The sequence below is a fragment of the Tenrec ecaudatus genome, chromosome 6 (genome assembly GCF_050624435.1).
Source record: "Tenrec ecaudatus isolate mTenEca1 chromosome 6, mTenEca1.hap1, whole genome shotgun sequence".
Taxonomy (NCBI): Eukaryota; Metazoa; Chordata; class Mammalia; order Afrosoricida; family Tenrecidae; genus Tenrec; species Tenrec ecaudatus.
Window position 1 is genome coordinate 63930185 of NC_134535.1, and position 1153433 is coordinate 65083617.

At 44.9% G+C, this 1153433-nt stretch overlaps 5 protein-coding genes, 1 non-coding gene and 4 pseudogenes across 13 annotated transcripts; 5 read left to right on the forward strand and 5 right to left on the reverse strand.

The window, feature by feature from the left end:
• Window positions 1-269209: 269209 nt before the first annotated feature.
• GRIP1 (glutamate receptor interacting protein 1) lies at window positions 269210-747116 on the forward strand. Of its 5 annotated transcripts, XM_075552787.1 has the most exons (25): window positions 269210-269413; window positions 526882-526962; window positions 565624-565759; window positions 567951-568096; window positions 577463-577546; window positions 582997-583072; window positions 586463-586608; window positions 621062-621209; window positions 622964-623133; window positions 627356-627514; window positions 628100-628255; window positions 639784-639970; window positions 640954-641099; window positions 652203-652283; window positions 675190-675259; window positions 677184-677329; window positions 690503-690647; window positions 692778-692920; window positions 693011-693208; window positions 720829-720985; window positions 723845-723956; window positions 724073-724117; window positions 728636-728869; window positions 746018-746164; window positions 746746-747116. In XM_075552787.1, exons 1-25 carry the CDS (start codon window positions 269281-269283, stop codon window positions 746962-746964), a joined length of 3465 nt encoding a protein of 1154 aa, XP_075408902.1. In that variant the 5' UTR covers window positions 269210-269280; the 3' UTR covers window positions 746965-747116. The 5 variants fall into 5 exon arrangements, with proteins under 5 accessions (XP_075408902.1, XP_075408903.1, XP_075408904.1 ...); XM_075552788.1 differs by lacking the exon at window positions 627356-627514; XM_075552789.1 differs by lacking the exon at window positions 627356-627514 and having other exon boundaries at window positions 628103-628255.
• On the reverse strand, window positions 540317-540924 carry LOC142450843 (activated RNA polymerase II transcriptional coactivator p15 pseudogene; annotated as a pseudogene).
• LOC142450553 (ribosomal RNA small subunit methyltransferase NEP1 pseudogene) lies at window positions 586758-590126 on the forward strand (annotated as a pseudogene).
• Window positions 747117-758839: 11723 nt separating the features above from the next.
• On the reverse strand, window positions 758840-791000 carry HELB (DNA helicase B). Its single transcript, XM_075551324.1, has 13 exons — window positions 790752-791000; window positions 788216-788623; window positions 782821-782990; window positions 781221-782093; window positions 779575-779752; window positions 777737-777878; window positions 774989-775143; window positions 772226-772307; window positions 771796-771855; window positions 768233-768446; window positions 766958-767101; window positions 765092-765553; window positions 758840-761568 (listed from the first exon to the last, which is right to left on the reverse strand). Exons 1-12 carry the CDS (start codon window positions 790936-790938, stop codon window positions 765185-765187), a joined length of 2982 nt encoding a protein of 993 aa, XP_075407439.1. The 5' UTR covers window positions 790939-791000; the 3' UTR covers window positions 758840-761568; window positions 765092-765184.
• Window positions 791001-839627: 48627 nt separating this feature from the next.
• Window positions 839628-900868, reverse strand: IRAK3 (interleukin 1 receptor associated kinase 3). Of its 4 annotated transcripts, XR_012784897.1 has the most exons (13): window positions 900415-900758; window positions 883259-883441; window positions 878568-878632; window positions 877882-877936; window positions 876537-876688; window positions 869992-870056; window positions 863272-863386; window positions 860819-860937; window positions 846717-846915; window positions 846394-846456; window positions 846142-846306; window positions 841969-843636; window positions 839629-839992 (listed from the first exon to the last, which is right to left on the reverse strand). XR_012784897.1 is itself a non-coding variant. In XM_075551327.1 (12 exons), the coding sequence occupies exons 1-12, from the start codon at window positions 900560-900562 to the stop codon at window positions 843172-843174; spliced, it is 1794 nt and encodes a 597-aa protein (XP_075407442.1). In that variant the 5' UTR covers window positions 900563-900774; the 3' UTR covers window positions 839628-843171. The 4 variants fall into 4 exon arrangements, 3 of the variants coding, with proteins under 3 accessions (XP_075407442.1, XP_075407441.1, XP_075407440.1); XM_075551327.1 differs by having other exon boundaries at window positions 839628-843636; window positions 900415-900774; XM_075551326.1 differs by lacking the exons at window positions 883259-883441; window positions 900415-900758 and adding an exon at window positions 900849-900868 and having other exon boundaries at window positions 839628-843636.
• Window positions 900869-914654: 13786 nt separating this feature from the next.
• TMBIM4 (transmembrane BAX inhibitor motif containing 4) lies at window positions 914655-935494 on the forward strand. The gene is made up of 7 exons (XM_075551329.1): window positions 914655-914824; window positions 925148-925256; window positions 928314-928419; window positions 929997-930030; window positions 932022-932139; window positions 933778-933823; window positions 934847-935494. Exons 1-7 carry the CDS (start codon window positions 914728-914730, stop codon window positions 935051-935053), a joined length of 717 nt encoding a protein of 238 aa, XP_075407444.1. The 5' UTR covers window positions 914655-914727; the 3' UTR covers window positions 935054-935494.
• A 7152-nt stretch (window positions 935495-942646) lies between these two features.
• Window positions 942647-949604, forward strand: LLPH (LLP homolog, long-term synaptic facilitation factor). The gene is made up of 3 exons (XM_075551330.1): window positions 942647-942775; window positions 944687-944904; window positions 948956-949604. The coding sequence occupies exons 2-3, from the start codon at window positions 944694-944696 to the stop codon at window positions 949132-949134; spliced, it is 390 nt and encodes a 129-aa protein (XP_075407445.1). The 5' UTR covers window positions 942647-942775; window positions 944687-944693; the 3' UTR covers window positions 949135-949604.
• A 115037-nt stretch (window positions 949605-1064641) lies between these two features.
• LOC142451941 (U1 spliceosomal RNA) lies at window positions 1064642-1064784 on the forward strand (annotated as a pseudogene).
• Window positions 1064785-1080721: 15937 nt separating this feature from the next.
• Window positions 1080722-1081707, reverse strand: LOC142451423 (adenylate kinase isoenzyme 6-like; annotated as a pseudogene).
• Window positions 1081708-1107819: 26112 nt separating this feature from the next.
• On the reverse strand, window positions 1107820-1107983 carry LOC142451913 (U1 spliceosomal RNA). Its single transcript, XR_012785018.1, has one exon. It is a non-coding gene; the product is annotated as a U1 spliceosomal RNA (small nuclear RNA).
• Window positions 1107984-1153433: the final 45450 nt, after the last annotated feature.

The following is a 1153433-nucleotide window of genomic DNA, read 5'->3' on the forward strand; positions in this document are numbered from 1 at the left end:
GAGATATTTCCTTATTACAGGTCTCCTTCTCTCTATAGACATATAAACTTTACTTGTTTTGCTCCTCTAGAGAGCCCAGCCTCAAACATCTCTCAACCACAGAGAACATTCGTGCTGCAGACAATAGGATTTTTTTTTCTCTTTGATTCTATCATTATAATAAAATCATTCCCTCATTTCTGATGTTACTTTCCTGAGCTTGACCTCCCTGATTGCTCCCTCCTAAGTGAGAAAGTACTATATTTTGAGAAGTTAATACATGTCATTTGCTGTGCTACTTGCTGGAGATATGAATACTAATAAGCCAGGCCTGCCTTTAAAAAATGAACTACAGTGTAAAACAAACATATCTATATATGCCAATTATTAATTTTATTTCCCTTTCAAGACTAGTGTTTTTAAAAGCAGGGCTTCAGTCTCTTTCCATTCCATACAGTAAAGGATCTCTTTGGGGTAGAAAAGGAATTTCTGAGCATTTTACAAAGAAAAAATAGTTGCTTAATATTTTCATATCACTCTGTGAGGCACTCTGTCACAGACACAATTAAAACGCATACAATAAACTAGAAAGAACATTTACCAAATAAAAAACAAAAATTTAATTTCATGAGAAATGGAGCACATAGTAGCTTTCTTAATCAGTTGAATGAATGAATAAATGAATCCAGAGCAACAACAAAAAAAGAAAATAATTCCAGTATAAAAGGAAAAAGTTGTGAAAATTGTTACAGGGCAAGTCACACAAAAAACAAAAACAAACAGAAAACAGCGTACAAATCACAATCTATGAAAAAAGCAAAGAAATGCAAATTACGATCAAATGACCCTTCCACACATCATTTGCTAATTTGGCAGACATGACTCAATTATTATCACCATGTTAATTGCTGTAAAAATGAAATGATTTTGTCTAATTTAAGAAAAATCCCATCTAAAATTGATGTTGCTGTTCTCATGTTATCGGTGAGGCTTTAAGAAACGAAGCCTTGCACTTAAGACTTCAGGGACAGCATTTGAGCTCACACCACGCTGCTTCCAAAGCGCATGCACTTTTCTGCCGTGGTGTTCTTTAAGGATTAAGAATGTCACCAAACGTAGTTTATGACACCAGAAGCTGCTTAGGAAATAGACGTAAGCAAAAAGCCAGATATTTTAATACATAATGCATGTATAATCCCAAGTACATTCTTTTTAAAACGGTATATGCAAGACAAAATCTGGAAAAATATGTGCTAAACTGTTAGCAGTGATTATCCATGACTTTTGAGAGTTAGATGGACTTTCATCTCTTATTAGTCTGTACTTTAAATTCTTTCCAAGCAGCAATATTTTTAAAGTCTCATCAATGTGTGGGTGTCTGCATGTGAACATGACAGAATTATTTTGAAGTTACTATGAAAGAATAGCCAGGCACAACCTGTTTTGCTTTTTGGAAAAGCAGTCTTCTACGGGAATAGACCAGCATTGGTTCCTGGCGCAGGGATCTAGCGTGAAGGAGACGTTAGTAAATGGCGTGACTGGTCAGCTCAGAGAAGAGGAAATGCAGATGTCGAATCTATATTTGGAGAACTAGTCAATGATGCTAGTAAGTAAAGCTTTTCAAATGAAAACCCTCAGAAGTAGTTTTTACCTCTGAGATGAGGACAGCTTTTTGGAAAGACATTGCTCAGTGCTTTCAAAAAGAGGTGCTGAAATAAGCACTCCAAAGTGACTGCTTTGGAGAAAGCAATTTGATGATTGGTATCAGAAGACTTAAAATTGCTTATTCACATCTTGACCAGTAATTCAGTTTATGAGACTCAATGCCTAGTAAATAATCCTGAAAAGGCTTTCTGATAAAAATAGGGAAAAATTGAAAGCACTTAAATGTGCTGCATTCGTGGGGGAGAAATGATGGCAAATCATCCAAGGACGAGTTTGTTCAACGCTCTTCACCACATCGGCTGCTCCTGTGCCGGGCAGCGCTTTGAGCGATGAGGGTGCAGCAGTGAGCCAGACGGACGAAATTTTTGCCCAAATGATTTTTTAGAAGATTTGCATAATAGCATAATATAGGAAATATGTGTTTTCAAATATGAAGCATGAAAATAGAATATGATTGTGTATACATTGACTGGCACAGTGTGAAAATAAACAGCAAAAAGCCTGAAGGGAAGCACATGAAATATCGACGGTTCTTACCTTGCGTTACGTCGTGGAAGAGAACGATTTCATCTTCTATATGGCCCAACTGTTCTACAATGCGAATGTCCTTTTTTAGTTAGAAAAATAAACATAAAATTTAATTGCCATTATTTATTGCACATTTGCAGTTTTCACTTTAAATCAGAAAATAAGAGCTTCTATCCAAGCAATGATGAGAATTTAATAGTTCTAATTAAAATGAACAGAATTTGGGATTTTATTGAGCTCTTAAAACATCTTTGGTTTTACTTATATGTTTAAAGCCTTTAAGATGCCACTTTCATTAGAAAACTCCTATAGTAAATGGTAATTGTATATTGAACAGATAAAAACTTACATTCAACAGATCAAAAAGTCCAACACAATGTCAATTTGATTAGGTAAATGCAAATTTAACAGCATAGTAATTCTTTAGAACTCCTATTTTACATGCCATAAGGAGTGTTGTAATATAATTACAATTCTGAAAATGGCTATTTAGATAATGTTTTCCTCCTGCTCTCTTCTGTCCTTGAAGTAAGGCAAGGGAATTGAATTTCACATTGGAGAATTATTTCCTCTAGTGAAGGGTTCCACTACTGTGATTCTAAGTCAACTTTAATTATGTTCTGTAGGTTTGTGTAAATTCATTTGATGTAATTGAGTTGTATTTTGAAATGCTTTAGATAGGGTCCTTCAAGCTTAGGAATTATTTTTAGATATTCTATTTGAAAAGTGATTTGAGCTAACAATAAAGATATTTAAAATTAAATGAAAAATTGTGCAAGGTTTCTGTGACAGCTTACACTTTTAAATTTATGGCAGGAAAAGCTATAGTGGGGTTACATCAAGAGTTTATCTTACGTTTATTTTGTGTAAAGGTACATGAGACTTAAAGTGATGTCTTAGAATGACTGACAGCAGCATGAAATTTGGACATGGCAGAGTCACTAACCCCCGGCATCTAGTGCATTCTGACTCATGGGGGTACAGCTGCCCCTGGGAGCTTCTGAGACTGCTCGTCCTGAGGGGCAGACACCTCAACACTCTCACAGAGTGGCTGGTGGGCTTGAGCCTGGGATCTTGAAACTAGTCACCTAACACTTAACCTCTTAGGCCGCCAGGCTTCCTTACTAGAATCATCAGTAAGTAAAAACACCCAATTAAAGAAGTGAGGAAATGTTAAGAATCCTTTGTATATAAGAACATCCCCCCTCCACCCACAAAAAACAAAACCAAAAAACTGTCATCGAGTTGCTGCTGATCATAGTGCATCTATAGGACAGTGTGTTAGTCCGGGTTGACTAGACAAACAAATTCACAGACACTGATATGTGTGTATGAGAGAACTTTATATCAAAGAGCAATAGTACATTAAGGAAACATCCCAGCTCAGTCAAGGTTAAGTCCATAAATCCGATATTAGCCTATATGTCCGTTACCAGTCTATAAATTCTTCTTCAGACTCACACAATGGCACCAAATGCAGGAAAAAAGATCACAGGCCAGTGGGTGGAAAGTCTTGTGGATCCAGTGGCAGTCAAAGCATCTCAGCGTTGTCGTGGGTCTCCACGTGGCTCTTCTAGCTCCAAGGCTTGGGCTGCCATCAGCATAGATCCATGTGGCTTGTCAACAGGAATGTCACACAGAGAGAATATGTGTGTGGGTCTGGCCTCCAGTGAGCTACTTATCTCTGTCACATTTCCAAATGAGGCCATCAAGCTGCAACCTAATTGACAGGCTAGCCTCCACCCCTTCCTAAATTGGCAGTAGATTATGTAACTGCCATAGGCAGGGTAGAAATGCTCCTGTGAGTTTCTGAGACTAACTCTTCTCAGGAGTAGAAAGCCCCGTTTATGGCGAGGAGCGGCTGGTGGTTTTGAATTGCTGACTTTTCAGCTTGCAGCCCAACACTTGATCCCTGTATCACAAGGACTCCACTGTTGGGCAAGAATCCCTATGAATTAGTGGTTGGGTGCCAGCAAATCAATTCCAAATCATAGCCATTCTACGTAACTAACTGTACATTAGCACTGCCAAGTAGAGTTTCTAGGCCATAATATTTGTTAAAACAAACTTTTTATTGTCAACTGGGAGAAGTTAAAATATTTTTATTGGCAAACAATTCACCTATCATACAATTCAATAGTTCAGTCATATTCAAAAGAGTTAAGCAATCATCACCACAATCAATTTTAATTGTTTTCTTTTTTCTTGTACTCATTGTTGTTAGTCTTCCATTTCCCCCAGTGTCCCCTGCCATGTCCCTACGCAATTGTTAATCCAGTTACTGACTCTATAGCTTTAAGTATCCTGGATTTCATACACAGATAAACACACGAAACAAAATTAAGAGACCACCCCCCAAAAAATGACTAAATAAAAGAGAGAGAAACTTGAATAGAAAAGAAAGCATAAAATATTAAAAACTGGATCAAATTAAAATGTGTCAAAAGTGAGATCAAACGATAAGGCATTGCATTGTGACCTAACTACGTTAGCCTTCATCAACTCTGCAGTGCTCTGTCTGAGAGCAAGGCTATCATATCTCTGAAGTTTGGGAAGAGCCTTAATCCTCAGGGGAACCCTGCAAGTGGATTTTGGGCTTCAATTGTCATCCATCGCAAACTGGGTGTTTAGAACATTAGTTCTGATACCATTCCCTCCTCTGGATTTGTTTTTTGTTATTTATAAACCTTGGATCACACAAGCTAGTGTTATTCTTTTCTGGGGACTTAGTTGACACCTCACTTAGATGGTTGCTTCTCTTAAGCCTTTAAGACCCAGATGTTACTCTTCCTGATAGGCAGACAGTATCTGCTTCTTCACCACTCTTTGCGGTAGTGCTCATGACTGCAGTGTTCTCTCCGTGATGGCGAGTATCAAGTAGGCCAAGTTAGAAGAACTGATTGTTCTTAGATTAGGGCTAAAATTAATGTGAACCCACAGTCTATTCATACACCTGTTATTTACATGTATCCCTGGTTCATTTTAGAGACGGCATTATCATTTTGTTGGAGAACATTATAAATTCCATTTGAACCCACTAGCCAGTCTCCGGAAGAACATTATAAATTATCCCTATGGGGCACAAGGCAATATTATTGATAGTATCAGTAGTCTAGCCAATGATATAGAAATTAGAACACTATTGAGAAAAGGAACTTATACATGTATGGCCCAGCTTTTTTTTTTAACCACCACAATATGTGAATCATTGACTTGTACAGATTAACACCTTATGTGACGAGACACGAGTTACACAAACAGTGAGGGCGGGGGATAGGGTAGAACTTTCAGTTACACTCATTCCAGAGGCAGCACCATGCCTCGCAGAGTAACACATGCTTTCAAAAGCAAAGGAACATGAAAATAGGAGTAGTGGTAGAAAATGGTCGTCCCAGGCCACCGTACAGTGAGAACCCTCACAGGAAGGGGTCTGAACCCAAATCGAACGGCCACCAATTCCATAACCTTGGGACAGTGACCGTCTGCTGCACATAGTAGGGCATTTCTGCCTTAACTCCAAGGGAGTATTTCAGTTCCTTAAATCTACTCTAAGTGGGTTCAAGGTCAAATCCAGCTTGCTTAGAACAAGGGATCAGCAAACTTTTGAAATCTGATCCTAAATAACAATTTAAAAATTATTCAAGAAGCCATGAATATATTTTTACAAATTAAGTCACCATTATCTGAATAGTAGCCTTTCAATTTTTCCTTTTTCATTTCATTTCAGAGCCACATATGTATACTGAAAGAGCTGCACATGGCAGTTTGCAGACTGACTTAGAGGGGTTTCTAAAGAAGGTGCTTCTGTTGTGGTCTGTGAGGTTTGTTGTGTACCTTGAAAGGACAGAGTCTCAAGTCCCAGTTGTCTATAGCCTGTGACCTGGGGTCACCAAAGTCTAGATAGAAACTGGGTCAATAGTGCCCAATTATGAACACATATTTCATCTTCCGCTCTCTGGGAGCCTGTGTAAGTAATAAAAGCATTTCTGACAAAGGCAGGGTGCCCCACCCAGTTTACCCACCAACAGTGTCATGTCTGGGCTACAAAGCAGATTTCAAAGTATCTTCTCCCATTGAGCAGCCAATAGCTTTGAACCACTGACCCTGTGGTTTAGCAGCCTAACACTTAACCCACTGTACCACCCGGGCTTCTTGAATAAAGCAATGTAGCCAAACTGCAGTGTAGGCAGGATGCTCAGTTAGCATCTAAGCTAGGTGAATCACACCACTAAACCAAAAATCCAAAGCCCACTGCCAGGAAGTCCACTTTGACTGACAGCCACCCCATAATGACCTTGTAGGATAGTGTAGAACTGCTCCGTAAGGCTTTTGAGACCATAACCCTTTAGGAAGCAGACAGCTTCAACTTTCCCTCCTGGGAACAGCTGGTGAGTGTGAACCACTGCCCTTGAGATTTCACAGCTGAACGCTTAAAACCACTGTACCAGGGCTTCCTGAATGAGGTGTTGTCACCTCACTGTTTCACAAGACAAGGTTAGGGAGCCCCAGACACGTTCCTAGTGTCCCTTGGTTGGAGAGCTAGGAATGGAGTCCTTGTCTCTGTGACCTGTTGGATTATGGTTTTATCTGTTTAATATACAATTATCCTTGACTATAGAAGTGTCCTAATGTAAGTAGCATCAGGCAAGCTTTAAACATAACAGTGAAAGCCCAGTCTGCCCTACACCTCTTGTAGAAGCACTTTAAAAATTATAAAGAAAATTGTTTTCTTAAGGTGTCTACCACTGTGAATTGAAACTTGAAACTAATTCCTTAGCATGCTCAGCATCCTATAGATCCCTTGCTGGCTTATGGAGACCTACGCAGATTTTCACTCCTTGTGTCTGGTTTGCTGTCACCAGGCTCAAGCAGTGTGTGGTGACACTTCCCAACACCCCTCGCTCCCCACAAAGGAATTAAAATAAAAAATCTGACCCTCACAAGAGAGCTGTATCCTGTAACAGACCCACTACAGAGTTGGAAGAAGCAGCTAGAAAGACCCCTTTCTCTAGTAATACTTGGATACCATTTCCCATTCACTAATTGGGGCTCTAAACAGTAGGGGATCAATCATTTCCTCCTTCTTTATCTGCCTCTGCCTCTGTCCTCGCTCATTGCCCTGTGCAGACATAGAATCACCAGTGTTCTTCGTCCTATTTGATTTAAAGGAGGGAAATAAACCAGGGAAGCAAAATGCACCAGTCTCTCCTATGAGGCACCCCTTGATGATTTTATCTAAACAGTATGATTCTGAATCCCTTTGCTCTGTGCTAGGTTTTATTTCTCTCTCTGAGTAGAGCCCAGTCTCTCTTTCTGGATTAGTGCATTGCAGAGACAATTTAAACATGTGCACTTAGGACTGGGATTTCCTTATGTAATGCTTTGATTCCCCCACACCCCCTTTGCTGGAGAATAGTATATTAAATGACTCTGGGTTAGAATCGGTTTAAATTCTAAGACAGAAACATGATGACAGTCACTGGAGGAGAATGAGACGGAGGTGGTGTCAGCTGGAGCAGAGCAGAACGAGGTAAAGAGCAATGGAGATCCATAGCACACCCTGGGAATCAACAGGACTTTTACAGTAATTGTGATGATGGCAACACTTGTACTGCATGTTCCCAGTAGCTCTTTATTTTAATGGGTTTCAAGGAAAATGCACAGCCATTAAAAAGTCTGAATTAATTAAAACATTTTTTTTGGTTTCCATACAAAGTAGAAGTGAGCCAGAAGATGATCTGAGAGCCGTCTCCTGATCCCCCTCCCCCACTCCTCTGGAAATCATACTAGATCAATAAGTGATCGATGCAAAGTGCTCAGTTTCTGATTTGCTGATTTAGGATCCACAAATCCCGGTTCTCACAAGGTGGGTACACTTCGCGTATGAAATCTAGGGGGACAGTTTTCAGATGAAATCCAGTAGGAGATTGCGACTTGGTTTCCTTCTGCAGGGGCATTTAGCTGGCAGTCCCTCATGGCCTGCAGGACACCCCCACCCATTCCCCGAGGAGCAGAGCGATGGGACTAGCTCCTTGGAGGAATTGGAAGTGTCATTACCTTTTCCATATGCATTAGTGTGCTTTTTCTAGTTCTGGGGAAATTGTATGTTGAGAATAGATAGGCAAATCTCTAAAGAATAAAACTCGAGGCTCTGTTATAAAAAGTTATTTTGGGGTCAGTATTACTCATGGCATGAGTGGGCCCTATGTAAGTTTTTTCACTTCCTTAGCTGAGAAATGTCTTTGAATTCCTTGTCCCCCCTCTCCCAATAGCTCCTTTATCTATTCCCTCTTTGAAATTCCACAAAAGAGCTTCTCCTTTTATTTTTCCCCTTTTAACTTCAGGTTCTGAATCTCTTACCCAAATGCAAACATGGCAGGCATAGCTCAGAGATAATATGTTCGGCCGTACAGTAACATGTTAGTGAATTGATAGACTCTTCCAGACTGTGGGGTTTTGTTTTGCCTTAATAGTACCGAGTAGGGAAAGCACTTGGTTCTGGGTTCTGGGGGTAGAATAGGAATGAAGAAGGGGATGCCTCACCGTCAGTGGTTGGGAAAACGAAAAACTGGGGGACTGGGATGCCAGCTGTCACCTGCTTCCCTCTATTGCTCTGAGCCAACTCCGTTTTCTTGGTCTTTGCAGAAAAGGAAAAAAAAGAAAGTCAAATTTATGATTCTAAAGTTCTATTTTTATTTCTGAGGGAGTCTCATACCCTTTACTTCTGATTGATTAAGAGCTTGAAATCCCACTCCTGCCCCCCAGGAGAAAGAAGATACTGGGACACTGAGTAATTCTAGTGTCTGTGGGAACAGATTTTCAAACAATTCCCAGGCTTTCATAGTAGAGTTTAGAACTTCTCCTGAGTTCAAACATTCCACTTCTCAGTGGGCTCCAGAGGAAAACTCTATGCAATGAAAATGGATGCCAATTCGTGGCCATTAAGAGTCTGAAAACAAAGGAAGAGTTTGTGCTATATGAGGGGCTACCCCTCCCAAAAACCTGGAATCCCCCCCCAAGCTATGTATTTAAATTTTTTGACAAAACAACCTTATCACCTTCAAAGTCCCCTCCTTTACACGTAATACATTTGTCAAACTTGCAATTCCATTCTTGGAAACATTTCTCAAACTCGTCTGTTTGGATGGCTGATAGCACCTCCCTTGTTTTTATCTTCACCTCTTCCAAGTCATCAAATCACTGACCTTTCATGTCCCTCTGCATTCTTGGAAACAAAAAGAACTCGCATGGAGTGAGGTCAGGTGAGTAAGGTACACGGGGCAAGAGAGGCAGGCTGTTTTTTGCCTAAAACTGGCGCCCTGAGATGGCTTCATGAGCAGGTGCATAGTTGTGGTGGCAAAACCAGGCCCCCATCTGCCACAAAGCAGGCTGTTTTGGTCGCACACTGTTGTGCATGCTTTCCAGAACTTCTAAATAGAAAGCTTGATTAACAATCTGATCTAGTGGCACGAACTCCAAATGCACTACAAGTCAACATTTTCACCCTTTGGGGAAGTTAAATTCGCCATCACAAAAAACGAAGTTCAAGTGAAACTTCTTTTCAAAAAATTCTGTGACCAGAGAGAACCTTCCCAGGCAACCTCACTGGGCGCACTGACTCAGAGTGAGTTGTTGATTGCTCACCTAGGAAGGTAAATACCAACAACAAAATCTCTGCTCTGCCCAGTGCAATGCTGGAATTTTGGGGTATGCCCTTGTATCTGGTTCTCCAATGGCAATATAACAGCATGGGTTCCCCAAAGGACTAATGCTCTGCAGCCATCACGGTCACTTGCTGAGCCAGCTGTGGCCTCTGTCAGCCGAGTAGTCCACACCTACTAACCCTCATCTATCCACAGTCAGGAGGCCTTATAAACCTGGCCAAGGTTATTTTTGTTCAGTGTTAATCTCTGTTAATCCCGTAGATTAACAGATCCAAATATTACTCATGAAACTAGGATATAGAACATTATACATGTGAACTGTGTTATGTCAATTAACTATATGTTTTCCCCGGAGACTATTACCATCAATTCTTGATTATATGCTACCCCCTGAAACAGTTTAGCACTGACCATTTGGTTTTGGCATAGTGACTTTGTGTCTTCTGCCTTTAAATGCTTCATGCACCATTCAGTATTTTGACCATAGAATCTTTCAGCATTGCAACTGGAGGCTCTAATTTTTCCTTCACTTCCTTCAACTTGGAAATATTAAGCATGTTCTTCCTTTTTGGTTTTCTAATACCAGTTCTTTGCAAATTTAATTATAATACTTTTTTTGTTGTTGCCATTTTGAGTTGCCCTCCGAAATCTGTTTAGGTCTTTTACTGAATCATTTCTTCCATTCATTTTAGCTACTTTCTGTATATGAGCAGGGTTCTGAGTCTCTTTTGACTTTCATTTTGGCCTTTTTTTCTTTCTTCCAAGTTTTTTAATGACCTAGATCTGATCTCTAGTCATTAGTGCTCAAGACTTCTTAATTATTCTTGATACGGACTCTAAATTAAGTGGGATAGACTCATGCTTATACTTTGGTTCTTGCGGATGTGTTTTCACTTTCTTCAGCTTCAGCATGGACTTACATTTGAGCAGTTGATGGTCTGCTCTTCAGTTGGCCCCTGGGCTTGTTCTGACTGAGGATATTGCGCATCTTCATCATTCATACAGGTGTAGTTGATTTTGTTCCAGGGCATCCCATCTGGCGAGGCTCACATGCGTAGCCATTGTTTATGTTGTTGAAAGATATTAGGTCTAATGAACAGGTCATTAGTCTTGCAATTGCCTGCATCATTTCTATCACTAGGACCATATTTTCCAACTACTGTGTTTCAACTTTTGAATTCCAGTTATCAGTAGTTATCAATTCAGGTTGATTGCATGTTTGATCAGTTTCAGACTGCAGCAGTTGTTATGGACATTTGAATAGCAGTCCTGGTACTCTTTTTAGGTGTGTGGAGATTATACTTTCCTGCCAGTGGTATCATCTGTACCACTGATCAAGTATGGTTCTTCAGAATAGATCTTGACATTTTCTTCTTTGACAGTGAATGGAACATTGTGCCTCTTCAATTGGACACAGTAGACCATACAGTTGTCTGACTCAAAATGGTCAATGTAAGTCCATCAGTACACTAATATGAGTCCATCAGTACACTAATATCTAGGATATCAGTCTTCAAGTGTTTTTTTATTTTATATTTGACATCTTCCAATCTCCCCAGATAAAAACTTTGTATGTTTCATATTCTTATGATTAATGGATGTTCCTATTTGTTCTCATTTTGAGTTATGTCACATCAGCAAATGAAGGTCCCCAAAGCCTTGCTCCCCCCACATCATTAAGGCGGACTATCCTTTGAAGGAGCTGCTCTTCCTCAGTCATATTTTGAGCACCTTCCTCAGTCGTATTTTGAGCACTTTTCAACCTAAGCGTCACCTCTTGCAGAACTATATCATACAGTATTTCATTATTACTTGTAAGGTTTTCTGTGGGCTATTTTTATTTTACAGCAGTAAATTGCTAGGTCCTTCTTTCTAGTCTGTCTTAGTCTGAAGCTCTGCTGAAACCTGTGCGTCATGGGTGGCCTTGCTGATATTTGAAATACTAATATCATAGTATTAGTATTCGTCAAGAAACTGGTGCGGGAACCATGTCTGACCACTTCCCAAGTATGATTCTGGTGAGACAGAGATCAGACATGACTCCAGTCTCCAACTTCCTGTACCTTTTTCTGACTCCAACCATCCCTCTCAGCACTCTACTGCACTGCTGGGTTGAGAGCCCCTTGCAATGGCTGCATAGCACTCGCAGATAATACCCACAATCATGGGGCTTTGTTAGAGAAGTTAGCAGGTAACCACAAATCTGAATCAGAAACCATTAAAGATACAATCTTTTGTCCCCAGAGGTGCTTTTTCTCAGCCAGACTCGGAGGCATGTCTCTCTCTTGCCTTCCATTTCCTTCTGATTCTTAACCACGGGGTCCCTTGGCCTCTACCTTTGCTCAGATAATTGTTTCAGAACTCCCTTAGTGTTGACCGATGCCCAAAGGATATGACCCTCTGCAAGCTAAGCTCTTGTCTGCAAGTTATCAGTTTGACTTTGCCTGTGGGCTGGAGATCCCACCAGTCCACCTCATTGTACCAGCCTCTGGTGCCTCTGCTGCGTCTTCTACTTGCTCAGTTGGTGACTTTTCTTTCTCGATGGTCTTGGGATTCTCTTCCTGCTTCGGAGAAGAGTCACTTTTATACCCAACGGAATGCCAAAGCTGACCAATCCCCAAGTTAGGGCCCTCTGCACCACGCTTGCACCCAGTCACGGGGTGGAAATTAGGACTTTGCATGGAGAGCCGTACCAGGCAATTCCATTTCACCACACATAGCTTCCAGAGTCACAGCAGCATGAGTGCTGGTGTCGTACGATAGACGGGTAGGTGAGTGGTTGGAAGCCAGGAATAAGCAATCCTAAACTGTGGTGCAACGAGATGAACGCTATTTGTCCCGTGTCTTGATTCTTCTCTGCGACTCACATAAAATGTCTATTCTGCTTGCATCCTGGTTGTTCCTCGAGACTCTGACCTTTAGAGTCTGACCCTGTGCTCCAGTGACTCTCAGTTCCCCTTGCTCTGGTTCACTTTTGCCTTCACTGTTCTTAGTCCTAGCCCACTGCCTGCCCTTCAGAACGGTCCCTTCTGGCTGTGTTTCTAGCTTATTACCATCCTAATTGTTCTCACCAGTAAATTGCCATAGATCTTGTCATCCCAACCAGTCTGTGGGTAGGTGTCCACTTGCAGCTTGACCTCTCACAGAGTGGTTTCTTTTGATTAAAGCAGCAAATATGTTCAAAGCCATCCAGCAGGCAGGACCCTGAAAATTGAGGACATGTGTGCTACGGGACATGAAGAAGTACAGAAATCAAATGTCTGGCACAGAAATAAAAGATATTTATAGCCTATGAGTTGAAATAGGATGAAATTACAGGGCTTGCGATGTTCTTTGACCTTCTGCTTAGAAAAACATGAAAAGAGATTATGGAAAATTCCACACTTGAAAGACAGGAAGATTGTTATTTATTGTCCTTCATAGAGAAGAGATTTCATTTTATGATGGTTTCATATGCAAACCCCAGGTTTTAAAAGCATATGTCTACATATTGGATTCAGTAAGCAGTAAATAAATAATCAGATTAATAGTACGATAACTTTTGCTGGAGGGAAAAGTATATATCTTTAAAGAGCTTACAGTTGAACAAATATATAGCAGTAAAGCATACATAATAATTAATTAATTTAGTAATAGGCAAAGCTACCTTTGCTGTGCCCTTTTCCCTCAAAATTTCTTCCAGAAAAGAGAAAAGCCACCTAAAGCTAGTAAGTTTGTTTTGACTAACAGATGTAAGTCCAGGTTGATAGTTTGATATCAAGTCATACTTGTCCTAAGTGCATTACTTTGATGCCTAGTCTGCCTAGTTTTACTCCCTTTCTGAATCGAAGGAAGTCTGAGGAAACGATACTTCCCCAGTGTGTTCTTTATGATCGACATTAGCGCAGCCTAATGGAGTGAGTAGTGATATTCGAGTGGTGATCACTTATGATGATGACCATCCTGGGTTGAGCACATTCTGTGCTGCACTCTTTCCTACCGTGATCTGACTGCCAATCTAGTAGCTTGATTCCACATCTGAGGAAACATTGGAGGTTGAAGAAGATATCTTGGGGTTCTTCACAGTGATAGAACCAGTGAAATATATGTGCACGCACACACACGAAAAGGGGCTTCACAAAGTATGTGGAAATTCATTATCTTTATTATGTTTTTAAAATCATTTTGTTGGGGACTCGAACTCTTATCACAATCCATCCATCCATCCATCCATCCATCCATCCATCCATCCATCCATCCATCCATCCATCCATCCATTGTGTCAAGCACATTTGCTTTCCACTTGAGCCTTTGTTGTCAGCTCTTCATTTTTTCCCCTCCTATTTTATCTAACATTTTTGAAGTCTTCTCTATGATCCCAAAATCAGTAGGTCAGGTGATAAGAAGAGTGCAGAAGTGAGAGAGAGAGAGAGAGACTACCTTCCAGTCGATTCTGACTCAGTGTAAAACTGCCTCTGTAAGTTTCCAAAGACTAAAGATTTATGAGAGTAGAATGCCTCATCCTTTCTCTCATGGAGTGGCTGCTGGTTTTCAACTGCTGGCCCTTCAAGTAGCAGCTGAACTCATAGCCCGCTCTGCCACCTATGACTCCCATGGAAGTACATTCTATTCTGTTCTACTATATTATGATCTATTGTAGGACAGCCACTAACATAGTGCTTGGCCAAAGTGATGGAAAGCATAATTTAGTCTAAAGATTCACAGCTAAAATTAACCATCATCCATGATGAGTCATTCAAGGTCACACAGCTAAGCAAGGACTTAAGTCTTTAAACAAGAGAAAAACTGTTGGGGATCACTCTACGGGATGTCAACATTGAGTTTGGATGACATCTCTGTAAGTATAATTTTGACTTGTTTCCACCTTCATCATCACAGCAGACAATTATGAGGGTTTCACCCTCCTCCCCAAATGGAATTTCTTTCCAAAGCTGTGTATTTAATTTCTTCTTTTCACAAAACAACCTTGTCACCTTTAAAGTACCCATCCATTACACTTAGCACATTTGTCAAATCTGTGATTCCATTCTTGGAAACGTTTTTCAAACTCACTTTTTTGGATGCCTGACAGCACCTTCCTCGTTCTTTTTTTCTGCATCTTTTCTAAGTCGTCAAATTGTTGTCCTTTCATGTCCCTTTGCACTCATAGAAACAATAAAAAGGCGCACAGAGTGAGGTCAGGTGTGTGGGACAAGAGAGGCATGGTTGTATTTTTTGCCATAAAATGCCTGTACACTGAGATGGTTGCGAGAGCAGGTGCATTGTCGTGGTGGCAAAACCAGTCCCCTGTCTGCCACAAGTTAATGCTTTTTTTGGTCACACACTGTTATGTAATCTTCTCAGAACCTCTAAATAGAAAGCTAAACAGTCTGGCCTCGTGGAACGGACTCCAAATGCACTCCCCCATCACAGCAGCTGAGGTTGGGTTTTTTGGGGGGTACCCCTCGTATGTCTTTGTGGAAGGAACCCTAGGACAAGGCTCAGACTGGTCTGAGATGTTATGAGTAAACGAAGAAGGGTTGAAAGGTACAGTGTGGGCCTTAGGCTGAGCTAGGTGCTTCTAGTGATGGAGAAGGCAGGAGCATTTCTGTTTGCTGGAGCAGGGTCAACCCTCGTGCTTTCTGCGCTCACCCATGGCACTGTGTACCTCACCCGGGGCGCTGGAGGGCACGGTGCATGTGGTGTGGTCTACATGCGCGGAGACTGCTCTGAAACTACCTGAATCCAGCTAATCATCCGAGAACATGTGGAAAGGCCAACAGAAGCGAATGAGATGCCATAAATTCATGGCTTGTCACCGAGGCCTTGAATCACCCGAAGTCCTGAAGATTGGATACCTGAGCGGCGCTGTAAACTCTAAGTGGGAGGGAGGTGACGCTGCGCAGTGAGCTGACAGCTCGAGAGAGGTAGGAAATAATAGCTGGCTGACGAAACTGGTTGGGAAAAGCGTTTAGAAAGCTCACATGAGCCTACAATGTCCTGCACTGAGGGACCATCTCACACAAACCCCAACGCCCTCACACACCAGACCGTTTGCCACAATGCGGTACTTTTCATGTGTCGGGAATCACCATGAGTTCAGATTGGGCTTTGGGCTCTCTGGTTAAAAAGACCCAGAACTAGTGGTCTCACTTTGGGCTGCTTGATAATTTCAGCGTTAACGGTGGGAGACCATCGGAGGCTGTGCGGGAGCAAGGCCGGGCCGGGACCCCGGTGGCGCAGGAGTTATGCTCTGGGCTCCCATCTGCCTGGTAGCTGCTCCTCGGGAGAAAGACTGGGCTTTCTACTCCTTACAGAGTGAAAAGTCTCAGAACCCACAGGGGTCACTATGAGTCAGCATCGACTCAATGACAGCGAATTGGGATTTTTTTGGGAGTTTAAAGAGTTCCAGTCTCCAAACCCCACAGGGGCAGCTCCACCTTGTCCTGTGAGGTTGCTATGACTCTGTGGCAGTGAGTTGGTTGGTTGTTGGCTAGAACTATGCAGTGCATTCTAGAAAGGGCCTTGGAAAAGTCGATGTTTTAGAGCTCAGAGGAACAAGCCTTCGTTTAACACTAGGAGACATTTGTTTTTCTTCAGAATGTTTCATGCTTCGGAGGGTTCTGGGTAGCTGTCTTTCTGGAACAGTAAAGATAGTAAGGAAGCCCCTTTGGAGTCCTTGTTCTGCTCCAGTTACGGTGCCCTTCTGGGAAATGGAGCTGCTGGCCGCACTTGACTTTCTGACTACCCCCACGTTGGGTTGGTTCATAGAGGGTTTGAGAGCCCTCCGACATTGGGGTCCCTGCCAGTGTTCCAACGGAAATTTCCATGACTGTGCAGCCAGCAGGACTGCCTTTCTCCTGTCTGGAAAAAAAATTTATTTTATACACTCTTTATGGAAGTATCGCTATGTAGAATTCATTTATTTGTGTGTGTGCGTGTGCATGAGCATGTGTCCATGACTGATAGGTAGGTGGCATTTTAAAAAAAGGCCCAAGACCTGTTTCCTTTCATTTAGACATGTTTCTTATATGTCTGGGAATAAGCACCGTATTTAAGCTGTAACTGAATTTAAATGGTATATACCTGCCACAACACATTCCACCTCACTCCCCGATACAAATCCCTTCAAACTTCATAGTTTCATTAAGATTATTTATAACTTTCAAGGTTTCAGGGCCTCGTTTTTAATTGTAAACTTATTTTAGGAATAAGTGATGTAGGTGGCTTGTGGCAAGTTCTTGTTCATATTTACAGGGACTGGGATTGAGCTTGGTCACATTGCTCTGGCATGTGCTAAAGCCCTGCCGAGCACTGCAGAGCATGTGTGTGGTATTGATGGGTAGCCAGGACAGAGCCAAGCTATGTTAAGGTATTGACTGATCATTTAAAAAAAAAAATTTCAATACTGAACTGGACAAGATAAAATATGTACTTGTGGCAATTGACCTAATTCTAAAAGGGGGGGTACCCTTTTGATTAGTCAGAATAAGTCTTTCCTAAGATGCCTGTGTGCTATCATGTGGAGGTTTACTATTCTAACTTTAAAGAAGCCCCAACAGGTACAAGAGTTATGTGTTGAGCTGCTAACTACATAGTCAGTAGTTCAAGCCCAGCAGCCACTACAAGAGAGAAAGATGAGGCTTTTTGCTCCCATGGAGAATTAGTTTTGGAAACCCAAAGGATTAATTTCTACTCTGCCCAGTCGGGTTGTTATGAGTTGAAATCGGCTCATATGGCAGTGGGTGCATGGGTAGGATTCACACCAGACCTTTCACAATCATATTTGGGGGTGAAATTTGAAATGATTTAAATGACAAAGCACATTGAGTTAAGCTTATACTATTGCTTACATCATTGTTTTTCACAATGGGCTCCAAGGATGTCAGTCCATATTACACAAAACAAAAATTCCAGTGAAAAGACACCTACTGGTCTACTAAGTTTCAAAAAATATTGCAGGGTAGGGGTTGGTTCGCTAGTAAAGTTTTAAGTGGATTGTTTTAATTGTGAAATTTTTTAATTCCAAGGCACAGGAACCAATTGGAAGTAGATTAAAAGAGAGAACAAATTTATTGTGAGGATCTGACGATGTCTAATGGGACATCAAGGAGGAAATGGAGCCAGATCAGAAGAATGTCCCAGAAAACTTGAATGATCCTCTCCCTTTGCCCTTATTTCTGCAGTGCATCTCCTCCCTCGCTCCCCACTGTTCATTGTGAGCACTCCGCAGTGATTCTCCTGGGAGTCCTGCGGTTTTTAATAGTGATGTCATTGTTAGCCTTTCATTAGCTGGGCTCTGCACCGGGTAGTAGGACAAGAAGTAAGGCTACAAGAGTGCCAGTGTGGGTTGCATTGATGAGTTTATGTTTGTCAAAATTGTAAGTATTTTAGGTTAACTAGTGCCTGTCAACTTCCATATACTTCGGATAGTACATAATTTACAATGACTTTATTTTTACCACGTCCCTCCTCTCTCTGATAAGAAGATTATTTAAAGAAAAGGGTTTCAGATATCATGGGAAAATTCTATAATCTTTTCATTTCATTTGTCCACAAACTTCTTGGACCCACTTCATATTTAGCAATCTAGATCAAGCATGCTGTAGTCTAGGTTCCTGTCTCATTGATAGACTGAAATATAATATGAAATACAAACTTTAAAATGAACAATTTTCTAGGAAGCAAAGAGTTCAATAGCTCTTCTGGTCATTATTCACTCACTGTCATTTAGTTGACTCCGGTCCCTACCATTATGACCGCGTCCAAGTACCCCTATGTCTTTCTGTGACGGCAGCTCTCTACTGCAGTAGAAAGCCACATCTTTTTCCCTCGGAGTAGCTGGTGGCTTCAACTCTCTGACCTCACGGTTAGCAACACTACATGTAACCACTACGCCATCAGGGCTCCTTCTTGCAACAATGCGTCATAATAAATACAATCATATTTGACGATCTGGGATCTATAGTAAGTATATATAAAGAGGTAATAAAAATCAAGCTGAGCTGTTCTTGCTTGAAATGTACCTCTTCACCTCTGCTTTCATTTTATTATAAGGATCATCATAGTTTCTCTCCATCAAAATTCTGTAAAGTTCCATTTATTCAGAACCTAAGAGTTTGAATAATCATATTTTCTTTCTGCAGCAACATACACAGAGAATCGATGTTCACAATAATGCCCTCAACATGAGAGCATTTTATTTTTATTCACAGAACATTGGCACACTGTGTAACTATGTGTTTATACCTGCAGACTATAGTTTCTTACGAATGACTGTAATGTTTACTTAGTGTATTTATATATTTCCTTCCCTATCTTTATGGAATTTGCTAGAAGTAGAGGGCCAAGAGGTAGTGGGGAGAAAACTTGGAAAACTTGTCTAGAAGCCAGGACTTCTCGACTTGAAGTGCGAAGTAGAAGGCGTTTTGGAATCCCTCGGTTGGCAGTGTGATCATTTGGAGGTGCAAAAGGAAAGGGGCAATTTGGAAGCCAGCAATTTATGAAAAGTCCAAAAGCGAAGCTACCGTAGGGAGTCCTGTGAATTACAAGCGTGCTGACATGTCTGTTCACTATTATTCTGATTCTATCCATCTAGGAGGAGGTGAAGTGCCCAAACATCAGAACCATGTGAGGGAGGCCCAGGACCAAGCAGGGCTTCATTCTGTTGTACTTAGGGTTGCTATGAGTTGGACCAACTCAAAGGAGCCCATCAAGAGCAAGACGATGCGTAGAACAGAAAATAACACAGATACCTAGAAAAAAGACAACAATCTCTCAAAGCTGGTTCCAAAAGAAGGAGGAGGAGGGGGAGGGGGGAAGGGGGAGAGGAAGGGGAAGGAGAAGGAAAAGGAGAAGAAACCAACCTCACTACCATCGAGTCAATTCCAACTCATAGCAACCCTATAGAACAGGATAGAACTTCAGTTTCTGAGACTGTAAATCTTTACTGGAGTAAAAAGCCTCATCTTTCTTCAGAGAAGCGGTTGGTAGTTTTGAACTGCTAACATGGAAGTTAGCAGCCCAGGAATAACCCACTCACTATGCCATCAAGATTAAAGTTTTTAATCTTGAGCCCACAGTAATTAAATATTAGCCATTGGACACATCACTTGGCTAAGCTAAACCTCAGGATCCAGTGACAGAAGGATGGGAGTGGACTTCTTGTCCACCAGCTTTAAATTTTGAGTGGTTCCTGTGAAAATTTTAGGGACCGTTGGTGGCATAGTGAGTGATGCATTGTGTTGTTAACCACAAGGTCGGCAGTTTGAATCCACCTCTCTTCAGGGGAGAAAGATGGAGCTTTCTATTCCTTTAAAAAGCTAGTCTCGGAAACCCACAGGGGCAGTTCTACCTTGTCGTATGGCAATGAACTTGGTTTGAGTTTGCAGAAGTTTTTGATAAAGAGAAGCCATAATTGTATCACCTCTTCTAACTGTATATTGTTATTTGTCTTTAGTTATTTATTCAGCAAATATTTCTGAGACCCTCTGATGTAGACCATAGCTCACCCATCAGCTTGCCATACTGTGGTGGCATGCAGAAATGCAGGAATCTGGGCCACCAGTGTTTGAGGTCCTCGCATGCTCACTCGCGGTAGACAGGTAGCAGCACAGCTTCCTGACTAAGGCTGGGCCATTTACTTTGAAAATTTCTATATGAAAACTTGATGGATCTCAGCAGAGCAGTGATGGACTTTGGGGGACAATCCTGGAAAAGCATAAAGAAAAAACGTCCTTTGTCATGCAGTAGGTTCTGACTCTGAAGGACCCTGCGAAAGAGGAAGAACTGCCCCTACGTATGGTCTGCCAGACTGTACCCTTCAGAGAAGCAGACTGCCACACCTGTTTTCCAGTCAGCAGCTAGTGGTTTTGAACTACCAACCAAGTTCGGTCTAAGTTCATAACTGGGACACATCATTACCTTAGCAAAGTAAACTCTCTGCCATTGAGTCTGTTCTCAGAGCCACATTGCAGGACAGTACAGAACTCTGTCTAGGGCAGAAAGCCTCATTTTTCTCCCACGCTGCAGCTGGTGGTTTTAAACTGCTGACCTTGCCATTAGCAGTTATCCCAAGGCATAACCTGCTATGCTCCTTGGACACATCACTAGGAGAGATCAATTCCTTTAGGAGTTCACATAGATGGTAGTGTAGTGGGCCGGTGAGGCCAGGGATGACCTTCAGGGAGATGGACAGGCACACGAGCTATAACAGTGGACATGCTGGTCAACATGAGTTTGATACAGGAACAGGCTCTATTCCTTTCTGTGGAAGTGAGGTGGCCATGAGAGAGACCCCACTCAATGGTAACTACCTCTGTAGTGTGTGGAGGGGCTGGCTAGTCTTCTACTGGTACAGATATGACATTGCACATGCCTCTTATATCCTTATATCCTATTGTTTAGAAATATATGGAACCTATGAGGATGATAAAATTCTGTGAAGAAAATGGGGACGAGGTAGGGAATAATAATGGAGGAAGAGCAATTTGCGATAGTCAGGGATGTTCACATGTATCATAAAGTGACCCTTGAGAAGAGCTTGTTTTGAAGTGAGAGCCCGGCTGCTCATGTTCCCAGGAAGAGATTGATCAGGCAGAGGAGGGACCAAGTGCAAAGTCTGCTAAGTGAAAGCCTGCTGGGAAGGTGGAGAATAAATATCCTGAGTTACTCAACTCAGGACAGTGAAAATAGCCATTGGTCTTGGCTTTAGCTGTGTTCACGTTTTGACAGTCGGGGAAAGAGGAGAAGTTGGTGGAGAAGCCTGATGCTCTCTTTGAGGAGACCTGAGCTTCTACATGGTCCCTGGCTGATATGAAGGTTAACACACTTGGCTGCCAACCAAAATGGCTAGAAGTTCGAGTCCACACGCAGGCACTGGGAAGACAAATCTGGGTACCTGCCTGGGAAAGGTCACAGCTTGGAAATCCTGTGGAGCAGAGTTCTACCCAGACACACAGGGGTTAAGCGATTTCTTTCAGGACAGCATCAAAGATCTAGAATGCCTGCTGGTGGTATCTTAAAGCCTCTCGGAGTATGTTCATAACAGCATCACAGTGTCTGCTTGCTCACAAGCTAATCTGATAGACCAACCAGATCCCCTCGCTGTCTCATTCTGTGCCCTGCTGCCATCTCTTTTCCCTAATACCCTACCTTGTGTTGTTGCTGTTGGAAGGTGCCGTCAACTCGGCTCTGACCCAGAGCACCCCTCTGCACAACAGAACCAAACACTGCCCAGTCCTGCTCCATCCCCACCACGGTTCCCATGCCGGCACCCACTGGGTCAGTGCACCTCATTGAGGGCCTTCCTCTTTTTTGCTGCCCCTCCATGTTACCAAGCACGATTGATGCCTTCTCCAGGGACTGGTCTCTCCTGACAATGTGTCCAAAGTATTCAAGACAAAGTCTTGCCATCCTTGCCCCCAAGGAGCACTCTGGCCTTCCTCCTCCTAGTACAGAGCTGTTGTGCTTTCAGCAGCCCAGGCTACTTTCAATATTCTTCTCCAGCACCACAATTCAAATGCACCGATTCTTCTAGGGTCTTCCTTAGTCAGTGTCCAACTATCACATGCGTGTGAGGCAATGGAGAACACTATGGCTTGGGTCAGGCACACCTTAGTCTCATAGTAATATCCTTGCCCTTCAATACTCTGAAGAGGTCTTATGCAGCAGATTCACCTAATGCAATGCATTGTTTGGTCTCTGGACTGCTGCCTTCATGTGCATTGATTGTGAATCCATGTAACACAAAATTGTTGACAAATTCACTCTTTCTTCCATTTACCATGATGTTACCTGTTGGTCCAGTTGTGAGGATTTGGGCTTTCTTTACACTGAGTTGTCATCCATACTGAAGGCTGCCATCCTTGATCTTCATCAGCAATGCTCCAACTCCTTCTCACCTTCAGCAAGCCAGGCTGTGCCATCTGCATACCACAGGTTGTTAGTAAGCCGTCCTCCACTCCTGTCACTTGGCACCAGTGAATTTCCACAGCAATTTCCCTCATTTCCTCTGCTGCTTGCTTTCTGTCTGTCTTCTTTAGAAGTTAGTTTCCAGTTTTCAAATTGAATACAATTTATTCACTCTTTTGTTTGATGATATATTTGGTCGCCCCTTGGCAGCCTCACGTCATTGCTAACCTCTCCACTCCACAGGATCACATTTTCCAGCAAACACACCACTTATTTAAATGCCTAATCATTGGCAGAAGTGCAGCTGTGTTCATCATTGTCAGTTCTGATTTGTATGATGTTCTCATCCAAACATACCTCAGGGTGCATTTGCACATCTAATTACAACATTAAAACTAATAATAGCCCGATAAAATACTACTCAGACAAATGTCTAAGCAAACAGCTGGCTGTTTCATTGTGTCCTGAAGGACAGGCAGATTCAGACTTTGTTCCCTAACTCGAGGTTCTGAATTCCAAACTGAAAACCACCCTGACAGAGGAGGTTTAGCTGGGCAGGAAGTATCTAATTCAAAGGGAGTCCTTAGATAAAAGAGCCTCCATGAAACCAGACCTTTATGGGACTGTGTGGAAGCGTGGTTTCCTTTCATTCCACTCAGAGGGAGACTGGGAATAAACTCAAATAGAACCCAAAGACAATGGAATGCTGGGACAAGGTATTATTAATGTGCCAACTTCTACACAGACCCAGAAAGTTCATGATCTAAAACTTATGTGGGAAGAAGACCCAGGACTGACTTAACAACGCCTGTCAGATACTTGGAAGAGTCGCATTGTTATCACATAGAAAACAATGGTAAGCTCTGGTTGACCTGGGTGATTGAGTTTAGGCCTTTATTGAGAGGAAATTTGGTAGTCATAGATTTATCTTACTGACAGCATAAGTCTTCCTAGGATCCATAACAGTGCAGATGGTCTAGTTAGGAAATAGAACTTCATTCTCCCCCCTTAGCAGGGCCTGGATGGTGAAGGGTTTGACTTGGTTGGGTCCCATGGTGGGATTCTGTCCAGAGATCATGCTGGGACCCTAACTTGGTTAGGACTTTCCTCCATGAGGACTGGTTCCTTTCAACTGGTTTCCTTCCACCTGGGTGACTTGGCTCTTGAAGCAGAGACCAAAGTTGTAGATCTCTTGGGAAACTTTTGGAATAGCAAAAATTGTCTCCTTTTCTCCAGGAAGGGTTTACAGTCTTTTATTTAGAGCCTTTAAAGAACGATTCAAAATTTCATCATCCTCGATTGATTAGACATAATAGCATTGAAGGCAAAAGGGATTCAAATAAGTCTCCAAATTGCTTCTCGCCTTCTGATGCTTTGAGGTTCCACAGACATGTAAAGTTACAGGAGCATGACACTTGGCTTTTCCCCATGTATTCATTCCTTTAAGAGGATCATTTGCCAGCGGACAAAGAACTGAAGGAACTACTTAAATGACATTTTACCGCTTGGAAGGTACTCGGGAGAAGGTGTGGAACCAGGGCTCAGAAAACATAGGTAGAACCTTGTTCTTGGCTTCTGCTGAGCTCCCCTTGACTAATGGCTATCCACGGGCAACAGACCACACCCTACATGGCCCACACTATCTGCATGATCCAGGGGCTTGCATCAGCTGCTCATTGGCAGTGAGGCTCTGAGCCTTTGTTAACTTCCCAAAGGTATGGGTAAACCCATACCAAACCCCCTACCGCCGAATTGATTCCCACTCATGGTGACCCTGCACAGGTCTTCCGAGGCTGTAAATATGAACAGGAGTAGATCACCTCGTCATTCTCCAAGGAGTGGCTGTTGGCTTTGAACTGCTGACCTTCAGTTAGCAGTCCAGGGCTTCTCCGGCAGCTCCACCAGGACTCTGCTGGTAGCTGTCATCAAGTTGATGCTTGATAAACTTCACAGTAGAACTACGCTCTATAGGGGTTTCCTGGCCCTGACCTTTTGGAGGAAGATCATCCACCAGACCTAGGCACGCCTGTGTGGGTTTGAACCTTCAACCTCTGGAGTAGTAGCTGAGACTCAACTTTTTGTATCACTCAGGAATTTACAATGATTACCTTGAAATTTCAGGCTCGTCTCTAGTCATCTCTGGACCCTAGTTTCTTTATTTGTGAACTGAAGAGGTTAGAATGAGAAGATTGGAAGACATCTCCTCTCCTTTGACAATGTTAGGTTCTGGAGGTGCTGAGTGTGACCCATAGTTGACGAACGTGTACACATCCAGTCTGTGTCAGCCGTAGACATGTTTGTATCTTATTCTTGAGCTGGGGACTTTGGTTCTGGAAGGCAGGTGAAAAAAACCTAACAGTTCTATATGATACAATGAGCGAAGCTAGTAAAGTACAAGAATTTTATTATAGCCATTTCTCCATTTTCTGTACATCCCCACCTCCCCGCACACAAACACCTTTCCTATCCCAGGCCCCCTGTCACTCATATCCTTTGAAACTTTCGGAGGTTTCTGTCTGATCTTAAACTTTGTTAGATTTAATTATCTCGGCCAGCAAATCAATTCTGACTCATAGCCACCCCATAGGACAAGGTAGAACGGCCACTGTGGGTTTCTCAGACTGTATCTCTTTACAGAAATAGAAAGCCTCGTCTTTCTGTCACAAAGCAGATGGTGGTTTTGAACTACTGATCTTGAGACTAGCAGCCCAAAGCATAGCCAGAATGACACTAAAATTAACAAAACAAAACAACCAAACTCATGGTTACTCAGTCAATGCCAACTCATAGTGACCCTGCCACCAAGTATATTCTGACTCTTAGCAACCCTATCGGACAGGGTTGAACTGTCCCCATGAGTCCCCAAGACTGTCATTCTTTTAGGAGCAGACAGCACTGTCTTTCTCCCAAGGAGCAACTGGTGGGCTCAAATTCCTCACCTCGCAGTTAGCAGCCCAATGGTAACCACTGCCACCAGGACTCCTCGTATTTTACTATAGTATGACTAATTTAGGAGGCAAGAAAAATCAAAATTCCTTTATTCTGCAGGCAGAAGTAAGATTTAGTTCTGGGCAAACCTTCTAGGTTTGAGGTGTTCCGGTACAGAAGCCACTAGCAACATGCAGCTATTAAATAATTGAGATGTGATATGAGCTGTCATGAAAATATTTTAGATGTGTCAGGTTCAATAAGATGTATGGTTGGTACTAATAAAAGCAGCTTCTATGTGCATTTAGAACCAGGGCCCCTGGGATATTTTAAATTAAACATGGGGGTTGCGTGTGTCCGTTTTGTTATATTTCTGCTGCATATGCTGAGTGCGGATAGCGGCCCTCAGCCTGAGGCAGTTTTGTCTCTCTGGGTACTGATGGCAATGCCATTGGTGTGTGTGTCACAATTGGGAAGTTGACTGGGTAGAGGCCAGAGGTGACGATGAACTTCGAAGCAGGCCCAGCACATCTCCCCACTACGAAGGATCATCTCGTCTGGACTTTCTGTGCTGCTCCGGCTAAGAGCAATCTGTTGTGGAGAATTCAGAAACGGAGCAGCCGGGAATAAAAAGATTGGGAAGTGCTTTTAGGCTGATTTCATTGTGAACGTTAGAATGGATACATATTTAATAGCATCAGACAAGGACTACTGCTGTAAATAATCAACACCCCCCCTCCTTCCAACATTGCTGTTGAGGCAATTCCGACTCCGAGCCACCCTATGAGACAGTCAATCCACATGCAAGCACATGGCCATTCTTTCCTCCCGAGGAACGGCTTGGTTAGAAGCTGAACATGTAACTGCTGTGCCACCAGGACTACTTTTACTGTAGGGATGTGTTGGACTGCTACCTGCGAGGTCAGCAGTTCAAATCCATCCTGGAGAAAGATAGGGCTTTCTACTTCCTTGGAGAATTACAGTCTCAGAAACCCAGACAGCATTGATGAGCTTGGTTGTGGTTTGGAGATGTATGAGTGTGGAGATTGGAGGCGAGTAGAGTGCTAGTCCTTTCAATAAATATTTATTGATTGCCTATAAATGCTTTTTGGCACAAGATAAAACTAAATAAATATACACATGCATATAAACCTGTGCACGCACATATGTATGTCCGTATACCTATACATGTATGCATACCGATACATATTCTGCAGCCCTCAATAAGCCTTCTGGGCGTCAGGGGCTGGCATGAGCAGTGTGCTATATATTTCAAGGCAACAAGTCACGTCAGCAGAGAGATGTGGGAGAAACAAAGCAACACAAATCTATGGCTTTCGAAGGAAAAGTATCTACATTTGATTGGGGAAGTCAGGGTAAGTTTAATGGAGAAAAATGCATTGAAATGTACTCCGAAAGTCAGGCGGCCTAGTAACCTGAAAGACATACACGCAGAAGGAGCAGCAGGATCAAAGGCTTGTAGGCTGGGAAGTGTGCCGTGTGTTTCACAGTCACATGGATACAGGCCCCTGTGGGAAGCAGTCGGCAATGAGGTTAACGCATAGAAATCCCAAACAAAATAAGGCAAAAAAGTAGACATGCAGACAACAGCAAGGCTGAGGTGGCTTATAACGGTGGCCCCACATGGCGACGTTAAAAAGAAAAGTCGGGGTGGTGGTGGTGGTGGTGTGTGTGTGTGAGGGACACACAGGAGCAAAAGGTTTAGCACCAGGTAACTGGATGGATGGATGTGGACAAAGGAGAGGAAGGAAGAAAAGATAACCGGGATTTAAGTTTAGGCGTCTGTCTGTGGATGTTAATAGGGGTAAGAAGAGTCAGGAGGGTGTCTTGGTTGGTTTGGCAAGAGTAGCCAGATGGTAAGCTCAGTGTTACCTTTGGGTTCAGGAAAATAGAACTCACGTAAAGCATTACTTGAAAGAATGGCAGGTGGAGATTTATAGCAATTAGGCTTCCGTATTCTGGATTTTTACTTATGTGTCTATTTCTTCCCCCTTCCCTCCACCAACCTTTTACAGTCTAACAGTTGGTACCCTAATTTGGGGATTGTTTCTAATTCCAAATGCCTCTATTCAGCTTGCACTAAGAATGTTTCTGCTAAAGGAAATACATTAATTAACCAACAACAACCCCTCAATATAGATCACCTGCTCAGAGTCAGAAGAGAAGTCATTTGATAATGATTTGATTTGATCTGTTATATCCAGAAGATCTAGTGAAAAGGGAAGCTGACCTGCCATGATAGTAGGAAGGGTGTAGGGGAAATAGTCGGATGCGGTTTAGGAGTCACTGAGGGAAAATAATACTTTTAATGTTCAGTTCTAAGTTGGAAATTTTGAAATTAGTTTTTATCTGACAATTAAAACATATTTAAATGTATAGGTACATACATATTTTCGGGGGTGGGGTCAGTAGATCTTTCTTACATGTGTCTTATTGCACATAGAAGGGACTGTTTTAAAATTGAGACCAGGTGGGTGATATAGTAAAATTCGTAAGTAAAGATAAGTAAAGCTGATATCCCCGTGTGTGCTGTTAATGACTGCTTCTCCCTCTCCTAGCGACCCTCCATGAGTTGGAATCAACTAGATGGCGTGGTCTTTGCTTTCTTTTTCTCTCATTACAGCATTAATCGATGTCCCAGAAAAGTTTCTGTTAAGGATCTACTTAGGATTTTCATGCTTTATTATTTTTATGGGAAGTAAGTAAAAGTATCTAAACCATTCACATTTGAAAAACTTGAATTTTTAAAAATTTTATTTCTATCACTAGTAGTATAGATAGTCAGAGTTTCCATCACCGTGACTTGGCACATGTCAGGCCCTGCTTTCCAGAACTATAATTTTAAAAGTAAATGAAAGCATGACCTGAAGCAATCTTATGTGGTTGCTAGAATTTGGCTCGATTGATCCAAATATATGGACTTCTGAATTTAGCAAAGGCTTATAATTTGGCCTTGATAAAATATTATGTGAACCTATTAACATTTAAGTCCAAAGGCTTATGTTTGTAATAGGAGACTGCCTCCGCACCCCATTGTCAAGTTCCCAGGGAGGTAAGTCTGCAAGGTTATCGTGGGTGCTACAATAAACAACAGTGATAAACATGGCAGAAAGTCTGTAGCCAATGTTCTCTACAAATACTCCTGCCTAATTAATCTTAATATTGATTTGTGAAGTACGAGAACTGGAAACTGGAAAAAGTATATTTATTGCGTGGGTTATAAATAGTTACCAGAGGGATTACTTAGTACTCATTGCTGTCTGCTTGTGGGATATATTACTTCTTACTCATTTACATTAAAAATGCTTTATGGAGGAAAAATAGGAGTGTTCTCCGTGTTTAATCTTTCTATTTATTTTATCTAATAAAAGATTATTTGTAAATGTCTATCCATCTGCTGGCAACATACCACATTCAAGCTGTTGATTGGATTGTAGGTAATGTGTCCTTTTTCAGAAATTTTCACAAAAATTTATATTTATATAAATGCTGAAAATTGCCAGTATAATTACAGGGATCCATTCAATTCAACATATGCGTGTGAGACACAACTAAAAAGGCATCTATTTAAATACAGTTTTTAAAATGCTGGGGTCCCATTTTAAAAACACAACCTTTGAAACCTCTCAGCTTGGTGTCTGGTGTGAGCACAGACCCCAATCCTCCCCAAATGCTGACCAAAATGGTTTGTTGGATACAGAAATAGGGGAGCAGCACTTTTAGCAAGAGAAACCAATTGGCGGTCCACCTAGCAGAAAGCGAGGGGTGTTTTAGTGGATAGCATGGACTGCCTAAAGGACAGACAAGTCTGTCTGGAAAGAAGGACAACCAGAATGCTCCTGAGAGGCATGGATGGCAAACGTTGCCTCTCATACTTTGCTCACGTTGTCAGGAGAGCCCGGTCCCTCGAGGAGGACATCAAGCTTGGTAAACAGGGGGGCGGGGGGAGTGAAAAAGAGGAAGGCCCTTGCCCGGGTGGATTGCCACAGTGGTTGTGGTGATGGGATCAAGACCAGGAACCATTGTGATGGTGCAGGACCGGGCAGTGTTTCTTCCTGTTGTGCATGGGGGTGGAACTGACCCGGTGGCTCCAGCAACAGTGGGTCCTCTTAGAAGACTTCTCAGAGCCCCTTGCAGGGAGCTTCCATATGGCGTGAGAGACACAGAGTTTGGGGCTGAAGGCAGGTTGAGAGACAGCTGATAAACGTGGCAGATGAGCACCTGAAGACGAAGTTGCCTCCTCCTGGTTCTGCTCACACCCATCTCACCCTCGTCCAATGTCTTCTCATTAGACTTCAGTGATCTCTTCACGTGGCTCAGTCAGTCCAGTCATGCTTCTGTTGGCACTGTTCTTAGGATCAGGGTAGACATGTGGAACTCAGCCCGTGTCCCCAGTCACCACACTTGCCTTTTCCACTGCAGCCACACTGGCCTCAGGTACATCACTGACGCCGTGTCTTTGCACCAGCCCTGGACTAGTCCCACAGGCTGAATGCTTTTCTTGGCCTTTAACCTAGTCAATTCCTAACCGTCTTTCATGTCTTGGGCCTCACATGAGTTCCCCAGGGATCATCAGTGATCTGTGCTCACACAGTGCCTTAGCTTCTTCGTTTGCATGGTGAGGGCAAGGCAGTGCCTGGCTTTGCACACCACTGCACCTTCAGCACTTAGCTCAGCACTGGAATGTGCCTACCGCACAGCATTTGTTTATGAAACGAAGGAATGCATGGATTGGCGGATGGAAGTATTTGGATTTCTGCAGGTACTGGGCATTGCAAGCTCTGCTCACGTGGACAGTTGCATGAAGCCAAAAACCAGGTATGTGGACAGGGAAGGACATCCTACACGTGTCTCTTGGTGTGGCTGCCACCACTGGCAGAGGTTCTGGAAAATGGAGACTTTATCAAGGAATAGTATCCAGCTTGGAGGTCTAGGTCTAGACCTGTTTCCCAAGGAATCCTGTTTCCCAAGGAATAGTATCCAGCTTGGAGGTCACTCTTTTTTTCTTTACTCTCCCTCTAAACCATGGTCTTCTCTCTCCCTCGGGAGCCCTGGGCATAATAGTTGAGCTGCTAACCACGAGTTCAGCAGTTCGAGACCACCAACCCTCCTTGGGAGGAAGGCGAGACTTTCTACTCCCATAGAGAGTCCGGAAAACCCACTGGGACCATTCTGTCCTCTACTACGGGGTTGCTATGAGGCAGCATTGGCAGCGAGTTTGGTCTGGTTTGGTCTGGTCCTTACCCTTCGTGCGCTTCCTCGTTTTCCCTTTAACAAGGATGTGGCTCTCACATCGGATGAGAATTCACTCACAGATTCTGCCCAAAGTTGATCAGCTTCCATTAGAAGGTTGATGATGTTACTGGGAAAGATAGCTCTTTTTCAAACAAAAAAGTGAGAGAGCGAGCGAGCGAGAGAGAAATTAATTGAGAAAAGGCTCGGGTTCTACTGGAAGATTCTGTTCGTCAAAAGAAAGCGACCCCCTTTCCTGTCAGCTCGGAGCAATTGCTTCCTCAGCAGAAGATTGACGGGAGCATTGGGACGGGTTTAGAAGCAGTGTTTTGCGCTGTCAACCACGCTTGAGGGGAGAGTGCATTTGTTGAAGGACAGCACAGAAGCAGGTCACCAGGAACAGGAAGCAAAGGAAGGAGGAGGGCGCAGAGCTGAGAAATGCCCAAGCCTGTTTCTGGGGAAGGCAGGCAGGCACAGCATTTGGTGATGGCTTCCTGGGGGCCAGCCTTTGTCTGGCGAGCTTTCACTGAGCCAGCTCATGGAACACCCCCCACGAAGGCCACAGGAGTGTTACCATTCAATCTCTTTAGAAAGCCTTGTGGAGGCGGGAATGGAAAATGGACTAAGGCGAAGTATAAAAAGGAGGAAGCAGAACCCAGTTTGAGAGGCCAAGTTCCAAGTGCAGAGGAAGAGTAAGGAGGTGAAAACAATGTCAGGACGGTGGGAAAATGTGTCTTTGAGCAGTGAGATTAGCGATGGTTTTTATTGTCTTTATACTTTTCATTATTTTTTAGAAAGAAGTGTTTTTAAGGGCCCCGTCCTTTTAGCAAGGAGCAGGGCAGACAGCATCTAAGGCAGTGGTTCTCCACCTTCCATACAGTTCCTCATGTGGTGGTGACCCCCCCACCCCAAACCATAACAATTTTGTTGCTACTTCATCACTGTCATTTTGCTACTGTTATGAATCGGCCGACCCCTGTGAAAGGGTTGTTTGGTTCCTCAAAGGGGTCACGACCCACAGGTTGAGAACCGCTGGTCTGAGGTTTACACAAACAATCACGAGTGATTCAATGAAAATGCAATTGCCCTGGAGGTGCAGTGCCCAGGAAATGAGGCAGGACTGGAGCCTAGGGTAGGACAGACACCCCTTATTGGGGAAGACACAGCAGAGGGGCGCCTGCTGCTGGAGAAGCAGGGGGCCTGGGTGCTTCTGCCCTTCCAAGGGAAACACGCAAAGAAAAAGAGCACCGTGCTTTGTGATTGCGCATAGAGAGTGTGGAGCACAGTGCTGAGAAAGCACGCTTACACTCAGTCATTACAGTGTGTTAATAATTTATACTTGTACGTTTTATAAATACATTTAAGAAGAGAAAAGGCTTTGTTGCATGGATCATATGTCTTTTCATTTATCCACATTTGAACCAGCCATTCTGATTCGCCATCACCATTGTGACCTGACTTTCTACTCGTATTAACAGTTATAGTTTCTGAAACCCATCAAAGGTCCCTATGAGTCAGGCTCCGCTCCATGGCAGTGAGCGTTGTGACTGGAGAGACCCCCTGGTGGCAGGCTTAGAAATTGCAAGTCAAGATCCTGGGGAGAAGAACAAATCCATCAGGTTTTACTGTAAAGAAATTGAGCGCCCGTGGTGTAGTTGTTAACACGATGGGATTATGAATCTGCGGGTCTTTGATTCTCATGGTTGACATTTCAAAACCACCAGCAGCTCCGTGGGAGAAAGCTTGGACCTTCTACTCCCATAAACAGTTTAACAGTCTGGAAACCCACAGAGGATCAACTATGAGTCAGTCAACATGGCAGTGAGCTGAGGAAGGTAATGAACACTTAGAAGTGCCAGGACTGATTCAGTAATGTATGCTTATTTATTCTACCTTATTTATTAGAAGTAGAGGGCAAATGGAAAGCTTGGCTAAGAAATAATAAATGCAAATGGTTATCGAATTGAAAATTCCTTTTTTTCGGATTCTCCTAAAGCATTACAGTTTTCTTTTTCTCTTCCACATCCTGCTGCTTATTGTTATGAAAGAGACATTGTTGCTTCTAATGGTGCCAACAGTTATTGTGGTTGGCTGCTCATGTTGAGTTTGGTGGTTTAGGTCCACCTAGAGGTACCTCAGAGAAAAGGCCTGGTGATCCCCTTCCCCCAAAAATCAGCCATTGAAAATTACATGGAGCCCGCTCTGACACACGTGGGGCCGCACCCAGTCTGAGTCGGCTCAGTGGCACCTGCATTTGTTTCTTTGTTTTATAGTGAAGATGGGATCGTTCCGAAATGGCGTAGGTTCCAAACCGTTTTGTAGAGAAGATCCCTTAAGCACAGTAAAAAAAAAAAGGAAGAATGGAGTGAGAAAAACACCATGCTTTCTTCAGATTAAAAATTTTTCAAATATCACTGGAGCCACTGGCTATGATAACAAACATACTATTGGAAAGGCCCTTTGGCTAGCATACATGCATAACCATCGCTTTCTTTCTTTAATGGAACCAGAAAATCACATCACTATAACAGAGTAGTTTTTGTACTTTTGGAGCTTTTTGATCTTTTACAAAATGATCAGTTTCACAGAGATCATAAAGGAGGGGTCAGGGTCATGATACTTTTTCTTTCTACATTTCATAAATTAGATTTTTCACTTAGGACACAAATTAAATAAAATGCTAATGTGCCTTTTAAAACTTAATGGACATTTTATTACAGAGGCAGCCCCCGACTGTGAAATAAACTCATTGCTAACAAGTCCCTTACAACTCCCAGCGAGCCTATAGGACAGCGTGAAGGTTGCCGTGTGGTTTCCATGACTGCAACCCTTCCTGGGAGTACAGCGTCTTTCTCCTGCAGAGTGGCTGGTGGTTTGAGCTGCTGACAGTTCAGCTACAGCCCAGCCCTTCACCACGACGCCATCCAGGCTCCTCAGCTACCCAGTAGACCCTGTGAATGGTGCCTCCACCTGGTTATGTCCCTCCCTCCTTTCATTGTTCTGCTTTCCAGCATTGTCTTATTGCTTACATAATTGTTTTGATTGTCCTTTCCACCCCCACCATCGACACCGCCACCATGAACCACCTTTTCACGGGGCTCGCCTGAGTCATAACAGTAGCAAAATGACAGTTATGAAATAGCAACGAACATAATTTTATGGTTGCAGGGGGTCACCACCACATGAGGAGCTGTATGAAAGGGTCACAGCATCAGGAGGTTGAGAACCACTGCTCTAGAGTCTTAGAAGTTGTAGAAGAGGAGGCAATGAGCCATGGGAGGAAGTGTGTTATTACTGATAACCTGTAGCTGTTTGTTAGCAAAGACCGGAATCGCTCCTAAGAGGCTTTAAGGCTGCAACCCAACCCAACCCAACCCAACTCGCTGTCATTGAGTGGATGCTGACTGATAGCGACCCTATCGGACAGGGTAGAACTGCCCCTGTGGGTTTCCCAGGCTGGAACTGCTTATGGGAGTAAACGGGAGAGAGTTGAGAAGTAGCTTGGCATGTTGGTTTACAACCCAGGTGGTGATGGTGAAAAGGGAAGTGAGTGAGCTCACTTCTAACATGCTCAGTAAACGAAGGAAGGAAGGAAGGAAGGAAGGAAGGAAGGAAGGAAGGAAGGAAGGAAGGAAGGAAGGAAGGAAGGAAGAAGAAGAGGGAAGCAAAGGAAGGTAGCCTATGGGGAGGGAGCCATGGTCGGCGACTTTCTGCTCCTCAGGCCTCTCAGCCCTGCCCCTGGTGTGTGAGAGCTGCAGGCACTGGGATCCGTCACCACCGCAGCTACCAGCGAGGGAGGGATGCTGGGAGAGGAATCTCCAGATTCCCCTTCCTCGGACGACCGACACCCAACTGAACCATGGCTTCAGTGCCATCCCAGCCCCAGCGCCCGCAGACGCTGTTTGAGTCGGTACTGGTGCATGCCTCTGGTGACTCAAAGCGTTTAGGTTGGCCAAGGCAACTCTGCGGGGAAACTTGGAAGACGAATGCTGCCCCGATGTCAGCATTTACCATCGAGGCAGAGTGGCACTGGTACCAAGATCCACCCCTATTTCGAAGTGCCTATCTGCAAACATTGTCGCAGGTCTTCTCAACAGCTGAATGGATCGTTGACTGCTGGTACATCCATTCAGCAAACCATCTCCTGCAATAAAAAATAAAGTCATTTAGCTGTATGCTAAAATATGGGTGACTCAGAAAAAAAAGGGTAACACAAGATAATTATGAAGTGTAAAAGAAACTAGACTTACCCTATCCCCTCCCTAGAGTGCTTGGTGTATGATCTCATTTCTGTAAAATTCTAGGAAACGCAGATGGAAGTGCATTAGTGAGCGCAAGAACAGGGTGGAAAGGGAATGCGGGAGATGGGGCAGGAGGCGAGGGGCACTGAGAGGAAGCAGTGAGATTGTCACATTAGTGTGTCCATTATCTCACTTGTGGTGGTGACTCCTTGGGTGCCTGCAGCTGCCAAAAGAGCCCTGGCCGCCCAGTAGGTAAGCACCAGCTGCTAACCAAAAGGTCGGCTGTTTGAGCCCACTCCTAACGGGAGGAGTGACAGCTTCCGTTAGGGTCACAGCCTTGGAACCCTCCGAGGATCTGCACCATTCAGGGACCTTCTGTTTAAGTGTAAACTTATTTTGGTTGATTGGTTTAAAATGTGCCTTTTCCCCCTAAGTGCTTGTTCCTAGGTTAACATTTTCTGAGATTAAGGTAGCGCTTCTTTTAATGTCGGTGAGATTGAACTGTTTTTAGACTGTAAATGCTATGCACGCACTTAAGATGACACAAATATGGAAGAACCGAAATGTCACGGGAGACATTTTGAAAGCACAAATAATGTCCGACACCCAAACCTTCTCTGCACCGCACTGTAGAAAGCGGAGCCGAACGCTGCGCTTGGTGATGATGGCAGAGACTGGGTCTTCTTCACTTTGCGTATTAAATATGTCTTCGGTGCCTGTCGTTATTCTAACACAAAAGTGGGATGGAAGAGCTGACCTCTAGGGAACATACATTTTAGCTGTGCTGGTGAGTGTTAAGGTGCACAGACAGCTAAGTAACAAATAACGTGCAGTGGTTACGTGTTGGGCTGCGATCCACATGGTCAGCAGTTCCGAGAAAGACTGGGCTTTCTAGTCTCGGAAACCCACGGGGAGTCGCTTTGCATCAGCATTGACTCACTGGCAGTGAGTCTGGTTTGAAGTGCGCTCCGGCGGCATGGTGGGCTGCTAGGCCAGCAGTTTGAACTCGGCTGTCACTCCTCAGGAGAAAGAGGAGGCTGTCTGCTTCCGTAAATATTTACAGTCTTAGAAATTCAAAGGAGCCACTCTGTTCTGCTCTTTCCAGTGGCTGTGAGTTTGCTTAACTGAGATCCAGAGTCCAACAGTTGATATTGGTTTTCTATAGACCTTACCTTTCTTAGGTATCGATTGAGAGATCCACATTTCTTCTGCAGCAAACAAAGGCCCTTTCAGTATTTAAAAAACTTACAAAACCCTTTCACACCTCTATATTTTATTAGGAACCCCTTGGTGGTTTTATTTAAGAGTGGCATTGAAAGGTCGTGTTGTTGAGTCTGACTCAGTGAGCCTGTGTGCGACAGACGAGCCACTGCCCCGTCCTGCACATGCTCACGTGTGCTCTTACGCCGGAGTCACTGTTGCAGCCGCTGTATGAATCCATTAAGAAGCTCTTCCTCGTTCCGCTGCTGCTCTACGTTAGCAGCCGTGATGCTCTGCAGGGACTGCTCTTTCCTGATAAGATGCCCAAAGTTCCTGGGACAGAGTCTCGCCATCTTGCTTCTAAGAAGCACTCTTGTATTTCTTCTAGGACGAATTTGTTTTTTCGGGCAGCCGGTGTTACTTTCAACGAATGAGCACGGGCACGTTTAATTCTACATTTATTCTCTCTTTTAGCCTATTTGCTTAAGGCCTGCTTTGAAACGTGCTCCTGCGGTCTCAGTGCGAGTCGCCCTGACTTGAACGGATGACAGTTGCATGCAATGACGGCAGCATTTATTGCCCCCGGCACTGACCTCGGTGGTAGACTGGCTGGGGAGCTTTCCCCTAGAATCTCAGATTCATCTGAAGCTTGGACACGGAAGGTACTTTTTGGAGAAGTAACTAACTTCTCCACCTCCCTCACTTTGAGTGCCTTTCCCATGATCACTTTTGGGGACTCATGCCGTCAACATATTTTCCTTCCTGATTCCCCCCGATGATTGCAGCTAAGGACCGGTCTAGGGACCGAGCTGGGAGCCGGCCCCTGTGCGCCGGCTGCTCCCAGACCAGCGAACTGAGGTCCATGGCTTGTGTTTGCCTCCTCATCAGTCCGGGTCTCCGGAGGTAACAACTGTGCCGGCTCGAATTTGGCAATGGCTGAGAAGGTCCGGGAACTGCCCGCCTCGCTGTGAATAGGCATGTGTGTATGTACACCAGCGGTGAACAGAATTGTGAAGTGGGAAATTTGCCATTTGCGCTGGGAGTGCTTGCTTAAAATAGTCATTCCTCGGTCCCGATATAAGGCTGCTTTTCCGTTTCTCAGAATTTTAATCTTCCACTCTTATTAACACTGGTTCTCAGGGGAAAAGAAAACTGTTATTAGCCCCGCTTCATGTAAAGTACAAAGGGTCTCCCGTGGTCCATGCATCCCAGTGCAAGTCTACATCTTGGCTGTCTGAACCTTCTGGGCAGTGCTGCGGAAGCAAGGGCCTGGCAGTCTCCTGTAAGGATGGCAATCAACAAAACAGAACACCAGCAACACAAAACCCTTCGAAGCAGTCCTGCTGTGTAAGCCATAGGGGCTTGCCTTGCGACTGTGGTGGGTGCAGGACACTTCTTTGTCTTTAAGTAGAGTGGGGGCTTTGGGGAATGAGCAGGGAGGAGGAGGCTTAGGGGGAGGGGCCACTTGCTCAGTAGGTCAGGTGTTTTCAGTCACATACTTCTTTCCTTAGAAGCTGGGTATAGAAATTTGCTTTAAAAATTGGAGCCCACAGGATGAGACAGGCAGGGGGCCATCAGAGGCCCACTAATCACCCCGCCTCCTTCCCAGAGGCAACCCCCCACCTGCGCTCATTGTGGACCTAATCTTAGGGGTCCTCAGACCACAGTTTGAAAACAAACTATGTTTCTCATATGCTGATATCTGGAAAGAGCAAGAAATAACATATAAAATTCTTGGACCGGGTAGAATAGATTGCTCAGAGTCCAGGGAAACCAAGCAGCCTGAAATCCAATGGAAAAACGGCACCTCCACGGGAGCAATTGAACTGTGGCCAATGCTTACATGCTGTAGACTTGGAAGGAAGGCAGGTCTTCCACGCAGACTCTCCCCGACTGAGTCGATTCTGACTAGACCAAGCAGGCAAGAGTAGTTGAGCTAAAATTAATAATGCATTGCTAATGTCTGAGCATGGACTAGCATGGAAGTGTGGAACTCACAAGAGTCCACAGACTCAAGGAGAATGTGCCAAGACGGCCCTGTAAGCATTACGAGGCGCTCACATGAAAGACTGGTTACCTGAGGCCGTCTCCCTTGATGATGGCACTGGCCTGGAGAAGCTGCCCTGGGCCTGGACTGGTAGGGGCTCCTGTCGGCGACGTAGTGGGAGAATGGCTGTAAACCCCAATGCTGACACAGAAGGATGCAGTGTCTGGTGCTGGGCCGGCACGACAGAGAACATCCTTGTCTCCTCCGACCACACTGCAGACAAGCTCCGGTTCTCAGTGTTCTATTCTTTCAGTGTTTCGAGCATCTGTTGCCGTCTAACAAACCGAATCAGAAGTTAATCACTGAAAACAAAAGCGACTTCTGTCCACTCTTAATTATTCAGCCTAGGCAGAGCTCCTTGGGCATGCTTTGGCTCTACTGATGTCTGATGGGCTGAAATGGCCAGGATGGTTCTTTCCTTCGTGCAGCGGAAACCTCAGCAGTGATGCCTGGCCCTTTGCAGGATGGGGTAGATACGCTTGCCCTGCTTCTGCCTGGCCGAGAAGGTTGCTCTTTGCAAGAACAAAAGCGGATGCTCCCAGGTCTCTGCAACACTAGACTCACACTGGCACTATGTTACCTGTAGTGTGTTGTCAAGATCAGCACTTAACTTACTGGTCAAGGAAAGTCACTGATGTAAGAGAAAGAGACTCCCTCTCTTGAGTGATGGGGCAGTCAGCATGTGTTGGAGGGAAAGGTTTGATGGTGCTGGCGACAATACAGAAAGTACCACGGATGGTCAACAGAACAAACAAACCTATCTTGGAAGTACGGAGAGAATGATCCTTAGAGGAAAGGATGTCAGGACCTTAGATACCTGGTCAGGAGAGACTAGAAGGATGTCATGCTTAGTAAAGTCGAGGGCAGTGGAAGAGAGGAAGGCTCTGGACAAGATGGATTGCCACAGTGGCTGCAGCATTGGCTTCAAGCATAAGCACAATTTTAAGTTTGGTGCAGACCTGGACAGTGATTAATTTTGTTGTGCATAGGGTCGCTATGAGTTGGGACACACTTGACTAGACTTAATAACAACAACAACAACAACAACAGCAGCAACAACTTTGTAGATTATCTACCATAGTTAATTAGCGATGGTCCCCCCCCTTTTGTCTTCTACTTTCTTGATCCCTTCTGCTTATGAGTATTCTTTCCCAGAATCTCCACCCACTGAATCGCACCCAACCTTTAAAGCCCCAACCTAGAGGTTACTATCTTCATGTAAAGGCCACTAGCAGGACAGTGGGTGCAAACTGGGATCAGCCCTGGGAAACTGGAACTTATGATGATTTTATTCATGAGCTTTCCCCTGACATTTCCATTTATAACATCTTTCCCTTCTGCTGAATTTGTCAATATCTCAACTAGGGCACCATGCATTATTCCTTGTATTTTGGGTATGAAATACCTGCTAAAGCTCTCATAAATCTTCAATTCTTAGGAGGTAGACTCGCCTTCTTACTTATCTGAATTTTCAAAGCATCTGTCACAGTTCTGTGTATATGGTAGGTTCTCCATTGTGAATAGGAGAGAAGGTAGGACAGAAAAATGCCCACACTAGTGCTTTTGCCCATGAGATACATCCTATAGAGATCAATTACCCTCCAGCAGTTCGAAAGTTTAATAATCCTACCTCCTATATTAACCTTTCGGATCCTCATCAAATGATTCCATATGTAGATATCTAAAGTTCTTCATCTGAAAAGGGTGGGGTGTTGTACCTGTGCTGCTCATTTTGTTGGGACATGGTAAAACCAAAGGGAATAATGTATACAGAAGAACTAGAAGTATTGTGTGAAACAGCGCCTTTGCACAAAGAAAACAATGCTACTATTAGAAATTGTTTGTTTCCCTCCAAAGGACATGGGTTGAGTAGACCAGGTGACTTCTTACTCCATTGTTAAGCTCTCCTTTCCAGTGGAGTTCAGACTTTAAAATTCTTTTTCCCAATTGTTTTAATTCTAGTTAAGCAGGAACAAGGAGTAATAAAATGGAAGTCTTCTCCCAGGCATTTCGCCGACTGCTGAGATGAAAGGAAACCACTGTGTGTGTGTGCCTGTGTATGTGTGTAAGCCTGTTTCCATGTCTGTAAAATGAAATACCTGTTCTGTCTAAGAGGATATAGGATGGTCAAGTGAAATGTATATATTACTGAAGTAAATAAAAAGATTTAGTGGACTGAATGATGCTTCCCTCTCCCCGACCCCCTAAAAAAGAGGTCCACATTCTAACACCAGGAGCTGTGAATGTTACCTTATTTAGAGAACTAGTGTGTTCAGATGTAATTAAGTTAAGAATCTTGAAATGAGGTGATTATCCTGGATTATCTGGATATAGCTCTGATCCCACTGACAACTGCCTTTCTAAGAGGAAGGCAAGCGGTGATTTGAGACCCATGGAAGAAGAGCAGGATTCGTGATCACAAAGGCAGATGGACGGTGGAGGGATTCGAGCACAAGCTCACCGGTGCCAGCTTCCATCAACTGTCGAAAGAGGCAACAAATTGCATCTCCTCTGGAGGGACTTTACATCTGTTGGCATCTTTACTTTGAGCACCTGGCCTTGCCTTGGCTGTGTTCTCTTGAAAAGCAAAACCAGAGAAGCATCTATGTATAAATCAATCCTATGAAGAGAGAAGCATTTCAAGAAAATGGCCCACACAGTGGGGAGGCTGTTAACTCTGAAATCTGTGGGTCAGGAGTCACACTGGAGGCTTCTCTTGTCTCAGGTGCTTCCAGGGGCTGGCGAACCCAACATTGACAGTCACAGGCAGACTACTGACTCACAGGGCTGTGGGAGCTGGCGAATCCAAGAATATGCAGGTCATTCCGCAAGCTGCTGGCTCATGCCCCAAGAAGGATAGGGAGAGGGAGCGAGAGTCCTTTGCTTAATCAGGAATATGTACCAGATACAAGCCATACCCCCAAGGAAACGCCCCTTACAACAGATCACAAAACGGAGGCTGATTGTGAGTCAGAGTGAGAATCATGCCCTAGCCAGGTTGACATATCACATTGGCTGTCACAGGCCATCAGAATTGTAGAACACGTTTCTGTTACTAAAGTTATCCTGTTTGTGGTCATTTGCTGTAGCAAACCAATACAAAACTCCAAATCAAACAAAAACATTCAGTCCCATGGCTGTCAAGTCGATTTCAACACATAGATATTAGCGATTATTTCAGAAGACTGTCAAGTCGATTTCAACACATAGATATTAGCGATTATTTCAGAAGACTGTCAAGTCAATTTCAGCACATAGATATTAGCGATTATTTCAGAAGACTGGTTTTTTACAGAACACTCGTAGCAACTGTAACTCATGGTGGGTAGCACATTCCTCTGCGTGTTTATTCTGACACAGCTTTGTGGGTGCCTCTTCTGTGGGTGGACAATTGTTGTTTCTGAGGCCCAACAGCCCTCTCAAGTTTTCTACCAACTCTTCTGCCGTCTTAGTTCTGTAGCATAGTGGGTTGAGAGTTGGACTGCTATCAGTAAGGTCAGCTGTTCATGTCTCCCAGCCACTTGTTGGAGACAGATGAGGCTTTCTGCTACCTTCAAGATTTACAGCCTCAGAAACCTAAAGGGGCAGTACTCCTGTATCCTATAGGGTCACCGTGAGTCAGCATTGACACTGATGGCAGTAGCTTTTGGGTATTCGATAGTCTGATGTTCAGAGAATTCACTGTAACAATGTATCATGTGCCCTCTTTCCTCTCCAATGGGAAGGGGAGTTGCCCTCTGGCCTTCTTAAGGTAGAGGAAGCCATGAGCTGGATTGTTGATACGCAGTATCCACCTGAGGCTGTTTCCTTCCTTGCACGGCTCTGGGTACTCGAGGCTCCAGTCAAGCCAAGCTCTCCCCCTTCGTTTCCCCCCCCATCTCAATTGCAGGCTCCCAGCGAGGAATTTCTGTCAAGAAGTCTTTTCAGAGGCCGCGCTGCAGTGAGGAGTCAGGCTGTCTGCGGTGAGCAGGGTTTATTTTAGGACATCTCCCCAGCTTTCTGTTCTCTTCTACTCGGAGCCGAGGGAAGCCCCTCGTGGGGCAGTGAAGTATGTTTGAGCACATGTTTATATTCCAGCTAGAAAGGGGCCTTTAAACTTGCAGAGAAGTTACCGAACAAAGGGTGCAGTTTCTCCAGTCCCTTGTAAAGCCACTGCGGTTGACCTGACCTTGGGGATAATGCACAGCTTCAAGTGCAGCACAATATCCGCCTACACATTTCGTGATCTGCGCAGTGCTGTCCTTGGGCGTCATTACCGAAGGGCTTCCGTGCATGCTGCCCTCACCTGCCTCTCTCCCAGGTGATGGGACCTCGGCCTTCCCAGAGCCAGAGGAGCCAAGAAAAGCTGTCCTGTTACTTCTCTCCCAGACAGTCATTCTGTGTTTCTTGGCTTTTGTTGACTTAGTCACTAGGAGAGGTGAGGTTTTGTTCTGTCACTTTATTTACTTATGTACTTTACATTCGACAATTTGTAACCATTCTGGAACAGGGTCTCTTTTAGAATATCTTAAACACTTTGCATCTGTATAAGCTGTGTTAGTCTGGGTTGACTAGAGAAATAAATTCTTAGACACTCATAGTGTATAAGAAAAAGCTGTGTATACAAGAGCAGTTGAATATTGAGAAAACATCCCAGCCCAGTCCAGATCAAGTCCATAAGTCCAATATTAGCCCATATGTCTGATAGCAATCTATAAATTCCTCTTCAGATCCACAAATCACACGCAATGATGTTGAATGCAAGAATCAAGGCCAGTGGCTGGAAGGTCTTGTGGATCCAGTGGTGGTGTGAGCATCTCAGCGCTGGGGTGGATCTCCACGTGGCTCCTCTGGCTGCAGAGCTCTTGTGTAGCTCCATGTGTCTTGTCAATGGAAAGGACTCCAAGGGAGTGAGTCTTGTCAGTAGAGAGTATCCAAGGGAGTTAGCATGTGTCCTACATCCAGCGCGTTATTTATATCTTTAGCGCCTCCAAATGAGGTCATCAAGCTGCGACCTGATGGTCAGGCGAACTCCACTCCTTCACTCTAACACTCTCAAATTGACAACAGATTATGTAACTATCACATAAACCAAAGACAATCAATGCAGTATGATATTTTTGTTTGTTTGATTTTTGAAGAGCCCTGGTTTGGTGGTTACATATCGGGCTGCTATTTGCAAGGTCGGTATTTCGAAACCACCAGCTGCTCTTTGGGACAAAGATGAGGCTTTCTACTCTCATAAAAGAGTTAGTTTCACAACCACACAGGGGCAATTCTATCCTGTCATGTAGGGTCGCTATGAGTTGGCATCAAATGGATGGCAGGGAATTTGATTTTGGTTTGTTTTTATTTTTAGCTACTAATGACTGACAGCAGCTTTTCTTGATCTGACGTTAGTAGAATAGTTAAATGCTGCATATTTATAAGTAACTTTCAGAGAAACGATTCTCTGCGATCAAATAAATTGGGAGAATTAGTAGGTAAATTAAGTAATTTTCGTTTCTCAGGATTACTTAAAGCTTTACCATATGGGTATTCACTTGAAATGTGTATTTCAGGCCTCCACAGGCGGCTATAGAATAGAACTGTTCTCAAATATAGTCAACCAAAGAGCACCCCACTCCCTCCCCCGTTGTTATAGCAATTATAGCTCCTAAAGATCTTGAGAACTTTGGGGGGGACGTGATGCTTTAGTGTGGTAATCTTTAGTATATGCATGGACTATTGAGTTTCTCTGTGTTCTTTTTAAAATATGCATTCTGTGTATTCTTTTTTTATATTTTAACAGGGCCCCATGTTCACTATTATTGCTTTGACTTCTTCCAACTGCTTGATAACAAGTCGGCTTGCCTTACATGAGTTATAGTTTGGAGGCCCATACAATTTACCATCCAAACCAGAATAAATTTGGGGAGTGAAAGGGAATTCTGTTAATAGTTACTGTGGGGCTGTAGCTGTAAGCTCTGATTTTCTCAGGAATCCAGAATTGTTAGGGGTTAACATAAACTCCCAAGCTAGCCAGTCTGCATTGCTTCAAACTCACGGCAGCCCCGCGACATGTTGTACTAGAATTGCACTTCGTAGGCTTTTCAAAGTCTGGTTTTTCAGAAGTAGATGATCAAGCCTTTCCTTCAAGATGCCTTTGGGTGGACTGGAACCTTCAACCATTTGGTTAGCAGTGAGCATGGGAACTACATTGCCCAGAGACTAGCTACTTAAGCAATGGTGCTATCAATTGGCTCATGTGACTGAAAAACCCAGAAGCTGAGTTGGCAGGATTTGATCAGTGATATGGCTCTCTTTATGCCTCTGTGTGTCAGGCTAGTGCCTGGGCATCATGGTTTCAGTAGCTCTCCAATATCCTCATAGTTTACATGGTAACCATCCCTTTTGCATTGTTTCTCATCAGGAAAGAGAACCCGTGGTCCCATACTTCTTTGAAGAAATCTTGAGTTTTTTGCTAATAGGACAAACTTCTGAGACAATTCCTAAGGCTAAATGCTTACCGATGTACATCTGATACAGCATTTGTGCAGAAGGGAGGAGGGGTCACTCAGCTGTCACCATGGTTATCAGGACACTGCACGAGGTCTTGTTCAAATAGCAGAATGGTCTCAAATGGAGAGAGAGCCATGTTGGGTAACTCGGGATCCCTCTTCCTTCTTTGGAGTTTTTGTGTGGTACAAATGGTTTAATGCTTACTTAGTGACCGAAAGGTTGGCTGTTTGGATCCAGACAGATGTGCCTTGGAAGAAATGCCCGGCAGACTGGTTCCAGGAAGATGACATTCAAGGACACCCTATAGGATGCAGTTCTACTCAGATAAAGTTAGAGATGCCACAAGTCTGCTTTGACTTGGTGACTATTGTTTGTTTGTTTTTTTCTGATTTGGCTTTTCAGATCTAAGAGACAAGGAAACTTAGTACCCACGTTATTTAGAATGCCCTGTAAAATAACCATGAGTGCCCAAGAAGGCCGCTGCATTATACAAACATGAATACTAGATTTGTCACCGCTATTTTGGCTCTTGAGAGGCTTTATAACATTCTTCCTAATTCTCACTTGTGTTCCAGGTGGATGTGCCGCCAGCTAACTGAGTACTAGACAGATGAAGCAATTAAGAAGGACATGGCCAATAAAGTACTGAGAAGATGTTAAGGAATACATCTTCTAATCAGATTATTCTCTGTCTTTTATTTAGATGATTTTTAAAAAGTTTTCATGGTGAACTGAGTAGTTTACAGATAACATCATCAATTTTACTTTCAGTAATTCATTTACATTTTGTTTCATTTCATTCATTATCATTCTGTGAATGAACTGTCACATATCCTACTTCCTCCTTATGGTTTCTTAAATAGATTTATTGCCTTGTAATTCACATATCATACAATCTAAGAGTTCAGTCACATTAAGAAGAGCTGTGAAATCCCCACCACAATCAATAAGATCATTCTTATACATTTTATTACTTAACATAGGTTCATCCTTTAAGATTTTGAACATAATCAGAAGCATTTATAATTCTATTTCATTGAGTTAAAAGCCAGATAAATTTTTTACTTTCTTCTAAAGAAAACACTATGATTTTATATACACCTCACATATGAAAACGCATCGTCTAAAACTCAAACTCAGCTCACGGTCATTACATTCACGGGTACTTGCCGTGGCCCCAAAGGACAGAGCAGAACTTCCCTCTTGAGACTCAGAGACTTGAAACCGTTACGGGCGCAGACAGCCTCTTTCCCCTCCGGAATGACTGGTGGGTCTGAACAACCGACCCCAGTTAGCAGTTCAGTGCACAGCACCCTTCACCACCATGACTCCTTAATAACAACTCTACTGTGTCTTTTAAAAAGCCAGGAAAATCAGTGTTCACTGTGTGCAGCACTTGATGTTTTCTTCCCCCAACAATTGCTATCCAAATTATGTGACTTAGTAATTTGCATTATTGCCTAATACCTAGCTACCTGTTTTTTCATTTATGAAGTGTGGATTGAAAATAATAGGCTTTCTCACAAAGGTGAGACTGTTTCTCATAGGCATAGATTATTTTCTATACACAAAACCTGTTGTGTTTATGCCCTCAACTCTCCATACAGTTTGTTGTCCTGGGCCTCGGCGCCGGCTGTCATGTCACTGTGCTGCCAGAAGCTATGCCACCATCATTTCAAATGCCAGCAGCAGGATCACCTATGGCGAACAGGCTTCAGCAAGCCATATAGACTGGAGGAAAGACTGGGAAAACACGGAAGAAACTGGCCAGTGCAACCCTTATGGATAACAATGGAAACTTGTCTAATCTAGAGTGAAAAATTGAACCTTTCAAGTTGGAAGGCATTCAAAATAAGACTGGGAAGAGCTACCTTTTCAAAGTAGAGCTGACTTTGATGATGTGCACTTTCAAGACCTTCATGTGTTGGAGTCATATGACTCAACACCAGAAACAGCTGCAAACATCCATGAAAAACTTGAGCGTGGAATATATGAAGTATGGATCAAAGAAAATTGGAAGTTGTCAAAATGAAATGAAATACTTGAAGATTAATATCCTAGGTATTAGTTAGCTGAGGTGGACTAGCATTGACCATAATGAATTGGAAAATCATATTGTTTGTCATGTGGAGAATGAGAAATTTAAGAGGAATGGTGATGCATTAATTGTCCAAAAGAATGTTTCAAATTTGGCCCTGAAGTACAATGCTGTCCATGATAAGATAATATCCATATGCCTATATGGTCAGTTAATAGAGATACTATTCAAAATTCTCTATCAACTGCTAATGCAAAAGACGAAGAAATTCAAGATTTTAAACAACATTTGCAGTCCAAAATTGGCCAAACATTCCACTAATATGCATTTACAAATACTAGTTACTGGAATGTGAAAGTTGGCAGCAAAGACGGTTTGGCAGTTGGAAACTGTGGCCTTGGTACTAGAAACAACCTTGGAGAGTGCATGATAGAATTTTGCAAGACTTACGACTTACTAGAAATTCTTTCTTCAATAGCATAACTGATGACTAAACACACACAGTCCCCAGGCCTGACTGTATAGAATTCAAAGAATGAAACTGACTATATCTGTGAAGGAAATGATAGCAAGGCTCAATATCATCCATTAGAACAAGACCACGCACTGAAGGCAGAATAGACCAGGCATTGACCATAGGCAAATTCAAGTAGCAGCTGAAGAAAATGAAGAGAAGCCCAGGAGCACAACCTTAGAGATCTCCCACCTGGATTTAGAGATGCCCGTGACACCTATGACTGACGCTCAGGTGAATTAGGTGATGGGACCCAGGACATCCTACATGAAGAAAGCAAAATGTCATTAAAAAAAAAGACATGTAAGAAAGAAAAGAGCAACATGGGTGCCAGAAGAAACTTTGAACTCTCCTCTTGAATGGGGAGTAACTAAAGCAGCAGGAAGAAACAATGACGTAAAAGAGCTGAATAGACGACTTCAGGCAGTGGCTTGCGAGGACAAAGTGAACTATGATAATGAAAAGTGCAAAGACCTAGAGTTCAAAAACCCAAAGAACATTCTCAAGCTTAAAGAACTGAAGAAAAGCTTCGAGTTCAATATCAAAATATTCTATGGCTAATGTTGAACAATGCTGGAAGTATCAAAAGAATATAAGAAAAATACACAGAGTCACTCTACCAAAAAGAATGGTCAACGTTAAGCCATTTCAGTTGGTTGCATATGGTTAAGAACTAATGGTATTGAAGGAAGCAGCTCCAGCTGCACCTAAGGCATTGGTGAAAAGCAGGGGTCCAGGGATTGATGGAAAAGCAACTGAGATGCTTCACCAAATGCAGGCAACACTGAAAGCACTCACTCATGTATATGAAGAATTTTGAAGACCCCTAGCTAGCTATCTGGCCAACTGACTAGAAGAGATCTAATTCATGCCTATTACATAAAAGTGCAGAAATTATCTAACACTAGACACACTAGGGTGCAGAAATCATCTAACAATATCATTAGTGTAATTTGCAATTACATTGTTGCTGAAGGTAACAGTTGCAGCAGTACATTGACGGAAGACTTCAAAAGTTCAAGCTACGTTTAAAAGAGGATGTGGAATGAGGGATAGCGTTGCTGATGTCAGATTGAACTTGGCCGAAAGCAGAGAATGCCAGAAGGATGCTTGCTTGTGTTTTATTGACTGTTCAACTCTGTGGATAATTCCAGGTTAAGTATGACTTTGGGAAAAATGTGAATTCCGGACCACTTCATTGTGCTCGCATGGAATATGTATATGGCTAAGAGGCAGTCATTTGAACAGAACAAAGGACACCGAGCCGTCTGAAAACAGAAAAATTGTGCATCAGCGTTGTATCCTTTCACCACACTTACTTAATCTGTGTGCTGAGCAAATAGTCTGAGGAGCTGGACTATATGGAGAATGTGGCACTGGATTGGGGAAAACTCATTTACCAATAGTATGCTAATTACACAACATCATGTGCTGAAAATGAAGAGGACTTAAAGCATTTAATGATCAAAGGCTGTAGCTCTCAGTATGGATTACACGTCAACATTAAGAAAGCAAAAGTCTACACAGCCAGCTCAATAAGAAAAATCATGATGAACAGTGAAAAAATTTGAAGTTCTCAAGGATGTAATTTTACTTGGATCTTCAGATGACACACATGGGAAAACGGGAGTCAAAAAAATAAAGGACATACTGGTTTGGACAAATCTTTTGTAAAGATTTCTTCACATTGTTCAAAATTAAAGATGTCACTTTGAAAACCAAGGTGTGCCCAACTGAAGCCAAGTAAAGGCCGGATAATGAATCAGGAAGACTAAACAATATTGGATGTGTTTGGATTATGGTGGTTTTGTAGAATGTTAAATATATCATTGACTACCAGAGGAGGGAACAAATCTCGCTTGGAAGAAGTACAACCAAAATGCTTCTTAGCTACATGTGGAGAGACATGATCTCTGGTCCTCCAGACACGCTATCAGGAGATACATCACAAACCCTAGAGAAGGCCATATCCTTGGAAAGGATCAATACAAAAGCTGCACCCCCCAATGAGGTGGCCTGACAGTGACCGCAGCAAAGGACTCAAACATAGCGACGGTATTTGAGTGCTTAATCATTTCACTGCACACACTCCCTCTCCCAAACACACAAAACAAAATAAAGTTTTATTAGAACACAGCCATGCCCGTTCTTTTCTGAGGATGGGTCAATACCCGGCAGTCTTTTGTTGTGTTGTAGATATGATCTCGACGAGGCACAACAGATCCAACAATACCTAACAATGACAACAATATTTATTCATCATTTGAAAAAAAGAAAATGATGCCGCAAATGACTACTTTGACGCATACTGTCAGTAGATTTGGGGTTCTAGGCGTGATGTAGGAAAAGGGACGATGTGGCTAAGAAAGGCTATTGAGTGTGTGCTAACAGAATAAGCAGTTTTATCTAGTTTCCCAGTTTCCTTTCCATAGCATTTGTGAGTCCCAACTGACTCATTTAACAAATGAGGATAATGGCATTTACACATGAAGGGTTGTTCCAGGTATTAAATAAGTAATGGTATATCAAGCTATGTCATAACAAATACTGATTTTAATTGGCCATTCTAAATTATGGCTTCCCACACCAGTTGCTTTTGAATTCTGACTCTTGGTGGCTCCATGTGTTTGGGGGTTTGGGGCCACTAGTGGCATAGTTGTAATGACTCGGGTGGCTATAACCGCCAGGTCAGTAGTTTGAAACTTTGAGCGGCTCTGCGAGAGAAAGATGAGGCTTTCTACTCCCATAGAGTTACAGTCTTGGGAACCCACAGGGCAGTGCCACCCTGTCCGTAGGCTTGCTTTGAGTTGGCATTGACTTGATGGCCATGTGTTTGGCTTGAGCTGATATTTTTTTGAAGTACGTTGCTTCCTTTGTCTGTCAATGCAATTTGGGGTCCATCGATTGGAACCACTTACCTTTCAGTTAGTTGCTGAGTGCTTAGGCATTTCACTACACCCCTGCTCCCAGACAAGCAAACAAACACACTGCCGTCCAATCCCCACTCAAAGCTATCTGTCTAATTTCGGAGCCTGTTTTTTTTGTTTTGTTTTTTTACGGAAGCAGACAGTTTCCTCTTTCTCCCATGGAGCCAATCTTGGATTTTCAGCCCTCTGCCTGCCCCGCACCACTACCAGGATTGAGAGCTTCCAGATGCTTTCAGAGGTTAAATTGGAAAGCCTCCTGGAGGTCTTGTACTTCAACTCCTATCATTGCAAAGATTCTTCCAGGAGCAAGGATAAAAATGATTATTTGGGCTCTTATTAAATAGTCCAGTGGACTTGCTTTTAGTCAGCTCTAAATCCTGTTAACAATATGCATTTTGTTCACAGTTTCCAAAATGCTTGCATCTGCATTGTCTCAGTTAACATTCAGAGTGATTCTGCAGGGTCGGAATAAGTTCTAGAGCTTTTATTTGCATTGAGCCCGGTTTCGCCGCCTGGTCACCGGCTCTGATGAATCATGAGAGCTCTATTGAACGAGCCTTACTGTGACTGCTTCCCAGATCGCATCCACTCAACAAGCGCTTCTCGTGCAATTACTACCTGTCAACATTTTGTGGAGGCCACAGAGTCAAATAGAATTGTCTCCAAAGTTATAATCCATTACAGGGGTTGGAAAATTATGGTCTTGTGTTCAAATCCAGCCCACCTTTATTTACAAGTACTTTGTAAATAAAGTTTTATTGAAACACAGCCATGTCCATTCTTTATGCATTATATAGAACTACTTTTGTGCTACAAGAGCAGAGTTGCAGGGCCTTCTAAACATCTTACTATTTTCCTAAGAGATATGGAAAGTTACTGAGGCATTTTATATCCTAGACCTGTGATTCTCTGCTACAACCCTTTAATACAGTTCCTCATGTTGTGATTACCCTCCAACCATAAAATTATTTTTGTTGCAATTTCATAACTGTCATTTTGTTACTGTTATGAATTGGGTGATCCCTGTGAAAGGGTCATTTGACCCCAAAGGGGTCATGACCCACAGGTTGAGAACCACTGTCCTACACTATTTATGATCCAATCCTTTACAGAAAAAAAAATTCTGATCCCTGATATGGTGGATTAGGTAGATACTTAATACTTGAATACACCGATACATATGGCATTTCACCGTTTTGTAACACAGAGCGCTACGCGAAGAAGCTTACTGAGATTGGGCTTTTCTGTGTCTCCATGAGTGTTTCAGCCTGAACACGATGGAGAAGCAGAGCCAATGGAATGTGTATGTACATGTGCGTGATGGGGCAGAGAGGGAGAACGAGAGCGAGACACAATTGTCGGGGTTGGAAAAGCCCAAATCTATACTCCTGATGGCATATTGAAAAACTTCTGCTGGCTCACAGGTGTTTGGGGGTAGGTGGGACTGGTGAATCTACAGTTTGTAGGTTAAGCTGCAGGCCAGAGACTTCTGCAGGCTTACGTCCCAGAAACTGTAGGTTGGATGCTAGGAGAGTATCAGATTGATCGCGAGCTGTGCCAGAACATCCACTTACATATTTGAGGAGGCCACACCCGAGAAAACGTCCTTCAACTCATTGGCGATCACATCATGACAGTGCCATGATACTGCACGACGGAAGAGAAACCAGTTCCTCTCCAGAGCAACTTCATTTTGTTTGGATCATTGAAGGAACATATGAATGGTAGATGGAATTTGGAAGTCATCAACAGCTATTGTTCTTTGAAACTATCACATGGGGTGCACTTGTCTTGGGAGGTAACCACAGCAAGGAGAGGGTTAAGTCTTATGTCCTGAGGACTCCACTGTTGAAGTGGTTGTAGATGAACTACCAGAGGAGTCTGAGATGGGGCAGCCAGGGGCACGGGAGCATTGGCATGTCTGTATTAATTGGAGAGATTGTTTCAAGCAGAGTGCTGGTTTAATGTGACTAGTGCTGCCACTCATACCAGCTTAAAGTTGAGTCGACCGCTGGATTAGAAACATGAAGTACACCGGCAACCTTGGCAAGAGCGGGATCAGTTGCGTAGTGAGGGAGAAGCCAGAGAGGGTTAGTTGAAATATTAGTAGGAAATGAAAACAAAGAGATATATTTTCCCAAGATGTTGCCTATGAGAGATAGAAGAGCAAAGGCAGTAGCTAGCATGGGGTATCCACGGAGAAGATGTTCTATCTATCTATCTATCTATCTATCTATCTATCTATCTATCTATCTATCTATCTATCTAATCTATCTATGATGGGCAAACCAAGATGGAAAGGAAAGCATAGAGTAGGAGAAGTGATGAGACATGTGAGCAAGCATCCCCATTCAATTTGTGCTGATGATAGTGACTTTGTTCTGAACTAATACCTGGTTTTGTGGTGTTTCTGCAGGACAGCTCAAAGACTTGAGTTTATGAGTTATAAGAAGGCATGTGGAGAAGCTAGACAGCAGGGATGAGTTGGAAGGACAAGAAAAAACAAGTGATGGTGGCCAAAAGTTATTGTAATGAAGGATACTGTATTCTAAGTTGGATAGGGAGAATTTTTTTAAAAAAGAAGAAAAAGAGGGACTTCATGGTTAGTGATAATGGCATCAATTACCCACCCCACCCCAACCCAAACACACACATTTTAAAATAGTGCTTGTGCTGGCAAGCCATGGACCAAGAATGAGGTGTTTGGATGGATGATTTCATTTTGGTGATGTCAAGACAATCCATGACAATGGATTGGAAACTGTAGGGAGATGGCTCTTGAAGGCGAGGTCAAAGAATCAAGATCATAGGAAGCTCAGCCACACCCAAGGACAGTGAGAGGCATTGTGAGGGAAAAACTCCCGAGTCTTTACATCGTCAGTGAAGAAGGGGGGTTGGTTGCAAGAAAAGGGTGGGAGAAGTAATATTCATCTTAGGGGAAGTGTGCAGACTAGGGAGAACCTAGACACCCAACACTGGCCCTAAAGTATTCAAGGTGTGAGACAGGATATAGGTACAATGGATTTGAATCTTCTAAATAACCAGATTTCAGCAAGGATAGGAGATAAAGGCAAGGGGAGGAAGCTACTGCTTGGAGGAGATGCTGAGGGTATGGGGAGTTCACTGGTCTCTGCAGTTTCAGAGGTTACAGTCAGTGGCACAGAGAGTAGGAGAATCGTTTGTTGTGGAGCAAGCTACTGTTGAAGTAGCTTGGGGGAGATAGTTGGTGCGGCGATAGATGATGGTTTGTCCCAGTGAGCTGTATCTGCTTATGCCCATTCTTCTGTATTCCAATTTCCATAAATTTGGACTGAGCCAGTAAGTAACTTTAACCAGTAGACTGGTAATAGTGAGGTAGTGCCACTTCTTGGACTAAGCTTTTACATTATTATCGGGCAACTCCTAGGGACTCTATAGGACAGAGTGGAATTGCTCCACGGGGTTTCCTAGGCCTCCCTATCCAGGGGAGCATATTGCTAAGTCATTTCTTTAATAGAGTGGCTGGTGGGTTTGTACCGCCAACTTGTTGGATAGCAATTGGTTGGTTAACTTAACCATTATGCTACCAGGGCCTATAGGTGTCATTCCAGAGTCTGGCTTTGCTGCTGGAGAGACTGTATGAAGAGACCAGGGGGAAGAGAGAGAGAGAGAGAGAGAGAGAGAGAGAGAGAGAGAGAGAGAGAGAGAGAGAGAGAGAGAGAGAGAGAGAGAGCCCGATCCCTGGCAATCTGCTCACTGAAGATAGCCACTGAATATAGATTGATTTCTAACAAGGCCAAAGGAAGCATCCAGCTGTGTTCAATACAGACCGCACAATCATAAGCTAAATGTATAAATAAATAAAAGTAGTAGCTCTTATCCTCTAAATTGTAGGGTGATGTGTTGGCAGCAATTGATACTGAAGCAATAGGGTTGTGGAGAGGCCTGCTTCAGGAAGTAATCGAGGAAGGTGGAGGACACGAGACATCCTGCGGGATTTGGTCTTGATGGTGCCATGGAGGAGTGTGGGCCTTCAGATGTAAGTAGCAGAGTCCAGTTGTGGACTGAATGGAGGGCTCAGAGGTAGTAGTTTGGGGCCCTGCGTTTCAGCTTTATTAACAAACTGCTAGCCACGAGGAGAAGGTGAACCCTCAGAGTTTTTCCCTCTAACTCATCATCTTGATTTTCTTCAGCCAGTCCTCTGTCAGATCAGATTTCAACACCCTGTAACATTTCTGTCATGCCCTCTAGGTACATTCCAGCTTGTCAATGGCCTTTTTTGTGGCACCTAGAACTGTTAGTAAGTCAAATCTATGCTCCTGAGGTTGAGTCCTTGAACTTAGAAATGGATATTCTATATGTTTGGTCCATTCTTCTATTAAACTGCCCCATTTCTTGAATCTTGATATTTTTTAAACCATGTATGCTACTTAATGTCATAGCTGTGCATTATATATAAATTGATAAGCACATATTCCCTCTTTGTAAATAGTTTTTTGGATATAAAATCCCCATAGTATGCACTTCCATTGTTAAGCCGCTTTTAAAGAGTTCTACATATGCCATCACGCTCTCTCCTCCCCCATTCATTACATTTATTGTTTGCTCTCCAATCCCCTCCGCCCTCCCCACCCTGATACCCAGTGCATCAGTTACTATCTCTATGCATCCATAGTGCACACTGGTTTCCTGCCATCTGAGTTCATGGGAAACGTTTTGGAAAAGGGAGAAGAGAGAGGCAGATTCCCATAACATCCGGATAGAAGCCTATGACAAACCATTAACGACGGTCTGTTCCACAGGCAGACCCTGGCCTTGTACTGGCTGCTAATATTGAGCTTCTCCATTGCCTCCTCTCACAGATGTAGTCAGGTTGCCTCCTGCATATTTTATCTGGCAAAGTGCACCTGTAGCGTAGTCATGTATGCATGTGAAAGTTGGACAAGAAATAAGGAAGACTGAAGAAGAATGCATACATTTGAATTACAATATTGGCAAAGAATACGGAAAGTGCTGTGGGCCACCAGAACAACAGACTTGCCTTCAAAGTCCATCCACGGAGCTCCTTGGGAGCGTAGATGGTGAGGTTTCAGCTCATGTACGTTGGACGTGTTATCGGGAGAGACGAGTGCCTGGAAAGGCCATCGTGTGTGGCAAAGTGGAGGGGCAGCAAGGAAGAGGAAGACCTGGACAAGATGGACTGGCACAGTGGCTGCAGCAGGGGGCTCCAAGGTGACAGCAATTGCGAGGTTGGTGCAGGCTCGGGCAGTGTTTCATTCTGTTGTACGCAGGCTTGCTGAGCTGGCACCTGCTTGTACAATAGCCACTGCACCGCCTAGAAATTCACCTTAACCCCGATGACATTACTCCCATTAGTAATGTGGAGGTGGAGATGTTATTTGAAAGTCAAAAGACTAGCAGCTAACCTCAGGATATCATCTTTTCTTAAAAATAGTTTTATTGGCATATACTTCGCATATCATACAATTTAATCATTGAATCATATTAAGAAGATTCTTGCAATCATCACACAAACAATTTCAGTACATTTAGTTTCCCATTTCCTCCCTGCCATATCCTTAGGCAATTATTAATGCACTTACTGTCTCCGTAGATACATCTTTTATGGATTTCATAGAGAGCAATTCATATATATCACACAGAGGAAGCAAACAAGCAAACAAAGCCCAACAACAGTGACAAGACAAAACGTAGAAAAACATCCATCAAAAAGAAAGCAGCCAATATTAAAAGCTGAAACAACTTTAGGATGGATCCAAAGGGAGATCAAAGGATGAGACGCTTCGTTTGAACCTCACAACATCTGCCCGAGCTGGCTCACAGTGCTCCCTGTCTCGTAGCACGGCCAGTCACGTCCCTGGACCGTGCTCAGAGGGGCTCACTGGAGGCTTAGTCCATGTGGGGACCCTGACGATGGAGGTTAACTGAGGATCTCTTGGCAATTCTGCTTCAGATGCTGAGCCCTGCCTGAGCTTTGTTCCACCATGACTGTTTTATTGGGCTGGGATCAAGGAACAACCAAAAGTCATTTTTTAAAAAAAATTTAAAACAATACCAGTCAGTCACTCTCAACTATAGATCTGTTGTTTTCTAGGTGCACTTTGAAAATGTGGCGCCTTCTCAGTAGCTTTCACACAGGTTTTAACGTCTGACTTGGATGTGGACCAACAGGTTGTAATCTGTTTTAATAAGAAGTTTAGGAGCAATAAAAGGATTTCCAACATTTATTGATCTCTCTGTGGTCAATCTTTAGCGACCAACTGTAATTCAGCATGGATCATAAGCCGTCAATGCTTCTTTAACACCTGTGTCATATAAAACCACGTTGAAAATCGTAGTGCTCTTGGTAGATTAAATTCAAATGCTAAATAATATAAAACAAGACCATCTTCAAGCTGTCTTGCCATTTAAAATCAACAAATAACTCAATACAGCTTTCAGAGGAGCTATATGCATTGCCCTCCTGTCAAAGTAAGTGGAAAAATCAGCACTTTCTTTCATGTCTGCTAGTGAGCCAGGTGATTCCCGTGACTAACTACTGGCTAACAGAAAACTGAATGGCTTCTCTGCCAGGGCCTTCAATAGTTAGATGTATAATATTAAATAAATCACGTCTTAACTTGATTCACACAGGAAGCAATGTGTAGCTAGTCAGGATTTAAGTAGCCAGCTGGCAGTGCCTGCTCTTAAAATATTTGAGACCGCAGTCATTAATGTCCTACTTTTTAGTACTAAACACCCTCACGACTCCTTTTCATAGACTATTGAAATAAATGGAAAGTTAATTCTTAAAACACATTTTATCTTCGTTTACAAATTTTAAAATATCTCATCTTGTGGTAAGGTAAACTGACTTTTTCCTTGGAGAAAGGTCAGGCTGTTTAATTAAACATTTTTTTAAATTGGGAATTGGGTAAAGGTTTACAGAGCAGATCAATTGTCCATTCAATAATTCATACCTATTTTGCTTCATGTGCTTGATTGCAATCCCCACAATGTACCATCACTTACTCCACTCTTTAGGTTTTGTAATATGTGACATGAGTAGGAGCCTTGGCCGGTGTAGTGGTTACAAATTAAGATGCAACTTCAGTGTCAGCAGTTCGTAACCTCCAGCTGCTACGCAGGAGAAAGACAGGGTTTTCTACTACTCCCATAAAGAGGCTCAGCCTGGGAACCCCAATTCTCTCTTGCCCTCTAGGGTCTCTATGAGCTGGCATCAACTCAAGGGTAGTGAGTTTGTCATGTGACATGAACATATTTGCTAGGGAAGCATATGGGTCATAAGGTTTTATATATAAACTACCTTGCAGTTTGAAAGTCATCTTCTAGAATATTATTCATTTCAAAATTAACATCCCGTGTAGTGGAGGTGTTTCTCAGAATCCCCAGTTTTACAGTTGGGGAAACTGAGAGTTAGGGCGAACTGTTCAGGAACTTCATCAAGGTCACCCAGGTAGTAAGTGGTAGAGATGGAATTCTCACCCCACTCTCTCTACCCCCAGAGTCTGATCTCATAACCACTGCGCTAAACTGTTTGATCAGCTCGAATTGATGTGTCATCTATTGAGCATTATCATACGTTTAGTTTTGAGACTAGGCAGACGATACACGATTGTGCATCGAGTGGCCCTCTGTTAAAATGAATTCCTAACCTTATTGTTGGTTGCCTTTCAAGTAAATATTTATAAGCAATATGGTGCATCGACTTCAGACCTTCTTCTCCAAATGCAGTACGTTTCCGCTGAATAGTTAGCTTTTCTGAGGATGCAGATTTTCGATCTTGTGTGTGTAAAGCTGAATTTGTGCCCCAATCCTCTCCTGGGCCCAGCTACGCATGCAAAGAGGCAGTGAATGTTGTCAGCATTTAGACTGGCAGTAACTTTTCAAGGGATGGAAGGATTTGACGTATTCTGTCATTTGTCAGAAAGAAAAGTTTAAATACATGCATATTATCCGATGTCATAGAAGCTTTTATTATGATTGATTCCTTCTGAAACAGTACACCATGCAGATCTTTTATTCATGAGTTGTTATTTCTGCAAAAACTCTGTGGGTTCCCATTTCATTTTCCTCAGCTGAATATGCCATGATTTGAGTTTTTGTTAAATTTATCCTTATATAGGCAATATTATTTCTGAGATATTGATGCACGTTTAGGGCTAGAACACAGCTGCTTGTAAAACTTAATGAGTATTGTCTGCAGTTCAGTCCCTGTGAGTTTGAATAGCTCAGTGTTTCCCAAAGTGGGTGAAACCACCCCTTGGGGCTCCTGGAACGATCCCGGGGGGTGGCTGCAAACGCAGATACTTACACTTTATCTTGGATTATGGACCACAGTACAGAAGTTTTTACTTGCCAGCGGTCACTGAGTATTTTTTATTTTCTGGAAGGGGGGAGTAGGCCAAATAAATTTGGGAACCTGTGGGTAGTTATTTAAGGCATCGATGGTGGCGGGAAAATGTATCTTGAATTAATGGAAAGTCTGCTGTCACCCATGATTCTACTTTCCTGTGGTGGCAGGGGTCTTGATGAGGATGGCATTGGAAAGAGTTGACATACAACTAGCAAGAGAAGCAAGGAGCGCAATGGCTAGGGGGCAAACTCGTCTCTCAGCTAAGGAGTCCCAGGGACGCTGTCGGGTTAGGCTGCTAACTGCAAGATCAGAGGTTCAAACCCAGCAGCCACGCTGCGGGAGAAAGAGACGACCCGCTGTTTCCGTACAGATTCACAGCCGTGGAAACGGCACACGGGCGGCTAGGAGTTGGAAACGACTCAGTGGCTGTGTTTCTTGGCACCCATCTAATACATTTGTAAGCATCGTCTATTGATGAAAGCACGTACATGTGGAAATATGGACACCAGTATCATAGCTCCCCATCTTTTGCGTTCGGGGCAGAACAAGGGAATACGCCTCTGCCCATGTCGAAAATGCAGTGGATTAATATAAATGGTGGAAGTGGGTGATTGGTTGGAGTTAACAGGCATGCATATTTTGAATATTGCTTTTCCGAATTAATGCTGATTAGGTTTTCTTCTCCCATATGGACCATGTTTCCCCGAAGGTTGGGAGGACGTCCCATTGTGTTCTTTGTGTCTTTGTGCATGTGTCTGTGTGTGTCACCAGGAAGAAAATCGTAAGGGTCTGGTTCCCGATTTAGCATCTTCTGCTTTCTGCTATCCTCTCTTTTACTGCTAGTCTTGGGCGCTAACCCTCATTTTCACTTGCTGGACAGTTTCCATACAGACAGTCCCTAACTTAACACTTTTCTGAGGTTTTGAAGAAATCATCTAAATTAAGTGCTTATAGTAGGCATTTAATGAACGATGGATAATACATACTATCATTATAGTGATTTTTCTAGAAATTTCCTGACTGTCTACATTTCAAGACTCTTCATAGTACAAGTCCCTGTGGTGCTTTGGACTACGCATTGGACTGCCAACTACAAGGTTCTTTGGGTCAAACTGACCAGTCCCTCCTTGGGAGACAGGCAAGTCTGTTTGGTCCCAGAAATGTTTTCGGTCTCACAAACCCTAAAGATCAGTTCTGCTCTGACTTATATTGGGTCACTATGAGTTGGAATAGAGTCAATGAAAATGGGTTTGATACACACACACACACACACATATGTAAAATAAAAAAGTTGGGTACTTTCATATTTCCTGTCCACAGTAATGAAAATAAATTTATATTTTATTTACCTTCCTTTCAAGTGGGTACATCAAGGACAATCGATGACCTTTAAAAATGTTCTTATACTTTCTCTTTGAAAACATTCCCCACAGTATCTCTTCCATTGCCAGCATATGGAATTTCTCCTTTCTGATATGTACGTATTTCCAAAGTTTGTGCAGGATTTGGTCCTGTCTTAGATACAACCTGGTCAAATTTGTAATAGAAATACTCTCTCAGCTTTCTCAAAAATGGATTCCCTCTGTGCTCCTTAATACACTTATCCCTTCCCACTGGGCTTCATATTAGTTGCAGTTTTTTGTTTGGGTCAGGGAGCTCCCCATTTAAAATGCATTTTCTCAGGGGACGTCCCAGGAAGGATGTCTGTCGCCCCTCTTTTCCTTCCATTCCCATCCGACCACATCGCCATGGCTGGGTCTCCTATGTGTGGAGGGCCCTCTACGCTGGGCTGTCCTCAAGGTCGAGGAGGTTTAATGTTGTCTGTTGCAAAATTTTCTAAATTTAGTCCACCTGCTTTTCAGTACAGGTTGGTTTTCCAAATTAAGAATTTTGAATCCTTCAGCTCCTCAGCATTAATGGTGACTGGTACAATTGGGACCTGCTTGGTAATAATGTACGATCCACAGTGGGTGATGTAGCTGAACGACAGTAAAGTAGCTGGCTGGTGCTTGTCAACCGTTTGAGATATGTGCTACTACCTTCAACTTCCAACTCACAGTGACCCCCCCAGGACACAGTAGAACTTTCTTTGTGGGTTTCCAAGCCTGCAAACCAGGAGCAGAAAGCCTCGGGACTTCTCTTATCACACTATCAGTAGTGTGGAATTGCCTAGTGAGAGAGGAAGGCAGTTAGACTAGTACTCATCTAAAAACCAAAGCAAACGACTGCATGATCAACATATTTATTTCTTCCTTAGCAATACAGAGCTTGATGCTAAGAATCAAAACTGTTCAAGGAAATTGGTATACTGGGATTGGGTATAAAATAATCAACAATCACAATAATCAACAATCGATGAATGGACCCCCTCTCAGGAGGACAGACAGCAGAAAAGTGGGTAAAAGGAGACAGTGGTCAGTGTAAGATATAAAAATAACAAAAACAATTTATAAATTATCAAGGGGACATGGGAGAGGGAGGAAAAAGAAAATAAAGAGCTGATACCAAGGGCTCAAGTAGAAGGAAAATATTGTGAAAACGATGATGACAACATATGTACAGATGTGTTTGACACAATGGATATATGTATGGCTTGTGATAAGAGCTGTAAGAGCCCCAACTTAAAAAAAAGTTACTTGGATTACAAACGAAAGATTTACCATGTATGGCTCAGAATCTTTATTTTAAAGAAGTAAAGCCAAACCTATTGGAAAAAAAAAGAGAAAGAGAATGGGTAAGAAGGAAAAGAGAAAAGGTAATATATAAATTGTTAAAAGCTTTTGTTCACATTTAGATAGTTGCTTTTCTTCAGATTGTGTGCTTGGGATGTCATGACTTTTCTCTAGTGGGGAGAGAAGCAGGCAGATGCTGGTTCTCCCAAACACCACTTCCACACAATACATACAGTGCATGGAAGGGCCTGAAAAAGCAGTCAGTGTGTTGACCAGTGGGTGAAGCATGAGTGGTGACTGACGCCCTTCTCCCTAAACAGCCTTCCTTTGTGGCAAGACACCAGCTGTACTTGAAGTAGTGCCCATGGGGACACAGGGCTCTCTATTTAGAGGGGTCTTGAAGTTAATTGTTAAAGAAAGGCCACCCACTGCCATCTTTCGGATTCTGACTCATGGGCACCCTATAGAAAGAAAAGAATAAACAGGAAGGAAAAGAGGAAAGCCAGGCTTCTGGACAGGTTTTCAAGAAAGGGGAGTTCTGAAGGCAAAGAGAGCATGACTATCTAAACGTGACTATCTGTCTGTCTTCTATCTACAAGGGGGTGTGGCGGGAGGTGGGGGGAATAGTGCATTTGGAGTTCATTCCACCAGGTCAGACTGTTATTCAAGCTTTCCATTTAGAGATTCTGAAAGGATTGCATACGAGGGTGTGGCAAAAAGGCCTGATTTGTGGCAGATGGGGGACTGGTTTTGCCACCACGACAATGCACCTGTTCGTGCAGCCATCTCAGTGTGCCAGTTTTTTGGCAACAAAACCAGCATGCCTCTCTTGCCCCACACACCTTACTCACCTGACTTCACTCCTTGCAATGTCTTTTTGTTTCCAAGAATGGAGAGGGACATGAAAGGACAGCAATTTGATGACATAGAAGAGGTGAAGAAAAAAACGAGGGAGATGCGGACAGCCATCCTGGAATCACATGTTTGACAAATGTGTTAAGGGTAATGGACAGTATATTGAAGGTGATAGGTTGTTTTGTAAAAAAAAAATTTAAATACATAACTGAAAAAAAATAGGTGTTTGGGGGGTACCCCCTCATAGATATGCATCTTGTATGTCCTGAATCACTCTTCAATGACACATATATATGACTGTTAGAATAAGAAATAACTGCCTGCTTCTTTAAACTGACAAGATCATTGGAATGTGCCCTGCAGCATGAATGGCCTAATGGAAAGGCCAGTCTCCTCTCCTCCTTAGCAGTTTGGCTCACAGAGGCTCTGTGATGTTACAAAGTGAGGAGATTTGCTGAATAAAGGTGAGCTAAATGCACTGCTGCAGGAAGCTGATGTTCCAGTCTGTTCTACTGATGCCCAGGATTTACCAGTTATTCTGTTGATATCATTTGTGGCAGCACCTCATTTACATTCTCTGTAATATTTAGGTCAGTGAATTGTAATATGAAGACTTGCTGACTTATATGCTGTGCTTCAGGTTGTCTTCCATTCCTGACAGATTGTGCGGTTTACGAATACTACATTTCTAGTAGGGAAAAATAGTTCTGCTGTAATTCTTTCGGAACAAGGAGCAGCATTGTGTTGCATCTGTCAGGGCTGTAAATAAAAACTCAAGTACTGCATTTGTTCCAATTGAGTTTGAGCCTAATGCTGTCCGTTTGATGTGCGTGAAGTACTTCCAGGATTCTAAATTGCACACTGCTCGCTTGATTTATACTATTTTCCTCCGGATATTTCCTTCCTTATTGCCTATATAAAAAGTGATCATTTATCTCTTGCGTTGAATGTTGCTTGAGTTTCCATCTGGGTGAACATACTCTTTTGTCCAGATGGGGACAGTGCACACATGACGAGTGTGCGTAGTGGAGAGGGTGACATGCTGCAGCCACTCCTGAATGCTACCCATGGAACGAGGAACCCGGCTGGTCGGTTTGTCCTCAGTGGATGTGGGGAAAGCTGAAGATCTTTCTCTGGGAGTAACAGACTTCAAGGCAGCTAGAGGTTCAACAAGCTAATAGGGAGACAAAGGGATTTGGGAGTCTTGAGAGAACACCTCTCATCCAAGGAAGCAGCTGCTTGGAGCGCCAGGCTCTCCTTACCAAGTCGGAATGCAGGTCCATCGAGGAATGCCGGGTCTTCTTGTTCAGGAACTGGGTCTTCTTTGTTCAGGAACCGGGTGGAGGACTGGTTTCAAACTGGGCTGCTAAGGGTGGTGTCAGCAGTTTGCAACCACAGGGACAGATGGGGCTTCCTGCTTCTGTAAGGTCCAGTCTTGGCAACTCTCCAGGGCAGCACTACTCTGTCCTGCAAGGCCCTTGAGGTGGCATCCACCTGATGGCAGTGAGTTGAGTTCTTCTTTGTCAGGAAAAGATACTCTGCCAGGTATTATCCTGGTTATTCAGTCACAGCATGAATCACAATCATAAGAACAAAAATTACACCGAGGATTAGCCTCTGGGGCCACATAGAGCGTATGGGGTGGAGGGGTTAGGAGCTTGGGATTGAATGTACTTTTCAATGCTTCCCAATGCTGGACTCTTCATGGACAATATTTACCGCCTCCCATCTGCTGCGGCTCTTTCTTCCTCAGAGATTGCAGATGGAGCCGGTTCCGGTTTCTCTCTCCCCTCTTGATGGGCGAGAATTTAGAAAGCTCACAGGCCTTGGTGTAATTTAGGTTGAGAAACACTGGTGGAGAGCTGACTCTTTTCAGGAAAATTGCTGAGCTAGAGCAAAATCTGAAGAGATAATCAGAACTCATTTCAAAAACCTGGGCTAGGAACCAGCCAGGAAAAACAAGGGATGGGTAGATTGAATTAACCAGGAAGCTTTAAAACAAAAAAGCGCAGGTTCAGGCAGGTTGACACCAGTGCTACATGAAGATGGTTCTGGAAATATGGGAAGTTTGGTTCCCACCCCCCACGCCCCGCCACTCAGTGCAGGGTACTCACTTTGTTTAAATAATGGGCCTCAGTTTAATTTGCATTTCAGAGAATCAGTGAATAATGTTTTCTTAAGGATGTCCCAAGCGGTATTAAAACAAACAAAAAATACCTCACTGCCATTGAGTCGGTGCCAACTCATGGCTATCTGGAAGGTCAGCAGTTCAAAACCAGCAGTCATTCTGTGGGAGGAAGATGAGGCTTTCTAATCCTCCAAACATTTACAGTCTTGGAAATTCACCGGGGCCCGTTCTGCCTTGCTCTGTAGGATGCCGTTCATCCGTGTCCCACATAGGAAGGTCTTCAATCAGCTTTTGGAAAAATGGTATTAAGAGAGAAAGGAATTTTCCTCTACCTTTTGAAACACCTCCGATCCCTGTATTGCACGACATACTTAAACAACAAATAATGTTTTCATATATCTAAAATTTACATTTAAACTGGGACCTAGTGTCCCCTAAATTTGGTGACCCTGCAGCAGGGACCTGGGGCAAAATCTAGATTCTAGACCCAAATTTCCAAAATTTGCAAGCCAAAGACAAACCAGAGTTTCATCAAGTTCTTTCTGAGTGTAAAGAATGATTGACTGGTGTTTTAATGTCCTCGTTAATTTTAAACTGTGGAATTTTAAAAAGATGCCCTCTATTGGAATCGCTACAAGTAAGAAGGCAGACCAGTTTAAATCCATGCAAAGAGAGCATGGAAGTTTATAGAAGAATCCAGTTGAGATGTTTGCCCATAACTGAAAACTCTCTTGAGCAAATGACATTTTAAAGATTCTGTGGAATCAAATGGATTCTGTTGGTTCAATAGCTTTTTCAAACACAGTAATGAGGAAGTGATTCACTATTAATAATAGTTAATGTCTCACTCTTGTTGACTGTCTAGAAAAGAAAATTTTGGAGAAATATAGCTAATTTCTATAATTCTGAGTACCACAGGAACATAAAATTCTTTTTATCTGGGAATTTTAAAAAACATGACTGTCCTACATAGCTAAATATAACTCAATATAAAAAATATGCATATAACTAACTCATTTTCTGACATTTCCTTTGTACGACAGTAGTGAAACTTTTACCATCAGATCGTTTTTCAAGTTAACAATATATGCCTGGATGTAATTCATGCTGAGGGAGAGAGGGATGCTGGCTTTGAGGTTTAAGGTTACACAGCAAGTTGCTGGGCCAGGGTTCTTAGTGGTTTGGCAGTTCTATAGTACGATACGTTGGCAGTTATGTATTAATGCAGTTACCCTCCATGTTGCAATCTGATGTGGTCCTCTTCCATTTTAGGTTAACACCAGTTTTCACATAGCAATCTGGCCTTGGGAGGTTAACCTGATAATAAGTAAGGATTGGGTATATATGGAATTATTCTAGGTCCCTAGTGGATTGCCTTGATTATTTATAAAACCCTGGGTCTTGAGGACAAAACAAGATGTACTACACAGCATCACCATCTTTAAGACATCGGAACCTGGTTCAAGGTCACAGAATAAAAGTGGGAAAAGACAAAGATAAGTAGGCAGACAGATGTTTATTGTCATGTGAGAGGTTGTCTAGTGAATTATATCCAAGGTTTTGAAATTAAGAAAAAGAAATGTTTGAGCTCTTGAATCTGGAATAACCCGCATAGGAAGGAGGAAGACAAATGAGGAGTTTGGTAGGAAAACGATGTGGGGAAGTAATGGGTGCAGGAGGGCATAGGACCCGATGTGGACCAAGCCTTGCTGTGAGGACAAACACAGACTATGCCTGTAAGTTAAAAAATTGCGAGTAGATTAGTCTATTACATACAAAAGGAGCTAAGAAAGATGATAGAAAAATGGCATTAGAAAGTAATGGAAACTCCCCCGAACTATTTGAAGTACCCTTGAATAATGATATCTCGTTTTTCTTTAGCATTTTTGGTTGTTGCTGTTCTTCTCTATGAAACCTCTTCCATATTTTTCTTCTGTAGCGTCATCTTCTTACTCTTGGGTGTGCATTAATTATTTAGATAGCTCTGCTCTACACTGGTCCTTTATTAGTGGTCATTGCCCCTTAGTGCCACTTGCTGCCCTCTAGTTGGGTTCAATGTTAACTTTCGATTTTTGCTTTCTTGAGTTATAATGTTGCTTTGTTTCTTGGTAGCTCAGTTGAGATCTTCACTCCATTAACAAACAAAAAGTGCATGTGAGTACCTATTATTGGAGGCAGCAAAATATAATGGTTGGAAGCATGGGCGATGGGGAAAGACTGCAGGTGTTTGAACCTGACACTACCATTTACTTGCTGTGCGACTTTTGGGAAGTGTTAGAATTTCCCTGGGCCTTGGTTTTCTGGGCAATCAGAAAATGGATTTCCTGGGAAAACTGGGCGGTCCAGGCAATTACTAGTAGTAGCACCTCAAAGCTCAGTGGAAGAGGGAAGATGAGAGGGTTAATTTTATTTTCTCTGAAAAATGAGGTGAAGTCTTAGGTTGAGAAGAATGCATGCATGCACGCGTGCGTGTGTACGTATGTGCGTGGGTGCATACATACGTGCGTGCGTATCTGTGTGAAAGCATGTCCTAGGGCATCCGTTGTGAAGGTATGAGGAGGGCGAAAATGTGTGAAGTGACCTTATCAGTATATGTAGTGAAATTTCCAGGCAATTTTTAGTGTTCATTTGAGATTTGGGGTCATGAATTTAAAATGTAACTAGTCAGCATGGTTGCATGCATAACCAAGCATTTTTATGAGGATTTTACAGAACTGAAAAAAAAATTTTCTAATTGACCAAGGATTCCGGAGGGAGGGAGGGTGGGGAAGGTAGGGGAAAACAGAATTGCTGATACCAAGGGTTCAAGTAGAAAGAAAATATTTTGAAAATGAGGATGGCAACATATGACAAGTGTGCTAGATACAATTGATGTATGGAATGTTAGAAGAGCTGTAAGAGCCCCCAATAAAATGATTAATAAAAAAGTACATTTTCTCTAACCTTTAAAAAATACTTGCAACTTTTCCTCTGCAATTATTTGGTCAAGAAATTTTATTCAAAATTCGATGGTCTCACCTTGTCCAATGGAGCTTTCTATGATGATAAAAATGCTCTGTATCTGGCCTGCCCAGCAGAGTATCCTGTAGCCACATGTGATGATTGAATACTTGAAATGTGGAACTAAAATTTTAATTTTATTGGCTTTCCATTCACTTAAATTTGGCTACCATTTTGGACAACACAGCTCTACACATTATTTTAGTACTTTTATTGCAGAAAAAGAAATCCAAACTCATTCTGTCTTGCTTTTAGAAATTTAAAATTTTATAAGTTATATAACTTAAATATATTTTTTCTGAAATTTGCTGAGCACATGGCAATTGACAATCCTTTCTAGTTTTTGAAGTGTTCTTTAATATATCTTTTGGGAGTTGTCTGATATAATTGGTAAAAACATACATTTAGAAACCATTTCCCAACTCCCAGATTATAAATTTTAGACTCAAAGAACACATGAGAAGTATTCTTTTCAAGGTTTTTAAAGGTTTTCTGAATAATTGGTATTGACTTTTCTTCAACTGCTTGGTGGCATTTACCAAGTGAAGCTACTTGGGCCCGGGCTTCCCTTTGCCAGAAGTTTTAAATTGCTAATGCAATCTCTTGTTATAAAGCCTTGGCGACATTATTGGGTAAACATTGGACACTGAGGTTGGAGGTTCAGGTTCACCTGAGAATAATGAGGCTGTTTGCGCCTGTAAAGATTTACAAAGCCTCAGAAACACTACAGACGCTAGATGACAGAGAGAGCGTTGCTCTGAAGTGGAAACATTCCTTGTGGTTTGGTACTTGCTATCGGTCCAGTCAGGGTTTCTTGATCTTGAATCATGTTTTGTAGTTGGAGCTTTGTAGGAATCTGTCCATTTCATCTACAGTGTCTACTATTTCCTGAGATCTAGTGCTTTGATTTTGTTGTTGCCACATCTAAGATATATTTTATTTTGCACGCAATTTTAACATTCCTGCTCCCTAGGGTCTGCAGCTGTCAGCATCATGGGGGTGAATTCAGTTCCCGACCTGCAGGATGAATAGGACCATAGTTTGGGGGGATTCTAGACTCTGTCAGACTAGTAAGTCTGGTCTTTTTTGTGACACTGAGTTTTGGCCCCTGTTTTCTTCCATTTTATGTCGAGCTTCCTCTTGGCATCTTTCAGAGTTGTTAGCAGTGATAGCCAGGTGCCATCCAGTTCTTCTGGTCTTGGATTTCAAAGCACATGTCTCATCTGAAACTTTAATTGCATAGATTTACAAAGCTATGTAAGAAAAGTATATTGATAATTAAAGGACCCCTAATAAACCAAATCCTAGTTTGTATTTCCTTCCTGAATTGATGAGTATCCAGACATGCTGAAATTATATTAAAAAATTAAAACCAAATAAGTTATATTGAAAACATTGAACCAAAAACATTCCCAAAATTATTGTTCTGGAGGTGTAGGTGTTCAAACGCCACTGGTGTGTGTGGTTGCCAGAAGCAGACTGTTTATTCATCGGGCTACTACATTGTCTCTGAATCTACCAAATGGACAGCGTCTTTAAGACATAGAGGATACACTTGCAGCATCGGAAGACAATCCCAGGCTTTGATTCACACGGACCCTGCTTTAAGTCTCTGCAGCTGTCTCTGGCTTGTCCACTACAGGGGAGCTCAGCATTCGTCGGCTCGACCTCGAGTGTAGATGTGATTTTAGATTTGACTACGAACACCGTGTGCCTATGAAGGGAAGATGCTGACAATATCCTTTGGCATTTGAAGATCGTTAAAAGTTCCTGAGAACTAACAGGCGATTTCTGTTGGTGAAGTCATATTTTGAGTGGTATTTCTAAGTGTCCCCTTGTGTGGACTCATTTACTCTTTGACGAAACTGCTGAGATGGAGTCCATGAGCTCCCATTAGTGCTGTTAATCTGGGATCCAAATTGAGACAGGCTCCGGCTGAATGCACCCCAGAGACTCCAGGAATCGTTCTGTTTGATAAATACCAGGGTTCTCATGGATATAGTTAATATTGATTAAAATAGACTTCCTATCTCTGAGTATATTTTTGGGTAGATTAAAATTTTCTTTGGCATTACATTTACATCACTGACTGACTTTACTTCAACAGTGCTATTAATAAGGCACTTTAATTTCACCGTGCGGATTTGTGGGCATGTTTCCCACTGTTCAAAAATGCCAGTGACCTGCCTTCATGTTTCTATTTGCTGCTGCACTGGGGTACTTGTCTTATCTGGAGGAACAAATAAAGCATTTTTGATAAATAACTTCCTGTTTTACCTGGAATCTTGAAGTTTACTTTTTAAAATTTAATCGTTTTATTAGGGACTCATACAACTCTTATCACAATCCATACATACTTCAATTGTGTAAAGTACATTTGTACATTCATTGCCCTCATCATCCTCAAAACATTTGCTCTCCACTTAAGCCCCTGGCATCAGCTCCTTATTTCCCCTGCCCTCGCCGCTCCCCCTCCCTCATGAACCCCTGATAATTTATAAATTATTATTTTGTCATATCTTGCTCTGTCCTACATCTCCTTTCACCCATTTTTCTGTTGTCCATCCCCCAGGGAGGAGGTCATATGTAGATCCTTGTAAATGGTTCCCACTTTCCAACCTACCCTCCCTCCACCCTCCCAGTATTGCCACTCACAGCACTGGTCCTGAAGGGATCATCCGCCCTGGCTTCCCTGTGTTCCAGTTCCTGTCTGTACCAGTGTACATCCTCTAGTCTAGCCAGACTTGCAAGGTAGAATTGGGATCATGAGAGTGGGAGGGGGGGTGAGGGGAGGGAAGGGAGGAAGCATTTATGAACTAGGGGAAAGTTATATTTTTCATCCTTGCTACATTGCACCCTAACTGGCTCGTCTCCTCCCTGAGACTCTTTTGTAAGGGGATATCCAGTGATCTACAATAGGCTTTGGGTCTCCACTCCACACTCCCCCACTCATTCACTATGATAAGATATTTTGTTCTGATGATGCTTGATACCTGATCCCTTCGTGATTGCACTGGCTGGTGTGCTTCTTCCATGTGGGCTTTGTTGCTTCTGAGCTAGATGGCCACTTGTTTACCTTCCAGCCTTTAAGACCACAGATGCTATATCTTTTGATAGCTGGGCACCATCACTTTTCTTCGCCACATTTGCTTATGCACCCGCTTTGTCTTCAGCAATCATATCATGGGGTGAGCACACAATGATATGATTTTTTGTTCTTTGATGCCTGATAACTGATCCCTTCGGCATCTCATGATCACACAGGCTGGTGTGCTCCTTTCTTGTGGGCTTTGTTGCTTCTGAGCTAGATGGCTGCTTGTTTACTTTCAAGCCTTTAAGACCCCAGATGCTATATCTTTTGATAGCCGGGCACCATCAGCTTTCTTCACCACATTTGCTTATTCACCCGCTTTGTCTTCAGAGGAAGTTTACTTTCTTGACACTATTTTTATTTTATTTTTTATTTTTAAGCTTGATGTTGATTTCCCCACATTCAGCTTCATTCTCCACATTCAAAATCATTTCATTTTTCTACTCACTGTGACAATGCCTTGTTTTTCCTTGCTGGGAAATGAAATCACATCTCTAGTGATTACTACTTTATTTTCTTTATCGTTGATTATTCATTTGTAAGTTTTGCCTGATAAAGAATCCCTCCTACCAAACTTGTCATATATTTTGCTTAGCTACATATGTTTGAACATCAGAAAAACAAGATATAATGGCTTAAAATTCCAGTTTATAAAAATTATTAAGTAGCCTTGTGCTCATTTTCTGAGTCGTTGTGAGCTCTACTACAGAATGGCAGTAACAGCGCTCTCCTCTCCAGAGTGTTGGGGACCTTCCATGAGCTCTTGGTTCTAAAGGTCCTAGTCAAGTGCCTGCTACACAGGATACTCAACCCTTTTTCTTCCTTCCCCTCCACTCTCTCTTCTCTCACAACAGAGGAGCCCCTCATGGTGATAGGCTAATATTATCTACCTATTTTTCAAACAGAGTTCCATGCTGTAACACCCCCAAACGAACAAAAAAAAAAAACAAACAACAAACACAAAACACCTCACAACCACTGAGTTGATGTCTACTCAATGAGCCTATAGCACCGAGTAGAACTGCCCTGGTGGGTTTCTGAGACTGTAACTCTCTATGGGGATAGAAAGTTATGTCTTTCTTCTGCAGAGCAGCTGGTGGTTTCACACTTGACCTTGCAGTTAGGAGCCCAGCTTGAAACCACTATACCACCAAGCTCCAGGCGCTGGTACCTAGTAGGTGTTAAATATATTATTCTTTTATAAGCTTAACAACTTTTCACCAGATATTGAGAACAAATTACCACCTCCCTAGGATTTTGAGTTTTCAGAATTTGAGGCAATATTTCTCTACTCCTTGTTCTTAGCCTTACCTTTTAATGGAATAATGTTAGATATAGTGCTAGTCTGGCATAAGATAACAATTTTAAAGCTAGCAGTTACACTTTCATTGACTTTAATTTGTGAAGTCTTACCAAACAACATCTAATTGTATTTCTGCACATTTATCAGTATCGTTGGAAGTTTCTAAGTTCTTTGAAATTGTTTACCCCCCACACCCCAACCTGCGTTCCATATTGCAACAATTGATGGAGTCAATGGTGTTTGTTTCTCCAGCTGCAACTAAAACCCTTCAAGGGTGTTGGTGCTGGCATCGAGATCATGTGGGGCCAGGGACTATTTCCCACCATCAAACTAATAGCTTCCATTATTTTTCTTCCTTGTGTTATGACAGTGTACATCGTTGTTCCAGAACCAATTTAAAACGGAATTTTTAGAAGGACCACATTTTAATCTGACCATTTTGGTACAAGGAGGAAAGCAAAATGTTTTCTAGGAGTGAGATAAAGGTTTTTCTGTCTAGTGACGATGAGCAATATCTTATTAGATGTATTCACGTGAGGAACTGCAGATAATTTTGCCACTGGGCCATTTGTATCGCACACAAGCAGATGGAACATATTCACAACCTTGACGGCGAACAGACGCCCCTTTAATTGCTTGGGAAGAAGATTGCTATGGCCGTGGTTCCCTTACAAAGACATACTGCTCTTGACTGTACCAGCTACCACATATGATACTTCCAAACTAGGCGGCAACAACAACAATTCTATCCATTCGGAGAAAAGTTTCTCTTTCCACTGTGGAGCACCCAATGGTTGGCCGTGAATTGTATTCTGCTATAAGGCAAATTGGGAGAAAAGGAGACTGTCTCTGTCTATAAATATACATCTATTTAAAAATACACGTTTTAAAATATACAGAGCCTTGCAAACTCAAAGGGGGTGTTCAAATTGTCCTGCAGGATCTCTCTGAGTCAATGGCAGTGAGGGTTTCTTCTTGATAAGGCAATTATCAACACTAATGTTATTCAGAGTTATAACCAGCAGGAGAGCCTGCGGTGAGTAAATATGAATTTTAATTCTGAATTTGTGGCAAGCTTACGTACAAGAGTTAAAACTTAGAGCATAAGCTTAAGGATATTAGAAGTTTCTTTGGGAATTGCCACTGGCCCCTGAGAAGAGCCATCTTCGCGGTGTCAGGAGTCTGCGACTCGTGGTACAGTCTTGCACAGCCTCTGTCTGGTATTCCGTTCTATGGCTCCATCAGTGCCTTTCTTGGACGGCTGCGGGGAATGTAGACTATAAAGCACTGCCTATGGTAAGTGCTGTCAGCAAGTGGTAGTTATTATGACATTGAGTTTACAAAAATGTTTTGAGATGAAGTTTTTGATCACCACTAGTCACCATTCTAGTTCACAGTTAGCGTCCCACATGCTAGCCAATCTCAAGACCTCAGCATCTTCCATTGTGGAGTAACGAACTCAGTTCTTTCTTATTAAGAGTTCATCAGTAAGCACTTAGCATCTTACCTGCTGTCTCCGGCGTAACTAGATACATGGACAGACCATATAAGCGAAACAGAATTTAAAACAAGAGCCTAGCATTCCCAAACTGAATCCAAACTCAAGCAGGTATTCAAAAATGCAAGTTCGGGAACATGAGAGGCGTGGCCCAATCCCGTTGGTGCGTGAGTGTCTAGTAAACATTTGCTTATGTATTGACCCAAGAAATCATGGTGCCATTAGATTACAAGAAAGAATTAAATGGCACCATTATTTTACCCCATCACCAAGATTATTGTTTGGAGTTCTTTCTTAATTAGTTATTGATTTGGAGAATTTGTGACTTGAAGAAACTGTTAAATTTATCTGTTCCCAACCTTCAGATTTATAACTGAGCGAACAGAGGCCCTGGGGGGTAAGTACCTTAACAGCAGCTACTTAGTGGCCGAGGAAGGTAGAGTTACCGAGGGCGCACAGGGAGAGGAAAAGCCCGCCGCCTGCTCTTGAGCATGTGCACATGGCGTGCTATTGACGGGGCATTCTTGAAGCACTCGTGGTCTCTGAGAAATCGAGAACTGGAGGGGACATTTTTGGAAACAGTGATACTTAAAGCAAAGGGAAAACCTCCTCTATTAATTTTCCCAGAGTGAATGGGAAATGTGTGAGCATCACTGTTTGGTGACCACTCTGTGGCCTTAGGACCCTGTTCAGACGCCATCTCCCCCCTTCCCCTCACTGTCATGAAGTTCTTTCTGACTCATAGCGACCCTGTAGGGCAGGGTAGAACTGCCCCTGTGAGATCGGAGTCTGTAACGGTTGATGTGAGCAGGAAGCCTCATTTCAGCTGAACGGGCCATTGGAAAGAGCATGCTTGCTTCAGGACGTGCATCTTTCTGTAAAGCGAGACACTTGCATGCGACTGCACTGCGTGGCCTCTTGTGGTGATGTGGGTCGATTTTCTCTCTGGCAGATGTATCTTCTTGCGTACTGCTGAGTCCAGTCCAATGCCCAGCGACCCTGCCTGACAGAATAGACCTGCCCTAAAGGGTCTCTCAGGCTTTGACCTTCACGGGAGCAGATTGGTAGGACTTTCGGAGTGGCTGGTGGGCATGAACCGCTGACCTTTTGGTGAATAGCTGGGTGCTTAACCACTGCACCACCAGAGCTGCTCCATGTACTTAAAAATTCAAAGCCTAACATGGTGCTATCAAGTCAATTTTTTAACTCAAAAGGATAGAGGTTTTAGCCCCAAAGGAAATCTTTACAGCAGCAGATTGACACATTCCTCCCCCCCCTCCCCCCCTTTCCCCCTCCCACCCCTTGTTTGATGAGATCAAACGCCGATCCTTGGTGGAGCAGTCAAACAATCACCGTGCCTCCAGGCTTGCTGTCAAGGGTAAAGCATGCATTCCCATTTCTCATGGTATGATAGCTCTAGGATTATTAACGTCTCTCCTAATCACTCATTCAGAGAGTCGTTGCCTATCTCCTACCTGCTGCCCTTTGTTCTGGTTCCTAGAGTGTACACACAGCAAGCAGCCTATGTCTTCGCGGAGGGTGGGTACCTGATGACATCATCGTGAGGGAGGCGGTCACGCACCCCCCCCCCCGCGCCCCCCAATCCTGCTTTCTAGGTCTTCATGCTTAACCCTTCCCTAGAATCCGCTAGGTCAGTTCTATTCCAACGTATGATTTCACCATTTGGGGATCTAGGCTCTCCTACATGCTGAAGGGCTCAGATCCAAAAGTCATGCTGAACATTTTCTTTGCTTAGAAGTAAGTTGTGTGATGTGGAGTTGATGGTACTCAGAGGGACTCCATATGAAGAAGTGGAACTGCCCTCAGAGGGCTGCCGGAGCTGTAATCTGCATAGCAACTCATTGCCAGGTGTTTTCTGCTGGCAGTTGCTGGGAGTTTTGAACGTTCACATCCATGTGTTTAATCATGGATTAATAATTCTTTTTAAATAGGTCAAGGTCCTAAATAGGTGAAGCATTCTTTTTTCTGTCTCTTAGGAATTTCACTTCAGAATTCCAAATGATCTTAGCTAAGCTTTTTTGCTAATACACACGTAGTCCTTACATGGATTGTGGATATGTGTTCAGAGGGAATACAGAAATGAAGAATTGTGATTGAGCTAAGTAATCTGGAAGGTTCAGGTTAGTTAGGGGAAGAGGAAGGAACCATGGTGGCATTCATTGTCCAATAGCACTAGACTGCTATTCACAAGGTTGGCGGTTCAAACTCACCAGATGCTCTGCAGGGGAAAGAAGAGTCTTGTTGCTGCAGTTCTAGTCTCAGCTCTCCCCTACCCTGTTAGGTCCCTGGGAGTGGGAATCGCCTTGCTGGCCATGAGGTGAGTCAGGTTCCTGTCGGGATGGATCATCTCATAAGCCCTTCCGAAGGTCGCTGTGAGTTACAATCGATTTCATGGCAATGGGCTATTAATTTTTTGTTGTTGGTTTAGGGGAAAGTAGACAGGCGATTCCAGGCTGCAGAACAGGACGAGGTGAAAACGATGCAGAAAAAAAGTCAGCTGCACTTGTACTCAGAGTGAAATCAATAACAGTTGCTGGCCATTGACTGAAGGCACGTGAATCAAGGTGACGGAGTTGGTGTCTCGAGTCTTCAGTGCCTCCACATCTGCAGATGACAGGCCAACTTGGAAAAGGGAGCCAAGAGTTTGACTTACCCTGTGTGTTGTTTGCTTTCAAGGGCAGAATAAACAACTCAGAGGTAAAAGACACGGTTGAAAGTGACATTTTTGTCTTTGAAAGCATGAGTGGCCGTGCTCATGTTTGCACTTGAAAATAGAAAAACAATCCAATCTTTAATGAAAGCAGTCCGTACTTCTCTCAATTCCCACTGGAAGGTGATTTAATCTCATACTTGGTCTCCAGGAAGGTGAAGTTGGATCAGACACAATTAAGGTAAAAATGGAAATGTCTGTGAACTCTATAATAATAGAAAGAAGTTTGAAATGGTAGAAATGATATGTTTTTAAAATGACACAGGGGGCGTTGTTTATCCCAGTGGTTTAATTCCTGATTAACCCATTGCATTTGCTCACTGTATGCAACTTTTGAAAAGCCACAATTGCCTTATCATCAGATGGCTACCGTAAGCTGCTAGGGCCTTGATAAAACTTCCAGTGGATTCATTTCTTTGGATTGGAGCCGCCTTTGCCACCAAATCATAAGCGTGCCATGTGTCTCCACTTGGCACGCTGGGGGCACTTTCCCTTGGAATCCGGCCACCATGCTAGGCGAAGCCCGGCAGCAATATGGAGCTGCCACACGTAGGTCCGCTGGCTGACATCCCGAGCCGAGGTCCCGTCTGACAGTCTGCATCAACCAGCAGACAGATGAGTGAGGGAGCTTCGGGCGGTGGCAGCCTCCAGCCTTGGAGTCACTCCCCACCCCGACCGTTGAGCCTCCCCATAGGCACTGTGTGGCCAATAGATGATTCTGGATCGGGTTGCAGATTTTCAAGTTAAATAAAATGACTGTAGTGTGCAGTGTTAGGCCTCTAGACTTGGGATCATCTGAGATCATTTGTTTCATAGCAGTAGATGCTGTGGACATACATACCTCTAGCACAGACAGAAAACGACCCTTTGAATAATGTTTTGTCTGCTATTCTAATTTGCCTGCAGTGGGGCCAGAGCCGTCCGATAGAGTGTGCACGAGTCACTCCAGCAGCAGCAGTGTCTGCTCAGGGCTCAGCACCGTGGTTGCAAGTGTGAGTCTACACAGTTCTGCATCTGCTGTTTGTGGGCAGGTTCGTTTCTTCACCCGGTAAATGAAAGTGGGTTCATCCATAAGCAGTGCTTAGAAAGGCGTTTCCCAAAGTGGGCAATGTCACTGGGATGATTCGTGGGCATCTGCAAAAGCAGAGACCTACATGTCATCCTGGATTATGGACTATAATACCGAAGTTTAATTGCCAGGGATGGGGGGGGGGCACTAAATACTCTTTCTTTCTGAAAAAGTGGCAGTAGGACAAATAAGCGACTTAGAACAATACCTGACCCCCAGTCAGCACTCAATGAACGTGCGGTATTGTTAGCTGTTAGCATCATGACAACCAAGGTGCTTTCTGAAGACAATACAGGATTCATTGAGAGCCATGGAACCCGCCATTGGTTATACTCCCCTTGAAGCTTTCTACGTATTCCTACACGCGAGATGATACAATTCACAGACCATTCAGCCTCTTTTGATATTTATCCCAGGTTTCCCCTTGGTAAGGAATTCTGGTACTCCCTGTGGGAACCGAAAAAGACTCCTGTCCATGCTGACTCCTCCAGGTGTATTTGTAAACACTAGTATGATCTCTGGTACCTTTTGTGGTAGGCCCATTCTAACTCCATCTTCACTTAGGCTCCTGAGGCTCAGTTTTAAAGTACCAGCTAGGAGCTCGGTTATCGGTGGATTTCTAAGTGTGGCACTAACTGCTTGCGATGACCACATAATGCTGTAGCTCCCACCCGGACATCTCCATCCGTGCGTTCTTTGCAGTAATCAATGCCTCCTGTGCGTTGCAGAGATAGGAGGCGGGTTTTAAATCGCTCTTGGTGGGAAGAGGTGCTTCCTGCCTGGAGTCTGATTTGAAAATAGATTCCCCATTGTGCAAAAAACACACGATACTTCCTGGGCAACAACACCATTAAGTACATCCTAGATAACAGCAGCCAAGGGCAATATTGTTTAATCACCACATGCCGGTACTCTGTCAGCTCCAGAGATAATGCTGGCTGATGAAGCACAGATACCGAGTTGCCTCTGCTACCTTTTGGGTTTATGCTTATGATCTTTTTTAGAAATGATTTTGAAAAAATCAAGTCCTTCAAGTCCTGAAAAGAGGGGGGCTTCAAAATGATTGTGAAAAAATCCAATTGGCTTCTAATTACATTTTTCTACAAACTTTGTAAATTCCCCTCATAAAGTATAGAGAGCTTTAAATTTTTTATTGATTTTATTGTTCAGTGAAATGAAGTCAAACTTAATTGTTTTTCAATTATTCGCTATTACCTACAGATTATTTATTTTTGCTTAAAATAATGCTCAGTAATTTTTTACGGATTTGGAAAAGACCTAAATTATTTCAATAGGTTCACTTTTACTAGCAATCTGTTCCTTAAATAAGGTGTTTTTACAAATAATGTTTGTGGCCTTAAGATGGAAGCAGTGCCTTCAGTTTCCATTGCATTTTAGGAGATACAGAAGACTTCAACGTGCCAGGCCGAGTGGTGCTGCAGGGTGCTATGGGCCCCCTGCGTGACAGAGGAAGCGGAAACTCAGAGTTCAAGGACATGGCTGAAGTTGGAAAAGGAGTAAATCAGTTAGAACTACACATGGCTTTGAATAGGTGGACCCACAGAAGCGTCTCTCTGTCTTCAGAACAAGGTGTTAAGAGGACAGCAGTATAGTGCTGAGATAGTGTCTCCAGGGTGCATGCTGTTGGGGGAGTGTTTAGACTCAGGGTGTCGGATGATAAGTCCAACTCCAGACTTCCCGTTGACAGTCCTGGGAGGCAGAAGAGAAAGGAGAAGCATCCCTTGCTCACGGCAGCTGAGTTTGTCCTTTTTAAATCAAAAGATTCTAGTTTTTCCAGTGACTTTTAGCTTCCACTTAAATTTCACTGGCTCAAAGTGAGGCCTTCGAATCCTACACACTTTAAAGGAATTTTGTTAGTTTCTGGTTTTGTGCAACCAGTTAGCCTGTCTTGGCGGCTGAAAACCGCAGACATTTAGTATCTCACATTCGCTGTGTCCCTCCCACGAGGCTGCTAGGTCGGGGCTGTGGTCGCACTGGAAATTTGACAGGGGTGTGGGGGGGGAGTTTCTTTCCAAGCTCATTTACATGGTGTTGATAACATTCAGTCCCATGAAAGAGAGAGAGAGAGAGAGAGAGAGAGAGAGAGAGAGAGAGAGAGAGAGAGAGAGAGAGAGAGAGAGAGAGAGAGAGAGAAAGGTAGCATGGATGAGGGCTGCGGGTCCTTACTTGGCTGTTGGTCAGTGTGCCTCAGTACCTTGCCACAAAGACTTCTCTGCAGGTGGCTCACACGCTGGCAGCTGGGTTTCCTCAGAGTGAGAGAGAACAAGGGAGGGAAATCCAAAATGGAAGCCACAGGCTTTTTGCCACCTGATCTCAGGAGTGACATCATAGCACTTCCGTTCTGTTCCATGCATTGAAGTGCCAGTGGGTTCAGCCGACATCCAAGGGAAGGAGACTAGAGAGTGCATGCAGGCCGGAGGGGTGGAGGCCTCACCATAGGGATGAGTGATTGTGGTTGCTACATCGCCCACCTCTGACAAAGGCAAGGAGAGGAGAATAGATATTGGGGAAGCAACTAGCAGTCTCTTCCACCATGAGGGAAGAAAAGTACAGGGTTTGGAGTTCAAAGGAATTCATTTGAACCCTACCTTGGCCACTTATTAAATGAATTAGTTAACATCTTTGACCTTCTGTTTCCTCCACACTCACGTGATGATTGTCCAATTTAAACGATATACTATAGACTACATGATCGGCTTAGAAATGGGAGCGTCCTAAGTTTGAAGTAACCGGGTGGTGGCTGCTAATAGTGGTCATCGAAGCGCTTGCAGCACATGATGATCCCACGTGTGCAGAGTAGACCTGCACTCCCCACGGTTCTCAAGGCCATGGTTACTGCAGCGGGACACCGTGCAGCATAGTCGGAACTAAATCCAGCTTCCCAAAGCTAGCAACAGTAACTTCCCCAGACGGAGCACGGTGCAATCAGACATGGGGACTCCGAGACTGAGTGTTAGGAAACTGAGATGTAGATATTTTATTTTCTTACTTGGAAGTTTTTAAAAGAAGCCTTCGTATAATAGTGGGTTTTCTGTTGGGCTGCAAACTACCAGGTTGGCAGTTCAAAACCACCACCTGCTCCAAGGGAGAAAAATGAGGCTTTCTACATCTGTAAAACATTTCAATCTCAGAAATCAACAGATAGATTTTGAGTACTTGCTTTATGTGAGGCACCAAGGAAGATGCAGAAGAGAAACATGAGGCAGCTTTGACACCACAGAATTTATTACGCAAAATGGGAGTAACACCGACAGAGTTATAATAAAATGCAGTTTCTGACAAACATCACTATCCGTAGTAAAGGATTTGGATGGGAGAGAACCGTCACTGACAGCCTGCAGATCAGGAAAATGACGCCAGGGCTGGAGCTGCTCCTGATTCGAGATGAAGCCTGTAACGCGCTGGAAAGAGAGCGGCTGACATTACTGCCTGCTTTGCTTTAAGTACTTGGGTGACACATATGGGAACCTCATTTACTATGCAATTCAGGTAGATTCGAAGGTCCTAGCAAACACATGTTTGAGTGCTGTGCCCTGGGAAAAGGAAGGTGCAGCACCTTTGCCCAGAGGAGCCGCTCGGCTGTATGTGGGTGGGCCCGTACACTGCCTCGGAGTGAATTTGGCCAAGGTCCGCCTAGGAGCCAGGGAAAATAGAAAGGAGGAAGAGTGTAATCAGGATCAGCTGAGTCGTCAGGACTTCATCTAGGGTGCGCCCGTAACAGGGGGTGCTGCTACTGAACCTTTGCTGCGACCAAGAACTTGGCTCTGCAGTCTCACAGTCTGGGTTGCCCAACTTTGGTTCTGCCACTGTCTGATTATGTGACCCAGAGCAAGTTAGTTTCTGCTTTTGCCTTGGTTTCATCACCAATAAAATAAAAGCGAATAGTTAATATATTTTTATAGAATGGATTGTTGTGGGAATTTAGTAACACCTATAAACGCTTAAGACCAGGGCTGGCTCGAGGTCAGCACTCACTGCGTGGGAGCAGTTGTTCTTGTGTGGCATGTTACGGTCTTCCTAAGTGCCGAACACACACTCGAATGTAAGTACTCATACAGATGTTGATCCAGGTACAAATATAACTAAAAGTTCTCTTTCAAAGGTGCATTGAATAACTGCTTCCAAAATTTCATCTTGTCACAGGGAACTGAGAATTGAACAAATTCAGTGAATGATATTAGATTTTTTTTTTGCTTGTTAACCTGACCGGGCGGTTTGAAGTCCTGTGAAAGACAGCGTAGGACAGATGCTTCACTGGCACTGATCTTAATACACTCTCAGAATTGAGGTCTGGAGGCCCCGGAGGGCCGGGGTCATGAAGATGGACGCTGTTGAGCAGCGGCTGACATGAGCCATTGTAACATAAACTAGGTTATTAACAAGTCACCTTCAGTCTTAGGGCCGTTCCCTGTATCAAAAATAGTTCTGGAAGTGTCTAATGGTGAGGGTCTTCTCTTTTGTTAGTTGATTTTTAACAGAAAAGAAATGTGTGGCTTGGGGAGTGTTGTGGGAATTGTCATGTGGGATCATTGGGATCAAAATGTCGGGGCTTTCTTGCTGTAGAGGGAGAGCGATGTATTTTGTGCTTAATTCCTTGGGACGAGTCACACATGGGATCTCAGCGGGTTTGGTAAATCACGTCTCCGAGGGGAGAAACCCAGATGGAGTTAAGTCCTGACCTGGCACAGAGAGTTGAGGTGTGCCGCCGAAGACATAACGTGGCTGGCTTCTGCGGGCTTGAGCTGTGGTCGTGTCACGGTCTACCACTTTGCCGTTTGTCCCTGTGGCTGCTGAAAGCTGCAGATAAGAATCCCAAAGGCTTAGCTGTCTGTAATCTATGAATGAGCTTGGTTAGAAGTCAGATCAAGTAAAAGAAAATGAAAATGTCATTGCACAAGAGAAAAATGACCAATGCGGTGGAAATGCTGTGCTTTGAAAACAGTCCTCTTAAAAAGTTTTTCAAATGTGGTATGTTTACGTAGAGTGCAAGTTTGCCATTTCAACATTTCACACTGGCAAGCGTTAGTGAAGTTAACCACCTACTCTGTTCTGTGTAGCCATCCATTGCTGTTTTCCAGTTCCAAGTCTCTGTAGTTGAACTTCCCACCTACTGTCGTCAACTCAATTCCAACTCATCGTGACCCAGCAGGACAGAGGAGATGGCTCCTTAGGGTTTCCAAGGCTGTCCAACTTTATCGGAACTGACAGTCTCATCTTTCTGCCTTGGAGTGTTTGCATGATTGGAACTTCTAACGTTGAGGTTAGCAACCCAGTGCTCACCTCTCTTTCCACTTCCCTTCCATCACTGGTAACAACTAACGTACTTTATTCTCTATATACCTTTGCATCTTCTAGATTTTTCACAGTGGGATCATTAATATTTGCTCTTTTGTGACTGGCTGTTCTTCAGGCTCATCCATGCTGGAGCAGGCTTTTATTTCTCATATTTGTTTGGGGGTTGGTTTGTTTTTTGTTTTTGTCTTAGCCTTTGAGCCTCTTGCTTATCCTTTTTGACTTTAATCTTGTGACATTCCATTACTGTTTGAGGGGGTGGGGGGAAGTAACTGGTGGGGGACGGAGAGAGAGGAAAGAAAGGAACGCTGAAATGTGTTGCACGGGGTCCTAACACCCCAACAGCCCCCCAGGAAAGAAAAATGTAGTAGCATTTCCCTTTGGGTAAAAATATGCCCGGTTTGAGGCAGATGAGAGCTGCCACACAGCAAACTTACCCCCCAAAAAGGGGAGAGGGGAGAGAGTGGTCATGCCAAACCATACAGTCAAAGATAGGTTAGTAAGTGTTACACGACCCTGGTAGTGGGTTATATGTTGGGCTGCTAACCATAAGTTCAGCAGTTCGAAATTACCAGCCACTCTTCCAAAGAAAGACAAGACTTTCTACCCTTGTAAAGAGTTACAGTCGTTGTAAGCCAAGGGGTAGTTCTATTCTGCCCTAAATGTGTCAGACTCAACGTAACGGCTGTGGGTTTGGACTTTTAGTTTAATTTAACCCACAAATCAAACCACATACCAGCTTCTTTCCGCAGAAGTGCTTTTAAAATCTAAGTTCAAAAGTGTTAGATCACAGTGTTTTTAAAAATTATTTTTATTGTAGTAAATATCTATTTCCTGTCCTACTGTGTATAAATAGGCACATTATCCTTTCCAAGGATCATTCTAAAAACTGCCAGAGTTGAATCTGTTTTTAACCCTTATTGAGATAGTTTTTAGCTTTATATTCAAGGTCTAAAATGTTAAAAAAATATTAAGAGAACAGCCCCAATTCTGGGCTATGTACTATAGTGATGGAAAAAAAGGCATTTTAATTGATATATTATAAAACATGGGTGTTGCTTTCAAAGTTCTTGTCCATGGTGATATTATTCATAATCGACTCATTGAAAACAGCTCAATTGTCTATCAACATAAGAACGGGTAAATGTAGATCCATCTAGGGACTGTAAAAGTACAGCTTTAGAATGGATTACTGCTACACATCATGCATTTCCATGAATGATAGAAGCATGATATTAAATACGTACATTATATGATCCCTCTTTATATAAAGTTCAAAAATGTCAAAACGAATCTATGACATTATAAGTCATCGCAGTCATAATGACAGGGGGATCTGTCCTGGAGGGGCTTGGAGAGGGCTTTGCCAAATGCTGATAGGGCTCTGGTTCTTAACCCGGGGCTGATGGCTTGAATGTGCTCCCTTTGATACAAAGACTACTGAGGTGCAATGATTAAGTGCTTAGCTGATAACTGAAAGGTTAACTAACCTAGTGGCTGGGCAGGAAATAGACTTGATATGTTCCTGTTAAGGTTACAGCCTTGAAAACGCGATGGGGCAGTTCTAGTCAGTCACATGGGGGTGCTATGATTTGGAATCAATCAACTCCACGGGGCCTAAGTATAAAAATACTTTGAGAAATGTTACCAACTGTATATTGAGTCTTTTGTCTACTTTTCTGTTAGTTTGTTAGAGGTTTTTTTTTAAATTGAATGTTATAGAATTGAATGGACACTGAGAAATGACCTTAAGATGACTTTATTCTAAAGAACTTCAAATTTTATAAGCTTGCTGATACATTTCAGTTTGACTTTTGTTTAGTCATTATAGATTTGGAAATACTAAATTTAATCATGATAGATTTGGGAATATATATAAATAATGTATACATAACATCTCTATTTATGACTATTCTCCTATATTAGTATATGTCATTATTCCCCTATATTAACATGCTCACATACTCCACCATCCATAATTGCACCCTGATTGGAGACTCTTGCTCTGAGAGTGCAAGGAACATTGCCGGTCATTGCAATCAGCAACCTGTTTCAGTTTCTGTACTTTCAATCATACAGGTGTGTTCAGATGCCTCAGTGGGGGGATCAGAATTAGCTAAAACCGATAGTCCACTCAGAACATTCAGTTTCTTCATCAAAATGCTCATTGGGTGCAATTTCATAAACTTGAAAGAATGCATATATGTGAGTTTTGCAATCTGAGGATTGGATAAAAAAGCTAGACTAAGTTTGGAGGAGGCGCCGAGGAGGGCCCCAGACAGGATGGACTGACACAGTGACTGCAGCAATGGGCTCAAGCACAAGAACAATTTTGTTCTGTTGTACATAGATAGGGTCTCTCTCGGTTGAACTGACTCGATGGCACCTAACAGCAACCTAGAGGTGTGTGAGGAGACGGGGTGATCAGAGGAAGTGATCGTATTAAAAGACACAAATCTTTAGGTGTTTGTTGAAATTCAAAGCCGTGCGCTGTTTTATTGGCCAGCCATGTGATTTCCAGTGAGCCATTTGTGCTCCGGTGGTGCTGCTGCAAGGAACGTCGGCAGAAGTGGCAAGGATAGTGTAACAGTTTAGGTTGTATTGGCAATGGTTAGTTTTATGAGTTTAATAAAACACTTTTTTTTTTGCGGATGAGGGACGTGATATATGATAACGTCACATCAAAGTCTTCTGTCCTTCCCACCAAGGCCTTGTTCACTAGGTGGGGAAAAAAGACATGTAGAGGCAAAATGTTTAAGTGAAAATATGTGAATGGCAAGATAAATGGTATTTGGCATTTATGGAGCACTTATTTGTATGCCAACCAGGTGATAAAGGCCAACTTTATAATCTAAAGATAGCAAAGGCCCGGATCCAGCGGTGTTCAAAGAAAGATGTACAAATATCTAGTATATGTGTGAATCCATATTCAGGATCACTAGTGTGCAAAGTGTCTCAGGAAAAACAAATGACCATGTTTCATCCGTCTGACTGGCCAAAGTGAGAAAGCATGATTGTACCTAATATTGATGAAGTGTTACAGGAGACCAAGAGTGCCAATTGGGGTAATCTTTCCAGAGTAAAATCAAACATGTTATATCAATATTTAGAATGCGCATGCTCTCTGCCCAGCGGATGGAGAGTCTGTGGAGCTTGAAGCTTATGCAATGTAGTGAGGTGACTTTAAAAAAAATTCAATGTATGAATATATAATTTAATATGAAAGTGAGCACTTCTTTTGAATGGGAACTGAACCCCTAGCAGATTTTTATAAAACTGTTAAGTACATCACAAAGATCCAGTACTAAAGGACTGACCTGATTCGGTGTGACTCAGGTGCTTGCCTGTTACTAACGGTGCTCTTGGCCTCCCTGGCCCTTCATCACACACCTATACCTGAATGCAGACTACTAAACACCAGCGCACAATTGGTCTGTCCCCAACACTTTCTGCCTCCCCACGGGAATCTAAGTGCCATTAGGGCAGGACCACATTGTCTTTCTCTACTGCCAGTGCCATCATGCAGGCCTCCACCTCGCCACTCCTGGATCGATGGACTCAGCCGACTCTCATACGCCCCCAAGTGGACTACGCTGCATTTAATATGTTTACGCTAAATGTAAATGCTTACTTTACATGAAATGGGAATTAATATTTTTTCACCTGAGGTAAATAATGAAATTGCTCCTGGCACTTCCCTATGACACTTTCCTTCTTTGCATTTGCTTTCGGATTACTGTTTGGTGACCTTTATGGGTACAAGTGGCTTTGCGCTATTTTCTGCAAAGGGACAGGAACGAAAATCAATCCCTTCCTTAACACAAGAGAAGTGTAGTTTTGTTAGTAATTAGATGCATAAAACTTGGGTGCACAATATGCAAGCATTTTGTGTGCTCAGTACTGTTCGTCTGCAGAAAGGACACCACGCTTGGTAAAGCTGGAGGCTGAGCAAAACCAAGGAACCCTGCTGAAGGGTACAGCCATGCTGGCTGCCACCGAGGGCTCCGACACCGGGCTGGCTGGCTGTGGGATGGCACAGAGTCAGGCATCGTGTTCTCTGATACGTTTGGTTGCCACGAGTTGGCACCAACTCCAAGGCAGCTCACAACAGGACCACGTTAGGTGTGTGTCTGACATGGACAGGGATCCTGGACATTTCCGTTCTGTGTGACTTCCATTTAAAAGGGGAGAAAAATATATGATACATTCATAATTGCACATGCTGCATTATTGACTATATTCACGCAGGAGAGCGCATCCAATTATCCTCCGCACTGATGAGAACAGAGTCCTTTGATTACAGTTTTAGACACCTGGTGATGGGAAGACGTTTCTGCAGACTGTCTCCTAGCTCTCTACATTTCAGACCTCATTTCTCCTCCACTCCCTACAAATTTGCTAGCGTGGCAAGAGGTACTTTTTCACTTGGTGTCACAGCCCCCATGGGTTGAGCTGGAATGTTGAAAAGGAAAAACACTCCCGCTTATTTCTACCCTGGCACAGCTGGCCATAACTGACCCTGGAAATGACCTCGAAGCCTTTATATAAAAGCCATCTGACCAAGACAAAATATAAATCCCTGCTCGGTTTGCCTGGCTGGATTCCAGAGATGCCCAGGGCTCCTCTAGTGCTGCTGCACACAAGGGAAGCCTGACAGCGGGCGTTGGAGCGGAATACAATAGCAGTCATCCTGGGTGCTGTGGAACGTCTCATTTTCACGCACTGTACAAAAGCACATGGCCCTGTGGGTGGAGCTTGAGGGCCCCTTCCATGAGAGACCCGGAGACTGAGCTTCATTTGCCACATCCTGCCCATGCTTCTCTCTATGGTCGGCAATTCCAATTCTGAGAATTTCTCCTTAGGAAGGTGTGTGATAATAATACTAGCAATATTTTTGTATGTGTGCTTACTGCATGCCAGACATGGTAAGACGTCATTAAAAATAATGAATGTTTGGATAATTTTCATAATCAAAAAGTTCCCGAGAACTATACCAATATTTGATTTAGACTAGATCAAATTTAGAATCACTTTTACTTTGCTTTTGCAGTTCAGCATTTATATGGGTATGTGTAGGATCCTGTAAGCACTTGACCGCTCACTGCTCGTTGGGAGAAAGAGGAGTTGTCTGTTCTCTTAGATTTACAAGGCCTTGCCAACCCAACATGGGTGGTAGCCGTCAGAATTGCCTGGATGGTAGTGGGCTTTGAGTTGGGTCCGGTGTATGAACCTGCATTCACTAATTAAAAAAAAAAATCAATACTAGGTAGTATTTGCAGCTGTTCAAAGCCTTGTCTTTATGGAGCTTATATATTAGTTGAGAGAGATACTAAATAAGTCAACAAATGAAATGAGTAAGTAAAATCTCATATATGTTAGTCTTAAATACTAAAAACAAAAAACAAAACTCACTCTTCAATACTGACTCACGGAGACCTTATAGGACAGAGTAGAACGTTCCCTGTGAGTTTCTGAGACCGTAACTCTTTATGGAAGTAGAAAGCCGCAAGGAGGTTATAAATGGGAATTGGATTTTTAAATAGTTCACAGAGAAGGTGCTCTTTGAAGATCTGAAGAAATAAGGGAGTTTTGTGGACCATAGTAGGGGTTTTGGCCTTTTCTTTGAGAGGCACGGGAAGTGTCTGGAATGTCTTGATGAGTGCCATGATTTGACTTAGAAGTGCCTTCTGCCTGCTGGAACCCTGGTGGTATATTAGTTCAACAAGGGACTGCAAATGGAAAGGTCCTTGGTTCAAACCCTGCAGCTGAGCGCTGGGAGAAAGAAGTGCCAGTCTGCTTCCGTAAAGATTTACAGCCAGGAAGCTACCCTATAGGGTCACGGTGATTCAGAATCAGCAGAGAGCAATGTGTTTGGCTTGAGAAGAGAGAGGGTCATGAATAGAATAAAGGTGAAGAGAGATGCTGGCGATCTGCTGGGAGGGGGTGGGGCTGGCGACCAGAGAGGCAGTGTTGTAGATGGCAAGAAGAGACCAGAAGCTAAGTTTAGTCTTTAGTAGACAGACAGCAGAGTGAGCAGAGCTGTTAGGAGCCAGCCCTGGTGTCATCCTGCCACCCAGGAAGGGGCTGGTGATTTAGAGGTGATTTAGTGGTTTTTTTTCTTCAGACTAAGAAAAGCAAAGATAAAGGTTCTGGAGTTTGTGCTCAATGACCTCATTGGCAGGAGATGGACAGACCCAAATCTGTTGTGCTATTTCTAGTCAATAGTTGTTAGAAGTAACCTTGAACTATGGGATAACGGATTTCAGCATGGGGTAATTTTTTTTAGAATGTTTGCATTACATTCATGCAGTTCCTTGTTTCATATTGGAGAAAGATTGAGATAGAGAGGGAGGAAAGGACGGAGATATGAACAGACGAGAGAGAGTTCGTGCAGACCCAGGAATCTAGGAATGCTCTAGCTTTGGATGCAAAGATTGCTCTGTGTCATTTTAACGCCTGGCTTAAGTTGGTGTGGTTAAATAAAGTGAAGCCACAACTTCAAGAAGCTGATAGACTTTACTCGTCATGCACCCTTGGAAAAGGTAAAATGTTGTCCACAAAATTGTTTTAGTGTTATGCTATACTTGGTCTTTTACTGAAGTATGATATTGGAGCAAATTACATTTAAGGTAAAAGATTTATCTATCATGGAGTTTTTTAAAAAAAAAAAAACACTGGCAAAGCTGTGATGCTTTGATTTAGGCCAATAGAGGTCAGATTTTTTTGATAGACCACAGGTCTTTTGAGTTACTTGAGAATTCAGAATTTAAAATAAAATTTCTTCAAACATGCCATTCCAGATAGAGGCAGCAGGATCTGAACCAAGCACATTACAAATGGCTTAACACACTGAAAGAAAGGTCTTGTCACTGTATTTTCCTTTTTCATGCTTTCATTTGTCTGGTCAGTCAGGAAAAGAGATTTAAAAAAATAAATAAATGAAAAGGAAGAAAGAAAGAAAAAAGAGAAAATTACTCAAGACCCAGAATAAACCTACATGATGCACGTGTTTGGTCTTGATTAATGCTTTATTATTACAACACTTTCAAATGCAGTTCTACTGAAAATAATGTAGTTTCACATGACACATGCAGAATTATGACAGTGACATGTTACTATGTTTGTAGAGAAGAATGATGGGCCACATTTTCAAAAGAAGTTGCAGGACCTTTTGGGTGAAAATGGGTAGGTGGCCCTGAGCGAGGAACAGCACTGGAGCCAGGGGTCCTGAGGTCTGCTTTCATTTCAGCCTGTCATTTGTTACATGCCATTTCAGAGCCAGCTTGAATACCCGCCTTGTGTTTCATTTTCTTTTATCCCCCCACTTCCCACCCCTACTCCCTTTGGGAGGTCAGAGATTCTTTTGGGAATCTGAAGCCCTTCCCTCAGACATGCGCATACATACACAAAAGATTTATGTAGATGATCTGGGGCTTGTGGTGTTTGGGAGCCATCTGGGGATCTCAGTGGAGGGTGAGTGACTGAGAATGTGACAGTGCAAACATAGGGATTAAAGTATGCTGTGTGAACAATGGTTAGAGCGGCTCAGTGTGGTTAGCTAGGGAAAGAAAGCTTTGGGAAATGGAGGGGCAGGTCAATAAGGTTCATCTTTGGAGAGCTGCGATGTGGAAAGAGTAAGTTTATTCTGGTGGCTCTAGGGTTATATTACGCACATGCAACTATTTAAATTGAAATTAAGTAAAATGTAAAATCACAGCCCCTTGTGTCACTGGCCACATTTCAATTGCTCAGTTATAGTCATGTTCCGCTAGTGGCTGCTGAATTGGACAAATAGAGACTATTCCATCATCTTACAAAGTTCTTTTGGATGGCATCACTCTAGAGGTTTCAACTTTGGATGAACTGGGTTACAGAGAGGCAGATTCTAGCTCATGATGAACAAACAAACAAAAAGCCTAGCAGTTCTAGCTTTCCAGCATCTGCTCTGTTCTATTGAGTTGGCTGCCCTGGAAGGACTGGAGAAGACACCTAGATCCTGCCAATTTGAAATGATATCGAAGAGGTTTTTCCATTGAATCTCCAGATTTAAGGGGAAAGAAAATGCAGAGCTCACTTTTTTTAAAAAATGGAAGATGAGGTACACAATGCAGGGCCAAGTGATTTTGCTCAAGTGCTCACTCGGGTAAGAGGGGAGGCCCGGTGTCCTCAGGAATCCTAGTGCGACGACTTTTCTCTTCCTGCTCCTCTCTACTGCTATTTAACACCAAGGCCCGCCGGTTTCTGTTGCACTTAGTTCCCAATTCTAGCATTAGCCATTTTCTACTGTCCTTTCCCATGACTCCAAAACCCAAGTGACACTGCAGCCAAGTGCAATGGGCTCTATGGAGCCCCTTACCCTCATTTCTGCCTCCAGGACTTTGTCACTGAAGTGGCCTTTATCAAAGTGGTTTTTCTTCACAACCTTTGTTGACCTAGCTCTTTAACTCTGTTCAAGTCTCACTGTATTCAAGTCTACCCCATTCCTTCTCTGAGCTGAGCTACCTGTTACCGTGCACTCACACAAATGTACTCTCTGGTTCTTACAGTCTACTTGTTTTTCAGATGAGTTTCTTAAAGATTTAGATGATGTTTTGTGTACCTGTTTGTATATATGTGTGTGTGTGTGTGTGTGTGTGTGTGTGTGTGTGTGTGTGTGTGTTTTCCCGTCTCCACCACTGGACTATAACTCCAATTAGGGAAGTAGCCATAACTGTCCTTATCACACTGCCTAGCATCATCAAATGAAAACGAAACCAGCCATTGAATTGATCTAATTCACAGCAACTTTGTGTTTGCAAAATGAACTGCACTGCATAAGATGTTCAAGGCTGTGAACTTTTAGGAGCAAATCACTAGACATTTCTGGGTGGGTTTGAACTGCCAATATTTCAATTCATAGTTGAGTGTTTAACCATTAGCACTATAACAAAACCCAGGACCAAATCCATTTCTATGAAGTTAATTCCTAGTTTATCGTAGCCCTAGAGGGCAGAGTATTCTTCCATAGGTTTGCCAAAGCTGTAATCATGGACAAAGACTGCCATATAGCTCTCTCACAGAGTGGAGTAGATGGTGGATTTGAACCACTCACCTTCTGGTTGGCATCGAGTTGCCTGCCCACTGTGCCACCAGGGTTTCTCTAGCATTATCTCATTGTCATAGAATCAACTCCGACTCATGGTGACACCGTAGGACAGGGTAAAACTGCCCCCTAACACTGTGGGGGTTAGATGCTACAATGCTTTAGCATATATCTAAACGCTTTATAGAAGTAGAAAGCCTTCTCTTTCTCCCTTGGAGCATCTGGTGGTTTTGCATTGCTGACGTTGAGGTTAGCAGTCCAACAAGTAAGCTCATACCAACAGGGGTCCTTTGTTCGGCATCAGACTAGGTGCCTTAAGAGTATTTACTGAAACAGTGAAATCTTATCTCCCAATGTACCCGGTACTATGCTATGCTTGCAGTGAATCCTCACTAAGTACATTTTTAAGGAAACATTTCTGATCTCTATGAAAATAAATGATTTTTAAATGAGAATATGAGAAAAACAATGCGAGCAGTGCTTATATTTTAAGAGCTTGGAAATTGTCACTCCTATTCTCATAACAAGACACAACTGAATAGATTGGAAATTAATATTTCTTGGATTTTTCAACAGCTTCATCAAAAACCAACACCTTGAAATCTAGAGATAAAGGTGAATCCATATTCACAGGTAAGGTTTGTTTCGCTGTATCAGAAGCAACTGAATTCATAAAATTGTAGACATATTTAAATAATAATTTTATGAATTATTATATAAAGACATTACATGAAAGACAAACTATAGACCAATGTCTCTCACAACAGAGATGCATATCTGAAAAAAATACTAGCAAATTGAATCCAATCGGGATAAAAATAATTATATATCATGATCAAATAGAATCTATTGCAAATATGCAAAGTTGGTGCAATATTAAAAAAGTAAAAATATGTGATCCATTTCCTCACAACTAAAAAAGCGGAAAAGAAGTATGTCACTTTATGAAGAAAGGCATTTGATATTATCATTCATGGTAAAATTTGACAGCAATCCTTTATAATAAAATTCCCCATAGCCTCAAGAAAGAGGAAAACTTTCTCAGTTAATAAATAATGTTTATGAAAAATATAACAGGTATCTTCATGTTTCATGGTAAAACACAGGATGCTTTCCCCTTAAAATCAGGTACAAATGAAGATTTCCTGTCCTATCACTCCTGTTCAGTAGTATATTGGGACTCTTAGCTAGTAAAATAAGATAAGAAAATTAAAGATTTACAGATTGAGAAATAAGAATTAGAACTTCCCTTGTTCACAGATGACATGATTGTCTAGATGGGAAATTCCCAAGAACCACCGAATGAATGTATGAATGAATGAATACATAAAATAAATCCTCAAACCAACCAACAAGTATAACAAGGTTAATAGATGTAAATTAACATAAGTTAATGTACAAAACCTAACTGTTTTCCAATATGTCAGCAATGAACAATTACAATTTGAAAATTTAAAAATCATACCACTTAAAATAGCACTACAAAATTAAGTTCTTAGGTATAAAGAAAGCAAAATATGTATAGGGTTTTTTGTGTATAGGGTTTATATGTAGAAATATGACACAACTCTGATGAAAGAAAATGAAGATGTAAAAACCACTGGAGGATATTTCATGTTCATGGAGTAATAGACTCAATATTGCTAAGATAGCCATTGTTTCCAAATTGAAATACCAATCATAATTTAGCAAGCTATGATATAGGGTCAGTTTGAGTTGGAATCAACTTGATGGCAGTAAGTTATTTTTTTAATGTAGATATCGAGGCGTTGCCTCTGAAGTTCATATGGAAAGGTGAAAGATGTAAAACAGCTAATGGCATACTGAAGAAGAGGAACAAGGTTGGGGAATTCATACTGCCTAAGAAGAGAAAGACCCTCGACAGTTGACCCAGTGCCTGCAATAATGAGCTAACGCGTAAGAATAATAGTGAGGATAAGGCAGGACCGTGCAGTGCTTTGTTGCACATAGGGGTCTCTAGGAGTCAGAACTGGCTCTTCAGCATCTAACAACAGTAACAACAAATTTACTAGTTAACTACAATCTATAGTAATCAAGACTCTGGGATGCTAATGAAAGGATACACAGGCATACACACATGTATATACACCTTCCCTCTTGTGCATGGAAGAGATTAGAGAGCCCAAATATAGACTCATTCCAATGTAGCTAAGTTAACTTAGAGGAACAAAGGAGCAAAGGCAATTTAATGGAGATAATTTGTTCATCGAATCGTGCTTGAACAATATGATGGCCATACACATAGACCATACACATTTTACAAATATTATCTTAAATTGGATCGTAGAGCTAAATGTAAAATGTGAACCTCTAAAGCTTCCAGAAGAAAACATAGGAAGAAAATTAGGTGACCTTGGGTTTGGCAATGAACTTTTAGATAGAACCAAAGCATGAAACATGAAAAAACATTGATTAATTAGACTTTGTTAAAATTAAAAACACTGCTTAGGGAATGAAAAGATAAGTCACAGGCTGAGAGATAATAGTTTGCAAAACACTTATCTGATAAAGGATATGTATCCAACATATACAAAGAACTCTTCAAAACCCAGTGATAGAAAAGCAAGCCACCAATTCAGTGGGCAAAAGATCTGAACAGATACCCGATCAAAGAAGATAAATGAATAAGTTATAGATTTTCATCATCATTTATCACTAAGGAATTGAGAAGTAAAATGATTGTGGCAAGCCACTATGTGCCTACCTGATATCTAAAATCCAGAAAATTGACAGCATCAGTTGCTGGGGAGGACAACGAGCAAGAGGACACTCATCCATTGCTGGTGGGGAGGCAGAATGGGTTATTGGAATAACTTTGGCAGTTTGTTAATGAGCTAAACATAACATGACTGTGTTGTCGTTTGGTGTTAGCTGCCATGAGAGGGTTTGACCCATGGCAATTCTACCCACAACAGAATGAAGTACTACCTGGTCCTGCACCATCCTCACAACTGTCCTGTGCTTGAGCCCATTGTTGCAGCCACTGTGTCAAGCCATCTTATTTAGGGCCCTGATCCTTTACACAGCTACGCTACTGTACACTCTAGCAATTGTGCTCCTCCGAATTTATGGACTCAACTGGTTTGAAAATGTGTGCCGTCACAGAGACCTTGAATGTGTATAACAACTTTTTTCAACATTGCCCCAACTGGAAGTAACCCAGATGTGATCAGTAGGTGGGTTAACAAACATTGGTACATCCATTCAAAATTTAGGGATCAATTAGGAAGAAGAGACCATCTATCTTGCAGAATTCAAAATACTTTATTAGATTCTCTGCCCCCAAGAAGCTGAAGCACAGCTCTGTGTTCAGAGCCGTGTACATGACTTTGTTCTTAACAGTAGACTATGGAAAGGGGACCAAGCCAAGCCAAGCCCACTGCCCTCCAGTGGTTTTGACTCGTGCCAGCCTTATACAGCGTTTCCGAGGCTGCAAATCATACGGGAGCAGGCAGGGTTGTCTTTCTCCCATGGAGTGGCTTGTGGGCTTGAACCACTGACCTTGCAGTTAGCAGGTCACTGTCTATTCAACAGGGATACAAGGGAAGGGGGAAGAAGAATGATTTTATTATAGAAAAACTTGAAAAGTGTACCAGTACCAGACAATGAAGATTAACATGCACAGTGATCAATTGTGTTGATATTATGGAATGTTGCTGTGATATGATGAATGGCCCTGGGACTCTGTGGTCTTTCTCCCCCGAATGCATAACCCCCTCTCAATCAACCAACCAACCAACCAACCAACCAACCAACCAACCAACCAACCAACCAACCATCCAACCAAAATTCACTGCCTTCGCATAGATGCTGTCTCACAGCGACCCTACAGGACAGAGTAGAATTGCCCCTGTGAGTTCCCCAGACTGTATCTCTTTATGGATTAAGCCCCATCTTTCTCTCACAAATTTGCTTATTGTTTTGAATTACATGATTTGCAGGTAGCAGCCCAAAGCATAATTACTATGCCACCAGGACTTTTTTTTTTATTATATTACTTTATTAGGTACAATTAAAACAAGGACAATGGGATATAAAGTTGAAGGGGAACCTGTGGGACAGATTGCAAAGATAAAACACTGATGTGTGCAGTTTAAGAAAAAGAGAAATATTTGATAATTTTCCCATTTCTAAAGCAATAATCATTAAGCGGTCAGGAAACAAGATTTGGTACATGGTGTTTCTTCCATTGATCAAACATTTGAATGGATTCTAACCCATGGCCAAAATACCAGAGGTACAATGCTGCAACCTTAAGAAATTGCTGCCCTTACGCACCTTAAATATATATATATATATATATCTTAAATAATTTAATTGGGGCTCATACAATTCTTATCACAACCCATATATCCATCCATTGTGTCAAGCACATTTGTACAAATGTGGCCATAATCATGCTCAAAACATTTGCCTACTTTTGAGCCCTTAATATCAACTCCTCATTTCCCCTCTCTCTCCCCACACCCCCTTCCTCATGAATCCTTCAGAAGTCATAAATTATTATTTTGTCATATCTTACACTGTCCAATGACTCCCCTTGCCTACTTCTCTGTTGTCCATGCCCCAGGGAAGAAGTTATATGTAGATTCTTGTAATAGGTTCCCCCTTTCCACTCCAAATTCCCTCCACCTCGAGGCATTGCCACTCTCACCATTGGTCCTGAAGGGGTCATCTGTCCTGAATTCCCTGTGTTTCCAGTTGCTATTTGTACCAATGTGCATCCTCTGGTCTAGCCATTATTTGTAAGGTAGAATTGGGATCATGATAGCGGGGTGGGGTGGGGAGGAGGAAGCATTTAAGAACTAGAGGAAAGTTATATGTTTCATAGTAGCTACCCTGCACCCTGACTGGCTCATCTCCTCCCCACAACCCTTTAGTAAGGGGCTGTCCAGTTGCCTACTGATGGGCTTTGAGTCTCCACTCTGCATTCACCCTCATTTACAATGATATGATTTTTTGTTCTTTGCTGCCCTATACCTGATCACTTCAACAGCTCATGGTCACACAGGCTGGTGTGCTTCTTCCCTGTGGGCTTTGTTGCTTCTGAGCTAGATGGCTGCTAGTTTATCTTCAAGCCTTTAAGACCCCAGGTGCTATATCTTTTTAGAGCTGGGCACCATCAGTTTTCTTCACCACATTTGCTTATGCACACATTTATCTTCAGAGATCATATCGGGAAGGTGGGCACCCACTGATAATATTTTTTGTTCTTTGATGTCTGATATCTGGTCCCTTCTATACCTCGTGGTCACACAGGCTGGTGTGCTTCTTCCATGTGGGCTTTGATGCTTCTGAGCTAGATGGCTGCTTGTTTATCTACAAGCCTTTAAGACCCCAGATGCTATATCTTTTGATAGCCAGGCACCATTAGCTTTCTTCATAACATTTGCTTATGCACACATTCGTCTTCAGTGATCATGTCAGGAAAGTGTGCATCATGGAATGCCAATTTAATAGAACAACATGTTCTTGCATTAAGTACTTGAGTGGAGGTCCAATGTCTATCTGTCGCCTTAATACTAAACCTATAAATATATGCATGTAGATGAATTTCCTCACCATCCTATATAAATATATTTACATATGTACATGCCTGTATTTAGACCTCTGTAAATGCCCTTTGTCACCTAGTTCTTTCCTCTATTTTCTTTTACTTTCCCTTTGTCCCACTATCATGCCCAGCCTTCATTTTAGTTTCAATAATTTCTTTTGGTCACATTGCCCTTGCTGAATTCCTACCAGACCTCTTGCACCCTCCTTGCCACTAATTTCAGATAACTTGTTGCTCCCCTGTCCCTAGGTTGGTAAACACCACCTCCTTACCCCCACTTCTCCCTCTCCCATGTCCCCCCAGAACCATTGGACCCATTGTTTTCTCCTCCAGACTGTTCATCCAGCCAATCTTATCTAGATAGACCTGTGGAGATAATAATATGCACCAAAACGCAAGGCATCTCAAGATCGGCGACGATGAATGAAAACACAGCGATGACAACAGAAAAGAAAACCAATGACCCATAAAAGAATAAATTAATTAAAAGAAAAAATTTTAAAAAGAAAGAAAAACCTATAAATAGATCTATAAATAGATCAAGTTCTGATTTTTGAACTCTAGGCGTGTCCTCCAATCAAGTCCATTGGGTGCCACGCTCTGGCTCGAGTCTGTTCTTTGCACTCCCTCAGGAGCTCCCTGCTCTGCTCCACGGTTGCTCTGCCGCAGCCCTTTAGTGTTTTGCCTCGGTGTCGCGTGGTCAGTCCGGGCCAGTCCCGCCATGGAATCTCCAGTGTTGTCCCCCATAGGGACTTAGGCCAGCGAGGGACAGCGTGTCTCATAGTGGGATCAGCCATATGGTCCACTGTGTGCATTGCCTTTTCAGAGCAGGGATAGTGGCCTCCAGGCCACCTCCAGGACTTGTGAATGCCAGTCTAGCAAACAGTTAAAGCACTAGGCTGCTAATCCAAAGGTTGGCGTTCAAATCCACCCAGAAATAACTTGGAAGAAAGATTTGGTGATCTACTTCTGAAAAAGCAGCCTTAAGAGACGGTACGGGGGGGGGGGGAAGGGAGGGGGGAACCTCTGCTGATTTGAGCTTTTGTAGTACACACTTTTTCCAGGAGGCAAGAATCTACCCGCTTGTTTTCAGCTAGTGCCCCCCGTGGTGTCTTCTGGGAAGGTGCTCTCTGGTCACAGTGATTTTTTTTGTAAAACATTTTCACTCAAACTTTGTTTTTTATGATGACCGATTTAAGAGAACAGCGTGTGGCTATGAAATTTTGTTTCCTGCTCTGGAAAAACGCTACAGAGTCTATTGTGATGTTGGACACAGCTTACGAGGACAGTGATATGGGAGAGACTCAAGTGTAGGAGTGGTTTTCCCATTTCAAACATTGGGAAGTTGATGACAAAACTCATTCTAGACGTCTGTCACTTTCCAGATCAGATGAAAATGTCGACGAAATTTGCGTACTTGTGCTCAGAGACCAAAGATGGATCATTGAAGACAAGTTATCTGGACTACCGGAGCTCAGTTCAGCGGATTTTAGCAGATATTTTAGGAATGAGAAGGGTCATTGTGAAACTTATGCCTCCGGTCTGACTGACTAGAAAAATAGAGCTTCAAGTGAAACATGCCATGCTTTAGAAGAACAGCTCTAAAGAGACCCAGACTTCTTTTCCAAGGTCATTACTGGTGACGAGACATGGTGCTATTCTAACAACCCTGAAAGCAAACATCATTCAAGCCAGTGAAAGATGCCGATGGTACCTTGTCCCCTAAAAGCTTGTTTAGTGAAATCAAAGATCAAGGCGATGCTCATTTGCTTTTTTGATATGAAGGGGATAGTGCATTTGGAGTTTATTCCCCAGGTCAGACTGTTAATCAAGCTTTCTATTTATAGGTTTTGAAAAGATTGCTTAATAGTATGTGACAAAAAAAAGCCTGATTTGTGGCAGGACTGGTTTTGCCACCATGATAATACACCTGCTCATGCATCCATTTCAGTGTGCCAGTTTTGGGCAACAACAAAAAAAAACACACCACGCCTCTATTGCTCCACGCACCTTACTCACCTGATCTCACTTAGTGTGACTTATTTTTGTTTCTATGAATGAAGAGGGGCATGAAAGGACAGCAATTTGACAACGTAGAAGATGTGAAGAAAAAATGAGGTCAGCCATCCAAACATGATTTTGAAAATGGTTCCCACGAATGGAATCACAGATTTGACAAATGTATTAAGTGTAATTTGGAGAGCACTTTGAAAGTGATAAAGTTGTTTTATTAAACAAATTTAAATACACAGGCTTTGAAAAAAATCCAGTTTTGGGGGGGTACCCCCTCATAAAAAGTCCCATGAAGCATAGTTCTGTCTTGACACACTTGGGGTACATATGAGCTTTAGTCAGCTTGACAGCAAAATCCACCCCCACACACACACTCATGTTTGTTACTCATTAAGAAAATGTCAGACCAAAACTAACTGAGGACATAGTACAAAATCTGACTAGTAAGTACTCTTCAACACTGACAGCTCATCAGAAACAAGAGGATTGCAAGAAAACGCTTTAACCAAGGGGATTCTGCCCTGTCCTTCACGGGACTTTGGAACAACAGCAAATAATATAAGGCTAAAAAAATTCTCTGAATAAAGGATGACTTTAGTTAATAATACTGTATCAATATTAGTTAAGTAATTGCCCACCACAAGAGCAGCAGTTCAAGTACACCAGCTACTCTGCGAGAGGACGATGTAGCTATCTGCTTCTGTGAACAGTCACAGCTGCGCAGACCCTAGATGGGGTGCCCACGAGGTGGAATCACCTTGAAGGCATTGAGTTTGGTTGATATTGGTTAATTTGTTGTAGCCAAAGTATGATGCTATTTAAGATAACAGCCTTCAACATGAAGAAGACTCAAATCCTTGCAACTGGACAAGTAGGTAACATGATCAATGAACAAAAGATTTAAGTTGTGAAGAATTTTATCTTGCTTGAAACTATACTCACTCGTGGAACCAGTAGTCAAAAGATTAAAAGCCAGTTGCATTGGGCAAATTGTCAGGGGAAGCCAGCCCCTAACACATTATTACGGGTCCGGTAGGCGCAATTGTACAGCGATAATAAGTAAAGATCATAGTAAAGTTATAGAGAGTATGAGAGATAGAAATATTGAAATAAATGGGAGTCAGTCACAATTCATGGTAGCATGCTCACCTCTGCCCCACTCTTTGGTCCACGTGGAGGGAGAGAGAGAGTCCTTCTTTAATGTTAGCCCAGGCTTTTTATATTCTCTAGGGACGTGTAAGTCCCCTAATCACAGGTGAGTACCTACATCACAGGGAGGGGTTGTACCATAGGTAATACAATAATGAGAAGGGGTGGTCTAGGGACATACATGCAATAGGAAGGGGAGGAATTGGGAGTATACATTTGATAAGATGGGCGTATAACTTAACTTTGGATGTCACAGTCAGTTTGGCCTGTTCCCTGACTCAGTTGATAGAGATCATTATTGGTAGGGTGAGAATGCTTGGTCGCAGGCCTCAAGGAGGAATAGTTTATTGTCCCCAGTAGCAGGGAGTGAGGCCTGCCATATAGTCTGTCTGACTAACTGCCCTAGAGGCCTACCCTGTAGTCTGGTGACTAACTACCCTGGGGAGGATGTCTGTAAGCATTTGACCTCTCCCCACAGCAAATTTTCTGCACAAGACCTCTTTAGAATATTCAAAAGCCAGGATATTATTTTGAGGACTACGGTTCTCCACACCCAAGCCATGGTGTTTTAATGCGCTTCATACGCATGTGAAAGTTGATCATTGAACAAGCGAGATAAAACAAGCATAGCTGCATTTGAATTGGGAGACTGGAGAAGACGATTGAAAGTGCCATAGACTCCAAAAGGACAAACAAATCTGTCTTGGAAAAAGAATAGCCCAAGTGCTCCTTAGAGGCAAGGATGGCGAGACTTCGGCTAATATACTTTGGACATGTGGTCAGGAGAAACCAGTCCCTGGAAAAGGACATCATGCTTGGGAAAGTGGAGGGCAGGGAAAACGAGGACGACCTTCTCTGGATGGACTGACACCGTGGCTGCAGCAGTGGGCTCAGGCCAGGGAACAATTGTGAGGCCAGGCCACACAGTGCTTTGTTTTGCTGTGCCTAGGGTCGTGTTAGGTCAGACTCAGCTCGATGGCCCCTAACAACAACAACATCAGAGGGTCATAGTGCAGGAAAGTGAGTGCAGACCATGTGGGAATTCTCTCTGCGAACTTCTCAATATTTCTTTATAATGTAAATTATATTTAAAATAATCAATGTAAATATTCCAACTTAAATAAGCCTCTATAATCAATGTAAGTATACTTACTTAAAAGAAGCCACCGCGGTGCGAGGATTAAGCACTTCTGGGGCTGTTAAGGCATAAGTGACCAGGGGCCCTGGTGATGGTGTGGTTAAGAGTCAGGCTGGGATCTGCATGGTCAGCAGTTCAAAACCACCAGCTGTTCTGAGGGGCTCTCTGCTCCAGCAGTGACAGTCCAGAAACTCACAGGGGTAGATCTGCCCTGTCCGACGGGGTCCCTGTAAAAGGGCACCGACTGAATGGCACTGAATTGATTTGGGTTCTTTGTGGGGTTTTTTACAGGTCAATAGTTTGAATGTATCCACTACTCTACAGCAGAAAGAACTTAGGGATCTGTCTCCTGTAGAGATTGCAGCTTTGGAGCCCTAATGGGCCATGTCTGCTTTGTCCTCTGACTTGGAATTGACAACATACCTATACAAAGATATCCATTTGTGGGACTTGTGCTCGAGGCCTTACAGTGCAGCTTCAAGCATTTTTACTTGACAGGAAAATTTTGAGTATTTGTGATATTCAGTTGCCCTCTGGAATATGCCCCCCCCTACCCCCACCCCTCTGGGCAAATAGTGTGTTCCATAGCTTTTCCAGCCTGCATGTTGTTCATTGCCATCTTACCACATGTCATTTAAGGACAAACTATGTTTAATCTCAAATGAGAGGGAAAAAAAGATCCATTTCTTTCATCTCTCCCTCGTTTCTCTCATCATGGTATGAAGTGTAGGGACAGAGACGAGCGTCACTTCGAAAGCAGCATGTCAGGCAGAAATGGCACTTTGCATTTTGCAACGGTGTCTTCCACTCTCAGGGGAGTTCTTTTATTCAAAAGTCTCTGCGGTGCGTTCATGCATTGAGAGGAAGGGCCGCGCTGCTTTCTCATCCTGACAGTGCAGAGTGTTGCCATGACAGCTGTTGAGAGAGTGGAGATGCTGTAAAGGGTAACTGTAACGAACAGAGAAAATAGCCGAGCTCCTTGGATCTCACTGATGATACTGCAATCTCATGCATGGGTTCCCAAAACGCACCTTAAACGGCATTATTTTTATTTTATGCATAATTCTGTGCACACACACACACAGATTTATTTTCCAATGGCCTAAGAATCTGTAAAAAAAATTGAATGCCAACTAAACCACTAGACTCTTGTTTCTCTGTCTTTATAGGCAGAAGATCTTCCATGCTGAGCCCTTGAAAAATTATCTTGTAAAGTCTGATTAGAAAGAAAAAACCCAATTTTTGTCTAAAGGGCATTGCTACTCAAAACCCGAGAATATGTTAGAATAGGTTAGGGAGTAATCAGAGAATGCAGGAGGCCTCCCCTGTTTTGTTCCAGTAAGAAAAATTTTTTTCTTTGTTTTAAGGCTATGACTAAATATTTACTGATTAAAGGATATGGTACTTAGCATTTGTTTTAACATAATCTGGGCATAGGGGGAGTGACTCGGGGTCTAGTCAGAAGAACATTGGCCCTTAGGTGACTGTAGGATGCTTGGCACCTGGTCAGTGAGTGGCATGCCCGAGCAATGATGTGGTGAGTGGCATAATGTGGTTCTTAGATGCCTGTTGAGTCGGCTTTGACTCTTAGGGATTGAACAACAGAATGGGAAACTTCCTGATCCTGGACCACCCTCACAATCGTTATGTGTGAGCCCGTTGTTCCAGCTACTGTGTCAGTCCATCTGGTCCAGGGTCTTCAGAATTTTTACTGACCTTCTGCTTCAACAAGTATGGTGTCCCTCTCCAGGGACTGGTCTCTCCTGACAACATATCTAAATGACGTGAGACGAAGTCTTGCTGTTCTCCATCCTAAGTGGTAAAGTAGGGGAATTTAAGTTGCTTTGCAGAACTGAATGGATCCGGTAGACTTGTGGAACGCAATGGAAGTCAGCCTGATTCAAAGGCCAGGGGGAATGAATTGTACGAGGGTAAGTAGAGGGACAGTTTAGCAGAGGCCTGGATATGAGAACATGATATGTTTGGGACATTAAAGTTGTTCCATAGATAAAATCTAAAGTATGTGTGAATGAGGCTGAAGTAAGACTTGACTTCAGAGACGTAAACTTTCGATCACTGTTTTGTTATAAGTATTCTGTTTTTACATTAAGTTAAGCTCCTTAATGATGTTGGGGGGATGTCTATTTTATTCACCGCAATGTTCATTAGGTACTCAACAAAATGAGTGAACACATTTCCCCCCCCTTTGGGAAAATCACTCTGGCAGTACTATGGAAAATCATTGGGATATGACTCCATGCAAAGACACCAGCAAAGAGGATGTTGTAATAGTCTGAATAAGGTTGATGATGGAGGTGTAGATGGAAGTATTAGGCTGATGAGAATTACATAAGAGATAGAATGAAGATAAGTTGTAATAGGGGATATAAGGTTTGACATGAAGAGGGGAGCAAGTCATTTGTCAGATTTTTGGCTTGGGCACAGGAAGATAGAGTTATTTCCTATGACAACAAACTTGAGAGTTTGGGATTCTAAGTTTTGCTTTGGTCTTGTGTAGCTTCAGGTAACAAGGTGATTGAGTGAAAATGCTTACCTCCGGGGTTGTAAAGGACAACTGTCTGTCCCTGTCAGGAGGAGCTCTAGTCTAGGGACTGATGATTCAGAGGTGAAATGAAAGGTATGCAAATGAAGGTCCTTGTCCCAGAGGAGGATATGCCAGGGAAGGACTATTGAGAAGGCAATGGATGCAAGAAGTCAGAGAGATGTGTTCTGTGGGTTCCTTCTAGGTATGCTCCTCATTGTTTTGTAGATGTTAAAGAAGAATTCATAGTTCAAAGCCTAGCCCTGAAGCTGTAACCTTGGATAGGTTTATGATCTACTTCTTGTTTTTATTTATCTTTAAAATGGACTCAATAATAAATAATAAGACCCACCTCCAGCAAAGGTTTGATGGGAAAATTAAAAGAACCTTTAGCACATTATACATGTCCAATAATTGTTAGCTCTTATTATTATTTTTAATTATGTTATTAGGTTTTCCATGTTTGCAACATAGATGTTTATTGGCTTCCCAGATCAATCATACTTTTTTTTAATGTGAATTGTTGAGTGTACTGTAGCACTTTCTTTTTTGCATGTTTGTGAACGTATGTATAATTATTCACATTATACCTACTGATAATTTTAAAAATTGTAACAATATATACAAATTAAAATGATACAAAATGATATAGAACATAAAGCAACATGTAACAAAATAAGTAATCCAAAGAATATATAACTTAAAGCAATAGTTAATAAAAGACAAATTCCAGAATAAAATGAAGTGCTCTTGGTAAAACCGTATGCATTATCGTTTTAGGCAATTACGGTTTTCTCCTTTTTGTTCTCTTTATATTGGCGCCTCAGATGTCTAAAAGACCTCAACCCCGACACATGTATTGACCCATCACAGTATTGCTTTGCAGTGTTTCGCTCTATCTTTTAGTTGATGGTCTTGCTAGTCTGGCTTCCTGGTGGATGCCCACTGCTCCCCAGCTGTCTTCTGCTGGGAGCCGGTTCTCACTCTCCACTCTCAAGCCCTTTTTACACCAGTAAATGGCACTGTTTAGCTCTGAGAGAAGCATGCTAGAAAGATCCATGCTTGACTTCACTGTGAAATATTCCCCCGTGATTATCTTTTCCGAATCAGAAAAGTCCTTTCAACCTGCCCCACTTTTCCTGTCTTAATTCCACTTCCCTTTGAAGTTCAATGTGGAAGTTTCTTTGCAAAATAACCTATTTACCATAATACCCCAATCCTGTTAGCTGGTTTCCATACATTTCAAAATCTCTCTCTGAACGAGTTCATTATTTATTACTAGAGGAAATAGACTGCTTTCTCTCTAAACGTTAAAACTGCTCGCTAGTTTGGGCTACACTTGCATCGCCAGAACAGAGCCAAGGCAAACATAAAGATGTTTGAATGCCCCAAAGAGAGGAATAAAAATATGGCTGTAAATATATATGCCAGCTGGGTGAGGCGACTCAGGAGTAGGCTCATAGGTAGAACTGCTCCGTGTCTGGTGGCCTTTGTGCCTGCAGACGTCGCTCGTTACACTACTAGGCTGCTTTGCAAACCATTTCCAACCGGTGATACCGCTTAAGATGACATCCCCTTGGAAGACATGAGTGAAAACAAATACCCTTTAACAAATATATCAATCGTTTGTTCATCATTTATGGATCACTTGTTCAATTGTTATTGTGTGGATGCCAGGCAGTAAGTAGTCCCGTAGCATTCAGTTATGAGTGGAGGAGACCTGGTACTTGCTGTTATGGAGATTGACTTTAGCGGAGGACATGGGCATTAACAAATAATTGTGTACACATTCAATAAAGATTTGATGAATCAGTACGCTTTTGTAAGAAGTGGGGTAGAATGAAGGGTGTTCACAAGAAAGAAGAAGGTGGGGGTTTTCCCTAGTCCCAGCTGAACTTCTTACAGCTCATGGGGTTTTGTAGAACTTGGGCTGCCCTCACTGTCAGGAGATGTTCCAGGTACAGCAGGCTTTGGCAATGACTTCCTTAAACTTTCTATTTCTGTGGGAAGATGCCTGCAACATTTCCAGTAACAAATCCTATGTGATCATTTGGAAGGCTTCCTATTTGCAAGCTGGCCTTGTCTTCCCGTGGAAAGTCATTTATCCCTTCTCCTTCCCAAGTCACTAGTCTTCCCTACTCTTTCACCCATCTGCAGTGGCACTCAGCCCCTTCCCCTCTATGGAAAGCACCTGAGAAATACACACAGAGGACTGAGACCGAGTTCAGAGATTAATGTGAAGTGATGCGACGCTGTTTCTAATGCAACGCTTATTTTGCGGTCTGTTGAATAATAACAGATTTGAAAGTTCTTCTGGGGAGGAAATGTCATATATAAAGTTCTGTGTGGGTCAGATTCCAGTCCCATCAATACAACACCTTGGTTTGCAGTAACACCATTTGCGACTGTTTGTTGTCCCCGTTGTGGTCCTCTTTCATAGACTGTATTCCTCTGTTGCTTCTGACGCCAGCCCCTCCTGCCATTCCTCCCGATTGTATGGGGGCTCCTCTTCAGAGGGCACTCTTTGTTCCCATCGGGGTCCTCAGGTGGAGTTACTAAAACAATCATCTTACAACACTCTCTGCTAGAATTTCTTAATCTCGCTATCCTTCATATTCTGGACGCATAATCTTGGCCTGTCCTCGGCATTGGAGGAGTTTTAGTATCATTCCTGGCTTCTCTTCATTAGACACCCTCAATTGTGACAATTCCCACGTTTTCCTTCAGGGGGAAACCGTTCTCGCACCCCAGGGGTGGGGACCACTGAACTGGAGCCACCCATCCAAATCTGTGGCTCCCCTGATACTGCACATGCTAACCTTGCTCACTGTGGACCCTTTTCCTGGTGCGTATTTCTGAGCTGCAGTGACAGCATGCCTTCTGGGAGTTTTCGGACAGATCACCCACCTGAAAGTCAAAAGGGGTCATCTTTTTACCACATTTCACCTCTTTTTCAGAGTAAGGTCTTATCATCCACCATCTAACCCACATTCTATTTCTGGTGACTCACTAACTGCATTGATGTTGAATTTAAACTGCCCCAGACCCACTGGCTTTCTCCATTTTCTCCGCCCCTGCACTGAAAGGCAAGTTGCCACTTGACTTTTTTTTTTTTTTTTTTTACTATTTTTTACCTATGGATGAGCCCAAGCCCTGGACTTCAGAAACTCATACGCCATTCTCTGTCGCCATCAGAAGGCCTTGTAAAACTATGAATTTGAACAGTTGACTTCCATGCACTTCTGTCTCCTTTTAGACTAAGGATCCAGAGTTCTAACAAGACAAGGAAGCCTGTGTGATCTGGTTCCTACCTTCCTTTCTTCTGCTTCCTGAGCATGCTGTCTTTCCGTCTCTGTGCCCCTGAAAACAACTGGAATATTCTAGTCAGCTCGTCCCACCTGCCTAACTAATTCCTCACAAAATGGACGTGTATTTTTTTTATCTCTTCCTAAGAAATTTCACGAATGCTACTATAATATATATGGTCTTCTCAGTTTCATTTCTATATGTGTCTGTGTAGGCAGGTTCCTTATAGTCTGCATATTAAATATGTCAGACAACAGGAATATATATATATATCCTTTTCTAAAACTGAAGATGTAGTAAATTATGGAAATAGCATCAAAAGTATCTATTGAACTGATATGTATACATATGTTTGCAATGGTGTTTTAATTGTATTTACTATTTATCATTTTTAGTATATGTTTTCCCTTTATATAGAATGTATCAAGAGGTTCAAAAAAATAGCTGGGCACGAAAATATACTACATCAAAAGATTCAGAAGGAGATAATTTGTGGCTACTGAGCCAGAAATGTGCATGAGTCATAAATTAAACCTGACAAACCTGTCATAAAATATAAATTTTAATAGAAGCATAATCTGTGCGTTCATGACTGTGTCAGAATCAATAATACATCATCAGCTCTTTTTTAGATTGGCTACAAAATGCAAACGTGTGAAAGTAAACATATTTAGGTTGATGAGGAAAAATGTAAAATATAAATATGGCTGGCCTAAGCCGAAATCTAGAAACGTATTTAAATTATGAGCATGTACAATTATTGTTGAAAATAAAAGCCATAAGCCATATTAGAAGATAAATGACAAACTGGAGAAAGATGGTTGATATATATATATAATTGATACAGAGTTAATTTAAAATGCATATATATACTCTTTCTTCTATGCCAAGTGTTTAAAAAGTATCGCAGTAGGAAAAGTAAGCAAAATACTTTAAAAGATATTTCTAAAGTCGGAGGTTCAATAGGAAGAGAAATGGTTGGACCATTTCTTAGTCTCCCTAGGGGTCAATTACAACTACAAAGAAGGCTTTTTTAAAAGCAAGAAGTGATAAAAACAACAACAGTAACAGTATCTGAGACTATAGGACATGGACACTAATGGGATGCTGAAATACCTTTAATAATATCCACCAAAGTCCTAAACTCCCAATGTTTAAGGATTTAGTTTATGTCATTGTTTAAAGTATTAGTATGCACAGACACAGTATGGATAGCCATCAGTAGATGACACAGTGGAATATTATACAATTCTAAAAAAATAATTTTTAGATGAATTTTAGTTTTTCCACCTGGCAAAAATAAAGTGGTGAATTGTTAGATGAAGGTGATCTACGTTTAGCTCCTAACTTGGTTCTTGCCCCCTTGTCCAAGGAAAGAAGGGGTCAGAGCTCCTTTGAGAAATGACTGATTACAGGACCGGGGAAGGAGATACTAAGATGCAACGGGAGTATATTATAGTGCCAGACAGAAGGAAGTGCCCCCAAATAAAAACCAGCACAAACCAACAGCAAAACCAAAACAGCAACCAAACCCGCAACTATGGTATTTCAGAGACACAGTAGCCAACCGAAAGAATTCCAAGTGACCAAAGCTGACCAAACAATCTGGACAACTCAGTAAATAAAGTTGCATTGCGTTATAATCCACATGATGAAATAAAAACATCAATGAGCCCATTCTAATATAAATAAATGATTGAGTGCATAAGTAATTAGAGACAAGGAACAAATCTTCCTTGCAGGGAGGATCTTAATATGTTATGTAAATACTCTGTCCTCAAGGAGGTAAAGGATAATTTACCACTCCTTCGAGTGGGGAGTACAGAGTGACTTCTTTCAAAGTATGCTGTAAGAAGCAAGAGAAAAAAGATTAATCCCCGGATGATGGAGAAGGCTGAACACCAGTACCTGTGCCAGGCTTTTCAGAGTCAACATCAACAGTGACATGTTATGTTGATAGCTGGTGCTCTGGACATGATGTGATGGAAATGGCACTTTTCCTCTGTGGTCTTCCCCTCCGAAGCACACAACCCCAGTCTAATCATGAGAAAACATCGAAGAAATCCCAGTGGAAGCACATTCTACAAAATACCTGAGTAGCGTGTCTCCCAACTGTCAGGGCCCTTAAACAAGGGAAATCCAAGAAGCTGTCACAGACAAGCGGACTCTATGGAAACCATTTGCAATGTGTCATCCTCCATGGAATCCAGTGACAGAAAAGCTTGGGTGAAAATTAAAGAAGCTTGAATAAATTTATAGATTGTAGTAAATATCAATGTATTTCTTCATAGATTATAAGGAACACAGATTAGAGATGGAAAATGTGATCATCAGGACCACTGGCCCTGAGATATGGGAATTCTGTACTACCTTCTCGGATGTTTTGTAAATTTCTGTGCTTGAATGGGGCCTTCTTGACCATCCTATTTATAATTGTAGCATGTTTCTCACTTTTTCTCTACCACCTGGACTGTCGACCTCCTCATTTTCTCCCCTACCACTTATCACCTTCTAATAAGTTATATCATTTAAACATTTATATGGTGCATTTTCAAATGCCTATTTTCCCTTGCTAGACTGCACATCCCCCCCCCAACCCCGTTTTTTCGTACCATCCCAGAGTTCAAATCACATCAAGCAATATTGTACAATTGCTACCGCAACTGGTTTCAAAACATTTTCTTCCTTTTCAAACTCCTTGGTATCAGGGATTTTTGTTTTTTTGAATGTGGTCCAAGTGCTAAAATTAGCGCACACATAATAAACATTTTTCTCAATAGATGGTTGGTGTTATTGTCTTTTATAAATAGGTTTCTGTGTTCAAGGATTTTAGGGATTCTGCATGCTTGATTTGATTTATAAAACTGTTTCATATTAGAATGTGCTGATGGTCTGCAGTCCTGTGGGAGTTACATAATTTCATGTCAACTTGATAAATAGAGTGAAAGGGTGGCGTTTAGCCTGAGGGTTCTGGGAACTTCCTCTCTCTCTGCTTCTCCTTTGTATTGGAGAGATGGAGGAGTTATGTAGAGACAGAGCTGAGATGCTACCATCACCACTAGATCCACAAGACTTTGCATCTGCTGGCCTGGGATCTTCCTGCATTTTGCATCATTGCATGTGCTGAAGAGAGAGTTATGGACTAGTATCGGACTTATGGGCTAATGTCAAGTTTATGGACTTGATCTGGACTGGGCTGGGATGTTTTCTTAATAAGCAATTACTCTCTCTCTCTCTCTCTCTCTCTCTCTCTCTATATATATATATATATATATATATATCAGTGTCTCTGAGTTTGTTTCTCTAGTCAACCCAAATCCAAAAGATGATACAAATCCAAAAGATGATACATTTTAGAGCTACTTTGGTTGAGGCAGATGAAACCAAACCCTCTTGGCTGCCCCTGACATCCACTCTTCTCCTGGGAGTCTGTGTCTAAGTGCTGGGATTCTCGGAGGGATTTCACCGCCAAAAGGAATATGTAGCTAAAAAAGCTTAAGCCTGAGTACCTTATACTATTAAAAATAGACAAACCAAATCTGCTGCTATTCAAAGCCTATTCGTAGCAACCTTATGGGGCAGAGTGTTACTGTCCCTTTTGAGTTTTCAGGACTTTGAATCTTTGTGGGAGCAGATAACCTCATCTTGCTCCCAGGGAGAAACTGGTGTGCTGAACCACTGATCTTGACCTCGCAGCCCAGTGTATAACTCACCATTCCACCCTTAAGTTATAGCAATCTGATTTTTCACTGTACAATTATTATTGAATTCTGTCCATTTTTATTGGTAAGAGAGAATCACCATTGAGAACTAGGAATTTGTTCATGACAGAAGGAGCCAAGTAGAAATGTTGTTTTAGTTATCAAGTGTACAGAGATATCACAAGTGACATTTACTTTCTCATAGTTCAGGAAGCCAGACGTCTGAATTCACAGTACTGGCCGGGCAGAGCCTTCTCTCTCCTTCCGCTCTGGTAAAGACTCTTTTCTCCTTTCCATATCTGTGGGCTTGGTGCTCCTAGGGCATCCCCAGATGCCTTGCCATCAGTCTTCTCCTACGTCTAGGATGGTCTCAATACAAGGCCCTCGTGTCCAGAGGAGGGACCCTGATCTCAGCTCTTCCTTTCTGGTGGTAGTCATGGCCCTCCTCTGCTCCCCACTCCCTTTCCTTTTATCTCTTTAAGAGGAATGTGTGACTCAAGTGGGTTGCAACTTGAGTAAGGGAGATGGGTGGTACCTGAGTCACACCATCAGGTAAGACTTCTATTCAAGATACCTTAATCTTGCCACATTATCATGTAGAGGTTAGAATTCGCAATAAATAGCACAAAATGGAGGATTATTATATTAGATCACACTACATGACACTGGGAATCTGGACCCAGCCTAGTGAACACTTATTTGGGGAGAACATAAATCAGGCCAATGCAGTGGTTAAGAAGAATGAATTAGGACCGCAGTTCTCAACCTGTAGGTCATGACCCCTTTGGGGGGGTCAAACAACCCTTTCACAGGGGCCGCCTAAGACCATCAGAAAACACATATTTCCAATGGTCTTAGGAACCGATATACTGCTCCTCTATCCATCTCTGCCCACATGCAGATACACCCACATATAAGTACCTGGTGTGAAGACAATTACCCGTGCTACGCCATGCTTCAAGACAAAATTTCATTGTTTTGTAATTAGAAATAAATATTTCACAATATATAATTACATATTGTTTTTGTGATTAATAGCTATGCTTTAATTGTGCTCAATTTGTAACAATGAAAGTACATCCTGCATATCAGATATTTACATTATGATACATAACAGTAGCAAAATTAAAGTTATGAAATAGGAATGAAATAATTTTATGGTTGGGGGGGTCACCACAACATGAGGAACATTAGAAGTGTTGAGAACCGCTGAATTGGGAGAAGGGAAGCGGTGGGGAGAGGGGCTTCAGATGGGTCAGGCAGATGCACAGAGAACAGTTAATGAAGGAGAGGCTATAACCGCTTGAGGAGAAAGCCCTCAGAGCCATAAATGTGAACTTTTTTGGGGGGGTGATCAGAGGAGAGTCCTAAGAGAGAAGTGTTATGATTAGGGACAAAAGATGGTTTTTGGAAATAGTTTGAATATATTTGAATATCTGTGTATATTTCTTTCTCTGGCCTGTCACTTACTAGTTGATACAGCTTGGGGTACCCAGTAAATATGATTTATCTTTCTCTACTTTTATCTCTCTCTCTCATTCATTTACTCTTTTATAGTACTGCCCCCTTGATCTCCCATGCCTGGGAGTGGAGGTGTCCTCAAAGGAAACTACCGATACTGTGGAACAAGAAAGCATTAACAAAATCATAGCCATGCTTTGTCATGATGTCATTGTTGTTTGATGCCATCAAGTCCGCTTCAACCCACAGTGACCCTATGCACAACACTGCATGGCGTTGTTCCCCTGCCTGAGCCTTTGGTGTAGCCACTGCGCCCTATCACAGATGGTCCTCTTTGTTCCCACCCCTCCACTTTACCAAAAGTGATGTCCTTCTCCAGTGACTAGCATCTCCTGACTGTGCCCACCGTCATGTCATCCTTGCCTCTAAGGAACCCTCTGGCCTCAATTCTTCCAACACAGATGGCTTTGTCCTTTAGCAGTCCATGGTACTGTCGACATTCTTCTCCAGCACCACCGGTCAAATGCTTCTCTTCTTCTATGGTCTTATTCAATTCCAACTCTCACATGCATATGATGCAGTGGAGGATACCATGGCAGAGTTACCTACTGCAATGCATCTTTTGACTTGTTATTTTGGCCACTGCTTCCATGTGCATTGCTTTGGTGACAGCATTTCTTAAAGCTTCTCCCGCTGTTTTGCTCATTAGAAGTCACGTTTATTTTTTTTTAATGTTTCAGGCCAACCATTGTATTATAATTAATGCTGGGAAAAATGTCTCTAGCCTTGCCAGGCTGCTTGTCTTATAATGGGAGTAGTGACGTTCCTGTGTACTTGGAAAGCTGATGTGAGGATCAAGTGGGATTATTCTGCTGGCGCGTTTCCTGTGCACCAGGCAGCATGATGGCAGCTAGCATCCTGTCATCATTCACACTCCCCTCCTCCCAGCCGCAAGGTAAAGTCGGATACCTTGGTGACAGTCTCAGGGTTTCTCCCTTCTAACTTTGGTATGGTCACAGTTCTCTTCTCACGAGGATCATGCCTGCCCCACCCACACCTGTTGTTTAGTGCTGAACAGAAACATGGTAGGCAATCAACAGATATCTACAACATGAATCAGTAAACACATGATTATTTTAAGTTTTAGAAAGTGTCACATGCATTCTCGGTTTGTTGCTGGCTGAATGGTTTCCTTAGAAATGTATAATTTCTATGCTTTGAAAATGAACTTCAGGGTAACATTCCTCCTTCTGACTTGGGTTTCAGCTATGCACAGTCAGCTGTAGGAATTTACATTTCTATGTGTGGCGGAGTCAAGCTCTACAGAACATTTATAAAAGACCTCCTGTAACTCTAATCACGAACTTGAATAACTGCAAGTATGCGCCATAAAAATAAACTAAAAACAGCATATGTTTACTCATCAGAATCATGTTCCTTTCAGGATTCTAGGGTCTTATATGCAATTCCTACAATCATTCATCCAGCAGAAAATAGAGAATGCTTTTAATGAGTGTCAAATCAGATTGAATTGTGGTCATGAGGAATGTTGAACATATTGAGTCATAGAAATTTGAACTCTATTGAGATGAAACTATGCTTTCTATCAAAATGAAAAAGTAAATGTTTATCTGACATTCATATATCATTTAAAATTATTTTATCATAATTAAGGGCAAGACAATGGGATTAATCATGGAAAAGAGCGAACAAATTCTGGTACTGTTTATGCTTTTGTTATAAGATTACTATTGATATTTGTAATAGTTCTCAATAGTTGACTATTTATAGGGTTCTCTTGAGAGACTGAGCCTCTGTATATGTATATGTGTGCATCTGTATATGTGTGTGTCTGTGCACATGTGTATATACACATATACGCATAAGCATAAATATTTGCTTCAGCGGATTGGAGAATATGATTGTGGGGCCTGGCAAGTCCACAATCTTCAGGTCAGATGGCAGACTAGAGACTTCTGCGAGTTTATTTCTCATGATCTGCATGCTGGGAGACCAGACAGTGAGTAGTGGAGAGAAACAGCAGAGCCATTGAGTCCTGTCAAAAGGACCATATATCCGGAGGTAGACCTCACCTTACGGAATGCTCCTTACAGCCGATTCATGGCTTACATTGCATTGTATTAGATTGGTTATAATGTGGAAAGTAATTACATTGTTTTGGATTATATTACCGAACAGCGACTTGTGCACTTTCAGCTAAGCCCCTGGCAACCAGAGCCTAAGCAAGAGGACGCGTAACATCAACCGTCCCAGACACTATTACGTGTGTGAGTTTCATTTGAAATATCAGTTTGAGACTTTTGAAACTTAGAGAAATTTAGTGCTGTAGAAATGTATATTATCTCCTTCCTGATCCCTATGATCTTCAAACCCTCATTCTCATAAGATTCAAAGGAGACTTTTCAGTCTTCGTGTTGTTTGATCTTTGTAGAATTCTACCCGCTGGCCACGTCCTCCTTGACATTCCGCCTGCCTTTGGCCTTCACCCCTTTCTCTGCTCCACTCAGCTCTCCTCTCCTGTGGTTTCTCGAGGCTCAGTCTCCACTTCCTCTCCATGAGCCTCTCCTTCCTTCCTTCCTCCCCCCACCCCCGCCACCCCATTCTTTTTGCTTCTCTTCTCTCTTGATAATCTGCCCCAAACAATCTCACTTAGACCTTGCTGCTGCTGTTGTTAGGGGCAAGTTCATCCCAAATCATCATTTACCTTTCACAGGCCATTGATTTCAGAATTAGTATTTCTGGCCCAGATCTCTCCAGGAAGCCTATCCAGACACCTCCTGTCAGCTTCAGGCACCTCCACCACTTACTTCATAAGCCTCTGCCAGGTCACTGCTGTCATTCGGGTGTTCTTCGTCATCTTATGTGCTCACTCGTCTTCATCAGTGCACCTAGCTACCCTCATCTAGGCTAAGTCAGTAGAATCTTCCAAATGGCCACAGTAGGGCTTGCTAAGGTAGACTACAGTAGTCTCTACGTTGGCTTTCCCGCATCTAGCCTTAGTCCTCATTGCTCTACAGTAGACTCTGCAACAAGTGGTCTTTTGAAAACAGAAATTTGACCATTCATTGTCCCCCTTCTTGCTGCCAGAATCTTTAACAATCTTTAACCCTGCATGGGCTGGCTCCTGTGGAGTCCTCCGGCCTCCTCCCCTTATGAGCTTTCCCTCATGGTCTCTTTTACAACCTCATTGTCAGGCCTTCAGTTTCTGCACTGTACCCTCCCCTCTCCTGCCACAGGACCTTTGCACTCGCTCCTTATCACATCCCTCAATCCTTTACCCACAGGATGTAGGTGGTCATTCTTAAGATTTTAATTTAAATAGGTTTCTCCAAGGAAGTGTTGTTAATATTAACAGTTATAATAGTATAATACTAATAATAGTAATTAGTAAAAATACAATATTAGTAATTAATAAATTGCCACAGATAAGCAACCATACCATGTGAGTTCTCAGAACTAATTGTACCCACATCTCATTCAACTTCTGAACCTCGTTTCTCAGAGAAAGCTGTCTGAAAATGACTCCACTGTGGCTTTTCAGCTTGCCTTTGACATAAATATTCATTCTACAATCTATTGACTGCTCCAGACTCCTTTAATTTTTGTCTCTAGCATCCTGGAGGACAAGGTAGACATGAATGAGATTTGGTTACAAGCCATACATCCAAAAGTTCAGAAAGGTTTTGGTGTTGGTTCGATGATTGTATAATTTTATGTTTCTTTCTCCCAAACCAAAAGGAGAATGTGTGGAATTGGTTCCTTAGTTTTTGTTTTAATTTTACTTTTTCTTTTGCCTTTTTCCTCAAGAATTCCTTTCTAGGAACTAGGTGCACCTATCATAATACACATGTGTTTTTCTTATGTAATAAACATGTTAAAGTTATTGTTTTTCGGCGTTCTCAAGTTGGTTCTGATTCGTAGCAACTTTATTTAGGGCGAAGGTCACGCTTGCCCGTGTGGGGTCCTCACAGTTGTTGCTCTGTCTGACCCCATTGGTGCGGCCGCTGGGTCAGTCCATGCCCTGCAGCGTCTTCATCATTTGGGTGACCCCTGCAGTCGACAAGGACTTTCTATCTCGTAGAGAGTTCCAGGCTTGGAAACAAGCACAGGCTGTTCTACCAGTCCCGTAGGGGTGCTATGAGTTGGCATCGATTGGATGATGGGGAATTTGGTTTCTTGGTCTACTTTACCAAGCAAAATGTTCTTCTCCATAGACGGTTCTTTGCTGATAACATCTCCAAAGCAGATGAGAAGTTTTGCTGACTTTGTTTCTAAGGAGCATTCTGGCTGTACTTATTGTCATACAGATCTGCTTGTTTTTCTTGCATTCTATCCAGTATGAGGTTTTAATATTATTTTCTTAAAGAGCTAATGTTCATATGCAAAATATGTTCCTCAAAATGCAAGACATTGCTTTTTGATCAGTGTGAACTGATAGCACATTGGTTTGATGAAAATCTTGAATATAAAGCTAAATCGGCAGGAAGGATCTGCTGGTCCTCCTAATGTCCTCTCACGTTTGGACCAGCTATGTGCATGCAGAGTCCTTGTGTGCTGTCAACAGTTATCACACTTGGTTGCTTGTCAACAGGGTGGAGGTTCTAGTCCACCCACAGGAACCTCAGAAGAAAGGCCTGACATTGTCCTTGAAAAACCAGCCATTGAAAACCCAATGGAAGCCAGTTCTATTCCGACCCCTATGGGGTCGCCATGAGTCAGCACCATTTTGATGGCAACTGATCCTGGCTATGTGCTTTCAGTTTATATGATTAGCTGCAATATGCCTTTAGTAATTTACAGCAGAGAATGCATATTGTTGACTTGACAATAGAAACCAAAGTCGAAGTAAAATGAAATTCTTAGATCCCAGCATTCTATGGTAGGAAGGTAGGAGTTCGGTTTTGATGCAAATTGGAGAAAAGGTAAGATGCCTTCATGTCTCTTCTTTGCTCTTCTCGCCATCTCTATTAACGACCCTTTCACAGGGGTCACCCGATTCATAACAGGAGCAAAATGACAGTGGGGGTGGGGTCACCACAACACGAGGAACTGTATTCCAGGGTCACAGCATTAGGAAGGTGGAGAACCACTGGCATAGCGTCAGGCAAAGTGGTTATTCCATTTCATTGTGTTCCAGACACCACGTAGTCGCACATCTGTCTCTTCTCCTGGACAATGGCCCCCTTCCGGGCAGATCTCGCCACTTACTCCTCGTTGATATCCTTTTCACAGCTCTGTCTTTAATACACATTGCCTGGCCAGTAACAGCCCGGCATTGACTAGTAATGCCCCAGGTCAAAGGTTCCAAAAATAACTATGCCTTTGCTCAGTTGCTAAGGGAAGTGGGGAGAACTGAAGGCAGAGCACATAGATAGCTAACCAGCCAAACGCCTGAGAAATCGACGGAGAAACTAATATTGTAGGAAGACTGCAAAGGTCACCCAGAAGGACATGCAATGACAACTGGCATCATTAACATGTCTACTATATAAGAAGCGTCTCTTTTAGAAATTATCATTTAATGTAGATGTTGACTTGTGGCTCCAGCCCTTTCGACCCTGGCTTGCAGGCACACTACCTGCTTTTCAGTTTTCCTCTTTCTCTGCTGTCACGTCCATCATCCATCGTGGTGCGATCTGAGGTGCTGAGCAGGGGAGCCCACTTTATGGAGGATTTGATGGCCAGTTGTTTGCAAACAGTGAGGTTCTGGGTCCTCGGAGATGGTTGTGAGCACAACAAGATTTAGGGCAGAGACGGCATGAGCAAGTGAGGGCAGGGCTAACTCGCCCTCTGAAACTGTCATTTCATCAGAGAATGTTGCATCCAGGGCTGGGCACTCTGACCGGCTGTGTGCGTTCTCCTTGGTTATTTATTAGGCAGAAATACCCTGTGTCTGGAGAAATCGCACTGGATGAGGAGATCCTAACAGTGCAGCTACAGTGAGGTCCTAGATGCCTTGCAGTGGTGCTAAGAAGGAGCCATTGGACCAGAGGGACAGGCCTTTCGATGCTAGAAGTGACTCATTTGTCATCTGCTCAGAAGAGGAGGAGAATTACCATCACCTCGGAGAGCCAAAGGCAGGACTTGGCGTGCACCCCATTGACTGTCTTTATCTCCTTCAAACTAACACTCTATCCTTTATCCTCCCCTCCCCTCCCCAGAGCCTTCTGGACTAATCCACATAATCACAGTGATTAAGGGGAAACCAGGGGGGTGGAAAATAAGCCTTGTCTTCTAAAGTGGTTCACATGTACCATGTAAGGCCTGTGCATATCCTTATGGCTACTGAGATGACAGGGGTCTGGGAGGGATGATTAATATTCAGACCACACCAGCCCTTGCTCAGTGGATCTTGCAGGAAATAGAAGTCGAATCTGTGGGAGCAAAATGATTCATCACCATATGTGGGCTGAAAGGGGACAGGCGAAAGTATATGCTACCCACACCTTCAGCTGAGCCTTTAGGTTAATGAAAATACTTGTTTCCCTTGCTGCCCAGCAGGGGTGGAGGGGTTGAGAACTCCAGATAAAGCTGCTGTTCTTAAAGGAACAGTGTTTTGACTTGCATATTTCTGGGCCTACTGACGCAGAATCTCTGGGATGGGTGGGCCCATCAATCTGAATGTCAGCAGGACATTCAGCTCATTCCTGAGCTAGCTCAAGTGGCTTAGCGGGTTATGTGTTGGGCTGCAAACCAAGTGGTTGAGAGTTGGAAACCCCCAGTCCCCTCCTCCTGAGTAAGAGGTTTTCTACTTCCTTGAAGAGTTGTTGTTAAGTGCCATGGAGTTGGTTCTGACTCCTAGACCTGATGCCCAACAGAACAGAACCCTACCCAGCCTCCAACCTTCCTCACAATTGTTCCCATGCGTGAGCCGACACGGCCTTGGAAACGCACAGTGGCATTTGTCTCTTGCCCTGTGGGGTCAGAATGGACCCAGTGGCAGTGAGTTATTGAAGTAGATATGTAAGCATACATGTAGACCTGTCCGATGCTCCTCAGACACAGTCAGTGGGGTCTTGCTGGTTGCTGTCCTGGTGCACAGGTGCAGGAGCACCAAACTACGATTGATGAGGAAGGAAGTCTTGCCGATCTACTCCAATCTACTCCATAAATCAGCCACTGACAACAAACACAAAAAACTATGGATCCCAACAGCCCAATCTGGAGTTGCTCACGTGGTTGGTGGTATGGTGAGGCAGCATCTTTTCTGGGATAGCCATGCCCTAGGACCTGGCGAGCTGCTAACTGCAAGGGAGAACGATGAGGCTGGGTGCTCCCATAAAGATGCAAAGGTCCCACAGACTCCAAGGGGCAGCTCTACTCTGTCCTGCAGGGCCGCTCCACGGCACAAACGACTCCGAGGCAGTGAGTTTGCTCTTGGAGGGGCTGTTAATGGCAGCCAGCAGCAATACCCGTGGCATTTGTCAGAAGCCACGGTACCACATTGAGGCCAATTCTTAGGTAGAAGTGAAGTCTAGCTCTTGGGCACCGCTTTAACTATTTATTGTGTGGGACAAATGCCATGGTGGACAGTATAACTGCTCCTAAAACCTGAAAGGAAACCTGTTCATCCCTGGCATGAGAGGGTTCACACTCTGCAAAGCTGTGCCTGGAATTGGGTTCATGTAGGGAGTCTAGAAGAGAGCGGAATAGCTCTAAATAGTAGAGATGATGAAATTATTCTTGAGATTCCTGGGGGAAAAGAGGTGGAGAGAAGAGCCAGAAAATAGTGAGGGGCCTCTGTAGAATGGCCCCAGGAGAGTTCTGGGAGCGAAGGAAACAGAAATGTCTTAAGAAAAGGCGGAGTTGTTGGCTTGGCAGCGCAGTGCAGTGCAGTGAAGCATCCCCTCCGACTCACCATTCTGACTTAAAGATGCTCTCTGAGTAGGAGATGGGAATGTGTGTGGACCAGGAAGAAGGGGGAGATGGGAGGAAAAGGCACAGAGGTTCATGTTTGCTGTATGTGCCGAGGTCAAGGTCAAAGAATAGCTGCAGGGTGGTGAGCCGTGAATGGAAAGTCAGCAGAGCCAGCTTTTCATTCTAGCAGCGTTTTCATTCAGATTACGTGGGTGGAGGAGAACCTTTTAAAAACGGCGACTCTGGGAACATAGTAGACAGACAGCTATGTGTCCTGTGCCATTGACTTGACTGTCCCACGGGGTTGTCTAGTCTTCCATCTGCAGGGAGGCCGATCCCTCAGAGCAGCTGGAGCATCCCAACCACCAAGCTTTCGGTTAGCAGCCAGGCTGCTTCCTTAACCATTACCCCATCATTACTTTTTAGTTTGACCTGCTTAATACAGAGATAAAGGGAATTTAAAGACCAAGAATATATTTAAAGACCAAGAATATATTCAGTCAACTACTTTTACCTTTTTTAGTCCAATTTTAGTCGCATTACATTTTAGGGGCCATTTGACGGTTCTTTTACATTTAAAGCAATATATAACTGACAAAATCCTTTTTTTTTCTAATATGGAATTACATGAGCAGAATGAACTGAGTGTACTTACTGATTCCTTTGTGAAAATGAATCAGGGGCTATGCTGCTGACTTTCATCTCTTTCTATTCCTAATCGAAACCTTCCACAGAAAAAGTGAGCCTAGGTTAAGGTCTAAGTATTTGTAATGCTGAAATTTTAAAGACAATCTCTTTAATACGAATAGACATTTAAAGAGATGAAGTTGGTTTAGCTCTCTGTTATGTTTTTACATGAACCTTGATTCTGCAGGCCTCTCAGGACCAGCTCATCAGAAGGCTCTTCCTTGAAAAAGCCAGCCTTGTTTTTAACCCCAAGCTCACTATTTGTTCCGGGAATTCCTTATTTGTGCCTACCTCTGGCCCTTTGCACATGCCGAGCCACCTGATGTGGCTGCCCTACTAAGTGGACTCAGCCCCGTTCCCCCACCTGTATAGCTTCTCCTTGCCCTTCAGCTACAGCATCAGCCAGAGAAAGCCAGCATTAGTTCATTTCAGCTTGGAAACTAGAAGGAATGGCCAGAAGATTGAAGTGTAAACAAACAATTCTCCCTAATTTTTCATGTTTCAATTCCACGCATAACGACAGTAGAGCGGCCCCTGCGGTTTTCTGAGACTGTGCACCGCTCCATCTTTCGAACTGCTGCCCAACGTGTACCCGCAACACCACCAAGGCTCCTGTAACACACCTCGATCTGTTTACACCCCGTTGAACCCCTCAGTGCAATTCAAGTGACAACTCAGAACTGGGGTGTCTGCACGCCGCTTTGATCAGTTATATCCATGGCGGCGGAAGTGGAGCAGAGAGAGTGGGAAGGGCAAAGAGTTGCCTGTGTAGCAGTGTGCATTCCTTTAGGGCACCTTAGTTTCCTAAGAGATTATAGGAAATGAAAATTAAAAGTGGGCAATTATAATGGGAAAGAATAAATATGAGCAAGGGCTCTCAGACGTTGTTGCTTGATTAAGTATGCCCACTGCCGTGCTTCCTGGTAAAAACAATGAGTGGAAGGAATGCTTAACTTCAAAGTAGAGAAAGCTTGAAGGGACCGGATCTTTTATGGAAGGGGCTTCACTTTAGGTTGTAGAGCTCAGGAGTGAAGGGTAAAAATCACTGGGGAGAAGACTTAGAGTCACTGTAAAGAGGACATTTCAGAAAAGACAGCAGTGACCTTATAAAAGGGGCAGACATTGGAATTGTTGAACAGCGACTAAATAACCACGCGTCACAAATTTTATTGATAGGGTTCCAATATGGCTTAGCAGATTAAACGGAGCAGCCCCCATGGCCACTTCTAACACTAAGATTTGCCTACTGGCAAATGAACGGGCGCCTTGGGGTCTAGTCCACGCTTTCCGCCTGGGGAGTGGGGTCTTGGGTGAGTTACCCCCTCTCAGGCTCTCCAGCCACAAAGTTGGAATAGAAATACCTGCATACCTTGAATGGATTAAAGCAACAACAAAAACTGAAACTCATTGCCACCCAGAGGAAGCTGACTCACACTGGACCTCTAGGACAGGAGAGAACTGCCCCTGTAGGTTTTGGAGAACTCGTCACTGGTGTAGAAAACCCCTTTCTCCCTTTGAGGGGCTGCTGGTGGTTTTGAACTGCCGACCTTGCAGTTAGCAGCCCAAGGCGTAACCACCATGCCACTAAAGGGCCTTGAGAAGCACGGTTTCATTGCTCATGTACTGTCTACGTGTGCTTACTTTTACTGCTGACTCATTATTTCGTCGCTGAAGACTTTCCTCAGCACTTTATTTTAATAAAGTGTTTCATTATTTCTTTCAGATTTTTTTGCATGTAGAAAATATACAAATTTTTAAAAAGACAATGATATGAAAAATGAACAATTTTGCCAAATTAAGTTTATGTATGTGGTCACTCAGTGCCACAGATGAGCTCATGCAGATTATTTTCTGCCTTACATTGACACTCTCAGGGCTAGTATACGGTGTTGGTTGAACTTTTCGATTGTAGGAATTTTGTAGTGACGTTTATGAGCCTTTATTTGTATGATAAGGACAGCATTCCCATCAGAACTTTCAAAAAGTTTTAGAATTTTTGTTGAAACAGAGTCAATAGTTTGTGCTGATCCTGAGAGTTTTTCGGCTTTCCAAGGACTATTCTATTAGCTTGGATTAATTTTGCCAGAATATCTACAAGCAGTTACTTTTTAATAGAAATTAAAGAAACTTTCATTCTGAAACTCACACTCTTCCATTTTAATACGTAGCGCACGGTTCACTACCTTTGCGGATGCGCAGTGCCTTCAGGGGAGCAACAATAAGAAGCAGTCTGCTGTACCGATTGATTTAGTTTTATCCTTCTTTGGGGTTGGGGGACTTGGCAAGGTTGTGAAGGGCAGTGTGGCTTGGAAGGAAGGCAGGGGGCTGGAGAACCAGCTCGGAGAACTCACTGAGTCATGGAGGCTGTGTATTAGCCCACTCCCCTCTAAGGACATTGACATTCTGAGAAGTTGGTTTCACGAGGCCAAGATTCCAAACTGAATAAGTCCAAGACGTGGGGTTTGGATTTTTTTTTTTTGAGTGTCCAATGGCCCACTCTGGTTCCAACCAGGATGCTTCCTAGAGATGATTAGTTCTTACACACACACACACACACACACACACACACACACACACACACACACTGGCGTTTATTAATTTTTATCTACAGAAGCATTTTTGCTATTTCATAGGATGCTTTTAGAAACTCTTCCAAATTATGTTATACTTAAAAAAGGAAATCAGGAAAGTGAAAGAAATGCTAAAAATCTTTTTTTCTTGTAAACACCTGACATCGTAAGATAGAAAAAGCAGGTAGCAGTTACAGCCACATTTTGTTTTATGTAAAGAGCTGCTGAAATGATATTATTGAATAGAGCTGATATTTTGAAAGTTTTAGAATGAGGGATAGTAGAATTTGGATGAGTTCTAGAGGATTACATTAAGAAATTATGTCGTTTTCTTTTATATGTACAAAGCCCTGTGGTTTCTGGAGGCGGGGGCTGAGGGGGGGGGATACCATTTCATTCCAAATACAAACGTTAATGTTTTAATCCTATTCTGTAGCTAGATTAAAGTGTGCTGAAGGAATCATTTCCACAAACAGCGTCTCACTTGGAATAACAACTCACAGAAGCCCAGCTCTACATGTCTGACTCCCTGCTCACACCTCCAGTCCCCACTTTTGCTTAGTTATTGTATTTGTTTGGATAGTTATCAAAATCTGTCCAATTTTATGTACTTACACGTATTTTTCCCACTGGTCTGAGGACACTTGGAAGGTAAGAACTTATCAATTGTAGTTCCCTAGAGTTTAAGGTACTCAGCCCTCCGTAAATGCTCATTGACTGTGGTAGTTGGACGATTTTGTGTCAAGTAGACACTCAGTCAAACCCGTCAATCAAGTGATAGCTTGAAGATAACCTCCTTGGGGATGTGTGGCCTTTGGTATGAGAAGGAGGGACTCTGGAACTGCCTTTCTGTCTCTCTGCCACTTTGCCTTTCTGCCTTCTGGAGCTCTTACCTTGAGGGGTGGCCCGTGTGGGCTGCCTGCCCTGGAGAGCTGTGGTGCCGTGCCACATTTCACGGACCTTGGATCCATGTGACCCTGTGCTCACTGGCCTGTGGTCTTCCTGCTTCACCTTTGTCTGTCACTGAGCTGCTGCTCTGTGAGTATAAAGGGGGACTTTCGGACTAGTATTGGACTTACGGACTTGAGTTGGACTGGGCTGGGGCACTTTTGCAATTACTTCTTGTATTAAAGCTTTTTCAATTCCATGTATGAGTGTCACTGGATTTGTTTCTAGAAAACCCGGCCTAACACATTGATTGATGTGCTATGCTTGGATTATTTGTCCCCCACACGTCCACCCAAATCCCCCCCCTCCCAAGAGAAGTTGATCTTGATTATAGGAACTACTGATGAGCTAGTCGTGAGCTGCAGGGTCTCTTCTCAGCTACCAGCCCCAACTGTACCTTTGTCAAACAGCCACTGCCCTCCTCCTCCCTGATGTTGACTATCTGTACTCCCGGGGAGCGAGTGCGGTTTGCCAAATGTGCCAGATGGAGGCCATGGCTTCCTATGTGTCTTGAGACATTTTGGGACACATCAGCTCCGCAGGATTTTTCATACAGGCCATGGACACTTCTATGTCAGTGCTCTCCAATAGGATATGAATGGCAGCCCACATAAGTCATGTAAAATTCTCTATTAGCACTATTTAAGAACGGTAGAAGCAGGTGAAATTAAGTTTAACCATGGTATTACACCGCGCAATTCGCATGCACTCATTGAGGTGATTTGCATTTTCCATTCTCATTGAGTCTTTGAAGACTGGGGTGCGTTTTTTGCGTTTACATACAGGTGACTCGAGACCAGCCGCATGTCAAGTGCTCAGTGGCCTGAGGTGACCTAATGGCGGCTGAATTGGAAAGCCACTAGGCGATATTGCTTCCCTGCCATTATGCACGTTGTCATAGTCTTTCTCTTAGAGCACCCGTTTTTCATAATTTTCACTGTGACCACTAAGATAATTTTTCTCACTTTTTATGAGATATTTAAGCATCCACTATATTACACAAAAATTTCCCCTACTTATTTTTCTTTTACCATCTCTGAAAGCTTTGATTTATATTCTTAGTCTCTCTTGATGTCCTATCAAATATTTACTTAACCAGTCACCATCATTGTCATTCAAAACATCAAACTTTATTCAAAAATACCAAACTCACTGCCATCAACAAATTCCAGTTTATGACGACCTTATGGGCTAGAGTGGAATTGCCCCTGTGAGTTGAGACTGTCACTCTTTGCGGGAGTACAAATCCTTGTCTTTCTCTTGTAGAGCAGCTGGTGGTTTTGAACTGCTGACCTGTGGTTAGCAGCCCAACATGTAATCACTAACCAGCAGGGCTCCTTATCACTCTCCAAAATCTCTTCAATTCCTTAATGTCTTTCACTGAACGCAGTGCTTCATAAGTATGCAGGGGGAAGATCATGCATGACAAGCAGTCACTGGTTTCTCCTCAGAAGGGAGGCTGACTGAGAGCCGTTGTAAAGTTGGGAAGTGGCATCAGCCAACCTGTCCAGGCCCTGTGCTTCCTAGTGAGAAAACTGCCCTCAGGATGGTGGCGTGGCTCACACAAGTTCCCAGTGCTCTAAAGCGGCAGGGTTGAGCATGCCACACCCCTGCCTTCAAGCTTTACTTGCTTAGCCATACTGAATAAGCATCATGCTTGTGCATTTCCATGAAGAACAGAAGTTCAAACACGTTGTCACTGTGAGTTTTGCCACAAGCTAGCCTACCCAGAAGTCGCTCTGCAGCCAAAAGTCAAGTTCCAATCCACTCGTCCTTTGTTTGAAGGTGGCTGCTGAGACAATCAATGCACAAAACCGGAGAGGGTGCTTAGCTTGTGCCTTTTCCAGCCAGGCCGCTTCTGGAGGACATGGCCCCGGAGATGGATGAAGTTGATGTCACCAACTCCTTGGCTCATGGGCTTTGGCAGTCCCTCCTCGTTACCTCACAGGTGAACAGAGAGCTTAGCTAATGAAGTTCTCTCGGGCGTCTCCTGGGCAGCGGGCAAACCTCACAACAGGTATTTAGTCAGTTGCTTATTCTGTCTGCTCCATCATCTTCCATGATCCCTGTAGGGTTCTTCAAGTTTAAACAAGCACGGGCTTAGGTTTGCTAGCTAGTTAAAATGAAAAGCGAAATAAGCAGACAGCTTGTGTTGAAAGCGAAGAGCAACATTGGACAGAGTGGGTGTAGGAAATCACAATTTCCCTAAGTTTTGTCACTTGTTATCTTTACCGTTACAAATGTGTTGGAGTGTGTGTTTCAATCCATTCAAGGGTTCCTTTAGCAAACATATTTTTTTAGGATCCACCATATGTAGGGCCCTGCCTGAGAAGCCACTAGACAAACAGGCCTGGGATTTGACCCCCATGTCAGATAATGCAGCCAGATGACTGAAGCCCAGTGTGATAAATGCAGTTGGTAGAGCGGTTTTGTACGTCTTGCGAAAGCACCGAGGAGTAGAGGACATGGAGCAGGACACATGTTTGCAGCAGGGCACATCTAGACGAAGTGTTACAGCTCTACCAGGCTTGGAAAAGACGGTGGGCAGTGAGGCTTCTGGGCGGGGTGTGAGGTCTGCGGGACGTGAGAAGTGCCCTGTTGTGCTTGGAGAGATACAAACAGTCCTGGGGAATATGAGTTGTAGGGAATGACTGGGAAAGATAAGAAGATACCCCACTATATGACATGCTGACAGGTTACAAGTCCAAACCCAACCTACTGCGGTGGCTCCATTCTGAGTAATGCTGACCCTGTAGCACCGTGTAGAACCAGGGGTTTCTAAGACTGCCATACTTACAGATAGGAGCAAGGCTGGCAGTTCAAACCCACCAGAGGCTCTGCCAGAGAAGGAAGAGGTTGCCTGCTCTTCCTGAAGTAAAAGATGAGATCACACGAGGCTCACAAAGATTGCACCCTCGAAAACCCTAGACAGGCGCCCTCTGAGTAGACACGGACTCACTCGATGGCTATGGGTTTAGTTTTTGAGAGTTAATCTTTACAGGAGTTCAAACTCAAACTCACTGCCCTTTGATTTGAATCCAATAAGACAGAGTAGAATTGCCTTTGTGTGTTTCCCAGACTGTAACTCTTTGTCGGAGTAGAAAGCCTTATTTTTCTCTGATAGAGCTGCTGGTGGTTTTGAACTGCTGAATTTGTGGTTAGCAGCCCAATGCGTAACCCACTGTGCCACCACCACCAAGTGCCACATCTTCCCCCCCTGAAGCACCTGGTGGGAGAGCAGCCAGGCATCTTAACCACTGTGCCACCAGGGCAACAAAGCAGGCTTAGAGATATTTCAAAAGATGAGTTCAAGGTTAGCAAAGCAAGTGCCATCCAAACCGAGGTGCTTGCAATGAGATGTGCATCCTGAGAGGATGCTTTGTAGTGCACTCTGGGAGAATGAGTAATGGTGCTGGGAGGATGGCAGGGCAAGGCTTGGAGGGGGGGAATTGGCTCTATTAAAAATAGCTCATGCGAAGGTGGAGAACTGCTGGAGCAACCTGAACCCACCACCTAGTCTGTGAATCTGCTAAGGTTTCTTTCTGGCTATGGCTTGATACTGTGCACCGTAGAATCTACTTAGGGACTTGATTGGAGCCCTACACTATTCAGTTAGTTTCAAGTTTCTGAAGGGGCCAAATGCACTTCCTTTTAGGTTCCCAGGTTGGCAAGAATAAAGAACATATATTGCAGGTGTAGTGTTTCTAAGTATGAATAAACATCTACATATCCTATGAATAGAGATCCAGTTCAGTGGTAGGCATTATGCATTTAGCATGATAAGGTGTGTCAAAATCATGGGCAGCTGAATTTCACCCTAAGACTACAGTTATGTTTGGAGCGAATTTCAGCAGTCGTTCCCACATAATGTAAGAGGGGATGTATTTTTAGTTCCATTACGCACAAGTGATCTCATCTTTTATTGTAAGCTTCTCTGGAGAATTAATGTGTTGATGATCCCAAGTCTCTGAGCAGCTCCTCTGGGAAGAGGCACATACTTAGTCATGCCGTTATTGGCATAAGGCTTGGAAAAGCGGTGCCAGCACAGTCTGGGTTGTCCGTAGTCAAGAAGTAAACGAGGGTCCATCTACGTTGAGCTCTTACATTCAGTGATGGGCATGGAGGTGAACTCCCCGTGAAGCAGCTAGACGAAAAAATTAGACACAAAGCTCACAGATGGGATGCAGAGTCACGATTGTGACTGTCAGTGGATGCTGTCACCTGCAGGAATGGTACTGCCCCTGCTGGGTATGCTGCCTTTAAGCCAAACCGATAGTCTGCGGGTTTTCCTTTCCCTCGGCACTCAGCCCCTCCGGAACAATGCTGTCAGCACTGTCTCCTTGTATCTGCAGTTCGGCTCCTTCTGCTCCCCGGACTAAGAGGCTCCCTGCAGTATCTGGGCCTGATCTTTTGTCTGCTTAAGTCTCCGAGCATCACATGGGGGTCTTCATAAACACTTGAGCGAATCCCTTTTTGAAAGTTCGAGTCTAGTTGTAACCTTTGGTGGATGGTCCGGGTGTTTCTTTTCCAGGCAGGAATTCATTCTTATAGTGCTAGCACTTTCCACTCGTCACCTTTCCCAAATGACTAATGAAGTGAAGGCAATTAGGCCCTAATAGATGGGCTAACGAGTGGGATGCATGTCTGCTGACTTGCACTTCTGTTCTTCCTGCACCAATGGCGTGCATCCTCTGGCTGTGGCTCACGCAGTGCTGCGTTATAGCTCACAGCTGGGAGATGTGGCCCCTCAGCTCCTGGCTCCCCTACTTTGACAAAAGGTGTCTGTGACCAGAAACCCTCCTTATCGTATTCCTGTGGGATTACAGCCGATTCCTCCTAGATCTCAGTAGGTAAGATTTGAAGAAATTATTACGTGCATTTTCAGCACACAGAGTATTGCATCTATTTCGCCCCCACGATTCCAAAGAAATTCATTCATTCTTCGATGGCGGGAATGTAAAATGGCACAGCCACTTTGGACCGCAGGCTATGAAGCTAAACACAAGCTTACCAGCAAGTTGGTTTTTTGCTGTTGCCCCAAACGAGCTGAAAAGGAATGTGCTCATACAAACCTGCGCCGCATGCTTATAGCAACTTCTTTCATGATTGCCCCAAACTGGAAGCAACCACGATGGCCATCAGCAGGCAAAAGGATAAGCAAACGATGGTCCATTTAAACCAGGGAGTGGGATTCAGCATTAAAAAGAAATAAGCTGCCAAGTTGTGAAGATATGTGGTAGGGACTTTAAGTATGTCTTAAGGGAAAGTGGCTGATTTGAAGAGACACTACATACCGCCCGAGTCTAACTATGTGATGTTCTAGAAAAGGCAGCCAAAGGCTCAGCTGTTGTCAGGGGTTTCTGGCAAGTGGAAAGAGCTGAGGAGGTGAAGCGTGCAGACGGTACAGCCTGGTCTTCCTGTGTCCACAAGAGCAGACACACAATGTGAGCCGTTTGTCTGGTCCCACAGGAGGGCCGCCCGGCGGGAACCCTAAAGGACCCTCTCAACATTAGCTCATCAGATGTAACAGATACATCACACGGCTGCAAAATTGTTAACAGTAGGAGCCTCGGTGTGCAAGGGGGGAAAGGAGAACAAGGGACGCTGTTCTCTTTGCATGGTCTTGCTGCAAACTTAAAACGGAAACGAGTCAAATCTGTTTTAAAAGAGCAATTGATTTTTTTCCCTGTTATAATTCTTATACTTAAAAAAGGGAGGCTGTGTAGGCACTGTATCACACAAGTTCACTGTTTTACTTAATTGTGGAAACCTTCAGAATTTGGCAACCAAAAAATCCATAAATTCTCTTGAGATATTGAGGGGAAAAACAGGTCCAGACAGTCTACGGTGATTTAGATATTTCAGGGAGACAGCGTTTGGAAATCGTGTGAGCAAAACCAACTGGTCTTGAGGAACAATTTTCTCCCCGGTGTTTGATCACATATTCCCAGGATTCTCATTTCTGGTGTCGGCTTTTTCCTCTCTCCAGTCCAGTTACACCTCCTGTCACATAGACAAGGAAGCACACCATTTACTCAGTCGTATGTTCGAAACCCGAAATGCCTTTCCACACTCACACAGGGAAACAGTGACCATTATTTCTGCTTAGGGATTTAACTAGTGCCGCCAGAATTTGATCTCTCTCTTATTCATAGATGGAAACCTGATAGCCAGGAGCCCCGTGCGGTAGTGGTTATGCATTGGGCCGCAAACGGCGATGTCAGCAGTTTGAAACCACTAACCGTTCCACAGGAGAAAGATGGATCTTTCTATTCCAGTCAAGACTTACAGTCTTGGAACCCACAGGGGCAGTTCTAGCCTGCCATGAAGGTCGCTGTGAATGGGCATCAGCCGGATGGCAGTGAGTTGGAGCTGGCTAGTTATCCTCTGGCTATTTCTCCTCTGGACTTGACTGGCTGGCTTCCTCGGCCAGCATCTCCAGAGGTCTGTTTCTTGGTCATTGTGTTCATTGCTTGATCGTCTGCCAAAGTGATATTGTCTGTTAGCCTTCTTCTGGAACCCTGGAGGACTCTGCAGCTGCCTAAGCAGGTGGAGTTCTTCTTCCTTAAAGAAAGGGTTGCCAGTGGTGCTCACAACTTGGTGGAATTTCAACCCTCCTGCCCCCGCAGGTCATCTCTGTGCCACTCCCTGGCTGCCACTGAATCTCCCATGGCTTCTTCTTTCCTCTCTCTGATCATAACCACATTTATGATTTCACTCATTCATACCTTGGCTATTTTCTTTTCTTCTCTGTGAAGTGGCCCTGCTTCTTCTGTTTCTTCGAGTCTCTGTGTCTATTTGAAGGCAGCACATCCCAGACAACAGCAGGGCAGAGCATAGTGTAGAAGGACCAGGGCTGGGAGAGGACACCAGCATCTTAGGCAATAGTTTACCCTGTGCACACTGGTGGTTGTGGGTTAGCCTATCCTTCCAAAGAGCTGGGAGAAGATCTCACCTAAGTTCATGAAAGAGATTCCCAATGCTCTTTGACTAGACTCTGGGAACCAGGCTAGGGTTCTTACAGGACCCTTCCCCCAGCTTTACATCTGAGAGGAGACATGCTCCCTAGGAGACAGTGAGTGCTGCCAGGAACGCGCTGAGTCATCTGATTCTTTGGTCAGCACACAAGCCTGGCTAGAACTCTCCCCTCTCTAGGATGAAAACAAAGGGAAGTTTAAATTGGGGATCCATGAAATAAGAGTATGTGTTAAGTGAGAGAGAGAATCATCGAGCTGAAAAATTAGAGGAAAAAAAAAAGAACTTTTGAATATAATTTCTTGCAGGCCATAGCATCACTCTTAAGGAGACAGAATCCCCTTGCATGGAGGAGCCTACATAGGGAAGAAGCAGCAACAGAAGGCCGGCATGGCCGACACAAGAGATGGCAAAGGAAAACCAAGCACAACAATCCAATGGAGACTTCAAATTCACCGTAGAGTTTTTAAGGAAAAGAATCGTCCTGATGGAATATCCCATCAATTACAAATATGATAACCTTAAAAACGTCATCTGGAACACAGAGAAAAGGGGTGTTGAGATGAGCAAGTGGCCAGTGTGGAGGAGAGCCATCAAATGCATAACTTGCGCTAAGACCAGGGAATAGAATGTGAATATGGCAAGTTGCCTGTTGTCACCAGCATCACAAGGTAGGTCAGAGATCTGGACAAAGCTCCTCGATTTGGACATGGAATGGGTAATACTTGAATAGGCCAATATAAAGGAGGAAGGCATTCTGGGAAAAGGACACCTTTGACAAAGGTAGAGACAGAGTGGGTAGGATATTCAGTTGATTACAAAAATATATATCAAGCATCTTTTTTGTGTCAACCCACACCCCAATTTGGTCCTGTTTGGGTCTGAACAATGAAGAAAACACGAGACACTGCTATGTGGAGTCTATCTTCAAGAGGGACGAAGTTAGGTAATCTAAAACTAACGAGCTCACTCACTCACTCACTCACGCACTCACGCACGCTCGCACTCACTCACTCACGCACTCACGCACTCACGCACTCACGCACGCTCGCACTCACTCACTCACTCATTCACTCACTCACTCACTCATTCACTCACTAAGGTACTGTCATACTGCAATGTGCACCGTGAAGAACCAAGGCAGATGGGTATGTTGCAGAGTGTCTGGGGAAAGGGAGAATCTCTTTAACTGGGTCTTTAGGGAAGGCCTTTTGTGTGAAGAGTTGACAGTGGGGTTACGATGTGAATGTTGGGATGAAGCTAGAATGTGAAGAGTCTGATGTATCCCCTAGGCGGAAGGAAGAGCAAGCGCGGAAACACTGAGGTTGTGTTCCGGAATTGAACCATTGTCCATGCATTTGACTACTGCAGCTGTACTTCTAATTTTAAAAAGTCTTTTGAAAGAAACACTTAGTATCAGCACTAGGAGTTAGTGAGCTTGTTTTATACTCCTATCTGCCAGCAGCTCTCTTTAGAAAGTTGACCAAGTTAGTCAACCTCTATTGACCTTGGTGTTCTGGTCTGTGACGTGAGGGTAATGGTCTATAGCTGTACTCTTGAACTTGGGTAAATATTCCATCTTCCCCGGATGATACACAGTGGTGGGCCAGTGGGGTCAACCCAGAGTCAGGAAATGGACTCTGTGCAACTTGTTAGGTTGTTAATTGTACCAAAGGGATTGGGAAAGATTACATGTATATACTACACTACACTAGAATATAAAATTCCTTTTCATTTTAATATATAAAAGTCAAGTGTCAATAATATTTCATGTTTTTGGCAAGCCACTTCAGGCACATTTCCCATACTCATGAAAATGCTTCCCCCATGAATTACACTGGGAAAGTTAAAAGCATTAATCCAGATACTTGCTAAGGTTTTTTTCCTAGTTGTTATTATATGATCCATGATTCTTTTAAAGCTTCATCATTTTGGGGACTTTCTTGTTGTCCTCTTTTTTTTAACCTATGGATGGTGGTATTATCCAATAGAGATTTACCTTTTAATGGGAGCTTCAATTCAATTCAAAGAAAAGAATTCTAAAACCATAGTACTTCTAGGTTTTCTGAAAGATTTTAAACATCAAGTTTAGACAGGGAGCATAAATCACATATAATTTGTGATCGATGTTTTAATTTCACAACAATAATCACAAATGTCTCACTCACTCTTTATTTGACCTTAAACAAGTCAATTGCAATATGATCACAAGATACTTGGTGTCATCCTCAGCGAACTTTTCTAGGACTGATTCTCCAACTAGCAGTTCATGTCCCCAGTCTAATTGGCAAACAGAGCCATGTGCTTAATTGGCTAGATGGATAATACTCTCAAGTTCAGAATAGGCTGATCTGGTCTCTGACTTAGCTTTGGGGTAGTATTTCCTCCCCACCCCGTCAACCCAGACAGAAGGGTTGCATTGGAAGTGGAGATTCATCAATTACATTGGGGAAGGGTTAAGGGAATCGATTCTAGGTAGGCAGCCCCCTGGGAGGATACTAGTCTATAGAAAATTGTAAAGAGGCTTCAGTGGTGAGCCTGCATTTACTCTTGGCTAGGTTTGAACCACCAACTTTGTGGTTAGCCACTCTGTACATAACTCTCCACACCATCATAGTATCTGATGGTTTCTGAAAGAATAATGAAGAGACTGGTACAACAGAACCTCAGTGATCGGCCTGAACAGGTGGCTGGTGCTGTCAACCAAGACATCCAAGGGAGTACATGAAGTCCTCTCCCAGAAGGCGCGAGCAACATGGGAAGACTTTGATATTAGAAAAGCCCGAGACTTTCAGATGATGCACTGATTTTCTGCTGCACAAACATATTCCGCGCAGCACCCAACACATAGTACGTACACAGTCAATAAATCATTGATGAGTACCTGAGTGAATTAGATTTGGGGGAATATTATGATTAGTTTAAATAGTTTATATCCCATTGTGCCTGTGTGCGCTTATTTATTTATTTTCTTTGGTGTGATTTGTGATAATACTAGTGTTCTATTATTTTATTGGAGGGCTATATTTCTAATGGAATAAATATAACCCAAATGGTGCGTTGCTTCCGTTTTCAGGGCCAAATGGAAATCTGCTTGTTTGGAGAATTTATTGTTGCTAGCTGTCCTCTAGCTCTTGCTGACTGAAGGCTACCCTGTGTATGTCAGAGTAGAACTGGCAGATGGACATAGGTTTTGCCCCTAACAGAATAGCCTTCTAATGCCTGAAAGGAAATAACCTACCAAGCATAAATGTAAAGAGAAGCTTAAATTACATAAACCAACAACTGGGTAATAGCGTAGTTGGAACGGACTTGAGAGATCATCTAATCCAACTTTCCCATTTGTTGATGGGAGAGCATGAGACTAGAGAAGCAGGCTGGTGGCCTGCTAGTTCAATGCTAGTAAATAGGAGAAGCCATAACTTGAACTCAAGTCTTGTAGCCTAACACAAGTTCTCAGTGCATGTGAGGAAATAAAGGATAGGTAGCAGCGGGCACGTTTTAAAGTTTGATTTTAGGTACCAGCTAGCTTCGAACCATGGGGGGTCTTACACCTCTTGAATAGGCCATCATTTCCTTAATGGGCCATTTGGAATAAAGAAAAAATTAAAGTAAAAGTCTCCTTAGGTGGCAGAGAACATTATTGCATATAAAAGACTGAAGTTGTTGTCAGAGAAACTGGTAACAGGGACTGAAACACTGAATTTTAAACAAAAACTCCTTGGTGACTTCTTCTGAAATACAAAGTAGGGTAATGACTTTGAGGAAGGCAGTGTTTCTTTGCTAATGCTGCTTTAGTTACCTATGCTGAGAAAAACCCATTATTCATCCCTTTGAAGATGTCACATTGTTATTCCTATCTTAAAACTCTCTCATAAAGTTAAAACATGATTGCAGCAGTACACCAACAGGGAGGTGCTAGAAATTCAAGCTGGATTCAGAAAGGGACATAGGATAAATGATATCATTGCTAATGGCAGATGGATCTTAACTTAAAGCAAAGAATACCAAAAGGGTTCTTATTTGTCTTTTATGAACTATACAAAGGCATTCTGTTGTATTGATCAGAACAAATTTCAGATAGTATTTTGAAGAATGGGGATTCCACTGTTCTCAATTGTACTCATGCAGAAACTGTACATAGACCAAGAGACAGTCATTCCAACAAAACCAGGGGAAACTGGTTTAACATCAGGCACCGTGGGCATCAGGACTCCATCATTTCACCAGACTTACTAAAATGTAAAATTAATAAACAATTGGGAAAGCTGGATTATATGAAAAGAGTGAGGCATCAAGACTGGGGGAAGACTCATTAACAACCCGTATGACATAACTTCGCTTGCTGACAGCGAAGAGGATCAGAAGCACTCACCGAGGAAGATTAAAAACTACAGCTCTCAGTATGAATTACATTTCAACATCAGGAAGCCAGTTCGCATCACTGGACCAAGGAGCAGCAGCATGATGAATGGGGGGAAAGCTTGTAGTTGTCAAGGATTTTATTTTACTTGAATCCACAGTCAGCACTCATGGAAGTAAGCCAAAAAAGAAAAAGTTAAAAGAACTCATTGCCCTTGAGTTGATGCAACTCATAGAAACCATATAGGACAGGGTAGAACTGGTGGTTTTGAACTGCTGACCTTGTGATTAGCAGCCCAAACTGTAACCACTATACTACCAGGACTCCTTACCTATGAAATAGCAGCGAAGAAGTCAAATAATGCATTGCATTGTGCAAATCTGCTCTCTTGAACATGTTAGAAAGCAAAGATGTCACCTTGAAGATTAAAGTACGTCTGGCCTAAGTCGTGATATTTTTGTTTGCCGTATATGCACACAAAAGCTGTGTAATGTGTAAGGAAGCCCACAGAAGAATTGATTGATATATTTGAAATAGAGTGGTGGCAAGGAAGACAATGGCCTGCCAGAAGAATGAATAAATCTGTTAACCCCAGAATCTCCCTCAGAGATGGGGATCTGGAGACGTTGTCTCACGCACTTTGAGCACATTAGCAGAGGGAAGCAGTCCCTGGCCTTCTTGGCCAGTGAAAAAGAGAAGACCAATAACACTATGACTGACAAGGTACCTCAATAATGGGCTTCGACACAGTAAACAAAGACTCACGGTGGTGAAGGGCAGTGTGTTAGTGCGGGTAGACGAGAGAAACAAATCCGTAGAAACTCATATGTGTTAAAGAGAGAGTTTTATATAAAGGATAATTATACATTTAGAAAGCATCCCAACCCAGTCCAGTCCAAACCTGTAAGTCCACTATTAGCCAATATGTCTGATACCAATCTAGAAAGTCTCTTCAGACTCATGAAACACATGCAATGATGCTGAACACAGGACGATCACAGGCCAGTGGGTAGAAACTCTTTGGATCCAGTGGCGTTGTAAGCATCTCCATGTAGCTTCTCCAGTTCCCAGGGAACAGGTGCTATCGACGTAGTGCCATGTGTCTTGTCAGCAGAGCGTCTTCCAGGGAGTGAGCCAAGAGAGAATTTGTGCAGGAATATCCAGGAGTTCCCAGAATTCTCATGAGAAGGTCATGCCCACTCAGAGACCTCGTTGGCTATTATCTGATTGACAGACTAGACCCCACCCCTTCACTCTTAATCCTCTCAAATCCCAAATTGACACCAGATTATGTAACTACCACAGGCAGTGTTTCTCTCTGTCATAGGGTGCTATGAGTAGGAAACAACCTAACAAAACCTAACAAAAATAATAAGTTAGTTGAATTATCACTGTTTGAGAACTTATAGTGCCACTTCTCATTCTTTAGAGAATTTTAAAATAGTTTGATTATAGATGGTTTTCAAGATATTCTGTAGATTTAGAAGGCCTAAAAATATCAAACCAATGAAAATTGAATGTAGTTCCATTCATTCTTCTACCTCTTGGAAGAGATATACTACATTATAATCTTCATAAGCCTTATACGCATGAGAGTTTGATTTTACATCCTTTGTATTTTTCAGCATCCTTATTGTGTTCTAGTTAGTCTTCCTGAAAGAATTCACAAATTTACTTTATCCCCATTTCATTGATACGCCCACATACTGTTAGTTTGTGGGCATGTATGTGTGTTTGAGTACCTTGATTTAGCTATACTTTTTAAATCCCAAATTTTTACCTGCACATGGCACAGTGATTTAAATATATTTTTGAAGAATTGTTTGCTTAGATGTTTTTCCCATGAATTTTCTCAAGTATGCGATATTGTGCTAGTCTCACTATTTATTTTTAATTATATGCCAGTAAGAATATGATTTGTTTATATTTTGAATAAAAAACATCTTACTGTACTAATTTTTGTGGCTTCTCCTAAGAGCTAGGAATCATTTTTATGGTTGTACTACTCGTGTTCTCTCAATTCATTACCCCTGTTATAGGATTAATGTTAAATTAGCCAAGTTCATTTCCATCCCACATTTTCAAGAATTATGCTATTATAAATTGGTCAGTTACCTATTGAAGACAAAAGGAAGTTCAGCAATATGATTGTCTCTCTCAGATGATGGTGTGACTACCTAAATTATGCAAACATTGCTATAATTCTCTACTTGCAATATGGCTCAGTCATATAGACTTTCTTTTTTTTCCTTTTAAGTGACTTTCTTAATGTTTTAAATGGAGCTTCCAACTGTGTGCTCATCTCTTTGTGTTATTGTAACTGTTACAGATCCAGTGCAGATATAATTATATGATGAATTAAGATATAATGTGATCTAAAATAATGTTAATTCATATACTCAATTCTAAACATTGTGCTAAAGTGTGCTAAAGACTGATCCCATTTAATCCTTTCAAGAGTCCCATTTTATAGCTGAAAATTTAGATAAGGGAGAGATTTTCCTATATTTCTCAACACGTGACAGAGATGGGATTCCAACCGGGTTCTTCTAAGTCCAGAGTCCACGTGAGTGAAAATCCAGCTGGATTTGGGGTTTGTTGTAGAGAACTGTGGCGACCTTTATTTGCTGATTCTTATTTTTGCTTTCCTAAGTGGGAGATGAGGTTTGCAGCTGGGAATTGAGTGGGGCGAGAAAGGGAATGGAGGAGGATTGTGGTGGGCCGAGGAGATTTGTAAGACACTTGCTGAGGAAGAGGGGGGAAGGTGATGAAAGAGTGTGAGCAAATGTGCCATGCATTTCCAAGGCATCAGTGATCCGTGGACAAATAACTGGAGTGTTGTATAAATAAGATATATTTTAAAAGCTCAAACAATTCAGAAGCTACTTGTAACCATTGGCATTAGGTTCAGCTATTTGCTAGCAAGCAGTAGGGACCCAAGATACAACGAATTTAAGATGGAGGCTCACTTTGTTTTTCCTCATGTAAAAGAAGTCTGAGATAGGTAATCAAAGCCTTGTACCTTATCGATACAGTCACCAGAGCCTCTTCTATCCTCTACTACTCTCTTCATAGGGCAAACTTTCCATCTCAGGATCACGACAGTCACAAGATAACTGCTGAAGTCTCAGCCATCACGTTCATAGTCCAGATACACAGGGGAGAGGAGGGTGTGTTAGCCCAGCTTGCAGAGAAACAAATCCAGAGACACTCATCTGTGTATAAGAGACCTGTAAAAGAGCACTTGTATATTAAGAAAACATCCCAGTCTAGATCAAGTCCATAAGTCTGATGTTAGCTCATATGTCCTATACTAATCTATAAATTCCTCTTCAGACGCACAGAACACATGCAATGATGCTGAATGCAGGAAGATCATAGGCCAATGGGTGGAATGTCTTGTGGGTCCAGTGGTGGTGGAAGCATCGCAGCACTGGTGTGGGTCTCCATGTGGCTCCTCCAGCTCCCGGGCTCTGGCTCCATCATTGTGTCTCCGTGTGTCTATGAATTGGTTTCTCTAGTCAACCTCGACTAACAGAGGGGAAAGGAGAGGCCCACTGAGTCATCTCCCTCCGAAGTATTTTCCCCAAAACTCCAGTCATGGATGTCTATTCATGTCACTTTAGCCACTCCTAAATGCAAGAGACTTGGGAATTGGAGTTCTTAAATTTTGTTTTTCACCCTTTTTGGTATGAAATGAGTGAAGGTTTATGGAGCAGATCAGTTTTCCATTCAACAATGTGTACACATTTAGTTTCCTGTTATGGACTGTAATCCTCACAATGTAGCATCACTTAGCCCCCTCCCTTCTGGTGCTGCCCGTTTCCAGTCCTCCTTCTTCCCTAGCCCTTTAGAACGTTTCCCCAGGGGAAACGCTCCCCCTTGGATCTCCACTGATAGGTTATTTTAAGGTGAGAGTAGGTCCTAAGTGTGCTCAATCTCCTTATAGACCTGTCTGTTGGCTGGCTGAAAATTGATCATTAAGGGTGAGTCCATCTCCAGATCTGGAGTGACGGAGGACCATCGACTCCACGAGAAGGTCTGCCAGTGAGTTTGGTCTTTTGCACGAGCTTTGGGTTTGTACCACACTTGGGTACCACTCTGTCCAGGCACTTCTCATGTGACTCCTTTCCAGATAGCTGGTAGTGGTAGCGGGGTCCCGTTGAATTCTTCTGGCCTCAGCATCCTGGAGGCTGACCTTCATAGTCTGTTAAGCCAGTGGACGAATTGCTTCCAGGTGCCTTCCATTTTCTCCACTCTTCTCTAATATATTTTTGTTTTGTTTCTTAACTTGGCACATTGCAGCTTATAGCCACTGCTCTAGGGGCTTGTTATTAAAGACAAATTAAATTCGATGTTTGGTTAGTAACTGGCGGTATCTGCAGCACATTTCTAGCATCAGTTTTATGATGGACACCCAATATTGAGAAATATTAGATTAAAAGTGAACACATATAATATACATTTTGAAAATGTTTTCATAAGTTTAGAGTATAAATAATCACCTTATAAATAATTTTTTACTTTACTTTGGCAGGAGAACATGAAGTGCTGGTTATATAGAAGAAAACCAGACAAATGATGCTTCCTCTTTGCCCCCACCCCTATCCAGGGGGAAGCCTTGCAGCACATATATGGGTTTTGGAGATGTTGATGTGTTTTAGAGGCAGGGAAACTCATATATATTAGTGTGTGTGTGTTTGTATGCTAACTGCTGATTGTTTTGTGTATTTATTAATTGGTTTTCTTCATTCTTTCCCGCAGAGAATTTCACAGTTGTTGATTCTTCTTTTTTTTTTTTTTTGATTCTTCTTATAGACAGTTGTTTTCTAAATTAAATAGAAACCAGCTACATTCCTAAAAAAAGATAAGGTAAACTACATGCATTAGAAACACACCATTTGTTGAATATTAATAATCGTTGGTGTAGTTGTTCTTGGATGCAGTGGTCCCTTCTTCTAGCACTTCCTTTTCTGAAGGCAGGAGCTCAGGGAAATCAGCAGGAGTTTCTCTAGGTATTTGATAGTGACAAAGGGAAGGAATTCAAGGTCACTGCAAACCATCATCATGTAAAGGAGCAGAGCAAAAACAATCCCTTTAGCTGAAGGAACTGCGCCCTGGTGGTGGTGGTGTGCTGCTAACTGAAAAGCCAGCAGTTCGAAACCACTTGCCTCTCCAAAGGAGAAAGATGGGCCTTTCTACTCCTGTTAAGATTTACAGTTTCAGAAACCGATGGGGCAGTTCTACCCTGTCATATTGGGTCACTATGAGGTCAGCATTGACTCAATGGCATTGAGTTTGGGTTTTGGTTTTAGCTGAATGAAACTGAGCCAGCAAATGAGATTTCAGGGCCTCCAGCTCTGGATCCCAGTTTTCCTGGATGGCTTTAAGAAGGTTCACATGGAACCATTATTCCTGAGTTATGGATTGGGTCCTGGTTCTGTGCTGGTTGATGTGACTCAGAGTTATGTTCTGAACCAAATGCTTCATGAGTGGCTTGGTGCTGTCAGTGGCATGAGCCACCCTGCAAACCTCTACAACGTGTAGGTTCAAACCCAGGGTCTGCAGCACTGGGAGACTTGAGGGAACAGGGTCTTGTGTGTGGATAGGTAGGTTTACCTGAGGCTTAGAAATAAAGACCAAGAATTGTTCGGGAGTCTGGCTGGGAGGCAGTCTAGACCCCAGGACATGAGCGAAGCAGGGAGTTTTTATTTTTTCCCTACTACATGTATTGATGTGGCAGAACTGAGGAGCCAAGAGCAGTCACCTTCCCCAGTGTTTTGTGCAGAATCTTGCACCGGACCTCGTGGGTTTATGGAAAGCCATGTTCTTGAAGACTTATTCTGTCTCCCTGGACGATATGCTAGGTCAAAGGCTATCACAGCATTTTCTTGGCTTTCATAAATAGTTGTCTGGACTGAAGGGCTTCTGCGTTCATCTCTTATTCCTCTCTGGGTGTGAAGCGATGTTTCCTGACTGGCAACAAGGGCTCACACATTACCTGCCTTTCATGGTAGCACTGGGGCATCTCATTTCCCAGTGGTGTGACTTTAATTTCCCGTCATCTGGGTGGCTGCCTTCAGAGGCTTGGTTGTGGTCCTTAAAGAAAGGAGTGACAGCAAGCACCCTGGTCTCAAGTTACAATTTTGCTAGAAGGTAATGGGAGGAGACCTTTGATGTCTTCCTTCAAGATGGGCCACGCTATTGTATTTCCTTTCTTTGATGGTGGGAGAGGGGTATTAAGGAGATGTAGACTGTTACATTTAACCAAGTAGGAATCTCAGTGGGACATTGGATGTGGTTTTTACTAAGGAATAAGGTGTGAAAAACCACTGATATGATAACCACGCCCTGAGGTTATGTTCCAGGAATAAAGAGAGGGGAAAAAGTGGGATAGGAAGCTCTCTCTTGAGGTTGTAAGATTTTAAGAAAACCTTTTCGCGTCTCAGCTTGAGTAAGACTCTGTAGTCATTGTTGTTAGATATGATTGAGTTGGCTCATCATGGGTTCAAAAACTAACACTGCTCAATCCCGTGTTATCTGCATGATCACTAGTGTGATAATTTAGGCTTTGCGTTCACAGGGCAATGCCAACATTCTCAGTGGATTGGCAGTGAAGGTTTTGGAATTCCCGTAATGAGATCTAACACAATGTAATCATATTTATGATGAGATCTGCTGTGAGCAGTGAGTCCATTGAAAGGAAGTTTCCTTAGGCAAGCAGGTGTGGCCTCCTTCTGACACAGGTGGAGGCCATGGAAAAACTGGCTTGCTTGGTGCTGGGTCTGGTCCTGCATCTGTCTTCCCCGTGACCTCCATTTCTTTGGAGTTGAGCTATATTGCTTAGCTGTCTTGGGAATGAGCAGCAGCCTGCCATCTTACCTGCCAGTGCTGGATACTTTCTCTTGCACAGCCAGAGGCCTGCTGTCTGACCTGCCATTCTTGGTTCATCAACCCTGTAGCTCCACGAGTCAAGAGAAGCTGCCAGTCTGACAGCTGACATATATGAACTTCACTGGTTTTGCTCTCCCAGATAATCCAGCCTCTGACCGCTGGTCTGTTCAAGCTGGTCTGTGCAGTTGGAGTGCCTTCCAGCCCAGGGGACCTGTCTCCCAGCGCTTTGTTGTGATTGATAGGGTTATCATGGGATAGTTTTCTGAAATAGATTGTCAGGCATTTGTTTTTCATCTGTCTGAGTCTGTAAACCCTAATGAAGCCTGTCTATCTTGGGTGACCCTGCTGATATTTGAAATACCAGTGACATAGCTTCCAGCAGCAAAGCAACAGGCAAGCCACCACAGAATGGCAAGCTGAAAGACAGGTGGTGAATCTATGTACTCGTACCAGGAGCCAAGCAATGCGTGAAGCACATTCCTGTTTTGTCTGGAATGATAAATGTAGTGAGTAGGACTGATGAGTAATTGGCAGGTGATTTTTAACCAGATATCAAAAGGCCTTCTTAGTTCTTGGCTTTCTTCCCTAAGTTTCTGTGTCTTACTTCTCACGCGAGCCAGCTGCCCTTGGTAACTCTGAGTGAGATTCACCGGAAAATGCTGCGAGCCCCTTTGAAATGTTTGCCCACGCCTGGCATGCGTGCCTGCTCATTGCAGCGATGAGTTTTTCTAGCGACATTCAGCTGTTGGAGGGAGGCAGGGACAAGGCACATCGTGAGGTATATTTAGGTGCCCTGGTTGCTCTGTGGGTAAAGCTTTGGCTTGACAACTGCATAGTCCATGGTTCAAACCCACCAGCTGCTCCGAGGGAGAAAGATGAGACAGTGTATTCAGACAAAGAGGGACCGTCTCAGAAGCCCTTTATAGGGTCGCTGTGACTCAGAACCAACTCAGCAGCTGTGGGTTTGATGCTATTGGTCAGAAGCTCTGGTGGTGGAGCAAGGGCTAAAGTGTTTGACACAGAGCTAAGTGGTGGACGGTTTGAAGTCGTTAGCTGTTCTGTAGAGAAAGATGGCATGGTCTGCCCCTGCAATGACGATCGTGTAGGAAACCGCAGAGGGCAGTTCTGCTCTGTGCTGTAGGCTGCCAGGGGGGTCACATGAACTTGAGGGCAGCACTGACGTGCTGCTGGAGTACTGTATTTAAACATAGGGCCAGGGAGGAGTGCAAAGGGGTGAAGACACTGCTCAGCCAGGAAACAAAGCTGGGGAAGCCGGAAAGCGAGGAGAGGAGGGGGAAGGAGCTGACTGCAGAGACTCTGGCGTCATGCAGGGGAAGAGAACTTGACAGTGCTGGGCAACCGAGAGTTAAAGTTTAATACGAGTCTGGCAACTTTTGGTCATCTTTTTTTTCTTGCCTCCTTCGCCTCATGAGCTTTATGACTCAGATTGACTCAAGTGACAAAAATAAATGCATCAACAAATAAGCCACTCTTTCCATGTCATCTCTATTGGATCAGTGTTATTGATGGTTGTCTGCTCTTTTAATGTCCCTGTCAACCTGCAATTGTTCTATTCCTCTGTGAATTCATGTATTATATTCATGGTGCAAAGAAATATTCCCACCAAGAAATACGATAACTGTACCTGAGTCAAAAATATTGTAAATGTTTTTATGTAGAAGACTTGAATTTTTAAAAAACCTGTCACATTCTTTTCTGGACACATTTCCAGCCCCATCATTTATTAAGATGCATACACTACCCTGCATTATTGAAGAGGTTAGTCAACATTTTACAGTGTGACACATTTTTCTATCTGACCTCACTTCCATGTCCCTCTCATTGAAATAGAAAATTGAGGTAATTATCTAAGGGGGGGGGGAAATCACCCCCCAAAAAAATTCTTGCTTTCTTCCGTAGTGTCATTGGGGCCTTTCATATGTCATTAGGAAGCAGACAACAATCTATTGTGTAAGCTAAAAGAGGTGGGAATGACGTAATGATAAGTACAAATACATTTCTGAGTGGCCTATAAAAGAAAAGGGGGTTGTGGTGAAATAACTTGCCATTTTTCTCCAGTACTGCCCGTAACAGAAGGTGTATGGATTATTAATGAATCCCTTTGCTCTTTACATAAAAATGTAGGAAGGACAGTTCATCAGGTTCTACACTGTTCTGACTCTCCAAGGGATAGAATGGCCTTTGCTCTGTCTCGTTCTCACCAAATCAGCTTCCTTTGCTAACTTAGCTTCCCAGTACATGCCCCATTCCCAGGCGCTAGGAAGGATCGGACACTGGCAGTTGGACCAAACTAAAGCTTCCTTATTAATAAATGATGATCAGGAGTTCAGTTGGCTTCTTTTCCCATCGGTTGAATAAATCTGTTCTATTATACCTGTTTCAGTCTGAAAAAATTTTTTTTAACTTTTTTTTTCTAAATAGCAAAACTCGGAATCTGGTTTATGGTGATTCACGGAGGTGCAGCTCCCCATGAGGCTGTCTGTCTCTCAAATGTCCACCTAGCTTCATCTGTCTCTGAATCACTCGTGTGGGATGTGTATAACTAGTTGATTATTGTTTATACGTAGGCATTTTAAGGTGAGCCAAAGGCCTGCACAGTAAGATTCTGTGACATTTTGTGAGGGTCAGTGAAAACATACTGTCAGATCAACCTTTAATAAACAAAACCCTCAAAATAAGAAACTATGGCATTGCCTCCCACTCGCTCTGGATGCTTCTGAAGGCAGGGTTGCCATCACGCTCACCCCTCCCTGAGGAATTCTGGGCTCCCTGAAGGACACTCCAGCAGGATGGCAGCTGGGGTATCCTCCAGGGACCCATATTGAGTTCCTTTGAAATGTTCTTTCCATTTGGGGAACAATTTCAGAGGGGAGCAAGGACAGGATTGAGGGGTCGATGGGGTTTGATTTCTCCGGGAATTTTTCATCGGCAGCACTGGCTACTCTTGAAGAAAGAGCAGGTGCATCGCTGTGATGGGAAACCGTCTTCAGGCCAGCGTTCCTGGCTGTTCTCTCCAACGTCGTTTTCCATTTTTAAAAAATGTCTTCATTATAATCCCCCATGATTGTCACATCAGAATCCTGCCTGAGCCCAAACTCTCATTATAACCTACTGAGTTGACCTCTCAGCCTTGCATTTAATTGGCCCAGCAGATTGCCTAGAAAGCCACTGTTTTGTTTGACCTTTTTACCCCCCTGAGAGCCCTAAGACAAGTCTGTTACCAGAGAATACGCATCACCCGCTGAAGGCAGCTCCGGGCTCCACAGGTCCTGTTTGGGAGAAACCCATGCATGTGGGAACGGGAACCCAGCAGCGATGCTGTTTGACTTATGCTTATTTTATCCACTCCGTCTTAGTTTTCATGGACATCCAAGATATTCTTCAGTTTGGGCGGAAGTTATCAAATGAAGGCATACTGAAATTGAGGCTAAACTTTTTACCCCCACTGGATTATTGGTGGGAAGAGGATAAATACCTTCTAAATATGAGAAAGGATAATGTTTCTTCTTCTGAAAAAAAATTAACTTATTCCTGCTGGTAAGAGTTTTCTGAATAACTAGTTAAGTACTCTTGAAGATATTTTAATGGTCTAAGGTTCTGAAATTTGGGAGAATCAGAGAAAAGTCTAGAAAAAAAGGAGGTGCACTTGGGAATACTATTGTTTGGACTAAGTAATTTTGGTTCACAGAGATGATGGAATGTAATTATTTTGAAAATTATAAGCACCAGAGGAAACATTATATAAAATTACTTAATTTATCCATTTCGATGTTTTTTCTGGATATCCGATTTGAAAAGAATGATGCTTAGAAAACAGAGGAAATTGAAATAATGCTTTAAAAGTGACTTAGAGCACATTTTTAAATGTTTGGTGATTGAAATTAATGCACTAAATTTTCCCTCTGGCGTGTTTTAGGTGTTGGAGAAATAATGATTAAAATAAAGCACTATACTTGGAATGTGATAAAAGGAAATCATGGGGTTTTCTTCTGTTTATCAATTAATGTCATCCTTTAATTACAATATCATTAAACTAAGTAGTTATTAGCCCTAATTTATGCTTGATATGTATTGTGGCATAGTTGGACCATAAATGCTTAAGCTTAGATACATTTTGGTAAGACTTTATCTCCCTGGTTGATCTTAGATCAAGGAAAAGTTCTTATTTGGAAGTAATATTTGCAAGTAATATTTGCAACTCATTTTTATGCAGGATGGATCTTTTAAGTACCTCATATATACTCGAGTATAAGCCGACCTGAATATCTGCCGAGGCACCTAATTTTACCACAAAAACTGCATTAAACGTGTACTGTAAAATTCAGCTTCTACGCTGCTATATACAGTAAAGATTTATGAAAATGTAGAGTTTACTGGTCATAAACAGGAATGGGTGGTGTTTAGTTCTGTTGTATACAGGCTTGCTATGAATCACAACCACCTGACTACACCGAACAAGAAGATGCAATTTTAAGATCATAGTAACCAAAAACCAAATCAAAGCCCTTACTGTTAAGTTGACTGCATAATTCAGAGTGACCCTATAGGGCAGAAAAAGATACTCTCCAAAAGTACCAGCCATTCTGTGGGAGAAAGATGAGGCTTTCTGCTTCCATCAAGGTTTATAAGCTTGGAAAGCCCATGAGTCGTTCTTCTCTGTCCTGTAGCGTCAATAGTCCTAGAACCCTGGGGACTTAGTGGATATGAAATGGGTTGCTAACTGCAATGTCAGCAGTTCAAACCCACCATTAGGCTGTCTGATCCTTTAGAGATTCACAACCTTGTAAATACTTTGTAGGGTCTCCATGAGTCACAATTGACTCAATGGCAGTCAGTCCCTAAAAGAAACATTTGGAATGTGAAATTTTGAAGTCATGCTATGAGCATTTTGCTTTAAAAAATGCTTTTAATACTTTTTAGTTATTACATGAAAGGCACAGTGCTCCAGCAGCTTTTGAGGGGGGTTTCTGGAAGGTGAAGTGCAGATGAGGCTGTTGTCAGTACAAAATCAGGACAGCCAAGAAGAACGGAGCTCCAGGGGCCTAAGCCTGGTTGCCTATAAATATGTGCCTGCTCCAGGAAGCGTGCCGGGAGGTTTTTCTCTCTCTGATTCTCAAGATAGGAACTGCAGTCCCTCGGGGCTCTTGCTGTGAATTTGAACTCTAGTCTGAGAGGGCAGATGGTTGGATACTACCTTGTTATGTGTAGAGGTCATGGCTTAAACTAGCATCTAGGACTCATCTTTTAAGTGAGAGAGAGAGAGAAAAAAAACAGGTTTCTGTTTTCGGGATGTTCCCATACATTCACTTTACTTATTTTGCTAGGTTTAAACAGTGACCCAGGAGTGTGGCACAAAGGGGGTTGGCTAGCATTAAGGAAAACTAATGTACTTACCTCTTTAGAGGTTAGGATGGTAAGACTTCACCTCACGTACTTTGGACATGTCAGGAGAGACCAGTTCTTAGAAAAGAATATTGTGGTTAGTAAATTAGATGGCTAACAAAAACAGGATAGACCCTCAACAAGATGGACGGACACAGTGGCTGCAACCGTGGGCTCAAACATAGGGACAATTGTGAGGATGGCACAGGACCGGGCACTGTTTCATTCTCTTGCGCGCATGGTCACGATGAGGCAGAACCGGCTCAGCGGCACCTAACAGCAATGCACTAACCAAGCCTGGAAGAAGTTTCATTTCCCTTCTTCGAATTGGTGTTGCCCGAGCCAGTTGTCCTAAACTTAGCCAGCAAGGAAAGGTTATTTGTAAGAGGAGAACTTCAAAAAATTCATGGAGAAATGGAAGTCAAAGACCATAGAATTTTCCCCCCAGCAACTTATTCAATTGTGTGATCACCCAAGGAAAGGGTTTTACTGTTACCATTGACCCGAGTAGTTCAGCAGGTCCCCAAGCCAAAGCTTCCCCGGACACAGAATTTCTGAAACAGTGGCCACGTCTTTTAGATCAATGTTGTCTGTGAGCCAAATAAAACCAATGACTCAACATCTGGGATCTTGGATGCACAACGTGTAGTCTGGAGAATTTAAAATCCGAGGAGAGTAGGACCTGGGAGGCCTGAGGAGAGTGAGTCAGTGTAAGCGTTCAGGATGAATCCTGGTAAACAATCACATCGTTCTAGGGATATGACTGGGGCTACTCAAATCAGGTTCTGTGGCCAATGCCGGCCAGGGAGCTGCATGGTCTGACTCAGGATACATAACACTGGGCTGGAATCGGAGCGTTGGAGTTTAGAGACTTACATGGCAATTTGGTGCCAGATTTTTATGTCGGCTGCTCCAATAATTAAAAATATGAGTTCATACTTTGTATGTGTTAATTAAAAAATTATCTTTTCTGGCAATTCACTTTGTTTGTGTTAGTGAAAACTTCCATCAAAATGGGTTGAAAGTGAAAGTAAACAAAACAAACCAATAAAACCTGCTTCTTCAACACATATCATTGGAAGAAGTGGTGCTCTAGCATGTGGGCTGAAACTCAGCATCTTTTGGTGAGGCGCATTAAGCGAAGATGGAGCAAATATTTCCTAATCGCTTTCACGCAAGGGTTTGTTACACCTGCCCTCCCCTCCTTCTGCGTATAGACGGGATTTCAGGAGTCATTTTCTTTGTGAGAACTTACCAGGTAACTTCTAGCACAACTACTTCATCCTCGGTTTCTCACGAAGAACTCCTGTGAGAAATGGTACGACCCCTTGCTCTCACTTTCCTCCGATCTTGATTGTCCATACGTGCTAAACAACCCAGGGCTTAAAGCATGCTTTACTCTTGTCTAGTCCCTGGTGCCTAGTCCATTCTGTGACCTCCACGCCCAGCCATTAGAGGTGTTTGCTTAGTGAGATCAGCGTGAATCAATCCTGAGGAGGTCAGGCTTGAGGTCTTTCCTGGTCTTCACCCCGCCCTAGTGTGCCCCACTCAGAAGTCTTTCTCGTTAATGGAGAAGCTCCATCTTTGGGAGACTGGTGTAGTCTCTGGACCCTGTCTGCTGATGATCGCTGATGGCAGTATCCATTCTGTCACGCTGGATGCTCACCCTCTTCTCCGCCAGCTCAGAACACTATCTCTGTGTGGGATTCCCCTGCTAATGTGAGCTGGCTCCTTTCTGGACATCCCCTCCCCCCGCCCCCTTGCCCATCTCCAGATGGCTTCGGCTGGGAAACCCACACTTTCCCACTACCCAGAACGGTTTCCCTGGAATGCACAGGCAATTCCCCAGGACTAGTTTGAGGGTGTGAGTCAATAAAGAGGCATTTGCCAGGAAGAAAACGAGGACAGTTTTCTTCACTCAGTGAATTCTGTGGGATGTTTATTCCTTTCAGTGTTTAAAACCCTTCCCTCGGATGGCGTAGGATGGGTATCTCAGAAGCAAGACTGTTCTACGAAGGCACCTGTTAGGCTTCCTGCTATTGTCTTACCTGCGTTTTAGGGAATGTATTCGTGCATGATTAGATAAATTGGTCGAGCCAGAAGTCTATCCAGAAGGGTGATAACATTTGTTTCTTTCCCCCCTTCAGTCCAGTTTTCCTTTTCATTTTGCCTCTGTGAAATGTCTTCATCTTTGTGTCAGGCGTCAGGCTGACAATCTTTTAAACGTCCTGTTCTCTGTAAACTGCCAGACCACCAGCAGGAAAAAGCTGAACTGAGAAGGTCTCTCTCACGGGCCAGTAGTTAGCATAGGCAGCTCTTTGCCCCCGTGTCATGATACACCAGCATATCTTGATCAGCTCCATGCTTTAATGAGTTTACCAACCAGTACACTCGAAGGTTTTTTAAATATAATTTGAAGGGGATGCGCATTTATACTAGGCAAGTCTCATTGGGCTCCTTGGAGGCGAGCTTGTGGAGACCTTGCCTTACAACCTTTGGACAGGTTGTCAGGAGAGACCAGTCCCTGCAGAAGAACACCATGCTTGGTACAGTGGAGGGGCTGTGAAACAGGGGAAGGCCCTGCAGGAGATGGTTTGATGCAGTGGCTGCAGCAATGGGATCAAGCACAGGAACAATGGTGAGGCTGGCTCACGACCAGGGAGGGCAGTGTTTGGTTATTTTGTGCAAAGGGTCACAATGGGCCGGAGCCTACTCAATGACACCTAAGCAACAGCAACAACAAAGCATGATTCTCATTGCTTTCTGATCCACTTTCATGTAAGGCGGAGTAGGAGGTAGAACTGAAACTAAAGTACAAAGAGGTAGACTTGAAGTGAACGCACAAAGTAAGGCCCCGCTTACGCACTGCTGATGTGCTAGTAAAAGTTTTGGCAATCGCAAATTATATTAATAAGTATATCATAATTATAATTAGCCAAATAAAGCAGAAAATGTGATGAGCCAGTAAGATTTGTAATAACATGGTTATGTTAATTATAACTTAAAAATCTATAAGCTCTGTGTACTATAATTTGAAACAATAAAATAATATTTTCTTTTGCTTGTTCTTCAATAATGCATACCTCTTGGCTTCACTTATTTTACCTATGGAGTACCATTTGGGAAAAGGGACTCAAGCTAAGGAATCCATTTCAAATAACTGGAGCTTTATTTATTCATTTTGTTCCACATAAAAGGCCAACATCTTGAGGTCCTTTAACTTACAGTTTTGCCATCCATCTGGTGATGCAGCGCTTTAAAAACACCATGCCAAAGCATATGACACTCTTTGTTAACCTCATCACAATGATTTTTGTAGATATTAAAAATAGGATGAGTTTTAGGGTCTATTAAAGGAAAGTACCATTTGTTAAACGTGTGGTAGAAAACGGAAGGTTAAAAATTTCGCCTCTAGAGACAATGACCTGGATGAATCAAAGAGGCAAAGACCTGATCAAGAATCTCTATCAGCTTTATTTAAAAAAACAAAAAAGGCCGTGAGCCATGGAGGATTTCTCTTATCTGTAATAGTGGGGCCCCGTTTATTGATCATTTGCCTGCTCCCTTCTTTGAGATGGATATCTTGAATCAAATTAAAAACAATTACCATTCCAGAATCAGCCTTCTGCACTGTGAGAAAAGTATTTAAACCTTAGAGATAAAAAAAATATCGCTTTATTTCTAATGATAACCTTCCGCTATCTATAGGTTTACCAAATGTAATATTCTTTTATGCCTCTTGAGAACAAAGGGTGTGTTATTCTGGGTACTTTAGAGAAACAAATCCACAGAAACTCATGCATAAGAGAGAGTTTTATATAAAGATTAAGTGTGCATCAAGAGAACATCCCAACCCAGTGCTGCCCAAGTCCACAAGTCCAACTTTAACCCATATGTTCAACACCAATCCACAAAGCCCTCCTCTATCTCACAAAACAGAGGCAATGATGCTGACTGCAGGAGGAAAGCTGAGTCAGTGAATGTGTAAGCATTTCAGTGCTGGCAGGGGTCTCCACACAGCTACTCCTGCACCCAGGGCTGCACTGGGGTAGGTCCATGTTTGGCTTCTCCTTGGGGATGTCTTGAAGGAAGTGAGCCTTGCAAGCTGAAGCAGAGAACTGCTAAGGCAGCTGCACCCTGGTGCGACCATCAGAAAACCAGAGACCCGAGAACGAGAAAGGCGAGGCTCACCAAGCCATTTACCTCTCAATTAACCCTACATGTGTTTATCAGCCAGGTTGGCACAATAAACTAGCTCAAGGGGCCTTGCTACACATAAACCAAGTATCACCGTGAGTGTGTGCTTGACTCAGATTTGTGTCTCCAGGACCTAGCATAGTGCAGGCCACAGGGTAGGATCTCAATCAAGGTTTGTTTCATTGAATCCAATGAAAAACAGACATTAGGCCAGTCGGTTCAATGCCTAGGTTGAATTATGGGCTGAAAATGAGCAAAGCTAGGGGCTCCAAAGAAATCACTCACGCAAGTGAAATTCTCTTTGACAACCAGAGGACTCCTTTCGCCAGCATGAGTGCAGGCTCTGGAACCTGGCTGCCTTGGCTCAAGGTTTCATGCAGCCATTACATAGGCAATTGAGGTGCCCCTTTCTTCTTCATCTGCACATTTGATGAGCTATTGTAAGGAATAGTAGATTCATGCCTGTCAAGCTCTCGAGAGAGAGCTTGACTCATGGGGAACACGTTATGAAGGTTGGCCTTGACTACCATCCTAGAACATAGCTCCTAAGTTGGTAGACTTTGGAACACTTTTAGGACACAAAAACCGAAATTCACTGCCATTGAATGCATTCTGACTCACGGTGACCCTATAAAACAGGGTAGAACTGCCCCTATGAGTTTCTGAGACTATTACCTTTTCTGGAAGTAGAAAATCCTGTCTTTCTCTCACGGACGGGTTGCTGGGTTTGAACTGCCGACCTTGTGGTTAACCCAATCTATAACCATTACAGGGCTTCTCTAGTGGTGAAGTGGGTTAAGCACTGGGCTGCTAACCCAAAGGTTGGCAGTTTGAACATACTAGCTACTTCAAGGGTGAAAGAATGGGCTTTCTGCTTCTGCAGAGAATTACAGACTGGGACACCTTTTGTAGTTCTGTGAACCAGTAGCTACGAGTCAGAAGCAGCTCCATGGCAGTAGATTGAGTTTGAGTTGACAATACCTGTATACTTGAAAGTTAATCTTTCTATGCATAACCATCTTAATCATCTCAAGGAGATTATACTCAAGCCCGCCTGAGGAGTTTCAGTTGTTGGGTAATAAAGCTTACATTTCTTAGATTATTTCCTCTCTGGACAGACTCCAAGTGTGGTCTACAGTGCTTCCTAAAGTAACTCTTCCGCTCCCAAATCACAAACGCATTGATTTTCCAAGTTGTCCATGAAGACTCCCTGAAAACTTTTCCCCCTCAATAACATGCATCCCTTTCATTTTCAATCACATATCTTATATGGAGAACAAGCTGGATTTAAACACAAATATACTGCTCACTACTGTTTGCTTGCTTGTTTTTTTTTTTTTTTTTTCATTTCCTACCTTTGTGTTGACAATGGGCCACATCATGCCATCCCAATCTGGAGAGGTACTTGAGCCCATGGAGTCGAATAATAGAGAACCTGAGCTCCCATCCCATTCTGCCTCTACCTCAGTTGCCTGTGCTTTCAACAAGACCTTAGTGACAGTATACTTGTGTGTGTTAGGAGTCACTGCATTGTTTCAACCCTAACCATATGCAAAGCAAACAACCCTAACCGTATGCAAAACAAACAACCCTAACCATATGAAAAACAAACAACCCTAACCATGTGCAAAACAAACAACCCTAACCATATGAAAAACAAACAACCCTAACCATATGAAAAACAAACAAAATACTGCCTGACCCTGCGCCACCAAGCTTGTTTTGTTTGAGCCCTCTGTTACAGCCAGTGCATCTGTTGGGGGGGGAAGGGTCTTCTTCACTGACTGACTAAGCATGGCGTCCTTTTCCAGGGACAGCTAATAAAACGATCACACAGCGTTGTTGTAAGGGTGCAGTGACTTCCCACAAGTGGACTGTGTAGAGCACATGGGATCATTACTGAGCTGAGGTTGGTGATTGTGGATGTTATATAATCCTTCGTCAGTTTGAGGATAAAGAGTGTAGGCGTGGCGTCTAGCCTGTCAATCAGATCATAGCCAATGAGGCCTGTCTGTGGGCATGGCCTTCTCCTGAGAATTCTAGGAAATCCTGTATTTCTTCCTTAGAGGCGGGAGACACTTCTCTCGCCCTGCTCCCTTCCTGCGATACATCCCTGAGGAGAAGCCACATGGACCTACCCTGATCAAGCCCTGGAAGCTGGAGAAGCCACATGGAGACCCCTGCCAGTTCTCAGATGCTTACAACACCACCGGATCCAATGACTTTTTACCCAGTGGCCTGTGATTGTCCTGCATTCGGCGTCATTGCTTGTGTTTCATGAGTCTGAAGAGGACTTTATAGATTGGTATCGGGCATATGGGTTAATATCAGACTTATGGGCTTGGACTGGCCTGGGTGGGATGCTTTCTTAATGTACAATTACCCTTTAGCTAAAACTCTCTCATATACACATATGAATCTCCCTGGATTTGTTTCCCTTGTCTACCAGACTAACACAGTGATGAATCCTCCAAAGCTGCATGCAAGTCATGTTTTGATGACAAGACTATGACTCAGATTTCAATACAACATGATCGAAGACAGTGCAATGTCTAAAAGTTAATTCAGCTTCATTTATTTTGGCATTATAATTTTTATAATTTTACTTAAATGAACTCTTGACATAATGGAATAAAAACACATTCTTCTTTAGGCGGAAGGCATTGAATTTCCGTCTTCAGCTCTAAGATCGAGGAAGGCAGTGATTGTGCTGTCACATTCTCATTTTAAGGAGCAGCTAAATGTAGGCTATGCCAAAGTCAATGTTATCGAGCTCATAATTCTCCCAGCAGAGGTATGCCATGTCTTCTTGGTTCATTCTGTTTTCTGAGGACATGCCTTAGTTAATTTAGCATGAGTGATCCTTGAGTTCAAAACAAAACAAAAATAAAAACCAGACCCACTACTATGGAGTCAGTGCTGACCCATAGCAACCCCTTGTGGGTTTCTGAGACTGTAACTATTACAAGAGTCGAAAGCCCTGTCCCTGCCCTCAAAGCTGTGGGTGGTTTTGAACTTCCACCCACGTGGATCGCAGCAGCCCAGGGAGGACCCACTACACACCCAGGGTTCCCTGTAGTGCAGCTGTAAACTAGCCAGGTTACCAGCAGCACAGCTCTGGGGTTTATGGGTTTTCTTCTGAGATAGTGATCCACCATCATCGTACCACCATTGGGGGCTGCCACCAGGTGGAATTGATTCTAACTCATGGCAACCCCAGGGTGTCAGAGTAAATCTGTGTTCCAAAGGGGGTTCAGTGGCTGCTTTTTGGCCAGTGGATCATCAGTCCTTTCTCACAACTTGCCTCTGAGTGGACTAAACCTAGGGACTTTGGGTTACAGACTTGCATGTTAACATTTGCACAGTAAAGACTCCAAGGTGCTGATAGCAATTTCTGCCTTCAATCATCTTTGGTGGTAATTCACCAACCGTGTACCAGGGAACATCAGTTTTACAAGCTGCTTCCCCACACAGGGACATTTCTTGTCAAAGAAGCTTACTGCTCATTCTTTGCCTGCTTTTGGAGTTCTCCACTGTAGGTCATAGACAGAAACTCTGAGAAGTCTGAGTTTGAAGGTTCTAGAGAAACATAGCATGATGCTAGTGTTATGAAGTTTAAACTGAATACTTTTTCAGGCAGTTGGATCCAAGGCTGTGTCTGGAGGCCAATTTTGCGGTTGCTGACTTGTGTGGAGGTGAGGTGGCACTTAAGGAAGAATGATAGGTGGTTTTCCAGATTCTAGAATCCAATGACAATTTTCTACTTACATGCAAGATATTTGCCTTATAGCCTTTATTCTTAGGGTTTAATCTTGAAGTAACGTAAATCTATGTGGAATTTTGTAGCCCTCTTCTTAATGTCCAGTAGCAATTGCAGTCGAAGAAAAGAAATAAAAGGAAATATAACTTTTCAATGTTCTAAAATGTTAAGTCCCATGCATGAAAGAGTGATCACCAGAGAGCTACAGTCCTGGCTGCTTCAATGCAATCGGTTGCATCCAAGTGACCCATGGGCACCCGTGTGCATCTGAGTGGATGGTGCACCATAGGGGTTCATTGACTGCTTTCTCAGAAGTGGATCACCCGGCCTCTGAGTAGGATACTCAACTACCAACCTTCTAGTCACCAACTGAGCCACCGAGTGTTTTTACCATGCAGGGACGCTACAGAAATACACTCATGAACTGATGCCGTGCCCTAAAACTGTATCGAAGAGCTCTAGGGTATGTAGTATTATTGGTATTGATTTTCAGTCTACTGTTGCATACTGTTGTTAAAAGCATGGTATTGTTAAATGTTCCTTTAAAAATTCCCTTGATTAGGATCTCGATAAATTCTGTTTGGAATTTAGTAACAAACATGTTCATTCTTCCTGAAGCACAGGAATGTTTTATCTTAGCAGATTAATTAAATATACTGATCCTTTTATGTTTTCTTTTTGCCTAGGCTGTGATACACATCATAGTAACATCCACACTTTTTGTTTCTGTAGTTGCTTTAAATGGCCTTTATGTTAATTCAAAATCCTTAGAAGCAGAATACTTGAAGTTTATATTTAAAGTAAAACATTCTATTTATGCAAAGCCTATGTTCAGGAAATTTATTTTAACTGGTAAGTTTTCTCATAGAAATAAAGTTAAATAGGCGTTAGATTTTACACTGGCTTTCAAATGTTCTTTCCACACTATGTAGCTAAATTCTCCTGTTTAGAGAGAGCAATATAAAAATATCGAAATGCTTCATAAAATTAGTGTTCTGTCTTCCCCAGTGCTCTCTGCTTTTCCGCCAGTTTTGCTTATTCATTGCATTTGTCACTAAGAACTCACCGTCCTCATGATGATGGAGTTTATTAGGGACGTTAACAGGTTACGAATGAGAGAGAAATGCGCGGGACACAGTAGGGTAGTCAGGACAAGTTCTTCTCTGCCAGGCCACAGGCAGGCTTCCCTCTAGCCCTCAGCCTCTTGGTTTGGCTCTGTCCTGCTCAGGCAATGTTACAAAGCCCTCATAGGGCTGCCAATAAATACCCAAAGGACATGCCACTCTACTGTAAACCTCAACCTGAAGGGACTCAGCTGTAGCTCTGGGGGTCAGCAAACCCACCTCCCTCAGTTAAATGTCCACAGGCATTCCCCTCCACAATCCAGCCACCTGCCCCAAAGCACTCTGCTATGTGGGCTGGGAAGTCCACCACTCTGTTTCATGCTCTGGCTCTTGGTTCTGCTACTGCTGCTCGTCTGGTGTCAAAGCTATCTCCTCCATCGAGGAGAGTCAATGCACAAGGATCTTGGGGTCCAAAAGATGTGCTCCCTTCTTGACTCTTCTCCTTTGCTGGTAGTGAAATCCCTTCCTGTATCGCAGATGGCTGATTTCATGCCCAGCAGGATGGTAATCTTAGTTAGCCCAGTTTGCAATCATTCACAGCTGAATCATAAAACCAAAGACCATTTCCCCCCACAGTCTTGCCCAGATGCATCAAGAAAATGAAGGGCGTTTGATGAAAAGAACAAAGTCTAGGGCTACAAGAGTCATATTAAATAGCACACCGCACGGTAAATAGGTATGCAACCATATTTTGGAAGGGTATTTAAGCACAATCATTTTCTAACAGGTTCCAGTTACTGAAAAGAAACTAAAAATGGATACAGGAATGTAATGGACAGCCAATATTTTCCATGGAATTAGGAAACACAGATATTGCTTTATTTTTAACAAATCAGTCATCCTTGATTATTTGACTTAGTGTGTACTAACATTTAAAACAATTGTTTGGGAAATGTTAATGGGAACAGTATGTACAAGCGTGTTTAATACTATTGAATGATGGATTACTATAAGATTTGTAAGAGCTCCCCGATAAAATGATTAATTTAAAAAATTAAGTATATATTTAATTAGTGACAACCAGAAAAATAGACTTCACAGGCAATATACCCCAGAAAATCCTGCAAGGACTGGCAGAAACTGAGAAATACGCCGTGGTTCTCCACAATTCACACAGTGCAGAAAGATGCACTGCTAATGAGAGACAGCGCATTGAACATATCGTGCATTGCAGTGTCACTCATCAATTTTTTATGTGTGTTTGTTTCAGGTTTTTTGGCTCCCCTCTAGAGATCATTGTTATTTTCCTTTGTTTGGAATGTTTATTGTGAAGGAAAATGAGGTTTCTAGGTCCTTGGTGCACATTTCCGTTACCTGTCGTCCTGTTTCACTCTGTAGGTGGATGGACAGCAGCGTCGTGCGTGGCTAGTACTAGAATTCTCCCAGATAAAGCCAACCACCTGCAGAGAAAGCCATTTCTTCACGGCTCCTTTCCTCCTGAGTGGTTTCTTCTTTTCAGCCTCGTTGACACGAGGACGCGATATAATTGGCATAAATCAAGGCTGTACAGCCTGCAGAGTGGGAACTCAACAGAAGGGGAAGACTGACCCCCCAACTCGCAGAACACCGTCTTGTGGAAGAGGGTACTGAACTTGGTCTCTGTAATGACAGAGACTAAACGAGAGCCAGTGGGCCGACGCTGCAAGAAGATAGATTCTGGCCCTAAAGAGAATATTTTTAATAATCAGAAGTGTTAAAAATAGAACTGTGCACCTTGTTGACTTTCCTACCACCGGAAATGTGTAAACAGGGCCAATTTCCAGATGTCAAAGCATCTGTTTTATGGATGCCTATCCACCGTCACATGCCGGAGAACACGGTCAGGGAGCACGGTCAGGAAGACCTGTTGGAGGGCAGCAGCCACAGCTTCCTTGTTTCCATATCGCCAGCCACTACACAATTCTTGGTACATAGTAAACGCTCCATAATGTGTGTTGAATGATGGGTTGCCTGGGATTGGGATAATGCTTTGCTATTTTAATCTGCAGAGCATACCCTTAGAAAGGAAGCCTGGCACGGAGGCCCAGCATGTAAACAGGAAAAACAAACAAACACCTGACTTCTCTGGGTAAGAGGCGTTCAAGGGCCTGGAGACCTATGTATTTCGTACCTGAGAAACGTCTGAAACCCTTCTACGGGTACAGTTGTGTCTCAGTGGCTTCCAAATTGGGCTGCTAATTGCAAGGTCAGCAGTTTGAACCCAGCTGCTGCTCTGAGGCAGAAAGATGAGGCTTTCTGCTGCTGTCTGAGTTACAGTTTTGAAAACAAACAAACAAACACATGTTCTACAGGGACAGTGTGAGTTGGAAGCAACTCAGTGGCAGGGAGTCTGCTTTCTTGTTCATACAAAGTTGATCAGGGATGACTCTCTGGGTTCACTTTTAAAATTTCTACTTCATTACCTTTACTCAACACTAACTCACTGCCATTGAGTCCTTGCCAACTCAGTGACCCTCCAGGACAGTGGAGAACTGCTCCTGGGAGTCTCCACGACGGTAATTTTCCCTGGGAGTCGAAAGCCCCATGGAACAGCTGGTGGTTTTGAACTGTGGACCTTGCAGGTCACCGTCCAACTTGTAACCACTTTGCCACCAGGACTCCTATTCATGACTCTTAAATGTCTTTATTTCAGTTTGTGTGTATGTATGTTTCAGACGTACTCGGTCTTGTCCTCAAAATGTGTTTTTATGTTAGGGACCCTGTGCTGCCTGGGTGAGCCTGGGCTTGTCCACCTCACCCAGAAGCCCTGTGGGCATAGCGGGTGTCGTGTTGGCCAGCTAACCACAGACTGGCAGTTTGAAACCACCAAGTGCTCTGTGGGAGAAAGATGAGGCTTTCTACTCCCGTAAAGAGTTCCAGTTTTGGAAACCCCATGAGACTGTTCTATCCTGCCCTACAGAGTTGCAATGAGTCAGAATTGGCTAGATGACAATGAGTTTGCTTGTTTGTTACGCTGAAAAGGCAACAGGACTGACACATATCTTCGTTCTTGCTTAAACATTTTTGCGACATTTTGCCTGTGACTTCAATACATAGTGGCTGTTAATATCATGAGTGTCTCAGCTCCGGGCCATGACTGCAGGTGAGCTGAGAACTTTGTAAGCCAATGGTTGCATCTGAAACATGAAATGACATGTGATGGAGCCAGGAGGAGTGAGGAGCACCAGCTCTGAAGAAGCAAATAGGTTCCTAAATGGTCCTCAGGCGTGCTTCATCCTCCACCCGGAGACAGCAAAAGGGAGGCAAGAGCAGCAAGCACCAGGGATGAACAATGTCATTCAGTGGCCGAAAGGACAGGGGGCAGGACACTGTCAGAGGCAAGTAGTGATGGGACAGGTGGGTCCCTGCACTGTTGCTTCCAAGAATGTGTTAAGTCAAGTGTTGGTATGTCTGGGATTTCCTGCACCGCCACTGCCCTGGTCATCTCCTAACAGTGCTCTTCAATTATTGAAGACGCTGGAGTGGCTATTAAAAGAACACTGGTTAAATTCACTGATGAGAAGAAGGAGAGTACTTGTGATTACAGCTTGTTTGGAGCAGGTGGGAAATTCATGTTGTGAGGGATGGTAGAGACCTTTTGCCTGCTATCAGTCTGTGGGACATTTCGCCTCCCTTTTCGGAGGGTTTCATCGGTGGTGGAGGCAATTTCCAGCTATTTTATTGTGTTCAGCCAGCTGCCTGGGAACAGTCTTTGGGCAATACCAGAAGAGAGCTAGTTTGACTCCAAAATAAGGAGATGACAAAAGGGGGTCACAGAAAAAGAAACGGAGTCAAAGATGTTGGAGGAGAAGAACCTTACCTTCGTCCCACGCACCTTCTGCCCACCTCGATTTTAGCCGCTCCACGGTCATTATTTGGTTGGCCAGGAATGTACTTGGAAGATCAGAAAATCTTAGTGAACTAGTGCGTGAAAAAGCACAAGGGGGAGAGTATGGAGATTGAACTGAGGACTGTCTCAAGGTTGGACAAGATAAGAGGTTGTAAATTAACCATGTGGGCCAAAGATGAAATATCCTATTGAAAGGGTCTCTAAACAGATTGCAGATTGAAAGTGGTTTTGCATCTGCAGCTGTTTTAGAAATACTTATCAGTCCTGCACAGATGAATAGCCTGTTGGTCTTGCCAGGGCTTCAGCACTCACCTCAAACTGCCTGCTTCTCAGCAGGTGGCTTTGTCTCAGAAGTCACCCGGGACATTGGAGGGGTCGGGTGATCGGTATTGAAGGAGCCCTTTGAGCTGGAAGAGAGGGAAGTAACTGGGAGCTCATGTACCAACACACTCAAAGGTCAAAATAAAGCTCTAAGTGTGTAACAAGGATCCTTGGATAAGATTATATTTTCAGAAGAACAGAAACATAAAGTTGGTTAGTAAGACAAAAATGTGTAAATAAATTAATAAATGGTATGAATTCCCCCCCCCCAAAAAAAAACCCATAAATATTGGAATGCAAAAGCATTGGTGAATCTTCTAAAATGAACGAAAGGGCTGTTTGGTCCTAGGTACAGTGCGATCCAGTCCGCACTTCTGTGCAGGAGTGGTCTCTGTGTCTGACACCCATGGTGGCACTGGTGTCCCTGGGATCATTTTAAATCCTGGGGTTGTTTTCAGGGCCAGTGTTCAAGAGAATCAGTCTCCAAGGCAGTTCTCACTGACCTGTAAGAGACGTGTTTGTTTTCAAGACTGAGAATCCCTGCAGTGTGCAAGCCTCTCTGAGCAAAAGGCCTCACCCCGCCCTCTCCTTTCCCCTCACAAATAGCCCCTCCCCCTTGCCTTACCTGCCGTCTTTCTGCTAGAGAAACGCTCTGAAAAGAAGTCCCCCTAAGGAGCCATGTTTCTTCTCATTGCGTTTGCTCTTTAACTTGGCTTTGCCGCAGCATCAAGTCTGTTACTGTTCTGAAACTCTTTCAATGAAGGTGGCCCGCAGCAGATGACCAATGGGCCACATGACAGGACTCATTTTCCGTGCTCCTCCCACATCTCTCTCTACGTCCAGGGATGCCTGGGTTTTGATAACAAATGTCATCAGAATCTATATTTTCAGCCACAAACCAAGATATTTGAAAGCCATAAACACTGCAATTATGTCTCCTGTGTGATGTGTTTAAAAAAAATAAAGGTGTTGTTGTTGTGGTTGTTAGGTGCCATCCTGTCGATTCTGACTCAAAGGGAGCCTCTGCACAACAGAGGAAACACGGCCCTGCCCCGCGCCTTCTCTACAACTGTCCTATCAGTGCGACCCTGTGTCCACCCATTGTCGGTGGTCTTTCTCTTTCACTGTCGCTTCTCGAAGGACTGCTCTCTGCTGGCATGCCCTAAGTCCGAGAGGTGAAGTCTCACCGTCCTCGCCTCTGAGGAGCATTCTTGCTGCATTCCCTCCCAGACAGAGCTGTTGCTTGGGCAGACCCTGGTACTGTCATCATTCTTCACTAGCTCCGTAATTCAAGTTCATCGATTCTTCTTCACGCTCCCTTGTTCAGAGGCCAACTTTCACCTGCATAAGAGGCAGTCACCAAGAAAATACCATGGCTTGTGTTAGGTGAATCTTAATCCTCAAAGTTACATCTCACTTTCCACATGTTAAAGGGTCTTGTACATGCAGATTTACCCAATTCAATATGTCATTTGATCTCTTAACTGCTGCTTTCTTGAGCACTGATTGTAGATCCACGCGAGACAAAATCCTTGACAACTTCAGCTTTTTCTCCATTTATCATGATGCTACTGATTGGTTCACATTATGGTTTCCATTATGTTGAGTGTAACCCATAAAATAATACTGAGCCATTAAACGGACTCCAAGGAAGTTTAACAAAGTTCTTGCAATTTCCACAACGTTGTTATATTTTTTTGTCAGAGGGTGAGGGCTATCTCTGTTTCAGAATGTTTTTTCTTACTTTTGGTCCTCTGGTGTTGTCAGCCTCATGGTATTTGTCATCGTATTGAGGAGTAAGTACCGCTCCACTTCCAGGTAGCCGTACATGCTTTGGGGATGCTCCTCCCCCGTTGGCCTAATCTTGTCCCTTTTCATTCTCTAGCTCCCCTCCTTCCAGAGAGCTCAGAAAATCTTCTTGACATGCGTTTGGCAGAGAACTCTCAGGGGGATTTGCTTTTCTATCCATATTTCCTTACTTCTTATTTTGAATTTACATTTTATATTTAATATGTAACTGGGAATGCTTCTCTTTTTCCCATAGCACCTTTTCCTCACTCTGTCTGTCCCCCTGACGTATTTCAGTGCCAAAGCATTTCAGTTCCTTGACGATGGATGCTGTGTATTCCTGACTTTCAGCTCAGCCGATACTGGTCTCTCTGCCTGGACCACGCACGCTCCCTTCTCCACCTGACAACCATTAATCATCACTCAGATCTCAAGTGCTGCCATTTCATCAAGAGCTACTCCTCTGGCATTCCAGAAACCAGACCAGGTGGGTAGCCAGTCAGTTTAGACTCCTCGCGACTTTTTACAAGCTATCTGAGCCTAACGCCTTCACTAGAGCACAAAGCCTCATCTTTCTCCCGTGGAGAGGCTGAGGGGTGTGAAAAGCTGACCTTGTGGTTAGTAGCCCAGTGCGTAGCTCTACTTGCCCAGAGCCCCTCCTTCTGGCCGAAATTTGCTGAGCGAGTCTCTTGACCTCCTTGCCTCCTCTTTCTAGCTGTCAACACTTTTGTGGTGACTTATTTGCCAATTTTATAATACACATGGGAGCAGAGACCACCCCAATATTGATCAAATCAGTATGCCCAGTGCCCAACAGGCCTCCCATTACTATAAGTAAGTGTTGAATCGCACAGGTAAGGTATAAATAATTGATCAGTAAAATCCCACTGTACTTTTCAAGTGCTAGTTCTAATGTCAACTTGCTGTGACCATCTGACACCAGGGCCAAAAAAAAAATCTGCCTTCCAGAAGTTTCACACTCTATTCTGATGGCTTAAAGGTCAATTTGCAAAAGCATCAAGCTATCAAAGACAAGAAGAAGGGAAGGATTTGTCACCGACTGGAGGAGACATGAGAGACATGGTGACTGAAGACATGATGATCTTTAGGAGCGGGTCCTTGAGCAGAAGGACAATCGTGGGGTGGGGGAACTGATGAAATGCAAATGACGTGTGCATTTTAGTTAGTCACTTCATACCAGGGTAATATTTTTAGTTTGATAACTGTACATGTGTTGTGAAGACCCTGGAGTGAGGGTGGGGGCTGGACAAAAGGAATACGGGAACCAGTTTACAATACGGGAACCAGTTTACAATTTTAGATGTTTTTCTCAAAGTCCATAGATATTTTAAAATAAAGAATTAAAAATAAAAGGCAACAAGGCGTTTTCCATAAAAGGGAGTGTGTTGTCTAGAACTTTAGATCCCTAGCACTGGATGGTGCTGAGCCTAGTATGTGCTCAATAAACCCCCCAGACTGGTGTGTCTTTGCTTGCTCCTCCCACTTTGGCTATTGGCAGCCCATGTTTTCTCCCTTTCCTTCCTGCCTTACCTAGCAACGGCTGGGATCCTTCAGGGAAGATTCGGTCCCACGGTGCATTTGCTTGAGAGGCCAGCATCCTGGTTTGGGTGGCAATGGCATCGTGTTACATATAACTTGTGTACTGGTAATTTGCTTTCATCAAGACCGAGGGTAACAAAGAAAAGGCGCATGAGAGAAAAATAAATAGGAAGGGGGAAGGTTTGCCTCTTTCTGTCTTAATGTCTTGATTTCAGATTGTACCTCTGCCACTTCACTGAATTTTAAACTAATATTTGCATGATAAGACGTCCTAGTCCCTATTTTTTTCATTTGAAAAATGATTATGATATACTTTATTGTTTCTTTTATATACAGTGAAAGCTGACCACCTTCCTTTGTATTAATAATCTTTCATCTCAAGTCTTGTACAAATTCTAAAACCTGATAGAGAATATAAAAGCGTCTCTTCTATCTTCATCCATTATGGCAGGAATGCAGAACACCAAAGAGAATTTGTAGAGTTTGAAGGACAAGTGGCAAACTATGGAAACCTTTGTACAAACTTCCCGGAATGTTCGAAAGAGCATTCTAAACTTAGTCGGTCACTCTAGAATGAGGCTAGAACAGCACGTGTAATTAATAAGCATTATAATAAGACCTTCTAATCAGTGAAATTTCTAAGAAAAGCTCTCTAAAGGTTGCAACCTTTGTAGAAATGTACAGCCAGGTGCAGTGATTTTCTTCTTGCTCATAAAACCTTTGCCTCGCAATTTCCGTCCTACTTTCAATTTACATCCTGTTGAACTCATACGCTGTTTCATTCGACACACAACTGAAGTGTCGCTTGCTCTCATAACCTGTGTGCTGCTGGCAGCCGAGGAAGGCTGTCTCAGTAAATGAAAGTCTCTCTGGTCTGTTTCTCAGTATCCTCCTGAGGGCTTTCTGCTGTGCAAAGCTGCCTGCTTGTGTATTTCTGTGGCATCCATCATCCTGGTATCTAGGCATTCACACCTCACAAACACAAACATCCACACATGGAGAGTATAGAGGGCCGGGGGCGGGGGGGGCTGAGGGGCGGGGGTTACAGGAGCTTCCTACAGCGAACTTTCCCCATGTTGCCACAAGGCAACTTGCCTCACTGTTCTCAGCACAAAATATGGGTCTCTGACGGGCAATTCCAACTAGAATCCCAACAATAGAAACCGATCATCTCCAGTTTTCCTATATCGAAAGCATCTCCCAGCTCAGATGGTACCTCCTTAGTCATGTCTGTAGGACACCATACGTCTGTATTGAGTTGGCTTAGGTAGAAACGCCACAGCATTGCTAGAGATTCTTTTGTAACGTTGAAGGTTGTTTTCCTGAAGCAGCTTATCTTCTGAACTCCTTTGTGGTTCCATTCCAAAGATGCATTCAAAGCCATCTTCCATTGTAACAGATTTCTGTATTTAAGGACTGGTGGCTTCCACACCCAGAGAACGGAATTTCTAATTACATCTATTTTTAGGCACAGTTTTACATATAAATTTCCAGCATTTCATACAGGCTCTTAGCGCTTGTTGTCCGAATTCGAGATTGAACAAACAGCCATCCCATTCTCAGAAGAGGACTAAAAGTTAGCTGATTTCCCGTCCACGTTTCAGAGCCTTGCCCTTGTCATGAGCATACTGTCATGACTTTCCTCTTTCTCTTCACTTGAATAATTAAAGAGCTACCTGAGCATGCACTGCCGCACCCAGCTAAGCGACTGCTCCTCACCTTAAGGTGGCATCACTGACAAAACCTAAGTGGTGGCCAGTAGGCACCACCACCATTCAATGCCTTCCAGTGTTCGCTCAATCGCTGATGTGCAAACAGCGGGTTACAGAAAGGTTGAAGATGTCTGTACTGAGATTACACCACAGTGCCCTCTAAACTGTATATTATGAAGAAAAATGTTTTCCCTCCTTGCTGTTCATTTCTGGAGAAACATTAATTAACCATGGTCTTATTTTGTTTTTGTCTTTTGGATGCCGGGTGGCTAAGTTGATCTGTTTGTCATCTGCAGGTCATTTGCTGATGGAACCCTGGTAGCACAGTGGTATCTGAGTTGGGTTGGTAACTCCAAGATCAGTGGTTCTAACTCACCTGCTGCTCTATGGGAGAAATATGAGGCACTCCCTTCCCGTAAAGAGGTGTTGTTGTCAGGTGATGTCCAGTGGTTTCCAACTAACAATGAGCCTGTGAAACAACAGAACAAAGCTCTCCCCAGTCCTGTACCATCATCACAATTGTTATGTTTGAGCCTGTTGTTGCCGCCACTGTGTCGGCGTACCTCCTTCTTCTTCATCACCGCACCCCACCCCTACTTTACCAAGCATGAGGTCCCTGTCCAGGGATTGTTTCTCCTGCTAACATGTCCAGAGTACATTAGGCAAATTCTCACCAGCCTAGGCTTGCTTTCTTTCAGGCAGCCCACGGGATTTTCACTATCCTTCACCTGCAGCATCATTCACATGCACCGATTCTTCCCTGCTCTTCCTTATTCAATGTGCAACTTTTACACCTAGATGAGTTGACTGAAAATGCAATTGCTTAGGCCAGGTGCACCGTAGTCTACAAAGGGGCATCTTTGCTCCTCTATACTCTAAAGCGGTTTTGTGCTGCTGGTTTATCCAGTGCAACATGTCCTTTGAAAGCTTGACTGCTGCTTCCATGAACATTGGCTGTGGATCGAAGCAAGATGAAATCCTTGACAACGTCAACCTTGTCTCCATTTTCCGTGATGTTGGTCTGGTGATTGTGTGGATGTTGGTCTTCCTTACATTGAGTTGTCATCCATCCCGAAGGCTGCAATGCTTCAAGTCCTCGTCACTCTCAAGCAATATTGTGCCATCTGCATATTGCTAATGCAACCTTCTGCTAATCCTGGCGCCCCATTCTTTTTCGTCCAGTCCGACCTCTCAGATGATTTGCTCAGCATCAGACTCAAACTCACAGCCATCAAGCCAACCCCGACTGATAGTAACCTTACAGATCGAACAAGCAGCTCACAACTCTGATACGTACCTTTCTTGATTCTAACCCAAGCAGTACTCCTTACTCTGTTAGCACCACTGCTGCATGGTCGATGTACAGATTCTTCTGAAGGCTGTCCATAGTTTGTTAGCATCCACACAGTCGTGTGTTTTTGCTAAAGATTGATCACCTTGGGAACAATTCTGCTCTGCCGAAAGGTCTCTGTGAGTAGACATGGACTCGGTGACAGTGGCGGCTTAGCCTTTATCTTCTTGAAGAGTAAGCAGCTTGAATGCTTCCTTATGGAAGAATAACTAGTGTTCTGAAGTGTCAACAGGTGCAGCAGCAACGCTGCATGATGACTGTGTCCAGAGGCTGCATCACTGAAGCAGAGAAGAACCCAGCTTCCACCCCTGCTCTCCCTCCCTCACCACATAGCAGTAATCCATTCTCGCTGTCCTTGAGCTGCGCAAAGGCAGGCAGCCTTGGTCTTACCTAATTGTCATTGATCCCTCATTCTTTATTGCCTACTACCCATTCTCTCCCTTCGTATCATTTGGGATAGGAGGTCTATAGATGGGTTGAAGCCTTTCCGCCTGTGTAAATTACAGTTCAATAAATAGACTCTGCTGAGAAAATTGAGCATATCCTCACACCTTCCTTTGATTACTTTGCATCCACGGGTGCCCTCCCCAGCTCCCCTCCAAGGGGGAACCAGGAACCATGAAGAACTTGCAAACTTGACACCCAGACTTTCATTTAGCTCGTTTGGTTTTTTTTTTTTTTTCAGAGAAAGTTGAAAAACCAATATCAAGGATCTTTGTCTTTTGCGCACATTTCCAAATTGGAGTAAACAGTGGGCACGCTCTGTTCTGCTCTGCTGCGTCTTAACCTTGAAAGCTTTCTTAATAAGCCATCCCTTCCTGGTTATAGAAAGCAGTTAATGGGAAAAAGCACTCCTGAGGTTCTTAACTTAAAAAATACACACTGCAGTGCATTTTCACTGTGCCATAAAGTACTATGATGAATAATTAAAACAGAACAAGAATTGTCACAATGAATGATAACCAGAGCTTGCCATGCAGCGCCCTTAATTTTGTTCTTATATGCTTTTTCGTGTGTTGATATGCATAGCCTACTACTCAGCACAGGAGTTCCCAGCCATTAAATGTGAATTAACAAGATTGTATTTTAATGGTTGTTTTCGTCGTATTTCAGAATTTGGTCAGTTATTTAACTCTATGCCCTTCTTTTACATGTGCTATAAAAAAAAGAAGCAGAAGAAGAACTTGATGATGATTTGCACGAAAAAGTAAATGTGTGAAGGTAACCAGAGCTCCATGGTTTGGGGGGAAATTGCAATTAATTTTTCACGTAGACATGAAGCTTTCCCTAGTGTTTGATTCTGAGCAGTGAAGAAATGAGCAATCCAGACAGAACGTGTATCTACTAATAAATAATTCAAAAGCAGTAAAAATAATATACGTTTGAGGGGCTTTATATTTCATTTTGATATATAAGCTCTTAACAACAACAATATTATAGTGTCTGTAACTAAATATATTAAATGATTTCTAAATGAATTCTCCCAGAAGATTGTCACTATTTCTAAATTAGGTCACTGGTGCTGAAAACCCGAGCTCATTTGTACTATCTTTCTCCCCACATCCCTTTTCCAGTTCTCCAAAATGGCCTTTCAGGGCATCGACTCAAGTCTAGAAATGGAACTGGCAGCTTTCACGAGTTGTCTCATGACCTTGGGGCAAAGGAGTGGAGCACAGGATGCTGGGAGTGTCACGGGTGACTTGAGTTTTCCAAGTGTGGTGATAGCCACACATTCTCTGCACCTTCTCAGTGTCTGCATTGGACTGCTAACCTCAAGATGAGCAGTTTGAATCCACCAGCCACTCCACAGGAGGAAGATGAGGCTTTCTGTTGCCACTGAGATCCATAGGGACAATTCTACCCAGTCTTATAGGCTCATCATTCACTGAAATGCACTTGATGGTATTGGGTTTGCGTTTTGTTTTCTTCCCTGGCCTCCTGCAAAACCCTCTCTCGGGTTGACGCTTTCTTGCCATTCTCTCCCTAATGCAATGCTGTGAAGGAGCAGAAGCTTTTAACTGTGGCTAGGCAGCTGGCTGGATGGAGCTCTGGTGGTGTAGTGGTTACAAGTTGGCTGCTAACTGCAAGGTCAGCTTTTCGAAACCAGCAGCTGCTCTGAGGACGAAAGATGGGGCTTCCTAACTCTTGTAAAATGTTATGGTTTGGGAAAGCAAACGGGCAGTTCTACTCTGTCCTATTGAGTTGATGGCAGTGAGAGAGATGCTACTGCCTGACCCAAACTGTGAGAGTGCCGGACAACGATCCAAAAGGTTGGTGAAAGGAACACACCCAGATGTGCCTTGGAAGAATCTTATGTCTGGCAATCTGCTTCTGAAAGGTTACAGAGCACAGACCTACTCTGGACCCCTCTGGAGACAAACTAAGAGTAACAACAACATGCTCTTATTGCTACCACCTGACCGTCATACTGTGGTCACTTCATCATTGCTGTGAGGATGGACGATGTGCCTCTCACCGGTGTTTCAGACACTAGCAGATCCACCAGGGGAGGCGGGTTTCAGCACTACTTCCAACCCAACACAGTAAAGGCCCAGATAATCGACATCAGAAAGTCGCCAACGAGAACCTTATGGATGACAACAGAGCATTGTGCAATGCTCTTCCCAGAGCCAAGTCATCAGGAGGAATCACTTCCTAGAGGAGGACATCCTAGTTGAGCTAACAAGGTCCTGGGAGAGCCCTGGTGAGATGGACTGGCACAACAGCATCAACAGTGGACGTGAGCACACTGGCGATTAGGAAGATGGGCAATGTTTCCTTCTGTGGAACATAAGGTCACCGTGAGTCAGTCCACTCACTCCATGGCAGCTAGCAACTCCGCTCTCATGGGCGTCCTCATGTGATCAAATATATATATGAATTTGATCAAATTGTGCTAGACATAGGAACCTAAATTCAAGACAGTGGGTTGTTAGGAATGGGAGACAGGGAACAATTCTAACATTTCTTGAATACCTGCAGAAGGCCTGGCGTTTGATGGGTGCCATCTCTGCGAATCATCGCATTATCGTGGTAACGCACCGGGTTATTTGATCTGGAAATGAAAATGTTCATTGCTGGCCCGGTGAATCACAGATCCTGGATTCCCAAGCATATGTTCCTGGCTCAGAGCCCACGTGCTTCAGAAGAATTAGCTGAGGAATGAGCACTCCGTCATGTCATCGTCATTCACTGCGCCATCGGTGCTCCCCAAGTGGCAGTGTGACTGTGAGGACAGTCAGTGGGCCTTTGGTTCGTTATTGTCATGGTAAGGTAGCACTGAAATAATATCAAACCTTCTTCCTCCCCTCAGGGCCCACAGGCTCTTGCCTGAGACCAGGTTTTCCTCAGGGGGCTTTTTGCATGGCGCTCGTTCTTAGATGAGGAGTACTACTTCCTGGTTGTAAAGATCTATCCGTCTTTATTAAGGTTAGCAAAAACCATTTCCAGTGAGAGCTCTGGGTTCAAGTGCCATAAACGTGCACCATGTTATTGTCACAGGACTCTTTGATAAATATGTCAAAAGAAAAAATACTTCCCAGCAAGCAATCAGAACTGAATTTTCCTTTCAGAGATCACATGTAGCCTAGGACTCAGGGAGCAGATGATCCAGGCTGAGGGAAGTCACCAGCTTCTCAGCAAACTCGTTGGCCCTGGGCCCAATTCTGTGTCCACTTTTTGCTTTTTGTCGATTGTTGAAAATAGCTGAGCTTTATATTTTTCTCTTCCCTCATCAAGGGAAATTGCAGATGTTTACTGGCTTCATTCTTTTCTTTTGTTCAATGAACTCCCCCTCTTGAGGGTGTGTTTTGTATTCAAACCAAAGCCCTGTTATTTCAGTTTGAATAGCTCCCTCATTTTGCAGTAGGATTCAGTTATTGTACTTACAGACTAAGAGTTTCTTTCATTTAAAAGTTAAGAATAATCTAAGAGAGGTGAGTGATAAGTCTCCATGTGACTGATTTAAAAACTGCAGTCCATTTTCCCTTGTGCTGGAGAAATGTGGTCTTGGTAGAAATATGCTCCCTATTTTGAGAAACATGCAGGACTTAGGGTCAAGACCAAATGCATTATGTCTTAGCTTGCAGGGCAGAACTGTGAATTACCTACTCAATATCCATTCTCCCTGTACTCTGAGAAACGCCATTTCCCCCAGCTCACAATATCCTGGGGGCTGAGACCTTCCCACTCAGCAGTCCAGTCCCTCCATCAGTCAGCTCCCTCCCAGGCACCAAAGCACTGGGCCTGCTTGTGGAGAGCCAGTGCAGGGTAGATGGTTGGTCATAAACACTCTCCATGGGGCTCAAGCTAGACTAGCAGAGAGGGTCATAAAATGAAGTCTGTGGTGATAATGAATTGCAAGTTGAGAGTAAAGATCCTAACAAGATAAAGCTTTTATTAAAAGTGTGAATGCTTCTTTAGCTTTTTGTGTGTCTCCCCTATCAAGTAGCTGAGAGTGGTCCTTTCAGCTTTATTTGCCATAGGCTCTTCTTTATAAGAAAGTAAAACAAAACAAACTCCCTGCCATCCAGTCAGAGCTGACTCATAGCAACCCTATAGGACAGGGTAGAACAGACCGGTGGGTTTCTAAGCTGCTACCTCTTTATGGAAATTGAAAGTACTGTCTTTCTTTGGCAGAGCGGCTGCTAACTTTTCAGTTAGCACCTCAATGCACTACCATTGTAGTATAAATGCATTTTGAGGGCCACATCAAAGATTGGAATGGGATCCTGACAATGCAATAATCAGTACCCCCCCCCGCCCCCCAAACAAAGCAAAACCCAAACTCCCTGCCATTGAGTAGATTCCTTCTCATGGTGGACCTTATAGGACAGAGTAGAACTGCCCCATGAGGCCCAGGGCGGTAGCATTTTACGGGATGAGCGAGCCTCATCTTTGTCCCGAAGAGCTACTGAGCTGGCGGTTAGTAGCCCAGCGTGTAATCTACGCCACGGCCACAGGTGCCACAAGCATCAGTAAGTTGTGACGTCATGTTTTTAACCAAAGGTTAAAGGAATTGGATGCATTTGGCCAGGAGTAGAAGCAATTGAAGAACTCTTAAAGAGCTGTTATTGAGGAAGACACTGGCCAGTGTTCTCTGACCCCAGAGAGGGCATAACTAATCCAAAGAGAGAGATTTAGACGAAGTAGTAGGAAGCAGTTCTTGGAATTGAGGATCACTGGGGGAGAATGGCACAAGCTAGGTACCGAATAGCTACAGATGTTAGTGCACTGCGCACGGCATGGGCTCCGCATTCAGACGAAATGGGTCTAGGATCGAAGCTCTTTCTTTAGTGAACACGGTTTGGGAGACCTAAGTCAGAGAGACAGTCTAGGGGGTGTCGATGATGGAGATGGTATAACTAAGCACTGTCTTCTCCTTAATTTCTGAATTATTGTTTGTTGGAGGTTTTATAGCACACAGGTGAGGTAGTATGTCCTTGCCATTGGGGATTGTTTCCCTAAACTTTTGCTTTTATAAAAAAGGGCATTTTAGCATTTTGCAGCTAGGGATTATCATTACTTAGTTTTACCAAAATACAACAGCAAAGAACATAATGTGTGTTTGTGTGCGCTTATGCACCATGAATAAAGTAATGTGACAAAGGTCTTTCGATAACAAAGCCAAGAAAAATTAGGTATTATTTTGGAGGCAGTGAGAAATTACTTGTCTAAAAATTCTACATCAATTCAGTGTTAATTCCCCGGGATCTGTTCACCTTACAAAATTCCATGCTACTTTTCCAGCTGCTTGCAAACTTATATCACTAGAAACTCCATGATTTGTCTGCTCCTGTCTGTCACTCAGTATTGGCTCCTATTCATTCATTTGTTCATTCATTCATTTGTTCATTCATTCATATGTATGTCTTGGAGGCAAGCCTACTGCAGCTGCTGCTCACCTTCCTTGGTTACTGTCTCAGTGTTTTTATGAATGGGGCAGAAATGAGCTTTCATCAGCTGTGGTTGTTAGGTGTCATCGAGTTATTTCCGACACAGCGACGCAGTGCTCACCAGAAGGAAACACTGCCCATCGTGCCTGGTGGCATTTAAGCACATGCACCTGTTCCACTCAGGTCAGCTTTCTGTATCACCAGATGCCAGGATCCACTTACCTGCTCCCAAGCTTATGTGAGTTCATTTGCTCATATGTAGTGAACAAGTTCACTGTCTTTCCCCGCATCAGCGGCTCCACTCCTAGGTCCGGGTGGTGTCGGTCTCCCTGCCAAACCACGCTGTCTCCCTACAGAACCCAAATTTCTTTTTGATTTCACAAACGCTAGCAGCGATGGAACAGCCAGGAAGCAAGGAAAGCACAGGCTTGTCTGTACTTATTATCTGTGGTGATCTGCTGTACATGTTTTGTTTTTTTTAAAACACATGTACAATGGTCTACTGCGGATTAGTAAGTGAGCACAAGTAAGCCAGCCTGGGGTTTCCTGATTTGGTGGGTAAGCCCACCCTAGGCAGAGGCTGAGAGAAAAGAGGCAGAAACTCTAGAGACTGTTCTGTCTTGGTTCTCACCCCCACGGGAGAGTCTGTGAATCTCCCACGTTTTCTTTCAAAGTGGGAGGATTTGGTACTAAACCTTTGGACAGAGCTCATAAATTAAGTTCATGGAGTTGTTTCCTTAAATAAAAAGCACACAAGTGCCAACTGTGTGCCAGGACTTCAACCACCTGCCATCGAGTCAATTCCAAGTCACAGTGACCCAGTGGGACAGAGTGGAATGGCCCTGTGGATTTCGGAAGTTGTAAGCTGTCTAGTAGCTGAAGCCTCAACTTTCTCCAGTGGAGTAGCTTGTGGTCTCAAATTGCTGACCTTGTGGGTTAATGGTCAAGCACAGAATCCCGATTTCTATGCATTGATTCGTGGGACGGTCTCATGGTGGCTGCAAATGTAACACTACTTAATTTTGCCCACATTTTATGAACCAGGAAATAGAAGCTCAGGGAATATAACTTACATGCCGAGCCGACATTTGGACAAGTGAGGCAGCCTGAACCCGGCTGTCTCTCAGTTGGAGCAGCTTCTTGGTGTCCTTGAACAAGGACTTTAGAAGAGAATCCGGAAAACGCCTTGACACATTCAAACTGCTTGTTCCTTTATTGTGGGAATGTTTTTGAAACTCTGGAAGTAGAAAACTGCCGGGCTATTCCCTTAAGTTTGCTTCGTGACACTGAACTTGGAATGCAGGATTTTTGTGGCTGGTTAGCCTGGAACTCTCTTGGATATAAAAACAGATACCTCACCCATCCTTCCGTCTTCCAAGGTTGTCCTTTGTAGAGTCTGTTAACCCCTTTCTTCCCATCACCATCAACCCCATCCATCTGTACTAGTCACAGGCAGCTGTCACAGGTAGACGTCAGGTAACAGCCCAGACTTTGTCTTTGTTTGGACATGTACAGCATTGACCTGATCCCTCCATTTCACGTACGGCGGGGAGTCCAGGCCCCCAGTGAGTGGGCAGTATTGGTGCAAATGACTGACTCCTGGATGGCCAATAGGAAGGTTGGTGTGTGAACTCCACCGGAGGCACTTTATGGAAAAAACCACCATCTGCTTCTGGGAGGTCACAGCTGGGAATATCTCCAGGAGCGAATTCTACCCTGGCATATGGGATCGGGATCGCCATGCGTCAGAATCACTCATGGCAGCTCGTTTTATTTTTAACTGTCTCACAATACCTCCTGGATTGGAGTTTCCCTTCCCCTGATATTGTTGGCCATTGGCTTCCCTCTACTTCATGTGGACCATTCCTGGCTCCCTCTGCACACTCCTGGAACCCTGCCTCATCTGGATTACTCCCCAGGTTACACCCCCGAGGCATTTTTAGGTATCGTAGACTCTATGGGACATTCGGGGCTAGAGGGGGTAAAAGTTAGCAGTTGTATCCTCATGACACGCGGATGACCTAAAAGTGAGTTTAAACCTTTCTGCTTTTAAATGAAGGTGCCACTGTTTACCCATTGGGCTGCTAACTGAGAGGTCAGCGGTGTGAGCCCCCCAGAGTGTGCCGCTCTAAGAAGTACGGCCTTGGGAACCTGTGGTGCAGTTCTCCTCCGCCCTGCAGGGTCTCCGTGGGTTGAGATCTCTTGATGGTAGTGTTTGGGCTGGGGCTCTTAGATGTCCTTCACTACTCCCTCACAGAGCATTTCCTCACCTTTATGATAGGTGCAGCCTCACTCAGTTCTCTCTGCACATCAGCTTCGAGTTCCCTCTTCATGTTCAATTGTCTGGCTCACAGCCCTCTATCTGGCTTCATGCCTGTCTTTCCATTCATCAATATCAAAATGGCCATTGATTCTGTATCAGCGAAACGGGACTGGCAAAAGCCTTCTTTCTCTCACCTTCCTCCCATCCCCTCTCTCAAAAGTGGAAAGGATCAGAGGAGGAAGCATGTTTTGGGGGGGTTTGCTCAGTGAGGAGGATTTGCCTTGCCCCTTGGATGGTAGAAGCAGCCATAATCAGCTTGGGCTTCAAATGTATCTGCTCGTTAGGCTAACGTGGGCATATTAACATAATGAAAGCACATGATAGACATTCGAGAGCACTCCGTAATGTCTCTACCCTGACTTCCTCCTGGGAAGTGAGCATTAATGTGGAAGTAAACCAGTAGCACACTGACATGAACCACAGGAGGTAGTGTGGGATTGGGGGTGCCTTTGCCTTTGGGGGACAGATCCTTGAATAAGGCAATGATTGATCATCAGATGTCATTCTTAGTTATAATTGCACTCAGTAGAGCATTGCATTGAGCCTGGGACACGTGCGGACCGAGCGGAAAAAAGGAGAGAGAATGCATTCAGAGCAAGCGAGACGGTGCTACCAGGACATCTGAGCAGTTCCCAAGACGTGCTTCCAAGTCCCTGGACCAGCCCTTGGTTTTCCTTATTAGGAGCACCTGGGGGACTCGAGGTGGAGTGCAGAGGACAACGCCAGACCCAGCGGGGCCACATCAGAAAGCCTGCCTTGTCCAGGCAGAGTGGCAGCCAGTGATTGAGTTGATAGTAAGACCCCAGGGAAGGGTACAAGATCTCACACCCCCAAGGTAGAGCAATGGTCTTAGAGGAGGCTGGCTTACTGGCCAGGGTATCCAGGCAGATTATGGGATGGAGCACTGGAAGCAATTGTGATGATGTATAGACAACTCTTTAAAAGTCGCTTAACTATGGAAGTGGATAGTATGTGAATTTTTTTATCAGTAAAACTATATAAAGAAAGGTGTTGCTATGGCCACCTTTAGGGAGAGAAGCTGTAGCTGCTATAGAAACGACAACCGTACTCGCTGCCATTGAGTCGATACCGACTCATAGTGACCCTGTAGGGAAAGGTAACACTGCCTCAATGCCTTCCTAAGACTGTAACAATTTATTAGAGTGGAAAGTCTCTTCTTTCTACCAGCTGCTGGAGAAAACCGCATCTGGATCTTTCTTACCCACAGAACAAAGTTCGCCATCTGTGGAGAGAAGGGCAATAGTCTTGTTGTGTTTGCACATTGATGAAAACTCACAGGGGCTCAGAATGATGCTGGAGAAGGGACAGGAGCAGTAAGCTGACCTCACCCAAGACCTATGATATGAAGTCTCCCTAAGATTGAGGCTGAACCACCACACGGATGGCCACTCTTCCACATGCCTCTCCTCTGCACCAGGCTAATAAGTTCCAAATAACAAGTGACAGCATTGCTGGAAGAGGTACAGGGGAGGGGCGGAGTCTTAGAAGGAGGCCGACCTTGAGGGTCAATGCGAAGGGGAGAGCTACAGCTAAGTAGGAAGACGACATTGCTCAAATAGCTCTCTGCTTGTCCCAATCTACAATGAAAATAAAAGCCACGACCACTGCCATTGAGTCAATTCCAACTCATAGTGACTATATGGATTTCTGAGGTTGTAAACCTAGACGGGAGCAGAAAGCCTCATCTTTTTCCTTTGGAGTGGCTGTTGGTTTTGAACTGCATAATCCACTACGCCACCAGGGCTTCTAAACCTCCACACTGAACATAAAGTTGATCTTCTTGGTGATGCACCAGAACAGGTCTATCGGCTCCTATAAAGATTCACAACTGGAAACCCTATGTAGGGTAGATATACGGGGAATCCACTTGATGGATGTAAGTTTATTAGGTACAGTGAATTTGTCGGAGCCTGAACTATCCAGGACTGCCTTGTTTTTCTGGGTTTTGAAATTTTCCTGCCTTTGACAGGGTGAAGCTTAATCTTGCCCTCTATTCATGGGAAGTGGGTAAGTATTCCTTCTCTGACAGGCTTCTACCTGACCCAGAGACGGGCTTTCACAGAATGTATTGTACAGAGTTCCCAATAAAGTTAAATAGACACAAATGACCCTGCATTTCTACCGTGGGGTACTTATTCTAGAAAAAATGAGTACCTTGATTGACACCCAAGCCTTTACACAGATATTCATAGAAGCCTTCTATGTTATAGCCCCAAACTGGAAGCAATTCAAATGTCCTTCAATGGATGAGCAGAAAACCAAACTGTGACACATCCATCCAATAGAGCCCACCTAGAAGGGACCACTGAATGCCCATAGCGATTTGGATGAACCTCCCAGACATTATTCTTGCTGGCAAAAGCCAATACCACACAGTATTGTGCTGCATGATTTCATGTATCTAACGGACTCACAGTGACCAGGCTGTAGAGCCAGAGCAAATTATCAAGGACTGAGGTTGGGAGGGTGTGACGACAGGAGCAGAACTAGGGCATTTCTTGGTGGTAATAGTATTGTTCTGATTGTGAGGGTGGCTAACTAAGCTTTACCTGCAGTGAACTGCCATACACCTGCTCTGTGAAAATGAAGGTGAGAAGAGTGCCTACAGGAAGGGGATGGAGTCCCAACAAAGATAGCAGTTTAGTTCTGGTGAGCTGCTCTGGACGTGGCTGGTGATTCCCGGCAATATCACACTCAGCAGGACAAAGAGATGGTCGTGTGTCCTCCATGGTCGTGTTTCCTCCTTGGTCGTGTGTCTTCCATGGTCATGTGTCCTCCATAGTCGTGTGTCCTCCACTGTGTTTGGCTGCAGGTCAGCTTTTGTGACCCAGAGGCTTTGTTTCCCCACGAGGGCTGATTTTCGAAAACAGACCACCAGGACTTTTCCGCTACTCCGGCTTAGTCTGGAAGTGCCACGGAAACCTGTTTAGCATCATCTCAAATTAAAAAATGAAACCAATACCCGTAATCACAGCCATCGAGTCGAATCCACTCATAGAAACCCTGTGGGACCGAGCAGAAAGCCTCATCTTTCTCCAGGGGAGCGGCTGGTGGTTTCAAACTGGTCACCTTGCAGTTAGCAATCCGGTGGGTAACCTGCTCACCACCTGGGCTCCTGTGGTTCGCAAAGCCTCCCTGGCCAGACAGTGATCGCTGTGTAGGGCGGGCATTGTGTGGGAATTGGACGCTGCTCTCCCCACCAGAATGCTATCACGGAACTGTGTTTTGCGAATGTCCATCTCCTTGTTTGACACTGCACTGTGGCGATGCGAATATGAGATGCTACCACTGCTTTCCTGTGAGTCTGAAATCGTTGGAAAGAGAGAAGTCTGGAGGCCAGTTAAGGAGGCTCCTGCAGTAATTCAGGTGGGACGTGATGGTGCCTGGGGCCAGCGTGGGAGTGACTTCCCCGGCTTGTCATCCCTCTTTCCTGTGCTGATCCTGGTGCAGTTGGCTGCCATTTGAGCATGGGGCGAGTGTGGTCGCCAGTGCCCTGGGGAATCCACACCTTCCGGCTCCTCTGTTGCCAGTTGCTTGGCCTCCTCGCCGGTCCTTGGATGCCACTGTTGGCGCTGTGTTTCCTCGGTCCATCTGTTAGCAGAGCTGCCCCAACTGGCCGGTGGGGTGTGACCTGCACCTTGGAGGTGGATCCCACGTGCTTTGTTCTTCCCCCTTTCTCAGCAAAGATGGAAGAATCTTTCAGGAAGCTTCCAGTGCCTTTCCCCCATTCATGGAGAAGAGCCCACCTCAGGCAGGCTTGCAAATGCACATCTTCCTGTATGGTTCCAATTCTACGCTATTTTTCCTCACCCTCTCCCAGGAGTCAGGCTGGCCCCACGGTCAGTAGGGGGATACGGGAGGCTCATTCCTTACCCAAGGCCATCCCCTGAGATGTACCTGAGGGGCTATAGAAAGTTTGTGTGGAGAGTTTCCGCCGTCGTTTAATTCTGTCTTCCCATAAACTTGTTGAATCATCCTCATGGCGTGTGCAGCTGTCCCGGTTCTAGTTCCGACAGCTAGGTAACCCTCAGGCATCGGTTCACACTTGCTTACTGGCCCACGCCTAGGCACTGCAGACCCATCTGGTGGGAGAGAAATCCCCTGGCCCGGATTCTTGACTGTGACCAGGCCCTGCAACAGCCGGGCCTCCCTGAGGCATAAGCTGATAGCTGGGCCTCCTGGAGGCATAATCTGATGGCATGGGGCCCTGGGTTACCATGAACATGTTTCCAGGCAGCCCTAGGTCTTTGGCATACAGACTTTCCTTTAAATCCTCCAGCCATTCTAGAGTGTCAGAGCACAACTGCAGTCAGCCGCTTTGCATGCTCATGGGGAGCCAGGCATACACTTTGATGCATCATTGGAATTATCACAGAAAAATTGTTTGGGACTCCTGCCAGTAGCTTTTCCTAACAGACAACAAATTCTTGGAGAAAGATACACATTTTAGCTTACTTCACTCAGTGCTTGGAGATCCTTCCAATTTCACCCCCTCAAAACAAATTATTAGTTTAATAACAATCATAAAGTCATAGAATGCCTATTCTGAAACTGCCACATAATTGTTAGAGCAGCACCTTATTTATTTCTTCTCCCCCAGTCCAGGTGTTCTCTGAGATGCTATTTAAGTCTCTAGAAACACATCAGCCCGTCCTAGAGCAGCCGCTGGGGATGCTGCAGAGGGGCGGGAGGGGGGGTAAGGTTCTGGCCACAGATGCAGTCCTCACTCTGTAGCACACCTGTGTCTCTGCCAACACTCCCTGTCCTTGTGGTCCAAGGTATTTTTACTTGGATAGTTTCCTTTTTTGATTTAAAGACGGCTGATCCATTAATATGTATAATAGGCTCATTTGTATTCCAGTTACAATCACCTGGATTATTTGCATGTATTAAATAGTTCTGTCTGCCTGTTTCTCTAATTTTATATTCCCTGGGGCTCACTCTCAGAGCCCAGGAAAGTGCGGCATGACAGGGGCCTCGTTTCTGAATGCAGAGTCATCTCGCTGTGTCACTCAGATGCAGGAGGAGCTTCTTCATCAGCACTAAACATAGTTGTTACCTTGATTTGTATTTATCTTCATGTTAACATCAGTGTTTTTATTTTCTTTTATCGGTTGTCTTTTTCGACCAGAATTAGGTATGTTTAAATTTAGCTCTACCTAAAAGTTTTCATTGGAAGCAGTTGTATCGTCCACATAATAGGACCTAGACTTTATGTTAGATTTCCATAGAGAAAGAGAAGCATGTGGAATGTGGGTCCTGGAATGAGGAACAGGGAGGGAGGGATGGGGATCAGTGTTCCTATTTTTCTGTAGCCCTCTCGATCTCTTTTTCCATCCATTGGAAATATCTGAGCATTATTATTCTGAATTCTTTATCTGGCAATACCGAGTCTTCTTCTTCAGAGAATTCCTTTGAATTTGGGCATTGACTTCTTTTGTGTCGTTTCATCCTTGTTTTATTCATGGGAACTGGAGTTTTCTGCTCTCTCTGACATTCTAATGGAGCTACTGGGAGTAGAGGGGGCGGGTCCTGTGGGGCTCCTTGATCCTGTTCAGTGGTGAGGGGTAAGATGACAGGAACTGGCAAACAAAAAGAGGAAGAAAAGAGAACGAAGAAAGGGGAAAGCCAACAAGAGAAAAGGTTACTAGAGTGAATAAACTATATTTTAAAAGGCTCTGGAAATTAATCAACTTCCTAAAAGTGTATTAAAATAATAAGGGGGTGCAATGGGTGGGGCCAAAGTACTGGTGCTTGTGGGTGGGTCTGAACCACCAAACTCTGGTTAACAGACAAGTTTCAGCCATGTGTGCAGCCCCAACCCCAAGAAAACCACACCCACTGCCCTGGAGACTCTAGGAAAGAATAACATTGCCCCAGGGAGTTCCCAAGGTTGTCAGTCTGCATGGGAGCAGCCGACACAACTTTCTCCAGTAGTGGGGTGGACGTGGCCGCCTGGTGGGTGCAAATCATAGCAGCCCAGTGCTGACCACTGCCCATCAAGGCTGCTTTTGTGATACCCACGCATCCTTTTCTAGCCTTAAAGCCAAACCTACTGCCTTCAAGGCTGCTTCCAGCTCTGTGGGAACAGAGAGCCTCGACCTTCTCTCAGGAAGCAGCTGGTGGATTTGAACCATGGATTTTAGAATGAACAGCACAGTGCTCACCCGACGGTATCCCCAGGGCATCTTGCTAATCTTATTTCCTTGGTAATTCCCCTTTGTGACTGTAAAGAACAAGCTCTTTATTCAAACATCATCTTAGAAGCACTCAGGCCTCAAATTCTCAGATCAAAATGTGGCTTTACTTGTTTAAATGTGGCTTGTGAAGTCTGATGTTAGGGATTGTGTTGTTCAGGGGAAAACATCGCATCACAGACTCACAGGATTTCAGTCCCTCTTAGTACTGAAGGAGTCGTGGTGGTGCTGTGGGTTAAGTGCTAGGCTGAGCACTGAGAGGTTGTCCATCTGAACCCGCCAGCTGGTCTAAGGGCGGCGGCGGAGGCTTCCTGCTCCTGGGAGGACCTACTGGGTCGGAATGGCTGTTTCAGGCTCAATTGGAGTCAGGCTCAATTTGACTCCATTTGGAAATTAACCCAAGCAGGATAGTAGAATTAGTTGCTGATTGAGAGTTCAGAAGGAAGTTCGAAGCCACACTACAGGACAAAGATGTGGCAGTCAGTTTCCATAGAAATTCCCTGCTTTGGGAACCTTCATGGCCACCGGGAATCTACCCCATGGCAGTGGTTTCAGCCAAGCGGGCACTTGGCATCTGTAGCTCCATAAGCCTTCACCTGGCCCGCCTGTGCGTCCCGTTAGCCTGCATCGCCTTGTAAAAAAAATGCCAGTTTGTAAATCAGAATCAGTAGTTGAATCGGAATCATTGAGAAGTGCTTACTAAACGCTCCAGACCCCAAATGATTCAGATGCACACAGAGAACTGCGAATTGCTGATTTGGGCCTGCCCTTATCTAAATTAAATTTACTTTTAATTAAAGCCTCTCTCTCTCTCTCTCTCTCTCTCTCTCTCTCTCTCTCTCTCTCTCTCTCGTAGAGGGACATCTCAAAATAAATACCTTCACACCCTCTATAGATAGAGGGTCTCCTTGGCTGAGCAGACGCGCTGGAACATGAAAGCTGCCTCTATTTCTCCCAGAAAAGTCAGCTCTCAGGTGTATGGAGGAAAGCTAAAATATGATCCGAGTCCTTTCCTCAGGGTGAATTCCTCCAGGTATTTTGTATCTCCGCTTAACAACACATGAAATATGATCATCCAAACACACTACCAAAATAGATTAAAATGTCACAATTAGTTAAAAGATGTCCAGATAGCAGATGTGGCCTCTAGGGCGAAATTCTGAAGACCTAGTGGGAGTTAGCTGTAGTTTATTATTCTACTACTAGAAATGATCATGCTACCCTGGTTGGCTCTTGCCATCCCAGGCTGTATTCTAAGCAGATTAAGGCAAGATTTCACCCAACCCTCAACATCACCCAGGAGGTAGGCATCGTGTCATCCCCCTTTGCCATGTGAAGAAACTGAGGCATGATAAGAAATTCTGCATGTGTGAATGTTAAGCAGATGTTATCATTGGTAATGATGATTTGAACTCTAAGTCATCTCTCTAAAAATATGTTGCACCTCACCAGTCTATCATTTCCAAACACTGCAAGAATTTGAAATGCCAGCCTTTATTAAATATGTTCCATTCCTACGGCAAAGCCAGGAGGCAAAGTCTTCAAAGTAGCTGAATCTCCCGTGTCGGCACAGCCAACAAAGCCAGAGGAACAAAGGCTGAGATCAACTGGCTCCTATGCCCCAGTGTTCATTGCTTTGCTTTTTCAATCCCCTGGTTTTCAAGATTTAAAGTTCACGGACTCTCGAATGAGTGATACTGGAAGGTAGTGTGTGCAATGGGAAGATCACAGAGGTGTCAGACTTGGCCTTGTAGGCCCAGCTCTCATCAAGGTGCATGATCTTGCAGGAATTGTGCCCCACCCCCACCCCAACCTGCTAAGACCACGTGTGTGCTTCAGGATAGGGGAAGCAGTAGTGGCGATGTTGCTGTTGTGAGGTGCCATCGGTCGGTTCTGACTCGTAGTGACCCTACCTGCATAACACAGAATGAAACACTGCCGGCCCCGTCCTGCATGGTCCTCACCATTATTCTGCTGTTGGAGACCATTGTTGCAGCCACGGTGCCGATCCATCCTGTCCAGGTCTTCCTCTTTTGTGATGCGCCACTTCTTGACCAAGCATGATGTCCTTCTCCAGGGACTGGTCTCTCCTGACAGCAGCAACAATAGCATCTGCCCTTATCTTCTTTGCAGCAGTGCTGTCATGATCAAATGAGATGTTTGTTGAGGAGTCTTTCTAGCTATTCCGTGATACACAGCTACCAGCCTTGTCGCCATCACGTCATTCTGGCCTGTGGTGGCCCCTAGTGTCACAGAGTAGCACTGCTTCCTGGGGCTTTGTGGGCTGTAAGCGTCATGGAAGCAGATCGCCAGGTCTTTCTTTGGCGCTGCCACTAGTTGGGCTCGTGTCACGGACTTTTAGGCCCATAGACAAGAGCATTCTGTTTTCACCACCCTCCAGGGGCCTGTGAAAATCTGTCTGATGACTGTTTACTTTTTAATGTGGTTGCTATTCGTACCTAAGGGAGCCCTGGCATGCCACCGTTGGATTACTAACCACTCAAGGTCAGTGGTTCAAACCCACCGGCCACTCCTGGGGAGAACGATGACACGGTCTTCTCTGGGTGTACAGGATGGACAGCCTCAGCAGCCCGATAGCCAGGATGGCTGTGAGCACAATTGGCTAGATGGCCGTGCGACTAGTAGCTTACTGGTTTTGCTTCGAATTACCATGAACTGATGGTGACCCCACAAATCGATCCAGGATGCAGTGCCAGGCCGCGGGAGGCAGGCGTCCATGTGACATGCTCAGGAGCCTGCACTTGGGAATCATCTTGGGACTAAGTTTGGGGATACAAAAGAGTTTGGGGCAGAAAATCTTCGATTTGCTTTCCAAGAAGGGCACTCTGGCTCCAGGAGGAGAAGAGATGGAGGAAGGGCGTAATTGTACCAGTGGGGGGTTAGAAAAAGAAAACACGAACATTTATCAATCCAAATGCACAGTTGTTCACTTTTAAAACCAGTCATTTTATTCTCTTCATTGTGAGGATTTTTACCTTAATGCCACTATTATTTGAGGAGAATCATCTTTTCTTCCCCAAATTCTCCTCAATTAAGGCCCAGGTATCCAGTTTACGCATTCACAGAGAATTGAGCCTAACTGCTTGAGTTTGAGCTGGACTCAAATATTTACAATATACCACCTTGTGCTTATGTAAGTTAAATATGTGCGTATGAAGTTGCAAACGAATTTTGACCCATGGACAGAAAAAGACCCTGTTCCTCAGGTGGGTTTGCTTGTGAACCAGAAAGCTCCATCTTCAGGGACTGTGGGCTCCGCGTTAATGGCAGACATACTGTAGTCCCTGGATTCTATCTCCGGGTCTTTATTCCTCTCCTTTTCAGGGGCTGCCGCACTAGGGGTGATCTTGCTTCCAGTGGCAAGAAAAGTTGGACTTTGGGGATTTGCGCAGACGTAGGCTCGATCCCGAGTTTGCCACATGCGTGTTGTGTGAGCCTGTGCAAGTTGATCACCTCTGTGGATGCTCCATGATATAGTTTTCTAGAGAGTTATATGTAGCATTACACAAGGCAGCGGGCGCACAAGTCCTCGGGTCATTGTAACCACACCTCCGCTCTCTCCCAACACGCAGGGCTTTGTGTTCAGTTATTTCGGTAACTCCTAACTTGACAGAGGAGGGCTTTGGTTAAGGAGAGGGCATGAAGACCCTTTGCTTCTGGTCACTCTATCTTCTTAGGGATGGTGGGGTTGGGGGTGGGCTTACTGCAGACCATACTAGGGCTATAATCTCACTGGGCAAGAGACACCAAGCATTTAGAAGAAAGATTTTACTCAGCTCTTCATATTTGTTTTTGGTATTTAAAGGATATTTTGGGGAACTGAGGAGAAATCTCTTTATAATCAGTTCTCACAAGGTACGACCAGGGGTTTTGTGAAAAAGGATTTTAAATCAGAGCTATTTTAAACTCAAAAACGAAGAGGTGCCTTCTTTATTCTGGTTTAGCCCCTTTTACTTTCAGCTTCAAAGAGCAGAAAAATCTGAAACAACAAGAATCGGCAGGAATGGTACCTATATTAGATGACATCTCAAAATATGATGCTTTGAGCTACACAATCACATTTTAATTTTGTTCTTGTATTTTCTATTTTATTTCTTTCTCGGCGTGTGCCTTAGATAGCTAAGAGCAACGGCATGCATAGACACATGCAGACCTATGTTCATTGCAGCTTTATTCACAATAGTAAAAAGATGGAAACAGCATAGGTGCCCATTTGGCCATGCCTATCCTGCTCATTGGATGAGCGCATTCCCAAAATGTGGTTTATACCGACAGTGGAAAGCTAGTCAGCCATAAAGAATAAAGGTGACACTGTAAAACAACACGAATGACTCTGGATGGCATTATGCTAATGAAATATAATACCAATAAAATGCATGTGTTTTAAACTATTCTAAAAGGAGCTCTGGTGGCATAGTGGGTAGGCATTGGGATGCGATCCACAAAGTCAGCAGTTTGAAACTACCAGTTGCTCCTAGGGAGAAAGATGAGGCTTTCTAGTTCTGTAAAGAGTGTAGTCTTGGAAACCTACAGGGGCAATTCTACCCTGTCCCATGGGGTGGCCACGAATCAGGATAGACTCAATGGCCCTAGGTTTGGCATTTTGGAAGCTGTTTGCAGCATGCCAGTAGTGCCCTGCTACTAGAGTTCGTTTTGGCTGAGGCTGAAGGGAGAGCTTGACATCTCCGAATTATTGACTTTACAGAGACTGTGGGAAAGTGTTTATGACATGGACACTCGGGTTAAATGTCTGTGCTCTTAGAATGTCCTCCTCCCCACTCGCCACTGCCCCTTTCCAGGAAAGAAGCCGTGTCTGTGCACGCCCCAAATCACAGGAAAGGAAACGGAGGAAAAGGTGGGTGAGAAAATGGAGCAAGTAGATAGTCATATGAAAAGTGTGATGAGGAGGTCCCGGGAGAAGGTGAAATAATAGAAACTAAGGTTAAGTGTGTCTGACGGAGTGACTGCCCAGTGGATGAATGAACGAAAGGGCGCACACTGAGCGCCTGCTATGTGTCCGGAGCTCCATTAGGACTCAACACCTCTATTATCTCACTTAAACCTGACAGCGACTCTACTCTTTGTTGGAGAAGAGGCAAGCTGGTCATTTCGCTCTAGCTGAGTTCCGTGCCTTTTCTTTCCAATGGTCCGTGGCCACACATCGTGCTTTCAAGCTCCTGTTCTTTTTGCTAGACCCAGGAGGAGGCAACTCTTCAAGGGTTACCAAGCTGCCCGGTTGTGCACAGCTTTGTGCCTTAGCCGTTCCCATTCTTTGTAGCAAGGCCCGTGGGTCTCCTGTCTGCAGTCCTTGGATTCTTTCAACAAGACCTGCCAAGGCTGTAAAAGTCAACGGTGTGGATAATGGATGGGACAGGAAAGGCAGTTTGAAAAGCTCTCCATTCTTAGCCAATCCTAGAAAGGAGCAAGTGTGCCTAATGGGTTAACTAGAGCTCCGAAGCACTGAAAGTTGCAATTATATATGCATGTAAGTTTTAGCACCGAGATTTATTCATTTGCATTTAGATCATTAGAGCCAATTAACAGCTTCAGCTTCTCGAGCTACGCTTGGAGCCTTTACCCCTGACTCTCCTTGTGAGTCCCAGGTCTCATCTTCCCGCGCTGAGGCCTACAACTGAACGCACGTTTCGGTGTTCAGGAAAAACAGGGAAGTTCTGCATTGCACTTCCCTCCCACGCCCCCCAAGCGTCTCCTTCCTCTCTCTTTATCTATAGTTCATCAAGCCCAGGGACTTGGTCTTTAAAGACACTCAGACAGCTCTTTTGTAATCGCATCGACCAGAATTAATAAACCAAAGAAGAAAAGGTGAAAATTCCTTTTAATCCACCTCTTCCTGCTTAACCGAGACACCAGTTGTTTGCAAGGAAAGGCAAAGAGCAGAAGAGGATCCAGAAATCATCCTGGAAACACAATTTCAACCGTTGCCCTTTGCCAAGAACTAGCAAGGTTTGCCCGTTCGGTGTACCGCTTTCTTGGAAGAGGGACGTGTAGAAAACACATATTAAAGGAACCTTGAGACATGAACAAAAGTGTGTTTGCTTTTGAAGAGGTTGCACCTTGGATGCATAGAAAGTGATTCTGTATGTTCTCCAATGCTGCCTTGGCGTTTTCTTTCCCTAATTTTGCTATTCCAATTATAAATCATTTGAGTTGGAAACAATGTAGTCTAGGTTTCATATATTCATTGACCCTTCCTGAGTAATTTAAAAATTAGTCATAAAAGCTCGTATGTCTGTCTGGATATGTCCATCCCCAGGGTAGCCCAGGCTCCGGTCTGCTCCCATTCCAAATGGTTGGACATGGGTTGAGATCTCCCAACTGTGATGTTGACCATGTCAACACTGATTGATGAATTCATGGTCAAGATTTTTCACTTCCACTCCATCCTCAGTTGTATCCTGGTGTGTTTATTTTTGATCCCCCAATCATTTCTTCTCAGTTTAATGAAGGTGGCTATTTCTGACCACCTCTGTCCTGAAACTCATCCTCCCCCGCTTCTCTCTCTCAGATGATCTTGCCTCCCACAGCACTGCACAGCATGAGCTTCTCACTCAGGAGAGTCATCTGCTTCATGTTTGTACGCTAAGCTTGCTCATAATTAATCCATCTTGAGGAGCTTGTCCCTCCCCTTTTCCTGAGCATGACTGAGTACTCCACTCCTGCCCTTTGGGAGCCTGCCCATTTACCTATCTAGCATCACCTTCTGCAACTACACAGACTCCCTTTTTCTGCCTTCTCCTACCCTAAATGCACACATTAGCTACTTGCATTTCTTGAATGGAGCTTGATGTCAATGTCTTTGCTTACATTGAACAAATATCTCAACCTACTTTGAGCAGACATCTCAAGAAACATCTTTATAATTGGATTAACTTTTCATCCTACCGTTGACATAGACCCCATACATATCTTATTTGTAACCCTGATAACACTGTTACTCACTTGCCCACAAGCCCTGGAAGTCACAATCTATCTGGGTCCTCTCCTCCTATGTCTCTATGGATCGCACAGAGCCTAGCACAAAACAACCACCAAACCAAATGCGTTTGCTCTCTGATGGAGCCCGACCCAAGCAACCCTAAGTATGTCAGAGTACAACTATGCCCCGTATGGGTTCCAAGGGCTGGTTTTGTAGATGCAGGATACCAGTTCATTCTTCCAATACACTCTTGGGGGGTGGATCCAAACCTCAAACCTTTTGATTGGCAGTTGGGGATGTTAACCATTTGTATTATGCAAGAAGTCTGCCTGGCCTATACTTTGAGACATGCATATGTGCTGAAAACCAACCAAATGCATGCATATGTGTTAACAACCAACCAACCAACAACAACAACAACCAAAAGCTTGAATTCAATAGCTGGCTGCCATTCATTCCACTCAATCTTGAAAATGCCACCATCTTTCTTTCTCATCTCCCGATCACTGCTTCTTTCCTTCCAGCTCAAGTTTCCAATGACTGAATTTTGGCGAGCTTTTTAGTTCAGTTGTTCTAAGTACAGTCCCTGGAGCCGAGCTACCTTGGTGTGTAGCCTGAGGGTGACATTTGCTAGTTGTGTGGGCTTTAACAATCACTCAGTCCTCTGCTTTAGTTTTCATTTATGCCCTCCTCCCTCTACCTGCTCCCACCTCTGTGGATTGTTGTGTGAATTAATTGCTTGATTCACAGGTAGCATACAGTGCCTGAACCATTGTTGTTGTTAACTGCTGTTGAGGCCAAACCCTGATGTTGGAGACCTTGAGCACAAGATGCTGTTTGGCCTTGCGCCATCCCTACCAGGACAATTGTGCCCCTATTTCATCACACACTTCCTAGCGTTTCTGATATTCCCCCAATTGGAGTGTGAAAGGCAGGAGATGAGAAAGATAGCAAGAGTTAAGAAACTTTTTCAAGCTTCAGAAAGGAATCTTGCCCAGCCAAGGTTTAGTTAGCACTCAAGGTTTATTTACTTAGGCGTACTTCTCTTATACCTTGTTTCATAAACTAACAAAGCCTGCTGCTGTCAAGTCCATTCCAATTCCTAGTCACCCTCTGAGGCAGAGTAGAACTGCCCCGATGGTTTCCCCAGCTGCCACCTATACAGAAGCAGCGTGCTCATCTTTCTGTCCGGGACAGCTGGTGGGCCAAACAGCAGATCTTTCCACCAGCAGGACCCTCTCACGTGCTTCTCATCTTCCTGAATGGGAGCGAGCTCCATGAAGGAATGCAGAAGGCAGTCGCTGTTTCCATCCTTCGTTACACAAGCCCTGGTGGAGCTGTGGTTATGCACACCGTAAGACTGTTCACCGTAAGGTCAGTGATTGGAAACCACCAGCCACTCCTTTCTGCTGGAGGAAGATGAGGCTTTCTACTCCCATAAGGCGTTACGGCCTCAGAAGCCCACAGGGGCAGTTCTGCCCTCTGTCCCGTAGAGACACTGTGAGTCAGAGTGGACTCAATGGCAGTGAGTTGGGAGTTTGGGTCTTTTCCACTGAGCACATTCTTGGGCCCATCTGTTGAGTGAGAGCGTAACATATCATTGTTAACCAATTGAATCTAAATGAATGAAGGCTCTTCAGAAAGTCATCGTGCTCTTCTTACAGGCCACCAAGCAGATTCGAATTTATAGCAGCCGTATGTACAGCAGAATGAAGCACTGCTCGGTTCTGCTTTATCCTCATAAATGAAGTCTCTCCATCCGGACTTCTAAGGGGTGTTCTGGTTATCTTTCTTCCACGTTAGATTAGTTCCTTCATCTGACAGATCATGGTATAGATAATATCCTTTGTCTACAGCATAATTCAAGTCACGAATCGTCTTTGGCTTTTCCTCATGCATTCATGCAGCTTTCCCCTGCGCAGGACATGACTGAAAATGCCGTGACTTAGGTCAGATAGACTTCGTGCTCAAAGGGACATGTTTGCTTTTGGCATGCTAGCTCAATGCAGCATGTCATTGGACTTCCTGGCGGCTGCTTTCCCAGGTGATGATTATGGATTCAAGTAAAATGAAAGCTTTCACAACCTCAGCCTTTCCCCCATCTATCATGATGCTGTCTATTGATTCAGTTGTGAGGGTTTGGGTTTTCTTTACATTGACTTGCAATCCATACCGAAGGCTGTAGTCCTTGCAAGTCCTCTTGCTTTTCAGCAAGCAAGGTTGTGTTATGTGCATATTACATATTGATCATGAGTCGTCCTCAAATCCTGGTGCCATATTCTTCTTCATCTAAGCCAGATTCGTGGCTTCTTTGCTCAGTTTGTAAATAGAATAAATGTGGTGAAAGGATACAAGCCTGATGCTCACCTTTCCTGATGTTGAACCATGTGTCACAGTCAGATGTTATGTCAACGAGGCACGCCTTCTAGAGGCAAAATTCAACTTCTCAATCAAGTGGTAGCTCAATGACACCTTTTGGGGGGTGTGGCCATCTTATAAGAAGCCTTTCTTTCTCTGTCCACCTGGAACTCTGCCTGCCACTAGGGATGGACCAATGTGGGACACTTGCTCCTGAGAGCTATTGGTGCCTGCCATGTTTCCACCGCCCTTAGATCCACACGAGTCTGCACCCACTGGCCTGTGATCTTCCTGCATCACCAACTTCCCAGTCCCGCTTTCTGCAGCTACATCAGTCTGAAGAGGGATTTGTGGCTTGAATTGAACTTTTTTGTGTGTTTTTTGTCCCTCACTGTTTATCTCTCACTGGATTTGTGTGTGTTTGTCTCTCACTGGATTTATTACCCTTGACAACCTGGCCTAGCACACCTTGCAATCTCTCCTTATTCATATTCCTTTTGTAAAGAGTGTTCAATTCATGTTTAATATTTATGTATTAAGTGACCATTTAAAGTGGCAAAGCACCAAGGAACACTTAATCAGGTCTTTAATATTTAAGCTGATATTTTGATAGAACTCTTTATCTTCATAATGTTGACCTAGAGAGCAGACTAATCGATAGACATTAATTCCACATCATTTCTTTCTGTTAATATCCTTTTTTCCCGGTTTTTGCTTCTTCTTTGACCCAATTTCTGATCTTGCTATTTTTGCATTTAAAATTAATCTACAAACATTGTCTCAAATGACTTTCTGCGAGGAATGTTTTGCATGTGGGTGAAAAGGAGAGAACAAGGATGTGGAAGGAGATGTGGAATGCCAACGCGTGCGTCACAGACCAGGACACATGTGTAAATGAGGGCTTTTCCAAATGGATAATTGCATGTTCTCTGAGCAATAATGTTAAGTAAGTTAGTGGTGTGTAATTTACTATTTTGCTAGAGTCACTTTTGTAGGGAAAAACAACTGTTTATGGCTTTATTTACTAGGCTAGGAAAGACGATTAAAACTCAGTGAGATCTTAGCTGTCACCTAGTCTAAAACGCCTTCTTCATCATATTGTAATTGGTCTTTTCCTTTTGGAAACAATATCAAGGAGGATCGCCCTTAGTGGCAAAAGCAAATTCCACTTGGCTGGAATTAACACCAGGGCCCTGGTGGTACTGTCAGGGAAGCCTTGCACTGCTTACCGCATGGCGAGAAAGAAGAGGCTCCTGCTACTGTACAGATTCACAGCCTCAGAAAACCTGTATCGGGTCGCTATGAGTTGTAATTGACAAGATGGCAGTGGGTATAATTCATATTCATGGATTTAACAAAATCAATGTAATATCCCAACTGACACATAAAGGAAAACTAAGAAGACCATAATTGATAATAAAATTAAATACATATATGAAAGTTTCACATTAAAGCAATGTTCCTGTCTTCATTAACCCACTCTGTTGAGTTGACTTAGACTTAGAGTGACGTCGCAGGACAAGGAATAACTACTCCACAGTTCTACCATTCTAACACGGCGCAGCTTTAGGATAGCAGACAGCCACGTGTTCCTCCTGTGGGGCAGCTAGGGAGTTTGAACTGCAGACCTTCTGCTTAGGAGCCAATGTTTAACCTGCTGCACCACCGAAATTCCCGATCAGAGGGGAGTTCAAAAATATTTGGAGCAATTTCATTATCTTTTATTTCCATTTTCTACAAGCCCTTTGAGGCTCCTATATAATTATATTAACACTTAAGTACATGTCAGTGAGAATACATAGTTGGTTTTTGACCTGGCCACTTTGAAGGATGGACTGACTGAGTAGTAAGATGCTTGTGCCTGTGTGTAGAATTACCACATAGAGGCAGGTACAAGTGCAGTCACATACAGGCAGGCTATAGTGGCGACTCAAATGCCATTAATTACTGTATGCCCTTATATGGTTTTTCTAGATGGTAAATGATCATTGAAAAAAATCCAAAATAAATCAAGTTCACTCAACACATATTGAGAGACACACACGCGCACACATGCCCATACGCACGTGCATGTGCACTCAAGCATGCACAAGCGGTAGCTGCACTGCTGCATTCCTGCGGGGGGGGGGATCAGCGTCTATTAAAATAGCATGAAGCGAGACATGTCTTTGGTTCATCTGCAAACAGGAGTCAATGTATATATTTCAATAATTATATAAAAGGGTTTTCTAATACCTATGTTTCTGTTGAGGACCCCTGGTGGCATAGTTTGAAAGGTCAGCAGTTCGAAACCACTAGCTGTTCCTTGGGAGAAAGAAGAGGTTTTCTATTCCCATCAGGAGTTATGGTCTTGGAAACCCACGAGGGCATTTCTACCCTGTTTTATAGGGTCGCCATGAGTTGGAATCAATTCCATGGTAGTGAGTTGTGTGTGAGAGAGAGAGGGGTGGGGGGAGAAAGAGAGAGAGAGAGAGATGGAATATTTGGGGACTGATGTAGGTCACGGAGCAGTTCTTCTTGGGTGACATCATCATTTCATTCATCGTGACCTCTCTAACCGATCCTCGCTCACCACCTGCTCTGCATAGAAGTTCACAGTCGGAATACGGTTCTCACAGCTGGTGCCACCCGTTTGCTAATCTTTGCCCTAATCCTACTGCCGCCTTGAAGAATCTGAGAACTAGGAAGTTTCAGTTGCATCACTAAGTTAAAGTTCGTGAGGCTCGAAAGCTGACTGTCAGGTTCTGTATCCACAGCTGCCACGTCCATTAGACCTATTGTCAGAAATATCTGGATAGATGATCATTGTGAGGACATAGGGATGCAGACTGCTGCCTGGGGGCTGAACCTGGCTCCTTTACTTTTGTTAGGTGCCCTACAGTGGGCTCAGGCTCAGTGATGTATGGGCACTGCCTGGTCCAGTGCTGCCCTTACAGTTGTTGCCACATTTGAGTCCATTGTTGCGGCCACTGTGCCAATCCCTTCTCTCAAGGCCCCCCTTTTGTGTGCTGACATTTTCTTCAGCAAGGGTGCCATCTTTCTCCAGGGATTGGGCCCTCCTGGTGAAAAGTATAGATCAAAAATCCGTGTTAGTTATTTAAATTGCTTAGCGGCAGTTTTGGTAACAGTTAGGCACCATCGTGGGAAATGGAGACAAGATGGATGTTTTCAAGGATTGGGCCCTGTTTGGAGCTACAGTGTTTGTGGAAGCAGCAGGCAAGAGATCAAAGGACCCACTGCCTTGAGTAAATCCGCTGCAGAAGACCTCTTTTAAAGCGCTGAATGCAAGGATTTTACTTTGAGGAGACTAAGGTGTGCCTGACCCAAACTGTGGTATTTCCAGTCACTTTATATGCATGTGAAAGTGGGACTCTAAATAAGGAAGATCGAAGAAAACTTGATGCATTTAAACTATGGTGTTGGCAAAGAATATCGAAAGTCTCACGGACTACCGAAAGAACAAATGGACCTGTCGTAGAAGTGCAGCCAGAATGCTCCTCAGAGACAAGGAGGGTGAGACTGTCTCATGTACTTTGGACATGTTATTAGGAGAGACCAGTCCCTGGAGAGGACGTCAGACTTGCTCAAGTTGAGGGGTGGGCAATGAGGATGCCCTCCAGAAGATGGGTTGACACCGTGGCTGCGACAGTGGGCTTAAGTGTAAGAATGGTGAGGGGGCTCAGGATTGGATAAGGTTTCATTCTGCTGTGTGGTTCCACGAGGGGTGCCACGCATTGGAACCAACGCGAGGGCACCTCACAATGACAACCGCACCCTCCGTTTCTTCACCAGTTAACCGCAGCATTGAACTCACGGACTTATTTCAAGGCTTGCATTGGGAAATTTTTGTCAAATGCTTGGGATACACACTCAATATTTATTAACAGATGATGGTATAAAATATTAGATAAAATGAAAAGTTATTTAGCTTCCCATCTCCCGTTTCAGCAGCTAGACAGCCTAACTGTCCTCCAGTCTGATTCTCATGATCACCATTAAAGGGTTTTCTGTTTATGTTAAATGCTCATGCTTTCCTTTTCAGCTACGAGTAAGTTTGAAAATGCCTACCCATTGAGATCTTTTTTTCACTGATGCTCTTGAGATTTAGATCTCTGACTGTAATGAACCTGCACTAATGAAATTCTTTTTACATTGATAGAAAAAAAGCAACCACAACAGCCTGTTGCTGGCAGTTGATTCCAACTCATAGGACAGAATGGAACTGCCCCGCCGTGTTCCCAAGGCTGTAAAGTCCCCTGAAGCAGGCCTCACCATCGGTCTCCCATGAAACAATGGGTGCATTTCAGCCACTTACTACCCGATTAGCCGCTGAGCACTTAAGCGCTGTGCCACCAGGCTCTTCCTGGTAGAGAAAAATATCTTAATTGTGTTGCACGGCTATCTTTCAATAATATTCCCCTTCGCTTTTTCAGAAGCTACATTCCCAGCACTTGGGGGAATACAGCTGCAATGACGTCTTTAGCACACAGTTCGGTATTAATCTCTCAGCAGTTTTCTCGGCTAACTGCATTTTTATGCTTGGCAGGATTGGGATAGTCTAGAAAAATTGGTTTTCTCGTCTTCTTACTTTTCCCGTTTAATTTGTAACCAGTTAAAACACCCTAATACGATGGATGACTGATCTTAGTCAAACTGCAAAGTTAAGAGCTAATTTGCCGACTTTGGTTAAGCAGTGAAGTTTTCCACTACCTCCCAACAGCCTTGAAGACAACCTCCTTAGCGCCACGTAGATGCAAGCAAAATTCTGGATGTGCGGGGAATTTACTTACCGACTAAGTGGCAATGATGTCGGGGTTTTATGTTTATGGGAAATACGTAACGTTTGTAAATCAGCTTATGGAAGGCGTGGCCCTGGCAACCACAGAGTAGCGGCGTGGAAGTGGGATTTTGCAGCTACATCCTGGTCACTTCTGGGCGGTGGAAAGTCAGGTGTCTTCACTTATTGGGACACCTGAGTGTCGGAGAGCTAATTGATCAAATCAGTCAAGTCTCCATTTCTGCGAACCCCAGCTCAAATGTGTATTTTGATTGGGTGAGCTGATCCTTTTGGATGGTGGTAGTGTAGGATGTGAGCATCTTCTTTCCTAAAGAAGCTGAGGGCCCCGTTTGCAATAATCTAGATGCTCTGCCACTAGGAACAGCTGTTGTTGCATCGATTCCCACCTGTGGCCACCCACTGGCTGCCGTGTACAACTGCCCCATCTTGTTTTCATGACCATGACCTTTCAGTAGCAGATTGCCAGGCTTTTCTTTCAAGGTGCTTCTGGGCGAGTTTGAACTGCCAAGCTTTCTGCTATTAGCCATGAGATGAAATGCCTGTGCAACTCAAGGGCAGTATGGATACTGCCAACTTTTATTCTTAGAATGAGAGTGTTCACGTTCATGAGATGCTGAATGGACATGACAAGATGACTGACTGGTGGGCAGATGATTTTATGTCAACTGGACTCTCCTGGTGAGGGTATCAATCAGGTCACAGCCTAGTGGTCCTTCCTTGTAGGTGTGGCCTTCTCATAAGGAGGGCCCTTCCTGCCTACTGAGACTCTGCACTGACCCTGAGAGCTGCTGGAGCCCTGACATGTTTCCACTGACCTTGGAGACACAGGACCCTGCACCCACTGATGCATTCTGCATCATTGCATGTGGCTGCATAAGTCAGAAGAGGGACTTGTAGGCTGGTACCGGACTTATGGATGCGTTCTTGGTATATAATGACTTCTTGCTACAAAGCTCTTTCTTACACATATATGAGTGTCACTGGATTTGTTTCTCTAGTCAATTTGGCTTAACATGGTGACCAAACGTCTCAGCTTGCTTCATCATCCTCTCGTTGATTCAATCACTCGTTGCATCATTTGAAGAATGTTTGGAGACTGATTGTGGTAGCGATTGTACAATTCTACTTGACTTGATTCAAATATGCAACTGTATGATACATGTATTAAATCCCAACTAACAAAAACAAAGGCTCCTTACCACCTGTTCTGTATGAAAGATGCTCCAGTGGCATAATGCTTAAGTGTTCAACTGCTAACTAAAAGGTTGCCTGTTTGAACCAACCAAGTGGGCTCAGCAGGTAAGAGACTCAGTGATCGGCTTCTGTAAGGATGACAGCCAAGTAGACCCTAGGGGAGCAATTCTGCTCTAGCACATGAGCTTGCTCGCAGTCTGCATCGGCTCAGCAGCACCTTGTTAAAACAACATTCCTAATAGACATCGTTTCCACAGTGATGCATTTTATTTCCAATTCTAACGAGTTTGACTTTTGTTAAATCTATGCAGGGTATATAGAATACTATAAAATTTGAATATAATAACCATCCCATGGGACAGAAGCTTAGAAATTACCCCACGTTTAGAAATCTAAAATCCTGATAGCAAAACAACAGCATTGTGGTACATGAACTATATATTCGTGAGACCATGTAAGATTTTTGTCAACAGCCATCCATTGAACACCATTGTATTGATGAACTAGGGTGACCTTACGGGGCAAATGCAGATTCCTTAAAAAATATTGCTGAATATATGTTTGGCAGATTCTTTTAGAAATATTGCCATATATGTATGAATGATATATATGTAAAGAATGGATGCCTATGGAGTAATAGCTCTCCGGTGTTACCTTTGCAATCAGAGAGTCAAAGCCTTTAAATTTACCAAGAGAATAACTGATGAGCCCGTATCTTGAAACATCGTCTCCCCCTCCCCCCCCAGATCACATACTGATGAGGAGAAATGTCCTTCAGGAATCTTAAGAGAGTCTTGTAGCAGAACCTATTTTTCCACCTAGAAGGGAGTCGGCAGTGATTTCAGTGCATCTTTTGGCAGTGCTAAAATGTAGAGAAATATAATTGAATTTTTCAATGGAAAACTGAGCTGCAATGATCTGCTTGGTGAGTATGATATAAATTATCATGCCATTATCAAAACCATCTTCCATCTATAAAACCAGAGGCAATACATGAGCATCATAAAAAGGCTTTTTATCATCACAAAGGTTTTACATTCGTGACAGGGCTCTGAAAGCAAATACAAGATTGTTCAAGCAATCGTGAACTATTTTGCCGAGGACACAGCACTAGGGATTTATGATGTACTTGGGGAAAACAGAAACTATATATTAATTTTGGTTATTACTGAGCAATCTTGGTATTCGGAACTCTGAGAAGACACCAAATTCTTCTGGATGGGTATTCCATAGTTCAGTTATATGCTGATGAAAGTGAAATGGAAAACCACACTGAGAAAGTCAGCATGTCCTTTGGCATCTCTACGGGGGGTTGAGGGTTATGATAGCAGCCAGCCTAAAATAAGAAACCTGAGAGTCCATTTGAAGCCAGCCTGACTTCTGATTATGACTCCTGGACATTGTCTAAATCTGTTTGCCAGCATCACAGTGGCATATTTTATTTTTCAAAAATAGAAGCGCCAATACCTGTCATTCAGCGTGCTCCTCTACAGTGTGACTTTGTGTTTCTCTAACAGAATATGGAGTTCAATTTCCCTTCTCTTGAATTTGGGTAGGCTTGTGAAAGCTTTGGTCATGAGAGGTTGGTGGAGTTGACCATTGAGGCTTACAAATTGGATAATAAAAGGCAGCGCATCTGTCTCCTTAGTCACTGGTCTACTTACCCCATTGACGTTTAGCAGCCAAACTAGAAGTTGCAAACCAAAGAGACTGAGGAAGCCAAGGCACAAAGAAATGCCTCATGTCAGGCATCCAGTAGCACTCTTAGTCCCCAGCAACCTCAGGCAGGCACCCCAGAGGCAGGTAAGAAAGAGGAATGAGATTATCATTACCTGCAACCATGAGTCACCTTTCCATTCTATTGATGGACTCCCCAGACATTTTAGGACAGGTCAGGTTTCGTCACTGCTCCCACCATGTCTACGAGCATAATACAATGGTCATTGTTTAAAGCCACTCAGTGTTGAGGTGGTTGCTTTTGTCACATGCTATTAGGGTGTTGTTGAGTTGGTTACTACCTCACATCAAACAATCTGTGTTGCCCAGTCCTGTGCGTTTTTCATAGTAATTTCTGCCTGGGCCCATTGTTGCAGCCACTAGATCGATCCATGTGGTTGATAGCTTTCCTCTTTTTTTACTGTCTCCTCTATCAAGAATGGTAACGTTCTCCAAGGGATTGATCCTTCTTGATACCATTTTCTCCAGTGTCTATTTTTCAACCTTGATCTGCTTCCTGAGGTGAAAACCAGTTCGCAAATTTCCATTCTGTTTAGTAATCCTTCTATGCTCGCAAGCGCCTCCCATCCAGTCCAGTTTGACTCAGAGAGCCCGTATGGGGCAGAGTGTCACCAACTCCTTAGGCTTGTGGCAAGTGCTATGGGGAACACGTATAGATCGAGTTTAAGTGTACAGAAACAATCCCAAAGCCACGCATCAGAATGACAGTGCTGGCTTGGTGCGGCAGCTGCTGCTGCTGCTGCTCCCTGTGACTGCATTGATGACTCCTGAGAGCTGGCTGCCAGCACCGGGTCTGCTGCTGGTCCTCAAACCGCAGATTCTGGAACCTGGGACAAACCTCAACCAAAAAGTCCATGCCTTAGCTGGAAGTTCGAGTCTTCTGGGTTCTATTTTGGTGAAACCAGATCTACCAAACTACAAATTTCACAAAGCTGGGGTGTTTGAATGGTGCTATGTAGCTCCAAATCAGGATGAAAGCATAAGACAAGGTGTAGTAAAAGAAGTCTGGCTGGGTTGACTCAGTGGGTTTGATTACTTTGGTGAAGCCAAGGAGAGAAACTGGAGACGGCTGATGAGGATTCGGGTCTGTCTCCAGGCTAGCATGCTCAATTTTGATCCTACTTATACAGACCATGCGAAGTGTTGTTGCTGCAGCACAGCGTTGCCTGGCTTTATTGTAATGCTAACCCTCTCTCAGCAAAGTTTGGTGAACTGTGGAGATTACAGTGGAGGGGTATTTTCAGTTTTAACGCTATGGTCTTTACCCTTAAAGCCTGGTGCCGGTGGCTCCCCTCGTCCTATCTTTTCCCTTAGTGTAGAATGATCTTAGACAAATCATTGTAACAATACTGATACCTAACACTTACTTAGTGAGTGCAGACTGTTTCCACACACTCTCTTATGCATTTTAGAAGCACTGGTTTTTTACGTCCTCATAAGAGCCCTGAGATAGGTAATAATATCATTCTTATTTTGCAGATTAAGAAACGGAGACATGGAGTGTACAGACAGTTAAACAGTGGGATTGCTGGCAGGTAGCCTGGCTATAGCTCTCTTTTCTTACACACAGATAGAGGTTTGACTCGTGACTCTCTTGGTCTTTGAGCTTTGCCCTCATGTCTGAGTGAGTATGAGGAATATTTCATTCTTTTGTATAAACTCATGTAACTGGGTGCTACAAATGGTTGGTCTGCTTGGCTGCTGACTGAAAGAGTGGATGCAGGGCGGAGTCTGCCCCGAGTTGCAGGTCAGTCTACTGAGAGTTGCCTTGGCGAAGGCCTGGCTATCTGCCTCTGAAGAATGAGCCCATTGGAAACCCTGTGAGGTGCAGTTCCACTCCGACAGGGGTCTCCCTGAGGCCAATGGGCTTGACATCAGCTGGGTTTATGTATGCACTAGAGACGAAAGGAGGAAGTGTCCAAAGATATTTATCATAGGTTATCATATGATGGTCCTGTTTGCAGAAGAAGCAGGCCAGAAAACAGCAGTACTGCCTCCCACCAGTCCTCACTGTGGCTCGGATGCATACGCAAGGGGTCTGGGACATCTGACCCACTGCACGTCCACTGGAAGCGTTTCAATATTTCACCTTGTTTTATCTCCTGTCAGTGCTGAGAGATTGGCCATTAATACCTTCCTTTTACAGGTGGAAAAATTAATCTCAAAATGGTTATCAAAGACTGTCATGCCCAAGGTCACAGACTGTAAACTGGTAGAAACCAGGCATTGAATGTCAATACCATGCGCGATGCTCTAACGTTAAGATTCTCAGTGAGATGCAGCAGTTGAACACAGCGAGAGAGAGCCATAAGGCAGCAGTGGCAGAGACCAAATTGGTATGTCATCTTTGGAAATGGAGTGGCTCTTTATGAAATGGCAACATACAAAGGCCAGCACTGTAAATTCCAGCACTTAGAAGCAGTTTGCGTCCTATTGGTCATGCACAGGTTGCAAGTAATCCTGTCGGAGCAGGGACTCAATTTCCATCTTAAACATAACCAAAAAGCATTTTTTATAACCATGCCCACACTCAAGTTTGCCTAACGTCACAGGAATAATTTCTGCATTTAGACTAGGCGTCCCTGGTGAAACCCAGAACCAATCGAAGTGTCACTTTGGAATAGAGGTGTGGTTCTAAATTCTGTGCTGTCAGACAACGCCGGCATCCTCTCTGTTTCACCAAGAGAATGTGCAGACACGTGGAACAGTGCCAGTCCCTTCGAGTGGTCCGCGTTAAAACACAGGGTGGGAAAATGCCCCCCCCCATTCTTTCCACAACTGCCGCCCGCCCCCTCACCCCAGGACTTTGCTAGATAGTTCTTCTGTATTTATTTGTCAACCGTGATCTACTTCCTGAAGTGAAATCAAATTCACAAATTTTCATTCTGTTTAGCAACGCTTCTAGGCTTGTAAGTGCCTGCCATCCAGTTGAATCTGACTCATAGCGCCCCTCCAGGATAGAATATCACTCCCGAGGTTTCTGAGACAGTGAGTCTCTACAAGAGCAGACAGCCTCTTCTTTCTCCTGCAGAGTGGCTCAGGAGTTTGAACTGCCACCCTAGTGGTTAGTACCGCAGCATTTACCCATGATAGTAACTAGGCAGTTCACAGCACAGTGCTTAATTCATGGTTCTACCAGGTTTCCTTCAACTGTGTGAGCAGCCCCGTAATTTGGTAAACATCTGCCTCTTATCGGCACCATCTGTCTCTTTCATGGGATTTTGATTTCTGCCATGCTTATCAGGCCTCCTGATGGTTCCCAAGCCGTCGTTCTCCATCAGCAGGGATTGGCCACTGTCTGGAGACTTGTCTGTTTTGCACATCTGGGAAGACGCTACTGGCATCTAGTGGGGAGTACAGGTTGATACAAAACACCCTGCAGTCAGCAGTATGGCACCCACCCCACCCCGCCCCCAACAAAGCGTGAGTCACCTTGCCCCCAGAGGATTGAGCCCTGAGGCTGCAGCTGTATCTCTCTGGATCGTTCTGACCTGTCTGTCTGTCTTTGGGGACAGTTACAGAGCCTGGGTTTGGTGGGAAGGGGAAATAGTGTCCTTTGCTTTATCAAGCCTTGCCTGAGGGTGTTTGGGAGCCTGTGGCCCTTCATTATATGTAGGGAATGCATGAGCGCAGTGCCTTCAATGGCTCCCTAAGTTGTTGTTATTCATGGCTTGGAATTTAGCATGTGCTTTACTTTGCATATTCATCATTAGTTTGCATTTTCTTCTGCAGATCACATCTGTTCTTTCCATTCCACTCAACCCTTTGCCATTGCCAGGCTGTCAATTCCCATCTGCAGTCGGGCATAGTGGTTATGCGTTGGGCTGCTAGCAACAAGGTCAGCAGTTTGAAACCACCAGCCACTCCACGGGAGAAAGACAGAGCTTTTTGTTCACCCACAGGGGCAGTTCTATCTGGTCCTAGAGCAGGGGGGTCAAACGGGTGGCCTACAAGCAATTTTTTGTGGCCCGTGATGCTCTGAAATAAAATGAAAATAGAAAAAATTGTTATGAAGAAAATAGCATTTAGGGGAAATTGAAACAATATCATACACACAATTCCCTCGTAACCCTTTAACTACTGAAGACGAGAAGACCCGTGCCCAGTGCCTTTCCTGGGGCGCTGACTCAGTTCTGGTGATGTTTGGAAGCGTTATGTCTGCCACTCTCAGTGCCACGTAATGTGAACAGATCCCAATAGCGTAAAGGTTAAAAAGAGCACTCCGGGTTGTGCTGTTATGAATCATACCTCACGGCAGCGCGAGTTAACATTTTTAGAGGGAAGCCATCACGATTGTGCGTCACGTTTGTCAGCTGTCCAACATTTTGTCTTTTTTATTAGTTATTTTGTTATATTTTCCAGTCACAACATAAGCGGTAAGTGAAAACTAGTAGGAGGAAAGTGCTGGCAAGTGTTGGGTAAAAAAAGAATAACGTTAGTTTTATACATGCAGTAAATAAAATAAATGTTTAAATAAAAGCAATCACACAGTGTTTTAATTATCCGCTCCATGTTCCTGAATCCTCACTTGAAAATATAAATTTAGCAAAATTTGTAAATGTAGTGTGGCCCACGTGACTCTTGCCTGCTGCACCAATGGCCCACGTTTTAGTTGAGTTTGACACCCGTGTCCTAGAGGGTCACCACGAGTCAGAAGTGACTTGATGACAGTGAGTGAGGGAGCTGCAGTCTGGAGGACATCTGACCTTTGTCAGCCAGGTAGGGTCTATTTTCAAGGTTGTCAAGTTCAGCTGTGACAGAGACCACTCGCTTAACTCTTTTCCCTGGAGAGAAATTACACATTTATCTTTTCTTCTTGCTTCTCGTTTTTGAGCCAGATTTTTGGTTCAAAGGATTGACAAATCGTTTCCCCAATCACTATGAAATTCAGGTGGAAGTGGAATATTGTCACAGGTCTTAAAAATAGATATGTCCATAAGTTTCTCTTGGCCAAATGAATTTCATCCTTTTAAAAGATGTTTGTGAGTGAGTGAGGCAGCATTTTCCCAAATAGAAACCACAGCTGCTTCCCCAGCTGCTTGCTGTGCTTACTTCTGTGGTCTAGCATTGATTCATCCCAGAAAAATGGAGACCTTTTAAAGTATAGGTCAGTGTGTCAGGCTCTGAGGGAATTCAAGTTGTCTAAGAACTACTACTACTCTGCTTGGTCCAGAGACCAAGTGACACATTACATTGGGTAAGTCTGCTGTGAAAGACCTCTTTAAGGTGTTGAAGAGCAAAGATGTTACTTGAAGCCTAGGTTTTGCCTGACCCATGCCATGATATTTTCAGTAGGCGCATATGTGTGTGAAATTTGGACATTGAATAAAGCGGAGTGAAGAGGAATCGTTGCACTTGAATTGTGAATATTGGAGGTACTGTGGACTGCCAAAAAAACAAAAACAGATCGGTCTTGGATGAAGTGAAAGGAGGAAGACACTCGACAAGATGGATTGACGCAATAGCTTCAGAAATGTGCTCCAGCATCGGAGGAGTTGTGAGTGTGGTGCAGGGCCCCGCAATGCTTGGTTCCGGTGTACATTGGGTACCTATGGATCGGAACTGACTCGATGGCACCTAACAATAACAACAATTCCTCTACTCACAGTCATCATGTCGATGCCGACTCATGGACCCGATCGGACAGGCTAGAGCTGCCCGGGTGGGTTTCTGAGACTGTACCTCTTTGTGAGTAGAAAGCCTCATCTTTCTCACTTGGAGTGGCTGATAGTTTCGAACTGCTGACCTACCAATATTTCTGCAAGTCAAGATTACAGGCTTAGAGCTCCCCTGGGTTCATTGCACTGTGTAACTTGGGGTCCCACTGAGTTTAAATGAACTCAGTGCAGGATTAGTTTGGGGGAAACAAGTGAACGTCTAGTTAGGGGTTGAAGATATGTACATAAATAACTGCAATATGCTCAAGAAATCGATGTACGCAAAGAGGGGCACTATTCAACGGGACAGCACCTCACAACAAGCGCGTTTCAGTGTGTGTCTGGGCAGCCAGCGTATTGTAGAGTCCACCAGCCAGCCAGCGCTGGAAGTTCAGGAAACTGCGCCCCTGGTGTTCCTGCGCTGAGGCGCTGGAAGTTCAGGAGACTGTGCGCCCCTGGTGTTCCTGCGCTCAGGTGCTGGAAGTTCAGGAAACTGCGCCCCTGGTGTTCCTGCGCTGAGGCGCTGGAAGTTCAGGAAACTGCGCCCCTGGTGTTCCTGCGCTGAGGCGCTGGAAGTTCAGGAGACTGTGCGCCCCTGGTGTTCCTGCCCTCAGGTGCTGGAAGTTCAGGAAACTGCGCCCCTGGTGTTCCTGCGCTCAGGTGCTGGAAGTTCAGGAGACTGTGCGCCCCTGGTGTTCCTGCGCTCAGTTGCTGGAAGTTCAGGAAACTGCGCCCCTGGTGTTCCTGCGCTGAGGCGCTGGAAGTTCAGGAAACTGCGCCCCTGGTGTTCCTGCGCTGAGGCGCTGGAAGTTCAGGAGACTGTGCGCCCCTGGTGTTCCTGCCCTCAGGTGCTGGAAGTTCAGGAAACTGCGCCCCTGGTGTTCCTGCGCTCAGGTGCTGGAAGTTCAGGAGACTGTGCGCCCCTGGTGTTCCTGCGCTCAGGTGCTGGAAGTTCAGGAAACTGCGCCCCTGGTGTTCCTGCGCTGAGGCACACCGAGGCTGGCTGCGCAGACGCTTCACGTACACGTGATATCTGTAATTGACAAGGGGGTGTTTCGGCCAATGCTCTCACTGTTTCATCCTTACGTTCCTTGAGGCCTTAAAGTGGCGCACCCACTTCTGGTGAACCCGGAACACCCAGGATGTTTTACGTGATCTGCCCTCTTTGCCTCACAAGATGATCGTAGCGTTCAAATTTTCCTAATAGCTCTCGTGGTGAGGATTCAATAATGTTTTGCTTCATTTCTGTTTTCATTCATTTCACTCTCTATTTGGGGCAGGGGTGGGGGCCCGCACATGTCTGCCCTCAGTCCCTTCTATCCCAACTACATTTTGTAAACGTTTCTCTTCTTGTGATGGTCTAGTGCCGCGGTTCTCAACCTGTGGGTCACGACCCCTTTGGGGGGGGTCAATCGACCCTTTCATAGTGGTCACCCGATTTATAACAGTAACAAAATGACAGTTATGAAGTAGCAATGAACATAGTTTTATGGTTGTGGGGTCACCGCAGCATGAGGAACTGTATGAAAGGGTTGCGGCGTGAGGAAGGTGGAGAACCACTGGCCTAGTGGAAACACTGTAGGCTTTGGAGGCAAACTTCCTCGATTTGTTCCCTGCTGTGACTTTATGTCTTTTTGGTGAGTTTTCTAACTTCACGGAACTGTGGTTGTCACATCTGTACAGACAGGATAATAGCGTCCACATTTCATACTTTTGAGAGGGTTGGATGAGATGATATATTAAATGCCTGCAAAAAGATGCCACTGAGAGCGTGTGGCTCATCGATCCCTTGCTCTTTTTCAGATGATGTCTCTGTAAAGAATCATCTCCCGCTTTCTTCTCCTCTGCCGCAGTGAAGATTTCTATTGATGGGTGGGCGGTAGGTGGATGTATAGATGAATGGATGCACGGATGGCTGGAGTAATAAAGGGAATATATTGCTGACCTTTTAAAACTGCATATGTACACGACGGCATCCCCGTTGCCGCTAGAAACCACCGTGTTTCTGTGTCTGCAGAAAGGGGACAGCAAAGATCGGCTTCTGTATTGGAGCATCTTATAGGCCTTCTACTCTGCGCAGTACTTTCCTCTTTTGGAAAGGTAGTTTGTATAATATAGTTAACAGTTTTGTTGGCACTTCTTCCACATGCCATACAATTCAGTAGTTCAGTTGCCTCGAGAAGAGTTGTACAATCATTACCACAGTCAATTTTAGGACATTCTATTCTTCCTTGTTCTCATTGTTATTAGTGCAATTCTTTCAAAAGTGTGGCAAAAACGTACACAAAACGTTCTCCAACTCAGCAACGTCTGCATGTGTAACTCAGTGCCACTGATCATTTGCCAGGTGTACAGCCATTACTGACGTCCTTTTCCAGATGATGCCCCACCGTGACGTAAACCCAGCGCTCCTCAAGCCAACACTCTTCGCCCTTCACTCATGGTGGTCATCAGACAACTTTGTTGTCTTTCTTTCTTAGCAATTTTCTTGATATAAAATTCCTATATCCTACACTAACTTTCCTAGCTGTGTATGCATCATCACAGTCAGTTCCAGTGCTCCCATATTAATTGTTTGCTCCCCAATTCCCTTCCGCCCACACCCCCATCCCCGATGAGCCAGCGCTTCAGTTGTTGTCTCTGTGCCCCCCGCCCCAACTCCTGTGCTTCATGAACTGGAAGACCCAACAGAAACAATGAACACAAGCGGAGACAGAAAGAAGGCAATAATAAATGAAAGATCAAAATTCAAAGGAGTAAGAAGAAAAGACCACCAACAATATTAAAAAGCAAGAGGAGAAATTTATGTCATGGAACAAGTGAGAGCTATTTAAGCCTAGAGCAAATTCAGGCTGAGTCAAGCGGTCGGTCAACTAGCAGGTATCATATTTTACCATGGCTTGATCCATCGTGGTACAATCATCTCTTCTTGATAGTCAAACTGTCCAGGTCCCTCTCGTGTGGCCAGAGGGAATTTGCCAGAGGATTAACCTGGCTAGGTACTCTGCAGATGGATTTGTGCTTCCTCGGTCTTCCGTGGCCTTCTACAAATTGGATAGTCACAATTTAAGCTCGGATACTTTTCCCTTCACCATATTTGGATGTTCTTATCGTCATCTTTGGATCACACAGGCTGGCGTGCTTCTTTGATGTGGACTTAATTGGCATTTCACTTAGATTGCTGCTTGCTTGAATACAAGCCTTTAAGACCCCGTGCACGGTTCCACTTGGTAGCTGGGCACCATCTGCCTTCTTCACCACACTTCTGCTGTATCACCCTTGTCTTCAATCATCTCTTCCTTGAAGGCAGGTGTTGAGCCGGGCATTGTTATAAGAACTAGCTGTTCTTGGATCGGGGCTTGAATTAAGCGGGAGCCCAGAATCCATCTGCTTGTCCGTGGGTTGTGACTGACTCTGTTTACTTTGGTGCTCACGGTATGACAAAACCAAAAAGAACGACAACAACAATGGAAAAAAGGGCACCACAAAAGCAAAAGAGAAAAGCATCGTCGATCATCCCCTGAGATATAAGGCAATTGCAGTGATAACATCAAGAATCGATGCAGGGGCGCGGCATGCCAGGTCCTGGTGCTGTGACGGGCTTGAGTGACCTTAGTCCACCTGTCAGCGGCCCTCCACAAGTGGCTTCTTCCTTCAGATTGATTGCTTAATTGAGTGAGCTCTGTTTACACTGAGCGTGGAGCCTGGTGGCAGGGTAAACTTTACTGTATTATTTTTTACAAGGGTAGATCCTTTCTTATCAGATTAATACTTCTCAGATTAATACAAGGGGAGCCTTGAGATAGTAAATATATTGTGGTTCTGGGTCCATAAAGGAGTCATACTTTAGGGGAAAAAAGTAACCCTCAGTGACTAAGACTCATGTACCGAGATTTACAACTCAGTGGATTGTGATGTAGTCGTAAACCACAAACTCTCAAGGATTTATAGCCAACTCTTTCTATTAATAAAAAGAAATGTTAATGTCAGCATAAACTTTTTCATATGAGATTTTGGAGCAATAATCCTCGTCATGCATCTTTGAACTGAAATGTGAAATGTGAAAGTTTCAACCTATTGCAGAGTTTTTCTTTATAACTCCCTAATCCAGATGTTTAATTATACTCTTACTCATTTAACATAGCAGCTCATTGCTTCTCGTTTGAAAATCAACGGTAGGTGTGGGACATCTGCAAACAATACTGTTTCTTGGTCACTGAATTTTTAAGAGAGCATTTAAAGTCCTCGCCTCTACAGATCAAATTGTATTATAGAGCATTTCATTAGACAACGGTCTGTAACAAATTCCAGCCACCAGAACATGTATTTCAAGATATATGCCATAAAAGAAGAGATTACAATGGGAAAAAAAACATTTTTAAAACCAGCAATAAATTTCTTAATTTGATGTCCTGGATGTGGACTCTCTCCAGCATTGGATAAATAGATCTTTCAAAAATAGTTTTATGTAAGTCAGATCATTTCATTAATGAATACTTATAATAGATTTCATCTAGTGCTCAATTAAAGACTGTTTATCAAATGTCAGGCTTGCATAATAAGGACAAAGACTTTTTAAAAGAGTCTAGGAGTTTACAGACTCATAAAATGGACATTATCATCAAAAATCATAATACAGCATAGAAAAACACCCCGAATAGGATTGCTTTTGGCTGGCTTGGAGGAGAAAGCAAGGGATCAGGTCAGCATGTGTGACTGGGAAGTGTGGAGAGGGCACTTCTGGCTCGAGAGACTCCCTGTCCGTGGTGGCTGTGGCTGTGGCTGTGTGGAACTGAGCGGGACACACACCGACTCTGGACAGGCGTTCAATCCAAGCCCAGTCATGGTACATTTCCATCATCGTATGATTCAAAGTCCTCTGGTTCACCAGACCCAGCCGTTTCTCTTCAGGGTGTGTCTCCCATATAGTGCTAATCAAGACCCATGGGGCCATGGGGAAGTCGATGCAGGGACTTTTAGGCAGCAGAGGCATCTTTATTCTGTTTCTTAAAATTAGTGATTGATGCGACCAGGGCACTCAGACACACCACTGGCTCTTTTCCAAAGAGTTTCTGGAGCCTTGTCCCCACCAACTCCTCACAGTGTCTCCTGCTCCAAGGTCCTGTGTGCCGCCCCCCCCCCCCCATACCCACCAGTGTTCACCAAGCCTCCTAGCCGTCAACAACCTGGAAATCACTCGGCGTGGCTGAGAGATGAACGCAGAGACTGCATGAGACCGACAAGACAACACTGCTTTAGTTGAGCAAGCAAAGAGCCAGCCCACTGGGACTGCGCGTGTCAAAGCAATCTCCCGTGAAATGGGACTTGCAGTCTAAGGTGTGTCTGCTAGGAGGAAAATTGAGGCGCTTACGACTATGTAACAGATTTGAGGGCATGGCCATCCAATGCACCAAGGCGGGGTTATGACTCTTAGCAGGAAATGGCTCCTTGGACCTCCTGCTGTCGAATGGCTTCTGGGTTGCTCTGCTCAGGTCTTTCTGGTGACTCTGGTTTCTGGACCAAAGTACTTCCATTCCTGTTGACCCCAGTAGTGTCAGTGCACCGTCAGTGGGCCAGGTCTGTCTTACCGTTACTCCCTGGCTGTAATATTTCACCGAGAGGAAGGGACTCCAAAGAGATGAGTTATCACGAAGGAAAGTACAGGTTAATTTTGGACTAATATTCTATCTCCAGACTCCGACATTCTGTGACATCTGCGAGTCTAAGGGTGGGCTCCCTGGACAAGCTGTGGGATTGACAGAGCGACCCAGGGCTGCGCAGGTGAGGTGTGTGTGTGTGTTTACTCCTTGAACACACCAGGATATGCTTCTCACGGCATTTGCACTCCCTCCTCTCTCCCCCATGCCCACCACAGGACCACCTCTTTCTTGCCCATCTCTCCTCAGCTGAGCTCCCAGCCCTCTGGCAACAATCCCCCATGGTACCTTCCCAGCAGGTCACGACCTGTTGGTTTCACTCCGAGGAGATTGCTTCTCTCCTTGCTTAGAGGAGCAGCGATGCCATTTCCGCCTTTCATTGGGGCTTAGTGTGCAGATCGTTTGCATCATTAATGTGCTCCAGAAAGCTGTTTAAATTAATTATGGGATTGCATTCCAGAGGAGGAAGTGCTTTCGGTGTCCTCAGACAGAGCTGGAGCCCCAGGGTCTTTTTAAATCCCACTAGGACTTTGTGACCTGAGGTCGTCCACTTGCTGTTCCTCTAAAGGCTCCTATACGGTGCTTTATTGATCCATATTTTATTCATATGCTCCACTTTGGAATCTTAGGAAGCCCTTTGAGATCCGTTGCAGAAAATTGCTTCAGAGGACCTTGTTACTATATATTACTATATATTTATATATATATTGTAAGGGTCAGAAATATATATATATCTGACATCTCAAAGTGGGTATTTCATAGGGCTAATCATAATTTTTGACATGTAGCCTATGCTCACATATCAATGTTGTGTTTTTTTTTAAGTTAGAGTACCTCAGACCAAAGCAATTGGATGGAATGCTAGTTCTTGTCAGAAATGGCTTGGTTGTCCTCAGATTGATGTACTGCCACACTGATGCTGGGACTAAGGATCTAGGATGGGCTGGAGCCACTGTTTCAGCCAAATGTAGAGACCCGGTTGATCCGAGAAACTCCAAGTTTATTTCTTCAGGTGGGAACCAGAAGGAAACAGTAGGGCATGCCTCCTCCAAATGACTTCAGACATTCAGTGAAAATCAAGTTATGCACCTGACAGTATGACACAAAACACGTTTCACAATGATCTCTGGAAATAATTAGCAGGTTTTTGAATGATCAAAGACACCAAAGAATGTGATAAAAATGGCAGGTTTCACAGCAAGTGATTGATAGCTACATTTCTCTGGAAATTTTCATACCACCTCCCCCTAAGGCAGTGGTTCTCAACCTGTGGGTCATGACCCCTTTGGGGATCAAACGACCCTTTCACAGGGGTCACCCAACTCATAACAGGAACAAAATCACAGTTATAAAGTAGCAACGAAAATAATGTTATGGTTGGGGGTCACCACAGCATGAGGGACTGTAGTAAAGGGTCGTGACCTGAGGAAGGTAGAGAACAACTGCTCTAAGGTTTCATGCTCCATCGTTTCTCTAAATGGTCTTGCCTTGCCTTTTTCTGAGTTACAACATCCCAACTGATTAAGTTTAACAGGAATTTTTACTGCAAGGGAGGGGCCAGTTACATTCGAGGTTTTTAACAAACTAAATCTTAAATTATATTGTATTTCTAGTATTTTTATTAACAGCAGGCCAACTCTTACACACACACACACACACACACACACACACACACTCCCCTCTCATGCCCATGGCGTAATGGCTATACATTGAGCTGCTAACTACAAGGTCTGCAGCTCAAAATCACCAGCTGCTACTCGGGAGGAAGATGAGGTGTTTGAAGGCTGTGGATGACGGTGGAAGCCCAAGATCCATTAGTGAGATCTACACGGGAACTCCGTCCCTGATGATTTCCTCTGGCCGTAGCGGAGGGGTAGGGATATCCTGGCCAGCAAGCAGAGAGCGTTGGAGAGATGGCTGTAGGAGATCAAAATGATAAACCTGATGTGAACGGTTAAGAGTTTTCACATGATTCCCCCTTCGGATCCATGTTGGTCTCCATCTGGTTTTCAACATTTTCTCTGTGTGTGCTTTCCTATCGGGGGTTATCTCTGATCTATTTTGTCATGGGGGGCGGGTAATAGCCCTCTGGAATTTTTGTTATGTGTTTTCTGTTTCTTGGTATATGAAACCCAGGATTGATAAACCTATCGAGATAGCAAGTAGAGTAAGGGTTTCTAGGGGGTGGGAGTCCGGGGGGCGGGGGAGGGATCAGGGGTCAAGGGGAGTTGTAAATAAGGAGTTCAAGAAGGGAGAAATGCTTGGAACTGATTGTGGTCTACGCTTTACAGCGCTGGGTGATGCGCATGAACAGTGGAACGGTGTCTTATCTGTACTGGTCCCAACAAAATGGTTGGAAAAGAAAAGGTGTGAGAGCCTCTGGGGTCCCTGAGTCAGCATGGACTCAGTGCAGTGACAGTTGCAGCGATAATGGAAAGTTGTGCTTGCACGTTGCCAGTAAGAAGTGCTGGCGGAAGGCTTTCGTCTTTCCCTCGCTGCTGGCTTGCTGTTAGTGTGGGGGCATTATGCCCAAGGAGGGGCACCCAGAGGAGCCTGTGTCCACAAGGGAGCTGCACCGAAATGGCGTGGTTTCCACTAGGCCCAGCCCTTCCTTGTTTGTAAAAATTGCATGCTCCTGACTGCAGGCGGGAATCTTGTGCTTTTTTTCCATGTTGCACATCACCACCTGGCCAGCAGATGGCACTGTGTGGTAACTGGATGGCTGTGCTTCCCGTGGAATGGGCTGTGTGCACTTCTGGTATATATATTTATAAATACTTATTCTAATAACACTCTAGTGGAGGGGGTGGCACTTTTGAGAAAAAATACAGTGTATAAAACTTCAGTGATTTATACATTTGTATCATGTTCTGGCATATTATTATATAGTACTGCTTTCCAGAAGTATAGTAAAACTGCATAGTCCCTTAAAGAGCGTTTTATTTGTTGGCATTGAAATTCACATAATAGCTTGTCCTACCAGAGTGCAGCTATATCAGCAAATGCATCCCAGCACTGGTATTAGGCCGGGGTCCCTGCCCTCTGTGTCTATGGGGAGGAGGGAGCATGGCTTGGTGACGTGTAAGAGACAGCCTCAGAGAACCCACTGATAGCTCAGCTTAGCCAGCCCACAGAATATTGTCACAGCCCAAAGGGATGTAGCACCTTGCTACCTGTATTACAGCTTAAATTCAGAGCACCCCAGTTTTAAAGGGCTATGAATGACTGTGAAAGCCCAAGATCCTCTTGGAGAGCCCCAATAGATTAAGCCTCCATTGAATTCTTCTGAGAATTAACCAAGGATGTGGATCTTCTTGTCCTGGGAAGTGCCTTGGAAAGTGGATTACCTGCCCCTCTCTGTCGTCAGCCAGGTCCTCTTAGGGGCTTTCACTGGTGTGTCCTTCCTGGCGGTCACTGCACAGGAGACAGTACAGAAGGTCAAATAGTCCTGATTCTTGTCCAATCAGTCTTGCCCTGACTGCCTTGGTCAGAAGGCCTAGGACCAATCTTGAAGCCCTTCTAGCAAACAGTGTATGTGTCCCAATCATGGTCCCATTCCTGCTTCTGTAGCCCACCTGTAACTGTGATGCGCCGATCTGCCACCATCCTGAATCTGTGACAGCTCCCTCTGCCCCGTGCCTTATTGATCTAACTTCAGATGCCATTTGACCCCATAGGAATGGCCTCCCTTGTCCGGTTGTGTCTGCCTGTTTTTGTTGGTTGTCTTTATCCCTATTAAAACTTAATAAATGATCTCCTTAAATTATATTTTATATTAGGGTGACATTTATACTCCAAATGGAGCTCTGGTGGTGTAGGGGTTAGCTATCAGGCCATGATCCACGTGGTTGGCAGTTCAAAACCACCAGCAAGCAGCTCTTCGGAAGAAAGACTGGGCTTTCTACTCCTGGAAACCCACAAGGCGTCGCTGTGAGTCAGCACTGACTGGGTGACAGTGAGTGTGTACTCTGAAACATTCTCAAAGGAGTCGCTGGGCTGCAAGTGGCCATGACCCATCACTGCTGAAAGGCTGGGCGTTGGAGCCCACTCAGAGGCACCTTGGAGGTAAGGCCTGCGTGACCATCGGCTTCTGAAAATCAGCCACAACAAACCTTTTCAAGGACAACCCGACCCTGACACACACGGTTGCCATCGACTTGAGGCCTGGGATGCCCAGCCTACTTGGGGAGCTTGTTAGAAACGAAAGATCCATTTGAGAGGACTGCTCAAAGAGGGCGTGTTTGGTCGGAATTGTGCTAAGGTTCACACTCAATCTTTAGAACGACTCTTCAGAGGTAGAAGTGGCTGTCCTCGAAAAGGAAACAAAGTCATCGGTGACACAGCCAGCAACGAGGGGAGTTCAAGGTGAAATGCAGCCCAGGAAGACTCCCATGCCCAAACTTTTAAAATCAGCTTCCCCCTGGAGCAGGGGTGGGGGACTCATCCGTGGCCACTGCCATCCACACTTCACCGAAGAGAAGCAACTCCAGCCATCGCAGCCTCTAAAAATCAAACTTAACAGTCCCCTGGTGGTGAAATGATTGGGCGTTGGGCTGCTGCCCACAAGGTCAGAGAAAGACAAGTCTCTGGGCTCCAGTCAAGAGGCACAGCCTCAGAAGCCCATGCGAGCAGTTCTACTCTGTTCTACAGGGTCACAGTCAGCCATCACCTTCGGGTGAGTTAATGAAATGTTTGATTAAATGCAGCAGGCTAATTTTTAAGTTGATAATTTTGTATGACCCGAGGATGAGGTTATAAATATATAAATGGCCCGTGACAGGAAAGAAAAAAGGTTCCCCACTGAGTAGTGATGAGGTCAACTGCTCCTTGGGAGAAAGATTGGGCTTTCTAAGCCTGTAAACCCACAGGGGCAGTTTGCCCTGTCCTGTAAAGTCACCATGAGTCGGAATTGACTCGGTGGCAGTGTGTTGGATTTTTGGTTTACCCTTGTCATAGAAGATGATGGAGGCAGCCTGGTAGCCCAGTGGTTAAGGACTCACTGCTAGTGCAGGGCTGGTTGTTTGAACCCACAGGACAGCCTCCCTGGAGCAAAATGTCTACGGACGTGCAAAGCCTCATGGGGTCTCTCCTCTCTGCCACCTGGCACCTAACAGTAGCAGAGAGAGGTGATACCTTTCTCTGGGATAAGTCCCAGGAACAGAGAGCCTCACATTAAAGTGGAAAATGTGAAAGGATTGTCAGCTAAGCATGTCCGGGTGGTTTTCCAAATGAGGGTGGGAAAGACACTTCCAAAAGTGTTCTCTGCCTGTTCCAGTCCATGCTCCCTGTCTCCCAAAGAAAGGAAAGGCTCCTCAATAACGAGTGGACAGGGCTAATTTGTTGTCCATAGATGGTAATCTACAAAAGGGACAAAGCTCCCAGAAAATGTTCAACTGACTGATGGATGTCTTCTAAAGTAATTTTGAGGTGAGTAGCGTCGTGTCGATTCATATCCAGTTGAATTTCTCATGCACGCACAGCGCAGAGTCAGGAAACTTATGGAAACGCATGGTGGCATCGTCACGCAGGAGCGGGACATGCGCCATGTGCATTTTTCAAATTTGCGGAGCTTTGTTTTTGTCAAGAACCCAAGGAACACTTTGAGAATGAAAATGAATGGAAATCAACCACGAGTCCTTATTTAATTGAATGGAACCCTCATTCCTTACTGGGCTGAATAACTTGATAGAGCCCAGATTTAGAAAGCAAACAAGGATGGAAATTGTGGAGAGAGAGGGTTACCCTGGAAAAGATGATCAAAGTGAAGTAGGAAAGTGTACCCTTCGCTCCAGTCAAGCTGCGCTACCAAGAGCCCCGGGCATGTGCCGTGATGTTTGTCATCTGCCTGCTCTGCGTTAGCAGTGCCTCTCCTCCGAGTGTCAATCGCGTCGTTTTGGTCCAGTGACTGCGTGTGCTTGCCATGTTCTTTTGCTGCTTCCTGCATCATTCAGTCTTCGGCCATCGAATTTTTCAATATTGCAACTAAGGCTTGCATAGATGATTCTATGAAGAAGAGTCTGGCATCGTGAGTGGAGGAAGGGTTATTGACAATTAGTGATATGCAGATGGCACAATCTTGCTTGTTGCAAGCGAGGAAGTCTTGAAAATCCTTGCTGATGAAGATCAAAGATTGCAGGCCTCTGCACTGATGACAACTCGCTGCCAAGAAGACACAAATCCTCACAACCAGACCAAGGGATAGCATGATCAATGGAGAAAAGGTTGAAGATGTCAAGATTTTGTCTCACTTGGATTTACTTGGATCTACCGTCAATGCTCATGGAAGTAGCAGTCAGGGGAACAAACGATAGATTGTGTTATTGGTCAAATCTGCTGCACAAGACCTCTTTAGAGTGATGAAAAGCCAGGATGTTACTCTGAGAACTAAGGTGAGCCTTACTCAAGCCATAATCTTGTCTTTTTAATTTAATAGTTTTATTAGCATATAATGCACAAATCACATAATTCAGTAGTTCTAGCATCTTAGGAAGAGCTGTGCAGTCAATTTCAGGACCTTTCCTTCCTTCCTGTGCTCATTGGTATTATTAGCGCCCCATCTCCCCCAGCCTCCCTGCCAGACCCTTAAGGGACCCGTTAATCCGCTGACTGTCTCTATTGGTTACCTACCCTGGATTCCATACACAGAAAACTTTTTAAAATCAAAAGTCCTGATAAGAGTAACAAAGTGAAATAGAGAAAAACCTCAATCAAAAAGCAAGAGGGAAATATTTAAAATTAAGAAAACCCCATCATACTTTAAATCACCTCATATGCATGTGAAAGCTGGACAAGAAATAAGGAAGACAGAAGATTTGGTGCATTTGGATCATGGTGCTGGAATATTGAAAGTACCATGGGCTACCAACGGAACAAACAGTACAGCCAGAGTGCTTCTGGAGAAGCAGGGATGGCGAGACCTCATGTTGCACATGTTGGATATGTTCTCAGGAGACACCAGTCCCTGGAGAAAGACATCATGCTCGGTAGAGAGGCAGCAAAGGAGGAAGTCCCTCAAGGAGATGGGTTGACAAAGCGGCTGCACCACGGGCTTAAGCATAGAACTTCCGTGAGGATGGCGCAGGGCCGGGCAGTGTTTCCTTCTGTTGGGCATGCGTTCGCTGTGGGCCTGGAACTGACTCGATGCCACTGAGCAGCAGACGCGTCAACTTGGATGTGCCTCCCACCCTCAGTGCACTTCATGAGCTTTCCCTGATCTTTCAGGGTCCACATCAATTTTCTTCTCCTCTCTGAAGGCACCTGATAACTCTCCCTCTGTGTCTAATTCTATTCTTGTTCTCAAGAGCCTTGGCGGTACAATACTAGAGCTCTTTCCCACTAATCAGGGTGGTAGTTCGAATCCTCCAACTTTCCAAAGGGAAAAATATGTGACCCGTCCATAAAGATTTATAACTAGGGAGCCCGATGAGGCAGTTCTCTGCCGTACAGTGTTGCCGCGACTTAGAATCGACTCGAAGACCGTGGGTTCTGTTTTTCTTTGGTTTTACTCTTGTTCTTGACTTACTGTCTTAAAATCCTATGATGATATGCCTTCTCCCAACCCAAATGAGCTCCTGGAATTTAATAACTGTGATAGTTCTGTTTATTGTGCCAACTAGGCCATAGAAACATGTGCGTGAGCAGAGTTTAATCAGGCTGCAACTTGATTGGAAGGCAATGAGATAAATGGCTTTCCAAGGCCCGCCCCCTTCTCTCTTCTTCCCACTGATAGGACCAGCATGCTACTGCTTGAGCTAGTTCTTTGCCTCAATCGTGTGCTGTGTGTGTGGTCCAAGCCAACCCGTGGATCCTGTCACTAAAGTTTGAGGCTCCTTCGTGGCCTACTTCGCCACTGATGGTGCATATATCGCTTAGGGATGAGGCTCAGGGATCTTGTGGCCTTGCGTTCCTTGAGTTCGAGATCCCATCAGGGCTGCTTCGCCAAGCTCCTGTGCTGCTGGCTGTTGCTGACCCACCCTGCTGTCTGCTGCCTTCAAGTAGACTATGCCTGTCTTGCCCGAGGAAAGACTCTGCTGTCTGCTTCCTTGACCTTAGACCCACAGCCCATGTGAGTTGAAGGACTTTCAGTGTATTAACTGTTCCATGAAAGTGAGTTGAACTGAACCCTCTGTACTGCTGTGTGGACTATATGCCTTCTCACTGTATAATCCTACCTATCTCTATATCTACATGTATCATCTATCTATCTATCTATCTATCTATCCATCATCTATCTATCTATCATCATAAGAGCCCTGGTTTCGTTTCTCCAGAGAACTGCCTAACACAATTACCACATAATATTATTTACTTATATAAAAACCAAACTCACTGCCATAGAGTTGATGGTGACTCATAGCAACCCTACAGGACAGGGTAGAACTGACACCTTTCAGTTTCTGAGACTGTAACTCTGTGGAGTAGAAAGCCCATCTTTCTCCTGTGGAGCAGCTGGTGGTTTCAAACTGCCAACCTTCCCATTGTATTTGTGAACCTCACACTTGAAGCAGCCATTACACATTTCTTGTTGCTGACACACAAGCGCCACCTGACTTGCTATCGCAGCTTAATGAAGCCACGGGCTTATATTACCTATGATTGTCCCGTTGATTCTCACTTGTGGCAACCCCATGTGTACCAGGGTAGTCCTGAGCTACATAGGGATGCTTTTTGAAGTAAGTCAGCAGGCCCTTTCTTCAGATTTGAACTTCGAGTCTTTTGGGTAGCAGCTAAGAACGCTAACAGCTTCCTTACACCACCCAGATATCCCTAGACATATGGTTTGTTGTTATTAGTGGCTCTTGAATGGATTCTGATGTGTGTGACCCCGTGTATGTCAGATTACAGCTGTGCGTTACAGATATTTTCGTGACTGTGACCCTCTGTAGGGTCTTTGAAGCTATACACCTCTATGGGAGCCTCGTGTTTCTCTTGCAAAGCAGCTGCTGGTCTTGAACCACTGACTATGTGTTTAGCAGTCTAATCCTCACCTCGCATGCCACCAGAGTTCCACTCAAACCGTAACCCCACAAAAGCAGGTGGGAAAGAAAGACTCCTTCAGAAAGCGGGGATGCTGACGAAGAGGGGCGCTGAAACTTGGACAGGTGAGTTACTTCAACCATGAGCATGGGGCACAAAGTCCGTAGTGGACATGGCTTGGGGTTCCTCTACATCATGTGCCTTATTGAAGTTGTCGTCGGGGGCCGTGGCATGGGCTCCAGTCGATGGCAACACTGCGTACATCCGAAGGAAACACTGCGCAGCCCCGCCATCTCACCGTGGTCATGTCTGAACCCCGACTGCAGGCACTGTGTCCAGATGGCTCAGGAGGGACTTGCTCTTTGTTTGCTGACCCTCTGCTTTCCCAGGCATGGAGCCTCTCCTAATAACCTGCCCAGTGTCAGTCAGGTGATGTCTCTCCATCCTCACTTCTGAAGAGCATTCTGCTGCCCTTCTTCTCAGAAAGATTTGTTAGTTCTTCCGGCAGTCCATGGTGCCTCCAACATTATTCACCAACCCCCTCATGCAGATGCTTCCTTCCACCTCTGGCCTTCCTTATTCACTGTCTAGCAGCTGAGCCAGCGGAAATGCTGCGGCTGGGCTCGGGCATCCTTTAGTCTTCCCAGTGACATCTTGGCACTGTAACACTTTCCAATCTTTTGCAGCAGATTTTCCCAACACCATACGTCCTTTGCGTCCTTGACCGCTGCTTCCATTGGCGTTGATGCATCCGACTGAAATGAAACCCTTGGCCACTCCCATGTCTTCTTCGTTTATCATGATGTCGTCCATTGATTCCGTTGTGAGAATTTTTTGTTTTCTTTATAAAAAGATAGAACCTGAGACACACCTCATATGATTTTAAGCCACTCCATGTACCCTGGCTGTATTTGAACTCCTGCCTCTTGGTCTATGTGCTGGTTCCCTAGGAACACACTGAAGTGACCTGCAATCCCCATCTTAGCAGTGTTGTTTATAGGCTGAGTCACATGGTCGAATGCATCATCAATAAATCATATGCAAACATCTTGCCAGCATTTTCTGCTTTCGGCGAAGATCCCGTCGACATCACAATAATACCCCTGATGCCACGTCCTCTTCTGAATCCAGATTGAATGTCTACAGCTCCCTGTCTATGCACTGCTGCAACTTTTCACGTGATCTTCAGCCTTATTGTGGGGTGTGAATAATAAATGTTTCCATCTTTGACCCCAATTTGTAAATTTTCCTCTTGCATGAACACTATGACTTCTTTATTAGTTTATAAGAGCATCCATTCATTGGTCATAAAAATCTGGTTGCACATATCCCTGTTTATAATCCTTGTGTGGTGTGAATGAGTGTGTGAGAGTGTATGTGTGACTTTGTGTGTGGGGGGGCGTGTGCGCACGTGCATAACCTGTCAAAGCAACTAGAAAAAATTGGGATTATCAGGTAGCATTTTCATTCGAGTGTTACACTTTTCAACTATGCAATCTTGCTAAATCATTAACTTCTCATTTGCCCCATTTTTCAGCTGCAGAGGAGAAATAATGAATATCTAGGTTTGTTGTGGCGGGAGAAAGATGAGACTTTCTACTCCCATGAAGAGTTACAGTTTGGGAAACCCACAGGAACAGTTCTATCCTGCCCGACAGGGTCACTGGGAGTTGGTGTCGACTCAGGGCCAAGGAGTTTGGTGTGGTTCAGGTGTGTGGTGAGGATTGAATGCGATCATGTCATTGTCTGGTGAATAATAGCTGTTTAATACATACATGTTAGTTCCCTCCCAGTTCTCCTCCACACAGCTCCTCGAGTCACTGATATAAAATACTCATCTGAGCGCCTCTGTGATAAATCTCTGTGTGTTCTTGGTGCTTCCAGGATGACACCACGAAAGCTCTCAGTGGGTCAGGGTCATGCCAGAGCTGCAGGCCTGTCTCATTTCTAACCCCACTTCCCATCACCCGCCCCCCCCCACCTTTGTGCCAAGCTCCCTAAACTGCAGTTCTTCGCTGACCTTTGTTCCTTGGCTCCCCCCTCAGGAGGCCTTCCTGCCTCCCCTTGCTCACCTCAGGACAATGTGGGTTCCCCCCTCTGAGCTCTGTGTCTCGTACTTTCTCCTCTTAATAAACTGTTTTCCTGTCTCCCCACTCCCAGGATGGTACCTTCAGGGTGCAAACTGTACCTTAATGATATTTATATCCTTCAGTGTACGGTATCTGCCACAAAGCAACTGCTCAATAAATCTTGGCTGAGAGATTTTATTTTTTTCCTTTGTATCTGTCAACTCAAGGAAAGTGAAAACATTCATCTTTTTATTATTATTATTAATCCAAAGAGCATTGGCTGTATTTCAGTAATTTTGTAAATCAGAAATATAACCTCCTATTTTCAGAACATGCTTAAGGTGGGGGGAAAGAGATGTTGGTGTGTGTGTTAAAAGGTAAAAATCAACAACAAACACCACCCTTATTTATGAAGTTCCAATTGGATTCTTGCAGTGTTAAGGGTGATTGAACTTCAGAAACTCCAGTCTTTCAGCTATGGTTTGTTCCTGGGAAGTCAGTAAGAGTTCTGTCATTGGAATGCATGCCAATATTGTTGGCACCAGCATAGATGGACGATAGGCCGAGGGTCACTGGATTAGGCTGGGTCGTCTAGAGGAAATAAATCCAGTGTCACTCACATATGTACCAGGAAGAACTTTCTACCAAGAGGTAATTTTTATATCAAGAAGAAATCCCAGCCCAGTCTAACTCAAGACTAGAACTCCAATGCAAGCCTGGGCCCGCCCAGGCTCCCATACCTGCAGGCTGATGATGCGGAGAGGCGCAGCTGGGAACTTGAAGAACACAGGCCAGTGGGTGCAGAGTCTGGTGAATCCTAGGTGGGTCAAAAACAGGGCAGGGTGCCCAAAGGCCTCAGGGGGTCACCCTGGAGGCAAACAGAGTCCCGGGAATCAGGAAGGCAAGGGGGCAGAGAGAGAGAAAGAGAGATGGGGAGTCAACTCCCAAAGAGGTGCCATCCAGCTGCGACCCACAGGATGATTGGGTTCCCTCCCACCCACCCCGCCCCCCAGTACCCTTGCATAACCCCATCCCAGTCACGAAGAGTCGGCAACACCTAACAACCACAGCACCACACTTGATTTGGATTTTCACTTGGCTGTGATGTACGCATGTGCAGATGGCACAGCAGATGCTTCAGGATCGTGTCTCTCCGTGGACGGCGGATGTGACGTTAGAACTGCTGGGGCGCTCAGATTTGTTGGGACTGAGCTGACATTTAGAATGACAGAAACCTCGTGTGGAACTGCAGCTTGAATTCTTATTGAACTGCAGAGGTCTTCTATGCCCCCCTCCGGTACCGGGAACATTTGAGTATGTAGGGGGGCGTGGTGGAAGGGTCGGATAAATTCCAAACTGAAGTTCAGTCCAACACTTGGCGCTGCCAACTACTCCGCAGCAGGTCTAGGAATGCAGCCAAACATCCACTGCGTCACTGGCGCCTGACAGGTAATGATGGAGAGGTAAGCGGGGAGAGGAGCTTTCCCACGCGAGAAAGCGCTGAGAGTATTTATAGACAGACGTAAGCATCTTCCAAGTCCATGAGCTTCACAGCCCCGAGACTCTGAGACTCCTTTTCCTAACGGTCTCCGAGAACTCTCTCACGGTTCCCTGACGGTCTCCTCAAACGCACACCAGCTCACTGCCCTCGAATGCCCTCCACCCGCCAGGCCGTGCAGGACAGGGTGGAACTGCCCTGAGGGTTGCGGAGACTAACTCGTCACAGCAGTAGAAGGTCTAGTCTTTCTCCCGAGGAAGTGCTGCTGGCTGCTACCTTGCGGTCAGCAGAGCAACAGGCGACCACCATGTCACCAGGTACCCCAGCCACACCGGGTCCACGCGATAGGAACTCTAAGCGACCACCACTGCTGGTTGTCTGTCCTCTTTGTAAGGAGAACCTGTGCAAGAAGAGTTGCCCAGTCAGGTGAAGATGTGTTCTCTCCGCTTGGCCTTGGCCTCTGCTCCTTGCAGTGAACGGAGGGTGGTCTGTGGTAGGGTGTGAGTATTCTCTAAAGGCATGCCTGGTGGTAATGCAATATTTAATACCGAAACTGTTGCCGTTGCTGGGACTCCAGGCCATGAATTACAAATGGAACCATTTTACATCCTTTGGCATTAGAAATACTGCATGGGAATTGGAGCAGGTTTCCCATTAATAATGTAAGAAGCGTTGCAAAATTATTTTAGTTGATATCTCTCTTTAATTGGGTATTTGGAAAATACATTTTATCTGTCAGAATGTGCATCTCAAAACTGGTATAAATTTGTGCTGATTTGAAAACTAGTCGAATGCATTTTGCAATGGATACTCTCTCTATGCCTCCATCTGTACATGTGATATGTCTGTTTCTATAGCTACATATATAGTTGACCCTCGGACCATGAGCAGGGCGGTGGTGATTAAGGACGTAGATCTCCATGCAGTAGGAAACCTGAGGATGCTTTACAGTGGAACCTTGAGCAACATGGATTTGATCTGCCTGGGCCAACTTACACCCGTATTTCTCCCCCTCTGTTGTTATTGGGGTGTGGGGCTAGTGTTGAGAGTACCCATTAAAGTGCTCTTTGGGGTCCACTGTCCCCGTGTGAGCCAGGACTCCAGTTCCTGTAGAGGAGCCACTCACCCCAACATGGCCATGTGTGCCACGGGGTTGCTGTGAGCATCCACTGGAAGGCACAGGGTTGGGTTTGTTTTATTTTATTTGGGTTTAATTTTATATTCTGCGTATCTGTGTATGTATACATGAAAGACCTGTGGGTAAAATGGATTTTTAAAATGGAGGACATTTTCCACAGACCCTATGAAGCCCCTTCTTATTTGTCTCTTTGGGGTGATTAAAAAATAAGCAACCTAAGGTCAGGGAACCTAAGACAGCTGTGCCTGTCACCTCCTTCTCAATGACATTTCGTTGTACTTGACCTCACAGTTTAGCTAAACTAAACTTAAACTCAAATTGAAGATGCTAAATCTATTTATGAAGACTTTAAACATCCCTAAAGTTCAATCAGATGTTTTTCCTCTGTAGGAAAAGGAGTCCTGGTGGTATAGTGAGTTACACATTGATTTACTAACCATAGGGTTGGCGGTTCAAACACACCAGCTGCTCTGTGGAAGAAAGATGTGACCAGCTCACATAACGATTTATAGGCTTAGAAACTCACAGGCTAGTCTACTCTGCCCAACTGGGTTGCTCTGAGTTGGAATCGACTCACTGGCAATGAGGATTTAAAAATTTTTTTGGCTTTGCATTTTGGCAGGCTGTGATTATAATTCCTGGTGATGTGATGAGGTAAATGGACGGGTGCTAATTATGCCAAGATTTGAATTGTAAATTGAGTGGATTGTCATGACATGTTGCCTTTTGATAAAGTTTTAAAATTATATCTCTGTAAAGATAGTCAACCTAAAAAGGGCAGACCTTTTGGGATTAAAGAAAGAATGATCCATCTATTAATATGATAAATATTTTCTGTGTCTAATGTAAAGAAGAAAAATCATTTGAAAAGATAAAAATTCAGGGAGCCAAGAACTGGGGTTCCAGGCTCCTGCTCTGCCGTATACTAGCAAAAACTTGGGTACGTTACTCAGCTTCCATGGTTGGCTTGTTGCTTCCAACTCGGCTCTAAATTCATGGTGGTGTAGAGAGTTATGATAACTGGAAGATCAGCAGTTCAGAGCCACCACGCCACTCCACGAGAATAAAAAGAAAGACTTTCTATTCCTGTAAAGAGTTAAAGTCTCAGGAACCCAGATAGGCAGTTCTGCTCTGCCCTATAGAGTGTATATGAGTCATAATTGGCTCGATGGCAGTGAGTGGGTGAGTCCATGCACAAGATAATAAAAGGCTGCCTGTCTTATGCCATTTCTTTGATTTGTTGTGAATTCATAGGGATGAAATTGACTGTTGGGGCGGGGGCAGTACATTGCCTTTGTTCCTAGTCCTGCTGAGGCCAATTTAGTATCATAACTACCCAGAAGCCTCTGCTGATGAACAGGTGAGGTGCACTGACCTGCATCTCCTACATAGACGGCTTTCCCTCAATCACCCACCCACGCCCGTACAGAGAGCAAGAATCCCCCAGTGAGCTAGAACGGTAGACTTGTGCAACTTTCAAGCTGAAAGGGAACTTAAACTGCCTACTTTATATATGGGGAAATGGGGTCCAGTGTGCTGAGAGATTCTGCCCAAGATCACTGAGCTCTCATTCGTGGTCGTGCCCGCATTGCCACTGCATGGCCTTCGAGAATGGCCCAGCTGGTACGATCTGCAGCTGCAATGCCTGTGTGATGAAGAGCCGGGTCGTTCTGTGCAATATAAAAGGCTGTGGAAGCATCCAGGGTGATTATAATAAAGCCGTCTATTTTGGCTTTTGGCTGCTGAGATCTTGCATGCAGAGCGACTCTCGCAGGAAACACCGTCCCGCCCATCACTTCCTCTGTGACAGAAGACTCAGCAGCCTGCCACTGTTCTTTGCGTTCGGTGTGTGGGCTCTTGCTCCCGCTTCCAGATGTGCTGTGAAGGAGATAATGGCCTCATGAAGGCCTGTCATGCTTTCCGATGGTGATGTCTCAAAACCGCAAAACCCTCATTGCATACTAATATTGTGCACCCCTGTGTCTCTGCGCGCGCGCGCGCGCGCGCGCACACACACACACACACACACACACACACACACACACACACACACACACACACACACACACACCTGGCCTCCCTTTTCAGTTTGTCCTTCTGTCTCCATAAAACTGGAGCTAATTCAAATGGAGGAGAACGAACCTTTGTGCGGCACCTCACTACTTGTCAAGTGTTCACCTCAACTCGCTTTTTAGAGTGAGGTCAGAATGAAAAAAAAAAACAATAAAAATTCCAGGCATCACCCTAAATACTCCACTTGCATGATTAATTGTGAAGTAAACTAAGGTTCAGAAAAGTTAAATAAATTAGGTGAGAGGGATTTAAAAAAAACCAAAGTCCCAAATGGGGAGACAATCCCAGAAGAGAGGCTGTAGTCCCTTTCCTTGTGAATCATAGGTATTCCTTCTGGTGTACCCAGTTTGTCGTTAGCTCATCTCTCCCTTTCCCTGTGTTCTGTCTTCGACCTCTCTGTTGACTTGTGTGTGTCCTGGCTCCCTTAGAACCAGACTGAAAAGAGACTTAAATCTGACCTGCTCCACGTTCTCGTTTCTTAGGTGAGGAGACTGTTGCAGAGAGAGATCAAGAAATTAGGCTGGAATCATCCAGGTAGAGAATGACCGAGCCGGATATTGAACTTGGAATGCTGGGCTCTTGTCATTTCCCAAGTCAAGGACATCTGCCTGTCTCTAGTCTTTGAAAGTAAAGGCGATGGGGAAGAGGTTGAAGTTGATTCGTTTAGGTCTAGTTATTCTGGGTTTGGTCTCTCAGGATCGAGGTGGAAAAAAACCAACTTCATTTTCATTTGCTTCAGCACGATGTGTAGGCCTCAGATGTGTGGTCCTAAGAGTGTGTGGGTAAGGAGTAGGGTAAATAAGAGGGTTTGGGGGTCTACCAGAACTGGTGACAGCATTATAACAAGAAAGACATGGAGTGTTGGCTTATGGAAGAAGGCCTTCACACAAATGGGAGAGTAGCTCTTTGCAGAGGACTCCATGCCGGTGGGAGTCAGTGTGTCGGCTTCATGGAGAAGGTGAGCAGCCACACCAGCTGAGCTGTCCAGGTGGTATTAGAAAGTCCACAGAGGAGAGGAGGGCGCCGCTCCTTCCCAGCTCTGGGGCAGTGCAGCCTGTCCACGTAGAAGGCTCATCTTGGAGAGATGAGATGCCCTCATGAGGCCACTCAAGGGCCTGGGGGCCAGGACATGATGTAGAGCAGAGCGCTTTGAGAAGATGAATGTGATGCCCACATGTTGAGTGGACTGGGGCTGGGGAAACGGAACATGCAGGAGCCGAGGAGTATTGAGGACCCTGGAGTGAAGGTGCCAGGGGGCAGGAGGGCGGGGAGAGTGTGGAAATGGAAATGCCAGCTTCAAAGGGACCCATCAAGTACCACCCCTTGATGCCTAGGAATGCAGGCTGCTTCCTCTGTGGGACACGACAGTCCATGAGGAGCCAGATGAAGCTAGACCACTATGTCTCCACTCTCCATCTGCTTTCTTTCTATTTAATGTATCATTTTACACCCGAGTGACAAGGCAACATTGGAATACGTTTTCAAGAGTACCTGGAAAAGGGGAGGTGTTCATATGGAAAAATCAGTTTCATTTTTCATTTCAAGGTCAGATAATATCTTTAAATGGAGTTCCCCCCTACTAATTCCTCAAGACCAGTCTCAATGTCACTACTTTCAGTCACTTCCTATCCATGTTCCCGTTGAACATTGAATAAGGAAGCCCAAAGAAGAATCAGTGTCGTTGAGTTATGGTACTGGAGAAGGGAATGTTGAAAGGATGATGGGCTTCCAAAAGCACAAACAAATCTGTCTTGGAAGAAGTACAGTCAGAATGCTCCTTAGAGACAAGGATGATGAGACTTGGTCTCGCATACTTTGGACATTTCAGGAAAGACTAGTCTCTGGAGAAGGACATCGTGCTTTGGAAGTAGCAGAGCAGAGGAAGGCCCTTGACCGGATGGCCTGACGCCGTGGCTGCGTGCTGGGCTCAAACATGACAACTGTGGAGATGGCTCAGGACTGGTCGGGGTCGCTCGGTGGCACATAAGGTCGATGGGAGCTGGAGCCAACATAATGGCGCCTAAACACAACAGCTTCCGGAAAGCCTTCCTTGCCCTTGGGCTTGGGCTCTTTTGCGTCCAGATGTTTTCCCAGCACCTCACCATAGCCTCATCCATGCCGCGTTACAATTGTCCGATAGCCACTCCATTGACGGGGAACTTCCCAAAGGCAGGGCTGTTTTTGTCCCCTTTCTGGTTTCACTCCCAGGATGTTGTGTCATGTCCGCCCTCGAGAAAGTGGTTAGGAGGATCTTGATCAATACTGAATGATTGATTGGGTAACTGAAAGAATAGATTCAGGTTGAGGAGAGAGAGAAAGGAGAAGGAAAAAGAAAAGAAGGAAGGAGGGAGAATTAGGAGTACAGGAAAGGGAGGAAGGAAAAGGAGAAGCAGAGAAAAAGAAGTGATTTAAGATTTAGGAATAAAAGCACTAAGCTTGGCCTATTACAAAGGGATGTAGTGTTTCAAACTGGACCATGGGTATTTCCCCAAAGCCCATTAAAATTGCTTTAATATGGCGTTGACAGTTTGGCCTTTGAAAGTCATATATGATACAAGTCATATTGTTTATGCTTACTTCTACCTCATAATAACATAAATCAAAATCTCTAAGTTAATGAAGGGGATTATGACAAATCCTATAGGCAAATAAACTCACTTGCTACGTCTTGAGTAAATGCTTTATCTAAAATGATGATAATGCAGCAGCCAAAGAAGAAAGGAAAACACATACTCATATCCTATTTCCGGAATTTAATTGCTTGGGGGAAAATCTAGTCTCGAAGTGAGCTTCGAATGTGCCACGTTGTGTCGGGAGGATGTTTGTCAGCCTGACTGGAGTGCCGCACAGTCGGCAGCGCTATGCCCTCCTCTTTATGCTCCAAGAGCTTCAGCCGTCTTACCTGAAAGGGCTCGTCGTAATGATGGAGAGAAGTGGTATGTGCATAACAGCCTCTGATTAGTCGAACGTACCGGTGTTGTTAGGGGTCTCCCAGTCAGTTCCGATCTGGAGCCATCTTTTGCACAGCAGACAGACACACTGCCAGATCCTGTCCCATCCTCACTTTTTTGCCCAAACTTGAGTCCGTTATTGTGGCCATAATATCAGTCCACCCCCTTGAGGGCCTTCCTCTCTTTTGCTGCCCCTCTACTTTGGCAAACATGATGTCCTCCCCAGGGCTACTCTCTCCTGGCAACACGTTCAAAATATATAAGATGAAGTCTGACCACCCTTGCCTCTGGTCTTCTTCCAAGATAGACCAGTTTGTCCTTTTCCCAGTCCATGGTACTTTCAACCTTCTTCTGCAGCATCCCAATTCAAATGCATCTATTCTTCTTTGGGGTTCTTTATTCAAATGTCCAACTTCCACATGCATGTGAGGCCATGGAAAATACCATGGCTTGGGTCAGATGCACATTAGTCCTCAAAGTAATACCCTTGCTTTTCAACACCCTAAAGGAGTCTTGTGCAGCAGATTTACCTAATGGAACTAGTCTTTATTCTCATCACTGCTGCTCCGTGAGCACTGACTGTGATCCAAGCGAGACAAACTCCTTGACAACGTCAACCTTGGCTCCACTTACCACGGTGTTACCTCTTGGCCCAGTTGTGAGGATTTGGGTTTTCTTTACATTGAGTTGTAATCCACACTGAAGGCTGCAACTCCTGATCTTTATCAGCAAGTGCTTCAAGTCCTCCTCACTATCATTAAGCAAGATTGCGTCATCTGCATACCACAGATTTTTATAAGCTTTCTTCTAATCCCAATGCCACATCCTTCTTCATAGAAACTAGCTGCTCTGACGATTTGCTCAACATGCAGATTGAACAAGTGTGGTGAGAGGATACAGCCCTGGCGCACACCTTTCCTGATTTTACACCACACGGTAGTCCTCTTGTTCTGTTCACATACTTACCTCTTCATCATTGTATCAGTTCCACATAAGCACAATGAAGTGTTTTGGAATTCTCACTCTTTGCAAGATTATCTTTGTTTGTTATGGCTCCATGCCGTCAAGCAATCGCCTTTGCATAGTCAATGAATCACGAGTAAACAACTTTCTGGTATTCTCTTCTGTGAGCTGAGATCCCCCTGACCTCAGGAATGATATCCCTGTTCCACAGCCTCTTCTGAATCTGGCCTGATCCTCTGGCAGCTCCCTGTCAATATAGTGCTGCAATCACTGTCGGGTGATTTTCAGCAAAATTTTACTTGCATGTGATATCATTGATAGTATTCTATTATCCGAGCATTCTGTTGCATCACCTTTTTTGGGAATGTTTACAAATATGGATCTTTTCCAGGCAATTGACCAAGTAGCTGTCTCCCAAATTTCCAGGCATAGATGAGTAAGTGCTTCCAATGCCTCATCAGTCTGTTGAAACATTTCCATCGTTCATTTGTCAATTCCTGGAGCCTTGTTTTTGGCTAATGCTTTCCAGAGTTAAATGCTATTACTTAATTTGCCAAATAAAATTAAATTACCCTCTGCCATCAAGTCACATTCTACTCATAGGAACTCTATAGGACAGAGAAGAATTGCTCCTTAGGATTGTTGAGAATGTAAATCTTTCCATGAGAAGAGAATGTCATCTTTTTCTGAAGAGCAGCTGCTGAATTTGAACCCATGACCTTGCAGTTAGCCTTCCAGGGATTACCCCACTATGCCACAAGGACACCTCAAAATTATGTAAGTAGGAGTGACTTAAGCGGTTCATCAGAGTCCTTGCAATTGACATCTTTTCAGTGTAAAGGGAGCAAATGACAAGTTATATATTTATGTAGGCAACACCTAAACTAACTATCATAAAGCAGAGTTCTAATTTAGCTATCACATCAGAACATTGAATTTAGAAAGTTAACACTGAACAAAAGGAGCTGGCCTGGTCTCCATCTATTCCAGCTCGAGAAAAAAGCACTAAGATGCCCAGCTTGCACCTATAATACCCTTACTCCTAGAAAGGATGCCTACAAGGTTTGTAAAACTAATCATAGAACTGATAGTTATGCATGATAAATGTAGTCAATATCACTAACTTACTCACCTGAGAAATGTTGAACTGGTAAACATGTTATATATTGTCATGTGTATAATAAAACATTATTACTTTGTCATATATAACTCAAACACCACTAACATTTTTTGTGTCCCCACTTCTAGCAACCCTATGTCAGGTTCCTGAGGCTGCACGTCTTTATAGAAACAGGTTGCCCCGTCTTTCTCTCTTAGAGTGGATGGCTGCTGTGCTAGAGATCTAACACTTACCCAGCCCCTCCATTAGCACTCCTTCGGCATAGAGATCAAAACCAGACTCACTGCGCTCAAGTGAATGCTGACGCAGACCCCGTAGGCCAGGGCAGAACTGCGCCTCTGAGTGGGCAAGCCTGTCACTCTTTGCAGGGGTGGGAAGCCTGCTCTTTCTCCCGTGAAGCAGCTGGTGGTTTCAAACTGCTGACGTTGCGACTTGCAGCCCAACTCTTCATCACTAGGCCACGGGGCTCCCACTTGTCATTCATAGGGGCATGCAACTTAGTAAAAGATTTTAAGCATTATCTTTGGTTATAAATTTTATCTAATATCTAGTTCTATGACTTTTACTATTAAGCATCACTGCAATTATCATTAAGATTTTAAATATCCTGCCACTATCCATTTGTTCATGTGTTTAACCACCAATCATCTACAATGTATCAGACACTAGGAAAAGGCGTTATTTTTTACATGAATAATGTAACTTCCCTGTTGGAACATTTGGTCTAATGAGAGTGGCAGGCTTTAATCAAAGCTTTATAGACTTAATGCATTTAAGGTCACGCACTAGCAAGTATGACAGAGGAGTGTGTCACGGATTGAATTCTATGCCCCACCCTGCTCCCAAATGTGGGCCAACTTGGTGAGGCCATGATTCGCAGTATTAAGCAATCATCCCCCAATTTGTGATCTGATATAATTTTATTTTTAGTTGTAAAGTCTAACCTCTGTGATCTTAATGAACCAGGAGTAACAGCAATTGTGTTCCTGTGGCAGGATTAGGTTGTATGTTGAGTCAGTCTCTCTCGAGCTATAAGAGATTAAAGGGCCCAGAGATCAGAGGGACTTCATTGCCACCCAAACTGGAGTGTGTCCTTTGAATCCAGGGTCCCTATATTGAACTGAGAAGTTTTGAGATCCAGGGGAAAGTCCAAGAGCCTTCTAGGGAACAACAGTCCCACAGGTGTGGAAAGGAGACCGAGACCTTCCTGCAGAGCAGACAAAGAGCAAGCCTTCCCTCAGAGTAGGCTCCCTGGATTTACACGGTTGGAGAATACACTTCTGTTTGTTAAAACCAACCACTTGGAATTTCTGTTGCAGCAGCACTAAATATCTAAGACAGCGCTCTGCAAGGTGCTCTCAGAAGTCACCTTGGGAGGACAGAGAGCGCTCTCCTGAGAAAATGCTGGCTGTGCTGCTGGGTAAAGAAGAGTCTAAGTTAACTAGGTGAATCAGGCAGGGGAGAGGGCGGAGAGCCGATGGGACGAACCTGTGGCTGGAGGGAGCCCAGGACTTGCATTGAGCAGCCACAGGTCAGCGTGTGTACACGCGATGTGTGGTTAGAGGGACCGTGATGCAATTGTGGCTGCGGCAGGAAGAAGCCAGGCCTTTGAGGAATTTGTGGACCACATTAGAGAATTTGGATTTTAGCCTAAGAAAATCGGAACGCTCTCTCTGAAGAAGGTAAAGACAGTGCACAGCATCGGGGAATTAGCCCACTGTGACCAAGGTAAGGGGAGACCCTGAGAGGTGGACAGGAATAAAGGACAACGGTGGCCCAGTGCGTAGCATAGACTGCCACCCTAAGATGCCCCTGGAGCTCACCTTGCAGACACATCCTAGATTGGCCTGTGACATAAACAAAACACCTAGAAGAAATCGCTCTTTCAAACAACCAATTGTGGGAGACCACATGCTCCCTGTTTCGCCAGGAGCAAAGCTGGAAAGGCAGGGAGGAGGGGGAACTGATGGAGGGAACTAGGGCGGGGGGGCGGTGGAGGTGTTGGGAATGCTGGCACGTGGCAGGGTTGCCGACAATGTCACAGAGCCATTTGTATAGGACTTGTTGAGCGGAAGCTAACTTGCTGCGCTAACTTCAACCCAAAACGCAATAACATGTTTGAAAACAAAGCAAGGACCCCTGAGGAATGTCCGTCAGGGTGGAAACAGGATGAGATGAGAGGCGGGGGGGGGGGGGGACACAGTGACCCATAGGAGGCCCAGAGGAAGCTATGGAAGTCAACAGCAAGATAATTCCCTGGTAGACTGATATTACTTACCATATACACTTGAATATAAGCCGACCCGAGTATAAGCCGAGGTACCTAATTATTACCTGGGAAACCAGAAAAACTGATTGACTCGAGTATAAGCCTAGGGTGGGAAATGCAGGATGTGAATTAACACAGAGACCAGAGGGGAGAGACGGAGCGCAGCCACAGACACATCCTTACCAGTTCAGCTGCCGGAGTAAGTGAATCACTGCGGGTGCTTCTGCGAATTGGAGGCGACCACGTCATAGGACGCCTCTGACTGGTTAGATGTGAGTCAACAAACATTCAAAGCCCTGCAGTGTCAGCGGGGCTTTGAATGAACAGCGGAGGAACGGCAATCACCCGCGAGATATTACACCTGGCTGGGGTACCACTGACCCGTGTATAAGCTGAGCCCCAGTTTTTCAGCACATTTTTTGTGCTGAAAAACTCACCTTATATATGAGTATATACAGTAGGTATTGCAGAAGATGGCTACCTTTCTGGCTTAGAGCAGCCCAGAACACCAGAAGACACTTGGACTTATGGGATAATCCTCCCTATAAAGGGCATGCTGAGAGTGGGGTGACTTTGAGATATTCAGGTGGACACGACAAGGAGACCATTGGAATTGGTGAAATGAATTAACATAAGAAAAGGACATCAAGTAAGAGTTCTCGAAAGATGTTGCTTGTCTTCAGTGTTGTTGAGTTACTTTGGGCTCATAGTGACGCTTGTCCCTTATACAACAGGCCCAACACTGCCTGGCCCGGTTCCATCCTCCTAGTCACTGCTGGAGTCAAGCCTGTTGTTGAGACTACTGTGCCAGTTCACCTTGGAAGGTCTTCCTCTGTTTTGCTGCTCCTCTGCTTTGCCAAGCGTGTTTGGTGTCCTTTCCCAGGGACTAGTCCCTCTTAATAACATATCCAAAGTAAGGGATACTACGTCTTGCCATCTTGTCTTCTATGGAATATTCCAAAAGCTATTCATGATCAGGACTTCCCGCAGTGAGGAAGACATGAACATTGCTGGGTTAGAGGCTAGAACCTTCCAGGCAGAAGAAGTTGTTTGGACAAAGGTTCAGATGCAAAACTGTGTATCACATAAATGGACAATTGTGATTAGTCACGCTTACCTAAAGGCAGCAGCTTAGGTGGGAGAGCAGCAGGCGGAAAGGCGTAGAGTACCCACATGCCAAATTATACTGCCCGGGAAGATCTGGTTGGAAAGCGAGTTTATTAAGGGTGAGCGGTCCTCTGGGCACTTCATTAAGAGAATTAAGAGTCTGCCCTGTTCAGACTTTCTCTTTCTTAGAATAGATGTTCCTGCAGGGTCAAAATTCTCCTTTGCCTGCTGATTATTCTCAGCTCGTGTAGAACCCTAATGTCTGAGAATCAAAAGAAGATTAATCAAACATTATTATGTTAATTTCACTTAAGTCAACTATCAAAGAGGTGTTAGAATCTCCTGTGTCCAACACCAAGGGACCCAGCCCCAGTCCTTCGGAAATGACAGTTTCTTTGGGGGAGACAGAACTTACACAATGATTTTAAAAAGAGTGAAGTGGAAGGGCAACACGAATTCCAATAAGAATGCTCCCTGAAATGCTGTCTACATCTATCCCTGAATACATCCAGTGTTAATTCAGGAATTGCTTCCTGCATCTCAGGCGCCGGTTTAGGGGTCCCCAGTCTGTTTGGGTGGTGTTTTCCCTGCACGATGAACCCGGAGCCATGGAGTAGAGGCCACTCACACTGAGCCTAGGACAGAGCAGCACTGTCCCAGAAGGTCCCCAGGCTTGACATCTCCTCAGAAGCAGGCAGCCACAACTTTGTCCTCTGGAAACGCTGGCGGAGTCAACCCACCGACTTTTGGATTAGCAGATGGGTACTTAACCCCCAGGGCACTGGGTCTCCTCCCTTTCCCTAAGGGAACCGCCTCTATCAGAGCCGGTGAACTTGCTCTCCACGTTAGGAGTTGTGTCGGTGAAATCGTGCAGCTCTGATGGTGGCTAGTGAAAGCAATTGGAAGACAGTTATTTTGAGGAGCCCAAGGACGTTATACTGTATGAAAAATCAGGCACTCACGAAAGGACAAATGCACGGGACCACTAAGAAAAGTCAAGACTGGGTGTTCACGGCATTCGTTGCTGGTCACCAAGACTAGGAGGAGGCAGGAGGGAAACCGCTGCCTGGAGGGCAGACACTTACTAACTTGGGTGAAGGGGACGAGAACCATGTACAGCCCGCAGCCCCTGTCGGGTCGCTGTGAGTCCGAGTGGATTTGCTGGCACGCAATAACAAGGAAAACCGCCACACAACGGTTATAGAACATGGCCCTTGGCATCATTGTTAAGTAAATTCTGTCTTTGGAACGTGTGTGTTTAGTTATCCTGCCTATCTTGCCTTTATAATTGTGATTTGCAGAATTGGGACACAGGAACTTGTGTGTGGCATGTGTGATGGGAACTTCTTTGCCCCCAGAGGACTTCTGCTGAAGCAGGAAGGCTCCTTTGGGCTGTTGGCCTGACTTTCTAGTCTCTCTGGCCTGATGACTTGATATGTCAGCTGATGTAGCCACCCTGCGGGGCTGGTTTCATGACATCGTGATTGAGAATGGAAGCCTGAGCCCAAATTACCAAGGTACGAGACTGTAGGAAGCTGTAGGTCTGCAGAAGGCCACAAAGGGAAGCAGGATGGTCCGCCTCCCTCTGCAGTCTGCTGAGGAATGTAACCAAGGATGTAAAAGACCCTTGCCCTGCCCTGCTGTGTTCCCTGTTGTTGGTTTTGAGCAACTCTTTTAAAGTTCATTCACGTGTTGTGGGATATAAAAAAGGCTTCTCCACCCTGTCTCCCCCAAATATATGTCAGACCTAGGACACTGCCTGCAACACATGGTAAATGATTGTAGCACACTTGGAAGCAAACTGGGTAGAAGTTATCTCCCTGAAGGGATCAGCCATCCAGAGCAATCAGACTACTGTCTGCTCCACCAGTGGTGGGGCTCACACCCTACCGATAAGGATAGTGATTGTTTCCCTGCTCAGACTAAGTCAAGGCAGCAGCTCAAGGGCAACCAAGGTTAGGCTGCCATCATGAATCTAGGATCCGCCCATCTTGTCACATGTGTACCCCTAATCCCTCCTTTTCCTACTGCATGTACACCCCATTGCGGTATTGCCGATGGTAGTACCGCTTCCTGTGATGTATGTGGGTACCAGTAATCAGGGGGCTTACACGGCCCCAAGGATCTATAAGCCTTGGTTAGAAATAAATCCCCCTCCCTCCCTCTCTCTCTCTCCTCTCTCACCTTCTCCTATTCTCTGCGTGGACCTGGCTGCTGAGATCATGACCGTCCAAGGGGTGAGCGTGCTACTATGAAATGTGTCACACGTCTTTATTTTACTCTCTCTCCTATCTCTCTTATTCTCTATGACTTTAATCTTTATATATTATCACCATACAATTGTTCCTGCGGACCCGTGATGTTGTCAGGGGCTGGTTTACCCTGACAACGTGTTAGACAGAAGTATGTGTTTAACTGGACTTGGCCTCTGCGTGCATAGGAGGTTGCTCCCAGCCTCCTCTTGGGCTTAAGGTCATGTTTTAGTATACAAGCACGTTGCTCTTGTTTGATGATGGCACATCCTAACAACTGTGAGGACGGCACAGGACCAGATTGTGTTTCCTCCGTCTTTCTGCAGGGCTGCTCTGACTGAATCCCCAGGATGCCACCTACCAGCATGCTCTTTAGGCAAAGGACATTAGCTGCCTGCTATTTCTTTAAACCCCAGAGAGCAGAAAGACAGGCGAGGACGGAGGAGGGGAGGATGGAGCAAACAAGGGCAGCTTCCCCTGGGCTAGTAATCACCCCATCTCACTTTTCAGCTCCCTTTTGCCTACTTCTGCCCCTGCCCCCTGAGGATTTCCCTGAAATCCTACCACAGATTTTGCAACTGGAACTACAAAACATTTGAGTTTCAAATAAAGATGTATTTTTACAGTGAAACTACTAGATAGGCCATGCAGTGTTCAGAACAAACCTCTTAAAATACTATTAGCTTTTGTAAAGGAGTGCTGGCAGCGCTGTGGGTTAAGCATTGGGCTGCTAATAGGTTGGAGGTTTGAATGGAGCAGCTTCTTGCTTTGTAGGAGAAAGGAGTCGATCTGTTTACCATAAAGATTTACAGCTTCAGAAACTGCAGGGGGCATCTCTTCCCTGTCCCCACAGTGTCCCTCCAAGTCAGAATTGACTGGATAGCAGTGGGCTTATTTGAAAGTCAAATTTAATTAGGCATCCTGCGTTGTATCAAGCAACTCAATTAGAGTTTAAAATGTAAGTTATCACCTTATGTCATATATATCTATATATACACATAACACATTACACACCTGCACCCACCTCCACACACTATCCCAAACTCACTGCCATCAAGTCATTTCTGAGTGACATAGTGGTTACTTATTGGGCTGCTACATATATATCCTGGTGGTGTATTGATTACTTCTTGGACAATCCCCACGGTCAGCAGTTTGAAACACCCTGCAGGTCTGTGGGAGAAAGACAGAGTTTTCTATTCCCATAAAGTTACAATTGCAGAAACCCAGAAGGGGTCACTATGAGTCAGCATTGACTAGATGGCAGTGAGTTCACACACACATACACACACACACACACTGTGATCCATCCATCCAAATTAAAAAGCAGTATCTGAATCAGCAGCTAGTCCATAAAGAGAAGGCAGCATGTTGTGCGTTCTGTAGGCCAGTTGGCCACAGAAGGACCAGAGGGTGGCATAACTCCTACCCTTTCCTGCCATCCAGGCCCCCAGATGGCCAGCTAGAGGGTTTGGGGACTCCGGGTAGGTGTTCATTTGGTTTCATTTTCTGGAAGTAGTGAAAACTCTTAGGGACTTTAGGGTTAATGCTAAGCCCTGATGTTGTAAAACGAATTCACTTTTCAAGGTGAATAATAACATCACTGGCAAGAAAAATGTCAACCAATCAGCTAGGAAAAATTTTCCATATGCCTCATTAAGAGTGCAGCCTTTCCTGCCATTGTCTAATGATCTTGTTCCTTCCCTGATCTTGTCTAGGACAAATAGTCGTTTAAAGCTCCTCTCCCATTGTTTTCCAATCATTTCTCTTGCGGATTCACCATTGAAATGCTGTGTTCCTAATTTCACTCAGGATTAACCAGCCAAGATGCACAGTTTGACATTGTCCCTGAGTAAGAGCAATTACCATTGCTTTCTACATAAAACAAGGATGACTGAAACCCTCTCCTTTTAGCTTTAGCTGGCATTCACTATCAGGAGTTTATGGTTACTTTATCTTTTAAATTCCCAAGTAGTAGATCACTTTTGAAAACTAAAAATCATTTATGCACTAGATGAATGGCTTGATGGACTTATGGGCTTGACGGGGAGCATTTGCATATGTAAACTAAAAAGCAGCAAGGGAAGACCAAAACCTAGAAATGTTGTTAGGTGCTGTTGATTTGATTCCAACACATAGCACCCTTGTCTGTGGGTTTATCAGAACAAACCCTGCCTGGCCCTGCACCATCTTCATAATATTTGAGCCTATTGTTGCAGCCACTGTGCCAACACCAGTGTTTAAATTAGAAATTCCACTATCTAAATGAAAACAATTTATCTGCATTTTTTGTTGTGGGTTAAATTGTATTATGTTTGTAGTTTTACGGATTGTCTAAGTGGGCTTCAAGGCGTTCGTACAAAAAATGGAGTCAAAGGAGAATAGAATTTTTCCCCTAAACATTTTGAAGCCCCCTTGTGTATGTGAGCTATGGTATGTAACTAGCCCTAGGGGACATATTATCACCCACTAACATTTTCAGCCTCTCAAGCCTCTATCTCAGATGTTGTATGTGGTAGGCGGGGAAGGGCCTTTGGACTGAGTGAATCTGAGGAACAGATTTTATCCCACCAGTTACACCACCAAAGTCTACCTGAGGTCTATGTATCCAGCATAGTCCCATCAAAATCCATATTACCTCCAAAATTGTTTCCTGTGATTCCAATATATGCCTTTCATGACTGAAAACACATGGTGTCAACAAAAATTCAAAGCAGAAAATGATGTGGTCAGGAAAGGGTTACTATCCTATGAAAGATAATTGTTAATAAATAAGGAGATAAGAGGAGAAGATTCATTTATGTGTCAGTGAATGACCGGGTACCTTGCACAGAGCAAGGTGCAAAGCTAAAATGGAGCTATCTCCAGGTGGCACCCCAGTCTCACCCCTCCCCCTGCAAATCTGACCTGGTAGGAGTGCTGCTCTCCCAGGTAAGCTGTCACTACCACCTACGCAGCTTCGGCAATCAACTGTGCCATGAATTACTATTTTCTCCTTGGCCTTCGCAGCCCATGCTTACCCTTTGGGGATGTTTCTACTCGTTGTTTCTTGGGGTGCACAGCAGCTGTAACTCAGACTTCACTGAAGTCACTGGATAGTTTAGGCATCTTTTACACGATCGTGAGTCTTCGTATAATCTCACACCTTGGTGCACAGACCAGGACATGAGTGAGTGTGTGTGTGAACATGTGTGTTTAAAGTAAATTCACAAATATCACACATGGCCCTTCGGAAATTTTCCATCCTGTAGCATTATGTCTCTTGCAGTTTGGCCTCATAAGCAGGTGACGCAGGACTGAGTGACCGGTGCCTGCCTGCTTTTATTACCTTTCCACTGTGGTATCCGCTGATCCATTAGAGACTCCAGATTCACTTATTTGGCCATCTTGCCTACTAGATTATTCCACATGGCCACCACTTACCGGCGTCCACAGGGAGGATTTCTTTCCTTCAGGACTGCAAGCACTTTCATTTTGATTCATGTTTCCTTTTGTATTTTTCCCTCAAATATGAGGCTGTTGGGAATTAGATCCAAATTAGTCTCATTGTCTTTCATAGCAAGAGGCATATTACGGGAATGCTCATGTCTGCTGGGGCCAGCGCTTCCTATCATGTTTCTATTGGTGCTTGACGGGAACTTCGCGGGTCTGAGGTAGCGTGGGCGTCGAAGCGTTTGTGAGCGAGGCAGCCCACCCTGTCTGCTTCCTCTCCAACTTGCCCTTTAAGTGTCTTACCCAGAGCCGCTGAAAATGGGCTTTTACTCACCGGAGGCTGCCCTGATCTATGACTCCCTTATTTTACCCCGACGGTTCTGTCGCCCCATTCTTTGTCATCCTTTTCCTATTCAAAGGCCTCTCTCTCCTGATCACTCCCACTTTCGGAACCCGGAAAGAATGACAGGCGCCCGTGCCTGTGATTATGGGGCGCAAACCCGAGGGGAGCATGTTGCTGCGCTTCCCTCTCCTGCTAGGTTATTGGATCCCAAACATTTCTGATCAGATCCCGGGGCTGTGTCATGTCTAAGCTGATTTTTCCCCCCCCGAGCAGGAGTGAGCGGGCCCAGTCCCTGCTCCAAGCATGATTGTGCTCCCATGGTGGTCTTGTGTCTCCCGGGCTGGCTCTGGACACACAAAGTCTCATGTGTGTGATCGGGGTGTTCTAACCTCACCGCTGTGTTAACGCTCACACGGATGACCCACTAACAGTTTAAATTGTTAAATGGTAAGTGCTGTGAGTTCCAACTCATAGTTCCAACTCTGTGCACTGCAGAACACAACGCTGGATGTCATGACTCACAGCCGCAGTCAGTGAAAATGCTCTAAGTGAATGTGAACAAAAGAACAAAAACATATTCTGTCTTTCTCTTGGAGAGAGAAAAGCAATGCAGGATGAGGCTGAGGGGCGGGTGGGGGTGGAATGGGAACCCACACAAATGGAAGTGACAAGTTCTGGTGATTCAGTGCACAATGGAAATGACGTCAAACTGGGTTGTCAGACAGCAATTATCATTTAGATTGAAAGCTTGCATCCCTTCCCCATCACCCCGGAGGAGGAGTTTTGAAGGGAAGATAAGCAACGGGAGCATGCTCTTTTTTTCTTTCTTTGAAAATCAGCACACTCCTTTGATCGCTGAGTGTATCCCCGTGCACGCCAGACGTCCTCCTCTTCAAACAAGCTAGGCATCACTCATCCTTTGGGTGGGGCACCTGGAGCCCGCCTGCAAATGAGGCCTATTAATGGCATTACTCATTTCAAGTCTGCAAATGTTAGCACAGAAGAAGGGGGGGACGAGGGGGGGGGGCGCACATGCTGTGGCTGGCCATTAATCCATGTTATTAATGGAGGCACTTTGGTTGTTTTTTGTTTTTTTAAGTACTAGTTTCTCATCCTTCCAATGAAAGGTTTCCTCATTAACTCATTGTTTACAAGTTTTAAAGGTATCTGTGTTTAAAAATAGAGGTTCCTGGATGGGGGTGGGGGGTGGGGCAGGGATAGTACTTGCAATGTTTTAAAGTTTTGTGAAATCAATTCAGGGAGATGGTTGCCGGGGGGAGGGAGGGTGGTCTCCTCGCATTTCTACTCAAAGAGGGGTGGTCCATTTTAAAAGCTAGATTAGAAGTGTACACTGATATAATTGACACTGTGTCACTGTCTGAAAAGTTCCATGGACCAGTTGCAGGTGTATATAAAAGGGCTGTGACGAGTCTGGGAGTCAAAGAAAGTACGGGGTGAGACGAGGTAGGCATCTTCAGAAAAGAGGAGAGGTTAGATTGTGGAGGATGTGGGCCTGGACACTTCTCTGTGCATTAAGAAATGGTGAGGTTTTTGAGCTGTTGTTTTCTATAGTGAACACTTGCTCAGCAGTGGTGGTGTCGTGGTTACAAGTTGGGCGCTAACCACGAGCTTAGTCCGCAGTTTGAAGTCACCAGCCATTCCAGAGGAGAACGAGAAAGCATTCTACTCCCATAAAGAGTTCATTTGGAAGGCCACAGGGGCAGTTCTGCCCTATCTGATAGGATCGCTCTTAGTCGAGTTGACTAGATGGCAGTGAGTTTATACCTAGATAGGCACAGAGGCTCTGAAACACACTGGGATGGTAAAACAATAACGTCAAATTAGGCATTTGCTTAGAGCCACTGAGTCAGCTCTGACTCACTCCGCATAACAGAAGACAATATTGTCTAGCCCTGCCCTGTCTTCATAAGCTCTGGTCTTCAGGAGCGCATTGTTGCTTCCACGGGGCATTGATCCATAAGGCTCTCATTGACTAAACTGGGATTAGAAGCTTGGTCTAGAACCTCTGTTGAAATCCATTCATCATGGGTGACCCTGCTAGTATTTGAAATATGAGGGGGCTACACACACACACACACACACACACACACACAAACAAGAATCCCTTCCCTATGTATTAAAATATTTTTACAAGAACACTTACCATCTTCAACCTGCAATTCCTTGCTTGGAAACATTTTTCAAACTCATCCGTTTGGGTGGCTGACAGCACCTCCCTCGTTTGTTTTTTTTTTCTTCACCTCTTCAATGTTATCAAACTACTGTCCCTTCATGCCCCTCTTCATTCTTGGAAACAAAAAGACGTTGCATGGAGTGAGGTCAGGCGAGGAAGGTGCATGAGGCAAGCTAAGCATGCTGTTTTTTACCAAAAACTGGCACACTGAGATGGCAGTGTGAGCAGGTGAATTGTTGGGATGGCAAAGCCAGTCCCCATCTGCCACAAATGAGTCCTTTTATGTAATCCACTATTACACAATCTTTTTAGAACTTCTAGAGAGCTTGATTAACAGTCTGACCTGATGGAACTAACTCCAAACGCACTAAGAGTCAACATTTTCCTCCGTTGGGGAAGTTGACGGGTGCTCAGTATGAGGTTGATTATCAGTGGACATTTCACCTTCTCTGGGTCTGAGCTGGGTCTGGTGCTGGGGCGGGGAAGTGTGAGTCTACAGGTGACGACTGGACTAAGGAGAAGGGTAAAGCCCCTTAGGGAAGCGGGTAAGGGGAGAGAAGTTGGAAGGATTTGGGGTCCAGTGATCGAAGAGAGGGGCCCCTAGAGAAAGGGAGACCACTGAGGCACCCTTTGGTTTTCTAGACAACCAACCAATTAGTAGCCGTGGAGTAACTTCTAAAAAACGGCGGCCCTGTAGTGTCAGGTAAGACCTGCGCTCATTGGGTTTTCCAGCTATCCAGGACAGCCCTTCAAGTAGCCCTCGGGTTGATGGAGACTCCGGTGACCTGATACACAGACTGTAGAATGATCTATCTGCTTGCTTCTTGGCGTGCTCAAGGCTGGCTGCTCAGCGCTAAAATATGTGACCTGCCCTCAAGTGAAGTCATGGGCCTCTGGATCCCTCCCTCCGCGAGGTAGTGGTTGGGCTTCAGTGTGTCCTCCTTGGCGTCCGCGGAAGAATGCGGACAAGGCGGCGCTGCTTCGGAAGGATGGGAAAGCGGCGTTACGTGGAAGCCAGAGAAGAGGGAGGGGCAGGAACTGAACTCACTGGAAGGCACGTACCTCAAAGCACACCCCGTTGTGCAGGGCTTGGAAGGAACTCTGGAAGTCAGAGTGCCGATGGACATGCTGTAGGAATATTTGTCGGAGACCTGCACGTTAGCACTGTCTCCCCCGGAAGCACCTGTTACAAGCGCTTCTCAGTTTCCAGTGCTCTTTCCTTGAAGGTACCACATTTGACTTGACTGGCGCAGCACGCCTATGAAATAAAGGGCAGTTGTCATCTGCCGTGGTCTCCTGTAAGGGCTGCCTTTATGAGACACCGCAGGTGGGAGGCTTTGGGGAAGAAGATTTGTGTTCTTACAGGTGAAACTCGCGGCCCGGTGTGCCTGACTCTGGGTCAATGCAAGTTTGACATGGAATCAGTTACTACAGGAAGCTTTAAAGCCCCTTCTCTGGAAGTGTAGCTACTGCAGTGAATCATCTCAGAAGGGACCAAGCTACAGCTGCAAGATGAACCTGGATGACCCTTTGATATTTTCTACGCCTGAAACTAATTCAGTAGGAGTGTACAGGTCACTGAGCTAATGTCCGAAGTCACTTGTCACAGTTCACAGCTTGTCCTGTTCTTTTGCAGACTCAAATTCCTCCAGACATGACTCGGGGTATAAATAACCCCCCCGCACCCCCCCCCCCCCAAGCACCACTGCAGTCCAGTCCGGTGTGCCCGTGTAGGGTTTCCAACACGGCAAATCTTGAGGAGAGCAGACAACTTCATCTTTCTGCAGTGGATTTGAACCACAGACCTTGAGGTGGATTTGAACCGCAGACCTTGAGGTTACTTACCCCATGTTGCCACCAGGGCTCTTTTGGATGAAATAAAGAGTAGGGCAAAAGAAAGCTCCACTCCAAACTTACTCAAATAAGCATGGGTCAAACCAGGAGCTGTATGCTTTTTCCACAGGCTGTGCTAAATGCTACACAGATGTTAGTTCCTTTACTTTTCACCGTGACCTGGCGGGCTGTGATCCACATGGTCTGCAGTTCGAAACCACCCGAGCAATGACTCGGTGGCAGTGAGTTTGGTTTGGTTCGGTGACCTGTGTGCTAGGTGCTTTTTGTGGATTGAATTGGGCCCCCTAGATATGTGGTGTAAACCCTTGTCATTCTGGCGATGGTTTTAGCCCATTTGGGAATGGGTTTCTTGAGCTTGCTCATGAAGCAGTGTTAGTCTAGGCCTGCAATTGGCAAGTTTCTGCCCTCACGCCATATGATGCTCTTTCAGTAGGCGCATGTGCCTCTGACGTAAAACTTTTAAAATGCTTTAAGGAAATTATTCGGGTAATGGCAATTTCATTTGCTTGTTAAAAATATATGTATGGTTCTCCTACAGTTTCCAATTGTGTGAGTGTCAAGATCGGCTCTATTGTCTCACAAGTTTGCTGACCCCTGGTCTAGGGCATAGGTTTCCAAATGTATGTGCCCTACCTTCCCCTTTTCAGAGGAAAAAAAATTACTCAGCCCCCTGTGCAGTTAAGAACGTTTGCACCGTAGCCCACAAACCAGGATACAGTGTAGGTATCTGCTTTGCAGCCCTGTTGGGGGATGGGGAGGGGAGGATCTCCCACTTTGGGAAACATTGGTCTGGTGTAGGTCTCTTATGACATGTGAAAGAGCAGATTAAGCAAATGAGTAAACACAAACAGAAGAGAGATGGCCTCACAGAAACCTAGGAATAGAAGCTGAAAAGAGACTCCCCAGAGTGGGTAGAGAGAGCATACAGATAGATACCTTCATCAAGTTTCCCAAGGTAGGCAGTAATGCCCCCAGGGCAAGCTGGAACTGAACTATCCAGATCCAGGGAAGCTTCAGAAGGAGATACAGTACCCCACCCACCCCTAAATCACAGGCTTTAGTACAAAGGATTTTAATTTGGTTGAATTGCTTTGTTTGTTTGTTTTCTGAAAAGGACAAATTAATCTGGCAACCTGGTGCCCTGCAGCCATCATTCTGACTTGAATTCGAGCCTCTGCTCCTCACCTGTGAGAAAATGAACTTCTGCTTGTGAAAGCCATCCAGCACCAGAATGTAACTCTGCCCGTGCTGAGATCATCCGGGTGTTTTACCAGACCAAAAAGGCTGCAGGAGGCAGATCTGGCTTGTATCACTTGCTCTTCCCAAGTGCAACACATGCCCCCTGGGTCTGTAATCTAGCAAACACATCTATTCCTAAGGGAGACTGACCTGGCTTCAGACATCAGCATTGTCATTTTCCAACTCCGTGGCCTCAGGAAAGTTATTTAACCTGTCCAAGTCTCCAGTCTGAACCTGCTAAACGGGGTGACTTACCTGCTCGGAGCGCTGTTTGTAATGGTGTCCATGCAGCTGAGGCTCATTAGCTATTATCCTTTGGAGATTTGTCCCGGGAACCTGAATGGGCCAGCGTGTGACATTTGGATAGGAGCCTGATTACTCCTTCTGTCAAAATGAGGGTGACAGGGTCAACTCATCCTGTTCTCGTGTCATTCTTCAGAGAAGTTGCAACGTAAGGTGTCTCAACGTCCTTGAAAGCATCAATAACATTAACATACCGCTAATGTGAATTAAGCAGCATGAAAGACTCAGCATTCCTGGAAAAACAGCGCCAAGTGTCACCTTGTAGCAGCCACTGTGCACACCTGAGCCCATAGGGTCACCATCCACGTGCTTGGTGGGCGGAGATCCAGGATTGCTTTGGAACCTTAGTGCCAGACTTTGCCCGAGGCCTCTGGAGGGGCTACTGGGGATGGAAAGGGGAAGGTGGAAGACAGGTAGGAAGGCAGAATAGGCCCACCACCTCTTTTACCCCAACACCTTCCCTTCAGAGCAACATTGTGTTGATTTCTTTTATTCAAGGAGGAGTCCATGTTGGATGTTGCTTGACACCCCACCCCTCAAGTTTGAAAAGCACTGCTTTATAGATTATGCTGACTGTTGTTGGTTTACAGCTTGAGCGCATCACACGGTGAAGCCCTCGCCTGCTGATCCAAAGGTTGCCAGTTCAACACCTGCCTTCTTCTCAGAGGTGGTTGGGAAGAAAGACTTGGCAATCCATCTCCCCAGAATGAAACGTCGGGAATGACACACAGGGGTGCAATGAGTTGGAACCCCACTGAACGGCAGGTGGCATAGAACTCTGATGTTGCAGTTATCCCTCCAATGCATAACCCTGTACCCCACCCCACAGGTCTCTATGTCTTCGGCGCAGCCATTGTTTCCACCTCCAACAGGGTGAGGTGGGTGGAAGCACCATCTGAAATCACGAAGGTCCACAGTCAGCGGCTCAAATCGCCACCCCCTTTGTTGAATGCTTCGTGGAAAAGTGCCTGTATAAGATAAGACAGTGTGAGAGCAACCCCAGCCTCTGTCAACTGGTGACACCCCCAGTCAGCAAATGAAACTTAAGCTACTTGGGAAACAAGTGACATTTCAGAACAGGAGACAAAGGCATACAAAGGGGCTGGGTGCCACGAGTCGTGTCAAGACAGAAGGATCCAGTCACGGAATGCACAGTCAGTCTCAGAAGCTGCTTCCTCTGAGGAAGAAGGTGGAGTTAAGTTTTGAAGAGAAGATGTTAATGTCTCACTGCTATTGAGTAGATAGCGACTCATAGCAAGCCAATAGGACTGGGGGGAACTGCCTGTGTTTTTCCCTGCGACTGTAATGCTTTCCAGGAGTAGAAAGCCCGGCCTCTCTCCCCTCAGTGCTAATGTACTGCTGTGAAGAGGTGAGCGGCAGCCTCAGCCGATCTCCTCCAGCTTTGGTGAGCAGAAGGGAAATCCCGTCTCCACACCATCCCTAGACCAGGTACGACAAGGCAGAAGTCAGACATTCCTCCCTCTGGGTCCTTGACCTTATTCGGACACCATCTGTTCCTAGCATGCTGCTGCTCTGTTGGGTTCCCCCATCCATTGCAATGGCCGTGCTCTGCTCGGGATTATGGGATTTTGGCGGGGGGAGTTAACAGTTTACCAGAAGCCAGGATCACAAAACACGAAGGATACAGTGTTGGGTCCACAGCAGCACGTCTCTGCAGCCAGCAGCTAAGCCCTCTTTGGTCCTCAGCTCTCGGCCACGCAGTTCCCTGGTCTCTGTCTGCATGAGCCAGGAAGCCTGCCTGCCCTCTGCGTCACTGCCACCTGCTCTCTGGGCCACCGCAGGCAGGGATCTCAAACTTGTCCCACCCGTGGCTCCTTTGCTTTGATGGCCTCTGGAATTCTCTCTGTCCTCGCTTATGAAAGGGTGCTCTGATAGCAGAGGAAGAGCAACCAAAATTGACCATTCCCCTCTGTTAGTGTCTCCCACACCCCAGTGGTGTAGTGGGTCCCAGGCCGATGGTCGGTCTGTGAATGTCAGCAATTCCTAACACCAGCTGCTCCATGGGGGGTGGGGGTGGGGTGGGAGATGGGAATCAGACTTTCTACTCCCTTAGGAAGTCATCATCCTGGGAACCCGCCAGAGCAGTTCTTCTCTGTCCTACACAGTTGCTATGAACTGGAATTGACTTGATGGTAGTGATTTTGTTTAGTTTATTTGACCCAATAGTTTATTTACAGAGGCATGGGGAGAAACGCTGTGGTAAGAAATTCCACTTCATCCCAAATACCGCTTGCGAAAGAGTGACACAACTTACCGCTTACACGAACCTGAAAGCGGCTCGGGGTAAATCCTACTGGACTCTAGTTTCACTAAGCTAAAATGTAATAATACTTATGAATGTGAAATGAAAACATCAAATCTATGGAGATGTGAGGTGCTGGCTATTAATGATGCCTGTAATCTTCAAATCATTTTAGCTAAGTCCTGCATAGCATTTAGTTAGATAATGAATGGATGGGGAGGCCTTGCATTTTGAAGGGTAAATCCATTGTCAGGAATTCCAAGTATCACACCTGCCTATTAGTTCTTCTTAGTATGCCCTTTGGAAATCTCTTTAACCTGAAACTATCCGCATATATGATCCATAATTGTGATCATGTCATCTATAATTCACAAGGCCCATTTTGAATATATTAAAGCCTGTAGAAAAAAAAATGGTGTAATGTGAAAAATGAAACTACTAGGGAATAACTTCCTTCTCCACCAAGCTGGGAAATTATGTCAGATGTGAGCTAACTCTAGATTGACTTTGGACACTGATAGAATATTAGGTGCTGCCGAGTAGACTCGTTCTGACTCCTCACAGCCCCATATGACCAAGTTGAACTTCCTGTAGCATTTTTTAGACTGCCATGTTGATGAGAGCAGATCCCTGGTTCTTTCTCTGTAGAGCCACCATGTGGGTTTGAACTGTCAACCTTTGGTTTAGTAGCTGAGTGCTGACCCCCTGTGGCTCCACTGTGCTCTGTTGACTTGGGGACAGATTCTAGCAATTGGACAGTGATGACTGTGCTCCCTGGTTTCCAATGAAACACTCACCATTGATGCCACGCCTTGTGGAGTACTGAGAAAGCCAGAAGTTGACATACCTTGTCTGAGCCAGGCCAAACGAGCAAGATCTAGTCTTATAAAGAGCAACATTGGTAAGTTTAAACCGTAAGAAATGCATATCTAGCCTTCACATCGATTTCACAATAATACATCAAGGGTCGGTGCTCAATTTGAGGAAACAAAGGAAGAGTGGAGCATGTTTAAAGGTTTGTGAAATTAATACTGTCAGCCTCCTCTTCCACTGAAGAGGAATCTACTGATAAGTATGAAAGCAGATGCGTGTGGCAAGCAGATCTCGAAGGGAGTGCGGCCGACAGACTTATGGTGACAACATAGAATGCTCTGCAGCGTTTTCAAGGCTGTGCTTTGAAAGCATATGGCCAGACAGGTCTTTCTGGCACCCTTGGATATGGGTAGGTCAGTAGTGCCATGCTTAACCATTGGTGTTGCCTGAGAACTCCTATGCATCATTACGTGAACATAATACATAAAATTGTTGGTTCTACCTTGCTGGCATCTTGCTCTCTTTTCTGGTGGCGTCGAGGAGGTGAGCAATCAACTTCCTGTAGACTGAAAGTTAGGCTGCCTCTTCAGACTAGAGGCCCTACAGGGTCAGCAAGCTCTTGGGGATGAATTGGTTTGACATTCTGAAGGGCGCTTCCCCAGGTAAGTTGCAGATGAGAACTCAGTCTGGTTGAGATCTTGGGCACAGGACTCAGATAAGCCTCACCAAGACTCCTGACCCATAGAAACCATGAGACACTAAATGAGTGTTGGTTAAGCTGCTGTGTTTGCATAATATAGCTATGTAACAACAGCTACCAGCATAGTGAGGTTGAATCTTTTGATAAATAAACTTTAATACCTAGAAAAGCCTACTCCAGAGATTAAAAAGCCCAGGCCATATGCATTAAAGAAGCTGCTAATACACTTGAAAATGCATTTAGGATGTACAATGGTCTTTTAAATGTTTGTAGGAAATGGAATTAAAAGATTAAAAAATACATATAGAGAGACTTTGTTTCTCAACATAAATTTCATTAAGGTAAGGTCAAGACACTTTTATAAATGGTGATACCAGCTATTAAGTGCATCCCCAAAGAACTGCAGGTCATGGAAATTTAACCCTGGAAATATAGGATTTTTTGTTTTGTTTAGAGTTAACTGAAGAAATGTAAAGATTTTGTTTAAGATGAGGAAACTAAGTCAGAAGGAGCCGAATCAGGATTGTAAGATGGACACCTAATAATTTCTCACTAAAATTCACAAAATTGCTTTTGTTTGCTGCGAGCCATGCACAGAAGCATTGTTGTGATGGAGAACTCCCTGAAGAAGATTTCCCAGGAATTTTTTTGGTAAAGCGCTGACAAGTGTCTCACGACACTCTTATAATAAGCAGATGTTATCGTTCTTGGTGCTCTTGAAAATCAACCATCAAAATTTCTTGAGCATAAAAAAATAACAACAACAACAATCCCTATTGCCAATACCTTTGCGCTTGGCCAGCCCTCTTCTACTGTGGGCAACCGATAGCTCTTGATAGCCATTGTTCTGATTATATTTGTCTTCATCTCTTGTTATAATTCTCTGAAGAAATGCTTCAAGATCTTGATTCTACTTGTTTAAAGTTTTCATTAAAAGTTCTCTCTTGCTTGTAGCTGATCTAGATGCAACAGTTTGGCTGTCTTCAAGCAAAAAGTTTGCTCTCGACTTTAGTTTTTCAGTCAGAATTGTGTAAGATTACCCAATTGGGATGTCTATGATTGTAGTTATTGTTTCTGCTGTTAATCCTCTTCAATTCTCATGCCTTATGCAGTCCTTGGGGCTGGACATTCTCCACCCTGCTGTTAGTGTTTCTGAGACTGGGCATTTTTATGGAAACAGAGAGCCTTGTTTCTCTCCGGTGGAGCAGCTGGTTGGCTTGAACCTCCAACTTTGCAGGTTGTAGCACAATGGGCTGATCATGTCCCTGTTAGGTCTTTAGTTCTTCATCAGAATTTTTCTTTCAAAGATAGAGGAAATTTAGAGACTTTTTTGGTATGCAGCTTCATTTTCTGGGGTGGGGGGAGTGAGAGACTTCCAAAGGAAGCCACCAATATAGTCTTACAAGCATAATAGCTGACTTTATTGAGTGCGGATTACTTATTAAGGACTGTTAACTCATTTATTCTTCATAAACAGTGATATAGGTATAGTTATCATACTCACTTTACTGATGTGAAAATTGTAGCAGCCTCGGGCAAAATAGTTGGCAGAGTTGGACAGCAAACAAACTGATTCCAAAACCGAACATCTTCCTATTTACTAATCTCTCAAAACTAGAATCGAGTCAAATCTGTGTAAAATTAACTTCCCTCGGAAGAAAGATGACACATGCCTTCTGTATTAGATAATGTGATGATATATATTATAAGCATATGTATATTATAAAATTATATGTTTAACAACTTTTAATGCCTTATGTTCATAGTCATACAAGACATTAGGTAATAATGAAAATGTCATCAAAATTCCTGCTAAATGAATCAGAAAGCAAAATTATGATAACATGAAAGAATTCACTAATGAACTGATCACTATGAAAATGGTTTCTATGAAAACATCTCTATTTTATTAATTCTGCGGTCTGTCTGTTTTTCAGAACACCTCTCTTCTTTGCTGATAGATGTCATAAATACCATATGCTGTTACTGATTACTCTTCTTGACAACAAATAATATAAATTGAAAATCTTATGAAAGATTCATAGTTTTATGAGATTCATAAAGATATCTGGACGCTGCTCAAATCTGATGATAGAATTGGACTAGTGAAATGTTGAAGATGAAAAATAGATGAGAATAATGATCATAGAGAACCTATATTATAGATGCTTCAAAAGAGATTGATTTTGTGTATTAAGGGATTAAGAGTAGCCTTTGGGGAAATTGGAAGAAGGATGATTGATGCTTTCTCCTTCTAGAGTGACCGTCTTAAAAACTTACAGGGCACTTCCACTCTTTGCTATGGGGTAACTGTGAGTAGGAATTGACTCCATACCAGTGAGCTGGGTTTTTTGGTTTGGGTTTTTTTTTTTTGGGGGGGGTGTTAATAAAACCCTTGAAAACTTTTACACAAATAACCTTTTAGACTGGCCTATGAAAATCCAGTAGGAAGTAAAGGATATTAAAGTCTGTTATCCTCAAAAATTACCACTTGTTTCCAAATTTGTACCCCTTCTGGAAAAGATAAGAGTGAGTACTAGATTCTCTCTTTCACTCATTTTGTTATTGTTGTGAGCTTTTATGATATTTTGTTTTGTATTTTTGTATGTTTATTGGTATATGAAATCCAGAATGGGTGAATTTACAGACATGGTAACTGGATTAAAGGTTCCTTGGGGGTATGGCAAGGGAGATTTGGAGGAAACTGGGAGTGCATAACAAAAAAATATATAAGATGTTCTAAAATTGATTGTGGTAATGGTTGTACAGTACTTCTTGATATGATTGAACTTTGGAATTGTATGATATTTGGATTTTGACCCAATAAAACTGTTTATAACATTAAAAAAATTCTGTTGACCCACATAATTTGACTCTGACACCATAAGGTGACCAGAAATTGACATTGAGTTGCTGGGAACTGGTTTCAGCATTACTCTTTATAACACATCCCCAAAGGGCAGAGCGGAGGGCACTGAGACTGCCTTTCTTCTCCATTCCTTGTGTGTGTGTGTGTGTGTGTGTGTGTGTGCTTCAAACACCTTGTCCTGTATCTCTTAGTGTTAAGGAAGGATGGCAAACACTGGTCCCCACCCCGGCAGGAAAAAAAAATCCCACCATCAGACCCATAGTCCCTCTGCAGTACCTGCAGGATGGAGCTCGTTGTTAATGCTATTGGCATTTGAAAACTTGTCAGGTGAGGACACAGAATGAAGCATTGGCCTCTGACAGCTGGAGCCCCTTCTCTGTACTCTCCTGGAAAGAACAGAGCTCATCAGTGGAGCTAAAACTGTGGTGACAGTTGGGAATCATAGGATGACGGCTTTCAGAGTGAGAGGCTGCCACTGGGGCCTGGTTCCTAAGCTGCACAATTGATAAGACTTTCAGTCCATGTGGGACAGTGAAGAGGGCCCAGAGGTGGGTGTTTGCAGAAATGGGGAGAAGGAAGGCTGTGCTTTCCCACCCTTTCCCGGAGCTCTGCGCCCTGTGAGCTCTCGAAGCTAGGAGTGCCAGGGTTTGTGTACAGGGAAAGGTTTCCCTAGGGTTCCACGTGGTGTCCTCTGAGGAAAGTCTTGATTTGCCAGTAGTGCTCCCATTAAATACCCGAGCCGTATTCGGTCAGAGCACAGCAATGGCATCGTCTTTAGTAGAGATGCAGGTGCTAAGTTAGGGGCTGACGTGTGTGCTAAATCGTGGTGAAGAAGAAAGATGCATCTTAATGAGCATATAATTTTCTTAATAAACTTTAGCAAGAGAAACTTTAAATGCTCATTGATCATTTTTGCCATGAAAATGCTAATGTGCCAAGCACTTGACTAGACATTATTGGGTAATTAACCAACCAGGAATCCAGAGCGCCCTATCGTCAAGGAATTCTCATTTCCCACAACAAATACAAAGGCAGCAACTTGAGAGCCATTATCGCTACATACCAAATAATGCAGAACTCTTAACACACATACCCAAATTAAAAAATAAAAAATTCTTTGCGACATTTTTAGTTTCTTAGGAAATTGTAATATTCAAGATGTTTACATGTCTGAGAATATATTTTAAATGTTCATGAAAAATTCCATTAACTTTAAAATCTGGTTTTCCAGAGACTTTTTTATATGCCCTATATAATAAAATAATGATAAAATATTGGCTCTGCAAAAGGCATGATCTTGTTCAGTTCCCTCATTTTAAAGATGAGAAAATGAGAGGTTAAATAATTTGCCAGAGGCCAATACAGCTTGTTAGTCTCTGTGCTGGAACTGGTAAACAGGTCTATTTTTAGTAAGAGACTTATTTCTTCATCAATGACTTGGCCTTTGTAATTGGAATGGCATCCTGGCCCTTGGGACTTTTCACAGGTCTTCTGAGAAAGTGTATAATGTACTGAGCCATAAAAACATGATCAGTGAAAAAAAGAACGCACCATGATCGAGCCAGGGTTACTGCTTCTAGGCGGTTGGTCATATGGAGTCTGACTCGGTTTCTTCAAGTCACTCACCGGCAGCCGGTGTCATTTCTTCCTGCATCGTAGTTCGGTTGCTTGGTGCATTCTGAATAGCACTTAGTTGCAAAACAGGAAGAGGCACATCTGTTTGGACATTGGGCACACAAAGACAAGGGACAAGTGGCACCATCGCCAGTCCAGGGTTGGAGATAGTCACCGTCACTTCCTGGGACAAATATGGTTAGCAAGACAGCTACCGAGCTCAGCCCTCTCAGACCACAATGTGGTTGCTTCAGGACTCGTTCTTGTTGGTGGTGACGTATGCATCGCAGAGGTACGCTTATCCTGATGGCCGTCCGAGTCTTGGATTCAGTTCTCTCCTCATGAGAAGTCTCTTTCCCGAGACTGAAACAGGACAGAGTGGCCAATAGTTCAGTTCCCTCGACAAGTCGGGAGGGTGAGGGGATGTAGAGATTGTTTTAAGTGTAATTGGCTCAATTTCTCAAGAGAGACGAGTTAGTAATAATAGAAATGATAAATCATATCTTTGGATAAATGATTGGCAGGGATAAAGCTATCTTTCTGTAAGCCCATGTTTGTTTGACCTTTTCTCAATCTAAGTTAGAAAATTACACGTAGAATTGTTAAACGTGTATATATTATTTCCTTTCCAGAGACCAGGCATGAGAGAAGAATCATAAGTATGGGGATCAGGGTTTTTCTGAATTAAGTACTCATGGTATTTACAGTGAAATAACGGTATTGACTTTAATTCTCCTGTAACATGAACAATTTTTCAGAAGACTCGTCTCATGATAACTAATAAACGCAGTGGCAGTGAAAAGTCTTCTTGCTAACTTTTGCAGTTCTCTAGGAAGCTCATAATGTTACCATAAGGCTAGGATAGGATGAGGTTGAACTTGGGATGGTAGATATTTTAAATGTTTACTCTGATAGTTTAGCATCTCAATCTGAGAAACGGCCTTGCGCTGACAGCACGCAGTGGTTTGAATGGGACAATGTGCATTATTTAAGAACTTCCATTCCTATCGGTTTGGAAGGCCCCGTCTCCATTCCTGGTACATAATAGGCTTCGTGGTGTGTGGGCTGTTTAATTCATGAGTCTTCATATTAATTACTGTGTGAATAAAGTAATTTAAGAGTAATACTCTTAAACCTGTTGCTGTCTTGTAAATGCTGACTCCGAGTGACCCTGCGCACCAGGGAAGAACTGCCCATAGCACCCCCAGTGGTTACACTTTGAGCTGCTCACCTTACGATAAGAGTTCACAGCCACCAGCTGCTCCAATGTACGTACCATGGGAGAAAGAGGAGGCTTTCTGCTTCTGTAAAGAGTTACAGTCTTGGAAACCCACAGGGGCAGTTCGACCCTGTCGTGTAGTCTCTGAGTCAGATTTAACTTGATGGCAGTGACGGATTCAAGTTTTACAAAAGTAGATTGTCACATTGAGCAGCCAGTGGGGTGTAAACTGCCGTTTGGTGACAGCCACGTGCTTAGCTACTGCGTCACCGGGGCTAGTTAGTTATAGAAAACTTTTGAAAATTTGATCAGTTAACATTTAAAGATATGGGCTGTTTTGTGTTATAATTCAGCGTAATTAGGTACCATCTTCTGGGAGACATGGCTTTAGCTGATTTCAGCCTATGTGCACTTTCTTCACCCAAATTCAATGGTCCAAGGATCATCATATCTTTGGATAAATGATTTGTGTAGCCCTGGTTCTAGAGTCGCCAAAAAACTAAAGCTCTGACATACACACAGTTTGGACAGGACCTGCAAACAACTGGAACGGGCTGGTGGAGGCATAACAGGAGGCAAAGCACTGTCTCTACCAGTCCTTTTGGAAACAGTTCTGTAGGAAAAATGAAAACTTAAAAAAAATCTTCCAAATGCATACAAGACAGTTAACTAAGGTGGTAGCATTTCTACTTCGCAAGTCATTCAAGCTTGGCTTCTGGAATCATTCAAGCTGTACATTGCGCCAAGGTCTGCGGCTCATGTTCTGTTAGAACTTGGAGCAGGTGCTGGAAGTCTGGGCCCTGTGTCGAATCTGGGTCCCCCAAGTGTGTTCTGTACAGCAGTGTTTCTCAAAGTGCCGTCCACCAAGCCCTTGGAGTGGGTCCATATGATTGTCCAGTAACCAATACTGAGTGGACCCTCTGGAGCCTTCGCACTAGGAGATCGGTCCAAAGCACACCAGTCGCTGCGTTCTTTGCCACCACGGGGTTGCAATTATTTAAAAAAAAAAAAGCCGGAGCTGGTGTTCTTGAAGTGTGTCTTTCATGATGTAATCTAGTTTCCCAAAAGGAGAAGCCCCCTCCCAGCACTCGTGCTATGGCTGTCTGGAGAAACAGCACAGGCCAGTTTGAGTTGAGAACTGGTCTACCCTCCTTTTCACAGGTACTCATCATAAACTATTATTTACGTTGATGTGTTAGGGGTTTAATTTCACTCTTAAATAAAATCACCAAATAAGTATTTTAACCTCTCAGTTTTGATTTTTAATATCAATTTTAATATTGATAGGCATAAAATACGAAGGCCTAGTTTTCCCTTGAACTGGCAGATCATTAAGGAGACAAGAAGTCTGTATATAAAGCACAGCTCTCAGACAATTTGGGTCCCTGCTGGTAGAGTGGTTAGACGTTGGGCTCGGAGCCGCGTGATTGGCAGGTCAGCATCACATAGGCAGGTCCGTGGAAGAAACACTGGGCTTTTAACTCCAGAAACCCACGGGGGGTCATATGAGTGAGCATTGCCCAGATGGCAGTGAGGGAGAGATCACCTAGCTGATGTGTATCTTCTGTGAGTTAAGCAGCCATTGCTGTCAAAAATTACTTGAAAAGGGCATCACGCAAAGGATGCTTGGTCACTCGTATCCATAGCTGGGCTCTGAGTAAGGAATTCCATTTTGGTAAAGTTGCAGCACCACTGCTGAGCGTGTGAATTCACTAGGGCGGTACTGCTTATAAAAAGCCAGTTACTCAGTGATACACTTGAGAAAAATAAGTCAGTACAGATGTGGACATCTGACTGTGCATTGCCTGAAGGATTCGCTGCAACTCATAACTGATGTCAGCATCTTGGGCTAGACAGGACCAAGTTCCCCCCAGGGTACATAACCTGTATCATAACTTCACGGGAAACTTCTTTAATGCCTCCTTTTCCCTCCGAATGTCTGATGGCCCCAAGATACTTTCTCCGATGTAAACTTAGCATCGACATGATTTTTTAAAAATTATTTTATTGGGGCTCATACAACTCTTTTTGTTTTTTTTTGGTTTTTTTTAACAATTTATTAGGGGCTCATACAACTCTTATCACAGTTCATATATATACATACATCAATTGTATAAAGCACATTTGTACATTCTTTGCCCTAATCATTTTTTTTCTCCTCTTTTCTTTTTTTACATTTTATTAGGGACTCATACAACTCTTATCACAATCCATACATATACATACATCAATTGTAAAAAGCACATCCATACATTCCCTGCCCCAATCATTCTCAAAGCATTTGCTCTCACTTAAGCCCTTGCATCAGGTCCTCTTTTTTTTTTCCCCTCCCTCCCCTTTCCCCCCTCCCTCATGTGCCCTTGGTAATTTATACATCGTTATTTTGTCGTATCTTGCCCTATCCGGAGTCTCCCTTCCCCCCCTTCTCTGCTGTCCCTCTCCCAGGGAAGAGGTCACATGTGGATCCTAGTAATCAGTTCCCCCTTTCCAACCCACTCACCCTCCACTCTCCCAGCATCACCCCTCACACCCTTGGTCCTGAAGGTATCATCCACCCTGGATTCCCTGTGCCTCCAGCCCTCATATGTACCAGTGTACAGCCTCTGCCCTATCCAGCCCTGCAAGGTAGAATTCGGATCATGGTAGTTGGGGAGAGGAAGCATCTAGGATCTGGGGGAAAGCTGTGTTCTTCATAGGTAGCATCGACATGATTTTCAAAGTGTTAACGTTCTTAGCATAGTATCTAAGTGAAAACGGATACTGTGCCACAGTTTTAAAAACCAAATGAAAAGTGAGCGGGAGGTTCTCAGGCTCTCGCATACTAACGTTAGATGCTGGCGTGCACATTTTAAAGGGCATCGTGAGGTTGCCCCCCTGCCCCTCCACATGTGTGGCATGGCGCATCTTCATTGTACTTACTTGATAGTGGATGCGTGAACGGTGGTGGACATAGTGGTAGAATTACAAAACTGAGCCATTTTAAACATCATTTTATTGGGGGCTCTTCAACATTCCATACTCCAAGTGTAAATGGAAAAAGATGATCATCACCTCACACTCAGTCCTCATGCATGTTTCTCAAACTGCTCCGTGAGTCAATCGTTGCTTCAACAAGGGCAAAATCGTTCAAGAAATTGGCCATAAAGCACTGAAAATGAAATAAAGTTTCTAAAGAAATTTCAATGTAGAAAAATACTCATATTTTCAGATACTTTACCTTCCCCCTAAATTATTCCTAATTGATTCTCTGATGTGATTCAAGTCCAATCACTAATTACTTGTGTTGTTTATTAAGTAATGTTTAACCATCTGCTTAAACATTAAAAACAATAGCCTAGGTTTGCTGATCTGAAAATTGATGAATACACAAAGCCAATTCACCGGTGTGTGAACTATTTCAAGGCTGACCCTCTATTGGCGACAAGATTTTGAGTTAAAAAGACAGAGGCGATGAGTGTTTAGGGTTTGCTTATTGAGCGTGAAATTAAATTTAACTGTGGCACGTGTGTATTTGTCCGTTTATTGTGGTTGTTGAGACTGGCTGCAGAAGGAAATGCCAGGCAGGCATCCTGAGATTTCAAATATATCAGGTTTTGAAGAACCCCAATAGCTGAGATAATTCTTTCACTTCCCATAGTTTTTCTGGGGCTTCTTCACCATGCAGAAGTAATACTAGAGCCAATCAATAAGTAAGTGTAGAATGAGGGTAAGTGAATAAAAATAAACTTAAAAATCATCTCCAAATTTAAAATGCAAAGTGTACCACCTGAGTACTATACCAAAAAACTCACTGCCACTGAGTTGATGCTGACTCAGAGCGACCCTATCGGGCAGGGTAGAATTTCTGCCCTGTGACTTTCTGAGAGTATAATTGTTTACAGGAGTAGAAAGCCCTGTCTTTCTCTCAAGGAGCGGCTGGTGATTTCTAACTCAGACCTTGCCAATTGCAGCCCATCATGTAGCCACCAGGGCTCCTTACCTGATACTATAGGGGTTTCAAAAAGATGCCAAGACCAGAATTTATATTTCCCCCAAAATGTATCTTATAAGGAAAACATTTAGACCAGAGTTTCTCTTCCAGCTACAAGATGCGATTATTTTATGCTGCTAGATGCTTTCAAGTGGTAAAAAATAAAACAAACGAAAACAATAGTGCTTATTATGACATCGTTTTAGATAATTGTGAGACTTCCTAGGCTGCCCTGCAGACTGCATGATGGAGCGGCTAATGACGTTTGCTGTTCTGTTTCCCAGAGATAATGTCTCTCTCTGTCTCTCTGATCCTTCTGGGCTACCTGAGAGTAAGTAAAATCTATTTTTAAATGGCGTGCACGGATTTATTTACATTTGCTTCTTGGCAGGTCGGTATGTGTTACCAGTGTCAAAGGGTTGGGGGATTTTAATGGATGTAGTTGGTCTGATAGAAACATTCGGCTTGGTGTTTAAATTCTTCTCCTGTGGTCTCACTCCGTTCCCAGGTTGTGATGAGGAATTTACGTTTCTCTCCTTCCCTGCCTCTGACGGCTGTGGCGGACGATGCAGGTGTCCCACTTCCTGGACGGTTTCTCCTCAAGCCGTTTCTTCCGTGCCGGATGCCAGCTACTGCTTTCCGGAACACCTGTTTGCTTCAATACCAGACATTTAAACAGTGTGGGCTAGCCTGAAAACTCCGTATCTCTCTGTGCATCCCTAGCTTTTCCCTGGCACTGTCAGCCCTCCTCGTGGGACTCGTGGCCGCCTCCTCCGTTTGTCCGTCACTCGCTCGGTGCTGTGCACTCAGACCTGACCGCAGTGGGCGTGGGACAGGGGACGGAGGGAGAAAACTCCAAGCAGAACCAAGCTGTCTTTCTGCTTGATAAAAGTGTTTGTCACAAATGTAGTGATGAGTTTAAAATGATTAGCTAAAACCAGGCTTCTGAGATGTCCATGGCTTTAAGGATTTATTCATGGACTCCATAAAAAAAAGACTTTTAGTGCTAGCTACTTAATCCATGCAGGCCCTGACCAATCTTTGGAACTGGTCCTAATTCATATTTTTACTGGTGCTTTTATTTGTTTGGCGTATTTTTAGGAAACCAGCTTCAATGGACACGATAGAGGGTAACTGGGGTGTAACCGTGCCCAAGAACAACAAGGAGAACAGGTGCTCCTCTGCTACCGCCTGTACTGTGTGAGCGACACACCTGTATTCGACAGCTTTGTGCCGTGTGGCCGCCTGCAGCAAGGCTGTCCATGCTGCGGAGAGAGCGCGGGGCAGTAAGTGCAGGTCCTGGGCTACCTGAGGAGGGAAACACAGCAAGCATACCATCCACCACCGTCCTTCTGGACAGTCAGGATGGGCAGGGGAGTGTGGGAAGCGATTTTAGGATCATGTGAGAGCAGGGAAGGACTCATCCTGATGAGACAAAATTCAAATTGAGATCTAAATAACACAAAACAATCGATCTGAGGGTGATGGGTAGACCAGAGCACTGAGCGTGACAAGGTTTCAGGAAAGATGGCCAGTGTGGGGTGTAATGGGAGAAGCTAAAGAGGTGGGCGAGGACCCCCTTGTGGAGTTTTGCTCTTCTGCACTGTAAGCTCACAGGAGTCCTAAGGAGGGATGGTCTGACTGACGCCAATATGACCATGCTGGTTGTTGTTTGGGAAATGGGGCAAGCAGGGCAACCGGGTGCCTGCGCCGGTGAGTAGATAGTAGTCCAGGGCATGAAGGGCGCTGGCTGGCTTCGCTGGAGGCCCAGGAACACAGGGAAAAGGATGGGTCTAGGATTTCATGCGGAGGAATAGCTGACAGAGTTGGGATAAAGTGTAGCAGATAAACAGAGGGATCGTGGATGGCGCTGGTTTGGCATTTGCATAACCAAGTAGAATGCTGCTTATTGAGATCCGGAGGATGGTGGGGGCTGGGCCTAGAGTTGTTCACGTGTTATCTTGTAGATGCCCTTTGCATGTCTTCGTAGGAGCTAGGATCTGGGTATGTGACTCTGGAAGCATAGTATGTCGGTGAGGGTATAGATGTTTATGTATTCAATTATATATCATCAAACATAAATTGGAATAAAATACTTTTAGAGATTGAATTGTGTACATCCCAACCCCCAAACCTATGGATCGAATCCCACTTGGGCACAGGGTTCTCTCGGTTATATTAACAAGACCAGGACAGGGGCCTCCTTTTGAGAGAAGGGGAAGGGGACACCCTACCCCACTGCTTTATTTAGCCTGAGAAATCCTCAGTAGCAGTTAATGTCACACACCTCCCCAAAGAGGAGAGTTTCAGTAATCACATTAGGGATGAGTTAATGAAATGCTTGGCTAAAAGCAGCAGACTAATTTTTGAGATGATAAATTGCATGGCCCAAGAATGATGTTGTCACTATCCAAAGGGCCTTTGTCAGAAAAATAGGTTCCCCACCTCTGCTCTAGAGCCTGACTCGCTCGCTCGCTCTCTCGCTCTCTCTCTCTCTCTCTCTCTCTCTCTCTCACACACACACACACACACACACACACACACACACACATCTCATCTTTCTGTCCCCAGGCCTGCTTTGTCAGAAAATAGGTTCCCCACCTCTGCCTCTCTCTCTCTCTCTCTCTCTCTCTCTCTCTCTCTCTCTCTCTCTCTCTCTCTCTCACACACACACACACACACACACACACACATCTCATCTCTCTGTCCCCTGACCTGTTAACCCCGTGGGACAGACACAGCTGAGCTCCGCTATGAGATAGCTCTTCCACACCCAGTCAGCGAGCCAGGACAGATCTCCTCGTCTTTGCAGCCACCATTCAATCAATTCTTCATCCATCCATTTAGGCCCTCTTCATCCATCGTTCATGGACTCATCAGCCATTGATTGTATCGCACGTGTTCTCAGCCGACTGAAGCCGTGGAATCACTACATGCAAGCAGTGGTCTCAAACATTTTAACTAAAGGATTTTTTTAAAATACATCTCCCTCGTGTGTTTTTAACCTGACATCTAAATGCTTTCACATTTATATCTCTACAAAGCATACCATTTATGCCATATTATACACTTACAATATTTCTATGATAATGCATTTGAATGGTATAATTGTTACGGTATTTAAATGAAGTTCAGACAGAGTGGAACACTTTGTTAAGATGATCTATCTTTAAAATACCTTTAAAGCTGAGTAATTCTTGAGGGGCACCATAGTGTGAAGATGAAGTATAAATTTGAAAATTTAACTGTCTAGATTGTCATTAGGGGCTAGACACACATATGTGCACATATTTAATTATGTATGCACAGGTTATGTAACCAATGGGGATCGCTTTGAAATAGTAAATGCATCGGCCTGAGCTGTGAGCTGCGAGCAAGCTCCTGAACTGCTCTGTGCCTCATTTTCTCCTCTCCAAAGGAGGGTAAATGAGAGGACCGACTCCTAGCTTGGCGGGGAGTATTAAATGAACAGATGAGACTCCTAGAGATTGGCACACAGCGAGAAATATTGACATGTATATTTCCATAGCCCTCCTTCTTCTTTGTCATTGGTTAATGGATAGTAATTTACTGAGAACTCTGAAGTCTATGTCGGTGAAATGTTTATAATTTTCTCTGAAACAAATCAAAGATAATACACAGAAAAGTGAAAGTTTGCAACTCATTTTACAATGAATTATAATTAATTACTTAGTCGTAATATCTTCTGCACATTTATTAAGTTAACATTTAGGCCCTGGTGGTGAGGTTTGGCTGTAGGTGTACAAACAAAGGTAGGATCTTAGCAAAGGAGAAAGATCTGATACTCTTTTTCGCAGTCTTGTTAAACTACATGATTTGCATACAATTTAAAAGAAACTAAGTTTCTAAACACATGCTTCAATTAAAAAATAAATGCTTCACACCAAATAACCATACAAATAAATATTCCTATAAGTGAAACAACCATCATAACTGTTTTAACCAAAAGCTAACATTATTACATCTAGAAGATTTAGGAACTTTCCACAGTTTGAATGTGCAGTGAGCACAGAAGTTTCTATTCTAGTGCCATGCATCTGGTCCTTGTCTGATGCATGGTCTAGTGTCATGCATCTAGTGCCATGCATCATTCCTTGCACCTTGCATGGAACGGCTCCTGATGATCTCTTAAATTCAGAACTGTTCATGAGACATGAATGTGAGAATCTAAATACATCCAGTGTAGTCATGGCCTTCCATTTACTTATTGAAACATTATTAAAGTATATTTAAGGACATATAATACTAGGATAATATGTTTAAATTGTGTTATGGAATACATGACCTATGAATTTCAATTATACTAGTAAGAGAAGTGTGTCACGATCACATATTATGTTGAAATGATATCTGGTCCGACAAGGTCAATGGTAAAGGTCAAGGTTGTCAGGGGTCCTGGGTACTTTTCCTCCTACTGGGCCATCTCAGTATTTGGGGTGTCACCCCTTCAAACATGGGAAGGATGTAGCAATTCTTGGTCCGTGCAGAGGCTGTAACATCTAAAAAGGAACAGATGGATTTAGTGTCTCAGAGATTTCACTCATAGCTTGTATGTTTCGCACTGCTTCTCAGAAAACATGGGTCCTCTAAATATATGACACTATTGACCCAGTGATCTCAGAAAGGTAGAAAGTTGAAGATTTCATCTCAATATTCGGTTCATTGGCTTCTTTTAAAATGAAAATTCATAAGAGCATAGAAACCACACATGCTTTATAAGCTGTTGCCTACTTCTCAGGAAGAAAATTGCCCCCTATCATTTTTTCTTTGGGAATACTTAATAGCATGCATTTGTCAGTCTTAGTTAAAGCACATTCTCTCCAATAATCCACTTTCTAGCCTCACTTGAGCACACTTTTCTAAGAAATGAAATTTTAAAATATACTCACCATTTAAACTAAAACCAATTTTAAAAACACTCATTCTTTACATGACGCTATAAAGAGAGTTGAAATTTCATCTAATTGTGCTTTGAGACTGCCTTGCTACCTCAACCATGATTCACAAGCATACGTGTTTGCAGGGGCCAGGTGGTAACTCCGAAGTGAATGGGACCCCGGGGAGTGGACCGTGGCCAAGTGGAAGCACATGTTTATTCATGGGCGACAGTCACCACTCAGTGCTAATGGACAAAAGCTGCTTTAGCATTAGGCTCAGGGTTACCAGATCCTTTCATGTTTTAAGAAAAATCAGATGTCTGGTTTTCTTGGAAACCTTATTTTGAGAGGTTGGCTCGGTTTAAAGACAAACAAAACACTTCGTGAACCAAGCCAAACACCTGGTGGGAGAGATCGGAACTCTGAACTGTCCACTGCAACTTGTAAGCTATCTCGTGGATGTAGAGGTTGTTGAGCACAATGGTTATCAAACAGCACTTACTCGGGCTGTGCTATGGGATGAAATGGCAAGTCCCTCGCTGCAGAAAGAACTACACCAATGTGCCAGTTATTGTGATCTCTCACATCTGTTACATAATAGCATGTCTTTTTAAAAAATCATTTTATTGGTGGCTCTGACAGCTCTTATCACAATCCAGCCATCCATCCATGGTGTCAAGCACACTTGTACATATGCTGCCATCATCTTTCTCAAAACATTTCCTTTGTACTTGAGCCCCTGGATCAGCTCATTTCTCCCTCCCCCACCCTCTCTCCCCCACGAACCCTTGATAAGCCATAAGTTATTATTTTTTTCTTTTCTTACACTGACCGTCTTAAAGTCTTTAGAGACTTTAAGTTGGTTGTCCATTGCTAATGGTTGATCACTCTGTTGTAGTTAGGTGCCATCGAGTCAGCTCTGACCCACAGAGACCCGATGCACCGCAGAATAAAACACCACCTGGTCCTGCGTCATCCTCACAATTGTCCGCATGCCTGAGCCCATCCATGTAGTCACTGTCAATCCACCGGAATCACATAGGACAAAAGAGAATGTCAACACTATGCATCCAGGAAATTGACCAAAGAGCCCTTCCACGACCATCCCACCTCTCCTCGGACAGAGCCTCAGGTGTCTTGCTTTCTCACTTTGGACTGTGACACATGCACCCCCTCCCGCACCCCCCCCCCCACCTCTCGTGCATTGCCATGTGCCTTCATCCTCTGTGACCCAAGTAGTGAAGGAAAAAAAATAACCCGCTGCGGCCGAATCATTTCTGGCCACTGGTGACCTTAGCTGTTAGTGGATCTGCTCCAGTGGGGTTTCCTGCCTTGGGCTTTAGGGGATAAGAACTCCCCTACTAACTGAAAAGTTGATGCGGGCTCCACAGGAGGAAGATACGGCAAGCTGCTTCTGGAAAGATCGGCAGTTAATTATGACTCTCAGCGGCCCTGTGCACAACAGAGCAAAGCATTGCCTGGTCCTGTGCCATCCAACAATCATGCGTGTGTGTATGTGCCGTGCTGCAGCCACGGTGGCACTCTGTTTTGTTGAGTGTCTCCCTCTTTTTAGTGCTGATGCTCAACTTTACCAGTCATGATGTCCTTCTACAGGGACTGGCCTACCTGATAGTGTGCCCCAAGTTTGGTAAATAAAGTCTTGCATTCTTTGCTTCTAGGGAGCACTCTGGCTGACTTCTTCCAAGATAGATGTCCACAGTATATTCAATATCCTCACCATACTCAAAGGCATTTATTACACCACAGTCTGCCCATGTGGTAGTTCTATCCTGTATTACAGGGTCACCAAGACTTAGAATCTGCTCATGGGCAATGGGCTTATTTTTAATCCTGATGGAAGTGGACTGCCAGGTATTTCTTCCAAGTCAACACTGCCAACCTTTGGATAATTAGCCCAGAGCCCGCGATCTGCAGCACTCAGGAACCTCCGACTCATGTTGACCCCTTCTAAAGAGCAGTTTCCTATTTCTGCTTTTCCAGTGACTACGATTGTTTGAGCAGAGCTGTTTCGCCATCCACAACCCCCCCCCCCCCACATAGACAGCTGAATTGCAAACTCTTCCCCAGCATCTCCGAGCCTTTCACATAGAAACCCGTCATCAGAAGCAGATACTAGCATGACACTTACTCCAAATAAAAACTCTTAAAAAACAATTTTTAGAAAGACTCTTAAGTACAATTTCTGTTTATTTCTGAAAACCGTTTGAGGTGTAGATATTTTTACCTTGCCTGCATTGGATTTTGTGCTCAAATAGTAACTTACGACTGCATTGGAAAATCTCAATATTTTTAAAATGAAAACAAACTAACAAAAACAGCAGTAGTAAATGCTTGTAGAATGTTTCAGATTGTTCCATGCCATGGAGAGATTTTCGCTTTACGTGTAAAACCACCATTTTTTGGCCAGTCATCTTAGATTAAACTGGGTTCTCACAATTGCAAAATGTAAATAATGTGGACTTCATTAATTTAGGAGCTGCAGTAATTCAGGCTAAGTTAGGTAAAATTTGTTCCCTGCACCATCATTGGGAACAAGTAATTAATAAATCAAATCCATAAGCCAGCCTGTTTAAAGTGAAAATTGCCATCTACTTTTGAACCCCACTTCCTTGGCAAAGGTATGTAACAAATCATGAGTTACAGATCACAAATAATAGGCAGGTGTGATAATCTCTGAATTCATATGGGAAAGAAATCTGCCTTGATTCTCTTGGTGATCTTGCACAAGCCATAAAACACTGTCAAACGTTCCTCCCTCATCCATGTAGGGATCAAGATATTCAACGGAGAGGGTTGCTGAATGCATGGAATGGAAACTTCTATCCTCTTCTCATTTAGTCTTGACCTAGCCTACACATCTTGAAGTCCTCGTTTGCTCTTTTTAATTGTACTCGTTTGTTTTGGTGGAAAGAATCAGAGACCCTATGAACAACTGATGGAAAATAATCCCCCTGGAAACATGTATAGATTCTATTCGTCATCATCATTAAGTTTGGGGCTGCCCTTTGTCAGCTTGCTCCTAAGACTTGTCAAGAGAGAAGCCTCTAAGAAGGGGTGAAATTCACGGAACCACTGGAGGTAAATGCATTTCCAAGCGGAAATGCCCTTGGTGGGTGACTTTGTGCCTCTAAACAAGTTTCTCCTTTTTCAACTGTCCATAATTACTCGCTGAAAATAGAGAGCCCTTTCCATCTGGAAGAGAGACAAATGGCCAGGGAGTGCATGTAAAATGGAGCCAGTTCCTTCTGGGAGCTTAATATTACATGGAGATTGAACAACTTGAATACAGTAAGAAGCATTAAAATAATTAAATTTCTCAGCACATCGAGCCACACAGTATCATTCGTGTAGCAGGTAATAAGCTTAACGGGCTTCATTAATTATACTGTAAACAAATCCAATCATTCTTCTTGTTACAAAGTCCCATCATTGACAAAGACTGGGAAGAAAGAAGCTAGCAACTCCCGGCTGGAGCTGTGATGAACACCGGCCTGTGCAGAGGGTAGAGTTCCTCTTCAGTGTGGTCTGCACTGTTTCTGACTATAGGACTGGGAAAGACAGAAGGACTAGTGATTGCCGAGAAGGTGAGGGAGGAACTGAGTGTGGGCATGGATGTATTTCCCACCTCCTTTCTCTCCTTCTTGCCCTCATTCCATTGACACTCATAAGAATTTCATTCATAGTTTTTTGTTTTCTTTTCGAAGTTTATCGAGACAGACTTTATATTTGGATTCTGTGTAAGGAGAGTTGGATGATTAGTATTTCTCTTCCCTGGAACCACACTTTTTTTTTTTAACCTTGCTGATGACGACATGCGGTGAGCAAGCCTATGAGAAGCCTCTCCGTGAAGTGCATTTTAATATTGAGCTCAAAGGGCCATGGGAATACGTTCATGCCCACTGGGTAAACGTGTCGTTTGAAAGCAGCTGCTGAGCCCTCTCCCTGCTGCTCCAATTAACACGGAGCGCACACCCCTGTCAGCGGGAGGGCAGAGCGTGCGGATGCGACCACTTTGCCACCGATTCACGTGATGTCCAAGAGCCCCTGAACAGCTAGCTCAGGCTGCCTGGTGTCAAAACAGAAAAGGAAGAAAGGCATTCCAAGAAGTCTCCCAAGGTGCTGGGACAGGGCGTGGGGGAGCTGGGTGGGCAGAGTTCCACCGGTCCATAGCTTTGGTTCAGTCCATTGACAAACAGGAGTCCCGCCCCTCGCCTCCCCTGCACCCGCCCCTGAGGATGGAGACGCTGCATAGTGACATTCTAGTACGGGCACTCTTCTTGCCTTAGCGGAATCTCTCTAACTTTGTTCGGTTTTGTTGCGAAGCGCAAGCTTGGCTATTGATTCTGTTTGTTCCCCCCTGCGGCGCCCCACCCCGCCCTCCGTCTTTTCACGATTCCCTTTCCCCTCTTGTGATGTGGCCGTTTGACAGTTCGCGGCGCTAAGTGAGAACCCTTAACCGTGGTGGTTGCCCCTCCCGTGGCTCGCATCGCTATTTCCATGGCAGCGCCTCGGCCGACGGCGGGGTAGCGCGCACCCCAGTCCCGGTCCGAGCTGGCCGCTCATGCCCCGCCACCCGCGGGAGCCGCGGGGCTGTTGCTCTGCCCCGGCGCCAGCTGAGCCTGACTGCGCTGGAGGCAGAGATGGACCGCTTCCTGGGGTTTGTCAAGCAGATACGAAGATCTCGGAGGAGAAAGGGGAAAAAGTACCGGCCAGAAGAGGATTACCACGAGGGCTATGAGGATGTCTATTACTATGCTTCAGAGCATCTTCGAAGTAAGCGTTTTCCCCCACCCCTCCTGTTCCTTCGTGCGTGCTGGGGCTAACAATCAGCCTCTTGTGGAGTGTTCCCCTGACATGCAAACTGTTTCGCAGATGGTGTTCTGGGTGAGCAGTCTGTAAGTACCCGAGTGCTACATTTTGCTTGGTTTGTTGCAAGAAGAGTCATCAGATAGTGTTTGGGGCACCATTAAAGCGGAGGCACGCGGCTGGTGTTTTAGGTGCAATTTATTGATTAGGTGATCATTTAATGAGCCACTCAGACAAGTACTCTCTTGCAAGTCAATGCAATAGCTAGGAGGTTAGAGTATACTCTCTCCTAGCTGTTTGTGAAATAATTGTTTGTTTCTTTTAGAATAGGGCAGGCTAGCTCATTTGGAAGCAATACCTGCTCAAGTTGATGCTGATGGCGAATGCTCAGGATACAGACTTCTAGCCCGTTATCTGTGATTAATCTCTACAAGGTCCTGTTTGTATACGGAAGTTCAAGTGTTTTTCCCCGGTGTATGCTCATAACTTTGATACTGGATTAAAGGAACCCATTCTTCCTGGTAGCAGCAGTACTTTAGAATCAAATTATACATGTGTATGGAGACATTTGAAAATTTGCTTATAAGTAGCACAGACCTAGAATTCATCTTGTACCTGTCAGTGCTTTCTGTTCCTGGTGAGGTTTATATTCGTCTCACTACATTTAAAGTGCTCAGACCTGCCTAAGGGCGCAGAGAGAGAGAGAGCAGGGATCTCTGAATTTATGATGTGCCCTCAGTAGGAGGGACCCGAGAGTTACATATGATCGCTGTCAAAAAGCAAACACAAAAGCACAATGGATATGCCTTGTTTCCTTGATTAAGGATCTTTATAAACTTATAGTTTGATTCTTTTTCTTGGCCCTTTCATGTCTAAATATGAATGCGTGGCATTTACAGTCAGTGTGCTCTAATAATCACAAATAAATAATTTAGATCCATTTGCTATGGTCTTGAAGTCCATGAGAATTATTTCTAGATGCCAGAAATTCTGTTGTGATTGATGGAAGTTGAAGGTAGAAAATCCATGGGGTGACATTAATACAAGAATGAAAAATTGCAATTCCTTGACATTGCTTGAATAATATGAATAATATCCTTTCCTTAGTAAATGCTACATTTTAAATATGCTTCCCTTTTATAATGCTTTTTTACAAGAATAACATGTTCTAATATAGTGACAGCCTAGGCTTCCTAAATTTAGTTTCCATAATATATCCAAGATTTAAAGTAAGATTTGTGTCATATCAGACATTACTGCCAGTCTGCATGCATAATTCTGAAAACCGGAAGATTTTATATCTATGAGATGTATCTATATAGGCGTAGCAACTTTTAATTAGATTGGTGTTCATGCTATAAATGGCTACAGACAACATGAGTCAAATTCACACTTTCTCGACATTTTATTGATAGATCTTGGAACAGATAAAATCAAACGGTACCTCTCAAATGCCTGTTTTAGACCAGTGTGGCTAAGATGAAGAACAACAGAGATACTTTAGAAGTTTGCACAGTGCGCCTATTAGAGGAAATACTTTGGGGGTTTTAAAGCAATTTCCCCATACTAGGGTGAGGATAATTATATAGGAGGGGTAACAGTCTTTCTAAACCAAGTGCAGGAACTCAAGGAGAATCATGCTTTAACATACCTGATTGGTCAAGGTCATGCTAAGGAGATGTTAAATTTCCAAAGCCACATGCTTTAGACACAAGGCTGCCCCGATTTGCACCTTCGTAGTCAGAAAGCGCCCGTTTTGTAATATATTACTTCATACACTTGGATGCACACTGAGAACCCAGCTTCAAACTGATTATCCTGAACGGAATGTGCCGCAGTGGATTCAGACACTTGGGATTTGATGCTTCATCAAATGTCAAAATTGAGGTTTTTAGAGGAGACGTGTCATAGAGCAGGACATCTTTTGGCTTCATTGCAGGACTTTTCTGAATTGGGAAAAGGTGGCGTCCCACACTGTGGAGCTATAGATGTATTAATGTAGGACCCTGATCTTTAAAATCGATTCTCTCAAATGTGTCATTTGGTTGAGTGCAATTACATCTAATGCATATCTATTTTAATTAGCCATTACCATAAATTGAAAGTGTGGAGGAAATCACTCTTTTTATGCCCTGCAAGCTTCCCTAGATGGCTCTGAAAACTACCTGAAGGCTTAAAAGTGGTGGCATTTTCATCTCAGTTGCTTCTTAGCTAATAGTGCCAAAGATATTATAAAACCAACAGGAGTCTTTCTTTCTTTATAGTGCGTATTTTGTTCCTTCAGATAAACTTAACCGCCTTGTCAATTTATCTATGGTCTCAGAGAACCACAAGGTCTTTAACCCATTGCAGTCAACTGAGTCATTGCGACTCCACAGGACAGAATGGAATGGCCCATAAAGCTTTGAAAGCTGTCAATCTTTATGGAAGTCGTCTGCCACATTTTTCTTCCACGGCGCAGCTGGTGGGTTGACAGTCTGACCTTTTGGTTTGCAGCCAAGCACTTGCTCATTGTACCACCCGGGCTCCACAAGGAAATTGCTTGTTAGGTCCTGCCAAGTTGGCGCCAACTCACAGTGACTTTATGTGCAACAGAGCAAAGCTCTACCTAAGTCCATGCAATAGTTGCCGTGTTTGCGTGCATTGTTGAAGCCATGGTATCATTCCGTCTGATAGCGACTCATCATCTTCTTTTGCTGACCATTTCCTGTCAATTGTGACGTCCTTCTCCAGGGACTGGTCCCTCCTGATGACGTGGCCAAAGTGCATGAGATGAACTCTGACCATCTTTGCTTCTGAGGAGCATGCTGGCTGCCCTTGTTCCAGGACAGACTTGTTCATTCTTCGATTAGAAGATATTACATTAGATATTCTTCTCCAATATCAGAATTCACAGGAGCACATTTTCTCCCCGACTCCTTATTTCTTGTCCAATGTCCCCATGCATAAGAACCAAACTCCAAATTCCCTGCTATCAAGGCAATGCCAACTCATTGCAACCCTATAAGACAGGATAGAACTGCCCACGGGCTGGGTCAGGTACACCTGAGTCCTCAGAGGGACATCTTTGCACTGTAACACCCAGAAGAGGACTTTTGCAGCAGATTGGTCTAATGCAATATGTCATGCGGTCTCTTGATTTCTTCCTCCATGGTTGTTAGATTGTGGAACCATGTCAAAATAAAATCAACGGCAACTTCAGTATTTTTCCATTTCTCATGATGTTGTTGATTGGTTCAGTACTGAGAGCTTTTGTTTCATTTACAACAAAGTGTAAACATATGGAAGGAGAAAGACTTGGCCCTTTGTCTGTGAGTGCGTCAGGTCTTCTTCACTTGGGGCAAGCGGGAATGGGCCATCTGCATATTACAGATTATTACTGACTCCTCCTCCAATCCTGACGCTGTGCCGTTCCTCACATCGTCTAGCATCTTGGAATATTTGCTCAGCATACAGATTGATGAAATCTGGTGAAAAAATCGAACCCTGGAACACTTTCCCTGATTTTAGACTTCCGGCACACCTTTCCTGAGGTACACCCTTGCTTCTTCTGTTTGAATGACTGCTTCTTGGTCTGTATAGAAGTTACGTCTGAGGAACAAACTGTGTTCTGAAATTCCTCTTCTTCATGTTTTCTTATGCTATTCATAGTTGACTGCCTTTTCATAGTCAATAACACACAAGTAAGTATCTTTGTGGTGTTCCCTGCGTTCAGCCAAGAGCCGCCTGCTGTCGGCAAGCACATTCCCTAACCCATATCCTCTCATTCATCTGGGCTGGCTTTTTGGCAGTTCCCTGTTGATGTACTGCTATGCCAATTTTTAAGTTATCTTCAGCTAGACCTTACTGGAGTTTGATATTAATGATACTCTATATTTCACACTGTTGAATCACCAGTCTTTGGAATGGCACAAATATGGATCTCTTCGAATATGCTGGCCACCTAGCTGTCTTCCATATTTCTTGGCCTGCATTTTACACACACAGTAATGGCAAATTGAGCTCGAACGGCTACCTTCCACCCCAGAAAACTCCCCAATAAGCCTGTCTGCCCTTTAGCATATTCTAAATATACTTTGACCCAAATAATGTGTCTTCTACGTCTTGATTTAGAATTTCAGCAACCTTTCTTACATCTTAGATACAACACTTCTTATACTCTCACAGATTCAGGCTTAAAACCCAAATTACAATGTACTTAGGGTAAGCTGCCAGTCGTGTTGGTTCTTTAATGGTTACAAGTTGGGCTGCTAACTGCAAAGTCAGTGGTTCGAAACTACTAGCCATTCCAAGGGAGAATGATAAGGCTTTCTACTTAATAGAGACTTAGAGTCTTAATGTCCTGTAGAGTCACTATGAGTCAGCATGGACTTGATGGCAGTAAGATTGAGTGTTTTTGAGGGTCAGATGCTATGAAAGAGATTTCATGTGAAAAATTGATGATTTTTCTGTAGCTCCACTAACACTGAGTTTTTATAATACTTGGCGATGATGATGACAGTGGCAGGCTGATTAGAAATCATCCCTGACTTTGGATTGAAATGTTGGATACCAGTCAGTGTGCGTGGGGATGAATTATCTTTGATTTCTTAAACAATTGCTTTTCATCTTTTACCTATCATTTTATAAATAGAGTCAGACTTGGAATAAATGAGACAGGAGCCTGGGGCAAATCAACAAACTTTGCTGGGTCTTGGTTTCTTAAAATGTAACACCAAGTGACTTAATTTGTAAAGATTTTTCTAGGGTTAGTGTTATGGGATCCTAAACTTCACTCAAAAACAATTCAGATAAAGGTATTGACCGAAGGGTTTTCACTGGAATTTAAACTAAAAAGAATTCGCCTGAACATCTTGAGAAAAGTGCGGTAGTTCTGGCAGGAATTACCAGTTGGGAGACTGTTGTTCCGTAGCATATACCTATTGTTGCATACTAAAAGGTTCGGCGAATCTTGATAAGCTTATGAAATTCTGAACATGTGGGAATACCCTTTTATTTAATCTCTTTCTCTCTTTTTAAGAAGCACCACTTATGCTTTGAAATTCTCACAAAGATGAATCATCTGGTATTTTTCCTTAAGAAAAGCTTGAAAGCTTGTGTTCATTATAAAACTGATTCATGAATGTAACAAAAAGCCAGAATAGGAGCCTCAAAATCTCTTTGATTATGCCCATGTTTTTGTTCCTTTCTGGCTAAACCCAGGGTGGTAGCAATGCCTCGCGAAGGCTGCTCTTCACATGGTCTTTCAATCAATGTGACATCCAAAACCAAATCCTCTGTCTCCATTGTTTATATGTGCGTATGACTAGCTCCTGAACAGCAGTCAACTTATAAAATACATCAGGAATGCGTTGCTTACCGGCCCCCTCTTAGCACGGTTACCGTGCCTGTCAGCCACGACAGAAAGGCTGCCCTGCCCGTGTGCGTGCAGGGAAGGTGAGGAATGGCTTGGGCAGAGAGGACTTGAGTCAGCTGCGCGTCACTTTCGTGCCTGGCCCTGGCACCTGTTGGACATGTTACAGCATTGGCAGGCGCTCTGCTCCACTTTGCCCTTTCCTCGCCAAACAGCGGAAAAGCCAGTGTGGAAGCTGCTCAGGGCAGTCGTTAGTGACCATTAAACCTGCCTGCAGAGCTCATTTGAGGAGCACTTGAGAAACTCGGGGGTATTAATATGACTTAGGGTCTAGACTATTTAAAAGCACATTTGCATTTACAAATTATTTTATTTGTATTCTGGCGTTGTTGCTGTTATTATTTGGCAGTCATTGTGGGTTACCGTAGGTACTCGTGTATAAGCCAAGTTTTATTTTTAACCATTTTACTGGGGGCTCATACAACTCTTTATCACAATCCATAGTTTGTTTATCATATCGATTGTATAAAGCACATTTGTATATTCGTTGCCCTCATCATTCTCAAAACATTTGCTCTCCACTTAAGCCCTTGACATCAGCTCCTCATTTTTCTCTCTCCCATAAGCCGAGTTTCTCAGCACATTGTTTATGATAAAATTAGGTGCCTCGGCTGATATTCGGATCAGCTTATACTCGAGCATATACAGTATGTGTGTATGTGTTAAAGTATCACTAACATTTCACTAAGCCGTGTACATGCACTCAAAACCCCTAGCTGGGCAAACTCACCTCTGAAAGCATTGCAAACGCTCAAGCTGTATTTTAAGGGGGTGTTTCACACACATTCTGTTATTTGTTTGAGATCTACTTATTTCATTGAGAAACGAAACGCAATAGCATCATTGTTCTTTTAGGGGAGAGAACTGGTTTTTGGTGGTGTGTGCTGGTAGTGTGAGCGTGCCTATGACGGTGTGGGTCACAGTGGAAGTCGTCGGTTTCTGCTTGCGGTCCCTAGATGTGTCTTTGCCCGTCCATGAAGCCACCCCTCTACTTCAGTTAGGAGCCTGTCTCGAGAGTGTGCTGAAAGGATGAGTGGGCACTTTGGTTGGCACTTTGGGAAGAGGACTGGCCCTGGTTTCTCCCCTGAGCCTGGGGCAGGGTCAAGGGAGGAAGGGGAGGGGAGCTCATGGCAGAGGCGCTCCTTACATTGGCAGCGCTTCCCCTCACACAGCATTTCTTTCTCTCACGAAAGCAGTGATCATCAACCTGACAGCGGAATGTCTTGGATGTGAACTCCTGCATGATTCAAACCTTAGTTGTACTTGCTTGGACTCAAGAAATCCCAGATAAATTAGAGGAAACATTGATTGCGCAGAAATGGGACAAACGTGCCTGCATTGTGGTCGCACTGCCTATTTTTCTTTCCTAAGAATTGCTTTCCGTCTATAGCACATATGGGGGAGGGGACAGGGTAGCACATCATTTGGGTAACATGCTCCAATTGTCCAGGGTTATTTTGTGTCACCGACTTGATCTCGTGCTACATTTTTTCTCACATGGAGAAATTTAAAGGAATATTAGAGTTGAAAGGGACCTTATAATTGACATTGTGCACCCTGTGTATTTTTAGATGACTGAATGAAGACATCGAGCAACTTCTGGACTTAGGGACTTAGCCTAGCCCCACTAATCATGGAGAAACTGACAGTGGAGGGCAGACCTCATGATAGAGTGCAGTCTGCATCCTTTTATTTCCCATTCACCACTCATTTGAGGACGACTCTTCTGTTGTTGTTAGGTGTGCTGAGACTGTCTGACGCACAGCAGCACTGTGTGCAGCAGAACGCAACACTACCTGTTGCTATGCTCCCTCACAGCTGTTAAGTCAGAGCCCATGTGAGGCCGCTGTGCCCGCCCATCGTGTCGAGAGCCTTCGTCTTTTCTCTGTTCCTCTGCTTTTCCGAGTGCCATGTCTTTCTCCAGGAACTGGTCTCTCCTGACCACATGTCCAATATATGTGAGGCAAAATCTCAGCATCCTTGTCACTAAGGAGCACTCTGGCTGGACTTCCTCCAAGACAGTTGGCACAACCTGGCTTGCTGAAAGTGAGGAGGACTTGAAGCACTTGCTGATGAAGATCGAGGACTGCAGCCGTCAGGGTGGATGACAACTCATTATAAAAAAGACCAAAACCCTCACAACTGGACCAACAGGTAACATCAAGATACAAGGAGAAAAGATGGACGTTGTCAAGGATTTTGCCTTGTTTAGATCCACTATCAATGCTCAGAGGAGAAGCAGTCAAGAGATCAGAAAGCATGTTGCATTGGGTAAATGTGCTACACAAGACCTCTTGGAGTGTTGAACAACAAGGTTACTTTGAGGCCCAAGATGCATCGGACCCAAGCCGTGGTGTTTTCAGTTGCCTCCTGTGCATCTGAAAGTTGGACATGGGATAAGGAAAGAATACTCAAGAAAAATTGACGTTCTTGAATCACGGTGCTGGCAAAGGACACTGAAATCGCTATGATGCCTCTGATATGTAAAGTCCACGGGGTGTGTGTGTGTGTGTACTCGTATGGTGTCCATCTACATATGACTTGTAACTGTTCATTTCCTTTGTAGGTAGCTGAGTTAGTCTGGGTAGATTAGAAAAACAAAATTCATAGACACTCTTTTTATATGAGAGAGTTTTACATAAAGGGTAAGTGTACATTAATAAATAATCCCAACCCCCCGATTTAAAAAAAAAAATAAAGCATCCCAACCCAGTCCAAGCCCATAGATCTGACACTGATCTACAAAGTCCTCCTCAAACTCACAAAACACACGCCATGACTCCGAATGCAGGACAATCACAGGCCAGTGGGTAGAAAGTCTTTGAATCCAGTGGCAGTGTAAGCATCTCAGCACTGACAGGGGTCTCCACTCGGCTTCTTCAGCACCCAGGGCAGCCTCAGCGTAGATACATGTGGCTTCTCCTCAGGGATGTCTCGCAGGAAGTGAGCCTTGCCAGCTGAGGCAGAGAACTAGCTAAAGCAGCCGCACCCTGGTCTGACCATCAGAGAGCAAGAGACCAAACGAGCGAGGCTCACTGAACCATTTATCTCTTCGCCCTTCAATTAAACTGCCCTTCAATTAATCCCACATGTATTCATTGGCCAGGTTGGCATAATAAACCTTAACTATCACAGTAGCTTTATTCTTTTAAACAATAAGTCATCATAAAATAAACTCTAGAACAAAAACTAACTCCTAAGATTGCCTATGCAAGTCAGGTTAACTTGTTATATCATATTTATAGATGTTGTTAATGACAGTGATTGTCAGCGACTCAGAAGACCAGTCCTTTCTGCATGGATTCCCATGTTCTCTGTGGTTTACAGGTGCAGCCACTTTTGTTGAAGGATGTCTCTTCGGGGCATAGTTTGAGAGTTAGGAGAAACCTTGGGGATCATTTAGCAAAGTGTGCTGCCCAATATGGAGCACTGGTTACTCACCTCGTGCTTGGCAGTTCACTTCCACCAGCCACTCCACAAAAGATAGATGGGGCTGTCTGCCCGCTCTTGTAACCAGTACTGCAAACCCAACGAGGCAGTTAGGTCACCTGTAAGATGACCCTGTAAGGGCACCGTGAGCTGGAATAAAGTGGATGGCAGTGAGGTTAAGGTGAGGTTGGGGCGTTTTTGGCTGTCCAACATCGGAAACCTTTCCTCCTCGTCTCTGACATATGAGCACCTAGCTTTTGCTTAAATTCTTCCAGTGTAAACACATTCACTTTTAAGCAAAGCTGGTCACTAAATAAACCTTGGCATCTCTCAGATAAGAGTTTAAATGATAACTTAAGTATTTTGCATAATCCACCCAATAAAATATATGCTCAAAACCAATATGTCAGCCCAATACCGAGGATGGAATTTGAAGTGCCTGAGATTCCGTGCCTCCTCTCTCCTGGCATCAGTCTCAACGTGGTGAAGCATATGGCATGTGGAGGTGAGTAATCCCGTCAATGTTATTTTTGTTTTAACTATTCCAACCAAGAAGAGCTGGGCCCATATCCGTGTGGTAGTTTTTATTTTGATTTCTTTCTCCCTTTTGATTGAATTAAAAATAGATTTTTGCCATGCTTTCTGCTTGCTGGAGGCAGCAGCCATCTCTGTCTGCCGTGCATCTTGCTTGTTGTTGTTGTTGTTGTGCCTAGGGAGAGAAACTCTGATATTAAGACACCCATTTGCGTTCCAATTTTCCACCATATGGATCCAAACAGACGCAAGTACAACATCCCCTGCCCTTCAGGATGATTTCATCTGGGAATGGAGATGTAAACCAGGCTACATAAATCAGATTACCCCTTTAGGAGTTTTTAAATCCAAACTAACACCCTCTACCTTCTGGGGAAGACGAGTCTGGAGTGAGCCAGAATCAGAGCAAGATTCAAAAGAGGTGGAGATGAGCTGTGGAGAGCTCGCTCGCAGTGTACGGTCCCCAGTTCCAGTCCTTTGGGTCTCTAGGGTGGCCCGAGTTCACACCTACTTAGTGAAAAGGACCAGAGTCAGGGTGGAAACTAAAATCTACTAGTGGCTAGTTTGATAGACTTGGAAAGGTTTTGATTTGGAAATAAGATTCATCAGCTAGTGACAAGAAGTAAAGATGAAATGTAAATTAGATTGCTTCAGTTACAGTTTCTGGCCTCCAGAACCATACTGTTGTTAATAGGACTCAATAATTTTGTGATTCTGGATAAATCACTTGGGTTGCCATGTTTTAATCTTAAAATTAGGACACTGTATTCAGTGTCATCTAAAGTCTTTCCATCTCAGTACAAACTTCCAAAGACCCAGGAAGTCTTGTCAATACAGCTTTGTCTCTGAGGACAGAACACACCCTAAGTACCAGAAGGGAGTGATCAATAGGGGAATTTGAGTAGAGGGATCATTTTACTTACCAGTAAAATTAACAGTGTTTCCCTTAGTGCACTTAACATTCTGTTCCCCCTCTGTTGTCTTCAGAGTTAAATCTCATTTTAAAATCGGCTATATAACTTCCCCATCCACAACTCACCAGAGTTCTTCTCCCTCTAATACCTTACAGCTGCGTGAAACTAGGTTTGCATGGATCCAGGACAACTGTTCCTTTATGGAATCTAGCCTGAAACCAGAGGGTTTAGAATGCCAAAGGATGCGTGCACGAATACACACACACACACACACACTGCACATATGTAACATACGTAAATATTTGTGAAATCGGAAACGATACCCTTTCTCTCCTCTCAGGCAATGGCTGCTCTGGCAGAAGCAGTTGTATCATGTTGGCTAAGAGTGTGACCCGGGGTAAGACTACTAGACTTTGAATCTTGGCTCTCTCCTTTGTAGAGGCTGTGACCTTGTCAAATGAACAAAGGAACTTCAGTTTCTTCATCTATGAAATGTTGAACTATGGTAAATAATCATCTACCAGGGTTACTGCGAATTCAGTGGCATGACTTAGTAACTGACACGTAGCCCACTCTAGACCTTGATATTAAGTCGATGCCAACTCATTATAGTAACCCTATAATGCAGATAGAACGGCTGCCGAGGATCGCCAGGGCTATAAATCATTACAGGAGCTTGAAGATTCAATTTTTCTCCCAAGGAGCTGCTGTTGGATTTGAACCGCAGACCTCGAAGGTAGCAGCCCAATGCAGAACCCATTGCACCACCAGGGCTCCATGTCTGACACACAGTGAACACTTAATACATGTTAGTAAAGGAAACCCTCATTTATCAAAGTCTTTAGTAAAGCATGTTGGAGGGTCGTGAATGGGAGGCAAAGGAGTTTCAAACTATTGCATGAGCCATAGTAAGGCCTTTGTAGTAAGACGTGTACCCAGAAAACTGTGTACCATGAGAACATAACATTCATAGTAGTGTATAAAAAGGGATTCGAGGAAGAAACTTAAATAAAATGGTAGATAGGGCAGTAGTGAAAAGTCTTGGGCAATTGACAGAAAGAAGGTAATCAACTTGCTGAGTCAGGGTTACCAATGAGAAACCCCAAGAGACGTGTTAGGAGGGAGCTTCAAATGTGGAAGGTGCCGTTCTAGAGAGCGGACAGGGCTGAGATGTTTGAGTCCATGTGGGTGGATTTTATGGATGGAATCTGGGAGTAGGTGGACTTGGAAAGGAAGTATCTTTTGATTCATGTTTTTTTATGCTGACTAATCTTGGGGCCAAACCAGGAGAACTGATTAAGCATAGTCCTCATAATGACACAGACCACCAACAAAGACTCTGTACTGTGAATATTTTAATAAGGGAATTTGCAATGCATGCACAGATGGATTATCCATTGTATTCATTTCTCACAATGATGCGGTAGAAGATTACATGTAAGTTGACTGTGCAAAGGGAAGATGCCATTCAAGAAGAGGTTGGGATTCAGAAGTGGGATGTGTATGAGTGTTGACCACTCCGTGGTGGCCCCCTAGAGACAAAGCTGTTTTTCTGAGTGAGTTTAAGAAACAGATACTGATACCAACTCAAACTTGGTTGAACCTCAAAAACAATATGCTAAGTGGGGGGGGGGGAGGCTAGACACAGAACGTCATGTATTGACTGCTCATGGACAAAAGGTTGTGTGTGTTGAACTACAATGAAGTCTTTGACCACTTCAGCATTGTCTTCGTTTAGCATGATGCTTCTTACCAGTCCAGTTTTGAGGATTTTAGCGTTCCTGTTGCTGAAGCATAATCCATACGGCCTTGGTTAGGGATCTCCAATTTCAGCATTATACCGTTCCCCATTGTATCCTCATTGTTCACTAGGAGCTGAACGTTTTTCTGAAACATTGAGCCTTTCTTCTTCTTGTTAGGTGCCACCGAGTTGGTTCCGACCCATAGCTACCGTGTATGACAGCATGAAACACTGGAAACTTCGAAGAAACTGAATGTCAGCAAATAGTCTATCATACATAGGACTTTAGTTAAGTTTCAGTTAATTTTAAGATCTAAGCTCTAGAAACTGTTTGAATGGACCCCAGAACATTATGCGATTATGACTAAATAAATTATTCAAAATTAGTCATAATCTCATAATTTCAAATAATAAGTGCTGATGGCTGTCAGAGAGACTTCATTTATGTTAGCTGTCCCACCTTTTCCATTCAGTCAGCAAATACTTGATGGTGCCTACAACCTGGGGGCGTCCTGTATGCTGGAAAGGACAGTCCAAGAAGATAGCAGAGGCTGCCGACTAGGCCTTATTGGAAGCTGCATTCTAGCAAAGAAACAGAAAATTAAAACTAGTTGCCTGTGCGCGATGAGGACAGTCAGATCACAGTTATGAGGCAGAGTGTCACAGATGGTGAGGGGGCGAGCCTTTTTCAGAATGTGATCGTTGGTTGAGGACAGGAAGCTTGACCTACCCTCACTGACGGGACTGAGCTGCTGTGGAAAGATCTGGCTAGAGGCTGACTTAGAGAAATGATGTTTCCATTGACATCTTCTGAAGGAGTTGTTTTCTTAATGTTTATTTGTTACAGCAGTTGTCCAGAATTCAGGATGTGTTTCCTGCCATCACCCCCAACTGCCGTGGAGTCGATTGTGAGGACCCACTGGGATGCTATCTGACAGAATAGACTGCCGTGGCTTTCTCGTGTGTTTGAACCGTCTACCTCTTGGTTAACTGTTCACAGCTAAACCCGCTGTGCCCCCAGGGCTCCTTAGTAACATGCTAAGAGTAGGTGGGGGAAAGGGATGCACATCAATAGCCAGGTCGCCGCCTCAGAAAGATCTTGGCAGTATTTCACTCACAGACAAGAAGGCAAGCTGCGGTCCCAGTGGGGAAGGCCTTCACTTCACTGAGAAGGAGGAGAGGTCTGCAGTTGCCCTTCTCGTATGCAGAGCTGTGTTTCATTAGCCTGATTTTGCCAAGTTCAGGGTTGCCTCAAGCAGGTGGGGGTGGCATGTTAGGCAAGTGAGAAGATGGCTTGCGATGGTTTTAGATCAGTGGCTGTATCTTAATCGTCGTTGGCCTTGGATTTGAAGCGTATAATTCTTAAACTAAAAGAACACTTACCATGTAATCTAAGGATGCTAAAGGGAACGATTGCTTTATAGTTGGCTGCTTGCTTTTGGTAAACCAAAATCTATCACATTTTCTCCTGTGCTTTGAATTTAGCCATATTGAAAACCCAGCCCCGTTAGCCGTGGACTTGATCCCAATTGCTAGCAACCCTATAAGACAGAGAAGAATTTCCGCCTGGGTTCCCAAGGCGGTGCATCTCTAAAGGAAGCAAACTGTCACCTCGTTCATCTGTACAACAAGTGGTGGGCTGGCGCTACAGAGTGCTTTAGCCTCCGCAACACCAGGGATCCTTCACCACACTCTAGTGAAACTTAAGGGCCTGTGCCAAAAACTGTTTCCAGAAATCAGTATCCGCCTCCTCTGCGAACTATGGAGAGTTAGAGACTTTTCAAGCACGGTTCTGTTTTTATTTTTTTCCTAGCTATGCATAATCACTGGGACAATGGTTATCCAGCGGTACACTTCGCCCTTCATTTAGGAAACTCCAGCTCAGTTCTCAGCCTCAGAAGCAGCCACCCCGATCTGTTGGTGGAGACTCACATGCTGCTGGGGGTTGGAGAATAGATTCCAGGAGCGCTTTCAGTTTAAGGTGGGCTAGGAAGAAAGGCCTGGTGATCTATAGCTAGAATCTACCGCAGAAAGCTCTAGGGATCCCAGCAGTTCCACCTGCAACCGGTTGTGGGCCGGAAGGGGGCAGACCTGACATTTCAATGGGGCAGGAGTTGACTCTGCCGAGGAAGCTGAGGATAGCCGCCGAGACGTCCCGGGGCTTTATGTTCCTTCTTGGCATTCCACGTTGTTTAAGGAATATGATTCTGAGGATTTGTCTTTCATATTTAGAAATATAACTAGGGTGAGCAAAAAACAAACAAAAAAAAAACCAAACAAAAAAACTTACCAGTTGTCCGAACAGCATCCATCCCCATTTCAGGAGACCTGCCTAAGCCACAAACTCATTTTGGTCCAGAGGCGATGAGTGGTTTGTGAAGGCAGCTGCTTCTGGTTACTGCGGAGCTGGCCTGACCATTTCATGTGGCCCCTGTGCTGGCACCGGCATGTGACGCATGAATTTGCAGGTGCAGAAAATAACGTTGGACTTGTGATGCCCCATTTTTGAGATGAAACATGTCAAACGTAACTGCTATCGAATGTCAAGCCAACAGCAGCCTCCACGCCAATTCTAAAAATTGGATGTAGGTTAGCGCAGGGCTGAAGTGGGGAATTTTACAGACCATGCCCAGTGGTGATTAACACTTGTTTTTGTGACCCGTGTTGCACAGGTGGACAAATTAACTTCTGCCAGTGCCGCGGAGATCTGAATATGAATATAAACTTTGACAATACTTTGGTTAGTACATTCCTAGCCCTGCCTAGACCCATGAAGGCTGTCTCTCAGGGAGCAGCTTTCAGAAACGGAGGTGAAAAACATAGGCGGTCAAGAGTCAGAAATTCCAACTCTTCGGATTTCCAGTGGCCTTTTGTTGTTGAAGGGCGCTTGGGGAATTCCCAGCACCTGAGAACCGTTGCTTATAGCTGTTTCACCTACCAGGTCCACATATCCGTGATTCACCTGGGCAAGCACCCTTTGCCTGCCTGCTTAAAAGCCCCAAGGAATGTGTGTCGTGGTGTGTTTAGGGTTATTTGGAAAGGAGCTGGAGTGTTAAGAAGAACCTTTAAAATCTTCCAGTCTAGCCTTTGAGATATATATATATATATGTATGTATGTAATGATTATTATCCTTAACAACATAGTAATTTGTTCTGTAATTACTTTTTCAAGGCCTAAAGGGAGAAAGTGTTCAACCTAAAATTACATAGGCAGCTAAGAAAAGAACTGCACATGGGATATTTTTAATGCTTCCCCCAAGCCCTTCTCATTGCACCAAACTGCCTCCCTGAGTAGTCTCCTCACCCCATCACCCGCTCTAGAGTTAGAGATGGGGCTCTTGGGGCTTTCTAGTCCCGTAAAAAGTTCCCAGCTCAGAATCCCACAAGGGCAGTTCTCCTCTGCCCTAAAGGGTCACTAAGAGGTGGCATCGACTCCATGGCAGTAAGTTTGATTTGGTCTGGTGTTGACAAAAAGGCTCTTTGGTGGCATCATGGATTGCACATTGGTCTGCTAACTATAAGGTCAGCAGTTCGGATCCACCGACTGCTCTGTAGGCACGAGAGGCAGTGGTGCATATGGATTATGATGGTGACGGACGTTGACTAGGCCATGAACTGACAGAAGAGCAAATCAATCTCTCTTGGAAGTACAGCTAGAATGCTTCTTAGAAGATGGGGTGGCAAGACTTCGTTTCGCATATTAGGCATGTTATGAGGAGGACGTAGTTTCTGAAAAAGGACATCTGCATGGTCAAGGAGAGGTCAATGAAAGAGAAGGTAACCCTCAAGGAGATGGACCGCCACAGTGGCTGCAACCATGGGCGCAAGCATAGCAATGAATGGGAGGAGGGCACAGGACTGGGCAGGGTCTTGTTTAGGGTCATTGTGAGTTGGGAAGGACCCAGTGGCACTTAACAATGACAACATAGCATTTTCATGTGTACAATTTAATAATTACATGAATCATGTTGTCTATCACCAATATGCATGGTCAAATTTTCTGTTAGCCTAGGCAGAAATTCAGTGCTCCCTAAACAATAATTCCCCTTTCTTCCCCTCTCCCACATCTTATAGCTACTAATAAACTTTGGTTTCTAAAAGCTTCCTTTTCTGGATATTCCATAAGGAACCTTGATGGCCCAGCTGGTAAGCGCTTAGCTGCTAACCGGGAGCTTAGCAATTTGAACTAACCCCGTGGCTGCATGGGAGCAAGACCTGGTCATCTGTTCATAGAGATTAAAAACCCTACTGTCAAGTTCATTCCAACTCTTAGTGGCCCCTATGGGGTTTCTGAGGCTTTTTGTAAATCTCTCCAGGAGCAGACAGGCTCTTCTTTCTCCTGCAGAGGGGTTGTTGGTTTTGAAGCACTGATCTTGAGGTTAGCAGCCCAGAGATTTAAAAATCCACACACCAAACTCACTGCCATCTGGTCAAGTCCTACTACTAATGACCCTATAAGGAACAGCAGAACTGCCTCTGTGGTTTTCCTAGACTGAAGAACGTTCCCAGAGAAGAAAGCCTCATCTTTCTCCCGAGGAGCAGCTAGTGTATTTGAATCACTGACCCCGTGGTCGGTAGCCCAACCTCCACCAGAGGCTCCTCCACCAGAAATTACAGACAAGAAAATAATATGAAGCAGTTATGCTCTATCACAGGGGTGGCTATGAGTCAGAAATTGACGTGCCAGCACCAGCACCACCAGCAGATTTTTCTCTTTTTTTCATATTTTAAAATCATTTTATTGGGGGCTCATACAACTCTTATCACTATCCATCCATCTATCGTGTCAAGCATATTTGTACATTTGTTGCCATCGTTATTCTCAAACATTTTCTTTCTACTTGAGCCCTTGGTATCAGCTCCTCATTTTTTCCCTTCCCTCACGAACCTTTGATAATTTATAAATTATTATTTTTCATATCTTACACTGTCTGATGTTTCCCTGCACCCACTTTTCTGTTGTCCGTCCCCCTGGGAGAGGGTTGTATGTAGATCATTGTGATCAGGTTCCCCCTTTCTTCCCCACCTTCCCCTCACTGTCTTCAGGACCAATAATGAGAGTAGCAATACTAGAGTTTTCTTATAGGTGAGCGCATACAATGTTTGTATTTGTAATGATATCCTTAATTTCACTCCGCATTATGCTTACAGGTCTCTTCCATGTTGTAGCTCCATGTATTTTTCACTGTATGCCCGAATGTGTGAGCATTGTATGTACAAAAGTTTTGATGGACACGTTGTCCCCACCTTTTGGCTATTGTGAACAGTGACGCACATGTGTTTGTTTGCATCACATTGATACCAAGTCTCTTGAGCGTATGCCCAGGATTTGGGGAGTAGAATCGCTGGGTTATGTGATAGGAAAATGCAATTCTTAACCACAAAGGTTTAGAGAATCCAGATGATAAAAAACTAGAAGCAGAAAGGAAACATTTATATTTCATCATAGTTTAAAGACCTGCTTCTCTCTTTCAACACACGGAGTTGAAAACCACTGTATAGCAGGCCCTGGGACAGGGTTCTCCAGGTGCCAGCTGTGGGACGCTGGGAAAGTGACAGGTTCTTGATGCTTGGTCCCCTGGGACTAGTACATGCTGCGTCCTCTGCTGAGCACTTTACTTGCATTGCCTCACAAATTTCTTGTAGCAACTCTATAGCACTAGTGTCGCCATCTTGCATTTCCCAGATAGCGTTGTGGCCAAATGAGCTCAGTTAACCACCTCACTTATCTGACCTGCTAGCTGTCACCAGCAGGTATTCAGTAATCACTGTAGTAGGCACCAACTGCTTCACCTCGTCCAGCTGTGAAGCTCATGTGCACGTCTTCCCCACGTTTCCACCCAAGGATCCCTTATTGATGAGAATGTCAACCCCTTGGCAGGTAGAGTCACCTTGGATCTAATCCCAGGACTCGGAGGTAGAAACAGCAACCCAAGCCGGTGCTTTTATGACTTACCTGTTTCGTAAGGAGAGGCGGTTTCTTCCTGGCTGTGTTCAGTTATTCAGACCCCATTGTGCTTTGAACAAGACAGTCACCCTTGCGTTCTAGTGTAGCTTTTTGATTGTGTTTTCACAGAATCTAAAGTCAAGACCCGGTGTGCATAACTCATGGGAGTTTGAGAGTAGACGAGGACTGATTGTCAGGAGAGAAAGCATGGCAAATGTGGAAATAGACTAAGCCAGGTGCAGAACGCCTCAGCAACACAGAGATGAGAGAGCAGGAGGGCGGCAGGGACACAGCTGTGCCACCCTGGCCCAGGCAAATGTCTGCTGATGAAGACATGCCGGGCCCAGTGTGCAAACTGTGTAAAAGGTGAAATCGCACAAGGATGATGCATCTGTAAGAACACAGATGAGCATGAATCTGTCATAAAGGCAGAATTTCCTTATGGTTCTACATAAATTCTAGAAGTCATGCGAACTGAAAATTCATCTAGAGGCCAATTTATATTCTCCATTATTAAATCACACAGGAATTGTGTAAACCCCTCTGCCGCCAATAACATAAATATTCATACATCAATTCGGTGGATAGGAACCATTTCTCAAGCAGAGTGAAATAAAGTACATGTGTATAAGAACGGGAATTCTGACTCTTCCTAACAGTGTTAAAAAAAACTCTCAGTGTCCGGTTATATCATTTATATTATGCCATTTGAATCTGGCTCTCCAGCTTAGAGTTTTACAGTTTTTTCAGACATGTAGTTCTCTATTCTTCTCATTTAAAAGGATTTTATTTGATGCTTTTATCTTTTTTCTACTTACAGTTGTAAGATTCCCAAATAATCAGCAATTACAATGTTGATTAACTTAATAAGGCATTTCTTAACTTGAGATGTTAATTGTAAGCCTGGGAATTATCTGATATTACTTGGAATTATTTAACATTAACAGCAAAGTGCTTATTTTTAAACTTTGTAGAGAAGAGTTAGAGTAAAGCATATCATTTTTTAGAACATGGAATTGTGTTTTCCTTTGTTTGTTTGTGGCTTTGTTAATTTTATCCGGGCCTCTGTTTTTCAAATATCTTTCCTTCTTAGAGGTAAAACCCCATTTTCGACCTCCTTCGCCATCACGCTCTCTAGACCTGGATGTTAAGCCTTTTAGTCCCTACCTGTTCTTTCCAGCAGCTAGAATGCCTTTGTCTTATTCTCGTGGTAGACAGACATCCAGTTCCCTGCTAACCCACCAGGCCCCTTACGTGACTTCAGCCTCTTGAGCCTGTTGATGCTTGACTTCAGCTCCACCAAACCTTCTGAAGCCTTCCCTCTTGCTCTTGGGACCCTGCCGTTCCTGGAAGCTGGAGGAGGTATGGCTGGCTTCATTACACATGTGTGAGTCCTGGCCCCCCTCGGCCGGGCTTCCCGCAATAGTCATCAATCTCTAGTCATTCTCCCTCTCCCTGAGCACTTGCTCTCAAGTTTACCTCTGTCCTGAATTTCTAAGCTGCCCTTCTCCCTTCTCTAAGCACACACTCACCTGAGCACCCAGGCGATTCCTCCGACTCCTCTTTTCCCACCCCCAAATTTCCTTACAAACTAGTCTCTCGGAGCATATGTCGCCTGTGCTTTCCAATCCCAAAGCACCAAGACCGCGCTGCATGGATGCTGTGCTGCTTGGACTGTGCTTTGTGGCTCTCTGGTCCATCCCCACCGTGCCGCTGAAAAGCCTCCAGCAAAGCACGCACCAAAGGATGTGGTTCTGAACGTATTGGCCTTTTAAACAATCCTTACCTTGGTTGACTTTTCTGTAGCATTTCACAGGTGATCGTGTGCGTCTTTAATTCATTCCTCGATTGGGTGCTGTGGCCCATTTTCTAACTTGATTCTTTTCCCTTCTCTGATCACCTTCTCTGTCTCCCCTCCCTGTAACCCTTGAGTTCTTCAGAGCTCAGTCTTTGCCCCATTTGCAGTCCCATTCTATTTTTAACCCCGGGCAATCTCTCTCACACCCTCTTCTTTGTGGATGTCACCCATGGGCTGGGGCTCTGTGTCCATCCTCCATCTAAATACTCCTTCACTCCTATCTGAATATGTGCTACAGTGAGCTCAATATTTTATATCTCTCCTTGAACATAGTGTGTCTTTACCTTCCTTTGTGTAGTTGATGGGATTGCCCTCTGTAAACTTATCCAAAGCAGGAAGTTCAAAGTCATTGCTCACCCCTACATTCTCCGGGTTTTTCCTGTCATGCTTTATCTACTTCATCTGCTGTATATTTCATCTTTGCGCTCCCTCTGCTCCTAGCCTAGACACGGTTAGCGCTTAATAAATGTTTCATTTAATTTTATTTCACACCAAACTGTAGACAACTGGAATAGTGGATTCCAAGGGACATATCTCTCTTCAACATTGATGTATGTATTAATATTTGGGCCTCCTGGATTGGATACTTGGCAGTTTATGATACCTCCAGGCTAGAATTTTTCTGCGGTGAAGTATTCTATAGTGTCATAGTATTTCAATTCGTGATTTTGACCTTGTTCGTTAAAAGCAAAGTAGGCAACTTGACTCTCAACGATCTATGTAACTAGAAATATTAGCTTGGAGTCTAGAATTCAATAATCATTGATTACTCAGTCCAATGCAGTATTGTTGATATCTTTCCCCTAAGATGAGATCAATTATTCTTGCCTGGGCACTTTTATTAATGGACCTGCTATCTAGACTAGAACAATGAAGGATGGTGGCATCTTGAAAATACGAAAAATAATGTATGTTTTTCACTAACCTCAAAATACTGATCTAATGATTCATGTGGTGCATCAGCGGAAGCTTAGAGGGGAAGTGCCCCAGAAGTACTGAGAACATTCCAATCATCCTAGAGGGCAGTTCTAAAGACGGCTTGCGTTTAACCCCAAAGAAAACTGGGTCTATTTTAGGGGACAACATGGCCTTTTATTAATTGAACCAATTGCTACAATTTCCTTTTTCTTTGTTACTTTTCACTCCTTTTTTTTTTTCTGTTCCTAATTACTATAGCTGTCTTTTCCCAGAGAGAGCAGACTCAGGTGAAAGTATGAGGTGTTTCCATGCAAGGGAAAGGTAATTCAGCCGGCCTGGTGTGGAGAGAAGTGATCAAGACAGGACAGGGTCGAAGTTCAAATAAATAGAAGAAACATTTTCTCTCACACGTGAGCAGTCAATTCATTATGAATCATTCTGATTTCTAAAGCAAAATCTGTATGTTATAACTTTGGTAATGGGCATCACAAGAATGTATTGTAGGATTTTACAATACTTTTATACACATTTTTGTGGGCCTAATAAGTTGACAAATTAGCTGTGGCTAGTGTGATTTCCCACAGACGTCTTTCTGTTCCTGAATGAACTCAGAGAGCTTTCAAAGAAGCTCCCCTGCCCTGTCCACCCCCATGTGTGTGGATCGGAGCGGGTGCTCAGTGTATATTTTTAGACTAGATTAGTCTGGCCCTGAAGAGGATTTCTGCTAGGTGTTCCTGTCTCTCAACTAAATTTGTTGCACAAATACATTATTTTACTCACATATGTTCTTGCTTGAAATTATTGGAACTGTATTTTAAAGTTTTCATTGCTGTTGAACAATCATACTTTTTATTTTATTTTATTTAGTGTCATTTAAAATCATTTTATTGGGGGCTCTTACAGATATTATAACAATCCATAGATCTATAATATCGAGCAAATTTGAACATATGTTGCCAACGTCATTTTCAAAATATTATCTTTCTACTTGAGCCCTTAGTATCAGCTTCTCTTTTTTTCCTTCCCTCTGACACCCTCCCACCCTGGTGAACCCTTGTTGAATTATATATATATATATATATTTATATTTCATGCCTTACACCATCCGCTGTATCTCTTCACCCATGTCTCCCTCGGCAGGGGTGCGGGGTGGGGTGGGGATTACACGTCCATCATTGCTATTGGTCACCACCTACTTCCCCCTACCTTCATGGCATTGCTATTCCCATGTCATGCTTTTGACAAATTCTTCCAACCTGTTCTCATTACTCTATCCAAAAGCCACTTTCACATTTTTCAGGCACTTGTTACAAGGCCAACCAACTTAGCTGGGTTCAGTCTCCCAAGGCTGCAGTCGGAGTTTAGGCAGGCTCTGCGCGTCAAGGCTAGAGTGAGGGCCCATTGACTGGGCACTTCAGTTCTTTGCTATGTAGGCCTCTCGATTGTGTTGCTCAGACTTGGCAGCTGGCCTTCTCAGAGCAAATGAGCCAGGACAGCTCCAGAAAGAACTCACAAGGGGGAAGTCAGAGTCTCTTTGTAACGTGATCCCAGAAGGCAGTCCCTCTCACTTTTGCTTTGTTTGGCCCACACGCTCACTGCCTGGACTCATAAGGAGGGAAGAATTGTCCCCAGTGGGTTTCGGAATAACCATTATGCCACCAGGACCCCTACTCCAGGGGAGAGGAGTACACAAGAGTTTCAAGCTGAGGGCCCAGAATCTTTGGGGTCAACAGTAGAGGCTGCCAACCACATTCATCATCTGAATCCCTAATGTTCAACTACCACCATCAAGTTGATGCCAACTCAAAGCGGCCCCATACGACAGAATAGAACTGCTCTTTAGAATTTTTGCAACTTTCGATCTTTATGGGGACAAACAGTTTCATCTTTCTCCTGTGACTGGTAGGCTTGAATCTCAGACGTTGTGATAGCAATCCAACCACGTAACCCACTGTGACACTGGGGATCCTGATGCTCAACCAGGGGCAGTCAAGCTGATCCCAAGGGCTCAAGTAGAAAGAAAACACTTTGAAAACGATGATGGAAACATAAGGACAAGTGTGCTTGACACAGTGGGTGGATGGATGGACTGTGATAAGAGTTGTATGAGCCCCCAATATTATTTTTTTTTAAATGAGAAGAAAATTCCAACAGTCCAAACTACACCTCATTCAGATGCATTAAAATTATAGTTATAGAAATTCAACTCACACGGTCATGAATCCACTGGACAAACAAGTCGTGGGGTTGCCCAGTTGTTAGTCTCAGGGGATTGCTTCTCTCCCTTTTTCTTCAACACTCAGTTCTACTCCAGCTAATCCTAAATGGAATCTTCTGTATTTCTTTGTTATTATTATTTGGGAATTAATACATATAACCTATCATTCAATGGTTATTCACATCCAGCAGACTTGTACATTTGCTCCCACAAGCAATTTCCAAACATTTCTTTTGTACATAGATTCCTTGACCCATCTCTCCTTCACCCACCCCCAACACCCTGTACCCATCTCTCCCCAAGACCCTTATTGTCCTTGGTAAGCCCATCTCTGTGGCAGGGGAAAGAAATGCACCAGAGATCAGTTTGAGTCACTTAGTCACTGAAGCCTGGAGGAGAGTGAGAGGGGCAGCATCTAAAGCGCATGCACTGAGAGTGGGAGAAGTTGAACTATGGAATGATATATGTATTAACTCCCAATTACTAAACAAAGAAGGGGAAGGGAATTGAGAGCCAAAGGTAGTTCACTGCTCTTTGAGTATGTCCTACAGACACAAAACGTTTCTCTTTTTTTCCCCATGAAACCTTTCAGCACCAATGCCTCTCATCCTTAGGACCGAACCCATTTTTATCCCGGCTGTTTAACATGAAAACAAAACCTCACTTAAGGAGTTCACATACAGGTGTGTGTGCGTGTGTGCGCATGGGCGAGCACCTCCAGAGTAATTGGTCTCAGTTGGGACTTCCCAGAGGTCAAATACTAGGCATCTGAGGTCACTGGTGTGTAAAATTAAACTTAATACACTGCAGTCACAGTTTTGTAGGACATTGTTGGTTGTTGTTTTGTTTGCCTCTCCTCCTTCCCCCCAAGCCCCTGCATTCTCCAGTATCTAAAAGACAGGACCTGTAGGTGTCAGGAGAGAGAAGGAGACGCGGAAATAGAATCATTGGCCTGCCCTTGTGAATAAATTGTATGAGATTGATAGCAAAAACCAAAGGGCCATGTGTGAGACCCATGGGAGTCAGTGAGTTCCTGGGGGAGGGCCTGCTCAGAGAAGCCTCCACCTTGGCAATACTTTTGGTGGAGAGACTGTGCCATCAGCACCCATCCTGGAGTGCTTGTCACTAGACATGTGAACTGCTCCTCGGTTGGATGGTCATGGATATTAGCTTGCCTCCTGAAATGATCCGGAGTCTCTCATTGCGCTCAACTTGCCCAAGAAAGTACGGAAAATTGGAAGTTTGCATCTGCCTAGGCATAACTCGGAAAACAGGACTGATGATGTACTTCCCAAAGCACCAACCACAGGAAACCCTAAAGAACACAGTTCTTTGCTGATAGAGATTGAATAAGGGTCAAAGGCATGCATGCATCGGGATCAGCTTAATGGCAACTGTTAAGAGGCTATAAGGTGTGTTAAAAGAGAGACCATCTAAGGGGCCAGCCCCAATCCCAACACATAGACAATGCCCCCTCTCCCCAGAATAACTCACTTCAGAGGATGGCCCTGAAGGTACAGCTCAAGGAGAGGGACATGTCTGATCAGAGCACACACAAACAAATGAAGGGAGAGGAAGAGAGAGTGGAGCACATCCTGATCCATTAAGCCCTGAGGATGATATCCCTGCTCAGAGAAGACAATGCACAGAGAAGATCATCGGGGTGGCCCCACAACCAGACACAACATCCCACACTGACCCATAGTGCTATGGGGATAACACTGGAGTCACAGTGTGGGAATTGTGCCCCATCTGACCCCACCACACTAAGGGCATCCAACAGAACAGCAAGGGGAGCAGAGCAACAAAGTCCCCAGGGAATACCAAAAATAGACTGTGGGGCCTGGGCATGGCATCTCATCAGACCTGACTAGAAAACACTCCTAAAGGTCAACAAACCAACCTTGAATTATTTATAGGCTTTTCCCCTTTTTTTGCCCTTAGTTTTGTTGTTGTTGTTTTGTTTTCTTTTGTTGCTTTGTTTTGCTCTATCTTGTTTTTGTGCATATTATTATCTCTGCATGTCTATCTAGATAAGATAGGTGGGATAAGCAATCTGGAGGAGAAAACAATGGCGTCTGCCCACGATTGGGGGTGGGGATGCAGGGGAAAGGAAGGTAGTGGGTGTGAAACCCAGGGACAAGGGAACAACAAGTGACCCAAAATTGATGGCAAGGAGGGTGTAGTAGGCCTGGTAGGGCTTGATCAAGGCCAATGTAACCAAGAGGAATTACTAAAACCCAGATGAAGGCTGAACATGATAGTGGGAAAAGAGGAAACTGAAAGGAAATAGAGGAAAGAACTAGGAGGCAAAGGACATTTATAGAGGTTTAAATACAGGTATGTACATATATATGTAAATATATTTATATATGGGGAAATAGATCTATGTACATATATTTATAAGTTTAGTATTAAGATAGCAGATGGACATTGGGCCTCCACTCAAGTACTCCCTCAATGCAAGAACACTTTTTTCTATTAACCTGGCACTCCATGATGCTCATTTTGCGGACAAGACAAAGCTGGCACATAAGTAAATGTGGTGAAGAAAGCTGAGGGTGCCCAGCTATCAAAAGATATAGCATCTGGGGTCTTAAAGGCTTGAAGTTAAGCAAGCGCCCATCTAGTTGAGAAGCAACAAAACCCACATGGAAGAAGCACACCAGCCTGTGTGATCACAAATTGTTGATAGGATTAGGTATCAGGCATCAAAGACCCAGAACGAAAAAGCATATCATTGGGAATAAGGGAGAGTGTGGATTGGAGACCCAAAGCCTATCTGTAAAGAATTGGACATTCCTTCACAGAAGGGTGGCTGGGAGGAGATGAGCCAGTCAGGGTGCAGTATAGCACGGATGAAACATGCAACATTCCTCTAGTTCTTTAATGCTTCCTCCCCACCAACTATCATGACCCCAATTCTACCTTACAAATATGGCTAGACCAGAGCATGGACATGGGTACAGATAAGAGCTGGAAACACAGGTAATCCAGGACAGATAACCCCTCGACCAATATTGAGAGTAGCGATTCCAGGAGAGTAAGGGGAAAGTAAGGGAAGAAAGGCGGAACCAATCACAATGATCTACCTATAACCCCCTCCTAGGGGGATGGACAGCAGAAAAGTGGGTGAAGGGAGACATCAGTCAGTGTAAGACATGAAAAAATGATAATAATTTATAAATTATCAAGAGTTCATGAGGGAGAGAGGGTGGGGAAGAGAGGGGGAAATATGAGGAGCTGATACCAAGGGCTCAAGTAGAAAGAAAATATTTTGAGAATGATGGTGGCAACAAATGTGTTTAACACAATGGATATGTGTATGGGTTGTGGTAAGAGTTGTATGAGCCCCCAATAAAATGATGTATGTGTATATATGTGTATATGTATATATGTATGTGTATATATATATTATATTAAATGAAGGGGGAAGTGCAGAGTGGAGACCCAAGGCCCAAGTGTCGGCCAATGGAGATCCCCTCATAGAGGGGCTTAGGAGAGGAGATGGGTTAATTAGGGTGTGAGGTAGTATCGATGAAGAACACAGCTTTCCCCCAGATCCTGGATGCTTCCTCCCCCCAACTACCATGATCCGAATTCTACCTTGCAGGGCTGGATAGGACAGAGGCTGTACACTGGTACATATGAGGGTTGGAGATACAGGGAATCCAGGGTGGATGATACCTTCAGGACCAAGGGCGTGAGGGACGATGCTGGGAGAGTGGAGGGTGAGTGGGTTGGAAAGGGGGAACTGATTACAAGGAGCCACATGTGACCTCTTCCCTGGGAGAGGGACAGCAGAGAAGGGGGGAAGGGAGACCCCGAATAGGGCAAGATATGATGAAATATCGAGGTATAAATTACCAAGGGCATATGAGGGAGGGGGGAAAAGGGAGGGAGGGGGGGAAAAAAAGAGGACCTGATGCAAGGGGCTTAAGTGGAGAGCAAATGCCTTGAGAATGATTGGGGCAGGGAATGTATGGATGTGCTTTATACAATTGATGTATGTATATGTATGGATTGTGGTAAGAGTTGTTGGAGTCCCTAATAAAATGTAAAAGAAGAAAAGAGAAAAAAATGATTAGGGCAAAGACTGTACAGATGTGCTTTATACAATTGATGTATGTATATGTATGAACTGTGAAAAGAATTGTATCAGCCCCAATAAATTGTTAAAAAAAAATGAAAAATTTCTATAACTTAAAAAAAAAAATGATGGGAAAGAGAGAGAGAGAGAGAGAGAGAGAGAGAGAGAGAGAGAGACCGAACATGAAAGTAGGGATAATCCTGCCCCCGCTGCCTGGTCAGACCTCACTGGCAGCGTTCTGCTTGCTCCAGGGAAGAGTGGGCAGCGGAAGCATTGCCAACGCAGCCCGAGTCGGGGCAAAGCAGTCACATGTGGACTGGTGTAAGAGCAGAAGGTGTTCGACCCACTGAAGAGGAAGCTCCCCAGAAAAACGTCAGAGGGCAGTTTGGACATACAGCAGTGCTACCATTTGTAGCTCAAGAATTTGTCGTGTGGCCTAAAAACACAGGCCAACCGCTGATCCAAACATTGGCTTCTGGGAGGTGGGAAGGTTCTGTAATGATAACTTACGATTGACCTCATCAAGAAGTGTGTGGTGCCGGGTCATTAAATTTCACTGTATCAATTAAGCCAAAACAATTTACAGAGATGTTTGAATGGAAGAAATGTTCTAAAATCGATGGTGGTGATGGTTGCACACTCTTTATTGTATTTAAACCATTGAATTGTATCGCATGTGAATTATATGTCCATAAAACAGTTAAAAACTTGAATTATTGGTGGGTCACGCCTATGATACTTGAAAATTATATTTTTCTCAATCATATATGAAGTGTTCTCAGTGCTAGTCATGTTTACATCAAATGTGTGCCTGCTTCATAAATAATGCAAAGGAAGATGTTTACCTAGGACCAGCTGGATCATCCCAAATGTCAAATTTAACAGAGTAGAAATTAATTTGCCATACTATCATTTAATCAGAAGCGCGAAATTCTCCTTGTAACTAAACAGATAGTTTTTAGATTTACGCTTTATCCCAACCTGTGTGATCATATTAAGAGCAGAGCTTGAGTCAGGGCAGCCCCAGGTGGACACTGTGGGAGACGGGCTCTCTCTCTAGTGTGGTCTGCCACGCCCTCGCTGAGTGAGTTCAGACCAAGAAGATACCTTTCTTACTTCAGTTTTCTTGTCTGCAGAACTAAGGGACTGGCGGAAGTCAGTGGCTTTTTGTGACTATTACCATTAAAAAATATATATTGGGATAAGATACTTAACACGCAAACAATTGCCTTTGAAACATTTTATAGTGCACGATTCAGTGACATTAATTACGTTCACCGTGCCATGCTGCTAATCTCAGCTCTCCTTCTGGAAGACTTCTCCTCACAGAGACACAAATGCCGGCATCCGTAAGCAATAGTGCATCATGCTCCTCTCTCCCTAGCCCAGGATCGCCACCTGTGACCATGCTTTCTAACCAACATGCAAAACAAAAAATGCATTTTCAGACCAGTGAGTGTATTTGAGGAAAGATCTTTTTTCTTCTCATCCCCCTGGGGGCAGTGACACATCTGTTCTGAGATTGCATGTTAGCAGTTGGAGAAGGAACATGCGCATCAAGAGCCGGGCATGGCAGAGAGTGGACAGACTGTCATGCGCTTACTCCAGCCAGTTGGTGGCAGCTGCCATGCCGGTAGCCATCCTGAGCGTGGATGTCGGAATAAGATGAACCTGGCTTTGAGGATTTAATCTCTGGGTTGCAGTGTCCTCACCTCTAAAAGGGGCTAGGCTCTAGCTCATTTGGGCTATCGTGAGGTTGTGAAGCAAGGTCATGTGTGTAAGCAACTAGTAGAGGACCTTATTCATAGTAAGTGCTCAGAGTTAGTATAGGCCCGTGCCCCTAAGCTTCTGCTACTTCTGTGCAGCAGGATGTTCTGTGACTTGGCTGTTGCTGGAAGACTGTGTCCGAGTCTGGTCCTGCTGCGGCGTTAAGGATTTCGAGCGAGTTTGTGTCTTGCGGTGATCCTCAAGGCGATTCACTTTTGTGTCTGGTCCTCAGTCCCCATCATCAGCGGTTTCGTCGCTCTCGCGTTTCCATGGCCCTTGTAGCGTTTACTGGAGCTGTTGCTTTAGCAGCTTGGAGAATGTTTTCTGGTTTTGAGGGCCGTCATGCATGTCAAGTGCGACATGCCTAACTCAGGAGCCTGAGCGTTCTCTGCTTTCCTACCTTCCTGTGGTTTATTTCATAATCTTCATGTCCCTTCCAAATCTATACTTCTCCCTGGCCCTGGCTGCTGGCTTTACTTCATTTGGGAACCACGAGGTACTTCATAGTAATGTTTTCAAAAGGAAACTCGGCAGAGAAGTAACGGTACAACTCTCAAGAGACCCTGGATAGGATGCTGCGCACTCCGCATCAAGGCGGACACTGTTAAATAGTAAACGTTTTCCAAAAAAAGTATCGTACAGAGTATACATAAGTGGTTACAAACTGAGTGCTAACATCACGGTCAGTAGTTTGAAACCACCAGGCTGCTCTGCCGGAGAAAGACGGGGCTTTCTACTCCCATAAGGAGTCCCAGCCTTAGAAACTCCCACCGCAGTTCTACCCTGTCCTGTAGGGTCATTATGAGTTGGCATCAACTCAATGGCAGTCAGCTTGATTTTGAGTTCATATACATAAACCAGCGACCTAGGCGTTTGTAATGACCAGGATATGTCTAGGTTATGTACTACACCATCATACGCCTGCCAACACAATGGCTTTAGTGCATAAGAGACATAGGATACATGTGTTGTGTGTAAGAAGCTGTTGCATTTGCTATGTCTGTTCTCCCATCGGAGTTTCTGAACACTGTTATAACCTTACGGGACCTTGGACGTATATGCATTTGAACGGGGCACGAGAGGATGGTATGCAGCGCATGACTGTGAGGAAGACTGTGAGATCAGAGGATCCATGCTTGATGGAGAAGCAAGCTCTGGTCAGTGCGTGCTATCTGTCACAGCCTTCGTCTTTGCAGTACACAGGCATGCCTTGGAGCCCTGGCGGGCGCGGTCCCTGAGTAAAGCAGCACGGCCTAGTCAGGGTCAGGTGAGTGAGAGGACACAGAGGCCATATCTGATCCCCTCGAGCTTGCTTATAGCCACGAGGCAGGGGTCAGCTCTTCCTCTACCTTCTACCCCTCTTACTTATTCGGACACCCATGGTTCCTCCCACTAGCCTCTGTTTCTATGCTGGGCTTGATAATTCATTGCGATGGCCTCGTAGAACTCACAGACAGAACTTACAATTATGGAGGTTTGTTTAGGGAAGTTAGAAGGTTACCGCATGTCACGATCTGTAAGCAGTGAGGAGACAGTCACTGGTCCACAGCAGCACCGCTCCTCGGTCAGTAGCCAGGTCTGTCTGCAGTCTATTAAATATCCTCAGCCTTTCAGCACACTGCTTCCCTGTTCCATCGCATAGTCCCCTTGTCTCAGCCTCTGATCTTGGCCTGGTTCCCCTGGTCTCTGAGCCACAGCCTGTGGCACCTCTGGTCTTGGCCTCCACCACTTCAGACAGATCTCAAATGCGCTCTGCTTCCGAGGGTCGTGGGCCTTCTCTCTGCGCTTCCACCGTGGCCTCATACACAGAGGAGGGCCTTTGCTGGAGGTGTGCTTTTTGTCTTCAGCAGACCAAACACCAAGGAAACCGAGGATGCTGACTGGGTTCACATGCTCTACTAAGCAGATGCTTAATCACACCCTAATCCCGTCCATGAACAGAGCAGAGAACTCTCTCCAAGATGGGATTATAACCTTGGACATGGAGGCCAGAATTTATAACACATTACATAAGGCAGCCGTTCTCAACCTGTGGGTCGCAACCCCTTTGGGGGTTGAACGACCCTTTCACGGGGGTAGCCCGATTCATAACAGTAGCAAAACTACAGTGATGAAGTAGCAACGTAAACGATTTTATGGTTGAGGGGCCACCACAACATGAGGAACTGTATGAAAGGGTCGTGGCATTGGGAAGGCTGAGAATCGCGGACATAAGGGATCATGGCTAGAAGGGCCATGTTCATTGACAAATCTCAGTACCGGACAACCACGATTAAGCAGATATCATGACTAAACAAGTCTGACAAGTGTTTCGTTTTCCCTGCACATATAAAAGTTGTGTTTTCGCCATAGTGTGGGCTATTAAATGTGCAACAGCATTATAGAAAAGCCTTACATCTTACGTTTTATAGAAAATCTTACGTTTGGTGACGATTGCCAAAATGTGACACGGAGACGCAAAGTGAGCTCATGCCATTGGAAAACAATGGTGCCAGTCACCGTGCTAGATAACCGGTTACCACACACGTCAGTTTTTAAAAAGGCAACGCCTGCCAAGTACAATCGGGCAAAGCGCAGTAAAACAAGGGATGCACACGTTCGATGAAATGGTCCTTTAAGCCATGTATTTGGCATCTTTGGGGTGTAGTCAAATGAAACAGTTTTTTATACTCTTATTTTTCATGTGATATTGTTGCTAAATAACAAGTTAAAGATGAAATTAGAGGGAGCGTTGACTTCCCTTCTATCTCCCTAACCCTGCTGGCATATAATAAATTTAAACTCATTGTCACCTGAGATGCAAGTGGTTTACTCTCGAGCGGCGCAGCCAATGGACTCACCCCAAGTTAGAGCAAGACAGAGAACTGTTTACTGGAAGCTGTACAGGGCGAGCAGATGGACAGCAAACCACGCTGCCTTTGGCTGTCCTGTTTGAAATCAGAATACGTGGGATTACCTTTCCTTTTGGGATTTATATGTATAGATGTTCTCCAGGAGCTCGGGTTTCGGGGCAACCGCAGGAAACAACTGTAGCCTGGGAGCCAGCGCACTGGACAAGGCGCTGCCATCGAGTCCATGCCGACTCGTAGCCACCCTACGGGACAGGGTGGAACTGCCCCTGTGAGTTCCTGAGACTGAGGCTGCTGATGGGAGTAGAAAGCCCGCTGCACCCCAGTGGTTCACAGCCCGAGGCACAGCCTCCGCCTACCTGAGCCGCCAGGGGTCCTACACAAGGCAATGCAGTTCTTTAAATCTCAGGCCAGCCTCAGAATGTCTTTGATCGTTAACAGAGAGCAGGGCCTAGCTTGTAATCACCAGCAATGAGGTCAATAAGAGAAGGCTCTCTGTGTGAATCTGGCCCCTCTCGGTGACATCGGTATCCAACCTGTTCATCTTTGAGCAACTGAGAAAAATTCCAGAGAGACGGCCTTTGGTAAAGTGCCTGAGCCTAACTGCATTTAGCAAGGGGGATTTTCCTAACTACATTAGGGAAAATAACTTAGGTTCCCTCATGACAGTTATCCAGAAGAGAAATGTCAATTTTACTCTATTGGTCACTCCACCTCGATAAACCTGCAGCATAAACGAATGGAAATCTGCTTTGTAATGCCTAATGGATGAGCCTGCATTTCTTAAATCTCCCAGTCTAACGAGGGAGTAGAAAGAGAGAAGAAATCAAATCCTAAAGTGCGCTATCTTTTGTCACATCAAATACATCTTCTTTAACGACGCTGTTTTATTTTTGCATTGAACTCCAAATAGTATGTTTCAGCACTTTAAGGTATGCATACTTCCTCAGATTCTTGGCGGACTTTATCTTAAATATCCGTGGATGCTTAAGAAGAGAACTGAGAAACTATAAAATTGATGTGTTGGCCATGAATCTTTAACACTGCCCGTTGTATATGGTGACGGATGTTGCCAAGGAAATAAAGATGTGTCATGAAAGAGCTATCATTTGCAAGCTCATCTCCCTGGGTGTTGAATAACTCCTAGACCGCTGAGCACAGCCACTTGCCTCACAGGCACCTGCCAGGAGCAGAGTGCTGGGCCACCTGAAGGTAGCCTTCTGTTTGAATAAGTGAGAGCGACAGCGAAACACACCACTGGGCTCGTGTTTGTTTTTCCCCATGGCGTGGCCAGGATCTAGAGGCAGCCCATCTCTTCACTTCTTTACCTTTCTCTCAGTAGCTCCCGTAATGTGCCAAGAAGCAGCGTGGTACCCTTTGGTTACGATATCATATTCTGGAGAGAGAACCAGACCAGATCCCTAGCAGTTCTGTTTATCTGATTTATAACCTTGCCACGGTGTTTCGGCTTTTCTAAGGGAGAACTGTTTTATCAGTTGTGTTTTGGGGAGATTAAATTCCGTCTTATAGGAATATTCTCGTCACATGGTGTGGCGTAAGTGTTAAAGAGTTGCTATTATTATTAATAGCAACATACTATTTGTGAGACAAGGGCCCGAACTTCGTGTTCCTGCTCTAACAGTCTGTGCGTGACCTTGGGCAAGTCAGCTCAGTCTCTGCAACTTATTTCTTTCACAGCAAAGTGAAGTAAATGGGTTATGAATGGATTTTACTTCCAACTCTAAGGCACGCATTGTCCTGGTGGGGGACAGCATCCGCCCACTCAAATGACAGCAGAAAGCCTTCGCCAGTCCTAAGTGGGCATTCATTAGATCAGTCTTGATGTGAGAGAATGACTTTTTTTTTTTTAACCCATCTCTAATTGACTTGAAGGTAGTAGGTAACTTCCCTGGGAATTTCATTTCCTCCAGTTCGCAGGAATGGTGTTAAGGCACCAGCCAACACGTGTTACTCTGTGAACACTAACTGTTCTTAATGACTCTCTTTAAGAGAGCTCTCTGTTAATGGACTTGGAAATTCTGTTCCCATCCAGATGCTTAACACTCTTGTATCACACATGAACACATCCAGTTTTTAGTGAAGTCACCATTCGAGTGCTCAGTTGTCAACAAGAAGGTTGGTAGTTTGAACCCACCCGTTGGGCCCACAGGGAAGGACCTGGTCATCAGCGTGCATTAAAGTTACAGAACAGAGGATCCTGTGGGACAGGTTCACAGTGTCATGTGGTCCCTGTGAGTCAGAGCATCCTCAAAGGCTGCAACAATAACAATGGTCATATTGAAAAGGGGACACATTAAAAATGAACGGTGTGCTGAATCTCTGTGAAGTATTATCACCTTAAACTGAAACCGCTGTCAACCAGGGCCCATTGCAGTTACAAACTCTCATCCTGACCTCTAACATCACAGATTACTTCTGCAGTCTTTTCAACTTCATGTAGATGAAATAATATAATCCGTAGTCCTTTTTAGTAGATATATGCATACTTGCAAGTGAAATTGCTGGGGAATAATATATACACACCCGAGGGGTCTACTTTTATAGAAACTTTCAAGCAGTTTTCAAAAATGATTGTACCAATTTAGGACCCCGCTCCCAGGCAGGAAATGAGGGAGCCCTGAGGGCCCTAGTGGTTCGGAGGTGGGCTGCAAAGTGCAAGGTCAGTTGTTCGGAACCACCGGCCCCTCCTCAGGAGAATGATGGGCTTCCTACACTCCTAAGCAGTTACGGTCTCAGAAACCCACAGGGGCAGTTCTCCTCTGTCCAGTGGGGTGACCGTGAGTCAGCATTGACTCAATGGCGGTATTTTTAACCAGGAAATGAGACACTCGTTGTGATGATCTATTGTAAACCCAGGCTTCACGAAGTAAACTCCTTTAGCTTGTGCAGACGTTCGCTAACACTTGTACGCTCCATCTGAGGCACACTCCGATTTGCCCTGGACTGTCTCTGAATATGCCAACTGGCAACTGCTGTCCTTGCATAATCACCTTTCCTACTCCTTTCACGTTCCCCATTGAAGGAGGTGAGAGTGCTCTAACGCTGCACTGGGGGAAGGTTGCTCAACCGTGAGAATATACTAAAATAACTATGGGGCATCAGGACCATGAAGGGCAACTGGCAGAACATAATTCACAAAGACGATGCTCTACGTCCTTAGTGGGTAAGCCGCTGTCTCAACTGCAACTCCTGGTCTCTCCCCATCCAGAGGAAAGAAAAGTGATGAAACCCGAGACTCGTGGGGGCAATTAGTCCAGTGTATGAAGAAACCACGCACACCCCAATCCAATCTCCACGACCTTGAGATCAGAAGAACTAGATGGTGCCCAATACCAACCACTCCAGAAAAGATCCCATTAGAAAGGCCTGGATAGAGGAGGAGAAAAAATGTGGGCTAGATGTCCAAATCATACAAGGGACCAGGCTTACTGGTCAGAGAGAGATTTGTGGGACCTGACCCATATCCTCCAGGTCCGGAGCTGAAGGTCATCTGCTTGTGAGGGTCAGTAGCCATTTAAGATCTAGAGGACTGGGTTTACTGAAGGACAAAGGTCGGAGGGTCAGGAGAGGAGCGGGAAGCACAGGAATAACGTGGAGGGGGTTGCAAGCATGAGGTGAAAGAGTGTGCATGAATTATGGAATGCAAACCTCCGGTCTTCTCTGTAAAACATTGCTTAATTCACAGTAAAAAGTGAAACAGCAGCAAGCTGTGAGATACCGTATCACCTGCTTTGTGTCAGCTCTGTCTAAGGCAGTGGTTCTCAACCTTCCTCACGCCGCGGCCCTTCAACGCAGTTCCTCGTGGGTGGTGACCTCCCAACTATAACATTATGTTCGTTGCTACTTCATCACTGTCATTTTGCTACTATTATGAATCGGGTGAGCCCTGCGAAAGGGTCATTTGACTCCCAAAGGGGTCGCGACCCACAGGTTGAGAACTGCTGGTCTGTGGGGTTATTTTGGTTCTGTTTTGTTCTTTAATACGACTGTCTAGTTGCTTAAAGAGCCCTGATGGTGCACAGGATCTGCGGTTCAAACCAACCATTGGCTTCTCAGGGGGAAAATGAGGCTTTGTGTTCCTGTAAAGATTTACAGCTTCGGAAGCCCACAGGGGCAGCTCTACTCTGCCGATTCGGGTCAAGTTCAGTTGGGATCACTCCATGGCAGTGAGTAATACGGTTGCTCTGTTTTGATGGGGCTTTTGGAAGTGATCCAAAATCATGTTGCCACCGACTTCTGTGTTTCCAGAATCCTCCCAAATCATGCCACTGCCCTCATAAAACGTGCCGGTGGCATCTCCTTAAATCCAGAATAAACCCAGCGTCTTCTATAGTCCACATAGCACTTCAGGAGACTCTGCTTCCCACTCCTCCCCCCGGCTCCCATTATGCCACCCCTGCCTCCATGTATGGAGACCATGCGGAGCTCTGTTCCTTGACCCCTTTCAATTTACCTTAGGGTCTTTGCTGTAGCCCGAGACGTGCTTCTTGAATACAGTCACGTGGCTGCTTATTTCCTCTTCAGGCAAAAAGCATTTTAAATCTTATCCCCTTAGATCTAACCTTTTAATCAATAAAACCAAGCAGCCAAACCCCCTGCCGTGGAGTTGATTCTAACTGGTAGTAAGTTTCTGAGAGGCCGTAGCTCTTTACTGGAACAGACGGCCTCGTCTGCCTGTTTGGACAGACAGCCATGCAGCCACCACCAGGGTCCCTTCTCTCAGTCTCGTCTTACATCACTCTCCCACCTTGTTTCATTGCCACCGCAGCTCAGAACACTGCATGAGGCTTGGTCATTGGTCGGTCGTTGAACCTCCCGGAGAGTACGTGTCTGGCTGGTTAAGCCCAGTTCCCTCAGTGCTTTGCGCCCAGGCGATGCTCAGAGAGTGTTAGTAGTCTGAATGGAGCAAGGAATGCATTAAGAGTGAGGACTCCAAGCGGTAGGCGCCCCGGTAGTCGAGTGGATTATGTGTTGCTGTTAATCCAAGGCAAGCATGTCGAACGTCTCCGAAACCCACGGGGACAGTTCGACTCTGCCCCGAAGAATCACTGTGAGTTGGAATCGACTTGATGGCAGTGGGGTTTTTAAATCTAAGTTCTCTGGTGTTGCGCTCTCGTTGTGATCTCTAAGCTACTTTCTCAGTGTACTGAAAAGCCTTGTCAACTCCAGGCTTCTCTGAAGCACAGCCTCCTGACATCTGTGAGGAATTTCCCCAGGAGTCCTTCTTATGTCCGACAAACTCACAAATGGTGCAACAGAAAATGTACCCCATAAAACGCAGTAAAGTGGAGCTGAAAAGCCTAAGCGACCTCTTAATGTTTCTTGGAATACAGTTCTAAAATCCTTTCTAAAGCCATTAAAATAAATACCGCCACGATAATAAATGCTGCACCACATTACCCAGGCGTTTGTGTTTTCAGGAGGGGCTTTTCTGTCCCCCTGGGTGCCTTGTGGTTTGACAGATCGACAAGCAAGTCCAGCTTAATTTGAAAACCTGCCCTGTTGACCTCGCATGAGAAGAACACTGTCCTTGGGCGACTTAAAGCATTTACTCTTTCTCCTTGAAAATATATGTTAGCCCAGGCCTTTCGTTCGAGTGGAGCATTTCATCTTCACTGAACCAGAGCTCTAGTTTCTCCCTCTCCTGCAAATCTCTTTATTTTGAGAGAAGTTCCTAGAGCCAAGGGAGGGTCAGCTGGCAAGGCTTGCTCTCTGCCTTGTCTCTCTTTAGATGGCTCTCTTTCCCTCCCTTGCTGGAGGCCGGGGAAGGTCGGGCTCTGCCCTCCCATGTTGGCCAGCTGTTGCATGTGGACCGGGTGGCCACAAGGTCCATCGCTTCCCAAGTCCCTTTCGCTTCCTGGTCGCCATTGCAGTTGTGTCTGCGGAGTGGTTGTGTGCGCACTGGGCACCCTGGTGCGATCTGCTGTAGAAACATGATGCTGTGCTCTTTCAGGCCCCTCCAGCCGATACGTTTTCTTTCCTTTCCTCCCCACGTCCACCCACTGCCGTCAAGTAAATCGATTCTGACACAGGGTAATCCTGTAGGGCAGAGTGAACTGCCCCGTAGGGTTTCCCAAGCCTTACATCTTTATGGCAGCCGACTGTCATACCTTTCTCCCAGGGAGTGGCTGGTGGAAGTGAACCAGGGACCCTTTATCCACTATGCTACCAGGACTCGGTGTCCCCTTCCCACGGGTAAGAAGACCTGTGTAAGCATACAGAAAAACTATACTGCCCCACGTTTGAGGACTAACGTGTGCCTTCCCCAAGCCACGGTATTTTCAGTTGCCTCGTATGCGTGTGAAAGTTGGCACGGATAAAGAAGACGGCAGGTGCATGTGCACTGTGGTGCTGGAGAAGAATGTTGAAAATACCATGGGCTTCCAAAAGGGCAAATTGGTCTGTCTTGCAAGTAGATGTCCAGAGTGCTCCTGCGAGGTAAGGAGGGTGAGACTTGGTCTGACATCCTTTGGACATGTCGTCAGGAGAGATCAGTCCCTGGAGAAGGACATGATGTTTTGGTCAAGTGGAGGGCAGTGAGACAGAGGCAGCGCCTCAACGGGATGGATCGACACGATGGCCGCAGCAGCGGCCCCATGCACAGGGGCAGCTTGAGGAGGGTGCAGGGCTGGGCAGTGTTTCGTTTTGTTGTGCAGACGGTCACTATGGGTCAGAGCCAATTTGATAGCACCTAACAAGAACAGCAATACTGCTTTGTGGGATGCTCGGGACTTTATGATAGCTCTCTGAATCATCTCTTCTCCCCGCTCCAAAAAAACAAATCAAGCGCTCTACCATTTTTGCGATCTATCTTTGTGTCCCAAGCACCCTGTGTACATATATTTCTCTCACTCCACTGTCATTCTTCAGGAGATGTCAAGCCCCATTTTACTGGCAAAGGAAGCTCAGAGAAGTTAAGTCTCACCAAGACAAACTCGCCCACCTTCACTGCCCTCAAGTCCATTCGGACTCAGCAATTCTGCAGGAGGGAGGAGAATGGCCCCTTTGGCTTCGGGAAACTGTTCCTCTTGACGAGAATAGACAGCCTCAGCTGGCACCCCAACTGTCAGCACTGCGGGTAGCAGCTCAAGGTGTGACCCCCTTTTTAAAAGTTCAGGGCTGTGTACCGTCAAGGTCTTTTCACCCTGCTTGGTTACAATATGTATAATCTTTCTGTGCATTAAAAGTGTGTGTGTCACGTATGCAAACTGCACAAATAATATAGCCTCTCATTGGCTTATCATAAAAAAGGTCAAAGGAAATAAATAAAACCTGTCATAGGAATGATATATACAAGTTTCTGCTAGACCAGTATAACCCAAATGGTAGCATCTCAGCATACAATCAAGATAAAAAATCTCAATGAGCAATTGTTTAGTTTTTGGGGGTACCAATATTTTTGGAATTTGCTGTGTACATCTGATAGATGATTTGCACAAAGCACTTTGATAATAGTCCCACCGGGAGGAGCACTGGTGGTGCAGTGGTTACAAGTTGGGCTGTGATTGACATGGTGGGCAGTTCAAAACCACCAGGAGCTCCATGGGAGAAAGACTGGACTTTCTACTCCACTAAACAGTTACACTTAGAACCCCACAGGGGGTCCCTATGGGTTTTGACTCGAGCATTGGCTCAATGGCAGTGAACTGGGTTTGGTGTACTTGTCCCGCATGGCCCGTGCTGTTGTAAGGGGCTGGCAAGTGGATGTCAACTATTGGAAGCCCCGTGTGACCGAGGCTGACTGCCCCACAGTGTGTTACATAGGTTGTAATCTTTATGGAAGTCGATCAGCAGGCCTTTCTCCCGTGGAGCCATTGAGTGGACTCAAACTGCCGACCTTTCTGTCAGCAGCAGTCAGCAGCCAAACCCTTAAGAAACCCATAACCTCAGCACGACCAGCGCTCCTTCATGCATGGCTTCAGACTCCTATACTGAATTGCACCGAGGGAGAAGGATGGAGAGGGACAAGCACAGAGAGGAGGGGGTGGTGGACACTAAGACAAGGTACAGAAGAGGGAAAGGTTTCACGTGGGAGTCCAACACAGCCCACTTCCCATCCCCCCTTCTTCAGTCTTTCTCCGCGAAGGCCAATGCAGCACCCCACGTGCTTTCTGGAGTAGCCCCGGAGTCGGTGTGTTCTTTTCTTTCTCGATATAGCGGCCCAGCACACCCACTTTGTATCCTAGGGCACTGCCCCAAACACACACTCACTCAGCCTTCTATCTGGGAGCCCTGATAGCATAGTGGCTGTGCACTGGGCTGCTCACTGCAAGGTCGGTAGTTTGAAACCAGCGGCCGCTCTGAGGAAGAAAGATGGTGCTTTTTACTCCGGCAAAGATTTAGTCTTGGAAACCCATACGGGCTGTTCTACCCTGTCCTATAGGCTCACTATGCGTCGACTCGGTGGCAGTGAGTTTTAGCCATCTATCTTGGAGGTCATTCCATGTGTGTGCGTATGTGCATTTATCTGTGTTTGTGTGTTCAGTTAAAAAACTTGTACTGATTACCTACTTGATAGGAGTCCTGGTGGTAAAAATGGTTCAGTGCTCAGCTGAAATCCCCCAGCTGCTCCTGTGAGAAAGATGCGCACCTGTGTCAGTCACGCTTGACAGCTGTGGAAACCCTGTAACTCATTTCCCTGCCCAATAGGGTCGCTGTGCTTGAGAATCAACTGGACACCAGTGAGTGTGGTTGGGGTTTTGCCTGTTCTGTGCCACCATCCACTTGGTGGGCACTTGAGCTAGGTCAGTGAACCAAACAAGTACAAATCCTGACCTGATAAATCTTAAATATTTTAGAGAGATGAGCTTAGGTACCGTATATACTCTAGTATAAGCCAACCCAAGGCACCTAATTTTACCACAAAAACTGTATTAAAAATGTGCTGGAAAACTCGGCTTATACACAAGAATATACAGTAATAAGCATGTAAGTAAGTTGAGTTTGTTAAAAACAAGTCAGAACACTATCGTTGCTAGTGAGGCACTCATGAGGACTGTGTTCCAGTGTAGGACTACTCCACAGGGTACGGAAAGCTGTGACCTTCTAAAAAATAATATGAAAAAGATTGCCAGCAATAAGTTTTCCATTTAAATATGCTAGACATCATTAAGTAGTGGAGATACGTGCAAAGACCTGAAGGGCTGAGGAGGCCCTCCCCAGGAGTCTGCAGAGGGAATTGGGGGATTAGGGGATTGGTGGCAGCCAGAAATGAGGAGGTTCCTGATGTATCTGAGGAGCAAGAGAGGGCCAGAGTGCTGGGGTGAAATGAGACGTGGGAGGTGATGCCAGCGCCGGGTCGCTGGGCTACTGCAGTGCCTGGGACATTCCCGTCGACCAAAAGGAGGGCCTACCCCTTGTATTCTACTGCTTGCAAGCACCGTGCAGTCTCCTTGAGCAGGACCCCAAGGTTGCCTCTCACGCGGTTTGACGGTAACCCCCCATCCGGGTGTACTCTGGTCTCTCCCTGCCTTTGAACCCCTGGGAAACCTCAAGCGTTGGCTGCATTCCTGGTGATGAAAGAGCTAGATAGAGGAGTGTTTATTTTTAGTTTTCCAAGATGATGTTAAATCCCTTCTAAAATAGTTGTACAAATGTATCCTCTACCCAGTGTATGAGAGTGCTTGTTGGGTCTGGGGGGGGCGGTGTTTCTTTCTCTTTTTTTTCACCGCTGCTAGTGCAAGTCATCAGCAGTTGCATGTTAGCCGATCTGCTAAGTCAACGTGCTCTCTTCTTGACAGTGCTGAGTGCTGGCCCCCTGCTCGGGGCCATGGAATAATGCCCCCCCACCCTGTCCTCCCTCTCCTTCTCCTCCGTGCTCCCCGACCACTTGGCACTTGGAGCAGGTCTCTGTGTTGTCGCTGGGTGTGCCCTTGGCTCTCATTTGTTATTAGGGGTCACTCAAAAGCAGGGCTCACCTGGTGCTTTCATGCTATCCCCCAGTTTCTGGGCCTCCCCTTCGTGCTGAAGGAGCTGCTACTCTACTTCTGCTGGACAACAAAGGAATGACTTCATTTTTGTGAATGATGCAGTAAAACTTACCTGTCTAGTCATCTGCAGGCGGTGCCAGTGTTAACCGTCAGTGAAAAGCTCTCTCTGATGGATGGAATCGCATGGTTTTTGACTGCTAACCGAGAACAATGACATGTCCTGTCTGTTGTGTTCAGGCTGGAAATAGTTCATTTGTTACCTTCTTTCTAATCCCTAAAGTCAGAATTTTTTTAAACACACAAAACCCTGAGGCAGACTGAATCGAATACCTGCATCGGTCATAGTAAATACAGTCAAGCTAACTTCCGGTCATTTTATCTGCTTCTATCTGCTTTGTCATCTTGAAACTGAGCTGCAGTTTCTGGTCTGTCCTTGGGCGTGTAGCTGCTGAGGTGAGGCCAACGACTCGACTACCACTTAGCTTGGAGAAGCTTGCAAATGGATGTGGACGGAGGTGCGGGTCAGCTTCAGGAGGGTGAGAGCATTTCCTGGGCTGGGTTTCCCAGTACCGATGTCCCGAGAGAAAGCAGCACACGTTCTGTTGTGGGCAGAGTGTCCTATAGCGCCCTCCCTGGTGCAGAGAAGCCTATGAAGGTTCTGAGAAGCCCCCACTGTAAAGAAGACTCTTGAACCTGGAGTGCCTCACATGGATTTGAGCACAGTGGGCCATTTCCACCACCACGGGTCCCTTATCAATATGCTGCAGGATGCCAATTTTCTATGGAATTCAGATGTAAATAGTCTGCAAGAAGTGCTTTATCTGTTTTGCATTTTATACCCGTAGGGGTAATTATATACATTTTAAAATATTTCATTCACAGATGCATGTAATTCATGATGTACATACTCTTCGTTACGCACACACACTGACATTTGCTGCCGTGCATCCACCAGCTAAAGGGGGGCTATTCAGAGACGGGCTTATGCGTCGCTGGTTGACCACGCCGGTGGGCCAGCGATGGATCGCACCCTTTCCAGTACTGATCTGTGTAGAGCCTGTTGACCAATGAAGGAGCCCTGAGGACGTGCCGGGCTGCTACCTTTAAGCCCAGCAGCTGGACAGATGTGCGTTTCTACCCCCACAAAGAGTTACAGTCTTGAAACCTCACAAAGGGCAGTTCTACTCTGTCCCTAAAAGTCTGCACCGCCTCAATGGCAGTATGTGTGGCCTGGGTTTGGTTTGGTTTGTGATAGACCAATTAGAAAGGTTAAAGCTAGTTGGAGAGTTTAGAAACAAGCCTAAACCTGAAATTTCATCGATAAACAAAATAATGATGGAGGAAAAACAAACCCAGCTGACTGACTTCCCGGCTATAGTCTCAGGGGACATGTAGGTCAGTTGGCACAGTTCTTACAGAGAATGTTCTACATCCTAGTTTGTGCGAAGTACCTGGTGTCATCTTGCGGCCATCGGACATACAGCCAGGACTGCAGGTCAGTTCAGGGTGGTTCAAGATGCCACTCAGGACAGCTGAGTGTCTTGCGCTTCAGAGTTTGGCCCTGTGAGAGGTCGACAGGGGTGCCCAGGTTCGGGAGATGTCCCATAGCACTGCTTTGAGTATGGTACAGCATGGTTGACCATCATCTTTGGTCGGGGACCGCTGTCTGTTCTCAGTTTAGGTGGAAATCGATTCTCAGGGGACCCGGGGTCTACCCTTCTTTCTATCAGCCACAACTGGCTCATTTCAAACCTGTCTGAAGCCAGGATACAACTGTTGGTCTCTTTCAGGCTGGAGCACAAGAGAGTCCAAGGAACCAAAGACTTCGGAAGTAATTGGTCTACAGGACAAGTGCTTCATACAAACCACAGCATCCTCTCACTGCTGAGACCAGAAGAACTAGGTGGTGACTGGTTGCCACTAACTACCCCTCTGACCAGGGACACAATAGATGTCCCGGTTAGAATGGAAAAACAGTATAGAGCAACGCTCAGTTCAATGTACAACAACAACAATCACACAAAAACAGTCTTACTAAACTGATGGAGACTGGATGAACCCGCAAGGCTTACTGATCTCAGACGTCCTTTTCACCCAGCAAGGAAAGCACGCTCTGAAGTTCAAACACTATCACCACTGGGGCTTGAGCTCCTTAGAATAATCAACTCTGAGAGAATTAAGAGCTAACAGTTGCCCAGAAGCAAGGCCAGAAATCACGAAGGGGCCCAGAAACTGGAGGGATGCGCAGTAAGACTGCTGAAACATTACGGGGGTAGCACCCACGGGACAAACTGGGTATCCATCATTCAAAGGAAATGAATTTTCTGTGTAAACCTTTACCTCCGACCCAATAAGATGTTCAAATAGCTCAGCTATCATTCATCTCCCTTAACGATAGAACGTTTTCAGAGACCTGGGACATTGGCAGAGAAACGCTTTTAAAACCTCTCTCTGTGTTGTCAGTTGCTCGTTGTCGATCATGGAGATTTATTTAACAGAGACTGTTCTCTTTCATCTGAGCAAGGGAGAAAAAAATTCACTTAAGGAACCTTCTCCCTTTGGTGTGATAGGTTTCCCTTCTCCTTCTCATTCCATTCTTCAAACCCCACCAATGGTGATCCCTGAGACACAGCCACTACCCTGGCCTCTGGGGACTCAGGGCAGAGTCGATGCGCCACGCTCCCTCGTCGGAAACAGGACTGAGTGTGGGCCCCTTATAGCCTTGGGAGGGCTGGGAAATCAATACGGCAATTTACCTCCCTCTTTCCCAATCATCCTGGAGAGCCAGCAGCCACCTCCTAGGACATGAGCGGGTGGCGTGGGGAAGAGACACGGCTCTCTGCACCTCCTCTCACAGCGCCCCTTTAGTGAATGATCTGTGTTCCCAAGTTGATTTGTAAATTGGCTCTTTGAGAACCCTGGAGAGTTTTGTTTTATTTTTTCCTGCTGAAAAAAAAATGCTGTTGTTAGTCTTTATGATTCCGAGCTAGCCCTGAAAGACCAATCAACCTTGTCACGGAATTAGACGTGTGGAAACTGTTGCCATGGCAAATGTTTTCTTGAGTTTATTTTGTCCCCTTAAACTCACAACAACAACAGAATCCTACGGACCCATGGTGCACCTGAAGCACGGGCCATGTACGTGGGGAGGCCCAGTGGTCCCGTTGATGGGAAATAGCTGTGTGCTCTCTTCTGCTGGAGTCCCATTTTTAGCTTCTTGATCTCCCCGTGTGACTCTCCCCTCGCTGGTGGTGAGCACGAGACCCCCCTCCCAAGATTATTTCTACGTCAAATACACCACGGTGGAATGTTTTCACAAGACCTGTGCAGTTAACATGCGATATACTAATGGCAATCCGCCCCGCTTCCATGTCATTCTCGTGTCTGCCGCACGTCCAGTCTGACTCTAGCTGGCTCTCCAGGACAGAGTAGGGTTTCTGAGGTTGTACATCGTTATAGGTACGCACAGCCTTCTCTTTCTCCCACCGAGCAGCTGGTGGGTTTGAACCATTGACCTTGCGGAGAGCAGTCAGAGGCTTAGGGTACCGCGCCACCACGGATGTTTTCATGCAAATCAAGTGCTTTATTAATCTTCATGTAGTCATGAGTCCACACCCGAGCTTTCACTCAATTGCGTCGCTTTCCAGTCAGGTTCATGTCTTTTCGCCTCTGTACAAGCTGTGTGGGCGGAGAGGTGGAGCAGGCCAGCACCCATGTTTCCAGAGCACCCTCACAGGAGAACGCGGTCCCCTCGGAGCCCTTTCCAGCCGTGGCAGGTGGGCTTCGCCGCAAGGACCGTAACGGCCTCCATCTCTGCCGACGGCCATCGGAGACCAGCAAGGTTGGGGTGGCCCTAGTCACGCATCAAGCGAAAGGGACATCCGAACCCTATTCTTTATGCGTTTTCCTTTTGCCTGACAATCTGTCACTGCATTTGTCTGCACATCCCCGCTTGCCCGTTTTCTGAAAAGGGATACATGGCGTTGGCGCCTTCTCCTACCACCATCAGGGTTATCACGGCTGCATGGATAACCAGCGGAGTGCGGGGACCCCCTCCCCGTCCTTTGCTTCTTCTTCTGCCTTCCAGGGGAAGCCCTGCAGCCCTAGAGAGTCCATTGAAAGTAACTGGAGGTGCTAGAAGCCGCCTCCTCCTTGGCAGTGTCTTCTCCTTAGCCCTGACGCTCCCTCTCCCTGGTAGGGAAAAATGACAGCAAAACGCAGCTCAGCACTTCCGATTCCTTTTGGATTTTCATAACACTGCAATTAATCATCTAGCCATCCTCCCTCCCCCTTCCTGCCCAACCAAATAAACAAATGCCCACACCCGTGGGTGATCCTTACCTTTGCCATGGTCAAGACTGGAGCTAATAGAGCCGCCCGCCGTGCCCGAAGGTGCTGCCGTCCTGATGAGAAACGAGGGCCTCAGTCAGGATCAGAATAGTCCGCCTGCGATCACCCATTTGGTCTTGAGCCTCCTCCTACCACTAACGGAATTCCAGGAACTCTTTCTTGTCTCTCTTCCACTTCCTAGCTGGTTTTGAAAGTCCTTTGCTTGGACTAGGAAATTCATGTTCCTCCCTGCCATATTGGGGTGGGGTTCTCATCTCGCGTAGCTTCCTGCATCTCTTCCCAATGCTAGTGCTCTCAGGCATGGCTGCCAGCCTGCTGCTCATGCTCGTTCGGGTCCCAGCATGTTTAGAGGCAGCTCACATGGGAAAAGTCCCCCCCCCCCCGTGCTGTACTCTGTCTCATGGGCCTGGGAGACTAACGGGCTTAAAAGAGACCATGCTCCTTCCAGCCCCGCTCCCCAGAGTGCTGACAGACCTTTAACAGGTGGGATAAGCCACAGATCAGACCCCTCCAACCTGATCCCTTCCTAGGTTTTCTAGAGTGAGCTTTAGGCTTTTCTCTGGGGACAGATGAGCCCCCACTGGCGTTTCACCCTTCCGGTGTGCCCAGCTGTGGCTGAAGCTTGGCGCCAGTGCGATGCATGCTCTCAACTCGGGTCTCCATGGATAGACTGTCCTGTGTTGTTTTCAGCAATTATCCAAAGGATCCAGCTTAGTTTGAAGTTTTGCTACCGGCCGCCCCCCCTCACTCCCTCCGCCACCGGCCGATGCTCTTTGGCAGCCACCTGTAGTATTCTTTCTTGACTAGCTGTCTGTTCTTCCACCTTTTGTAATTTTTCATGTAAGACTCACCTCACTGAGCAGGTCCCTGCTCCCTTGCTCTCTATGGGGAAGCCAGGCGCTTGCACAGTTGGGGCGCCAGCGTTTGATGGGATAGGTCTGCATCCTGACTCGGTCACCCTGGAGAGCATGGCCACCGACAAGTCACTCCACTCTGCCATGCCAACAGAGCTGCCCACCCCTGGCACTAAGGCTGACTATTGCATCTACCGCATGGGCTGACAGGAGTGCGGGAGACAGCCTGGTCGGCCATCTGCCTAGCATTGGATGGCCGCCAGCAAGTCCACGGTACTTTTTGGCTATTTGGTCATTATTATATATCAATGCATTTTATTATATTTTATTTTATTATAATGTATCAGTGGCCATGCATTCCATTTTCTGGCTCATTTAAAAGTGCCAAATCGAAACTTACTGCCATGGAGTCGATGCCCACACCTCATGACCCTGTAGGACAGGGTAGAACTGCCCCTGTGGGTTTCTGAGACTGTAGCGGCTTCATAGGAGTGGAAAACCCCGCCTTCCATTATTCTAATTAGCGAAGAAAGTGTCTAAAGGGCCTTTAAGAAACAACAACAAAAACTCCTTGTGAAATACAAGCCTGTAACCCCGTGTGGGTTACAGGGTAGAGCTTCTCCATTGGCGTTCTGATTATAACCTTTCTAGAAGATATTTGCATTCCTTCCTTCCATGCGGTCCTGGTATGGGCTTCACCTGCCAGCCTTCAGATTAATAATTGAATGCAAATGGTTTATGCCACTCAAGAAGCTTTTATTGCCCACTGACTCCTTCAAAAGCCAGGTGGTTGTTAACCCTCTAAAGCACAGATTGGAGTGTGTCTTAGGGGACTCGTCCTGGGACCTGTTCTTCAAGGTCTTTCTGGCTGCCGGGACCGTCTAAGAGGAGGTTGCAGTCAAAGCTCATTAGACCCAAATGAAGCCTAGATTTCATTCAACTTTCGCATGGCTCAGTAGCATAGATCACGACAATGCATACCTTGCTTTATGACCCACTCAGTGATTTGATTTTAGTTTCATTATTGCTCAATAGAAAAAAATTAAAATTAAACAAATAGTTTTTTTTGGGGAAAGAAGTAGTTCCTTGAATATATATATACATATATGCATTTATATACTAATATCTATATTTGAGACTTGCTGGTGTATCTTGTTACTATATTACCTCTGAGTTCCAGGTTAGAAAGCTATAATAACGAGACTAGAATATCATCATTAAAAATGAATTTCCTTTCAATAAGCTCTTTCTGAATCAGGACTGTGGAAGGTGAAATGGCCTGTGGAGTTGCGTCTCTGGCTTGTCTCTGCATGATGATGAACCACTACAAGAGGCCACGTGCTGAGGCTTCGCTGCGGGCTGGACTAGGAGAGCCAGGGGTTGCAGATAGGGTGAAATGGAGAGCACGCCTCGTTTCATTTACACAGATGAAGAGGGGGGATCTTTACAACATCGTGGATTTAAAGCAGGTCCTAGAACCACCCAGTCCACCCATGTAAGCTCTGTTGCCCTTGTCTCCCCAAGCCCCAACTTCCCTCTGGCAATTTCCTGGCCTTCTCCCAATGCCGGCTTCACCTTCCCCAAGTGCCGACGCAGTGAGTCAGCCTCAGGACTGCACCCCGGTCCTGCTATCTACCCTGCTGTTTCCATTAACTGTTCACCCCAATCATATGCAGGGCCTGACTGCTGCTGCTGCTTTTTGTCTTTCTTGGCAGTAGTAACTTTCACAGAATCATCTTGGGCCTGATCCAGCTATAAAAATACACTGCGTGGACTTCTGGTGATGAACTTCATAGTGAATCATACCCTCCAAGAACACGCACTCACATTTCACATGCCCTGAGCAATAACTGGCCTGAATTTGAAGGGGGACAGGCCTGAAAGACTGGCTGTCCCGTGTTCATGTTGCTTGTTTGTTTGTTTGTTCGTTTATTCTGTCCTTCACTCAGCACTTGTGCAGCGAGTGTCTGCTATGTCGTAAAACAACAGCTCAGCTCTTATATCCTCTCAACATGTGCGAGGGAGGAGACGCTGGCTGGGCTTGGCAGCCCCGAGCTCATTCCCTGAATTAGGTGCTTATTGCCCATTTTATAGGTGAGGAAGTGGCTGAAAAATTGCTCCAAAGCCGCCCACCTGTGAGTGGCATATCTGGGATACAGTGCCATCTTTGAGTGACATAAGCATGGCCGTTTTAAAAGGAGACACACATGGAATATTCTATTACCCAGTCTTGCACTCTCCATTAATTAACCCAAGCATGCCAGCAAAGCTGCATGGCAAAGGAAGCATCCTCCTCCCCCAGTATCCTCTGTTGTTTTTCTGGGAGAGTTCAGGAGGGGGACACAGAGATGGCAGGTGTAGAAAATCACCATGTGTTACAGTGAACTCACCACAAAGGGAGCGTTCTCTTCCTCCTACAGTGAGAGGGCTGCAGCAGTGAGGGATCCTGCAGGTGCCTCTGCTCTGTGATGGAGTCTTCTACTCGGACACTGCGCTCTGATGAGGCCCCACGTGGCCTCGGCTCTGGCCCCGGAGAGGACTGCATGGGAAAGTTAGATGATGCCAAGGAGAGAATGGATGCATTCCCACTGTGGTATGGGTGAAGAATAGCGAATCTTCTTTGGGTAAAGAATGCACAATGGGTGTTTGAGGAAACACAGCTTCTTCTAAATGAGGAGGGCAAGACTTTGACTTGTTTACTCTGGAGGCTTCCAAGTGGGGAGACCAGTTGCTAGCAAAAGTACCGCCTGAAAGTTGAGGGCCAGTGCCAAGGAAGGGAATCCTTAAATGGACAGATAGACAACAACCAGACCGATGGACTCCGATGGACCAGCAGTCAGGACAAGACCAGGGCAGCAGGGCACTCTGTCACACCTAAAGGCTCCGTGAGTTGCCGCTGACTCGGTGGTCATGACTCATGAATAAACAAAATTATTTCAGAAGCAAACAAAAACACAGAGATGGTTTTCAAATTTTGTGAGCTGTATCACCGTAGAGCCTTGGTGGCGCAGTGGTTATGTGTTGGGCTAAAATCTGCATGGTCAGCAGTTCAAAACCATCAGCAGCTCCGCAGGAGACAGACTGGGCTTTCTACTCTCATAGACAGTTACAGACTTGAAAACCCAAAGGGGCTCATTGCCTCGATGGCCGCCAGTTTGGTTTGGCTTCATCGCTGTGGTGGTGCTGAGGTAGTCAAATGAAATGGATGGATGGGGAGACTGTTATAATAGATACAGTGAGGTTAAAATGTAACCTCTCATTGAACCCATTTAAAAGTTGCATCGGTTATTTTTTAAAATGAAGGGAAAATCCCCCCCTCCTCCCCACCCCTAACCCCCTGCCCCCGGCTCAGACCAGAGGCCAGGGCTGTGACCAGCCTCTCGATCATGCTGAGGGCATGGAAAGTAGATTATGACAGATGTCAAGTTGACCTAATTTTTAATATTTTCTGCTTTCTTTTTAATTGAGGGTTTTCTCTACTTTATTTTGTTATTGTTGTTAGGTTTTTGTTTGTTTGTTCTTTACTTTTGCATGTTTATCTGTATATGAAATCCAGGCTGGGTGTCTCTGTGGAGACAGTACCTGGTTTAAAGGTTTCTGGGAGGTGTGGCAGGAGGAATTGCGGGTAACGGAAAGCTAGTCAGGAGTACAAGGAAGAAGAAGATGTTCTAAAATTGATGGTGGAAATGATGGTACAACTGTTCTTGAGATGCTTGCATGGGGAAGCTATTGTGGATTATGTTCCAGTAAAATGTAGGGTTTCTAATGTCAAATATGGGACCCGATGAACAGTAATTCCAATCTAGTATATTTAGAGTAAAATCCCAGACCTGCATTTCGAATGGCACACCAGAACCCTGGGAGGGCAGAGTGTCACAGAAAGCAGAAGCCACCTAAGACGGTGCTTCTCAAAGTGCGGGCCCGGCAGCATTGCGGTCACCTGGGAACTTGTTAGCTAGAATAATTGAGACTTACTCATCAAAAACTCAGGAGGTGGAGCCCAGCCATCCGAGTTTTAGTATGCCCTCCAGGAGAGTCTATGCGCACTGAAGAGCCAGGTGCTTAGGGTGGTGGGAAGGAAGCGCTGTTACCCAAAGCCACACCACTGGCTCCCACCTTGGCTGTGTGCATGTTGGAATCACCAGGAGGCTTAGAAACTGGGTCACATCCTCAGAGGTTATGGCCGAGTCAGTCTGGAGTGTAGGTGGTGTGGGCTTTGGGATTTTTTTAACGGTCTTCCAGTGTCTCCAATGTGCAGCAGGGTGTGCGAAGCACTGGCCTGTGGAGCTGTGATGTGAGAAAAGTCTTCAATGCAGGATTTTATCCCCAGCCTCCAATAATGAAATGCCACTGGGTCAAGGAAAGGATAAGTGTCGTTTTGTATAAACACCGCCTCTCTGACACACTTGGTTTTCATCACACACCCTCGCAACTGGAAGCGGAACGTGAAAGGGTAGATAAGTTCCTTTTCTGCCGTCGGGAAACCCAGAAGGAGGCTGGAGCGAGAATGCACTGTCCCTGCCTCACTGCTGGGTCTGCTGGCCAGTCCGCGGAGCCGCGCGCTGCACATCATTAGCTTGCTCGCTTCCCTCGGGGCGCCGTCCCTGTGTTGACAGTTCTCATCTTCATTACCATGGAAGCAATCGGCAAGGTTGCAAGCCCCAACTCACAAGCTGCCTTTGTAGACAAATCCTTTCGTAATTGGCCATGAAAGAAAAAAAGTCATTTGGGCAACTGGACACCTGCTACATTGATGTTACCTCAAATATTCCTTTTAGTGGAGCTCATCGGAAAGTGCCACTAGTTCATCAGTAGCATCTGCTGGTGGGAGATGCCCTTCCCAGACTGCTCCGTGTTCTTCCAAACTCGGGCAGCCCAGGTGACCGTGCAGCCCCACCTCCACCGTCAGTGAAATATAGAGCAGCCAGAGCGTTTCACCGGTGTCGCCGGATCTATAACTCTGTGACTCCATCACTTCTCAACGTGCTTTCTCAAGGGCGCAGGCGTGATCACTCGTTGCCGAGGGGAATTGATTCTACCTTTTATAAGCCCGCAGAAGACGCACATTTCACAGGACTGGGGGTGATTCTTAGCCCTCCCTTCTGATACTCGGTCTGTTGTTCCTTTAACAGGACACCCAAACATAAATGCATTGCTGTGCCTCCGGATCGTTCAGGGGGGGCGGGGGGGGGCAAGGTCATCACCACGTTAGGAGACCTGGCCTCCCTGTGGCACCAAGGTGGGTGTGTTAGACCCAAGGTGGTGAGGACCCAGGAGAGGTGCACTGTACCCTGCTGTCACAAGGGGCTTACGTGTGAATTATTTGCTTGCTGTATGCTTCAGCGATTATGTAATTTATCTCTCTCTCTCTCTCTCTCTCTCTCTCTCTCTCTCTCTCTCTCTCTCTCTCTCTTATGTTGAAGTTTTTCAGCCAACTTTGAGACGTCACGCTTTGTAGTCCTGTCAAAGCTCAGTTATACTGATTCAAGCTGTTTTTTACACAGGGAGACAGACCCTTGCTGGGAGGCAACATGGTGGTATGCAGCCTTCGTCTCCAGTTTCTGCTGTCGGATGTAGTGAACCCGAGACCTTTCCCTTGAAATGACTCTTAAAACCTCAGCATAGAGGTTTCAATCGTGAAAAGGGGTGGTTTCTGTCCCCGAGTCCTTTGAGAACGGCTTCGGAGAACGCCCTCCGTCCGCCGTCATGCACCTCCCTCCTCCTGATTCCTCATCAGACTCTGATCCTGAGTGCTTGGGGAGATGTCTTGTTACAGTAAAGTACTTGGGTTATAAGGTCTAAAGGCACATGGGAAGTTGAAGAGGCAGTTTTGTGGCAGGGAGGGTGTTTAAAACTGGAATGTTTTCAAGTCATCTCATCAAAAAAATCATGTACATGAAAAAAATCTACGCCATAGCTTTCTGTGACAGGAAGCTGATCAGAGTGATAGGCGCATTTAACTAGATTAAGTAGGCACGTTACAGCCCATTCTTTAACCCTTTCTTTGCTTTGTGAAAATGGGTACTGGGCAACACCAGATGTTTTACACAGGGTTATATATCTGCACAAGTGCCTCGGGCAGTCGCTTACTCGATTGTCCATCACTTCAGACGCTTATTGAATCCATTTCCCCCATTTCCCGATGAAGGAACTGAGGCAAAGATGCGTCTGATCTGCCCCGGAGCCCGTGATTGATCAGCAAGGCTTTTGGTGGGCGTTTCTCTTTTCTCCTCAAGAAGGAAGAGTTCTAGGCTCCCTCCTCGGTGATGATTTGCTAAAGTCACTCTTTGCGATGTAATTTGATTGAAAACAGTCATTCCTTTTGATTCGAGGAATGTGCTTTGAACTGGTGTGCTGTCCCTCTGCTCAATTTTTTTTTTCTTTTTTTAACCTTTTTATTGGGGCTCATAAGGCTCTTATACATCAATTGAGCAAAGCACCCTTATACATTCGTTGCACTCGTCATTCTCATAATTCACCTTCCACTTGGGTTCCTGGAATCAGCTCGATTTCCCTTTTTTTCCCCCCATCCCCCTCCCTCCCCGATCCCACCCCTGGTCCCTTGATAGTTTATAAATAATTATTATATCTTATCTTTACACTCCCCGGCATCTCCCCTCACCCGCCTCCCCCTTGCCAATCTCCCAGAGAGGAGGTTACACATAGATCTCCGAGATCGGTTCTCCCTTTCTACATGCCCTTCCCTCCTGGTGTCGCCACTCCCACCGCTGGTGTTGAAGGGTTCGTCTGTCCTAGATTCCCTGTGCCTCCAGATCCCCATTGCACCGCTGTACATCCTCTGGTATAACCAGGTCCGCAAGGCAAGGTAGGGTTGGGGTCATGATGATTGAGAGGGGAGGAAGCGTTCAGGAACTAGAGGAAGGTTTTGAGTTTCATTGTTGCTACACTGAACCCTGAGTGGCCCATCTCCTCCTCACTACCCCTCTGGAAGGGGTGTCCAGCTGTCTACAGGTGGGCATTGGGTCCCCATCACGCACTCCCCCTCTTTCACGGTGATGTGATTCTCACCACCACCCCACCTTTGATGTTGGAGACCTGGTCTCCTCTGTCCTTCATGGTTACCTATGTTGGTGTGCTGCTTCCGTGTGGGCTCGGTTGCTTCTGGGCTAGATGGCCGCTTGTTTGCTTTCAAGCCTTTAAGTCCCCAGACGCTATACCCCTCTGCTCAATTATTATAAAACTTGGTTCCTATTACTAGATGAACTTCAAGCATTGTTTTGATTGAAACAGTGGTTGTGTCTCCGTCCAACTGGAGGCCAGTCATAAAAGATTCCTACTCTCTCTCTATCTTCACTGCCTTTCCCCCTGCCATCCCCCCTGCCTGTAGAACAGAATGGAACTGCCCCCATGGTATGGTTGTTGTTCTGCTCATGGTCATGGGTTAGTACAATGACAGGACTCAGATTAAAATCAGCAGTCAAAAAAGGCACACGGGGCAGTTCCCAGGAGAGACCAGAAGCAAGCTTCCAGTCGCCCTCTCCCAGTGGAGTTGTGGGCAGAGCTGGACTCTCCCAACAGTGGTGTGTGGCACGGAGTATCACCCACCAGGGAAGGTCAGCCACACTTCAGTGTCCAGGGTTCTCAGGAGACCATTCACCATGTCTTCAGTCCCTCCAGAGGTCAACTTTCTGCACAGCCAAGACCAAGGCTGGACATGGGTAAGGATGCACACTCCTACATCCTTGTCTCCTGGTTTGGGTGGTGAGTTCGAAGTTAGCAACTGCTTGCTTAGCCCTTGTACCACCAAGTTCCCTGACCGAAGCAAACACACACTGAATTGACTTTCAGCCTTCAGTATCTGAGATGCTAGGGTTTTTTTTGCTTTGTTGTTAATCATTAGCAATGCAGTCACCTGATGCACTACTCAATAGCTCTACCACTCATTTAGTTAATGGTATCTCATTTACCTGGAAGTTATTTCAGATGTTACTTAAATGCTTTAAGACTAAAACATTGATGTATTGAGTTTTGGCCTCCTGCAACTTCAATAAAATCAAACCCAACCTACTTTTAATGTGGCGTCGACACAAATGGAAAAAGGGAAATGTGACTGACTCCCACACTCATCAGTTCAAAACCACCAGCCGCTCCACCGGAGGAGACGGGGCTTTCTGCTCCCATAAAGCGTTGCAGCCAGAGACCCACAGGGGGCAGTTCTCCTCTGAGTCAGAATTGACTCGATGTCAGCGAACTTCAAGTCTGGATGAACAGAGGCATAATCATTAATTATATTTTCCTAAGGTGTATCTTGAGGTGACAGTGGGCTGACAATAGCTATAAATTATTAGTAAGATAAAGGAATTCAAGCTCCTTTCATCTTTAATATTCAGCTCGGATTGACACTCTTGTATTGGTCAGCTCTTGGCCTCTGGCTCTTTCCCTTTTATTTTCACTCTGTGCCCATTTTTTCTCTGTGGCCAGAAACACAAATAGAACCCCTTTTCCAAAGGATTATTTATTTATGGCCAGTCTTGCTTTGGACAGCCAAATGGCCCCTCTGCGCGGTCCAGATCACACTTGGCTCTCTTGTCCCAGCTGCACAGACCTCTTGGCACAAGGACTGGTATGGGGAGGCGTGATGCCCCATTGCCTCCGTGGCAGGCTGCAGTTGCCTTGTTAGGCAATGGAAGTGCTTGCTGTGCCACTTTATAATTTGTGTCACTTGAATCAAAGTGGGAAGACTTTCAGAGAATTTCCAGGGAAAAATACAAAACAAACTCTTTGAAACTGTGAGCGCATAATGCATGCTTAGCAGATGGCATTGTCATTGGTGATTTGTAGATAATTATTATTCCGTTTTAGGTGGCACTTAAGTTCTTTGTCCAGGATGAGAAGATTCGTTTGTATACATCATCATTATCCCCCCTGACATGTGCTTTGGTGACATTAATCTGTGTTTTATTTCCTGCAGCAGTAATGAAGGGCTTGTCTTCCGTGGCTTTATTATGTTGTCAGGCTTTTTTCAGTAATCGTCCTCACAGTACAAAAGGAATATCTCATGTGGGAGAAACTGCAAAATAGCTGACATTTAGCAGTCAGACTGGCAGGCCTCTCGTTTTCTTCCACTTCATTCTTTTTCCTTGTCAAGCTGGGCCCTGGGGAATGAGCATTGACTTTGGCCAAGCTGGTAGATGTTTGTCATCTCATGACACAAAACAATTCTGGCGTCGAGCTCCTTTTTTGTCCTTTTTTTTTTAAGGCGACGTCGCTTGTGCATGAGTTGAAGGAGCTGGGATTCGAGCCTCTAGGTGCTAGTTGGTTTGAGAGAAGTTTGGGGACAAGAAAGATGGCAGGGGTTGCTGGTCCAGAGAAAAATGACCGGTTGCTGAGTTGCCTTCAGTGGGCTTTGCAAGTGAGGGGCCCACTTCCAAATCTGACGGCAGAAGCACAAAGGAAAACAAAACGTGTTAGGTCCGGCTCAGAGGGCAGTGGCAGGGATTGTCTTAGCAGTGGGCACCAAATGATCCCATTTTAACGCAACAATTTAAACAAACAAAAAGTCTCTTGTACCAGTTTTATATGCATTTCTCATTAACAGGACAAATTACAGGAGCATGGCTCGTGTAAATAGAATATTCTAGAAGATGCCAATCAGTCACTGCTCTCTGTTCTTTCAGCTCAACAGCCCCTGGTAAGCGCTTCATAAACTAAACACACAGGCTCAGGGAGTGATGGAGTGGCATCGACTGGTGTTGTTTATTAATGTGCTAGATGCTTTAATAAAGCTGATCCCCAGGGCAGAATCCATCTGTTTTGCCACTGCACCGTGGCTGTGCCCTCACCAAGGCATTTCCAGTTGTTCCTTTGCACGTCCGTCTCCTTCCAATACGTGTGAGCTCCCGGATGGCAGGGACCTGCCTCCCTTACTTCTGATGCCCCGGTTGGTGCTTGTGGGGTCTGAGAAGCTGGATGCAGCGGGTATTGCCTCCGTTGTCTGGCGTGGAGGTGCAGGTTTGGAGTTGCACAGCGCAGACTGAAAACAGGAAAGTGAGACTAGCAAAGGAAGCCCGAGGACATTCTTCAGGCTTTCAGCCCCCTCCCCTGTCACTGCCAGCTCCTCGGACCACGACTTTGGCATCCGCCTGCTCTAACCAGCGGGGAGGAACCCGTTGGCACAGTTGTGCAGCCGGAGCTTCCTCCAGGCTAGTTGAATTGCCTGTGGTCTAGAATCTCCCTCTTGACTAATATACCTTGACTTTAAATCTTGAGTAAAGCCCATCCGAAACTAAGCAAGTGGAAGTCACCAGAAAGTTTTTACAAGTTTTACAAACCGTTCAGAAAAGGTGACTGATATGGAAAAAGACAGAAACATGAAGACCCAAATTTTAACATCATCTTAGTCCGTTCCCTAAGCGTCCTACCCTAAGTGCTGTACAAACATCAACTCTTCTGTTTCTCTTACCCATTCCATACACAAGGTAACAAAATGGCCCTTCTTAACAGGTGAGGAACCTGGGCCACAAAGAAACAAAGTAACTTGGCCAAGGTCACATAGCCAGTCTGCAGTAGAGGCAGGACTTATCCCCAGGCGTCTGGACATTTCTCAACTACCCTATCCTGCTGTGCGCTCTCATTTAGTTGCTTAATGAAACACAAAGACTTGAAAGAAACATCTAGCCCTACATTTTTTTCCCCAAACTCGAAGTCTTGAAGATTGTCCTCTCGAAGCTTCTATTTCCATGAAAAATATGTTTGATGCACCCTGTTGTGTGCTAGACTCTAACGGGGTGAATATGGCTGTTCCTGTCCTCGGGTAACTTTTGATTGAGGGGGTGGTACAAGTCCTGCAGGCAACTCCTCAAAGAGACCTGGCATGCTGCTTCCTCTGGCCCCCCCTTTGTGAACCGACGGAGCAGCGTCTCGTCTCGGTGGCAACTGCAGAAATATCAACTCTCCCCACTTCTGGCTGATCAGTGTACTCCGTAAAGTGCTCCTGAGGGGGATGGCTAAGGAGACTGCGTCTCATGGGCTTGGGACAGTTTGTCTGGAGGGACCAGGCCTTGGAGAAGGACACCACACTTGTTAAAGAGAGGGGCCGTGAAAGAGAAGAAGGCCCCCAATGATGTGGGTGGACACAGTGGCTTCAACAGTGGACGGCGCAGGACCAGGCTTGTGCTGCTCTGTTGTACACTGGGTCGGCACCTAACAACTACACCCCCCACCCCACCTCATCACCACCCTTCCCATTATTATTGGGGCGCTCATTGCTCTTGATCTTTTGTTGCTTCTGTGATTGGGTGGAAGTTTAGAGAACACGGTGGTTTTCCACTCGACAATTCAGAAGCATTTTGTTTGGTGATCTCGATGCCAATCCCCACCACGAACAGCCAGCACTCTTCCCACGTCCTCGCTGGTCCCTGCCTGCCTGCTGAGCTGCACCCTGGCACATGCTGCCCTTTTGATCTCCTGGGGTGGGTTGGTCTCCTAGCTGGTTTCATTCTGGCGGGAAAACCTCTACTAGGTAAAGCACCATGCACCTAACCAAAAACAGTGCAATTATGCAGGGAAACTTTAGTCAATACTGCAAGTTTCTAGATGAGTTCCAATATGCAAGGCAAGGAGCTCTTTTCGTGAGTTGATCCCCAGTTAGGTGCCCCACAAGGATTTTCTAGAGACTGGGCCTGAGGCAAACATGGAAGAGTTAATACTTTATTTGAGACCTGTAAATCCAGGTCAATGCAGCGACGACATTGGACAGGAGGCACCCGAGGAGGGGAAGCATTGTGATGTGATGTGATCTGCTGGTTACTCACTGGTTCACGAGAGCAAGGAGGGGCAGGGCTGGAGGCGTGGCAGCTGCATCCACGTGGCATGTGGACCTTTCCCGTGAGGCTGCAGGAAGAACCACATCAGAGAATGTTGTAGGGAGAGGTGAAGGAGTTTTGCCTGAGTTGGCCCTCAGGGAGTTAACTCCCTGGAAACCCAGGCAGCATCGGGCCTCGTCAGCTGTCACCTCCCCCATTTCTAAGTGGCAGGGGGTTGTTGGTAGGTGCGGTCGGTTTTGCCATCCTCGGGATTGTTCTTATGAGCCATTGTTGCAGCTGCGGTGTCCGTGCAGCTCGCTGAGGGCCTTCCTCTCTTTCGCTGCCCCTCTGCTTTATCAAGCTTGATGTCCTTCTCCAGGGCCTGGACTCTCCTGACGACATGTCCAAAGTACAAGAGACGTGAAGTAGAGGCCATCCTGGCCTCTAAGGGACATTCTGGCTGTTCTTCTTCCAAGTCAGATGTGTTTGTTCTTTGGGGCAGTCTGGTACTTTCCATCTTCTTCGCCAACTCCAGAATTAAGATGCACTGATTCTTCTTTGCGCTTCCTTAGTCCATGTCCAGCTTTCACCTGCACAGGGCGTGACTCAAAATACTGTGACTTGGGGTCAAGCGCACCTTAGTGTTCAAAGTAACCACCTTGCTTTTCAATGCTTTCACGAGGTCTTATGCAACAGAGTTACCCCATGCCATGCGCCCTGTGAGCCCCTGACTGCTGCTTCCACGAGCACTGATGTGGATTCGAGCAAGGCGACATCCGTGCCAACTTGCGCCTTTTCTCCGTTTATCCTGATGATGCTGCTCTTGGTCCAGCTGTGAGGAGTTTGTTCGTCTCTCCATGGAGTTACAGACGTGGCAGCAGAACCCAGAAGCCCCAGGCCCAGCTGCCAAGCAGCAGCCACAAGGAAAGGTTCACAGTGAACAGCCCCAGAGCCTGGAACCCTGGTGGTGGAAATGTAGCCACCTGCGGGGGAGGGAGCAAGGCCTGGTTGCATGAGGCGGGGGCTTGGCACTGCTTCCCTTGTTTGTGCTAAGGAAATCATCGCCAGGACACTCTTCTTGTTTCTTCTTTCCATGGGAGACAACATAAATCTGTTGCTGTTTGTGAGCTTCCTCCTAGAAACTGCTATGCCATTACTGGCCCTGCTGGTACTGTAAAGCGTGACGCCACGGTCTTTGCCCTCCTTGCCTTGGGAAAGGAAAGCGTTTATCACATAAGGCATTGAGAGAGAGCAGTTGCGAGATATTTCATAGTTCTAAAACAACGAAAGGCTGAAGCTTCTCACAGGTTTTTAAGTGCTCTAACTACTTGCATTACCAAGCCTCCCAGTAGCAGGCGTGCACTTCCTGCCCGGAGCTTTTTAACAGGCAAATCACCTCTGAAGACCCTTGCTTTCCTTGTGTTGTCTTTCTCTCTTTCTTCTTTCTTCCTTTTCTTGAGCACTTTCTAAAATCATCACTGTGTTTGGACTGGAGTCCTGATGGCTCCGTAGTGAAAGCACTTGGCTCCCAATAAAAGGTTGGTAGTTCAAACTCACCAGCCACTCCTGGGGAGAGAGAGGTGTAGGCGTCTGCTTCTGTAATGATGAAAGCCTTAAAACCCTATGGGGCGGCTCTGCCCAGCCCTATAGAGTGACTGTGCCCAGCCCTATAGAGTGAGTGTGCCCAGCCCTATAGAGTGAGTGTGCCCAGCCCTATAGAGTGAGTGTGCCCAGCCCTATAGAGTGAGTGTGCCCAGCCCTATAGAGTGACTGTGCCCAGCCTATAGAGTGACTGTGCCTAGCCCTATAGAGTGACTGCCCAGCCCTATAGACTGACTGTGCCCAGCCTATAGAGTGACTGTGCCCAGCCCTATAGAGTGACTGTGCCCAGCCCTATAGACTGACTGTGCCCAACCCTATAGAGTGACTGTGCCCAGCTCTATAGAGTGACTCTGCCCAGCCCTATAGAGTGACTGTGCCCAGCCCTATAGAGTGAGTGTGCCCAGCCCTATAGAGTGAGTGTGCCCAGCCCTATAGAGTGAGTGTGCCCAGCCCTATAGAGTGACTGTGCCCAGCCTATAGAGTGACTGTGCCTAGCCCTATAGAGTGACTGCCCAGCCCTATAGACTGACTGTGCCCAGCCTATAGAGTGACTGTGCCCAGCCCTATAGAGTGACTGTGCCCAGCCCTATAGACTGACTGTGCCCAACCCTATAGAGTGACTGTGCCCAGCTCTATAGAGTGACTCTGCCCAGCCCTATAGAGTGACTGTGCCCAGCCCTATAGAGTGACTCTGCTCAGCCCTATAGAGTGACTGTGCCCAGCCCTATAGAGTGACTGTGCCCAGCCCTATAGAGTGACTCTGCTCAGCCCTATAGAGTGACTGTGCCCAGCCCTATAGAGTGACTGTGCCCAGCCCTATATAGTGACTCTGCCCAGCCCTATAGAGAGACTGTGCATCCGATTCCTCTCCGTGTTAATGTGTTTGGTTTTCTGGTGGGATGGGGTGGGGAGGGTTAGGGTTAGGTTTGAAACACTAGAACAGTTCCTATACCCTAAAGTGGGGAAAAATTGAATGTAGTAGCATTTTGGAAAACGTGAAAGCAGTTCTCATTTGGTAAATAGGAAAATTATTCTCATTTTCCTCTAAATAAATGGTGGCATCTTTTTTTTTTTGCATGTTGGGAAATGGATTTTTGATGATGGCTCTCGGCCCAAGCTCATGCAACAGCTGACTAGTTCAAAGAGTGTCCATCGGAATGAGGCTAGTCTACTTGGAGAAGGGGCTTCCCCAAATACTAGCATGCACAAATACCATTAAGGGCAACTAGGTTTTCCACCCTCCACTGCTGCCTCTCCTCCACTTCCCTCTTCCCCTACATGAAGAAGGGACCTTCCTCTTGCTGATCTTGGTTCAATAATCAAGAAAATGCAATGTTAGCCTGAGGTCCCCTGGCTTCGTGATATAAGCCCTGAACATTAAAAGACAGTGGCTTCCAAAGAATTGTGTTTCTCAGATCTACGAGACCCTACCTTGAATGGACAGTGTGCTAACAACCACCTGCCTTTGCGCTGAACCCTGAAACTCGTAGCAGCATCACCAAGATACACGGTCTCTTTCTTGAGTTAAGGCCAGGACTTCATCCAATCTTAGTCTCTGTGTGTGCATGTGAGTGTGCCCATGGGAGCCCTCGGGAAGCCACGCGGTGCGGTGACATTTGGGGAAGGAGGAGGGTGTGGTTAACTCACAGACTCCTCAGAAACATAAGCATCTTCTTGATGCAATTTTTGATATCACAGACTGAAAGTGGAACCCCTGCATATTTTCTGGATTGTGTGAACATTTCATGTAAGGATCCGTTTCAATTCCGTTCCAAACAATTATCCTGGAATGGTACCAGAGGTATCCATCCCCCAGTCTGCTCTACTTTGTCAACAAGAAAAATGAAACCACTCTGAACATCACAGCGGCTCCTAAGTGTGTACCAGCAGCCTGTCGCTTACGAGACTACGTGGAGAGGGTTTATTTTGATGAGTTTCATTGTGACGTGTCATCAAGGGGAAGGAAAAATGCTCTAGTTTACCCACGAGAGTGCTATTATTTAAACATGGCATCCAAGTGTAAGTGGATGCATCACTGAGTCTAACAGGAGTTATTTCTTACCCACCATTAAAAAAAAAAGTGTTTTCATGCATTCTCAATAAAATTCATATATAACCTCACTCATAAATCAATACAACATTCTTAAGTAACATCATTAACTCAATAGTCTTCAATAAACACTTACTGAGCATCTACTGGAGGTTAAAGGTTAAGGATTCATAGCTTAATAAAATAACGTATCTACCTTCAGAGAACTCACAAGCTAGTTTGTGGTTTAGACAGAAATAAATAATAACGAAAACATAATAATTTCTCTGGGAACACAATGGAGAGGGCGATTAATTCTGCCTGAGCGTGGAAAAGACTTTGTGAAAGAGGAAACTTTGATCGGTGACTAAGATAAACAGGTGTCTTCATTGAAGTGCCAAAGCAAGCTGCTATGACACATAACTTCCCAAGTCTCGGTGACTTAAGACACCTTGGGGAGTTTCTGCTCAGACTTATCCCAAGGAAAGCACCAAGCTTAGACAGCAGCATGATAGGAGATTCTGCTCCATAGAGTGGTTCAAGAACCCAGGATACTTTGTACTTACTGGGTAACCATCTTCTAGATGCTTGGAATAAGTAGTCTACAGATGGAAGGAATGATGGGCCAGCACAATCAATGGCCTCCATCAATTAAAAATAATAATTGGGGGGGCTCATACCACTGTTATCACAATCCATACATACATCAGTTGTGTAAAGCACATCTGTACGTCTGTTGCCCTCATCATTCTCAAGATATTTGCTCTCCACTTAAGTCCTTGGCATCAGCTCCTCATTCTATCCTCCTCCCTCCCCGCTCCCCCTTCCTTCATGGACCCTTGATAATTTATAAATTATTATTTTGTCATATAAAATATGCCTGACATCTCCCTTCACCCACTTTTCTGTTGTCCATCCCCCAGGGAAGAGGTTATATGTAGATCCTTATAATTGGTTCCCCCTTTCCTCCCCACCCTCGCTTTTATTTACACTGGGTTTTTTTTGGGGGGGGGGACTCAAAAACATGGCCTCATGTAGTCCAAAGGAAACTGGGAAATATATTTAGAAGAAGACAACATAAATAGTAACAAATACAAATCTGCTTACTACAAAGAGCTCTCCCTGGCTGAGCCATGCTCAATGCTTGGCTGCCAGCCAAAAGGGAGGCAGGTCCAACCTACCCACTGGCTCTGTGGAAAAAGACCTCCAGATCTGCTGCCCTAAGGATGAAAACCAAGACAACCCTCTGGGGCAGCTCTGCCTTGTCGCATGGGATCCCAATCCATGGGACTGGACACGAGGACACCCAACAATCTCACTTCACCTGGAAATGTTTAGATTGGGAAATGGGAGAGGGTAGTATGTACTGGATATAAACGGAAAGGAAGAACATGAGAAATGTATGCTTTGGGAAACAGGGAGTATTACAGTTAGGCTAGAGTACACAGCATCCCGGGCAGATAAAAGTTCATGAGAACCATTGCTAGAGAGGTAATTCTGGGTTGGCTTACAGAGCATACTAAACACCTTAATCGTGAAATTTTTTCATTTTGTTAGAGTTGTTTTAACATTATTGTTTTAGCACTATAAACACGTTGCATTAGTCTAGGTACTTTAGAGGAACAAATCTACAGAAACTCATATGCATAAGAGAGTTTTATATAAATGGTAAGTGCATATCAGTGCATATCAAGAAAACATCCCAACCCAGTGTTGCCTAAACCCACAAGTCCAAAATTAACCCACATGTCCAACACCAATCCACAAAATCCTCCTCCATCTCACAAAACGCACACTATGATACCAACTGCAGGAGGAAAGCCAAATCCATGAATGTGTAAACATCTCAGCACTGGCAGGGGTCTCCACATGGCTGCTCCAGCACCCAGGGCTTCATCACGGTAGGTCCATGTAGTTTTTCCTCAGGGATGTCTTGCAGGAAGTGAGCCTTGCTAGCTGAAGCAGGGAACTGACTAAGGCAGCTGCACCCTAGTCCGACCATCACAAAGCAAGAGACCCAAGAACCAGAAAGGTGAGGCTCACCGAGCCATTTATCCCTCCACCCTTCAATTAACCCTACATGTATTTATCAGCCAGGTTGGCACAATAAACTAACTACCTCAAATGTTTATTGGCTGATTTGCTGAGCTAAAGTTTATTTTTAAAATAAATTATGATACTCATTGCTTTACCTCTAAGCCATTATGTTTTTGACAGTGCGTTTTCTTTCAAATATCAGCTTTAGTTTTTCAACAAGAATTTAATTTATTTGAAGGTAAAGACCAAACTTACACTTCATACATATTTCCCACAGCTTCCTTTAATAGGTGCAAGTGCACTCAGTGTGTAATCAATTAGCTGATAATTTCATAGTCGTTTCCTGATCACACCGGCTGTGCTGTATGACCAAACCATATATGGTAATTGTTTTGAATTGGATGAAATAATGAATTTTAAAAATCCACTGCCATTGAGTTGACCAACTCATCGTGACCATGGACTTCAAACCTTTCTAGTATCAGTCTCGTCATCTTTCCTGAGAGCCCTTGGTGGGTTCTGACCGACCTTGAAGTGAGCAGCTCAATGCACAACCCACTACACCCTCAGAGGAAAGACACAATCCTTGTTAACTATGTCATCAAGATAAAAAATAACATGCCTGGCTGTCCTTGGAAAATCATTATGATAGTTTTTGAAGTCCTCTATCCAGAGAGAGAGAGAGACAGAAAACGGTATTCAGTCTTATATCTGAATGAGCTTGGTTAAGTTTACTATAAAATTGGTTATTTTCCATTCCCGAACTAGTAAACATTTAAAATATACATGTGGATTTCGTGCCCCCTGGTCCTGGACCTCTGGTCTCATAGAGATGAATGTGTTGACCAGAAGAAGGCCAACCGTTTCTCCATTGGAGAAAGATGGAGCTTTCTGCTCCTGTAAAGGTTTACAGTCTCCGAAAGGTTTACAGCCCTGTCCCATTGGGTCTCTGCAAGCCGAAATTAACTCGCTGTTAGTGAGTTTTTTGAGTTTGCTAATGGGTTAATGGAACACTCAGAGAACTATGTAAGTGTGTGATAGGGATACCTGATACTCCAACCAGTTCATGCTGTTCATTCTACACCTAGACCAATAGCCGTGGCCTCCTCCGTGTGTTACATGGAGGCGTATAATCATAATACCCGGCTGTGCTGGACTTGGTCATGTTTACAATATGCATACATGTTTCCTTCATGCAAGAAGCAATTTCATTCGTTGTGGAATTATAAAGAGACGTTTCCCCAGCTTTGCCTCCCGCAAAGACATGAGGAACATTAGAGGCTGTTTGCCAGCATGTGGAGGTCAGACGCTTGGAGACATTCTCCCTGAAGGCAGTCAGTTGCCAGACCACTGTCTGGCCCCACCACAAGTAGGGCCCGCTCCTGCTGTTAAGGACAATGGGTTACTTCTCCCTAAAGGCTTGCGGCCATCAGTCTGGTCCCTGTTGGTGGGGTTTATATCCTACTGATAAGAGTTTCTATGGAGATCCAGAGAACAGGTCAAAACTGCTCAGGGACATCCAAAGTTAGGCTGCCATCCTGAATCTAGGATCCACCCATGTCACATGTGTACTCATTCCCTCCTCTTGCTAGTGTGTGTATATCCCTAGATTGTCCCCCTCTCGTTGCTGTATCACCTATAGTGCAACCCCTTCCTGTGATGTATGTCTTTACCTGTAATTAGGGGGCTTGCCTGCCCCCTAAAGATATATAAGCCTGGGTGAGCAATAAAGATCCCCATTGGCTTCTCCTTTCCGAACCTGTAATTAGGGGCCTTGCCTGCCTCCTAAAGATATATAAACCTGGGTGAGCATTAAAGATCCCCATTGGCCTCTCCTCTCCGGTCCTCTCTCCCCTGTTCCCTTTCCCCTTGTCCTCCATCCTCTCCCCCTCTCTCCTGCCCTCTGGCCTCCCATCTCCACGTGGACCACCAACCGGGGCTGAGGTGAGCATGCTACCATGAAATGTGTCTGACTACATTATTTCAATCTCTCCTCTCTCATGCTCTCTATGACTTGATTATAATCTTTATATATCTCAACCATACAATGGCACCTATCAAACCCTCGATTAGTTGTGGGGGGTTGGCCATTCCCCTACAATTAATGATTTGCTCAAAATTTGAGAGCCTGCCAGTAAGAATGCTAATTTTACGGTCTCACCCTCGTTGATCTCTTGCATTTGTGACACAGATGCCTTGTGGATAGTTACTCATGACTGCTCTGTGTTTACCTTTTATTTGGAATTGCAACAGGGTTATTAAAGTCACTTTGGAAGCCACTTCCCACCATTAGATCACAATTTAAACATTAAACTGGTGACACACGTTGTCAGCACTTTCACATTAGATGTGAAACTTTAAAAGCAAATGCGCCGAATGTGGTGCAAAATATCAAGCTATTTATTTTAACTTAACAAACTGTGAAATGCTTCCCATTGAGGTGAATGAAACCATTGAGGTTATATTCTTATTTAACTCAACACTGGCTCAAGGGAGCAGCTGCCCCAGAGCCAGTCTGTGGGAGGTTGAAGTGAACGCCAGCGGAGGAGGCGCGACCAAGCTCGTGCGCTGTGGTCCTCACACAGTGGGGAGAGGGGACAGCTCGGAGGAGGTGGGTTGTTATTAGAGCTCAAGTCCACTTAAAGGAAGTCCTCAGCAGTTCTCAGCGGGGTTCCCTCTGGCCTTGGATTCAGGAAGACACAATCCCAAAGAACCTTTTGCCGTGCATTGCTGCAGCGGGTGGATGAGGCCGGGGATAGACCTGGGAACAGAAGGCAGAAGGCAGGAAGACTGAGTCAGTTTCCAGTCACCTTGGCCGCTTGTGTACATCCATCGGCTGGTTCCGTTTCTCTAATGTTTGACTCTTCTGGTCTGCTCTTCCTCGACATTTAGCCTAGGACTGTTGATGATAAACCAGGCATTACCACACCTGCTGCTGTTGAGTCAAATCCAAGCCTAGCAATCCTGTCGGCCGGGTAGGAGCCCTGTGGGCATAGTGCTTGCTCGTCGGACTGCTAACCGCAAGGTCAGAAGATTGAAGCTACCATCCGCTCTGCCGGGGAATAAGACCAGGCTTTCTTTTCCGTAAGGGGTGACTGTCTTGGAAACCCAGGGGCAGTTCTGCCCTGTCCTACAGGGTTGCTGTGAGTCGGAACCAACTCAGTGGCCGTGAGTTTGAGGTGATGGTCTGCCTAGCAGTTGGTGGGTGTTAAACCGCCAGACTGGATTAGCCAGTGAGCCCTTAACCACTGCACCGCCAGGGCTACTTAGTCACGTGATTGCAAAACCCAAATCCAGTCCACGGGTATGCCGGAGGGCAGAGGGCTGTCGGGAACAACTTGGGCCCAGTCCGACCTTAACATCTAAGGAGAGTGACTCTGGAGGCTTTGGCAAACATCATTTATAATTTTCCTCAATTTCTCACATAGACACATTTTTCCTTTACTTTATCTTTTTTTTAAAATCATCATTATCCAAAGCAGACTAATATATTAACTCTCTGAAGATTAAAACGAATAAAATTATCACAGTCTTGTAATATTTCAGCCCTTATTGGGCTAAATCAATCTTCCTTTTACTTTAGGAGATGAAATGAGCACTCTTTGCCTGTGTTGTTTTAATGAGTAAGGCATTTATTTCTAATTCTCTTTGATCTCTGCTGTGCCCTAAGTTAATCCCCATCCCGCTAGCCTTTTGCTTATTCTAGGAAACTGCTTCTGTTAGCATCTATCCCTGGAGATTGGGCTGAGAGATGTGCTCTCTCTCCTGGCTGTGGGTGTTGGGATATTGTAAAATTTGGCTTTCCAGGCTGGTTTCACAGTGTTTTTTAGAAGCAGGTATGTGTCTTTAGGTGTGTACCGGCGGTCTGGCACTGATCCCAGGAGCTGACCAGGGTTGCCTGTTCACCAAGTCAGCTGGGACAATGTAGAGGAGGCAGGGCTGCCTCCTTCTCCCAATAGCTGAGCTATATACCAAGCCCAGCTTCCAACCGGGCCAGTGACTTCTCTCCCTTACTGGGTGGACTGCGGCATCTGGGTGCCTGGTTTACACAGGCTGTTCATGGAAACAGCTGGCGCCCCACACTAAACCCGCCTGGCAACAGACTCTGAGAAGGCAGCTTGCCCAGGAGGCCCGAGGAGGAGGAAAAGAGGAGGAGGAGAGGAGGAGGAGGAGGAGAGGAGGAGGAGGAGAGAAAGAGGAGGAGGAGGAAGAGGAAGAGGAGGAGGAGGAGGCAAGGTGCTCCACAACCCGGTCACAGGCTGGGGCCAGCGGCACTGCGCCCCAGCAGGCTTCTCTGTGGGCTGAGGGGTTCATGGACGTCGGGGAGGGAGGGGGTCTCTATGAATTTTCTTAATAAAATCTACTCTTACCCCAACCCTGGTGCCTGCCAGGTGAAAGTCACTTGAGAGACCATTGCGAGAGGAAGGAATGTAAGGTAAAGCAGTGAAACCTGTGCGTGCTGGAGCCTGCAGAAAGCAGGAACCCGTCGGAGAAGGAGAACACAAGTGTTTGACATTAAGCCACAGGGCTGCCTCCCGTCAAAGGCGGGAAACTCACAAGGCCCAGCGAAACGAGTTCGGACACCCTAGGTCCACGGCAGAGTCTCTGCACCCTAACAGATCCATGGTCCTGGAGTCGCTCCGGCCTCACAGCAGTGCCAGGTATGCAGGGAAGATGTGCTCCCAAGACTTCTGAAGGCTGCAACCTTCCAGAAGCGGATTGCCAGGCCATTCTTCTGAGGTGCCCCTGAGTGAGTTCAAAGCTCTGTGCAGTGTGCGTAGGAATTTGTTCATGGATTTTTTTTAAAACTAGAGTCCGGCCCTCCATCGGATCTGAGGGACAGTGAACTGGTCCCCTGTGTAAAAAGTTTGAGGACCCCTGCTATAGAGCAGTGTAGAACTGCCTCTGGATTTCCAGGACAGTAACTCTTAATGTCTTTCTCCCACGGAGCAGCTGGTGGTTTCAGAACTGCTGACCTTGTGGTTAGCAGCCCAGCAGATAACCACTACACCACCAGGGCTCCTTTCAAACGATAGGTGTTGTGAAAGTCATTTTGTAGAGTAAAAGACCAAGGCTCAGAAAGGCTAAATAATTTTACCAAGTCAGATTTGTGGATTGCCTTCCTTTTGTATGTAAGCTTTTGTTCAAAACTGAACAAAGATTCACACACGAATAGGCTTTCTTGTTTGGTTGCTATCCTACCCAATGTGCTGTTCGTTATTGTCCTGAAATAAAAATCTCTTTTTAAGTTATTTTATTTTTCTCTTGACCATCACCTACGTACCTGTTTAGTCACTTAGCAAGAAAGCAAAGGAAAAGGCCAGTTTTACTTCATTTTATCAGAGATCATGTAAATTCTAGATCCCTGGCTGGAACATAAGGGGTCCTGATGGTGTAGTAGGTTATGTGTTTGCCCGCTAACTGGAAGGTCAGCAGTTCTAATCCACTGGTCTCCCCTGGAAAAAGAAGAGGCTGTCTAGCCCATGAAGATTTGCAATCTACAAAGCCCTAGGGAGCAGTTCTCCTTTGCCCTCTAGGGTGAGTACAAATTGGAGCTGACTCGATGACTGGGGGGTTGGTTTGGGGGTTTGGTCAAGATTGCTTGATTTTAGAAAGTTCTACTGAAAAATATTTTTTCCTGTAAACAGTTGCCTCTTGGATTATGTGGGCAGTAATGTCCTAGTTATTATTCAAACCAGAAAAAAAATCCTCCTTCCCCTTATCCCCATTTATCAATTTTAAGTAGAATGCTTAACCAAACTCTTTAGGTGTAACTTTTATTTAGTTCTCTGTGGAAGTTTAAGGTTTATTTTTCAGCAGAGTAGGAGTATATAATTTGTCCATTTCCCTTGCCGTTCACTTCTTTTCAGCATCCAACTAAATAAGGTCTATCCATTTTCCCAACTCTCAATCTAATTTTCTCTTCCATCTAGTCCTGCTCTCTTTTACTTATCATGATATGTAATTTAATCTTAGCTCTTCTGGTTAGACTGTCATCACCATCATTTCCATAACTCAGATGGATATGGCTTTAATGCAGTGGCACACTCTTGGGCCCATAAGTGGATTCTGGTCATTTATTGTTGTGCTAGCAGTGGTCTGCAGTAGGCCGGGACAATAGAGAGCTGGAAGCTTTTCCAGCTCAAAAATAACTTTTTTCCCCTGTAAACTACAAATTAGAAATCCATTTGGAGAAACAAGTTATCTTAAAATGTCAGTGCTTGTGGGATGTTAATCCAATCAGCCTTTCACACCTTAGTGCATGAAATATTACTTTTAATCAGATAATCATATTCATTTCCTCCGAGTGCCTAATTAAGTTTAGTCCCGGGGATGTGGGTATTTGTGTAGACAGGTAAAGTCGTGCTGTAAAGGTCACCTTCCATGCCTCCTTTGTCGCCTGCCCCAGAGATCCCTCTTTAAATGTCCCTGGCTCATCAACAGCACCTCTCCAACCCTTGTGTGCATGAGAGTCACAGGGGGAGCCGTAATGAACTCCAACCCAAGATTCTGCCTTTTTGACAAGCTCCGTGTGGCGTTGATATTGCTGGGAGAACCATACTTGAGTAGCACAGCTGTAAAATACCCGATGTCTGGGAAGAAGTTATGGAGACAAAAACCTTTAAAACTATACGTCTAATAATGTATAAATTATCAAGGGCTCATGAGGGAGTGGGAAAGGAGGGGGGAAATGAGGAGCCGATACCAAGGGCTCAAGCAGAATGTTTTGAGAATGATGATAACAAATGTACAAATGTGCTTGACACAATGGATGGATGGATTGTGATAAGAGTTGTATGAGCCCCCAATAAAATGATTAAAAAAGGAAACATACCAAATATATAAATAAAACCATTTCTCCATTTTCCTTCAGTGCCTCTTCCAGGGATTTCTTTCCCTTTTCATGAATTTGCCTTCCCAGTAAGTGCAGGGATTTTTAATTTTCTTTTTGTAAATACATATTTGAGGCACCAATTCGGTATTTTTCAGCATGTCATTTCATGGCCCTAATTGCATTAATCATGTGGAGCAACCATGCGAGCAGCGTGATCTCTTTCCTTTCTGCTCCTCTGTCTTCCGTGCCAGAGCTGGACTGCCAAGCAAACCCTGCTGCTGCCAGAGACCTGAGAACTCGAAAAGCGAGGCTGACCGAGCCATTTATCTCTCCGCCCTTCAATTAACCCCACATGTGTTTATTGGCCAGGTTGGCACAATAAGCTAACATCTCTGTCATCATACTGCATCTCGCTCACGTGTAAGTTTTACTTGCTCTGTGAGGTTAGGGAGTGCCGGTGGCACAACGGGGTAAGTGTTGCACTGCTAACCTCAAGGTCCGTGGTTCAAACCCACCAGTTGCTCCAGGAGAGAGTTATGGAAGAGGCTGTCTGCTTCCAGAAAGAGTCATAGCCCCAGAAACCCAGCAGAGCAGTTCTACCCAGCCCTGGAGGTTTGTGACACATCGGGAGCGCCTCAATGGCAGTGGGTTTGGCTTTCGTTTTCCATGGAAGTGGTCACTACTCTGCTCTGTAAAGTGCTTGGCATTAATTCCACTTTACCATGGAGCCATGTAGTCTCTTGTGATTTTTTTAAAATATGATTGACTTAGCACCTGAAAGCGACCTGCTTAACAACGACTGCTCCATCACGTTCATCTTTAGTATCTGGACCAAGGGGACAGAGTAAATCTGGAATGAATGACTGTGTTTACTGTGTTTACTGATCAGCTTGTTCTCTTTATTATTGACTTCGAATGATTTACGTTCGAAATATAAAAATACCTCCTTTTGGATGACCTGCTTTATCATATGCCCGGCATAACTTAAGGCTCCCCTGCTTTGATTCATCTGCCTTCGTGGCCAAACCAAGGAGGCCGCTCACCTCTCCCTGTGAATTAGCTTAATCCTTTGTCTGTTTCCGGCTAGGTTTTCCTGCCTCTTCCTGAATGCTGATTCTGTAAAGCAGTGATCCTTCTTCCTGACTAGTTTATAGATGTTGTAGTCAGGTTTCCTGTAGAGGTAATTTGGCAGCTTTGCCACCTGGGAGCCATAGACGCCTTTGATGGTTTTCGCTATCTGTGGACCTCATGTGACGAAGCGCTTCTTTCAGTTACAGCTGTCAGGCGATGCATGAAATGTTTTGTCCCTGGCATTCACATGGCCCCTGCAAGGCTTCCTACCTTTTACAAGACCAGAGTGACTTTGTTAACACCGGAAGTCTAATTAATTAATTTCTCGCTGGTGATATATAGCATAGCCTTATAATCTTACGCGTTTGGTAAATGTCAGCAGTACTCATGGCACTGTTTATGATATAATTGGGTAGGATCCCTGTGTATGAAATAAAATGATGATGAATGAGTTGCTCAGTAGATGCGGCTAAGTAACCTTCAGGAAGTATCAGAGGCGGAGTGGTACTGGGTTTTATATGCAGAAGGAAGTGCTGGGAGGGAGACACCAAGGAGCTGACATACTAAGGGGGAACGGATGTGTAGAGTGGGGAGCCAGGCCTCGAGGGGGACCTGGGCACGAAGGTTTAGCCTGAAACTCCAAGTCTGCAGTCGGGTTCACAATCTAGAGCGGTTGACTGCTTTATAACTGTACACTCATTCCGACACGTCCTGAGGTCAGAATTCACGGAAGATGCACACCTGGGAAGGCAGACCAGGCAGTTCAGTGTAGGTGACCGAGAGCAAGAGGAACCAGACACTCAGCAAGAATAAGCGCGATGGGGCCCTCTGTTTCTGATCCCTCAGGACACCACTCCTCCGGAGGGGGGAGGCTCAGGGCCTCCAAGAAGGCAGTGAGGGCAGAGGAGGGAAGGGAAAAGAAGGGTGTTCTTTCTGGACATTGGCTTTCCCCCCAGGGCTATCGGGTCATCTTGACCCACACCAAACTCACAGCACTGAGTTGATTTTGTGGCATAATAGGAAGAGAACACGAGATTTTTAGTTGTTATTAGTTTCTGTTGAGTCTATTCTGGCTCCTGACAACCTCTTGTGTGTGACAGGGTAGACCTGCTCCACTGGGTTTCACCAGGCCTACCTCCCAATGTGCTCCTGGGAGGATCCAAACCGACAGCCTTTCGGCTCATGCCCAACACCACCCAGAGACCCCTGTCCAACTGTATAGTGAAAAACAAAACAAAAAACTCACTGCTGTCGAATCCACTGTGATTAATGGGGACCATATAAAGCAAAGTCATCTGCCCCCTGGGTTTCGGGGACTGTCGCTCTTACGAGAGCTGCACCCATCCTCTTTCTCCTGTGGAGAAGCTCGTCCCTTCCAAAGTCGGCCCTTGCGATTAGCCGCACAACACATAGCCATTAGACCATGACCTTACCAGGGTCCCTCTACAGCAGTGGTTCTCACCCTGTGGGTCGCGGCCCCTTTGGGGGGCTGAACAACCCTTTCACAGGGGTCGCCCAATTCATAACAGTAGCAAAATGACTGTGATGAAGTAGCAATGAAAATAATTTTATGGTTGGGGGGTCGCGGCATTAGGAAGGTTGAGAACCACTGGGTCATTTGTGGTAGGGTCATTTGTGGTGAGGTGGTGAGGGGTGGAGGCTGGGGGGAGAGTAGAGTTACTGACAATGAGAATTTGCCCTCTTCCACTTAAACATGGAGGAAAGGCCCTCTGAAAGTGTCTGTCTTCCCCTCGCTGTGCCTCCCCGGATGGTAAGCCAAGGATGACTGGGACTAGGAAATTTATATTCACATTGTGGCAGCATTAACTGGCTTTGCCGCATGTCAGTAACGTTTACTCTCTCCTCCTCCTTTGTAGTCACATGCTTTGGGAGGCTTGCACAGCTTCTTCCAAACGCCAGGCAGGGTCCCCTGGAGTTCTGTTAAAGGTCAAGTGCCTGGTGTAAAGTACAAAGGCGGTAAAGCTCATAGACATCATTGGCTCAGGTTGCCTCATGGAGAACCAAAAGACTGCCTTATACCGGCTTATCGAGTGACTTCTCTGACCCGGACCCGGACCCGGACCCGGACCCTGACCGAGGGACCTAGCAAGGTTAGTCATATCTTCGTTTCTGAGAGGCTTTCTTCTCCTGACCCCTCCGCTGTATGGAAGTTGAATAGCATTCCACTGGCCACCTGACAGCTCAGGTAACAGCAGGACTCCTCCTGCCACCGGGGCTGAGTCTTTCCACTTTGGGGAATTTGCTGCTGGTTCCGTGGTTCTTAATATTGTCCCTATTCCAACATTTTTGAGACAGAAATATGCCTATTATTGACCTACAGCTCTGGCTTTTGCTCAATTATATTTCCAGCAAATGGTGGGTACCTGTTGGGCTGCTAAATGCAAGGTCAGCAGTTCAAAACCACCTGTTACTCTGAGGGAGAGAGACTGAGCTTTCTACTTCCTTGAGTTAGTCCGGTTGACTAGGGAAACAAATTCATAGACACTCATACGTGTATAAGAAAGAGCGTTATATACAAGAGCAATTGAATGTTGAGTAAACATCCCAGCCCAGTCCAGATCAAGTCCATAAGTCCGATATTAGCCTATGTGTCCAGTAGCAGTCTATAAAGTCTCTTCAGACTCACAATACATGCAATGATGCCGAATGCAGGAAGATCACAGGCCAGTGGGTGGAAAATCTTGTGTATCCATTGGTGGTGGAAGCATCTCAGCACTGGCAGGGGTCTCCACATGGCTCCTTTAGCTCCAGGCCTCTAATGTACATAGCTCCATGTGTCTTGTCAGCAAGCATGTCTTGCAGGGCGTGCACATGTGCCCCACCTTCAATGAGCTATTGATCTCCAAATTTGGTCATTAAGCTGCGACCTTATTTGCAGGCTAACCTCCACCCGTTCACTCTTAAGTGTCAAATTGACAGGAGATTTTGCAACTCCCACATCCTGTAAAGACTTCTCAGTCTCAGAAACTCACAAGGGCAGTTCTACTCTGTCCTAGGGTCACTGTGATTCAATAGGAGTGAGTTGCGGTTTTGCTACCTGCTGCATGCTATGTAAGATGCTCAGCCTGACCATGGATGTGATGTGAATAAAGCACAGCCCCAGGGCCCTAGCTGCAGAGCAGAGCTGTTTAATTTCTCTTTCTCATCTTTGCCATCATTCTACCGATGGACCTTTGAGACCTCCGGATTTGCTTTGAGAAAAACTCCGATTGTTGTTGTCAGTGCATACTAATTGAGTTCTACTCCATGGGGTTTCCAATGGCTGAGTTTTGGGAAATGGATTGCCAGGATTTTCTTCTGAAGCACTGCTAGGTGGATTGAAACTCCAGCCTTCCGGTTATCAGGCCAGGGCTGTGACCAGGTGTACAGTACCTGTACCTGCTAGGGGTCTTAACCGTGTTGAGTTAACAATGCTCTCTGCTACTCATGATGTAGGTAATACATTTGACTAACATGCTGTTTTTGTTGCCTGGTCGTGTTTCATTTACCCTTTTCTTCACTCTGCTTGAAGTCTTAGGTTATCACCTGGGGAGAAAGAAGAGGTTTCTGTGCACATTATCATTTCCTGCTTCCAGGTGTATCTCTCCCTTGGAGCAACTGTACAAAACAACTCTTTTGCTGTGTTGTTGTTGTCAATATCCCGTGTTAAATGGCCACACACTCAACTCACTGCTATTGCGTCTACCCTGACTCATACTAGCTCTCTTCCACGGGACTGAGGAGCTCCTATGGTTTTCTGAGACGGTGACTCTTTATGGGAGTAGAAAGCCTCTTCCTTCTCCCAAGGAGTGGCTGCTGCTTTCAAACTGCTGACCTTATGGTTAGCAAGCCAAGTACGTAATCCGTTACACCACAAGGGCTTGCTAGAAATGACCACAGATCCATCTTATCCAGAGCATGCGTCCATTTGTCTCCTTTACAATTCACTTGCCTTTTCAGTCTGATGTTGGAAATGCCATGTTTCCCTTCCTCTTGACATCATCAGTCTCTCCCTGTAGTAATGTCCTCAGTGTCCAGAGGGCCAGGGGTTGCTTAGGAGGCCCTACTGGTTAGGATAGTGCTGTCGGGTAAGCTCATACCCTTTCTCTGACGTTGACGACAGTCGAACATTTCTTTCCACTCTCAGTGTTTTACTTCAGCACTTTTCTCGTTCTGTCACTCTGGCGCTTGCTCTCTCTCTCTCTCCCTCCAAGTTTTTTCCTTAAAAAAATTAACTATTCATTCCTTTCTATCACCTATTTCAACTTCTTTGAAAGAAAAGACAGCTTGAGGAGACTTCCTGTAAAAATCCAAAGAGTGCGGGACAGTGAATGTCAGAAAGGAAGATCAGTCCTCGCAGACAGGAAGTTCTCGACGGGATTTTAAGCAGTCAGCCTCTGGAAAATGGCAGGCCTGATGTGTCAAAGAGAGGATGAAAACAAACAAGACCAGAGCAGGCAATAACCTATGCGCTGTGTAAGGCAGAGGATAAAAGGCACAGTGGCGGGTAATTTTACACTCTGGCATTCAGGTGATCTGTTGACAGCAAATATTTCCTCTAGTATGAGATGGGTGAAGAATCGGTGGTGGGGGAAGGGAACAGTGCAGGGGAGATTGTCCGGAAGGAGTAGAGTAGGAAGAGGGCCGGAGAAGTGCTCTTTCCTGAAGTCATGGTATTCTAGAGACCTGAAGATTATTCACATGTGTGTCGTCCAAGCCTGCACTGTCCAATCTGGACACACTGCCTACAACCTGGATTACACCCTCGACATAAAGAAAACCAGAATCCCCCTGGCTGGGCCAGTAAGCAGCATCATGGGAACTGGAGAAAAGCTTGCAGCTGTCACGGATATCACTGTTGTGGGATCCGCAGGCACTGTCCCTGACGGTGGCCATCCGCAGTCAGGATATCGGGTACACGTGACACTGTTCAGATCTGCTGCAAAGGATCGCGCTCATGTGTTCAAAGGCAAAGCAGACACTTGGAAGAGTACGGTGTACTTGATTCAGGCCATGGTATTCCCAATTGCCTCATAGGCGTGCACAAACAGGACAATGAAGAAAGAGCAACTGGTGCATCTGAATGATGATGTAGGTGACGAGTGGGTCGTGGATCAACAGAAAACCAACAACTCTGCGCCTGAAGAACTATAGCCAGATGTTCCTCGAAAGCAAGGCTGGTGAGACTGGGTGTCACACGGCCCGGACATCTACCAGGAGGGATCGGTCCCAGGAGAAAGACACCGTGCCTGGCAGAGGCGCCACCAAGTGGACTGGCACAGAGGCTGTAACAATGGACGCAAACGTGCTAACGATTGTGAGGACAGCGGGACTGGGCCGTGTTCTGTTCTGTTGTTAAAATGGGCCAATATGAGTCTATCTGTTTGGGTGGCACCTCACGACAACAACCACATATGGGTACAACGTTCATGATATTTGGCTTGTCCCGGAAGAGATAGGATTGTAAGGGCAACATACAAGATTCCAAGTCATGATGTTAACAAAAGAGAGAATACTATCTGTCGAACTGATAGATAGAATACTATGTTAGCAAAAGAGAAACTATGTATCGCGTGAATTTTTATGTCGGCTCTAGGCTGAAACAATGGGTTCCCACAGGAGCAGCACTGAGGCTGGGGAGGCACCCAGGGGCGTGTCGCTCTGTTGTGGACAGGGTTGCCATGAGTTGGAAGCAACTCAATGACCCCGCATAACTGCAACCTATCCTGAAATGGTAGCGTTTGGGCTCTCTTGGGGAAATATCACATTTTGACTTAATATGGCTAAAGAAGACTTAATATTACATATGTCGCTCATATTTCAATTACATGGTGCTAGTTGACTCCCCCACCGCATTAGCTCCTCCTTAGCTCTGTGACATTTTAACATCCAACAGTTAAATTTCTTGCATGATGGATTTCACTTTTTCCTGTGAGCTTGTCTCATATGTGTGTGGATCTGTGTTAGGTAGCGTCTTATTGTCGTTATCTGTTTTAGAGACTATTTTCAACATAGGACATGGGGATGAGCAAAGAGAGTGAACAGCATAGTTGAGAACTATTTTTATAGACAAGCCCTGGAGATAGTCCTTTGAAATAAAAGATTTTACACTACTTCTTAAATGAAAACTCCTGTCAAATTGTCGTTATTGATGGATATACTCCCCCAACCACCACCAAAAAAAAGGTACCTCGAGGAATCAATTGATGTACCATACAAGTGCCTGTTGCCATTGAGTAGATTCCAACTCCTGGTGCCCCATGCGTGTCAGAGTAGAGCTGTGTGCGCCAGGGCGTTCCGTGGCTTATTTTCAGGAGATAGCCAGCCCTTTCTTCAGAGTGCTGCTAGACGGACTCAAACTGCCAACCTTTGGGTTAGCAACTGAATGCTTAATGGTGAATGTTATCCAGAGACTCGAGATCAGAACAATCCAACCTATCAGCAGGAATAGATGTGGCATACTCTTTGGGAAAGAGAACTAAGAACAATCAATAGGGAGGTAGGAGGCAGTTCCGCGCCATTCTTGATCACCCAATAAGCTTCTTGTAGACTAGTCACCGTGTATGTGACACTGACATTTAATTTTGCCTACCTTGAAGACGAGTGTCCGTATCCTCGTCCGTCCCCTGTGTCTCTGGCTACTCTGAGGGGAGGAAAAACAATGTGAACGTTTTCATCCCGGTTGAGAATGAGAACAGGGACAATGTCTGCCGGCTGGTCCACGTGACTGGTTTCTCACACCCTGGTGCCCTAGTTCTGAGGTCATAGGTCAGGGCCTTCATCCATCGCTCCACGCCAAATGCTTGTCAGAAGGCAGGAGCGTAACCAGCAACTGTCGGTGGCTGGGAGGAGAAAGCAGGATAGCTGCCTACCGCCCTGGGCACGGTGGCTGAGCCGTGAGTGCTCAGTAAATATTAACCAGCCTTGCAGCCAGCGCTCTGACTCTGATAAACACAGGCTTCATTTAGCTCCCCGTATTGGGGGGGCCCCATTTCCTTCTAATGGGATGAATCAACAGACGGCTAAGTGGTTTTTTTCCAACATCCTTAATGAGTTAAAAGCACTCTTGGCATTAGACATCAAAATTGCACCCTTCTAAGCCCCGGGCCAGGATCCAGAACTGATCATTGGCCCCGGTTCAGATTCTGGGGGAGAAGCTGGAGTGACTGCAGCAATAACGCCCCTTTGTTGAAGTCAAGAGCCCTCTGCCAACGCTGGCACCAAACTTTGTATCACACTTAGGCCTCAGAGGCACTGATAGGGCTGAGGGTGACCCAGTTTGACTCAGGTGGCCGGAACCAGGAGGAAGACATGGTTTGACATTGGATCATTCCATTATGGGGTGAAGGTGCGAATGCAGCGGCCAGGCAGAACACAAAATCGGGGTGTGGCAACACATTCATTCATTAACGTATGTGACATCGTAACAAAAACGCCTGGTCACCGCTGAGCCCACTTGGCTCCGGCAGTATTTGAGGATTCACTTGGCTCATAGTGGGGACACCTGGAAGGAGGACTTGGAATAAGATGGCAGGATTCAGGGTGGTGGAGGAGAGCTTGTGAAAGTGCAAGTGCAGGGCTAGGCTTGCTGGACCCACTGCCGGGATAGAGGCTCAGGAAGGGTCTGTTTAGTAGAATTTCTCTATGAGGAAAATGGGAGCCTGAAAACCAGGGAGTTCTGTGAAGTTTAAATTAAATAATCCTCCTAGAATACCTAGCTTATCTATGAATACTTAGTAAATATTATTAGCATTACCTGCATAATTTCTAATCAGAGTTTTACTATGGGCAGGAGTTACTGTAAGCATTTGCTTCTTTCATTTCCATAAAATCTGGCCTGGTAGCCTGTATTGTGACCAAACTAATTGTCCCCACAGTATTTGTAGGTACTGGGATTGCACTGACTCCAAACCCAAACAACTGCCATTGAGTCAATGCCGACTCATCGTGACCCCGTGGAACACAATAAAACGGCCCCTGTGGATGTCCGTGGCCATCACTCTTTACAGGAAAGAAAGGCGTGAAGCAGGAGGGTTTGTAGGAGGAATGGAGCGCCAGCGTGGACAAGGAGGCTTCCATCCAGACAACATTTTTGCAATGGGCGATTACACATGTTCTGTTCTCACTCATGCTCCCTCCTTCTCACGGCTAGGAGGCTAATGTAAACAAACTCCGTCATCCCTCACCTACACTCCAGCATGTGCTCCTGCTCAGTCTTCCCAGGCCGACTCTTGCTTCTTCCACCTGTCCACTCCATGGCATCAGACTGCTCATTCTCAAAACACACCACTGACCCGCCCTCTCCTTATGACTGAAAACCCTCCAAATGTCCTCACTTTGCTCTTGGAAGTATAAATTCAATCTCTAAAGTTCCTGAATGTTTTCACTCAATCTCGCGATCCCCCTCACCCCCACCCTCCACCCAGCTGTCTGCCACTCCTCTCCCTCTCAGCTCATCCCTACACTTCTCTCCCCCCTCAAACACACTTCCTGCTTCCTCTCTGCCTTGGGAGCGTCCAACAATGAAATGATGGATGGACTCTCTAGCCCATTCTCTTCTTCCCTGGGGAAGCGTACTGGAGTTCTTTGACTTGGCCCCTGCTCTTTTTAAATGTTCTCTGTGCACTCCGTCCTTCTCCTTTGTTTTATCACAGCCGTGTTAAGTAAATCACCTATTTCATGTCTGTCTGCTCAGTTCGAATGTAGGCATCGTGAGGGCGTGAACTCTGTCTGCCTTGTTCCTTACGGCAGCTTCAGCGCCTCACGTGGCACCTGGCTCATGGCAGGGGGTGGTTAAATATTTGTGGGGATAAAATGAACAAAAGAACAGAACTGAGACATAAAACCAAGGCTGGGGGTGGGGGGTGGGGGGGAGATGCAGCAACATTGTTAGCTTTATAAAAAATAACTTCACAGTGATGGATGTGGGGCTGGAGGGAGAGGAAGGAAGAAGTTATAATAGGCTAGAGAGATGAGGCACAGTGAGATGATTTCCTGAGGTGAGCGTGTGTGAGGGACAGACAGAGAGTGCCCGGGATCACCAGAGGTGAGCTAGAGGACAATTTGCCTAGAAAGGACAAAGGCAGCAGCCACACTGAAGTGCTGCTGAAGCAAGCAAAAACCTGGTGCAGCCAAGGGTAACGACTTACTAATGACCTTGGACGAAAGCCAAGGAGACTGACCCTGGTTTAAGTCCTTGCCAAGCCCTCCCCCCACCACCCACCACCGGGATGCTCATGAGAGCCTGTCCCTCTCGTCTAAAATTTGCTGTTTTGCCGCTGCCACTGGAACGCCCCTGTGGGTAGCTGTCAGTGGGAGCAGCCTGGGAGGTGAGGATGGCCCTCCTTTAACGTGAGGAAGAGGGCGGGGTGGTGCGAGCCTTGGAAAGCACTGAATGGGACTGAAGGCCCGAAGCTTTCTGGTACAGAAAATGTCTGTGTGGATCTTGTGGGATTTAAATAAATCTCTGTGGTTCCACCTTTTCTACCAAGCATCGCCCTCCTTCTTGTATCTCTTTTTATATCCTCCTCTTCCTCCCACCCGAAACTACCCCCACCCAACCCCGAGATTTTCGTCCCAGACAAGTAGCAACTCGGTACACGTTGATGTTCTCGCCCTTGCCCTGCCCCCAGGGACCTCCCCGCGTGTGCTCAGCTGTGGAGGAGCCTAAGGGCCCTGTTTGCGATCTGATGAGCGGGGAGAGGAGGGCAGAGCCTCTGGTTAATGGTGAATCGAGGAAGCAGAGCCCCGTGGAATGGACTCTTCTTCGTGCTGACATTGATAAGAAAGAGATTATGGAAAGATTTCTCTTTCAATGGCAGCTTTTGTATCTGCAAGACTGATGGCCTCTCTTCCGGGAGCTCTCCTGATTTGGCCTATTTTCACAGGCAACTGCTTGTTAGTCTCTTTCCCCTGATGCCTTCCTCCCTCGCTCCCACACCTCCACCCCCTTTTACCTTTATTTTTCAGGTTTTCTCTTCTCTTGTCTCCCGGATCCCCCCTTTTCTCCTCCTGCTGCCACTTAAACTTTTTATCTTCCTACCAAGTTTGATCAGATTTTCCCTTTTGTCATAAAGGAGTCTTAGAACGACTCCAGGCCATATGGAGCGAGTCAGAAATTGATGTCAGGACTGTGGGCTCGTTACCCTGCCAGCTCCGCCGACACAGGCACCACTGGGCGACTAGGGTTTTGTATGATTGACTTCGAAGCCTCTTTTATTGGCTTTGTTCCTGTAACTACTCTTTGCCCCAAAGTGCTTTTTCCTTTCTACACACTTTTCTGTAATGCCTAGGAAATGTCTAACTACTATTGCTAGACTGAAAGCACGTATTCTTGCATCTTCCCTGGTGAGGTAGTGCTGGTGCCCTGGATGGTCTGCCCTTTGAAGCCACCAGGCAATCTGTGGGGGAAATCCTGGGCTTCTGTTGGAGTAAAGAGTTAGAGCCTCAGAAACTCACTAGGGCAGCTCTGCCCTGTCCAGGGTTTCAATGAGTTGGCATCGGCTTGATAGTGAGTTCCGTTTTAGTTGCTTATACTTGATGGTGCAGTGGTTCACCTGGTGAGTTATTAACCACAAGGTCAGCAGTTCTAAACCACCAGCTGCTCCTTGGGAGAAAGATATCTCTCTAAAGAGTTTTAGTCTCAGAAACACAGGGAGGCAGTTCTACCCTGTCCTATAGGGTCACTATGGGACAGAATCGACTCGATGGCAATGAGTTTGGAATTGGAGCTTATCCATCTTTCATAAAATCCTGGAAATCTATCATCTCAGGGTCCTTCAAAGAGTGTGTGGGAAAATCCCATTTTCCTTTTATTGTTTTTTCCATGAACCTTTTGAAATCCCTCATAATACAGTCTGCTGTGGAATACATTCACGATGATCCCAAGGCAGGGCATTCCTTCCAACAGCAGTGGATTGTGAGGAGCCTGGCTTCAGTCCTCTGATGGCCCAGCAGTGCTGCCAGGGAAGGTCTTTGAACATTTCTTTGCCTTTGTCTCCTCATACGTGAAATAAGATAGGGCCAGTGAGTTAACATGAGTGACTACATGTAAGAACGTTCTCACAAAAGGCCTGCTATGCAATGGCTACTCCATGAATGTTAGTGATTATATTAATTATGCTCATTATAGGAAAGTAGGCTTTCTACTCTCACGAAGAGTTACAGTCTTGGAAACTCCAGGGGCAGTTCCACCCTCTCCTATAGGGGCGCAGTGGGTCAGCATCCACTCAATGGCTGTGAATTTGGGGGCTTTTGTGTGTTCCATCTTTCAGATCTTAACCAGTCTCGTGGTGAGTTTGCACTGTGCCTCACGCTTCAACTCTTTCTAGCGACAGTGATACTAACAAGTCCCTGAAGACGGCCTTGTCAGCTGCTTTTAGAGAGAACCTCACTGTGCACCTTCATCAAACATAGACTTCAGCTCCCATTCTCTACTGAAAGCTCCGCCCGTCTGACTAAATCGGCCCCTCACTTAGATCTCAGGCCCATTTGGTCCCCCAGACAGAAACCATCCCCTCCTGGATCTATGTGCCAAGGAAACAGAGACTTCCGTCACGTGACTCCCATGTGCCTCTTGCAAAGTTCAGATAGGTGATGTCCCTGGTCCGGCACTGCCATAGGAGCTGGGTTCCTCATCCTGCAGCATGACAGGCAGTGGCGATCCCTCCGAGAGCCCAGGCTGGAGTTTCAGACAGCCAGAGGCAGAGCAATCTGGAGGCCTGAGCACGTTGAAGTCCGAGGATTTCAAAGGAGCATGCTACAGGTTCACTTCCAATTGGTCGGCCGCCAGAGAAGGCATGTAGGCTGGATCGCCGAATGCCAGCCCGCAGCCCCATGTTTCATTCCCAAATGCACTTTTATTATTCTCTGGAAATCAGGTTGGAAAAAAAGTAATTGCTGACACAACCTTAATGGTGGCACTTTAAGTTTGCCGCTGTAATTAAGAGAGGAGTGGTATTATGCTAGGCCTGCGAGCGCCTCGCATATGTAGCATTTAGATGGCAGGATTTACAAAGCAAGCAACTTTGATTCCTGCTGCTTCTGCTGTGTGGGCTACCCACGTCCTTTGTGCCTCTTACTTGTGGTTCATGTCGAAAGCAACCTCTCTCCTGGCATAAAGCAATAAGCATCTGTGTTTGGAATAATGTCCTGTGGCTTTCAGCACACTTACCTCGGGAACGTCACAGAGGGAGCCGTGATTTCTCCTTTAGATTTCCCCTGGCATAAACCATCTCTGTGTTGGGCAAGGGGGTGAACATCCTGCAGGTTATGTTGGCTACATTTGAAGAAGACTCCTGTTTCTGTGGACTGGCATAGCCAGCGTGTCCCTTCAGCCTGATATGCCAATCACCGGTTGTTGAGGGATCCATCCTGTCCCACTGCAGGTGAGCCCCTGCATGTCACGGTGAGTCTCTGGTGCAGGGCTTTCAACAGCTGATTTCTCATAAGCAGACTGCCAGGCCTTTCTTCCAGGGCACCTTTGCATGAATGCCAAACTCTAACCTTTTAGGTTAACAGCCAACCCTGTTAACCATTTGCACTACCCAGCGACTCCTTCACCTGATGTATTGATTAGCAATTGTGCACAAAAGACCGTGACATAAATATTTAGTCTCCCCCTGTCACCCCTCCATTCTGATACTGAGGATTTTAGAAGCTGAGGTAGACTTGATTACGTAGCATCGTAGGCTTTACTATGAGGGTCATACCATAGCCCCTGATGGAACCTGGGAGCCCAGTCTATGGGCTCCTTCCACGTTTTCTGCTTGGGGCCTCGGCTGCCAGGTTTGAGCCCAGGAGGAAGTTCAGGGAAGGAGAAGGGTAGAGGGAAGGGTTGCATCCGAGCTGTGAGCCTCCCTTTGAAGAGAATTTCCTCCAGTCTCATCCCACACCATCTGCTCCCTTCTTATTTACCTAAATGGAATGACACAGGAAAGGTGGCCATCCATGACATGCCTTGCCATCTCTTGTTGGAAAGTCACTGCTTTCTGTTGAAGAAGGAGTAGAGAAAGAATACTGATTCAATGCCTGTCACTCATTTCCATCACTGATGATGTCAAAATAAGTAAATAAAAGCAACCGATTCCTCTCTCTCCACCGTGCTGTTTTAGATACACATTGTGATTCATGCAGTTCTTAGAGCCCTGGTTGCATAGTGGGTCACGCTTGGGGCTGCTAGCCTCGAGGTCAGCAGTTCAAACCATCAGCAAGGGAAAGATGAGGCCTTCTACTCCCATAAAGGCTTACAGTCTTGGAAACCCATGGCGGGGCGGGGGGAGGGGCACAGTTCTGCTCTGTCCTAAAGGGTCACAGGAGTTGTTTTATCCTGTCCTATAGGGTTGGTATGAGTCAAAATGGACTTGATGGCCAGGAGTTACTTTTATTTTAAGCGGTTTTCTTATCTATCACAGTATGTGGTATAAAATAGGAATTCTTCCAATATTTGTCCATGTAGGTGAATATTTAGTTATTAGTTACAAAGTAGCTGTTTCTAATCATATTTACCTATGATTCTAATGAGCTAATAGGCACATGACCATTTTGTAAGTGACCTTGTAGTTGTTAGCCGACATCACATGGGCCTGGTTTGTGATGACCGAGGTGTACTCGAAGGAATCGTTCTCGGCTCTGCACCATGTGCATGAATCAGAGCACACTTCCGTCTTGGTGCTAGTCCGTCTCTTAGAGGCGCTCCCGCATGTGTGCTGGTCCTCTGCTTTACAAAATCTCTTCTACTTCTTAAGTAGCTGATTTTTCTTGATGAAAGTTAGCCAGTTTAATTGGATCATGTACTTCCTGAACTCTGAACTCAAAACACTTCTTCATCCCACTAACTCACAATGGCTAAGAACAATTCTATGACATGAATAACTTAAGATACCTTGTAGGTCCACTGGCTTAAAGATAGTCCAGAAAGTTTCTCATCTGTGATATTTTTAATGATAATTGACTAAATGCCTCTTTTCTCTTGATAGTGCTTTTCTATCTTGTTTTAATCTATAGTCTGTCCTTTTCTTGTTTGATAAACAGAGAAGATATTGAAGTTTCCAAGGATTTCGCCTTACTTGGACCTGTAATGGAAGCAGCAAATAATCAAATGACCCATTGCATTGGCAATAATAAATAACTAATAAAATGTGCTGTAAAAGACTTCTTTATTTGAAGTGTTAAAATGAGGAACTGTGACTTTGAAGGATTAAGGTGCTCTGGATACAAGCCATGATGTTTTTAATCACTTTATATGCATGTGAAAGCTGGATAATGAATAAGGAACACCAAAGAAGAATGGATGCATTTGATTTATGGTGTTGGTGAAGAATATTGATTATACCGAGGACTAACAGATAAACAAATAAATCTGTAATGGATGAAGTAAAGCCAGAATGCTCCTTAAAAGCAAGGAATAGCAAGACTTCATCTCATGTACTTTGGGCCTGTGATCAAGAGAAACCAGTCCTTAGAGAAAGACATCATGCTTGGTGTATTAGACAGTGTTCTCCAGAGAGATAAAACCAGATAATTATATATATATATTTATAAAGATAGATATCCAACACAAGAACTGAACAGTTAAATTATAAACAGATACATATATAATACAAGTAATGAACAGTTGAGTTATAAACAGATTGATATATACTACAAGAAACGAACAGTTAAATTATAAAGCAGTACAAATGGCACAGTGCAAGGACTCACTCCCGTGAGAGAGTTGTGAGACACTAGCAGTCCTTCAAGTCTTGAGGCCGCCAGGTAGTCCTCTTTAGAGAGAGAGAGCTAGGCTATCCCAGCACAGGCAGCAAACAGCAAGGCAGGTCATTCGTGTGGTCTTAAAGGGACCTCAACGTACAGTGACACAGTCTACAGGCTAGGCGTCCCGCAGGTAGTGTACCCTTTAAATTGAGGCACAGAACAAGCAAAGCAGCTACACACTGGTCTGATGCTTAAAGAGCGAGAGACAAGAAAGGCGAGGCTCACCGAGCCACTTTCTCTCTCCTGCCTCCAATTAATCCCACTTGCGTTTATCGGCCAGGCTGGCGCAGTAAACTCTCTCACTGGTAATGTCAAGGGGTCCGTGGGATAAAAAGGAGAAGCCCCTCCGTTCGATGAATTGACCCAATGGGTGGAAGCGTCACAATCATGAGGTTGGTAAAGGGCTGTCACGTTTGGTTCTATTCTACAAAAGGTCCCTGGGAGTCCGAGCTGGGTGGGAGGCACCTAACTTCAGCAGCAGTCTCTGGAGAAGGCCATCGTGCCTGGGTAAAGTTGAAGGCCATCAAAACAGAGGAAGCCCTCACTCAATGAGAGAATGACATGGGTTGACCCAGCGGATGGATGGGCCCAAACATCCATCGTGTTGAGTGTGCAGGCAGGGCAGGACCAGGCAGCATTTCCTTCTACTATACTTAGAGCTGGAATTGAATTGATGGCTCCCAACCACAACAGACCTCCCTTTCTTGCTTAACAGTGAGATACTACTCCATAACATTGCTCCCGCAGTCTCCCTAAAATAAAGTAACTTTTTAAAAGCAGACATTAGGGGTTTGTTATGACTCCAAAGCTAGAATTGTGGGCTTCCTACCTCCCTTTATTATTCAATCAAGTAGGACTAAATAACTGTAATTTGTGTGTGTGTGTGTGTGTGTGTGTGCGTGTGTGTGTGTGAGAATAAGGTGGGGCTTTACATTTCAGACCATTAATTTTGAATTCAACAGTGCAAACCCCCAGGGGTTTACCCCTCCTCCATGCCTCGATTGCTCTTTTCCCTCCGTGGATTACCATCCTCCGCTTCACCCGTTAGTACCCGTCACATTAATAACAATGCCCGCCAGACTTAGTCTGTGTCTTTTCTTTCCCAGAGTACTGAATATATTTTACTTTGACAAAATGCCATTCAATGATATATTTGCAACCCAAAGATGCAGATAAGTGACAACTACTTTGCATATTTGAAATAAGCCCGTTTCTTTCCATGTCAGCTCAGTGGCTATGTTCTGGCTTCTCTCCCCTGTGCCCTGAGCATGGGAAACGCTGCCTGGGACACAAGTCTCTTCTTTGTAGAAAACCCTTCTGGGATGTGGCTCTGGGCCTGGTTTCCTATTGTTGTTCTTACCGTTGTTACAGACAGAACATTTCCAGCTAACAGATTGACCTGTAGGTAGTCTACTTCTGGGCAATGCTTGTGCAGTTTTGATGCATAGTTTTAACTTGTTACCCCGGGAGCTCACTGTTGACCTTTGAGTTGGTTACCAAAACTGTGACGATGGTGTTAAGCGCCGAATAGTGCATTTTCCAACATCTTTCCAGTTTCGAGTTTCAGTAAGCTGTAATCATTGTAAAGGCCAGATATTAAGGCATTTGCAATTATAGACATTTATGAAATTGTGGTCTTCTGAAACCTCTAATAGCCATTAGTGATCGACGACAATTTTGGGGTGTGTGTATGTGTGTGTGTTTGACTAAAAAGTCAAAGTAGTACAATTGTACATAATGTTGGGAAATGTTTGTGATTTTAAATTGTTATTGTAAAATGAAATCCATTAGTGTGGTTCAGAGGTATTGAAAGTACATTACAAGTGGAACTAACAGTAAGCATAATTCCACATTTCTCTGTCATTCCACAACTATTGAGGGGCTAATATAGATGACTCACTCTTCTGAGCCCTGCTTTTGTGATGAAGTGGTGCCAGGATTTTCTGAATATTCATAAAAGATGATACGATATAACAAAGAGGTACAAGAAAAAGGGAGGGAAATGTAATTTCCTAGTTAGCTTCAAAAGAATTTCTACCATTTTCATAAGATACGTGGGGCGATAAAGCAGTGATTAAGCTTGAATGTTAGTATCAGAGAGGTGTATATTTGTATTCTGGCCTGATCTTCGAAAAGGGGAGTGGGGTGGGGACGCACATCTGACCTCCTCCGGCTGTACAACAGAGAAGGAGAATCCGATGCCACACCAGCCCAGTGCCGATTGCCACAGGGCAGAGAGAGGCCAGGCATCCCTCCACCCTCCACCCTTCTGTGCCCTTGTCTGGCAGCCACTGTTTCTCCGATAGCATTCTGCTTCTCTGCTGGGCTTGAGAATACATGACAGCAGGTACTCAGAATCCACAGACGTATCGTGGTCATGGGGCTTTATTGGGGAAGTTAACCTGTTTCGCTCAGCCGCATCAGGAACCATTAAGGAGATGGACTTTAGTCCATCGCAGCACCTCTTCTCAGCCAGCAAGTGCTTGTCTCGCTGGCCCTCAGCTTCTCAGCCACACAGTGCCCTGGCTTCTGCTTGGTTCTGCCTCGCTGCCGCATAGTCTCCCCAGCGTGGCTTCTCCCCTCTGTCTCGGTGTGACTCCTCCACTGTCTGCACCACTTCAGACAGGGATCTCTCCATGTGCTCGACTGGTGGCTCCTCCTCCTTGGGCGTCACAGGACTCTCTCTCCCTGCGTCTGAGACGGTTCCTGGTGTACTCAGAGCAGTGGCAAACCCGCCAGACCCTGAGTTCCAGCCATCTGTGCTTTATTTGCACAGCTCCATCCAAGGCACCGTACAGACAAGGATGGGAAGGCTTTGTCACACGCGCTTTGGCCGTGTTATCAGGAAAGACCAGTCCCTGGAAAAGGCCGTCATGCTCGCTTGGTAGAGGGACAAAGAAAGGAAGAGGAAGGCCCTTTTCAGGATGGATTGACCCAGGGGCTGCAGCAATGGGCTCCGACGTAGGGACAATTGTGAGGACGACACAGGAGCAGGTGGTCTCTCGTTCTATGGTACATAGGGTCGCTATGAGTTGGATCCGACTTGACAGCACCTGCAACCACCACCCAGTCATTTGGGGAGAGTTATAAAGAAATGTCTGGAATCACCATGGCTGAGTAAGGCCACTTCACCACCAGCTTCCTCTGTTGAGTAGCATGTGACCACGGGCAAATTCCTGACTTCTCTCGTGTTTCTGTTCATGAATTGGAGGAGACTCTTCTCCCATTTACAGGTCTACTTTAGAACAAGGGATGAAATAAAATGTCTAGTGCATATCTGACCACAGCAGTGCTGACCCACAGTGAGGATTAGATGCTCACTTTTTATATTAATCCTTTGAGGACAGCTAAGCCATATATTTTTGGTTGGGGAAACGGCTTGTAGTACAGAGAAATAGAATACAGTTTTCAAAGGATTGTATACCTGGAAAATAATGTCAACACAGATGATCTTGATCCGTATTAACTAAAAACCTTTGGGCTAACATTAAATATCAGACAGCAAAAGATAATATGCCTCTTTCCATCACTTTTAGACCATCCCATTTGCAATTTCTGGCAATTATTGTTAGCCTATTTTGTCTGCAGAAAGGTTTCTCAATCCAATTAATCTAGAAACCGTGTTTTATCTCATGCCTAAGATGTTCTGGGTAATGATTACTAGACTTTTAATTTTAATTAGCACCAATTAAAACAAAAGGGAATAGGTGGAAATGACAAAGGGGGAGGAGAGAAAAAAAATCGGTAGGTATCACCTTAGTTTTATGTCTGATGGAGTCCATGGATTCTGTTGTCAGTGTGTTAGATCTCAAAATGAGATGCAATCAGTTTATTTCTGTACATTTCTTGCTTTCCATAGCGATTTAAGGTATATAGTCAAAGGAGCGTTTGCTCCTTGCCAAAATATTTATACCTTCAGCAATAAGAATTGTAACAGAGGCTGCGGGTCCTCCATATGCATTCTTCCATTCTTTGGTAATAATAGAATCCTCAGTTGTTGTGTTTTAAATGGAGGACACTGATTTTAAGCAATCTGTGAGTCTAAGTTCCGTCTCATGACATCAACTGAAGCTGACCTGCCACATTTGGGAAGGACCCCTACAGAGAATGGGCGTGACCTTTCCAAAACTGCTGCTCCTCTCTTCTGCTCCAAGGACGATGGATGCAGTAGCGAGAGTTTAGGAAGGCTTCTTAGACCTGACGGGAGCACACGCTGTGCTGAAAACTGGGGAGCAGCAAGGTGGAGGGACCCTGGGTCTGTGGTGCTATGATGAGTCCTATTACTGCCCCATTCACACCGTTTAAGCCTCTGATACTTAGGACCCTTTTTTACCCACAGCCAAAAATAATCCTAACACATACGAATAACATATTTTTTGGATTGCAGAACATATACTACATTCAAATCGGGATTCTCTCCCCCACCCCCTCCTTTCATTTCCTTCTTCTGTTGATCGCTGCAGATCTTTTGTTTTTGCCATGTGTCCCTTGTGATTTTTCTCTTTGGAATGCCTAGTCTCTTCTATAAAACTATCTCTAATTATTAACTTTCTTCAGTGAATTTGCAGACCTAAGTGTAGATTTAGCATTATCAACAGCAGCAACGGTAAAACATCAAGATCCCCTTTCCCTGTGTTTTAGACAGACTAAAACCATGTTCTCTTTATGTGGAATGTGTTCCAGCCACCAGAGTGTGGCCAGCACTTCCTCAGATTCCTTATGCATGTAATTTTTCGCTCCTTCAATTTACTTATAGAGCCTCATAAGATCATCCTTAATTTTCATAGTATTTCTATTATATATTTCTACCTTTTTGCAGAAGAAGAAAATTTGTACATATTGTTTTGGAAAGAAAACATTCTGCTCTCTCTCTCTCTCTCTCTCTCTCTCTCTCTCTCTCTCTCTCTCTCTCTTTCTCTCTCGTTCTCTCTCTATATATATATTTCTCTTCTTTCCCATTTGCCTTTGCTTCATTAAAGGATTCTAACAGACAGCCCAAGGGCTCAGTGCTTTTAAATGTCTCACCCTGTTGGCAGGCTGGGCAACTTTACTTCTGGTTCAGGTTGGGCTTAGGTTTACCTCACTTGTCTGTCTCACGAGAACTGGAAGTTTCAGGTTCTAGTTCTTCTCCTGTTAGATGGTTGAAGACCAAAGAGACTGGGCAGAAACACATGATCTCTCTTAAAGCTGCTCCTGAAAACTGCCCTCCAGTCACTTGTGGTTGAGGTCGCCGGCCCAGTCTGAGTCAGGGATGGATGCCCATGAAGTCCATTGGGAGGCAGTGCAAGGTTACATGTAAAGGATGTGTTGTTCCATTACTGAGAGCTAGAGGGTTTGCAGCAGTACTCCACTTTGCCATACCACGGTACGTGAGTGCAGGTTGTCTTTTGACATTTGACATATACACACACATGCCCACACACGTATATATGCCCATACATGCAAACAAGCATCTAATTCTGATGTCATGATGCAGATGGAATAAACTCTAGAAAGGAGTAAATGTACTTTTGGAGGCTTGAGACTTTGGTGAGAGAATCCCTGATTTATACCATCTTTTTTCTTAAAGGAAGATTTTGGAATTTATAATCTTACAATATAAATGGGTTGGTGAGATAGTTAAGGTCTATTGTGCCAACCAGGCTGATAAACACATGTGGGGTTAATTGAAGGGTGGGGCGATAAATGGCTCTGTGAGTCTCACCTTTCTAGTTCTCAGGTCTTTTGCTTTCTGATGGTCGGACCAGGGTGCAGCCACCTTAGCCAGTTAATTCCCTGCTTCAGCTGGCCAGGCTCCCTTCCTGTAAGACATCCCCAAGGAGAAGCCACACAGACTTACTTTGATGCCAGAGCAGCTGTGTGGAGACCCCTGCCAGCGCTGAGATGCTTACACGCTCACTGATTCAGCTTTCCTCCTGCAGTCGGCATCATTGCGTGTGTTGTGAGATGTAGGAGGACTTTGCAGATTAGTCTCGGACACATGCACTCATGTTGGACTTATGGGCTTGGACAGCGTGGGTTTGGATGCTTTCTTTCTTTTTTAATCATTTTATTAGGGGCTCATACAACTCTTATCACAATCCATACAGACATCAATTGTGTAAAGCACATTTGTACATTCATTGCCCTCATCATTCTTAAAACATCCACTTCCACCCAAGCCCCTGGCATCAGCTCCTCAATTTTTCCCCTCTCCCCACCCCCTTCCTTCATGAGTCCTTGATAATTTACAAATTATTATTTTGTCATATCATGCACTGTCTGACGTCTCCCGTCACCCACTTTTCTGTTGTCCATCCCCCAGGGAGGATGTTATATATAGATCCTTGTAATTGGTTCCCCCTTTCTACACCACCTTCCCTCCACCCCCCACCCCCACCCCCAGTATTACCATTCACACCACTGGTCCTTAAGGGATCATTCACCTTGAATTCCCTGTGTTTCCAGTTCCTATCTGTACTGGTGTACATCCTCTGGTCTAGCCAGATTTGTTAGATATAATTGGGATCATGATGGGGCGGTGGGGAGCATTTAGGAACTAGAGGAAAGTTGTATGTTTCATCATTGCTACATTGCACCCTGACTGGCTCATTTCTTCCTCGAGACCCTTCTGTAAGGGGATGTCCAGTGGCCTACAAATGGGCTTTGGGTCTCCACTCCACACTTTCCCCTCATTCACAATGTTATGATCTTTTGTTCTGATGATGCCTGATAGCTGATACCTATGACACCACATGATCGCACCGGCTGGTGTGCTTCTTCCATGTGGGCTTTGTTACTTCTGACCTAGATGGCTGCTTGTTTACCTTCAAGGTTTTAATACCCCAGATGCTATACCTTTTGACAGCTGGGCACCATCAGCTTTCTTCGCCACATTTGCTTATGCATTCATTTGCCTTCAGTGATTGTATCAGGGAGTTAAGCACACAATGATATGATTTTTTTTCTTTGATGCCTGATAATTGACCCCTTCGGCACTTCATAATCACACAGGCTGGTGTGCTTCTTCATTGTGGGATTTGTTGCTTCTGAGCTAGATGGCTGCTTGTTTACCTTCAAGCCTTCAAGACCCCAGGTGCTCTATCTTTTGATAGCCAGGCACCATCAGCTTTCTTCCCCACATTTGCTTATTCACCCACTTTGTCTTCAGTGTTTGTGTCGGGAAGGTGAGCATCGTAAAGTGCCAATTTAATAGAACTAAGTATTCTTGCATTGAGGGAGTACTTGAGTGGAGGCCCAATGTCCATCTGCTACCTTAATACTAAATCTATAGATATATGCATATAGATCTATTTCCCCATCCTCATATATAAATACATTTGCATACATACATGCCTTTATTTAGACCTCTATAAATGCCCTTTGCCTCCTAGCTCTTCCTCTATTCCTTTGACTTTCCTCTTGTCCCACTATCATGTTCAGCCTTCATTTGGGTTTCAGTAATTCCTCTTGGTTACATTACCCTTGATCTTACCCTACCAGACCTCCTACACCCTCCTCACCACCATTTGGATCACCATTTGGATCACTTGTTGTTCCCTTGTCCCTGGGTATGTTAATACCACTACCCTTTCCCCACCTCCCCCTCTCCCATGTCCCCCCGTAACTGTCAGTTCCGTTGTTTTCTCCTCCAGATTGTTCATCCAGCCTGTCTTATTTAGACAGACCTGCAGAGATAATAACATTCATAAAACCAAGCAACAAAATATAACAAAACAACAACAACAAACCAGTGACAAAACACAACACAACAAGAAAGAAAAGCTTGTTGTTAGTTCAAGGAGTTTTTGATTTCCAGTCCAGTCTGTTGGAGCACCAAGCCCTGCCCCAAAAGTCCACTTTCAGCGTTCCCTGGGGACCTCACTGCTCTGTTCCCTTGTTGTTCTGTTGCACCCCCTTAGCGTTTTGCCTATCAGTGTGATGGGATCAAATCAGGCTCAATTCCCACACTGTGTCTCTGGTGTTGTCCCCTTTAGGGTTGTGGGTCTGTGAGGGACGTCGTGTCTCATAGTGGGGCCGGCCATGTGGTCTTCTCTATGGATTGGCTGCTCTGAGCGGGAACATGGTCCTCAAGGCCTGGTGGGCCAGGATGTGCTCCACTCTCTCCTCGTCCCCCTTCATCTGTTCCCCTGTGCTCCAATCAGATATGTCCCTCTCCCAGAGCTACAGATTCAGTGCCATCCTTTGAAATGAATTCTTCTTGGGGGAGGGGCAAGTGTCCACGTAGTTGGGGTAGGGGCCAGCCCCTCAGGCCTCTCCACTGGTTCCCTACTTCATGCCGGCATATGGCATTCATGTCTTGGAGCACGGGGTTGAAGTCTGGTCCCTCTTTCCCTGTGGCAATATAAACAATGCCCTCCCTTTGGGTGGGTTAGTGCCCTGTGCCCCCGCTATTGGATGCTTACTTACTGTGCACTTACCCTTTATATAAAACTGTCTCTTATATATGAGTTTCTGTGGATTTGTTTCCCTGGTTTACCTAGACTAGCTCAGTTGGTCAGTTAACCAAACTGCACACGGTGTGTGATGTGCACAACGAATGCTCAGTGTCAAGGTTCTCAGCCTGTGGATCCTGAAGGACACAGCGGGTCTCTTAAGGAAATTTGCTTTTGCTTCTGAGAGCTGATGTCACTTTATTTTAGGGTCCAGCTGCTCTGATGTAATGGACAAAATTAAGATCGTGGCTAACTTTACTGCCTCAAATTCTTCCAGCTCAGTGGTGCTTTGAGAACTAAAAATAGTCTGCTCAACAGAGTGTAGTTTCTATAAATGATTGCAATATACTTGGAGACCTCGGTGGGCATAAAATATTATAGCTCCGAGACAGGCTGTTTCCCGAGTGGTTACAGGTCAGACCAATTATACATCGGTGCTCCAGCTTTTAAAAATTTATTACTCGTGCTGACAGATCACAGTTTGAGAAACGGGGCCACTAATCGGGACGATGGAGTTTTATGCTAGTGAACTGAGGGGTGTTCGCTAATGTGGCAGATTATGGTTGGTCAGTTTCTAACCATTTCGGCATCATTCCTTGTGAGAAGGGCATTTGCAGCTTACAAGATAGCCCTTTGCTCCTGCATATTTTCTGGTTTTCTTTGCAGGTGCGCAGGGCCGTTTCTTGGATCTTGTCAATGGGCTGTGAGTAGATACTATTTGTAATGTCACCAACCATCTCTAACCCTAATGCCTTTAGAAGCAGGTACACCGCCCTCCAGCTTGCTCTTTCTCCTGCTGCCTTGACCTGAACGTCGCATGTGGCGATGGTGCTGCCACACGTTTGGTGCAAGGAGGGCCATGGAATGCCCATGAGGAGTCCAGCCACCTGGAATCTCACTCAGCCTCCTCTAGAAGTGGCAGGCGAGTAGCACATCGGTCTTGTGGGCGTGAGGCCTTAGCCGTTTCTGAGGGCTGCGTTTGTGGCACGCTCTGGCTCGCCCAACCCGAGCGGCAGTCACATTTCGGAACGTTCCAGGCTGCGTGTGTAAACTTTTATATTTGTAAGTTATATTGCTGGTCTCAGAGCGGTTGCCATCTTCCTTTCATCTCTACAATCTTTCAAGTGTGAGTGTGTAGGGCTGTCATGTCTGTTTCCCACATAAAGCAGCACAAAGTCGACCTTTCTTACCAGTCCGTATAACGGCAACATCACCCACTTCATGGGGGTTTGCATAAGGTTATGCAAACCACTCATTTGGGTTGTAACTGCTTAATAATTATTCGGTTGTAGAAATTTATTAGACTCGCTGTTTTAGAAAAGTGTAAACAGTGGGACAAAATAAGCCGGTTGGTTGTATGTTAAACATTATGTTACTTTATTTTTGTCATGGAAAATATTCAGCATTGTTATCTATTTCAGGGTGAGGTTTGCCCCTTTATACACACACACTCCCTCCTCCACCCACCCCCCGACACACACACACACAGCAGCTGAGAGATGCAGAGACGGTAGGGGCTGGGAATCAAGAGACCAGGTCATGGTTTTGAAAATACCACAAATTCACTGTGTGATCTTGGGACACTGCTTTACTTTTATGGAATTTTACGTTTTGTCTCTTGGAAAGAAGGGGTTGGGCAGATTGCTGTTTTCCAACCTGTGTGTCACAGCTCAGTGTCCCCAAACACCAAGCCCCTAGCTGTCAAGTCCATCCCAACCCATTGCCGCCCTAGAGGGCAGGGAAGGCTAAGAGCAAACAGGAGGAGATGGCCATGTCTCTCTCCCATAGAAAACGGGTGGGTTTGATCTGCCGACCTTGAGGCTAGCAGGTGCCCCTGATGGTTAATCACAGCAGCACCAGGGTTCCTTCACTCAACATTGTCGTTAGGGGCCATTGTGTCCCTTCCAGCTCATGGAGACCCTGTGTGCAAAAGAACGAAATGCTGCCTGATCCTGCTCCCTCCTCAGCCTGTGCTGCTTGGAGCCCTCTGTGGCGGCAGCCACAGTGTCAAGGCGACTCACAAGGGAGGGATCTGGTCAGAAGATCTCCACCACTGGTTTTAAACATAAAATGAGTACAGAATAAATCGTCAGTGTTTTTTATATCTTAAGACTAAGTGTTATTGCATGAAACTTTGGGATCTGGTGTGTGTGTGTGTGTGTGTGTGTGTGTGTGTGTGTGTGAAGGTGGATGTGTGTGTGTGAAGGTGGATGTGTGTGTGTGAAGGTGAATGTGTGTGTAAAGGTGAACGTGTGTGAAGGTGAACGTGTGTGTGAGGTGAATGTGTGTGTGAAGGTGAATGTGTGTGTGAGGTGAATGTGTGTGTGAAGGTAAATGTGTGTGTGAAGGTGAATGTGTGTGTGAGGTGAATGTGTGTGTGTGAAGGTGAATGTGTGTGTGAGGTGAATGTGTGTGTGAGGTGAATGTGTGTGTGTGAAGGTGAATGTGTGTGTGAAGGTGAATGTGTGTGTGAAGGTGAATGGGTGTGTAAAGGTGAACGTGTGTGTGTAAAGGTGAACATGTGTGTGTGTGTGTGTGGTGTTTCAGTATCAAATGCCATTTCTGATGTCAGCTGTGAGAGGCACATGATCCCTTGCGTCCTGTCTAGCTGTGGTAGATACTCAGGGTCTGTGCATTTCCCCAACACACACACACACACACACACACACACACACACACACACACCACAGAACCACACAGTTGAAAGATTTTCAAAAGTGACAATATAGAGAGAATGACGAGTGCAATGAATGTATAAAGGTGCTCATCTCAATTGATATATGTACAGATTGTGATAAGAGCCTATGAGCCCCAATAAAAAGATTTTTTAAGTGACAATACAGGAAATGAAAAGAATAGCAATTTGTGGTACAGGTGCGCACACACATACATGTATATAACAGGGGACTTCAAAAAGGTCACAGAAGTGGAATTGAGAGCTGATGGAACTTTTCTACAACCCTTTGAAGCCTCTATATTCTTGTTTGTGCCTGTCTGTGTGGGGGGTCACAAACACACAGGGCTGTGAAAATGTCCACGAACATTTTTCATATGACTATATATGTACACAAACATTTCCAAGGGACTCTGATCTATGCATCTTATCTACCTATATATATCTATGATATATGCATCTGAACAAACTCTGCCATTGACTTGATTCCGATCCATAGTAACCGTATAAGATGGGATAGAATTCTCCTGTGTGTTTCTAAGAGGACACGTCTTTAGGGGAGTAGAAGACCTCATCTTTCTCCCACGGAGCAGCCGGTGGTTTCAAACTGCTGACTTGGTAGCTAGCAGTCCAAGGCATAACCTACTGCACCACCGAGGCTCCAGAAAACACACACACACACACACACACACGCGCACACACATATATACATTTGGATGTGTTTATATATGTATACAAAAATGTGTGTCTATACACATACATTCGAGTGTGTATAGAATACAAACACATACATGTGCATATATATTACATAGAGAGAATGAATATGTGTATTTTATGGTCTCAAATATGTATACATATATGTAAATGCAATATATTGCATGGTTAATATCATGATCGGTCCTCATGTTTTTAATTTTATTTGTTTTTATGTAATATTCATGTATTATTTTTACAATCTGTTTTGAAAAGGGTCTTTGTTTCCAAGAGGATGCAGCCCTGCTGTGGGTTAATACTTCCCTTTGGGTGTGCATGTGGAGAGGAAAGCTTCAGGCAGCAGACTGGCTCCGTGTGGCTCCATGTGGCTCCGTGTGGTGCTGTGTGGCTCCGTGTGGCGCTGTGTGGCTCCGCGTGGCTCCATGTGGCTCCGTGTGGCATGGGGAAGCTGAGCTGCTGCTCAGGAAGGGGCGTGCACAGGGGCAGTTCACCTTGAGGGTCTGCTGCTCTGACAAGTGTCTCCCTGCTTCTGCAGGCAGTGTTCTCTGAGCTCCCTGCGGTTTGTGTTGTTTGTTTTGCTTTCCTGTGGGAAGAGAAATGTGGTGGACCCTGGGGGCAGTAGTTGCGTTTAAACTGCCCGTTGCAAATGGGCTTATGAATGTGAGGCATTGCTGCAGGAAGGAGCGCCAAATGGCCACCAAACTCCGGCTGTCGCGTAACCTGCTGTTAGCTGTGCCTCTGGAGTTGGTTTTGGACAAGAATTCCCCGACTGAGGGAGAAGTGAGCCAGTTTTAAAGCAAACAGAGCGGAAGGACTTGCCAACTTGTCCCCAGAAGATTCTGTGCTCACATGACAGGCGGGAAGGACCTAAGGGGCTTGGGCGCAGCCAATGCCCTGTGCCTCATTCACCCAGTGCACAGAATCATGCGCAGTGTGGCGGCAGGGTGGTTCAGTGGTGGAATCCTCACCTTCTTGAGGGAGGCCCAGGAAGACCATGCCTGGCCTCCACCCTTTGGGCAGTGGAGGACAGTGCAGGGCAACGATGCTGAACAGGTTTCAGACTCAGGTTGAATAGGAAGAATGGCCTGCGCATTTATTTCAGAAAAGCAGCCATTGAAAACCAATGGTCTGATCCACAGCCAATCCTGAGCCTGGCCCATGACCAGGAAGCATTTTGTTCCATTGTGGTGGGTTGGGTACAAATTGGAGGGATGAGGGGGCGGGAATTTGAGGGCAACTGTTGGTGACAAGGGTTTGGGAGACCTTCCTTAGGGTAGCTGGAGCCCTGGCATCTTAGTGGGTCACCTGTTCGGCTGCTCACCACCTGATCAGTGGTTCAAGTCCACTAGCTGCTGCTCCAGAGAAAGAGAAGGCTTCTTAGAAAGCCACAGGGGCGGTTCTGTCCTGCGCCATACGGTACAATGAGTCTGGGTGGCCCGGTGGCAGTGAGTTCAGTGTGGTTTGGGTTTTATGAGGTGGCTGTGAGATAGAATCAGACCAATGCAAATGAATATCAAGGGGTGTGCCTCAGGGCCCCTGAACCTTTCAGCCCAGGTCTAAGCTGCCGGTATCAGTGCCCCCCGCCCCCATCTGCTTCTCTTACCTAGAGATACCACAGAAAGGCAATTTGCTATGTGCAGAAAAATGAGAACATCCCCCCCCCGTTCAGATGTGTCAGGAACTTCTCACGATTGGAGAGCTGGAACCAGCTTTCCACAAAGCTATTTCCAACCTGGCATTGCTACATACAAACCATCTTCCCTCACTACTCAAGCATGAATCCCCAAGTTCCCTAAATGCAGTTGTATACTAATTCCAGCTCCAAAAGTACTCTCGGGAACGGGGGAAATGTTGGGGTGTGATGGCCTGAGGCCACCATGCTGTCCTGCCTGACATTTCCATAAAGCACCATTTCTGGGTTTGCTTTTGCTGTCTAACCCCCTCCTCCTTTCCCCTGTGCCTTTTTCTATTTAATCTACAATAGACTGGACTGAGGAAAGAAATGTCGGTGAGCCAAACCATTGTGCTTAATTGAGCCTTGGTGGTGAGCTCAGGAAGGTGTAGGGCTGCTAGCTGCAAGGTCAGAAGTTCTAAACCACCAGGCACTCAGTACAAAAAAACAAGAGCGCTCCAGTCCTGTGAACAGTTACGGTCTCAGGAACGCACGGGGCAGTGTTTCCCTGCCAGGGAGGGTCGCGGGAAGTCAGAATTGACGCCATGGCAATGAGTTGGGTCCGGGTTTGGTATTTGCACAAAGACTTCAAATTGTATCATGGCACTTGAATTCTTGATACGGGAGCTATATCCCCAAATTTCAAATCCTGAGTCTCTGCTGCATTCGCCTAGGATGAAGCATCGACCATTGCTCGACAAGTAAACACTCAAAGTCAAGTTGATTCCGGCTCAAGTTGGCCCCATGGGACAGAGTAGAACCACCCCCCCCCCCCAGGTTTTCTCGGCCCTCGTCTGTACAGAAGGAGATCACCGGGTCTTCCCTCTATGGAACCCCGGGGTGAGTTCAAGGCATCCGCTTTCAGTTCAAAGTCAGGCGCTTAGTCCTTGTCCCACCAGAGCCCCTGATCGCCTTGGTAGGCGTCCTGAGACTGTCAGCGAGGAGGTGCATCGTTGTAATGGAGAAAGGTGCCACCGTGCAATGCTCTTGGATGTCATCGATGATGTGCTTAACACGTCTTCATAGGAAGCCCGCATAATTGTCTTGGGTTCTCAAGAAAAACTTATCAAAACCACGCCTTGGGTATCCCAAAAGAATCAGTCACCCCCAACCTTCTGAGCTGGCCTCTGGGCCTTGAATCCAGTGGGCTCAGCAGATTCACCCAGAAGCCAATTTTGACTGGGCCTTCTTTTTTGAAGTCTCTGTAAAGAGACTAAGACAAGCCCATGCCTGGGACTGAGTCTGCAGCCATCCACCCATCGCGGAGACATGTTTAATCGGTTTTGCTAGCAATGAACCTGTGCAAGGAGCCCTAGCAGCAATGTGTTTAGACTTCTCCTGACATGAGAAAACCGCACGAGAGGGTAATTAAAACAATGTCACCCTTCTGTTCATATCCGACTTATTTCACACCTAGGTCAAGATTGAAATTCTACTCCTAACTTGCTGTCTGTTATTTGACAAGATGGCTGATATCCCTGGGCTGTGTCCTCAGGAGCCAGCAAACTGAGTCAGAATAACGGGCAAGAATCCTTTCTCGCTCCACATTCCGCTCAGCTGTGAACTGTTCCTACAGAGACGGCTGGGTCTCCGGCTTCTCTCATTCCACCTCACTCTCTCACTGCCCGGGCGTTGTCAGCGGATTCATTTTTGCCTAAATAAGACCAAGTCCTCTTGGCACAGTGTCCGGTGTAGCTCAGTCTGTAAGACTCTCCGTTATTCAACTTTGGTGTGGGTTTTTTTTCCTTTTCATTTTTTAAGTAGTGCATTCTTCATATGCCTTAGGACCCAACGGTAAATTGGAAAAAGTTGGATTCTGAAACATGTCGAGCCCTCCCTTGAAACAATCCGGTTGGGTCGGGTTGGGCTGTGGCGAGCATCTCAGGGATTGGCAGTGAGTTCTGGTGAGTCAGTCAGTGCAGACTAAAAGTTAGTTCTTGCAGATGTGTCCTCCCAGCTTGACGCCATGGAGGGGCTGCAGCAAGCTTCAAAGGTTAACATCTGGAGTCCTTTTGAATACATTTTAGAACAGTGGTTCTCAACCTTCCTAATGCCGTGACCCTTTAATACAGGTCCTCATGTTGTGGTGACCCCCCAGCCATAAAATCATTTTTGTTGCTACTTCAACACTGTCATTTTGCTACTGTTATGAATCCGGCGACCCCTGTGAAAAGGTCATTCGACCCCCAAAGGGGTCACGACCCACAGGTTGAGGACCGCTGTTTTAGAAGAAAGAGACAGAGCCCTCATGGCTGGCGCTGCAGGGTAAGTCTTGGACTGCTGATCGCCAAGTCAGGGCTTCAAAGCCACAAGGTGGACACTCCTCAGGAAGACACTGGGGACTGTCTGCTCCGGAAAGATGCACAACTTCAGAAACCTGCATCCGGCTGCCGGGAGTCAGAATGGAATCAACAGTGCTGGGTGTGGTGGGTGTGGTAGAAGAGAGAGGCCTCACCTCCTAATAAGATTCCTTCTCTCTTTGAGTAGACCTACTTGCTGGGTGGTTCCTTTTGACCATATCTAGCCAGCTCCCTGGATATAACATTTCTTCCTGTTCTTTTTAAACCTGCTAGAGCAACACAGAATGATAGCCATCCTGCTTCAAACATTGAGTGTGGAATAAGTATTTTGATTCATTTTTTATTAACTTTAGGAGCCGTGGTGTTATGGTTGTTACACATTGGGCTGCTAATCACAAGATCACCAGTTCAAATCCACCAGCCACTCGGAGGGCAGAAGACTGTGAAGAGTCATAATCTCAGAAACTCACAGGGGCAGTTCTACCCGAGCAGTCGGCACTGGCTCAAAGGCAGTGAACTTGGCTTTGGTTAATCCAAGAGTAAAAGGAGGCCTGGCGGTGCTGTGGGACCACCATTGGGCTGCTAACCATAAGGCTGGCTGTTCCCCCAAAGACAGGGTGTCTCAGAAACCCTAGATCGGGTGGCTATGAGTTCAAGTCAGCATGCTGGCAGTGGGACCATCCAAGAGGGTATGTGTTAACTGAGACACACAAACGTGAAACAGACTCCCTCCAAAGCCCCCAATAGGGTTTAAAATCAAGATACAATCCAGTCTAATTTGATTTTGTTTGTCAACAAGTAGTACATGGGACTTAAGTGCACCATCATTTATGATAAAGGCCAACACAATGGCTAATCAATGCATCGTCATTACAAGTAAATGCTCTGCTTGCACAGGCAGCCACCGAGTCCATTAAAAGAGGACCTGCCAAAAACAAAACACGCCATTGTTTTCCCAGAGCGCTCACATTAATCACTCTGACGACACCTCGCTTGGATTTGCAAAATGACAGCCCATGACAAACCTGATTATCATTTTCAACGACTGAGTTTTCTGGCCCCGCGCTTGCTGTCGTGTCTGTGTGCGGCCTTCCCGGAGCTGGGCTTTCCATCTGCTGAGCTGGATCAAGAAGTGCTTTCCCGGGCTAGCTAGCAACCTCTGCTTATTTCACAGTGGGCAAAAGATGACAAGCCACCATGAATGAATAAAACTGTGTGCTGGCTGAGAAGCTCTGCTTCTTAACGTTGTTTGGAGGAGACGGGGTTCTGCAAAGTTGCCACGGAGACTTTGGCTTGTGCATACTGCCCTCTGTCTACAAAATTCCAGAAAAACTAATTTCTCCGCCTTCCATGTTGTAGTCATCGGCGGAGGCTGCGGTGAAACACGTGTGCTGGAGCAGGCTGGGTGTCTCTCTGACTCACCGGGACCCCGTTCATCTAAGGGGAAATGGTAGCTGGAAAGATGGTGCCAGACTAAGGCTTTTGGAACTTGGGACATACTATGTCAGAGAAGCCAAGTCTGACGTGGCCCTCAAGTTCGCAGACCAGTTTCCTGCTGGGATGTGTGCTTGGTTGGGAGAAGGCTGGCGAAGGGGCGGGGGTTCATCCGGCCTCGTAGGGCCCCTCTAGGCAGCGGGGCTGACTGTAGGTGTCCAAGGCATCAGTCCCTTGTGGCAGACCGACCACACGCTTTCCTGAAGAGTCGCTGGGGGCTCAGAAGCTGACCTTGAGGTCAGCAGGCCAGTGCTTAACCCACCGGACCGCCTGGCTTCTTCGAAGCAGGCACCATTCTAGTATCAAGGCTGAGTCAGAATCCCGAGTTTCCTATTTTGGAAGATGGGGTCCATGGGGTTTAGGAGCGCACCAGAGGCAGGAAAGGGTAGCTCGAGCCCCCTTTGAAGAAGTGAAGTGTAAAGCTCACACTTCCCACCTCCCACTCCCATTACTGCACGTGTCTTACACTAGCGGCCCTCGCTGGGGGCCCCACTCCGACCAAGCCCCCGCCTGCCCTCACGGTTCACAGACTGCGTGTGACGCCTCATGAGGGCTGGGGGAGGCGTGTCTAAACACGCAAGCTGTCATCCAGTCGGCCTGGGACCCACAGCCCCTGTTCTCAACACAGACCTCTATTTTGAGAGTCACCTTTCTATAAGACATAATGGAGTTCCTGGGCAATACCAGCACTTTGTGAGCTGGGCTGCCAACCAAATGTTAGCAGGGTGAGGACCACCTACAGGCACTTCAGAAGAAAGAGCTGGAATTCTGCTTCCCCCAAATCAGGGGGCCACCGTGAGTCAGAATTAGCTCACCACAACTGGCGTCCTCATCGGATTCACACTGCTGACTCACCATTGACCTGATGCACACCAGAAGGAAATGCTGCCCAGCCCTGTGGTCTTGTATGGACAACAGAGGTTCTCCACTGAGCTTATCATCCTCATTCCTGGGGAAGCTCCAACGTGGGCATTTCTAAGCCCTGCTCCTTGGTCCTCTGAGCACCATGTCTGGGGGCGAGGTGGATAAGGGTTGTGCACATCCCACGGAGAGTCTGATGAATGGCAGGTCAGGGGACCAGTCATTAAAATACCTGAATCCCTTTCCTCCTTAACAGGAATCCCATTCCTTCCAATCAGTTAAACTGGGCTTAGGGGAAACACATAGACAAATGAACTGCATCTACACTTAATTGGGAAGAATAATAATATTCTACCTTCATTTGATTGTTATGCTATCAAAATCATTTCACTCTGTCACCTTTCAGCCACACAGAGGACAAGAGATGACTGTGACCCAGATTATTGTAGATAAGGAAACGGAACTCGGGGAAAAAAGGGGGAAAGTTTTTTTATAAGGGCATAATACAACATCTAAGTAACATATTTCTTAGCATAGTGTGAGTATAAATACATACATCTCAAAAGCATCGCCAGCTGGGAGACTCACAGATGACTGAATGCCGTTTCCATGCCTGATGAGGGATGCTTCATCTGGTAGAAGGGGTTGGCCGAGCCTGGTGGGATGGGTTCCTTTGAGGGAAAAGCCCCTGGAATTATGCCCAGTAGGCAGCGTTTCTTTCCTTCTTAGACTTCTAGGTCATAAGCATCTTTGAAGCTCCCACTTCTGGGCCAGTGAGACTGAAGAGAGGGGAATAGACAAGAGCAGGTGAGATCAGGCAGGTGGTCACAGCCCCTATACCTTGATTACGCTGCTTTCATCTCAGCCTGCATCCTGTTGATTGCATGTGTAATTTTTTCCCATGTTGAGATGGCATATCTCTTAATGGGGTCGGCTGTAGGTGTCTGCAACATAGCCAACCACCCATGCATTGAACCCACATTTCCAGAATGTCTTCCTTATGTGGGCGCCCACTTGACACTGGGCCACAGAGCTGAAAAGAAGTGCCCCCGCCCATGAGCTAGAAGGGAGACAGACACGCCCTCCGAGGACAATTCGATGGTGGCTGGGGCAGAATTACGTTTAAGTCTTATCGATGCAATGAGGGGTGAGTCAGAAAGGTGAGGCGAGGTTTCTAAGAACGAGGAACAGCATGAGCCCAGACTATGGAGGAGCAAGACCACGGGAAAAACTCCAGCATGTACAAGGCACACAGTGAGCCAGTGTCTGAGGGGCCAGAGCCCAATACAAGCTGAGCAGTATCCGCTGCACCCTGCTGAAGTGCTTAGACTCCAAGTGCTTGGAAATAGAAGTCACTGAAGACTTTTCAGCGGGGACCTTAGAAGGATCCTTAACCAAAGCTAAGGAGAGACAGAAAGGTAGATTCGCAGGCCTGAAAAAGAGCAACAGACATAAGCATCAACAGAAATTGTGTGATGTATTTAAGGAGCTCTGGTGGAATTGTTGGTTAAGTGTGGGACTATTAGCTACAATGTCGGTGGTTCAAATCCACCAGCCGCTCCTTAGGAGAAAGATGAAGCGATCTACCATCAGAAAGATGTATAGCCTTGTCCACCCTATACAGCATCATTGTGAATTGAATAATCTTGAGGGCATCGGGTTTGGGCTTTTATGATATATTTAATTTAGATAGATATTGACACAAAGTTTTATAATAACAGAAGAGAAAATAGATTTAGATAGAAGCTCTGGCAGTCACATGGACAGTTAGGGCAGTTCATATGATTTACTGATTTCATGCATCTTGTAGATTTCCATGAATTCATAGTCTCTTATGCTCATGGTATTGCAAAGCTATTTCTAATTTTTCGTTCTACTGTGATGGGAATGGGAAGGAATTTATTGTCCATCTTTTACAACCAGGATATACTACAACCTTGCTTTGAATTGGGATATGCATATTCTATTTTTTTTATCCACATTCTGTTTAAATCGGACCAAGTTGAACTCCTAGTTGAAATTAGAATGTGAAATATTGAGAATTTTCCACATTTATTCAGAATACTCCGTTCAACCTTAAATTTTATGACTGAGACATCCTATGAGAAAATTTTAAATAAGGACAAAAGTGTATGCTTGGTCAGTGTGGGGCCCGCGAGTGTGGTGTATGCTTGGTCAGAATAATCCTGCAGTGTGGGGCCCGCGAGTCTGATTGGCGAGGCGATGGATTTCAATGAGTGTTAGTCTTTCCCAGCTCTGACTAGGGACATTCTTAACTCTTTCTATCAGTAGTAAATGCTCCCTGAGCACCGCATACAAAATTTGTGCTAGGTTCCCAGACACAGAAGAGAATGGACTACTTCTGATGACAGGCACCGAGAAATATGGTAAATGTGTCATGGATAGAAGTAGATACAAGCAAAGAAAGGTAGAAAGAGAAACAAGAATTGGTTCTTTGGGGAGGTGGGTGTCCAGAGAAAGTGTCGAGAAGCGATGACTTCCGAGCAGAACTGACAGGAAAAAAGTAGGACGAGTGGAGACATTTCAGACAGACAGATGGAGCGAGTGTGAGGGAGAGGTGCCCGAGACCAGGTGGCTGACTTCTGGTTCCACTGCTCTGGGGAAGAATCTGAGAATCTAAGCAAGCACCCCAAGTGACCCTTGGGCGCACTATGGTCTGGATGAGCGGAGCCATTCTTAAATATTTGCATATTCTATTGAGAGAAGAGATTGTGTTAGTCATCACTGTGTTCTCAATACCTAGCAGGCTACCTGGCACATGATAAAAAAACAAAAACAAGAAATCCAAACACTGTCATGGAGTTGATGCTGACTCCTAGTGACCCCATCGAACAGGATGGAGCTGCCCCTGTGAGTTTCCCAGACTATAACTCTTTTTTATTACTCTATGAGTCCTTCTGTTTTCCTTCATTTTATTCTTTAAATTTTATTTTAAATTTATTGTTAATTGGCAGTTAATACAGATATCTTTCCATAGTTCAATCACTCGTTACAGAGTAGAAAACCCTGTCTTTCTCCATCAGAGCAGCTGGTGGTTTTGAACTACTGACCTTGCAGTTTGCAGTCCACTGCATAATAACTGTGTCACCAGAGTAGGTTAAACAAGAGATATATAGCAGTGTACTAACAGCAAGGTTTAGAACAAATACTTTTTTTCTACAATAGGAGACTTAAAAAAACACTTTCCAGTAACATGAAAAGTAAACCTTGTTACAGAACAGCTAATTTCAGGTGTTGTTTCTAAAATTGGCTTTTTTGGTTGTTGTTTTTTAAAGATCATTTTATTGGAGGCTCTTACAGCTCTTATACAATCCATACATCAGTTGTATCAAGCATATTTGTACATATGTTGCACCATTATTTTCTAAACAGTTACATTCTATTTGAGCCCTTGGTGTCAGCTCCTGTTTTTGGTAGGACTTTATTTTCTAGATGATGCACCACTTGGGACATTTTTTGGCGGAGGGGGAGGAGCCTAAATCACTTGGGTTATTGTTGTTGGGCTGTTTGTACCAAATAAGGATTCGGATTCACTTTCCCACGCAGGAAGTGTGATTTGGAATGTTTCGTAGGGCCTGGCAAATGGCTGCTGGGCCATTGTGCAACACGCAGCCATCACTGCTCACGTTTTATCCCTGATGGCAGGCAGCCTCAAACACTTCTGGGTTCCAGAAGGACATGATTGGCAGGTGGCTTTTTAGGTTTTGCAAACCTTTACATGGATACTCCGGGATTTATAATACATATAAATTTGCCACGTTTAGATCCGTGTGAACTGTAACTTAATTACTCTATTAAGGGAAATCCCAATGCTGATTATAAATATGGGCTATACCTATCCTATTTTAGGTTTTTTAATATCTAAGAGCACAGTGAATTTTGTTTTATTGATATATTTTAAGGCTTGGGAAAATTTTAATTTTCTTGATGTCAAAACCTTTTGTTGATCTATGGTGTGTTAAAATTTACTGTGCTCAGAAAACGTTCTTGATGATTTAATTGTGGCCTTAAATCCTTCAAACATCCCTAAATATTTTTATGTATAAACATTTACCAAATCATATTTCTTGGAGCTATGTTTCAGACTGAGATACATAAATTTTCAGGTTTGTTTTTCTTTTTAAAATGGGAGCTTTTAGGAATCCTCTTCATTAAGAGGCTGCTGTTCTTATTATTTTACATTTTTAAGCAAATATTTTGAAAATGCTTTCACCTAAAGCTGGACGAGTTATCCATCTGAGCTCGAAGTCACTAGCAAAAGCTATTTCTACACCAGTCTAGTAAATTATGTCACTGAAATTGAGGAATGAAGGAAAATATGCCCTCTATAAAGTCACAACAGATTGCCTGAAGATGCATCTAATGTATCTAAGCCAAACACACCATATTGTCTAGTATTTTCAGGAAACCCATGCAGTGAATTATTCTCATACACCATGCTGAAGTTGTAAAGGCAGGAGCCTGCGGAAGATTCTCCTACAAGCCCGCATCAGAGATACTTAGGCACATTCATGTGCCGTATTTCTTGCCCTTCAGAGGCCAAGTCTGAATTGCAATCTGTGGTTTCCTTTCGAGAGAATTGCATGAATATTTTAAATGTAATTTTGTGTACCGTGTTATGGAGAGTGCATTACTCATGCTAAGATTCTCTTCCCCCATTGGCCGTGCCAAGCACATGACAAGAGGAGCAGGTGAAATTCCTTCTTCATGTTCAGGGTCATTAACTCCTGAGCTAGAGGAACAGTAAACTCCCTGAGTACAGGCTTCCGTTTACTCTGCCTTTTGTTTATAGCAGTGAGAAAGTTACATTTTAACAAACAGATGTGATTTCAGCTCAAGAATGAGACGTGGCTGGGAAAGACGGAAGGAGCCCTGCGGCTCTCCCCACGGCTTCCCAGGAAAAGGACACCATAGCTGAGCTCCTGCCTGGGACTGGCTTAGACTGCGAAGTTCCAATCATTTCTTCAGGAGACTTGTTATCCTAACACTTTCCATAACGAGTTTAAAATCTCCTGAAGAGCAAGGGGCATCTTGCTATTTTCCCACCAGTTTCTCCTCTGGAGACATAATTCTATGCCCGCCTCTTGAGAGGCAGGGTGTAATTCCCCGCTCCTTAAGCGTGGGTCCTCTGTGTTGTTTTTAGGCTCTGTTGAGTCAGATCCAACCCATAGCGACCCTATGTACGCACCTAGGGACCTTCTGTCGTACATAAGGAAACACTGTCCGGCCCTGCCAGCGCCAGCCTCTCACTATTTCTTATGCTCAAGCCCATGGTTGCAGCCACTGTGTCCATCCATCTTGAAATAGTAACTTCCAAAGAGGAGGGTAGGGAAAAGAGGAAAGAGTAACTTTATAACAGACACAGTGAGCACTCCCTCCGCCCGGCGTCATAGTTCAGTCACATCAGCAGTGATAACTCACACTGAGAGCCATCAGTTCGATTCCAACCCATAGCAAGTCCACAGGACTGGGAGGAACTGTAGATCTAAAACTATTGTAAGGTGAAAAAGTTGATACAACACTTTTCTCTTGAGAGGCTGGTGTACCTGACACATCTTCAGTATCACCAAAATATGCCTTGAGGAGTCACACATAGTTGCTTACTGGGGTTTACTCACATCTATTAAGAGATACGTCCAATTCTAGTTGCTCAGAATTAATATTCAGCATAGAATTATCAGGCAGAGGGCTAGGAGTTCCCTGGTGAGAGCACTGGTTGACTTACTAAGAGGTGGGCACTTTGGCCCCATCAGCTGCTCTGCGTGAGAAGAACTGCCGCTGCTTCTGTAAGATTACAGCCTGGGGAATGGCGTGCGGGAAGCTCTGCTCTGTGCCACCAAGTGGCTGTGAGGCTGAACCAGCCTCAATGGTGGTGGCGATAATACGATCAGCATCACCCACAGGAAGTGATGTCGTTTCTGAGTCCTGGGCACTACTTACATTTCCTGGCCAAGAAGTGGCAATCTTAGGGCTCAGCTCTACTTGCGGTAGGGTTTCAGGTAAGAGGCTGTCTGTTGCACATGAAGAATTGGGCTGTGAAGACATTCTTTTTTGCTCAAATGTGAAGTATTGTACAGCGAGTCAGAGACACCTATACCTAATCTCCACTTACCTATCACTTCAAGCAAGAGGCATTTTCCAAGTGTCTCCACTGGATGATGGCATTCCCCGGCTTCAAGGAGGTCACTCCAGTGGAGGGGACAAGATGAGCCATTCTTTGCTGATGGCAGTGTGGTTAAAAGGGCAGGGAAGCCCTGGAGGGCAGTTATCGCGTGTCCCTTAGGATGGCTATGAATCAGAATTGCCTTGTGAGCGGTGGGTCTCAGTTTGGGGTTTGGTTGAAGATAGGCCAGGTAACCATAAGGACCTGTCCCTGCCCTGAGGAGAGGCCATCCCTGACCACAGTATTCCCACTTCTCGTTTCTTGTCAGCTCAACCATTCATTCAATAGGTATGTATTGAGTGATGACTATTTAACAGCAGTCCCTAGAAGATGCAAGCTGTTAAGCCCATGGACTGCTATCCAAAAGGCTGGAGGTTTGAGTCCGCCCAGAGGATCCTCAGAAGAAATGGGCAATAGCCATCGACGCTGACAAACCAACATTGACTCCCTGCGGAGCCCAGTTCTACTCTGACACACGGGGGGGCGGTGGGGGGGCTAGCATGACTCGGAACTGACTGGGTTCTAGTCACATGGGATGTACCTGCAAACAATCGCGATCAGTACCTCTGCCCTCGTGAAGCTCACCATCCGTGACTATTAGAAAGCGCCCGCTACCCTGAACCGAAATCTGAATCCCCTCCACCAACCAAACTCACTGCCACGGAGTCAATGCTGAGTCACAGTGACCCTGTGGGACAGATAAAGCTGCTTGTGTGGATTTCTGATACTTTAAAATCTTCACAGCACAAGATAGCCTCATCTTTCTCCTGTGGAGCAGCTGGAAGGTTCGAACCACTGACCTTGTCATTAGCAGTTAAGAGATAACCCAGTAAGCCAACAGGGCTCCTTCTGAATCTCCATAGCACATCAGAATGTTTTAAATTTTTTTTCACATAAATGCCTTTATGCAACACGTCCTCTTACTTCCACAAACAACCTGATTCCAATCAAGTTCCTTCCCCGTCCTGCTTTTGGTGGCAGTGTAATGTCATCAGCAAAGTGCTGCCTTCACAGGTAGAAGGCCTGGGTCCAAGTCAGGGTTTGTCCGGCAATGCCTGTGATCTTTGTGTTGGCCTTGAGCAACCCTGGTCCTCAGGCTGTCTTTCGTTTGTCTTCCCTTTGTAACCTTACGCGCTTGTTGTAAAGATCAGATAAGAGACAGTTGGTCTAAAATGATCAGCAAGGACACGGCAAATAGCTTTCGGTTAATAGCCGCTCACTATACACTAAGCAATCCCCCTTGAATCAGGCTCCTGTTAAATCAAGTCTCCCTCCTCCTACTCTTGGGCTGTTGAAGTTTTGGACCTTAACACATCAGGACATTTCTCCTCTTCGCTTCCATTTTATTGAATGTGCCAAGTCCCTCATCAGAAAGTGCCAGAACAGCTATGCTTGGGGAGTTTCCTGGAAATGCACCCAGAATGCTCCGTAGAAGCCAGGAGGGCAAGACTGCCCTGCTGATGTGGGCCACCTCATCGGACAGTCCAGTGGCTACCAACGGCGTCATGTTTGGAAAGTAGAGGGCTAGCAAAAATGAATGATAACTCGCAGTGAGATGCATTCACACTGTAGCCACAAGAACGGTTGCAGATACACCAACCATCAGGAAGGGGTCACAGGACGGGGCACATTCGATCTGCTGTACATCTGAGCCAGCCACGAGAACAAGAGATGGCAGATGTAGCCCCTCACCTGCTGGAAGACCCGTGTGAATACGTAACTGCCTTGCGGAGGCAGCGGGGGCAAGGCTGGCATGACTCCCTGTAATCAAACAAACTATGGTCATTCTTCTTCAGCAAATGGCTGGGTCCTCCACCGTGTAGGGTAGAAACAGAAAAGTTGCTTGTCAGCCTACGTCTGATTTTGTTACCAAAGGGGTGAGAAACAATGCTGAGTTTCCCACTCGTTTTCACCTGGGGAACTATAGATAGGGACTGTTAACTTGTCTCTTGGGTAAGTTCACCTCAAATCCACCTCCACTGCATTAATGCTCTCTCCCCCTCTGACTCATCAGCCCCTCTCCATAGGGTACTCTGTCACTTGTCATTCAAGTCACCGGTTACAAAGACACTGCGCAGAAACTTGCATTTTCTAATACTTTGTTTACCAGATCCTGGGAGGTCCCCCCCATACATATTTGTTAAAGTTGTCTTTGTGTACGATTTCTAAATATTTAGATTCTGAACCCCAAACCAAACTCATTGCCATCGAGTGGATTCTGACGCGTAGCGACCCTCTAGGACAGGGTGGAACTGCCCCTGTAATTTTCCGAGACTGTTACTCTTTACAGGATTAGAAAGCCTCACTCTTCTTCCTTGGAAAAGCTGGTGATATTTGAACTTCGGACCTCACAGTTGGCAGCCCAACTAAAGCCCATTGCTCCACCAAGGCTGCACTGTTCTAAATGCTCCGTTTCGATGATTTCCCTTTCTGCGCTCAGGACAAATGCCCTAGGGGCTTTGGGGTATAGCTCTTACTTTGTTCTAACTCATAGACGTATGGTACTTTTTTCTTTTTATCTTAACCTTTCTGAGGCTGTGACCTTCATAGAGTCTCAGATTCTGCCACCTCTAGGGATTGTATTCATCTGCTTGATTTTGCAAATTATCTCATATTCTAATCTTTACCGACAATGTTTCGACACACAGAGAAAATATCACCTGTAGCCAGTAGAGGGGGTCAATTACAGCTACATGTAGTTTGGGCCAACTAGTCAAAGGTAAGAGTAGGAACTATGCACTAACTTGTTGATTTGAAATGCAAAAACATATCAATCTAGGCGTAACCCAACTTGGTGACTTCTCAGTGTGGGCTGAAGCCCAGGGGTGCCGCTACATTGACAAGGTTGGCTTGCTTTGCCTCGCTGCCCAGTTGGGGAAGTGTGCGTGGCAGTCTTGGGAACGCTGACAGATTCTGGAAGGGCCGGGACACCGCTCTGATTCTACGCAGTGCAGAAACCAAACCTAAACCACGGTCAAGGCGATTCTGCCTCACGGCAACCCTATCAGACAGAGTAGACTGACAATCTTCAGGGGAGTAGAGGGCCTGACCTTAGTGCTTGGGGGTTGGAGCAGCCATTTTCCAGTGACCCAGCAAGGCTGCTGAATCCACTGCACAGACGGAAACAAAACGGGCTTTTCAGTTAGCAGCCTACCACTGAATCGCCGCTGAACCGCCACGGCTCCTTACTAAATGGCAAACTGCCTGCCCGAGAGCTCTGGTGACACAAGGTCAGGGGGTCAAACCCACCAGCTGCTCTGTAAGAGAAAGGAGAGGCTGCTGCTCCTATAAAGATTAAAAAACCAAGCAGCAAGCCCACTACCATGGAATCCATTCTGACTCATAGTGACCCCATAGGGCAGGGTAGAACTGCCCACGTGGGGTCCTGAGACGGTCCCTCTTGACAGGAGGAGAAAACCTCATCTTTCTCCTGGGGGGTGGCTGTGGTTTCAAACTGCTGACCTTGTGTCCAACCGTACTGCCAGGGCTCCTCAGAATCCCTAAGGAGTGTGTCTACTTAATGGCGGGATTCAAATAATTTAGCAACCGGTTCACTGCCCTAGTGGCTGATTTAAGTATAGGAAAGCCACATAGCAAAAGGTAGCTTATTATTTCATACATTAACACTTAAATAAGAGCAATCAAAGAGGCACACAAAACTAGATTATCTTTTAAGGAAGTTTTAAAATATTAGATCACGCCTGACAAAAACCAATAATACTGTTATTTAAGCTACCTCTGTATCGCCTCTTGATTGTTGTCCTCACTTGCAATATTCTACGCTTTTATCTGAGAATTGTCAGCTGTGTGGTTTATCTTTTCTTTTCACTGTAGGAGTAGGGTCCTATAACTTTAGAGGTAGGCCAATTAGACAGTAGTCACTGTGGGGGGGATATGAGAAACAAGTAACTTCTCTGAGCATACTATGTTCATCTTTGGGAAAAAAAAAAACCGTTCCGCATCTGCTGAGCGTACAACTGTTCTGATAATATTTTTAGCTCTTTGAACGCTTCCAGGAATTGCCTTTAGCATTCACTCATAATATCTCGTGGGAATTTGAGGAGTTGCAGCTAAAAGGAATGGCTGCATGACACCTGGTTATTTGGCACTTTTTCTCTTTCCATTGTAGGTTTGTTTACTGAAGTACAAAAGTATAACAAGAGTTATGAAATGGACAGGTACATATTACAGCCATAGTTCTAATTTTTCACACCTATGGACAGACTAATTAGAATACTCTGTGGCACAGATGAATGTCCAAAATAGAGTGAGGAATATAAATTTGTGATTTTCACATGGGGCGACTCCCTAGCTGCCCATCTTAGAGAGAACCTGGACTTCAAATGCCATGTTAACAACTGGTTCACCAAGCTCAACAAAATATTAAGTACTGTTGCTACCAAACCTGTGCAAACTGGCTGAATCCCACCACTGGTTCCACATAGGCTCTCTGTGAGCCGAAAGCAATGGCTCAAGCGGCTTTGGGTGAGCCGTCTGCTCACTAGCTCTCTCTCCACATCTCCAGTGTGATGGTACCACCCAAAGCAGAGACGGCTCTTCTGCTTGCCATCACTAGACAGTGAGCCCTGGTGACGCTGTGGATTGTGGCTTGGGCCGCTCACCGCAAGGTGGGCAGATTGAACCATCAGCCTCTCCCCGGGAGAAAGACAGGACCTTTGCTCTCAGGAAGATTTGCAGTTTCCGCAACTCAGAGGGGCAGTTCTATGCTGTGAGTCAGAATTGTGAGTTTGGTTCCTCTGAAGTGTTCACGTCGGCAGTGAGCGTTGAGTTTTGAATGCTCATGTGTTGCTTGCCTTGAAAGGAACAAGGAAACTGACTTGTGTTCAGTGGAAGAGTCACTCCCAACTGAGAGACTTGATTGTAATCCTGTGGTCCAGTTTTCAGAATGATGTATGTGGTCACTGAGTGGAATCACTAGATTAGCATCGATCTACACCTGCGCATGAACTAAGAAACACTACAATAAACAAACAACTAAATAAGTAAATAACTAAAAGAAGCACTACAAATTAAAATTTCCTAATAAAAGTTTAAAATAAAGTAATAGAGCCTAACTCTGGGGTTGTAAAGATTTCACACTGTCTTAAATTTACAGCCTTCATAAGATACTCTTGTCTGTTGTGCTACCTGAAACACTTAAGTCAATACAAGTTTAGATAGAGGTGAGATTTCTCTTTCTTGCTTGATTTTGTTATTACTTAACTCTGAATTTGCTCATATTCGATTCTGCAGGGCACTGTACTTAATTCTGTTTTTTAAGTGCTCTTGTGAAAAATCATCACAAAGGACATCATTGAGGTCTTTCTTTGTGTGGACATGTGCTGTGAGTGAGCTTCAGAAAGCTCGTGGTGAATGGGATGAAAAAGGCAGGGAGATTTCCCATGAACTTTTTATAGCCACCCCATGCATCACAGGGGCATTCCATTATTGCTGAAGCTTTGAAAATTTGTAGATCAATTTGCTTTCAATGGTCAAAAGATAGAAACAGAGGATTATGAAAATAAGCCCCGTGAGACCATTAAATGAATCATTAGAGCAGGGAGGCCCATTTCTGCTTTTCTGCTTCTCTTTCTTATTTTAATTGTGAATAACCTCTCCCCGACAAGACGGACCGTGCACCTCACCTTCAGTGTGCTGATGCACAGTAGCAACTGCATTGTGAGGCCTTAGACTAGCTTGTCTGGTAAGATTAGCACAGGATGCTACTTTAAGAACACTTCACAGTGTACCGAGTGGTGTAAGAGTTAATGTACTCAGGTGTTTAACTGAAAAGTCAGAAGTTCAAGTCTGCCCAGAGGGGCCTTGGAAGAAAGACCCAAAATGAACCATTGAAAACTTAGAGAGCACAGTTCTACTCTGGCACAGCATTGCGGTGGTCATCCTTCAGAGTCTGTCAATGGTGCGTGTGTGTGTGTGTGTGTGTGTGTGTGTGTGTGTGTGTGTTTCAGATGTAACGTGTTCAAACTGAAGGAGGATTGTTTCAACAAAAGCCCAGTGGGGGTTGAATCGTATTACATTGCAAGAGCCCTGAAGACTGGTTGAAGTCTAGAAAGGTTCACCAGGTTCCAACTTGTAAAGGAAGAATTAAGGAGGCAGAGAGCAGTGCAAGGGGGCTTTCTACTCCGCAAAGAATTAGCCTCGGGAGCCCACAGGACAGTTGTACTCTGCCCTAGAGGGTTGCTGTCAGTCAGAATCCACTTGAGAGCCGTTGGTTTCATAAAAGCCGGCCTGTTGACCGTTTCCTGGGTGGGACATTTATTTGTCTGTCACTTGACTCTTAACGGAAAAGTTGGAAGTTGAAACCCACTCAGCCATCCCTCAGAAGGAGGTACTTCCACCTCCATGATAGGATCGCTGAAGACAAATGGGTGCATAAGCAAATGTGGTGAAGAAAGCTGATGGTGCCCGGCTATCAAAAGAGATAGTGTCTGGGGTCTTAAAGGCTTGAAGGTGAACAAGCGACCATCTAGCTCAGAAACAAAAAAGCCCACATGGAAGAAGCACACCAGCCAGTGCGATCACAAGGTGCCAAAGGGACCAGGTATAAGGCATCATGCAAATATATATATATATATATGTGTGTGTGTGTGTGTATATATATATTATAGACACACCATATTGAATGAAGGGGGAAGTGCAGAGTGAAGACCCAAGGCCCAAGTGTCGGCCACTGGAGATCCCCTCATAGAGGGGTTTAGGAGAGGAGATGGGTCAGTCAGGGTGCGAGGTAGTACCAATGAAGAACACAGCTTTTCCCCAGATCCTGGATGCTTCCTCCCCCCAACTACCATGATCCGAATTCTACCTTGCAGGACTGGATAGGGCAGAGGTTGTACACTGGTGCATCTGTGGGCTGGAAGCACAGGGAATCCAGGGTAGATGATACCTTCAGGACCAAGGGTGTGAGGGGCGATGCTGGGAGAGTGGAGGGTGAGTGGGTTGGAAAAAGGGAACTGATTACAAGGATCCACATGTGACCTCCTCCCTTGGAGATGGACGGCAGAGAAGGGGGGGGCGGGGAGGGAGACTCGGGAATAGGGCAAGATATGACAAAATAACAATGTATAAATTACCAAGGGCACATGAGGGAGAGGGGAGCGGGGAGGGAGGGGAAACAAAAGAGGACCTGATGCAAAGAGCTTAAGTGGAGAGCAAATGCTTTGAGAATGATTGGGGCAGGGAATGTGCGGATGTGCTTTATACAATTGATGTATGTATATGTATGGATTGTGATAAGAGTTGTATGAGCCCCTAATAAAATATTAAAGAAAGAAAGAAAAGCAAGGCAAAAAAAAAAAAAAAAGAAGGAGGTGCTTCTGAAAGATCACCCCTGTAGTCCCCAAGGATGCCGCTCTGCTCCACACGCTTGGGGTTGCCATGACCCTTAAGGAACTCAGTGGCAACTGGTTTGGTGATTTGGTTTTCAATCTTTTGTTTAAAGAAGTGCTAAGAGAGGGCCACCATTCATCACCAGTGTCTAGCTCAGGTCTCCCCTGCCCCCCTTTATTCTTTCAGTCAGTGGTTGCCTCAGCCGCCGAGTCACAGGCCTGTCACTCTGATTCAGAGAAGAGAGATTCGGGTGGACTCTCCTTAATCAGACTTTAGAGTGGAAGCACGTTTTAATCTCCGCTGCTTATTTATCCGCTGCTTTAGCCTGTCAGTCAGCAGGAGTAATAAATCATCCCGTAGGCCTCACAGTCTCACAGCCAATTGCAGGCAGTTCTCAGAGCCGTGACTCCAGTGTAGTCACTGTGCATGAACACACACACATACACACACACACACACACACACACACACCGGGGTGGGGGATGGCTCCCAGCACACACAGGCCAGGGAGGAGGAGAGTGAGGAGCTGTGCTTGGAGAACCAGTTTGCCTTTTTAGACATGATCTTTGTTTTCATGCTCCCCTATTAAGAAAATTAAAAAGAAATTGTTTGCAAGTTTGAATTCTATGGAGTGAGTCTGTCTCAGGGATTTATGTTGCAGCTCTGTGATTATTCAGGGTGCTGGCGAGCCCCCCAATCTGTAGGAGTTTTGATGGCAGTGTTTTCCTGGAACCGTTTGTCTATTTCCCTGGGATCTTATTGATCTATGGTTTTGATTCTGTGTTCTTTCAATGAATAATATTAATATCAATCCTTTACACACTTGTGTCTAGGTCTTTGTCTTTACCTTCTACTTTCGTTTTTAACATTAAGATGCTTTACATGGAAACACGGTTGCTATCTCCCTCTGTGATGTCTTTCGTGGCTTTGATGCTTTGGAAGTTCTTATCCGCTCACAAGCCAAGAGTTTGCCTAAAGGGTTTTCTAGATATCTTATGGTCTCTGTTTACTGCTATGCTCATTAACCTGGACTTTTTGAGTTTTGTGATGTATGTTAGTGGACTTTGGGGAGGAATTAGTCAAATTTACCATCTTTCTTTCCTACGAATATGCTCTTTCATTGTGATCTGCTGCATTCTTCTTTTTGCCCAACATGTGCCTCATGTCTATCCAGCCTCTTGATTTGGCGTGGATGTCCCGTCTCATATCGCTGTCCCATGGCTTTAATGACCAGTGACTTGTAATATGCTATCATGTCTAATTGCTGTATCACGCAACACCTTGCTCTTAAAGTTGATGTTCTTTGTTGCACCTGTATGTAGTGTTGCGGTCAGTCCTTTTCTAGTTTTTTTCCCTGTCCTATGACTGACTTGACCCATTGCATGAAATCTGGGTGCCCTGCTGGGCTTTCCCCTCTTCTCTCCTCTCATTAACTCAGTCGCTGGTCCCGTTTATCGGTTTTCCACCCCCACCCCCGCCCCTGCCCTTGCTAACCTCCTGGATTATTGACACAGCCTCCACGCAGAGGGTCCACCCCTGCCTTCTCCTGTCCATCCTGCACATGGGCACCGAAGTTGTCTAAGGAACAAAAGTACACTCACATCACTTTCCTGGACAGTGACCCCCTGCAGTTCTTCACATCAGATTTAGTCAGTCAGAGAGACTACCCATCCCTGGGCTGCCTGTAGAAACCAAGATCCAGACTCACTGCCGGTGAGTCTCCACCTGCTCAAAGTGAGCCCATTGGACAGGGTGGAACTGCCCTGGCATTTTCTCAGAGTACAGCTGTTTCTAGGATTAGGAAGCGCCTGCCACAGAGCAGCTGGTGGTTCTGAACTGCTGACCTCAGGGGTAGCAGCCCAGCACTTCACCACTACGCCACTAGCTGGAGAGGAGTGGAGGGACTCTGTTTTCCGATGCACTCTGCGTGGGGGCAAGTTTATCTACATCCTTGGTTAATGATCAGAAAGAATTCTATGGAGATTTAACCTCTGTGGGTTGTGGAGTATGGGAGGGTCTGCTGCTCAAAGACAACACGAAGACAGAATCCTCAGACCAGGAACTGGCGGGATCAGGGTAACAAGGCTGAGGGCGCAAGCACCCATCTCTGCTCAGTAGCCCTTCACCCGCCCCGTCGTGTTTCTTTGAAAGGGATAGACGTTAACAAGAATGGTCAGAAATCATTTTTCACCGGGTTCCGGTGCATTTTTTGCTTCCTTGAATTCTCAGGATGACTCTTCATTGTCCACAGAAGAGACCCTGACCCTTTCCTAACCCTCCCCTTGTTAAAGAGAAGGATTGATTAACTTGTAGAGAAAGAAACTTCCTTTTCCCACCGCCCTCTCTGGTTGAGCGTTGCGCGGAAGCTATTAAGGCTCCATGCGCTGTGTCTTTTCTGACTTTGCGACAGTGGCTTTGAATTGAGGTTGGCTTTCTTCTACTGTCTCCTATGGCCGCTTTGCTGTCACTCGTCTCCTGGTCCTTGGATAGGTACCTTCTCTGAGGCGTCATTTTCCTTGTGCTTGTGAAATGCACAGAGCAAGCCTCACACCCTCACACGGGACCCCTGCTGAGAGCTGTGCTGTCATGAAAAGGATCCGATGGGGTTACCCTGAAAGCAGAACGCTGGGCATTCACATGGAGACTGGCACCGGTCAGGAGAACAAAGGCGCGGAGTCAGCCTAAGAGATCCTGGTTGAAGAGAGGGAGGTGGCTTCAGGAGCGGTTTTTTTTTTTTTTTTGCAATGAAGAAAGCACCATTGTGTCACAGTGGGGTGGGGGAGGGGGCTTGGGGGGAGGAAACGCATTTGGTCTTTCCCTGGGTGTTTCTTTGAGATTCATTCCCATGAAGAGGAAATGAAATGAGCCTGAATGTCTTCTTTCATGGAATCTCTTGAGTACAAGACAGCCAGCATTTCGCAGGTAGCCGAACTGAGACTACGTGAGGTGCTGGCAAGTCCATGTCCACTAATCGCAGCGGAGCTGACTGGGAGGGCTTGCTCGGCAGTCATCTCGCCCCGGCATCAGCTGGCCAGATGTGGCTCCTGCAGAACAGTTAGTGGGTCAAGTTGCCCACGTTTTGCTTGGCAGCTCAGCACTCACCCCAGGGTGCCCCTTAGGGCACATACACGGAGTGGGCGCTGCGCCCTGGAATAAACGGGTCGAAGTGGCGGAAATAATACGATGGTTGGTGTGACACGTTAGAAATCTTTGCCTCACGTGTCCCTCATTTACCCCCGAGTTTTTCCAAAATGCACTGAGAATTTGTGTGGGATGATCAGCTCGATGCTATGTGACCATGTTGTGGGTTAGACATTTGAATGACTGCGTTCACTGTAGCATCAAAAACCTAAAAGCCAAACTCGCCCACTGTGGAGTTGATTCCGACTCACAATGACCCTGTAGGGCAGGGTAGAAGTCTGCCAGTGAGTTCCGAGACTGTGACTTTTCATGGGAATAGACTTTCTCCCTCGGAGCGGCTGGCTGCTCTGCAGCCCAATGGGAAACCACCACGCCAATGGGCCCCTTACTGTCTCACATCAGCATCTATGAAAATGCCACTGTTTCCTGTATGTTATTGAGAAGCTGTGGTGTTCAAGGGTAAGCACTAGTTGAGTGAATATTTTTCCCATATATCCGCCCACCTATCTTACCACTGGAGTTCACTGGGACACTTAAAATTTGTCAGAATCCATCATATTTAATGAAACTTGAAGACACTCCATAATTCAGCACACATTCTATTGTTAAGAAAGAAAGAAAGAAAGAAAGAAAAGGAAAGCTACACTGTATTTTCAAGCCAAGAACAATTTGATAATGAAAGATGAAGGGTTTGCTTGCAGTGGGCCATTTCAACACGTGTGAAATTAATTCAAGGAAGTTTAATTAATCAGCAGGGATGTACTGAACACCTACTGTGTGTCTACCACTGAGGAGAGTGGGTGAGAGGTAGTGCCTGTAAAGAATTGGGCTATTTGAGGGACAAGGCTAATGTTTGTGAAGCGGTGTGAGTGGCTGTGTACAGCCTCTGGGCTCCTTAGCCACGGATGACACACGGAGTCCAGAGATGAGAGAGGCGGAGGCTGAGCCGGGAGAGCTTCCTACAGGGGCATGAGAGGTTGTACTCAGCCTGCAGGGGGTATGAGAGGTTGTATTCAGCAGCTGACCCTTTCAAAGGTGGACCCTTTAAAGCCACCCAGCTACTCTGTGGGAGAAAGGCTGGGCATCTACTAGGAAATGCGATAGGGCAGCTCTCCACTGTCACACGGGCCTGTGAGCCCCAAACAACTCCAGGGCACCTACAAACAACAAAATATGTACCTTATGTACTCGAGTATAAGCTGACCCAAATATCAGCCAGGGCACCTAATTTTAGCACCAAAACTGCATTAAAAATGTGCTGGGAAACTCAGTTTATACACAAGTATACGGTATATCCTACACAGGAGGCTTAGCTCCTTAAAAGTAAGGACTGTTGATTATCTTTGTAAACCAGCACCCAGTACTCCTGGTATGATGTGACACACAGTCAATGAATGTTTGCTGAATTCATCCAGCGCAAAGGGTCCTGCGCTGTGTCTATGGGAAGCCTGGAGAAGAAAGTGGATGATGATGTTGGTGATGATGATGATGACAATAACACAGCATACAATGAATGAGCCTGATACAGGGCCAAGAGCTTCATTGTATTGTTACAAAGCTTCTCCATAACTCTCCAGGGTGGGAATGGTGGTAATATGCTGTCAAGTCACTTCTGACTCATCACGACCCGTTATGTACAGCAGAAGGAAGCACGGATTGGTCCTGCACCAGCCTCACAGTCGTTGGTTGCTATGCGTGAGCCCGTTGCTATGTTACAGCCCCTGTGACAGTCCATCCCGTTGAGGGTCTTCACCTTTGCCGCTGACCCTCTATTTCTTCTGGAGACTGGTCCCTCTTGATGACATGTCTAAAGCCCATGAGACAAAGTCTCGACATTCTCACTTCTAAGGAGCATGCTGGCTGTACTTCTTCCACACCGATATGTTCATTCTTTTGGCAAGCACCAGTATGTTTAATATTCCTCACCAACACTGTAACTCGAGGGCACCAATTAATTTCTCGTTGATGTTTCTTAATCGTAATCCAGTTTCATTTTCATGTTCAGAAGGTGGTTGAGGGCGCCACGCCAATGGCAGGCATCCCCTAGTCTTCAAAGTGATGTTTCTGCCCTGAAACACTTTAGACCAGTGGTTCCCAACCTTCCTAATGCCACCACCCTCCAATACAGTTCTTCGTGTTGTGGTGACCCCCCAACCCTAAAATTATTTTCATTGCTACTTCAGAACTGTCATTTTGCTACTGTTAGGAATTGGGCGACCCCTGTGAAAGGTCGTTCGACCCCCAAAGGTTGAGAATGGCTGCTTTAAATAGACCTTTTGCAGCAAAGATGGACAGGGTGGGCTACAGCAAAGAAGGACAGGGTGGGCTACAGCAAAGATGGACAGGGTGGGCTACAGCAAAGACCTACAGGGTGGTCTGGGATTAACAGGGTTTCAATATAGGAAGTTTTACTCCAGAAAAGATCAAAGAACTAAATAATAGGGTTTACTGTCATGGAAAAAGCCCCTATGGTGCAGTCAGTAAGCTCCTGGTTGCTAATGGAAAGGCCAGTGATCTGAAATCCACCAGCTGCTCCATAGGAAAAAGAGAAAGGAGTCTTTCTGTAAAGATTGCAGCCTTGGGAAGCCACGCGCAGGGCGGTTGTCCCCTGTCTTGTGAGAAGAGGGTTGGTAGGAGTTGGGATCTGTTCACTGGCACAGAATTTTTACCGGGACATCAGTAAAGGACCTGTGTGGTGGGTCCAGATGAGACACAGCATGACAACCCTGGAGGGACAGGGAAGGAGGAACACCCCCTACAGCCAACAAGGGTGAGGGGCTGAGCAAGGTGATGATTCTCTTCACTGATCAGACGAGGAAATAAGGACTGAGAAGTTCAATGAGTTCTCCCTGTACATAACTGGGTCTTGATGGTTGGCACTGCTAGGGATATCAAGGTTTTAAAAGCTGAAAGCAAAAGCCAAGAAAACCAGGTGTCCAGAGTTTCTGCCTAAGCGGCCAGATGCCCAGGGCTCGGCTGAGGGCCACGAGTGGTTGACATGTAACCGCGATCTAGTGGATGAGGCACTTGCCACGATGGTGGGACCTCCAACACAACTTCCTCTGTGTGCCGTTGAAAATTCGGTATTGGTACAGTGCAGTTTGTGTTATCCCATTGATATTTTTAAAACACATTAGACATCCTTTTAGGAAATGATGCGACAGCAAATCAGAAGTCCTTTTGAAATCAAGGGCAATGTCTTGCGATCTTTTCATCACTGTGGACAGTGCAGAGACTGAGCAGACGTGAGTGACCATTCTCACCAGCCTGCCTATCTGATCGCGCCAGGCCCAGCCGCAGCTCTCTTATTCAAGCTACTAATATCTGGCCGTTTCAAATAGTATAGAAACCACTGCTTTTCATTTTCTTTTTTCCATTTAAGGTTGTTTTTTTTTTGGGGGGGGTTGTTTTTAGTAAGAACTGTGATGGCATTTATTAAGCAATCGATAAATAAAGTAGCTATTCTTTTTTCGTATACGTCGCATATCGTACAATGTAACCGTCCAGTCATTTTAAGAAGAGTTGTGCAATCGTCACCACAGTCAAGTTCAGAGCATCTTCTTCTCACACTCATTGATGTTAGTCGTCCCCCCACCCACCCTCCCCTGCCGTGCCCCTAAGCAATCATCAATCTGTCTCTCTGGGTTTTTCCGTCCTGCATTCCATACACAGAAAATCATACAAAGCACAAAAAAGAATCTCCATTTAATTTTGTACATTAAAGTTGTTTTCTTTTTAATCCTTAGACCCTAGCTGTAGGGTCCCGATCGATAGGAAAGGGATCAATAAGCTTTGATTTTAGTCCACTCTCCTTATCTAGAGGCTGTTGGTTTGCATTTGCTGATTACAGACAGCAACAGGCTTTCCATGACGGTAACACGTGGGAAGTGGCTGGCCAGCCCTTTCTTCTGCCATTCTTTTCTGGTCTCAAACCTGCCATCCTGGTTAGCCGCCCAGCATGCTAACTAATCATTTGCATCACCCAGGACCTGAAAACAGCAACAGCAACACGCAAGTCCATTGCTCTTCATCCTTCTATGCCTTCGCTTTCCAGGAATGTAGTTCCAGGTCAGGGCTGTTAGTGGGCACCCAGAGAGGTGGCTGCTCTTGGCCCGGTGCACGCCTGGGCACACCGCCCGGCTCTCCACCGCGCACCCCGCACTTAGGTCCTGGGCTTCTGATTGCCCCTTGATGAGCCTGTGTGAGACCACAGCTGCCGACCAGGTGGGTTTGTGTTGTTGCCACTTTCCCTGCTGCCACACAGCTCATTCCCCGTTCTAGTGGAAGATGCTTGAGATACTGTTGAAAACGGTTTGTTTGAAGGTGTGACAGCTGTGTTTTCACAAGAAGCTTAGCATAAGGTCCCACAGCAGCCGGTGAAGGTACTTACCGATGTGACATGCGGTTCATGGACTGATCGCTACCTGTTTAAAGCGCTCCTGCGGATGTAAATGACATCGCACAATGGCCATCCATTAATGGATCATTCCTTTCCAGCCTATCAGCTTCTGCACCCTGCGTCCCCCAGCGGTTCCCCGACACGGGGATAATCGTGCATATTTCTGCTCCTCCAGCACCTTGTTACCAAGTGCTCCCAACACCGGTTTTTGGCCCAGCAGCAGCACTTAGTCGTGATTTGAGAGAGAATGACCTCCCACAGGCTTTTCAGATTTATGCTCATAGGCCAATCCCATTAGCGGGGGACGTGGACACGCGCCAAGACGGGAGCCGCGCCAGCAGCCGACCAGGCCGCACGCAGACTCTCCTTCTCCTCCTCCTCCTCCTCCTCCTCCCCCTCTGACTGCTCAGCCCATTTCCAGAACAGGTGCTCCCTGCCTACCCTTGCTGAGAGCAGAGGGGAGACCTCACCCCCGGGTCAGAATGTGTGTACACAGATGTCTTAGAAGACAAGCTTGGAGCGCATGCTGAGTCAGCAATTGGGGAGTGCTTTGAGCAAAGTGACTTCTCTGGAAGAACAAGGCTCCATCTCACATGTGCCCTGGCCCCCACTCCACCCAGAGGCATCACGGCCTCTTCTAGGGACCCAAGGGGATTGTCCAAGCCATGCTTGGCGGAGTGATTTACTCACTGGGCTAACCACCAGGTTAGCAGCTCAAAACCACCAGCTGCGACTTGGGGAAAAGATGAGGCTTTCGACTCCTGTCAAGAGTCACAGTCTCGGAACCCAGAGGCAGTGCTACCCTGTCCTGTAGGGTCACTGTCAGTCAAACATGACTCGATGGCAGTCGTGGGGTTGCGTTTGTTGGTGTAAGGGGCTTGTAATGCTTACTTCTCCTCTACAAAAATCTGACATCGTTACTGTGCCAGGATCCTAACACTCCCTCTGCCCTGGAAAGGATTAGATGATTCAGAAAGAAGCAGGGAGATTAAAACCATAGCAGTAACAGCACCCAGGAAGAGTAAGATTTTGGGGCAGCAGGGTGGGGGAGGGAGCGTGGTCTCTGTTAACCTCGCTCACTCTCACCACAGACCTGGTCATTGTGATGTGAGGGGAAGACCCATCACCTACTCCTAGGACACAGCATCTTCTCAGTCATAGGCCTGCCTTACAATTGTGTACCTAGAAAACTAGGGCGATGGTGGAAGGGTGTGGTAGACATTAGGCACGTAAATATTAATGGTAGTTAATGTCACTGCCATTTATCATGCCTTTCCCGTATGCCAAGCACTATCGAAATCCTTTATATATAACTTGCTATGAAAAACACTTACACTTCTTTGTCACTGGGCCTCCTCTATTGTTATCTTTATTTACAGCAGGAATCAGGCTGAAAACCGCTCAGCTCTGGGGCATCCCTCTAAGAGGTGCTCTCCCTCTGAGACGCGGTGAATGGATCTAGTTCTTCCCAGCAGAGGGCAGCAAACGGTTTGGAAAAAGGAATGTCTTTTTCTAAGGCTCCCGGGGGCTTGCCAGTGGCCTTGGCAGTGACAAAAGGAAGGCAAGGAGACTTGGTGCTGAAGTTGGGCCGAGCTTAGGAAGTGAAACTGGTGAGGCTCGGTTACTGATTAGATTTAATAAAGTAGGTTAGAGCGTGACGTCAGGAAGCAGCACTGGCAGTGGTCTGTATCTTTCTTCTCGATGACAAATCGCACCCTTATGATATTTTAATTGCACGTCTGCGCACCTGGGAGTAGTTGTTGTTGCTAGGTGCCATCGAGTCAGTTCCAGCCGCAGTGACACTGCCCGGTCCTGTGCCATCCTCACGTTGTCCTTGGAGCCCATGGCTGCAGCCACTGGGTCCATCTGTCTTGTATAGGGTCTTGCAGTCTGAATGAATGGTGCTTCAAAAATGAAAAGGGGAAAAAAAAAGCTCTGTTCCTATACGGTTGCTACAAGTTGGAATCAACTCAATAGCAATGAGTTTTGGGGTTTTGATCAGAGTTGCCCTCTTGCTATGGGGACCCAGATTCACATCTAAAAGCCAGCTAACCTCTCTGGCTTCAGAAAAATCCACACAGCTGGATAACTAGTAGCTCCCGTCTTGTCCTCACTCCCACCCCAAATAATGACTGCACTTTCCTCGCTTTATAAACGACCAATTTGATTTGAATTATGGTGATACCCAGGGACCGCCAAAAGCTGTCATGGAAGAAGTACAGCCAGGGTGCTCCTCAGAGGCAAGGACGTGGAGACCGTCTCACGGACTTTGGACATGTTGCCCGGAGAGACCCGTCTCTGGAGAAAGACGCCATGCTTGGTCAAGAAGAAGGGCAGTGAAAAAGAGGAGGGCCGTTGATGAAGTGGCTTTAACACAGGGATGGAGCATAGGAGCAATTGTGAGGAAGGCGCAGGACGGAGCAGCGTTTCGTTCTGTGGTGCATAAGGTCATATGGGTCGGAACCAATTGGCCGGCACCTAACAATGAAAATAAACACAGGTTCACTATGAATCAGAATTGACTCCAGGGCTGTGAGATTTTTGAGGACCAATGGTAAATTTAAGATCAATATAAAACATTAGCTTTTCTAATCACAGTGTTTTATTTTCTGCATCCACATAACATTTTCTTTCAATTTTCAAGGTTTATTTTTGACAGTTTTTTTGGGGGGGTATTTAATTAATTTTTTTCAAGTTAACATTTAGTTTATTAAAATTAAATCACTTTATTAGGGCTCTTACAGCTCTTATCACAATCCATCCATCCATCTGTTGTATCAAGCACATTTGTACATATGTTACCATAAACATTTTCAAAACATTTTCTTTGTACTTGAGCTCATCCCCCCCCCCAATTCCCCCCTCCCTCATGAATCCTTGATAATTTATAAAATTTTTTTTCAAGTCTTACACCAACTGCTGTCTCCCTTCACCCACTTTTCTGTTTGTCGCCCTGGGAGGGGGTTATATGTCGATCATTGTTATTAGCCCCACCTTCCCCTTCCCCTTCTGGTATCGCTGCTCTAATTATTGGTCCTGAGAGGTTTATCTGTCCTAGATTCGCTGTGTTTTGAACTCTTATCTGTACTAGTGTACATACTCTGATCTAGCTGGAATTGTAAGGTAAAATTGGGATCATGATAGTTATGGGGAGGAAGCATTAGCGAACTAGAGGAAAGTTGTATGTTTCGTCAGTGCTTTACTGCACCCTGACTGGCTTGTAGCTTCCTTGTGACTCTTCTGTGATTTGACAAATTTTTTAATTAATAAATCTTTTTATTGGGACTCATACCATGCTTATCACAATCCATACATCGATGTATGCATCAATTGAGCAAAGCACCCTTATATATTCTTTGCCCTCGTCATTCTCAAAATTCACCTTCCACTTGGGTCCCTTTTCCCCCCTCCCCCTCCCTCCCTGCTCCCCCCTTCCCCCTGGTCCCTTAATAGTTTATAAATAATTATATCTTATCTTACACTACCCGGTTTCTCCCCTCACCCACCTTCCCATTGCCCATCTCCCAGAGAGGAGGTTACACGTAGATCTCGAAGATCGGTTCTCCCTTTCTACACCCCATTCCCTCCTGGTGTCGCCACTCCTACCGCGGGTGTTGAAGGGTTCGTCCATCCTAGATTCCTTGTGTTTCCAGATCCCTACTGCACCGCTGTACATCCTCTGGTCTAACCAGGTCCGCAAGGTAGAATTGGGGTCATGATAATTGGGAGGGGAGGAAGCGTTCAGGAACTAGAGGAAGGTTTTGAGTTGCATTGTTGCTACACTGAACCCTGAGTGACTCATCTCCTCCCCACTACCCCCCTGGAAGGGGTGTCCAGCTGTCTACAGATTGGCTTTGGGTCCCCATCACACACTCCCCCTCATTCACGGTGATGTGATTCCCACTACCACCCCGCCTTTGTTGTTTGAGACCTGGTCTCCTCTGCCCTTCACGATCACCCATGTTGGTGTGCTGCTTCCGTGTGGGCTTTGTTGCTTCTGGGCTAGATGGCCGCTTGTTTGCTTTCAAGCCTTTAAGTCCCCAGACGCTATATCTCTCAGTAGCCGGGCACCATCAGCCTTCTTCACCGCACTTGCTTATGCACACATTCGTCTTCAGCAATTATGTGAGGAAGGTGATCACACAATGATTGTTTTTTTTCCTTGGTGTCTGCTACATGGTCCATTCAACACCTTGTATTCGCTTAGGCCGTGTGCTTCTTCTCTGTGGGCTTTGTTGCTTCTGAGCTAGATGGCCGCTTGTTTGCCTTCAAGCCTTTAAGACTCCAGACGCTAAATCTTTTTGATAGCCGGGCACCATCAGCTTTCTTCACCACGTTTGCTTACACACACATCTATCTTCAGTGATCATGTCGGGAAGGTGGGTATCATGCAATGACCGTTTAGCAGGACGAGGTGCTATTGTATTGGGGGAGTATGCATGAGGAGGCCCATTGTCCATCTGCTACCCTACTACTGAACCTATAAATATATGCACATAGATCTATTGCCCCCATAATCATAAATATATTTACATATGTACATGCCTGTATTTAGGCTTCTCTGTATGCTCTTTGCCTCCTACTCCTTTCCTCTATTTCCTTTCACTTTCCTCCCGTCCCACTACTATGTTCACCCTTCATTCTGGTTTCAGTAATTCCTCTCAGTTACCTTGTCCTTGGCACTCCCTGCCAGTCCTCCCCCCCCCCTCCCTCCTCTGGTTTTGAACCACTCGCTGTTCCCTTGTCCCTGTGTTGGGCGACACCTCCCACGCTCTCATGACCCTCCAGGACCGTTGATCCCGCTATTTTCTTCTCTTATTATTTGTCCCGCCTATTTTGTCTAGGTGGACCTGCTGATATAGTAATATGTTCATACAAATGCAGATGACTTTGAAAGTGCCTAAGTGGCACATATGAACATGGCTTTGACAGCAGCAACACCGACACGCTGATAATCAGGAAAGCCACTAACATATAAAATTTACAGGGTTAAAAAAAAGACAAAACAAAAAGATAGCAAAAATTAAAAGAAAAATTGCTAGTAGTTCAAGGTCAGTTTGTTGGCCTTTAGGAGTGTTTTCCAGATGAAACTTGTGTGGTGCCACGTCCTGGCCCCAAAGTCCATCCTTTATACCCCCTCTGGATCCCTTTGATCTGCTTCCTCCGCTGCTCCATTGCACGCCCCCAGTGTTTGCCTCAGTGTGGTGGGGTCAGCTCAGTCGCACATCCCCCACTGTCTCATGTGCTGTCCCGTGTAGGGCCATGGGTCGGTGCAGGATGTCGCATCTCGTTGTGTGGCCAGCTGTATGGTCCTCTCTGTACGATGGGCCCTTCGAGCTGGGCTATCGTCCTGTGGGCTTGGTGGGCCCAGGTGTACTCCACTCCGTCCTTTCTCCTTCTTTTGTTTCAGCTTCCTTCTGGATGTGGTGTGGTGGGTCAGTTCCATAACTTAAGACTTTTTACAACATCATCTTCCCCTTCCACCAATATGAGATACAATTTAAATCTAAATAATGAGAGGAGCAATGTGATTTGCTTGTCTGTCTGGAGGTTTTCCAAAGCAGAGTGGGCTTGGAAGGGGTTCAAAGTCCCCCTGAACTTATCCATCACATGCAGTGAGCTTGTGACTTGTTTGCATTTTAAGGAGAAATGTCCCCTACTGTTCATCCGGGACCTTAAAATCTTGTCACACAAGGAAGCCTAGAATAGATCATGTGGGACAAAGGTGAGTTCCTGCAAGGGTCTGGCAGATAAGAGCACATGAAGTACATGCTGCAGCTTCAGAATTGGGCTGCTAACCACAAGGCTGGAAGTTCAAACCCACTAGCTGTCCCTTGGGAGAAAGATGAAGCTTTCTACTCCCTTAAAGATTTATAGTCTCATAATCCCAAGGGGAAGTTCTAATCTATCCTACAAGATTGTTATGAGTGGGGATTGACTCAATGGCAAGTTTTCTTTTGTTTTGCTTTAATTTTTATGAAGTAAACCTGATGGGAACAGGGATATATATCCCAAATATCCAAAAAGAGCCATTTCTCAGCCCAACCAAAGAGTTACTTTGCAGGAATCTAGGCCCAATGCGGTCAGGCCTCTTGGCTGTTCAAGAGAAGCCGCAAATACATGGCAAGCTCCAGGGATTTTTAAATATGCACAACTAATTTGAAATATATCAACATAGCTCAGGTGAAACAAACATATCTGTGGGTCATTTGTAACCCTTGAGGTTGTGGTTTGACCACACTGAGTTAGGACATTAACCTGTGATTGATAAATTGAACACCTGGCTCTCTTAGGATAGGGTGACGTGTCCCTTAGAACAACAACAACTATGATTAATCTTAAAAACTATATCCATCCTCATAACATTTCACACTCACAGGCCTCTGGTATACTAGCTGTGTCCAGTACTTGTGTTCAGCAGTGTCCAGTACTTGTGTCTAGCAGTGTCTAGTACTTGTGTCTAACAGTGTCTAGTACTTGTGTCTAGCAGTGTCTAGTACTTGTGTCTAGCAGTGTCTAGTACTTGTGTCTAACAGTGTCTAGTACTTGTGTCTAGCAGTGTCTAGTACTTGTGTCTAACAGTATCTAGTACTTGTGTCTAACAGTGTCTAGTACTTGTGTCTAACAGTGTCTAGTACTTGTGTTCAGCAGTGTCTAATACTTGTGTCTAGCAGTGTCTAGTACTTGTGTCTAACAGTGTCTAGTACTTGTGTCTAGCAGTGTCTAATACTTGTGTCTAACAGTGTCTAGTACTTGTGTCTAGCAGTGTCTAGTACTTGTGTCTAGCAGTGTCTAGTACTTGTGTCTAACAGTGTCTAGTACTTGTGTCTAGCAGTGTCTAGTACTTGTGTCTAACAGTGTCTAGTACTTGTGTCTAGCAGTGTCTAGTACTTGTGTCTAACAGTGTCTAGTACTTGTGTCTAGCAGTGTCTAGTACTTGTGTCTAACAGTGTCTAGTACTTGTGTCTAACAGTGTCTAGTACTTGTGTCTAGCAGTGTCTAATGCTTGTGTCTAACAGTGTCTAGTGCTTGTGTCTAGCAGTGTCTAGTGCTTGTGTCTAACAGTGTCTAGTACTTGTGTCTAGCAGTGTCTAGTACTTGTGTCTAGCAGTGTCTAGTACTTGTGTCTAGCAGTGTCTAGTACTTGTGTCTAGCAGTGTCTAGTACTTGTGTCTAGCAGTGTCTAGTACTTGTGTCTAACAGTGTCTAGTACTTGTGTCTAGCAGTGTCTAGTACTTGTGTCTAGCAGTGTCTAGTACTTGTATACTAGCAGTGTCTAGTGCCTAATACTTCTCCTAGAATAGATGGTATATCTTCCCCAGCAACCTGATTAAAGGGGTTCCTGTTAGTTTTCTTTCTCCATATCCCTGGTATGTTACTCTGAGTTTTCAAACAGTTATCAGTTACTGTATGTCAAGGAGCCCTGGTGGCGTTATGGGTATGCATTGGATTGCTACGCTGGTTCAAAACTACCAGTCTTGAAAGAGAGAAAGACAGGGTTTCATACTCCGGTACAGAGTTAGCCTTGGAAATGCACCAGGGCGTCCTGCCCTATTCTATAGGGTCACTATGAGTGGACATTAGATGCGTGGCAGGAGATTGGACTTTTACTACTAGTCTGGAGCGAAGTGCAGTTAGGGACTTCTAGGTACAAGACTAACACATTGAATTCTCCCAACAAACCTGTGAGTTGCTGGGGACACTGAGGCACGGGACAATCTAGCAAGGTGACTAGAGTCAAACCCAGCCAGTCAGGCTCCAGAGCCCGCACCCTCATCACTGTGGAGTGCTGATGCTCCAGGGGTGCTCGAAGCACTGGGCCGTCCTCACCCCAGACAAGCCTGTGGGCATGGCAGCAGGGCACATGCGTCACTGGCCCCGGTCTTCTGAAGCCCACCTCATCTTCATGCACCGCCAGATACTGAATAAATGTGTGTGTCTGTTTAATCTCCTCTGAAATGAGCAGATCATAAATCCTTTGCCAGAGGAGGTTTCCAAATAATGGTGATGGATGGCCTTGTCTTCCGTCTTCCAACAAATTTGGCCTTATAATCACCATAGTCAAGAGAGGGTGATAATCTAATAAGGTGGCCTGCAGTGTCAGGAAGAAATAGCTTGATTCTGCTCTCAGATTCCTGTTTCTTCTCAATGCCATCAAACTAGTGAGGTGTTCTAAAGGTTTTCACAAAGGAAACGCCCGAATGAATGAGCAATGAGCATCATCATGACCGAGAATTGCCCTGAGCTCTGGATATGAGGACAGAAGGTAGGGTTGTGACAAGGCAGCCCTCAGGGATTTCCAGTTCTGTTAACTAGTGCCAATGCCGAAATCCACGCCCTGCCAGGAGATGGATCACTGAGAACAGAGGGAGGCAGGGAAGGGTGGGCTGTGATTTACAGTGTTAGCATATGCCTTGGATGATGTCAACTAGGTCTCTAATCTCCTATTTAGCGGAAGGGGATGGGGGGAGGCGAGTCTGTTTAATTGTTTTTTCCAGCTTTGCATCTCCATCAGCTCCCTGGCTTTGTGACCCTCCAGGAAGCAGTGGGTCCTAGTGGTTGGTGCGCTCCATTAGCACATGTCTCTGCAAAGTGGCTCAGCCCTCTGCCTCCCTGCTCATCTCCCTCCCAGTGAAGCTCATCTCCCTCCCAGACAAGCTCAGAGGGTAGGTGCATGGTGCTGCGGACTAGGTCTTTCTTTCTTTAGTAAATCATCTTATTGGCGGCTCTCACACCTCTTATAACAATCCATATACCAATTGTATCAAGCATGTTTGTACATATGTTGCCATCATCATTGCCAAAACATTTTCTTTCTATTAAGCCCTTGGTTTCAGCTCTTCTTTTTCCCCTCCCTCACCCACCCTCTCACCCTCTTAAACCCTTGATAATTTATAAAATAGTTTTTATTTTTAAATTTTACACCATCTGCTGTCTCCCTTCACCCACATTTCTTTGTTTGTCCCCCTCCCCCCCAGGAGGGGGCGGTGTATGTCAATCATTGCAATCAGTTTCTCCCCTTTCTTTCTTCCAACTTTGCCCCTACCCTCGTGGTACCGCTACTCTCATTATTGGGGGGTTATCTGTCCTGGATTCCGTGTGTTTAGAGCTTTTATCTACATCAGTGCGCATGCTCCAGTCCAGCCAGATTTGTAAAGTAGAACTGGGGTCATGATAGTGGGGGGAGGAAGCACTAAAGAACTAGAGGAACGTTGTGTGTTGTGTTGTGTTGGTGCTGTGCTGTATCTTAGCTGACTCATCCTTACTTTGGTTTCAGACACTACTCTAGATCTGCAATTCAGCTGCCGTTGTAATTCAGCCACTCGTTTAATGAGACTCTGGACCTGGTTCTCAGCAATGTCAGCTCTTTTACTAGAGGAGAGAAGGCTCTCCTTTGTAGCACAGATGGAAGTTTTCAAATCTGTTAGTCTGCACGTGAGGCGTGCTTTTGAGGCTCTGAGATCATCCCTCTCCTTAATAACACTTTCCATTGTACGAAGGACCATCCAACCAGCTTCCCTATACTTGTCATTATCACAAAACTCCTGGAAAATATCAAATATACGATTGCCTAGAGCATCTCCTTTATCCAGCACGTCATCTACTTTAGGTGCTACTTTAGGTATTATCTTTGCTATTTCACACCATGGATTAGTACGGGTAGCAGACGTATCCACGTCAAGACTAAATAGGTTGGAAAGCCAATTTAAGAAATCCATATTTATAGTTTATTTCTCTAGAAGCACTCCTGGTACCAAAATGTATTGGACAGGGTTCTCTAGAGAGTCAAACCAGATTGCTAGTAACTATATATAAATATATTTATAAAGATAGATATATAATTCAAGAAGTAAACCGTTAAATAATATACAGATAGATAATACAAGAAATTAACAGTTAAGTTATAAAGCAGTGAGACACTAGCAGTCCTTCAAGTTTTTGAGAGCTGCCAGTTACTAGTCCCCTTCTGTAGAGAGAGTGGGCTATATATACCCAGGCAGCAAACTGCAGGGCAGGTCCCCAACTGTCATCAACTGTCAGTCCCCAGCTCCAGAGATGAATATTCCAATTGTGTGGGCTTAAAGGGACCTCAACTTACAGCGACACAGTCCACCTGCTAGGCATCCCACAGGTAGTGTACCCCTTTAAACTGAGGCACAGAACAAGCAAGGCGAGGCTCACCGAGCCATTTATCCCTCTGCCCTTCAGTTAATCCTACTTGTGTTTATCAGCCAGGCTGGCACAATAAACTATAGCAGAGGGGATGTCCAATTGTCTGCAGATCAGCTTTAGGTCTCCCCTCAGACCCCCCTCATTCGCATCAAATGGTTATTTGTTTTGAGTCTTCTGATGCCTGATACCTGATCCTGTTGACACCTGGTGACCACACAGGTTGGTGATCTTCTTCTATGTGGCCTTTGTTGCTTTCCTACGAGATGGCCATTTGTTTAACTTCAAGCCTTTAAGACCCCAGACGCTATATCTTGTAATAGCCAGGTACCATCAACTTTCTTTTTACCACATTATCTTATGCACCCATTTGTCTTCAGCAATCCTGTTGGAAAGATGAACATCACGGAATGCCAGGTTATTAGAACAAAGTATTCTTGCATTGAGGGAGGACTTGAGTAGAGGTCCAATGTCCGTCTGCTACCTTAATACTTAACCTATAAATATATGTGCATAGACCTATATCCCTATCATTCTATATGAATGTATTTACATGTGTACATGCCTGTGCTTATACCTCTCTCCATTTCCTATGAGGCATAAATAGTACCCTCCCATGGTGGATTAGTGCCCTGTTCCCCGAAATGCCTTCATCTTTCCCACCCACCCTTTTTTTGTGTGTCCTCCCAACCTATCTTTCCCTTCTTTATGCTGGTATGCTGTATGCATCATTGAGCTCTGTCCCCTGCCTGTGCTGAGGGCTAGTTCTAATGTCAGTCCTGGAAATAAAACATTGCGCAAAGGAAAAATAGCTCTAGAGTGGTGTGTGTGTGTGTGTGTGTGTGTGTGTGTGTGTGTAATGATCGTAAAGAGAACTTTAATAGACCATGGAAAATCACAACCAAAATTTTGGCAGAATGAGTGGGCAAAGGCATGCTGGGAACTTTGTAAACTCCCAGGATTGATACTACAGCTAACCATTAAGAACCACTCAGAAATCTATACAGAGAACTAAATGAATGGATGTAGCTGCCTTTGAAAAACTATACCCAACACATTGCCATCCAGTTGGTTCCGACCCATAGTGACGCTCTGTAAGGTTGTGGAAGCTGCCAGTCTTTAGAGGAACAGACATCTCCTCTCTCTCCCTGGAGGAAGTTTGAACCACCCACCTTGCAGTTCTTCGCTCAATGCCTAATCCACAGAGCCACCAGAGCTCCTGCCTTTTGAAAGAGAAGTGTTTTTTTAAATATCCTTTAAACACCTGAAAATAAACTTTTTCTTTTGTTTTCATTCTTTTTTGTTTGTTTTTAATTGTTTTATTAGGGACTCATACAACTCTTATCACAATCCTTACATACATCAATTGTGTGAAGCACATTTGTACATTCATTGCCCTCATCATTCTCAAAACATTTGCTCTCCACTTAAGCCCTTGGCATCAGCTCCTCGTTTTTCCCCTCCCTCTGCCCCCTCTCTCATGAGCCCTTGATAATTTATAAATTATTATTTTGTCATATCTTGCCCTGTCTGACATCTCCCTTCACCCACTTTTCTGTTGTCCGTCTCCCAGGGAGGAGGTCACATGTAGATCCTTGTAATTGGTTCCCCCTTTCCAACCCACTCTACCTCTTCCCTCCCAGTATTGCCACTCACACCCCTGGTCCTGAAGGGATCATCTGCCCTGGATTCCCTATGTTTCTAGTTCCTATCTGTATATTATTTTATGATGTATTTTCAAATATGATGTATCTTTGGTAACATTTCATGCAGCAAAGCAGGTGCTCATACACCGGGGTCTGCCCGCTGCGTTCAGTGGCACTGGCCCCATCCTGCACCTTGTGTCAACAGCCTCATCACTGCCATCTGCGTGCACCCCTTCCAGGAGCCTGGCCCCAAGTTCTCATCATTGCTTTAGAGTAAAAATGGTTTGCTGTCTGGTCTCGCTAAGATGGTTGTTTTAAAGAAGCACATCACTTATACATGATATTTTGATTTTAGTAGTCAATCTGTATAGAGGTAAAAGATGACAGCGGGTTTTGGTTTGACATTTAAAAACGGGATTGAAAGCCTGGTACCTGAAAGAGAAAAAAATAATAATAACATCATTAAAATTGTATGGGATTTATAACAGGAGTGAGTACTCCTAGCAGTTGCTTTGGAGTCGAATGTGGACATTACAAAGTTAGGGTAGGTGAGGTAGAGTGAGATTATAGCTGGTCTTAGACAGTGAGCTCCCTGTAAGCTGATAAGGACAATGACAACAATGATGCTGATGGTGGAAAAGATGACAGCAGTTGGGTTCTCTTGAGAAGCAAAATCAGTGAAGCTTGTATGTGTTTGTGTAGAGAAAGAGATTTACATCAGGAAGTAGCTTACACCGTTGTAAAAGTAGCAAGTCCAGTCTGTTTCAAGTCAGATATAATCTAGAGACTGCTCCGGGCTCATGTACCTGCAGGGCTGCTGAACAGAATGCAGGAAAACCAAGCAGAGGGCCCACAGGCTGGTGGACCCAGAGCTGAAGGTGTCAGACATCCGCTGAATGAATCCAAGGTCCCAGTCTGCTGGTGGCTTCTGGGATCAGCAGGTGACACAACAGGAGATTGATGAACTGGGTGCAAGATCAAGACCCCGTAGAAGGCGAAGGAGCAAGAGGGAGCTTGGTTCTGCTAAGGGTCTCTCTTACATACAAGGCCTCACCTCTGAGGAGGTGCTGTCAGTTGATAGGTTGGGCTTCACCCAGATACGTTCAGGTGGTGACATAAAATGTCACCATCACAGGGATTGGAACCAATGGATTTGAAGGATTCTTTGCATTCTAGTAGAATTCCTTCTGCTTGACTTTGAATCCCCCATCCCACCCACCCCACTTCACCTTAGCCTATGTTGTTGCTGTCTAATCAATTCTGACTCCTGGTGACCCCACGTGTGCAGAATAGAACTTGTGAAATAGGGTTCCACGACTCACTGTGACCTTTTAGAAGCTGACTGGCAGGCTTTACCCCTAGGGCAGTGGTTCTCAACCTGTGGGTCATGACCCCTTTGGAAGTATAATGACCCTTTCACAAGGGTCACCAGATTCATAACAATAGCAAAATTATTTATGAAGTAGCAACAAAAATCATTTTCTGGTTGGGGGTCACCACAACATGAGGAACTGTATGAAAGGGTTGCGGCCTGAGGAAAGTTGGGAACCACTGCTCTAGGGCATCTCTGGTTGTGTTTGCACCACCAACCTTGGCCTTGTAGCTCAGCTAGAGCAATTGTACCTCCCTGGGAGCCTCTCGCCCCTCCCTCTGCATCTGCTCCCGACACTGAATATTCAGGTGAGCCAACACAGACATGGTGATAAGCAGGGATGGGCTTTCAGGGCCACCTCTGCCAATAAACCCTCCCAGAATTACGGTGGGGAGCTGGAAGCAAGCCTCTTGCCAGGCTTCAGGCCTCAGGTGAGTCACCTGACCAGTTCCCAGACAGCCTGATGAGGCCTGCACTCCCATTTCCTATCCTTTGCTGCCCTCTAGTAGCCACTTTCCCCACTGCATGGCCAGAACACAAAGCACTGCTTGCAGAAAGAAACACAGGGGGCACCCACAGCCTGGTGTGAGGACCCAGTCTGCTATGTCTCTCTATCCCGACTCCGTGTTCTCTTTCTGCCCTTCTTCCGCTCCAAAGAGCCCTTCCCCCACACCATCCACCCCTGCTTTGATATTCTTAGAGAGCGGTTTTTTCCCTTGGAAGAGAATCAACAAAACACCTTGACTTTGATGCCTTTTCTTTCTTTCTTTCTTCCTCAGTCTGTGATCAGTGATTGAAAATTGCTTGCAAAACACCCCATGACTTGAATGTTATTTTGATGGAGATAAAAGTGAAGAATAATAAGAACTCTGAAAAATAAAACAGTAAGAGAAAGGACCGTTCTGGGTGAAGGGGTGTTCAGGAAGGCAGGCCACAGTCAGTAGAAACCTGTGGGGCTGAGAGGCACAGTAGATGTGAGAACAGTTCCTTCCTTTTCTGAGGTTGTGCTCTGCGTGGAAAGCTATAGCGACTGGAATGTCTTCTGCATCCTCTTAATTTTGTAGAGCTGTGTGTGTGTGTCTGCATCTGTGTGCGTTTTAAGATTTGAATACTATTATTATTTTTATAAACCCTCACAGTCTGTGTGGTGCTACGACATAGTACTAGCACCTTTAAATTCCTGTTCATTACCTTCATTCGATCATCTCAACCACCCGTTAAAACAGCTGAATTCAGGTTTACTGAATGTCAGAGCTGTAAGGGCTCTCACAATGACAACCTCCTTCTTGTACAAATGAAGACTAGGAGGCTTAGGAAATATGAGGCGACAAGACTCCTTCGATCTTAAGTAACAGAAATTCATCTAAAACTAAATTAGCAAAAGGATAATATGGGCTCATTTAACAAAAAAGTCTAGGGATCTGTAGATGGCTTCAGAAATGACTGGATCATTTCTAATGATAACTCCAGAAACCTGTCATTCTCAATCCAGTGACCCTATTTTCTTCTGTCCTAACATGGATAAAAGGAACCTGGTGGCACAGTCGTTAAGCATTCAGCTGCTACCTAAAAGTTCAGAGGTTCAAACTCCCCAATCACTCTAGGACAGTGGTTCTCAGCCTTCCTAGTGCTGTGACCCTTTCATACAGTTCCTCATGTTGTGGTGACCCCCAACCATAACATTATTTTCATTGCTACTTCATAACTGTAATTTTGCTTCTCTTATGAATCAGATGACCTCTGTGAAAGGGTCATTTGACCCCAAAAGGGGTCGTGACCCACAGGGTGAGAACCATTGCTTTAGGAGCTAGTGATGTGGCAGCCTGCTGCCCTGAAGATTGCAACCATGGAAACACTATGGGGCAGTTCTCTGTCCTCTTGGGTTGCTCTGTGTGGGAATACATACAATAGGTTTGGTTCAAACGCAGCTTCTCCCAAAGTAGTGATCCGGTGGCCCTTCCAGGCTCATCATGCAGCATTGTGACGGAATAAGGTTATCTCCTTGCCAAGACTTCCAGCCCATGTCTCAGAATTGCTTCTCATCAGTCGGGTTCAGCCACCGTGACCCAAGAGAAGGCACAGTCTACTTGATGAGGCCTGATGTCCACCTCTGATGAGTATGTGGGGTGGTGCCAACCTCACCCGTCCAGCCCATGGACTGAGAGTGGGTTCTCAAAAGAAAATCTAAGGTGCGACCATCCTTAAAAGGGGAAGAGGGACATTGGCGCTGCTTAGGCACAAGCAGGTTAGAGAGTTCAATGTTATTTTGTGTAAAACTTGTTCTCTAGTTTTTAGCTAGAATTCACTGTTTTTAACTGGAAACACGGGTCCACCAGTGTACGGGGCCCCAACTGTTTTCACCTATCCACTCGTGGGGCCCATGGCGGGAAAAGGCATACAGTACTCAAGATAACATCACTTATCAGTATCTAACTGGGCAACTTTGTCATGAGACTGCTCCTCCCTGTTCAGACATCTCTCAGCTCTGCTGTGCTGTTCCCGTGTTCACGGGTCCTTCTTTGTACTCTCCACCATCATTTTCATCAGTGTAATTTGATTAAAATATTCAAGTGGGTGATTGCATTTGTCACCTACTTGCATGTGTTCAATGACCCATAACATACATCACTTGAAACAGTTTGTCCCTTCGTTGTAGCAGAAACGATCATTGCATCAAGACTCGTTTCTTTAAGCTCTGGAGATGTTTATGTTTCTAGAGGATCGTGTAAGGAGCTATCGAGATAATGGTATTTGATGGGGAAAGTGACTCAGCCTCAAGGGGCTCTGCTGTTCACTTTGTTGCAGTGTGTGGTTGGTCTCTCTTTGTTTTTTTGTAAATCATTTTATTGGGGCTCATACAACTCTTATCACAATCCATACATAATGTGGTTGGTCTCTTGCTGCTTTATGTTTCATGCCTGCTATTTTGTCATGGAAAAATTAACGTCTGTTTCCCCAAATGAAAACCATCCAATAGCAGCTCAATAGCAAGAAGGAGGTCATACAGGATTACGCCCGAATGCACCTATAAGTTTCGTTATGGGTTTGTCTACGTCCATCTATTATGTGCTGCGTGTGTAGTTATATCTATGGGAGAGCGCAGAGGGGACATAGATATGCACCAATCTTGGGCATAACCAAAGACCTCATGGGGCTAGAAGGCTGAGGGCACATTGAGACCAGTTGGGGAATGAGGCCCATCAAGCCAGTGTTCTCCACCATTGTGCACTCAGTACAGTGTGTCCGGTGGGACAAGCTTGGGCGCAACCATCTGAGATACAAAACAGTGATCTCTTCATCCTCAGAGAAAAAGAGAGCGAAGAAAACTAAAGACTCAAGCAAGCGATGAGTCCAAAGGACAAGGGCCCACATGAGCCACAGGCGCCTCCAAACAGAGACAAGAGGAAGGAGATGGAACCCAGCCACCGCTGCTGACCATTCTGACCAGTGACACAGTCGAAGGTCCCAGCTAGCATGGAGGACTCACCTTCCTAAGAGACCAGCTTACTGATCTAACAGAGACCGGAGGAATCCCAAGAAGATTGCCCTGTCAGGCTTCGCAAGTGGAACCGAGCCCACTCCTGGAGGCCACCTGTCAAGCAAATAAGAGATCGGTCATGAAATAACAGGAATGCGCTCGTGCAGTAGAAGGAGCAACTGTGTGAGAACAAAAAGACAGCATTTGCCCCCACACAATTCAGAGACCGCGGGGAGGGGCTCTGTGTGTGTGTGTGTGTGTGTGTGTGTGTGTGTGTGTAGGTAGTGTAGCGATTACACGCAATGGATGTGGATTGGACCGAAAAACACAATGAAATGCTCAGACACTAACAGCAAGAAAATTCATTTGGAGTAATTGCGACCGCACAAAGCTCAGAGCACTGGAATTCCAGGATCTTTAATCGTGTGTCGCAGACATGGAGAGTGCTTGCACGGGTGCAGCCCTCGCTTTAGCGATGGTGTGCCCCTCGCTGGGTGCCGGGGAGGGCGGGGGGCAGCGCAAATGCACGGGAAGCCCACATTCCGCAGGACGCAACACCTCCTGCTCGGGTGGCGTTTCACGATCGATCGCACTGTTTGAGTTCCTGGCTGCATGTCTGAAGAGCCAGAGACAACGTCTCCATATCTTCACTCTTTCTCTAAAGATACTTTATAGTTTGGAAAACACTGGCTTTCTACTCTCATGAAGAGTTACAGTGTCGGAAATACACAGGGCCTGTTCTGCCTTGTCCTGTAGGGTCGCTGTGAGTCAGGACCCATCCAGTGGCAGAGAGGGGCTAGACCTAAATATCCTAGCACAAGGAAGTGTCCTTGCCACTTTCTTCACCCAAACACCGAAACCAAAGAGAGATTTCACCTTTAATGTTGTAGCTGCTTCTTTGCTGCTCTTGCTGCCTTGTGACTTCAGTGAAAAACTAGCTAGGTTGGGTGTTTCCTCCTGTCTGGAGAACCACGGGGGCCTGTGAATCACCTTGTCAGATGCTGCCGCGGGAATAAATCGGTGGTGTGCTCCCGCAAGGCGGCCGCTCAGCACAGCTCTGTCCCGCTTCCCTCCATGGGCAGTGGACAGTCAGAAGCTCTTCTGGGGGGATTTGCTCTTAAAATAATTATATATATTATATATATATATATATGGACTCAGTATAGATGTAGATAGAGATAGATATAGATGATATATTCCCACTGCCCAGGGACTAGAACAAAACCAAACCAAAAATCCCAACCCTGTTGCCGTTCAGTTGATTCCCATCCACAGTGACTCATGGGTTGTTCACAGAGCCAAGCTGTGCTCCATAGGGTTCTTTGGGTTGTCATCTTACAGAAGCAGATTGCCAGGCCTTTCTTCCTTGGTACTAGTGGGTGACTTTGAACTGACAACCTTTAGGTTAGCTGTCAAGCACAGAGTGTTTTCACCAATCAGGGGCCCCGACTGAACAAAACAACCAATAAACCCCGGTAAGAAGAAAACTTCTGTGTAAGGCGACCATGGAGGTCTGAATTAGAGTGCTGGCAGTCAGCATGGAAATGAACTGAGAGGTGCAACAAGCAGGGCTTGGAAGGGGACAGACTACTGAGGGAGAAGATGACGTGGTGAGTTCACCAGGAGGACCACGAGACATCTGCTTGTATAGAAAACAGTGGGCTCAGCTTGGTTCCACTTTCGTGTGTGGTGGCCATGGGGTCGTGTGCGGTGGTCATGGGGTCGTGTGTGGTGGTCATGGGGTCGTGTGTGGTGGTCATGGGGTCGTGTGCGGTGGTCATGGGGTCGTGTGTGGTGGCCATGGGGTCATGTGCGGTGGCCATGGGGTCATGTGTGGTGGCCATGGGGTCGTGTGTGGTGGTCATGGGGTCATGTGTGGTGGCCGTGGGGTCGTGTGTGGTGGTCATGGGGTCGTGTGTGGTGGTCATGGGGTCATGTGCGGTGGTCATGGGGGGCTGTCTGCATTCTAGGAGTTAGCGAAGGTGGTTTGGTAAGAAGAAACCAAGTCGGGGCTAACAAGGGAGGTCTGGGTTTTACAACCAAGAGGCTAGAACCCTTGGAGTCAATGAAATGCTGAAAGGGGGGATAAGAGGCTGCGGCAGAACATGGGGCAGTTCTGCCCAGGAAGGGTGGGAGATGGAGATGCATGAGAGCAGGAAAAGGGAGCTAGGAGCAAGAAGTCAATCATGGAAGCCTTCAGGGAGCAGGGGTTGTTTTCCTCATTAATCCTAACCTCTCCCCAGATTTCTCTGACCAAACCAACCGGTGACATTGTCTGGAAGCGCCTGGCCGGTAAACCAAGGCCATACTGCACAATTGCATCCCCGCCACACACGTGGTGACTTTACTCTTCTCTCTTCTCAGTGCTTTATTACTAAGAGTAACCTAGACATGTTTGTGGACCATTTTACAAATGAAGAACAGAAAAGTTAATAAACTTATTCAAGGTCTTAGAGCCATTTGGTGATAAACTCTCTGTTCCACTGTTATCGAGTCAATTCTGACTCACAGTGACGCTGTAGGATAAAGTAGATCTGGCCCTGTGGCTTTCCAAGTTTGTAATTATTTTTTAATTAAATACTTGTTGGGGGACTCTTACTGCTCTAATCACAATCCTTACATACATCCATTGTGTCGAACACATTTGTACATACGTTGCTGTCATCATTTTCAAAGCATTTTCTTTCTACTTGAGCCTGTGATATCAGTCCTCATTTTCCCCTCTCTCTCCCACCCTCCTTCCCTCATGAACCATAATTCTAAATTATTACTTTCATATCTTACATTGTCTGCTGTCTCCCTTCACCCACTTTTCTGTTGTTCTTCCCCCTGGGAGGGGGTTATATGTTGATTCTTGTGATCGGTTCCCCCTTTCTCCCCCCGTCTTCCCCTTTTTCTCATTTTTGGTCCTGAGGGGTTTGTCTGTCCTGGATTCCCTGTGTTGCAGGCTCTTATCTGTAGCAGTGTACATGCTCTGGTCTGGTCAGATTTGTAAAGTAGAATTGGGGTGGGGAGGATTTGGTGAAGAGGAAGCATTAAAGAACTAGAGGAAAGTTGCATGTTTCATCGGTGCTATACTGTACCCTGATTGGCTCTTCTCTTCCTTGTGACCCTTCTGTAAGAGGATGTCCAATTGGCTACAGATGGACTTTGGGTTTCCACTCTGAGCCCCCTTCCCCCAATTATATTGGTATGCTTTTTGTTCTGGTCTTTGATGCCTGATACCTGATCCCATCGACACCTCATGATCACACAGGCTGGTGTGCTTCTTCCATGTGGGCTTTGTTGCTTCTCAGCTAGATGGCTGCTTGTTTATCTTCAGGTCTTTGAGACTCAATTGTAATTCTTCATGGAAGTAAAAAACCTAATCTTTCTCCCAAGTAGCAGCTGATGGTTTCAAACTCCTGACTTACTGGTTAGCAACCCAAAGTATGATCCAATATGCCACCAGGGGCCAGTAGTTTGATTCTAACACCAGTGCTTTTGACCTCTGTACTTTCATCTCTCTACAAACTCCCTTGGTACATAGTTGGACTGAAAACTGGACTTGGGGTGGGGGATGGGGGTTCTGGTAGGTTTCTTGTTGTCTGATGTTTCTCATTCTGGGGTAATCCTCTTCTGTAAGGTTTCTAGCTGAATGCCTTTAGCTGATACAGTGGTTACAAATGTTCGACTGCTAACCACAAGGTCAGCAGTTTGAAATCAGCAGCTCCTCTGTAGAAGAAAGATGAGACTCACTAGTCCTGGATAGAAAGACGTACAGTCTCAGCACCCCATAGAGGCACTTCTACTCTGCCCCGTAGTATGGTCATGAATCGGAATCTACTGGATGACAGTGAGCTTGGTTTTGAGTTACTTTCCTGGAGCGTCTCTGGCATTCTCAGGTTTGGTGAGGCCACTTCTCCCTTAGCACCGTGAAGGACATCCAAGCCCTGACTCCAGGCAGACAGCATGCCGTGCATGCGTTCATAGCCTCCCATTCCCATCACAAGAGAGGCCTTAGAGGCTCCGTGCCACTAAGTGCTTTTTAATCACCTCAGATTTGCAAGAATATGTCCTAATGACACTTCCTAAAGGGCATCATTACTTCTACAAAAATGTTTTCTCATAAAATATTTGTAAAAAGAAAGAAAAGATGCTTAATAAATCCTGTCTCAGGCAATTACACCAAGATCTCCATACCCTTTGAGCCCCTGCCAGCCAATTAGGTCTTGCTTTGGGTAATAATCTTCAGCGACGGCTCATCCTTGCTGAGTTCTGCTTGGCGCTGCCGCTCCTGCCTCATCCCAATGTAGGCTCTCACAGCGAGGCACACCGCGAACGAAGTGACAGACAGCAGGCAGAAGAATTAGAACCTGTTTGAGGATGACAGCTGCTTTTAACTACGTCGATGAGGAAAATAAACGCAGTTGACTATAAAAAACTAAGGCTGAGCCAATGAGGCTATTCATGTGGTGGTGGTGGTGGTTGGTGGTTAGATGCCATGCAGTTTGTCTCAAATGATGGCAGCTCTGTACCGGTGTCACTGCATGCTATCGGGTCCTGTGACATCTCCATGATTGATTTCACTTTGACCCCTTGCGACCAGATGATGTTCATCGACTGACTTTCAGAAATAGATCTCCAACCCTTTTTTTGTTTTCACCACCTTAATCTGGAAACTCAGCGATATCGGGGCACACAGACTTCCAGTGAGAGAAAGCGAGGGGGTACACTTTGAGTTATCCTCCAATGTTTGTTCCAAAATTCCACCGAAAGCTTGAAAACAGCCAATAGATATTCCCTGGGGGGTGAGGAGGTAAACCTATATGTGCAATACTAGCCCATTCAAGGGAATCTAAACATAGCACTTGGCATTAAAAAAACAGAAAGGCAACTGTTTAATAGATAATTTCACAAATGAGATTTATCAAGTAGTTTTTGAAATATAAAATTTATAAAATCAGTTGAGATGAGAAAGTGCAAAAGCATTATGTTTTGTTAATCAAATATAGTCAAATAATATCACAGAGGGAAGTCAACCAGTTAACTCCCTGCCATCTAGTTGATGCTGACTCATAGCAACCCTATAGGACAGGGGACTGAGACTAGAACTCTTTATGGGAGTAGAAAGCCCTCTCTTTCTCCCTCGGAGCAGCTGGTGGTTTGGAACTGCCAACCTTGGGATTAGCTGCGCAATGCATAACTATGACACCAGACCCCCTCAAGCAGGTATAGGGGTGTGGAAAGAGACTTGTGATTATTCTTTCTCTTGAGGCAGCAAACAACATTGTTTAATTTGAAGACAGCAATGTTATTGAGAAGAACGGCTACAATGGAGGAGCATTAAGTAGACGAGAAAATTAGCACAATAAGGAATGTAGATGTGTGGGGTGGAGGGGGAGTTTGGGGGCCACCCCTATTAATGACCCTGTGCAATGCTTTGATTTGGAGCATTGGAGTCTCTTGCACATTGGAACTTGGCAATTCCAATTTGAGTACTGGAATCTATGAGCCAGAGGAAAGGGCTTCCTGTCAACATTTCCTACTCCCATCCTACCATGAAATTGACCCTGGAGTAATATTCAAAATATTTCTAAAACAATGCGGCAACGATGCCAACCACTCAGCATGGACGGACTGCACACCTGAGACATAGACTTAGTCCACCTAGTCTAGCACCAGGAGGCACCGGTCCTGACTGTCGGCTCCTGTCTGGTTTCTCTGGTTGCCAGCGCTCTAGAGTCTACACACATTACATGTGCCTCAGCCTGTTGGCCCGGTAGGAAAGGCGTTAGACGTGCTGCCTGCAGATTCATCTCCTAAAACACAGCTGCGCTGGAAAGTCCTGTGCCCGTTAGATCCCACCCCAACTCCACTCCACTCACAACTGGGTCACGCCTCCTCTCAGCGGAGTTGGGTGGAACAGTGAGAAGGCTAAGAATTGAAAGAATGTTCAGCCAGGGACAAGAAGAGTTTGGATTCTTTACTAAATTACTATCAGAGTGACCTTGATGAAACCCTCTCTGTGCACCAGCTTCGTTATCTGTAACCAAAGCCATTTCAGAGGCGCTCCAGAGACAGTGTGTGTGTGTGTGAAGGTGCTTTGCTATCTGTTACATTCTAGATAAACATGAAGTATGTGTAAGGAAAGAATATTTTAGAGGAGATCTGATTGAAATCATTTATCTTACCATGCAAAGAATGATCGCTTAAGGAAAAAACACACACATCCAAACCCATGAAGCCCATATTTTTATATATTGAATTTTAAACTTGATAAGCTAACATTGTCGGTTCCAGATCACTTTGAAGCTTACTCAGAAATATAGTTTGGAACATTGGCCAGTTTTATATTTCCATAGTTTCCATGGGTGACCCTCAAAAGGCATGTTGTAAGGTTTGAATTATGCAGACAGCTGAACCATTCATAATCAATGTGTGTTGACAATGGGGTCCCAGAGACACAAGATTATATGAATCTGGTGGTGAGAACTATAGGTCACACTCTGGCCCAGAAGTGGTTCATGGTATTAGACAGCAATCCAGGTCCAGCAGTTCTCTGGACCCTGCGGGACCTCTGTCTTACAGGACAGTAAGTGCGGGTACAATTTGCCCTGGCTCAAAGGCATTTTGCCAGCATTTAGTTTGAGATCTCAGCCCTTTAGACCAGTGGTTCTCAACCTGTGGGTTGCGACCCTTTGGGGGATTAATCGGCCCTTTCACAAGGGTAGCCTGATTCATAACAGTAGCAAAATTACATGTATGAAGTAGCAACGGAAATAATGTTATGGTGGAGGTGGGGGTCACCACAACATGAGGAACTGTATTAAAGCGTTGCAGCATTAGGAAGGTTGAGAACCACTGCTTTAGACAAAGGGAGAAGGACGGGCCTGGGGCTGAAAGGCTGACCTGGGAATAACTCCTAGGAGAAATCCCCAGGACTATCCTAGAGAAGCCAGGAAAGAAGGAAGGTTGAAATCCATGGCAGGCTCCTTCCGTTCCTGGAAGACAGGCTATTCTGGGATGGCTCCATTTCTGTAAGATCCCTGGTGTGTGCCTGATCTGACTAACAGGATATATGTGAATTGGCAGTCACCACATCTAGAGAGAGAGAAAAACCCTTAAGTTAGGCCCTTGGGAATCTTCCCTAGGACTAGAGGTTGGTTTGTTTCTCTTGCCAGAAAAATGGGACATTTTAATGTTTCTGAAGATCTTTCTTGAGACCAAAGGACAAAGCTTTAAAAAAAAAAAAAGGAGGGGGAGGGAGAGGCCTGCTAGTAAAAGGAGGAAGATTGGTTCATTTTAGCTTTAAGTAGGAAGCAAATTAGACTAGAGTATACATAGTAGCAAAGGGGGGGGGTGTGCAGAGGAGCCCAGAGTTTCCTGCAGGATTTTGAGTTTTATTTGAGTAGACATTAATAAAATGGACCAGAGTGGTGATGTTTCACGGGCAAGATTTCACTAATTCTCTGTGACAGATGCATATTTGGAGTGCCTGGATTTTAAGAAAGATGTGGGAATTTGGGGAAGGATCTTGGAAGAGGAAATGATAAATATTTATAGTTATATGAAACTATAAATATTTATCTTTCTTTAGCTAATAACCCAGTTCTCAGGCAGTGAGGTACATTTCTATCATGGAAGGCACACACACACACACACACACACACACACACACACTAGGGATGGTCTAATAAGGATGGAAATTGAGTGGGCTGAAAATCAAAAGATGACTTATGCTAACTCAGAGAAATTTAAACAATTTGATTCTGCACTACAATTCATTTGATATAGATGAATTGATTAGGGGGGTCCCTGGTGGTATCGCAGTTATGAGTTGGGCTGTGATCAGCAAGGTCAGCAGTTCGAAACCACCAGCTGCTTCAAGGGAGAAAGATGGGGCTTTCTACTCCCATAATGAATTACTGTCTTGGAAGCCCACAGCGACAGTTCTACTCTGTCCTGTGAAGTTGCTGTGAGTCGACATCGGCTTAATGGCAGTGAGCTGAGAGAGCTCTTGCTGAGTGGGGGCTGTGTGGAGTGGCTTCTAGCCCACCCTGGGTGAGGGAATTATTTACCTCCCCTGAGTTAGGTTTCACATTGAGCTGAGGCTTCTCTTGGGCTCAAAATAGAATGCATGTGCATCTCGGTAGCCTGAGATTGAAATTACTTGACTTAATATGGAATTTGTGAATGAAGAGGAGAAAACTCTGTCACTAAATTTGGAAAATCTGAAAGTTATTTTAGAAACCATCTTGAATGGCTTTTATAATCGTTTTAGAGAATAAAACTGAATAATTCATATAATCTTAGAAATATGAATCAAATGTTTTAGATAGTGATCTAGCTTTTCATTCTAAGTGATGTTTTAAAGTTTCTGGGCAACTGAATCTGTTTTATTTTGTTTTGTTTCAGGATGCTTATGTTCATGTCTGTGGGCGATCCCTGAATTTTGACAGGAATGCCCTGCCAAATGTTGGATTCTATTGACAGTCTGGCGAGTAGGCTGGGGCTGGCAGATGAAGAACGGTGCCCGCCTTCTTGTCATTTTGTGAATGGATTGTGACGGGTGTGTTAATTTGCTGCTCACTCCACTGGAGCAGATACCTGCAAATATCTGCTATGTAGCAAGCTGGGTTTATTTGCATAATGAGGGGAACAACTGTTTGTCGGTTTGTTGCCGGGGAAGGCTGGTTGGGAAATTGGATAATAAGGCACTTTAAAAATAGAAATACTTGGCCTTTTTTGTTTTTAGACCTGGTATCTTTAGAAACCGTCTTGACTGTGCTGTCTGCCAGCTGAGACCTTTTTTGGGGGAAGAGAGATTAAAGAGGCTTGGTCTCCATCTGCCCGAAGATCCTCTTTGCTTGAGCATTCCCTGGGCCCCTTTCTGCATTTCAGCTATCCACCTGCACTGCCTTCACTCTCCTGCACTTGCAAAGTGCCAAGCGCATTTTCAGACTCTGCCCAAGGGATGGTACCTTCTCCCGGGCAAATACCTGATTCTCTCCTCAGTCCCAAAGCGCAGCTGCCCCTCCTTTGAGCTGTTCAACAATCTACTACGGGGTGCGGACCTTGATTCCTAAAGTGAGGGAGCACAAGCACGGGTCCTGCCTTTCCTGCTCCCCGAGCAGCAAAAAGGACATGGACTTGAAACTGGCAAAGTGGAGGGGGCTGCCAGGAGGAGGGCGGGGCGCGAACGCGCGAGGATGCATCCCCCTTTGCCTAAAACGGAATGCGTTGCTCGGTGTTTCGTGTGAGATTTATGGAATGGCTCCTCCGCCAGCGTTGTCCCTGCTTTGTACAACTGGGTGCTTTGTTGCTATCGAAACAGCCTTACTTTCTAAGCCATTGTGATCGTGCGGTGGGGGGTATGGGTGGGGGGAGGCGGTGTCGGGCAGGGCCGATGCCGGTGCTGGTGAATGACACAGCCAGATGACATGTAGCGGACCTCTGCATCAGCTAGGAGGAATTAAGCGTTGTCACTCCCCGCTGGGACTACCTTTCTCCTGGTATGTGCGCAAGCAATTCATAGGCTGCCGCTGCAGCCGCCAGAGCAGAGCCCCGAGTTCACTTTGCCACCCGAGCCGTGAGCAAGAATGATAGCCGTCTCTTTTAAATGCCGTTGTCAGATTCTGAGGCGACTTACCAAAGGTATCGTGCTTTCCTTGTTTTTCACTCGGCGAGTCCGAGCACACAGTTTAATGGGTTTTACTTTCAAAGATGACTGCCTGAACCATTTATTGGCAGGCAACAAAGAGCTCCGTGAAATATGTGCAGATGGAGCCGTGTAGGTAGACGCCGCTGAGCCTTTACCTCCTGATGGTGTTTGCGGTGAATGCATGGATCCGGCGTGTGTGTGTGTGTGTGTGTGTGTGTGTGTGCGTGCGTGTGCGCGCGCGCGTGTTTGTGTGTGAGATTGAGGGGTGTTTTTTTTGTGTGGGTTCCTTTACCCCCTCCCCATGACTTCATTCATTGCTCAAAAGCAAACGTGTGTGAGTCCGGAGCAGAAGTTATTACGGGGTAAATGGTCTTTTGCGTGCTGATTAACGGGTAGGGACTCGACTGTGTGGCCCCAGCCTTCCTGGGATGCATGTTACTGTATGTAGCTAGCAGCCTTCAGGAGCCACCCAGCTGCTGAGTCCACGGCATAATTGTTTATTCTATTAATTTTCAACACCTCCTGTGTGTGTTCCCAGGGCACCTTTATATTCTTGGCGCGTTAGCATCGCGTGTGCAGAAAGGCTGGAAAGCTCTGGTCCTTGCTTAGGATGTCAGCATTGTGCCCTCTGAAGAAGTTTATTTGGAAGTCAAACCCGGTGCTTTGTATCTTACCATCAAGGATCGGTGGCTTGCAATCGTCTCGCTGAGAAGTCTGACATGCTCATTCCATCCCTCTGTATTATCTAGAATCACTCTCGCTGTGCCAGCTCATTCACCTCGTGTGCATTCTCTTACGAAGTTGGCGAATGGTTGCTGTAAAAGCCCGTCCACCTCCCTCCCGCTCGCTTCCCTCGTCTCATGTCCTTTGCACAGAATCTTCACTGGAAAGGGTTATTATCGCAATAAAAACTTTATTCTGAGGAGCAGCGTGCAGCGGAGGCCTTTCCACTTCAGCTGTAATGAAGAGTTCTGTCAAGTAATTAATGGATGTAATTATGCTTTAGAATCTCTGAACCTATAAATATGTTAATAGATGCTATTTCTATCAATTTAGCGTGACATATCCAAGTTCTTTGATCACAAGCAGTGCAGCTAAAAATGCAATTAATATTTCATTTGTCAGAAGGATGAGCACAACGCACGTAGTGAGAAATAGATCTTGAGTCAATAACAGGAAAGAGAATACATACTATTGCCCATCTCACGGAATGCATCTGCGAGTTCCTGAGATAGGTGAGTGGAGTCCTTTAAAAGGTAGCTTGCGGGGGAAATAGGCAAGACTGTCCATTTGTAAATGGGCTGTTAGTTTGGGGCAGTAAATTAAGTTTTGACTTTCACCATGGTGGTTTTTACAATTGTGAGGAAGTGTACAATGCTGTTTACAGGATGTACAATTTCTGTTTGTACATCACTTCTAAAAGAGTGTACTTCAGGCTAGGGTTTGCGCTGAGCTTTCGAAAGAAAGACAAGTAGTTTATTCTCAGGAGTTCTCTTCTTAGTTGACTCGAGTTGATGCTCTTTCTTCTTTTGCAGTCATGAGATCATCAGTACTCTCTGTTGCCTGTATGCTGGAAAAAGCTTTTCTAAGTCTTTCATAGTAGGAAGAGAGTGAACCCCAGTAATTTTTAGTTCTTATAAATATTTTTTTACTGAACAATTTTTTTCAGAGTCTTACGGAAGCACTGGTCTCCTGCCCTAGAAGAAAACGCCAATGTTTGCTAAGCTAACTGTCGAAACTGGAGTTAAATGAGCAACATAATGACACCTTCTTTGTCGTTGCTACTTCACTATTTCTTTCGTAATCTTTATATCTACTCTTTTCTAGATGGCATTTAGCTTGGGATTGCCAATTGATGATTAAAATAACATCTCCGTGTGGAATCAATTTGCAGGAATCCAATTGCTCTGCGTGCTTGACTGGATATCCAAACATTTTCAAGAATGTGCCAGAGAAACACAGCCTCACCCTGCACTTAAAGCCCTGCCAAACCAAGTTCAAGTCCCACAGTGTACACACACTTGGTGTTCCAATAGGAGTTGGTTGGATTCTGGTGACCATCCTTGCCTGTGGTGCCGTTCTCCTTAGGCTGCAATAATAAAATCAAGAAATAAAAGGGGATTCAAAAAGTTCACGGAAAAAATCCATTATCTTGTAAGTTCATTTTTCCACGAACTTTCTGAAATCCTTTCATGTAGTCAGTGGCAACCCTCTAATGTCTCCGCTTTGGTATTGGGGCCGGGCTGCGGCGAGATAGGTTTGCGTCAGAGTCCTTTTGTCTCTTATGCTCCTTGTGTCCACAGCCTCCTGCACCGCCACCCTGAGTCCCAAACACATAGTGGCAGTGGATATGTATGCTGACTATTCCGCTTCCAGCTATTTCATGCCTAGTAGATGCTCCAAAACCCACCGCCATGGGGTCGATTTCAACTCATAGCAGCCCTCTAGAACACAGTTGGACAGGGTGTAAACCTTTATGGGAGCAGATAACCTCATCTTTCTCCGAGGAATGGCTGGTGGGTTTGAACCTCTGACCTTGCAGCCAGCAGTGCACCACTTAAAATACAGGGCCAGCAGGGCACCCATAGGTATGCTGTGTCTACTGGATTGAGTTAGATTTGCCTCGTCGAACATTGAGGGGCATTTGGAATTTTTATGAATTCTTAGAAAGTGCTTCATGTGCAGCATTGGCCGGGATGCTCTGTGACTAACACAGGTTGAGCATCAGGTTGCTATCACAGGAAGCTGGTTCAAATCCGCCTCTGTGGGAGAAAGATGCACCCGTCAGCTCTGTAACAATTTTGTCTTGGAAACCCTATGAAGTATTCCTCCTCTGCCCCACAGGTTTGCTGTGAGGTGGAATCCCCTCAACAGCAGTAGATTCGGGGTTTGAGTACTAAAACCTTTCCTAAATCTGTCTAAGGAGGGGTGGGCCAGGGTGTCTCAGAAACTCTGTGTCTCAAAAGCTACTTATTTGTGGTTCATGTCACCACACACAGGAAAGGCATTGTAGCCAATACGACCTCGTAAATGCTCAAGGAAAAGGGCATTCAATTAAAGGGACACTTTTTCATAGGTATCAATATTCCTAACATGTTTCTCTTCTTTTATATGAGGCCCTTTAATTATCCACCTAGTATCCATTTAATAAACACTTGTATCAATTGCTCAGGAGCTCTAGTGGCACAGCAGGCTACTTGCTAACCGCAAGGTCAACAGTTCTAACCCCCCCCCCCCCCCCAGCTGCTCCTCCAGAGAAAGGCAGGCTTTGCACTCCCACAAAGAGTTAAGTTTGGGAAGCCCCGGGAGTGTTTTACCTGGTCCTATGGGGCTGCTGAGTTGTAGGTGACTCGATGGCCTTGAGTTTGAGTTTGTTTCTATTGAGTGCTGGCTCTGAGCCAGGCCCTCTGCACTAGAATCCTACCTGGATGGAGCACTTTAAACCAAGAGTCATGAATTATTCTCTAATGAGAAATGTGTTTTAAATCTATAAAAGATGTCTCACTGCTCATGCTCATCAGGGAGCCCGGGTGGCATAGGAGGTTACACACTGGGGTCACAAGGTTGCTGTGTGTCATAATCAATGCATTGGTTGTGGGGCTGGATTTTTTGCTTTTGTTTTTTTTTCTATAAAACGCATATTTTCTTTTAAAAAAATCATTTTATTAGGGAATCATATAACTCTTATTACAATCCATACATACATCAATTGTATAAAGCACATTTGTACATTCATTACCCTCATCATTGTCAAAACATCCACTCTCCACTTAAGCCCTTGGCATCAGCTCCTCATTTTTCCCCTTTCCTCCCTACTCCCCCCTCCCTCGTGAACCCTTGATCATTTATAAATTATTATTTTGTCATATCTTGCACTGTCCGGTGTCTCCCTTCACTTACTTTTCTGTTGTCCGTCCCCCAGGGAGGACCTTATATGTAGATCCCTGTAATCGGTTCCCCCTCTCTACCCCACCCTCCTTTCACCCTCCCGGTATCGCCACTCTCACCACTGGTCCTGAAGGGATCATCTGTCCTGTATTCCCTGTGTTTCCAGTTCCTATCTGTACCAATGTACATCCTCTGGTCTAGCCAGACTTGTAAAGTAGAATTGCGATCATGATAGGGGGTGGAGGGGAAGCATTTAGGAACTAGAGGAGAGTTGTATGTTTCATCATTGCTATACTGCACCCTAACTGGCTCCTCTCCTCCCTGCGACCCTTCCATAAAGGGATGTCCAGTTGCCTACACATGGGCTTTGGGTCCCCATCCCACACTCCCCCTCATTCACAATGATATGTTTTTTTGTTCTTTGATGCCTCGTGATCGCACAGGCTGGTGTGCTTCTTCCATTTGGGCTTTGCTGCTTCTGATCTAGATGGCCACTTGTTTACCTTCAAGCCTTTAAGACCCCAGGCACTTGTTTACCTTCAAGCCTTTAAGACCCCAGGCACTTGTTTACCTTCAAACCTTTAAGACCCCAGGCACTTGTTTACCTTCAAGCCTTTAAGACCCCAGGCTACCTTTTGATAGCTGGGCTCCATCAGCTTTCTTCACCACATTTGCTATGCACCTGCTTTGTCTTCAGCAATGGTGTCAGGAAGGTGAGCATCATGGAATGCCAGTTTAATAGAACAAAGTATTCTTGCATTGAGGGAGTACTTGAGTGGAGTCTCAATGTCCATCTGCTATCTAAATACTAAACCTATAAATATATGCACATAAATCTATTTCCCCATCCTCATATCTAAATATGTTTACATGTGTACATGCCTTTATTTAAACCACTATAAATGCCCTTTGCCTCCTAACTCTTTCCTCGATTTCCTAAAACACTTATTTTTGAGAAGCCCTTTGTTTACCTCACATTCTCGAGAACATACCTCGGTTGGACTTAGCACTTCCCAGACTTCGTCTTGTTTAGATGTAAAGCAACTACTTGTGTATAGGCCTGACCAACTCCCTGCCAGTCTAGAAGAAAAAGAAGAAAACAGCTTAATCAGGAGACCTGTGCCTGTCAGGAATGCCTGGTTGACAGGAACTTTGGGGTTGATAGGAGACCATGCACTATCAGAAGTCTTCTTTGGCATTGCCTTCAGAAATCTCGAGGAGCGATGCTGACTTCTGCATGGTTCTTCTTCCTCCCCTCCCTCCTGCATGAGACTCTCTTCTGAAACCTCGCCTAGGAGGAGTCAAATCCAAAAATAAATTTCCTCAGCTTTCCAGCTACATCCAACATAGAGATTTTCTTGAGTGAGTAAAGCTTGCCTTCTTGGAGCCTGCCTTCGCAGCTGCTTAGGTCTGAGAGCCCATCATCGTCATCGTCATCGTCGGGGTTGTGTCACTTACTCTCCTGGAGACTGGTCGACCTGCAAAGAATCGTTTTATGTGGTGACCACCCATGTGAGTGACCCCACGCCCTGCTAGCTGTGGTATTTTCTATTCCTCCGCTTCCTCTGCCTACCAAAGTCAACAGCCGCCTTCCACGCAGTCTGCCTCTGGGCACCCTGTGTTCCTCTGCCCTCTCTTCTTACTGGCTCAAGACTCGTGTCCCACATCTCTGCCCTCACTTGGTATAGATTTCAAAATTGCTCCTTAGAGCTGCCCTACATGCCAATTTCTTTTCTACTTGCCTTCACCTCTTCTCTTCGCAGACACACAGATGACCTGGAACTGCCTCTTTCTGCCCCGTCCCTGTGAGCTCAGTACAGGCTGTCCTGTTGATTGGGGCCCCAGGGGTGTCTGCATGAGATGTTTGTGGCTGGCATCCAATTGCTCCCTCCGGTGTCCTCTGCTTGCTTTCTCTCTCTGTCTTGGCTTATGGCCCCCTCTTTCACCTGCCTGCTCTCTCCACTAACCCTGATAGCCTTGTCTCTTTCGTGCTGCCTGGGCATACAAGGGCAGGGCTTTATCCTCTGGCACAGAGCAAGATTTAAATGCTGCATCCTAACCACACGTGCATTCGCTTCCTTTTGGGAAGTGAGAGTCATCAGCTGGGAAGGGAATGCCAGGCATCAATCTAGGCCAGTCTCCTGGGAGAAGGGAAACTCAACCATCTTAGACAGCCAGCAACCTTACTCTTCATTCTCTCCAGTGAGCACAGGATCAAAATTTGCCTGACACCCTCTCCCAAGACTATTCAAGTGACCTCCACGTCCCTTAAAGGCCGAGGTCCTTTGCCGCTCACCTGATGGCCTGGACCCCCTCCATTCAGCACCTCCTGTTCTGTGTCATTTCACCTGTTTGCCACACAAGGTGTGCATTTCCTCTTCCTTGTGGTCTTAATGGAAGATGAAAACCATTTCCCAGCTCCCATCTCTTCCCTCCTGAGCTTCATGCAGAGAGCTCTGTATCAGTCCTTGATCTTGGTGTCATTGTTCTGAACATGATGGCTCCTCGTCTGATCGCCTCCGATTTCCTATTCAGGTTCCTCTGCACTTTCCCATCTGTCTGTGTCTAGTCCCCTGGCTCCTTCAGCATTCTCCTCGAATGGCTCCTCATCCACTCCGAGATAGGATTCAGAATTCATTATCATCCCGGTTGAGAACATTCTCCCTCTGCTGAATTGCTTTGCTCCTGCTCCCCACCCCCACCCCCATCCCTCCTGCTAACCCGAACTGGCCCCCAGCTGTCGGATCCTGCCATCTGCATCACTCCGTCTCATCCACTTCCCACCCTGTTTCAATTCTCACCTGGAAACAAATCCTTTCTCCTTTGCCTCCGCTGCTTCATTTCCTGTCATCAGCACAAGGATGGATCACTCCAGCCTACCAACTTTTGCAAAGAGCATTCATTGAAAACATAGTTCACAAAAGAAGGCTCCTTGTATTTTGTTGGGCTTGGCTTATTGTAGGAGCCCTGGAGGCATAGTAGTTAAGAGTTGGGCTGCTAACTACAGGGTCAGCATTTCAAAACCACCAGCTGCTCCATGAGAGAAAAGTGAGGCTTTATATTCTTATAAAGAGTTACAATCTCAGTTCCACTGTGTCCTATAGGGTCCCTGTGAGTCAACTTGATGGCAGTGAGTTTAGTGTGAGGTTTTTCTTGCCTCTGGCTAGACCGTGGAGCATATTTCTCTCACAAATAGAAGCCTGTTGTGGTTGCATTGATGCTGACTCATGGTGACCCCATGTGTTACAGACAGAACTGCTCCAGAGGGTATTCTAGGCCAGTGGTTCTCAACCTTCCTAATGCCATGACCCTTTAATACAGTTCATGTTGGGGTGACCCCCAACCATAAAATTATTTTCATTGCTACTTCATCACTGTCATCTTGCTACTGTTATGAATCAGGTGACCCTTGTGAAAGGGTTGTGAAAGGATGGTTTGCCCACCACCCCCTCCCCCCGGCCAAAGGGTCATGACCCACAGGTTGAGAACTGCTATTCTAGGCTATACTCTCTTGGCAGCAGGCTTGTGTAAGGTGATACTGCTGATGGGCTTGAACTGCCAACCTGTAGATTAATACTTCAGTGCAAACCCTTTGGGTTACCCATCGCCCTCTCACAAACTCCAAATGAAGAGGGCAGGGTTGCAGCCTCATGCCAGTCAGGCCCTGCCACTTGGCTCAGGTGTGTTAGTGGTGTCAGCTGTGGAGTGTTTGGGGCTGTGTTTCTGGATCTATATGTTGAGGGGTTTAAAATGAACAGCTCAGTCTACTCCCCAGTCAGTCTGAATATTTTCCTTGATAAACTGAGCAGGCTTATGATCATGGCAGGCTGGTTTGTCACCCATCTTCTGAGTGAATGTGCAAATGCTAGAAATACTTTACCTCCTTCCACGCGGCACCCATCCTTCAGATGGACTATTGGGCTATGCCTCATAAACCCTCAGATGCACAGGGAAAAGGCTGCAGTCTTGCTGATATGATTGCTGCTGGTCGGCAAAGGAAGTCTGATATGTCACCAGAAAAAGTGAGTTCAATTTAGGAGGAACGCTGCTCTTTCATTCCCCCACCCCTCCTCTCAAAAAACCCCACAGCCATTGAGTTGATTGTGATTCATGTTCTTTTTCTTTTTTTAAAAAAAATTTATTAGGGGCTGATACAACTCTTTTTTTTTGCTCATACAACTCTTATCACAAACCGTACATACATCAATTGTATAAAGCCCATTTGCCCATTCATTGCCATCATCATTTTCAAAGCATTTGCTCTCCACTTAAGCCCTTTGCATCAGGTCCTCTTTTTCCCCCCTCCCTCCATGCTCCCTCCTCCCTCATGAGCCCTTGATAATTTATAAATTATTATTTTGTCATATCTTGCCCTGTCCGATGCCTCCCTTCACCCCCTCTTCTGTTGTCCATCCACCAAGGAGGAGGTCACATGTAGATCCTTGTAATCGGTTCCCTCTTTCCAACCCACTCTCCCTTGAATCGCCCCACACATCCCTGGTCCTGAAGGTATCATCCGCCCTGGACTCCCTGTGCCTCCAGCTCCTATCTGCACCAGTGTACATCCTCTGCTCTATCCAGACTTGCAAGGTAGAATTCGGATCATGATAGTGGGGGGAGGGGTGGACAGGGGAAGGAAGCCTTTAGGAACTAGAGGAAAGCTGTATTCTTCATCAGTGCTACATCGCACCCTGACTGACTCATCTCTTCCCCTAGACCCCTCTGCAAGGGGATCTCCAGTAGCCGACAAATGGGCTTTGGGTCTCCACTCTGCACTTCCCCCTTCATTCACTATGGTAAGATTTTTTTTGTTCTGATGATGCCTTATACCTGATCCTGTCAACACCTTGTGATCGCACAGGCTGGTGTGCTTCTTCCATGTGTGATTTGTTGCTTCTGAGCTAGATGGCCACTTGTTTACCTTTAAGCCTTTAAGACCCAAGACGCTATCTCTTTTGATAGCCAGGCACCATCAGCTTTATTTGCCACATTTGCTTATGCACCCGTTTGTCCTCAGCGATCGTATCATGGAGGTGTGCACCCAATGATATGATTTTTTGTTCTTTGATGCCTGATAACTGATCCCTTCGGAACCCTGTGATCACACAGGCTGGTATTTTCTTCCATGTGGGCTTTGTTGCTTCTGAGCTAGATGGCCGCTTGTTTATCTTCAAGCCTTTAAGACCACAGACGCTATATCTTTTGATAGCCGGGGACCATCAGCTTTCTTCACCACATTTGCTTATTCACCCGCTTTGTCTTCAGCGGTTGTGTCAGGAGGGTGTGCATCATAGAATATCAATTTAATAGAAGAAAGTATTCTTACATTGAGGGAGTACTTGAGTAGAGGCCCAATGTCCTTCCGCCACGTTAATACTAAACCTATAAATATAGGCACATAGATCTATTTCCCCATCCTCATATATATATTTGCATATGTACATGTCTAAACCTCTATGCATGCCCTTTGCCTCCCAGCTCTTTCCTCTATTTCTCTTGACTTTCCTCCTGTCCCACTATCATGCTCCGTCCCCACCTGGGTTTCAACAATACCTTTTCATTACATTACCTATGACCATGCCCTATCAGGCCTCCCACACCCACCTCACCACCAAATTGGATCACTTGTTATCCCCTTGTCCCTGGGTTTGTTAACACCACTTCCTTACTCCCCACCTCCCCCTATCCTATTTCCCCCCGGCACTGTCGTTCCCGTTGTTTTTCCTCCAGCTTGTGATTCATGTTCTTATTGTGAAGTGCCCGTGAGTCAGTTCTGACTCTAAGTGACCCTGTGTAAAGTGGAACCAAACACTGCCCAGTCCTGCGCATTCTCATAAATGCTGTTATGCTTGAACCTGTTGTCACAGCCACTGTGTCACCCACCTTGTTGAGGGCCTTTCTCCTTTTCAGTGCCCATCATTCACAAGCATGAAGTCCTTCTCCAGAGACTGGCCTCTCCTGACAACATGTCCCTGGTTTCTAAGGAGCATTCTGGCTGTACTTCTCCCAACGCCAATTTTGTTGTTGGTGTTCTTCTTCTTCCTTTGCCTCTCAGTATTCTTCACCAATACTGCCATTGAAATGCATCATCCTTTGTTCTTTCTTATTCGTTGTCCAACTTTCATAGCTGACCTGAATGTCAGCGAAGCACCTAATTTTACCACAAAAACTGCATAAAAATGTGCTGAAAAATTGGACTTATGCACAAGTATGTGTGGTATCTATCTCATTGGCTCTGTATATAGTGGCATAGTAGTTACACGTTGTGCTTCTAATAGCAAGATCAACTGTGGGAATGATCCGCTGTCTTACAGAGGAAAGATGAGACCTCCTCCTCCCATAGAGAGTTACCGTCTTAGAAACCCATAAGGGCAGTTCTGTTCTGTCCTATGAATTGGAATCAGCTCAGTGGTAATGAAATATATATATTCAGAGATTGTAAATCTTTCTGGAAGCAATAGCCTTGTTTTTCTCCCATGGAGTGGCTGATGAGTTTGAACCACCAACCTTGCAGTTAGCAGCCCGCAGAGCCGCCAAGGACTCCTTTCAATTTAGGACAGGCAATCTAATTGATCAATTTTCATATTTAAGGACATGTTTACAGGGAAGAATAACAATGATGATAGCTACCTTATGTCGAACACTTACTATATACCAAGCGCTATTAAAATATGTCACACGTGTGCTAGCTCATTTCGTTCTCACAACACTCCTATTCTTGTTATCCCTTGAGACAGGTGACAAAGAGAATCCAAGAAGTGAAAGGACTTCTCTAAAGTCACAGAACACATAGAGAAGGTGGAGCTAGTGCCCAGTGTTCCATTTTTGTTCCTTTTGTTTGTTGTTATACTAGGAAGTGTGGATGGGGGCGTAGACCGGCCCACATAGAACAAGGAGAAATCAATGAGGTCATTGCCTCACTAACCATCCCTCAATATTCCAGGTATTCTAGGGGGAACAATGTAGGCTCAGAAATGAGAAAGGATAGGCCCTGCCCAGGAGCCCTGGTGACACAGTGTGTTACACATTGGGTTGCTAATCACAAGGTCAGCAGTTGGAAACCACCAGCTGCTCCACAGGAAAAAGATGGAGCTTTCTGCTGCCATAAGGACTTACAGTCTCAGAAACCACAGGGTGAGTTCTGCCCTGTCTTAGAGAGCTGCTGTGAGTCAGTCTCCTTGATGGCAGTGAGACTTGGTTTTGCTGCTTCTTTTTTGAGGTCCTGCCCAACTCTCCCTTTTCTACTCGTGAGAAGAGAAGACAAAGCACAGGTCCCTCACTCACTTTGCTCACCTGTCAACTAGAAACCATGTGTGAAAGCGCTTTACTTTGCTGCTGTTCTTAGCTGATGAGAAATGGTTATCTCAATAAGCTCGCTCTACTCTGGCGGGACACTCTTGTTCATCTCACACTAAGCCAGATGTGGCATTCTGAAATGTTTGAACCACAAAAGGAGAGCAGTCCAGGTTTGATCCAGTTTCTACCCCACTTACTACTCTCTTATCAGGATAAGTTTCTCCATATTCAAGAAAGCTATGTGTTGACCTCAAAATTAATCTGTGCTTATTCAATCTATTGATGAACGATATATTTCACAAAATTTCCTGTGTAATTACTTCATTAAAATTTCAGTATCATATATACAAAATAAAAACCCAGGCACCAGACGTTTATTACATTTTGCTTCTTGAGGGATTTGACTTCACCTCTGAAATGCAAAGGAAAACTTTGACCTTGCTGTTACAAAAAGCAATAAAACCAAAATGGACTTCTATTTCATACTCAATGCCAAGCACCTAAATCCAGATGAAGCTTCTTGGGCAATCAGAAAATGGGGGAAAGCTTCTCATTAATAATTCAAGCCATATTATTAAAGAACTCCAAAATTTGATATCTGAGTATTTAAAGAAGATGATAGTAAACACCATCAGGAAATGTCTGCTTCATTAAAAAGAAATGATGAGTAAGGAAAAGACAGAGTACTGGGTCACTGCCTATTAGTTGCCATTCTTATGGTGGAAACCAATAGGACACACGAGTTGATTGATAATTTATTCTATGTGCCTTTTCATGGGTAAAGAGATTGTATGGAGCCCTGATGATATAGTGGGTTATGAATTGGACTGCTAAGCATAAGGTAAGTAATTTGAGCCCACCGGCTGCTCCAAGGGAGAAGGTGAGGCTTTCTACTCCCACCAAGATGCACAGCCTTCAAAACCCACAGGGGCAATTGTGCTGTCCTACATGGATTTGCAATCAATTGGATGTCAATGAATTTAGGTTTTGGTTTGAATATGTGTAATATAGATTTCTGTCCTGCATTTTCCTCTTAATATTCTACCCATTTGCATGTAGTAGTTCACACTTGCTGTAGGAAAATGTTACTGTCTTTTTAGTATTTCATTAAGGGGGCCTTGGTGGTGTAGTCATTATGTATTGGGCTGTGATCCACATGGTTGGCAGTTCAAAACCACCAACAGTTCTGTGGGAGACAGACTGGGGCTTCTACTCCCGTCGACAGTTACCATCTCCGAAACCTCAGGGGGCGCTGTGAGTCAGCACTGACTGGAGGTGGTGAGTTTACGTCCTTAGCACAGCATTGCATTGCATAGATTACCATAATTTACATAGTTCCCTAACTTTTTTCAATGTGTTCACTCTAAGAAATGATAAGGTGTTGAGGATTTTTTAAGAATTTCTTTGGGGGTTTTAAACCATTGCTATAATATATTTTCATTTTAAAGTCTCCTCATACATATTCCCTGAGAGCTGAATTTAGAATATATATATATTTAATCCCACGCATTTTCCCAGGGGCTTTTTTAAGCTAAAACAACAGAACAATGAAAAATCAGTGGGAGAAAGAAACACAGCAGAGTGTGTTTACCATTATATCCGAAAAGTGAAATGAGGAAGGCATTTCACTCAGGGTGCACAGAGCAGACTCGAGGAAGGAAGAGAAGCAAGAAGCTGTTGGCTCCCTTTTGTAAGTGGGTCAATGTTGACCTTTGCGGGAAGAGCTTTCAGCTGATGAGGCTTTCTACTCCCATAAAGAGTTACAGTCTTGGAAATTCACAAGGACAGTCTCCCCTGTCCTATAGGGTCCCTACAAGTCGGAATGGAGTCAGGGCAGTGCGTTTGATGCTCCTGAGACCAGATCAGTCTCTGAGAACGTTGAGGGGACCATGGGACTAGAGCAGAAGCAGGGACTTGCAAGGCTGGAGCGAGGATCAGCAGGGTCTGTAGGCTAGAGAAGATCAGAGTGTTGTAGTTCTGGAGGAAAGAGCTAGTTGGCTAAGCTCGATCATGCACACCAGAGAAAGGATGGTTCCTAGAGCAGCGGTTCTCAACCTGTGGGTCGTAACCCCTTTCACAGGGTCACCCGATTCATAACAGTGACAAAATTACAGTTATGAAGTAGCAACTACAGTAATTTTATGGTTGGGGGTCACCACACATGAGGAACTGTATTAAAGGGTCATGGCATGAGGAAGGTTGAGAACCACTGTCCTAGACCAAGTTAAGGCTAGGTGAGAAGGGTAAGACTTGAAGGCAGATAGGGACACAACAAAAGGACACTGGCCAGAGGAACACAGTTCTCTCAGAGACAGAGAAGCCTAGGAAGAGAGGCACCGAGGGAAGTCACAACACCTAACTTGACTTTCTTGGTAAATGACCAAACCCGCTGCCATTGACTGGGTTCTGGCCTTGCAGGACAAGCAGAGCTGCTTCACTGGTGTTCCTGAGAAAGTGCAGGCTCTTCTTTTTCCCTTGGAGCAGTCAGAGGGTTTGAACCAAAGACCTTTCAGTTAACAACCCAATATGTACGCCATGGAGCCACGCAGCTCCTGTCTTGGTGAATTAGGAGGTGATTTGCAGAGTGCCTCCTCACTGGGGTCATCTGAAGAGCTTCAAAGACCAGTGAGGCCTGGATTCGTGATTTAATTGACCTGGGCTATGGCCTGCATATCGGTGGGGGAAATATATATACCCCAAACCAGTTTTTTTTTTCAAAGCTACGTATTTAAATTTTTTTTTACAAAACAGCCTTATCACCTTCAAAGTACTCTTCATTACACTTCATACATTTGTCAAATCTGGGATTCCATTCTTGGAAACATTTTTCAAACTCATGTGTTTGGATGGCTGACAGCACCTCCCTTCGAAGTCATCAAATCGCTGTCCTTTCATGTCCCTCTTCATTCACAGAAACAAAAAGAAGTTGCACGGAGCTAGGACAGCCTCTTATGTGGAGCAATAGAGGCATGCTGTTTTTTGCCCAAAACTGTCACACTGAGATGGCTGCATGAGCAGGTGCATTGTCACGGTGGCAAAACCAAACCCCCATCTGCCACATATCAGGCCTTTTTTGCCGCACAGTTAGGCAATCTTTTCAGAACCTCTAACTAGAAAGCTCGATGAACAGTCTGACCGGTGGAACAAACTCTAAATGCACGACAAGTTGACATCTTCGCCCTTTCTGGAAGCTGATGGATGTCCAGAACAAAGTTTGTCATGAATCAACATTTCACTTTCTCTGAAAAGGGAAAACCACTCATACACTTGAGTTTTTCCCATAGCACTGTCCTTGTAAGCTGTGCTCAACATCGCACTAGTGTCTGTGGCATTTCTCTCAAGCAGGAAACAAAATTTCACAGTGTGCACCGTTCTCTTAAATTGGCCATTGCAAAAAAAAAAAATGAGGTTCAAGTGAAACTGCTTTTACCAAAAAATTCAATGTGCCCAGAGAGAACCTTTCCTGGTGACGCCACTGGGTGCACTAACTCAGAGTGAGTTGCTTGATGCTTGCCTAGCCAGGAAAATGTATATGTATATTTTTCACCTAGTGGGGCTTTTTTCTGTTGATTTGTTTGGGTTTTATGGGTAACCCCTTCGCATATATTCTGGATATATATATATATATATACATATATATATATGTATATATATATATATATATTCTGCAGATTATTCTACTGCCCAGATTCACTGGACTGTTAGGACAGCTTGCTAGAGGTTTCAGTGAGTCTGTGGGCGACACAGTAAATGCCTGGCCACTCATCTAAAGATCAGTGCTTCATGTCTGCCCAGAGGAAGGACCTACAGAAACCGGTCACTGAAAACCCTGTGAAGCTCAGTCTGTAAGCTGGAATTGACTTGATGCAGAGGTTCGGACAGAGATTCTGACATGCATTAGCCAGAGGCAAGCCCAGGATTTTTTATCTGACTGCTGAAAGAAGAAGCATGTGAGCGCTGGAGGCTCTCTGTGCTGCCTCTGACTGAGGCCAGAGTCCATCTGAAAATGCAGGAACAAGCCAATTTTCTCTTCCATCGCTTGAGTCTCTGGACACGAACTACTGAAGTGAGCTCTGAGCTGTCCCCCTTGACGTCTCGAGGTAATTGGAGCTTGCTTTTCTGTCACTGGCAATCCAGAGTCAGGATATGGGTTGTTGTCATGCATTTGAAAGTGCACACTTTGGTAAGATTGAAGATGACAGTTTAAAAATGGCAGTGGGGTCCCCCATGTGTGGACTCCTAAAACCATTCCTCAAATCTCGCCAAATGCATCATGCACACCAAGGGAGTCTCAAACGATCTTCCCCCCAGCTCTGTGCTGGGTTTCTGAGCACCCCGGTTCCTCCAGGGATCGTCAGTGGTCATTCTGTGTTGTGGATCATTGGTCAAGTCCCCAGCCCTGCCCTCTTGGCTGCGCATCGCATGAAGCTAGAAGGGAGTTCCAGATGGGGATGGAGAGGAACATTTCACTTCTGTGTGAGTTTTCTCAATTTCAGCAAGCTGAAGGGGCCCCTTGGGGGGCACATATGATTAATCACTCAACGACTAGTCAAAAAGTTGGCAGGTCAAAGCCAGACAGAGATGTCAGGGAATATAGCCGTGACCCAAAGGTCACCACCTGGAAAACCCTGTGGAGCAGTTCTTCGCAATGTACAGGAGGCTTCATGGACCGGAAATGACTCTCCACGGCACAGAAACAATGGCGGCCCTGCTGATACCTGCCTCCTCTTCCATAGCAGGCTTGGGGTTCAACAATGAATGGCAGAAGCGCAGGGTTCTGAAGCGGCCCTTCATTGGTATTATGTCCTGTGCTCCTCCCATTGCCATCATCCCTCCACCTGTCTCACCACTCTTCCTTGTCTCCTGCCAGTTACAGCTGCCTTTGACCTGCTGTGGTAAAGGATGCTCCTCATTTGAAGGAGTCTCCTGCAGGGATTCTGTACCCCGTGCTTATGTCCAGCCTCCAAAAATACAAAAACCAAACTTACTGGCATCGAGTTTATTCCAAGTCATAGTAACCGTCTAGGATAGGGAAGAACTGCCCTTGTGAGTTTCCGAGACTGTAGCTCTTAACAGAAGTAGAAAGCCGCCCCACATGTCTCCTGTGCAGTGGCTGGTGATTTCGAACTGCTGACCTTGTGGCTTGCAGCCCAACTTATCGTCACCATGCCCTCAAGTCTCTTCCCCAGCCTCCAGTTGGGGGTAAATGTAGCAGTGTGCTGGAACCAGCTCATCACAAAAGATGATGGTTAAAATATTCAAGAAGTGTGTGAGGCAGCTGTTAAACACAATTATACGAGCTCACACTTAAATTGTGTTTACAAACAAAAGGAAAACATTCTCAAAACACATCACATCCGAACTATTAAGTCCTGGGCCGAGGTGGATTGACACAGTGGCTACACCAATGGGCTCAAGCAGAAGGGTTGTGAGGATCAGTGAGAACAGGGCGGTGGTTCCCTCTGCTGTGCACGGAGTCACCTTCGAGTAGGAAGGGACCCCATGGCACCTAACAACAGTGTGGGGCTCCCTTTGATTCCCCATGTTCTGGAAGTCCTTTCAGACTGCTGATATCTGCATGGTGAGGATGCTCTGTACTGCACTTCTCTTAGCACCTCCACAGTCAGCTATCAGTTGGTGGTTTGAACTTGGCTTTGGTGGGAGTTTGTGCACCAGGAAAATTGGCAAATGTCACTAATCACACCCAGGCCACCATGCCCAGAAAGTCGGTTGTTAAGAATTTGCCCACACAGCTCAAGCCTAGTAGCCCTGTTATAAGTGTTTCTAAAAGTCTGTAGAGACGTCATTTGTCATGCTTTCTAACTTGGAATAATAGCTATCAGTTTATCTTTGCCTGCCTCTATCAAAATGTGAATTCCTTTAAGTCCATGACCATTTTCACTTACTGCAAAAAACAATACTCAGCAAATGGCAGTAAGATGGATAGTGTTAATTTTCAAACATCCCCTGAGTTAACCCATCTCATATTTTGGGTGTTGGATGTACCAAGTCACTTTCTTTTTGTCAGAGCTGTTGAGTTTTAGAAATATTCTTTCAGGTTTTCATACTATGTGAGGGAGTAAGCCTCAGAAATGTCCTGAGGATCTTCAGCACCTTCTAGCACTTGCTAATTTCCCAATTTCCTTTTTAATAAGCGGGGTGGTTCCATGCCCTCCTCCTCCCCCTCCTCCTCCTCCCCCCCCCTCCTCCCCCTCCTCCTACTCCCGCTTCTCCTCCTGAAGTCTGCTTAGGGCATCTGGAGGAAGAACACACTGGCAGAAGGCCAGCAGCACCACCAGGGAGCTGGAGGCTGAAGGACAAACTATTTTAAAATTCTGCATGACAAAACTCCCAATTGAATTCCGTCTAGGGAATAGCTGGGACCCCACAGAGTTTCTGATTGAATGGAGCCTCCCATTCTATAAAGCTAGGTGCCCTCATCCTGACCAAAATAGAATTTAACTTATTGCCTTTGTTTTCTAAATGGTTTGTTGATAAGTCTGGTCCATAAGCTTTGGAAATTCAGCTATGGAGTCTCAGAATCAAGCCGGTTTCCAGGGTGATTAGTTCGTAAGGTATCTTTACATAGATGCTATACACATGTTTGCTTTAGATATCTGCCTCCCAGTATGAAAATTGGCAGGCCTACTGGCTGCTTAAGGCACAAGTGAGCACAAGCTTCCTTTTCGCTGTTTCTAACGGTGAGCATGAAAGTAAAGTAGGAAGTGTGAAAATGAGCGGTATGGGCAACGTCAGCCAGAGACTTCCGTAAAGTTCTGGAAGATGGATAGTGGAAATTGACAATGGAGATCACGGTCCTGAGTGGATACAAGAAACAAGAAGTGGGAGCCACACGTTTTGCCAGCAGAGCCAAAGATGGGCTCCAACCATGTGTTGGCTTGGGAGATCAGGAAGAATTGAAGGATATAGAAAGCAAGGTGATGCTTTGAAGGATGGGAGAGAAGGGGACCGAACACCACTTCCTCCTCCACATAGCAAACGCCATCAGTGTGTTGGCCTCCATTGTGTCACGGGGTTGGTAGGGAACGGGCAAGCGTAATAGCCTTGCAGTCTATTCCCAGCCCTTGGGCTTTTCAAGTAAAGCCTGCCAGTTGTTGTGTCTTTTCTTTTGAGAAAAGAAAAGAAAAAGCATATCAATATAACCCACACTCACAACAGTATTAAGTAACCTAGTTTTTTAGTAATATATTGGTAACTAGTCGTCACTGACATTGGCGGGAAAGAACTGATGTGAAGCAAGCAGCGGTGATTCCAGAACAAAAGAAGAGAGACATCTAGAACTGCCAGTTCGCTCCTGTTCTGTACAGGATGTCTTACAGCAGTATCTAAAGTTGGCCTATTAAATGAGTAAAAAGAAGTCACAGTGGAAAAGACTGACAATATCATATGTTGACCTCATCATGAAGCAACTGGAACTTTCACACACAATGCATTGGAGTAGAATTTGGTACAGTTACTCTGGGAAACTATTGGCGACATCTACTGAGCCAGAACATACACGCCCTATGACCCAGCAGTTCTACACCTAGTTTTATACCCAACCTAGTTTTATGCGCAATATAGGTCTCCAAACACCTTTATAATAAAGGTCACGGCAGCAGTCTTCATGTGAGTGCAAAGGTTCTGTTGCGTCGTTGTGCCTCGTGGTGGTCCCAGGTGTCTCAGAGCAAAACTGTGTGCCATGATTTTCATTGGCTGAAGTTTTGAAGGCAGGTCTCCAGGAATTTCTGTTAGCAGCTCAGGGCATAACTGCTTGTTCCACTCAAGTACTCTTTAATGGCTACATTATGGTATTTAATGACTAAAACTCTTGGGTGCTAGCCAAGACATTGCAGTTCAAATCCACCAGCTGCTCTGTGGGAGAAAGATGCGGTAGTCTGGAACCATTAGGGTTAGAGTCTCGGAGAGCCGATGGGGGGTTACTAGGAGTTGGCATCGGCTTGATGGCAGCAGATTTTGTTTGCCTTTTTTGGTAGGGAATTAAAAAGAAAGCAGTGTGATACATGTGTGTTAAGCGATGACTCTCGGAACCGACGTTGAGTGAAAGAAGCTCAACACTGAAGTACCGTCACACTTACTGAATGTTTCAAGTCATTCAAAATGACTGAGAACGGAAGCGGGATACGGGCTAACTGTGGAAAGGACGGGCTCCAGACTGGTTGGAAGCAGGAAGAAGGTTTTCAGGATGTCAGCACTGCATTTCTTAATTTGATCTGTGTTTGTGGTTATGTGTGTTGACGATTTGAAAACTATTCACTTTTTTAGCTGTGCATTCTCTATGGGCGCTACACTTCCACTGAAAGTTTTCTAAAAATTAATTGTTAAATTAATTATTTTGTAAACATACTAAAGAACTAATGATAACTAATGAAATAGGAAGAAGAGAGGACAAAACCAATTTTCTCTTTTAAGGACATATTGACAAATAACATTTAAAATTGATAAATGAAATCATGGTAAATTACATTTTAATATTTTTCAGGAGTTAGAAAATGAAAATAGTAAAAAAGAACAGTTTTTAGAAATGGAAGGGTGTCCGAGAAAGAATGGGGAAAGGAAACGTTTATCTTTTTCTCTTTTATTCCTCTGTAACACTAAGAAATAACAGATAAAACAGAAATAACCTTAATGTTAATAATAATAAAACCCCCAATTTCACTGCCAGCAAGCTGATTCTGACACACAGCAGCCCTGACAGAGTTCCCTGTGGTTTCCAGTCGTTAGGGGAGCAGACAGCCTCCACTTTCTGCCAGAGTGGCAGGTGAGGTTGGTTAGCAACCCGGGGCTCCTATTCGTGATAATAACTGCCACTGATTTCAGGAGCCCTGGTAGTGTGATCTCCAAGTGCTCAGCTGCTGACCCAAAAGTCAAATCTCTCCTCCGGAGAACAGATTTTGAGATGTGGTCCCGTACTGATTCACAGCCTCGGGAACGCCGCAGGCCAGTTCTCCTCTGTCCTACGGGGTCTCTATGAGTCACCATTTACTTGATGACTCCTAACAACAACCAGCTGTTTAACAGGGGCCATTATTGAGACACTGAGCCGAATATTCTTTGTAACTAAGCTCAATGACATCTTCACACCGTACGTTCTGCACCACATTTAATAACCTAGCTTTAATGATGTCAGGATACCCAAATTTGATGTAAATGACTTTTAAGTGCTCTATCAAAAGAAAAAAATGTTCAGTGTCCCCAGAATATGCTTGTTATAATCTTAAAGCACATTTGAATTTGAGCTCCCTAACAGTCAAAGAGGGGTGGGGAACTCATAATTGTGTTTCTAAATCTCATTGTCCATTAAAAACCAGAGAGATAATCAGTACCTAGTAATAAATTCTAAAAGTAATGTACACTGTGAATGTTTATCTAACTTGTGTTAGGCACTGTAATTACGTTATGACAAAAAAGATAGTAAAGCATTTTAGGAGCACTTTGTCGTTGACTCTCAATAAAAGCCAATGACATATTATGTCATAACACCAGGAAGTCAATTCTTTAGGAAATACAAACAGTAGAGTTTGGACTTATTCATCTGGCGGTCTGTTTCCCAGTCCCCAGTCTCCAGAAAACTCGTTATGATAGATGTTAGTAGTTACTCTGCAGGAAATAGGTCCAAGTTAGCTTATCTGGGGGAATATATATATATATATATATATATACATATATATATATATATATATATATATATATATATATACTGTTGGTAATATATACTTACAGATATATGATTTTCCCTTTGTAGATTTAACACTGTGTTGCTGTTGTTGTTAGGTGCATTGAGTGGGTTCTCTTTTGTTAAATCATTTTATTGGGGGCTCATATAACTCTTATCATAATCCATACATCCATCCATTGTGTCAAGCACATTTGTACATTTGTTGCCATCATTTTCAAAACATTTTCTACCTGAGCCCTTGGTATCGGCTTTTCATTTTTCCCCTCCCTCAAGAACACTTGGTAATTTGTAAATTATTATTGTCTTTTCAGGTCTTACACTGTCTGATGCCTCCCTTCACCCACTTTCCCGTTGAGAGTGGGTTCTAGCTCGTAGCCACCCACGTACAACAGAGCGAGCACTGTCCCGTCTGTGCCGTTCAGTGGCTGTTGCGTTCAAACCCATGAGGGCAGCCATGGTGTCGATGGACCTCTTTAAGGTGTTCCTCTGGCTCACTGACCCACTTCAAGCCCCATGTCCTTTTCCAGGGACTTGCCTCTCCTGATTGTACAAAATACAAGAGAGGAAATCTCATCATTCTTGCTTCTAAGAAGCATCCTGACTTGGCTTGCCAGACAGATTTGTTTGTTCTTCTGACAATCCCTGGTACTGTCAATATTCTTCCCAGCACAGGAATTCAAATGCATTGATTCCTCTTCAGCCTTCCTGAATCAATGCCCAACTTTCACGTGCATGTGAGGTGATTAGAAGTACCATGGCTTGGGTCAGGTGTACCTTAGGGGCGTCCTCACACCCTTGCTTTTCAACACTTTCAAGGAGTCTGGTGCTACAGAGTGACTCAATGCAATAGATCCTTTGCTCTCTGACTGCTGCTTCCGTGAGCATGGACTGTGGATCCAAACAAGAAGAAATCTTTGACAACATTGATCTTTTCTCCATTTGTCACGATGCTACCTATGGGTGCTATTGTGAAGATTTTTGTTTCCTTTACATTGAGTTGCAATCCATACTGCCTGAAGTCCTTCATCTTCATCAGCAAGTGTTTATAACTCCCTTCATTTTCAGCTCTAATCCTGGTGCTGAATTGTTCATCAGATAGCCCAGCTTCTCAGATTATTTGTTTAGCAAACAGATTGAATAACTATTGTGAAAGGATGCAATCGTGTACAAAATCATATCAGTACATTTAAAACCCTTAGTCATCTAATAGGTGAGAAAGCCTATTAACTTTATTTCCCTAGTTTTTAAGATGGACTTTTCCCCAAGGACCACCAGCAGTACAGAAACCAACATTTGGGAAACACTCCAAACTCTGCCACCAAATCAGTGCTGACTCCTAGAGACCCAACCCTGTCTTAAAGGGTTGAACTGCCCCTTCGAGTATCTGAGACCGTAACTGTTTACAGTTCTGTCTTTCTCCCAGGGAGTGGCTGGTGGTTGTGAACCGTTGACCTTGCACTTAGCAGTTCAATTTGTAACCACGATGCCACCAGGGCTCCTTGAGAAGCACTACTTAACCTTAAAATGGGTGAGGCATAAGGAATCTAAAAGTGCCAATTATGAATAGTTTTTTAGAAATTTGCTTGAAAATGAATTCTTGGGATTGCTAGAAGGTGGGAAATTTGCAGGTGAATGTTCTGATTGTTGCCTCAGCTGCCAGTGTGCTCTAGTGTGTTTACCCAGCTGGATACACATGCTTTAGCGTGCAGATGGGTGGCGGGAAAAGCTTTCACCCTGTGGCCCAACTAAATCAATCACACCAGCCATTGGAGGATGGCGCAGGACGGGAGTGTTTCCTTCTTCTCTGCACAGGCTTGCTAGGAGTCGGAATCAACAACAACAAAACAACAGCCCCCTTTTCTAGAGAGAGTCCACCCACTCCATACAAAAAGTCCGCAGCATCATCAGAGCTTTACCTGGCTGCGCGCGCATGCGTGCGAGCACACACAGTCTCGCAAATGCAAATACAGCGCCTTGAATCTGTCAGATGGTTTGAGTCACCCACAGAGTTCTGTGCCATGAAGCAAGACCTAAAGGCTATGAATCTGTAACGTTTAAAAGGCAGCTGTTCCTAATTGGCCACTCAGACCATGAAAGGCAGGCTGCCCTCAGGTTCTACTGTTGAGTTCTAAGAGCGTCTTCCTTCCGATGGAGCGGGAAGTGGACTTGACCCTCTGGGTCCCTCCCGCAGAGAGCTGGGTGTGGAAACGACCGGGGCGCCGGGTGAGGAAGGGACGATGTGAGGTCCGTTTTGCACATGCACTTACCCATGAGACATTAGCTGCCAAACTTTGCAACGTTATATTTTATCATTAACATTGCTTCACTAAATCGTTCATGTTGCTGTTTGTTATTGTTAGGTGCTTAGGGTTGGGTCCAACCCATAACAACCCTAGCTAGGGGCAACTGAACGAAACACTGTCCGGGCCTGCGCCATCCCCACCACAGTTCCCTGTGAGCCCACGGTTGCAGCCACTGTGCCCGTCCTTCCACGATGTCCTTCCCTTGGGACTGGTCTCTCCTGAAAAATATGTCCAAAGTACTGAGACAAAGTCTGGCCATCCCTGCCTCCAAGGAGCAGTCTGGCTGTCCTCCTTCCGAGATAGATCTGCTGTTCTTCTGACAGTGCGTGGTGCTTTCAGTATTCCTCACCAGCACCGTCACTCAGCTTTCATTCTTCTCCCGTCTTCTACTGGGTCCATGCTTTCGGGCATTGCGGATGAGAGCCATTGTTCAAGTTGGTGGGATGACGAAGATCCTGCGTGGCACACTGGTCAATTTCTCTACGGCTAACCTGCAGATGCCTGAGTCAGAATCCATTCAGTGGCAGCAGGTAAACCCAAAGGGCAGTGGTTCAAACCCACCAGCCCCTCCATGGGAAAGTTGTTTCCATAAAGCTGTATAGCCTTGGAAACTCAAAGTAGATAGCCCTACTTTGTCCTATAGGGTCACTATGAGTTGAGTCAGGATGGAACCAATGGCCCGGGGTGGACAGAAATTCAATTGGTTGCAGCACGTTTTCAAGTTCATAGAAAGTGGAATACTGTACCCCTTAAGACTTAGAATGTGGCCTGCCAACTAGCACTCTTATCTGCTCAGTGATTCTGACAACAGTATCATGGCATCCCCTTTGAAAGATGCTTTCAGAGCCTGGGCTTCCATGCAAGACTTGACAGCTTGACTCATGCATAGCTCCTCTTATGGACTCAAAGGCAAGGAAGCTCACTGAGCCCCACAAGCAGTCGTACCTCTTAGAGCTCAGTGTGAGAACCCCAAAGGAGGGCGGGAGTCAGCTGGGGAATTTTGCCTCCTTAGTGCAAGATAGTAAGTTGAGTGACCAGGCTTACCATTTGTGTTTTCAAGAAGAAAATGAGTCTTATCTTTGCCCTTTAAATGAAATGGGAGGTTTCTTGGTTAGGAAGGATAGGCTGCAGATTTGGTGCCTCCAAACAAATTATGAAGGGATTATAATCGAGACATCATTAGAGTTACGTGATCGTATGACAGGCACGCCACATGGCACAAAACCTTAAAAATTCTGATAACAGCTGATATTCCCTGCGATCTTTTACTACATTTAAGCATATAACAAAAGTGTTTTCAGAGATTGTCTCACCAGATCCTCAGAGGTGCTGGGCCTATAGACCATACATGTTGAGGAAGCATGATGAAACAATTCACTTGTCATCCAAAGAGACAAACTCTTCCTACGATTGTTGCAACAACAGTTATGACAGTGCACACACCAAAAGCTCAGCAGTCCATGTAAATGAACGCAAACACTGTTCCCAGAAATGAAGCCATTGTTGGGAGGTGCTGCCGAGTTGGCTGTGACGTACAGTGACCCGCGTACTACGGGAAGAACACGATTGTTGTCACGCCTTGGCCCGTTCTTGCTGTGCTGTGTTCATCTTCACATTGAGGGTTTTCCTCTTTTTCCTTTACAAGCATGAGGGCTGGTCCCTCCTCACACACGTCCACAGTACATGAGACAACGTCTAGTCCTCCTCACGTCCAAGGTGCTTCCCGATTGTGCTTTCTACAAGAAAGTGTTGGTTCTTTCAATATTCTTCATCTATGTAATACTATAAATCAAATGCATCAATTCTTCTCTGGTTTCCTTATTCATTTGCCCAGCTTACCAAAGCCTGGGAGACCACTGAAAATTCCATGGTTGGTCAGGCACAGCTGAGTCCTCAAACTGACCGCTTTGCTCTCACACCTTGAAGAAGGACAGCAGACCATCCACCCACCGCAGTGTCATTGGATCCCTTGACGGCTGCTTCCATGAACGCTGATTGTGGATCCAAGCAAGATGAAAACCTTGACAACTTCAACCTTTTCTCTGTTTATCATATTATCTATTAGTCTGATGGTAAATATTTTTGTTTTCTTTACATGAAATTGCAATGTATACTGAAGGCTGCCATCTTCAATCTTCGTCAGCAAGTGCTTCAAATTCTCTTCACTTTGAGCAAGCAACGTTGTGTCATCTGCATACAGCAGATTGGTAGCGAGCCTCTCTCCAGTCCTGATGCTGCGTTCTTCTACAGACAATCCAGTGTCTCAGATTATTTCCTCAGCGTAGAGATTGACTAAGTATGGTGAAGACAATGCCCGCCTTTCCTTACTTCAAGCCATGCAGTGTCCCCTTGTTCTCTTCAAATCACTGCCTCTTGGTCTGTGTACAATTTCTACATGAGCACAAGTAAGTGCTCTGGAAGTCTCACTCTCTCAATGTTGTCCAGAGTTTGGTAAGATTCACACCATTGAATGTCTTTGCATAATTAACAAGACATAAGTAAACATCTTTCTGGTATTCTCTGCTTTCAGCCAAGATCCATCTGAGATAAATAATGATATTCATCATTCCATTTTAAAAGTATCTTCGGCAAAGTTTTACTTGCACATGATAATAATGATATTGTTCGATAATTTCTGCTTTCTGGTGTGTCACCTTTCTTTGGAATGGGCACAAATGTGTATCTCTTCCAAGCAGTTGGATAGGTATCTGTCTTCCAAATTGCTGCATCAGTTTGTTGAAACATTTCAATTAATAAACTTGTTTTTTTTATTTATGTCTTCAATGCAGTTTGAAATTCTGCCTCTGTCCACTGCTTCTTGATCACATTTGAAATGGTTGAAGATTGACTAATTCTTTTGAGTATAGCGACCCTGTGTGTTCTTTTCTGTCTCATTCAAAATATTGGGTATCTTTTTTTGATGCTTTCTGTATGGTTATTTTACACAAAGAATCCTTCACTGTTGTATAATGAAGCCTGAGCTTTTGTTTAGTTCTTTCAGCTTACAAACGCTGAATGTACTTCCCCTTTGGTTTGCTAACTCCAGGACATTACACGTTTCAGCATGATGTTCGTCAGCTTGTTTGGATTCCCACAATCCAATGCCTTTGAAATTTTCTGTTCCGCTCTTTTGCTTCATCATTTCTTCCAAGTACTCCACTTCATTCAAGAGCAAATTTCAGGGTTTCTTCTGACACCTACTTTCATCTCTGCCTTCCTCTCTTTTTAATATCCTTCTGCTTTTGTCATGTGTGGTCTTCTCGATGTCCCCCCCACAGCTTGTCAGGACCTCTGTCATTAGTGTTCAGCACGTGAAACCTGCGCTTGAGGCGCTTTCTAAATTCCAGTGCGATATATACTTAAGGAGGTGCTTTGGCTCTCAGGGACTTACTTGCCTCTTCTTCAGCCTCCACCTGACTTACGGATGCATGGCTGAAGGTCGGCCCCAGTCTTGTTTGGGCTGGTGATAATGATGTTCTTCCACAGAGAAGTGCGTTTGTTTTCGCCAAAGTAATATGTTACTTGGAAGAGACTTGAAGTTAAACTAGTTATAAATGGTGTCTCCACACTGTTTGAGAGCCTTACCTTTTGGTAGGAGGGTGGAGCGCCCACGTGGGAGGAACTCCCCTAGAGAGATGGAGAGGAAGCAAGATCCCTGATCGCAGAGACGGTGGGCTGAAAAGGAGCAAAGGGGCAGTGGAGACGAACAGTGGCATCGTGGGACTTTCAAAAGCTCAGGTCGTATCCGAGTTACCATAGTATTTGTAAATGGTGATGTGAGGACGTCAGTCCTGAAATTTGGCCGTTGATCTTTATGTAGGAATTTGTCCACAGAAATTAGTCTGTACAAAATGGTTCCCAAGTGATGATGGCTCTGAAACTGAGTTTACATGCTAGATAGATGAGCTTAACATGGTATTCGACACATTACCACACTGTCCACATCACCACAAATTTTGTGAATGCTTTTTCTGGGTGTTTGAAAGAGGATTGAAGGGTGGTGGAGAATTCCAGGTCCCTTAATATAAAGTTTGAAGCTTCATCCACCAAAGTGAAATAGGGCTACTTAAAAGGGTACTTTATTTGTTTTGTGTGGCTAAGATTTTATTTTAGAATTTTGTTTTCAGTATTAATTCCAGCAGAGTTTGGGTAAAAGCACATAGACATGTGTTTTTGTTTGCAGAATGTAGAATAGATGTAAACATTGCATTTTTGTACACTATTTGAAATGCTATAAATATGCCCCATTTTCTGCTGAGTCTCTTTAAATATAAAATGTAAATAAACTAAAAAATGTAAATAAATGATTTCAATAAGAGGCAAAAATAAAGATTCATAGTGGCATTCTCGATATGTAAAAACCATATAAATCCTTCTATACAATGAATGCCTTATGACTTGAAGGCTTGCTTCTCTCGTGGAAAGGAGAGGAAAGGTTATGACGTCACATAGAGGGAGGAAAGACGCCCGCTAGACCGAAATTTGGAGGTTATTTGCTGCCATTGAGTGGACCTCCAACTTAGGACTGATCCACAGATGCATAGAACGCTGCCCAGCCCTCCACCATCTGCCTTGGTTGGTTTTCGACTAGACCTTTGTGATTCACGGGGTTCTCAATGGCTGACTTCTCAGAAGAAGATGGCCAGGGCTTTTTTTTTTTTTTAACCCATCTAAGACCGGAAATTCCTCTGCAACCAATTCAATATCATGAGGACCCCAACCCCCACGGATAGGTGGGTAGTGGCAGTCGTGGGGGTGCATTGGCTGCATAATCCAATGCAGGTCTTCCAAGGGGAAGGGGAGCCTTCCACCACTGAGCCAACACTTCCCCGTCTAAATCTTACCTGCTGGAAAGTTCACTGCTCCATCTGGGTCATATGCTGAAGCTTATATTAATTAATGCCAAAAAAAGTTTTTAGGAAAAAGTTAGCATTTTATTTTAAATCAATATCTAAAGGACGCAGGGAGCATGATAAATGTGTTAGTGACAGATATAAGACGTTGGCTATTATTGAGGCTTGAAATGATGCTCCAGCAATGCTTGAAGTCAAACTAAATTAAGACGCATTATAAAGAAAATATAGACATTATCTTTGCCATTACTTCAGCTCAGTTTTAGACTGCACTGCTTGTAATATAAGATTATACAATACATGTGGTTGGTGTTGTTATTAGGTGCCGTAGAGGCAGTTCTGACCACAGGGACCCTATGTACTGCAGAATGAAACACCCCACCGCGGCCCTTCCTCACAATTCCTTTTATGGCTGAACCCGTTGTTGCCGCCACTGTCACTCCATCTCATAGGAGGCCTTCCTCTTTTTCGCTGCCCCTCCACTTACCAAGCATGATGCCCTTTTCCAGGAACTGGTCTCTCCTGACAACAAGTCCAAAGTACATGAGAAGGAGTCTCACCATCCTTGCCTCTCAGGAGCATTGTGGCTGTACTTCTTCCAAAACAGATCTGTTTGTCCTTTTGGCTGTCCAGGCTACTTTCCGTATTCTTCTCCAGCACCGTAAATCAAATGCATCAGTTTTTTTCTCTAGTCATCCTTATTCAGTGTCCAACTTTGACATGCATAAACACCATGGCTTGGGTAACATGTAACAAAGTCACAGCCTTGCTTTTCAGCACTCTTAAGAGATCCTGTGCAGCAGATTTACCCAGTACAGCCCATCTTTTGATCTAGTGGCTGCTGCTTCCTTGAGCATTGCTTGTGGAGCCAAACAAGACAAAATCCTTGACAACTGCAATCCGTTCTTCCTTTATTGTGATGCCACCCATTGAGCCAGTTGTGAGGGAGTTTGCTGTGTTTACGTTGAGTCGTATTCCATTCTGAAGGTTGTGACCTGTTATATAGTGCATAATATCTAAATGGAAATCTCCTTGGATTTTAGTAAATATTTCAATGACATAGGAATGACCAAGTCAGACTGACCACAATGTTCGATCTGCTTTCTTTTGCTTTTATTCCCATCTCCCTATCATTCCGGAATCTGCGCAGGATTTACATCCACAGATCCGTACTGCCTTAGCTCGTTGTCTTGGCTATCTCCTCTTTGAGGAATTAACGCTGAGGAACTTTGATTATTGCACTGCTCCAGAATTTTCGTTGGGAATTTTAGATGACCATTATTGCCTCCAGGATGAACTCTCCAAAGCAGAACTTTAACCTCCCTGGCAGGCTGGTATTTGTCACAGGATTTCTTCCTGGAATTCCTCAAACGGCTAAATCAGCTTCCTGCTCTGAAGAGCAGTTCTGTATGGAAGGCATGGTGTCAAATTTCACTTAATCTCTGTAAAGTTGTAGGTCTTCCGTTACAGCTAGACATTTGAGCACGCTGCTGTTACAGGAGAGTCACCGTAGAGCTGCAGAGTAAGCTTCCGTTTTCCAAAAATTTCAAACATCCATTCCAGCATCACTATTCCTCTGCATTCGGAGAACATCATGCCTGACGTACACTCTAGGAAGCTCAGGCAGCACATGGAGCTATAATTTTTAAAATACATATTGTTGTTGTTCGGTGCTGCCATGACCTGACTGATAGCAACCCGATGTGCAGCGGAACAAAACATTTCTCTGTCCCTGCCACCCTCTCACAACTGTTACATGTTTGAGCTCATTGGTGCAGCCACTGTGACAAGTCACGCCTTCCAAGTCCTTTTTGGCTGCCCCTCTACTTTGCCACGCAAGATATTTCTAATGTATACTTATGTGTACGTATGTAACATAAAAGGAGCCTGGGAGGTGTAGTGGGCTATGCATCCAACTGCTAACCACAAGGTTCAAAGTTCAAAGTCAGCAGCTCCATGAGGGAAAATGAGCCTTTCTACTGTCGTTACGATTTCCAGTCATGGAAACCCACAGGGGCGGCCCTGCTCTCTCTTCTAGGGTTCCGATGAGTCAGAGTCACCTCGTTGGCAGTGAGTTGGATATATGTAATAAGGTGGCACAAAGTTTAAGCACTCAACTGCTCACCAAAATATTGGTGGTTCAGACACACCCAGTGGCTTCTCAGGAGCAAGACTTGGCTATCTGCTTCCATAAAGATTGCAGCCAAGAAAACCCTACATGCCAGCTCATGAGGTGCCGAGGAGTCAAAGATCAACTCAACAGCACCCAACAGCAGCATCGGTTTATACATATGTAATGGTGTGCGCGCATGTGTGTACAATATACTGAAAAAGTACACGAACCTTTTCCATATTAAAGAGCTATATCTCTAATGGGCACAACCTGCATCCTGTTATCCTCCAGTATCGAGTACCTAGCACAGCAGACAATCAGTATTTTTCCAATTGAACAGTGATCAGAATAATAACTTTGCCTTCAGGTCACCCTTCATTTCACAAGCCAGAAATGTGTTTGTACTTGTTGCCAGATGAAACAGTGGACTCAGAGCGGTCTGTGAGCAATGCATGCAAAATCACTGTGGAAATTATGGACAAATACCAGGTCGTGATACATTGTGTGAAATACAAATATTGGATGTGTCATCACCTAAGTGTGAAATAACCTGCACCTCACTTAATCCACATGGATAACAATTCCAAAGACCACATCATTATACCAAAAAAATGGTCATTATGCAAAATTAGAGGAATTTTGTTTTCTATATTCAGACCATCCATTTTTTCAATCACGTTTCTTTAGAAAACATAATCATAGAAACAATCAAAGCTGAGATGTATCATTTAATCAGCTGAAGTGTACAGTTTTACAAAATACTCTACTACTATCACCATTTAGTTGACTGTATGGATGCATTACCAGAATAGGGGGAATGTTCTGTTAGAGATTTTGATATTTAATATTTGGCTATTATCTTAGGGTATGCATGCTAGAGGTCATTTCAGTCTCACAATTAAGCTTTGAAGACCTTTGACGATGATGCTAACAAGGACTAGTGATTCTCTACCTTCGTGAGGGCCCACGCTTCTCCTACAGGACATTTGGACCAGGGCTTGCTACATCTGATGCTGTTTAGACCCCAAGGTGAGGAGCATTGCAAACAGTAGATGGTTTTTGTTTCTCTCTGAAGAAGTGGAGGCATTGATTTATATCGAAGGCTGTTATTGTACAGCAAACAGGAACGTCTCAGTAGAAGAGTTCTTTGGTTTGTGTACAGCACCTGCGTGTAACTCGGGATGTATCAGGCAGAGTTGTGCTCTGTAAGACCATGTTTCTGATCGACAGGCAAATAGACCCTCCTGCCTTTCTCACCAGAGGGTGTTTCCAGGAGAACCACATGGCATCTGTACACCGCCAGTCCATGTTTACTAGGCCTTCCGTAGGGGGCCTAGGGGGGCCTCCTTGTGATGAATCTCTTAAATGGCATGTTTAGAAGTCATACTGGATACACTGTCAGAATGAATAGCCATTTAAAATGAAATGATTGTTTTATTAGATGGTGTTCAGAATACAGATACAGTTTATGCTAGAATGGAATCTGTATGGAGACATTGGTATGGATGTTCTGTTTTAGTATCTTCTGGAATGAAGAATGTGTGCATCACCATATCCCCATACGTTGTGACACTGGTATTACACACCGGGGGACATGTCACTGCAAATGTCCTGCTTGCAGAGCAGATAGAAAGAGGACAAGCTCTTTTTAAAGCAGGAATCTGAGATGGCCGATGTGTTTATTCCTTCACTCACAAACACTTACTGAGTGTGAGACAAAGCGCGGGGTGGTGGAGGCTTGCACACCAGTGAACAAAAGAGGTGTGGTCCTTGTACCCCTCGTAGCTCCACTTCTAGGGGTAGAGGCAGCAAAGCAGCAAACAGACAAAGAAATGCAGCAACGAGGTACAGAAAGTGACAGGAGGGTGTGGGATGAGGAGGTGGGGTAGTCAGCGACAGCCTCTCTGTGTGTATACACACACCCACACACACATATAATACTAAGGGTTATCTATGTAATATGTGAAGGCTTCACAGAGTTCATGGAAATGGACAATTCACCAACGGAGACATTCAGGTGGCCAAAGAACATATGAAGAAATACTTGCGATCGGCAGCCAAACAATGATGAGATACCACCTCACCCCCGAATTGAGAGCAAAGCACAAAAAGCAGAACACAGCAAGTGTTGGAGAAGATCTGGGGAGATGGGACTCCTCATCCACAGCCAATGGGACTGTCACCCAGGATAACGTCTGTGGACAGCAGTCTGGCGCTTCCTGAAAACCTGGGGCTAGAAATACCCGGTGACTGGTCTTGCACTGCGTTGTATGTACTATGGAGAAACCAGGGGTGAGAAGAGGTTTGAGCGGAGACAAGGACCATCTGTGCATCTGGGAAGGAAGAGGAGTGTTCTGCACAGAGAGACCAGCTCGTGCAGAGGCCCTGAGGCATGAGTGGGGTTTCCTGGAATGACCAGAGAAGGGAACAGTATTGTGACAGCAGAGTACGCAAAAACAAACAAACCAAAGAAGCTCCTGAAGCCTTTTAAAATGAGGGATGTTAAAGATGAGCGGATACCGTATCCATATGCAGACACACTCCTAGATGCTCCCTGAGGTACCGATTGCAAGAGCACAAGACTGTGCAAGGAGTTCACTTAATACCTTCACAAACAGCAAAGAGAGCCCTCGCTGCAGACCTATCGTCAGCACAGACTGCATTAAGTTCTCCAAGTAACGTTGCATTAAGCTCTCAAAGTAATGTCTTTAATAGTAGTGATAATTTTATACATCATTTGTGTTGTTCTCATTGATTTCTTTTGTCTTGATTCGGCTGGGTTTTTTTTACATTAACATGTTAATTACAAGTATTCTTCTTCCACTGGATTAATGGATTGTTTATTAACTATTGGGGTGATTGTATAATATTAATTTCACTCATAAGTACATTTTAAGTTTAATAGTTCATGGTTTGTTTTTCTTTTCTCTCCCAGGGGTTGATCTGGAGGAAATTAAACTTTCTCAGGGCAAGCATAGGCAGAGGAGTGTTCACTGATGACATTTGAAATGCTCTTTCTATTTCTATGAGATCTAAACTTTAGGTTACATCCTCCAAAGAGATGACCGTTTCCATCATTTAATGTATGCAAACCCCCTGCTATCAAGTTGATGCTGACATAAGACAGAGCTACTCTTAGAGTCTGGCAGACCGTGCATCTTTAGAAGAGCAGACAGCCTCATCTGTCTGCCTTGGGGTAGCTGGTAGGTTTGAACAGCTAACATCGTGGTTAGTAGCCAGTGCTTAACCAGTGTACCATGAGGGTTCCTTCTGTAATGTTTCAAAACCCCAAACCAAACTCACTGCCACCCAGTCACTTCCAACTCCTAATGTGCCCACAGGGTGGAAGAAACCTCTTCTCGAATGTTTCCAAGGCTCTCCATTGTCACAGGCACAGGACGCCCCCCTGTCTCCTACAGAGCAGCTGTGGGGTTCTAGCTGTTGACCTTGAGCGTACCAGCCCAACATCTAAGCCACTATGCCACAAAGGCGCTCCTTAAAAACACCAGAATCCCTCCTAGTGTCCGGTTGATAGGATGGCTTTGTTTCTTTGTCTGTCTCTTATCCGTCTGATCAAGATTTTATTCATTTCCATGGCATTTTCAAACGTGTTAAATGGGAAGGTGACTTTAAAATGCAGTGAAAGGAACCCCGTTGTAGTTGGCAATGAACCTGGCGGAACCCATATGAACAGTGGGTGATGAGGTCTTTGGAATCATTTACCCAACCATGGTCAGGGATCTCGCACTTTCAACCCCGGAGAAAGCCGCTTTCTAATCCAAGACCATTTTCCCCAATAGAAATAATCTTCTAATGATGTCAAAACACCAGATGAAGAATAGTGGTGTAAAGCCCGTATCAATTTGGCCACTTCCAGCCGTGAGCCACCATCACCTTCTCTGATGCTCCCATCAGTCCAGCTGTGGACTGAACACAAAGCAACTGCCTCCTCTCCCCAAGACAGAAGCAGTTAGTTCTAGTACTTGGCTGGGGATGGAGGGTAGGGAGTAGCGGGGATGCTCCTGAAGTCTGAGCAGTGACTGCTCCTGGAACCACACTGCATGCTGACAGGTACCTATTATCACCTTATTCCCTTAAAGACACTCACTAGTGGTGAATCCTTGATTAGAGAGCTATTTTGAATCATTTAAAAGTGACAATTAGGGGAGGCAAATCTAACCCGTTAATAATTCCCTACCACTGGCTGTGCTACAGGTCGAGTTAAAATAGACTTCTCACATGTTTTAAAACTGAAATCAAACGACTTCAGGTTTTAGGAAAGTCCCAAGTGCTGGGGTAATAAATTCTGCCTAAGGTCAGCCTACTTGAGGAAAAGTGAGAGACGTGTTTAGAGATGGCCAGAGAGGATTTTTTACTGGATCAAAGCCTGTGAGAGACAAAGTACTAAACATTGAAAGAGAAAGATTCATTCTTTAAAGTTCCTTTAAAGGTGTCTGAGATGAGGAGGTTGCCAACGGAAAATCCCTACTGGAACCAGGTGTTTAGCATAACACAATAACCGAATGAATGCCACCTTCCTCCACCACCTAGACACACGCATTTGCATATTAAACATCTAACAATACAGTCTTCGTTTTCAGAAACACATTCTTTCCTATTTTTTCATGAACACCGGGCCCCCTCATCCTTATTTATAAACTCCCTCTCTTACTGGATGCCTAGGATACCAGGGGATATTATTTCCCATTAGGAAACCAGTCTACACAATCATATGTGCTGACTGATGGGCAGCCTCTGTGTCAGAATGGCATTGGGGGGAAGAGGTGTTGGCAAGGTAGGAATGCACAGCCTGTTTACAGTGGTTGCAGCAACTTGCCAGGTGAAATTCGGGTCAGCTTATACGCGAGTATATACGGTACTTTGTCACCAGGAAGTAGTTGATCCAGGGCATGTCAGGTGATTAAGGTTTTCAAGAAAAGCCAGGTGTGCTATTTATAAAGGAGAGAGTTCTGAAATTTAGAATGTTTCTCCCATTTAACGCTCATCTGTCAGTTGGCATCTTAGATAGACAAACTGTTAATTTATTAATCCCACATGTCCCTATTGGCCAGGTTGGCACAATAAACCTCCGTATCACAATGGGTAGAGAGGTCAGCGAAAGGAGAACGGCCCACAAGGAGATGTATTAACAGGCTGTGTGCAACACTGATCGCAATACAACGTAGCTGTAGTTGTGAGGATGGTGGAGGAATGGGCCTTATTTGGTTCGGTTGTGGATAGTCATTATAAATCAGAACGGACTCAACTGAGCCTAAGAACAACATTTTATTGGGGTTGGAAGGGGGAGTTGTATAGGCTGATTTTATGTACCTTTTTCAAGCACATAAAACAAAACCATAAAATATACCGTAGGTACCTGCAGACACAGGGAGATATAAAGACCTATCCTGCTGAAAGGTAACAGCATTCACTTGAGGACGGTGGTGGTCTCTGGGGAAGGGTCAGACGCATGAGAGGGAGTGTGTGTCTGTATTTTGTTTCTTAAAAACAATTTATGTGTTGCAATCTTGCCAAAATGTAAACATTGTAACACCTTGGTGATGGGTACTTGGACATGACGTATTCCTTTTTAAAAGTTAACATGGATAATAAAAACAAAAAACAACATACAGTGTAAAAAACACCCAGCATGAATAAATTAAAAATTGCCTATACTCCTAAGGGAGTGTGTTTTCTAATTTTCACCATTTCCTAAATGGCACCAGCCTTCGCACAAGCTTCAAATATTTAAATTTCCCCTCTTGCTTTTCCCCAGTGGCTGAGCAATGCATGTGAGCCTCGTTCTGAAGTCTATCTCCACAATTGCTCTTTCCATTTGTACTGGCTTCTTGTGATGCGGACACTGTGATCTGGCCTCTTAACAGCTGCCCTCACCTCCCAAGTCTTCAGAGGTCCTCCGCAGACTCCCTCTATGGTGATTGCAGGTGATCAGTTGGCTGAATAGTTGGTGACCGTGCCACCTATTCCATTTACAGGGGCACCTGAACTTACAAAGTGCTGGCTTCCAGCCCCTGCTGGTTTTGCTCCCAGAGCCGGTGCTGGGAAACTCATAATACGGGAGTAAGGCGGGGATTGCATATTAGGATTTGTGTGAAAGAGAGACTTGCTTTTTATTCCCCCGGGGATTTAGAAAGCCTGAAGGTCCTGTGTGGAAACTGACACCCTGAGCTCTAGAGAGGAATGTCAAAGAACCCCAGGACCGCGCCTTCCCATCCATTAAACCCAGGGGGGCAGCCTTAGCATATCTGTTGGCCGCCTTGATGTCCCAGCACCAGTTATGAGTACGATGGCATTGATTCCAGAATGACAAAATTGGAGCTTGTCAGCAGCGCACTTCGGAAGGTCACCCAAATGTAAGGCATTCTCTCTTGCAGGGCAGACAAATGACAGCTGAAAGCTGCAGCTGTTTCCTCAGCCTCGTGCAGGCCTCTTCATTCTCTGCGAGGCAGGCTTAGGCCTAAAAGAGAGAAAGTGGAAACGTTTACATACAATTCTAAGAACAAAGACTAGACTCCCTTGTGCATCAGCTCTGACCACAGGGAAATGCCCACTAGTTAGTTACTTTCCCAGCTCCCCTGTGGCAAAGGGGACCAACTGCCCATACCGACTACGGTGGCAGCCACACACTGTCTCCTCCCGCTGCGTTGGTTTCCCGTAAAGGCAACGCACCGTCTCCGGCTCCCACGCCTCCTTGCTTTTCTGCACAGCCTGCGTGGCAGGATGTTGTACGCAGGAAGAGTGGAACGAGAATTTGTTTCCTATCATTTGGTGTGCCGTTAAGAAGTCTCGACTTTCCCTGCGAGTGGAATGCGCATTTCCATTGCATACGACCCAGGACCCACCCCTCCCCCTTTGTATCTTAGGATTTTCATTTTTCTCACAGTAATTTCCAGATGTCACAACCCCTGCTGAGAAAACCCTTAAAATACCCTGTGTATTGTTGTTGGGAATGGGGCCGGGCACCTCCATCCTTCCCTTCCCAATTCTTTTCTTTTTTCCTTAATAGAGAAACAAAAGTATGGAGAAGTGATGAATGATATTATTTAGTTTAGAAAAATGAGTAAAAGCTCCCTAACTTCTTAACATTATGCCCACAGAGATTTCCGCTAAGCAATGTTTTGTTGTTGTTGTTGTTGTTGTTCCTCCCCTCGTTACCCAGTCTTGTAAAATTCTGCTTACCATGGTGCCAGTGTGCTGGTAAATGGTTATGGGTCTACAGATGTAATCCTAATGTGCTTGCTGACTGTTTCCCCCAGTTAGTCTTGGCGTATTAAAGGGAACACAATCTTGTAAAGTCTTTTGGCAGCTATTCTTGCTGAAGTGCTTGTCTACACATTAAAAGAACAATAATTGTCAGAATTCTGATTGGGAAGTGGAGAGAAATGGAGAATGTTGGAGTGGGATCCAAATAGCATAGGGAGAAAAGCAGTCCGCAGAGCAGAACACAGTAGCTTTTCAAATTTAAGATTTAGGAAATAATTTAAATTTTGCTAATCCTTCACCTCCAACCTTAGGCTTTCCTGGGCTTTACGGAAGATTCTAGGGTGTGAAATGAATCTAGCATTGATCCTACTTTCGAATCATGGGATGCAAGTTTAAGTAGATAAATGGATCCACTGAATGTAATTCTAAGTTTCTAACTGCCCTCCTGCCCCCCAAATTTTTTTTTGGTACTTAATTTCCCAGAGTTGCTTTACCACCTGTTGACGAGGCAAGGTAGATTCACCTAAAACAAGTGTGTGTGTGTGTGTGTGTGCGCGCGCGCGCGTGCGCGCGCGTGCCTGCCTCTGGGAAATCAGTGTTGTGGTAAGAGCGCCTAGCCACTGCCTGGGGCTTACTAGGAAACAATAATAGCCACTGTGCTTGCAGAGCGCTTTCCAGGCATATTAGGCACTGTCATGTGTTTTCTGTGCTACAACTTTATCATCTTACTAAAGGTCTGCCTGGTGGCTAGGTCAGCACGTTGGTGTTAGGGACCCGAGCTCTCCCTGAGACAAAATGGACTCATTGGTTAGCTAACCGCAACAGAACCAGAGGCCTCACTTCTGCCCTGCAATCCCTTTCTGTAGTTCCAATAAATCCTCATCGGACAAATTGATAGCAGTTGAATATGCAAGCATATAAGGATTGGTGATTGGGTTTGTTAAAGAAAATTCCAAAGCATTGCAATCGTCCGTTCTACATCACTGCACGCCTATGGTGATCAAACTCCAGGGTAGAACTGGCATATATTTATCTTCATGGCAGACCATGTGCCACACCAGTAGCAGAAACATCTCAGATCTGTAGCCACCTATGTGTTTCAAACATTGGTTTCTCGTAGATTGTTTTCAGAATCAGGAAGACCTGCTGAAGTCTGAATAGTGAGCAACAGTGACCCATATCTGGAAGCCACCTTTCAAAGGAAGCCTTGTTTCTTACAATGTCTAATGATGGCTACAATGTGCGAGGTGTCTCCAGTAGGTCTTTTCCACCTAGGAAACTTGAATTGTATGTCACTAAAGAGAATAATAGAGTAATAATAAATGCCGAAACGTAGCACGATCATCACTTGAGTTTGAAGGGTTCCAAATCTCTTCAGAGTTAACCCAAGGACAGATACTATGGTATGACTTCTGGGCTGATTAGCTTGTATGGAAAAAATCTTTATGATTAAAAAAGAAATCTGACCAGGTGACTCTTGGCTGTCTCAAGCATCCCAGGAGACAGCTTTACCCATGGGCATTGCCAATAAGCTTTTTTACTGGCAGGATGACGCCATTAGGTCTTAGAAAGTAGTGTTCTCATTCTGCCCGAGGAGACGACCTGGGGAGGAATTCTGAGAGAAGTCAGGCAGAGGGTGTAGACATCCTCACTCAGAATCTCAGAATCGGAGCGAACACCTGGGGGTTCAGGAAAGTGGTGGCCAGGAGACTACTGTCTACTTCTATCAGGTGGGCGGGTAAGATGGAAGTGAACACTGTGCTGTGGGGGAAAGAATAGGAGCTTTGGAATGTTAAGTCCCAGATGTATCACTCACTCTCTACCATCTTCTTAAAAAAACCCTCCAAATTCAGAGTCAATCTACAGGCCAGGGTAGAACTGCCCCTGTCCAAGACTTACTCTTTATAGAAGTAGAAAGCCCAGTCTTTCTCCCTTGGAGCAGCTGGTGGTTTTGAGCTACTGACCTTGAGGTTAACAGCCCAATACATAACCTCTACACCATCAAAGCTCTTCACTACATCACATGCTCCTTAAATTGTCCATGCCAACTCATGACCACCCATATCCAAGAGGAACTGTATTCTGTAAGGTTTTCAGTGGCTGGATTTTTCCTAAGTGGATCTTTCAGTGGACTAGAAGTGGCAACCATTCGATGTTACTTTGACTGACTCGTAGCAACCCTAGATGGGGTGTATAGGCACAGAGAGTCTCATCTTTCTCCCACAGAGAAGCTGGTGGGTTTGAACTGCCAACCTTAGGTTAACGGCCTATTTATCCTAATGTGCCAACAGAGCTCCATTATTAACTTAGAGCATCACCAAAGCTCTTCAAAGAAGCCGAGTTTCCATTTTCTGTAAAGTAGACATAACCTCATCTAAAATTATGTTATATGTTAGATCTAAAATTCACTGCCCTGGTCCATTGTCCATGTTCAGCCTCTTTCCTTTAACATAACCAATGAGCGCAAAATCCAAGGGGGGCTCAAAATGTTCATAGGAAAATTCCATTGTCTTCTAACCCCATGTCCCCCTGAACATGGTGAAGCCCCTTATACATTCCTCCCCCTCACGTGGCTTCTCTACTTCGATGCTGTTGACCATGCGGCATCTTCTTCCTGCGTTACCCATTTTCCTCACTCCATTGTGTTTGGGACCTACTTCTGTTTCAAGACTTTATTTAAATCTCCTGTCCAAAGTAAACATTTTCCCGATTCCGCCAACGAGAGAGACGCCCTCGTTTCTCTGTGTTCCAGTCCTCCATGGAAGCGCTTGGTTGGTGGCATTTAGCATGCCTCGGGGGCCTAGTGGTTACTCGGTGGACTGCTAATCTCAAAATCAGCAGTTTGAAACCCCCAGCCGCTCTGAGGAAGAAAGATGGGCTTTCTGCTTCCACAAAGAGTTACAGTCTCAGAAAGCCACAGTGCTATCGGGTCTACCCTGGCCTGTAGGGTCTCTGTGAGTTGGCAATGACTTGATGGCAATGAATAAGAGCTACTTTGGGTTACACCCACTTGTGGGCTGTTTTTAATCTGTCCTGCCAGACTCCAGCCTCCTTATGAGGGGAATGATACCTTGCTCACTGTACTATGCTTTCATGGTGGCCGTCAGCAATGGTTGCTTAATTGAATGGAATGGAAAAAAGGAAATGGAACTTGGTACATAACTCTGGACTTTTCTCTGGGCTCAGGTTTTCAGAGCTTGGCTGTTTTGCAGAGTATGATGTGGCCTAAGGCAATAAGGGACCATGCCCTGATGGCTTTCCCGAGTCCTTCTAGTTGTAATCTTCTCCAGTCTTCAGGAATTAGGGGGCTTCCTAGGAGATAGATGCTCCCTAAGAGTTTCATAGATTGAGTCCATTTTTTAAAAATGCAGCCACGGAGAATCTAGCCAAGCTGATTTCAAACCTAAGATAGCTGGGGGAAATAGCCAATCTGCATTTCATTTGATTTACAGTTAAGGGTTGTCTGGATTATTTTTCTTCTTTTGTCAATAATCACATATACCAGTCTCCTTGCTTTGTCAACTGTGAGAAGATCTGCTTCCTTCTCTGCATAGCTCCCTTGAGAATGTGTGTGATGGGAAAAAAACGGAAGAGTAAATTCTCACATTTATGATAAAATGAAAGTCATAAGATAAACCTGAGTTTATAAATAGTGTGAAATAATCAAGATTATTGATATAGTGTATATACTCATTTCCCCCTCTAGATTGCTTTCAAAATATTTAATTATCAAGTTTCCTTTATAGTGTTGTACATGCAGCTAGGAGAATTTAGAAAACGCTCTCTAAATCTGTCATTGAAATGGGATTTTGAGCTACGGATGATGTACGTTGCACAGTTTGGTGATACAATTTTGCCACAGACGGATCTGAAAAATATTGCCTACAAAAAACCTGCAAGCAGTCATCAGAGATGTAGCTTTTTCTGTCTGGAGCAAGGAAGAATGAAGAAAATGAAAGACTCAAGCAGTTTATTCTAAGGACTAATGGCCCCCACAAACCAATGCCTCCCTGGGCCCGAGACCAGAAGAAACTCGATGGGCCCTGGTTACCACTGTCAACCACTCTGATTGAAATCACAGTAGAAGGTCCTGGACAGAGTAGGAGAAAAATGTAGGATACAATTCAGAATCATAGAAATAGACCACAATTACAGGTGTAATAGCCCTTCGATACCCTTCATAGCTGGAACTGGAAGTCACCTTTCAAGCAAACCATAGACAGGTCTACAAAGTAAACAAAGAATCCCTTTGGGTAACACACTCCTCAGAACCACCGACCACATGGAGCCAAAAGAACAGCCTGTGTCCCAAAACAAAATCCCCAAGGCATGAAGGGCTGGAAAAGGGGGCGCATGCAGCTGGGAATGGTCGCAGGACGTAGGAGGAGCGGTGTCCCATTGAGGGGGTGCAACTAGGGTAATGAAAGGAAAACGGATACCAGTGGTTGAGTGGGGGACCTAATTTGTTCTGTAAAGTGTCACCCAAACCACAATAACCCCTTTCTACAGAATCACCTACAAAGGTGATCATCTCACTGCTTCTCCCGTCCACTGCGTGTTACCTACATAATCTCACGGTCTCTCTCACTATGTGACTTGAATGCATTACTCAGGTGGCTTGTTTTACTAGTTCCCAGCAGCTAATAAACACAAAGGACTTAATCTTTCAGAACACGACTAGAGTATTCCAGAGAGAACGGTGTGCAGCCACCCGCCGCTCAGAGACCAGCTGAAGCAGTTGGTTTGGATTGAGCCGTGCGCAGAAGAAGTGGAACCCCTGTAGTACCCATGCTTTTCCCTGACCCTCTGCATCCCCAGCACTGGTCCCCTGGGCTGGTTTCAGCCTCTCTCCGAATGCGCCTCGTTTCTCTCCTTCCCGTATCTCTCCTCTAGCACTTTCTTCAGAGCGCGACTTTTAAAGCTGGGTTCTAGATGTCGGGCAAAGGAATGAGCTTCCGGAATCCCAGCACCCTTTGTGTCTGTGTCTGCCCTGTGCGGTTTTGTGGAAAGGTAATCTGTACTTTTTCTCTGATCCTCTAACCTGCCTTTGCATTAGAGGAAGCAAATTGTTTTTTCATAGACTGGAATTTTAGCCATTATGATGTCATGTGATGTAGCCTTCTGAGAATACAACACATGTAACTGAATTGCGAAGGACTGATAAAGTAAGTACTCTCCATTTCACAGTTACCTGTATAGTTTCTGTAAAATGAATAGCCTTCCCCCCACCCCCAACACACACCAATGATGCCAATTTGGCACCATTAGAGGCTACAGAAACCATGCGGCTTAAGTATGGCAGACGCTGCCGGCGTGTTGGCCGTGGGCCATTTTCCAGTTTAAGATTGAATTGGCAGTGGTTCAGCCTTGACTTTTGCTCTGTAACCACCATGTAGCTCAGTTTCCGTATCTGGAAATTGAGAGTCCTGATGGTTTCCTAGCTATTGTGAAGAGTCGGTGATTGACGTAAAGGGGCCGAAGACTAGAGGAGCCTCTGACTTGCAGAGAGAATGCTTCCGGCCCTCTGTCTTCTTGCTCCATTGCCAATGGGCCAGCGCCTCATGTGGTTCTCCCCTCAGCGTCACAGCTGCTGGCCCCTCCCTGCAACAGGGAGGGAAAGGGGGTGGGCATGCAAATGGGGACACCATCCTGGGGCCGTCATGTTGTTCACATTTTTATATAGTTTCACATTTTTCATAGAGCAAATGCAAATGTTTTCAGGATTCCAGAAGTACCCGGTTCAGCTGCGTTAAAAAGAAACCAATACCCTCTTTTACATGGTCCCCCATTCAGTTGTCTATGACGCAGAGCGACCCCCAGGACAGAGCAGAACTGCACTGTGGGTCTCCGAGACCCTATCTCCCTGTGGAAGTAGAAAGCCTCACTTTTCTCCCATGGAGCAGCTGGGGGTTTTGAACAACTGATCTACCACGGATTGAACGCCCACAACTCACAGCCCAACACATAACCACGATGCCACGAGGGGCGGGCTTCATTCTCCCCTCACATCGTTTAAAAGTACATTCGGCCGTGCCAGTAAAATCGCCCATCTGCCAACCCACAAACATCACTGAGGAACACACTTTTACCTAAAGCAGAAAGGCGAGGCGTGCATAGTGTTCCAATCATAGACAAGTAGTGGCCCACCAGGCAAAGACTAGCTCGCGGAATCCCGGAGTCCTGTCGTCTGCTCATATTTAACGGAAACCTTCTGTGCTCTTTCTTTGTGTGTTTAGAGCATTTTGAAAGATGAGTGGACATTGCAGCCCCCTTTCAGAAAGCCATGGCAGAGGCAGTTCAGACACATCTGCTCCTCCCACAACTTTGACCCTCAGCTGCATCGCCTTTCAGACTGACGGTTCCATTCAGTATAAAGAAAAGCCATATGCCTCTGCCTCCGAAGCCTTAGACGCTTACATCACTGATTTTGATTTAAGCTGTGAGGCTCCCGATATGAATGATACAAATATTAACCAGGATCAGAGCCCTCTTGAATTTCTTGCTAAGCCAAACAGTGGTAAGCTTTCGTTATTCTCTGAGTTCAATTTTTAATTATCTGTAGAAAGCTGATGCCTTGTGAAGATATGGTCTATGATTTTTTTTTAACCTTTACTCAGAAAATGGTTGTCTTACAATCCTTGAATCCTGTTATAAGGGGGTTATGTAACTTTATGGTTCTGATGCTTTCCCAGCAAGAAACTCTGCCCTTGAATGGAGCCTGACTCATGATGACCTTAGAGGACAGAGTACAACAGCTCCTGTGGGTTTCGGAGACTGGAGATCTTGATGGAAAGTAGAAAGCCTCACCTTTCTCCCAAGGAGCCTCTGGTGGTTTTGAACTGCTAACCTTGCAGTTAGCAGGCCTATGCGCAACCATTATATCATTAGAGAGCTCATCACAGAAAACAGATCCTAGCCTTGGTTTCAGAGAGGGAAAAGTGCTGGCTTTCAAGGCTAAGAGCCTTGGGCTTTGTGACTGAAGACATTACCATCCACCCCAGGAGGTCGGCAGTTGGAACCCACCAGCTGCTCTGCAGATGAAAGATGGTGAGGGTTGTTGACATGAAGATGTATTGATGGTCTTGGAAACCCTGAGGATGGGTTCTATGCTGTCCTAGAAGGTCACTATGAGTCAGAATAGACTGGAAGGCAGTGGGTCATATGGAATTATATGGTATCCATTGTGTTTTGCTTTTTCACTTCCCAATAGATTGTGAATGTCTGCTCATGTCATTAAGCTCATTCTGTACCTTTGCACTAAATGGTTCTAGAGTACCTTTCAGGTCATCTTTACTATGAAAAATGTTCTACGCCCACCATTATCCCTTATACATGTACATCTGGGTCATCCTCTACTTATCTCCTTAGGATAATATCCTACAAATGGATTTGCTGAGTCAAATAGCATCTCTGTTTTAAAGCCTTTGATTTATATTGCTAAATTGTCCTCCAAAATGGATTTACCAATTTAATCACTCCCACTAACAAAGTATAGATGCATTCGTTCCCCCCAGTCTCACGACCCATAAACATTATGAAACTCTATGGACCGACTTCCGCCTCGGCAACCTGCTGCGTGGAAATCAGTGTCTGTGTGTACTGGGCCTTTGTTAGGTGCTTTGTGAACTGCCACATCATGCTCTTCACCTGATTTCCTCTCCACCGTTTCCATCTCTACATCATCTTGGAGTTATTTTATGTTAGACTCAGGAAAAGTCTAGTTATTGTTTTAAACTCTCTCACTGGTTGCCTTTATTTTAACCTAAAGTCCCACATAGATTTAGAAATGGCTCTTGACATTCTGTTTCATTGATCTATGTGGCTGGAGTTATCAGTGCATTTTGGTTAAGTGACTTTAAAATAAATTCAGCATCTTGGCCAGCATGGAGGGTGGGGGCTTGGGGGAAACTTATCTATTCCTATCCATTTACCCTTCCAAATGGATTTAAAAACCATTCTTCACAATCTCTAAATCCAGTCCTTTGGATTAGTTGGATTTAGATTCCTAGTAGTCCTGTGGGGCCTGCCCAGCCACCTCAGACCAGTTCTGTGCAGCCAGCAGGATCTTTATAAAGCATCAATCAGCTTCTGTCATTTGAGTGCTGAAGATACTCTAATGCCGGGGTCCTCAAACTGCAGCCCGCTGAGGACATTTATCTGGCCCTCCGGTGTTTTTGCTGCCGCTGCCTGTCCTGCTTAGCAGCTGACTCATCCAGTGTGCATAGGAATTTGCTCATGGTTTTGTTTTTTAAAACTATAGTCCGGCCCTCCAACGGTCTGAGGGACAGTGAACTGGCCCCCTGTTTAAAAAGTTTGAGGACCCCTGCTCTCCTCGTTAACCTGAGGATAAGGCTGGTGCTCCCTACTGTGGTCTCCAGGCCACTGATGAAGTAGCCCTTACTTAACAGAAGCTTCCAGTTCTCATTCCTGCAGCCACCAACACACACTCACACACACACTCACACACACACACTCACACACACACACACACACACACACACACACACACACACACCCCACTCTCAAATGGCTCGCACCCATTCATGGCTCTAACCCGGGGGATGCACAGAGCACAGGTTGCCTTGTCTGTCACATGCTGTTCCCTCTCGTTGGGGTTTCATCGTCCTGTTCAACGGGTGAAGTCTTCTTTGGGGGCGCCGTTTAGACATCCTTCCCGTGGCTCGCTCCGGTCCCCAGCAGCGTTCGGTTGAGTTGCTCCTATCGTGTCTTCTCTTTGCTAAATGTCTCCTCGCATGACATGTAGCACTTCATTGTTGAGCCTGTTTGCCCAGGCGTCTCCCTCACTGGATTGATAAGGTCATGTGAGCACAGCGTCTTGTTGACCATTGTGACTCACCTTGTAACTTGGCACTCAGCGGGCCATTCAAGGCCTGGCAAATGAAGCCGGGAGCCGCACTGCTGCCGTGGTCGTATTGTGCACGTCTTTTCTGAAGGAATTCTGAGCCTCTCTTCTCAATGGCAGTAGGTCCGGTGTAGAAACGAATTTCTAAACAATTGCTTTGGACTGTCTCTTACTATTAATCTATTGAGTTACTCTGATGAAAAAGTAGTAATACTTGTTTCAGGGGCTTCCTGGGTTGGTACAAATGCTTTGAAAACCTTATGAAAAGCAGTGGGAGGGTCTACGGCCATACCACTCTGAACGCTCCCGAGCTCGTCTGATCTCAGAAGCTAAGCAGGGTCGGGCCTGGTTAGTATTTGGATGGGAGAAAAGCAGAGGGAGGTTTTCAAAAATATAAGCCTCTCTGGCTGGAAGACACTCAAAACACGGGGGACTGGGTGGGGAGTGGGGATGCTGCCTCTTCAAAACAAAGGGAAACAAGACCCTGGACGAGATGGACGCACCCAGTGTCTGCAACCATGGCTCAAAGACAGGAGTGGTGCCGAGGAAGGCGCAGGACTGGACACTGGTTCCCTTGGTGGTGTCTCGGGTCACGAGGAACCGGACCCAACTCCATGGCCTCCAACAGCAGCACGAGCTAAACGTTGGCAGTCCAAAGCCACCACGGTGCAGGGGAAAGGGCTGGTGATCACCTTCCATGAAGATCACAGCCTAGGACACGCCGAGCCGTTCTGTTTTGAAACAAGTGGGGCACCGTGAGCCAGTGCCAACCTGAGGGTAAGAATCTGTGTTGCTTCCATCCTTGTTTTCACATCTCCTCTGCTCAGCACAGATGTGGTCTGGCTATGCCGGGCCAGGTGCTGACAGCTCCGAGGAGCAGAGAGGCTACCCCCAGTCCTAATACCATTGGGAATCCTCTCCGTTCCTTACAAAGCAATCAACGGATGATTTCTGTGAGCCAGCCTCTTCAGGCCCATGCCCAGGCCTCTTTTACTTTATGTGGCTCACCTCGCCGTAGCCCCTGCAGGCTGGCTGACCACCCCAAATCCCACTGGCACCAGGTGCACTCCAACGCGAAGCAACCCTGGGTAGGGTTTCAGAGGCTGTGAATCTCTATATGGTTTCCAAGTTAATAAATCTTTACTGGAGCAGACAGCAAAGCGTCATTTTCCTGCAGAGTGATGCATGCCTTTCAATTGCAGATCTTGTGGTTAGGAATCCACCGCTTCCGCAGCAATGCCAGCGGCTTAAAAATCAAAAAACTCACCGCCACTGAGTGGATGCCAACTCATTGCGACCCTCTAAGACAGAGTAAACCTGATCCTGTGGGTTTCTAAGACTGTAACTCTTTAAGGGAGTAGAAGGCCCCCTCTTCCTCCCAAGGAGCGGCTGGTGGTATTGAACTGCTGACCTTGGAGTTAGCAGCTCATCTCCTAACCCTATGCCACCAGGGCTCCCTTAGCTGTGATTATTCCTGGACCTGGGTGTATCGACGTAGATCGTTGCCCTCCCCTTATTTGATGGCAGACGTCGGCTTCTGTGTTTGGAAGTAAACTCTGTGAGGTCTCCAGGCTATCGTGGTTAGTTCCATTTCCCCAGCACCTGGCATAGTTAATTGACCCATTCCTCAAGGATGACTATCCTGTTGTGTCAAATAAGGATGTATCTGTCTGAAGTAAAGCAGACTGTGAGTGTCTTTATTATGGATGCTCAGTGCTCAGTCTCCAGTATAGCGTCACCATTGTACAGAAATTTAGGTCATAGTTTCCCAAATGTACTGCCCCTTTTTCAGAAAAAGTTACTCCGCGTGCCCCTGGCAATTAAAAACTTTTGTATCAGATAACCCAGAATCCAGGCTAAAGTGTCCGTATCTGCTTTTGCAGCCCTGGATCATTCCAGGGCCCCCAGGGAGCGGTATCACTCATTTTGGGAACAGCGATTAGGCGATTCTTTCCCCAAAAAGCTATTGATGCTCTGCATGAGTTTTTTAATGGTCTAGTTCACGCTAATGTTTCTATTATTGTTATAAAGACATCCCCACCCTCCACCCCACCCGCACCCTGTGGGGCTTACACAGTCTTTCCAGGTACTATTTTGTCTGGGTTTTGCCTGTGTAATCAGGTGAATTTCCTTCATTGGAAATATTCTTCAGGGGAACCAGAGAGAAGACTCTATTGCAATATTATGGCAAAATTCAGTCTAGCTTTTACTTGAAGCATTACTTTCTTGAACTCTCTTCGTTTTTATGGTCATGCGTGAGGACAGTGATCCAGCAGCGTTCTGCCACCTGTTTTGTGGATGAGCGACTCGTTCTTCTGTCAGTGTCGTGAACACTTAACTAGTGATGTCACAGGAGACAAAGTGGAACTTCAGTGCAGGGAAGGAGGGAGAATTCTCTCTATTCCCCAAATCAATCAACATTGAGAGGTGCTCTTTAAGTCTTCATCCTACCTTCAGGATCTCTAGGACACTTTGCCATATAACCTAGTATAGTTTTAAAATGAAGAAATCAGACATCTGTTTAACATATTATTCTAAAGACAGTTAAATTATCCCTCCATCTGTGCCCATCTTCTGCCTTCAATCATCAAATTATGAGCATAGTACATAGTAAGTGCTAAGGAGCCCTGATGGCTCAGTGGTGAAAGCACTGGGCTACTAACCAAAATGTCAGTGGTTCAAATCCAACAGCTGCTCCTTTGGAGAAAGATGTGGCAGTTAGCTCCCCTAAAGATGTATAGCCTTGGAGACCCTATGGAGCAACTCTACTCAGCCCTATAGGATCACTATGAGTTGGAATCAACCTGACAACAGGGAAGCTTGGTTTAATACCTATGTCCCAAACGCTCTGCTTTGAATTAGGGTTTCAAAATATCAGCTCTGCTCTGAATAACCTTGGTTTCTGCCTCAGTACATGTCTGTATAACACCAGTGATTATAATACTGTATGGTGAGAGCTAAAATGGAAGTAGTCATGAGGTGCTCTGGGAGCTGAATACCTAAGCAAGTGCCTCAGGTAGACTGGAAGGTTGGTAAAGGCTTTCGAGAAGAAATAACTTTCCAACTGAATTTAGGAGACCAAGTCAAAGGCAGCAGTCCAGAAACAGAATAAAAATTTAAAAAGAGCAGAGCAAGACATTCTAGAGAGAAGTATGTGGAAAGTCTCAGAATGCAGTTGTGAGGCTACTGGCAGGTCAGAATGCATGAGGGGGGAAAATGACATTGTTTAATTGTTTCTTTAAATTGTCTCAGCTTCCATTTAAATTCTACTCATATAATTGATTTTACTAAGTTAATGCAATTCCACATGTGTGTCACGAGAAAATAGCTCTACTCATTTTCGTGTGTTATGGGAAAATAGTAACAATACTAGTTTGTGCAGATTTTCCTACAACTTTTATATCTGAAATTTTACACTTTCACTCCCCAAATACAAAATTAAAAAGTAGTGTATTCTGCAGTTGGTCCTTGGCCTTCTTTTGGCTAATGATATCGTCTCCATGATCTCTTCCCACAGATGTGTTGTTGTTGTTGTTGTTATTGTTGTTAGATGCCATCAAGTCAGCTATGACCTCTCACAAGAGAACAAAATAAAACATGGACTTGTGCCATCCTCGTAGTTCTTCCTGTGCCCACTGATGCAGCCACTGTGTCCGTCCATCATCTCCTGGAGGGCCTTCCTCTTTACTTCAGGGACTGGTCTTGCCCAACAATGTGTCCAAATTATATGAGACAAAGTCTTGCCATCCTTGCCTCGAAGGAGCACTCTGGCCATGCACACTTCTTCCAACACAGACTGACTTGGCCTTTTAGTAGTCCACAGCACTTTGATAGTCTTCTCCAGCACCGTCATTCAAAAAAATCAATTCTCCTTTGACCTTCTTTATTTAGTGTCCAATGTTCACGTGTATTTGACATGGACAACACCATGGCTCGGCTCAGGTGACCTAAGTCCTCAAAGTAACACCCTGGCTCTTCACTACCCTGAAGAGGTCTTGGGCAGAGGCTTTTAGAAAGGTCAGCATAGGGTTAAAGGAACATAATGTCACAACAGTAAAAGTGTCATCGTTTCCATTTTTTCCCACCAGGATAAGCATCATTTGGGGGCCCTGACAATGTGATGTAGGCTGTTTTAGGTACATTCACACTTGTATATAACTTTATTGAATCTTTAGTACTCATCTTTTAATCTCTTTACTGCTTCCACGGGCATTGATTGTGGATCCAAGCAAGACAAAATCCTTGGAAATTTCGACATTTTCTCCCTTTATATTGGTCCAGTTCAGAGGATTTTAGTCTTTTTCATATTGAGTTGTAATTCCTACTGAAAGCTACCATCCTTGATCTTCATCAGAAAGTGCTTCAATTCCTCCTCACTTTCGGTGAGCAAGGCTATATCATTTGCATACCACAGGTTGTCAATAAGCCTCCCTCTAATCCTGATGCCACCGTCTTCATATAACCCAGGTTCTCTGATGATTAGCTCAGCATACAGACTGAGCAAGTACTGTGAGAGGATACATCCCAGATGCACACCTTTCCTGATTTTAAACCATGTAGTTTGCCTTGTTCTGTTCACACAACTGCCTCTGGATCCATGTACAAGTTCCTCATGACACAATGAGGTGATCTGGAATTCCCTTTCTTCTCAAGGTTATCCACAGTTTATTATGGTCCACACAGTCAAATGCCTATGCATTGACTACATCCCGCAGATGTAGTCCATTTGAGTCTTGTGTCTTCCATCTGGAGAAGTCCACATGTATAATTGATGTTTACATTATTGGAGAGACGTGGTAATTACAATGAAGTTATTGGTCTTGAAATTCTATCATGCAATCAATGGCTTCATTTCTATCTCCAGAGCCATGTTTTCCAACTACTCTTAGAACTAATTACTGAGAAGGAAAATTGCTAAAAAGATAGGAAAACTTTGGGCAGGGAAGAAGCAAAGAGCCCGGTTGACATACTGTTCACGTGTTCATGATCATGGCTTTCATGAGAATTGTTTTAAGGCAGTAAGAAAGAAACTGGATGGTGGCTACAGTACTGGCCTTTTAGTCAGAGGATCAAAATCTGCATGCCAACACTTTCATTCACACGTATTGTAGCTCTGGGAAGATAGGTTAGTCTCTCTCTCTTTGCATGTATAAAGTGGGAACAGTAATAGCTATCCAGGATGCTGTATTGAAGATTCTGTGACGTTATATACAAGTGTGAACGTACCTAAAACAGCTGATGTCACCTTGTCAGGGCCCCCAAATGATGCTTATCCTGGGGCAATAAAATGGAAAATATGACACTTCTACTGTTTGTGACATTATGTTCCTTTAACCCTTTGCTGACCTTTCTAAAAACCTCCCTGTTGCTCTCACTGCTGGCTCTAACAAAAATGATTTCATGTTTTTATGTGGAAACTATATTCTGGCCCCGAGGGGGAAATGCAGCTCTCTGGGGTTGCGTACGTAAGTGTGCAGCAGATATCTAAATGGCCTTCAGACTTCATGTACAGCAGGCGGAGTCCTGGTTGACAGCACCCAAAAGATTTTTTACTGTTCACAGTGCATTTGGTAGCTGTGGTGGATTTGGCAGCACTTGTGGTAAATTGTGATTTATGTGGCCGACTCGTTTAGGCAGTGCAAGAAATTTATTACATCAGAAGTTGGCTTGCTTAGTTATCTGTCCCAGTTATGCCCTGAAACTTGAAGTTTTACACTCTGTGTAGTTATTATTGTCCCTCCTTCTCCCTCTGGCCTCATCATAGGCTAGACAGCTGGGGAATTGTACGACTGGGCTGAACGAGAGGAGGGGAACTTGTGGAGTTAGGGGGGTCACCACCGTCTTCCTGGGGAATTGGCTCCCAGAGGGCTCTGCTTTTCAATGGCCACCATACAAGGGCAGAGATGTTTAAATTGACGATAACCACTTTAACTCTTTGTCATCTTAAATAAAATGCACACATATGACCAGAGCAGGGAGGAGAGAGAGAAAACTACTAACCAAAATTAGGAACCGAGATGAATGAAATTTAATTAAGCTTCATGCCTTGGATATTGCATAATGTTATTAATTTCTTTCCTGTAACATTTAATAAATACTCTACATTTGTAAAATAAGAACATACAGGATGGATGTTTAAAAAAGTATAATAAGATGTACGCATTGAGATGATGAACAGGTTTTAGGGGAGCTTCTAGATTAAGGCAAACTAAGAATACAGACCAGGCTATCTACCTTCAAAAATTAATGGAAATCAGCAGGGTCATCGTTGCTATTTGCATGGGATCACCCTAAATTGCAAGTAAGTCCAGGGCAGCTCACATCTACAGCCACAGGAGTTTCTCTAGTAGTTGGATGACAGGGCTGTGAGAGGACACCTCTTCAGCTGGTGAGGCTACACTGCTCTTGGGAGAATTCCATTTGCCTCATGAGAGTGCCCCTTGCTCTACAGTTGCAATATGTAGTAGTGTCAGGTGTGTGTGTGTGTGTGTGTGTGTGAGTGTGTGTGTTTAGCCAATCCAGTAGATCTAAAATGATATCTCACTGTGGTGTTGAGTTTTATGTCCTAAATTGCTAACCAGAGTGCCTATCTGATGCCTATTCTTAAAGACCATCATTAGCCATTAGTGAATTCTATTTTTTTCAAATAATACTCATATATATTACTCTTTCTTTCTAATGGGTGGCTTGTACTTACTTTTCATGATTTATAGGTGCTATTCGCGTACTCTGATAAGAATCCTTTGTTACCTAGAGGGCTTCCAAAAGTCTGTAGAAATATGGAATTAAAAGATAATGGAATGTTTCCATGGATGTTTGAACCCCTCTTATATTTGGCAATTTTCTCCTCATAGTTTGTGGCTTTTTGTTCAGTTTCTTTCTGGTGGCTTTTTATTCAATTAATTGCACTTGCAACTTGTACTTCCAGCTTGCAGAGACTCTCAGAGAGTAGAAGTGACCACCCCATAGACCGTCTTTGCAGGGACCACAGCCTGCGGGGCTTTCCTGCTGTGGGCAGCGGGTTATTGCAGCTGGGCAGCTACGCTTGTAGTCGCCGTGCCGAGGCCTCTGTGCCAAAGCCCTTAATTTCCCATCTTAGTAGCTGCTATCAACTTTTATAGCTTATTATCACTTTAAAGAAATCTTCCACCTTAGAGATATTCAACTATATCAAGTCCAATTTAAGTAAACATGAATATCATAAAAACGAAATATAAATTGTTAGAGAATGTTAGATTTGAGACTTCATTTAATACATATTTATTGAATTGTATGTCTAAATACATTCTTTCTGTCAGCTTGCCATCTTGTGATGGCTTACCTGTTGCTTTGATAAGTGTTTCAAATTCCAGCAAGGTCGCCCAGTTCTTTCCCTCAGGAAGCAATCACTGAAGATATGGGTGCTACAGCCAATGTGGTGAAGAGATCAGATGGTGCCTAATTATCAAAAATAGTAGAGTCTGGCATCTATTCTTAAAGTAAGCAGCAATTCAAGTGAGGTGTCAAGTAAGTCCACACAGAAAGGGCATACCAGCTTGTGCAATTCAATTTAATAGTTAAATCCATGGTCAGAGGAGGGAATTATATTAGAGCCTAAATTATGAGCACCTGGTTTTCAGAAGGCTCTGGATGACAGTGAAAGCCTAAAACCCATATGCAGAGTCTCCCACGTGGATTAAGCCTCTGTTGAATTCCTTCTGACCAAGGAATAGACCAAGGATGTGAATAGTCTTTCCCTCAGATGGAGTTCATTGGAGAGTAGATTGCCTTGACCCCTTTGACTAGGGCAGAGAAAGGCAATCCCTGTGGGGCTTACCTTGGTGGAGATCGTAGTATTAGGCATTCTGGAGTCAAGAGCCAAACCTAATTGTCTCGGGGAAACTCCTGGATCAGTGTGGCAAGCGCCTCTGTCTTACATAATGCACATATCCCACTCATGGTCCCAATCCCACTCCAGGAGTCCCGCTAGTAACCATGTTATGTTGATCTACCACCAGCCATGTTTTGTGATAGTCTTCATTGACATTCCATGTCCTTTTTAAGCCTATGTATCCCCAAAAACCTTTGGACACCAAAACAACCTCATGCTGATGGTCTCTCTCATCTTGATGTTATGTCTCTGTAGTTGCTTTGATGTTGTCCTGTTTACAACTTAATACTTGTTCTCTTTATAGAAAATTAAAGAAAATTATTTTTGAAGTCCCCTGTTATTACTGTGGGGTTGTCTATTTCTATTATCATATTAGTCAATGTTTGTTTTGTTTATTATGGAGCATTTCTGTTATTAAAGGAGCTCTGGTAGCATAGTGGCTACGAATTGGGCTGCTAACTTCAAGGTCAGCAGTTCAAAACCACCAGCTGGTCCATGGAAGTAAGACAGGACTTTCTAGGCCCTGTAAAGAGTAACAGTCACAGGGGCAATTGACATTGACTCTATGACAATAAGTAATTTAGCTGTTACTAAGTCTTTTTGTTGGATTGACCCTTGTTTTATTGTCTAATATCCTTTATCTCACAATAGTTTTTACTTAAAGTCTACTTTTTCTGTTATCAGTATGGCAGTCTTGCTCCCTTTGCTTACTGGTTGCATGTAATTGTTTCCTCCATCCTTTAAAGTCTATTTGTGTGCTTACGTGTAAGATGTTTCTTTTTTTTTAGTATGTTTTTTAAATCATTTTATTGGGGGCTCATACAACTATTATCCCACTCTATACAAACATCCATTATGTCAAGCACACTTGTACATTTGTTGCCATCATCATTCTCCAAACATTTGCTTTTCTGAGAAAGCCCTTAATATCACTTAAGCACTTGATATCAGCATCTCATTTGTACCCCTCCCTCCCTGCTCCCCCCTTACTCATGAACCCTTGAAAATTTATAAATTATTATCATTTTGTCATGTCTTACACTGTCCAACATCTCCCTCCCTTCACCCACGTTTCTGTTGTCCATCCCCCGGGGAGGAGGTTATATATGTAGATCCTTATAATCAGCTCCCCCTTTCTACCCCACCTTCCCTCCACCCTCCCGGTATCGCCACTCTCACCACTGGTTCTGAAAGGATCATCTGTCTCGGATTCCCTGTGTTTCCGGTTCCCATCTGTACCAGTGTACATCCTCTGGTCTAGCTGGATTTGTAAGGTAGAATTGGGATCATGATAGTGGCAGGGAGGAGGCATTTAAGAATTAGAGGAAAGTTGTATGTTTTGTTGTTGCTATACTGCACCCTGACTGGCTCGTCTAAGGTGTTTCTTATAAGCATAAATTATGTTCTTTCTTCCATTCTGCCACACTCTGCCTTTTTCCTGATACATTTAGACCATTTCTACTTAAAATTATTACTAAAAACCAAGTGTCATCTCACTCATTTTGCTATTTGATTGTTGAATGTTTTGTGTCTTCTTTGTTTCCTTATTCTGATTTTTCTGTCTTTGTATTTTGATTGCTTTCGCTTGACTGGCCTTTTTGTTGTTTGGGTTTTCGTTCTGCATGCTCTCTTGTGGTTACTACCTGCCTTACATCACACAACTGAACATTGCAACATTTGTCATGTGAACACATAAATAGCGCACACTCTTAACCTAATACTCCTCTTCCTCCCTCCCCCTTTTTTGTTGGTATGTCCCCATTCACATCCATTTAAAACTGCTATTCACTCAGTTTATGTTGTACTTGTCGACAGAGATGATGTTGTGTTGTTTGCAAGATTTGGTGTTTGAGTTTATTCTCTGAAAACAGCACGTGTTTGGTCCTGATGAAAGCAATCCACACGTCAGCAGGGTCACTGTGAGGAACAAATTGCAGTGGCACTTCCAGACTAAGACAGACTAGGAAACAACAGCCTGGCAAGTGACTTTTGACAAGCAGCCAGTGAGACCCCGTGGGCTCACAGCAGAACCTTCTCTGGCCTGCCTGCTTAGGACCCCCATCCAGAGGATTGCTCACCAGAGGGGAGAGCATCTGTGTGAAGTGGCCGACCGGGAAGGGTATGGAAGACCCTTTGTGAGGTGAATTGGCACACGGCCACCCAGGGGGCTTGGATGTCCCAGCAATTTTGAGGATGACACTGGACCAGGCATTATGCGACCCTGCTATGCAGAAGGCCATCATCAGTCACCGACGCCTGGATGGCAGTTAGTAACAGCTCTGTGACGGACACTGTTCCAGGTCATAGAGTGTCACCTTCATGGAACATATCTTCTTTGGAGAAGGCAGGCAAGAACCAAATAAATATATCATCTATAATACCAGGTAATCAGGAATGCAATGAAGAAAGACAAAGGGAACTCCCCCCGCCCCCACCCCAGCCTTGGCACCAGAGAACCTCGCATATCTATGGGCCACGTGAAAGCCGTGAGCGGAAGGGCGCAGCCCTGGAAGTAGAGTGTGGTTGGGAGGGTTTAATTGCAAACAATACAAGGGTTCTAGTCCGAGTCCTGGATATTGGGTAAAACTCTTCTTATCTCTCGGTTAAATGTGTGGCTTAAATTAGATTGCCTGTTTGATTTCTTTTACCTTCTAAAGTTTTCCAGAGGGCTGAGAATCGACAAAGTGCTTTTAAAAACAGCTTTGGAATAAACTAGTGGACACAATATAAGGGTGCGCTTTTCTCCTCCTCCAGTCTTAACTCTCTGTTCTGGAAAAAGTAATTTTTTATCGTTTCCAACAAAACCAACTTTCCATTCCAGCCGAAGCATTGTAAATGGAAGGCCCTTTGTTAAGGGATTTCCCTCTAATTAAGATGACTGCAGCGGAAGCTATAAAAGCAAGTCTTCCATGAATGGCTGCAAAAAATAAAGCACTGAAGTTGCTAAGTAATACTGTAGATTTAAAAATTTATATGTATCTTTAGAGCTAGTCTCATAAAAAGAATGATTATTTAACAGTCTAAATTCCTGAAAATGGCTTTCATAGTGTGGGAAAAATGTAATGCACACTGCTATACTTCTTTATCTATGGACATTAAAATGTAAATTTCACCTTGGAACGTGTGGAAAATCTTTCATGGAATGAATGCTAAATTAAGTGTGACAGGTGATTGTGATGAATCACTGCTTATTACTGGGAGAAGAAGAATGGGAAGGTTTGTTGCCTAATGAAATATAACACAACGCCGAAGGAAAATGCAATGAAGGACCGTTTCTGAAGTCAACTAAAACCACTGCACGCCTATTTGAGAAACGGAACCAAAGCGTATGAGTCTCATGCTCCCCATCCATCCACGGGTTACTCTGGACTTCTTGAACTTGAAATGTAAGGTTCCTTCCAGACAATACCCAAGAGTTCAACAGGAGCCATTGGGAACCTTAGTTGCAGGTTTTGTAGTTACAGTGTAGGAAGCCAGGCAGTGCCAAGGCTGTGGGAGAGATGGCATCGCCGAGTGGATAGGAGAACTTGACTCTGGAGCCCAACTTCCGAGTTCAAATCCTCATTTTGACACAGTCCCGGGCAGCTTCTTTAGCCTCAGGTAATTTGCACCCTTCTGTAACATGGGGCTAGTGGTGTTATTGTTATAGGTGGCTGTGCACTGACTCGTAGCAATACGATGTATAAGTAGATGACACGTTGCCTAGTCCAGCACCAACCTCATGATTGTTGGTAGTGTTAAGTCCATTATTATGACTCGTGTGCCTTCTAAGCAGAGACTCATCTTCTAGCATGGTATCCAACAATATTCTCTTCTGACTCGTAGCCAACCCATATGTCACAGAACAAAACACTCCCCAGGCCTGCACCATCATCACAATTGGTAGGTGGGAGCCCGTTGTTGCAGCCACTGTGTCCGTCCATCTCATTGCAGGCCTTCTTTTTCGCTGCCCCTCCTCTTTACCAAGCATGGTGTCCTTCTCCAGGGACTGATCTCTCCTGATAATACGTCCATAGGACATGAGAGAAGTCTCTCCACCCTCGCGTCTAAGGAGAGCCCTGGCTGCATGTCCAAGGCAGATTTGTTCATTCTTCTGTCAGTCCATGGCACTTTCAATATTCTTCATCAGCCGCATAGTTCAAACGCATAATTTGTCCTGCTGCCATCCTTTTTCCTTGTCCGACTTCGACGTGCATATGAGGCGATTGAAAGTACCATGGCGTGGGTCAGGCTCACCTTTGTCATCAGAGAGACATTCTTGCTCTACAACGCTTTAAAGAGCTGTGGGCAACAGCAGATTTGTCCACTGCAATACGCAGTAGGTGGCTGCAGCTGCCAACGAATCCTAAGACCAGACATTGCCTTTTCAGTAGAGGCTTTCACGTTTTAATGCCCAAAAGGTGTCGTGAAATGTAGAAGCACACTCTTGCTCTGTGATCCATAAGCAAGAAAACAAACCATGTAAAGAATCTCCTTCCTTCATGGCCAGCAGCATCTTGGTAGATCAAGTAGGTTTGAATTGGAGAACCAGGAAAGTATCTTTGATTTTTCAAATGCTTGCAATTAATTTATCTGAAATTTACTTAAGAGTGCTTTATTAACAGTCAAATTCCATTCATTCTTCCATTCGAAAGCATTTTATGCTAATTGAGCTTTAATGTCTATGTTTTTCTGCTCCACCAGAGTTTAAGCTCTTTGAGGGCAGAAAATAGGGTGGGTGGAAATCCAGGGAGGCCCCTAAATTGAGACTTGAGAGATTTCAAATCGTGCATATTTTCTTCAGCACCTTGCAAGAATGGCCTTATATATTGCAAAGACTAAAGAAGGATGGTAAAGGAGTCTCAAGGTCCCCAAGACCTGACCGATATTTGACAGTACGACCCCGAGGCATGTGGAGTTTACAGAAAGCTTTGTTTGTAAGTCAACGCTTAGCTTGTATCATTGGAAGCTAGAATCCTGAGGCACTTTGATATAAAATGTCATCCTACAAATCTAATAGATGAATGATTTAGCATGCTGTCAAATAAAGGCTACTTGTATATTGAAGTCATGCCTTGCCTCGTGGAGAAAGTACATCTGTCTGATCGAAGACAGAGCCAATGCGCATCCGTGACATGCTTCTAACGCCACTGTCTTGGTCCACATGCTAGCTCCCTTTGACTTTGATAAAGTAGTGTACTGCAGCACGTTACATTAGATTCCACTTGTCAATTAACTATATCCATTTCACAATGGTTTTATTTTGTAGCTCTTCCAGAATGTTATTTCAATATAAAAATCATGTTTGCATATTTACTTGAGTTCAATTTCTAAGGCAAATGTTATGATTGAAAATAAGACTATAATTCAAGGCTGAAAATTATTTGCCATTGAAGACAGCCCAATAGAATGGAAGGTTATTCTTATTAAATAAAACAAAACACTAATCACTGCCATGTATTCAATTCTGACTCATGGCGACCCTACAGGACAGAGCAGAACTGCCCCTTTGGTTCCCGAGGCTTTACATCTCGATGGGAGCAGAGACCGCCATCTTTCTCTTGTGAGTGACTGGTGGGTTCAGCTTACCGACGTCGCAGCTAGCAACCAATGCAATTGTGCAGCTAGTGCACCATCCGTGATGCCACCATTGCTCTCGTTATTCGGCAGTCAGTGGGAAGTGCAGGAGCGTGTTTCAAGACTGGCGCCCCTCTGATATCTGTGAAGTGGTGGTCATTGCACATGAGAGTTCATGCCATGGGTTCCATTAAGACTTGTCAGTTCTACATGTTACCAGGTCTGAGAAACTACTGCAACCAGAGTCATGCATTTTAATGTCATACCAAGTTCCCAAGGATAGCCTCATAATTTAAAAACAAATATTTTATATGGAAATGGAGCAAAATGAAAGTTTGCTCCATTTAAAGCAAAATTTCCTCAATTAAAGCGAAATACAACCATCCATCCCAGAATGCTTATTTCTATTAAATGATAAATGAACACAGAAAATTAAATGTTGCATGCTAAGATATGTGCTTGTGATAAAGGAGAAGTGATTTGAACACTGTGTTTCCAAGAGTGCATTTCACATTTCTTTAATGATGTCATTCAACAAATGAAGATTGAGGCCCTACTTATGAGTCTTTGGGAATATAATATGCAAAAGATACTTCATTATGACTCTTGCAGAAGTTATAGTTGTGTGGTTATGTACGCGTGTGTGTACATTAATCAAAAAATGAGAATAGATCAGTAATTCCAAACCATGATGATGATATCAGGGTTCCTCAACCCAGCACGCTTTATATTCGGAACCATATAATTCCCTGTTGTGGGGGAGCCTTCCTGTGGATTATAGAAAGGTTAGCAACATCTTTGACCTCTACTTACTAGATGTTGACCGAAACACCCCTACTGGTGGGACGATCAAAAATTTATCCAGATATTGTCAAACCTTCCAAGGGGAAGAGAATAGCAAAATTGCTCGTGGATGCAAACCAGTGAATTAGATAAAGGAAAATTCAAGGTGTTTTGAGAGCATGAAACAGGGGAGCCTGACCTAATCTGGTGAGACTTTCCCATAAGTGAGGTGGAGATGTTTACAATAAGCTCTACTGGAAGAGAAAGGAGGAACCCTGGTTGATGGGACAGTGGGTTGAACAATGGGCCACTAACCACAAGGTCCAGGGTTCAAACCCCACAGCTGCTCAGAGGGAGAAAGAAGAAGTTATCTGTCAGATTGGTCAGGACTGGATCTCAGCCAGCTTCTCCCTCAATAAACACAACTTCGGGTAGAATCAGATCCACTGAAATATCTTGAGCTCAGAATGAGGAAAAGATGTTTCCCAGTTTAACAAGAGCTAGATTATTGGGAAAGGGGAGAAATAGCCACTAGTTAGGCAAAAATGTCAGTTATCCTCCAGAATCACCTGCCTGAATCTCCTCTGCTCCATATATTGTGCACTTGCTAGAGTCAACGTCGACATTTCATGGCATGCTTTGGCACATGAATGACGGTGAATAAATATTGTGGGTGTTTGATGAATTAAAGAATGAATGAGGAAATTATCGTTTTCATTTGTTCTGGGTATAGAAATTGAGTTGATGGGAGGAAAATCAAGTCTACTCAGTGGCCTCGGCTAGAAATTTAGTAGATTTGTTCGTTGTGTTGAATTTCAGCTGTGTTCTATAGTCTCTTTCCTAGAATAGAAAGCTGGCACCCTTAGACTAGAAACTACCTTCTCCCTGAAAGAAAGCATGTGATGAAGAGCAAAAGGCATAAATGCAGGCTTCCTAAGACCATGAAGAGGCAGCACGACACTATAATGGATATGCAAAGACCCTCCGTTAGAAAAGCAAAGGGGAAGAACACTCAGCATTTCTCAAACTGAAAGAATGGCAGAGAAAACTCAAGCCTCGAGCTTCAATGTTGAGCGATTCTACAGGCAAACATCCCAGGAGAGAGCATATGATCAAGAACCAGTGGTATTGAAAGAAGAAGTAAAAGCTACACTGAAGGCACTGGCAAAAACCCCACAAAACTTCAGGAACTGATGGAATATTGTTATGCTAAGGGATGATGCAACTAGACACTCCTGGGTAAGGTGGGGGCAGGACCAAACTTATCAACCGGGTTGGAACCTGGTGGCACCTTCTTGGTGTCCTAAACCTTTTTGTATAAGAGTGAGATACTAGGAGCTGTTTCTCTCTTTCTCTCTCTCTCTCTCTCTCTCTCTCTCTCTCTCTCTCTCTCTCTCTCTCTCTCTCTCTCTCTCTCTCTCACTTCACTTTCCTGCTTGCTGGGACTCTGCTAGCGTCCAAGGGTTGCCCTATGTAGTTCCATCGACCTGGAGAGCTGTCAGTGCCCTTCCTTGTTCCCACTGACACTGGATTCATTCAACTGTGCACCCATCTGCCTGTAATCTTCCTGCGTCCTGCTTCATCTTTCTGTGTCATTGCCTGACTTGCATCAGGCTTATGGACTTGAGGTAGACTGGGCTAGCATGCCTTCTCAATATAAAAAATTGCTTCATGATATAAATCTTTCTTATATACATCTGAGTGTCGCTGGATTTGTTTCTCTAGACCACCCAGCCGACTCCAAATAGCAAGTGAGATGTTTCAACAAATGGATGCAGCACTAGAAGCACTCTCTCTCCTATGCCATGAATTTCAGAATAGTTACCTGGCTGAGCAACTAAGAAGTCCATATCAATGCCCATTCCAGAGAAAGGTGATCCAACAGAATGTGAAAATTATCAAACAATATCACTCATATCGCATGTAAGAAAAGTTTACTGAAGACAATTTTTCACTGGTGGCAGCAGTGCATCAACTGGAAGCTTGGAGAACTTACAGCCAGTTTTAGAAGAGGATACATAACTAGATGTACTATTGCTCATGTCAGCTGGATGTGGACTGACAGCAGACAATGCCAAAAATACGTTGATTTCTGTTTTAATGACTGTGGGGGCATAACAAATGATGTATACAGTGTGAAGAATGGAAAATCCATTGCACTTCATTGTGCTCATACTGAGCCTATAGATAACCAAGAGGCAGAACAGGGATGAGCAAACTATAGCTCTTTCTGCAGGTACATAAGGAGGCTCTGAAGTGAAACTGAAAATGAAAATAAAGCTGTCATAGTTTCACTCACAAAATTTTTAAAGGGTGTTAGTCAGATGATGGTCATTTCATTGGCTTAAAAAAAGATCTTTATGACCCTTGGATTCATTTTAACTTGCTGTGGAGAACAGCATTGTTTCTTCCATTTGCCGAGCCCAGAAACAGGACAAGGGGACACTGAGAGGTTTAAAATCAGGAGAGATGGTAACCAACGGCAGTGCACAAAACTGTGCTTGTTTAAAATGACGACGACTTGCCTTCAGGATGGACGACGCCACACTGTGAAGAAAAAATTCTCACACCTGGAGCAACAGGCGGCATCGCGACAAAGGGAGGCCAGACTGAAGTCATCGAGGATTATTTCACTTGGACTCCAAGCAACACTCCAGAAGTCAGGTGATGCCTTGCACCGGGAAAATGGGCAACAAAAGACTCTTGCAAGCGTTCAGAGCAAACGTGGTGCTTTGAGGAGCAAGGAGCGCTTGACCCGAGCCGTGGTGTTTCTAATTGCCTAGGTGCCTGTGAAAGCAGCACGGTGGAGCAGAGAGACCAGAGACGAGACAAACTGATGCCCTTGAACGAGGAACTCAGAGGAGACTATTGAGTGTAACACGGACTGCCAGAATAATGAGCCAACCTGTCTTTGATTGAGTGCAACCAGAACGCTCCTTGGCAGCAGAAGCACGGATGGCAAGGCTTTGTGTCAACTACTTTGGGCACGCTATCAGGAAAGACTAGTCCCTAAAGAAGGACGTGGTGTTTGGTAAAACAGGGCAAGCGGAAAAGAAGGCCCTCCGCGAGATGTACTGACAAACAGGCTGCAACAATGGCTCAGACACAGCAGCGCTTAGGAAGGTGGCACAGGACTGAGCAGTGTTTTATTGTGCTTAACATTGCTATGAATCAGGGCCCACACAGTGGCACCTAAAATCCAGGGTGACTGTCTAGTTTTCGTGACCTATGAGGGAGAACGCCTAGTATTTGCCATCAAGGGAGAGTGTACAGCTGCCCTAATGTTCAGTAGGACAGCTAATGACCCAGCAGCAAGTGGCAGGTTGAGCAAGCCCCTGATCTGTCAGCACCTGTGGTTCGAAAATGGCAAGGCACAGTGTGCAATGACATTTGGAGCTTAATATCCACGCAAATGAATTACTTGGCCCAGGCAGAGATGGTCAGAGAGCACAGGAGCGTGAATTCTGGCAAATAGCATACCTGCCAAATTCCTGGATGTCCCAGCTCCATGCCCTTTCTTCTGGACACCTGCAGAGTGGCCTCCTTGGAAAGAAGCAGGCCCCTCTGTCATCAGGATTCTGTGCTCATTTCCATAAGCGGCGCATGAAGTATGACACTGGCCATCTCATTTTTTAATTTCGACAGGAAACCCACCTCACTTGCCACACTCACTGTTGGGGCAGTATATGAGACACTGGAGAATGTGAGAAGCCAAAAGGAAATAAGAACAAGTCCGAATTATTAGTACAAAATGGACCCAAAGGTTTTCAGGCTGTAGGTGACCCAGCTTCTTCTGGTTCCTGCTGGCTGATATTGAAAACATTTAAGAACTATCTCCTTGGTTTTCTCCATAGACATGTGATTCTGTGCGTGCATTCGCAGTATAAAAATATGTGTCCATGCCACGCTTCTGCATACTGTGTAGATACAAGTATGAAGCATATTTTATATAGCGTCAGAACAAGATATATACATGGACTTGAGTGATAGATATGTTCATTGGTAATGAAAGCGGTGCTTGAGTGTTTTGCATGTGATTTTTAGAAACGTGCCTTTAATTCTTCGGTGTGTTTTAATCCAATCTCACGGGATCAGTGCCTCTGAGCGGGAGGTGCTTGTTGTAGACTCTCCTGCAGACGCTCCTCCCAGACGTGCACCGTCCCCGCGCCTCTCCGGAGTGTCAGCTCCCACCCACCCTTTCCACAGACGGTCTCCTTCCCTGCTGGGGTCCCCTCCCCATCTCAGCGCCTGAGAACTCTCAGTGGGCATGAGAGAAAACCTGCTAAATCCTCTATTCAAGACATTTTCCAATCTCTCTATGTAAACTTCATGCTATTCTAAAATTTGGGGCCCAATTCTTTTCTAAATAATTATTGACCACCACCACCCTCAAGATTGTTAGGTAAGCTTAAAATCATTCTGTTTCGGAAATTTCATTTAAAATGTATGCTTGCAAATTTTTTCTACTTCAGTGTTTTTCCCATTGAACACACACTTAAAAGGCTATATATATTGCTCAAACTTTACGGGTAATGCCATCCTTTTGGATTTTGTCATTTCATATAAATTGCCAGGGATGTTTATACAAACCATCCCTAATGCCATCTATGGTTATCTTTTTTTCCTATAATGGTACAATGTATTCCAATCAAGCTCATGTTATAAATATTTTATTACTTTATTGACTCCCTTTGAAAAGCAATGTATTAATGTGTAGCATTATTTATACTCAGGAAAAAAAACATAGGACAAAGCTATTATTGTTATGAGGTGCTCAGTTGGCTCCCAACTCATGATGACCATACACGCAGTGGGATCAGACCGCTGTGATCCACGGGGCGCCGTAGCTGGTTATCGGCAGTAGATCTCCAGCACTTGCTTCTTAGTCTAGAAGCTTTGCTGAAACCTGCTCACCATCACAGCGGCAAGCACATAAGCCTCCACTAAAGGACTGATTGGTCATCAGTTCCTACAGGGAAGTACTGCATATGTGGAACTCTTTTCATTGACAAGTAAGATGCATTGCCCAAATCAGGGAGTCTGCTTAGGTATGGGAATATACAATGTAAGAAATCCAACAGAGATGCTTATAGGGTATAAAGGGCAAGATTTTACTTATATGGGATAGTACATAAAGCTGTGATATTGCCTTAATTAGGATTCTCTGTTTTACCTTTTTAGGTTCTAATATTCATTGCAATGACTACACAGAATTCACAGACGATACTCACAAGTAAGGCGGGTTAATAGGAAAATTAATAGGTTTTACAAGTCAGCAACCAGGAAAGGGATAGTCATTAGCCTCCGCGGGCAGCAGTCAATCTCTCTCTGGCTCTCAGCTTCTCAGCCACATGGTAGTCAAATCTCTCTCCAGTTCTTAGTCTCTCAGCCAGGTGGTCCATTGGCCTTGGCCTCCAAGGGCCAGAAAGCCAGCCTACCTGTCACTTGGTCCCAAGTTCCACCGTCTCCTTAGAGAAGATAGCTTCTCCTTAGCTACCTTATTTGAACACATGGATCTAACTGAAATGAAAGATAGGTCAGAACCCAGGTCAGAAACTTGGTGTTGTGATCATCGCTGCTCCTGGGTCTCTGTGCCACAGACTGTGACCCTTCCAGGCTCACGACCCCCGCAACTGCAGGCAGAGCATACCCCGCCCTCCCAAGGGCCTCTGTTTTCTCCCTTCTTTTCAATGATAACTCGTCCTGATAGCCAGGTGGGCAGTAACACAATTAACTGATCCTTTCTATCAGTGTTGTACACACCCTGTTTGCATAATCCCACCCCATCACTTATTGGTAGTTACGGAAACTTGGGTAGAAGAGCCATATGAAGAAATTTCACTCCGCTACAGGTATTACAATGTGTGTGACAGAGAACACAGTAGCCTGCCTGGTCATTTGAAGGCCTGTCTAAAGAGGAAAGATTTACATGCCTGGGTTCAAGACAGATGTTAACTTATGTTCCCTTCTTCCTGTGACAGAGGGGCTTGTGCTTTAAACAAGGGAGGATCTTATAAGCTACAAGCTACATCCTGCAGCAAGCCTGTTCTCTGGGAAAGAAGGAATCACATGCTCTAAAACTGATATATAATCTTGCCTTGGTTTTCATTTGCATTTGGCTTTTAAACATGGCAAAAACCAATAATAGGTTTTCACTGTGAGCTATTTCTAAATGTTATGTGGGAAATTAGCTGCAAACATTACATTCCCTGGAACAAGTTAAATTGGAAATGTTGTCCATGCTAAATGAAATGTACCCATAAGCAGTCATAGTTATGAGTGAGAATCTGAAAAGAAAAATGTCCTCCTCGTATCATTTTTACAGATCTGCTGCTTTGAATGAGAAATTTAACATGGGCAAAGCCAAATCATGGCCACTGTCTTTTTCAGAGAGATATTAAGAGAGGAGGAGGTATGAAAATGAATGTATGTCCTATTAACCAGAAACCTAAGATTTGCTGCAGAGAGTAATTTGGGTTCTGTGCTATATTATTGAAGACCATGTTGTTGGCATAAATGATTATTTTACATGCTTTTTCCCTCTAACACATTCAGCGAGAATCAATAAATTGTGTGTATTATTCAGATGCAAGAGATGTTTTGCAATCTATTTAATGGTGAGTTTTTAAATAGATCCATCTTGCTTTAAAATGTTGTTACTTTGAATTATTTTTTCTTTCTTAGGAATTAACTCAGAACTATTATATATTTTGACTTAAAATTCAAAACCATTTTGTTTCATATTTTTGTACTGTTTTTTTGTTTAGTTATAAAGTCCAAAAGAATGATACTGGCCTGAAGGGAGCATGCTTTTGAGAAAACAAGTATGAACATGGAAAATGGAAACTAACTGAAAACAATTCTTCACTTAACAATAAAAAATATTTAAATATTTATATCTCCAAAATTATAGAAGAGTTCAATCTCCATACACTTGGGTAAATACTTCTTACTAAGAAAGGTTGTAAGTTCCTAAGGATAAAAATTATATTTTCAATATCTAGCATAGTGCCTGGAACCTTGAAAGTGGTGAATCAATAGATAATGAATGGAGGAAAGGGGGGCGGGGGATGGAAAGGCCTGATTAGAGAGATGTCTTGCTATGGGTAATAATAATAATAGTAATGTACTTTTTTTTCACTGAAGACACCCAAAAGATAGCATAATTAGTAAAAGGAACAGTTTAAACATCCCTATAAAATGATATGATAAGATTCCGAAAGGACCAAAGGTCATTTTAGATAGTTATTGGAATATGTGGATTGTACTAAAATCAAAGATGCATCAGAAGCCAGGTAGGAAACTTGGTGTTTGGACCAACATGAATCTGGCCCTTCTGTGTAGAAATGTCCAAGGCTTCTTGCAAGTGCACCTGGTGAAGGAATGGGAAGCAGGTTCAGGTTCTGAGAGGAGCACTAGCACAGTCAGGGCATGACGGTGTGTGAGCACAAACTGGGAAGCCTTGAACATGATCGCCTCTACTGTATGTCTAGAATGGTCAAATATAGGATATATTGTCTCACATTTATTTGGGATTTACCACAACCAAGAGATGATAAAGGTCAAGCCAGTTTGCATGGGCTTGAGCTCCATTAGTCACTGGGTGACCGTGCCCAAATTATCTAGCATCCCTGTGCCTCCGTCGACTGCGTCTGTAAAGTACAGATAGAAGGGCACCAGCCTTGTTGGGATGCAGTGAAAGTTCAATGAATCAATATTTATACAGTGTTTAGCATTGTTAAGCGTGATCAAAGAGAAATCACTGAGAAATATAGGGAAGTATAGGGCTATCTCTAACTTTCATACTTCCCCTTAGACACTGTCCTAGGAACTCCTGCTAGAAAAAAGACATTGGGTTGAAATGGCACACATTTACTGAGACAGACATCTACTGTTTTCTAGGAATGGTGGTAGAAACCATGTCGATGTAGACCTCATTCTGTTCTGACAGATATTATACTCTAGAGGGGCAAGCAGCTAAATAAATAGTGAGTCTATAAAGTAACGCTTCGGGGAGATAACGTGCAGGGTGACGTAGGAGCTCAAGTGTAACACGCAGCCTTTCCTCACCGGATGTTGCCTGGAAATGGGGCAGGTCACGGGAGACTTCCTGGAAGAAAAGATGACTAGGTTGGGATTTAAAGAATGAATATAAGTAAATCAGAACGTAAACATGTGGAATCTCATAGCGCACAGGGAATTCAGCCTTACTGAAGTTAGATGGCAAGGAAGGGATTAAGGCAGAAAAGTAGTTCAGATGCTAGGTCATAAAGGAAAGAAAACGTATTACTTCAAGCTTGAGCCTTAGTGGGCAACTGGAAGCCAATTTCTAAGCTATCTATGCATCTTTTGTTCTGTAGCCTGACATACTGTATCATGGGAAATCATTTGGAGTCAAGGCAAGGGTGTAGAAGGTTTGATAGGGTTTGATCAAGGGCAATATAACCAAGAGGAATTATTGAAACCCAAATGAAAGCTGAGTATGATAGTGGGACAAGAGGAAAATAAAATGAAAGAGATAAAAGAACTAGGAGGCAAAGGGGCATTTATAGAGGTCTAAATACAGGCAAGTACGTACGTAAATATATATTTTATATGAAGATGGAGACATAAATCTATGTGCATATATTTATAGGTTTAGTGTTAAGGTAGCAGATGGACATTGGGCCTCCACTCAAGCACTACCTCAATGCAAGAACACTTTGTTCTATTAAACTGGCATTCCATGATGCTCACCTTCCCGACATGATCACTGAAGACAAAGCAGATGCATAAGCATATGTGGTGAAGAAAGCTGATGGTGCCTGGCTATCAAAAGATATAGTGTCTGGGGCTTTAAAGGCTTGAAGATAAACAAATGGTCATCTAGCTGAGAAGCAACAAAACCCACATGGAAGAAGCACACCAACCAGTGTGATCATGAGGTGTCGACAGGATCAGGTATCAGTCATCAAAGAACAAAGAAATCATATCATTGTGAATGAGGGGCAGTGTGGAGTGGGGACCCAAAGCCCATCTCTAGGTAACTGAACATCCCCTTATGGAAGGGTCACCAGGAGGAGATGAGCCAGTCCGGGTGCAGTGTAGCAATGATGAACATACAACATTCCTCTAGTTCTTAAATGCTTCCTTCCCCTGCAACATCATGATCCCAATTCTACCTTACAAATCTGGCTAGACCAGAGGATGTACATAGGAACTATGTACAGATACAGATAAGAACTGGAAACACAGGGACCAGTGGTGAGAGTGGCTCTAGTGGGAGGGTGGAGGGAAGGTGGGGTGGAAAGGGTAAACTGATCACAAGGATCTACACATAACCTCCTTCCTGGGGCCAGACAACAGAAAAGTGGGTGAAGGGAGACATTGGACAGTGTAAGATATGACAAAATAATATTAATTTATAAATTATCAAGTGTTCCTGAGGAGGAATGGGGAGGGAAGGAAACATTGAGGAGCTGATACCAAGGGCTCAAATAGAAAGTAAATGTTTGGAGAATGCTGATGGCAGCATGTACAATTGGGCTTGACACACTGGATGGATGTATGGATTGTGATGAGTTGTATGAGCCCCCAATAAAATGACTTTTTAAAAAGAATCACTTAACAATACTACTTAAATGTGGTAGCAGAAGTGAGTCACAATAGGAAAACAATGCTTCGTTGGTCAAATATTTTCCCAAAGATAAACAATAACATTAGCAAAAGCAATACTCTCTTGGAATATGAAACCCCCTCGTGATCTGCTGCCCTTGGGACTTGTGAATGTAAATTCAAGCCAATTAGAGAAGTTGGGGCAGGAAAAGTTGTTCTAAGGGAGCAGGCTTACCTTCCAGCTTTTCGAATTCAAAAGAACTCCAGGCGAACCATTAATTGCGATGCAGAAGCAGCCCTATACCACTCTTCCAATAAGATCCCTCCACGGCCAGCTGAGGCTTTAGGGGAGGCTGGAGGAATCAAGAGAAGACCAAATGAAAAAGCACTAGTCTGCAGTTTCCTGGTTGTCTTACTGTTGTTCTTGCTCCCAAGAAAGGCACAATGTCCTCCGAGGGAGTATGAGATCTGTTCTGCTGGCTCCTTTATTATGTTTATTGTTCTTTGAGGGTCTCTAATTGCTCACATCTGTCAGATATTGAAATGGGAAGTCCAGCAGGTGAGCAAGGAGCTTTCCCAGCTTTCCAGAGCATCTTGCTCAGGAATTTAAGTCAAAGGAAAATCAATTCCCTGCTGAACTCATGGCTGAAAATGATATGGATTTTTTGGGGTGCAGGGAATCAAAGGTCGTGGAAGGTGACAACACCTCAATACGTCTTCATAACGAATTCTGACCTGCTTTGAGAGTACCCTTAGCAGACCATTGGCACAGAGCCTCACAGTCCCCAAGTAGTCACTCCAGAGAGGAATGGAATGCCTTGTTTTTCTGAAACCACATCCAAGAATTCTTGAGTTTCTATGGAAACTGTGGGTACAGAATTTGTGGCGTCACGAACTAGGTGAATCTCTGCTCTACTTCTCATTAGGAACGTGAGCAGTTCTGGCTGAGCACTGGACTCTGTACAGTCTTCCCTCCGTTGCTGAAGAATGTTGGTCCCAGGACCCAAGCATTGCAAAGCCCTCCACACATTAACCCCTTATATAAAATGGCATTGTGGGTGTGAACCAATGCCCAACCTCCTGCGTGCTTTAAATGATCTTTAGATTACATCTAATGTGCTGTACAATGTAAATGCTGTGTGAGTTGTGCTTCACACTCCCTCTCAGCCTTTGAGGATGGCTTTGACAACTTAATTGCTTTCTCTTCCTAAGAATATCTTTTTTGTTTTGTTTTAATCATTTTATTAGGGGCTCATACAACTCTTATCACAATCCATACATACATCAATTGTGTAAAGCACATCTGTACATTCATTGTCCTCATCATTTTCAAAACATGTGCTCTCCACTTAAGCCCCTGGCATCAGGTCCTCATTTTTTCCTCTCCCTCCCCGCTCCCCCCTCCCTCATGAGCCCTTGATAATTTATAAATTATTGTTTTGTCATATCTTGCCCTGTCCGACGTCTCCCTTCACCCACTTTTCTGTTGCCCGTCCCCCAGGGAGGAGGTCACATGTAGATCCTTGTAATCAGTTCCCTCTTTCCAACCCACTCTCCCTCTACCCTCCCAGTATCGCCACTCACACCCCTCCCTGGTTTCTGAAGGTATCATCCGCCCTGGATTCCCTGTGCCTTCAGCTCCTATCTGTACCAGTGTACATCCTCTGGTCTAGCCAGACTTGCAAGGTAGAATTCAGATCGTGATAATGGGGGATGGGGGTGGGGAAGCACTTAGGAACTAGAGGAAAGTTGTATTTTTCATTGGTGCTACATCGCACCTTGACTGGCTCGTCCCCTCCCCTAAACCCCTCTGCAAGGGGATCTCCAGTGGCCTACAAATGGACTTTGGGTCTCCACTCTGCACTCCCCCCTTCATTCACTATGGTAAGATTATTTTGTTCTGATAATGCCTTATACTGATCCCTTCAACACCTCGTGATCGCACAGGCTGGTGTGCTTCTTCTATGTGGGCTTTGTTGCTTCTGAGCTAGAAGGCTGCTTGTTTACCTTCAACCCTTTAAGACCCCAGACGCTATACTTTTTGATAGCTGGGCACCATCAGCTTTCTTCGCCACATTTGCTTATGCACCCATTTGTCCTCAGCAAAAGTATCATAGAGGTATGCACCCAAGAATATTTTCAATCCTTGGTTTATCAACTCTGCAGATGTGGAAGCCAGGGGTATGGAGACCCTCCTGTAGTGCAGAACTGTAAAACAGTGGCATACCAGTTCATTGTCACTGAGTAGATTCTGACTCATCGTGACCCCACGATTGCCATGTAGAACTGGGTTTTCTGGGCTGCAGTCTTTACAGTTGTCTGGGAATGTCCCTTTGGAGCTGCTGGGTGGATTGGAACTGCCTCCCCTTTTGGTTACCAATCAATCACCAATGACTTGTACCACGGAGGCCCTTTCATCAGTATCATAAGGATAATGACATCAACTCATCCAATGAGACAATGGTGGTGAAGTTGCCTTGAAACTATAAAATCTACTGCCAGGCTTATAGTGCCCCGGTGTAGGGTTTCCAAGGCTGTAATCTTTAGGGGAGCAGATTGCCTCATCTTTCTACCTCTGTGCAGCTGATGGATTTCAACTTTGTTGTTAGCAGTGTAACTTCTCCTGGCCAGCGCTACCATGGCTCCTTGAAATTTGTGTAGCCGAAATAAACAAAACCCACTGCCATTGAGTCAGTGCTGACTCATAACAACCATTTTGTGGGTTTCCAAGACTGTAACTATTTACAGAAGTAGCAAGCCCAGTTTTTCTCCCAAGGTGCTGCTGCTGGTTTTGAACCACTGACCATGAGGATCACAGTGCAATGCATAACCACGGCACTCCCAAAGCTCCTTGAGGCTGATGAAAAGTACCCTCTAAAAAGTATTGTTCTTTCTAGAGATGCATGAGAGGCAATCCGTTCACTTGCAAATGATAAAATTAAGTTTGCTTCTAACCCAGCAAGTCAGTCTTTTTTGTTTTGAACTCCATATACTTACTCTCTGTAGGTGTAGATTGCAGATTTCATATACCCTTAAATACCCTTGGTCCAAACTGCTCTCACCGGGGAATTAAATTAGACCAACAGTATTTGTTGTTGTTGTTGTCAGGTGCCTATAAGTCAGTTCACTTATGTTGACGCCCATCCTCACAGTCGTTCCTATGCCTAATCTCATTGGCTGGAGCCACTGTGCCAATCCATGTCACTGAGGCTCATCTCTGTTTATACTGACTCTCCGCTTTACCAAGCGTAATGTTCTTCTCCAGGGTCTAGTCCCTCCTAATACCATGTCCCAAAGTGCATGAGACAAAGTCTCATCATCCTTGTTTCCAGAGACCATTCTTCCGGCCGTCCATTGTGTGGTTAATGTTCTTCTTCACACCATGATTCAAATGCATCACTTCTCCTGTGGTCTACTGGTTGTCCAGAACAGGTTCCATATGCACTCGAGATGCATATGATAGTACCCTGGTTTGGGCCAGGCACACCTTCATCCACAAAGTGCCACCTCCCTTGCTTTGTAAGGAGAGAGATGGTGTGCATCAGGTTTGCCCATTCCGGAGTGTCCTTTGATTCCCTGACTGCTGCTTCTATGGGCGCTGATTGTGAGTCCCAGTAAGATGAAGTCTTTGACAAGCATTTTGATATAGTCATTATTTCGTCCTTACCCTCAAATTACCGTTATTTCTTTTCTGTTCTTTCATCTCATAAATGAACACTGTATGTTTTTGGTTTTTTAAAGAAAACATTTTGTGCTCTTCTTTGATGTCACCTTCAGGGTTCCTTCATGGCCTTCCTTTCTTTGGCCACGTACAGGTGGTAAGTCGGGACTTCCTGCCCGGGCCTCTGTGATGCGCGTGAGCACAAACACTGTGGCTGCATGTCTTTGACTAATATGCCACCAAGAGAGAGAGAGAAAATCCCCCAAAGTGTATTGTTCCCTCCGGGAGACCCAGGGAGACCATTCGGGCCCTCTCTGCTCTGGTCCATTTTTCTCTAGCTTTCTCCTGGCCCATTAGAGCCGTATGATCTAGTGCTTCGCTGGCAAAGTGTCCTTTTAGAATCGTGACCATTACATGCCCATTTAAAACCATCCTGCACTGGGTTTCCCCACCCCACCCCCTTCTTCTTCCTCTTCTCTCTCTCTCTCTCTCTCTCTCTCTTTCTTTTTTTTTTTTTTTAAGAATACTCTAAAGTACTGGACCACTTGTTTGCTATGGCTCCCGAACTACTTCTCTATTCAGAGCATTTCCTGAGAATTTACTGTCTATGTTTTAGCTTTTCTCGGCTTGTAACTCAATCCTGATGCTTCCGATACCTTTTACATGTTTAATTCCCTAAGCCAGTCGGCAATAACTGCAGCTGTCACAACAACATCCTTTCAGGGGTGTTTTAAATACCCTTGGTTCATACTCACCTGCCGGGCTCCCGAACTCTTAACAGCAGTGGACTCGGACTGTGCTAGTACTGTACCCGTAAAATCATTAGATCGACAGATCTTTTTAAAATAGTTTTGCATACCAAGGTGATATTGTTGTTCGGTTTTCCCATTTTTCTGTTGACAGTGGTGAGGTTGTCTTATTCTAGCAATCTTCAGCTAGTGAGTTTTCGTCCCTAATTGTTTTGCAAGTATGGCATTTAATCAATGTTAATCCTCAGCAAACTTAATTCACTACATGCATTAGTGGATCTTTATAAGTGTTTCATTATGCACATGCATTCATGAAATGTCTTTCATGTTTTATCTCTCCATATTTATTAGATGTCCTTGGCAGGGAAAGTTGCCAGAGAAAAACAGTTAGTGTATTCAGTAATGTATCTGCAATATGTTTTTGGAAAATCCAGAAATTGTGACACCCTAATCAATCATGCTTTATTTTTACTTATTTTTTTAAAGAGATAGTTTCCAGTGCAGCCAGATGGTTCAAAACTCAAGGCATGTAAAAAAGATATATAAGCAAAAGATCTCCCCCACTTCCATATCCCAGCCAGCCACTTTCACTGCTACACACACAATGAAAGTCATTTCTATTAGTTTTTTTATAATTCCTCCAGATGTTCTTTATGCAAATACGGACACATATAGATTCATATTCTTAACTTTTCCTCTTTAAAAAACAAAACATAACACTCTGTGTGCACTGTTCTTCAAATTACTTTTTTCAATGAAAATATTTACATATTGGCACAGTGGTTCATCATTATTTATAGGTGCATGATGTTCTGCTATGTGGGTGCACCCTAATTTATTTAACCATTCCTTCATTTGTAAACATTTGTGTTGCTTCCCACTTTTTTCTGTTGTGCAGTTCTGAGAATGGCTGTCTTGTTTGATGTGTGTGTAAGAACCAGCTGTGCGATGAACCCTGGCAGTGGATTCCTGAGTCAGAGGGTGCATGCCCTGTGGAATGTGGTAGCCTCTGCCTTCTCTACAGGTGAGGCCAGCTCACAGTCCACCTGCAGTGCAGGAGAGAGCCTGTTTGCCAAGAGCCTCCTCAGCAGTGCATTTCATCCAGCTTGCAGGTCTTTGCTTCTCTCTGCAAGATGAAATACGCATTTCATTATTTAACAAGTGGAAATGTGTTTTCTCGCATTTCAGGAGGCTAGAAGATGGAATTCAGGGTTCCAACTCTAGGGGAAGGTGTCCTCCCTCTCTTGTCTGTAGAAGAAAGTTCTTGTCTCTGAGCTGCTTCCAGGTGATCTTCACGTGGTTTCCGGGATCTCTCATCCCCTTCCTGCTGGCTAGCTTACATTTGATGTCTTTTATATCTCCTAAGAGACCGACTCAAACTGCATGCTACCCTAATCCTGCCCCACTAAGGTAACAAAGACAACCCATGCCCTCCTGGGATTATTTATAGCCACATGCCTAAAGGTTAGGATTCACAACACGGATTTGGGAGAACATAATTCAATTTATTACTCAGATTGAATATCTTTTCTTTTTCTTTGAAGAACAATCTCTATTTCATTCTCTGTGAATTCCTGTTGATATCAAGAACACATTTTTCTACCAGGTTTTACTTTGTGATGTGTTCAAATCAAGTGTATGTAAATATTGCAGACATCCACAAATTTATGGAAACTGGTCTCTAAACAGAACCAGGCACCCCGTGGCCAGTCAGGCACTTGGACTATGTAGGACAGGGTCAGAGAATCAGGGTTGCCAGCTCATCCCTGAGACTTTACTTTCTTTGGGAAATGATTCTCATGAATATTGAGAGAAATCGAGAATGTGACCAAGCATTCATAGTGCAAAATTAATTTAAGTGGTGATCTGAGTTCCCTGATATCATTAGCTTCTATTAAACATCATTCATGTAAAATCAATTAAGAACGGAATCTTATTAGGAAGATAATGTCATGACGGAAGATGAACAGGGCCGCCACCCCAGTGATTTACAAGCATCCCGGTGCTCTTCGGCATGTAGAGGATGCAGCCAGGTCTGAGGTGGAGAGCTTTGGAAATGGAAGCTGAGCTCGTTCCTCGTCCCTTTATGGAGGTGATTTTCTGCAAGTACAAGGGACCCCGGCTTGTGCTTTTCTCTAACACACACTCCTTCCCCCACACAAACCTTCCCACCTGTTGCTGGGATGCTGTCTGTAGGGTTGAGTCGCTCTGCAGGGTTGAGTCGCTCTGTAGGATTGAGTCGCTCTGTAGGGTTGAGTCGCTCTGTAGGGTTGAGTGGCTCTGCAGGGTTGAGTGGCTCTGCAGGATTGAGTTGCTCTGTAGGGTTGAGTCGCTCTGTAGGGTTGAGTGGCTCTGCAGGGTTGAGTCGCTCTGTAGGGTTGAGTCGCTCTGCAGGATTGAGTCACTCTGCAGGATTGAGTGTCTCTGTAGGATTGAGTCGCTCTGTAGGGTTGAGTCGCTCCCAAATGCTGAGGAAGTCCATCGAGTCTCCTTTCTTTCTTTCCCCTGGACTCAGCCTCTCCAGAACAGCCAGACTGTCCTGCAATTCAAGTAGGATGTTGGGGATTTATTCTAGCAATAAATAATTCTTACCGGGATAAATTGGTGTGTATCCTCAAAAACCATGTGTTGCAATGCCTAGCGCCCATCCCATTTGATAGGAAGAGTTGCTCTGTGGTGTGAACAAGGCCATTCATGGGCTCACTCTCACTCACTGCCATTGACTCAACTCCAACTCATCGTAATCTGATAGGACAGGGTAGGCCTGCACCACGGCGTTACCAAGACTGTAATTCTACAAGAGTCGAATGCCTCATCTTTATCCTTCAGAGCAGCCTGGTGGCTTTGGCTTTGAATACTGACCTTGTGGTTAGCAGCCCAATGCATAGCCATTAGGGATGCTTTAAAACGAACCACCTGGAGATCTAAGAAGAGCTCACTGGGCAGAAGAACAAGCAAGCGCAGCTAGGGAATGGTCAGTGCCACCTGGAGCTGGCCAAGGCCCCTGGGAGTTACAGAAATGGAGCCAAGGGCTCCGCTCACCCCAGTCCACAACATGAGCTGTCCCCGAGAGCCTGGAACCTCAATTCCAATTTCCGACCTGCTACACTGTGGGAAAATAAATTTCTGGTCAGTAATTAAATTTCCGTTCATTAAATTTCCATTCCACCACAACCCACTGCCAGGGAGTCTATTCCTACTCATTAGCCACCTTACAGGACAGACAGACTGCTCCAGGGCTGTGTAATCCGTATAGAAACAGGCTGCCCTGTCTTTCTTCCAGGGAGCAGCTGGTGGATTCAAACTATCAATTTCTGGTTATTAGCCAAGCTCTTTAACCACTGTGCCACTCAGGATCTTCTCTTCTGGGTTACCTACCCACTGCCCTTAGGTCGAGTCTGACTCACAGGGGCCCGGCAAAGGATTTCTGAGACTGTGCATCTTCATGGGAGCCGATGGCCTCAGCTTTCTCCTTTGGAGCAACTAGTGGGTTTGAACCACTAACCCTGCAGTTAGCAACCCAATGACTAATCCACAATGCCACCAGGCCTCCTTTGTCCTGAAATAGGCCACATTTCACGAATATTCACAATATTTGTACATTTCAAACAGCACCCACTTAGCCTAGGGATTTAGAGAGAGAGACTGTGGGGCTGGAAGAAATGAAAATGGCCAGTGAATTTGTTCCTATTTATTTGACTAGTTGATTTAAAGATTCTGAGACCAGAAAATTCGGTCCCTCTTTCTCCTTTTGCAACTCTAGTTGTAGCTGCCTGATAGCATCAAGTATGTTGTGAAGCTCAGAGAAACACCTGGCCCAGATCTTACCTGTTCCGTCTTCGTGTGATATGTATCCCTGCCTCGGAAAGTCATGGGCAGTGTGTACAGAGGAGTAGTTCGTGTTAATCATGACAGTGTGACTCTTAGTTACCCTTAGAGCAGCGGTTCGCAACCTTCTGAAAGCCACAACCTTTCATACAGCTCCTCAGGTGTGGTGACCCCGCCCCCACACCATAACATTACTTTCGTTGCTACTTCATCGCTGTAATTTTGCTACTGTTGGGAATTGGTTGACCCCTGTGAAAGGGTCATTAGATTTCCCCACCCCCACCCCAAAGGGATCGCGACCCACAGGTTGAGTACTGCTGCCTTTCCTGCACTAGGAATAAACTTTTTTTAAAAAATTAATCTTCTAGCTACAAGATAACAAGACGCTAAAACCAAATTCACTACTATTGAGTTGATTCTGACTCATGGGGTCACTTTGCCACAGGGTGGAACTGCACCTATGAGTGTCAGAGACTGTAACTCTTTACCGAACTGGAAAGCCTTGTCTGTCTCCCCAAGCCATGCAAATGGGTGGACATGACCATTAAGAATATTTATTTAGTGTCAGTCAAAACTAACGATTATATTTTTAAGAGCCTCGTCATTCTGTTGCACTTGGAAAGGTTCTCTAATTTTGAATGTAGGAAAATTGTTCATTAAAAGTGCACCATTCTAAACACGAGCATATCCATTTTTGAGACATCAGAGTTATAATTCGAAGGCATATTTTTACTTGCTCGGTAGAGTGCCACCACCTGTCTGTCACTCTTGGTGCTGGAATGGCTTGCCTATTGCTAAGCCTGTGCCACCGGTGGTTCAAATCCCAGGAGGGTTACTCAACAGAGCTCCCAGACAAAGGCAGACCAGGTAGAAAGTGCTTGATGACAGCCTGCTAAGTCCAGCGAACGCTCAGGACCACAAGAGCACGAGGGCTGATGCAGCGCTGGGAGATGGGCCCCAGCACCGGAAGGCACAACACGCGAGCCTTCACAACGGAATGGGTATTCCGGTGCTCATGAAAACCGCGCAGGACTGGCCAATGCCATTTCACCCTGCTAATTCATACAGTCTTCCTGAGCCGAGGCCGACTCCATGGCCAGGAGGAAGGCAGCATGTAGCATGAGGGTGCACTTTGGTGCTGAAGGTTTGTACGTTGGCTACACAATCACCGCATGTGTACTGTGTTTGTAAGGAGCCGCTAAATGCACCCAAGTAGGCAGTGGGAGCCCTGCCAGGCCTGACTCTGCCCCGCTCATTTTAGGGGCTTTCAGTAGCTCACTGCCCTTCTCTGAGCCTCGGACAATTGTGAGGAGAAGAATGGTAGCATAATTCCCAAGGCCTTTTCCACATTTTGAACTCAGTGACCTGGAGCATGATGTCCTTGCCCTTAATTATAATAAAGATTTCAGTTGTCATGTTTTGACTTTAGTCTGTCTATATAACTATCTATCATCTATCTATCACCAACCAAAAAAACAAACTCCCTGCCATCCAGTTGGTGACAACTCATAGTGACCCTCTAGGACAGACAGTTTCTGCGACGGTACTCTTTATGGGAATGGAAAGCCCAACTGAGTGGGTGTGGTTTTGAACTGCCAACCTTGCGATTGACACTCAATGAATAACCACTATGTCCCCAGGGACATATCTATCTATCTATCTATCTATCTATCTATCTATCTATCTATCTATCTATTTACACACATATATATGACAGTCATGAATGCATTCAAAATAGTTATTCAGCAGTCGCTTATCGAATACATACATTGTGCCTAACACATAGACACGGTGCACATGATCTCACAGTGCTGATGGGAGTGGTTCACACAAGACAAGTACATAAGAGAGAGCTCAAGCAATGCAAAGTGTTGGGAGGAAATGAAATAAAGTAATAAATAGATATTTGGGAAGAGGGAAGTTTGGGAAGGCATCTTGATGGGAAAGAGAATATTATACCGAAATAAGACTAATGAGGAGAAGCCGGTCATTCAGTGATGTGGGGGTATAATGTCCCAAGCAGAAGCCAGAGTAAAAGCTTGATGGGGCAGCAGGAAGCTGGTGTAGGTGGAACATAGGGAAAGGGGAGGAGAAAAATGCGAGACTATTGAGAATGACAGGGAGGGCCAGACTCCATAGGGCTGTGGTCTCTAAGGGAAGCTGCTGGAGAACCTTTGGCCAAGGAGCCCCATGATCTGTTAGGTTTAAAAGAGCCCTAACTCCTGTGCTCATGAGGGCAAATTTGGGAATCATTTCATGGAAGATCCATCAGACCTTGCTTAGCAAGTCTACACAGACTGTAAGGGACGAGAGGATCCCAGATAGCAACACGTTTGGGGCCTGAGGAACTGGTCGAATGGGGCGCCATGGAGAGAAACCAGTCGTTCCGCTTTGAATGCATTAACACTGATGCCTTTAAATACTTGAGCACAGGTCTCAGAGAGCTGATCGTGAGCATGAACATCACGGCAGTGGATGAGATCATCCATCCATAAGAGAAGGCAAACCCCTAGTTAGAGAACATCAAGAAGAAAGGGCGGTAGACTCCCTGGAGACTGGGAAGGTATGGTCAGTGACACAGGCAATTAGCCTGCATTAAGAAAGGACGTTATGGTGAATCTGAGGGCGGAGAGCGAGTGGCTCCTCTCCTGCTGCCGAGAGGCCAGGGACGAAGGGGTCAGGGCATACTTTAAGGTAGCATTAGTGAGGTGTCCGATGACAGGCATTTTGACCCAGAAGTGGGTGGGTGCTACCTGTATGTTTAAGTTTGTGAGGTTTCTGAAGTTTGAAACTTAGGATACAGAAGCATTTTATTTTATGCTTGCACCGAGCAAACCTAAATCCAATGAAAAGTAATTGCACCCCGATGGTGATTCTGGGAAAGAGAACAAATTGGTGTGCCCTGGGCAGGCTTCCAGCAGATCTCTCCCCAGCCGGGGCATGATTTATAACAGCACTCGATTTTGGCCACATGTCACTTTTTAGAACAACATTTTCTAGAAAGGTTTTAGAAACTTCTGTTCTCCCCACCGCCCAGCCCCCCATCATCGTAACTAAACTGGATACTGACACCACCCGCTCCTCTGGCGCCGTGTATCATGTACAGCAAGCAGGGTCATGGACACGTCTTCTTTCCAGTCGGTGGACGACTTATTACTGGGCTGCTTCTCGTCTTATTTCGTTACCGTTCCAAATAGAATTGCATGGAACCTATAGGGCAGTTTCTGGTGTAGACAGAGGGTGCATGGCAGAAGTGAGCTGGATGCAAAACGATACCACTAGAAGCCCACAACGGAACACATACAAACCAGACGTGAAAGGTAGCGATGTTTATGCAGAAAGGCTCCCTCGAGCCAATCTCCCCCCTTCCCAGCACAAACCTTTACAAGGAGCACACCTTCTGGGTAAAGTGATGACTTAATCAGAATGCCAATGCTCCGTGAAAGGACTGGCATGCCCCACTGGAATCTGTCCGATTTAGGAAACCAAGTTATGCCTCTGGGAGGATTTCGCACGCTGCATTTTTAAAAGATGCGTTTTGTATTTAGTAAGTTTCATGTGTATTTTTAGGAAAATTTAACTATGCTTTTAAAGAGTTATTTTTAGCTCTCAGAGCTCATCTCTAATTCCAATTATTTCATAAACAGCAATATCTTTGTTCTCTATTGTTTGGGTCATGTCTTTCCTCCGTAACAGCATACAAGGAGACTTCAAAACAATGTATGGAAAAACAACGGAATTCAAAGATGATGAGATTTCTCCACAGATGTTTTGATTGTCCGCATATACACATAGGAAGTAAATTTCTAGGATCTATTTGTATTAATATTATCCCAGCACCGTGAGCATAGGGCCCGTGCCCACAAAGTACACCAAAATCCCACCAGGTCAAAATGCAGGCGGAAGCTACCATTTATGGACCCTTGGTGGCCACTGCAAGGTCAGCAGTTTGAAACCACCAGCCACATGGCCAAAGAAAGACGAGGCTGTCATAAAGAGTTACAGTCTTGCAAACCCACCGGGGCAGGTTGACCCTGAGCTCTGGGCTTGCTATGAGTTGAAGTCAACTTTATGGCAGGAGGCATCAAAGAGCCAGGGGGGCATTGTGTTTGGTTAGTTTGGATGGACCTATGTCAAGGTCTTCACACACTCTATTACAGTTAGTTCTCACTGTTTGAAAAATGCCATTTTCTTTGGAGAATCTTGCAAGAAAATTGAAGGTTAGAGAACTCACGTACCTTGCCACAGTAAATGGAGAAGCCACCTTTCAACCCTTATGATTATAAGCCCACAGGCTATCCATGTTACTGTGTTAACTCTACAAGACGAACCCCATTGCCCAGTTCCTGTTGCTCACAGAGCGACGAGCTGGAGGGAAGCATTAGGCATTGCATGAAGGTGGTGCTCCATTCTCCCATTTGGAAGTCCCTTTGTAAACATAGTTCTACCAATGCATCCGATTGCTGGAAAACTTAATAAGAAAGGTTCTAGAAGATGAAAAGCCTTCTCCCACCTCAATCTCCACTTTGCTTATTGTTGCTGTTGACAGGAAAGAACAGAAAAGTACAAAGAACTCTGGGAAATGCACGCCTCCGTTACATAGGTAAAATGTCCAGCAGGCTACATAATACAAGATCGGTGGGAAAAGAGCATCATTTCGGGAATGTCCCTTCCAGGCTTCGCAGAGCAGCTGATCCTAAACTGACTGTGAGGGCTCAGAGAATGAGTCTTTACACACTTCATTTTGTCTCACTTATACATTACAAGAAGGAAGTTCTAGGGTCAAAAGAAGAAAAACAGGAAATGGGAAACATGGCTTAATTCTGCAGCCTTTTTGAGCCTTTCTGGTATTTTCTCACAAAACATCTCTTTTTTTTTTCTCCAACTAAATTTTCAGAAATTTAACAAAGCTTTCTACTTGGCTTGACAAATATTTGTGGCGGGGAAGCTAGTAGGAGAGTGGGTTATGTGTTGGGTTGCAAACCATATGGTCTGTAGCTCAAAACCACCCGCTACTGCAGGAGAAAGAGGACATTTCTGCTCCTGGAGAATTTGCAGTCTCAGAAGCGCACAGGGCAGTTCTCCTTTGTCCACGGGGGTGTTGACAGTCAGCATGGCCTTGACAGCAACGAGGTCTTTTAGGTTTGGAGGGAACCCTGGTGGGGCTGTCAGGTAAGAGTTGGGTGTCTGACCACAAAGTCGGCAGTTCCAACCCACCAGTCCTCCTGAGACAGAGAGCCGTACAACCGTGGAGGCCCTAAAAAGAGTCTGACTCAGCTCAATGGTAGAGGGAGTTTTTATTAGTTTTGGGTTTTGGATAGGTTTTCAGGTAAAGTATTTCATAATTAGAAATGTGGAAAAGTGTATTCTTTGACATCATTTCCGAGAGGGAAGATGCTGACGGAAGTAACAGGAGCAGTGCTTACATATCTCAGTTTTATGGTCTCTGTTTACATAAATGTGACATTTTTCAGATAATGTACAAATGCCTTTACTTAGTTCAAGCAATACATTCCTAATTGTCAAAGAAGCACATAGCTGAGCTTTATTGTACCCTGAATGGCCATTATGTGTTGTTTGTTCTTTCTATCACAGTCAATAGCGAATGTTTTGTTAAGCTTATCTTAAGCAGAATGGAAGCCAATAAAAGCTGCAGTTACACATTGGAGAAATGTGAGGGAAGGCTATGTTGAAAGCCAGATTCAAATGGTTCGATAGCGTTACATGCAGATATGCAACCTTTGTAAGCGGTTTCTCTTGGCAGCGGCAGTGTGGCCGGTGCATGCTAATTGGCCTCCACTGCGGTGCTCTGCCGGAGTAACTCGGCGTGCACCACTGAGGGAGACGACTCTGCACACAGCGCGCTTCTGCAAGGGACGGTCTTGGCACTGTGCATGCTTTAGACTTACAGGTTGTGTCTCCAACCTATATTAAAATGTTTCTGCAGTCATATTGAGATATAATACAGCAATCTTACATGCAGAATTACAGTCAATGAATTATATACACAGAAGGATCGGTGTTGCAGTGGTTAAGCATGCAGCCCCTACCAGCAAGGTGGGCAGTTCAAACCCACTGGCCTCTTCAAGGGAGAAAGAAATGACAGTGTGCTTGGGAAGCCCAGCGGCCAGGTGTATGCCCTCCTCCTGGGTCCCTGTGGCTTGGAATCTACTCGGTGGCAACATGCTCGGTTTGGTTGGTTTGGGTTTTAAGGACAGAATTGACATTTATTTCCTGAAAGTTGAGGTTCCTGGGATATTACAGAAGCTCGGTACCCTCTTGGCCTTGGTGCCAACTTCCTGGTCACTCTACATCAGAGCCGAATAATGAGCCACCAGGCCAAAGCTGGTGGCTTCCAGCTTCTTTCTGCCCAGTGTGCTAAAATTCACCATGTAGGACAGGAGAGACGGCATGGCGCCGGGTGGTGGAGTCCTGGGACACTTCACGTCCTCGATGTACTTTCCCTAGCAGCTCCCAAGCCGTGCGTTTTTTTTTTTCATACGAGAGGGTTTCAGAAAGTTCTTGGGGAGATTATGTTTAGTTTCATTGTTCTATGGATTTCTTGAAGCCACCTCATAATGTGTGTGTGTGTGTGTGTGCACGTGCGTGTGTGCCATCTCCATCAGTTGTTGATGAGTCCATTTCAATTCGTGGCAACTCGGCGTGTCAGCATGGAATTGTGATCCACGGGGTCTTCGGTGCCTTCTTCTTGGGGAGTAGGTCATCAAAGATCACCTTTCTTCAAGGCGCTCTTGGGTAGACTCAAACTGCCAACCTTTCTGTTAGCAGCCAGTCACTTCAGGCGTCAGCAACCCCCAGGGCTGCCCCGGAAAACCAAGACCAACTCTGGTGCCGTCATGTGCTTTCACAGGAGACCTGTGCTCCGGGGGGTTTTCACCGCTATAACTTCACCAGGATTTTCTGTTGTGGCCCCACTGGGTGGATTTGAACTGCCAGACTTTTCCATTAGTAGCCGAGGGTTATATTGACAAGTATATCACTGTATATATTATGCATATGCTGTATTTACATACTATGCATTATAAAAGCACAAAGAGTTAATTAAGTAGGCGCGTGCGTGTATATATATGGGATCTCGTGGCACGATGGTTAAGCGCTCAGCCGCTAACACAGCAGTCCATGGTTTGGGCTCAGCAGCTTCTCCAAGGTAGGAACGTGTCGGAGTCGGCTTGCATAGAGACTTCCTACCCTTCGAAACTCCCTGCGGCACCTTAGCGCTCTCCTTCAGGATTGCTCTCAGTTGGAGTCGACTAGACAACAGAGTGACCAATGTTTAGATACACTTTCCTGTTTCCCTCATGCCTTTCTCATCCGACATTGTTGGGACAACTGATCTAGAAAATACAAACAACGTCCACATTGCAAAAGATTGACTGAGTTGGTAGTCAGCATTGGACTTTGTGAAAATCTCTATTTCAAAATACTGAGGAAGCTTCAAAACGTTTGTGGGAAAATTCCACTGTCTTTTAGTTCCATTTTTCCATGGACTTTTCTAAGCCCCTTCATACCCTGTGAGTCAGATTAAGTGCTTAGGGGTATGTGTCCTTCTAAAACTTTGGCGGTGTGATTTTAAAACACCCTAAGACAAATTACATGCCAGATGGCATCAAGGAAGAGAGGTTCAGTTCGCTTAAATGGACCTCCTCTAAGGACTGATTGTTAATAGAAGCCAATATAATTCTCTATGATTACTTTCATGATTGAAGTGCCCCAAAGCAGAACTGAAATTCAATAATAAAAATGACAACCCGTGATGGAAAGAAAGATTTCTTCTTTTCAAAATGTTTGCGAATGATAGTAACTCAATAATTGAGTAATTGGAAGAGTCGTACTGAGTATACTACTACAAAATCAGCTGACAATTGCACTTCATGTTTGTAGAGTTTAATTGTATTTTCCTAGTTTATTCTAATTAATGTTAAAAGCTGACTCTTTATCCAGGCAAGATTTATGGGATGAAATAGTGAATTTGATGAAGTAGGCCTAACCCAGGGAGAGTTAGACAAGCAAGTAATTTTTGAGGAAATGGAATGTTTGGATAATTTCTCTCCGAAGCAACCAAAGATAATTTGGTAATCTTTGAACTATCCAAAAAAAATATTTTTCTTTTACCCCTGACAAATTGAGTGGATAATAAACAGATCACTTCGTAACAATGTGCTAACTAAAACCTCTAACACCACCACCACCACCACCACCACCACCACCACCACCACCACCACCACCACCACCACCACCACCAGACCCCCAAACCCTCCGCAGTGCTGTCAGGTTACACTGCAGCACTTTCTCATTTGATTCTCTTTGGACCCATTTTAAAGTTGTTTCTTTTTTAATATTTTCTTCTTTCTTTCAAGTAAGGTTTTGTCTTGTCACTGCTGTTAGTTTTTCTGTTTGTTTGCTTGTTTCCTGTTTGTGTTTTTTTAATCATTTTATTGGGGGCGCGTACAATGCTTATCACAATCCATACATACATCCATTGTGTCGAGCACAATTGTACATTTGTTACCATCATCATTCTCAAAACATTTGCTTTCTACTTGAGTCCTTGGTATCAGCTCCTCATTTTTCCCCCTCCCGCCCTGCTCCCTCCTCCCTCATGAACCCTTGGTAATTTATAAATTATTATTATTTTATCCTATCTTACACTGTCTGGCGTCTCCCTTCACCCACTTTTCTGTTGTCCATCCTCCAGGGAGGAAGTTATATGTAGATCCTTGTGATTGGTTCCCCCTTTTCACCCCACCTTCCCTCCATCATCTCGGTATTGCCACTGTCACCACTGATCCTGAAGGAATCATCTGTCCTGGATTCCCTGTGTTTCCAGTTCCTATCTGTACCAGTGTACATCCTCTAGTCTAGTCAGACTTGTAAGGTAGAATTGGGATCAGGATAGTGGGGGAAGGACCTGTTTGTGTTTTGTATGATTTTTCTATGAAATTCTGGAAAGGTAGTAAGTCTGTGGAGTTAATAGGATTAAAAATCACTTAGGGACATGACAAGGGAGGCTGGGGGAAAATGGGGAGCTAACAACAATGAGAAGAAGATGTTCTGAAGTGGATGGTGGTGATGACTGCACCACTCTTCTTAATAGTATGACGGAAGGATTCGATTGCATGGTACGTGAAGGATGCCTAAACTAGAGAGGAGTCCCTGGCTGATGCAAATGGCTAACACATGGCTGCTCATTGAAAGACTGGCGATTTGAGACCCTGCAGAGGTGCCCAGAAGAAAGGCCTGGTGGTCTACTTCTGGAACGCCCCTCCATGGAGCACAGTCTCGGAGACACCGAGCGGGATGGTCACGCGCTGCAATAAGCTGCATAGTAACTGGACCTTGTGGTTTGGGATCTTTTTTTTTCTATGAATATGAAAGTTAATCCCTATTCAAAAAAGTTCTTGGAGTTTAGATAAACTGACTGATGACTGCAAAGCAGTCTGGCTTCACAGATGATAGAAAAGGAATCTGTGGAATTCTGCTGGCTGTGTCTGTTACTCTGCTTCCTCGCGGAATAGATGAAGCGATGGAACCACCACCTCTTGAATGTAGACTAGTGTCATGCTTTCGTGTGTTATTTACACTATTTTGCTTGCTAACCTCAAGGTTGGCAGTTCAAACCCACCAGCCACTGTGCGGGAGAAAGATGAGGCTCTCGGGTCCCACAAATATTTACAGCCACGGAAACCCTCTCTAAGGCTCCTGTGAGTTGGAATTGACTCAGTGGCTGGGGGTGGAGTGTTTAGGTTTGCGTTCTTCTATCCTCATAGCAAAACAATAGTATCAGTATAAAAACCAAACCCATCATCATCAAATCATTTCTTGCTCATACAGCACCATGTGTTCTGTAGGGCCTCTTGGCTGTGATCCTGGTGGTGCCAGACCACCACACCATTCTTTTGCAGCACTACTGAATGGATTCGGACTAGCAACCTTTTGGTTAGCATCATAATGTACACTGCACAACCCAAGGGCCTGATAAGGAGTAAGAAGGATTTTCATTTACTAGATGAGAAGATTGATGCTGGAAGAGAGTAGCTCGTCCAAAGCCAAGGCTAGTTCAGGGTGGGGCAACCTTCCATTGTAGTGGAATTCCCGTGCATCACAGACAGTTTAAGTGGTTTCCATACCAAAATTATTTCTGGTTCAACACCTTTGTGAGGTTTTGTCCGTGTAATCACTGTCTCTTAATGTAAAGCCAGAAAGTATCCAGAGTAGGTTGTAGTGAAGGACTATCAAAGCGTCTCCACATTTTGACAGCCATGGTAAATCCTTCCTCGATCATGCATTTAAAGCACATGCCATCCGTTGATAAAGCAGTCATCTGCTCTTGGGTGCCTAGCAATGAATTAGTAAAGCAAAATACGTGACAGCTCAGGGCATATGTATGAAATATGTTCTTCCCAAAGCATCCAAATGTAACTTTTGTTTTCCCCTCGGAGCAAGAAGGTGTCGGGTCTATCATGGCGAAGAGGGACACGGGCCAGTGCTTAGAAACCGAGTTTAAATCTGAGCATTTTCCAAACTATAAGCTGTAAAGAAGTGGGGTCCAAGAACAATCCTGAAATGAGCTGAGGTCATGAGAGTTCACCAGAATGGGGGGCAAATATCCCCCACCAAGGCTGCCGAAGCCCCCTGGGACAGTCTTAGTTCTAACAGCCAGCCCATGGCCACTACCCTGCTCTGCTAGATGTCGCCTGGCCCCAGATTTATTGCCCCCTCTGGCTATGCGAACATTAATAAAAGGTTTGAAATATTGTAAGCAACAGACCATGAGCAAGCTGCCTGGAATACTAAGGGGAGGAAAGTATGCCCCAGCATTTGTTCATTGTAAGTTGATCAACCCCTCCCCTCGTCCCATCCAGTTGGTGGATGCTCCATCAGTAGAGAATTATCAGCACCGAGTGGGAGAAAGAGAAATTCCACCAGGTCTTGTCTCGGAATGTGTTTGGGGCTTCTTACTTACAAGGCATTCTTGCCAGTGAGCGCTTTAAACCAAAGGCCAGATTCACTGCCATCAAGTCAATGCCAACTCATAGCAACCCTATAGGACAAAGTAGAGCTGCCATCCCCCCGCTCCCCGTGGGTTTCTGAGACTGTACCTCATTAAGAGAACACAAATCCTTGCCTTGTCTCCTCCTCCCACCCACCTCATGGTCGTTTCTGTGTCTCACAAGTCTTGACTCTTACACCACAAATTAAACCTGGAATTCATGGCAAGGAAGTGGGACCGAAAAGGTGCCTGAGACATCCTTTCCTTGTCTCACCTGAAATCCCAGGAGATCTCTGAATGGCAGCCCCAGGTCCATCTGGTGCTATTTTCTAGAACAGCCATGGCACTGACAACTCTTTTAAGGCTGTACCCTTTCTTCTTGAACACCACAAAAGACGCCCCCACCCCCTAAAGAAACAAAAACCCAAGGACATTTTTTGGTGAAGCTATATATTATGGTGGTTATGAACACACTCTATGAAGACATGTAAGTGAGCGGCCCACTTTCAGTACCTTGCTTCCTGGGTAAACTTAAACACATTACTTTTCCTCTGTAAGACTGTATCCTCATCCTTCAAGTAGAACATTGTGTTTGCATTGATGATTCACATGAGGTTGGAAACAAAATATTGAGCATACCCTGGGTCCTCCCGCCCAGGTTATAGTATACTAGCCGCAGCATTTAAAATCCAACATGGAAAATAACATTTAGGATGAACAAATTAGAGGAATTCTTCTGTGAAATCAAGAATTGTCCTGTAAGTACTGAAACCCAAATGAAGACTGAGCATGATAATGAGACAAGAGGAAAGTCAAAGGAAATAGAGGAAAGAGCTAGGAGGCAAAGGGCATTTATAAAGGTCTAAATAAAGGCAAGTACATATGCAAATATATTTATATATGAGGATGGAGAAATAGATCTATGGGCATAATAGGTTTAGTATTAAGGTAGCAGAAGAACATTGGGCCTCCACTCAAGTACTCCCTCAATGCAAGAATACTTTCTTCTATTAAACTGACATTCTATGATGCTCACCTTCCCAACACAACCGCTGAAGACAAAGTGAGTAAATAAGTAAATGTGGTGAATAAAACTTGATGGTGCCTGGCTATCAAAAGGTATAGTGTCTGGGGTCTTAAAGGCTTGAAGGTAAACAAGCAGCCATCTAGCTCAGAAGCAACAAAGCTCACATGCAAGAAGCACACCAACCTGTGTGATCACAAGGCACCAAAGGGATCAGTTATTCAGGCATCAGAAGACAAAAAAAAATCATATCATAGTGAGTGAAGAGGGTAGTGCAGAGTGGATACCCAAAGCCCATTTGTAGGCCTCTGGACATCCCCTTACAGAAGGGTCTCAGGGAGGAGACGAGCCAGTCAGGTTGCGACGTAGCAACAATAAAACATACAACTTTCCTCTAATTCCTAAATGCTTCCTTCTCCCTCACTATAATGATCCCAATTCTATCTTACAAATCTGGCTGTACCAGAGGATGTACACTGGTACATACAGGAACTGGAAACACAGGGGATTCAGGGCGGATGATCCCTTCAGGACTACTGGTGTGAGTGGCGATACAGGGTGGAGGGAAGGTGGGTTGGAAAGGGGGAACCAATTACAAGGATCTAGATATAACCTCCTCTCTGGGGGATGGACAACGGAGGAGTGGGTGAGGGGAGAAGTCAGACAGGGCAAGATATGACAAAATAATAATTTATAAATTATCAAGGGTTCATGAGGGAGGAAGGCGCAGGGAGGGAGGGGGAAAATGAGGAGCTGATGCCAAGAGCTTAGGTAGAGAGCAAATATTTTGAGAATAATGAGGGTAATGAATGTACAAATGTGCTTTACACAATTGATGTATGTATGGATTGTGATAAGAGTTGTATGAGCCCCTAATAAAATGATTTAAAAAAACAAGAATCCTCTTATAAAGTAAACTTACCTGGTTTGCATTTTGGCTACTGGATTGCTATCAGATACATAAGACTATACTTCTAAAAGATTAGACTGCTTCTGCCATAGCCTATTGACATCAGGCAGTTCCAAATCATACCAACCCTATGAGGCATGGTAGTACAGTGGATTTTGTGTTGGTTTAATAACCTCAAAGTCAGTAGTTCCAAACCACCAGCTGCTCTGAGGAAGAAAGATGAGGCTTTCTACACCCATAAAGATTTATAGTCTTGGAAATCCACAGAGGCAGTTCTACCCAGCCCTATAGCCTTGCTGTGAGCCGAAATTGACTCGATGGCAGTGAGTCAGCAACAGTCAATATAGTATATCGCCATGCGGAAGCTGTACATTGTTACAGGAAGAGCTAGCCCTAGCTCGTCCTGCGGAGGGGCTGGTGAGTTCAGACCACTGATCTTGCAGCTAGCAGGCTTACAGGGAACCAGTTCTCATAGTGTTGACTCTGCCTCACAAGGACCACCTGTATCTCGGGAGAATTGCTCTGTAGGATCTTCAGTAGCTGATTACTTGGAAGTAGATCACCTGGCCTTCCTCCAAAGTTGCCTCTGGGTAGACTTGAACCACCAGCCTTTCAATGAGCAGCCAAGCACATTAACCCTTTGTATCACTCAGGGACTCACCATGAGTCAGAGTCAACCTGAAGATAACTGCCACATAGTGCTCGGTGATTTTAGTTTTAAGTTTCTATTATTGTGGGTTTTTTAATCGTTTTATTAGGGGCTCATACAATTCTTATCACAATCCGTACATACATCACTTGTGTAAAGCACATTTGTACATTCATTGCCCTCATCATTCTTTAAACATTTGCTCTCCACTTAAGCCCCTGGCATCAGCTCCTCAAGTTTCTATTATTGTTATTACCAATAGTTGACTCTCTGATTGAACTAAACTGAGGCAACACTCAGATATTTAAAAAGATGTATAAGATTATTTGGATTACAGTACAGAAAACCATGGCATTGGTGTATGGTGCCAGGAAATAGCTGGACATCCTAAATGATTACCCACAATTCTAATTTCTCTGCATGTAATTTATAACCCTCACTTCCAACCAGGCCCTTTGACCTCAAGTTCACTTTCACCTCTGAGTAGCCATTGCTCCATTCACTGTGGGATTAATCTGTTTTCTTTATTAACTTGGGGTCCCCTTCCCTGTTTCACTCTTGGCTCACTGTTTTAAATCTTAATGAAAGCAGACGCCTAGGAAGAGCGTTGGTTCTTCTCATGGTGCGCCAGACGGCCTTGGGAACAACATGAGTGCAGATGCCGCCAGCCTGACTGAAAATAGCGCTGGATCTCCCTGTTGACCCAATTGAAAGCTGTTTCAGTTTTTATCTTCCGCATTCTTGTCCTTTGAGGTTTTTCTCTGTTTTGTATAGTCGTTCTGGTTGGGGTTTGTTTGTTTTTTGCTCCCTGTTTGTGTTTTGTACATGAAATCCAGGATAGGAAATCTATAAAGATAGTAAGTAGATTAAGACTTGCCCAGAGGCGGGACAGGGAGGGTGTGAGGAAATGGGGAGCTGAGAACAATGATCACAGGAAGGAAATGCTCTGAATTGAGTGTGGTGCTGACTGTGAGACTCTTGTTGGTAGGACTGCACGGTTAGACTGTGCGATGCGTGCAGTGTCGGCCACGGAGCATACGTTTAAAACAGAACAATGTCCGTGAGGCCACTGTGCCCTCTTGATAGGAGGAAGCAGTCGGGAATCACACCACGCACGTGGTTGCAGGTTTCCCACGGCCTCAGTCCCCTCAGGGACCCTGGCAAGGATGGTTTGCGCACCCAGCTCTGTAATGTGCTCCAGATTAGAAAGGTGTACACTGGTTGCAGTATACTAGTAAACGTGGTGTATGCTTCCTCCTTTTATCACACCAGGATGCTGTCTGGAAAGGTAGATTTCCAACTTATGTGAGGAAACTGAATCTAAATAGTGCTGGTAATACTTCATTTTATTCTATTAAGAATGTTTCCAGCAGTAAACATAAAATCAAACAAGCAACATGTGCCCAGCCTATGGAGTTCATACGGACTCACGGTGACACTGTAGGACAGAGCAGAACTGCTCCTTGGGGTTCTAAAGCTGTCCTCTGCAAGAAAGACGGCGACAGTTCTACATCTTTCTCCCGCTGAGTAAGCTGGTGGCTTTGAACAGCCCACCTTTAGGTTAGCAGCTGTGCCCTTAACCACTGGGCTCCATGTGCCAACAGAACTGATGAACCAGCCATTTATTTGTATCTAGTGATTTGCAGCCATTGACGCTTTGTTTCCATTGCATTGAACTTGGCACAAGAGGGGGAAAGAAGGAAAAACGAAGGGAGGAAAGGAAGGAAACAGAGAGCCTCAAAGTTGCCTTAAGTTCTAGAATTCCACCGTGTCGCTGAGAAGCAGCAGCCGAAGGCTTCGAGGCAATTTTCTCCTCCACATGCCCAGAGGAGCATGCTCCCCCCCTGAGGCAGAGGTGAGGTCATTCGCTATCTAAGGACCGCCAGGCTCCTTCCCCACCAGACACAAGGTTGGGGGCCCCTAAAATAAAGCCATCCTGATTGCAGTTTACTCTCGCTTGTTTGTTTTTCCCCTGTCAGTTTTCACCTCAGGATAACAACTGTCAGACTGAAAATTTCTAAATGAAATTCTAAATTTCTAAAGCTTTGCAGTAAAATGTCAAAGCAGAGGCTCTTCGTTCTTACAAGGCCTGCCTTAAACAACAACAACAAAATCAACTTAGACCTTTTTCTCTTCAATTTACATCACTGATGCATAAAAGGTCCTAGAGTGAGGGCAAAAGAAAAAGGATACCAGTAATAAAAACATCAAAGAGTCTGATCACTAAGCGAGGCCATTTTGAATCTGGTGGACCTGTTATTGGAATGTTAGTGGTGGGGGTGGGGCAGACTATCAGTCTTTTTCATAAAGTAAAAACATTTAAGTATTCTGTTGTGTAAGTAATTCTAAACGCAAGAAGATATAGGTGATAATTTAAATTACATTCCCCCCAAACATATTAAAGTCTAAGTGATGTTCAAGATAAACTAAAATAATGGCTTAATCTTCTATTATTCATTGGTCACAAAATAAAGGGGGAGACTTTTCTCTAAATGTCTCCTTGTAAAGCAGCCCTGAAATCAAATGAACCAAAAGCACTGCCAGCAAGTCCATTCTGACTCATAGAAATCTCCAATAGGATTTCTGAGGCTGTAAAAGTTCCAGGGAGCAGGGAGCCTTAGCTTTCGCCTGAGGACCGGCTGGTGAATTCGAACCACCAACCTGAGGGGCAGCAGTCCTGTGTGTTTATCTAACAGTGGCACCAGCTCCTCACCCAGCAAGAGTTGCTCTTATGTAAAATCAAACTCTCTCCCTTTTTGTTACCCCACCACAAATGTTCCAATATAGTTGAGCTTGTTTACACCCATAATATGGAACCCCGGGCACAATGGCTAAACCCAGCTGTTAAATAGTGGGCTTCATTTCCAATCCACCAGTAGCCCCCTGGGAGGACAAAACAACTTGGCCGTCTGTTCCCATAAAGCTTACAAAGCCTACAAAGTCTTCCAGAGCAGGCCTATTCTGTCACATAGGTTTGCTGTGAGTTAAAATTGACTCAGTGTCATGCCACACCAGAAACATACCCAAAGAATGCTGAATTTTTAAACAAGTCTTCACAAGTGTAGTTTTAAATAGGCAAGACCCTGAAATAGCTCAGATTTTTTGCCAGATTTTTATGGATTAATGTTACAAACTCAGTGACCCTATTAGTATTTCTTAGTAGAAGACCACTCTACCAAGATTGCCAGCTGACATAATCTGGTGTCAACTATATCAACTCCCCTCCATATAGAATCTGAGAAAACTGTATTGAATTAAAAATTTTGTAAGGCTGACTTCGGGATCTGATTCAGTAAAGCAAACGAGCTTTATGGGCAGAGGCTGGCCCTATAGAAATGTGGCTTCTCTGGCGAGGAGACCGTCTGGGGCTGACGTGACTCTTGCTCATCTGTCCTTGCTGGAAACAATACGAGGAAGGAGCCTAAGAGTTATCATCTGTGATTCAGACACATTAACAATAGGAATGCCAGAGGCAGAAAATGTGCAATTTCATGCTCATTAATTTCAGAGAGGATTTACAAATTAACCTGGCTGGAGATATTACTCTTTCCCAACGCCTGCAGGCATCATCAAGCAGCACAATTACCATAGATGCTACCTTAAGGTTGACCAGATGGACCTATTGATCCCTATGTGCAGCTCAGGGCTCAGGCTCTGCACAGGGGACTTTCTATGTTAAGCGAATGCACCCAGGAGAAGGTGATTCCTCCCACCTCCCCTATTGTGAGGCACTGAATGATTTTCCATTTCCTGCTTTCTTTTGCTAGCTAGATGCTTAGGCTGTGGTTCCCGAGGTAGTATCTTAATATTTATCTCTTTTACACTTAACAGAAACCCTAGTGGTGCTCTGGGGCTAGGCACAGGGTTGCTACCACAATGTCAGTGGTTCAAGCCCACTAGCCACTGAGAGGAGGATGAACCTGTCTGCTCCCGGAAAGATTTACAGCCTTGAAATCCCTGGGCACCGCTGCTGTGAGTTGGAATGAACTCCCTGGCGGTGGGTTTGGTTTGGGATTTTTCAACCTAAAGTGTAAATTGACTAATTGAGATGACTTAACCCGTACCCCAGGCTCCCATAATGCTATCATTTTAGAATTGTTAAAGGATTTAAGGTAGCTCCAGAAGAGATGGGATCAACTCAAAACCATGACGTTGCAACGAAAGAGACTGCATACTGTTTGAGGAAATCTTGCCATAGTCGATTTGATAACTATGGGACACTCAGAGTCTTCCTCACACATACTGGCACAGACAAAACCCCATGAAGCATCCAGACAGGTGCAAACCCTCACCACCTGTGCACCTTCTATTGTTCATCTCAGTCAGAGAAGGGAATCCCCAGTTGGATGTGCACAGAAACCACCTGTACATTTGGTTAAATGCAAATCTCCTGGGTCGAAGGTGAGGCTTGCGATTCTACATCTCTGACAAGCCCCCGGGGAGGCCCACGGCGCTGGTGCAGGGAGGCTAGGAGTCAGATCCTAGATCCGAGTAAGAGTGTTGGTTGTGTGGGTGACATTTAATCCCTGACGTGACTAGGAGATTGTGTTCCACATGCTTTCATGGGACGGTCTGTCTTTGTTAAGAAACCACTGGACCGTGTTTGTTTTTAAAATGGTATGCTCTGTGTGCATGTGTGTGATCCACCCCCCCCCACACACACACACACACTCAAAATTCAAAAGCATAAAGACCTGGCTCCTTTAAGCACAGAAGCACATTTGTGTCTGAATTACAGAACTGTAAGGACACCTGCAGAGTCAGGATAGAAATTAGCTCCCCGCAGATGCAAAACAAACAACCAAAGGCCGAGGGAAGGCAGCTGAGTGGTCGGACCCGTGGTACCGCCTCCGGCTCCGCCCTTCAAGCTGAGGCCATCCCTGCTCTTCCCAGTGTGAGCCTCACTATGGGGACCAGTTCATGGGGCTAGGAGAGGAGAGAAAACGTAATGCATTCTCAGGGATTGGCTGAAAACAGCTGTCAGGCGATAGCGTCAGTGTGGCACAGGAACACAGCGGAGCTGTCTATCGAACCCAGAAGCTGCCTGCCTTCAGGAAAGATGGAGGCTGCCCCTTTCCCTTAGGCCTGGAAAACGATTTCGATCAAGGATGAAGGTTCATTTAGAAATCTTCCTGTTGGCATCTGACCCATGAGTTGGACTGGGCCAGGCCACTGCTTTGATATCCCTCTTTCTTGATATAAAGTCCTTTCTTATGAACAGGCAGGCAAATAAATTAAATCATTATTTAGGATTGAAAAGGAGGGTTTTGATTACTTCATTGAGTGTATATATTTTAAATCTTTCGGGGACACTGTACCTTTATACATGATTTTAATTTTTAAAAGAGAGCCATAAATAAGTCATCTGCCCAAGCCCCAGGACCGCTAATCCTCCAAGAATTGCTTTCCTGTTCTTTCCTGTTGTAGAATGTGCCGTCTGACCACCAGGGCAGCCGGGGGAGTTGGAGAGCTAGCGCCCGACGCAGGGAAATACCCACACTGTGGTCCTGCTCAGCCGAGTAAAAAGATCGTGGTTCTCGCCGCCTGCCATCCATGCTAGTTAAAACCTAAAGTGGCCTGTCTCTGGGTTTTCTGAGGGCAGAATTCTGGATCACTTCATTGTGGCTGAGCCCCCTTTCTCTTCCCAGAACTGCACCAGCTCCACCAGCACCCTAGATCCCACCAGCACCCTACCACCCCAGACCAGGGGTAGTCCAGGACAGTGTTTCCATTTCGGTCCTGTGAAAAAATGAGGAGCCTGAAGTCGCCGTTCCCTGAAAGCTGCCTATCTTAGGACTTAGTTCCTCCCTTAGTACTTGGGACTCTGACCCCCCGCTACCCTGGGCCCGTCGTCAGGAACGACCACCGGAGAAGCACCTCAGACTCGGTAAAGTGGAGGGGCAGTGACAATGAGGAAGGCCCTAACAAGATGGATTGGCCCCGTGGCTGCAGCAATGGGGTCCACCCCAGGAACCCTGGGAGGGGGATCACAGGCCGGGCAGTGTTCTGTTCCCTTGTGCAGGGGTCGCTAGCAGTTGGAACCGCCTCATGACATTCAGCAGCCACAGGCTCTGAAATCGGTGGTGTGGAAGTCAAGAAACAGATGCTTTCCTTTGTGATGGATTTCATTCAGGGTAAGCAGTGTTTCCTTCTGTGTTCTCGAGGGCACCCATGAGCATCGTGACCTGGCTGCCGTGCCCTCCCCCCGCGCCCCCCCCCCCACGATCCCCTCCCCACACTCTCCCTGCTGTTAGAAATGGAGATCATGTGTAACTGCACAAAGTGCTTGTTTTGTTTTGTTTTGCTTTTTCTTTCTTTCTAATCAATAAGTGAAGGGACCCACTAGCTTAGCTGCTTCAATGGTGCAAGATCCGTTCCTAGGAATGGTTTAATACCGGCTGATTAGTCTCAGCCAAAGACAATTAATTTTTTTTTCTCCAACAAAGCTGGGAACAGAGCTAGAGAGCCCTGAAATCATCGTCCTATCTGGTTGATCTCAAAAGCCCAGTCCCTGGGAAGGGGAGAGGCAGGAGATGGAGAGCTGAGAGCCAGTGTGATTAAGGATGGTTGATGCCTGGTGCCAGGCAACCAAGAGAGCATGGGACCAGGGAGGGACCCCTGTGCATTCCTCAAGATGTACTCACCGCCCCATGCGGACCTGGGCTTTGGCTGTCATACGGAGGGAAGCCCTGCTCGCTGGGGTCAGCTGCTTGCTTTCCAAGTCGGCACCCACACACACCCGAGCCCCACTTCACTTGGACTGTGGACTCAGAACAAATGAGAAGGGCTTGCCCATCCTGTGTCTGGCACATGAGGAGACTGGCCAGACTGGAGGGAGTGAAGAGGACAGATGGTCCCCCCATTGCTGCACGTCTGTTTTAAATGTACGCCTGACTAAGCCCTTCCGGCGCCTCTGGCACTGCCAATTCTCCCCGTGAATGGAGGGCGTTTTCCATGGCCCCATGGGATGACACTGTAAAAGAGACCCATGCTCTTCCTTGTCGCGACCACGCCCAGTCCCTAGGGCAGTGGGAGGTGATCGTGTGTAGCAGTGATTGCCTACCTGCGGGACTCGCTGCCCTGAGGAACCACTTGCAGGCACCACGCCTGTGACTGTCCCTCCACAGTGACTCCCTTGTTAATGCCACCCACCACCACACCCAACGCTGGGAGTCTGCTATGAACATCGAATTCTGTTCTGCAAAGGCAGTCATGCGTGGAGGGTCCAGCAGAGGCTTCTGTATCTAGAATGAAGGGGAAGGAAGAAGTGTTTTCATATTGATGCCATCCAGAATCACAGATACTATTGTTGTGGGCTGGTTTTAAATGTGGCTGTTTGGGTAAGGATGTGCATAGCCCAAGATGCACCATCCGAGGAGTCCTGCAAGTGCAGCCAAGCGACGCTGGTTCTGTCCTTCAAGTGGTGCCGCCCTTCTCAGCATCCGCTCTTGATGGACTCTTCCACTTGTGTCCCACAGCCCCTGCCCTGAGACTTCCCAGCCAACCTTGTGAGCTGAGGCTGTCCATTTGATCACCCACCAGCAACGTTGTGAAGTGCACCCTGCTCACACAGACATACTTTACTATGGAAGGGAAACTTCCGGTGTCCAAGAGACTCAGGAAGTAGTTTGGAGTTGTGATTTTAAGCTTAACAATCATCTCCAGGCAATAGTTTCAGGGGCTTGTCCTTCCTCAGTGGTTCCAGAAAGCCAAGACAGAATCCACTTAACAGACAGGATGTCAATGTTGGTCAGAGGCTTGGCTTGCGAAGGAATCTTTTAAATCTCAAAGAAGAACGTCAGGAGTTAGAAGGGAGTGGAGCTCAAAACAGATGTTCACAGGCTGCTTCTCTGGGACACATGCTCTGAAGAGTTGAGTGTAATCCATCCATCTGCCTGCAAATATTAAATGAAGGCCTGTTATTGTGTGCCAGATGCTGTTTAGTGACCTGTCGACTGGTTGATTCCTTTCCTGGTTAGTTTATTTATGATTGATTTATTTATGCAACCATTGGAACTTGAAAGTCTACGTTCCCATCTTCCTCATAAACAAAGGTAGCATCATAATAGGGATTGTATAAGTCCATGAACATTTCAGGGTCCATACTGGAGAAATGAGCTTTTTATTAAAAAAAAAAATCAAGGTTTCACTGTTGCCCGGTACCAAAAAGTCAGTTCTGAATCATAGAACTCAGTCTGAGTAGAACAGAACAAAGCCCTCCCCGGTCCTGCGTCGTCCTCACAATTATTTAAAATATGAATACATTCAAAAAGGTGAACCCCAAAAGTTAGCCCTATAGAGGATTGTAAGCGTACCTCACGTGAGACAAACAAATAGGAATAAAGTGAGCTCTGAAGGGCCCGGGGATGTCGGGGTAGGAAGTGAAGTTTGTACACGGAAAAAGGGTGGGGGTCGTTGCTCGTTTCCATAGGCTTCTCCATGCTGAGGAACTAGCTTCTACCTCTGCTGATCCTCTGCTGGGCCACTTACCTACGTGACCCTGACGTCTACTGGGAGCCGATGAACTTTCCAACATTGTTTTCTACCTACCATGAGGAACTAAGATAAACATGGAAAAGCTTACGAATAAGAATAAAATAAATTCAGATTATAGATTCAATTCAGTCCTATGAACTTATCTCTCTGGACCTGATTCCTGCAGAGGAAGCGAGAGAGCAGCCTTGAAAGTCAGTGTTTCCCAAAATGGGTGGGTGGCACCCCCTTGGGGTGGCGTGGCATGATCCCAGGGGACAGGGTTGCAAAGGCTGACACCTACACTTGTACAAAAGTTTTTAAATTGCTGGCGGGGTGGTGGGGTGCTAAGTAATTTTTTTCTGAAAGTGGCTAGTAGACCATAATTTTTCCTGAAAGTTGTTAGATGGAACCTCTGGTGGTCCATCCCTTATCATCATGAATTGCTAGAGATGTGTCTACAAATCTGTCACCGTGACCTTATGGGAGACATGGGAGGGTCATGGAAGGAATCTGCATAGCTCTTTAAGATTCTAGAATATAGATTTCTGGTATAAATATTAAGATTTTAAAGATAGCCTAGATGTTGCCTTTGTCCGCTGGAATTCTGTCAGGGAACCCTTGACCACTGGTGTGTTCCAAGTCTGCTTCATTTCTGTTTTCAACCAGTTTGAATCAAGAACTGACTTTGAGTAAATTGTCTCTGCAGGGTTAATACCTATTCTGTGGTGGGGAGCTTTTTATAAAAGACTCGTGATGTCGCTCGGATATTTTAAATGAGGAGATATCTGGGGGTGGGGGGGTCTTTAAAATATATAGTGTTCAATTGGCCCACGTGGCTGTGTGGTCCGTCATCCTGATAAGTCAGTGTGGCTGCTTAAGTGGAGCCCAGGCTCTGCCTTACTTCCATTAGGAATCATTGCTTTCATCCTGATTGAGTGGGGCAGGCTATTATTAGACAATATTGAACTTCTTTCAGCCCGGTCCTTTGACCAGTACACCTTTGGGCTTCTGGATAATGGTTGCCTTTCGTCCTCTGCTCAGCAAGGACACTTTTGATACTGGGAATGAAGGGGGCCGGGGGTTGGGGGGGGCGAGCTGGGAATGGCGGTGCAGAGACTGGCCAGGTGGCCATCTATAATTCAGTTTCAACCTTTTAAGGTGTGTGTAACCAGACAATCTCAGCTCTAAATCAAGGAAATTACTTTCAAATATAAATGAGAAAACCATTTTACCGGGGTCGACTACTTCTGTAAGGCAAATGGGGTGGATTTCATTGAAGCTGACTCCTTAAAACAGAGCACCAAGTGGAAACGAGCCCACAGGCCCTGTGGCCAGAAGTTCTCATTGCCTTTTTTTGATAATCATTTTATTGGGGGCTCATACAACTCTTATCACAATCCATACATACATCAATTGTGTAAAGCACATTTGTACATTCATTGCCCTCATCATTCTCAAAACATTTGCTCTCCACCTAAGCTCCTGGCATCAGCTCCTCATTTTCCCCCTCCCTCCCCACTCCTCACTCCCTGGTGAACCCTTGATAATTTATAAATTATTATTTTGTCCAGCTGGACATCCCTTCCAGAGGGGTAGAGGGGAGGAGATGAGTCACTCAGGGTTCAGTGTAGCAACAATGAAACTCAAAACCTTCCTCTAGTTCCTGAACACTTCCTCCCCTCCCAATTATCATGACCTCAATTCTACCTTGCGGACCTGGTTAGACCAGAGGATGTACAGCGGTGCAGTAGGGATCTGGAAACACAGGGAATCTAGGACGGACGAACCCCTCAGGACCAGCGGTGAGAGTGGCGACACCGGGAAGGAAGGGGGTGTAGAAAGGGAAAACCCATCTTGGGGATCTATGTGTAACCTCCTCTCTGGGAGATGGGCAATGAGGAGGTGGGTGAGGGGAGACGCCGGGGAGTGTAAGATAAGATATAATTATTTATAAACTATTAAGGGACCAGGGAGAAGGGGGAGGGGGAAAAAGGGGAAACCAAGCTGATTCCAGGAACCCAAGTAGAAGGTGAATTTTGAGAATGACGAGTGCAACGAATGTATAAGGGTGCTTTGCTCAATTGATGTATGTACGGATTGTGATAAGAGTTGTATGAGCCCCATTAAAAAGATTTATTAATTTAGAAAAATTATTATTTTGTCATATCTTTCCCTGTCTGACATCTCCCCTCAACCACTCCTCCGTTGTCCATCCCCCAGAGAGGAGGTTATATGTAGATCCTTGTAATTGGTTCCCCCTTTCCAACCCACCCTCCCAGTATCGCCACTCACACCAGTGGTCCTGAAGGGATCATCCGCCCTGGATTCCCTGTGTTTCCAGTTCCTATCTGTACCAGTGTACATCCTCTGGTCCAGCCAGATATGTAAGGTAAAATGCAGATCATGATAGTGAGGGAGAAAGAAGCATTTAGGAACTAGAGGAAAGTTGTATGTTTCATCGTTGCTACATTGCACCCAGACTGGCTCGTCTCCTTCCTGAGACCCTTCTGTAAGGGAATCTCCAGTGACCTACAAATGGGCTTTGGGTCTCCACTCTGCACTCCCCCCTTCATTCATGATGGTAAGATATTTTTGTTCTGATGATGCCTGATACCTGATCCCGTCGACACCATGTGATCACACAGACTGGTGTACTTCTTCATGTGGGCTTTGTTGCTTCTCAGCTAGATGACTGCTTGTTCACCTTCAAGCCTTTAAGACCCCAGATGCTATATCTCATTGCCTTTTAAGTAAATCAGCACTGATTCAACTTACTGGTTGGAAGTGGGAAAGACTGACGCTGAGGGAAATCTCGGGGCTTCTGAAAATGCTGTTGCCAAGCATGGTGTTAAGCTGTGTCCCCATATGCAGTGCTTTGTGCTCACGGTGGCACGGTGTCAATGGTGTGCACACGGCAAGGAAATACCTCTTTTTAAATCAGTGCTACAGAAAACCCCAGATGGCAACGGACGACGGCGGGTGTTGGAATAGTTCCTGTATTGATATACATTGCTGAGCTATCAGATTGCCTCTGTGAGAGAAACACCCAAAGTCTCAGGTGGAATGGTGGGGCAAGTGGAGACGTCTGTGCAGCCTACTACTTACACTTTGTTGCAAGTCAAAACTGTGTTGGAAAAATGAAGAGTCAAAAGACAGAATATGGTCTCGGGAGCATTCATGGGTCACATTGGGATCTGAAAGTGGTTTTCCTTTATGGTTGGAAGGATATAAACCATTGTGTGGCGAATGGAATATAAACACGAAGCAGTGTGGGCCCCGTTTCCTAATCACAGCTTGCAGCAGCGTGACTGGTTTTTTTTTTTCATCATTGCCAGTAGAGACTCTCAGTCGTAGGAGGAAACCGTGACTCACTTCAACCAGAGTTCATCCTAGAGAGAGATCTGCTTCCTCAGCTGGGAGAATTAAATGTTTTCAATTGATCATAGCCTTGTTGCTGAATCAAATCCTTGTTGTATTTAATGGTTTGCCAAGTACAATCCAGTTCTTTCTAATCACGTAATGATTTTCCTATTAAAAAGCAAACAAACAAATATGACCGTGGCTAGGGAGACCAGATGGGTCCTCTAGCTTGACTGGCTGTGCTAGATAATTTGTATAAGGCTGACTGCGCTCTTATGTATCCTGTTCTTGAGAATGTTTAAGGTTCTTGCTCAGGCATCTCTCTGTATACAGACACCCCTCTCCTCCATCCAAACTAGGAAGAATTCTTCCTTTCTGTTTGATGGGTAACGTTTGCCATGCTAAGATCCGTTTTTATCCCTAGATTTAAAGAACGATTTTTAAATCGCTTTGCTGAGCATCTGATGGGCCCATTGTCTCTGAGCTCATCGCTGACATGTTGCTCATTCAGCTTCTTGCCTGACGCTCCCACACCCACTGAGCTCGACTCCTCCCCTCTTTTCCACTGCTCCCTGTTTTGCTTCCCATCTCGCATTCGGATTCTTGTCACCTCTTTCTAACAGGCCCCTAATCAGCTCATTTTCAATCTGCTTCTACTGGCCCGAGACCTTCTGGCCTCCTGCTTCTCTAACTCAGCCTTTCTGCTCGTGCCTCAGAAGGCAGCTGCCCATCCATTTGTTCCTGGCTACCAGCTCACACACCCAGGACTGACCCACTAATTCCTGTGACTTGATCTCCCTGCAGCATGCTTCTCATTCTCTGCCGTCTTCCGATCTGAACTATGACCTGTCCTTCCACATCTTTTGTTCTGCTTGACGATTTCCTGTGCCCTCTGAACCGTTGTACCCCCTCTTTACCTTCCTGTTTCCCCTACTCACTGATAGTCACTGATCGAGGCGCGTCATGACAGGCAAGGCATGAGTATGCTACGTCTGCATGCTTCTTACCACCTCACGGTGCTTTCACATGCACTGTTGCTCTGATCCTGGCGCTCCGCAAGGGTGGAAGGAAAGGGACCATCCCTCTAGTAGAGAGGAGGAACTCAATTTGTTCAAAGCATTTTAAATGACTTGCCCCAAGGTTCAAATCCAGGTCTACCAACTCTTTCTACGGTATCTTTCTGCAGAAAGGATTACAATCCACTGAAAATCTTCACCGTGCTGGAAACTGGATGGGAATTAACCAAACCCTTCATTGTACCTTTGCAGATGAGAGTCCCTACACTAAGTCCGCCAGCCAGACAAAGCCGCCTGATGGATCATTGGCTGTGAGGAGACAGAGCATCCCAGGTTAGACCGGACTGTTGGATTTTTCAGCTGTTTTATCTTTGAATCTTGTTATTTGATGGCCCTAAATAATTCCACCTTGGTAATCAGAAACATGTTATTTCAAAGAATGCAGAGTGCGTTCTGCACAACTTGTTAAAATAAAACCCCAAAACAACAATTTCCATAAAAGCCAGACTTTGGGAAAGCTTATCAACTGGTGAGGATTCATCTTGTGTGCAAATCCTTTGTGACCTGACTTGAATTTTTATCGGCTCTCTCTCTCTCACTCCTTCACTTCCTCTCCCCCCAGTCTTTTGGATGATTCCTTTCACAGCAGCAGCAGCATCTGTTTCTTTGCTCAGAGATACCTGGGGTCCGAACTTGCTATAGCAGATCCTGTATGTGCTGGATGAGATATTGCTCCTTTCTTCTCATCTCTTTGAACTGTGATTTCCTCCCGAAAGAAAGACAACTTGTAAAAACCTGGGCCTTTGTTTCCTTGGGAAGCTTAAGATTCTTGTAACACTGCTGAACGATGCGTTTTATTTTCCAACAAAATATTTGGGAGAAATATCTTAAATTGTCTAGACCCTAAAACTTCGATAGTTACACTTTTGGGATTGGAAGTAGACATAAAAGCATGCAAATTCAAAAATGAGACAGAGAAGGACATTCTAAGATTACTCAGATTTTACCTGTACTGAATCATTTGGAGAAAGACAGGGCTTTCTACTTCCGTAAAGAGTTGCAATCTCGCACATTCACAGGGACAGTTCTGTCCTGTCCAATAGAGACACTGTGAGTCACCATCAACCTGATGGCTGTGAATTCAGTTTGATTGGAAACCATTTCCAGAGTAAAAAGAAATACTCGTGGCAGCATCTGAACTTCGAAGAGGGGTTATTCATGGATTTCAACATTTATCTTTTAAAATGTGACTGTGTACTTCAACAAGCAAACTGTGCACGGTTATCCAGTTGTGGAACACATGGCCTTAGCACTTCACGAAAAGTAAAGCAATGTTTCCAGCATCAGTGTGAATGGCCTGGCGCATCTGCTGGCAAGAAGGGGCGTCTTCCATTTGCGCAAAGAGCAAGGTGAGACCGGTTTCTGAGCCCGTCTGCTCATGGCGATCATTTATTTCTACGAGTGCTAGGTACGGTAATTTTCACTTCTAATTGGAAGGCTACAGTTTGGTATGATAGTGTGTGACTTTGTAAAGAGGCTTATAATGAAGATGTTAGACAAGCCTTGTTTGGAGAGGGCATTGAAAATCCTAAAGTAATTTGAATTCAGACGAACTAGATAGGATCACACACACACACACACACACACACACACACCCATAAAAACATCATTCAGAACCACTGGTCACATTGAGAAAAATGATGTCAGTCAGCTCTGGGCTGTTTGCTTTGCTTTCTGTTTGTCAACGTCAAAATATGAAACTCAATGCCATCGAGTGATAGCCACCCTATGGGGCTGTACCTCTGAGACTGTACCTCTCTACAGGAAGAGAAAGCCTCTTCGTTCCCCCCTTCTTTTTGTCAACAAGAAGGAAATGCCCATAGAGTGAAGTGGAGGGATACCAGTTATGCAGCAACTTCACCTTGACTCCTTTACATTCATTGGTATTTGGTATTTCTCTGTTGGAGAGAGAGGAGAGACTTCCCCGTATCGACCATTTTACCTCGTCTTAAACCAGTGGTCCTCCACCTTCTTAATGCTGTCACCCTTTAATACAATTCCTCATATTGTGGTGACCCCCCCCAACCATAAAATTATTTTCGTTGCTACTTCATCACTGTCATTTTGCTACTGTTATGACTCGCACAACCCCTGTGAAAGGGGGTCGCAACACATGGGTTGTAACTGCTGTCTTAAACTCAAGTAACCAACTAGTAGTGATGTTTCCCTTGTTAAAATCACCACACAACTGAGGACAAGCCTTTTTCTTGGCTATCACATTAGGTATACCAAACCCAAACCAACTCCCTGCCATCAAGTCAGCTCTGACTCATAGCCAGCCGTGAGGGTTTCAGACGTAGGCCATGAGGTTCTTCACAGGTGCCTCTGTGTGGATTTGTGCCACCAGCCTTGCTCCTAGCAGCCAAGTGTGTGAACCACACGGCCAGGGACTCCAGCTACTTGGTACCACCGATGTCCTTAACATTGAATTGTGGTCTGGCAAAGAGCATTACAAGGACCACGGACCGCCAAAGGACCAGGCAGAGTGCTCGCGAGAGGCAACGATGGTGAGACGTGGTCTGGCGTCCTTTGGGCATGTTGTCCAGAGACCAGAAGGATTCTAGCCCTGGGGGCTGTTTTCTTGTCCCAGCTACAACCCCCTTGAGATGTTGAAGGAATTGGAGTCTCCCCCCACGTCACCACCAAAGCCTCCTTCTCAACGGCGCTGGTTTAATTCCACCATCACAATAGCATGTTCTTGATGGAAGACCTCAAGAGGGAGACCTTGCTTGGTGAGGTGGAGGGGCAAGAACCAGAGGCAGGTGCTTGACGACATGGATTGACACAGTGGCTGCAATGATGGACTCCAGCCTACGAGTGATGGGAACGATGGTTCAGGACCGGGCGGTGCTTCCTGCTGTCGTTCATAGGTTAAGTATGAGCCAGAACTGACTCAGTGGGCCCTAACAACAGTCTGTAAAGTGAGTCCTGGAGGCGTGGCCAGGTAAGTATTGGAGGGTAACCCCAGTTCCGTGGTACAAACCCTCTCGCAGCTCCAGGAGAGACAGATGAGGTAGCTGTTCCCCTCAAACCTGGACAGTCCCCTGTGAGGCAGAAGGGACTCAATGCCACTGGGTTTGGGTTTGGGTTGGGTCTCCTATCATTTTGAAAAGTCGGTTGAACATTGTGGCTGCTAACCCATTTGAAGACCGTAGCCCCCTGTGGTAGAAGGCTGAGGCGCTCTGCTTCTGTCAAGACTGGCAGCCTTGAGACCGGACGGAGCAGATCCACTCTGTCCCACAGCGTCGCCGAGAGTTGACACCTACTGGATGGCAGTGGGTTGTTACTTTCAACAGAAAACCAGGGAACTGCTTGGAAAATGCATCCGGACTGGCTTCTGTTTCTTAAGGTTCTGAACCCTTTATCCAGCTGTCTTAGTGCCTGTGCTTGGGAAAGGGGGTGGGATATGGGGCGGGTCTTTGGCCTACTGCCCCCTTTATTGAAAACCATGAGCCGGTGTCTCTATGGCAATGAAACACTTTAGCGCTGGAGACCCTAATCCAGGATAAAGTTTAGGTGTCTGATTTTGCTTCGCGCCCTCCCCCCCGCCCGCCCCCTTCCCCTGCTGGATCATTCAGCCTTCCCGGAGGGGCAGTGCCACCCACTTTGAGAAGGACTGCTCTGTAGGGCCTCTAGGAGTCAGAATTGGCCACAAAGTCACTTCAATCCCAGTGGTGTCTAACTCAGCTTCCCAAAGTCTTGGCCCCTCTGCGTGGACCAAATCCATGAAGGACGCAAAAGTGCAGGCAGTCCCTGTTCTTTACTCCTTGCTGGAGCTCCCCCTGGAAAATCCCCGAGACCTTTCCAGATGGGCCAAGTCAGATCACATGCAGCCAGCAGAGCTGGGTGCAGGCTGAGAGCTTCTGCTCTTTCCTCCGTGTCCCCCCGTCTTACTCCCTGACGGCACCGGTGCCCAGTAGTGAGGAGAGGTGAGACCAGACCACAGAGCATCAAGGGACAGAAAGCCTTGAGAGGATGCTGGTCCGCGTCCTCTACAGACGACCTTCCCAGGAGCCTGATAGCCCTGGGGGCTGTTTTCTTGTGCTAGCTATCGGGAAGTGAACCACCCCTGGAGACATTAAAGGAATTGCAGTCTCCCCTACACCAAAGCCTCCACACCAAAGCCTCCTTCATGACGGTGCTGGTTTAATTCCACCATCACAATGGCATTTTCTTGATGGAAGACCTCAGATGCTTCCCTGGCCATATTTTCTAAAGCTTTAAATCCATTCTTTGGAATGTTTTTTCCTACAAGTGTCGACATGGTGCTTTCTCAAGCAAATATTTATATATATGTCCACAGAGAGAACCTCTTATAATAAGATTTTCCAACATTGGCTCCTTCCTTTTCACAACACAATAAACAGTAACTTTTCATAAACCTCTCCCAAAGAAGTAACCTTGAGTGTTAACACAGAACAACAGAGTGCTTTTCATTCCTTGCAAAACTCACTGCCTCTGTCTAAGCTCGAAATTCAGACAGCAGTTACTTTATCACAGTAAGTTAAATATGTGCCTTTCATTAAATGCCAATTCTAACCATTAATCCTTTCACCCCTCCTTTTTTTCACTTTCCCCCCAAAAGAGGAGTAGATTAAATATCTCAGAAGAAAAAACTGCACTTGCTCTGGATAAGGGGGAATATGCATTATTCATGTTATTTGGGACCTTGTCATTTTAATCATGTCTCTTATGGCATAAAGCTTAAAAATAAAAAGACTTTCGTCTTTCACAGGTTTTGTCAAATCTTTAATGATGACGATAGTATAAAATGGAATGAATGTTCCTCTTACGCAGACATTTAAATCTACATTAGAGGCTTAACATTCTGTTAAAAAACATTAAGAAACTGTATTTTAAATCTCTCTCTCTCTCTCTCTCTCTCTCTCTCTCTCTCTCTCTCTCTCTCTCTCTCTCTCTCTCTCTCTCTCTCTCTCTCTCTTTTGCCCAAGTGGGTCTTTTTTCACCTTCACGACTCCAAAGGTATTTTGAACTGATAGATTTCCCCAAACATCTGTCTCTCACAAAACATATGTATCTATTTCAAAGGAACCTTTTGATCTCATTTTCTTGTATTTGACGGATTCCTAGAGTAAACTCGGTTTGGCCCTGTGAAGAGCTTGTCCATGTCACTAAAGCAAATCAGTAGGAACCCTTGGAGTGACCAGGTTGACAACAGCGTGCGGGTTTGCCCACGTAGAGATGAGGCCTTTGCTCGTGTCTGTGCAATGTTCTTTAAGGCAAAAGACAAGATACCAGATTAGACCGCAAGGCCTGGAATGAGTGCATTATTTATTTGACTTGCCATATCTGTCCAGGGAGGATATCTTTCTTTCCTCCCCTAGTCTTGACAAAGCATCCTGAGCTACTTACAAATGCAAGCTCGGCCACTTCCTCATATCTATTGCATTTCTGAGCGTGGGAGTGCCCCAGAAGAAATATTTTCATCTCTGGCCACAATGAGACCATGAAAGTTTGCACAAGATTTTTTCCCTCCTCAAAAACTTGCTCGAGCAAAGATCATTCTCATTGTGGTCATAGTAAAATAAAGTTAATATTATTCTCTCTAGATGATCATATTTAGACAATTGAGGGAAAGCGAGAAATGTGGAGCTGAGAAGCTGAAGTGTCTAGTATCCCAAGCGTGTGTCTACCATCCAGCTGTTCAGAATACATCCATGAAATGGCAACAACCATTGTAAGATCACGGGAAGGCTGGCACTCTTGTGTTCAGGGGGAAAGCCAGGGCTTTTGAAGGGTCTGTGCCCTCCTGTTCTGCAGCCCTCTGCCTGCGGGAGGTGCACAGTGTGACCCTTCATTGGCCTCCATTGTCATTATCACAGCAAATACTCAGTGTGACCAGTACACAAGGACTTCACAACTATAACCTCATTCCGATCATTTACTTCTGAACTTCAGGCCTGGTTCTGCCTTCTCTGTTTAGTTCTACCCAACAGAGTGAGTGAGACTCTCCTGGAGTAGAACCCAAAGTTAGTGGGATCACGAACGCCTGAACTGTCAGAAAAAGCGTGGTCCTAACGAAGCAAGGATTGCAGCCTTTGATATGGGTTCTGACTCAATGTAACGAAGACCGAGATCCGGACAACTGGACCAATCGGTTGATAAAGGTTGAAGCTGTGGAGGATCTTGTCTTGCTTAGATCTATGGTCAATGCTCGTGGAAGCAGCAGTCAAAAGATTAGCTGCATTGGGTAAATCTTTAGCGTGCCGAAAAGCAAGGATGTTACTTTGAGGGCTAAGGTGCGCCTGACCCAACCCCTGGTATTCTCCCTCGCCTCACATATGCCTGTGAGGTTGGACATTGAATAAGGAAGAGCAAAGAGGAAAAGGCGATGCATTAGAATTGTGCGGGTGAAGAATATTGAAAAGGGTAAACCTCTGCCTGGGAAAGTACAGGCAGGGCTCCCAGAGGCAAGGATGGCAGGGCTTCATCTGACATACTTTCAACATATTGTCAGGAGAGACCAGTTCCTGGCAAAGGGCATCATGCTTGGCAAATCAGAGGGGCAGCCAAAATGAGGAAGTCCCTCAACGAGATGGACTGACACAGTGGCCGCCACAGTGGACTCGGACCTGGGAGCAGTTCTGAAGATGGCGCAGGACTGGACCATGTTGGGTTCTGTTGTGCATGGAGTCACTATGGGCCAGACTGACTCGGTAGCACCTGACAGAGAAGCTGCCAAAGGAGCCCTAGTGGTGCAGTGGTTTTGCGTTGAGCTGCAAGATGGCAGTTCAAAACCTCTTCAAGGGAAAAAGATGGGGCTTTCTACTCCCGTAAAGGATTACAGTCTCAGAGTCCCACAGTGGCCGTTCAACCCTGTCCACCTCGATGAGAGTGAGTTGGGGTTTTCTGTTTGTTTGTCTGTCTTGTTTTTAAGATGCTGCCAAAGGCATTGAGCTAGACTCTGCTATAAGTGAAAGCATGGTCAATGCAGGAAATGCCAGGTGGGAAGCACCTTTAGTGGGCATCCAAGTTCTCTCAGAATCCTGGCCAGCGTCTCGGTCAGCCAAGGTGAGGACTGTGATGCTAAGAAGCAGGTGTGCCCTGAAGGAGCTGCTCACTGCCAGCACTTAGAGGGGGAAACGGGAACAGTGATGTGGAGGAGCATTTTGTTAAAGCATATTAAAGAAAGTAGCTAAACTATGTCCATTTTTAAAAGATAATGTTTTAGAGTCATAAGCTTTTTTTTTGCCACTGACTCCTAGTGCCTCCAGGTGTCACAGAGTAGAAATTAGTTCCACAGGGTTTCTTTAGCTGTGACTTCATGGAGACCTGCCTTCTGAGGTGTAACTGGGTGGATTTGAACCACCAACCTTTCCAGTTAGTAGTCACTGAAAAATTTCTTTGAGATAGTTAAGGTTTATTGTGCCAACCTGGCTGATAAACACATGTGGGATTAATTGAAGGGCAGAGAGAGAAATCCCCTTTCGGTGAGCCTCACCTTTCTGGCTCTTGGGTCTCTTGCTTTCTGATGGTTGGACCAGGGGACAGCTGCCTTAGCCAGTTCCCTGCTTCAGCTGGCAAGGCTTACTTCCTGCAAGACATCCCTGAGGAGAAGCCACATGGACCTACCCCGAAGCAGCCCTGGGTGCTAGAGCAGCCGTATGGAGACCCCTGCCAGCGCTGAGATGTTTACACGTTCACTGACTCAGCTTTCCTCCTGAAGTTGTCATCATTGTGTGTTTTGTGAGATTTAGGAGGACTTTGTAGATTGGTGTTGGACATATGGGCTAATGTTGGCCTTGGACAGCATTGGGTTGGGATGCTTTCTTACTGTACACTTACCTTTCATATAAAACTGTCTCTTATACATGAGTTTCTGTGGATTTGTTTCCCTAGTTTACCTAGATTAACACAGTCTTGAGATCCTGCCCCCACCCTATAGTTTGTTTCTGAAATTAACTGGTAGATGCCATTTTTTTTCCTCAAATAAAGCGCATGCTATCTGGGAGCAGAAACTTTGCATGTCCTGTTTTTTTGCATTCCAAGAATAGAGGACCAGAACCCAAAGCAAACTCCTTGCTATTGAGTTGAGGCCGGCTGTGGTGACCCTCTAAGACAGAGTAGAACTGCCCTTGTGAGTTTCTGAGATTATAACTCTCCTCCAACGTAGCACACCGCTTGTCAAATGGTAGGTATTCAGTCAGCACTTGTGGAATGAATGAAGATGCCAAGATCTGCAGGCAGACTTTCTTCTGCCGAAGCTGTTATCTTATGAGCGAACTACAAAAGGGCCTGTGTCAATTTACCATGTCTACCCGGAGTTGGGGCATGCTGTGCAACCAACACCTGTGTTGGCCTTCAGGCAGCGCCATATAATGACATTTCTAAGGAAAATCCCTGCTGCCCATTAAACGAATGGAATGTAGGTCATCTCGAAGCTGGAGAATTTTAAAATGCCAGGGGACTTCCCTCAACCTCATTTGCCCCTGTTTGACAGAAAATCTCGGTGCGGCCCCACAGAGAAAACTTTGAGCACAATTTAACAGTGACATGGACAACATGAAAAGGATTCATTCCAGTGTTCTGCTATGAGAATGGGCTTTTTAAAAAGTGTGAAAATAGCTTGCATCTATAAATAGAGCCGTACAAAACAGAATGCATTACTGATGACGGAAGGCCACATTAAGAATTCCCCGGGAGAGCGGGTCCAGTTTGTGGGGTGCCGGGTGTACATCCCAGTTCTCCTCAAACAACACCGGCCAAATGAGCAGCTGGATTTGTGTGCTCGGCGCTGCGGCTTTCAGGAGCGAGTCGGTGAAACGACCATCAATTATGGCTTTGCTCGTGCCTGCGCCAGCACGGGTGACATCTCATAAAGCGGTACGTATGCAGCCAGTGGTTTTTACACACCATTTTTCTGGCATGCAGTCGAAGGGGAAAGGCTGGCAGGTAGTCCGCTGCACTTCAATATTTCCTGGGCATTTTGGTGTTTCGAGAAGTGCACTGGGGCAGCGCAGCCCTCCGAGGACACATGGTAACTAGATGGCAGTGTCTCCTCGTGTCTGAAGAACATCGGACAGGAGGCTCAAGCACAGAGCCACAAGAGCTACCAGGAGAAGAACGTTTCCCTCTATTACTTTTGCACTCAACTCACAAAAGCCAAACTCCAGTGGGATTCACAGCAACCCAGAGGACAGGGTAGGACTGCCTCAGTGGGTTTCCAGAATGGCAACTCTCTACCAGATTAGAAAGTCTCCTCTTTCTCTCACGGGGCCGCTGGTGGTGTTGAACTGCTGGCCTTGCAGTTGACCACTCAGTTGGCAACCCACTACACCACCAGGGATCCTTGAGAAAAAAGAAACAAATTCTGATCTTAGGGAGACCTTCGTTCTGGGTTCTAAAATGATGTAACTGGATGGAACTGTATTGTGGATTCAGCGTTGAGGAAAACAAAGAATCACTTTCCACGGCTTACAGTAAACTAGGAAACATGGCTAATTAATTGAACAAAAACCCAAAGTCTTTGCCATCGAGTAGTTGCACCAAAGTCAATCTTGGCAAAGTAGGAGCTTGGAGAAATGGACAAGGGGAGAGCATATCACACTTTTAGGCCAGGATGCAAATTTGGATTCTAGTCTGTGATGGGCGTCATTGTGGTGTCAAGGGCAGGGACTGATGTACCTTTGATTTTAAAAGAAAATAACTGGCTGCAGTGTGGGAAATGGACTTTAAGGAAACAAGTGAAAATCAAAAGACCTGTTTGCCAGCGGCCGTTCGGTGGTTCCGGGCAGAGAGGAATGGCCGTGAGCTGGAGGCAGAGCCAGTGGGAAACCAGCCGGGTGTTGCAGAGGCACACACGTAACCTCTGTGCTGATGGATGGAGGGTAAGGCCTCTAGGACACGACACCAACAGGGCCAAGCAATGGACTGGATGAGTAGGGTGAGGACCAAGAACTGGCCAGGAGTGTTGGTGAGAAGGAAGTATTTCATGGCCCTGCTAAGTGCGCACCTTGACTGGTCTGCATGTTGCACTCCATGAATGCAGTTAAGATGGTCTTTTTAAAATAAAATCGTGCATGCTTATATCGAGCATTCAGTTCAATAAAACCACTCTTTGACTTAGGAGCTGTGTTCTCCCTCTTAAGGACTGGGCTTCTGTATTGGGTAAAGGTACTCTGTGTACTGTTGGCAGCTTCGTACCTTTCCTTCTGTTGCGTGTACATTTATTTTTACGATGTTCAGCTAATGACATGAGTCAAGGAGAGAAGAAAGAGACCTAAAGCTTCATTGGTTATCTACCAGGTACCAGAGCGCCTTTAGGTCTTATCTACTCAAAAGAACTATAGCCCCAGTTTTTCAGAGAAAGAAATTAAGACTCCCAGATTCTTAAATTACTTTACCAAACTGATCCACCAACAGAGCTAGAATTTAGTTTAGAGTTACCTGAATTCAAAGCCCCTGATCTTTCACCCATGTACCCCAGATTTTGAATGTTGTGGCCTTCTTTCTAACCTGGTAGATGCAGACACCCTTCAGAGATGCTGTGGGTTCTTCACTACAGTGAAGCGAATATCACTATATAGCCGTCGTCACATGATTTTTTAAACTTCCCAGTGCACGTGAAAGTTATGTACATGCAATCCTATAATCTGCCTCACAAGGCCTCTTTAAAATGTTGAAAAGGAAGATGTCACCTGAGGGACTAAGGGGTGCCTGACTCAAACCATGTTACTTTTCAGTCCCCTCGTAAGTTGGACACTGAATGAGGAAGACCCAAGAAGAATCGATGCATCTAAATTACGGTGCTGATGAGGACTATTGAAAGTAACAGACTGCCAGAAGAACAAACAACTCTGTCTTAGAAGAAGCACAGCCAGAATGCACCTTCCTAGCAAGGATGGGGAGATTTCATCTCACGTACTTTGGGCATGTTATCAGGAGAGACCAGTCTCTGGAAGCTGATGCCCTGCTTGTTAAAGTAGAGGGATGATGGACACAGTGGCCACAACAATGGGCTTAAACTTAAGAACAATGATGAGGATGGCACAGGTGGAGGGACATGCTTTGAGATTGATGCATCCTGTATGTATGGATCTGTGGCCCAAGCTATGAGGATGTACGTTGTTGGCAATCATACTTGGAAACAACCTGAAGTAGGCTTTCTAGGAAGTAGAGAAAGACAGCGTAGCTTTCTACTTACTGACATGGGCTCTGGAACCGGCCTGCCTTGGGTTGAATTTCAGCCTTTCTTCCTGTGACTGTGTATGATCTTAAGCAGATTGCCTAAACGTCAGGCTTCATCCTTCAGCTTTCCCATTGGATGGAACGAGAATATTAGTTTCCTAGTGTTGCCGTCACAAAACGCCGCGAAACAAGTGGCTTTAAAGAAGAAAAGAGAAATGCCTTGTCTCCCAGTTCTGAATGGTAGAAGGCCAAATCAGGATCTCAGCTACGCTGATTCCTTTTAGGATTTCTGAGCGAGGAGCTGTGTATTCCACACTTCTCTCCTGGCTCTGGTGGCTCCTGGCAGTCCTTGGCTTTCCCTTGCTGCTTCTCAGGCACCTCCCTTCCCACTGGGTGCCCCTCAGTTTTGACCCCCGCCTGCTATTTATAAGGCACATATGAGATTTGGACCCACCCTGCTCCATAATGACCGTGTTAACTTCACTGATACTATCTTCCAAGAAAGACTCCATTTGCCCAAACAAGATCACAGTCACAGTTCCAGGAGCTGGGACTGCAATTGGCTGCTATTGGAGGGCAGGAGTCAATGCTTAGAGAGGGGATCTAGGACTAAATCTGTTCGTGCGTTTATGTATTAATCATGCGGTACTACATTCTCCTTGTGGTTGTTCTTCAGCTCCATCAAGTCGATTCTGACTATAGCGACCGTGTGCACAACACAGCACAACAGAAATCCATCCTCACAATTGTTCTCATGTGTGAACCCAGGGTTGCAGCCACTGGGTCCATCTGTCTTGCTGAGGGTCGTCCTCTGTTCCGCTGCCCCTCCACTGTAGTTGCTGTCAGTCGACTGTGACTCATCTCATGTCTGCCAGCACGAATTGTTGCCTCGTCCATGCCACGTTCACGCTCAGGGTGTGCGGTCCATTGTGGCTGCCGAGTCCGCGCCTTTCCCTGAGAGTGTCCCTCTTCTGTGTCCACGCACCACTTGACAAAACGCAGGTGTTGTTCTCAGACTGGTCTTTTCTGAAGGCATATCCAAAGTAAATGGCCTCAAGTCTTATCGTCCTGTTTTCTAAGGAACCTTCTGTTTCTATTTCTGTTAAGACAAACTACCACATATTTGATTATCTTCACCAAGACCACAATTCAGGTACATCCTTTCTCCTTTTTTGTTCATCTTTTGCTGTGTCACAATATTGACACGCGGTCAGCAGCTTAAAGCCACACACATTTAGTATTTCATATTTCTGTGGATTTGAGGTCAAGCATCGTTGATCTGGTTCTCACTTTAAACTCTAAATTATACTGCAGACAGGATATCTGCCATGGGGTTACCATTTCACCTGAGGCCCAGCCGGGGAGGGTCAGCCTTGACATTCACTCGGGCTGTTGGCATCATTTCATTCAGGGCGTCACTCACCCAGAGACTGCCTTCAGCTCCAACGTGACCATCTGCCTCCTTCAGAGCCAGCAAAGAAGAAGCGATTCCACAGGGCACTTGCATGTACTGTGGCACTGTTTTCATACTCTGCTGGCTGGACCATTGTCGTGGGTCACACCCACACACAGGGCACTGACCATCAGGATGCTCCCTAGCGTCTGCCCACCATAGTCTTAAGTGAGGCTTACCACGTACAAGAGGATACACCCACCCCCCCACCACCACCACCAAAAAATAAGAAAATAAGCTCCACTGGGCAGAGCATTTTTCCCTCTTAAAAAAAATTATTTTCTCCTCTTTTAAAAAAATCATTTTATTGGGGGTTCATACAACTCTTATTACAACCCATACCTAACATCCATTGTGTCAAGCACATTTGCGCATTTGTTGCCATCATCATTCTCAAAACATTTTCTTTCTACTTGAGCTCTTGGTATCAGCTCCTCATTTCCCCCCTCCCTCCCTCATGAACCCTTGATAATTTATAAATTATTATTATTTTTTCATGTCTTACACTGACAGATCTCTTCCTTTACCCACTTTTCTGTTGTCCATCCTCCTGAGAGGAGGTTATATGTACATCATTGTGATTGGTTCCCCCTTTCTGCCTCCACCTTGCCCTTGCCCTCCTGGTATGGCTACTCTCACCACTGGTCCTGAGGGGTTTATCTGCTCTGGATTCCCTATGTTTTCAGCTCTTATCTGTACCCATGTAAATGCTCTGGTCTAGCCAGATTTGTAAGATAGAATTGGGATCATGAATGTGGGGCAGAAGAAGCATTAAAGAACTAGAGGAAAGTTTTATGGTTCATCATTGCTACACTGCACCCTGATTGGTTCATCTCTTCCCGGCAACCCTTCTGTAAGAGGATGTCCAATTGCCTACAAATGGGCTTTGGGTCTCCTCTTTGCATTCCCCTCATTCACAATGATATGATTTTTTTTTGTTCTGGGTCTTTGATGCCTGATACCTGATCCTATTTTGTGTGTGTGTGTGTCATTTGACTTTATTTCACACTAGGTGGTGTGGGCACAAGCAATCCCCTTAATAAAGTTGACAATGAGCTTCACTCAGAACATTTTTAATAATGCACACTAAAAAAAGAAAGTATTCATCTTACAAATTGTTTTGCAATCCAAGTATACAACAGCTTGGAAAACACCAGGTAGGGAAGAAAAGCCCACGTAAAAGACAGGTTAAAACGATGACGAGAACAGCACAGGGGGTATGGCTCGGGTCTTACAGTTTTCTCACTGCGTCATCAATGTCAGAAATCTGTTCCTTCAGCTGGCTCCACTGCTCGGGGTTTAAAGAAATAACTTTTCTTCCTGGTTTCATTTCACCTTCTTGGTCCAGCCAATATTCTCTAATATCAATTAGGACTTTCCCTTTGAAGTCCCGAACACTGACATACCATACCGCATTTCCCCAGTCTGGAACATTAGTTATCGTCTCGGCTGCTGCCCTGCTTGGAGGACGACAGGGCTCTGGAAGTCTCCCCCGTCGTCTGTTTCTTGATGGGCTTTTCTGGAGCAACCTGCTTTTCCCTCTTTAGCTTTTTGTCGACTTCACTATCAGAATCACTGCCAGATGAGCTTGAAGAAACAAGTTCCTTTGACTTAGGCATTGCTGTGTCCGTGCCGCCGAATGGTCTCCTGACAGAGAAGATACCTGATCCTATGGACAACGTGTGGTCTCACAGTCTGGTGTGCTTATTCCATGTGGGATTTGTTGCTTCTCAGCTAAGTGGGCGCTTATTTCTCTTCAAGCTTTTAAAATCCCAGACGCTATATCTTTTGATAGCCAGGCACCATCAGCTTTCTTCACCACATTTGCTTGTGCACCCACTTTGTCTTCTGTGATCATGTTGGGAAGGTGAGCATCATGGAATGCCAGGTTACTAGAACAAAGTGTTCTTGCCTTGAGGGAGTACATGAGTAGAGGGGCCAGAGTTTTTTTGTTAAACATTTTATTAGGGGCTCATACAACTCTTATCACAATCCATACATATACATACATCAATTGAATAAAGCACATCCGTACATTCTTTGCCCTAATCACTCTCAAAGCATTTGCTCTCCACTTAAGCCCTCCACATCAGGTCCTCTTTTTTTCCCCCTCTCTTCCTGGTCCCCCCTCCCTCATGAGTCCTTGATAATCCACAGATTGTTATTTTGTCATATCTTGCCCTATCCGGAGGGGCAGAGTTTTTATAGTACACATTTTTCCCACTAGCGAGCATCCAGCAACTCTGAGTTAGTGTACCCAATCACATCGCCTGGGAAGGTTCTCTCTCTGGTGACAGTGAATTTTCATAAAAGCAGTTTCATTCAAACCTCATTTTTGTGATGGCCAGTTTAAGAGAACAGTGTGTAGCTACGAAATTTTGTTTCCTGATTGGAAAAATGCCACAGAAAGTGTTGTAATGTTGAACACAACTTTCAAGGACAGCACTATGGGGAAAACCTCAAGTGTACAAGTGGTTTTCTCGTTTCAAAAAAGGTGAAATGTTGATTGATGACAAACCTCATTCCGATGTCTGTCAACTTCCCAAACGGATGAAAATGTCAACAAAAATGCATGCACTTGTGCTCAAAGCCCAATGACAGACCATTGAAGAAATGGGGAAGTTATCTGGACTATCTTGGAGCTCCATTCAGTGAATTTTAATGGAGGATTTGGGAATGAGAAGGGTCTTTGCTTAATTTGTGCCTTGGTTCTCACTGACCAGGAAAAAGAGCATTGAGTGGAAACATACCATGCTTTGAAAAAAGCAGCTTTAAAGCAACCCAGACATTTTTCCCAAGGTTATGACTAGTCACCAGACATGATGCTATTCATGAGACTCCGAAAGCAAACATCAGTCAAGCCATTGGGAGACACCATTGTCACCTCGACCCCCAAAAGAGCCCATCAAGGGAAATCAAAGATCAAGGCAATGCTCATTATTTTTTAATGTGAGGGGGAATAGTGCATTTAGAGTTCATTCCACCAGGTCAGACTGTTGATCAAACTTTCTATTTATAGGTTCTTAAAAGATTGCATAAGAGTGTGTGGGAATAAAAAGGACTTATATGTAACAGATGGGGAACTGGTTTTGCCACCATGACAATGTACCTGCTCACACAGTCTTATCAGTGTTCCAGTGTTTGGGCAAAACATAGCATGCCTCTCCTGCCCCAGGCACCATTCTCACCTGCTCTCTCTCTCTGTGACTTCTTTTTGTTTCTGGGAATGAAGAAGGATACGAAAGTGCAGTGATTGACGATGCAGACGACGCGAAGGAAAAAAAAGAAGGAGATGCTTTCAGACATATAAACAAATGAGTTTGAAAAATGTTTCCAAAAGTGGAATCACAGATTTGACAACTGTATGAAGCGTAATGGGGGTAATAAGGTTGTTTTGTTTAAAAATTTTTAATTTAAATACATAGCTTTGGAAAAAAATCCGTTTTTTTTTCTTTTGGGGGAGGGAGATGGGGTACCCCCTCACATTGTTGCCCGCAATTTGACTCTGACTGATGGCCACCTCGCATGTAGAGAATAGAACTGTGCGCCACAGGGCTGTCAAATCTAACCACCAGGCCTGTCTTCCAAGAAGCTTCTGAGTGGATTCAAATGGCTAGCTCCTTCTACAAGGCTTGCTCTGAGAATTCCCTACCACGTAGAACAGGCTGAGCAGCGCTGGTGGCCCAGTGGCTACGTGCATGGCTGCTAGCCAAAAGGTCAGTGGTTCAAAGCCACCAGGGTCTCAGAGGGAGAAAACTGCCACGTCTGCTGCTGTAAAGACTACAGCCTCAGAAACTATGGGATCCATTCTAGTCTGTCCCACAGGGTCGCTTTGCGTCAGAATTGACCCAATGACCCAAGCTTGGGCGTAGACTGGAGAGGCAGGAGAGGAATACATTTGATCTCTCTGAACTTTGCGGTTCTGTCTGCGCCTAAGGAACGACAGCCCTGCTCTCCTTTTCTGCTTCTGTTTCTCTCCCAGCACAGCCTGCTCGTGTGCCTCAACTGCACTCAATCAAAGCCATTCACGTCACGAGCTCTCGCCTGGAAAAGGGGGAGATGATGAATTAGGCTCTCTCTAGATTTTGCTGTTGACAAATGAGCATTTTTACGCGTGTAATACACTTGACTTCGTCACGTGCTTCCATGCAGGAGCCGTCTTTAGAATACCCTGGTCATGGAAGAGAACTGGTTAAGGTAGTCCCCGTGGCAGCGGCACAGAATTCAGAAATGTGTCACTTGCCGACCTACGTAGATTGAGCATGGATTTCATGCATATTGATTTCATACGTACATATGAAATCAATACACAGTCTAGGCAGGTCGGAAACCTGGACGTGTTTGCCTATGTGTGACACGTGCAAGCACCCAAATACCGTTGTGTCACACATGCACCTGACCTCTGCCCCTGTGCACGCAGTGTGTGTGTGTGTGTGTGTGTGTGTGTTGATAGTTGACTGATAGTTACAGCTGTGCTAGTAACGAAATATTAGAAATACAATAGTCATGAAACCCCCATGTTATGTCTTTAATTGGGGAAATTTCCCAGTAGAACATCGAGGTGTTAATTGCTTCTGCACTTCTTTAGTTGACAGATGCATCATTTTTTCACCCGGTAAGAGAACCAGTTACTGTAAGGCTCCCGTGGGCCCCATGAGCTATGCCGTCATGGATTAAAGGCACTGGTGAGGCATTGAGTTTTTAAAGGCAAACTATTCTCTGTGCTGGCTGTGCTTGATAACCAGAATGGATACTGTATTCAGACCACATAATGAATCTGTTAAAGGATAATACACCATGGGGGAAAGAAGACAGTAGTCATATTTTTTCAGGATATATGTGTCCAGATTTCAGATATGAGAAAAATATGTTTGTATGCATGCATAGATCACTGAGTTGAGCAAAGATTAATCAAAACAAAAAGAAAAAATAAAAATAAGAAAATCTACCATAAGCTGTTTTCTTTAGCTGTTCGGCAGGGCATATTTCTCCTGACCTACTGCGCATAGTTGTCATTCCCTGGAGCTGGAGTGGCCTTCCAGATGAAGGTTGGCAGGTTGCTAACTCAATACAAATCAACAAATCTATGTTACGTGTTGTGTGAAAGTGACTTTCACGCTTCACTTGAGCTACAACTCTTTTAAATGTTTCATTCATACATTCAAGACATAGATAGGGGGTGGGGCTGAATCTCAAAACTTAGTATTAGAATTTGGATTTCCCCAACCCCCATGGCGTCATTTTGGTAATTTGTAAAGCCATGGTAACCTATGTTAATTGAAGGAACATAGATCCATAGATCAATAGAGCCATAGATCCATAGATAGAATTTAGAGTTAGAACACCTGCTGTTAAATCCTAGCAAAATGATTTGCCCCATATGTATTCCTTAAAGGAGCCTTGCTGGTATAGTGGCTGTATGTCAGACTACTAACAATAAGATTAGCAGTTCGAAACCACCAGCCGCTCTTTAGCTGAAAGATGAGGCTTTCTGTTCCCATAAAGAGTTACAGTCTTGGAAACTCATAGGGGCCTTTCTGTCCTGCCTCATAGGGTCACCATGAGTCAGAATTGACTCAATGGCTGTGAGGTTTTTGTTTGCCTTGTTTTAGTGTTCCGTAGATAATACAGTTAACCTTACAATACTTCAGAAGCAATTAAGATCCTAAGTTTCCATGAATATCCAATGGGAAATGGTATGAGACTCTCCTGGGAAACCTAAGTGTTATAAAAATATAATATGATGTCATCAAAGGAAGAGGGATGGAGATTTTAAAAACCCAGTTCCCCTGTATAGTTCTACATCATTGCTTTGGGTCCCTGTCTTTCATGTGATTATGTGAACACATTACCAGGGCCTCTATGGGCTTGGAAGAAGCCTGTTCCTAGGAAGGACTTGGAAATCTAAAAATCCTTATCACAGATGGACGTATTCAGTTGACCTCTTTGGCTGCTAACCAAAAGGCCGGGGGTTCGAGTCCCCCCAAGACACCTTGGAAGAAAGGGCCGGTGATCTACTTTGAAAAGAAAACTAGCCATGGAAATTCACAGTGGAGTTGTGATGGCAACCGATTTATTATTGTTGTAGACTAGGAGATGGCCAGAGGATGGCCATACCTGCCACCTGGTAGGTACCCACACCTACTTTCTCAGAAGTAGAAATCAAGCAAAATCTTACCCGGAAGAATAAAAGGAGAAATGGAAATCAGGATAAGGCACGTCGAGCTATGCCGCTGGGCCCTCTTCCATGAGTATCTAAAACCTCAGCTATGGGTGGAGTTTGGAGGCACATACAAGTCCTCACGCTCACTAAGCCCCATTGTTTTCCTCCGCATCTCAACAGCTGTAAGACTGGAGGCCTCTTACACCTGTCTCAAACCTGCCCAGTGGTGATGCCAGAGTTGCTGTGTGTGCTCTTCCTGGATGGAAATGTCTGGTTATATGATCAGACAAATACAACCTCTTGAAGTTTCAAGCAACAAACCACTGAAAAAGGAATATGTGATGCTATTTGGGAATATTTTGCTGACATTCTTTGGTAAAAGCAAGGCAGTGTAAGTTTCAATCTTGCTGAATGGGTCTGAGCCACTTGGAAGAGGACTCACGGCACAGAAGTAAAACACCCTTTTAGAAATGTTGTGTGTGGTGCTCCTGGTGACACAGAGGCCATGGTGTAGAACAACTCCGGTGAGTCTGGACCAGAGTGACTGGGAAGAAGTTGGAACAATGCCTTAAACAAAGCATTTCACTTACATTTTCTCGATCATGTTTACGTTCTGATTCCTTACCTGATATGAAATACCAAGTGTTATTAATAAGAAAGCTTTGTGCTATCATTTAATTGGCAGCAAACCCTTGTTCTTAGTGAGAAGTAAAATAAATGTACCTTAAAAGTGATCCCATCTTCAAACCAGTGGAGAAGTGGCTATTTTAACCCAGTAGTTCAGTCCTCTCATGTTACAGTTGAGGGGCTCAGGTCAAGGGTGGGCTTTGGGATCTGCCCAAGGAAAGACATCTGGCTTGTTCCAAGATCCAATGAACCAGTTGTAAATATTTTTCAATAATTTTCTCTGGCTAGTCTCAATGGAACCCTGCCATTTTTTTGTTTCGCCATTGGTCATTAATCATATTTATTTGCTTTTAATTACTTACATTAAATATTTTTATTAGAATCTAAATTCCTTGAGGCAAGGGCTAAGTCTATTTCATGTATTACTACATAGCAAGGTACCTCACATTTAACAAATGATCAATAGCTACTCAATGGATTGGGTGGATAGGCAGATGGAGGAATGATGGATGGCTAGGTGAGTAAAAGGAACATAGGGGTAGATGGATAGGATTGATTCATTTTATACTGAAACTGAGGCTAGAAAATAGTGATCTGTGGGAAGAGAGTGTGTTGGTCTGGTGATTTCGTTAAGAATACATGGGGCTGAGTTAAATAGAAAACAGGAGTTTGTCTGTTTTGCTTACTCCTTCCCTCGCTGCTCACCGAGTTGGGAGCCTTCTCGGTTGGGGTACAGAGTTGGTTCTTACTTGAGCAGAAGAAAAGAGCTGGACCCAGAGGGGATCCAGGAGAGAAGGCTGCCCTCCATGCTAGGATGGAAGAAGTCAAAGGAAGTATGAAAAAGCTGCCCTTGGTGGGAGCATCCCAGCCCCTGTTTCCAGTTCCAGTGGAGGCTCACTGGGGCTCCACTAAAACCCACAAGCCCCTGCGGCAGGATGGCTGCCTTTCTGCAGAGGGCGTCCATGGGCTCCCTTCCTGCCTCGCCTCTGGGTTAGCTGCAGCCACTGCCCCATTCTTTTTCCATCCGTTCTTCAAGTCTCATGCTAAGGTGGGCAGTCAGCTAACCCCCCTGCTCTGTATGCATTGTGACAGACTGAGGGGAGCAGAAATGCTGGGAACCCTGAGCATTTGGAGGCTTTAAGGCTGGTCTTTGTCGTCACCCTTTCTCAAGAATGCTGGATCTGCTCATGGACACTCTTGGGTTGGTGGTTTTGTCATTCCTTGATGATAGGCCTCAAAATCTGTCGCATCCACTTACATAAGGAGGCACTTTCCAGACTTAGAACAAATCACAGTTCCCCGGCCTGTACAAGGGAAGCGTCCTCTTTGTCACAGGGTGCGGTGACAATTCCGTTCATGCATGGATGCGAGGGTCTCATGGAAAGTATAAATGGCTTTAAAGGGATAGATAATCTTTACAAAATATCTGCAATTTCTCCACCCACGTGCTTGTTTCAGGGATACTCAAGGGTTCCCTAGAAAGAGGAACCCTGCGAATGAAGCTCTAAGTCTCACTTCTTCTGGATTGGAAGACAGGTGTAAGAGGCCTTCCTTCATTCCTCCATCCGTCCATCCACCCAATCCAGAGCCTGGTTTCAGAGCCTGGTTTCTAACTGAAGTTCCCTCTCGAATTCCCCTTTCAGGTGTAGGACCGTGTCGTGAAAAAGTAGCAGGAAGATAAACTGGATTTCTTTTTTTTAAAATCATTTTATTGGGGGCTAGTACAATTCTTATCACAATCCATACATACATCCATTGTGTCAAGAACATATGTACATTTGTTGCCATCATCATTCTCAAGACATTTGCCTTCTACTTGAGTCCTTAATATCTACTGCTCATTTCCCCCCTCCCTCTCCATTCCCCTTCCCACCTCATGAACCCTTCATCATTCATAAATTATTATTATTTTGTCATATGCTACACTATCTGACGTCTCCCACCGCCTTCTTCTCTGCTGTCCCTCCCCCAGGGAGGAGTCTATACGTAGATTCTTGTAATCAGTTCCCCCTTTCTACCCCACAGTCTCTCCACTCTCCAGGCATCGCCACTCTCACCACTGGTCCTGAAGGAGTCATATGTCCTGGGTTCCCTGTGGTTCCAGTTGCTCTCTGTACCAATGTACATCCTCTGGTCTAGCCAGATTTGTAAGGTAGAATTGGGATCATGATAGTTGGGGGAGGAAGCATTTAAGAACTAGAGGAAAGTTATATGTTTCATCATTGCTACCCTGCACCCTGACTGACTCATCTCCTCCCCACAACCCTTTAGTAAGGGGGTGCCAGTTGCCTACCGATGGGCTTTGAGTCTCCACTTTGCACTCACCCACATTTACAATGATAAGATTTTTTGTTCCTTGATGCTTGATACCTGACCCCTTCAATAGCTCGTGGTCACACAGGCTGGTGTGTTTCTTCCATGTGGGCTTTGTTGCTTCTGAACTAGATGGCCACTTGTTTATCTTCAAGCCTTTAAGGCCCCAGATGCTATATTTTTTGATAGCCGGGCACCATCAGCTTTCTTCATCACATTTGCTTATGTACATGTTTGTCTTCATTAATCGTATCAGGAAGGTGGGCACCCACTGATATGATTTTTAGTACTTTGATGTCTGATAACTGGTCCCTTCTACACCTCATGATCAGACAGGATGGTGTGCTTCTTCCATGTGGACTTTGATGCTTCTCAGTTAGATGGCTGCTTGTTTATCTTCAAGCCTTTAAGACCCCAGATGCTATATCTTTTGATAGCCGGGCACCGTCAGTTTTCTTCACCACATTTGCTTATGCACACATTTTTCTTCAGCAATCGTGTCGGGAAGGTAAAAAACCTGGATTTTGATATCACATACTTCTAGGAGTCACCAATTTTCAATTTTGATGATATGTATGTGACGGAGCCCTGGTGGCATCGTGGGTTTCCAGTGGGACTGCTGAGTCACAGCATCAGCTGTCAGAAACTCAAGAGGAGGGTTTCTGTTTCCGAGAAAGATTTGCAGCCTCTGAAACCCACGGGGGCCAGTTCTACGCTGCCCTGTAGGTTTGCTATGAGACAGGATCGACTCCATGGCACAGCATTTGTCTTTTTGAGTTGATACGAGTGTTTGTATATTGTCTTTATTAACCCAACCCTCTCTGTCACTGCGTGAGATACATCTGATCATGCTTTGATTTCTCATAAATATTTGCTCTGGATCATGCATGTGCTATACCTCTTACCACTTATCCCCTTACCACTTATCCCCTTGTACTCAGACTTCCAGGGGATGAGAGACATTCTCACACAGTTCACATGCCACTATGTAGAGGTGAAAAGTATCAAAACACCTTTCTCTGTTAGTCTGGGTTGCAGGAAATGAGGCTGAAAATTCAGCAGCTCGCCACAGAAACCTGGCCCTGATCCCTACAGCTTAGCTGCACTGGTGTCGGGAGGAGCTGGAAATGAATGCTGGGAAAGCATCATTTATTTCCTGAGGGGAATTAACTTCCTAGTGGAACCTCACAAGTAATATACAGATAAAACTCTGGTGGAAGCAATAATAATCTGTACCAAAGAAATGCACAGACTTCGCTGTAGTGCTCTGGTGTGAGCCCCAGTCCTCCTTACTAAGGCACTGGTAAAAATAATCAACCATGTAAGCTTAGGAAAAGAACTCTCTCTCCCTGTTCAGATGCTGCGCCTTGATCATATTGCTTCTGTCTTCAATTCTCTTGTTGCTATAACACAGTGCTCACCCCCCAGTCATGGTCCCCTGTAGAGAGTCTGATCTACTCATTCACTCAGCAGTTACAGGAGGCACGAAGAGTCTGCCCAGCCTCCTTCTAACCCCTGGAGACAAAGTAGTGACTCGTGATGACAGAACCTACAAACCAACGGGGAAAACCTGGCAATGACATACCAGACAAGGGAGTAACCTCTAAAATCCATAGAAAAGTCTGTGGTAGTTACATAATCTGGTGTCAATTTGAGGATTAAGAGTGAAGGGGTGGAGTCTAGCCAGTCGATCATTGTATAGCCAAAGAGGCCTCTGTGTGGACATGGTCTTCTCCTGAGAATTCTGGGAAGTCCAGTATTTCCTCCCTGAAGGTGGGAGACTCTCTGTTCTCTCCCTGAGAGACACTGTACTGACAAGACACATGGTGCTACACTGATATAGCCTGCGCCCTCGGAGCTGGAGAAGCCACATGGAGATCCCTGCCAGCGCTGAGATGCTCGTACCATCATTGGATCCACAAGACTTTCCATTCACTGGCCTGTGATCATCCTGCATTCAGCATCATTGCATGTGTTTCCTGAGTCTGAAGAGGACTTTATAGATTGGTATCAGACATATGGGCTAATATTGGACTTATAGACTTGATATGGACTAGACTAGGATGTTTCCTCAATATTCAATTGCTCTTGTTTATAAAGCTCTTTCCTATACACATATGAGTGTCCATGAATTTGTTTCTCTAGTCTACCCAGACTCACACAACGTCAACATCTCAATGAGCAAAGGATGAATCGCCCAGTTAAAGCACAGGCAGATGACCGCAACAGACAGTTCCTCAAAGAAGACATTCGGGCAGCCAGCAAACATGAAGAAATGCTTGCGATAACTAGTCATGTGAGAGATGCAAATAAAATAAGGATGAGATGCCACCTTACCCCGTCATTAATAGCAAAGTTAAAAAATAAAAAAACAACAAAGGAAACACATGCTGTTCAGGGAGCCAAGAGACTGGCTCCCTCATAGACTGCTGGTGGGGCTGTACATCAGTACAACCACTGTGGAAAGAGATACAGCAGTTCCTCAAACAATGGAGCACACTATGGCTCAGCAGTGGCATTCCTTGGTACATACCCTGCAGAAATAAAGAACACAGCACACAGACAGTTGCGTGCACACCCACTGGCATCCAGCATTGTGCACAACCGCAAGAAGATGGAAACAGCCCAAATGCCCATGGGTGGAAGAGTGGACAGAGAAACGTAGGTGCACACACACAATGGAATACTGCGCAGATATTAAAGATGAAATGTAAAAGAATAATGGTGAAAGGGTGAAACACACAGGGATGGATTGGAGGACGTCGTGCTGAGTGAAGGTAATGAAACACAGAAGGACAAATAGTAGATGTGACCACTGTGATTTAAAAAAAACTCTAGAAGGTTTTTATACCAAAGAAACAGCCTTTGGTGGGGAGGCGGGGAAGGAAATAATCTGGAGGGTGGACAGGGATGAATTGGGGAGCAGAAACTATAATTCAAAAGGCAGGGGGATGACACGGAAAGCCATTGAGAGGTTTGATCCGTTGTTTTAGTTATTGAATGCAAAAAAAACAACAACAAAAACCATGAGCGGGTATGTAAATCCCCACGTAAATCACAGTAGAAGATAAAAATCCAACAAACAAAAACCTACGCTCCCTGACCCCAGCTCTTCCCAGCCCGTGACTTCGTGCTTAGTGGGCAGAGTTGTGACTGGCTGTGTTTCTCTGCACTCTTTCTAGTATTTAAAAAAAAAAAATCTGTGCAGCTGATGGGACTCCAGGAAGTAAAGCGCTTCCCCCATGTGTGTTTTGCTAAATGTGTCTCCTGCGGGTCCTTTTAAAGTACATTTCTTCTCCTCATGTTACAGCTATGGGGCTAGAGTCTTATAAGCCACTTTGTGGTGTAAGGAAAATTAGGCGAAGACTAGATCTTTCCCTGTTATTTACAGAAAGCCCTGGTCAAAGAGAGATTCTCATCACGCCTCTTTCTACACGTTTATGGCAAGTCCCCGCGCCGGCTCCAATGGCTCATAACACAAACCTCTTTGTCAGATTCCTGGTCTCAGTGGGAGCTAGCAGCACCCCCTCCCCAATCAGAGGATCCAGAAAGCTGGAAGTCCTTTTGACCCCCACTCTTCCTTACTCTTCACAGGCTAATTGACCTCTTGGTAGCTCTGCCTCCTTGCTATGTCTAGAGTGCCTGCCATCCACATAGCCACTGATGGATTTCAGCCTTGTGTCTGTGCCCTGGATGTGGCAAAACCAACTCCCTGTCCGCACATCTGTCCTCCCTTATTGCCTGAGCAGCTCTCTGGACTCCAGTTCTCAGCCTTCCTTGCAGTAGATTGTGCACATATAGCAAGGGATGTAAACAAACGCAGACACTGCTGGAAGCTTCACTTTCCCCTTCCACCAGGGAATGCACACAGGATAAAGTCCTAGGGAAGGAGTTTCCCAACTTTCTTGGGTCACAAAACCCTTCATGGTTAGTAAGTTTTTTTTCCCCACCGTGCATCTAGTGGTATAGTAGGTAGCATTGTAGTGCAAACTGCAAGGTCAGCAGTTCAAACCTACCAGTCCCTCTTAATATTGTTATGAGGCAAAATTGAGTTGGTGACAGTGGGCTTTTGTTGGATCCAAATAATATCCAAATAATTGCATCTACTCAATGATTTTTGTTGGCTAGGTCAAGCAGATTCTGACTCATAGCAATCCCATGTGACAAAGTAGAACCTCCTTATAGGGCCCTGTTGGCTGTAATCTTTGTGGCCAAGAATATATAGCAAATCTCCAGGCTGTTCTTCTACAGAGTTTTTGGGTGAGTTTAAACTAGCAATTTATTATCAGCTGAGCACTTAAACATTGCACCACTAAGGCTCCTTATTAGGTATTTAGGACCAAGCAATATAGTCTGAATTTAGCCCTACTAATTTAGTAGTTGCTTGGGGTAGGGTATGGGGGACATACACTTGAAAGAAAAATGTATTTCTTTAATTTTTAAATATCTATGAATACTAATGGGATATGGGTATTTATTAAGCATTGCATAGCTTCTCAGATCTTCAAATCGCACAACATACTGCACATTTGCTCCTGTTCTATATTGATTTTTCACATGCATCTTCCTTTTTATCATTGTAACCATCAAAATCCCAACTTAGGAAAGATGTAATAACATCAAGAGCAATCTAGTCTGTGGCGTAATGTTGGAACTGAATTATCTCAAGCTAGTAAATCATGCATCCTGTAGATATTAGATATGATTGTGTTTTCCTCAGATATAAATTCAAAATGAATGCATTGCAGTGAATTGTTTTTATATGGCCTTTCTAGCCTTGGCCTTATAGCTCTCACAAAATGATTGACTGGACCCCTCTTTTGATGAACTGGTTGATTATATGCAAATTGGGCTATGTGTAGTCTACTGAGGATACCAATCAGGTCCTAGTAGGAGGACCAAGGCTTGAAATTGACAAGGAGGGGCTTCTAGAAAGGCCTGTCCTGCAGAGGTTCATAGGCATCTCACTAACATCAAGAAGAGTTTGGAGTGGATGATGTCCTTTGGGACAAAGACCCAGGTTCCGGGCACTGAGTACCTGTAGACCTCCTAGAAGAAAGAGCTGAAACCCTGAACATGGAACAAGACCATGAGATTCAGGTGAGGTCCCTGGCTCACAGCGCAAGAGATGAGCACCCAATGAGCACAAGTTTTGCTGATGGACTTAAAGGGGTGTCATCCTTAGGCGTCATCTATAGGGCATATGAAGCCCAGTGTGCCCCGTGCAGGGACAGCATGCCTATCCCTGGGCAGTGTGGGCCCAAGAAGTATGATGGCAAGAGAGTCCCTCAGGCCTGGATAGCTGAGAGGCAGGTGGAAGCAGGAGCCAATGAGGCCCAGTGGCAGAGCAGAAGCCCCAGGAGCCACACAGGCCCCACACAGCCTCTGACCCGAACCTCAACCTTCCTGCCCAGCAGCCTGAGAATAGACATGGGCAAACACTTCCCCTTTGGGAATCTGTTAATGTTTTCTGTCTGTGTCCTATAAATAACAATATTAACAATACCAAAACTTTTGTCAGTACAGCATGAGGGTCTCACATGTCTGGCTTCATCACAGGTGAACGTAGCACCCACGATGGTTGATGCTCTATGTCTCACTGCTGGGAGTCTCGGGGCTGCTGGAAGTTTGGGGCACAGTCCAACTACCTGTGCAGAGCATACAAGACAGAGCATATGATGGATTACACATTTAAATATCAACCACAAAATTGTAGAGCTTGTAGGAAAAAAAGAGGAGAAACTTCTCAAGATCTATGACTCAGTACAATCCTTACTCCTGACCAAAGAATAATCCATCGAAGGAAAAACTGATACATAGGACTTCATCGGGCTTAAAGCCGTGTGCTCTGCGCAAGATCATCTTAAGAAGAGAAAAAGGCAGGAGAGCTAGATAAAGTCTTAACAAAGCACCTGATCGACAAAGGACTGGGATCCAGGGTCTGCTGTTAGAAGCAACCATCAAAACTCAGCAGTCAAAGGGAGAAAGACAGGTAGTTAGAGGGAGGCCAGATGACGTGTGGGAACATTTCATCAAGGGGAATTGCAACTGGCCAATCAGTGTGTGAAAAAAAGCTCAACGTCACTAGCGGTTGAAGAAATGCACGTCAAAACCACAAAGAGATCGAATAGACTTCGCAGAAGGATTAAAACGAGGAAACAGTGGCCACGCCCCATGCTGGCAAGGATGCCGAGGGATTGTATCATGCATGCTCTGTTGCTATAAATGTAAAATGAGACAATCCCTCAAGAAAAGAGCTTTGTCATTTATTTTAAGACCAAATATACATCTATCATATTACCCAGAATGTGTCCTGGGCATGTATCCCAGAGAAATGAATACTTATGTTCCACAAAAGCTTGTCTGTAAATGTTTATAGATGCTTTACTTGGGCTTGCCCCAAACTGGAAGCAGCGGAGGCATCCTTTCACAGGTGACCACAGAATCATACAGCTCGGACCGTGAACTACTACTAAGCATTGATACATCCAGCGATGTGAGAAATCTCTAGAGAATTTTGTTGAGTGAGAAAAAATCCACCTTACAAAAGGTACATACAGTATGATTCCATTTGTATACTCTTTTTGAAATGACAAACACAGCAACATAGAGAATAGAGTAGTAGTTCGTGGAGCTACATGAGGGGTGATGAGGAGAGGAAACACTTTGGTTGTCAAAGGGCAACATGTGAGAGCCTGGGGTGCTAGAAGTGCTCTATATGTTGACGGGCTCGATGTAAGCTCCCTATAGTTTCCCCACTTGTTTGTCAGTTTGTTGGACTTTGGTGGCTGGCTCATTGTTGTCGTCCCAGAAGCTCTGCCACCAGTATTTCAAGTACAAGCAGCGTCACCCATGGAGCTTCCAGACTAAGACTAAGTCCATTTCGGAGGAATTAGCCACTGTGAAAACCTGTGTAAGGCAGCAGAACACCGTGTGATGTCATGCCAAAAGCACAACTCCTCCAGTTGGAAGGTACTAACGTATGACTGCAGGAGGGCTGTCTCCTCAGGTAGGAGTCATCCTCAAGGGCATGGATGGAGCATCACTTTGAGGACCTTCATTTGCTGAGTGGAACATTACTCAACCAGGGAAGAAACATCTGCAGCCACTCCTTAAGAACTGGAACATGGACCAAAAATATGAATGATGCAGGAAGCTTCAAGAGAGGAGAGGAATATACAGTCACTGCCCCCCCCCCAAATTAGTTGACACTCAACCACGTCAAGAGGTAACATTTGATCAAGAACAGAAGGTACTGAAAGAAGAAATCCAAGGTACACTGAAGGCATTCAAGAAAAACAGCACCAGCAATTGCTGGATATTAGTTGAAGCCTCCCCCCACCCCACCCCCAAAAAAATGATGCAGCTGTGTACGCACTTGCTGGAATATGACAAGGCATTTGGAAGAGAGCTACCTAAAGAAAGATGACCCAACAAATTGTTCAAATTATTGAACTAGAAATTTTACAGGTAAAATTTTGCTGAAAATAATTTAAAAATCTTTGCAACATAGATTGGGAGCTGCCAGAAATTCAAGGTGGATGCAGAAAGAGCATGTGTGATACGGGGTAACATTGCCAACATCCAGTGGATCTTTGCTGAAAGCAGGGAATCCCAGAAAGTATTAAAACGTTTTTTCTTTTTCTTTAATCATTTTATTGGGGCTCATACAATTTTTATCACAATCTATCCATACATCCATTGTGTCGTGCACATTTGTACATTTGTTGCCATCATCATTCTCAAAACATTTGCTTTCTATTTGACCCCTTAATATCAGCTCCTCATTTCCCCCTCCCTCTTTCATAAACCCTTGATAATTTATAAGTTATTATTTTTTTGTCATATCCTACACTGTCAGATGTCTCCCTTCACCCATTTTTCTGTTGTCCATCCCTCAGGGAGGAGGTTATATGTAGAACCTTGTAATCCACCCTCCAGGTATCGTCACTCTCACCACTGGTCCTGAAGGGATCATCTGTCCAGTATTCCCTGTGTTTCCAGTTCTGATCTGTGCCAGTGTGCATCCTCTGGTCTAGCCAGATTTGTGAGGTAGAATTGGGATCATAATAGTTGGGGGAGGAAGCATTTAAGAACTAGAGGAAAGGCTTAAGTGGAGAGCAAATGCTTTGAGAATGATTGGGGAAGGGAATGTGCAGATGTGCTTTATACAATTGATGTATGTATATGTATGGATTGTGATAAGAGTTGTATGAGCTCCTAATAAAATGTTAAAAAAAAAAAAAAAGAACTAGAGGAAAGTTGTATGTTTCATCGTTGCTACCCAGCAACCTGACTGGCTCGTCTCCTCCCCCCACCCCGTCCCTTCAGTAAGGGGGTTTCCAGTTACCTACAGATGGACTTTGGGTCTTCACTATGCACTCACCCTCATTTACAATGATACGTATTTTTTGTTCTTTGATGCCTGATCCCTTTGACACCTCGTGGTCACACAGGCTGGTGCGCTTCTTCCGTGTGGGCTGTGTTGCTTCTGAGCCAGATGGCCGCTTGTTTATCTTCAAGCCTTTAAGACCCCAGATGCAATATCTTTTGATAGCTATGCACCATCAGCTTTCTTCACCACATTTGATTATGCACACATTTGTCTTCAGTGATCATATCGGGAAGGTGGGCAGCCCGTGATATGATTTTTTGTTCTATGATATCTGATTCCTGGTCCCTTTGACACCTGGTGGTCACACAGGCTGGTGTGCTTCTTCCATGGGGGCTTTGATGCTTCTGAGCTAGATGGCTGCTTGTTTACCTGAAAGCCTTTAAGACCACAGATGCTATATCTTTCATAACCAGGCACCATCAACTTTCTTCACCACATTTACTTATGCACACATTTGTCTTCAGTGATCATGTGGGAAGGTGTGCATCATGGAATGCCAATTTAATAGAACACAGTGTTCTTGCATTGAGTAAGTACTTGAGCGGAGGTCCAATGTCTATCTGCTGCCTTAATACTAAACCTATAAATATATGCACGTAGATCAATTTCCTCACCATCCTATATAAATATATTTACATATGTACATGCCTGTATTAGACCTCTATAAATGCCCTTTGTCTCCTAGTTCTTTCCTCTATTTCCTTGTACTTCCTTCTTGTCCCACTATCATGCTCAGCCTTCATTTGGGTTTCTGTAATTTCTCTCAGTTACAATGATCTTGCTGTATCCCTACCAGGCCTCTCACACCCTCCTTGCCAGTAATTTTGGATCACTTGTGCTTCCTTGTCCCTGGGTTGGTCAACAACACCTCCTTACCTCCCCCTCCCCCTCTTCCATGTCCTTCCAAAACCATCAGCCCCATTGTTTTCTCCTCCAGACTGTTCATCCAGCCTATCTTATCTAGATAGATCTGCAGAGATAATAATATGCACCCCAAAAACAAGGCATAGCAAGACAATGTGACAAAAGGGAACACAACAATGACAACGAAAAAGGAAACCAATGACCCACAAAAAAATTAATTAATTAAAAAAAATTTTTTAATTTTAAAAAGAAAAAAAAACCTGTAAATTGATCAAGGTCTGATTTTTTACCTCTAAGTGTGTCCTCCAGTCAAGTTCCATGGGGTCCCATGCTCTGGCCCCAAAGTCTATCCTTTGCACTCCCTCAGGAGTTCCCTGCTCTGTTCCCCCTGTTGCTCTGCTGCACGCCTTTGGTGTTTTGCCTCGGTGTCACGGCGTCAGTCTGAGCCAATCCAGACAATGAGTCTTCATTGTTGTCCCCCAAAGGGCCATGGTTCAGCAAGGGACGTCATGTCTCATAGTGGGATCAGCCATATGGTCCACTCTGTGCATTGGCTGCTCGGAGTGGGAATATCGTCCTCCAAGCCTGGTGGGCCAGGATGTGCTCCACTCCCTCTTCCTCCCCATTCGTTTGCTCCCATGTGCTCTGATCAGACATGTCCCTCTCCCCTACCTGTAGCTTCAGTGCCATCCTCTAAAGTAAATTCTTCTGGGGGGAGAGCAGTTGTCCATGTAACTGATATTGGGGCCAAGACCTCAGGCCCCTCCACTGGCTCCCCTCTCCAGCTGGTATACTGTGTTTTATTGACTACACAAAGGCATTCAGCTGTCTGGATCATAAACTATGGATAGCATTGGGAAGAATGGGAATTCCAGGATACTTCATTATGCCCATGCAGAATCTGTACTTAGATCAAGAGGGAATGCATCAAACAGAAAAAGGGAGTGTTGCATAGTTTAAAATATGGAAGAGTGTGTATCAGAGTTATACCCTTTGATCATAGTTAATCAATTTGTATGTTGAACAAATTACCTGAAAAGCTGGACTATATGGAGAGAAATGTGGCATCCTACAGGACTGGAGGCTTATTAACAACCTGAGATATGCAGATGACACAACCTTGCTTGCTGAAAGCAAGGAGGACTTGAAGCACTTACTAATGAAGATCAAAGACCGTAGCCTTCGTATGGATTACAATTCAATGTAATGAAAACAAAAATCCTCACAACTGGACAGTCAGATGACATGATGACAAACAGAGAAGATACTGAATAGGTCAAGGATGTCAGTGTACTTTGATTCACAGTCAATGCTCACAGAAGCAGCAGTCCAGAAAACAAAGGACATACTGCTTTGGGCAAATCTCCTGCAAAAGACTAAGGTGGCCTCACTCGTGTAAAAGCTGGATAGTGAATATGGAAGAAAAGAGAATAATTGGTGCATTTAAATTATGGTGTTGACAAAGAATAGTGAATGTGCCACAGATTGCCAGAAGAACAAACAAAATCTGTCTTGGAAAGAATTACAGCCACATTGCTTTCAGAAACAAGTACAGCCAGTTCTTAGCCTCGTGTACATTTGACGTGTTATCAGGAAAGACCGAAGCCTAGAAAAGACATCATCTCAGTGGAGCAGAGGGTCGGTGAAAAGAGGAAGCTTCTCAGCAAGGTGGATTGGCACAATGGCTGCAACAATGGCCTCAAATAGAGCAACAATTGGGAGGATGGGGCCCAACTGGCAGTGTTCCGTTCCGCTACGCATAGGGTTGCTGTAAGCCAGACCAACCTGACAGCACCCAACAACAACCAGAGTTTTCCATGATGTTACTATTGAGGGAAAGTGGAGAGTGAGGATCTTTCTATCTTACTGTTTACAAGGGTGTGGCTATCTCAAATTCGACGTTTTAATTTCATCAAAAGGGGAGATGGGAATGCAGCAGAGAATTTCAAATTTTCAAAGAATCCAGACTTTCTGGAGCCCAGAAGTCCAGATGAATCCCTGAAGTGTGTGCCCTGAGATCGTCTTTAAACCTTAAACCAGGAATACCCCTAAAGACTTCTCAAAAACAAATCGGTTAGTTTAACTAGTACAGGATGTCTGCCTTGAGCATTAAGTCCTTTTAACATCTATCTAGGTGGGCTCACATTGACAACAGCAACTCGGGAAATTAGATGGGAACCTTAGTGTGCAGCTGAGTTCATGTTCATGTGGAGGAACAGCTCAGAAAAGAAGGGTGTGAGGGAGGGGGAAGATGAGGACCTGATGCCAGGGGCTTACGTGGAGAGCAGGAACTTAGAGAGTGATGAGGGTAACGAATGTACAAATGTGCTTTATACAATTGATGTATGTATTGATTGTGATAAGAGTTGTATGAGTCCCCAATAAAGTTTTTTGTTTTTTTTTTAAGTAAAGAGGGCTGAACACAGTCAGGCTGTAGTCGATGCGCAGGCAGACACTGGGATTGGTATGCATGTATTTTTTCTATGTCTATTGTCAACAGCAACAACAAAAATACTGATGTCAGTTTTCCATCTGCAGGTGTTCTGGATCAAATGGTACGGGGTGGGCACCAACACCAAAAAGACCAAGCCCCCTGCCCTCCAGTCCATTCCAAGCCTTAGCAGTCTTACGGGACAGAGTTGAACTGCCTCTGTAGGTTTTCCCAGCTGTAAAGCTTTACTAGGAGTAGACATAGAGAGTCGAACCATTGACCTTGCAGGTCACAGCCCAACACTTTTAATCTACTACACTACCAGGGCTTCTTAGGGGTGGACACAGGCATTATTGCTTTTAAACTCTCCAGGTTCGAACTTGCAGCCAGGCTTAAAACTGCACATTGAATGAATGGAGTTGCACTCCCCAGAACTCACGCAATGCCCTACCCTTGTTGCCCTCTGCGTGCACTACTTTTCCCTCCTTCCATTCACCTAGTGATGCTGACTTCAATGCTTAGTTGCGGGATGACGCCTTTGAGCAACCAGATAGGATGGGATTGTCCACTTGGTGTTTTCCTGTTCACTGAACTCCCAAATTTAGAGGCTGGCCAGCAATTTGGTGTGGCTCTCTTTGTCTGCTGTCAGCTAAAAACAACAAGGCAAGAGTGTCTGGGTACTGAGGAATCTCACAGCCCCCACTAGCACTGTTCCGTTGTGCCTCTGTTCTACATAAAACAGCAGCGTGGCCAAACAATCATGACCAAGTATTCGTTCTGAGTGTCCTAAACCTGTAACACTCATCTTTCTGTTTCTTCTTAGTATTTCCAAGCAGATGTAAACTCGGAGCAGGTTTTTTATTTTGCTTTGTTCTTGTTTGTAGTTTTGTTGCAGTTGTTTTTGATCAGGTGGGGCATATTCAGAGGCCATTGGGGTATTTGATTGCTTTATGCCATGGATGGGGAATCTTTTTTTCTTCAAAGGGCCATTTAAATATTTATAGCATTGTTCTCTGGCCATACTTGTCAGCAGTGTGAAACCCCCAGCAGTTCTTCGGAAGAAAGATGAGACTTTCGACCTCAGGAAAGATGTGCAGCCTGGGAAACCTACGGGGGCAGTCCTTCTCTGTCCCACAGGGTTCTCAGGAGCTGGAATTGACTCGATGGCAGTGAGTCATGTGATGGTTACTTGCTGTTGATGATTGTGTGGGCTGCGCACAGTCCATGGCCGACGTGCCCAGCCCTGCTCTGTGATTTGGCAATGATGGACAGGCAGTCCTAGCTCGGCTACCTCATCCAGGTTGGCTTCCTCTCTATTCTTCCACAGCAACACGAAGCAGCAAGTTGGGGACACAGCTTTTCCCAGTAAACTGCAAGGGTACATGTTCCATTTCTTGCAATAACAAAAAGTATATCCTGTGCTTCTCCCAAAACTAAAACCCCTTGATGCTTTTATGGAAATTTCTAACTTTACAGAATAACTTGGGAAGAACTGATATCTTATCAATGCTTGGTTATGCCATGCCAGGACAACCCACTAGAATATTAGATTTTACATATAAAATCAACGCGTTGCCATTGAGTCAATTCTGCCTCACAGCCACCCGAGAGGACAGAGGAGAGTAAACTGCCTCCTTGCATTCGCCAGGCGATACGTCATCTTCACCAAAGCTCACGGCCACATCTTTCTTCCTCCCACAGCTCAGTTAGCAGTGCAGTGCTTAACCACTGCGCCACCAGGGCTCCTTGTTCCACACTAGGTCCTGCGAGCTTTTGCTGTCTTTTCCTAGGGTTTTCCTCTTATGGTTTTGTTAGGTGCTGTCCAGTCCGTTTTAGCTCCTCCCGTCATCCTCATGTTTGGGCTGTCTCTGCAGTGTCCATCCATCTTGTCAACGCTCTTCCTCTTTGCCACGGCCCTGCTCCTTTTCCAAGCATCATGCCCTTCTCCGGGGCCAGGTTTCTCCTGACCACGTGTCCAAAATTTGGCTATGATGAATGGCGTGCTTTTTTCTGTTGTCTGTCCCTAGCTAGTTATTAGAGGTGTGCTACATCTTACCTTGCCAACCCTCTACTTAGTAACTTTAAACTTGTTTGCAAAAATGTATCAGAATTCTGTTTCTTTTGCCATCCTCTGATGTATCTTGTCAGAAATCTTGCTGGAGCTCAGTATCTCAAAGGATGAATTGAAAACCCAAAGAGAAAAGTAGCAAATACCTAAATCCTGTTTTATCAATGGAATTCTTTTGGGTTCTGTTGCATGAGTGTGGGTACAGATGTGGGTCTGGAATTTATTTTCTAAGATAATGAAACACGGAGATTGAAGAAACGGCCAAACCCAAGCTTCCCTGTGCCTTGCCAGTTGTGCATTGTCTTCCACCCCCCTCCTCCGCCCCCCCAACCCCCCTGCACTGCTCACTAATTTAGAGACTCTACAGCCTCTGCTAGAGGCCCGCTCACTTTGGAGGGAGATTTGCAATTTAAATCACAAAAGAAAAGAAATGTTCAGCGCTTCCTGATTTGCCCAAGTTCCCCTCTTCACTGCAGAGCTCTGTAAGCCTGAAGTAAACGTGAACGCATGCAAATGAATACATCTGTCTTCATCTCTATGTGCCATTAGATCATTATGCAAACATTAAACACCAGAACAGACGGAAAGTGATTGATTCGTGGAGGCGCGCGCTCAGGTAGCAGCAGGGCCCTCCCTCTGCCTGCAGCTGCTTCGCCCCCACACCCTGCGGAAACTCCTACCGAAGACGTGAGTCTTCAGGGCCGAAGAAGACAGTTATTGGCAATTAACAACCTTGGGAATCAGCACATTTCTTGCCTCACTCAGCTCCACCCTGAGTTTTCACCTACGTAATTTAAAACCTCGCCTTGGCCTCCATCCTGATCGATAAGCCCAGACAGAGTGAACAGAAGACAAAGTTGTGAAATAGATGGGCATGTGAAACTCCTGCTCTTTGGTGGCCCCTTGTCCATGGCAGCCCCGCTGTGGCGTGGTGGCCTTTGTGTGACTTGTCTGTGTCCCTGCAGGAGCCTCTTGGCATCTTGAGGACAAGAGTTTGGGCTTATCCTCTGGATGTGGTGGTTTCCGCAGAGGTCTGAGACGGGCTTGAATTGATGCGCACACACATGCCGCCAGTCACTTGTACCATGAATGTTTTCTTCCTTTCGTGTGACTAAAACGAGTTTTTAGCCCAGGATTTGAAATATTTCTAAATGAGAGGGTAATTGCCTATTACCAGTTTAAAAAGTGGCCCAGGTGGTTGCGTTGCTATTCTAATGGACAGCAAATTAAACAAAAGAAATGACACTTTCCAGGTAGGTTTCAGAATTCAGCCAGAAGGCTATGAGGGGTCTGAGAGCCTCTGCAGAAACCCACCTTGCCACTGCCCTTCGGGCTGTCTCTCTGCACTGGCATCCTGTGTTAGGCACGGGGCATGTTCTTGAAAACTTGAGTATGAATAAAGTGTTTATGCACTGAAGCTTATTTTTCACTTGTCTGGCTTTCCTGTTTCATAGTTGCTTCCTTGTTCGTTTCTGACAGACCCTCTGATAGCACTACAAAAATATGCTTCCAAGAAGTCAAGACCAGCAATCAGATGCTGGAGTGAGTATTCCAGAGCAGCCTGCATTGTGAAGGAACGCAGAGAATTCCTCAGTTGGGCAAAATTGCCAGGCACAGTCTGTCTCTGGAATGTGAAGGGTCCCCATACCATTTTGGTTACTTTCGTAACTTAAAACAGATTAGAGCTAGGCTTCTGTCATCAAGGACTCTGTTGTTCGGTGCCATCAAGTCGGTTTGACCCATTGTGACCTGTGCCCACCGATCACAACACCGCAACATCCTCACAACTGGTCCTCTGCTTGAGCCCATTGGGGCAGCCGCTATGTCAGTCCATCTCCTTCAGGGTAGTTGCTCCATGTCACCACAGCTTGAAGACATAAAAGTGTAGGGGTGGAGTCTAGCCAGTCAGTCAGGTCACAGCCTGATGTTGCCTCCTGTGGGCGTGGTCTTCTCATAAGGAAGGCCTTTGCATATTGTGTCCGATGCATGGGGGCACAGGTAGAGTGAAAGTGATGGCCTTTTGCTACAAATTCTTGGAGCAAACGATATCAAAGTTCTTCCCCCTGGATGCTTTTGATAGGAATCTTGACTTCATGACCATATTTGATCTCTCAGGTCAAAGACGAAGGAACGCCACACCCACTCACAGGTTCTTCCTCGTCTCTCCCTTGAAGAGCAGTAACAATCACATATGAAATGGCATGAAACGGGCACAATATAATATAGCAGACCTGCAGAAATGGTATCCTAGCTAGCCCCGGCAAGCCTGAAAAAACCATGCCTGGAAATCTGTCCTATCTACACAACACTGAGAAAGACAGTGGCCTGCCACACCTGACCATCTCTGTCCAAATCCTCTGTTCCTCTCACTGGAATCAATGAGAGGTGGTTTCTCAGGACCACTTCCTACCAGCAAGAGTTTTAAAAAACCTTTACAATAAGCGTGAACGTTCATGCAGTTCGGGCTCCCTTGGGGTTCGGAAAGTCCCATGTGTCCAAATCGCACCACCGGGAAAATTCAGGAAGAGTTGGAAGTTGTCCCGCTTCCCCACCCCTCCCCAGCATATACCAGGGGCTTTAACATGTTTGTGGAAATATTCCATTACCTTTTAATTCTATTTTTTCATGCATGTTTTTAAGCTCCTGATATGTTTGCAGAGAGGGGAAATAACATCACAGAGAAAGTCCAAGTGGAAGCCTCTGGATAAATAAATATTGACTCTACTCCCTCTCCTATCGGAGAGGAAGGAGGCGGGTAGCGTTCTCTAACCTTCTGTTGTGCTAAGATCAAAAGATTCCCATTTCCACTTGGTGTAGAGATAGTATCGCCCTGAAGGCTGGTGAAGTGTCTTTCTTTTTTTTATTTTGAGTTGTTATCTGGGGGTTCTGGGGACCAGTGCTGCCTTGCCATGCAGTGGCATGGTCTGTAAGAAATGACATGCGTTGTTACATGACAGACATTCTGTTTTGTGTTCTGAGTGACATTGTGCCATTGTGATTTTCCATCGTGGTGGACAGCTCCCTCTTCTTTGTGTCAGTTAGCCTCGTGAGCTAACACGAACCAGGGACTGGGAATCTGCTCCTGCGCTGTGTGTATTTGTGTCAGGAAAGAAAATTCTATTCTAGGTTCTCATTGTACAACTTTTCGTTGCGCCCTTGGTGGTTCTGAGGAGAACCACCACCGCCACCAAGTAACTTGAGAAGGACTGAAATCCCAGGGTGAATATTGCCATGTGCACCCGCTGTGCTGCACTGCGTCATGTCAACCCAGGGTGGCCTGCCCCACGATGGACAACCTGCCTCAGCCTTACCTGCAGGCCCGTCTTGATGAGCTATGTGGCCCTGCCCGTGGAAGGAAGCCACATTGAAATAAAAAGTGGGAAAGGTGTGCGGAGGGCCCCCGTGACCACACACAAGGGCAGCATCTGTGCTCTGACTCTGTCTAATGCTGTGAACCCTTTTGTCTCAACAGAGGAGTTCAAGGGCTCCACAGTCGTTGAGCTGATGAAGAAGGAAGGCACGACCCTCGGCCTGACGGTGTCTGGAGGCGTTGATAAGGATGGCAAGCCACGGGTATCGAACCTGCGGCAAGGCGGCATTGCTGCGAGGTAACTGCATGTCTGGGACGTGGAGACAAAGGGGCGGGAATGGAAGGGTGGTTGTAATTAATGCAAAAACGGAAGCATCGTTAGGAAAGGTCACTGATAAATAAACGACAGCTACCAGGAGGCTGTGTTTCAGAAGCTGCCCCAGGGGTCTGCCCATATGGCTTCTGGCCACTGCCAGAGTCATCAGGAAGATTCTCCTGTCATTTCTGGAGCAGCCGGGCCTTCACAAGGTCTGAATATGAAAATGCCTGTTTGGATCTAATCCCAGAAGGACTGCTGAACAGCAGAGGGACAGCAGTGGCGAAGGGAATACTTGACTATCTAACTGTGGTCATACGATTTCCAGGGCAGGTAGGGGTGTGGGAGGGCCTGCCCTCGAGGAAATGATTCAAGGTCAACTCCAAGTTTCTGACTAAGAAGGTTGCTTTCGCCACCTCTGCTTACTTCTCTACTGGTGGGATTCTCCTTTTTATCCCATCAAAAAGGTGATTCCAAACAGATAGACGGCTTGGATCAAGCGGTCTCGTTCCTGTGAACTACAAATAGTACTCTAGTCAACAATACACTGCCCTGAATTGAGTGTGTGTGCCTGTGTGTGTGTGTGGGGGGGGGGGATTGTGTTGAGGAGAAGGAAGTATTTATAGAGAAATTCTCAATTCACCTCAGATAGGAGTAATGGAACGGTCAGGTTTCCTGAAGAGTGAGGTTAAAGTGCCATTAGGCTTGGGCACCAATATATTTGTCCACATCATCTCAGAGGGGTTTTTAGAGTTGTCACCTTATAAAGTGTGATCTGAAACAGCGGTGACTTCTGGTGATTCACCTCAAGCAGTTTATAAGCTTAACCCAATGGAGTGCTCCGAAGGCGGTGTGGGAAAGAGAGGCTGCCAGGGAACGGGAGTGCCTTAATCTGTTTTCTGCGGGCTTCTAAGAAGCTTCTTTCCACGCCCAGAGCCTCCTTTGGTTTATGACAGTTGTGGCCAATCTGCGGTGCTAGGGCTTGTCCTGTCTCCAGAGCGGCTTCAGCTGGAGCCCTTGAAACAAGAGTGAACGAGGGGGATGCTGTTTTTAATCTGAGTAGTGCTAGAGTTAAAAGTAATGCAATGCTTGTTCGAGCTCAGTCCTCTAATATGTATGTATGTAAAGCACTGCCACTTTACAGAAAGTATATCAAAAGCGCTAAAGATAAGGTCCCTGCCCTCAAAGGGTTGCTAATGGATTAAGGGAGGTAGGTGTGAAAAACCGAAAACAAGGGAGAGGGATAACCTTGTTGTGTGACAGTAAAAAGCAACAATGCAAGATTGTCCAGAGCCCCTAGCGCAGAAAGAGCGCAGTCTGTGAGTGAGTGACAGAATGCTGAAGTCAGAGGAGCTGAAGTCAATAGGAGCTCTAGGCTGGCTTGGATGAGGAAGGAAGGAAGGAAGGAAGGAAGGAAGGAAGGAAGGAAGGAAGGAAGGAAGGAAGGAAGGAAGGAAGGAAGGAAGGAAGGAGGGAGGGAGGGAGGGAGGGAAGGAAGGAAGGAAGGAAGGAAGGAAGGAAGGAAGGAAGGAAGGAAGGAAGGAAGGATTACTTAAATGAACACAGCTATCTCTAGTTGGGGAAAAATGCTACTGAAGGGCCCAATCAGGGTCACGGATGTTTGCTCCTCTCCTTGGTCTTGCTGCCTGCTCTTGGGGCGGAAGTCGAGGAAAGCAGGTTTCTGCGGTGGTGACGAAGAGACATGGGCTATGACTGAATCCCAGTATCCTTCTTGTCCATTTTTTCTTCGTCCGTAGTATTCTTTTTAATCAGCCCTTTGCTTATCAGTAGGCTGCATAATCTGTTTGTGCCATCTGACTTTCCTTGACCCCGAACAAACACTGAATACTGTAAATATGCAAAAGACATGGAGGGAAAATGAGAGTCAAGAACAAGATCTAGTGTGTCCAGGATCGGAGTGACCCGCAGCGAACCAACCCACCATGGGCTGGCTACGGGAGCACATGTCCCCTTCATTTTGTTTTAGGGTGCTTTAAAAAGGGGCGGGGCCAGGAAACCTAAAGTAGAACAAACAGTAGGAGTGGGGGGACCCTTCAACCCGCACCCTTGGTTTCATGGGGCTCTAACCCTTGAGGGCCAACCATCGCCCAGGAATCTCTCCCGCCTGGTGACCTTCATGAGTGGCCACCGACAGGGCGCCCCTGTTTTGCAGAAGTGACCAGCTGGATGTGGGCGACTACATCAAAGCCGTGAATGGAATCAACCTGGCCAAGTTCCGCCACGACGAGATCATCAGCCTGCTGAAGAACGTTGGGGAGCGAGTGGTTCTTGAAGTTGAGTACGAGCTGCCTCCCGTCTGTAAGTAATCACAGCCCAGGAGCCATAAACAGATCCTCCCCACTCCCCACTCCACCCTTTTTTTTTTTTTTAAGGAATTGGTTCCTCACCTCCACGCCCTTTTTGTAATCATGGTCTAATTTTAGGAATGACAAGATTTCTTGAGCGGTTCATAATATTAAAAATATTGGAATGGAGAAGCATATATCCTCCAAAAAAAAAAAGGCAAACCAACCAACCCACACTCACTGTCATCCAGTCGATGCTGGCTCGTCGTGATCCTGGGGCACAGACTAGAGACTTCCCAGTGGGTTTCCAAGACTTTAACCATGTACAGGAGTAGAAAGCCACATCTTTCTCCAGAGGAGCAGCTGGTGGTTTTGAACTACCGCCCTTGTGGCTAGCAGCCCAGTGTCTAACCATTACACCACCTGGACTCCTGTGAGACGTATCCTATACAGGAAGAATTAAAGAGGACAGTGCTCTTATAGGACTGGTGTTCCATGACAGTGTTATGTCAGCCAATGCAATACACAGTGGAGTGTTCAGAGTTTGGATTGCGGCCCCAGTTAACTGTCAGTGGGCTTTTTATGAAGATTCAATGCTGGGAAGCGCTTAAAATCAGTCAGGCACTTAATAAACAACCATAATCTGAGCTATTTTTATTATTATTACCCATACCAAATCAAACTCACTGCCACTGAGTTGACTGTGAATCACAGTGACCCTGCGAATAAGACAGAATTGGCTCCTTCCAAGACTTTAGTTCTTTTCATGAGCAGACAGCCTCGTCTTTCTCCCAAGGAGCTGCTAGTGGTTTTGAACAACTGCCTTTGTGGTTACTAGCCCAATGTGTAACCACTACACCACCAAGGCACTGATTTTTTTCTGAAACTTCAAGAGTCAATTTGCTTTGGAACCACAATCTCAAACCATTGCCCAGAGGAAACCACCTATGTGGCACTCATGTTCTTTGGTTATGCACTTTATCCACTGGGGGTACGACTATCAACAAAACACAGCATTTCCTGAAAGGAACTCTTGGCACATAGCTTCCCAAAGTGAGGGCAGTCAGTAGTGAAGATTTGCTTTGAGTGCCCCAGAGTTGGGTGTTTCTGAAAAGACTTGAACCAAATTATGCAGCCAAACAAGAATTGCTTTAGGCTGAACTAGAAACAGAGGGGGGTTCCTGCAGTGCAGAGGGAGCAGGTGAGAAGGTCTGGGGAGGGATGGAGCCAGAGAGAGAAACAGGAGCCCAATGGGGGCCATGTGGTGGAGCTTGGAGCTCAAGGGGAAATACAGAGCTTTATAAAGCTCTTAAAGCCAGGAAAGAACATTGTCTGATGTACGTGTTTAATTCTATCCTTATAGGAGAAGAATTCAGCAGCTATAAACCGGAGGGCTGTTTCAGTTTTCTAAAAGAGTGGTGATATCCTGGGTGAATATAACAGTGGTAAGAGGAACCATGATATCATAGTGGTTACTCATTGGGCTGCTAACAGCAAGATGAAGGGTTCAAAGCCAACAGTCGCTCCTGGGAAGGAAGACAAAGCTTTCTACTCCCACAAAGCATTACTTTCTCAGAAACTCACAGGAGCACTTCTACACTGTCCTATAAGTTCGCTAGGAGTCAACATCAATTATATGAGTATGTGAGGGTTAAAAATGAGAGGGGAGGTTTGAGAAATACTTTGGAGTTAAAGCCTTTAATGCTTTGGTGATCAGACCAGCTATGCCTTCTTCGTGGAATAAAACTAAGGGAAAAAGAAGTACATATATATTTTAAAACAAACATGGACATAAACGAGGTTTGTTTACTAAGAATTATCTCTGCCTCTTTCTGTTTGGAAAAAAAACCTTTTCTTTAAATCTTTGCGTTCATGAGACCCAAAAGATTAACACGCCATCTCTTCGCACAGTTCAGACAGTTAGGGCTGACGCTGGCTGCTCTCAGGTGAGAAAGGACTGCTGAGAGATAAGCCGCCCAAGGCCGAGACTGGCAGACCTGTTGATAGTCACAGCAATTTGAGGCTTAGCCACGCGAGAGTCCAGAAAGAACGCAAAGGGAGTGTGTGTGTGTGTGTGTGTGTGTGTGTGTGTTTGTGTGTGCGCGCGCCCACGAGTATTCACAGGAGCACACGCTCATGCATCTAGTGGAAGAAAAACTGAAGGTTGACTTCAGTTCAGCCAGTCTTTACTGAGATTCATTTTTATGAAAAAGGAATGGTCGGTCTATGTGGTTTTCTATTTAATTTCCTATTTTAAAGAGATGTGTTGTTTTGAGATGGTTTTTAGGGAGAACAACACCCAACAAGATCTTAGACAATTTGAAACTACAGACGTGCTAGAATGCCTGCAAACATTTTGGTCACTCTGTTGCCAGAAAGCAAGGAAGGGGTCCAGGAGAGCCCGTCACTGTTTCCGCCAAAGTCAGAGACAAGGTTGATTTGAGAAATTCTAAGTGTCTTCCTTCAAGTGCTACGAAAAGGAAACAGTGGGATCTGCTGCCTCCAAGCTGCTTCAAAGACTCAGTGAAAATCAAGTAAATTATATACCTTAGACTAGGTGACAAGGAACAGTTTTCAATTGCCCCCGGAGGTAATTACCAGGTTTTACAATCATCCTAGGAGCAATGGAACAAAAAGGAGCAAGGTTCACAGGAAAACAGTGTACCTTTTCCCAAGGGATTATCAGACCATCATTCTGTATCTTCATTATTACTCTGGGGGCTGTCAGACAGCCCCCACCCCCACGAAGGCTTTCTCAGGTCAGAGAGCTCCCTGTGGTTTCAGGCTCCATGGCTTATCAAAATGGCCCTGCTTCCCCTTTTCTGAATTAGAGCATCCTTACTGGTTAGGTTTAAAAGGAATTTTTACTATAGGAGGTGAGGGGGGGGGCGGTTTACGTCTTGGGTCCCCTTTTCACAAGCTAAATCTCCACAGGCCAGTATTTTGATGGACAGGGTGCTAACTCTTCCACCTCCTCCATCAGTGCAACTTTTAAATGAATTTTTAAATGGTATAAGATCTTTACCCACTTTTTAATCTAGCACCTAAATATATTTACTATACTTTAAACACACTTCAAAAGAATGTAACTTCCAACATTTTATGTGTGTTGTTTATTTTCTGTCTTTCTGTGCTGTTTTCATTCACACCGTGAAGCTACAGATTTAATTCAGGGATTTTTGTGGAAAACATTTGCCACAGTTTTCAAGACAGGCTCGCTGTTAAATCAGCAACCAAATGCAAGCTACTTTTCCATCGGGAACCCTTTTAAAATGAAAATAAATACACTAATCCTACTAAATAGCCTGTTTTATGTGGTTTATCCATGTGGATATGATAGCTTAGGATCTCCGTTAAAGATGCAAGACCATGAAGGGACTGCCACCCTTGGGACGCTCTATAAGAAGACACACACACTGCACCACTCCGGTACCTCTACGGCCTGTCACCTTCAGAGCCTGACCTGTGGCCATCCAGCCAAGCACAAGAAAAATATAACTCGGAGGCCACGGCTTACAGATGAAGTACCACCAGCACTGGTCAGATGAAAACCTAAAAATTGTGTCCCACAAATCAGGCAGGGATTTCTTGAAGGAAAACAGGGAAACTGAGAAGGGTTGGGGTTGTAGGCCATTAACTTTGAATAAGTAATATACCCAGGGTCATGGGTTCTAATCTGTTAGCAGTAAGGAACTGCTGATTTCTGGACTTTGTTTTCATTTGCTTCCTTTCTGATGAGAGAGCATAAATACCCACAATATGCCTTTCTTCCCTCCCTTATCAAGAGAATAAAAAGATCCTATATTTAATCAAGTTTCTCAAGTGGAAATAAGAAAACATTTGGTGTGAACTCAGTTTATTTTTCATTTAATTAAAACTGTACCTCAACACTTTCAGCTATTTGTATATATTGTTCCTAGTTGATTAGAATCAACCGAAACTCCCCGACAGCAAGAATATGACATTTGATTAAATCAGCCGTGTGCTAACCAGTGACCTGATACAATTAACATTTTAGTAAATCTCTCGGCGACTGCAAAGCAATTCATTCCCAAGCTTAGTGGCTTAAAACAGCATTGGTTCTTTCTCGCTGTGTCGGCTGATTAGGGCTGGACTCACTTGGCCCACTCGTCTTCTGACTCCCAGTGTGATTCAGGTGTCCTCCGAGTGGTTCATGCTAGAATCCAGTCTGAAGCACCAGCAGCTACTCAAAGGATGCTCTGATGTTACGGGCAGAGGGAAAACAAACAAGCCCAACCACAGATAGCACATTTCTAGCCATTGCTTGCATCTCTCAATATCCTATTGACCAAATCAAGTCCCATGGCCAAGTCCTGCACAATGAGATTGGAAAAGACACAAATCCGATTCTACTTGAATAAAGAAACTCTGGTACATCCACCCAATGGAATATTATGCATTCCTACAAGACAGCGATGAAACACCTGAAACGGAAGGAACTTGGAAACCATATGCTGCGTGAAATGAATCAGAAGGACACACATTGTAAAAGTCCACTACCATAAGGACAGATACCGAGATAAAGGCAGACTTTGTACTACTTTCTACTCTCAGGTCCTGTAATCTTCTAATCCAATCTTCCAAACAGCAATGTAATAAGCCTGTCTAGTGCCCAAGAACCATATATCACCCCCTTTATTTGTACATCACAAAACCCACTTCAACAGTGGAGGCCTCCCCTCAGCTGGGGTTATCTTCTCAAGGTGGGGGAAGAGGGAGAAGACCAACCAGTTGGTGCCATACAACACTGTTGTAAGGTCCCCCCAAATGAACAGACACTCTTACAAGAGTGAGCACGCAAGCCTAAGTGAACACGAGATGTTGGAGGGATCAGGTAGCAGACACCAAAGAACAAAAACCATCATTGTGTGATCACCTTCCCCACATAAACGCTGAAGATGAATGTGTGCATAAGTAAGTGTGGTAAAGAAGGCTGATGGTGCCCGGCTATTGAGAGATATAGCGTCTGGGGACTTAAAGGCTTGAAAGTAAACAAGTGGCCATCTAGCTCAAAAGCAACAAAGCCCTCATGGAAGCAGCACACCAACATGTGTGATCGTGAAGGGCAGAGGGGACCAGGTCTCAAACAACAAAGGCGGGGGGGGGGGGGGAATCACATCACCGTGAATGAGGGGGGGTGCGTGATGGGGACCCAATGCCCATCTGTAGACAGCTGGACATCTCTTGCAGAGGGGTAGTGGGGAGGAGATAGTCACTCAAGGTTCAGTGTAACAACAATGAAACTCACAACCGTCCTCTCGTTCTTAAACGCTTCCTCCCCCCAACTATCATGATCCCAATTCTACCTTGCAAACCTGGTTAGACCAGAGGATGCACGTGGGACACATTTGACTGAGTTTCTACCCAGTCCTCAGTGACTCACACTGTGTGCTAGAGACTATCGGGACTTCAGACCTTGCCCTTCCAAGACACGCGGCTTCCTTCAGTGGCCACACCAGAGGGATTTGGTGTGGAATAGAACTCACCTGTAGAAAATTCAAGGAACAGACGTACTCCTGCGGATGTAAGGCTGAAAGGCCCTACAGAAGCAGATGAGCGTTATCCCAGGTATCTCTTACTCTGCAGGTGCCCAGTGAATGGCGGCCCGGGATGATCACCGATTTGCCATTTTTATGATCTTTTATGTTTTTTTTCTGACATGTGTGAGTCTGGCAGGCATGCTTCTGCCCTTGTAAATGAGTGTTACTGGAAGTTTTGTTCTATCCCCTGCCATACATTTTAGTACAGTGTCCAATCACTTAAGCATTTTTAATCTGTACAAGTCAACAATTCATGGGTTGTGCACTGAAAAGCTGGCTCTGTGCGTGTGTAATTTTCTTTTCGTGATAGTGTTTTAAATGCTATACCACTGGCTAAATTCTATGATACGATCAGTAGAATGGCTTTATGCCCTGTGGGAATGATTTATAGTGCTCTCTATTGTAAAATGATAATGATGTTTCTAAAGTCAACCAAAGACATATACAAGTCACAGATCTATAAATGGATTCTTGGCTTGCAGTTAACTGTGGCCTTCATCTAAGAACAATTTGTTCTTACGACACGGCCGTACTTACCCTCATGAAATGATCCCTGGAAGATACAAACGCTAGCAAAGTGTGGTGAAGAAATCAGATGGTGCTGCGCTTTCAGAGAGAATAGCATCTGGGATCTTAAAGGCCTGTCTTCAAACAAGCAGCCATCCAAGTGAGGCATCAACTACGTCCACGGGGAAGAAGCACACCTGTGGGACCCAATGATTGTAAATTATAAAATCTAAATCTGAAGGAGGGTATGGTATCCGAGCTTAAATTCTGAACTCTTGGTTTTCAGAAGGATGTGGGTGACAGTGGATGCCAAAATCCGTTCGCAGTGTCCCCACATGGACTAAGCTTCCAGTGGATCTCCTCTGACCACTATCTGGGGGGAGGGGGGTGACTAGCCTTGCTGTGAGCCACGGCAGGTGAAGTTAGGTTAAAATGCAACGCCTTATCATTTGGTCCCCTTTTGGCCCTTTTTAAACGTTGCTTCAGTTTTTAATAGTTCCTGTCTCTTTTAAATTGAGGTTTTTCTCGATTTTATTTAGTCGTTTTTGTTGTTTGTTTTGTAGGACTTTCTGTGTATGAAATCCAGGATAGGTAAAACTATAGAGACAATAACTGGATTAACTATTACCTAGGGGCAATGCCGCAAAATTTGGGGGTGGGGGTGGGGATGAAGAGCTAGCCACAAGGAGTCCAAGAAAGAAGAAAATGTTCTGAAATGGATGGTGGCAATGATTGTGCATTCTTCCTAATGCGCGGAACAATTAAATTGCATGATATGTGAAGTACGTGCCCAAAAGACTATTTTTAAACATCCTGTCCTAGTGAGTTGTGGGGTAGAGTAGGGAGCAGGGAATAAGTATGTCATTTTGAAAATCTACCATAGTAAAATAGCATAGAAATAGATGCATACGTATGCTCATGGAAATGGGAACTCAGTATAATTAAAATATTTCAGAGTAGCCTTTCTGGGTTGGGAAACTGTGTGTTTCTCCCTGTGTATTAGCTTGTTCTTCCGTGTATTGGCTTTGATTCTTGGGGTTAACCACTTAATTCACACATGTAATGGGCAAAGTCACATGACCATAGGATTGAGTGTTGGGTGTGTGAGAATTGAGTGTGAAAACCAGTTATCAACAACCAGCCGTGCAAGAAGAAAAGACGTATAAAAGCCAAATCGACTCTATTAATTGTATTAAGCTGTAGTTGGCGTTGACTTTCTTTTATGGAAATATAAATGACAGAGAGCCATGGCATAGGTAATCGAAAGTTGTAAATTATCCAAAAATGATTTGTACTGACGTTCGGTGTAATTTTAACTGTGTTTGGCCAATAAGATTCATTTCAAGAAAATTTAAAATTGCACCACAGAGCCCTCTACATCCCCAGGCTAGACATCTAGCCAGCAAGGCCAGGTGGCTCAGAAATAGGATTTGGTCACATATAATTGAAAACTGATTTAATGGTTAAGTGAAATAATATTTGTAAACCATTTATAAAGAGCCTGGCATATAAGAGACGCTCATTAATGGCTCCCCTGACCCCCCTCCCTTGCCTGCCTCGCCACGGCAGCACAAAGATCATTTTCTTCATCACTTTCTTCAAGCGACTGGTGGGTTGCCGAAATAAGAAAACATTTGGTTCAAACTCAATTTTTGTTTCACTTAATTAAAACTGTACCTCAACACCTTCAGTTTTTTGTATGTACTAGTTAATTAGAATAAACTGAAATTCCCTGGGTGGCCAGAATATGACATTTAATTAAATTGGCAGTATACCAAAACATTGTTCAGCTGTAGGTTTATGTTGGTTTCAGCTGATCCAAGGTCTTATTGTGTTTTATATCCCAACTGGGTTTGTGCAGTTTTCTGAATTTAAATATGAGTACATATTCATTGTCCATTCCTCTGAGTGATCAGAAGTCCAATAGTTATAAATAATTGTAATTAATTCTTAATTAAAACCAGTTGCTACTTCTGTAAATGGCCAAAGGAAAAACTTATAAAGTAAGTCTTTAAATTTTGTCTATATATCTATTTTTGATAATTTTATGTAATGAATCCTTCAGGAGCTACTAGCATTAATGTAAGACTGTATTGTTGATAATGAGCACAGATATAGATGGTTAGATACTATATGCAAATTCAAAATTATATAGTTAATTTATACATTTTCCATCAAGGTATGTAATTTACACGTTTACCTGTCATAATGAATAAAAGCACGAATCAGAAGTGACTCAATAACAGTGGGTTTGTTTCGATAATGCTAAAAATGCTATTGTATGGACATTCCACTTTTAAAACTGCAGCAGTAATGTACGACCAGAAGTACTCACCGGTTTCTTGAAAGTAGTTTTCAGAATATGTAAGTGATTTGTTCCTGACACACTGACATCCTGTGCATGTGTGTAATGTACTGAGAACATGAAGTTGGTGGTGCAATTGGATTTTTAAAATGTGAGCCATTATCAGACAAAACAGCATGGCTGTGAGGATAGGAACGAAAATTAAGCGTGTGTTTATTTGTCAGTCAGTAGTTGTATCTGTGAAGTGCCTTGTGCCCTCATTTGTCCTCACATTTTATTTAGCGTGAGGGTCCTTTTGTGTAATCGCTATTGATCATAACAGAAACCCTTCTTGCATCAGCCTAATCGCATGGCACGATCCCAATACTACTAACCTGGAAGTTACGGGTTTGAGCCTACCCAAAGGCAGCTCAGAAGAAAGATCTCCTTCCAGAGGGTCATAGTCATAGATACCCCACAGAATGCAGTTCTCCTGAACCTACAACACACGGGATTGCCTTAGATTAGAGTCACATTAATAGCAGCGGATTTTTAGTTTAACCTCTTGATGGCAATCTGAGAGAAATGTGCTTGGCCCATTTCCATTTCAAAAATGTTTTAGAAATACATAGATCAATTTGTAAGTTTTGCAAAAATTGTATTGTTTTGCACTTAACAACAGGAAAGCAATTTTATTTATCATATACTGACATGCCTCTTGTTATGTAGAGTTTAAAGGCTATAAATATTACTCTTTTATCAGAAATTTGCCCCACTGGAGGAAAGAAAGTAGCTATGAATTTGATTTTATCTGATTCATCAATGTCAGTGACTATATTCTGGTATTTGTATGTCTTTACTCTCCCCCCCCCCCCACCCTAAAGTTTTCCTTCACAGACAAATACTGCTTTTTTATTATTTATAGCAAAAACTATTTGCAATAAGAATGTTTTGGGCCACATCAAAAAATGTAAATGTATCATTATGGCTTCATATTTACGTATCCCCCTCTCTCTCCTGTATCTAGCTGTACAAGGATCGGGTATCATTTTCCGGACAGTGGAGGTCACATTACACAAAGAAGGCAACACCTTTGGGTTTGTGATACGAGGTAGGTGGTTATTAGAAAATAGGAATCATCACTTCTTAGAGCACTTGTCAGTGAAGTGTTTGGAACTAAGTAGAAAATCATCCTCAAACAAAACAATGTTCCCAATGTGCAAAGCCACCTTACAGTATGTGTACCATTAGCCTTTAAAGTAAACGAAACCATGGATACGCATCAGCACGGAGTCCCGATGGTCTCACTTCCGTTTCAGTCCATTAATAGAGGAAGAGGTCATTATTGAAAGCTTATCCATTCAGTCAATTAGTAACGTTTTCTTTTGCAGTGTGCCTTCCTTTTCATTCATACTTAACTGTATCAGTGAGTCAAAAGTGTCGATTACAGCTTGGCTTGGCTTAATACACTTGGAAGAAGCAACTTGGTATAAATTATTTTCTTCTGAAATACATTGTGTTATTTTGGTGCTACAAATAAAGGGGGGGGAGGGAGTGTTGAAGATAATCACATCTCCTATGTCTATCAATGTGCAGTTGCTTGATTTGAATTAAGACTCCACTTCCTTTCACATGAGATGACAGTGGTATAGAATCCAGAAGCTCCAACTTAACTATAGAACCATTCATACCGAGCTCTAATTCTGTCTTTTAATATTTTATTCCTATTAGGAGACTTTTTGGCCCTTGGTGAGGATGCCTGCACTAACAGCTCATTGTTTTCTACTGTGACCGGGGGTTTTGATAGAAAACCATGTACGCACCGGAGAGTCCATGTTTCTTGATGTGTTGATGGTTACTGTTTTCACTTATAGAATTTCATGCTTCACCAAGGTGAAAATTCTATAAGAATTATTAAACCATGAATTAATAATATTAGATAAAGTAGCTGTGTACATTTGTGTAGACTTGTCTTCAGTGACTGAACAGGTTCCATTGCCTATCAATCATTTAGCAAACCAGCCAATCAAATATTTATTGAGCCTCTGACATGTCAGCATAGGACAAAGTGCTGTGGAGGCATAAGACACGACTCGCACCTGCAGGGGATTGCAGTCCAGTGAATTTAAGACATAAATGGATGAAGTACCCAAGGGAGTGCTTCAGAGAACAGGGAACTGGGACTCACTGAGTGGTTGAGACCTGCAGTCATCACATTGTTCTGACCAAGGCCTATTTTCAAGTGGAGCAACAGATTCCAGATTACACTTATCTTTCTTATTCCCAAGTTTCTGTGTAAGAGACGTAGGTGAGGATCATGAAAAGTCACTATACAAATATTTTCGACTTGATGAGGTAGTATGTGTATATCTGCTTTCTGATGTAGCTGACAGAAACTTGAGCCACATGCATAGAAGCCTAAATATAGAAAAGCTGTAGTAAAATCACTGCTGAGGCCAATATCCCTCACTAGTGGTTGTTGTCAATAATAATAAAATTGCTGAAAACCAAGAAATAAAAGAATAGGAGTGATTAAAATTCACAGCTTCTTCAGGACAATTAATGATGTACTGTTAACGAAAGTTTCTTCCCATATTTTTCAGAAATTTCAAATATATCTGTGTGTGTGTGTGTGTGTGCATGCCTGTGCACAGATACACACTACACAACATAGTATTTTTGTGATAAAGGCCTAGAATACTGGCTGGTACAATTTAGGCACTGAGCCAATTAAATAATGTTTTTAGTCCTTTGTGGGCATCAGACTTCTTGTAATAATGAACTGAAATTAGTTTGTGAATACTACATTTTTGTTGCCTTTCATACCTAACTAGGACATTGGTTGTACATAAAAATAAAGTTCTTGGAATTTCACAACTAGAACCCAATAGATACTCACATGTTAAGATCAGCATGAGGATCTAAAATCTGCAGATTTAGAGGAGGGACCCGTGTGGAGGGTCTTCTTTGCTTAAGGAAATGATTTGCTGCCGTCCCTTCAGCATGCTTAGTTACTTACCATAAGACTTGCAGAATGATAAAAGACTGCAGATAAATTCTACTGTGATAGATAAAGACATAATGTTGCAGTGGGTGTCTGAGCTGCACTTAAGGCAACAGGAAATACCAGGAAAGTCAGGAGAAAGGGGGAAGGCACGTTCATGTGCAGAGGGAGCATTTAGCTCTAACAATTTCTCATCACCATCGACCATGGGCCCTTCAACATTGACTCTAGCAGATGAACGGAGGGAGTACTTTCTAATTCTCTTAAATCACTGGTTCTAAACCTTGATTCCCCAAATAAAAGACCATGAGATCGATGAATGAAAAATGGTTTTCTGACCTACACCTTGGGCAATTTAATGTCAGCTAATTCCCTTGCCGCCAAACCAGGAAGATGGTTTGCACTACTAGGAAAACCACTTTTCCTGGAAGCTGGTTTTGCTTTGAGCAAGGAAAGGTTGTCCAGAGAGCGGGCTGATCGTGAAATGTAGAGTAGTCCACCCATTTGACATATGCTACCAGATAGCTGGATCTGCTCTACATTGTAGCCTTGGCAGTGATAGTTTTTAAAAGCATCTCAGGTGAATGCAAAATGCACAAAAGCACATCCCTCCTGGAAGTACCGACAGGGAGGAAAAATTGCACTTCTGAACGCTCACGAGGGCAGCACACTGTGGGACAGTGGCCTGGGGGCAGGGGGGCGCTAGACCACAATAGCCATGGAAAGTAGAAAGCAGAGGACCAGGCGACCTCAGAGCAAGGGGATATGGACATGCCTTTCCCCAGTCCAAAGACCACCAGAAACACACCTTCAGTAAGGTGAGAATTTTGTTCTTAGAGGCATGTGTAGACTGGTGAGGAGGATACAGGAGATATAAAGATGGATGAGAATCCAGGAGAGATGTGGAATTCAAACAGAATCCCACGAAGAGGTGTGAGAAAAGAATTCAGAGGTCTAGGCTTTGGTTAGGTGGTTTGAAGAACTGTCCTAGGACCCAAATTTTTCTGTCTTGGGTGCTGTCAGGAAGTGAGAATCATCCTGTGGTGATCAGGTTGGACCTTCTGGGCCTTGAAAAGAGATGTTGTGACTGGTAGACAGGTTTGGGCAAGACTCGTGTTTTGAAGTTTCAAACCTACTTCACATGTGATTTTTCTTTTGTCTGGCTCGGTACTAGTGGCCTTGTCTGGTGTTGGTGTTCTGGGAAGTTGTTTCATGTTCCGCAGGAGAACACCCAGGTTCAGCTGTGAACACCACAGCCCAGAGGGTAACACGAAGGCAGCTCCCAGATGGGGGGTGGGGTGCTCGCTGCTCTCTTTCTCAAGTTTGCTATTGGCAAAGCAAGCGCTGGAGATGGGTGGACTGGTGAAGAGAAAGCAGGAAGGACAGTACATTTCATTTTCGACTTGGTGAGGGGTTGAGGCCTGGTGGGGTGGTGGCGGGGGTAGATGGAGACATCAGTGGACAGTTGGTTATAGGAGTACAGTCTAAAACTCAGGGAGAACCTATCAGGAAGAAACGATGGCCAGAAAGATAACTGGTTATGGTGTTGTTTTTGCTGGTAGTGGTTCCAAAGTCTCATCAGCGTCTCATTTTACAGCAGCAGCAGCAGCAGCATACACTCGCTGTAGTTTCTGTGATTCAGGTGTTCCTTGTAACTTTGCTATAGATTCCATTTAGTGAAAGGTCTGTGGATTCCTGAAGTAATACGTGCCCTTTTTGAATGTGATGACTTTTTAATTATGCCTTGCCAATTAATGTGCTATATGGCATTTGGTGTTGCTTACTTATGGAAAAGCCTGGAAAGGATACAATAAATTCTTTCATTTCTAAAAATGAAAAAGTGGGGGTGGCGGGGGGATCCCAGGTGATGCAAACATGCAGCCAAGATCGGGAATCCCACTGGTCTCTGCCCAATACCTGCTTTCCCTGGAGGTTTCACACTCTCAAGACCTAAGTAAATGATCCATTCAACATGCTCATGGCATTCAACCCTACTCAAATGCCACATCTCTAGAAATGTGGAATGCCTGCAGACATTGCCCTGCCTTCGTTTTTACGTGCTTACATTTGGACTCAGGCTAAGTCACATGGATGGAAACGTCTCTTGCCTTCCTCAGCCCCCAGCCTTTGCCAGCTCTGGGGAAAGCACGCCGGGCCTGCTGTGCTCCCCTTGACAAAGGGAAGCTCTAGTGGTGTTCATCGTGGGATGAAGTGTACTGTTATTTATTGGGGAGGAAATGAATCTGAAAAAGTGGTGAATTTCCAAATTTCAGGGAAGAGGAATTTTAGAAATTATCAAGCTAAATAAAAGAATCAAAGACTGAAATGGAGTTTTTGACCATCGGAGTGAATCTGTTACATTGCCTTTTCCTGTTTCTCGGGTGAGAAAACCTACTCTCCTTTGCCTGTGCCAAGTTTAGGAAATAGTAGTCCATCCCTGGGAAGTACACTTTATAACGGTATTTCTATTTATTAAATATTGGCTAGGTCCACCATGAGCGTTGATTGAGGATCCTTGCAAACTTCCATCTTTTCTCTGTTTATCCTGATGCTACTGGTTGGTACTGGTGTGAGGGTTTGGGTCTTGACATGGACTTGTCAGCCACACTGACAGCTGCAGTCCTTGATCTTCATCAGCAAGGGCTTCAAGTCCTCCGCACTTTCAGCAAGCAAGGTTGTGTCCTCTGCATATGGCAGGTTGTTCGCAAACCTTGCTCCCATCCTGATGCTGCATTCGTCCTCATTTAACCCAGCTTCTCTAGTGATTTGCCAGATGGGAGGCAAATCAGTAAGCATATGAGTATTAAAAATGTCTCCAACTATTTTCATTTAACTTTTACCCACTGGCCCCAGTCCTGTTAGCACTCAGCCGTGTGTACCTGTGAACGGCCTGTCTCCAGTGCAGCAGGCAGGTCGCACAGGGACTTCCCAGAAGCCACTGAGGAGCATCGATTGAGGAAGGGGTGCCCAGGGGCCCTGAGTGAAAACCAGCTTTTATACTGCATTACCTTCGATCTTGAAGTGTCTGTTTCTAAACATATTGTGACCCGGTCCTCCCAACTGTCAGAAAGAGGGGAAATGAACACCTCCATTGTCATTGGTACCATGTCAGTCACATGGATTTCCTCTTCTTTTCCTTTAATACTTGGATTATTTTTTTAACTTTAGTTTTTGTTTCCTTTATGTCACATTGCAGGTTTGCTCCTATGGCTTTAAAGCACAGGTTGGCCGTCACCAGGCTGACACACTCACACTTTGCTTATAGCTGGAGGCTGTTTTAAGTGGCTGAGATTTATGGCAATTAGTTGGCGCTCTCACCGTACCGGTTGTCAACTATTTTCTAGACCATCCCTGATACAGCTACGGATTTATTGAGAGGTGAAGAAATGGTGAAAGGAAGGAGACCTGTAAAGTCCTTCTGTGCCAGAGGAAAGCTGGCATGATTTTCCCCATACATCACACAAATGTGCTTTGGTTTCTCAGCTGGCATTTCCTAAGTGAACTTTTAAAATGGCAACAATGAGAGCGTGTTAAGCCTTATTTCTGTTCTTTGCTAGGGGGAGCGCACGATGATAGGAATAAATCTCGTCCGGTTGTGATAACATGTGTTCGTCCTGGAGGGCCCGCTGACAGGTAAACTTCATCTTTCGGGGTCACTAGTAAAACTGGGGACTTCTGCATGGAACCTCATGAGCTAGAACTTTTACAGTAAAAGAGCGATATTAAATAAATATATTAGACGGTGAAAAGTGAAAGTGATTAGGCTGTGGAATCAGAAACAAAACAAGATTCGACTGTGGCTTCTACCATGTCCTGCCTGTGCCATTAAAATTCAGATAGCAAGACCTACCCTGTGAGGGGTTTAAGGTACCCTGGTGGTGCAATGGTTTAAGCACTGAGCTGCAAACAGGGAGCTTAGTGGTTCACAGCCACCAGTTGCTCCCTGGTAGGAAAAGGTGCAGTCTGCTTGGAAACTCCAAAAGTTGGTACTGCTCTGTTCTGGGGTCGCTATTGGTCAGCATTCACCTGGCTGCATGGCTTGGTTTTCATAGAGTTAATGAGTTTTATGAAAGATTGGAGCTATACGAGGGGCTTCAAAAAGTTCCTGGAAAATCTATACTGTCTTTTAATTCCATTTTCCCAGGAACTTCTGGTTCCTCGCAGATGACTTGCCATACTGAAATTTGTTAGCAGGCAGCTGAGCCATTCAGGGCATCATCTCTAAGTGCTCGCTGGAAAGACAGGCAACGTGATTCTTACCATCACCAGCAGCCCTGTCTGTATTGCTGCTATCATTACTCATTTCCATACAATTCACATATCGTACATTTCAATGCCAAACCGCATTCACTGCCATTGGGTCAGTGCTGACTCATAATGAATGACCCCTGTGGGTTTCTGAGACTGGAGAAAGGCCCAGTCTTTGCCCCGTTTGGAGCTCACAGCCCACTACACCGCCAGGGCTCCCCGACCTTTCAGTAGCTCAAGCATAATAAAACTTGAGTTGGTTAATCATCACCACCATCAATTAGCCTTAGCTCCCCACGTCCTTCCATCCTCCGCTCTCAGGCCCCTGGGGAAGTAGTCAAGGGACTGTCTCTGTTGATTTACCTATCCTGGATTTTATATCGAGAAAAACATATGGAATAAAAACAAAACACAAAAAACCAAAAGAAAGCAGAACATATTAAACACTGGAACAAATATACATTGGATAAAAAGGGAGCTCAAACATTAAGCTGTTAAATTTTAACGTAACATCTCTTCAGTAATCCTCCCTACAAGGCACTCCATATGATAATTAGGCCATTCCCATCCCTAGTCCTTAGTCGGAGGGGATTCACCTGTAGGCTTAATCCACAGGGGAACTCTGCAGCTGAGCTTTGGGCTTCCACTGTCGTCCATGGCCTTCTGAAAAATCTGGTGTTCAGAATTCAAGCTATAGGGAGGGGGGAATGAGGAGCTGATATCAGGGCTCAAGTAGAAAAAAATGCTTTGAAAATGATGGTAGCGGCATATGTGCAATGTGCTGGACACAATGGATGAATGTATGGATTGTGATAAGAGCCCCCAACAAAAGTATTTAATGAATGAAAGAAAGAACTTAAGCTATAATACAGTACCCTCCTCTGGATTTGGATTTTATTTTTTACCGTCCTTCTGTCACACAAACCTTTAAGGCAAGGCTTTACGACCCCAGATGCTATTCTTTCTGATAGCTGGGCACCATCTGCTTTCTTCACCACATTTTGCTTATGTACATCAGTACGGAAGTGACATTTAGCATGAAGGAAGGAATATTTACAGTCTCTAGAGCTTTCCATTGCCTGCAAATTTGAATGTGTGAAAAGAGTGCTCCTTCAACTACCATATCATGAACCTTGTGGGGTCCCAAGTAAACACTCCTCTGAAAGACATAGCTTTGTACTAGTTCCCAAGCGAAAGCTGACTCCTTGATGGAGAGGGAACAGAACAGTTGTCGGGAGACAGACTTGAAGGTTAGGAAGAAAATGCACTGATTATTTCGTCTCTGCATTTTTTTTTTCAGACCAGAAGTGAGTCTTAAAAAGGTTGGTTTTTTTGAGCAATAGAGTAATAGTAATAAGTAGTATTCAGTGAACACTTGCTGTGTTCTGGGAACTGTGCTAAAGGCATGGCCAATAATAGTTTACCTTTCTAGCCACCTTCTCAGTGAAGTATTTTTACCCATATTTACAGATGGAGATTTCTGTGTGTGTGTGTGTGTGTGTGTGTGTGTGTGTGTGTGTGTGTCCAAAGGCCCAGACTGCTTAAATAACTAGCCAGTGACTGAGCAGAAGAACTAGGGGAGGACGCAAAGCCAATATACTTTCATTCAAACTCCATAATGTCACCTCACTCTTTAAAAAGATGATGTTTAAGATGAAGTAAGAAAATATGAAGATACTGGCCTCGGTTGCATTTAAATGACCTAAAAGAAAGATACCACAAAGTCAAATCTCTAGGAAATTTCTTAATTTTTTTAACCTCATGCTTCTCCTAATAAGGACATATCGCATTTCTTATCAAAATTCAGGGTTGGATTTAAAGAAATATCAGAAATGGGCTATTAGTTTATGAATACCTTATTAGTACATTGATTTAGGACTAAAAGAAACATTTTTTTAAAAAATAAGATGAAAACACAGGTCAAGCTACCTAACGAATTTCCTACATGGAGCACAAAATATACATACCCTCCAGATGAGAAATATGTATCCTCAAGATGAACTCATCTCAGGGAACTAGCTTATCTAGAGGAAATGTATGGCCCAGACTAAAGAGCTCATTTCAAATATTTCCAAGTCTTTCCAATGTGGTGTTCTCCTCTCGGTGGGCTCCCCTGAGGCCAGGAGGGTGTGTTCTGCGGCTCTGCTCAGGTTGCCTGGTGTCACTAATGTGTCACTGACATCCGGAGGCAGCTTCTCCCAGTGCCTTGAGCTTCTATGACCACAGCAGGGAGAATCGCATTTGCCTGCCTCTTCCAGAGGATGGGAGACTGAATCAATTTAATGATTGCCAAATGGTCTTATAAATCAGTAGGAAAATTTACAGACTAGGGAAATTTTTCACCAGCACTCCCTACCTCGCTTGAGTTCACTGGTAATAAATTGAATGAACTCAACAGACTTTTCTGCCCACCTGGCTTTGAGAAAAGAGGCAAATGCTATTTCATGGGCGCTGATAAATCAATTGTAGACGCTCAGAGAAACCCAGGGATAAGGAAAGTGTGCCTCTCACCCTTTTGTACCCTAAGAGCTCACTGTGGGTAACTGGGTTATTTGCTACTGCATGGTTATTTTCTCATTACTAATTTTCATATTACCGCAATTTTCCACTCAGGGTTACCTCTTAGCTCTCATGCTGTCGCACTTGATGCTTAAAATGACATGCAAATGGGCTGGGTGGCAGAGCGGGTACGAGAGGGAGACTTTGTAAATGACTATTAATGCTGAGCCCCATTAGACAACATTAACAAGGGCTGCTTCTGTATTCGCCCTCCAGAGAGGGCACCATCAAACCTGGTGACCGGCTGCTCAGTGTGGATGGAATCCGGCTTCTCGGGGCCACGCATGCCGAAGCCATGAGTATTCTGAAACAATGTGGACAAGAAGCGACGCTGCTGATAGAATATGACGTCTCGGTCATGGGTACGTTGGAGCCCTCGGGCCGTGAGCACTCGGCTCGAGAATCTAGAATATCACTGCCCGTTCCTGAGAGGCCACCTTTCAGTGAAGCCTGACCTGGTAAGGCTTCCTGGAGCAGACAGGCTTTCATCAGCCCCCTATCGTTATCCTGCATGGGTTCAGGTAGAGGTGAGTGGTGCGCCTCGGTAATTTAGTGTTCTTGTGTCAGTAGGCTCTATAATAAGGTCTCATTCTGTCTAAGTGCCTCACCTAGCAGTCAGCACCTGTACACAGATTACCCTTTGCCAGCCAAGTAGTTTTCTTTCCAAATCACACAAAAATGGCATTGTTAACCTAGGGACGGGTAATTTTTCTTTTACTACATTGAGGCTAAAGCAATAAGGGCATGGGGTTGGGGGTTCCTTCCCCCCCCCCTTTCATATCTTCCCAAGATGAAGCCAGTTTATCAGGATTAAGGGAAAGAACCGTTCATTTATAATACCTTGAGACAAGAGAAGTCCAGGGGGTGGGGGTGGAGTCGTTGATTCAAAGAAGTGGAGAGTTGTGCGCTTTCTTAAATAGTAGCTAAATCTGTTTTGTACCTCCCACATATAGCAAGGCTGGAAAGATATTTCCTTGTGGCTTTTAGATGTTGAGAGGCCGCGTTCTGTGTTATGTTGACTAAGGCAGAAAAACTATGAGATAATGAATTGGAGCCTGAAATTGAAACTTAAACCATGTTTCAAGACCTCCTTGCAATGACTAGGCTTGATCATGTGACCTGATCAAGATGCTGTGAAATGTAGTGGAGAAGGCGACTTATTCCACCACTACCCACTACTCGAAGGTTCATGCAAGCCCTCCTGGTGCTACAGCAATTAACAGCTCCGCTTCTCAGTGGAAGATTGGTCATTTGCACCCACCCAGTGGTTCCACGGGAGCAAAGCTCAGTGGTCTGTGTCCATAAAAGGTACCGTCTAGAAAATCTATGGGGCAGGTGTAGTCATTCACATTGGGTCACTGTGTTAATCTGAGTTCTCGAGGGAAGCAAACGCAGTGATGCCTCTCTGTGGCAAGTAGAAAGAAATGTATATCAACATACGCCTCACACTGTGAGGCGTATGTTGATATACATACAAGGGGGTGTCATCCCATCCAAGGCTGTGGGTCAGATGTCAACTTGGGGCTTCTCCTGACTCCTGTAGCTGTGGTCACTGACAAACAGGAATCAGGAAGACCCGTTGACAGGAAGGTAGATGCAGAGCTGAGTAAATCTAAGCTCCAGAATCCACTGATGGCTCCTGGGATCGGCAGGCGATATGGCAGGCAGTTGATGAAGCAGATGCAGCAGCAGAAGGGGGCTGTTGTTAGATGCTATCAAGTCATTTCCAACCCTGTGCCCCACAGAACAAAATGCTGCCCAGTCCTGCGCCATCCTCACATTGTGCCTCTGCATAAGCCATTGCTGTACATTGGGAGTGCCTTCTGGCCCAGGGTGCCCGTCCTCTGGCCCTGTGTCACACAGGCTCTGCATTCGTGCATTCGGCCTTCTCTGTCGGACAGCGATTCAAACTCTGCGTGAGATTTTAATAGCTCCTTTCTCCTAAGGGAGGAGCAAGTCCTTCTCCATGTTCTGCTCTTCGTCTGGAAGCTCTGCTAAAGTCCCTTCACGTTGGGTGACCCTGCTGAAATACTGATGCCATCGTGTCCAGCCTCACAGCAACACACAAGCCACCTCAGTACGACACACTGATAGACAAGTGGTGGAGAAGTGAGTTAGCTTCCACAAATTGTCATTCTACACTGAGGGGGCCACACCCTGAATGAAACGTCCCTAGATGGTATCAAGGTTGTGACCAGGTTAAGGAGGTGTGGTTCTCTACCCTCTTCTTCCCACAACTGCCTGGCTGCTTCACAGAAGATCCCATCGTGGAGTCCCCACACTAGCTTAGATCCTCTCATGAGAGAATTCTGCCCCCCGCCCCACATACACACACACACAACCCCACCCATCCCCCTCCAGCAAGTTGACAGAAAACTAGAATCAGAATTGGCTCAGAGGCACCAGACAACATGGTTTATGCAGAGCAATGTTGCTTGGGGGTATTCTTAAACTGTCTGCTGGCCTACCTTGAGATTCTGAGTTGGATTATTTGAATTCTCTTTTCAGCTATACTGGTTTGTACCATGCTACTTGTTTTCTCAATTGTCAAATGGAAATGAGCGATATCTATATGAAACAGCAATTGGGAAGGCAACAGAAGGCTATACCAGTAAAATTCTTTATATCTATTTCACTGACGTACAAGAGGACTGCGACCATTAAAAATTACAGCAGATGTTTTACATCATTAACTCATGCATCCCATCTACAAGTATTTACCGAACTGAGCAGTAGGTGTCTTACCGTGGATGCAGTGGTAAATAGAACACACCTGCTCCCTGCATGCATGAAGCTTGCAGTTGGGTGACCAGAATAGCCAGTAAACAATATTACCAAACAGATGCTCATAATTTGTGATGTTTACTGTGAAAGATATTTCACATGATTCTCTGGTAGCAAATAAGGGCAGGTACAGATGAGAGCTGACTGGTAAGAAAAAGACTCTAAAAAAAGAAAAAAGAATAAAAAGAAAAAGACTCTAAATGGGATCGGAAGTGAGGACAATTGGGCCATCAGCTCCCAAATTGAAGGCACTGATTATCCGTAAGGGTCTGAATAGTCCACCTGAAGGTGACAGTCAGGCGCAGGGGGACTGGCTCCACTTCAGAGGAGTGCCCAGAGATGTGGGTGATGGAGTGAGTCATCGGCCCTCTCCCCAACGCAAATCATATCCTGAATCAAGCCTGATCGATTTCACACCAGAGTGCCTAGACAGCTATCTAATGCAGGAAAAGTGACCCATCGAGAAAGAAACTCATGCTTGTGGGCAGAGCAGAGCTGAGATGCTTTGGTGCCCAAACAGCCCCTACTTGGGGCAGGAAGCAAGATTGGAAGCTGCAGCCCCATTGTGGTCCTGGGAGGGGCCAGTCTGGAGTCAGTCAAGGTAAGGAAGACCTATGACCTACTGAGCTGTGACAAGCACAAGTCTATGCTGTTGAAGAACAGCTTGACCCCGAAACCTTTGACCCTTCTGTGGCCTCAGGCTTCAGCTTTTACATAGACTCAGCATTGGAGCAGCTGATGACCCCCAGAAACTGTTGAAGGTATTGAAGAATCCAGTGTCAGATCACTTCGCAGAACATTGGCACTTCCCTTTCCAGCCCAGTTGTTAGTGATGTATGAGAGTTGGTGCCCAGCAGTGACCCTGTTCTCTTTGTGGGGGACCCTTTTCCCATGGCCAGGTGGACATGGGATGCTCAGGGAAGATGGTGTCCATCAGCAACTACCCCTTTCTGCTGCCCTCACCTGTGCAAAACTGACCACAGCCTTCAAAGACATTAAGGGGGGAGTGGAGGTGGGGGATCGTCTGACAGAAGACCCTTGGTTCCCAAACCAAGTGCTGCTGGCATCCTGTGACTCTTCCAGAGTTGACTGCTGAGAGATGGCCTTCCTTCATCCACACTGTGGAGACTTGAAGCCAGGGCTGCACATTTGTCATTAGTTTACCCTAAAAACACGGTTCTTATGTTTAAAAAAAAAATCAGAAGAAGAAAGAGACTCCTTAAGCGTTCCTTGGGGCTGCTGGATACACGATCGCGATATAAAACTCAGTTGCCATTCTGTAATTTTGACAAAATCAGAAAGTTAATATTTTAACGTATCATTTATAAAAGCAGTGAAACAATAAGATTCCTATAGGGAATTCCTAACAAAATCTGCACAGCCATTGTAGATATACCTAAATAAATAAAACTCTACATCTTGTTCTTGAATATCAAAAAGAAACCTCAAACTCACTGTCATTAAGTAGGTTCCGACTCACAGTGACCCTAGAGGACAGGGTAAAACTACCCCTCTGGGTTAACAAGTCTGCAGCTCCTTACAGGGGTAGCAAACCTCATCTTTCTCCCGAAGAATTGCTGGTGGTCTTGAACTACTGACCGTGTGGTTGGCAGCCCTACATGTAATTTGAAAGATGTCCTTTCTTTCAAATCCATTGATAGTGACAATTATATTCAAAATTTCTAAAAGCTTTTAGGGGAAGAATTTAATAAGCTATGCAGAGCCAACACGTTTCTGGAAAAATAAAAAGGTATGTCGTACCTGACATCAAGACTTATTCTAAACTTGTGCCATTACATTTATGTGATGTTAACGTAGCCACGTAGAATACCGAGAAACCAACCACTGCAGGTCTGAAAGCTGAGGTAAAATTCTACATCAGTGGGAAAAGTTTGGACGAGCTTGTCAATGGTTCTAGAACAATTCATTAGGCAAATAGAAAAAAATACAGTTAAATTTCTGTTTCATAGCATATCTAATAATTACATTGAGTTCTGTAATTACCTTGTTACTTGTCAGTAGACAGCTATTAGGCAGATACCTACATCCATTCACTCAAGCCTTTATCTGCGTTTCTGAGTTTATTATGACAAAGTCCGTTGTTTGTTCGTTATCATTGTATCATGGGTATATATATATATATGCATATAAAAGAAAACAATTTCATTTGATCTATGTTTAAGTGTACAATTCAGGAACATCAATTCGTTTCACCATGTGCCTCATCCATCACCGCTCTTCATTTCTCAACTTTTCTCATCGTTCCAAACAGAAGTTCCCCTTGAGCAGCAGCCCCCCTTCCCACTCCTCTCCAGCCTAGTTAACCCCTCAGAAGCCTTCGGCTCTGAATGCGCCTAGCACAGATGTTGCATTCGAGTTGGGTCACACTTCCTTGTCTTTTTTTCTGCTTGACTTCTTCCACTCAGAATGATATTTTTAAGGTTTATCAGAATGTCATTTTCTCTATGACAAAATAACAAGCCATCGTAGGCGTGTACCACATTGTGTGCGTTCATCTGTTGATGGACATCTAAGTTATTTCCACCTGTTTGGCTGTTGTGAATACTGTTGGATGGGCATCACTGTACAGGATCTTTTTCGGTCCCTGCTTTCAGGGCATGGGGGAATATCCCCAAGAGTGGGGTGTCTGGATCATATGGTAAATCTGTGGTTAGCTTTCTAAGGAACCATTCAAACTGTCTCTCAGAGCAGCTGAGCCATGTTGCATTCCTATCCGCAGGAGGTTTCTAGTCTCTCCAGAGTCCGGTCAACACTTGCTATTTACCTTTTCTTTTCCTATTTATTATTTATTTATTTATTAGATATTAGGTTTTCCTTTAATAAAATTCTTTATTTATTGTAATTAAATAATATTTATTTTAAATTAATAATTAAATGGTAATTAAATGATCAAATAATATTTATTTATTAAATATTATCCCATTTCTTATTTAATAGATATTAGCCTTCCTAATGGATGGAAGCAGTGGTGGAATTCAGCTGGTTTGCACAGGTTCAGCAAAACTGAGAGACCTAATATTTTGTTGAGTTCGGTGAGCTGGTTGTTAGATAGCACTTGTAATCAAACTTCTCTCTGAGGTAGGTGGCTGGGCAGCCACCCATATGAAAATTACAAATTTACATGCCTTACTCTTTTTTAATGTTCATCTGCATAACAGTGAAATCTAAGCACCCAGAGAAATATGATTATGCTTGTAATGTTTATTTATTCATTTCATGAAACCCACTAGTTTTTTTCTCTGACAGATTGAAGTTTTCTATTGTCTTATTTTAGGATTTCATTGATTTTATGCTTATCAGTCCAAAGGCTGGATAAATACTCGTTTTGATGGATAGTCTATTTTCCATACACATATTTGTATACTCCAACTTTTAGTAGACCCTGATTTTATTTTTATCCATAGGAAGGATAAGTAAAATTTTATTATTACTTTCCAACTACTCACCTAATATGACTGGATCACTTAATAAAACATTTTTTGCTTCCCCCACTGAGCTATGTTTTTTTAATCAGAGCTTACTAAGGATGCTAAAATCTACAGCTGGCCCAGTAGTTCCGATCTGTGTGTCCTCACTTCACACTAGAACTTGTGAAAGAGGACTTCTGAATGTAAAGATTTGCTTCAGGCTCTTATGACCATACAAGACACATAGTATCAGTGCAGAATGTATCTGTGTTCCTTTGCTGCGGTTTTCATAGCTCTGTTCATTGGACACAGCAAATCAACTCTAACTGAGGTTTCTTTATTTCTTTTAAATTTGTTTTTCTTCTTTTCTTCTCGTGCTCATTTGCTTACCCTCTTTCTCTCTGCGGCCCTGTCGGCTTTTCTCCCTCCGTTCTGTTCTCGCTCTTTATCTCCCTTGCTCCTACATGAGCCCGTCACGTCCCGGCCACCCAATTACTCTTTTCATATGTTGTCCTCTGTTTCTTACTTATCAGAGTTATTTTCTGTTCTGATCAGCTGACTTGGATTTTTCCCCTAGTCTTCCTCCCACAGCCATTCTCCTTTTCCTGCCACAATCTTTCTCCTCTTTTCACATTCCTGTTTCCCATCTGGTTCCCAGGGAGGCTGGTTAGGCATGGATGAGGTCAGATCATAGAGAAGGACCATGTGAGGCTAGAAGGAAAATGAATTATTATTATTCACCAGATAATAACTGAGCTTTTCTTTTGTGGCAAAAATAAACCACTTTTTTTGGGGGGGGGGCGGATTTTGGAATTTTTCTTCAAGGGGAATGAAATGAGCTACTTTTATAACCCAGTCTGCTGGTGACTCTGAATTAACTGTTTTCTTCCTCCGCCTTGGAAACCAAGTGCTCGTTAAGAACTGATTCCACCACTCTCCTTTTTTAAGGTGAAAGGCTTTCACAGTTTTAGGATTAGTCTTTGATACCAAAAATAAGTTTTGTAACATGTTTTGTTTTTTTAAATAGGGTGTGAGCACAAAAGGAATTTTTAAGTGGAAAAGTATTCAGTACCCAGAAATTTGATAGCTAGCGACACTGACATTCGGCTTGTTGCATGTAGGAGTGCAACATCTGTTTATGACTCCCACTACCCTAAGCTAGCTGCTTGCCTCGAGATGACCGATTGACTTTGTACGTAATGTATTCACAACAGGATGATGGAAACTGTCTGAAGATAGGCATTCAATTGTGTAGATTCTTGTGTTGTGCCTTTTATCAATCTCCCTTGATGGTAGAGTAGACTCAATGATTTCATTCATTTATGTTGCCTTTTCCTTCTGTAAAATAAAAATATTATTTACCCTATCTAGCTCACTGGTATATAAAAATCTTTAACAATTATCATTTAAAACAAAAGGCTATGCGCTTTAAAGAAAACGAGGAAATACAGTATAAAGGAATTAACATATGAAAATGAAACAATGTATAAAACCCAAAGACTTTTATGAATCTCCAGGAAATTAGAGTTTACTCTTTTCTTATGTCCCATTTCTGTAAAATGAACCTCAGCTCTCCCATTGCCCAAGTGAGTTTTAAAAGTAGCTTTTTTTTCTGCAACAGCATGAGTCCTTGTGTGCATGTGAAAGCTGGACCAGGAATGAAGAAGCCAAGGGAACGGGTCCATCTGAATGATGGTGTTAGCATCAGAATTGATTCCATGATATCAAGTGGGGCTTGGGTTTGGTTCCCAAAAAAGATACTGCAATTATCATGGACTGCCAGATGAATAAACAAAGTTTTCTTGGAAGAATTACAGCCAGATTGCTCCTTAAAAGCAAGGACGGTGAGACTGCATCTTATATACTTTGGACATATTATTAAGAGGGACCGGTCCTTGGAAAAAGAAGGGGTTACAGCCTTGGAAACCCACAGGAGCAATTGTACCCTGTCCTGCTTTGAGTTGGACTTGACTTCATGGCAATGAATCCTGAGTCGTAGGTCCCTGGAAAAAGGACACCATGCTTGGTAAAGCAGACGGTCAGGGGAAAAGAGGAACAGTAAATGTCGCTGACAAAGAATACTGAACATACGGCGGAATACCAGAAGAACAAACAAATCTTGAAGTTTTAGCTAGAATGCTTCTTAGAAGCAAAGCTGGTGAGACTTCGTCCCATGTACTTTGGAATTGGTAGGAGGGGGACGGTCCCTGAAGAAGGTCAAGGTTGGTAATGGAGAGGGAAAGTCAGAAATGACTCCCTGGCACCTGACCACAGCTAACAAAACAGGAGAAAGAAAATATGCTTGGTGAAGCCAGCCACTTGTGGTATTTCTCTAATAGCGCCCCCCAGTAAGAGAGGCAATAATCATAGGCGTGATAGATCATTACCCTAACAGGATTGGGGGCTTCAGAACATGGACTTTCTGGTGGGGATGAGGGACAGCTCAGAAATCACAAAGGTTAACCACCAAAATCGAGAAAGGTAGGAACAGATTAGATGATAAATGCCAATACTTAGAAACCTAAGCAGCCGTTTAAAATTGATCTGTCAAATCCCCAGTGCCGAGCAAAGGGCTTGATGTGAAGTAAATATTCAAATGAGGGGCTGCCTGTTTAATATTTCCTAACTGCTGCCTGTTACGGCATCTTTCTATGACTACGTTGGCAATTAAATTGAAATAATAACACAAAACTATGTTATATATGAGATTCATTTAAAATAGACAGAATCTATTATTCTCCATTTTTCAAATGTCATTTCCAGTTAGCTATTAGTGGCTGCCGGAATGATGATGAGAAAGATTTTGAAATTTCAACTGCACTTAGTGGAAAGAGCCCTGTGAGCATTTCCACAGGGACCTAAACGTGACAGCTACGTGTGACCCCAAACACAGCCAGAGGCCACGCCCGGCAGCCGTCCACGAGAGAATTGTCACAGATAAGGCAGCTGTAGAGAATGTCTGTCCCATATACCTGAATCTGAATACATTGTGTTGGCTTTTTTTTTTTCATTTATCTTTCAAAAATATAAATAATAATCCCCTCTACCACCATCACCTTTTTTTGCATCTGGCAGAGAAGAAACTATTGGAACCGAAGTCCTGGAACATGCATTGTTAGGTTAACACAGTATTTTTCAGAAGTTGTGATTAGTGTTTAGCGCTTAGAAATAAAGATCTTTCATACAACTGAATAGAACTATCAGATGGCGTGCAACAGTCTGACAATCCTGGGCCAGAATTCTGCAGTAACTGTAGGTCCAGCTGCATCTCTGAGTCTCACTCCCTGCACATCCATCCCGATTCATAGCAACCCTCAAGGACAAGGTCGAACTGCCCCCATCGGTTTTCAAGATGGGAACTTTCTGCAGAATTAGAAAACCTCTACTTTCGCCCGGGGAGCAGCTGGTGGTCTTGCGGTTAGCAGGCTGCCTCATAAAGGGTTCTGTTAATTTTGATGGGCTTCTATGACAGGTTACCACAAACTGGATGATTTTACACCTCATAAACTCATTCTCTCCTAATTCTGGAGACAAGGAGTCCATTGTCAAGGTTCAGTGGGGCCATATTCCCTCGGAAAGCTCTGGGGAAGATCTTTCTTTGTCTCTTACGGGTTTCCTGTAGCTCCCAGCAGCTCTTGCTGTCTCTCAGCTTATCACTCGCTGCCTTACCCAACCTCCATGTTGGCCTTCACCTGGCCGCCTTCCCTTGGGTGCTGCGTTCTCTCCTTCTTGCAAGGCCATCAGCCATTGGATTTAAGGCCCATCCTAATCTCTTTTGACATCAACTTCAATTGCTTATCTCAATTTGATTACATATGCTAAGATTCTACTCATATTTCCAAATAAGGTCACATTTGTAGGTACAAATCTTAGAGCTGAGAATGTATTTTGGGGGAACACAATTCAACCATTCGAGCTTTGTTTTGCCCATTTGGTCCAAATCGTTTCCTTCACATACCTCAGGTCTATTTTTACCTACGTGATGATGCTTGGTGGTGGTTGGCATTTGCCTGTTTTGTCTAGTTCAACTTATGGCAATTCCCTCTGTGCAAAATGCTCATGGAAATTACCAGTCCTCTCTTCTGAGAAACATCTGGGTGGATTCGACCCACCAACCTTTGGATTAGTAGCCAAGCGCTCAACCATTTGCATCACCCCAGGCCTCCAATTACATCATATTTTAGGTGCTATCTGTTGTGATAGAGTCTGGAAGGATCTTTGAGACCGCTGTTCCTCACTGTAATAGACGACCTCATTTGACTGCCCCTTCCGGTGCTCACATCCTGTTCCACTTAAGAGGAGCACTGGCGGGGAAGTGTGTGGTAAGTAGGCTGCTAGGTCAGCGGTTGGAATCCACTAGCTGCTCTAAGGGAGACAGAGGAGGCTTCCCGCTCCTATAGAGACTTAGTGCCTTGGAAAACCACAAGGACAGTTTGGACCCCGTTTTAGAGGGTCGCTCTGAGATGGTAGGGTTTTGGTGAATGAGTGCCACTTTGAATTAGTAACGTCTCCTAAGGGCTTGGGGAAGTCGCCGCCACCGCTTTCCTCTATACAGGGTTCTGTGCATAGAACTAGCTTTAAGAAGCACTGAACTGCACTTTACTCCCAACATGCCAACACCGAAAAGCACTACCTGAAAGGCATCTTGGAAATTTCCTTCACCAGGCACATCAAACTCATGAATAGTTGCACATTTCCCAAAGATTATGTCCTGGCTCCCTACAGCAGGCATACAGCCGCCATGCTGTGTAAAGCCATTATCTACAAGGATCTTTATCTTGGCGTTCGGGGATATTTAGTAAATTGTTGTTTAAAATGCGAAGTTGTTTAAAATTCTCTCATTTCCAGATTGTATGTGAATGCTTCTAAAATTAAATATGTCCCGTGAGGGAGAAATCCACCTTTTAATTTTGGTATATTTGATAAAGCTGAAAATCTGGCTGAACTTTGTCAGAGGTGAACTCTATTGTCTCATGATAACATTCTTTGGGATCATGTACACATATTAGCCAAACTGGAATTGCTTTTCGCTTTGAGAGGATGAGCACACAGGTCCTTCTGTTGATCAGAAAGTACGTCCTTGGCTGAGTGTTATCAATGTACTAGTAGATGCTAATTTTATATTCCTTGCAGTCTTGGTGGGGTGGTGGTTATGCATTGGGCTACTAATGTCAAGGGGTCAGAAATTCAAAGCCACCAGCCATTCTTTGGGAGAAACACAGGGCTTTGTACTTCTGTAAAGAAAGAGTTCGTCTCGGAAACTCAGCAGAGGACGTTCTACCCTGCCTGGTAGGGTCACTATGAGTTGGCATAAATGTGGGAGCAGTGAGTGAATAAGGGAGGGGGGGGGAGGGACGAAAGGACCAGGAAAGGAGTCCTGTTGACTAGAAAGTCAGCAGTTGGAAACCCCCAGCCATGTCCAGGAAGAAAGACGAGGCTCTCTGCTCCCGGGAAGATGGACAACCTTGGGAACTCAGAGGGGCAGTCTGAGTCTGAACTATGGGGTTGCCATGAATCAGAGTGGACTTGATGGCAGTGCGTTTCTTTTTCAATTTGGTTTTTAAAGGGAAAGGAGCCCACGGTCCCACCGAGAAAAATCAGTGAGCAAGCCAGCACAACCTCCAGTTTCAGCTTTCCTCAGTTTCCCTCGTCTTTCCCCCAACAGTGAAACTGCCATCAGATCAGTGCAGACTCACATGGGTGCTACGTAGGTCGGCGTGGAACTGAACTCCACCATGCCTGATTGCTTCAGAAATACTCGCCTGGTCTTTCTTTCACGGTGCCTCTGCATAGGCCCTCCCAGCTCACCATTCAGTTGGTACCTGTGCACATTCACAGCCCGCAGGGGCTCTGCTTTCACCCGTGGTGGTGATGGTTAGGCTCCAGTACAAACTGCAACCCGCAAAGGTCCAAGGGTCTTTGTTCCCAGCTTTTCCCCCACACCAGGCTCTTTCCCTCAAAAATTGTACAAGCCTGTACCTCTAGCTAAGAAGTTATTCTCCTGCCACAGCACAGGCACAAACACACATGCTTTCTATACATCTATTTAGACGTGCCTTTCCTCACAGCCTGAATGTTACTTTCTCAGAGAAAAGGTCCCTGACACGCTGATGAATCAAGCCTCTGTTCACTCATTTGTGGAGCTCTTTTCTCTCACAGTAATTAACCAAAATGTCATCATCATTTGTAGATGAACTGCTGTGCCTCTCTCTTGAACTGAACGGTAAGCTCTATCTTAAAAGGTTCACTGTGAGTCAGCACTGACTTGATGGCAGTGAGTTTGCTCTTTGTTAATATATATACACATACATACACATACGTATGTATTTTTTTTCCACAGGATGGTGCACCAAATGTGCCTGCCACAAATTAAAAAGGGAGGATTCAGTATTTGTTGGAGCAGTTAAGTCCAGATAATTTAAAAGCATTGTTCCCACTGTTTCATGAAAATGGAGAGTAAACATTTGCACTTCCATAAAAACTCCTAAGGTAGTATTATCGAAAGCTGCATAAAGACTCACGTGAACTCATATCTTCATTTTTTCATGGTCTCATCCACTCTCTTCTACCACCACCACCCCTCGCCCCTCATCTTCTCAAGGGAACATTCCCCGCAACCCGAGAACAGAAAGCATCAGGGTGCCCGAGTTTTAGGTGACTCATTGGACCATCGGCAGTTGATTTTCCCCCCAGAAGTTCATGGTCTATTTCCGGTGATCCTGTAGTACCACATCTCCAGAGTCCAACAGGAACCATCAGGGTGAAGATCCAGACTTGGAGAAGACAGTGTTCTCAACAACCCCCCAAAAGCTTCTCTGTGCGCAGGCGCATGACGCTTGGAGGAGCCCGGATTCCATTTCCAAGTGGCTGCGCTGCCCTGTGTTCAGCGGTCAGGAGGCTGCCGTTGCAGCTGTGTGGCTGGGTGGCCTCTGACTCCCCGCAGTGCTGTGGGACTGCGCGGAACTGCCGCCTGGGGTTTTCCAGGCTCTGTCTTTCCTGGAGCAGATTGCCCGGGCTTTTCTCCCCCGGAGCAGCTGGTCTGTATGAACTGCCAATCTTTGGGTTAGCGGCCAAGCACTTCACCAATGTACCACCCACCAAATCCAAGCTCACTACTGTTGAGCTGATTCCACCGCGTAGCAGCGCTGCCAGACAGAGCCGAGCTGGCCCAGAGGTTTCCGGGGCTTTGAATCTCTGTTTGCCGGCGGCCACATGTTTCTCCTGCGGAGTGGCTGGTGGATTTGAAGAGGCAATCTTTCCATTCGCAGTCAAGCACTTTAACCAGTGTTCCACCAGGACTCTCTCGCTACTTGCTTTTGAAAAAGTACCCTGCTGAGATATATAGTTTTTAATCTTAATAAATCATTTTATGGGGTGATCTTAACAGCTCTTATAACAAACTGTACATCAATTGTATCAAGCACATTTGTACATATGTTGCTATCGTCATTTCCAAAACATTTTCTTTCTACTTGAGCCTTTGGTATCAGCTCCTCTTTGTTCCCTCCTTACCCCACCCTCCCGCCCTCGTGAACCCTTGATAATTTATAAATCAGTTTTATTTTCATATTTTACACCATCCGCTGTCTCCCTTCACTCATGTTTCTGTTGTTTGTCCCCCTGGTGAGGGAGGGGTTATAGGTCAATCATTGCAATCAGTTCCCCCTTCTCCCCTCACCTTACCCCAACCTTCATATCGCTACTCTCATTATTAGTCCTGAGGGGTTTATCTGTTCTGGATTCTGTGTGTGGAGAGCTATTATCTGTACCAGTGTACATGTTCTGGTCTAGCTGGATTTGTAAGATAGAACTGGGTCATGGGGAAGAAGGAAGCATTAAAGAACTAGAAGATTGTTGTTTTGTTGGTGCTATACTGCACCCTGGCTGGTCTGTCCCTTCCTTGTGACCCTTCTGTGAGGGACTGTCCAACTGTCTACAGATGGGCTTTGAGTCTCCATTCGGACTCCACTCATTTGCATCAAAATGGTTGTTTGTTTTGGGTCTTTTGATACCTGATCCCATTGACATCCCAGGGTCACGTGGGTTAGTGTGCTTCCAGGTGGGCTTTGTTGCTTTCCTGCTAGTTGGCCGCTTGTTTAACTTCAAGCTTTTAAGACCCCCGTGATGTATCTTGTAATAGCCAGGCACCGTGTACACCCATTTCGTTTTCAGCGATTGTGTAGGGAAGGTGAACATCACAGAATCCCAGGTTCTTAGAACACAGTGTTCTTGCCTTGAGGGAGGACTTGAGTAGAGGCCCAATGTCCATCTGCTACCTTAATACTTGACATATGAATATATGTACATAGATCTATGTCCCTATCATTATATATGTGTGTGCCTGTATTTATACCTCTGAAAATGTCCTTTGCCTCTGGTTCTTTCCTCTATTTCCTTTTACTTTCCTCCTGTCCCGCTATCATGTTCCACCATCATTCGGCTCTCTGTACTTCCTCTTGGCAACATTGCACTTCATCAAACCCCATCAGGCATTCTATGCCCTCCTCACCATCGATTTGAGATCTCTTGTTATTCCCTTGTCCCTGGGTTTGTTGGCTGCCCCCTCCTTTTTCCCCACCTCCTCCTTTCCCCTACAACCCTGGAACCATCGGTCCCATTGCTTTCTCCTCAGGATTGGTTATCCTGCCTATCTTATACAGCTAGACATGGGAAAATAAAATAGTTCCAGGTGTCTGCTAACCCTTATGAATGTTTTCCAATCAAGCCTGATGCAGTGCCAAGCCCTCCCCCCGAATCCGAAGTCTATTTTCAGAATTCCTCAGGGACTTTGTTGCTTTGCTTCCTTTGCTGCTATGTTGCTCTCCCTTCCTGTTACACCCTGGTGTGTGTGTGTTATGGGGGGTGGTTGATGTCTCCGACTGGGCACAATTTCTGACTGTGTCTCCAGTGCTGCCTCTCATAGCACTGTGGGTCAGTGAGGGGACATTGTGTCTTGTGGTGGGGCCAGCTCCATGGTCCTCTTTGTGCATTGGCTTTGCTGAGTGGAAATGTCGTCCTCAAAGCTTGGTGGGTCAGGATACTGCTCTCTCTTCTCTCTGTCTCTCTCTCTCTCTGTCTCTCTCTCTGTCTCTCTCTCTCTCTTTCTCTCTCTCTCTATCCCCCTCTTAGTTTTGTCTGGGAAGACCTGCACTCTCCCCAGGCTGCATCTTCAGTGCTACCCTCTGAAGCACATTTTTTCTGGGGAGGGGGCTGACATAGCTGGGATAGGGGCTGGCCCGGCCCTGAGGACCTCTCTGTGAGTTCACTGCTTCATGCCAGTATGTTACCCTGTTGAGGTCAGGGCATGATTGGATGATTGACATGTTCTGTAGCCCATTGGAAAACCAACAGACAGATAAACACACAAACCAGTTGTTGTCAAATCAGTTCTGATTTCTGGCAATCCCATGGGTGTCAAAAACAGGCCTGTGTGCTGCACGATTTTCAGTGGGTAAGTATTTGGAAGTAGATCACTCACTCACTCACCCCTGCTGTCAAATCAGTGCCGACTCTTAGCGACCCTATAGGACAGGGCCGGCACTTCTCCTGCAGGTTTCTGTGATTGTGACTCTCTACTGCAGTAGAAGGCCCATCGTTCTCCCACAGAGTGGTCTGCTAGTTTTCAATTGCTGGCTTTGCAGATCGCAGTCCAACAGGAAACCCATAGACCACCAGGGCTCCTTGGAAGTATATCAGCAAGCATTTCTTTTCTCCAGGAACCCAGGTGGACTCAGCCCTCCAAGCAGGGAGGCGTTTGTGTCAGTCCGGAGAGCCCTTGAGCATCGACAGGCTGACTTTACTCACCGCTCATTGGGAACGTAAATCTGTTGTCTCATCCATCCTCACTGTCTGGTCTTTACCAAGTGGAGCCCGGCTGGCATGGTGGGTTATGAGTTGGGCTACTTACCACGAGGGCAGCAGCTCGTAGCCATCAGCCGCTCGGAGGGAGGAAGAGGAGGCTTTCTGCCTTCATCAAGATTTACAGTCTCAGAAACCCACGGGGGCAGTTCTACTCTGCCCCAGAAGTTCATAATGAGTCAGAATTGACTCCATGGCAGGGAGGGTTGGGTGGTGGTGGTTGGTTTTAATCCTCTTTCTTACTTTCCATGTCATTTTAGATCATTATCATTTATTTTCCCAAAGAATGTTGAGACCATAAAGTTCACTGGAGACTGGCATTCTACAATATTTACCATTATGACTCCCAAGAGTTGGGGCGGGTGGTGGGGGTGGGGGTAGGAGGAAGCTACCAGCCATGCACACTCTGATGTAGAAAATGGGAAGGTGTGCTTATCATTAGTTTGCAGCCATTGACTCAGGTGCTGAGGTTTCATGTACCCGCCTGCATGTAAAACCCTGCCTACCTTTCTTTGCCTTATGTGCATCCCTCCTGGTTGCCTGCTTCTTTTGACTCTTCCAAAGTTTTGCTTTGGATGAGATCGGAAATGTTTCGTAAGGTACACACACAGCCTGGGGGAACTCTTGCACCTCTGTCTCCAGGGTAATTTTCTTAACCTTATAGCATCTGTTGAGTTCCTTACAAGACAACTAACTGTGTTTAGTTTTGGGGTTTTGGGGTTTTTTTTTTGCTGAGTTGTCCTTTCACCCTGTAGAATCTGCTTCACATCAGCCTCGCTTCCCAAACACAGTTTCAGGCCCAAGTGTGGCCAGCTCCCTGCTTGCTTTCTCACGAGCTGGGGATTTTGATGGGGCTTGCGTTTGGTCAAGCAAGCCGATACTATCATTTGGCAAGAATATGAAATTGTCTGCCTGTGGGTAAAATACAAGAAATTTAATTTTCATAATTGATGTAGTTCAAAAATCTCCACCTGTAGATGCTTTTGAGTACCTTGCCCACAGTACGGATTCATTAGTTATAGATTATAAAACTCTGCCCATAGCGCTGTGGATCATCTAAACTGCAGATAGGGCAATATTGAAATCATTCACAGCACTTAAAACTAAGCAAGTGGAATGACACATGAGGATCTAACTAATGATACACACAGAAAGCTGTCCAGCTCCCTCACCCTGCACCCCGCCCCCCCTTCTTTCAATTCTGTTATAACTTCCCCGTGGTGTGTTAACACTGCAGTGGCTAAACAGAAACAAAACACAAGCTTCAAGTTCTGGGGGCATGCAAATAATTTATTGTTTTCTTTTTGCTTAACTAAGAAACTTTTTCTATTTTTGGGGTCAAATAAAGAACCCCCTTTTTCACATTGACTAGGAAATTAATTATGCAGCACATAAAACATCAGTATGCTCTTGGGTTAGCTCATGAAAAAAAATAGAGGCGAGAATTAAAATTGCAGCATCCAGTTAATATCTGCCCGATACTGTATAAGACACTTTGCACATTTGATTAATTCAAATTCTCATCATTCAAATTCCCTATGACCTAGACCTTGCCATTCTTATTTCTTACAAAGTAATTAATTCCTGAAGATGTTAAACTAACTGGCCCACACCGTCCAGATGGTAAGCGTTTAACAAAGAATTAACCCCTGTACCTCACAAGCCCTAATATATATATATATATAGCAAACAAGAGGCTCTCTAGCAGAGGCCCAAGACGATGTGGCTCGGGGACAGACCAAAGTTACGAAGGGAGCAGAGCAGGAAACGGAGCGCATCCTTGGATATTGTGAACTTGTTCTGAATCCAAGCCATGAGGAACAATTCATGGGTTTTCAAAAATAAAGGGAGTATTTAAAAATAAAAATGGAATTGCAACACTTAAGACATAATAGTTTTAGACCTAAGTGTATCATTGAAAGGGGGAAAAAATCCCCAGCACATTAAATATTTAACATGGAGCGCCTAAGAGTTCTGAGTCAGAGGGAAGAAAATGAGACACTGAATTAATTATCTTCTGGTGTTTAATCATTCGGGCATTTTTATTGATTCAAATTGTCGTAAAGCTACTCAGACGAAGGGAGTGAGGCATCTTTTTCCTGGAATCCTGTTGCCTCTTTTCTTTCCTTGCCTCGTGTCTTCAGTACACCCAGAGACAGCGTCACAGACTCTCAGGCCCTGCGCCTGCAGCACTGGTTTCCATAATGAGCTACAAGCTGGCCTCCCCGAAGAGAGGAGAGGAGAAAGTAATCCAGGGAAAGAGCCAGGTGTATCCCCCAAACGGCCTGGCTTCACTTTTTCGTATAATAAAGATATTATGAGCAATGCGTTCATGCCATCATTAAAAATCATGATTCCATCATGAAGGTTTGAAAACAGAACCATCTGTGAGCTCGCCTTCCTAAGTCTCTAAACCAAAAACAAACTCCCAGATATCATACCCCATTAAACAAACAAGCAAGGAAACCCGCTGCCATCGGATCAATTCCAACTCCTAGCGACCCAATGGAACAGAGGAGAACTGCTCCTGTGGGTTTCCAAGGCTGGAAATCTGTAAGAGCAGACAGCCTCCTCCTCTGCCCATGGAGCAACTGGTAGATTCGAACCGCTGGCCTTGTAGTTAGCCACACAATGTGTAGCCCACCACGCCAAGTCTCCTTCCTAATTCTATAGGACAGAGTACAACTGTCCCATGGTGTTTCCAGGTCTGTGACTCTTTTGGGAGGCAGGCTGCCACCTCACTCTCCACCTGGCGGACTTAAACTGCTGACCTTTCAGGTAGCTGCGCAATTTTTTTTTTAGTTGAAACATTCCAATTTTATTTGTTTTTAATCTATCAACTCCTTATGCTTCTTTAACAGCTTTGATGAGGTCTAAGTGGAATACATCAAAGTGCACATATTTGAAATTTGAAATGTAGTTTTTCACTGAAATCTACAGTGCGTTCACAATTGTGTGGAGCCACCACAATCAGGATATGGCTTCTTGTCATCTCCTCTCCCCTCCTCGCCCATTCTTTCTGAAGTCTTGTTACTGTAGATTCATTTGCAAGGTCCTTATATTTCAAAATATTAGCTTGGATCTGTTTCATATTTTCTTTTTATGTATTTACTTTTTCATTAATCATTTTATTGGGAGCTCTTACAGATGTCAAAGCATTCCATGATTCAAATGAATCAAGCATAATTGTACAATTGCTACTACATTTAATTTCAAAATATTTTCTTCCTTCTTCAACTCTGATATCAGCTCCTTTTATTGTTATTGTTGTATATTATTATTGTCATGGTTGAACTGTTATTGTTATATATTATTATTGTCATTATTATGTATATATCAATTTTTCTAAAGCCATATCTTACCCCATCCAATGTATCTATTCACCTACAATTCGGTTTCTCGCTCCCCTCAAGTGGGGTCATACAGGCATCATTGCTATCAGCTCCCCCTCCCTACTGCTCCCCCACCTCTCTTCCCAGCTCCTCAGGGAATCATTACTCCCATTGCTGTTTCTGCAGGGTCATCCATCCTGGAATTTCTGCATTGAAACAATCTTTATACAAATGGACATACATAGGTCTAACAATATTAATGAGGTAAAACATGAGCCCATAACAGTAAGGGGAGGAAATATTAAAGAATCAGAGAATTGTTTTGTGTTTCATCAGTGCTCTACCGTACCCTGGATTTATCATCCCTTCTCAACAACCCTTCCGAAGGGACTGTCCAATTATCTTACAGGTGGATTTTGGGTCTCCACTACATCCTTGCCCCTTCGCATTGATTTGGTTGCTTGTTTTTGAATTTCTGATACCTCTTCCCATCGATTCCTCATGATCACACAGGCTGTTGTGCTTCTTCCATGTGGACTTGTTGCTTCCCTGCTAGATGGCCGCTTGTCTAACTACAAGCCTTTAAGACCCTAGATGCTATATCTTTTAATAGCCAGGCACCATCAGCTTTATTCATCACATTTGCTTATGCACCCATTTGTCTTCAGCAATCAGGCAGGTGAATATCGTACATTGCCACATTATTAGAACAAACTGTTCTTGTGCTGAGGTAAGATTTAAGTTAAAGCCCAAATTCCATCTGCTTCCTTATTATATTTACATATATGTACATGTATAGACAAATGCACCTATACTTGTATAATTATATATTCACATATTTATATATCTATCCCTATATATAATTTTTGCTTTCTTCTTCTTTCCTCCTGCCCCACTCTCATGCTTACCCAGTGTTCACCTCTCAGTGATTTCTCTCAGGCATTTTTCAGTCAAACATGATCGGGAGCACTATGCCGTCCTCACTGTCCGCTTTATAACCCTTGCTGTACCCCTGCCCCTGTCATTATTGGCTCGCCACTCACCTCCCTTCGCCTTATCCCCTCCCATAATCCCTCCCCACCCCACCCCTACCCTCTGGTCCCATCGGTGTCTCCATGGGATTGCTTATCCTGCCTATCTTATATAGACACCGAAAAAGAAAAAAGAGAAAAACCATATAAATAGCCCCAATTCTAACTGGTATCCTGACCCAGAGTAGATGAATTTCTCTCTTAAATTATGAGTGAGACCTGCTTAACCCCTCAGCCCAACCCCTTTTTCTTTCAGGGTTCTATATCCAGGACCTGCTTCCCCAACAGCACTTACACCCTTTCAGTCCTCAGCATTTGTGTCCAAAAGGCACCCCTCCTACAAGTCCCCACCGCTCTTCCTGCAGCCACGGATAGAACGGGCTAGTACCCCCGCCCCTGATGGTTACAGCTTTAGGCTTTCAGTGAGGGGCCCCCTGGTGAGTAACCCCCAACCAGTTCAGATAAGGTGCCACGTGCTGCACCCAGTTAGAAGTCTCCCTTCAGGATTCCTCAGGGACTTTGAGGCTTCACTTCTAATGCTCGGCTGTTGCACACGCTTCTGGGTTTGCCCCCATGTATACGGACAGACTGGTCGCTCTCCCAGAACTGTATCTTCAGGGTCAGACCCTGTAGTGCTGTCATCCAGGAGGGGACGTCGTGTCTCTAGCTGGGGCCGGCCCTGCAGTCCTCTCTGGTGACCAGCTGCTCTGAGCAGAATTGTGGTCTTTGACGACTGGCACACCACAATGAGGGCGCCTCTCGGTCTCCCTTTCCTGTGGAGATATCAACAGTCCCTCCCCTTGGGTGGATTAGTGCCCTGGTCCCCAATTGCCATTTTTCTCTTCCCCACCCCTCTGTGGGCCTTAAAAGCATGTGCGGGGAGGGGGACTGCCTTTCAGTACAGGTGCTATCTGCATCTTTTTTATTTGTTAATTTTTTTTTATTTGATGACATGTGTCATTAGGTTTGTTCTGGCTGATGCCAGAGCACCCTGCCATCAGCGCGATAACTGTGCAATATGTGCATTTTCCCCCATGCTTGTTCTGCTGTTTCAACTGGCCTCGGTGGACTCATGTTGTACTTGTCCTTTGTGCTTGGCTAATTTCACTCAGAATATAATATCCTCCAACTCTTTCCTTGGGACGAGGGGCTTAATCGTTTCATCGTTGTTTTTTAGGGATGCGTAGTATTCCATTGTGTGTGTATACCAGAGTTTTTTAATCCAGTCATCTATTGATGGAAATTCAGGCTATTTCCAATTCTTTGCTATTGTGAAGTGTGCAGCAAAGAACATTGGAGCGCAGATGTCTGGTCGTGGTCTGCTTCTTATTTCTTCTGGGTATATACCCAGTTGTGAAATTACCAGGTCGTGAGGTAACTTGATTTCCATCTGTTTTAGATATCATCAAATTGCTTTCCTCACTAGCTGTACCTATCTACAGGCCCACCAGCAGTGAATGAGACTTCCTGTCTCACCACACGCCCTCCAACATTTGCTTTCTAGTGTTTTTGAATTGGGCTAGCTTTGTGGGTATCAGGTGGTTTCTCACGGTTGTTTTGATTTGCGTTTCCCAGATGGCGAGTGATCGGGAACTTTCCTCATATGTTTATTGGCCATTCAAGTCTCCTCCCTTCTGAATCTTCTGTTTACGTTTTTTGCCCACCTCCTTGGTGGACAACTCGTTTTGGGGATTTTTTTTTTCTTATCATAAGCTTGCAGGATTGTGTCAATTTTAGTGATAAGCCCTTTGTCTGATATGACATTACTAAATATCTTTTCCCAGTCTGTGGGCTCTTTTATTACCCTCTTGATTAAGTCTTTCAATATACACAAGTGTTTTATCTTTAGTATGCCCCACTCATCTATTTCTCCTTCCTCTGACTGTTTCCTTTCTTATTTCTGATAGCCCATGTATTCCCTGTGCTCAGGTTCTTAGCTTTGTCGCAATTTTCTCATTGATGATCCTGATAGTTTTGGGTTTTACCTCGAGGTCTATGATCCACCTTGAATTTGTTCTTATGTATGGAGTGAAGTAAGAGCCTTCATTTTTCTACAGATAAATATCCAGTTTTTCCATCACCATTTGTTAAAAGGGACATCCGCATCTCATTTGATATTTGGGGGCCACTTATCGAAGAGCAGTTGTCTTTATGTTGCTGATTTCATTCCTGGATTTTCTGTTCCTATCCTTAAGTCCATGTAGCTGTCATTATACCAGTACCATGCTGTTTTGACAACTGTGGCTCTATAATATATTTTAAAGTCAGGCAACGTAAGCCCTCTCACTTTATTCTTCTTCTTGAGGAGTTCTTTGCCAATTCTGGGCTTCTTTCCCTGATCAGTGGAGAATTTTTTAACCACTGCGCCACAAGGCTCTCTGTCCTAACTCTCTAGGTATGCCCAAATGTTATTTGAATTCCATGTATCCTCAAGTCACCCAGAGAATGATCCGGCTCTTCTTTCTGCTGGGTGTACTAATTCAGGAAAGCTCTCTGCTTTTGTCTTTTGAAGTATTTCAGGAGTCTCTTGGTTTCTCTCACTGTACGTGGTAGCATATCTTACAGTGTCAGTGTCACATCTTTCAAATTTTGGCCAACTGTTGTAAAGCAAACCTGAATGATGGTAAATGGGAGAGACTTTAAAGTGCTGGTTGTCATTATCAAGTACCCTCTACCCTGAAACCTGTTAGGAAGCAGGTGAAAGAAGAGGTGAAAATGTGACCCTGCATTCCTGCTTCTGAAAGCATATAAGGCTCCTGGAGAGGGCAGCCTCCAAGGTTGTAAAAACCCCACAATCTCTGACTCTTGGCGGCACTTACTTGGATTTTCTTTACCAAGCTCTATTCAATGTCATTTAATGTGAGACAACGGCACTGCCAGCCACAGGCAGTAGTTCTGAAACCTAGTTGTACTTTGGAATCACATGGGGAATATTTAAAATGCCCAGGCCCTGTATATGTGTAAATATATTAATATATAAAATAGGCATATAGGTCTTTGTACATATATTTATAGGTTAAAATATTAAGGTAGCAGGTGGCCATTGGGCCTCTAACTCAAGTCTTCCCTCAATGTAAGAACACTTTGTTCTGATAACCTGGCATTCTGTGATGCTCACCTTCATGACATGATCACTGAAGACAAACAGGATGCATAAGCTAGTGTAGACAGAAAACTGATGGTGACCGGCTATTACAAGATATAGTGTCTGTGATCTTAAAGGCTTGAAGTTGAACAAGCAACCATCTAGCAGGGAAACAACAAAGCCCACATGGAAGAAGCACACCAACCCATGTGATCACGAGGTATCATTGGGATTGGGTATCAGGCACCAGGAGACCCAAAACAATCAATCATTTTGATGAGAATGACGGGGGTTCGAATGGAGACCAGAAGCCTATCTGTAGACAATTGGATATCCTCACACAGAAGGGTCACAAGGAAGGGGAGTGTGGGATATAAAAAGGCTGCTCCCCAGCTCATCTCCCCCAAATATATGTCAGAACTAGAACACTGCTTGCTACTAATGGTAAATGATTGTCAAGCCAGCTCCCTGAAGGCACTCAGACATCCAGAGCAATCAGACTACTGTCTGGTCCACTGTGTGTGGGGCTCATTCCCTATTAATAGGATAGAGAGTATTTCTCTAGAAAGCTTAGAACAGGTCAAACTGCTCAACCACATCCAAAGTTAGGCTGCCTTTCTGAATCTAGGATCCGCCCATCTTGTCACATATGTATACCCCTAAATCACCCCCCTCCCATTACTGTATTACCTATAGTACAACCCCTTCCTGTGACGTATGTCTTTACCAGGGGGCTTGCCCGTCCCCCCAAAATATATAAGTCTTGCTTAGAAATAAATCATGCTCTCTCTCTCCTGCCCTTCCCACCTTCCACATCCTCACTTGGACCAACTAGCGGGGCTGAGGTGAGTATGCTACCATGAGATGTGTCTGACTCCTTCATTTTACTCTCTCTCCTAGCTTATTCTCTGTGACTTTACTATGATCTTTGTATATTGCAGCTGTACAATGGTGCCTGTGGGGTCTGTGATGATTTGCTAGAGGCTGGTTACCCCGACAGAGACGAGTCAGCCAGGGTGCAGTATAGCACCGACAAAACACACAACATTCCCCTAGTTCTTTAATGCTTTCTCCCCCCTCTCCCCCACTATTATGACACCAGTTCAGTCTTACAAATCCGGTTAGACTGAAGTGTGTACACTAGTCCAGATAAGAGCTCTTGACAGACAGGATCCATGACAGATAAACCCCTCAGGACCAATAATGAGAATAGCGATACTATGAGGGTGGGGGAAGGTGGGGGGAGAGAGAAAGGGGGAACCCATCGCAGTGATCGACGTGCAAACCCCTCCCCCCTCAGGGGGATGAACAACAGAAACATGGGTGAAGGGAGACAACAGATGATGCAAAATATGAAAATAAAAATTGATAAATTATCGAGGGTCCACAGGGTGGGAGAGGGTGGAAGGGAGGGGGAAAAGAGGAGCTCTCTCGGGCTCAAGTAGAAAGAAAATGTTTTGGAAATGATGATGGCAACATATGTACAAATGTGCTTGATACAATTGATGTCTGGATTGTTTTAAGAGCTGTAAGAGCCCCTAATAAAAGGATTGATTATGATTTTTTTTAATTAATGTAATTTTTAACTACCTATAATAAATAAATACCGAGGACCATCCCAGAGGGCTGTTGTGAAAATGAAATAAGGTCATCTACAGGAATCCATGCTGTGAACTGTAACTTAGCATAACCATGAGCGACCTAGCGTCCTTTCCCCCATTCAGCAGGACCTTCTAAGGATCTGCCCATCTTTCTAACCTGTCTAAGCATCTTTAGATCCTGATTCGGACATCCCGCGTATTTGCTAGTTCTCCCAGGTGCATGATGAATTTTTCTAATTAAAAATTTTGTTCATTGCATAGTCAGTCAACGAATATTTATTTAAGAATGGTGGATTCGAGGCACTGTCCCGTATGCTTATTTTCCTACCCAGTCGTTGGACTAGTCCGACCAGAGTTCTCTCTCAGCTCGGTGATCAGCCTTTCTTGGATTCCTCCTTTACTGGATAGTCATTGTTTTCATACTTAATTGTCAAGCTGTTCCTTTATTTCTGTAGAGCCATATCTTCAGATTTATACCTTTTCTTTCTAGTGAGCTTCGTTTGTTTGCTTTCATGTTGTTGTACCAGGGTCAGTCAAAAAGTATTTCTTAGAGAGTTCTCGTTCATACACACACACACTTGTTCCAAATAAAGTGTGTTTAAACTTGTCTCTGCAGTCAATGAATTCTCTCAATAACATACTCTCGTCAGGATACCTTCCTAAAGAATGAGATCCTTTTCTTTAATGAAACAAACGTATGTGTCATGAAAGAATTCAAGTCTGTTTCAGCTTTGCTTTACCTCCTTTCCTAGCCGCTCAGACCTGTGTGTAGGTCTGAAGAGTGGGGAGTCTGCTGGGTGAGGAGTCTGCTGGGTGGGGAGTCTGCTGGGTGGGGAGTCTGCTGGGTGAGGAGTCTGATGGGTGGGGAGTCTGCTGAGTGAGGAGTCTGGAAGCAGTTGATTGTGACCCTTCGCACTCTTAAAAAACACTTTATTTACTTATTTTATTTGTTCTATTTGTGGAATATAATACAGTAAATTAGTGTTCTTTTTCTTTGTTTCACCATATAATGGGGTTGTAAAGTTTTTATCTTCATTAGATTAACTTTGCTAAGCATAATGTTCGCTAATGTTGTCCAAGTCTTAAGTAGTCTGACAGACTAGTCATTATTTTTAAAGGATGTATAATATTCCACTGTATGACTGACGATACCAGAGATTGCTTATCCATTCTTCTATAGGCAGAGTTTTTTAAATTTTCCATCGTTTGGCTATTATAGAAATTTCTGCAATAAACATAGGTGTGCATACATCTGTTCGTGTTTTGTTCTTTATTTGTTTAGGGCCTACCCCAAGTAGACAGATCGCAGAGTCGTGAAGTCTTAGCATGTGTTCAAGGAATCGCTATACTGATTTCCACAGTGGCTGCAGGTTCTCCAATCCCACCAGCAGTGGAGGAGCATCCCGATCTCTCCAACATTTATTATTTTCTGTTTTTATGAATTTTTTTAAAGAGTGGCAGTGTGAGGTAGTATCTCATGGTTGTTTTCATTTGTATTTCTTTTATTGCTAATGAATGTGGATATAAGAATGGATACTTTTTATGTCATGGGAAAAATATCTGCGGTCAGAGTTAATAGCTCATTTTAAACAAAACTCAAGAGAACATCTTCCCAAATCACTGAATGTTTGTAACAAGTGTACAGGAATCCTGCCCCATGTGAAATAACCATTTTTAGATGGATCAAGAGTTTTAGGGGAAGTCATGGAGACCAGAAGGGTGAGCATGACAGACAAGACGATCATCAAGTTCACTGAATAAAGAAACTCTAGCGCATGTCTGGGAACTGGTGGAAGAAGGCCACAGAATTACCACTGATGGGAAAGCTACTGGGTCTGCAATCTTGTGTGGTTTGCCCTCGCAGTTTTAAGAGGACACCTGGGCCACAGCAAGACTTCTGCTGGATAAATGCCAGGGAATTGTGCGAAGATCACCTAGCGCCGAGCTGATCTCGCCGTCAGCTCTTTAAGCCAGACTGAAGATGACTTTACAGACTGAATTGTAAGTGGGGATGAGTATTGAATTTACCAACATTATCCAGAGAGAAAGGTGTAATTTTTTTTAAAGGCTTCTGAGGGACTCTGTTGGCCGGGTTCAATTCAAGGCACAGAGACCCACTCAGAAGAGACCCACTCAGAAGAGACCCACTCAGAAGAGACCCACCCACTCAGAAGAGTACAGTGACTGGCCTTTGGTGACGGTTTCCAAAGCTCCCAAAAGAATATTTAAAAGGAACGTAATTAAGTTCCTGAAGAATGCCAGGACTGTTGTGCCAGGGTGGAAATCAAAGAGCCCAGACTTCTTTGGGGGGCAGATTAGAAAGATGGAAACCACCTTTAAAGTAGATAGGCCTAGATAGAGGATATGTTGAAAAACAATAGCTTTGCATTTTGATATTTTTGTGTTCTATTATTTTTATAGCAATAGTTTCCCATTGCTATAAAGCAATGATGTTTTCTATTATTTTTGTAGCACTAGTTTTTTACTTACCCTTGTATTTGTTACCTGTAAGAACTCAATGAGATCGATCAGAATTAAAAAAGTGTTAAATCTTTCTAAATCACCAGGAGTCAGAATTGACTGGGTAACAGAGGGTTAAGAATATTTTTGGTGACTTTGAAGCAAATTGGCATTTCAGATTGTCGGGCATGATTGATAGCTGCGTGTCTTATTTCAAATAAAATTCCTAGAGAACTGGGATACTTTTTAACTGTAAATATGAAGCTATCTAACACATACGCCAGAGAACGTTTGCCTCTTGCTATTAAACCTTGAACTCTCTCTGATTGGCCATTCCTTCCCGGTCTTGAGAGGTTAAGAGTCCTGAGTCCTAAGAATTCCTTTTTAGTCTGGCAGACACTTGCTTCTACTTAAGTGGTTTCTCTGCCTCAGCAGAAGCTGATGGAGATTCATTCCGTTTCCCATGTGGATTCCTCAGCTGAGAAATGACGTGACAGTGACTCTATTTAGGCTGAAGAGGAATCCGACTTTCTGTAGAACGATGAGATGTATGGTGATTGTCTAGGAGGCATGTGGATATGCCAAATCTTTTTGACAGGCAGGGCAAAAATTTTTTCACTTTGGGAGCAAATGTTTCCTCTTTATTGGTCTTGGCCACGCAAATGCCGGGTTGGTTTAACTCAGGACTTAGACCTTTTTGACCCAACCCCATACAGAAATCCATTCCAGATGGATCAAGGCTCTAAACGTGGAAATTAAATAATCTGTTTTGTGGGAGGAGCACAGGGGAGCACCCTCATGACCTCATCACACTGTTCATTGAAGTGCTAGACATAAGGGAAAATGAGACTTAAAACTTTCTGTCATCGAAAGACTCCAGCAAGAGACTGAAATGGTAAGCCACAGAGAGAAAAATTATATTTATAAGCTGTATCTCCAACAAAGGACTCCTACCAGAACATATATTTTTATGTTTTCACAACCCAAGAAGCCAGAAATCAAATAGGGAAATGGAGGAAGGACTGGGAGGCTTTACCAGAGAGGCGTCAAACGACCAAGAAGCATAAGAATAAATGGCTCCCCTAGTCATGAGAGGAAGGCCCATTGAAACTACGACACCTACCACGACGCGGTCAGCTGAATGGCTACAGTGGAAAAGACTGACCACAGCAAGAGGGGCCAGAGATTTAGAGCAGCTGGAACTCTGTCCCTGCTGGTGGGAAAGAAAATGCACTCCTTCGTCGTGAAAGTCTTTTATCCGACCTAAAGCGGAACCTCCTCACACTCATGAGTCTACTCCTAGTTGTGACGTCCGCAGATTACTACGCCCAAAAACCTCCTAGAATGTTCGTGGCACCTATTCACTATAACAAAAGCCCACAAAATATTTAGGCCCTAAAATGGATTGATGTGACATGTTCACACTGTGGGGTACTATACGGAAATAAAAATGAGATCTGGTTCTCAGCGATATGTATGAATCTCCCAAAGGGAGCTACACATAGAATAGGACAAATTATTTGAGTCTGTGGTACGTGAATAGGATCACCCGTGCTGTGCAAAGTCAGGGTCGTGGATCCCCATGGAGCATGAAGTGACTTAGAGGGTTAAGGTGAGAAGGCTATGGTAATGGTCTAGTTCCAGAAAAGCCTATGTCAACCTAGTTTATAGAAATGTTTCCAGCAGTAAATTTACGATTTGTGCATTTCTTCCTACACTTGTTAGACTTCACAATAAGGTATTTGGAAACACCCACTAAGTGGATTATAAAAGAAAAAATCAGACTTGGGAAATGTCAAGCCATTCCAAAGTCAGTGCAATTATTGTGACGAGCCGCTGCAGAAAATTGGACTCCAAACACCAACCACGCCTCACCCAAACTGTTCACATGGACATTGACCCTGGACCCTGCTTGTAACATAGTAAATGTTCGGCTTGGCCCTGCGGCTCTGCAGGAAAGGCCAGGGCATAAGAGGAAGCTCGTCCGCGCATCACATTTCATCCTATCTGAGCATTTCCCGAATATATTTCAAGAGGCAAAAGTAAAAATAAAACAAATTGTGAGACATCTTTTGAAATGTTCTTACTGGTGTTTGATTCATCCAAACAGGAGTGGAATTATTGGTAGCATTCTATGAGAAATCGTTAGCAAAAATACTTTTATAGAAATGGGTAAAGTTGGCAAGAGAGGCCACCCCCCTCCCCCAACATACACGCCAAAGGTTCTTTTTGTCTGAAGGAATGCATGTACGGCAGGCAGAAGCTGCCGTTACCATGCACCGGCTTGCTGCTACCCCCAGGCGTCTCCAATCAAGCCTGGAGCTCTGATTGAAATGCTAGGTGCAGAAGTGGGAAAACTGATTAACAAAATAAAAATCCAGAGCGTTTCCCATGCAAACAGTCATCAGCGTATCTTCTGTAATTATGTAGCCCATAAATCAACACAGCGTGCCAGGGTTCCGCTCGTGCTGTAAATATCTTAATGACTGAGATGTCTTTAACCATGAATAATTTATATCTGCATGATCCATTTTTCTCCACCATGCTTGACTTCGGTCGGATAGACTAATTTTCCACCAGGGGATGAGCTCTTGATGATTTCCTCTTGATTTCTTTTCTGTTTATTTTTCTTACTTTGACACACTCCATTTTTTTCTCTCGTGTGTTTTCCTTAAGTAAGCGTGCCCCCATCTATCCACCCTGTCTGCTTGCTTTGATTTTCCCAATGCATCTTGCTAGACATCTTGGAAGAAAGCCAAGGCTTTTGGGTTCCTCCTTCCCACCAGGCCCTCTGTGAATGGAGTTGGGTGGCAACTAGGGAAACAGACTTAATGCCACAAGACAGTAGGCGCCGCTTGATGTGGTGGCAGGAAAGCATTTGTTATGGAAAGCAATTGCCAGGAAAGGCTAATGATCAATTAAACGTTTGTAGATCCCCTTCGGTGACTCAAGAAGCAACCACCACATGGGTACTGCTGGAGATTGGTACTTGCTAAAGCAGTTTTGTTGTCTTTCTAGACTCTGTTAAAATAAAGGCAGCATGCAGAACAAGCTCAATCTTAGCTAAAAAGCACATCGCAACCCTCCCACATCGCTACACTCAGCCCGCCTCGTCCCCACGCAGCTCCCTGCTAATATTACTTCCTTCAGTCACTATAGTCCGTTGGAAAATGCGAATTGCCTTTCTATAGACAGGGAGCTTCAGACACCTTCAGTTGATCTTTTGACACTTAAAACAAAATTGTATTGTGCTTTCAGGGGAAAAAAAAAACCAACTTTACCCAGCAAATCAGGCTCCCATTTGACAATTGCTATACAAGTGGGTCAGTGATCTTTTGACCCCTTTGACGTACCTGAGTAATGTGCCTACAGGCCTGAGGACCTGCTAGATAACTCTAGTTGGGTTATTTTTTGTTTTGAGTTTGTTTTCAGTCGTAAGCACTTAGACCATTCTGCAATAAGGTGGGTTTCATTTGGAGGAGAAAAAAACGCAAACGTCTTATGCTCTGCCGTTAAAAACATAATTGCAACTACAAATGTTATGAGATGCTGCAGAATATACTTCCACATTGGAATTCTGGCGTTGCACTGACCTGCCCTACCTTCTTGACATGATTTCCCAAGCGGTGACTCAAAGACAAGGATCATATCTCTTTATCTTTCAGTCCCCAGTACTCACTGATGTGCCTGGCCTTCAGTAAGTGTGTTTATGTTAATGTCGTTTCATGAAGATGGCTTCATTTATGCTTAGAATATGAGGTGGTAAGAAGCTAGGATGGACATCTCTTAGGGCTGCGTATAAATTAAGCAATAGGCTACCGCCAGTCTACTTTCTATAAGTGCTATGGATTTGCCTATTTGGGAAATTTAAAAGGGCCTATTGGAGCCCTAGTAGCAGAGTGGGTATGTGTTGGGCCGCTAACTGCAAGGTGGGCAGTTTGAAACCCCCAGATGCTCTTCAGGAGAAAGGCGGAGCTTACTACTCCCCTAAAGAGTTACATTCTCAGGAACCGACAAGGGCAGTTCTACCTATCCTATAGCATCTCTAGGGGTCAGCATTGACTCCATGGCAGGGAGTGTTTCTGTTTATTGTCATGTATATATTTTTATATCTGGGTTGGATTTTGTTTGTTTTCTCATCTTGACAAACACCAGTAGTGTAGAATCACTTTTATCTCTCAAAGTTTATCCCTTCCATTCTTTAGTAGATAGTGAACTTTAGATCCTGGCTCTGGTGAATTTATTTTAAGTGCACAAACCTTTCCTAATCTTTTTTTCCGGCTGGCCACTAACCTCTTATTGATTTAGCATTATGCTCTCTCTCGCTCCCTCGTTCTCTGTAGGCTCATAGATTCTTGAGTCTGGAGGGCTTTCATTTGAATCCCTTCAGTTTACAGATAAAGATAATGGGGTCTCTGGTGGAGGGTGCCTGGGTCACAAGGTCCCTTGGAGGTTCAATGAGGAGCACACTCCACAGTCCCAGCTCTAAGCCCTGCTCAGCCCCGGAGTGGCTTGTCCTTACCTGTGACTTCATTCGCTCCTGTCTTTGGATTTGGAGGGTTCTTCAGTCGTTTTAGGAGAAACTCCTCACTGAACTTCAACATCCCAAATATTCTTCCTTCAACTTCTTAATAAGAAAAGCACTACTTCAAGACAGACCATTCTTATTCCCATGTAGTTCCAGGCTGTTTTACCAAACCATCTTTGGATCCTCTACCTCTCCATGAATGGCAGCAGAGGCTCCAGAACCTCCCCCCAAGCTTCTTGATATTCTTATTGCCCTGATCTTTATTCCAAAATAATTTGAATCTTATTCTTCACGTAACTGGATATTTAAATACTCTCTGAATATGCGTGGTAACCGCTTAAAATTCGGATGTTTAACCGTGATGTAATATTTTTTGCACCTAGTGTGTGTGTTGTGTAATGCTTGATTATGGTTTTATCAAATTCATATCTGCAAATACCTCGTCTGAAGTACGTGCTGCTTAGACTAAAGGTTAAGCAGTACATTGGGAGGATGGCCTCCGGTGAAAGGGGCCGTCAGGAATGTGGGCGTTTCACTGGTCTGCGGACCTAGACACAGAAGAGGTCTCTCTCAGGGTACAGATTCTGTTGTTAACAGACTTAAACTGACAGCACCTCTTCCATCTGATCATTGTTTCTGTCTCAAAATTTAGGAATTTCTGGAGATGTTGCTCCGGATACTTGGGCTTTTTCCTTCGGGGGGCTCCATGTCCTTGTCTGCAAGATGGGAGATGGCTTCCCAGGTCCGGGTTTGCATCCCAACAGGAAGAGAAGAGAAGCGAGGGCACAGTTCGTTCTGGGAGCAGATCCTGGAAGTGCCCAGCACACCTCCATTCATTTCATGTTGTTAGAAACTTGCTCAGAGGCCCACATCTTCCGGCCAGGAAGGTTGGAAAATGGGTATAACTCAGCATGGTGAGCAAGGGCAGGGAGCAGCAGCCCGGGCTGAGCAATACACAACATTTCCTGTGGACAGATGGCAGACATCACCCCCTAAACTCAAAACACAAACAAACAGACTCTTTGCCAGGGAGTAGATTCTGTCTTTCAGTGACCCTCCAGGACAAAGTGAGTTTCCCAGGCTGGGACGCCCGCTGTGGGGGACTAGAAAGCCCCATCTCTCTCCCGTGGAGCAGTGGTGGTCCCCAACTGCGGGCCTTGCACTTAGCAGGCCAACGTGTAACCTCTACGTCACCAGGGCTCCTTCACCCCTGGGAACCGCCAAACACAAAGAAAAACCTCCTACCAACATGAGACCACTGGCGCATCGTGCCCTCTGCACATATTTTTTAGGACTAAGTGATCTCAGTGTTTAAGAAACAGAGGTCAGACAAGACACCTACCCCTGGAATGGGTATATTGTTGGCATGAATGTTTCATGCTTGGTTGGTTCAAGGATCTGTTTTGTTCCATCTTGAATGGAAGATGGCTCTCTCCATGGAATTGAAACCTCTTGAGCTTATGCACGCCCCCTGGGTCCTGCAAAGAGTGGACTGACTTCCTCGCTCACTGTTTAGGGAGACGCCTCGGTGATCAAATGTACTCAAGGAAGGACAAAATCGTATTAATAAAGTCTCAGACAGCAGAGCAGCAGAAACTCGGGGAAAAAAAACATTAGAGTCCAACATGCCGTCTTAAAACACAAGATGACTCTAAGACTGGAGGTCGCAGCGTATCAATAATACTGATATCCCACATGGATGGCACTTTCTAAATTACAAAATGCTTTATGCAGTGATGGGACTGTAATAATCGCCGGTACAGGTACTATTTTGCAGACAAAGAAGTAGGCTGAGAAAGTTTTAGCAACTCGGCTAAGGGGCCCTCACCCAAAAAGTGCGGACAGGAGAATGAAATGCAGGCCCTTGACTTCAAGTGCCGCCTCCTCCCCTGTCTCTGAGCTGCAAGCAATGTCACGAGGCTCCCGCCACCTCTGATGCGTCAGCCATTCCGGCAGGCTCTGGGGATGTTGTGATCGACAGGACACAGTCCCGACCTACACAGCAAGCCCCCAGTCTGGCAAAGGGCAGAGATAACGTAAGGCAAACCGGCCTTATGACGCAGCGAGGCATATGCTAAGCAGCAGGAACACAACAGGCCGGACAGCACCAAAGGAAGGGCAGCTCACCAGATCCAGAGTGGGGGTGGCTTTCCAGAGGGGCCGACATTTACCGAGTCATAAGCGATGAGTAGAAGTTGAAAGCGCCAGGACTGGTCCAAAGCGTGTGTAAAGTCAGCCTTGAGGGGAGGTGACCCCGTCAGATCCAGGATAGGGAGAAAACCCAGGAGGTTTACAACTGTAACTCCATGTGCCCTTTCCTACTGACCATCCAAATAGAAGCGCCAACCATCCACCCAGCCACAGCCGGTTCTAATACACACACTTAGCGAATTAGTCCTTCTTAGAAATGCAAATTGAGAGACCTAGTATGCGCCAGGCACTCTGCAGGGTGGAAAGACACAGAGCATTGCGCCAGCTGGGGGGAAGCCTGCCTGCCGGTTGAAGGGATATGCGAGTGCGCATGTGCAACAAGGTGCCAGGCTGAGGCAGCCTGATATGAGGTGGCCGCGGCCCGTGGGGATGCTTCACGGAGGGAAACCTACACGTCTGGGGGAAGATTGTTAAGAGGCCAACACCCAGCCTCCATCTTCTGTTGCTCTGTTTGCTCACTTGATGTGTTTTGTTTTCTGAAATTTGTTTTCCGACAGATTCTGTGGCAACAGCGTCCGGGCCCCTACTAGTTGAAGTTGCCAAAACTCCTGGTGCCAGCCTTGGGGTTGCCCTAAATACCTCGATGTGCTGTAACAAACAGGTCATTGTCATCGACAAGATCAAATCTGCGAGTATTGCAGACAGGTGGGTGCTGTGCACAAGTACCTCCTTGTCCGAGAGTGCAGTTGGAGGGGGGACGTGTCGGAGGGTGTGTTCGAAGCAGCTGGTGTACAGCTACGTAGTATGAAGGGGAAATGGAATGAAAGAATGGAGTTTCTTCACACCGTTTGAAGCCCCCTGGCACACCCATACACACACGCCCAATGAAAACGTGTTTTCTTGAAAGTTTGTATGTACGTTTCATGTAGGGAAACAAGTTACTTTTGTGTCGCTGAAAAATCCTCCTAGCTTATCAGCCAGCCCATAATATAATTGCCACCTCCTCACATGTTGTGGGAGAGGAAAGTGTGAATTTAAGGCAAGTGAGCAAGCATTCTTGGTAAGGGGTGGCTGAGTGGATCCGTTCTGTGCCACCTGCAGTGATGTCCTGGGTATTACCGAATTGTCAGCAGTTACTCCCTGCCGCTATAAACTCTCACACCTTTTCTGTTAAATGCGTGTGTGTGACATATGGAATCTCTAAAGAAAAGACCTATTCTGTCATAGTATGTTTAACCCAGGGACGACATAATCTTTAAAGGGCCCCTTAAAGCACCATTCATTCTTTGGTCATAAAAACAAAATTCCTTTATCTTGAAATGTGTTTTCCCTAATGAATGAAGAGGTTAGACTTATTAAAGTAGAGGAAGTTGCGTGGCTACCTTCCCACCTAATTAATGATTTTCCCAGGTCCCCATAAGAAAGCCCCCTAGGCTCTCATAGTGGAAAGACTCCGAAGCACATGAACATGAAGGTATCTTTTTCGATGGAAAGGAGGGCTTGGGATGCTTTTGTCTTGAAGAATCAGCTGTTCAGAGGGCGAGCTCCCGCAGCCTGTCTCCCCTGACCTTCTCCAGTCTTCTCTTCCACCCCGCTTTGCCCCGCACGGTAAACTCCCAGCTGCTCAGTGTAGGCGCTCCTGTGTGTCAGGGTGCCCTCTAGCACAGTGGGGTAGAGTTCTTTCCTTCTGTTTTTGGTTGTGTGCGGCTTTGGGGGTTTGGGTTTGTTGCTTCCCCATTCCACCGCTGAGTCGCCAGTGTAAGGAGCTGTCCACTTGACTGGTCCCTGGGGGTGCTGACCACTGTGTTTGCTTTTCTCGGCTCTATCCAGTCTCCTGAGGTCAGCTCGATGCAGCAGCCGCCCCCCACCCCACCTCCCAGCTCTCCCCGCAGCATCTTCCTCCCGCAGAACTGGCAGCAGTCCCATCGCCATTGAGGGCTGTTGTGCTAAGAAGTGCTTAGCTCCAGAGGAACGAGGTTAAACACAATAACACGGAGCTGGCAATCGGGGAGGTTGTGTGGCAGGCTTCTCTCCCCCAAGCCATAGTTATAGACGACCCTGTTCCATCCGGAGAGTCTAAATATTGGCCAACTCATCCTTTGCAGCTATAGAATATTTAAGAGGAAAATGATCCCTATAACATTCAGAGGAAGTTTGTTTTTTCTTCCTTTCGCTCACCTCCCACCCCCACCCCCCAGCTTTCAGCACCAAACGACCCCAAACCAGTGTTGAGCAAAATAAGAGAAGAACTTGTCCTGAAGCTGTCTGTGTTTTCTACCGCAGTTTGCATTCCCATTCCACCCAGACTACTTCCTATGGACCGGTGGTATTTGCTCCACCACTCAAACGCTTCCTCCGTTTCAAACAAGTAACTGAAAACTGTGTAAGTTTAGCCATGGTGGTTGAAAACACCACACTCTGGACAGGCCGGGTGCTGAGCATCTCTCCTCTCTCTGCAGATGTGGGGCACTGCACGTCGGAGACCACATCCTGTCCATTGACGGAACCAGCATGGAGTACTGCACACTCGCAGAGGCCACTCAGTTCCTGGCCAACACCACCGACCAGGTCAAGCTAGAGATTCTTCCCCATCATCAGACCCGCCTGGCCCTCAAGGGACCAGAACACGGTGAGGAGACTGGGCCAGAGGAATCTCTTCCTGGTCCCTGCACACTTACCTGCTTCCACCAGCAGAGTTAGAAAGCAGAAAGGCTCCGAGTTCGTCTCTGCCTTTATCATTTCCCCTCAAAATTATGCACTATCTTTGTTTACGCCTCTTCTCTACCAAATGCCTATCAAGTCATACTTATCATTATTATCCATCCCCAAATGGGGAGAAAACTTTTGTTTGGGGAGTGAAAAAATTCTTAGATTAGTACTATTTAATATTTACATATATTAATAACATTTTAATAAATAATAAAATATTTTAAAGCCTTTGGTAGAACTGAATATGCAGAGAAAGGAAATAAATGGAGTCCCTTTATTCATATTGAATTGAGTATCCACTGGAGGACAATGAAAACTAATAGTGTAATTTGCACCTAATTTAAAAAATTTTTAGTTTCAGGTATTGCTGTGCAGTAGGTGTTAATAGCCCAACCACAAAAGCAAACTCACTGCCATCAACGCTGTCAACTGAGTCAATGCTGACTCTGAGTGATGCTCTAGGGCTGGGTAGCACTGCCCCTGTGGGTTTCTGAGATGGTATCTCTTCACGGGACTAGAGACCCACGTCTTTTTCCCTCCGAGTGGCTTGTGTTTTCGAACTGCTGATCTTGTGGATACCAGCCCAACACTCAACTACTGCACCACCAGGGCTCCTTAGATAGTAATAGCACCCCGTACAAATACTTGGGGGTGGCATTGTGTCAATTTACCAGAATAACTTTGATGGGCTGGGGGAGTAGAGACCAATGATTACCCCAGCTAAACCCTGTCCCTGGGAGCATCAGAATTTTTGACAACATGTGTTCAATATAAGGTGTAAACTAAGAGTCTGCATGTTTGCCTCCAGGACGCTCACATATGCTTGCTGAGTGTTTTGACCCTCTCCTCCCCAGGCCTCCGTACACATCTGTGAACAAAGCCTGGCGCATTTTAATTTGACCCCAAAATCAAATGAAATCCATGACTCCGATAGGGGAGGGCAAGCAGGTCTAGGGGAGGCATTCCAACTCCTCTGCCTTCCCTTCCCTTAAATCAAGTCTGTTCCATCCATTTTCTCTCTTCCTGCCTTACAGCCCGAGGCCCCACTAGCATTGTTAAGATGGCTTCAAGGAGGCCCAGGCATTTTTGTGTGTTTAGAGAGAGCACAATTGGCTCGGGAACAGGAATTTTGCTTATGAGGAGATCATTTGTACGACATCTCTCCCACCTGCTCTAACACACTGTACAGTGTGGGGAAGAAGAAGAGAGAAACCATCGCAGAGCCAGATCATTTTTGTACTGAATGAGTCAGCTAGATGTACTCTTTTTAATTAAATGGAGCTTAGACAGCCCTGGAGCTAATGAAAATCTCTAGCACAGCAGTGCCCTTATCAGATTTTAATTTTACACACTGGAGCAGACAGAGGATGCAGCGGAGGCTGGCCAGGAAAAGGCATTCAGCATCCTTTGACTAGGAATGATAAGGAGCTCTGGGAGAGAGCTGTCTGCGGGAATGCACACTGGTCGATCCCACAAACCAACTGAGAGTAGCGATGCCTAAAACAGTTAAGTGTCCCCTACATTTATCGAAGGTCGACTTTAGACTTGGGCCACTACTGTACAGGTACAGGAACGCACAGGATACCGTGCTGTACTGCATGGAAGGAAGACGATGAACTTCTGTTGGTTCACGGAGTGGAAGTGCGTGGCACACCCTTTGAGATGGAATTGCCTTGAGCCACCCCACCCCTCCCCTCTTTACTTACACAGGGAACCCTGGTGGTGAACCGGTTACCTGTTGGGCTGCCAGTTACAAAGTCAGCAGTTCAAAACCACCAGCCACTCCATGGGAGAAAGATGAGGCTTTCTACTCCCTTAGAGAATTAGTCTTGGAGACTCACAGAGGCAGTTCTACCCTGTCCTATAGGGTCACTGTGAGTCATCATCGATTCAATGGCAGTGAGTTTTATTTATTTATTTATTTACATGATGTGCAAATCAGCAATAACTGAAGTGGTCTCCAACTCACTTTGTTTTGTAACCGCCAAACACAATCTGAGCAGGTGAATTTATATGCTCAAACGTATGAACCAACAACCAATGGTCTTCATCACTGTGGAGCATCTGACGGCTCTTGCGCAATGGGAACTGCTGGTTTGAGTCATCTGCTTTCTTGTCTGACCCATCGCCTACTTCTGCTGCAAGTTGTGCACGGTCTTCCGTATCTAGCTTTCAGTCATTTCCCCACGTTCTACAGAGTGAAAATGAGACTTGCCCTTCCAAGAGGAAATTGATATTTGCTCCTAAACATAAATAAACAACAGTTGGAAAAGAATGAAAATTTAAAAATTTCCATTTCACCCCAAAGGAAAATCCTTATTATGTATATAATTCTCAGATGTTGTTTGGTATGTAAGAAAATTGTTATATACTTTTAACCGTTTCCACAAGATAGTGATAGTTATTTTTATCCTAACCTCTGATACCTGAACAATGTGTTTCTAAACCTGGGGGTGGAGGGAAATAGTTTTCCCAGATTTTGCATGACGACAAAACCATAGTCACCGCAGGGTTTCCTAGGCCATGTGAAAAATCAACTGGGATTAAGAGAGCATCCTTGTCTTTTGCTGGTGAATTACCAGGACTGAAGAAGCAGAGTTTAGAAATCATTTCCACGCAGGGTTTTGGAAGACATAATCTACATCGTGTTCTTGTCCACCGTGGTGTGTTCTCCATCAGGGATTTCTGACATCGTCTCTAAAGTTTAAGTGCCTAGTGAATGAGATTTTTGAAGTGCCAGATACAGAGCATTCCCATTATAAGATACTTGGGTCACCAATGCGGAGAAAAGCTGACAGGTTCAAGGGCTCTACTGGCTGATGGGCATCTGTTCTGCAAACATACTAATCTCATTTAATGTGCATAGCAATCTTATCATGGGCTCCATTTGGCAGATGAGGAAACCGTGCAGAAGAGAAGCCAGGCAACAGGTGAAGAAGGTCCTATATGTAGGAAGGTGTAGTAGACAGGGATGGAGCCAGGATGAGACTCTCACAGTGACTGACATGTCCTCGTTCTACTTCCTGTCTCATCTCAGAAAGGACAGGAAGTGGCCAGTGAGCTGGTGTCACAGATGTTTCAACTTACACTCTCAATGATGCTCCTTAAAATAGAGAGCGAGTGTTCACCTTTCTTATGTGAATGAACACGAACACTGTGAGATGATTTACATTCAGGCATCTAGCATTAGAGTCAGGGAACTAGAGGCAAAGTGTTCATCTGCTTTGCCGAGTTCTTTAGGGTTGTTGAATGTTAGATTTTATGCCAGAGGAACAGATACAGTATGGCTCATGTTTCAGAGGGCTGGCTAGAAAGTCAAACAGAGACTTTGGACCGTCGAATGGGAGCACGGTAAGCATCTATGTACAAACACAGGCAGGGGCATCCAGGCTTTGAAGTAAACTTCGTCAAAATTTCTACAACATCTTCAGGAAGCATAAGAGCATGGACTATTTTCAAAATTGACAGTTCGCTTCGAGATTTTTTTTAAAAAGGTTTGTCAAAGTGCTTTTAAAAATTAAAAAATATGTTGCAGCATTCCCCCCTCCTTATAAGATGAGGATAGATGATTCAAAAGGTCTGTTATTGAGGGGAATGGAATGCAAGCGATGGGTGATAGTGTAATTTAAATATCCGAGCCGTAAATTGCGGTGCGTGACTGGTGAACCCCGATTCACCAGCCAATGTGATTTATTGTCCCCTCTCTCTTCCTCTCCAAACAGTGCTGCTAACTAGCCAAGATTTGCACATCTTTAATTACTAATCGTAGGCCATAGATCTCTATGGGGTTGGCTTATACGTTAAAAAAATGTTTTTAATCTCTGCTGCGATGCGCAGGGGAGATTAGAAATTGATTCAATGCTCATCTTAAAAGGAGGGGGAGTGGGGCTGGGAAAGGGGCTGGGAAAGACATTCATTATTCTCCAGAGGACACAAAGGTTCCGCCTCCGATGTTCATCATCCGTTCTGCTGACCGCTGAGAAAGGGCTGAGACAAGTACATTTTTGTTTCTTTGCAAGTAGCTTTCATTTTGCTACACTTTTGATTTGTGCCGTTCAGTTACTTTTTCCTCTTTTTCCCCCCCTGGTTTGTTTGTTTGTTTCGTTTCGTTTTTTTGTCTCATCATCACATCCTATGGGCAGTGAAAATTCAGAGGAGCGACAGGCAACTTCCCTGGGATTCCTGGGCCAACAGCCACCCCAGCAGCCTTCACACCTACCATCACTATCACACCTACCACCCTGACCACTGCAGAGTGCCAGCCCTGACCTTCCCGAAGGCGCCTGCTCCACACAGCCCTCGTAACGTGCCCTGCTTTCTCCTCCTGCTCTTGCGTTCCCATCTGTTCTTCTCGCCCTGCCTCATCTCACCCACTACGCCTCTGCCTCCGTGTGGGGGTTGGATGCTTTTTCTGTAGTCGCAAGCGATCACTTCTGACGCCTCTCAAGTCTTCGGTCTTGGCACTGGGTGTCAGAAAGGGGTCCCAGTGCTCAGAATACTTTCTGGGGGGCCAGGAGGTCACAAGCCAGAGCGGGATAGGGAGTCTGACGCTCTCACCGCTTATGAAAGTCAGGTCAGGAAGTGTCTGTGGAAATAAGATGGTTGCTGAGACCTTGAGTTGGTCAGGAAGGAACTTATTTTCATGTCTAGTTTGGGTCCAAAGGCAAGATTCTTGGGGTTTCTCCGTGACCCATTGGACCCTGGGACACGCTGAACTATACCTGGGGCATGTCTCGTCTCTCTTAACTCTACAGTGTTGGGTCTCCATGGTGCCTGCGCCTGGTCTCTGTCTGGGCCCTTGCTGTACGTCCTGTGTGTGTGTACGTTGTCACTGGCCAGCTGCACCCGCTGAGAACGCTCTGTGCCAAGTGTCCCCTCTCTTGCAGCAGCTTTGGTGGCTTCGTCCTTCTCGCCCACCTCCCTGAGTGCGTACAGCCTGAGCTCCCTGAACATGGGCACTTTGCCTCGCAGTCTCTACTCCACCAGCCCGCGCGGGACCATGATGCGGAGGAGACTGAAAAAGAAAGACTTCAAAAGTTCATGTAAGTGACCTACCTGCGAGCCGGGCTGGGTGGCCCGGAGACGCTGGTGTGGGCATCGCAGGTTGGAGACACTGCAGCCAAAATGCGTAAATGCTCAGATGGCGGGGGAGTGTCCGTGGCTGTCACACTTGCCTGTTAACGGAAACGTTGCAGATCCCAGTCCACCCAGAGGCAGTCCACAGCAAGGCCTGCCGTGTGATTGCCAAAGCACCAGTCCTTCCAGTCGGTGGAGCCCAGATAGACTCTGACACACGGGAAGGCCGTGAACTGGAGAGGGCGGTAACTTCTTTTTTAATTTCGGAGTTAGCAGCAACTGGCTTGGCTTTTTAAATAATCAGGTAACTAGCTAACTAGCTCACGGTCCTGAGCCAAAGCCCATTCACAGAGTATCCATCCTCTATCTGCACTGAATTAGCTAATACGACTTTGCCCACAGTTTTTCATTTAAAGTTTTTTTCATGTTCATCCAGTCTATTAAAATAACCAAAGATGTGACTCCCACACCCCAGTTGAAGAGTCTCTTTTTATTTTTAGGTAGGTTTGGGCAAGGAATCTGGATGCTTAGTTTCTTATTTACTCCAAAGATATCTTAGGGAACCTTTACCCCCTTTTGAAAAATGTTAAGATTCGCATACATTGTAAACAAATGTCATTTTAAACTACATTTCAGAACCAAACTGCAGAAGTGATGATAAGCTTGGATATGAATTTTCAAACTCTAGCCCCTTGCTCAAGATACCCTTCATTTTCCCCCAAACCAAGACCCTGTCGGCCCACCCTGCTCCCTGGAGAGCGGCTGCTGCATACTGCGCCGTCCCTTAGGCCTGCATCAGCCACCGGACGGGTGGGAGGGGGCCGCGTTAGAAACTCGCAGTCTAGGAACTTCAGCGATGACTGCTGGAAATCTGATCTACGCAGAACTGGGAAGGTGCGGTTGGCTGCTTGCTGTTGGACAGTTTGTTGCACACATTAAAAAGTGGGAGGAGGATAACTGGATGTCTTTCAGGGAAGAAACACAAATGATTCCTGAGTTTTCCCTTTCTACCGAGGAAGATCTTGTTCTTTTAGCTGATCACAACCTGGGGGCAGAGAGAGCAGTCCAACCACAGTCTAGAGATGCGACTAGTTCTTGTCTTGTGAGCCCTTCTTGGTGGCTGTGGTTCTGATTACTGCCAAAGGAACTCAGGACAGTCGGGAGTCTCTTCCTGGATGTAGCATCAGAAGGAGAATAAGGAACATCCTTAAGTTACTTAAATAAAGTCACGCCCAGTTAGTCTGAGGCTGATACTGAAGGGAGAAAGTGATTTTGACACAATGTAGTTGTATTCTTGGCTCTGCAGCTTATTCGCCGGAGAGTCACCTTCCAAGGGGGATCTCTCACGAGCTGCCCTCGTGCCACCGTCAGAGCCTCGCCGACCCGGCACCAGGCAAGCCGTCTTCTTGCTGCAGGAACGGCGGGTTTCCTTACGAGGAAAACACCGCGCGACAGGGGGCGCCACTGCGGTGGTCCTCGTGTTGCCTTGCCTGCCTTGTGAACCGTCCGCAGATGGAGCACGCTGGAGAGCTCCAGATGACAGCTACTTAGGAAAATGGATAGAACGTCGGGTTTAGTCTAACTCGGACCAAGGTGCAGCTAGAGGCCCATGTCTCAGTTTGGTCTTGTTTGTAGCTAACCTGGGGAGGAACTGTGTTTTACTAAAGGAGGCATTTTCCTGAAGTGGCTATGAGCACGGAAACGGAAGCTGAGACAGCGCGAGCTGTCGCCCAGGATGCGTTGTCACGGTCGGGCCTTCAGCACGTTTCTTAAGCTCTCTGTGCTCAGACTCCCTCACCTACCAAGATGGGGGAGTGGGAATTCTTCCTGGAGCAATTGTGAACAGCAGGCGATATAGGCTTCGAAGCAAACAGAAAACACAATTTAATTGTTAGCTAATTCACAATGTAATTGCTAGCTTTTATTATGCTTATCAGAAAGTGGTGATAGAACCTCTTGGGAAGATTAATCTCCAAAGAACAAGTTCCATAGCTTGTGGAACCACTCTTTCTCGAAAAGCTCTCTCGACTACTAGCGATAACGGGGTGTGGTTTTATTTGGGTAACTGAAGAGTGTTCCTTATTCTCATTCTCATGGGGAGTGTGGGAACAGCCTCTTGATTCTACTTGCTTTTATGAACAAATATGGAAAGCTATTGACATTGCTCTAAATTGAGAAATTTGCACAATGCGTACGCTTCGGCAGAATACACAGCTCTTGAGTTTTTCACATAATACCTTCATTGGCGCTGCTGGTGACTACTTGCATATGAAATTTTTTAAATCTCCTGGCTTCGGCAGCACAGCATTCCTCACTGATTGAAACAAGCTAACAGCCCTTAACGAGGAAGAACAATTAAAATGCATTCACTGATGTTTGCACTTCTGCTTCAAAGGCCAGCCATTTGTTTGTGTTAGGTATGATGTGCTTTGTTGATTAAGGTCATTAGTGAATATAAATGAATGATAATAGGTTTGACTATCTCAGGTTGATATTTACACAGCTTGAATTTTGTAGCAGGGAAGGAAAGCCGAGGCCATACTGTCACGGATGCCCATATCCAACTCATCCATTCTCTCCTGAGCCAACCCAGGATTCTCCTACATGGGAGCAATGTAGATGGAAATCTCAGTCGTGCAACTCCTAGTTATTTGGGTTTGCAGCAGATACAATCAAGTGCCATCCCGCCAACAAGACACCTACCACAGTGAGCATGTGTCTGCCTCAGGAGAGCGTACACTTGATATTCTAACCAAGCAGCACAGTTCAAACTGCTATGACCTTTTAGCTCCACTTCACAGAGACCTGAAAAACCAATGATAGTTTTCTAAATTCAGATTTTAAAATGAGAGGTTGGGTTTCTATTTTTTCTTTATTGCTCGAACTTGGCATCGTCACTTTAGATATACAAGTTTTCCCGAATAACTGATAACAAAGCTTTACTGCCTCTCTTCCTATATCAAGGTTTATGGCCACCACTCAATGTCTTTGCTCGGCGCCCCCATTCGCTGCCTCCTTTCTAACACTGAGGCCCCCTGGCGGTGTGGCAGCAGCTCCTCGGGGGAAAGCCTGGGCTTTCTACTGCTGTAAACAGTCTCAGAAACCCACGGGTGTCGCCATGAGTCAGCACTGACTGGATGGCAGTGAGTTTTCTCATCCTTAGTTTCTATAGCAACAGGCCATTTTAGGTGTGGTGAACCAAGGCAAAAGCCACGCCTGCTTTTTATTTGTTTTCTTTTAAGTCTCTTGGTGATGAGTTGAGACCAGAGCTTTAAACTGAGGGGGAAAAAAGTTAAAAAATAAAAATAAAACCCAATCTGATATGTTTCTAATACAAAGGAAGCAATTGGCCAGGAAACACAAGAGTCCACTCTCACACGAATATTAGAATATTGTACATCATTGAGCAAAGCCAAATCTATACTAACATGTTGAAAACCACGCCAGTACCAACTCACAGCAAGCACGTGCCTGTCCGAGGGGAACTGTGCTCTACTGAGTTTCCAGGGATGGATCTTCTTAAAACACAACTCACCGCCATTGAGTTCATTCCAACTCACAGCAGCTCCATAGGACAGGGCGGCACTGCCCTCAGGAGTCTGGGAGACCAATTCTGTAGGGGAGTAGAAAGCCTCTTCTCTCTCCTGAGGAGTGGCTGGTAGGCTCGACCGACTGACCTTTTAGTGAGCAACTCAACATGCACCCATCACACCCCAAGTCCTGTAAGGAGACTTTCCCTGGGGTGTGTCTGTATCAACTCTTATCTTGCAAGAAATAAACGGAGAGAGGAATGAGCAGAAGAGGGACCTGCTGCTAGGCCCGAACAGCCAGCCCAAAGGGCGAGGTACGCCTTTCTTCTCAAGTCTCTGGAGAGACGTCCCACCTCCAGCTTAGTGCATCATTCTTTGCACTACCCAGGGACTCCTCTTGGGACACACCTGGAAGCAGGAAAGTGATGTCTTGCACAAGGGAATGTCACAAAGCCCTGGGTGGGCTAAAAGGCCATGTCACAGAGGGGACCCTCTCATCACCTCTCCCAGCTACCTACTGACCTTCTGCTACTGCCTGGGCTGCCATCGAGGGCCGGGTGGCTTCCAGACCCATCCCCCCTCTGGTCATGGTGCCCTGACTGAGCAGTAAGTGCGCCGGTTGCCCGGGCTTTCCACTTCCTGTGTCTGCACACAGATCCAGCGCAGGGATTCTGTCTGTGCCCAGTTTGGCTGATTGGCAGCAAAGAACAGACATTAGAGCCCACTCACAGCAAGGCCTCTGCCTCTCTAGTCATCACCCCCTGCTGTTAGGGAAGACAGCACGGGGAAGAGCTGACAGGACGTAAATGAGGAAACATGACAACCTTTCCGGTCCCCTCTCTCTGCCTCTGAGGAAAGAACGGAAGACAAAGGCAGCCAAGGGTAAGCTGTGGCGAGTGACAGTGCAGGGGCCCAGAGGGCTTGGCTGCCCCGCCATCTGGAAAATGGAGCTAATGGCCACCACCGCAGTGCTCTGGGCCTGGATCACGTGATGCCTGATGTGTGGGGTCCATTTTCCACTTAGGCTTTTGAAGTGTCCCCGTGGTTACGTGTTCCGCTGCAATACACATAGTTGGCAGTTCGAAACTGTCATAGTCTCAGAAATCCCCAAGGGTTTCTATGAGTCTGCATTGACTCGATGGCAGTGAGTTTGGTTGGTTGGTTGGTTGTTGCATGTTTGATAGTAAACCTCATGACCTTCTACGGTAAGGAAACATCAGACAAAAGTTTAAACTTGTGAGCCAAAGAGCTGTCTTTTGTCCCCTCCTTTTCTTACATCAGGAAAGGGGAGAATTGACAGGTGCAAGGTCATTCCTACAAACCTAAACAGTTGTGAACAAAACCCTCCCACACACGAATGGAAACCCGGCAGGGCAGAGCTGAATCCTGAACACAACTTCTGCGCCCTGCCGTCCATAGTATTCAGTCACAAGCCGCGCCCACTTTAGGCATTCCGTTTGTCACCCGTGAGTACAAGGAGCCCCATCCCAGTCTAGAGCCAGCAGCTGGCGGCTTAGAGCCAATGGACTACCCTGCTCCTCATCCGAGCTACTGGAAGAGAATCCACCATAAAGATTTGGAAACTCCAGGTGGTAATTTATAAATCACCTTTATTTCCTTCTGCTGGTTGACCACACTAATGAGACAGGATAATCAAGCTCATCTTTTTCTCCAAGTGCTGCTGCCTGTTTCTCTTTCTGGCTCATTATCTCTGTGTAAATAATTGAGCCTTGTCATATCTGGTACTTGTTATCAGGACTTCAGTATCTATGAGTGATCAATTCATACAGGATCAATTCATACAGTTTTCTGATGAAGTACTACTTCAAAGAATAGATTCCAATATGTCAGGATTTTCAAAGCCAGTTGTAACATTCCAAGTTATTGAATATAATCCTATATTTATGAAAGAAACGATTACTTGGCATAATTACACATTTCTAATTGTATAGTACATAAATATATTTTCAGTATCAAATTAGGTTTCCTAATAATTTCTATTGCCTCCAGAAGCCAATCTGAATCAGCAGGAATTTTCTAGTTCCCACGCTTTTTTTTTTAGAGCGAATAAAATGTCTCAATGGTCTTCTGTAACCATTTCCAAAATGATAGCAAGTCAAATGCAACAAGCCTTACCTTTGAATACGATTTCCCTATTTCTAACCTAATCCTACAATACTATCAAATTGACCCATTTTATCTTGCTTCTTTCTTAATGAAGGTAATAAACAGATGAGTTGACTCCAAGAAAAACTGTGCTCCTGTGAACATTGAGAAAGATGGGCAAAATGTAAACTATCCCTGTTAAGTTCCAAGAGGCACTGCGTAGAAGGCCAAGTGGAAGTAATCTGCAATTGACCATGTTCCTGACGTGTGTTATTTGGCAGGAGTCCTCACTGGAGGAACGCGCCCCATCCTGACAGGACAGGGCACCTCCTAATGGTTTTGTACCACTAACACAGTCAAAGTTCACTCAGCAGCAGCAGAGTCCCACTGGAAAGTGAGATCTGAATGAAGACACGTCAGTCCATATGTCAGACCGTGGAATGGCAGGCCACTCACCTGGAAAAGGCTCATTGTCGGAGGCTGCCTCCACCCTCTCATTGCGCTGCCGTAACTTCCTTCGTAACAATCCTACTGAGACAAAACCGTGATGGTGGCTTTAGAGCAGGAATGGCCCAGCCTATGTACCCGACAGTGACAGTGCTGCAGTGATCTACCACAGTGGAAAAGCCTGGATCACAAGGAATGACTTTGAGTTTGCATAGCAACTTGCCAGCATCTATATGAAGTGCTGAGTGGAAAAATTGAATGCCCCAGGATCAGGAATTTCAGAGATGAAAAGATATGGATCCGGCTTTTAAAGAATTCAGGATGGCAACACAACTATAAATAATGAGGAACCTGGAGGGCAGTGTGTTGAGTGGGCTAAGTTAAACCAAAATACTGTAGGGTCCCACTGTGATAAAAGTTATAAACATACATCTAGAAAGAATTGCTCTTTGATGGCTGTTAGGACTGGGAGGGGGAGCAAGAGTGAATCACTTCCTCAATAGTAGACGCTTGTTATTTTGGGTGATGGGAAAGACAGTACCAAATAAAGGTAGCTTGCACACCTTGATGAATGTAAACAAAGACAGAAGTACACAAGAAAAAGGGACACCTTTGGAAAATGTATAACATCCCCCCCAATAATAGTAACAACCAAAAATATGTATAGTCTTACATACATAGAAAGATATGCATACATGTCCATAGGGAGGCATGGTGAGTGCATCACTTACAGGTGTATGTAATATGTAGTTGTGTGTGCTGAATATATATCTACAAATATAATAAACCACATAAGGTATAAAGTTATAGAAGCTTCCTGGACATATCCAGACGACTTGTGGAATTAGTGCACTGGGCTAACAGGCACAGGATTACAGTCCTATGGGATAACTTAGTCAATTGGCATAACGCAGTTCATGAAGTTCATGTCTATGCCCCAGTTGGGTGAGTGCCACCAGGGTCTTAAAAGCTTTCAGACAGCCATCAAAAATGTCATTATTGATCTCGACTTGTCCGGAGTAGAAGAGAATATAGGAAACCAAAGACTGAGGGAAGAAATGAACCTACAGGACGAATTGTTCCCACAAACCTTAGATGGTGCCTGGCTACCATAATTCTGACCAAAGGTGCAATAGAAGGTCCCAGTTACCATGGGAATAAAAAGTAGAACAAAATTCAAATTTGTTAAAAAGACCAGACCTTTAAAGGGACCCTTGAGATGTTACAGGAAGATGCCCATTTAACCTAAATCTGAAAACACTCCCAGAACTCATATTAGCCAGACAATAGATTGCATTGTAATATAACATTATAATATAAACAATATCGCCCGTGAGTGTGGTTTCCTTTAAACCATTCACTACAGAAGGTCAGATAGTCCACATTTACCCAGAAGCAACGATGAGAAAGCCAGGACTGGGAAGAACACTACATGCTTGGAAAGAGGAGACAGAACGGAAACAATAAGAGTGCTGCCATGAAAATTGTACCAACATCATGGACCAATTTGTATTAAACGTCTTCATGGGAACCTCATTCATGTAAACTTTCACCTAAAAAATAATCAAACAAAATATGGGGCAGGGTGGTGCCTTGGACCAAATGAATTAACATGATCAAAGCTGCAATGGGAAGGCATATGGAAATGCATGAACTGAAGAATTAAACTCTAGCTACGTAAGACGAGGAAGGAGTTTATTCTACAGCACACTTGACAATAAAGTGTTATTGAAAACATGGGATAAAGGCCAAAGAACAGAAGCCACAGTATATAACGGAGATGGGAAATCTTTACTGCCAAGGGCCTTTCTGATATGTATTACAGTGTTCATGGGGCATACAAATGAATGATCAACTTAAAAAGTAACCAACTATATTTGATCAAATATTCAATGAACTCACCCACAATGTGATGGCCGGGACTGTTTCTCTTTGACGAGGTGTGTGATGTTAGCGGATATCGATGCTTTCAGGGGCCTTATATGAATGCTCAAGGACAGGACAGCAGCACTGTAGCTCATGTCCTGTGTTGAGGGAATGGAGACCAGAGACTGGGCGGGAGAAATTAATATCTAAAGGACCTTTGGGTTTTGCTAGAATTGGAGATTGTGGAAATAGGGAACCACTGCAGGGTCACTCTGAGGGATAACATTTCGTCTTAGGCCTCTCTGAAAACAGCGTTAGCTTGAGTCTTGAGAATTGGTGGTTTGAAGTCTGTAGAGTATTCTGTCCTAGTGGTGAGGAGGCCATCGTGAAGGGCAAGTCACCAGGCAGTCACATGTACTAAAGCCTTGGGCACGAGAGCAGCCTGGATATTAGAATCATTACGATCAAAAGTAATGAAAGCCTGAATTCACGTATTGACAGCAGGAGGGGAACAAGGGACTTAAAAAAAAGAAGAAGAATTTCAGTGGTCATCTTGAAGAAACTTAGTAATTGAATGGATGTAAAAGACAATGAGGAATTGAAGGCAAAGACTACTTTGAGACTGTAGGCTGGAAGGATTTACATGAGGGTCTCCTTGATAAAAGTTGTGGTAGCAATAAAAGAGGGACTATAACTTATTTTTGAAACTGTTGACTTTGAGGAGTCAACAAAGACCTCTTTATGAGTGGGATATCAGCGGGGGAGGAAATTCAAAACTGGACGTTGAAAGACACTCAACAGATTTGAGAAGATGCGTACAGAGCTTGCATTCGAAGACTTAAAAGTGCATGAGGGAAAGTCTGAGAGTGAAAATAGAAACAAAACCGTAGACATTCTATGTTAGAAGCATCGGCGGAGCAAAGGGACCGACAGGAGTTGAGCAGACGAAGAATCCTAGAACGGAGACCCAGAGAGGGATTTTTTTTTTCACAGATGGTCACTGGCGCTAGTTGATGCGGAGGAGTTAGCGAGAGGCCATTTATTCTGGACGCTAGGGAGCCATTGGTGACTGCCGGGAACAGTGTCAGCAAGGGTGAAAGGAGAAGCCAAACTTTAAGCCGTCAGAAAATCTTCCCTAATTGGTAGATGGGGGCAGGAAGATAGGGGAGCCCACAGGAAAGCTTGGGAAAGCCACAAGAGAGGTTTTAGGGCACGGAATAACGGAGGGAATGGTAGCCGATGGAGTCAAGGACACAGCAAGGAGTTCGTGTTGAACTGGAAGGCAGAAGGTGTCCCTGTGAGAAAGGGAATAGAGAGAGAAGGGGTCATGATCCTCCGGAGAAAGTGAAGTTGAAAAGAAAGTTGGTGACGGGGCTCTTGTCAAATAGTTGGGACTTTTCAGTCTGAGAGGAAACAACAGTAGGGTTTGACCCTTAACGATATTTGAGATGGATCGTGAGGAATCAAATACGGTGTCAAAAGATTACACAGCAAAGAATTCCGTGTGCCGAGGAGCCTCCAAAAGTACTGGGAATTTAAAGTGACTTTCTCTCGCCTCTTCTGACGACTCAGAAGCAGCCGTGGAGAAAGTTCATTGGGGATTTAAAAAGATGATAAAGGTTTAGAGGGTGGAAGATGACAGGAATGAAGAGTCTCTAACGCCGAGAGAGGTGTCATCGAAATGGAAGGTGTAGCATGGAGGCAAGGAAGGAAGGCGGTGACTTTCGAACTGTGTTCCTCGGGATCCCGCAGGAGATCCCAGCTATTAGAATAATTAAGATCCAAAGTAACGAAAGCCTGAACTTGGGCATTAACAGTAGGAAGACCATGAGAGAGCTGGTAGTTCTCCCATTCCTCCTTCAACTGCAGGCGTGGTTGCAACTTGAATGTGAAGGGGCAACATTGTTTTTCAACTTTTATTTGAAGGGGGAACATTGGTCCCTAAAATATCGTCGTCATCGCGTTAGTCTTGGAAGCTATTGAGAAGGCATGGAACTAGAAGGCATGAAGGAGAAGAAGTTCGCTGGGTGAGGGCTGGGAAGGGTGGCTACGGATTCCGCTGTTGAGATCTTCCAGAGGGATCCATTCTGGTGGAAGAAGGGGCCCAGCATAAGGCTCTCGTGACAGCGAGCTGGAATGGAGCAGAATCGCTGGTAATGGACATGGAGAGAGCTGACGAGACTGAAAGCCCGCACACTAAGATGTCATCACCGTGGATGGCAAAGATGGCAAGGACATGGGCTGGTTACAACTTAGGGCAAATAGACTAAGAACCATGTCCTGAAGTCAATGAGCAAAGTGGGGGTGGGGGGTTTCAGGATGACACGGAGAGAGGACCCCATTTTTAAAGAAGTTGGCGGGAGCTACTACATGGAGAGTACAAGGAGGATCGTGAACCCTTCTCTCTCGATCCCATTCAGGGCGGGAGTAGAAGGAAACAGCTTCTGATCAGAGGCAGCTTGGAGGTCAAAGGGTTTCTGTTAAAGTAAGGGGGCAGGGGGGTGCTGAAAACTTTTTTCCCCAAAATGGTAAGTGTTCCGCATCGGACCCTACAGACAGAGTTTGCTCTAAAACAGGGACCAGCAGATTGTAGTTCAAGAGCCATAATGCGGCTTTCACTACGCCCATGTGGTTCTGAAGGAACATGGAAAATAAAAATATTATTCAGATAATGGCGATTTCACTTATTTTTAAATATATATTTATGACTCTCAAATAATGCTTAAGTTGTGAGATACAGGATTGGCTCTTCTCCTTCAAAAGTTTGCCCACCTGTCCTCTAGGATGAACTCCTAACAGACAGAGAAGATGGCCAGAGCCCAGTGGCCAGGGCTGAGACAGAGCTGTTTAGGAGTGGACCAGCTCCTGCCTGACCTAGTTTGGGGCTTAGAACAAGACAGATTACAGAAGGTGTTGACGGGGGACTTACCCACGTGTCAGAGGGATGAAGTAGAATGGACAGGATCGCTGGAGGCAGTGGTAAAGGACAAGAGCTGAAGAGACCACATTTGGGGAGGGCAGGAGAAATGGAAGGAAAACCCATGTAACAACTTTTATCATGCCAAACCAACACAAGAGTGAGGTCGGGGGCCAGCCCAGGAACCCAAGGTGAGATTGTCAGATGCCAAAGGCTAAAACATGGGGAACCAAATAAGCCAAGAGCAGAAGCCCACCTAGCCCAGCTCCTTTTTAGTAAACACAAGGAGATTAAACGAGTTAGCTCAAGGTCTCCTAACTGGGTGCGGAGTGGCAGAGCGGGGGCTAGAATCAAGACACACTACCCCCAAAACCTCTCTCCCCACAGCCCCACAACTATCCTTAGTTTAGAGAAACAGGTAGGAGACAACATTGGTGTTAATGATGGCAATGTAACAAATACTGGGAGATATGTTTCTCTTGTTGATCTAGCTAAGCTCTTCCTAGAAAACTACCCTTTTCAATAGCTTCCCCCACCACACCCCCCCAGACAGAAACTTTTGGAAATTCCGGTTTTCCTCGTGCTTGTTCTAACCCGAATTCGCTCTTTCTCCTGCTTCTCCCTCTAGTGTCGTTAGCCTCTAGCACAGTTGGCTTGGCTGGGCAGGTTGTTCACACGGAAACCACGGAGGTGGTGCTGACGGCAGATCCCGTCACAGGATTCGGGATACAGCTGCAGGGCAGCGTGTTCGCCACGGAGACCCTCTCCTCCCCACCCCTGATTTCCTACATTGAAGCTGACAGCCCAGCCGAGAGGTGAGACGCGCTCCCCCACCGCATCTCTCTGCCCTGCGTTTCTGGTGCTGATGAATTATGGAACAGTGCTCGATGCAGGGAATGCGAAATAGGATGAGCCCCCTGTTCTGGCAATAACATTTCATGTTCTTGATCAAGTTTTCGAAGAATAATGATCAGGGACACCTTTCTGTAGGCTTTGTCCATCAGGGGACCAGAAGCTATAATAATTAAAAAGGAGAAAACCCACTTAAGGAAAAAAAAAATCTCTGAAGTTCAAACTTTAATAATTTCTCTGCCACAGGGGACTGACTGTACAGTCTTCGTTACTCCACATGAATTGAGATCAGATTCGAACAAATGCCATGGTGCTGAATGATTCATGGCTTGTCTAGGAAGCTTCAAGTTTCTCTTGTGCCCATAAGTAGCAATGAAATACAATGGGCAAGATACTGCGGCTGCAGTGTGACCAAATACGATCCCTGAGTGGTGCAAAGAGCTCATCTGGAATCCACTAGCCAAACGTTTGGCAGTTTGAATCCACCCAGAGACGACTTGGGGCCCAAGCCTGGGCTACTGCTTCTGAAAGAGGGGAGGCTTGACCCCTAAGCAGCAGTGTGACCCTGCATACAGGGGATTTCCATGAATTAGAGTTGACGAAACACATTGAACACCCACTATGTGATGCCCACTCACTGTCCTTGAGTCAATACCACTCATAGCAACCCTCCAGGACAGGGTAGACGTGCCCCCCTTGACTTTCTGAAGCAGTAAGTTTTTACTTTGTTGGGGCAGCTGATGGTTTCAAACTGCTGACCTTGTAGTTAGCACCCCAACCTATAACCACTGTGCCACCAGGGTACCTGTGAAGTCTACAGTATTGATTTTATAAGGAAAAATGGTGATGCTTTTGTGCAAGAATCCTATAGGTAGATTGGAGAGTTTGGATAATACACAATTTTTAACTCTGCCTACAACCTTTTAACATGTGGTTCTAATTGTAGGTGTGGGGTGCTCCAGATTGGCGACCGAGTGATGGTCATTAATGGGATTCAGACTGAAGACAGCACCTTCGAGGAAGCCAACCAGCTCCTCCGGGACTCTTCCATCACTAACAAGGTCACGCTGGAAATTGAATTTGATGTCGCAGGTAGGCTCACGTAGTCTCAGCTCAGAGGCGGAGTCGGAAACATGAGAATGAATTGAATTGATTAAGTAGAGTGTGGAGCATTTTTCAAATAATGAAGTGTGACTTTGTTGCGGAGGTTTAGGGGTGTCATTTTGCATGGAACGCTCTTTTTGTAACACTCATCAAAGCATCACTGAAAATAATTGTGACAAATTGAATATGTAATAGCCACCATGATAGCAGTTATTAAACAGCAGATTCATGTCAACCTTAGTCTTTCTGACTCTCCCCATCGGCTAGAGAAAGGATCTTCTTCTGTCACAGAGGCTAGAAAAGCTTCTCTTGCCCCTTCCCACAATCTCTGTATTCTGCGGAGAACGTGGTCAAGTTCTGTGAGGAGCAGGGAGAAATCATTCGTTCAGAGGGTGCATTTGACCCCCATAGGAAAACATTTGGTTTGTAACAAGAGGCACTGGTTGCCATTGAAGAACACCATCCTTACACAGTGAAATACTAGACCATAGACCAAATGACAACCCTTACCAATCAGTCCATATGTGCTCTGGGCACATGATGTCATCCGACCCAAAGTTCACAAGCCTATGCCAGCTAGGAGCCGTCCTGGTGCAGCACTTAAGTTCTTGGCTGCTAACCCAAACGTCCACTATTGGACCCCACCCAGAGACTCAGCGAGAGAAAAGACCTCACCTCTGTTCTCATAAAGAGCAGCCTGGGAAACCTGAGGGGGACAGTTCTATTCTGTCCTGTAGGGTCAATGGGAGTCCAAATTGACTCAACGACACATAACACATGCCAGTTAACCTTCTAGAAATGGAAAACAGGTACGAAAAGCCCCGTCCTCATGGATCATGAGGCCGCCCAGGAAGGCAGTGTCATTTGTGAAAATCTCCATTTGGATACTGATAAGAAGTCTGAGTAAAAGGAAGCAGAACATGGGATTGGGGACTCACCGCGGGAGAGCTCTTTTGGTGGGAGGATTCTCCAGGACGTGACATCTGAGCAGGCGTTGAAGGTTACTGAGGAGCCAGCCCCTCCGGGATCTGGGAGGAAAGCATTCACTCGGCAGACAGAGTAGACAGCATAAAGGGTGAGAGCCGGATTGATAAGCTTGATGTGTTTTAGAAATCGCTAGAAGAGGCTGCTGCTGCTGAAATATCATGGGATTAAAGCCGGGTGTGGAGACAGGATAGACTTTGGGTTTGGAAATGGGTTTGGGGCGATTGGTATTGGCCAAAGCCTTGTCACATCTCAGTATAGATTATGTGCGAAGTGTCATGAGACCATTTTGTGCAGAGGAGTGAGAAGTTCACTTGAAGGTTTCAGAAAGATTTAGAAAGGTCCCTCTCAGCGGGAGGCAGGTGACTATCGTCCCAGCAGGCAAGCTCTGGGAAGAGCAGTTGATGGAGCAGAGGTTCCATCTACATAGTGAAATCCCTCACAATGCTGGCCAGACTTCCAATGAGGGAAAACGAACCCAAACCAGCTGCCCTTGACACGTGGAGCACCTTCCTGCCGACGAATGAAGTGGCCTCTTCTCTGAAGTGACCTCGGCTCGTTTGCTCGCTTGCTATGTCGCCTGCTCCAAGAAGCCTTCCGTGATTGTCCATTCCTCTGTTTCCACTTGCCTGGGTTAATGTTTCCTCGTAGCCCTTCCTGTGTCCTGATGTTGTGCTTTTGTATTTCTTGGTTTATTGTCTCTTGTCTAGTGGAACATCTAGGATGACAGGGGTCATCCTTTTTTTTTTTTTTACATTTGTTCACAAATGTATCCCTCATGCCTCAAATGGTGCATGAAGTACAGGCAGTGAAGGCAAGATTTGATGAATGGATGGATGGATGGATGGATGAGGGAAGTGTTTTTTGGCTCTCTGGAGGGACCAGGATCAGGATCAAGAACAGAAATCATGCCTGCTGTTTCTGTCCCTCTCGGTGCTGGTTTGTCCCATACATGACCTCCGTTTGTCTCTGTAGACAAGCCTTGTCTGACTTTTTATTGTACATGATTCTCCTATTCCCTGGTAAAGTACCCAGGACCAACCAGCTCTAATCCCTAACTCCCCAGAGAAAGGACATGATTGACCCTGCTTGTATTTGGTGTCATCCCCGTCCCTCCCAGCTACCTACGGCCAGGTAGGAACGAGGCGTTTGAAGAAGGAGGCTGGGTCACTTCTCTGAGAATGCGCTCATGGCCATCGCACAACCTTCGTGGCCAGAGGAATCTCAGATTCCAGGGCCTTCAGCTCTTTATGCGTGGGGAAACTGCGGTGCTGCTGGGGAACTCACGCTCTTACAGCCAGGTGAACAGCAGGTCCCAGGCCTGCTGACTTACATCTTGTCTTCTCCCCACCCTGATGCATTACTGCGAGTTAGCCAGCATGCAGCAAGGAGAGCAAGATTTCTCGGCCTCCACACCATGTCCTCCTCTGTGGTGAGAGGCGGCTGCCCGGTGCATGGCAGCATCTGGAGCAGCATCTACCCACTGTCTTGGAGCCCTGGGTTACGAGTTGGGCTGCTAACTGCCAGGTCAGCAACTTAAAACCACCAGCCTCTCCCAGGGAGAAAGACGAGGCTTTCTAGTCCCTTAAGGACTTACAAGTCTTGGAAACTCACCAGTGCACTTATACACTGTCCTATAAAGTCACTGTGAATCGGCACCAACTTGATGGCAGTGAGTTTGGTGTTTTGTTTGTCTGGACCGACTACATTCCACCAGGGAAGCAGCCAGCACAAGATGACCTCCTTCCTCAGGAACATCTATGGATCTTTGGGGTATCGGTGCATTTCATTTTGCGTTTCTCCTCATCATTTGTTAACTATCTGTTTAATGCATTCTTAATTTATGTGAGTATTTCAATATTTGTTGGTTAAGTGCTTTAAATTCTTTAGTTCAAGCAACCTAAGAAAAAGAACTATGTCGATCGTACCCACTCTGTTCTATGCCCAGCTTACATGGATGGGCCAGGAAAGAGGAGCCTCGGTCCTTGAGTTTTTAAAAAAATCACCAGCCCATTTCAAATTGTGTAGAGAGTGTCTAGAACAAGACCAGAAAAATCATTTCCCATTCTGTCCATCCATCATCTTAGCTCACAGCCAATATCGCAAATTAATCTGAAGGACCACCTGCGCTCTCTACGGAGCAGAAACTCAGCGTCAGATTCCTCCGTATGCACTCTCATTAGTCATTCCAGTCTTTGGAATCTGTTGGCATCAGAAAAATATTTTTTTAGCCAATCGAGATCTGGGGACCTTGGGAGGGAATCTCGGGATGTGCGCCTGTCCTAAGACTTCCCTGTTAGATCCCACTTGTCCTCACAGATATGTTAGGCCTGCTTATAAATCCTCCAACCCTTGAGCTCCGAGCTAAGCTCTCTGTGGAATATTTTAAATGATGTCCAAAGGGGCTAAAAAGCTTGAGCATAACTACACTTTTACCTTAACCTATTTCTTAAAATATTAAACGTGTGAAATATTACCAAGCAAACAGCATTGGGGTAACATTAATAGAACGTCTTTCTTTCTTCCTTCCTTCCTTTAGTTTGAGGTGCTTATCACTTTATCACTCTACTGAAATCAAATTTAAATCTTGCGCTGTTTCACCCAAGGTCTTTACCCTACATATAACTTACTAAAGTGACTGTGTTAGACAGGGTTCTCGAGAGAAACAAAACCAGGACACTAGTAATTGTGCATATATTTATATAGATAGATAACATAAGAAATAAACAGTTAACTAATCTATAAAGCAGCGCAAATGCCAGGTACAACTCCCTCCCGTGAGACAGCTAGTACACCGGCAGTCCTGCAAGTCTTGAGAGCCACAGGGTTGTCCTCTGTGGAGCAATTCAGGCTATCTGATTACAGGCAGCAAACAGCAAGCAGGTCACTGAGCCTCAGCCAGATGACAGGGTCCAATGGTCCTCAGTTCAACAGATGTACCTTCCAGTGGCGTGGTGAAGCAGGCCTTGAAGGAACCTCAAGTTACAGCGACACAGTCCATGGATAGGCATCCCACAGATAGTGTAGCTTGCCAATGGAGGCACAGAACGAGCAAGGCAGCCACACACTCGTCCAATGATCAAAGAGCAAGAGAGAGAGAGGCCATAAATGGCTCATCAAGCCATTGAACTCTCTGCCCTGCAAATAATCTCACATGTGTTCATTGGCCATGTTGACACAACAAACCTACCTATCACAATGACACTCAGAGAGCTATCACCTGTGTCGGTAGAGGGCTGTGTGCTATGATGCTGACTAAAGACCGACTAAGAAGAAAGCCTGGCGATCTACTTCCACAAACCAGCCAAGGAAAACCGTGTGCATCACAGCGAGGGGGTGATTCACAACCGATGGTGGAAACCCGGTGCAAGTGGTGCCTGCCTGGTTTCACCATGAGTGGGGCCAGTTCCTCACAGTAACAGCCATAATCAACACACAGGCACAATATGCGTTTTCTTTATTCAGTACCCAAACTCACTGCCTCAAGTCAACCCCAACCCATGGCAAGCCTACCGGACAGAGCAGAACTGCCCCCTAGTAGATGTCTCCAGCAGCAGACCACCTCATCTTTCTCCCTCAGCGTGGCTCATGGGTTTGAACTGTTGGCCTTGTGGTAAGCAGCCCAACAAGTAACTCACTATTCCACCAGGACCCTTGTCTTTTGACTACCAATCTACAATTGAGGCCATGAATATTTGAAGTTTCTACTTTAATTCTGAAATTACTTTGGTGGTGGGAAAAATACCACTATGTTCCAATGAAAATCCTATCAACTAGATGTTTGCCATCATGGCTAGCAAATCAGAGTGCCTTCTGATGAGTAGATGAAAGTTAATTATTTACATTTATCCCTTAGTTAGTTTTTGTTTTGTTTTTCCAAAACTCAAAATGCGTTCAGGTTGATAAATTAGGATTTGGTGTTATCTTACTGAGCCAACAACAAATGAATTGGGCAACAAAGCAACCAATTGGAAAGAAGAAAGCATTGGCTTACCCAAATGTGCTTTTAATTATAGTATTAACAAAGATAAAGAAAAGCCAGGAAAGCACAAAAAAAATCACATGGGGCTCAAACTAAATAAACATCGTTTATTCTCAGAGTCTATTTACTTAAGCTAAGCCTACCTTTTCCCAAATACGGATTTTTCTCCACTTTCCTGGCATTCATATTTTTTTAAGAAACCTCTACATAAACGTACCTGTGGTTTAGCAACCAAATAGCTACATGAGAAAATACACACAAACTCCAAATATAAAATAAATCATGTTGACATTTAAAGATTAAATTGAAGCTGCAGCCCGATCAAAGAGATTCATTTGCTGTTATTTGCTTATCATTATGAATATTTCAAATCTGATGTCGTCAAGAGTGATCCATTACTGTTTTCCAGGAAGTGATAATATCTCCTCAAGTGTCATTAGCAATGCTAATCTTGGTCAGGGTTGCCTGCATTAAAGATGTATAAAAGCAAGCTGTTGCCACAGCAACCACTCTCGGTCCGTGTTTTCCAGCACTAAGACTCAAAGACCTCACTACTGTGCGTGCGCAGCAGTCAGGGTAAGAGTTTATGCACACACATCGTGGCTGTGGCTGTTGTCGGTGCCTCTTTGAGGATCCCGACACATGGCAACCCCGTGTGCGCAGCAGAACTGCTCCTAAAGGATTTCAAGAGTCTGATCTTTCAGGAACAGGCTGAGAGAGGGCCAGGCCTGTCTTCCAAGGCATCTCTGGGCGGGTTGGAACCACCAACCTTGTGGTTAATACTAGAGCACTTAACTGTTGGTACCGCCCAGGAACTCCCAAACATACATACTGTATATACTCGTGTATAAGCCGAGTTTTTCAGCACATTGTTAATGCAGTTGTTGTGGTAAAATTAGGTGCTTCGGCTGATAATCGGGTATATACTCAAGTATATACGGTATATGCACTGAGCTATCCTCCCCAGATACAGAGAACTTCTCAACTCAGAAAATAACACAACTGTCCAGCATATATGACATAATTCCATAAACAGTGAAGTCATTTGCCTTTAGGATCTTCCTGCTCATTTATGTAAGGCCCATCTACCCAAGCAATAAAATCATTTAGCCATGCCAAACTCTTAAAACGTGTGTGCTGGGAGGGGTGGGACTAGGGGCGGACCAATCTGCAGAGCTCCTCTCAAACATCCCCGTGTGTGTCAGAGATCTTTGCGCTGCAAGCTGCAGAAATGCTCTCCAGCTCGTGGAGGCCGAGAAGAAGCAGGTTTTAGAAGCTACAAAGTGTGCCTCAGCCCCTAAGGGCAGACGCATGGGCAAACATCGGAGGGGCTGGAAGCTGGCGTCAACGCCTGCCAAATTCAAGACCAGGCTCTCTGCAGGGCCTTCATGGGCACTTATTCTTTTCTTCCTCCTGCAGCCTGGCAAATGGAGTAAAACACAACCCTGTCCCGATGCTCTCTCGGCCCATGAACTGCATGCTGGGCACTTGCAAGTGGGGAGGAGTGAGGAAAGACACAGAGTTATAAGATATTTGGGAAGTAACTCTTTATAACACTTGCAACATCTGAAGTAAGGAAGTAAAACACAGCTCGGTTTCAAGTCTGCTGGGGAATGGGGAGAATACAACCTTGTATTCGGTTTTTGTTTTGTTTTACTGTGGCACACATAAGCGCAAAGAGCCTTTCCTTCAACACGTACAATCCAAACCCATGTTGTTTTCCTTTTCAAAAAATATTCCACCACCATTTACAAACTCAATGGCTCCTGAGCAAAAGCACCATCAGCCCCCCCCCACCCCCACCCCACCCCCCTCTGCCTCTATCACTCGCGGTAGCTACCCAGAACCTTTGGTTTCTGGACATGAGCTTGCAGCATGAGCGCATATAGTGTCTGCTCGGTTGTAGCTGACTGGCTTCGCTCAGCATAATGCTTCTGTGGCTCGTCCCTGGTGTGGTGCACCTCAGAACTTCTTTCCTCTCTAAGGCCGAGTCATCTTCCTGTGTGTGTATGCTCCGATTTGCTTATCTATTCCTCTGTCGGTGAATATTTTGGTTGTTTCACCCTTTGGGCTGTTGTGAAAAGCACAACAATGAACATTAGTAAGTAAAAACTCTTAATGAATAAATAACAAATATGTGTGGGTTCACTTGATGATCAGTATTAGTTAAGGGTGCAGAGAAATGAAAGGTATTAACTCAAGCCCATGACACTCACCTATTGACACTGCCAGGTCAGGCGTGCCAAGGAGAGAGGGAGAAAAGGGGAGATGGAAAGTGAAGGAAAAACAGAGTGAAAGGCAAAGACCAAAGAAGAAAGACATCCTCCACCCAGCAGCACGAGCTGCGACTCAGGAAGGCAGTTTCAAGCTCTATTTTGACAGAGGGATTTCTGGAAGTTCAAGGAGCCCAGGAGGTGCTGTGAGTTAGATGTTGGGCTGCTAACCACAAGATTGACAGTTCAAACCCACCAGCAGCTCCTCAGGAGACAGTCGAAGCTGTCTGCTCCTGTAAAGATTTATAGTCTCAAAAACTCCATGTAAGGTCATTTATAAATCAGAATCAAATCGATGGAAGTGGGTTGGTGTTTATTTTATTGGGGGGGGGCATTGTTTGTATGCTTTCTAGAAACTTAGGGGGCCCGGGGAAATACAATTCTTTTTTTTTTTTAAACGTTTTATTAGGGGCTCATACAACTCTTATCACAATCCATACATATACATACATCAATTGTATAAAGCACATCCATACATTCCCCGCCCCAATCATTCTCAAAGCATTTGCTCTCCACTTAAGCCCTTTGCATCAGCTCCTCTTTTTTTTCCCCTCCCTCCCCGGAAATATAATTCTTATTGTATGCTCTGATTTAATATTCCATCCAGTCCTTCTGAGTTGAAAGATCGGATCTTATAAAAGTTTTACTGCCTTAAAGCCTCATGAGAAAAGGCAAAAAGGACAAGCGAGGGAGACCTCCAACTCTCTCCACTTCAGGGGACTGACCCGGACTGCCAACTCTGCTTTGCGTGGATGCAGTTGTGTTAACAAATTGGGCTCAAGGTCCTAGCGCCTAGGAGTCTGTGCACGCCAGTCATTGCTTTCCAGGCTGGGGAACCAGCCTTGAGCCCAACGAAGCGGTAGGCTTTATTTTGGTCCATCGTTCTGTAATCTTTGCCGTCGGTTAAAGCTTCCTTTGCTTCTTAGAGAGCTTTCTCAGCCCTTCTAGAACCTTCGGGAAAGGAGCAGGCATGGGTGGCAGTGTGAATAGATGGGAACTGCCCAGAGGGTGTTTCCATTTTACCCTTCTTCCTCACAGAAGGGCTCCCAGGTTAATTGGGTAATGTAAACGGTTAATGCAGTAGACCAGTGTTTCCCAAACTGGGCAATCCTGGTTCCTGGGGCACCAGACTGATCCAGGGGGGCTGCAAAGCAGATCGCTTACATTTAATACTGTGATGTTAGCTGCAGTACACACGTTGTTCATTGTCAGAGGGGCCCTGAGTAAATTTTTAAAATCATGTTATTGAGGGATTCTACAGCTCTTATCACAATCCACACATCCATCCATTGTGTCCAGCACATTTGTACATTTGTTGCCATCATCATTCTCAAAACATTTGCTTTCTGCTTGAACCCTTGGTATCACCTCTTCATTTTCCCCCTCCCTCCCCGCTCCCCCCTTCCTCATGAACCCTTGATAATTTATGAATTATTATTATTTTGTCATATCTTACACTGTCTGACGTCTCCCTTTACCCACTTTTCTGTTGTCCATCCCCCAGGGAGGAGGTTATAGATAGATCCTTGTAATCAGTTCCCACTTACTATCCCACCCTCTCGGTATCGCCACTCGCAGCACTGGTCCTGAAGGGATCATCTGTCCTGGATTCCCTGTGTTTCCAGTTCCTATCTGTACCAGTGTACATCCTCTGGTCTAGCCAGATTTGTAAGGCAGAATTGAGATCATGATAGTGGGGAGTGGGGAGTGGGGGAGGTGCCCAAAAGAAAGCATTTAGGAACTAGAGGAAAGTTGTATGTTTCATTGCTGCTACACTGCACCCTGACTGACTCATCTCCTCCCAGAAACCCTTCTGTAAGAGATGTCCAGTTGCCTACAGATGAGTCATGAGTCCCCAATCTGCACTCCCCCTCATTCACAATGATTTGATTTTTTTGTCCTTTGATGCCTGATACCTGATACCTTCGACACCTAGTCATCATACAGGCTGGTGTGCTTCTTCCATGTGGGCTTTGATGCTTCTGAGCTAGATGGCTGCTTGTTTAGCTATAAGCCTTTAAGACTCCAGATGCTACATCTTTTGATAGCCGGGCACCATCAGCTTTCTTCACCACATTTGCTTATGCACCCACTTGTCTTCAGCCATCAATTTTTTTTGGTTGTTTTCTGAAAAGGGGATGGTAAGCCAAATATGTTTGGAAACCTATGTTTGGGAACTTAAGTATTAACAGAAAGGTTGGAAGTTTTAACCCACCCTGATGTGCCTCAGCAGAAAGGTTGCTGATCGACCTCAGATAAACCAGCCCTTGAAAGCCTGTGGGGCACACCTTGACCCTGACACCCATGGGTCATCATGAGGTGGCATCAGCTCAACTCGAAGGCCATCCCTCTCTTTATCAAATACCAGGCACACTCTGATAAAATCAGCTCCGTTCTGTCCACGATGGAGATTCAGCCCGTGCACGCTGGCTCTCCTTTTGTAGTTATACTGACTGGTCAAGATCTGAACACACCTTCATCACCCTCCATGGCCTTCGCCCCGCCCCGCTTCTCCTTGGAAACTCCTGTAGCTCCCCATGCATGATGCAGATACTCCAGGCCCTTCTTGGCCCAGTTGGTGCCTCTTGAACTCCTAGTTTTTAGCACCATGCTCTGTCCAAATGGTTGTGGTCAGCACCATTCTGATTGCTGAATATTTTTTACTGTCACCCTCCTTCTACCTCTTTAAATATGCTTTTTATTGTCTGCATTACCAACATGCCCTGTCCCTCCCCCACCACACACACACACACACACACACACACACACACACACTAAAATCAATAGTCATCCAAACAACCCGCCTCTCTCTCTCAGAATCTCCTCTCCCTAATTAGATACCTTTAGAAAATCTGTTGGGGGGAGGGGGGAACTCGTGCGCTGTAGTAAATTATGAAATAAATACATATACTTGGAAAAGTAAAAGAATAACCATACCTGTGCCTCTGAAGCTTACTTTTCCCAGGAATCACCCGGAGAACATGTTTCAAATGCAGATTCCCTGGCCCTGTCCTCAGAACTTCTGATTCCATCACTTTGCCACCATGCAGCATGCATTGGAAAGTGCAGCGTGGTAGCTGTGTGCACATGCATGTTAGGGTAAAATTCACCAGCTTATCATGTGATCTCCCTGTTGACCCATTTTAAAGCTGTTCTGGTTTTTAATCTTTTCTACTCTCTTTTCGATTGATTTCCTGTTTTATTTTGTTATCATCATCCTTTTCCCCCTGGTTTATGTTTTCCTGTATATGAAATCCAAGATAGGTAAATATAAGGAGACTGTAACCAGGTCAGTGTTTCATGGGGGTGGGGGGGGGGGTTGCAGGGAAATGGGGAGCTGATAGCACTGAGTACAAGCAAGAAGAAAATGTTCTAAACTCGACGTGGCAATAACTGTACAACTCTCCTGGAAATGATCGAACTATTGAGTTGTAGAATATGTGGATTATGTACTGCTAGGACAGTTTTAAATATAAGTACAAATGAAGTAAAAACCAACAACAATAACAAAAAGAAATTCTAGTTCCATACTCAAATCTCAGATGTTCCTGGGAGCTTTTTTCTTCTTCTTCTTTTAACCTTCATCTGAGGTCATGGAAATGCAGAAGGTGCTCAAATTACACTGGCAGAATACTGAACTCTGCCATTGCTGTGAGTTAGCCTAGTGGCCCACTCCTTCATCACCATGAACTTCATTTATCAGGGTTTTACAGAAATGCTCTGCCCTTCAGTTCCTGTGGTTTCCATCAACCGATGATTATGAAGCAAGGATTCCTGATGTACTTTCACAAAGTGCTGCTGCATTTTCTTTGGTCTTCTATAAACATACTCTCTGTTGTTTTGAAATTTCAGAGTCTGTCATCCCAAGTAGTGGAACATTTCACGTCAAGCTCCCGAAGAAGCACAATGTGGAACTGGGAATAACCATAAGCTGTAAGTTAAAATAATGTTTAAAAAATATTTTAAAAGATGCTAGCCAATGGTGTTTCCAGATGGTTTACAGATATGTCAACAGTTTCGGTTGGCATTGCCAACTTACTATGAAATACTATAAAAATGTGAGCCAGCTACACCTCGGTCACCTGCTAGCTGTGTGAATGGGACCAGTTACACTCTCTCCAATCTGACCTTTCTACGTGTATAAAATGACAAGCAGTAAGTAAACAATAGATATCTGTCTTGCATTCCCCCACGAATAAGTTGACAAGCATATAAATGCTTGCAAGGGATCTGCGTGGGAGTGGACCATGAATTAGGGCTTCCACAATGAGCTACTTAACTAGCAAAAATTCTATTTCCTTTTTAAGTTTATCTTCCCGTCTGTTCACTTTTTGTTAGTTAGTTGCCATCAAATGGACTCTGACTCACTGACACTTAAAAAAATGGAATGAAGTGTTGCCTGGGGCTACTCCCGTCATCATGATGGTTTGAGTTTGAGCCCATGGTTGTCTGTTCACTCTGTGCCTATAACCCACTTCATTAAGCTATTTCCATGTCTCTTACTTGTGTAAATTTCTGGCTGTCTCCAAAGTACAGGGTATCTGGGTAACCTAACCCAAAGGAAAAGTCAAATCCAGAACAGTGTCTCATTTCCTTTGGTTCTAGGCTCATAACTGATGTGATAAAAACAATTTTGAAGGTATAATAGAAATTTTGTGCTTTTGATGTCCATAGATTAAGTTCATCCATAAATGAAGCAAGAAAGTGAAGCTGTGAATAATGTATAATGACCAAAGGCAATATAGAGGCAGTGTCTGTGACCAAAAGGTTGTCCCATCAACAAACAGTGATGAGTCCACATAAAAGCATCGCATTACTACACAAGGCATCCAGTGTTTATGTCTGTGGTGAAGGAAAGAGTTCTTGATGGGGCAATGTGAAATAAGGCTGTCTAATTCAGCTTTGACTGTGTAACACTGGAGATGAAATTTTATTCATAACCAATAAATCAAAGATCCACTGCTCAACAGGCACTTTGTCACACCATGGGTATTTGCATGTTGCTGTGATGCTGAAACCTATCCCAACAGCCATTCAAATACCAGCATGATCACCCATCATGAATCTTTCCAACTAAAACTAAGTAGAAAGACCTGGCTGTCTACTTTTGATGGGGGGAGGGGCGGGGTGAAATGACATATTGCGAATAGCATAACATTATCTGACATAGTGATAGAAAATGAATCTCCCAAATTAGGAGTCACTCAAAGTACAACTGGAGCAGAGCTACCTTCTCAGAGTAGATTCAACATTAATGATGTGGGTGAAGTAAAGCGTGTAGGGCCTTCATCTGCTGATGGGGAATGACTCAAAATGAGAAGAGATAGCAGCACACAGCCACAGGTAATCAGCATGTGAAGCGTATAAGTAAGAACCTGTGAAAATTGGAAGCTGTGTGTAATGAAATGGAACACCGAAAGATTGGTCTCCCAGGCTGTGTGAGCTGAAATGGACTGGCATGGTCCATTTGGAATCAGATCAGACAGTCGTACGGTCTTCCGTGCTTGGAGTGACACATTGAAGAACAACGGGCTCACATCCCATCATCAGAAAGCGCGTCGAGATCTTGGAGCACAAGGCTCTCTGTGATGGATGATAGCCATTCCCGTATAAGAAAAGGCCATTAATTTGACTATTATTCCAATTTATGTACCAATCACTGATGCCGAAGATGATTGTTACCAACTTGTGCAGTTCTGAAATTGATAAAATATGCAATCAAATACATTGATAATTATTGGTGATTGGAATGCACAATCTAGAAACAAAGGAGGCTCAGCATTTGGAAATATCTCCTTGGTGACAGAAACCTCACCAGAGAGCACATGTAATCATATTGCAAGACCAATGACTTAATTGTTTTAAATATCTTTTTTCAACATCCTCACTGACCAGGATGCAGTGAACCTAACCATGTAATATATGCATGAAACAAATTGATTACCTATGTGGCAAGAGACTAAGTAGCAGCTCAGTATCATTAGTTACATCAAGGCAAGACCAGGGGCAGACTGTGAAACAGACCACAACTTGTTTATATACAAATCCGCATTGAAGTTAAAGAAAATTAAAGCAAGTTCGCAAGATCTAATATACAGCCTTGAGAAAATCCCACCAGAATTGAGAGCCTGTTTCAAGACGAGATTTGATGCATTACACGGCAATACCCTCCTAAGACCAGGTGAGTTGTGGGATGACGTCAAGGACATCAAATAGGAAGAAAGTAAACATTGTGGAAAAGACAGTAAAGAGAGGAAAGGCCGGAGTGGATGTGAGAAGAGACTTTGAAACCCTTGAATAGATAGTAGCTACCATGAATAGACTCTTGACCTCTTGGATCGACTTTGCTCTTGAATAGGTCGAAGCTAATCTGAATGGAAGAAACGATCAAGCAAGAGCGCCTAATAGAAATTTCCAAAGGGTAGCTCCAGAAGTTAAGAGGATTCTAATGAAAAGTGTAAAAACCTAGAGTTACAAAAGTCAAAGAGAAGAACACGCATGGCCTTTCTCGAGCTGAAAGAACTGAAAGAAAAAAAAATTGAAACCTTGAGTTACAATATTGAAAATTTTCTGCCAGCAGAATATTGAATAACATGGGAAACTTCCCAAAAAAGCTAAAAGAAAAGCACAGAATCAAAAGGAATTAGTTGACATTCAACTGTTTCATGAGGTGCCCATGATAAAGAACCGATGGTACTGAAGGAAGTTCAAGCTACACTGAAAGCATGGGTCAACCCCCCCCCCCCCCAAAAAAAAAAAACCCATGCTCTAGGAACGGTCAGAATCCCAATAGAAATGTTTCAAAAGGATGGAGCCCTGGAAGGTGCTTGCTCACATGCCAGAACGTTTGGCAGGCAGCTGCTCAGCCACCCAACCGAAAGAGATCCATAGTCAGACCCATTCCAAATAGCAGTGATCCAGCAGAATGCAGATATTCGCAAGCACTATCATTAATAACCCATAATTCCAAAGTAGCTGCAGCAATATAGCACCAGGGAGCTGCCAGAAATTCAAACCTGCTTCAAAGAGGATGTAGAACAAGAGACATCATTGCTGATGTCAAAGGGACCTTGGCTGAAAGCAGAGAATCTCAGAAAGAGGTTTACTTATGCTTTATTATTTATTTATTTATATCCTTTTATTGACCACTCTTACAATGCTTATTACAACCCATACATCAATAGTATCGGGCATATTTGTACATATGTTGCCATCATTCTTTTCTAGACAGTTACTTTCTATTGAGCCCTTGGTATCAGCTCCTCTTTTTCCTGCCCTCCCTCCTTACCCCTTATTAATTATTTAAAGGCATTCAACTCAGTGGATCATTAGAAAAGTTATGGGTAACAGTGTAAAGAATAGGTCTTTTAGAATGCATAATTGTGCTTATGTGGAAGCTGTGTGTAGACCACAAAATAGGCGATGCTGTGTGGTTTAAAGCCAGGAAAGGTGTACGTTAGGATTCTATCTGTTGACTATACTAATTCAGTTTGATTGCTGAGCAAATACTCTGAGAACTGGAGTGTGAAGGGGTTCCAAAAAGTCCATGGGGAAAAATGGGCCACAAAAATAATGGCATGTTTCTACAAATTTTTGAAAGCCACCTCATCTAGGAAGAATTCAGTATCAGGCTGGAGCAAGACATAACAATGTGCAAGATGTAGATGACACAAGCTTGCTGATGAAGCTCAAAGACTAGCCAGCAGTATCGATTACACCTCTAGATAGAAATTGTTTGTTTTTTCAATTTCCACAACATCACGCTGAACAAAGAAAAGATCGGAGTTTCCACGGCTCTCTTCTTGCTTGGATCTCCGATGAAGGCCCATGGAAGCCAGTCCAGAAACCAAATGATGCAGTGAGGGTACCAGGAAAATTCAGCTGCAAGCGATCTCTTTAATGTGTTTTGTTTTCAAATGTCACTTGGAGGTCCAAGGCGCATCCGACCCGTGCTTGTGAAAGCTGGACAATGAACCAGGAAGACCGAAGCTTTGCTGCATCTGGAATATGATGCTGACAGAAAATAGTGACCATACCATTGACTGCCAGAAGGACAAAGAAGTCCATCTTGGAAGAAGTGCGGCCAGAAAGTTCTCTAGAATCGAGCCTTGCAAGGCTGAGTCTCACGGACCTGGTCACGCTATCAGAAGGAGTCAGTCCCAGAGAAAGTCAGCGTGGTTGCTCAAGAAGTGGGTCCACGAAAAAAAAGAGGGAGACCCTCAGCAAGATGAGGTGACACCGTGGCCATAGCAAGGGGCTTAAACAACAATCGTGAGAATGGCGCAGGACCAGGCAGTCTTTCATTCTGTTGAATGCCGGTGGCTACGGCTCAGAATTAACAACGAAGCACAGATTTCGAGTGGAAACCTGCAGTGGGGTAGTCCTAGGGGTTCGGTAAGGCACAGCCTTGATGGTGTGTCAGGCTGATTCCCCTGCCCCTTTGCTCTTGCATGTAGACACCAAATACAATTTTGTTCTCAAGCCGTACTCTAATTCTGAGGACATGTGAAGAGGAAGAAGAGCCTGGGGGGGGTGTCCCCCAGTGGGCTGCCCGCCTTTTCCAGGTCGCACGAGGTTTCTGCCAGTTTTGTGACTACTTTCCTTCACTTCTTTTGGTGGAAAATGCTTGCATTTTCCCTCTCGGGCAGAGTTCTGCCATCCACAGATTTCTGCTTTTGAAAGTTTTACTGTGTGTGAGAGAAAGCCCATATACTGTCTGGCCGTAGGGAAGGCAAAAAGGACAGGCGTGATTTCATACAGTAAGTAAGTTTGGGTTTGGGACACTTCATCCCTATTCTCGGTGGTACTAAAGTCATGTATACCTCTAACTGGGCCATGGAGTCCCTCCGTTTGTTCCTCATGAAGCAAAGTTATTGGGTCGTTATTCTTTCAGAAGCCGTGGCTCTTGGGATTAAGGGAGAACACATCAGTACTTACTCTGGAAAAAATATCCACGGCGCCCATCTACTTTCAGGCTGATCTCACCCATTCTATTTATCTATTCACTTAGTTGATCAGAACTAGCTGCGAAAGCAGTGCCTCCTGGATACTTGTGCAGAGTATAAAGGACCTGTCTTCCAGTGTAGAAAATACCCTATTATATAAAGTTATATAAAATACAGAAGTCACAGCCACCGAGTCGATGCCCACTCAGAGCATCTGCACAGGACAGGGCAGAACCACGCCTGTGGGTTTCCCAGACTGTAACTCTTTAGGAAATAGAAAGCCTCGCCTTTCTCCCAAGGAGCAGCTGGTGGTTTTGAACTATTGATCTTCCAGTTAGCGGCCCAGTGCATAATGCACTGTGCCACCAGGGTTCACAGTTGGTTTCCTTTACTTGAATTTAATACATACCTTCTTAATGCCCACCATGGCCTGGGCCTGTGCAGTTTGACAAGACCTCGCCGAACAGGTGCTTATGTTAATGAGTGTACTGAAGGTGCCTACTCATTGGCCCTTCCTACTATCGTTGCCTCAGTTATTTTACCCTCGGGTTTTTATGGGTAGAATTGGTCTTATTTTGCCTAATTTGGTGCAATAGGTTCATTCTCCAATATTGATATAGTTTTTTAAATTAAACTATTCAGGGAGTACTTGCTTTAAAAATAGCCCTGTGATCCATTCCTTTTCAAAAATAGATGTTTGTGTGTTCAATTTGCTTTCAATGTAGTCATGTGAAAACACACAGAACCACAAAATACTTGTCGTATTCCCATCGTGGCTTTAAAGCATGCACGATAATGGTGGGAGGCAGGTACTGCATCTTCTGAAATTTGTCTCCACTCCAAACACGGCAACAACCCAAGCCCCCACAAGAAGGGCCTGAATTTTAATCCGCCCTAAAGGAACACAATTCAGGGAAGAAGCTGAAAGTGGTACTTTCTCCCTGGTTGGAGAAATGATACATAAACCTGTCCCGCCTGCTTGTCAGTCATTCCAGAGCTCCAGCTCTGTTTACACAACCAACCACGCCAGCCTGAGCGTGTGTTTCCTCGTGGACACCACTCACCTTCTGCCAGGAAGAAAGCAAAACTTGCTTTTTTAAAAAATGCTGTGCATTAGATGAGCTAGAACCCCTATGGCCTAGCTCAGCTCCTGGCACGTGAAGGAGCTTATTCATTACATACAGATGCTGAATGAATGCTGAGATGCCTTTATCTGCGATCGATCCTGTGCTAAGCCTTCCAGGAACGGAGCCTTTAAAGGAGGTGAAGAAGATCGAGGTTGGTGCAAAGGCCATTGAGAGACCCGGGGAATCATTGACTTGGGAAGTGATTTACAGCACGGACTCAAAGCCAGCTCTCCTCTTCTAGTGGACCTTGGGCCATGGCCTTTACCTCGCTGCATCCCCGGTGTCCTCCTCTAAAATTTAGGGTACTTGTTACTTCCCTCATAGCTTGGGAGCAGAATAAATTAGCATATGTAAAATGCCTAGATCACACTGTGAACTCTAATAAACGTTAGTAGTTGTAACAAGGATCCTCTTTGGTAATGATTGTCTCTGACCACTGTTTTACCCAGAGAGCCTGGGCGAAGACCCAGCTGTCACAATGTCTTGCCAGCTACCCTGCATGTGAATGTGGTGTCTGTCATGCATCAAGGGTTGACCCCAGCAGCTGCTTATATTTGGGGGGATAAGGGAGTTATTTCTCCCTATTCCCACAAGTTATTGGAGGAAATCAAGAGACCCTCTTCTCCAACACACAGAGACAATAAATTAGGGAACTGCTGACTCAACCAGGTAGTATTGACTTGCTCACTATCATCATCTTCGCGGTGCGAACCGTCTTTGCGTCTAAGTGCAGGCCGTCAGAGCATTAGCCCAGGGCTTAGGAAACAGTCTGTCGTCCATAATTGACTGAGACATGGATGTGAGGAATAGGTTTAGACTCGTTTGCATAAGTTCCCAAGGAGATCTTCGTAGCACATTAGCATCAGGCATTACTTTATTGATGTTAGTGCCGTAATAGGACTGATTTACTGCAAGTGGAATGACCTAGCAGAAAGATGTAGCCGGGACACTGGAAGCCTCGTTCTGATTGGCTCCACACCTCAGCCAGTCAGAAACCAACACCTTCTCCACTCCCCTTTGAGTCATGGACAACCCTCACTGTCGCCGGCGCGTGTTGTTGTCACTCGGGCCTTCCTAAGATTCATGTGTCCTTTGAGGTTTTGTTACAGGGACTTCTATCTATATTGTCCCGGGTCTGGGGATGTGGTGGTTTAATGGGTTGCATGTTGGACTGCTAACTACAAGGTCAGCTGTTTGAGTCTGCCAGCCACTCCTTGGAAGAAATGAGGCTTTCCCCTCCTAGAACGATTTACTGTCCAGAAACCCACAGTTCTGTTCTGTGCTGCAGGGTCGATATGAGTCTAAAATGAATCTGTGGCAGGGAGTTGGGTGTTTTATTTTGTTTTATATGAGCCACAGCCTTAAGTGGCTGATATGATTTTTCTCATTTAATCTTCAAAGTAACCATGTCACATAGAGAGGAAAGTAAGGCTGAACTGGGAAACTGGCCTAAAGAGGCAAAGCTAATAGACAGGAAAGCAGGGATTCACACCCATTTTGTCTGGCTTACCTCTGGCTTCATGGTCACTGCCTTACTCATCCCCCATCCTCATCTGATGGATGAGCCTTTATAAATCCGACATCAGAAAAGCAAGAGGCAGCATTTTGTGAGTGAAGTTAATTTGTTGGCTTTCCTTTTCAGTTCTGACTGAAGTGAAAAGGCTAGCTCGCTTTTATATATATATATATATATATATATATATATATATATATATATATATATGATCATAAAGCAGCCTTTATGACAAGGCCAACAAATCTGTCATTTTCCCCTTAAGTCTTAAGCGTATTTAGGAGAGAATAGTTCCTGCTTTTTGCCAACTTTGCAATAAAAACTCTGCTCACAGCTCCCTTTCCAATCAAACAACTTGTTTTCCTCGCCCTATATTGTTGCAATTAAAGTAAAATGGACTGATTTGAGTGTGTGCATGTGTGCGTGCGTGTGTGTGTTTCTGCATTATAGTTTGGAAACTTCATGGGTCTCTTTGGGCAAAGTACCCTGACAAATGGAGCAAGTTTCAAGAGTGACTGAATATTGCATTCATTCATGTTTAATTAACTTAAAAATGCCTATTTCACCTGTCTCAAACACATAAAGAACTATTTAACCTAAGGATAAAGAACATCATATTCTCTTAAATCTGACAATTATGTGAAAAGAAAAGAATCCACCTTCTCTACAAGAATCAGTTTCTGATGTTGAGGTGTGGCAAGTGATTTTTTTTTTTAACTTCAGGAAGAAAAATATGGTAAGACTCTACTCTGCTCCCACTAGGGACCCAAGACAGCTCTGAAAAATGAATGGAATAGTCTTCACAGGGCAAAATCCCACTAAGAGAAAGAAATAAACAATAGCGATCAAATTGGGGAACTAGAGGGCGGATAGAGAACGATGGACTTATTTTAAAAAGCAGAAACCTGATTTACCCCATAGGCTCAGGAACTGGCAACACCGGGAACTTCTAGAAGCGCAAGTGATGAGAGCCCTAAGACAGGAAGATTGTGTTGAAAGACTGATAAGAAGAAATTCGTTCCTGAAGTGCCATCCCATTTCAGCACAGCCATTCCCTTCTACCCGCCCTCAGAGAGTAAATGCCTTGAGTTTTATTCGATGAAAATCATAAAGTAAAATGTCTCTGGGTGGAAGAACAGAGCAGAGTCCAGCGGAGAGTAAGTGTAAGTTAACATACTCTGCCAGCCTCCTCTTTCCATCAGCCCCTGAAGGAAGCCAGCAAGCCATGCTTAATATGCTCCCAGCAGAAGACAGAAGTGGGCCACACTACCCAAAGAAGCCTGATCCCCCAAAGCGCACTAGTATGGGCTTTGTTCACACATGCTATGAAGTAGCTCTGTATGGCCACATTCAGTCAAGAAAAAAAAAAAAACCAGACACTTGAGGAAATCGAATGTTTAAGACTATAGCCTAACAAAAGGAAAAGAGGAAATGGTGCATTCGGGAAGAAGAAAATTTCCAAAATAAACATCATCATTACCACCGTCAAAAAGGAAAGCCTCGAATGATATTGCACAAAGAGCAGCCACAGTGGAGCAAAGAGCTCTTGATATGGCAGAGTATATTGTGAAGAATGCTGAAAAGACAAACGTACACTTGCACAGCTGTGCCATAGATACATAAAGAATTTTACAGGAATGGAAAAACTTGGTGAAAATATTGGAAAATAAAGCTGATGAAACTTCCAGAAATTAAACAAGGAAGTGGTAAATAGAAAATAGATCAAATTATAATGATGAGCCCATATGATACAATAGCTGTTACAGAAAGAGACAGAATCTTAATTAAAGAAATCTCACATGATTTCTTTGAAGTTGCCAATTTGGTGGATGCTTAACTAATTATCTTGAGATCTCATAACAGTGAGACAAAGTAACAATCCTACTAACTTCCAGAGGGGTTAAGGAAGAGTTTTCATACAATGCATATTCTGATCAAATAATCGGAATGGCATCCGGTTTATTAACAGCAGCACTAGAAGCTAGACAGCAGTGGCAAAGTGTCTTCAACATTCTGAAGGAAAACCATCCCAAACCTAGAGGACTCTAGCCAGAGAAGTTGTCAGGTGGCATGGTGGTTGTTGTTAGGTGACGTCAAGACCAGTCTGACCCATAGCAACCCGATTCTGCACCATCCTCACAATTGTTCCTGTTCTCGAGCCTACTGTCGCAGCCAGTGTCAACCCATCTCTCTGAGGGCCTTCCTCTCCTTCACTGCCCCCTACTTTACCAAGCATGATGTCCTTCTCCAGGGACTGGTCTCTCCTGACAACACGCCCAAAGTACGTAAGACAAGGTCTTCCCATGCTCGCCTCTAACGAGCACGCTGGCTGCACTTCTTCCAAGACAGGTCCGTTTGTCCCTGTTGTCCGCGGTACTTTAGATAATTTTTCAGCACCATAATCCAAATGCATCGATTCTTCTTTGATCTCTACTCCGTGTCCAACTTTCACATGCATATGATGACATGGAGAATGCCATGACTTGGGTCGGGTGCACCTTAAAGTAACATCCTTGCTTTTCACTGCTCAAAAGGTCTTGTGCAGCAAATTTACCTAATGCAATTCGTCTTTCGATCTTTGACTGCTGCTTCCATGAGCTTTGCTTTTGGATTCAAGCAAGATAAATCCTTGACAACTTGAACCTTTGCTCCATTTATCATGATGCACCCTGTTGGTTCAGTTGTGAGGATGTGAGTTTTCTTTCCGATTACAGCCCAACACGTAGCCACAACACTCTAGGGCTCCTGAATTTTCTTTACATTGAGTTATGATCCATACTGATGTCTGCCTTTTTTTTTCATCAGCAAATGCTTCCAGTCTGCTTCACTTTTAGCAAGCAACGTTGTGTCATCTGCAACATTACAGGTTGTTTATAAGTCCTCCTCCAGTCCCTGTGCCATATCCTTCTTCATATTAGCCAACATCTCTGATAATTTGCTACACATACAGATTGACTAAGTATGGTGAGAGGATACAGCCCTGTCCCCTAACGTTCCAGATGTTAAACCAGGCAGAGTGCCATTTTTTCCATTTGAAAAACACCTCTTTTTCCATGTACAAGTTCTGCACGAGCACCATGAAGTATTATGGGGTGCCCATTCTTGTCAAGGTTATCGATAGTTTTTTATGATCTGCATAGTCAAATGCCTTCTCATAGTCAATAAAACACAAGTAAACATCCTTCTTGTATTATCTGCTTTGAGCCAAAATCCATCTAACAGCAACAATGATATCCTTTGTTCCACATCTTCTTCTGAATCTGGCCTAAGCTTCTGTCAATGTACTGCTTCAACCTCTGTTGGATAATCTTCACAAAAATTTCACTTGGATGTGATAGCAATGATACTATTCTATAATTTGAGCATTCTGTTCGGTTACCTTTGGAATGGCTACAAATATGGATCTCTTACAATCAATTGGCCAAATATTTGTCTTCCAAATTTCCAGGCATAGATGAGTCCTTCCAGTGCTTCATCAGCTTGCTGAAACATTTAAATGGGCGTTACATAACTTCCTGGGGTCTTGGTTTTGGCTGATGCTTTCAATGCAGCTTGAATTCCTTCCGTCAGCACCATTGGATTCCTTCCTTCTGGCTCACATGCTACCTCCTGAAATGCTGTAGTGTCGACTAGTTCTTTTCGGTACAGTGACTCTTCTTCCCATATTCGTTGGATCCTTGCTAGATAATTCATTAGTTTTCCTGGAGAATATTTCAACTCGAGGCTTGGATTTTTTTTCTTGAGTTCTTTTAGTTTAGCATATGCTCAGCAACAGTAACATGGGTGAAAAGAGACAGCAGACAGTGTAAGGTCTAAAAATAATGATAATTTATAATTTATCAAGGGCTGATGAGGGTGGGAGTGTGGAGGAGGGAGTGTAAAAATGAGGAGCTGATACCAAGGACTCAAGTAGAAAGAAAATGTTTTGAAAAGGATGATGGCAACATATGTACAAATGTGCTTGACACAATGGATGTATGGATTATTAGATGCACCGTAAAAGCCCCCAATAAAATGTTTTTCTTAAAAAAGGTATGCTAAGCATGGTCTTGTCTCTTAGTTTTCTGATTTGAGATCTTTACGCATTGCATTATAATATTTAGCTTTTTCTTCTATAGTTGCCCTTTAAATTTTTCCCATTTAGCTCTTTGACATCATTTCTTCCATTAGCTTTAGCTACTCTATGATTAAAAGCAAGTTTCAGAGTCTCTTCTGACAGCCACTTTCATCTTTTCTTTCTTTCCTATCTTTTAAATGACCTTTTGCTTTCTTCATGGATGATGTTCTTGATGTCCTCCCACAGCTCATCAGGTCTTCGGTCTAGTGTTCAATGTGTCAAATCTGCCCTTGAGATGTTCTTGAAATTCAGGTGGGATAGACCCAAGATCATATTTTGGCTCTTGTGGACTTGTTTTTCATTTCTTCCGCTTCAACCTGAACTTACATATGAGCAATTGATGGTTTATTCTACACTCAGCCCCTGGCCTGGTTTTAGCTACTGATATTAAACTTCCCCATCGTTTCGTCTCACAGATGTTGTCTGTTTGATTTTTGTGTATTTGATCTGGGAAAGTCCCTGTGCATAGTCACCTTTTGTGTTGTTGAAAAAAGTATTTGCTAAGAACAAGTCATTGGTTTTGAAAAATTCTCTCATTCAATCTCCAGCTTTGTTTCTATCACCACATCCATAGTTTCCAACTCCTGTTCCTTCCTCTGCTTCCTACTTTTGCATTCCAATCACCAATAATCACCAATTCATCTTGATTACATATGTGATCCATTTCTGACTGAAGGCTTTGGTAGAATTCTTCAGATGTTCATCACTAGAGTTTGTGGTTTATGCATAAATTTGAGTAATTATTGAATTGATTGGATTTTTCCTTGAAGGTGGATAGCAATAATCCTATGACAGGCAGCGTTGTACGTCATGATAGATTTTGTGCCGTTCTTTTTGACAATGCCACACCATTCCTCTTGACTGTTATTCCTGGCAGAGTAAAGCATATAATTTTCTGATTCAAAATGACCAAACCCAGTTCATTTCTACTCACAAATGCCTAGGATATCAATCTATGCATTCCACTTCATTTTTTACCACTTCCAATTTTCCTACACTCATATGTTGTTCATTCCAAGTTGCGATCATTAGCAGATTCCTGCACCTGTTGCTCCTTATCTTGAGTAGGTGCCCCAGCAGTAAATGAAGATTGTAAACACTCCACCACTCCCACAGGCTGTATCTCATTCACGTCACAATGGTTGACTCCAATCTCAGAAATCAGTCCCTTCTCGGTCACATTTTGAGTGACTTCCCATCCACAGGGCCCCTCCTCCGGCACTCTCTCCCATGATATGCAGGTCCCATTCATTAGGTCTTCGGTGTCTGACGGGGTTTTGAAGCTATGCATGAGTTTTCCAGTGGTTCTCATTGTCCGGTCCACTGCAACCTGTTCACTTGGAAGACCCTGCTGGCATGTGACATACCAGTGGCATCACAGCAACATCCTAGCCACCGTAGTGTGACAGACTGACAGGCAGGTGGTGAGGGTCAAGATAGCAAATCATATTTTCCACTAGGCACGGTCTCAAAAAGCGTTCTTCTTTGTGCAGTCTTCCTAAGAAAGCTCCTGGGCAACATGTGCCATGAAAAGTGGGGCATCAGTCATACAGGGAGAGAGCCTGGGGCTCAAGATGCAGGGGCACCATGAGTACATGTGGAAAAGATAATAAAGGAGATGCCCCCAGTCGATGCAGCAAGCCCTGAAAGACAGCCAGCGCGGACAGTGGGAAGGCTCTGGGAGAATTCCCAACGTGTTTCAACATGGGAGATCTGAGGAGTAGAATTCATGATCCCACCACCTGCTGCCCTTGAGTCTATTCTGACGCATAGTAATAGAAAATTAAGCAAACCGTAACAGAAATAAAGACCATCGATGGCTACAAAGAAAATTGTGTGTGGAAAAGAAAAGGTAATCCTGGTCTTCGACGGTGTTTTCCAAAGTAGATGCTCTTGCCCTGTGAGGGCAGGGCAGCGATCCAGGGGGTCGCAAAGCAGAGAGCTGCACTTCATGCTAGATTGGGAGCTGCAGTAGGAGAGCTCTTTCTTGCCCAGGGCACTGGTGACTTTTTCTTTTTTAAGGGGGCAGTAGGCCAAGGACGTTTGGAAACTGGTCTACAACACGGTTTGTCTGCAAATATGACTGTTTAGAGAGTAATTGAGCTTACCAAAATTATGACAAAACTGTATGTGAAAATGGTGGCATGTAGATGCATCTATACCGAGTTCGCTAAAGAAGTAAAATCAGCAACAGTTTTCTATGTATACATATCTCAAGGAAGTGGTTCATGTAGTTGTAGAGGCTGTCAAGTTCAAGGTTCCTGGTCAGATGTCTGGCTGGAGACTTCCCTTGATGGCCAACAGCAGGGATTGATGAGCCCATATCAGGCTGTCAAATGGCTTGCTGCAGATTCATGACTACCAGGACCAGAAGGGCAGTGAGCCAGGCTGCTGGCGCAAGTGTAAAGCACTGGAGGGCAGGTGATAGGCTGGATGTAGAACCCAGATCCAGCAGCAAGCAGGAGAGCTTCGGCAGAACATCTATAAAATTGGAAGCAGGCCATGCCCATGAGAAAAGTACCATGTGATTAACTGCTCATAGCAGAGACCATACTATGATTACATCATATCAGATGTCATGGATGACACCATCATAACTGGCAAACAACTGAGAAACGTGGCCCTGCCAATTGGACACACTTCCTGAAACGTCACAACATGTAAGAGAATTAAGCTCTCATTTTTTTATCATGGAAAGTAAGTAAAGAAAAATTAAACTGAAATAATTAAGTAGTCATTGTTACATGGTGCTTAATAATGTGGGATAAATGCCAACAGGATAGAAAGTGGTTGCATCTGCAGAAGCAGAAAGTGGAGGTAGGACTGGTAGGACTTTTAACCCTTTAAATTGTGTCCATATATAATTTTTGATATAAATAAAAAGGAAAGTTGAACTCTTTCCAGCCAACACCAAGCAGTGTGTTTCTTCCAGGACCAATTGCACAACCATCGCAAGAGTGGAGCTGCCTAAGCTAAGAAAGTGCTACCACGAGAAGTGCAAGTATCATCAGGGAGTCCACACAGAGTTGATCTTGACCACATACACAGTTCTTAGGACAGGAGGCCCTCCGACTAGATGTGGGGAACTTCCGAAGCTGAGTGTTGTACCTGCGACGACATCAGCCACGCTGCCTACAACGATCCTAATAACACGCTGCTCTCGCCGTTACCATGGTGACAAGCTGTTGCTGCCTTTACAGCACACCACACAGCTAGTGAGTGGTAGGCGTCCCACCCTGAACTCTCCTTGGGCAGCAAGGAGGAGCCCACCCTGACTCCTGAGGAGGAAGAGGTTTTAAATGAAAGCGATCTGTTAAATTCAGAGGAAGAAAAAAGTAAAAGGACTCCCCAGTCAGCAGCCTTTCGGGAGCAGTCCCCACAGGGCGAGCTGCCTGCCTGCTTCACTTGGCGGCCAAGTCCATGGCTCGATGCTAAAGGGCAGGAGCTGAAGTTCTAGCTGCAGGACCTCGGAGCCTGGAAAGGCAAATCAGTGTTCCTCCTTCCCATCCTAACTCCTGTATTGAAAGTGCTTATTCTATTTTGTAAAGGGCGTGGGGGATTAAAAAGGAATGTGACAAGTACTTTTCGTATAGAATTAAACAGCTGTTACCGTGTTAAATGATTTGGGAGAATATCTCCAGGGACATCGTGATCCATAGATTGGAAAGGAGCTGGAGCTCGGACCCAGACGGGTTCTGGAAAAATGTACAGATACATCCAAAAACGGCAGCCCTGGCAACCACAAAACGACTGACATTGAAGAATGACGTGAAGAGTTTGCATTAAAATTATTTAGCGAAGTGAAATAGGAGTGGGCGAAAGGCCCTATTCCAAACTTACTGCGGATCACACATCACCTGGCATTCCCCGTTATTGCTCTTTCTCTCTTGTCAGGCGTTCAGGCCTCTGGTCGGCCAGTTAGATTGCGGTCTCGGGAGTTGTTACTGGTTGCTTGGCAAAGAGAGGTTACTATTTGTGTTTGTTTGTTTGACTTCATTTTGTGTTCCCTTCCTAAGTCACACTCTTCTTTTTGTTTAACAAAGGAACTAAGTTTTATTGAAATTCAGTTATCTAAACATTTACAACTAATGTGTGATACAATAATACATGAGCTTCTTAATTAACACTTGCTTTAAAAAATATATGGTCAAGTCTTAGAGCTTAAAAAATATTTTACCATCACAGGTAAGGTGAGAGCGTATGTGGCAGAGGAAGTTCCTACTGAACAATTTCTATAGAAATGATTCCGTGAAACTGGTTCCATTTTTCAGAGTGCCACTGTTCTCATCCATTCCACTCTGTCTGAGCCGTTTCTAAGTCACTCTCTTGACGCACTGATTGAGTGTGCTTCCTCCCTTCCTCCCCCACATGACTTTCCAAGACAAGATTCCCTCACAGGGGGAAGACTACTTGAGGCCAAATTACCTCAGGGGTATTCACGGGCCTCCCTCTCCTTTTCCTAGGAAACCTCTGAGGGTTTTGATGGCCAGTGTCTTGAGCGGAGGGACCCGGCTTACAACGGGTGTTCACTAAATATTGGTTAAATAAATCAACGGTTCTGCAGAGAAATCTAATGTGAAGCTCTGTGCATGGAGCCCTGGCGCTGCACTGGTTAAAACACCTGGCTGCTAGCCCACAGGACAGCAGTTTGAAGCCGCCAGCAGCAACTCGGGTGGGACAGGTGGCAGCATGCGTCCATATAGAATTGCAGCCTTTGAAACCTGGTGGGGTCGCTCTGAGTCAGAACCGACTTGATGGCATGGGTCTGGGTGAGTGAGTGATAGTGGATTCTCACTTTAAGGGTCACAAACTCAGAAGTACTTCATCATGAAGCCAGCCATGAGTAAAATCAGCCTACGCAGGACAGTGGCAATGGGAGCTGGAAGATTCCATCTAAAGGGTGGGGTATAAAAGTGAGTCCAGTGTAAGGGATAAGAATAAGAACCAAGTTTCCATCAAATGCATCCTATAGAGTGGCACCATCAAATAACATGTAATGATTCACATAATTCTTACAAGACAATCTCCATGAGGTGAACACTGTTATTCTTGTCACTGTTTGCAGAAAAGGATTTCAGGTGTCTCAGTTCTAGTATTGACCAGGCTCAAGAAGGCGCCTAGTCAGTGGTGGATTCAAATAATTTAATTGCCAGTTTTCTCCCCTGCTGACTTTTAAGTATATAAAAAGATATGCTGAAAGGTAGTGTATTACACAGTTAATACTTAAAACAATAAAAGAGGTATACATTTTTAAAAGGATAAGGAGTGTAAATTCATGATGTCCACCCTGGGTAGCTGCCCAGCTTAAAGAAAACTCTGATTCCAAGTGCCCTTTCAACCATCGGTTTGCCGAACTCACCAAAAAATTAGGTGTTGGTTTTCCCAAACTGGTGTGAACCAGGCGAATCCCACCGCTGAGCCAAGTGGGCTATGCCCTGGGCTGCCAACCACAAGGTCAGCAGTTCAGAACCACCAGCCACTCCATGGAAGAAATACAAGGCTTTCTACTCCCATAAAAAATTGCAGCCTTACAAACCCACAGGGGCAATTCTGCTCTGCCCTATAGGGTCACTACGAGATGGGTTCACCTTGACGGCAGTGTGATTGGTTTGGGTTTGGGGAGGATCAGGGGCAGATGCAGGACACAAGTTCTAGGGCTTAACTAGTGTACCATACAACCTCTCTATTAAAAAAATGTTTTGTTAAAAATGAGTGCATCAACTTTTCTGTTTTGATCAATTTCAAGTATACAATCCATTGTAATCACAGTGCGATGCAACCGTCAGCACTATCTGCTTCCAAAACCTTTCCTCACCCCGACACTCCTCATGCCCCTCGACCCCCAGCCCAGAGGAATATATATGAATCATCTTTGTCTCTATGTATTTATCTGTCCTGGGTATTTCAAATGAATGGGATCTGTCCTTTGGAATCTGACTTATTTCACCAAGCGTAAAAGTTTTGAAATTCACCTATGTCATAGAATGTATGTGAATTAGAACGCCATTCCCTCTCATGGAAAAATAAGATCCCACTGGGCTGCTAACTGCGAGCTCAGCCATTTGAAGCACCAGCTGCTGCAAAGAAGAAAGACAGGGCTGTCTACTCCCCTGAAGATCGACAGCCCTGGAAACCCACAGGGCTCTATCCTATAGGGTCATGATAAGGAGCCCTCATGGTGAAGTGGGTATGAGCTAGGCTGGGATCCACGTGGTCAGCAGTTTGAAACCACCGGGAGCTCCACGAGAGGAAGACTGAATCTTGGAAGCCCTCAGGGGTCGCGATGAGTCTGCGCTGCCAGCATGGCACGGAGAGCTGGACTCTCAGAGTCCAGATTGACTCTGAGTGAAAGAGTGAGTGAGACTTGGGCCAACATTGTTTATCTGCTCAGCGCCTCTGTGAACGCTGAGGAGAAACTGTGTGCATGGAATCTTGTCACTGGGGCAGCCCTGACTTATAGCAACACAACATACAAATGACACAATGCCAGCTTCTGTGCCATCTTCACAATCATGGGCACGCCTGCGGCCACTGTAGCCACAGGGTAGTTTGAGTGCCTTCTCACCAAGAAGACTCATCTTTCCGTGCTAGGACAGACAGTGTTCTATTGTAGACTCATCTTTCAGTGCTATGCCAGGCAATATTGTATTGTGATGCACTGGATTTCCATTGGCCAATTTTCAAAAGGACCTGGGCAGCCCTTTCTTCCTAGACTGTCTTAATCCAGAAGCTCCACTGAAACCCGTCTTCCCTGAGTAGCTCAGGTGTCTGAGATACTCGAAGAGGTCAAAAAGTATCGCTACTCGCGTTCCAGCTCACACATGCCATGCATTTTTTACAAGCAAAACGTGTTCAAGCATGTCCATGTGATCAGCGACTGGCTACGGAGAAGTCCTCTCTGAACAATGCTCTCTCAGGAATCTGGGTCTCATTAGGCTGCCCCCCAGCCCCCTCACGTCCCCAAAACAAAAGCCAGAAGTCAAAATAGTGGCTCATAAGAGTTCCTGCTGGACCAGTTAATTCAAGGCAAGGAGGGCAAATCAGGAGGTAGTGGTGCTTTGAAGGGATTCCAAAATCATGATAGATTTTCTTAAAGGATTTCGGATAAGGACGGGGGCTTGTTATTCAGAAATGCTAAGAAAATGGAAAACTGCATCAGTGAGCTGAAGGTCAGGCCGTTTGCAGTGAGAACTCTCTCCCCATCTCAACAGCACTGAGCAGCTGCTCGTTCCTCGAAGGTGCCAAGGGCTGTCCTGCGATAGCTCCATTGGGAAACCGTCAGCCAATCTATCCTTCAGCCCCGACCTGGCCCCTTTGGGCTTCCTTTTGTGCTTAAAACCCAGTCACCAGTGAATAAAGGACACAATGTACATTTTTAAAGAGAAAAGGAGCATAATTAGGGTCCCTGGAGGATGCCAGAACACTGTTTGAATGTGCAGAAGCTGGAGAGGGCAGAATTCCTCAGGAAAGGCCTGGAGACAGGGAAGCTGCATGCAGAACTGCCTAGATGGAGGACATTTTAGGAACCAGTGGCTTCCCATGTTGTTATTTTTGTTGAAGAACCATTTCTAGGGTTTTTGAAGCACTGCCTTTTGATCTCGCACTGGTAGCATAGCTTCCGAGACCGCAGCAACATGCAAGCCAGCACAGTGCGCAGCGCGTCAAGCCGACGGACAGCTGGTGGCTAGGAATCTACCAATTTTTCAATGTTGGCAGCTAATTCAATATAATTTTTTATTAATCATTGTATTGGGGGCTCTTACAATTCTTATGACAATCCATCATTCAGTTGTATTCAGCACACATGTACATATGTTGCCATCAACATTTCCAAAACATCTTCTTTCTACTTGAGCCCTTGGCATCAATTCCTCCTTTTTCCCCTCCCTCACCCACCCTGCTACCCTTGTGAATCCTTGATCAATTGTATATTATTATGGTTGTTTCATGTCTTACACTATCTGTTGTTACCTTTGCCCACATTTCTGTTATTCATCCCCCCTAGAGGGTGGGCTATATAAACAGCCTTGTGATGGGTTCCCCCTTTCTCTGCCCCCCCCCACCATCCCCCTATCCTCATGATATCACTACCCCACTACTGTTCCTGTGGGGTTTATCTGTCCTGGATATGTGTGTACTCTGATCTCACTGGGCTTGTGAGGTGGAACTGTGTCATGGTAGTGTGTGTGTGTGGGGGGGGTGGGGTATAAGCATTCAGGAGCCAGAGGAACGATGTGTGTTTTGTCAGTGCAATACTGCACATGGTTAAGGCCTTACGACTCTAGCGGCTTCCCAGACAGCAGAGGATGAAAACACAGTGCCGGTTGGGGTGTGCAGGCCGTGACTGAGTCCCAGCAGCATACAGGGCCAGAATTTACGTTTGTGCTGGGTCCAGCATCAGGGGCTGATGGAGAATTGGGTCCAGGGTCAGGGGCTGATGGAGAATTGGGTCCAGGGTCAGGGGCTGATGGAGAATTGGGTCCAGGGTCAGGGGCTGATGGGGAATTGGGTCCAGGGTCAGGGGCTGATGGGGAATTGGGTCCAGGGTCAGGGGCTGATGGGGAATTGGGTCCAGGGTCAGGGGCTGATGGGGAATTGGGTCCAGGGTCAGGGGCTGATGGAGAATTGGGTCCAGGGTCAGGGGCTGATGGGGAATTGGGTCCAGGGTCAGGGGCTGATGGGGAATTGGGTCCAGGGTCAGGGGCTGATGGGGAATTGGGTCCAGGGTCAGGGGCTGATGGGGAATTGGGTCCAGGATCAGGGGCTGATGGAGAATTGGGTCCAGGATCAGGGGCTGATGGAGAATTGGGTCCAGGGTCAGGGGCTGATGGAGAATTGGGTCCAGGGTCAGGGGCTGATGGAGAATTGGGTCCAGGGTCAGGGGCTGATGGAGAATTGGGTCCAGGGTCAGGGGCTGATGGAGAATTGGGTCCAGGGTCAGGGGCTGATGGAGAATTGGGTCCAGGGTCAGGGGCTGATGGAGAATTGGGTCCAGGGTCAGGGGCTGATGGAGAATTGGGTCCAGGGTCAGGGGCTGATGGAGAATTGGGTCCAGGGTCAGGGGCTGATGGAGAATTGGGTTCATTCTCATCACGTCACCAGGCACCCGCTCTGATGAACCTGGTGAGTGTGAGGTGTGCGCTTGGTGGAAGGAGACAGAAGAGTGTGGACACTGTACATGTCTGTCATCTGTGTGCAGTTTCAAATCTCTCTGCAGAGTTGTGTTTTCCAGGGTTTCATAGAGCTATTTTCCTCTGTTACAGAGATGACCGAGAAGGCTTTGATGTATTGGACTACCTCGACACTTGTTTTCTTTCACTGACCACTTCAGTGGGCCATAGCTGTTTTAAAACGCCCACGGAAACTATGTATCGGCTACTCCCGCTTGGCAAAACACTGTATAAGTGCATTGGCAGATGCTAGAAAACTTGCACGTGCCAGCAATGACTAAGCTTTTATTTTGTGCCCGCTGCCCAGACCGGTTTGCAGTTTTGAAACAGGACATGCACGCAAATACTGGATGCTCTTATTTCTCTCGAGGAATGGTATCAATCGTTGAGTGCGGGTTTAACTTATGAATTAATTGGAACAAATAGAGCATCTTGCTTCCTTTGCCAGAATCGAAGAATGGTGATTGAATGAAGTCTCATCAATAGTTCCTGTAGATCAGTGTAGATAATGAGTCTGTGCATTTTGCTTTTTTTTCTGCAAATGTGCTGTGATATTAAACCATCTGTTCATGAGCAAAAACATTTTCCTAGGATTCCGATGGGATTATGGGATATGCTATGGTTCTGTGATTATTATAGAGTGATCAGATTGTTTGTAATAAAATCTTACTTTAGGGGCCTTTTAATGACCTTTAAAAGGAAGTCACTCCAGGCTTCAGGTTGGCAAACATCTCCTCTCAGAGGCAAATTGTTATTTTTTTGGCTTCTTGATAAATGTTGGTGTGGTTCATTTAACGTATCAGCTGTCTCGATGAAGTACATAGTTTCTAGGGCAAGATGAAATTCTTATTCCTGTGTGAACTATAAAGAACCCTGGTGGCCTTGTTGGGCCTTAGACCGCTCACCTCAAAGTCAGCAGTTCAAACCCACCCGTTGAAACAAAGGGGAAGCAGAGTCTGTCTGCTCCCGTGAAGACGTACAGTCCCGGAATCCCTGCTCAGGGTTCGTCATGAGTGGACTTGACTTGAAGTTAGTGGGTTAGTTTGGTTTGGATGTGGACAATAAATTATTCTCAGGGTCAGTTCCAAGTAGACTCGTTTTTGTTTTGTTGTGAGTTTTTTTTTTCCCTAATTGCTCTGTATTCTCATCAAATGGAAGAATTTCTAAGAAACATTATAAAGCCCAAAGCTGACCACTGTACGGAATAATAATTTTACCTGTAAAGTCAGTGAAAGGTACATAATGCATCTTTAGCATGTAAACATGCATCAGGATATAATTAAGTAGAAGAATATAGTCACAGCAGTTTGAAACCACCAGCCGCTCGGTGGGAGAAAGATGAGACTTTCTAATCCCCAAAAGATCCTCAGCCATGGAAACCCACAGGGACAGTTTTGCTCTGTCCTTGAGGGTTTCTATGAGCCAGAGCTGACTTGACAGCTGTAAGGCCGGTTCTGGTGAGTCGTCCACCAAGCAAGAAATCTATGGGGAACAAAAAGAATGTCAGTGATTTTCATCCAGTTTCCTACCTATTGCAGGTGAGGATATGCCACATTTCACGGACAGTGGTGTCTTATCATTGGAGGGATGGAGGAAAGGGTGGGAGAAAGGGTCATGTATCCATGCTTCATTGGTTTTTAATAGTTCCCTATTAGGGTACTCAATGTTCACCTCCTCTCCTGGTCACCAATTAAAATGAATTTTAAATTGATGGACACCTCTTGTCATTATAGTTTCTCTTAACTACAAATCTTAAATAGCTCTGCTTTCATTTCATCAGTCCTGAAGCACAAACATCATTTGGGATCAAAAGAGTATAATGTGTGTGCTGTCTAGTTCGTTTGCTGCTCATCTTTGCTTTCAACACAAACTGGACTTGTATTAACGGTTGTTATTAAACAGGAAAACACACAGTTGTGGCCGATCCTTGGATCTAAAATGTCGCTATTCTGTCTTCATTATTGCAGCGCCATCCAGTAGAAAACCAGGGGACCCCCTGGTCATTTCAGATATCAAGAAAGGCAGCGTGGCACACAGGTAAGAAAAATTGGCTGACTGACCCATCCCCTGACATCTCTGAAATTCAGCAGCAGTGACTTCATTCACACCCTAGGCAGGCGCTGCTAATGGATTCGCAGGCTCTCTATATCATGTGCAAGGCAGCCACTATTGATCAGTGTGATCTGGCATCCCAGATGGCAATGGCTGCTAGGTTTCTCCCTCGCGCCCCTTTACTTTCTGGACACACTGCAGACGCTATTCAACAGCTAGTATTTTTCAAGGTCTTTCATGAGTCCATTATAAGTGTGCCTTCATTGAGCATCGTCAGTCTTTCATTTTCCAGCTTAAAAATTGAAAGTGGTCTCCATTATGAGAGGCACCCCAGGAGAGGAAGCCGGTGGATGAGGGTTAGTGCTGAGCGTGTCCTTCAGCCTTAAACAATGTCCAGATCTCTTCTTTGGTCCGAACCTCCTCAAACTCAGCATGTCTGGGTTTTTAAAAAGGACCAGTGGACGCTAACCTCCTACCACCACCTTCCAAACCCCATCACAGTCAGGAGCACCCAATATTTTATCGATCAAAATTATTTTTAAATGATGTGGGGGGTGGGTTCTTATATCAGGCTGTTAACTTTCTTTTTATTTTTCAAATAATGTTAAAAAATCGCATCTATGCAGGTATTAATTTCATTAAAGAAATGCTCTTTTAACATTACAGAAGGATATTGCATGAGTCACAACGTGGGCTAAGTACCGGGACAAAGAGCTGCTTAAGTTTTGTGGTTCAAACAAAACAAAAGTCGTTTCTCAGACAGCAGCTGGGGTGTAGGAGGCAACCCAGCGCTGGGGAGCAGCCCTGCTGTCTGTACCAGCTGGCTCTGGCCGTGCAAGTCTCTAGCCAGAGGGCGTGGGCAGGGAGCGGCCAGGCAAACATCCTAAGGGGACAACGGAGAAGTTACATATCACTTCCCAATCCCAGTGCCAATGTTCTCCCACAGCTAGCAGCCACCGAAGCGGGGGCTGGGCCTGTGGGCCCCTGCAGACACCCCGCCAAACTCTGCAGACTCTGTTAACAAAGAGCAGGGAAGAGGCTGAGAAACAATTCACACCGTCACAGACATCGTGGTTAAAGGAGAGTTCTGCGTGATGTGTTATAGTCACAAACTCCCTTACATATACTTGTATGTGTGGGTGTTCATACGTGCTATTACTGTTAGACACTGTGGAGTCTCTTTTTTGGCTCCTAGTGACCCTCTGAAATGGAGTGGAACTGCCCCATAGGGAGATTTTTTTTTTTGAGCCCCAGGTCTTACTCCCACAGATCCCCTGGAGGAGTTTTGAACCACCAACCTTTCGGTCAACAGCTGAGGACTTCCCTGCTATGCCGTCAGGGGTCCTTTCCGCAGGGACAAATACATGTACCTACTGCATTCTCATGACGGTTCTCATGTTATGGTGCACCTCAAAAACTCTCTACAAGACTGCACGGTCCCTGCTCGGTACCAGAGTCGCAATGGCCATCGCCTGGAATCATGTGTCCCTGTCCCCAGCCCCCTGCGGCAGCCCCAGGTGCAGGTGGCAATAGCAGCGAGGTCACCCTTCGATCTCCCTCGCTCCACCGCACCTGGCCTCCCCTCCCTCCCTGGCCCTCTGCAGCGCCGGGTGGCCCGCGAGCAAACAGAGCCACAGCACACATGGGCCTCTGCAGACCCATTGCCTCCCCGAGTAAGCGCAGGTCTCGCAGTGGAATGCCGCCGCCGCAGCCACGCGCAATAAGGCTGGGGAAAGGAGAGGCGGCCTGTGGTGGCGGCAGTGGTTGTCTATAAAGTGCCCTTTAAAAGCCTTTGAAGAACCTCTTTCCCTCCGAAGACGACCGTCGTGCTGTTATGTTTAATGTCTCTAAATGGCCCGGTGCCGGCTCGTGGTTCATCACGCGGTACTATGTGTGCATTTCCTCACAGAACCGGAACTCTGGAACTTGGGGACAAGCTGCTTGCCATCGACAACATCCGACTGGACAACTGTTCCATGGACGACGCGGTCCAGATCCTGCAGCAGTGCGAAGACCTGGTGAAGCTCAAGGTCCGCAAAGACGAGGACAACTCAGGTACGGACGGCAGGCTTAGTGACAGCGGACTGCGGTCACGCCCGTCTGTTTCACGTGCGCGATAGCGATGCTGTATGTGATCAGCAGCTGAGTGGCACGGCAGCCGCGCTTGACATAGTTACAGGGCCTTTAAATTGCATCTTGGGAGTATTGTGTGAATTGCAAATAGTATAATTGAAGTATTTTGATTATAGAAACATCATAACTCCATTCATTTTTTTAAGAGATGGGAACGATGCCGTCACCGTGTGCCACTCTAAGAGAATGGGACCAGTCATTTCCCAGTCTTTGTGGCAATTTAGATTACAGAATTATGACCATAGTGAATGTCAGGTTTGTTTATTTTACTTAACTTCATGCCGTAAGCAGTTCACCAATTTATAAAACCATAATATGACTTTACTGACTGCCTGGCATGTATTTACCGTTTTTATTTTCCAATTAGATTGTCCCGCCTACAGTTTTTAAGCTTCGAGTAGATGGTAAGACCACAGAGAGCCTTATGCAGCATGTCTTCTGGTTTCAAGGAAAATGCCTAGAAGCAGAATTGCTGAGTCGTAACCAAAGGAATTGGCCCCATGTGCTTATGTCAGGTTGCTCTATCCCCTTGTCTTGCCATCTCCGGTGGGGAGTGATTCCACCGGAAGAGCTTGTACAAACACAGATCCTGGGCACGACTCCAGTGAAGAACTGGAAGTCTGCCTTTCTAGCACCGTCCAGGTGCGGCTGCTGCTGTGGCCAGCGGCCGTCCTCTCCATCGCATGCAGTGGAAGCCCTTGGAGATGTGTAGAGTAGCTCTGATCGTGAACTGAAGAAAGCCCATTCATTAACAAAGTCGGGTGATGTGGGACATTTTAGAAAGTGATAGAGATTCATAGTACAAAATGATCGCTATCCATAGCATAAATATTTAACCTAAAACTTTCCCAGTCTTATGGGTAAAGCCAGGGCCTTCCCTATGAATAACTCCCTGCCGTTGAGGCAGAAGTCTGTTCCGACTCAGCATGACCCTACAGGATAGAGCAGAGCTGTCCCTGTGGGCTTCCTAGACTGGAACTCCTGGTGACAGTGAAAGCCCCATCTTTCTCCCTTGGAGCGCCTAGTGGGTTCAAACTGCTGACATCATGACTAGCAGCTCACTGCAAAGCCACTCCACCACCAGGCTCCTTCCCTATGAATATGATTCTGTGAATTTTGCATTAGGGGCACCCCCACGCCTTAAAACCAGGCCCTTAAGGAACCCTGGCGGCATAGTGGGTTGTGGGTTAAGCTAGTAACCCAAGACGAGCCATTCAAGCCCACCAGCTGCTCTGTGGACAGAAACGAGGCTTCCTGCTCATATAAAGACTTACGGCTGCGGAATCCGAGGGGCAGTTCTACTCTGCCCAGAGAGCCCGAGGAGTCTGAATTGACTCACTGACAATACGCTTGTTTTTTTGTTGCTGTTATTTTTTACCTGGGCCCTTAATATGGAGAATGATTTCCAGTTTTGTTCGATTTTTCTCATGCATTGATCATGTCAAGAATTTAAGTAATATGAGAGGCTGCAACAAATTGATAGAAAAAATTATTAAAAGATAATGGAATTTTTTCAAAAATCTCTTGAAGCTTCCTCATATGAATATTTACCATATATTTTTATTATTTTCCCCAATGTTTGTTTTTCTTTGTGTAATGAATAGCAATTTAAAAAATTTCCCCTAATCCCCATCTTACCCTGTGGCATCTTCCCAAAGCATTTGACTTTGATTTTGTAGCCCCAATACATTCGTATCTCTTAGGAGTTTTGAGATTAAATTACATAAGTACAAGAACAAGTGAAAAATGTGTAGAAAATGATGATGGCAACATATGTACAAATATACTTGATACAATGAGGTATGGAATTTTATAAGAGCTGTGAGAGCCCCGATTAAATGATGAAGAAGAAGGGGGAGAAGTGTAAGCAGCAGCAACATGCCTCTAGGGTTTGAAGCTTACACGGCAAGTTACAGCAGAAGTGCTCATTTTCTCTTGAGAATCCCAGGACAATGCCATATCCAGAAGACATGACATTGGTCCCATCTTCTATCAAGAGCATGGAGAACCACATTTAATGCAGAAAATAAGGAAAGAGTTTTTCTTCTGTACAATTTCATCCCAACTAATCACGAGTGGGATGAAATCAAATACTCTGGCATCTCCTAGCCTCAAATCATCCAGATCCAGCATCACGGCCACGCCAGGCCATGTGTTCAGAATTCCCAGTCAAAATCAGAACAAGTCGGTAGTTACATTGATCCGGGCAGCTGGTCGTGATGCTCGCATCCAAGGACACTTTATGAGCCAGCCTTTGAAAACAGGCACAGGTTTGGACTCATTGTGATTCCTCTACCAACTGATTTTCGGTGCCAACGTTTGCATCCCGCTCCTGACAAGCCTGCTGCACATGCATTTTCTTCAGGGGATGTATTTCAGGAGGAGGATAAAGCCTCCAGCCTGGGTCTGGAGCAAAACCCTGTGGAGAAACCGATTTTGCATAATGTGCCGAGCTAAGCAGATCTCGGCTACCTTCCTTGCAGAGCGGAAGGGCCCGGCCAGCGATGAATATGTATGGCGTACGCATTGGCGAGACTCCCAATCCCAGAGTCATGGTGGGCAGACAGGCTGGCAGCAGTCTCAGAAACAACTGAGCGCTTGGGGGAGCGAGATTCCCTTTCGATTGCTCGTTTCTTTGGCTCCCCTTCCCCCTCCTCCCATGCACCTTCCTGCCCACAATTTCTATGCCTACTATTTTGGGTACTTCTAATACTTCGGAAGTAATTTCCATTTTCAAGAGGCCCTATTTTTTACGCCCTGAACACAACCCGATTCTCTCAAATGGGTATACTAAGACATGTGCTCCTTCTGCACTCATATGACATGCTTTCATAACAGACATGTGCTCCCTCCGCACTCGTAGGACATGTTTGCATAACAGACATGCTGGAACTGTCATCGGATCATCTGCTCGGAAGAATCTGGGTGGTCCAAATTAGGATGCTGCCCATTAGAATACAAATATAATCGTGGTATTTGCACTCTTTTTTGTTCAGAAGAAAGTAAGGAGGGAGGAACCCCATTACTGATCACGTACCATGTCGTTGCAGAATCATTGAAGGCAATGTATGTCGTCATAAAAGGCACCTGCTTTAAATTCCGCCTCTACCTCCTTTGAGCTTCAGGAATGTGAGCGAGTTTGAGATTTGGTTCCATTTTCAGCAATGTGCACACAATATGACCTACCTCAGATAGGAACCCGTAACGTGTGACTTGTAACTTGTGGGAAATGGGCACAGTCAGAAGTCAATAAGCAGAGGGTGTTTATGATGATGCTGACGACAAAGACTACTACAGCCTGAAATGCCATTTTTCACCTTGGTGCCGATCTTTCCTCGAGCTACAAATGAGCACGTGTCATGGCGACCGTCACTCTCTGTGCAGGTTTGCGTTTATCTTAGTCTAAAACAACACTGGTGATTTGCATGATCACATTGAGTCGCTGCCCTCCTTTTTCTGTGTCTCCGTGTTTAGAATCCTGCTATTTCCAGGATCACTCACACTCTCACTCTTTGCCTTCCAGTTGATAGATTCAGTGTATTGTTGTTGTTGGGGTGCCATCAAGTCAGTTCCGACTCAGAGTGTCCCTACATGCAACACAATGAAACACTGCCTGGCCCTGTGCCGTCCTCCCAGGCATTCTTACGTTTGAGCGCACTGAGGCAGCCACGGTCTCAATCCATCCGATGGAAGGTCTTCCTTTTTTGTCACTGGGCTTCTCTGCTTTACCCAGCATGATGCCCTTCTCCAGGAGGAACTGGCCTCTCCCGACAACGCGGCCAAAGTCCAAGTGATGGAGTGGCAGCATCCTTTGCTCTAAGGAGCGTGCTGGCTGTGCTTGTTGCGAGACAGACACGTTTGCTGCTTTCAATATTCTTCAGCACCATGTATACGAGGCAATTGAAAATGCCGTGGCTTGGTTCAGGCACACCTTAATCCTCGAAGTAACCTTGCTATTCAACACTTTAAAGAGGTCTTGTGCAGCAGATGTACCCAATGAAATCCATCATTTATTCTCTTGGCCGCTGCTGCATGAGCATCAATAGTGGATCCACCCAAAACAAAACCCTTGACAACATCAATCTTTTCTCCTGTTACCAGGACATTACTTACTTTTCCCCTTGTGAGGATTTGGGTTTTCTTGACAAAATTCCTTACCACTCATTGTAAAGAAAATTAAAAATACAGTGTATCGTCCCCTGAAATGTTGCTCATACAAATTTGGGACTTGCTGTACATTAGAAACTATGTAGTACTTTCTCTAACTGTCTGCAGTTCTCCATTCTTCCATAGTGGTTCCCTCATCAGTGACAGAAAGCTTTTAACCACACTTGTGACTTGGTTTCCTCCGTGAGCAGAGTTCTTCTGTTGTTGCGTTTAACAGGTGTTGCTTCAAAAGGAAAGCATTTCTTCCAGCCCCACTAGTCTGATTGCTGTACTACACACCCCATCCAAGGCGACCAAAGAGCATCAACAATGAACACCACCAAAAATGCCCTCAGGTTGTGCCCCAGCCGTTCAGATAATGTGGAGGCTTCTAATAATCTTGGTCTGTAAAGGCTATGGGAAGGATCCCCACTCCAACACAAACACACACGCAAAGTGTTGTTATTGGGTCCTCGGGAGCCAATTCCAATGCATAGCAGCCCTGTCTTAGGCTGGGTTCACTAGAAGAACCAAACCAGTAACGTGTGTGTGTGTGTGTGTGTGTGTGTGTGTGTGTGTGTGTGTGTGTAGAGAGAGAGAGAGATTGATAAATCTCTCCAAAGAAAGGCTCATGCAATTGTAAACGTGGGTACTTCCAGCCTAGGCACGTTCCAAGTCAGTGGTTCAGATGTTAAGCTGAAGGCTTTTCTGTACTCGTGGCTGTGAGGGTTGATGATTGGCAGGAGGACCATGGGCTGGTGGCTGCACAGGCACGTGAATCCAAGGTCGGGAGGACAGAGAGAGCCACTGTCAGGCTTGAGACCTGGAGAGGGGAATAACTCCGAGGTTGGCAGGATGGCAGTCTGCTGATGGCTCTGGGGTCATTGGCTCACGTCCAAAGAGCTAGAGCTCTATAAGCCAGCTGCAGGAACCAGACCCAGCAAAAAGCAAAGCAACCTCTTCCACGGCATTCTTTTCTTGAGAGCCCACACCCAAGGAAGCACCCTTTCCATTGTCTCAGAGCTCTGGCCTGAGTACGGGAGTTGCCTTCCATTCTAATCTTACCCCCCTGTGGAGGCTCACACTCGAGGGGCAGTGTTAGATCGGGTCACAGAGAATTTCCAGGAGTTCATGGAGGAGCCTTGGTGTGGTGGCTACAGACTGTGCTGCTAACCACAAGGCTGGCAGTTCAAAACCATTGTGTCCCATGAAGAAAACTTGTAGAGGCTTTCTACTCCTGTAAAGAGTTACAATCTCAAAAACCCACAGGGGAAGTTCTACCTTGCCCTGCAGGGTCGCCATGAGTCAGAATCAATTAGGTGGCATCAGGCGCTGGAAAGGAGATTGTTTTGTTTTTTAACTGCCAAAACACTGACAATCCTATTGGCGCCAAGTTGACTCAAAATCCTATCACAGACCCTGTAAGACAGAGTGGAAGTGTCCCACAGGCTTACCCTTAGACTGTACAAAGGTTTGATTTGCTCACCTTTGAATTAGCCACTGAGTCCTTAATGACTCTACTACCATAGCTGTCTGTCTAGCTAGTTATGAAACACATCAATTAGAGAGGGAACGAAAGCTCAGATCCTTCCCTTATCCACTCAACAACCTTTGGAGTGGGGATATTCCAACCCTGTTTCCCCAAAAATAAGACAGTGTCTTATATTAATTCTTGCTCCCAAAGATGCGCTAGGTCTTATTTTCAGGGGATGTCTTATTTTTCCATGAAGAAGAATATGATACACATTTATTGTTGAACAACAACCAAAAAAGGAAATTTATTACTTGTATGTGGTACGGTAGTAGTTGTCAACACAAACCAGCATAACCAGACAAACTGTGAATCCTACAGTATCAAGAATGTCTTGTTACTACCATTATTTCCAAGTACAACAATCTATGGTACATTTACTCAATGTACAGTCATGTCATCATCTTCTGGAACATCATCATAACAATCCAAACCCTTATTTCGAGGGAGGTCTTATTTTCGGGAGGATACCTTATATTTCAGCGAGAGGCAAACTGTAAGTAGGTCTTATTTTCGGAGATGCCTTACTTTCGGGGAAACAGGATAGCACAATATCCCAATGTTCCAGGTGGAAAGCCCACACCACAGGAAGGAAACTGTAGCGAGTATTGTTCCCGGGGGTTTCATTTGTCAAGTTCCAGAAATTTAGCCAGGGCCAGAAATTAATTCCGTCACTTTCCGTTGAAATGAACTCTGGGTGACCTGCACATTTATGATTCCAAAGGCTCGCTCCCAAATCCAGGCCTCCTAGTTGGCCAGAGACACAGCTGCCCGTGTGGACTGGAGCCAGCGAGTTTTCATGTTGTGAATCAGGCGGCACTCAAGAAGCCCGACAGTAACCGTGCCGATAAGTGATGCTGCGATTCGGCATCTGTTCCGGGGTCCCATTAATTTTCTTAACTAGAGCTGAGCCCCTTTCAGATCTTTCATTAATCGTTGTAAACCTTCTGTTGTGATAGAAAAGCTGTTTATAATATCATTGCCATCTGCTCAGGCTCACTTTGAAACTGACAAGGGATCCTGCATGCGCGTCCTCTTCTCCGAAGTTTCCAGATCCTGGTTGAGAACCCACCCGGGTTACTCCTCTCGAAGGCAGAGCAGCCTCAGGAAGAGAGTGGCTTGGCGTGCGTCCACCATCAAAATGGCCCGACCAGCTTTTCCTAAATGGCAACATTCACCCTCCCGGAAAGCTGTGGGGCCTTGCAGGCTCCCTCCCGTTGGTCAGAAGCCCGAGAAAGCAGATGGACGTGAGCCTGAAACCCTCCAGCTTGCTCTGACACGCTGGGAACTGCCAGAGGAGGATGTCCTAAGCTTGCCGGTCCCTACCGTCACCTGCCGAGGAGCTTCCTTAGCCACCTTGCCCTCAGAACTGGACTGCACACCCACCTGCAGTCATCCAACCAGTCCCTTGTGCAACACGCACCGAGTGAAGTCTCCTTGGCCCAGCCTCAGTTCTAAGCTCTGGGGATACAAGATTAAAAAGCTGTTGCCAATTTGAGTCTATTCTAATCTGTAGAAGGAATATGTAGAAAGATCATTCAACTCTCGAGTGCAAGAGGTGTGCCAACGCGTGCATTCTCAAAGGGGTTGCTGTTCCCTCTCAGAGGGCACCTACTGATTGCAGCGGGGCACAGTGAAAGCTACGGCGAGGCTCTGTATCCCTCTGCAGCTCAGCAATGCCTGACCAAATCTCCCTCCTCATTCTCCCATTCAAAAACATCGAACCCCTTATCGTTGAGTTGCTTCTAACTCATGGCAACCCTGCAGGACCTAACAGAACTTGACTTTCTAGGCTGTAATCCTTACAGAGGACCCCTGCTAGCGTAGTGGTTTGTCAGTGGGCCGCCATCTTCAAGGTCCATAGTTCAAAACCCCAAGCCACTTTTGAAGAGAAAGATAGGACTTTTTACTCCACAAAAGAGTTACAGCCTCCGAAACTCCCCGAGGCAGTTCCACCTTGTGCTTTCGGGTCACTCTGAGTGGGCATCAACCCGATGGCAGTGAGGCTTTGCAGAAGCAAGACTGCCACACCTTTCCCCTACAGAGACGCTAGTGGTTCCATGTCTAGACCTTTGTGTTCGCAGCCAAGAGCCTCACCACGGCACCCCCAGGGCTCCTCTCTCTTATTGGAGGACTATAACCTTCTCCTCGTAGCATCATGGGTAGCAAGGTCAGCAGTTCAAAATCACCAGCCACTCTGAGGTAGAAAGACGAGGCTTTCTAGTCCCGTAGACAATCACAGTCCGGGAGACTCACGGGGGCAGTTCCCCCCAGTTCCTGTAGGGTTACTCGGAGTGGGAGCCACCTCAATGGCAGTGGGTTTGGTTTTGAGTTTAAGTTTCTTCTTGGGAAGGACAAAGATCAGGAGAAAAGATTCAAAAACTCAAGGAGAACTCACAGGAGCTGTGAGAAGGGACTCTAGCCCCAACCGAGGAGCCAGAAAGGTAAATCTCTTTCTGAGCTAAGTTTATAAAAATAGGAGTTTAAAAAAATAGGAAGAAATGGAAGAAAGATGCTTGTTTACAGGGAGTAACATATGTAAGAGTTAGAGATTTTAGGAACGTATCCGTAAGGTAATTACAGGTGAATCAGGAAGGAGAGAAAGGGGGAGGGGCGGAAGAGTACGCCTTCACCTCTAAACACCCTCAACTCACACAAAGGAGTTGGTTTTTTAGTGCTTATTTTTAAAAGGTATTAAACTACTGAAATGCTTCAATTAAGAGTACAACATGTTCCAATTTGCAACTTAAAATATTTCAGGTCGAGAGGTGTGGAATTAAAATTTGGCAGTACTCAAAAAAAGAGAAAGCCCTCCAGGAGGCAGATTGACAGTGGCGGCAACAATGGGCCGAAGCATAAGAAAAATCGTGAGGATGGCCAGGACTGGGCAGCGTCTCATTCCATTGTGCACAGGGTTGCTGTGGGTCAGAATCAATTCAGTAGCACCTAGCAACCACAGAGAAAACAGACAAGACAGTGGGGAGACAAAGACAGGAGCCCAAGACACAGGTTGAATGCACACTAAAAAACGATTCAGTGTGGTAGACTGGACAGAGCCTAGTGGGTGGCTAGAGCGGTGGCATCTGAGAATCTTGCCTGGTGGGCAGATAAGACTGTGTGTGTGTAGACAGCTGCCATCACCATGGCCCATTACTCACGGCATCCACGTTGGGTTTTCTAAAGAGTAATGGATATCCCTTGTTTTGAAAACCCCATATTATAGAATGTTCAAACGTATGTCAAAGTAGAGGGGACATTGTGGTGTACACCAGCATGCATCACCCAGCCTTGACAGCTATTATCTTATTGCCAGGATTGCCTGATCTGTATTCTATCCGAGTTACCTTACCACACCTGGGTGATGTTGAAGAGATGACAGCCATTATATCATTTCATCTGCTAAGTGTACTTAAGAACTTCCTAGAGAAGACTTTTAAAGCATGTAACTGAATAATTTCACCTTTTAAAAAATGATCATTACTATTAATATAACTGAAGATAGACTCAGTGTTGACATTTCTCTTATTTCCAGTTATATTGAGTTTCAAAAAGTTTGTGGAAGTTTTTCATTATCTTTTAATTCTATTTTTCAACAAAGTTTTTGAAGCCTGTGTGTGTGTGTGTCCCCTAAATGTGTGTTTGTTTGAATATCATATTGAATTAAAAAGCTCTGTGATTGTTGTAGGTGGTGTGTTAGTCTGGGTACTTTAGAGAAACAAATCCACAGAAACTCATGTATAAGAGAGGACTTTATATAAAAGTTAAGTGCGCATCAAAAAAACATCTCAACCCAGTGCTGCCCAAGCCCACAAGTCCAACATTAACCCATATGTCCGACACCAATCCACAAAGTCCTCCTCCACCTCACAAAACAGACACAATGATGCTGGCTGCAGGAGGAAAGCCGAATCAGTGAACGTGTAAGCATCTCAGCGCTGGCAGGGGTCTCCATGTGGCTGCTCCAGCACCCAGGGCTGCATTGGGGTAGGTCCATGTGGCTTCTCCTCAGGGATGTCTTGCAGGAAGTGAGTCTTGCCAGCTAAACCAGGGAACTGGCGAAGTCAGCTGCACCCTGGTCCAACCATTTATCCTCCCGCTCTTCAATGAACCCCCACATGTGTTTATCGGCCAGGATGGCACAATAAACTACCTCAGGTGGTATCTCTTGTTGCTATGAGGTCTCTATAATGCCCAAGCCACAAAATGCCCTGTTTCACAAAGCAGATCATGAGCATTAAAAGATGCATGATTGTATGCAAGGTTATTGTTATAAGACTTAATAAAAATAACTATTCCTCTTGGATTGCAGAAAGAGTCCTTGCGTGGTGCAGATAGGAAGCACACGTAGCTACTAAGCTAAAAGGCTGGAGAGTTGATTCCATCCAGAGGTACCTCACCAGAAAAACCTGGCAATCGGCTTCCCAAAAAATCAGCCACTGCGAACCTTTGGAGCACAGTTGGTTGAAGTGCGTCTTACGTGTCCCATTCTCATTTGGGTTTGGGCAAACATCTGTTGAAGAAATCAGAAGCACGCTTCCACTTCTGTCAATCTAAACACAACGTTAGTTCCGCCAACTGCTCCTCAGTATGGTTGCAGGGATATCTCTTTCTTAGGGAAAATACTGACTACCCTGATGACACCTGTGCCATCAGAAGCCACTGGAACCCTAACATTTGCCTCCAGGTGCAGGCAGCCACCCAGACCCCAAACTTACTGCCCAGAGTTGATGGCAACCCCGCGTAACTCTCGATGGGCGCGGAAGGCCGCATCTCTCTCCCACCGCGTGGCTGTTGGGTTTGGACCACTGAGCTTGCAGTTAGCACCACCCGTGAGGCCACAGATGTCTAATGGAAAAGGTCCCTGCATGAGGCCTCCTGAAACCTACAGTGCTGTACCTGTCCACTCGGTCTCAGGGGTTATTCAGTCCTCTCTGACACAGGTGCAGAACCGACCAAAATTAACACAGGACACTCACTCTGAGTTGTCTAAAGAAGGAACTGACTAGGACCCAAGTCTCCCCCTCGTCCAGGTGAGTGGGACTCCACTCAAACTCAGCTTCCAGTGAGCCCAGTGGTGGTTTCCATCTGGACAAAAGAATCTCAACTTCCTCAGGCCCCAAGGTCTATGGGTGCTTGGCAACAAGCATCCCAAACAACGCCCATGGAAAGCCGATCACATTAGGAATGTTGGCAGCCCAGGGATAAGGCTGTGCTCAGGCTTGCCGCCTTTGGGAGAACGGTGAGGGGTCAAGGTCCTTCCACGGGCATAGACACGCAGCGGAATGACCAGCAGAATTATTTTTTATCCTAGTTCATACTTTATGTTTTACTCACCAGAGCCATTGTCACGGGCGGTGCAGGCAGCAAGGCACATCGTGTTTATCTATCAAGATCCCAGACTCACTGCCGTCCAGTCCATTCTTCCTCACATCCCCGTAGATTTATGGCCAAGCCAACTCCAGAAAGCGATGACTTTTGATAGGGTAGACTATTTCACACCATTGCCATCTGCCCATTTCTGATACTTCTGTCAGTGGCTCCAAGCAGCCAGTTCATCCCCAGACTGGTGACCACAAATGAGAAGAATCAAATCATCCAAGAGATACTGAAGGTTTGACCTGGAGGTTTCTCAGATGCCAACTCAAGTCTAATGTTAGCGAAGATGTTTATCGTCTAAGACGTGGATGTAAGCACTGCAGTGAGTGTATTCTGGGCTTTCTCTGGTCCTCGGTTCCGGGAACTTATTAGAAGTACAAGTCTTCTGGAAGGAGAGGCCCTGCGTACATCCCAGAAACCCCACTCTGTAGAGTAGGGGCCGGCAAGAGCGGACACACCACTTTCCACGTTATTCTTGAGACCTTCCGTTTTATATTCACAAAAATCTTTGCTGCTCGCAGATAATTGAATTGTTAACTCAAGCTTTTCTTCTCCTCCTTATCTTGGGGCTTCCTATCGTAAGTGAACAGCTGCTCATTGCAGAACTGTGGCTGTGTTAACGCCTCGCTATGATGCCGTCTGACTGTCAACGTTGACTGTTTTCTTAAGATGGCTAGTGGACCATTTCATTGTTTCCTTAGGTACCGAAATGAAATAGCTCCTTAACCATTCACAGCTTCCAGTCCTAGGGACAAAACAAGAAATGCTAAAGAACTTCATGCGGCTTATAAGCAAGCAAAACCCTTTTAGCTCCGAGGCTGCTTCCTATTCACAATCCTGATACAATCAAACCACCGTGTTGAAATCTCCCAGGAGAGCCGTCTTTTGGGCCCATGCTGTAGGCAGAACATGCCTACAAAACGTCTTCCCTCACTCTGATGTTCTATAACTGAAGTTACTTCATGACTATGTGGCAGCCTGGCTTATGCTCCTGGACCATAGCTGACCATAGCTCTTCATTTCAAGAGCAGAGAAAGATGTTCTTATTTGATACTCATTATCAGGACTCACTGGTTGGGTGGAATGATGAACAAGGAAGAACCCCCACTTCACCAACTCTGTGATATCATTTGCTCTAACTCAGAGCTCTTCGGTATTAAAAGTTAGTTTGCTTGTCTGCTGACAAGATGTGGTACTGAAGCAATGCACGATGGAATATTACTCAGCCGTCAACAGACACTAAGTATTGATACGTGCCACAACCTGGATGCACCTTGAAGCCACTGAGTGAAATAAGTCAGCCATGTAAGGGCATAGACGCTCTGATCTCACTCATATGAGACAGGCAAATGCATAGAAACTAAACTAATTCATGATTATGGGAGGACAAGGGGGGTCGGGGAGAGAAAGGGCCTGTTTGTGGGGCACTGGTTTCATGAATGGAATAGTGACATAGTTGCCCAACCTGAAGATTTAATCCATGCCACTGCATTATACATGTAAAACTTGTTGAATCGGTTATTGTTTCCTTATGTAGATGCCTAAGAGAGAGAGAGAGAGAGAGAGAGAGAGAGAGAGAGAGAGAGAGAGAGAGAGAGAGAGAGAGAAGAGGAGTGGACTTGCTTGCAAAGCCCAAAATAGGAATTGTGTAACCCAGTCTCTTCATTGTCATTGAGTAACTCTTCCTTCTGACTGCTTAGCCATGTCTTCATTCGGTTACTTTTTGTTCACCTACTGTGTCCTTGGTAAGCACGATGCTAGGTACAGGAACATGGTCTAAAAGGTCCCAGCACACCAGTTGGATGGGTCACTTACAGACTCACAGCATACATCCATTTCACTGGCCCTGCTGCTGACTTGCTCTGTGTATTAGAATGTGATGTCCCATTAAGGAAATGTTACTTCCCCCAATTATTGTTTTCTGAGACAATACTTTGATGATGCCCTTTTGAATTTCCTGTTTTATGTATGAATGTGTGTCTTATTGCTTTGCCTTTTTTTTCTCAAAGAAACCAATTATGACTCCTTGGCATTTATTGCAGATGAGCAAGAAAGTTCCGGAGCGATTATTTACACCGTGGAGCTTAAGCGCTATGGGGGGCCCCTGGGCATCACAATTTCAGGAACTGAAGAGCCCTTTGATCCTATAATCATTTCAAGCCTCACGAAAGGGGGATTAGCTGAAAGGTAAAATGTGAAGGAACTGTTACAGTTACCTGTGTCTGAGCCCATCTCCCTGCCTTGCGGCCCTGGGAAAGGATGCTGTCCTCCTGCCTGGTTGTCGGTTGGCATTTTCAAATCTGTACAAAAGATTGATTTGAGAACCCAAGAACTCTCAGACAGGCAGAGGTTTGACCTGACTTCAAGGGCACACCTTCAGGCAGTAAAAAGATGTCACAAGCTGAGAATTGGTAGTACTCTCCAGGGATGTATAAACTGACCACCGCAACTGGTGATTTATGTGGTGTCCATTTGGAGGGGGGGAAACTAAAGTTCAGGGAGGTTAGATGGCTTGTCTGGTTCGATTCAGCAAACATTTACTGAGCCTCTGTTCCCTGACAGGTACTGTGCTTGGCCACTGTGTTTTCAGGAATGAGGATGACATAAGCTTTGTCTTCAGAGGGGTCAGGGAACAAAGTGATAATGACCCATGTGAATGGAGTGTTGTCATGTGGACCGTTCCTTTGTCCCTCGGGCCACGATGAACCACCCTCCACCATTGCATTTTGCTGGGTGGTGTTGTGATTCAAACTCCAAACTCCATAACCAGACCTGTCCTTCAACAACCTCACTCAGGAGCGCATAACACATCCTTCACGTGGACGTGGGACAAAAAAGATTGCAAACAGACACTAGAATCATGGGATTGTAGAATGGCGGGGGGGGGGGGGGGGAGGTAGAAAACAGCATCTACATCTGCCAGATCAAAAGCGCAGGGCCATTCAAAGGGCTACCCTTTGGCGTTTTAATATCTACTCTGAGCAGAGGGACCTATGATGGGGAGTTCTTCAGGCATCAACCTCAATTCCAGCAGTAGCCTAGATATCTTTATTAGACCACAAGGAAAAGATGCCTATTGATCGGACTCCACAACCTACACAATTAAAGTAGCTTCATAAAACTGAGATTCTCTAGAAAGGAGTGAAAGATCGTCTCTCTTCGTCTTCCCCAGAAAACATCAGAGTTTGAGAGAGGACGCATTGGGGGGCTTGTTAAGCAGCAACTCAAACTGTGTGCCTCTGTGTCCCTGCTGATGTCCCGGCGGCTGCTGCCTAGCACAGCTGCCCCTGAAGCAATCTGTGGTCAGCACATGGCATCAGGAGCAGGGTCTGAGCTCACTCCTCTGCCCGCTGGACCAACTCTCGGTCACTGGGACTCAGTCACTGCAGCCTTCAAGCCAACTCTAACTAGCTGGAGTTTTCCTGACGCAAGCTTTTCTGTAATGATTCTGCTCCAAAGATAAATGTGGTGAACATCTGAACACAGGGGAGAAAAACTCTCTGCCACCAAGTCAGTTCCGACTCTTGGCACCCCTATAGGACAGAGGGGGACTCCGCCCATTGGGTCCCCAAGACGGTCACTTTACAGGAACAAAAAACCGCCTATTCTGCCCAAGAACAGCTAGTGCATTTGAATTACTGACCTTCAAGTTAGCACCAGGGCTCAGAACTATCTAGTCCAGCCTTCAAGTTCAGACTGGGCATGAGAGGTGGGGTGGAAAGCAAAGAAATGGCCAGCCCATCGATAAATTATTTTCTTTTTGCATATTCCAAGCCTTGCGCCAGGCCCATTTTTCTATTTAATCTTCCTGGCCACCATATGAGATGATTAACCGCATTGATGGGAAGCTGGCACTCAGAGGTTGAACAAAGCTGGATTCGAGGTGCCCAGGCCACACAGCTGAAGGGTGGCAGAGGTGGAGCCACACGTGGCACTAAGTGACTCCTGATTCCAGCCTCTGTCCAGTTCTTGGATTCATCTGCCCCCATCTGAAGGTTTAAATCTGTCAGAAGACCCCCTACCCCCCAGGCTTAGGGTGCTATCCATGGCTCCTGTCCTTTGCTTCTTGGAGGGGCTTGTCGGGCGACTCCACTCTTTTGGAGTTTAAAAAGCACACAAGTCCATTTTAGATCTAATTAAAACGGTGTTTCTCATTTTATTTGAAACGCAACGGTAACCCAGGGCAGATGCAGTGGTGACACTGCTCGGAAGGGGGCCCTCGCGGCGTGTTTAGGCTTGCGACTGTGTAGAGCGTGCCAGGGGCTTCCTGTTCGGGGCGTGCAGGCGCCGTGGTGATGCTTCCCGTCCTGCTTGCAGAACTGGCGCGATCCACATAGGAGACCGAATCCTCGCCATTAACAGCAGCAGCTTGAAAGGGAAGCCTCTGAGTGAAGCGATCCACTTGTTACAGATGGCGGGGGAGACCGTCACCTTGAAAATCAAGAAACAGACAGATCAAGGTGAGCGGGGTGTGCCTTGGGGAGGGACAGGGCTTCGTAGCTTTGCTGGCAGACTGGCTCCGACTCTGAACCCCTGTCCTGCCTTTAAAGCCCAGTCAGCATCGAGCCCCAAGAAGTTCCCCATCGCCAGCCATCTGAGTGACCTGGGGGATGCGGAGGACGACTCCTGCTCCGCTCAGAGACCCGGCAAACTCTCCGACACGTACTCGTCCTCCGCAGTGCCCAGTGTGGACAGTGCCGTCGACTCCTGGGACGGCTCGGGACTCGACGCCGGCTACGGGAGCCAAGGTACGCCCCCGCCTCGGGAGTGGGAGACGGAGGATTTGCCCTGGATGTTTCTCCGAGGGCCACCCTCTGCTCCGAGGAGGCGGCCACCTCTACTTATTTAATTTGTCGACAGCAGTGCACCCCATTAAATGTACCCAATTCTCTTACTCGGCCGGCTTTGTTTCCTTCTTAACGTGGAAGTAGGAGCCTTAGGGCAGTGGTTCTCAACCAGTGGGTCGCGACCCCCTCAGGGGTCGCCTAATACCATCAGAAAACACATAAATATTTCACAGTCTGTAATTACAGATTGTTTTGTGATGAGTCGCTATGCTTTATGTTCAATTTGTAACAATGAAAATGTATCCTGCATATCAGAAATTTACATGACGATTCATAACAGTAGCAACATGACAGTTATGAAGTAGGAATGAAGATAATGTTATGGTTGGGGGGGGTCACCACAACATGAGGAACTGTATGAAAGGGCCACAGCTTTAGGAAGGTAGAGAACCACTGCCTCTGAGCATAGTGGATAACACGCTTGGCTTCTAACCTCAAGGTTTGCACTTGAAAATGGACAGCTGCTCTTTGGGGGGGGGGGCACTTTTTATTCCTGTAAGAGTTACAGGCTCAGAAGCCCAGAGGCAGCTCTATCCTGTCCTGTAGGGTCACTTATGAGTCAGAATAGGCTCGAAGGCAGTGAATTTTGTTTTGGGAATGTTGATGGCGTGACATTTAGCAAACATAAACAGGCCCCCGTAAGAACCACTGGTGACCAAAGTTTCAGTCCGTAGCTTTCCTTCAACCCTAGGATCATATGAGGCCAACCATACCGTCTAGTGCTTCCCTGAAGGGCCCCCATTGTTTTCTCTTCTGAAGAACCCTGGTAGTGTAGTAGTTGTACATTGGGCTGCTAGCTGCAAGGTCAACAGTATGAATCCACCAGCTGCTCCTCAGGAGAAAGGCAGGGTTTTCTCTGCCCATAAAGAGTTACAGTCTGGAAAATGCACAGGGCCGTTCAGCCCAGTCCTACAGGGTCGCCCTGAGTCGGCATCAGCTGGATGGTTGTGAGTTTGGCTTTTGAGTCTTGAACGAAGACAGATTGAGGAGTGCTGAAGACAGGCTTTCATGAAAGATCGGCTGATGATTTGTGACCTGATGTCGTGCTGCCCCTTCCTGATTTTAAATGGAAACGTGTAGGGTTTTCCCAGGTCATTCATCATCGTCAAAGAGTTGTAATCATATTAGGGTAGGGAGTCAATTGTTCTTCCCAGACACCATCTTCATATGAAGAGTATAAAGCCGACCTCCCTTAAAGCTCTCCCTTCCTTCCCAGGATGTAAACTTGTGACCATGCCCAGCTGTGTGAGCTTGAGAAATGCCGCCAGGTTGTATACTTTCAAATGTTAAAGCAGCAAATCTTGGGTATTTTGACCACCATTAAAAGATACAGTGTTGACAGAACCCAATGCAAACACCAAAACTTTGAAAATACAAACTTTCTTTCCCAAATTTTTCATAATTTCTTTGTACTTCTCCTCCTCTGAGTTTGACTCCATAATGCCTGTACGCGTATAGGAGGGGGACCCCCAAAATGGAATTCCCCTCCCCAAAAGCTATGTATTTAAATTATTTTACAACACAACCTTGTCACCTTCAAATGACTCTCCATTACACTTAATACATTTGTCAAATCTGCAATTCCATTCATGGAAACGTTTTTCAAACTCATGTTTGGATGAATGACAGCACCTCCCGCGTTTTTTTTCTTCATCACCTCTACATATTCAAATTGCTGTCCTTTCATGTTCCTCTTCATTCTGGGAAACAAAGAGAAGCCAAACAGTGAGGTCAGGTGAGTAATGTGTGTGGAACAAGAGAGGCATGCTGTTTTTTGCCAAACACTGGCACACTGAGATGGCTGCATGAGCAGGTACATTGTTGTGGTGGTAAAACCAGTCCCCCATCAGCCACAAATCAGAGGGGTTTTTTTTTAATCACACACTGTTAAACAATTTTTCAGAACCCCTAAATAGAAAGTTTGATTCCAGTTTGACCTAGTGGAACAAACTCCAAATGCACTACGAGTGAACATGTTCATCCATTTGGGAAGTTGATGGACATCCAGAGCAAAGTTTTTCATCAATCAACATTTCACCTTTTTTTCAAAATGAGAAAACCACTCATACACTTGAGTTTTTCCATAGTGCTGTCCTTGTAAGCTGTGTTCAACATCACAACAGTTTCTATGAATTTTTCCTGAGTGGGAAACAAAATTTCACAGCTCCATGCTGTTCTCTTAAATCAGCCATCACAAAAAATTAGGTTCAAATGAAACTACTTTTGTGAAAAATTCACTGTGACCAATGAGAACCCTCCCAGGTGATGCCACTGGGTGCACTAACTCAGAGGGAGTTGCTCAATGCTCACCTTGCAGGAAAAATGCGTACTACTCCAAAAGCTCCGCTCCGAGCAATGCACTTCCGGCTTTGGGGTGGGGGTGTACCCTGGGGATACTCCCTCATGATTCCAACTCCCCAGAAACCTTTTGTGCTGAGTTTTGTCGAATCATATTCCCACTCCCTAGAAACGTTTTGCTTCAGAATAAAATACAGAAGTAAACCATGTGGAACATGCATGTTTAGGCATGAGGCTTGCTTGGAAATCAGCTCACTGTGCTTTAGACTTGTCAGTTAGCTCCCTCCTGTTCTGGCTTCCATCTCTTGGTCTGCCTTTGTCTTTCACACTCTGCTAAGTCTTTGGAAGAGTGCAGGAAACCTGAAAGGCCTCAATCAAGGTGGGACTTGCTAGATGTTATACTGGGTCTGGTAGAGAAAATGTTTTCCATCTAAAATGATTTGTCTCCGTAAGTTATCTGGAATTTAATTTTTCTACGTCATAAATACCTTGTGATAACGTGACGATGCCCGCAAATATCTCACCCTCTCTTTGTCTGGAAGTTGATGGTCCACCAGAGGACATTCAGGATAAAGGGTACAGCAAATCAAAGCCTATCAGAATGCCTAGCCTCTCGGAAGTTATGGAAATCCTGTCTCTTTATCAAATGAATCGATTGTTGTTTGAAATGTGGAGGCTTGTGTGATACAGAGTTTTTGCTTTTGTTGCTGGTTTAACTCTTTCCTGTGCTTGGGTGAGGTTTACAGAGAGGATCTGTTTCCCTGGCAACAGTTCATTCACATTTTGTTTCCTGTCACTGATTGCAGCCCCCACAATATAACTGCACGTATCACAGTGATTCTCAACCTTCCTCACGTCGTGACCCTTTAACACAGTTTCTCATGTGGTGGTGACACCCAACCATAACATTATTTTCGTTGCTACTTCATCACTGTAATTTTGCTACTGTGATGAACCGGGCGACCCCTGTGAAAGGGGTCCGGCCCACAGGCTGAGACCCGCTGACTTATGCCATTTCCTCTCTTTGTTTCCTGTTTCCATTCCTCTCCCTTTCCTCAACCCTTTGAACTCTGTCCTTGGGTCAAAGCTGCCCTTTTAATCTCAAAGGTTGATTATCCTCAGGTGTGTACGCCTCCCTGGTGTTATCCTTTCCCTTATAGACCTCTCTCTTGCTTGGCTGAAAGTTGAGCCATGGGAGTGAGTTCTTTCCAGAGCTGAGGGGTGACGAAGGGCCGGAGTTCCATCAGTCTCTATACAAGTGGACCAGGCTTTGCTGGGGGGGGGGGGAAGGGGGGACGTTTGTTTGTTTTTTAATGATATTTGAATTTTGTTCTACTTTTCTCTCGCCCTCTCTTCAAGATATTCTAATGTGATCGCCTTGAGGGAAGCTGGTAGTCGTAGCTGGGCACCACCAGTTCTAGTGTCAGAGCTGTGGAAACTGATGCTCATGGGAACCAGTACTCAGTTGGACTAATTACATAGAGTATCTGGTGCCATTGTTTATTTTTGCTTTGCTTTGTGTTGATTTTTTTGTGATGTGTAAGACCTTAGCTACTCAGTGCCTTCACACCAAAAAATCTGGGCCACAATGAGTATATTACATATAGGAACTTTCCCCTCATTGGTAAAATAATAAAGACCCTTTTCTTTTTATGGAGCATTTTTGAAATTTTTGGCACTTACAAATGAGAAATCTTTAAGAGGTTGGAGAGAAGTCAGTAGAGATAATAGGACACACGATGTGAATAGAAGAGAAGTAATCATATTTATTTGTAAAACATTTCAGAGTTTACCCAGAACTTTCATGAAGGGAATCTCAAATGATCTCATAACCAATATGCAAATCAAAGGGCCAGTGTTAATCACAGAATCTTGACAATGGGAGGGGCTTTAATAGCCACTCAGGCTGATGTCCAGTGTGGCAGTTGTTGCCCTTCCCAGCCTCACTGCAAACCGTCCGGCTGCGTGGACTTGAGGGCCTGCAGCGACAAGCTCTCCCAGCTGCTGAGGCAGCTCCCCTGTCTCTGTGTAGTGCTGGTAGCTAGAAGCACTCACTTGTATTGAACTGAAATCTGTTGGCCTGTAACTTCTTCCTATTAGTCCTATTTCTACCCTCAAGGTCACTCAGAACTCACCTACTGCTTCTTCCACTTGACAACCCTTCAGATCCCTGAAGACAGCTATCATGTCTCTTTGGAGTCTTTTCTCCTCCAAGCAAAATAGCCCCAGTTTCTTTCACTGTCACTCACAATAGTGTACTTTTGAATATTTTTAACTTCCTGGTGCCTCTCCTGTGAAATGTTCGAGTTTAAACATACCTATTAAAATACAGTGCCCAAGACAAAAGGTATACAATAGGCTGACAGCCAAGAGCAAAGCAGGCCTCCCGTCTTCCCCACTGAAGATAGTAGAGCCCATCCATGGAGACCACCTTCAGGAGAACTGGGGTCATCATATCCTGTCACTCAACTTGACCTTACTGTTTACCAAGATCTCATGAACTTTTTTTTTTTCTTCTTTTAACTTGTGATACTGTGTTAAACCAGCTCTCTGTCTCTATTTGGGAAGTTGACTCTTTTAGAACAAGGCATAGGACATGCATTTTTATTTCCTAGAAACTGCCATTTTGTTAGATGTAGCTTGTCTTTCTTGTCTAGCTTCCCAGCATCTCAGGGATCTCTGTGATACCCAAGAAGACTTTGTCCATCTGCTCTGTTCTGTTTCAATCTCAAATAGTTGTCACTTGCCCCATTACCAACGGGATGCTGCCAGCCTTCACAATGCACAGCTCTCTTCCTGGATGGGGAGTAGACCTCTTTGCTGTGACATTCCTTCTCAGCTTCTTTGCCAACATATCTAATGGCCCCCATCCTTCAGTCAGCAAATCTGGGATGTCTGGCACAATGTAAGGCCAGTCCATGAAGAGTATTCTTGGGCTGACAAAAGAGAGCCACAATGCTCCATCTCTGTTCTCATGTAAGATATTACTTAGCAAGTAAACAAACAACTAAGTACAAATGGAGCAAGAAAAGATAGTGAACAAAAAATGATGGGGGACCCTTAGTGGGAATGATACTCTACTATGTACCTCTTAGAAGTCAGATTGTCTTCCTCTCGGCCTCCGGGTTGGCCTTACCAATCCTCTTTCCCTGAACTCCCATACCCGTGTCCTCAAGCCTTATCAGAATCATATGCTTTTGACTCTTTGTGTGTTATCTATTGTTTTCTTCTAACTCTGAGCAGGGAGTCCTGGCGGTGATCGTGGGTTATATGTTGGACTGCTAACTGCAAGGCCAGTAATCCTAAATGACCTGCCACTCCATAGGAAGCTTTGTACTGCCACGAAGAGGGACGGTCTCAGAAACCATAGGGCAGTTATACATGGTCCTGCAGGGTCACTAGAGGTCAGAATCCACTCAATGGCAGGGAGTTGAGGGAAGCTCTGAGAAATCTCTGTGATGTCCTGACTTGGATTTTGAAAAAGTCAGTACAAGAGGAAGCAGAGAAATCGGTGGTCCTTGGGCTCCGCCGAGCTCACAGACTGTGAAGCTCAGGTGGTCTCTGTAAGTCTAGACTCTCCATTCAGGGAGATGTGTCTGTCTTGCTGCATCTCCTCTTGCTGTGGGACTACGAGCCTCGGTGGACAGTCCTTCCTTCTCAGAAGGAAGATGCCCTGGCCAGGAGCCTGAACCCTAAAACGCAAACCAAACCCACTGCCCTAGAGTTGGTTCCATCTCACAGGTTATCATAATTTATATTTTACATCGACTGTTCTTTCATCCCTCCGTATCCATCAGCTACATCAGTGTAAATGGTGATACCACTTCCTGGTGGGGAGGGGAAGGGGCAGCACAAAATAGCCTTGAGGCGCTGCAAAAGCAGATACCTCCCTGTAATTTATCCTAGGTTATGGGTGATAGTACAAAAGGTTTTCCTGGCCAGGGGCGGGGCACTGTTACTTTTTGGGGTTTTTTTTCTGAAAAGGGCGCAATAGGCCAAATCTGGGAAGCTGTGGGCTATACGCCAGTAGTAAGTTTCAGAGCTAAAGGCAAGCCAGGTGTACTTCTTGTTCATTCTGTAAGTTCCTTATGAATTGTCCAGGAAACTCTCCTCTGTCATCCTTCAGGGTCTCAATTAGCTCTTCCATGCCACTGGTTCCCTGATTAGCAAGACAGGAGCAGAGGATGTTCTGCCTTAGGCACTGCCTTTGAAGCACTGCTGCTGAGCAGCAACAGAGAGCACTCTTGTTCACATGCTATTACCCAGAATGTTTCTGTGGCCACCTCTCACACCAAGTGAGCAAAGTGTAATGTCAATCTTCTGCCTGGGAGAGGAAAGAACCAGAAATAGTTGAGAACTGCATTAATGACTACACATAGTGCAATGATTCACTTAAAACAAAACACATATTGCCCTCTCCTTGAAGTCTTTTCAGTAGGGAACAGTGTTGGCAAAGATGTAGGATATTTTATATTTATATATTCTATTTAAGAGCTTTGATCCAAAATAGGTAATGTGTGAAGTTAATGATATGATTTTCTCTCTTCATCTCTTAACATAGTTATGTTAATGTTGATGCATTTCCTAATATTAAGCCAGTTAACCACTGCTAAACCAAGTCACACTTGGTCATAATGTATTACTCTTTTTATTGTGTGGCTAGGTTTCACGTGCTAATATTTTTCCAGGATTTGTTTTGTTGATAGTCCTACGTAAGAGTGATCTGTACATTCTGTCTGTGTGAGTGCATGCGTGTGCACGGCACATGTCCCTGGAGTTTGTATCAATGTATTACGGTGTCCTAAAAACAATTCAGAGGCTCTCCCTGTCTTCTAATGCTCACAGCGTTGGAGCTGTTTCTTCTTTAACCTGTGACCCTGATTTGTGCCCTTCTTAGATGCTTCTCTTTGAGTTTTCTCTATTTCTTTTGTAGTAATTATTTCTGTAAATTTTTTCTTCTGTCCTTATTTTCTCCATTCTGTATTCTCTCAGAAAAACAATTCCATCTAGTTTCTCCAATATGTATTTGAATAGGATTTCGTAAGTAAGCTTTGGCTTGACTTCTTTTTATTTTCTAAGCTTCTGTAAATGTCCCCAGTGTTATTTTTCATTTGGAGTATTTGTGCCTCTTTTCTTTTTCCTCATGATTAATTAGTCAATGGTTTATTTAATTAGTATGTTTACTGTGTTAGTTTTTTGCCCCCAAAGAATTGATTTGTAGATTTATTCACTCGTTCCGCTATGCTATTGAGCCTTTTAAAAAGAAAGTTTTGCGTTAAATGTTCATTCATTTTTTTATTCAAATATTTATTTTATTGCTTTTCTATTTGAATTGGCAGAGTAATTCGTTTATTGCCATGCTTCCTTGTGGTTTTCATAAAGATCATGATGACTGATTAAGGACACCAGTATGTGCAGAGAATCCAAATTCTTTATTTTTTAATGTAAAATTAAATTATTTTATTGGGGCCTCTTACAGATATTACAACAATCCATAAATCAATTATATCAAGCAAACCTGTACACATGTCATCATTTTTGAAACATTATCTTTCTACTTGAACCCTTATTATCAGCTCCTCTTTTTTCCCCTTCCTCCCTACCTTCCCACCCTTGTGAATCCTTTATAAATTATATATATATATATACATAATTTTTCATATTTACCCCATCCAATGTATCCCTTCACCCATGTTTCTGTTGTTCATCCTCCAATTGGGGTGGGGGAGATTATCCCCTCCTGACCCTTCCCCTACCCTCATGGTATCACTACTCCCTTTATTATTCCTGAGGGGTTTATGTGTCCTACATTCTATGTGTCAAAAGCTCTTATCTGTACCAATGTACAGATGTCCCATCTAGCAGGATTTCTGAGGTAGAACTGGGGTCATGGTAGTGGGGGTGGGAAGCACTAAAGAACCAGTGGAATGTTGCGTGTTTCGTTGGTGCTAAACTGCACCCTGGCTGTCTCGTCCATTCTTTGTGTCCCGTCAGTGAGGCAGTTTCCGACTATCAACAGATGGGCTTTGGATCTCCACTCTGACCTCTCTCCTTCATAACATATGATTGTTTGTTTTTGATCTTCTGATACCTTATCCCATTGACACCTCATGATCACACAGGCTGATGTGCTTCTTCCACATGAACTTTGTTGCTTCCCTGCTAAAGGACCACTTGTTTAACTTTAAGCCTTTGAGGCCCCAGAAACTATAACTTTTAATAGCCAGGCACCATCTGCTTTCTTTACCACATTTGCTTATGCACCCATTTTTTTCTTCAGCAATTGTGTTGGGAAGGTGAGTATCACCCATGCCAGGTTATTTAAACAAAGTGTTCTTATGTTGAAGGAAGACTTAAGTAAAGGCCAAGAGGCCATCTGCTACCTTAATACTTTCACATATAAATATATGTACATAGTCCAATACCCCTATCCTTATATATTATTATATTTGCATATATACCTGCTTATGTTTATACCTCTAATAGCTTTTGTCTCCCAGTTCTTTCCTCTATTTCCTTTTACTTTCCTCCTACCCCACTATCATGCTCACCCTTCATTCAACTCTCAGTAATTCCTCTCAGATACATTACAATTGATCAAACACCACCAGGCATTCTATCACCTCCTTGCCATCGATTTTAGATCTATTTTTGTTCCCTTGTCCCTGAGTTTGTTGGCCTCCCACTCCCTTTCCCCTATCTCCTCCTCCCCCACCCAACCTGGAACCATTGGTCCCATTGCTTTCTCCTTGGGATTGTTTATCCTGCCTATTTTATATAGATATTTTATATGGATATATTAAAAAACAAGTTAAAGAATTTTTAAGTAAAAAATTAAGAAGAAAAAACTATTTGGGGGATTCCTTATGGACTTCATGACTTTGTTCCCCTTGCTGTTCTGTTGTGCTCCCTTCATAGTTTACCCCGCTATGGGGGTGGGGGCATGGGGTTAGACTAAACACAGTTCCCACACAGTGTCTCCAGTGTTGTCCCCCATAGCGCTGTGGGCTGGTGAGGGGATGTCATATCTGATGTTGGGGTCAACCTTATGTTCCTCTCTGTGCTCTGAGCAGGGATGTCGTCCTCGAGGCTTGGTGGACCAGGATGAGGTTCTCTCTCTCTCTCTCTCTCTCTCTCTCTCTCTCTCTCCCTCTCACTCTCCCTCCCTCCCTCTCTCTTAGTTTGCTCAGTGTGGTCAAGAGAGACCTTCCAAGCTCCCCAGCCTGTATATTGAGTGCTTTCCTCTGTAGTACAGTCTTCTAGGGAGGGGTGGTCAATATAGCTTGGATTGTGGCCGGCCATACAGTGCTCTCTATTAATGTGCTGCTCTATGCCAGTGTGTTGTCTTAAAAACTTGATGCACCAGAATGAGATCTGGTCTCTCTCTCTCTTCCTTTCCTATAGAGACACAAATAACACCCTCCTATGGGTAGATTAGTGTCCTGTTCCCCCACTACCATCATCTTTCCCCCCATCCTTTTTAGTTGGCTGCCATATGCATCCCCGGGTTGGGTGTAACCCCTGCCAGAGTGCCTAGACCTCAACTCAGAAATTGTGCATCAAGTGATATTTCCTCTATGCCCACTATGGTTTTTGAGCTTACCTCAGTGGACTCATGTTGTACTTGTCCCTTTGTGCTTGACTGACTTTGCTTAGCTTAATTTCCTCCAACTCTTCCAATGAAATGATATGCTTCATGTGTTCATCACTGCTTGTTAGGGATGTGTAGTACTCCATTGTGTGTATATACCAGAGCTTTTTGATCCTTTCTGCATTTGATGGAAATGTAGGTTGTTTCCAATTCTTTGCAATTGTGGCTTGGGCCGTGATGAACATTGGAGCACAGATGTCTGGTTGTGGTCTGTTTCTTACTTCTTCTGGTTATATGCCCAGTAGGGGGATTGCTGGGTCATATGGTGGCTTGATTTCCATTTGCCTTAGGCATCTCCAAATCGATTTCCAGAGTGGCTGCATAGACCTACAGGATCACCAGCAGTGGATGAGTTCCTATCATACCACACCCACTCTAACATTTGTTGCTTTCTGGTATGTTTAATTGGGTCATCTTTGAGGGTGTCAGGTGGTACCTCATAGCCATTTCATTTTCATTTCCCTTTTGGCTAATGATCAGAAGCATTTTCTAATATGTTGATTGGTCATTCAGGCTTCTGCTCTCTGAAACTTCTATTCAGGTCTTTTGCTCACCTCCTCAAAGGGCTATTTGCTTTTTTCTTATTGTAGGCTAGCAGAATATTGTAGGTCTTAGAGAATCCAAGTCCCTTTGTTTTTGTTTTACTGTACTTTAAGGATGCAGCATGCTGTTGTATTCTCATTGCACTGAGCAAGAGATGCAACACTGTTCTCCCAGCATTGGAGCTTTATTTTTCTCTTCTATTTCTTTCCTGATCTTTACAAGTTCATATTTCATCTTTTTTATTATCCTGCCTTGACTGATTTGTCATCAGTTTTCAGATTTCTTCTTTTAACTTATTTTACTGAGTTGATGGTGTGTGTGTGTGTGTGTGTGTGTGTGTGTGTGTGTTATGCTTGTGATGATCTATTTGGTCATACTTATCATGCCCAATTCCAGCCTCTTTCTCATGGTTATCTTTTATCTGATATTGCTTTGTTCTTCCGCCCCCTGTCTGCTCTTCTTGGCAGTTCTTAATGGGCAACTAACACCAGTCTCTTTTCATTCTCATATGTGGTTGAGATGATGTTTTCCTGAATCAAGGTGTTCTAGAGGTGTTCAGAAAGAATAACCCATATTATATTCCAGGCTAACAAAACTACTCCTGGTTCACATGTATGAGTGAGTGAGAGTTCTTGGCCATCACTTCTTCGCAGCCAAGAGATGGGCCGGGTACTCCAAAGGCACAATCCTTCCCTGCTCCCCTGCCTCTACATGGCTCTCTGCACAGTTGGTGGCCTGTCTGCATGCATCAGCACTTAGCCTACCTCCCCAACTGTACCCGGCTGCCAAGCTGGCTCTAGAGCAGCAGTTCTCAACCTGTGGGTCGCAACCCCTTTGAGGTTCAAACAACCCTTTCACAGGGGTCGCCTATAAATAACTGTAGCAAAATTAACAGTGATGAAGTAGCAATGAAAATAATTTTATGGTTGGGGTCACCACAACCTGAGGAGCTGTATTGAAGGGTCGCGACATTAGGAAGGCCGAGATCCACTGACCTAGAGCACTGCGTACCACAGCCCATGCAGTCTGTGCTGGTCTTCGAACCTCACGCTGGCAGGTCTGCCTCCCCTCATGTCTCTGATTGGGAGGAGGGTCGGCTCTGAGATCTGTCTTGTCTTTCACTGCATTTGATAACTTGTCTTCGATATCATGGTTTGAGATTACAGAAATATTCAACTTTTTTGAAGATGGGGCTTCAAGAGCCGATCGTTTGTCGTCCCTTTTGTTTTGAGGCTATTTCTGAAGGAAGGTGGGCGCTCGCTGCTGTGGGGCCATTTAACCACAATCTCATGGACGCACTTGGGATATTTATTGGCAAGAGCAATTATAAATAATTGCACAAATGTATGATTTGATGTTCTCATTTAACAAAATTGGATCTTTAGGAAACAAATTTGGCAGAGAATGGTTTGGCTCACTTTCCTATGCTAAAATTCGCTTCCAAAAAATGAAAGTAGTGAATTACAGTCCCCAAATTGGAGAATGGAAGATTGAATTCCAAAATAATTCTGAGTTCCTACTTTATGAGTCTGAGCCGACATTGTTTAGTTCACTGTTCTAAATTAACACTGAACGTGATGAAGAGTAACAAGTGGGAGGTATTAGTGGGTAATATACTGAGACCCAGAGATTGCACTCTTGGTGGCTCAGAACTTGGTAAGTATCTAAGGAGGATTTACCCTAAATACAAAAACCATCATGCCCAGATCCCATCCACTTTCAGAACCACCTCCCGCTGTCAAGAGCCTTGTCTGTTATGCAAATGAGTAAAAGTATGCATGACTCTCAGTGAAAGGAATCAAGACCCAAGTTAGCACCTCACACGGTGATACAATGGAAGACCAGGGAGTGAAACCCAAATATCAAAACAGAGCAGAAAGAAAAGAAATACTGACACACGGGCTTCTAGTTCTAAATCTTAAAAGCAATTGATTAGGAATTTGAGCTTTCAGAACAATCTTTATTTTCCTATTTCTTTTATGAATTTTGAATTAAATCTAAAAGTTGGACAGTACAAACCTACCAGCCGCTCTGTGGGAGGAAGACAAAGCTTTCTGCCCCGTCGCGATGTACAGCCTGGGAAGCCCACGGGCTCAGTGCTACCGATAGGTGAGTGACTCACTGTGAGTCAGGGTCAACTCAAATCAAGTTTGAGCCTTGGTCTAAAGAGATAGTGCTCAGGGTCTACTACCTTCTTCTCTACTGTGGCCCCGAGCTGGCCTCCCACCAACACCCCATTTTCCTCAAGTATTCTATATTTATAATGATGGTTTAAATACCCATCTGGATCAGATGGAAATTGAATACATCCACATGTGTGTTCTGTCTTTTTTAATCCAAATGATGGTGTTTGTACAAGACGGGTTATTGTTCTCCCCCCCTCACCCCACCCCGTCTTAAAAATCCTGAAGGAGGAGACTAGGGTCCCATAGTGTCCTCAGGAGCCAAGCATCTTCCTGCTTTCTGCTAGCTTGGCCTTCCTGTGCCTCTCCATCGTCACTGCCATTCTCACAGCCTTCAGCAGGCCAGAATCGCGCTAACCACATCCTCAGCCATCGCCTTGTGGAGGGTAGCCTTTTACATTGCTGTCACTCATCTTTCTAAAATCCAGATCTTCTCATGCAATGCTCTTACAAAAAAAAAAAAAAACCAACCTCTCTGGATAATCACTAGTGTTTTTGGATCCAACTGAAAACTGCCCCTGTGAGTTTCCGAGATTGTGACTATTTACAGGAGTAAAATCTTGTCTTTCTCCTGAGGAGTGGCAGGTGGTTACAAACTGCTGACCTTGAGGACCACAGCCCACCACATAGCCACTATGCCATGAGGGCTCCTCTTGCTGACATTCCAGTGGCTCGAATAGTGAAGTTGGTATTTCAGAGATGGGCTGTTTCTATAGGGCCATCAGGGACCGTTCTCCTAACTCTCTCTCTAAGCACTTGACCTTCATCCATGGGGTCATCTTATGGTGCAAGGTAATTACCAGGGCTCCAGCTATTTCATTTACATTCCGGGTAGCAAGAAAGGAGGTTGAAAGAACCTTCCCAAAAGACCCATTTACAATTCATTGGCCTGAACTTATCTCATGGATATCAGAGGCTAAACCTTGCAGTCTGGAGTCCTGAAGAGTGGGGAGGGCAGAGCGGGGAATAATGTTCTGATCAGCCAACTGCATGGCGCTTGCCTGTCTTCTCAGTGGCTGTGAATGACCAAAGAAAGCCAGGGCACAGTGAGGTAAGAACAGTGAGGCGGAAGCATGCTGTGAATACCATACCGCTGCCTCCTTTGGAGAGGAGCAGAAAGCCATTGGCAACGAGCAGAGGAGACTGGGCAGTGAGTCCAATAACTGCTCCTTTGCCAGGGCTTGCTTCTGCTGAACCTGGACATCTTTCCCAGCACTTCTACCGCCCAACGGCCAACCCCACCTCCAAAAAACAGCCTGATCTGTCACCTTCCCTTGGCCACCTTTCACAGCCCACCTTCTGACCCCTGACTGGTTTCTGTTCTTCAAAACCAAAATCACTGCCATCAAGTCAGTGCTGATGCACAGCGACCCCCTGTGGATTTCTGAGACTGTAGCTATTTATGGAAGTAAAAAGCCCAGCCTTCCTTCCCAGGAGCAGCTGGTGGGTTTGAACTGCTAACCATGCGATGTCAGCCCAACATATAACCACTACATGAGCAGGGCAACAGACTAAATGAAGAGCAGTAAGCCCACCACGCAGTGTGCACTTGTCTTAGGGACCTGTTTCTCCTCCTTTTCACCCACACATGCACTAACCTGTGCTGCTTTGGGCGGCAGAACCCGTATATTGTTTTGTACATTTCAGCCCTTCCTGTAACACCTGAGGAGCCCTGGGAGTGTAGTGGTTACGAGTTGGGCTGTAACCACAAGATTAGAAACCATCAGCCAACTCGACAGGAGAAATATGAAGTTTTTTACTCCCATAAAGAGGTACAGTCTCAGGAACTCACAGGGGCAGGATACCCTGTCCTATATGGTGACTCTGAGTTGGCATTGACTCGATGGCAGTGAGTCGCCCTGGTGGCTTAGTGGGTGACATGCACATTGGGCTGGTAACCACAGGATCAGCAATTAGAAAGCACTTGCTCTGCAGGTAGAAGGTGAGGCTTGCTACTCCCATAAAGATTTACAGTCTCAAAAGCCCACAAGGTCATTTCTACTTGGTCTGTAAGGTTGCTAATCGCCCAAACAGACTCAACAGCAGTGAGTGTCAAGTTATAACATTGGACACCTAAGAGGCCCTCAAATGATTGCAGAATAAAAAATGCTGAGACTTAGTGTCTTCATGTCTTCCCATGACCTATATGGGGAAACTGAGGTTGTGAAAGGTTGGATGGTTCAGTAAATTGTATAAAGAATAGACATTGGTGCTCAGTTAAAATAGACTATCTTCTAGGTACTTTCTTGAGGGTGTTTATAGATATGATTATCCTTAAGTCTTGTGCCAGTCCTGTGAGGCACATATCATGACCCCCATTTTACACTGAGGCACAGAAAGACGAGTTGCCCAATGCCAAAGAACTTGGGAAGTGGCAACCGGGGATTTGAAGTTAGGTCTTTCCTATTTCAGCACCCAATGTCAGCATCATTAGGACTAGATTGAAGCTGGCACTAGACCTCAATCTTCCAAGTCTCCCCCTGACTCAGAGAGATTTTAGCTTTATCCTCATTCATGCTCTGCTTTACTGAAACACAATTATCATTGGGTACCTCACAACCATCCAGGTAATTGTGACTCGCTACAGTGCTATATAGCATTTCCAAGATTGTAAAAGCTTTTTTTTTAATTGCACAATACTTTGCATTTTCTTTTATTTATTTTTAATCGTTTCATTAGGGGCCCATACAACTCTTATCACAATCCATACATACATCAATTGTATAATGCACACTTGTACATTCATTGCCCTCATCATTCTCAAAACATTTGCTCTCCACCTAAACCCTGGCATCAACTCCTCATTTTATCCCTCTCTTCCTGCTTCCCAGTCCCTCATGAACCCTTGATAATTTATAAATTATTATTTCATCATATCTTTCCCTGTCCGACATCCTTCACCCACTTTTCTGTTGTCCATCCCCCAGGAAGGAGGTCAATGTAGATCCCTGTAATCGGTTCCCCCTTTCCAATCCACCCTCCCTGTCCCTCCCAGTATTGCCACTCACACCACTGGTCCTGAAAGGATCATCCACCCTGGATTCCCTGTGTTTCCAGTTCCTATCTGTACCAGTGTACATCCTCTGGTCTAGCCAGATTTGTAAGGTAGAATTGGGATCAGGATATTGGGGGGGGCGGAGGAAGCATTTAGGAACTGGAAGAAAGTTGTATGTTTCATCGTAATGTCACACCCTGACTGGCTGGTCTCCCCCCACCCCCGAGACTCTTCTGTAAGGGGATTCCAGAGGCTTACAAATGGGCTTTGGGTCTCCACTCCGCACTCCCCCACTCATTCACTATCATAAGATTTTTTGTTCTGATGATGCCTGATAACCTGATCTCTTCGGCACCTCATGATCACACAGGCTGGTGTGCTTCTTCCATGTGGGCTTTGTTGCTTCTGAGCTAGACGGCCGCTTGTTTACCTTCAAGCCTTTAAGACCCCAGACACTATATCTTTTGATAGCTGGGGACCATCAGCTTTCTTCATCACATTTGCTTTTTCACCCAGTTTGTCTTCAGCAGTTGAGTTGGGAAGGTGAGCATCATAGAATGCCAATTTAATAGAAGAAAGTATTCTTGCATTGAGGGAGTACTTGAGCGGAGACCCAATGTCCTTCTGCTACCTTAATACTAAACCTATAAATATATGCACATAGAGCTATTTCGCCATCCTCATATATAAATATATTTGCATATGTACATGCTTTTATATAGACCTCTATAAATGTCCTTTGCCTCCCAACTCTTTCCTCTATTTCCTTGGACTTTCCTCCTGTCCCATTATCATGCTCAGTCCCCACCAGGGTTTCAGCAATTCCTCTTGGTTACATTACCCTTGATCATGCCCTACCAGGTCTCCCATACCCACCTCACCACCAATTTAGATCACTTATTCCCTTGTCCCTGGGTTTGTTAACACCACTACCTTCCCTCCCACCTCCCCCTCTCCCATGTCCCCCCAGAACTGTCAGTCCCATTGTTTTCTCCTCCAGATTGTTCATCCAGCCTATCTTATTTAGACAGACCTACAGAGATAATAACATGCACAAAAACAAGACAGAGTAATTAATATTATACAATAATAAACCAATGACAGAAAACAAAACAAGCCACAACAAGAAAGGAAAAGCTTGTAATTAGTTTAAGGACTGTTTGTTGGCCTTTATGAGTATTTTCCAGTCCAGTCTATTGGAGCATCACGCCCTGTCCCCAAAGTCCACCTTCAGCATTCCCTGGGGACCTCACCGCTTATTTTCCTTGCTGTTCTGTTGCACCCCCTTAGTGATTTGCCTCGGTGTAGTGGGATCAGATCAGGCGAAATTTCGATACTGTGTCTCTGGTGTTGTTCCCTGTAGGGGTATGGGTCAGTGAGGGACGTCGTGTCTCATAGTGGGGCCAGCCATGTGGTCCTCTCTGTGGACTGGCTGCTCTAATCAGGAACATCGTCCTCACGGCCTGGTGGGCCAGGAGGTGCTCTACTCTCTCCTCCTCCCCCTTCATCTGCTCCCATGTGCTCCAATGAGATATGTCCTTCTCCTGGAGCTGCAGATTCAATGCCGTCCTTTGAATTAATTCTTCTGGGGGGAGGAGCAGGTGTCCACTTAGTATTTGGGATTGAGGCCAACCCCCCAGACCTCTCCACTGGTTCCCTACTCCATGCCAGCATGTTGCATTCACATCTTGGAGTACTGAGTTGAAGTCTGGTCCCTCTTTCCCTGTATAGATATAAACAATACCCTCCCCTTGGGTGGGTCAGTGCCCTGTGCCCCCCACTACCCATTTCTTTTTTATTAGTATTTTTTCCTTTCCCTACCTCCTTTTTAGTTATCTACCATATGTATCCTTGTATTTGGTCTGGTCCCTGCCATATTACCTGGTCCTCACCCCAGGAATGTTTGTATACAGTAACTTTTGCCCTATGCCCCTTTACATTTCTTTTTATAAGCTTACCTCATGTTCTTGTCCTTTCATGCTTGGCTTACTTCATCTATCATGATTTCCTCCAGTTCTTCCCTTGCAGCAATGTGCTTCATACATTCATCACTGCTTTATAGTGATGTGTAGTAGTACTCCATTGTATATATATACCACAGCTTTTTAATCCACTCGTCAGTTGATGAAAATTTGGGTTGCTTCCAACTTCTTGCTATTGTGAACTGTGTCGCAATGAACATTGAAGCACAGATGTCTGGCCTTGGTTTGTTTCTTGCCTCTTCTGGGTATATGCCTAGAAGGGGGATTGCTGGGTCGTATGGTAGCTCAATTTCCATGTTTTAGATATCACCAGACCGATTTCCATAGTGGTCGTACATACTTAGAAGTCCACCAGCAGTGGATGAGAGTTCCTGTTTCCCCACAGCCCCTCCAACACCTGCTGCTTTCTGATTTTTTGTATTGGGCTACCTTTGAGGGTGTTCAGTGGTACCTCATTGTTGTTTTAATTTGCATTTTTCTTATGGCTAAAAAACGGAAACATTTTCACATATGCTTGTTGGCCATTAGGATTTCTAACACTGTGAAACTTCTGCTCAGGTCCTTTACCCACCTCCTCAGTGGGCAATTAGTTTTTTCTTTTTGGAAGCTAACAGGGTATTGTAGATTTTAGTAATATGGCCTTAGTCTGATGTCATTGCTAAAGATGTTTTCCCAGTCCGTGGACTCTCTTAATACTCTCTTGGAGGATTCTGTCAATGTACAGAGGTGTTTTATCTTCAGTATGTCCCATTTGTCAATTTGTGCCTCCTCTGTGTTTGTGTCCTTCCCTATTTCTGATAGCCTATGTATTCCCTGTGCCAACGTTCCCAAGTTGGTCCCAATTCCCTCATTGATGGCCCTAATAGTTTACCTTCAAAGTCTGTGATCCACCTTGAGTTTATTCTTGTGCACGGAGTGAAAATAGGGTCTTCCAACACCACTTGTTAAAGAGGGCATCTGCTTCCCATTGGATCTTTTGGGGGCCCTTATCAAAGATCAGTTGTCTGCATGCTGATGATTTTATTTCTGGGTTTTCAGTTCTTTTCCATTGGTCCGAGTATCTGTCATTGTACCAATACCATGTGGTTTTGACAACTGTGGTTGTGTAGTATGTGCAAAAGTTGGGTAACGCAAGCCCTCCTACTGTGTCCTTCTTGAGGAGTTCTCTGCTAATTCTGGGCTTCTTCCCTCTCCATATTAAGTTGGTAATCAGTTTTTCCATTTCTTGGAAGAAAGATGAGGGTAATTGTATCGGGATTGCATTAAATTTATATAGTGCCTTTGGCAGAACTGACATCTTCACTAATTGAGTATTCAATCCACGAGCATCGGACATTCTTCCATTTGTTGAGGTCACTCTTGGTTTATTGTAATAGTGTTTTGTAGTTTTCCATATATAGATCTTTTGTTCTTTTAGTCAGGTATATCCCTAGATATTTCCATTTGTATTTGGTTATTGTGAAGGGTACCACCTTTTTGATCTCCTCTTCTGTGGTCTTATCCCATGTGTATAACAAGCTGATGGACTTCTGTTTGTTGATCTTGTATCCTGCCATTCTACAAAACTCCTCTATTGCTTCCAGTACTCCCCTTGTGGAACTTTTGGGATTTTCCATATATAAAATCATATCATCTGCAAATAACAATAGTTTCACCTCTTCCTTCCCCAGAAGCATACCTTTTGATGTCTTTTCTTTGCCTTATGCTGTTAGCTAAAACCTCTACCATGTTATTAAATAAGAGTGGGGACAAGGGGCATCCTTGTCTGGTCCCCTTTTTCAGTGGGATTGTGTTAGTCTTTTCTCCATTGACTACCACTTTGGCTGTTGGCTTTTCATATATAGCTTGTATTGTCCTATGGAATTTTCCTTCCATTCCTATCATCTCAAGTGTCTTAAACAGGAATTGGTGTTGGATGTTGTTGAATGCTTTTTCTGCATCTATCGATATTCTCATGTGGTTCTTATAGTTTTTCATGTCAATTCAGCAAATGATACTGATGGTTTTTCATATGTTGAGCCATTCCTGCATCCCTGGTATGAATCCCACTTGGTCATGGTGAATTATTTGTTTTATATACTTTTGTATCCTATTGGCCAATATTTAGTTAAGGATTTTTGCATCGATATTCATTAGGGATATATATCTGTAGTTCTCGATTCTTGTGGGAGCCTTGCCCAGTTTGGATATCAGAGTTATACTAGCTTCATAAAAGGAGTTTGGAGGTTGCCATCTTTTTCTATCATCTGGAAGAGTTTGTGTAAGATTGGTGTTAGTTCTTCCCTAAATGCTTGGTAGAATTCTCCAGTGAATCCATCTGGTCCATAGGATTTTTTTATTGGTAATCCCTTGATAATCTTGTATATTTCTTCTGTTGCTACGAGTCTGTTGAGATTCTTAATGTCCATCGAGGATAGTCTAGGGAGGGATTGTTTTCCCGGGAATTTGTCCATGTCTTTCAAATGGTTGAATTCATTGGAGTACAATCCTTCGTAGTACTGTGTAATTATCCTGTTTATTTCATTAGTGTCTGTTGTAATGTCCCCTCTTTCATCCCTTATTCTTGCTATTGAAATTTGTTCCCTCCTTTCTTTGTTTAGGTTTTCCAGCCGTATGTCGATTCTGTTTACCCTTTCAAAGAACCAACTTTTAGGAGCATTAATTTTTTCCATAGTTTTCTTATTTCCCCTCTCCTGAATCTCAGGTTTTTATTATTTCTTTTATTTTGCTATTAGGACTGTCCTGCTGACTCTGCTCTAGTTGTTGTAAATTTTGTGCCAGCATATCAATCATGAGTCTCTCTTCCTTTCGCAGGTGTGCATGTATTGCTATGAAACTTCCTCTGATAACTGCCTTTGCTCTTTCCCATAAGTTTTGGTATGTCATGTGCTCATTCTCATTGGTTTCTAGAAATTTCTTAATTTCATCTCTGATCTGTGCCAGTATGCACTCCTTTTGCAGTGGAGAGTTATTCATCCTCCAATTGTTTGCTCTTATTTTCTTCGTCTTCCTTATGGCACAGTGATCAGAGAGAGAGAAATCTGTATGATATCAATATGCTTAAATTTATGTAGATTCACCTTATGCCCCAGCATGTGGTCTGTCTTTGAATATGTGCCATGTGAGCTTGAGAAGAATGTGAAAGTTTTTGGATGAAAAGCTCTGTAAAGATCTATCAGGTCAAATTGTAGTGTTTAGATCTCTGGCCTCCTTGTTGAGTTTCTTTCCCTGTGATCTATCTTTCTCAGTGAGTGGTGTGTTGGAGTCACCCACTATAATTGTTGAGGCTGTGATTTCTTTTTTCATCTTTTGGAGTGTTTGGTTGACGCATTCAGCGGGTCTCTCATTTGGGGAATATGTTTACAGTGCTTAGTGGTTCTTTGTCTACCATTCCCTTGAGCATTATATAGTATCCCTCCTTGTCTCTTTTTTATGGTTTGTACTTTGAGGTCAATTTTATCCGAGATTAGGATTGCAATCCCTGCTTATTTTGAATTGCTGTTTGCTTGGTATGCCTTTCTTCAGTCTTTGATTCACAGCCTATTTTTATCTGTATCCTTGAGATGTGTCTCCTGTAGGCAGCAGATTGATGGGTTGTGTTTTCTAAGCCAGTCTGCTAGTCTCAGTCTTTGAATACCTGAGTTCAAGCCATTGATATTCAGGGTTATTTCTTCCATCTGCGGAATCTGTGATGTCATCTTATACCTTTCGTGTTGGGTGTTTTCCTACTTTCCTTTCTCATTAGTGTATTGTACGTGTGTGTGTGTATCATTCTTGACTTCTTTCCATCCTTAAGCCATTGCTATCTTGGGGTCTGTTTTCTCTTTGCTTCCCTCTGAGTGAGGTTGTTCTATGTGGTGGTCTCTTATATGTGCTTGATGAGCGTTGTTCTTCTGCCAATACTGGGTTGGCAAGGATATTTTGTAGAGCTGGGTTTCTTCTACCATATTCTTTGAGTTTTTCCTTTTTGGGGAAGACTCTTACTTCTGCATCCATTTTGATCAATAATTAGGCTGGGTAGAGTATTCTTGGGTGCGTGAAGTTTTCCTTCAATTTTTGGAATATGTTACTCCACTCTGTCCTCTTCTTCATAGTTTCTGCTGATAGATCGGAGCATATTAATATTTAGGAACTTTTATATGTGATTGCTTGTTTTTCCCTAACTGCTCTCAGGATTTTCTGCTTTTCCTCACAGTTGGATAGTTTAACTATTATGTGCTTTGGTGACTTCTTCTTGGGATTCAGTATAGCTGGTGTTCTTTTAGCCTCCTGAATGGTTGCCTGGTTTTCATTTATTAAACTGGGGGAGTTTTCCTCCAAGAATTCTCGCACTGTTGTTGAAGATGACTTCTTTGTTGGATCTTCCTCCGATAAGCCAATAATTCTAATGGTGTTCTGCTTCATAGCATCAGATATAGCTCTTAGGTTTTCCTCAGCTTCTCTGATGATCTTATTAGTTTTTTGTTAGCATTTGTTAAAGTCTGCTTGGCTGTCTTCCAATTCACTGATGCGATTCTCTGCTTCCTCAAGTCAATTCTCGAGGTCTGTGTTTCTACTACTGGTTTTTGTTATCTCCTCCCCAAGCTCTTGTTTTGCCCTTTGGTGTTTGACCGTTTATCTCCTATATCATTCCATCTTTTTTCTGTATTGTTTACCTCATATCCTGTATGACTCCAAGCAGCATTCTGAAAATTTCTTTCTGTGGCAGTTCAATATCAGCTTCTACTACGCATGTCATTAATTTCCAGACATCTTCTATCATTGCCTTTTATTTCTCTTTTTTTTTTCATTGAGGTCGTTGGGGGTGATGGTTGTTTGCATTGCGTTCTTTTTTAAGGATCCAGGTGCCATTTTCCAGGGAGTCAGAGAGCACTGGCTCTCTCTGGGAGACTTGTAGGAGTGTTTCTTCGAGCTGCCTACAGCTAATTTCTCTATGGAATTAACCTACCACTTTATCCTCCTGTGGCTTCCCTGTCCGGGGAGTTACCCAGAAGGTAGGTTGGCTGCTTTGGTGTTGCGGAGGTTGGGCAGAGGTTCCTGCAGCAGCTTAGGCCCCCAGACACATAGGCAGGGATTCCCAGGTAAGAAGTTGAGCAGAGTATCCCCTGGTGGAGGTCGGCAGATATTTCTCCAGCCTCGGGCTAGCTGCACAGAGTGGAACTCACTTAGTTGGGTGTGCCCTAGGCTAAGGGGAGTGTTCTGGAGGTCAGCAGTGGAGTTTCAGAGAACAGGAAAGACACAAAGAGGAGGGAAAAAAATTTAAAAGTAAGCCCGCTGAGACTGTGTGGGGATAGAGAGAAGAGAAAGAAACAAAAGTAACAATGCAGCTGATTCCTGATCCCTGCCTGTGGAACTGCAAAGGTTTAGTCCCTGCCCCCAAGGTGGCAGCAAGCTCTGGCTGTGTTGAGAAAAAGCCCCTGCACAGCCTTCTTCAACTGTGGGGGGATATAGAGAAGAGAGGGAAATAAAAGTAGCAATGTAGCTGACCCACGATCCCTGCCCATGGAGCTGCAAATTGTCCTGACTCTGGCAGTGACAGTGGTGGGGCTAAGGTCAAGCCCTAACCAGCCTCCATTATGGTAAACCAAAGGCCCCCAGCCCCTCAAAACCCCATGGGTCTGTGCCTATTTATCTTTATGATGCTCCTCCTGCGTTCCAGCAGTGCTGAATTTCCCTCTAAGCAACTGTATTGCCATCTTCCCAGAAGTCTTCGACTATAAAAGCTTTATAGAAACAAACAGTCTCAGTTTTCTCCCAAGGACCAAAGGATGGGTTTGAACCACTGATCTTGAAAATAGCCCAACACTTACACCACAGCACTTACTATGGCTCCTTAATCATTTAATAGTGCATATTATAATGAGACTTCTTTGTGTATGTCTGGGTTGATATGAGATTGCGCATCTTCCCAATCCCGTCCTTAATAAACTCACTGTTGCTGTTAGGTGCCATCAAGTTGATTCCAACCCACCGTGACCTGAGGGACAACAGTACATAACGTGGCCTGGTCCTGCACTATCCTCATAATTGTGCCTTTTCTTGAATCCATTATTGCAGATACGGTCAATCCATCTTGCTGAGGGCCTTAAGTCTTTGTTGCTGCTCCTCAAGTTTATAAAACATGAGGAATAATCTCACTATCACACCAGTAGCTACCTACAAATCACAGTTGGAAGAAGAGTCGGAATGTTAATCCTCTCAGTCAAATCTGTTAGACTTTCTCCCAGAAATCACCCAGAAACTTAACAGGCATATGATTTTAGTGCTCATCCTGGATAAATGCCCCTAGCTTTGTGCAACATCTGGTTCTTAGGACATTTAAAGGCAGTGGAGGAACATAAGATGCCATTCTCCCTTCATTCTCTTTGTGTCACAGAAGGGACATGCCACATACTTGGGGGTTGGTTGGGGATGGAAAAGAAGATGGATAGTCTGTCAGCATGAGCCAGGAAGAAATAGAGTTACCCAGTTGCTCCTGTTCGCGAGACAAGGAGACACTCAGGCGTACGTACTTTATTCAATAGGTTTGAGAGAAAACTAATACCTCATTACATAAGGCTTCTCCCCCAATGGCTAGCCACACGTCCATAGTTCTCTGAGAAAAAAAGAGAATGATATTGAGCTGTAAATAATTTCTCTTCTCCAAAAATGTCCACAAACATTTTAAACAGGGGGCCAGTTCACTGTCCATCAGACCCATTGGAGGGCCGGACTATAGTTTTAAAAAAAAACTATATAAAAGAAAAAAAAACCAAAAAAAAACCTATGAACAAATTCCTACGCACACTGCACATATCATATTTTGAAGTAAAAAACAAAGCAGGGAAAAAACACCTGGCGGACCAGATAAATATCCTCAGCAGGCCGAATGTGGCCCGTGGGCCTTAGTTTGAGGACCCCTGGTCTAATCTGTGGTATCCAAACACTGTTTTGTTGCGTGTTTCCATCATATGGCTCTAAGGCATTATGGGTTCTTGATATCTGATCCTTTTAATCAGATTATTGTCCACTGGCCATTCTACTGTCCCTGCCCTCTAACAAATGGTAGCATGAGACCCTTGGTGGTGAAACAGCTAAGTCACTCAACTGCACCTAATAGGATGGAAGTTCAAGTCCCAATGGGGTGGAAATTAAAGGTGTCCCAAATGTCCAACTTTTCACCTACTCTATTATCCCTGATATCAACCACCACTCTTCCCCTCCATAGATTCCCTTACCTCCCAGGGTTCCACAGTTCGCTGCGATGTCTCACAGAATCACAGACCATTAAGAAAATGGCTCATGTGCCTGGGAAGGCTGGCGAGTCATACATCTGGAGTTCATCTGGAGGACCCCTCTTATTCACACTAGATTGAGGCTTGTTGAACCACAGCTGCAGCCCAAGTCCCAAAACCTGACTGAGGTCAAAGAGAAGCAATCCAGACCGAGGAGGCAATGCAAAAAAAAAAAGCAAAAGTTGCCCACGCTGCTCAGTGCCACTACAGACATGTAAAATGTCCCCTAGTGAAAGAAAGTCTCACTTACTTAACCAGGCAAAGGAGCACACTGGTACCCTGAGTCCTGGGCCAGCCTTTTAGGACAGTAACTAGAGTCTTGTGTGCATCACCACGTTGGCACGGACTTAGAGGCCACTGTAGAGATGGCGGCGTGCCCATATCAGGGCCTTCGATGACAGTGTGTGTTTGCATTCTGGCATCAAAGAGTTAGATGTTGGTCACTTCTGCCAATCTTAGGTGAGCCAGTCTAGTCTCAGCCAGTTCCCTATTCCAGCCTCCTGCTTTTTCAATTACCTAAGTAGGAAGGCGTTGGTAAAGAAACAGCTTAAACCCCAAAGTCAATTCTTCTTTTCACACCAACTATTACTTAGGTGTATAGGTGGGATTTACACTACATGACAAATTGGAGGACTGGGGCTAGAAGGGTCATGTTTAGTAACTGCAGCACACCATCGTACCCCAGAAATATACATAAACTCCAGGATGTGGTACATAAGCCTGAAGTGTATGTTTATCAAAATCTTGAAGCCAGCAAGTTAGCTGATTCAAATTCACAAATACTGTCCACTAACTAATGCAATGGCCAGAGCCGTTATTCATTGCCTCCCCCATCAAACGAATCAGACTCAACTTCCCATCAGAAAAGAAGTCAGTCTTCATTTTGCAATGCAAATCAACATCATAATGCACCAGCTCTGACAGCCGTTGCATTCGCACTTCGGAACTTCAACTGTAGCAGACAGTGGTAGATGAGTAAGAGAGAGGCAAAACGCCTTGACCAGGGTCTGTGCCTGGTTCGAGGAAGGCGCTGGTCCCAAGGCGGCACCGTCCCTCAGGAGGGGGCTTTCTCACTTTCTCTAGTTATCCTTTGTCTTAGAGGCTGAGCGATTTCACGCTCCAAGGCACCGCGCTACCAAAGGTTTGAAATGGATGAGAACATGTCTTTCACTTGTAAAGGGAGAACCTACGAAGAGGTCTAGTCTGACTCATTGCAGCCCTGGAGAAGTGCCCCCTGTGGGTTTTTGAGGCTGCAAATCTTCTCCAGGAGCAGAAAGCCTCATCTTTCTCCTGTCGAGCAGCTGGTGGGTTTGAACTGGTGACTTTGTGGGAAGCAGCTCAACATGTGGTCCACCACACCACTGGGGTTTTTGAAAGACGAGGGAAGAAAGGATAAAAGTTGATCTCAGAAACCTCCTCAGTTAGGTACATTTGGGGAAGAAGTCCATTTGGAATTTGAAGACCTGCAAGCGGAGTCTTTGTAATGATGTCTTGAACCCCCTAGAAAGTTTGCAAGTACCCCCAGTACTTGTACCACTACCCTAAGCTTCTAGTGTCCGCTCCTGTAAAGGCAAATACTAATAATAGCTACTTCCCGAGATAGATACAAAGAATAAAGTGATACAAAATAAGGCACTTCATGTCCCTAAAAGGCGCTCACCATCTGTTCAGTAAGCTGTCAGCTTGTTGTACTGTGACGGCTCACATGTTGCTATAGTGCTGAAGCTGCGCCACTGTCCTTAAAACACCAGCAGTCCTATGTGGTAGACAATTGAGCAGCATGTCCCCGGCCAAATCAGACTAGGGAGAAAGGTCTCGTGACCTCGTTCCAAAAATCAGCCAATGAAAACCCACAGATCACACCAGAACGTGGCTTCATACAGTATCTGAAGGCGCAGACACACCAAGCATCACATCCGTGGAGCAGAGTAGAGGCAGCGAGCAACGCAGGAACCTCTGGTTAATATGGTCGTGGTGATTTTCCATCCCTCTCCTCACTCACTGTGGCCTCTCTCACTGGACTAAGTGATTCTCTGGCCCACCTGTAGCATCGGGGGCATGGCAGCGGCAGCCCTGGCATGCCTAGGCGTCTGCAGCCACATGCCTGCTCTCCTTGGCTACTCCTTAGCCCATGTCCATAAAATAATTCCATTCTCAGGAGGATAGACTGGGCTTAGGTGCTGTCTCGTAGGCTAGAGATGGACCCAGGGCCATCTGGGCTGGAAATTCCAGCTTCTGACTTTCTAGAGTTGGCTCTAGAAAAAGGTGGGTCAGTTCTGGCGAGTACAGCAGATTTCTTGCTCAGACAAAAGAGAGCAGGAGTCATCTGAAACACCATCCAGAGAAGTGGGCCCTACTATATGGGTCTAAAGACCTTATTTAAGGTTTCTGGAAGCATCTGTTGAGACAATATGTGTGATTCTGCTTTGAATGTTAGGTTTTAGTATTCATCTTTGATGAACATGATCTCAAATTCAGTTAAATTCTAACAAAATTCAACAAACTATCATAAGCCCTACAGAAGGACAGGTCAGTAAAGAGCTCTTTCTTTGGGTGTTCTCAAAAGTGGACCATAACCCCTCGTTTGTGTTTTAGGCACAGGCTTCCAGGCTTCAGGGTACAACTTCAACACGTACGAATGGAGGAGTCCGAAGCAGAGAGGCAGTTTGTCCCCGGTCACCAAGCCAAGAAGCCAGACGTTCCCAGATGTGGGGCTGAGTAATGAAGAGTGGGACCGGTCCACAGCCAGTGGGTAAGGTGCTCGCCCCAGCCACCATGTCAAAGCCAACGCTGTGCTCACTTAGGCCAGACCTGAACATCTCCACTTCCAGGGGCACAGATTGTTGCCATGGGCCTCTTGAAGTGGCCACCATGACCCGTCTCCCATCCCTGCAGGCAGGACTCTAGGATGCGCAACTGTCCGCAGCCTGGGCGCCCCCACATAAGGGCAAGTGCTAGGTTCCCCTAATAAAACTGAAGTAGGGCTTGGCGAATAGACTTCATCTACAGTGTCCCTGCACTTTGTGATGACCAGCTCCCCTTTCCTGTCTTTTAAATGGTAACTTCCCATTTAAAGTTACATTACAAATAACTAAAAACATTTGGAAGGCCCTATATTTTTAACCCAGAAGTATGATTTGTTACCTACCGAAGTGTTTTAAGGAAATTCAGAGACAGTCATTACACTGAATTGCTTTCTTACGATGTTTATAATCAATGGAGGAAACACATTTTTGTCTTAGGTAAAATTTCCATTTCCATTCATCTTTCCCTATAGATGCAGCAGTGAACATATTCTCACCAGGGCCGTATGGCTATAGCTCGCACAGCCATACCCAAGTGTATTTTTGAAATTTACTTAGTGAGGCCATGATCCAGCTTTGCTTGTTGTTGTTTTTTCCCACCTGCCTCTGCATTTCCTAAAGCAACTTAGAGGGGCCGTGGTGCTGCAATAGTGGCATAGTGGTTACAAGTTGAGCTACGACCCGCTGGGCCAGCAGTTCAAAACCACCAGCAGCTCCACCCGGGCAAGATGAGGCTGTCTACTCCCATAAAGAGTTTCAGTCATGGAAACTCATGGGGGAAGTTCTGGCCCGCCCTACAGGGTCTGTTATGAGTCAGCGTCAGCTTGATGGCAGTGCCTTTGGTCTGACTGAGTTGGGTGATGCAGTGCTAACTGCTTGGTTGTCCGTGGTTCAAACCTACACAGCAGCTCCTCAGCTCCTTGGGAGAAAAGACCTGACAGTCTGCTCCCCTAACAACTAAAAACCAACAAACACCATAAACCACACTCACTGCTGTGAAGTCAGCTCCTGCTCCCAGCAAGCCACCCTGGAAGAACTGCTCGTGGGGTGTCCGAGGCTGAACTTTTACTGATGCAGCCTGCCACATCGCTCCCCCACAGAGCTGCTAGGGAGTTGAAACCACTGACCTTTCGGTGAGTAGCCAAGTGCTTTAGCCACTGTGCTACTAGAGCCTTTCCCCGCCTAAATCCTACCAACGAGCCAATCCTACGTGGCAGTGCTGCTCTGTCACCTTGGGTCGCAGGAGTCAAAAATCTACCCCTTGGCACCCAACAACTGCAAGAACAACGCATCCTTAATCGTGTTGTCCTCGGAGGCCTTCGACTCGGTTCTGACCCATAGCAGCCTTATGCCTAAGCCCAGTCCTGCATCCTTCACCTTCCTCTCCAGTGTTCTGAGGTTGGAGCTGTGTTGCAGCCACTGTGTCCACCCATCTCAGGGAGGGCCTGCCTCTTGTGTGTATGACCCCTCTACTTTATTAAGCAATGTCCTTCTCCAGGGGCTGGTCGCTCCTGACAACATGGCCCAGTGTACTGGGCCTGGCCTTCCTTGGAGGCCACAGTCTGGAAAGCCAGACCCAAGCCGAATATCGCTTTGTTTGGTGTGGGAGTGTGGTTTGAGTTGGGGGTGCCAGCCCCCTACCACGGATAATGGGTTCAGTAAGCACAATTATAAGGTTGAGACAAATAAATATTAAAGTCATCGAGAGCATGAGAGACAAAGGAGATATTGCAATAATGGAGTCACACATTTCATGATAGCATGCTCACCTCAGCCCCGCTTGATGGGCCACATGGAGAGAGGGAAGGGAAGGAGGGCAAAGGGGGACGGGAGAGGCGAGGGGAGCCGAGAGAGTGAGGGAGATCTCTATAGCTAACCCAGACCTATAAATCTTTTGGGGGGGGGTGCAAGCCCACTAATTACAGGTGAGGACATACATCACAGGAAGGGGTTGCACTATAGGTGATACAGCAATGAGAGAGGTGGTCTAGGGACATACACCCAATAGGAAGAGGAGGGATTGGGGGCATACATGTGACAAGATGGGCGGATCCCAGAGTCAGGATGGTAGCTGGATCTCCACAGGAACCATTATCAGTAGGGTGTGAACCCCACCTACAGGAACCAAATCATGACTGCAGGCCTGTCCATTGTCCTTAAGAGCAGAGAGTGGGGCCCACTGCAGTCTGGCAACAGATCGCCCTCAGGGAGGATGTCTGCAAGCATCTGACCTCCCCCTACATGGGAGGTCAAAGAGAGGGATTCTGTCTGGCCAAACTATACGGTGAACATGATCAAGTCAGCTAACTGGTTGGTTCTCCATTTATTACAGCTCAAAGTGAAAGACAGGCTAGGAAAATCACCCCCCAAAACTCTATGGTTCACAACATTTCAATCCTGTGGGACACAATGTCGCCAGAAACCAGGGCCTGGCTTCCTGACAGCTAACAGCCAAGTGACAGGTGTGCCTACTGACCTCGGGTTGCACCTAATCCTGATAGCACCGATTCTGAGAAAGATCCTGTAGTCCACAGAGTTATAAGGTTCTAAGTACCTCAGAGCACGTCTAGAATTAGAATGCTCAACCATCCACAGGTTGGTCAGCTCTTTAACCAGTGTCTTTAAACAGTCGGCTTAATCTACCAAGAAATCTTTCCAATGATGACATAATTTAACAATGGGAATGCTTAGGGGAAAATACGGTTAGATTTGTATTAAAGCTTGTTAAAAAAATAGAGAGAGGGATTCAAGGAAAAGAAGAAAGTCTGTCTGGAAATTTCCTAACCCGGGCTGTGCTTCTGGACCAGTTTTGCAGGCGCCCCTGACAGCGCGGAGGCGGAGCAAGAGGAGAACTTCTGGTCGCAGGCGCTGGAGGATTTAGAGACCTGCGGACAGTCCGGAATTCTGAGAGAACTTGAGGTAACCTCGGTCCTGCTGCTGAGTTTCTGGTTTCTACATTCATGGTTTTCTTTTTGTTCCTCTTGAGTTTGCATTTCTCACAGCAGTCATTTAAAAGCTGTAACCCCTTTCCACAGGAGAAAGCTGACAGGCGTCTGTCTTTGAGAAACATGACTCTCTTGGTACCTACCCTTTCTGTTTCTACTTTTGCTTGTGAAGCTGCCTCCGCTCCCTCCCCGCTTCCCTTGCCCTCTGGAAAGTGACTTGATTTTCGATAATGCCGTGGAAAATATTTATTTCCCCGTTCTCCCCACCCCCAAGCTTTACTGACTTGTGGCTTCTGCCATTGCGCTCTGCTAACCCTGACTGTCCCTGACTGTTTCCCAGCAAAGCGCTCAGGAGCGAGCTAAGTCCCCAGCAGTGGCGCATCTCATTCTCTGAGTTGCTTAAGAAAGGTGTCTTTGGCATGTTTTCATTTGTACCTGGTATAGACATGAATTTGATCTTTATGAGGAACATAAGAGGAAATTTCATTCTTCTTGTTTCGCCCTTCCAGTTGATGCCAAAGTAGCTGGTGGACAAGGCTGGTCTGTTTCATAAGCAGCCAGGATAACACCTGGTACTTCCCTGGTCTTTGCAAACCCAGATTCCACAGGCTCACTGAGTGTGAATTCAAGGAGGACTGAGATGGTGTGTAATAGCTGGCCTCCCGCGAGTTCCTTAATCAAAGCCATGAATTTGCTGACAGAATTCACACTTTGGTCTAGGGAAGTCCTGAGCTGTTTCCTTTTATGTTCTTTTAAATTTTCTGAGCTGAAAAAAAGAAAAAGAAAAAATCCACTGCCAAAAATCTCATTTTTATTTTGATGTCTTATGGAGTCCCAAGTCACCATAAGGAATGTGAATGGCCTAACGGGGTGAAACTCGTGCAGTTCTAAAATGATTACTCATCTTCGTATTATTTTGCTTCTCGGTTGCATGTGTGAACATTTTCCGTGGTTCTAACGTCTGTGAATCTGCAAAGAGAATATACAGAAAAACAGGACTTTGGGTCTGTAAACATCCCCGTCCAACCTGGCATGAATTTCAGCTTCAGGGCACAGTTAAAGGGACTGGAGATGGGTAACCCTATCAAACTTAACTAGATCAAGATATTAGCGATTGATTCCTTCTTACACATGTTTCAAAATGAGTAGGATGTTTGTGTATCAGATGGCTATTTAAGCTTTTACCACTTCCTGTACGTGGATGGAAGAAGAGCCCTGGTGGCAGGATGCACTGCACAGTGAGCTGCTAAGCTCAGGGTCAGCAGTTCCAATCTACCGGCCACCATGCAGGAGAAAGGGGAGGCTTTCTGCTCCTATTAAGATTTGCAGTCTTGGAAATCCAAAGAAGAAGCAGCTCTTCACAGGGTGCCTCTGCATTGGCACTGACTCCATGGTAGTAAGGTATGTAGTATGGTCAAGAAATGGGGCCCACCCTGTTACATGAGAACAATTAATGCAGATATCTGCGCATGCATACCCCTGCTTCCGATGGCATCTTTTGACTCGTATGCTTTTTCATTTTGTATTCTGATACTTCTCTTCTGAAGATAATTCTTCTAGTACCTTCTTTTACGGAGCAGAAAAAGATGATGTAGAATGGACCAAGATGAGGTTGTGTTTTCACCCTGAAACGGAATCATCTCATGAGCCGGATGCAGCCCTTGAAATTATAAATGCAGAAAGGAAATTGGTTGAATTTATAAAGCAAAGAAAAATTAAAATACTCAGCTAAGACAAATACTATCAAATACATAAATAATTTAGTCTTATAATTTTATGATGAAGAATGTTCAGTAGTTCGTTAAAATTCACAGATTCCCAAACATATTTGGTCTACCGCCCCCTTTTAAGGAAAAAATTATTCAGTGGCTGCCTGACAGTTTAAAACTATTATACTGTAGCCCCTAATCCGGGATATAGTATACGTATCTGGCAAAATCGCTCCAAAGCTCCCCTTGGGGCATCATTACACGCACTGGGGGACGTTGGTTTCCGTGAACTCCCACCCTTTGGTTAGGGATGTTATTATGTAAAGTAAATTTTAAAATATTGGAGCTAAGTTTCTGTATATAAAATGTATATCCAGTATTTAAAATTAAATCACATTATCACAGCAATAAATGTAGAAGATTAGCTAAGACTTAAAATGATTAGAATTAATATGAAATTTAGTTACTTTATTGCTAGCAATAATTTTGATTCAACTTTAACTTTGAAAATGCATCATTTTCGCCAGGGAGGAAAAGTCTTACTGTAGAATTGGGCAAGTTGCTTAGCCCAAAAGTTTGTGGAAAAATGGAATTAAAAGGTGACGATGTTTTTCTGCAAACTAAACCCCCTCGTGTTTATTCATCTCTAAAATAGTAGGAGTGTAATGATCTAGTACTTATATGGCATTTAATTCAGTAAACTCAAAAACTCACTACCATTGAGCTGATGCCTACCATAACAACCCTATGACAAAGTATATGATAATAATTTTATCACAGTACATGATAATAAATGCTTAATGAAGATTGATTCTATTATTGTTACAATCATGATTAATGAGCACTGAGCTGACTATTGATATTTGATATAATGTAGACTTGTATTTCTACCAGAGAACATTTAAGCTAAATTGCCCTCAAGAACAGATAGTGATGAATTATGCAGAATAAAAGCAAAGGCCATGCATACTATGCCAAAGTAAATCCTAGATCATTGAAACTATTTTTAACTTTTTATCTTAGCTGTTATACATCTACCTGTATTTTAATTTTTGTATTTCTTTACAAATAGCACGAATTCACTTGAAGTTCACATTTATCAAAGCTCCCAGCCATGCTCTGAAAGCGTGAGCTAACGGTCCCATCATCACCCACTTCTGATCAGTTTGTAACTTTTTCTGTAGTTGCTAAGGCTTGTGTAGCTGGACTGCTGTCTGAATGATGTAGCAATTAAGGGTTTTACTTTTAATGTGTCACCTGCTGGTCCCATGAACAGATGAATTTAAAATATAGATACTAATGAAGCAAATACAATTCACCTAAGTAGGTAAAAACAATAGATGTTGGTCGCCAACGCAGGGAAGCAATCATTGGGTGGTGGCAGCTGTAGTACATCACATTCAATGAAGAAAGGATATATGTGAGTTAGTACCATTTTTTTAAATGCCCCCCAAACACCAACAAAGCTAGTAATTGAAAAGTTTCCATAATTTTATAAGGGGAGCTTATCAGAAATAAACCACAATACAGATAACCCCTACATGTACTTAAATGTTACATTGAATGGTTTTCTTGATCTATTAAAAAGGCGATTTATATGGCTCAAACTAAACCCTAGAAACAATATACATAGTCCGGTACTCAAAAGCAAGAGTTCGGGTTTCAATCGCAGAGTCTGGGGCAAGTGGCCCAATTTATTCTCCATGCCTCCCTTTTCCTAACCCAAAGGAAAGGCATTTGTAGCGCCTACCACATAGGGTTAGTGTGAGTATGTAGGTGAGTCTACGCATGCACCTCCCTACTCAGTGTACTCAGCGTGGTAATCCTCAAGGAGCCCTAAGATTTGGGGGGTTGGGCTTTTTTTTTTTTCTAATAATGGGTTTTATTTTCAAAATTATCAGGAAAAGAATTCATCTAGTCAGGGTAATGATATTTATTTGGCAGTTCAGCTTGGTTTGGTTTTCCCAACAGATTGCTATCCCTGTGTGCCAATCCTTGGCCCTCATTCAGAGTCCCTTAGTAGTATGTGCCTAGCTGAACACCCAGGGAATCGTGGAGTGACAAGATCTCAGGGAGATGACAAATGAAAGCGCTAGTCACTCCTTAGTGTGGCCTCCATAGTCTGAAAACGTTTTCTTGGTTAGTGACCTTAGGTCAGTCACTCTCTTTGCACTTGAGTTTCCTCACCTGTAAATCAGAAGGAGTAACAGGACCTAACTCACCTCACTCAACGTGTTGCTGTGAGGCTTAAATTCCAATTAGGAATCAAATCCAGCTTTTATTATTAGTTGCATCAGTGTTAATCAGTAGACAAGTAACTCATGGAGCCAGTCACAAGCCGATTAGGCTTCAACACATTTGTGGCGAAATTCCATTTTCTTTCTGTTCTGTTTTCCCACGTGTTTTTCAACACACTCTCGCATAAGGTACTCAACTTTGGGGAGAACCATTCTCCTCTGTACCCATAACCCTTTCCAGGCAGTTGTGCACAGAAGTTGGAACTAGAGGAAACATGGAAAGAGACCCCCCAGGCCCCCAGCGAAAAGTGCTTCGTTCATTTCTGTGAGCTGCATCAGTGATGGCCCACAAATCCCATTGGGGAAGCCCACTCCATGCAAAGCGGATGCTTAAACTGTGGTCTGCAGTAAGCAAACACCAGAGCCTTTCAATTTGCCTCCACACTGCCAGGGGTGGTATTTGATTAAATAAACTCGGTGGCTTACGCACTTAAATGAGATTTGAAATGTGCCTTATAAATGTCACCGGTGAAGCATTTTCCCAACCTTTCGTAGTTCAATTAGTACGTGCATTCTCCAGCCTTTGGCTATGCCCTGAAGAGACTGTAGTTTGACGGGGCCCAGGGAGAGATGTGCTGAATGTTGAGCAGCCGGACCTCGCCTTCGCCATGTGGCTTAATTGTCTCTGAACGTTGTCAATGCCACAGGCAACAATCATGTCGGGGAGCACCATGAGCTTGAATCACGAGGCCCCCGCACCTCGCAGCCAGCTGGGGCGGCAGGCCAGCTTCCAGGAGCGGAGCGCCTCTCGGCCGCACTACAGCCAGACGACCCGCAGCAACACGCTGCCCTCCGACGCGGGCAGGAAGTCTGTCACCCTGAGAAAAATGAAGCAGGAAATAAAGGACATCATGTCCCCAACTCCTGTGGAGCTGCACAAGGTCAGTACGCTTGCTTCTCCTTCCGTGGGGTCGACTGTTGCGGCCATGCAGCACAGGGAGGACGTTTCCACGTTTCTCCGTGGGCTCAGCCAAGGAAGGAGGCCAGAGATTAAGGACAGATCTGCAAACACCAGGGCCTTGGGGATGTGATTCTGGAAAGCCAGTGTCAGCCTGCTCCCAAGCAATGTGTTCGGCAATAAAATACTTAACTATAGCTAAAAAAGAGGAACCCTAACACATATATTGAGTTCTAGCTAATATATAATCATATAATGTCTTATGTAGTATGAGATATTGATCATCTATTATTGTGTATAGTCCAACTCAAACACATCGCTGCTACTGAGTCAATGCCAACTCCTCACGGCCCTGTCGGACAGGGTCGAACTGCTCCTGAGAGATTCCGAGATGGTAGCTATGAGAATAAAATGCCCTAATCGCTTCTCGGCCTTTTGGCTAAAATCAAGTGTGGAGAACAGAAAGCCCTGTCTGTCTCCCATTATATATATGTTATAATTTTATGGCACATAACTACATGTTAAAAAGATGGACCCAATCAAAAATTCTGAGACTCCACCATCCCCTGGAACTTTAATGAATTGGTCCATTATTCTGTGAAACCTTTTTGGAAAGGCGGGGAGGATTTTTCTGAACGTCAGAATAGACTCATAAACTTACTAACAGGTAGAGTTCAGTTCACTGTGGAAAGGTGTGGGTTTTAGTTAAAGGCTTCTCAGTCGGTTAAAGGGCAGGTGATTCAAGGGACATGAGGATCTCTTTGAGACATCACTGAGGTGCCTGGGGCCAGGATAGAGTCGGCTGTGCCTGTGTTCTTTCCTTGTCTATCATACTTCAGTCCATGGGAGAAAACTCACACTGCCCACCGAGTGGGTAGAATAGTAGAGGACTAGCAGCAGGTAGACAAGGCTCATCAGTTACAGCTTTGGTGAGCCCTGGGCCAAGGAGAGCAATGTTGGGGAAATATTTTCGGCTTTCTTTTCCATGCTAATACTGTATCTTCTGGTAATACACAAGAATAAATAGCTAGTAACAATCCCACACCTCTTTTGTTGAGAACCAAGACCTTCCCTGAAGTTAATAATCTGTTGACCAGAAATCAGTTGTTTTACCCTAAAAGGTAAATATATGTCAGACTGAGAACAGTTAATAGGCAAGCTACTCCCCTTTCCTATTTTAATTTCCCTAACCACCTTATGTAATCTGCCTATTTATTGTTTCAGCTGACAACAGATAGGTTGAAAGAAAGCATAGCATGCAAGGTTCAGTTCTGAGAACTCTGTTCCCATCCTGAGTTTTTTCCTTCATTCACCACGCACTCAATGCAGTCTTTCGCTCAGTAATGGACTACAGGGTACTCATCCAAAGAACATAATGTATATCCAGGGGCGGGGGGCTCGCAGTCTAGTGGGGAGACAGCCGAGAAGCTGGGGGAGAAGCACAATGACAGACAGAAGTAAGCCCCGGCTGCTTCGGGCATGTAGAAAAAAGCCAAAACCCAAACTCGTTGCCATCAAAGCAATGCTGCCTCAAAGTCACCATTCAGGGCAGGACAGAACTGCCCCTGTGAGTTTCCAAGACTGTAGATTTATGAGACTAGCAAGGACCGACTTTCTCCCTCGGAGCAGGTGGTGGCTTTGCTGTTGACCCTGCAGACCACAGCCCAACATGTAACCACTTGCCACCCAGGCTGGTGGGGATGTGGAGAGTGGCACGTGACTCAGGAGGGCAGGGGCAGGACAGGCTTCCTAGAAATAAGCGCTGACCATTGGAGAAGAAGGTGGAAGATGTGGGTAGGCTAATCGCAAAGGGAAGTATGTGCAAAAAGGCATCAGAGATCGGGGTGCACTCGGGGATGCACATATGTCAACAGGACTGGATGTGAGAATTTAAGTGGACGCTCTGGGAACACAGAGGCTAGAGAGAGCAGACAGAAACGAGCAGGCAGGGTTCACCCTCTGTGAGCCCCCAAGGGAAAGGATGTCAGGATGTACCGATGCCTACAGCCGAAACACGGACCCTGTTGCCTGTAGTCCTTTCCAACACCACGTGCTACGGCGGAGAAGGGTTCCATAGGGTGTTAATGGCTGTCACCTCTACGCGTGGTCCTCAGGAGCACAAACAGATGGTACTACTAAAGGCTGCAGGCACAAGTATAAGCAGTGGCACTGTGGAAGAAAGTCCTGGCAATCGGCTTCAGTCGGTATTGCAAACAAACAAAAAAACCATTGCCAAATCATTGTAGGAGAGCGGTTCGCCAGGCTTTCCGTCTACAGTGCCGCAGGAGGGCTTCCAACAGGCAGCCGTTAGGATAGTCGTGGAGTCAGAGACCGCTACATTGAGCTTGTAGCAAAATTCAATAAAACAGGAACAAATCAATAATGCCCTGACAGGATGCGGAGAGATCAGATTGCTTCTATGTTACTGGTGGGACTACAGAGTTGTGCAACTGTGGGAATCATTATGGCCCTCCCTTAAACCAATCCCAGCACCTTATGATCCAGCCATCTCCCTCCTGGATGTACACCCTAATCAAAGGAATAAAGGCAACGGATACAGGCATGTGTGTTTCCTGCAGCAACTTCCACAATAGCAAAAACAAGGAGACAACCAAACACTTTGATTCTCAAGGAATGGATAAACCAACTCATGTATGTATACAATGGAATATTATGCATCAATTAAAAAAATAACGTGGTAGTACATGAACAATTATGCTGGACATGATTGAAAATAAATTAACAATAAAACTCTCAAACATCACAAGCCATGGATAAACCTGGAGAACACTATATGTAGCAGTGGAATTTTCAAAAATTTTCAGTTTACAAACATTTAGATCTATAATTATTTAATAACACTGCTATTATAGAGAAACACTAAGAAAAAGGAACGTGGTTTTTGCCAACAGAGAAGACTTTGATGACTGCACAGAGGGGCTGGGGGTGGGAACAGGGAGCGGAGAGGGAGGATATTGAGGAGGGAAGGAGGATGGAGGCGAGGGGGAGGGAGAGAAAACCGAACGTGTGGAGGGTCTCATAGATCTTGTTGATTTCATCTTTTGAGGCAGGCCGTGTAACTATATAGAATATATATATATATATATATATCTCCTCCAGACTCCCTATCCCTTGGACCTAATATTGGCCTGTGTGGTTAAAAAAAAAAGGAGAAAAAGTAAACTGAAATGAACGTGGAGTCTTTATTCCCCCCTGGAATATTTATTCATTAAAATAAGTAACCATGCGGGCAGTGCTGTCAGTTTAATGGTCTGACCACACAAAGCCTCCGATTTAAGGGAGTTTGGAAGTCTTTGGACTTGGAGTCGTTAGTGACAAACAAGTTCATTTACAACATTTTTATTTTCAAATTAGATTAGCAGTTGTGTGGAAGCCATCTGTTCTCTGTACAGAGAGCTTCAAAAGCCCGACTGGCGGGGAGTGGATTCCGACTCTAACAAGCCTGGAGGACAGAGCCCTGCCCCCAGAGGTCTCCAAGCTGTAAATCTTGATGCCGCGGGCTGCCACTTTCTCCCACAGAGCACCGACCTTTCACTTGCTTCAGCCACTGTGCCACCAGGGCTGCTTCTGTGTCTCCTCCATGCTGAATGTATTTGAAGCCCTCGCAACATCTCTTCTCTGTCTGCCGTACCCCTTTCCCCACTCATAGCAGCCTTATGAGAGAGTAGAGCTGCCCTGGTGAGTTCACACCAGCAACCAGACGGCCACGAGGTGAAACCATGGCCTTTCTGGTGAGCAGCCGAGCACTTTCCCCACGTGCCACCCAGAGCTCCCACCCCCGTCTCTAGAACAGGACAATAGCCATGTAAAATTGCGGGTGCATTGACGTACCCCCCCAAAGGAAGGTTAGTGATAGCCCGAGGTCAAAGGAGCCCTCTCTTCCACGCTCCTTGCTCTGGGGGGCGCTAAGCAACCATGACAGGGGACCTGATGGGCTTAGTCGTTTCAGTCCAGGTGTGCTGTGCTAAATATCACGTTTGTTTTAAAAATCACTTACCAACAAAATGGGTGGCAGTGGGCAGGCAGGCTGGAAGAATTGTGTTGTGAGCGTGCACTGGGGGGCCCTGGGAGGCAGCAACCAGACCTATGGGACAGGATGCGCCTTTCTCCTTGCCCACTGCCACTCTCCCTCCAAGCAACATGCTGCCCATTCCCCACATGGCTTCTCTTTTCTTTGGAATTGAGCCCAGACAAAACAAGGCTGTGGGAGGTGTCCGGCGTGTTCTGAGACATGTGAAAGGACCCCTTACTCTCACCCGTTATCTCGGAGCAGAGACTGGTCACTGAGTTTGGGTCTTGCATGCAAGTGATTTGCCAGCATTGGGAGGTTGCCTGGCGTGGTGAAGATGGATTAGTGGCTGGAATTGATCACCCTCCCAACTGGGCTGCAAAGGACCCGCTGCCCTCTGTCAAGTTGATTCTGGCTCCTGGCCACCCACTAGGAGTGCCACTGTGCTCTGCGGGGTTCTCTGGGGCTGGTCTTTCTGTCAGAAGAAGAAAACCTCCCACCTCTCGGTTGGCAGACAGGTGCATTAAGCTTCACAGCATCCAGCACGCTGCCTGTCCCGACCATTGTGAGAACTAGGAATCAGTACTCTCGCTGTGTGGTGGGTGGGAAGGGGATCAGGGAATGAGGCCCATACCCTTGCCCGCCGTAGAGGACAAGGTTTGGAAGTTTCTGAGACTGCAACTCACTATGGAAGTAGGAAGTCTCATCTTTCTCCCACAGAGCGGCTGGTGGTTTCGAAATGCTGACCTTACTTTTAGCAGCCCAACTCGTAACTACGAGTATAATCAGAGTTTATTTGTAAATCATTATTGGAGGTCTGGGCAAATCCCATAGGGCAAAGCTGCCCCACGTTGGGCTGGCTAAACCCAAAACCCAACCGAGTGCCTTTGAGTCAGTCTGGCTCCTACCCACCCAAGAGGAACCCGAGGGCAAAGTGGTTACAGGTTGGGCTGGGATACGAAAGATAGACCCTCTGAGGGAGAATGATGGGGCTTTCTACTCCCGTAGAGAGTTACAGTCTCAGAAAGTCACAGGGACAGTTCTGCTCTGTCCTAGTGGGCTGCTACGCGTCAGTCTGAACTCAATGGCAGTGGATTTGGTTTGGAGTTTGGAGATGATTATCCTATTTTATCAAAGTCATAGGAAGCTGCTCTAAAAACCAAAATGTAACTCGGGGCCATCCACTCAATGCTGACTGATAGCCTGTGGGACAGGGTAGGACTACTGCTGTGTGTTTCTGAGACGATCATGGTGGTGGTGGTTGTTGTTCGGTGCCATCGAGTTGGCCCTGACCCGTGTCAACCTGTCCACAACCGAAGGAAACACTGCACGGTCCTGGGCCAGCCTCACAATCGCCCCTGTGCCTGAGCCCATCGATGCAGCCACTGTGTCAGTCCATCTCGTCAAAGGCCTTTCCTTTTCCCGGCCCTTCCACTTTACCAAACACGATCTCCTTCCCCAGGGTCTCTCCTGACAACATGTGCAAAGTGCGTGAGATCAAGTCTTGTCATCCTTGCCTGTAAGGAGCACTCCGGCCTTACTTCTCTATGAGAGTAGAAACTCTTTATGTGAGTAGAGGGCGGTGGGCTGTTTCAAACTGCTCACCTTGTGTTTAGCAGCCCAACACATCACCACTGTGCCATAGGGTGCCTCCCAGGCAGCTGCTAAGTGACGAGATGAAAAGGAAAGAAGGGCGCCACTTAGGCCCTGGAGCCTCTGAATTTTATCTGTAAAATGAATTCTGGCTTGTAATATAGCTTATCACAGATTCTTCCTCGTTGCAGATAAGGAGTTTGTGATCTTAGCAAGGATTCATCCACAGCCCTCCTTTCCCTTTTGAAGTTTAAATATCCTTTAGTGTTCATTTAATCTATTTCTGACATGAATTCTAGCTTTACTTTCACACTTTTGGGCAGAAAAAAAAGGGGGTGGTGGTGAGTAGAATGAGAAGTTGCCCACATTCAATGTTTGGGTTTATCTACATTTATTCCCCTGGCATGCATGCTTTCCAATAAAATTGTATTCCTTAATTGTAGACAGTTACTTTGTGTTCTTTTTTCCCTTTACATTAAGCTTTTTAGAATCACGTCCTTGCATCCTTTATAAAATTATGGTCACTTATTTTTTAAAAAAGAAGAAAGAAAGAAAGAAAACTCACTGCCATCAAGTTAATTCCAACTCCTAGTGACCCCAGGGTGAGCCCGGTGCCATATTGGTAAACGTTTCTGTGCAGACTGCCTGCCGTTGCGTTACGGGTGTAAAGACTAAGCAGATAGCCCTCCCTGTCTCACTCCTCGGAGCAGCTGGAGGTTTCAAACTGCAGACCTTGCAGATCGCAACCCAGCGTGTCACTGCTACACCCCCAGGCACCTGGTGGTTACACACAGGCTGCTAAACACAAGGGCGGCCATCCCAAACCACCGGCTGCTCCACAGGAGAAAGATGAAGCTTCCTGCTTCCATGGAGAGTTACAGTCTTGGAAAGGCCCGGGGGAGTCTTCTACGTCCTATAGGGTTGCTAGGAGTCACAATCAACTCGATGAGAGTGAGGCTTGGTTTTGTTTTGTTTTGTTTGGGGCAAACATCTTTAAGTGACCCTGTAGGACAGAGTAGAGCCACCTCCACAGGTTTCTGAGGCTATAAATTTTTTTTTAACATTTTATTAGGGGTTCATACAACTCTTATCACAATCCATACATATACATACATCAATTGTATAAAGCACATCCGTACATTCTTTGCCCTAATCATTTTCAAAGCATTTGCTCTCCATTTAAGCCCTTTACATCAGGTTCTCTTTTTTCCCCTCCCTCCCCGCTCCCGCCTCCCTCATGAGTCCTTGATAATTCATAGATTATTATTTTGTCATATCTTGCCCTGCCTGACATCTCCCTTCACCCCCTTCTCTGTTGTCTGTCCCCCAGGGAGGAGGTCACATGTAGATCCTTGTAATCAGTTCCCCCTTTCCAAACCACTCACCCTCTATTCTCCCAGTATCGCCCCTCACCCCCTGGTTCTGAAGGTATCATCCACCCTGGATTCCCTGTGCCTCCAGCTCCTCTATGCACCAGTGTACACCCTCTGCTCTATCCAGACTTGCAAGGTAGAATTCGGATCATGGTAGTTGGCGGGAGGAAGCATCTAGGATCTGAGGGAAAGCTGTATTCTTCATCGGTGCTACATTGCACCCTGACTGACTCATCTCCTCCCCTATCTTTACTGGAACAGAAAACCTTGTCTTTCTCGTGAAGAGCAGCTTGTGGGGTTTAAGCCACTGCAGGCCACCTGCAGTCCTACTAGGTCACCAGGGCTCCCCCTTGATATCACAGGGCGGATTTTTACTGCCATCAACTTTACCTCCACACAAGGACATATGTGTGTGGGTATTTCTACCCCTTACATATTTGAGGATTTTGCTTGTTTCTTAAGAGGGATGCTCTTTTCTTCTTAATGCTAAAATGTCATGTTCCTCCTTGGAAGCTGTGTCATTGCCAGCCAGCAGCAATGGACATATGTGTGAGCATTAGGAGTTAGCCTAGAGCTTCTCCTAATAGCTAGTTGACAACTGCCTTTGTGTAGGAGTTGGTAGAAGCTAAAGACAACAAGTGAACATAGGAACATTTGCTCTTATCTACCATTCTATGCCACAAGTCCCTGATTAGTGCAAGTAGTTAAGAACTTAACCGTTAAATGTGGAGTATTTGAGCCCCTAGGAAGAAAGGTCTGGCAGCCTGCTTCCAGAAAACCAGCCATTGTCAACCGTATGGCACACATTCATGGGGTCATCCTGCATCAGCATTGACTCGACAGTCACTGTGTTTGCTTGCTTGTTTGTTTTTTAACATTCTGCTAGATCCATTCACTGCCATCAATTCAACTCCAACAACCCTATAGACCAGGATAGAGCTACTCTTGTGGGTTTCCAAGGCTGTAATGCTTTGTGGGAATAGAAAGCCTCGTCTTTCCACTACAACGTGGTTGGTTGATTCAATCTACTGACCTTGCAGTTAGCAGCCCAATGTATAACCCACTATGCCACCAGGGCTCCTAGTTCCTCAAGCAAGGGATGATGGTGATAACTTGGACCACAAGCTCCATCACCACACAGATGTGGGTTTGGGTCCCAGACTGCCTCTTGTTTGCTGTGCCCCTTCCCTGGAACTCAGTTTAACCCCTAGTAAAGCTGGGCAGGATGTTTAGAATCCGCAGAGTGAGACGTCTCAAGGGAGCATCTACCCTGGTCAGCAAGTCACCACCAGCAGTCTGGCCTCAGCTGTACTTTCTCAGACGCAGTGAGATCCCCTCATCAGCCCAGACCTAAGTCAACTCCGTTTACAGAGAGAAATAGACATCAGTCTCTAGTTCCCTTGTCCCTGCATCAATCTAACAACGTGTCCAAGTCCAATTTCCCAGTAGAACTAGATGTTGTTGGGGAAGTAGGGGATCTGGGGGACAAGGATTGGAGTTTGGGTTACATGTTTGAATGCGTAATGACATCCTGCCAGGATCAATCCTAAAGTGTGTTCCTTCCATTAGCTTTTTTGTCTACGGTTCTGTCCAGACATACTTCACATAATGTTAAAGGCATCGTTCTTATACAAATAATTAGTTGATGTCAACATTTGCGCTTGTTTTGCTCAGCAGTGAAGAAACTAGCAAGTTGACAAACTTGTTCACGAGATGATAAGGAAACTGTGTAAAAACATCTCTAAGTAAGAGTTCTTAGACTCTGAGGCTGTGGTTCCTAGGGGCCAGAGATCATTTGCATCCCAACCAGACAGAACTCAATTTGCATCTTAAGAGTTTTCTGCAAGTTACCACCCACCCTTGCAGATCCTGCGCTCTAAGCGGTAGAAATGGAGAGTCCAGCAGCGTTGCAATTCCCACCTAAGCTGGTCCTTAGGCCGGCTTGTCAGATGATGTTCTAGTGCACCTGTTTCCAAGTCTGTCTTCAGCTGTTTCGTCACCTCGATCATTCATCTGGTCGAATTGTCGTTCTGCTTTGGGCTGCTAACTGCAAGGTTTGTAGTTTGAAACCTCCAGCCATTCCTAAGGGGAAGAATGGGACATTGCATTCCTGCAAAGAGTTACAGTCTAGGACACGGGGCTGTTCTAACCTGTCCTACAGGGTCGTCATGAGTTGGCCTCGACTCACTGGCCATGACTTTGGGGTAGGTTTGGATTATTGACCCATGACTCCTTCCTCAGAAATATTATGGGAGGTTTACCAAAGGGCTTCAGAAGGTTCATGGGAAAATGGAATTTAAAAAATAATGGAAGAACGTTTACGGCAATCAGTTCAAGATCAATGATAAAGATCTCTTGATGATATGTGAATGGGAGAAAAGAACCAGAAGGAACACACATACTTTTCATGGCAGCGCCCTCCTTGCCAGAGGACATGGAAACAGTCCCGTAAGACAAACACCATTCTTCACTGCAGACATCGCATTGCCCACCCTCTTGAGATCTGCGATTCTTTGTATTTGACTTCATAATTCTGCTGAAATAAATAGATTCATTCTACAAAAGGGAATTTTTTCACAAAATATTTTAAGCCCCTTCTTATTGTAAGGAATTTTGGGGCGCGAAACAGAACCAAAGATCCAATCGGCAAAATTTAGAAGCAGACTTTATTGGGAGGCTTGCGGGCGGGTTCAGCAACTCAGGGAATTGAGCTATTGAAACCGCACTTTGGGAAATTTAGGCTGCGGTTTTTATACCCCTGCTGGCAGGCACAGCTGGGAAGGGTCCAAGCTGGGGAGGATCTGTGCACACAGGTGCTTCAGAAGGGAGAAGGTCTTTGACCTTATCTATATGCCAAGGGCGGCTAGAGTGGAGTGTACATATCTTCAGAAAACATTCTGGCTCCGGGAGGAGCCAGCTCCAGGAATTTGAAGGTTGAGCAGCGGAGGGGGAGATCAGTGAGAGAGGGAGGTCACTGAAAGGGAGGTCTATGAGAGGTGAATTCTGAGAGCCAAGCTGAAGGCACCAGACTCAAAATGGAGTGCCTGCTGCCAAGACCAGGCACTTATTAGTCCATGTTCTCCAGAAAAACAGAAGCAATAGTGTGCTAAGAAGGATGGATGGATGAATGGGTATGTTTAGATGTATTTTAAGGAATTAACTAATGCAGTTGTGGGGTACAGGCACTGGGAAGTCCTAGTGGGGCACACTGGAAATTCCTTATTTTTGCTCTTAAGGCATTCAGCTGATTGGAGGAGATCCGCCAAAGTATTCTTTACTTGGTTAGAGCCAACTGATTGTCAATGTCAATCACATCAACAAAATACCTTCATAGGAACATCTAGGCTAGGGTTTGACCAGACAGCTGGATACCATAGCCAGCCAAGTTGACCCATAAAACTGGCCATCCCAAGAAAAGCCACCCAGAGCTACAGGTGACCCAGAATCCAGGCGGTTCACATAGCCCCAAGGGGAATAGAGGTCCCTAAGTTGCAGAAGGAAATGGGCAGAACAAGAGCTGGAGAGAAGCCAGGCCAGAGCCTAGCTGGGCTCTAGAGACAGAGCCAGACATGGAGAAGGAGAGTGGCCCACATAGACACCTGGAGCAAGGACTCTGCAGATGCCGGCTGATGTGGTGCTGCTGTCTGAGGAGAGGCATACGGGGCCAGTGTCAGAGCTCACAACAACCAGGCGACCTTCCTGGGCCCATAGCTTGGCTTCCTCTCCTGGATAAATGAGCTACTGACATAACTCTTTCCTCTTTTGTTATCATGAGAAGTGATAGATGTGACAGTGCTCTGAGGTGACTCTTTAATTGGCCACAAGTCTCAGAAGTGCTGGTAGTCCCTTGGTTGGGACTCAGTTCTTCAAAGGCCTGGACTGCTCCCACTCTCCAACTTGCCCAAGCTACTAAGTCTCTCTCTCCTGCCAAGCCCTCCCTCTCTAAGTCCCGGCTCCAGGCCTCTGTCAGAGAGCAGCAGGAGGCAGTGCTTGAAGCAGCTGTCCCTGCCTCTTTTTCGCCAGAGAGGCTCCCTAGACAGGAGGACAGCAGCCGCCTTTCCTGACCCAATTCATCTTCAGGCTCAGCTGTTCTAAGTGCGCAGAAATGGAGATGGTTTCCTTTGGGGCTGGAAGGATGCAGTGGAAGGACTTTACATACATACATACATAATATATATATATATATTCATTTTATCGGGGGCTTGCACACCTCTCATCACAATCCATACCTACATCCATTGTGTTGAGCACATTTGTACATTTGTTGCCATCATCATTCTCAAAACATTTACCTTCTACTTGAACCCTTGGTGTCAGCTCATTTTCCCCTCCCTCCCTACCCTCCTCCCTTATGAACCCTTGATAATTTATAAATTATTATTATTTGTCATGTCTTACACTGTCTGACATCTCCCTTCACCCACTTTTCTGTTGTCTTCCCCCAGGGAGGGAGTTATATGGAGATCCTTGTGATCCATACCCCCTTTCTACCTCACCTTCCTCCCACCCTCCCGATATCGCTACTCTCACCACTGGTCCTGAAGAGTTCATCTGCCCCGGATTCCCTGTGTTTCCAGTTCCTCTCTGTACTAGTGTACATCCTCTGGTCTAGCCAGACTTGTAAGGTAGAATTGGGATCATGATAGTAAGGTGGGGGGAGAAGTATTCAAGAACTAGAAGAAAATTGTGTTTTGTCATTGCTACACTACACTCTGACTGGCTCCTCTCCTCCCTGCGACCCTTCTGCAAGGGGATGTCCAGTTGCCTACAGATGGGCTTTGGGTCCCCACTCTGCACTCTCCCTCATTTACAATGATATGATTTTTTTGTTCTTTGATGCCTGATACCTGATGCTATGGACACCTCATGATCACACAGGCTGGTGTGCTTCTTCCATGTGGGCTTTTTTGCTTCTGAGCTATGTGGCCACTTGTTTATCTCCAAGCCTTTAAGACCCCAGATGCTATATCTTTTGATAGCTGGGCACCATCAGCTTTCTTCACCACATTTGCTTATGCACCTGCTTTGTCTTCAGCGATCGTGTCAGGAAGGTGAGCATCATGGAATGCCAGTTAAATAGAACAAAGTGCTCTTGCATTGAGGGAATGCTTGATTGGAGGCCCAATGTCCATCTACTACCTTGATACTTTATACATAAATATATGAACATAGATCTGTTCCCTATTGTTATCTATAAATATGTTTACATACGTACATGCCTGTATTTAGACCTCTATAAATGCCCTTGCCTCTAGTTCTTTCCTCTATTTCCTTTTACTTTCCTCTTGTTCCACTATCATGCTCAGCCTACATTTGGGTTTCAGTAATTCCTCCCGTTTACATTGCCATTGATCAAGCCCTACCAGGCTTCCTATACCATCCTTGCCATCTATTTTGGATCACTTGTTGTTCCCTTGTCCCTGGGTTTGTTAAAACCTACTTCCTTTCCCCCACCTCCCCCTCTCCCATGTCCCCTTTCCCCCACCCTCCACCTCCTCCCACGAACCTTGGGTCCAGTAGTTTTCTACTCCAGATTGTTTATCCCACCTATCTTCAGATAGACCTTCAGAGATAATAATATGCACAAAAGAAATGCCTGTAAATAGTTCAAGGTCTGTTTGTTGACCTTTAGGAGTCATTTTCTCATCAAGTCTGATGAGGTGCCACGCCCTGGTCCCCAAGTCTAATTTTGGTATTTCCTTGCGACTTCCTTGCTCTGCTCCCCTTGCTGTTCTGTTGCACACCTTTAGTGTGTTGCCTCTGTGTAGTGGGGTCAGATCAGGTGCGATTCCCACACTGTGTCTCCAGTGTTGGCCCCCGTAGGGCCATGGGTCAGTGAAGGATGGACTCTCAATCATTATGGGAGCAGCCAGCTTCCCCTTTCTCATTTAGAGCAACTGGTGGGTTTTAGCCACTGACCTCAATGCATAGTGCACTACCCCTACATATTAGTTACTGGTCCTTCTCGCCTCTTTTTCTTCTTTCTCCTCCTTTCTCCTCCTCCTCTCCTTCAAGGCTCCTTGGAGGAATGCACGACTCCAGATCTGAGTCAGGAAATATTCACGGTGGGTCTGTGATACATACCTTGTGCCAGAGAGCTAAGAAGTTATCAGAACTAAGCAGTCATCTCAAGAGGATGTGGGAGTCAAAAGGAAGGGTTCTTGTTGGCCAACAAAAACTAATTGTAATGAGTGCAAATGACCGAGCGCTATTGAATACATGAAAAAACTTGAGGTTCATATTGATACCTAACAAAAGACCTGGTGGCACAACACGTAAAGCTCTCAGCTGCTCATCAAAAGGTCATCGGCTCAAATGCAAGAGTGGTTTCATGGGAGAAAGATGAGACAGTGTGTGTCTAGACAGCCCTATTTGATTCTGCGTCAGAATCCACGTGATGGCAGTGGGTTGTAGAATCTCAATTGGAGACCATCAGAAATAAGTAGATTTATTCCTTATTCTGAAAATAAAAATGGAAGAATTGAGCCTGCCTTTATAATATAAACTGAGTTTCAGAGTAGCCAAGCATGCAAATGGAGAGAATTCTAATTTTAGCTAATGAATACAGAAGAAATTATTATTGGAAAACCATCATGTGCACCCTCCGATGATGCTATTGGCTCAGACGATGGCCATGAGGGTTGAAGGCCTCCATGTTTCAGTTAGAAGTTGAGGGGGTTTCGCCATGGAGGAGGGAGAGCTGCTTTTCTGAACTCACCCAATGGCACAATTGGACATCGAACGGTATTGTCTTAAGTACACTGTACTGCTTGTGATAGACTTGACCCTATCCAAATCAAGCATCCGAGCCAAATTCCATGTGGAAGAAATATGGGGCCGAGAGCAAGCTATAGGGCCTGAAAAACGGTTTCTACAGTAAGTGAATTGTATGAGGGAACAGGATGTGTAGGACAGCTGACACAAAAGTAATGCACGGACTTGTTGATAATCTGCTTTGAACAAACCAACTCTACACGAGCACTTCTGAGACATCATAAAGGGCAGTGATAACAGGACAGCCCATGAAGATGGCCCATCATGTGCCCTGGAAAGCCGCGGGTCTCACGGTCGGGATCCTGAGTTTGAACCACTTCTCTGACAGACCTCTCTTGAGGTCTCATCTCCAGGTCTGTAAGCGCCGCTCCATAAACTTGGTTTAGTCACTTCTGTTGGTTTTCAGAACTTCTCCCCCAGGTTCCACAGGCCATATTATCAGGAAGTTTTGCAGCTTACAGGAGTCTGGTAGCATCGTGGATATGTATTAGGCTGTTAATCCCAAGGCCAGCAGTTCAGACTCACTAAGAAAGATGGGGCTTTCTCCTCTCCCAGAGGTACAGTCTGGGAACCTCACAGGGTCAGTTCCACCCTGCCCTACAGGGCCACTCTGCGCGGGCAACTCAAGGCAGTGAGAGAGTACGTTTCTTGTAGCTTTCACTGGAACGCCCACCTTTCCTCCTGCAGAGTCTGCTGTCTTCATCGGCAGCTGTCTAATGACCATCAGGGCAATGGAGGATGAAGGAAGTGGCGCTCAAGGTTTGAGAGTCAGAATGAAAGTCCTCTTGACTGTTACATCAGCGTTGAACTGCTAACCACAAGGTCAGCAGTTCAAAACTCTCAGCCTTTCCACAGGAGAAAAATTAGGCTTTCTGCTCCTGTAAAGATTTGCAGTCTTGGAAAACCCCAAAGGCAGTCCTACCCTGTCCTGTAGGGTCCACTCAACGGCAGTGAGCTTGGCTTTGGGTTTGGGTTTTGGGTCCTTTGTGTTGCTGTCCAATGATGAAACACTAACCAAAAGGTGGATGGTTGGAGCCCATCCGTTTCTCAAAAGAAAATGGAAATTATCTGGTTCCATAAAGATTGATAGCCTCAAAGAACTAGGAGGCAAAAGACATTTGTAGCTGTATACATATAGGTATGGATATATGTAAATATATTAATATATAAGGATAGGGATATAGGTCTACGTACATATATTTATATGTTAAGTATCAAGGTAGCAGATGGACATTGGGCCTCTGCTCAAGTCCTTCCTCAACACAAAACACTTTGTTCTAATAACCTGGCATTCCATGATGCTCACCTTCCCGACATGATTGCTGAAGACAAAATGGGTACATAAGCTAATGTGGTGAAGAAAGCTGATGGTGCCTGTCTATTTCAAAAGATAGCGCTTAGGGTCTTAAAGGCTTGAAGGTAAATAAGCAGCCATCTAGCAGGGAAGCAACAGAGCCCACATGGAAGAAGCACACCAGCCTGTGTGATCATGTGGTGTTGATGGGATCAGGTATCAGAAGACCCAAAACAAACAATCATATTGATTCAAATGAAGGGGAATATCGTAGCCAATAAAATGACATCTTCTTCGCAGGAAGAGAATATGCTAAGCACAGAGCTATAGGAGTCCCTGAGTGATACAAGCAATTAACGTAGTCGGCAGCTAACTGAAAAGTTGGAGGTTCGAGTCTACCTAGAGATGCCTCAAAAGAAAGTTCTACTTTCAAAAACCCAACCACTTTCCAAAAATCAACCTATAGAACTCAGTTCTACTCTTGCCACACATTGGGTGGTGAGTCAGGGTCAGCAATGGGGACATAGAGCAGGGACCAGGCGGGGCGGACAGGATCACATGGCATTATTAGTCCGTCATATTTCAGGAACTATAGAAGGTTGCTCCCGCTGTTCTTTGGAGTTAGTGCTTGAAAACCCACTAGCCACTCCAAAGTAGAAAAGGCTGGACAATTGACTTCCTTGATGGCCTCGTAATTCGGCTCTGTCAGCCAGGACTCAATGGCAGTGTGTTTCATTTTTTGGTATGTTTACTTGATGACTGTGATTAGAAAACATATAAAAAACAGCCAACCATCTAGCTCAGAAGCAACAAAGCCCACAGAGAAGAATCACACGGCCTAAGGGAATACAAGGTGTTGAATGGACCATGTAGCAGACACAAAGGAACAAAAACAATCATTGTGTGATCACCTTCCTCACATAATCGCTGAAGACGAAAGTGTGCATAAGCAAGTGTGGTGAAGAAGGCCAATGGTGCCCGGCTACTGAGAGATATAGTGTCTGGGGACTTAAAGGCTTGAAAGCAAACAAGCGGCCATCTAGCCCAGAAGCAACCAAGCCCACACAGAAGCAGCACACCAACATAGGTGACCGTGAAGGACAGAGGAGACCAGGTCTCCAACAACAAAGGTGGGGTGGTGGTGAGAGTCACATCACCATGAAAGAGGGGGAGTGCATGATGGGGACCCAATGCCCATCTGTAGACAGCTGGACACCCCTTCCAGAGGGGTAGTGTGGAGGAGATGGGCCACTCAGGGTTCAGTGTAGCAACAATGAAACTAAAAACCTTCCTCTAGTTCCTGAACGCTTCCTCCCCTCCCAATCATCATGACCCCAATTCTACCTTGCCTTGAGGACCTGGTTATACCAGAGGATGTACAGCGGTGCAGTGGGGATCTGGAGGCACAGGGAATCTAGGACAGACGAACCCCTCAACACCAGCAGTGGGAGTGGCGACACCAGGAGGGAAGGGGGTATAGAAAGGGAGAACCGATCTCAGAGATCTATGTGTAACCTCCTCTCTGGGAGATGGGCAATGGGGAGGCGGGTGAGAGGAGACGCCGGGGAGTGTAAGATAAGATATAATAATTATTTATAAACTATCAAGGGACCAGGGTGGGATTGGGGAGGGAGGGGGACGGGGGAAAAAAGGGAAACCGAGCTGATTCCAGGAACCCAAGTGGAAGGTGAATTATGAGAATGACGAGTGCAACGAATGTATAAGGGTGCTTTGCTCAACTGATGTATGTACAGACTGTGATAAGAGCCTTATGAGCCCCAATAAAAAGATTAAAAATAAATAAATAAATAAAAACAGCCAAACCAGAAAATTTATAAAAACAGTCAAACCAGGTCCTGACTGCAGTTCCAGGTGGGACATTACAAATTCCAAAGATAATCTTGGGGTGGGGGAAAGTGGCAGGGAGGGGAGGGGGGAAAGCCCTACATTGACAATGCTGTTCCCTTATGTTCATAAAAATGGTTGAAAAGATTGTTCACGAAGGTCTTTCACAAGCAACCGTCTCCAGCTAAGCTGGTGTTTCCCCTGGTGCTTTCTCCTCTCCAGGTCACCTTGTACAAGGACTCTGACACGGAGGACTTCGGGTTCAGCGTTGCGGATGGCTTGCTGGAGAAAGGCGTGTACGTCAAAAATATTCGCCTCGCGGGACCAGGAGATCTTGGTGGCTTAAAGCCTTATGACAGGCTCTTACAGGTAAGGCCTCCGGTGGGAGTTCAGCCCCCTGGGCTTAACCCTGCGCATCATCCTGGACTTGGGGAGCCGTGATCCCTCTTTCCCTGGGAAATCCACAGCAGTGTAATAGCTGAATGAAGAAATTCCGCCCGGCCAGTCAATTTGATCTCAGCCTGATACAGTTCCTGGTTCCTTGCCCTTATGACTTTAGTTTATGACCCTGAACTCAGAGCCTTCTTGCCCAGTCTAACGCTTACTCCTAAAACCCACCCGGCCACGGCGCCGTTGCCTACAAGCTATGGTAGTGGCTGGCGTAGAACACACATTACCTCTCCCACTGCTCCGCCTCACCTGCCACACAAGACTCACCTTGGTAAGCTGCTCCCCTGCTGCTCTCTCCTCAGGCGTCCTCCGCCATCTATGGCTGCAGCTCTCAGTACAGATGTAAGCGCAAGAGGGATGGGTAGGCATTGGTCATAGCTACGAGTGGGTGAGCCCCTCGCTGTTCTACACTGTTGTCAGAACCCCTGAAATGTCACCGTAGCTCCTGTGACTTCCTGCATGGCCTCAGTCACCCAGAAGGGCTCTTCTCGACCTTACAGGTTAACCACGTCCGCACCAGAGACTTTGACTGCTGCCTCGTTGTGCCCCTGATAGCAGAATCCGGCAACAAGCTGGACCTGGTGATCAGCAGAAACCTACTGGCTCCCCAGAAGGCGATGGAGCCCGGAGGAGAATGGAGGGAGCCCCAGAGGGCGCATTTCCAGCAGCCCCCCCACAGCGCGCCTTTGGAGGCACGGGAACCCACTAACACATTATAGCAACGCCTTCGTGAAGCCGGACGAAAGACGTTACACACATGGTGCTAAAACTCCTTCAAGACGTCTGGGACTGGGACGCACAGATACCACGTGGCATTAACTGCAAGCACAGGGGTCTTTTAAATCTCTCATGACTCATGCCCACCTCCCAATTCCGGTTGAAGAGATTCCTTTTTTGTTTGTTTGTTTTTCCTTTCCTTTCAGTGAACACTCTTGGTGTATGGTAGCGAAGAGGGAAACTAGGTAGGCTGCCCCTCCCCACCAATGAACACCTGAGGACATTTGGTACAAGTTCACCTGCCTGTCACTTTTTTAAAAGATTACTGCCCACTTGAAAAGTCTTCTCTATGGTAATTTCCTTTCATTCACGTTGCAATCAGTTTCTTCCTCGGAAGTCTTTAGCATAAGAACTTGACCAACAAGGCTTTCCCTAACAAAGTTAGCTCGCCTAGGGGACTAGTGTTTTGTAAGCTGCTATGGGGAGGGCCGATGGGAGGGGACCGGGATACAATTCAGTTCGCTTCAAATGTTTCAGCCACGATGCACGCAAGAGGCCATTTAGGTGGTGGGGAAATGTTTTGCCCAAGTATAGGAATGATTTTAACTACGATGTATGCTACTCCCTATGCAACAAGGTATCAAACAGGATATGTCTTGTGACCTGTTTTATTTTTGTTTGTTTCTTCTTTTTTGTTTGTTCTAAGGACACATTTTTTAATAGTGGGGGAGGGGGAAATCGCTGGTAATGAATAGTATGTTTAGTAACACTGAAAATTAGTGATCTTAATTTTTAAAATTCCACACTAAGAACTTAAGAGTGAATGAAGAGTCTATTAAAATAAGGTTCATCTTAATGATAGGTTAATCAAACTGCTCGACATGTTTTGAAAGCTGGTAACGCTGAGGGGCGGTACAGCACATGTACTTTAAAATGACACTGGACTAGCTTTTGTCTGAGCCACGTCACTTGATGAAATTGTAAATACATTCTTCACAAAATGCATTGCCAATTATTACCATCCTTCAAAGCAATAAAGTGTGACAGTTGCTTTTATGTTTGTCAGCAACTGTTTTCCTTTGTCCAGATATTTTGAAGAGTTACACTAATAACTGTTATTTGGTGAATATTTAAAAAAAATAGAGCTGTATATTGACTGTAGGATCTCCAGTTTCCAAACATCTTCATGTGGGCCAATAATTCCAACTACCATTTCGGTGAAAACATCCAAACATTGTGTCCTTTGTTTAAGGGAAAACGTCACCTTTCTGTTTGTGCAGAGAAAGATATAATTTTCATCACATTGCAAAACTGCCAGGGCAAGAACGTGTAAAGCAGATCATCTTAAGTTAAAAAAAGAAAAAGATCATGAGTCACTTAAATATGTATTTTTATTTGTAACAAACAAGTATTAAACTGTAAAGTATTTTTGTACAAATTTAATACTTTAATAGCATGGTATTTATCGTCTATGTATGTTTTGGGGAATTCAAAATTGTTGCAGATATTTGTATGGAAAAGTAAAAACCGACAACCCTCTACCAAATGGAATAAACAGTGATTTTAAAGAGCAAAACATACATGCGTTCATTTTTGGTGCCGGAGTGTAGCCCAGAGCCCTGGGCTGAGCTCACCACCTTGCTCTCTCGCTTGTTTCTCATGGGAGGTTTTGCCACAAGCTTGAGCAGTGCGTGGCATGCAAGGGCAGGCTGGATCCCAGCTCTGGGCCTCACTGGTGCCATGGGGTTCACTCACCCCGCCTGTGATACTGAAAGTATATCAGCAAGACGGAGGATGTTGGCCGGGGGCGGGGTGTGGGAGGGTGAGCTATGCACAGGGGTGCCCTAAACAGTGGGAACACAAACACTTCCATTCATGGTGGGTGACAAAGATGGAGACATCGTCATGCAAAGATTCACAAGATCTGTACCCAGAGAACATTATACATATCCTACACAATACATTTCCATAAACAAAACCTATAAACTTGAATTAGGTTAAATATATGCACACCCACACCATACATATAGTTCCAAGCCGCTCATTTGTGCATTATTGCCCCACAGGCCTTGTAAACACACATTCATTACTATGTAATCACATTCTCTGTACCTTGCATAAACCAAACTCACCACCATCAAGTTTCTGACTCATTGCGACCCTGTGGGGCAGTAAAACTGCCTGTGGGTTTCCGAGACTGTAAATCGTTACAGGAGTAGAAAGCCCTTTCTCCATGGAGTGGTGGGAGGTTCGAACATCTGATCTTGCAATTAGCAGCCCCATGCACAGCCACTCTACCACCAAACCGAAACCAAATTCAGTGGCATCAAGATGATGCTTGATGTATAGTGGTCCCATACAGGAGCATGTTTTCTGGCACATGACCCTGTGAGAATCACATGACCCTTACCAAAATTCAAATTGTATTATCACAAAATCTAAGGGATGGTTCAAATTATCCTGGGACACTATAGCTATAAAGTCCATGCTACTGAGTTGATTGTAACCCTATATGTCAGAAGTACTGCCCATGGGACTTTCAAGGCTGTCAGCCTCTTACCAGAAGCCGACTCTCCCCATCTTCCTCCACGGAAGCCGGTGGGTTCAACTCACCAGCATTCCAGTTAGCAGCCAAGTGCTCAGCCACTGCACACCAGGACTCCTTACGGAGTACACCATCCCTCTCGGGTTTCCTACAGCTGTATTCTTTACAGGATCAGAGTTAAACTGGTGTGGTGGTTACACACTGGGCTTTGAGTTGCATGGTTAGCAGTTCAAAACCACCAGCAGCTCCGCGGGAGAAAGAATGGGCTTTCAACTCCCATAAACAGTCTCAGAAACCTCCGGGGGGTCGCTATGAGTGAGCACTGACTGGACGGCAGTGAGTTTGGTTTGGTTTGGATCTTTCAGCCCGCATGTGTTTCCATAACAACCGAGGCTGAAGCCTGCGAACCTCAGTTTAGTCAGAAACTGGCATGAAAAGGCAGGCGAGCAGCTCCAGCTCATGTGAATGGCTCGGCTAGTTCAGGTGTGTCGCAAATAAAGCAGAATCAACAGTGGAAATGACTATTTTAAAACAACACGACAACAACAAACCGGAATGACTTCTGGCTTAAGTGCAGTGACCTGGCCAAAGAGAAGGAGCTCTGGGTTGCGGGCCATGAGCTGGGTTTCTAACTCTGAGGTTAATGGCTTGAAACCACCAGCTGCTCTGTGGGGGGAAGAGGAGGCCTTCTACTCACATGAAGAGCTACAGTCTCCGAAACCCACAGGGCAGCCCTACTCCGTCCTATAGGGTTGCCATGCATCAGCATTGACTCAATGGCAGTGAGTGTGGTTTGGCTTTAGTCAACGGAAGAGACTGCCTCTCTGGTACAGTCAGCCCACAGGATGAAACACCCAGGCTTCTGGAAGGGGCCCTGGTCAGCCATGAACTGAAGGTCTCTCGTGCTATCTCACTAGCAAATCAGTGATGTGTCCGGTGGAGAAGAGACACTGTGTTTATATTTACTGAATCGCAACCAGGGCCACAGCTGCGACTTTTAATGAGACACATCGCAGCTACTTAAAGGACCAGTGGTTGACGAACCAGCTCTCAGCTGAGCCCTTCAAGATTGGAAGCGCTGGATCCACACGTAGTCAAGTGGGAGGCAGGACGCCACGGCCCCTGCAAGTTGAGCACACTGTGATTACAATGACTTGCTTTAAATCCCAACCATCGGTGCCTCGAAATGTCCTGGTGAGTGACATCCTAAGGAATTTTGAAGTGGGTAAGTTATGTATATATTGACCAATAGCATATGCGCGCGGTGAAGGCTTTGCTTTGGGACCTTTCTGATGCATGGTATTCATTTCACTGTTTTAAGAGCAAGGACTATTTTACTTTCAAGTCTCCACAAGAAACTAAACTCATGCGAACTGATTACAGGGATCTGCATATGGCCTCCTTGCTGGGGGATGGACAATAGAAATGTGGGTGAAGGGAGATGTCGGACACTGTAAGATATGACAAAATTATAATTTATAAATTCTCAAGGGTTCTTGAGGGAGGGGCTAGTGGGAAGGAGGACAAAAAATGAGCTGATGCCAGGGGCTTACGTGGAGAGCAAATGTTTTGAGAATGATGAGGGTAACGAATGTACAGATGTGCTTTATAGAATTGATGTATGTATGGATTGTAATAGGAGTTGTATGAGACCCCAATAAAATGATTTTTTTTAAAAACTCACTGCTATTGAGTTGATACCCACCCCCTAGGACTTAGATGCCTCACTTGATTTTCTATGATCAGACAGATACGCAGTAAAACCCAATCGGTGTGTTGCTGCTGAGCCGATTCTGGCTGCTGGCAACCCCAGCGGTTCCATCATTGAGGCTTTACTGGTTTGGGTTTGGCTGGAATTTTTCCAGGAGCAGGTTGATAGGCCTTTCCATCACAGACCTGCTGGGTGAGCTCACACCGTCAACTTATCACAAACTACTCCTGCCACACCCTCCAAGACTAAGTGACCAGCTGAACTTTTGGACCTTCCCACTGGCAACCTGGATAAAATAACTACTTGGATTCCATTTTGCTTACGCTTCTCTCCTTCCCCCAGATGCCTGAATTCAACTGCGGGTCAGAACCAGCGTACCGCACTCCCTTACTTTCACCTGGCAGCAAGGAGCCACTCCCTAATCAATGGTCCACTCACACCACCCACTCCCGCACACCTGGTTTCCTGGCAGATTCCTTCTCTATAAAGATCAGAAAAATAAACCCACTGCCATTGAGTCGATGCTGACTCTTAGTGACCCTACAGGACAGAATAGAACTGCTTCTGTGGGTTTCCCAGACTATAACATTTTATGGGAATAAGAAAGCCCTTTCTCCTACAGGGTGGCTGGTGGTTTTGAACTGCTGACCTTATGGAGGGCAACACAATGTGTAACCACTACATCACCAAGCTGCCTTCATCTCTGTAAAAGGCAAGCCCTTTTCTGCTTTGCTGGAGATGCTTGCAGCTCCCCACAAGGGTGCAGTCTCCCTATTCCAACATCTCCCTCCTCCTCCCCACTCCTGCAGGCAAGTCTCTCTCCCCAAGCCTGGACTCCTTTGTGTTTGACATCCACAATGACTAATTGCTGGCTCCTTTTCCCTTCTTCTGTATCTGATACTTTCAAATATAGTGGAATGCTATCCAAGAATTTTTTTCTTAATGATCTACATAAAATAATTGGTACAAAAGCACACTGCTTGGGAAAGGAGGTTGACGAGAGATTGGGAGGGAACTGCATGCAGTCCTGTTGGTTAGCTCAGTGTTGCCACAAGGGAGATAACACGAGGGGTGTCTTCAACAAACAAGCATTCCGTTTGGAGAGCAGATGTCTGCATTCAAGGTGCAGGTTCTAGGCCTCGCACGGCTGATTGAATGTTTTCCACACTTGACCCCTTTCACTTTAGAAATTGGCAACCGCTGCTAGAAACACCTCAGACTCACTGGGCTTTTGATTTGGCATTCACTTGAATTGATTTCAGGTGGTTGTGCTTCTAGAAACTTTTTACTCCCAAATTCCTCAGGTCCCCACATTCGTTTATGAGACCCTAAAGGGCAGTCCCATAAGGGGTACCCTGAAGTTTTCAGAAGCTCTGCTAGGGGAGGCCTCCCTCTGGGGGCTCTGAAAGAAAGTAGTTCACTCCTGTTCCTTGTGAATTCCTGGGTGAGCTTCATGCATCTTGGCACCTCTGTCCCAGACTCAAAATACACCCTCTGGGAATCCCGCCCGATTAACATAAAGCCACTCCCCAAAGGCATTATAATCCAGGCACAGGGGTTAGGATTTACAACATGTACTTGGCAGAGCACAAATGAAACCCATGACACTTTGCGATGTCAACGCCATGTAAACTAATTGCCACTGTCCCAAAAGGTTCCTTACTGTCTTTGCAATCAGGTTTTTTAATTAAGAGTTGGTGGGGGTCGGGGGACCAGTCTGATTGTTTCAGCTCCATGCCACATTTTTTACCAAAAAAAGTTAAAAAGGAAAATTTTTAAGAACACTTGGACCCCCTCCCCATTAATTAAACCTGGTGGAAACTATCAGATGTTAATTACATTGAATAGTTTCTATCAGTTTTGCTTAGCAGAGAGTGGAGGTTTTATATACACGCCACATGTGCGCGCACACACACACATATGCTTCAAAAAGTTTGTGGCAAAATTTCATTATCTTTTAATTCAATTTTTTCACAAACTTTCTGAAGCCTTCTTGCATCTACCAGCTCCTAATTTATCAACATGGTTAGGTTCCAAAGATGAGCTATGATGGGGAAAAAATCAGTGTTCGTGTGAAAAGGGAGGCCGGCGTGTCACTGCATGCCCTCAGTGCACTGCGACCTCATATTGTGCCAGCCCCCTGCTGCGGTCACCTGCCATGGCTGCCTCCTCCCCCCACCCCCCACCCCAGCGCCTCAGGAAAAGTCAGCCCCGCTCGGAGGAAGGCCTCCTGGGCGTCCAGAACTAGGTTGGCTCAAACACTGCCCTTTTCCCTATCCCCACGGTCCCATCCCTCTCCTTCCCTCTTTAGATTTTTAGGATGGGTGGCCTTATCCATCCAATGACCCCTAAGAACACTCTTGGTGACTTTATAGGACAGGAAGCTTCCTGACCATGGAGGGGAGGGGCTGGGTGCTGAGAGATGGCACAGGCTACCCATTGGGCCCTCTCATGAGAGCAACCTCTAGCGACCCTTCCCCCTACACAAATCACCTGCTGGCCCAGCCCAGCCCAGCCCAAATACCTTCCCCACCCTCACCTGGACCCACCCAAGAGGGGAGATCAAGGAAGCATAAGGAGCTCAAGTATCATCGGGTGTCATAGGTTCAGGGCACGGAAATGCACCATCTCCAGTCTCCTCTGACCAAGGTCCAGTCTGTCCCTGCTACTCCTGATGTCTGGAAGCTGGGGCCAGAATCTGGGCCTCACTTGTTCCCTGACCCCAAGGTTAGCCCCACCTTCAGGACACTGGTTGCTGATAGCCCAACTCCAGCCCCAGTGGACACCCAAGAGTCGATGCACAGTCATGCAAGCTTCCTTTCTATATACACACAGGATCCACTAGTCAGCGATCACATGAAGGACCTTGATGCTGTACTGTCAGGTGTCACTAACGCACAAAATGGTCATAGTAGACTTTTTACTATTGTAAATGTGAAATGTCAGGTAAGGGAATAGCTGATAAATAACCAGAGGGGGTCTGTGTCTTGTGTATAAATGAGGGGGTACCCCAAAAAGCAGAACTGCTCTGGGTGGAGTGGAGCTTTCATAGTCGACATTTCTGCACTCAGCAAGCATCCAGCAACTCGCTCTGAGTTAGTGCATCAGTGGCGTCACCTGGGAAGCTTCTTTCTGATCACTGAATTTTTTTCATAAAAGCAGTTTCACTTGAACCTCATGTTTTCGTGACAGCTGATTTATGAGAACAGCATGCAGCTGTGAAATTTTATTTCCTGCTTTGGAAAAATGCCACAGAAACTGCTATGATGTTGTTGTGATGTTGAATACAGCTTACAAAGACAGCACTATGGGAAAGACGCATGTGTACAGATGATTTTCTCATTTCAAAAAAGGTGAAATACTGATTGATGACAAACTTTGTTCTGGACATCCATCGACTTCCTGAACGGAAGAAAATGGCAACTCATAGTACATTTGGAGTTCGTTCCACCAGGTAAGACTGTTAATCAACTTTTCTAGTTAGAGGTTCTGAAAAGATAATGTAACAGTGTGTGACCAAAAAAAGACCTGATTTGTGTCAGATGGCAGACTGTTTTTGCCACCACAACAATGCATCTACTCACACAGCCATCTGTGCCAGTTTTTGGTAAAAAGCATGTCTCTCTCGCCCCACGCACCTCACACACCTGAAGTCACTGCATGCAACTTTTTGTTTTCAAGAATGAAGAGGAACATAAAAGGACAGTAATTTGACGATGTAGGAGAGGCGAAGAAAAAATAAGGGAGGAGCTGACAGCCATCCAGACAGATGAGTTTGAAAAAATGTTCTCAAGAATGGAATCACAGCTTTAAAGCCAAGAAGGCCGTGCTGAAAGGCGTCCACAGCCACATACAAAAGAAGATCCGCACATCACCCACCTTCCGGTGGCCTGAGACTAAGAAGGCAGCCCAAATACCCTTGGAAGAGCGCCCCCAAGAGAAATAAGGTGGACCATATGCCATCATCAAGTTCCGCTTGACCAGAGTCTGCCATGAAGATCGAAGAGAACACACTGTGTTCACTGTGGATGTCAAAGCCAACAAACACCAGATCAAACAGGCTGTGAAGAAGCTCTATGACATTGACATAGCCAAGGTCAACACCTTGATCAGGCCTGACGGTGAGAAGGCATATGTTTGACTGGCTCCTGACTATGATGCTTTAGATGTTGCCAACAAAATTGGAATCATCTAAACTGGCTAAATATAAACTTTTAAAAAAATGGAATCACAGATATGACAAATGTATGAAGTGTAATGGAGAGTACTTTGAAGATGATAAGGTTGTTTGTAAAAAAGTTTAAATACAAAAAAAAAGTTTAAATACATAGCTTTGAAGGAAAATTCAGGCTTTGGGGTGTGCCCCCTCACATATATCCTTGGGAAAATTCTGTGCATACAATAAATGAAAAACAAACATTTATTCAAAAAACGATTAAAATTTGGTAAAAATAACAAAGATGTTTTTGAGCCAGAACCTACTCCTTATTCCCCCAGCTCAGCTTTATAAAGTTCATTTCCAGACATGAGTTGCTAAAATTACTGGCCCCATCTCACCTCAGCTCCCACACATTTACTACATTGTATCAGATGAGCAGACAACAGGCATTTCTCATCGTCTCAAACTTCCACTTGAAAAGTCAAAATTACTGGTTAGTGTGACCAAGAGGTCAAGGGCTCCTTTCCTCCCCCAAGGACCCATTCATGAAACAGACTCTGCCCATATACGGCAGGTCTAGAACACTGGGGTCCAAATCATCCCTGCCCTGGCTCACTCCACTGTGGAGGGACCATAAAGTCCTGAGTAACTCGTACAGCGGTTCTCAACCTGGCGTCAAACTACGCTTTCACAGGGGTCGCCTAAAACATCCTGCATATCATATATTTACATTACAATTCATAATAGAAGCAAAGTTCTAAAAAAATCATTTTGGGGACTCGCACAATTCTTAACACAATCCATACATAGTTACTGTGTCAAGCACATTTGTGTGTGTGTGTGTGTGTGTGTGTGTGTGTGTGTGTGAAGCACATTTGTAGCCATCATCATTCTCAAAACATTTGCTTTCTACTTAGGCTCTTAGAATTAGCTCCTCATTTTCCCCCTTCCCTCCCCGCTCCCCCCTCCCTCATGAACCCTTGATAATTTATAAAATTAGTATTTTGTCATATCTTACACTGTCTGAGGTCTTCACCCACTTTTCTGTTGTCCATCCCCCAGGGAGGAGTTTATATGTAGATCCTTATAATCTGTTTGCCCTTTCTACTCCACCTTCCCTCCACCCTCCAGGTATCGCCACTCTCACTCACCCCTGGTACTGAGGGGGTCATCTGTCCTGGATTCCCTGTTTCCAGTTCCTATCTGTACCAGTGTACATCTTCTGGTCTAGCCAGATTTGTAAGGTAGAATTGGGATCATGATAGTGGGGGGAGGAAGCATTAAAGAACTAGAGGAAAGTTGTATGTTTCATTGTTGCTACCCTGCAACCAAACTGGCTCTTCTCCTCCGCGCAACCCTTCAGTGAGGGGGTGTCCAATTGCCTATAGATGGGCTTTTGATGTCCACTCTGCGCTCACCCTCATTTATAATGATATGATTTTTTTTTGTTCTTTGATGCCTGATACCTGATCCCATTGATACTTCATGATCACACAGGCTGGTGCGCTTCTTCCACGTGGGCTTTGTTGCTTCCGAGCTAGTTGGCAGCTTGTTTGTCTTCAAGCCTTTAAGACCCCAGACGCTAGATCTTTTGATAGCCAGGCACCATCAGGCTTCTTCACCACATTTGCTTATGCACACATTTGTTTTCAGTAATCATATCAGGAAGGTGGGCACCCACTGATGATTTTTTGTTCTTTGATGTTTGATACCCGGTCCCTTCTACACCTCGTGCTCACACAGGCTGGTGTGCTTCTTCCATGTGGGCTTTGATGCTTAATAGAAGCAAAATTAAAGTTAAGTAGCAACTAAAATCATTTTATGGTTGGGGGTCACCACAACACGAGGAACTATATGAAAGTGTCATGCCATTGGGAAGCTTGGAAACCACTGAGCTAGTAGGTCAAAACAGAAATGAAAAGGAATTAGAAAACATATTTAGATGAATAAAAAATGAAATTGTACCAAAACTTATGGAAGGCAGTTTTAACTTAGAGGGAAACTTATAGCCATAATGCCTATATAAAAATAATATAAGGAAAAAATTCAAAACAGAGGAAATAAAGATCTGAATAAAAAGAAAAACATATTCATTAGAAAATTTTAATATTAAGATGTCAGTTCTTCCCAAGATGATCTATAGATCCAATGTAACCCAAATATAATCTCAGTAGTGATGAGAAACTAAATATAAAAAAAACTGGTTATAAAGTTTATATAGAAAGGCAAAAGACTCAGATTATGCAACTTAGTTAATAATGAATCTATTTTGATTCATTAGGTATAACAAATGTAAGTCTTTCAGAATGTTTATGAAAGAATAGAATTAAAAGATAATGGGATGGGGGATAGTGGGAAAGGGGCGTCTAGGAAGGAAAAAAAAAGATAATGGGATGTTAAAAACTCGTGTATAATGCAAGATGCTATTCATAAAAGAAACTGTAAGGGTGAGAGGTTCAGGAGAGGTAAAAGGTTATTCTAGAACTTTCTGTAACATCTCAACTTTTCTGTAAATTTTAAACTGTCATAAATTTTTAAATCTATTAAGAAGAAAAACCTCCAATCAGCATCCTAACCTTTTACCTTAAGCCATTAAAAAAAATAAAACTCAGACCAAACATAAAGAAGGAACTAAAGTGTTAGAAGAAAAATAAGAGAAAATCCGTGAAACCAAAACTGGGTTCTCTGAAAAAAAAAAAAAATCCACAAACTTGGCAAGCCCAAGAGAGAAAGAAAATCGAGAAATGACTCCGATTGTGATCAGGAATGCAGACTGGCATTTACTACCAGCCACACAGAAATAAAAAGGATGATAGATGGCTATAGAGTTGACCTGCACTTGCATGCGGTGCAAAATTGCTCCTCTGTGATCCCAAAGCTGAAATCCTCCCAGGAGCAGACTGTCACAGCTTTCTCCCACAGGGAGTCAGCGGGTTCAAGTCACCAACATTTCCGTCTGCAGCTGAGCACTGAACCACTGCACCGCCAGGACACCATGGGAACAAGTGTATTCCAACAAATTAGAAATGTAGTTGAAATCGATACATTCATACAAAGGCACAAATCACCAAAGCTGAGTGACAGATAAAAAACTCTGAAAGCGGCACAGCAAGAGAGTGAATTATTGATCTGAAACCCACAGACACAATCCAGTTCAGAGGGCTACAATGTTGCATGTTATGAAACAGTTAAAGAATTAATGCCAACTAAGTCTATGTCTCCCCAAAAAGGAAGAGGGGCCATTCCGTTTACTTTATGATGTCCGTATTATGCTGACGCCAACACCAAGAAAACCACAGACCAGTAAAAGTATTTACTTGATGACAAGAATCCTCCTCAAAATTCCTGAAACTCAAATACCAAACCCATACCAAACCCTCTACCATCAAATTAATTCTGATTCATACAGATCACATAGGACAGAGCAAGACTGCTCTTGAGGATTTCCAAGGTTGTACATCATTTTCTTTTTTGTTTAAATCATTTTATTGGCTTGTACAGCTCTTAGCACAATCCACACATACATCCATTGTGTCCAGCACATTTGTACATGTTGTCATCATCATTTTCAAAATATTTTCTACTTGAGCCCTTGGTATCAGCTCATTTCCCCCCCCCTCCTCCACCCTTCTCCCTCATGAACCCTTGATAATTTATTTTAAAAATTTTTTATGTCTTACATCAACTGCTGTCTCCCTTCACCCACTTTTCTGTTGTCTTCCCCCTGGGAGGGAGTTATATGTAGATTGTGGTGATTGGTTCTCCCTTTCTTCCCCCACCTTCTCCTTACCTTCCTGGTATCACTACCCTCATTACTGGTCCTGAGGGGTCTATTGGTCCTGGATTACTTGTGTTGTGAGCTTTTATGTGTGCCCATGTACATCATGCTCTGGTCCAAGTCTGAAAATCTTTATAGGAACAGACAGACTTAGCTTTCTCCCCAGAGTGGTGGTGGGCTTGAAATGCAGAGTTTGTACTTAGCAGGACAATGTTTAACCCCACTATGGCACCAGGGTTCCTTAAACCAAAGACAGTGACATACAAAACAGGATTTTATACTACCACCGAGTGAAATTCATTCCAGGAAGACAAGGATGGTTCAGTGTAGGAAACTAAATTATGAAATACGCATATTAAAAAAAAGACAAAAATTACATGATTATCTCAACAGATAAAAATTACTTGACAAAACTCAGCACCCCTTCATGATAAAAATATTCAAGTAGTAATAGTCACAACATCCACCAACTGATAAATGGATAAATAAAATATGGCATACCCATATAATAGAATACCATCCAGAAACAAAAATAAACTGAAGTAAAGTGAAATTGCTTGTTATGGCTCTTCTACATATAATCTTTATTCACTCTCACCCAGCAACTGGGTGGCAGCATGCCTGTAAGATGTAGCAAAATCGTATTGGGTTGTCAGTTTTGCCATCTCACTCGGTACAAGGCCAACAAGCTCAGAAGCGGAAGAAAGACTCCTATGACCATCAAATTGAAGACCCAGCAGCAGCTGCACATGGAAATGGAGACGGAGCAGCGGGCTTCCGGGACCAAAGACCAAGTACTGCTGAGTGCTGTTCGGAGGTTGGCTTGCAAAGCGGGATGCCCTTTAGGCATTAATGGGTGTTAAAGGAGCTCTATGACACTATCCAAGAAGGGAAAAGGCCAAGGGACCTCATGGTGGAGAAGCCAAGGACCACAAAGAAAAGTGCATGTTGGCATGATCTTGACTTGTTAAACTTCCCCACAAATCGTGCTATGAGTTCTGTGTGACTATCACAAGGGTTATGAGATCCAGAAGAATGCCTTGAAAGGATGGTTAGTGTCAGAATAGGATAAAGGAGGGTGAAGGGTAGCGGCATGCCTGGCATCTGCCTCACAGAACCATCCTTGAGCAGATGTGGAGTTGGACTGTCCTTTGTGTAGGTGGTGGAGTCAGATGTAGCCCCCATGCCACTTCCACAGAAATGTATTGATATGTGCTATAAATAGATAAAATTTGAAAAATCGGGTAAGTCAAAGTAGTCAGTCATAGAGCCAATAATCGTGTTTATGATTCCATTGATATGGACTGTCCGGAACAGGCAGATCCGCAGGTAGAAAATAAGTAAGTGGCTATACATTAGGTGGCTAGCTGCTCCCTGAGAAAGAGCTGAGGCTGTCCAACCTGTAGTTCTGTAGGAAGTGGCAGTCGGAGACCCACAGGAGCAGTGACCCTGTCCTACGGGTTTCTATGAGTTGGAGTCAACTCAACAGCATTGAGTTTAGTTTTGGGTTTAGAGTGGAACAGATGAGGAAATGGCAATCAAGGGCTATCCTATAGTTAAAGACTTCTTTTGAGGGCAAATAAAAAATGTTCTAAAATGAATTATGATGGTTACATAGCTCAGTGAATATACTGACCCATTGACTTATACACTTTAAAAGGCAAATTGCAATGATATGTGAGTTATATTGTTATACATGAGATAACACTGATACACTTGCCCCTACTCACAATAAAAATCTAAAATATTCAAAACGCTGAGATCTCACCGCCCCCACCTCCACTCCTGCCCCTCAAGTACAATATGTTCGAAATTAAGTTCTCCCAATATGGAAGGCATGGCCAGGAAGAAGTACCAGGAATGCTGGTCAGGGCAATCCTGACGGATGAATGACCACTCTGAGGAGGGCATGATGCCCTGTAACAAGTGTCCAGAAAATTGCTGCAATTAGTTGATTTCTGCCATTGCTTCAACCTACTGGCAATGATCATCACAATGCTCAAGGCAGTTAATAAGCCAAAATCCTAGAAATAACATATTTTTAAAGAACAAAGTTTGCTTTTTAAAAATATAAACACCTTTTCCCCGACAGTTATGTTCAGTGTTACTCCAATTCTCATGATGGCACATGTTGAAATCATCCAGGTTTCTTTGATTAAAATGTATTTAAAACATCTGCTAATACGAATCCTTTCAAATAAAACTCCAATGATAGACATCTTTTCTCTTGCTACTTCGAAGATACGGTGTTTCTTTGGTCTTGAATAGAAAAAGGCAGAGTGTACTTTGGAGTAGCCTGAAACAAAATTTAAGTTTCCTGATTCTTTGTGGAGTTAAAAAGCTGTCTGGGTGTTAAATTATTCAGTCTCATATTCTGAAGTCTGGAAGATACTTGCGGGGACGGCTGTTGCACCTGTCAGGAAACAGGAAGCGAACATAACGTTAATGGTGTGAAGAGAACCATCGACCTTCTGTAGTTGGAGGCTGGTGGCAGTTTGTTACCGTTACGCCCTGCACTGTGTACCACAAGGTCGGCAGTCCAAAACCCTTCAGGAGGAAATGAAACTTTCTACTCCCATAGAGTCAGTCTCGGAAACCCACAGGGGCAGTTCTACCCTGTCCTCCAGGGTCACTATGAGTCGGCACCGACTGCTCAGCAGTGAGAGGCCCCTGCACTTCAATCCTTTCTGACTGCTCCTGACACTGACACCTCATGTCCCCAGGGCTCAAAGACTCAAGCAGGCCCAACATGTGACTGCCTCCTGCTTGCGACATCAGGTTGCTTCTGCTCACGCCGAAACAGCGCCCAGCTCCAGGTCTAGCATGTCGTTCAACAGAGTACCGTATATACTCCTGTATAAGCCAAGTTTTCCTGAGCACAGTGTTAATGCAGTTTTTATGATAAAATTAGGTGTCTTGGCAGATATTCGGGTTGGCTTAGACTCGAGTATATACGGTATTTGCTGAGTACCTGTGTTTAAATTCTCAGTGTGTGGCCAGTGCCCACTTGGGAATCTGACAGCCCAGTACAAAAGGAAAAGGTCAGTCCCTTGCTTGAAACTTGAGGATTCAAGATGGCGGCAACAGAGATGAAGCCAAGCAAGCATGGGGCCCTTCGAAGCCCAGGGTTGTGTCAGATAGCAGAGGCCACATGCCCACGAAGCCAGCCCTCCGTGTGACTAAGGCAAAACTCCAATTCCACGATCGCATTCTAGGAGAATTTCCAAGAACAAGTCAATTGGCCAGTGTAATCACTGTGAAATTTCAACACCACAGAGAAATGCTACAGATAGGGATTCACAAAACTGTGGTGGGGTTGGGTGCCATCCCGCCAACTCTGACTCACAGCAGCACGGTGGAACTCAACCGCACTGCCCTGTAGGCTTGCCCAAGCTGTCACCTTCAGGAGGGAGCCCTCCCTCGTGGTGCAGTGGGTGAGAGCTTGGCTGCTTACCAAAATATTAGCAGTGTGAACCTCCCAGCCCCATTAGGGTAAAGACTATGACCTTGAAAACCCTAGAGGGTCAATTGAAGTCAAACGTGGTTGACAGCAATGGGCTCGGGTTTTAGGTTTTGAATTTTTATGGGTGTCCAGTCTCTTCTCCTGCACAGTGGCTGGCGGGTTTGACCTGTTGGTAAACCGATGTGTACTTTATCCCCTGTGCCACCACATCTCCTACACTGTGCTGCTCCATCTGTCCCACTAGAGGGCAGTCCCTCCTTGAGGGATTCTGCCATGATGTCCCTCTTTAGAAATCATGGTTTTAGATGAGAAAGTTTAACCATGCTCACTAATGCTTTCTTCACAGGAGACATTTGTGTCTTCCTTCTTCTGGGCAGGATGCGTGTGGCTGGACAAAAATAATACTAATAATAATCCAATCAAATTTTCAGCTTAAGGATTCCTCCCTTTCCCCTTAAAATCCAAAGAGATGATCGATAGGGAAGCACCAAAGCTTTCCCTCAGGGGAGGTGCAGATACGAGAGAATCCACTGTGGCTTCGGCACTTTGGGAGCAATGTGAATAGAGAGGTAATGTGGCTGGGATTGGTCAACGAGTTCCATCTATCCCAAACGGCAAAGCACAATGCACTAGAAAGTCTACAAGGAGGGAAACACAGAGAGCCATACTTGGCCTGCAGGCCTGTCGCTCTGAATTCTCACTCTCCCCGTTTCCCAGGATTTCGGCGGCGTCATATCACAGGGTTCTGGCCAGCCTTGTGAGAACTCCATCATTATGCAGGGCCACAGGCCATCGCAGGGCTGTCCCTTTTTATGTTCACAGCCACAGAGGAAAAGGTTTGGCAAACTTAGAACTGACGATGGGTCATTTAATCCATAAGCCCCCATCTCATGTGCTCTAAAATATATAAAGGGATTTGTAGGAAAAGGCCCTCTCTTTGCAAAGCTTCTGCAAGAATTGACGGGTTTCATTACAAAGATGTCTTGCTGAGAAATTCCATTTCAAAGGGCTGGTCTGTGGAAGTGAATGAAGTTCAAGGTCAGCAAGGGTTCTACCACCTCCGAGGGAGGGGAACGTTCGACAGTATGACAGGGTTTTTTTTTTTTTTTTTAGTATGACAGTTTTGGGCGCCTTGGTAGCATAGTGGTTGCACATTGGGCTGCTAACCACAAGGTCAGCAGTTGAAGCGCACCGGCTGCTCCAAGGGAGAAAGACTAGGCTTTCTACTCCCCAGAGTTCGTCTCTGAAACTAAAGGGGTCATCCTTCCCTGTCCTACAGGGTGGGTGTGAGCTGCCATCAGCTAGATGACAGTGAGTTTTAGGAGTATGACTCTTTTAAATAACCACTTTTAAATAACATCTGCTCCTCTGCCTCTTTTCCCAGTTTTCTCATTCAGTGGTACGTAGGAATGTGGGCTGAGGCCCAAGCCAGAAACCCAGGAGGCATCCACAGGCCCAACCTAACAGGTCCCTGAGTCCCATCAAGCCTGCTCCTCAGCATCTCCTCTCCCTGAGACTACTAACTCACACTGTCCAGCTCACTGAAATCACCTCAGTGCTGGTCTCTCCCTTCCCACAGCCATCAGTCTACAGCTGGGGTCGCCTATATACATTTCAAGTCTTATCAGTTCACCAAACACAGAACTCCTAAACCCACTGCCACCAAGTTGATTCCTATGCAGAGACCCTACATAGGGGTTCCAAGGCTGTAAATCTTTACAGGAGCGGGCAGCCTCATCTTTCTCCCTTGGAGCGGCTGGTGGGTTTGAACCACTAACCTTGCAGTTAACAACCCCATACCACCTCCACAGCTCTTACAATGCTTCAACTGTGCTTGGATTGGATGCAATCAGAAGTAAGGCTGGTCTCTTTAGAAGATCATTTCTCTATCTTTGTTGGCTGTTCCTGTGTCCTTGCCCCTACAATCTTGCTCCCACAACTTCCCATCTGTCCTGTGTCCCAGTCCTACCCTTGCAGTTGTCGATGAAGCCAATCTCTTGTGTGCTATGCCCTTCTGGCAGACAAACTCTTAGAACCGGGTCTCTCAGCGCGGGTCCTTAGAGGACACAGAATGAGGTGGAGGGGGTTACACAGCAGATGCCTGCACTTGATCCTGGATAACGGACTATCCTGAAAACGTCGTTGATTGGTACCAGGGAGCATGGAGTAATTTTTTTCCCCTGAAAAGTGAGCATTAGGCGGTAGCCCAAATAAGGTTGGGAGCCTGTTTTAGAGCATGAGGCGGGAACAAGGAAGGCAGAGAAGGAAGGTGCAGGCTGACCAAGAAGTTTCTGGAACTTCACTCCCACCACTGATGGAGCGCCCCAAGGGCAGCGCCAAGCACTGCACCGTGAGAGACGGCAGAGCAAAGGGCAAGTGTGACAGAGACGGCAGGGCTGCCCGTCCGTCCAACTACGGGGTCCTCCATGCACACACTGAAGCTTGCAGCACATAAGCATGACATCACTCCTACCATGCGGACTTTGCTTGGGCTTTCATCAACGTGCACGGCACAGGTTCTTTTGAACCCTTGTGCTTTGGACGGGCTCTCGTCGGTATCCAGCTCCTACCACGAAGGGGAGCGCCATCCGTCAGCAAAAGCGAACACGCAGTCACTGGACAGGGCGGCCCCAGCGACGGGGTCCGGGGACCCCGTCGGCGGTGTGCTGGCCCCTCCACCCTCTCCGGAGCTGCTGGGCTGGGACGGAGACTGGGCTGCAGACGCGCGGCTCATGGCGAGCAGACTGCTTTGCAAGAAGTGTTTCAGGCGGGTTTTTCTGGGGATGCTGTTTCTCCTGATGGCACATCGCAGCTGTGACTCCTCGGCAATGACGTACACTCGGGAGCGGCCCCTGGTCACCGCCGTGTACACGTGCTGCCAGTGCTGGCGGCCCGCCTTCCCCACGACGTACACGACCGTCTGCTCCTCGGAGCCCTGGGGAGGAGGAGGAGGAGGTTACACCGTGTACCAGGCGTTACACTGGGTGCGAGGCCCCATGCTTCGGATGGACGGTGGAACGAGGGACGGGAGAAGCGCCCCAGGGACGTCATCACCACTTCCCTCCAGCCGGCGTGTCTGCGCAAGCAGATCGCGCTTTATTCCCAAGGGTGCCCAAGGTCAAGCTCATGTCCGCTCACAACTGGCCTCTTAAGGATGTCACGCAGCGATGAGAAGAATATCATTATACAGGATTCATGTGTCAAGTTATCAAAACAGAAAAAAAACAGATGCTCCAGATATTTAATATAAGGAGACTAATCAAGTGAACTTGTATTATTACACACACATACACTCACAAACACACACAGTGTAGAAAATGGAATTAAATAATAGTTTTCCATTACTTTCCTGAAGCCCTCCTATATGACGTTGCAAGTGTCGAAGATGTCTTAAAATGTAATGAGTTTTAAAACCAGATGCAGAATTAGCAGCAAAATATGGTCATAACTTTAACACAAAATAAGGTACATCAAAATATGACCATTAGCCAAGTAATACAAAGCAGCAGTCATCCCTCAGAAGGATATGAAACTGTGCCAAAATTTTAACAAAACCACTTTCAAGTGGTGGGCAAATAAGGCTCTTTCCTCGGGCACAAAATTCGAAGGGGACAAATGTTACATCATATGTCAACTATTCCACCATAAGCTGGTATTTTATTTTTAATTTTAGAAAATGCAAAAGCGGGAGTGTTACACATAGGAAGTGCAGGCGAATTATAAGTTATTTTCTGAACCTGCTTAGGAAGTAAATGTATTTAAATACTCCAGTGGAAACTTGGGAATTCTGTTGTTTTGCTGTGAGAATCAAATCCCAAAGTGTACACAAAGTAAGATTACATTTTAAAATATGATGAAAAGGTCAGCAAACAGACCGTGAACTTAAAAAAAAATTTTGAAGGGGATGGGGATAAAAAAGAAAACAAAAAAATTCTCAGTAATCAAGGTAATCATATCTTACACAATTAAAAAAATTAACAAAAGACCAATATTTCAAATAAAGACAGGCTCTATCAGAAAGGAGTCGTGTCCTGCAGGCCACACTGGAAAGTCAAGTACAAGGTCAATTCACTGATTCTCATCCTGACCCTGCCTGCCGAGGTGGGAAGAGAGGAGGCTTAGAGAATAAACATTTCCTTGAAAGACTGTCTGCAGCTCAGTTCCTCTGAAAAAAAAAAAAAGCTCTCACAGTACACAGAGCCAAAGATTTATGTCCATATTATTTTTGTGCATTTTATTTCCCAACTGGGTTGGGCGGGGGGAGAACAATGGCAATAAAAAGCAGCAGCATGTACTCTACGCCAAGCAGTTTAAATAATTTCACCAATTCCACTCCTACCTGGAATGTGTGAATAGTTCTTGCCCATGAATGTTGTATGCGACAAAACTGCATTAGTTTTCTGAAATCCACGGTGACTTCCAAGCCAGCATAATTATTAATGGTCACATATCTTCTCTTTCCAATTGTCACATCAGTTTTATCCTGTCGCCAAAACGAAGTGCAGTTATCCTCCACGTCTTTAGAGTCACACAGTAAAGGTGCACGCTCTCAGGATCGAACATAAAATGCAACCCCCTTCTAGCTAAGATACCACGTATATTCACGACGATGGTTGAGAATTTCAAAACACTAACAAGGTCTATTGGTAAACTGAAGCTGTGGCTATACCTGAGCCTAAAAGTATTTTAATAAACACAAATAAAAGCTTTAATTCCTGAAAGTTAAGCTTAATATCCACTCCCTGAAGGATGGGCAGGCGTGTTTCCTGATCTTGAAGCCTGTGTATTTCACTGCTGGTCCCGACAGTGTAAGCCTCTATCCTGACTTCCAGCTCTTAATGAAGACTGTGAGTGTTGCGCTGGGGCACGTCAGCACAATGAGAATAGAAACAAGGTGACCACTGCTTCGCCACTCTCTCTCTTTCAGCAGCAACCAAGGAGATGAAAGCCTACCAAATACAGTGTTTCATCTAGGCTTTGTGTTTTTGTAACTCGCCCACTTCAAGATTGGTGAAGTCATCTCTTCACAAACTCTCCCAGAAAATATACAAGGAAGGACACTTTTAAAATACATTTTATGAGGCCAATATTATTCTCACACCCAAACCAGGTAAAATATGACTAGAAAACTGCCCTGGTGGGTTTAATGGGTCATGTGTTTGGCTGCTAACCTCAAGGCTGGCAGTCCGGCTCTGTCTTAGAGGGTTGTTATGAGCCAGAAGGAACCTGGTGGTGTATTGGGTTGTGCTAACTGCAAAGTCAGCAGTATCAAACCACCAATATCTCTGAGGGAGAAAGATGAGGCTTTCTACTCCCATACAGACTTCTAATCTCAGAAAGCCACAGGGGCAGCTCTACCCTGTCCTGGGGAGTCAGTGTGAGTTAGAACTGGCTTAATGGCAGTGAGTGCTTCTGTGTCGGAAGCAACTCTGTGGCAGTGAATCTTTGGTTTGCATACAGCACTATCTTTTGTGAACAGGATGCAGAAATCCTTAACAAATACAAGAAGAATGCTAACTCTGACAATTAGTTTCTCAATCAGTCTTAGGACAATAAATATATATCTCCACAATAGATTTCTTAATAAAAGGTACTCTTTTCCATTATCACTTACTCCTGTTATGAAAAATATTTCTCCATTGCATAGTCGAATATCGCTTTCAAAGTTATGCTTTTTATTGTTAGCGAAATCACGAGAGGGGCCACCAAGGTCTCCACTTGGGAACTGATCTTCAGAGTCATTCTCGGGGAGTAAGTCAGAGAGATAGGCATTCCTGGTACAACAAATTTTATCACCAACTCCAAACACAAGTCTATTCCGATGGTCTCTGGGTGAAGAAAATGAACGTAGGGCATCAGCTTTAGAATATCTCAATGTCATGTTGTTTAAACACTCAGACCAGTCCAGCTCTCAAAATAATCCGCCCATTCTCTCTACTTCCCCTACGGTCAACGAGAAATCATGTGCCCATAGCTGCTGTCTGATTGTTTAAATGCATTCCTCTCAGCCCCTTAAACCCAGTGACATTTCTCAGTTGGTCTGGATCATTGCCCCACAAGTACGTGTGCTGGAGACCCGAACCTCTGTAATCCCATTTGGGCATGAGGTTGCTGTTATTTTCATGAGGCGGGATTGGTGTAGAGTGTTTTGAGTTACTTTCCTACAAGCAATAAAAAGAGCAGATGAGGCAAACAGAAGGGTGAGAACTGGAAGCCAGGTGAAGACTGTGCAGGAGCACAAGTTCCAACGAGACAAGGAAGGGCCTTCCTCCAGAGCCGGCCGAATGAGAACGCCTGGAGCCCGCACGGAATGCTGCCTTCTGGTCTCCATAACTGTGAGGGGCTGTACTTATGCTTGTTGAAACCACCAGCAACACTACATAACTAAGACACCAACCTAACGTTTTCACGTGAGATATTTGAAATAACTACTAAATTACTCTTTGCCCCATATCTTCTAAAAGTTACCAAAACCCTTACTGATTCTCTTTTAAATTCATCATCTCCTCTACAATCTTTCTGGAGCTCATTTATCTCTTGACGGTTGTCATCTTTTTTCCTGTTCTCTCTCCACTCTAATCCAGCCGCCACACAACCAGTGGAGGTTTGCACACAGACCTGAACATGCCATCACTACGTCTGAGAAATCAACATTGTCAGCAGGCTAAGACCACATTGCCTGAGCCTAGTCTCTTTCCAAGGGGCCTAGCTTGCCTGGGCGGCCTTCCACTATAGCCAAACAGGTTTTCTGGCCCTTAGAGAAAAAAAAATGTAACTTGTCTTTATGAATTGCTCGGTGCAATGCAGTGAATTGTTTATGATGACTCTTCTAGCCACAGCTTCCCCTCCCCCGACCCATAGGCCTCGGTAAGAACGTGGGGGAAGATACTGACTCAGCTGTGGGTGATTGTTCAGAGTTAGCTGAGTTTCCCATCCTGCTTGGAAGAATATGAGTCGTCTCAGAAGCAGCATGTGGGGATTACATGAGCCGCCAAAGAGGGGAGCCAGGGGCAATACACATCCTTTGAACCCTGAGATCCCATGCACTGGACCTCCTGACACAGGAGAGACGGCAGTGACACCTAGGCAGTGGCGGAGGCGCAGCAGAGACTACAGAACCAGGAGCCAGAGCATGAGACAGAGTGGTGGACTTCCCTGGCCACAGAGTAAATCAAGCTAAGTGCTGGAGATCGGGGAGCTGGTTCATGAAATGAGGTGCCTCTGGTCGCTGAATTAGGGAAGCTGGGTTTGCTGACCCTTGGAGCCAGAGCTGAGGTTTACGGTAGCAATGGCGCACCCTGTGGGCATTTATTGGCATCCCTGAAAGAAGCTTGTAGCACTGCCTGAGCAGGGTCAAGGTGAGGCCAAGTGGCTGGGGGCCAGAGTCAAACCATGCCAAGTGGCTGTGGGGCACAGCCGAGAACAAATGACCCGGGCAGAACAACTGTGTCCTGAGCATTCCTCACAAAATTGTAACCTGTTAACTTTCTTAATCCCCTTAATCACGAGTATCATCTGTGAGTTGTGTGTGGCCACTACACTGAACTCTTGAGCCCAGCCACCAGAGGGCGCGCAGGCGTCAGAGGAGAGTAGAAATGGAGGCGGGATGAAGGGCGGAGGAGGATGTCTGAGCTCTCAGCCTTGGGAGCTAGAAGAGGTCCGATATAGGCCCTGCTTCCCCTTGGGGGCGGTCCTTAATTCATCTTTTAGGACCAAGCTCAATTTTGATTTCCTTCTAAAACCCTTCCTCCTTGTTCCCATAGCACTTGTGCAGATGTCCACTGTCAGGGGGACAGTGAATGGTGACTGAAAGTCGGTGACGTGCATGTGAGTGTGCCAAGTGCTCTATGCGTGCATATTATTTCATTTCCCCTGGGGGCAGGGGGAACTAAAGACGCATTCTCTTTTCCATGTGTGTGGAAGTTGTCGCTTAGAGAGGTGACAGGGTTGTGAGGACCCAGACTGTGTGGCCTTCCAGCCAGGTGTTCCGCTCCTTGACCCAGTGGGCAGGTAGGGAGTACCTCCTGTGTTCTGCAAGCTGCTGGGTTCTCTGAACTCGGCAAACAGTAGGTGCTGGTGAGTGCCTGGGGAATGAGTAACTTTCTGCAGTGTGAGCGGTCACTCACGCCCACCTTTCTCTAAGGCAGGCATCCTCAAACTAGGCCCGCAGGCCAAATGCAGCCCGCCGAGGACATTTATCCGGCCTGCCAGGTGTTTTTGCCCCGCTTGTTTTTTACTTCAAAATTAGGTATGTGCAGTATACATAGGAATTTGTTCATTTTTTTTTTTTAAAAAACTATAGTCCGGCCCTCCAACGGGTCTGAGGGACAGTGAACTGGCCCCCTGTTTTAAAAGTTTGAGGCCCACTGCTCTAAGGGATGTTCACAAAGGTGTGTTTCCGGCCAGCATCCTGCAGCTAAGGCGCTCAGAAACACCAGACACAAATCGCAGGTTTTACAACTCCCCTGCTTGCTCCCAGCTCCTCTTGGGGAAGCTAGAGTTGGCCAGCTTGGAAACCACCGAGATTTTACTCCTCCATCCTCCTCTCACGACACTGACATCGCCGAGGTCAATCTGTCTAGAGACCAATATTGCATGGAAGGAGCCCTGCTGGCGCTGAGGGTTAAACATTGTGCTGTTAACGGAAGGCCGCAGGTTCAAGCCCACCAGGTGCTTGCTCTGTGGGAAAAAGAGGAGATTGCTTCCCACAAGACTAACAGTCTTGTAAACTGGAAACAAGAGGAAGGCGCGGCATGAGCGATGGTATATTAAGGAGATTGAAATGGCTGGGTCGAGAAAAATGGGCATGTGGCTGAATGTAAAGCTGATCATCTGAGTTCTAAACATTAAGCTCGTTCACAATACAAAGTTAAAAACAAACTGTTACGGTACAATCACACACTAAAAAAAAGACTTAGGGCCTCTGACACCCTATACGGACGGGCTCAATATGAGCTGGAGCCGACCCCACGGCAGTGGGTTCCATATTCTATTTTAAGTGATGAGATACTTAAACTCTACAAAAGAGATACGTGTGTGTGTGTAGGTGGGGGGCGATTTCAATTATGTGCCTCCAGTACACAAGTTTCACAGAGCACAGTACACAAATTTCAAGACAAAAACCAGCAAGGCGAGGAGGGGCAGCCCTCAGCGTTCCCAGGATGCTAAAGTACTCACTTGATCATGCGGCCTGTGTAGTGCTTAGAACAGCAGTGGTTGATTAAATCGCAGTCTTGCCTGAAACACATGAACATGCAGGGTCACCACAGTGGAACCGGCTCGGTGCTGCTTTGTGATCCGCAATGTTGATACCGAGGCGTCCGTGCATAAAGTTTCCGGGCCCTTCCACCGTGGAACAAGTATTCTGCAGTCTTTATGTGAACATAAAACTTTCTGTCCCGGTCACATTTCTTGTGAGTTTCCAAACAGAATAGGGGACAGAGCAAGAGCCCTGTCAGGAAATGCTCCCTGCCACACTAACAAATTCTCTAAGAGCTTTGACACTGAAGAACTGCGAAGTCTCTTACCTCCAGGGAGAATCTACACAGGTTAAGTTCTATGATTTATAAGATAGATTAAAAACTTGAAGTTATTATAAAAGCTTTACCTTCGAAATGCAATAAATTGGGAAGTCCTATCCGTTTTCAGGTCCTTTTCTTGGAGTAAAGTTCCAACCACAGAATATAAACCTGAGAATTCAAGAAAAAACGGTTAAGACAGAGAATCACCCAATTCCAACACGGTTTCTTTTTTATTTTATTTTTTAAATCATCTTATTGGGGGCTCATACAGCTCTTTTCATAATACATTCATACATACATAGTGTCAAACACATTTGTACATTTGTTGCCATCATCATTTTCAAAACATTTGCTTTCTACTTGAGCCCTTGGCATCAGCTCTTCATTTTTCCCCTCCTTCCTCCACCCTCCCTCCCTCAAGAACCCGTAATAATTTATTAAAAAATTCATGTCTTACACTCTCCGACGTCTCCCTTCACCCACTTTTCTGTTGTCCGTCCCCCAAGGAGGGGGTTATTTGTAGATCATTGTGATAATTTCCTGCTTTCTCCCCCCACCTTCCCCTTCCCCTCCTAGAATCACTACTCTCATTATTGGTCCTGAGGGGTTTATCTGTACTGGATTCCCTGTGTTTCCAGCCCATGTACATGCTCTGGTCTAGCCAGATCTTTAAGGCAGAATTGGGATCATGAAGTGGGGGGAGGAAGCATTCAAAAACTAGAAGAAAGTTTCATCAGTGCTATACTGCACCCTGACTGGCTCGTCTCTTTCCTGTGACCCTTTTGTAAGGGATGTCCAATTGTCTACAAATGGGCTTTGGGTTTCCACTCTGCACTCCCCCTCATTCACATTAATATGATATTTTGTTCTGGGTCTTTGATGCCTGATACCTGATCACATCGACACCTCGCGATCACACAGGCTGATGTGCTTCTTCCATGTGGGCTTTGTTGCTTCTCAGCTAGAGGGTCGCTTGTTTGTCTTCAAGCCTTTAAGACCCCAGTCTTAAAGGGCACCATCAGCTTTCTTCACCACATTTTCTATGCACTCATTTTGTCTTCAGTGATCATGTTGGAAAGTTGAGCATCATGGAATGCTGCGTTATTAGAACAAAGTGTTCTTGCTTTGGGAGGTGGGTAATTGAGTAGAGGCCCAATGTCCGCCTGCTACCTTGACACTTAACACATAAACATATGAACGTAGATCTACTTCCCTATTGTTATATATAAATGTATTTACATATGTACATGCTTGTATTTAGGCCTCTATAAATACCCTTTGCCTCCTAGTTCTTTCCTCTATTTCCTTTTACTTTCCTCTTGTCCCACTATCATGTTAGGCCTTCATTCGGCTTCAGTAATTCCTCTCAGTTACATTGTCCTTGATCAAGCCCTACCAGGCCTCCTACACCATCCTTGCCATTGCTTTTAGATTACTTGTTCCCTTGTCCCTGGGGTTGTTAACATCTAATTCCTCCCCCCCCCTCCACCCCTGCTCCCCCTCTGCTGGGACAGTCTGTCCCATTATTTTCTCCTCCAGATTGTTTGTCCCGCCTATCTTACCTAGATAGACATGCAGATACAGTAATCACAAAAACAAGGCAGAGGAAAGCAAAACAAAAGAAAACTAAAAACCAAATCAATAACAAAAAGCCTATAAATAGTTCAAGGTCTGTTTGTTGACCTTTAGGCCTGTTTTCTTTTGCACAGTGGGATGGTGGGGTCTACCCTTGTTTATTTCACTCTCTGCACCCCGTCAGTTACTGCCTACACTGCATTTCCCAGCTCGCACACTTAGTCCGTCACTGCACTCGGAGTAAATACCCACACACACCAGTGAGGATCGCTGGCGGTTCATCTACTTAAATCAGTGTCGCCGTACAAGTAATTAAATAATGTCATGTATTCGCACTAAAACTAACGCGTGCTGCCACATCCTTGATCAACTGTCAGTAATTCTCCAAAAAGCAATGGCAACCCAAGTGGTGAAGAGAGGTGGGGGATTCCCGTCCTCGTGTTCTTTCCGGACTCCGCCATCTTTTCAGCACTAACCCCCCGGATCAGCAGCACCGCGTGTCCATTCCATAACCCAGACGACGGCTAGGACGCCTGCCATAGCCAGAACCTACGCTGCGCGGGCCCCTGCCCAGGAAGAGAACTCGAATATTCCCCCTGCAGTGAGGATAGGAAGGTCGGGCCCACGGTGAGAAACTCGGTAGAGCCGCTCCGACAGCCGGCCCTTCCGCTTCACCGTGTACTCCACAGGGCAAAGGGGCTTGCTTTTCAAAGTCTCACACACACACACACACACACACACACACACACACACACGAGTGTGGCGTGCATTACCAATCCAGAGATGCTTTTCCTGACTCTACATGGATTCATAGAAAAGGTTACTTTGTTTTAGATCAGTGGTTCTCAACCTTCCTAATGCCGTGAGCCTTTAATACAGTTCCTCATGTTGTAGTGCCCCCCAACCTTAAAATTATTTTCATTGTTACTTCATCACTGTCATTTGACTACTGTTATGAATCGGACAAGCCCAGGGAAAGGGTCATTCGACCCCAAAGGCGTCGTGACCCGGAGGTTGAGAACCGCTGTTTTAGATGAAACCATGTACATCTCTTTATTCACTCCACAAATACTGACCCAGCCCTACTGGGCCACTTGATTTGCAAAATTCTATGCTAAGCTGATTCTGACCATTCATAAAGTAGTTTACTTTCAGCGCCTCTTAAGAAGAGCACTGTTTAGCTTGACTGTAAATAAGACTGTGACTTCTCATTCAGTAACTGTGGTACAAGACTACTATTTCCGCTTCCGCAGCAGAAGAGCGAGCACACTTACGAGAGTGATGATTGCCTCTAGGTAACTGAGAACCCGCATCCTCCTCTGGGAGTCGGACAAAAATAAAGGTCTTCTCTTGAATGGAGATGGGGAGACCTGGGTTATCAGGTATATTCAGTTCTGCATCAAAACTTGGAAACTGGCGGCTTGAGATTCTTGGATAAAGATAGAAACACACATGCCAAGAGCATTACCATCTAACACGGTTTCTTCCAAAATCACTGGCGCAAAGGGTACCACCAGCATCAGTGTCTTAATCCACACGGGGGGAAAGGCCACCTGGAAATGCACTCGAAAGAGCAGATGGGTTCTAGAAGAAAAATAAGCAAGAAGCAGCTGTTCTGAGACGGCATGTAGCAATGACACCCTGACCCCTGGCACAGGAAAGGCTCGGCGAAGCACCGGGAGAAAGTTCTCCTCCAAACCCAACACAAAGGCATAAGAGAAAGAGTGGTGCTAACCCAGAGCAGCCCATGCATGTCCGAGCAGAACCGTGCTCCTAAGCCCACTACTATGGGCCACGCTGTGGTACAGATCGCCAGGCCTTTCTTCACGGTGACCCCTGCATGCCGTCCAGCAAACCACCAGCCTGCGTCACATAGAGAGTCCTGAGCTGCACTATGGGCTTCAGTTATTAATAAACGAGCCTGCATTGGGTCACCCACTGTAACAAGTGTGCCACAGGAATGCAAGCTGCGAACAGCAGGAGAAACTGTGTGGGGAGGGGGAGGGATAGGAAAACACTTAAAACTTGTCTCCGTGCCTTAAAATCCCATCAAAGGTAGGTGTGGTGCGTGTCACAGGTGAGTCAATGTGAGGCTCAGTCCAGTGTCCTGGGCTGCCTACAGCCAGAGGCAGGAAGCAGGGGCGCTGGGAAGAGAATCCTGGCTCCATGGCTCCCGCTGCTTAAATGAATCTGGACTCTCTGGGACCGGACCCAAATGTTTACCCCTATTTCCTCCATTTTTCTGCATGTAACATACGGGTGACTCCAATTCCCCAAATGAACCAAGGATCCATAGCTTCTCTTTGCTGCAAGTCCCTTCTCAGTCGCTCGTGTTGCCTAAGGCCCACAAGTCCAATCAGAAACTAGAATGCGATCTGGGCGCTTAAGAGAACATCTCTAGGATAGCTGGCAGAAGAACGGATCTCCGAAGAGGCCTAACAAGAAACTGGTCATCCAAGAACAGACTGAATGAAAACTCAAGTTTCATCTTCGCCTTTTCATAGATGGTGATTAGAAAGGGGGTGGGGGTGGTAAGGTCCCTGCTGGAAATACCGCAGGTTAATTTGGGGTGTCCTGAAGATCATAAATTTCCTGTTTTGCTGCTGAGCCAAGGCATAGCATAGCATACTTTTATTTCTAGATACAGCTCCCTGGTATATCACAGGGATCCTTAAGTCAATCAGTAGTTGGTGACACTGATTGTGCAGCAATGCTAAAAGGAACACCACTCAGCCCAAATGATATTGGGGAGGAAAAAACCTAAACCCACTGCCACTGAGGTGATTCCAACTGAGAATGCCCCTGCATGAAGTTTCTAAGGTTTGTGAAACATTAAGGGAGCGGACAGCCTTGATCTTTCTGCCACTGAGTAGCTGGTGGGCCTGCACATTGAAAGCACTGCCTAAAGGAATGCCCGAGCCTCAAGTAAAACTAGTTCTAGATTCTTCCGCTTCTTGGAACTTTAAAATGACCAGACCACTTACTACTCACAGCCACTGAGGAGATTCAGACTCATGGCGACCCTACAGGGCAGAGAGCTGCCCACCTGGGTTTCCAAGACGGAAACGCTTTTTACTTTTCTAAGACTAAATTTACTGAAGGGGATCCTTTGGAAAATTGAGCTGTCCTTTAGGAAAGGGTAGAAGGGTAACAGGAAAAGAATATTATACTCGTATATCTGCCTCCCTTATTTTTCTTAATGTCTTCCTAAGACCCAGTGTCTACTCAATCCTTCCTCCCTATCTCCAGGTGACCCGGAGCACACAGAAAGTAAGCTTGACTGATCTAGCTCCTGCTGGCATCCACCCAAGGAGGTTTTCAAGCAACACAAACAAATATTAAAAATTGGTAAAAACAAAGTAACCTTTCAGTCCCCTGCACAGAACATTCTCTTACTATTTGTAAGCCCTGCTACACCTGCAGCTTTGCTATTAAAAGAGATATAACGCAGCAATGATAGTGATTTTTCAGATGTATGGATTGTGCCAGCCCATCACTAGTGGATAACTCAGAGTCTGCACGGGGTTTCTAAGACTGTATCTCCTCGGAGTAGTAGACAGCTTCACCTTTCTCCCTAGCAACAGCACGTGGGTTTGAGCTAATGCTGATGTGCACTGCAGAGAAACCAAATTCTGAAGTCTCAGAGGATCACTCCCAAGGTTATATAAAAAATAAACTCAAATTCTCGGCCAGCGAGTCAATTATGAGGCATAGAGACCCTGTAAGACAGGGTAGAACTGTGCCTGTGGATCTCTAAGGCTGTAAAGCTTTACAGGAGGAGAGACACTCATCTGGTTCCTGAATCATGGCTGGCAGGTTTGAACCACCTACCTTATGGTTAACAACTAAATGCATAACCTACTACACTACCATGTGTGTAAAAAAATAACAGATTTGCTATACGGTTATAGTGAATGTATTGTATGAAATCACCCAAATTAAAAAGCTGATGTGTGTGGATGTGCATCCTTTTTATTTGTAACACAGAGGTGAGAAAACGCAAAATACTAGTGCCATCATACCTTGTCGCATTGTCCACAATGAGCTGAGACTCGGCTCTGTGGTTTGTCTTCAGTTCAACGGCGCACTTCCTCAATTTAAGAGTCTCGAAGAGATCTTTCAGCAAGTTGCCAGGCTCAATGCTGGGCAACTGTCTAATGTCGCCTAAAGGGGGAGGGGAGCAAGAGTTATAGAAGGGTGTAGGAGAAATGTTTTAAATTATATTTATTTCTCCCTCAGAGACATGCTAATGATCATACTCTAACAGAGAAAGAAAGGTCCCCTGAGGGCGTAGTGGTTACTTGGGCTGCTAATGCCAAGATCAGCGGTTCAAAACCAGCAGCAGCTCTGCGGGAGGAAGATGGGGCTTTGTACTCCTGCGAAGAGTTGAGGTCGCGGAAAGCCCCACAGGCACTTCTATCCTATCCTGTCTACACTGTCAGAATCAATTCGATGGCAGTGAATTTTTTGGAACAGAGAAAAATAGATCTTTTTTTCCCATTTACTTACGACTGTCTCTCTGAAAATATTTAACAAAAATTGCATTCAAATTAAGCAGTGTAGGATACTAAAAACAAAACAGTGGAACAGCGTAAGGCAACAAAATCTAAAATGAACTTCTTCTATACTGCCCAGGTGACCTGTGTAGGGACACAGCTTTCAGCTAACACTTTAAAATAACACGTCTCAGTATTTGCTTTTGTTCACTATCTTATGGGGCCTGGAAGCACCCATGACATGAATCACATAAAAAAAATATACAGAATGTAAAATAAAAAATGCCTAGTTGAATGAATAAATTCCAGTAATAATGTTTTGCTCTGTTAAAACTTTTGCTTTCAAAAGAAACAAAAAAATTCAAGAGATACGAAAAATAATTTCTGCGTGCTTAAGCAACTACTTAATGGAAACAACTACTTATAAACTACTTACAGCCTCAAGTGCTTTAAATCATATAGTCAATAGATTACAACTACCAAATACAATATTATCAAAATTGGAAAGGATTTTAAGAGACTGATGAGGTCTGAGTTTTCAGCTTCAATTAATAAAATTCACTTTAAATGATCTATATTGCAATTTCCAAATGATCTGCATATTGACTTTCCCTGACTTTGTGATATTTTTAAGGTTGTAATAGTCATGTCATTTCAATGATTAATAGTAACTCTATTAAAACTTTTTAATTCACAACAACCTTGTTGTTAGGCCAGTAAGTCAACGATGACCCACAGCAACACTTCTGTGCACAACAGGAGGAAACACTGCCCAGTCCCGCAGGGTCCTTCCTGTATGTGAGTCCAGGAGTGTAGCCCTGGGCCCACCCATCTCCTCCAAGGCCTTCCTCTTTTTCAAAGACCCTTTGCTTTGCCAGGCCTGGCCATCAGAAGACTGGGTGGAGTAACTCAGTGTAGCTTTTCCCTGCCTGGAAAATGGCATAAACAACCTACAAACCATGATAGTAGTGAAACCAGGAGGGAAAGAGGAAGGTGGGGAAGGAAGGGGGAACCCATCACAGTGATATAACCCCCTTCCTGGGAGACAGACAACAGAAAAGTGGGTGAGGGGAGATGTCGGACAGTGTAAGACATGACAAAATAATAATTTATAAATTATCAAGGGTTCGTGAGGGAGAGAGAGTGGGGGAGGGAGGGGAAAAATGAGGAGCTGATCCCAAGAGCTCAAGTAGAAAGCAAATGTTTTGAGAATTGTGATGGCAACAAATGTACAAATGTGCTCGACACAATGGATGGATAGATGGATTATACGAGCCCCCCAATAAAATGATTAAAAAATAAAAGCCCACTACAAACCACAATGCTCTGAGGCAATGCCAGAAGCTCAACGGTATTTAACTTACCAAGGATAATCAGCTTGGAGAGCTTGGAGTGCTCACACAGCAAGTTCAAAACCGACTTGAAGATTCCAACAGAAACTAAACTCCCTTCGTCCACAACTAGAACTCTAATTGAAGAAAATTTCCACGGGATATTCTTTGTCGTTTTATTTTTTTTCCATAAGTAGAAGCTGTAATTGACCTACAAACATAATATTTCTAAATTCAGGTTTAAACGTTACACAATTTTAACAGGCTTTTATTTTATTGTAAAATAAAATCTTAAATGCAGGTGTGTGTTCAGAGAAACATAACGAAAGGGCTAAAGAAATAGAGATCACAAAGTTATAAAACCAAATAGACAGATCAGGCACGAGGGGCTATCCCGCCCCTCAACAAACAAAAATTGGAACAAAGCTCTGCTGGACAGAGCTTTCGTAGTACAGGCGAACAAGCATCAAGCCTCGAGCAACTCGCTCTGAGTTAGTGCACCCAGTCCTTGAAGTTAGCCCAACAACTAATTCATAGCACCACCAAGAGAGAAACAAACAAACAAACAAACACACACATGCACTGGCATAGAGCTGACACTGACTCATAGTGACTATACATATGGTTTCCGTGACAGTAAGCCTTTAAGTGAACTGAGATCTTCCTCACAGTGGATATTGGAAAGATAAATAAGCTAGGAGGTCAGAATCGGAATTCATGTCCTGGTTCTGACTCACTGAGATCTGGGCGAAGGAGTTTAACAATTCTGCCTTCAAATGGCTCTTCTGTAAAAAGGGAGCTAGCATGCATTACCTACTTCATGGGCCTGCCAAGAGTTAATGATCGAATGTCAAAATACTTTCCAAACGTCGTGCTCAAATTCCTTGTCTAAGCCACGTTTAATTTCCATCATTCTGCAATGGACAGGGTTCAGTGGCGCAGCCTCCCAGCTCTTCAGTGCACCGTGAGCATTTTACTCAGAGCCTGCACGTAGGCCTGTCCCCTGAATAACGTGCTCTCCCCTCACCTGAGCCTACTGCCCTCTAAAGTCCAATTCACATAGTACAGCAACTTCCATAACTCTCCCAACTACCACATAGCTTTGACTACAAAATGGCTAGAGGAAACTTCAACTTTCATACACCTAAAACTCCATGAGCTAAGGACAGGCTACATTATTTTCTGAGGCACATTCCGTTCATTGGCAATGTGGATTCCGTGCCTACTCTGCAGAGCAGTTCACCGGTGACGCACCGGTGAAGAACGGAGCAGATAAAACATAAGGCCTTGCTCGCAGGAAGACGCGATTCTTCCTTCGCTGATGGTTCTCAGGGCGTGGTCTGTGGACACTGGCGTGCTTATAACCAGTCCCGTGGGAAACAGAACCCGTGCCAAGGTGTCACTGACTGCCCTAGGAAACGTGATGCTTTAGCTAAGCAGCCTTTTTAAAAGTCGCTATTGGAATAAGACTTTCTGGGGAAGCAGGGCTCTGACTGACTTCCCGGCATGGGCTCTTCGCTGAGACTGGAGTCACATCTATCTACTGCATGGCAGCGATCCAGCAGGTACTCAATGTCACTTGACTGCCATCTGAAGGAAACTTTTATTTTCCAAGTTTTAAAAACTTGTTAAACTAACTTTGTCCTTAATCGCCCGTGGGCAGATGTCAAAGGTCTTACCTGACACAGTGTGTACGCCTGAAGACCAGTTCTCTGCCGCAGTAAGCCAGCTGCTTTGCCCGTGGGTGCTGTGAGGAGGACTTCTACAGCCTTGCCCCCCTCCACCCGGTTGTGCTCAGTCAAGGTCATCCATTCTTCCAATCCACCCAGGTCTTGCTCAAAGTCTTCACAGGCTTGTTTCACTTCCTCTTCTTCCAGCTGCTCTCTGTACTTAAAAAGGTGGCTGACGATGGTGGTCTTTCCGCAGCCACCTTTCCCACTTATGACGGTCACTGCGTTCGCACAAATCATCTCCAGAGCGATCACCTGATCCTGATCCAGTGGAACGTCGTGCACCTCTGCAGCAAGTTCACTGTCCCCGCCATCAAGGTCACGGTTGTCCCCTGTGTCGACAATGTGCAGAGTTTTTTCTAATCTTGCTTCATCCAGTTGACTGGCGTTCAACCCGTCGCCGTTTTCTGAATTCTCGGGTTTGGGGACAGCAAGAGATGCAAGTACCTTCCTGACATCCACGTGCAGGTGCCACGGAGGCCGCATCATCAGCTGGCATATGGACGAGGCGATGCCCCTTTCGGCCTGATAAAGGTTATACGGGAAGACACAGCCTTTCTCATAGGTCACCACACCAATGTCCTTCAAAAACTTCAGAGACTGCCAAACGTCATCACAAGACATTTGGCTCGGCAACTTAGCCCTTAAGTCAAGTTCCTCGATGTACGTGTGCCCGAACTCTCTGCACATCTCCTTCAGCTTAGCGTATATTACGAGCGAGTCCTTCTCGAGGGGCGCCATCAACTGGAGAAGAGCGCTACACTGGCAGAAGGCGGCCCAGCTTGCCTCACACTGCAGGAGTCTCAGCTCCCTGTAGGTTACCTTTAAGAGAATAGAGTACCAATGGCTGGATCATGAACATTTAACTGATGAATCTAATTAGACTTATAACCAAATTATGCTATTCCTTAGGAATATTTTTATTTCCCAAAAGATAAGTATTTCAACTAAACTGGGAGAAAACTATGATGCATCTAATACTGAATTTGAAGAAAACAACAGTGTACCTCATATACCCCCAAAATGCACACCAAAATACAACCTCCCCCCAAAATACACGCTGTGATCTCATGTATGTTTTTGATATTAGGATTGTGCTTTTTATCAGTCTTAAAAGTCAAATACTACTGCAGTAGTATTAATATTAAAATATTAAAGTAGTATTAAAATACTACTGCAAGGCCCAGACAGAAAAAGCAGGGGCTCTCTGTGGACCCTTTCACATGCTTTCCAACAGCACTCGCCTTCAACTCTCTGAGTTACCCCCAAATTTACCTCCACATTTCAAAATATTGGTTTTGCTGTTTCTTGAGTTCTTTCTTTCTTTCATTCATATTTTAGACAGTTATCATGAACTCTTTAACACTTTACTTCTGGAGCCCTGGTAGTGTAGTGGTTACACATTGGACTATAATCCTCATGGTCGCCAGTTCAAAACCACTGGCCGCTCTGAGGGAGAAAGACTGAGCTTTCTACTCCTGGAAACTGGCAGGAGGTCATGATGAGTCAGCACTGACGCAATGGCTGTGAGTGAGAACACTTTACTTACTTTACTAAATCCAAGTTTCCATGGACATGCACCCAGAATCTCTTCTATATTTTCCAACAGCATCATGGAGTCTGTGTTTATGAGCTGGCTAAAGTGGCGAGGCAGGAGAACTGGAAGGAATTCCATTATTCTTGGAAACTGCAAGGCTCGCATAGCATTTGTAAACGGAACTATGGGATATCAGAAAAGACCACATTACAATATGCAATGGAGCTCACACGCAAGGATTGGGAGGTCTTGCTCATTTAGCACAACCAGTGGAGGAAATCCCAGTCAGAGGGATGAATGAACATACTTTAACCAGCAAGAAAATGGATAACCTTATACTGAAACCAAAATTCTTGTTCTATAATGCCTTAAGAAAATTGCTTCCTCGACTATTACTTTAATGTATAACATCATCAGAACCAAAGTTTTGACTAAATAATATATAATTTAAAGCTAGGCATAAAAACAAAAATCATTCACATATTACGCTTTATATTATAATTTTTCCAATGGTAATCATGATGCTTTTCTCATTAAAATCATTAAGGTACTATCAAATTTATGTGACATAGATAAAAATGAAATGTCCATAGATATGAATGCCCAGGTAACTGATTCACTATATTTAGAAAAACATATTTTAAACAATTTTGACTGAATTTTTTCTGAGACGGATTACTCTTATCTTGGCCTTTCCCCTCTGCCTTCTTAAAAATAATTAAATATAAACTGAATCTTTTCTTATAAACTCAAAAGAAAAGTTAGATAGGATGGATTGAAGTGTGTCCCCAGAAACATGTGTTCACCTGGCTACGCCATGATCCCCAGGATTGAGGGATAGCCCTACATCGAGAGTTGATGTGGTTATCCTCCATTTTGTGGTATAATAATTCTAACCTCTTCTTGTCTGAATTAGGTAGGATTCGGTCATTTGAAAGAGGAAAAGGTTCTAAGAGTTAGGGTAGAATGCATGACCTTTAGTTCGGTCACAGCCTTTACTCAGACCACAGTCCTAATCCCACAGAAGGGGAGTCTCCCTGGGTTCTGGTCTGCATATTGACAAGGTAGAGGTGGTGAGAACTTTGAGACTCTACGGATAAGTAAAGAAACTGCTATCAAATCATAAAAAAAAAAAATCTTCATTACCAAAATATTCCCAAATGTGGAGCTATTGTTTCTCAACGTATCTCATTTGTTTCTACATTTCTGAAGGTGGCATTGATTGAGAGTCCATGTACTGCCAAAAGAACAAACCTATCTGTCTTGGAAGAAGTATGGTCAGAGTGCTTCTTAGAGATAAGAATGGTGTGACTTCATCACATACTTTGGTTGTCAGGAGAGACTGGTCTCTGGGGAAGGTCATCATGTTTTGTAAAGTAGAGGGGCAGCCAAAAAGAAGGCGGCCCTCAAGCAGATGGATTGATACCATAGGAACAACTTTGAAGATGGCACACGACCGGGCAGTGTTTTGTTGTGTTTGTGCATAAGGTTGCTATGGATTGGAACCAACCCGATGGCAACTAGCAATTAAAGAATCTTTTCCCCTAGACAACTGGCCAATCCCTCACAGAAGAATCACAAGGAAGAGACGAACCAGTCAGGGTATAGTATAGCACCGTTGAAACATACAGCTTTCCTCTAGTCCTTTAATGCTCCCCATCATGACCCCAATTCTATGTTACAAATCCAGCTAGACCAGAGCATGCACACAGGTACAGAGCAGAGCTGGAAAGACAGGGGATTCAGGACAGATAAAGCCCTCAGCACCAAAAATGAGAGTGGCGATACCAGGAGGGGAAGGGGAAGGTGGCGGAGAAAGGGGGAGCCGATCACAATGATCTACATATAACCACCACTACCCACCCCCAGGGGGACAAACAACAGAAAAGTAGATGAAGGAAGACAGTGGTCACTGTAAGACATGAAAAAAATAATAATTTATAAATTATCAAGGGTTCATGAGGGAGGGAGTAGGGGGAAGATGAGCTGATACCAAGGGCTCAAGCAGAAAGAAAATGTTTTGAAAATAATGATGGCAACATATGTACTAATGTGCTGACACAATGGACGTAAATAAGGATTATGATAAGAGCTGTAAGAGCCCCCAATAAAATGACGTTAAGAATTTAAAAAAAAAAAAAGAATCCTGTGCTCTTTGACTTCTGCCAGGAGAAAATAGCAGTGTGGCTGCGTTGAGGGATGCACGTCATGTTCCCTGCCAATGTCCTTGAGTTTAAGGGGGAAAGCAATCTGAAGGGGCAAGATCATGGCTGCAGGGAAGATGGGGTAAAACTCCTAATAAAGTGCTCACACAGCCCTTGCTAGCCTCAGAGAATGAGCAGGCGCTCGCTGTGGTGACATGAAGAAAAAAAACAAACATCCTGGGGTCACTTCCAGCCTTTTCCTCACCAATGATTTTTAATTCTGCTAATTCTATGTTCTTACTAATCCTCTTTGGTTATGCTGTGTGATTTGAGGCAATAAATTATGATTGCCTCTTGGTCATTAAAAAAAAAATGTCACAGCCTTCTGAGCTGACTTCTCTGTCTTTAACTTAAGTGACCTAGCAGATCCCCCAGGAAGCCCCCGCCTTGATGGAATCTTGATGTGCACGTATCGTCCATTAGAACTAAGGCAAGCTTATTACTAGGGAAACCTGTCTGCAGTCATCCCCTGGCCCAGCAACGTGCTTAAGCCTGTTTTGTTTGGAATAACCCCTGCATGTACGAACCGGAACCCTGGGAGCAGTCCCGTCTGACTCATCCTCCCGTTTGAAGGTGCGGTCAGGAGGCACTGGAGACAGCAGATATGAGCTCTAAGGAAAGGGAGACGGCAAATGCAAGGCAAATGACATCTACCTGCCACTTTCTAAGGAGGCAAAATCGAAGGGAAAAGGAGCCGAGGGATAAATAAACCAGAATTCAGTTCTGGGGCTTGTAACTTCAGTGGAGAGGAGGAGATGATGGGACGTGCCTGTTCACAGTTCAGCAAAATCGCTCCCACGAGCTAGATTTGCATACCATCTTGGTACAGAGAAGACCTTTGCTGCTGCTCTATTCATTCACAGCCGTCTAGTCACTGCAACTAACAGCAAGGCTCTAGGGCAGGGAGAACGGCCCCTGTGGGCTTCCAAGGCTATACTTTTTTTTACATTAAAAAAGTTGTATTTGCATATAATTCACATGTCAAATAATTTGATTGCTCAGTCATCTGAAGAAAAGTTGTGCAATCACCACCACAATCAATTTCAAAATATTTTCTTCTCATACTTGTTAGCCCCCTATTTTCCCCCAAAATCGCCTGCCAGGCCCCTGGTAATTATTCATTTAGTTACTCTCTCTATAGATTTACTTACCCTGGATTTCGTACACAGAAAATCATAGAAAACACCAACAGGAAGCAAACAAAGAAACAAAAACACTGCCATATCACGAAACAAAATACAAAAAAATCTCAATTGAAAAGAAAGCAGAAAATATTAAAAAATGAAAACTAAAAAAAAAAAAATGAAAACAACTTTGAAAGGGTCAAAGGGAGATCAAATGATAAGGTGTTACATGTTAACCTAACTCCATCTGCCATCATCCACTTTACACTGTACTCTGTCTCATCACAAGGCCACTCATTCCTGGAGTGCGACCAGAGGCTTTCTCCATGCGGGAGGGGACCCTGCAAATGGGTTTTAGGCTTCTTCTTTTACCTAGAGCCTTCTGCAAACCAGGTGTTCACAATGTAAACTCTGCTACCATTCCCTCCAGTGAGAGAAAGGCTGGGCTTTTCACTCCTGTAAAGAGCTACAGTCTGAGAAACCCACAGGGGCAGTTTTACCCTGTCCCATAGGGTTGCTCACTGAGTGGGCATCAACTCGATCGCACTTGAGTTTGAGACTGTCCCCTCCTTTGGATTTGGATTTTATTATTTACAATCCTTGGATCAAATAGGATGGTGTGCTTCTTCCATGTGGACTTAGTTGATGCCTCCGTTAGATGGCTGATTGTTTTAAGAAGCCTTTAAGACCCCTGGTGCCATTCTTGCTGACAGCCAGCCGGGTACCAACGAGTTCCTTCACCACACTCTCCCATGGCACCCATATCATCAGTGATCTCTTCATGAGGGTGCAGGCCAAGTCGGGCTATATTATACGACTAACTCTTTACAGGAGTAGGAAGACTCACTTTCTCCTGCAGAGGTGGTTTCAAACTGCTTACCTTGAAGTTAGCAGCCCGATGACCAACCACCATGCACCAGAGCTGTTGACTCAGTTCCAACCTGATGTACAACGGAACAAATCACTGCCAGTCCTGCGCCATCCTCACAACTGTTGCTGTCTGGGCCCATTGTTGCAGCCACTCTGTCACTCCCCTGAAGGGTCTTCCTCCTTTGTGCTGGTCCTCTACTTTACCAAGCCTGGAATTCTCTCCAGAGATTGCTCCCTCCCGGCGACATGCCCCAAGTTCTGTGAGAGTCTCCTCCTCCTCCCTTCTAGGGAGCGTCTTGTGTGCACCTCTTCAAAGGCAGATTTGTTTCCTCTTCTGCCAAATCCACTGCTGACGAGCCATTTCGGACTCATAATGAGCCGAGAGGACAGAGAAGAACTGTTCCCTAGAGTTTAAAAGGCTGTGAAATGTTTATGGAAGCAGAGAGTCTCATCTTTCTCCCTCGCGGTTCAAACTGCTGACCTTGTAGTTAGCAGCCCAATGCTTAACCTACTATGTCACCTGGGCTCCTGGCAACTCATGGGATGTACTATACTCTTCACCAACACCATACTTCAAAGGCATCACTTCTTCAGTCGGCCTTATCCATTGTCCAGCTACCACATTGTCACACAACGTGCACACGACGTCACTGAAAATCCTGTGGCCTGGGTCAAACAGCGCCATCATCTTCAGAGTGACATCACCTTCCCTTTTAACACATTAAAGAGGTCTCTTGCAGCCCGTCTGCCCAATGCAATACATTATTTGTGTTGACTCCGTTGTTGACTGTTGGTCAAAGTAACAGGAAACCCTTGACAACTTCAAGATTAGTTGCGGTGGCATAGTGAAGTGTGCAGTCTTCGTCTAAGGGCGGAGGAGCCGCTTGAAAGAACCATAGTTGAGTCTGCCTGACAATCTCAGGAATATGTGTAGGATCAGTTGGGAGTAGTGTCTTTTCTCCTGTGGACATGTTCAGCAATACAGGTGTGTAGGGCAGGGTTGGGAGGGTTCACAAAGTTGATCCTGTGAATCCCCCATTTATGTTCATTCAATGGTTTCCTATGGCATTCAGGAGTACATTCTATACACACCAGGCTACTCTCTCATTGACATACTCTAAATACATGTCCACAAACCCAATGGAAAATGCGCCCTAGAGTGATAAGCAACTCAGTTACACTAAAGCCACAGGCTGCTACCACACTTACTTGTATTCTCCAGCGGAAGGCTCGTCTCGGAGTCTGACACAGACTCTTCCTGTTCATTCTGTGCTGCTTTCTTTTTGTTTTTCCTTTCACTTTCCTTGTGAAAAGACCTTAATGTTTCCCTAATATTTTCAAAATTTAGGTCTTGATAGCTCGATACTTCATGGACCCATTTTAAAAAGTGAGTTGTAAACTCACTGGGGGCCTGACACTCCTTAAGAAACAGGGAACAGATGTGTTTTTGATTTGGTGGCGACATATCCGTTTGCAAAAAGTAGGACGGGAACCCTTGAGTCTGATAGCTCTTCCCCACCGGTTTCACGCGCACCTTCACTCGCCACCAAGGGCCCACCAGTGGGAAACGTCCGAACACTTCACATTTCTCTCCAGTAGTTTCATCACAAATTACAACTTTAAAAAAAAGAAGAAGAAGAATTTTAGGATATTTTAAAACTCCATCTCCAATGTCTTATCCTAGATAGCACTCTTCAACGACCCACCCCACCTCAGAAACCTATACAGATGTCTCCTAGGGGCGTCTGTAACACTTTATTCCACCCCCATGTTGATTTCTGAACTGAAGCACTCTAGAGAGGAAACTTGTGTTTCACCTGTCTGGGTCAACCAAGAGGTGCACACAACAAACAGCAAATGTCTGCTCTTCTAGTTCCAAGGCCAGTGCTCTTCCTGCTGCTCTGGTCTTAGCCAATACTGGCCTTCTCCCAGCAGTTCCTAAAAATGTCACGCTCCTCCTACCACAGCGCCTCCACATCAGTGGTTCCACCTTAAATGTCCTCCTTACATCCAGTGCCCTACAGACGCAGCTTAGAAATCACCTCCTTGGGAAAGCCTACTACAACCTCTTAGAGCACTGGCTACAACTCTTCCTTAGCACTAAGTAGTCTTGCGGTTTCTTCTGCGATGATGTGAAGACTGTCTATGTAGTCCACTACACTGTCAAGTTGCATGAAGATAGAAACCTATCACTTTGAGCAACTTGGCTGAAAACACAAGCGCTGCTGTGCACCCTTCAGTCTATTTCAACACATCGCGACTCTGTCAGAGCGGAACAGACCACCAGCTCATTTTCCCATGGCCCTGCTGGCCGGGTCATACCACTGGCCTTTTCAGTTAGCAATTTTGGTGCTTAACTGTGTGTGCTACCGGGGCTCCTTGGAAACATAGTAACTCACTGCCATACAGTCACCCAGAGCGGAACCCCGTTCTCCCCCCCTTGGGTTTCTGAGACTGTAACTGTTTACCAGAGTAGAAAGCTCAGTCTTTCTCCGCAGAGCTGCTGCTGGTGGTTTCAAACGGCCGACTATGTGGATCACAGCCCCAAACACCAATACACCACCAGGGTTCCCAGTCAATGATACTTTTGAGAATGAATGAATGACCCTCCACAAATAACTTGAAAACTTGCCTCTTTCAAATGTTAGCACCTCCATTACACTGGCCACATTTCAATTAAAGTTCCCATTAGCCACACGTGGCTGGTGGCTACTGTACTCTTCAGAGCAGACAGCAAAGGGCAGCACTGGTCTGGACTGTAAAATATTAGTCACAGCAAACATGTAGTCCCCAACTTACAACAGGCTCTGTTCTACTCACTACTCGGCCATAAATCGGTTCTGGATTAAGGTGAATACCTTTTCTTCTTATTTAGTTTTCTTATTGCCCTTCCTGGTCAGTATCTTTAAAAACCATGTGATTGATTAGAAATTATTAGAAATCATTTCAAAATCATTATTAGTCATGGGGTTAGTGTGAGAGTGATAACATCAGCAAATTACTCACTGTAACATTGTATATAGTACATGCTACAAAACACAATATAGGGTGTTCGCAGTGCCCACCCACACATCCTAAATCGGGGACAACCTGTATTTTATAGACCAGAAAACGACACAAAGTTAAAAACCACTTAGGTAAGTTCCTCCAGTTGCTCGCTTCCAAGTAGCTACAGTCTACTGACTCCAGGCAGGATAGGTTTAAAGCCAAGGTCCTGATTCTGAGTGTAAATACAGAAAATCCACCTGCTGCTGCCTGATCTTACACAAGTTTTAACAGCCTCCCCACGACCACTCAGGAAAAATGCCTGAGGATTTGTGGGCATTCAATACAATGATAAGGATGAAGCCCAAGCTTAACACACAGCACATACTCAAATAAAGTCTCAGCTATTGTTATCATTCTTATTATTAATCATACCATGTTATCTTAAGTAGCCCTGGTGTAGTGGTTAGACGTTGGCCAACTGCAAGGTCAGCAGTTTGAAACCAGCAGCAGCACCGCGGAAGAAAGATGGGGCTTTGAAAGCGTTGGTCTACGAAACCCATAAAGGCAAAATTCTACTCTGTCCTATCGGGCCGGCATCGCCTCGACGTCAGTGAGTTTCGTCTGGGATGAGGACGAAGCAGCAGGGTCGCAGCAAGGAGAGGGCTTAGCCATGCACCAGCGGGCACCTGGCTGGGGCAAGCCTGGAAAGGGAAACCATCCTGGGAGCCCAGGCCTGGGCTCGGGCGTGCGAGCTCACCGCGAAGGGGGCCCGGGAGGCAGCCAGCCTTTATGCCCCCACTGCACAGCTCCTCGGCGTCCACAAACACCGGGTCTTCCTCCTCGTCCGCACCCCCTTTCAGACAGTCATTGTCGTCCTCCCCAGAGTCCTTCAGCGGGCACAGAAGCCCCCGCAGCTCCCGCAAGTGCTGACTCGACAGGGCCATGTCCTCGCCCCAGACTCGATGCAAAACTCGGGGAAGCCCGGGGCGAACGCAGACGGGATCAGCCAATCAGCCGCGCGCCTGGAATTTGTCAGCTTCCGGGATCGCGTCCTGCGTGCGCCGAGGGGCGGGGCCCCAGCGACGCCACGCCCCCAGCTCCCAGGGAGGGGCGGAGGGGACGGGGAGGCCCGGGGCGGGAACCCGAGCGAGCTGGTGGGCCCAGCGTCCGAAAGTGAGGACCCGGGAGGGACCCCGGGTGCGGCCCGCCGGGTGGGGGGGATGGGGGGGGGCCGCTGGCCCACGGCGTCTCCTGCGGAGACAGAACGCGGAAGGACATATCACCGAACTCCGAAAAACCAGCATGCCTCAATAGAGAGCATCCTGCCGCGTGGCCGCTCACCACCCACTGCCAACAGTGACTTGGGGATCGGGAAACTGGTCTTTGGGGTCGTTTCCTAAACTCCGCAAGGACCGTGGAAACCAAGCCCGTTGCCCTAAACTCTAGGACAAGGCTTACAACGACCCTGTAGGGGCAGTCAGCAGTGTCCCACCTGTTTCTGAGGCTGTACATCTTTAAGGGACTTACCTCTGTTCCCCTCTAGTGTGGGTCCCAACTGCTCATCTTTTGGTTAGCAGCTGAGCGCTCAATGAGTGCGCCACAAGGGTTCCTAAAAGAGCCTCAGTGGCAGTGTGGCCGAGTTGGACCCCCTACCTAGTGTGGGTGGGGTGCGTGGTTCCAACCCACCAGCTGCTCTGAGAGAGGTCGATGAGGCTGTCTGCTACCCTAAAGATTGGCAGCCAAGGAAACCCACTGGTGGCAGTGGATTTGTTTGTTTGATTTTTATGTAAACCATTTCTTGGAGTCTTGCTGGCACTCCACTGAGCCCCTGACTGAGATGTCAGGGACTGGAATCCATCAGTGGCTCCGTGGGGGCTCAATTGATAACCGTTTACAGCCTTAGAAACCCCAGGGAGCAGTTCTTCCCACAGAGTCAATTGGAGTCCACACCCCAGCAGTGGGTGTTTAGTAGGCAAGTCACTTGTTCAAGTACAGAGTTCTAGAATCCATGTAGATAGGATGTAGGACAGGAGCCCAGGATTCTGTCTTTGGAATGCCTGCCTGTGTTAGTCTGGGTAGGCTAGACAAACAAATTCATAGACATAGATGTATATAAGAAAGAGGTTTATATACAAGAACAATTGAATAGAGAAGATGTCCCAGCCCAGTCCAGATCAAGTCTATAAGTCCAACATTAGCCCATAGGTCCAATACCAATCTATAAAGTCCTCTTCAGACTCATGAAATACATGCAATGATGCTGAATGCAAGAGGATCACAGACCAGTGAGTTGGAAGTCTTGTGGCTCCAGTGGTGTTATACGCATCTCAGAGCTGACAGGGGTTTCTACCTGGCTTCTCCAGCTCCAGAGGTCTGGTTGCATCAGGGTAGGTCCATGTGACTTCTCCAGCTACCAGAGCCATGTGTCTTGTCAGTAGAGCGTCTCCCAGGGAGTGAGGAGAGAGAGAGAAGTGTCTCCAGAGTCCAAGGAGGAAATCCAGGAGTTCCCAGAATTCTCAGAAAAAGGCCATACCCACACAGAGGCCTCGTTGGTTATATCTTGATTGACAGGCCAGGCTCTACCCCTTCACTCATAATCTTTTCAAATTGACACCAGAGTATGTAACTACCACACTGTCCCATTGTTCATTTTGTTCATTCCGATGTTCAGCTAGGTTTCGAAACCACTGAACTAGATGACATCCAAGTCCTTCTCACCTTTTCCTCTGTGAGTACACCCTGGTCTCCCAAACCCCCTTATGCTAGGGACCACCCTGTTTGCAGTGAGACAGAACATCATCTGCTTGCAGGCCAGAGGATAGGCAATGATGGGAAGTGGGAGGGCCTAGAATCGGAGATTGGTTCGATCTGGATCCACAGTGGTTCTCATCTTTGGTGAAGATAGTATTTTAAAATCACGATACTCCTTGAGGCACACCCTGTATTACAATATTGATTCTACTAGGAACTGCTACTACTGTTAGGTGCACTAGTTTGATTTTCAACTCCTAGTGACCCCCATATTGACAGCATAAAACTGCCCCGTAGGGTTTCCTCGGTTCTAGTGTTCACAGGGTAGCTTGTCCCATCTCCTAGCTGATTATAACATAATTACTTTATGAGCAATCGATGTAAAATAAAATAGCTAAACATACTCACTGCCATCAAGTTGATTTTGACTTATATTGAGCCGACTGGGCAGAGTAGAATTGCCTCGTGGGGTTAGGAGGGTGTGAGTCTTAACAGGAGCAGGATGTCTCATCTTACTCCCACAGAGCACCTGGTGGCTTCAAACTGATGGCCCTGTGGTAGCAGCCCAACTCAGAGCCCTCCACCACCAAGGTCCCTTTTTACTAAATCCCCAAACATTTTATACTATAATGTTAATATAGATAAGCACCAATAACAAGTTAAGAAAATACTAAAACTGATACCACCCTCCCCCACCCTTGGGTACAAATATCCACTTTGTTGCTTTTAGAAGAAAAGCTATGTTCCCACCAGCAAAACATCAGTGTATCCAAGGACCTTGTACATGACCTTGACTGTCTCCCTTAACCCCCATATGGCAGCTCTTCGTACCACCACTTAGAGTCTTCTCTGACAGAGATGGAGCTACGGATCTCTCTTGCTAAATCCAGTGAATACTTTGTGGCCTTTGTTTTAGCCAACTTCTCAATAGTGTTTAACATTGTCAACTCATTGCTGCTTCTAACACGCTGTTCCTTGGGCCCTTGTGACTTCTCAAAGTTTCATCTTCTTTCTTTGGATTATTAATCATAGTTCTTAAGCCCCTTGCCTCTGATGAGCTTTTAGTTATTTTTGTCTCCGGAGTTTTATCCTAAACATGCAATGCCTCTATTATTGTTCCCTCAATCATCTTTCCACTGTTGAACTCTATCACCTACATGTTGGTGATTCCAAATCCAAACCCTAAGTTTATAGAAACAAATGTCAGTTAGAAATATTCTCTATTTCCATGACTACTTCAAACCCAACAGAGCAAACAGATGCGCAGATCTATTCATGTGTGTGCACATAGACTAGCCTTGCTGTCCGCATGGTGATTTGATGCCAGATGCTAAGCTGCTGTTATGTGACCCAATCATATTCTACTGGACAGTACTGATGAGAATCCAGGATGATTAGCATCATGGTCCTTAACGTTGTTTCTCTAGACGTTGTTCTTTAAGAGTTACAGCTCAACAAGAAAAGGGCCAAAAAAGCAATTTTAAAATGGCCAAATAACTTGAATGGACACTTCTCCAGAGCAAAACTGAACCAAACTCACTGCTGTGGAGTCTATTCTGACACATAGTGACCCCATAGGACAGAGTAGACATACCTCTCTGAGCGTCCAAGGCTATACGTCTTTACTGGAGCAGAAAGCCTCATCTTTTGCTCACAAAGCTGCTGGTGGGCTTGAACCCCTGACCTTGTTATTACATTGTGTAACCAACTATACCACCAGAGCTCTGTAGACATTTCTCTGAAGAAGAAATGCAAAAGGGCAGTAAGTGCACAAGGAATGTTCAGCATCACTAATCATTATGTGCCTTCACGTTGGCTCTACCTAATCCTACCGTATACCACGCAAAATGTTGCCTGGTCCCGCACCAACCTCACCATCATTGAAAGGTGTGTTATTCTGGGTTGACTAGAGAAACAGATCCATAGATGCTCATGTGTGTTTAAAGGGAGCTTTATATCAAAGAGTAATTGTACATTGAGAAACAGCCCAGCACAGTCCAGATCAAGTCCATAAGTCCGATAGTTGCCCATATGTCCAATACCAGTCTATAAATTCTTCTTCAGACTCACGCAACACATCCAATGATGCCCAATGCAGGAAGATCACAGGCCAGCAGGTGGTAAGTCTTGTGAATTCAGTGGTGGTGGAAGCATCTCAGTGCTGGCATGGTTCTCCACATGGCTTCTTCAGTTCCAGGGCTCTGGCTATCATCAGCATAACGCCGTGTGGCTTGTCAACAGGAATGTCAAGCAGATTGAGTGTGTGTCCCGCCTCCATGGAGGAAGACTGGAGTTCCCAGAATCCTCAGGGGAAGGCAATGCCCACAAGAGGCCTCATTGGCTATAATCTGATTGACAGGCTAGACTCCATTCCTTCACTCAAGATGACAGATTATGTAGCTGCCACAGTAGGTTTAAATTCATTCTGGCAACTTGTCAGAGAAAACTGGCCTCTAACAACTAAAGGGTCCGTAGGTGCAATTGGATGCCGTTAATACATAAAGGATATAGTAAAGTCATAGAAGATAGAAGAGAATAAAATAAAGGCGTCAGACACATTTCATGTTAGCATGCTCACTTCAGACCCTCTTGGTGGTTCACGAGGAGGTGGGAGAAGAGAGGGAGAGAGAGAGAGAGCATATATTCCCAATCCAGGCTGATTTACCTTTAGGTGATGTGCACACCCCCAGCTTAACAGGTCACCACCTCCAATAGGCATACATATGACAAGAAGGGGATGAGCTAGGGATGTACACATAATAGGAAGGGGAGGCACGAGGGGTACACATGTGACAAGATCCTAGATTCAAGATGGCAGCCTAATCTTGGTCGTCCTTGAGTTGATTTGACCTTGTCTCTGGGCTCTCCTTCAGGGAAATAATCCACTATCCTTATCAGCAGGGAGTGGGCCCACCTAGGGTAGGACAGACACTAGGGTCTGACTGCTCTAGATGGCTGATAGCCTCCGGGAGATGGACACTATGCGGCTAGCATGGCATACAATGTGGGAGACAACCTGGGGAGAAGGCCTTTTGCATCCCACAGCAACTGTTACACCAATACCTCTCAGAGAGCGTTTTCCCTATTTTTGCTGATCCTCCACTTTACCAACTGTCAAGCTATCAGCTAACCTTTGCTTCCTTATCTTTAGTTTCCTAGGGTTTTGTTACAATTCAAAAAATATTACAGAAATTACAATTCAAGAAAAGGCGTTCTAGAAAATATTAGACTCACCACAAAGATAAACTGAGGCCAGGCATGAGAGAAGAAGTTTATTCTGCGCTCCCTGAAGAGATTCGTGGTTCCAAGAGTGGGACCAGTGAAGTCTCACTGCCCAGGAGGTAGGGGAAAGGAGAGCAGAGAAAGGGACAGGGCATCCTGGGCTCCGGAGGCAAGGTTCACGGGTCCCCAGCTGGGGTCCTGCGAAATAGCGCCAATCTGTGGTGAAGAGCACGTTTTTAAGTTGGTCAGGAGGGGAAATGAGAAGGGAAGGGACAAGAGCTGCAGCTTCAGAGGTTTAAGCCGTCTCCTTCCATGAAATTCTGCTGCAGGCAGAAGGGTGGTGTCTTGACCCTTCTGCCTTTACCAAGGAGATGGCTCATTGTCCTGGCGCCCTTTGAAGCTAGCTGTCTCGGTCTGATAAGGGCATGCAGATTTTAAACCATTGAAGAAGTCTCAAGCCCTTTCTTCCACTAAAAGGCAAACAAATTGAACACACAGCCTTTGAGTGTTTTCTGACTCGTAGTGATTCTGTGTAGGTTTCTGAGGCTTTACATCTTCTAAGGAGCAACTGTCCTCCTCTTTCTCTTGTGGAGCGGCTGGTGGTTTTGAACCGCTGATGGTGCAGTTTCTAGTCCAACACTTATTGAATAAAAATGGTGCCCCCATACCAGCTACGTGGACAACTGCCCCTTCCCCCAGAAGAATTTACTTGAGAGGACAGCACTGAAGCTGCAGCTAGGGGAGAGGGGCATGTCTGATCGGAGCGAATGGGAGCAAATGAAGGGGAGGAAGAGAGTGGAGCACATCCTCGCCCACCAGGCCTGGAGGATGATGTCCCTCTCTGAACAACCAATGCAGAGTGGACCATATGGCTGATCCCACTACGAGACATGCTGTCCCTTGCTGGCCCAGGGCCCTAAGGGGGACAACACTGGACACTTAGTGTCGGGACTAGCCTGGACTGACCCTCCGACACTGAGGCAAACCACTAAAGGCATGTGGCAGAACAACTGTGGGAGCAGATCAGGGAGCCCCCCCCAAGGGAGTACAAAGGACAGACTCTGGGGCCAGAGCATGGCACCCCATTGGACCTGACTGAAGGACATGCCTAGAGATCAAAAATCAGACCTTGATCTATTTTCAGGTTTTTCTTTCTTTTTAATTTTTTTCCATTTAATTAATTTTTTTTAATTTATTCTTTTGTGGGTCATTGGTTTTCTTTTTTGTTGTCATTGCTGTGTTCTCATTCGTTGCCTATCTTGCTATGGCTTGATTTTTGGTGCATATTTTTATCTCTACAGATCTATCTAGAAAGATAGTCTGGATGAATAGTCAGGAGGAGAAAACAACGGGACCAATGGTTCTGGGGGCACATGGGAGGGGAGGGTGGGGTAAGGAGGTGGTGCTGACCAACCTAGAGACAGGGGAGCAACAAGTGATCCAAAATCAGTGGCAAGGAGGGTGTGAGAGGAGTGGTAGGGATTCAGCAAGGGCAATGTAACAGACAAATTACTGAAACCCAAATGCAGACTGAGCATGATGGTGGGACAAGAGGAAATAGAGGAAAGAACAAGGTGACAAAGGGCATTTATAGAGGTCTGAAGACTGGCATGTACATATGTAAATATACTTATGTAGGAGGGTGGGGAAACAGATCTATGTGCATATATTTATAGGTTTAGTATTAAGGCAGCAGATGGACATTGGGCCTCCATTCAATGCAAGAACACATTGTTCTATTAAATTGGCATTCCATGATGCACACCTTCCTGACACGATTGCAGAAGAAAAATGTGTGCAAATGTGTGCATAAGCAAATGTGGTGAAGAAAGCTGATGGTGCCCGGCTATCAAAAGATACAGCATCTGGGGTCTTAAAGGCTTGAAGATAAACAAGCGCCCATCCAGCTGAGAAGCATGAAAATCCACATGGAAGAAGCACACCAGCCTGCCTGACCACGAGGTGTAGAAGGGACCAGTTATCAGGCATCAAAGAACAAAAAATCATATCAGTGGGTGCCCACCTTCCTGATACAATCACTGAAGACAAACGTGTGCATAAGCAAATATGGTGAAGAAAGCTGATGATGCCCATCTATCAAAAGATATAGCGTCTGGGGTCTTAAAAGCTTGAAGATAAATAAACAGCCATCTAGCTCAGAAGCAACAAAGCCCACATGGAAGAAACACACCAGTCTGTGTGACTACGAGCTGTCAAAGGGATCAGGTATCAAGCATTAAAGAATAAAAAATCATATCATTGTAAATGAGGGTGAGTGCAGAATGGAGACTCCAAGTCCATCTGTAGGCAACTGGACACCCCCTTATTGAAGGGTTGTGGGGAGGAGATGAGCCAGTCAGGGTGCAGGGTAGCAACGATGAAACATATAACTTTCCTCTAGTTCTTTTTTTTTTTTAAATGCGTTTCCCTGGATTTGTTTCTCTAGTCATCCCAGACTAACACTGATGCCTTCAGAAAGGAGAGGAAGAAGAAAGAGGGGAAAGAAACCCCAGTCAAAACAGTGGCTTCCAAGGGGATCTGCTCGCCAGTGAAATTCAGGGCACAGAGATCAGGTCAGGAGGGATGGCGCCTGTTTTCTGGGATCCCAAAGCGGTCATGTTGATAGACTTTTCTCAGAGGCCACAGGATGACCACAGGGGCTTGTTGTGCAGAGGTTTAATGGAGTGCCGAGGCACTGCTTTCCCGTCCTGGCACAGCACCTGTGCACTCTTTTGACGGTGGCAAAGGCTATCCTGTGAGACTTCCCACCGGGAACCCTGCCTAATCCCCCCTCCAGGCCAGGTCCTGCCCCTTCAGACTAGTTTTTATTTCTAAAAGACAAAGAACAGTGAAAAGGAATGGGCTTCAAGTCCCATGCGGGTGCTAGCATTGCATGAGGTAATCAGGGGTTGTGCCAACTTGGCTGGGCCAGGACCCTCAGTAGTTTGGACATAACACAATGTAAACAACTGCGGGCTGTCCTGTGTAGTGCTGCAACCCCTCACTCACGTCACAGCCTGACGATGCCTCCCTAGGCGTGCCACCTACTGCACACACGTGAATAGATCACTGTGGGAAACTCCTGCTCTTTCCTCCTCTTTTCTCTCGGCTGCTCTGCAGCAGCGTCTGGCTTGTTGGGATCTGGACTGGTGCCCTGCTCTGCAGTCTGCTGGCCCTGGGAGGGATCAGTGGTCTGTCGACTCTGGGAGCCATCAGGCCGTAACATCTGACCGACCAATTCCTGCTCTGTTCTGTTTTCTCCTCCTGCCTCCTTATTTTTCTTCCTGTTTGCTGCCTCGCCAGCCCTGGCAGCTGTGAGTCGAGAAGGGGCACCTGTTGAGGGCGGGGTGGGGTGGGGAGGGGCAGGCCTTCTCTGCACCTGTGTGGATGCTTTCTACATATAGAGGTCTTTCTTACGCCTTTATAACTGCCACTGGTTTCATTTCTCTAGAGAACCCAGCCTGCCACACACCACCTTAAGAAGTGTGCAGACCTAGATGGAGAAATAAAATGTTTCTGCTTCATGAAGTCTTCTATGATATCGTGGAAATACTTTTTACTTATCCTTCTATTACAGTTAGAAATCGTATCTTCTATGCATGCTTTTTCATAGAAATTACATTAAAAAGCAGGTGATAAAACGTATCGATGGTTTCATTTCTGTAAAAGTGCATGAGTACAGGCACTTACGTAATCTGTACCCTAATACATTCTCTTTGGCCTCAAGGTGAGGCCCAGGCCTCCTTAGTGGTCACCTTGTCTGGTGCCTGCAAAGTCAGCTTTTCCTTCAGCTTTTGTGTTTTAAAAATGGCGTGCGCTCCAGCTAAAGGCTCTTCATGGGCATCCCTGGCCCTTGGTCTCCCACTCACCACTCAGTGAGCATCTGGGCATTGTCAGGGGTTCAGGGGAGTAGCAAGGTAGATCTCGGCCCAATCCCATTCCCACTTCTCCCTGAAGGGTTTCCATTCATTCTTCAAGGGCCAAGTTAGAAGGCACCACTTCCTCAAAGCCCCCCTGGATGCCGCTGCCACGTCAGTCCGTCTGTCAGTCCGTCTTGCTCTCACTTTGCTGCTTTCGTTTAGTTTCGTTTCCATGCTCTGGGTCCCCTGCGCTCCCTGCCTAGAGCAAACGCCCCAGAATAGGGTCTACGGTTAAAATTCTGAAACGGGACCCCCAAAGCCCGCTTCCCAGACCGTAGTGCTCCCGTTTCTCTCTTCTCCTCTGGTGAGCTCTGGTGTCTGGATGCAAGTTTGGGTCTTCTTGGCTTGAAACAGGACTCCTGGGGAAAGACACCCGCCAGGCAAGCCCCTTAAGGACTCCTCCTCTAGTTCTTAAATGCTTCCCCACCCCACCCCCCGCACTATCATGATCCCAATTCCACCTTACAAATCCAGCTAGAGCAGAGGATGTACACTGGTACAGATAGGAACTGGAAACACAGGGAATCCAGGACAGATGACCTCTAGGACCAGTGGTGCGATTGGTGATGCCTGGAGGGTGGAGGGAATGTGGGGTGGAAACTGGGAACCAATTACAGGAATCGACGTATAGCCTCCTCCCTGGGGGATGGACAGCAGAGAAGAGGGTGGGGGGAGACATCGGACAGTGTAATATATGACAAAATAATAATTTATGAATTATGGAGGGTTCATGAGGGAGGGGGGAATAGGGAGGAAGGGGGAAAATGAGGAGCCGATATTCAGGGCTCAAGTGGAAGGCAAATGTTTTGAGAATGATGATGGCAGCAAATGTACACATGCGCTTGACACAATGGATGGATGTATAGATTGTGATAAGAATTGTACGAGCCCACAATAAAATGATTTTAAAAATCAATAAGAATTGTATGTACCCATTTGTCACAATTAGCCTGTCAGTTTGTCATATTGTGGTGACTTGCCTGGTGCTGGGGTGCTGGCAGCTGTGTCACCGGTATTTCTTAGACCAGTAAGGTTACCTGTGGTGGACAGGTTTCAGTGGAGCTTCCAGAAGAGGCACACTAGGAAGAAGGGCCTGTTGATTTTTATGAAACAGTTAGCCAGTGGAAACCGTATGGATAACAGAAAACCTTGTCTGCTACGGTGCGGGAAGGTGACCTTCTTAGGCTGAAGGCACTCAGGGAAAGAGCGGCTTCCTCTAAATAGCGTCAACCTTAACAATGTCAAGCTTCAGGGACCGTCATCTGCTGATATGGGGAGCTTCAAACAGAAAGGATATAGCTGAGAAATCCATTAAGGACCAGAACAGCGATGGTATCAGATAGGAGTCTAGAAAATTTGAAGTTGTCAGAAAGAAATGAGGACTATAGAAATCATCGGTATTCGTGATCTGAAAAGCATATATTCCACTCAACTAGAAATGATCAATTGAAAAGGGAGGGCATCCACATTTACAGTCAACTCTTGAACAAAGTGGGTGTTAAGAATGCCGATCCCCCATTTGGTTAAGATCTATGCATTATTGTGGACCCCTTACAACTCAACTACTAATAGTCTACAAAGCCTTACCATAACATAGTCATATTAGTTAATCCATATTTTATTAATGTAATTAAGTAGTATTAAATATGCATTAATATAACAAAACATTAATAGATATTTTGTGTGTTATGTATTATATACTACAGCCACACAGAAGCTGCCTTCTACATATGAGATCAAATGAATTTTTTTAGAAAGCATAAGGTTTTCACTCCTGCTGGCATAGCTGCAGCAGTAACTTCAAAATTTATTTTCTTTCTTTTTTTTTTCACAACGGTCCTTATTCATTTATCTTGAAATGGCAGGCAATTGCAGCTGCAGATCTCAATCTATAGTACAGACCAAGCAATTCAACTTTTTCTGGTTAATGCCACAACTTAGCTTCTTGGGACTACTTTTCAGCATCACGTAGTGACACTTCATACTGGTCCCTTGGTGTTATTCAAGGTTTATGATACTGTACTAAGCACAATGGAAAATACATAAGAAATGCAAGAGATCGCTGCTTACTGTGATACCAAATTGATTAGAGAGATGAATTGTTCCTGTAGAGACGATTAATGTCACATGGCACTTTAAAATATCCCTGTATTCATGGACTCATAGAATTCAAACCCATGTTGTTCAGTGGTCAACCATATATCAAAAAGACCATTTCTAGATCTCTCCTAAAGCGCAATGCACTCGGGTAAGATAATATCAATGATTGGGGTCTTTTATTTAACCCATGACTATATGTTGGAGTTGCTGGTGATTTTCAGCTGCTGGCTTTATGGTTAGCAGCCTAATGCATAGCCACTGTACCACCAGGGCTCCTCCCAAACAGGATAGACACTCCCCAAAATCACCACAACAGATAATGTCCTAACTTTTCAAAACCAAAGACACAGAAAAAATCCTAAGGACAACTGGGGGGAAATGAAAAAAAAAAGTATTGTGGTAGTGACCTAACTTGTTTTCGATTTGAGACTCAAGAGTCTCAAATTATGAAGGGGTAGAGTTTAGCCTGTCAATCAGGTCACAGCTGGATGACCTCATTTGGAGGCGCTAAGGAGATAACAGCTTACTGGGAGGTGGACACTCACACTCCCTGCGAGACATTCCTGTGGGCACATGGAGCTATGCTAGAGCCCTGGAGCTGAAGGAGCCACATGGAGACCCTGCCAGTGCTGAGATGCTTACGATGCCACTGGATCCACAAGACTTTCCACCCACTGACCTGTGATCTTCCTGCCTTCCATGTCACTGTATATGTTATATGAGTCTCAAGCGGAATTTATAGATTTATATCAGACATATCGGCTAATATAGAACTTATGGATGAGCTGAACTGGACTGGGGTGTCTTCTCAATATTCAATTGCTCTTGTATATAAAGCTCTTTCTTATACACATATGAGTCCCTCTGGGTTTGTTTTTTTATTCTACCCAGACTAACACAAGTATCCACAGGAGAACCAAAAAGATTAAGCTCTGCTCTCACTTAACTATAGCCCTACTTTAAAAATAATTAGTCCTAATGACATAGCCTTACTAGAAACTTGCTCTCATGACACAAGATCGCCCAAGAGAGGGGTGCTATAGCAAACTGTAGTGAAGAAATCAGATGGTGCTTGCCTACCAGAAATAATATTGTCTAAGGTCTTAAAGGTTTGTCTTAAAACACAGCCATCTAAGGGAGGTGTAAACTAAGTCTACACGAAAGAATCACTCCAGCCTTTGTGATCCAAGGATTGTAAATAATGAAACCTAAGATCTGAAGAGGGAATGGCATCAGAGTTTAGATTCTGAGCACCCATTTTGCAGAAGGCAATGGATCACAATGAAAGCCCAAAATCCTCTTGCAGAGTCCCCACCCAGAGGAAGCCTCCGTGAGTGAGTCCTCCTTGACCTTTGCCTAGAGATGCGAAGAACCTTTGTGTCACACAGAGTGCATTGGACAGTGAATTAATGCAGATGTGATTAGATTAAAATTTAACACCTTATCATGTGTTATTAATATTTTCCCTTCCTTTTTTATTGAGATTTTTCTGTCTTATTTTATTATTGTTAGATTTAATTTTTTTTCTTTATATAAAATTCAGGATAGGCAAACCTATGCAGACAGTAAGTGGATTGGTAGTTTCTTAAGGTGATAGCAGGGGAAGCTGGGAGGAAATGGGGAGCTAATAATAATGAACCAAAGAGAGAATAAAATGTTCTAAATTGATTGTGGTGATGACTGCGAAGCTTTTAATATGATTCAATGATTGGATTGTAGGAAAAGGAAAGAAAGAAAAGCTATTTACTCTATTTCATGAAATATGTGTTGATTAAAGTGTGTGAGTGTGCTTTAAAAATGATTAAGCTCTGAAAGAAAAAAATTGCCTAGAACTATATTGTTTTTGATGTCATCAAGCTGGTTCCAACTCTGTACAAAACACAATGAAGCACTGCTGAGCCCTGTGCCATCCTCACAATTGTTATTCTGTGTGGGCCCAGGTTTGCAGGTACTCCGTCAGTCCATCATGGCAAGTGCCTTCCGTTAGCAGTTACCCTTACCTTAAGATGCCATCTTCTGGGGCATGGTTTCTCCTACTAAAATATATATGAGACGAGGTCATGCCATCCTCATTTCTAAGGTGCATTCTGGCTGTACTTCTTCCAAGACAGATCTGTTTGTTCTTCTGGCAGTTTATGGTAATTTCACTATTGTTCACCGACATCATAATTCGAGTGCCTCAGTTCTTCTGTAATTGTCTTTATTCATTGGCCAACATCCATATTTATAGGAGGTGAGTTAAAATACCAAGACACCTGACCCAAAGCCATAACCTTAAGCTCCAAACTCATTACCACTGGGTTGATCCTGACTCACAGTGACCCAATAGGGCACAGTAGAACTGTCCCTGTGGGTTTCCAAGGCTTTAAGCCTTTATAGGGGTCACTGCCCCAATCTTTCTCCTGTGGAGCAGTTCGTAGGGTCAAACTGCTGACCTTCTGGTTAGCAGCTCAATGCATAACCCACTACAACACCAGTGCTGACCCAAGCCATGGTAACCAAGAATCGTATACCCAGAAAAATTGTCCCTCAGAGATGATGATTAAGTTGGGCCCATTCCAGATAAACAGAAATTAAAGGAATTTTTTTAAAAAAACAGATCAATCTTATAAGAAACACTAAAGGGACCAAACCAAACAGTAGATGAAAACATGATAATGACGTACTTGGCACCACCACCCAGAAGTCAATCCAGATATAGAAATATTCAAAGTAAGACAGAACTGAAAATAGAGAACCAAAGATATCAAGGACAATTGCAAAGTAAAAAGAGCAAAGAGCGTAGTTACAGAACTTCCAAGTGACGAAGTCAAGGTTTAAAGAACTTAGGTGCAGATGAGGGCAATAGACAAGAGGAGATTGGGACGTATGGTGGAGACAGGGAATGACACTTGGAGGAGAGCAGCAGTCAAGGCAGCAGAGATAAATACTGTTATGTCTGCAATCCTGGTGATTTATGAGTAGGTACACTGATAGGCATGGAGGATGAACAGGTATGGCTGGGCGAGTGGGAGTACACCACAGATACATATAGGTTTGAGAGAGGATAACTGTACTTGAGTATTTCCCTTGGCTGCAGCTATGTCCGTGAATGTGTAGCATACAGGAGACAAAGCTTTGAAATTTTCTTGGACCTAACCAAACACCTTGCAGGAAAGAGCCCCTGGGCTTGGGGTATTAGGCCCATACTCTCAGGGAACACCAAGGTCAGTTGGCATAACAGTTCACCAAGACAATGTTCTACATCCTACTTTGACGAGTAACCATCTAAAATACAACGATTTCCTCCTGTCTGGACAGAAGAAAAGTGGTAGAAATTGAAATGTTTTTCTTCAAAACTCTGAGACCAGAAGAACTAGCTGGTGCCCAGCTACTGTGACCAACTGCTCTGCAAGGGGTCACATTAAAGAGTCCCAGAGAGAGGGGGATAAAATGTAGAGCACAACTCAACAGCATGGAAAGAGCAGGCTTTGTGGTTGGAGGCTATGGCTTTTAGTCCTCCTTCGGGTCTGGAACTGAACTCATTCTGCTGGCTCATTTTTCAGCCAAGCAACAGGCTGGCCTCTCAGGAAACAAAAACACTAGTGAGGTGCATATACCCTATAATAATTGACCATTTGGGTACAAAGGGGCAGCACTTACCCAAAGACAACGTTCAGAAGGGTTAGGAAAGCAGGAAGAATAGAGGCAGGAAGCCTAGGGAGGAGTGAGGGGTAAGTAACACTCCAGTGATTGTAAAGAATCAGACAAAACAAAATGCATGTGAACCATCCAATGTGAAACTGATGATCAACTCTGTAAAATTTCACCTAATTCACAATGAAAAAATTTTAAAACAAAACAACTGCTGTTGCAAAGAATGAGTGATCCTTTTTAAAAACATTTATTGTTAATTGGGAGTTATACATATATCATATAATTCCAAAGTTCAATCACATCAGGCAATATTGTACCATTGCTTCCACAGTCCGTTTCCAACCATTTTTTCCTTCCTGGACTCCTTGACATCGTTTCTCTTGTACACACACACCCCTGAACACCTCCCCCAAACCCGTATTCTAACTGCTGTTCCTGTAGATTCCTCCGTCCTGGGTTTCATGAAGAGAAAAACATGTGCTGCGACTTCAAGAGGTTGACCTCCAGTGGCACAACACCTTTGAGATAAACCTGATTCTGAAGAAACAAAAAGCAAAGTAAAACAAAACAAAATGACAAAAAATGCTGAAAACCAGATCGGGTCCAGCATGCATCAGAGGAGGGATCCACTGGCGACATTTAGCAGTTCAGCCAGGTTTATCCATTGCTCGTCTACAGTCATCTCGCCAAAGCCCCCTGCTGAGGAATCCGTTTCCTCCCATCCCTTAATGAACAGCGAGCCTCCATCTCTGTGAAGGATATGCCCGTCACTCTCCAGTGGATTCTGCCTCCCAGCAGTCCCACAGGAGTAGTAGTCAAACACAAAACAACAAACACTGCCATTGAGTCAGTGCTGACACATAGCGACCTCACTGTGGGTTTCTGAAACTCTAACTGTTTACAAGAGTAGAAAGTTTAGTCTTCCTTCCACGGAGCTGCTGTGGTTTTGAACTGCCAACCATGCAGATTACAGCCCAACATGTAACTACTATACCACCAGGGCTCCTTTTTTATTCCATTCTAAAAAAGGAATTGTATTAGAATAGATGAAGTAGGACCGGCTAGAGCTGCGCTATCGGAGTTCCAAGGCTACGTAAATCCTTCAAGGCACAACAGACTGACACATTTGTCCCCTAAGGAGTAGCTTCCAGGTTTGAACCACCAAGCTTTTGGATAACAGCCAAGCAGTTAGCTACTTCACCTGAATTTCTTCCGTGAAGACAAGAGCTCTTAAATAATTCATGGGTTGCAAATACGTTTCCTAGAATGGAATTATATCATACTCATCTTTGTATACCTTTCTTTCACGACACATGCACTTAATAAATACATCTATTGTAAAATGAATGTGACTTAGCATACCCCACTGTGAGCAGCTGAGAATAACGACTGTGATCTACTAACCAAGGACCATGCGTGAGGAATGCGAAGCACTAGTGATTGAGTGGCAGGTTTACTGAGAGAATTTTCACCTTCCATGAGGGAGACCTGGGTTGCATTCCTGATCACCGCACCTCACGTGCAGCCACCACGTGCAGTTGAAGGTAGGAACTAAATGGTAGGTCGATTGGTGGTATGATGCTAGCTAGACCGGGGTCAGCAGAACACTCAGACTAAGACCGACTGAGAAGAAAGACCTGGCCATCTACTTCCAAGTCAACTAATGAACATTCTAAGTATCGCTGCAGTCCAAGGTATCCTGAAGACGCCTCCAGGCCAAGCAGCACTGTGTTCTATTGTGCACGTGACTATTGCCTGTAGTCACCACGGGTCAGAGGACAGTACATTAAACTCCACGACACATCCCTTATTGCAGCAATTCTATGTTGAGAAATCTCTAGGAATAAAAGCACCACTATGTAAAGATACATAAAAATGATATTTATTGTAACATTTTATATAGGCCAGCAATGCAACTGGGAACAAATTGATTGCTGGTGAAGAGGAAAATGATTGCATGCATTGTGGTAAATCATATTAAAGAACATTAAGCAGCTATTAAAAAGGGATACGTTTAAAACATATCGTTGCTACACTGAAAGAGGTCTATGCTGCATAATTTAGTGAAAGAAATACACCTTAGAATAAGGTGTGACATATGGTTCCATTTTGTAAAAACTGGTGTTAGATGCTGTCCAGTCAGCTCCAATTCCCAGTGGCCCTGTGTATAAATAATGCAACACTCCCAGTCCTGCACCATCTCCACCATTGTTATGGTGCAGCACAGTGTTGCAGCCACGGTGTCAATCGTCTTGTTCAGGTTCTTCTCTTTTTCACTAACCCTCCACCAAGGATGATAGGTTTTGTGTCAACTTGGCTGAGCCAGGATTCTAAGCGGTTTGTCAATTAACACCTCGTAATCTCCCATGACCTGACCTAACACAATGTAATCACGGCCAATCAGTTATAAGATCAGAAAAGGATGCGGTGCCCTTACTCAGGACACAGTTCTGTTGCAATCAATTGAAAGAGAGCTTCCTCAGGGATGTGATCTGCTTCCAATAGAAGTGAACTTGGTGCAAAAGCTTGCTTGCTTGCTGCTGAATCTGGGTCCTACATATGGCTTGAAGACTCCCATTTCTTGGAACTCAAGCCAGGAGCATGCCATATTGCCTTTCCTGGGATTCTTCAGCAACCTGCCACGTGACCTGCTGACCTTGGATTAATTCGCAGCCACCGGCCTGACGTCACCTTGGATTTCTGTCTCCTATGATCGAACTGCTAACCTTGAGTTCACCAGCCCTGACTGCTGTGAGAGTCTGGAGCACGCTCCCACTTAACATCTCACCCAAGAATTTGGAACCTGGCTCGACTTGGATTTGTCTGTTTCTATAGTTGTTTGAGATATTTTCTAATATAAATCATACACACACTGGTTTTGTTTCTCTAGTGAGCCAGTCTGAGATCCTTCAGTGCATTGTTATTTCGTGTGGCCCTTTTGTCTCACCCACCAAATGGGTTTCCTGGCCGGTTTGCATAAAAGGTGGGGAAAGATACTGATTGGATAATATAATTTAGGTGTGAGTGGTTGTCAGTAGAGTTCATTGTGACTTTCTTGTTGGGTGTAATATCAGCCATCTCAGAAGCAAGAAGGGGATTCTAGTACCAGCAAGAGGGAAGAGCTGGGACTGGAGCATATTATTTGGCTCCCAAGATCCCTGCACATTGACCCTCCTTAATCCAAGAGACAGCTTTCATACCAGAGGAGGAACAAGAGAATCAGGAACCAGAACACGAAACAGAGCCATGGTCTTCCCAACCCACAGAGCAAATAAAACTGCGTGTTTTTAGGCAGGAGGCTGGCTTGTGAAGGGGGGTGCCCCAACTGCAGGAGCTGGGCTTGCTGAATCATTGGCTGGGCTGAGTGATTCGGGATGAGGCTTATGGCAGAATGGTGTGCCCTTTGGGCATTTATTGGCATCCCTAAAAGAGCCTTGTAACATTGAGCAGGGCAGAGAAGCCTGTCCTGACTGAACAACTGTACCTGAGCATTTCTCACGTGAGTGGTAACCTGTTAACATCCCGAACAAGCCCCATAACTGTGAGTGTTGTCTGTGAGGTCGGTGTGGCTGAAAAACAGGCATGCGATGGGAAACCAAGCCAACAGCAAGCTCTCGATGTCCTTTTCTGGCCTGAAATCTGATAGCACGCCCATAGGACTTGAGTTTGGAAAGTCTAAAACAAAACACAGAAGGGTTTTAAGGTCAGGGGGGAAATGGGAGTACTCCAAATACTCACTAAATGTTTAATAGCCATTACCGAAAGGGGATGTTGTTTCTGTTCGGGGCCATCAAGTTGGTGCGACTCAAGCTCCTGTGTAAACAGGAGACCCTGCCCGCCGGCACCATCCTCCCAAGTGTCATGTGCGAGCCCGGGTTGCAGCCCTGGTGTCTGTCTGTCTGTCTGTCTGTCTGTCTGGCCGAGGGCTGCCCTCCTTTTAGCTGCCCCTCTGCTTTACCAAGCGCGAGGTCCTTCTCCAAGGACCAGTTGCCTAAAAAGAAGGGTGGGAATAGAGAGAACAATGAACTTTTGCTTTCAAGATTTGTGTATTGCTTCTCTCATCCTAAGATGCATATAATAAGTACTTTAAAATTATTTTAGTTGTGAACTACTAGGCACATGATAACGATTATAGAGTTTAATAGTGTCATAGCACTTGTTGCTTCCCCCCCCCCCCCACTTATTTCATTTGTCAGCAGTGGTTGTTTTCCACTCATCAACGGGCGTGCCATTTCCATTCGAGTCTATTTGTATTCTACAAGACTCGAACTCACTGACGTCAGGTCAATGCGGACTCATAGAGAGCCTATAGGGCCCGGTAGAGGTGCTCCTGTGAGTTCCGAGACTGTAACTGTTTATGGGAGTAGAAAGCCCTGTCTCCCCCAACCCCAGTAGCAGCTGGTGGCTTTGAACTGCAGACCCTGTGGCTCCTCCATCAGGACTCGCAGCATGTTTGCGCTCCATGGTTTACTGGTTACAGGGACCCACTCCTTCCAAATGCAAGGAAACACTCCTTGTCAGCTGCCTGTGGAAGGCAGTCTCCAATCTTGCTGTCCTATCTCAGCCCACTCCAGTCTGCACGCCTCAGCACTGTCCCTTGGCTCCAGACAAAACACTTCCTATTGGTAGGAATTATGATCAATGTGCAGAAATAATTATTTTCTTTATTTCCCTATAACTCATCTTGATTTTTATCTCCAGCTCCTATTCCTTCTGGTTAAAAGAAATTTAGGCTAGACAATTCAAGTGAACTCGATAACTATGTTGTTATTAGTTATCAGTAAATCAGTTCCAACTCATTATCTTTTGATGTTATTTTTAAAGCCCCTTTGTATAGTGTACCTTCCCACTAAAGAACCCCTTCCAGGGGACATTATGTGATTAACAATGTGGCTTAACAATGTCGCTAAAATAACAATAGCTGATATTTTTGGTGGCATTGTGGCTCAGGGGTAGTCTTCCATGTGTGAGACGGCTCAGCGGGAGCGTGTGTTGCTATGATCCTGAACAGGTTCCAGGGGAGCGTCTACACTGTTGTAGGGTACAAAAGAGCCCCATCTCCAATATAATTCAAGGAACATGCTTGCTGAGTCTTAAAAGCGACAAAGACACAGACGCTCTGGAGGAGGGTGGCCATTAACACAGGTGAAAATGGCATCCAAGGGCTTGTGGAGACACAGAGTGACATCCAAGGGCTTGTGGAGACACAGAGTGACATCCAAGGGCTTGTGGAGACACAGAGCTGTAAAGGGGGCACAGGAGGGCAAAGGAAGTTGTCCAAAAAACGTGACTGGTGGCAGAGCAAGACATCGCAATTATAGATGGGAGGCAGGAATGGGACCATCAGTGGGACACACATGTTGTTAGATGGAAGTGCTTACAAGATTGGTCCAGGGCCTTCCAACCAAAGCAGTCAGGGCCAGCACTGTGATCTCCATCAAGGACACACCCAGGCAAGCCCCCAGGAGAGACTGCCCCTCCCTGGGCTGGTCCGAGAGGAGTCAAGATAGTCTACTTTCCAAGCCTCTGCCTGAGGGCAAGATTCTCTACCTCCCTAGCTAGTCATCAGAAAGAATTCAATGAAGGCCTTTTCTCTGTGGGGACTCTGCACGTGGATTTGGGGCTGTCATTGTCACCCATAGACTTTTACAAACTGGGGTGCTTAGAATTTAGCATCTGATACAACACGAAGGAGATTAGGAAGAAATAGTGGTTTTCTTTATTTCCCTATGGTGGAACTTAGCTAATTAACTTCTTTTAGAAATTGGCCAGAGAAAATCCTGCGATCACAGATGTTCAGCCACAACCTGCATGAGAAGGGTGTGAGGCGCGGCAGCATTTCACTCCACAGTGGGTGGGTATCCATGAGTGGGGGCCACCTAACACAACATTGAGTACTCACCACACGTCAAGATAATCTTATCCAGCCCCCTTTGTAGATGAGAAAACAGATTCAGATGTTGCAAGACGGACAAGGTCACACAACTCTGAAGGGACACAAGGTTTGAAGTCAGAGGCTCCAGTTATAGAACATGGACTCTGAACCTTATGCTCACAGGTTTCTTAGGCCTGTCGCTGACCAAGTTTGGGATAAAAACGTAAAGCACAATGTCTAAGCATAGTTCCCTAAAAGCAATTCCGCAAGGAATTAACGTGACTTAGCACATGGAATATAAAAATATCGAATCCACTATCAAATAGCATACAGCAACTCGAAAGGGGTTTTGCTAACGAGAAGAGACTGAAGCTCGGGTTGGGCAGGGTGGGCTGTGGAGTCACATATAAATGAAGTGACGTGGACGACAGCTGCATAGGTGTGCAGACACGAACGTGTAACTTGCAGCCGCTTTTAAACTCTGTTTTTCTTTGTTCGTCGCATGAGCGAGGGAAGGATCCCAGTGGATCTGTCTGAGGTGATTAACTTTGTTTTGATCTTCAGAAGGAGGGAAAACACAAGGGGGGAGTTAAGGCACTTAAAACGTTATGGTCTGGCAGGCAGCCATGGTCTCCTGCCGTTAGTCTCCAGGTCTCCACTTCCCTCCCTGAGCTGGGGACTCAGGTGTCTTCTGCAGAAGCCTCCTTTCCTTCAGCCGCCTTATTTTAAGTTCCCTCGAAGCATCCGTCTACCGTCTTCATCTAGGTGCATCTATCGCAGATGTCACTTCGAGTTACCAGGTAAAATGCAGGAGACTCTCGGGTAATTTGAATTTCAGATCAACAGCAGGGCGTTTCAGTTGGAGTATGTCCTTGGGTGAGTGAAAGCTGAGACTTTCCACTCCTCTAACACGTTACAGTCTTGTAAATCTAAAGGGCCAGTCAGAATCTACTGGATGGCAGTGAGGTTTGGGTTTGGTATGCCCTTGGCCGCCTCTATTTTTACGTATCCCCCACTTTGTAGTCGGTGAACTGCGTATTCTGGTTTTGACTTGATTATACTTTAATCATCCCCTTCTGGGCCAGCACTTTGCAGGGCTGTTGCCCTCTGCTGGCCACAGTTGGTCATTGGTGGTAAAGGGAAATGCCTGCCGCTTTGGGACTGGAGAAATGGACAGCACAGTGCCTGCCATCCTGGACTCCAGCACAGCACCTGTGGTGCCGTTGGCACGGAACCGGGCAGCGTTTCATTCCGTTGTACATAGAGTCGCTAGGAGCAGAAATGGACCAGGCCACCCACCCAGAGCAACAAAAACTGTTGAAAGAACCCGCGGAAGCATATTGAGCTGGTCTTCACATGCCACGATCTTTCTATGCTTTCCGTACCGTGCTGAGCGAACAACTTCACATTCCTGAGGAGCTCCGGGCACTCTGGTGGTGTCGAGGTTATGAGTCAGATGGCAAGATCAGCAGTTCAAAACCACCAGCTGCTCTATAGGAGAAAGACGGGGCTTTCTACTCCCATAAAGAGTTTCAGTCTCGGAAACTCACAGGGGCAGTTCTTCCCTGTCCTGTTGGGTTGGTGCCCACTCACTGGTAATGAGTTTTGGAAGAGTTGTTTTTTGGTTTTTTTTGGAAGGAGAGCCCAGGCCTGAAGACAAGATAGATTTGTACAGAAAGTATACTAGACTGAAAATCCCAAGTCTCAGGGAAAAAGTATGCTGGTCTACAAACAAACCATTGAAAAGCCATGTAACTTGGAAGTCACTTAGCTTTGGGTGGGGGGGGGGCTCATGTTTCCTCCAGGCTTTGAACCAGTTCAAAACGGTTCAGTCATATCCGAGGGAAACAAGGGCAATGTATATGTACATAGTGACCACATCTTTTGTGCTTTTGCATTTTCTTAACAGTTTGATTGGCATACAATTCATATCATACAACTCGGGTTCAATCATGTCAAGAAGAGTTGTCCAGTCATCATCTCAGTCTTAGAACATTTTCCTTATTCTTGTAAATCATCATTAGTAGCTGCCCATTTCTCTTCAACCTTCCTTGGCCATGCTCCCAAGGAACTATTCATTCAGTTATTGTCTCTATAGATTTAATGATCCTGGCTTTCATAGACAGAAAAACAAAACAGAAACAACAATAACAAAGTAAAACAGATTGAAAAGAAAGCAATGCTATGATTTTTTTGGTCTTTGATGTCTGATACCTGATACCTTGTGATCTCGTAGGCTCGTGTGCTTCTTCCATGTGGGCTTTGTTGTTTCTCAGTTAGATGGCCCCTTGTTTATCTTCCAGCCTATAGGACCCCAGATTTCTATATATTTTGACAGCCGGGCACCGTCAGCTTTCTTCACCGCATTTGCCTGTGCACCCGCTTTGTCTTCAGCATTTGTGTCGGGGTAGGCTGGTGTACTTATTCCATGTGGGCTTTGTGTTTTTCAACTAGATGGTCACCTGTTTATCTTCAAGCCTTTAAGACCCCAGACGCTATATCATTTGATAGCTGGGCACCATCACCTTTCTTCACCACTTTTGCTTATGCACCCACTTTGTCCTCAGTGATTGAGTCAGAACAGGTTGGTGTGCTTCTTCCATGTGGGTTTTCTTGTCTCTCAGCTAGATGGCTGCTTGTTTATCTTCACGTCTTTAAGACTTCAGGTGTTATATCTTTTGATAGCCAGGCACCATCAGCTTTCTTCACCGCATTTTCTTGTGCTCCTATTGTCTTCAGCGATAATGCCAGGAAGGTGAGCGTGAATGAGGAGGAGTGCGGGGTGGGGACTCAGGGCTCATCTGTGGGAAATTGGACATCCCCTTGCAGAAGGGCTGCGGGGAGGAGATGAGCCAATCAGGGTGCAGTCTAGCAACGATGAAATATACAATTTTCCTCTAGTTCTTGAATGCTTCCTCCCCACCGCTATCATGATCCCAATTCTACCGTACATATCCGGCTGAACTGGAGGATGTACACTGGCACAGATAGGAAATGGAAATACAAGGAATCCAGGACAGATGAACCCCTCAGGATCAGTGGTGAGAGTGGCGATATCAGGAGGGTAGAGGGAAGGTGAGGGAGAAAGGGGGAACAGATGACAAGGTCTCCATATAACCTCCTTCCTGGGGGACAGACAGCAGAGAAGTGGGTGAGGGAGACATAGGATGGTGTAAGATATGGCAAAATAATAATAATTTATAAACTATCAAGGGTTCAGGGGGGAAGGGGGAGCAGAGAGGGAGGAGAAAAAAATGAGGAGCTAATACCAAGGGCTCAAGTAGAAAGCAACTGTTTTGAGAATGATGATGGCAACATATGTACCAATGTGCTTGACACAGTGGGTGTATGTAATGGATTGTGATAAGAACTGAATGAGCCCCCAATAAAACGATTTAAAAAAAGAAAGCAGAAACTAGAACACATTGAAATGGATCATAAGGGACAGCAAATGATCGGGTCCTACAATTTTAAGCTCACTGGATCTCAGCAATCCACTTTCCACTGCATTCTGCATGCTAGCACAGCTGCTCACAAGCCTGGTCCTGGGGACTTACCAGTGGCTGAATCCACATGGATTTTCCTCATTTAAAAATGAATAAGCCCTGAAACAGGCTTAAAATAGATCTAAACTGAAACCAAATGATAATATATTATTATATTTTGACCTAACTATGTCTGCCAAAATTGACTTCAGAATGCTCTCTGTCCGCTAAGGGCTACCCACCCCATTCAAGTAGGTTACAACCCCTGCCCCCCAGCCACTGTACTGGAGCAAGGTGGCAGCCTATGCCTGTGAAGGTGTCACCGTAGAAACCCTATGGGCAGTGCTCTGTGCCCCACACCCCCACTGCTGTGCAGTCATTCCGGATGCATCCACAAGCCCATGTAGGACTTTCTTGCGTAGGGCGGCTGGTGGGTTTACCCTGTGAATGCCACATGGTCAGCCATGCAAGACCACCAGCAGCTCCGAGGGGGGGAGACTGGGCTTGCTACTCCCGTCAACAGTTCCAGTCTCGGAAGCCCAGGTGGGGTGGCTGTGATGGAGCATTGATGGGATGGCAGTGAGTGAGTGTGCGCTCTGTAATCTAAGGCTTACTGGGCGGGCAGCATCGCCAGGGTTCCTTACCCTGTTCCGTGACGCCCCTTCTGCCAGCTCGTCAAACCCTACTCATAGCGACCTTAACCCCATGGCTTTCTAAGACGGTAAGCGGTTAACTAGAGTAGAAAGTATTATCTTTCGCTTCTAGTGCGGCTGGTGGTTTCAAACTGCCAACTTGGAGGTTAGCAGCCCAACCCATAATCCACTACGCCACCAGAGCTCCTTGAAATCAACCCCACTGCGTTCACCAACAGACAATGGAACAGACGAAGAAAGACTTCCTTCTGGAGTGGGGGTTAGTGGGTGGGTGGGTGGGGTGTCCCTTATTTCTGATCAAGCGCCATTTGAATACTTATCACGTATTCATGGGCCACACAAAGTGATCAAATTAAAAATTAGCCTGTTACATGTGATCGACCCCTTAATTAACTCACCCTTAATGTGATGGCTGGCGCGGGTTCTCTTTGTCGAGGTGTGTGGTGGTCGCTGGAATGGAGGATTTCAAGGGCTTATATGGCCAATGGGCCAGGTCCCCCCTGCCTCCTGCCCTGGAGCCACACTCTGAATTGGGACTTCTAACTTCCTGAGGAAATAAATTTCTGTCTTTCACAGCTACCCACCTGTGGTCTTTCTGTGATAGCAGCACCAGGTACCTAAGAAAAAACCCAAGTCATGAGTCTACGCTGACTGACAGTGACTCTAGAGTGCAGGGTAGAACTGCCCCCTGAGTTTCAGAGACAGTGTCGTAATTATATGTCAATTTGAGAGGATTATGAATGAAGAGGTGGAGTCTAGTCTGTCAATCAGTTCATAGCTAATGAGGCCTCTGTGTGGGCATGGCCTTCTGAGAATTCTGGGAAATCCAGAATTTCCTCTTTGGAGGTAGGAAAGACTCTGCTCACACCCTGGGAGACATAGCAGCTGACAAGACACATGGACCCACCCTGATGCAGAGACCCTGCCAGCACTGAGATGTTTCCAATGACACTGGATCCAATGACTTTCTACCCACTGGCCTGTGATCTTCTACATTCGGTGTAATTGCATGTATTTCGTGAGTCTGAAAAGGACTTTATAGATTGGTATCAGACATATGGACTTGATCTGGACTGGGCTGGGATGTTTTCTCAATATTCAGTTACTCTTGTAGATAAATCTCTTTCTTCTACACATATGGATTTGTGTCTCTAGTCTACCCAGACTCACACAGACAGTAACTGTTTACTGGAATAAAAAAAAAACCCCACTGTCTCCTGAGATGGGCTGGTGGTTTTGAACTGATAACCTTGAGGATCACAGAGATATGCATAACCACGGTGCCACCAAGGCTGCAGAACCTAAGAAGGAGCCCTTGAATCAGTCAACTGTCTTGTGCCCCTAGTACTGGTGGCCTGTTCTCTCGATGCACTCGAGTGACGGCATCTAGCCGCGTGTGGATGCTCTGTGAGGACTGCAGAAGAGAACATGCCTCCTGTTGGCTGTGCCTTTACAGTTTCCTGACAAAAGCAGTCTTTTTCTCGAAAGGAAGCTTGGCACAATGGATGTTTTGGAGGCCAGTCAAGAATACTGTATGGACATGAATAACCCCGATACTAAAGCATTATGTCTGTGCTGACTGTAAGTGGCTGTTAATTGCTAGGAACATCATCTTTTTGCCCCTCGGTTACTTGAATTAAAATATTGGTGACTTCAGGCAGATGAAGATCACTGGTTGGAAGGAACACACCATTATTTTTGCCCCTGAGGTTAAATGAGAGTAAGCGTGGTAAAGAAATAAAGATTTAGACGGACAGATCTTTGCCTTCATGTATAAACATACAAGAAATGAGCTAATTAAATATTAACTTTATGTAAGGATGTTAACCTAAAAATGAACCGTTCGTGTTCATTTAGTGATCGGAATATGCAAAATTAAATGCCATGTTTATCTTCAGTCTTCACACGTGAATATTGACATTATCCATAAAATCAGACAGAGGTGGCAGGCTTACAGTGCGCTAGGTTTGTACGACATGGCAGAAAACTCCAGCTTCCATTAAATAAACAACAAATGACTTTAAAAATGAAACACAACGCTGAATTTTTCAAAGCAAATTGATTTGCTGAGCAGTTGCACAATTTCTTCTTAAAATATAGAGAAAGTGACCCCTAGTGGAATTCTGGTGAAGTAATTTCTTCTAGGTTTTCCCTTGGATCTATTCAGTCGATACTCAGAATGGCAGACATTGTATGGGCACTAGGGACAAAGACATGATTGAAAACGGAGATTGCAGTATGATTGCAGGGCAAATATTCATAAGGAGGACTATACAGAACTGCAGGAAAGATAGTGGAACCAGGGCATTTGGCAAGGGGTCATGGTAGAGATGTCCAGGGAGTTTCACAAAGGAGGACCAAAGAAGTGGAGGCAGGTGATCCAGGCAGAGAGGTTGGGCCATCCTGATGCCTCCCTGAAGGTGCCAGTGGTTTCATTTGGCAAAGTGTGGGCACCTGGGGGACAGTGGCTGCCGTTAGAAAAGTAGGCAAGGCCAGTCATGGGTTTGGCCTTTATCCTTTTGGATAATGTCTCTGAACGTGTTGCTTGGGTATTGTTAAAATAAAAATCATATTGAGCCAATTAAAGAGATTCCTTGAAGTTATTTCATATATGATTTGCAAATCAGGGTAACTTTTCAACTTAGGGGGTAAAAAACGTTCCAGTACCGTCTTATACTACCCCTTAGAGCAGCGGTTCTCAGCCTTGGGTCGCAACCACTTTGGGGGTCGAATGACCCTTTCACAGGGGTCAACCGATTCATAACAGTAGCAAATGACAGTGATGAAATAGCAAGGAAAATAATGTTATGGTTGGGGGTCCCCACAACATGAGGAACTGTATGAAAGGATCTTGGCGTGAGGAAGATGGAGAAGCACTGCCTTAGAGGCATCGCCCTGGGGAAAGCGGGATAAGCCCTTTGTGGTAAGGACAGCTTTCACACAGTACTGTGTTAAAGAACAATGAACACATAGCCACCTCGGGAGTTAGGGAAGGCGAGGGAGCGAGGGGAGGAAGGGGGAAGTATTGCGATGATTGCCGCATAATCCCCCGTCCCCACCCCGTGGAGGGTGAACAACAGAAACATGGGGAAAGAGAGACAGCTGTTGGTATAAGGGATGGAAATAACTATAACTATTCAAGCGGCCATGAGGGAGGGCACGGGGGAGGGGGAGCAACGAGGAGCCAATACCAAGGGCTCAAATAGAAATACATGTTTAGAGAATGATGATGGCAACATATGTACAAATGTGCTTGATACAGTGGATGTATGGACTGTTATAAGCGCTGTAAGAGCCCCCAGTAAAATGATTCAAAAGGAAAGAAAAGAACTCCCTAAGACATGGCTCCTTGTCTGACCTCTGGAGTCTCGCTTTCTAGAAAGTCACTGAGTGAAACAGCTGCTGGAAGCTGCTCGCTGGGTAACGACCTGCTTGTCTTGAGGATGGTTTTAGAACGCGACTTGCTTCCAGGACATCATGTTTGGCAAAGTGGACGGGCAGCCAAAGAGAGGAAGGCCCTCGAGGAGACGGCGTGACCCAGTGGCGACGTCAGTGGCGACGTCAGTGGCGACGTCAGTGGCGACGTCAGTGGCGACGTCAGTGGCGACGTCAGTGGCGACGTCAGTGGCGACGTCAGTGGCGACGTCAGTGGCGACGTCAGTGGCGACGTCAGTGGCGACGTCAGTGGCGACGTCAGTGGCGACGTCAGTGGCGACGTCAGTGGGCGACGTCAGTGGGCGCAGCCACAGGCGGTTGGGGGGCTGGCGCAGGGCCGTGGGGCGTTTCTCTCTGCTGCGCACACGGTCACTCTGGATTGGAGCCCTCTTGACGGCACCTCACCTACCATCACCAGCAGTTCAAAAGGATAGCTCCGGGGCAAATGGCCTATGGGAATCCAGAAACCTGGACTCCAGAATTAAAACGGTTTCTTGTGATAAACAGAGTTGTTAATAGAGATTGCGCCAAGGTCACGGTGCTAGTGATATCAACTAGTCATCCACTAGGTATAGGGGAACTTTTAAATCGGCTTCCTTAATAGTTCACGCCTCAGAAAGAGCGTCTCAGGTAGACGAGCAGGTGTTGCTGTTAGGGGCCACTGAGTCCATTCCGACTCAGGGACCGTTTGCACAATAGAACAAACCCACTTCCCGGTCCCATGCCCTCTTCCCAGCCATTCCTATGCTTGAACCCATTTCTGTAGCCACTGTGCCCATCTATCTCATCGAGACAGAATCAATAGGTAGAAGTCTATTCAAGTCGGGAGAGTGGGTGAGGCATGAGCGGAATGAAAGAATAAGCAGATCAGTGGAGGGAGTGTGGTCGTGGGCAGAAAGGGTTCTGCACACAGTCGCACGGCTGCTGTGATACCATAGGGGCGGATGAGTGAGATGTGACAAGTAGACGCAGGAGTTGGGATCAGTTACCTTCAGCATCCCGCTGACCGTTAGCCCCTCTACAGGGGTGACCTGTATATTACTACTCACGCCTACGGTGGGGAGACGAGACTGCGAGACTGACAGATTAGCTGAGTTCGTTTGTCCGAAGTGAGCTCAGCTAGTAGAGGAATGGCTGATTGATGCTGTGACTCCACCAATGGGCCTGGGAACAGGGAGGCTGGGGAGGGTAACCAGAAGAAATCGACTCCTCGGGGAGGCTGGGGGGGGGCGAGGAAAGAAGAGTGGCGGAGACAAGTCTGGCAAGTGGAAACACCTGAAGGGAGGGCAGAGGATGAGGGGGTTAAGAAGGCAGGGAGAAAGGGGTCAAACTGGCAGAAATAGAGCCACTGGTGAGGCATATCTTAGAAGGAAGTAATGGGGAAGGGAGGAGAGAAAGAGGGGGGAAACATTTCAGAAGAAAGCAGCATTCAACATTGCTGGGCTCCAGAAAAACCAAGTGAGGTGTGGCCTCATTAAGTGCGGGGGTTACATAATCTCCTGTCAACTGCAGGGCACTACAAGTGAAAGGGTGGGATCCAGCCTGTCCATCAGGTCATAGCCAGTGATGTGTCTGTATGGGCATAGCCTTCTCATGAGGATTGTGGGGACTTCCTCTTTTTCTGCCAGGAGGTGGACCACATTCTCCCTCTGCTTCACCTTCCTGTTGACAAGCCATATGGAGCCATGCTGATGGCAGCCGTGGAGCTGTTTCCATCACACTGGGCCCCCAGGACTTTCCACCCACCAGCCTGTGATCTGCCCACTCTGGTGGAGTTACAGTCTGAGAAACCCACGGGTGCGTTCCTACGCTGTCCTATAGGGTTGCTGTGAGTAGAATTGACTCGATGACATTGAAGTGTTTTCTGTTTTGTTTCTTTTTGAGAACCTGAAATGAGACAGGAGAACAAAGGAATCTGTCACAGAAGCATGATTGGTGGCAGATGAATACAGCACCATTGTAGAAATGGGAATGGAACCATGAGTGGGATGTGCACATTATGGTAGAAAGAAGAGCGCCCAAGATTGGCCCAAGGCCTTCAGACTAAAGCAATTAGGTCATGATTCATGACTATGCAACCCCAGCCCCCCACTCTCTAATGAAGGACACACTCAGCCAAGTGTCTGAGTGAGGCTGCCCCTGCCCAGGCTGGGTAGGTGGGTGCCGATAATCCACTTTCTAATGCATTCTGCTGAGGGCAAGACTGTTTATGGTTAAGTCAGACGGGATTCCATGGAGGCTTGATTAGACATGGGAACTCTGACTGTGCAAATGGACTCTGGGCTTTCTGTGTTCGCTGCTGCCTTCTCCAGACTTGCTTGCTCCAAATTTAAGCTCTAATACAACGCTTGGTTGAAGGACCCGAACAACAGACGGGAAGGGAAAGACGGAACGAGCCACACAATCTACTTATCACGACGCCCAGGTGCGAAGGAACCGAAGGTGCTTGAAGGCATGTGATTAAGGGAGTTTTTCCCCCTTTAAAACTGAAAAAAATTAGGGCAAAGACTGTACAGATGTGCTTTATACAATTGATGTATGTATATGTATGAACTGTGAAAAGAATTGTATCAGCCCCAATAAATTGTTAAAATAAAAAAAATTTTTTTTTAAAAACTGAAAAAAAAAATCAGGTTTATATGTCGAAAAGAAGCAAGCACAGAAAATAAGAAGGCAAAGGAGAAAAGGATAAACTGATAGTAAAAGAAAGAAAATGTACAAAGCACCAAGAAGAAAAGTCTGAATTGTCCAAAAAGAGGAAAGCAGGCAAAGAAGGGAACACACCACGCGTTGTTGGTAAGTCATAGCAAGCCTGCGTCCGATGGAAGAGACTCTGCAGCCCGTCCTCCCAGTGCTTGCAGTCCGCCCGTTGTCGCAGCCTCTGTGCACTGAGGTCTTCCTCTCCCCCTGACCCTCCGGAGGCGTTGCCAAGCATGATGGCCTCTCTCAGGGACAGGTCTCCCCTAATATCGTGTCCAAAGCATGTGAGGCAGAGTCTCGCCATCCTAACTTTCAAGGAACCGCCTGGCTTTACTTCTCCCGAGACAGATCTGTTTATTCTTCTGGTCATCCCTCATATTTTCAATATCTTTCACCAGCAGCATCATTGAAACGCATCCGTTCTTCTCCAGTCTTTCTTATTCATTGTCCATCTCTCCCGTGCCTATTAGATGATGGAAATACTGCTGCTTGGGCCAGGTGGACCCTCGTCCTCCACCTGACGTCTATAACAGACCCGTCGTAAAGCAGAGAAGGGAAGAAGACTTGATCCTAAATATCACCTGCTGTTTCCTCGGAGGCTGAGAGGCCCCCTGCCTTGTCTCAGCCGCTGTGGGTGTTCCTGGTGATAGATGACCTGGGATAAGCAAAGTGACCACTAGGCAGTGCTGTGGGGTCAGCTTGAGTGGACCATGAAGGTGCCGTGGCACAAGTCAGCACAGCGGTGCGGTTGACGTAACAGTTCAGGCAGAGGAGCTGAGAAAGCAGGTCAGAAGGTTAATGCTTTGCAGATTAGACATAGCTAAAAGGAAATGGGAGATACTGTTGGTATTAGAAAATCATTATCATAAAGGAAGTGGAACCTTGGGGTGGGCGCCAATGACATCATGATAGACTGAGAAAAAGGGACAGATGGAGGGTCGGGGATCTTGATGTCTAAGGTTAATGGAATGGGGATAAGAGAGAGTGAGCTGGATGGATAGGCCGTTGTGGTCTAAGGGAAACATGCTAGCCATTTATCGTCTTATATGCTCAGCACTTCATGTAAATTATTTTATGTACTCCTTGCAGCGTTCCTATAGAGGTATTTACTATTATTCTCTCTATTTTACCCATGAAGAAGCTGAGGCTCAGCTATATCAGCTAGCTTGTCCAGTGCCACCCGGTGGAGAACCGCTGGACTACGGTCTCTCTCGATCTTTCGCGATGATGTTTTCTGTGTTAATTAACCCCACATGGGGCCCTTGCAGGGTGCGTACAAGCCCACGCAGTCATGAGGCTGCCTCAGTGAATGGTCCGTTGGCTTCTGACTCGTTCCTCGTCTCAGTGGCTAAACATCTGTCCGCACCCCAGATGGGGACAGGGGAGTCAATACCTCTTTCCGCAGGCTGTTGTCGCAACCTGTGGTAGTTACATAATCTGTTGTTGATTTGAGACTATTAAGAGTGAAGAGGTGGAGTTTAGCCTGTCAACCAGGTCGCAGCTTGATGATCTCATTTGGAGGCTCTAAGGAGAAAAATAGTTGGCTGGAGGCCAGACACAGACTCACTCCCTGTAAGACATTCTTACAGACAAGACACATGGAGCTACATTAGAAGACTGCAGCTGCAGGAGCCAACACGGAGACCCCTGCCATCATTGACCACCGCCACTGGATCCACAAGACTTTCCACCCATGGGCCTCTGATCTTCCTGCATTTGGCATCATTGCATGTGTTCCGTGAGTCTCAAGAGGAATTTATAGATTGGTATTGGACATAAGAGCTAATATCAGACTTATGAACTTGATCTGGACTGGGCTAGGATATTTCCTTAATGCACAATTGCTCTGTGATGTAACATTCTCTCTTACACATATATCCATGTCCGTGAATTTGTTTCTCTAGTCAACCCAGACACAACCCCTGGCTGAAAGGTGGTCATTATGAAATGGCAACTTCGGCACCCATGACTCACTTGGGTCTTGGACCCAGGGTAGTTTAGAAGCTACCCTCTACCAGGATGCCTGCACAACACTGTGACCCTGAAGGCCGCTTCCAAGACACCAGAGCATGGCCACTCAGCATTGACCCTATTTGCATCTCTATCCAGTCCTCTGCTAGGGAAAGAGGGCAAGAGCATCCCGGGAGCTGGATTCCCCTGAAAACATGATATCCTCATTGCCTTGGGGAGAGGAAACACAGAGGGGAGGGCAGGAGGGGCCCAGGGCACCAGAGGGTAGCAATGAAGCCACCGAGAACCCATCCCAGCAAGGTGAGGAGGCAGTGATGGGACCACATATCGGCCTCCGCTGCATGCTTGATTGTCCCAGGGACTCCACTCAATACACAAATGGTGAAGGGTTTCAAGATGGCAGCTGCAGAGCCTCCAGCCCCAAGCACAGGCCTTTCTGTGCACACCAGGGCCCTCTGCAATTGCACTGCATCTGCTACATCCTCCTGGAGCCCGGTCCGGCGCTGGGAGAGCAGGGCTGCAGGAACTGCAGTGTGGAGCTGGGGGGTGGTGGTGGGGTTATCCTCAGCCCGCAGAGAGGTAACAGGCTCTTGGGAAAATGAGTGAGGACCCTTCTCTGGACAGAGTTATTATCGAGGCTCAGCAATGTGCTTGGGTGAGAGGCAGGTTTGTGAAGACCTGAAAATGTCTTAAGCTGCCGAGACTGAAAAGGAATCTCTTCGCAAGCAAGTGAACATTCCGCAGGGCACTGCAGAAGGGTCACCTGTGAGGGAGCTGACCTGGGGGTGGGGGGAGGGGAAGAATGAGGGTGGGAGAGAAAAGAGGGATTGCCTGGCAAGAGGACTTTGCACTTCATTACTTTTTTTTTTTTCACAAGAGAAAAGCTTGTAGTTAGTTCAGGGATCATTTGCTGGACCTTAGGAGCGTTTTCCAGTCCAGTCTGTTGGGGCACCACGCCCTGGCCCCAAAGTCCACTTTCAGCATTCCCTGGGGACCTTGCCACTCCATTCCCTTGCTGTTCCGCTGCACTCCCCCAGTGCTTTGCCTCGGTGTGGTGGGATCAGGTCAGGTGCAATTCCCACCCTGTGTCTCCGGTGCAGTCCCCTGTATCGCCCTTAGTCACTGATTGGCATCATTTCTCATAGTGGGGCCAGCCATGTTGTTCTGTCTGTGGACTGGCTGCTCTACTCAGAAACATCATCCTCACGGCCTGGTGGGCCAGGCTGTGTTCCACTCTCTCCTCCTGCCCCTTCATCTGCTCCCGTGTGCTCTGATCAGATATGTTCATCTCCCAGAGCTGCAGAGTCAATGTCGTCCTTTGGAACACATTCTTTTCAGGGGAGGGGCAGGAATCCACTTAATTTATGGTGCTGGGGCCAGCCTCCCAGACCTCTCCACTGGTTCCCTACTCCACGCCGGGATATTGCATTCACACCTTGCGGCACTGGGTTGAAGTCTGGTCCCACTTTCCCTGTGGAGATACATTACTTTTAATTATACAGTAGAACCCTGGTTCTCTGCAGACCGAGGCGGTCCTGGACATAATCGGATTTCCATTCGAACTGTAGATAAAATTCTGCATCGGAGCTCAAACAAAACATCGGAATCTGACCCAACACACGTGATTTTTGTAAACACAAGCAGGTGGTGTTTGACACTGGGCCTTAGTTGGCATTGTTTAAATCTTTTGCAGCTGTGTTCCAAGCATTTTGCTATAATCTTAGTTTTTGTGGCTTTTTGTACTGTTTTTGGATTAAAAACATGGGTCTTAAGAGGGTTTTTTTTAAAGAGAATCATCATGATAAGGAACTAGTTAACTGTGCTATTGATATTGCTGATGATAATTTAGTAAACCCTTTTAGAAAATAGTTAAGAAAACGCCAACAGCAGACCACATATGACAGATCTTTTTTTTTTATTTTAACAATTTATTGGGGCTGATACAATTCTTTTCACAGTTCATACATATACATACATCAATTGTATAAAGCACATTTGTACAGTCTTTGCCCTAATCATTTTTTTCTCTTTTCTTCTTTTACATTTTATTAGGGACTCAAACAACTCTTACCACAATCCATACATATACATACATCAATTGTATAAAGCACATCCACACATTCCCTGCCCCAATCACTCTCAAAGCATTCGCCCTCCACTTAGACAGATCTTTTTTTTTAAGAGAAAGCCAGCCAGGTCCTAGTGTAAAAAAGACAAAAGAAGGGGGTAAAAAAGCAGCTAGTTGTTGATTTGGTGGAAGGGGATTCCCCTTCCAAACAAGGACTCTCTCCACACCTCCTCTCCACATCCTTGTCCACAGATCCACATCCTCATCACTCTCAAGGTATGGGCCCTACTGTATGTAGTTGTTAAAAACCTTTTTTTAATGTTGTGTTTCTTATTTAAATTATATTATTTAACTCTGAACTCATTTACTTGGAAATTTCTGTGTAATGTTTTGTATAAAACAACAAGGTTAGGGTAAAAATTTGGTGGTTGAGAACAGATTGATCCGTTTTCAGTTATGTCTTATGAAAAACATTGATTTGGAACTCGACTGCATCACATCTCAACCAATGCTCCTTCTAGGATGGAGTAGCGTCAAGGTTTGGGGTTCTACTGTACTAGTTTCCCAACTCCTTGAAAGAAGAAGTCAACTTAGCATTCATTTTTAATTGCCTATGAATGTTCCTTGTTGTCCCAAACAAGACATTACTCGTCGACCTGGAGAAGGACGTTCCATGCTGGTCCTTCCTCACTCTCTTGTCATCTCCCTTCCCATCGATGCCACCTTTGGAGCAGCTGCCCCATGGAGCGGTATTAATGGTAGCTTCCATCCATCGCTGACTCTCCCCACCAGCTGCGAAGCCAACATTGTTATCACATGACTATAGGACGCAAACAAATTCAGTTTAGTCCCTTGAATATTTGCTTAGGGGCCATTATCCTGAATATCATAAATAGAGTCTCCAAGAGAGCAAAAACAAAAGCCTTCCCTGCATACACGGATGGAAATGTAGGCAGTTAATAAGCTTAAAGAGCAAACGCAGTGGAGTATCACTACAGAAAATTAATAGTATGTGAAGTAGTGAGATAAAAGCAGCTTTCTTATACATAATTGAAACCATTGATGTATTGTTTTTATCTTACTCAAATCCCATCAAAAAATATTACAAAGATTATTTTTTAACCACTTTAATCATGCTACTCATTAAAAAAATTAAAGTAATGCATGTTCACTGTTAAACAGTAAGGCATTCTAGGTAAGCAATGAGTGGAGAAGTTATTGCTGTATTCCTAATAGCCATTTTCCTTTTAAATATCTTTATTTATTTTTCCTTTTTTCCTCTGCACATAGATCCATGTGCTTTGTTTCTGTAAATTATAAGATTGTGTTTTACATCATGTTTAGTACCCTGCCTTTTTCCACTTCATGATACGGGGTGAACATTTTTCAGTAATATTGTTAATGACTCCATTTAGTTAGAATTTATTTAATCAACTTTCTGATTTTAGACATTTAGGTTCCTTTCAGCCATTTATTGTTATAAAATATAGCAATGAATATTGTACCTAGATATATATTTTCCCAGGTTCAGAATTTATTGTACAAACTGAGTATCACATGATGAGCTGACATTCACATGGGAACTTAGCAGCTAAGAATCCATAGAGGATGCTGTCACAGCTGGTGTTTTGGGTTGTGTTTTTGTTTTTAAACCTTGAATTATAGAACATGCAAAGCTATACTCTCAAATGTGGCCAGTACAATTCATTCTACTTGTGAGAATATAAGACATTATAAGATATAATTCTAATAGACATGAATTGAACTGAATATCAGTTTCCAGACTTCTCATAATTTCAGTCAAAGTCAAACTCTCCACAGCCAGTGTCCTTCAGTGTCTGCAGCTACTACTTGGCCAGGCCAGAAGCCACTGTGGTTATATTTTTTAGGAGGCCAATGCCTTATCCATTAGGCCACTGGGGCGTGGTTATATTTTTTGTACCTCCTCTATGATTATTTTTCTAGGACATTTTTAAGCAAGTGTCATGAATGTGTCAGGCCATTTACATACCTTTAAGACTTTTAAATACAACAACAACAACAAATTTCTTAACAGGGAGAAAATCATTGGAATATAGTCAATGACTCTCTAGCTCTATCGCCTGGAAGGGGCCCCGGTCTGTGGGCGATGGCCACAGAGCAGTAACCTAAGTGCAGCAGTAGAGAAACATCAGGGAAGCACCAAAGGAGGGAGCGGCTTGGGAAGCTTGGGAAGAAGGCATGGGGAAGGTATATTTGCCTTAGACATGGATGGGAGCTAAGGAGCCTGGTGTCTGTGCATTAGACTGCTAACCAGAGGGTTAGCAGTTCCAACCCACGAGCTTCCCCACTGGAGAAAGGCTCTGCTTTCTCCCATAAGGAATTAGAGTCTCAGAAGCCTGCAGAAGTAGTTGTACCCTGTCCTATAGAGTCTCCGAGTCAGCATCAACTCGATGGCAGTGAGTTTGGTTTTGGGGTTTGGTGTGAATGGTGGATAAAGTCCCAGCTGGCTGGCAGTGGGGTAGCGAGAGGAAGGCAGTTCAGGTGACTGGAAGCGCATGTGCAAAGGCATGGAACTGAGAAAGAACACGGCGGGCTCCGTGTTCTACTGGGGTTGGAACAGAGCACACTCAGTCTGTAGAACAGGGATCAGGAGAGAGCGATTCAAAATGCGAATAGAGACCTAGTCAGGGGCCACCTCAACAGGTAAGAGCAATGAGTCAAAACAAAGAGATGGGATTTCATCACATGCATGTAAAGTCATTTAAGCATAATTGTGTTTATTTATTTTTAAATCAATTACACAAATGTTCGAACACTAGCAATATCACACAGTCTCGGCTTATTTCATAAAAATCAATCGCACAAGACAAGAATGAATTGTCAATAGTTGATGTTTAGAAAAATCTCAGCCTGAGAATAGCTACTCAGTATGAGCTGGAGGAATATAATGACCCCCCTCCCGCCCACACACATACACGTGTATCTGCCCAGGCCCGTACCCCCATGTGCCTGCACTGACCACACACGTAGGATGTATTACCAGACCCACTAGTGGTGGTAGGAAGTCGCCACTGACTCGTTTTTAACCACGCGTTAAAAGGAACTGCTTTGCGTCATTGGATTTTAGACGCCGACTTTCAGAAGCAGATCCCCTGAACCGCCTTCACAGGCCTCTCTCAGTGCACTGCCCCTGCCGCTGCTGCCCTCCCCATTCGCAGCAGGGCCCCTAACCATGCGCACACCCAGGGATTCCTGCAGAAAGATACCCAAGTTAACTAACACACTAGCATTCTTTTTCTGAGACTATTTACAGGATTACATTTAATTTCTGGGAGTCAATCTGAGGAGCACCATTGATGATTTCCCACCCTCCTCCCCTTGACGGACGGACTGACTGGTTAAGTGTGAAACCAAACCAGACTCTGTGTCATTGTGTCAATTCTGACTCACAGTGACCCTACAGGACAGAGTAGAACTCCCCCGGTGGGTTTCTGAGACTCTAACCCTTGAGGGAGTAGAAAGACTCACCTTTCTCCCAAAAGGTGACTCTTGGTTTCAAACTGTTGGCCTTGTACAGCACCCCAAGTGCATCATCCACTATGCCCACCACTAGGGCCTTCTGACTGACTAGGATACTGAAGGGAAAACATTGCTGAAAACATTTTGTGGGAGTCCTTATACAGGGGGAAAGTTGGCCTTGTTTGCATGTCCATGGACGCGAACACCTCAGGGTGGGAAGCAGATTAAGTTCAGTCTGGAAGAACTTTCCACCAAGTGGATGGAGATGTTCATGTGAGCCCTGAGTGCACTGCCTGGAGGAAGAACTGCCTTCTCCTTCCTTCTCCTTCCTTCTCCTTGCTGGATTTCAGACCAAAGGAGAGAGAGACCCGGGAGCCAGGCAGAAAGCCAGGCTGGCTGCTGATACAGGTGTGTGGAAAACCTCCATCAGAAGCTGTGGCTAATGAAAACATCTGGCTGCCCACCACTTCCAGCGTGTGCCCACCACTTCCAGACCTGCAATTCCTGCACAGAAGCAGGAAGACCCATGGAGTAAGTAGGCTGAGGAGAGAGACTCGGACACCGGAGCACATCACGCCAGTCATCCTTCAACCGCCCCTCTCAGAGTGTGCAACCTTCGCTGTCCCACCATCGTGAGATGCCGTCTCTGGAGCAAGGAAGAAGCAGGAGTCAGCAGACATATCCCACCGGATGGCTGGCCAGCATATTGGCCCTGATCAGCCAACTTCTCGATACACAGAGTGGGAGGGGGGGTTTCTTCCCCTCTTCTCAGCATCTTTTTCCCTTGGGAGTTTTTTCAGCACTCTGAAATGATACTTTGTCAAAAGATGCTATGATGCCCGCTGTGGTTAAAACAATAGCCGTTTACATGTAAGTAAAAGTATATCGGTGTCTATAGGGCACAGTGGGTTCCATGTTGGGCTGCTAACTGCAAGGTCAGCAGTTCAAAACCACCAGCCCCTCCGAGGGAGAAAGATGAGGCTTTCTACTCCCATGAAGATGTATAGCTTTCAAAACCCATAGGGGCAGTCCTGCTGTGTGCAGTTGTACCCTCTCCTATGGGGTAGCTATGCGTTCAACTCGATTCCATGGTCATGGTTTGGATTTTTGGTTTTTGGTGACTATTATCTATCAATCCTGAATGTTTATATAACAGCACAGAACACCTAATGACACCCCAGTCACTCAGGTAAAACTGGAATTCTTCAATCTGTTATTTGAAAGGCCCTACAAATACCAAACTTGATTTCTCCAAATGATTCTTTTCTACTTTTTATCCTCTCTACCCCTGGTTGAGGCCCTGTATTGTTCCCGGGACAGGCCGGTTCGCATTCACGCTTTCCTCCTCGGAAGCCCAATTCCAGAAGCATCAGCAGCGTGTGCTCAGCAGCCTCTGCCTCACCGAGGTCTTGACTTCTGGCTTGTAGTTCCAGCTCTGAGTGTGAGACCTGCTTGCTACAGTTGTCTTCTCGATAACTTCACATGCCCCCCACCCCCAGCCCTTCCCACCCTCTGACAACCAGCTCCTAGTACGACATTCCTTGTTTGAAATAACTAACAGAATTTCTGTTTCCCTTAAAGATGATCATCCATATGGATGAATCAAGGGCCCAGTCCATACAAAGAAAAACACAAAGAGTGGGCAGAGGAATAAAATAAGGGTAGTCGATAGGCCAGGAAAGAAAAAAAATGTGTGACAGGCTGTCTTTCTAAAACCAAAGGCAACATATGTGATTTCTAATGTGTAGCCATTTTAGTGGGTGGCCGGGTCCTGTGTGTGGCCTTGTGAAGCATGGATAAAGTCACGTGGAAGCATGCTTTCCCTGGGAAGAAGGAGATCGTTTAACGGGGAGGCTGTGACACTCAATGGTCTCCTCAGATGCCAACAGAACTCAAAGAAAAGGGAGGAAGAGTAAGAGAGAGAGAAAAAGACATGTTGCACTACATCTCTTAAAATTGCAATCATTTTAGATCTTAAAATATTTTACATGGCCCTGGACATTCCCTTACAGAAGGGTTTCAGGGAGGAGATGAGCCAGTCAGGATGCGATGTAGCAATGATAAAAAATACAACTTTCCTGTAGTTCTTAAATGCTTCCTCCCCTCCTCCCCCACTATCATGATCCCAGTTCTACCTTGCAAGTCTGGCTAGACCAAAGAATGTACACGGTACAGATAGGAACTGGAAACACAGGGAATCCAGGGCAGATGATCCCTTCAGGACCAGGGGTGAGAGTGGCGATACTGGGAGGGTGGGTTGGAAAGGGGGAACCGATTACAAGGATCTGCATGTGACCTCCTCCCTGAGGTACGGACAACAGAAAAGTGGGTGAAGAGAGACGTTGGACAGGGCAAGATATGACAAAATAATAATTTATAAATTATCAAGGGTTCATGAGGGTGGAGGAAGCGGGAAGGGAGGGGAAAAATGAGGAGCTGATGCCAGGGGCTTAAGTGAAGAGCAAATGTTTTGAGAATGATGAGGGCAGTGAATGTACAAATGTGCTTTACACAGTTGATGTATGTATGGATTGTGATAAGAGTTGTATGAGCCCATGATAAAACGATTAAAAAAATATTTTATGTGGCCAACGTGTGGCTTCCTAGGGTAATAATCACATGCATTATGATTCCCCCTGTCAAACTGCTGGAAGTGTGCTCACTGAGAACCCTTGACATTGCTCTGTACCTTCTAGAAAGCAATCCTTCGGCTGACCAGCTCAGAGTTACTATCAACATGCAGACCTCGTTTTGTAAGCATGCTGGAATCTGAACATTTCCTCCAGGGTTTACACAATAAAAACAATAAAAGGTCACAGATTAATATTTGCCCTTGGCTTAAAGTCATTCCAGTTCTTAAAAAAAAACCCAGTACTAGAATCATAAGAGAAAAATATCATAAGATCCAGTGTTTAATGGTCCAGAGATTACATTATAATTAGCCTTTTAAAGTGGCATCAAATGATCATTAGTGAAAAATGGGATTAAGAAGCCCCTCGTGGTTATTTATACTTCCCTCTGATGCGCTGTGTGGACATGACTCAATTCCTGAATTTCTCTTCTGCTGAGTGCTGGTGGCGATGGTTTGTGCAGTTGGTATTATCTGGTATTTCCTACCCAGGAAACACAAAACAGCACCAACTTTTCTTTTTGGTATCACAAGAGCAATATTTGTAGCTGTTTTACTCCTAAAATCCTAGCACTCCTCCTCTGTTGTCTGGACTTGCCAAGGAAGTGCTTTGATTGTATGTGGGCCTCTGTAACCTAGCGACAGGGAGCGGTGGTTACAAGGTGAGCTGCGAATTCCCAGGTCAGCTGTTGGAAACCACTAGCCTCTCTGGGGGAGAAAGACGAGGCTTTCTACTCCCACAAAAAGAGCAACTGTCTCAGAAACCCAAAGGGGCAATTCTACCCTGTCCTACTGGGTCGCCATGAGTCAGAATTGACTCGCTGGCAGTGAGTTTTTAAGTCTGGGAACTTATATTCACGTCTGTAGAAAATTCAGTAGAGCGGGTATTTTACTCTGGAATCTGCCTGGCTATTTCCCTTTATCACGCAGGTGCCATCGTGGGCCCGTTAGCTTTGCTGCGCAGGCTCCCTCTCTACCTGCTACAGGAAGGCACTGACTCCAGTCACACTCCCTCTACACTCTTGCAAGTCTTCTTTCCATGTATAACTCCCGCTCAGGGTCTACTACATTCAGAAAGATAGGATTCTGATGTTGGCTAAAACTGATGTCAGGCTTGTCTGGGGAGCGGGTAGGGTCTCAAAATCGATCTCCCTGAAGTTCTTTTGATTTAACTGTCAGTGACTCTCTTTAAGCTCTGATTTGTAAGAATAATCTCAAGGGGTAATCGTTGCGAAGACTTTACTAGAATCGACAAATCCTTAATTACAACATAATGTCTGTATGCATTACGATCTAGTCTCAATTCTTCTGTATTTCAGCTCGTCTGGGTTCTGCTTCTTGGGTTGCATTTTTTAGATGCCCGCTCAAAGCTCATTCCTCAAGGAAGACCAGACAAACCCAGGGAGCTGCTTCAGTCACTAATTATTTATTCAGAACAATAAAAAGCAGTGGAAGAGAAACATTGTTACCACTTGCAGGTCATTACCAAGGGCACAACTGAGGTGGACAGCATAGCACCAAGCAAATGTGGAAACGTGGAGAATGACAGTCCCTTCCCCCAACAAGAAAAAGAGCTCGGTTGTTTTTTGACAATAAAAATAGTATATGCTCATTATGAGAGTTTTATGTCTCTAACATGATAAAGAAAGCAGAGACCATCCAAACGCCACAGACCAGGATAAAAACAAACGACCCATCACGAACAGTTTAGAGGCCGTCTCTGTCAAAGATATTATTTGAACATACTCGGTGCTATAAATGAGCTCACATTAAACACGCTGTTCTGTAATTGCGAAGCGCCCCAGTGGTGCAGTGGTTACACGATGGGCTGATCACCTGGGTCAGCAGTTCGAAGCCACCAAGCATTCTGCAGGAGACAGGGTCACCGTCTCTGAAACCTGCCGGGTGTTCTCTGTCCTGTTGAGTCACGACAAGTCAGAATAGGCCGGAAGGCAGTTGGATTCATTCTGTAATCTGCTATTTCAGCATCCAGCAAGATTTCATGAACAAATTTCGATAGCAATAAATATAGATCCACATAATTTTAATGAAATATGCATAATATTCTATTATAAACCATTGCTATAAATAATTTATTCCATCTTCTATTGGCTTTAGGTTGTTTCTAATTTTTCAGATCATAAATAGCATGAAATACATATTTAGCCTCATGTTTACATACTGGTGTACTTTTTTTAACTCATTGGGATAAATTCCAACACAAATTGCTAGGTAAAGGCATATCTTCATTATATTTTTAAAATTATATTTTAAAAAAAGGAGGACCTGATGCAAGGGGCTTGGGGTGAAGAGCAAATGCCTTGAGAGTGATTGGGACAGGGAGTGTATGGGTGTGCTTTGTACAATTGATGTATGTATATGTATGGATTGTGGTAAGAGTTGTTGGAGTCCCTAATAAAATGTAAAAGAAGAAAAAAAAAAAAGAATGTACAGATGTGCTTTATACAATTGATATATGTATATGCCTGGATTGTGATAAGAGTTGTATGAGCCCCTAATAAAATGTTTTAAAAAAATATAAAAATAAATAAAATTAAAAAATATATATATAAATTGCCTTTTTGAAAAGTAGCATCAATTTTCACTTCCTTCAAGAGTGAACAAGACATTTCTTTCTTTGCTTATATTTTAGATATTTGTTTAAATCTTTACTAATCTATGAGGGCAAAATTGCTAACAGTATAATAAACATTCTCATTGCTTAAGTCTTTTTCTTTTCAAACACCAATAGAGGAGAGGGGTTAGCATTAGAATTGGGATGAAAGCTCTGTCAGGACTTTTCCTGTTCATTCATGTACACACTCAAGTTAAGTAAGTAGTGCGAGGGCGGGGATTGTTGTTGCTTGCCTCAGCATCTCCAGTTCTAAGCACATTGCCTGACACAAGGGACCAAACTGAACACCACACTCACAGCTGCCTAGTCGATTCTGGTGGCAAACATGTGAACGGCTGGGGTTCATCCATTCACAAGGCATGATGCTTGGAGCAGAGTAACAGGATCTTGAAAATGGTAGAAGATGTGGGGAACCCTGTGTGCCTCATGAATAATGGTGGATTAGCAAATGACTTATTTTTTTAATTAAATCCTTCTATTGGGAGCTCTTACATCTCTTGTCAGAATCCATACAATCATCCATTGTGTCAAGCACATTTGTATTTATGTTGCCATCATATTTTCAAAGCATTTTCTTTCTACTTCAGCCCTTGAAATCAGCTCTTAGTTTTCCCCTCCCTTCCACACCCATCCTCCCTCATGAAACCTTGATGAGTTATAGATTATTATTTTCATATCTTATATTGTCCTCTGTCATCCTTAACCCACTTTTCTGTTGTTCGTCCCCCTGGGAGGGGGTTGTATGTTGATCCTTGTGATCAATTCCCCCTTTCTCCCACACCTTCCCCTTATCCGTCTGGTATCTCTATTCTCATTGTTGGCCCTGAGCCTGTGTGATCATGACGTGTTGATGGGATCAGGTATCAGGCAGGCATCTAAGACCCAGAACAAAATCATGGCCAATGTGAATTGGGGGGTGGGGGTGGGGGTGGATTGGAGACCCAAAGCCCATCTGTAGACAAGTGGACATCCCCTCACAGAACGGTCACAAGGAAGAGATGAGCCAATCAGGGTGCAGTACAGCACCAATGAAATACACCACTTCCCTCTAGTCCTTAGTGCTTCCTTCCCCTCCCACTATCATGATCTCAACTCTGCTTTACAAATTAGAGTAGACCAGAGCTAGCACACTGCTATAGTAAGAGGCAGGGAATTCAGGATAGATTAACCCCTCAGAGCAAATGACTTTTCACATGAGTGTGTGCACTTCTGGTGTCTTCTTTGTGCAATGTGATACAAGAAAGAACAGGGCTTTAAGTCAACAGATGTGAGTTTGAATCCTGGTGCCTCCAGAACCTGGGAGGGTGTGAGGCAAGTTCCTTAACCTCTTTGGGTCAGTTTTTTTTTTTAACCTGTAAAACAGGATTCATATCTTTAGGCTGGTTCTGAGTTTTAAACAGGCCAGGGGAAAGAACAGATGTTCCTGCCATCATCCCCTTCACCTTAGTCCCGAGACGGGGTTCTGCAGAGTTCTGGAAGAGTTGTGAGCCTCTGGTGTCCTGGGTAACTGTACTTCTGTGGTGGCCTTTTTAATTCTTCTCCGCCCCTTCTCTTTCCATGAAACTGCTCCTAAGAAAACCCCCTTCCCCTTCTCTAACGCGCACAGTAGCCTCGGCCTCCTCTTTGCCCTTCAGCACTTATTTTCTATTCCAAGCCTTTGTGGTTCCAGTGGTAGATGACACCACCCCGTTACCGTGGGCATGCTCTGTTTTCCTTACTAAGTGGTGTGTGCTCCCTTGGGATCCTGGTAGTTAACACCGTGCCTTGATTCTAGTGTTGTTTTGTTAGGCGTTATTCAGTGACCCCCTGCGTAAGAGTAGAACTAGAACTGCCTCATCATATTTTCTGAACTATAATCTCAGTGAGCATTTAATCATGGTGTTACCAGGGCTCCGTTTTTTATTCCAGTAGATGCTTCATAAATGCTGTTTATGATAAGCCTTGCTTCCCATAAAGAAAGATGGGGCTATCTGCTCCAGTCTCGGAAACTCACAGGGGCAGTTCTGCTCTGTCCTGGAGGGTCACCAGGAGTCAGCATCAACTGGATGGGAGTGAGTTTGGTTTTCTGGTGACTTTACTTCCTGTACAACCTCCCAGCAGTTCATAAAAGTTGCTTGATACAGACTGATGTGCCACCAGTGTGCTCTGAGTCACAGTTCATTATAGCCACTCTCAAGAAGTCAATCTAATTGGTTGTGTCAGAAATCCCATCCCTATTTTTTAAGGCAAAGAACATTTCTCCATGTCTTGAGACGTTATGAAATGGGATGATGGCCCCAAGAGCATAATAAACTGGGTTTGCCTAAAAGAGTGTGCCTGGTGTTACAAGGATGAAGATGATTGAAATTCTTTACTAATTCATAGTTCCTGAACATCCTGAGAGACTTGTTCTAGATTTTTTTTCATGTACGTTAGTCTCACACATCATGAAACCAGGGAGATATCCTTCTATTACCTGTAGCAATATGCAAGACTTAATTCCCGTCAATATTTATTAAGTCATTGTTAAAGTTTTGTGTCGCCTTGGCTGGGCTAGGGCTATCTGAGTGGTTTAGTAGTTAAGACCTTATTGTCTCCATGAGGAGATCTCTCTCTCTGAGAGCATAGACTGCTTCCAACATAAGTGGATGCTATAGAAAAGCTTGATTGATTTTTTTTGGGGGGTGGGGTCATATGTTTGAAATGAACTTGTATGTCACTAAAGAATCCAAGTCTACTTCAGTTTTACTTTTCTATCTTTTTCAGACAATCAGATCAATATTTAGGTCCAAGGGGTAAGGAATCTGGAGCGTTTTTAAGGCTGTGAGCCCTCTCTTTCTCTCTCTCCCCCTAACTTTATTTTGTTTTTGTTTTTAAAGAAAAACACATTCCGTATAGTTTCACAGCCCCTCTTATCAAATAAATTCAGTAACATTTTCCCATAAATCCCCCTCCCCCATACATGTAGTTAAACCCCAAAAGAACTTGCTTGCTTTTTGCTGAATCTGCATCCTGCATCTGGCCCATTGACCTCTCATTCTTTGGCCCTGAGCCAGTGGCCTGTCATATTATCCGCTGATACTGGGAGTCACCAGCAGCCATCCTACCTCATCATGGATCCATTGACCTCTGCCACGAGGAGCCTGTCACCTGACCAGCTCATATTAGATTCATCATTTCCCCAGACTTGGCCATCTCCCACCTCTGTAGCTGCATGAGCCATCTCCTTGATACAGGCTTCTCTAGGTATACACATAGATAAGCTTTCCTAGCCTTGCTTCTCTGGAGAACCTCACCTTAGACAGACATCCACTAGAACAGCGGGTCTCAGCCTGTGGGTCGTGACCCCTTTGGGGATCGAATGACCATTTCACAGAGGTTGCTTGATTCATAACAGTGGTAAAATGACAGTTATGAAGTAGCAACGAAAATAATTTCATGGTTGGGGGGGTCAGCACAGCATGAGGAACTGTATGAAAGGGTCGAGGCATTGGGAAGGTTGAGAACCACTGCCCTAGAAGATAAGTAAAGAGCCCCACTAGTGCTGAAGGCCTCTCTAAGACTCCTTTGCCTTCTCTAAATGCACAGTAATCTCTGCCATCTCTTCGCTTTCCAGCACCTCCAGCTTTATGAAGCATTGGGCTGCTAACTGCAAGGCCAGTGACTCAAGCCCATTTGACGCTCCCTGGGGGGTGGGGGAAATGAGGGTGTCTCCTCCCAGAACGATTTACAATGCCGGTGTCTCCACAGAGCACTTCTGTTCCATCTTGCAGTGTCAAAATGAGTCATATTCAACTTGGTGGCAATGGATTAGGTTTGGGGCTTGGGGAAGCAAGTCTGGTCAGGAGGTTTGGATCAGTCAATAGAAAATTCTAGCAATTACCAACCATAGTCCCATCTCTCACCATATCATTAATCAGGTCACTGCCAGAGAGTATGAGCTGGCCTTTAAATTATCCAAATACATCCTAGCAAGGTGACCTCATTAATAAACTCACTGGTCAATACTATTTCTACTCTAGGCTAAGCAACAACCTTGATAATCAGATAATAAAACAATGAAATTACTCTTTTCTCAAAAATGTACAACCTACATGTTAAAAAATCTGCTGATCTGCAGCATCGTGAGAATGCTCTAAGGCAGAGGTTCTCAAAGCATGAGCCCTGCAGCAGCAGCCCGTGGGAACTTGTGAGCAAGGCACAGTTCTTTCTTTTTTTAAATTTAATTTTATTTATTAATTTTTTAGTGAGTGAGCGAGTATGTGAGTGAGAGAGTGAGTGAGTGAGAGAGAGTCTAAATTTTATTTTATTGTGAAGGTTTATGGAGCAGATCATAGTTTTGCATTCTCACACATGCTGATTCATCTCATCCTTAAAATCCCTTCAAGAGACCACCATTTATCCCACTTCCTCTCAGAGTTTTCTGTTTCCATCCTTCCTCATTCCTAACCCTTTGCACGTGTTCCTTCTGTAAATGCTGCCTTTTAGATCTTCCGGATCTGCGGGGGAAGGACAATGGTCGTGGGGGGATCAGACCAGGAAGCCTGCCCTCTTACTATCATTTTGGGTTCTGTTCCACATTTATCTCCCCTGTATCCAGGACCTTAATCCTTTGGGGAGCAGTTGGTAGCAGTGGCCGGGACCATACTGTTCTTCTAGTTTCAGAATTGTGAGGATTGGTGTTTACATGGCCCATTAGTCCTCTGGACTCGTGGCTTCCATGTGTGTTTCCTCTTTTTTCTTCCCTCTGGGTGAAGAGAAACCAGACCTGCACCTTAGACGGCTGCTCATAGGCTTTTGAGATGCCAGTTGCTACTCACCAAATTAGTGGAGCATCGTCTTTGTGAACTATGTTATGCTAACTGGTTCTGGTGTTCTCTGAGATGACGGGCCTGATCCCGCTAGCTCAGGGAATCATTCCCTCAAGGTGTTTGGTTATGTCTAAGACAACGGTTCTTAACCTGTGGGTTGCGACCCCTTTGGGGTCGAACGACCCTTTCATAGGGTTGCCTGACTCATAACAGTAGTGTATTAGTCTGGGTACTTTAGAGAAATAAATCCACAGAAACTCATGTATAAGAGAGAGTTTTATATAAAGGTTAACTGTGCCTCAAGAAAACATCCCAACCCAGTGCTGCCCAAGCCCACAAGTCCAACATTAACCCATATGTCCAACACCAATCCACAAAGTCCTCCTCCATCTCACAAAGCAGACGCAATGATACCAACTGCAGGAGGAAAGCCGAGTCAGTGAATATGTAAGCATCTCAGCACTGGCAAGGGTCTCCACGCGGCTGCTCCAGCACCCAGGGCTGTATCAGAGTAGGTCCATGTGGCTTCTCCTTATGGATGTCTTGCAGGAAGTCAGCCTTGCCAACTAAAGCAGGAAACTGGCTGAGGCAGCTGCACCCTGGTGCAACCATCACAAAGCAAGAGACCTGAGAACTCAAAAGGCGAAGCTCAACGAGCCATTTATCCCAACACCCTTCAATTAACCCCACGTGTGTTTATTGACCAGGTTGGCACAATAAACTAACTTTCAAGTAGTAAAATGACAGTTAAGAAGTAGCAATGAAAATAATTTTATGGTTGGGGGGATCACCACAACATGAGGAACTGCATTAAAGGGTTGTGGCATTAGGAAGGTTGAGAACCACTGGTCTAAGAAATTCTTATGGCTGCATCCCCTTTATCCTTGCCACGTGCATAGATATACTTGCAACAAAGTAAATATGTATGTGTATATATGAGTATCCTCTGTCAAACATATGTACATATTGGTAGGTGTCATCCCACTCTTCCTCCCCCACCTGCCTAGCCTGCATGTCTTTGCAACATTTACTCGTGGATCACCACTATTGTTCGATTGTGTATGTAACAGCATTTGCCTTTGTTGAGATAGGCATATATCTAAATGATTTCTGACCTATGATATCAACAACCAGTGAGGCCCAGCAATCTGGGTCTCTCGCAAACATTCTGAGTACCCAGCAATCTCTCCCTCATAAACTCTGCATGCTAAAGTGTGAAACCACAGTTTTAAAGTGACTAAGCATATTTAAAGCAACACAATGCTAATTGGTTACTCTTGTGCTGTGTAAAAGTTCAAACCAAACCATTGTCATCAAGTTGATACCAACTCATCATGACACTGTAGGACAACTGCTCCTAAGCGTTTCCAAGCCTGTAATCTTTATGGAAGCAGACTGCCACATCTGTCTCCTGCAGAGCAGCTGGTGGGATCGAACCTCTGACCTTTCGGTTTGCAGTGAAGTGCTTTAATCATTGTGCTACATGACTCCTTAAGTCATAGCTCAGCCTGGTGCTCATCAGGGCTTCCTTAGTGCCCTTATGAGCTTGAACACATGGGCAGTTTGGGAGCGTTGGTGAGCAGAGGGAACGTCAACAGCACTCTGCACATGAGACTGGGAGTATGTCTTCTCTCAACTGTTTATCGGGGTCTTAATTGGACTTGTTAACCAGATTAAGGTTTACAGTGCTTTCCGCCGTAAAGCTCAGACCTGTTTTTGAGCATGGGTCTATTAAAGTGACCTGGCCCCTGACTGTTTGATTAGTTACTGTGGATTCTAGACTCAAATCTAGGATTGTTGGTTACTGACCCACCAAAAAGAAGAGGTGCACGCCTGTTCCCCCTGATGCACAGAAATCTAGAGGCTGCTCCTTTTTCTACAATCTTCCTGTACTTGAGGAGTCTACATCGCACCTGGAAAAATTGCTTCCATCCATCATGGCGAAGGTCACCCTTATCCCCACTGTGTTCAGCTGCTCAGCGATGCTCATTAGAGATGGATGCTTTTACTGTGTGGGCTCACCTCATTCAATTGAACATACCGTATCTACTCAAGTAGAAGCCGACCCAAATATCTGCAGAGGCACCTAATTTTACCACAAAAACTGCATTAAAAATGTGCTGGAAAAACTCGACGTATACTTGAGTATATATGGTATATGGAAACCCCTATTCTGTGTAGGATAGCATGCTAGGCCCTGGAGAGATGGTCTCCACACACCAGGGAGTAGGGAACACAGAGTGATGACCGTCCAAAGTAGTCCATGTGGTAATCCCAGTCCCCCCTGGGTCTGTTGCGTCCCACAAGGAGACAGGATGTGTACACTGGGCTATGTATCTTGGGATGGGTTTCCTTTCTCGATCATCTATGGAGGCCCAGTGCAACCACTGGGATTCTTCTCAGAGGGAAGCAGGCGATCCAGAGTAAGAGAAAGAGATAAACGAGGTCAGAGAGGGGGGGAGAGGGTAGGGAAGAGGTTGGAGGGAAGGAGAGGGAGACTTGAAGATTCGGTGCTGTTGACTTCAAAGATGAAGGAAGATACCATAGCCTCGGAATTCAGGTGGTCTCTAGAAGTCAGAAAAGACAAGGAAACAGATTCTCACCTGGAGCCTCCAGATCCCAGACTTTCCGAACGTGAAATCACACATGTATGATATTTGAAGCCACTAAGCCAGTGGGGGTTGATTACAGCAGTCAGAGAAAACCAATACAGGAAGTCTACAATCATTCACAAGAGAGCAAAGCTGGCACACTTAATGTGGGTACAATTCAGAAAATGACAAATGCATACCAGGAAAATTTTTTTTGAAAAAAATGTTTTTGGTATTGGAATATTGACACCATGAGTAGTTCTGACGAGAGAGATGAGGGAAGCTTTCTGGGTGGTGTGGTGTTTCTGCTGACCCTGGGAAATGAGTAGGAATTCCATGTGGGCAGAGACCCAGTGCTGGAAAGTCCAGTCCAAATCCAATGCTGACCAAGGCCCTTGTGAGTAGCAAATTTCTCAGGGACACAAGATTCTGCAGTGAAAAAGAAAGTAATGGGTCTCTAAGTTTATTAAAGTTATATAAAGAGAATCAACTGTATGTAGCCAACTGTCATGAGAGTTTATAGCAACAGAGAGGTTGGTCAGGAAGGTCAGCAGCTTGAAACCAACAGCCGCGCCTCAGGAGACAGCAAGGCTCGCTCTTCCCGTGGAGTTAGCGTCTCGGCAGCGCACAGGTGCAGATCGACCCTGTCCCGTGGGGTCGCTAGGAGTCGGGATGGACTTGATGGCGGTGAGTGTACTTTCCGTTTCATCACAAGGCTGAGCCTGACCATGACACGGATGGCCACAAACAAAGGGAGGGCCAGTCCAAATAAGCAAACTGGTCATTCTTTTCCAAAGGCATTGATTTCCAAATGAGACACTCTCTGGGAACTTGCCAAATAAGCAAAACCGGATCGGAAATCCAACAGGAGAGAGACTGACATTGGTGGCTGGCTGGGAAAAACAGGAGAACTTAGACCTTTTGTCTTTGGATTTGTGTATTCTGCGTGTCTGAAGACAGAGCCCATGATCTCAAATGCTTTTGAATGGTTCTCTCCAATTTGGTTTGGATTTGATTCTGAGGAAATTATCCTGCTGAAACGATTTTTGAAGTCACTCTGTTTTGGAGGTTGGGAAGGAAAGAGTGGAATTGTCTGTACTGTTTATCTGCATCACCCAAGCTTATCATCAAATCGTCTTCTGGGCATTACCAGTGGAGGAAATTAATCTCTACCCAAGCGGATATGTACTGACTGCTGACTCAGCTCTATTCTTTTTACTGTTGTTGGAATTCCTGCCAGAAAAACACAGAAGAACACGCTGTGTCCAGCCGGCTCCCGTGTGGACCACCTCTAGAGTCTGAAGGAGCATCCGTAATTGCATCAGAGGCTGCTGTGTCCTGGGATGGAGCTTCATGCTTTGGGGACACATTTCCTGCGCACGCAGAACTGGACACACTGCAGGTATCCTTGTTTCTCTTGCTTGCGGACTTCCTGTCGAAGCCCAGGTATGTAACTTCAGACTGGCTGCATTCCAAAGGAATATTCTGTGTCCCGCTCTCTTGCCTCCTGTCTGCATCAGGAGGCAGCGAGTGGATATTCTGGCTCTCATCATCTTCCATGGGAATCCTTGGGATGTTACGCAAGAAAAGTGGAGACGAACACCGGAAGGACTTGAGTGATGTGGGAGGATCGTCCGCAAAATACAAGCTGGCCTGAGTTCGCTCAAGAATACTTAGGACCTAAGTTAATAAAGAAACGGACATTGAGTTAAACTTGCATATCTTTCCCACCCCCTTTAATCTTCTTCTTTTTTTTTACATTTTATTAGGGGCTCATACAACTCTTATCACAATCCATACATGTACATACATCAATTGTATAAAGCACATCCCTACATTCTTTGCCCTAATCATTTTCAAAGCATTTGCTCTCCACTTAAGCCCTTTGCATCAGGTCCTCTTTTTTTCCCCTCCCTCCCCACTCCCCCCTCCCTCATATGCCCTTGGTAATTTATAGATTGTTATTTTGTCATATCTTGCCCTATCCAGAGTCTCCCTTTAATCTTCTTATTGGAAAATGTCTTCACTGTCATGAAAAAAATTAATTATAGAATTTTGAACTCAGCAGAATGATAAATATTAGCTGTTGGTATTACTTAGTGTCAAGTTGCCCTTCAACTCATGGCAGCTGAGTGCCCAATAGAATGAAATGCTGTGTGGTCCCATGCCGGTCCTGTGACTGGTTGAAGACTAGACCACTGTGATCCAAAGTGTTTTCATGGGCTGATTTTCAGAAGTGGATGTTCGGGCCTTCCGTCCTAACCTGTGTTCGTCTGGATGCTCCTCTGATGCCTTATTCAGCACCGTAGCAAACCACAAGCCTGCACGGGGAGGCTCCTGGCAGCTCCCCATGGGAGCTTTGAAAACGGTCTCCGGCACGGAAGACAAGGAGTGGTCATCGGCTTGATGGCATTGAGTTTGGGTTTTGGTTGACTACCAATGCCCCCAAAGATTAGCCCATGCTCTTCATTTTAATGACGAGTAGAGTACATGGCTTGAAGCACAGTATGAAGGAAAGGGCCCTGAACTGCACATCAGGAGGCTGGAATGTTCGTCCGAGACCTGGTACAACTAGTCTGGTGCCCTTGAGTGCGTCTCCTTCATCCATGAGATAAGGGGTCGAGGGTGGGTGGAAAGGATGACGAGAGCCAGTCTGTCATGCTCACGTGTTCAGAATTACCCTGGAGACTTTCTTAAGATACCATTTTCTTAGACCCATCCTGAAGAGGGTCATTTCCAAAAAATCTGGGGGCTAGGGCTCAGGGATTTGTACGTTAAAAGTTCCCCTGTTGGTTGGATCTGCAACCCTATTGGAGACCCTGTGGCTTAAGGCAGTGGTTCTCGATCTGTGGGTTGCGCTCCCTTTGGGCATCGAATGACCCTTTCAGAGGGGCCGCCCACTTCATAACAGTAGCAGAATGATAGTGATAAAGTAGCAATGAACATAAGTTCATGGTTGGGGGGGATCATCCCAACCTGAGGAATGATGGCATTAAAGGGTCGCGGCCTGAGGAAGGTTGAGAACCACCGCTCTAGTCTGATGGAGCCAGCTCCTGTTTCAGATATTGCATGGCTCTGTAAAGGACTCAGGATAAAACCCATGTTTCGAGAACCAATTCACCCCACGATCACACTGTCTTTCACGTTAACCCTCTGGTCTTTCCCCTCCCTCACCCCATGTCCCTGATGCTAAACTGCTTGTGATCTTAGCACCATGGAATGAGCATCTTTACAAAGCAAATAAACAAATGCACCTCCATTAAGTCGATTTAGACTCATAATGACCCTCCATAGGATTTCAGAGGCTATGTAAGTGTTATAGGCTCAGACAGCCTCATCTTTTCCCCAAGGAGCCACTGGTGGGTTTGAACCACTTACCTTTCTGTTAGCAGTGCCAAGCTTACCCGACAATACTATCAAAAATCCTTTGAAACATCTCATTGTTGCCTAAATTCAGCCTGTTTTTCGGGTCATGATTTAGCTATCACCTCCTTCAAGCAACGTCCTTGACTTCCATAGGGGGCTATACTCCAATATCAGCCTGGGCATCTATCTCTTGTAAGGTTTATCTCAAGTACTGAAACTCCCTGTGTATTGTTCTCACCACCCCTCTGGAATGTGAAAAGATCTTTAGCACAGAGTAGGGCAAATACAAAGTAGGCACTCAATAATTTTTGTAGAATAAGGGGGCAAGTAAATGAGCATGGGTTATTATTATTTTGATGGACACGTGAATAAAAATGAATTCTGCTAAAGGAGCCAGATCTCTTAATGAAGGTTGAATAAAATATTCTCCCAAACTTCTCACTAAGTCTTTCCACTAAATCTTATATGCTGCCTTAGTTCCATCCAAGGGACCCTGGGAGTGCAGTTGGCAAAACCCCGGGCCGCTCACCACAGGTTCAAACCCCCAGCCCCTCCACAGGAGAAAGGCGAGGCTATTTGCTTCCTTGGAAACTCTGTGAGTTGGGATAGGCTTGATGGCAACTGGTTTGCTTTTTCTGGCTTATCAAGGGACCAAACGATGGGACTTTCTGATCTGGAACAACTATTAGGTTGGACTTGTATGCCAGGGGCTGGATTTGCTTCATCATGAAAAATGTTCACTTAGGTATGCAATTATGAAATTTACATGGTCCAGTGTTCTGTAAGCTCAACTTTGGGCAAACTCATGTGTCTACGCACTTCATCCATCGTTGGCCTTGATTTGGCCCGAGTCGCAGCGCACTGGCCAGCCAGTGAGAACAGCTTGGCGGAGAAGTTCCGAGGGCCGGGGTCTACTTTCTTATCTAGGAAGGAGAGGCAGGGATCGAGGCCTCTCTTCTCCATCAGTTCCATAAGGAGATCCCTCTAGGAAGAGAAGGAGACAAGTTCACCCTGTAGAACTCCAGCAGGAAAGTTCCCAAGGGACAGACCCAGAGACGAAGACGTTCTCACCAGCTGGATGTGCTTGGGATCCTCTATCACCACTTTACAACCTGTCAGAACTTCCATCATTACCTGGCAGGAATAGACAGCATGTTAGGCCATGTATGAATGCATTTCCAGGAGCAGTTGCAACTGTGAGCCGTAACAAAGCTTAGTGTAATTCATCGCTTCAAATTTATTACTTGATTTAGTATACCGCATTCATGTGTCAGACAATGCATGGCGGGAAATCAGCAAGTCTGTAAGTTAAGGCCTCAAAAAGAATTTGTTCTTAGATATTAGAATATTCTTGGTAACAAAGCATCCTTTGTTAGCCGGTGGTTAGTACTTACGATTCCGAAGCTGTAGACATCCGTTTTAGTGGAAAGTTTGCCCTGCCTGACATATTCCTCAGGCATGTACCACAGATGTGCACTGCTACTACTCGTCATGTTGATGGTAGAACTCTGATGTTCAAGGTGGGGCCGGAAGTGGGCCATGGCAAAATCTGTGAGTTTGGGCTGAAACTGATCGTCCAAAAGTATGTTGGCACTAAAATTGTGATCAAGCACAAAAAGACAAGAGATCATCAGAGCATCTCCATAAAAGCAATGTACTAAGCTGACCATCAAGGCGGTTGATTCAAAACATGGATAAAACCAAGGGAAACACATCTCTCGTGAACCAGAGGGCACTGGCTCATCTTTCTTGAAGAGCTTCACTGAAAGCAGTGAAAACATTAACTAAGGCAGGCCTGCATCTCACCCAGGCTCATCAGTGCCGGTCCATTCATGTTCTCATGTGGAAGAGCATGGACACCCCCTGAAGTGAGACCCCACCTTTTCTCCAGGCCTAGGCAGGGCCACACATTCCGTGCAAAGTACTTCCTCCAAATGTGTGCAGGATACACGCACGCAGATCAAGGATGGGACTATTAACATGCTCGGGTCCTTAAGAACAAACATCAGGGCCTTTCGGGCAAGACTGTCGGTTCTTCAGATGGTGAAGAGGACAGAGAAGTCCACACTGGCTGCCCCAAGAGCCTGGCTCTCTTCTGTGTTCTCCTGCACCGGTTCAGGTTGGCCGAGGCCAGAGAGCCCGGAATGCCTCGTTTCTAGTACCGAGTACCTAGTCCTCTTCTCCCTCCACCACAGCTCGACAGTGAGAAGGTGGAGACTCAAAGCTTCTGATGCCAGAAGGACCACGACAGCACACAAGGATGAGTGTGTAACCCCTTTAAATCCCTGAGTACCAAGAATCTCTTCAAAGAAAACACAAAGCCTAGAATCCATTCCATTGATTTGACCCTCCCCTAAACGGGCGGGGGAGAGGGCGGTAGCTTTCAGCAATCGGCGATTTGTGCTTGTGTGTGTGTTAGGTCAGGGTGAGGCCAGTAACCACAAACAACGTATGAGACAATAAAACTCACAAAAGACTGAAGGTCATTGGAAGACCACCAGTAAGTGTCTAACACCGTTCCAGGGCACTGCATTTACCCTCTCATGATATTTGGTGAAAAGGCAAGTTGCTTGCCAGCTGACGTTGGCGGATGACATAAATTTGGAGGCCTGTGATTGACACGCTCCTGGTGAAGGTTAATGGTAGGGAAGGAAGCAGGATGTGCTTTAGAAAATTGAAAGTGCAAAGAGCTTCTCCAGACGCAATTCCACCCCCAGTTCTTTCCCCGGCTTCCCCTTCAATAGATGATCACACACAAAGTGCCGTCAGCTGGAGCAGGCCAGTCCCCCCTGCGTCCCGGGGAGAAAGCGGACTCAACACAGACACCATGAAATCACTCAAACCATACGGGGCTGATGCAAAAGGACAGCCTGCAGCTTCAGTAGCCACCGGAGACAGGAGAGGAAACAGGAAAGAAATTCAAGGTTTCCTCACCTTCAATTTTGTGTTTTTACAACCCATATCTTCTCCCTTTTCCTTGAAAGGCTATTTATGGTAACTGAGAGTCTATCCTTCTCTAGATAAATCGTCTAGTGCAGCGGTTCTCAACTTGTGGGTCTCGACCCCTTTGAGGATTGAAATGAACCTTTCACAGGGGTCGCCTGATTCATAACAGTAGCAAAATGACAGTGATGAAGTAGCAACGAAAATAATGTTATGGCTGGGGGAAGGGTCACCACAACATGAGGAACTGTATGAAAGGGTCACAGCATGAGGAAGGTAGAGAACCCCTGGTCTAACAGGAGGAACCGTGATGTGTCACTGAAAAGGTAAGGATCCCTGCACAAGAGGGAGACTTAGGAACGTAGCTGGCAGTGTTAGGGAACTTACCTGTTGGTAGGGGTTCTATGAGACCATTAGTTTCGGGGGTTTGTACGTGACTCCTAACCACTGTTGCTTAAGGAAGGGAAGCCCAAATGCTCCTTAGAGGCGAGGATGGTAGACATGGAATCAATTAGGAAGGACCAATCCCTGGAGAAGGCTATCTTGCTTGGTTAATTAGAAAGCAAAGAAGAGGAAGACCCGTGATGAGATGGATTGAGGCCACGGCTGCCACGATGGGCTCAGTCATGAGCACCCTTATGAGGCTGGTGCAGGAGCAGGGCCTCGCTCTTGCCCTTGCACACGGGGGTGTTCTGACAGTACACAACACTAACCTAAGGGCCAACCCTCCCAGCAATATCACACACACACACACACACACACACACACACACTCACGGCCTGACAATCTGTGATCACAAATATTACAGTCCAGGAGATCCCAGGGAGCCCTCTACTCTGGGGTACATGGAGTGGCCATGGGTCCAAGCCAACTAAGCAATGGGTTTGAGCCCCTCCCCCAAGCAAGTGCCACTTGTCTGCTCCCCACTTTGTGTCCTGAGTTTGTAGATACCTCAGCCCTTAACAATAAGGCAAGATGATGCACCTACATTGTAATGCACACATGCCGTGTTTGGAATGTAAGGTCATGATTGTGTGCGTGTGTGCGCGCGCGTACACGCACTACTAATTCCTTCTAGAAGAATGAATACCAGACTGGTTCCAGGAGATGGGCATTAATGATGTCCCAAATGTCCAACTCTTCCAAGATGCTCTTCTGCTCCATGCACACCCCCCCCCCCCGTCACCTCCTCCTGGAGTGTATCCCCTGGTGTCCCTGGGTTCTGTAATTCACTGCAGTGTCCCACCGAACTCACGGGACTTTGAGAAAATGTCTTATACACAGGTGGGTGCTGTTCAGTCCAAATCTGAAGGTCAGGCAGAGGTGAGCCAAATTCAGGGTCCAGACCCAAGAAGACAAAAGTCACAGCAGGTCCTCTTGTTTTTCCCAAAGCTCAGACAGGGCATAGAGGTCTGGCTCTCCAGGTGAGGTGGGGTGTGTGTGTGTGTGTGTGTGTGTGTGTGTGTGTGTGTGTGTGTGTGTGTACTGCATGGTGGTCCCAGTACGCATCCTAGGAAACTAGGGATGGGGCTTGCTTCAAACCCAGGATGAATCAGAATCGCCTCAATGACAGTGAGTTCGATTTTGTTCGTTTACAGCAGATGTCCTCAAATTACGGCCCGTGGGCCACATGCAGCCACACTGAGGACATTTATCTGGCCCTCTGGGTGTTTTTGCCTCATTTGATTTTTTACTTCAAAATAAGATATGTGCAGTGTGCATAGGAATTTTTTTCATAGTTGTTTTTTTTTAAAAAAAACTATAGTCCAATCCTCCAACGGGTCTGAGGGACAGTGAACTGGCCTCCTGTTTAAAAAGTTTGAGGACCCCTGGTCTAGAGTGTGAACCCAGCCACACCTTTGGTTTCCTGGGATATATACTGGGACCACCATGTAGTTCGCACGCACACATTGCTCACCTGGAGAGCCAGACTGAGCTTTGGGGTTTTAAAAATGCCATCATGGAAACAAAGGGGTCAGGCCCTAATCCCACCCCATTCCTGTCCATTAATAAAGAATGCCCTCCAAAGCAGGACTCTAGCCACAGGCTCTAAGTCCAGAATTAGAATACACATTAGGCATATGCCTAGAAGGGCCATACTAACTCACGGTAACTCAGGATGCATCCAGACTTTGGAAGGATGGATGCAAGGGAGGAAGGCCTGGAACGATGCTTTAAGATACATTGCATCTCTGTGAAATCGCTCATAAATGTGGATACAATTAAGCCCAATAAAAGGCAGGATATAAATCATAAGGTTTACAGACTTCAGATGCTTTTATGTGGTCATGTAATTCACAAACATCTTCCTTCCCCAAATAACAACACGAGGGTCTTTTGCCAAGAACACAAACTACAGCTCTTCAAGGGTCTTTTCTTTAAATCCCTTTTCTTTCCCCCACATTCCACCATCTGGTAACAGATTTTGTTTTTATAATATTCTCTTTGAAGAGTTCAAATGACTAAGACATTTTGGGGGCTAAATATACCACCAGATGTCTCAAAAATATCTCTGAATTGTGGCTTTGCTTCCTCCTGTGGGTGTTCTGAGCCTGGCCCTTGACCGCTTTCTTCCCTAGAAAGCTGTCTGCTTCCGCTGCTTGAACGAAGCTACGATTCCAAGTGCTTGGCTCCGAGCCAATCTCCCTCCCTTACATCCGCTGCCTCCTACCGTGTTCACTGGGAATCCAATGTCAATGCCTCCAACTGGCACATACTGATTATGTTCTCTTCTCTGTCTGTGTCCCGCCAATGAAGCCACGCTGCTCCCAGTCACCCTGCCTAGAAATGCTCTCTGTAATGCTTTCTAGCTGCTGTCCCCTCAAGTCTGGAGCCCATGTGTCACAGGGAAGTGCTCCATAGCACTCTGAGGTCAGTCGCCAGGCCTGTCTGTCCAGGGGTGGCCCAGTGCATCCAGATGTACCACCCAAGAACCCAAAGTTGGTTGTGGTGATGATTGCCCAACCCTTCTTACCAGGATGGAATGATTGTGATGCGTTAACTACAACTCAATAAACCTATTTCACCCCCTGCCATCAAGCCCATTACAACTCATGGCACCCCCAAGTGTTTGAGGGTAGAACTGCCCTTCATAGGATTTTGAAAGGCGAGGCCCTTTCAGAACTAGATCACCCGGCCTTTCTTCCGAGGTGCCTCTGGGCAGATCAGTTAGTAGCATTTCAGGTAGTAGCTTGCCACTTAACCACTTACGCTCTGGGAATTCCACCAGTAATGCTCACTGGATGTCAGAGATTTGATTGCAACTGATAGTGAGCCTATCAGATAGAATAGAACTACTTTGGGGTTTGAAGCCTGTACATCTTCACCGGAGCAGCAGGCCTCATCTTCCTCCCTGGGAGTAACCGGTGGGTTCCAACTGCTGGCCTTTTGTTTAGCAGCCCGAGTAACCCACTGTTACCCAGGATACTTGCAGTAATGCTCCTGCCCAAAGGTACTGCCCCATAGGGTGAGTTGGAACTGCCCCTCGGAGCTACTGAGGCTGTAGGCCTCATTTAGTTCCCACGGAGAAGCCGGTGGGGTTGAACTGCTGACTTGTAGTGAGCCATTCAGCACGTCACTCACTACACCATCAAGGCTCCTACTCCAGTATTCAGATTCCAAACTCACTGCCATTGAGTTGATTCCAACTCATAGTGACCCCATAGGACAGAGTGGAACTGGCCCTGTGGATTTCGAGACTGTAACTACTTACAGGAGTAGGAGTGGCTGGTAGTTTCAAACTGCTGGCCTTGCAATTAGCAGCCCAATGTGAAACCACTATGCCACCAGGGCCCCTGCAGTAATGCTCGATACTTTGAATTATCCAATAAAAGCATGCTTGTTAAACTCACACAAGATCGCAGCTCTCTTCTTCCATCTACAGCCTGGTGTAGATGGCACGTCACTAATCTCTGTAAACTTCCATTTTTCTTCTGTCAAGCGGAGATAATAGCAATAAAACCTAAGCTCAGGCTGGCTGAGGAGATTAATCATAAATTATTCAGAGAGCTGTTATGCCAAGGCTGAAGTCACTTGACTTGCATTGAGCCCCCAAATCTTTCTGCAGACTACTGGCTACCTTTTATATTATATTTTCCAATCCTCGAATATGTCCTCAGTTCCTTTAGTTTGAAATCTGTGCAGTGTGTTACTCCTTTTTTGGTTTTCTGACTCAAGGTCTTTGCACATTTTATTATAAGTTGAACTCCGTCTTCTTGAGCCACCCCTTGAAGCCTCTATTCAGCTCTCCATGCCACCATCCCATCCTCTCACAGTGGTTACTCTACGGCTGAGGGCAGGTTTCAGTCTCTTTGGACACAGAGTTTACCTACGGTCTGTCCTCCAGTGAGCAGGTCTTCTCTCATAGGAGAGAGTGCTGCGACCCGTCACTCGCCTTTCACAACCCTTACATTTGTGAGCACATCGATTTGAAAGAAAGGTATTACACTTGGGATCACCTGGGTAACTTTGACTGTGTAGGTGGGAAGAGCTGGACACAGGACTTGACCTAGATCTCCTGCATTCTTTCCACCATTCTTCATCCCCAGTGACAAACACTGTTTCCTTTTGCAAAGAAAGGAGTATTACTTATCCTTTGGGAGCCTGGCAGTCTCCATTTCTTAAATGATTTTACAAACCACAGAGGAGGCATGAGTGATCGTGCTTCCTTATAGATGGAATTAACTAAAGAGAATAATAATGATAGGATTTTATTGAATAAACTCTGACTCCTTGGAACTTCTTCTGATGACTCAGAGAGAAAGGGTTGAATGCCAAGTTATTTTTTAATATAATATAAAATTTAATTTTACTCTAAAAGCAAGACAGCTTTCTTAAAGAACAATGAGAAAACAAAAAGTACAGGTCACAAGAAGCTATGAAAATAGTTACATTATCGCTTCTCAGCCTTTTGGCTAAGATCAAGTGTAGAAAATAATTACATTAAGCCATAGCTGCTTCAGCCAAATAAAGCCCAATTGACATTTTGGTATGGTTTATTTTCAATCTTTTTTTAAAATGCTTTAAAATATTTTTTTTAATTTGTTGTTGCTTAAAATATATACTTTCTTTGAGTTATGCAACTATTCCCATTATCCTTTTTCTTCCTCCATTAACATAAACTTATTGCCCCACTAAAGTTGCCTGATCCAATCTTCTGAGTTGCTATTATCAGTTTGGTCCCCTATCGATGGATCTGAAAAGATTATAATGCTCAAGGTTAGCTAATTTTTAATACAAGAATTTCAATTTTTACTATTTTAATTGTATACTACAAAGTAGATGTCAAAAGAAACTCTGAAACTTGTTCTTGAGCTTAAAGTATCTAAATCAAATGGAAGGAAAAATGAAGCAAAAAATGCAGGCAGAAAATTTCAAAGGAAATTTCTAGAAGACAACATAAAGCATTGTAATGAAGTAAGCAAAGGCCTGAAATTAGAAACTCGAAAGGGAAGCCCGCATCCAGCGTATCTTCAGCTGAAAGAACAGAAGAAAACCTCAGGCCTCCGGCTGCAATCTTGAAGGGTGCCATGGGCAAGCGATTGACTGGTGCAGAACTCATCAAAAGAAGATGGAGGGCAAACAGTCACTGTATTGGGTGTCATTCAACCATTCAAAGAGACAGCGTATGATCAAGAACCAATGGTATTGAAGGAAGAAGTCTGACTTACACAAAGGCAATTATCAAAAAATGACGGTCCAGGAATTGTATACCGATAGAAATGTTCCAACAAATAGATGCAGGACGAGAAGCACTCACTCCTCTATGCTAAGAAATTTGGAAGACAGCTACCAGGTCAGCAGATTAGAAGAGATCCATATTAGTGCCCATGCCAAGGAAAGATGACCCAACAGAATGCAAGAAGTATTGACCTATTTCATTAATATCACATGCAAGTAAAATTTTTTAAGATAATTTTTTAATATAGCAGTACATTGACAGGGAGCTTGCAGAAATTCGAGCCGGATTCAGAAGAGGACATGGAATGAAGGATATCCTTGCTGATGTCTGAAGGATGTTGGCTGAAAACAAAGAAAACTAGAAAGATATTTATTTGTATTCCATTGACTATTCAAAGGCATTTGATCATACCAAACTATGAATAACATTGTGAAGAATGGGAATTTCAGAACACTTCATTGTATTTATGTAGAATTTGTACACAAGAAGCAATTATTCTCAAACAGAGTAAGGAAATAGTACATGGTTTAAGATCAGGAAAGGTGTGTGCCAGGGTGGCATTCTTTCGCGATATTATTCCATGTGTATGTTGAGTAAACAATCTGAGAAGCTGGACTTTAAGAAGAAGAACGTGATCTCAAGCTTGGAGGAAGGCTCGTTAACAACCTTTGATACACAGCTGGCACCACCTTGCTTGCTGAAAACCAAGAGGGCTGGAAGTACTTGCGGATGGAGATCAAAGATTGTAGCCTTCGGTATGGATCACCACTCAATGTAAAGAAAACCAAAATCCCCACAACTGGACGACTAGACAACATCATGATGAATGAAGAAAAGATTGAAGTTTCCAAGGTTCCTACTTTACTTGGATCCATAATGAATGCTCCTAGAAAGAGCGGTCACGAAATGAAACGGTATGCTGCATGGGCTAAATCAGCTCTGCAAGGTCTGTTTAAGGAGCTAATGAGCAAAACTGTCACCCCAAAGACTGAAGTGAACCTGACTGAGGAGAACTGACACGTTGAACTTATCGTTCTGGCCAAGAAGACTGCGAGTGACATGGACTGCCAGAAGAACAAACGAAACTTCCTTGGAAGACAAGCCAGAATGCTCCTTAGCAGTAAAGATGGTGAGATGTGGTCTCACCTTTGGACACGTTGTCAGGAGAGACCAGTCCTTGAGAGGAACGTCATACTTGCGAAAGCAGAGGGTCTGCGAGGAAAGATGACACCCTTGGTGAGATGCATTGACAAAGGGCGGCAACAATGGCATGACAACAATTTTGAGGGCTGGGCAGTGTTTCCTTCCACAGTACATACAGAGCTTCCACGGCACCCAAACAACAATAATTTCAATTCAGGTTTTCCCCCCACTTAATTTACAGTAATACCAAATGACTTAGGATGAAGTCCTTGTGACTCACACAGCCGAGGCTCAACGGAAGGGAAAAAATTAGAGGCAACCCTGTCTTCTGTTTCTCATACCAACAAAAGCAGAGCTCTGAGGTGGTCCAGGAAAAGGTCGCTGTTTAACACTGTCCGTTTTCAGCCAATTACTGTAACTGTGTAATGACATGGCGTGCCTCCTGGAAGCTGCCTTTTCTTATCCAGACGGAGAAAATTAATATGACCAAAGCAGACATGGGAGGGATTGCAGTGTTCCTAAAGCCCTGGGCTGAACGTGGAGGGAGTCCAGGCTTAGCTGGAAGTGAGGAATTCATTTAAAAGGGCTTCAAGAGGGCAATCTAGGTCAGCCAATTCACATGGGGCCCAGACTGCTGGGGACTGAATGTCATTACCATCTGACAGATGTTCAGTCCTCAAATGAAATGAGATGGTCTCATTCCAGTTTCCAGAGAACAGGTGTGTACCTCACCCAACGGAAGAAGGGCCCTCTCTGTTCGGGTTGGCACTCATTAACATGTCTGCTGGCAGCGCAGCAGAAAGGTGGAAAAGGTCAGTGGCTGTGGAAGGGGCTGCTTTGCTCAAGAACAAGTAGGGACGTGCTCATGAGCCCTTATAAAATCACAGTGCTCAGTCCAATGCCCACAGCCCCGGAAGTCCGCCCTCTGATATGCGCCCCAGTGGGCGCCATCTATGGTGGATTGCTTGTGTTGGGAAAATAGGAAGCAGTACAGAGTGCAACTTTCCAACACCCCCTCCACCCCCACCCCCGCCGGACTGCCTACACCAGCGGTTCTCAACCTGTGGGTTGAGACCCCTTTGGGGGTCAAACGGCCCTTTCACAGGGGCCACCTGGCTCATAGCAGTAGCAAAATTACAGTTATGAAGTAGCAATGAAAATAATTTTATGGTTGGGGGTGAGATAGTTAATGTTTATTGTACCAACCTGGCTGATAAACACATGTGGGGTTAATTGAAGGGCGGAGAGATAAATGGCTCAGTGAGCCTCGCCTTTTGAGTTCTCAGTTCTCTTGCTTTGTGATGGACAGACCAGGGTGCAGCTGCCTTAGCCAGTTCCCTGCTTTAGTTGGCAAGGCTGACTTCCTGCAAGTCACCCCCAAGGAGAAGCCAGGTGGACCTACCCCGATGCAGCCCTGGGTGCTGGAGTAGCTATGTGGAGACCCCTGCCAGCGCTGGGATGCTTACATAGTAACTGATGTGACTTTCCTCCTGCAGTCTGCTTCATTGCGTCTGTTTGTGGGATAAAGGAGGACTTTGTGGATTGGTGTCTGACATATGGGCTAATGTTGGACTTGTGGGCTTGGGCAGCGCTGGGTTGGGATGTTTTCTTGATATGCACTTACCCTTTATATAAAACTCTCTCTTATGCATATGAGTTTCTGTGGATTTGTTTCTCTAATGGACCCAGACTCACACAGGGGTCACCACAACCTGAGGAACTGTGTGAAAGGGTCGCAGCATGAGGAAGGTTGAGAACCACTGACCTACACAGACGTCATGAACCCTGAAGGATGGAATCTGGGAATGCCGTCCCTTTCTCTTTCCTCTTTCCCTCTCCTTATTGGAAAACCCCCTCCTTGTGTGTGCATACTCTGGCCATGGGCAACCCATTCCTGTATCTGCCCCTAGTGAGGAGGGAACGGGATCCTTTCGTGGTGGCACAAGAAGGGTGTGTGTGGAAGGCCAGCCTTGCTCTCTCTCACAGTGGGGATGGAGCCTGCTGGCCACGGGCGGTTGGAACCACAAATGAAGCTGACCTTGCTAGGTCTCAGCTCTTTGTGAGTAGTGTTGTTCTACTGCCTGTTGTCTACGTTCAGCCTTCTGTTGGTGACAACAGGGCAACACCTTGGGTTGACAGCTTGAGTCTTGACCTCTGGAAAACCCAGAACTGTGAGCAGCAGCAGCACCTTCACCACCACTGCCAAGAACATATGCTCCAGATCAAAGCATGCGCTCCTCAACACAATTCTTTCTCATCGAAAGATTTCTTCTGGTGTTTGTCTTAGAGTGGGTTCCCTGGAGGAGCAAAGTCGGTGACGCGTCTGTGTGGTTGTGGCGGCGGTTAGGGCCCGTCATGTTCGCTTTCACTCACAGTGAGTGACCCAGCGCACAACAGATGGAAACACTGACTGGCCCCCCAGCCTTCTCACAATTGTTTCGTTGAAGCCCAGTATTGCAGACAGTGTGTCAATCTATCTAATCAGGCAACTTCCTCTTGTCCGACATCCTGTCACTTGACCAAACTTGCTGCCCTTTTTCAGGGACTGGCTTCTCCGTATAACATCTCCAGAGTACGTGAGCGGACGTCTCGCCACTGTCACTTCCAAGGCTCATTCTGGATAGGGTGCTTCCAGTCTCATCATGCCTCGTCCTCTCCCTGCAACCAGCAATCAGCAGAGCTTGCGTCCCAGGCCTCTCTGCCTAGGGGCGCCATGTGGTGGCCTGTCCCAGCTCCCTCACCCTCCCTGTACCGGAATCCCAACACTCCTTCCCCTCTCCCAAACTCTACTTTTAGGAAAGGATTTGGTGAATTCAATCACACAAAAGGAGAGCTACTAAAATCAATGCAGTGCTGCTTGGTATTTTAAATAAGCTACTGCTTTTAGACATTAAACTACCTCAAGTCTGGGAACAGTGTGAAGGCTGGAGGCACAGGACCCGACGGTGTTTCGTTCTGTTGTGTATAGACAGGGTCACTCTGGGTCAGAGCAGACTGGACGGCACCTGGCAACACAACGGTGCTTTTCTTTGAAAGCTTAAACCAGAGGAAGGAGATTGCCTTAGTTTCCTAGTGCTGCTAAAACAGAAATATCAAGAGTGGTGGCTTTTTCAAAAAACCCGCCAACCAGAAACTTGTTTTCTCACAGGTTAGGGGTCTGGAGGTGCGAAGTTGGGACCCCAGCGACAGGGGAAGTCTCTTTCTCTTCTCCACGCCTCATCTCAGCTTCTTCCTTCCTCAATTCCTGGTGACATCTCCCATGTGTTTTGATGAGGAGACTTCAAAAAAATTGGTAGAAATATGGAAAGAAAAGTCCTTGGAATTTTCCCACAAACTGGGAAGCACCCTTGTAATTTCCCCACTTTCTGTTCCTTCTGCCCTTGTCTGGGCTACACTATACAGCTCAGCAGGCCCAAGACCCACCCTCCACGGGGGAGCCTGACCACAAAGAGCATATTCTTCAGTGGATGACAGCCACTGCCGCCGAGTCAATTCTGACTCACAGCGACTGCACAGAACCGCTCCTTAGAGGTTCCAGGACTGTCGCTGTTTAAGGGAGCAGACAACCTCACCTTTCTCCATTGGAGTTGCAGGTGGGTTTGATCTGTCAACCATGCAGGTAGTAGCCCAATGCCTAGTCCATAGCACCCTAAGCGGTCTGATTCAGAGGTTTAGAGGTTGGGATTCTAACCCATAAGAGGGGACAGTCTAGCCATAACAAACGCCTACAGTGCAAGTTCAGGGCCTATGTGGTTGCTGCTGGTGGTATTGGGTGCCATCAAGTTGGTCCGAAGGAGAACAACCATGCACACAACAACTTCAGAGGGGTTAGCCACTGGAAACCCTATGCCTAGGGTGGAAAGCTGAGTGGAAGGGGCTGAGTTCGCATGGGGGCAGGGTGGGGTCTTCATCTCAACTGTGGGACATGCCTCTGCTGGGTGGGATCTTCCCGGTTCTGCCATGCCCCAGGTCCCGTGAGGACGCAGCAAGTCTGATGCCGATACTGAGAAAGCACTGCCGCGGGCGAATTCCAAACCTGCGGCAGAAGCAGGCATTTGGGGGTATCTCCTCTACCCTCAGGATTGAGTGGAAAGCTTTATGTGGAATTAATGCCACCAGGAAAACAAACAACAATCAGTTCCTCTTCTGCTCAAGCCAAAAGCACCCCAAAGCCCTTCTTCAAGACACTAGAAGGTTCAGGAGAGACAGCAGCCTGTATTCACTCTTCCCGGCTGTTTGGCAAATGTACCTTTGCTACTTTGGCTCAGAGACACAAGGGGGTGACCCAGGGACCAATTCACCAGGTGGGGTTTGCTGCAGGGCACCTCCCTCTTCTCTGTCGGAATCATGCTTCATGTCTAGTGGAGAAGACACTTTGCTTCTAATATTCTAGCTCTCAAAAATGAACACTGGCGCCTAGCTTGAATGTCACAGATGAATGTATAAAGCCACCAGGCAGCAGTTCCAGTGGAGCCCACAAGACACTGGAGTCTCAGAGGCTAAAGATTGGAATAGCCGTTTAAACAACAACAGGTCACCAAAGGATTGTAAATCATATCATCCGGAGTTGAGGGAGGGATTAGTATCGGAGCCTAAACTGTGAGGATGTGGTTTGCAGAAAGCTATGGAGGACAGTGGGAGCCCAAGATGCACGTGTGGGAACCACATAGGCTTCCGGTGAACTCCCCCTCTCCACGACTGAGGGGTGGGAGGAAAGTGGTCACTAAACAGAGTGCACTGCAGAGAAGAATATGGAAGATCAAAGGCAAAAACCTGACTTAAACAGTTCACACCTTGTCGGTTGATCCCCACCCTCTGATTCATGCTGGACCTGATTTGTTTTTTGACATTTTATGTATTTTTATTGTTTTGTCTTTGTTTGTTCATATGAGGATGTTATTGGGGTCACGCTCATGATGTTGTGTTATGTTTTTCTGTGTTTTGGCATACGAACATATAGGGACAGCAAGTGCAATAAGGGTTTGGTGGGGGTGGGGGGTAGTGTGGGGGGGGATAAAAGGGCGACCATGGCAAGGAGTCCACGTAGAAAAGGAACATTTGGAAACAGGCTGTGGTAGCAATTGTGCAATTCTGATGCATGTGATTGAACTATGGAATGATATGATGTATTAACTACCAATTAATCATGAACTTTAAAAAAATAGAAAGTCAAACAAAACGTTGGGGTTCAGTTAATTCTGACTCCCGGTGGCTCCTTGTGTGTCTGAGCAGGACTGTGCCCTGTAAGGTATTCGGTGGCTGATTTTTCAGAAGCAGAGTGCCAGGCCTTTCTCCGGAGGTGGACTAGAACCTCCAACCTCTCAGTTAACAGTTGAGCATTTAACCATTCGCATCCTCCAACTATGTCTTAACGGCTACTTACTGCTGTTATAGGAATCCCCAGATGCCACTTAAACTTCAGTTTGTTTTTTTAAGTGAGATTAATACGGTTTTCTATCAGGAATAATTAATGAAATCCACAGAATAGTTTATTGGACATTGTTAATTAATAATTCCCAAAGACAGTCTAAGGTCTGCCTTTGGCGGCTTACAATGCACATGTTTAAGTGGGCAGGCATGCTTTCCTTCCACAAGTAGATAAGATGTGACATTCCGAGAGAGCGCTAGCCACACACGCGCACCAGGGAAACTCCGGGCAGAGTGTGAGGTGGGACTTCCCTGCGTGGATGCCGGAGGCTTTGGGGGGTGGAGAGGTGTGGGGCATGTTACCTTGAGATACTGCCACAGATGACGGAGCATGGCTCGGCGTTGTGCAAGTACTGAATGGCTCTGCATGTTCCGATTAATATCCCAGTTCGAACGTGCCAGGAGAGGGGGGTCGTCTGACCCTAAAGAGAGAGCAGTGGTTGGATTGGTGGCCTTTTCTCAGTTGAAACTTGCCTCTGTGCCATCACTAGACAGAAGTGTGTGCCAGACTCAACCAGTTAGTCATGGAGGCTCGCTCAGTGAATCAACACTTCAACGTGCCACAACCCACTTTTAATTCAAGGTAGGTTCTCCGCTCATTCCAGGAATGGCTCTAGGTCAGTTGAGAGACAAGAGAAATACCAAATAACTTTATATCTGTTTTATTAAAACATGGATAGGGAGGTAACCACGTTGAAATGTTTATTAAATATGATTTTTAAATTACTTGTGGCCCAAGAGTGGGGCTCATAGAAGATAACCGGTTTTTATTCGCATCCTATCATCAACAATCTATTCAGAATTGACATTTAAATTTAGCCTTCAAAAACATCCTCTCAACGCTGATAATCTACATGCGCTACAACCTCAACTATTTGGAGACCAGAAGAACAAATGCTGTCCGGCTCCCACCGCTGACTGAGCTGACCAGTCACAGATATGATCCTAGTTGGAGCAGGAGGAAACAGTAAAACAAAATTAAAAGTATTTGAAAAGCCCAGACTAACTGGATCACCTGAGAACAGAGGCCCCTGACACTGTCACCTTGATACCTTTAAATCTTGAACCAAGGCTATCCCCTGAGATTACTTCTCATGAAGTAACTGAGTGACACACAAAATAAAGGCGATTACCTATTGGATGCATGGTGTACCAAAAAGCCATCTGTATGAGGCCCACAGGTCAACACTGAATCCAAAGCAAAGATGAGAAGATAGGGGGAGGGAAGCTAGAGTACTGGAAATGGAACGAACTGAACATCGTTATAGAGAAGGCTGACACGTTGTGAAGATGGAGCTGATGTCACTGATGAATTGGTGTGGAAATTGCCAAATGGGAACCCGGCTTGCTGGGTAAACTTTCACCAAAAATATACAATAAAATATATTTTTTTAAGTAAGGAAATGTGGAACTCTTCAACCCCCTGATCGCTCTCGTCTTTATAATGAGCCCTGACGGGGCTGTTGGCTCAGTGTTGGACGGCTAACCACAAAGGTCAGCAGTTCAAGTTCACCAGCCACGCTCCGGGAGAAAAGATGAGCCTATGTGCTCCTACAACGATATGCAGCCAATAAGCCCTGCGTGGGATTCTATGAGTTGGACACTATCCCAGGCGTGGGGTGGGGATCACATCTATATTGAGAACAGTTATATAAATATAAAGAATCTGAGAAATTAGAGTCATGATGGAAACTCATAGTGATTACTACTATCATTGCCACTCACTGCATCCCTACAGGACAGTGTGGAACTGCTCTTTAGGGTTTCCAAGACTTTAAATATTTTTTGTTTTAATTTTAAGAAAATATTTTATTGGGGGCTCTTACAGCTCTTATAGCAATCCTTACATCAGTTGTTTATCAGGCACATTTGTACATATGTTGCCATCATCATTTCCAAAACATTTTCTTTCTACTTGAGCCTTTGGTATCAGCTCCTCTTTTCCCCCCTCCCTCTCCCACACTCCCACCCTCGTGAACCTTTGATAATTTATAAATTATTTTAATTTTCATATTCTACACCATCTGCTGTCTCCCTTCACCCATGTTTCTGTTGTTCGTCCCCTGGCGTGGGGGCGGGGGTGCTATGTTGATCATTTTGTCGGTCTCCCCTTTCTCCCCCCACATTCCCCCAACTCTCATGCTATTGCTACTCTTGTTATTGCTCCTGAGGGCTTTATCTGTCCTGGATTTTGAGTGTCGAGAGCTCTTAGGTGCACCAGTGTACATCCTGGGGTCTAGCCAGATTTGTGGGCTAGAACTGGGGTAACGAGAGTGAGGGGGAGGTAGCATTAAGGAACTAGCGGAGAGTTGTGTGTTTCGTGCGTGCTATACTGCACCCTGGCTGGCTCGTCCCTTTCTGTGACCCTTCTAGGAAGGGATGATCAGTTGTCTACAGGTGGGCTTTGTGTCTCCATTCTGATCCCCCTCGTTCACATCAAAATTGTTTTGTTTTGGGTCTCTGAGTTTGAAGGTAGCAGCTAACATTTAGCTCACTGAGCCACCAGGGCTCCTTACAAAATCACGAGACAGCTGAATCAATAGTGAGTGAGGATGAGCAAATCTGTGACAATAACTCACTTGTCTATGCCATTTTTAAGAGTAAAAAAATAATAGAGAAGTGATCTACATCTTGTGCTCTACAAGGGCGTGCAGACCCTTGGCCGTCCCTGCCTAGCAACATGCCTTGGGCCCCCAGCAGCTTCCTGGGTCTACAGCAGGGTCAGAGAACCAGGTAGAATAACAGGTATGACTTACCACACACTGCAATCTGTCAAAAAGTGATCCATTTTCCATATATGGGTAAACTAGACAGGACTTCTCGGTCTCTGTAAAATATGCAGCCAACTCCAATATGTTTGGATGATGAAACCTTGAAACAAAAGATTAAGTCCATTAGGTTATTTATGGAAACAGGAAGTAACAAAACTCTGGCAGGGGGATGGGCAGAAAGGAATGCAGGAGTCAAAAGCAGGATATAAATTTGGCCAAGGGAGAAGTGATTTCATTGGATCCATTAAACGCAGCTACACTTTCCAAAGTGGTCTACTGTGTTCTAAACTTACTAAACAGTCTTTTCAATTGGTTGCGGTTGTTGAAATAGAAAGAAAATACACAAATGTAAGGCAGAAATTTTAAGAAAATGAAAAATGTTTAAATTTGTGATGTTGATGTCAAAATAAAAAATAGACAACACTCCTTGATAGCAATGTATTTTATTATGACTAAACACAATTAGGCTTGTTTATGAAATAGATTAATATATTAAAGATAACACAACTGAAATTATTCACTGCTTTAGGTTACATGGGTACGTAAATTCACTCAAAATGAAGGAAACAGAGACTGTTTTCATTCAGCGAACATTAACCGAGCATTACTATATCACGTAGTGCTTTGGCATAATGGGTTATGTGTTGGACTGCTAGCATCAAGGTCAGCAGTTCGAAACCACTAGTTGCTCTGTGGGAGAAAGCTGAGATTTCCTAGTCCTATAAAAAGTTATAGTCTAGGAATCCCACGGGGGCAGTTCTACCTTGCTTTTAGGATCGCTGTGGGTCAGAATTAACCCGAGGGCAGTGAGTCTGAGTTTGAATGGAAATTGTAAAACCAAGTACCACTCATTTCAAATCACAGACACCTGTGTCACCATGGCACACCTCCTCTGGCTCCTTCCTAATGATCATTTACAGTAAACTGTTTTATTATCCCAGACTCTGGATTGAAAACCCTTGGAAGGAGAGGGGAATTGTCCCTTGGACTTGCCGTCTGGAAGAAGTAACATCTAAGCTGGGCCTGAAGTGTGAGTGGCTTTTGTGTAATATTAAGAGATTAGCTTAAGGCCTATGCCTTAGTATTGTCAGCTCCTTAGAAGCTGGCTTCTGATGCTTTTATCCCTCCTTTCTCACGGGCAGGGGAAGGAGCTAATGACTTTTGGGGAAGACTGACCTTTCATTTAACTTCCAGGAGGATCTTGGGAAGTAGGATTCTTGACAGCTAAGCAAACAATCTCAGAAAATTGAATAGCTCTTCCAAATTCACACAGCCAATAGAGACAAGAGCAGAAATTCAAACCCGGGTTTGTCTGTCCCACTCAGCCCCCAGTGGGCACTCAGGACATTTGTGGAACTGATTTTGAAAAGCATCAGCTCTTGCTGACCTTCGGGTCTATAGCATCAAAAATCCTGTTGGTTTCCAAGTTGGTAGCAAAGAGATGGCTAGGGTGAGTCTATGGCTCAAGGCCCACAGCCTGTCTTGATGCCATGTCCACATTCCACGCCTTGTTAACTCTTGAAGTCATGTTTCTGCTTGATCGGTAGTATATATGGTTTTGATCAGTAATAATATTTAAAAATAAATAATCAGTCCTTTCTGCTCTGTGAGCAAGAGCTCAGTTCACCCACCTCTGGCTTTGTCTACATGAGGTCTTCGACCTACTGCTTTCCAAAGATCTCCTCTTTGAATCATCTTATGGTAGGGACCAGGCAGGCAGTGAGATAGATCAGCTGTTCGGACAACTAGATATACAACAATTCAATTCCTCTCCAGCCCAATTGCTTTTCACTTTCTAGATGCAGTCTGAGTCCTCAGAGGCACTGGGATCTCATACACACTTAGTCTCAAGGATGTTTTTGACCTTTTTTAAGAAGGTTGTGTGTGAGCGTGTTTATAGGAAAGCACTGAAGAAACCAATTAAAGACATATTTCCAACCCTAAGAAAAACCCCAACTTTATTTTAATATGCCTAAGCACGCCCAAGACATAGTAGGTGTTCAAGGACTAACTGTTGAATGGAGCTAAGTTCACAGTATCTGTGAATTTCACATTTTATATTTCATGGTTGCTTCATGGACCCTTTAGTCTTGCTAGCAAGATAACTAATGATAATACTCCAGGAATATTCAACACCCAAAGTTGTCAGGTATCCCTAAATTAATTTATAAAGTGAGTACAATTCCATTTAAGAAAAACAACAGAAATCTTTTTACTTAATCAGACTATTTTTGTTCCTATAAAAAATAACTTATCAAAAGAAGGAAAGAAAATAACTCATCAGAATAAATCCAGGTGGATGAGTTATTTCAATGTAAGTAAAATGAAACCATAAAAGAACTAGAAAAAATAGGTGACTGATTTTATAACTTCCTTGGGGGGAAGGTCTTTTAAACTATAAAATAGATCAGCTATTAAAATCTAAAAAATGAAACCATAAAGGTACTAGAGGAAAAGAAAGCATGGGTGAATTATTTTATAACCTTCTAGTGGAGAAGACCTTTAAAACTAGGATATAAAACCCAGAAAAGGAGGAATAGATAAATTTGATTATATCAAAACCATTTCTATGTGGCAGAAACTAAAATTAGCAAAGATAAAATAACTATCTCATAAAAAGTTATTTGTACCTCATAATATAAAAAATAGAGATAACTGTCTCTAATATATAAAATTCCAATATGCTAAAAAGCAACACCTTAAAAACAGCTGAGGGGCAAAGGATATTTTCAGATAATTTATAGAAAATACATCTCTTAAATGCATAAAAAGATTATTAAGCTCACTGATAATAGAAAAAAATAATTTAAGTTGCATGAGGAAATTATTTTTATATAGCAGAATGGCCAAAGTTAAAAGGTCAGAATATACACTAGGTTGGCAAGAATGTGGAGAGCTAAGCACTCTCATATATTACTGATATAAGTGTAAGTTGGTATAACTTGTGTTGATTGATAATATGTCATGCACATAACATAACTGTAACTTTATTTATGGTAATTTGTCCTGCATACATACAAATGTGTACAAAATACCACATACATAACAATAATATCTACAAGAACAAGGTGCTCTCATTTGTAGCATTACTGTTTGAAGAGTCAAGAAATTTTCTTTTTTTAGCTATATTTTTATATTCTTTTATTAATTGAATTTTACTGCATAGCATATCATAGTTACATGAATAATTTTAGACTTATCAAATCACTTTAAAATTGCTTTTATTACCTGTAAGTGTAACATATAAAGATGATCCTTTTCAATCCAACCACAAAAGTAGAGTTGAGTAAATTTAGTCCAGAGTAGTAAAATAAGCAAAGTGAACCAGGTGTGTATGTATATGTATGCTACCTCTTCTGTGAAAATAAGAAACCAAAGTACATGTTTCCTTGTGAATAAAGTATCTCTGGGATGATATTCAGGAAACGGATTACATTGACACAATCAGCTGGGGAGTTGGATGCTCACAGGGGCAGAAAATAATCTCAGTTTACCCTTTTGTACTTTGGAAAAGTCTGACTCCATTATGTATTTGTAAACAATTAACAAAGCGGAGATGTAAAAATACTCGATTACAATTCTGGTGTTAGTTTTTCGTGGACTAAATGGCATTGTACTGGACTGAATTATATCCTGGAAAACGTGTGTTGTAAATCCCAACTTCTAGGACAGTGGTTGTAACCCCATTTGGGAATGGTTTGTCTTTGTTATGTTAATGAGGCCAGACTAGCAGGGTGTGTATCTGGAGTCAATGTTGTTTGTGACATAAGAGAGAAGAAATGCAAGCTAGCCAGAGAGATGGAGTAGATAGATGCCGACACACAGAGCTCTCCAAGGAACCAGGAACCAGATGGTAAGCAGACAGGGACCTTCCTCCGGAGCCAACACAGAGAGAAGCCCTTCCTCCAGAGCTGGCACCCTGAGTTCACACTTGGCGCTTCCTAAACTATAAGAAAAATAAGCACTTGTTTGTTCAAGCCATCCACTTGGGGTCTTTCTGCTATGACAGCAAGAAATCAGGAGGGCAGAGTTTTGTACTGAAGAAGGGGGCGATGCTCTAATACACTCCTCGAGTGTGGAAGCAGGTTTGGAATTAGGTGATGAGTCGAGGCTGGAAGAATTTTATGGTACCTAATAGAAAAAAATCTCAAATGCCTTGAAGAAACCGGAGGGAGAATTATGGATGACAAAGGCAACGCTGGGGAGAGCTCAGAGAAAGAGAGAAGAGCAACAGAGGGAAACGCTCTCTCATCTTAGAGACTGCACATGGCCCCAGCAACCGAATGCTGCTGGAAATGTGCATTTAAATGTGCTTCTAGTGAGGCTTTAAAAAATGACCATGTCATTGGATAGTGGAAGAAAAGAAATACTTTTGATGTGGTGGCACAGAACTCCTCTAAATTATGCCCAAAGGTTTGGTAGAAGGGAGAACTATAAGTAATGCACTTGAACATCATCTGACTGATGAGATCTCTAAGCAAAATCTTAAAGTGGCCACTTGGTTTCTACCTGCCGCTCGCAGTGAAACCCGAGAGGAAGGAGGTGGACTTAAACAAGAGCTGTGCACAATGAAAACAGAACCTAAAGACTTGGCACATACATTCTCAAATGTTCACTAAGGGCACGGCAGCGTAATCTTTGGTTGAAGAGATTAAGCCTGTGACTGATGGATCTAACCAACTCCCATCGCAGAAAAAGCCATCATCGACTGACGTGGGCAGAGAAAGAATGAAGGGAAAGAATGCTGTCTGCCTTGGGATTCCACAGGCAGGAAACAGGTCAAAAGAGCTGCCTCTGCAGCCCTTCAAGAGCAGGACCCTCCCTGGAGCAGCGGAGCTTCTAGAAGGCACAGGAAACATGGCCTTCTCAGTTTCCAGGGTGGGGTCATGATCGGCTGGGTCTCAAAGGTCCAGGTCACAGACTCTTTGGTGTCAAAGAGTTGGAGCTCCGTCGACCTGATTTCAGAGTGTGTGGCTGCCATTAGGTGTGCCAGGGGGCTGGGGCTGCCACCCACACTGAGAGGGTGAGGCCGCCATGATCAAGGGGCAGAATGGGGTCTGCTGGGACCACAGGGTTTGGGTTCCCATTCAGAGGGACTAGGAGAATGGGGTTTCCCAAAGCCAAGGGAGCAGAGTGGCCATCCCCGAGGGCCTGAAATGGAGAGCTGAAGCCCACAGTTGAGTGACCTCCATCCAGAAGCTGGAAGTCATGTCCCACCCGGAATCTGGAGGGCAGAGTTGAAACCTTGATAGCTAATCAAATGTGTTCTTCTGGTTTTGGGACTTGTGGGTCCTGTTCTCTCTTCTTTTCCTCCAGTCGCTCCCATTTGTGAGGGGAATGCCTACCTTGGGCCTGTTCCGCCACCGTCCTTTGCAAACGGAAACCTTGTGGTCCACGTTTCACAGGTTCATAGACGAGGAGGAGTTTTGCTCCAGGGTGAAATACACCTAAACTTACAACCCATGTCTGATTTACATCATGCAGAAGATGTTTATTTTTGAACTTGAAGTTGATTTAAGTCCTTTGAGGTGGTGTTGATGGCTTGTGTATGCTTTGTGTGTGGCATGGACATGAATTTTGGGAGGCCAAAGGGTAGAATGTTATGGATTGAAATGTATCCATCCATCCACCCCAATCCAAATATGTGAGATAATTCAGAACTTCTTTCCATCTATACCTGTGGTTATCATCCTATCTGGGAATGGTGTGTCTCTGTTATGTTAAAGAGGCTGGGTTAGTATAGGTTGCCTCTCTAGTCAATCTTTTGGGCGATATGAAAGAGAGGAACACTGATATTAGCAAGAAAGAGAGGATAAGATCAAGACCAAGACTCATGGGTGTTGCCAAGAACCAGAGGGCAGACGCTCAAGAAACAAGGGCCTTCCTCCAAGTTGACCCAAGAGGAAGGCTTCCCTAGAGCTGCCACACTGAATTCAGACTGGCAGCCTCCTCAGCTGTGGGAAAGGACATTTCTCCTTGTAGAGCCATCCTCTTGGGTAATTTCTGTGCAATGATCAAAGTCAAGTTGTTCTGGTTCTACCAAAAGGAGGGTTGGCACAGCTCTCCCTCTCCCCTCCCACTCCACATACTGGTTTAAAAAACATCTGAAAAGGGACATTTTTCTCTTTGTAAGGGCTGACGAGGGAACTCGATAGGGTTAAGGGCCTTTAATGAGGCAGACTGCACAGCTGTAGATATAAATGTATATGAAAATGAAGTCATTTTAATTTGTCTCCAAGGACTCTCAGACTCATGATTGAATTCCCAGAAAATAATATGCACATCAAACGCACTTGATTCCTTTGTCTGAAACGCTCTTCCTGAAAAGGGCTATAATGAAACCGTTTCTACACTGGGAGGTCTCGCGGGAAGCGGAGAAGTGGTGAAATATATACAATTGCAATGTTACAAGGATTATTTTACATTCAACCATGTTAGTCACACATGATTTAACCCACTTCCTTGGACAGTTTCAATGTTCCCATTTAAAATAGGTTCTAGTGAATTATGTAAATGGTCTATTTTCAAATGTGTTTTAAGGAGCATGCTAAAGCAGATGTCAAAAATGTACCCAGTGTTCTGCCATCTGACCCACATTTATTAAATGCCAGCCATGCCAAGCAAGCACGGGGCTGTAGAATCAACGATGAGCAAGGATGAAGACCAGGCAAAAGGAGTGGGCCATTCCAGACAAAATATACTCACAGTAGTAAAACTTCAAGTTCAGATAAAAATCTCTTCCACTGTTTCTTACACTGCATTTTTCTCTCCTAAATATCATATAGAAAGACAGGGGGAAAATAAGAAAAGAATCTTAAGTCGGGATTCATGGTTTCCCTAAATGATATGCATATGCTGATGTACATGTATATGAACATTTTTTTTGGAGAGGGCTGGTGGGAGGATCCTCAGCTTTCCATCAGATTCTCCAAAGTCCATTCATTCACAATCCAAATTGGAACCACTCCTTTTGAATTTAAGTTTTTCTATATAATTTATTGTATTGCCAAATCCCACACTCTGACCATATTTCACAAACACATAAATTCAGAAATGCACAGATTCCGAGAAAATCCCACGACAGAAACCCCCACTTGTTCTTACAAGGAAGCTACCACATCATGAGTACATTTCCGTTAAAGGGGCAGCATGTGTCGCTGTGGCAAAATGTCACTAATTTGGCATCTGGGGTTGTTGGGACCTGCAGGCTCAAGTTTACCCTTGCATTCATTGTGAAAGGGCAGGCTTATGGAAAAATGCCCTCGCACTTCAGAGGAGCCTCAGCAGCCAGTGCAGAGACCGGCAGGAATTTTTATCAAATAAACAGGGATCAAGACCGACTCTGTACCTGGCACTGTTCCCCAGACACGTATGTCACCCCCTGTTGCTGAGCCTCAGGTCTCTCAGCTCTACCACTAAGAGAGCGTGCTCAGTTTAAGAGTGTTCTTGAAGGCCCTGGTGGAACCCTTGCCTTCCATGTAGGACACCAGGCTGTTTTCCAGCCAGTGCGCCTCAGACACTGCCCCTACCCATCTGTCAGTAGAGCCCTGTGTGTTACTATGAGGCAGGTTTCAGGGAATTTCTGGACTACACAAGCTACGAAGACCTACTCCTAGAAGACCCTGTGTATCACAATGGTCAGATCTGCAACCTCTACCACTCAGTGGCTGCGAGCATGCTCCTTGGTCCCAGTTAGCATTTGCAGTGTCTGGAGAAGGTAGCATGTTCAGAACCTGATCGATTCTCAAGAATACTGGAGGAGAAAGCCAACAGGATTTTTACAAACGATTTTCCAGGGAAGTCAGAAGGAATAAGGCGGGCTAATAAACCATTTTCAAAGGCCATTCGATCAGAATTGACATTTTAAAAGAGCATGGGCCAGTGAGTCAAGCGAGTCTTGGTTCCACCTCTAACACTAGGTAGTGATGGTTTTTAATAGTGACTTACTGATCTCGCTAAGGTCATTATTTTCTTCATCTGAAAGCCTCTCTCTCTCTCTCTCTCTCTCTCTCTCACACACACACACACACACACACACACACACATCGGAAAGAGTTTCTGATAAAGGGTCTGGTTTTGTATGTCTACGTGACATAGGAGAGCTGGTGACTTAGTGGCTATGTACTGGGCTGTGATCGCTAAGGTCATCAGTTGGAAACCACAGTTCACTCCTCGAGCAAAAGGGCTTTCTACGCCCGTTATGAGCTGGTCTCAGAAACCCACAAAGGAGCATCACTTCACTGGACCTCATGAGCAATGCTGAATCTCAGGCTCCTCCCCAGACCTGATCAAGCTGCACCGTAGGAAGACCTCATTCCCAGGCCATCATCCAGGTGTATATTAGGGTGGAGAAGTGCTTTTACAACACACCCAATATGCTTCACCATCTCAGTCCCCCTATGTAGGGTTATTTTTTATTTTAATAAATCATTTTATTGGGGGCTTGTACAACTCTTACCACAACCCATACATTCATCCATTGTGTCAGGCACATTTGTACATTCATTGCCATCATTTTCAGAATATTTTCTTTCCACCTGAGCCCTTGATATCAGCTCTTCATTTTCCCCCTCCCTTCTCCACCCTCCTTTCCTCATGAATCCCCAATAATTTATAGATTATCATTGTTTTTCATGTCTTACACTGACCAATTTCTCCCTCCACCCACCCCTCTGTTGTCCATCCCCCTGGGAGGGGGCCATAGGTAGATCATTGTGATCGGTTCCCCACCTCTTCCCCACCATCCCCTTCCCCTCCAGGTATGACTATTCTCAGGGGTTTATCTGTCCTGGGTTCCATGTGTTTCCAGCTCCTATCTGTACCCATGTACATGCTCTGGACTAGCCAGATTTGTAAGGCAGAATTGGGATCATGATAGTGTATGGTGGGAGGCATTAAAGAGCTAGAGGAAAGTTGTGTTTCATCAGTGCTATACTGCACCCTGACTGGCTCATCTCCTCCCCATGACCCTCTGTAAGGGGATGTCCAATTGCCTACATATGGGATATGGGTCTCCACTCCACACTCCACCTCATTCACAATGATATGATTTTTTTGTTCTGGGTCTTAGATGACTGATACCTGATCCTATTGACACCTCATGATCACATAGGCTGGTATGCTTCTTCCATGTGGGCTTTGTTGCTTCTCAACTAGATGGCTGCATGTTAATCTTCAAGCCTTTATGACCCCAGACACTATATCTTTTGATAGCCGGACACTGACAGCTTTCTTCACCACATTGCTATGCACCCATTTTGTCTTCAGTGATTATGTCAGAAAGGTGAGCATCATGGAATGCCAAGTTATTAGAACAAAGTGTTCTTGCATTGAGGGAGTACTTTAGGCCCAATGTCTACCTGCGACCTTAATACTAAACCTATTAATACATATACGTAGATCTATTTCCCTATTGTCATAAATATATTTACATATTTATGTACATATATTTACATATGGACATGACTGTATTTAGACCTCTATAAATGCTCTTTGCCTCCTAGTTCTCTCCTCTATTTCCTTTTACTTTCCTCTTGTCCCACTATTATGCTCAGCCTTCATTTGAGTTTCAGTAATTCCTCTCCGTTACATTGCCCTTGATCAAGTCCTACCAGGCCTCCCACACCCTCCTCGCCATTGATTTTTAGATTACTTGTTGTTCCCTCGTCCCTGGAGTTGTTAACATCCACTTCCTTTCCGCCCCCCTTTCCTTCTCGCATGCCCCCATTGTTTTCTCCTCTGGATTGTTTGTCCCACCTATCTTATCTAGATAGACATGAAGAGATAATAATATGCACAAAAACAAGACAGAGAAAAAAAACCCAAAGCAACAAAAGAAAATAAAACAACAACACAAAAAAGAATCAACAACAACAAAAAAGAGAAAAGCCTATAAATAGTTCAAGATCTTTTTGTGGACATTTAGGTGTGTTTTCCAGTCAAGTCTGATGGGGTGCCAAGCCCTGGCCCCAAAGTCTATTTTTGGTATTCCCCGGGGACTTCATTGCTCTACTCCCCTTAGTGTTCTGTTGCACATCTTTAGTGTTTTGCCTCAGTGTGATGGGATCAGATTGGGCACAATTCCCGCACTGTGTCTCCAGTGTTGTCTCCTGTAGCACTATGGGTTAATGAGAGACGTTGTGTCTCATGGTGGGGCCAGCCCTATGGTCCTCTCTGTGCATTGGTTCCTCTGAGCAGGAATATTGTCCTTTGGGCTTGGTGGGCGAGGATGTGCTCCACTCTCTCTTCCTCCCCCTTCATTTGCTCCTGTGTGCTCTGATCAGACATGTCCCTCACCCTGAGCTGTAGCTTCAGGGCTGTCCTCTGAAGTGAATTCTTCTGGGGGCAGGAGGGGCTGTCCATGTAGTTGGGATTGGGGCCAGCCCCTCACCTATGTAGGGTTATTGATGTTAATGTCTCATTATTACCCAATTGTCTTTCTGTTTCCTTCATTGACTCTTTCCTGAAAGCCTTTGTGCGTGAATGTGTGTAGAGACAGGGGAGTGGGTGGAGATAAAAGCTGAGGGCAAAAGTCCAACCAAACTCCTATAAATGACCTTAAAGGGGAGTTCACATAGCATGTAGCACTTAATACATCACTTCCTGTTTATAGATGCCTAATGCTTAGCAACCAAATTCATTAAGCTCATATGCGCTTCACCCAGAGAACACTTATGGAGAAACTATTCTGGAGTAGGCACTACAATAAGGCAGTAGGACCTCAAATGAATCCGAGCTCTTCAAAGAACTTCACAACCTGGTCCAGTGGGCGAGGTGGTGGAGAATATCAATACTATGGGATAATGGTACCATGTTGTGCTACACATGGGAGGTCACCAAGTCCGACTGCAGGGGTCAAGGCCAGTCAAGGAAATTAGAGTTCTTTGTGACAGGAAGGGATGAGGAGCTCGAGGCCATAACATTTCACCCAGTAGCCAGACACTGAGAGAGAACCGCCCCTCCCACCCCCCAGGGAGTGTGGGGTGGGGGGCAGGTAGAAGCAGAGAGAAAAGTGGATACAGCTTTGGGGGAGGTTTCCTTGAAACTCAGCCATAAGGGAGTGCACGATAGGGTCCGGGACACTGTGACCTTCAGAAACAGGCTTCAGTTGGCCACCTCTATAGGAACTGCCTTCTAGCTGGTGAATGGGTTGACCGGTGGATTGTTGCATTTCTTTATTAGCTTGCTCATCCTCCCAAAAGTCTTGAATGCCTGTCAAGTGGACAACCTTGGCACCTCTGTTTACCTCACAACTATCTCTTTCGCCGATAGGATGTGTTTGTGAACATTTTTGGCTTCTTCTATCATCTTTTGAAAGAGTCGGGCAAAACACAATTGGGGAAAATGGAAGAATTAAGTTAATAAGAGTGGAAAGAAAGGAGGCCTGGTCGTGAACTGGGTTACACGTTGGGCTGAGAACCACAGGGTTCGCAGTTAGAAACCACCAGCCTCTCCCAGGGAGAAAGGGGCTTTCTATGCCCATCAGGAGTTCCAGTCTTGGAAACCAACAAAGGCAGTTCTACTCTGTCCTATAGGGTCGCTATGAGCCAGACTCCACTCAATGGCAGTGGGGGCGTATAACCCCAGCTGCAGACTAGGAAACACGAGATTCCTCCTTCTCCCCCTCTTTCCTAGTCTGATCCAATGGATCACTAGATTTGGTCCCTCCTCATCCCTTCTCCTCGTCATCCCATGGCCTCCGCCCTGCCTTACTGCAGTTGTTCCAAATGCGGGCTTCTCAATGAAAAGACCTTGGGGAGCTTTCAAAAAACACAGCTGCCGGCTACCAGCTCCCTATTCTATTAAAAGACGTCCCTGGGAGATTCTGATAAGCAGTTAGGGCTGAGAACAACGGGGAAAAGTCTTATCCATGTCTTCCTTAAAAACATAAAGAAGAAAGAAAGGAGAAACCACCAAACTCAATGCCATCAACTCATGCCGATTCATAAAGACGCTAACAGGGAAGGGTAGCACTGTCCCTTTGACTTCCTAAGACTGTAGCTTTTATGGGAGTAGAAAGCCCCATAGGTACAGCTGGTGGTTTCAAACTGCTGACCTTGCAGGTAGCAGCCTAACATGTAACGACAGCTCCACTGCATCTCTCTGCCTTCTGTCTAGCTCTTGTTATCTTTCCCTCTGCCAATCCCAGGCCGTCATCTACTCCGTGAGCACTATTACACTTCCAAACTCAAATCACTGACTTAACCCATCTGTCCAGTCTCATTCGTTATCTTCCTGGCTGGTGACGGGGCAGGCGATAACAGGCGTGCATGCACCCCAGGCCCGGCCCAGGGCCTGCTTGGAGGGCATGCTCTTGTCTTCACACAGCAGCATGAGGGGCAGGGCCATCTCCAGTGGCTGGGCATCCGCAGCCACCACAATTAACTCTGAGATGCCCATGTTGAGGGGTTCGGGTGACCTCATTGGCTTCCTTGCGTAGCTACCAGCAGCTAGATGGGCACTGTGAGGGCATAGGATTTCGGGTTTACAGCTGCCGCCATCATGGCTGCGGTTCTATGGTCTCGCCCCTACGGGAGGAACACGGCCAAAATTGGAGCATGAGCAGGGCCAACACCGGAAAACCGCCCTGGGAAGGAGCAACAATGGTTGCCTCCAGGAGAATCCTCTGTTCCTGTATCTCCATCCCCAAACTGCATGAGTGATGTGTGAAATAAGATGTATGCTTTCATACGTGCATGGCTAGGACTCTGGGCCTGCTCAGGAAAGATTTCCTCCAGAGCCTCTGGAGAGAGCATGGTCCTGCAGAACCACGAGACAATGGCCTTCAGTAGTTTTCAACCAGCCCTGTGGTTTCGTTGTGCCCTATTTTGTTATGTTCGCTCTAGGAAATCAGTACAGCTGCCTTCTATCCTATTCAGACTATTGGCTTGCTGCTTCTACTTAAAGCTTTCTCTGTCCCACCATCTGGAGATAATAACTTGGCCATCTTCAGCAAAGTTCCAGAAGGTCCTAGAAGGTTTGTCAGGGGGGAAAAAACCTTGTGCAACACATGTGGGCCTGAGAAGGATTTAACTTCCAGATCCCTGCAAAGTAGCCATGCATCACTTAGTCCTGCCTCCAGTCACCTGAGGTCCTATGAGCATATCATTTTCACTTCTGGCAGATTTGGGCCCTCGCCCTTTAAAGGTCGCCTCCTCTCAATATGAGTAGGAAACCAACACCTTTTAATATGGAATGTGAGCAAATACGTGGAATGGCTATCCCTCTCATGATAGATATTCTTCCCATACCTGCTTAAATAATTTAATGGCATATGCTCGGTCTTGAATCTCCACTCTGAATACCTCAAACATCTCCCCTTCTCCGATGAGGAAGTCTTTGTGAAAACATTTGGTTCCTTCGACGATGTCTTGAAAGCTGATGGGGGATCTGGGCAATACTCCTTAGAAGAAAAGTCAGGAGAAAATAAGTCACTTTTCCACCTTTTTCTCTCTTAAACAGTCTAAAAATAAACAAATAGATAAATAGAGAATGAAAGAATCTAGTAAGTCATCATTACAATGAAGCAAGACTAACAACCAGAAACAGGCCAGTGGTGGCCAGTAAAGGAGAGCCCCAGGACCACATGTGAAGTCCCCTAAAAGGGCAGGTGCTCACATGCTCGCCGCACCTCGACTGGGTCTGGTTCTTCTCAGAGCTGCGCAGGCAGGACAAGTGGCACTTGGGATATTTGTTTCTGTTTTGTTTGCTTTTTACAGGAGTGGCTTCCTACAGTATTTGTCCATGTGTGATTGGTGAAGTCTACCAGGACAATGACCTCTTGGTCCATCCAGGTTCTAAAATGCTTCACTCGTCCCTTGTCTGTTCTTTAGCATTGCATAATGCTCCAGTGTGTGCATACACTGTTTATTCATTCTCCCATTGATGGACATTTGGGTTCCTTCCATCTGTTTGCTATTGTGAATAGTGTTGTGATAAACATGGTGTGCATAAACCCCAAAACCCACTGCCATCGAGTTGGGTCTGGCTCATAGCATCCCTATAGGACAGAGCAGGACTGCCCCCTTTGGGTTTCCAAGGCTGTACATCTTTACGGGAGCAGACAGCTTCATCTTTCTCCCAAAGAGTAGCTGGTGGGTTTGAACCACTGACTTTCTGGTTGGCAGCCCAACTCATAACCCACTATGCCAGCAGGGCTCCTTTGGGTTCATATAGCTGTTCACATCCCAGCTCTTACTTCTCTAGGATACGGCACTAGTAGTGGGCTTGCTGGATCACATGGTATTTCTAGTTCCAATTTTGTAAGGAGGCACCATTCCATTTTCCAAGCCTGCATGCTTAGCTGCTAATTGAAAAGTTGGAAATTTGAACGCACCGTGGAAGAAAAAGCTGGAGGTCTGCGCCCATAAATGTCACAACCTAGGAACGCTATCAGGCAGTTCCACGCTGTCCTGTAGGGTGGAGAGGAGTCAGAATCGGCCCACAGCACACACTCGCCACAGTAGTACAAACACATATCTATCTGCGGAAATTTGTACACTGAGCCTGCATATTAATCAACAGACGGCATGTAGATTGGCCCGTCTCCTTTGAAAGGAAGGTGGGATTTAAGGACAACGGCTGTTTCACTTTTACCTTTGTCATTCCGCTCCGGAAGAAGCACATTCTCCACTGTGACGTTTGCTGTTTCCTATGAGGAGGAAAGCATACTAAAGTGATTCCGTTTCCCAAGTCTAGCAGGGACACAGCCTCGACAGAACCCAAAGCTCCCCTTGGAGAGACACAACGAAGTGCATTCTAATTGAGACGAAAGCTAGTAGAAAAGGAACTCTCACATTATCCAAAGGCATTCATTGCCCTGTACACTTAAGGCTTTCAAGCTAATTCCGAAAATTAAAGTATCAATACCATGGTCCCTTATCATCTATTTTAAATCGATTTTACATGGCAACTAATGGTATGTAAGCAATCGCTGCTAATTTTCTTTAACAAAAATGAATAGCAACATGCCAACGGCTAAGAGGACCAGGAAATCTAAATTGGAGTTAAGGCAATGGCATGACGCACAGGGCCCTGCCGAGTTCTGCCTCAACTCTGAGAGTGCGCCAGGAGAAAGTGCCTAACCCTTCACGCACTCGTGACTCACTGATGTCCTGGTCCTTTCCTTCAAGAAAGCAGAGTGAGAGAACTATGGGGGTTCTGGTTTTCAAAAGGGTGCTGACAATCCAGCATTATCCTTTCAGGTAATTTAATTCTTTGTGCTCAGTTATATTCAGATACACGATGGCCCTCGGGGGTCATTCTCTACGTGCACTCTCTACCTTTGGTGGAAATTTTGGAAAGGTGTCCCCTGGATGACTTCGCTCTGAAGGCTTCAAGGCCATTCCTGAAAGAGAAGCAAAAAGATTTCTGCATCCTATTCATCAGGGGCTAACTACAACAATATTTTATGACCCTAATAAGCATTCCCGAGACTGTGTTAACAAATAACTCGATAGTAACGTTCCTTCCTACTGCTCAGTTTCAATCCCGCAGAATGGTTGTAAAATTACATGTGTGAAATAGTCTTATGATGATCAAATTTTATATAAACATACTTTCATTCATTTAAATCATGAATGGCTACTTTAAATTATTGTTAGACTTCACTACAGATATGAAACTATAAAGCAGAAAATTAAAAGGGTAAAAGCAACATTGCTATTATCTTTTTGCGCATGTACTCTAAGTTGTACAATGATGGAATTATAGTTTTCTGATGATTTTTTATCCTATCATCTTGTACTGCACATGATTAGAGGTGACTTTGTGTATGTGTGTGTGAGAGAGAAAGATCAACCGCAAATAACCACACCGCCATTCGAAATGCAAACTCATTACCACTGAGTTCATTTTGACCCTCCCCCCCCTGGGGGGGCTTTGCAGGGGGTTCTAGACGGTAGCTCCCGCAGAGCACTGCCAGGGCCGCCTCCACACATCCCTACTTGTACACTTGCAGGTGCAGTGAATTACTTGACATGGCTCTTCTAGTCAAAGTCTCTTGAATTCCCACCGAATGACCTTTTCCTGCATGGAACTGGGTCAGAAAGTGAAGACAGGATTCACCTGTACAGAGCGATTGTTAACGGGATTCATGGGTTGTCATCTGGCTGGGTGAAAAATGAGCCCGCTAAGGCAGTGGGTGGGGGAATCTCACTACCAGCAAGAACCAGGAGTGAACCTCCTGAATCCAGAAGAGAGCTGTGACTTCGGAGGAGCAGCAGCAGAGTCAAGAGTCCGAGCATGAGGCAGAGTGGTGGACTTCCCGGCCCACAGAGCACGGAGAGCTGAGAGCCGCTGGGCAGGAGGCTGACGTGGGCTGCCTTCGGACAGTTAATTGGTGGAGTTGGGCTTGCTGGCTTAGTGCTTCAGATGAAGGCTTACTTTTGTGGGGTGCCTCTAAGCACTGAATGTAGGGAGCTGGGTTACTGACTCAAGGAGATTGAGCTGAATGCCAGTGGGTTGAGGTTTACAATGGAGTGGCTTGCTCTTTGGGCAGTTACTAGCAGCCCTGGAGGAACTTTGGAGCATGTCCTGACTAAAGATCTGTATCCTGAGCATTTCTAACCTGCATTGTAACCTGTTCAGGTCCTTAATAAACCCGATTGTCAAGAGCACTGTCTGTGAGTTCTGTGTGGCCATTGCAGTGAGTTACATAACTTAGAAGATAAACCTGTCATAGATTACAGTTAAGTAAGAAAAAGAAACATCAGATCACTTCTAAAAATTGTTTCCTTGGCCTATACTTCACATATACAGTTTAATCATTCAATCTTATTAAGAACAGTTGTGCATTCAATTTCAGAACATTTTCTTCTTGAACTCATCACTGTTAGCTTCCATTTATGCCCCCTCCCTTCCCCTTGCCCTGGCCCAGGTAATTATTAATCCAGTTATTGTCTCTATAGACTTACCTAGCCAGGATTTCATATGTAGACTATTGTACAAAACACCATCAAGAAGTAAGCAAACAGACAACCCAACAACAATGAGTAGACAAAGCATAAAAAGACCTCAATAGAAAACAGAAAATATTAAACACTGAAATAATTTTAAAATGGGACAAAAGAGAGATGAAATGATGAAGTGCTACATCTTAACCTAACTATATCTGCTATAATCAACTTCACAGGTTCTCTGATAGCAAATGATTCATATCCGTGGACTATGTTCAGAGGGAGTAACACATATCTTGATTTAGGCATTGTGTAGAACAAAATTTAAGGTTTGGAGACTATTAGAACACTAAAGGTTACTGTTTTGTTATTCATGAAAATGAGGTAATATTTCAATGTCATAAAATGGAAGACTCAAATAGTTCTCCCAAAAGGTCAGAAAGCAGTGAGCTCCGTGTGGAAATTAGAACACGGCTGCTAGTCATGGAGCCGTGAGTGTAAGACGGGACACATAAGATCACAGTCACAACGGACGTGGAAAACGGCCCTCTCGCTTGGGGACTAGTTTACATAGGTGAAGAAATCATCTACAGGTGGCCACTGGCACTGCAGGAAGAGTGCCAGGGTGGTGAGTTCTTGTTGAGCTGCCAATCTCAAGGTTGATGGTTCAAACCCAGCAATCTCTTGATGGGAGAAAGACAAGGCTGTCTGCTCCTGCAAAGATTTACAGCTTCAGGAACAAGGCATAGGTTGCGATGAGTTCTCATGGGCTCAATGGCAGTGGTTTTGGATTGGGGGTTGGTTTGGGTTCTCACTAGGGCACGTTTATGTGTGTGTGTGTGTGTGTGTGTGTGTGTGTGTGTGTGTGTTGATGAGGACGTGCTGACTCTCCTAAGAGTAGTGTTTACAGGGCTGTAATCTCTTTGGAGGCAGACTGCTATATCATCTTCCCATGGACCAGCTGGTGGGTTTGAGGTGCTGACCTTCAACAGCAGCCAAGGGCTTAACCACTGCGCCATAAGGGCTACTAATGAGACTCGGCAGGAAATCCTAATCTACAATGTGACATCTGGAGGTCAGAATCTGGAAAGTCCAAATTTTCTCTTCAGAGTCACATCACCAAAATGAACCAAAATTCAAGGAGAGGAAGGTGAAGATGGGTTATTTGGATAACTGCTAGGCCTGCCCACCAAAGAAAGATGAGATAGCTGCAGGCATGCGCATTAGGAGCTGCAAGCCCCGTGATGGAGAGAAACCATGGCAGGGACGTCTGCTCAGCAGGTGGCACCTACATTTCCAAGGAGTCGTGACATCTTTCCCTTAACCACCAATCCAACCAAGTCTTTCAGGAGTATGGCTTACTTCGAAATATCAACTCCATAATGACAACAAAACAATGCTATTTTCCGCAGTGGTGAGCTCAGATCAAGGCACTCTTCCCTATGGTTTGTACGTAAGTATTTGCCTCCCCACCCCCGCCCCCAAATCAGCTGATATTCCACTTTTTAAAAGGTCAACTTTGGATACACAACAGACTGGAGGCCAGTCCGGCACGTGGAATTTTTGCCTACTGCCAGTCCAGCTCATTTTGCACTGCATAAATTAGCAACACAGAGAGGGGGAAGCTACCTCAGGCCGACTGCAGACCCGCAGAATGAAGCACACCCACATGGCCTCTCAAAGTGGTTTGAGGTGATATTGGGAAGGGCAAACCCTCTGGGTGCTTTTGCAGCTGGAAAAGATGCAGGTAATGAAAAGGCACTGCCTTTATAGTTCCCAGGGACTCGCTGCTTTTCACTTGCTCCATCGGTTCTGAACCACACCGAGAGAAGAAACGGCGTGCAAAAAGGCACCAGGGACCCAGCAAGTGTACAGAGGAAGCCAAGCTAACGAGGAAAACCTGCAAAATAAAAATCGATCGGAAACTTTACTTTTCTGGTGTAAATCTCTCCATATTTCTTTTTGGTTATGTGCAACACATGTTAGGGTGATAAGGTAGAGGGGAGAGGTTCGCATGTACTCGATATACTATTAACGACCCAATATCTGATTTCTGATCCAAGAGCCCTCTACCGATAACACAGCACCAGCCATATAGCTCCAGATGACGGGGCCGGGCAGTGTCTCTTGCTGTTGTGCACGGAGGCTCGATGGTGCCTAGCAACAATAGCATAGCTGAGATCAATATTGCTGAAGTGGGGGATAACAGAACAGGTGGCCCCGAGACTTACTGACAAAAAAGAATGCAGAGAGCCTCATGAGCTTTCTTGTGAGGTTGCTGGATGTGGAAAATGTGACACAGCATCAGAAACAGAGCGGATGAACGAGGGGGAGATTTAGGGCGCTGTGGAGTGAAGTGGAGAGTAAACTGAGAGGCCACGGCATCAAAAAATGTCGGTGAAGCAAAGAGAGAAATCACACAATTACTCTGGAGGTATCATTTTGCAACAAACCACGATTTTGTTTGTGGTAGGCGACCCCCCCAATTATCTTTTGAACTTCTAGTCAGAAGATAAAACAAATTATAGCAATATCTATAAAACCAAACTCACAGCTATGAAATCAATTCGACTCCCAGCCACCTTATAAGGACAGGGTAGAGCGGTCCCTGTGGGTTTCCAAAATCGAAACTCTTGGTGCCAATAGAGAGCCGCATCTTTCTCCGTTAGCGCCACTGGTGGTTTCTCCCTGCTGACCTTGTGGTTCACAACCAAACTCGCCACCCGCTATTCCACCAGAGCTCCTGTTCTATTGCCCAATTGTGATTCTGGTTGTGTTTATGATGCGGTCTTCGCGTTCTGGATAAAGAGATGATTCTATGAGCGCCCGAGGGGAACACAATAGTTTGAAAGTAAAAGGTGAAAACAACGCACAACCACAAAGTGAGAAAGAACAAATAGGTTGGAATAAGTTAAGCAATGAGGGGACAAAGCAATGCGACCATGTGAAGCCACAGGGGGCCCAGCAGACAACAGCCATCCCTGGCACGGAGTGAATCCCACAGGGAAAGACAATGCTTCCACGTTCCATGACTACTTGTGCACAATGGACTGAGAGTCATCAGGAAAAGTGTTTACCGTGGTTTGTGATCAAATAGACAGCCCGATGATGACCCATCTCCTGGAGAATCTGTAAGAGGTCGCCGATGGTCTTGTTCTTCTGTGCCCAGGACCAAAGCAGCTCTCTTGTTCCACTTTTACCTTGCTCCACATACCTTTCAATGTGACGAACGTCCAGCCAGCTGCTGGAGAGCCGCTCCGCTGTGGAAATTGCAACAGGAAGAATAGGCTGCTTTTATGGGCACGCTTGCTCTCGTGTACTGTGCATGGCTTCTTTTGCTTTAGCTAAAACATTTCATTTTGAACTTTTGAGCGCATACTCCTCACCCAACCCTCCTAATATTAGCGTCTTCCAGAGTATAACGAGCAGAATCAGGAAACTAATAATGGTAGTGTATTATATTAGTAAGTACTGAGATCTGCAGGGTTGGCAGCTCTCAACCACCAGTAGCTTGTCCAGAGAAACAGTTACAGTCTCAGAAGCCCCCAGGGGGTCACTATGAGTCAGCATTGACGCAATGGCGGTGAGGTTGGTTCTGCTCCTGTACAGACGGGCAGCCCTAGAATCCTCCAGGGGCAGTCCTCCCTGTCCCACAGGTCAGCATGAGTCAGCGTCACCTTGAAGTGAGAGCTATAGGAATGAGCTGATTAAATAGCTCACTATCATCAGTCTAGGGCTTCAATAACTAGGTGTGGGGCCGATTGCCGAACAAATCATTGGTGCAAGTTCAAATTGAAGCTGAAGGAAATGAAAACAGTCCAGGAGAACCAACGTGAACCCTGAGTACACCCCATCCCAACTGAAAGACCATCTCAATAATAGATCGGAAGCTTTGAATGCAGATGACCAATAGCCAGATAGGTTTTGAGATGATATCAAGGATGTGAGATGATATCATACATTCAGAAAGCAAAGGTCACTAAATGGCAAAAAAGAAAGGGGGGTGGTGGAAGCAAATTAGATATGAGAAAATACTTTGAAATGCAATCTTGGACGTAGACTAGTTAAAGCAAATAGAAGAAACGATGAAGCAAAAGAGCTGAACAAAAGATCCCAAAGGATGACTGGAGAAGACAGGATAACATTATCATGAAATGTGCAAAGGCCTGAAATCAGAAAACCAAAGGGAAGTACATGCCCCGCATTTTGTAAGCTGAAATAACGTAAGAAAAATTTAAATCTACCCTGAAGGAGTCTATGAGCAAAATATAGAACAAGCAGAAACCATCAAAGGGAGATGAAAGAAATATTCAGGGTCACTGTCCCAACAGAGAATTGGTAGACATTTCCGGAAGTAGCACTTGATCAAGAACTGATAGCATTGAAGGAAGAAGTCGGAGCTGCATTGAAGGTATTGGCAAAACACGGCTCCAGGAAATGACTGACTACCAGTTGAGATATTTCAGCAAATGGATGTAATTCTGGAAGCACTCACTCTGTCCTGTTCGCACAACAGCCTCTTGGCTCACGCACAGTTCAGCATGAGCACAGATAGTGCTCTGAAACATTATACTTGGAAAAATAGAGGGTTAGCAAAAGAGATGAATGATGCCAATGGGATGGACTGACACAGTGGCTGCTACCCCCAGCCAAAACATCGCAATGATTCTGAGGATGGTACAGGATGCAGGCAGTGTCGCATCTGGTTGCAATTATGGTCCCTATGCGTGGGAACGAACTCGAGGCACCTAACAACAATATATATTAAAATGAGCTTATGCTCTTACCTCTGATTCTAATCATATTCGTATATTACAGCCTTTCCTCGTACCTTTTTTTCTCCAATAACGAGATCTGCTCTCACTACCTACAATATGTTTACTTGCTTGTTCCATTCAACTGTGCACCTAAATACTTTCAGAATTTCTCTGTAATAAACCACATTAAGTAAATCAGAACACTTATAAATAATTCTTTGTTGCCCTTAGTCTTAGAATATCCCATTAAGATTTTGTTTTCCAAAGTCACATAGGTTAGTTCTTTCCTGACTCATCTGCTCTGGTGTCAATATTTGTTTTTTTAAACATTTTATTAGGGGCTCATACAACTCTTATCACAGTCCACACAGATACATACATCAATTGCATAAAGCACATCTGCACATTCCCTGCCCTCATCATTTTCAAAGCATTTGCTCTCCACTTAAGCCCTTGGCATCAGGTCCTCTTTTTTTCCCCTCCCTCCCCGCTCCCCCCTCCCTCATGAGCCCTTGATAATTTATACATTGTTATTTTGTCACATTTTGCCCTGTCTGGCCTCTCCCTTCACCCACTTCTCTGTTGTCCGTCCCTCAGGGAGGAGGTCACATGTAGATCCTTGTAATTGGCTTCCCCTTTCCAACCCACTCCCCCTCTACTCTCCCAGTATTGTCCCTCTCACCCCTGGTCCTGAAGGTATCATCCACCCTGGATTCCCTGTGCCTCCAGCTCCTACCTGCACCAGTGTACAACCTCTGCTCTATCCAGACTTGCAAGGTAGAATTCGGATCATGATAGTGGGGGTGGGGGGAAGCATTTAGGAACTGGAGGAAAGCTGTATTCTTTATCGGCGCTACATCACACCCTGACTGACTCATCTCCTCCCCTAGACCTCTCTGTGAGGGGATCTCCAGTGGCCGACAAATGGGATTTGGGTCTCCACTCTGCACTTCCTCCTTCATTCTATTTGTTTTTAACACAGGTTTATTTTATTTTTTAAATTAATAATTTTATTGGGGGGCTCTACAAATCTTATAACAATCCATCATTCAATATTATTAGGCACACTTGTTCATATGTTGCCATCAACATTTCAAAAACAATTTCTTTCCATTTGAGCCCTTGCTATCAGCTCCTCTTCCCACCCCCCTCGTGAATTCTTGATTAATTATATATTATTATTGTTATTTTGTGTCTTATACTGTCCGTTGTCTCTCTTCACCCACCTTTCTGTTATTCATATCCCGGTGGTGGGGAGCACTCTCTAGCCAACCTTGTAATGGGTTCCCCCTTTCTCCCCATTCCAGTTAGGCTTATTCTTTTTAAAAATGAGCTCACTGCCATCAAGTCCATGCTGACGCATAGCCTCCCTATAGGAGAGGTACAACTGCCCCTCTGAGTTTCTGAGCCTGTAACTCTTTCTAGGAGTAGAAAGCCCAGTCTTCCTCCCCGAGAGCTGCTGGTGGTTTCCAAGTGATGACCTTTTAGACCTCAGCCCGGTGCATAACTGTAGGGAACTGCGTGTCCCCCTACCCTGGATTTAAGCCATGTACGACCTTTATGAATTTACTCTCAGTTTCCTGCCATACAAACTGTGCCCTGTGATTTTACTTCCCTTTGTTTCATTCCCACCAGAGGGTGGCTGTCTTGACCCTTGCTAGGATTGGTGCTCTTTCACTAGCAGCTGCTATGTTCATTGGTCAATACATGACTGGTGGCATTTCCCCCAAGACGCCAGGTATGCTTCATTAGCATACTTACCTGTTTGATCAGTTGCCTGCCATTTCTTCCTTATTTGGAGATGCATGACTATTGGCTACCTCAGCTATACCTTATTTACATGTAACGTTATGGTGTCCGCCCTTCGCTGGCTATTTAAACCTCTGCTCTCAGCTCAATAAATGAGGCTTGATCAGATTCCTGTCTTGCCTCCATTTCTCGTGCCCCTTGCCCATCTTCATTCCGAGTCCCTCTTTCAGGTGTCCACGTTGTTGATGTCCCGTGGGACGGGACACATAACCATTACGACACCAGGGTTCCTCATTCTTCATAGGAATGCTACTCTTACATTCCTCCCCCCCGCCACCCGCCCCGTTACTGGTGAATATCTTTGAGCAATTACAAGATAATATCTGGGTAGGACCAGTGAAGTGCTTTACCAAGCCATTTGGCTTTTAATTGCTCAAAAGCAGCATATATGATTTATTTAGGTGTGGCATTTAATATTGAACATAAATATTTGGGATCTTTATCTTAACACAGTCTTGGATGTCTACACGAGTTTTACAGCCACCTCATCCCTTCATTGCCCCTTCTGGAACTACTTCCTATCTGGCACTGAAAAACTATTCTGCCTTTCTCTCTAGCGTCTCAGTTTTACAGTGTATTTTAAAGCAAAGGAGGAGAAAAGAAAGCAAGCCTAGTGCCAAGTCTAAAGCTACGAGTGTTTCTGGAGTCCAAGTTTTAAGGAAGTGATGGATAAGGGAGGGGCACTCAGAGAGAGGGTAGAGGAAGGGAGGAAATCAGTTGAGTTTAAATTTGAAAACAGCAGAAGAAATGGACTCTGAGCCCCATAGAGGACATCATCATCTGAGGACAAAAGCGGGCAGTTAAAACAGAGCACTGTTGTGGGCCTCTGGATGCATGTGGGCATGAGGGGGAGGGGGGAGGAAGAGGGGGGGAAGACTTCGTGAGCACTCTGGCACTCTTGTTATCAATAGGTGACATCATGAACAACGGACAAAAGGTTGACGTCAAGGATTTTGTCTTGATTGGCTCCACAATCAATCCTGATGAAAGCAGTAGCCAAGAGATCAAAAGGTGAGTCGCATTATGTAAACCTGCTGCACAAGACCTCTTGAGAATATTGAAAAGTAAGGATGTTATTTTGAGGTTGGGGGGGGGGGGCTGGCCTGCCACGCCCACACAGAAACAAGCCAAGAAGGAAAAAGAGAGCTCGAGGGAGTAGACCCCATACTGGCACACCAAGCCCTGAGGATGACGGCCCTGCACGGAGCTGCTAAGGCACAGAGAGGACTACAGAACCAACAACAGTTTGAGACATGCTGTCCCCTAGCTGGAGCATACCGTGACAGAGGACAATACTGGGGACACAAGGCGAGGAAGGAGTCCGGTTTGACCACCCCCACAGTGGGGAGAACCAAGAAGGGAATATAAGAGATCAGCAATAAGAGTAAAGCAAAGTCACAAAGCCCCTGAGAAGCCCCAACAATAGACTTTGGGCTAGGAGGGGCAGTTCCTAGAAACCCCAGGACTAGTGGGGTGATAGTCATAAAAGTCAGCGGACAGACCTGGAATTCTTTTTTATTTTGTTTTGCTAGTTCTTTTTTTTTAGTTTATTTCTTCTTTTTTAAAAATCTTTTTGTTTTGGCTCTGTGATTGTTGTTTTGCTTACCAATATAAGATAAGCATGCAAAGCAAGCCCAGAGGGAAAGCATCAGGACTGACAGTTCCAGAGGGACCTGGGGGAAGGAGGAGAAGCGGGAAACAACACCATAGACAGGGGAACAACTAGGGAATTAAATGAACAATGAGAAGGACATAGAGATTCCTGTGGTGTTCGGGAACAGCAGTCTAGCTGAGAGGAATTACTAAGGCAGAAGAAGGGCAAGCATGATGGTGAGACAGGAGGAAGGTAAAAGAAAACAGAGGAATGATCTAGGAAGCAAAGCTATGGATAGAGGTATAAACATCTATGTAAATATCATATATACTCAAGTATAAGCTGACCCGAATATCAGCCTAGGCACCTAATTTTACCACAAAACTGAATTTAAAATGTGCTGAAAAACTTGGCATATACGCAAGAATATACGGTATATTAATTCATAAAAATAGAGGTATTGGCTTATGTACATGTATTTATAAGTTACTGAGGTAGTGGATGGACTTTGGGCCTCTACGCAAGCCCTTCCTCAACGCAAGAACACTTTGTTCTACAACCTGGCATTCTGTAATGCTCACCCTGCCAACACGATCACTGAACACAAAATGGGTACATAAACAAATGTGGTGAAGAACGTTCATGGCGCCCGCCTATCAAAAGATATGGTGTTTGGGGTCTTAAAGGCTTGAAGTTAAACAGCGGCCATCTAGCAGACAAGCAACAAGACCACATGGAAGAAGTACACCAGGCCATGTGATCATGAGGTTTTAATGGAATCAAGTAACAGGCACCAGAAGACCCAAAACAACAACAAAAAATGTTGTTGAGAACATGGGAGTCCGGAACAGAGACTCAAAACCCATCTGCAGACAATAGGACATCCCCTCACAGAAGGGTCACAAGGAAGGGATGACTCAACCAGGGCGCAGTATAGCACTGATGAAACACACAATACTCCTCTGGTTCTCTGAGGCTTCCTCACCACCCACTATCATGACTCCAGTCCTGCCTTTCAGTTCTGGCTAGACCGGAGTATGTACACTGGTACAGCTAAGAGCTCATGACAGAATCCAGGAACACAAATGGGAGTAGCATTACCAGGAAGGTAGGGGGAAGGAGGGGGGAGGAAGAAAGGAAGGAGGAACCAGTTGCAATGATCGACACATAATCCCTGCCCCCGCTCTCACCAGAAACATGGGTGAAGGGAGATAGTAGTCGGTGTAAGATATGAAAACAATAATAATTTTTAATTTATCAAGGGGTCACGAGGGTAGGAGTGAGGAAGGGAGGGGAAAAAGAGAAGCTGAAACCAAGAGCTCAAATAGAAAGTAAATGTTCAGAAAACGACGATGGAAACATATGTACAAATGTGCTTGGCATAATTGATGTATGGAATGTTCTAAGTTGTAAGAGCGGCCAATAAAGCGATTTTTTAAGTCTAAAATTCGAATTCAACATTGTCTATATTAAGATAAAATCATCATATTCTGTTCCATTCAATATGACAATAATATTTCAAGCCATAAAAAATATAACACTTCCCAGTCTCTAAATGAACATTGCAAAGAGGAAACGCTAAATATCCCACTTCAGCCGAGCCAGGGGAGAAATGTGAGTGTGCGTGGAGAGCAAGTGTCTGGCCCTGCAATCCCAGGGGAGGGAGCAGAGCGAGGTGGGACTAGAAGGCTGCAAGAGGACAGGCCTGCCAGACAGGGAGCCCATCCACCAAAGGCAAAGAGGCCTGAGGGTGGGATGCGGCGGGGTGGGTCACCGCAGGTCCTGGGTGTGAGTATGAGAAATTGAATTTCATCCCAGAAGCAATGGGAGCAATCTGAGGTCTCTGAGCGGGTGATGAAGAGATCGTTGGTTATGTTTTGGAAGTCCACTGGCGGCAACAGTAGCCGTAGGTTAGACATATTTGCAGAGACAAGGACACAATCCTTTTATAGCTGACAACAGCCCCCGAGTAGGAAAGGGTCATTCATACCTACTAAGGAAACCCAGGGATTGCTGTCTTTCCAAAATCATTCCCGTCCCCGTTTCACGTCTGCTGTTTTCGTTTCTGATTTTCCCTTTTGAAGGGCAGCAGGTCGAGCTGACACACTGCTATGGTAAGATGCTCGGCCGGGGCACCTGTCTGAGGTCCGGCTGTGGCTTTTCAGTTCCCCAGCACTGATGGGAAGTTTGGCTGGTGGCGCAGTGGGCTGTGAGTTGGGCTGACAGCCACAAGGTTGGCAGTTTGAACCCACCAGTCATTCTGGGCAAGAAAGAAGAAGCTGTCTGTTCCTGTAAAGATTTATAGTCTCTGAATCCCAAAGGGATCTGTAGTTTTACTGTGTCCTATAATGTTGCTATGGGTCAGAATTGACTTCGTGACAGTGGTTTGAGGTTTGTTGTTACTGATCTTTTGTTTGTTTGTTTGTTTTTTTAATCATTTTATTGGGGGCTCTTACAACTCTTGTTACAAACCATACATCAATTGTATCCAACATATTCCATTGTTCTTTTCTAGACATTTACTTTCCATTGAGCCCTTGGGATCAGCTCCTTTTTTTTTGCCCTCCTTCCTCCACACCCTCCACCCCTCATGGTCCCTTGATAGATTATAGATTGTTAGTTGTTTTCAAATCTCACTCTGACTGCTGTCTCCCTTTCCCCCTGGTTTCTGTTTTTCTTCCCCCTGGTAGGGGGTATGTGGTTATGTGCCATTCATTGTCCCCCTCTCTCCCAACCTCTCCCCACTTCCTCCCTCCCCACCTCCCCCTACCCTTTTGGTATCTCTATCCCCATTCCTGTTCCTGGGTTCCATGTGTTGTGAGTTTTATGTCTTGCCTCTACCGATGGACATGCTCCCGTCTAATCTAGATTGGGAGGTGGCCTTTTTGAGGAGGGCACGAAGTCTAAAGAAACCTGGATTAGGCAGTTTTCTAACCATATACATTCACGGTGGACAAGCAGCCCAGGGCTCAGTTCAAATGCATGCTTCAAAGATGAGGATTAATGGTGTCTTTTGCTCTGACTGGAGATTCACAGAGCAACCTTTTCTCCAATGATGCATTCTGCATTGAAACTCTGCTAACGAATATTATTAGCTTCCATGAAAATATGTGATCGAATGCTCTACAAGCGAAGCTTCAGTCTGATGCCACAGGAATGCAAACTCCAGGACGTTCATCTCATCGTATTCCTCGTATTCCCAATCCTTCTCTTTGGTTTCCTTCTGAAACAGAGCCTTTGTTTATTCACACTACACAACAAATAAAAGAGGAAGCTCAAGATAACCTACTGGGTTGTGAAGTTAAAAGTGTGATCAAATAAAAAGAAGGAAATTAAGAGAAATATGTTATGGTTAAGCATTGTATAAAACCCTTCTTGGAAAGATAAATCATCTTTTGTTCAAAGATGCCCTGGCATAAATAATAGAAAGCAAAAAGTCCATGGCAAAGGACTCACTGGCCAGCAGAGGTTAATTTGAGAAGGCAGGGCTGTCTAGGTTTCACTAACCGCTAGGGATTCAGTTGTGGAAACCATGCTTCCCTATGCAAATATGCATCTGAAGGGACTTTTTCAGACTAAAGCAACACACCCCGGTTTGGCATCTATATTTGCATAGAAACTCCCCCGGGGAAATTAGGCTGCTTTCTTGCAAATTTATTTTCAGATGCAGAGTAGGCAAGGGAAAGAGGAGGCTGGCTGTTCTCTAAGCCATGCAAAGAAGTCAGTGAATTGTTTAAAATGAACCTTTCAGATCCAAGATCGGCTGCATTCCAAAACAAGTAAAAGGAAACAAAGCAAAACTCAACATTGTAAGTTAGCTCCACTGCTCTTAGGAGGCACGGACACCTACAGGAAGGTTTGTGATCTGAACGCACCGGGAGACTCCGTGGGAGGAAAACTACACTGTCCATTTGAGTAAGAAAATAAACCAAAACCCAACCCATCGCAGCCCATCAGCTTCTCATAGCAGCCCTAGAGGATCCCCCACGGCTGTCTTTGCGGACAGGAACCCTGGAGGTGTATCCCAGGGATAATCAACAGTAGAAGCCCACCAGCCGCTCCATGGGAGAAAGATACGTAGTCTGCTTCCATAAAGATTCCAAACCGAAAACCAAACTCACTGCCATCGAGTCGCTGCCAACTCATGGTGACCCTTTAGGGCAGGGTAGAACTTCCCCTGTGGGTTTCCCAGACTGTAACTCTTTATGGGAGTAGAAAGCCCCATCTTTCTCCTGTGGAGCAGATGGTGGTTTCAAACTGCTCACCTTGCTGTGAGCAGCCCAGTGCGTAACCATTAGGCCACCAGGACTCCTCCATAGAGAATATAGGCTTGGAAACCCTATAGGACAGCTTTATTTTATCCTGTAGAGAGTCATGATGAGTTGGAATTTGACTCTATAGCAATGGACTTGGGTGTCTGTTGTATTTGTCTTAATCTTTATGGAGGAGACACAGAGGTGAAAGTGTTTGGTTGCTAACTGAAAGATTGACTGTTTTAATCATGAGAAGAGTGTGGCAGTCTATTTCTAGAAAGATTTACAGCCCTGGAAGTCCCGTGGGGCAGTTCTACTCTGTCCTGTGGGGTGCTATGAGTCCGGTCCAGGGGACACCAATGGGTTTCTCTCTTTGGAGGAATTACTATGGGAGCACCTGTCACATCTTTCTTCCAGGGGCAGTTGGTGATGTTTTGGTTAGCAGCTGATCACTTAGCCACTGTATCACTAAGGTCCCTTCAGGCAAGATAGGTCGTTTTTTGCTAAACCTAAAACCAAACTCACTGACATCAAGTCGATTTTGACTTAGAGTGACCCTATGCGATAGGGTAGAACTGCCTCCTTTGGGTTTCCGAGGTTATAAATCTTTACAGGAGCAGAAAGTCTCACCTATCTCCTGGGGGATTCAATCTGCTGGCTTTGTGGTTTGCAGCCCCAATCTGTAACCAACACTGGGGCTGTCAATTCAGTTCTGAATCATAACGACCACGTGTACAACAACGACCAGGTGGTCCTGTATTGTTGCTGTGATTGTGCCCAGTGATGTAGCCACTGTGTCGATGCATACTGGGGAGCGCCTTTCTCTTTTTCGCTGACCCTCTATTTCACCATGTGACTAATCCCTTCCCTAGGGATTAGTTTTACCTGATAACATGTCCAAAGTAAGTGAGACAATGTCCCGCCATCTTGCTTTTAACGAGTACTCTGCCTGCACTTCTTCCCCAAAAAAACCTCTGTCAGATCTCTGTAGCCACATGGACTCCTGTGAGTTGGAGTCAACTGGATGGTACCCGTGTGGCACTGTCGAGTAAGTTTGGCCTACTGATTGCAAGGTCAGTGGCTCAACCCCATCAGCCGCTCCTCGGGAGAAAGCTGAGGCTATAGTGAGAGGCTATAGCCAAATAACCTATATGAATATCTTAGTTGGCTGTGGGATTATAAAGAGACCTTTCCCCAGCTTTGTCTCCCCCAAAGACATGACAAACATTAGAGGCTATTTGCCAGCATGTGGTGGGAGGTCAGATGCTTAGAGACATTCTCTCTGAAGGCAGTTAATCACCAGACAACTGTCTGGACCCACCACAAGAGGGACCCACTCCCTGCTGTTAAGGACAATGGGTTACTTCTCCCTAAAGGCATGATCACTGGTTTTGTCCCTGTAGGGTGGGTGGGTTTACACCATACTGAGAATGGTTTCTGTGGAGATCCAGAGAAGAGGTCAAACCTGCTCAGTGACATCCAAAGTTAGGCCACCATCATGAATCCAGTGTCTGCCCATCTTGTCACACATATAGCCCAATCCCTCCTTTCCAATTGCGTGTATATCCCTAGATTGCCCCCTTCTCATTGCTGTGTTACCTAGAGTACAACCCCTTCCTGTGACGTATGTCTTTACCTGTACTTAGAGGGCTAGCACGCCCCCCAAAGATATATAAGCTTTGGTTATCAATAAAGATTCTCTATCGGCTCTTCCCATCCTCTCTCCCCCAGTCCTCGCTCCCCTGTTCCCTTTCCCCTTGTCCTCCTTCCCCTCCCCCTCTCTCCTGCCCTCTGGTCTCTCTCTCCACATGGACCACCAAGTGAGGCTGAGGTGAGCATGCTACCATGAAATGTGTCTGACTCCATTATTTCAATCTCTCCTTTATCTCTCATGACTCTAGCTCTCTCTGACTTTACTGTAATCTTTGCTTATTATCGCTGTACAATGGCGCCTACCGGATTGTGATGATGTGTCAGGGGCTGGCTCCCCTCACAGTGGTCTTGTCCTGCTAGCGCAGAAATACAACTAGATAGTTTTTAAAAACACACTTTGATTTTCTCACAGCTTCACATTTTCTCACACTCCAAACTCCCTGCCAACTAGTCAATGTTGACTCATCATGACCCTAAAGGACAGAGTGGAACTGGCCCCGCGGGTTTCCAAGGCTACAAATCTTTACAAGAGAAGAAAGCTTCATCTTGCTCCCACAGAGTGGCTTACGGGCTGGAACTGTCGACCTTTTGCTTAGCAGCCCAACATACAATCCACTACACTAAGAGTCCAAGCATAGAGTCTTGATTCTAGATGATAGCTTTCTCTTTCTGTTGGCTTTGGAAAAAGGTCCTTTCTCTTCAGCTTCTGCGTCCTGGTTTCTTGAAGAATCCCCACGTGTCTTGGCATCGGTCTTGGCCTATCTCTCCTCTCCTTGTTTAATCTCTTCCAACTCCAAGGAGATTGAGTCAGGAGACACTGTACACTCATGCTGTCTCACTGACATAGCAAACACAACCGAGTCTCAAGCTTACACAGGCATGGAAATCAGGGTTTACAACTATGGTGGTTACATAATCTGTTGTCAACTTGAGACTATTAAGAGTGAAAGAGTACAGTTTAGCCTGTCAATCGGGTCGCAGTTTGATGACCTCATTTGGAGGTCCTAAGGTGATAAATAGCTCGCTGGAGGCGGGACACACTCACTCCCAGCAAGACATTCCTGCTAACAAGCCACATGGAGCTATGCTGATGGCAGCCAGAGCCTTGGAGCTGGAGATGCCACGTGAAGACCCACAGCAGTGCTAAGATGCTTCCACTGCCACTGGATCCACAAGACTTTCCACCCACTGGCCTGCGATCTTCCTGCATTGGACGTCATTGCATGTGTTGCGTAAAGTCTGAAGAAGAATTTATAGACTGGTACTGGACATATGGGCTAATATTGGACTTATGGACTTGATCTGGGCTGGGATGTTTTCTTAATGTACAATTACTCTTTATATAAAGCTCTTTTCTACACACATATTAGTGTCTAGGAATTTGTTTCTCTAGCCCTCCAAGAGGTTCCAACTCATAGTGACCCCATGTACAACAGAACGAAACACTGTCCAATCCCATGTCATCCTCAAAAGTGTTGTTATATTGGAGGCCATTGTTGCAGCCATTGTGTCACTCCATCTCATCCAGGGTCTTCGTTTTCTTTGCTGCCCTTTCACTTTACCAAGCATGATGTTCTTTTCCAGGGACTGGTCTCTCCTGACAACATGTTCAAAGTAGGTGAGGACAAAGTTTCACCATCCTTGTCTTTAAAGAGCATTCTGACTGTACTTCTTCCAAGACAGTTTGCTCTTTTGGCAGCCTATGATACTTTCAATGTCTTCACCAGCACCACAATTCAAAGACATCAATTTTTCTTCGGTCTTACTTATTCAATGTACAATTTTCCTTTTTTACAGTGAACATTTTATTGGCGGTTCTTATAGATATTATAACAATCCATAAATTAATTATACCAGGGAAACTTGTACAGATGCTGCCCACATCATTTTCAAAATATTTTCTTTCTACTTAAGCCCCTTGATATCACTTCCTCTTTATTCCCTTTGTTCCCCAGCCTACCACCCTCTTGAACCCTTACTAATTACATATATACATCTTTTTCATATCTTACACCATCTCATGTATCCCTTCACCCACAGTTCTGTTATTTGTCTCCCTGGAGGGGGGATTATATATCCATCACTGCTATCAGTTTCCTGCTTCCCTCCCTCCCCCACTTCCTTCCTAAACCCTCATGGAATCATTACTCCCATTACTGCTTCTGAGGGGTTTATTTATCCTGGATTCCGCGTGTTGAAAGCTCTTATCTGTACAATGTACACATACCAGTGTAACAGTGTTGAACTGGGGCCATCATAGTGGGGGGAGGAAGCATTGAAGAACTAGAGGAATGTTGTGGGTTTCATTGTTGCTCCACTGCACCTTGGATGAGTCATCCCTTCAGTATGTCCTTTCTGTGACATTTATCAATTATCAATAGAAGAGTTTTGGGTCTCCACTCTGACCCCTATCCTTCACACCATATGATTGTATTGATTTTCTGATATCTGATCCTGTCAGCACCTCATGATCACACAGGCTGGTGTGCTTCTTCCACGTGGACTTTGTTGCTTCCCTGTTAAATAGCCACTTATTTAACGTTGAGCCTTTAAGACTCCAAACACTGTATCTTTTAATAACCTGGCACCATTAGCCTTCTTCACCATATTTGCTTATGCATTCATTTTGTCTTCAGTGATTGTGGCAGGAAGTAAGTAGCACACATTGCCACATTATTAGAACAGAATGTTCTTGTGTTGGGGGAAGTAAATGTCCAATTTTAACATGCATATGAGGTGATTGAAAATATCACAACATGGGTCAGTACTCAAAGTAGTTAGTCCCTATGCTCTTCAACACTTTAAAGAGATACTGTGCAGCAGATTTATCCAATGCAATATGTTGCTTGATCGCTTGACTGCTGCTTACATGATCATTGATTGTGGAGTCAAGCAAGATAAAGTCTTTGACCACTTCAATTCTTTCTCAGTTTATTATGACATTGCCTATTGGTCCAGTTGTGAGAATTTCAGTTTTCCCTTACATGGAGTTGTAATCTATATTGAAGGCTGCAATCCTTGATCTTCATCAAGTGCTTCAAGTCTTCCTCACTTTCAGCAAGCAGGTTCTGCCATCTGTTAATAAGCCTCCAATATTGATGTAGCATTCTTCTTCATACTGTCTAGCTTCTCTGATGATTTGCTCAGCATACAGACTGAATAAGTGTGGTGAGAGGATATAACCTGGGTACACAAATTTCTTAATTTTAAGCCATACTCTATCTATTTCCTTGTTCTGTTCAAATGACAGCCTCTTGTTCCATGTACAAGTTTTGCATAAGCATAAATTCTGGTTTTCCCGTTCCTCTTAATGCTATCCATAGTATATGGTAAACATAATCAAATGCCTTTGCATAGACAATCAAACACAAGTAAACATCTTTGTGTCCCCCCATGTTTGGGGGGTGATAATTGAATCCAGTACAGTTAAGATATATTACAAAGGAAAAGTGACCTAAAGCATTGTTTCTCAAATCAAGCTGCGTAAGAATCTCCATGGGGCCTGGCAAAGAAACAGCGATGCTGTACCTTCAACCCAGACCTACTGAGAGAGCAGCTTTGATGTCAGGGTTCAAGCATTTCCTCTTTACCAGATTGCACACCTGCACGTAATAAAAACCCGAGGTATTTCTGATGTCGACACTTCACATTTGTGACAGTTGCTCAGCTTTCCTCAACTTTCAGGCTTGTGAACAGGGCTACTCATTCCTGTATCTGTTGATCACATCATATCTGTTGCAATATGACCACCTTTTCCTCTGAGCTGTCTAGATAAGCATGGCTTTCAAGTTCACCAGTAAGCATCGTGATCAGCTTGAGGCAGTTCGGCCTGTCCCAATTACAGTCGGTTCCTGCGTGAGGCTGCCTCAGTCTCAGCGATCCTATATAGGGTCTCTAGGAGCCCTAAAAAATTCAATGGTAGTGGGTTTGATTTTGGGGGGAGAGGTAGTGAGAGTGCTGAGATACCTTTAGACTCTGGGCTGTCCTAAATATAAGGAACTGCCCTTAATTCAGGAGCTCTGGGTTGCACAGTGGATAAAGTGCCTGGCCGCTAACTGAAAGGTCAATGGTTTGAACCCACTGCCCACTCTGTAGGAGAACGAGATTAGGCTGCCATGATGACCCATTAACACTGAGCTAGATGTCCTGAGAAGCAGCAGTGACCTGGGATAGAGTGTTGACCACTCCTTTTAGATAGCTCTTGTCCCTCCACTGTCACAGTCTCCACTATCTGCTTCACTCCGGAATGGTCCCTGTCTGGCCCCCTTCACTACCTACACAATAGATGAACCACAATCTTCTTTCACAAATTCAGTAGCTGTAGGAAATCTATGAGCATAAATGCTGGTCACATCTCTGAGTACAAACAGGTCTGCTGGGGGAGAACTCTTGCTGGGAGGGGCCCTTACACATCTTATAACAATCCATAACTCAATTGCATTAATCACACTTGTACATATGTTGCCAGCAACATATCCAAACCATTTTCTTTCTACTCGAGCCCTTGCTATCAGCTCCTCTTTCTTCTTCCCATCTCCGACCCTCGTGAATTCTTGATCAATTATATATTATTAATGTTCTTATTTCCTATCTGGAAAGCCTTCTGGTATTTTTCTCCCTTTCCTTTAACACTTCATTCTCAAAAACAAAAGTTACTGATACAGGTTCACAAACACTAATTATAATATATTGTAGCTAAAATGCCTCCCAAACTGTGACAATGTCAGAGACTATTAAAACACAGGGAGCAAATGAAACCTTGGCGAGTGTAGACAGAACCATCGGATTCCAAGTGCCATTGCAGTTGTGAACTGATAACATCTCTGGCCTAAACCCAGTAAACCCCAAACAGACCAGTGCCATCAAGTCAAGTCCTACTAATAGCCACCCTACAAAGGGTTTTGGAGTCTATAAGTCATTATAGGGACAAACAGCCTCTTCTTTCTTGTCGAGAGCTACTAGTGGGTTTGAACTGCTTATTTTGCATTTAACGGCCCTGGTGGCTGATAGGTAACAGATTAGGCTGCTAAAAGGCCTGCAATTGAGCCACTCCAAGAGAGAAAGATGAGGCTTTCTAATCCCATAAAGAATTATAGTGTCCGAAACCCACAGGGGCAGTTCTACCCTGCCCTATAGGGTCACTATGAATCCGAATTGAATCAATGGCAATGAGTTTTGAGTCCAGTGCCTAAGCCACAGCGCCACCAGGGCTCCATCGAGTACATTCAGTCTACTCCAACGCATAGCGACCCTATCGTAGAGTCAACTATCCTTTTAGGTTTCTGAGACTGTAAATCATGGTGACAGCAGACAGCCTCGACTTTCTTCCTCGGCGTAGTTGGCTGGGACCCTGAGTTCAATGCATGATCCGCTGTGCCACCAGGCTCCTAAGAGCGCATTAGAAGGTTCAAATATACAGTAACGCAGATTTTTAGTCGTTTAGGTATATTAATGTACGTGGGTTGATGACAAATGTTTTCATTGTTACAAGTAACGATATTAAATAAAAAAACAAAAACTCTAAAGAAATCACTTCTAAAAAACAACAAAAACTCCCCACCGAATGATTCAGACCCTATAGGACAGGGTAGAACCGCCCCAGTGGGTTTCCGAGATTGCGAGAGAGGAAACGCTCGAGGAGGATTGAAAGTGCTGGCTTTGTGCTTAGCAGTCCAACTCGTAACCCACTGTGCCAGCAAGCCTCCCCCATCGCTACCGGCTCAAACCTCACCGCCATCCAGTCGATGCCCGGACTCAGGGAGCCAGTGAAATGTGCGTTTCCGAGACTGTAACTATTTAAGGCCCCTCTTTTTCCAGAGGAGCTGCTGGTGGCTTCGAACTGCGGTCACGGGGGACCGCAGCCCGACGCAGAACCACGACTCCACCAGGGCTCCTCCCCAGAGCTACAGAGAATCGTTTGTCGCTGCGACGACGTTGCACCAACACTTTGCAGACAGTCGTTTTGGAATGAGTCCCGCTGCCAGTGCCGTCCCCGCCGACGGCGCCGCCCGGGGAGGGGCTGGGGCTGCCTCCCCCGCCCGCTGGTGCCCACGGAGGGTCGAGGCGCGCGCGGGCCGTCGGGGCCCCGCGCCCAGGACCGCGCCCCGCGGGCGGCCTGCGCCCCGCGCCCGGCCCGGCCCAGCCCCGCGCGCCGCGGCCGCACTCACCGAGGCCGCGCCAGCCCAGCGGGCCGTCGCAGCTGTCCAGCACGGCGCAGAGCTCGCCCAGCAGCGCGGGCGGCAGGTCGAAGAGCAGCGAGCGCGCCGACAGCGCCGCCCCGGCCCGGCCGCTCCCCGCCGCGGCTGCCCCGGCCATGGCGCGCCCGCCGGGGCCGCGCGAAGACCGAGGCGGGACGCGAAGGCCCCGTCCGCTCCACGGCCGCGAGGCGCCGTTACACAACCACGGAAATCCTGCCCCGGCGCCCGCCGCAGGCCTGCGGACGCGCTGTGCCCAGGCCCGGGAAGGGGCGGACCCGTGACGCAGGGCCTCTCGGCCCAGCGGTGGCGCCCGGCCTCGGCGGGCGCATCTCCATCACCTTGGATCCTGCTTTGAAGGGCGCCCCTCGCGCTTGTGGGTTTAGGGCAAAGAGGGAGCACTAGACCTGCAGATCGTGGTCCGCTGGGTGCGCGTTTCGGGGTTGCACGACTAGCCAGAAGCTTGGCGAGGGGAGCCCCCCCAGAGCGGGCGAGGAAAGGGCCTGGCGCTTTGCCTCTCTGAGCCGTGACAGCCCTGGACGTCTCTGCCGGAAAGTCAGCATTGGCTCAAAGACAGCGCCCATCAGCACCAGCCCCTCTGGCCGCCTTTGCACGGATGTGAGACCCGTCATGCTTAAGAGGGTGTGCTTTGTTTCCTATATCTGAAAAGAGACACGGTTCATCGAGGAACACTTGCACAAACACAAAATGAAAGAAGGAAGTGAGCACTTGAATTTATTCTAGTATCACATTTTCGCGGATTACATGATGCGATGTCTATCAAATAAAATGATTTCCAAACATTGGTCTACATTGAATTTCAACATGATTAGTTGCAATGGCTGTAGGAGCGGAGCAGCAGCTGTTTAAACGTTAAAGTTAAAGGCCTTCTTAAGATCGCAAAGCCTCTGAACCCTGATAGTGTCATCACACTGTCATTTCCTACCTCCACCTGAATTTCCAAGAGTCCCCACTGGGCTGAAGAGCGGCACTTTAACCATCTCCGCATCTTTCCCTCCCGACTCGTTCACATTTTTAACAGGTGATACCGCGCAGACTAACGTGATTACTGGAAAAGATGGCATTGGTGCAACCTCAGAGAAACCAGCAGGATCGACGCCAGATCAGCGTTCGTCCTTCCCGAGGCTGCCTGCCCTACTGCAGCCTGCTCTTTGGTTTTACTTCTCAAGCTGCCTCACTGGGGTGGTGCGGGGATGCGGCTGGCCGCATCGAGTGACTGACACCCAAAGTGACTGTCTATAAAATGTCGGTAGCGAGTTTCAGTAGAAATGCATTCATTTTTATAGAAACGCCCTTAGTGTAACGAAAAATTTTCCTCGTAAGCCCAGCTACATGAATCAATATACCCATGCGGCTAACACTCTACGCTAATTTACTCTTTGAACCTTCTGTGCTGTGTGATCAATCTGTCTTCATCCCCGATGACGATGATGTTGGCCGGAGCTTTCCCTTCCGCTGCTGAGCATGCTGTGAGTGGGCGCTTGTTGTTCTCATGCACATCCCACTACGCAGGAGTAGAAAGCCCAGCCTTCCTCCAGCAGAGCTGCTGGTGGTTTTGAACCGCTGACACGGTTCACGCATAACCACTAAACCACCTCTTCACACCCGTTCAGTCTCAGTGCTGGTGCTAACAGTCTCTGATTTTGTCAAATTTGCTGACGTTTCGTTACAATATTGAAGTCCATCGTATTTGTGAGTCTATGTCAGTAACTTTTTTGAGTACCAAGTAGTAATTAAAGGAAAAGAGGGGGCGGAGGGGGGGGGAGAGGGAGTAGGGGAAAATGGAAAGGCTTTTCTGCTCAGTTACTCATGATGTTGTAACTAAATGTTGTGTTGTAACATCAATGTTGAAAGATGTTGCAAAACAATTTTTATTGTATTTGCATGAGGTAGTCTTAGAAATATGTAAGTCCCTTACAAGTGTATCACAGGGAGTCTGTGATTCCAATGGATGATAATCAACATTATGAAGGACGCTGTGTGGTCCAGTATAAGAGGAAGAAGGGGGGGGGCGCAGTGGATCCCTGAGTGGCCTCCCTGAGTGACACCCAGTGTCTAGCGACAGCACTGCACTTCTCCCTGGGCTTCTTGATGAGAATTTTGACCACTGCTTCCTTCCTCAAGGTGCTGCACAGAGCCTGCCCTTTGTATTCAACACGAGGCTTGCGTAATGCGGACCCGTTGCTAAATCTTCTGCAGTTTGTGCCGGCGCCATCTCCACAGCGGGCACGATGCAAATGCTTCGGAATGAAAGTAGGGACGCTGGAAGGATGAAGAGAAAAACCCCAGCCGGAAGGAGTGCACAGTGGTCATCAGCGACACCTGTTGGGAAGCTGTCCTTTGTGGTTTGTGGGGTTAGGCTTGGGAGGGGAGTTGAATCAGGCTTGAGATCAACAGTGACTACACGCCATCATGTCGTACCTCCACTGGACTTCCCAAGAGTCATTCTCAGCTAAAGGAAGTATTCTCACAAAATACAAGGAAAGGCCAAAAAAGCATTGCCAAATTGTAGAAATGTTTACTTAACAAAAGTATTAACATGTGAAGCTAGTTTCTCAACATACCTCCCCCCAATGTGCTAATACACTGCTAAAGGTGTTGTTGTTTTTTTTAATTTATTAGGGAGTCATACAACTCTTATCACAACTCACACATACATTAATTGTGTAAAGCACATCTGTACATTCTTTACCCTCATCATTTTCAAAGCATTTGCTCTCCACTTAAGTTCTTTGCATCAGGTCCTCTTTTTTCCCCTCCATTCCCGCTCCCCACTCCCTCATGAGCCCTTGATAACTTATAAATTATTATTTTGTCATATCTTGCCCTGTCCGATGTCTCCCTTCACCCACTTTTCTGTTGTCCGTCCCCCAAGGAGGAAGTCACATATAGATCCTTGTAATCCGTTCCCTCTTTTCAACCCACTCTCCCTCTACCCTCCCAGTATCGCCACTCACACCACTGGTCCTGAAGGGATCATCTGCCCTGTATTCCCTGTGTTTCCAGTTCCTATCTGCACCAGTGTACATCCTCTGCTCTATCCAGACTTGCAAGGCAGGATTTGGATCATGATAGTTGGGGGGGAATAGGGGAGGAAGCATTTAAGAACTGGAGGAAAGCTGTATTCTTCATCGGTGCTACATCGCACCCTGACTGACTCATCTCCTCCCCTAGATCCTTCTGGGAGGGGATCTCCAGTGGCTGACAAATGGGCTTTGGGTCTCCACTCTGCATTTCCCCCTTCATTCACTATGGTGAGATTTTTTTGTTCTGATGATGCCTTATACCTGATCCCTTTGGCACCTCGTGATTGCACAGGCTGGTGTGCTTCTTCCATGTGGGCTTGGTTGCTTCTGAGCTAGATGGCCGCTTGTTTACCTTCAAGCCTTTAAGACCCCAGACACTATACCTTTTGATAGCCAGGCACCATCAGCTTTCTTCACCACATTTGCTTATGCACCCGTTTATCCTCAGCGATCATATCATGGAGGTGTGCACCCAATGATATGATTTGTTGTTCTTTGATGCCTGGTAACTGATCCCTTCGGAACCACGTGATCACACTGTCTGGTGTGTTCTTCCATGTGGGCTTTGTTGCTTCTGAGCTAGATGGCCGCTTGTTTACCTTTAAGCCTTTAAGACCCCATATGCTATATCTTTTGATAGCCGGGCACCATCAGCTTTCTTCACAGCATTTGCTTGTTCACCCGCTTTGTCTTCAGCGGTTGTGTCGGGAGGGTGAGCATCATGGAATGCCAATTTAATAGAAAAAAGTATTCTTGCATTGAGGGAGTACTTGAGTGGAGGACCAAGGTCCTTCTGCCATAAAGGTGGTGCTTCTATCTAACCCGTAGATTCCCAAAATGACTTGACCACCTTTTCAGAAAAAGACACTACTCAGCGCATCCTGCCCGTCAATTAAAAATTGAGGTACTATAACCCATAATCCAGGATAAAGTGTAGGGATTTCTGTTTTCAGCCCCTCGAGAATCATTGCAGCATGCCCCTGAGGGGGGCAGTATTGCCCACTTTAGGAAACACTGCTCTAGCCTTTTTGCCCTTTGCAATCTACACAACATCAAAGGAGCAGTTTTAGCATTCTCAAGGAACTCGTATCATGTTCCTTTTCACGGTTCTTTGAGCTTGGGGAACATATTGACACCTGAAAGGACAAGATCAGGGCTGTAGGTGGATGGGACGGTGTGTTCCAACAAGCTTCTCATCGGACACCCTTGCTACCTTTGAAGAAGGAGGAAGGGCTTTGTTGTGATCATGAACATTTTTTTGGCATAACTTTTTCTCCCTAATATAGTTTTCAATTTTCTTAAAACTTCTTTCTAATAAATTCCTGTCTTTATCCTGTGCCCTTCAAGAAAATCTGCCAAGATAATCCCTTAGGAATTCCCCAAACCCATCTCCATAGCCTGCTGAGCTGAAACTCTCGGCCTTGAATTTAGAGGATCTCCTTGCAAGCCACTGATTGGGTTGTGCTTTAATATCCAGATCATATTGGGAAACCCAAGTCTTGTGCCTGTCCATGATTTGTTCCATCAACTCATCTTTCTTAGCTGTGATCTTGCTTAAAGACTGATGGAAAGGTGAGCTCTTGGAGCTAGATGACCTTCATGTAACGTTGTTAATGCCTATCCAGCCCAAAGCTTTCGGAGGCCACAATGTTCGCGTAAAATTCAAAATGCTGACCCAGGGAGGTCACAACCTCAGAAGCTGTTGCAGCAATGGCATTCCTATGGTCCTCTTCTACTGGTGGCAGAGGGAGCTGCTAACCACAACATCAGCAATCAAATCCACCAGCAACTCCACAGGAAAGAAAATTAGGCTTTCTGCTCCTATCAATATTTACAACCTCAGAAATCCATAGGGGCAGTATTGTTCTGTCGAAAGGGCAGATATGAGTCAGAATTGCCTAGATGGAAGTAAGTTTGGTTTTTTTATTTTGGTTTATTCCCTTACCTGAATGGCCTTCCCTCAAGACTAGAATCCTGCCCTGACATCTGTATTTAAAATTGCCGGGGTCTGTACACTCAGATTTGGGTTGGATGTGACTTCAAAGAAAAGACTCTCGCTCTCTCTCCATATACATATGTATGCATATATAGATAGATGCAGCAGCTCTAGTCATCTCTAGTAACCATTTTTCAACCACATTGTGTTAGACAAGGTTCTCCAGAGAAACAAAACCAGGACACTTATGATTATAGATAGATAGATAGATCATGAAAGAATATAACAACTAATTAGTCCACACAGCAGTACAGAGGGCTCAGTTCAATTCACTTCCATGGAACAGTTAATATACTGGAAGTCCTTCAACTCACAAGGGCTGCTCGGTTCAAGGTCAAGGTAGCATACAGCTGAGTCTTCCATAGAGCAATGCAGGCAGTCCGGCCAGAGGCAGCGAACAGCAAGGCGGGTCACCAATGGTCAGCCCAAGCTCAAGGATTTATACACCAGCAGCATGGCGAAGCAGGTCTAAAAGGAACCTCAAGCTCTAGTGACACGATCCCCAGGTTGGGTGTCCCACAGGTAGTGTAGCTCACAAGTTGAGGCAGAGAACTAACTAAAGTAGCCTGCATACTCCTCTGATCACTAGAGAGCAAGAGAGAAAAAGGGCGGGGCTCGCTAAGCCATTCATCTCTTTGTCCTCCAATCAAACTGCAATCATATTAATCCCACATGTTCACATTGGCCAGGTTGGCACAATATACCTACCTATCACACACATGGAGATCAACATTGGCTGATCTGAGCTCTGAGGAGGGTCTAGTGAGATAAAGAACCATGTAAGAGTCAATCTAACATTACTGAACATCTCATTCATTTTATATATAATTATATCTATATATAATTACATCAGATAAAGGTGCTTATTGTCGGTTTTGCAGCCAGGAATTTTATTACTTGCTGCTGAAAGCATCATCATGAATGTACTGAACAGGTATGGAGGCTATGCCTCCCAAGGGGCTATAAAACCCATGGGAAGGAAAGTAGAACAAAGCAGACATTCACACGCATATAATGACCACTGATTGAGCATGAGATGGTCATGGAAAGTGGATAGCACAGTGGTCAACTGGGCCTCTGGGAGAAGTGCTAGTGCACAGTGAGTCTGGCTGAGCAGGAATATCAGGCTGTACTAGAACTCAGACATAGATTGTGCTAGTTACATAATCTGTTGTCACCTTGAGACTATTAAGAGTGATGGGGTGGAGTTTAGCTTGTCAATCAGGTCATAGCTTGATGACCTCATTTGGAAGTGCTAAGGAAATAAATAGCTCACTGGAGGCGGGACAGTCACTCCCTCCCTGTGAGACACTCCTGTGGACAAGCCACATGGAGCGATGCTGCTGACAGAGCCAGAGCCCAAGCCCTGGAACTGGAGGAGCCATGTGGAGACCCACACCAGTGCTGAGAGGCTTCCACCACCACTGACCTGTGATCTTTCTTCCTGCATTCAGTGTCATTGCATGTGCTGCATGAGTCTGAGGAATTTATAGATTGGTAATGGACATATGAGCTAATATCACATTTATGGACTTGATCTGGACTGGGCCGGGTTGTTTTCTTAATATACAATTTCTCTTTATATAAAGCTCTTTCCTACACACATATGAGTGTCTATGAGTTTGTTTCTCTAGTCGACACAGACCCAACTCACCCACTCATAGCACGCATGCTTTGTAGCAAGGAGAGGGCTGTGATTAACCCACGTATGATGTCATCATCTGATAGAGCCTTGTGCTCTGGGATCTTCTCCACCCCCAAGAAAGTTTAGCTAGTAAAAGAAGAAAGTATCCCCATCATCGCTGGAGAGTTCTGAGTTGAAAAGATTGACAAATGAAGATGCCTTGGGAACCCTGAAGGCTGTGTGGACAATGACACAGACACCCAGTAGGATCAGTGTCTAAGCCCTAATGTAGCATCAAAGCCTTGGAAATCCAGAAGTTGGTGAAAAGAAAAATTGTGAAGGAGCTGACATGGGACAAGTATCTTGGCAGTAGCTATTTATTCTGCATTGGGCTTGGAAAGTAATTTTCAAAACAATGGTGACTGATCCAATCTTTTGGCCTTTTCTCACTTAGGAGTCATTCCTCAAAGGGTCATGGAAATGTAGTTGTAAAAAGGGCATGGTGTGACCATTAGCCTTCCTCATCTAACTTCTCAAAGCAGTAGGAAAATCAAGTTCAACAGCCCAAGGCTGATTCCTATGAGGCAGTGATTATAAGAAAGTCAACGGGTTAAAATTCAAGACCAGAAACGACTTAGGATAGAGTTTATCTTTTCAGCTGGGTGTACAAGCAGGCCTCTTCCTGAGCTTCTGGATCCCTAGGCCCTTGGCCTGATCTTTGTCATGATCAATCAAGTGCTAAGGAGATTTTAGCTCCACTAATTAGTGCCCAGGACACTGAACTCCACCAATAAGCTCCTGCCCCCACACTTTCAGCAATCCTGCTCTGTGGGTTGGCACACCCACTGAAAATGCCTCTTGCTGTTTCCTTTTTCTGTGGCTGTTGTTTCTGTTACTACCAGTTCTCACCATCTTGTGCAATCACTAGTGTTACAGTGCTCTCTTTCTGTCTATCTCCTAGGTCTACGATGGTCTCAGACCAGAGTCCCAGGATTGAAAGAACACATTCTGGTCTCATCTCTTCTTGGTGGTTGTGAGGTGGCTCCTTACTCTTGGGATTGGCTCTTTTAAGCCTAAGAGGATGGCAAAATTGACCAATCCCTTTATGAGAATCCTATATGCCTTATTTGCATGCTCCCGCCCACAGTGTTCCCAGGCACCCTATTTGCATTAGCAAGCTGACCAATCCCCTTGGTGGGTTACAAGTACCTTATTTGCATAGTCCCACTCAATCATTTTGCAGGCATCAGAAGACTATGGTGAGAAAGACCCTCCTTTGCACCAGAGTTCTGGTTCAGGAATAGGGTAAAGAGCAGGTCAGAGGTAAGGACATTTGTATTGCATATTAGTTTGTAATTTTTTAAAGTGAAAGTGGAATGCTTTCAGATGCTTTCATTCAAATTACTTCATAAAATAACATGGAGCAATTATTCTTCCAGTTATATATATGATATCTAAAGAGAAAATTAGGGTCACATTGTTTTATAATTTAATATTTTCGTTTCCATGTTGGTATCAAAGGCATTTTTTCTAAAAAGTATTCTTTCATGACCTTATAATATACTAAAAAATTCACAATTATACTTTTAGAATTGGCAGAAAAAATATTAATGGTTTTATTTCTTTACTTGTGCTTTTTGTACATATCAAACTTTCTGCAGTTAACATTTATGGTCTCTGTGATTGGAAAACTTTAAACTATGAAAAATAATTTCTCCTTCCATGAACCACTTTCATGGTTGACCCCACTTGATAGTTCCATTTCTTTGTCATTTTGATGGCACTTTGCAACTCAGGGAATGTTGCTATAATTGTTTTTGCCTTCTCATCACTGATTTTTTAAATTCTTACTTTTATAATTGAGTAGCTTTCGGCAGAGCCTTTCATGCTAATTTAAAGACTAGCTAAAATGCTATTTTTGTGAAGCATAAACTTAAGTATCCTAGGGGAATCTCAGACACGCGAGGAAATCTAAGATTATGTAAAGTTTTCTCTCTCAATAAAATATTTTTATTGTTCACAATTTAAGAGTGTTAAAAAGGACTTAGAGATCCTAATTGAACCCCGCCACTTTACAGAATAAAAGAAAAACATAAACCATCACTGGCTATAAGAACTTTGGGTGCAACAGACTGGACTGGAAAACGCTCCTAAGGGCCAGCAAACGATCCCTGAACTAACTACAAGCTTTTCTCTTGTGAAAAAAAAAAAAAGAACTTTGGGTGCTATATTTTTTTGAAAAATGCAGTAAATGGTTAAGGGTATGTGTCAGCTTGACTGGACCATGATTCTCAGTGGTTTGGCAGTTATAATGTAGTCATCCTCCATGATGCAATCTAATATAATGTAATCATATATAATATATATGGATGTATATTATGTATGTTCTGGCATATCTATCTATCCATCTATCTATCCATCTATCCATCTTCTGGCAAAACTGTCTGGCTTTTTTTTCGAGCTAGATCCTGCAACTTGCTCATCACCATCCAACCTCCAGTTCTTTGACCTTGAGTTAACAGGATACCATCTGATCTGCTAGTTTGGGGTTTGTGAGCTCCTGCAGATATGTGAGTTGGGAGAAGCCTCCAACCTACTGTCTGACCCTCGAATTTGGGTCCTGGCAATTTCGACAATTATGTGAACCATTTTCTTTAATATAAATCTCTCTTTCCTTATTTTTTCTTCTTCTCTAGAGAATCCAATCAAAGACAAATACTTAACAAAGAAACAAACAAACAAAAACCCATTCAGGATTTTCAAAATATTTTTTGCGTGCTATGTGCAAATCTTGTGTTTTCCTTCTGGAAGGTCTGGCTTTATTTTCTCTGCTGTTGAGTAAATCCTCCAAATAAACCCACTACATAAACAATACATGATAGTACATCATAAATGCTTAGGGTGCACAGACAAACAACCATTGGCAATTAGTTACCCACATCCTGTAGCCTTTGCTAGTAGTTATAAATAACGACTTGGTGATTTTGAGATGTTGAAAGAAAGGCAAAAGTTGAAACTTTCATGTGGTTCCTTCACAATGAAAAGAATACAAGTTTGTATAAGAGAACAGTATATAAAAAAAGAGAATAGTATATTTAGGTTAAAACTATTAGTAATATCTCAAGCCAAATGGCCTTTGCTCAGACCTTTTCCTGCCAGATCCACATTAAGCACCCCTCATTACACTCTTTTGACTCAAATTCTGCCTTCTTTGGGTTCTGTGACGCTATGCAATATTGACTTCCGACATTCTTGACTGTTCCTTTTGCTGCCTTAACTGTCTCCTCCTCCACACTCTGGCCTGTACTATGCACTCAAGGGCTGAATTCTTCAACCCTTTCATTCTGGCTCTTGAACATGTCGTCTGACTTCATTCCCTTGCAAACTTCTGTCTACCAAAAGTGATGGAACAGTTGTAGTTCTCGCTTTCAACTCAAGACCCATCATTTCCTAAAGAACCAATTTCCTGGCTTATAGTCGGATGGAGTGATTTTGACTGATGGTTCTATTCAAAAAGAACTACTGACCCTCTACTGTGTTAGCTATCTATCTTGTGAAATCCCTATATGCATTAAGTTGTCTGTTCCTGAACAGGGCTTTTCCAGTTGGCCTACACTAGTTGTTCCATGTTTGGCCTATCTCTTTTATGCCTTATCTCCTGCCCAGTGAATCCCCGTTTATCCATTAAGACCCATTTGAAAGTTACAACCTCTGTTCAGTGACATCTAATCTTTCCAGGCCTAATCCTATCTTTCTGGTTCCACAGTACTCAGTCCTTGTTCCTCTCATAACTCTTCCAGATGGTTGTCACTTGGTTTTGCTGTGGGCTTGTTGAGGGTCCTGGGGGTAGCAGGGAGTCCTACTCATCTTCGTGTGTCTTGCATGGTGCTTGGCACAGAGAAACTACTCACTAAATATCCATCAAAGGATCTAGAACTGGCGTCTAGCCAATAATAATGAGGCGATTGTTGGTTGCCATGGAGACGGTCCATGATTCAGAGTGACCCTAAGCAGAAAAGAATGAAATGCTGCCTGCCCTGTCTCATACCCATGATCAGTTGTGGCTCAGATGTTGTAATCTACAGGGTTTCCATTGGCTTATCTTTGCCAGTAGATTGCCACACCTTCCCCGTTCATTGTAGTCGGAAGTGCTACAGCAGTGGTTCTCAACCTTCCTAATGCCGTGACCCTTTCTTACAGGTCCTCATGTTGTGGTGACTCCCCCCAACCATAAAATTATTTTTGTTGCTACTTCATAACTGTAACTTTGCTACTGTTATGAACAGTAATGTAAATATCTGATATGCAGGATGTATTTTCATTGTTACAAATTGAACATAATTAAAGCATAGTGATTCATCACAAAAAACAGCATGTAATTATATACTGGGAACTATTTATTTCTAATTACAAATCAATGAAATTTTGTCTTGAAGTATGGTGCAGCATGGATAACAGTCTCCACATGGGAAACTCATACATGGGCATATCTGCATATGGGTGGACCCGCCTGGAGATGGAGAGGAGCGGTGTCTCAGTTCCTAAAACCATCAGAAATATGTGTTTTCTGATGGTCTTAGTGAAAGGGTCATTCGATCCCCAAAGGGGTCGGGACACACAGGTTGAGAACAACTGTTCTACTGAAATGTGTTCAGCATTATAGGAAAACACAGGTCTCCACTAACCATTGAGAGGCAGCTGCACATGAGGCATATTGACTGAGAATCTCACGGAAGCAAGAATTCTGTCAGGAACCACCCCAAACCCATGGTTGTCAAATAGATTCTAACTCAGAGTGATTTCCCCCCCCCCCCAATAGTTTTATTGACATAGAATTCACATCATATAATTCAATAGTTCAGAGTGATTTCAGAGAACAGAGTAGAACTCCCAATCAGGGTTTCAAGGCTGTGGAATCAAAATGATATTATTTATATTTTGTAGCTTACCAGAACTGGGAAAATGCTAAACAAATACACTCAACTATGTTCGTTTCACTTCTGGGTCCACACACATTCCGCCAGCACTCTTTCCTTCTAGCTTGTGGCTAAGGACGCACTCAAAGGAAGACACCTCAGTTGTCACTGCTTTCCCTTCCCCAATGGCTGACTCTCTAAAGGAAAGAGCACCAGTACAAGAGGACCTGACAGGATTCCTTGGTCAGTTGAGTTTCTTAGAATGCTCTTATTGTCTTCTTGCAAGGTAGGTTCTGTTTCAAGAAGAAAGTTTGGCCTCTTGGAGTTTTCTCTCTTCCTTCCCCCAGCTTACTTAGCGCTGTGAAATGTGCTTACTCTAAGTCTACCTCAGCCACCTGGGGTAGTGAGCTACCCACTGAACTGCTCACCACAAAGTCTGTTTGAACTCCAGGGGAGAATATGAGACGGTCTACTCCAATAAAGCTTTAAAGTCTTGGAAACCCGAAGTGGCAGCTCTACTCTGTCTTATGGGATCCTTATGAGTCAGAATCACCTACGCAGTTGGCAGTGAGTGTTGGAGTTTTAAATCTACCTAAACTCCTACACATTGTAGGTCCAACAGAATTCTGTGTTCATGGGGTATCTTCTATGTTCATGGCATTATCTGCTGGATATCAATATTGTGCCCTTTTGCCCATGCTGCATGTCTTTTTATTATAAAACTCACATTCAGAGATAAGTTTTTAAAATGAAATTCCAAAATGGAAACAATAGATCATCAAAGCAGGCATGGGATTCTCCTGGTTGCAGGGCCCTCTGTGGTGTAGTGGTTACTTGTTGGGCTGCTAACTGCAAGGTCAACAGTTTGAAACCACCAATCGCCCTGTGAAAGATGAGGCTTTCTACTCCTGAGAAGATTTACAGTCTCGGAAACCCACAGGGGCAGTTGTACCCTGCCCGATAGTTGGAATCGACTCAATGGTAGTGAGTTTGGAGTTGGTTCAGTGCCATAGTCTACTTGACACACCAATGAAGTCAGTTGTGATATATAAGAGTTCCAGTCAATCCACAATCTTGTCTTGCCAACAGGTTCTATTGTCAACCTCTTTAAAAAAATTAATATTACTTTTTGTCAGCTTCTTCACTTTAGTCATTTGGTAGGTATCTTGGACTGGAGTCCCTAGATCAAAACAGTAAAATATATACTTAATTTTATATAGAGAAATTAATTTCTGTAAAATACCAAGTCTGCGAGTCAGGCAGCAGGGTGGAGGCTTCTTCCAGTTAATGTGGTTGCAGGGGTTGATGAGCCCCCCAATCTTCAAATCAGAAGATTTGATGAATTCCAGGAGAGGGTGGGGGGAGGGAGAAGAGGGGAAGGGAGAGAGGTGTTCCAGGGAGTTTGAACACAGGTAAGGTTTCCTTTATCATGGATGCAGTTCACACACCCCAGAAAACTCCTCTCCCAATTGTCAACTGATCGGCCATTCACATCATGTGACAACATTACAAAATGGGAGATGATATCTGGCTTGCCAAATCACTGAGAATCACAGCCTAGACAAGTTGACACCTAACATTAACCATCACAGTATGCATATGGAGATACTGCATTGCAGCATTTATGAAAATTTCTGTTTATTAATGAGAGCAAGAACCTTTTCATGTTTTATTAGCTGTCTGGATAGCCTCTTTTGTGATGTGCATGTTTAAGTCTTTTACTCATTTTTTCCTATTGGCTGTCTTCTTTTTCTACTTAATTTTTAAGTTGTTTTTATATTTTGGAAACAAGCTGTTTATAAATTATGTACTTAGTAAATATCTTTTCAACCCCCTCTTCTAGTAGATTTTGATGAAAAATTAAACCAAATTCTCTGCCATTGAGTCTATGCAGACTCATAGCGACCCTACAGAACATGGCAGAACTGTCCCTGTGAGCTTCCAAGACTGTACCTCCTAACGGGAGTAGCATATAGTGTCAACCTTCCTGATGTGGTTAAAGATTATTTTATATCTGGCTTCAGAATTCTGTGGCCTTCCCCCAAATCATGAAGATAGTCTCTATCATCTTAAAGTTCTAAGTTTTACATTTTAATTTATGCCCACAATCCATCTGGAATTTATTTCTTTATTTTCAATTGGCGAGAGGCATGTTTTCAGTCAATAAAAGATGATTGTTATTGAAAATAATGGAATTAAAGTGTATCCCCAGTGTGCTATTGGAGGAGTGGGCATCAGAGGAATGAATGGTACATCATTACAATCACTTTCAGCAACTCTGCAAGTGAGACTTTTTAAACACTCGTGAAAGAAAATCTGGAAAACATACCACCTCAGATGATGCTGGTGATATAATTTGTTGCCAGCAATCTCCTTCCTCCCCACCAAAACGCAAACACTGCAGCCGAGCTGACTCCCATGGGGTGGAACTGCCCCGTCGCGTTTCTGCGACTTCATTTGCTAAGTGGCGGATTTGAACCGCTAATCTTCCGGTCCCCAACCCAACGTCTGACCCTCTAGGCCGCAGGCCCCTTCCGTGGTCTCAGAGCCGGGAACTTGCCAAGCCGGACCATCGATGAGCTCGGGGCTCGTTCCTCGGCTAGTTGGGGCTGGATGACTTCATCCCGGAAGTGGGCCGCGGTCCGTTGTGAGACCAGACGCCTCTTCCGCACGCCGGCGGCCGGCTGTCGCGTCGCCGCCGCCATGGCCGACTCAGACCCTCGCTACCCGTCCTCTTCGATCGAGGATGACTTCAACTATGGCAGCTGCGTGGCCTCTGCCAGCGTGCACATCCGAATGGGTACGGCGTCCCCTCCTGCCTGGCGGCGGGGTCGGCCCCTGAGGCGGCGGCCGGCGGCCCGGAGCCCGCCCCTCTCCCGGCCCCGGAGATCGCTCCCTCCCGCGGGCCGGGTGCTGCTCGGAGCTCGCGAGCGCACGGCGCCGCCGTTTCCCGCGTAGTCGAGTCCCATATTTGCCCCGACGCCGACATGGGCGTGCGAACACCCTCACGCAAGCAAACGAAGCCGAAACCGGGACGCGGGGGCACTGCCCCTGCGGGTGTCCACGCCTGGGACTCGTCCGGGAGCAGTGTCCCCGGGGCCGGTGGTGTCCGACTGCGGGCCTTGCGACTGGCAGCCCCCCACGGGCCCCACCGCGCCCCACAGTGCCAACAGACGGCCAGAAACGTGCCGTTTCGGTCTCTTTCTTTTTGGATGAAAACGGGCTTCTTTGTGGTCTTTGGAACGTGTAACTGAAGGAGTCATCTGTTTGTTTCCGCGTGGAGCAGGGCAGGGCGTGAACGCGTCATGAATTTCTATGTGTTTTTTTTTCGCCGCCGCGAGACGGTAAAGACAGGTCTTTCCCTCACTGTTCTCCCTCTTCGGGGAACTCAGCATGTTTCACGGTTACCTAGACGAATTGCTGAAAACAGGAGCTTCCAAAGCCCGTCACATTCCCTAGTTTTGCCCTGGATGGTGTTCGTTTTATGATGCAGTGTGTCGCTTCAACGCAACTCACTCCTGCCCAGGGGATCCTGACAGCGACCCTGTGGACAGGATAGACCTGCCCCTGTGGGTGTCTGAGGCCGTCGGGCCGTGTTAGAACTGCTGACCCTGCGGGCCAGTGCCTAACCCTCTGCACCACCGGGCCGCCTCGATGCGGTATTTAGTGGGCAGAAATGAGTTTCACTGTAAACTGTGCAGCTTCTTGGGAGTGGCATGTGCTGCCTGCCCTCTTGTTTACCATTTGATCACCTAACTACCCAGTGTTTCATTCTATCGAGCCAGTGGACCGTGTAAAGCAGTGGTTCTCAACCTGTGGGTCGCGACCCCTTGGGGGTCGGGGGTCGAATGGCTGACCCTTTCACAGGGGTCGCCTGATTCACAACAGTAGCAAAATGACAGTTATGAAGTAGCAACGAAAATAATTTTATGGTTGGGGGGGCGTCACCACACCATAATGACCTGTATTAAAGGGTTGCAGCGTTAGGAAGGTTGAGAACCACTGTAAAATCAAAAGGAATTAGGAGAGTTCTCATAAACTAAGGGTCCTGTTTCTGGCTTCTATATTTCTGGGATCAAGTTTTAAAATATTTAGGCAGATAAACTCGGTTTCTTAGTGTGTGTTTCTGAAAGAAGACATTCTGAAATGTCAGTGATAAAATAGATCATGATAATTGGGATGCCACAGAGTAATTGAGAACCGATACCCAAGTTGCAAAGGCAACCAACAATAGCCTTGGACAGTCATACTAGCAAGTCATTGCAATACCTGTGACCATGCCAACAGGACGATGAGGAACAGAGAGAATGGGGCGGGCTGAAATAGGGAAAGGCCATCCTTTCAGGAGACTTGATTTCCGCAGACCATGGTGTCCATGCAGGAGTAGAAGGCAGTCTTTAGGCCTCCGTGAGTCATGGTACCGCCAGTATAAGGAAGCATATCTGAATTACCAGTAGACACTTAAGAAACTACCTTTGTTGAACAAACAACTTCATGCGTTCATGTAAAGGCAGTGGAGGAACAAAGTTTGGGAAGTCACAGTCCCTGTGGCCAAGGCATTTCAGTGAGGGGGACCACCTCCCAAATTATCTGACAGTCATTCAAGTCAGAAGGGCGTGGGGGATCGATGTCACAGTGTGTGAACTGGAGTAATGTAGGAGTGCTTACAGGAAGAAGTGAAGCTTTGTCCCACCAGGCTGAGATTTGGGTATCTGACAAGAGCTTACTGAAGAGAGGACTGGGCATGAGTGATGAGGACAGGAGCGTGGGGCTCATGGGCCACCTGTCCCGACTGTGAGAAGATTGACTTTTCCTGTGACATTGGGAATAGAATAGTGTAGTGCAAGAGTCTGAGCAGGGCCATCTGGATCCTTGTAATACTCTTTGAGGGCCATACTGGTCAAACAACTGACTCCTAATGTGATGCTGGAGCTGTTTCTTTTTGGTGAGGCATGTGATGTTAGCTTGAGTTGATTATTTCGAGGGCCTTACCCATCCTGCATGGTGTAGTGGTTATGTGTTGGGTTGCTACCCAGAAGGTCAATAGTTCAAAACCACCAGCCACTCCAAGGAAGCAAGATGGGACTTTCTACTACTGTGAAGAGTTACAATCTCAGAAACCCACAGGGACAGTTCTACCTTGTCCTATAAGTTCACTGTGAGTTGATATCGACTGGGTTTTGTGAGTTTGGAGTGTGGTTTATACAGCCTGAGGATCATGTTTCCCACCTGTGGTGTAGAGGGAAGAGCTTTGGATTTTAGAGTCAAAACTCAGCCCTAACCAACATTTCTTGGCAGGCACTTGACTTTTCTCCTGCCTGCTGCTTCCCCAATCGTAACAAGTTATTTTAAGGACCTGGCAAATGTCTTTTTTTTTCCTTTTTTTAAAATTTATTTATTTTTTAAACATTTTATTAGGAACTCATACAACTCTTATCACAATCCATATATACATCAATTGTGTAAAGCACATCTGTACATTCTTCCCGGCAAATGTCTTATTTAAATACTAACGCTTCTGCAATCTGACGCATATAAATACTGTTTCTGTATCCTGCTAAACATTTTTGTGAGTGTCGTTCTTCCTGAATGCACAGTGTTCAAAATAGCACACACCAATATTTTGCATGGAATTTACGTTTCAAAACCATTGCCCAAGACAGCACAGTGAAGTTGGGACTAGAAACCAGATTTCATTATTCCTAGAGGAATGCGCTTTCCACCTGTCCACGCAGGTGCGCTTTTTAAAGAACTAGGCTTCTCCTTGATAGTCATATCTTCCTGGCCCCATCCCTTGGTGGTTCTGCCTTTTGTTCCAGGGGTAAAAGAAACCATTCAAGGGTCTAAGCAGGGAATTATGTGGTACAGCTTACTTTGTGAAAACTCCTCTGGCAGCTGCCGTGTGCAGCGGCATTAGATGATAACAAGAGAGAAAACAAGAAGACAGAGAGGGTCCTGCAGGTATCCCGCTGAGACCATGCCGACTGTGACTCAGGAGGTCGCAGAGGAGACAGAGAGGTGGGCCTGCTTTGATAGCACTTGCTGAGGGGTTAGCTATGGGGGCAAGGACACGGGAGAACACCCAAAGGCATTGCATCAAGTTGATCTGACTGATAGGGTGTCCAGTGCTGTAGATCTTAGCTGGAGCAGTTCGCTTCGTCTCTCTCCTTTGGGGCAGCTGGTGGGTTGAAAGGACCGACCTTGCAGTTGGCCTGTGCCAGGATGGTAATGCTGCTTACTGATGAGACCCTGGGAGAAAGACAGATTTGGGTGAAAATTTTAAAAGAGTTCCTCTTTGGCCATGTGAAGTTTGAGGTGTCAAGCCGAAGATGAGAGATCCGGACCCAGATCAAAATGTGGAAGCTGTTGGTCGGAGGCTAAAATGCACCAGCGCACTGTGGGAGGAAGATGAGGCTGTCCACTCCCCTAACAATGTACAGCCTCAGAAACCCTAGATAAGGCTGCTCTGAATTGGAACTCCTGGATGGCAGGGGGTTTGTTTTGGATCATTATATGGCTGGAAGTCCTTTCATATTGAATTACCTCTCCCCCCACCCTCACAAACTATGTAGGAATATCCTTGGACATGGTTATATTCGTTCAAAACGGGAGTCCAGTGGTGCTGTTGCCTGCAATTCCATTTTTAAAGAAGATAGAGAAAGTTGTAGTCGAGAATATCTACACAAGGATATTTTCTCATGATACGTTTGTAGACTTGGAGTTTTCTATTACAAAAGAAATAAACCTAGATTAGCACAGAACAGAGCCTGAAGATCATCCTTGGTCGTACTGTGCAGAGGAAACCATCATCAGCACCTTGGCATTGATTCCCCTGGTCTTTGGTTACACACAGGCTGCTGCTGCTGCTTTTTTTTAAAATCATTTTATTAGGGGCGCATACAACTCTTATCACAATCCATACATACATCAGTTGTGTAAAGCACACCTGTACATACATTGCCCTTGTCATTCTCAAAACATTTGCTCTCCAATTAAGCCCCTGGTATCAGGTCCTCATTTTTTCCCCTCCTTCGCCCCTCCCCCCTCCCTCAGAAGCCCTTGATAATTTATAAATTATTGTTTTGTCATATCTTTCCCTGTCCGATGTCTCCCTTCACCCACTTTTCTGTTGTCCGTCCCCCAGGGAGGAGATCACATGTAGATCATTGTAATCGGTTCCCTCTTTTCAACCCACTCTCCCTCTACCCTCCCAGTATCGCCACTTAAACACCACTGGTCCTGAAGGGATCATCTGCCCTGGATTCCCTGTGTTTCCAGTTCCTATCTGTACCAGTGTACATCCTCTGGTCTAGCCAGACTTGCAAGGTAGAATTCGGATCATGATAGTGGTGGCGGGGAGGAAGCATTTAGGAACTAGAGGAAAGTTGTATTTTCCATTGTTGCTACATCGCACCTTGACTGGCTCAAATCCTCCCCTAGACCCCTCTGCAAGGGGATCTCCAGTGGCCGACAAATGGGCTTTGGGTCTCCACTCTGCACTCTCCCCCTCATTCACTATGGTAAGATTTTTTGTTCTGAAGATGCCTTATACCTGATCCCTTCGACACCTTGTGATCACACAGGCTGGTGTGCTTCTTCCATGTGGGCTTTGTTGCTTCTGAGCTAGATGGCCGCTTGTTTACCTTTAAGCCTTTGAGACCCCAGATGCTATACCTTTTGATAGCCAGGCACCATCATCAGCTTTCTTTGCCACATTTGCTTATGCACCCATTTGTCTTCAGCGTTCGTCTCATGGAGGTGTGCACCCAATGATATGATTTTTTGTTCTTTGATGCCTGATAACTGATCCCTTCGGCCCCTCGTGATCACACAGGCTGGTGTGTTCTTCCATGTGGGCTTTGTTGCTTCTGAGCTAGATGGCCGCTTGTTTACTCTCAAGCTTTTAAGACCCCAGATGCTGTATCTTTTGATAGCTGCCACCATCAGCTTTCTTCACCACATTTGCTTATTCACCCACTTTGTCTTCAGCGATTGTGTCAGGAAGGTGAGCATCATGGAATGCCAATTTAATAGAAGAAAGTATTCTTGCATTGAGGGAGTACTTGAGTGGAGGCCCGATGTCCTTCTGCTACCTTAATACTAAACATATAAATATAGGCACATTTATCTATTTCCCCATCCTCATATGTAAACATATTTGCATATGTACATGTCTTTATCTAGACCTCTATAAATGCCCTTTGCCTCCCAACTCTTTCATCTATTTCCCTTGACTTTCCTCCTGTCCCACTTTCATGCTCAGTCCCCACTTTCATGCTCAGCAATTCCTCTTTGTTATATTACCCTTGATCATGCCCTACCAGGCCTCCCACACCCCTCTCACCACCAATTTGGATCACTTGTTGTTTCCTTGTCCCTGGATTAGTTAACACCACTTCCTTTACCCCCACCTCCCCTTCTCCCTTGTCCCCCCCGGGACTGTCGGTCCATTGTTTTCTCCTCCAGATTGTTTATCCAGCCTATCTTATTTAGACAGACCTGCGGAGATAATAACATTCACAGAAATAAGACAGAGCAAAACCAAGTAACAACATATAACAAAACAACAACAGCCAATGACAAAACAAATAAGCAACAACAACAAAGAAAAGCTTGTAGTTCATTCAAAGACTGTTTGTTGGCCTTTATCGCACTTTGCAGACACTGGCTATTTTTCTTCTGGTGCCATTTTTGTAACAGCAAATGTGTCTGCCACATTTTGGTGATTCTCACAACATAGCAGACTTTTCTATGGCGCTGTTGAACACATACTGGACTACCTGTGTCATGTAAACATATTTTTGTTTGGATTGTGAAACCAAATCCATTGCCTTTGAGTGTGTATGGAACGAACCTGCAGTCAATCTAAGGTGTGCCTGTAATCACCTGCACACACACTTACTTTTACAGGTAAACATGTCTTTCTGTGTGCAAGGTTTTGAATTGTAACAGCATTCCTTCAAATGGAAACACTTCATAGGTCTTGGATAAGGGGAACAACACCACTCGGGAGGCATGTATTCCTCAGAATAATCGGTCATTGGAGAGCAAAAGGGCAGCATTTGCCCCAGGACATTAAGAAAGCCAGAAGGGATAGGATAGAAGAAGGAATAGAAACCAGAAACACGGAGGAAGTAGCAAAAGTGAAGTTACATTGATGAATCAAAATACGTGTGAATTGTTCAAGGGAAAACCAACCTGCTCAGTAAACTTTCATCCAGTTCACCCATGTTACTGTGGCTAGCTGCCATGGAGTTGGTTCCAACTCAATAAAAAGTGGTATTTTTTTAATGGTAAGACTTAACTCTCACTGCATAGTGAAAGGATATATAGTGATACAGAGTAGACTTGACTTACATGTGTTTTTTTGCGTAAGGTAGTTGTGAACGTGGAGCAGCAGCCATCTTTGACCTCCTTAACTTCACGAGCGGGGAGGAGAATCGGATTGATTTATCAACAGCTCAAGACTGCTTCTGATGAAATGGCAGTTGGACGTAGCTCCATCATCCAACTGTTCCCAATTCTAACACCACCCCCACTCTCAATCCCCTCTTTCTCCTCTGCTGGCTTTGATAATCTGCCACAGTGGCCACACAACAGATTCAAAGATTGTGGCCTTTGTTAGGGATGTTAACAAGGTGCAGTTCCTGATCAGAAATGCTCAGGAGACAGTTTTGTGGTCAGCATAGCCTCTTCTCAGCCAAGTACGCACATCTCTTTGGCCTTGGCTACATGGCCTCTTGGCTGCTGCCTGCTCGGAAATGTAAAACACCTCTTTTACTCTACCAGGAAGTATTCAGAGGCACCCCCACCCCGCCAGTCAGCGGCAGTCTGAAGGCACTCAGCTCCCAGCAAGTCTGTAGGGCACTTCACTTTCTTGTTAGGTGGCCTGGGAAGGCTACCACCGTCCCAGCCTCTTAGCTCTACCATCTCTGGTGTCACAACCCTCTTGTCTCAGGGTGGAGGACTTTCAGTGCAGCACAGGGATTTCAGGGTCAGAAGCATGTCCTCCACTCCTGGTTCATCTTTCTTGGTGTAGTGATTCCCCCTTTCCACTTTAGAGATGGTTCATTTTAACCTGGCATGATGGTAAAACTGTCCATCCTTACATTAGAGCTCCATTCCTGCTATTTGCATGGTCCCACCCAACATAGGTGCCAGGTGTCTTAGTTACATTATTAGCAGGTTGCCAGGTGGCCTAGTAGGTTGCAAGATGGGCTGCTAACAGCAAGTCAGCAGTTCAAAACCACCAGCCATTTGGGAGGGAGAAAGATGAGGCTTCCTATTCCTATGAAGAGTTACAATCTTGGACACCCCTAGGGGCAGTTCTACTTTGGCCTGTAGGGCTCTTATGAGTTGGAATCACCTTGATGGCCATGAGTCTTTTGTTTTTATCCAGTTCCCTTGGGGCCACCAACACCTTCATTTGCATAGTCCTAACCCAGCCTTTGGTAGGAATTTCAAAGACTGGCTAGAAGAGCTGTATCAAGTAATTCACCATCCCATGTGAGTTATGATTTGATCTTTGGTTTAATAATTAAATATTCAGAAATATGGTTGAAATAATATTGCCCTGTCTGATAATATGTATTTTGTCATCTAGTTTTATGAAAGCAGAGCCCTGGTGGCACAGTAGTTACTGTGGCTGTTAACTGCCAGGTCAGCAGTTCTAACCTATCAACCTCTCCTCAGAAGAAAAATGGGGCTTCTATTCCTTTAAAGAGGTATAGCCTTTACTGTCTCAGAAATTCACAGGGGCCCTTATACCTTGCCCCTATAGGGTGGTTATGAGTTGGTAGTGACTCAATGGCAGTGAGTCTGGGTTTTTTTTTGTTTTTAGTTTATGAAAAAGATGAAAATGACCCCACTTATCAGACATCAGGGCTTTCTTAGGAAAGTAGGTTGTAGATGTGTTTTGGAAATTAACACTATCTTGTTTTTGTTGTTCAAACTATATACCTACACATAAGCCATGGTACAACTGGTACTGTGAATCAAATGATAGGTTCAGTCAAACCTGTTTAAGGTGTGGTTTGCTGCCCTTCTGTGGGCTCCTGACTCTCGGCAGTCACTTGTTTGTCAGGACGCAATGCTGCCTGCTCTTGAGTCATCCACTGATTTTAGATTGTGCCATTGTGATCCATAAGGCTCCCAGGAGCCTTCCTTCATAGCTTTTCTTTAGTTTGGAAGCTCTGCTGAATTTTGTTCAGCAACATAGCAACCAGCGAGGTCCTTTTTGGAAACTAAACTTTGGACAATTCCAGAGGGAAAATTGTAAGATTTAATGCTTGGGCATTTTAAGGATTGAATCATTAGTATCTGTGACAATTTCTTTTTCTTATGAAACTTTCAAATAATTTTATTACCTGATAATCCATTGCATGTCATCAAAGAAATTCACCGTTCACTGGGATGACAAGTGTGTAGACCTTGGTCAAACAGTGGCTTCCACCACATCCACCACATGAGTGTTGGCCCAGCAGGCATGGGGCAGCAGCCCACCTTTTGCTGGGTGAACAAGCAGGTGTCAAAGAAGTTAGGTGGTTTCCCTTTTCTTTGTCAAGATAAGATTGTTTCCTCTTGTAGCACGAGCTCACGCAGACATTCATTCCTTTAATAGACATTTAATTCACAACAACATGTAGTAAATATTTTTTTTCTGTGCTTATGAGTTGGAATTGACTCAATGGCCATGGGCTTTTGGCCTCATCCTGACCTGAAATACGGTGCTGGGTTTGGTGTAATTGTTATTCCAACTCATGGTGACACAGTGTAATGGGAAATAATTGCCCCACAGGGTTTGCCAGCAACCTTTTGATGGGCAGCTGAGTGCTGTTGGGCAGAGTAAGACAAGCCCTCAATCTCTATAGTTTAATGGAGGTGAAGGGCAATTATAAAGTAAACTGATTAAAAGGACGTTCGGGATTTCATGGGAGCATGAGGAAAGGCTGTTTAGTTCAGGTTAGGCTTGAGTCTCTCTTTTTGGTGAAAATATACACAGCAAAACATATGCCAATTTAACACTTTCTACATGTACAATTCAGTGACATGGTTCCATTCTTCAAATGATGCCACTGTTCTCAATATCTTTTCCCAAATTATTTTCTTAGTATTAACATGTATTCATCTTGGGAGATGCATCTTGAAAGATGATTAGCAGTTAACCAGGGACATATGAGGATAGAAATGGCTGTTATTAACACATGTAGATAGAGAGCCCTGGTGGCATAGTGGATTTTGCACTGAGTTGCTAATCATAAGCCAACAGTTCAAAACCAAACCCCCAGCTACTACCCTGGAGAAAGATGTGACTTTCTACTCCTGTAAAGGTTTATAGTTTCGGAAACCCATAGGGCAGCACTGCCCTGTCCTATAGGGTCACTATGAATTGAAATGTACTCGATGTCAGTAAATACGGAGTTTTTTGAGACAAAAGAGCCCTAATGGGGTTGTTTGGTATGTGTTGGGCTTCTAGTTGTAAAATGAGAGGTTCAAACCCACCAGCTGCTCCTCTGGAGGAAGGTGAGACTGTCTGCTCTCATAAAGATTTACAGCCTCAGAAACCCTGTGGAGGATCATTATGAATCAGAATTGTCGCAAGGGCATCTACTGCTAATATTTCACTTCTGAACATGGGGTGGGATGCCGGTATTGTTCATTGTTTTATACCATCAGAAGACTTTTGTAATTGTTATTTTTTAAAATCCTGAGAACTTAGCATTTACTTGTTTATGTTGCTAATTATCCTGAAAGGTGGAAATCTCTTATTGTATAGAAAATAGGGGTAGTGGACTATTCCTGAGAGATGAAACTAGATGAGTGAAAGTTAGTTAACATGTTTGCATTATGCACCCAGGGTGTAACCACTGTGGCACCAGGGCTCCTTTCTGGCCCAGTGACTTACTGTTCATTTGTAAGCTCATGCTTTTTGGGGAATTACGGTATTATTTTCTGAGCTACTATGGAAACTTTTTCTTTTTTTCTAGTTTTAGTTATAGAATGTTATTTGGATTAATATTTAATAAAGTGCATATACACAAGCTTAGTTTTTCCAAGAAGAAATTGTATCTAACAATATGATATATGCTTTAAGAAGTCATGTCATTTTTCTTGTCTCTTTCAGCTTTTCTAAGAAAAGTCTATAGCATCCTTTCTCTGCAAGTTCTCTTAACAACAATGACATGCTCAGTCTTTCTATACTTCGAGCCGATCCGGACATTTGTACATGAAAGGTAAGATAATGAGGGGATTTTGAATCGTTTTCAGATATTGCATAAATTCATGAGGACATAAGCAAAGTTCATGTTTTTCTATTCAGTTTTGAGATTGGAATGTCAAAAAAGTTCATTGTCTAATTCTTTTAAAATTAGTTTTGTTTTATAAGGAAAATGTCCCACAACCTGATTATTACTTTTGCATATTTTTAAACCACATATTATTTTAGTTTTAAGCCTTTATCTTCTGAAATAGTACTAAAATCTTTTACTACATGAAGTTTATTTTTCTAAAATCATTTTATTAGGGGCTTGTACAATTCTTATCACAATCCATACATCCATTGTGTCAAGCACATATTTACATTTGTTGCCATCATCATTCTCAAAACATTTGCCTTCTACTTGAACCTTAATATTGGCTGCTCATTTTCCCCTTCCCTCCCCACTCCCCTCCCCACTTCATGAACTCTTCATAATTCATAAATTATTATTTTGTCATATGTTACACTTTCCGACATCTCCCCCGCCCTCTTCTTTGCTGTTCTTCCCCCAGGGAGGAGGCTATACGTAGATTCTTGTAATCAGTTCCCCCTTTCTATCCCACATTCCCTCCACCCTCCAGTCATTGCCACTCTCACCACTGGTCCTAAAGGAGTCATCTGTCCTGGATTCCCTGTGTTTCCGGTTGCTATCTGTACCAATGTACATCCTCCGGTATAGCCAGATTTGTAAGGTAGAATTGGGATCATGATAGTGTGGGAGAGGAAAGTTATGTTTCTTCCTTGCTACCCTGCACCCTGACTAGCTCATTTCCTACCCACAATCCTTCAGTAAGGGGGTGTCCGGTTGGCTACTGATGGGCTTTGAGTCTCAACTCTGCCCTTACCCCCATTTACAATGATATATTTTTTTGTTTCTTGATGGTTGATACCTGATCCCTTTGACAGCTCGTGGTCACACAGACTGGTGTGTTTTTCCATGTGGGCTTTGTTGCTTCTGAGCTAGATGGCCACTTGTTTATCTTTGAGCCTTTAAGACCCAGACGCTGTATCTTTTGATAGTCGGGCACCATCAGCTTTCTTCACCACATTTGCTTATGCACACGTTTGTCTTCATTGATCATATCAGGAAGGTGGACACCTACTGATACGATTTTTAGTTCTTTGATGTCTGATAACTGGTCCCTTCTACACCTCGTGGTTAGACAGGCTGGTGTGCTTCTTCCATGTGGGCTTTGATGCTTCTCAGCTAGATGGCCACTTGTGTATATTCAAGCCTTTAAGACCCCAGACACTGTATCTTTTGATAGCCCGGCACCGTCAGCTTTCTTCACCATATTTGCTTGTGCACACATTTTTCTTCAGCAATTGTGTCTGGAAGGTGTGCATCCTGGAATGCCAATTTAATAGAACAATGTGTTCTTGCATTGAGTAAGTGCTTGAGTGAAGGCCCATTGTCCATCTGCTGCCTTAATATAAAACGTATAAATATATGCACATAGATCTGTTTCCCTACACTCTTATATAAATATATTTACATATGTACATTCCAGTCTTGAGACTCTATAAATACCTTTTGTCACCTAGTTCTTTCCTCTATTTCCTTTTACTTTCCTCTTGTCCCACTATCATGTCCCACTATCTTGTCCCACTTTCAGCCTTCATTTGTGTTTCAGAAATTTCTCTCAGTTACCTTGCCCTTGCTGAATCCCTACCAGACCTCTCACACCCTCCTTGCCACTGATTTTGAATCACTTGTTGCTCCCCTGTCCCTGGGTTGGTCAGCACCACCTCCTTACCCCCTCCTCCCGTGTCTCTCCCCCCCCTCCCTCCCCGGAACCATTGGTCCCGTTATTTTTTTCCTCCAGACTAATTCATTCAGTTTATCTTATACTAGATAGATCTCCCAATTTTCTGGTCTGGCAGCAGGAACTCTGGGTGGGTGAGTCCTATCGGGTCACCATTTTTTTCCCCTCCGAAGTTTATTTTTTTTAATCTTAATTAAATATATATATCCTGTTACTTTACTTATCTATATCCCTAAAGTCTAATATGGTGACTAAAAATTGATTTTTAAGTAATTATTTTAACTTTGACTCATAACTAGGGTAATTTTATGAAGAATTATTTTAAAAAGCTGCATTCATCACTAATTCATTTAAGGTATGACTTCCAAAATAATTATTTCCAGGATTAAAAATAATGTAGGTTTTTGTTATATGAAAGGAAAGGGGGAAAAAAAGAATAATTATTTTCATAGAAATAAAAGTTTCTATCTTCTCATGGCCCCCAAAGGGGAATATTTAAGATATTAGATTGTTATGGGTTAAATTCTTTCATTTAGATTATAGCGCTAATAAAAACCCTAAAAATATGAGGTACTATGTTTGTTTACTATTTAGTACTTACTAACACTGAATTATTTCTATTCCATAAACCTTTAGGAAACACTGTCACCAAGTCAATTCTGACTCATGGTGACCCTGAAGGACAGGGTAGAGCTGCCCTGTGGGTTTCCAAGATTGTCGCACTTTATGGGAGTAGAAAGCCTCCTGTTTCTCCTGAGGAACAGCTGGTGGTTTCACACTATGGACCTCTCCATTAGCAGCCCAACCCGTAACCATGATGCCACCACAACTCCTTTTCACCCCAGAGCGACCTTACATAGGGTTTTCAAGACTAAATCTTTGCAGGAGGTTAAAGCCTCATCTTCTCCTGAGGTGCAGCTGGTGGGTGTGAACTGTTGACTTGGTGTTGGTCTAGTTTTAAAAAGTGTGCTAATGGCAACCCTCCCCCCCAAAACAACAACAAAAAAAAACCCATCAGATATAGCAACTCATGAAGTAAAAAAAAAAAAAAGTCTCCTCTTTCCTTATGGATTTCTTTTCTTTGTCCTGAACCCCTTCTCCATTTCATACCCCTCGGGGTGTTCCAGATATTAAAAATTTTTTAAAATAATAGTTTGTTGTAGATCTTTGCTGTATTATCATAAACATAGAAGGTTTTATTAAGTTGGATAGTGGCATTTGTGCTATTTTAAACTTTAAAAGGATTTTACTATTTTGTCTTTCAGTCCTGCCTTAATTTTGGTGTCTTCCCTGGGATCTTTGGGTTTGATTCTAGCATTGACTCTGAACAGACATAAGCATCCCCTTAACCTGTACCTGCTTTTTGGATTTGTGAGTATTTTGACCACATCTCTTCCTTTATTGTTTGTTCCTAAGTTCCAAGCATGCTTAATTAATTGTATGTCCATATCTATGTAACAATTGCAAAACAAATGTAGTTTTTTAAAATTAGTATACTTCAGGAAATAAACTGTCATTTTATAGTTTTCTGTTATTTTGTTTAGAAGGTTTTTGGGGTCAGTTTTAGAACATAGTGGCAAAAGTAGTGAATTGGAATCAGATGACTTGATTTTGCTGCTGTCTAGCTCTGGGACCTTGGGCTGCTTCATAGAAACAGGCTGCCTCTATTTCCCCTGAGGCCCGAGGGCCCCTTCCACTCTCTCACTGTTTGCTTAGCCACTCAGCACTTACCTCAGCACCACAGGCCTCCCACAACTTAAATCAAGGCTCTTCTTTCTCTCTCATGTAAAAATCTGAGTGGCCTTTCTTTCTGTTCACTGAAGTTGCCAAGGGCCCTCCTCCCTCCTATTGTTAGGTACATTTGAATGTTTCCTGTGTAAGATAGCTCCCCACAATCCACCCAGTTACCCCCTCAGAAAAATAAGAATAAGAAGGGGAGGACAAGGCTGTTTTTTGAGCACAATTTGCAATGGTGCACTTTTGAGTGGTACACTCAGAACACGTGGCCAGAATTAGCTGCATGGGTAGCTGAAAAACAGAATGTTTAATCTGAGCAGCAATATATCCGGCCCCAAATTCTGTTACTAGGGAAGAGAAACTGGATATCAGGGGACACTTTCAAGATCCTGCTACACCTAAAGAAACCAACAATCCATTGCTGTTGAGTTGGTTCTCATTCATAGTGACTCACTCATAGGACAGTGGTGATCTGCATATCACCTCCAAGGCTGTGGGTCTCTCTGGAAGCACACTGCCACACCTTGCTTTCACGAGGCAAATGGTGTGTTTGAACGGCTGACCTCGGTGTGTAGCTTAGCAGCTGTGCCATCAGGGCTCCGCGCACCTAAATAAAATCAAAATCAAACCTACTGCCATCAACACACTGCTAACTCATAGCAACTGTAGAGAAGGTGAAACTGAGGCCGTGAAACCTTCACAAAATAGATAGCCTCGTTTTCCTCCCTCTGAGCAATTTGTAGCTTTGAACTGTCAGCCTTGTAATTAACAGTCTAGTGCTTACCTGACAGCACCACTGAGTCTCCTTCATGCCTAAACAGTGATGCTTAAGTAGTTCATTTTTTCCTGTATTTGTTTGTGTGATATATTTTATTATAAAGTACACATGAGTTGTAGTTTCGCTTTTTATTTGCATTAGAGAGTGTGAAAAACAGAATTTCCTGTATTGCATGTAAATAATAAACTTCTACTTACAGATCTGAAAGGTCTGATAGGGTTTAGAGAGTGATAGAATCACGGCTAGCATCCAAGTACACTTACTTTGTGTTTTGAGGCCTCGTTTTCTCTCTGGTTTCTCTCCCATGTCCTTTGACCCTGAAGGTCAAAGGAGATCGTGCATATGGAAACACATTGAACTCCTAGTAATTAAAAAATTTGAGATAGTATAAATTTTATCTATATTGATGGGATTTTTATTTCTTTTTTCTTAGACATTATTGGAAGCTCTGACTGTGGCCATTGTCGGTAAGCTGTAATTATGCTACTGTATGTTCGAATATCTTTTGAATGTGAATACATCTCTAGTTTAAAAGGTGTTTGGAGCTAAAGCTTAATATCATAGAATGTCATATTTTTAGAATATGGCATAGAAGGGAAAATTCATAAAATCTAGCAAAAAACAAATGTTTACATTGTTCAGTTTAGCATGGAATCCACAGAGAATAAGGAAAACAAGAGGAACAGAAAGCACTGTTTCTTTTGTACTTACCCATTCAAAAAATTACAAGTATAAGCAATCTTGACCCTAATTTGAAGGGACCATAGAGGAGCTAATAACATGTGTTTTGAGCCATAGACTTAGGTTCCATGAGATTAGCCTGGAAGAATCACCTGCATTGAACTGAGCTGCATGGAAAGTTATATCTTCACATGTTCTCACCCGGCACCATGAAAAACAGTGGTCCTTTCTGTTTCTCTGCTTGGTGTTAAGGAGCCCTGGTGCTATAGTGGATTGTATTGGTCTGCTGATTGCAAGGTTCAAGTTCAAGTTCACTAGCCACTCTGCAGGAGGAAGATGAGACTGTGTGCTTCCAGATTGAGATTTAGAGACCCTAGTGAACAGATCTACTTTGTCCTGTGGGCTTACTATGACTTGATGGCAGTTAGCATGTTTGGTGTGAGGGATGTGTTTCAAGGCAATAATTACTGGTTATGCCCTATGCAAAGTCTAAAGTGAACATATCACTGTTTATTCGGTCTTGATTTATTGGTTAATCCTGACTCTATAAAAAGTCAGTCAGCTATTATACTTAATAACAGTAAATTGTTCATTCATATGGCCATTAAGTTTATCTCCTTTTTAATCATTACTATTGTTTTTACTCTTCTCTTCCAATTTTATTGAATCTGCGCATTCAGATACTCCTGTCCCTTCCTTTACAAAACGTCTTGTAATAAATACTAGAATAAATAAAATGGAAATGACTTCAAGCCAACTGTTATTGTTTATTTAGTATTGTTTTTAGCCTCAGGTCTATCTACTGACTCCTCCTCCCATGTTTAAGGAATATAGGGGAAATGTTTAGGAACTAGAAGTAGAAATACAAGGATGAGATCCTTTGAGAAATCCTGTTTCTCACTGATTATAACATCCTTCTCTGCTTTTAATTGCATTCTGAAATTACAGGGATCACAATTGACTTCATGCTTTTTTTTCCTGTTTTTACCTTGTTGCTCCTATAGTGATATAAACATTCTAATAATGAACTATTTAGAAATATAAACGACTTGGATAATTAAGCTCTGAAAACTACATAAAATGGTTTTGGTTTTAAAGCCTTTTAAAAGATTATACATTGTCTTTTGTTAAAATATTAAGCAGTTGCACTACAATAGCCATAGTGAATCCAGAGCATCGCTCCAAAATTACAGGAGGGAATTTGGCTATACATATTCATTACCAAGTACCAAGAAAATGCAGATTTGGATATGAAGCAGTTCAGCAAGGAGCAGTAGAGAAATGGTCGTCAGTCCCAGACGGCATTGGTATTTTTCTTGTTCAATTTTTTCTTGAGTGAGACTGGTGAGCTGACTCACTAGGTTATTTCTAGAGTAGGTGCTGTAATCCAAGGATTCCCAGTTAGAATGATAACTGCTGATATGTAAGCTACAATGGACATCCACCACGCGTGGTGATAAGCTGTAGCCGAGATGGGAATGGCTGAAGAATCTTATCACTAGCACTCCTGACGGGCTAGCTGTGCCATTTTCTTGCCCTTGATTCCATTAGCTTACTACTACGACTCCTTGTTTTATATGATTGTATTGGGTGGAGCCTCCACACTGCATCATAGACATAGAGCAGTATTCAGGCCTGAATAAGTACTCTTTCCACAGTTATCCTTATTGAAAAAATAGTACGGAAGAAAATATAAAGTATGTATTTCTATTACATATAAGAAAGAGCTGTTTCTTTTTAATGTTTATGTATTTTAATCAATAATTTCATTTTACAGTTACTTTCTATGATGTATATATTATTCTCCAAGCATTTATACTGACCACTGCAGTCTTTCTTGGCTTGACTGCGTATACTCTACAATCTAAGAGAGACTTTAGCAAATTTGGAGCAGGGTAAGTTACATATTCTTGCCTATAATAGATGGGTGTGTTTACATTTAGTGTTGAAGGAAATTTTTAGACTGCTAACTTTGATACTGACTTTTCAATGGCAGGCATGCGAGTGCATCTCTGTGCATACTGAAGCCAGGTGCTACTGTCTCCTAAAGCATAGATGATGTATGACTTAGAGTCATTTTATTCCACCTCTCTGGTGAAAAATGAAAGTCAAAAACACCAGCTTTCTAGAGACGGAGACTTGGATATTTTATGAAAGTATGAGATTTACCTAAAATATTTAGGTCTTTGCCCTTGCATAAATGCCAACAAGACCATCACACGTGTGGCAAAAGCAAGTTACTTCCCCCGAATGTTGAAGAACTTCTCCAGGTCATCTGGATTGACCTGCATACTGCTTCCATTCAACAAATCTATGAATGCTCGGTTTTTGACAGTAGTACTGTAGTGGTCCTCTGTCGCCCTCACCTGGTAGGAATGCATAGATTCCTTCTTAAGTTTCCAGTGGCCTCCTGTTGGCACATAATCACCCAGCCTCTTTTTGTTTTTTCCTGCTACAACATTTAACAGTTTGCAATAGGCTAGCCATGCAAAACATGCTTTCTTTCCTTATTTTTTTGTAATTCAGATGACCAGAATTCTTTATCACGTCAAACTAGAGTGCTGGTACTGACCATATGTTGTCCAACCTGCTTAAATAGTTTAATTGGAATGGAGTGTGATTTATAGATTTATGGGCGTGGGGGAGTGGGTGCTTCACACAAACTTTTGTGACGTATATGGTGAAGGTTCATTCTTTCCTTCATCTTCCTAACCTGTGGTGTACGCTCTAGAACGCCTGTCCTAGAACCCCTGTTCGAGTCAACAACCTCCTCTCTGCCTCTTCATAACATAGGCTTTGTGTTTCTCTGCCCTCTCTGCATATCATCTTGTGTCTGCTCTTTTATATGTTCTATCTGGGTTGTAGTTAAGAGGGTAAGCTTTGGCCCTTGTGACATGAAGTTTAGATAAATGTATTTGGGCTCCCACGTTTGATCACAAAAGCCTGATGTTTTAGTTATCCTCCATTACATAAGTATACTTGATCTGTAACAATTGAGTGGTAACCATAAAATTATAGCAGCAGCAGCAAATTTATGTGCATAAATTACTTTCTTTAAGACATAAGGATAGACTAGAGAGTGCCTGTGGGAACTTTGATAATGCGTGTTCTTAGAATGGTTTGTTATTATTTAGTCTAAAATGCAACTGTTTCATTTGTTCGTGTATAATGTTCTAGGAATTTTATAGTTTTCTGAATTACAGTGCATCCAATGATTTTCTGCTTTTAGCATTTTCTTTGCTTCAATTAAAAACTTTAAAAATGATAACGCGTAACTAGTTTTGTAAACCATAAAACAATTATGGAATAAACAGCTGTACTTCCCATTTCCTAAAACACTAACGCCTCCAGATGGATATTGCATTGCCTTCATTGTATATTTATGAATTCTTACATTTTAATTATTCTTTGGCACAAGTATGGATGGATTCCTTTTTATAGGGCTCTTTGTTTTTTCAGATAATTTTTGAATGGACTTACAAAGTTTCCTATAGTGAATAATGTTCTAAATTATTAATACTTTGTTTTTATAGGCTGTTTACTGTTTTATGGATTTTGTGCTTATCTGGCTTCTTGCAGGTAAGTTGTTTCAGAACGGGAGCATACAAATAATTCTGACTGTACCAATGCAGGTGATCCCTGACTTCCAACCCCATCAGAGGCAGTTCTAACATATGTTAAATATTTTTTTTTGTTTTCAATATTATTGCTTTTTTTATTAGTATCTTTATAGATCTGGTGTTTGTCGTAGGGTTTGGAAACATTACATATCAATGTGCATACATACATAAAAAATAAACTAATCATTAAAAATGTACTTCAATGATGAAATTCACAACTAAGGGGTCTGATGGCGCGGAGAGCTGAATAAGCTCACACTTTATTGCCAGGACTACATCAAAGTTGGTTTCAATGCTGTGGCAATGTCGATGAGCCCATGGCTTGTACGATGTAGCTATGTAAGTGGTAAATCATAAGACCGCACATCTGCGATTGCGTGGTAACGAGGGCATCAGCCAGGTGCATGCTGCAACATTTTACATCGTACGTATTACAATGAATGTGAAAAGAAAGAAGGAAACAGATGGTCCTCAGTGTGGTTTTGATTTGGAATATGTTGTAAGTCAGAGACTACCTGTATAATAATCTCAAAAAATGTATAATGTGTGCTCTTCTCATTGGAGGCTTAGTTATAATTATCTGGGAGATTTATAGATAATTGATTATAGAATCATCTCTATAAATACAAAGTCTTATGTCAATCAGCATTGCTGATTTATAAAAGGATGAACAAATGAGTGAAGTCCCAAAGAAAGACCCTTACTTGTAATTGCCAACCTCCGTGTGGCACATTTGACTATGAAAGAGAACTATATTTCTAAATAATATATATTGGAACACTGCTCAAAGTCAAGTGAATAGTTTAAGGGGAGAAAAAGTGATTCATCATTCACTCACCTAGCCAACCTTCCATCAAACTTTGTGTTCATTGTTGTGTATGATATCAAATACATGTACATATCTAGCAGCAGATCAGTCCAGCAGGTCATTGAATACTCTGATGGTTGTCCTCCAGTGTAAACTCATTACTGTTGTCTGTAGTTGTTTTTCTACAGTGAGACAGTGGAGCTGGTGTTGGCTGCTGGCGGAGCCCTTCTTTTCTGCGGGTTCATCATCTATGACACTCACTCCCTGATGCACAGACTGTCACCAGAAGAGTATATCCTGGCGGCCATCAGCCTCTACCTGGATATCATCAATCTGTTCCTGCACTTGTTACGATTCTTGGAAGCAGTTAATAAAAAGTGATTGAAAATAACATAGAAATTGCTACATTAAGTCTTGAAATTTGAGAGGTAAATAGCAATTACTTTCATGATCTTTATCTGTACCTTGGAGGCCAAAAACCAAAATTCTATTAACTTTTTCCATCTTAACTTCCCATACATAGATTGAAGATTCTGCAGTTCAAAAATAATTTCAAAGGCAGACAAGATTATCAGTTCTTCTCTGTCTATTGATTTCAATTGTTCCTTAATTAATATTAGATTTTATTATGATTTTAAAATTCTAGTGAATTTACTATTATAAATTATATATTTCCTTGTACTAGGAGAATTTTATCTTCCTTAGAAAAAATATAAAACAAATTCCACAGAACTCAGTATTGCATGAACTTTTAATGGTATTTCATTATAGAATGTATAAAAATAAAGGCTTAAAAATAAATAAAAGCTTGCTTTAAAATGACATGACATAAAATATGATTTTAATTAAAAAAAAGTACAGGTTTCATGTTTAAAACTATCTATAACCACAGTCTCACGTGGTTAGACTAAAGAGCCCTAACCTCACTGCCATCAAGTCCATGCTGACTTACGGTAACCCTATAGGACAGAGAACTGCCTTTCAGGGTTTCCAAGGCCTTAGGCTTCGACTCATATCTTCCCTCAATACAAGAACACTTTGTTCTAACAAATTGGCATTCTGTGATGCTCATCTTCCCACTCCCACCCCTATATGATCGCTAAAGATCACAAAATGGGTGCATATGCAGATGTGGTGAAGACAGAGGATGGTGCCGGCTATTAAAAGATAGTGTCTGGGGTCTTAAAGGCCATCCAACAGTGAAACAACAAGCTACCTGGAAGAAGCACACCAGCTGGTGTGATCCTGAGGTGACATTGAGACTGGGCATTGGTCATCAGAAGAGTCACAACAAACAGAAAACAAACAAAAATGTTTTGGTGAGAATGGAGGGGGTGAGAGACCCAAAACCCATCTGTGGACAATGGAAGATCCCCCTCACAGAGGGGTTGCAGGAAGGGGATGAATCAGTCAGAGTGCAGTAGAACACCGATGGATCACGCAATAAACCTCTGATCCCTTGAGGCCTCCTCACCCCCCCCCCCCACTATCATGACCCCATGCTGCTTTCCACTCTGGAGCAGACAGGAGCATGTACATAGATATAGGCCAGAGATAAAGCTCACGACCCATGGAACCCAGGAACAGGAATGGGAATAGAGATACCAAAAGGGTAGAGGGCAGGGGGGCGGAGAGGGGGTTGGAGGGATAGTGATCGCAATGAAGGGCATGTAACCACACCCCCCAGTCAGGGGGAAGAACAACAGAAACCAGAGGGGAAGGGAGACCAGTTGGTGTGAGATTTGAAAATGATCTATAATCTATTAAGGGGCCACGAGGGTTGCAGGAGGGCGGGGGGGGGGGAGGGCTGAGGAGGGAGGGAAAAAAAGCTGACCCCAAGTGCTCAATGGAAAGTTTTATATATATATATATATATCTCCACAGTCTCATGGTTAGACCAAAAAAACTCACCTCCCTGCCATGCAGTCCATTCTGACTTCTGGTAACCCTGTAGGACAGAGAACCGCCTCTTAGGGTTCCAAGGCTATAATCTGCAGAAACTGCCACGTCTTTCTCCTACAGAGTGACTGGAGGATTCAAACTGTCGACTTTACAATTGGCAGCTGAGTGCTTTAACGGTTGCATCACCAAGGCTCATGCTGTGAGAGGAACCCCCGATGCTGTCCTTTTTATGCTTATTAGTGTCTCAGCTGTTTGTGTCACTAAATACACACATTTAACTGTGCATTTAACTGTCAAATAGAAGTGGATTTGGTATTTTAAAATTGGAAAACAGTGCCATTCTTTTCACTAAGTTATTTCTTGGTTTGGAAAATAGTTATTATAAAAAGTAATGGCAATTCATTTTGTAATTGTAGAAATTTATCAGTTTGATTTCTAATATAATTTTTAAGACTGTAAAGGGTTCGAAAGAAGTTTCAAAACCTCGTAGTGATGGTGGTAATTAATGGTAGTGGTTGGATGTTGTCAAATCAGTTTTGATTCAAAGAGACCTTAAGTATGACACCCAAATCCTGTCATCCACACAGTTATGATTGAGCCTATTGCAGCCACTGTGTCAGTCCATCTCACCAAGGGGCTTCCTCTCTTTGCTGTTCCTCCACTTTACCAAGCATGATGCCCTTCCACAGGGACTGGTCTCTCCTTATAACATGTCCAAAGTATAAAACTAAGTAAATCTCCCCATCCTTGCTTTCAAAGAGCATCCTGCCCATTCTTCAAAGACAGATTTCTGTGCTTCTAGCAGTTGATGTTACTTTCAGTATTCATCACGATCAACACTAGAGTTCAAATGCATCAGTTCTGTAGTCTTCCTTATTCAATCCAACTTCCACCTGTGTATTAAGTAAGGTGCATGTAACCTGAGTCATGGTATTTTCAATGGTCTCATATACATGTGAAACTTCTGGTATATTAAAGTATTATATTTCATAAATGGGCTACAGTTTTGCATTCTCCTATCGATGTATTTTGTATGCTTTTCTCTGGACTGTTGCAGTCATTCCTAGGTACATAGCTGTGGAAGGCTCACTGGACGGATGTGTGAGAGTTTGCTTAGACTGAGGAATGAGCATAAAGGGCATGTGCAGTTTAACTTTTGTAACATAAATAGTGTCTGGTGTAGACCTTAGGAGTCTTAGTCAGTGGTGGGGAAAACCAAGCTCACTATACTTGTTGATTCCAACTCATGGCGACCCTATAGGACAAAGTAGCACTGCCCTGTGGGTTTCTGAGACTGTAATTTAAAAAAATCATTTTATTGGGGGTTCATACAACTCTTATCACAATCCATCCATCCATCCATTGTGTCAAGCACATTTGTACATTTATTGCCATCATTTTCAAAGCATTTTCTTTCTACTTGAACCCTTGGTATCAGCTTCCTACTCTCCCTCCCTCATGAACCCTTAATAATTTAGGAATTGTTTTTTCATGTCTTACACTCACCAATGTCTCCCTTCACCTACTTTTCTGTTGTCCTTCCCCCTGGGAGGGAGTTATAGGTAGATCTTTGTGATCAGTTCTGAGACTAACTCAACTTCCTCTTGAGTGCCTGGTGGTTTTTCACTGCAGAGCAGTGCATCATTACCTCTATGCTACGAGGGCTCCAAGAAGTGGAAAAGCAGGACTTACAGCCACAGGCAATGCAGTGTGTGAGAGACAAAGGCAGAACAGCCAGCGAAGAGGAGGAAAATGAGGAAACAGTAATATCTGAGCACTTGAATGTACTTTGGGGAAAAGTACACGAGGCTGTCTTGCTGAAAGTGAGGAGGTCTTGAAACACTTTCTAATGAACAATGATTGCAGCCTTCAGTACGGATTACAATGGAATGTAAAGAAGACCAAAATCCTCATGCCTGGACCAATAGTTAACATGATAAATGGAGAAGATATTGAAGTTGTCGAGGATTCGTCATCCTGGAATTGCAATCAATATCATAGAAACAGCCGTTAAGAGATCAAAGGACACATTGCATTGAGTAAATTTGTGCAAGACCCCTTTAGAATGTTGAAAAGCAAGGATGTCATTTTGAGGAATAAGGTGCACCTGACCCCAAACCATGGTATTTCCCATTGCCTCATATGCATATGAAAATTGGACAGTGAAGAAGGAAGACCAAAGGAAAATCAGTGCATTTGAACTATGGTGTTAGACAACGGTATGGGAACATGACTGTGAAAAGAAGAAGCCAGTGTGTCTTGGTACTGCCAGAGTAATCTTTAGAAGCGACGATGGTGAGACCTTAGCTGACATTCTTTTTACGTGTTGTTGGGAGAGACCAGCACTTGGAAAAGAGCATCATGCTCAGTCGGGCAGAGAAGCAGTTAAAAGATGATTCTGGACAAGATGGACGGACACAGTGGCTGCAACAATGGACTCCAACTTAAGAACAACTGTGAGGATGGTGCAGGACTGGGTGGTGCTTCACTCTTGTACAAAAGGTTGTGAGTTGGAACCAACTCAAACCTAATGAGAATTCAGCTCCGACTCAGCTATCCGATGTTCAAAAGAAGGTTAATGATGCTATGCCCTGCGTTATCCTCGTAATTGTTATGTCTGAGCCTATTGTTGCAACAACTCGATCAGTCCCCAGAAGATCTGTTTTGCTCACCTTCTACTTTAACAAGCTCAGTGTCCTTTTCTACGAACTAGTGATTACACATTGGTCTGCTAGCCACAAGGTTAGCAGTTCAAAACTGCCTCTTAGTCCATGCACCAAGTAGATTCCACATGAGCACAATGATCTGGAACACCCACTATTCCCAATGCTGTATATGGTTTGTTATGATCTACACAGTTGAATGCCTTTGTACAGGCAGTGAAACACAAGTGTATATATTGTTTACTTTCCGCCAAGATTCATCTGAGGTGAACAATAATATCTCTTATTCAATGTCCTCTTCTGAATCCAACTTTAATGTCTAGCAGGTCAGATCTAGGTACTGCGGCAACCACTTTAAAATTATCTTAAGCAAAATTTTGCTTACATGTGATATAGTGTTTGATAATTTATGGACTCTTTTTGGCCACCTTCCTTTGGAATGGACACAAGTATAGATCTCTTCCAATATGTTGGCCAGGGAGCTGTCTTCCACATTTCTTGGCAGGGACTAATTGAGTGCTTCCTGTGCTGCATCTGCTTTGAAATATTTCAGCTGGTATTCTGCAGTTCCCTGGAGCCTAGTTTTTCCCTGATGCCTTCAGTGCAGGCTGAACTTCTTCCTTCGGTACCATTGGGTTTGGGTCATATGCTACCTCTTGAAATGGTTGCATGGTAACCAGATCTTTTTGGTACTTTCCGCCTTCTTTGGATCTTCCTGCACTGTTCAATATTTTGCCCACAACATCCTTAGTATTTTAACTCCAGATTTGGATTTTTTTTCATTTCTTTAGCTTGAAATATGCCAACTTTTGGCTTTTTATACCGTCTCTGCACACTTCATTACAATGCTTTACTTTCTCTACTCAAAGTATTCTTTGAAATCTTCTGTCCAGCTCTGTTACTTCATAGTTACTTCTATTCACTGTAGCTTTCAGTCTCTTCTTTTTTGTTTTCAGAGTCTCTTTCGACATCCACTTTGGTCTTTTCTGTATGGTTTTAATTTTTTTTAATTAAATTTTAATCTTTCTCTAAAATTAAAAATTTTTAAAGTAAATTTATTAATTTAAATTAATAAATCACTTAAATTTAATTAATTTTGAATTTTTAAATTCTGCTTCTTCATATATGATGTTCTTGATGTCATCCCATAACTCCCTTCATCTTCAGTTGTTAGTATTGAATGTGTCCAATCTGTTCTTCCGCTGGTATTTAAAGTATGGTGAGATATACTCAAGGTCATATATCTCATGGATTTGTTTTCAGTTTTCTCAGCTTCAGCCTGAACATGCAGATGAGTAATTAATTGATGGCCTGTTTCATCTGACCTCGTTTTGGTTGATAATGAGTTTCTCATTATATCTTCTCACAGATAAAGTTTTATTTTTGTGCATTCCATCTGGCAGAGTTCACATGTATCGTCATCACTTACATTGTTGAAAAAGCTATCTCCAATTTTATTTCTATCATAAATGCTATATTTTCCAACTACTGAGCCTCTTTGTTTCCAGCTTTCACATTTCAATCACCAGCAATCATCAATACATCTTGATTGCATGTCTGATCAATTTTAGGACTAAGAAGTTGGTAGAATTATTCAATTTCTTTATCATTGGCCTCAGTTATTGGTGCATAAATTTGCATAATAGTTGTATTGGCTGGATTTCCTTGTTTGAAAATGGGTATTATCCTATCACAGACAGCAGTGTACTTCAAGAAAGATCTTGAAATGTTATTTGTGATGATGAATGTGATTATGCCATTGCTGGAATATGAGTATCGGACTCAAAATGGCCAATACCAGCTCATTTCACCTAATGCCTAGGCTAGCTACCTTTATGCATTCCATTTCACTTTTGAAGACTTCCAATTGTCCTAGATTCTCACTTTGAACATTCCATATCCTGATTATTAATGGATGTCTGCACTGTTTTCCCCTCATTTTGAGTGTGCTCTGTCAGCAAATTAAGGTCCTGACAGCTGTGCTCTACCCCCATCATCAAGGTCAACCCCAAGGAGGCAGAGCTTCCTCACTTGTTTGGAGTGCCTACCAACTTGAGGGCTCATCTTCTAGCTCTGTATCTATCTGCCAGTGCTCTGCTGTTGTTCATAAGGTATCATTGGTTAAATCCTTAGAAATGGACAGCCTAGCCCATCTTCCTCGTCTGTCCTTAGTGTGGGAGGTCTGCTGAAACCTGTCTACCATAGGAGACCCTGCAGGTATTTGAAATATAGGTGGCATAGCTTTCAGCAGTAGAGCAACATAAGACACCAACCACAGAAGGACAAACTGACAGACGAGTGGGGAGAAATTAAGTAGGTCATCACTAACAATTTCCTGCGTTTTCATACACATTGTAGGTCTTAAAAATACTAAAAAATAGTGCTGGGTAGCTAGAAGAGTATGCTTACAACTATAATGTAACAACAGGGAAAGATATGACAAAATAATAATTTATAAATTATCAAGGGCTCATGAGGGAGAGGGGAGCAGAGAGGAGCGGGGGAAAGAGGACCTGATGCCAGGGGCTTAAGTGGAGAACAAATGCTTTGAAAATGAGGGCAATGAATGTACAGATGTGCTTTACACAATTGGTGTATGTATGGGTTGTGTATGAGTTGTATGAGGCCCTAATAAAACGTTTTAAAAAAATAGCATTGGCCGAGGTCACTCAATTAAGGAGCTCCGAAACATCTGGGACAATTGCTTATCCAAATCACAACCAATTTGGGCGCCAAAAATATGCTCCAGGCCTTAGTTCTAAGATCTATACTAAACATAAAAAGTCTGATGTTCTTTGTGATGTGACCATCACTTATGTTAACTGTCATAGGCTTAACAGTAGTTTACAGTAATTAGGTAAATAGACAACTGAATTAGTTTGATCATTTTACCGTTTGAAACTTTCTCTAAGAATAAGATGAAAAAAAAATTGGGGCAGGGCGGGGAGGTAACAGCTTTAGTTACGTCTAACTGACAGACAACAAAGTACATATTTAGAGCAAACGGTTTACTAAGTTAAAAATAGCTGTACTCGTAAAACCATCATCTGGATTGGGAAAATCTTTGGGTGCAAATAAAAAATGCGTCTCCCAAATTTGAGCCAGAATTGACTCGAAGGCACCGCGTCTGGATTTTCGGTTTATCGCAATCCTGCATCGGGAAGAGCGTGACAAGGAAACCAGGAGTAGCGAGGCGACCGCTGAGGCTGCGTGTGAGAGCAAAAGCTCGGCTCCGAGCCCGACAGGCAGGGTCCCCCAGCCCCAGCCAGCACTTGGATTTACACTGGACTCGGGCTTCCCAGCCTGCGTCCGGGGAGCAGGCGTACCGAGGCCCCGGACTCTACGCCGCCCTCGTACCGACAGGTTAGACGGCCTCAGCGGCCGCCCTAACGACCCCGCCTCTCGAGCGCTTCCGGCCGCCCCGGCTCCCGGCGTGCAGCGCGCCCGTGGGGGCGGAGCCTGGCCGGAAAGCGGAAGAGCCGTCACTTCCGCGCTGCGTGAGCTGCCTGTTACACGTGAGTTCGGAACACTTGCCCAGGTGAGTCCAGAGCCCCCCGCGTCTAGGGGGCATAAGACGTGGTGTCCGAGTCGGTTGTTTGTTCAAGCCGCGTCCCTCGCGGGGCCACGCGCGGTGCCGAGACGCAGGCCTCCGTAAAGGACTCCGGGGGAGTCCCGTGGTCTCCGCGGCGCCCCCGCCCCCCGCTTCCCTTGCTCAGGTTAACCCCAGCCCTGGCGCTGGCGGTTAGTTGTCAGATGGTTGTTAGGCGTTATTGAATGATTCCGACTCATAGGCACCCCCTGCGTGCATGGAGTTGAGTGCGTGTGACCTTTTGGAAACTGACCACACACCACCACTCATCCGAGGCCCCTCTGCGTCGGCTCCGACTGCCACCTTTTCTGCTAGTAGTACAGCGTCAGCTCTTTTTTGTGGTTTGCTCCTCCTTCGCAGCCCTCTGTCTCACCTCTTCATGGGACTTGGGCAGTTACATGTGTACAGCGGGCAGAATACGTTTGTCTGCTGGCGTCCAAGAGTCTCTCAAGGAGTGTATTCAGTAAATACTATTCAGCCAATACTCGCATTGTTGTATGCTTTGCTATTGTTAAGTGCCGCCGAGTTAGTTTCAACTCACAACAACCCTCTGTAGAATGAAATACTGCCCAGTCCTGTGCCAACCCCACCATGCTCAAGTTTGAACCCTTTGTTGCAGCCACCGTGTCGAGGTTTATCCTTTTCCTGTGTTCATTGGAGCCGTGGTGTGTTGGGCTGTTTATGCACTGTGCTGCTAACTGCAAGGTCAGCCGTTCGAACCCACCAACTGTTCCCGTGAGAGCTTTAAGGTTTCTTTGAGTTGGCATCGACTGGATGGTGATGTAGTTAGTGTCTGGCTGCTAACTGAAAGGTCAGCAGTTTGAAACCACCAGCCTGCCCCTCGGGGAGTTATAGTTTTGGAAACCTGCAGAAGCAGTTCTGTAGGGTCTCATATAGTCACTGCGAGTTGGAATCGACTCTGATGGCAGTGAGTGTGCAGATTGCTAGGGAGCGGGCAGCTGTGAGCAAGATCTGCTTAGTTGAGACCTACTTAGCCCCAACTCCAACCGGAAACAGGAAAACTAGCTGATTTCACACCGTAGCACATATTGAAAAAAGTAAACAGATGATGTGGTTATGAATAAAGGGAGGCCAGCTTCCCACTGAGTCAGAGGAACCCTTTCTTAGCTAGTGAAGGATGGGCCTTTGAAAGAGTAAGGCCCAGGCAAAGGAAGAACCGGTGTAAAGCAGCGGAGATGGACATAATTTGTACTTTTCCCCTGTGTAACTGGATCTCAGGTGTGGTGGTGGAAAGTGAGGCGAGATGGAGTGAAAGGAGGAGGTGGGGCCAGGTCCAAAACTTGACATGGTCCCATCTCTGAATTGCTTACACTGACGGCTTGTGTAGGAATTGGGACTGGGGCTGAGGGTTGAACAAAAACACAAGACTTCAAATTGACAAATTTTAAATTGGGAGATGAATAATGAGAACGATGAAGATGGGCGCAATATCAGGCTTAGGGGAAATCTTGATTGATTTGAGAGATGGTGTTTATAGAAACATTTCATAAGCTGTAAGCTAGCGTTAATGATGTTCCTTCCATTTCTGAGAAGTGAGATTTCTGCAGCTTACAAGGAAACTCAAGGGGTTTTCTGAACTGGTTTAGTTTTCAGTTTGCCAGTGGACATGGGAAAGTTTGATTTGATGTTGTTGATATTTAGTGAATGTACACAGGACGTTGATCCTCACATGAGTTGTACATAAGAGTCATAAACAACAAAAAAAAAAGAGTCATAAACCATGAACAAAGCGAAACACTGTCCCTTTCCCTCGTGTTTCATAAAGTTAGCCTGGTTTTCCAATGCTTTTTGCATTTTTAAAATTTGGGTCATAAGTATGTATTTTTGTTAACTTTCTAGGTAAAACATGGCTAAAAGCTTACGGAGTAAGTGGAAAAGGAAAATGCGTGCTGAAAAGAGAAAAAAGAATGCCCCAAAGGAGCTCAACAGACTTAAAAACATCCTCAAAGTAGACGGTGATGCTTTAATGAAAGATGTTCAAGAGATAGCAACTGTTGTAGCGCCCAGACGTTGCCAAGAGAAAATGCAGTGTGAGGTCAATGAAGAAAAAGGTGAAGGTAGGTGTTTTGTTTACACACACACACACACACACACACACACACACACATTGTATGTACAAGGGCACTTCAAAAAGCTTCTGGAAAATTGAATGAAAAGACAATGGAATTTTCCCACGAACTTTTGAAAGCTCCATCGCATCAGGAGCCCTGAAGGTTCAGTGCTTAACCACTCAGCTGCTAACCAGAGGTCACGGGTCTGAGCCTATGAACCGCTCTGTCGAAGAAAGATGTAGCAGTTGCTTCTGGAAAGATTACTGCCTTGAAAACCATATAGGGCACTTCTACTCTGGATTGCCAACTGGCTGCAACAGTGGACCCACCCAAGGCCGTTGTGAGATTGTGAGGCTGGTGCATGAACGAGCAGCGTTTCAAACACCTGCTATCCTTAAGGTTGGACTCGACTCAGGGACACCCAACAGCACTGTCTTATGTGGTTACTTTGAGTCAGAATCAGCTGGACAGCAATGGGGGTGCAGTGTGTGTGTGTTGTGTAAAATTCTCTTTCATTTTGGTGACTTTTCCTCCTTTTGACTTTCTTTTACCCCCATGCAAACTGTGTCCTCCCATGCCCATGTTTTTCTTCTAGCTTGACCTACTTTAAAGCCAGTTTGTGTGAATAGCCAATTTTGGATCATTCCAGGTGGGCTTTGGTGGTTTCCTAAAGGCATAGGTGCTGTAGGACTAGACAAACCCACATAAGCCATGGTTGGCAGAGTTCACAGTCCAATTAGAATCTAGACAGGATAGAAGGCTGTGTGAGTCTGGGTAGACTAAAGAAACAAATCCCATGGACACAAATATGTGTATAAGAAAGAGATTTATATACAAGAGCAATTGAACATTGAGAAAACATCCCAACCCAGTTGAATCCAAGGCCGTAAGTCCGATACTAGCCCATATGTCTGATACCAATCTGTAGTCTTCTTCAGACTCATAAAACACATGCAATGATGCCGAATGCAGGATGATCACAGGCCAGTGGGTAGAAAGTCTTTGGATCCAGTAGCGTTGTAAGCATCTCAGCGCTAATAGGGATCTCTGCGACTTCTCTGGCTTCAGAGGTCTGGTTGCATCCATGTGGCTTATCTGGCTCAGGGCACTAGGGTGGTTCCATGTGTCTAGTCAGCTGCCATGTCTCCCAGGTTGTGGCAGAGAGAGACGTGTCTCCCGCCTCCAAGGAGGAAGTACCGGATTTCCCTGAATTCTCAGGAGAAGGCCATGCCCACACAGAGGCCTCTTTAGTTATGATCTGATTGACAAGCCAGACTCCACCCCTATACTCTTACTCCTCAAATTGACAAACAAGTATATATCTACCACAAAGGCCTTTCTTCATCCTCTTTGTAAGATCTGGTTACCGTTCTACGAGCCCTGTTTCCTTGGACTGTACCGCTGACAGCCGCAGGTTTCTGCTGTGTCTGATCTGGGCGGGCTTGAGGGACATGGGCGGCGATCATTCTCTAAAGGTGCAGACGCCGTGCGGGAGTTTTCGCATGCTAGGGTATATTACTTGTGCTATGGCCAGGTTGCATTGTCTGCTTTTGCTATACTGTTTACGTTGTCCAAAGTTGCTTTTTGTGTTTTACTCTTCCTTTTAAGTGACCTCATTGTGAAGGCGTTCTCTAATTGAGCTGGCGGCTCGTTACATTGGTTTTTGACGTGTGATGTACCTAAACACAGTCTGCTGTTTCCCTCTCAGGATCTCTTCCTTCTTCCCATTCTACTCCTTAATTGTGTTTCTTTCGCAGTCGCTCACTGCCATCGAGTCGATGCCAACTCATAGCGACCCTATAGGACAGACAGGGTAGAACTGTCCCTGTGGGTTTCCAAGACTGCCCCTGCTGACAGGAGTAGAAGCTTCATCTGAGGAGCTTGCAGGCCACTGCCCAGCCTGTGACCACTGTGCCCCAGGCTCTGTCTTTCCTATTGGAGGTTGGTTTGCTGGAATAGCTCACGAATGACGGCTTGCATTTAAGAATGGTGACTGGAAGCCGGCATAGGGAACGTTTGTTAACCGCCTGGCTTCCTAGGAGGAAGATGGGACAGATCCCAGGAGCCTTTATCACATGCTCCCCTGGTACCGAAAGGCTTGGATGACAGAGAGGGTTATACTATGGGCTGCTGATTGAAGGGCGTTAGTTGAAACCGATTAGCCTCTCCGAGGGAGGAAGTGAGACTTTCTGCTCCCAGAACGAGTCGTGGAAAGCCCAGGGGTGCTCCTCTCCTGCCCCAGAAGGTCACTTTGAGTCTGCATGAGTCTGTAGCGGTGAGGAATTTTTTCATTTAATGTTTTTAGTTGAGGCCTGCACTTGCAGGTCTTTGGGGTCTCTCTCTGGAGAAGAAGTCCGTGGATTCTGCCCGGGGAACTGTCTCGCTGCCTTCTCTCCTAGAGCATTACAGGAGCAAAATGGTGAATGGCTCGAAAGGCAGGGAGGGGTGTGCCCCATTTAGTTACCTACCTGCTCATTCTTGATCTTATTCCTTCACCACCACCACCCCAAACCCTACCTCCCCTACCCCGCACCCCCCATATCAAAACCCTCTGCAAGTCTTACTGACTGCCCCTTCAGACAGAGCAGGAGGCTGGGCAGTTTCCTCCAGCTACCATGCGAACACCTGTATCCAAACCACCGCCAACTCTTGCTTCTCTCATAACAATAGTGTTTTTGTTTCACTCGGTTTCCGCTTTTGTTCCCTTCTGCTCCCCCTTCTCCAGAGCAGCCACGTTTTCTTAGAACATAAGCCAGATTCTGTCACTTCCATATTTCTAGAACGTAAGCTGGATTTTGTTGTTCCCCATGTTTAGAAGTGCTCTCTGGCTCCCCATGTGCCCTTAGAGTCTGCCATGTTTCCTCACCTCTCACAACCACAGGCGGATATTGTCTCTGTTTGCTGTGTTGTTCTCCCCTCCAACGAGCCCTGCCAACTCCGTGCTGGGGAGCGTCTCAGCACCGCGCTCGCCCAGCCTCTGCGGTGCTGCTGTGAGACAGTTGATTGTGTGGAGCCCTGCTGGCGCGGTGGATTGCACATTGGGCTGCTAATCAAAGTCAGCAGTTTGAAACCACCAACCGCTTCTCGAGAGAAAGATGAGTCTTTCTGTTCCGGGGAACAGTGGCGGGGTTGGAAACCCACTGTTCTCTGAGCAGTTGCACCCTTCCTCTGTGAGCCGACATCGACGCAGTGACAGCGAGTCTGTTTGTTTGGTCTTAGGAATGTTGGGCAGCATTCTAAGGGCTGTGAAAGCTGTAATGAGTATCAGAGAAATGGTGTCCATCCTAGTGGAATGTGCAGAGGAGACAGAACCAGATCAATAAATGAAAATTACCCCAGCCAGTGGAGGTTGAGGAAGGCCTTGCATACCAGGGTGAGGTTCTGTGGAGACGAGTTACAGAGAAGGTGGGTGGGGTGGGACTACAGCCTGGCTGTCCTGAGCTTGCTGGCCTGCCTCTTGTCGGTAGGCAGGCTGGTTCGCAGGCAGCAGCTGTGTCTGCTGTCGTCTCTGGACCATCTCTAGCATCACAGGCCTGATGCTGCCAGCCCCATCCAACTCTTCCAAGTTCTCTTCACTAGGAGTGGGCAGCCATTCTCAGTCACTCCATGTCCTTGGCCTTTACCACGCCAAAGGAAAGGAGCGCCTGGGGGTGGGGTGGACTTCTCACTGCAAGGGTCCAGAAGCACCAGCCATTCAGAGGGACAAAGATGAGGCTTTCTGCTCTGGTCAAGATTGACAGCCTCAGAAACGCCCAGGGGCAGGTCTACCCTGCCCTGTGGGGCCGTTGTGAGTCAGAATCGACTCGAAGGCGGTGGGTTTGGGTTTCTTCCAAAGGGCAGTCATGGCAGTGCCCTCTGAGACTGAGCAGAGCGTGCCCTTAGTGACTCACAAACAAACCCTGTTCCTGCTTCCAGCATGGATGTGGTTCACCTGAAAGGGTTTTAACATTTTTTAGACAGGTTCTGCCAGTTTGGGCATTCTCCCACTTAATGTATTTCCACAGGATTGAAATTTCAGACATGAGTGTTGATTGTGGTTTTTCTGGTCTTGATTCAGGTGACATGACCATGGAGACTGAGATTAAGAGGAATAAGAAGAGCCTTCTAGACCAGCATGGACAGTACCCAGTGTGGATGAACCCGAGACAGAGAAAAAAGCTGAAGGCAGAGCGAGAAAAGAAGAAGGGGAAAAACAAAGCCAAAGCGGGGAAGGCCGCGAGAGGCTTAGCCTGGTAGACTCAGAGACGCCACTGGAACGGGGCGCGGGCAGGGGGTTGATGAAATCCTGAGTGGATTTCACTTTGACCCGCTGGCGATGATGTATTTTTCCCCGATTCGTACCTCGTAGAACTCAAGTTCATGTGGAGCACCCAGTTTCTTTGTCTAAAGAGAGCTGTATGTACTGGTGTTTCCATCAGAGGGGCTGTATTATCCAGGTGTTTTCAGATGTCAGAGTCTGTCCAGTATGAACTCACTGTGATTGTCTGTGCAACTTCATCATTGTCAGTAAGTGCCAGACGTACTGGCAAATTTAAGATCATCGGGCTTTGCCGCAGCTTTGAAGCAGCAGTAATTATAAAAGATGGATCTTATGGGCAGTGCTTTTTTGGACTTTAAATTTTGTTCACTGCGGAATAAAGACTATTTGTGTATAGCTCTTAAAGTTTGACTTTTATCTTTAATAAATCCATAGTAGTTTTCCTGTGGCCAGCTTCAGTCTCTTTTTTTTTTTCCTAACCCTAACCCTAGTCTCTCTTTTTAAAACTGGAATGTTAACGTGTAAACCCGTGTGCTGTTTCATTTTCTGGGATTTAGACATCCCAGATGTACTGGTTTGTTGCTTTTCACTTTCTGTATTGTTGTACCTTAAGGTCTAATGTAACATTTTCCTAAGCATGTTCCTCAGAATCACTTCTCCAGTTGATGCAAAGAAGAGGTTTGCGGTCATGTCAGTTGAAGAATCGCTGCAAGTATTAGCAGTTGATCTCACACAGAGATCAGCTTTGACTCCTGGAAACTAGTATGCCCAGACTAGCATCCAAAGCCAAACCAAACTCAACTGCTGTCAAGTTGGTTCTGACTCATTGTGACTCTACAAGACAGGGAAGAGCTGCCTTTGTGGGGTTCTAGACTGCAACTCTGGATGAGAATAGAAAGCCTTATCTTTCTTCCTGGGAGCAGCTGGTTTCAAACCGCTGACCCAGCAGTTAGCAGCCCCAGGAGTAACTCACTCCACCACCAAGCCTCCAGGAAAGGCTAGTCTAAGGAATAATTTCCAATGACATCAGTATGATTACAGTTTTCTAATTGCACTAGATTAAATTTCATTTTAAAATTAAGCACTCCAAATGTGGCATCAGCCCTAAAGTTTCCCTGTAATCCAGTTGTTCACCGAGACAACAGAGGTTGAGTGCTTGCTGTGTGCCAAGCACTTTTCCAGCTCTGGGGACACGGGACAAGACGGAGTGCCCTTGTAGGTTGAACGGTGGTATGTCTGCTCAGAAGAAGGGGCTCACTTGAGGGGACAGCAAACTTGAGCGTGAGGTTGGGCAGAATGAGGTCGCTTAGTAGTCAGCACACATTGATGGGTGGGATGTGATAAAGAAAGAGTACATGACCTAGATCTTTTAAGAGATATCTAAACTTGAATGTCAGTAAAATCTTGAAATTGTGTGAATATAATCAACTTTCCCCAATGTACTCAATGGCTAGTTCTTAGAAAAATTATAATTTTGAAATAATTTCCTCAAAAAAGCTAAGAAAGTATGAGGTAAGACAAATAAATGTCCTTCATAACCTATTTTGGTCTTTTAGTATAGTAATAAACAATAGAGTTTGTGAGAAAACCTGAGTGGATAAATGTTTACTCATAAAATTGAAGTTGCTAACATTGTCCAATTAAATGGTTGATAATATTAGTCAAAATATACTTACTAAATTTGTTATCTCTTGCCTTTCCTCGTTGGAATTGACCTACACAGGTGATGTTACAGATTTAGAACACTTAGTTACATGTGGGCAGCATTTCCGGTGTCATCTAAATGGCTCTCCAGAGTCCCCTAGTGGTGGTGTGGGTTTGGTGTTCACTGCAATATTGGTAGTTGAAACCCACCAGCCACTCCAAGGGAAAAAGTGAGGTTGGCTGCTCCCGTAAAATCCCAGAAACACAATGTGGGCTGGCTGTGAATCGGAACCAATCAGTGGCAGTGGACCTGGTGTGGGGACTTCAGTGATGCAAGAGACTGGCCGGTATGTGTTTGCATGTTCTATGACTTCTAAGAGCCCTGGTGGCCTAGTGGGTATTCACTGGGTTGCTAACAGAGGTCACTTGTTCAAAACCACCATCCACTCAGCAGGAAAACACGAGGCTTTCCACTCCTGTAGAGTTCCAGTCTCAGAAGCCCACACGGGCAGTACTACCCTGTTTTGTCTGGTCCCTCGAGTCACAACTGACTCAATTCTTAAAAGAGTTTGGGGTGGGGTAGGGGCTGGGGGACATGCTTTTTCCCCACACCACTTTGTTAATGTGACTGTTTGTCACCACCTTTTGACACAGCAGGTGATCTGGCCACTACATGTCCACGCACACGCTTAGCCTAGTGACTTGAGCTGCCTTGGCAGTAGCCTAGGTGGGCATATCATTTTGCTACTCTGAATAATATTTTTCCTCGTTGGAAAACAAGCGTATGGAGAACAGTCCCGTCGAGTTGGCTCAGTGTAACAACACTGATTTCTAAAGGCCTAGTACAGGCACCATTGGGCCAGAGTAGGCTTAGAAACAAGACCCTTGAAGATGAAATTGGAGGTGTTTTCAATAAGAGTTGTCTCTTAGCTACACACACCTCCACTCTACATTGACCAAGAGTTCATTTTACTAAAGAACCTGCTTGATGGCGAATGCTTTAGACCACGGCATTCACGTTCGGTTACGTACACATTAGGTTACGTACACCTTATGACAACTCCCTTCCACCCGTTAGGTAAGCCAAGGGGAAGGAACCAGAATGACTGACTCTGCTCCTAGTGCCTAAAGTCTCTCAGTATCACATGTAGAAAGAAATATTACCCCCCCCCTTAGTTACAGTCATGCTTTACGGGTTTCTTAAATGTGAGCCAAAATAAAGGGGAAACATCCTTGAACATAGGTTATCAGAGGGAATGCAGGGAAAGTGTTCAACGTGTGTGGGCTGATGCTTAGTCACCTTCCATGTGTGCCGTGTCATCACCTTCAAGCGGTGGCCTTCAGTGACGGCAGCACTGGCATTGTCACCTGTGGGTTATCTTCACCCTCCCCCGGCCCAGCGTGATCATCCTGTAGATCCAGTTAGCGTGCGTCTGGGGATCTTGCAGACTGAAGCAGACAAGAGCAGTGCGGTTTCTTCATGGACTTGTCATTGTTAGCCTCGGCCTTCTGCCACAGGGTCTCGGTGGTGGAGTGGTCGGGTTTATCTCCAGGAGTCTCTTGGCGGCCATGTAGCCCCTGGTTGAGTTGTCTCGCAGGGGTTGGCCCTTCAAGATCCTCTCCGTGTTTGCTGTCCGTCCATACATGCTCGTGGCAGTGCAGCATGGGGTTGTCACTCATCAGTTGGACACCACCATCTTTTCCACTTCTTTCTCCAAGATGTCCTTCATGATTTTTGCAGACTTTCAAACTCAGTCTTCTCCTCCTTTTTCTGCTCTTCGTCTTCCAGCAGTTTCAAGCCCTTTGATGACAGTCACTAAAGTCTTGCCCCAAGCTCCTTCCGCTGCTGGACACAGTACTCGTCCATGGGCTCGATCATGTAGATCACTTCTAAGCTGTGCTTCCACAGGCGCTCGACGGAGGCCGAGTTAGCCACCTGGTCCTAAGTTTCCCTGGTGATGTAACAGATACGTTTCTGGTTCTCCCTCATCCTCGGGAAATAGCCCTTGAGACAAAGGATCTCGTCCCCTGAGGCAGACGGGTCACGTCTTTTCTAACTTTAAAGATTATAAATGGATATGCATAATGTAATCTTTAATCTTTTCTATAGTTAGCTTGTCTTTTAAAAATTTAACATCCTTTTAGGTCACTGATGTTTTCCAGAGAATCGCCGTAAAACCACCAGGTGGAGCTCACGTTAAACACAATTAGGTGGAATGGGCTGAATCGCGTTAGAAATTGAACATTACTTACGTTTTTGTTCCTAAGGAAATTAAATGTCACTTATGGAAAATCAAAACTAGTCTCACTTATTGTTGCTTCAGGATCCCTGCTTGTATAGTGGTTTCATATTGGGCTGCTAACCTCAAGGCCAGTGGTTTGAAACTACCAGCCACTTCCACAGGTGAAACACAGGGCTTTCAATTCCTGTAAAGAGTTAACAGTCTTGGAAACCCACAGGAGCAGTGAGTGTTACCTGCCATAGGGGGTTGCTATGGGTCTAAATTGACTGGATTGCAGTGAGTTTGTTTGATTTTTTATTTTTGGTTATTGGTTGGTTGCTTGTATGTTACGCCTTTGTCTAAATGTTTTAATCCTAAACTTTTTCAGTGTTAATTCATCCAATCCATTTTGCAATTCTGTGAGTTAGGTTTTAATTATATGGGTGGGGAAACAAGCACACAGGTCTGTTAGCAAAAAACTAGGAGAGCTGGGATTCAAACCCAAGCAGCCTAGCTTCAACTCTTAGAACGCTATTCTGCCTCTCAAGGATGAGCCAGTGCTTGCTAAGATAGAAAATTAACTTTAGTATGAGATTCAGGCCCTGGTGGCTGATGCTTCAGCCACCGGGTCAGAGAAATAGCTGGTTTTAGTAGGGATGGTTTACAGAACTTCCTGAACTCTCTAGACCTAAAGTGGACTGGAGATCTGGAGATAGAGTTCCCCTGGGAATGGCCTGCCCAGGCCTAATGGTGAATTTACAACCCATGATCCATGATACGCTCACCAACAACAGGGAGTCCAAATTGCAGGTGAAACTGTAGTGGAGCCAGGTAATGGGGTTAATCACATATTTTTCTCTAATGTTACGTCAATACAGTCTTTCTCAGTTGTCACACTGCGTGAAATAAGGTAAGCTATAGTGTATTTGTGTTTGTAAGAGAAGTTGGGTACCTTCTAAATTTCAGTCCATATAGCTGGGACATGATTTTTGCCATTAGCAGCTCAACTCATCACCCACTGTGCCACCAGGGCTCCCTGGGACATGATTTTTATGTTGGAAAAGAAAATAATGCTAGAAATGATTTATACCTGAAATGGACTGGGTGTATGGAGTTTAGAATAGTGAGATGCTAGCCACAGAATAAATGTCAAGATTGAAAGGGGTCTACAGAGACCTCACGGAACCCTGCACTTATAAATGCTATGACTGAGGTACAGATGTTGGGTTGTTGGTGAAGCTTGCTTGCTAGCATAAGACACTAACTTCTGATGCCACCCTTCGGAGTAAAGCAAATTCACGCTATACAAAAGACAATGTCCCATCCCCCACCCCCCCAACCGTATTTGCCATTATATAAATGCACCCTGGCCACAGACCCCATGTCTACAAGCACTGGAAGTGGTTGCGGTTGTCAAGTCAGCTAGTCAGCTCCAGTGTGCAGCGACTGCCCAGCAGAAGTAAGCACTGCCTGGTTTGCACTGACACAGTTTAGGCAGAGTCTCCGCCCATTGTTGCAGCCACCCCGTCAATCAGTCTCAGTGAGCGCTTCTCTTTGTGCTGCCTTCTAGTTTACCAAACGTGATATCTTCTCCAGGGACTCGTCCCTCCTAATATGTCCCAAGTACATGGCATGAAATCTTGCCATCCTCACCTCGAGAGAGCATTGTGGTTGTACTTCTTCCAAGGTAGATTTCTTTGTTCTGGCAGTCCACAGTATATTTGATATTCCTTGCCAACATTGTAACTCAGATTCTGTTTCTAGTCGTTGCTTTACATTGTCCAGCTTTTGTATATGTTATGAGGTGTGGTAATTACATAATTTCATGTCAACTTTAAGTGCAGGTGTGGAGACTAGCCTGTCAATCAGGCCACAGCCTTATGGCGCTTCCTTGTGGAAGGTTCTGGGAACCTGCCCCTCTCTCACTGCCTTCATCATGCCAGCGAGCCACACTGAGACCTGTGCAAACCCTGGAGATGCATCCACCGCCTGTGGATCCACAAGACTTTGCATCCACCAGCCTGTGATGTTCCTGCATCATTGCATGTGGCTTTGTGAATCTGAAGAGGGCTTTATGGACTAGTATTGGACTTACGGACTAATATCAGACGTACGGACTTGAGTTGGACTGGACTGGGTTGTTTCTGTACATGCAATTGCTTCTTGACACACAGTTCTTTCTCATGCATGTTTGAGACTCCTTGGGTTTGTTTCTCTAGTCAACCCGGCCTAATCACCAACTTGATTCGGTGTATAGCTTAGTCACTTTTATACGTTTTATGGCATGTTTGCCTGGTGCAGCATGTCGTTGTTGGATTTCCATGGATGTTGATTGTAGATTAGATCCATTAACAGGTGGGATGGGGTGGTTGAATAGTCACTAGTTCAAAACCCCCTCTGTTGTCCCACGGGGGCTGTGAGGCAACCAGAGGGGCTAGGACCAGGTTGGGTTGGGCCTATTTATAGTTAGCTTCACCTAGTGGAATTTTACATAGTGGAATGCTTTGCTAGGCTGGGTTGTCTAATCAGTGACCCTCATTGTGGTAGTTACATAACCTGTTGTCAATTTGAGACTTCAGAGTGAAGGGGTGAAGTTTAGCCTGTCAATCAGGTCCCAGCTTGATGACCTTATTTCGAGGAGCTAAGGAGATAAATAACTTGCTTTAGTTGGGACACATACTCCCTGGAGACATTTCAGCTGACAAGACACATGGAGCTACGCTAGTGCCCTGAGTTGGAGGAGCCACGCAGAGACCCGTGCCAGTGCTGAGATGCTTACATTGCCACTGGATGCACAAGACTGCCCATCCACAGGCCTGTGATCTTTCTGCACTCGGCGTCATTGCCTGTCTTGCGTGAGTCTGAAGAGTATTTTATAGATTGGTAACAGACATATGGGCTAATATTGGACTTAGGTACTTGATTTGGATTGGGCTGGGATGTTTTCTCAATATTCAGTTACCCTTGTATATAAAGCTCTTTCTTATACACATATTAGTGTCTCTATGAATTTGTTTCTCTCGTCTATCTAGACTCACACACTCCTCCGTGTAAGAAAGGAGTCCAACTGAAGTCCATAGGTCTGATACTAGCCTGAACGCTCTTCAGACTCGTGTAGCAGATGGCCAATGGCACAGCCAGGTGAAGCAGAAGTAGGGAGATCACAGGCTGGTAGGTGCAGAGTCACATAGATTCAAGGTCAATGGAACCATGGTAGGGCGCTGACAACTCTCAGAGGCAACTCACGTGGAAGGAGGCAGAGCCCTAGCAAGCAGGAGGGTGAAGGGGCAGAGAGAGAGGGAGACATCCCCATTTTCTCCTTTTTAAAAAGGCCACCTCCCCAAGAAGGCATCACCAGGCTACCATCTGATTGACAGGTTGGACCCCACCCCTGCACTTTCGTATAAATTCAAGTTGACAAAATCTAACTACCGCAAATGCCAGTGACCTTAAGTACTTATTTTGAAATGGGAATTCAATGTGAGAGAGTAAATGAAACTTATTTTGTAGAAAGGTAAGAACACCCCAGCAACACTTAGAGAATTCTCAATTATATGTCTGCTTCACTTAATCCTTATAACCACCCTGTGGGATCAATACACTCATTATCCATATTTTCTGATGAGGAAATCACCTTGGAGAAGCAGCACACTTGTTCAAAATCGTACAGCTGTTAGGGAAGCAGGGCTGTTTCAGAGAGAAGAGGGCATTCCCCTGGAGACAGACCTCGACTCCATCCAAGGAAGAACTTCTGACCAAGATGCTGGGAGACAGAAGGGCAGCCTGCGACAGCCACTTGGCTGGGATGGAGTGGAATGGATTCAGACATTGTTCTTGGAACTTGAGTTCAAAGCTGTGAACATCCATTCCAGCCAAGCAATACCTTGTAGGAAGTTGTTACCTCTGAAGTCATATCATGCTTATTGTACTCTTAAATACCTTTAGGCACAATTCCTGCACTGTTTCCAGTGCTGTACCCCATATGGCTATGGCTCGTCTTGCGGTGGGGCTGACCCTACAGCCCTCTCTGTACATTGGCTGCTCTGAGCAGGAATGTTGTCCTTGGGGCTTGGTGGGCGGGGATGCAGTCCACTCGCTCCTTCCCTCTTAGTTTGCTCCTGTGTGTGGTCTAAACAGACCCACCCCTCTCTCCTGGCTGCATCTTCAGTGATGTCCTTTGGAGTGCATTCTTCTGGGGAGGAGGTCTACTGAGCTGGGATTGGGGTCGGTCCTGCAGACCTCTCTGAGTTCACTGCTTCTTGCCAGTGTGTTGCCCTCTAGGCTTGACACACCAGGTTCAGGTCTGGTCCCTCTCTCCCTTACCTGTGGAGACATAAACAAAAATATACCACGAGGCACTACATTGTTGTAGGCTTTACGTGTCCTTTTAGTAGCAATCACAGAATCTGAGAGCAATCACCTTAAATTGGCTAGTGTTGTTAGGTCCAGTATTCATTCTACTAATGTCCACAGCAAAATGTGGGAAAATGTCCTAAACATCTGCTTCAAGCAAGGAATGGGGTAAACTCTTCCAAATTTTCATTTGAAGAAGGGAGAAGTTTTATACTACATTAAGTTTATAATTTGCAGAGTGTGTTTAGGTTCCTAAAGCGATGAATTGCCTTGCCATTCTGCTATCTTATGAAACACTGTCTCTCTCACATTGCGTCTTTATAGTTTTCAATGCCGGCAAGACCTTTAAGTGGTCTTAGTTGGGTGTTGTGTATCATTGTACAGTAACCGCTCATCCATATGGTATTTCTGATCCATGTAATAAAGTACATTTGTCATGTATCTTGTGATCTGCATACCTTTCAGCTGTTACTCCATAAATCTGTTCCATCAGAGAACAGCTTTGTACAGCGGTGGTTGAAGCTGCTTCTAATAAACTAATATTTTGTGTCTTTTATATGTAATCAACAGGGAGTATTATAGACTTGTGCCTCTGTGGAGAAACATTCCACTAAACTTTTCTTCTTTTGACAATAATGGAAAGGAGTTAAAAAACAGGAAAAAGCACAGATGTTCAAGAACATATGTTCTTTGCTTCCAAAAGTCAGTTGAAGAGCCTTTTTTGGGGGAAGATCTTTTGTATTGCTTTTCCTTTCCTTTAAGCTTTAGAGAAGAAAGCACTCGAGATACAGGGGAAGACAGACCAACAACATTTCTCTGGGAGATGGTACTGGGTGCTATTTATCAGAATTCGAAGTGACCTCACCCTGCTCACACAAAGAGGTGCTGAGCAAGCCAGGCTGTAGGCAAGTGGCCACAGACTGCTCATCCCCACATGCTTCTCTGCTTCGAGAAAAGTGCGCGCCTCTGGTTTGGGTCTTTGTTCTGTCCCGAACCTCATGTCCACAGTCTTGGCAAAAGCACATTTTTAATAAATAAAGTAAAAGCCAACGTCCCTAGGCCAACTTTCCTCGTGACGTATTAGGTAGGGGCTAGGGCGCCTTTTTGTCAGTAGTAGACACTTGCTCAACGAGTCAAATCCACACAGACTTGGAAATTGGTTATTGACGAATATAGAGAAACACGTGCCATGGGAATGCTTAGAAGATGGGAGCGCTCTCCCTGGGGTGAGGGTGGCATGGAGGTCCTTTCTAAGCTAGTAAATCTATAAGAAGAGTTGCCACGGGAAAATGGGAACCAGCTGTTCAGATCGTCGCTGGGGAAATGGGGTTGAACCAGGGCTTTCAACCTGCTTGAGCCTGTTTAGTCATGGCTGAGGAAGCAAAATCGGAACAGACCTGACTTTTCAAAACCGGGGTAAAGCAGAGCAAGTAACCGGAACAGGGGAAATTACAGGTAACAGTCTCGGGACGGGGACTCGAAAGCAGCAGTGTGCCCTTTGAGGAGTCTCAGGTGGGAGCCTGGACGGTGGCGAGGTGTGTGGGGAGGGGCACCCATTCACCACTGCACGGTCGGCTGTCATCTTTGAATTGGGCACCGCTGTGTCTGACTCTGCCAGTCAAGACACGTGGTTACCACGTGCACGCTGCTGCCGCCCTTGTTTCCTAAGACGGACATGGAGCTTCTAGTAGGCTATCAGCCCAGACTTTTCCTGGTCCAGTTATAATTCAGTTTTACATGCATCTTACAAATTCTGGTCCATTCCAGTTTTGCTGCAGTGGCCCGGACTGAGGCTAGAGTGGGAAGAAGCTATTTGGAGCTCTGTGTTTTAACTGAACCAGAAGGACCTGAGTAAACGTAAGGGAGAATTTTCTGAATGTGGACCCTTTAAAGCCAGGCATGGGTTGAAAAGAGGCCGTGAGATACTCTCTGGGGGAGAAGCAGGGGAAGGGAGAATCCGGCTATATTTGGATGGCCTGAGTGTGAGTCTGTCCAGTGGTTCCATTCGCCTTTTCTTTCCCCCACGTCTCCGGTTATCAGGTTTTGAAGGTAACTCTGGAAGCGCACCGTTCAGTCATTCGAAACACAGTGCTCCAGAACTTTCCCGGTCTGTTGACCGTTTTGGTCTACAGACCCAAAAAACAAACCCACTGCTGTTGAGCTGATTCTGACCCATGGCAACCCTAGAGGACAGAGTAGAACTGTTCCAGAGGGTTTCCGGGATGGGGAATGTCTTATGGGAGCACGAAGTCTCCTCTTTGTGCCCCAGAGCAGTTGGCGGATTTGAACTGCTGCCGTGATGGTTAGCAGCCCAGCACTCAGCCCCGCTGCCCACAGGCCTTCTCCCATTGGAATAATTTTAGATAGAACAGGTGTGAGGGTATTAACTCACGGTTCCACTCGTGGGTTATTTTCCATCCGGACCGCTGAAGGCCAGTGCACGTGCTGAGAGGCGCCTGGGTGGCACAGTGGATTCCCTGTGGGGCTGCTCAAGGCAAGGCCAGCAGTTCTAAACCAGGTGCTGCTCCCCGGGAGACGGGTGAGGCCTTTTACTCCCCTACGATTCAATCTCAGAGATCCACGGGGGCCGTTCCACTCTGTCCTATTGGGTCCCCATGAGTCATCGACTCGATGGCAGAGAGTCTGGTTTGAGCGAGCTCCCAGGGCCGAGCTCCCAGGGCCTGGGAGGAATTTGGTGTCGAGCCATTTGGTGAAGAGTGGTTTGTGGGCCGAGTGCAGGGTTCGAGCCTGAAGGTTGGTTGCCAGGCCACTGCAGAGCAGGAGCCAGATGTGTGACTGGACCAAAGGGTGGCAGTCAACCTCTGCTCCTGGAATTCCCAGGAGCAGGGGCTGAGGGCACTGGCAAACTGGACTCCCTTCCTTTCTGGCTCCCCTCCCCTGCCCTGCTGTCTCCTCGCACTGGCCTTCTCTGTCTGTCCCCCCCTCTCTGCTGGCAGTCCTTCCTTCCACTTTTATTCCATGTTGCTGTGTGTGTGTGTGTGTGTGTGTTTTAGAAAGCCACGAGTCAAACACTTTATATTTACTTCTCATGAAAACATCAAAACAAAAACAAAGCGAACACATGTGGTTAGAAAGGCTTTCGGTCTCTAAGTGAACCGTGGCCCAGGCACCCTCGTCCGAGATAGGTGTGCTGCCTCTGGGCTGTTGTGTTGTCTTCTTTCCTGTCTGCACGTTGCTTTCACCTTGGCCTTCTCGTCTGGGTGGCCTTCTCATTTCTTCCTTGGGCTCCAATGGTTAGGTTTGTGGGGTGGCTACCCTCTGTTCCAGCTTCTCAACGCTGAAAAAATTCACGAGGCAGAAGCACTTTTGTGAGCCCAGTCACTGGTGCAGGAAAGGGACGTTTCCGGTAATCCGTCTCACACAGGCCACTCTGTCTCTGGAATGCGTGCGAGGCCACACGGCGGGCCTGGGAATGGCTGCTAAGAGGAGTCCAGAGCCCAAAAGCCGAAAAGGGCAAGTGCAAGCTCTGAGAGATCCCACCCTCCGAGGTGACCTGAGAGCCCCCCCCCAGCCTTTGCCCTTTCTCCCCTCCTGTCCCCGTGGGGGGCCCGGGGCATGGTTGAAGGGATTGGCCCATTTTAGTGGCTGAGTTCAGGTGCACTTGTGATGTGCTGTCGCAGGTGCCTAGTGTATGTGCCAGGTGGACCTTCGCCTGTGTCTAGGTGACCTGGGTCGGGGCGTGCCCAGCTGTGGATGGTCCCCATAGGGGTCTAACGTGTGCCTGATTTCTTCCCATCCCCTTGACTGTGGCATGGATGGCTAAGTTTTGTTTAGCGGAGGCCTTTGGACAGACAACCCGCTCCCTATCCCTAATCTTCCTACCTGTCAAAACCACGACTCTGTTCCCATGGTGTCTCTACCTTCCCCACCACCACCCCGTCTCCTCTATCTTCTCACCTGGCTGTGCATGGTCAGAGGAGAGAATGTGCCTACGGTGAAGGGAAATGACTTAGGGAAATGACATCGTCTGGCTCTTCTAGCTTCTGCACTCCCCCCAAATGACCCAAGGGAGCATGTAAATTGTGTATAGAGAACTCTGGAGGAGACCAGGCGGTTTTCCAGTGTCTCAGAAGCAGGAAGATAGAATCCCGGGCCCTCAGGAAAAGCCCTTCGGCACAGGGACTGCATAAAGCTGAGTGGCTGCAGGCAGGAGGCTGGCCGGCCCAGCGGGGTGTCCTATGGGTACTTCGCAGTGCTGAGTTTTGTGACATTTGCTGCAGCCAGGAGAGACCGAGGAGCCACAGGCGTGAGAGGCCGAGGGCCAGAGAGATGTGCCTGCCAGCAGGGCTGAAATGAGAGGCTGCTGTGAACAACTGCATCCTTACTCTTTGGGGTCCGGTTTTCTAATCTGATAACTCCCCAAGAATCCCCAAATTGTGAGTACTGTCGGTGAGTTCTGTGGGGTGATTGCGGCTGATTATGGAGCTCAGCAGAGAAGCAGAGTGTGTGTGTGGCGGGGACCATTGGTGTCAGAATCAGCTAAAGAAGGATGGAGCCGGAGGGAGGCGTGTGTGTGTGTGTGTGTGTGTGTGTGTGTGTGTGTGTGTGTGTCCCGCAGCCTCACTCAGGCAGATGTGGAGTTGGGTTCTCCTTCCTCCCTGTGCACCAGCAGGAGGTTGGCCCTTCCCACCGTGCCTGAGTGCAGCAAAGGAAGTGGCCGAAGTAGATGAAGTTTCCCTGGCTCACGCCACCCCACAGAGACCATCCTGCCGCCCCTCAACCTGAAGACACTTGATGTCTGCACTGTTGAGAGGCATTTGCTGCTTCCTGCTATAAAATCTTTCCCTATATTATTAAGTGACTTGTTTTGCACCTCATGGGGCAGTTCGGGTGATTGGATCTGCTCTGTCTTCAGGCAGTTTAGCTTCATTATATATGTTGTTGTTGTTTTAGTTAACATTCTGTTTTTATGAGCTTCCCTCATATCTCATTCTATCAAAAGGAAAGGCCATAAAATTCACCCTCATTGAGTTTCAGAGAAAATAGATGACATGAAATTCTGTCCTGTGGCGTGTGTGCGTGTGTGTGTGAATGTGTATGTGTGTGTTTATGTGTGTATATGTTTGAGAGCATATATGTGTGTATGTAGGTGTGTGTTGGTGTGTTGGTGGGTATGTGTGTGTAGATGTGTCGGGGTATATATGTGTATGTTTGTATATGTCTGTGTGTTTGCGTGTATGTGTGTGTTATTGCAGTTAGGTGTGTCCTCTTCCTCCCACTCTCTAGTCACGTGCTGCCAGGTTGCTCTGACTTAGGTCAGCCCCAGATATGTCCTGGTAGGACTGCTCTGTGGGGTTTGCCTTGGCTGGAATTTAAGCAGTAGAGCTCCTGGCCTTTCTTCTCAGGAGCCTTTGGAAGGACTTGATTTCTGGCTGACTGTGTCAGCCGTTTAAGCCCACCAGGCCCACCTTTTAAGAGCCTTTGGGCGTGTGGGGAGGATGTTTCCATTATAAAACTGCACAAATCGTATAGCTAACTTTCCCTTGATGTCTCCTAGCATTTGGGGCAGTGTTAAATGCTGAAGGGGTTGCTTTTAATGCAAAGTAACATGCAGACTACAGACACATAGCTGTATTGAGACTGACTTGGTGATTGGTCTAGCTGAATGTGTTTTTGCTCAATTACACCCATCAGGTTGAATTTTGTCAGTATGAAATTAATATGGACTAAAGTAGTTGTAGAATTTAAGACTAGAAAATACTTTAGATATCACCTGTGTTACTTGTAAACCTCATGGAGCCGTTTAGTAAACACTGGACTGCTAACCCCAAAGTTGGCATTTCAAACCCACAAGCCGCTCCTTGGGAGAAAGATGAGGCTGTCTGCTCCCATAAAGGTTTACCAAAGCTCAGAAACCATATGGTGGGTAGCTTATTGGCCAGAATGGACTCAGTGGCAATGATTTTGGATTCTTGGTTTCTGTTAACTGTTCTTACAGCGGATGAGGATGGTGAGATCCTGCCTGGAAGCCCATATCCCCTCGTTCTCTGACCTATCTCTTTTCTGATCATAATGAGAGACAACTAGCCACTCAAATGATACCATTCTGACTCATGTCAAAATGAGTTTTTCCTCCCTGTAAGCAGAGGGCTGCTAAATGAAGCGGGTGTGTGTCCAGTGTCTTCTCCACATGTGGTTTTTGGCCACGGTTGGTAACCAAGTCTTCCTTCTGGCAGGCGCTGCCATTTGCCTCACAGACTGGAGAGCATTTTCCAGTTGAAGGGAAACACGAGTAAAGGCAGCCTCCCTCCCGCCCTCCCCCGCGGCAGGCTAGCATGTGGTTTGGTTTGGTTCTGTCTGGGCCTTCACCTCCCTTCTTCTCATGCGCCCCGTGACAGCCCACTTCCCTTTATCTGCAGGACGTCTATCCCGTTGTTCGCCTGCAAGTGACACATGCGTGTCCCAGAAAAAGGGAAAGTCTGAGGACATAAATTCACCCACAATCCCACCATCTAGAGTGCGCGTTTACGTGTGGTCCTCACTGTGTCGACACGCGGTGCTTTTCCAGGCCGCGCTCCTGTTTGCAGCTCCCGAGGACGTGTCCCCGTGCTGCCGTAGGAAGCAGTTGAAAAGCATTGTCTGAACCCGGCTTTCCTTCTCTCGCTGGTGGATGCAGTCACACTTTCTTCTCATTTGGGGACTTTAAAACTGTGTCCAAAATATTGTTTTTAAACAAACTCTTACCGCCTCTCTCTGCGATACTAACAGCGTTCGCTAGAAATCCAGTCATAATCTGATTCTGTCCTTCTGAGTGAGTTCTACAAGGGGATACACTTTTCTTCAAAAAGCCGCCTGATCCACACTGCCAACCTGCCTTCCCGGGAGGTCCACGGCTGCCTCCTGCCAGCAGTGTAAGAGCGGGCCTGTGGGGGCCACGCCGAGGGCCGCACCTTCAGCCTTTCACAGCCTTCCTTCCCAGAGGCCATCCTCCGGCTCAGAAACGTCCCCGGCTGCTGGGTCAATGCGAAGCTTCTGGAATAAACCCTGCCGTGCCTTTGCTTGCCATGCATTTCTCACCAGCTGCAGCCTGCCGGCGTCTGTCCGCTGCCTGCCTGGAGGCCAAGAGGAAATGCACCTCACTGCTGGGACCGGAGGGTTCAAGGCCCAGCCCTGCCACTTGCTGGTATGGACCCTGGGTAAGGAACTGATTTCTCAGAGCCTGATCCCTCAGCTTTAACATGGAAGACCTGAAGCAGACCTTGCCTTGAGAGCCTCTGGTGAGATCCTGTGTATAAGGAATGTTTGGGATGTGTGGCGACTCTGGCAATATGAGGTATATGCTGATAGTGAGCCTCTTCCAGGGGGTTGTGTGGTGGTTACTGGTGTGACCCATCAGTACACTGTCCCCAATCCTTTTAGGCCTGCGGAGAGTTCACTGCCTCAGCCCTTTCATTTGGCTGTAGCCACTAGACTTAGGCTGGCCAGTGACATAGGGGGAAAAGTGCAGACGCTTGTAAGAGAGAGACTTAACCGGCCACTCTCTCGCTCCCTCCGCCATGGCGAAGGACATGCTGCAGATGGTAGTTTCTCCATGAGCCTGTGGGGGGGGGGGGCAGATGGCCAACGCGGAGAGGAATCCTCAGTCAGCGAGAGAAGAGCAAGAGTTAAACCTTGGTTTTTGAAGCCATGAGGTGTTTGGTATGGCTTATTAGCCTAGTCTCAGATTGCTTTCTCCTTAGCATTGGCCATTCTTGAAATTATTTTTTTCAATTAACATTTTCTTAGGAGCTCTTATAGATATTACTACAATCCATAGTTCCATTAGATCAAGCATCGCTGTACAACTGCTGCCACCATCATTTTTAAGACACTTTCCTTCTTGCACTCCTGGATATCAGCCCCCTTTTATCCCCTCTCTCCACACTCTACCACGCCATGAGCCCTTAATATATTAGGTATTATTATGATGAAAATTCTTGAAATCGTGTGACTCGGTGTCAGCCTTGGTTTTCCTCCTCCGCCTCATCTTGGCTTTCCCTTCCTCTCCAATGAGTCCTGAGCCCCCATTGCACTCACAGCCTGCATTTCCCACTTAGACGTCCATAGTGAGGCTCCAGACCCATCATCTCCTTTGGGTAGATGCTCTTCTTTGCCACCCTTGTTTACTCTCACAGCTCTAACTGTCAAAGGGAGCGCTGGCTGTGGATACTCTTTCACCTTGTGTCTTTGAAACAAGTCTCAAGTTTGAGACATGCTGATCTAAGAGCAGATTCTCTCAATTGGAACATCTGCCAGCTAGTTCCTGCACTTAGCTGTGTATGAGACACTTGCCTCTTATGTGATGCAGTTTTCACATCCATGACATGGGGATAGTTGTGGTGCCTAGTTCACTCATTGCTTGGAGGATTACACACACACACACACATCTTCAGGGTGACAGGAGGTTGACAAGTGGACACATAACCATTTCCTCACTTGTTGACATGGGTAGGTTCCAAAGATGAATTTGTTATATAACATGACACGATGTGGAAATGAAAGATAACCACATCAGATCAGAAAATGGAAGGTGGCTATCTCCTTACACATATGTCAAACTACATCATTATATAAGTGTCAAACGGCATTCATTTCAGAACTGCCAAATCACGGAGAATCACATCATTATCCAACTGCTGAGAATTACGATCCAGCCAAGTTGACACATGGCTCTAACCAACTTAGCCCGTGTTCACCTCACCTTGCAATTTGGTCTTCATTATAGCCAGATACATGTTGTTAATGGACAAAATAATTGATTAATAGATTTTTTACTATTGTAAATGTGAAATGTTAGAGAATAAGATAGTTGATATCTCAAACCCAAGCTCACAGCCATGGAATCGATTCTGACTTATAGGGACCTTATGGGACAGAGTTGAACTGCTCCTGTGGGTTTCTGAGATGGTAACTCTTTACAGGAATAGAAAGCCTTGCCTTTCTTCCACGAGGTGCTGGTGGTTTGAAACTGCTGACCTTGTGGATCACAGCCAAATGCCTAACCACTGTGGCACCAGGGGTCCTTAGTAAGGAGGAGAACGCATACCTGTTAAACCCCTCCAGTGCCTAGCGCCTGGCAGACATAATATAAATGGTAGTGAGACTTGTGTCATATCTTCTTCTCTCCTTTCCTCCCTCTCCAAGTCCCACCTCCAGCGGCTGGTCTGATCAGTGTTGAGGTAGAAGGCCCATCAGAAAAGTATTTGTTGTCTTTTACCAGGAGTGGAAAACAAACAAACTCGTTCCTGTCGCCCTGAGCACATTTTGTCTGCACAATGTTTGTTTTGTCTTATGTTGAATTATTACCTTGACAGGCACTTGCTGTCATTTAAAATACAGTTATCAGGCCTGGGGGGACAGCTGCCTGAGGCAAACCGCTGTTAGCCTCACTCAGTACTTATTCTCATCTCATTTCCTGGCTCACCCAGACCCGTCACTGCAGGCCGCTGTGACCACTGTCTTGTCCCCTGAGAATATTTTTGAGACCCAAGGTGTTGGCTCGTCAAGTTCTCCATGATCAAATAGCCCTCTCTTTTCCAAACTCCTTTTTTGTCTGCACCTTTTGTCTGGTCCAGAATTGGACAGAAATTAAGATCACGTATCCAGTGCTGAAAATACCGAGGCTAAGAGAGGGCTGTGACAATGTTGGATTTGACTGCCTTTTGAAAAATGCAAACCAACCAACCTGCGTATGTATTATAGATTGAGTCAAAAATGTATATTGCAAATCTTAACCTCTGCTTGTGGTTATTATAATCCCATCTGAGAATGGTTTGTCTTTGTCATGGAAATGTGACAGGGATAGTTTAGTTGGTGTCTTAATCTCTTTGTGACATACCAAACCCAAACAAACAAGCCAAACTCCCTGATAGGGAGTGGATGCTGACTCATAGCAATCTGCCAGGACAAGGTAGAACTGCCCCGGTGGGTTTCTGAGACTGGAACTAAAAAAAAAAAAATCATTTTATTAGGGACTCCTACAGCTCTTAAACAAGCAGCCATCTAGCAGAGAAGCAACAAAACCTACATGGAAGAAGCTGACCAACCTGTGTGATCACAAGGTGACAATGAGATCAGGTATCAGATTGTAATTCTTTATGGGAGTAGAAAGCCTCATCTTTCTCCAGCTGGTGGTTTCGAACTACTGACTGTGCAGTTAGCAGCCGAACTCGTCTTAAACAAGCAAGCGAGAGAAGCAAGGATGTGGGCTGAGAGCATGAAGATCAGCCAGGAGCAGAAGCTAAAAGAGACAAGCACCTTTATCCAGAGGCCACAGAGGCTGAATGTGAGCTTCGAAACAGCGAGAAAATACAGTTCTGTTTGCTAAAGCCGCCACGATGGCATGTCTCCTACAGCAGTACTGCTCGGGAAGGCAGAGCAGGTGATTTAAAGAACAATCTAGGCCAACAGTGATGCGCGTGTCGCAGATTTCACATTAGGTGCTTACTGACTTCATTATGTGCTTACGGCTTTTGATGGTGATCAAATAGCTGGTTTGGGTTGTTCAGAAAGTTGGTGATGGGAGGTACACAGAGCCCCTCATGCTGACTTGTGGCATCTAGTATTTTGCTTGGTGATTTAACTTCTGGATTCTGCTCCCCACCCCCCTCTGGCTCGTATGGCTCATGTCTTTGGGGCGTGATGTTTTGAATTTATGGAGGAAGGTCATGCAGCAATGTGGTATATTCAATATGAAAATCAGATAAGGAACAAATATTTCTGAAAGGACTTGATGCATCCTTGGCACTGCTTACAATGTTTCCCCGTACTTTCTGTTTCTTTCCACAACAGGCAAAAGTAACATCACACAGATTTTTGCCTCTTGCCCTTGTTAAGTTTTGGGCAATTCGTGGTTAGGTTTACTATCTAACCAAAAACTTAGTCTGTTGACTCCATCTCGTCGTTATTTGTACATTCAAACAAACAAAAAACACTCCCATTTAATGAATGCTGACTCATACCCTATTAGGACAAGGTAGGATTGCTCCTCAGTGTTCCTGAGGCTGTACATCTTTACAGGAGCAAAGAGCCTCATTTATCTCCTGAGGAGAGGCTGAATGGGTTCAAACTACCAACCTTGGGGTTGGCAGTCCAACTTATAACCCCCTACACCATCAGGGTTCTTTCAACCCTGAAAACTATATTCACTTTAAAGAGCTATCGGGCTGCCGGATTCCTTATGATGAATATGTTGTTGTTAGGTGCCATTGAGTCATTTCCGATCCATAGCAACCCCTGAACAACAGAGTGAAACACTGCCCAGTCCTGTGGCCTCCTCACAATTGTTTTGATCTTTGAGCCCATTGTTGCAGCCACTGTGTCCATCCGTTTTGTCGAAGGCCTTCCTCTTTTTCACTGCCTCTCTACCGAGTGTGATGTCCTTCTCCCGGGACTGGCCTCTTCTGACAACATGTCCAAGGTCCATGAGATGAGGTCTTTCCATCTTTGCCTCTAAGGAACATTCTGGCTGTACTTCTTCCAAAGTAGATCCGTCTGTTCTTTTAGCATCCTCTTGTACTTTCAGTGTTCTTTGCCAGCACCATGATTCAAATGCATCAATTTGTTAAGTAGTAAACCATTGATTTACTGCGCCAAAATTACCTAGGGAATGGGTAAAAAAATCTGCATGCTCTTGCTGCTCCAAGTAAGTGTTCATCCTCGTTATCTTTCTGCAGACATTGCATTAGGATACAGTCAACACTGGTGTTGGTGTAGATGGTTAGACCTAGCCTGTGATGAGAGAGAGAGGGAGTGGGGGTGGATTCCTATAATCTTCAGGGAGGGGGGTGGATGGATTCCTATAATCTTTGGGGGGTGGGGGTGGATTCCTATAATCTTCAGGGATGGAGGATGAAGTTTTTTCCCTTACTAGAAGACTTATTCCCTTACTAAATTCTATCTACGTGGTGTAGTGGTTATGTGTTGGGCTGCTAACCACAAGGTTAGCAGTTTAAAGCCACCAGCCGCTCCGAGGGAGAAAGATAGGGGGCTTTTTACTCCCATAAAGGGTTACAGCTTTGGAAACTCGCAGGGGGCAGTTCTATCCTGTCCTGTGGGGTCGCTATGAGTCGGCATCAACTCAGTCTCGCTTTTTAAATTGTATCTAGTTTGCAACCCTGGTTTACAGTGCAACTATCTTATTACTTATTTTGGTATCTTAACTTCTTGAGATTTACAAGGGATGAAGGTGATCTTAACATTATATTGGCTTTCCTTTCACAGGTTGGTTTCATTTCTAGGTGCAGTCCTGTTTCCTCTCCAAATGTGTTAATGAAATGCTTGCCTTACGCTGGGCTTGCCTCCAGAATGCACTCTGATCATGGGTGGCGTAAAGGATGGAGCTCGTGGCAGTACCGCACTGGGAGATCTCCACGCATGAAACTCTGCAAGTGGGGAAACTTCTAGAGCCTCAAAGAGTTAAATTAAGGTCAGACCTGGTTTCCGACATGAAGTTCAGATGTATTGGCAGATCCCCATGCTTGCATTTATTATACTGTAATTTGGGGCTTAAAGAGTTATATCCAGTCCATCTCCAACATCTGGATAGTGTTTATAACGATCACATTTGATCCTAATGTAATTTTGTTGGGGAATTCACTAGAATTCCTCTGTTGGCTACATTACAACTGAACATGAGATCTGCTAAAATATTACCCCCACCCCCCACCCCCAATAGTGTATGTCTATAGAGAATACCAAATAGACAGATTTCATCCACCAACACCCTCCCCCGCCCCCTCCATCCCCAGCCACCAACCCATCCTGTTTATCATTGCGGCTTTCTTTGTTTCCATTGATAAAGTGGGGGTGATGGTTAAACAGCAGCCAATGCTTGTGAAGCGTCTGGAACTTTGAAATGCAGAGCAGGCTCAGGCAACTTTCAAGAGTGATCCCTGGACATCTGGACACAGACACGGGGCCGTGGACTCGAAGGGTACGGACACCCTGGATTTGATGAAGGCTTCCCTTTCCTTTGCACCTTAAATGGGATGCCTTAGGGATAGGGACACGTCGTTTGGGAAATGGAGCCCAAAGATCGGTTTTAAGCAGCCTCCGCCATCAACGGAAGCCCCACCTCAATCAAGTGGAGGCTTTTAAACTCTGTAACACCAACAGGACACCCCCACCCCCAGCGACCTTGCTGGACAGAGTAGAAGTGCTCGTAGGATTGCCAAGGCTGGAAATTGTAGGGAAGCCGGCTGCCACTCCCACAGGTGCCCAACTTTTTTGGTTCCCAATGGAGCACTTCAGCCCCTGTGCCACCAGGACCCGTGAAGAGCTGGCAAGGGAGCCTTATGGGCGATTGAAAAGCGGGCTGGGGGAGGGCTCTGGGGGACTGGCCCTGGTCCTTCAGGACCTCCCAGCCCTCCCAACCAACAGGAAGACGATGAGCATATTTCATGCCGTCTGTGCAGAGCTGTATGCCCTTGCCATGAAATACTTTTAATATTCAAAAGGGGACAGATGGGAAGAGGAGGAGGCAGATAGGGAAGGACGGACATTATAACAGTCTTTAGAGAGGGACGATTATTTCATTAAATCCAAAGAGCTTATGCTTTTCTGATGTAGCGCACGTGCAGGCCTATGCAAATCATTGCAGAGCAGGGCATTCACAGAGTAATTTCCATTTCCTCCCCAGCTTGTGACGGGAATATTCCTTTTAATCAGATTAGATGACACCCCCCCCCCCCCGCAAACTTTGGGGGGTTTCCATTGAATTTGCCATGCTAAGTAGTTAGGGTAATTTGAAATAAAGCAATCAGTGGGCTGAAAAGAATGAAGCCAAACCTCATTTCTCTTTTGGAGCCGAGGGGCCAGCCGGCTGTGTGAGCCCCACAGGACCTTCTCCGCATGCCCCTGGCCCCCCATCGCCCCTCGCCCTGCTCGCCCCGCTCCCCGCGCTCCCCGGCATCCGAGGCCTTGGCCCAGTTTCCAGTGGCAGCCTGCTTGTTTTGATGGCACAGAGTCAGATCTGTTTCCTATCCGCTCTCGGGACTAGCCTGCGCTCCGGCCGCCTCCCCCGACGCTACCACTATTGATTTACGAGGCTGGCCACAGCAGCCGGCGAGGGGAGTTCACACTCGGGGAGGCCCGGGACCCTGCAGGGGGCTTGGCGAGGGCCGGCAGTGCCCTGCACGTGCTCCATTCTGCTGGTTCTGGGGAAAATGGGACCATGATCCGTCCAGGACCACGAGTGGCAGGCGTCCCCCAAGGAAACTGTCCTTGCTTGGGGGAAAGGGGGTGGGGGAATTCCCGCGAGAGCGCACCCCCGAAATGGATGACCCCTTATGGAGGATGCCTGGCACCGTTGTGGGTTAGGTGTCGGACCTCAAACCCACCTGCTGCTCCCCCTGCGGGCAGCTTCCATAAAGATTTGCAGTCGGGGGAACCCTGTACTGGGTCGCAACGGGTTGGAATGGATTCGGTGGCAGTGAGCGGGTGTGGCTATCCTGGGCCACATGGTGAAGCTAGTGTGGGGACGCTGCTCTCACTTCTAAGAGCGATGCTGTTGCCCGTGGCCGCCCCCTGGCTGCCATGGTCCAGTGGCTCAAGGTGAGTCTTTACAGGTAAGACCCGCAATTCTCCAGCAGACGGCAGTGAAGAGATTGGGGGGAAGGAGTGGCCTTTTTAAAAAGGCTGCTGGTACTGCAGTTTGGATTAGGGGAGCTCGGGGCTGTTGGTGACGCTTCGCACAGCTAACCACCAGGCTGGTGGTTGACGTCCACTAGCTGTTGTGAGGTGCGAGGCGTGCGTATGGACAGCCCCCAGGGCAGGGCGGAGCAGTCACCGTCTTGGGAAATGAGTCAGCATCCATTCCGTGGCAGCGGGCTTGGTTTTCAGTTAGGGTTCAGGGAAGGAGGGTCTATTTTAGTTCCTTAAACGGATTCCTTGCAAAGTGCTAACACGTGAGGCTTATCTATCACTTACAGTAACCACCAACACATCGAGGAGAGAGATGCTTTGGTGAGATCTGGAGAGTCAAGACGAGTCCTATGCGGCTGTGCTGTCTTTTTCTTCAAGGCCACCTTCTCTCCAAGGCCAGGTGTAACTGGGCGGGGAACTTGGGTTCTGAGATGCCTCTTATCCAAGGCTTCGCAGTAGGCTGCAGAGCCGGCAGCAGTTGGAAAAGAACAGCTGTCCCCAGTCCCTCCTGACGCGTTAGGGAGGGCACTATCTGACCAGAGCAGGCCCCTGCCTCCGGCCAGGGCCATGGTTGTCTGAGTGCCTTTGAAACGCACAGGGCCAGCTCTGTCCTGTCTCACAGGGTGGCTGGGAGTCGGCGTCAGTCAATGGCAGAGTGTTTGGATCTGTAGTCAAGTAGACTCACGACGGCCTTTGGTGCAGCAGGATGACACCCTGGCTGGTCCTATGCCAGCCTCCTCGCCGTGGTTGGTGTGTTTGAAGCATAGCGATCCTGTTGAAGGATCAGAAGCCACCATCCTACTCCTGTTGTCTTCATACGGATTTGAAATGTCCTATAATAAAAGGTTCCTGAAAGGAACAAGAAAAGGTAGCAATGCTTTGCTCTAAACCTCAACTCTCTTTTCCCCTAGCAGTGGGCTGAGCTAGAAGAAGCCGCGTTGACACAGTGGTTAAGGGTGTGGCTGCTAACCGAAAAGCTGGTGGTTTGAACCCTTGAATCCGTGGAGCCGAGACGTGGCGATCTGCTTTCATCAAGAGTCCCCTTGGATAAAGCCTGCCTGGCAGGTGTGCTCTGTCCGACAGGGTCACTGGCAGTCAGAATGGGCTTGATGGCAGTGGAGCGGGTTTGGTTCAGCAGGAGGTGGAGCAGCAAGAATGAGGTAGGGGTAGATGAGCCTTCTCTCCATGAGAGAAATGGAAGGAAAGAGTAACTGAGGAAGGAATTCCATAGGGTATAAAGGAAGCGAGGGAAATTCTTTTTTAACCCACTAAACTTTCTATTCTTTTCATCAGAAGACTGACCTCAGGCCTGATGTGAATACTAATTTGTGTTCTGTCTCATTTATGAGGAGGATTTACCATTTCTAAAAGTACTCAATGCTCCCCAGCAGTGCTGGGAGCTTGTATTGGGTGTTGTTGTCAGGTGCCGATGGTTCCAGAGGCACAATAGAAGGAAACACTACACAATTTGATAGCAACTAGTCTCCTCATAGCTACTGAAAGTCCCCGCCCAGGGTTGTCATTATTTTCTTATTTTATTACTTTTTTTTTTTGCTTTATTGCACAGTTACTGAATAAAAAACACAAGTGGAAGTTTTGAAGCAAGCCCATGTTGAGCAAGTCTCTCAGTGAGATTTTCCCATAAGTGTGCGCTCCCTCCATGGCTCTATGCAACACAACTTCTTATTGGGAGTTGGGGGAAGGTTTACAGAGCAGATCAATTCTCCATTTCGCAACTTATACTTGTCTTGTCTCACGTAGTAGACTGCAATATCCACATTGAAGCATCACTCAACTGCTTCCTCCATTTCCTCCACGTGTTTCCTGTTTCCATTTCTTTCTCTTTCCTAATCATTCCTGGGGGCAAAGAGCTATTTACATACACAATTGGGATTAAAAAAAAAAAAGCTTTGAAAACTTTCACTTTTGTTTCTATTTCTTTTGCCTCCTTCTCTCTTCCTCTCCCCTCCCTTCTCGTCCCCTCCCCTCCCCCCTTCCATTTTTCTGGTTTACGTCAGTAGGCATCAAACACAAATGAGTATCTTGATCTAGTGCACGACTCTCATGAACTCCCAGGTATTATCTTTGAATATGTCTGAGTCAGGTGGTCTGAGGGTGAGAATATGGATGTCTACGATGAAAAATTGCTCTAGTATGGAAGCCTATTCTTTTATTTTACAGACCAGGAAGCATAAACTCAAAAGAAGTGAGGCGACTTCCCGAAACCCCCTGGCAGGAGAGTAGCAGAGTTGGGGCACATGCTGGTGTGTATATATGGGGTGTCTCTGTGTGACACATTTGTGACATGTCAGAAAAGGGCATCGCGCTTGTGAGAGGAGCCACGAGCATGAGGGAAAGCCTCTGTGAGAGGGAGCGACCCCACAGCTGCAACCGTGGGCTCAGACGCACAAGGATCGCCAGGTGGCTCGGGCTCTTCTGCGTAAGGTGGCTGTGTGTTAGCACCAACTCTACAACCAACAGTTGGCGACCCTGATAACAAAGAGTATACAAAACAAATAAAGCAAGCCAATCGTAAAGGTAAATATTTATTCGGAAGATATTATAATTGTTGTCATGCAAGCAGTGTCATAATTACAATCTGCTCTAGTTATGCAGTTAGAAAATTATGGAGATAACAAAACTTAGGGGGAAAATCACAATTTTTAAAGTCAATAACTGCCTTTCAAATCTCAATGGAGCTTTCTGGGTGGGCAAAATATTGAATGATGCAACAGAAAAGTGGGTGAAGGGAGACATTGGACAGTGTAAGATGTGACAAAATAATAATTTATAAATTATCAAGGGTTCATGAGGGAGGGGAGAACAGGGAGGGAGGGGGAAATGAGGAACTGATACTAAGGGCTCAAGCAGAAAGCAAATGTTTTGAGAATGATGATGGGACCAAATGTACAAATGACACAATGGACGGATGTATGGACTGTGATGAGTTGTATGAGCTCCCAAGAAAATGATTTTTAAAAATGCTGAATGATGTTAGAAACATCCTAAGAAGCCAGAAGGTACACAGAGTCACTGGACCAAAAGGAATGGGTAAGAGTCACCCACTTCCAGAGACAGCATATGGTCCAGGACTGATGGTATTCACAGGGAGAAGTTCAACACTTCCAGAGACAGCATATGGTCCAGGACTGATGGTATTCACAGGGAGAAGCTACTCTGAAAAGCACTAATGAAAAACAAGGCACCAGAAATGGACAGATAGTAGTTGAAACATTTCAACAAATCGATGCAGCACTGGAAGCGCTCACTCTATGCTGAGACATTTGGAAGACACCTGCCTGGCCCAAACACTGGGAGAGATCCACCTCGGTGTCTAATTCAAAGAAAAGTGACCCAAGAGCATGTGCAAAGTATTGAATAATATGAATATATACATCTCAAATTTTCCTGAAGATAAGTTAAAGGTAATTATAGTTATGCATCAATGGGGACTCATTAGGGAAATGAACAGGTCACATCAAGTCGAGATTAGAAAACATAAAGGATACAGTTCTTTTAGCCTCAGCGTCTTGTCTCAGTCCTGCTGGCAGGCATACCTCTCTCATCCTCAGCCTCAGGCCAGTAGTCCTCGGGGCCTCTTCTGCCTCAGCCACTTCAGGCAGGGGTCTTGCCCATGTTTCAATAGTGGCTTTTCCCTGATGGTCAGGGAATTCCTTTGTTCTCTCTTCTTAAACGATTCTTTTATAACCAGCAGAATGGCAAGACTGACCAATCCCAAATTAGAATCCTTTATACCTTATTTGCATGCTCCTACTCAGTCCCGAGGTGGGTGTTACAAAGATTATGGGTAGAATTGTCATAGGGAATAATGTTATTTGACTGCAAATGGGAATCCCAGACACTTAATTGTGCTATTGTGGAAGTGGTACACAGACCAAGAAGACAATTTTCCAAACAGAGCAAGGGGATACTAGAACATTTAAAATCAGGAAAGGTGTGCACCGGGACTATATGCCCACCCTCGTCTTTATCCAATCTGGACGCTGGATACGTGTGCAGAGAAGGTGGACTCCGCAAAGACAAATGCCTCTTCAGGACTGGAGGAAGGCTCATTTCCAACTCGGATGTGTAGGTGACACAGCCTTACTTGCTGAAATCCAAGAGGGCTTGAAACACATTGATGAAGATGAAAACTACAGCTGTCAGTATGGATCACAGCTCAATATAAAGAAAATTAAAACCCTCTTAATTGGGCTAGCAGACAATATCATGCGAAACGGAGAAAAGATTGAAGTTGCCAAGGATTTCATTTTGCGTGGATCCACAATCAGCACTCATGGAAGCAGCGGTCAAGAGATCAAATGACTTACTGCTTTGAGTAAATCTGGTGCCCTCGTCTCTTTAACATGTTAAAAAAACAAAACTGTAACTTTGAGGACTAAGATGCGTGTGCTAGGCAGAGTTCTCTAGAGAAACAAAAGCAAGACAATTATGATTATACATGTGTGTGTGTGTGTGTGTGTGTGCAGTACAGAGGACTCAGTTCAACTCACTTTTGTGGAATGGTTAATATTACTAGAAGTCCTTCAACTCCTGTGAGCTGCTGGGTCCAAGGTCAAGGAAGCAGACTGCAGAATCTCCCCTCAGGCAAGTGGAGCAGAGTCTGCCCAAAGCCAGGAGACATCAGGGTGGGTCAGCAGCAGTCAGTAGGTGGGGAGCTTACTGAAGCAGGCCCTGATGGGATCTCAAGCTCAAGCACAGTGACAGGATCCACCATCCTTAAACTCAAGTAATGCATGCACTAGCATGTGGAGAACCGGGTCTCCAAGGAGCTTCAAGCTCTAGCTGCACAATCCACAGGTAGGCCGGGCCCACAGGTAGTGCAGCACAGAGGTTGAGGCAGAGCAGCAACATGCTGGTCTGATCGCCAGGGAGCAAGAGGGAGATGGGATGCCGGTTGTATTTATTTATTTCAGTCATCCTCCAATCAAGCTGCAACCCGACCAGACTGTGCCCACATGTTCTCATTGACCTAGTTGGCACAATAAACCCAACTATCACCGTGTGGCTGAGTCAACCCATGGCATTTTCAGTTGCCTCATATGCATATAAAAGCTGGACAATGAATAAGGAAAATGCAAAAGAATTGATACTTTTTAATTGTGTTGACAAAGACTATGGGAAGTATTATGGGCCACCAGAAGAATATACAAATAACTTTAAAAGACATGCAGCTGGAATGATCCTTAGATGTGAACTTCAAGCATATTTTGTATATGTTGTCAGGAGAGGCCAGTCCCTGGAAAAGGACACCATTCTTGGGAGCGAGTCAACAAAAGAGGAAGTACTTCAATGAGATCGATTGACCCAGAGGCTGCAACAATGGGCTCAAACATAACAATTGTGAACATGACAAGGACGGCGTTGTTTCCTTCTGATGTATGTTGGGTCAGCATGACTTGGAAGCAACTAGACAGCACCTAACAACGATGATGGCGGTCTTCTCCTAATTCCATCATTATTTGTTTATTAGTTGCCTAGCTTTCTATTTTATGGAAGAGCATTCCCTTCTTTTGATCGATTGATGAGTCAGTCACAGACTCTGTACTAGTGCAGACTCATGGTTTGCTGCTGTTTGAATGGATTTTAATCTATTACTATTTTTCTTTATTTTGATGCTCATATTTGGACAGTAACGATCCATTCAAATCAGTGCTGAATCCTGCCTCTAGATGGCCCCCTTTCCACCCATGAAGAAAGCTTCGGGGTCTGCTTCTACGAAGACTGCACCCTTGGAAACCATCGGAGGCAGTGCCACTCTGTCCTATAGGTTGCTATGAGTCACACTACTTGGCTGTAGTGGGTCCTATGACTGGAGATAAAGGGAGAAATCAATGGAGAGTCACAAAAGCAATAAGGGTAGTGTAGTGCATGGCATTGGTTAAATGCCTGGGCTTTAAAATCATAAAAATCTTAGTTAAAAGCCTGACTCTGCCATGCCTTAATGAAATAATTGACTGGGTAATTTTCTGTCTTGCTTTACCTATTTGTATATTGGAAATGATAAAATTTATCTTACTAGCTTGTCGGAATCACAGAAGACAATTTGTAGCATTTACAAGATCTGGCACTAATTAGCGGTCGTGATTATTAGTAATTATTAGTGGTTATGAACCATACTTTCCTTTGTCTCTGAAATGGGGACAAGACTCTCTCATGAGATCATGATAAAGACTAAATGAAACCGCATGTGTAAAACCATCTAGCACATAGTAAATTAAAAAAAAAAAACCACCGTTCATCTCTGTGCTTCGGTTTCTTCATCCTGAAAAGGAATGCCCATGTTGTGAGGGTGAAATGCAATCACACGTGCAAAACTGCCCGGTTCATGGCAAATAGCAAGCACGCCCCAAACAGGAATGTCTGCGCTTGCACCGTTCAGGGCATCTGGAGGAGTTCTGCTGAAGGAAAATCCACCGCGCCCGAGGGAAGGCACGGGCGCGAACGTGTGCATGGGCTGTGTGTGCGATAAGGCAGGGCTACTGAGGTAGGCTGCTAACCACTGTAGTGCAAAACCACCAGCCACCTGGTGGGAGAGAAATAAGGCTTTCTCCTCCCACGCAGAGTTACTGTCTTGGAAACCCACAGGGGCAGTTCTCCTCTGTCCTACAGGGTCGTGATGAGTCGAGTCGGAACCCACTCAATGGCAGTGAGTCTGGTTTTGGTCTGATTGCTTCCGACTCCCGGCATTAGAATCTCTTGCTTCTGACCTCTCTATTCCTCTCTGCGCTGAAGGAGAAGGCACGCTTGAGGGTCACTGGTTTGGTTAAGTGACGCGGTTGAGAGGTGCTTTATGTATCATCGCTGTGAGCTGGAACGGACTCAACGGCAGTGAGAGCAGAGATTCTCTGACCTCATCTTCATTCTCTGGCCTCCAGCAGGGAATCGAACCATCCTGCCCATGGATTTACTTCACTTCCTGTAGTGAAAGCACACTGAGAAGCAGGGTTGGATCACCCAGTGGGCAAGGCAGGCGTGAGCTAGTTTGTGTCCACTTAGTAACCTGTAGGGAACAGTGGCACGTGATTTCTACCACCGAGTGGGATCAGCACCTGCCCTGAAATGGCCAAGGCCATTTTCAAAGTACCACGGACTGCCAAAAGGACAAACAACCTGTCTTGGAAGAAGCATGGCCAGGGTGCTCTTTAGAGGCAAGGATGGCGAGACTTGATCTCACATAATTTGGAGGTGTTGTCAGGAGAGACCAATCCCTGGAGAAGAACATCATGTTTGGTAACATAGAGGGGCATCGAAAACGATAAAAGCTCAAGGAGTCCAGGAAGAAAGCAAATGTTTGGAAACTGATTGTGGTCGCCTCTGGTCATGAGTGAACTATGTAATTATATAATATATGTGTTCACTCCCAATTAATAATAAAATTTTTAAAATCATCAAATTAAATTAAAATAAGAAAGGGAGGAAGCTCCTTAAGAGGATGGATGGACGCCGTGGCTGCAACAATGGGCTCAAGCTAAGGAACGACTGAGGAAGGCGTGGGCCCAGCAAGGTTCCCTTCTGCTGTGCGCTGGGTCACTGTGAGCCAGAATCGCCTCGATGGCATCTAACAATGACAGCAACCCAAACAAAAACGCAAACATCTTAACAGCAAAAGCAACCGTCAGCATCAGCCTGAGGCCCTAAGTTCAGCCTTAGTTTAAATGTCCCACTCTCAGTAGGACATTCAGTAGGTCGGCAGCCAAGCTTGCCCAAACCAAATGGCATTTATCCACCACCAGAAAGACTGGTCTTGCAAAGTAAGCAGTACTTGGAGAGTCTCACGGAGGGGTTGTCTCATAGGGTCTAGGTGGCTCGAGCTCGTCTAGTTCGGTCCCTTTTCACTTTCTCCTCATCAATGGAAGTATGTTACAAAAATGGAATAACCCCTGTGGCATGTGCGATACACAGTGGGGTAGTGTTGAAGCTCCCATAGCCTGACAAGTAATCAAAAAGCCATTGGTATTGGTATGGCAGGCACTAAGGTTAACATAGCACACTGATTCCTTTACTAACTCTCCCAATGTCGTTAGGGAGGTAAGTAGGGAGATAGACAGACAGATAGCTGCCATTTAGTCACCTCCAGCATCAGTGGCCTTACAACAGCCCGACATGGTGCCTGGTCCTTTTTCCTTCTCATGTTTGCCAGCATATTCAAGTCCACTTTCACCAAACACGATCTTTTCTCACAGCATGGGTCTCAACTGATGATGTGCTCACAGCAACCAAGTTGGACAGGTTTATATGGAAATCCATTAAGGTTTTCATTGGCTAATTTTCAGAGGCAGATTCCCAGCCCTTTCCTTTGGTCTATGAAGGAGTCCTGGTGACACAGTAGGCATTGGGCTGTGATCTGCAAGGCTGGCAGTTCGAAACCACAAGCTGCTCTGCAGAAGAAAGACAGGTCTTTCTACTCCGGTAACAGTTACAGTCTTAGACATTTGAAGGGGGCAGTTTTACCCTATCCTATAGGGGCGCTGCAAGTCTGTGTTGACTCGATGGCAGTGAGGATCTTTGTCTGAAAGCTCCCCTGGGAGTCGTCTCCCGTGGGTCGTTGAAATACAGGTGACCTGGCTTCCAGGATTACAGCAGCATGTCGTGAAACCCATAGGTGAGAGGTGGTCTCAAAGCAGTGTTTTGACTGTCTCAAGCTTACCGAGGTCAAGAAAACGCATGTCCACTGTCACGTGGCCAGAGGCTGAGTCAGCAGTCGCAGGGAGGCAGTCCGAACCAGAGCTTAAGCACGTAGCCTCCTCTCCGTACCAGACGGTTCGCCTTGGGCTATGACTGCTCTTTGAGTTGTGATACTTCTGTGTGATGATGGAACTGCCAATTGCACTGGCAATTCATGGAACGGCATCAAGTGATGCCGACTGACAATTGCTTTTGCATCCTCTCAGGAGCCCTGGTGCCACAGTGGTTATGATGTGGCTGCTAACTGCAAGGTCAGCAGTTCAAAACCACCATTTTATCTGTGGGAGAAGGTGGGGGAGGGTTCTACTCCCATTAAGAGTTACAGTCCTGGAAACACACAGGAGAAGTTCTACCCTGTCCTATGGAGCAATGACAGTAAGGTTGATGTCGTTTTGGTTGTCCATGTCCTTCCAGAGTGTGGACCACTTCTGGTACCCTAGGCCCGCAGCCTGAGGAAGCAGCACTCAGACGAGCCTACAGCATCTGTCTAGGACTCATGGATGCTGGTTAAGTATTTCATTTTTGAAAAGTTGTCATCAGTGACTTTTATTTAGTTAGGTTGTTAGTGTCTGAATTTTTTCAACCACACTATTTAGTTATAAGGCTTCTGCTTAGCCATTCACCCTTCCTGGGCTCGGTTTCTGAATCTGTAAAATGAAGAACTCGGTGAGATATTCCGTCATATCTTTTCCAGCTTGAGTTTTTGAACGACTGGATCTCTGTTTTATGATCTCTCTCCTCCAGCCCCTCCAGGAGTCTCCCTTGACTCCCCTTTCTTGCGCTCTTCCATTTTTCTCAGCCTTGAAGTCACTTCCCTGGCCTTCTTTTTGGCCCTACGCCTTGTTTCCCCTTTTCACGCTCCATTTCCTCACACCCCCTCTCTCCCTTCTCTCCGTTCTTCTCGGCCCCTTTTGCTTTCTTGCCCTGGCCCTTTTTAACCTTTCATTCTTACTCTCTTTCTTCTAAACCTCTCCTCCCCTGGTAGTCTCTTCCCTGTCTCGCCTTTCTTGTCCTTCCATTCTTTGTCATTGACTTCATACTTTACTTTTCCAAAGTGGCTCTTTATCACACTGCTGAGACCCACAACGATACTTGGAATGAAAAAAGAAAGTATCAAGTGAGAGGCAATTCAGAGTGGGTGGTACTTGTGGTAGTTACATAATCTGTTGTCAACTTGAGACTGAAGAGTGAAGGGGTGGAGTTTAGCCTGTCCATCAGGTCGCAGCCTTAAGACCTCATTTGGAGGCACTAAGGAGATAAATAGCTCTCTGGAGGCGGGACACAGCCTCACTCCCTGTGAGGCATGCCTGTGGACAAGCACATGGAGCTACAAGGTGACCCCTGCCAGCACTGAGATGCTTCCACCACCAGAGGATGCACAAGACTTTCCACCCACTGGCCTGTGAGCTTCCTGCATTCGGTGTCATTGCAAGTGTTTCGTGAGTCTGAAGAGGAATTTACAGACTAGTACTGGACATAGGGGCTAATACCGGACTTATGGACTGGATCTGGACTTGGCTGGGATGTTTTCTGAATGTACAATTGCTCTTTATATGAAGCTCTTTCCTATACACACATGAGTGTATGAATTTGTTTCTCCTATCAACCCAGACTAACACAGTACTTTAAAAAAAAAAGAAGAAAGAAAGAAAGAACAACAGGCCCTTGGAATACGTAGGCATTTGTCTATTGCAAAAAGGTGATGCCCATTTCTCTGTGCCGGCCAGGCATTCCAACCCAGGCCTGTCCAAGCCCATAAGTCCGATATTAGACCATATGTCTAATATTGAACTGTAAAGTCCTCTTCAGACTCAGGAAACACATGAAATGATACCAGTTGTAGGATGACTACAGGCTAGTGGGTAGACAGTCTTTGGATCCAGTGGCGTTGTAAGCATCTCAGCGCTGGCAGGGGTCTCTACGTGGCTTCTCCCGTTCTTAGGGCACGGGGTTTATCAGCGTAGTGCAGTGGTTCTCCACCTTCCTCAGGCCGTGACCTTTTAATACAGCTCCTCATGTTGCGGTGACCCCCAACCATAAAATTATTTTCATTGCTACTTCATCACTGTCATTTTGCTACTGTTAGAAATTGTAATGTAAATATCTGATATGCAAGATGTATTTTCATTGTTACAAATTGAACATAATTAAAGCACAGTGATTCATCACAGAAACAATACGTAATTACATTTTGAGAAATATTTATTTCTAATTACAAATCAATGAAATGTTGCCTTGAAGCATGGTGTAGCATGGATGACAGTCTTCATGCCAGGTACTCGTATGTTGATGTGTCTGCATGTGGGTGGAACCGCCTGGAGACGGATAGAGGAGTGGTGTCTTGGTTCCTAAGACCATTGGAAATATGTGTTTTCTGATGGTCTTAGGTGACCCCTGTGAAAGGGTCATTCAACTCCCCAAGGCGTCGTGACTCACAGGTTGAGACCCGCTGGCCTAGCTCCATGTGTCTTGTCAGTAGAGCATCTCCATGGGAGTGAGCAGAGCAGACTCTCTCCTGCCTCCCAGGAGGAAATCAGGAGTTCCCAGAATTCTCAGGAGGAGGGCATGCCCACACAGAGGCCTCATTGGCTATGACCCGATTGACAGACTAGATTCCACCCCTTCACTCTTAATCCCCTCAAGTCCCAAATTGACACCAGATTATGTAACTACCACACCCTGCTAGAACAGTGGTTCTCAACCTGTGGGTTGCAACCCCTTTGAAGGTCAAATGACCCTTTTATGGGAGTCGCCCAATTCATAGCAGTAGCAAAATTGCAGTTATGAAGTAGCAACGAAAATAATTATATGGTTGGAGGTCACCACAACTTGAGGAACTGTATTAAAGGGTCATGGCATTAGGAAGGTTGAGAACCACTGATCTAGAACAATCTGCGTTTCCTCCTGTAGTAAAAATAGCACCTTGTTTCTAATTTTACTTAGAAAACTTGAAACGAGTGCTAATCCTCATAAAACCCAAGTCTAGACCCACACCTCTGTGAGGTTGGCATATCAAGGTGACAAATCAAATGTTCTGTCCTTTGGGTTCAGGCTTAAATAGACGTGTAATGATGTCAGTATTTGATCTGGAATTCTTTTTCCATATGTCACAAATACGTTTCGTAACCAATCTTTTTGTCTTAGGTAATGAATCCTCCATTCACGATGGACACATGAGGCACTAGGTGGGTGGTAGCTAGTATCGGTGGCATGGTTCCATCTTTTCGGAAATGCCCATTTTCTAAGTCAATGGAAGTGAAACAAGCCTTTTAAAATAAAATGCTATTTGGGTACCACCTTGCGTTTGACGCGAGGGGGAAGGATTTTCATGGACTCCCACTGCTGTTGTATTCTTGCCACACAGTCAGTTTTAGAGCCCTCAGATTGGGAAAGAGGCTTGGTTGCTGTTTAGGTGCCCTTGTGGTGGTGGTTGGGTGTGGGTGGCTAAAGCAAGGTCAGTGGTTCAAACCCAGTAGCCACTCAGAGGGAGCCTCCTGAGGCTGTCTGCTCCCGGAAAGATGTGCTGTTCTTGTTGTTAGGTGCAATTAAATCAGTGCCAGCTCACAGCAACTCTCTGCACAGCAGAATGAAACACTGCCCCTACTGTTGGAGTCTATCGTCGCAGCCACTGTGCCAATCCATTGTGTTGAGATCACTTCCTCTTTCTGGATGCCTCCCTACCATGGATGCTGTCCTTCTCCGGGTGGGGACTGGTCTCTCTTGGCAATGTGTCCTTAATACGTGAGACAAAATCTTGCCATCCTTGCTCCTAAGGAACACACTCTACTGTACTTCTTCCAAGACAGATATGTGTTATCTTTTGGCAGTCCATGGGACTGTCAATCTTCTTCACCAGCACTAATTCAAATGCATCCATTCTCCTTGGGTCTGTCCAACTTTTGCATGCATGTGAAGTAATTGGAAACACGATGACTTGGATCAGACACATCTTAGTGCTCAAAGTAACATCCTTGCTTTCCAACACTTTGGATGTCTTGTGCGGCAGATTTGCCCAAGAAATCAACATCATTCGAGCTCTTAACTGCTGTGTCCATGAGCATTGATTGAGGATCCAAGCAACATGAAACCCTTGATAACTTCAACTAGTCTGTTTACCATGATGGGACCTACTGGTCTAGGGAGGATCAAGAGTGTGGGGTAGTTGGAATCTATTCATCAGCTGGAACCCACCGTGGTGAAAGAGGAGGCTCTCTGTTCCCATAAAGAGTTAGAGCCCCAGAACTCCAAAGGGATAGTTCTACTCTGTCCTATGGGATCGCTCTGTGTTGAAATGGACTCGCTGACAGTGTGATCCAGATTTACAGTCTTGGAAAAGCTGTGCTGGTCTCTGGCAGGTTCAATTGGACTCAGAGCCAGTGGGTTTGGTTTGATTTTTTTTTTTGTGTTAGGTTGATATTTGGCTCAAGAGGGACCCTACCTTCTTCTCCAAATCTTGGATTTAACCTCAAAATATACAACAGGTTGGACTTTAATTCTAGGAAATGAGTTTCTTCCTCAATTTCTTTTTTTTTTTTATAAAAAAGAGATTTCAGAGGCACATCAGGTGATCTCCTAAAGACAAGCCTGTGGTGTGAAAGGGCCTCAGCTTACACTATGGCTGTGGTAGCTCGGGAACCTTCCCACTGTGGCTATCACGGACTTGCTCTTGAAACGGCCCAGGCTCAGGGGGCCCAGCAGGGCTACAAATGGACTCATTAGTGCTGTTCGAAGGACCCTTTGCATCTGAAATGCAGACACTAGCTTTGTTTCTGAGAGTCAAAACTGAAGTTGGAAGATGCCCCGGGGCAGAGACTCACACTAGGTGGGGAACTGGCCCAAAGAAGTCATGGGTTGTGGCCTAGGAGCAGGGCCACCCGCAGGAGCTGGTCCCGAAAGCCGCTGGTGAGCAGCCCACAGCCATCTCTTGGCTTCTGAAGACAAAGAAGGTCTCTTAACTGCTCTCTTTTTAGAGAGACGATCATTTTAGTACCGACTCCCTCCAAGCTCCCTCTTCTCATCCCTTCACTCTCCTGGGCATGTCCGATGCTCCTGGAACGGCGGCGGCTTTTTCTGTGCCGAGGTTGGCTAGGTCACCCCCCTCTTCATTCTGATGCTCATCGGCCCCTGAGCCCCCACCCCCACCCCATCAAAGCATCTGGCTGCAGTCAGATGGTAATCTGTTGCCTTTACTAGTAATTCAGCCTTTGTATTGATGAAAAATAAATCTGACCCCAAATGAGGTGCTTTATAATCCAGACAAAGGGATATCAACAATTGGGATATCCTTACATGGAAAAAATAAGTGAACGCAGATGGCATGACCTGAAAGTGGGCCACCACAACAGGCCTGTGGATGAAAGGGCAAAACTGCGCCCAGCGCAGGTCTCCTGACCGAGAGCCTTTTAAACAATGGCCAGTAGATGGCGCCATGACCATCTGATGGAAGACTCAAAGCTCACCCATATTTATCTTCCCAAAGCGCTTCTCAAAATATTAAGCAAAATTTGACTGCAACGCAACCGTATTTAGACAAGCAGGTTTATTTTACTTTAGTGATTTGTTATTAGAAACATACACATGTGTGCACATGTATTTTACTATCAGGCCCTAAAGTTGTGGAAAGCATCCTTGAAGGTTAGGATGGACTGTAAACTTTTACAGTGTTATTTGCAAGCAGAGTTTGCAATTTCTTACTTAAGCTGTGCTTTTCATAATATGAGGCTTAGTGGTTATGTATCATACGTGGCTCAGTAAGACTCAGGAGAGTATGTTTGACGGTCGAAACACCCCTATGAAAGAGACTCATTCACACGGAGTCAGCACGGCGGTGCAGTGGGAGGGGGAGGAAAAGAAACGATTGCGACGAGAGTCCCATTCATAATTGCATGGGTTTGTTCCAAACAAGACGTGTTGAAGTGTGCCTTTGTGATCAGTGGGTGACTGGAGGCAAGTCCTCTCAGTAGTATTTTTGTCTCAGTGGCTTTTGGCTCTGTAGTGTGTTTGGTTCAGGGGATCTGCTGGGCCAGTGAATTTCAAGGCAGAGCGGTCAGCTTGGAAGGCATGGCATTTTGGGGGGGGGGGGGCATCCCAAAGGTAATTATGAAAGATTTTCTTGGAAGCCACCGGGAAGAGATATTGTGAACATTGAGAGCTGCACTGGGGAGACAAAGGCCAGGAAAATTAGCCAAAGCATCGCCCCCCTCCCCCCCATCCCTATGCTCAAAATGCACCTGTGAATTCTTCTTGGGTAGCAAGGGCTTACCTACAAGTTTTGTTTTGGAAACCTTACCTCCTCCACTCAACAGCCTTGATCTTGCAACTTTCGGCTTCTTTTTGTTTCCAAGATGCAAAGAACGTTGTAGAGGACGATGGACGAGCTAAGGTCTTCAAGGATCATGTGGCAGAAATCCAAGAGCAGAGACTTCTTGGGGGAAAAGAGAGATGGGAAACATCACTTCCAAAGTGTACAGAGGGATAGATGGAGAGGGAGTGTGTTCTGAGAAGAGAGATCTTCATATTTTTATGAGGAAAAGGGCCGGAGCTTTGGCAGCAGTCCTTTTTGACGTATGCTCATACATTGCACTGCCAAAAGAACCCATGCTAATGCTTCCCAATCACCTGTCTCTGTGAAGCTAAGACTTGTTCAAGATGAACCAATATATGGATATGGCTCTGGAGAGCACTGTCACTCATGTCTCAGACTCTACTCCATTTCCCAAACCTGACTATTTTAGAATAAGAAACGGCCCTCGAATGCAGTTGTACGTACGGCAATTAGAAGACAGCTGATCCCTTAGGAGGTCATTTCCTTGACCCGGAGGGTGAGTACAACACTTACCTCTGTCTTTGCAGATATTCTCCTTTCCAGGTAAGCAGCCAAGCAAGGCATGGCTGCCTACCAACCTCCAACCTCCAAACATTACCGTCAGTACCGGAGGGCCAGAGACTCAAGAATATCGCATCTGTCTCTGATGAGGAGTTAGCCATCAGAGAGATGTTAGCACGAGACACTAACATTTCACCAACACTTGGAAGAGGAGAAATTAGGAGACTATTTAAGACTCAAAGTGAAAAGTGTTCTTAACATGATGAGAACTCATGACCGGGGATGCAAGATTAGTCTTCTGGGATGTACTTGGCTTGCAATTTAGTTTTATTTGAAAGACTAGGTCGCCCGCACTTCAAAGTTGCCTCTTTGATCTTTTAAATGCTTCCCTCCTTCACCCCTCCCCGCCACAATTTCAGACAGCCTCAATTGATGTCTGTCTAATACCCAATATTGGCTTTACTCATTAATTCAGAATTTATTAAATCTCCAGCTCTAACACAGAGTTGTATCTTGAAGTAAACAAATCATCCTTCTTTGAAAGAACCTGGTATCCAAGAGGGAAGAGGAGTGCTAGGAATTCTGTGGAAAATTTCAATCATTGATTTGCAAGTGGGTTTGGAGGCAATCCCTGGGGAAGAATTGCTGAAGAGGAGGGCAGCAAGACCTCCAGAGGGCAAGATTCTTGTGGTAGCTACATAATCTGTGGTCAATTTGAGACTGAAGAGCGAAAGGGTGGAGTTTAGCCTGTCAATCAGGTTGCAGCTTGACCTTATTTGGAGGCATTAAGGAGATAAATAGCTCACTGGAGGCAGGACACATGCTCACTCCCTCCAAGACATTCCTGTTGAGAAGACACATGGAGCTCTGCTAGAGCCCTGGAGCTGAAGGAGCCGCATGGAGACCCACATCAGCGCTGAGACACTTCTACCACCACTGGATCCACAAGACTATCCACCCACTGGCCCATGCTCTTCCTGCATTCAGCGTCAGTGCATGTGTTGCATGAGCCTGTAGTGGAATTTACAGATTGGTATCAGACACATGGACTAATAGCGGACTTAGGGTCTTGATCTGGACTGGGCTGGGATGCTTTCTCAATAGTCAATTGCTCTTGTATATAAAGGTCTTTCTTATACACACGAGTGTCTCTGAATCTGTTTCTCTACCCAGACTACCACAAATCTACTTCAGTGACACCTGTGCTGAATGCCCAGACTTTAGCAGTGATGGTGGTCCTTAGTGTCACCAGAAGGATTGACCAATTGGGAGGAGAAAGGGAAGTGTCTTTGCATGTGGCATTTGGAAGCAGATCTAAATGTGGTCTCTGTGGCCTCCTTTCCTGAGGCAGACATGTTTTCATGAGCTCATGGGCCTTCTTGGTGCACAAGGATGAAGCATTTTAAAAAGAGGCCAAAAGCAGGGCCGCACTGGTTTCAGTGGAATTCAATTTTGTGAAGAGAAATAAAAAAATATATACTAGTTGACCAAATGGAAATAGAAACCACTCTGTGGAAAACCGGGTTTATTTTTAGTTTTCAAGTAGATTCGTACTTCAAATGACAAACCATAAAAAGCAATATGAAGACCACCAAGGGACTGCTTGAAATACGTCAAAAGGGAGCAGGCCATTGTTGAAGCAAAGAGTAATTTAAGAAAGCGAAATTTCTGTCATGGGCCCAGGAATGTCGAGGACGTGTATAGGGAGGAAGTGCAAAGAAAAGGACAAGCAGACATATGCCTAATTGGTTCTAAATGACAACAACAAGCTCCTCAAGGTACAATTTGATTCCTTTATCTCATTGGGTAGTCAGAGAGGTTGAGGGGGCTGGGAGTCCACTCAGTTTATTCAACAATGAAGGACCGTTGTGCTTGGGCAGCAGACTTGATTCTGAGTTGAGGTGGCGGATGAGTTTCAGCAAATGACTTTCCCCCTCTGAACCTTAGTTTGGCAATATATCTATCTCAGCGAACAACTGAAGGCAGACAAAGCACGAGCATGAAGACATAATCATTAGTCCTAAGGTATATGTGTCCGGTGCCTGATATAGCCTAAGCTCAGCTCAGCAATTAACATGCTTTTCATATGCACGGGTTTAGGGCTTTGTGTTATGGGATGGGCGGGGGCAGAAGCAATTTCCTTAAAGATGGAGGAAGCCAATGTGTCACAGCTAAAGTATGGGGTCCTCTGAAGATAAGATTTATTCTTCCCTTAGCAAAAACATAGAAAAGGAAACAATTGTGATGATTGTTTTAAAGAGAAAGGGAAGGAAGAGAAGTATTGTTGGGTTTTATTGTTATTCTAAATTTTCTTCTTGGAACGCTTCTGCTATGTTTCAAATAAATTGCCAAAAGTATATCAGACTTTATAGACCAAAGTTGATAGCAGGGGTCTAGCCTCTCTCTGATAATGAGACTGCCCCTCAGGCTGGCCATATATTTTATCAGTCACTTGCCTCAAGTTATAGAACAAGGTCAATGGTCTGAACTTGGTGTTTCACTGAAGCCAACAGCAATGATTTATTCGTTAAAGAAAAGAGAGAGAAAAAACAACCCCGACTAAATAAAATATGCGAGGGCTCACTTTCTGTAGGAGCCCTGGTGGCATCGTGGGTTCCATGTTGTATAGCTAGCCACCAGGTTCAAAGCCAGCAGTTCAAAACCGTCAGCCGCTCTGTGAGAGAAAGATGAGGCTTTCTGCTCCTGTCCAGACTGACATTCTCCCAATTCACAGGGGCAGTTCTGCTTTGTCCTGGAAGCTCACCATGAGTCATAATCAACTTGGTGGAAGTGAGTTTGATTTTACTTTATATAACAGAAAAATCAAGAGATTCTGTCATGAAAGGAGTAGTCGGAATGCTCCTTAGAAACAAGGCTGGTGAGGCTTTGTATCACGTGTCTGTCCCACAAGACGTTTTCTAAACCACGCAGCTTAGGCTCTCAGGCCATTGTTTGCTAACACCTGGCCTACTAGGGTCCATCCCACTAACCAACCAACCAACCAACTAACCAACCCAACCAACTAACCAACTGCCATTGATCCGATTCTGACACACAACAACGCTATCGCGTAGACTAGGACTCCCCTCATAGTTTCCAAGGCTGTCATTAAACAAACAACCTTTTTATTGTGTGCCGCATCTGCTCCGGGTACATGTCAGGAGGGACCACTTCCTGGAGAAGGACCTTAGGTTTAGTAAAAGGGAAGCTCAGAGGAACATGAGACTTACTGTAAGGGGGCTGCAACCCAGGGCTCACAGTCGTGACTGAGAACGAGGCCAGACCCGGGAGCGCGCTGTTGTTTGAACGTGAGGCCGCTGAGTTAGAGCCGACAGGATGGCACCTGACAACTTTAACAACAAGAAGGTGTTGCTCTTCAGCAGAGTGACTTCCGTGTTTGTCCAGAGACAGCGTTTCTCTCATGGGCTTAGCTGTGCGCACTATGAAAAACAAAGAGAAGATGAGGTGCTCTCTCTTGACTGCCGAAGTTACTGCTGGGCCGTTTGGCCGTGTGGAAGAAGGGTCGTAGCATATTCTGTCCTGCATCGGATACAGAGCGTTCCTTATGTTATGGAACACCTTGATTTAGGGGAAATATCTTATTGCACTGTTAATTTGTAGATTTTCCATTTGGTTCTTTTTCCATCTGCTTCTAGTGTTATGGTTACCAGAAAATTTTCAGTGAAAATGTCATGCTTTGCATAAAAATTTCTTTATCTAAAGTAAGACTAATTAGTTTAAGAACCTACCAATAACCTGCAGTTCACCAAACAAATTTCTAATAGATAATCTTAATACCTCAAGTTTTCTAGGTCTATGATCTGCTATTTCTTCCTGGTTATCACCTAGTGTCTTATATCTATGCCTGGTTATTTTAAATTTTGTGTCGAATACTATATATTTTCTCAATTATCAGCAGTATTACTTTGGGGTCTAAACATCTCGCTTAATTCAGAGAATGTTTCATTTTGCTTTTTGCCAGGAGCCTGGGAAAGCTAAGGATCTTAATCCACATAGAAGTTCTGAAATTTCCCAAGCTAGCTGAAAGTCTATCTAAGACTGCATCACTTTCGTTCCTCCTTAGCTTGAGTTTAAGGTAAGTGAGAGCTATCCGAGTCTTTGCCTTTGGAAGGTCCCGGGCTTTGCCCTCATCCTCCCGACCCTTAAAAATCCCTTGTTATGGGTTGAGCTCCTAGTTCTGTACCTGTGAGCACAATCCATTTGAGACTAGGGTTGTTCTTTTGTTATCCTAGTGAGGCCAGGCTAGAGTAGAGTGGGTTCTAAACCTAATCACTTCTGAGTGGTGTCTTATATGAAAAGGAGAATAGACACAGACACACACAGAGGAAGACAGAGCCCGTGTGAAGACACATCTACAAGCAGCCAAGAAATGCCAAGGAATTCCCAGGGCCCCCAACAGGAAGAAGCTTTCCCTCCATCTAATGGCTTGGCCTGGGTGTGGGGGTTCCACACGGTGTGACAATAAATTCCTGGTTCTGAAGATACTCGTACCATTTTTTTAATGATGGCCTATGAAGAAAGGACATCTTCCAAAAGCCATATTTAGTTTGATAATGATTTCTTATGATCACAGAATGGTCCGTGGGCACAGGATCTTTGACTTCTGAGCTTACTTTGCTTGTGTTTTGTCTTCACGTGGATTTTCGCCCAGTGCAGCTTCACTTGTCTGTGGCACTTTGTAGAGTGGGAAGATGGGTCTAAATGTACTAGTCTGTCATCTTTGGCAAGTTGTTGATGTGAATGCTGAGGTTTGTAGATAGTGAGCTTCTAAAAATGTGTATGAAAATGTGCTCAACAGAGGTTGTACACTGGTGCATATGGGAGCTGGAGGCACAGGGAATCTAGGGTGGATGATCCCTTCAGGACCAGGGGTGTGAGGGGTGATACTGGGAGGGTAGAGGGAGAATGGGTTGGAAAGAGAGAACCGATTACAAGAATCTACATGTGACCTCCTCCCTGGGGGACGGACAACAGAAAAGTGGGTGAAGGGAGACGTCAGACAGGGAAAGATATGACAAAATAATGATTTATAAATTATCAAGGGCTCATGAGGGAGGGGGGAGCAGGAAGGGAGGGGGGAAAGAACGAGGACCTGATGCAAAGGGCTTAAGTGGAGAGCAAATGCTTTGAAAATGATGAAGGCAATGAATGTGCAGATGTGCTTGACACAATTGATGTATGTGTATGTATGGATTGTGATAAGAGTTGTATGAGCCCCTAATAAAATGTTAAAACAAAGGAAAATGTGCTCGATCCAGTAAATGGTATCTGCCCAGTGAATACTAATTACAAATGAGGATTAAGTGTGAGCCATTGTAGAAAGAAAGCCAAGTGAAATCTTCTCTTGCTGCTTCAGCTTCTCAACAACGAGGCACTCTTAGGTGATCCTTTCCTCCTCCTCCTCCTCCTCCTCCTCCTCCTCCTCCTCCTTCCTCCTTTTCTTTCCTGTAGAGACAAGCACATTCAGGGATAGAACGCTTGCTTTCCTTGTGAGAGATGCAGGTTCAATTCCCAGCTAATGCACCTCAAGTGTAGCCATTACGGGTGGAGCCTTGCATGCTGCTGTGCTTCTAAACAGGTTTCAGTGGAGCTTTCAGATGCAAACAGACCAGGAAGAAAGGCCTGGTGATCTACTTCTGAAATCAGCCAGTGAAATCCCTATAGATCACAATGGTCTAATCCCCTTGTACATGAGGTCACCACAAGTCCAAAGCCTGTTGACAGCAGTCAACAATGACACGAATAAAAATACTAGTTGTGCGAGATAGTAACCAACCACAAAACACCAGTAGCTAACAATGATATACCATGGCTTGCAAAATAAGCATGCAATCGCTTCTCGGCCTTTTGGCTAAGATCAAGTATAGTCAAAATAAGTATGCATATCTTGATTGTGGATCACTTAGGGTACAAGGGAAATCCAGGACTGCTTATTTGATCTCATCATAGAACCCAAGCAGAGGAACCGCAGGGATCTGGGCATTGCCTTCCCAGGGCAGATGTTGGTAGCTCCCAGAGAAGTGCCTGGAAACTAAGAAGACGTTTAAGGCCTAAGCTAGGAAACGAGGACTTGGTGCTGCTTCACTTTCGCCCACATTCCACTGAGCAAAGCAAGTCGTGTGTGTGAGCTCAATGTCAGTGGAACAGAGAGGGGATTTTCAACACAATCTGCTTTACCACCAAGTCAGTATTCCCATACAGCTCCTCCAGCTTCACTAGAGGGAAGGAAAATCCAGCTCTATCCTAGTCCCAGGAGGCTATCCTTGAGAGAGAGGTCAGACATGTCTCCACCCTCCAACCTTCTTTATCGGATTCTGCCAACAACCGTCCTTCACAAGGTATTCCGCTTCTCTGCTTGGCCCTTCATTGCAATGGCCACACGGACACACATCATGGTGGGGGTTAATCAGGGAAGTTAACCGTTCACCACAAGTCAGGATCAGAAAACCTTTTCAGGATACAGTCCCTCTCTCTGAAGTTGTGCATCTGTGCAGCCACGTCTCTCTGGTCTCAGCCCCCCCCCCCCCCCCAGGCACATGGCCCCGTGGCATTCAGAGTGCTCAGACAAGTGTTACAAAGCTTCTCTAGGCTTGAAAAATGCCCAAAGGGCTCCCCTCTCTGCAAGACAGCTTCCTGCCCAGAGGCACCCGGCTTTGCTTGTTCTGTAGACTGGGAAGCCAACAGCTCCTTCGCATGGTCTCTGCTGCTCCTACCACTTCTTTCTTGATGGTTGTGGGATTCTCTGTCCTGCTTCTGACATGGCTAACTTTCACACCCAGCAAAACTGACCAATCACAGCGTTAGAGTCCTCTGACAAACACTATGGGGAGAAGAGCCATGACAAATTGTGTCGTCCCACGGCACTGCCAGATACGTGGAGGCATTGGGGATTACAAGTTGTCAAATATTTGGTACAAATATGGTGATCAAATATGATCCTTTGATTGCACCTGACCTGATCCCACCACACTGAGGCAAAGCACTGGGGGGGTGCAGCGGAACAGCAAGGGAATGGAGCGGCGAGGTCACCAGGGAATACTAAAGGTGGACTTTGGGGCCAGGGCGTGGTGCCCCAACAGACTGGACTGGAAAACACTCCTAAAGGCCAACAAACGATCCTTGAACTAACTACGAGCTTTTCTTTCTTGTATTTCATTTTGGTCATTGATTTGTTGTTTTTGTTGTTGTTGTTTTGTATATTGTTGCTTGGTTTTGCTCTGTCTTGTTTCTGTGAATGTTATTATCTCTGTAGGTCTGTCTAAATAAGATAGGCTGGATGAACAATCTGGAGGAGAAAACAACGGGACCGACAATTCCAGGGGGACATGGGATGGGGGGGAAAGGAAGTGGTGTTAACAAATCCAGGGACAAGGGAACAACAAGTGATCCAAATTGGTGGTGAGGAGGGTGTGGGAGGCATGGTAGGGCATGATCAAGGGTAATGTAACCAAGAGGAACTGCTGAAACCCAGGTGGGGATGGAGCATGACAGTGGGACAGGAGGAAAGTCAAGGAAAACAGAGGAAAGAGCTGGGAGGCAAAGGGCATTTATGGAGATCTAGACAAAGACATGTGCATATGCAAATACATTTATATATGAGGATGGGGAAATAGAGCTATCTGCATATATTTATAGGTTTAGTATTAAGGTAGCAGAAGGACATTGGGCCTCCACTCACGTACTCCCTCAATGCAAGAATACTTTCATCTATTAAATTGGCTTTCTATGATGCTCACCTTCCTGACACAACCGCTGAAAACAAAGCGGGTGAATAAGTAAATGTGGTGAAGAAAGCTGATGGTGCCCAGCTATCAAAAGATATAGCGTCTGGGGTCTTAAAAGTTTGAGGTTAAACAAGCGGCCATCTAACTCAGAAGCAACAAAACCCACATGGAAGAACACACCAGCCTGTGTGATCACGAAGTGTTGAAGGGATCCGTTATCAGGCATCAAAGAATAAAAAATCATATCATTGTGTACACACCTCCATGATATGATCTTTGAAGACAAATGGGTGCATAAGTAAATGTGAAGAAAGCTGATGGTGCCTGGCTATCAAAAGATATAGCATCTGGGGTCTTAAAGGTGGCCATCTAGCTCAGAAGCAACAAAGCCCACATAGAAGAAGCACACCAGCCTGTGTGATCATGAGGTGTTGAAGAGATCAGGTGTAAGGCATCACCAGAACAAAAAAATCTTACCATAGTGAATGAGGGGGGGAGTGCAGAGTGGAGACCCAAAGCCCATTTGTTGGCCACTGGAGATCCCCTCACAGAGGGGTCTAGGGGAAGAGACGAGCCAGTCAAGGTGCGATGTAACAACGATGAAAAAATACAACTTTCCTCTAGTTCCTAAAGCTCCCCACCCCCCCCTCCACCACTATCATGATCTGAATTCTACCTTGCAAGTCTGGATAGACCAGAGGATGTACACTGGTACAGATAGGAACTGGAAACACAGGGAATCCAGGGCAGATGATCCCTTCAGGACCAGTGGTGTGAGTGGTGATACTGGGAGGGTAGAGGGAGAGTGGGTTGGAAAGAGGGAACCGGTTACAAGGATCTACATGGTCGACGGACAACAGAAAAGGGGTGAAGGGAGATTTCGGACAGGGCAAGATATGACAAAATATTAATTTATAAATTATCAAGGGCTCATGAGGGAGTGGGGAAAAATGAGGACCTGATGCCAGGGGCTTAAGTGGAGAGCAAATGTTTTGAGAATGATGAAGGCAATGAATGTACAGATGTGCTGTACACAATTGATGTATGCATGGATTGTGACAAGAGTTGTATGAGCCCTTAATAAAATGATTTAAAAAATGATTCTTGGAGAATGGAGCGGACATTGTTCCGACAGCATGTCCATCCATCCCCACCTCTCTGCTGTATGTGCCAAACAAAATCTCTTCAATTGACGATTAAAAACAGCCAATGAAAGCATTCTTTCAAGTACTAAAGTACAATGAACTTGCCTCCATTGGCTTTGTGAAAGCCTTACATACTGATGTGAATTGGCTATTTAGAGCTTTTCCGTAAAATCAAAACCAAACCATTGCTCTCTCTGGTTGATTCCAACTCATAGTGATCCCGGAGGACAGAGCCGAACTGCCCCGTAGGGTTGTCAAGGCTGAAATCTTTAGGGACACTGATTGCCACCTCTCTCTACCACAGAGAGGCTGGTGGGAGATGGCTGACCTTTTGGTTAGCATCCAAACTCTTAACCACGGAGCTACCAGAGATCCTTAACAATATCTCAAACTGACTAGATAATCCTTTAGTAAATGTTTCCAGATAGAGCAAATAATAAATATGATCTTAGCATTGTGAAATTTAAAAACATATAATCATACAATTTTATGATTTAATTTATAATTGGGATTTTAAAAGTGCTTCTACAAAGACGATTGATTTAAACTGTTGGACAGTGAACGTCTTCAGTTACGAGCCACTTGCGAAACAAATGCCGTTTGATGCTATGATTTCATACATTCTTCAGTCTTCCGAGAGCCCCCTGGCCACTTGATTTATGGTCAAGTTTGTGTAAAGCAGCCATTAGTGAGTTTGCCAGAGCCTGTCTAGTTGTGTCTTTCACAATACTGCAATATTTCACAAGATCGCAAAAGTCACTTCATTTGTATTTTACAAAGATAATGGATGTGCTTGCTGTTGTTTGACAAGTGAGCAACTCTCTCGTGGCAGACAGAGGAGGATGGGAGAAAAGAGGATGTGAATTGGGAAGGGTACTCTGCTGTTTCAGGAATGCCTTTTCTGGTTGGAGGGAGGAAGCAGATATGTGCATTTCCATTTCTCTTTCGAACAGAGGCTGTGGGAAGGACAAAGACAGATGCGGGGCTGGAGCCCCAGAGGCCTCCTGCACACCAGCGCTCTGGGAGGGAGACGTGCGGAAGACTCACTCGGATAATGGACATGAATCTTCACGCTTTGGCTCAGAGGGCAAGATACGCCACGGTCCTTTAATCTACGTTGCTCACATTTTGTTTGAAACTTTACTAAAGTCATATATATAGCTATATATGTATATATATACATTTTAAAAGACAGATGGTTTTCTTTGCAAATCTTGTTTTTAAAACAGAAAGCTCTCACCCCCTGCCTCCAAACACATCCAATTCTCATTTTGTAGACAACTTTGATCTCTCTGAACCAAGTTTTCATTATTGATCTCCATTATCTTTTAATAACACGAATGTATTGCTGCTTATTGGCTTTTTATTCTTGAGCACTATCCTAATTTCCTAATGTAGAAATTTACCTTTAGACCCTTGTCTCTACATGTTCCCCTCAGCATACACCTACATGCACGTGTGCGCATACACACACACACACACTATTCCTATTGATTTCATCCTTCTAAGAACATTATATTTTAGTTCTTTCAATAAGCTGTGTTTACATTGTTTCTACATGAATGCTATTCTTCACTGATACATGGATAGTTTAAACACCTTTATTGACATATGAGTCACCTAGCATACAATTCAATTCAATAGTTGAATCATTTTAAAAAGAGTTTGGCAGGGGAAATAGACCTATGTGCATATATTTATAGGTTCAGCAGTAGGGTAGCAGGTGGACATTGGGCCTCCTCGCACACACTCCCTCAATATTAAATAAAGCACCTTGCTCAGCTAAACAGTTATTCCATGATACCTACCTTCCCAACATGATTGCTGAAGACAGACATGTGCATAAGCAAACATGGTGAAGAAAGCTGATAGTGCCCAGCTATCAAAAAGATATAGCATCTGGGGTCTTAAAGTCTTGAAGGCAAACAAGCGGCTATCTAGCTCAGAAGCAACAAAGCCCACAGAAAAGAAGCACACAACCCTAAGTGAACACGAGGTGTTGAAGGGATCAAGTAGACACCAAAGAACAAAAACCATCATTGTGTGATCATCTTCCCCACATAAACACTGAAGACGAAGGTGTGCATAAGTAAGTGTGGTGAAGAAGGCTGATGGTGCCTGGCTATTGAGAGATATAGCATCTGGGGACTTAAAGGCTTGAAAGTATACAAGCGGCCATCTAGCTCAAAAGCAACAAAGCCCACATGGAAGCAGCACACCAACATGTGTGATCATGAAGGGCCAGGGGACCAGGTTTCAAGCAACAAAGGCGGGGAAAAAATCATATCATCGTGAATGAGGGGAGTGCATGATGGGGACCCAATGCCCATCTGTAGACAACTGGACATCCTTTGCAGAGGGGTAATGGGGAGGAGATGAGTCACTCAGGGTTCAGTGTAGCAATAATGAAACTCACAACCTTCCCCTAGTTCTTAGACGCTTCCTCTCCCCCAACTCTCATGATCCAAATTCTACCTTGCAAACCTGGTTAGACCTGATGGCACCTGAAGACTTCCAGGTGATCATCCTGCCTGTGTCATGTGTTTCCACTTTGCTCTTTCTAACCAGTCAGCATGCGGTGTGATGGTACAGGCCTTGGAGTTTGGAGCCCGGCTCTGCCTCCTCATCAAAACGAACCTTTACTCTCGGAGAATATGTGTTCATCTCTGAAATGGGAAGCCTATCAGGTCCATCTCACAGGGTTGCTTACTTACTGGAAGGACTGATAGGATGTTTGCTACAGGTGCATGGGACAGGGCCTGATACATAGGCAGGATAAATCGGCATGAAGTTATCTTCTCCACTTTTATTCAGGGGCCCTGGTGTTGCTGTGGGCTAGGCATTGGCCTGTTAACGGCAAGGTCAGCAGTTCAACCACACCAGATGCTGTGCAGGGGTATGGTGACACTGTCTGTTCACATAAAGGTTTACTGTCTCAGAAGCCCTTTATCGGGTCACTAGGAGTCAGAAGTGCCTCGACAGCAGTGGATCTAGTTTTGGGGCCTCCCCTTTCATTGGACCCCTTTCATTGTATTTATTTCCTCAACCTTGAGAGGGCAATGAGGATACACTGCATTTTAAAGGCCTCAGGGGCTGCCTGTCCCGAAAGATCGAGAGGGACCCACCTTTGAAGTTAATGTTTGGTGGCAGGTGAAGATGTCAGCTTGCAGGTCACCTTTCCATTACCTTGGCGATGTCTCAACTCAAAGAACAACCTGTACATTCTATAGGTAAAATTGAGACAGAAAAATTCATGTGCATATTAATACATGATTTCCCTATTGCCAATGGGGAAACGAAGGCAAGGAAAAACAACTAGGAAAAAGTGACATATGTACACACACCAGGTGGCTTCAAAAAAGTCAATGAAAAATTCACTTCTTTATTTCTAGCTTGTCTAGGTGGCAAATGTGTCTGAGGTGACAGGGAGGCATCCACGTGGGCAGGTAGGTTTGGGGGAAGTGGGCACAGCTTGGAGGACTCATACCTGTTGGCAGCTGGGCTTATGGTGGTCAGGAGGCTTTCCTGGTGTCATCAGTGGCTGCTGGACGGAAAGGCAGCCAGGCCGGAGGTCGTAGGCTTTTTCCCACCACGAGATTGGCTTTGCCTACCTCGGACTTCTTGCATGGTGCCAGCTGGGAGGTGACTGTAGGTTGCGGCTTTACTGTTGGGAGAAGCTTGACCAGCAGAAGCAAGGGTGGCTGAGTAGGGGATCCTCTCATAGTCTGGGGAACTTTGTGCTGGGCAGCTAGGCTTGTGGTGGCAGGGAGGTTAGGGAGGGGCCGCTTTTTAGATCATCCCAGCTGAGATGCTCCGCAGCTGCAAGTGGTGTTCTCAGTGACTGGGAGGCGTGAATGGCTGGCACCTCTGCCCTCAGTTGCTTGGAGGCTTTGCTGGGGTTCAGCTGTGCCAATTGGCGTGGGTCGGCGCGTCTGTGTGTCAGCTGTGCCATCCTCACAGCTGGTGATTTTGGTGGGCAGCTAAAGCAGGGGCATCATGGAGGTGTTGAAGGGGCGTGTTTGGGGATGCTCCCAGCTCAGATGCTTCATGACTGAAGCTGTGCCTTGGGTGATGGTAAGCAAGACCGCGTAGCAGCTGAGTCATCAGGTGTGAGGAGCTCTTGCTGAGGGTCAGCAGGAACCTCGGATGTGGGGTGTTTTGCTGTACACCAGCTGACCCCTCCTTGGAGGGGAAGGTTTGCGGGGCACAGCCTGACCTATGGCAGCTTGGAGGATTTGACTGCCACCAGTGAAGCTTTGCTGGCCACCGGCCACCCACCTTCTTGGCCCTGGGCAGGGAAGCGGTTTGACAGGTGGCAGCTGTGCTCTCCCTGTCGGGGAGGCTTTGCTGGGTGTCCTCTTGGTCGATGGCCCCAGGGGGGCCTTGTGATGCGCAGTTAGACCTGTGACTGATGGTGGGGAGATTTTGCATGGGCCACCTTCTCGCATGATCTCAACTGGGAGGTTTCGAAGCCGGCAGGTGGATTGGAGACTCTGAGGAAGGCACTAGGCTGGTGGCGCTGGGGAGGTGTTGGCCTCCAGCCAAGTTTTGCCCCCCACCAGCCTTTAAGGATGGTGTCAGTGGGGAGAATTTGCCAGCGGGGCCCTCTGTTGCAGGGCGTCTTTGCTGGTTGGATGCCTGGTCATCGGCTGCAGAGAGGCCTTGCTGGGGGGTGGGCAACATGCTGGGAGGTTTGGGATTGAAAAACTCACCCAAATGTTCCAGGGTGGGCAGGTTGGCGATGCTTGGTAGGTAGTAGCTGTGTGTCCTCAGTGTCTGGGAGGCGTGGCTGGTTGGAATCTCTGCCCACAGGGGCGGTTTGATGAGCCTTCAGTGTTGGGAGACTGTGCCGTGTGTCAGCTCTGCCCATTCTGGAGGAGGGGCTCTTTGTCGGGCAGCGAGGCTGGCGGTGGAGCCGAGGCTTTGGCAGGGCGCTGCTTAGGATGTCCTCCGCTGAGATGCTCCCTCACTTGCAGCAGTGCCCCGGCCACTGGGATGTAGACCTGGGTGGAGTCGGGGTGATTTTGCTGGGGCTCAGCAGGAAGCCCGGGGGTGGGGTGTCTGGCTGTAACTAGGATCGTAGGTGGGTAAATAGGTCGACGGTGGTGGGGAGGGATGACAGGGAGCACTTTGGGGACAGGTTACAACTGAGATGCTTCACAGGGGACAGGTGTGCCCTCGGGGACGGGGAGGCACGGCTGATTGGCATCCCTGCCCCCAGACGAGGGGAAGTTCTGTTGGAGGTCAGCCGAGCCATTCGTGATGCGGAGTCTGCTGTGTATCAGCTCTGCCCTTGTTGGATGGCGGAGGTTTGGGTGGGCGGCTAGGATGATGGCGGCGCGGAAGTTTTGGAAGGGCTATTTTCTAGAATGGGCCCAGCACAGATGCTTTGCAGCTGGCAACAATGCCCTTGGTGACAGGGAGGTCTGGATGGGTGGCATCCTACGGGTGCCTTTGCTGGTGTTGAGGTTTTGTGGGGGGTCACTAGTAAACTCACATCTGGGGGCTTTTGCTCTGTGTCTGTGGTGCTCTGGCAGGGAGGGCTATCAGTGGACATCTAGGCCAGTGGCGGGGAGGGATTGGAGGGGGCACTTTTGGGCACATGTCCAGCTGAAATGGGTCACAGCTAGTAGATGTGCCCTTGGTGACGAAAGGGAAGTGCTGGTGGCGCCTGAGTCATCAGGCGCAGGGCGGTTTGGCTGGGGGTCAGCAGGAACCTCGGATGTTGGGAGGTCTGGCTGTTTGTCCACTATGCCCTCATTGGAGGGGCGGTTTTGGGGGACAACTAGGCTGATGGCGGTGGGGAGGGGTGGGAGGGGGCACTTTTTTGACAGATCCCAGCTGAGAAGCTTCTCAGGTGGCAGGTGTACCCTGGGTGACTGGGCGGCACGGCTGATTTGCACCCCTGGCCCCAGGCATGGAGAGATTCTGTTGGAGATCAGCTGAGCCATCGGTCTTGGGGAGGCTCTGCTGTGTGTCAGCTCTGCCCTGGTTGAAGGAGGGGCTCTTGGATGGGCAGCTAGGTCGCTGGTGTCATGGAGGGATTGAAAGGGGCACTTTGCACTTTTCCAGCGGAGCTGCTGGGAGGTGTGCCCTGGGTGATGGGAAGCTGTCTCTGCCATCAGGTGTGGGGAGGACTTGTTGCACGCAGAGAGGGTTTGCGGGGTGTCAGCTGTGCCCTCGGTGGAGGGCAGGGTTTCCCGAGAGCAGCCAGCCTGACAGCCGCCACTGGCCACCCACCTTCTTGGTTTTAGGCGGGGAAGATGTTGTATGTGTGCTCCCACTGTGGTTGTTGGGGAGTTGTTGCTGGGTGTCGATGTCCCCTTGTCCGATGTCCCCAGGAGGGCCTTGTGATGCGCAGCTAGACCTGTGACCGATGGTGGGAGGCTTTGCATGGGCCACCTTCTCGCACAATCTCGGCTGGGAGGCCTCGAAGCGGGCAGCTGTGTGCTCGTGCATTGGATACTCTGAGGTGGGCAGCTAGCATGGTGGTGTGGAGAGGCTTTGGCCTCCACCAGCCAAGCTTTGCCTGGCACCGGCCCCCCACCTTTGGGGGTGGTGTCGTTGGGGAGGCTGGCCCTCTGTGCGCTCTGTTGCGGGACGTCTTTGCTGTTGGGCAGCCTGGTCCTCGGCTGCCGGGGGAGTCCTTGCTGGGGGCGGGCAGCGTGCTCTCAGCCTTGAGATGGGACAACTCACCCACCGATCCCAGTGGCGGGGAGGTGGGGGTTCTCCATCTGCTGACACCCAGCCAGGGTACAGCGTCAGCGCCTCGGCCGGGTCCCTCATGGTCGGTGCTGGGCCCCACGCTGTCCTGGTGGGGCACCTGGCGGGCAGCGGGGTCCAGAAACCGGGCTGCAGACTGCAGGAGCGACCAGGCTTAGCGACACCCCTCAAACTAGAGACGTGAAAGCTGGTCCTGTTCAGCTCCACGCCCGGCATGGTGACACAGAAACGGGTGAGTCCATTGCTTTCACTCCCTTCTCCCTCAACTTTGTAAGCTGATAGGTTTAAGTATTCTCAAGTATTTCTAACATTTTGATTTATATCCATATTTATCTATACATACATATTCCTATAAACACCATGTGTATTCATCTATACCAGAGGGCTTCAGTCCGTGGACTCCCCCACTTCTCCTTGCCCCTCTTGTGGTGTAATATCTTCCCTTTCACCCCTGTGGCCCCTGCCTGTGTTCCTCCCCCTCGCCTTCCCCCTCCCTGGCTGGTGACAGTCAAAGAGCTGGGAGGCAGAGGGCATTTACAGAGGTCTAGATAAAGATATGTACATATGCAAACATATTTATACATGAGGATGGGTAAATAGATCTATGTGCATATATTTATAGCGTTAGTATTTAGGTAGCAGAAGGACATTGGGCCTCTACTCAAGTACTCCCTCAATGCAAGAATACTTTCTTCTATTAAATTGGCATTCTATGATGCTCACCTTCCAGACACAACCGCTGAAGACAAAGTGGGTGAACAACTAAATGTGGTGAAGGAAGCTGATGGTGCCCGGCTATCAAAAGAGATAGCACCTGGGGTCTTAAAGGCTTGAAGGTAAACAAGCAGCCATCTGGCTCAGAAGCAACAAAACCCACATGGAAGAAGCACACCACCCTGTGTGACCACAAGGTGCTGAAGGGACCAGTTATCAGGCATCAAAGAACAAAAATATCATAACATTTTGTGCTCACCTCTCTGATATGACCGCTGAAGACAAATGGGTGCATAAGCAAATGTGGCGAAGAAAGCTGATGGTGCCCAGCTATCAAAGATATTGCGTCTGGGGTCTTAAAGGCTTGAAGGTAAACAAGCAGCCATCTAGCTCAGAAGCAACAAAGCCCACATGGTAGAGGTGTCAAGGGATCAGGCATCATCAGAACAAAAAATCTTACCATAGTGAATGAGTGGGGGAGTGCAGAGTGGAGACCCAAAGCCCATCTGTAGGCCACTGAACATCCCCTTACAGAAGGGTTTTGGGGAGGAGACGAGACAGTCAGGTTGCGATGTAGCAACGATGAAAAGTATAACTTTCCTCTAGTTCCTAAATGTTTCTTCCCCCCCATCCCACTGTCATGATCTGAATCCTATCTTGAAAGCCTGATTAGACCAGAAGATGTATGTACACTGGTACAGATAGGAACTGGAAACACAGGGAAGCCAGGGCGGATGATCTCCTCAGGACCAGTGGCGTGAGTGGTGATACTGGGAGGGCGTAGGGAGGGTGGGTTGGAAAGGGGGAACTGATTACAAGGATCTACATATAGCCTCCTCCCTGGGGGACAGACAACAGAAAAGTGGGTGAAGGGAGAAATGGGACAGAACAAGATATGAGAAAATAATTTATAAATTATCAGGGGTTCATGAGGGAGGGGGACGTGAGGAGGGAGGGGAAAAATGAGGACCTGATGCCAGGGGCTTAAGTGGAGAGCAAATATTTTGAGAATGATAAGGGCAATGAATGTACAAATGTGCTTTAAACAATTGATGTACGTATGGATTGTGATAGGAGCTGTATGAGCCCCTAATAAAATGATTTTTAAAAAACAGCTTTCATTTGATAGGAAAACCTTTTCTTGATCAAGAAAAAGTAATGAGTGCTCTCATACAATATCTGTCTTTGCCGTTTGCCTGACTTTACTCAACATGGTGTCTGGGTGCGTGCCATTGGGAGGTTTGGACCCCTGCCAAACTTGCACAGCAGAAGGGACCCTGCAGGCCCTGCGCCCTCCTCACACGCGTTCCTGTGCCTGAGCCCATCATTTCAAACACTGGGTCATCCTCTCCTTCAGAGCCTTCCTCCTTTTTAAAAATCATTTTACTGGGGGCTCTTACAACTCTTGTTACAAACCATACATCAATGGTATCCGGCATCTTCGCGCATATATTCCACTGTCTTTTTCTAGACATTTACTTTCCATTGAGCTCTTGGGATCTAAGGCAATACACTGAAACTGCAGACAGGCTATGGGCCTCGGCTCACACCTTCCCTCAATACAAAAAACACTTTGTTCTAACAAATTGGCATTCTGTGATGCTTCCACCCTCACTCCCCACCCCCTGCCACATGATCGCTGAAGACAAATGCATAAGCAGATGTGGTAAAGACATAGGATGGTGCCCAGCTATTAAAAGATATAGTGTCTGGGGTCTTAAAGACTTGAAGTTAAACAAGCGGCCACCCAACACCCATCTATGGCCAATGGAACATCCCCCACAGAGAGGTCGCAGGGACGGGGTGAGTCAGTCAGGGTGCAGTAGAGCACTAATGAATCACATAATATACCTGTTTCCTGGAGGTCTCCTCAACGCCCCCTCCCCACCCCCTGCTATCATAACCTCAGTGCCACCTCCCAGTCTAGACTAGACAGGAGCATGTCCATAGGTATAGGCAAGAGATCAAACTCACAACACATGGAACCCTGGAACAGGAATGAGAAGAGAGATACCAAAAGGGTAGAGGGAAGGAGGGGCGAGGTGGGGAAGGAGGGGTTCATGGATCACAATGAATGGCACATAGCCACACACCCCACTTCCAGGGGGAAGAACAACAGAAATCAGAGGGGAAGGGATATGGCCATCGGAGTGCGATTTGAAAATAATTAACCATCTACAATCTATCAGGGGAACACGAGGGCTGGGGCGGGGAGGAGGGAGGGAAAAATGGAGGAGCTGAAAAAGGAGCCTTCCTCTTTTTCAATGCCCCTCCTCCACTTTTCCAAGCATGTTGTCTTCTCCAGGAACTTGGCTTTCCTTACACCTTGCCCAAAGTACGTGGCAGATTTACTTAATGCAACGCGTCTTTTGGTCTCTTGACTGCTGTTTCCACGGATATTGATTGTGGGTCCAAGCAAGATGAATTGTTAACAACTGTAACTTTGTTTTCTTTTATCGTGGTATAAACTGATCCTGCGATGTGTTGATGCCTGTCACTTTAAAACCTATACATCTTTAAAGTAGTGTCAATTCTTAATTATCTAATAATTAATCTCTCTTCATTACTTTTCTCCTCCTTCCCTCCTGTACAGAGGAGACATTATCCCCAGTCCTTTTTATGACTGATGTCATTTTTTCTATTCTACTTTCACATTGCTGCCTATTTCAGAAAGGTCCTTTACAATTGGAAGAACACCGTGAGGCTGCGAAGAGGTCCGGGTGGTGGTGGTGTGCAGTGCCATCTAGTCGATGTCAATCACAGCTACTTTGTGTAACACAGTAGAACTGTCCCGTAGGGTCTTCTAGGGTGATATTTCTACAAGAACTTATTTTCTAGGTCTTTCTCCAGAGAAGAAATGCTTAATGGTTGGGTCTCCAGGACTCCTGGCTTCGTGATACTCAAAAACTCAAACTCACTGCCATCGAGTCAATGCTGACTCATTGGGGCCCTATGAGGACAGTGCACGACTGCCCCTGTGTGTTTCTGAGACTCTGACTCTTTATGGGCGTAGAAAGCCACATCTTTCTCCCTTGTCAGCTGATGATGCTACGAAGATTAAATAAGATTATAGGTAAGCACACACACGTGCACGCACGTGTACAGATAGTGATTGACAGAGATCTATAAATGTGCATGGAATCCCTGCATAGCACAGTTAAATGTTCAACTGCTAGCTGAAAGGTTGTTGGTTCAAACTCACCCAGAGACACCTTGAAAGCTAGGCCTGGCATCTGGTTGCGAAAACTCACAGCCTTGAAGCCTGTGGAGCGATTCTACTCTGCACATGGGGTTGCAAGACACGAGAATCAACAACAGCATGTGTAAGTACATGCGTCTGAGGATAAGCTAAAATTTTGCTACATCATCAAAGAAAACTTGATTAAATAAAAATATCAACATGTAAAGCCATGAGATCCCAATATGTCCTTTGTGCAGTAGTATATCCAACCTCCATAACCTTCGGAACTGACTTCTGCCTTCATGCATCTGGCCTAGCACATCCCCCTTTGAAGTTGCTCTTCTCATTGGACCTTTTCATAAGGCGTCTCCGGGCATGTGACCAGGGCGAGTGTTATGGAAAGATCTTGTCTGTAGCTGTCCACGGTCAGAGAAAGGTGTTTAAACACATCTTGCTTGGAATGAACCTGTGTACGTGTGAATTGGAACCCTAGTTGTTGTTGTTAGGTCCCATCGAGTAGGTTCCGACCCAGCGTGACCCCATGCTGGGATTAGGCGCACCCTAAGCCTCAAAGTAACATCAATACTCGGGAGCAGTTGTGTGCAGCAGATTTGCCCAATGCAACATGTCTTCTGATCTCTGGACTGCTGCTGCTTGTGTGCTCCTTTACAGACGTGGAGATCTTTGCATCAAAGGCAAATGCATGTATACAATAGGCTCTGTCAAACCTACACATAGTCACGGGCCTGCTCCCACTGCTCTCCCACCGCCACTCATCCTCCATGGCTGCCTGCCACTGAGATTGCGGGGTTGTGTATGTAAGAGTAGTGACCTCTGCCGCCTTTCGCTTTTTGCACGTTTCCTAGTATCTTCTCTGATCTCAGCGGCTCTCTGCTGACCACTTCTCCTTGTATATTGTGCTTCCTCACCTAAGTTAACCCCTCAGACGGTAACTTACCTTCTCTGAGACTGCGTGCCCTGCAAAACATCACATCATGTGTCTTCAGTGTCCGGACCTCTTCTTGACCTTACGCAATAGTGGTCTCATAAAACATTTGTCTTTTTATGATTGGCGAATTTTGCTCAGCACGATGTGCTTCAGCTTCACTCATGCTATGTGGAGTTTCGTGAATATTTGCCGTGACCTTTAAGCCCCTGCACACAGGAGCCCTGCTGCTGTGGGGTGCTGCGTCAATTGCAATCATAGCAGCCCTGTAGGACCCAGTAGAACTCTCCCCGAAGCTTTCCAAGACTCTCATCTTTCCACGGCCACGTCTCTCTCCCACAGAGCAGCTGCTAACCTCTCTATCCACCGGGGAGCAGTTTACCCACGGTCCCGTCAGGGCTCCATTCAAAACCCCAAACCAAGCTCACGACCCCCGAGTCGATTCCGACTCCTAGCGACCCTGTAGGACAGGGTAGAGCCCCTGTGGGCTTGAGACTGTAACTCTTTACGGGAGCAGGAAGCCTCATCTTTATCCCAAATGAGCACTCGCTGAGTTTAAAAATGAAACATGGTGTTGAAGATGATGACGACGCAAGGGCCAGTCATTTCTGCAGGAGCTCCTGTGCACCTGAAAGACTCAAACAGTCAGAAGCCTTTGGGACTCCAGGCTTTTTCTCTGGACGCCCCAGCTCTAATATGAGCTACAACTTTTGCCTTCACGAGCTAAGTGGGTGCGTGTCATAAAGAAGTTGAAGAGAATAGACATTCGGAAGTAAGTATCTGCGATAGTTTATTGTGCCAGCCTGGCCGATGAACACATGTGGGATTAACTGAAGGGCAGAGGGATAAATGGCTCAGTGAGCCTTGCCTTGCTTGTTCTGTGCCTCAGTTTAAAGGGGTACACTACCTGGGGGATGCCTAGCCTGTGGACTGTGTCGCTGTAAAGTGAGGTCCCTTCAAGCCCACACGATTGGAATGTTCATCTCTGGAGGTGGGGACTGACAGTTGATGACAGTTGGGGACCTGCCTTGCTGTTTGCTGCCTGGATATATATAGCCCAGCTCTCTCTAGAGAAGGGGACTGGCAACTGACAGCTCTCAAGCCTTAAAGGACTGCTAGTGTCTCACTGCTTTATAATTTAACTGTTAATTTCTTGTATTATTTATCTGTATATCATTTAACGGTTCATTTCTTGTATTATATATCTATCTTTATAAATATATTTATATATAATTACTAGCAATCTGGTTTGTCTCTCTAGAGAACCCTGTTCAACAGGGTTGAAGAGAATAGACATTCGGAAGTATCTTTGCAAAGATGCAGGTGGCCACGAGACAAATGGTTTTTTATGCTAGCTCTTATTATAAGCAGATCAAGTCCGTACTTCTTGCCACCGCCTTCCTCAGCCTCCTTTAAACCACGTTTCCCAGGACCCCCTTCACTGGATGCCAGGACTGAGTCTGTCAATCTGAGGCCCATAGTAAAATCTGGAAAGAAGATTTCTGTTCATGTTGTCTCTGTGTGCCTCAGAATAGAATGGTGTGCTCCTCAGAGTTTCTCAGGGCTGATTTGGGGGAAGTGGATCACCAAACTTTTCTTCCGAGGACTTTGGGTAGACTCAAGCCTTTAACTTTTCAGTGAACAGGCAAGCACAGGAACTCCAAGGGGGCTTCATAAGTTCTTTCATGGAAGGGATGAGTCAACCAGGGGTGCAGCAAAGTACTAATGGAACACACAATGGTCCTCTGGCTCCTTGAGGCTTCCTCACCCCCCACTATCATGACCCCAGTCCTGCCTTCACTGTGGGCTAGACCGGAGCTTGCACACAGGTACAGGTAAGAGATAAGCACTCACAACACACGGAATCCAGGAGCAGGGATGGGAATAGCGATACCAGAAGGGTAAGGGGAAGAGAGGGAGAGGAGGAGAGGAAGGGCGAACCAATCACAATGATGGACACATCACCATACACTCTCCTCCAGGGGGAAGAACAACAGCAACTATGGGGGAAGGGAGACAGTGGTTGGTGTGAGACTTGAAAACAATAATAATTTATAATCTATCAAGGTGTCAGAAGGGTGGGGGGCAGGGGAGAGAGAAGAGGAGCTGATACCAATGGCTCAATAGAAAGTAGGTGTCTAGAGAAGAACAATGGTGGTCTATGTGCCATGTGCCTGCTGCAACTGATGTGTGGATTGTGATGAGAGTGGTGGAAGCCCCCAATAAAATGACCTTTTAATTAAAAAAAATGATAAGGGCATTTTCCCATGAACATTTTGAAGCCCTTTTGTGTCTGTACTACCCAAGGACTCTGGATAAGCTGCTTGAGTTGCTGTAAATGACTGCTTGTTGTGGCTCTTTGTAGATTCGTTCACTTGAACCCATGGTAGAGAGACTTCGAGAAGCTTCTGGAGGAGTCTTGAGAAACACCCGCAGCAGAGCTGAGGGTTGAGATCATCAGTGGAGGTTTCCACGATCACCAGTCCTCAGTCCTGCTTAGGGTTGTGTGACTTCTATTTCCCGCTATTAAAATCCTACCAACTTACAATTCATAGAAAGGCTACCACGATCAAACTCTAAAACGGGGAGTTGTGTGCACTGTGCATTGAATACAGAGCCAGTAGACCTTTTATTGTGTGATCATCAGCTCATATTGAGTCTTTTAAAGTGTTTTTTGATTTTGGAATGGTCATATTTCATTTGACCAGTACCTTTTCTGTTTTTCTGGTTTTTCTCTATTTTAACACCAGTGAACATACTAGCACGTGTACTTTGCATGCTCTCGTGAGCCTATCTATGGGATAAATTCTTTAAATTGAAGTTGTATGTTCCAAAAGAGTTGTATCAATTCCAACAACCAAATTATAAGCAAACCAAACTCATTGCCATTGAGTCAATGCTGACTGATAGCGACCCCTGTCCTGTGGGGTTCTGAGACTGTAACTGTTGACGGGAGTAGAAAGCCCAGTCTTGCTCCCACAGAGCTGTTGGTGGTCTCCAATGGTTTACCATGCAGATCGCAGCCCCACGCAGGACCACTCCACCACCACAGGCCTATGAATTCGCCCTATGTTGCCTAGAATTTGTTTTTCTGATTGGGTAAATTAGGCAATCTTGAGTTTCACCTTCTCTGCAGAAATTCATTGGCTTTGGGTCAGCAAGTTGTTATTTGTATGTGAGCTGTACTAACAATAACCAGTTGCCATTAATAGTGACAGCAAACTTTCCGCCATGTGCACCAGACCATGGCATGTCCATGCGCAGCAGAATACAAAGGTGTGCTCCTAAGATTTGGGACCCACAATCAGCACTCATGGAAGCAGCAGTGAAGAAAGCAAACGGATGTCATGCATTTAGCAAATCTACTGCACAGACCTCTTTAGAGTGTTGAAGAGCGCTGACGTCACTAAGCGGTCTGCGGTGCAACGAAAGCAAGCGATGGTATTTCAGTCACCTCATATGCATGTGAAAGCTGGACACCGAATCAAGGAGACAGAGGAAGAAGCGATGCATTTGGATCGTGGTGCTGGTGAAGAACACGGGACGGGCCAGCAGAACAAAGCAAGCTGGGCAGCTCGAATGCGCTTCAGAAGGCAAGATGGCGAGGCTTTGTCTCACATACTTTACACTTGTCGTCAGGAGAAATCAATCCCTGGGAGAGGATGTTGTGCTGGGTAAAGTAGAAGGTCAGCAAAAAAAGAGGAAGACCCCCCCGGAGGTGGGTTGATACGGCGGCTGCAGCAATGAGTTCCAACTTAACAAGTGTGAGGATGGCACCGGACTGGTCAGTGTTTGGTTGTGTCATGCGTGCGTTTTCGAGGAGGGGGAATTGACTTGACAGCACCTAACAACAATAAGAACATTGAACTCGATTTTCTTTCTTGAGGACCAAATTAGAAACATAAGATATTTTCCACATTTTATAGTTTAAAAGTACAACCATCTAAGGGCAGTTGATTGAGCTTTCAGTAAAGTATTTCAGTGTGGGTCCTGTTACCATATGTTGACTGGAAAGCAGATCATGGGATGAGAGCTTATTTCATGCCTCCTTGCTGTGATGCCAGGACTGTGTGGGAGGACAATGTTTATATTTGCGGCCGGATGGATAATTGTGTGGGAAGCAAGAAATGCTTGTAGAATTATTATCAAGTTCAGAAGATGCTTTGTGTTATTCTTTCCCGTTATTCATTCGTGCAACTACTCTTAAGACATGCAGCTTCCATAATAAGACTTGTCCTTTTTTCTAAAAACATTAATGGTTTGCATCACTAGGTGGAAATATAGGAGGCGCTGGCTGGTGAAGATAGCTAAGTGCTAAACATTGGCTAAGTGCTAGCCACATGTTAGGTGGTTTGAACCCAGATAGAGATGGCCCAGGATACAGGACTGTGTATCTATTCCTGAAAGGGTTCAGCCTTGCAGCTCTATAGAACAGTTCTACTCTGTACACGTGGGGTTTGCCTGAGTCGGAACTAGCTCAGGGATAACAGCATAAGTGGAAATATATCCTTCACTACTCGGATTGTATTGCTAGCGAGTGAGGCAACGGTTCCGAGACCTTTGTTCATCTCTCCATAATGAGGCTGAGTTGCAAGTTTAATAGGATCGAATTCATAATAAAAAAACGGCTCTGGTGGCAGTGTGGATTAGGGATTAGATGGCTAACCAGAAGTGGATGCTTCAAACACACCATCTATTCTGCGGGAGAAAGATGAGCCTTGTGCTCTATGAAAGATGTGCACTTTTAGAAACCCTGTGTAAAGGCTGCCATGAGTTGGAATTGACTTGATGGCATTGGGTCTGTTTTTCCATTCCTAATAATCGCTCAACTAGTATTTCTTCAAAGAACGAATGGATGTGTTCATGATAGACTGCACTGCAAAGCATCTCTTCATTAAAATAAGTCCTACCACCCTAAACTTCCAGAAAAGACTCCTGCATGCCTTGGCCTTGACTTTGTTTTTCTCAGCTAACAAGGACAACTGCCTCCCATGACCACGTCCAAAAGATCTAAAGTATTGATGGATTGAGCTTCTTTTTTAAAAATACCATAAGAATAGAAATTTGGAATAGGATTCTATTGCAGCTCCATTTTCAAGTAGGACATTTCTTTGCTAAGTCCCAAATAAAAGTAAAAGCCTTGAGCCAAATGTAGAAATTGAACAGGCTACATGGATCCCCCTCTGCCCATTTTTCCCTCGCCCTTGAACCTGGTTTGTAGATCATATTGTTTGGCAAATGGTTGGGTGATACTGAAATTGGGGAAAGTAAGAGGGGTTGAAAGTAGTGGCTGTTTGATGAGGATTGTTGTTAGGTGCTGTTGAGTGGATCCCAACACATAGCCACCCCATGTGCAGAGCCGAATGGAGCCGTTCGGTTTTCTAGGCTTTGATCCTCAGAACACCAGGCCTTTTTCCTGCGAAGCCATCAGGTAGCTTTGAACTGCTAACCTTTTAATTAGCAGCCAAATGCTTAACTATTTCACCAACAGGCTTCCTCCTCCTGATGATAAGTCATGTGAAAGCTCTCATGTGAGTCATCTGGGTGAAGGGAGACGTCAGACGGTGTACAATATGACAAAATAATAATTTATACATTGTCAGGGGTTCATGGGGGAGCGGGGAGGGAGGGGGGGAAATGAGGAGCTGATTCCAAGGGCTCAAGCAGAAAGCCAATGTTTTGAGAATGATGATGGCAACAAATGTACCAATGTGCTTGACACAATGGATGGATGTCTGGATTGCGATAACAGTCGTATAAGCCCCCAATAAAATGAATTTTTTAAAAAGAATTGAAATTGTAACTGGAATTTTAATGTATAAAACTAGTGTTTATGGGGGGAGAGTGTGGTTGCTGACAAAAACTGGGTTGATGGCTGGCATTAATCCTTACCGGTTGGGTGACACGAGGCACCTAACTTCAGTCTTCTCATATTTATAACAAGGTGATGATACCACCTTCATTGGGATAGTAAGACATTGACATCAGATAAAACAAGCAGCCTGCAATCTATAAATCCCAACAGTCGGCTGCCCCCCTCATTACCACAGAACCGAATGCTTTTGGAGCTCAAGTACCCGGAAAAGAATGGATTTAATCCACTGTCTCCTCTGTGTTAGGAATTGTTGCTAGTAGAGCAACAAATCGTAGTTTCTATGAATTCTTTTTCTTCCTTGCTCTTGCTGCCATCGAGCCGACGCTGAGTCATGGGGACTCTATGGGACAGGGTAGAACTGGCCCTGTGGATTTCCGAGACTGACTTCTTACAGGAGTAGAAAGCCCCATCTTTCTCCCATGAATTAGTCCTTACAGAAATTAAATTGCATCATATCTGTTCCTAAACATTTATTTCTCACAACTCAGCTTTAAAACCTTGGCTTTCAGTTTCAATGGAAGGGAAGGTGTTGGAACAAGAGGAAATGCAGTCTTCCACTACTCTCAGGGGGATTTGAATACTGGTAGCAAGTAGATAACAACCTCCTGGTGGTTTCTCTGAGTCTTGAACACTCTGGAAATGCCCCTATTTTATGTCATCCTTGCTCTGTTACCTTCATAAAATATTTAGTCAGATTACATTTAATAATTGTGAAAACAAGGTCTCACCAAAAACACATGCCTAGAACTTGTTGATAGTAATTTCCCAAATCATGAGGACATGTCACAATTGATACAAAGAGAGAGTATTGATTTTGTTTGCTTTTCAATTCAGTTGGAGAAGTAAAAGATAAAGACTCGGAACCTGGTCAAATGCTGGGGCTTCTTTTGAAGACAAAGCGCACTGTGGGCTCCGTTTCAAAGTGATGTGGCAAGCTAAATTTTTACCCACCAGCATGTCCGAGCTGCACTGTTTGCAGAGGAAATGCCCCTTGGCTGGTGAGAAGCAGGAACTGGAGCGCCGTGGATGCTTGCCTGCCTGCCTGCCTCATTCTTGCCTGCGCACCTCTTTGCTGAACACCCCAGCTCCCTTAACCATGCCCCCCAGATGGCGCCCCTTCTAGATGCTTCCTTCAGCGGGTGGCCTCTGAGGACACGCTCTCTTTAGATGAGGCCCTTCTTTTCAATGCATCTCAGAATCGGCGCACTACGTCAGAGTCACTCATTCATCCTGGATGGAGAATTCCCTTAAAGCAGTGAAAGGGCCTCCTGATGCCAGCTTCTACGGTCATGTGACGCTCGGGGGCACTTCCGAACTGGGGTCCTCTGCCTGCCTGTTGAGCGCTAATCAAGGAAGCGTCACCACACTTTTGGTGGAGATGAGAGAATCCCTGCTCCCAGCCTGGAATCCCAGGCTTCTCCTGCAGGGAATGTGAACCACCGTGCTTAGCCATGCCGGGAGTTGGAGGGTTGAGAGGATCTTATTCAATTGAAACTGCAAGGGGAATTTTAGAGCGGCAGAATGTAATTACTTTGGTTGGACTCGGGCCAGGATTCCGGAGTTAACACAACTGCTCTTAGAAAAGTCTGCTGTAAGATCTCTGGTGACCACAAATGGTTAGGTTTGTGGTTTCAGGTTTCGTCCAAAGGGTAAACAGCTCAATGCTGTACAGTGCCCCCTGAAACCAGGCAGGGCGCTGCTTCACACGGCCCAGAGAGGAGAGGCCACCTACTGAATGAGAAGCGCCATTTCCTGAAGTACCTACTTGTTCCTGGGAGGTCTCATCCTCAGCCCAAAGCAGGCCAGCCCTCACTTAGCTGGTAAGAACGGACAGGCTTACAGCACATAGTGACATGGCTGCCAGATGACATTACGTGCTTGTCATTTCTCCCTGTGGTGTCCAAGATGCCAGCCACAAAACAGTAGGGAACTCCCTCTCCCCGCTATTTTTTTCCCTTTTCTTTTTGCTCAAAACACATTCGTTTCTCCTCTCTGTAAAGTTCCTGGATCCCACCGTCCAAGTTAAACACAACTGGAATTTCCCTATAAGTCAAAAACAATATTAATTCTGAGCCAACATATTTGTCTTCTTGTAGGGTATAGACACATTTAAACACAGCACAAGCTGCGGGCAATCTGCGGATGGCCCAACGCTCCTCCAGCGGAGAAAACAAAAGGGAGAAAAGCAAGAACACACACACACACACACACACACACACACACACACGCACGCAAATGTTTTTAAGCAGAGTGCAGAGGAGATGTGGTGCAGTGTCTGACACAGCAATGAGAATTTTCCTCTGTGCTCTGTTCAAAGCAGAGCAAAGGCTGGCATCGTGCCAGGGACCCGTGGTTGGGGGGTTTCTGTACCACACAGATTTTCAATGAGGGCTACTTCTCCTTGGGGGGCAGCAAAGATATTCTTGTCGAATACGAGTGTGGCACACAGCTGAATTGATGGGTCCCTAACACCACTGCTCCCGAGACGTGGAAGTCCCTGTTCATCTGAAGGCTGAAGGTGACCAGAGTCCTCTTGTTCAACTTAAAACAGCAATGTACAGCTCGGTAAATGTTAGTTCTTCTAATTGGTGGTGGCTTGCATAATTAAAACGAGGTCACCAACATCTCTCGTTTTTTTATCACTCCCCCCCTTTTGTTCCTCCCCCTCACCAACTCCAACAGGTCTTCGTGTCTATGAACACCCATGGTGACCCTTAAATAGCTGATTTTTTCCCCAGTTACTGTTTGTGCCCATCTGGTTTGAATTTAGCATTCTTATGAGTCATTTCACCGTGATAGGAATACTCCGCCATAGAAAACCTCAGTTACTATTTTAACATTTTAAATCAAACACCGCGTCGAGCATTACCTAAGCCTCCTTGCAAGGATGGACAAGCCTGCGCTCTGTTTGCTCACGGCTCCTGCCTTTGTGTGGATTTTCGTGAACATGGTGCGAGGTAAATAAGAGCACGGTCCACATGTGCGTTCACGTACTTTGCCGTCTTGGCCCAACATAGCCGTCCGCAATGGAGAGCCCTTTGCAGCCAGCATGGGCTTGAGGAAGGCGGGATAATAATTCTAGAAAAGCAGATGGCCTTTCTTGTGCTTGACACTGAACCCGTTAAAGAGAGCTTGCCAGATTTTTTTCGATCAACGTGGACTTTCTAGCTTCTATGTTTACTGCCAAAATTTCCTGGTTCTCAAACTTCAGCTGGTTCTCCTTTTACTGTTGGGCAGCATTTCTCAAGGCAGTCTTTAAGGCACTAGGAAGGAGGGGAAAAAATGTCAGGAATCTCCTTAAAAACACAGCAGTGTCTCCTCTCCCTTCTCAGGCAAATGGATGGCTCCCGGGGAGGCTCCATTGGGTTGTGCACAGAATCAGTAAATTGAATCTGCACATGGGGTGGACATAATTGAACTTGGAAAAATTAGGGGAGGATTTTGAAGTATTATTTGTCTATATTAAACGTGAAGGAGGCATGCCTTCACTCAGCCACTTCGCCCTTTAGTTTCTATATTTGAAACATTTCCTCTCAATCTGGACGGGGGAAAAATGAAAGAAAGAAGTCAGAGGCTTAAGTCCAAGTGCTTAAATCAAGAGTGCGGGAGAAGGCTGTGTTTAAGGCATGTAGGAGTCCCACGCTTCAGAGAAGACACAAAGAGCTCCTTCCCTGAATGAATAATAGGGTTTCACGCCCCCTGGCTCCCCATTAGTTTCTCCAGTTTATTTCCCAATCTGCAGGGCTAAAGCTTAACAAAACAAAGCAACCTACCTGGGCTCTGAGCGCCAATTCCTTAAGATAACTTTATTCTAATTCTCATTCCATTTCAGTTCACTGATGGTGCTTGGAGAGGTTTAAATCAAAATAAGACAAATATTAACTGTTGTTCACAGAGGTGGGGCCCATCTCTTAGCTTTTGTTCAGGCAAAACATGTGTTGGAGACTATGAAAACTTTGCAAGACCCAGATCTGGGGATTCGAGCAGCCATGTACTTAAGTGCAGGTCCCCGGGTCTGGGCATGATGGATACGTGTGTACTTCCCATTGGCCAAAGATCTGTGACGGAATAAAAAATGTAGTCTTTTTCACACAATTTAATTAGAAGTTCCAGATGTGGTGTTGTATGACAGATGTCAACATACGACACTTTTATGTAAACACTTTAACTTAATCAATCAAGTAAATAGCTCTCACGATTTTAAAGCATTTCAGCTCTGCTTGGGACAAATACCTTATTTTGTGTGTGCTATGCTAAATAGATCATGGCCAGCTGCAGCATCATTAAGAGATTAGGGAAATAAAATTAGATTTTACTATATTATTTTTCAAGGGCCGGGCTTTACAATTTCCTCCTCGGGGAAAGATGCAAAAAAAGACAGGGCTAGAAAGCCCTCTAGTTTTGTGGTGCCGAAGAAAAGTCGCCTTGAAAAAAGAGATCGCTTTCTTTGACCCCGTCTAATATTAAGTGTGTCTTTGCATTCCCCAATGCTTCCAGGGAAAATTGTTTTTTTCCGTCATCCGCTCTGCAGCAAGCAGCTCCTATCGGAGGTAATGTACCTCGCCGGCATATTAAGTGTCCTGGACGTTTGATACTCCCGGTAGGTCTGGCCCTGGAAACAGAGCATTCAAAAGCCAAGCCATTCGTTTCCAAGCACCTTTTCTTATCCAGCCTGGTTGGAATGCTTCCTTGGGTTCGAATGGCCCTGTATCACCAGGGTCAGTTTAACTTGATCCGTCAAAGTGATGCGGTCGCCCAGAGGTGTCCCTCCTTGAAGGACGCGAGGGTGAGGGGATGGACCAGCAGAAGCCAAGCGATGCGAGAAGCTCAGGCGCTCGGCAGTGGGATGAACGGTGGTTCCACGTTCTGGGAGTTGTGTGACTCTGTGGGATGTTCCCACCGAGGGTGACCGACGTGGCGCTCTAAAGTCAAGAAGCAGCAGAGAGGGAAGGGCTTTTCGGCCACGCGGGGGCCACCACGGTTCAGAGGGACGACTCCATTTGTGTTGCTCGCAAATCGGTCCCTCCTCTGCCACTGCTTGCCTCGTCCGCCTTTCCCTGCCTCGGACAGGGCATTGGTGAGCCACAGAGGTGGTTTTGGAGAGAGTGGCTGGGGGGAACAGTGCAAAGGTGGAAGTGCATGCTTCTAGAATATTCCACAGTCGCTAGCACTGGTTCACTCTGGGGAAAGTTCTTTCCTGTGACATTGTTCACACCCTGGTTTGCTGAAACTGTGTCCCCTGCAGTTGGCCAGCGTCATGGCTTCGTGCGCTCTCTCTGGAGACCAAGGGAGAGTGAAAACCACACTTTTGGGGGTTCAATTCTTCCAGCTTTAAAACTATCGACAGAGATAAAATCTTGTGAAGAAGAGAGGAATTGTCCTATAAATATAATCCTCCCTCCCCCCTTTTCGGCTGAAGTGAAAACCACCTCTTAGGGTCAGGACAATGGGACAGCTGTGAAACAAAACCAAAGGCCAAAGTGAGCAAAAGAGCCCACAAGTTATTCGGAATTCACTCTTTAAAGCCAGCCATCAAGCGGGAGTGGGAATGTGTGGAGGGGCGAGCGGACATCGCTGTCTGGCTCTTGAGAGAGGTTCGAGATTGTTGAAAGGCCTGTGAGTGGGTGGGAGGCACTTACCGCATTTTTATGCCAAATTGAGATTGCTTTCATCAGAGAAGACTCTACAGATTTGAAACTAGGTGATTGCTGAGTAACCTAGGGCTTGGCTTTAAAATGATTTCTAAATACAAACCAGCAACTCTTAGCTCCAAGGTGCACACACCAGTGAAAGCACACCACCGGTCTGAGCTCCTAGCAGACCTTTCCTGTGGTCCCAGGACAATGGAACAACCCCCCCCCCCCCCACACACACACACATTGTGCACCTCCCCCCTCCTCCCCATGTTTCCTGCACTTTATCTGGGGCTACTTACTTTACTGATCCTACTTAGATTGCAGGCTTTACCTGGAGAGAACAATGCAGCCAGAAAAACAAGTGAAGTCGCTAGGAAGAGGTGTGGGCTTTGTCCTCGAATGGATTGATTTCCTGGACCACCCACCTTGACTGCAATCAGTTGGCGGGTCTGTTTTTGTCATGCCACTTAAGCTGGGTGACAGGGTCGCTGCTACTTTGAAAAGCCACGGGAGTCAGGTGCCTGAATCCCCCTTTTAGTCTTCTTCGTCTTTCTACTCCCCCCTCCCCGTACCCTTCCCTTTCTCTTTTCCTTTTTAAGGCATCTCTGTTTACTTTGGCAGATGCACACGTGCATGTTAAAGGTGGGTGGAGGCCGCCAGGGAAGGAAGCGTGTGGGTAAGAAAATGGGAATGTGGTTGGGCCGCCACTGGCTTTTGCTTTGCTGGAAGACCTGAATCATCATCCGATGAATGTTTCAGAAGAGAGTGTTTTTAATGCCAGAGACTATGGGCTTCTGGGTCTCTCCCCTCCTTCCTGTCACTGACGCTGGATTCTGCACAGTGTGAGACGAGGCAGGCAGAGTTCACAAGTGCTTACAACACTCTGGGGACAAGCTGTCCCAGAGAATCTCCCACACCATGGACATGTGATGGTGTGCCTGCCTAGGGCCTGGCGCTTTCTCTTTGGTCAGATTGGCTTTGCAGTGTTGCTCTTTCTAGTGTCCCATGACCAGAGATGTTTCTAGAAGATGCTATTCTATGACGAACCAGCGAAGAGTTAATTACCTAAGAGTTAACACTAGTACTGATTCAACATCCAGTTCCTTCTTGCGTCAGGGTCTTTATAAGGAGGCCTGGTGGTGTAGTGGGTTAAGCTAAGTGCCTTCACCCAAGTGGCTGGTAGCCTCAAGGTTGGCTGGTCAAAGCTACCAGCCACTTGCTTCATGAAGAAAGATGAGGCAATTGGCTCCCGTGAAGCTCTACAACCCCAGAGACTCTGTATGGATTCTTTGTGAGTCGGAATCAAATCCAGGGTAGTTGGCACGTATCTCAAAGAAAAGTCACTAACTCTTTGGTAATGAGGGAGCCCTGGTGACACAGAAGCTAAGCACTTAGCCACTAACCCAAAGGCCAGCGGTTTGAACCTACCGGCCACTGTGCATACAGAAAGAGACTGAGGTACTCTGCCGCAAGGCAGTCCTGCGCTGTCACCGCTGTCACCGTGGGCTGGCAGGAATTGTGAACGACTCAATGTCAATGGGTTCTTGGGTAACTGTTGATTTACCAGCAGGCTTCCCTGCTGGGCTGTAAGATCTCTAAGCCTGGACTGCATGTGACCCACCACTCTATCCTTAGGACTTGATGTACAGTTGATGATCCATGAATATTTGTACGATGAACGAACTAGTATTGAATAACTACTAGATGGCTTCTATTGTGAGGGTGTTGTTACGATTAGCTGGAGACCAATAAACTGCTAGGGCTAAAAAACACATCATACACCCAATTTGCATGGTCTCATCCAATCATTTGGTGGGAGAGACATGGGTAGAAGAGACGTGAGTATAAAATTTCACTTTACCGCAGTTGGGGAACTAGAGTTCTTGGAAATGCACTCCATTGTGTCCTCAGTCATTGAAGTACATACTGAGCAACCAGGATGCAGTATCAATATTGCTTTGGATGCCACCGCTCCCTCAGCCACTGCCATCAAGTCGGTGCCAATTCACAGCGACCTTATAGCACAGGGTAGAACTGCCCCTGTGAGTTTCCAAGACTGTAACTCTTTACAGGAGTAGAATGCCCCATTTTTCTCCCACAGAAGGGCTGGTGGTTCCGAACTGCTGACCTTGTGGTTAGCAGAGCCCAACATGGAACCATTATACCACCCAGGGTCCTTTGGGTGACAATGGTTTCCTTATATGTAAATTAAGGTTATTAGGAACCGATGGGAGGCCCTGCGTGGTGCAAACTGTTCGTATGCTTGGCTGATACCAGCGAACTTGGAGGTCTAAGTCACCCAGAGGTGCCTGGGAAGAAAGGCTTGGCCAGCTACCTTTGGAAAATCATGAGGTAGAAACTTCTCCTCTGATGCACATGGGGTCATCCTGAGTCGGAATCAACTTGATGACAACTGATGATTTAAGATTAGATAGGATCATATATTTATAAGGCTTGTAGGATGTTTTGGAAAATGTTGGTGATGCTCATTATTTCTGTTGGTCAGGATCTGTGTTCCACTCTGGCCAGCCTTCGAGTACAAAGTAGTGATCTCTCTCTTCTGGATTCCCGTTCCAGACAAGTCGATAAAGTGACCATCCGCCAGAGTTTCACATCGCGCTCACTCTGGGTGATAGCTCCCAGGTGTTCGCATGCGTCGGCAGAGCTCTGGTTATGTCCACATTGCACGACGCCCCACCACATGTTTCTCTGCCTCTGCGGGAAACGACCACCTCTGTGCCCGGGGCCATTGGAGGGGCAGGATAGATGGCGTGCCGCCCCTTCTCTGTCAGGCTCAGATTCTATGGAGCGTGGGTGCTACTGGATGCATGGTTCAAAGTTTACAGAAAATTGCTCATTACCTGTGACGCATGTGAAGTATATTCCTGTGGCATTTAAAAATGTCTTGGCAGAAGGAGAGGTGTTGAGTGAAAGATAATAATCTACGGTTACCTACCCCTTCATCCCACTGCTAAACGAGCAGTTGGAAAGGTCTTCGAGAGATTGCTGGAATTAGAGTCTTGTCATTGAGTCTCCCACAGTGTACAAGTTCCTATTAGTGGTGTGGTATCAAAAAAATATTTTGGACACAGGTATGCAGCGGGTCTCCAAGAGAGTCACTTTGGAACCCGATGGATTCAAAGGGAAATTGTGAACACGTTTTGGCCATTACATTTATGGGGGGGAAATGTTTCCTAGGTATCTGCTGTTTCTCTTTAAAAAAATTAAAAACAAATGACAATATTTCTGTCCCTCGGGGGATTGGTTTTCAGAGTTCGAATGATAATATAGATGTCTCCATTCAAATTTTCCCCAAGCTTTCACCCAGATGTTAGAGAAAAGAAAATTCCAAAATAGCATAACTTAGAACCATGAATGCATTTGCATATGATTTCAAATTTTTCTAGAGCAATTTTCCCTTTACTATTTGTCAATGGTGCCGTGAGTTTTCCCTCAGCTGTATCATCTCATTGACTGTCCTTGCGGACACGGCTAATGCTTGCAGACAGTTTACTCTGTGGCAGGCGCCCTGAGAACTGCGCGTGGATGAGCTCTATCGGCCATGACAACAACCTCACGCTGCTGCTGCTGGGAGGTGCTGCCGGGTCCATTTCGACTCAGTGTCAAGGCCACAGAGTAGACCTGCCCATCAGGTTTTGTTGGTGGTAATCCCTGTGGGAGCAGATAGTCAGGTCTTTCCTCCCTAGAGCTGCCAGGTGGATTCAAACGACTCACTTTTCTGTTAGCTGACGAGCATCTAATCCTTACATTACTGGGTTCCTTGTCTTATGATGACCAGTTTTATTACTCTATGGGAGATAGATGAGGTTTTCTACTGCCATAAGGAGTGTGGTCTCTGACCCCCACCAGGGCAGTTCTATTATGTCTTATAGGGTCGCTGTGAGTTGGAACCAACTCGATGGCAGTGAGATAAGTTATTATTTGACATCAACAAAACGCAGGCAGAAAGAACTAATGTAAGTCACCCAAGGTCACACGGAGGAGCCCTGCTGGTATAGCGGGTTACAAGTTGGGCTGCAAACCACAAGGCCGGCAGTTCAAAACCACCGGTTGTTCTGCGGGAGAAAGATGAGCCTTTCTACTCGTGTAAAGATGCCCAGGGTGGAAAACCCACAGGGGCAGTTGAGCTCTGTTCGAAAGGGCGGTGACCTACAGCCGCATTCCCATGGCGGCGAGTATTTGGTGAGGGGGTTGCAAGCCAGTTAAGGAGGGCTGTCGTTTGAACCCAGGTAGTCTAGCTTGTGAGTAGCACCAGGCCTTGGTGAGCTGGCTTCATCATGATTTAAAAGCCCTTGAGTAGGCACAGCGAGTCACGGAGTTTGTTTGTCGTTTGGCGTCCAGAATGGAAGACGGCCAGGTGCTGAAGCATCTCCATGCTTTTTGACACAGTGGAGCCCATTGGCGCGGCTGTGTGTCAATCTATCGCACAGAGATTTCCCTCTGTTTCCCCCAAATTTCTACCACCCGGTCTCTCTTGATGATACATGCAGAGGAAAACGGTTGCTGTTTCGCCATCCACTGGAAGGGCTCTGTCTTCTAAGCAGGATTGTGCACTGGGGAACTGTGCAAGGACAACCTCCGGGTCACAAGGTGGGGAGCACTGTGCACGCACGCTTTTGTCAGGGACCATCTAGTGGCTTCATATAATAAATCTTTAAAGGTGGAAGAAATCTTGATGCCAAGAGTTACCAGGGAAATAAAATATTAAGAAAGCCGTCTTTTATCGATGGCTCCACTGAAGACAAAAATCGTTCTTTGTGGTGCTGAAGAAACAGAATCTCTTCCAGGCTGACAAATACAGACTTTATCAACAAAACCGGATTTCTGTGCAGCATCTCTCTCTCTTTCTGACGAGTGTCGTTCGAGGCGCATTGCAAGTCCTGAGTTATGTCTGCAATATTAAACACTGCCCAAAGAGGAAATGTAAGCATCACAATGATTTCTAGGCTGGGTCCATGTCAGGCAGAGTCTAGCGGCAGTCATCTCTGTCAGCTGTGTTTTTGTGCATGATGGTTGCAATGAGTTCCATTTCTGAAAAGACCCCGTCTGATGCTGGGTGAGACATAGACCGAGTTTACCGACTTCCACATCTGTTTTCAGAAACCTCAACACTTCTCACCTTTCGTTGGAAGCTGCTAGGTTCTGCCTCAAGAAGGAGGTACACTTTGACCAGTGAAGGTGAAGATTTTACCAGGCCCTCTTAAACGTTCATATCTTTTATGCCTTCCTGAACAGAGCTCTGGGGGATAGAGCAATGTGCTCTTGACCATTAAAGGTAATGGGCCACAAACACCTGGTCACAATAAATTCAGAGCCCCTTCTCTCGGCCTCCTCTGTGGTCCTAAAATGAATCTACACATTTTAACATTTGTCATTTCCAGGAGTATGATAATCCTAGGTCATGAGCCATTTTCCCAAGTCTCACGTTGTAAATCAGATGATTGCTTATTTAAAAGGCTGTATCCAAAGGCGGCTGAATTTTGTTAATTGCCCAGTCTCCTGGATTCAATTCCTGCCAGGTAGGCGGGGAATCATGCATATTTACAAGCTATGGAATTAGAAAATTATTAAAGCAAACGAATTAATTGAATGTTATTTTAGGAAATCTGTCTACTACTCTGAAAGCAGTTGGACAAATTCCTGTAGCATGGAAATAAATTAAGACAAAGTCTAAATATCTGTGGGCCTCAGTAAGTCTGAAAAGCTTCTCTCCCAATAACATTTATCGGTATGTTTCTGATTATGAAAGTTATTCATGCTTATTGTAGAAAATTTGGGTGGAAAAATAAAAAGAAGAAAACAAAAGCATCTTCAATCTTACTCATGCCTGAAATCGTGACATCCAAGAATAAAGCACTTGTGTCTTCTGTTGAGGATCCTTTTTCAAAGTGACTCACATTATTGAGCTTAATATGCATGGAGGTTAAACATATAAATAAAAATATATGATAATAACCCACGCTGCCCTAGGCTTGTGCCACAGTGTTCAGTGATTGGTGTTAGGGGGCGTGGAATCACTTCTTAGTCATGATTGTCTGCAAGGAAATGCCGCCCCCTCCTGCTCCAGCCCTGTCATAGGTTGGGGATTGGGCCAGTGGGATTCCCACTTTGGTTGGTTTTTAGAAACAGATTGCCAGACCTTGCTTCCTAGACCATTGTACTCTCCCCTACAGCAGGTTCAGCATCACATGGCCGCGCCCCATTGTGAGACATGACATCCCCCAATGACCCATAGCTCTAGAGGGAACAACACTGGAGACACAGTGCGGGAATTGTATTTGATCTGATCCCACCACACCAAGGCAAAACACTAGGGTGTGCAACAGAACAGCAAGGGAAGCAGAGCAAGGAAGTCCTGAAGTTGTACCAAAAATAGATTTTGGGGCCAGGCCATGACACCCCATCAGACTCAACTGGAAAACACTCCTAAAGGTCAACAAATAGACCTTGAACTATTTACAGGCTTTTCTTTTTTGTGTCATCGTTTTTGTTTTCTTTTGTCACTTTGTTTTGCTCTGTCTTGCTTTATTGTGTATGTGCATATTATTATCTCTGCAGGTCTATCTAGATAAGACAGGCTGGATAAACAATCTGGAGGAGAAAACAATGGGATGGATGGTTGGGGGGTGGGGTGGGGGAGGGGACATGGAAGAGAGGGAGGTACAGGGCAGGGAAAGGAAATGGTGTTACCAACCCAGGGACAAGGGAACAACAAGTGATCCAAAATCAGTAGCAAGGAGGGTATAAGAGGCCTGGTGGGGATTGATCAAGGGCAACATAAGTGAGAGGAATTACTGAAACCCAAATGAAGGCTGAGCATGATAGTGGGACAAGATGAAAGTAAAAGGAAATATAGGAAAGAACTAGGAGGCAAAGGACATTTATAGAGGTCTAAATACAGGCATGTACATATGTAAATATTTATATATGATGATGGGGAAATAGATCTATATGCATATATTTATAGGTTTAGTATTAAGGTAGCAGATGGACATTGGGCCTCCACTCAAGTACTCCCTCAATGCAAGAACACTTTGTTCTATTAAATTCGCATTCCATGATGTTCACCTTCCCAACACAATTGCTGAAGACAGATGTGTACATAAGCAAATGTGGTGAAGAAAGCTGATGATGCCCAGCTATCAAAAGATATAGTGTCTGGGGTCTTAAAGGCTTGAAGGTAAACAACCGGCCATCTAGCTGAGAAGCAACAAGCCCACATAGAAGAAGCACACCAGCCTGTGTGATCACGAGGTGTAGAAGGGATCAGCTGTCAGGCATCAAAGAACAAAAAATCCATATCATTGTGAATGTGGTGGAGTGCAGATTGGGGACCCAAAGCCCATCTGTAGGCAACTGGACATCCCCTTACAGAAGGGTCACAGGGAGGAGACAAGCCAGTCAGGTCAGTGTAGCAATGATGAAACATACAAGTTTCCTCTAGTTCTTTAATGCTTCCTCCCTGCCACTATCATGATCCGAATTCTACCTTACAAATCTGGCTAGACCAGAGGATCTACACTGGTACAGATAGGAACTGGAAACACAGGGAATCCAGGAGGGTGGAGGGAAGGTGGGGTAGAAAGGGGGAACCAATTACAAGGATCAACATATAACGTCTTCCCTGGGGGATGGACAACAGAAAAGTGGGTGAAGGGAGACATCAGACAGTGTAAGATGTGACAAAATAATCATTTATAAGTTATCAAGGGTATGTGAGGGAGCGGGGAGGGCAAAAAATGAGGAGCTGATACCAAGGGCTCAAGTTGAAAGCAAATGTTTTGAGAATGATGAGGGAAACAAATGTACAAATGTGCTTGACACAATGGATGGATGTATGGATTGTGATAAGAGTTGTAAGAGTCCCCAATAAAATGATTAAAAAACCCAAGAACCCAGGACCAATAATGAGAGCAGCCATATCAGTAGGGTAAGGGTATGGTGGGGGCAGCTGATCACAATGATCTACCTGTAACCCCCTCCCAGGTAGATGGACAAGAGAAAAGTGGGTGAAGGGAGACTTTGGTCAGTGTAAAACATGAAAAAATAATAACAATTTACAGATTACCAAGAGTTCATGAGGGAGGGAGGTATAAGTATATGTGTGCACTTATATAAATATATTAATTCATAAAAATAGAGGTATTGGCCTATGCACATATATTTGTATGGCAATACATTGAGGAAGTGGACGGACTTTGGGCCTCTGCTCAAGCCCTGTCTCAATACAAGAACACTTTGTTCTAACAACCTAGCATTCTGTGGTGCTCGCCCGCCCAGCACTATCACGGAAGACAAAATGGGTGCACAAGCAAATGTGGTGAAGAAAGCTGGTGGTGCCCTGTTATCAAAAGATATAGTGCCTTAAAGGCTTGAAGTTAAACAAGCAGCCATCTAGCAGAGAAGCAGTTAGCCCATACAGAAGAAGTACAGCAGCCTGTGTGATCATGAGGTGTTGATGGAATCAGGTAACAGGCACCAGAAAACCCAAAACAAACAAACAAAAAAACACCTTGTTGAGAATGAGGGGGGTCGGAGCAGAAACCCAAACCCCATCTGTAGACAATAGGACATCCCGTCACAGAAGAACCACAAGGAAGGGAAGAGTCCACCAGGGCACAATATAGCACCGATGAAACACAATATTCCTCTGGTTCTTTGAGACTTCCTCAACCCTACCCCTCCCCACCCTCCCCACTATCATGACCCCAGTCCTGTCTTTCAGTTCTGGCTAGACTGGAGCATGTACACTGGTACGGAGAAGAGCCCACGATACATTGAATCCAGGTCAGATAAACCTCTCAGGAACAGGAATGGAAGTAGAGATACCAGGAAGGTAGGGGGAAGGTGCGGGGAGGATGGGAGGAAGGGGGAACTGATCATAATGACTGACACATAATCCTCCCCCCACCCCAAGAGGATGAACAATAGATACAAAAGTGAAGGGAGGCAGTGGTAAGTGAAAGATATGAAAACAACAATAATGTATGATTTATCAAGGGGTCACGAGGGCGGGAGAGGGGAGGGAGGGAAAAGAGAAGAGGTGATGTCAAGGGCTCAAATAGAAAGTAAATGTTTAGAAAATGATGATGGCAACATGTACAAATATGCTTAACACAACCGATGTATGGAATTCTATAAGAGCCCCTAATAAAATGATTTTAAAAAGAGAGAGTTATAGTCTTAGACGCCCACATGGGGTCGTTCTACCCTGCTCTGTAGGTTCGCTGTGGGTCTGAATTACCTCAATGGCAGAGAGTTTGAGTTTTGATGTACAAGGTCACCATGGATTGGAGTCAACTGACAGCAACAATAAAAGCATTGAATGAGGTGATGTGATCGTGATGGAAAAGTAGGTTCCGCAGGCCAGTATGAAGGCCAGGAAGAGCGACTCATTCGACAAAGGCATTATGCTGAGTTCAGGGACTATATGTAAAACTCTCTGCTTCGTTTTGAAGGAGGCCTAGTGGTACAGTGGTTGAAGACTTGTCTGCTAACCGAAAGGGCGGATCGAACCCAGTTGCTGGGTGGACACAGATGTGGCAGCCTGCTTCTGTGAAACTCACAGCCTTGGGGACCTGCTGAAGCAGTTCTACCTCCACAGCCCTACACACGGGGATGGGCTGATGGCAATGGGTGATGTGTGTAGATGTAAATTATTATTTTTTTTTACCAAAATGTCCTGGACTGTGCTGCTGATGGGCTTATTTTTAGAGAAAAATAAGAGGAATTGAGAATGCCAAAAAGCAGAGAATGTCAGATGCCAAGAAATATGCTCAAGAAATTGAAAACCATAATGAGAAAAATGCTACATTTGGACATTAGCAGAAGCCTTATTTTTGCTTGCATGAGTTTTAAAGTTAAATTGATTTGACTCAACCAATTTCATTAGCATCTCATTACTGCTCAGGATTTTTAATGATATGCAAATGATCCATCTGAAACGAAGGCCAGCTACCCACATGTTTGGAGGGTTTTTTTTCCCCACTAATTCCTTGGAAAATTCCTTTAATGTTTGGAAAGAGTCAGCTGTGGATATTGTCTACTCAGCAGAGAGCCTGGAAGGAGTGTGTGCTCTGCTTCAACAGATGCTCCTTAGAAACTGAAGGCCTGAGACGCAGCCTCTGTGCTTCTGAAAGGGAGGTTAAAGGGACCGCTGAGGCCAGAGTCGCTGGGCATTGATTAGACTTCGGCATCCTCCTGGGTCCCATTCTGTATCTGTTGAAATCAAAGATTTAGGAATTCGGATCAGAACATCCATTTTTTTCAGGCATGCCAGAGTATGAAATTAAATGATATGGAATAAAAGTTAATGAGGTATTTTCTCAATGTTCTCAGATTCAACATATCCAGAATGGAGGAAGGCTGCCTTCTCTGGATCCACTCCCCGCTGCAGTCTTGAACTCAGTCCTAACAGGTCTCAGTTCTAAATTCTTCTTGGTACTCATTGTTGCCATGGACTCGGTCCCAGCTCACGTCACCCCACTGCGTTCCATACGTTTTCAGTGGCTGAGTTTTGGGAAGCAGATGACTAGACCTTTCTTCTAAGAGGCCCGTTTGAAGTATAGAATGCTGCCCTGCTCCAAGTCCATCCCACAAGCAGGCCAGACATTTACAGTCTCCGTTTCGAGGCTCCGAGTTTGAGTTGTTGGCTCTGCAGTGAGTCAAAGGGCACACTTGTTCTCCGGTTGGCTCAGGTAGAAGGCCTTTGCCTCTGGGAGTTTCTGCTCAGGGCCATCTTTACAGTCTGGCATATCTCTGCTGGCCTGTTCAACCTCCTTTTTCTCCCCAGAGAGACTGATTTAAAATACACCCTACACAACTCCTGCCTCCTTGACGTCAGAAAGACAGCCCCTTGGCATAGATGGTAAGATCTACAGCACATCTTTTGTGGCCGACATGAGAGTGTTTGTGGCTGGACTTGGGCCTCCAGCCTTTTCCATTAGCAGCCAGTCATGCGTGTGATGCTTTGCAGCACGTGATCAGTAGGAGAATTCACTTTCTGGGTGTTGTAACGGTCAGTAATGATACATGCCTCTTACTTCCTGGTGGGGGGTTTCCGTGGGAAAGTTGAGGGGCTTTCATTTGATCTTCTCAAGACCCCAGTGAGATGGGGATATTCTTATTTCACTGATGGGGGCCAGAGCGGGTCCTGGAGATTAAGATCGTCTGCTGGTCAGTTATGGACATCGTCTTACAGCCTGAGTGTCTTTGACCCCAGAACATAGGCTCGTAATCTCCAGACCACAGAGCAATCACAGTATCCATAAGCTGCCTTGGAGCTTTAAGTGAAGTGTCCCTTGACCTTCTCACCTTTCTGAAATCCAGCTTGAGAAGTTGGCCTCCCGCACCCCACACTGGGACCCAGCAATCCTGTGGGGACCACAGCAGAGGGAAGGCCGCAGCCGGCTGTCGCCGTTCCCCGTCGCTTTCCAACTTTGGTGGTTTGCTATTCTCTCAAATCGGGATAAAAGCAAAATACACCAAAACCCAAATTCACTGCTGCTGAGTCAATTATGGCTCACGGCGACCCTATGGGACAGGGTAGAGCTGACCCTGTGGGTTTCTGAGACAGTAGCTCTTTATAGGAGTTGAGAGCCTGTCTTTCGTTCACAAAGCACCAGGAGTTTTGAACTGTGGACCTTGAAGATCACGGTCCAATCTGTAGTTAAAGCTAAATATCCACGGTGGGGGAGAAGATCCCTCAGAACCAGCAAACAGAAAATCTGCAAGAGGGCCAGTGATGTTCTGTTTCTTGTTCTGGGTGCTGGTCCCCTGGGTGAATTTAATTTATGACAACCCACATTCTTCCTGTATGCAAATTCACATCAATTAAAAAAAAAGCCAGTTGCCATTGAGTTGCTTCCAACGCGTGGCTTCGAGTTGTGAGTCAGGATCGAACTGTGTCCCAGGGGAGCTTCAGTGCCTGGTTTTTCAGAAGCAAATCACCCGACTTTTCTCTTAGGCACTCCTGGGTGGACTCCAACCTCGAACCTTCCAGGCTAGTGGCCAAGGGTGGTGGCAATCATTTGCTCCGCCCAACATAACTGCCTCCACTCGCCCAAGCTTCCCTCTCACAGTCAAATCAGCACATCATTTTCTGACAAAATAAACTAAAATTAAAAAGGGAAGGTCATCGTACCTATAGCGGCATATATAATTATTAGACCAAGCACCCAGTGAAAAGTTAACCCTGGGGAGGGAAACGGGCTGCTTCCCTGCTGAATCCTTTTCATCTCTTGGTTACAGTGATTCTGAAAGTTTAACACATTTTCCTATTATGTTAACAGGTTGTGCGCTGAACGGGTAGATCTGCAACGTCTTGAATGTGCTTTAAATTTTTGGTTTAAACAGCCTCACAAAACTCCTGCATTCTTTAGCTTTGCCTGTAGTAAGAATCAGCCCCGTGACTTTTAAGTTTTAATATGTTTCACATGTTGGGTAGTGAAACTGTGTTTGGTTAATTCTAACCTTTAATTAGTAGCCTCTGGATTGGTGTCTACCAGACACGGGGATGTTATTCGTGTGAACTGAACGTGATGTGTGTGACGCCGTCACAGATCAGAACAAGCCCTGGGTGCCCTGCCAGCGTTAAACCCCATGGAGACCTGACCAGGATATGGCTTTCAGTTGTAAAAGAAATTGTAAAAGTCTTTGCCAGATGTCGTACCCCAGTCCCTCACTTCCTTGTACTCACCAGGAGTAAGTTGTCATAGGTAGTTCACCAAAATGGGCTTTGTTTGGGTTTTTAATGATCTGAAAATGGTGTTTTGTTAAAAGACATGTTTGTTTAGAATCTTTAGAGAAGACAAATGGGTACCTCTTGCTTTTTGAACTTTTTGGATCTTTAAAAATCCTTTGGTATATACCATTTGAGGCATGTAAATAATACCTTTCAATCTATAAAACAGCTTCCAATTCTCATAGACAATAAAAGGCCTATCTTTACAATGCTAAACCAAGAAAGAACGTTTTCAGCCTATATATATATATATGATACTCAGATGAAAACCCAGCGCAAAAAATCTCCGGACATAACCCCTCTGGAAAGAAAACACAGGTTTTTTTGGAAGCCGGTGTTTGTTGCAAGGAGGACACAAATTCATACGAGTTTTCTTATCTCAAACCTATACTATACTAGGTTGGCTAAGAAAAAGAGTTGATGATTTTCCCCTAGCGTGAATGACAGTGGCCTCTGAAGTGTTGAAAGGTATCAGACTAAGCGCAGACACTGGTGTGAATGTCTGCTTACCAGCCCTCATGTGGTTACACCAAGACTGGCAGGGGCTACAGATCTTGGAGCTTAGCTCCTGACGGTGAACTCCAGGACGCTCAGGCAATTTCCCGATTCTTTCATTGCAAATCAGCAACAGCAAAAATAAGATCATCATTGGAACCACTGCATCTGTAACTATCTTAGACCCGGTGGGAGGCCTGGTGATCTAGCGGGCTATGTACTGAGCTGCTCACTGCCCGTCAGCGGTTCAAAACCGCTAGCAGCTCCACAGGCGAACAGTAAAGCTGTCCACTTCGGTGAAGCATTAACGTCGCAGAACCCCAAAGGGGACACTTTTACTCGGTCCTATACGGTGGGACTATGAGCGGGAACAACCACGTGGTTCTGAGTTCGTCTTTTGCTTTCCTTAGACCAGCCGCTCGACAGGAGTGGACGTGGTGAGGGATAGGGGCCGCTTCCCACTTCCATCCCTGACGGGAGTCGTCTTTGCTGCACTATCGCGTTAGCAAAGATATGCACCTGGTGCCTTCCATCTCTCCTGTCTGTTCTCAAGCGATTAGGTTGTGACTCTCTTCCTCGTAAGACCATTGATCTCACCCTAATAGGTATTTCAATATTTTCAGCATCATTTCAAAGGAAAATGGAATACAGATGATGAGGCGTGGGAGCAGTTGTCACCTTGCAGGCAAATCATATTTTATCTGGCCACAACTGTCACAAATTATTCTCAAGGGACAGGCGTAGCAAAAACTTCTACTTCGATGGGCTTGTACTATAGTTCAGGTCAAGGTCAAATGGCACATGCTTTACAATGTAAATTCTTCTGTTATTTTCTCCACCCAAAAGGGCTAACTACCTAAAGCAACTCCACGTCATGCTGATTACATCCATACCTTGACACACAGTTCCCTGCTGGCTCATTTGAAAGATACTGTCATGCCTCTCTCCTTTCAGAAGCCCCCGAGTGCCACTCACTGACGAAAGAGCAACATTGTAACATGTGGCAGGAGGAAGTTCTTTGAAAAGAATTCCCTTCTCCCTTCACACACCCTGAATTTGCAAGGAGCAACATGAGCACACATTTGAGAAAGAGTGTTTTCTCTCATCAGCTCCAGGAGCAACATGAGTGAGTGTGAGTGTGTGTGTGTGTGTGTGTGTGTGTGTACATCGATATGCACGCACATAGATCCATATATTTAACTGGTTTTTAGAATCTCCAGTGCTAATTTGTCTGTGTGAACTAAGCAATAAAACCACACAGGCAAACCTGAACGAGGCTCTGAGGTTGGAGTATAATTTGAACCTTCTTTGGAATTTTTCCTTTTGCCTTGTTTTCCTCTCCAGATGGAAACCACAGAAGCGGAATGTGTTGCTCTTCGTGCTGTATATAAATTGTAGTTGGCACCGACTTTTTGAATGATATTATCCTCTAAACATCCTCCAGAAGGCTAAATTTTTACTCTTTCCTCTCCATCTTCAATTTCAACTTAAAAAACTGATAAGATTCAACGATCTGTTGATGGTTTTTTTTTTCAGAGTTGTAATTGATGATTCATTTTGGAATTTTTTTTCTTTTGTTCCCCAGATTAAAACAGATAAGCTACTATTTTTTTGCCTACAGTGAAAAAGATATACAATTATTTATAATTTTAAAAATCTCCATTCCGTGAAAGGTTATTAAACAGGTGAACTAACAAAAAATAGATCTTACAGTTAATGAGACTTTAGCATCTCGTGAAGATTGATTCTCACGAGTCGATGCCAATCCGTACCATGCTAGAGGACAGAGTTGAAGTGCCCTGTGAGTTTCAGAGATCGTAACTCTTTGATGGAGTAGAAAGCGCTCTTTCTCCTGCAGGGCAGCGGATGGTTTCTAACTGCTGACCTTGCAAATCGCTGCCCAACATGTAACCACTACCCTACATCGACTGTTAATTTTGGGGGGAACATTCTTATTGGGTTTGTTAGAAGTGTTGAATCCTGAGCTTTTGTATAAAAAAATGGACATTTGGTAAGTGCTTTAATGATACGTACCATTTTACTAGTACTAAATGGTAGAACAGAACCTCCCCCCTCCTTCCTGGTTAAATTAGATGGCTAACATCGGGGAGTGATGCCGATCTACCGGTCAATCTTTAAGAGAAAACCGAGGCTCCCTGCTCCTTCAAGATCTTCGGTCTCAGAAACCGAGGGAGGTGTCCTGCTCTGTCTGGCTGGGTCTCTGTGGATCAGAATTAACTCAATGGCAACGGGCTTAGTGTGGGGGGTTTTACCTGTCGAGTGCAAGTTTTTGTGTCGGCCAAACTTTCCATGGATTCTCTGTCTACCTCTGGCGTATTCAATGGTGTCGTAATAAGAACAGAGGACGCCGTTTCCAGTCTTCACTCGCCTCATACTAGCTGTGCTTCTAGTTTCCCTGAGTCTCAGTTTACACACCTCTAAAATAGAGGGGTTCACTGTTACCAATATCGTGTAGTGCCTTCCGCCCTAGGAGCCCCATCTTTCAGCACTCCATGGACAGTTGTCCGTTAGTTACAAGGTGCTCATTGGCTGATTTTGGCAGTAGTTTGCTAGGTCTTTCTTCTGAGTCTTTCTGAGTGTGAACTCAGTGGACTCAACTGTACCAAGGTCATGGGAGGGTGTAGGATGGACAATGTTTCCTTCTGAACACATAAGGGTGTCCTGAATCAGAGCTGACTCAATGGTGACCACCATCACTAAAATAGAACAGAGGAATGAATCACACCCATTTCAGGAAATGTTATTAGAGGTGACATGTTTGGGGTTTCTAATTTATTTTATTTTTGTTGCTGAGAGTATACACAGCAGAAGATAGATACCAACACAACACTTTCTCCATGTACAACTTAGCAGTATTGCTTCTATTCACACAGACGTTCTCATCCTCCCTCTCCTCCCCAATTAACATGAACTAGTTGCCCATTAAACTTGCTGCCCATCGAATCTTTCGAGTTGCCGGGGTCAATTTGATCTGCCAGAGATAGTACTTAGAAGAAAATCATGCTAAAGGCAGGCATGCTTTACTAGCTAAACTACTGTTTGGTTTCAAGACTTCAGGGGATAGTTTGGGTTTAAGGATTAAAGATGATATCAGGGCAAAAGTTTTGGGGTTCATACAGCCTCCATGGCTCTAGAAAGTCTGGATTCATCTATGTGGAGATACCAAAAAAAATCTGGAAAAAAGTTCTACTGGGCAGAGATTTAGCAGTGCACATTTTTCCTGCATGAGCATTGAGCAACTCACAACCAGTGCCCACAATGCACTGTCTGGGAAGGATCTCTCTGGTCACAGTGAATTTTTTCATAAAAGCAGTTTTGCTTGATCCTCATTTTTAGTGATGGCCAATTTAAGAGAACAGCATGCGCTGTGAAATTTTATTTCCTGCTCAGGAAAAATGCCGCCAAAATGGTGTGATATTGAACACAGCTTACAAGGACAGCACTAGGGGAAAAACTCAACTGTGTGAGTGGTTTTCTTGTTTCAAAAGAGGTGAAATTCTGGATGTCTGTCAACTTCCCAAATAGATGAAAATATTGTCAAGATTCATGCACATGTGCTCAAAGACCCGTGGTGGACCATTGAAGAGATGGGGAAGGTATCTGGACTATCTTGGAGTTTAGGCAAGCTTAATGGAAGATTTGGGAATGAGAGGGGTCACTTCAAAATTTGTGCCTCGGGTTCTGACTGACCAGGAAAAAGCGTGTCCAGTGGAAACATGCCGTGCTTTGAAAGAACAGCTCCAAATCAGCCCAGACTTTTCCCCAAGGTCATTACTGGTGAGAAGACATGGTGCTATTCTTATGAACCTGAAAGCAAACATCAATCAAGACAGTGGAAGATACCATTGTTACCTCGCCCCCCCCAAAAAAAAACCCCCATCAAGTGAAATAAAAAATCAAGAGGATGCTCATTTATATTTTTGATACAAGGAGGATAGTGTATTTGGAGTTCGTTCTACCAGGTCACATTGTTACTGGAGCTTTCTCCTTAGAGGTTCTGAGCAGATGGTGTAACAGTGTGTGACAAAAAGGACCTGATTTGTGGCACACAGGAGACCGGTTTTGCCACCATGACAATGTACCTGCTCACACAGCCATCTCAGTGCATCAGTTTTTGGCAGAAAACAGCATGCCTCTCTTGCTCCACACACCTGACTCACTTCACCTCACTCTGTGAGACTTCTTTTTGTTTCCAAAAATGAAGAGAGATGTAAAAGGACGGAGATTTGATGACATGGAAGAGCTGAAGAAAAAAAACCGAGGAGGGGCTGTCAGCCATCCAAACAGAGGAGTCTGAAACATGCTTCAAAAATGGAATCGCAGATTTGACAAGTGTGTTAAGTGTAATGGAAAGCACTTTGAAGTTGTTACGGTGTTTTTGTTTGTTTGTTTTTAAAATTAAATACATAGCTTTGGGGAAAAATCTGTTTTTTTGGGGGGGTTACTCCCCCCGTGTTTATATATATTTGTGTTAGGTAGGGTTCTCTAGAGAAACAAAATCAGGATACCTATGAATATATATATATATAGATATATCTAGATAGATAGATAAAGAATATAACAGCTAATGAGTCCACACAGCAGTGCAGAGTGTTCAGTTCAACTCAATATGGTGGAACAGTTAATATATTGAAGGTCTTTCAACTCAAATGGGCTTTTGGTCCAAGGTCAAGGAAGCAGACAGTGGAGTCTACCCTTGGGCAAGACAAGCAGGGTAGGGCAGCAACAGCAGGAAGATGAGACGTTGAGGCATAGCAAAGTGGTCCCTGTGGATTCTCAAGAAGGACTGTGAAGCAGATCTCACTGGAACCTCAAGTTCTAGTGATACATGGCAAGGCTACAGGATCCATGGGTTGGCTCAGCCCACAGTAGCACAACACACAGTGAGGTAAAGGACTAGCTTGGGCAGCAGAGCACTGGTCTCATCACCAGGGAGAGAGTGGTAGGGGGCTGGTCTTGGAAAGCCATTTATCTCATCACCCTCTAATCCAGCTGTGACCTGATTAAACCCCACACACATGTTCCTATGGAAGCTTAGTTGGCAAAATAAACCTAACTATCACAATATTATATACACATTTACACGTATTATATGTATGTATAGAGATTTTGTAAACTGCTTGCAGCACCTGTAAAAAATTTACAGTTTCAGAAAACCCACAGGAGCAGTTCTACTCTGTCCTACAGGATCACCATGAGTCAGAATGAACTCAATGGCAGTGAATTTAATGTTGGGTTACTGTATGCACTAGAGGTACCCTGGTTGTGCAGTGGTTATGCCTTGGGCGGCTAACCACTTAACATCAGCAGTTTGAAACCACCAGCACTCCATTGGAGATGGACATGAGGCTTTCTAATTTTTAAACAATTACAGTTTTAAGGCAATTCTACCTTGGAATCAACTTGATGGCAGTGAGTTTGGTTTGGTTTGGTGTGGTTTGGTAGTTCAGTGGTCGAAGTGCTCCACTGCTAAATTCAGTTTTTGGTTTTTTTTTCAACCAGAGTTAGGCATCTGCAATAATTAGCTCTCCTATTACCTAAGACAATGAGGAACAACAGGTTAAGAGACAGCTAGAGCAAGGGCAATAGCATAAACCTTCCAACAACAGAAGAGAAGAAACCATAAAGATTAGAGGAAAAAATAAACAAGCTAGAAGACAGAAAAGCAATATAAAAAGTCAACAATACAAGAAGTTGTTTTTTGAAAGGATTTTTAAAAACCGACAAACTGCTGGTAAACTTAACAAAGGAAAAGTAAAGATGTAAAGACCTAGAATTAGAGATGAAAGGGGTACATTACAATAGAGTCAAGTTAAATAAAAAGAATAATGATACATTACCACAAAAGACTGTACTCCAATAAGTTTGATAATGTAGAAAAATGGAGAAATACCTAGAAATTCACCATCTGTCCAAATTAACAAAGACGGATGTAGAAAACCTGAAGAGACCACAACAAAAGAAGACATAGAGAAGGTCATCAAGAAACTTCTAACCAAGAAAGGCCAGGCCAGGACCAGATGGCTTCACAGGAGAATTCTACCAAGTATTCAGGGAGGAGGTGACACCACTTCGAAACAGACTGTTCCAGAATATAGTAATGTACAGCAAACTTCCAAACCCAGAATATGGTAATGTAAAGCAAGCTCCCAAACCCATTCTATGAAGCAATCATAACCTGATACCCAAACCAGGCAAAGACTCCATGTGTGAGTCTCGGTAGACTAGAGAAACCAATTCATTGACACTCATATGTGTAGAAGACAGTTTTATATAAAGGGTAATTTTACATTGAGAAAGCATCCCAACCCAGTCTAGTCCAAGCCTATATGTCCAATATTAGCCCATATATCTGATACCAATCTATAAAGTCCTCTTCAGACTCACAAAACACATGCAATGACACCAAATGCCGGACGGTCACAAGCCAGTAGGTAGAAAGTCTTTGGATCCAGTGTTGTAAGCATCTCAGCACTGGCAGGGGTCTCTACGTGGCTTCTCCGGCTTCAGAGGTCTGGTTGCATCAGGGTAGATCCATGTGGCTTCTCCAGCTCAGGGCACTAGCATAGTTCCCTGTGTCTTGTCAACTGAAATGTCTCCCAGGGAGTGAGCAGAGAGAGAGAGGAATGTCTACCGCTCCCAACCAGGGAATACCAGATTTCCCAGAATTCTCAGGAGAAGCTCATAGCCACATAGAGGCCTCACTGGCTATGACCTGATTGACATACTAGACTCTACCCCTTCACTCTTAATCCTCTCAAGTCCCAAATTGACACCAGCTTATGTAACTACCACACCCAACAAAGACAGAAAACTATAGACCAATATCCTTCATGAACTTAGATGCAAAAATTCTCAACAAAATTCTGGCCAACTGAATACAACAACTTATACCCCCAAAAAAGATTCATCAGGACCAAGAGAGATTTACAAACAAGACAAAGAGCAACGACCACCTGGTCATAACAATGAAGCAGGAAAAGCATTTTACATATCCAACATCCATTCCTAATGAAAACATTCCACAAAATAGGAATACAAGGACAAATCCTCAACATAATAAAAGTTATGAAAAACCAATGACTGATAACCAATATCACACTCAATGGAGGAAAACTGAAAACATTTTGCCTGACAAGAGGCTCTCAGCAAGGGTGACCCTATTACCATCCCCTTTCAGCATCACGCTGGAAGTCTCAGCCAGAGCCATTGGACAACAGAAAGAAATCAAGGGAATACAACTGGGCAAAGAAGAAGTGAACTATCGCTTGTATCAAAGCTTAAATTGTGAACTAGTTTGCAGAAGGCTATGGTTACCAGAAAAATCCATTTGCAGGATTCCCACATGGATTAAACCTCTGGTGAATTTCCTGACCCTACTCCTGGGGAGTGAAAAGTCTTGTGATCAGAGAGAAAGTATATTGGGAAGTTGGTTATGGCAGATATAATTGCCATCAATTTGAAGCCAACTGACAGCATCTCAGGACAAGGTAGACTGCCCTTGTCAGATGGAGCTTACTGCCAAGGAGAGGAGGGTGGTTTCGAACTGCTGACTTTGGAGTTCTCAGCCTAATGTATAGCCACTATGCCACCAGGACTCCTATAGCTAAGTTAAAATATAAGACCATATCATTTGATCTTCCTTTTGACACACTTTAAAGTTGTTTCTGTTTTTTATATTTCCTGCTTTCTTTTTGATGGAGTTTTTTTCTGTTTTGCCTAGGCACTGTGGTTGGTTTGGTGGTGGTGGTTAGCTTCCTGTTTGGGTTTTTCATGATTTCCTGTATATGAAATCCAGGCTAGGTAAATCTGTAGAGACAGTAAATGTACATACTTACCTAGGGGCATGGCACACAAGGCTGGGGGGGGGGGGCAGGGCGGGGAGGTAACAACAATGAATACGAGAAGAAAATGTTTGGGAATTGATTGTGCTGACCACCCAACTCTTCTTACCATGAGTGAACGATTAAATTGTAAGGCGTGTGGAATGCACGCCAATAAAGTGACTTATCAATTAAAAATAAGCAGTCATTGTTTTAAAAAGAGAGACAAGTCTTTGGAATTACATGTTCCTGAGTAAAACAAAACGCCTGGGGTTTCATCTTATCAGGTTTACTTAACTTTGAAAATGAAAAAGAAATGTTTGGGGCCTCAGATTCCTCAAGCAAATGTCAGCTTTGTAAAGAGATTTCATAGAAAAGGTATCTACATATGTACCCAGTCAGTATCCCGCCACAGAAACTCAAAGACATGCTTTCTTTGCTCAAGCATATTAGCCAGGGGGTCTTTAGCCACATCTCAGTTGTCTTTACATCGTACTTTTCCTCGCAAATTGTATCAAAGCACAAAATTGTTTGTTATTGGCCCATACCTTTCTACTCAAGAAATTCAGTAATCAATAGCCATCCACCCACCAATTTTGGACACTAATTAAAAATGTTTTCACTTCCCAAGTCGTATAAAAGAATATTTTGACAGTGCTGTCAATTTTCCATAAAACAGCGAGCTCCATTTTCTGTGAAGCAGATCGAGTTCAAAAAGCAACTGCACATAGCACCAGCAGATCTTCTGCCTCCCTCTGTATCAACTTTTGCAGTCACAAGAAGCAGGATATGTAACCAAAAGTGTACAATCTCACAACCAGTTGCGAGAGCATAAATACTAACAAATGGCAAACGGAAAGGACGGGGACAGCGGAGGGACAGCTAAGAGGTACGAAGCAACCACACCCTGGCACTTTGACCCGACCTTTTTGGCTGAGAAGGCTCATTCGTGAGACGAGGAGAGACCATAACGTTTAAATACAAATGTCTAACTGTTGTCCATCTGATTTTATGCATGGGTCTTTTTTTCATACGCTCTAGAAGTCAAGCAGACACTCCATCTCTTGACAGAGGACGAAGGGACGAGGGGGTGTCTCAGCGATTGCAGGTCAGCTGAGAGGGTTGGCTGCAGATTTCATGAGCAGAAGCCGTCTGGCATCTAACTCAGTGGCTTGGGCAAAACCCCTTCAGACCCTGCCCCACCCCCACAACGTTCCGAGGGGTTTTTCTCTGGATGAGGAGAAGCCCAGGAGACTCCCAAATCATGCTGTTATGTCTTCTGCATGGTTTCTGGAAAAGTCCTCAGCCTCCTCACCCCGGGGACCTTCTGCTCTTGTTTCACAACAGCCCAAGCATCGATTACTTCCTCCCTAAAGTCGTCCACGGGCACTTGCCCCACCCCCACATCGTAGTGAGGCCGTTCTCTGGGCACTAGGGTCCACTGGACAGATGTCAACTGGCATTCACCTGGCATAGTCTATACGGTCTCATGTACTCGCCCTCCGATAGGGCTCTCGGTTGATTCCCTGCTACATACTCTGCACACAGGTTAGATTCGGGCACATTGGAGGTCAAAATTTAACATGAGATAATGGAATGTACATTAAGCACTCTTTATTTACATTTTAATAACATTCAAAAAGGGAACTTCATTACAACGGTCTCTTAGGAAATTCTAAACCTTAATGTTGACTTAGAAACTAAAAAATAAAAATTTAAATGTAGCAAAGTAACTACTTTGGGTGACATTTTAAAAAGTGTTTCTTGAAAATGAATTTTCCATGACTCAAAAAAGTTAAAGAAGTATGAGGCAATCTCTCTCTCTCTCTCTCTCTCTCTCTCTCTCTCTCTCTCTCCTCCCCCCCCCCCCCCCATGTTAACGTGTTAGTCTGCTAACTGCTCAGCATTTCAAAACCAGCAGCCGATCCATGGGAGAAATACAGGGCTTCCTACTTGTGGACGACATACCAGCATGGAGCAGAGAACTAAGAGAGCGGACTGCAGGCCGGCCCCAGTCCCAGCTATGTCGACCCCTCCCCAGAAGAATGCACTACGGAGGACAGCACAGACAATATAAAGAGTGGCTTGTTTGCCCAGACCACAGGGCAGCAAACTAAGAGGAGCAAAGAGACAGAGAGAGACAGAAAAAGAGAGAGAGAGTCACATCCTGGCTCACCAGTCCTTGAAGATGACATTCCTGCTTGGAGCAGCCAATGCATAGAGAGGACCACAAGGCCGGCCCTACCACAAGACACGACATCCCACTGACCCACAACACTATGGGGGACAACACTGGAGACACAGCATGGGGATTGTGCATGGACTGACACCCCCCACCGCTTCCCCCTCCCCCCCCCCCCCACACACACACTGAGGTGAAACACGAAGGGACTGCAACATAGCAGCAAAGGGGACACAACAAAGAAGTCCCTGAGGAATCCTGAAAATAGACTTCTGACTCGGGCAGGGTTTGGCACCTCATCAGATCCGATCAGAAAAACATTCATAAGGGTCAGCAGACAGCTCTGGATCTATTTATAGGCTTTTGTTTGTTTGTTTGTCTATCTATATAAGATAGGCAGGATTGCTTACAGCCTGAGGAAAAACCAATGGGACCATCACAAAAGGACTGATGGTTGGGGGTGGGGGGATGACAAGGGAGAGGAGGAGGTAGGGGACGGGATCCGTGAGCCAATAAACCCAGGGACAAGGGAACAACACGGGATCTAAAGTCAATGGTGAGGAGGGTGTAGAATGCCTGGTGGGGTTTGATCAAGTGCAATGTAGCCAAGAGGAATTACTGAGAGCAGAATGAAGGTCAAACATGATAATGGGGCAGGAGAAAATTCAAAGGAAATATAGGAAAAAAACTAGGATGCAAAAGATACATATAGAGGTATATATATGTAAATATATTGACATAATGACAAGGATATAGATCTATATATACATATTTATATGTTAAGTCTTAAGGTAGTAGTAGATGGACATTGGACCTCTACTCAAATCCTCCCTCAATGCAAGAACATTTCTACAAATAATTTGGCATTCTGTGATGTTCACTTTCCCAACATGATTGCTGAAGACAAAAATGGGTGCAAAGGTGGTGAAGAGAGCTGATGGAGAAAGATAGTGTCTGGGGTCTAAAAGGCGTGAAGTTAAATGAGCAGGGAAGCAACAAAGCCCACATGGAAGGAGCATTCCAGCCTGTGTGATCACGACCGACAGAATCAGGTATGAGGCATTCGAGGACCCAAAATAAACAATCACATGGATGTGAAGGACGGGGGTTGGCGTGGAGACCCAAAGCCCATATGTAGACAATTGGACATCCTTCACAGAAGAGTCACAAGGAAGGGAGGAGCCAGTCAGGGTGCAGTACAGCACCCATGAAACACACAACTTTCCTCTCATTCTTTAATGCTTCCTCCCCCAACTATCATGATCCCGGATCTACCTTACAAATCTGGCTAGATTGGAGCATGTACACTGGTACAGATAAGAGCTCTTGACACACAGAATCCAGGACAGATAAACCCCTCAGGACCAATAATGGAAGTAGTGATACCAGGAGGGTAGAGGAAAGGTGGGGAGAGAAAATGATAAAACGGGGACCTGATCATGATTGACATATAATCCCTCTTCCCCAAGGGGGACAACCAACAGAAACATGGGTGAAGGGAGACAGTGGTCAGTGTAAGATGTGAAAATAATAATAATTTATAATTTATCAAGGGTTCATGAGGGTGGGATGGAGGGGGAAAAAGAGGAGATGATACCAAGAACTTAAGTAGAAAGAAAATGTTTTGAAAATGATGATGGCAACATATGTACAAATATGCTTGACACAATGGATGTATGGATTGTTATAAGAGTGTAAGAGCCCCCAATAAAATGATTTATATAAAGAAGAAAAAGAGGGAGGACGTGGGGGAGGGGTGGGGAAAAGGAAGCGGTGGCGGCTGCTGTGGATGATTAATTAATAAAAAAAAGAAAGAAAGAAAAAGAAAAGAAATGGCTTTCTACTTCCGTAAAGAGTTGAAGAGGACTAAGGTGTACCCCACCCAAGCCATGGTATTTTCCATTGCCTCATATGCTTGTGAGAGTTGGACATGGAGTAAGGAAGACTGAAGAAGCATCCATGCCCTTGAATGGTGGTTTGGAGAAGAATGTTGGACGTGCTGTGCACTGCTGAAGGGAGGAACTGGTGTGTCTTAGAGGAGGTATGGCTTGAAGGCTGCAGAGAGGCAAAGATGGCGAGACTCGGGTTTACATGCTTTGGACATGTTGTCAGAAGAAACCAGTCTAGTAGAAGGACATCACGTTCGGTCAATTCAAGGGACAGTGAGGGAGGCAAAGACCCTCAAGGAGATGGATTGACACTGGCTGCAACAATGGGCTCAAGAATGGAAGCAAGTGTGAGGATGGCGCAGGCCAGGGCAGTGTTTCACTCTGTTGTGCAGGGTCACCAGGGTCAGAACTGACTGGTTGGCACCTACCAACAACAACAAACAGTGACAGCCTTGGAAGCTCTCAGAGACACTTCTACCCTGTCCTGTAGCACCACTATGAGTTGGTATGGACTCAATAGCAGTGAGTTTGGCTCTGGTTTATAGATATATAAATTATATTTAAAATAATATTTAAATAATATGTTATATTATATACATGCATAATGATATATTTTATACACGATGTATTTTAAATTAGATGTCTCCATTGATTTTATATTTATATATATTTAAATTCCATACTGGTATTATGTGTATTATTTCCTTGAACCTGAAATTTAAATTCTTTGAGAAAGGGGAGAAAGTTTTAAACTTTCATCTCCCAACAAGGAGGCACAGCGCTGCTTCCATCATCAATGTTCGGTAAACTCCTGATTGGGAAGCTTTGGTGGGGCAGTGGGTTATGTCTTAGACAGCAATCCGAAAGTCTAGCTGTTTGAACTTACCAGCCCCTCCTTGAGAGAGAAATGAGGCAGCCTGCTTCTTTTTCTTTTCTTTTTTAAAAATCATTTTATTGGGGCTCATACAACTCTTACCACAATCCATACATCCTTCCATTGTGTCAAGCACATGTGTACATATGTTGACATCATCATTCTCAAAAATCTTCTTTTTACTTGAGCCCTTGGTATCAGCTCCTCATTCCCGCCCTCCAGTCTGCTTCTAAAGACGTATAGTCTTGGAAACTCGAGGGAGGCCTCTCCCCTGTTCTGTAGGGTGGTTGTGAGTTGGACTGTCCTCGATGGCAGTGGATTTGGAAATTCCTAATTTGAATCACTGTGCGTGCACACACACACACACACGCACACGCTCACTAGCTTGAGCATCAGTAGGAAGCTCAGTGCTATTTTTGGCTAGGCCATGAGTGAAAGGACATTAACTTTTAATTAAATGTCATCAACATATAATTACTTGGTGGATAAAAAGTAAGTATCTGCAAAATGAGTTAGGATCCCCCCGAATTCCCGGCAGCCCAGTGACCACAACTGGAGAAACATACCTTCAGGAGTGTTTTCCTGATACAGAGCTTTCATTCATTTTTATTTTTTAAATGTCAGGAATCTTATAGCTGCTACTGTGTTCAAAAGCTGCTGTGCTGTGAGTGTGCCCTAATTGCAGGCAGGGTTTCGGCTGTGGGACCGTCTCCAGACAGCCTGTTTTCGCTCTCTGTGTGAGGCAGCCAGGCAGAGCGCAGGCAGGGATTTCTGCTGTGCTGTACGCCCTGCCTCGGGGGCCCCAGGGAAGCCAGTCGAACTCTCTTCCTTTGTCTCCCCAGCTGTCAAACGGAACTAATCGTGACTGATAACATATTTCACAAGGTAGCTGTGAGGATGAAGTAGTCAGTGTTCCACGGTGGTAAACCCAGCATATGAAAGATTTCCAGAATGTAAAATCTATATGAAGAATTTCTGTTTCCTGAAAAAGTGGGCTCCCAAGTCCTTTAAACTCATTTGAATACCGAAATAAAGGGGTTTTCTTTTGTGCTGACAACTCCATTTTGTGAGCAAGAAGATCCCCGAAACAATAGCATTTAACATGAAGATGAATGGAATGGGTTTTGTTGCTGTTTTGTTTTTTTACCATGGCGGCCCAGGTATGAATAGATCCAACACGGCACATGCCATCTCCAGGTTTTATATGCACAACAGAGTGCCATTCATTATGTCCCTCATACGGTGTCGCCGTCACCACTATGCCTTTCCAAATTCCCCATCACCCATACGGGATGGAGCCTTATCCCAGCTGGACTCTGACTGTGAAAAGGTCACAACCTTGCTTGGCTTCTCTGTTTTCCTTCTGGTCCAAGAGCAGAGTACCGGTGTCCGGTTCTTATAGAAATGGGAAAAGCAAAGGATAACATAATGCTGTCCAGTGCTCTTACATGAGGAGGAACATTCCCAGGAATAACGAGTACTCTACAGGTGCGAAACTGAGTCTCACAGAAGCAAGCCTGCTTGCCCTATATCGTGTGACAACTGAGCATCGGGGACAATGCCTGATGCCCACTTAGCCTACTCTGGGGTTTCCGAAGGAACCAGGAAAGTAAAATGTTTTCTCACAGAGGACTCGCCCTTCCCATCTTCAGGACAGTCGCGTTTCTTTCCTCTGTTGGATTAGCCCTTGTCTCATTCTAAGCGCAGCCTCTTTGCCTCGAGGAGAGAAGAGGAGCTGGCTAGCACTTGCTGCCAAGGGAGAGAGAGTCTTGTGAGAGTGGCCGATTGAAGACTTACTACTGGCCACAGAGAACAGTTATGGCTTGTCGAAATCAACGTCTTGAGAGGAGTCCAGAACGGCAAAGAAATGTTGTTAGATCCCAAGTCCTGTATGATGCCGAGTAAAGGGAAAATATAGGGTGTAAATTGAGTTGCAATTCCAGTGCAGCCAGGGCAGTCAGTTGTGACGGACAAACAGCAGATGCATAAGGGCTTAAGGACTTCAAGTAGTACAGACTCTGGCTGCTACCCAAACACCCTTGCAGCTGAAATAAAAGAGTCCTGTATTCTTGCAGAGACAAAGCCTTTATAACAAAGCAGCAGACTTTCTTGACTAAAAGGGGTTTGTAGTAAGTATATTGCTAGTAATCTTAAACCCACTCTGCACAGAGCAGTCGGGCTTGGGAATCAAACGGGTTTTGCAGAATGATGGATTTTGCATAATGCCTAACACATTGTCGGCACTCCCTGGGCTCACTGTTATTCCCATGACTCTCAGTTGTGGAGCACAGTGGTCTATGGACACAGGACTCCTGAGGGGAGGGGGAAGCAACTGGCATGTTTCCTTCCAGTCCCCCTGCCGTTTCCTTCGCTCTGGGTTTGCGGCGAAAGAAGGCAGCAGAAGGAAAATGCTCATCATAACAGCTCACAGCGTTGGACAGCTTGCTCTCTACTTCAAGCCTGTGTGAAGCACACTGGTCTATGCTTTATCTCATTTGCCAACACAATGAGTCTATCAGATTTATGGTTTCTATGTTTAAAGCAGAGCTCACAAGCGGTTGAAGTGGGTGAAAGATAGTGTGGTCATTAAGAGCATATGTTCTGGAGCCAGACTCTCTGCATTCGAATCCTGGGTTGTCTACCTCCTAGAAGGCAGGACACTGAGCAACTGACTCTAGTAAAAAGCAAAACGAAACAGTTGACAGGGAGTCAATGCTGACTCATGGCAACCCCAGGTGTGTCCGAGTAGAGCTGTGTGCCCTTTGAGTTTTCAATGGTGGGTTTTCCCTAAATAGATCACCAAACCTTTCCTCCAAAGTGCCTCTGTGTGGGCTCCAAGCTCCAGCCTCTCAGTTAGAAGTTGAGGGCATTGACTGTTTATACCATCCACAGACTCCTTCTTCTTGTAGGTTGGTGTGAAGATAGAACCTACCACCCCCTTGGGGATTGAATGAATAGACACAGAGCACCAAGAAGGTGCTGTATCTAGTGCAGCACGTAGTAGGGACTCAGTAAATTCAGTTCCTGGATTTTCTTACTGCCTAACGCTATCTGCACAGCTGTCAACAGTGAGGCGGAAGACTTGAGACTGGAACTAGATCTCTTTGAGGCCAACGGGGTTTCCCTTCCTCTCACTGCAGGGCCTGTACTCCTTCCTATAAGCCAAAGCCAGGATCGGCGGAAGCCGTTTCCAGCTACCCAGCCGCAGGGAAGCACCATCAGGAGAATCCTTTCCACACTCTGTGCACAGCCTACTTTCACCAACGGCAACTATCTCTATTTTGTTTTTATCATCTCTAATCACTACCACCGAGAGCCAAAAATAAGAGTAAGACAACTTTTCATGACTCCTCTGTGCTCACAGCGCACCCTTCCTCCGGAGCCCTGCCTGTCGGTGGCACCCCAGGGGTCTTCAGAACAGGAGGAAAGAAAGACAGCGTTCCTGGGGCTGTCAGCACCTGCAAGCAAATAGCGCAGCGGGAAACCATCCATTCCACTCTGTGGGAGCAAGCCGCGGGGCTTGGACTTCGAGAGCACTCACTGTCGGAAGTGATTTCCTTGACATAACCTTTGGACATGGCTTCAATCTTTGAGAAAGCTTCCATCAGTGGCTTCCCACGCTGGCCTGCGGGCACGGAGCATGCACTGCCTCCCCTAGAGCCCGCCAAGAGCCCTGGTGGCAGTGATTACGCAACCCCAGGTGTGTCCAAACTGCAAATCACAAGCTCAGCGGTTCCAAACCACCCGTTAGCTGCTCCTTAGTAGAAAGATGGGGCTTTCTACTCCTGTAGAGTTTCAGTCTCAGAAACCCAAAGGGCTGTTCTACCCTTCCTTGTAGGATCACTTTGGGTCGGAATTGACTCGATGGCAGAGAGTTTGGTTTATTTTTGGCTTTAGAATGGCATTGAAACTCTGAGCCCTGGTGATGCGAACGGTTAAGCACTCATCAACAAATGAAAGTTTGGTGACCTGTGCCTTAAAGGTTACAACTTCAATACCTCTCTGGGACAGTTTGACCCTGTCACAGGGCACCTATTAGCCACCACGAGATCGCAGGGGCTCGCTGGCTCTGGTGACTCTCCTGGTCAGATTTCAGGTAGGGTGAGCAGGACCCCCGTTCATGAGCAGAGTGAATTATAAAGCTCATGTTAACAAAGTAGGGGGACGTGGCATTTACTGATCTCATACTTTTGGGTAATTGTTTTATTTTTTAATTGAGAGTGAAAAAAATTATATGACAGCAGCCAATTGCTGTCAAGTTGATTGCAGCTGATCTTGACCTCAGACCATGTATGTGGGAGCAGTAGGGTTTTCAGTGGTTCATTTTTGGGGACATAGACAACTAGGTGCCTCCAGATGAATTTCACCCTCTGACGTCTGGTTAGCAGCCAGGGGCTTATGACTATAATCAGAGGGTTGTCATTTCCCAACCTGGGGACTTTGAATGGATTAAGTCCTATTGCCAGGTCCCAGTCTGTGTGTTAAAGGCATGGATGTTTGGATGTCGAAAGGGTGAATGCCTGAGACCGGATGTTCTCTGATTCTCCAAAAGGAATGGAGACAGCTCCATGGGAGTCGGTTAAAATGACATCAACAGAGAGGGGAAAGCAGGCTCATGTCGGTAAGCTGCAGGCCAACGCTGAGTTTGTCCCCTTAGACCCGTGGGCTAGAGACCCGGCAGGCAGCTGCCACGTGCTGGGTGGAAAAACTGGACTCAGGGCAACTCCGCCCAAAGGATGGATGTCTTCCTGGAGTCCAGGAACTTGGCTTGTGCCAGTGAACCACAGAGAAGACCAAGAAGCTGGAACAACATCTCTCAGGATGTAGGGTGGTGCAAACAGGTAAGTGCTCATCTGCTAACTGAAAGGTCAGGTGTTCAACGCCACCCAGAGATGCCTCAAAAGAAAGTCCCATCCGTTGAAACAAAAATATCAGACATTGAAAGTGCAGAGGAACTCAGTTTTCACACTTCCAAACCCGGGGCACCTTTAGTCAAAGTCGGTGGGAACACATTTAGCTTTGGTCTGGACCCACCTGGTCCCCACCTGGTAGGTAGCGATTGCTCACTGGGAAATACTCAAGAGCTGTGGGATGTTTTCACGTCAGCAGGATCCGCCCCACCTTCCATTACTGTGGGAGGCTGGGTGGAAGCGTTTCTGTCCCTGCAGCTCAGGCATAAACTTCCTTCATCTTTGAATGCACATGAGCATCTACAAGTTCAGCCTACCCAGACTGGTATCTACAATCACCTAGTCCAAATTTCTGCCTGCGGTCCCTCCTACAAGGCTTTGATTCACCGCTTTCAGGACTAGAGAGATTAATAATAATAATTTTTAAAACTTTACAATGACTCAAACATCTCTTAGATAGAAATGTATCCACTGTAATACACAGGCTATCAGAAATAGGGAAGGACACAAACACAGAGGAGACACAAATTGACAAATGGGATATACTGAAGATAAAATACCTGTGTACGTCAAAAGAATTCACCAAGAGAGTAATAAGAGAGTCCACGGACTGGAAAACATCTTTAGCAATGACACATCAGACAAAGATCTTATTACTAAAATCTACAATACTCTGCTAGCTTCCAAAAACAAAAAAAACTAATTGCCCACTTGGTAGGTGGGCAAAGGACCTGAACAGAAGTTTCACAGGGAGAGAAATCCGAATGGCCAACAAACATATGAGAAAATGTTCCTGGTCTTTAGCCATAAGAGAAATGCAAATTAAAACAACAATGAGGTACCACCTAGCACCCTTAAAGGTAGCCCAATTCAAAAAATCAGAAAGCAAAACATGTTGGAGGGGCTGTGGGGAGACAGGAACTCACATCCACTGTTGGTGGACCTGTAAGTATGTACAGCCACTATGGAAATCGATCTGGTGACATCTAAAACAGATGGAAATCGAGTTACCATACGACCCAGCAATTCCCCTACTGGGCATACACCCAGAAGAGGCAAGAAACAAACCAAGACCAGACATCTGTGCTCCAATGTTCATTGCAGCACAGTTTACAATTTCAAGGAGTTGGAAACAACCCAAATTTCCATCAACCGATGAGTGGATTAAAAGACTGTGGTACATACATACAATGGAGTACTACGCATGGCTAAAAAGCAGTGATGAACGCATGAAGCACAACGCGGCATGGGAAGAACTGGAGGAAATCATGCTAAGCGAAGCAAGCCAAGCACAAAAGGACAAGCACATACGTCCGCTGAGGTAAGCTTAAAAAAATGCAAAGGGGGCATAGGGAAAAAAGCTACTGTATACAAACATTCCTGGGGTGAGGATCAGGTAATATGGCAGGGAGGACCAGACCAAATATAGGTGTGTATGTATGTATGTGTATATATATATATATATATATATATATATATATATATATGGTAGACAACTAAAAAGGAGGTGGGGAAAGGGAAAAAAAATGGGTAGAGGGGACACGGGGCACTAACCTACCCAAGGGGAGAGTATTGTTTGTGTCTCCAAAGGAAAACATTCCTAAAAGTCAACAAACAGTCCTTGAACTAACTACAAGCTTGTCTTTCTTGTTGTGTTTTGTTTTTGTCATTGATTTGTTGTTGTTGTGTTGTATATTGTTGCTTGGTTTTGCTCTGTCTTATTTTTGTGCATGTTATTATTTCTGCAGGTCTGTCTAAATAAGATAGGCTGGATGAACAATCTGGAGAAGAAAACAACTGGACCAACAGGTCTGGGGAGACATGGGAGAGGGGGAGGTGGGGGGAAAGGTAGTAGTTTTAACAAACTCAGGTACAAGGGAACAACAAGTGATCCAAATTGGTGGTGAGGTGGGTGTAGGAAGCCTGGTAGGGCGTGATCAAGGGTAATGTAACCAAGAGGAATTACTGAAACCCAAATGAAGACTGAGCATGATAAGGGGACAAGAGGAAAGTCAAAGGAAATAGAGCAAAGGGCTAGGAGGCAAAGGACATTTTAGAAGTCTAAATAAAAGCATGTACATATGTAAATATATTTATATATGAGGATGAGGAAATAGATCTATGTGCATATATTTATAGATTTAGTATTAAGGTAGCAGGACATTGGGCCTCCACTCAAGTACTCCCTCAATGCAAGAATACTTTCTTCTATTAAATTGGCATTCTATGATGCTCACCTTCCCGACACAACTGCTGAAGACAAAGTGGGTGAATATGAAATTGTGGTGAAGAAAGCTGATGGTGCCTGGCTATCAAAAGATATAGCATCTGGGGTCTTAAAGGCTTGAAGGTAAACAAGTGGCCATCTAACTCAGAAACAACAAAGCCCACATGGAAGAAGCACACCAGCCTGTGTAATCACAAGGTGTTTAAGGGATCAGGTATCAGGCATCATAAGAACAAAAAAATCTTACCATAGTGAATGAGGTAGGGAGTGCGGAGTGGAGACCCAAAGCCCATTTGTAGGCCACTGGAGATTCCCTTGCAGAAGAGTCTGGGGGAGAAGACAAGCCAGTCAGGGTGTGACGTAGCAACGATGAAAAATACAACTTTCCTTGAGTTCCTAAATGCTTCCTCTCCTCCCCCACTATCATGATCTCAATTCTACCTTGCAAGTCTGGCTAGACCAGAGGATGTACACTGGTACAGATAGGAACCAGAAACACAAGGAATCCAGGGTTGATGATACCTTCAGGACCAGTGGTGTGAGTGGCGAAACTGGGAACATAGAGTGAGGGTGGGTTGGAAAGGGGGAACCGATTATGAGGATGTACATATAACCGCCTCCCTGGGGGACGGACAACAGAAAAGTGGGTGAAAGGAGATGTCGGACAGGGAAAGATATTACAAAATAATAATTTATAAATTATCAAAGGTTCATGAGGGAGTTGGCAAACAGGGAGGGAGGGGCAAAATGAGGACCTGATGCCAGGGGCTTAGGTGGAGAGCAAATGTTTTGAGAATGCTGAGAGCAATGAATGTACAAATGTACTTTACACAATTGATGTTATGTATGGATTGCGATAAGAGTTGTATGAGCCCCTAATAAAACGATTAAAAAAAAAGAAACGTATCCACTGTGAATTTTAAGGCAAATACCCCCAAATCACTCTGTGGGGTCTGATCTCTCCTTCTGCTGTTCTCGTTAGCTCTGTTGGGACTCGGGGTATGTGTGAACGGACATCTACGTTGAAGTTGATGCTTTGCAGCAGTTTGGGTGGCAGCGGCGGATCTGTTTGTTTGAGAGAAGTAGAAACGAACACCTACGTGAAACAAGAGTCCTCGATAGGTGTGCTGTTGTCACTGCCAGCCTCGCCGGGGTAAAAAAGGGTCTCTGATTTGGGGGCAACACAAAAAATGTTCCTGGTTGGCAAGCGAGTTATTCCCTAAGGGTTTTTTTTTTTTTTTTTTCCTTCTAGAAGTGGGCGTAAACGTGTCTGTCTGTTTCCGGGAGAAGCTCACTAAAGCCCGGTATCTGCTGGAGAATCAAAACTCATCTCGCTGAAATTGCTTCCAGAAAAGGTTTTGTTTCCTATCAGAAAGCCGCACGGGAGACACACTTGGACGCATTAGCTTCTCACCCCCCTCCCACCCACCCGCACCCTGCTCACCCGCCCTGGGTCTTTTCAGTGCCGGCTCTGCTTTCCATGTTGGTGATTCCCACACGGAGAGAGGCTGTTTTCAAACGGCACTTTCTTATCAATGGGTAATATATCATGTAGCCCATTTACCCTTGAAAACGATGCCGCTAGTCAAAGCTTCTCCTTGTTGCAGGTTTTTCATGTTGGCGTGGTCTGTGTAGTAAAGCTGCTGCCAGGGAGGGAGTGCCAGATTCGTGGCAGGGCCCATACACACGCACATTACGGAGACCACACACGGATCAAACACACACAGGCACGCATTGCTTTTGAGCAATGACCCGGGAGCGGAAAACGAGGTCTCGCCTACGATAGACCAGAAGAATGCCAGAGGCCTGTGCGACAGAAGCAGGAGTTCCCCCGTCGGTCCAGCCTACTCTTGAAAGGGACGAGAGGACAACTTTACACACATACACACACACACACACACACACACACGCCCTCTGACCGTCCTGGTTTCACGATGCACAAAACAGGACGTCTTTTCCATCCCCCCAGCAATCACGACAAGAGGACCCCACACGGTGGGGCTACGTCCTAGGCTCGTCTCGGGCTTGCCCGTGGTGGAACTGTAGGGGGTTACTCAGCATGCTTCTGCCTCAGTTTCCTGTAAAACAGGAATGAGAAGCGTGCTACCTCTCAACGTGGTGGTGTGCCCTTGTTGAATTAACGTGGATAAAGTGCCGGCCACCCTTGAACTCATTAGCTTCTCACCCACCCCGTTTCTCCCAACACCATATTGCACATCCCTCGGTTCGCCTTAGCTTTGACTTTTTTCAGTGTCCGCATTCTGCACACACAGGAGGTGGTTGGAAATACCACAGCTTGGAGCAAGTGCACCTGAGCCTTTAAAGTAACCTTTGCACACTTAAAGAGGTCTGTGTGGCAGGCTCAGCCCATGCAATCTGTCCTTTCCCTTCCTACCTGCTGCTTCCGTGGCATTGAACCATGAAATCCAGCACAACTTTTAACACTCTCCTCGTTTCTCATGATGGTGTCTGTTGCCCCAGTTGTGAGGATGTGTGCTTTCTTTGTATTGGGAATGAATAAAGAGGTTTGAACCTGTGGTTCGTGATCCCTTTGGAGGTCGAACAACCCTTTCACAGGGGCACCCGATTCATAACAGTAGCAAAATGACAGTGATGAAGTAACAACAAAAATAATGTTATGGTTGGGGGCTCACGACCACATGAGGAGCTGTCTGAAAGAGTTGCAGCATTCAGAAGGTAGTGAACCACCGATAGAGAGGCTTTAAAATAGAGAGAGTGGAGCCCTGGGTGAGGGGTGGGGGCTCTTGCTCAGAAAGGTGGTAGTAGGGTTACATTAGTCCTGGGGTAAAAGATGAGCTGAATCTACCATAATAAAGCTCAACACCCAGACTTGCAGGGACCAAACTGATCTTCCATAAACCCCAGTGCTCCTTAGAGGAAGACAGTAAATCCAGAAAGAAATAAAATAAATTTTACAGTAGCTCCTCTTCAAGAGAACATCAGTAGACGTAGCAAGAGAGAAACTCCCGTGGTGCAGTGGGTTCCAAGTTGGCTGTTAATGGAAAGGTCAGTAGTTTGAACACACTAGCTTCTCTTGGGAAGGAAGAGGGGGCTATGTGCTCACAGAAAGATGTACAGCCTCCGCAATGCTGAAGACCCTCCTCCTTCTTAAAAGGTCACTGTGAGTGGGAATTAACTCAATGGCAGTGGGTGGGTGGGGAAGCATGGCATGACGTTTGAAGTGTGCATCATGTCAAAATAAAATTTAATCAACAGATCCACCTGGATTAGAGCTTGCCAGGAGAAAGAACTGGGTCTGATTTAAGAAGACGTGGCGTGGCATAATAGGCACTCAAATGCCAAGCAAACTGGGGTTGGTTTGTGTGTTTCGACGGTTTTATTGGCATATAATTCACACATACAATTTGATAGTTCAATCACACCGCTCCCCATTTCTCCCCAACTTCCCCTAAGGAGCCATTAATCCAGTTACTTTCTCTCTAAATTAGCCCATCCTGGATTTCACATACAGAAAAATTTTAAAACAAGCAAACAAAAACAAAACCCCAAATTAACAACAATAACAAACCAAATTGGATTAAAACCTCAATAGGATAGAAAGAAAGTATTAAAAAGTAGAATAAATGTAAATGGATCATAAGGGAGATAAAATGATAAGGTGCTAAATTTTAACCCAACTGCTTCTGCAACCGTGCACATTCCAATGAATTCTGCACGGTAGCAACTTTTAATTAAAATCATTTCCACAAATGAGCTCACGCCTAGCTGCGTCTCAAGGAACTGGCGGGGGTTTTAGGAATTAAGTACCTGACTGAACATGTGGTGGGCTGTTCTGGGCATGCATCAAGATCATCAGTGAGCTCTTTCATTGGGTTGCTAAGGCTCTGGAATTGTGAGGGGGACACTGTGCTGTGTAGTCACAAAAGCGAGAGCTAAAGCAATGTGGTGCTTTGGTAGTTAGTCATACTTCAGTGTGCTTATTTAGGGACTGATAGAAGAAGTAGAAGAAGAAGAAGAAGAAGGAGGAGGAGGAAACCACAAAGCATGCCCCTCTCTTCTCCAGGAACTACCTCTTTGAATGTAATTTTACAGCCATGCCTGTGTAACCAGGCAACTTTCTATCCAAGAATGAAGGAAGGGATAGATCGCGAGTGCTTATTTTCTTCCATTCCTCCCTAGCTTTGCTTTTCAGCCTACCCCCTCATCCCCACACACTTCACCCCAGCCTGCCTACTTTGGTGACCATTAATGAACCATATTGACATCATCATAAAACCCAACTCACTGCCATCGAGTTGATTTCAACGGTTTGAGCTTCCTAGCACAAGGTCCGCAATTCGAAACCACTATCTGCTCTGTGGGAGAAAGATGAGGCTTTCTACTCCTGTAAAGAGTTACAGTCTTGGAAACCATCAAGGGCAAGCCTACCCTATCCTACAGGGTCGCCACGATATTGACACAGGGCATCGTTTTATGGAAGCTTCCCCAATACCCATAGCAGTAAACATACAGTACTGAGTGTAGTCCATATATCTCCGGAGAGCTTAGTAGGAGCGCTGGTGGCTCAATGGTTAATGGCTTGACCACAAGCCATTTCATGGAAGACCTAGAAATCTGCTCCTGTGAAGATTAAAAATCCCCAAACCCATCATCATCTAGATGATTCCAACTCATAGAGATCCTATAGGACAAAGTAGAATGGCCTCAAAGGATTTCCAAACTTGTCAAACTTTATGGGAACAGGCATCTGTCTCCCGGACGGTAGTTGGTGGGATCAAATCACCACAATTTTCTTTAGCTGCTGGGTCTTTAGCCACAGCACCACCAGGAGTCCTTTCTGTCAAGATGAGCTCCTAGGAAATCCTACAGGGCAGCTCTCCTCTGCCCTGCGGGCTGCCCATGGGTTGGCATCTACTCAAAGGCATGCAGCAGCAGTGTGTACGTGGCAGGTAAATGCCAGCATGGCGCTTTGTGCTCACAATAAACCTGTGTGGGAGGATTGAAACAATCCCCACTTCACAGATAAGAAAAGCCACACCCATGTGCTCGTGGCTCGAGTGTCCGCAAGTTGCCCTTGTCAAAGCAGCATGACCTTCAGTTTGTTACAGACCAACTGAGGCAGACCCTGCATGTGAGCCCAGGTGATTGAAAGGCACAATCAAACACTGGCCGACATCATAACCTCTCTTCCTGCGTTCACACTGATTGGAGAGAGCCCATACCCCTGTGGCCTGCAACCCCAACATACCTTCCATTGGGTGAGGACTCCTCCTCAGGAGTGACGTAGGCAACCTGGTTTGGCCCGTGCAGGGCCCTCTCTTCTTCCCACTCGCGATCCATTTTCACAACTCGGAGGTGCCTGGGTTTGCCCTCGGCAGCCCCAGCATGTGGCGCTTCAGCTTCTGACTGACTCTGCAGGAAGGGATCCAAGAGTCATCCCAAGGGGCTGCTTCTGCCCTGTGTTGGCCCTAGAGTAGTGCTGTGGATGGAGGACCAGGAAATGTCCCCCGATAATGCCACCAAGCAATGACTTTGGCAGAACCAGAGCCATGGAAATGGTTGGGCATGGATATGGGTGGATGCTGCAGACTCCATGAAAGGTTATTTTTACAATAGTACGCTCACGTGAAAGCCTAAATGCCACACACCCATATTTGTTGAGCACACAAGACGATGGGACTGGTTTATTGTAAAAGCGGGCTCTCAAAATACTGCATCAGGTCTAAGTTGTTGGATGGCCAGTGAGAAATTAATTCTTTTGCCAGCTGAAGTATCTGTCAATTACTCATACATTTGCTTTGACACGGAACTAGTGGCAACGGATACTTAGATGAAGTTCTGTGATATTCGTAAACAAGTTATTTTTCCCCCTTCCTTTGAAGAGCTAGCATGCCCGGTGGTGGACTCAGTGGGTAAGCACTTGGATGTTTACCAAAAGGTCACCGAAGGGACACCATCAGCAGCTGCTCGCTCAGCAGGAAGAAGTGACAAGTCAGCTTCGATGGAGGTGACAGCCTTGGGAGCCCCCTGGGGGCGGCTCTGCTCCGGACTGCAGGGTCGCTCAGAGTTGGAATTGACCCAAAGCAAGGGCATTATCTTATATTTTAGTGTGTCTCCAAACTTTCTGCTTGTCGGTTCCCTCTTTGGAAACCGTTTGTCCCCCTTCTGTGGAATTCAGAGGTTAAGCAGAATAGGCTGCCGTGGAGTGACGGTCAGTCTGTGGGACAGAATGCTGGGAGAGGGCCACACTGTCTGCCCACAGTGTAGGGCCCAGAGCTGGAGCGCGGGCCCAGCGCTGTGAAGGTTTATTTCCCATGTCAGACGAGCAGAAACACTTCCTAGCCATGCAGAGTGCTGTTTGGTAGAGGTGACACAGCCTGGCACACCCAACCTTTCCCGCTGGACACTCCTTCACCTGCTTAGCAAAGGGCCATTTTCACAGGGTTCTGGTATTCGTGAGGTCAGACAGTAAACTGTATCCTACAATCCAAGTGCTCAAGAGGGTGTTTTACTATTGTGTGTGTCTGTGTGTGTGTGTGTGTGTGTGTTTTCCCCTTGAACAACAGGCAGACATCCAAACTTTTACAGGTGAGCGGTAGTGAGGTATCATGCAAAGAACAAGGCTTCAGGCTGACGCAAAGCTTGCAACGAGTCTTAACTCGATAGTTTATTAACACGGCTGGGGTGGTGGTGGTGGTGACTGTTCAACTTCTAAAGCTTTTTGTTTTCTCATATTTGAAAATGAGGAAATAGGTACTCTGTACTTTTGAATCTAAAAGCTCGCCTGTGACTTGATAGTTAGATAGTAAAGCAATGAATTGAACATAGGGAGTGGGGGTTCTGTTTTCCAAATGGAGCTTTAAGGCCGTAAAATTCATACATGTCTTCTGCATTTTAGCCATGATATTTGAACGACTTAAATTCTAGCATCTCACACATCTTCTTTAATTTTGTTTTCCTCTACGGGAAAACACGGAGTCAGCCGTTTAAGTGAGATTCTGGCTGAGGTTAAAAGGCTGGCACTTCTCATGTGCCGAGTCGTTTTCCTCCTTGTCTGGGTAGCATTAGTGAAAGCTCATGAAACATCTATTATTAGTATTTGTACCTTTGTTTCTCTATTCGCCATCATTTAAATGGCATATTAATGTCAAATTAGGATAAAATAGTCAAATAGCAGCACCGCTATGGAACATGGTTTGGATGGCTCTGCCCGGAGAAGTTGATTATTAGAGTTATAATAATCCCTAGCATCGTTAAGACCAACCTCCAGAGCTCAGTGGTGGAGCTTATTGTCTGGCTCACCCGGATTGCGTCTGGTGGGGCTGACTTTGCTTGAGCAGCTCTTGTTCAAGCCGGGACTCAGGTGCACTTGTCCCTGCACGCCACTGGAGTGGAACCACCCAGCTTCATCCCACTGGCCATCGGATAACACAAAATGCAGTCCAAGAGATGCCAGGGGACTGGGAGCTGTGGTTTTCCCAGGTTCCCAGGAAGGCAACAAAATGGGGTGATGGCTGTGCGGCACGGTAGCTGGTTGATGGCATTTCTGGCCAGACAGAATCGCTAGCCATCTAGGGGCCACCCACTTTCCCCTAAAAGAGTTTTGTTCACCAACTGATGTACAAAAGGGTGGCCTGGGCCGGTAGTGAGCAGTGTAGAGATGCACAACCTGATACATGAAAGTTGAATATAGGAAAGTTGAGGGCGATGTATGTATATCTATCTCATAATACATATATGTGTACATAAACAGATAAATGTGAATTATTGCAGTCTATAGGGTATTTATGTGAAAATGCCTTTACTATAGATCAGGGGCTAAGTGAGGCAACCAGGCCAGTAAATTGGCATCCCCTGGGAACTTGTCAGAAATGCAAATTCTTGGGTTTTTACCTAGACCTACTGAGTCATAATGGCGGAGGCCAACAACCCACGACTTAACAGATCCTTTCAGATAACCCCAAACCACTGAAGTTTGAGGACCACGGACTTCGATGGTGGTTTTCTTCCCATATTTCAAGGACCGAGAATCCTTTTCCCAAAGCAAACAGTTTCCTTCACAGTCTGCTTTAGTCAACTTTTCAAGTCATCAGTGGTTTGAGCTACAGTCTGAACTTCGTTGTGTGTGGCTCAGATTTATTTCCCACACGTTATCAGGTTCCTTTTGGCTTGTTCTGACAGAAGTGGCAAAGCAGGTGATCATCACTTCCTACAATTACTTCTTCAACGATGTCCAGGCCGTTTGGCCGTCTCTAAGTCTTCCCCCTTTTGGTTCACATAAAATCCTTGGACATTTCCACCACTTTTCCTCGAAAAGTCCAGCTATGTCAACTGCTATTTCCTTGTGACTCTTTGTGCAGGAAAAATGGGGCACTGTCCCCAATAAAATGATTTTTTTTAAAAAGAGAGAGAGAGAAAAAAGTACTGGCAATTTATTTCCCAGAAATCAGCCATTGAAAACCCTATGGAGTACTTTTCTGTGTCGACACACATGGGGTCACCATCTGTCAGAGTTCACTTATAAGGGGGTGGTTCATTCAATCTATATTAATGTAATATATCTCAAAAATATATATATATCTCAAAAAATCTGAAATAAAACTCAAATCTATTAATCAAAGATATAAAAATAAAAATGGGGTATTGTAATAGTTTTCTACCCAAGAAGGTTCCCATGGCTTTCACTTCCTACTCAAAGGCAGTTGCTCTTTCCTCCAAGGCTCTTTCTTCGGATGGGAGGACGCCACTGGAGAGCAAGGTTCTCTCGACAAAATTCAGAAGGCTCGTGTATCCCAAGGGGCTGCAGTTATCTGAAATTTACTGCCTGTACCATTGTGACCTCTTTTCTTTTTAAAGAAGTAAGCTTTCAAGGAATGCAACTTTTATTTAAAGAGTGCAAAAAGATTCTTCAAAAGTAAGTTTTTATGAAGAACCTATGAGCTATACTTGCTATCATGATCATTATCCACATCAGAACATTTCTAAAAAGAAGCAAATCCTGAGGAGCTGCACAAGCATTAAGGGTATACAGCTTCGGTGTTAGAGATATGAATCATGCCCTGTACCATAATTATTTAACCAGCTTGAAGATACATGGCGTTTCTTCTCTGCACCTGGCGGAGAGCAAAGAAAGAGATGACGGTTGCACGGATGAAAAGCATCTTTGTGGAAGGCCAAGAGAACCAACAAGCACCATGACCACAGGAAGAAGAATGCTGGTTGGAATTCCACGGGGTTGGAAGACTGGCCTTGGCACGGGCCAGAGCCTCTGGGATCAGCTTGTGAAGAGTGTCACCTCGTCCTCTTCGACAATCTGGTCTGGGTCACAAAAGCAGAATGTTTCAGAGCCTACTCCTGTCGCCTGGGAATGACTCATAACTTGTCCCAGACCTTCCTTCCTAATGTGCCTCCAGGGCTCCGGCCTCGTGAATCAGCAGCCACCTCATCATGTGCACACTCAGGAGTGGAATGGGCTCGTGCTCCTGGAGTCTGATTGGAATTTGCAAGGGCCGGTTTGCTCAATCTCGGAGGTGTTGTGACCTAGAGGCATGGGACCACACTTCCCTGCGTCCTTGCCCATTCTCTTGCTCTGCTTAGCAGGTATCCGGGTATATTTTCAATTATTAATGTTAAAAATGCCTGTTCCGGTGATGGGGTTATGCACATATTTTCATGAAGACGTGCCTTGGCCAGTTTTATCACAGCTGGCATAATTAGCTGTATCAACTTTTAAAACTGCATTGTGACAACATTTAAACTTGTTATGATGTTGCCCCGTGGATGTAATGAAGACAGTGTGTTTAGTATCAGTTTGTTCTTAAAAAGCAAAGTAGAAGCAGATGAGGTATATTTATAGAGTCATCAGCCAATGAATGGATGAAAGAGAAAAAGAAATTAATGGGAAAATGTCAGCCCAAATGGAGGGAGGGACCCACTGCGGAGTTCACTTCCAGCCCAGCTATTTGGAGTTTATTCCACAGAAAACTGTCCCTTGATTTACAGTAGGGGAAATGACATTGTAATACTATCAGGCCTCATGTTAAGAGGCAGACAAAGCGTCACATAGTTCAAACAAACTTCTACAGTCAGAGGAGGGCTCCGGGCTCAGTCCTTACAGTCAGGACCCTGCTCTGGAGGCACACCCTCCTACACAGATTGGGGCGTAGGAAAATCTGGGAAGGAAGGACAATCTCTAGGAAACGTAGGAGCTTTTGGAACTTGGTCCGGGCCACCTGAAAGTTGTTTTGATTTGGAGCCAAAGATCCCACAGAGGAGGCGGAGTAGAGAAAAGGGGCGCGGGGGTCGTAGAGAAAAGGGGTGAGGGAAAATCCTGTAATGTACAACCCCTACCCAGGGAATTTTACTTTCAGAACAAAGAGGAAAAATGAATTGGAAAGATTAAGGGATGCAGATTCATTTCTCTGTGCTTCCTTGTGAGCCTGGGCAGTCTGTTTCCTCGACTGGGAAATGAAACACAAAAGCTGTCCGAGATCCTGGGCATGTGTCTAGCATTAGGCACAGGTGTGGCCGAACAAATCAGCATTGTCTTGAGCTCACATAAAGGGGCAGATTGGGTGGAAGAAATATGGTTGTTTGGCATTCTATTTTTAACCACCCATATTTCAGAGGCTAGCAGAAACGGCTCCGGCCTGCGGGAAACCCTGTGACCCAGAGGTAGAGAAGCAAATGGGATGGCGAGACACAGGCTCCTCCTTCAAGCGCCTCAAGGAGATTTCATTCATGATGTGCAGAAGAAATTGCTTTGAATTTCATAGGGGTATAACCAAGAAGAGTTCTTCAAAAATTTGGATAGAAAAATCCCTTTTCTGGATAATGAGTGATATTAATTAATGATGCATTGAATTTAGGGGGGGTGTGTCCCGGGGATTCACGAAGGAATGCTTCTTTTGTTGCGGATGCTTTCTGTCGACTCTATTTGCATTTCCCAACCACAGTTTTATTTCTCCTTACATCCCTGTGCCCTTTTTCTCCTTCCTCCACCCCGGTGAAGCTTAGTACTGTGCGTGAACAAGAGTTCTTGGTTTAATTCTGTAAGGGGAGGAGAGAATATGTGGTGTTTTCTACGTGGAACAGAAAGGGAACACAAGGAAGCAAGGTGGAGGGGTGGGGGGGCAGAAATGGAAGGCAGGTCCAAAGGAAGGACAAAGAAAAGCTTCAGTAAAACAGATCCATTTGCTTCCGCTGTCTAATCCCGTATTTCTCTTTCCCAGCAGTCTTTTCGCTTGGGGCACATCTGGAGAAAGGAGGACGCGAGTCCACAGAGCTCTGAGCCTTCTGTGCGGTTAGTTATCTTATTATCTACATACGGCCATGGCTGTACTTTAAAGATTTACTTACCTATGTGTATACGTAATTTTCAATTATATATATCCTGACCTATATTTAATTCACTAGACAATTGCCTGACAATTCAGATCACTGTCATTTAGACAGTGCTTCTAAAACCATCCTTGGTTGGGTCTCGCAGCCGTGAAGCATGAAGCGCAGGAGGAGAGGATGCCTAATGATAATAACTGATACGGGGAGATAAGGGAAAGCGGGTAGGGTGGTGATGGCGAGGGAAGGGGGATGTGGGGAGTAAGTAATGAAGGGGGAGGGGAGGGAGCACTAGAATGGATTGGGACAGCACAACTCGTTTTAAAGGACATTTAACCACGGGGGTGGGGGTCCTCTAAAACTGAAGTGGTGCTGCTTGTCCAACTCTCCTGGATATGACCGAACGACCCAACTATGGAATCCTATGATTATTGGTAAATTAGGTACCAATAAAACTGGGAAACCCAGCCATGAAAAACAACAACAATAATAAAATCAACGGTGCCAGAGAATCCGTTTTTAAATTTCCAAACAAGCCCAGACGCTTTAGCCTTGGATGTGGCAATCAAGCAAACAGGCAAAAAGTTGCTCTGTTAAATCGCTATAAGAACTTCTGTGTCATACTTACCTGGCAGGGGAGATGCCAAGATCACAAAGGTGGTTTTCCCACTCTGGGTGTGCTGGCCCCTGCGATTTCCCCAAATGTAGGACACTCGGCTGCATAATTGGTGGTAGTGGGGGACTGCGTTCGCACTCTCCCCTGATTAAAAAAAAAAAAAAGGAAAAAAATGTTTGTGTCAATGCTCACCCTCGGTTTCCGGACTTAGCTCTTCTCCGTCCTCTGACAACGAGCTCACAGTGCAGCACAGTCAGCAGAGCACACTTTCAATCTCACCCTTTTAGACGAACTCTGCTGCACAGCAAAAGGAAAAGGACAATCATGAGGATTCCTAAGTGCAGAGCCATGGTCTCATTACTGATATATGAACGGTGTCATCAGTTCTGATAGCTGAAATGTTCTCATAATTTGCCTGGCTTTTGTAATTAATGCACTTTTTCTTTTGAAAGAAAACATTTAATTGCCCAAGCCCTGGTGGTTTTTAAAAGTCATCTGAGTGTTTGCTTAAATAAAATAAACTATATACGTAGACTAGGAGTCCTAGTGGCTTAGTGGTTGATTCACTGGGCTGCAAAGTACAAGGTCAGCAGTTGGAAACCACCAGCTGCTCCTTGGGAGAAAGATGAGGCTGTCTCCTCCGTAAAGACCTACAGTCTTGGAAACCACAGGGGTAGGTCTCCTCTGTCCAATAGGGCCGCTGAGAGTCCGAATCGATTCAATGGCAGTGAATTTTTAAAACATGTTTACATGTACTATCTCTGAAGTTCACACGGACCTTATTTTCACTCAGACATGGAAAGAATGAATCTATTTCAGTTCAGAAATAATTGTAAGAGTGGAACAATTTAAAAAACATATTCTCAAACATACATACAGCTGAATGATATGACATACACATTTACAAATGCCCTGAACTTTTTTCAACTGATCTTTCTTTCCCCAAACCTAATGAATTAATGCCTAATCCAATAAATTGCCTTGTTCATTGCTGACTGAAGTAGTACTAATTCAAACACTGGATTGAAGTGGTCAAGGTTAAGGAAAGCTGAAAAGATTCTAAAGTGAATTGTAATTTTGGGGGTTAAAATATGACATTTACCAACTCCTACTGATCCCAAGTTGATCTCGTGAACTTTCCCCGAACGGGTAATGGAATTTATGGCCCTAAAAGCAGTAAGTTAAAGAAATGGAAGCTAGAGTCACAAAGACATTCCTTTGCTACAAATTTACTGCCGGGGAGGAAGAATTTCTCCTTTTTAGACAGGAATTTCAGATCAGAACTAGGGCATCTCCCCCCACCTGGCCCAAGGGGTGCAAGGCCTGTGGCAGGGTGGACGCCACATGTATTGTTCTTGTATGTTTTCTCCAACTGTGACTGTCAGAGAGCCTCTTTATGAGGGCGTCACTGACAACACACTATTGTTTGACAGTCATTGTAACCTAACCGGTCTTCCTTGTGGGCATTTACACAGTGTCCTGTTGCTGACACCGCCGTATTTCCAGAGCTATCTATCTGCAAGTATGGCAGTTTGTGTTTTTGTTTGTCACATTGCATAGGATGCGTTCTTCAATTGGTCATTCCTGACAGGTCACTACGACTCCGCGGCATGAGTTTGGTTTGGTTTGTCGGACAGGCTAGTACTCTGATGGTCTGCTTCAAAACGGTCAAGGCCAGTTTATTTCCAGTGACTAATGTTTGGGATCAAATGACGCTCTGCATCGGGTGAATCTTCTGCCCAAGAAAGATACCTGTAAGAGTGCTGAAAAGCAAGACTAAGGTGTGTCTGAGCCAAGCCATGGGATTCTCAGTTGTCCCATAAGCTTGTGAAAGTTGGACACTGAATAAGGAAGACTGAAGAATATTGGAGAAGAATAAGGAACGTTCTCTGGTGTTCTCTTGTATTTTTAACTTTAGAGAAATGTCCTGCTGTGGTAATGGGAATGGAAGGTTTTCTTAGTGATACTAGCATGTAAATTCAGTGGACTATATGCCTCTGATCCTAAAAAACGACCAGGATCAGTAAATGTTGAGTGACAGGCTTGAAAAGAGTCCAGTTAAAAATGTAACTAAAAGTGCTTGAGATTTCCAGAAGCAGAAAGGGCTGGCTTCGGGGTGGTTCTCACAGACACAGAAGTGGGGGCAGATATCAGAGCTGGGAAGTGCAGCGCGTCCCGGGAGACAGGTGCTGGTCAAAACCCCTGATGCTGCACCGCAGCATAACCGAGTGTTGTTAGAGCATGCACACATCTGCAGCGTTCTTGGTTGTGTGGGAAGATGCTCCCTGGAGAAGACAATCGTCTTCTGTCCCGTCGTGGGGTTTGCTTGGGGCCCTAAGGGGGGGGGGTATTACCATATTCTGGCACATTCTGGACCCCTGTCTTTTGTCTCCGTTTCAATCCCTGTGTTTGTAAATATACAGTCACCAGTTGGCTCTTTCTGAGGTATCAGTTAGATCCAAATTGCTCCTGTGATGACTGCCATTGGTTCGTTAGGTTTTAGGAATTGTCAGAACTCGACACCAACCCAGGGACAGAGAGCAAAGAGCACAATGCGGGGTTTGTTGACTTCACTTTCCTTGTGCCTCCTGGAGATCACCCTAAACCAGGTGGTCTTGTGCCCATTCCAACCCATAGCGATCCTGTGCTTTACAGAGCGGGTCTGCTCCACAGGCGTTTCAGGGCTGGGATCCAGGATTTTCTTCAAAGGTTCCTCAGGGTGGGTTCAAACCACCATCTGTTCAGGTTGTCCAGGGTCTGTCTGCATCGGCTGGGGTCTGTTTTCCTGGAAAAGATAGCCCCCCGCAGTGATCACTGCAAATAGGTGGATGTCACAGCACAGGCTGAGCCAGGAACAATGAAGATGCCTCCTCTTCTCCCTCCAGACTCGGTCATTAGAAAGCTTGAGTGGCACAGATAGTTAAGTGCCCAGAGGCCAACCCCAAAGCTGGCAGTTTGAATGCATTCTGAAGTGCATCAAAAGCAAAACGCCTGCCAATCAACTTCCCTTGGGAGCCCAACGCTACTGTGACACAGTGGGGATCGCCAAGTCGGAACGGTCTTGAAGGCAACTGGCTTGACTTTTGGAAGGATCAGGTTAAATACTGTGACCCCAAAATAGAAGAACCGGGGAGCATCAAGCCATTGCTTATCTTCATAACTTTCCTGAGCTCGGTATTTCAACCATTTCAGAAGGAAAATAGGAGGCAATCCTTTTTCAAGGCCATCAGGGGCTGATTGCCCTGAGCGGACCCTGCTCTTATCTGTGCAGTGTCCAGGTGATGAACACACTCCCAGACTCAGAAGACAGTCATTGGTTTGGGAGATGGAGGTCATGGTAACAATGACTATTCAGTTAAAAAGATTATGCATTGAACATCCACTTCGTGATGGGTCCGTTGCAGGTCCTGGGCAGAAATACATTTTCACTGTATTTTGAACTCTGTAACGTTTTTGGTAGCCTATTTTATTAGCATTCAGAAGCCAACATTTCGAGTAGAATTGTCCCCTGTGGGCTAAATCGTGACCTGGTGGATAATCTGGGATCTCTCTCTCATACACACACTCCACTCCATTTTATGATTGTGTCGGGATGGCAAAAAAGAAACGACCTGAATAAATTTTAACTACGACTAAGTTGGTATTTGCAAGGCATCTTCGACTCAGAGAAACAGAAATATTTTTATCCACGTTGAAGAAGTCATGATTAAAAGAGGGAAGCATTTGGCTACTCATTTCAGAGATCATAATATGTAACGTGGCGTTTCGTGGTTGAGATGAGTAAGATCTAGAGTTACGGAAATCCAGAGAAGGAAATATCTTTCAGGGGAGCTCTCCATGGAAACGCCCCAAGCTATGAATGTCCAGAGTGCAGAGCAGCTCCTAGTCCAGCCAAAGCATTGGAAAGGTGTATCATTTAACAAGGTTAGCACGTGGATGCTATAGTCCTGTGGAAAATGTAGCCAACAATTCAGGTTTTCTGAGCCACGGCACAAGTGTCCTCTCTTATTGCAATGCTTCGGTTGTCGTTGTCGTTAGGTGTGGTGGAGTCCAATCTAATTCACAGTGACTCCATACAACAGAATGAAACACTGCTTGGCCCAGTGGCACCCTCACGACCCTCAATGTGCTGAAGTTCATTGTTGTAGCCACTGCGCCAGGCCACCTGGCTGAGGCTCTTCAGGTTTTCCATTCACTGGCCCTCGACTTTATCAAGCATGATATCCTTCTCCTGGTAACCTGTCCAAAGTATGTGAAACTAAGTCTTGTCATCATCCTTCATAAGGAGAATTCTACTATATTTCTTCCAAAAGATTCTATTGTTCTTCTGGTAGTCTATAGCATATTTAACATTCACTGCCAGTGTAATAATTCAAAGGCACAGACTCTTCTGAGGTCATCCTTCCTCATTGTCCAACTTTCATATACACATGAGGCCATCTGCACTGAGTCAGGTGCTTTCTGGTCCTCAGGGTGACATATTTACTTTTTAAAACTTTAAAGAAGTGGATGGCATGGGGGGAACAGGGCACTAAGCCACCTGGGGAGAGGACTGGTTGTGTGCCCACCGAACTGGAACCTGCATACGGACCATGACACGCCAAACCAGGAGGGCAACGTAACGTGCGGAGGGATCCACAAAGAGACTGGACCATACACCAGCCCCAACCAGAATTAGCCCAACCCCCACCATCGAAGGGAGTACCACAGAAAATGAAAACAGATCGTCTGGTGTGGGAAAGGAACTGACCTACCACACCCAGAAGGAAGCTGAAGCAAAGGAAGGAGGAAGAACGGAGCAGAGCACACCTGGGCCCACCAAACTGAGGATGATAGCCCAGCTCAGAGGGCCCAATGTACAGAGAGGAACATATAGCCGGTCCCACGGTGAGATGCGACATCCTGCATTAACCCATGGCCCTACACTGGACAGTACTGGAGACACAGTGTGGGATGTGCAACTGAGCTGCCCCCACAACACTGAGGCAAAACACTGGGGGTGCATGCAATGGAGGGATGGGGGAAGCAGAGCAAGGATGTCCCAAGGGAGTATAAAGGATGAACTTTGGGGTCAGGACGTGGCACCCCATCAGACTCATCCAGAAAACACTCCTAAAGGTCAACAAACAGACCTTAAACTACTACCCGGCTTTTTTTTTTCTTTTTGTTTTGTGTTTTTTTTCTCTCTTCTTTTAAATTTTGCATGTCAGTAGCTTTTTTGTTTGTTAGCTTGTCAGTGTTGCTGCTGTTGATGCCATGTTCTTATGTGCCACTTGGGTGCTGTCAAAGCCATCTGCATTTGTGTGCACATATTACTATATCAGCAGGTCCACCTAGATAAGATTGGCTGGACAAACAATGTGAGAAGAAAATAACAGGACCAATGGTCCCGGGAGGGACATGAGAGCGTGGGAGGTAGGGGAAGGGAGGAGGTGTTGGCCAACCCAGGGGCAAGGGAACAACGAGTGGTTCAAAACCAGAGGAGCTAGGGGATGGGAGGACTGGTAGGGAGTGACCAAGGGCAAGGTAACTGAGAGGAATTACTGAACCAGAATGAAGGCTGCTCATGGTAGTGGGACAGGAGGAAAGCGTAAGGAAATAGAGGAAAGGAGTAGGAAGCAAAGGGCATACATAGAAGCCTAAATACAGACATGTAAATATGTATACATATATGTGATTATGGGAGAAATAGACCTATGTGCATATATTTATAGGTTTAGTAGCAAATGTGGTGAAGAAAGCTGATGGTGCCTGGTTGTCAAAAGATATAGCGTCTGGGGTCTTAAAGGCTTGAAGGCAAACAAGCGGCCATCTAGCTCAGAAGCAACAAAGCCCACAGAAAAGAAGCACACAACCCTAAGTGAACACGAGGTGTTGAAGGGATCAGGTAGCAGACACCAAAGAACAAAAATCATCATTGTGTGATCATCTTCCCCACATAAACGCTGAAGACGAATGTGTGCATAAGTAAGTGTGGTGAAGACTGATGGTGCCCGGCTATCAAGAGATATAGCGTCTGGGGACTTAAAGCCTTGACAGTAAACAAGCAGCCATCTGGCCCAGAAGCAACAAAGCCCACATGGAAGCAGCACAGCAACATGTGTGATCATGAAGGGCCAAGGGAACCAGGTTTCAGGCACCAAAGGTGGGAGGGTGGGGGGGAATCAAATCATCGTGAATGAGGGGAGCACATGATGGGACTCCGATGCCCATCTGTGGACAACTGAACATCCCTTGCAGAGGGGTATTGGGGAGGAGATGAGTCACTAAGGGTTCAGTGTAGCAATAATGAAACTCACAACCTTCCTCTAGTTCTTAATGCTTCCTCCCCCTAACTATCATGAGCCCAATTCTACCTTGCAAACCTGGTTAGAACAGAGGATGCACAGCGGTACAGATGAGATCTGGAAACACAGGGAATCTAGGGCAGATAAGCCCCTTAGGACCAACAGTGAGAGTGGCGATACCAGGAGGGAAGATGGATGTAGAAAGGGGGAACCGATCATGGGGATGTACATATGACCTCCTCTCTGGGGGATGGGCAACAGAGAAGTGGGTGAAGGGAGATGCCAGGCAGTGTAAAATAAGATAAAATAATAATTTATAAATTATTAAGGGTTCATGAGGGAGGGGGAAGCAGGGAGGTAGGAGGAGGGGTAAAAGGAAAATGAGGAGCTGTTTCCAGGAACCCAACCAGAAGGCAAATTTTGAGAATGATGAGGGCAACGAATGTATAAGTGTGCTTTACTTAATTGATGTATGTATAAATTGTGATAAGAGTTGTATGAGCCCCAATAAAATGATTTTAAAAAAGACTTTAAAGAGGCATTTTGCAGCAGATTTTCCCAATGCTGTAGGTAATTTGATTTTTTAAAATCATAAGTTTTCTTTTAAAAGATTACGTTAGAGGGACTTCTGGGAAGATGGCGACGGAGTGACACATACCAGGGGGACTCCGCAGAATCCAGCCCAGGAGAGTTGCTTAGAGGGAAATTCAACGTCGCTGGATCTCAGGAGGTGCATCATAAAGATAAGTAGGCATAGATCCACGGGGTTTTGAGGGGTTGGGGGCTTTTGGCTTACCTCAGTGGAAGCCGGCTGGAGCTTGACCCTAGCCCAGCTGCTGTATTTGCCGGAGCCGGACCATTTGGAGCCTGTAGCAGGGCTTGGTCTCAGCACAGCCACAGTTTTCCCCTACCTGCCTCAGGGCAGGGACAGGATGCTTCGGCTCCACTGGCAGGGATGGGGTTCAGCTACATTGTTGCTTCTGTTTGCGTCTCTGCTCTCTATTCCCACACAGCCTTAGAGGGCTGCGCAGGGGCTTTTTCAAGGCACAGCCACAGCTTGCTGCAGCGCGTCATCTGAGCAGGGACTAACCCCAAACCCTCACAGCTCCATGGGCAGGGATCGAGGTTCAGCAACATTGTGGCTTCTGTTAACATCTCTGCTCTCTGTCCCCCCACTTCTCTAAGGGCTGCTCAGCGGCTTTCTTGCGACTCTTCTTGCGGCTCAGCTGCGGCCTGCCGCTGGGGCTTGGAGCAAGGAATAAACCCTTGCAGCTCCACAGGCAGGGAGCGGGATTCAACTACATAGCTGCGTCCCTCGCTTTCATATACCCCTGCACAGTCTAAATGGTCTTACTTTAAAATTTTTCTCCTCCTCCTTATTTCTTCCCTGTTCCCTCACACTCCACTGCTGACCTACAGAACACTCCCTTTGCCCTAGGGCATTTAAACCGGAGCCACACCCAGCTAGGTGAGCTCCACCCTGCATAGATAGCCCAAGGCTAGGGAAAGGCCTGCTTTCTCTCCAGGGGATACTCCGATCAACTTCTCACCAGGGAGTTCCTGCCTGTGTACCTGGGGGCATAAGGCAGCTCAGGCAACACTTATCAACATTCCAAGCAATTGCAGGAACTTCAACCCAACCTCTCCAACACTGAGGCAGGCAACCGACCAGTCATCTGGGGCACTCCCCTGATAGGGAAGCCACAGGAGGATAAAGTGGTAGGTTAATCCCATAGTAAAATCAGCTGATGGCAGTTCGAAGAAGCTTTCCTATAAATCTCCCAGAGAGAGCCTGGAAAATGGCACCTGATCCCTCTAAAACAACTCAACGCAAACAGCCATCAGCCCCAACGACCTCAATGAAAAAAACAGGAGAAACAAAAGGGAAAGGCAGAAGATGTCCTGAACATAGCAACATACATAGAAGAAGCAGAAATTGAGATGCCACACAAAGAAATTCTCAGAATGCTGCTTGGAGTCATACAGGATATGAGGGAAACAATACAGAAAAAGGATGAAATGATAGAGGAGATAAAAGCCATACACCAAAGGAAAATACAGGAGCTTAACGAGGAGATAACAAAAAACAATAGCAGAATCACAGTCCTTGAGAATCCATTGGAGAAATCAGAGAACCGCATCAGTGACTTAGATGACAGCCAAGTAGACTTTAATAAACGTGCACAAAAATCTAATAAGAGCATCAGAGAAACTGAAGAAAACCTAAGAGCTAAGTCTGATGCTATGAAGTGGAGCAAGATTAGCATTATTGGCCTACCGGAGGAAGACACAACAAAGAAGTCATCTGCAAAAATAGCGAGAGAATTCTTGGAGGAAAACTTCCCCAGCCTAATGAATGAAAACCAGGCAACCATCCAGGAGGCTGAAAGACGGGACCCCAAGAAGAAATCACCAAGGCACATAATAGTTAAACTATCCAACTTTGAGGAAAAGGAGAAAATCATGAGAGCAGCTAGGGAAAAACAAGCAATCCCATATAAAGGTTCCCACATAGGAATATGCTCAGACCTATCAGCAGAAACTATGAAAAAAAGGAGAGAGTGGAGTGACATATTCCAAAAATTGAAGGAAAACAACGCAAATCCAAGAATATTCTACCCAGCCAAATTATGGATCAAGATCTATGGAGAAGTAAAAGTCTTCCCAGACAAGGAAAAACTAAAAAAATACGTTACAGCAAACCCAGCCTTACAAAAGTTCCTCGCCGACTCAGTATGGGTAGAAGAACAACACTCACCAAGCACAAATAAGAGACCAGCACATAGAACAACCTCACCCAGAGGGCAACAAAGAGAAAACAGACCCCAAGACAGCAATGGCTTAAGGATGGAAAGAAGTCAAGAATGATACACACACAATACACACACTAATGAGAAAGGAAAGTAGGAAAACTCCCAACACAAAAGGTATAAAATGACATCACAGAGTCCGCAGATGGAGATAATAACACTGAATATCAATGACCTGAACTCAGGCATTAAGAGACTGAGACTAGCAGACCGGCTTAGAAAACACAACCCATCAATCTGCTGCCTACAGGTGACACATCTCAAGGCTACAGACAAAAATACACTGAGGATCAAAGGCTGGAGAAGGACCTACCAAGCAAACAGCAATACAAAAAAAGCAGGGGTTGCAATCCTAATCTTGGATAAAATTGACCTCAAAGTGCAAACCATAAAAAGAGATAAGGAGGGATACTATATACTGCTCAAGGGAATCGTAGACAATGAACCACTAAGCATTGTAAACATATATTCCCCGAATGAGAAACCAGCTCAATACGTCAACCAAACACTCCAAAAGATTAAGAAAGAAGTTACAGACTCGACAATTATAGTGGGTGACTTCAACACACCACTCACTGAGAAAGATAGATCACAGGGAAAGAAACTCAACAAGGAAACTAGAGAGCTAAACTCCACAATTAGACAATTTGACCTGATAGATATTTACAGAGTTTTTCATCCAAATATAAAAAATTTCAAAATCTTTTCAAGTCCCCATGGTACATATTCGAAGATAGACCACATGCTGGGGCAAAAGGCAAATCTACATAAATTTAAGCACATTGAAATAATACAGACCTGGGGCAGGGAATGTATGGATGTGCTTTATACAATTGATGTATGTATATGTATGGATTGTGGTAAGAGTTGTTTGAGTCCCTAATAAAATGTAAAAGAAGAAAAGAGAAAAAAATGATTAGGGCAAAGACTGTACAGATGTGCTTTATACAATTGATGTATGTATATGTATGAACTGTGAAAAGAATTGTATCAGCCCCAATAAATTGTTAAAATAAAAAAAATAATAATAAAGAAATAATACAGACCTTTCTCTCTGACTACTGTGCCATAAGACTGGAAATCAACAAAAGGAAGACAAAGAAAATAAGAGCAAATAATTAGAGGATGAATAACTCTCTACTGCAAAAGGAGTGTGTACTGGTGCAGATCAGAGATGAAATCAGGAAATTTCTAGAAACCAATGAAAATGAGCACATGACGTACCAAAACTTATGGGACACAGCAAAGGCAGTCATCAGAGGAAGTTTCATAGCAATACAGGCACACCTGAGAAAGGAAGAGAGACTCATGATTGATACGCTGGCACAAAATTTACAAAAACTAGAGCAGAGTCAGCAGGACAATCCTACTAAAAGCAAAAGAAAAGAAATTATACAAATCAGGGCTGAGATCCAGGAGAAGAAAAATATGAAAACTATGGAAAAAATTCATATCGCTAAAAGTTGGTACTTTGAAAGGATAAACAGGATTGATAGACGATTGGCAAACCTAACCAAAGAAAGGAGGGAACAAATCTCAATAGCAAGAATAAGGGATGAAAGAGGGGTCATTACAACACTCTAATGAAATCAAAAGGATAGTTATACAGTACTATGAAGGATTGTACTCCAATGAATTCAATAATTTGGAAGACATCGACAAATTTCTGGAAAAACAATCCCTCCCTAGACTATCCTCGGTAGACTATCCTCAGTGGAATCTCAACAGACCCATAGCAATAGAAGAAATAGAAAAGGTTATCAAGGGATTACCAATAAAAAAAAATCCCCTGGACCAGATGGCTACACTGGAGAATTCTACCAAACATTTAGGGAAGAACTAACACCAATCGTACACAAACTTTTCCAGAACATAGAAAAAGATGGCAAACTCCCGAACTCCTTCTATGAAGCTAGTATAACTCTGATACCCAAACTGGCAAGGATCCCACAAGAATCGAGAAATACAGGTCAATATCCCTAATGAACATTGATGCAAAAATTCTTAACAAAATACTAGCCACCAGAATACAAAAGTATATAAAACAAATAATTCACCATGACCAAGTGGGATTTATACCAGAAATGCAGGGATGGTTCAACATACGAAAGACCATTAGTATTATCCGTCACATTGACATGAAAAATTATAAGAACCAAATGATAATATCAATAGATGCAGAAAAAGCATTCGACAACATCCAACACGAATTCCTGTTTAAGACACTAGTGAAGATAGGAATGGAAGGAAAGTTCCTCAAGACAATACAAGCCATATATGAAAAACCAACAGCCAATGTTATAGTCAATGGAGACAAGACTAACACAATCCCACTGAAAAAGGGAACCAGACAAGGATGCCCCTTATCCCCACTCCTATTTAATATCGTGCTGGAGATTTTAGCTAACAGCAAAAAGCAAAGAAGAGACATCAAAGGTATTCGTCTGGGGAAGGAAGAGGTGAAATTATCGTTATTTGCAGATGATATGATTTTATATATGGAAAATCCCAAAAGTTCCACAAGGGGAGTATTGGAAGCAATAGAGGAATTTGGCAGAGTGGCAGGATACAAGATGAATAAACAGAAGTCCATTGGACTGTTATACACATCAGATAAGACCGCAGAAGAAGAGATCAAAAAGGTGGTACCCTTCACAATACCCAAATACAAATTGAAATATCTAGGGATATACCTGACTGAAAAAACAAAAGATCTATACAGGGAAAACTACAGAACACTATTACAAGAAACCAAGAGCAACCTCAACAAATGGAAGAATATCCCATGCTCTTGGATTGGAAGACTCAATATAGTTAAAATGTCAGTTCTGCCAAAAGCACTATATAAGTTTAATGCCATCCCGATACAATTACCATCATGGAAAAACTGATTACCAACTTCATATGGAGAGGGAAGAAGCCCAGAATTAGCAGAGAACTCCTCAAGAAGAAGCACACCGTGGGAGGGCTTGCTTTACTTGACCTTGGCACATACTATGCAGTCACAGTTCTCAAAACTGCATGGTATTGGTACAATGACAGATACTCAGACCAATGGAAAAGAACGGAAAACCCAGAAATAAAGGCATCAGCATACAGGCAGCTGATCTTTGATAAGGGCCCCAAAAATATCAAATGGGAAGCAGATGCCCTCTTTAACAAGTGGTGCTGGAAAAAATGGATATTTACATGCAGAAAAATGACGCAAGACCCTTATCTCACTCCATGCACAAGAATAAACTCAAGGTGGATCACAGACATTGAAGTTAAACCCCAAACTATTAGGGCCATCAATGAGGGAATTGGGACCAACTTGAGAACTTTGGCACAGGGAATACACAGGCTATCAGAAATAGGGAAGGACACAAACACAGAGGAGGCACAAATTGACAAATGGGATATACTGAAGATAAAACACTTATGTACATGAAAAGAATTCACCAAGAGAGTAATAAGAGAGTCCACAGATTGGGAAAACATCTTTAGCAATGACACATCAGACAAAGGCCTTATTACTAAAATCTACAATACTCTGCTAGCTTCCAAAAAGAAAAAAAATAATAGCCCACTTGGTAGGTGGGCAAAAGACTTGAACAGAAGTTTCACAGGGGCAGAAATCCGAATGGCCAACAAACATATTAGAAAATGTTCCCGATCTTTAGCCATAAGAGAAATGCAAATTAAAACAACAATGAGGTATCACCTGACACCCTCAAAGGTAGCCCAATTCAAAAAATCAGAAAGCAAAAAGTGTTGGAGGGACTGTGGGGAGACAGGAACTCTCATCCACTGTGGTGGGCCTGTAAGTATGTACAGCCACTATGGAAATCAATCTGGCGATACCTAAAACAGATAGAAATAGAGTTACCATATGACCCAGCAATCCCCCTACTGGGCATATACCCAGAAAAGGCAAGAAACAAACCAAGACCAGGCATCTGTGCTCCAATGTTCATTGCAGCACAGTTCACAATTGCAAGGAGCTGGAAGCAACCCAAATTTCCATCAACTGATGATTGGGTTAAAAAACTGTGGTAAATACATACAATGGAGTACTACGCATCACTAAAAAGCAGTGATGAACGTATGAGGCACATAGCGGCATGGGAAGAACTGGAGGAAATCATGCTAAGCGAAGTAAGTCAGGCACAAAAGGACAAGTACAACATGAGCCCCCTGAGGTAAGTATTTTTAAAAAATCCAAAAGAGGCATAGGGGAAAAAGCTACTGTATAAAAACATTTTTGGGGTGAAGACTGTGTAGTATGGCAGAGACCATATCAAAACCAGGGATGCACATGGTAGACAACTGGGGAGGTGGTGGGGAAAGGAAAATAAAAGGATGAATATAAGGAAGAAAAGGGGAGCGGGGACATGGGGCACTAACCCACCCAAGGGGAGGGTATTGTTTATATCTCCACAGGGAAAGAGGGAACAGACTTCAACCCAGTGCCGCAAGGTGTGAATGCAAAATTCCGACATGGAGTAGGGAACCAGTGGCGAGGTCTGGGAGGCTGGTCCTAGCACCAAAAATTAAGTGGATTCCTGCCCCTCCCCCGAGAAGAATTTGTTTCAAAGGACGACATTGATTCTGCAGCTCCGGGAGAGGGACATATCTGATCAGAGCACACGGGAGCAGATGGAGGGGGAGGAGGGGAGAGTGGAGTACAGCCTGGCCCACCAGGCCGTGAGGATCATGTTCGTGATTAGAGCAGCCAGTCCACAGAGAGGACAACATGGCTGGCCCCACTATGAGACATGATGCCACTCAGTGACTAAGGGCGTTACAGGGGACAGCACCAGAGACACAGTATGGGAATTGCACCTGACCTGATCCCACCACACCGAGGCAAGTCACTGGGGGAGTGCAGCGGAACAGCAAGGGAATGGAGTGGCAAGGTCCCCAGGGAATGCTGAAAGTGGACTTTGGGGCCAGGGCATGGTGCCCCAACAGACTGGACTAGAAAACACTCCTAAAGGTCAACAAACAATCCTTGAACTAACTACAAGCTTTTCTTTCTTGATGTGTTTTGTTTTGTTATTTGTCAGTGGTTTGTTGTTGTTGTTTTGTTGTCTGGTTGTATACTGTTGCTTTGTTTTCCTCTGTTTTGTTTTTGTGCATGTTATTATCTTCACAGGTCTGTCTAAATAAGACAGGCTGGATGAACTATCTGGAGGAAAAACAACGGGACTGACAGTTCCGGGGGGACTTGGGAAAGGGGGAGATGGCGGGTAAGGAAGTGGTGTTAACAAACCCAGGGACAAGGGAACAACATGGGATCCAAATTGGTGGTGAGGGGGGAGTGGCAGACCTGGTAGGGAATGATCAAGGGTAAGGTTACGTAAAGAAGAGGTGTAGCTGTAACCCAGGTGGGGACGGAGCATGATAGTGGGGCAGGAGGAAAGTCAAGGGAAATAGAGGAAAGAGCTAGGAAACAAAGGGCATTTATAGAGGTCTAGACAAAGACATGTACATGCAAATATATATAAGAGGATGGGGAAATAGATCTATGTGTCTATATTGATAGGTTTAGTATTAAGGTGGCGGAAGGACCTTGGGCCTCTACTCAAGCACTCCCTCAATGCATGAATACTTTCTTCTATTAAATTGGCATTCTATGATGCTCACCCTCCTGACACAACTGCTGAAGCCAAAGTGGGTGAACAAGTAAATGTGGTGAAGAAAGCTGATGGTGCCTGGCTATCAAAAGAGGTAGTGTCTGGGGTCTTAAAGGCTTGAAGGTAAACAAGCGGCCCTCTAGCTCAGAAGCAACAAAGCCCACATGGAAAAACACACCAGCCTGTGTGATCACGTGGTCCCAAAGGGATCTGTTATCAGGCATCAAAGAACAAAAAATCATATCATTGGCTACACACCTCCATGATACGATCACCGAGGACAAACGGGTGCCTAAGCAAATGTGGCGAAGAAAGCTGCTGGTGCCCGGCTATCAAAAAAGATAGTGTCTGCGGTCTTAAAGGCTTGAAGGTTAACAAGCAGCCATCTAGCTCAGAAGTAACAAAGCCCACATGGAGGAAGCACAACAGCCTGTGCGATCACGAGGTGCCAAAGGGACCAGGTATAAGGCATCTTCAAAAAAAAAAATACCATAGTGAATGAAGGGGGAAGTGCAGAGTGGAGACCCAAAGCCCATTTGTCGGCCAATGGAGATCCCCTCACAGAGGGGTCTAGGGGAGGAGATGAGTCAGTCAGGGTGCGACGTAGCACCGATGAAGAACACAGCTTTCCCCCAGATCCTAAATGTTTCCTTCCCCCCAACTACCATGATCCGAATTCTACTTTGCAAGACTGGATAGAGCAGAGGTTGTACACTGGTACAGATAGGAGCTGGAGGCACAGGGAATCCAGGGTGGATGATACCTTCAGGACCAGGGGTGTGAGGGATGATACTGGGAGAGTAGAGGGTGAGTGGGCTGGAAAGGGGGAACTGATTACAAGGATCTACATGTGACCTCCTCCCTGGGGGATGGACAACAGAAAAGGGGGTGAAGGGAGAGGCTGGATAGGGAAATATATGACAAAATCATAATTTATAAATTATCCAGGGCTCATGAGGGAGGGGGGAGCGGGGAGGGAGGGGGAAAAAGAGGACCTGATGCTTTGAGAATGAATAGAGGAAAAGAATGTGCAGATGTGCTTTATACAGTTGATGTATGTATACGTATGTATTGTGAAAAGAGTTGTATGAGCCCCTAATAAATTGTTTTTTAAAAATTACCTTTAGTAAATAGCCACCCACTTAGATTTATTTATCCTTTAAGAGTTGAACATCAAACAATAACAATCTTTACTCTCAATTCTAAATAATGTTATATTCATTATATTTCACATTGCTTTGCTTTCTCATGGAGAAAAAAAACCCAGCCACAAACCTTTGATCCTTTCTCCTTGCTAGTCCTGCAACACAATCTTAGTAGGAAACTGTTATGACGGGCAGAGAGCTCAGTAAGAGTGACGACCATGTGGCTAGTCTTGATCTTTCATCCATTGTTCAATCTATTTTAATATCTGGTTTATATTATTGTCCAGATCTTCCGGCTTGTTGCTAGAAAGCTGATGTACTACGTCCTTGTAGGATGCCATGGCTTCTTCATACAGAACTCGAAAAATCTCACACTGAAGATTGTCTTGTTTCTTGTCATTGTAACCCCTTGTTTCACGTCTTTTGTACAATACACTGTTACGTGTTCTCAGTACAAAAACTACGTGAAACCAGAGTGCGGGGAAGAAATCACAACCACACTCATCGATAATAACTTCATCTTCTTTCATTTGGTTTTCTCTCTTTTTTAATCATTTTATTGGGGGCTCGTACAATTCTTATCACAATCCATACATACATCCATTGTGTCAAGCACATTTGTATATTTGTTGCCATCATTTTTCTCAAAATGTTTTCTTTCTACTTGAGCCCTTGATATCAGCTCCTCATTTCCCCACTCCCTCCCTGCTCCCTTCTCCCTCACCAACCCTTGATAATTTATAAATTATTATTATTTTATCATATCTTACACTGTCTGACATCTCCCTTCACCCACTTTTCTGTTGTCCATCCCCCAGGGAGGAGGTTATATGTAGATCCTTGTAATCGATTCCCCCACTTGACTCCACCCTCCCGGTATCGCCACTCTCACCACTGGTCCTGAAGGGATCATCTGTCCTGGATTCCCTGTTTCCAGTTCCAATCTGTATCATTTGTTTTTTCTAACTCAACTATCTTCTTCTAAAATGGGACAACCATACTCTTCCTCAGAGCCATCACAAAACTGCCCTTCTTTAGCTAAGTAATTAATCCACATGAATGTATTTCAGCCCTGACCTTGATGCAAGTTCTTTGGCTAGTGTGGGTTTCAACCCATGGTCGGTGAGCAAGCTGTTCGGCCACAACATGGCCCTCACCGCAAGGCCTCCAAGCGTCCCTGTAATTTGATTTCTTGACTGTCAATGTCCATGCATGTTCACTGTGGACCTTTTCGTTTGCTTCTCGTGATGTTGTTTATTGATCCAACTGGGAGGCATTTTCTTTTCTCTGATGAGGCGGACTCCATCCTGAAGGCTGCCGTCTCCATCAGGAAGCTCTTCCAGCAAGCAAGCTTGTGTCATCTGCACATAGTCTTCTTCCAATCCTCTTGCCACAATCCTCCTCCAACGCAAACCTCTGCATACAGATCAAATGAGACAACGCAGATGTACACCTTTCCTGATTTCCACGCACACGGTGTCTCCTTTTTCACTTTGAGAGAGTGCTTCTCTGTCTCTGGACAGGTTCCTGTGACTTTAAGTGTCTTGGAATTCTCATTCTTTGCGATGTTTAATGTATTCTTCTTTAAAAGTTTCTTTCAGAATTACTTGCACCAGAAACAACGGAATGCTATCTCGATTTGAACTCTCCCGTGAGAGCCGACTGCTGGTTACATGTTACACACACAGTTTCTGTGCTGTGGACTCCTAACCACAGCAAGATACATGAAGATCACGGGGTGTGAGGCCGAGCGTTAGACTGAAACCATAATCTTTGAAGTGTGTGACGCCTCATTCATTTCCAATGATGAAACATTCAAGGTTACTAACCCACACCATGGATATATTAGATAGAGTACAAGGTTATGTTATCTCACAACTTCATAAATAAGAATGCATGGCTTTGAGACTAGAATGAAATGACAAGCTCTATTTGGCATCTACACATTAAAAAGGTCAAGGAAAGATGAAGTGTTGTTGGCAGCTGGTCAAATTTCTTTGTTAGACACTCTTTTACTCTTTTATTCCACTGGAATCTTGCATTTGCCTCTCCTAGACAAGTTGCCCACACATTTATGCACATAAATTGGGGTGGCTGTATTACATCACTTCCAACCTATCTGGATCAAAGCATGGTGGTTTTTTTCCTCCTCTGTGCACAATTTCCATTTTGGTGGCCTTTCTGTTTCCTAATAAATTCCAGACAGCCAGAATATATATCCCAAACCCTTTTATTTTTAATTCTATATGTATATTTAATGTATTTCAGCTTTTTGTGCGTTCAGTTACACTTTGTTTGGACAATGTCCTTGGGAATTACTTAGAGTTATGATTATTTGGAGAGCTATTTATAATATTGGGGTCTGTAAATTCATCTAATCCCTCTGAATGTGGTATATTTTTACCTATTTTAACTCCATATTTCTTATTTTTGGTAACTTGGGCGCAGTATTTCATATCCTTTCAATGTCATTTCATTGTTTACTAATGGTTTTCAACTTCCTTCTCTTTGTAACCTGTTATAAGAAGGATAATTAAATATCTCAAGTAAATTGTAATTTATGTGCTATTGAGACAGCTCTCACAGGCGCCTTCTCTGTTCACTCTGCATTTTTGCCTCCCGAGACAGAACTGTCATTAACCCACTAACATGGAGGTAAAGGTGTCCACACAGCCTCAGGTGGCCCTAGCCCATACTCCCCTCTTTCTGTGAATCCTCTTCCTCATCGTACATTCTAAACTCCAGAATTGGCTTTTCCTGTAAAACCGCCATCGAAAGGAGGAGTCTGTCGCTTTATTTAGGTTTTTCTAATGTGTTGATTTAACAGTGTTGGTCAAAAAACATTTGTTGGACAAATATCAGACTAGTAAAGTTAGTTGATTAATTTTGCTTCAACAACACACAAGGCGAGAGACACACTAAATCTAAGCATAATAATGAAAAACTTGGAAGTTGTTATACTCAACGTATTAGGGATTTAATAACATACTTCTATTAGATGGCGTGCAAAGTCACTCTTCTCTGCAGACATTCTGCTCAATTACCAGCTCAATGGGTCTAAAATCCCAGGGTCATGACAATCTACAGAGAATAATTGTGTGCATGTGTTTTGTTCAAATAATTTAATTGCTAACCCTATCTAATATTTACCCAGGAGGTTATCCTGGACTTAGGTCGAGCACCGTTCCTTGCTTTCCAGTGGAGATTCTCAGGATCATATCCAAAGGCAGGCAGTGGTGGGGATGGGGCTGGAGAAAATGAAAGCTCTCAATCCTGGATATGCGTTAATTTGCTTACTTGCTGACTGAAAGGCTGGAAGTTTGAATCCATTTGGGCACCTTGGCAGAAATGCCTATTCCATTCCTTCTGAGAATTAAGTCATTGGAATTCTATTTCCCCAACACATGTGGGCTTTCCTGAGTTGGAATGGATTTCATAGCAGAGCTTTGGGTTTTTTTCTTGGGTTTTTGGTTTGTTGCGTTTTTTTAGCCAGCAGAGTGGTGATGATCTAAAAATGGACTTCAATGTACACAACATCATTGATTCCATGTTAAACTCTTCGGAAGTAGTTTTATTTAAAAATAACAACACTCTTACATGAAAATCAAAGCAAAATAAACCAACAAAGAAAAGTAACCCCAACTCTCAGGATTAAAGGATGATTATTTGCACTCACAGAAATATTGTGTTGTTTATTTAATATAAGGCTCCTTCTCAACCACTTTTTCTTAAAAACAAACAAACAAACAAAACTCAGGAAACCTTCCCTATTGCTTTAAAAACAGCTTCGCTGAAGTTAAAATTAGAACAAATGTTGATGCATGTATTTTGTGTGTCTTTCACCTCACTCTTCAGTCGTTGGCACTGAATCCAGTCAGAGGCATGGTGAGCCCATGTAGGTGAGAGCAGAGCAGCACACTGGGGTTTTTAACAGCAGGTATTTGGGACATAGCTCAGCATGTATTTCTTCAGAGGCATCTTAGGTTAGATTCAACCTCCGACATTTGGTCAGAAATGGAGCACACCGACCATTTGCATCGATGAAGGGCGCCTCTTACTGCTGGGTCAGTGTTCCTGCCGTGGAAGAAATTCTGATTTGATTATCTGTCTCCAACTATAGTGCCCTCAGTCTCAGAACCGGTTTGACTACTATACTCTCAAGTTAAGCAAAATAAGGAACACTTATTTACGAAAAAGAGAAATGGGATACTTTATAATGTTTTAGATTTTTCTGCTATTTCAGAACTATTTTATAAATGTTTATTGAGAGATTACCATAAGCCATCATTGCTCTAGGCCTATGGGATTGGGTAATACTCAAAATAAGGAGAACCCCCTGACTCATGTAAATAGAGGTGCCGGCAGACAATACATCAAAGATTGCACAGGAGATGAATGGAGGGGAAAGTACGATTGGGGGGGGAGGGTTGTGGTGAATATCCTACGTGGAGACAGGTGTCAATCACATAGAAGTGAGTCGTAGGGAAGAATGCAGGACCTTCAGGTCAATAAGATCACCTTGCTGAGAAGGTGGGAGACTAGTTAGAAGGCCGTTGCAGTAAGTAGGAGATGAGGATAGGATAGTAGCATCGATCGTCGTATGCACAGAATCTATGTGATCAATGATCTTGATACTAATCTGGAAGTCATGCCGTTGAGCTCCCCTGTGATCCTCTCAATTCCTTTGTGACATCCAAGATCAAACTAAACTCACTGCCATCGAGTCAATGCTGACTCAAAGAGACCCAACAGGACAGGTAGAAGGGGCCCTGTGGGTTTATGACACTGTAACTCTGTATTAGAGTTGAAAGCTCGGTCTTTCTCCTGTAAGACAGCTGATGGTTTGGAACTGCTGAACTTATGGTTAGCAGCCCAAATTGTAACTGTTGCTTACCTCTTAAACTGTTGGGACAACTGTAGGAAATTGCAAACTAATAAAAATGATTATTAATGCTAGCCAATGAAATACGAAACTAGAACAAAAAGTTACCCTCCTAGAATGATGACGTGGCTCCCTTGCAATTTCACCCATTGTCTTGGGGAGAGGCCACAGAAACTTTCCTTGGCATTAAAAAAGAGAAGACATTGACTTGTCTGCTTTGGACGCATCGTTAGGAAAGGCAAATCGCTGGAAGCAAACATCATGGGTAGGTAAAGTAGAAGGTTAGCAAAAGTGAGGAAACCTTTCACAGATATAAGAGACCAATGAACCAATAGCCATATCAACGGATTGAACCATGTCACTGCTTGTGAAGATGGCACAGGACCAGGCAACATTCTGGGCACAGAGTCTCCATGAGTTGGAACTCTGCAGCCACTAACAGCAACAAGAAGAAAAATAGCGATTAAAGGGAGGGGAGCCGGTGGGACTGTGTTTTATGGGGAAAACCTGCTTCCCTCCAATCTGCTCACAGTTAGCCCTTTCCTGGCATTCAGATCTCCGCTGAAAAGTCTTGCCTTCTAAGAAGTCTCTCTTGACTACTTAATTTAAGACACTTGGGCTTGTCAACTTCCATTCTGGCACACTGCTTAATTTTCTTCTTAGCAGTTTCACTCTGTGATGTTTTCTGGTATGTTTTTGTTGTTGTTGTTGTTCACTGTCTGCACCCTTTCCTGGCATCTGCGCCTCAGAAGAACAAGGACTCTGTTCACCACTACATTTCAGTCCTGAGAACTGTGCTGGACACATAGCAAGCACTCAATAAATATTTAGTGAATGAATGAAAGAACAAGAGGGCCGGGGGTGGGGGGTAGGGGGGTACCCACAGAGACCAGTTATGCGGCTAACCAAGACTTACAAACTGTGTGGGTGGAAAGCAGGTCCAATGGTGAAGGTGGACAGGGGACCACACAGCAGACACAGAGCTGGGCAGACTTCAGGGTGTAGAAGGCTTGTGATTTTGATGGTTTATGTGCACGCCTGGGACTCAAAAGATTGGGGTTTACTCTCTCTCTCTCTTCTCCCTCTCTGACTCACTGAGGGACCACGGTGCAAATCATTAACTTCCGCCAGCATTAGTCGCTCCATGTGTGCGGTGTTACTGGCTGGTTTAAACATTTAGAAACCTCCATTGGCAAATATGACTCTATTTATGCGATTTCTTTCAGGAGATTGAGTGCTTTGTGGAAGCCAGCCCTGCTTTCCCCTTTGGTTTCTGAACTGCCCCTCCTGGGCAGGCAAGGTGATTAATGGCCCTGGATTCCTCTCTTTGAGCTGCCTTTCCCAGTCACTCCGAAGAGCCTCCTTATTCAGCAAGACTGTGTGACTTTACAGGAGGCAAGGCCACGGGCATGGTCACCAGAATACATGTCCGGGTGGCTACCCTTCCGTTCCTCCATACTGTTTGCCCCACTAGATAAACCCACCAGCTTCCTACCACTCAGATACTTTTGAGTGGCTCAGAATTGTGAGTTGTTGCCTTTGGAGTTGACCTGACTCCTGGAGATCGTCACACACTTTGGAATGAAACATTGGGCAGCCCTACATTATCCCCACGGTTTGCTGCAGATAGGACCATTGTGACCCACTCATTGGCTATTTTCAGAAGTATATTACCAGACCTTCCTTCCTTCCTAACACTCCAATACTCCCTCTTTCCAATATCTTACCAGCATCCTTCCTACTGCCCAACAGCTGCCCACTTAACCGTTGCACTGCCAGGATTCTGCGTTGCATCATATCAACACGAAGCCCCCACGGACAGGCTGGCAGTAGCTGTGCGTGGAGGGAATTGGTCCCAGGCCACCCATGTAGAAGGCAAGGATTCTGTCAGTGACACACCGGTGTTCTCAAGTCCGTAGTAGATGAGGAGATCGAGCTTTGACTCATCTCCCATTCGATAGGGTTGAGAAATTACGTCTTATCCCCAGGTCCAAGAGGCTTTACCCAGTTTGTCTTCCCCGCCCCTTAGCTGCACTGTCCTGGGAACAGCCGCCAGGTGACGTTCTTCCTGACGCTCCTTTCCTCCCTTCTTAATTCACTGCGTTCACTTCCCATAAGAATCACGCTTCTCTCTGGGTTTGATTCTGAGCTCTGCCCTCCTGCCCTACCTCACTCTGAAGCAAGGGGGATTGGACATTGCACATAAGGGCATAAGCTTTGCATCGAGACAGACTTGGGGCAAACCCCAGTTCCAATACTAACCCTGGGATCTCAGGAGTGTCGCTCAACCTTTCGGGGCCTCAAGAACAGGTCTGACGTGAGCCAAGAATCCAGCACAGAGTGCAGCATGCCAGTGTGGAAGTTGCTTATCAATGACTACTCCCCTCATTACCAAGACTAGTAGCCCACCTGATCATCTTATGCTCACCCACCTTATGGGTTCCATGGGTTGTTATCAAAAGTTTCCATTTGTTAATTAAAAAAATAGAATCTCCAACGTTTTGAGGCCTCTTGTTTTTCCTAATGATTTCCAAAGTAGGTCTTGCCTACCTGTCGGCGTGTGCAGCTAGCTCTCGCTTCACGGTTCACGGAACGGTCTTTGGGGAAAGGAAAGAGTGTGCTCCAATGCCACGTGCCACAGACAAGGTCAAACAGGAGCTCGTGTAAGTTCCTGACGGATACGAACCATAAGGACAGTCAAGGTGAATGATTAAATGATAACACTTGTTTTCCTTGTTTGGCTTTATAAATGAGTCTACTCTGAAGGCTGTATTGGCTTCTCATGCCATTGGTATTGATCAAATATCTGCTTCATCCCACGGCTGTATTGTGTTTCCTCCCAAGAAGGAAACCGATCAATAGGGGGATTTACTATACATTTCCCAACACAATCAAGTCATGCAGCCGGTTTTCTTCAGTAGCATCTGATGCTACTTATTCTTCAATTCTACCTTCTCCTGTAGGGCAGCACATTGAAAGGGGGCAGAACCTGTTGGTGCTAAGAAGTCAACTTCAGCACCAAAGGGAAAGGGAGACAGAGAGAGAGACAGAAAGGCAGAGAGACAGAGAGGGAGAAAAAAGAAATAGAACAATGGAAGCATTGTGTGAAATAGTTATAAGTCAAACAGCACAGAGAAAAACCCCAAACCAAAACCTATTTCAAAAAAATGTTGGAGGAAATGGTACATCTTTTTATGTGCTTAAGAAAACAGTTAAAAAGAACTTCACAGCATTGGGTCTATTAAGTACATTTATTCCAGCGATTTCCCAGATATTTCCAAGTTCCATTTAAAACAGAAGTCTCCTATCAAGCAATCCTTTGAAATTATTTACTCTTTTATGGTTGTAAAGTATGGAAACATAATACTTTTAATGGAAACCCTAATAAACGGCACATGCTACAAAGTGTCTCCTGATGTACTTTTGTGCTTTATAGGTTGGGGTTCTTACGTCACCCGAACTTGCCCGTCTACACTTCTGCTCCCAGTGATGTGGAAGAGGATACACAGGAGAGAAAGTCCACACAAGCATGGCCTGGACCGTTCGTGTTCATCAAAGGGTATGGCAGCCAGAACCCATCTGATGGGAGGCGAACGGTGCCAGCCCCAGAAGAAGAACGACGTGCCCGGAGGAGTTGGTCTCGTGGAAGCAATGGTGACTTGGTGGGCACTGGAACTTGAAAAGGCTTTTCTCAGAGTCAATATAAGGGAATGTTTTGTAAAACCCTGCTTGTGAATCCCTGGCATAAAATAGTAGGTCATATTTTTAGCACATATTTAATTGGCAACAGAAGAATTAAAACCAGTTGACTCACACTGTTAAAATGGTATTCTGCTTAAAATCAGCTCCCCATCCAGAAATTTCAACGTGCTTCTCCAAATGCATATTTTCATACAAAATAGCTGTATTTAAAGTTATATATCCTTAGTTTTATGCAAAAATAATACTGGCGGTTCACAGAGGGATCCCACCCACTCCTCCCCTCAACCTCCCACCCCAGCAAATGATTTTTTCATTGAAATATTTTCAAGGCATTCTCACTTGGGTATGTTTTAGTTTAACAATTTAGGCATTCTACACTGAGTAGTAATTGATTTATTGACATTTGATGGATTCATATTCACTTTCCATGGTTTAAAAATCTTGTTAAAATGTTGTTAATAATCTGTGGATATATATTTCAAATAAATGTCATTAAATTTAGAAAAACCGTCATTAAATAGAGAGGATTAAATTTAATAGAGTAGTTACTATGTATTTAAGTACTGATGGGTGATTAGAAGCAGATTTATTGAGGGTTTAATCATGACAGGAGAGATTTGTGCCTTTTCAGTATATACTTTCATTTCTTTTTCAATTTTTAAGAGAATAGTTAGTAGGAATTTGAATGGGTAGTGTATCCAGAGCTAAATTAATTATTATTAAAATATACAGAATGCATTATGCAGCTCAAGACATTTCTAAGTATATACGGATCCCTTGGGAGCCTGGAAAATCTAGCCTTTGAAGAAAGACTCACGGAACCTCAGAGCAGGATGACTGTTTAGGAGTAGAGGGTTAGGGAACTCACTGATTTTGCTCGTTTTCATTGGGAAAACTTCTTTTAAATTGTCTTTGTTACTCTGAGTACATATCAAAGACTGATACTTTTAACAACCTTACTCAGAGAATGTCAGTTTGATACACTTAGCCTTAGCCTATTACATTTCGCTCTGTTTTATTTTTACAAAGCAGAACATATCTCCCAAACTATCAGGCGAAGTTGGTTCCTCTGCATGGGCCGTCAGCCCACCCTAGCTCCCCCGAGTTTGGAACATTTTGTTAGATCTCTTTGATCTTCTGTTTGACTTCTCCTTCATGGAAAAATGCTCATAAACCTTCAAAGAAAGGCTCTCTTTACTTTTAGCTTTATCTAAAAATTGTAAACAGATCTATAGCAAAACGATTTTATGAGCACTTAGGACGCACATGCTAATTTATTTGCTCACCACCGAAAAAGAGGCTTTTCTGGCTTTAAAAAAAGTGTTAAAAAAAACTCAACTTTGTTTAGTGAAAAACAATTCCACTTTTAAGAGGCTGAAAAGTATTGCATTTCAATTTTTAGGAAAAAATATTAACATCTCCAAAGCAGCCATCTCTTAAAAGACGCCAGGCACCAGGACTGGCATGGCGTTTGAAATGGCTTCGAGAGTCCTGTTACCCTTGACTGCCGACAAACAAGCACTTCACAGATGTGCTTTCTCACTGTGGCCATGTCAAGAGATAGAACACAAAATCTGTGACTACAAACAAGTGCCAGCAAGCCTCCATGCTAGGGCAAGGCGAGTCCACAAGACCTGAGGGTGAGGGTACCCTACCCCTGCAGGGCATCCTGGTGCCCGCCTGATGTGCCCTCCCCACAAGCTCTCAAGGATGATTTCAGATCAAACAGGATTCTCCAGGAAGGGAATGCTGCAAAGCTTTCCCACTTGGCATTTTGCAGTTCTGTATATGTCTGCCAGCGTGCACGAAGTGAACCCGGCTTAAAGATTGCCCATGAGGCTGTTTTATTGAAATGTAGCTTTTAAAAGGTTTTCAGCTGAGGGCACTGGACTGGATACATTGAGCGGAGGGATTTTATTTAGAGATTCACTTCGTTTCAGGTAAAAATTCAGATTTCAGGTCTAAATTTTGAAGAAGAAACGAACAAAAAAACCCCAACTCAGATCTGATCTGACAAGCTCTGGCCACATCAGCTGGAAGTATGTGGTGGATGTCCATTCTACAGAGGCAATAATATTTTTAAAATTTTAATCCTCCTCAGTCTAGCTTTTTCATATGGTACCCACCTACATTTTCCACCTCCCACATTTAGTGGGAAATTGCTATCCCGCTTTTAGTGCATGCTGCCATCTGGTGGGGGCCCGTATAACTGTGTGAATCTGAGAAACGGGCCATATCCCCAACGCAAGCCCCTGAGGAGATGTGTCCCACTAATGATCTCCATTCACATGATCTCAAACATAAGGGTGTGTGTGTGTTCACCTCATTTAAAATGCCTTCTGAAAACATGTGGTTTCAACAACAACAAAAAAAATTCAAAGCAGAAAATGACTTGTTTTTGAAATGGTTAACTATGACACCAGGCCTGCTTGATTCATTTATCTGTGGCCCTGACTTGGCATTTGGGTGTTGAACCTGTGCAGCACATGCAACATATGGTTGCGATGAAGTGCCAGCACTGTGTCTGGTGCCTCTGTATGAGCGGATCTGCCAAGCTCAAGCTCTTGTTCTCGATAAAGCTCAAGGAGTGCAGCCTTCAGGGTGGATCACAACTCAATGTAAAGAAGACCAACATCCTCACAACTGGACCAATATATAAGATGATAAATGGAGAAGAGATTGAAGTTGTCAAAGATTTTTGTCTTGCTTGAATCCATAATCAATGTTCCTGGAAGGAGCCATCCAGAGAACAAAAGATGCATCGCATTCAGTAAGTCTGCTGCATGCGACCTCTGGAGTATTGCAAAGCAAGGGTGTTCCTTAGAGGACTCAGGTTCACCTGACCAATTGCCTCATGCGCACGTGAAAGTTGAATGTGACAGTGACTCGGGAAGACCGGAGAAGAGTCAGTGCATTTGAATGGTGCAGCGGGAGAGGAATATTGAAAGTGCCGTGGACTACGAAAATGACAAACCAATCTGTCTTGGAAGAAGTATGACCAGAGGCTCCTTAGGGGCAAGGCTGGTGACATTTCCCTTCCATACTATGGACAGGTTGTCAGGAGAGATGCGTCCCTGGAGAAGGTCATCCTGCACAGTCAAGTGGAGGGGCAGTGAGACAGAGGACGGTCCTCAAGGAGATGGACTGACACAGGGTTGCAGCCATGGGCTCGGGCACGGGAACAATTGTGAGGGATGGCAGGACCGGACGATGTTCATTCGGTTGTGCACAGAATAGCCCCCATGGCATCTAGCCACCACAGTAACACTGCACAAAACGAGACTTGTGGTTCCTCAAGACATTCAGAGGGTGCGGAAGTTGTTTGGCAATACACAGAGCATCCTCCATGTACACTTAATCCAGGCCTGAAGTGGGGAAGGAGTTACCCTCTGGGCTTGTTAGAAGACGAAGAGTATGCTTTGTTTCCCATGGACGGATGAATCCCACGTACCTATTCGAGTGTTTTTACTCAATTCTGTTTGATTCCAAAATCTACTCTTCTTGTAACTACACGTTTCCTTTCATATGTAAAATAATCTTTTTAAAAACAGTAATAATTAACAGGCTTTGTCCAAAAGATATTAGAGAATCCGACCAATATTTTGTTATTCAGTCAACTAGGTTGGTTTCTAATTCCACTAGAATCATGAGTTCTTTGACTGGACTTACTGACTGGTTCTGGGCTTTGTAGGAGAGCTCGGAGTCACTGCTCCAAAGTAGCTTTCAACTCAGTGACTCTACACCATTTTCTTCCTGAGAATATAGCTCTTTACAGTTAGACAGCTTGGCCTTTCTCCCACGGAGGGTTCCAATCGCTCACCTTGCAGTTAGCACATGTCATCCACTCGGCCACCAGTGCTCCTTGCTAGGGAGTACCATAGCAGAATAGAATATGCAGAGGTTACTCTGTGATCCAGAGCCGAGGGGGTACAGGACACACTCAGCAGGACAAACTATTCACCCTCCGACTCTCTCCTCTCAGCTGGGGATAGGCCTCCCTAACCCCATCCTTTCTCAGCCTGAAAGCCGAAAGGGCTGCCTTTCCTCTGAGCCTCCCCTCTGACCCCCAGTGTACCCCTCCGTGGTGTGAAAGCCTGATTCGGGCTTCCATACACTTGGCCTGGTTTCCTGTTGGCCGTGTCTGTGTTGTCTCACATTGTCATCTTTGTATGTCTAGCCTTGGCCTGTTAATCTGACTCCACCTCTTGCTTTGTCTCCGAGCCTAGTGGGTTGGGTTTGTGTATGTTTGACCTTCAATGGCAGCCAGACCCAGTTAGTTCAACCACAGGAGTGGAGCAGACGAGACCCTGAATTTATAGTTGAAAGGATCAGAACTGGTCAACTTAGCATGCGGTTTGTCAATATTTCACTTCTATGTCTCATGATAACATCTGTCTCCTGTCTTTGTGGAGTTGTGGCTTGCATAGTCATTAATTGAAAAAATGATTATGAATTCACAGGACAGTCAGGCATTGTTTCACATCCACACTACATTTTGAGAAATAGGACGGCACGTGGTTTGGATGTAGTGGGAATCCCACACCGTAGTCCGGGTTTGCTCTTTCTTTCTTTTTCCCCTTCTATCTGTTGAGGTTTTTTTTAAAAATCATTTTATTAGGGGTTCATACAACTCTTATCACATCAATTGTGTAAAGCACATTTGTACATTCATTGCCTTCATCATTCTCAAAATATTTCCCCCCTCCCTTCCAGCTCCCCCTCCCTCATAGGCCCCTTTAATAATTTATAAATTATTATTTTGTCATATCTTACACTGTCCGATATCTCCCTTCACCCACTTTTCTCTTGTCCGTCCCCCAGGGAGGAGGTCACATGCAGAGCCTTGTAATCAGTTCCCCCTTTCCTCCCCACCCTCTGTCCATGGTTTTGCTCTTTCTTTACGCGTCTCCAGCATGCTGTGTGTCTGAGCATGGATACTCCAAAGGATGAGAAGGATTTGTTTTCATGTTTGGTCCTTCATGCACGTCATTAGCAATTCCTCCATGCTTAATATAGGTTCCTTTTGCATTTTACCCCCATAATTGTCCGTGAAACCAGCCCTTCAACAGCTTGGAGAAGTGTTTTCTTTGCGTTTGAGTTCATCATGATTGTTGAGTTTTCCACCTTCATATTGTTTGATATCCTTTTATTTCTCTTCTAAATCAATTATTTCCCCTTTGCCTCTTATCACTGCTATCTGTAACACTATTTTACCATGTTGGGATGTCATGGTAGGTAATATTTTTGACATAAAATTAAACAGATAACACTACAGGACTCAAGCGATCCATACAACACAAGATCGCATGCTGCTGCTAACCAGACAAAGAATACACTGTTATTTGTAAGCGTTTAAATACAGAAAGTACCCTTCTAAGTCAGTAGCATAGGCATGCATGACATAAGAAGCTCTTGTCACCTCGTGGTTACACGTTGGTCTGCTAACCATAAGGTCAGCCGTTTGAAACCACCAGCCACTCTGAGGGAGAAAGACAGGGTTAGTGACAGTCTCGGGAACCCACAGGCGCGGTTCTACCCTGTCGTATAAGGTCACTGGGAGTCCTCATTGATTCCATGCCAGCGAATTGGTTGGAGTTAGGTATTATAGATTATCTATGTTCTGTACACCTGGCAGTGCAATTACTTTGTAAACATGAGGTTCTACATGTGTGGCACAGCTGCAGAAGGGCCCGGAGAAGGTGATCCATCATGTCCTCTTCTCCCATTGGAATTTCTGGACTCTAATATAACCTTAGGGGACCCTGGATGCTCCCCAAATAAATGGTATGCTGTGCATGACTGTAATATAGCAAACCAAAAAATCCAAACTCAGTGCTATCGGGCCAACACTGACTCATAGTGACCCTCTAGAACAGGGTAGAACTGCCCCTGTGAGTTTCCAAGACTGTAACTCTTTAGGAGAGTAGAAAGCACCATATTTCTCTGCGGAGAGACAGGTGGTTTGAACTGCCAGCCTTCTAGTTAGCAACCCAACACATAACCACTATGCTACCAGGGCTCCTGTGGTGTAAGAAGAAATTTTAAAACTAAATTCTTATTAAATTATGTTAAAAGTAATTGTCCAAGTAAATATTCAAGCATAACATAAAAACAATCTCCATATACACAAATTAAATAATTATGAAACCCAGGAAGCAAATGTAGAAAATGAAGTCCACTAAGGTCAAATAATTGAACAGCTTTTGGAACAAGGATCGCTTTTTCATCTATTTTTTTTCTGTGATAATACTTCCTACTGTACCCATCCGTACATTTTTTCACTCAAAGTTGAACGTATCACAGATAAAGTAACTTTTCTCTTTTGAGTTACAGATGAGCTCTGGAACCCCTGTAGAGCCGTTCTGTCCTGTCCTATGGGGTTGCTATGAGGTTGGATCGCCATGATGGCATGTTAAACATAGCAAAGCCATTAACATTTGACTCTTAGCAAAGAAAAATAAAGATGAAGACTCCAAAGGGCTCTGAAAGGAAAAATCTTATTATTCAACAGGAAACCTAATGCATGGCAGAGCCTAAGCTCTGTAGGATGAGGTCCAGGGAAATGGAATGGGGCAGGTCTTTTAAAGCGGAAAAGGTGGAAGTGTCTCACCTCTGATTAAGAATGAGTGTGGCTGGCAGTCTGGCAATGCATCCTAAGTGTCTTTGCTGGAAGCGATCAATAGCAGACGAGGGATTCCTCTCTCCAGTCGGTGGTAGTGAGTTTTATTCGGTGGTTTAATTGTGACTTTTACTTATGTACGCTCATCCACACGCTAGGTAGCCAAGTCACCGTCATCACATTTGCTTCAGATTTATTTTCTAAGAAATAAAATGTTATGAAGTTGAAGAGCCTCCAATTTCTAAGAACCCTCCTCTGTGGTGGCTGGTTGCTGCCCAGTCCATTCCAGCTCCTGATGACCGCATGTGGTGCACAGACCTCACACCCTCCATCGAGTCCTTAAGGCTGCGGCCTCTGGACGCCGGTCTCTAGGCCTGTCTTCCAAGTCGCCCCTGAGGGGTTTTGACCCACCGACCTCTGGCTGATAGCGGAGTGCTTAGCATTTTGTGTCATCCAGAGACTCCCTTTTCAAAGTGCATTATTTCCTCGTCATGCTTTTATGCTCATTACATCTGCATGTAGGGTCTTTGAGTCGCGCTCCCAGCACAGTTGGTTGTGAACATAAAGGTTGGTGGTTTAAATCCATGTAGAGGCATCTTAGAAAAGAGGCCTGGCAATTTATTTAACAAGAAAAGAAGCCAGCCATGGAAAACACTAAGCAGCACAGTTATCATGAATCTGAACCAAAACCATGTTAGTTTTACACACTGAAATTTATCTTAGTTAAAACCACAATGTATCAAAAAAAAACAAAACCACAATGTATCTTCTCTGGTAACTTAAAAAAATCAATATCTGTGAAATGCATCGATGTTATACATATGAATTTGATTTGATCAAAATTTTGAAATTGTGCTTTTATTCTGCTTAGCTCACATTTAATTATTTTCTACCACTGCTTGTACTACTATAAGTGCTATAGTAAAATTCCTGTCAATCACTCCTGCTGAGCATGTGCGAGGCCTTCAGTTATGCACCTCGGAACGGGACTGCTGGGTGTCCACGGCTTTCTAAACTTTTTATTGTGAAATGGATGAGGGTTTACAGAGCCGATCCGTTTTCCAGTCAACAATTTACCCACATTTTGTTTCACGTCCTTGATGATAACATCCACGATGAAATGGCACACATCCTACTAACTGTGTGTGATACACTACCCACTTCTGGTTAGGGGTGGAACCAAACCTTGCCAGGCACAGGTTGATGACGCCTCCTTCAGAGACGCTATCTCTTCCTTTCCGCCTTCCTACCTGCTGGAGTTGCCTGCCTCCTGGGCGAGGCTGCACAGGGCCGAGGGTGAGGGTGGGGGACGGGGGTGGGGGGAGGGGGAGGCACAAAACCCTGAGAGCTACGACCTGCTCTGCTTCCACCGAACTTGGATCCACGGGGCTCTGCATCTAACCAGCCTGTGATCTTCCTGCTTCCCTTTCTGCATCACCAGCCTGCAGCTATGGGAGTCTGAAGAGGGCCCTGTCTTGCATGGGCTGGGATGCCTTCTTTTGATATAAGATTACTTGTTGATACAAAGCTCTTTCTTATAGACATCTGATGGTCACTGGATTTGTTTCTCTCGGCACTCCGGCATAGCACACTGTTTCCTGTTTCCATTTCTCTTTCTTTCCTAAACCTTCCCGCCCTCTAAACTTTGTGTTTGGGCAAATGCTGCTCTTGTGATCCTGAATGGCTAATTGATCTAAGGAGTGGGTATTTCCTGTTTATTTTACAGACCTGTCTGTTTATTTTAATGAAAATTGACCCATGGGGTGTGTATGTGGAGAGGGTGTGAGTTTAATTCCACATATGAAGGGTGAGGAAGGGCCATAGTCTCAGGGGATACCAGTCTCTATCTGACCAGAATGCCTGGGGCTTTGATTTTTTTTTTCTTATGATTTTGAGCTTTCTTCCACATTTTCCTCCCACTCTATGGAGGACCTTTCAGTGTGACCCCTGTCAAAGCAATTGGTGAGCTGATAGAGGTATCTGAGTACTAGCTAGTTCTTCAGACTTCTGAGGAGTGGAGGCTTTATTTGCATAGTCCATTAAACCTTTGAACTGTGGCTTCCATGGTAACCATCAAAGACTATTCATTTTTGGTGTGAAAACATTTGCTTCACTTTTTTTTAATACTGGTCACATCCATTTGTCCTTTCACAATTGAATAATTTCACTCAGCATAATGCCCTCCAGGTTCATCAACATTTTGAGGTGCCTTGCAGATTTATCAGTATCTTTTCATGTTGTGTAGTATTACACTCTGTGTGTGTGTGTGTGTGTGTGTGTGTGTGTGTGTGTAGCCAGGTTTGTTTACCCATTGATGGACGTTTAGGTTGTTTTCATCTTTTTGTGATTGTGAATGAGCATGAGTGCACATCTAAACATTTTGTGTCCTGGCTCTCATTTCTCTAGGATGTACTCGTGAACTGAGTGTTGGAGCACATGTCATTCCTGTCCCAGCTCTTAAAGGAAGCATCTGCTGTTTTCCATGCTGATTGCACCATTTCACAATTCAGCTAGCCATGGATGAAGGCTGCACATCTTTCCACACTCTCATCAGCACTTGTTGTTTTCCAGTTTTATTTTGCATTTGTTGTTTTTTAACATTGATAGTAATGCTGACGTGCGAGGATATCTCAATATTGTTTTCACCTCCATCTCTCTGATTGTGAGCATTTTTTAATGTCTTTTTTTGTTAATGTATCTGTTAATGTCTTCTGTCCGTTTTAAACTTGGATTATTTGTCCTTTTCTTGCTGAGCTGTTGAAGTTTCTGTACATTTTAAATATAAGTCCCTTGTTTGATCTGTCACTGATTATATCTATCTATATCATCTATATCTATATTTCAGTCTGTGGTATCTATTCACTCTTTTGGTAAAATCCTTTTGAGAGACAGATGCTTAAGTTTCAGGAGGTCCTATTACCTGCTGTGTCTTCTACTGCTTGTAGAAGTTGTGTTTGATAATGCTGTGTATTAATGCCCCTAGGTTTATCCTTGCTTTTTTCTTTCATAATCTTTATGGTTTCAAGTTTTGTATTTAGATGTCTGATTCAACACATTTATTTTTGTTTAGGGTGGGAGATATGGGCCCTGTTTCATTTTTCTGTAAATAGATATCTAGTTTAGCCAGCACTATTTGCTAAAGAGATTATCTTTTATCTATCTAATGTGTTTGGGCCCATTGTCAAAAATAGCACCGTTGTCAAAAATAGCTTGTCCATAAGTAGATGGGTTTAGTTCTGGCTTCTCCTTTTGTTGGACTCTGTGTCTGTCCTATCGGTTTCAGACTGTTTTGATGACCGTAGCGGGTAGTATTTTTTAAGTTCAGGAAGTGTGAGGCTTTCTTAGTTCTTCTTCTCTAGGACTGCTTTGTTCCTCTGTGGTCTTTTTCATTTCCATATAAAGTTGATAATTATCATATATACTCAAATATAAGCCAACCCGAGTATAAGCCGAGGTACCTCATTATTACCTGGGAAACCAGAAAAACTGATTGACTCAAGTATAAGCCTAGGGTGGAAAATGCAGAAGCTATTGTTGAGTTTCAATAATCAAAACAAATGAGAATAAAATTACTGAATATTGAGACAGCAGTGGGGTAATGTATTTAAATATTTATTTTAAATAAAAACATAAATAAAAGGACAACAAGTCATTTAACATTAGTAAACCAAGCATAGTAAGTGGAAAATAGGTTCAACAAAAACAATAAGGTATCAACAATGATACATTTAGAGAACTAGTTCCTGAGCTCAATCAGCAACCAAGCTAAAATGTAAAGATTTAAAATCCTTCAAAACTGGATTCCTCCTCATCATCATCCGTATCCCAATGCAGAGCTTCAGCTGGTGTGAGGTCATCATAGACGCTGTCCTCACTGAGATCACCATCATCACCATCACTGCTGTCATTTTCATACAAAGCGCAGTCTTCACTGCCATCCATAGCATTACTAATACTACATTTCTGGAAGGCACGTCGCACCATGTCTTCTGGAATATCTTCCGGAATGTCTTCCCACGCATCTTGAACCCACTTTGCTATTAACTCTATGTCAGGCTTCATGAGATTTCCTCCTTTTGTTAGTCAGGCTTGACCAGATGACATCCATTCATGCCACATCCTTTGCACACGGTCTTTAAAAGGCTTATTCAATGATATATCCAGAGGCTGCAGTACAGATGTAAGCCCACCTGGAATAACAGCTAAAGCAACTTTACTAGATTTTTGCCAATTTTTTTTAATGTCATCCGATAGGTGGGCTCTGAACATATCCCAAACAAGTAACGATGGCTTTTTCTTTAAGGCTGTTCCTGGTCATCGGTTCCAAATTTCTTCCAGCCTTTTTTTTGTTCCATCTTCATCCATCCAGCCTTTAATATGTGCACGCACAGTAATTCTTGGTGGGAAATTGATCCTCTTAGACAAGGTCTTTTAAACATAATGACAGGACGCAGCTTAGTTTCATTAGCCAAACATGATAGAACAATGTAAAGTGTTTTTATTCATTTCCGGTTGTTTTGAGAAAAATGTTTCTTTTTCCAAAACTTGCCACAGTTCTGTTGCTTGGAAGATCAAAAGTTATGGCAGTTTCATCCATATTCCCAATATCTGCCAGGTCATAATTATAAATCCTTCTTTGTTTTATAATAAATGACTAAAATAACATAATTTTTTCTTCAAAGCCCTGTTGCAATTTCTGGGAAATCTTTGTGCTTTGTCTCAAATATAGTAGGCCAAACCTATTCATGAAGCAGGTACACCATCCTGCTGACACAGCAAACTTTTCAATGCCTGGTGCTTTATATTTGTCATCCTTAGCCATTTGTAGAGCACGTATGCGGATTCCCATGCATGTTATGCAGTAACCATTTTGACGACACTCCATAACCCATTTATGCAATTCACTCTCTAGAGCCCCATAAAAAGATGTTACACCACGACGAGCTTTTTTAACTTTTGGAATCTGTTCCAAGTCAGTCTTCATTTTCCGCCACTCCGTCACTTGCTTTTCGTCAACACAGAATTCCCTACTTGCAATACTGTTATTGCTCTCTTCTGCTCTTGACACAACCTTCATTTTGAAACCAGCCTCTTATGACCGGCGTTTTTATTTTGGATCACGAGTATCCATCCATTTCTAATAGGATAAAAAAACAAGACTTTGAAAAAGAACTTTCATGGTAAGGTTCCCCCCCCCCACCCACTGCCACCCTGCAACGTGTTAGCCAGGAGGAAGTGGGGGGAATACATGCGGGCGGGGGATGCAGGGTGTAAATTAACACAGAGACCAGAGGGGAGAGATGGAGCGCAGCCACAGACACATCCTTACCAGTTTAGCTGCTGGCATAAGTGAATCACTACGTCATAGGACGGCTCTGATTGGTTAGATGTGAGTAAACAAACATTCAAAGCCTTGCAGTGTCAGCAGGGCTTTGAATGAACAGTGGAGAAACGGCAATCTTGTTGGGGTACCACTGACCCATGTATAAGCCGAACCCCAGTTTTCAGCACATTTTTTGTGCTTATACCCGAGTCTATATGGTAGTTGTTCCCTCCCTTTAAAGAATGATGATGGTACTGTCATCGGGGTTTCATTGTATCTGCTGATCACTTTGGGCAGTATTGACATTTTCACAATGTTAAGTCTTACTGTCCATGAGCATGGTAAAGTATTGCATTTATGAAGGTCTCGTTAGGTTTCTCGTAATAGTGTTTTTAAAATTTTCTCTTTTTATGTATTTTGAATGTCTAGCTAGATTAGTCCTAAGTACTTAATCTTTTAACTCGGTATTGTAAACAGTATTGTTTTCTTGACTTCCTTCTTAGAATTCTCATTGATAATGTAAAGGAATTCAACATATTTTCCTATGTTGATCTTGTACTCTGCCACTTGGCTCAGTCTTCCCTCCAGTGAATTGTTTTTCTGATTGTTTGGAATTTTTTATGGATAGTATTGTACCATCTGAAAATAGAGATAATTTTGCCTTTTCTTTGCTAATCTGGATAGCTTTTATTTCTCTTTCTTACTTGTTACCTTGGCTGAGACTTCCAACACAATATTAAACAGGAGTAGTGACAAAGGTCACCTTGTCTGCCTTTGATTTACCAGGGAAATATGTTCAAACATACAGTCATATTGTATTCTGCTGACTAGGATTTTGTTGAGAATTTCTGATCTGTAATTTTCTCTTTCAGAGGTGCCATTGTCTGGTCTTGCTATCAGGGGTATGCTGACTTCATGAGATGAATTTGGTACTGTTCCATTCTCCTTTGTACTATGGAATAGATGGTGTGGAATTGAATCATGTGCTCTGTGAATGTTTGGTAGAATTAGCCAGTGAAGCCCTCTGGGCTAGGAATCCCCCCCCCCCCCCAGATGAATACAAGTCTTTTTATCAAAGGTGACAAATCAAAAGAAAAAGGGAAAAAAGACCAAACGCGTAAACACACAGGGTACTAGAAATACAACCCCAATTCATTCAAATTCAAGCTTGTCCAGGCCCTGGTCACAAACCCTAGTGAGGGCAGCTAGCTGAGCACTGAGTCAGGGAGCGGGGCAGGATCCAATCTGAGGTCCAAAGGGATAGGAACGGTCCTCAGGGCTCCCTGGTGCTCACCCCTCATCCCCCTCCTGAGGTACCTCTGCCTCTGCAGGGAGGGTGAAGACCTGCTAGGTCCCATCCTTTTAGGCACCACCCCACCCATGGCTGGGGCTTCCAAGACCAGTTTCAAACAGTGCTCCCTCCCTGCTCCCTCCTCGCTTGTTCAAGCCTCTAGTCCCTCCCCTCGCCCCTCAGCGCTCTTCTCTGTTATGCAGGGAGGTGGGGGTCAGGGTGGGAGCGTGGAGAGGAGGTGAAGCTAGAAGGGAAAGTGCTGTCCAAGGACCCCTCTCTTCATGGGATCTGGGTCGAGATTGTTGTTGTTAACTTTGGAAAAAAAAATAACCCATTCATTTTCTTCTTTGGTTATGAATTTGCTCAAATTTTCTGTCACAGTCTTTGTGAGTGTAGGTAGGTAGTGTGTTTCTAAAAATTTGTCCATTTTTACAAGATGCTCATATTTGTTGGAATATAATTCCTCATAATGTTTTGCAATTATCCGGTTTGTTTCATTTGGTTCTGTTACCCTACTGCCTACTGCATTTCCTATTTGTGCTGTTTCACTCTTTTCCTGTGTTATATTTGTCAGTGGTTTGTCAACTTTATTAATCTTTTCAAAGAACCAAGTTGTAGTCTTGTTAATTCTATTGCTTTTCTATTTTACTTATTTATTCTCTAATCTTTATTATTTCTTTTCCCCCCCTGGTAACTATGAGCTTATTTGGCTGCTCTTTTTTAAGTTGTTGGAATTGTTGGGTTAGGTGCTGTTTTTTTTTTTTTTTTGGTATTGTGGATTAGATATTGAGCTACTTACCACAAGATCAGCAGTTCAAACCCATCAGCCATCCTGTCTGAGAAAAGTTATATTTTCTGCTCTTGTAAAGATTTATAGTCTCAGAAACCCTATATAGGTCCATGTTGTGTCAGAATAAGCTGGATAGCTGGATAAGCTGGATTAAACACCAGAATAAGTTGGTGTTTACTGCTATAAACTTGTCACTGGAGAACGATTTCTGCTATGTTTTACATGCTTTGACATATTATCCTTTAACTCACATTTTATTCAAGGACATTTTCTATTTGATTACTTAGCAGTTTTAAAACAGGATGTTGGTTCAATTTATATGCGATTTTCCCCTCTTGATCTTCCCATTATTGATTTCTAATTTTATACATTATGATCCATGAAGATGCTTTTTGGCATTTTGATGCTTTTAAATTTTTATATTCTTAAATTTTTTGAGGCTTGCTTTGCAGTGTATTGTGCAGAATGTTTCGTGTGCACTGGAAAAATATATACTGTCCTGTTGTTGACTGGGATATTCTGTATATTTCTAAGAGAACAAGTTGGTTAATTCTGTTGTTTGTTCTTCTATGTCTGTTGATTTTTTTGTCATTGAATTTTCTTTATTAAAAGTGATAGCAAAGTCTCCCCCTATTATTGTGAAATTGTCTGTGTCTCATTCTGCTCTAGTTTGCTTACAGGTTTCGAGGCTCTTTCATTTTGTGCATAGCTGTTTATTAAGGCCATGTCCTCTTGTTCAACTGAGCACTTATTCTCTTTGTCTCTCATGCTGATTTTTGCCTTAAATCTACTTAATCAGAAATTCATATTATCCCTCTTGCTCTTTATTTGAGCTTTATTTTATTTTCAATATTATATATTCTTTAATTTTTAGTCTCTTTTTGTCTTTGTGCATAAAGTGTGTCTCTTATAGACAGAATATTGGTAGGTCATGCTTGCTTATTCATTCTGTTACACTCTCTCACCTTAATTAGCATACTTAATTCATCTACATGCATTTTCATTACCAATAGGCATGAATTTATTGCAGTTACTAGGTTCTTTTGTGGTATTTCTGATTTCTTTGCTCTACATAATTTTCTCCACTGAGTCAATTTGTTTATGTATTTTCTTATCATGCCCTTAATTGTTATTGTTTACTATATCTTTGTGGTAGATCCATGGTGGTGTAATGGGTTAACATATAGGAGGGGGTCAGGATGAATTGGAATTGAATCAATGGCAGTGGGTTTAGTTTGAAATCTTTATGAAATTGTGTTTGCAAAGAATATTAAAAGTACCACGAATTTCCAGAGAAACAAACAAATCTGCCTTGGAATAGATACCACCAGAGTGCTCCTTAGAAATTAGGATGATAAAACTTCAAGGATCGCTATACTTACACATGTTGAAGGAAGAAACTCCCTGGTTTTATTTTAAGGAGAGGAAGAGGAGGAAGATAGAAGAAAGGAACATATAATTAAGGCAGCAGATGGACATTAGGTCTCCACTCAAGTACTCCCGCAATGCAAGAGTACTTTGTTCTATTAAACTGGCATTCCATGATGCTCACCTTCCCAACATGATCTCTGAAGATAAATGGGTGCATTAGCAAATGCGAAGAAAGCTGATGGTGCCCGGCTATCAAAAGATATAGCGTCTGGGATCTTAAAGGCTTGAAGGTAAACAAGAGGCCATCTAGCTCAGAAGCAACAACGTCCACATGGAAGAAGCACACCAGCCTGTGTGATCACGAGGTGTCAAAGGGATCAGGTATCAGGCATCAAAGAACAAAAATCATACATTGTGAATGAGGGTGAGTGCAGAGTGGAGACCCAAAGCCCATCTGTAGGCAATTGGACATTCCCTTACAGAAGGGTCGCAGAGAGAAGACAAGCCAGCCAGGGTGCAGTGTAGCAACAAGGAAACATACAACTTTCCTCTAGTTCTTTAATTCTTCCTCCCCCACGATCATGATCCCAATTCTACCTTACAAATCCAACTAGACCAGAGGATGTATACTGGTACAGGGAAACACAGGGAATCCAGGACAGATGATCCCTTCAGGACTAGTGGTGAGAGTGGGGATACCGGGAAGGTGGAAATAAGGTGGGGTAGAAAGGGGCAACTGATTACAAGTATCTACATATAACCTCCCTGGGGGACGGACAACAGAAAAGTGGGTGAAGGGAGAAGTCGAACAGTGTAAGATATGACAAAATAATAATAATTTATAAATTATCAAGGGTTTGTGAGGGAGGGGGTGGCGGGGAGCAAGGGGAAAAATGCGGAGCTGATATCAAGGGCTCAAGTAGATAGCAAATATTTTGAGAATGATGATGGCAACAAATGTACAAATGTGCCTGACACAATGAATAGATGTATGGATTTTGACAAGAGTTGTATGAGCCCCCAATAAAATGATTTTTTTTAAAGAAGAAAGGAACATATAGATTCAGAAAGAAAGAATGTTTTTTGCCTGATACTTAACAGTTTTAAAACAGGATGTTTAGTTCTTACCAACTAAGGTAAACATAACATTATATGGGAAACATTAGAAGCATACTCTTCTTTTATTCTAGCTATTTTTCAATTTATGCATTAATGTTGTAATTATTTTAAACTGGAAGTGATTAAAGTGACTCAAACAGTAAGCATAGAACTGCTAACTGAAAGATCAGTAGTTTAAACCCACCAATTGTACCAAGGGAGAAATATGCAGCTATTTACTCCCAGAAGTTTTTTTTTAAGGTTTCTGATTTTAATAATACCATTTTATTGTAAATCAGGTGGGGGTTATATTTTAAATCAACTTTGTCTTCAGCAGTTTAAAATGCTAATCGACTTCCCCATAGTTTACCCTTCTCCCATTTGCTTCTCCCATTTGTGGACTACTATCTTCCCTTTCACCCAAGTTAACATCTATAAACCGTCCAGGCCATTGTTTCAGCTCCCTCCTTTTCCTACCCCTCCCCCCTTGACACGCTCTAAAAGCTGCTCCCTTTGATAAGAAAGCTTTTATCTTGTACCCCCCCAACACTTCCTTATAATGTCTGCCCTTGTGCAATTGGCTAATTTCACTCATCATAACGGTTTCCAGGTCCATCCATGCTATGAGGGCTTCGTGGTTTAATTTTTTTAAGCAGTGCATAGTATTCTATTGTGTGCATGTACCAGAGTTTTTTTATCTGTTCTTTTAGGTAATTTAGGTAATTTCCATCTTGCAAATATGAACGTTGCTGCACTTCGCATGGATATGCATCCATCTCTTTGTGTTTTGACTCTTCTTGAGGATGTATTCTCAGCAAAGGGCTTGCTGGATAGTATGGAATTTCTATTTTTCCAGTTGTTTGACGTAACAGCATGTGTTAGGCTGGGTCGACTAGAGAAACAACTCCAGTGCCACTAATACATGAATAAGAAAGAGCTTTATATCCAGAAGTAAGTATAGATCATGAAGGCATCCCAGCCCGTCTAGCTCAAGTCCATAAGTCAGATACCAGTTTATAAATCCCTCTTTAGACTCACTCAGCCACATATAATGTAACAGACTTCAGGAAGATCACAGGCTGGTGGGTGCAAAGCTGTGTGGATCCCATAGTGGTGGCTCTAGCAGTGATCCAGGTCAGCCAGCAGGAAAGTGAAGGCAGAGAGAGAGGGAAGTTCCCAGAGCCCTCTTTAGGAGAAGACCACACCCACAAGGAGTTGCCATCAGGCTGTGACCTGATGGACAGGTTGAATGCTATCCCTATGCTTTTCCATATCTTCAAGATGACATGAAATTATGTAACTACCACATAGCATATTTCAAAGTAGCTTTGCAGATGTACAGCCCCACTCCCTGTCCCGCCCTCTCCCCCAGCAGTGTATGAGAGTTCCAGTCTCTGTGAACTTTTCCAGCATTTATCATCATCTTGTTGACCGTCACTGTCATTGCTGGTATTCGGTGGTGTCTTCATTTCTTTGAGGTGCATAACCCAGATGGCTAGTGACCATGGACATTTCTTCATGTTTGTTTCTCATCTTTAGTAAACTGCTCGTGTCCTTTCCCTACCTTTTAATCAGGTTTGTTTGGTTTTTGTTATTAAGATGTTGTAGAGGTTTTTTTTGTTTGTTTTTTTAAACATTTTATTAGGGGCTCATACAACTCTTATCACAATCCATACATATACATATATCAATTGTATAAAGCACATCTGTACATTCTTTGCCCTCATCGTTTTCTTTAGTTGTAGGGTTTTTTTTAAAAAAAAATAGATTTTAGAGATTAGTCCCTTGTCCGTTGTGTCACTGTCCAAAATTTTTCCCCAAGTAGTGGGTTCTTTTTACAATTTTAATGAAAGATTTTAATGCATATGCATCTTATTTTTAGTAAGTCTCAGACATCTATGTTATCACCTACTGTGTGCTTTTCCTTTATTTTATTTGATAGTGTGTCTATACCCTACAGTCAGGCCCTTACATTTATTCCTATTTTCTCATCCATGATCTTTATAGCCCTGGGTGAGGTACGGGTCATATTTCATTGTTGTACAGATGGAAGGTACAATTTTGCCAGCACCATTTGTTGAAGAAATGATTTCTTTCACATCCACTGGTTTTTGGCTCCTTGTTGAAGATTCGTTGTCTTTAAGTGGGTAAATTTATTTCTGGAGTGCTCTATTCTACTCTATTGGTCTGTGTGTATACCATCTCACCAGCACCAGGCCGCTTTCTTTCTTTCTTTCTTTTTTTTAAAGGGGAGAGTGCGAACGCAGTCCCCCACTACCACAAATTATGCAGTTGAGTTTCCCACATTTGGGGAAATCGCAGCGGTCAGCACATCCGGAGTGCAATGGATAAGTCTCGCCCTGGGAAAACCACCTTCGTGATCATGGTATCTCCCCTGCCAGGCTGCTTTCATGATTGTGAATGTGTTTTGAGGTCAGCAAGTAAGAGGCCTTTTACTTTGTCCTTCTTAAGAAGTTCTTTGCTTATCCTGAGTCTCTTCCTTCTCCATATGAACGTGGTAATCCAATTTTTCATTTATTTAAAGAATGAAACTGGAATCAGAGTCGCATTGCATTTTTTATTGCTTTTGGTAGTACTGCCGTTTTCACAATATTAAGCTTTCCTATCCATGAACGTGGGATGTTCTTTTCACAGTAGAACCCTGGACCTGGATGCTAATCCAGTCTAGAAGGAGTCTTGAGATGACATGCAGTCGAGTTCGGAATCAATCTTTCCCACAAGAAATAACTGAAGAGCGTGGGTTGGAAAGGGGGAAACGATTACAAGGATCTACACGTGACCTCCTCCCTGGGGGACGGACAACAGAAAAGTGGGTGAAGGGAGACGTTGGACAGGGCAAGATATGACAAAATAATTATTTATAAATTACCAAGGGCTCATGGGGGAGGGTAGATAGAGGGGGGAGGGGAATGAGGACCTGATGTCAGGGCCTTAGGTGGAGAGCAAATGTTTTGAGAATGATGAGGGCAATGAATGTGCAAATGACCTTTACACAATTGATGTATGTGTGGATTGTGATAAGAGTTGTATGAGCCCCTAATAAAACGACTTGAAAAAAAGGAATAACTGAAAACAGATTAATCTGCTCTTGACCACCAAGTTTTTACCCTAACCTTGTCTTTTTATACAAAACATTACACAGAAATTTCAAAGTAAATAAGTTCAGAGTTAAATACTGTCATTTAAGTAAGAAACACAACATTTAAAAAGGTTTTAATAACTGCCGTGTGGCCCGTACCTTGAGAGTGACGAGGGCACGGATCTGCGGACCGGATGTGGAGAGGAGGTGTGGAGACTGTCATTGTTTTGAAGAGAGTCCCCTTCTCAGGAGTTTTTCCCCTTCTTTGCCTTTTTCTCGAGGAGCTGGCTGGCGTTCTCTAAAAACAAACAAACCCAAATCTGTCTAATGTGGTCTGCTGTTGGCATTTCTTTAACTGCTTTCTACAAGGGCTCGATCACACGGCTGACCAATTCCTTATCATGATGACTCTTTTCAAAGTCTCTTTCTGAGGACCCATGTTTTTAAAATCCAAAAACAGTACAAAAAGCCACAAAACTAAGAAAATTATAGCAAAACGCTTGGAACACAGACGCAAAAGGTTTAAATAATGTGTACTAACAATGTCAACTAATGCTGAGCATCTGAAACTCAGACGGTTTTTGTTTTCAAAAATCCAGCGCGTCAGGTCAGATTCCGATGTTTTATTCAAGCTCTGATGCAATTTTTTCCAACATTTTGTGTCGAAATCTGATTATATGGAGTACTGATGCAGTTGAGAACCGGCATTCTACTGTATACAGGTCTTTTAAATTTTCTTGTGGTAGTGTTTTGTCATTTTCTTTGTACGAGTTGTTTGTTTCTTTGGGTAGACTATGCTTCACTATTCCATTTTTTATGTGGTTATTGCCAATGGTATTGTGTTTCTTGATTTCTTTCTCACAGCCCTCTCATTAGTATACAGGAATCTGAATGATCTTGTATGTTAATCTTGTATCCTGCCACACCTCTTGCTTGTTTGCAACCATTTTTTTGGTTGAGTCTTTGGAATTTTGTATGTATACAATCATCTCATGTAGAATTAGTGAGAGTTTCATTTCTTCTTTGCCAATCTGTTTTCCTTTGATTTTGTTTTGTCGTCTAGTCTAGCTAAGACTTTCAGCACAATGCACAGTGATAAGGAGCAGCTGTGTCTTGTTCCCATTTGCAAGGGGGAATATTTTCTGTTTTCCCTATGGAGCAAGATTCTAGCCATTGGTTTTTGCATATATGACCTTTATTGTGTTGAGAAAATTTCCTTCTAGCCCTATTTTGCCGAGTGTTTTCTCAGAAATGGGTGTTTCATACTGTTAAATGACTTTTCTGTAACAATGGATATGATCATATGGTTCATTTATTTATGTGGTGGATTACATTCATTGCTTATCTAATGTTGAGCCATCCTTGGGGGGTCTGCTACAAATCCCACTTGCTCATGTGTGTTTCTTTTTTGCTCTATTGCTGCATTCTGTCGATCAGTATAGTTTGTTGAGAATTTCTGCCTTTATGTTCATGAGGGATATCGGTTTGTAATTTTCTGTATTGACAGTGTCTTTGCCTGATTTTGGTATCAGGTTTATGTTTGCCTCATAGTGTGAGCTTAGTAGTGTACGGCCCTTTTCTATATTCTGGAAGACTTTGTGTAGAATTGATGTCAATTCTCCTCTGAAGGCTTGGTAGAATTCTCTGGTGCAGCCATCTGGTTCTTGATGTTTTTTAGTTGGAAGTTTTCTTAGTGACCTGATCCATTTCTTCTCTTTTTATGGGGTTGTTAAGGTTTTCAACTTCAGTTTGTATAAATTTGGGTAGATGGTGCATTCATGAAAATCTGTCAGTTTAGCTAGGTTTTCAATTTTGTTGGAGTACAGTCTTTCAGAATAATGCGATTGGTTTTTTTAATTTTCATTTTGGATTTTTGGATTTATTGTGATGTCACTTCTTTCATCTCTGATTATTGATATCTACATCCCTTTTCTCCCCCTTTGTAAAGTCTCCTAGTAGTTTGTCAATTTTGTTAATTTTTTCAAATAGTCAATTTCTTGTCTTGATTTTTTTCTGTTGCTTTACTGTTTTCCAATTCACTTATTTCTGCTCTAATCTTTATGATCTTTTCTCTTGGTGATTGGACATTTATTTTGTTGCTCTTGTAGTAGTTGTGGAAGATGCTAGATTAAGGTGTTGCTTTGGGTTCTCTCTTCTTTTTTCATGTGTGCACTTATTGCTATAAATTCCCCTCTGAGTATTGCTTCTGCTGTGTCCCAAAGATTTTGGTGTGTCGTGGTTTCATTCGCACTTGTTTCAAGGAATTTTAAAGTTTCATTCCTTATCTCATCGATCACTCAGTGGATTGTAAGCAACATGTTGTTCAATGTCTATGTATTTGTTTGTTTGCATTGTTCTTCCTGTGGTAAATTTTTATTTTTACAGCACGGTGGTCTGAGAAAATAGATGGTAAAATCTCAATATTGTAAAGCTTATGAAGGCTTTCTTTTATCTCCTAGTGTACAGTCTATTCTAGAGAATACTCCATGTAGTATACAATATATAGTTAATGCTAATGATATGCATGTTTCAAAATGGTTGAAATGAAAAATATATCTATATATTTTACCACAATGAAAAGCAAAGTTGAGCAAACAAGAAATGGTGACAAATTAGATTTGGTTTGAGGGCTACTGTTTGCTATCCTGGCTTAGAGCACATCCTGAATCTAGGATAAAGTCAGTTACGACTAAAACACATGGATATGGAGCAAGACTAAAGGGTAACAAATAACCATTGATATCACATCTAGATGACTTCAATCGTTACAGAGTAGAAGTGCTTTGTAGGGTTTTCTAAGCTGTACTCTTTATGGAAACAGATTGCCAGGCCTTCCTGTTGCCGCACTGCTAACTGGATTTGTAGTCCAGAACAAATTGCTGGTGGCAGTTCAAACCAAAAAACTGTGTGGATTTAACTCATAGCAGGGCTATATAGGGTTTCAGAGGCTATAGGTCTTAGTGAGAGCAAAGAGCTTAACCTTTAACCCATGGAGTGGCTTGTGGTTTGAACCACTAGCTTTGTTAGTAGTACAATAATATGACAGCACCACTACGGCACATAAGAAGAACAAAAGCAATGTCCTTGAGTTGGTTCTGACTCCTGGTAACTCTTATGGACCCTAGATTTATAAGGACCCTAGAGTAGAACTACCTCACAGAGTTTGCCACATCTTTCTCCCATAGAGCAACTGGTAGGTTTGAACAACCCACCTTCAGGTTAGCAGATGTGTTAGCAGATGTGCAGCACCAGGATTCCTTTGGGACTCAGATGCCTTTCAAAAAAAACAGTCATTGATGTATTGGAGGGAATGTGCGCTGTACAAGGCAGCTGGGATGGGAGAACGATCCGGTCCTGAGAGCCGCTAGGCATTGGCTCTGTCCTTCCTGTACTTTAAGTTCAAGGATAGAAGTCTCCCTGGGCAGCACGGAGATATCCTGAGAGGGTGGTGAGGTTTTCCTGATCCAATGCCTTTAATGATGAGGTTGGAGCAGGCCTGGGCAGTGGTTCATACTTTTGTACTTAAGGTCACTGTGAGTCAGAACCGAGTCGATGTCGCCTAACAACAACGACGATGACTCCTTGAATTTGAATAGTCCTCTTCGCTTAGAGTTAAGACACCATTTGTATTATAGCTACTCAAGTAATGGCTACCTCTCTCCACTCAGAAACCTTTTGTGTTTGTCTTCCTTCTCTGGGAATTAAAAAAAATCACTTTATATTATTTTTAAGCAAAAGGGAAGAGATTTATTGGAGCCCATATAGGAAACCCTAGAGAGGCCCAGCATCCTCTACTGTGTAGGCATGCCCAGCAAAGGGTCACACCATTCACTGCACCCCCATGTGCTAGAGGGACTCCCCTTGAACCAAGTCCCCAAACCCCAGGATTGCCTGGGGGTGAGGATGTAAAAATAATTTTATTGGGAGCTCATGCTACTCTTATCACAATCCATCCATCCATCCATTGTGTCAAGCACATTTGTACATTTGTTGCCCTCATCATTCTCAAAACATTTGCTTTCCACTTGAGCCCTTGATATCAGCCCTTCATTTTCCCCTTCCTCCCCCACACTCCCTCCCTCATGAACCCTTGATAATTTATTAATTATTATTATTTTTTCATGTCTTTCACTGACCGTTGTCTCCCTTCACCCACTTTCCTGCTGTCCCTCCCCCTGGGAAGGGGTTAAATGCAGATCACTGTGATCGGATCCCTCTTTCTCCCTCCAAGTTCCCCTTACCTGTCCAGTATCGATACTCTAATTCTTGGTGAGGGGTTTATCTGTCCTGGATTCCCTGTTTTTTCCAGCTCTTATCTGTACCTGTGTACATGTCTGGTCTAGCTGGATTTGTAAGGTAGAATTGAGGTCATGATAGTGGGAGGAAAGAAGCATTAAAGAACTAGAGGAAAGTTGTACGTTTCATCAGTGCTATACTGCATCCTGACTGGCTCGTCTCCTCCATGCAACCCTTCTGTAAGGGGATGTCCAGTTACCTACAGATGGGCTTTGGGTCTCCACTCCACAGTCCCTCTCATTCACATTGATATTATCTTTTTTGTTCTGGGTCTTTGATGCCTGATACCTGAGCCCATCGACACCTCATGATCACCCAGGCTGGTGTGCTTCTTCCATGTGGACTTTGTTGCTTCTGAGCTAGATGACCACTTGTTTACCTTCAAGCCTTTAAGACCCCCAGATGCTATATCCCTTGATAGCCAAGCACCAGCTTTCTTCACCACATTTGCTTATGCACCCATTTTGTCTTCAGCGATCCCGTCGGGAAGCTGATCATCACAGAATACCAGGTTATTAGAACTAAGTGTTCTTGTGTTGAGGGAGTACTTGAGTCAAGGCCCAATGTCCATCTGCTACCTTAATACTTAACATATAAATATATGGGCATAGAGCTATTTCCCTACCATTGTATATAAGTATGCTTACGTATGAACATGCCTGTATTTAGACCTCTATAAATGCCCACTTGCATCCTGGTTCTTTCCTCTATTTCCTTTTACTGCCCTCTTGTCCAACTATCATGTCCAGTCTTCATTTGGGTTTCAGGAATTCCTCTAGGCTACATTGCCTTTGATCAAGTCCTTCCAGCATCCTATGCCCTCGTCATCATTGATTTTAGATTACTGGTTCCCTTGTCCCTGGGTTTGTTAACATCCACTTACTTTCCCTCGCTTCCCCTTCTCCCCTTGTTTTCTCCTCCGGATTGTTTATCCCACCTATCTTATCTAAATAGACATGCAGAGACAATAATAAGCACAAAAACAAGACAGAGCAAAACAAAACAACAGAAACACCCAACGACCAAAAAAAGCCTATAAATAGTTCCAGGTCTCTTTGTTGACCTTTAAGAGTGTTTTCCAGTTGAGTCTGATGGGGTGCCACACCCTGGTCCTAAAGTCTATTTTTGGTATTTTACGGGGACTTCATTGCTTTGATGAATGTTGCATGTCCTTAGCATTCTCTGGGAATTTCTTAACTCCCCGTGATCGGAATGTTCGGTCAGGTCTAAGAAACAGTCTTCTGACTGATCATCAGAGGCACTCTTTCACTGGCTCCTCCCATCTTTCTCCAGTGTTTTCTGGGTGACTTGTAAATCACCCCACTTCTGTATTTATACCTCATTTCAAACATTGGGATCCATGGACTCTAGGTGAAAGCAAGGTTTCACATCTTTCAAATCGTACTCACACTGAATGGTTTCTGAATAAACCTAATTCATAACTGAAATTCAACAGAAGGGTGTTTGGTGGGTGCTAATCAAGCAGCATCAAACATATTACAAGCACTAAAGCCAGGCCCATTAAGAAAGTATAGAAGTCAAGTGTCAAGTCATCCCACTGTCTCAGTCAACCCACTTCTCAACCACAGTTGTCTCTGCTCTGAGTAGCATACATGGATGCTTTTAATAAATGGAATTCTCTCGCAGATTAGGAGACTAGAAGTCTGCATTCAGAGTGGCACCCCTCAGGAAGGTTTTCTCTGTGTGGGTCTCCTGGTTTGGGGAGGTTCCCAGTGCATCCAGGTCCCAAGAAGAGCTCCTGGTTCTTCTCTTTGGGTAGTAACAGGTCCCTCCAATTTCTGCAAGCTTGTACAACTTATTTCAAATCTCAAAAGAGACGGACTCAAATGATAACCGAATCCTATAGATTGCATACTGTCTCATTAACATTGTTACCACAAATCCTGCCCAAATGGAAGAACGTGCCCAAGATATCTCAAGCTGAAAGAAGTGGGGGGGGACGGGACAGGGGTCAATCCTCAAACCTGTATAGGGACCAAGAGGCAGTCCTTTGAACAGTAAAGGGGTACTAAAGTCAGGAAAAGGATGCATCAGAGTGGCATGGGTAAAGTATTGAATGATACCGGCAGGATCAAAAGAAGAGCGAAGGAACACCCAGAGTCACTGTGCCAAAAATAACTGGTTGATATTCAGCCATTCGATTAAGAATCAATGGTACAAATGGAAGAAATTTAAGCAACACTGAAGGCATTAGTGAAGAACAAGGCTCTGAGAACTGATGGAATACAAATTGAAATGTTTCAGCAAGCCAATGTAGCACCGGAAGCACTCACTCACCTACACCAAGACACTGAGGAGACAGAGACCTGGTTAACTGACTAGAAGAGATCAGCATTTGTATCCATTCCGAAGAAAGGTGACCCAACAAAACATGGAAACAATTGAACAATAGCATTCATTTCACACGCAAGTGAGATTGTGTTGAACATCATCACACAGTGGTTGCATCAGTGCATGGACATGAGCTGCCGGGCATGCAGAGGGGACTCAGGAGAGGGCGTCGCATGAGGGATATCACTATTGATGTGAGGTGACTCTTGGCTGAATGCAGAAAATACCTGGGATGTTTGCTTGTGTTTTGATGCATAGGCAAAGAATTTGATGGTGTGGCTCATAACAAACTGTCATCCACTTTACGGTGCACATGTGTTACCTATATACGGACCAGGAGCTCATGGTTTGAACAGAGCAAGGGAAGACTAAAACCAAGAAAGATGTATCAGAGTTGCACCCTTTCGCCGTATTCTTCATCCTGAGTGCTGAGCGAATAATCCACAGAGCTGTATAAAGAAGGACTGGAGGAAGGTTTACATATGCGGATGACACACCTTGCCTGCTGAATGCAAAGAGGACTTGAGGCACTTGCTAATGAAAACAAAATATGGGATTATGACTTATTCATTTACTCACTTATGTCCTTCAGTATGAATTACAACTCAATGTAAAGAAAGCCAAAATCCTCATGCCTACACCAATAGATGACATCAGAATCCACGCAGAAAAGATCAAAGTTGTCAAGGATTTCATTCTGCGCAGATACATAGGCAATGCTCATGGAAGCAGCACTGAAGACTCCAAGCAGCATATTGCATTGGGAAAATCTGCTTACTCAATGGTGGTGAGTTTGGTTTTTGTTTGTATGCCGCCAACGTTTCTGCCTGGGGAATACAAATGCAACCTTCCTGCTTTGGATCCTCTTTCCATCAACCACGGAACAGTGGGCATCATCGAGGCAGGGACAAGGAAGGCCACTTCTTCCCACAATTATGCTGTTTTCCTAGCATAAACTCTGGACCTGGCAGACAAGAGCCAGTCTAGCCCACCCCCATGCCTCTCTGGGACACCATCCTTACTCACAGCTCTGGGGTGGGGCTGGGGGGTTGGGGGTTCAAGGCAGAACACGATCTTCCTTCTTTACGGCAAAATGGCCCCAGGAGGAGATTCTTACTAACATAATCAATTCTGAAAAGAAGAGCACCTCTTTCTGACCCCTCCCCCATATTAGGATGATGCATATTTGAAAACTGCCAAGCTTTGTTTGTTTGTTTTTAAGAAGTACACAACTTCATTCTTGGGTTTTTTTGGTTTGTTTGTTTCGGTACCTTTATTTTATTCAGACAGGCTGGGACAAATTCTACTAGTCCTATTGCAAGGTGATTGTTCCCAAAGCATTCTAACCACCTGTGGGAGAAGGGTAATAGGGAGGAAGGAGCGGGGAATGAGAGGAGGCTGGTAGGGTCCACTGAGCCCCCCAAACTACTGTGAAAAGCTGTTGCCATCGACCACGGCTTTATTGGCACAAAATCCACCTTGCATACCATTCAATAGTTCAGTCAGATCAGGAAGTTGTACAATCGTTACCTTAATCACTTTGAATATTTTCTTCTTTCTTGTGCTCATTGTTATTAGCTCCTCATTTCCCCCCCACTTTCTGCCACCTCCCCTCAGCAGCCTTTTGAAACATGTCCTCTTGGGGTGGGGCTTGGAGGGACTGGGAACACATCTTCTATTTTCTTAAGCCAGCACATGGAGAAAAAGAAAGTTTCTGCAAGGTGAGGCCAGACTAGTACGTCTGTCCTCTGATACAGAGGTGAGCTATGTCCAACCTATGCGGCTGGGTGAATGAGGGACTAAGACTCTGAACTTGGCAGTTATCTAGGTGCCAAAAAGTGAGCCCAAGAAGGGCCCTTTTGGTTTTCCAAACAACATCTGGGTCAAATACACGGAAAGGTTGAAAACACCAAAGCAGCTGGCAGAAGGTTACACTGGGAATTTGAAGCAAAGCAAAAGGTGGGCAATTGGAACAGGTTTGCGGAAACTATCCGAGAGGAGAGCAGGAAGTTCCTCCCAGGAGCTCTGGTGACCGGAGAGCTGTACTTGACTTGGTGCAGGTCAGAGAGGTGAGCCCCGAGGTTTCACCCGCAAAGCAAGCTCACATCCGCAGAGTAGATATAAAGCTAAATTGAATAAGACAAACAGTCAAATCCACTGCCTCGGCGTCCATTCTGACCCATAGGGGCCCGATATAGGGTTTCGGTAACTGTAAATTTCTATGAGCGCGGACAGCCTCATGTGTCCTATTGGGGTGGGTTTTGGAGGGACTGGAAATGGAGCTGCTGGTGTGTTTGAACCATCCACCTTCTGATTAGCAACCCAATCCGCAGTGCCTGCAGAGGTCCTTTTGGAAGCCATCGAATGGATGCTGACTCCTAGTGACCTTACAGGACGGGGGCAGGACACCTTTGACTTTCTGAGACTGTCACCGTTCATGAATAGCAAGTGCCGTCTTTCTCCCGAGGAGCAGCTGGTGGCTCCAATCTGCTGACCGTGGGGCTCGCCACCCAGCGCACAACCACTCTACCACCAGGGGAAGGGGGAGCCCCACATGAACAGCAAACCGTGTTAGCTGTGCAAGCCTGGATGTGATCCCTCAAACACCACAGTGGGAGGGAAAGGAGGCTTCTTGGGTCTCTTTCCCGGGCAGTGTCAAGGAAAGGAGGCCATGAAGGAGCTAGCAGGGATGCAGTGATGCCAGGCCACGGGAGGTGGGAGTGTGAGACCACAGGACGTGCAGTGAGTCTCAGGCCTACGATCATGGCGGAGGCAGGAGCAAAGGGCTGACGTGGGAGTCAAGCCCAGAAGGAGGAAGGCTGGGCTGGCATGAGGCTTGAGGCCTTCCATTCTAAGCCAAGAGCTGCGCTTGTGGGTGTTCATTTGAGATGATGGAGATGCTGAGCATTTATTGCTAGCGCACAGTGGTTGGGTCAGTTTGGAGGTCTTCAAAGGATCAATTCCTACTGGATATGGATGTCTTATGGAAGATTCTGGGAGGTCCACAAGCATGTAAGAACTTCACCAGTGAGAAATGTGCTGCCATGTTACACGGGAAGGCTCATAAAGGCGGGAAGCAATGAATGATAACAGGGTTGAGGAAGGCGTGTGGGGGTGGGAAGACCAATCCAAGACAGACCTAAGATTTGGTGATGAGTTCATTAGAAGATGGGAAATAGAGATAAGGGTCAAAGACGATGGGCCCACACGCCACCCATGTCATCTGGCTGCCATCTCTCACACTTGTGGCTGCCATTGCACTAACCTCCACTTGTAATGCATGTGGACCATGCATGTGGACCCTCATCACCACCACCATTTCCCTGCTCATTTTCTGCCTTTGCTTGGAGTTCTTTGGCCATGTTGGCCTCGTCAATTACTCCAAGCACACCCAGGACCTTTGTACGTGCAGTGGCACCCTTCACCACTGCCCCCTCTTGCCCCAGGTCTTTTATTGTCTACCCATCGTCCTGCTTGATTTTTCTACAAAGTACCCAGCCACGTCCCTTATTATCACCAAAGGTCTTGAGTATGCCGTGGTACCTGAAAACCTTCATGTGTTGGCTGCTAAACACCGATGCTCACACCTTGCTCCTAGGTCATGCTTACAACAGGCCAGTAGAGGGCTCCACTCATGGCACCATCCAACATGTGCATCCGTAATCACTACCGTGAAGAGACTGTGCCTCTTACAGCTTCTGCTGTAAGTGACACAAAAAATCTGCTTCTGTTTATTGGCCCAAACAAATCTCACGCCATGCCTAACTTCAAAGGGGGTGGAGAACTGTGGTGCTAGCCTGGTGCCCAGCAGAGGGAGTGCCAACAGCACTTACATTTGCCCTCGGTTGTGTCATAGTAGATACAATGTATCTAGTTGTTTATTTTTCATTTTCTTCCTGCAGACTCTGAGTTTCCTGATGCTTAGAACATGTAGGGCACATTTGCTGAATGACCGAACACCTGGCGAAGACCTTCTTCTGCAAAGAAGCTCCTTGAGTACACACTTGCTGCTCATTGATCTTGGAGTCTCCTTAGATTTCTTGACAGGGTCTTCCTGTTAGTTGCCGGTCAGCCAACTCCGACCCCCGGCGACCCCAGTATGACAGAATGACGTGTTGTGTTGTCTGGGCCATCTTCCAGGCTGTTGGCCCTTGGGAGCCATTGTCGCTGTCACTTCATTCGTTCATCTCATTGAGGGGTTCCTGTTAGAGGAAACCAGCCTCTAACATCCAAAGTCATAGAATATAAGAGAGAAGGTAACATAAAGGGGTCAGACACATTTTACGGTAGCATGCCCACCTACAGGATGGCCATGATCTCAGCAGCCAAGTCTGCACAGAAAGTGGGAGGAGGAGGAGGAGGGAGGAGAGAGCATATGCTCTTTATTTCTGACCAAGGTCTATACATACTTAGGGTCATGGTAATCGCACACGTCACAGGAAGGGGCCATACAATAGGTATATGCATCACAGGAAGGGGATGAGCTAGGGGTGTACATGTAATAGGAAGGGGAGGAACTTGGGGTACACATGTGACAAGATGGGCCGACCCTAGACTTGGGATGGCAGCCTAACATTGGTCACCCTTGAGTGGGCTCAACCTTGCCTCTGGGCACTCCTTCAAGGGAACAACGGACTACCCTCATCAGAAGGGAGTGGGTTTTACTTAGGGTGGGATGGACTATGTCGTCGGATTGCTCTAGATGGCTGATAACCCTCAGGGAGAATAACCTCTGAGTGGTTTGCGTTGACCTCCAAGTGTACAGCCATTTACCATGTGTAGCAAGCAATGTCTTCGGTTTGGCATGTACTTGGGGGAGAGAAACTGGAGAAAAGCGTTTTTGCATCCCACAGGGTTCCCTTGCCTCTGCTGCCTCTCTGCTCTGCTGACCATGATGTCCTTCTCCAGAGATCCGGGCCCTGTGATGTTGTCTCCACCATAAGCAAGTCCAAATTAATATTCTATGATTCATAAGGTTTTCATGGGTTAATTTTTGAAAGTAGACCACCGGGCCTTGCGTCAACGTTTGTCACAGTCTGGAAGCTCGGCTGTAACCTGCCCAGCATGAGGGGCCTTGCAGGTATCCAAAATACCGTGTGGCATCACTTCCAATGTCTCAGACCTGCTACACATTCACCGATCATTTTCTCAATGTAAAACAAAAAAAAACCCCGATGGCTTTGGACCATGTCTCCTGATTGTTCAGAACCCAGTAATAAAATGCTTCCCCACAAGGGAATACTGGAACTAGAAGGGCATGACACCAGGAGAGAGAGCACCGTAAAGAGAGAGAAGCAGGGAGGGCGCCTGCGGACCAAGTATAGTGTGCTGGGCCCTGTTATAGACGGTGCCAGAACTCTCAAACATGATGCGGCTTACTGCCAACTCAGGACAGTGTACTAGGTTCTGTCTTAGAAGGTGCCAGAACTCTCAAACATGATGAGCCTCACTGCTAACTCAGGACAGTGTACTAGGCTAACTCAGTACAGTGTACTAGGCTCTGTCTTAGATTATGTCAGAACTCCCAAACATGATGGGGATCCATTGATTCCTGGGTTTTTTAAGATCAGTGAATTGTATTTCTTGCCTTTTGTTCCAACCCACCTCTTTATTCCACATCTCCTCCAACACAGTGTCATACTCCCTTCTCTGCTTCTAGCTCGAGAAAAATTAAACTCAAAAGGATGCATTACCATTGAATGTACATCCAATTGGGAGTTTTATTCTGTCAATAGATATGGGCAATCCTTCTGCCTTAAAAAAAAAGTCCTCTTTGATTAGTTTTTCCGTTTATCAGTTAGTCAAAGACTTCCGTATGGCGGGAAACTCCACAGGTTGGAGGAGCCTTAGTGGAAAGTGGATGCAACAATGATTATGAGGCACCTGAGAGAAAATGATGTGTGTGGCCCAGGTATGGACTTGGGCTGGGGCCAGCCGGCTCCTGGATAGTGTATGCCAACCCTGCTGAAATGTGCAATGAGGAGACTGGTGAGCTCCCCATCTTGCTCAGAAGTTCGCATTCACATTCGCATGTCTGTTCCTGTTTCCTAGTTGATGAATAAAAATATTACATGCACCCACAATGATTCATGTCTGGACCAATGATTCGTCAGCATTGGGGAGGCCTTGAGATAATGAAAAATATGAACATTTCCTCTTAGCTTCTCCTGCCCAAGATAAAGCTGGCTAGAAGTAGTTGAATCATGTTCTTGTGTTGTACCTTGCTGGGTTTGTTGCTTGTTTGGTGATATGATTTTGTTTGTGTTTGCTTGGTTGGTCTAGTCTCTTAAAAGGGGGAAAGGGTAGTGTGTGTATAGTGACTGACCCAGACAAGTGCTGATGGGAACATGAGTCAAGTGAGGCCCACAGGAGACCCTGGTGAAGACATCTCTGCCTTGAGTATGAAGGTCCACAACCCATGATGCACTGTGTGTGGGTAGATGACAACAGACAGTCCCAGACAATCTCTGTGTGTGCTGTGTGTGTGTGTGTGTGTGTGTGTGTGTGTGTGTGTGTGTGTGTGTAGGCCTCTCTAGGTTCAAACAAACCTAGATTTGCACCTTAGGCATCAGGGCAGGCAGGTTAATCTGTCTGGCTACCCCTCGGTATCTTCATCTGCGCTGTTGGTTGGAGGTTAATAGATAATTCATATAGCATGCTTCACATAGTGACAGCAGGGGCACTACGTGCTTTCCAATGGCAGTTTTGATGATTGGGAATCATGATCATGTACTATTATTTCAATTTCTCCAGTATTTTACTGTTCTCAAGGCTCCAACACTCACTGCCGTTTTGACAATGAGCTAAGGGAGTCAGTCCTGGCATCCTTTCATTGTTCTTATGTAAATATTGACTGTATGAAATAATGAACTACTTTTTGGTTTATAGTTTTTTTATACTTAAAACCATTATTAGGGCCGTGGTCTGGTTGTTAAATTATTTGAATCCCAAGACTGGGCCTAGAACCGTGGCTTAAGTAACACCCCTCTTGTCATTGGCTTGATAACGGCTCATGGCGGCTCTGCACAGAATTTCCTCGTCTGTCAGTCTTAACTGGAGCAGGCAACCTCAACTTTTCCCTGCAGGGCAGTTGCTGAGTTTGAACCACCCACCTTGCTGTTGGCAGCTCAATGCCTATCCCACAGGCATATTCTAAGTAGGCTGTGTGAGACCTCATTGTGGAAACTGTGCCGTAATTACTGTTTATATCTTGCATGAAAGCTTATTACATGTGTTGCACCACAAGGTTAGGGTGACTGCAGACAACTTTGGGACACAGATTACAAGTGGGGACCCCGTGAAGGCACCTGGAAGCAATGGGAACAATGTTTCCCTCCATTTGTTACTTGGAATAAAGTAAGTGAACAAATAGCCGTTTTCTCTGGTGCTGGTGCTGGGCTGCCAAGAGTTGTTGGTTTGAACCTACTTCAGTCGCTGTACAACAGAAAGACCTGCTTCTCTGAGTCCATAAAAACACAGCCAAGAAAACCCCACAGGGCAATTCTACTCTGTTAAATGTGCTTGCTCTGCTTCAAAAATGACTCCATTACACCCAACAACAACGTTTTGTTAAAGACTACAGCAGATGCCCCATGTAGGGCCCAGGTAAGAGCACAAGTGGACTTGAGGTCCATAAGCCACATGCCTCAACATTTGTGGGTTATGAATCACGCTAAGCCATGGCTGAATAGAGCTAGCCTCTCCTCCTCTTTTGTCAATCGTAACGGGGGAAAAAGTTGAGTAAATGTATTGTTTTCAGCTGAAAGGGGCAAAATACCAAAGATAATTGTATTTAATCTAAGAATCATTATTATTTCATTTATATGTTGGAAAAAAGTAAGCAAATATATAATTTATTAATTATTACATATTATATACCCTTGTTATAGTTATTCCATGAAATAGAGTTTTATTGATTTCAGTTCTAACAAATCATCAGTGATATCATAAATAAGTTTTTTATTTAATTTGTTTTACATTAACAGTAATTATCTGAAGTATTAACCCATAAAATGGAATTGTATTTAATGAATACAAGATTGACTATCTTACAGAAATGTATGGTAAGTAAAACCAACGATCAAAAGAGTTTAAAATATTGTTGTTTGTTTTCAAGAAAATGATTTCTTCTAAATATTTAAAATTTTCTATACAATGTTTTTAAATGTCTAAATATTTTTAACTCTTTATAAAAAGTCAAGGGAAAAGACAACTGATAATGAATGCCTATCAAAATTACATAAACAAAACAGGTCCTTCTCTAAAAATGTTCAACCCAATAGACCAATGCTGGGGTGCCCACAGTGGGTGCCTGCCACCAAAAAGGAAGTGCAATTGATCACCTTATAGAGTTGCAGGATATGCCTTGACAGGACTCTGTGCCTTTGCTGGCAAATTTTATGATTTACGGTTATAATTTATATAAAAATGTACATAAATTTTATCAAATCTAATGAAAGATCTTTACAAAAATGAAACTGGTTTTAAATAGAAAGTCCAACATTCATCTAATTACCAATGTAAAGAACCCTCTGTATCTCAATTAAAATCTGATCTGAATTATTTTGTAATGTTGCAAACTGTTTTCTTCAGAAGCCACATATAATAGTTTTGGATAACGAACTGATTAAAGAAAATCTCACACATCAGAAATTGGAACATCAAGAGAAGCAAGAAAATTGATGCTCAGTACTACTGGGAAGTGGTGGTGTTTGTGTTCGGTAAGGGAGTTGACCGCCAGATTTGTATTTTTTGTCTTACCTGGGTACTTCTATTGCTTAAATCTTCCCACTCAAAGCAGTGTCCATCTCTGGCATTGGCAATGGCACACCCTTCGTGGCAGTGAGACATACCTTCGTGAGAGTTGTAACAATTTGTTCAAGGACGTGGGGTGGGAGAGCTGAAGAAGCCTTTGGCTAGAGGCCTGAGGGTGTTAGCCTGGGAGTGTTATAGTTAGGGTTATCGGTATAGTACCTGTAGGCACTGGGTGCCTAATCTTGAGTACTGCATTCCTGAGTTCTTTCATGAAACGTACACGTGGGTATTGTGAAATGCTGCCATTATTCTGTACATGGCGTTGTCCAAACACCACCCCCCCTTTTTTCTTTAGCATGAAACCTTGGAATCGTTCTCTACGTCTTTCTTCCTGTCACTTTCCATGTCAAGTCTGTCTCCTCATCCTTCTGCTGGGAACGTCACAGTCTGCCTTGTGTCTGGCCATGTAGTCAACTGACGCAACCCCACTCACAGAGCACGCAGCTATTGTCTTTCATCTCTGTTGCCCCACTTTGCCTCTTAAGTGGTTCCCCTGCTCCCTCTCTTAATCCTTCACAAGATCATAACAGTAGATAGTTATCCTTAAAATGGAAATAGCAAAAAAAAAAAAATGGAAATAGCATCAAGTCAATGGTGTGCTTAAATTCCGCAGTTTCTTCCTGCTACATGTAGAATGAGTCCACAGTCATGGCCATGACCTGTAAGGCCATCGGGGGTTTGTTTCTTGCTTCCCTTTCTTTGGCCACTGCATGCTTGTCATGTGGTCCATTCTCCTGGACATCAAGCACTCTTAGCACAGAACCTTCGTGCTCGTGTCCCATACCTGGAGCACTGTATCTCAAACGTCAAAGATTTGCTCCCTGGCCTCATTCTAAGGTGTTGTTCTCTAAATGGGAAACGTTGTTCTATTTTCTCACATGGCTAAATGGGTTAGGCTGGGTTGTCTAGAGAAATAGAACCAGTTTCACTGAAATATATATAACAAAGAACCATATAGAGAAGTAATTTTATACCAAGAAGGCAAGTCCATGGGTCCCAGGCTAACCAGAGACCTCTTTGTACGCACAGAACGGCAGGCTGATGATGCAGAAAGGGGAAGCGGGAAGTAAGGAGGCCACAGGCTGGTGGATGCAGAGCTGTGTGGATCCAAGGTTGGTGGGAACGTGGCAGGGGCAGCATTGCCCCACATGGCGCTGCCCCTGGAGGCAGACACAGAATCCAAGCAAGCAGGAGGGCTACAGTCAGAGAAGGGAGTTCTCACTGTTGGTCTTCTAAAAAGGCCACACTCCTGAGGGAGCGTTACCTGGCTGAGTGACAGGTTGAATTCCAGGCCTACCTTCACATAGGTTATCAAGTTGGCATGAGATCGCATCACCACACTCTAATTTTATTTAGAAGATGTATAATCACCTGATGTAATATTACATATCTGTCTTTTTAAAGCTGTATCTGTTAGTCTCCTCTCAGTTCGGGGCTGTCTTAGTTCAAGGGGATGAGCCATCCTCTGGCCCTGGCAATGGATATTGTCTCAGGCATGGCCACCCCTGGCTGTGGAGGCTGATTTGTGGTTGGACCGATGAAGTGAATAAGTATCCGCCTAGCACTGTTACTAAAACATTTTGGAAATGAAAGCTCTGTTTTTGTTGGTACCACGAAGCCTGGCGTTTGTATTGGCCTTCCCGGCGAAACAGAGGAGAGCCTGACTGGAAAATGAAGACAAAACAGAGGAAATGGATCTAGGATGGGGAACAGGAGATTCCAGATGACATCGTTTGAGCATCTGGACTTTTGAGTTCAAAGAGGCAATAAATGAATGTTCTCAAATAAGCCAGTTTGATTTGTGGCAACCAGAAGGTTCTCACCAGTGTGATCACCCTGCGTCATGTCTGTACTGGCCACAACAGCGCCCCACCAGGATGGCTGGTCAATCAGATTTTAGCGAAGGCTCAGCACATCCAAAGAGAATGACCAGACAGACAGGAAAGGAATCTAAAATGAGATATGAAACATGGCTTTTCCCACAGTCTCAGGGAAAATAACGCAAGAAACGAAGCAGTTCTCAGGGGGTCCCTCGCCCATGTTCCATTCCACACCGCATACGCTTGTCTTCTCTATGTGCTTCTCTGCAAAGCCGGCAACAGCAACAACACCCCTTTCGTTCTACACTTCTGTCAGAGAAACTATCTACTCCATGGCAGCCCTGCTGGTGCAGGTGGTTGGCAGTTTGAACCTACCCCGCAGCCCTGCAGAAGAAAGGCCTGGTTCCCTAGAGATCACAGTGAAGACCAGTTCTAGTCCTCACAGACGGGCTGCTCAGAGTCAAAATGGACCTGAGAACACCCAATAACCCGAATCCTTACACACAGAACTGGGTGCGCTTCTTGGATCCACCACTCTTCCTGTCATGGCATTCCTCCAAGTCTGTGTTATTCAGACTATCCTAGTGGCCAGAGGGTGTAATGAGAGAGGGTGGTGGTGGATAATGTCAGAGGTCTCTGCCATGCTCAGTGCCCCAGACAAGCCCCAGGTGGCGAAGGGCATTCCAAATCAGACAACTTCTACCAGAAACGGTTGATGCCATCCAGTCCGGCGAGTGTTCCCTTGTCTCCAGCAAATAACTTGAGACAAGCCCTGACAATTCTTAGATACAATGCCATTGAGATCCCTAAGAAAGAATCACTTTGCTAATCATGCCCTTGGAAACAGAAAGAGTGATATTAGTGCTTTTCCTCGAAACGACCCTGACCATTAACCTTCATCATAAAGGATACTCTCTCAGAAGTGTGGGAAGGTTTTAGTAGTGGTCATGATGTGAACAGTCAATTTAGGCTGCTTCAATTCTAAGTCAGGAGTCACCCTCTTCCCTAGTCAGCTGGCCCGGCGCAGCTGAGAAAGAGCTGCTTACAGTCGGAGCCCTTTCCTTCTTCTAGTTAGAGCATCTCTCCTCCTTTTACGACGCCTTCCCCGTCCTAAAGGTGCCGCGCACCCAGGTCTCCTCGGGAGGTAGTCAGCAAAGGGCATTCCATTCAGGGATGAGTGGCAACACCCATGCTTTTGCCCAGGAAGTCATTGCTCATGGGCTTGGTAATGGACTTTATGTTAGATGTCTTGTTAAATAAGTTTAGAGCCATTGTTTGGGGTAAAGATTCTTTTTTTCTCAGAAATTGCCGACTAGGAGAAAAATGTTTTCCGGGAAGGAAAAGAAATCTGTCCATTAACATGGAATAGGTCCTCAGATTGGCCAGAAGAGGGCAGGGTCCCCGTGGGAATGTGGCAGGGCAGATGCATTGCGATACAGTCCTTTTCAGAGCAAGGGCATCGCTCAGGGGAGCTGGGGGTAGGTGGTGACTAAAGACAGTGTCCTAGGGGATAAGATAGGTGACCTCACAAGAAAATTTTGAAAATCTATTTATCTATATATAGTGAGTCAGTGAACTTTATCCAAGTTCATCACCCATTGATTCATGGATTTCTTCATGGGATACTAGTGAGCATTCTGTGGCAGGCACTGTGTCTATAGTGACCTGTACAGAGATGAGCACTCCGGTCCCAGGCTGCCCCCACACTAGTAAGAGTTGCAGCAATAAACAAATGGATGTGTTTTTTAAAAAACAGAACAGCCAGTCGACAGAGAGGATCACATGTCCAGCCCCACTATGAGACACGGCGTCCCTCACTGACCCATAGCCCTACAGGCGAAAACACCGGAAACACAGTGAGGGAATTGCACCCGATCGGATCCCGCAACACCGAGGTAAAACACTAAGGGGGTTCAACCGAACAGCAAGGGAATGGAGCAGCGAGGTCCCCAGGGAATGCTGAAGGTGGACTTGGGGGCCAGGGCGGGGTGCCCCAACAGACTGGATTGGAAAATACTCCTAAAGGCCAACAAACAATCCTTGAACTAACTACAAGCTTTTCTTTCTTGATGTGTTTTGTTTATGTCATTGGCTTGTTGTTTTGTTGTATATTGTTGCTTGGTTGTGCTCTGTCCTGTTTTTGTGCATGTTATTATCTCTGCAGGTCTGTCTAAATAAGATAGGCTGGATGAACAATTGGAGGAGAAAACAACGGGACCAATAGTTCCATGGGGACATGGGAGATGGGGAGCTGGGGGGAAAGGCTGAGGTGTTAATAAACCCAGGGACAAGGGAACAACAAGCGATTCAAATTGGTGGTGAGGAGGGTGTGGGAGGCCTGGTTGGGCATGATCAAGGGTAATGCAACTAAGAGGAATTGCTGAAACCCTGGTGGGGACTGAGCATGATAGTGGGACAAGAGGGAAGTCAAATAAAATAGAGGAAAGAGCTGGGAGGCAAAGGGCATTTACAGATGTCTAGATAAAGACATGTATATATGCAAATATATTTATACATGAGGATGGGGAAATAGATCTATGTGCATATATTTATAAGGTTAGTATTAAGGTAGCAGAGGGACATTGGACCTCCACTCAAGTACTCCCTCAATGCAAGAATACTTTCATCTATTAAGTTGGCATTCTATGATGCTCACCTTCCTGACACAACCACTGAAGACAAAATGGGTGAACAACTAAATGTGGTGAAGAAAGCTGATGGTGCCCGGATATCAAAAGACATAGCATCTGGGGTCTTAAAGGTTTGAAGGTAAACAAGCGGCCATCTGGCTCAGAAGCAATAAAGCCCACATGGAAGAAGCAGACCAGCCAGTGTGACCACAAGGTGCTGCAGGGATCAGTTATCAGACATCAAAGAACAAACAAACAAACAAATCATTTTGTGCTCACCTCCCTAATATGACTGCTGAAGACAAATGGGTGCATAAGCAAATGTGGCGAAGAAAGCTGATAGTGCCCAACTATCAAAAGATATAGCGTCTGGGCTCTTAAAGGCTTCAAGGTAAACAAGCGGCCATCTAGCTCAGAAGCAACAAAGCCCACATGGAAGAAGCACACCAGCCTGTGAGATCACAAGGTGTCAAGGGATCAGGTATCAGGCATCATCAGAACAAAAAATCTTACCATAGTGAATGAGCAGGGGAGTGCAGAGTGGAGACCCAAAGCCCATTTGTAGGCCACTGGACATCCCCTTACGGAAGGGTCTTTGGGAGGAGACAAGACAGTCAGGATGCGATGTAGCAACTATGAAAAATAAAACTTTCCTCTAGTTCCTAGATGCTTCCCCCTACCTCCCCACTGTCATGATCCAAATCCTACCTTGCAAATCTGATTAGACCAGAGGATGTACACTGGTACAGATAGGAACTGGAAACATAGGGAAGCCAGGGCAGATGATCCCCTCAGGACCAGTGGTGTGAGTGGCGATACTGGGAGGGCATAGAGAGGGTGGGTTGGAAAGGGGGAACCTATTTCAAGGATCTACATGTGACCTCCTCCCTAGGGAACATACAACAGAAGAGGGGGAAGGGAGACATGGGACAGAGCAAGATATGATAAAATAATAATTTATAAATTATCAAGGGTTCACAGAAAATCATATCATTGGGTGCACACCTCCATGATATGATCGCTGAGGACAGACAAATGGGTGCATAAGCAAATGTAGCGAAGAAAGCTGATGGTGCCCGGCTATCAAAAGAGCTAGTGTCTGGGGTCTTAAAGGCTTCAAGGTAAGCAAGCGGCCATCTAGCTCAGAAGCAACAAAGCCCACATGGAAGAAGCACACCAGCCTATTCGATCACGAGGTGTCGAAGGGATCAGGTATAAGGCATCATCAGAAAAAAAAAAAATCTTACCAAAGTAAATGAAGGGGGAAGTGCAGAGTGGAGACCCAAAGCCCATTTGTCGGCCACTGGAAATCCCATTGCAGAGGGGTCTAGGGAAGGAGATGAGTCAGTCAGGGTGCAATGTAGCACAGATGAAGAATACAACTTTCTTCTAGTTCCTAAATGCTTCCTCCCCCTGCCCCCACCCAACTGTCATGGTCCAAATTCTACCTTGAAAGTCTGGATAGAGCAGAGGATGTACACTGGTGCAGATAGGAACTGGAAGCACAGGGAATCCAGGGCGGATGATACCTTCAGGACTAGGGCTGTGAGGGGCGATACTGGGAGGGGAAAGGGTGAATGGGTTGGAAAGAGGGAACCGATTACAAGGATCTACATGTGACCTCTTCCCTCGGGAATGGACAACAGGAAAGGGGGTGAAGGGAGACGTCGGACAGGGCAAGATATGACAAAATAATAATTTATAAATTATCAAGGGCTCATGAGGGAGCGGGGAGCGGGGAGGGAGGGGAAAAAAGAGGACCTGATGCAAAGGGCTTAAGTGGAGAGCAAATGCTTTGAAAATGATGAGAGCAAAGAATGTACAGATGTGCTTTATACAATTGATGTATGTATGGATTGAGATAAGAGTTGTATGAGTCCCTAATAAAATGTTGAACAAAAAGAAAAAAATATCATGGGTTCATGAGGGAGGGGGGAGCGGGGAGAGGGGAGGGAAGGGAACAAATGAGGACCTGATGCCAGGGGCTTGGGTGGAGAGCAAATGTTTTGAGGATGAGGGCAATGAATGTACAAATGTGCTTTACATAGTTGATGTGTGTGTGGATTGTGATAGGAGGTATATGAGGCCCTAATAAAATGATTTTTTTTTAAAAAAACAACGAAAAAACAGAACAGCAACGTGTGGCTGCTGATTTGATTCCAACTTGCGGCAACGCCATTCACCAAGCAGACCCTTCGCAGCGAGCTGTCTGGGCTGCCATGCCCACAGAAGTGGACGGCAGCCTTCCTCCCGTGATGCTGACAGGTGATTAGACGGCCTGTGTTTAGGCCAGTACACAGGCACCAACCGCACCACGCAGGGGTCTATTGGAGCACATAGGTACATCATGACAGGTCGCGATATGAAATTAAGAAAGAAAAGAGTTGAATGCTCTGAGAGCTAATTGAAGTCCGAGGAGCTGTCTGACCAGGTGACCCCTGGAGACTGGAGAGCTGTGTGTAAGGATTAGAGGAAGGTGTTTGGGCACCGGGTGGGAGTGGGGTGATAGATGGGGTCTCTGATTGGAATTGCTCAGGGAATTCTGAAATGAAAGTCGGTGTGGCTGTAGTACACTGAATAGGGAGGCACATGAGAGGATTCACGGGAGGGGGAGGCTCAGAAATTTGTATTTTAATGGATGTGCCTTGGGAATCCATGAAAGGGTTTAAGTAGCAACATGACGTCATTTCCCTCAAGTTGTAGAAACTCACTCCGGTGGCCGCGTGGAGAACGAGTTGGAGCCGAGTATTGGTGGTGATGGGGCACCTACTTAGGTGCCTGCTCCCGGGGCTCAGGGAGGAGCTTGTGAGAGCTTTCTCTATGGCGATGGCAAGAGAAATGGAAAAGAAATGGATAGACTAAGGAGGATCTGAAGGTCATAATCCGATGTTGAAGAAAAATGTCAGAATACTTTTTGACCCATTTCTCTCATGAGAAATTGGGGGGAGACTGGGAAAATGTAAACGGAGGCTATGAGGTTGGTGGGGGTGGGATGGACTCTCAAGAGCTCAACTTTAGACACATTAAGCTTCAGGTTCCTGTGAGATACACATGAGCCCTTGTGGCATATTGGCCTACATGTTGGGCTGTTAACCTCAAGGTCCGCAGTTTGAACCCACTGGCTGCTCCCTGGGAGCAAAATAAAGCCATCATTCTGTTCCCCTAAAGATTTACAGCCTTGGAAGCTCTCAGGAGGAGATGTGCTCTGCTCTGCAGGGTCGGGTTACTGTGAGCAGGCCTCACCTCCATGGCAAACAGATATCAAGCAGGCGCTTCTATACCTTGCAGCAGGGCTCTGTGGGCGGTCTAAATGGACCCAGAACCAGACCACCCTGGATGTGTGATCTCTTCCAAAGCAAGTGTGAGAGACACACACCCATGCAGCATCCAGGGGCTCAGTGGAGCCAAAGAATCTGGCCGTTCATTGAACAGTTAAACATAGGGCAATTGTACACGCAGGTACGGGCCCAAAGGAAAGGAAAACTCGTGTTCCCAGAAATAAACTGACTTGTGGATTATTTGTAATGACCCTAAACTCTAAACAACCCAAATATGAGTGATCTTCAACATTTGCCCCATAAACGGTATAATTTCTCTTATTCTTAAAATGGGAACTAGAGAAACAGACAGCAGCACAGTCATGCAGCGGGGAGTCAACACCGTATTGCTTTTAGGGTTGCAGGTCATACATGCAGGGACATCCTCTGGCTAAAGCGTGTCGGAGCGTGTCCTGTAGCCCATGGTGACTGCAGACAAGGTCTTTCGGCTAAGCTCTTGTGATGCTCTCACTAGGGTGGATAAAATTTTTAAAAGGATACTATTTGCGCCCTGGGGGGAAAACGATTTGGAGGTCGGGGCTAATATCAAATTTTTAGCAAAATCCTAAGTTCAATGTGAAATCCTTGAAGTTTTGCTAGAAATTCCCATGAAAGCTACTCCACGTAAAGTCATAGATTGTAAATAGGCCAGGCGATCCAGGGAAGGGAAAACCTCCTAGATGAACCAAGAGAGGGAAAGGTGTGAATTTCTATGAATGAAGACACCGTGACTGAAATCCACACGGGAAGGAGACCATGGAATTACCATTGAGGCGAGAGTTCCTGAAGTGGGCTTCTCCCGGAGGTCGGCCCTTTCCATTGCCAGTGACCGTCTTGGCCTTAGCTAACCATTGAGCTCAGAAAACTGGTCTTTCCATCAGTCTTTTTAAAGCAAGACGAAGTGGATGATTTTTACGGAACACATCGTAACCAGGAGCAAGGCCCAGCTCTACCAATGGGACCCAGAAAGCCAGGTCTAGTGGCAATGGTGGCTTCCAGGGGACCAGCTGGGTCACTGATGCCCCAGGCAGAGAGCCAGTGCAGTGCTGTCTTTCTCCCCCTTGACTCCAAAATACCTCTCAAAGGATCCATGATGAACATAGGGGCTATTGAGGAAGAGTTTTAAAGAAAATATAAAATTGTATTAGTGAGAACAAAAACAGGAAAGTTGCTCAGAGGAAATTATTTTCTGCCAAAGCAGAGAGCTGACTCCTTCTCCCAGGAGAGTGAGGTGGTGCTATGAGAATTTCATTGGGAAACGTTACCCCATCCACCTGCCAACCCGGACCTCACCCCTTCAGGCTTCTTCGTGTCCCCAAAATCGAGGAGCGCTTTAATCCCTCAGGGACAGCACAGCTGACGGTCTGCTGCGCTGCACACTGAGGAGGGCAGGATGCTCTGGGGAAAGGTGAGGGGGCTAAAAACGCCACCCAGAGAAGTGAGAAACAGTACCTTCACGGTGTGGTGTTTTTTCTTAAAGAAAGATTTCTGTAATTTTGTGGCAGTGCTATTTTTTAAAACTTGCCGACGACACGTGGAGCACAACTACCTGCTGCTGCTATTGTCCGGTCCCCGGAGTGGGTTCCAACTCACAGCGACCGACCCTGTGCACATCAGAACACAGCACCGCCTGGACCCCGTGCACATCAGAACACAGCACCGCCTGGACCCATGTACATCAGAACACAGTACCGCCTGGACCCTGTGTACTTCAGAACACAGCACCGCCTGGGCCCATGTACATCAGAACACAGCACCGCCTGGGCCCATGTACATCAGAACACAGCACCGCCTGGGCCTGCACCAGCCTCACACTTGTGAGCCCGTCGCTGAGCTCACGTCTTTGAGCCCAGGCTGCAGCCACCGTGTCAGACCAGCTTGTCAAGGGTTTTCTCCGCCCTCTGCTTTTCCACGCATGACCTCCTTCTCCAGGGACTGGTCTCTTTTGATAACATGTCCCAAATATGAAAGACAAGTCTCACCATCTTTACACCTGAGGGACATTCTGGCTGCACTTCTTCAGCGACGAGTTTCTTTGTCCTTTGAGCAGTCCATGGTACTTTCAATGTCCTCCACCAGTACCACAGGTCAAGCGCACTGGCTCGTCTTCAGTTGTCTTTATTCAATATCCAACTTTGACAGGCATATGCGGTGATTGAAAATACCATGGCTTGAGTCAGGCATCCCTGACTCAAAGTAGCATCTTGCTTTTCAACACTTTAAAGAGATCTTGTACAGCAGACTTAGCAATTAATAAAGAAAAGAGCAAACGCCACAATAATACATGTTATTACAGTAAAGAATTTCAAATGCACTATGCCAAGGGAAAGAAGTAGACTCAAACAGTTACATGCCACATTCCATTTTGTAACGTCCTGGAAAGAGCATCATTAGTGGACGTCCGTGGAGCTGCAGTTTCCAGGGACTGGGCACTGGAGGAAATGACGCAGGGAGGGGCGCAGGAGCATTTTGGGGGACTGTGCAAGTGTTTTGCTATCTTGATTGTGGTGATGGTGACACGTCTGTTTGTGTCTGTCAAAATTCACAGAGCCATGTACTACGGAGAGTGAATTGCTACTGTATGTAAAGTTTTATATTAAATCTAAAAAGAAATCATGTACTTAAATTTCACGGGTGTGCACAAATACTTCAGATCGTTTTGCTCTAAGAATGTTCCATCCTCGGCCAGTATGGATGCATTTTAATAGTTTTGCTGGCATACAGTCCACACACACACTTTAATAGTTCAGTCATGTTGACAAGAGCTCTGCAGTCGTTGCCATATCCATGTCAGAATAGTTTCTCCTTTCTTGTATTCATTGTTGTTAGCTCCCAGTCTCCCCTGCCAATCGCCCTGCCATGCCTCTAGGTAATTATTAATCCAGCCACTGTGATGATAAATTTATCTATCCTGGTTTTTGAATTACAGAAACTCGTGCAAAACAAAACCAAGAAAGAAAGAAAGAAACCCTCAACAACAATGACAAATAAATCAGAGAAAAATTTTAATCAAAAGGTGAACAGAAAAGAAATCGAAATTTAAATGCGTTAGATGCTAAAGTGTTATATCGCAACCGAACTGCATCGCCCATAACTCACTTTACCGTTCTCTCTGACGGAGAGCAAGGCTAGCCACTCTCCTGGACTAGGATTAGAGGGGATTCCCCCGAGGCTCAGTCCTTGTGGGGCCCCTGAAAATGGGCTTGGGGCTTCCACTGCCATCCACAGCCTTCTGCAAACGGGTGTTCCGAATTTAAACTCTGATACCATTCCATCCTTCGGCTTTGGATTTTATTATGTACACTCGGTGGATCACACAAGCTGATGTGCTTCTTCTGTGAAGTTAGTTGACCCTAGGCCAATGTTTTTATGGATGATTATCTTCTTAAAAAATTTTTTTTGTGGTAAAAATATACATATGGTAATATACTTGCCAAGTCAACATTTTTCACATGTGCAGTTCCGTGACAGTCTTCACCACTTCCAAAAGTGAGCAGAAGCCAGTGCTCCGGAATGAAGACACCACTTTCTCTGTCCCTCCCGCCCTGGTAACATTCTTCTGCTATTTTAAGAGACAGTTAAATGAACCCCGAAGATCCTTTACAAGAAATCTGTGAGCAGCTGCTCTGTGCAAAGAACTCACTGGAAGAATAATGAACCAGACAACCAGGATTCCAATACCAGAGAATCCCTCCGTGATTTTTTTGCATTTTAGGCAAAGCATTTAAGTGTTTACTTTGAACTATAAACTATGGCTATATCGTCCATATCTACTAACACATAGCAGGAGGGCCCACATCCTAAAGGAGGACGTCATACTTGGTAAAGTAGAAGGTCAGCCAAAAAGGGGTAGATCCTCAACCCAATGGATTGAGGTAGTGGTGGCAACAGTGGCCTCAAACCACAGTGAACACAGTGCAGGACAAGGCTGCGATTGTTCTATTGATGGACCACTAAGCTTGTACGTTAGTTGGAGCTGACTCTTCTCTGTGGCACCTAACTTCTTCTGTTCTCTGTGACCTCGCTGCCCCATAGGTAAAGTGATCATCATGGAGCATTTGGAATATGAAATTCCACGAAAACCTTTACATTGAATATTTGTCAATATTGAAAGCCCTATTCCAACATACAGTCTAATTATTCCTTTTTAATTCCAACAATTCACCTTTTGAGAGCATTGACGCTGCTGAGCAATGAGGTAAGCACTGAATATTCAGTAACTTGTAATTTCTCAGTAGTAATTTGTGGCTGATACCATTGTCACAAGGTGCCCTGGTTACAAGTTGGGCTGCTAATCGCGAGGTCAGCAGTTCGAAACCACCAGCCACTCCTAGGGAGAACGATGAGACTTTCTTCCCCCTTAACGATTTACAGCTGCGGAAACCCACAGGAGAAGTTCTATTGTATCTTCTAAAACTCACTACAACTGGATCAATTCTGACTCACAGCATCCCTATAAAACGGGTAGGACCGCCCTTCGGAGTTTTCCAGACGTTAAATAGTTATAGGAGTAAATAGCCCCCCCCGACTCTAAATCAAAATTGACTTGATGGCAGTAAGAGAAAACACTGTTTCAGCACCCTGGTGGGACAGTGTTTAAGTCCTTGGCAGCTAACCCAAAGGGCAGCAAGTCCAGTCACTGTGTAGCAAAGGGCGTGGCAGCCTGCCTCCCTCAGAACCCCAGCTGCTCGGCATAAAGACGCAGTCTGCTCTGTCCTGGGGCCAGGGGGTGGCGTGGGGTGGGGGTGGGGGGTTGCTATGCATCAGAATCTAGTCACAGTATGTAGCAACAGCAGTCACCTTAAAAAAATGAATATCGATGTCCTTTCTTAATAGCTCAGATATAGTCTCTAAATATACAGTGTCTTTTCACATAATTGAGGTGTTTTTGATGACACAGACTAGACCTCATTCACCATCTCCCAATCTCCAAGAGCAGCTCTCTGGAAGCACAAACCTATTGTGTTGTTCTTTTCTTTTAAAAAACAATTTGATTGGCATACACTTCTCGTAATGCACCATTCGGTGGGCTTGGAGTATTACAAAGATTTGTGCGATCATCACCCCGATGGATTTAGAACATTTTTCTTCCTTCTTGTGCTCATTATGATTAGCTCCCCGTTTACCCTAACCTCCCGCCAGGAGTCTAGGAAACCATTAATTCAGTTACCTTTACCTTCTCTATAGATTGGCCTATCCTAGGTTTTATACACAGAAAAACGTACAAAAACCAAAAACACACCAAAAAACAAACAAGGCCCCAAACAAAAACAAAAACACACAACAACCATAACAAAATGAAATAGAAAAAAAATCAGTTGAAAAGAAATCAGAAAATATGAGAAACCAGAACAAATTTAAAGCGGGCGAATAGGGAGAATGAGAAGGTGTTAAATTATAACCGAACAAGCCCTGTCTTCTCCATTTCCAAGTGTCTGTCTGAGAGCAGGGTCCTCACACCCTGGTTAATGGTTAGGGGCGTTCACCAGCGTCTTCATCCACCTGAGGTCCTGCCAATGGACTTTGGACTTTCGCTGCGATCTACAGCAATCTGTAAACTGAATAATCACACCACCATTGTTAAGGCAACTTTATTTTACAAAGAAAGAAGCTGAAGTTTACAGAGATTATATTTCATTGCCACTGAGTTAATTCTGCCTCAGAGTGACCCTGCAAAAGTGCCCAGATCACCCAGCTAAAATGAGATTAAAAAATAAAACCAAACAGAACACAGTGGCTATCAAGTTGAGTGAGATATGAAGTGGAGTCAGACTCATTGAGACCCACATGGAACAGACCAGAACTGTACTTCACGGGGTTTTTAATGGCTAATTTTTTCACAAGAGGCTCCCCACACCCCACTCTTGAGGTGCCTCTCGTTGGACTAGAAGTCTCAACCTTCCAGTTACTAGCCAAGCGTGCCACCCAAGGACTCAAGAATGAGACAGAGGGAGACGGAATCCAGTAACCCAGCGCTGTGTGGTCCCTGGATCCCGCTTCACATTCACGTCTCTATTGTTGCTTCTCTTGGTGCTGTGTTTTATTTAGTGCTTTTTCTATTGCATTATGATCTATATGCACAAAGAATCATGTTACATACACACAAAACTATTATATACGTGTAGTGTATAGGAGCGTGCCAAATATGTTCCCACACACTGTTTTCGAACAATACAGATGCAAAGAAGATAAAGAAGGCAGGGTGCATGAAATCAGCATTTTTATAACTCGACCGATACAAATTTTACTCAAGGCAAAGGAGAGTTTGTTTATTTACTCATTAATGTTTTATATGAAAAAAACGGAAGAAATAATGAAAGCTTGCTTTAGTAGCTAACTGTACTTGAGTACTTTAATACGCTTTGTGGAACTAAATGCTTATTCAATTTTAGTACTCATCAATAAATATTTGCAGTTATAAATTTTGATTTAAGGACTACTTTAGCTGTCTATACCCATATCTTCTGGTACGTAGGACTTCTATTGTTGCTCAACGCCAAATATTTCATGTTCCCTATTGACTTACCTTTTTAGCATGAATTCTTTAGAGGCACATTTAAACAAAGTGTGGTCCCTTTTCTATGTTTATGGATCAAACAACCAAAAACATCATCTTCAAGACATCCCACCTACGAGCTCTTTCTAGCTGTCCTTCGTGACCCGGTATGCAGTCAGTTTTGAGAAATGTTTTACGTGGGTTTCAGTAGAACGTGTATTTTCAATTTTGAGTGAACACAGTTTCCTACGGTATCTGTGCTGCATGGGCTACAACCAAAGTGCGGCTTTCATCCCCACCCCCAGAAGTACATGGCCCTTGCTATTCCATGCACACGATGGAAAGTTTGGCAGTTTCTTTTTCCATGAGCCCTTAAGGAAAAGAGCTCTACTCTTACTTTCGTCTGAAAATCATCATCTCATCGCCACGGTCCTGCAGCAGACAGACAGCCGGTCTTCGCTTTGGTCTGCCTTTAGTTAGCACGCGCCTCGCTCCGCCACGCAGACTGTAGTTGGCTGTGGCCAGACAGTGGGTGGAGCTGGCTTCTGGCTGCTTCTTCTCTGGTTCTTCCGTGGCTGCTGTTCCTTGGAGTGATTGGCACCATCGGCTCTTCCTGCTCCCTGGTTTAGGTCAAACCCCAGTCATTATCCTCACCTCCTCTTCCCACGTTCCTCTCCTCTTTCTAGCAAAGCCATGGCTCATCAACCCTGCTCCCCAACGTTCTGTCCAATTGGTCCACCTCTCTCCCAGCTGCCACTGCTGTCACACAAGCCCCCCTTCTCAGGCTGGGTCACTGAATTAGCCTACCACTCACTCACTCTCCCTGCCATCAGTGCTGACTCATAGCGACCCCGAGACGGTAACTTAACTTAAAAGTCCAGTCTTTCTCCCGCGAAGCTGCTGCTGGTGGCTTGGAACTGCAGACCAAGTGGATCGCAGCCCAGTGCGTAAACATTACAGCACCAGGGCTCACAGCTTAGCCTACCAACCCCTTCTCATCTCTATGCTAATCCCTTCCTAAATTCTTCCTGCTATAACCAGAATGCCTTTTCCCTTTGAAATATAAACCTGACTGACTATCCTCTGTTTAATTGACACAGTGGTTCTCCGCAGACCCGAGTTTACATTCAACTGTTTAACGAGGACACATCCTTCAGGGTCTGGCTCCTTTCTACTCTGGCCCCACCACGCCTGTCTTCTTGAGGAATTTCCTTCTCGATGCTACAAATCTACAGTGTTCTTTCAGGTCTTGAATCATGCTATGCTCCCGCACCTCGGCACAACATGTGCAGGATTTTATGACTTTGAAATGAATGGTATTTCTTTCTTTCTTTTTCTAATCATTTTATTAGGGGCTCATACAACTCTTTATCACAATCCATACATTCATCAATTGTGTAAGGCACATTTGTGCATTCATTGCCCTCATCATTCTCAAACATTTGCTTTCCACCTAAGCCCCTGGCATCAGCTTCTCATTTCCCCCCTCCCTCCCCGCTCCCCCTACCCTCATGAGCCCTTGATAATTTATAAATTATTATTTTGTCATATCTTGCCCTGTCCGACGTCTCCCTTCACCCACTTTTCTGTTGTCCGTCCCCCAGGGAGGAGTTCACATGTAGATCCTTGTAATCAGTTCCCCCTTTCCAACCCACCCTCCAAGTATTGCCACTCACACCACTGGTCCTGAAGGGATCATCCGCCCTGGATTCCCTGTGTATCCAGTTCCTATCTGTACCAGTGTACATCCTCTGGTCTAGCCAGACTTTCAAGGGAGAATTCAGATTATGATAGTATGGGGGAGGAAGCATTTAGGAACTAGAGGAAAGTTGTATTTTTCATCGATGCTACATCACACCCTGACAGGCTCATCTCTTCCCTGAAACACCTCTGCTAGGGGATCTCCAATGGCCTACAAATGGGTTTTGGGTCTCCACTCCCTACTCTCCCCCTCATTCACTATGGCAAAATTTTTTGTTCTGATGATACCTGATACCTGATCCCTTTGACACCTCGTGATCGCATAGGCTGGTGTGCTTCTTCCATGTGGGCTTTGTTGCTTCTGAGCTAGATGGCTACTTGTTTACCTTCAAACCTTTAAGACCCCAGATGCTATATTTTTTGATAGCCAGGCATCACCCATTTTTTTCACCACATTTGCTTATGCACCCATTTGTCTTCAGTGATTGTATCATGGAGGTGAGCACACAATGATATGATTTTTCTTTCTTTGCTGCCTGTTAACTGATCCCTTTGGCATCTTGTGATCACACAGGCTGGTGTGCTTCTTCCATGTGGGCTTTGTTGCTTCTGAGCTAGATGGCCACTTTTTTACCTTCAAACTTTTAAGACCCCAGATGCTATATCTTTTGATAGCCAGACATCATCAGCTTTCTTCACCACATTTGCTTATTCACCCGCTTTATCTTCAGTGGTTGTCGGGAAGATCATAGAATGCCAATTTAATAGAAAAAAATATTCTTGCATTGAGGGAGTACTTGAGTGGAGGCCCAATGTCCTTCTGCTACCTTAATACTAAACCTATAAATATATGCACATAGATCTATTTTCCTATCCTCATACATAAATATATTTGTATATGTACATGTCTTTAGCTAGACCTCTCTAAATTCCCTTTGCCTCCCAGCTCTTTCATCTATTTCCCTTGACCTTTCTTCTGTCCCACTATCATGCTCAGTCCCCACCAGGATTTCAGCAATTCCTCTTGGTTACATTACCCTTGATCATGCCCTACCAGGTCTCCCACACCCTCCTCACCACCAATTTGGATCACTTGTTGTTCCCTTGTCCCTGGGTTTATTAACACCACTTCCTTTCCCACCCTCCCACCCCTCCATCCCATGTCCCTCCAGAACTGTCAGCCCTGTTGTTTTCTCCTCCAGATTGTTCATCCAGCCTATCTTATTTAGACAGACCTGCGGAAATAATAATATGTACAAAAACAAGACAGAACAAAACCAAATAACAACATGCAACAAAACAACGAACTAATGACAAAAACAACACAATACAAAACACAACAAGAAAGAAAAACTTGTAGTTAGTTCAAGGATCGTTTGTTGACCTTTAGGAGTGTTTTCCAATCCAATCTGTTGGGGCACCATGCCCTGGGCCCAAAGTCCATCTTCAGCATTCCCTGGGAACCTCGCTGCTCTGTTCCCTTGTTGTTCTGTTGCACCCTCTTAGTGCTTTGCCTCCTTGTAGCGGGATCAGATCGGGTGCAATTCCCACACTGTGTCTCTGGTGTTGTCCCCTGTAGGGCTATGGGGGTCAGTGAGGGGCGTCATGTTTCATAGTGGGGCCGGCCATGTGGTCCTGTCTGTGGATTGGCTGCTCTAATTGGGAACATTGTCCTCAAGGCCTGGTGGGTCAGGATGTGCTCCACTCTCTCCTCCTCCCCCTTCATCTGCTCCCGTGTGCTCTGATCAGATATGACCCTCTCCTGGAGCTGCAGATTCAATGCCCTCTTTTGAAATAAATTCTTCTGAGGGGAGGAGCAGGTGTTCACTTAGTATATGGGATCGGGGCCGGCCCCCCAGACCTCTCCACTGGTTCCCTACTCCACGCCGGCATGTTGTATTCACATCTTGGGGCACTGGGTTGAAGTCTGGTCTCTCTTTCCCTGTGGAGATATAAACAATACCCTCCCCTTGGATTACCACCCCTTTCTGAAGGCATCTCATGCACATCATCTATGCGTCTGATGGCCATCGTCCCCACTAGCATGCATGCCTCCTGTAGACAGAACTACTGTCCTTTTGGCTCATGGTGGTTTCCTCAGAGTCTAGCTAGTGCTTGGCACATAGTAGGCATTCAACGCTTACTTGCCAAGTAAATGGAGAAATGAATGATGAAAGACATTGATGTATGTCCTCATCTGCCACGAGCCGGCCATTGAAAATGCTTCCAATTCGTTACTAAGAAAAGAAGCAAAAGCTTCTTTAGAAACACAAGACAACAAGCTGACAAAGACCAGCAAGGAAGAGTGAAAGGTAGTTACTTCTGAGACAAGGCACTGCTGATTTTCAATATATACCTGTTTTTTATCTGTATTTATATCTTTCATCATGTGTTTGTATCGATTTAAAGAGTGTGTATGTCTTAGAAAATATTTTGCATTTCTTTTCTGTAAATATGTCATCTAAATAATAACAAGAATACCTAACATTTATTGAGCACTTATTACATGCCAGGCATTGTGTTAAGCATTTATATGGATTACTGAAGAATGTATTACATAGCTGTTGCCATTTCAAAGAGATAGAAAACATCTGTATTTAAGTTAAAAAAATAGGAGAAAACTCATTCCCAAATGTAAATATTTGGTAACATAAACAGGACTGAATAAATTCTGCTTATCAACTCTCATAACAAAGATGAATTTGATATGTCTGCCTTACTTGTGTTCTTTAAAAAGTTAGGGAAAAGCATCATACACTAATTTTTGAAGTAAAGTTTTTGTTTACTAGGAAATCTATGCATAACTGCAAAAGCGCTTGTCAGCAGGATTTGTTGCAACATGATTGTGGAAAGGAGGCGTGGGGGCGGGACGTGTAGAAAAGCTCTTTGGGAAACATCTGCTGTATCATTGGCTTGCTTTCCCTCCACCCTTCTTTTACACGTCTCTCCTTCCAGCTGTTCATCTGGAGGCTAACTGACCTTACTGCCGGAGAGTAAGCGATTTCCACTCCACGGCATGACTCCGGACGCCATCGTTTTTTGAGCCTCAGCTCTGATCCGGTTCAGTCCGGCGGTGGGGGGGGCGGGGCGGTGTTCTTCTGGGACAGACCAGCTACCACTGCGAATGAACCTTCAGTCATTACAATGATGTGATTTCAGCATGGATGGCTGTTTTTTTTGTTTTTTAACCCTCTGAGGACAGTTCTTTTGTTTGGTTGCCTCTTGTGTTTGGCTTCTGCCATGGCTGCCGGTTAAAAGCCATCCGGTGCCTCCTGGGAGGAAGCCTGGCACACTGCTTCCATAACAGATTCCAAAAACCAAACCAAACGCCCTGCCATCAGGGCCATCCCAATGCTAGAGGACATGTAGGGCTACCCCTGTGGCCCGAGACAGTCGCTCTCCCCAGGGGAGAGGCACTCCGTGGAGTCGCTGGGAGTTTGTGTGAATTCATGGCGAGGGCAGTGGGTTGTTTTTGTTTTGTATGGCTCTGTTGGGCACACTGTCCCCTCTCTGTCTCTCTCTGCCTCCTCAGGTAAATTCCTTCCTAGAGGCGTCTTTTTCTCCAAGACACCACCGGGATCAGGGTCCAGCCACTCCTGAGGCCCTTGGTCATTCCTCTGAAACTGTGCTTGCCCCACTGTGTCAAGTCTACCATCGTGGCTTTCTGCCCCAGGGGTGCCAAGGAGGAACTAGTTAGTGCCTGGCACACCGTCTTGTTGGTGGTGGTGGTGATCAAGCGGCCCTGGACTCATGCGACACTACGCAGCAGCATCAGACCCTCATGAAGCACAGGATTTTAATTGTATTGGTGGATTTTCAGGAGCAGCTTGGAACATCTTTTCAGATCCTCCCAGTCTTTCTTCATCTCGAAGTTCTGCTGGAACTGTTTCAGCATCACAGCAAAGTGCCCGTCTCCACGGAACGACAGGGCTGCAGACGGCACGCAGTAGGAATTTAATGAACGAACTAAGGAGTCGCTGAGGGCCGTGGTCACTGGTTCCACTTTGATTTGCTCCTGCTAAGCCTGCGTGAAAGGAACCAGCCGGCACAACCACACGGCTGCCCTGAACAATGGCCAAGTCAGAGGCTAATGAGCTAAAAAAAATATTGGTCTAAATGCAGAAGTAAAAAGAAAAGAGACGGAAGACTGTGAATATTTCCTGTGTTCCTTAGAAAATGAATATTTCCTAAGTGACTTTCCTCCAACATTTTCTTAGGTAAATTGAGAATACACCATATCATTTTAGGGCCCCATGAATGAAGAAAGTAAAATGCGTTGTGCCCATGCGCTAACCTAGCCTCTTATTGATGGCTTGTCAAATAGGTGAGGGAAAGTCGTTCCATTCCCCTAGTTCTTCAGAGCCTTTGAATCATTTAACAAAGACCACATTCAACACTGGCCTTGCCTTATCACTCATGAGATCAGGTTCTGGATTATGTGAAGCGAAAATGTTTTCAATACAACCCCTTCCCCCACACCATTTCTCCCAGCCGAGTCATGAGTTGCTGTAGACACATCATGGTCGCTGGGTGCTTTTTCTATTGCTCTTCATTGGACCAGAGCGAATATGCACTGAATGCCCTCACAAACGATATGAGAACTTTGAAAGAAAACTTAAAAGGTGGTTTAAGAGTTTCAGTCTGAGGCTAGTGAGAGGTGACTGCTGAAGGAGGTGTGGTCGCCCTGCGTTTATTCAGCAATTGGACTAGATTTCAGTTTTCAGTTCCAGTTATGTGACAGGCTGCGGGGTAACAAATCAAAGAGGAAATTACTCATTGGAACCAATTTTTTGAACATATAAATGAGTAATATGAGGTAACAGGGAATTCGCCTGTTTTGAGAGCTTGCGTTTTTATGAGTGAAGTTAAATTTCTGGTTTACCTGTCTCTGAAGAGAAAGGATGAATCGGTGCACAAGGACTAATACTGGCAGAAGAACTTGCATTGACTTACGAAGGATTGATGCCTATTGTCATACGGCAGTTGCTCCTTTTGTAAGAAAAATACTTCTACTAAGCAGAATGCACTTTGGATTTGAATGATATTCCAGAAACATATTTAGTTAAAAGTTGAAACCCGTCTTGGTCACAAATCTGTAGCACGTTGTCCATTATGACTAGAAAAATAACCACATCATTTTACACATGTCCAGAACCCTTCATTTGCAACTGTATATAATGCTTCATTTGCTTTCTTTACTAGCTAAATAACCTCTGGTTAAAAATATAATTCGTGTTATTAGTTGTTATTATGGTTTATATTCCTTAGATGCAACGATGGGGAGGCCGCAGATGACTTACCTCAGACATGCCACCAGCAAAGACCAAGAACTAGAAAAGTATACCTGGTTTGCTAAAGTCAAGGCTCAGTGAGAACCGGGCAAGCCCTCGGGGAGATGGACTAACCGCCAGCAATGGACACAAATTTGGCCACGATCATGGAGATGGCACCAGACTGACCCACCTTCTGTTCTGTTGCGATGAGCTGGAACAGAAACGCTGCCCACTAATAACACTAACAAGGATCTCGGGGGCACCCTGTGCTGGGCAGCTAAGGTGGGAAGTTGGCGGTTCAAACCCATCAGCTGTTCTGTGGGAGGATGCTGAGGCTTTCCCCTCTTAAGGTTTACAACGGCTACAGCAGTGCATGGACAGGAGCTGCCAGAGGTTTGAACCAGATTCGGAAGAGGATGTGGAACACAGAAGGAGATCATTGTTGGCGTCAGATGGATCTTGGGTGAATGCAGACAATACAAGAAAGATGTTTACATTTGACTCTGTGGACCGTAATAAATGATGTATAACCTTCAGAAGAATGGAAGTTCCAGAACACTTAATGGCAATTCTGCAGAATTTGTACATGAATCATGAGGCAGCGGTGCAAAAAGAACCAGGGAATCCTGCATGCTTTAAAACCGGGAAACGTGTGCAACCGGGCTGTGTCTCCTTGCCAGGTGTATTCAATCTGTATGCTGAGCAAATGTGTTGGTCTGGGTAAACTTGGGAAACAAATCCACAGAAACTCATATGTATAAGCGAGTTTTATATAAAAAGTAAGTGTACATCAAGAAAACATCCCAACCCAGTGCTGCCCAAACCCATAAGTCCAACATTAGCCCATATGTCCGACATCCATCTACAAAGTCCTCCTCAATCTCACAAAACACACTCAATGATGCTGACTGCAGGAGGAAAGCCGTATCAGTGAATGTGTAAGCATCTCAGTGCTGGCCAGGGTCTCCACATGGCTGCTCCAGTACCCAGGGCTGCACTAGGGTAGGTCCATGTGGCTTCTCCTCAGGGATGTCTTGCATGAAGTGAGCCTTACCAGCTGAAGCAGGGAACTGGCTAAGGCAGCAGCACCCTGGTCCGAACATCAGAAAGTAAGAGACTCGAGAACTAAACAGAAAGGCAAGGCTTACCGAGCCATTTATTTCTCCGCCCTTCAATTAATCCCACATGCATTTATCAGCTAGGTTGGCACAATAAATCTAACTATCTCAGCAAATAATCAGAGAAGCTGGCTTATATGAAGAAGAACATGGCATCAGGATTGGAGGAAAGCTTATTAACAACCTGTGCTATGCAGATGACACAAGCTTGCTTGCTGAAAGAGAACTTGAAGCACTTGCTGATGAAGATTGAGGATTGAAGCCTTCAGTATGGATTAAAACTCAATGAAAGAAGACCAACATCCTCACAACTGGGCCCGTAGGTATTATCATAAAAAATGGAATAAAGGTTGAAGTTGTCAAGAATGTTGTCTTGCTTGGGTTCACAATCAATGCTCATGGAAGCAGCAATCAAGAGATCCAATGACACATTGCTGTAGGTAAATATTCTGCACAAGACCTCTTTAGAGTATTGAAAGGCATGGATGTTCCTTTGAACTATGTGTGCCTGGCCCAAGCCATGGTATTCTCCATTGCCTCATAGGCAGGTGAACGTTGGACGTTGACTCAAGGAGATCAAAGGAGAACAGAATTGATGTGTCTGAATTGTGGTGCTGGAGAAGAATATTGAAAGTACTATGGACTGCTAAAAGGACACACACATCTGTCTTGGAAGAAGTATGGCCAGAGTGCTCCTGAGAGGCAAGGATGGCAAGACTTTGTCTTACGTACTTTGGTCATCTTGCCACGAGAGACCAGTCCCGAGAGAAAGGCACTCTGTTTAATTAAGCAGAAGGGCAGTGAATCAAAGGGAGCCCCTCTTCTCAATGGGTTGACACTGTAGCTGAAGCAATGGACTCCAGCCTGGGAGAGACTGGGAGGTTGGCACAGGACCGGGCAGTGTTTTCTTGTGTTGTGCACAGGGCTGCTATGAGTCAGCGCATACTCAATGGCACCCAACAACGGTTTGCAACAAGATTGCACTTTTAAATAGCTTTACATTGAAGCAGGCAACATCTTCTGTATAAGGATAGTTAACTTCAAATCTTTAAATTACACACACACACACACACACACAAAAGGACTTTAAAAAGCTCAAAATGATCAACTTTATTTCTTAACTTGAAGGACAAGACACTTTTGTAAACGTTTAATCTGTGAATACCAGATGTTTAATCCAAGTCAAGACAGTCTTTTTATATTATTAATTGAGAAAATGGGTTCTCTTTAAATAAATTTTAAGATTAGGAAACAAAAAGAAGTCAGGAGGAGCCAAATCAGGACTGTAGAGTGAACGCCGAGAGATCTCCCTGCAAAGTCTCCCGACATGATGACTGTCTCAAGGAAGGAGTGGGTTGTCCTGGGGAGGGTCTCTGGGAATCGTTGCTGGGTGTTTCCTGCTAAGGCTTTATCTAACTTTCCCAAACACTCTCCGCCTCAGCAGGTGGCAGGCTCTTTGACCCTCCAGAAAGTCAACAAACAAGATGCCTTGACTATTCCAAAGCACCAAGGACAGGTCCTTTGCTCGTGACCAGACTTTGTGGCTTCTCCCAGGCAACCGCCTCCTCTCAGCGATGGCTTTGTGCTTTGATGTTGAGTTTGTACTATGAAAACCACACTTCATGTCTAGAGAAAATCCTTCGAAGAAATTCTACTTGATCCCATTTGCTTAAGAATTCCATTAGAATCTCTGCTCTTGTCTGTAACGGATCATACGCAACTACTTTGGCATCCATCCATTGATCAGCAAGTTTGCTCAACTTTAACTTTTCAGTCAGAATTGCATACGCCGAACCAATTGAAATAGTCATGTGTTGGGTACGGTTTCTGCTATTCATCATCAGTCCTTCTCAATCAGGACAGCATCAAGATGGCATTCTTACAAACGATGGGAATGGTCAGATGCTACATGCTTCATCTTCTACGTGTCTATCCTTTAAAATTGGGCTACTCATTTGTAAACCACTGATTTCCTTGGGGGCATTGTTCCAATAAATCATACCGAGAAGAAGAAAAGGCAAAAACAATCATATAAAACACAGGGGAAAAATCTCATTCCACGAGAAAGGAGAATGTAACAAAAGATAGCACACGTTAAAAACAGGTTACAAGAGAAAACAAGTAGCAAGACGTTATATTTAAACCGAACTGTATCCACAGCAATCCGCTTTCCAAGACCGCTTTATGTGTAGACAACACTGTTCAATGGTCTGAGGACATTCAATAGAAGCTTAACCCACATGGGGACTCTGTGCATGGATTCTGGGCTTTCAGAGGCATCCTTAGCCTTCTGGAAATGAGACATCCACAATTTCAAACATTTTTAAGCTTTAGTACAATTCCCTCCTCTGATCTTGGGTTTTATTGGTCAAAATATGTGGATCACCTGGGCCGGTGTGCTTTTTCCATGTGGAATTAGCTGGCTCCTCACTTAGAGGCTTGATCAAGATAAGCCATTAAGACCCCAGATGCTGCTCTTTCTGATAGCTGGATGCCATCTGATTTTTTTCACCACATTTTGCTGTAGCACCCATCACTTCTGTGATCACTTCATCAGAGCAAGTGTCGAACAGGGCCACAGCATAAGAATAAATTGCTAAACTTTTTGCACAGCATGAATGATTTCACCATTCTTCCACCCAAGCATCAGTACAAATTTCAATTTATGCTTCAATTTTAGGAGAATTCATGCTACTCTGAACGGGACTCTTTTCAAGTGGATGTGTTGTCCTTCTTGGTCTTATTTAGACATGCCATGACAAAATAAAATAAAAATTTAAATAGGCAGCTTCCACAAACTTTTTGGAGACTGTGGTTTTGTTCTGAATGGCATTATTTCTCAATCATCTCTTTGCACAGATGCAGTCCGTTTGATTCTTGTGTATTCCATTTGGTGAGGACCAAGAGTATAGACCACATTTATATTGTTGAGAGCGAAGATATTTGCCGTGAAGGAGTCACTGATCTTGCACATTTTTATCATGCGATGTCCAGTATTGTTTCTTTCACCAAGGCTAAATTTTCCAACTACCAATCCAATCCATCTTTGTTTCCAGCTTTTGCATTCCTTTCACCAGGAATTCTCAATGCATCTTGGTCACATGCTTGATTCGGTTCAGACTGCTGTTGTTCTTGTTGCTGCTAAGTACTGTACAGTTGGTTCCAACTGAGAGGGCCACTGCCTGGTGCTGTGCTATCTTCACAGTTGGTATGCTGGAGTCCATTGTTGAGACCTATATGCTAATACATCTGACTGTGGGCCTCCTCTTTTTCTTTTCTTTTTTTATTAACAATTTATTGGGGCTCATACAACTCTTATCACAGTTCATACATATACATACATCATTTGTAAAAAGCACATCTGTACAGTCTTTGCCCTAATCATTTTTTTCTCCTCTTTTCTTTTTTTACATTTTATTAGGGACTCATACAACTCTTATCACAATCCATACATATACATACATCAATTGTGTAAAGCACATCCATACATTCCCTGCCCCAATCATTCTCAAGGCATTTGCTCTCCACTTAAGCCCCTTGCATCAGGTCCTCTTTTTTTTTCCCCTCCCTCCTCTTTCCCTCCTCCCTCATGTGCCCCTGGTAATTTACACATCGTTATTTTGTCATATCTTGCCCTATCCGGAGTCTCCCTTCCCCCCCTTCTCTGCTGTCCCTCTCCCAGGGAAGAGGTCACATGTGGATCCTTGTAATCAGTTCCCCCTTTCCAACCCACTCACCCTCCACTCTCCCAGCATCGCCCCTCACACCCTTGGTCCTGAAGGTATCATCCACCCTGGACTCCCTGTACCTCCAGCCCTCATATGTGCCAGTGTACAGCCTCTGCCCTATCCAGCTCTGCAAGGTAGAATTCGGATCATGGTAGTTGGGGGGAGGAAGCATCCAGGATCTGGGGGAAAGCTGTGTTCATCGGTACAACCTCACACCCTAATTAACCCATCTCCTCTCCTAAACCCCTCTGAGGGGATCTCCACTGGCCGACAGTTAGGCCTTGGGTCTCCACTCTGCACCTCCCCCTTCATTTAATATGGTATATATATACATACATATATATATATACACACATACATACACACACATACATCTTTTTTTTTTTTTGCATGATGCCTTATACCTGGTCCCTTGGCACCTCGTGATTGCACTGGCCGGTGTGCTTCTTCCATGTGGGCTTTTTTGCTTCCGAGCTAGATGGCCGCTTGTTCACCTTCAAGCCTTTCAGACCCCAGACACTATCTCTTTTGATAGCTGGGCACCATCAGCTTTCTTCGCCACATTTGCTTATGCACCCGTTTGTCCTAAGCGATCCTATCATGGAGGTGTGCAGTCAATGATATGATTTTTTGTTCTTTGATGCCTGGTAACTGATCCCTTCGGGACCACGCGATCACACAGGCTGGTGTGTTCTTCCATGTGGGCTTTGTTGCTTCTGAGCTAGATGGCCGCTTGTTTATCTTCAAGCCTTTAAGACCCCAGTCACTATCTCTTTTTATAGCCGGGCACCATCAGCTTTCTTCACCACATTTACTTGTTCACCCACTTTGGCTCCAGCAGTTGTGTCGGGAGAGTGAGCATCATAGAGTTCCAATTTAATAAAAGAAAGTATTCATGCATTGAGGGGGGCCTCCCTCTTTTTCACTGACCCTCCTCCACTTTGCCAAGCAGGGTGCCCTTCCCCCAGGGACTGGGCTCTCTGATAACATGTCCAAAGTGCGTGAAATCGGCACAACTCTTTAGTTTCTTCTTCTTTAGCACTAGTGGTTGGTATATAATATGAATCATAGTCATATCAGCTGGCCTTCCTGGCAGGTGTATGGATATTATCTTATTGCTGACAGCTTGGTAGATTAGAAAGCTGTGCACAAAGGTTTTCCCCATCTAGCATTATTTCTTTTACAAATTTTATGCCACATTCTGGTTTTTGTGATCTCTTAGTATGAATTAGATTCATACTAGAATTTTAAACTTAGGAGGAACATTAAAGATTCAATCCAACCACTGTGTCCAGGCTGTAGATTGGAAATACATCTTTGTCCAAAGTCTCGTGTCCAGTTTTTGTCATGAGTTCAAGAATCAAGACTAGCGTGTAAGCCTTTTGAAGGCCAGTTCTGCTGTCTTTCCACTATGTTGGCTCCTTTGACTTAATGTAGGCTATCGTCAGGACTCTTCTTCAAGAAAGCGAGAGAAACCTAACTCTGACACTTTAAAATGATTAAAAATTGAAGAGAAAAGAAAACTGTTAGTTCGTGTAGCCAAAAGTCTTCAAGCACAAAACGGTCCAGCGGCTCCCACAATACCTTGAGCGTTTGCTCTGTCCCGGAATCCTGCCTCTGCTTTCTTCTGTGCTGGCTTCCTCTTCCAAGCTGTTGCCCACGTGCCTTCCTCCTTGTCACTCCACCCTCTGCGGAGCCTGGCGCAGCTCCTGCTCGCTTCAAGTCTGCACAAGTGGGAAAGGCTCACTTTGCCAACAGCGGCAGGAAAGTGTTGAGCCTGGAATTCATGGGCTTGTCTTGAGGGAGGTGCCCATGCTTGAGCCAATCAGAGGGCTGAAGCATATCCAGCGGCCTATCTAAGTCATACATCCTCCCTGCCACCAAGGAGTCACCACCATGTCCAGCTGGACCTCCTAGGCTGAGAGGGAGGGAGAGGACTATCGGAGCCCTGCCATCAGCAAACGGTGGAACACCGCTGGGCTGTTCCAAGTCACTGCTGTCTGTTAGGAATTCGTTTCTTGATTACATGGTGTTTCAGAAGATGCACACTGGCAGGAAGCTGAGCCTACAGGGAGGGGCAGAGGAGAGATTTTATTGGGCCTGAGGAGGGAGGAAAGGGAAGGTGATAGGGCGATGTTTGGAGGACAGAGCCCAGGGAAGGGAGGTCTGAGTGGGGGCTCCGTCTTTCAGAGAATGGGAGAGACCTGAGGGAAGGCCTCCCTAAGGGCGTCTAACTGCTGTGTAGTGGGCAGCAGGCAGGGTTTGTTTTCATGGACACTGTTTTGGAGGATTACCATGGTCACCCACCACCCATGCATCAGTGTGTCGCACTGGTGGCTTGCATTTTGCTATGCTCTGGAAGCGGTGCTGCTGGTATGTCAAATCCCATCGGGGTCACCCATGGTGACCAGATTACAGAGAGAAGCTTCCAAATCAGGATAGACCAGGTAGAGAGATCTGCTTATCTCTTTCTGAATTTTAACCAAGAAAACCTTATGGGTCACAATGTACTATTGTCTGAGTCACTTGCGTGGGCAAATCATCAGAAGGAAAGATCCAGTGAAGAAGGCATAATGGTTCGGGAAGTAGAGCGTCAACGAGGGGGAGAGAGACCCTCGGAGAGCTAGGTTGGCACAGTAACCTCAACGATGGACTTGGATATGCATTGTGATGATTATGAGGAGGACGGAGGACTGGGCGACGCTCCGTCCTGTACAGAAGGCCACCATGATTGGAGTGAGCTTGACACTAATTAACAACGGTGGCCAGCTACTGCGCTCGGTCCTCGGATTACGAGAGTGATACGACACATCTCTTCTCATAATCCAGAGGGGACAATTTATGGTAATTTGCTACAAGAGAGAAACACTTAAACCACGAGTGGAAAAACAAGGGAATGGTTTGCTGCGGTGTGGGAGGGGCCAGGAGAAGGAATACATTCCAAACAGAGGACATTGGCACTTGTGACATGGGCCTAAGGCTACAGAGAAGAGAGGGGGCCAAGACCTTTCATGGAGGCCAGTCAAGTGGGCAAGACCAAGGTGAGGAAGAATGGTGAAAGATGAGGTTGGAAAGGGAACTAGGAACCAGGCTTTGTTGGGTCATTTAGGGACATAGGAAGGATTTAGAATTTGATCAGAGAACACTTGATTTGTGCTTTGTGCTCTTTCAAATAGGATATTGCTTTGGGTAGAATTGAACAGAAAGTGAGGTGA

Coding starts and splice junctions, on each gene's coding strand:
- GRIP1 (XM_075552787.1), top strand. CDS start 269,281: ATGGACCGCTTCCTGGGGTTTGTCAAGCAGATACGAAGATCTCGGAGG. Junction 269,414..526,881: donor TGCTTCAGAGCATCTTCGAA/GTAAGCGTTTTC, acceptor GTACCTTTGCAG/ATGAGAGTCCCTACACTAAG. Junction 577,547..582,996: donor CTTTGGGTTTGTGATACGAG/GTAGGTGGTTAT, acceptor GTTCTTTGCTAG/GGGGAGCGCACGATGATAGG.
- IRAK3 (XM_075551327.1), bottom strand. CDS start 900,562: ATGGCCGGGGCAGCCGCGGCGGGGAGCGGCCGGGCCGGGGCGGCGCTG. Junction 877,937..878,567: donor TTCCAAAATTTCCACCAAAG/GTAGAGAGTGCA, acceptor TCCTCCTCATAG/GAAACAGCAAACGTCACAGT. Junction 846,457..846,716: donor ATGTCTACAGCTTCGGAATC/GTAAGTACTAAC, acceptor TATTCCTGCCAG/GTAATGATGGAAGTTCTGAC.
- LLPH (XM_075551330.1), top strand. CDS start 944,694: ATGGCTAAAAGCTTACGGAGTAAGTGGAAAAGGAAAATGCGTGCTGAA. Junction 944,905..948,955: donor CAATGAAGAAAAAGGTGAAG/GTAGGTGTTTTG, acceptor GTCTTGATTCAG/GTGACATGACCATGGAGACT.
- HELB (XM_075551324.1), bottom strand. CDS start 790,938: ATGGCCCTGTCGAGTCAGCACTTGCGGGAGCTGCGGGGGCTTCTGTGC. Junction 771,856..772,225: donor CAATTTATTGCATTTCGAAG/GTAAAGCTTTTA, acceptor CATGTGTTTCAG/GCAAGACTGCGATTTAATCA. Junction 765,554..766,957: donor GAACTATTCACACATTCCAG/GTAGGAGTGGAA, acceptor CCTCCTCCCCAG/GGCTCCGAGGAGCAGACGGT.
- TMBIM4 (XM_075551329.1), top strand. CDS start 914,728: ATGGCCGACTCAGACCCTCGCTACCCGTCCTCTTCGATCGAGGATGAC. Junction 914,825..925,147: donor CAGCGTGCACATCCGAATGG/GTACGGCGTCCC, acceptor TGTCTCTTTCAG/CTTTTCTAAGAAAAGTCTAT. Junction 932,140..933,777: donor TTTAGCAAATTTGGAGCAGG/GTAAGTTACATA, acceptor TTGTTTTTATAG/GCTGTTTACTGTTTTATGGA.